The sequence below is a fragment of the Camelus dromedarius genome, chromosome 21, assembly GCF_036321535.1.
Source record: "Camelus dromedarius isolate mCamDro1 chromosome 21, mCamDro1.pat, whole genome shotgun sequence".
Taxonomy (NCBI): Eukaryota; Metazoa; Chordata; class Mammalia; order Artiodactyla; family Camelidae; genus Camelus; species Camelus dromedarius.
The window spans coordinates 30,123,121-31,276,553 of record NC_087456.1 but is presented as its reverse complement, the minus strand read 5'-3'; the positions used below and the strand labels follow the sequence as shown (position 1 = coordinate 31,276,553).

Here is a 1,153,433-nt window from a genome sequence, read left to right as displayed (position 1 = left end):
TGCTCTATCAGCACAGTTGTATCATACACAAATGGAAATACTCTGCTTTCCTTTCCAGTGTGTATAGTTCGTGTTTCTTTTTCATGCCTTATTGCAATGACTAGAAACTCTATAGTGCTTTTTTTTTTTTTAAACTCGAACCTAAGTTTTTGAATCCCAGACTAATTGATTATTTATGCTAAAGAAAATGGTCAGGTGTGGGCTTCCTAGTAATGCCTCTTTATGGCCTGGAATAAACGATAGCCATTTGATATATAAAGAGGAAAGCCCTACTTGCCCTTTTCTTCTTCACACCCACTTGAATGGCCAGATCAAGTATTTTAAGAGATATATGGCTAGTCTTTTAGGTAAGAGGACAGGCTGTTGAGGCTGGTTACTTAACTTTGGTGAAATTGCCTAGTAGTCTGCTAAAATGTAAGATGGTATGAGGCAAGAACCTCATTTGCCCTGTGTACCATTGTATATCTGTTGCTTAGAATAATGCTTAACACGGATGGAATTTAGTAAATACTTGTTGACTAAAGCAAGGTATTTTTAGGTTCTCCAAGTTTAACATCACTCAGAAGGAACGGGTAGGCATGTCTGACTAAAATACACAATTGTGGGATGTTATTCTGTACACCAGAAATTGACACATTGTAACTGACTATACTTCAATTAAAAACTGAACAGTCATTATTTCAACATTATTTTGTAAACAAATACAAGGCACTAAACTAGGTAAGTTCATTCTTAAAACACTTCTGTGACCACACAGGTAGAGAGTACCATTTATATATTATTTCTGTGCATTGTATTTTAAAGCTGAGAAAATATTTTAAAACATGAGATGGCATGAGTGAAGAGAATTGATAGTCTCTAGACCAATTATTAAAGGGTTTCAGTGAAGCACAAGTTTAGTTGATAAGATAAACTAAAAAAGCTGGGAACTAAAGGTCAAACTGTTTAGGCAGAAACAGTCCCAAAGATGCAGGTTCCGGGAGGCCTTTGAACAGAATGCCACAGAGATACGAGAAATTGAAAAGGATGAAGATAAAAGTACTGCCCTGAAGGAAGCAGAATAAATAAATGTGTAAAATGAAGAACAGCAAGTCAGGAGAAATTTTGTGAACTGTGTTTAATCTGCTGTTTTATTTGTTGTTGACGTGAGGGTATGTAAGAAAGCTTTAATATACTTACATCTGGCTTTGTACTGACTCAGGTTATTTTGTTTATATAGATTTGTCATGTTAATGCAGTGTAGGCCTTTTTGCCACATGGCATTTTTTTTTCTTTGTCCTATAGACCATTTGCTCACGTTAAAAGCAGTTGATAAAATGAACTGTCATTAAAATAATAGATGTGCTGTATTTAATGACTGTCTTCAGAATGTTGGCAATTCTCCAAGCCTGGTCATGGGTGAATCAGGATTTGTTTTCCTTTAACATTTGTGTATTTATAGAAAGTTTTCAAGATATTTAAAAAGGGTTCCCTGCAAGCCTTTCAGTCACTTATTCTATAACTATTTAGGGAGCACCTGCTGTATGACCAACTGGCACTCATATATGGGGTGGAGATAGAGCCATGAATAAAACAGGCTTGTTTCACGATCCCTTCCTAGGGAAATAGATGACAGATACACAAATTAATGTGGAATGTAATATCACACATAGGAGTATTGAAGAAAAAAAGATGAAGCAGACGGGGTAGAAAGATACTAGATGCTCCTTCAAATCAAAGAAACTCCAATGAGATGATTTTGGTTCAGCCACTTGGGAGATAGTTTGGCTATTTCTTTAAAAAGTAAACATAGCTTTTATCATATGTTCTAGCAATTGCATCCCCTGATGTTTACTCAAATGAGTTGAAAACTTACATCCACACGAAAACCTGCACACCAAAATTATAGCAGCTTTATTCATAGTTGCCTCAGCTTGGAAGCAACTAGAATGTCCTGTAGTAAATGAATGAGTAAACAAACTGTACTATACCTGTACAATGGAATATTTTCAATGATAAAGAGAAATGAGCTATCCATCAACAAAAAGACATGAAGGAACCTTAAATGTGTAGTACGGAGTGAAAGAAGCCAATCTAAAAAGGTTACATACTGTATAATACTAACATATGCCGTTCTGGAAAAGGCAAAACTATGGAGATGATAAATGACCAGTTCACCAGGGCGTTTGGGTGAAGGATGAATCAGAGGAGCACAGGAGACTTTTAGGGCAGTGAAACTGTTTTGTATCATATTATTACGGTAGACATATACCTTTATACGTTTGTCAAAGCCTATAGAATATACAGGACAAAGACTGAATCCTAATGTAAACCATGGGCTTAAAAATAATGTCTCAGTATTGACTCATCAGTTATAACAAATGTACCACAACTAATGTGATACAGTAGTGGGGGGGTGTTGAGGGGGCATATAGGAACTCTATAATCCCGTCTATTATTCTGTAGAGTTAAGGTGCTCTGAAAGAGAAAGCCTATTAATTTACGTAAAAGGCTATTGAAATCACGTACTCACCTGCTTAAATATATCCAATATGTTGTCAGATTTTAGAGAACTATGAAGTCGTTGCCAGAATGCAGAAGGGTCTGCATGACCCACCTCCTGGCTGTCTTGGATACCATGTTCCACCTCTCGTCTTCTTCCTCTCCTTGCTTTAATGCCCCTTGAGCTACACCGGTCTTTTTGCCTTTTCTAAACATGTCAATTTGTGCTGCCTCAGGGCCTTTGCCTCTGCCACTCAGTCTACTTGGAGCTCTCTTGCCTTTTTATTTGCATGACTTTCTTAATAACTTCATTCATGCCTCCACCCCATATCATCTCATTACAGTGTCCTTGATTTAAAAGAGCATGTAGTATCATTTTATTCCCCATCTGCTGTATGTTTTTTTAATACTCCTCTGTATGATATTGTATTTTGTATTAACTTATGTATATACTGTCTATTTCCCAAGGAAGGGATTCATGAAAGAAAAGACTGTTTTGTTCACTGTTCCTTCCCCACTTCTTAGAATAGTGCCAGTCGGTGCTCCCTTAGCACAGTGTTTGAGACACTATAAGAGGTTTCAAAATTCTCTACTAAATTATGCATGTAAAAAAGAGGATAGAAAGAAAAAGGAGCTAAGGAAGAAGGGCCACAGAGAGAGAGAGAGTCAGAGTCTACACACCTACCCCATGTGCATTTCATCATGAAACACAGTGCTGCATTTTACATATAGGACTGTGCTGTATTTTCACTTAATTTTTATGAAAAATGTCAGGTCTGTCTAGATCCTTTTTTTTTTCCCCAGTAACTTTTAGGAGTTCTGTAGTTAACATGTGGAGAAAGTGTATAGAATGGGAAGAACAGAAGCAGAGAAACCATTCTGGAGACTTTTGAAGTCATCAGTGAGCAAGAAGACGAAGGCTTGAGTAGAGGACAGTGGTGGACTTTGTAACAGGATGTTGTATTTACGATATTTTCAATGTGGAGTCAGTGAGCTTTTATGCAGAATGTATATGGGATCTGGGTAATAAGAACAGTCAAGAACGTTAAGGCTCTAGGCCTGGGCTACTGTGGATACTGGGGTTATTTCTCAAAGGGGAACCCTGGAGAAATAGTATTTTATTGTGGGGAGGTGATGTCATAGAAATCAAGATCAGTTTTGATGTGTCATATTTCAGGTTTATATTTAAGTATCCAATTAAAAATATCCAGTATGACATTGGCCTATGGGAGAGGTCAGAGGAAAATATAAATTTGGGAAATGTCACTCTACAGGTGGTGTTTGAGGCCTCGAGACTAGGATGAATGTACCAACAGAGTGACTGCAGAAATAAAGAAAAAGAGGTCCTAGCAGACTGGGGTGCCCCAGGATTTAGAGTTTACCTGAAAGTGGTGGATCCGGAGCTAGACACTGAAAGGGAGTTGCTAAAGCATCAAGTAGAATTAGGAGGGAGAGTGGTTAAATGTGTTTTCAGGAAGTGAGTAACTGTGCCAAATCCTGTTAAAGAATTGAGAAAAACAGAAACTGAAAATTGACTGTCAGATTTGGCAGCTTGAATATTGCTGGTGAGTCTCACGGGAGATGCAGTAAAGAGGTAAGGATGATGTTCTGGTTGGGGTAGGTTCAAAGGGTGATGGGAAGGGGAGCAGTGCAAACAGCTGCTTTCCCAGGGCTCTTCCAGGGAGTTCTGGGGGCAGGCATGGACATATTAGAGTCATTCCTTGTTTTGGAAACAAGTAGATTAGTTTATAGTATAGGAAGTGCGCTAAGGGACAACGCACATACTGACATATCATAAGGTGATACGTGCACACACACCCACTCTCCATTGCCTTCCTGTTGGTTTCTCTGCCAGCCCCCACAATATCCCATAAGGTCATATTTCATTTAGCTCCAGGAACAAATGAATTACCAGTAGGTGAATCTTGTTAGGTATTGCTATCACATAGCGACATTCAGTGCTTCTGATGGGTTGTGTAGACTGTCACCTCTCCTGTGCTCCTCTTGACTTCATAGTCTACTAATATACTGTCTCTTATTCTGAATGGCACTTTTGATTTACACACACTTTCCTTTTGCTACAAAAGTTCATGGGAAGATTAACTGGGATATTTCTGGGACATAAGACCCTTGATATTTGAATCCTCTCCTGAAATAGTTGTCTGCCTGCAACTTGGGACTTTCTCCAAAGGGCTATCAGAGGACAAGGCTGTCCAAAGGCGTGTGTTATTACTAGTGACTGTTTGGCTCCACAGACCCCAAAGCGGTTTTCATTTGAGCTCAGGGTTAGAAAGTGGGCCTAAGGTCTGAGACTAAAATAGACCAAGCATTGTTCTTTATGCTTTTCCTCTAATTTCTCACCCATATCTTGGCCTCTATATCTTTCAATTCTGATTAGGAAAGAAGAGAGTCTGAGAAAATCACATCAAGGGGAAAACAAACAGAAGGCAGCCAAGAGCAAGAGTTTTGTCTTGTGTAGGCTTTTTTTAAAACTATGAGGTTCTTAAAATAAGGTCTAGCTAGAGTCCTTAAACTTACCAAGCCCAAAGCAAAACTCCTTTCCTTCTTGGAGATGGTGGGTGATGGCAGGGAAAGGAGCTGTGTGCTCTCTAGTGGGTACCACCAGAGAACCGTGAAGAACTCAACAACAGAGACCAGATCCTCATTGTTTCCCCAGTAGAACAGAACTTCCTATTCCACCACCTGTAATTTCAGCCAATTAATGACCATCTGAGGCATACTTCGTTTATTCACTCTTTACTTTATTGAGCTTTGCAGATACTGCATTTTTTTTTTTAAACAAATTGAGGATCTGTGGCCATCTTGTGTCCAGCAAGTCTGTCAGTGCCATTTTTACAACAGCATTTGCTCATTTTGCATCTCGGTGTCACATTTTGTTAACTCTCACAGTATGTCAAACTTTTGTTATTGTTATCTTTGTTATCGTGTGTGAGACAATGTCGCTGTTGTAACTGCTCTGGCGTCGTGCAGCAGTGAGTGCTCTCTGAGGTAGGTGCTTTTTCTTTCAGACTTCATGCTGTTGCACACTCAGTAGACTGTAGCAGAGTTGAACATGACTTCTATCTGCAGCAGGAAACCAGAACTTCATGTGACTCGCTTTATTGCAGTATTTGCTTTATTGTGGTCTGGAACTGAACCTGCAATATCTCTAAGATATGCCTGTGCGTACTTTTAACTGATAAAAATTTTAAAAATTATTAATTTGTCCATTAATTATGATTATTTCCTTTGAAGATGACATAATATTCTTTTTTTTGAAATACAGAGAAATATACACTATTATCAAGGTTTTCTGTCTGCGCTTTCAACTGGTTCCAATAGGAACTTTTTATTAGTATTGGAAAATTGGTATTCCGTTATCCTTTTTCTAAATTTTTTTTGGAGAAGGAGGTAATTAGGTTTATTTACTTACTTATTTTAATGGAGGTACTGGGGATTGAACCTAGGACCTCAGCTAAGCACACACTCTTACCACTGAGCTGTACCCTCCCCCTGGTATTCCATTATTCTTATCAAAAGCTGTTCTTAGTTTAAAAATGAGACAAAGTCTAGAGATGGGGCAAAATCAATCTTGGACTTCCTGTCTTTGATAGATTTCATTTTTAGTAGTATCTGTTTTCTGTAAGTAGTTAATAGATTATTATTTTGGCACTGTATTCAAAATTGTGGTCTAAATATACCTTTTAAATATCATGAAATGTAGTCACTTTGAGCATATTTAGATGTATTTAGAAACAATAAATTAAATTTATTTATACCACCAGTAATAACAGCACAATGTAAATCTCAGTGTTATACTTTTCTTTCTAGTGATTCCAGCCACTTCGCCAACTATCAGGAAACATGTGTTTATGACTTGACCACAGATGTTTAGTCTGCACGTTGGCAAATGTGGATATCTATAAATAAATATTTTCAATTTGTGTTTTGATGTAAAATACTGTTCCTCAGCCAGGATGTTGGGGATACATATATAAGCCAAATATTGGAAATATGTATGTATACAAACACATACCAAATACATACACACCTACAGATAGTATTTAGCTTATAGTTTGTGAGTTATTAAGATATTTGTAAATATATTGATAAATAAAATGGCCTTTAATTTCTTACTCTTACGGTGTCTTTGGTTAGCTCTGATTTTAAGATAAGCACAGCATGAGTTAAGGAATATTCCTTTTTTTTCCCTATTGATTGGAAGAGTTTATATAATATTGGAACAATCTGTTCTGTGAAAGTTTTGTAGACGTAGCCCGAAAGCCATCTGTGCCTGATGTTTTCTTTGTGGGAACCTTTTTAACCAGAGCTTTATTTGCATAGGAGCCTAATAATAGCTTTTACATCTTTGTGTATCTGTAGGAATGACTTTTCTTTCAATCTTCTTGTTAGTTATACATACCTTCTTTTTTTCTTCTCTCTCTCTCTTTGTAAATGGCAAGAAAGAAGAGGCATATTCAGTAAGTGATGATGAAATTCACATTGTATTAAAGATTTGTTGCCTCAAAAGAAGGGCAGACGGGGTCAGGCTGGGTGTATGCGTGATTTCCCTTGGAACCAGGCCCTGCTTCTGGTCATTTAAATCAGATTTTTTACAGAATTTCCAGATGTTATTAGTATGTATTTTCAGGCATAAATGAACAGAATAATTCTGTTACTTACACAAGCAAAATTTGGCATCCACGTCTGGTACATTGATACCCTGCAAGCCTTTAATGTTTTTAATGTGTTTCTAATTTTTATTGTTTTTTTCCCTCTGAGTTGAGGATTATTTAGAAGTGTGTTGTTTATTTTCCAAACTTATAGTGACTTTTAGCTCTCTCTGTTGACCATATTCTTTATGATTTCAAAATGTATTGAATCTTGTGTTATGTTCTATGTATTAGTTATACATTGCTTTCTAACAATTTACCCCACAACTTGGTAGTTAAAACATTTATTACTTCACAGCTTCTCTGGTCAGGATTCTCTGACTCTGTGGCTCTTCCAAGGCTGTAGTTATTTTAAAGCCCAACTGTGAGATATTGGGCAAATATTCTAAAAATCTGAAAATTAATTTCATCATCTTTAACTCTATTAATCAAACATTATCAAATACATTAATCAAATTGGATACTTATTACATAACTATCACTATATTGTACAGTTAAATAATTTACCAGTTACCCTTCATTGAGTGCGGATGACAGCATGGTTAACTAAATGTCTACTGGGAGTGAAAGTGAGTAACACAGTAGAGGTCAGTGCATGCTAGTTTTAAGCTTACGACTTATTTACACATGTATCATTAATGCTGAAATATTTTTAAAGTTTCCTGCATTCAGGAAATCTGAATGCTTTTATTCTCAAAATTGAGTTGGCTTCCTGTCTTCTGAATCTTTGTGCTTTCTGCTATCTACGGTTATCTGTAGAACTTGCTTATGATTATGTGGAAAAATATATTCCCTAAATAGCCAGTATGCTTATTTTATTTCACTAATGTTTTTTTCTGTTAAATTTTAGTAAATTGCTAAGATGCATGACATGATATAAAGCATGAAATTTGTTACACAAAAACTTGGGCTGGAGTTCATCTCTTCAACTTAAGAAATATATGAACTTGAAAAATGTGTTCTACTTTTCTGGGCAACTATTCAGTGGTAAAAAAGTGATGATGACGACGACGACGACGACGACGACGATGATGATGATGGTTGTGAAAAAAAAACCATACCTGCTTCAGAGAGTTACTGTAACAGTCACTTGAATTAATATACTTGAAAAGAGCTTTGCAATCTGTTGAGAACAATGTATACATTACTGTTAGTAAACAAAGGGTAATTTGTGGCAGTAGTGTCATTATAGCATTGTAATGTTTTAGACATACTTACGTAAACAGAAATACCATGCTTTAGATATCACATTTTCTTTAGTTCTTCCATTATAAGAGATGTATGCAATTTTGAAGCATCCGTATAGAGACATATCTCGGAGACCCCCAAACTTACTGAAGCAGCAAAGGTAACCAAACATTTAGGCCAAGACCCTTTTATCACATTTATTACTCTCTAGCCACCCATGTCATTTACATTACCAGTTGTCTTATTGTTAAAATTAACTGTGTCATATTTCATGTTTTATTATATTTTTCTACTTTTTTTCAGAATGATTTTAGCTTTGGTATCACTGGAAAGATGCAGCAGCATTTACATAATGAACATGTTATTTATCACCAGTCTACTTAACATCCTTTTGCTGAGGCTGTTCTTTTTGTTATGAATTATTTCTCCCCTTTTTTCTCTAATCAATTCCTGTATATCTTTTACAGATCAATATAGATCTTATCTTCCTTTAAAAATTTAATTTAATAATTATGACATTAGAATATAATTATTATAATTATATAATATATGATGTATATAATAATTATAGATATGATTATCATTAAAGTAATGTAATAATTCTAAGTCACCATAACGTCTCTGTCCTCTGAAATCTGTAACATTTATTTAGTTACTTCTTAGTGGTATTTTCTTGTATTACTATATTAACTTTGAATCAATTTTTCATGCTTTTTATCTCAAAGTAAGCTAAAACATTGAAAAGTATTCACAGGTCTTGCTGTGTGTACGTGTATGTGTCCAATTACATGTAAACTTATAGTACTACTTACTCAAATAGAAATTGTTTAAAGATAAAATACTGAAAATGTTTTTCTTCTTTGCTGAGTCACCTGGATGCAATCTAGAGCTCTAGATGTATCAAGTTTTCATTCCTTTGTGTGGAAAAATAGCTTCAGAAAAGTGGAGAAGACATGCATTCACATAGCTGTGGCCATTCAATTGAGATAATTCATTTATGTTTAGACAGTAAAAATAAGTAGAGAATACTGTCATTTTCCAGTAACACACACACAGCCGGATTTTACATGTGTCCAAAAGAGTGAGAAAGTTGTGAATGTTTGGCAGCAAATTTTGAAGGTTTTGAATTGTGTAGAGTAATTTATCTTGGTTTCATTTGATGCTTTAGTTCTATGAAGCTGTAAAATACTGTGTAAAACAGACCAGACTTGGAATGCACTTCTCATGATCAAATAGTGGATGTTTCATTGTTAACTAGGGGGAAAAAGAAAACAAGCTCTAGGTCTTTCAGGAGCAAAAATTCACTAGGAGGAGCCATTGGTTTTGGAACAGTCATTTAACATCATATGTTAATATGTAATATTTGGATATGAAAAGTTGTTAATTTATATCACTAGCAGATAATCATATTTTACTGCTTTTTCACCTGTAGTATTGCTTCCTCTACTTTTGTCTTACTTCTAGCTCTAAGGATCTTTCACATGCCCTCCTGAAATAGTCTTATAACTGGTTTCCCACCTCTAGTCAATCACTTTTATACTCCTTACCTCACATTGCTCCAGAATCATCTTAGAAATGGAAATATGATCATTTTACTCCCTCTGATGAGCACTTCAAGAGTGTCCTTAACCTAGAGAATACATTTGAAACTCATTTTAATGACTCTCAGGATATCCTTTATGATACAACCTCGCCTTCCTCTCCAGGCACCAGTCCTCATGTTTTCTCCCTGCACCCTGCCCTCCGCCCGTGCTAAACCACAGCCGTCCCCTACATGTGCGGTACTCTTCTGTATTCCTGTGCCTTTGCTGAAGCTGCTTTTCCCTCCACCACTAGATGAATATTTTAGTTTAATGTTTAGTTCAGAAACCACATCTGTCAAGATTTTTTTAATCCCGCAGAGTTTCCAGGTGAAAGTAACCACTTTCCACTTTGTGGCCCCATTGTACTAGGTTTACATTTTTATCCACATAGTAATGAAATATATTTATCTGTGGACTTGTCTGTTAACCCACTCTGCATGAGTGGCCTTTTCAGAGTAGAAACTGTATAGTATCTATACTGAGTGCTTAGTTTTTAACAACCATCACTCAGTTGATATACCTCATGTTGTAAGCCAGAAAGAAAAACAAATTCAACCTAAAATGACTTAAGTAGCAGACCTTTAGCTCTAGGTGGCAGGAATGAAATTCAGATCTAGGTGTATTTTGATCCAAAACTCATAGTCTTCGGAAACGCTGACAGTTCAAAGTTTAGAACCTCAGAATACTAACAGTATTGAAAAAGGAAAAAAATGTTGTATGTGGAGAAAATAAAGCAGGGACTTATTCTTGTTTTCCTCCATTTCCCTCCCTAATTATTATAATGCTTAGAAAATGTATCTCTTTACACTGTACCAGTCACAGAAAGCCTCTATGTTCCAAAGACTCAGCTCCTTTAAGGATATTAATGCAAAATGCCAGGAAAAATGAAGTTCCTTATAGTCAGGCCAACCTGGTAAGTGGAGAGATTCTGAGGAGAGCAATGGCTGAAGACAGGATATATACACTCCACAAAATGACTTTTATCTCTTCTTTTGCTGTCAAACTCCCAAAACTTGGACTGTGAAACAACATCCGCCTGCCTGCTGGCTGTGCACAGTTCGTGCTGGGGACCAAGGAAAACCCATCCCTCTCTCACCTCCTCCTTACACTTTGTGCTTTGATCGCTTGTTTCCAAGACAGCCTCATCAAATACTTGAATGCTCTTTTGCAATGTGGCTCTGTCCCTCTTCCAACAAGAAGTGGAGACTATTTCTCTCTCCTTAAACCTAGACTGCCCTTGTGACTGGGTTTGGTCAACACAAGGCAGCAGAAATGATGGCTGATTGGGGGACTAGGTTTTAAGAGCTCTCGTGGTCTCCAGTGTGGCTCCGCCATGTAAGGAAGCTGATCCAGGCCACTGGAGGAGGAGAGCCCCATGGAAGAGAATCAGGGGAGCCTGACGGCCGGTACCAGCTGCTGGACGTGCAGGTGAGGCCATGAGGAACTGCTAGCCCAGCAGAACCTTTGGCTGAATGCAGCACATAAGTGAGCCCAGGTGAAACAAACAGAAAAGAAAAAAATCCCAGCCAAATATAAAATCATGACAAACGATAGATTGGTATTTAAGCCACAGAGTTGGGAATGGCTTGTTATCCAGCAAGAAGATAGGTGAAATAGTTACTTTGGTTGCAATGCCTAAGATAAATTAATGATTCTACACATAATAGATCAATAGGGGAAGATTGTGAGAAATACTGTCTTAATGATGATTTTAAAACACTAACTTGTTTGCTCTCCTTTGCTTCACATTCAGGCTGCGGCACCCAAGCCCTTTCTCCTTCCTTTCTCTATCGCTAGAGCAGGAAAACCCACTTAACAGTTCAATGCAGAGACGTTTCCTAGCCTTGGGATGAAAAGTATATTTAAAAGGACTGCGGGTAGTGAATTGGGACGAGTGTGACTTCTCTGAGCCTGACAACAAGGATATAGGACAGAACTTGCCTTGCTTATCCATAGCCATTTCCCCATTGCCAATTCCCAATTAGTACAACAAACTGAACAAACAAAAATTGATTGTAATTTTAAATTGTAAACCTCTGTTTCTTGAAATATTACAGTGAAAAGTCTTTGAGACTTAGATCCAAAGAGGATTTTCTTTTATTATGTCAGGTGCCTAAGAGAACCTGTAACTTGAGATCGCTTTAAAATAAAGCATTGGCTTTGAGTTGCCATGGGCCGCTTGGACCCATTTCTGCTGATTTCTGTTTCCATTCAAAACTAGAGCGAGTGTGTAAAGAGTTCTCTGAGGAGACACGCTTTCCTTTTCTATTCCTCCTAGCGGCAGAGTTGGACACTGAATTTCTCTCATCATGTATCTTTGGGGGCAGAGAATGATGATAATTCCCCCACTGAATGATCGGGGGGTCTGATTGATGATTAGGGGGACCTGGCTTTGTGTGCTGGTCACCAACCCCAGCTCAGCCTCAGGCTTTGTCTCCTGTCACTCAGAGAGAACCAAAGATGCTTTTCTTAAAAATATATTCCACGTGCCTGTTCATTGTCTCTTTCCCCTCTGCTAGGTTATGAATCCCTTGAGAACAAGGGCCAAGTCTTACTCATTTTTTCTAGGGTTCAATATTGGCATGCATTCAGTGTATGTTTACCGAATTGGGGTAAATTATATTTTGATGCAGTTGACTCCTCAGGGGAGACCTTTTAACTGTCACCAGGGCAGATTTTGTTATTCTCTTTTTGGTTCCTGTAATGTTGTAGACATTCATCTACTATAGCATTTTAGGTTATGCCAATATAATTGTTTAAATATGTGCTTCATCTACTGGTTTGTGATATTTCTGAGGGAAGGAAATGTGTCATTTTTACAGTTTTATTTCCCTTAGCACAGTGTTTGACACACCATAAGAGGTTTCAAAATTATATATTAAATGTATGCATTTTAAAAAGAGGACAGAAAGAAAAAGCAGCTAAAGTAAAATTGATTCAAGAGGTTTGTAGAGTAATGTCTGTATCCCTACCCCACGCGCACTTCATCGTGAAATATTTGTGTTACTCAGACTTGTGTAAAGGCTAACCTTGAAGAGGTTTAGATCTCTGCACACTCCAATTCCATGCCTTAGCCTGGTCCACAAAATAAATACATGACTTAACTGTCACTTAGAAAATCTATTTAGAAGAGCCAGGGCCTTAATTGTAAGCCAGCCAAAGGGCCTCTACTCTAGTTGTTCAGTAGTTAAAATTTTCTGGGTACAACTCATGTTACATGTCTGAATGACCCACATCGTGAGATTGAAGAGGACTGGAGTTCCCGAAACACGACTTGGAGGAAAGAAACCTGCTTATCAGGAACACGCACATTACTACCAGAAAAGCCTACTCCCACTGGGTGGGGACAGTCTTATAGTTGGAATTTGTTACAGCAGCTTGTTTGTTACAGTACCTTACCTGATATAACTGGTGGTTTACTTTTAGTAACTAAAATGTGTGCCTCCCCTACAGAGTCTCCTGTTTTGGTAAATTGTTCATGCAAGCTCAAATGGCAATAATAAAAAGAAAATACATTTTAATGGATAAGAGAGAAATTATAAGAGTAACAATAAACACATATTCAAGTAGATTTTATATCACTTTCCAACATCTAAAATTTACCTTTGGAAATATTAATTTCATTGAGGTAATTATACCTAGAAGGGTGACTTGTATAAAAGTGTATAAAACATGACAAGATTAGTATTTAGTAAAAGAAAAAAAAAAAAATCCACGTCCTCTGGCTCCTAAATAGGACCCAAGAAAAACGTTAGCCTTGAAGCTAGCACTCTCATTTGTGATTGATGCTCTTTTTGAGAAAAATAAAATAAAATACCTTTACTAGGCTTCTATACTTTCTTACTCCTTTAAGATTACACACTGTATGTCACTTTGAAAGACTGATTCTTTGTAAAGGTAATTAACAGAGGAAACTATTAAACAAGAACTGTATTTTAATTGCTTTTGTGTTCTTGCTTATTTTTTAATCTGGAGATGAAAAATTCCAACATTAGATAATGAGTGTGTGTTAGTGGCATCTAATTCTCAGGTGAATTTAGCTAAAGAGATTGATGTTAATGACTTCCTCTGAAGATTAATTGTTTCAGGATAGATGAATGAGTATTTTCAAAATCTCTTCCTCACTTCCCTGTTGCCATTCATGGTTGTACTAAGTTCACATTCAGTTTTGTTACATGTTTAAAGATGCCATTTATTAATCAAAGCCTCAACAAAAACGGGGCTGAGTTTACTTGCTTAAAATGAATTTTTTTTTTCCCCATATGCTATCCACATCCATATTTGCATTTAAACTAGTATCCAGCATTTTGGCAAGTGTTCTATTACTAAGCTACAGGCCACGGTATGTCACTCTTGTTTTTGAAGTCAGCAATCTAGTTGAATGTCATCAAAAGGGACACCAGAAGCATAGTACCACCTTTAACCAGAGAAACACTGCATTTTAAAAATGTTTTCTCAAGCCACCGTTCACTTTTATTTGGTGTATAAAATTATTAATGAGATTTCTTTTAATATTTAATAACTATAAATAGTTATAGATAATAGTACTTTGTAAATATTAACAGATCCTGTCTGAGATAATTGTATTTTCCATTAAGCAGAAGTGCATGAGAAATTGACATCATCCCTGGCAACTGACCACATATTAAATCAGTATCAGGAGATGAAAAATTGATTACTAACCATTTCTTGTGCTCAAGCCATTCATTTTATTTATTAACATATAATGATCAATAAATGCATATTTACTGTATTGGGTTGGTACAAAAATATATATTTATATTTAGTGTATTATATTTTAGTATTATACATATGCATATATATTGGTAAGCAGTCAAAATGGTTTTAATGATTCAATTGTTATTAAAACTTTACCTATGAGTTGAATTTTAATCTCTATTTTATTTATTTCCCATGATTTGAATTTTAAAATAGACTGAAAAAAATTGCTATTTAACATGATGTGTAATAGAAAATGATAGACTAGAAGGTGGCTTGGTAGTTAGATTATTTTTAACATTGGTAGCACTAAACATTTCTTCTGGAAGTTCAATCTATAAACCCTTTTCTTAAAAATCAAATTTAAGTGAAATAATAATGAAAGTGAGCTTACATTTATCTAATACCTATTTATAATTACATGACATAAAACTTTCCAAAATTGTAACATTATTTTATGGAAGGTTCAGAGGTGACTGATAAAGACAAGTACCATCCCAAAGGATTCTTTTTACATCTCCACAGAAAGATAGAAAATTAATTTGACCATCAGCATTATTGATATTGGCTCTCCAAAAATATTAGTACACTCATCGATTAATTCATAATTTATTAGAAAACATATTCTTAGTGGCAACTATGTTCTAGTCATCTAACTACATATCCTGTAACCATATTATGCTTTAATAAATATTCTATATGATTACTTCATATAGTCCATAAAAATGACTGAATGCTTATGATGTTGAATTTAAACGTGGAACATAAGTCTTATCTTCCAGGGATATTCATTCACTTTTCATTAAACACCTACAATATGGCAAGACCTTGCTTATTTGCTCACATTACCAATGTAAAGATGATTATCATAATGATAATAATAGTGAAAAAATAATATTTACCAAGTGCAGATTCTAATTGTAAGTAACATTAATCTCATTCTAATAGTGGAATAATCCAATGAGGTATTTAATTCCATTATCCCCATTTTACATATGAGGAAATTGAGGTTTAGAGAATTTTAAGTACTTTTTCCTGATGTTACCTAGATACAAATTGGCTGATCTGGATTCAACTTAGGACAGTCTGATGAGGGTGTATCTTAACTGCTGAGCCAAAAAGGAGTCCAGGATGTCACAGTCTCATGGTAGGACCAGTGACATACACATAATTTATCATACTCATGATCACATTTCAGAAACAGTGGTAGAATCCAGAAAACTAGGACAGTGGGGGAAGTTTCATAATGAGGAGGGAATATTTCCACAAAGTCAAATATTAGCAGAACTTAAAAATCAAATGGTCCAGAGTGAAAAGTGTCTGAGAGAAATATTTCTAGTAGATTAGGCAGAAAAGCTCTCTTCAGCTATGGCAATGAGGACATTCTTAGTTATGATGCAGAAATCAATTTTAGTAGAGGAAGGGGGAAAAGCAGGTGTGTATGAAATTAATGAATGAGTAAAAGATGAGGAAGTAATGCTGCTAGGCATATAGAATTATTTCAAGAAGATTACATAGGAAAAAGTATGACATGCACTTAAGAGGGATGTGAGTCGAAGTTCTAGTATGAGATTATTTTAATATGATCCTAAGAAGCTTTTCAAGCCCCAAATCTGGGATTAGTCCTTGATTACTCCTTTTTCTTTACTCCATGGATTTTATAGTCTATCGTAAAAATGTATTTATTTCAAGCCTATCATCTTTCACTTAATACAGCAATGACCTTCTCATCCCCCACTTCCTCTTTGTTCACCTTTATTTCTACACTGGAGCTAAAGCAACTTCACAAAGAAAAAAAAAAAAGAGTCAGATCATATATCTACATTGCTGGAAGCCATCTTGAACCTTCTCGCTGTACAAAATCCATGCCAAACTCCTGACCCGGTCAGTCCTGCATGGCCAGGCCCTGATTACTCCTTTGGTTTAATTTTGTACCATACAGCCCTTGGCTCATTGACTTTCGGCTTTTTTAAGATACTGAAATATCCCAAACTGTTCCTGAACTTCAGGTCTTTGCATGTCACCTTTCCTTTGCCTGTACTTTGAGCCCCATGCTTCTCTCATGACTGGTTTCTCAGCCGTCAGGTCAGCACAAATGCCACTTTGTCCATGGCACTTCCCCCTTAGCACTCAGAGGAGGTCTCTCCTGTTAGTCTGCATCTTAGCAGTCCTGTTTGCATCTTTCATAGCCTTTCACGTTTTGTGACGTTTATTTGTGTACTGTCTTAATTTCCAGTTTTATGATAGCAGACATCCAGCTTCATTTGACTACATATTCAGCACCAAGCAGTCTTTCCAGCACATGGTTGGTGCTTAATTTATGCTTTTTAGCAAATGAATAAATGATTGAATGAATACATAAGCCAATGGCTTGAAGATATTAAATAAAAGAAATATTGCTGTGAGTTAACTGCAAGAGTCTCAGGACTTGTGTGTGTAAAGGACTCTAACTGATGTCTGAAAGGTGCATTGTTGGTACATGTTCATGGTGCCTGAGACAGGAACGGCATGAGACCTTTCTTTGTCACCAACAATTTAGAACTAAGACTGATAGCTAAGCTTTAGAGGGTAACAAGACATAGTGGTATTAGAAGACTTTCAAAGCCACTGGCAACCTGCTCGTTTTGCAAGCAATGAAAAAGTCCTTTGTAAAGGATTTTTCTTTTCATATTTCTAGCCATATAAATAGTGGAATTAGGAATATTAGAAATGTATGCTCACCACAGAATATAGTGATAGTATGGTCTCCTATAGCAAGGATAATTTTTATCAAAGTTTTCCCAAATCAGATTAAAATTTTGATTTCTTAATACCTGAAAATTTTCATAAGTTAGTAAGTCTTACTTATGACTCCTCTAAATAATCTCCTTTGCTCTAATTTAAATAGGTTTCCTATTACCAAAAAAAGGTGAGGAAAAAAATCTTGCTTACAAAATAAATGGGTAAGTTTTGGGAAAAATATATCTTAAAAAATTCACAAATCGTTAAGGATTAAAAAGGGGAAACCTCTAGTTTCCCAGTCTTTATTCCAAAAGGCAATCAAGTTATTTTTGCCCTTTCAGAGATAGAACCATTTTAGAGATGATTACTTTGTTGATAATGTTTTAATGACTAATGACTAGGTTTCAAGAGTATAGAAAGTGTATGGTCTGAACTGTTGTTATGTGGTCCATTTATTTGATATATTCATAAGGGATACTTGAAGTTTATTTCCTATTGATGTGAAAATAGAAACAAAAAATTCGTGTTGATAAGCACATTCACCAATATATATGCAGCATCCAACTTTTAGACAAATTACTTCTCTCACAGATGTTTTAGAGGAAAAGAAGGAAGCAAATAAAAAATGGCAGTTTTACTTGTGACAGTCTCTATATATCTATTATATAACATACATGTGGGTAATTTAATTTTTGTGGGACTATAATATTTTACTTTTCTCAAGGTATTGTATTACAATAATAGAGTTTCTTGTGTTTCCTAATAATGGCCAAGAGTTTTGGGAAATAAAAATTTTAAAGTTTTTTCAAAACCTTTAAATTTATTTTACAATCAGAAGAGTAAAACAATCATAGCATACATTAAAAAAAAAAAGCATACCCATGTAGGCAAGATTTGGAGCAAACAACAATATACTAGGAATAAACAAACCCGTCTCACACTCCTTTACGTTTATAGTTGTTCTAATGTTCAACCAACTTTGCTTTCCTAGAATAAATGCAATTTAGCTATGGTGGGGTTTTTTGGTTTGTTTTTATATATGCTACTAGATTGAGTTTCCTTAATTCCTGTTTAAACTTACTAAATCTTGTGTTCATGAGTGAGAGCACCTTTGATATTTATTTTCTCATACTTTTTGTTCAATTCCAGGGCTAAGATTTTTCTAGTCTTTTAAACTGAGTTAGGGAACAGATTCCCTTATGTCTTCTACAAGTGTTTGTATCAGATTAGAAGTCTGTTTTCAAGCGTTATTCTAATTTGCTGTTGAAACATCATGTGTTTTGGTTTTTTCTCCCATTGTCTTGTGGGGAATTAAAAACATACAAAAACTACCGATTTTCAGGTGAGAGCAGTTGACAAGCCGCGGTTTGGAGGCGTCGGCTGGGATGGGAATCACCTGAAGGGCTTGTTCAGCCGCAGCGTCGCGGGCCCCACGTGCAGAGCCCCGACGTCACGAGGGAAGCGTGGAGGCGGGGGCGTCCGCCCGTCTCGCGAGTTCGGGAAGGAAGACGGAAGGCGGAGCCCAAGGCGGGAGAACCGCGGAGCGGGCGAGGTTAGTGCTTAGGCAGAGCTGTGTTTTATCCACATTCGGTGCTGCCAACCCGTGACCAGTCCGGCTTTCTGTGTACCCCTGCCTCCTCCCCCCCACCAAATTATTAGGAAGTGAGTATCAGAAATTACGCTGTTTTGCTCTTCAGTATATCAGGACTTACCTCGGAAAGGTAAGAACTCGTTTTTCTTCATTGTTTTATGTTAATATATAGAAATGCCATTGATTTTTGTGCGTTTTTCTTGACTTCTGTGAGTTCACAGGCCTCACTTCCTCGTTCTAGGAGGTTTTTGTTTTTCTCTTGTGTTGATTGCTTGGTTCGGTCTCCACAGATAATCATGGACAGCTGCAAAGAGAGTTGTATTTTTTTATTTGCTGTCTCTGTGCCTTTCATGGCCTTTTCTTGCCTAATGCAGCAGTCGAAACTCCCAGGACAGCCGAGAACGAGCGCGGGGAGAGCGCGTCCTCGCCTGGCTTCCCGTTTTAGAGGGAGAGCTTGGCGTCTTTTGCTCTTCAGTAGGATTTTGGCCTCAGCATTTGTTTGTTTTTGCTTTTTTGTAGATGTTCGTTACAAGTTGAGATAATTCCTCTCAATGTCAAACTTTCTGAGAGTTTTTATCATGAGTGTTGGGTTTTCTCGAATGCTTTCAGCATGATTTGATATTCACATGTTAAATCAACCTTGCATAGTGGATTTAATTTTTTTTTTCTGGTACTGCCTTTGGTTTTGGTGTTAGGATAATACTGGCTTTGTAAAATGAGTTTGGAGAAAAAACTTTGAAAAGTAACCTTCAAACTTAGCAGTGGCGTGTTAATGACCGGAGAGTGATGTCTTAAGTGATGGGAACAAACTTTTCACTGAGCTTTGGAGTTAGTATGAGGTTGAATATTGTCAGTGTAAATATTATGAGAACTGTTTTTTTTTTTGTTGTTGTTGTTAAAATGAGCTTAGACTGGGCTTAAGTGAGAGATTTTACTGACGAGAAGTGAGTTGATGTTGAAGGGAGGGAGCCAGTGAAGACAGGAGTAACAGATTAAAGACATGCACCTGTGTGAGTGCAGAGCTGCAAAGAGCTGAATCTGCAGGTGGTTTGGTGTTTGGGCATGTGGGCTTGGCTTGTGCGGTTGGCTTGTGCTGACCTCTCATTAAAAAATTAAGGAAGTTTGTGAGAAAGCTGATTTCACGTTAGTAGCTTAAAATTAGCCAGAGCCGGAGTATTTACACCATGGAAGTTGGATAACAGTACAAATCAAGATTTGAGCTCCCCTCGCTGCCAGAGCCAATTTGAAACATTCCCCAATACACCGCTGATTAGAAGACTCAGCTCATAGAAACATTATTAAATTAGATAAACACATTTAACATGAAATTTACAATGGCAGCTCTGTATTTTATTGTAAACAAGCCTCTAAGATTTCACCCTTAAAAGCAACAAACTGATAATGTATGTTCCAAAAATATATCAACATAGATACTGGGGAGGTTGGAGAACTTAATGTTACTCAAATTGATACATGTGGTTTAGGATTTCATTTTTTAAATGAAAGCATCGTATAGAAACAGAGCTTTATGTATATTTTTAAATGTGGATGAAAGTGAAGTGGGTATCCTCTGAAAAACTGTTAGATGGTGCAAAAATTGACTCTATAGTAGTTGATGCCAATAATGTAAGTCAAGAGCCTAGGTAATACTGTTTTACACAAGGTAAGAAAAGAAAACAAATGGTGTGTTTCTAAATAAAAATGCTTTATATAATGTTATTTAAGATATATATATAATTATACTAATAAACTATTGGTAGATTTTTATTTCGTCTGTGTTCCTCAGTGCTGATATATTCCAACTGACTCGAAAAAGTTTAAAAATACTTCAAATTTGGAAAATAAAGTATCACATTAGTTTCAAGTTTCCTTTATAATTAGGAATGCATGCTACATTGTGCAAAAAGGATCATGAACAAATTGTATTTTCACACCTGATAATTTTTTTTACAAAATGGAAAAAAGTCTTTGCCAATTAAAACATAGTTAAGATTCTCTGACTTCCTGTAACTACTAACATGATGATAGATGGATAGTTAATATAGATGTCATTGAAACATTATTCATCTTGTTGGTAAATAACCAAAGCTCAAAATCGTTAATAGAATATTTGGGAGAAGTAAAAAGTGAACGTTGGAAAACTACATTTGTTTGTACCTTCTAAATCCCAGAAAAATAGAAATACATAAATGTATTATATCTACTAAGCATGTCACTACATACATACGGAGGTAGAAATTGGGTGTAACATTTGCTAGATACTGGCTTAACAAGGCACATATTTTCTGCAAATTGTTTCTTTCACCAAGCATTTAAAATAAAATTCCATTTCGGGTTAGCCTGATACAATCTATACTGATAACATAAAATCTGTGAAGCAATATAATGAGCTCATCTAGCCAGTAGTTAGCGTTTTCTAAATGGATGCCGTCAGTTTCTTCTTGTCAGTGCAGTGACCTGAGTTGAGTTTGACATCATTTTGTATGTTTTCTTCTAAATAATATAAAGTACCATTTAAAACAGACTGAGATATAATCAATCAGATCTAAAAAGCTGTTTCTTCAGCCTCCAGCTCTCTTAGTCTCAGGCAGTATGCAAATGTTCAGCTGGCAAAAGGTAGGCGTTTTATCACTAACAATACTTTTTAGTGTTTCAACCACTCCAGAGATGATTAAGAAATTACACTTCAGCTGGAATATCTTTTTTCAGCTAACACTTAAAAAAAAAAAACCCAATACGCCACAGGAGGACCATTTTTAGTAATGGAAAGTAGAAGGAAGTGTAGTTTATTAATGAATTTTCTTGTATATTTAACAATTTATGTGGATAAATAGAATTTATCATCTACATGAATTCTGTAATGCTCAGGCTTCCTAGTAGGATGGCTCAAAGGATGCTATGGCCAAAATTTTTTCCCCATATTTGTTAATTAACAGAATTGATCAAAATCAGAACTTCTAACTCTCTCTAATTCTATAAGTAAGTCCTAAATCTGTTGCTTTTTTTTTTTTCCCCATATCTCTGCCTCAGTCAAACTAGTTCTTACAGAGGCAGAGGTGCTTCTGCAGGATAGTGCATACTCAGTCCAAGTGGGGAGAAGTAGAGCTGAGAAAAATCTCTCTCAAAAAAAAATTTAAGAACCCATGATATTTAAGAAGCTAAACATTCAGGGTAAACTGGTGCTCATGGTGTTAAATCCCACGAATCAACCAAAAAATATTAGAAATGATCAAACACAAACAAAAAGTTCCCACAGCTCCCCCCCCCCCGCCCTCCACATCTGCTGCCCGTCCCTCCACTGTGCAGTCGCTTTGACCTCACTGCCCAGCTGCCCCCTTAAACGTTTTGCTGACTGAGGATGTGTGTTCCTGGAGAATTGAATTTGTAGCATTTCTTTCTGCCCACAATGTGAAACAGGGTTTCCATGTCTTTATGTCTTTTTCTAATTTCGTTTTCTACTTTCCTCATTGTTCAAACCAAACGTTTGAATTTCGGTGACATCTCAGCCCTCTTACCTCTTTAATCTTGATGGCTTTTGGAACATGTACTACAGGAGAGTGGATCTGATATCCATCGTGCTTTATCATATGCTCCTTTAATAAAAATCTACTTTTTGTTAATTACAAAATAAATGATTAAAACATAAAACATGAAAAATACAGAGGAAAAGAAATAAAAGTCAAAAAGTTCACTTAAAATCACATGTGAGTTTCTGAAATATATTTATTTTACTTCTTTGAAAGGGAATTACTGGACCAAAGAATGTGGGTAATTTAGTGTGTCCAAACTGTATTGGAAATCTGAACTCCAGACATTATGTACAATTTTAGACTACTATTCTTAGTGTATGAGAACATGTACTATTTTACTGATACCATAAATTACAAGTTGCAAGACCATGTTTGCTATTAGCTTACAGACGATCTATGGTAGGCTAAATATATCCCCCCCCCCCCAAGATGTCCACATTGGAATCCCTAGAACCTGTGAATAAGTTACATTATATGGTAAATGGACCTGGCAGTGATTACAGTAAGGATTTTATGATTTGAAAAAAATGTCCTGGATTTTCCCCTTGGGTTTAATATATTGACAAGGGCTCTTATAAAGAGGTGGACAGGAGGGTCATAGAAACAGGGAGCAGAGAGACAAAGAGGAGATTAAGGATGGAAGCAGAGGTCAGAGAAAAGAGGAGATGCTACTGCTCTGGCTTAAAAGATGGAGGAAGGGATTAGAAACCAAGGAATGTGGGCGGCCTTTTGAAGCTGAAAAGGTCGAGAAAACGAGCCTCTGGAAAGGAGAGGAGCCCTGCTGACCCCTTGATTTTAGCCCTGAAATTGATTTTGGACTTTGACCTCCAGAGCTTCCAGGTAAATTTGCCTTGTCCTCAGCTGCCAAGTTCGTGGTAGTTGGTTACAGCAGCAGTAAGAAAGGAGGAGCCCGACGTACACACGAGTGTGTACATGCACACAGTGTGAGGGAAAACGGCACCTCAGCGTGGTCCCTGAGGAGGAGCAGGGGGTGGGCTCAGCGTAGTTTACTCTGCGGCCTAAATAGACCTCCAGCTGCTCATCTCAGTGAAAGCCCTTAGATCTCCGTTTTGCTTTAGTTCATCAGTGACTTCCATGAATAAATCTGGTCATAGTAATTTAACTCTGGGGAATTAAATACCTTTGAAAATACATGAAAAGAGAGCTAGCTTGTCAATTTGGTATCCATATAGAAGCTTTACTTAGTTCTTTTCTACCTTAACTCATGCTTCGTTAGGACATAATAATAGACTCACTTACCATTTGGGCATCCACAACCCCTGGTTCCAAGAAAAAAGACGGGAAGCATAGTTAATTTTTTAGAAAGTATAGAATCACATACATCTAAATTCATTTAATTATTTTATGTAGTATGTTAAACTTAAAAATGATTGAGTGCCTACTATGTTTCATGTGTTTGATACTGTATCTAATCCTTATCAACAAAAAAACTAACAAGTAGGACATGTTAACTATGAAGAAACTGGTGCTCAGAAAATGGAAATAATTTGTCTTAAACAATACAATTAACAGTTGGTGGGCTCTTAGTATGTTTTACTTCAAGACATGCAATACTTCCTCAAAAGGACTTCTCAAATTTTTAAGGAAGTTTTTTTTAGATTAGAGTTACTGATTTTAAAGGACGTGAATAACTATTGATAACCATCTTCTAATGGAATATATTTGAATTTTCAAAAGAAAAAGCCTAGATTGTGTTCCTTATAATAGCAGAACTTTGTATATGTTTCAAAATAAAAGTTAGCAAAATAAAATATCTCTATGGAAAATACACTTACCCAGAAAAAATGAACTTGTATTTAATTTGTCTTCATATAAATTCCTCAACTAAAATCAGATTCACCTGTCATTGAGCATTATAAGCTTTTACCATTAAAAAATTAGAATCATTGAGGTTCTGGAAGTAGTATTATATACTTAGATTCTATTATTAAATTATTGTAAACAGATTTCTGGTTTATAATTATTGTAAACAGATTTCTAGTTTGTAATTACTTTATCACCAATGCAGCAGATATTTGAAGAGCTACATTGCCAAATTTACTTCATAATTTTAATTAACTTTTTTGTCTCTCTAATTAAATTTGCCCTTGTTATTTTTGATGGTTTATCACGGGTGGAGAACTAGCTTTGTTGGCAAGGCAATGTTTTCATTGAAAATAATCAGGTTCAACATGGAAAAGATAGTGAGTGCTTTAAACATTATGAAAAGACTAAAAATATTGGTGATATTTTAAAGTTATGCTCATGTTATAAAAATCTTAAAGGATCTATAAATATTTGCCACCTAAGGATGTCACTTCTATTGCATGTTTTTTAGAAGATGATATGCCATGAAATTTAAGGAGCTCAATGTGGTATTTGGTACAAAGTAGATTACATAAGTGCAGGTACCTGTTCATTGTCAAAAGATAAACTGATAATAGAACTCAGTTTTTAAAAAATTAAGGTTTTTCTAATGACTGAAAAGATACATTTATGTATTTTTTAATCTCCATTTCTTTAACCCAGTGTTCTTCTTTAGTTCATTCTTGTTTCCTTTTTTACATGAAAACTTTAAATATTTCTCAGGATTAAGTTCATTATTTACTTTGAACATTTTCTACTGGCTATGAGACTGATAACTGCTGTTCAACAGGGTGCAGGTCTTTTAGCACTCGTTTACTGGCTCAGTTACTCTGTCTCCTTGATCGTGAGTTGTTTGAACTTTTTTCTATATGTTGGTGAAGGCATTTAATTGGATAATTTTTCTACATTCAAATCTACTTTTTCAGCACAATTTAGTTTCCATAGGCATCCTAACAATTGGAGATCTAAAACCAAATTCCTAAATTATTTTCTCTTCTTGGAGATCATTATTTATATCAGGCCTGGTTTTTATTTAGTTGTATCAATGGACCTGTAGATACTTTGTTATACTAAGTAACTGTGGATGGAAAGATTGTTTGTTATAACATTCTTTTGCTGAAGTTACATTTCTTTACTCTTCATTCCCAATAGAAATGACCTTTCTCCTTATACCACATACTTGCAAAGATTGAGGTGGCAACTCGACATCATTTTTCAGGAAACTTGGAATTTCATTTACCTTGTGGACACAGTGACATCCCAGATGTTACACACTAAGTTGAGACATTGGCTTCTGTGCCATGATGTAGCACCACCCATCCGTGTCCCCCTTTGCTCCGTAGGATGGCGTTGTTTTTCTCTGGTCCAGTTCTAACCATTTGCACCTCAGGAAAGATACATTTTAATTTTTTTCTTTTTTCTTTTAAGCCTGTGCTACCAGAGTCATTAGAGGACGATATCAGAGGCCATACTGTCCAACAGCGTCCTGCCATTGTATAAGATGACCGTTGTGTTCCTACACACTCCTTTCATATGAATATCCAATAATCTCTTCTGGGTGACGGTACTAGCCTGCTTGTACTCCTGCTGGTGGGCATGCTTCTCCTTTAGTGGCATTAATTCATTCCTCTGTTACTTGAGCGTTGTGTTCTCCTTAGGCTGGTTTCCAGTTTCAGCTCATCTCCGAAAAATCACGCCCTCTAGTGTCCTTTTGTGTTAATACATATTTTGCTTTGTTATGACAGGACTCTTAGGAATATTTGTCCTGATAGCCCCAGACAAACTTTATATCTACAACACTTAACATGAGATCTGCCTCCTTAACAAACTTGTAAGTGCACAGTAGTCTCGACAGTAGGTACAGTGTTGGGCAGCAGGTCTCTGGACATTACTCATCTTGCTTCTCTGAAACATTATGCCTGTTGATGAACACTCCTGACCGTCCCCTCCCCTGAGCTCCTGGCAACCACCACCCCACTCTGATTTAATGAATTTGATTTTTAGATACCTCATAAGATGGAATCATGCAGTATTTGTTTTCTCAAGACCAGGGTTAAGACATCCAAGATGGATGACCACCCCCATCATGGTACCTACTTTTTCTGTCTATGACATTACATTCAGTGTTTTTTGTCGATATTCATAAAGCCAGATTAAAGTTACTTATATTCCAACCACGTTCTCACTGCAGAATACACTTTCCATTTATGGGTGAGGAAGGGGTGGGGTAGATTTCTCAGGATGGATTTGACAAACCCTTGACTTTTCCCATGATCGCAAATTCACTGCTACACTACCTGAAGCATTCTGCTCCCAGGAAGTTAAAGCCAGATGGAGGAGTAGTTGCCAAGGCAAACAGCCACTGCATTTTGTGGTACCTAAAAGTGCGTGTCTTAGCCCCTGATCATTAAGTCTAAGACTCTATTTCAATTATGATTTACCTCTCCTCTCCTGAAATTACTCTTTAAAATAACTGAATCCCTTTCCTTCACATAACGGTTGAATAGTTAGCAGTCGATTGGGTAACAGCTGTCTGTGTAGCCTTTGAGTCATCAGTAGCCTTAATTACAGTACTTTATGGGTGATTACTGTAGCTCTCAGGTAGAATGGATAAGGAGGGCTTCAAGTGACATGAAAGCTGTGCCTTTTCAGTTTTCCTCTTGCTACCTTGTTCTCTTTTAACGTGTCTTTCACCAGTGCTGGTAGTGACAGAGAAGGAAGGGAACTTGTCACTCTCTTCCCTCTGATGTTGCTGTATTAATACGTTTAGTCAGTGCTTTGAACTCCTGAATCTCTTTGCTTCATACTGCATTTGTAAGACTTACTTCGTAGTTAGTCTCAGTGTTGTGCCACTGGATATAAAGCGTGAATGGGCTGCCACCTAGGCATCACCTCCTCAATTCATTTTCCATCCCCTACTTTAATTTGCTAACAAGTGTTGTAGTCGTTAATATTTATGCCCATCAAAGGTAAGACTCTTTATTACAAAGTTTATCTGAAAGAGTAGCTGCCTCCTTCCCTCCAGCCCCGCTGCCTTGTTCTCTGGAGCACTTCCCACCATCCACCATTGTGTGGTTACTGGTTAATTTGTCTGTTGCCTGTTGGCCGCACCAAAATGCGAAGTCTGAGGCCAGAGGTTTTGTCTTGTCTCTAATACTCTACTGCAGATGCTAGGTGCTAAAATAAATATTTACAGACCAAATATTTGTTGAATAAATGCATGCCTGGATAAATGAATGAATAAATGATTTTGAGTAGATTCAGATAATAATATTCTCAAATATTTCCACACATAATTAGCTGAAAGGCAGATAATGGAAGCCTGACTATCTCACCTAAGTGTTGTTTTTTCAAACATAAACTCAGAAAATGAATAACTTCAAAGTTCTCTTAACACAACAGTGAATGTTATGTTAGTATTTATTTTAGAAGTTAAACCTGTCAATTTGGATGAATGAATACTAACACACATACACAAACCCTTTGGTGAGTTAACCTAGATGTTCTCTGTTTTTCAAGATAAGCTTTTTTCAAAAAACCCATTGTATTTTTGTTCTGAAGTACCTATTAAAAATATCTATAATGAGCATAAAAAATTTAAAAAAAAAAAGCCAACAGGAGAAACCATTAAAAATGAATCAACAAATGTGCCCGTGTCAAAATTGAAACCTCCTGTATGTCAAACATCAATTAATAAGGGAAGAATGCAAGCCACACCCTGGGAGAAGGTATTTTTAAACTTTATATAATGCTGCAGTAACATTTAAAATAGTGAGAAAAGTCAGAGCAACCTGTTTCTCGGTAGGGGAATGGATGAACTGGGGCTTATACAACACTACTGTTAAAAATAAAATTTAGCAAGATGTAAAAGTATATAAATTTTGAAATAAAAGCTAAAAATAAGCAAGTTAGAAAAGTATGTGCATGTATGATACCACTTACGTAGTTTAACATACAGAACAACAGCATGTGTTATATAAGCTTGTGTCGGAAAGATGCGTTATGGAGCAGTTAGCTCCAGAGCGAGAAGAACAAGGAGCGCAAAATGGAGGTTGAAAAGTGTCTGATTTTTTTTCTTTAAAGAAAGAGCAAACTAGCAGAAATTTAACAAACTTTATTTTTCTTGGTGAGTATGTGGGTGTTTCTGTATCTCTCTCCCTGCCGCCAATCAACGTTGGAACAATCTCAAAAGAAAAATACAGTTAAGATAAATTTCTCTGTTCCAAATTATTTTATTTATTGAATTTTTTTTATTGAAGTATAGTTAGTTTACAATGTTGTGTCAGTTTCTGGTGTACAGCACAGTGCTTCAGTCATACATATACATACATATGTTCATTTTTGTATTTTCATTTTAGGTCACTACAAGATACTGAATACAGTTCCCTGTGCTGTACAGTAGAACCTTGTTTATCTTAAATGATTTTAAAATAATGCTGCGTCTATTGAAAGTACTTTAGTATTTCATCCAAACACACTTCAGTATATTATAACCATCAGAATTAGGAAATAAGCATCAACATATGAATGCTGTCTAATTCTTAGATGCCACTGAAATTCTAACGATTCCTAATATTTCTGTTGAAGTGAATCCAGTCTAGACTCTGACACTGCACTTACAGGAGTTATCTTTTTCCTTCAATTTAGATCATTTTTTCACCTTTCCTTTACTTTCATGACCTTGACACCTTTGATTATAGGGCACTTACTTGTGGAGTGTGTTAGGGAAATATAATTAAAAACAATCTCCCAACCCAGAAAACCTGTGTGCAAGGCTAGAAGAGGAAGAAGGGTTTGCATTTGCTTATTCAGTAAGCATTATATAAGAACGAGGCGGGTAGCACAGGCAAAGCACTGAAAGATACCGAAGGCAGAAAGAAACCTCACCTTCTGATGCACTCAAGCTGACAGAACCCATCACATGACATGTTCTCAAGGTAAACAGTAACTAGTCCTCAAGAGGACCTGGCAGCCCCCTTTATGACAGAGTTCATCCCAAGTTCCCTGGTTTGGGGTGTCCATCTGCCTCTAATAGGTTTAATCCCAAGGAAAGTAAACTTTTAAGTGTCAGGCAGGTGTTGGTTTTGCAACTTGAAGCCAACCTGGCCCACAGGTCAGGTTGCTTCCCTTCCGTGGACGCTGGGAGATCGGGGGCTGTCTTCCTTGATGGTTACATTTCAGGGCTTGAGACAGTTATTCCTGGCTCTGTACAGCTGGCAAGAAGCTTATTTAGCTCTTTGAAAGATTTACATTTCAAAGAGACAGAGGAAGAACTCAGAATTACACTTCATTTTTTTCTCAAGTACATGTTCTAAGAAAAGGGAGGTGGGGGAAATGTCTTCACGAATTTTCAACAAGAATTTTTTCCCTTAGATTCGTATTTACATGTGCAGTCTCCCCTTTGTTACTGTAAGTTAGTAATGTTACAAATTTCCTATTAACTTGACTGCTGTTGTCACCTCTCTCTGGGCCACTTGCAACCCTCTAGATATCCAGCAAGTCCACAGCAAAATACAAAGCAAAGCAGTTACTGAATTTTTTAAAAAACTGTGTGTCATTTACTTGGAGGAATGACCTTCGAATGAATCATACCAATGGTGAAAGATGGAATCCGATTCTTGGTTAGCAGTGTGCAAAAATTTTGCTTGGTGATCTATTAATTTTACAAATTGGTATGATGTCTTTATTGCTCCCATTTTCAAATGATTCACTATCTAAGCATTATGGTTAGTTCTTCATGAAGTTTTAGCTGGTGCAAGCCTATGGGGTGGCTTAACTCTGGAGTCAGATACTCAAAATTTTTAATCAAGAGCTCTTCCTTGCAAGGCCCAATAAATTTCTCCTGGCTTTCATTGAATGACATAAATACCATCATATTTATATGACAATTTAGGCTCTTTCAGAATTGTTCTATCTTCACCAAAGTTTTTTCCCTGATGTGAAATGCAAAGGTACCTATGGCCGTCATCTGCTATCAAGGTCTTAATGTAAGACACATTGAAAGGTACAGATTGAAATTCCAGTGTGTAACATACAATGTAACGTAAACATTGTACTAATACACCTTAGATCTATTCAGTAGACCTATTTTTTTTTGTCTCAGGTCTGAATAAATAATTATAATAATCAACAAAGTCTCCATGGCTTTATCTGTCCATATTGGGACTGGTCAAGAACTTGCACCCCAGAGTTCATTGAGTGCCTTTAGACCTGTCTTCTGAAGTCTCTCTCTGTAGATGTCAGATTTGTGTGTATGTTACTTAAATGTTTTTCATATCTACATCATCCTTTTAATCAAACTAATAAATAAATCATTTCATCTTAAAATTAGGATTTAAGTACCCAGTGCATAGTAGTTACTTTTACTTTGTTATAAAATGTTATAGTCTGCTTTTTACTCCATCAATAATCAGATTGTTAGATTTCTAAGTCTAAAATCTGGTTATACTAGGAGTAGAATTTAGACCTGATCAGAAATATGATTATGGGAACCAGTACTTGGAGTATAGAAAGAGTAATGTTACAGCTAGCATGTTTGTTGTCTAGCAAAATGTGATTCTTAAAGTAGTGGAAATAACCATACTGTGAATAGAACAAAAGACAGGCTATGAGAATAGTAATACATTTGCTAGAATACCACCTTCCAGTTAAATTCAGCACTGATATCTCCAAAAAACTTAAATTTCAAGTCTTTGGTGGGAACTGCAGTCCAGTCCACATCAGGAAGGATGGATGCAGCTGTTAGACTGACTTGCACAGCCCTAGGGGTGATGAGCAGCACTTGGAAGGGGCTTAACTCAGCATAGTGATTGTCTTTCCTGCAGAACAGCTTTACAGATCAAATCTCCTGGCAACGGAGGTGGAAGACTTCTTCCATTGGCTCCTTCCAGGTCATTACGACTTTACTTCCATGTTTCTAGGGTTGAGAGAAACCTTTGTAAGTATTAAACATGGCCAGGAAGGATTCGACTGAATGAATCACAGGATGCTGTCTTAAACTCTAGTTCATAGGTCCACCAGACACAAGTTCAAAGGGAGGAATCTAACGCTTGTTTCTAGTGGTGCTTCTGTTTTTTCTCAACAAGACAGTGGTAAGGCTCTAAGCCATTTTAGCCTGGTAGATTGCTGAATCGTAGTCAATGAGTTTTTCTTTTTTTAAGAGGTTAATGAACTTGCTGTACCTGTCCAGGGGACAGACGGAGAATGGCAGGATGTATGGCAGCTTGTAGGAGTCTGCAGACATTTGCATACTCCCAGAACAACAGTAGAAATAAAAGGACTTAACTCTGTTCCCAATCAGTGTGCTCTCGTATCCCCAAAGTGGGAATTACATTCATTAAGAATCTTTACTGCTGCCTAAACATTGTTATTCTTGAAGGAAAGACTTCCAGCCATCCACGCATTATACATGCTGTAACTAGACAAAGTCGCTTCCCATTTACTGGCATTAGTTTTGTGATACCCACTGCCATCAGGTTCCTGGTAAAACTGGCTGGGGGGATGTCCTGTGCGTACCTTAGGAGTAGCTTATGTATAATCCTGATAAATAGCACATCTCTTTAATGTATTCAGAACGATCTTTTTGATAGTTGTAGTAAGGGTCTAGTGTCTCTAAAGCCCCTCTTTTACTAAATGACTTTGCTGATGGCATGACAACGCTAAGCAGGCAAATAGGGACCATCGTGTAGGGATTACCTTGTTAGGCTAAAAGAAATTTGATTAGAATGTGGAAATGACCTCTTTCATAATCCACTTATTTATATTTAGTATGTTCAGTGTATTTTTGACATTGAACACACACTTCTTACCATATTATAAGTGGAGCTTCTAAATTTGGGGTCTGCCAAGTTTTAGCTGAAGATTTTCAGCTCTTTGAGCAAATGAATTACATCTGATCAGGTACTTGGGAAGCATTGATAAGCCAGCTATGGTTTTTCTGTGAGGTATTTTGGTTACTATCAAAGTAAAAAAAAAAGCCCTGTTAGAAAATTACTCTGTTGCATGACAGATACCAAACTTACATATACACGCATACATATATTGATTTTGTTGTATGTATTCTGTGTATGTATGTGTATTTGTTTTAAGATTATAACCAAGAATTGATGCTCTGGTAACTTCTATTAACCTCTCCAGCTTTATGATGAGGCTTCCTGTGCTGCAGTGACTTAAGTTAGCTACTCTCTATACCAAGAACATGACCCCTTAGAAAACATTATTAAATAAGCAGTATGGATAGGAATGTTAGATAAATCAGGTTATGTTTTTTAAAATTTGGAATCCCCAAAGTTGGTTAAGAGGTTACAGCCTATTTCAGTTGTTCAAAACCTCTTTATATTCTAGAGAGCAACCAGATGATCTAGAGAAGGTGGGAGGAAGGGAGCGGGGAAAGACAGGAGGAGGGCAGATCATAGGGCAATGACAGACAAAAAACTGCAGACAAAGGTATTGAAGTAAAAGTGGTAGAGTTAGGAACTGTAGGGGTGAATGGAACAGCAGACATTGGTCTCACTGCTTCCTGGATACTGAGTAGACCCTTAGGGTGGGTGTGTGTGGAGCTGCATCTGTCTGGATAGCTGTGTATCTATATTGAAGATAATGAATTCACATTGTCACCTCCAATTCCAGTCCAGTAATACAGGGTACATCCAGGTTCTCCCTCTTTGTCTATTTGTAACATTTATTTTTACACTGCCCTTTAAAACCTTTAAAAATTGAGATATAATTGGCACATAATTTGTATTAGTTCTAGGTGTGAAATAGGATTTTATACATGTATATACTACAAAATAATTACAAGAATAAGTTAATATATATCACCATACATAGTTGCAGTTTTTTGGTGTGTGATGAGAACTTTTAACATCTACTCTCATAGCAAGTGTCAGTTATGTTTTGATAATGAGAAACCTGTAGCCCATTTCCCTTCCTGTACCTAGTTATGTGATGAGACCTCTGTATTGAACAACTCATTTATCACCATTGGCGTGAACATCAACCTCTACCCCCAACTCCTGCTTTTCTATAGTTTACTCTAGAGAATCCCTTCTCAGGTTGGGGGCCTCTGCCAACCCCTCATTTGGACATCTTCATATCACTCAAATTTAGAACCATTTTGTGCACCTTGCGTGGGCTCGCTCATGCTACTGGACCCCTTCCTGGAATACTCTCCTAAGAGGCATCCTCTCATCCAGTTAAGTTCTTACTTTCTAAGGGGGAGGAAGTGAAATTCAAACAGAAATAGACTCCAACCCCAACTACATTAAAAAAAAAAAACAAGTTTTTTGTCATCGTCCCTATGCAAGGAGTCTGCAACTACTTTCAGATGCAGTAATTTGCTAGAAGGACTCATAAGAGTCAACGGAGTTAAATTGATGGCTGTGACTTTTTATAGAGAAATATGGTCTGCCAGGGAAGCTTGTTACACACTCAGCACCCAGGGTGTCTACTGGGGACGGGTCACATAGGCAGCCTCTGTCTGGCACGTGCACAAGTCCCAGATGCTCAGAACAAAAGCAGGTGTTGAGCATAAACCATACTGCTCGTCAAAACAGTTGAAAGAGAGGAAGACACAGCACTTCTGGGAATGGTGAGAACACTCCAGGAAGCTAAGTTCTAAGGTGCCAGCCACGGGCCCCTGGAGCACACAGACCTTTAAGAGACAGCAGTTAGGCCTGCCTGATGGGTAGAGCTCTTTTCTGCACAATCATCGACCTTTGTATTTATTAGGTATAACTGACAGTTAAGTGCATAAATCTTAATTGACTTCAGAAACTTTGCGTCTGTCTCACTCATGCGACCCCCAGTAGATGAAGATAGAGAATGCTCCTAGAATTCCCAAATGTAGTCCCTCTTCAGACCTCCATCACTCTACATGAGTTACAGTGTTTTTGTCTCCAAGCAAATGAAATTATGCAGTAAGTCCTCCTTTCTGTCTGATTTTTCCCTCAGCATTGTCTGTGGGATTCACCCATGTTGTTGCACATGTCAGTGGTCTAGTCTTTCTTATTGATAGGTAGCGTTCCCTTAGATAAATACTGCTACAATATTTGTACAAATCACACTATATTTAAGCTTTTTTTAAGTTCAACACTTTTAAGAAAGCTGAATAGACTTGTACAAGTCTTTGGACATATGAGTTCTTTTGTTTGATTTTTTGGTTGTGTACCCAGGAGTGGAGTTGGAGGTTTATAAGGTAGATCTAAACAGAATAGTGTATGTCTGAACAGCATATATATATTTTTAATTCTGACAAGGCTTGTCTTTTAATTGAAGCATTTAATTGAGTCATCCTTAATGTTATTACTGAGAGTTGGGCTACCCTCTTGCTATCTGTCTTCTATTGGTCCCTTCTGCTTACTGTTTCTTTACTGCTCCTTTTTAATTTTCTTTTGGATTAACCAGTTACTTTTATTGCTGTTGGTCGCTCCTCCTGTTGTAGCTTTGCCGTTGTACCTTTTCTTAGTGTTCCTGGAGAGTGGTAAGTTTCGTCCTGATAGGCAGTTCCCTTAGCACACGTCACCTTGTCCCTGTCAGTATTTTCTACTGGGCTTTTAAGGTCAGTCTGTTTCACTCTGAGAGCAGGCCCTTCACTCCAAAGACATGTCTCCTGTCCCTAGGACTTGGCTTTTCCGGACTCTCCATTGAACTGTGTTGTCCACTGTGTGTCTTCACTCTGGCTGTGTTTGAATTTCAACTTCTCTGAAGTCTCTGCTCAGATATTTGGGTTCCTATGCTGCGGTTCCCTCCTTCTGTAACCTGCCACCAAATTCCATCTCTTTGGTGAGTTTCTGTTTCTTCGATCATTAGAGATGGAAGCTGGAAGCTCTGTTCTCTAACCCTGTGGGAAATGTGCTATAAAGTGACGGGAGTAAATCCTGAGTGCAGTGGGGCTCATGTCTCGTGCTTCCCTCCTCCAGGGTCACAGCCCTAGGTGGGTTTCTTTCCAGTGTTGTGAACAGTCGTTATATCAATTTTTGTCCTCGTTTTAGAGTTGTTACTGGTGGGGAGAACGGTCCTATGCTAACTTTATATCATTTCCTGAACTGGGAAAATAAAAGTAATTTCTGTTACTGTATCAGATTTGGATATTCATAGTCATATTCATATTCAAGACTTGAATATATGTCAACAGTTTTGTTGTCAAACGTCCAAAGTTAGGACATTTAAACAATAACATCTCACCCAGCAGTTTCTTACCGGTGACACGGGGTGAGAAATCAAATGGCAGAAATAGTGTCCAAGAAAGAGTAGATTCAAGTAACTTTTAATAACAATCAACAGACCAGTGTCCATCAGATACACTGAATTTGGTTATAAAAGTGGCCAGGGGACTAACATTTTTAAATAGCCTTTTTAGACTTTGCATTTCAAACATTTTTTAACTAGTGAAGGTAATGCCCCAAATGCCCAAAATGTTAAAATATTTCTGATATCCAAACATCTCAAATAACCCGTAAGTCATAGATTATTTCTCTAGAAAATATTTACTTAAACTTGGCAAGTATTAACACTACAGATATGCTTATGATTTCAGTTGCCATTCTCTAATATTCAGATAATGAACATAGTCAGGAAGACACTCTCAGGCTTATAAAGGGGACTGAGAGGTGGCCTGTCGGTAGCATTCCAGTCAGTAGGTGCTTCCTGGTGTTCAGCCTTTAGGTTTGTGCCCTACAGTCCCTGGAGGAAGCTTGTTCAATTATTTTTTTTTTCAAAATTCTGTGTATTCAAAATACTGACCTGACTAACTACTATATATAAAATAGATAAACAACTTTATGCTGCATACCACAGGGAACTATATTCAATATCTTGTAGTAACTTATGGTGAAAAAGAACATGAAAATGGATATATGCATGTTCATGCATGACTGAAGCATGATGCTGTACACCAGAAATTGACACAACATTGTAAACTGACTCTGCTTCCATAAACAATATATACAAAAATTAAAAAAAAAAAGCCAAAGATGAGGAAGCAACCCCCCCCCCAAAAAAAAACAAAAAGCAAACTACAAAAACCTGATCTAAATCTTAACTTCCCCGTATAATTCCCGATAGTGCTTATTTCAGCTTCTGGAGCCGCATGCAGTTAATGTGCCCTCTTGGACGTAACTGTTGTTTAGAGTTTAGAGGATACCTGTCATAGTCACTAACCCTGCATCCTGCTGGACAAGCAGGACCCATGTATTTCAATCCATCCTCATTTACTGCGTTGATCCTGTTACCCTCCTGGCCTGTCCCCTTTGCACGAGCCCCCAGTTTTTGTTTTCCTTGTTAATGTTTCACCCAGGCGTGGTCTGGGTAGCGCAGAGCACTTGGACACTTGCTTGGCTGTATCTGTGGACAGCTTCTGCTCACGGAACCGGGTGTAGCATCACAGAGTGGTTCTAGGGCATTGTGGACTCGTATCATGCTTCTATTTTACCAAACAATTCAGTAATTTTACTTTTACTGCTGCTACGTTATGAAGACCAAGTGCTTTTTACAAATTTGTTTTATCTAGTAATTTCTGGTTCATTATTTCAGCTTCTGATTGCATTTGAAATCCTGGTTCTGTTATTAACATATTCATCATTCCCCTTTAACGTCTGCCAACTTCCCATTGACTGCCGAGGCTTTTCTGGCAATGTTCTCCTAAAAATCATCTGCGAAGCATTGCCTAATAGTTAGAAAAAGAACTAATGGCAACCCACCAGACTTGTATTAATTAATATTAATGTTATTAATAACATGATAAAGACTACTGTTTATTCAGCTCCCAATCTGTCAGATATTGTTTGTCCACTTTCTGTTCATGTTCATCAAAAAATGTTACCAGGTGACTTCTGTACGTACTGTGGTAGCACCTCTACAAACCTGTTACTGAATTTGATACACGACTTACTTAAAAGGTGTGGCTTCTCAGGTAGTAACTGTAGGAGCCAGAATTGGAATGCAGTCTACATTCTCCAAGCTCACGTGCATATCATGAGCTCACACTGCCTCCCACTAATCAAGCACTTGTGATTTTAATTCCTGTTGTCTAGTCCAGTAGGTTTCCAACCTCCTAATGAAAACCAGAATTCCATGAACTATGCTGAAGTTCACTCGTCAGTGCAGTATTCCTCCACAGACAACTAAACCATGATTTCTTAACGTGTTTCTATGGAACACTCATCTCCAAGCTGATTCATTAAAAATTTAGATCTTAAAAAAATTCAAATGATAAGCGAGTGGGTAGTCAACTAATCATGTTTCCTCCCTGAAGGGTTCTGAAACAATTGTGAACTAGACATGGGTGTGAAACAGGGACCAAAACATCTGCCTTAAAATTGGTGAAAGTGATTGGAGAGCACGGCTTGGACCCCAGGCCAGAGTGATGCCTCTTATACTTTGAACCCTTAGCAGCTGCACAGTTGGCAGGTGCCTCCCTTATGAGAACAGGATGTGGCAAGCTTACTGCGCATATGAGGCTGGAGTGGATTTACTCCATTCCTCTGTGACAGTAAATGCCAGTAGAGAGCTTGGCTCTACTCAGCACTGTGTTTATCACCAGTGAGACAAGTCGCTCTGCGGCAATGGACAGGATCAAGTAAGAGAAGACGCCTGAAGTATTACTCTTCTTTCTTGGAAAACAGAAGTCTTACCCTTCCTGTAGAACGTGCAGGGGTTGGTATCCTCTCCTAAAAAGTCATTACATTTCCAGGGGCAGGGTGTGGCTCAGTGGCAGAGCGCGTGCTTAGCATGAACAAGGTCCTGGGTTTATTCCCCAGTACCGCCATTAAAAATACATTAAAAAAAAAAAAAAACCTAAATATCTCCCTCCTGCTCCTCCCCCCCCCCAAAGTCATTGTTTCTCTCCTAAAGAGTTCAAAAAAGAATTTAGTTTATCTGTCTTCAAATTACGAAGTCTTTTGTTTGAAAAGGTTGGAATAATAAGTGTGTAGACTATTTTTGGAAACCATAGATGGCTTACGTAATTCACCTCCATGCAAGTCCGTAAGAGTCACTAAAAATGGAACATCTTCCACGGTGGGTCTTGCATGTACATTATTTCTGATATCCAAACATCTCAAGTAACCCTTAAGTCATAGATTATTTCTCTGGGACACATTTACTTAAACATGCAAGTATTAACACTACAGATAGGCTTATGATTTTAAGCATTCAGTTCAAACATTCATTCCTCCCTACCCACTTGTACAGGGCTTTAATCTTAACTTTCCGACACTTTAAAAAAAAAAAAAAAAGCCCAGCCAGCTGTTGCTAATACTTAGAATAATTCCTTCATTTCCCTAGAATCATTTCTGACCAATTGTCCCCAAAACTAGATTAATATCATCTGAACTCTCACGAAAGCTCCATAAATCCCTTGCCCCTTTCTGTCTCAAGTCAAAATGCTCATGTCATGGTTGTAATCATGTCAGTATAAATGTGTCAAATCAACACATTATACACCTTAAACTTTCACAATGTTTTGTCAGTTATATTTCAATAAAAAATATAAAATAATGAATAAATGCCATTGTAGACTTAAATTATTTTTAAACTTCTAAAAATAGAAATACGATTTAGAATGATACCAACTTCAGAGAATGGTATTTCCAGCAAGGAAGAAAAAGGAAAGGAACATGAGTTTTTAATTGTATTGATGACACTTTGACACTTTATTAAAAAAAAAAGTGTTAGTATGGAAAAGCAATGCTACTTCTTTTAAAAACCACAAGGTGAGTAGATGAGAAAATGCTTCTTCATTCTTCAAATTCTTGAAGTATTTCAATAATCAAAACAATTTAGGCATTAAAAAAATCTAAAGTCACATTTTCCTAATTTTCAAAAATGGAAAATATTTCAGGGAATGGATGTGATAGACATTCTGTAAGGCATACTGGGAAGTGTTTAAAACACATGTGAAGAAGTTGGCTAGAGTGCTACATGCATGATGTGCTGAATAGTGTTACTTCAGTAAGTGCCCATAGTGGCCGCTCTGTAATACATACAGAGAAGGGTTTGAAAAATGTAGAAAGGTTTCATAAGAGGAGACCTTGTATCTAACATCACAGAAATACACTGGCATAAAAAGACACATAGACCAATGGGACAGAACTGATTGCCTAGAAATAAACCTTTACTTGTATGGTGAACTTACACTTGGCAAGGGAGCCAGGAATACTCGACAGGTAAGGGATAGTCTCTTCAGTAAACGGTGTTGGGAAAACTGGATATTCATATGTAAAAGAATGAAATGGAACTCGTATCTTACATTCACAAAAATTAACTCAAAATACGTTGAAGTCTTCATTGCAAGACTTGAAACAATAAAACTCCTAGAATGAAGCATAGGGGAAAAGCTCCTTAACGTTGGTCTTGGCAACAACTGTTTAGATATGATACCAAAATCACAAGCAATAAAAGTAAAAATCAACAAGTAAGACTACAATCAAACTAAAAAGATTCTGCACAGCAAGGGAAACAGCAAAATGCAGAGGCAATCTATGGAACTGGAGACAGTACTTGTAAACTATATATCTGATAAGGGGTAAATATTCAAAAACATAAGGAACTCAAATCATGACATGGTACACTTGAACCTTATGCAATGGTGTATGTCAGTTATAGCTCAATAAAGCTAGGAAAAGAGTTGAGAAAATACAAGTTAGGTTGCTCCTTCAGTGACTTTTAATTCATGGTGGTGCTCCTGTTGAATTTCTTCTACAGATGCAAGAATCCATCCTACGGTAATTCTGCACCGTATTGTGACTGTGACACTCGATAAATGTCAGTGAAAATGAATATGCACGTGTATTTGAGTCAAGTGTCGCCCAGGCTGTTCTGTCTGCACTGTATTGTCTGGCTAACTTACTCTGTTATCTTGGTGTAAATATCACTTTTTTAGAAGAAACTTTTGTACTACTGTCTAAGACCTTTTGTAGAGAAACAGTCTTCATTGCATGGAAATGTGAATTGTGTTTTCCTTTATATGAATTAACCAACAGTGAGATTGAACCTATGCCAGGTGTAGGATTAGGCTTTGGGGACATAGTGTTTCATACAGGTACTTATAGGTGTGGTTCTTTTGTGTGTGGGGGGGGCACATTCCACTTTTTTAGAAGCTGATATTTTGATTCACTTAACAAACGCTGTGTAGCGATTAGAGTACGCTGGGCACTGTTTTTTTATTATTTTAAAGTATTAGCTCTTAACAAGCCTGTGTGGGATTTAGATACTATTGGATATACCTATGGAAAGCTGTATGCCCACTTTTACAGGTGAGGAGCATACAGGTCAAGTATCTCCTCCCTGCCAGCCTGGAAGTGGGAGAGTCAGGACCTGGGCAGGGGTCTCTGGCCCTAAAGTCTGGCCAGAGTCAGACTGGCCCTAAAGTCAGACCAGGCTTGGCAGCTTGCTAAACTCTGGAAATAAATGGTCCTTTATTTTTACTTAGGTGGGATCTAGTGTTAAAAGAAAATTGCAAATAATAAGCCTCCTTCTACAAATTATATTTTAATAAATTTGGGATCTTAATTATGAGTAAAGAGAAATAACCTGGAAAATACTACAAACTAGTTGTAGTAGGTCTTAGGGCTAAGCCACTACTGTGAAATGCTGCTGTCAAGACTCTGTAAAGTTTGCATTTAAAACAGGGAAGTGGAAGGCTCTTCCTGTTGGTATTTAGTAGTGAACATTTAAAACTTCAATTTAAGCAGAAAATATTTATAGGATAATAAGTCAGCTTTAAATTCTAATGGGGAAAAAAATCTGGGGAGTTAAAAATGAACAAGCCAAATTAAAATAATAAAACTATATCTAAAGGAAGAATAAAAGCCAGTCTCCATGTAAAATTGTTCCAATATGCTAATTAAGCCTTGAAGTATGTACAGTGTGTAATGTATCCTCACAGACCACAAGTCCCAAGGTGAGAACCAAATAAAACCATGATTGACATTGCATGAGTCACTGCCTAGTCTGATTTTCTTCTGTAAATGCAATGCAGATTGCACGATGAATGTAATACAAACACATTTAAACACTTTATGATGTACAGTGCCAAGTACTCTGATGCCTTTTTCTGAATAGTAAAATACTTACCACTTAAAATTGGCAGTTACTGTTTTCAGACCAAACTAACAGGAGAACTCATCCTGCACTAATGGAAAACTGTGTTACTGAACTGCAAAAAATCATCTTCATAAAATGTTTATTTCTTGTTTTCTCTTTTTTTGGACATAGGTGAATGTATTTGTTCAGTGGTTTTGGCAAAGAGAGATGCTGTAAATTTGTCTGATTATTTGAGAGCTGATACGGATAAAACACAAATTACGTGAAACTTAAGGTCAATATAGTCTCTTCTCCCTTTTTATAGCGGCTTTCTCACAACCTAGGCAACCGTATACTCAGGAGACTGACTAGAAAATTAGATAAGTTCATGCAGGTTTCAGATGTAGTTACGGCTTCAGCCTATTTCTTCTGAAAGAGTACATGGACATTGAATGCTTTAATGCAAAATAAAAAGTTAGAGCTAATCAAATTGGAATGTATACAGAAATCATTGGGGAAATGTTCATAAAATGTAGAGTCCAGAATGCCTTCACCAGGTAACTTGACTCAGCAGGTCCAAGATGTGTTTGAAGGAGAGACGTGCCTCCAAGTTATCCTACTGCACTTGGCCATATAGCTACACTCTGGGAAAGATAGTAAGTGAGGTGGACGTTTTTGGAGGGATACGGATATTTTGGGCCTTTTTTTCTTCAAGCATCTTCATTATCAGGCTGATAAAAGAGAATATGTTTTAGTATTGCCACTAAGGGATATATTTAACCCCTGTATCATTTTTTACAGAGCTGTAGAAGAACGGCAGTTTACAATTGGTTAAGTCTCTGTCAGGGCATTGGATTTCCATTGTTGCCTACAGGGTAGGTGGTGGAACGTGGGACTCTGTTTTGCACTTGTGTGCTTTAAATTACAATTTCCAAAAAAAATCTGGCTAAAAGTTGACTTATAAATTGTTGAATGGAACCTTTGGAGTTTATTTTTCTGTGAAAATTCCTCACAGCAATTAAACGTGAAAGGACGTGTTGTAAAATCCGCACATTCAGATTTAAAAGTACTTGCAGAAGATTGTCTCCATTAGTTGATGTTCTCAGATGATAGTTTGTCTGCACAAGTTGAGGTGCACCTTGCTGAGGTGTTGACGTGAGGGGAGAGCTGCCCTTTTCAGTCTCTCCACCTTCGTGTTGTTGGATCACTTTGAAGGTGAGTTTTGTGTGCCCCTACTTTGCACATAAATGAGAACGCGAAGTTCAGAGCCCTGCTGAGGGGACAGTAAAACATAATAGCCTCCGTCCAGCCTCCATTTGACGTGTTTGAAAGCTTGCTGTCTCATCTGCTACTTGAAAAAGTAGACGTGTGTTCATTTTTGAAAAGCACAGAGTATTTTACGCATTTTATAACACATTATACTAATACAAAAATGAAATTTAAAAATAAAGAATAGAGATTTAACCTAGATTCATCACCCATCTATTTTCCATTTGAGGGTTTAGTTACCTTCAGTATAAATAGCACAGAGTGTAGTCTGTGGCTCTGCTTGGGTGCATGCTTTGCTTATTAAACGTTCCTCTTAAGTTACTTTTGTGAGATGACTCTTGGGCAGTATTCCAGAAGCAACTTCTGCATCATCTGTTACATGATTGGAACAAGTAGTTTCCCTATGAGTGATGTCATTTGAATGCGCTGTCTGAAGGCAGAGGCTCTATTTCACTAGAACCCAACACATATTTTAAGGCAAATTAGGCTTTTTTAAACCGTTGAGTTGAATTTGTGAAGTAAGCTTACTAAAATCCTGAAATTTGAGATCAGAGCTCTTCTCAGAATGACTCTCCTATTAGTGTGTGTCAATAAATTTTGCTAGTATTCTTCCATGGAAAAATATGAATGAGGCTTTTAATTATTTTAATAATTTTGAACTTAAGCAGATTATTAGCAGAATGGTTTTGGGAAAGGGGAAATAGCAGCATAATTTTCAGTAGCTGGTATGAGGTCATATTCCCATTTTTATATTTAAACCTACCCCCAGATTTCATACTCTTGGGACATAGTTTGAATGGAATCTACCAGTATTTTAAGGATCACAGATTATTCTAGACTGAAGAAAACTTTCATAATGGTTTTCAATTTTAAATTATTTTTAAAAGATTTAACACTTAGGAAATTGTATAATTACTTTTACTATATTCTACACTGTTATACCAAGAAAAAATGAATACCTCAGATTATTATAGCCCTCACATTTTATATTAAAAATAAAATAATTAGCTGGATTTAAGTGGAAGATGGCTGTGCTACTCGAAACTCAGTTGAGCTCTCCAGCCATACACTTCTCCATTTCCCACGCCCTCCTCTAACACCTTGAGTCCTAGAGTGCAAAGACCAGATTGTCCCAGGTGGAGGTGGATGATTCTTGGTTAAGTGTGTATTGCTTAGCATGTAATACCAGTATATGGCTTCCCAAATCATTACCGTTAAATATGAAAATGCTGATGTTAATTACTTCAATTTTGCAAGTAACACCTAACATGGACTTTTGAAATGCAATATAGAATTCACCAAAGACAAATCTTTGCATTTGGTGTTTCCTGAAATAAACTTTCATACAGATGAAAAGGAATAAAAAAATGAAACTTCAAATGCAATTTTCAGTATAAGTGATACAACGTAGTATATCCAGGGGCTGAACAAAATAGTGTTACATATATAGCAGATGTAATGTCTGCCTGGGGGGAGACTGGAAGTACTCATGGGAAGGTTAAAAACACACACACCTACGTGTACTCGATACATATTCATCCTGCCAGGTTGACCTGGAATATTATGTCAAGTTTCTTGTCAGTTTATTCATGAAATATGGGTATCCCTGCATTTTGGATGAAAATTCAATTTTAAAAGATATCAACAAAATAGGTGATTTTATTAAAGAGACAGAAAGGTTAGGACATGGAGAAATAAAGTGTTAGAACTACAATTGCTTAATATTACATGATTATAAAACAGTCTTATGTGTTTTAAATTTCTTTTGGCTATCCTAGATTTTAGTTTGAGAAGTAACTAGAAAAAATTCTAATAGTCCTCTTGGACCATGCTCCTAATTTAATTACCTGCTGGTCCAAACTCATGTTGAAGTCAGAGATGAAAATTAAAAATTTCCTTCCTTGAGGTTAAAGTTTTTACCATGAAAGGAGATGCCAAATGGGAAAATACATATAAAACCTACTGTAACTTCAAGTCTATTTAATAAGTTAGGTAAGTAACTGGTCAACATGTTAAGAAATGAAAACAAGTAACTCTCGAACTGAATTTTCAAGACAAATTAATCTTGTGGAAAATATTTAAGGAGTTTAAAGCATTGTGATAGAACCACTTTGTAAATACTGTAGTTACAAACAAATGATGTTAAATAGGGAAAAAGAGGCAGCCCAGCTACAGATGAATCAGCATGACTCAAACTTACATGGTGCTTAGGGTGTGCCAGGCACTGTTCGAAGTGTGTTACATTTAAAAGTGTAAACAATGCGGAGCCATAGTGACTGTCATTCCTGTTATGTAGATCACACAGGGAAGGCGCAGACAGGCGAGGCTCCTTGTCCCAGGTTGTATAGCTGCTAAGTGGCCATGACATAAATCCAGGGCTCTGGCTGCAGAGTCCATGCTTTTACTGCAGTGACTGACCACTTCTAATGACCAGAAGGAGACTGAGCGTGTCATCAGTGGTCCTAGCACTTAGAATTGTGAGCTGGATAAGAGAACTAGAGTCCAGGCGTCTCATTCTGTATGGCTGCCAAGAGGCTCCTAGACTCAGCTCCCGACTGTTATGCATGTTTCTCTTGAACTAGGTCAAACAACAGTGAGTTTCTGGACTAAGATACAGTTGTTTCTGTGGGTGTTGCATAAGTTTTATTTTTAGTTATCATTTGGATGTAGTCTGCTTCAGACACAACTCAAACAGAAACAGACGCTGTGAGAGCAAGAGAAGGAAGAAAAATGCTTTTCTAAATTCCCACTAGGTGCCAAACTGATTGTTGAAGATGCTGACTTTTAATATCATTGGGGTTAAAATTTGACTGCGATTGTGGAGCTTCTGCTGAAAAATTAACTGGATGGTTAGTCTTCTTTATCAATGAAGAACACAACAGTGAATAGAAATAGAAAGTGTGGGTAGCAGAGAGCAAGAAAAAATCAGTGGCCACCGTGATGTGAATTCTGTCAGTTGACATTTACTGACTCTGGCTTCATGGCATGCGTAGTACGTTGTAAGTTGCATTATTAAAAACTTGAATTTAAAAATAGAATCAGTGATACGTATGACTGGTTTATCTTGGAGTATAAAATAGGCTGATTATGCCTTGTTAGTGAAACCAGGGAAGGTATCCCTGAAAAAATGAGAATTTAGCAAATACCTGCAGAATTAGGCATTAAGTAGGAGACATGCAAAAGAAGTGTGTCTGTGGAGAGGTGAGAGTATGTTAAATGCCCTGGCGTTGGCAGAAGTGGTGAGGGTTTGGAAAACTGTCCCCCTGACCAGATCCCAGAAAGCGAAGCACATGATAGATGAGGTATGAGGTTGGTAAGGTCCAGACCCTGCAGAGCTGACAGACTTCCTTACACGTTTTGTGTATTTTCTGGTAGCAATAGGAAGTCACTGAAATCAGAGTATGGATGAGGGAACATATTTTGATTTTTGGATATTAAATTGGCTTCAGCTTTACTGTGATTAAAAAGAAGAGCGGGTGAAAGGATGCCTGCAGGTAGAAGCTGGGGACTAACTCAGTGGGAGATGGAGAGGAGAGACTGGCATGACATGAAGAGGTCGAAGTGGCCATCCGGAGCTGGTTCATGTGACAGGGTGGACTCTGCTGCTGTGTGCTGGGAGAGACAAGTCTTTAAAAAAAAAAATATATATATATATATATGTATATATATGAATGGGTTTATTTTAAACATGTTGAATCTTGAGTAAAATCTGTTGAATCATTTCCGAGGAGATGTGGAAGCAGTTGATACACACGTTTTTATCTCCAGACTTGTTTATCTTCTGCTTACGGCTAAAAAATTGAGGCCATGTGCACCGATGGAATGACTGGGAGGAGGTCATGAAGGCAGAGAGGAGTTCTGATCTCTGCCTTTAAGAAACCTTATATTTAATACTTGGTTAAGATAAACCAGCAAATGAAAAGTTGTGCTGTGATGTAGGGGGAAAATGTGAAGTGTTTCACAGAAGCTAAGAGTGTTTCAAACAGGAAGTAATACTAAACATATCATCCATTTAACAGTATATCATCATCAGGGTTAAGAAAGATGAGGACTGAGCATGGCTATTGAATATAATGTGGAGGAAAACTGATAAGCATCATAATTATTTGGGAGGATTAATGGTGGATTAGGTCTGGTTTCAGAATGTCAAAGAGTTGAGTTAAAAATGTTGAGATTCCTTTTATAAATTGGCTTATGATAAAGAAGCAAAGAATAGGGCAGTGGCTAAGAGGGGATACACATAAGGTTGCGAGAGCATTTCCTTAAATTGTGGAAAACTGTATTGCATTAAAAATCTAGTGGATCTACTTTTGATACTACAGCAGACCAGATAAACTACAAAACATCACATTTAAAAAATAAAAACACCCAAATGCCTATTTTCTATATAAATTGGATGTATAAAATGGCTATATGTCATCCGTTTTACATAGAAAATAGGTTATATGTATTTATAATATGTATGCATTGTTAGCATATATAAATATACATATGTTTATAATAAATAAATGTGCTGTTACCTTGTAAGAAAGAAGGAAACCCTCCTCAAAGAGAAGGGAATGCTTTCCCAGAGTAGCACCGACAGGAACAATGTTAAGGCATTATAATAAAATACAGGGGCAAGTATGATATCCTAATGATGGCAGTGCAAATGGTTAAAATTATGCAGCAAAAAAAGTTGCTTATTTAGTAAAGTCAATGCTGCCCAGAACGTATGATACAGAAATTCCACCCCCTGGAATTCTTTGCCAGGAGACATATACAAGAATGTTCTGGCAGGATTGTTTGCAATAGCAAACAAATCTTGGAATCAACTTGTAAAGGTAAATAATGGTCTGTACACACATATATTTTATATATGTGTGTATACTGTCTATATGTATGCAGTATTCATGGTATACAGCAACAAAAATGAACTATCGCTACTTAAATTAACAACGTTGAATCGTAAAAATGAAGTCAATCAAAAAGAAGCAAGTTAAAGAGGATATAGTATGGACTTTTAAATAAATGAAAAAAAACCCTGAATAATTTATGTAACATACTTGTATATATAAACATTTATATATACAAATAAGTATATTTAAAACTATAAAGAAGTGCAAATAATTTAGAAATAGGGTAGCTGTTACCTTTGGTGGGGGTCAGAGATTAATTTGATTAAGAAGAGACTCCAGGGCTTTAAAGATACTAATATATTTCTTAGAATACAGAACTTGTGTATATTGTGTTCAGGGAAAAATTGAAGCTTCCCTTTAAATCATGCATATTGATTAAATACCATAAAAATAGTATTGGAGAAATTACTACACTGAAAGAAGTTTTTTATGCACTTCAAGGTGACTGATTTCTATGGGATTATCTACATAAAGGAATAATCATAATTGAATTTTCCCTACTTTGCAGCTTCAGTGAACTGAGATTTTACTTTGAGGGAAGCCATTTTTGCTTTATATATTTCACTTGCAAAAAACAGAAAACATATATTTTGACATGAGGTTATACACGAACACACACAGACACACTGCACTCACATGCGCATAGACGCTCAACTACCAGAAGATGTGAGATTTAAATACATTTTACTTTAAAAATACTATCTCCTATTTCCTGCTGCTTGAAACATAGCAATGCCTGGACACTCAAAGATCCTTGGGTTCCTCTCTTTGGATAAGAGCCAAGCTTATGCTTTTGTTTATAAGCAGAGAACAGTAAATAATTTTTAAGATGAAATACTTTAAAAGAAATGAAGTCATTATCAACCTGCTGAATAAGGAAGCAATTCATATTATCCTGGACCACAAAGGTCTTTAGAAACAATGAATAACAAGTCTAATGGCCACTGAAGTCATTAGAAAACACATTAAAATGTTTACTCAGGCTTACTTAACAACAAAATACAATAACGGGTAGATTTATGTATAATGAGGGACTCCAGTTTATATTCAGTATGACTCTTAGTCCCAAATCCTTTATGCCCTCTATGTGCTGTAAAGGTGAACCTGCTGGTTGCTGTTTCTAAATTCAACATCTAGCCAGTTTTTCACCACCGTTGAACATTTGCAAAGAAAATAGGACACTGTAGACAAATACTTTCTCTCAGTCAGTAGCTAAGAAAACCCACAAATGTTTGCCTGCCCTGGTGAGTTGGGTAAAATAATAAAAGTATAATTTATATTAGTGTTTTTTATTATTGCTAATACACAGTGAATATTTTCCTTACGACGGAAAATGTGCTTAATTCCAAGGTTAAATGACTGGGAAAGGCCACGTGCTTACCACGGTGCCAGGCTGAGACACAATCCAGTGCTTTAATTTCACTTCCCGCACTCTTCCTCACCATGCTTCTTTTTACTCACGCATTTCCTCTGGTGGCTCCTTCACAGAGAGGCCTTCTGTGAAATGACCGCTCAATCTGAGTGCAGCTGCTCTGAGTCCCTCTCTACATAACCTTGTGTGTTCTTCATAGCACTAACCACTGCCTGTGTTGACTTTGCTCACTTATTTCATCGTTCATTATCCATCTCTACTTCTCGGTGTCAGTCACAACCCCATCTATCCATTCTGCACTGTGTCTGCATTGCCAGGACAATAGTTCCAGTCCATAATAAGTGCCCTATAATTGTTGAAAAAATGAATGACCGTTTGCTGCTAACTCACCCCAGAATCACTTTTATAACTTTCAGATCCCATATGACCAGCTGCTTGTGTATATTTCGGTCTGTTTCCCCCAAAAGGTAAGACCCCAGGTGTTGTCATACCTGAAAGATAAGTTTACAGTCAGGAGGTGGTGCCTTGTGTAGCACAAGATTTTAGAAGATTTTATTTGTGAAAGGAAAAATACACTTCCAAGAACAGGAGGAGGTCTGAAAAAGTGGTGCTTTGTCTCCCCTTTGCCTTAGACCCTCACTTAGATGTGGTCTCTTGATTGATTGATGGCTCTTGTCCCTGGAGTGCTTAGTCATGTTTGTCCCTTTGCTCATGTCCTTACCCATGGTGTCCACAGAAAAACCCATGGGGAGGAGAGCTAAACTGCAATGTTAGCTCAAATATAATGAACATCGGGTCGTGTCTGGTTAGGTCCTTGTCGCTGTCACGCAGTCTTGGCTGTCAAGTTCTAACCAGGTTTTGCTGATACTCATTTAGAAGGAAAGTCCCCTTAAGCTGGAGGTGGGCACAGCGCCGCCTTCTGGACCCTCCTCCCTCTCCACCCATCTGCTCAGCACCCCCACTGATCTAACTACCTAACACATCCAGTAATTTCACATATCTTTAATGTAACATGTCTAAAGGTGAACTCATTTCCATTATCTCAGTAAATAAAACTACTATCCTTTGATTCCTCAAGTTTTCATTTTGTCTGTTTTTTGTATCCTGGCATACCTCCAAAGTAATAATTTATGTAGATCCAGCCTTCTAAGTCTCTGTGGCTCCTTCCACATCTCTTCATGCGTTGCAGTATATGTAGCTAAGGCTGCCATTGTGTTTTCCTTAAATGTGATGAACAGCTTTTTATGACCTTGCCTTTTGGTGTAACTTTTCTGCAACCTCTTCTCCATACTGCAAATTGAAAGGTGTTAATTTGCCCCAATATGTATGGAAACTCTCGACAACAAGTTTATTGGTCTGCATTGTTCTCAGGATGAAATCCGAAGTGTTCTAACATGGTGCAGGATTTAGGTATTTTAAATTGCCTGTTTCTTCATTGCCTTTAGCCATCACTAAGATTCCTCATCTTGCAGTAAATAAGCTGTATAGAGTAGTGCCCGAGATTTCTGATTCCACTTTCCTAGATTCTAAATGGAGATCATCCACTTAGTTGTATGATATGGAAGATCTACTTAATCTTTGTGTCCCAGATTCTTCACAGTAAATGTGGGGGAGGTGATGATGATAATGATGTACACCTAACAAATAAGGAGATACATTAAATGAGTAAATAATGTGAAGCACAGAAACCAGGTAATTAGTTTGTAAATAGCTTTTCCTACACAGTCCTAGAGCCCTATTCTGTGAACTATCATGTTCTTATATCCACGTAGTTGTGCAGGGTTAACTTTGCAGCCTTAAAATTCTGCTACAAGCTCCACTTGGTCAGGTTATCTCCTATTTATCTTTCAGATTTTCTTGTAGACATTATCACTTCTGGTGAGCCTTTGCTTCTCAATAGAAAATCTGATGTTTCTTTCATGGGGTCTCTTCACTCCCCTGTGAACTACTTTTTGTAAGCAACTGTCACAATGTTTTATCATTGCCTGTTTCTTGTTCTTAATGTCTGCAGAACTTGGAGACTGTGGACTGCCCATGAATATATATAGTTGTAACACATTTCTTTATACAAGAATAGACTCAGTGATATGTCTGTAAAAACTAACCCAAAGGGTTCACACAACAGGCCAATTGCTAAAAGAGGAAGTTCCACAGAGGAGCAAGATCTGTTGATGTTACGATGTTACCTCTCATTGTCTTGGAATATACAAGGATTTACTAGGGTGGAAGTGGGGTGTCACAGATGATGTTCATTGTTACTTCCCCACCCTCACAACAGGATTCAGTTCCAACCAAATGAAGTCAGTTCTCTCCAGGCAGGTAAAAAATATGAGCAATGCATGGTTTGACTTTTTCCCTAGTAGAACATGCCATTCTGACAGTCCTTTTGGTTCAGGAGGTCCCAATGACTGTAATGCTGCCTTCAGTGGAAATATTGGTAATAAATTTCTTTGTGACTCTTGATAAGACAGAAGGAAGCTGTGATGAGATAAGGAAGCATCTACTTCTGCAATCCATGGCCAACTTACTTCATCTCATTTTTTTGTAGAAGTAATTAAGAAATTAATACAGTCTTACCATGTAATATTGTCTATTTCTGAATGAGAGTTCTTTCCACAATCTGTAGTATATCTGAGATAATGCAAAAAAGTTGCCATGCCAGGTGAAATGATTCCTCAACCAGAATGGCAACCCTTTGGTGAAAAATGTCATAGTGTTAGTTTTGTTGAATTAGAGTCCAGTGATGTCACTGTATTATATGATCAATGGATGTCTCACTATTTTCAAGGTAAAAATATTTATTTGCTTAATAAGTATGAAGCTCATACTGTGCACATTAGTGATTGACATTAGATTTCATTAAATCCCCTTGATAAAGATGTCATTAAATCCATTTTATAGCTTAATAGCCCAGTAAGATCCTGTCTCCTCCCTCCCTCTTTTCCTTAAGAAAAAAATACCAGTCATTGACAGCAGACTGGGTCCTCCATTCCAAACAATTTAATCCTAAATCTTGACACTTTTCCTGTCTACTTTTCACTACCATTTTCCATCAGTTGAAACATCACATCTATAGAGCCAACCAAAACATGTATAGACTAGACCTAAATATGGTACTAAAGACAATATTGGAACTATGGACAAACAAGATGTATTCCAGAACCTCGTATAGTATTTACCCTGGATGGGAAGATGAACATGAGATAAATTTTTAAACATAAGCACATAATGACAAATTGCATATAATATACAAAGAAAATGAAGCTAATTACTAGAGAGAATGTGGATAGGATTTAATACTGATTCAAGTCAGGAGAAACTATTCTAAGTTCCATTTAAGGTAACAACGCCTGCTTGAATCCTCACTTGGATCTCATACTTAGATTTTAATTTCACAGAATATTCTTATTTTTTCAAGCACTTTTAATTACTAAAGATGAGGAGGGACATTTTGGGCACTGCTTGTATCCAACCTCTCTTCATTTAACAGTGCATTCAACTGCCTTCAAAGATGTGATCTTTTACAGATAAGACATAACATTCACTGCAGTATTTTAAAATTATTCTCTCCATGCAGAGAGGATAAGGGCAGTTTATTGCAGTTACAGAATTCAAAGGCAAACTTGGGGACGTTTTATTACTCCTTGGCCTTTTATAATAATATAATCTCTTATTTTACTTTTAAAGAAAACAAAAACCACCGATAATGTTTAGATAGAATTACATTAACAGCCAGCAAACAAATACAAACTATGACTTGAACAGATTCCCTCTTGACTCACTGCCTCTGCTGATTCAATACTTCACTTCCCAGCGTGTTTTGAGTATGGTGTAAATCTAGTCTAGCTTTTAGCAACGGGATTAATTTAAATATGGAATGCCTCTTGAACCCATTAACCATTTTCATTAATGACTTCTAAATAACAGATTAACAGGCAAACACGTAATTACTGTCTCCTTTTTTAATCAGGCAAACAATTCTAATACAAGCTGACAAGGCATTCATTTAGGAAGCTACTTACTTTTTTAAATAGTCACTGACAGTTGCAAAGATACTCTTTTAAGCCTCCGAAATGTGCATTAGAGATGAAAAGCAAACAGTAAATTTGAGTAATAGTTGGGGTGAAACTGGTTCCCATTGCTTTCTGTTCTCATATTTTAGAAGTTCCACTGTAGACTGAAGAAGTCTGAGGACGTGAGACACCATGAGGTGGTGAGAAATGCCATGAGTTACGGCAGAAGCATCTGCCTAAGGGAAATGACATTCCCAACGGGTCTCAAAAAGTGACGTTTACTTTGGAGACTGATCACAGTTGAGACCCAGCTGTCGGCCTTGTCTTGAGAGAAAACTGGGTTGTTGGTGTGTTGGCAGGTGGCCTTGGTCTCTCCAGGCAGGCTCCATAAAACCCAACTCTACAGGAACTGTTGTAAAACTTAGAATGCCAGTGAGAGATTCTAATGTTATGAAGCTGTCACATGAGCGTGACAGTTGTATTCTTCGACCACTGATTTTTATCCTTATTTGTAAGCCTCATAGGATATGCAATTATAGCTGGAATAAAATATACCAGTTATATAATTTGAATTTTTATTAGCATTAGGCTCAGTATCCAGCAATAATCATTTTATTGACAGAGATAGAAGGACTTGACTGACTTTATACACTAAGTGTTTAAAGTGTCTACAAGTATAAAAGTTTTACAGAGCAAGGAAGATGTCCACATTTTAGACACTTAACGTACTCTAGCCTTGTGGTAAGAGGTTCCCAGATGTTACTTTATAAAACAGCATTACCAGGCTAAATCGTTGTACCTAAAAGGACATAACTAAACCATGTGGTCGACATTGGCCATATTTATGCTCACCTGTCATCTCTTGAACATTCTTCTGCATTATGAGTAAATCTTTACAAAATTTGCAGCATAGAAGTCAGAATTAACTTGTCCATCATCTTCTGCTGTCAAGGATGGACTGTATCCTATACTTCTCTAAGGAGGTACACCATCATGAGACTTCGTTTACAGAGCCGCCTTGTGGGGAAGATGAGAATGAAATCTGTCTTTGGGAATGTGCGTTTGGAGGCTCTTACAGAGCAACAGTGGAAGCCCTGGGTCTACTCCCAGGCCATATCCAAGCCATTGATGTTTTCTCTGGGTGAATCAGTCTCAAAATGCAGTTATGTACATAGCTTCTAGCTAGATTTTCTCTGAAGATTTTGAGAGTTGCCTAATGTTCTTGAGTTATTTTCTGCCTATACAGTTGACAGTGGATTCTGTTGTTTGCGATTAAGAATCCTGACTGACACAGATTTTGCAGCTATTACTCATTTTTTCCCCCAAATTTTCATCTAGGTTTATCTGAGACTAAAATATGTGTGTGGGTGTGGTGTGTATTGTACTAAATCATCCTGTAGGAGTAAACTAGCTGTCCTCTGTCTTCAGCAATTTGATATGTTTAACAGGCTTCTTTGGGAAATTACTGAGATATCCTAAGAAAAATTTCGTGGCTATTTAGTGCACCTTAATAGATTCCATGGATTTTCTTCACAAACTACTTCTGTTGCTCTTGGGATTCCCAGGCTGATCTCCCATATGCGATGCTTGCAGTAAATTTATATGTGTGTGTGTATATATATATATGTATATGTGAATACATACATACATATTTGGGAAGACTCTCTCTTTTATTTCCTGTGTGAAATAAATACGGCTTCTGTTGTGTAAGGGTGTTCCTACTCATGCAAGCATTTTATTTTTTTGTGTATATGTATTTTTATTAAAATACAGTTAGTTTACAATGCTACCAGTTTTTGGTGTACAGCACAATGCTTTAGCCGTACATGAACATACATATGTTCATTTTCATATTCTTCTTCACCATAAGTTACTGCAAAATATTGAGTATCATTCCCTGTGCTATACAGTACGAACTTGTTTTTAATCTGTTTTATATATGTTAGTATATGCAAATCTCAAATTCCCAGTTTATCCCTTCCTTGCCCCCCACCAGTAATCATGTTTATTTTCTATGTCTATGAGTCTGTTTCTGTTTTGTAAATAAGTTTGCTTGTCTTTCTTTCTTTTTATTCCACAAAACAGTGATATCATAAGAGTTTTTCTTTCTCTTTCTGGCTTACTTCACTTAGAATGACTATCTCTAGCTCCATCCATGTTGCTGCAGATTGCATTATTTTATTCATTTTTAATGGCTGAGTAGTATTGCATTATATACAAGTGTACCACAGCTTCTTTATCCAGTCATCTGTTGATGGACATTTAGTTTGTTTCCATGTCTTCACTGTTGTAAATAGTGCTGCTATAAACATTAGGGTGCATGTGTCTTTTTGAATTAAGGTTCCCTCTGGATGTATGCCCAGGTGTGGGATTGCTGGGTCATATGGTAAGTCTCTTAGTCTTTTGAGGAATCTCCATACTGTTTTCCATAATGGCTGCACCAAACTACATTCCCACCAGCAGTGTAGGAGGGTTCCCTTTTCTCCATACCCTCTCCAGCATTTATCATTCATGGACTTTTGAATCATGGTCATTCTGACTGACTCAGAGACATAGAAAACAAACTTAAGGTTACCAGAGGGGGAAACGGTGGGAAGGGATAAATTGGGAGTTTCAGATTTGCAGATACTAATATATATAAAAATAAACAGTAAGCTCATACTGTATAGCACAGAGAACTATATGCAATATCTTGTAATAACTTATGGTGAAAAAGAATACAAAAATGAATATATGTTCATGTATGACTGAAGCTTTATGCTGTATGCCAGAAATTGACACAGCATTGTAATTGACTGTACATATATATGGAAAAAATGAATCTGGAACAAAGATGATGTATGATACTCTTTAATTAAAAAAAGGCCTTTAACAGTTTTGAGATAGAATTCACTCAACATTCATTCATTTAAATTGTACCCGTCGCTGGCTTCAGTACATGTACAGAGTTGTGAAACCACCACTCAAGCAGTTGTAGAATATTTTAATTACCTTCACCAAAAACTCTGTACCCCTTGCAAGTGCATGCCCCATTCCCTCCACCCGCAATTTTAGGCAACCACTAATCTGCTTTCTTTCTCGATATGTTTGTCTATTCTGGCCATTTTATCTAAATGGAATCATATAATATGTGGTCCTTTGTGACCGGTTTCTTGCCCTCAGCACAATGTTTTCAAGCTTCATGACTTGAATTACTTTCCTCCTTTGGCTGCTACATCCACAGCTCCTATACATATCTTAGAAGTGGACTGCCTCCACCCACATCCACACACACACTTTCACATCTTATTTGTGGTGGGAGGTGTTTAAAAATGGCAAATGGGGTAAGATGTAGGTGACAGTGTTAAGTCAGAGACTGCCCTCCTGTTGTGTGCTGTGTTGCACCTTTTCAGCTCAGCCTAGATACACAGGGGGCACCGTCCTGTGCATCTGGAAGCCCAGGTGCTGGCTGTGTGCTGATGCTGCTGCCTCCTCAAGGGACAGTGACCTTCTCTCCCGTATCACTCACTAGTCCGCAGTCCACGGAGCTCATAATGGAGCCAGAGTCTATCCTACTTGTCATTGCCATGTCCAGACAGGACCTCTCTTTCTCCCTTAAAACGTACAGTGTGGAAGCTCATGCTGTGATGTTACATCACTCAGTTGTCCTCATCACAAGTGTGTCTGTGGACACATGAGTAACCACCCTTCTCTCTTGGGTTTCAAACCTGGTTGACTGTGACTTTCTGCAACAGTAATCCCCTTTCTGAATGATTTTACTCTTGAGGAGAATGCTTTTTTGGTCCTATTAAGAGGGGAGTGATGAGAGCATTTTACCTAACCTACAGGTAACAAGGGGTGAATTTATCTGTGGAGGATCTTGAAATAATAAAACCGAGTAAGTTGGGTCTGTTATTACCATGTGGGAGCATTTCTGAACAGTTTCTGTGGTAATCTGCTATGTCAGAAAAAAACATTTACTGGGCTACCTGCTAATCAGTTGTATGAGTTCTAAAATACAATGTATATTCAACTTCAGATTCACACAATTTCATTAATTTTCTTTAATAAACACTTTAATCCCGGTGGGAGCTAATGATGAGAACTCAAAGCTCTACACCATCAGCCCCCACACATGAGGACTTGCCTACATGTACACATGTTAAGAGAAAATCCATCATGGTTTGCAGTCTTTGGGAATCGTCTGTGGTCTCCTTGGGGCTGTGTACACCAGCGTTAGAAGTGTCAGTGATGGTGCATGAAGGTTCAGTGTAAGAAAAGTGTGAGCGACTGTTACTTGTTTTTTTTTGGCCTGGCCATTATTTCATGGTTGTTACTTAAAATAATTTCGTTATATAGAGAAAGAGGTGTTAAAAGTGCCACCGCTGGACTCACTTTCCTCCCCTCAGAATAGTTCCTCTCTTTTAACTCAGTGGTCTACACAAAGCATGGACTGGACATTTTTATTTCCAGTAATAGCTGTCCTTCGTAAATGCACTTTGAAGCATTTGCTTGCTGACAATAATACCTCCTGTCTTTCAGGACCATTCCTCTTAAGACGATGACTCTATAATTTTCTATCCATTTCAATACGTACACTCCATTAAGCATGACTTACCCCCTCTTTTAGAATGTTCTTTATACGTATTTGAGTCAGGTCCATCATACAGTCACCCCCTTTATACGCATTCAGCTCTTTGTCTTCTCTTTAATTCTCCTCCTTAAATTAAATGCTAAATTCAAAAAATTAAACTCTCAATCTACGCTATGCATAGCCTTGGGCACCTGAACTTGCAGGGGAGATACATTAAGATGCCCACAGTTGTCACTTTCATTGATGACAGCCAGTCTCAGCTCTGCTCACACTCCGAGGTCATGCACCCTCCTGCTCTGCTGGGTGACTGTTACCTTGCCCTCTCTACCAGTCTTCAAAATTCTCTCACCAGTTCTCCGAAATAACCCCCTTCCTTCTCAATTCACTAAGAAGATTGTTGTAGTGATATTCCATATATTGCATCCGTCACCACACACTCTCCCTCCCGAGTGGTACCCATTCAAGCTGTCTGTATTCCTAGCAAGGCCAGTCCCTCTGCTGGTGCACCAGATGCTACACCGTCCCCCTCTTCCTCAGGGAAATTGATGCTGCCATTCTCCCATCTCTGTCCTGTATCAGAAGCTGCCCTCTTTGCTGTGTCATTCCTGTCCCCATCACACTTGCCAATAGACTGTCTCAGCTTCTGTATGGGAAAAATTTTCTCCTTTGAACCTATATTTTTCTGTAACTACCATCTCATTACTCTGCCCATCTCACAACAGATGGCCTTTGAAGTTTCGTCTGTATTTGTATTTTTCAGTTTTTATAGTCTTGTGTTTTTTGAACTTGGTCAGGCTTTGACGTCTACCCCTTTACCCGTGAAATAACTTTTATGGTGGTCGTGCGTGATTTCCATGTTCATTGTCCAGTGGTCACATCTCAGTCTCATCTTACTCAGTTATATTCATTTCCTCTTTGAAATACTGTCAGTTGATCCTGGGGCACTCCTGTATCTGGCTTTCTGCCTTATTCTTTCTCAGTTCTATTTGCTGGATTCTAGTACTCTGACAGATATCCAAAGTTTAGACCCAGACTGAGTGTTCAAACCTAGTAATCTTCTCTGTTCTCTCTATGAAATTGTTCGTCTGTTCTCTCTTCAACATTGTTCAATCTCATGACTATATACAGTCAACTCACTAAGACTCCCAAATGTACATCCCAGCCTAGAACTTAGTCTTGCTCTCTAGTCCTGACCCCTATTTTAGCCTGTCAGCAGCCTATTTGATATCTCCACTTACGTATCCAGTAGGTGCAAGAACTAAACATAGCCAAAACCCAAGTCCTGGTATTTCTTACACTGAAATTAACTGTTCTCAAAATATTTACTGTATCAGTAAATGACAGTCTTACCCTTTGAGTTGTTCAGGCTAAAAATCCTTAGCAAAACTCTGATTTGTCCCTCACTGTCCACATCTAATCTTTAATCTTTACCCGTCCCCCACACTCCATGGTCACTAACCTAATCCAAGCAATGATAATTTCTCACCTGAACTTTCATAAATAATCTCTCTGCTTCTATTATCATTGTCACCCACATGCCAGTCTGTTCTCAGTACAGAAGCCAAAGTTACTCTTTGAAATTGAACTCAAAGATGTCACTTCCATGCCCAAAGCTCTCAGTGATTCCCTGTCGCACTCCAAGTCACAGCCACTTTTGTTCAGTGGCCGACATGACCATCCAGCCCCTCACCACCTCCGTGAACACCTCTCCTCTCACTCTCCTGACCGCATTGGCATGGGCATCCCTGCCCGTGTGTTGTTCTCTTGAACTCTGAAATGTTCCCGACTCAGTGTCTTCACACATGCTCTTCCCTCTGCCTTGATAGCTCTTTGTGACTCCTGTATAGAGTTTCATTGCAGAAATGTCGATATGCCTGATGACAGGGTGCCGGCGGAGACCAACTTGCGTTATCTCTTCATAACATATACGCACAGGTGAGCTTTCTAAAGTACAAACTCTTCAGAATTCTGAAACCCATCTTGCTCTACAAGGTTACAGATGGGATCGTGTTCCTTTATAAGTATTGTACACCCAACACTTTATATATTTTCCTCTGGGAAATTCACATGGTATTTCCCCCACCAAAGGTAGGTTTCATAAAGACTTTCAATAGAACGTAACCTTTCGCACAATGCGGTTCTCCTGTATTTTATCTAGATCCTCCCACCACCCTTAGATATATTACTCCCTTCATTTTTGGAAGACAAAACAGAGACCCAAAATTGTACAGCCAGTTCAAGATGACAGAGGTTAAAGACAAAAGCTAGAGTTAAAAGCAAGGTAAAACTTCCTCCAAAGTTGTTCTCATTGTTAAAAAGCTATTTTTAAAGCAGTTGTGGAAAATCTGCAGTAAGTATCAAATCCTTTTTTCCCAGTAGGTAAAATTTAGTCTAAAATCTGTTAACGAATTTTCAAAGAAATTAAGGCCATCATAATCAACAATACATATTTTAACAATCTATTGTGACTCTCGTGTGAGTGATAAGACTCCTTCGTTGGCAAATGCTGGTTTGTTTTTCAGTCTGTCTACCTAGCACCTAGGAGAGGTTTCCATAAAAAGTTTTGCTTGGATGAATGAAAGGCATTTTACAGTGCAAAAATATGTAAGATACTGGCCTTATGCTCAAGCAACATAAAAGTTTATTGATAAAAATAAAAGAAAAATCACTCTCTTGTTTCAGTGTAAGCAGTTAGCTTGCCTATCTTGTGACTTCTGGCCTTGACTGAATTTGCATGTCATCCTACGATCAGCCAGACAACTTCACAATTAATGTGAATTATCTTGCTTATTCTTTTGAAAGGCTTTATGATTGATTTATTTATGGGTGTATTCCAGATGTTAAATTCTACCCTGAAATTGCTAGTGATTATGTTAAACTCAGCTTTCAAAATAGTTACTTTATATGGGCATTCTCTATCACTTTAATTTCCTAGATGGGCTTGTAAAAAATTGCAGCATAATACCATTCATATCAATTTGTTTGTGATGAATTGAATGAAGATTAAATTCTGAATTACATTTTTCTACTTTTCAGATTGAAATAAATGTGAAATTAGTTGCCTCTGCTCAAGTTTTACCTTGGTATCTGTCTTAGAAATTTCATTGTCCCACTTTACTGGCCCATTTTCGTTTCTCCTTCTGCAACTCTCTGTGGCACTGAGAACACTTTGTTACAGATGTACAACAAGGCAGTATACACCCACCGTTCTTGAAATTTCTAGTTTTACCTTCAGAGAGAGGAATATTACAACAAGCAAATTAAAGAGCCATGAAAAAGTAAGTGAAGCAAGCTTATGTCAAAAGGGATAAATGGTAGCAATTGAAAATGAGCCACCTGTTTCTCATTAAGCAAACAGGCGATGTGGCATATAATTCAGTGGCTAAAAAATGTATCTTGCATCCCAGAACCTTTTTTAATACTGGGATTTTAGCCTGTTGAAAGTGACAGCAAGGGAACAATGTACCCTAACAGTCACAGGATGGTGCGGAGGGATCCTGAAATGCAAAAGTCATTTATCACATGACAGTGCTTCCTTTTAATCTTAGAGTTAGCCAAGAAGGAAACCAGTAGCAGCTGCAATTAAGAGGCCATGTCTCTTACACCTCTGCTAGAGCAGTTGCTCTCAAATTTGAGCATGCGTCAGAATCACAAGAACGCCTTGCTAATGCAGAGATTGTTGGCCCCATCCCCAGATTTCTGGTGCAGTAAATTTAGTATAGGGCCCCAGAATTTGCATTTGTAGTGGGTCCTCAGGGAGTGCTGAGGCTTTTGGTCCAGGGATCAGTCTGGGAACCCCTGTGCCAGAGAGTCACACACAGGGAACACATAAAGGCAGTTAGAGAGTTTTCAAAAACTATTATGAAAATTAAATAAACGTATGCACACATGTAACTGTGCCCCTTAAATAATTTCATGGAATTTGAAAAACTTGATTTGGATCTGATTTTAAGTGTAGGACCTAAGTAAATGGATGTTCAACCTGAATATCAAACAGTTCTGTTTTTAACTTGAGCTCTTTGTAATTTTCATGGTAAATACACTGATCATTTGTTGTTTATTTTATTCGGTAAAGCATTATTTTAAATAATGCCATTCGCAGCAACATGGATGGACCTGGAGATTGTCATATGAAGTAAGCTGGAAAGAGGAAAATATAAGATATCACTTGTATGTTGAACCTAAAAAGACACAAATGAACTTATTTACAAAACAGACATAAAAATTACCTTACTGACCACAGTTCCATGAATATTAATGTAAAGAGTCATTAATTGAAAGTAGCAGACTAATAAAGGCATCTGTGAACAGAGGCTTGAAGAACTATTTTCTCTTTTAAAAAAAAAAATCTCCTTTAGAAGACCTCACCAGATCTTCACACCCTAACAATAATGCCTTGTCCAATAAGATTTTCAGATTTTATTTCTTTAATTCTGCTACAAGTTTTGCCACATTGGATAATCTTTCTCTAGGTATTCATACTATGGTTGGATGTCTGAAGTGAGAGATGCCTGCCAAGATACTGAGGTCAGTACTCTGACTTAGTGGAAGGAATGTTGCCTTTCCTAGGGGCATCGTTTTATTTATTAGTTGTGTCAGTCAGTGTTTGTTACACAGTAATTTCTTGGAGGCTTAAAACATACCATTCACTATGCCAGGTGCTGTGGGTGTTCCACGTGAAAAAAAAAAAAGATAAAATGTCCCCAAGTTCAAGGTAGCCATAGTCTCGGGCAGGGGTTGCCAGACTACTCTAAACCAGAGTCCCAGTTCCCAGCCTGTTTGCACAGGGCCCACGACCTAGCAGTGACTTGCATTTTTAACTGAGTTGAAAAAATTAAGAAAGTAACGAATAGTATGTAGACTACAAAGTTTAAAACATTGACTGGCCCTTAGCCTAAAAAATTTGCTAACACTTGGCTTACAGAAGCAGTTTTTAAAAAATCGAGGTATAGTTGATGCACAATTTTATATGTCTCCAGTATACAACATAGTCACAGTTTGTAAAGGTTATACTCCATTTATAGTTATTGTAAAATATTGGCTATATTGGCTGTGTTTCTTGTGCTGTACAATATCTTTGTAGCTTATTTATTTTATACATAGTAGTTTGTACCGCTTAATCCCTTACCCCTATTTTGCCCCTCCCCCTTCCCTCTCCCCACTGGCAATGGCTGGGTTGTTCTCTATATCTGTGACTCTTCCTTTTTTTGTATAGTCACTATTTTGTTATATCTTTTAGGTTCCACATATAAGTGATTCATACAATATTTGTCTTTCTGTGACATATTTGACTTAGCATAATGCCCTCCAAGTCCATCCATGTTGTTGCAAACGGCAAAATTTCATTCTTTTTTGTGGCTGAGTAGTATTCCATTGCATATATGTACCACATCTTGTTTATCCAGTTGTCTTTTGATGGGCATTTAGGTTGTTTCCATACTTGTTATTATAAATACTGCTGGAGTGAACACTGGGGTGCATAATGTCTTTTCAAATGAGTGTTTCATCTCTACCTAGGAGTGGAATTGCTGGCTCACTGGGGGTTCGGTTTAGTGTTTTGAGAAACCTCCATTCTCTTTCCCACAGTGGCCATTCCAATTTACATTTCTACCAACAATGTGCAAGGGTTCCCTTTTCTCTGCATTCTTACCAACATTTGTTATTGGTGTTCTTTTTTATGGTGGCCATTCTGACAGATGTGAGGTGGTACCTCATTGTGGTTGTAATTTGCATTTCTTTGGTAAATAATGGTGTTGAGCATCTTGTCATGTGCCTTTTGGCCATCTGTATGTCTTCCTCGTAGAGAAGATTTTTTTAAATGATCCATTTTAAAGGTGATCCATTAGAGTATGAGGAGAAAACACTAGACCTTTATGCAGTTGATCCTTGAACAACACAGATTTGAACTTCATGGGTCCACTTATATGTGAATGTTTTTCAATAAATACATACTTAAGTACTACATGAGCTGAGGAAAGACTTACAGAATAGGGAAGGGTTTTTGATTACGTAGAAGTTGGCACTCCCAACCCCTGAATTTTTCAAGGATTAAAATGTATTACTTTCTCTATATTCTTTCTGGACATCATATCAAATGTATTGTTCACCAAATTCCATCTGCTTACTAAATGTACTTCGTAGTAATCATTAACAGCCTGTGTGCGATATCTACTGTGTCATTGGTGCTGCTCGTGCTACGTGCAAGCAGATCTAACTCTCCTCCCCGACACTGCTCTCCCTCCAGTGTGCCTTTGTTTCTTTTGGTCACTCTACCTGGGATGCCATCTCCTCATCACTGCTTTTCAAAATCATACTCACTGTTCATACCTAGCTTTTCCTAGTTGCCTCTACATGAAATAATCATTCTCCCTAAGTTACAAGTGTTATTTGCATTGCTAATTTTACTTATTTAATGTCTTACACTGTTATTACTGAACAGGCATTATTACACATACACTTTGGCATTCTAAAAGTGCTTGGCACAATACCTTTTGTACAAGTTTTTCAAGAAATACTTCATTGATGAATCATTGAATGATGAAGGCAGACTACTTCATTGAAATACCCAGGTAATCATTTCACTTCATTGTATCGCTTGTCACAGGTACATACTAGATGGGTAATTACAAAACTACTAATTAAAGACTCAGAAATTAGAATGCATTGTGTATTTATAGACCATCAAAAGTCTGTTAGAAAAACTAGTGATAACATTTACTTAACCTTATGGTGTCTTTGTATTTTACATATTTATTTGTGTTTATAGTGTTGTAATTTGCTAATGTAAGACTTCCTCTGGTGGAATTGCTTTGTTTAAAGGGATAAATGTACAATGCTTTAAAAAACTATTTAACTTGAGAAATGCAAAATTCTATCATAATAAAAAGTTATAATTGTAAAAGGGATAGGTACTTAAAAAATTAGAGTCAAATTTTAATAATGGCAAAATTACAGATTCAAATAATGATTAATTCCATAACTGAAAAGATGTTTTATACTCTTTGGAAAATCAAAACAATTAGTTGACTATCCTATGTATTGCAGTAATGATACTGTAGCTGAATAAAATTTAAGATAAAATTTATATCAGTGCTATTGAAACTTAATTTTCCTTGAACACCATTTGTGTTGTCTTTCCCACTACCTGTCCTTGCAACGGTACCCAGTCTAAACCTTTTCCTATTAATTCTAAGGTAGCTAAACTCATAGCATGCCTCTAAAGGAAGCAATTTGCATTTCACAAGCCAAGAAATCAGTTTTCAGGATGTTTCTATATCATGACAGCAAGATTAGTTCGAAAATGAAAAACTCAGACAATCAACCAGCTGTTTCATATACAAAATGCCAAACATCTGGTTCTCCTGACTGTTTTTTTCTCTTGCTGACTTGATTGAAACAGCAGGGTTGATTGTGTTGTGCAAATATAGCCTCGGAGCAGGAAAATTAAGGAGTAAAAAATCTTGATTTTATTGTAGACTTTTTAAAAAAATCCCAGATTCAGAGATTCTGAGGCTACAGTGTCAGCTCTTTGAACAGACTGCCTTGTATTGTTTTCCTAGTTGACTCAGTAAGATGTTTCTAAAAGAACTCTGGAAACAGCAAGATAATTTTAATTACCATAGTTATTAGCATTTCTGTTCCCCAGCGACCTTCAGAATGTGCTTTTCCCAAGTCTGGACAAATGAACTACGAACCGTTCAGATCGTCATTCAAATCCCAGCTCCACACGTAAACCAGTGTTACGCCCCAAGAGATGGCCATTTGCTGGATGAACACTTGTGTGTTAGAGTGGATGGCGTAAGACCCTATCTCATTCTCCCAGATGAATGTGGAATGTAAGCTGAGGCCATCAAGTCAGCTGAGTGGTGGTCACTCACGTCTGCAATAATGCTGTCGCTGTTTTGCCTACACAGCTCCCCACATCACTGGGAGAGAAGTCGGAAACCATTAACAGGGTAATTGGTATATTCATAACGAAAGTCAACAGACTGTCAGCAATCAACAGGAAGGCTGTCGTGGGATAGGAGAGTGGAAAAAGAACAGAAGAAAAGGAAAATATGGGGGGCAGATGAGAAACGATAGAATGGCTTCTTGGCCACATCAAGACCACTCTTCAGTGGAAATTGCAGAAAGTTGCCCTGGGAAAAATCAGTCCATTCAGGCATTTTGTCTACATAGCGAAGGTTTGAAATAACTACACTTTTTCATAAGTCGGGTGTGTGTGTGTATAATATTTATCTTAAGAACCTTTTACTCTGTTGACTGAAATAAATGCACAGCCTAAAAGTTGAGAGTTATGTTTTATTTGGCAGGAGGACTCGAGCCGGGATGACAGCCTCTCAGATGGCTCTGAGGGACGGCTCCAAAGAGGTAGGGGAGGAGCTAGGATATATAGGAGTTTTATAACAAAGGCCAGGTAGTTGGAACAATAAAAGATTACTTGTTAACTGAAGAAAATCAGACATCTCAAGTTAAAGAACTTAGCAATTTTCTAGGTATGGGAGGGAGCAAATGTTTGGGCTCATTGAATTCATTCCTTTGACAATCATCTTGCCATCTATGGCCAGTATCCTGTCCTTTCTTGTTCTGAGTCCCCTCAGAGTGCACCATTGAGAGTGGCTGCCAGGGCTGGGCTGCAGGCTTGTCTTCACTTGGGGGAGCGGGGGATGGGGCAGCAGCGGCTGATGACTTGATGGCTTCAGCAGTCTCTGTTTACTGATACGGTTCACAGTATTTTTTGTTCACAACTCTAGAAGAGTAAAGCAAAGTGGAAGTCCCATAGCACTTAAATATGTGAACTTCCGCAGGTATTTGTAATTAGCAAGTTGTATACTTAAGCTTTCCTAATCAGGATGAAGATGAGAAGTTAAAAAATAAAAAAAGTAAAGTATAAATACAAATGAAAGAAAAAAAAAGAAATTTAATTACAGGTGCCTTTTCAGTGCTTCCCATACTTGAGAATAAATTTCTTGGAGCTTCCCAGCTGTGAAGGCAGCCATTGTTCTCAGGGGAGCTAATTATCCTAAGAAGCTCGCCTTCCTAGTGGGCTGTAATAAGCACAGTTCATCGCCGAGCGTTACCAGTGTGTGTCAGAGACCCGCCACCGTGTGGGGCCGGTGCTGGGAGCACACACTCCGGAGCTGTGTGATGCAGCTGCGGTAAACACACACACCATTAGGAGGGAGCTGCTGGAATAGTACAGAGGCCCGAGGAATAGGAAGTTACAGTTTCATTAATGCTGAACCGTAGGGGTCAAAGAGCTAATGAAAGGGCTAAAGGGCTAATGATCCCACCTATGATAAACACTATTTACCATGTAGTCATGAGCAGACTTCTGTGTTAGCAGGAGCGCGTGGAGGGGATGGTGTCAGCCATCTGCTCACTGCGCGACTTGCCATTTTTTTCCTACTTGCTTAGTTCCTATCAACAGTGACCTAAAAGGCAGTGAAACAGCGAAGAGTGATGTGCTGGGAGGGATTTACGAAAAAAAGCAATCAAGTCGTTGCAACAAACAGAACTTTGCCTGTAGTTTTGCAGTTAGAGCTTTAGAAAGAACTGCTCATTTAATGCTAGTCATTAATTTCTTAAATGTTCCCCTATTGACTTTATTTCCTACAAATGTGGCCTTTTGATCATGGATTAGGACTTCACACTGTCCAGTTTTGAATATAGCTAAAACAGTAGTAAAGGCATTTAAATGGATGTTCTGTTAGAGACTTTCAAGTCTCTTCGATGAAACACAACATGAGTTGGCACACCCAAATTGGCAGCCTATAATTTTACTATAAATTACTAAACTCTGTTTATGTTGCAAACTTACATTTTGATGGCTTTAGCCTTGGGGACAAAATACATGTCATTGGGTATGGAGAAAGTGTTTTTTTTTTCTTTCCCCCTTTGGTGCCACAATAATGAAAGCTTTTCAGGAAGAATTTCTGAATATCTGCTTCTTTTTTTTGTAATGACTCTTGCTTCCTTCTTCCCTTGCTCCCTCACAGTGATGGTCAAAAAAAAAAAAAAAAAAAAAACCACACAAACAAAACCCTACTTGTAGACAAATTTGCCTCTGTTTAATGGACTGTTTTAAAAAAATGAAGTTCTCTCTATGTTCCTCTGACAGTTAACAATAGAATTAAAAGAATATTATCGAAAACTGATAACCAACATACCTTATGTCAAAATCCTGAGAATTTCTTTCCTATAACAAATTTTGCTTTACTTAGCTGTGGATGTGTAGATGGTTGCTATCTTAGTTGTACTAAAGCATCCATGTTCCACGGGAGGATTCTTCGAAATTTTCCACTGGCAATTCCATGAGTGAGCTTCATAATGACCTTATGGAAACAGCCTGGCTTTCAGCGCATCCCTGTTGCTTCAATTGAACAAAGTTGGCCAGCTGTAACAAATAGCACAGCAGTTTTCTTTTCCGGTGTCCAATTCAAATCCATTTCATCTCACTTGGGAGGAAACTGCGATTTAGTCTTAGGATTTATGGCTTGAAAGCAGATGTACTACTCAAAGTCCATGGAATTGATGACAACAGAAGCACCCCCACCATGTTTATAGAGTAAAACAAACTCTTTATAAAATGAAAGGAATTCTTCTATGGAATCTGGTAAAAAGAAAAACTGTGGTATAAAAGCAACAACAAAAAGAAAAAAGAACAAACACATAAAAGTTGCTCTTTTAGGGAGATAAAAAGAAATCCTTAATGGAATATGAAAAAAGAAACACACTTGTGTAAAACCAAGCAACCAATAAACAGATTTTGGTCCTCTGATACTGAAATTCTATCAAAATCGTGATTCTGTATGCCCACTTACATTGTAGAAAGCAAAATATAATATCATGAAAAATTATACTACAGAACTATGCATTTTCTCAGAAATGTCAGACTAAATACAGAGCTTTGACAGTGACATTTATTAAAATAGTAAATAGTCACAGAGTTGTCATAATCATCATCTTTTAAAGTTTTATAAAAATACAAGCATATCTAACTGTACATAATGATCAGCTATTTAGGTGGTTTTGACTTTTAACCAATGCAAAAGATTGAGTGGATGTTTGGGAAAGAGAACTGAATTGGGCATCAGATAAACTTCTAAACATTTTCTTGCACTATTACTATGGCTTTGATAGTTTCCCTTATTTACACAAATTGGATTAACAATTTTTGGTAGTATATATAGAACGTATAGAAATCAAAGTAATACTTTGAAATATGTATCTATATATATTTCAGACAGAATTGGGGAAAAACTAAAAATAATTGAAGACCAGAAGGTTGGATGTGAGAGGACAGGGCAGAAGCCTCCTGTTCTTATTGCAGGCTTTTGCAGACCTTGTTTACCTTTGCTGGAAAATCCCACCTGACTATAAATTTAAAGCTAACATTCAGAGAAACTCCCACTTTGATCTTTCCTAGGAGACAGCCACGAGCCTTTCTCTCCTGGCTGATGCCAGTGCATATTCTGCTTTGCTGAGATCTGTGGGCCAGAGTGGCTGAAGCTTTGTGGTTTTCATTCCTGAACTCTTTGCTCCCTATCCTCGGAGGAGTCTGTGCCCTGAAACCCTAAAAACCACTTCCCCGCCTAACAGTTTCTCCGGCTGTCTTCTCTGCTGCGTATCAGCTAATAAAGGGAAATTCTTTGTTTCTGCTAATCTTCTGATGTAGTTCAGCATGTTAGGAGGAGAAACAAAAGGAGGAGGTAGTGGTACAGGAGAAGAAAGGGAAGAAGTTGGTTATAACCAGATTTTTTTAAAAATGTGAAATCTCATTGGAATTCTTGAATATTGTGTTTATTGCATCTCAGGATATTGGTAGATCTAAATATGAATCCGTAGATGTTTATCATTTTTATAGGCATGTTTGCAGTGGCACCAGTATTTAGTTAGATGGTACCATTTTGCCAACTAAGATTCATTTTAACTGCCTTACATTATGTAAGGTATACAGCTGTTTATAAAGCATTACTTGACTTAATTTTCTCATCTGTAGGTGGAGATTAATGTTTACACTGTGGAGCAGCTAATATTTAAGATGAAAATAAAAATACCTAGCGCTGATGCTGGTCTGTGACAAGTTCCTTTCCCCCTCTTCTGTCTTTTTTAAATGAATATGTACATTTTTGAATTTTCTGCTTTTCATGCTGGAGCTGAGAGACTGTATTATTATTTACAGTAGTTCACTCCTGTGCAAAGGCTATGGAGACAACATAGAGCAGAGCTGCCTGGGTTTGACATGTAATGACTATTACATAATACTTTGCAGCAGCCACTGAGATTCCAGGATTGTTTATCAGTGCAGTCTAACCTCTTCCATTCTGACGGATACAATCATGGCACTGTAGTTTGTTCCCTAGCAACTTGTAGAACTTTGAAAAAGAAAATTTCTACTATTTCTATGATGCTCAATATGACCCTATAATGACTAAATACCATATATCATGTGCTGGCCACTGTTCTGAGCCCTTTTTATCTGCTGAAAAAGGGTTTCACTTTTGCTAGGCATCTAACTGGGAAACGTTTAGCTGTGAGTGAATCGAGTAAGAACCCTTTAAAGGAGCAAATATTTCTTGGGATTTTAAACCATTAATTCTGTTAGGGAATATAACAGTGGGAACGGGTTTGTGTTTAAATCTGGGTCATCCTTGTTTTAGTTTAAACTCACTACACATTTGGATGAGTGTTATTAGATAGTCTGGCAGAGAAGAGAAGGTACTTTCTTTTTTGGTCTAGGTTGCAGTGTGGCCTTAAGGTTTATTAATATCCTGTTCTCTTTCCGAGACTAATAAAAGCTAAAGCAGAATAGTGCTGCTCAGTGCTCCCAGAAAAGAAAATGAAGGAACCATGGTAGTTACTGTAAGTTCATCCTATAAAGTGGGCAGATAGTGACTGCTTGGATTACCTACCAGCCTGTTCCTCGGAAGGGATCTGTGTATTCATTGACCTGAAGTTTAACTATTAAGGCTGTTGGATTAAAAGAGAGTTAAAAACTGTATTTACTTATGAAGGGGGGTAGACACTTTGTCTTTTCACACTTATCAAAGGATAGTGACTTACTTTATAAGAAGGTCGTGAAGAACATCTTTGAGCCACGTATCACCAGAGGATGGCATTGCTTTGTTGAGAGGCAAGGACTGTCCCTGGTATATTCTCCATTTCTCCTGTAACTGACAGAGAGGTAGACTGGCTGCTCTTGGTTCCATCTCTGATGGCCATGCCTGGGAAGATGAACACAAATTTAAGGAAGTAAAAATCAAGAGGTTCATCTTACATCTCCTTCCAGGTGCCATGTTCCATCTCACTTTCTATCAGAACATTTAATGGCAGGGTTGCACACTTGCCCCATACTCAGTATCAAATATTACTTGACTAGAGGTAGTTCAGTGTCTGACCAGCGGTAGCCCTAGGTGGGATGCAGGCTGATTGGAAACAACTAACGTGGGCATTCTCCACGGTTTCCATCTGGGTGCCTTGGAGCATAATTTTGACATTAGAAAGAAGGATGGCAAGAGAGGAGGTTCATTGTGCAGTGAAGAAGGGAGCAAATGTAGATCAATTAATGTTTAGATAGACGTGTGTTTAAGGTCTCCTTGGTGCACTGATGGATGCATTCCACAGGTGTTGGGTGTTAGGAGTGCTAGATGTTGGGCTACTATGCAACGTCTCGCGTCAAGGTTCTGGTGGAAAGAGATGAAGTCTAGCGTAAGAGCATTAGGGAAGGCTTGTCACTTTCTGCTCCTTTCCTTTCATATATGAGTATTACTTTCACAAACATGGTTAACAAAACTAAGTCTATGACAACCCCCTCACCCCAAAGGGAATTCCTACTTACATGGAGCTTATACCCAAGTGAGAAGAGGAGATAATTAACAAAAAATAATTCGTGTTGGTGATTATCATCAAGAATATAGGGGTAGAGAGAGGTGAAGAATGGTATTTTATGTAGAGATTCAAAGAAGGCCATTGTGCTAAAGAAAATTTTGAGCAGTTTGGAAGGAAATGGGGGTTTTGTGCATATCTCGGGGAAAAAACATTCCATGAGGTAGTGATGGTAAGCACGCAGGCTTTGAGGTGAGGATTTATATGGATAAATATTCCTTAAAGGCAATTGAAAATATGCATTTTGAACTTGACACCCTAAAAATGTCTGTTGTTAATTCATGTTAATTGTTAGTTAACCGAACACTGCATCGGCTCTAAGAGAGTCATCGATTTGGATGTGAGAGTAGAAAAATAAATGGAGACGCATCCTGTGGTCTGATTATGGGAGACCTCAAATAGGCAAATGTTACTATCTAAAATGCAGAGTGTACATCATGGTGATAGGTATATGGACAGACGTATTAAGACAATTGAGGGACACTGACTGGGTCAGGCATGGTCAGAGGAGGCTTCCCTGGTCAAAGTCTGAAAAGGATGAGCAGGGATGGAGCTGATGGAATCTCGGAGATAAGAGGGAGATGTTCAGGGTGTGGCCGAGAGAGGGGCCTACTCAGGGTGCTCCCAAGGAACAGAGCTGATGTTATAGACAAATTATTTCTGCTCCTTATTTTACAGAGCCTCCGCCTTTTCTCAGTTCTGGAAGGCTCCCTATTTCTTTCCAGGACTTCTTAATTTTGCATAAAACAGCTGGAGTTTATCTCTGTTACTTACAATAAAAAAAACTCTGACTTTGTGAAGCAAATCTTACAGGAAGTTGGAAGGAAAGAAGAGAAATGGAGATACAGGGAATACAGAGTGGTGGGATTTTTATTTTTGTTGTTTTTAGTTACGAATGGAAATTGGATTTGCCTGAGAGAGGATACGGAAGAACTGTACTCCCTATGGTGATGCACTGGGGTCTGTGGAGAGCGTTGGCAGAAGAATCAAGTGGAGAAGGATGTGTAGCAGTGACATTTTAGAGGGAGAACTGTAGGCTGTGATGGCAGACGCTTAGGTTCTCCAGGCTGGGAAATGAAGAAGATCCCAGGGGATGTTCTCAGTTTCTGTGTGATGAGGTGAGAGAGAGGGTTTGGCTTAAGGAATAAGGGAAATAGTTTTGAGAAGACTCTGGAGAATCAACAAGGAAGATGATAAAGGCAAGCACCCAGATTACCCAAGAATTTTGAGAGCCTGGAGAAGTTACAAATAGAGACTTCCTTTTGGCCCCGGTGCACGTAATTACGTGTCTTTCTTTAACTCAGGCAGGTAACAGTACGCGGACAAAAATAAGCTTTAAGAACTGGGATCTGAGTTCCTTTCCTATAACTTTACTGATTTTTGATTCATATAAAGTATTTACTTGAAAAATGGATTTGTAAATTTTTTACACAGTTTGTGACAATTACAGGTGTGTTAATTACATCTTTCTCTAGAATCCTAAATATTTATCTACCACAAAATCCAAATAGTAATTCTTAAAATGGATTATGTTAACTACTGTATTAAAAATTCTTTTGGAGTTTCAGTCTGGGCATTGCTGTTTACTGGTGTTCTTGTCTTTAACTTTGAAGTAACATAGCTTTCCTCCCTCTTAAAAAATGAGAGAGAAATGCTAAAATTTCTCAAATTCTATAGCAGTTTATCTCTTGATAAACTATTTCAGTACAGTGATTTACTTATTCATTATTTAAACAGTGATTAGTGTTTATTCTGACAGTAAATACTTCCTTAAGCTGATAGATACCCAGCAGGATACATTACCTACATTTATTGCATGCGAGATGTGAGCAGATACTTTGTTGCATAAAGGAGCAAGCAGCACCTGAGGGCTTAGTGGTTTGTTCTACCACTGGGTCAATACTCAACCTGAGGCATTTTTTCCACTTTTGGTAAATTTCCTTATCCATAAAATGGAGTAATAAGTCTGACTTGCCTTGGGGTTTTTCTGAATAACTGCTAAAAAAAAAAAAAACTGTTCATAGAACAATTTTAAATTAAAATGTTGACTACCAAGTGGAAGGTGTTTAGAAGCTAAATTAACTGAAATCTTCAATAATCCATGAAGTAAACACTTGGTATTTAGGAGAAAAATATAACAGATACTTTTCTCTTTTTAGTGTTTCGTATCATCAATTTATGGAGCTATTTGGAATTAATGGCTTGAGATATTAGACCAAACATTTAATATTTTGAAGTAAGAAATATAAATTCCCCCTCTCCCATTGCAAAAATCATTTCAATTTAATCAATATGCTTAAGCTGGCTCAAGCTAAATTCAAAGATTCAGAAAAAAATCAATAATATTTGTGAAGCATTAAGACATAGAGCATTATAATTCAATGCCTTTTAGGGGAAAATGTGGTATGACATATTACTACTTGATTGAAAATACTTCAAAATAAGCTTAAAATAGGTTTAAAAATCAGTTTTTTTTAAACATTTTTTATTGATTTATAATCATTTTACACTGTTGTGTCAAATTCCAGTGTTCAGCACAATCCTCCAGTCACCCATGGACACATACACACCCACCGTCACATTTTCCTCTCTGTGAGCTATCATAACATTTTGTGTATATTTCCCTGTGCTATACAGTGTAGTCTATTCTACAATTTTGAAATCCCAGTCTATCCCTTCCCACCCTCCACCCCCCTGGTAACCACAAGTCTGTATTCTCTGTCTGTGAGTCTATTTCTGTCCTTTATTTATGCTTTGTTTTTGTTTGTTTTTGTTTTTGTTTTTGTTTTTTAGATTCCACATATGAGCGATCTCATATGGTATTTTTCTTTCTCTTTCTGGCTGACTTCACTTAGAATGACATTCTCCAGGAGCATCCATGTTGCTGCAAATGGCATTATGTTGTCGGTTTTTATGGCTGAGTAGTATTCCATTGTATAAATATACCACCTCTTCTTTATCCAGTCACCTGTTGATGGACATTTAGGCTGTTTCCATGTTTTGGCTATTGTAAATAGTGCTGCTATGAACATTGGGGTGCAGGTGTCATCCTGAAGTAGATTTCCTTCTGGATACAAGCCCAGGAGTGGGATTCCTGGGTCATAGGGTAAGTCTATTCCTAGTCTTTTGAGGAATCTCCACACTGTTTTCCATAGTGGCTGCACCAAACTGCATTCCCACCAGCAGTATAGGAGGGTTCCCCTTTCTCCACAGCCTCTCCAGCATTTGTCATTTGTGGATTTTTGAATGATGGCCATTCTGACTGGTGTGAGGTGATACCTCATTATAGTTTTGATTTGCATTTCTCTGATAATTAGTGATATTGAGCATTTTTTCATGTGCCTTTTGATCATTTGTATGTCTTCCTTGGAGAATTGCTTGTTTAGGTCTTCTGCCCATTTTTGGATTGGGTTGTTTATTTTTTTCTTATTGAGTCGTATGAGCTGCTTATATATTCTGGAGATCAAGCCTTTGTCGGTTTCACTTGCAAAAATTTTCTCCCATTCCGTAGGTTTTCTTCTTGTTTTATTTCTGGTTTCCTTTGCTGTGCAGAAGCTTGTAAGTTTCATTAGGTCCCATTTGTTTATTCTTGCTTTTATTTCTCCTAGGAGAAAGTTTTTTAAATGTATGTCAGATAATGTTTTGCCTATGTTTTCCTCTAGGAGGTTTATTGTATCTTGTCTTATGTTTAAGTCTTTGATCCATTTTGAGTTGACTTTTGTATATGGTGTAAGGGAGTGTTCTAGCTTCATTGTTTTACATGCTGCTGTCCAGTTTTCCCAACACCATTTGCTGAAGAGACTGTCTTTATTCCAGTGTATATTCTTGCCTCCTTTGTCAAAGATGAGTTGACCAAAAGTTTGTGGGTTCATTTCTGGGCTCTCTATTCTGTTCCATTGGTCTATATGTCTGTTTTGGTACCAATACCATGCTGTCTTGATGACTGTAGCTCTATAGTATTGTCTGAAGTCTGGGAGAGTTATTCCTCCAGCCTCTTTCTTTCTCTTCAGTAATGCTTTGGCAATTCTAGGTCTTTGATGGTTCCATATGAATTTTATTATGATTTTTTCTAGTTCTGTGAAATATGTCCTGGGTAATTGGATAGGGATTGCATTAAATCTGTAGATTGCCTTGGGCAGTGTGACCATTTTAACAATATTGATCTTCCAATCCAAGAGCATGGAATATCTTTCCATTTTTTAAAGTCTTCTTTAATTTCCTTCATCAGTGGTTTATAGTTTTCTGTGTATAATTCTTTCAACTCCTTGGTTAGATTTATTCCCAGATATTTTATTACTTTGGATGCTATTTTAAAGGGGATTGTTTCTTTACTTTCTTCTTCTGTTGATTTATCGTTAGTGTAAAGAAATGCAACTGATTTTTGAACGTTAATTTTGTAACCTGCTACCTTGCTGAATTCTTCAATCAGCTTTAGTAGCTTTTGTGTGGACCTTTTAGGGTTTTCTATATATAGTAACATGTCATCAGCATATAATGACACTTTTACATCTTCTTTTCCAATTTGGATCCCTTTTATTTCTTTCTCTTGCCTGACTGCTGTGGCTAGGACTTCCAGGACTATGTTGAATAGGAGTGGTGATAGTGGGCATCCTTGTCTTGTCCGAGATTTTAGTGGGAAGCTTTTGAGTTTTTCACCATTGAGTACTATGCTGGCTGTAGGTTTGTCATATATAGCTTTTATTATGTTGAGATATCCCTCTATACCCACTTTGGCGAGAGTTTTTATCATAAATGGGTGTTGAATTTTATCAAATGCTTTTTCTGCATCAATTGAGATGATCATGTGGTTTTTGTCCTTTCTCTTGTTGATGTGATGTATCACACTGATTGATTTGCTTATGTTGAACCAGCCTTGTGTCCCTGGGATGAACCCCACTTGGTCATGATGTATAATCTTTTTTATGTGTTGTTGGATTCTATTTGCTAAAATTTTGGTGAGGATTTTGGCGTCTATGTTCATCAGTGATATTGGCCTGTAATTCTCTTTTTTTGTAGTGTCTTTGCCTGGTTTTGGTATCAGGGTGATGGTGGCTTCATAGAATGAGTTTGGGAGTAATCCCTCCTTTTCAATCGTCTGGAAGAGTTTGAGAAGGACTGGTATGAGTTCTTCTTTGTATGTTTGGTAGAATTCCCCGGTGAAGCCGTCCGGTCCTGGACTTTTATTTGTAGGGAGGTTTTTAATTGCTATTTCTATTTCCTTTCTAGTGATCGGATTGTTCAAGTGTTCAGATTCTTCTTGATTCAGTTTTGGTGGACAGTATGTTTCCAGAAACTTGTCCATCTCCTCTAGGTTATCCAGTTTGGTTCCATATAGTTTTTCATAATATTCTCATATGATATTCTGTATTTCTATTTTGTTTGTTGTAATTTCTCCATTTTCCTTTCTTATTTTGCTAATTTGTGCTCTCTCTTTTTTCTTCTTTGTGAGTTTGGCCAGAGGTTCGTCGATTTTATTTACTTTTTCAAAAAACCAGCTTTTGGTTTGGTTGATTTTTTCTATGGTCTTGTTAATCTCTATTGTATTTAATTCCTCTCTGATCTTTATTATTTCCTTCCTTCTGCTGCTTTTTGGGGCTTTTTGTTCTTCTTTTTCTAATTCATTCAGGTGGTGGGTTAAATTGTTTATTTGAGATTGTTCTTCTTTTTTGAGGAAGGCCTGTATCGCTATAAACTTCCCTCTTAGCACTGCCTTTGCTGTGTCCCATAGGTTTTGAGTGGTTGTGCTTTCATTATCATTTGTCTCAAGGTATTTTTTAATTTCAGCTTTGATTTCCTCATTGATCCATTGTTTTTTCAATAACATATTGTTTAATCTCCATGCTTTCCTTTTTTTCTCCTTTGTTTCTCTGTTGTTGATTTCCAGTTTCATGGCATTGTGGTCAGTAAAGATGCTTGAGATAATTTCTATCTTCTTAAAATTGTTGAGGTTTCTTTTGTGCCCAAGTACATGATCGATCCTGGAAAACGTTCCATGTGCACTTGAGAAGAATGTATATCCTATTTTTGGGGGGTGTAATGCTCTGAAAATATCCACCAAATCTAGTTTTTCTATTGTATTTAATTTCTCTGTTGCCTTGTTTATTTTCTGTCTGGAAGATCTGTCTAGTGATGTTAATGCAGTGTTAAAATCTCCAACTATGATTGTATTCCCATCAATATCCCCTTTTATCTCTGTTAGTAATTCTTGTATGTACTTAGGTGCTCCTATATTGGGTGCATATATATTAACGAGTGTAATATCCTCATCATGTATCACTCCTTTAATCATTATAAAATGTCCTTCTTTATCTTTCTTTATGTCCTTTGTTTTAAAGTCTATTTTGTCTGAAATCAGTACTGCAACACCTGCTTTTTTGGCTTTTCCATTTGCATGGAATATCCTTTTCCATCCTTTCACTCTCAATCTGTATGTGTCCTTCTCCCTAAAGTGGGTCTCTTGTGTGCAGCATATTGAAGGTTCTTGCTTTATTATCCAGTCTGCCACTCTGTGTCTTTTGACTGGAGCATTTAGTCCATTAACATTTACAGTAATTAATGATAGATGTGTGTTTATTGCCATTTTGAACTTATCTTTGCAGTTGAATTGGTATATCCTCTTTGTTCCTTTCTTCTTCCTTTTGTGGTTTGGTAATTTTCCTTTGTATTATCATGGATTTTACTTAATTTTTGTGACTCCTTTGTAAATTTTTGGCTTGTGGTTACCCTTTTTTGTAAATCTATCAACCCATTACTATAACTGTTTTTATTAAACTGATAGTAACATGATCTCAAACCCATCCTACTGTTAAAAAAAATTTAAAAAAGAAAGAAAAAATTTTCTATATTTCCCTGCCTCCCTCTCCCACTCTCAGTGATTTGTATGTCTTCTTTTATAATTTCACGTTTACTTTATTTGTAATTCATGAGTTATCACCTTTCCAGTTGTGTGTTCCCCATTTCTGTAGCATCCTGCTGCTTTTCTATTTAGAATAGCCCTTTCAATATTTCTTTTAGCATGGGTTTAGTGTTGCTAAACTCCTGCAGCTTTTTTTTGTCTGTGAAAATCTTTATTTCTCCTTCTATCCTCAAGGATAGCCTTGCTGGATAAAGGATCCTAGGCTGCATCTTTTTTTCATTCAGGGCTTTGAATGTATCTTGCCACTCCCTTCTGGCCTGTAGTGTTTGTGTAGAGAAATCAGCTGAGAGCCTTATGGGGGTTCCCTTGTAACTTACTCTTTGCTTTTCTCTTGCTGCCTTTAGAATCATTTCTTTATCCTTGACTCTGGCCATCTTGATTATGATATGTCTTGGTGTGGGTCTATTTGGGTTCTTCCTGTTTGGGACCCTCTGAGCTTCCTGTACTTGGATATCTGATTCCTTCTTTAAGTTTGGGAAGTTTTCAGTCATGATTTCTTCAAAAACCTTTTCAATCCCCTTTGATCTTTCTTCTCCTTCTGGGACCCCTATTATGCGAAGATTGGGACGCTTTATATTATCCCATAGGTCCCTTATGCTATTTTCATTATTTTTTATTTGCTTCTCTTGTAGTTCTTCTGAATGGGTGCTTTCTATTGCCCTGTCTTCTAGATCACTAATTCGTTCCTCTGCATTATCTAGTCGGCTTTGCACAGCTATTAGATCATTCCTCATCTCTGTCAATGAGTTTACCCATTCTACTTGGCTCTTCTTTATAGCTTCAATTTCATTTTTGACATATTTTATATCTCTAAACACTATCTCTTTTAATTCCTTCAGCAATTCGATCACTCCTTTTTTGAAATCTTGATCTAGTAGGCTATCGATGTCTATTTCGTTGATCTTTCTTTCAGGGGATTTCTCTTGTTCTTTTAATTGGGAAAGGTTTTTCTGCTTCTTCATCTTGCTCATACCTCTCTGGCACTGTGGTTTATGGAGTATCAGTTGTTTATTTTGGTCCTTAAGGATTTTATCTATCTGGTGCCTATTTAGGAATAGAACTTAGGAAAAAAAAATAAGAGAGAGAGAGAAAGAATTTTAAAAGAAGGGAGAAAGAGGGTTTGAAAACAGTGTATAATGAATAATAGAAGAGTGAGTTGAAGCAGAGTATTAATCGGGTTGAGACGTCCTTTTAAAACCTTTACAAAAAAAAGGGGGGGGGGGAGATGAATACATGTATTTGAAACCTGTGTCTAATCAATAGCAGGACATCAAAACCCAAGAGAAATAGAAATGAATTAAGAAGTAAAGATTAAGAGAGTAATAGAAAATAGAACAGGTAAAAACAGATTTAAAAAAAAAAAAAGGGGGGAGGGTTGTCGGTGTTCTCCTGAAGTCTGTGTGCTTTTAATGTGAAGTCTTTCTGTCTTCGTCCTGTTTTGGAAGCTCAGCTTGCTGTTTTCAGAGGCCCTCCATTGGCGCCCTCTTCTGTGCTGCTCCCAGCACGTGTCGGTAAGCAGATCGCGCCTCCTCCTAACACTGGGTCAGGTGCAGCTCTCTGCTGTGGGCGGGCGGGTCGCTGCCCCTCCGGATGCCGCAGTCAGATGTTGCAGACTGGCCGGGTAGGAGGGCGGGTCGTGCCCCCTCCCAGCACATCCGTCAGGGGCTGTGTTCCTGCCGGAAAGGCGGGGGGCCGCTCTCGCTCTACCTGCGCCGCCGCCGGTAGCTCCGCTCTCTGTGCGGCTGCGCGCTCCGCCTTGGTCGGCGCTCCTCAGGTGGGCTCGGGGAAGACCGAGGGACAGCCCTGTCCCTGCTCCGAGCCATATCCCAGCTCCTTGTTTGTCTTCGTGGAGCAAGTTGTCTGAGGGACCAGGATGGAAGGATCCTGTCTGCCCCGGGCTGCAGGCCAGTCTCAGTCTGGCCTTTGAGGCTGGTAAGCCCTTTGGTGCGGATGCAGGTTTCTTCCCCGCCCCCGCCTCCGCCTGAGTGCTCCGCGCGGAGGATATGGCGGCTGTGCCTGAGCCCCGCCTCTCTTCCCCCAAAAACTTTCCGCGGGTTTTCAGAGATGGGGGTGTGCACCCTTCCCCCGAGAGCACATCAACCTTGCTGTTTTATGGAGGGCCCAGGTTGTTCTGCCCTGTGCACCCACAGCCACGGCGCGCAGCCCCTTGCGTTCCCCCGGGGCTGCCTCGGTGCAGCCACTTCCGTTCTCCGCCCGGCTTGTGCAGCCTGGCCCTGCCCGCGGCTGCCGGCCCGCGTCTCAGTCTGGGTGTCGGGGGGACGCTCTGTGCCCGTTTAACTTAGTTCTGTTAGTCAAGGGCTGCTCTGTACAGATCCGAGCCTCGGAGGCTCCCCCTCCGTCCCGCTGGCCTCTCAGTTGGAGAGGGGAGACCCAGCGAGCGAGCGCCAGTCCTCCTTTGCCGCTCCCTCCCCGCGGGACCCGTCCTGCGCTGCTTTGCCTTTTGTTCTTTCTTTTTTCCTTTTCTCCTACCAGATTTTTGGCATCTTTATCTTTTGAAGAGGGCGATGTTCTGTCGGAGTTCCACAGGTGCTCTGGTTGGCTGAGTGGGTCTGTAGATGTGGGTCTTGGTGTATTTGTGGGAGAGGGTGACCTGCGAGCGTCCTTCTACTCCGCCATTTTCTCCCGGAAGTCAAAAATCAGTTTTATAAGTAAGTTTACAACATGTTTAAAATCCATCTGATTCTTAAATGTTAAAGTATCTAGGTTTTTGAAAAAGAAATTTTTACTCCCTATGTTTGATTCTTGAGCAGTACAAGTGTTACCTATAAATTTTAACTATGAATATGGATATATATGGACACGTTTAAGACATGAATTTTACTTTGAAGTTACTTGTTCTTTTACCTAGTATTTAGATGATTAGTTATTTCAGAATATTAGAACACTTAAAGTTGACTATCAGAGTCAAAAACTCATGTTAAAATAAGGTTTCAGATAGTGTTTACAGAGATGCCATATTCAACGTTTTTAAACATTATACACATTCTGATAAAGGCATGCAGTTATGTAACCGTGACAACAGTCAACACCCAGGGCATTTCCATCTCCCACAAAGTTCCCTAAGGCCTCTTTGTAGTCAGTCCCCTTCTAACCTTGGTATTCAGCTATTGGAAACCACTGATTTGTTCTCTATTTCTAAAATACTGCCTTTTCCCAAATTACCTAGGAATAAGTTACCTGAGTTTCTGAATTGCATCAGTTTCCTTCTCTCCAAAGAACTTCTTTTAATGCTTCTCATAAGGCAGGGCTACTAGTGACAATTTTCCAGAGTTTTTGTTTGAAAAATTCTTTATTTCTTCTTCATTTTTGAAGGTTAATTTTACTGGATACAGAATTCTAGGTTGGTGAGATCGTTTTCATTCAACACATTATTTCATTCAACACATTATTTCACTCCACTTTGTTCCTGCTTGCTCGGTTTCTGATAAGAAGTCTGATGTAATTCTTACTTTGGTTCCCCTTTAAGTAAGGTGTTTTCCCCCTGACATGCTCTCCTCCCCCAACCCATCCCTCTGCCTTCTTTAAAATTTTTTTCTTGTCTTCAGTTTTGTGCAGTATAAATACAATATACCTATATGTAGTTCTTTTTTTTTTTTTTTTTTTCCTGCTAGGTGTTCTGTGAGCTTTCTTAGGTCTGTGGTTTAGTGTCATCATTATTATTTTTAGTTATTGACCATCATTCCTTCAAATTTTTTTTTCTTTCTTTTTTCTCCTTTTGATATTTGTACTATGAATCTTACACCTTTTATAGTTGTCCCATAGTTCTTTATCCTGTTCTCTTTTTTTTCATTCTTTTTTCCCTTTGCATTTCCCTTTGGAAATCTCTACTCAGTTATGTACAAGTTCTGAATCTTTTTTTGGCCGTGTCTAGTCTACTGATAAGCCCAGTCAAAGACAGTTTTCAATTATGTTACGGTGTTTTTGATTTCTGGTGTTCCCATTTGATTCTTTCTTAGAGTTTTCATCTTTACACTTAAATTAACTATTTCTTCTTCCATGTCTTTTTTTTTTTTATTGGAACCGTAAACATTTTAACCATAGTTACATAAAATTCTGTATCTCATAATTTTAAAATCTGTCATTTGAGAATCTAATCTGATGCTTGTTTGGCTCATAAGATAGTGTTTTTTTTTCTTCTTTCTACCCATGTTTTATAATTTTTCTTTTGAAAAAAGAACATGATGTATTGGGTAATAGAAACTGAGGAATTATAAATCGATCTTTGTGCTATCTCTTCATCCCTCTTGTTACAACTTTAGGCCATATCTTAATATTCTCAGTTAAATCCAGTGCCTCATTTATTTGCTTATACTTGGACCGATACTGACAGAAGTGAAAGTCTGTATGTATATGTATGACTGAACTGTTATGCTGTACACCAGAAATTGACACAATATTGTAAACTGACTATACTTCAATTAAAAAAAGTCTGATTCTTCTACTCCTCTGATTAAAAGCATTAAATGTGGACTTCTGCTTATTAAGATGTACAAAGCTGCAAAAGGTGGTTACTCCCACTCTATACAAGAGAAGAAGTGGGATAAACAAAAGAAAGAGAAAAAAATCATAGTTGAAAAAAAAATACATTGGATTTGGAAACTTAAAATGACAAAATTCTGGTAATGAACCTGTCTTCTCAGAATAAGAGAGATCTGTAACTGCTTCCATCCCGGCAGAGTGGGAGGATAGGGACAAACACCCTAAGAAGGAGTTAAGAAACCAACATTAATTTTAACGAGTTTTTTACAGTTGTGCGTGGCCGTGTGTGATGCATCAGAACACCAGCAACCTCCAGCCTCAGAGTCAGTGTGCAGGGCTTCCTTCCAGCTCTTCGCCACAGGCCTTCGCTGAGTGGAGAGGGACAGTAAAACCTGAAGGTGGAGTCAGTTCAGGAAAAACGAAAGGAATCCCTTCAGGGCACTCGGGCCGTTCAGCAAGTGCACCGAGGTGGCCCCTCCCTAACCTGCGAGGAGGACTGTGGGACAGGGAGACGAGGGATACATTTGGACATCATTTAAGGCATTATTTTTATTTGGAAGTTACCCAAATCCCTGAGGGCCTGCAAACACTCTATAAAGAAGAAAAAATAGGCCCTAGATTAGAAAGCTTATAGTTAGGCTGAAAAACAAGGAATTTCTTAAGTCTTACTGATACTAAAATTCCAGATTCCTTAAAGAAAAGTCCTGAATCCCACCTTCAAAATATTTGATGCCTTTACTATCCTCATAAGCTTAGAAAACTTGTAGCAAAGCCAAGATCCAGTTCAAATACTGGATATTCAGCTCTCACTTAAGCAGCCTGAGAGAAGAAAGGACATGCGTTCTGTCTGGGTAAATATTTTTATTAATCGACACCAGAAATCAACAAACTAAGTCTTGTGGGCAAAGTTTTGGTATCGCCTGTTGGCTAAGAAGGGTTTTTATGTAATTATATACTTAAACAAATAAAAGAAAAATGTTTCATGAGATAGAATTCTATAAAATTCAGATCTCAGTGTCTATAAATACTTATTTGGTTGTAGCCTCTGATTCATTTGCTTACTAGCTGTAGCTGCTTCTGTGCTAAAATAGCAGAATAGAGTAGTTCCAGGAACTAGATGGCTTGTGAAGCATGTATCATTTACTGTTTGATGCTTTGCGGAAAAAGTTTTCCAACCACTGGTCTATACTGTTTTCTTAAATACGGTTATGTCTTGTATAAAATTTTACAAAAATTACAGGATATGCTGGGTATCAAAAGTGACACTGAATAAAGGTGGGAAATGATGAATAGAAGTGCATCAGGAGACCAAGAGAAGGTCCAGATGCCATTTCTTTTTTTTTTGCTCTGAAACTGAGACCTGAAAATAACTGATCTAGTTGAAAAAGTGGACGGCCATTAGCACACAGGAAATTTCATTAGGGATGGAAATTACTAAATAAAAGAAACAAAAGGAAATGCTGAAAGCAAAAACTACAATATACTAAATGAAGAATTCACAAGAATACACCAAAAGTAGGCTGAAAAGAATCAATGAATCAGATAAACACTCAGTAGAAATGATCCATATTGAATCACAAATAGGAAAAAACAGAGAAATGAAAAAGAGCATTTGGCATCTGTAGAACAACATCAGCTAGTCTTAATAAGCCTGTAATTGGAGGGCAAAAATACCTGAAGTGATGCTGGCTGGGGATTTTTGAAAATTGGTGAAAACTTCAACTTACTCATCCAAGAAAACTTTAGTGAACCTGAAGCAGAAAAACACACAGAAAATTTACTCCTGGACACATCATATTTAAACAACTGAAATCAAAGATAAAGAACATACTAAAATAGCAAGAAAAAATAGGCACACTGCATACTGTGGAACAGGGTAAGAACAATGAATGACGTCTCGGTAGAAGTGAAGGGAAAGGCGCGTTAATGTGTTAAATGGAGAGAAAGCCCTGGCACTCTGCAAGTCTGCAAGGAGCAGCCAGCAGAAGGAGTGGAAGAGCCACTGCCCTCTGCCCTCTGCCCTCTGCCCTCTAGTCCACTAGTGCCTCCCGGGCACAACCCAGAGAGCTGGCAAGAGAGCTTCAGAAGGAGAGTCTGGGGATACCAGCCTCCCTGAAATAAAACAGATGACAGAGGAACAGAAATGAGTCCCGAGAGAACAGGGGCAAATAGCTGGAGTTGTCACCCATCTGGGCCCCCCGAATTACCAGTGGTCCATTTCCTTAAGGGGTTTTGCTCAATCTCCCATGGCTGGAGCCACATGACACTTTGTTTTACTGTGCTGTCACCGTACCAGTTTTGTGTTTAAAACTTTTCATTTTTGAAGGAGGTAGATTGCTGCAGTTCGTAGTCGTTGTGTGAGATACCTGTGAGAATGTCTTATCTCACCCCCAGCCGGGGCTGGGCAGGCTTGCAGGCAATCAGAGAGGTCATAGATGTCACACTCCACTTACTCCGGGATGATTGTTTGCCAGTTGGGTGAGATCATCATAGAAATATGTCGTGAGTGCAGGCAGAGTTAGTTTATTTTAGCTAATACTATGCTAAATACAAATTCATAAGCAGTGTAGGCAATGATCATGCTTTGATCACAGCTAGGATGTTAGGACATAAATTTTGTTGAGGCTAGTGAAATAAATTGCTCTGTTTTTGAAAAAGAGCAGACCAGCACCTTTTGATGTTAAACATACTTGTTAGAGGCTCTAAAATTCTCTCTTTTATTTTCCAAATTACAGTAAAACTATTTGCTATTTGAACAGATGATGGCAAAGATTAACGAATAGATATCAGTGGCCTTGTACTATTAACAGGAACTCTGGAAGGAGGATAAGGGAGAAGTTGACAACTGAAATCAGATCGGAGAAAGTTGGATGGAATAGCCCGAACTCATTTACAGGCTGCCTCACATTAAATGAACCTATAATTTTTTTCCTGAAGAAAAGTGGCCATCAAAGTTCAGGATTTAAAGGTTTCAAAACTGACCTGGCACTTTCAAATCCTGAATCTAAAGTGGTCTTGTAATAGCAATTTGAGTGGGTGTTATATCTGAGAAACATTACAGGTACCTGCCGAGTGTAAGAATATTTGAACTCTGTCATCACAAGATCATTAAAGTTACATATTTACTGTTTGGGAAGCCAGTCTTCCTGGAACCATCCCTTTTGCAGTTAAATAAACTAATTTGTACTACATCTTTATCGAAAAACTTGGTGTAGATTTAATAAGGTAGACTGACATAGTTTAATAACCATTTAGTGATATAGAAGGTAATAATAATCATTCTGATCTTATAAATCAATAAGGTGAGATTTACAGAGATTATTTAGCTTTCCTTGAAAGTATAATTTATATGTATCTGATTTGGTTTCAATTATAGATGATGTAAAATATGAAAGAAATGTCAGAATTAGATATTAAGAAATAAATTTCACTTAAAAATTGAGCTGACTTCCACTTTTCCTGTTTAGATTAGGCATATCTTAAATGGAGAATTTAACAGAACATGGGGGGAAAAAGGTAGACTATATTGGTTGAACTCTTTATCTGCCATTTTCCAGGTTTTACCTTAGGAAATGCTTTTGATTTCAAAACTGGTGATAATAAAACTGTCCTTACTTCAGAGGGTTGTTTTGAAGATCAAATTTTATATTAGATGAAAAAATAGAACTGTAATTATTTTAAAGAATTTATTGCTTTTTGATTAGGTGTTAGCACAAATATCTTTTTAAAAATTCTAACTGACTTTAACAAAATTTTGACTTTAAAAAAGATGAATTTTTGTTTCCCCTCAATAATGAGAAATAATTCAGTGGGAAGAAAACATTTCTGTGTGCTTGGGTCTGTTGAGACAAAGACTATATGTTCCTGGTTACAAAGGTGACACCTATAAGTATATTTAACAATCATTAATTTAATTGTTATACTGTATTCAAATCTATCAGTCACACAGAATACTAAGTCAGAGTTGTATATTACTAAGTCACATAGTCTTTGTAATAAATTAAATTACTGTGATTTACATTTCTGAATATTACTTAGCTGCTGAGCATTTAAAAAATTAAATCATTTGTTATGTTCCCAAGTTCAGTGGTTTGCTCATTAGGGATTATAATCTGATTTTCTTTTATAAAAGAAGTTAGTAATATTTACATATGAGAGCAATAAAAGGATGTTAATAACACTCTTCACTTTCATACTGGTAAGTTAACACTTTGAGTGGATTACTTAATATCCTTAAAAATCAACTAGACACGTCAGGTCATGGTCACTTACAAAATAGGATACATGAATCATGTATTCGATAAGAAAAGGATTCACTTCTGATGTTAAATAAAACACAGTACTTTAGTTTTATATCTTTGTGAAATTATTGAGAAGAAACAAATACGTTATTCCACTGGTCTGTTTCAGTGTATCTGGTACCTGCAGTGCTTGGTAAAATAAGGAAGTACTCTCATACTGACCCTGAGTGCTTCCCTCTTCCCCGTTTTGGACCAGCCTAGAAATGTACTTTTTCCTGTGTACTGCTCACGACCTCTCCGCCCATCAAACAGTAAGGACTGCTGACCTCTCCCTGCATTGGGTCTCCAGGACTCTTCCTCTAGGCTGGCCAGCGTCTGTTTTAACTGATGACTGCTTCTTAAAATTTGTGACAATTGGGATCTATCATCCTGTCTATAAGGACCATTAAGACAGCTGATTTTTTAAAAATTCATTACAGGCATGCCTTTGTCTTCCTCACATTCACATTGAATGAAAACAGCTTGAAATAGAGAACAAAACTTTAATTATTAAAGCAAGATAAAGGCTCAGATTTTCTAAGGAACTTTATATTTGTGGTCCCCTGACTTCTGGTTGTACTGTACATTTCTACTTTCTTTGTCAGAATAAGTCTTAGTTCATTTTAATATATGAATGCAAAAAATAAAACACTTAGACAAAATGTTCACAAGTAAACACTTTGATTATATGTAAATTTCAAAATGTAACAATATGTGATAGAACTTAGTTTTGATTAAATACAAATATTAAATTTGTATAATATAAAAATTAAAAATTTATAAGGCACACTAAAAACTAGCAAAATATTGCTTCATATATGAGAAAAAAAATTCCAAACACAAAAGAATATATAAAAATAAAGGAGAGAAGGTATAGCTCAGTGGTAGAACCCATGCTTAGCATACATGAGGTCCTGGTTCAATCCCCAGTACCTCCATTTAAAAAATAAATAAACCTAATTACCACCCCCCCAAAGGTAAAAGACACTAAAAGTGAGAAAAAGGTAAAAACATAGTAAACAGTTTATTTAAATAAATATGTATATGATAAATTTTTGGAAAGTTATTAAACTTCACTAGTAATCAAAAGCGTGCCTAACAGAATTAACACAATTTGTATGTTATAGCTAGGCAAGTGATACAAATACTTAAGAGGTAGTCAAATTTTGAAAAAAGAGTTGAGATACGTTCTATGTACTGTTACTGAGGGTACAAATTAATCCAAGTATTCTAGTAGTCATTGTAGGTGAATGTATACCATAAGTAGTTATTGTTAACTAGGCCAGAGAACTTCTAGGGACTGATCATAATGATGTGCACAATATATTACATACATGGAGTTGAATTACCACAAGTAAGTCTATTTGTATTATAGAAAATTTTAGAAAATCTAAATATTTTTACATAGATGGCTGGTTAAATCAATCATTATAAGTATTTATAAGGCATTATTAAGCAGCTGTTAAAATGGCAATGGCAGTCTATATTTAATGACTTAGAAAGATGACTGTTACATGTGTTGAATGAAAGTACTTCCTGTGTAGTATGTTCTCATCTTGTAAATACACATACAGTGAGAATCGTGTTACCACATTGTAGTGTGATTTAGGGTGATGTTTGCTTTCTTTGTTGCATTTCCCTGTATTGCTTGAATTTCTTTTTATATTATAATAGCCCACTTGTACAATCAAGAAGAAAGATTACTTTGAACAACAAAAAATATTGAGAAAGTGAATTCCTGGGTTTACGAGACAGATGAAATGATAGCTTCTATCGTATTTCAGCCAGGATTTCCAAATAAAGTGCTGTGAAGTAACAGGAATTATATGGTATTTCCTAGGAAAAAGTAATAAAAGACTAAGCTCGTTAGAAAGATTCAGTATTTGAAGTGGTAGAACTCAATTAGAAGTGTAAAGAGAAACTTTAATCAAAAGAAAATAAGTTGAAAGAATGTTGTCGATATCTGAGAATAACCCATATGTGATCTCAGGAGAGTAATAAAAGTTCATATAGGAACTTGAAAACTGGGCAGAGAGCTTGGTAAATTACTTAAAGTGAAGGAAATCATATATTTTATTAGTTTTTCCAGTGCAAACAATTACAGCTCAGGTTTGAATAGAAAGACAAGTCTCATGTGAAAAGAAAGAAAATCATGTATATGATATGTGTGTGTGTGTGTGTGTGTGTGTGTATATATATATATATATATATACATATATGTATATCTTGAGAAACATCTTTCTCTCTGACTTTATCCCGTTCGTATGGTAATAATGGTGACCCACAGGCTCTGGGCCATTGTCACTCTCCCCCGGTTTCATCTTGCTGTAGTCAGGCTGGCCAGATGATGTTGCCAGTAGATGGAACCAGTGTTCAGGTTCGTGTCCCATCCCAGAAAGAATTGAGAGACAAGATGCAGAGGTTAAGAAAGTCAAGTGAGGATTTATTAAGGGATGGATAGGACACACTCAGGGGGAGAGTGGGCAGGCTCAGGTGAGTAGCTGCCCTAAGTTTCTTTGGCAAGTTGGCTACATAGAGGGTAGAAATGAATGGGCAGAGTAGTTATTGCGGAGGGAAGGCTTTGGGTTCGTATTCCCTGATTTACATCCCAGTTCCATCTTCCTGAGGGGAGGAGGGGTTTTTGTCCTTATTTAGTCTGGATGGGAAGTGTCATAGCATCGGTACATGATGGGTACTTCCAATCTGCAAGGCTAATTTTACTGTGATAAGGGCATAATGAGCAAAAGGTTACATTCAGACACTGGAGACTCCTGCCTGTTTCCATCTTTCTTTGTCGGCCTCCAGGACACTTGTCACCCCAAAAGTTGTGATCACTTATCAGCCCAGAGGTTCCTGCTTTTCTTTGCCCAGGGACCCCTGGTGCTTACATAATGTATAGTTTCCTGCGTTTGGCCTGTTCGCCTCCTTTCTGCCCAATTCCTACCATTTGGCTTGTGTCCCCCTTTCTCTGCTCAGATCTAACTATCTGCCTGCTCTAACAAAGGCACATGAGTGTTTGGGTTTTTCTCCAGATCTGATACTTCAGCTGTGGCTGACCCCTTACCCAGGAACACTTTTGGCAACACCTGCATGTCTAGCTCCCTCTCATCTTTTGGGTATCAACTCAAATCTGAACTGCTCAGAAAAGTTTTTCTGATTCTTCTGTCAGCTACAGTTAGTAGCCACTTCTCTCATTCATGTTGTTTTGATGTTTTTCTTCTTCATAGTATTTATCACCTCCTTAAATTATCTTATTTAATTTTAATTTTCTCCTTGCAATAGGATTTAAACTTCAAAAGACATTGAAACTTACTGGTTTTTGTGTATTCTTGTATGTCTAGCACCTACATGAGGGCCTGGTTAAATGAAAGGCATTGCTCTGTGTTCTTTGAATGCATGGAAATGGGACATTATGAGATTTACCTGAAATTTAATGGGCCAAGAACTGAGCTGTTAAAGCAAAGGTCAAGGTCTGGGGAAGGAAGAGACTTACATATTCCCTTATCTTTGCAGTCAGGTGGTGGAGACATTAAATACTTTTCTGAAGCTTCTCTGGAGTTGTTTGAAATCTGGGTATCATAGATAGCCACAGGAAATTCTTTCTCTGTAAAGAAAATGTTGTTTCTGTTAGAAGTGTTAACGCTTAAAGAATCTAAGTCAAGGAAGTAAGATAAAGGGAAGGGCAGGGAGTTAGAATATACACAAAAAGGCAGTTGACCACAGGGAAATAAAAACAAGAGGAGAGTGAGGGACAGTTAAGTTGAACTGATTGAAGGTTATGTCAAAGAAGAAGGAGGGATGGAGATGGACTACTGGAGGGATTTGGCATGAAGAATGGGAGATGGTACTCAGCATGAGATGTTTGCAGTTGTGTTAAAGGAATGTTTACATTTACAGTAATGATAGAACTTAGGGAATGACCCAAAGCATGAGTAGTTGAGGCAGAAAGACAAGCTAATTAGAAGAATGGATTTCAAAAGCCTGAGAGGCCAGAGTATTGCAAGGATCATGTAGAGAATATTTCAATGACCAAAATTTACCATGTCGATATTAGAGTGGCAGTGACTTAGGAGGTAAAACTTTCAAGCTGTTTGGCAGGGGGAATTTGTGGGTCTGTAAATAACAGTTCTGTAGAGGGACAGTGCTCTCCCATCTCCAGATACACTACTATGAGAGAAAATAAACTAAAAGGATTCTAGGGAGATTGGAGTCCAAGACAGACTAGGAACGTGAGGGCAAAGTTCAGAGTGGAGTAGAGATTATAATGATATTTCGCTGCTGGATAACTATCAGTGATTTTTTTTGGGCTTGGAAGCTAATGAGACACAATTAGAGAAATATAGAGAATCCCATGCTGAAGAGGAAGGGTGGCCACAGAGTTAGTGGCCTTTTGCAGTGACCACATTAACAGGACGATAGGCAGTTATGAGATGGGTTTCGAGAATCTTGAGGCACAAAATGGCAAGATGGTATATTATTAGAGGGCAGGGAGGAAGGATCACTTTTTCTCTGTGGTCTGTTGGGAAGTGGAAATTTTGCTCTAAGCAATTTGAACTTAACAGGTTTCTTAGATGGATCAAAATTGTGAAACAAAGGATACAACCTAAGAAGTACTTCCCTATTGTAAAACCTATTTCTTCTTTCAATGATAAAGTACTCACTACACATTACAGTATAAATTCAAATCATGATAAAATCTGGACATAATCAATAGACAAGGCACACATGCATTTTATAAACAAGCACAAGTATAATTCAAAACAAAGTGCTATTTAAAATAGCAACAGAAATATAAAGTATATATGAATATATATATTTTAAATGATTTTATTGAGAGAATTTAAAGATTCATTTTTATAAAGGTTGCAACTCAGTGGCTTCTTTTATTTAGCAAACTGATTGCAAAGTTCATTTATATTCTAACATGTATCAATACTTCATTCCTTTTTTTTTTTTTACTGCTGTGTAATAATCCATTATATAGCTATGACACATAATTGAACCATTCTTAAACTGTTGGATATTTGGGTTGTTTCTATGATTTGGTTATTATGAATAATGTTGATGTGAACATTTGTATGTAAATTTTTGTGTGAATGTTTTTACCTCTCTTGGATATATACCTAGGTGTGAAATTGCTGGATCATATGGCTAACTCTCCATGTAACCATTTCAGAAATCTCCACACCCTTTAGCAACGTCACTGAAGTTTTCATGTGCTTCCCATTTGTATATTTTTGTATAATACCTATTTAGATCCTTTGAACAATTTTAATTTTTAAAGTATTGAGTGGTAATGGTTCTTTGTATTTCCTGGATGCAAGTCTCTATCATATACATGATATACAAAAATTTTCTCCTGCTCTATACATTATATTTTTAATATTCTCATGGTGTCTTTAACACACAGTAGTTTTGATTTTGATGTCCTGTTTATCTGTTTTTCTTTTGTTGCTTATACTTCTGGTACAGTGGCTAAGAAACTACTGTCAACTACAGTTGATTTTGTACCTATGTTTACAGTTTTACACCTTGAGCACTTATATTTAGATCATTAATCAATTTTGAGTTAAATTTTGTATATAAAGTGAAATAGAAGTTCAGCTTTATTCTTTTGCATGTGAATACAGTCCTGGTTATTGAAAGACTGTTCTTTCTACATTTGTTTTGGTGTAAGCAACAGCTAGAAAAATGTTTTAAAATAGATGTCTTAAAACATGTTTAAGGTACTTGTAGAGATATTATGAAGCTTTATTTAAAACATTAGAGACTTTATTATATGGCAGTAAACCACTTAAAAGGAAGAGTCATTGTCATGAACATATCATTTATACCTAAATTATTCTGTTTGTTCAATACCATTTTAATCAGAATCTAAAGAAAATTTTTTCCATAATATTGCCTAGCTGCCTTGAAAATCTTTTTCAGTAAATTTGTCTAACTTTAATGCGGAAGAGCAAGAAACAGAACCAAATTATTTGTAAGAAACTAGAAGTAAAAGGAATGGTTATATTACCAGATTAATTCTTATTATAGAATTAGAGAAATTGGCAAAATTAGTATATGACTAGGTAGATTGATAAATGGAACAAAGTAGAAATCCTACAAACAGATCTACATCTTCATAAACTCGATCACAAAGTGGCACTGTAGATCATTGGGGAACAAAATAACTCAAGAAATTGTCTCTTTAACTAGATATTCAAACAGTGGCACAAGCTATACAAAAAATACCATATTATATGCAAAAGTCAATTCTCTATTGATTAAATACTTAAAGAGACAATTCTTAGATGGTAATACAGGTGAATATCTAAGTGAATTAGAATTGGGTTGGATTTTTAAATAAGACAGAAAAAATTACCAACCACAAAAGAGGAGAAAATTAAATTCAGACATAAAATGTTGAATATGTTTTCATTAGAGGGCATTAAAATATAATGAAAATAGAAACTACAATTAAAACAATAATTTTATCACCTACATAGCTGATGAATGATTAGAATAGAAACTATACACAAAAATAATACACATCAATAAGGAGAAAAGAATCAAATCAAATGAAAGAGGTGAAAAAAATCCCTAATAATCATAAATATATCAAAAAAAGATACATGTGAAAATAAGGCCTAAATAAGACATATGAGAAAATATTTTGCAACCACAATTTCAGAAACATTAAGAATTCTTACATTACCAGTTTTTGGCAAGGATATGGATCAGTGGAAACTTAGGGATTTCTTGTTGGAGTGTATATTTGTGTAACCAATTTTGAAATTAATTCGGGACTATCTATGAAACTGTAGTCTACTGACAACAAATTGGATCTTCTTACGATGGAGGAAACCTATTGTCAGTGATGCAAGCATATTATCAACAACATTTTCTGTAGTAGTTAATGAACTGAAAATAGGAGATAGCCATCAACAGGAGACTGTTTTTGTAGAGTCACAAAAGGGACTATCTTAGAGCAGCAAAAATGAAAAAGAGTTGGATGTTGCATGAATGGCTCTCAGAATAATACTGAGTGTAAAAGGCAAGTTTCCCCAAATTAGATACATTGCAGACCTCTTATTAATAGTACACAATTACAAACAAAACTAAGAAGTATATAAATAATAAAACTATTTTCCAAAGGTGAGAGAATGATAGGCATGAAAGAGAAGACAGTGGCAAGCAGCTTCACAGGAAGGAAATGAGGTAACAGAGAAGTACCATACAGTGCGCTTTGGCAGATAAAACACTGTGAATATTCTACTTGATAAGTTACAAGTTGGGCTCATGGATTTTCTTGATATCATACTGTATTGTTGAAAAAAATATTCTTTACCAGAGTATAATTGGTATTTTTTCTTTTCCTTTTGGATTGTCTTTATTTCTTCAGACAAATTACTTATTGAATTGAAGAGCTTTGGGATAATAATGTTTGTAATATTAACAACTGTCAAAATGTATATCCTTGGATTAGAACCCAGTTACTGACATGTAATTTCCTTCTAATTTAGTATCAACATAAAAACATATATTAAATTCTCAGAGTGTATACAGTCAAAGGATTTTGGAAGCAAACACTTTTATAGTGTGTTTATATATATTTTTTTGATTTTTGGACCTTCTGACTGGGTGGGGGAAAGTCTGTTTGTATAGCTTACTTTCAGATCCCTTGTGAAATCTAGGTTCTGTTTTCCTGGAATCGACAGTTCTGCATCACAAAAGCTCTGTTAACACTGAATAAATATTTGCCACATCCTTGTAGCGCAAACATTGTTTAAAGCAATTCTGAAGCATTCATTTTGAACCAACTTATATTTATGAATTTCTTCTCAAGATTATAAGATGATATCTTTCACATCGTTCTTCTCATTAAAAACTTCCTAGTTTCTAATCTAGAGCAGAGCTAATCTCCTCTTATAGCTGGTCCTTTCTACTTGAGTCTGGACCAAATGGGGCCCAGTTGTTGATAATTTTGAGTTTTATTCAGAGACTCAGGAACATCAATACAAAAAAATAAATAAATAAAAGATACTCAACAACAGCAACAAAAATAAAACATAGCAGAACGCATGGAGAAAGAATCTTTCTAGCTTCCATAACACTTTATTTCTATTCTCCAAAAATCAGCTCAGCCATGTCATTGCATGAAAGAAAAGGCTCTCAAAAAAGTGAAATAAGCAATGAAATGATAACACATTTCCTCTCCTTTCCCTCTCTTATTTGTATGTCAAATTTGAAGGAAAATAATGCAAATTCAGGTTAGAAAATTAAATTTTCTGATTTACTTTTTACTTAATACACACACATTAAAAACACATATTTATTTCCATGTTACAAAACTCACATGCTTAAGTATATATGGGCACTATATACCATATATGTTTTGCAAGGTTTGGGCCCTTGAAGGCATGAACCTAGTCTTGAAATTGTGAAAATAACTATCTTGTGAGCTCTAAAGCCTATTGACCTATTCCCAGAATGGTCTAGAATCTGGCACTTGGAAGGAGACAAGTCTTCCTATAGATTCACAAAACATCTGTTGGGTATATATGATTTTTCAAACACTCTGTAGGCTTTGAATTTGCCACAATGACAAAAATAAACTGTTTTTGAGCTTTGAGTTTCTTAAGACAGAGCTAATTGAATAGAATAAATTCTCTATTTAGAATGCTTTTGAATTCATTACTTTTCCTCTTGCAGTTGTTGAGTAATTTCATCTTCCTAGTATAGTGAAACCTGGAATTAACTCCCATTTTCTTGTATGTAGTTACTTAATATAATGGTGGGCTTTTATGTGTGATGCAACTTGGTTAGATTCTTTTAATACATGCTTGCTTTGGTAAGATACAGCTTATCACCCCCATAGAGATCCAAGCAACCTTTCAATTATACTTTTTTTCTCTGCTACAAAATCTAGCTTTTTTTTGGTAAATCTGAATTTCCTTTTTCCTAAAAGAAAAAAAATAAAAGATTGGCTTTTCCATTAACTCCCATCAAAACCCATTACTCCCTTTTTGTAAATTTCTTAATCTGTTGTCTTTATCTATCAGAGTTTGAATTTTTTTTCTTGAAGTTAAAGCATTACTCATTTCCAAAAGTATTGTAGTAATTCTTTCACTGGATTTTCTGATTACCTTAACTTTGTTTTTCTTTTCTCTTCAAACACTGGATATTAATTTTATTGTGAATTTATTTCCTTTTTCGTCTACTTAATGTATTACGTTTGGTTTAAAAAAAAAATTGCCTTTGCTTTTTGTCACATCCCAAAAGGAGAGACTGTTTCTATCACTTCAAATCTTATCTTTTTAATGAGACTCGCTGACTTCTGTGCTGTTAGAGTGCAGAGTTCTCTGTTAAGTGAGGTATCTTTATACTGTGCAAATAACTTGACATTTGGGGCTAGATAGACCTGCATGGTGGGCAGAATGGCCACCATGATCTCCACCTCCTGCTTGTGTGATCTCTTTCCTTTGAATGTGGGTAGGACCTGTGATTTGTTTCTTGTCAATAGAATTCGGCAAAGATGATTACCTGTACATAATTATGTTACGTACCATCTGGCAAGAAAATTCTTTTGTTTGAAGACTCCTTTTGGCTTTGAAGAGCCAAGTTGCTGTGTGGAGTTGTTGCCACACATGAGAGGCAGCTACCAGGGAACTGAGGCTGTCAGTTAAGCAGCCCATGAGGAACTGAGTTCTGACTATAGCCAGGTGAGGCTGAAAGCAAATTTCTTCCCTGGGGAGCCTCAGGTGAGACCAAAACTCTAGTCAACACCTTGGTTACCGCTCTGTGCACCTACTCCTCACCCAGCAAAACTGGGAAGTAGTAAATATATGTTGTTTTAAGATGCTCAGTTTGTGGTGATATTGTTACACAGCACTAGCGAGCTAATATGTCCTGAATGTCAATTTCAGTTTGGCTACTATCTAGCTATATAGTTTCATGGTTGAAATTGTGTCCCTTTACAAAAAGTACCTATTAACTCTTGACTCTTGGTTTACCCAGCAGAATAAATGAGGTAAGGTGTATAGAATTATGTTGCATGTTGCATGTTCAATAAATGTTAGGAAAATTTTTGCTTTCCTTCCTTTTTGACTCGTTAGTATTATGTGTGCCTCCAGAATGCTGACTGAATGAGTCATATCTGATGAATTCACATGGCTAATGAGAACTATAATAAGCACAATAGACTTAATGTTGAAAATTACCTGTCTTGTCCTGTGTACTCACCATATTATCTTGTATAAAATGATGGCAAAGGAAACCACACAGGGCTCTTACTGAAATCTGGTGACCAAATATAAGATACACTTATTTCTAAAATTACTATGTGTTGTATTATTTAATTTATGCTAAATAATTTAAAAGGTGTTTTATTTTGACCAAAATTGGCTTAAGTTTTTTTTTTTTTTAATTTGAATCTTTTTAGTGTATTCTTACTTTCAGAAAGTTAGCAAATCTGGCTAGAGGTGCCTAAAGAACCTAATTTGTTGTTTGTCTTAGAAACCGAACGGTGAGTGAAGTTTTCTCTTAACATGCTGATGAGGAAGTTTGTTGGGAAATACAGGAGCAATGATAAGATGTATATTTAGAGCTTGTTCGTCTTCAGTTTCAGGAATAATTAAGTAACACACCAGTCTGGTCACTTGGCATTTTCCCAAATGCCCATAGGGCAAATTCTACTTCTGGTATTATGAGAATATTGTTGCCATTGGTAGGCTGAAAGTAATTACAGAGGTATGAATATTTAATATTAGTTATCAGATGATTGGAGCAATATTTCAGATATGACGTTAGATGGTTCACAAATGAAATTTTCTTTATGAGGTAAGATTTAAGTCATTTTTTCCCACAAAGTTTGGGTGTTGAACTGAAGTTGAACTCGTTTGTAATTTAATGTCATACAACAGTGAGTTTCAAATAAAAGTATCTGGTTATAAAATAACTTTTATCTTAATTTATAATGATAGAAAATCACTTCTTCCCACAATACTATTTTGGAACTGAATCAGAAAGTAGATGCAATATAAAATGTCATACAGGAAGGAGGATAGGAAATGACTAACTTCCCCATTTCAGTTTTGACCTCTGGTAATTAAACCTTATCATACATTTACGTACTATTTTGTTTACACATTTAAAAAGTTGATGTTGACTTGTCTCATAGCATAAGAAATTCTAAAGTAATTTTTTTCTCTAAATTGGAAAGATGGAAATAAATCATATTTTATAACTCTGCAAGGATAACTGTATTAGTATTAGCATAACATACATTGAAACTGTTTTGAATGACATGTGGCAAATAATCTGAGGTACTACTCCCTTTTAGTTTATTGAATGAACATAAGACTTGAGTTTATCCAGTTTTTCCAGCATTCAGTGTCTGATGCCATTTGGTCCAGTAGAGGTATTAGCAAACGTAATTGGTGTATATATTATTGATATTCTTTTACCATATAAAAACATAAACTATTGTGATAATATTTATTCCTATTTATAAAGGTTTTGTGAAATTTTATACACATTACATTATAGTTATGTATTTATTAACTATAAACCTAAAATTCCTAAATGCTAAAAGCTTACATGTAATAATAGAGTTGGCAATAAACTTAAAATATAATTTTACTTGAATAAGTATTTTTCATTTATTACATAATGTTTTTTAAATCCGAATTACTTGTATATAATAATACAAGGGGAAAAATCAATAAAATTAAACTGTGTTTCTGTATGTAGATATATATATATAAATATGTAGTTATTGTCATGGGAGAATTGACAACAAACTTAAAAAATAATTCTATTTTGAATAAATACTTTCTCTTTAATATATAAGAGCTTTTTAAACCCAAATTTTGTGTATATAATAATACAAGAGAAAATGTCAATAAAATTAAATATTGTGTGTATATGTATACACATATACAAATATGTATTTTCATAATGAAAAACATGGGTTCTTGAAGAACAAAAAGAAAAATAAGTGAATCAGGGTTTAATAATTAAACCAGTTCGTAGAAATTGCTCTTGAAAACAACGATGTGCATAGCTAGGTAAGAAAACTACATTACCTATTTTAATTGGTGGTGTTTGTTTTTCAACTCAGTTACTAAACAGTCTTGTTTAACTTTTTATTTTAATCAAATAACCAAATCTACCCAAGTTATATGGTAATGAGGCAAGGTGATTAAGTTAATAATTCCCTTATTGTGGAATTAAGTTCTATAGAAAAAAGCAGATGTTTTTAAAGAATGTATTTCTCAATTTGTGTAGGTCTTACATTTGAAATAGCATTATGCAATATTCTGAAAGTTGTCATACAACGTCATCTTCACATTTTGTTTTATACATACATGGTGCTAGGGCTTTGTGGGGGGATTGTTTGCTTTTGTTTTTATTTAGAGGCAAAAGTCTAGGAGACATAGAAATGTCTTAGCCTGTAAATGAGAGTGAAAATTAAATATTAACTAATAAAGATGAAATAAGTGAAGAGTAAATCAGCATCACATACAGGAAAGATGAGTTGTAAAGAAGTTGATAAATTATGGAAGAAAAATTCTTATCCAATCCCAAATCATCAGAAGTCATTTTTATAAGTAATTTCTAGTGTAAGTTGGAGATACTGTGCACATCACTTCACTGGGTTCTCTTTACCCATTATCTTACATTAATGCAATTTTACTTTTGGAAACCAAGACTTCCAGAAGTCTTAGAACCAAATAAACTAAGCAATTTTTTTAGTCAGTATTTACATTTAGAAGCCATGAACAATTCTAATACCTATTTAAATTATCTTATTATAAGTATATGTCATTAATTTTTTAAATCTTGAGAAATGTATCATCAAATAAAATCCTTAAGGCTAACCACTTGCAATAACAGATTGAAGATCATTATAACTATGTAAAAGTTTTCAAACAAATTAATATGCTAATTTAATAGCAAGGGATATTAGGAAGAAAAAAGTGCTAATTTTAATAATCTTTTAAAAAATTGTGAAAGCATTATTTTTGACATTTTGGTGTCCAATACCTCATTGATTTGATTAACTAGTTAAAGCAGTTATTCAATAGAAATAAGAGAAAGCAGAAAACCGTTTTAACAGAAAACAGTTAAGAGTTAAAATGTATAACTATTTAAAATACTAGCTTGATGTAGTTTTTTAACAATAAAGATGAGGTTGGTAAATTTATAAAAATATAAACTATCTAAGTTCTCCTAAGAGAAGCTAGAATGCCATTGTTTAGCTCGTGAGGTGTCCTGTGCTAAATCATGTAAAATCACTGGCGATCAGGACTGCCTATTTCACACATTTTTTTTGGTCAAATTTCTTTAAGTGACAGGTAGATAATTTCGTAAGTAAAATGCCATAAACATTTGTATTAGGCTGAGATACATCTATATCCAGGCAAGTCACTTATTTCTTTATAATTAACCTATTATAGTCACCAAGGATTAGTTGATTTTCTCTATAAATCACTCTGTTATTCACCATATGCTTCCTGAGAACAAGGTGGTTTGCTTGACTCTTGGAAAGATGGCCACTGACTTCAAGTGGCGTATGTTTCCACATAGAAACAAAGCTTGAAATTTCACAAACATTCCACACTCAGAGATCGCGTTGTAACTGCATGAGATGAGGAAATGGGATGGGTCATGAGAAGTGTCACGTGATTGAAGAAGGACAGGAGGACATTAATGTGCACATGGTATAATCAGACAGACGCTGGGTAGATTGGGAGGCAAATGCATTTCTCTTAGAAGTGGGCATGTACATAATTACTGTGATTAGATTCTCAGAACAGATCAGTATTTCCCTATCTTTTGGTGAAGGTGAGGGGACAGGAGGGAAAGGGAGAATTAATAGAGACTCTACATTTATTCCACATATAGAAAATGCTTTTTTCCTCCCCTTCAAACGAATACATCTCATTGTTGCGTGATACATGTAGACGGTATACAGTATTTTAAAATGTGTTAACACGGTTTTGTGAAGTTAACCTTAAATTGTACAGTTTGAAAAGGGCATGGAATTAAATGATGAGTTAATGCAGCTTCATGATGACAGATGGGGAGTGCAGTCAGTAGAGGCTTTAATGATGGCTAATAGCAGACCACCAAACTAGAGTTTAAGCTGTCAGATCTGCACAGGAAAAACAGATGTTTTGTTGGTTTCATAATCCCAGCCTATTTACTATACATTTGGAACAGCTATAGCTAATGGCCTTTTATTCCTGTTCTCTGTCTGACATCCAAATAGGACATTTTCTGCTTATGCAGCAAAGCACGTAGATGGAATGAAGAAAAATAGCAAGACTTGATGTGCTTGCTCTTGTAACCAGAGTGTTTTGTGCTTAGATTGATTATAGCTGTAAATTCGAAAGTAGTAAGTGTGGCAGTATGCCCAATTACGTATTGGTTGTGTAGGTAAAGTTGGAAGTAAAAGATTTACATATTTTATACTGTACATAATTTGTTCAAATAAATCATTATTTGAAGTAATTTTTGACAGTTTTCCATATTTTACTATAGAAAAATTTGGTAATTTCTGTGTATCTCAATCGTGCTACATGGTGGTGGGAATATTATATACAAGATATGTATTTTAATACTATAATTTAGTGGGAATATCAGTTTAATTTTTTTGTGTAGATACTAGAAATTTTCCTAAGTACTGTAAAATGTATTTTACCATTATTTTTTGCCTCTACTGGTTCATAAATATAAAATAGATAACAACAGAATGACACAATTGTTAGGAAAGACAGTAAATATGGGAGATCAGAAAGGGAGGAAATGATAATGAGCTGGAAGAGTATGCCTGAGAATGAAGCTTTCAAGAGAGAAGATTTGGATGGGCTGAGAGAAAAGGAAAAGGTACTTACTGGGATGGAGAACTTTCACTCACCAGTTAATAATTGGGGGAAAAATGCATAAAGAACACAAGAACAAGCTCTGGAATCGTATTACCTGAGTTCAAATACCAGATCAACAATCTACTGAGAGTATGATACTGAGAAAATTACTTATCCCTCTCAGTCGCCCTGTGTTCACCCGAAAAATAATTACTGGTGGTGTTACTAAGCCATTATGTTAACTAGCTCATAATCTGGATCTAGATCAATAAAACATTGTTCTTGCCTTCAGGGGCTAATAATTAGAACAGTATTTGAGCTGGGGAGGTGTTGGTGGCAAGGCCAAGACAAGCTTGGACATGAAGGTAACTGGAGATTCAAAAGCACTTTCCCTCTACAGGGAATACAGGTAATCTTCTAAAAGAATTGCAACACAAAGATGTCACTGTCAAGTTTCCCAGGGTCCTATATTTTAGCCTAAGAATAAGGGGATGAGTAATTCAATTCAGCAGTGGGAGGGAGTTGGGAGAGGGAGGGGTCGGTCAGTTTACAATGCTGTATCAATTTCTAGAGCATAGCATAATGTTTCAGTCATACATATATGTACATATATTCCTTTCATTATGGGTTACTACAAGATATTGAATAGCCCTGTGGTATACAATATGAACTTGTTTTTTAATCTATTTTATATAAAGTAGTATCTGTAAATCTCAAACTCCCAATTTATCTCATCCCACCTCCTTCTCTCTGGTAGTTGTAAATTTGTTTCTATGTTAGTCTATTTCTGTTTTGTAAGTAACTTCATTTGTGTCTTTTTTTTTTTTTTTGATTCCACAAATGAGTGATATCATAAGGTGTTTTTCATTCTCTTTCTGGCTTACTTCACTTAGAATGACGATCTCTAGGTCCATCCATGTTGCTGCAAATGGCATTGTTTTATTCATTTTTAATGGCTGAGTAGTATTCCATTATATGTAAGTATACCACAATTTCTTTATCCAGTCATCTGTTGATTAGTTGTTTCCATGTCTTGGCTATTGTAAATAATGCTGCTATGAACATTGGGGTGCATGTATCTTTTTGAATTAGAATTCCCTCTGGATATATGCCCAGGAGTGGGATTCCTGGATCATATGGTAAATCTAGTTTTAGTCTTTTGAGGAATCTCCATACTGTTTTCCATAATGGCTGCACCAAACTACATTCCCACCAACAGTGTAGGAGGGTTCCCTTTTCTCCACATCCTCTCCAGCATTTATCATTCGTGGACTTTAGAATGATGGCCATTTTCACTGGTGTGAGGTAATAACTCATTGTAGTTTTGATTTGCATTTCTCTGATAATTAGTGATAGTGAGCATTTTTTCATGTGCCTTTTAGGAGAGTTGCTTGTCTTCTGCCAATTTTTTAGTTGGGTTGTTTGGTTTTTTATTAAGTTGTATGAGCTGTTTATATATTCTGGGAATTAAGCTCTTGGCAGTTACATCATTTGCAAATATTTTCTCCCATTCCATAGGCTGTCATTTTGTTTTGCTTATGGTTTCCTTTGCTGTGCAAAAGCTTATGCATTTTAATTAGGTTCCATTTGTTTATTTTTGCTTTTATCTCTTTTGCCTGGGTAGACTGCCCTAGGAGATCATTGGTAAGATTTATGTCAGAAAATGTTTGCTTATGTTTTATTCTGGGAGGCTTACAGTGTCTTATGTTTAATTTTTTAAGCCATTTTAAGCTTTTTTTGTATATGGTGTGAAGGAGTATTCTAACTTCATTGGTTTACTTGCAGCTGTCCAGTTTTCCCAACATTGCTTGCTGAAGAGAATGTCTTTTCTCCACTGTATATTCTTGGCTTCTTTGAAGATTAAATGACTCTAAGTCTGTAGACTTACTTCTTGGCTCTGTATTGTGTTCTGTTGATCCATATGTCTGTTATTGTTCCAGTACCACACTATTTTGAATAATGTAGCTCTGTAGTACTCTCTGAAGTCTGGGAAGGTTATTCCTCCAGCTTCATTCTTTTTCTTTGGTATTGCTTTGGCAATTCTGGGTCTTTTGTGATTCTGTATAATTTCTAGGATTATTTTTTCTAGTTTTGTGAAAAATGTCCTGGGTAATTTGATAGGGATTGCATTAAATGGGTAAATTGCTTTGGATAATATGGCCATTTTAATAGTATTTATTCTTTCAAGCCAAGAGCATGGGATACCTTTTCCGTTTCTTTAAGGCCTCTTTAATTTCCTTAATAAGTGTTTTGTAGTTCTCTGCATGTAAGTCTTTCACCTCCTTGGTCAGGTTTATTCATGTTTGTTTTTTTTTTTTTTTTTTTGGTGGGGGGATGCAATTTAAAGAAGATTGTTTCTTTACTCTTTTTCTGATATTTCATTGTTAGTGTAAAGAAATACTACTGATTTATGTATATTAATCTGTATCCTTCTACCTTGCCAAATTCTTTTATCAGCTCTAGTAGTTTTTGTGTGGAACCTTGAGCGTTTTCTACATATAATATCATGTCATCCGCATATGATGATTTTACCTCTTCTCTTCCAATTTGGATCCCTTTTATTTCTTGTCTGATTGCTGTGGCTAGGATTTTCAATACTATATTGAATAGAAGTGGTGAGAGTGGGCATCTTTGTCTTGTTCCAGATTTTAGTGGGAAGGCTTTCAACTGAGTATTATGCTGGCTGTGGGTTTGTCATAAATAGATTTTGTTATGTTGAGATATGTTCCTTTATACCCACTTTGATAAGAGTTTTTATCAGAAATGGATGTTGAATTTTACAACGTTTTTTTCAGCATCTATTGAAATGATCATGTGATTTTTTTCCTTTTTTTTTTTTGTTTTTGTTGTTGATGTGTTTCACATTGATTTGCATATGTTGAATCTTCCTTGGGTCCCTGGGATTAGTCCACCTTGATCATAATGCATGATCTTTTTTATGTGTTATTGGATTCTGTTTGCTAATATTTTGTTGAGGATTTTTGCATCTATGTTCATCAGTAATATTGGCCTGTAATTTTCTTTTTTGGTAATGTCTTTGTCTAGTTTTGGTGTCAAGGGAACCCACACTCAAGTCTAAATGATGGTTACATTGTTTTTTTCTACATGAATTTGAACTTACTATACAGCCCTTTTACTAGTTTCCTCATAATTTCAATGATTTCAAGTATTGAATAAGTTTAAACATTGAAATTTTAGGGAAAACCACACTGCAAGGTAAACCATCATCTACTTCTAGACTCCATACCTTTTCCTTCTGCATTCATCCTCCTGACTTCTGGATTATACATGTTAATTTAGTAAAATTGATATTTTAATTAAAACACTCTTGGATTTCTGTGGTGCCACAGATGAGGAAATCATACATCCTAATTCGTTTTTGAAGGTTTTGAAGGAAGACTTCACGAACAGTGTTCAGGCGGAACAATGAGCATCACACAGAAAATTTAAAAAGGCACAGAGATTGTTTTACTTCTTAAGTGGAAAGTAATCATCAGTACTTTGCAGAAATTTAATGGAAAATTTAGTAAAATAAATTACTCAAATTTATAATAAAAAGTGAAAAATTGGATTTTCTGTATCTGTGTTAATAAAGCATACTGTTTACCAAGTTAAAAGATGACTTTCATATAAATACAGAATTAGCAAAAGTCTGAGAGTTTAGTAAACTTAATGAGGGTAAAAGTTCATTCAGGTATTTATTGGTAAAGCTTCTTAAAGATCATTTTGTGTAATAGGATATTTATAGTTTATCAGGAAAGAAATTTTAAAATAAGTTTGCTAAATTAGAGACAAAAACTGATTAATATCCTAAAGAACATTATAATCATAACCTTGGAGATAGACTTTTCTACTAGGGAAAAATCTGTATGTTAAGATGCACCTTTATGAATCCTGAACTCTTTATTAATAGTAAATAGGACAACCACAGGATATTCTATACAACTTAACAATTTTTGTGAGTTTGCTAAACAGTAAATCATGTGACAAAGAATATGCTACCAAACTTTGCCTTGTTTCTAATTAATTTTTAATGTCAGTGATAAATGCAAAGAAGAGAATAACTTAGAACTCTTATACTTTATGCAAAAAAAGTTCTCATTTACATTTACTAATATTACCTTTTTATTGCCCACTGTCATGATCTCTTGAAAACAAAAATACAACTTCAGCAGAAAAGAAAAGTTCATAATATTAAAGTCATAACTGCATGAGACCAAGTCATAGGATTTAATACAAACTAAAAAAATCCCATGAGTCAAATTTAAAAATTTTACACATTCACATATCTTGCAATACATAGGGGAGAATATATTTAGATTTGGAATTTCAGGTTATTCTAATTATATAAAATAGAGAGTACCAAAGTTCTGGGCATAGCAACCAGACAATTATTTTTCTTTTTTTGTTGTTGTTGATTGCTTAGTATTTCCAAACACTGTGTTGTTTAAAGGGTTTGCTTCTTTCACCCAAATCATCATTAGCATTAAGTTGTTCCTAGTACTCCTTCATTTTGCTTGGAATGTTTATAGAATTTGTAGAAATATCCGGTGGTGTTGTGTGTACTTGGTGTTCTTTCTCTCCCTCTTGCTCTCATTCTTCTGCTGTTTATCAATTTTAATCAACTCTTGACTTTGTTACATTTTCCCATGGATTAATTTTATTGTTTCATTGATTCTCCCTCTTTATTATCCCCTTGCTTTAGTTTTTGGTTTAACTTCCTTTTTTTCCTCCCTTAACTTCTTAAATAAGGTACTTTGATCATTCCTTTTAAATCTATCTTTTATCATGTAAGCATCGAAAGTAATTGATAAGTTTCATTATTATCCTGTTTAAAATACTTTCTAACTCCTTTTGCTATTTCTTTTTTGACCTATATGTTATTTAAATATGTGTTGTTTCGTCCCACATACCTGAGATTTTCCTAGAACTTAATTGCTTCTAATTTCTAATTAATTACATTTGGATCACAGAAAATACTCTGGAATATTTAATTCTTCTGAAGTTAATCAGGACTTAACTGTATTTTATGGCCCACCAGATGGCCCACCATCTGTTTTGGGATATAGTGTTTTATAAATGTTGATTAGCATACATTGGTTGATAGTGTTCTTTAGACTTCCTATATATCTACGGATTGTTTGGTAACATTTTTCTTTAGATAGAACTTTGTAGTCAGTTTTCATCTAATATGTTTGATTAACATATTTGAGTAGAATCTGCTGTGTTATCAATTTTTTTTTATCTAGCAGGCCTCTGTACTTTTTTTCCTCATACCTTACTCTACCTTTTGGTGTTTGAGTGTTTCTTACTCCGTTATTCCCTCTCCTTAATTAATGTTGTCATAGGTTCGTTTCTCTCAGAATCATTTCCTGAGAATAGGATGTGTTAACATTTTACATGAGCAGTGATACAGGAGAACCAGTGGTTAGGGAAGTGACACAGGAAGAGAAGAAAGTTCACGGAGGTGAATTACTACTGAGCATGGTATTTGTGAGAGCAGCTGGGACTCAGCTCTGGTGGAGACCACTTGGAAGTGCTGTAGAAAGTGCCCTTGAGTTTTGTCTCTCCAAAGTGAGAAAACTGGCTGATTTATTGACTGTTCCATTTGTCATTGATAAGGGAGCCAGATTCTTTAGTCAAAGAAACTTCAGGCAGAGATTTGAAGTAAGAAACTACTAGTATGAAGAGAAATGTTGATTTCTGGGGGGATGTAACACCAACTGTAAGTTACCTCTTCTATTTTCCTCCTTTCGAAGTGACCATAATATACTGCAGGTAGATATTTAATCATTATCCAGAGTTAGTCAGTACTTAACATCCTCTCAAGATTATGCAATGGGCTTTGAAAATGTAACCTCATATGCTATTTTCCAAATCACGTTATTGTTGTCATGTTCTATCTCATTTTAACATTAAACAGACATCATTACTCTATATAGTCAATGTTAGTGTATATTTGTTCCATATTTACTACTTCTAAATTCTGAATAATTCTGAATTAGGAATATGTAAGTACCTATGTCTAGGTTTGGAAAATATTTTATATATTTATACGCACATAATATTTTAATTACTACCAACAACTTATGCCTACAAAAAAAAAAAAAGAAGGAAAAGAAAGAAAAGTTTAACAAGAATCACTGTCTTTAAGACTGATAATTGGAACTGGCCTTAGCTGACTATTCAAAACCATTTACTATGCTCTGTTCCTCCTCCAAAATTTACTAGTTACGTTCCAGGCTAACATCCACTATACAACCCCACAATTTCAGATTGTTTCAGTCAAGTCATAGTGAATTTGAGGCAGAAATTTCAGATGCTTGTAATTTGTTGATTGATGGTACCTACTTTGTAGGACTAGGAATTTGATTTCAGTGATCTATTTGGATTATATCATTAACCCACTACTCAATTATTCTTAATAGCCACTAATTTGAGAAATAAATCTTTCAAAGGAAAGTTTCACCCGATTCCAAGTTTCTCAGTTCACAGGTCACTCCCAAGAATAAATACTCTGTATAGGCAGATTTACTTCCTCTCTAGTTTGTAAGTTATGATTTATGAACTAAAATATCACAGACTAGCATTGACTTGAAGGAGTTAATTCTTCCCTGAAGCTACTTGTTTACAGCTGAACATATTTATCCCTGAAAAACAAACAAAAAAATCCCCACTGTCTTGCACTTCACACTTTTCTAATATGGAAACAATGCTAAAAAAATTATATTTAGTAGCTATCTTAAGGAAATAACTGTAAAGAACATATTCTAGCGTGGTAAATTACATGTGTAAGTTTAATTTTTTTTCGGAAACAGAAGACATATATCTTTTGTAAGGTCAAAAAGTGAAAAATAACTACAATGCTCAGATCAAGTGCTAAAAAAGACTGAATTTGGTAGGGAACCAGGTCTCTAGTATTAATGGAGCATAAATGAAAGCAACATGGAGAAATAAAAGAGGATATTATAACCCTCAAGCCCTCACCATAAATCTTTTTCATCTTAGCAACAGTTTCTGAAAAGAGAGCTTGGTTTTTAAGTGTATAATTAAATTCACTTTTGGATAAAATGAATGAAAAAAAAACGTAAAAATGATTTTGCTCTCATGTTCATTTTTGCATCTCCCCATGAGTCTTTTTTAAAAGTTGCTTTCTTAATAAATCTCAGGAGTGCAGCTGTGAAATAATATTGGGTGTAATATGAATCTAGGAGATACTGTCCAGCCACAGATCCTTGGACATTTCAGTTGCATTTGGACACCTAGAGGCATCGGTATCTTGTATAGTAAATACCCCTTGCAACGTTTTTCATTAAAGTAGAGTAGAACCCTCACATTATCCCTTTTCCGTATCTGTGTCATTACAGTGATGAACCCTTAAGGCCATGGTGCGTGTTCTCCAGGGACAGGGTGCTGGGTGTATGTGAAATTCTTTCCTTCTGCTTCTTTTAGTCCTGTTATGCTGTCAATATCTCAATCCCCAAACAAATCTAGAGATTGACTCTAGTCCCCCAAAGAGGAGGAAGCCTATTCATTCATTCATTCATTCATTCAGTGAACATTTCTTAATGATGTTGTAGACCTTTTTAGATACAGTGATTATACTAGGAACCAAGAATTGATATCAATATAGTTTATCTGGATTTTGGCATGGTATTTGATAGTCTCTTCTGATCTCTTGACTGTAATCAGGATGGTTAATGGAGTTAAATGCTTGTGTAACTGAATTGTTATTCCCAAGTTATGTGATTTAGTCTCTGTGTCATTCTGGTGAAAGATCTCTACCAGTAAGTTGCCAACTTCCTTAATAATTAACTTCTTTTTTTTTTTTTTTTTAAACACTGACTTTGAAGAAGAACAAGATTGAATTGCTAATCAAATCATTAGGAGGGATGACGAACACTTCAGAAGACCCAGTTAAGATCTCAGTGGCCAGGAAATAGAGTATTGCTTGGTCTGTATTAAAAAGAAAGTTGTTACATGAAAGAACAGCACTTAGGCTTTAAAAAAAGAATAAAACCAAAAAATGCCAACTGAGGAATTATAAGATAGGGAATTAAGAACGTTAAGAATCGTGTGCAGTTTGTTACAATAGAGCACAAGAGGGAAGTTTTTGAAGCTGGAGGAAGATCAGATGTTGATGACTGTCTCATTGGTTTGTATGACCCCACAGTTTGTAGAAATTTTATGTTGTTCAGCTTTGTCCGAGATTCCCTATCAAGAGTTATTAACCTTGACCTTCATCAGAGGCCCACTTCTGTAAACTTTGCTCAAATGAGACCTGAGTTTCTGTTTGTTTAATTTGCTATATTTTTAACCTCTTAAGGCTCTGGTGATGTTTCTCTGTGGCTAGAATTTTGTGTTTTTATTGAAGGCTTTTATTGGAAATGTTTTATATTATTTCTTTTAGTGAATACAAAGGGGATGACTTTAGTTTTATTTATTTTTCTACATGTAAGCTTTTGTTTATAAATGAAGTTTAGGGCATGGTAGGTGGAAACGGGAAGTTATGAGAAAGTCCAAAGCTGAAACAGGCTGGATGTTTTCCTTTCATAGCTTATGTCTCTAAAGAACCTTCATTTAACTCCTAACATTAAAAATCAAATAAACAAAAAAAACCACTCTTTGATAAATTCCTTCATTCTAAGGTCATTCATTCTGTAAAAATAGGGTACTTCTGCTGTATATCAGGCACCATGTAAAGGAAAAATAGTAATTCTATGCTAAAACAACTCAAACTGAGAGAAGGACTAAATATCACAAAACATTAGGAAGATTAGGTTTTTAGCTGACTAAAAATTGAATACAATTTAATGACAGTGTGAAGAGTTTGCCAAAATGTCTAGTGTAATTGTTGGCCACGTAAGTAAAAGTATAGTGTTGGTCATAAAGCAAGTAATATATGTGTTCCCATATCTTCTGATAAGACATCACCAGAAGCATTGGGCAGAAGATTGGAAGCTTTGCTTTGAAACACAGGTAGACAAATACCTACGTATCCCATTTTACACAGGCACTATTGAAGTCAAATTAAATGGCATTCCTCCCATCTAGGAATTTGTAGACGACTGAAGAGTTAAGAGATAAGATTTAGGAAGCACCTTGGGCTGAGATGCCCCATGAATTATATGAACTGTAGTTCACGAGATGACTATTATCCATGTAAATGTTTATTAGTGATGCTATAGAAGAGTGAGTTCAGTGATGTTAGTCTCTTACTGCAGGGTTCTTTCGGAAAAGAGTATAGAACGAAGAAAATAATGTGCTGTAGGACTGAGGAAAGGAAAGGCATTATGGAGCCAAGAGGACTTGTGCCTGCCCTAAGAGTAGGAGGGCTTGAAATAGGAAGAAAAGAGGGGAAGGCATTCTTGAAGGTGCAGGGCCCCTGTGCAGTAGGAAGTGGGTGGAGGGGCAGGTTAGAGAGAGAAGCGGTAAACACTTAAGATGATACTGAAACTTACTTCAATATTTCCTGCAAACACAGGCTGAAAATTGCATTCAGATAAAACAACAGAATCACAATGATTGAATAATTTCTTGTGCAATCTGATAGATTTTTAAAATTGGCTTAGCTTTCTAATAAATGTAACCACATGATTTTTAAAAATTATATGGTTATGCTTTTTTTTTTTTTTAACATTCCAGGAACACATTCTTTTCCTTGTTTCTTGTTGTAAGTTAGAATGGGAGTTGGCACATATGATACAATAAACCGTATCAGATAGGCTTATTTCATCAAAATCAGGTAAAAGTGGATCATTCCAGTGTAACGAGGCTGCCTCTGTCACTTGACTATTAAAATTTTGAAAAAAGTGTCTAGAGTAGTCTTAAAATGGTTTTATTATTATCAAAACAATGGTTTACTTCCAACAATTATAGAGCACAGAAAACATACAACAGGTGTGTGCACATAATTCATCATACCAGTCCTATTTCTCCAGTTCCCTTTGATTTTTTTCCCACTTCTTTGATGTTCTAATCATGGGGTTATGTGATAATGCTTGCGGCAGTCAGACAAGCCCTTCTCAAAACGTACACATTTAAAAGCACACGGCCCCCTATAGCAAAAGCTAGAAAATAGTACCTTGAAAGGGAAATTGTTTATTTGACAAATTTTGAGTAAGTGTCTAATCTGAAGAGGGATCAGAAAGTTATTTTGTATACTTAAGAATATTTGATGAAGTCCATTAACGTTTAATAGTCTGTGAAGAAAAAGATGTGCATATTGACTTTATTTAAAATCTCTCTAGTATGCAGTACTCTGAATACTAAGATGGATGAGGTTGAAAGATACGTTATTCTTGTCTCTAGGGAAATTGCTTCACTTTACTTAGAAGATGTATTGGTGTTTCCTACTTTTTTCTTTTACTTTATTCCAACTCTCACAATAAAATATAATTGGATTTTAGACCCCAAAGCAAAATAGAGGTTTTGTGGTGTTGTCACTTACTCTGAGCTTTTATCATATTTAAAAGAGTAAAACCTCTAGCAAAAAAAAAAAAAAAAAAAAAAAGCCCTCTAAGAGAAAGACATAAATATTTGTCCAGAAAGAAAATTCTCAAAGGACGTATTTGATTTTCTAAAGATTTAGAATATGCGTTAATTAACATAGTTTTAGAGCTTGCAAATGGTCTGCTTTCAAAAAAGAGTAATTTAGGCATGCAATAGCATAATTTTATCATGTGTTTAGAAAAATACAGTTTTCAGTTATTTCAGGGAAAAAAAACAAGTTGATGAGAACTAATGTTTTAGATTTTAATCTTTTTATTACCAACAGTAAAGAAAAACATTAGAAAGCCTCGAAATCTCTAAATATTTTGAGTAGTAGATTCATAAAGTTAAGATTTTTCACATGCAAATTTGGAGGATTGAGGAACAGTCTTTGATTCAACACGTAGTTTTTGATCCTCAGTGATGTGCAAGGCACTGATCTACTCAATGGGGTTAAAGGAACAAGTAAGATTGCCCCCAGGCGCCGTTCCCACATTCATCTTAGTTCCAAATGCCTGTAATTGCTCACTTACGTCTCCAGTAGGATGTTTAATAGATACTTCAAACATAATGTACACCAAACACAATTATTGATTTTCAGCAAAGGAAATTCTAAAATTCACAGAGTTGCTCTAGCCTGAAAACTGAACGTTTATTATTTATTCCCCCCTTTCTTTATTCCCACACAGTCCAACAACAGGTACTGTGGACTCTACTCTCAAAATGTATCTCAAATTGATACGTTTTTCCTCGTTTCCACCACTACCACCTTAATCCTCAAAACTAGCATCAGTGGTCTTGAATAAGATGGTGGTCTCCTAGTCACCTTCCAGCCTTACTTTGGTTTGCTGTCATTCATAGATCGTGGAACACCCTGAATGAAGTTTTAAAAATATTAACTCCATTTTGTTTCTTTTCCACCTAGCTCCGCTTCTTGCTTTGCTTTGCTCCCTGAACTCCTTTGGTTTCTACACCTTCTGTGGGTCCTTGTCCTGCGGTGCTAGTTTGGTCTTGCTTTGCCCTCAGTGCAAGATGACATGCTCACATATCTTCACTTGGCTGTCTCGTTTACACCCTCAAAGTCTCAGTTGAAACATCAGTGCAAGATGACATGCTCACATAGACAAACTCTTCAAGTGCTCCTGCTACCATTTGACCCCTGTTTTCCTAAGACCCAGAGTGAAATTCTCTGTCAGGGCTGGATTCTCAAATAGACAGCTCAACGGACTGCTGTGTTATATATTAATTCTGTTCTTTGATTCTGCCTGCTCATTACCATTCTTTTGATAGGTATTCTTGTTGCAAATGGGTAATGCCGCTTTATTTTAACTCTTAGGGTTAAATTTAATTCTGTAGGGTTAGGGTGTAGTTGAGGCACTGTCTTCATGATTGAAGTGGAACATGATGTTTGGTGAAGAGTAAGGCACTTGACAATCAAATTTTCTGTGGAGGATTTTTTGTTTTTAATCTACCTCAAGAGTGTCAAGGGAGAATTTCTCCTCTCTTGGACTGTTTAGACTTGAAAAACCTCTTTTATCCATTTTTGCCTCTGAAAATATGATGTAGGAAAGGTCTTGTGGTTTGCAATCTATTCAGGCTGTCAAACAAAAACAAATGCTGAAAATGTTCATCTGAAAGCATGAGAAACAAAAATCAGAAGAGGCCATCAGTATGTTATTATTGAGTCTAACTCTAAAATGTTTTTTGCTTCAAAATTGTGACCAAAGTAAAACTAAATCCCTTCTTGGCTGTGAGGAGCTGGGTTTGGCTAATGAGGGCCATAGTCAGAAAAGATTCTGGGACCAACATGAGGACGTGAATTCTGTGAATGCTATTGCAGTGATTGAGATTTTCAGTGATACTTTTCTCAGCTTTACAACCCAAGGTTAATTGTACTTCAAATGCTTTTTGAGCAGTTCTAGGAAATTCCGTCTCATGTAATGCAATTTAGTAAAAAGATAAAAAAATTTTTTTGCCCTCATAACTTCTAAAGGATTTTGAATGGTAGTTTTAAAATAGTGGAATGTTTTATTATGTTTATAAACTTTTTTTGTACAATTCTGTGTGATTAAACTCTATAATTGTCAGAATTAGTCATGGTAAGTGCTGTACCGACAAGAAATTTGCAGGGCCTGACAAAATAAAGTTTGTTTCTCACCTGTATTGTGATCCAAAGCAGGTATCTACTGTGTGCAAATCAATCAGAGCTATTTACTTTTCAACTTGGTGGTTTTTCATTCTTCAACAAGCGATTCCTGAGGTCATCTTGGTTTGATGAGTTAACAGATAGGAGTTAAGTGAATTCACAGACAAATGAATGAGTTGTTTTTGAAATTAGACCTGAAATTTGCTTATATGACTTCTGCCAACATTCCATTGACCAGGACCCAGAGTTATGCCCTCACTTAGAGTAGACTAAGGAGTATATGTTAGCTCTGTGTCATGAAAAAGAAAGGAGTTAGGCAGAGGATGGTGAGTGTTATTCTTTGCTGCTGACTAACCTCCTTTGACCTGTTCATCTGTTCTCCTTAAATTCAGTACCTCCTTCCCTCATCAAAGGAGGCAACCAAAGAGTCGTCTACTTCTTGGATTCTGCTTGAAGGCCAAGAGCTCTGGCCAGTGTGTTTTCATCTACACTGAGGACAGATCTTGCATTTGTGAACTAACAGCGAGATATCTCTACCAGAACCTAAACTTCTAGACCCTTACAAACACACGGAGACACAGGAAACAAGAGTGTAACATTTCAAAAATGGAAAAATGGAAGACACAGGAGAGTTACTTATCCAAAACTATTGGAAAATATCACTGGGCAGAGAGAGTGTGAAGGGCCCTACTTGGATGGAGCAGAAATTCTTCGAATAGGCCCTGATTCTGCTCTCCAGGAGTTGCTTTCCTTTTCGTTTTGGTCCCTGATCATATTCTATGGGAGATTCTCTTCTTAGAAGTTTGCCTTGCTTCAGGGATAGTAAATAATTACAGCATGCTTCCAGCCTAAGTTTGAGACCTGATGAGGATGCTCTAATATCCAGAATGTGCAATGCTTTTTTAAAAAAGTAATGAATATGTTTTAAAAGATGTAATAAAATGTACTATTTTTAAGGTAGTTTGATGACTTTTATCAGATGTGGTATCTATATGGCCAACACTGTACTCAAGATACAGAGTGGTCTCTTCACAGCCTCCCCCTGCCCCGCTCCAAATTTCCTTGTGCTTTTTCTGCAGCCAGAACTGCCTCGACACCATGGATAATTATTAGTCCCTGGTAGATTTTTTGTTATTAAATATTAGAATTCTGGAATTCCCCATTAATGGAATCATATGTAATGTTCTCTTTCATATCTGGCATCATTCTGACAGCATAATGTGTTTGACTTTTCATCAATGTAGTTGCTTTTATCTGTAATTGGTTTGTTTTTATTGCTGAATAGTCTGGATGGACCAGACTTGGTTTATGGAAATACAGGTTGCTTCCAAACTAGAATGAACAAAACTCCTATGAATGTTGGTGTCCAAGCCTTCATATAAATATATATTTTCATAGTGAAGGATACTTAAGAGTTGAAGTGCTTGGTCAAATGTTAAGTATATATTTCATTTTATTAAAAAAAAATTATATAGTTGTTTTCTAAAGTGGCTATACCATTTCATATTTCCTCCAGGACTGAGTAAGCTCCAGGGTGCTTCTCATCTTTGGCGGCAGTTCATTGTGTCAGTCTTTTTAATTTGAGTGAGTCTAATGACATGAATCTTACTGTGGTCAAATTTGCACTAGAAACTAATTATGTTGAGCATCTCTAGTATACTTAGTATTTATGTGACTGTCATCTGTTTTGAAGTTTTTGTTCAAGTCTCCTGTGCATTAGAGGCTGGAATTCTGTGTCTTTTGCTGAATTGTGAGATTTTTATATTACGGCTATTATTTCTTCATCAGATCTATGAGTCACAAATGTTTTCTCCCAGCTGTGACTTGCCTTTTCATTTCTTAACAGTGGTTTTAAAGAGATGAAGTTTTGTTTTGTTTTTTTCAATGTTGGTTAGGTCTAGATTATCAGCACGTCACTGATTTTTCTGGAAATACTGGTAGGGTGTTAAACTTAATTTTGCCTGGTTGCAAGTGTTATATGAACAAATCCAAAGTTTGTTTTTTCTGACAAATTTCTGATTTATTTGATTCCTGGCTCCTGCCATATGCCTCCTTCCCCTCCCTTCTTCCTCTTCTCCCTCCCACCTTGTTCTCTTCTCTGATATTTATCTTAAGATACTTAAAATCATTACGTTAAAGAAAAAAACATACACATGTAATTTAAATTTTGTCAGGAATTTTTGTTTGATGAAAACTCTTCCTGGATTTTTGTCACTCAAAAGTTTTTCAGACCCTTCACATGCTCTTTAAAATCTAGAAGCAGCTTGTTTTTCCAACTGCCGGACACCCAAATGTCTAGAGTCTTTCTATTCGCTTCCATTTCTGGTTGCTAATCACCATTTTGTTCTTATGAACATCTTCTCAGTCTGGGTGATGACGAAGAACACGCACTGATCGTGGCCTGTTTCCCACCTCTTCATCTAAATGGAAATTCCCGGGAGGGGCTTGGCTTCCCCTCCAGGTTATCTCAGGGAACAGTTGAAACAAATGTGCCACTTCAGCCCTATGGCCTGTTAGGTCTTCTTTCTTGCTTTCTTCCTGCCCAAAGACGAAAAATACAGCTACCTTTAGTTTTGACTGAAGTCGAAATGCAGATTTCTCTGAGTCATAGCATTCTCCTCAATGAACCAAAAGTGCTTTTCCCTCTTGCTTTTAAGACAATAATATCACTTTTCCCTCATACACATATTTGCACAGTAACTTTTATGTAAAATACTTTATTCCATTTAAATGCTTGATAGATTGCAAAGGTTATTGAGCAAAATGATAAGAGCAGTGAGGCTTCCGAGGCAGCAATTCTGCAGAGAACTCTGTTCTTAGATACATAATTGTTTTGAGCTTTCATTGAACTTTGACTTACTGTCAGCAATCAGTTAGGAACGGAAATTGTATGAGCTCATATAAATCAGGCTTCTCCGTTAAGATGGTATTTCATTCAGAGTTGGTATTATTAGGACGGAGCTCTTAACACAGGATACAGTATCGAATGGCATAGAAGAAGAATGGATTCTGGGGCTTTTCTGTTGAATTTACTTTTTAATCATCTGATATCATCTGGCTTAGCTGAAATATACAAATAACGTGGTTTAGCTCTCCGCAGCTAAGAGGGGCCAGTACGCGAGTAACACGTAGCCATGGTGTTTTTGCCTAAGACACCATGAGGAGGATGGTGGTGGTGGTGGTGGTTTTGCCCTGCAAACCTTTAAGCACAGCTGTTGAGTTTGGGGACGATTTTACCGTATGACTATCCATGCATTCTAATATAGAATCTGAAAATGTCCTCCCAGCCTCAGTGCCCCTTAACCCAGACAGACAGCCTAGGTTCCACCAACCAAGTAAACTTCTCCAAATCGATACAGCTGGAGATACAGGATAAAGCAGGCAGTGTACAGAATCCCTCTTGCGGGGCGCCAAGGTTCAGGGATGTCTAGTTTTCAGAAGTAAAGGGTCACAGTGAGAGACTGTGCCTCGCTGGAGTGTCAGTGACATCTCATCAAGAACCATTGTAAAATGGACTTGATTCCCATAGAGTGGCCTGAATCTCCAGCCCCACCAGCGTCCTTAATGGATACTCCTCATTAAGAGAATGGGGTTGTTTGCAGTCAAATACCAGTTCATTGATAATCCTAAACATTGTCTGCCTTTTGGGGTATACCACTAGCATTTAACATTTTCTAACAGTTCAATTCATTTACTTACAAAAAATATTTTTTGGAAGCACTTTTTCCTTTGATGTTATTCTTTGCCTTTTGTTCTGGCATGAACTAAACGATTCCTCAGATCATGTGCTTCTAAAACATTCTGTAATTCTTACAGTTGGCCTTTCCTGTATCCTCTCTGCTAGGAGACAACTTCATAAATGCACATCTGCATTATTAAGCACATTCATCAGGGGAGAGGGGCACGAAGCACTTAAAGTTTACCTGTCATACAAATATATCCAGCAAGCGCAAGGAGAAGTTAAAATAAACTGGTGATAAACTACAGCCACTGATGGAAAATTCATCATTGTCTAGCCGGCTCCTTGCCTAAGCTGATAAATGGCATTGTTTTTGCATTGCAGGCCCTTTTCAACATGATAAACTTTTTGAAAGGAGCCCAATTCCATGATAAAGAGATTTGGGCAGGAATGAGGAGCAGTTGCCTAGTTAGAGTGCAGTGCTGCAGTGTTTGATGAATGAAAAGCAACTCCTTTGTGGCAGGGGGCCAGGAAGTAGGCGCGCACACGCTTTGGCTGAAGCAAAGTATAGCTGATCTGACATCCTGAGAACATGGGATGTTCTCATAAGGCACACAGACCTGTGAAATCTGAACAAAGCGTAGGTCTGTTTGTTTTATACTTGGATGGACATTTGCCCTATATGGGTGTAATGGGAATAGCTTCCTTAGGAAAGTCCTCATAGATTCTGAGGTAAAAAAACACGAGAGTAAAATTAACAGTTTCCCATTTTCCTCCCTTCATGATTTTTCCAGATCTCTGGAAAAAAGTTTAAAATATCTTAGGATTGTATAAAGGTAATTACATCTATCATCAACTCTCTGACTCTCATTCCCCATTTATTTTATGCTGTATCTGTAGTCTCACAATCACGACTGGCTTTTCTCGGCTCAGATGGCTCTGGGAGTTTGTTTATTTGATTTGTGATGTCACTCCAGCCACCCCTCAGGATGGCCACAAGTCCCATAACTCACTGGCCACGACCTTGCTTAAAGTTTGGAGTCAAGAGAAAGTGTTGATTCTGTAATGTATTTGCCATGATTTTTTGTCTGTTGGTCCCCCCTAAGTTGTTCATGAGATGGATCTGGGAAATGCAAGTGTTTGTTTCGCTTTTTTTTTATAAATAGAAAGCTAATGCTTAACCACGTGCTTTGCAGCACATTGTGCCGTTAGATTATTGTCAATGCATTTAAGGCAGAATCCCATCTAAAAGGTAATGATTTTTGAAAGCCACAATTTTGCAAATAGGAAACTCAGCCAATTTTGTGAGCATATAATTTGCCTGGAATATTGAAATTGTGTGCTGCAGCATAAAGTATATATGCTAATGAAAGCTATTACTTCTAGGCATGAAACGATGTTTTAAAAATAAACAATTTAACAACAAATCAATATTTTACACATAACTATGGTTTTCCCAAACTAGATGGATTGGAGTGTATTTCTTATTTACAAAACAAAACAAAACACTTTTCTATTTCATTTGAATATATAGATACTAAAGACCTAGAATAAATGAGATGATAAATCACCATTGGTAATAGAAAAAAACAATAATAAAAAGCAAGTACACAAGGAACAGGTGGAGTGTGGAAACAAATGGATATCTAGTAACAACTTGTATGATGAATATTCAAGCCCTTATTGCTTTAATACTGACATCCACCTCTAAATTTTACTTTTCAAAATCATCTTTTAAAGCACAGGCATGTTCCCTAAAGTTAAATTTCACAGTTACCAAAAGAATGCGAATTAAAACAATTCAAATTAAAACCCTTGGAGTATACCTTCTATATTATGGCTTTATCTGATTTACTGAGTAGATGAGTCAGATCATATCTAGATTATGTTTATCTATCTATCTATCTATTTGAATTTAATTGTGTGGCACATTTCATAGTGCAGTTAAATCACTTAAAAGTTGAAAAAAATAAAGCAAAATAATGGCCTACACTGCTGTTACTCCACTGTGCCAGCAGCATGTCTACCTCCGCCTGTGCTGTTTCCTTAGCTATCAGTCCTATTAATAAGTTGTTGTTATGTAATCCTTTGAAAACTCTCAAAGAATTCAGTTTGAGGCTACATTGATAGTTAGACTTACCATCACTCTTTTCCACGTGTAATCATTGAAAGTTTGAATCCCTTTTCTGGGGGGATTGAGTGGGATGTCAGGCAGTTAATGGAGAGTAATTCACACCAGACTAAGCTGCCTCAGTGCTTCTTAAACTTGTTGTTTGGTTTGTTTTGTTTTGAAGAGTCTAATCTGTAAAATCCAGGATAGTCCATTTGTTCAAGGAAGCATGTTGTACACTTACCTCACACTGCATAACCTTTGTTGTCCTGTTCTGATGTATAAAACAGCAAGTATAATTACACCAAAAACCCCTATTAATCAGTTATTATCCTCATAGTACTATTAATAAGTTATCCTCATTTTACAAAAGAAAATAAAAAGACAGGAAAGATGCTAACTTCATCCACCCCAGAAGTATAATATATGTGTAATATATATACACGAGTATATACATATATGATGCAGATATAGCTTTAGAAAAGAGCATTTAATCAATACAACTGCCTTTAAAACTCAGTTAAGTTTCTTATCTCTTGGGTGAGAAACTGCTCACCTTTATAATGAAAATGGAGTGGCCTATATCTACTTATGGTTTTTATTACTTAAAATACCATTTCAGTGTTACGAACACTCACACATACCCACCCACACCGTGCCTTGAATTTTTGAATTAATGAAACCCTACCTTGTGATCATCATTTATAGTCACCTGATGAAATCTAATATTTTTACAATTAAATTGTTGCCATTAAGGACTGTTACAGTGGAATTGGCTTAAATAGTTAAAGTATTACAAGAAGGGCAAAATACTCTAGAATAACCTAAATGATGCTACTTGTGACTCCTTAACTCAAACAGATGATTGATTTGAGGTTCTCCAGCTCTCCCTAGGAGTTAGACTCACTTAGTCCTCTATGTCTGTGAGAATATTGATTGGAAAGTAGTTTGTCAGAAGCAAGCCCTACATATATTAAAAGTCATTAGCGTTGATGTTAATTTATTGGGGTTTTCGAATGACTACGGAGTTACTTCTCTAGCAAATTCATAGTCTTTGAAACAAGATGACACTTTATGCTTTGCATCCTTCTGTTCCAAAATATTTAAATATTGATCTGCTCTACTCTACTTTTACCCTCATTTTTTACTCTATATCTGGAATTAAGAGATTTTCTTTTGTTTTTCCCCTTTAAACAACTGGTATTGCTAGACTAAGAACCTGTTGGGAAGGGTTTTGAGACCTTATCCAAAGCCCACTTGAAGGAGTTCCGTGATTAACTGTCAACATATGCTATGTATGAGGAACTGAGCTGACCCGGAGAGAGAGGCGCTGTCAGGGGCTGGAGTTGTCAACTGAGACAACAAGGCGAAATAAGAGACCGGAGCCTTTAGTCTCGTACTGTGATAAAATGAGCAGGAGGACAACGTGCTGGCGCCCGCAGTGATGTGTTGATGTCCCCCATAGAGGGCACCCGGGGAGGGTCAGCTGTGCCAGCACAAATACGGGGGTTGTTTCTGTGCCGAGGGAACACCAACCCAAAGGCTCCCGTTACAGATCTGGGGCCAGGCTCCAAGAGGGAAGGTAGTGAGTACTGCGTCAGAGTGGAGAAAGTGTCTTGGAGACCCCCCCCAACTTCCAGTAAGGATGTCCCAGCAGATGCGTCTGGGGAGGTCCTAGGTGAGACCCCTTGATAAAGAGGTTTCTGAATGGAATCAAGGTGGCCACACTGAGTAAGGAGAGGGGTGGCAGGTCATGAGTTGCCACACTCCCAGAGTTCCAAACACGGACACACCGCTGCTGTGACGTGGACCACGGAAGTGACTTGCTGGCTCTGAGAAGCAGAGTTCACTATGCTGTCATCATCATGCAGAAATTCACAGAAATCTATGTGCTTCCATTAAGGAGATGCTTGTAGACCCTTGGCTCTCCTGTTGGCTGAAACAACTTCAACCTGGGCAAAGACAGCTTCACTTTAAATTAGAAACTCAAATCCATGGCCAAGAATCTTTCAAAAATATCTTTGACCCTCAGCTTTCTAGTGTTCCAGACAGTCCATTTTCTTGGAAAATTTTTCCATAACCATGTTTTCATGTTATTTTCCCAAACTGCATAATTGTTCTTTTTAATGTTAGTTATGGAGTAAGAGTTGGATTGAATAGTGAAGAACTTACCACAGTTCAAGAACTGTGAGCTTTGACCATCATTTTATCATGCTAGCAATCAAAAAAAGAAAGAGGAACTTACAAAACTTAAGATAAACTATAGGAAATATATGTTCTGTACTTGCAAGGTGGCATCTCTGTAACATTGGATACTCATGTTTGGTCTTTTTCTTTAAATATCTCACAATCAAGCTTTAAAATTTTCCACATAGAAGAATTGCCCATTTCTTCTAAGATGTATTCCTAAGTCCTTGCCTTTTTATGCTATTGCCAATTGTATCTTCTTCTTAATTACATTTTGTAATGATTTGTTTTTTTATATTGAAATGCAGTTGATGTTTGCAGATTAATACTGCAAGTTTTTTTTTTTTCTGCTTTTCAATTAGAAATTATTGAATTTCTTATTCTTGCCCTACTAAACTGGCTCAAACAGTGGCAAATGCTTACAGCAGTAGCCCTGTCTTGTTTTGGATTTTAAGGAATGCTTTCTTCACAGCTAGGATGGTGTGAAGACTTCTCTAATAGATAAAATTTGCTGGGATAAGATCTTTTATTCCTAACTTACGTTTTGAAATTATAAATTCATAATGAGTTCTATAGATTTTTCTATTCATAATGAGTTCTATACATTTTTCTACATGTGTTGAGAGACTCTGATTTTGTATTTTATCATTTTGTCATGGGTTGGCATCAGGTGTTTTATTTTTTTCTAAATACGTAGTCTATCTCTTACTATCTTCTGAAAGTTGTGTTTTATTGGCTAATATTTTGTTGAGGATTTAAAAATACTTATTAAGAAATGGATTTATGAAGTTTTTCTATTGTACTGCTCTTATCAAAACAGTGCTTGACATCGTTGAAGGTGTAGTGGAACGTAGGATTTTTTTTTTTTTTTTTTTTTTGCCTATTATCTAGAAGACTTTAATAAGATTGAGATGATTTGCTTGAAGCTAGTAACACTGTCTTTGTTAAAACATTAAGAATTCTTCATAAGTATTAATTGTATTGTTGGTTTATAACTAAGTTACAGGATTACTGAGGCGTTTCTAGTTTCCCCCAGCTAGAAAAGACTGATTTTTCCATTGGTGCCATTTGGCATTTGCCAACCAAATGCATATAGCTCAGGCGAAAAGGCACAAAGAGAACAAAAACAAAAACCAACAGGAACTAGTTACCTGCTCCTCTGGGTATACATCCCTCAACAGCCTCCCTGCTTCTGTTCACTCTCCGTTGCTGCAACGGCTTACTTCTTGGGTATTACGTGCAGGTTTTGTACCTGTTTTCTGCAGGGATTAATCCATTAGGGTCTTTATTGCTTGACTCTGTCATTGCTTGAAACACTAGCTCCTAACTCTGTTCTCTGTTTCATTGATTTGAATCTTCTATTTATGACATCCCTCTTTCTCCCTTGGCTTGCTGCTGTTCTTTTTCTGACTCTCACTGATTCATTTTTACCCTTTCATATTTTCAGGTCTAAGTACACAGGTATAAAACTTAATGGGAAGCCTCATAGTAGCTTCACTGTACAAAGTTGCCATTTGTTCCTTAAAATGTTCAGGACTAAGTATTTAAAAACTTCATCTGTTTTTTCTTTGCCCAATATTACTTAGAAACATTTTAAAATTTACAATGATATACGTATTTTGATATTTCTGATTTTCTTATTAACTTCTAACTCAGCACACTTGTATGATATTTAATCTTTAAAATTCTTTTCTATAAAATGAAATCTGTTTTATTTCTTATTAACTTCTAACTCTGTATCCGCTATATGATATCTGTTCCATAATATTTGGACTGATTGGCTTTAAAGCCATTATGTGACAATTTTTCAAAATACTCCATTTAAAATCTCATCTTAAAAGCTTAAGGTACACAGCGTGTTGTACCTTTATGTATTGCAAAATGATTATCAGCGCAGTGCTGCATTTTTGATTGAAAAGAATTGATACTCTCCATGTGTAGGATACATACAGAATTCCGTTTCCATTCATTAGGTTAAACTTTGTAAACTTTTTTTAGTATTCAAATCTTCTCTACCTTTGTTGCGTTTTTGTCTGATACTGTTCTTGATGTTTGAAAGATCTGTGTTAAAATACCATACTGATAGTGATTTGTCATTTTCTTACAGTCATCCCGTTAGTTTCTCTTCATGTGCTCTTGATGCACACGTGTTCACAACTGCTGATCCCTTTTGGTGAAATAACTCTGTTTACACTTTGTTATTCTGTGCATTTGTAGAGACGTGGACTATAATAAAACCAGTGTATCTGCTGTCAACTTAGCCAGAGGAGCTTTCTTTTCCTTGGAATTGGTCAGATACTGTTCCTCTGTCATTTTACTTGTAGACATCTTATTTTTGTTTTATGTGTTTCTTAAAACAGAATATTGCTGGATTATTTTAAGTTAATCTGTGTTTTCTACATTGGAATATGCAGTTTATTCATGTTTGTTAGTTTACTGAGATATGTAGAGTTGCTTTAACAAGTTACTTTGTATTTTAATCTCTACTTCTTTTTCTATATTTCCTTTTATTTTTTGCTTTTAAGAAACATTTGCTTTTAGAACAGTTACACATTTTCAGGAAAACTACAAAAACAGTGTTGTCGCACACATCCTACATGCGGTGTCCTCTAATATTAATACCTTACATGAGTGTGCTACATTGGTCACAGTTAATGAACCAACATTAATGCATTACTATTCTCTGAAGTTTCCACATTATTCAGATCTCTCAGTTTTAACCTTATTTCCTTTTTTCTGTTCGAGATGACTGTATTATATTCAGTCTCTTTAGGCTCTTCTTGACTGACAGTTTCTTAGACCTTCTCTAAAGTTTTTTGGTTTTGTCGAATATTTGCCAGACATTTTGGAGACTGTCCTTCCACTAGGATTTACCTGGTGTTTTCTGTGTAATTAGACTAGGGTTATGGGTGTGGAGGAGGAAGACCACAGAGGTCAAGTGCCATTTTCATCGTCACCACACATACTGGGCTTGTACTATCAACGTGACTGAGAACCATGGATACTGACTGATCTCCTGGCTGAAACAGTGTTTGCCAAATTTCTCTACTGCAAAGTTACAGTCTTTTTACCCATTTCTTTACTGTACTCTTTGGAAGGAAGTCATGGGTAATGCACACTTAAGGAAGTGGGAAGTTGTGTTCCATCTATATTTCTTTCTAATATAATTTTACCTTAACTACAACAACACACATTTAAAAGTGCATTATTTATATTGTTAGACTAATGTAATTGAATACTTCTGAGGGTGTTCAAGTCTGAAGTAAAGACATAAACATTTTAAGTACAGTTGTATATTTTTCAATAGAAGTAAACCAAATTAGATTATTCTAAGGTTGTACAGATGGTGCAATTATTAAATGTTGTAAGCACCCAGTAATCATTCTCGCTAAATCCCACCTACCCCCTCAAACCCAGGCATCCAATCATCGTGCAGACTGCTACAGAGTGATTTTTTGACTTATTTTTAGATTTGGTTTAATTAGAAATTGACTGATGGCATTTCCCTACTGAAAAAACCACCACCATCAACAATAACACAATCATAACATGAACAAAATGTTAATTTCTTACTGTGTGAAAACTACATTTTTAATCAAATTTGCCTTATTTGAGTTTCTAGTTTCATATTCTACCATCAAAATCTTTTTCTGCAGCCAGTTCTCAGCAAATGTGCCTGTTTTCTGAAAACACACTTCAGTTCACTGTACACATATTTTAAGTTCATTTTCTAAAGTCGAAATGCAATTTCTTTCTCTCTACTTCTTAAAATTTTCTTCAGTATTTCAGAAGCTTCTCAAGTGCTATATCTGTGTCCAGGAAGGAGATTTTAAATCAAAAGTTTCCTGAATATTTGTTTTTATTAGTATGAAATATTCCCACTACAAAAAAAGTTATATAAACTGGAGAAAGAATATTTTAAAAGCTTTATGAACCAGTAAGAGAAGAAGCAGGAATAACCAGTTTCCTTAAGGGAAAGGGAGTTGGGAGAGGCAGCCGTAGAATCTTCCCTCATGGCAGCATCTGGAACCGCTGGCATCACTGCCACCAGCTTGGGCTTCATCCCAGAGCAGATAGAGACCTCAGGCCGGGACGAGGTGGGAGGCGAACAGTAACAAATTAGAACACTTTTAAAATGTTAACTCCAGGATAAGATGGACTGATAAATGCGGTCATTGGCGGATGACATGGGAGGAAGCTTCTCTAATTCCGGATGGAAAAAATGGAAAATACAAAATGTTACTCCTGTGATAGTGTGTAAAAAAGAAACCACCTTGTCTATAAATTATCATAAAATTGGTCGCAGGTGATAACTGCTCTGAATTGCCACAGGCTAAGAAATGTAAAACAGATCCTCGTGCTAATACATTAGAGTGGGAAACCACAAGTTCACCAGCATACACAAACTTTTCCTTGAGGCGATGTCAGAATAAAAACTACAGCAGAATACATTAGAAAATATATTCTATGAGTGAAATCTAGCAAATACTAAAAGCATTGGAAATAGACCCCTGTGTATTTAGATACTAGGTAAAAAATAAATATGCTTAAATGGATACAGTGTTCAAATACAAATTAAATCTCTAAAAAGAACACAGTGGTTAAAAATCATGGGCAGCTTTGAAAATAAAATACTGTATTTATTAGAAGAGAAAAAATACATAATCATGGAAGTTGAAATTTTCATGTTAAACACCAGATTGAATGGAGCAAAAGCTTGAATTATGAGTGTAAAGAACTATTGGAAGAAATACCCAAGAATGACAAATAGAGTGAAGGAGCGGTAAGAGTTTGAAAATGAAGGGCAAATCTTTTTCAAATGTGAAACGTTTTAAAAATTGTTTTTAAAACTCAGCACCTATTTAATAGTAGACCCAGAAATAAGGAAATTGATAAAAGCCATGAACCTTTTATATTTTAGAAATAGGAGATCTGATAAAGATAAAGGGGTTTATATGAAATAAAATCTGGTATAATTGAAAAGAGACATGGATAAATCTAAAATTATTGTTGCAGAAATATCCTTTCTTAATAAGGATAGAAGATTTGACCAACACTAACAAAAAAGCATCACGTAATAGTCAATTATACGACAGTCTTCTCAACAACACAATAATACTCATTCCTTTCAAGTGCTTGTGAAAGAGAGACCATATCGTATAGATCATATAAATTATCAGTAAATTGAAAAATAGCTAAATGTAAAACTATTTTCTCTCATCAAAACAGAATTAAACTGGAAGCAAATAACAGGAAAATACCTCCAAATATTAGAAAATCTAATGGTAGGTAAGAAAAGCCAGAAAATATTTTGAAATGAATGAAAATGAAAAAAAAAAAAAGAAAAAAAATGAATACATAATACCTCAACATATGATGGTGTAGCTAAATAAGTGTTTTGAGGGAAATATATAGCATTGAATTACATTGGACAAGAAGCAAATTAACAATATATACAGAATTTATTCAAACAGATTATAGAAAGGAGGAATTATCTAGGACCTTTGGCAAAGATTCCTAGGACATAAAAACATGAATCATAAAAAAAACCCTGTAGTTTAGAATGCATCAAAATTAAAGTCATTTGTTTCAAGAGTCATTGATAAGAATAAAGCAAAACACACAAATCTGAAACATGTATCTGACATGTATCTGACAAACTTGTGTCCAGAGTATATAATAACCTTCTATGAATCAGTAATAGACCAACATCAGAGTAAAAAAATCAACCACATGTTTGAACATAAACTTCACTCAGCGAGCTGTGTAGAACTCTAATAAACACATTGAAGGATGTTCATAATTTTGTTTAGTAGGCAAATTCAAATTTAATTCACAGTAAGACACCACTAACACTGACTAGAGTGACTAAAATTAAAAATGGACCGACAATCCTAAGTGTTGGCTTCTATGTGAAGCAAATTTGACAGTATTTTTCATTTAACTTTTTGCTAGTCAACTGCAAACAATAGGAATCATCTCTTAACATAGGAAGTAATCTCTGTAGATTTTGGACATATATTTTAGAGTCAAGTTTTGTATTGTGTGCTTGTGAAATGCAAATTCAAGTATAATTTTTTTATTGTTTAGAAATCTGTAGTTCCTTAATGTCATATATTAAGCAGAAATTACCCTACATTTTTAGTGAATGTGAAAAAGAAAAGAGAAACAGTTCTGTACACTTTTTGGACTATGGAAGAATACTTTAAGCAAAGGAAATTAACTATTGTTTCGTGTTAATGGACGATTGATTTCACTGGGTGATTTGTCCTTCGCTTTCCTCCTTTACATTCTACTTTGGAAAATGTTCAAGGGTTATTCTATATAGATCATGAGATTCAGGGATTTTTGGATAGTAAGTCTATTTGTAATGTGATTTGAAAATTACTCAAAATATTAAAAGTCAGACATGCTGTGTGGGGCGTTCTTTATGGTTATTGCAGCCTTGTCTTCTCTTTAGTAAACTTTGTTAATACCTCCTGAATACTTTCCTTTGTTTCTAGGTTAATTTTTACTTAAAAATATGTATATGTGTCTTAATATGTCATTTCAAATATAAGTGCTTTGTTTCTCGGTACAGGATAAATGGCTATAGTGATTTCACTTACATTATATTGAGCTTTTAGAAAATATGTGAAATCATCAACTATTTTACTTCAGCTGATTATTTCAGTCAAATAGATGAACTGATTTCTAAGAATGTTTTTACATTCAGTCAGGAATGTTTTACATTCAGTCAGGAGTTTAGTCGTATGTGTGGTACATAACATAGTTCTCCATATATCTTCTGGGTAATTCATATGATCTTAGAATTTTTAAGTGTAATTAAGTGTTACCAAGCTATTACAAGCAATTTTGAGTGTCATGAGAAATCAACAAAAGCAGTAAATAGTTTTGTCCTCATTTAATAAACAATTAAAACATCACTCTCAGAGGTTAACTCCCTGTCTGATGCCTATTTACCTGATATTTCAGGGACTGTGCAGTCTTACTAAGAAAGATCCAATTATCTGTGTGGAGGAGAAACAAACATCTCTTATCTCTTTGCCAAAAATGTTACTGATCAGAAGATTACCTGTGGCAAATAACATGCCCAAGGTCAGAGAGAGATTTACTGATACTCAGCAAGATAACCCAAGATTCTCTGTATCATAGACATCTAATTTCCTGTCTGGCTGATGCTACTTCCTTTAACTCTGATATTAAATTTAACTAGCTCTGTGCCTCAGTCATTCTTTTTCCTACTCTAGAGCCTATCATTGCTTTTCTATAAGCAAAAGATGATTAAGCAAGTAAAAGTTTCCTGTCTTGATAGAAATGATTACATTATAGATTTTCAATCGCAATGCTAAGTGATTTACTTTTTCCACTATTATGTGTTAAACAAAATACTTTCTCAAAAATATGTACTCTTTTTCTCCCATAGTAACAGTGGTATAAACCATTTTGGTGTGAATACATTCATTGAATGAAAAGATTGCCTATAATTAATCTCTGACGTTGTTTTATTCAGTGTCTTCTAAAGCACAGGCACACGGTATCAAACGAGTTGGACGCTTGAAAAGAGAAGTGTACCCTGCTTTAGCCTATCCTATGGAAAAACAACTACGTTTCAATTTAATGAATTTAAAACTTCATTCACTTAAAAATAATACTCATTGTGGATGCCTTAGTATCTGGCAGCTGTGCTAGGTTGAGGAACAATAATGAATTAGGCTTTGGCCTCATGAATCTCATGACTGGAGTAGACCCTTCACTATAGGCAAGGTAGTCAAGATGGACCATGTCGACATCTTGTCCGGGAAAAGTAAATCAGAGACTAAAGCCTCTTACTTGGAGTTAACAGCACTAAATCACCAAATAGATGACTTGACCATATGAGTTCATACTACCGCATTTAGGAGATTGGTGCAAATGCTTCAAAACTCCAAAGATAGAAATTACTCATTACTGTAAAAGAGTAAGAAATTAATGCATTTAAGTGACTGACTCATGCTAACATTTATTTTACTTTTATCTCATGTCTTTAAGCTTAGGGAGTGAATCTGTACCCTGATGACTGCTTTATTTCCTACAAAAGAAAAAAACCTAAGATATTATATGTTTTTCATAGAAATGTACAGAAATATGTAATATTTACAGCCTGTTAAATTTTAAATAAATAGAACATTTCAGATTAAGGTTTATAGAATACTTTAGTAGATACATTTTCAATAAATATACATATTTTGACTATAATTTATAAAGATGAGTATTTTTTCATTTATTTAACAAATAATTAGTGACAATATGTATCTAGCACATCTTTAGGCCACTAGTTCTCCAAGTTTTTCCAGAGATATTTGCAGATGCCCAAACCATTTAGGGGATTTGCAGTGTCAAATTATCTTCCGTCATCTTTATCACCTCTTTATATTCCAGTAAATAGTTTTGAAATTTCTAAGTTGTCCTTGTGCCTTCATAGAAAAACAAAAGTGAAATTTATTGACATATTTTGCAAAATTATTTATAAAAACTTTTTTACATTAAAAAATCTTATCTAAATGCTTTTAATTTTGGAATTTAATGTTTTATTTAAAAATTTTAATTTATATTTATTTTATGTACTTAAGAATTGATTGGCTAAAATAGATTAGAAGACTTGACTTCCTCAATTGACAGTACCACTAAAATTACTAAAGAAGCTGAGAAAAGATCTGATCTATGAGAATATTCTCTAATATAAAGACAATCTATTCTTTGGAATCAATTCTAAAGACATGAGGCAATTTTAAATAAGGAAATAAACTATGATGAAAGTTACCTCTTCCTCAGCTTTAGCGAGTTTAATAACCTAGTGTATTATGTATTATGCCAAGGAACGTTTTTGAATAATGTCATGTTGCCACTTTAATTTCTGGATCATTTTGAGATGAATCTGTTCAGTGCTTACAGAAAATATATATATATTAAATGTATATATGATGAGCTATTTAAAACAAAATAAAATAAAAAAGCCACTAGATTATCTTACAAGATAAGTTACCTTGCATTGGCTGGAGTTGCACACAGAAGAGCTGTGAGACGTCACCTTGCACACGTGACGTTGCTGAATGTCTGCTGGATGAAAGGTCCAGCAGCAGAGCCATGGCTCGTCTACTTTCTGATGCTGTAGTTCATAGAATTAAAATCTACTGCAGATACAAAGGCTGAGGCCAGAGGCAGTCTGCAGACTTGTACCTATGTTGTACAAATGAGTAAGTCTGCAGACGTGGAGGGACTTGCTGCTTGATTTCCACTCATTTAGTATTAACACCAATTAACAAATGAAATGATACATTTTATGGGAATGCTTAGAAACAAACACACATGAAAAAAATTTTTTGAACACATTTTCTACCTCTCATAGGTTATCCTGGAACAAGCGTGTTTACTTCTTGGCTTGTTAAAAACATTTAATTCCTGTCTTAATTTTTTTTTTTTTAACTATTCTGAGATTATCTGGATTTATTTTTGCTGAATTACTGTGTAAAACTCTTCTAACTGCAATCACCATTCTTAGTTATGATACTTAAAGTTGTTAGCTCATACATTTTGAGTATATCTTTACTTTCCTACTTTAAAAACACATTTAAAGGCAAATTTTGTTTTTCTTATTAAACTAAATTATGACTTTTTATTTCAAAACAGTATTTTTGCGTAAATGTTAGTGATGCTTGTTCATTTAGTGCAGAGATTTCTATTAACACACTATGATAGTATTGACAAATTTGTAAGCAGGTTTTTGGCAAGGAAATTGTAGTGAAAATTATTTCTAGTAAGCTTCATTATAAATATTTATAATTATTATTTATCTGAATTACTAGTAAATTTACTTGGCTTTTTCAAAGTTTATACTGTAAATAATCATCAGTTCTACACATCACCATGAAGTACAGAATATTAGAGTCTCACAGCCAAGCAAAATCAGAAAATTTTTGTACCAACTTGCGTGTTCATGTCATAAGTAGATCTGTTATTAACCTTGTACTCTTAGTGCATTTCTTATTTTTAAACTGTCTTCAATTTTTCTTGCATTCATGTATTTAAAGCCCGGTTAACTAGTGCATTATTCATCTACAAAGAGAATAGTTCTGACTTCATCATTTTTGCATTTCTTCTGAAAATAGACAGCGCCTTTATTTCTTAATGGAGAATCCTGTGTCCTTTTGTGCTTTTAAAATGCTCTACTCCGACTCATGCAGAGAAGATCGTTCTGAAAGTTGTAGAGCAATAAAAAGTGTGAGAATGCCTAAGTTATATCAGAAGCAAGATTTTTTTTAACAGGTGACGTTGAAGTGTCATTAATTTCTTTGAAAAGCAGAAGAAAGTAAGGATAGGTTTCTTTTCCTTGTGAAAAATGTTTTGAAACATTCAACTAAGATTTGATTAATTTTCTGAGTTAAATGTTTAGAGTCAAGGATGTTGATAATACTTGAAAAGATGTACTCTTTTTGAGAATTAGACTTGAAAATAGGCTAAGTGTCTCTGACATTATAATTTCATATATTTCTCTTTTGGAAATTAATTTAACTCCCCAATGGTCACCCACACCATTTTATAATCCTTTCCCAAGGAGTGTGGTTAGGACCTGTGTCTGTAGATACAGATAGAAAGGAGTCGTGAAGAGTCTTATAATGAAGGTTTAGAACTTGCTGTTTTGAATACAGGGCATCTGAGGTAGGCTTTTTAAAGAATAATTAAGATTTTACAGATGATCTAGGAGATAGGTGTGTTTTAATCATATAAAATTTCACACGCAAAAAGACACAAAAGTGGATAAACATGGAATGTTGGAGATTAGCAAGCAATCTTGGTGATATTTTTATTGCATAAGTAATAGATGTGAGAAATGAGACTAAAATTGAAATATCAGGGATGGGACCATGGTGGAGCCTTAAACATTCTCATAAAGGAATTAACTTATTTTCCTATAGACAGCATCAAGGAGAGAAACCAATAACACCATTAATTTTACTTGATGAATTTTTAGATAAGTGAATATCTAGTAATATTTGTGATTACACTTAAATACTTAAAATTTAGCATTTGTAGTACATGATTAAAATGCATCTTTTAAATAGTTTTAAAACAGCGGTCCTTTTTTCCATTATTAATGAAAAAATTCAACTACTTAATTTGTAAATTGAAGAGTCTTTTTATAGGAAAAGATTGTTTTGTATAAATACGAATTCCAAAGGGAAAACACATCATGTTAAAGCTTAAAACAGACTTCTGTGCGATTGGAAATATTGTTGAGACAAATACCATTTCAGTACAGATCTGTGTTTCTTTAGGACACTGATTTTTGCTCTGCAGGTAGAATTTTTCCTCTCCTTTGTGTTATAATCGTGGACCTGTTTTATGCTTTACGTGAGATTGTTAAGCCAGTATCTGTGAGACTGCGTACTTTCCTTCTTTGTGTTTCTTTACTGAAGCTTCTGGTACAAGGTCACCGATTTTGGAGATGCTCAGTAAGCAGAGGTGAGATAATAGGATGATATAGAAACAGAAAGACTGAGCCACCCAGTCAAGTCACTCCTCTCCTGCTGTCAGTCTGCCACCCCCTGATGTTTATACAACACCAGGTGGCTTCACTGATGAATACACTCTACCATTCTTAAATAGCCAGTGGAATAACATAATCCTTACTTGTGCTCAAGCCCCTTTCCACACACATCCACTCAGATAGTTCTTCCTAACCAAATCATAACCAAATGCTCATTTCTGAACAGAAAGTGATACCAACATCATCATCTTTTATTTCATGATATTCATGACTTGATTCCTCTGCAGGTTCCAGTAATGGAGATGATTTCATCTTTGAAGCAGCCATTGATCACTAATTGTTCAGTAGATACTTACTGAATACCAACTTTATTCCAGGCAGTGCTTTATCTAGGTGCTGAAGAATAGAAGGAAAACTAGAAAAAAAAAAAGATATTTCTTCATGGAGTTTGCATGCTTGTGGAGCAAGTAACATGCTTGTTTGGCTTCTTTCAATGAATCTTACTGAGATCAATCACTTAGCTTTGACATGGATTATTTCACTTTATTAACAAACACAGATTTTGGGTCATCATTTATAAAAGAAATACTATCCTTACTCATATGTGTACTCACATACATAGTTTATTGCTGATACTATTGTTAGTCAGTTGGGGTTAATTTAATTGGGGGAATAATTCCAAAACAGCAAGTAAACGTTAATTAAGTACTATCTAAGCCAAGAGTTACTTTATTAAAAAAATCTAAATCGGAAGTTTTTCTGTATTTCCTATGAAATAAAAGCATCTTCAGAATCACTTAGGTGCTTTACTTTTCAGATGTAAAATCCTAATGTATCCCATAAAGAACCAGGTAAATGTTCTGATGGGTAGGAAACTCAAAAGTTACCTGGAGTTTTGATGTTCAGAGGTAATTGCATGCTGTGTGTGTCGAACTCAAAATTGGGTTGGCCCATCTGTATAGATTCCCAGAAAAGAATTAAAGTCTTGAAGGTAAACTCATTGTCCTCTATCAATAACCAAGAAATATACCTTCTCTGAATCTGATATTCCCTGACGTTCTCTGGCACGAATGTGGTGAAGTCAGATAAATCTTTAGGTTATTTATTTTGAACTATTTGACTCTAGGGTACTGCTTCAAATTTAATTTTTAAACTTTAATTTTTTTTCATCAGAATGTTATTTTCCTAGGAAAATGTATGCATGCATTGCCGTACAGAATTTTTCTCAGAAGTTGAATGTTTAGTGCATATTTTTGAGCTAATAAAGCTGCTACTAAGAAAAGAAAAGCACGGGCCTTTTTCCATTTGAAAAGAGTGAAATTGATGTGAGGAAAAGTCAAGGTTTAAAGAAATCGATATTACTGGAATGGGTGGTTTTAATTGGAAAAAGTAAAAACAACAAAAAAGTACTTTATGCCAATAAATGTGGTAGAGTGGGGTGTGCTCAAAAGATTTGAGCAGGATGGATAAAGATTTTTTTTCTAGTGGAAAGGAATATTAGGGGTGTGACTCTTATTTTTCATGTGGGATTGCTGGGAGCTTTCAAGCCCCAATCCTCCATTCTTTCCTGCCCTCTCATCTGGGAGAGCTGAGAAGAAAACTCCAGTTCTCCCTCGTTTGGTGCTGTTAGGAAGACCAAGCCATGCAATTTAATTATCTTACTTTATCACATAACATTTACTTACTTCTCAGTTACAGTATTTTCTGGTGAATTTTAAACTTCTCAGATGGACTTTTTGATAGTTTTGTTCTACAAAAATAGAATGGATTAAAGACATTTTGAGAATTTTAAATTTTAAAGTGATGTGGACTATTCTGAAAACTTAAAAAAAAATAAAAGCAAAATGCTTTCTAAAATACGCTCTCTGTGGCGGATCACATATGAAAAAGACATGGCCACCTGGTGACCTAAAATATAGTGTATTTCAATTAAATTGCCTGCCATTGGTTAAACTCAACCAGAAACCAGAGGGAAAGGAAGCCCACATCTTACAGTCCAAAAAGTCAGCCTCCCCAGGGGACAGAAAGGGGAGGGGTGGGGAGAGAATTGTTATGAGGCTATAAATGGAAAAACAACCAAAAGGGTAAATAGATATTTTAAAACACAGAAACCAGCTGTTCCACATTCCTTAACTCTTGGACCCATAGCCTGTAATGGTTGCCGTTTATCCAGTATTGATATTTATCTAGTGTTATATCTAGTATTGATATTCATAGCTGCTCGGGGCTCTCCGTTCAGTTCCCTTGTTGGCTGTATCACACTGTGCTAAATTCTTCCATTTTGACTGTCTTTTTTTACATGAGAGGGACGTGCTCCCCTCTTGGTCTTCACCTATGGGTCAGGTCTGTTCTTGAACTTTTTGTATTTTTGTATATAGTTTGTGATAACCTTGTCAAGTTTCCAGACACAGAAACAAAAAAGGAGAATAGGTAGCTGGGGGAAATTTGAACGGAATCACAAAGGATTTTTGTTCACTTTGGGGAATTTACATTTCTAAACTTGAGTCTTCTAAAACGTGTTTTTCATTAATAGCCTTAAAATTTTTTTTTTCTGTTTTCAGGACTTTAGCATATTTGTTGGATTTAATGATAGGTGCTTTATATTTATGATGAACTATGTTATGTTTTTCAAATTCTAATTTTGAAATTTTTGTGGTTGCAATATAGAATGCATTTTATTTCTATATATTTTACTACTAGAAGCTTTGCAAAGCTCATATATTTTAATTATCTTTTTATGGATTTTATGCAGACCATAGAAAATTATCACAGGTTACCACCTATTTTTTCTCAATACTTACTTTTTAAAAACTTGTCTTATACTAAGAGTGCTAGTAATTTTATGCCTTTTCTGATATAGAATACTTTCCATTAAGAGTCCTGTTTATTATATTTTATCAGATGGTAAATATATTTTATTAAATAATAAAAGTCTTATTGCAGAGTTCATTTTAAAATAAACTTTCTAAATGTGCTTGAAAAGTATTTATACCTGCATACCTTTGATGCAGTCTCCTGAATATGACCTGTATATGAGGCTTATTGATTGTATTGCCTAAATATGTGTATTTACTTATTTTTAAATGTGTTATTTAGTGAAGGGTGTGTTAAAATTTCTTGCCATGATTGTGGCATTGTCTTTTTCATGTTATTTTCTGTCTGTTCTGTTACACATACTTTGAAGTCGTATTAGCAAGTGCACACACATTTCTAATGTTTCTACTGTTGCAGAGGGAAATTTTCCCCTCTACCCCTCTTGAGTTCTTGTGGCTGGACTAATAGGAACATGGACATAAGACAGATTAACAGGAGAAAAGAAAATTTTAATTCATGGGCATGGAGGTTCCATTTCTAGAAAGTGGCCAAAGCAGGCAGCTTTTATACTTTTTGGACAAACAATTTGGGGAGTTGACAGGACAGAGAAGCTTAGGTTTTGGTCGCTCAATTAATGAAGAATCTAAACAGAGTTTGGGCTGGTATAGTAAATTAAAGAGGTTACAAGATTTGCTTATAAAGGTTTCTTGGCCCTGAATTTCCTGTCTCTGGAGATGAGGGTGTCCTTCTCCCTTCGGATGCAGGGAGCGTGCCTTTCACAGTAGGGATGTGTGTCCTGCTTTCAGGGCGACCGGAGGGGCAGTCAGTATCCCTCTTGTGTTGGACGTTTCTTAGTAACTTTAATTCAGATAGTCAGTATGCCGTGGAGACACATTTGGGGATGGCCTGCCCTGGGCCCCAGCGCTGTCTTAATGATGATTTGATTCTTTATCCTTATGTAATGACCCTCTTTTTCTCTTTTATTAGCTTTTTCTTTGTTCTAATCTTGAGTCTTCATTCTTTGCTTGGAAATTCTGTTCCCTAGCTAAAGTAATTTTGCTTTCATTATTAATTTACAGTTGAGGGAGATTAACTCTGTGATTGCATAATATTTATTTCTGATAACCTATTTGTGGTTTTAGAGAACTCATCCACTGTTGAATTATTTAAACCAGTACAGAAATTTATGTCACTGAAAATGTCACAAATTTAGAATGTGAATGTGTATGCATGTATTTGTGTATTCCTAATTAGGGCTTCTCAAAGCTTTATATTGATTTATATGGTCATTGTAAAAATTTTGTAAAGTGTGTTTATGAATACAAAAAGACTACTTCATTTTCCTGAAGTATTTCTGGAACTCCAAATGTGCTTAATGATTAAAATGTTAAATAGATTAATTTAACTGCTAAACAGAAAAATCATACTCTATCAGGACTACAATCACCAGTTACATGTTCAGTCAGCACTTTTGCCTGTTACGATGAAACAGTCTTATACAGTATTTGTGCAATGTCCCGACTTTGTTCAAGATTTTCCATCTTATGTTATTTTCAATCACTGAGCCATTAAACAAAAGAGGATGAAGTGGCTTTCAAATCAGGTGAAATATGGAAGGAATGTGTTTGTTAGTATAAGGTAAGATTTTTACAAGAAAAGAACAAACACAGTGTAGAGAAAGAGTTGTTGGTTTTTCAATAGATGTTTACTCTAGTAAACATAGCAATGAAATTATAATCTCTAATCCCCATGATCTCTATTATTTCTGTATCACTGTCAACACAGGTGACTGGAGAAGCATCACAATATAGCATGAAATTGTAGGAAACTATCCCTCTGTCTTAAATTTGAGGTTATTCCAATATGAAGAAATGTATCTACCTTTACAAAAATACATTTCTTCAAAAGTAACTTTTAATGGGCTAGAAATGTTATTTCTCATTATTTTTTAACCAGCTTAATATCAGTATATATGGTTGGAAGCAATGGTCAAATTCTACTGTTTTCTCATAGAAAAATTATTTGTGGTACGCCCGTAACTCAGGAAAGAAGGTATTGCACTGCAGTGGATATTTCATTCCATTCAGAAGATCTCTATCCTTAGGAAAATATGTGGTGTTTCAGTAGCTTTTTCTCAATTTTTATATCTCATATAATAATAACTCAGGTTATTGTGAATCCCCCTAATTTGAGCAAAATAGCTAAATTAACGTAGCAAGTACAGGCAGTAGCTAACTTAGTATTTTATATTTTAAAATGAGCTCTCAATCATCACAAATTACTTCAAAAATAAGAAAAATTAAGGCAAATCTTTGTATATGTGTACATATAGTCTTTGACCATCTAAATAAATAAATTTGTAAATCCTAGTTGTACCCATTTCATCTTTTTGTATGTGGAATTTGAATAAATTTCACGACATATCCATTTATAAGCTTTTTTTTTTTTTTTAACAAAGCATGACAAAATATCTGCAATTACTTTACTTACTTTTTGACTTTACCAAGGAAAAATGTGAACAAACTGGTCTTTTACTAACCGATTAGCTGAGAGAGAAGTCAGTGAGAAACAATTTTAAAAAACACTGAATAAGCTGGATATAATCCAGTACATAAGATAGCAAATGTCTAATATATCTCTCTCTCCTGAACAAGATACTAGTTCTGGAAGTGGCATTTGTGTGTAACTTTAGTTTCTATGGTGAAGAAAGAAAGTCAAGCACATTAATGGAATAGGTTGTTTAATGGAACTTTTCTTCTCTAAACCTTTAGCTGAGACCAACCACAAAGCTGAAGCTAGTACTTAACGACCACTGGATCCTACAAAACAGAGATTCCAGGTGATTTATTCAAGACTTGTGAACTGGGTATCCCAAACTTTCTGCCCAAATCGGCCAATCACTCAAATCAGTCTATATATGAGATAAGCAAGGAAGCAAAAGAATAGATGTTTGAAGAATTCCTTTGAAGGAGTTATTAGACTAAAGTTACAGACAAATGCCATTTTCCAGAATTAGTATCTTGTTCAGGAGACAGACGTAGGTTTCCATACCTGAGTCAGGCCTGACACAAATCTTCAAGTTGGATAAAGTTTTGAGTTTTTAGAAGTGTTTATTCTTATTCTTCATAACCCCAACCTGGAAACAACGTAGATATCCTTTGGCAGGTGAATAACCAAGCAAACAATGGTGTGTCCAGACCGTGGAATACCACTCAGTGAGAAGCAGCAGCTGAGTGATACACACAGCCATGTGAATAGATCTCAAGGACTGAGAGAGAAAAAAAAATCTCAAAAGGCTGCATACTGATGATTCCATCTGAGTACCATTCTTGAAATGAAAAAATATATAGAAATAAAGAACAGATTAGTAGTTGCCAAGGGCTAAAGAGGTGATGGAAGTTGGGAGTAACTCTGGAAGATCAGCTGGGGTAAGTAAAAAGAATATGGGAGGGACTTCCATCAAACCTAATCCAAGAGCAAACTTCCTAGTGTTTATCAGTCTGTGAGGGATCATGGTGGTGATGGAAACATTCTGTGTATTTATTGTAGCAACATCAGTGTCCTGGTTTTGCATGATGTTACTTGAGGGAAACTGGGTAGAGGACACATGGGATCTTTCTGTATTACTTCTTATATATGCATGTGAATTTACAGGTATCTCAACAGTTAAATAGAAAATGGTTTTCATGTAACCAAGATTCAGTACTTCTAAATTCTTCTCTGGTGCATGTGTTCATATATTTAAAGAGGCTATTTTTAGAGCAGTTTTAGGTTCATCGCAAAATTGAGTGGAAAATAGAGTTCCTGTATACCCCTGTCCCCACACAGGCACGGCTTCCTGTGTTATCAGCATCTCCCACCACAGGTTACAATCAGTGAACCTCCACTGACACATCAGAGTCACCCAAAGTCCATAGTTTACATAGGGGTTCACTCTTGATGTTACTTATTCTATGGATATGGACATATGTATAATGAAACATACCCACCATTATATAAGTAGAAATTTTGCTGCCCTAATAATCCCCGGTGCTGTGTCAGTTCATCCCACCCTCCCTGCTAACCCCTGGTCTGATCCTTTTACTGTCTCCCTAGTTTGACCTTTCCCAGAATGTCAAATAGTTTGAATCATGTAGAACATAGAACTTTCAGACTGGTTTCTTAGTAATAGATTTTTAAGTTTCTTCCATGGTTTTGAATGACTTGATGACTCATTTCTCATTTTTTTTTTTTTTTGTGAGTTTTGTTTGTGATACTACCCTTCTTTCCTATTTTGTTCTCTCCTTTGACGATTTTTCCACCACAGACAAACAAAGGGTGGAATAGCCCTGAGCTGATTATTTGGCTGACATCTTCTCATTTCTGTTCATTCTCTTACTCTGCATCTGAGAAGGCCTTGTCTAGTCTCAAAGCTCTCAGTTCTGGCCACCTGTTGTAAGTCCCACACATCCATCTTTAATGCTGGCCACTCCGAGAGCTCTCTGTTTTATCCATTGACTTACTGAACATCTTCTGTGTTTAAAGAATAATATGTAACATGGTTAAAGCAAAATATTCTTTTCCCTCCAGACTTCTCCTGATTCGTTGTCTCCCCCAGGTGTTCTGTTCTTAGCACACAGTACTATTTATTGCTCAAGTCAAAATACAGATGTCAGTGCCTGAAAGACTTTTCCCAGTTAATCGAAAATTATATACATATCTGTATCTGCAATGTGTATTTTTCTATGAAAATCCAATAGTTACAATTACTGAAAGAGTATTTTTGTTTATAAATTGATAGAATTCACTGTTTAGCAAGTTATGCTCATTTATATATGAATTATAAAATGATTTTTAAGATAACTTAACCTTTATATGGACTGATTTTCCAGGGTTTGAGTCCAGAAAAATTTAAATAGAAGTGCTATGCATTACTATTTTGGCTGCTTTTAAAATTATTTTTTTATCTCCTTCATGCATTTAAAACTTGTTTTTATCTCATTCATGAATATCAGGTATATCACCCATGCTGACAAATAGATACATTTCTCACTTTTCTTACCGCGTTAACTAGCACGTGAAGTTTGAGTTATACTATTAGAAGCCAGGCATTTTTTTTTTAATTTGCACTAAAAGCATCTTGATCTGCCTTTTAAAGCGTTTTTCTGAAATTATTTAATTGCTTTTTTATTATTTTTGTCTTCTAATTGCCACATTTCTATGTGTTCTCATGGAATTCTGTTACGAAGACCTTTCCTATTACCTCCTTTATTCAATCAGAATCACATAGTAAAGCATTCCCCAGTCTCTTGAGAGTCAGGTTCATGACTCACTACTACTGAACACAGTTCTCATTAAGGCAAAGGCTGAACTTAATACCAGCTTCCTTCTTTCCTGGTTAGACAACTAATTCCTATAGCTTGATTATTGTTTTTCTCCTGCTCAGATGCAATTCTACAGATCTGAGAACTACTCTAATACATATTTTCTTTTATAAAAATAGAGGCTCATGAGAACCAGGAAATTCTGTTGCAAACCAAGTGATGAATTAGAGTGCATTTCCACTGTTGTATTGAACAGGTTTTAATTGGTATTCAGGCAGAAGACGACGATTGAAATTCTGTGAGTGCTTTCCTTTTAATAATGAACGGTTAAAGCCACAGGCAGTGCTTAAAAAACACGCATAAATGATAGGGAAATTTAACAGCTTGCTGTGCCGAATACAATCCCTTGGACTGATGTTCTGAGGTAGCTGCTGTGACCGGAATCATTCCTCATTAAAAGCTGCAGGTAGAGCACATGTATTTATAAAGTGTTAGGAGAATGTTGGCACATATGATAACTCAAAATCAATGGCTTCCAAATCGAAAGAAAGCAGTAAAATAGACATGCTTACTGTGTTGATGCTGGTACTATTAAAATATCATCTCAAAATGAATGATAGTTAATGAGAATTCTTCGGAATGAATTTGTATATACATACACACACTATATTCTAGGCCATTTTATTTCAGTACATTGAAAAAATTTGATTGCCCCAACATCCTAACATTTAATTATACACATAGTATGAAATGATACAGTATTGCATAAATTGTTGATCAGCATCAGAGCTAATGAACTGCATGAAAATCCAACATCAGACAAAACAACACACAAAGAAGATAAGGACAACAACAACAAAAAACTCAAAACAAAAAAACATGTTATTTGGAGAAGGCTCTACAAAAAAGAAAGAAAGGAAATAAAAAGTCACACTTAAAAACAGATAACAAATATTGGAGCGTTTCTGCTGTGTACAAAACCATACATGAGAAGCTGAACTTTGCACAGTTTCTAAGTGTAATGAGTAGAATCTAACCAAGTTTTTTGAAATTGTCTCATCTGTTACAGTGAAATTACTTAACCATTTTGAAGATTCTTATAACTTTCTAGAAAGTAGTAACCATCTTAGTGGTGTAATTATGTTAAAAGAGGTTTTCTTCAGACAAGAATATTCCAGGGATGCAAATCTGTGTTCCTCTTTTGACAGGTCACTCCCAGGCTCCTTCACCTCCTACTCAACATGGTCAAATGTGCCCTCCCTGCCTCTTGACTTCTGGTTTGTGCTTACTTCCAACCAGTCCCTAAAACTTGTCCAGGTTCTTCTAAAGTACTTGCTTACATTTCCAGAGGATGAATTTATGTAACTACTTCTGAATTTTTCTTTTATTGAAATATAGTTGATTTATCATGTTGTGTTAGTTTCAGGTGTATAGCAAAGTGATTCAATTATATACGTGTATTTTTCAGATTATTTTCCATTATAGGTTATTGCACCATATTGAATACAGTTCCCTGTGCTATACAGTAAATCTTCTTGTTTATCTACTTAATGTATAGTAGTTTCTGTCTGTTAATTCCATACTCCCAGTTTATCCCTCCCTTGCTCCTTTCCCGTTTGGTAACCATACGTTTGTTTTCGATGTCTGAGAGTCTATTTCTATTTTATAAGTAAGTTCCTTTGTATAATTTTTTTTTAAATTCTACCTATAAGTAATATCGCATGATATTTTTCTTTCTCTGTCTGACTTACTTCATTTAGTTTGCTATTCTCTAAGTCCATCCATGTTGCTGCAAATGGCAATATTTCATTCTCTTTTATGGCAGAGTAATATTCCACTTTTTACACACACACACACACACACACACACACATGCACATATATACATACCACATCTTCAGTCAGTTGTCTGTCTCTTGACAGACATTTGGGTTATTTGCATGTCTTGGCTATTGTAAATAGTGCTGCCATGAACACTGCAGTGCGTGTGTGTTTTTAAATTAGAGTTTTCATCTTTTCTGGGTATATTGCCAGAAGTGGAATTGCTAGATCATGTGGTAGCTTTGTTTTTAGTTTTTATGAAGCAAGACCTCCATACTGTTCTCCATTGTGGCTGCACCAATTTACATTCCCACCAACAGTGTAGGAGGGTTCCCTTTTCTCCACACCCTCTCCAGCATTTATTATTTGTAGGTTTTTTTGATGATGGCCGTCCTGACTGGTGTGAGGTGACACCTCTTTGTGGTTTTAATTTGCATTTATCTTACAATTAGCAGTGTTGAGCATTTTTTCATGTGCCTGTTAGCCATCTGTAGGTTATCTTTGCAGAAATGTCTGTTTAGGTATTCTTCCCATTTTTTGATGTACACATTTTACTGGAAATAATTTTTCCTTGGTTCTGATCTGGATTTATTAAATCATCGTTCGGTTCAATTTCAGGTGATTCACTTTCCATATAATTTGTGTGTATGAAAATATCCTTATTATTATTATTAGCTATTAACTGTCTACTCTTACTGAAAACTTGAAAAAGCAAAGTAGAAATAATGGTGACTGGATTTAAAACTCATGAAGTATATGTTTTGTCCTTTGAGGTGATTCTCAGTTTTTGAAATTTTGAGGTCTGTGCCTGAATTGAAAAAGTGTTCTCCAAAGTTGTTTTTATTTTTTTTTAACAGTGTAGAAAAGGTCTGATCCAGTGTAACTTTCTTTTTCTTTCTTTCTTTCTCATGGGAAAGAAGAAACTCAGAAGAAAAGTGTGTTTTATCTATTTTCTCACACATTCATTTATTTATTCAGCAATTATTTATTTGACTAGGAAACTAACGTGGTGCTAGAAGTTATATAGAAAGAAGGTCAGGAAAAAGAAACAAACATCACGTTTCTCTTTTCTCTTTGTCTTTAAAAAAAGTAACCCTATAGAAAAGTTGAAAGAATAATACAATGAACGTCCGTATAATGTTTGGCATTTAGTTAATTCCACTGTGGTGGTGGTATTTCTTCATTTTTCTTTTTCTTCTTTCTTCCTTGACCTCTTTTTCACCTTCTTGTTCTTACTCTTTCTTTTCCTCTTCTTTTTTCTGTCTCTCATCTTTCTATCAGCATCTAATTATCAAGTTTTGTTTATTGCCTTTGGTTGTTTAATCTGTTCATCTAGTTTGGCTCCCTGACCATATTTGTTTGTTCACGTGTGTATTTTTCATGACTTTTGGCATCTTGGAAGAGTCTAAATTTTCTGTGAGAATACTTCAGGTTCTAGGTTTTTCTGATAGTTTCTTCAGTATTAAAGTTGAGTTGGGAAGGGTACCACATAAATAATGGTGTTTCTGTGTGTGTGTATGTGTGTTTTCTTTTTCTGTTTGCATTTCAGTGTGTTCGCATTGCTGTGGACCAGTCTGCAAGTTCACTGATGATCTTCCTTGCAAGGCCTTTTATGTAAGGATTTGTGTTAATCTAGCCAGAGGCTTTTCTGGGTTAGCAGTGTGTTACAGCTCGGGCTGCTCTGAGAGTCTAAGAAGCTGCAGATTCCCCTAGTTACACCTTGGATTTACAGGATGGGCTAAGTTTTCAGGAGCTTGTCTCAGAATTTAATGCCGGTTGGCTTTGAGTCTCCCCACTGGGCTTTTGGTCTTCCCTTTGCTGCAGTGCTTCCTGGGGGAGTATGTCTTTTGCAGCCCTCCCAGTGATTCCACTGGTACCTTCCCTGATGCTTCTTAGTGTGGTGGTGGGAGAGGGTGGGATGTCTCTGATAGGATAAAACCTCAGTCTTCAGCCAGCACTGGGAGCCTGGATCTCTGGGACGTGGCCCTCCCAGTGTTTTGCCTCTCCTCCAGGTAGAATGCCAACCCTGGTTCTTTGCTCACACGTAGGGATTCTGCTCCTCTCGGAGAACAGTGATTGATTGATTGATTGATTGGTTGATTGATTGATGGGTTGACTGAAGTTCTTTACCACATACAGTGAGTTTCTACTGGAGCTCTCAAGGCACAGTCTTCATTGTCTTCCCCTATTTGGATTAAGGCTTTGGTTCCACGGAGGGAATCACAGACATGCGTCTGAGAGGATTTGGACAGTGCCTGCTGGTCCTCTCCTCCAGCCAGGACTGTGAGAAAGCATTTTTAGAAATCTCTGTCAATTTTTGTGTGAGCGCCTAGTGGAGTTCTTGTAGGAAAATCCTGCCAGAGAGTGTGAAGCTTCCTCCTGTAGCCTCTGATGCTCAACTCTCTTATGCCAGCCCATCATGGGCCTTTGGCAGTTCTTAGCGGCTCTTCTGATATTCCACGATAGGTTTATTTTCCAGGTAAGTAAATGCCCGTGTCCTGTTTCTGCTTGCAGGTGAATGCCTCACTACATGTTTGGGGTCAGTTGTTCGCCCTGCGACTTCAGCTCTCTGAGTTTAAGAAAATTTGTTTTTAGTTCTTCCAGATTTCTTCTTGTTACAGATATTGCAGCAGTACCCTTTTCTGCTTGCTATATATCTTCAAGCCAGAATTGAATTTTTTAAAGGATCATTCTCCTGTAGCATAAAATGTGCCTATCACAGCATCTGAAACACAGTAGGGCCTTAGTAATGATAAACTCTTTTTCTGTTGACTGCATTTGGAAGTACTCTGCACATAATTTAAAGCTATTATTTCTAGGAGTGATAATATTTTAGCCTTTCCCACAATCATATCCTGACCAGTACCATTCAGAAATATGTTAATTGGTAACTCATGGCAGGGAGGAGGGGGCAGAGATATACTATTTCATGATTAAATAATTTGAAAAAAATTGGCTAAGCAAATGGAATTAATTAAATGGGCTTCTTTAATGAAATCATTCTCAGAGGTATTAGGCATTATGTATCTTATAGATGGAGGTGTTAAATACACATGCATTGTGTTGTTTACCCTGAAACATCCACTAATACTTTACAAAAATACCTAAAACTAAAAAAAAAAAAAGCTACCTGTAATCTGTTATCAATTATTTATGTATATCAATGAGATTGAAGGAATATCTGAGACAAAATATTACTAAATGGCAGCAAAAGAATTATATGAAAGTACCAGGCATTAAATATATAGTGAAACGATTAAAAAATATGAATGATTTTGAGAAGCATCATCTACTGCGGGAACATTCATATAGAAGAGTTCTTTCTGAAATTTCTAAAACCCCAGCTTTTTAAAAAAATAATATCTACATTGTATATTAACTTCATAAGATTTATATACAGAAGAATCTAATGATTAGAATGAGTGAAGAAGACTTCATAATATATACACTTCAGTTTCTCTTTGAATATTTTTTGTTTAATCATTTAATATTTATTTGCATTACCTGTGGCCCAAAATATTTTCCACTGTAGATCGGTTTCATTCTGTTTCTCCATTAGGACAAGATTTACAAATTCTCCACCCATTTTTCCTTAGTCAGTACATTTGAGGATTAGATGATACATCATACTGCTGAACATACACCCTCATTTGAGTCTTTTAGCAAATCAGAGACTCATTATTAAGCTAAACAACCACTGAGCTTGAAAGTTAGAGGTGCACAATGGATACCCTTTGTTAACTATGAATCAGGTTCATGACATGACTTATGTCTCTGGAGGATGTGTTGAACAGACTTATTCTGACAATTCAATCAGTCTGAACCCTTTCCTGAATCACAGTTGTCTTTTTTCTCCCTTGAGGTTTTCTGAGTCAAGTGCAAATAGAGGGAGAACATCAGTATCACTTCTTCCCTAATCAGAAGTGTCACCTCACATCTAATCTGGGTGATAGTCTCCTGCTGTGCTGTAGTTCTCTTTGCTTAAGACAGTGAGACCTGAAATTTCTAATGAAGAAGAGGAAAACAAAGGTATTTTTAATATGTATAGTTTTGAATAGTTACTAATTAATAGGCTAAGGGTTTTGTGAGTTGAAACTCTAGTCAACCAAAGAAATGGAGTTTCAAATTGAGTTAGAGATTAATGTTAATATCCATCTTACCCTTGAGCATTGAGCATGAATATCACTACTATTACGGACACATAAACTTCAGTATACTTTTCATTAGTTTCTACTGCTTGTTCAAAGTATGGAGAGGTACCGAAAAATGTTTTTTATAAAAGACAAAAATTGCTTGGAGAAGGAACATTGATTGGTGAACTTAGTTTTATAGCTCCTCAGTTTTAGTAAACCTTTTGGAAGGACAAGCATGCATTGATGCTGTTGTGACTCTTGGATGGAAATGGAGGTAGGATTCCAAACTTGCCAATGAATTTTGAGTAAAACAACTTTATGGGATGCAATACTAATTTTTTCTTGGTTGTGTAAACTTTGGAGAGATAAATGACATTACTGATCTCCAGTTTCCTCATCTAGTTAAGGGAATTATGTAAATACCTGATTTAGAGTATTTTCACAGGTATTTGTTACTTGATTGATGCTGGGAGCCATTTACTGTGTTCTGGACCATTATTTTTTCAGTTATTGTTAACTATAGAAATATTCCTGGTTGTCTTTTAATTCGTGTCCTTCCTGTAGGCTGTTCTCCTTTTTGAATCTATTCTTTGTTAATAAGACCTCTTTTCAGCTTGTCTTTGCAGATGACATTTTCTTTTTTTTCCTTCCAGTTTCATTGAGATTTAATTGACAGACAGGACTCTGTAAGTTTTATAGCAAAGAGCGTAATGATTTTCATGTATCATGAAGTGATTGTCACAGTAAGTTAGGTGACCATCCTTCATCTCCTATAGATATAAACGTAAAGAAATACAAAAAAAGCATTTCCTTGTGATGAGAACTCTCAGGATTTACCCTCAACATTCATATACAACACAACAGCATTAATTATATGTATCATGTTGTACATTGCGTCGCTAGTACTTACTTATCTCATAACTGAAAGTTGGTACATTTTGACTGCCTTCATTCAATTCCCCCTACCCCTGCCTCCCACTTCTGGTGACCACAGATCTGATCTCTCTTCTACGAGTTTGTCTATTTGTTTTAGAAGTATAATTGGCCTACAACATTATGTTAGTTCCTGTTACACAACATCATGATGGAATATTTCTATACATTTCAGACTGATCACTATGGTAATTCATTATGATATACCACCATACAAAGATACTATATAGTTACTGACTATATTCCCCACACTGTGCATTTCATATATATCTCACTTATTTTGCAGCTGCAAGTTTGTACCTTTAATCTCCCTCACTTACTTGTTTTTTTAAAATTGAAGTATAGTTGATTTGCAATGTTGTGTTAGTTTCTGCTGTATAGCATAGTGATTTGCTTGTGTGTGTGTGTGTGTGTGTGTGTCTATTTTTTTTTCCATATTCTTTTCCATTCTAGGTTCTTACAGTCTATTGAACATAGTTCTGTGTGTTGTATAGTTGAACCTTGTTGCTTATCTGTTTTGTATATAGTAGTTTGAATCTGCTAATCTTAAACTCCTGATTTATCCCTCCCTCCCTTTCATATCTTTGGTAACTATAAGTTAGTTTTCTGTGTCTATGAGTCTGTTTCTGTTTTGTGACTAAGTTCATTTGTGTCATTTTTTTTTACATCCCACATATAGGTGATACCAGACGATACTTGTCTTCTTCTTTCTGATTTACTTCACTTAGTATGATAATCTCTAGGTCCATCCATGTTGCTTCAAATGGATTAATCTATTCCATTCTTTTTTTATGGCTGAGAAGTATTCCATTGTGTGTGTGTGCGCACGCGCGTCCTTGTGTATATGTGTGTGTGTGTGTATACACACACACGTGTATGTGTACATATATCTATATACCACTTACATACACACACACACATATACATGTATGTATATATATCTATATACCACTTCTTCTTTATCTAGTCATCTGTTGATAGACATTTAGTTTGCTTCCATGTCTTGGCTATCGTGAGTAGTGCTGCTGTGAGCATTGTGATACACATGTCTTTTCGATTAGAGTTTTCTCCAGATATATGCTCAAGAATGGGATTATTGAATCATATGATAAGTATGTTCAAGATTTTTAAGGATTCTCCATACTGTTCTCCATAATGGCTGCACCAAATTACATTCCCAACAGTGTAGGAGGGTTCCCTTTTCTCCACACCCTGTCCAGCATTTATTATTTGTAAGGCCTTTTGATGATAGCCAATGCTGACTGGTGTGAGGTGATACCTCATTGTAGTTTTGATTGGCATTTCTCTCATAATTAATGATACTGAGCATCTTTTCAAGTGTCTGCTGGCCATCTTCCCTCACCTAGTTCTTCCTTTTCCCTTACCCACTCCCTTCTGGCAACCACCTGTTTCTTCTCTGGGCCTGTAACTCTGCTTCTGTTTTGTTAAGTTTGTTTTTTTTAGATTCCATGTATAAGCATATAAGTGAGATCATGCAGTATTCGACTTTCACTGTCTCAGACTAGTAAGTCTTTTCATCTTGCCTTTGCAGGTTACATTTTCATTATTCAGCGAAATAAAACCATATTTGTCATTTTCATCCCATTAATAGGGGCAGTTCTAGAGTCACAGCAAATGGCTTGGGGAACACTCAGTATTGTTGAGAAATTCTTCCCCGATCTCCAGTGATCGAAGTTTGTTCTCTAAAGAAATTTTTAGGGCCCCTGGTTCTGTCCCATATCCGTTTCCCCAACCTCCATTTCCTTTCCAAATGATTTCTCTCTGACTTCTGATTATACCACCACTATAAAACAATTATTAATATAAAAATGATAAAAATTTGAGATTTAAATGGTCAGTTTTCTTCATCATCTTGCTCAAGCTCAATGAAATGCATGATTGTATTATTTACCAAATTGTAAAGCAACATTTACTATGTTATTTGTGAAACATTTCCATGTCACCCAGGTGGCAGTCCTTGTGAACAGTCAACTCCAACATACATTCGCACATAATTGTTCCAGTCCAGGCTATCACAGTTATTTCCATTGTGAAAGCAGTAGAGAAGGAATGAAGGAAGCAAGGCCCCTTTTCGGCTGGAAGTAGAATTGCACAGTGATGTTTTCCTTTCCTTCTGTTAGTCAGAGTAAGCCACAGACCTAGCTCAGGTTCAGGGAGTTGGGGAAAAAACCCACCCTAGATTGGAAGAGCTGCAGAAGTTATATTGAAAAAAGCTGTAGATGCAGAAGGTGTTATCATCCTTTTCTATTTGGGCCCCAACAAGCGTCCTCCTGCCCAGTGTCCTTTAGTTTGAGCAAATAGAGCAAGACCTGGTTGGGTTCAGAAGCAAAGGACAGCTTTATTCTTTGATCAGAGAATGGAGAGGTGTGAGCTGGGACCCACCCTCCCCAAGCCGGGGGCAGGGCTAGTTTCTAGGGATCTCCTTAGCAGGCAGGGGGCGGAGTTCCCCTGGGCAGACGCAGCTGCACTGCTTGTGCTCCAGCACGGAGTGAAGTGTCTACACCCACCCCGAGCTGAGATGTCAGAGCAGCTGCTTTGCACCTGGAACCCTGGTCTGAGGATTTTGCACACAGCTTCCTGGGGGCCAGTAAAACTAGACTTAAGTGCAAAGGGAAAGAAAAAGCTTAGACTTTATTTTATTCCCCTGACTCTATTTTTATTTCCTGAGAGTTGTAAATTGCTTTTGCCGGTGACAAAAGGGCTATAATGTCAAACATATTTGCAAGCAGTCTACCACAATGACACAATTGTCTGTGCTTCTTTGGGGAATGCTCTTTCCTTGGATTCGGAGGCATCATTAATTCATTTCCTCTTTGAAACTTTTGGGCGTTTCTCCTTCAGTGGGCTCCTCTTAATTTGCTCAACTTTTTCAGTTGTTTTTTTTTTGGGTAGTTCCATGTTTGTCCTTTGTTCTAATGCTATGGTCTCCTTCTGGTATTGTCATCCACATCCATGCTTTTGAAAACTGCTTACAAGCAGGTTAACTGAAACTCTCCTGCGACTCCAGGACCTATATCACACTTCATGCTTAGCATTATCGCTTGGCTGTACGAGGACATGTAAAAATTGAAATTTACTAAACTCTTCTTTGATAGCATTAGCATCTCATTGTATGTTAATAATTAACCACAGCTTCTAAGATGAAAATCTTGACATTTTATTCTGTTTTCTCTCTTTCTTAATATCCACTTTATTTAAAGATTTCTATTTTTAAATCAAGAGAATACCTTACAATTGTAACTATAGAAAAAAAAAAAAGAAACAAGGCTATTTTGTCAGTTCCTGGTGAGTACGTTTATGATCAGGCTCATCTCTCATGTTTATGGATTTGGAAGAATCTGTAATACCTTTGCTGTGAATAAAAGTAAGCAGAAAATTAGATTTTATCACTTCATGATCTTCCCCAACTTTACTAATTATTAATTACCTCCAGTTACATTTGTTAGAAACCTGTGAATCAGCTTGAAAACCTCCATCACATTCTCTATATCCAGTCAATCCAAATCATTAATCCTACCAATTCTACTCCTGTGTTTTTGGTGCTCCACCTTTTCTCCATTCTTCCAAGATACCGTGATCAGTTCCCTGTATTACTATAAAGGAAGTGCATTCTAGCTGGTTTTTCATCATTCACTTTTATCTCAGTCCCACACCATAGTGAGCCAGAGGTTCTAGATAAATCTTGCCATCATGCTGTGCTAAAATGCTCTTCAGTGACTTGTCATTACCTTAAGAATAAAAACCAGACAGACAAAATACCCTTACCCAAGTTTAACAAAAAAACACTGCATGATCTTGATGGAGAAAAAACACATGTGGGGCAGGAGAAGGACCATGTCCCAGGCTTCCATTGAGCCCCTGGGATGTGCCCCGCCAAGTGTGGGTCCTTGGCTTCGGACAGGAAAGACTTCAAGAGTGAGCCACAGTTGAGTAAAGGTAGATTTATTTAGAGAGATACATCGAAAGACAAGGCAAAGGCCATGAGGTGTGGGGGTTGGGTGCTCAGATTAGAGTAAAAGTAAGTACACACTCCATAGACAGAGTGCAGGCCATCTTCGAAGAGGGGGAAAGAGAGAGGGCAGCAACCTCTAGGCACCTTGTTGACAGTTTTTATGGGCTCAGTGGCTCCATATGCTAAAAAGTGGAAGGGCCAGTCTAACTGGGATTCCCAGGAAGTTGGCCATTTCCCACTCTTTGACCTTTTGTGGTTAGCTTTGGGACTGCCATGGCCCCTGTGGGCATGTTATTTACCATGTTAATACATTACAATGAGCATATAATGAAGCTCAAGACCTGCTAGAAGTCAAATCTCCCACCATCTTGAGCCTCAAGGCCTACTGGGGGTTGGATCTTCCAACATTTTGGCGTTACTTGCTGTATCAGTCCTTGAATGGCTGTGCCCTGCCCTCTTCCTGTCTCAATCTGACTCCAATGTAATTCTGAAAACTTGTTTTTGTACTTTCTGTTCTCTAGGAAATTGAATCATACCATATTTCAGTGCCTGAAAAGAACCATTTTTTCCCCTCAAAAGGGTTTTTGTGTGTGTGTATACACACACACACATAAACACACATATATATTTTTCATTCTCCAAGAGATTTTCTGTATTGCATTTATAATTTGTCTCTTTCTGATTCTTTTTAAATTCTTTGAGTGTCATGTCCATCTCTGACTCCCCAGTGTTTGGCACAATCCCTGGCATATGTTAGATACTAAATTAACTTGATTGTTATCGAATAGAGGTATTAGGCAATGATCTTTTAAAAATAATTTTCTATATAATTAATGGTTTCCCTGGAAGGAAAGCAGGTCTTTTTGTTTTTTTTTTGTTTGTTTGTTTTTGGTCACTGTTTAGTTCCTTTTTTTCTTAGACATAATTTCTAGAGCCTTCTAACAGAGCCAGTTGTGTTTAAATTTTAGCCTTGAGGACCTAGAGAAATAGAATGCCCTACTTTCTGGTATCATGTTCAAAGGATTTGTCTTTTTAATACAGTCTTTATGTCCACTTTTATTTCAGAAGGCCTTTGAGCGTGGGATATTATGTTCCTTTATAGTTTTAGAATGATCTTAATACTGTAAAATTTAATTTTACCTTCCATAAAACTCCAAGTTGATGTTATAGAGTAGAAATCTCTTTTGAGTGGTTAGGAATATTTTACCTGTTGCTTGAGATATTACTGTAGAAAAAGTAAGGGGGAAGAGCTCTATATCCAGATTTCTTTCAAGAAATTGTAGGAAGCTTGTTACCTTCAACGCTCTACCAGCAAGTATTTTAAATTGGATTCTGTATATTTGAATTGGGGACATCTATAATCTGAAAGTGTTACAGATATTGCAGACTTTCTGCAGTTATTCTCCTCATCAATCTCTTTTTTTTTTTTTGAACAGTAAGAAAACAAACTTAAGGCCTCTCTGGGTTAAATTGAAATCATCTCTTGTTTACTATGTATACCTGAACAGAACAAACGTGGAATCAGAGCATGTGAATACCAAGGGACACAGTCAGCTGTGCCACAGAAGTGTAAGAATATCTTTTTAATGTCTGATTGGAGGCTAAATGTCCCACAGCCAGTTGAGCTCAGCGAGTCATGACTGAGGTAGAGGAACAAAGATGGAAAGCAGGTTACTTGACCTAAGGTAATGATGAAAAGGAGTTTCTAATGTTCAACTAGAGTGGGCCCTTATCTTTTCAATGTCTGAGGAAATCAAATGAATATTAAGAATGAGTAAACATGTGAGGTATGCTAAAATAAATTGGTTGATTTTATTTTATTTTGTAGCTTAAGAAGTCATATGTATATATGTACGCGCATGTGTGTATCCTCACCGAGTAATTACCGTGGGAAGCCTAGTCACACAGTGCTACATATGCTTATATTTTTTGCTACATTTGCTGATAATTCTTTTGATATTTATTTTAGTTAGAGACTGAAATCTGCTCAAAATCAGATTTAATTCTTTATCATCATGTTTTTTTATTATTGCTGGTAGTGGGTTAAGTGTGTATTTTTCTGTGTGTTAGTTGTGTGATTGAGACAGAATTGAGGAAGAGACTTTAAAATGACTATGTTATTCACTGTCATTTTAACTTTGTGATTTAAAAAAAATGGAATTATTTCCATGGCCAGATAATTGCCATTGTTTAAAAAAAAAAAAGTGTCAGAAGACCTAAAATATTCTAAAAGGTAATTTCTAAAGTCCATCTTATCAATGTCAATATATGTAAAATGTGTTTACTGCATCTCAGGTGCCTTTGGATGAGGTAGCTCTCACTTGTTACCTTTAAGGTTCAAGGAGCTCTTTTAAAACAACTCATATGGCCTTTTATCCCTTCTTTGTTAAAAAGAAAAATTTTATAATATGAATGAGGTAAGAAACAAACACGCAAACTGAAAAGAGAAAACCAACAAAGAGAACTGAAAATTAGTAGCAAATTATGATTTTTTTAAATTGAAGTATAGTTGATTTACAATGTTAACAATAGTTTCAAACATACAACATAGTCACTGGATATTTTCATAGATTACACTCAATTTAAATTTACTATAAAACATTGGTTATATTCCCTGTGCTACCATTACATCTTTGTATCTTATTTATTCCTAGTAGTTGGTGCCTCCTAGTCCCTTTCTCCAATCTTGCCCCTAGCCCCGTGCCTCTCCCTGCTTGTCTGTTCTCTGTATCTATGAAACTGTTTGTTTTGCTGTGTTCATTCATTTTCTTTTTAGATTCCACATAAAAGTGAAAACATAATATTTGTCTTTCTCTGACTAACTTCACTAAGCATAATACCCTCCAAGTCCATCCATGTTGTTGCAAATGGTAAAATTTTACTCTTTTTTATGGTTGAGTAGTATTCCATTGTATGTATATGTGTATATATACATATATATACCACATGTATGTATGTGTAGGTTATATATATGTACATTATATATTAATATGAAGTATATTTATACACACACCCACATTTCCTTTACCATTTGTTGGTTGATGGACACTTAGGTTACTTCCATATCTTGGCTATTATAAATAATGCTGCTTGAGCAGTGGGGTACATATATCTTTTAAAATTAGTGGTTTTGTTTTCTTTAGGTAAATTCCCAGGAGTAGAATTGCTGGATCATGTGGTAGTTCTATTTTTAGTTTTTTCAGGAACCACTATATTATTTTCTGTAATGACTGCACCAGTTTACATTCCCACCAACAGTGTACTAGAGTTCTCTCTTCTTCACATCCTTGCCAACATTTATTACATCTTGTCTTTTTGATTCTGACAGGTGTGAGGTAATATCTCATTGTGGTTTTGATTTGTTTTTTCCTGATTAGTGAAGTTGAGCATCTTTTCATGTGTCTTTGTACCTTGTGTAGTCCTTGGAAAAAATCTCTCTTCAGTTCTTCTGCTTGTTTTCTATTGGTTTTTTTTTTTTTTAATGTATTGAGTCGGATGAGCTTTGTATATATTTTGAATATTAACCCCTTCTGAGATAAAACATTTGCAAATAGCTACTCCCATTCAGCAGGTTGTTTTGTTGTTGTTGTTGATGGTTTTCTTGCTGTGCAAAAGCATTTAAGTTTAATTAGGTCCCAGTTGTTTATTTTTGCTTTTGCTTCCCTTGTCTGAGGAGACAGATCCAAAAAAAAATACTACTAAGACTGTCAAGGAGTGTACTGCTTATGTTTTCTTTTAGTATTTTTTGTGATTTTAGGTTTTACATTTTGGCCTTTAATCCATTTTGAGTTTACCTCTGCATATGGTGTGCAAAAATGTTCTATTCACCTTTTTTTTACGTGTAGCTGTGAAGTTTTCTCAACACCAGTTATTGAAGAGAATGTTTTTCCCCACTGTATATTTTTGCCTAGTTTGTCATAGATTAATTGACCATATGTGAATGGGTTTATTTCCAGACTCTTTGTGTTTCATTGATCTACATGTGTCTTTTTGTAATACTATACTGTTTTGATTACTGTAGCTTTGTACTATAGTCTGAAGTCAGGGAGCATGATACCTCCAGCTTTGCTCTTTTTTCTCAATATTGTTTTGTTTATTCAGTGTCTTTAGTGGTTAAAATTAAAATGAAGCTGATTAGCAATATGGAGAGGGGTGGATAGCCCCAGGAATCAGTATATTTCTACACTTTAATAGTTCTTCAGAGGGAGCTTTATCATAAAATTATATTAGGGCAATGGCCAGTGTACTGGACACAGAGGTAAAATTGTCTATATCAATTCTTCAGTCACTCAGGATCAGTTTTTCAACATTAGCTGTACTTTGGTATAATTTAAAATAATATTTACACAGAATATATACATGTGTTCTACCTATATATCTATAGGATACACACACATATGTGCACATATACACATCTATATATCTTCATTTGTTTTAAGTAGATTTGCAGTCCTCCTAGCATATTTTTTGAAAAAAACTGAGTCACTTTTTGTAAAACCCTCGACCTTTTGGAAGGAAATGACACATAAATTTTCATGGTCATAAGTGAGTATAGTGGTACCTCTTACTCTTTAATAGGTGAATTTTTCTTACTTTATAAAATGTGAGTAATCCCACGTCTCTGTGTGTGCAAAAGTTAATGAACCTTTTCAAAGTATGGTGATTATACTAAGTTAAAAAAATACTTTATAAGCCTTATAAAAACTCTTAGCTCTTAAATTAGCTAACAGCAGTAGACAGATCTCAATGTCACTCAGTATTGTACTTCTGTTGCTTCAGTCTCAGACTTTCTAGCCTATTCACTTTGGTCATTCATGCATTCATTCAGTGGGCATGAAATTAAGTGTTGTTGATACACCATAAGCATTACACTGAAGGCTCCAACGTTTCTAGGGCTTACAGCCTAGTGTCCAGGACGCAGTGATAGGACACCCAGCAGGAAGCAGGAAGTTAGCATGTAAAGCAATAACTGCTGTGTCGGGGAGTGCCTGGTGCTCTGTGAACCTCCTAGCTTTCTGGAATCAGTGGTGACCAACCTGAAACTTTAAGTCAAAACTGGCATATTTAGGGAGTTTTAGAATGTTGAGAGATGAGAAAAATGTGCCCAGTAGAGGAAATAACATGTTTAAAGAGCATGAGGTAGGAAAACATTTCTTCTTGGAGGAGCTGAAGGAAGTTTCATAAACCTGGACCTCCAAGAATGGCCTTATTCCATCATTACTGTTTTGATAAACTGTGTTTCTGCGTACAGTGGGAGGGGGTTGCAGCTTCCTTGAATTTTATGCAGATGGGAGTCCCTCAGGAATGAGGATCGTGATTTTTACTGTGTTATCAATTCTATATAACTTAACACTTAATAGATTAATTTACTTGGTTCTTCCTGAAAATTAAGCTGTTAAATTTCAATTCAACAGAAATGTGAAAATTGCATCATTTAGTGCACAGTGTATTTTCCAGTGGAACCAAATTTCTGAGTTATTTGTGATATTGAACATTTAGCCAGGAAGCCTTACTCCAATTCAGCTTACTTTGCAATATGCATAGGTTAAAGCATATTTAAAAGTAGACGCTCATTTGATGCTACAAAACAGATCCAGCCCAGCCAGGCTGAGAAAGGAGAGAAGAAGCCTGTGTTGAGTGCCCCTGGTTTGCTGTGGAGTAGAATTCTGAGAACCCCTTCAGAGGAATGCCAGATGGGTTTCACAAGTTTTGTGGCCAGCAGAAATCAGTAGCTATTTTCAGTATTTGTCTTGAAATGTGTCAGTTATTTTTTTAATTCAGAAATTTGGGATTTGTTTGAGTGATTTGATACTCTTTTTCCATAATGAGATGACACTTGATCTAGTCAAATCAGCCGTGTCAGTCACCTTTAGACTCAGTTTCTCTGTTCTTTGTACTATGTCACGTTGATGACAACACTCAAATTCTGATTTTTGAACAGTCATTAAGAACTTACAGGGCATTGAACTAATACTTAAACATGGCTAACATTATATATTAAAGTATAGTTTGGGTAATTCACTGGCATTTATTTACCATTGCCAAAATCTTATTAAAATTAAGTGAAATGCACCATTGGAAACTTTAATTTATTATCTTATTATTATTCCATATTTAAATTCAAAAAATGCTAGTATACAGTATCATTGCTTCTGTGTCCACCAGAGTGTTTAATATTTTGATTTGAATCACTCAGTCAAAAATTAATTTCAAAAGAAGTGTTCTTTTTGGGGGAAAAATCAGTAATGACTTTTAAAGAGTAAAAAAAAGTGTTTTGGTTAATTGGTTTCCTTCTAGTAAAATTTATTTTGTCAAATAGTAATACTTGAAAATATTTTTTTCCAGTATCCATCAAAATATTTTTGATGTCTGATTACATCAAAAGCCTACTATCCTGAAAACAAAAGTAATAGTTACAAAAATGTGAGAGTTTAAACTATGGAATCCTAATAATTCCCACTGCTAGTGGCTTTCTTTGAAAAACATACGAGTTATAAATTTATTTGGATAAAGAAAATACTTTATATGATAAGATATAAAAGCAATGCTTAAATATAAAGGAGCAAATAGGATTTTAATGTGTTTTAACTGTAGATAGCTCTTCTTCTAAATGTGCATAAGAGATACACAGAATCATTAAGGGTTTTTTTTATCATTAATTGTGTCACTAAGCTTTCACATTATAGACTCAAAATAAATCATGTTGAATGAATTAATTTTGTACAGCTAGATGAACAAAAAGATTTACCTAGGCTTTTATGTGAAAGAAAGAAAACCTCATAATTTGTACAACTGTAGTAATTTTATGGTCAGGAATTCACCCAGGATGTGTGAATTACATTCTGTCTATGCAGGAGGGTTGTTATGTGTTTTTTCCTGAATCCTAATTGACCGTGGAGTATGTCATTTGCCGACCATCTTACGATCATCATGTAGAACTCGCTTTGAGAAATATGGACAACTTATTAAGTGAAAGTAAAATACAAATGATTCTTAAATTAGTTATGAGATGATTAAGTATCCTTTTTGTTTGATTCAAGCTCATCACTTACTGCAATTACTACTTAGAGGAAAATATAAATTTTTTTAAAAGGGAAAATTTTAAAAGTATTTTGACCTTTATCCAAGTGGCCTTTATCCAAATCTTTTTTTTAAATTGATGTATAGTTGGTTTACAATGTTGTAATAGTTTCAGATGTACAGCAGACTGATTCATATAAATGCATTTTTTTGGGATTCTTTTCCATGATAGGTTATTATAAGGTATTTAATATAGTTCCCTGTGCTATACAATAAATCCTTGTTTATCTACTTTATGTATAGTAGTTTGTATCTCTCATAGTCCTAATTTACCCCTCCTCTGCCCCTTTCCCTTGTGGTAACCATAAGTTTGTTTTCTGTCTGTGAGTCTATTTCTGTTTTGTAACCAGTAAGTTCCTTTGTATCATTCTTTTAGATACCACGTGTAAGTCATACATGATATTTATCTTTCTCTCTGACTTATTTCACTTATTACAGTCATCTCTAGGCCTGTGGATGTTGCTGCAAGCCTTCATTCAGATCTTCCATCCAGGATTAGTACCTATTTACCTAGATAACTACTGCAGCCTTTTTTTCCCCCCAAAATATGGTTAGTTCAGTTTTGTTCATTAGAGTTTCAAAACAAGCATCTTTTCTGTTACATGGAGAATAAAGATCAAAAAAAAAAAAGTAGAAAGAAGAAAATTCTTTGTTAGTATTTTCTCCTATCACCTAAAGCAAGAACGCCATAAATGAACTACTCTCACCCTGACTCACCACCAGAGAACTAACCCTACCTGGTCTCCACCTGACTGCTTGAACTGTGAAGGCTATAAACATCTCCAGGAAGAATATTCCTTGAAACAGTTCTGTTATGTGATCATATGAGAAGAAAGTGTTTTCTCCTATGTCCCAAGATACACATTTAAGTTAAATTCTCCATTAGTCTGTTAATTTCTCCCAGCTTTAACTGAGGGATAATTGACAATCAAAATTGTATATATACAATGTTTGCAACCTGATGACATATCTGTATATATTGTGAAATAATTACCACAACCAAGCCAATCAACATACCCATTACTTCACACCTTTACCGTTTTTCTTTCCCCTGCTCCTCCTCCCCTCCCCTCCCCCTCCCCCTTTCTCCACTTCTCCCCTTTCTTCTCCTTTTTCGTTTTGATGGAAACACCCAAGATCTATCCTCTTAGCAAATTTCAGGTACACAAGAGTACTGTCAACTGTATTAATATTGCTGTACACCAGTTTTCCAGAACTTACTCATCCTGCATAACTGAGACTTTGTACCCCTTGACCAACTTCTCTCAAGTTGCACCTCCCCCCAGTCCCTGATAACCACCTCTGAACTTTCTGTTTCTGTGAATTTAACTGTTTGAAGGTTCACATGTAACTGAGGTCATATAGAACTTGCCTTTCTGCATGTGGCTTATTTCATTTAGTATTATTTCTCTAAGTTAATCCACGAGGTATCAAATAGCAAGATTCACTTTTCTTTTCTAAAGACTGAATAATATTCCATTATATGTATATATTGCATTTTCTTTATCCATTCATCTATTAATGGGCATTTACGTTGTTTCCATATCTTGGATATTGTCAATGATGAACATTGGTGTGCAGATATCTCTTTGTAGTACTTGATTAGGTTTCCTTTGGTTATATGCCCAGATGTAAGATTGCTGGATGACACGGTAGTTGTGTTTTTAATTTTTTAAGGGACTCTTATGCTGTTTTCCACAATGGCTCAGCCGATTTGAGTCCCTTTTGCTCCACACCCTCTCCAAACTTGGTTTTTCTTGTCTTTTTGATGATCATAATTCTGATAGGTGTGAGGTAATAACTCATTGTGGTTTTAATTTACATTTTCCTCATGATTAGTAAAATTGGATATTTTTCATATACCTATTGGCCATTTCTGTGTATTCTTTTAAGAACTGTATGTTCAAGTCCTTTTCTCATTTTATTTTTTTCCAAAACAACTTTTTATTGAAGTATAGTTGCTTTACAATATTGTATGAGTTTCAAGTGTACAGCAAAGTGATTCAGTTATAGATACATATCTATCCTTTTTTCACTCTTTTCTATTATAGGTTATTACAAGATATTGAATATAGTTCCCTATGCTATAAATTAATTCCTTGTTATTCATTTATTTTTATATAGTAGTGTGTATCCATTAATCCCAAACTTCTAATGTATCCTCCTCTGTCCCTTTCCCCTTTGATAACCATGTATTTGTTTTCTATGTCTATGAGTCTATTTCTGTTTTGCAGATAAGTTCCTTTGTATCTTTTTCTTAGATTCCACATATATGTGATATCATATGCTATTCGTCTTTCTCTGACTTACTTCACTTAGCATGATCTTTAGGTCTATCCATGTTGCTGCTAATTACAACCTATTTTTTTTTTATTGGGTTGTTTGTTTGATATTGAGCTGTATGAGCTGTTTATATATTTTGGAAATTAATTCCTTATTGGTCACATTGTTTGCAAATATTTTCTCTCATCCTGTGGATTGTCTTTTCATTTTGTTTATGGTTTTCCTTACTGTGCAAAAAGCCTTTTAGTTTAATTAGGTCCTGTTTATTTTTGCTTTTATTTCTATTACTGTCAGAGATAGATCCAAAAAAATACATATATTCCTGCGATTTATTCTACTTTTCCCCTTAGGAAATTTACAGTATCCTGTCTTACATTTAGATCTTTAATCCATTTTGAGTTTTCCCATTTTAAAATTAGGCTGTTTTTTTCCTGTTGAATTGTATGCCTCCCTTATATATTTTGGGTATTGACACCTTATCAGATATATTGTTGGCAAATATTCTCTCCTGTTTCCTAGGTTATCGTTTCACTCTGTAGATTTTTTTCTTTGCTGTACAGAAGCTTCTTGGCTTGATGCAATTGGGTTTGTTTATTTTTTCCTCTTGTTACTTGTGTTTTTGGTATCATATCTAAAAAGTCATTGTCCAGACAGGTTATCAGTAAGCTTTACCCCTCTGTTTTCTTATAGGAGCTTAATGGTTTCAGATCTTAAATTTAAGTCTTTAATTCCTGTTGACATGACTCTATTTGGTGTGAGAAAAGGGTTCAGTTTCGTTCTTCTGCATGTGGTTATCCAGTTTTTCCCAACACCATTTGTTGAGGAGACTGTCCTCTCCCCAGTTTGTGTTCTTGGCACTCTTGTCAAAAATCAGTTAACTGTAAATAGATTTCTTTTGGTCTCTCTGTTCTATTCCATTGATCCATATGCTTGTTTATACCCATATTATGCTGTTCTGATTATTATACGTTTGTAGTTAGTTTTTAAATAGAGAATGTGATGTCCGCAGCTTTGTTCTTCTTGGTCAGGATTGCTTTGGCTGTTTGGAGTCTTCTTTAGTTCCATATGAGTATCAGTGTTATTCTTCTGTTTCTGTAAAGAATACCGTTAAGATTTTAATTGGGATTGCATTGGTTCTGTAGATCGTTTTGAGTAGTATAGACATTTTAACAATTTTCTTCCAATCCATAAGCATGGAATGTCTTTCCATTTATCTATGTCGGCTTTAACTTCCTTCATCAATGCTTCCTTTCCCATGGACCCCATGATGTTACTATTCAGACATAATGCAAAAAAAGTTCTCATGACATGAGAACTAAGTGCCAGTTTTTGCCAAACCATTTTTGTTTGTGAGGATGTCATTTTGCCCCTAGCCTTATTAGTTTGCTTCCTGGGGGTAAATTGAAAGGCTGAGGCTTGAAATCTGATATTATTTTAGAGGGCAAGAAGTCAGAATATGGCCAGAATTTCAGCACTCTACTTAAGGCCAAATCATTAGTTGATGATTATATAATATTAGGGATCTTGTGTATAATTTTAGTTATTTATATTAAATATGTTTATTGACTCCTCTAAATCCATGAAATATGTCCTTGTCTTTGTTAGATGACCCTGAGAAGAATTTCATTTTAAATTTGTCACTTTGACATTATTATGACATGTATCTATATGCTATATAATACCTTTCATGTTTAAATATGCTTAAATAATAGCTTAAAAATATGTATTTCCATGCTATGTCACAATTTATGTTGATAATATCATTGCTTTGTTTTTTATTCTGTGTTCTAAAACCAGATGTGACATCTGGTGGTATTTTACATATATATGAAGTGCAGTTTTAAGAATGATTCATTCATTCACTCACTCATTTATTCACCTAATAGGTACTGCATTGTATATTCTTGTCAAGTGTTAAGATAATAAATATATTTATTATTATTATTATTATTATTATTATTATTATTATTATTATTATTATTATTATTACTACCATCTACAGTTTTTCTTAATATTCATTCACTGGTTACAAAAATGAGGTTAGGAAAAGAATATGATTTTCTGTGGGGTATAAGTATTCCTTAATATCAATCCACATATTTTAATGGAGACATACTTGTACAACTTTGACTTCTCCTATATCTCTTAACACTCTCTAAAATCTTGGCATTTCTTTACAGTGTTCAGTCTGCTTTTCTCACTGAGAAGCAAACACCTGTTTTTTATCATTATTCTAGTATGCTAATGGGCAGACACGTGACTTTGTTGCCACCAGTCAGATGTACCTGCTTGAGCGTGGTGCTGATATTTGGAAACTGACCAAGTGAGGAGATGGCCGTGTGCAGGGAAACCATTGCACTGGTGCAGGGAGCAGCTGGGGACACACACCTCTGGCATGGGGTGGTGGTGTGGCAGCCCTTGAATGAGGCAGAGGGAACCAAGTTTCAGTATTGCCAGTAGTGTCATTATCCCTGCTAGATTAGGTTTGAAATGTAGTTCTTAAAGTCATTTCTGGAAGCTCAGCCTATAGTTGGTCAAATTTTTGAAGCTTTTTAGTAATACCAAAAAGTCTTCCTGCTTAACCCAACAGTAATTCATTATATTAACCACAAGTAAGAATGCTCACAGATCTAAAGTGACCCAACTAGATGTTCCAAGAGAGGGTTTGGACCTGGGCTAAAACTAGTTGGTGTATTTCATGCCCTTGGCCACCGTGGCCACGGTAGGATTTGATTCCATTAGAGACAAGGAATTGCAGTCCTCAGAATTTTGTTTGAATTACTGAGACTTTAGATTTTTGTTGCCTCCAGATTAGCCTGCACAAGTTAGGATCAAACCAGGAGTATTGTCAGCCTGAAGGTCATATCTACTTGAGAAGGAAACAAGATGGTATGGGGGCTAAAAATAACATAATACCTTAATAAAATCATTTGACCCCTTGATCCAATTTTATCTCAAATCAGACATATCCGTGGCCTTTTCACTTAGGAAAATAAATCTGTTTCCCATATTGTTTAAATGATTTTGCTCCTGTTCTGCCATTTTCAAAACCATTTTTAAATATCACATATAAGAACTAGTGCTGTAGAGATGAATAGAAAGAGTTCTTGCTGTTGAGCAGTAGGAGAGACAGATTTTTAAACAAAGCAAAATGTAATGTCTGCTAGAATAAAGGTTTTTGTAAAAGTCAGTTGGGCAAAGTACAACTTTTGTGGGAAACTACAGCCACTGGAAAGATTAATTATCAAGGAGAATAATTAATTGCTCTGGAAGGAATTGCCAAAAATTAATAGAATAACTAAGCTGACAAGACCAGAAAAAATGTTCTGAAAAGCCTCAAAGTAGACTACCAAGTTGGTAGAAATAGGAGTTATGTAACAGGAAATAAGTTCAGTAATGTAACCCGGATCTTCTGAAGCCCTCCTCACTCCTCGTACTTCTGACTGTAATGTAGGAATGCACTGTGCAGTGCCTGCTCATAATTCCCCTGGAGTCCATTCAGCGTTCTCATTGGTTGTTCATGATTCATAAATGGGCTCAAGAGCTCAGAATCACAATGCACAGACGTAAATTCTTGGTAATTTTATGAACCGCACACTCGAGTAAATCTTGTACATCTTCCCTTGAAATCTAAACAGTCGTAGTTCTTTATCAAAGTGAAACAAAATATCAAATGTACTTTCAAGACCCAGCTTTCTTCTTAGAAGGTGCACTCATATGATTAATCACCTTGATCATCACAAAAGGTTTTACTGTAGTGTTACCACTTGCTCAAACATCTTGACTCTGCAGTGGAGTTCTCTCTGTAGTAAAAGATTGAAGTGGCCTCTTGAAAAAAATTGATCAGAATAGAAAATCCACTAAGAAGTATGTGGCTTCTCAAACTGTCTTGGTAATAAGCCATATTCAAGGCATTCTTTTAAGAAAGACTCCTCTCAGGATGAATAGAGAATTCTTTTTGTAAAAAAAGAAATATGGTGACCATGATAGTTGTTATCCAGGTACATTTCACTTAGGATTAAAAGATAATGAAAGGAGACAGTAGTGGATAGACCGATACCCGTCTGTGCTCTTAAAAGAGGATGTGTGAAATTTTTTATTAAAGAACAAAGTATGTAGTCAAAACTATTAAATTCCACTTTTATAATATGAAATGAAGTTGAATATAAGAGTTGAAATGAAAATGCTAAAATATGAATAAGGTATATTTCTGATAACATTGAGGCAACAGAGAACAAAAGGCAGAAAGCTAGAGGGAGAGTAAGTGGATGAATAAAAGGACTTATTTCCTAAGATCCTTACCCAAGACATAAATCAGCCGAAATACTGAAGTATCTAATATGAATAAATAGGACATCAACATTAAGGGTGATGGGGTGATTCAATGAGGTAACAGTTCACAATATTTTTCATTAGGGTATGAGTTTTACTGAAGAAATTTAAGTTCAGAGAGGAGCAGATTTCTTTTCAAAAAGCTTCAGATCAACCAATAATTGAATAAAAGAAGTTGGGAAAAAACAATAAAATCTTGGATTTTATAAGGGCTCTTTCTTATGAGGGATTCAAAATGCTTTATATATTGCTGCCCTTCTCTTTCCCAAAAAATAGGTTTTAAAGTGCTTACTTTTAGGGGTAAATTGGTACTTCCCAAGTATTTGAGATCCTGTCCTTAGTACCTCATAACCTGAGCAATGATGAAATTATCCAAAGTGAGTGATGTATATAATTGACAGAATATTCAAGGAGATAAATTAAGTTTCACCCATAACCATTAGGATTACTGACAGCATATCTGTATAGTAATTCTTGTTGCTCACTTACTGTTTTCTAAGATATTTACCTGTTTGAACTCGTTGAGTCCTCATAGTAATATTATGAGATGTCGGTTATTGTCACTGTTTTATGGATGAGGAAAGCAAGATACAGATAGGTTAAGTGACTTCCCCAAATCCTAGTACATGACAGAGCCAAGATCTGAACCAAATATTCAGATCTTATGTCTTTAACAGTGATGCCACGCTGCCTCTTCATATATTCTAGATTTGGCCCAATATGGGCATTCAAGGCAAGCACAGAGAAGTGTGGATTCTCCTGGCTCACAGCTCTCTTTAAATTGTCCTGGAAAATATTTTCTTTCCCATCTTAGAAGAGTCCAGCGCAAAAGACTTGCCCACTGCTTAATCAACCACCAGCAAATACACAGAGAACTGTTTAGAATGACTTTGACCAACCTTAATTTATCCATGAGTTGTTTACCGGGACTTGGGACAGTGTCATTCCTCCACTTCCACGGTATGACGAAGCCTGGGGTCTGCTTCCAGAGCAGCTGCTGAGAAGCCCAGGACAAAATACAACAACATAGAGGATATAGGTTTCCATTGGCTAAACTTGAATCAGTGAGAAATGAGAAAAGGGAGTTAGGAGCGACTCAGACAAATCCTGCCCCTTCTCCCTTCATTGACCTGCTCTGAGAAGAGCTCCCCTTCCAGAGGCCCCGAATGGAATCAGTGCACCCCCTGAACAGCCTGTTACCATCCTTCAGAGCTTCCTGTGAAGCAGCGATCACCCCTGGCACAACATGAAGTAGCTTTTTATCTTTTGATCTTTCCCGTGTCTGACTTTCTGTCTTGTCCTTGTGCTCACCTCCCTCATTAGCCCCTCTCCAATGATCCCAGTTTAATCTTTATCTCAGCCTCTGCCTCTGGAGGACTGGGGGTAACACGTTGCTGTATTATTTCAATAGAATTCAGGTTCCCTTCCCAGGGAACCTGAATTTGTTCAAGAGGCAAACAAAAGGTCCATTTCCATTGCTTAAAGTTAGAAGCTGTCAGAGCCACTTAAAGTTTGGTTTATCAGACTCCACATTCTGTGTTCCTAAAATCTCAGCAGAATTGTATTAACATAAGTACACATGTAATCATTGAAATTTCTGTTTCAGAAATTCCAGGTATAACAGCAGGACCGGATATTAGGTTTCCTCTTGCTGCTTTCTGTGCTCAGAGGGGGAAAAGAAAAGATAGATTCTAGGAACCTTTCCCCGTGAGACCTTACCTGCCAATCCTGGTAATAACTCCCAGTCTGAGGGTTTGATGGACACTTGTCTTTCCTTCCTTAGTAGCTCTAATTAATGTTCTGTGCTGCACACATCTCGTGGGATGAAAATCATCTCGATGGTGATGCTTCATTGCTCTAGTTCACCAGGTGTGCCCTCATGGAGAGTGGGGAATTAAATTATACAAAAAGCATGCACCTTAATTTATAGTCTGAAACAATATTATCAATCAGCCTACTCATCTGCAATAACAATTAGATTGAGATACCGACAGTGACAGAATTTTACCTCTAACTTTGGCTTGACTTTGGATCTGTGATTGTGTATCATTATCTGTTTCTATCAATTACCAGTTAATTCTCTCAGACCTATCATAAATTTCATTAATGCCTGCTGTCCCTGTGATGACCAAGTTGTAACAGGATGGGATAGTCCAGTGAGGATGGGTGGGGTTCTCAGCATCAGAGGTGATACTGGTATTTCTCAGATTGCTATTTTGTCAGAAACAGTAGCTTTCTGAACCTAAAGCTGACGCGAATAGATGGGCTGATTTGTAGCCTGTGGAAAAGAAGAGATGAGTGGGGTTCCATGGAGGCCAGTGGAGAGTGACAGGCTGGTCTGATTTGTAAAGACTTGCTTGTGTTACTGGAGAGGGTTTCATCACTGCCCAGTATTGCCCAGGGGCAGGGACTGCTGGGGACCTTTCCTCTCCATACACCCGCTTTGAGATTCATGAAACGCGTTTTCAAGGCTGTAGGGCCATCGAGAAGGGAATTTCCAATGGGAGCAGTTCACACAGTCTCAGCTAAATCTCTCCCCTTGAGCAGATTTCACTTCTGCAGGTCAGTCCCCTGGATACTCAGAAAGCAGTATAGAAAAACCCTGTCAAATAGTGAGAATGGTTAATGTCAACAGAGGCGATGTGTGGTAGTCACTTGAATGGTGACAGTGAGTCTGCCAGCATCGGCTTGCCCACATTTAGGTGCTTGGTCTTGGTGCCATGGTTCCAGGCCATACCCTGATGCTGATTTGGATACGTGGACACTGCTCACAATTGTGTGAGTTCCGCTGTCCACAGTTGTCCTTGTTAGTTTTCTCTGGCTCATCCACTATCTCCCTGTTCCCGTTCCTCATCTTAGTCTTAGGCTCCTCCTGGATTTTGCATGTTTCACGTCTTATTCATTCTATTCTCCTCTGGCTCCCGTGAAATTTGTTTGATGTCTAGAGGTTATGGAGTAGTTTGTTAAACACTGATACAGGATTTTGTTAAACATTTATATTCTCCCCTTCTTTAAAGGTACGTACTCTCAACCATATCTTGCTTTTGCAAAACAAAACAAAACAAAAATGGCTTTCACAAATTTTCTTTCTGAGTCGGATTCAAGAATGTCTTTTGGAAATCCAAAGTAGAATACTTCTGTTTCTTTCTCATTAAATTCCTACTGTAGCAAGGCTAACTGTCTTCACTATAAACAAATAGTGAAAAAAAAAAAAAAGTAAGATTAATATTTTAAGATGTTTTCTTCAAAATACATAAGAATGACTATTCTCCTATTATTTATATATATATATGGGGAGAAAATTTGCAAGTGATGCTCTCGTGAGAGCGGCCATAATTAGAGCATTAAGGAAATTTCTGTGTGTTTTATTCCTCCTTTTCTCTGTACTCTTCCCTTCATTCCCTTTAGTATGTACGAGTAATATTCCTGTAATTCTCCCAAGAATACTCCCTCCCTCTGTCCTGGTCATGCAGCTAACATTTGAGAATTCTTTAATAAAATGTGTTATTAAATTATATCTTCACTAACCATAGTGATTATTATAGGCAGTGTATCATGCTAATAGAGAAAACAAAATAATGATTCTGTGAGATGGTGAGTATTTTATTTAATATTGAGTACTTGCTGAAACATACATACCGTATCTATATTTTTCACTAAAATGTGTTCGAACAGTTACAAGCTGAGGAATTTGTGATAAATCAGGGGTTTCTTATTATGATGGTGGTTATCATTATCAGCATCTACAATACAGGATGGCCTAGTGAGCCAGTGAACTCAGCATTATTTCTCTTACTCAATGCTCAGAAATTCATCATGTGGCAAATACCGAGTGTTTTTGGAGTTATGATTTAAAAGGGATTTTCAAAACTTGTTACATTGTTAAAATATTATTGATCTCAATCTAATCGAGCCTTTAGATGTGAGTCAGAGTTAGGGGGAAATTTAAATAGAAGAACCTGTTCAACAAACCCACTGAGGATGAAATCAGCCAAGTCCAGAATGTGGGAGGTTGTGTAGAGCAGCTTCCTCCCACAAAATACAAATAAATAAATAAGGGAAAGCTCTTAGAGATTGAGTTGTTGATTAAATATCAACAGATGCCATAAGTGGACCTTATTTTTTTGAGACAAAAATCTGAAAAAGGCATTTAATTAAAAATTAAGGAAACTATATTATCAGATTATATTAAGGGATTATTAAATTTTGCTAGATATGAAAATTGTGTGGTGATTTATAAATTTTTTTAAGTTATCTGTTAGAAGTGCATACTGAAATGTTGACAGGTAAAATGAGATGATATATATATAGGATATGCATTTAAATACTCCAGAAACAGGATGCACGTTGATGCGACAGTTACATAGATACATACATTCACACATAGATGCATAGACAGAAAAGAATGAGTCATGTTGCCAAGTGTTTCCAAATGTCATATAAAAATTGTGTTTTCTAGTAGCAAGTGGTCCCAAGATGACATTCTTGTAGAAATGGAGGCTCATGTTGTTCCTTGAGACTGTTAGTATTTATAACTATTGTTTCTAATTTAGGGCCACATGGTAAGGACATTTAGCACAGATAATTTTCTTAGAAAGATAAATAGAACATAACTTACAGTTTTGAATACTGAAAGGCTGCAACTTATTTTGTCAGTACAAGAGATGAAAAATGCTTTTAAAAAATGACGCTGTGAGAACACTACTCTTATAAAGCTTTTATTTCTCCTTTACATTTTAAAGGACTTGTAATCTAAGTTATTATCAACTGTTTAGAGCCTCTAGCTATAAGATAACATCTGAAAATACCTGCTATATTTGTTCTTTTAATCAACCTTTGTTTAACATATAATTTAAAAAAAATATATTTTATATAGGAAACATTAATATAATGCAAATGGATATTTTGTTGGTACGAGATTAATTCATCCTGCTTTATAAGAAGTTCCTATTTGTAACTGGTAGTAATAAATTCAGATAGTCTGTAGTCTAGCAAAGACATTTGGAGAATTGTCAACAGAGCCTTATACATCAAGTGCAGCTTTACCACATGATCTTTCCAGCTTATCAGTGATACTCATTCTCTGGTAGGTTGAAACTAGGTCCTCTCTTGAAGTTAAGGTCTTAAAGCCACACCCACCAAAATGGAAAGGTCATGGACCTTTTATCGTGGTTTTTAAAACTTCTTAAAACTTAATAAGACTTCTGCTTTAAGCCATAAAGGCTTAACTGCTTTGGGAATTGAACTCCTGCTGTAAACAGCTAGAAAACTAGAGAAAAGAAATGAAAACAACCCTCCTTCAGACATTGGGTAGTGGACTCAATATGGTGCTGGTCTGTGAGAAAAGGGAAACAGGCCAGGTTAGCTCTGTGATTGCCCTCATGTACTGGCTGGAAGCAGTTTTCAGGTCACAAACAAGGAGGGAAGAATTCAAACAGAAGTCCAGGAGTCCTGATGAGTTACGGAGGCAGAGACTGAAGTTCAGAGAGGCCAGACAGCTGGTTTGGGGAAGAAGGAGCTGCAAAGTGAGAGATCTTTGGACATTGGCAGAGGGGTCCTTCAAATTTCTGGCTGAATGCTCATCAGCACGTTTGTGATGGGAAACTCCGCAGGCTCAGGAAGGAATCATCACGAACCAGCAGGGCACACAATTCTCAAAGCTCACATATGGCTTAGAAGAGATTCTGTTTTCATCAGCCAGAGGGAGGATATGTCTTAATACCTGGAGCATCAGGTACAATACTCAGAAGGTTGTTTTTTTATCTTTAATTTTTTATATGAATTTGGGTAGAAATGATACTATGTTTTCCTTAAGTGTTTGTTCCACTGGTGAATTTTTCCAATCTGTGATCTGTGCCTGGAGTTTTCTTTTAGAAAGGTTTTTGTTAATGTTTACTGGAATTTCAATTAGTTTTAATAGATACAGTGCTATTTAAGGAATCTGTTTCTTTTTGAACAAGCTTTGATACTTATTTTCTGAGAAATTGGCCCATTTCATCTAAATTGTTGAATTTACTGCACCAAATTTGTTGATAATATTCTCTAATTATTCATTTATTATCAGTATCTTCTACCATAGTGCTACCTCTAATTGCTAATAGTGGTAGTTTGTGTCTTGTAACTGTTTTTTTTCCCCTGATGTGTCTGGCTAGAATTTTATGAATTTTGTTGGTCTTCTAGAGAAGTTAGCTTTTTATTTCATTGATTTCCTCTGTGATTTTTCTGTTGCCCAGTTCATTGATTTTGATTTTGATTTTCTTGTAATTGTTACTCCTTTGTTTTGGTATTTAAAAAATTATTTAGAAAAAGGCTTCAGTTAAAAAAAGATTTTTGCTTGCATATCCTTAAGGTTTGGGATGATGTAGTTTTTGTTGCTGCCGTAAAATATAACCACAAATTTAATAGCTTTAAACAGAGGGGATTTGTTTGCGTATGGTCCTAGATGCTGGAAGTTACCACTCAGTCTTATGGGGCTGAAACTGAGCTGTCAGCAGAGTGTCACTCTTTCCTTCCAGAGGCTCTGGGGGAGAATTTGTTCTTTGCCCTTTTCCAGCTTTTGGTGGCTGCTAGCCTTCCTTGATACGTGGTCACATGACTCCAGTCTCTGCCTCTATGGTCACATGGCCTTCTCTTCTCCAGCCAAATCTCCCTCTGCCTCCCTGTGATAATACTTGTGATTAAATTTAGAGCCCATCCAGATAATCCAGGAAAATCTCTCATCTCAAGGTCCTTTCACTTAATCACATCTGCAAAATCCTTTTTTCCATGTAAATGAACCTCAGAACTTCCAGGGCTTAGGAATTTGATATTTTGGGGATTCATTATTCAGCTCAGCGTGGGTGAGTATAGCCCTAGGGTGAACTTCAGGAAGTGACATTGCTGAGTCAGATGTGGAAAATTGCTCTCAAAAACGCTGGCAACCACTCATAATATTGTTGGTGATTAGATCAAACATATCTTGTGGTCTTCTGGTCTTTGAGTCATGCTTAAAAAGTACATTCTCAGCAACAAAATGTTACATACTTTTTGTCTAATATTTTTAGAAAATCATCATAAATATATCTGCAGTTCACAATTTTTTCAAAAGTATAGTCAGTTTACAATGCTGTGTTAATTTCTGGTATACATAGTGTGATTCAGTTATACATACACATATATTACTTTTCATATTATTTTTCATTATAGGCCATTACAGGGTATTGAATATAGTTCCTTGTGCTATATAGTAGGACCTTATTGTCAATCTATTTTATATATGGTAGTTACTATCTGCAAATCCCAAACTCCCAATTTATTCCTCTACCCCGTCCCTCTTCCCCCTGGTAATGATAATACAAATGTTGGTGTAAAATAAATTTGTTTATTTTAACTCAAAGTCACCTTATTTATTGAGAATTTTTCTTCTTATCATTTTAAGATATCTTTATCATTTATTAACTCCATAATTTATTTGAATACTCATTATCTTTGATTTCATTTTCCCAATATTAAGCCTAATTTCGTTTTTATTTTGAATGAGTTTGGTGTGTTCTTGTGCCCATGTTTTTGCTTTCAAGCTTACTGTGTCACTTTGATTTACATGTTCCTGTTACATAACTTGAGCCAGGTGGTTATTGCTGCGTCTGTTGGTTTACAAATGAGATTTTCAAATGTATGTTTGACTTGATTCTGTCACTTTATTTCCTTTTTTCCTTTAATTGGCATGCTATATTCTTACTTTTTTTCTTCTTCTGTTACTTTAAAAGTATATAGTTTTAATTCTTCTGGTGGTTATGTTCTTTAATTATGTATTTAACACCTTTTGAAGCAGGTATTAATTTTATAACAGAAAAAGTGTCCTATGGCTTTCCTGATGTGACACATGAGAAAAATTGATGAGCTTAGAGATGAATCTGCCACCTTTATCCTGTTGTGCTCCTCCTGAAGCCACTTTACAAGCTTTCTTATTAATTCATTCCATTATAGCCCACTATCATTATATAGATTTGCATTATAAATACGGGTATTATTTAGATATATGTATATTTTTCTTTCTGTGATGTATATCCATATGGGATTATCAGACATTACCTGTTTGTGTCTATCTATTTCTCTGTCTGTCTGTCTGTCTACCTACCTACCTATCTAAAAGGGAGAAAGAATTACTGAAGGGGCAGATAAAAAAGGCTAAAAACCACAACCTTGGACTAAAGGAAGTAGGAAACTTTGTTTAAAAAAAAACAAAACAGAGCAAAACACAATAGAAGGGTGATTGTATATTGTTAAGAGCCAAATTAAATCTAATTCCACAAAATAAAAGATCCAGATCTTCGCTGTGATGCTGTAGGAACTTAAATTTGAATAGTTCTTTCCCTTGTTGTTTGTTGTAGATCTTTGTCTTTCTCCTTTATTTCCCTGAGCACAGGATACAGCTCCCCACCCCATGCACACCCACCCACCCATTCGCACGCTCCACAGCCTTCATACCACAATTTGATAGAATTGACCATTTCTGATTGCTCTTCTAGAATTTAATAATGTGGGATTGAAGCTGTGAGACATCCTTTTATTTTTCAGTTAATCAGTTTGGAAAAAGAAAACTGTAATAAATAGGATTAGAGCACTCAGAGGTCTAAGACAGACCGTTCTCTGACATTAATGGTGTCACCAGAAGAGGTTCATAAGGGCTCAGTCCTCAGAAAAAATCACCCCTTTTCAGAATCAACATTAGAAGTGTTCTTTATTCATGGAGTTCTTTGAGACCCTGACGGTGCCCCTAATTACACCTACTTCTGACACATGGTCTTTCCAGTATAGCTCTTGGTGACCGTGCCAATGTTTTGGATGAGATTAGGCCTTATTTAATAAGCCAGCATGTGACTGGTTTTAAGGAGAAAAGAGTTAAAGCCATGGAAAGGTACACGTGGAGAGAACTGAACTCTTCTGCTGACTGATGCAGAGGTGAGGCTGGAAGCACATCCTCCAGGCCCAGATAAGCCTCGGTGACCACAGTGCTGGTCAACAGCTCGATGGCAAACTCAGGAGAGACATTAAGACTAACCACCCAGCTAAGACCCTCAGAAACTGAGATAATAAGTATTCATTCTCTTAAGGTGACTACATTTTACAGTCATGTGTTACACAGAAATGGAAGTCATACAGTGGGACATCAGTCAGTGCTAAAATGAGGAACAGGTACTGGGAAAAGAAAATCTCCCTGGATTTCCTTTAACTCCCCAGGCTGTCTTGTCCTGTTCAAGTCAACAATCACTTCATTAGTGAGTATCAGTTCTTGGCAAAGTGCTAGTGAGTGAAAGACTGAAATACAAAAGCCACAATTATTGTCCTTGTAAGTTATAGTCTAGAAATGCATGTCTGTTAATTCCTCTCCTTCTCTACTCCCCTCCCTTCTTTCCATCTTTCTTCCTTCTGTTCTTTCCATCCACCTCCTTTCCCATGGCTTTTGACTACCGTGATCAAGTTGTAACTAGAATTCAGCCTCTCAGTAGCATCCCCTACTCCTAAATTCTGAAAGAAAGTCAACCTTTGATGGAACACTGACTGTGAGGCATGCTTACTCTCAAACAATGAGTTGTTAATTCAAAAACCACACCACTCTTCCAAACCTTGTTAAGACTTAGGCTAAGGAAAAAAGAGATGCTGTAAGAATTTTTGTTTTTTACAAATATTACTGACTTCACATTAATTTTTAATTAAAATTGAAGCAGTGAGATAAAAAATGTTTAAAAAGGCTTATGTGTTTCCTTTAATTGAGCAGGCATTTAGTCATATTTCATTTGGCTTAGTTACTTCAGATATGTTTGGGCATGTGACCTGCAGTCTGTTACTTGTTTATAAACACAGGCTGATGAGCTGATTAGGAACTGTGGGATGCTGGAGGGTGTGGCAATTGACTCTGCACAGTTGCTTAGAATCCATGAAGCAAAGAGCAAATGGATTGAGAATGTGATGTGGAATGACAATGTGGTACCTCAAGGAGATGCTGGAAGATTATCTTCTCAATAAATCAGAAATCTGATACTGCTTAGGAAAAATGGACTTCTTTAGAAGCAGAATTTAGAATAAATATTCACAAAAATCTTTTCATTGCCAAAGCTTCTTTCAAAATAAGTCATAAAGTGTTGGTTATTAAGAATAAATAACCTGACCCAAGCATATCTCTAAATACCTGCTGATTACACATACACATGCAATTGTGTGTGTGTGTGTGTGTACACATACATGCATACAACTATGTTATATGTACCTATCTGTACATAGAGGTATATATAAGTAATTAGATATTGTCAATATAAAATGCATTTAATTAAGGTGTATCCTTTTTCTGTTAAAATTATGTGTTTGAATTGTCTAGAGTGGTTAAAAAAGGTTTGTAATTTAGTTATGAAATCAAACTTACTTTTTCTTGAAAATTTTAAGCAACATTTGTTCTTAACTTTTTAAAAGATATTCAATAGTTCAAACGTGTCATTGTATACTACTTAACATGGCACTTAGATTCAGAAACTATTGCTGTATAAACAAAAGTGACAGAATTCTACTGTTTGGTGAGAAGATAGTCATATTTTTGAAGTACCATAAATATAGAAAAGTGTGGTAATATTACAGTATTACCAGTTAACTTAAAAAAAAAAGTGACTTTTTAATTTAGCCTTGGCCTCTTTTCCAGCCTTCATAATTCCCTACTTTTTCTATTTAGCTTTAGTATATATACTTGTAACAGATCTATAGAGATCAGGAAATAGAAAAAAAAATATATAGAAAATCTGTAACAATACAATATATAAAAGTACGTATTAAATAATTCACATGTCTAATATATGACATGGTATACATATTATATAAATATGATAATTCACGTAAATATATTATTTGAAAATCTGTTCCTTTAATTTATAGCTTAGTGGTGGGATAGCCATTAATTACATAATTCTATAAAATATATGTATTTATAGCTGTATATGTGCTTTTAAATAGATGATCACTGATCTGAATTTGTGTACAAGATCAGAGACAGCTTCTGTGAGGCAATCAAGGTACAGCTGAGGTCAGAGAACTGAGAGAGTTGGTTATGCAAAGAGGGAGATGAATTTTGCTTCTGATGAGAAGGACAGTATTAAAGCCTTGAGGGAACTTGGAATGTTTGCAGAATTAATGGAACTTCAGAGTGGCTGGAATGCTGAGATCACAAGAGGAAGGATGTGGTAATATGTCATTCATAAGAAGGGGATAGGACTATGTAGAGCACTAAAAGGAGATGTATACATTTTTGTCTTTATCATAATTGCAATGAAGAAAATTTTAAGAGATTTTATAGTGATCATATGAGGAGGGCTGGATGAAATTATTAGTTTATTGCTGTTCTGTTTGCAGTGGAAGAGATACTAGAGAAAAATCAGATGAATTGCTGTTGAAATAATCCAAGTAAGAATTGATGCTCCATTGGACTGACTGCCATGGGAAAAGGTAGAGAGAAGAGCATGAGTTGGAGTTTTATTTGAGAGACAGTGATGGTGGGTTAGGTATGAGACATGATCAACAAACGGATACCAGCAAAGTTTATTCACCAAAATTGATCAACTTATTTTCCCCCGCAAAGTTCTCCAGTTCAAAAGCCATCTTTGGTGGAATTCAGTGATTAATGTGTCAGTGCCTGCATAAAGGCAACTGAGGACTAGAGGAGAAAAATCGTAGAGCTATGATGACTCTTCTGTGTTTAAAGAGATTATTACACACTCAGATGAGCACTCAGTCCAGGTTGGTAGTGGTACTTAATTTCTCATTCAGTATCTGAAAATACTCTTCTCTTGTGTATAATTCTCCCTAGAATTAAACCCATCTTGAAAACCCACTGAAGACAATCATCTTCAAATAGACTGAGAAAAGAGGATGCATGTAAATGGGACACACTCATCTTCCAACCATCACATTCTGTTTTCTTCATCTGTAAGGTTTTCTGTCTTTCTTCCTGTTTTTATAGATGGAAGAAGTGAAGTGCTTTCATCTGCTAAAAAAATTAATCTAATTATCCAGCAATACCCTCTTCTCTTTCCTTATAGATGTCATTTTTGCATTTATTATTCACATCACACATTTTTTTACCTTTACTGGATTATGTGTATTTGCTTAAAAAGTGCATATAGTAACTTTCATTTTTAAAACAGGCTTTCATTTAACCCCAACTGCTATTTTTCTATCCCCTTTCCTAACAAAACATCTCGCAATAATTTTCTCATTTCCAGTTACTTCCAACCTAGTGCTGAAAGGGTAATGGTCGAAGTAACCAGTGACCCATCAGTTGTCAAGTCCAGCAATGACTTGTCTGTCTTTTTCGCTCAACATCTCTGCAGTATTTAACATTGTTGATCACAGTATCTCTTGAAGATAAACTTGAAGTTTTTTGCTACCATGATAGGCAGAGTGATGGCCCCACCCAAAGATATGCACATCCTAATTCCAGAATTTGTAATATGTTAAGTCATTGGTAAATAGGACTTTGCTAATGAGATTAGCATAAGGATTTTGAGATGGGGAAGTTATCTGAGACTATCTGAGTAGGACTAACATAATCATAGAAGTCCTTATAGGAGGTTTGTATAAGGGCCAGGGAAGATGTGACAATGGAAGCAGAGGTCAGAGTGATGTGAGGAGATAAGGCAGTGAATGTGGGAAGCCTCTGGAAGCTAGAAAAGGAAACAGATTCTTCCCTAGAATGAAGCCCTGCCAATCCATTTTAGACTTCTGATCTCCAGAAATGTACAGTAATTAATTTGTGTGACTTTAAGCCACTCAATGGGTAGTCATTTAGGAAACGAATGCAGATATGACGCCCAGTATTCTGATTTTTTTTCTTATCACACTAATCGACATTTTTTATTTTCTCTGCCAGTTCTGCCTCCTCCTCCTGGGTAAATCTGGGGACCCCCGGGGCTCCGTCTTGAGGTTTCAGCTGTTCAGCATCTGTGTGCTTTCCTTAGGTGATGACGTAGTGTTTTCAGTCACGTTAAGTAAATTCTCTGTGCTGGTGACTCTCCGTCTTCAGCGTCTCACTTGATCTTGAAACTGAACTCAAACTGCCTACTTACAAGTTCTGTTTTATGTCTAACAGGCACATCAAACGCCACATGGCCAATGTAGAAGTAGCTTAATCTTCCTTCTCTCTGCAAATGGCACTACCATCTTTCCAGATACTCATGACAGTTCTCTCATTATTACTTTACATGTGATCTAAAATTAAGTATTCTACCAAAATATATCCCAGGTCTGTCCACATTCTCCATTTCTTCCACTACCTTAGTCCAAACCAAAAACCTCTAAATGATTAACTTGTTTCTATTTTTCCTTTTTTCCTCATTTTTCTATAATCTAATTGTCACAAAGGAATTCTTAAATTGAGAATAATACTACTCCTAGAAATCAAAACTTTCAGTTGCTTCCCATTGATCTTATAATTACACTAAATCTTTTCACTGTGGTCTGTAAGGCCCTACAAAGTTTCACTCCGAACAGGCAGATTACAAAATTGTAGAAGAAACTGGAAATGTAGGCGTTGTCTGAGTGGCCCTGGGGGCCTTACTAAAGAGTTTGAGCTTTTCTCTGTGGTTGATAATTTGGTTGTAAAGGACCCTCAGAGAACTGACATTGTCAGATTTGACTTTTGGAATGACTGACGTTCATAAGGAGAATAATTGAAATGAGAAAATATTGATACGCAAATGACTGGGGAGCCTGATGGGGACCTGGGTCCAGAAGCTTGTTAGAAGTCCAGTGAACCTGGTCACTCTCTTGTCCAAATATTACTACTCAAAGTTATGTGATTGATCCTCTTACCTGTACACCTAGCAAGTTAGAGTTCAGAATAACCTTAGTGGTAACTAGATGATACATTTATTTTATGAAGAAGAAAACTGAATACTGAGAGGTTAGGAAGCATTCTTGCAGTCACGCACCTACAGGAAAGACAGGTGTAATTTTGTAATTTTATATGCATGTATATAATTGTGTGTGTGTAATTATATACCTTATGAGAGTATAGGAGACTTCTATGTCTTACAGATGATTTTTTAACATCCTGAGATAATGGCAAAGCGGTTATGATTTTTCTTATTAGAACAGGTAGGTACAGTCAGGTGTCTTGTCTAAGTGACGTTGAGCAAATAGCAGAAGTAAAACTAGAATTTAGGTTCCCAGACTATAACTCTTCCTCCTTTTCTACTGTATTGTAAGACAAGTTCAGGGGGTGTGCCACCAGACCCTGAATATTGAATGTGATTCCTTCTCAATCTCCTTATCAGCCTAAGAAGGAGCCCCAAACATCTCAAGATAGACTCCCTGCAAATAGGAAAGAAGCAGGCTCATTAACTTACATTTTACTGATGGGGAAGCTTATTTTGCATTTCAATTAAACCCAAATGTCACTACTTCATTTAACATTTTCTCTACAAGCAGGAAATTTAAATGTCTATTAATGATATAATAAAAAATGAACAATTGCTTTTATGTTTAATAAAGTCATGTCTATAATATTTTATTTATATAGTATTATGCTTTCCATTTTAAGCTATAAGATATAAAATAATTCTCATTTATATTAGTATTCCTTAGATAGTCTTTTGGAGAGGAATCCTAGGGAGATTGGAATCAGTCCTCAAATCGTGAATATCAAGTAGATTCAGTGCAGCAATGCTCACATCAGCTTCTTAAAACTGGGTTGGCAGTAAAATACCTGATCAGCATTGTGGGTTTTTAGGAAAGTTTGCTTCTACCTTCTAAGGAAAAAAATGCTCGTTGCTCATTTATTCAAGAATTCTTTATTTCATAGCAGTTAGTTAATCATAGTGGGTCAATAATAGCATAATACATGCAATTGACTTATAAATTATAAAATATTATGCAAGTGAAACATATTGGAGAATTTTAAGAATGTAATGAGAGTGTAATTTTATTAATTAATAATTGCTGTTGCTTTATTTCAAATGTATTCTTTCACTTCATTAATGGCGAATATCTGAATGCATTCAGTTTTACTGCTATATACCTAGAAACGAACATCTAAGAATTCCGAAATTGGCATAATTGTTTCTGTGGGAAGAAACCCACAACACTTTGATGTATAGCATTACAATGCTACCACTCTCCAATTGCATCTGTTAGAACATTTCAATTCCAATATTGCAGTACTGGGGGGTTTGAGAAAATACTTACAGTGTGCCTGGCTCATGTCTTAAGCCCTCGAATCAACCCTGTTGGGGTTGATATATCAAGTCTTGGTCATGTCCAGAGAAATTATTGACCAAAATTTCATAGCTAGTCAGTTCTGGGCAGTCAGAGATTTAAAGCTAGATTTGTTGGACTGTACTTTTTCCCCTTCCACTTTTCTTGCAGCAGGAAAGGTGCAAGTCTGTTACGTTTTTTCTTCCCGTGAAAATGAGGGTTTTCTGTGGGTTTTGTGTAAAATGTCAGATGAGTGATTTAATTATGTGAGGCTGCATTTTTCAACCTAAGAAATGCTTGGTGGGGTCATTTTGCTTAATTGTTGTGGCATCTTTGAAATATCGTATCATTTTAGCACTATCCTAATCTGTAAAATGATGGGGTACATTTTAATAACTGTGTTACATTTGGCCTTTGAAAAGCATCATGCTTAATGGTCCATCAGCTACACAGTGATCATAACCACAGACACTTTGTGTGTGCCGTAAACTGCTCTCACAGCCTTCCGTTTCACTTGGATAGACTCTCTGTAGAAAAAATAGATAAATACAATGTAATGAATGCTCAGTCCAGGAAAATATATTAGAGTGGTGCACTAGAAAGAAATGCAGTAGGATTATGTATCCTTTTTAATAAATTGATTTTTTTCTTCATTGTGGTTCAGTAGCCAACTTATTTTAGTAAGTCATTGTAACCACCTTATTCTAATTTCTGTGCAAGTATCCAGCTATTTTGAATATAAATATCTTCATTAAAAAATACATACGATTTTATACTAAAATCATGATAGCTTTATATTGTTACAATTGATGGCTTATCTATACCTAGAGAGATAATCAACATGATAGTCTTCAGCATATTGATTTTAATAAGCTAAACTAAAACAATGTTGATCATAATGCAGTCAGTTAAAAATCATTTGCAAGATGTAGTATCTAGAATGATACTGTGATAATAGTAAGATCAATAATAATACTGTAAAATGACTAAGAACATGAGTTGTGAACCTTTGTAAGAGAAAACTGATAGGGTGGTGGCTGAACATCAGTTCCACTGTATTATTCATTTATTATTGCCTTCATTATTTCAATATATTTAACCTGCTATACACAAATGGAAGAATAATCTAGTTTTATTATTTTCATTAATCTTTCATGTCACTTCAGCTGTCACAGGCAAATCATCTGTATAGTAATCCAAGTTATTTTCTTTTCTCCTCTCTTCCTTTCTCTTATTTACGATTTGTACTAAATAATTTATTCATGGTATCAGATATTTCTACATATATGATGCTTCTAAACCAAATGGTACTATCCATAGCCCCAAGTGATGAGAACAGAACTCATATATTTCAAAAGAATCAGTGGCATATTCTGGATCATGGGGCCAGCCAGTCCAGGCTGAATGGACCGAGGATACATAACTGACCTCAAATCAGTCAACCCATGGTTTTCCTGGCAACTTATGAAACAGCCTGTTTTGAAAATTTCTGATACAATTAATAAACATTTAATTAGATAATTGTAAGCTTTCTCAAGATATTTAGAAGAAAGTAGCGATTTTGGGAAGGATAAGTAAGGTGAACACACACAGAGAAGGAGCCAGTCGCTAAGACACTGAGCAGACGTTTGGGTTGTCTCTAGTTTTGAGGTGTTTCCAGTTTTAAGCTTTTACACATAAAGCTGCTTTAAGATTCTTTGTGAAAAACTTTGTATAGAAATAGGTTTTCATTTCTCTTGAGTAATAGCCAGAAGTGTGCTTGCTGGGTCACATGGTGTAGGTGTGGGTTTACTTTTATGACAACTATCGAGATGTTTTCAGTGTTGGTACTGTTTTACAGCCCCGCCTGCAGCGCCTGAGAGGGTCAGTGGCTCCTGTCATCTTCAAGGCTTGGAAGTTTCCATCTTTTTCATGTTTGCCATTCTGGTGTATTTGTAGTGATATCTTGTTTTTTCTTTTGCATTTTCCTAATAACTGATAGTATTGAGCATTTTTTCGTGTGTGTAGTGGTGGCCATTTATTCATCTTTCCCAAGCTCTGTTCAGATATTTTTCCTGTGTTTTACAATATTCTTGTCGGTTATCATTGAAGCACAGTCATTCTTTATATATTCTGTATGAAAATCCTTTATCAGAGACGTATAGACTAGACAGAGAAGGAAGGAAGGGTGGGAGGAAGAAAAAAGAATTAAAAAAGGAGGAAAGAAGTATTTTTCTTGCCTGCTGTAGCTTGCCTTTTCATTTTCTGAATGGTAAGTCTTGAGGAAGTTTTAATTTTGATAAAATCCACTTGAACAATGTTTTGGTTTTAAGTTTTCTGTTTATTGTGTGCTAAAAATCTTTTCCTACTCCCAATTTTGTAGAAATTTTCTCCTGTATTTTATTTTTGCTTCTATAATTTCACAGTGTAGAGCTATGGTCCTTCATCAGTCTCAAAGTACATTTTGTATGTCTGGTGCAAGGTAAAAGCTGAAGTTGCTTCCTTTGTGTGAAGACGTCCAGTCCTTCCAGCCACATCTGCTAAGTTACGTATGATTTACTTGGATTCTTTGAAGTCTAGTCCATCAGCTTTGTTTGTGTGGGTCTAGAGTAGTGTTTACCCTGGCAATTATTCAACCTTACAACCAAAGTCTTTCCTTCAGGCTTTTCTACTAAATGTTGTAAGTGATCAAGGAAGAGTAACACTCTGGCCGGTAGGACCTTAAATGCCTCCCAGGCCTGTGTGAGCCGCGCGAGCAATAAAGCTCCCTTTTTCCTCTGTGATGTTGCGGGATTTCCCCTTACACACTTAGGTTTTAGTATCCATCTGAGGTGCGAGCATTCCACTGTGTTGATTTCTGGCCCTCTTTTACTGTTTATATCCTGCCTTTTGTAGGCCTGGAAATCTCTAGCCGCTTGAGACTCCTGATCTTAGATTCTGTCTCATCTCAGCAAGATTGTGGTGAATGGCTTGGCATTCTTTACCTGCCATTTTGTCTGGAATGTTTCTGGAAGCAAAGTGTCAGTGTTTTCCCCTTCACAACAGACAGTTGCCTGTTGGCTAATACTTGAAGACAGTTATTACATGTGTGTTGTCCATACAGGTTTTATATATATGTATGTACATATATATATATAAAATATATATGGTGCTAATAAAATTTTATATATATATATATATATATAAAATTATGTGTTTTTAAGGAGAAGGGTTAAATCCTCTCCCTCTTGGTCCATCAAGGATTCAACCCTAGGCTCATATTTTGAACTTATTTTTTTAACCAGTACTAGCAAGACATTATTTATTGACATTTTATTGATTATAAAGTTGATAATCAGAAAGATTAAGAAAATTTCCGAAGTTCAAGCTGCTGAGAAGTCCTTAATCCAAGATTTCAAATTGCATGTGTTTTATTTTACATCCATATGAATTTCTATTACTGCACCTTGCTGATGTTTTGATGAAAAAAATAAGGGCAGCTTGGCATTGGCAAGAGTAGAAATAGAAGCATGTCTGACAGCTTCAGACGTGGGAAGTATCTCTACGACTGATTCGTAAGCAGGGATGGGAGACACATGGAGCACAGTACTGCCAAGCACGTTGCTGATGGACAGGCAAGTTGCAGCTGTCTTCGGGCAGCTTTGAAAGTGGTGCTAATACAGGGAAATATACACAAAATGTTATGATAACTCACAGAGAAAAAATGTGACAATGAGTGTGTATATGTCCATGAATAACTGAAAAATTGTGCTGAACACTGGAATTTGACACAACATTGTAAAATGATTATAAATCAATAAAAAATGTTAAAAAAAAAAAAAAAAAAAAAAGAAAGTGGTGCTAATAAAATGAAGTGACCAGCCAAGTGAGAACAAGGGAGGGGAGGGGTTGGATCTGCATGCAGGGATAACTCTTTCCAGCTGACTGTAGATACCATGTTGTAAGTAATGAGAACAGGGCAGTTCCTAGGGAAGAGATGGTTTTGATAGTTTGGATCTCCAAACGTAAATAACTAGAACTTGACGGCTAACTGCCAGTACTAGATAGGATGACTTAAAGCCGAGTAAAAGATGATTCTAAATACGGACCAATAAAAGAATGATTGCCTCTCAACTAGGCTCAGCTCATTGTGACATAAAAATTCAAAATAGAAATTGCTAGACAAAAGAAAGTTATTTTTAAAACTCACATGAGAGAAATTGGGAGGTAGGCAGTCCAAAGCTGGTATCACGGGTCTGTAGTCAGCAGTGACCAGACTTTTCATCTTTTTATTTCGCCATCCTCATGCAAAGCTCCGTGTTCACATTTCCATCACATCGTTTAAGGCTGTGGCTCAAGAACATGACTTAGGATATCCCCACTGCAGGAAGATGAAGTAACAGCAGGAGTGCAGACCGAGTTAGTTCCCCTGAAACAGTCAGACCTGAACAGCACTGCTGGTCACATCTGATTCACCCAAGTTGAGTCACACTGCCAAACTAGCTGGAAAAGAGGCTAGGAAAATGCAGACTTCTATTGACAGCAAGCATGAGCTCTGCTCACGTTTGGGTCTGATACTAAAGAAGGTAGGAGAATGGGTGTTGAACAGTATGATGAGGATTTTCTTTATCAATGTCAATTTTATTTACTCAGAGGAGCTTGGGAAGGAAGATCATGACCTTGATGGGGAGGGGTTGGCTGTTTCTGTGCTGTCAGGGCATGCACACAGGCATTTCGTCTGTGGGTCTCTAAAGGTGGATGTGGAGCAGGATGTATACTGGAAATTACGTATTACTTGGATTATATACTTGGATACCTAGTTATCGTGTAGAAAGATGTATAATAAGCCAGAGAGCCCAGGACACTGTCAGAGGCACAGGGGCGGATGTTGATGAGCCAGTTAGAAGCCGTCCTGAATGGACAAATCTGTTATTCTCTATGCTGTTGGCAACTGTGCGTCAAATCTACTTACCAGTTTCATCTGCTTGAGCTGTATCTGTGTATATTTCAAAAACTAGCACCCTCTGTCACCTTGTGAGCCTCCCTTGCTCCTTTAATTCACTTCATTCCAGTTATACTGTTCTCTTTTATTTCTTAAACTCTCCAAGCTCGTCCCTGCCTGAGAGCTTCTGATGTTGACTGGGCTTAAACCTTCCCCTCCCCCATGTCTTCATGGCTCATTTCCTTTCCTCCACTGGGCCCTAGCTCAGGTTCACCCTCACATGGAAGTCTTACATGATCATCAGATTTAAAATTACAGCTCTTTACCCCCGTATTCCCTGTTCTCCTTGACTATTTTTTTCTCCATAGCATTTATCACCATTTGTCATGCTATAGTTTAGTTTTTAATTTGTGTTTAATTTTAATTTTATTTGTGTTTAATGTTAACTATTTTTTTATTCATTGCTTTATTCACTGTAATCGCCTATGCCTAGAACACATGATAAACTCAGGTCAATTGTTTGATGTGTAGATTAATATGTTCAGTTTACTTCTGAAGTGCACCATGTAAAAATGCTGCAGAGTTCTATCCTGCTAAAACTCTATCCCTGAAGGAAGTTGTAGAGACTGTCCTGATTCCGACCTGCCCATCTAAGAGAGCTAATTTGTGTCAGATATGCCAGAACTGTTTCAGGAGCTGAAGCCCTAAAGCTTTATATGTGCCCCTGTCCTGAAGGTTTCTCTGTAATTCAGCAAATATCTAACAGCTCTTTTTTTTTTTTCTCTTTAGAAGCCTAATTTTGCTAAAAAGAGAAAACACTAATGAAACATATTACATATGTATAAACATAAAAGCTGATTATATTCATGAAGGAATATATTTCTTAGAGTATGTCATTATAAAGTCAGAACAAAGCGAGTCGTTTGCGTTCATTTTTATTTTCTCTAGAGAGCTATGAGGGTCACAGAACAGGGTATGTGTACTATGCTGTGATGGTATTCTATGACAAAAGTTGTCATCGTTAATGGTATTATATTTCAGAGAAATTTCTCTGTCACTTGGAGATAGAAGCAGTAATTAGAACGTCTAAATACAGTTGTTGACCTAAGATTTTTGTGTTTCAAATTTATATTCTCTCAGCGGCTGCCTAGAAAGGCTTCTGTATTTCAGTGCAGCACTGTAGTTGATGAAGACAGCTTTCATTTCTAGGCTTCACTTTAGGGAAAGTGCCCCCAAATGACAGTCAGATGTGTTGTCTGTTGTAGAAAGTGAAGGAATGGACACTTACAGGCACAGATATTTTTAAGCAGTTAACACCAGGAAATGAAGATGATTTTACACAATCACAAGTGTAGCACATTTGGGACAGTTTCATTGGAAACTGATATTAGACGATTTGAATATCCCCAAAGCAGGTAAGTTGAGATTACAAGCAAAGCCATGTGACAGGTTGGCATTTCCATTCTCCTGCTTTAAGCAGTAAAGATTTCAGCCAAGATTCCTGACCTTAACATAATCCTCAATATAGAATACAATTCAAATACTGTCATTTCTTGAAGATTTTCAATTATTTTCAGGTGAGGAGAGGTGAAAGGTTTTCGTCTTGGTTTTCTGTCCCCAAATAGCCCATACTCTTCCTCCCCTGAAAAAGAGAAAAGAAAAATGTAACTTTTAGAAAAAGTAGTTAAGAAGGGAATAAAAGGAATTCTGATGGGGTAAGAAGAGAATGAGAGGGGAGGCGAGGAGGCGCTTGTCTCCCAGAGACAGGCAGGGAGACACTGCAGATTGAAGGAAGACAGGCAGCTCAAGGTAAGTAAGAAGGAGGAAACGTGGAGAAAGCTGAAGGCAGAAGAAAAGAGAACAGCAGTGCAAAAGAGAGAAGTTTTAAAAACAGGTTGTTGGGATTTTGGATTGAAATACATTTTTCATATTTAAATGAGTTAAAATAAATGGATAGCATTTCTGTAATTGGGTTGGAAAGGCAGTGGTTAGTGCTAAATCAATTAAAATTATACGTGTTCTTAGTTATTGTTAAAAAACCTACAGGCAACAAGATATAATAAGATACACATTTATTAAGGGCATCCTCTGTTTTAAAATTAGTTTTCAAATTTTCGTTATCGGTGCTGTGTCTTCTCTCGCTTTGATCTCCTTACTCCCTAATGTTCTTGTTTAATTTGCTTGGAGACATTCAAAAGCAAATAGTATCCAGATTATAGGTGAGAGGAATGGTTAAGTAGTGAGGACAGCAAAAAGCAAAAATGACAACAAAACCAGCTGGTTTTGACCTCATACCCTGAAACGTTTCTCATCTGGTTCAGATAGAAAAGTAGGGTTAATACTGCATTCTTTTAATTTCCTTTGCTTGACTGTTTTAGTGTTTTCCAAGGGCTGTTTATACATTTGACTTACTGCAATTGTGTTTATTGCTTTCTTAATTTATAAAAACTATTAGTAAATCTTATATGAGGGAAAAAAAAGTGTGCCTTCACATCGAGTCGTGTGACAATAACTCCTCTGTATCATGTGTCACTGAAATACGTATGACAGGTAGGTAGGACTGAGTGCTCCTAAATCCATACAGACTGCCTATAATCACTGAAATTTCCCAATGAAAGGACCATGGCAAGAAATTAACATGCTTCATTTTCACCAGGGACCTTTGAGCTGTGTCCAGTCCTCTTCCCTGGTGGGCTAGTATGACTCGTAAATACACACCATGTTCCTGTTGGCTTACATCAGAAACAGGCCTAAAATAACTCTTTGAGATACCCCTCTTTAACTTTTGGGGGCCAGGTGATTGTAAATGGTCTTTAGAGGAAATGGGAGAGATGCCTTCTCACAGGAAGGAGTCCAGGGCCCTCGCTTACCTGTGGGGCTTTCTGAGAGATTCCAGGGAAAGAGAGAAGAACCCAGATTGAAAAAGGACCCAGGAGATGTCCTTACATCCAAAGGCCTGCAGAGGCCAGTGGAGAGAATTTCAGTACAAGAAGTGTCCATTGTTCCTCTAACACAGTTACATCGTTGCTGCTTTTCATCCTCATGAAACAGGAGGAGGGACAGATTCGAGCTTCCTCGAATTTAGGCATTTTGTAATTATTCCCCTTTAATTGCTTTTTTACTGCCATTATTGCTATTGACTTGAATTTAATAGGAAGGTAAGGTCTCTCTACATCAATTCATGCAAAAGAGATCTCTAACTCTGGATTTTATAGCCACAACAAAGATATTCACTGAGAATAAACAAACTAACATTCTTAGATGGTAACTACATGTATCTCACCACAAAGTAGGTTAAGGAAAAAAATGTATTTTTTCCATTTATTAAATCATTTATTTATTCAACACATTTTTATTTAATGCCTTCTCTGTAGAAAACATTGTCATATGTTCTAGAAATGCTATAATGGGAAAAAAAGACAGTCTCCATCCTCAAAAAACTTATAGAATGGTGGACTATGCATTTAATAAAAACATGCAAAACTGCTGCAGGGAGAAGTGTGAGAAAGGAGAGGTAAGTGATGCTGCGTCTTCAAATCAGGAGGTGAAACACTGTCAAGGAGAAAAAGGAAATGCAACTCTAGGCTCAGGTTTTGAAAAATTAGTTGACATTAATTTGACTTGAGAAGATAACAGCGTTATAAAAGGAGAAGGAACTGCAAGTGCAGAAACTGGAATGAAAGCAGGGAAGTAAGGAAATCGAGTCGGAGACGGAGTGGGAAGTCCGACAGGTGGGGCTGGGCCAGGAAAAGCAGTGCTTCAGTGAGCAAGCTGGACGCGAGCGGTAGAAACCAACCTCGCCAAGAAGCAGCAAATGAGCAGATAGCACGGGAAGTGGGTGGCTTTGGGCATCAAAAGGCAGAAGGAGAGAGCTTAGAATACTAGGAAGTTGAGCCTTCGGGTAAAATGTAGCCAAAGTGAGTGTGCTCGGGGACAGCTGGCCAGGCCGTGCTTTTGGCAGCCCCCTCCTGCCACCCTGACCTCACCGCCACTGAACTGTCAGTGACGCTGCCCTCAGGGGACTCTGAGTGCCACCCGCATGAGCAGTGTCTTATTGGTCCCTGTATCTTTGGGACATGGGTCGAACGTCTGGTTTGCTGAGCTTAGGCCGAGTGCCTTTTCCTGAGGAAGGAGAAGGCGGGATCTTGCCCTTTTGTATCGAGCAGGGAGACCGGGCCCTTCCTAACAGCCTCATACACGGTGGAGACATCATCGTGATTTAGAAGACTGGGTTTAAGGTTACGTTTCCATTTCCAAAATACCAGATCTCCCACTTGTGGATCATGTTAGGGTTGATCAGAGAGTTTGACGGGAAAGACAGTCTTGCCTTCTTGTTGATTAAGTGACTGGGTGTATTTAATTAATCCTGACTGTGTGTGTAGGGATCAGTTAGAATGGAGTCCCTTATTAGCCAGGGTGAGTTGAGCATTCTCATGGGTCTCCCCGCAGTGACTTCAAAGGGGGCTAACCTATGAGGAGGTGTAGGGGTCATATCTTAGGGTCATAACACTTGTGACTGTGGTGAGTTTAATTCTTCCAACAGTTCAGCCAGTTTTGCTCTTTGTGTGATGTCTGATGACTGAGGATGGTGAGGGCAGTGGCGTTTTGACTAATGCGTGTGGCCTCTTCAATTTCCTGCATAATCTTGCCGGTGAAAGGTGCCCCTCTATCAGAAGAGATGGTAGAGAGGATTCGTTCTAGGAAAACTTTGGCAGTGATATTGCTGAGGTGTTTGAGTCGGAAAGCCTCGAACCAGGTAGAAAGCCTGCAGGTTAGAGTGTGTACGTATTACAGACAGGCACACGCTGGGAGGAGCCGGGACTTGTAGCAGGAGTCCCAGTGCTGAGCATTCTGATCATTAGGGATGCCAGGGCCACAGTGAATCCCGATCCTCCCGTTCATGGGAAGATTCCTTCGTAACAGGTCTGCTGTGATAGTGTAACTGAGAAGAAAGTTGTGCTGAGCTTTCAACAGATTCCATAGAAATGTTAAGAGGCTGAGAAGGAGCTACATTATGAAGTAGCTTATCAAAATCCTTTGCTGATCAAGGTTTGTGACTGCAAGGAAGGGAGGTGTGGAATGAGATGGTATGAATGGTGGAATATAATGCCTTTGTATTGATGGAAAATGTGGTAGAGTGTCCTTCACTTTCTAGAGTCATTTCTCCTTTTGGGTTTAGTGGCAGTTGAGATTCTTAGGCATTTCCATCCTTGGAGGGGAATCAATAATCTTGTAAGGTACTGGGAGCTTCAGTTTTTTTTTTCCCCTCCTTTTGAGGGCCAGGCAACCCAGGATTCAGTACCTTTTCTCCTTACAATTTAAGCAAGTGTCGTGATCACAATTCTGGAACTTGCTGTCAAGTATGTTTTTCAGGTTTTTTCTAATGTTTGGTTTTGTTTAAGAGGAGGTTTTGGCTGAAGTTTGGAATTTATCTCCAGAAGATGGGGGCCCTGGTGAACCTTATGCTTGCAGGGAGTTGAGGGGCTCGAATTGCAGCTGGTAGAGGACACTCTGGGAGAGAGGGACACCGGGAAGAGCTCAAAGGGGAGGATGGGCTGCTGTGGGAGCAGCAGGGGACTTACTGCATTAGACGTTTTTTCTGAAGACATTAAGAGCCTTGACAGTTTGGGTGAGTTTTGAGTTACTTGCATTGTTTTGGCCTCTTCATACCAGGCGAGTAAGCAGATCACTGTACATCAAGATTTTTGCTCAAAAGTCTCTACTAAAATTTTTCCAGCAAGAAAGAAAGCGGATAGAACTAGGGCCGTAGTGATGAAGCACATAGTAGGCAGAATTTAAGAAGGGGGGATTTTAGTCAACTAAGAAGGCTCCAGGTTAACTAGTGATACTTTGCAAACAGGGAAGCCTGGACCTCTAAGCCAGCTTCAGAATATACACAGAAACTTAAGCATCAAAACAGACGTCACTCTGGGACATCAGAGCAGGAGTCGAATGTGCCACCACATACACAAATGAGCAAGCAGACAGAGGTCTCTGAGTGCTGGGAGGCGCATTGGTTTTGTCCCACAGTCCAGGGTGGTTCCTATCCCAATCTGAGTCAGAGCACGAAGACTCTGTCAGAGAGAAACAGAGCTGGGCATTTGTCAAAGGTGGCTGGATTTTGTTTGGACTACTGCAGTAGGAGAGTGAGACTGCAGTGTAAACTGAGCTCAACTCTGCTTAAATAAAAGGTGAGAGGCTTTTAAAATGCTGGAATGTGCTAAAGGAAAAGTACTGAAGAGGATTCTTTTTTTTTTTTTAAGTATAGTTGATTTACAATGTGTTTGTTTCTGGTGAACAGAATGGTGATGCAGTCATATATAAATGTATACACACACACACACACACACACACGCACATACATATTCTTTTTCATTGTAAGTTATTACAGGTATTCAGTATGCTCCCCTGTGCTATACCATAGGAGCTTGCTGTTTATCTTTTTTGTACATAGTAGTGTGCATCTGCTAATCCTAAACTCCTAATTGATCCCTCTCCGACCCTTTCCCTTTGGTAACTGTAAATTTGTTTGAAGGACATTCTTGATTGCATTTCAGAGGTATGGCTCCCAGTTCCTTGGAAAGACATTTCTAGGTTGTAAAAGATTTACATCTCAGAGGGGCCAAAAAGTGATTTACAATTGCAAGTTCTCTACAGTAAATGCTGTAAGAAAAGGGAGGTTGGGGCCTACAGGTTTTTGCTGCACAAATAGTACATACTTCTGGCAATGTTGAGCATTCTGATCATTAGGGATGCCTGGGTCATCTAAAGGTTACAACCTGGAGCTGAAAAGGCCATGCTAGAGTTTGTTCTCTCTCTCTCTCTCTCTCACTCTCTCTCTCTCTCTCTCTCTCTCTCTCTCTCTCTCTGTGTGTGTGTGTGTGTGTGTGTGTGTGTGTTACCAAGAGTTTGCAGTTCTCAGATGTAAGCTTCATGGTACAGGACTTACTGTCTCTTTTCCTTTGTAGTTACTAGGGATAATTCTTACTTTGAGTTGAATGAAGGATAAAACACATGAAGCCAGAAGACCCCAATACTTAACGTGTGCTAGAGTAAATTGCCAAGAGTAGGGACATTGTTTAATTTGAAATAAATTTACTTTCATCCAAAAATAATGGTGTTGAATATATAACATTACATGATACATCTCTATTTTAAATTTTATTTAAAATTAATTGTATCAGCTAAAATATTTTATTTTGTTAGGTAGTTAGATAAGTGTGGGCACTGGGCAGACGGGTGGAGGAGTGAGAGGAGGGTCTGGAAGATGGCACTGTGCCCACCTCTAGCACAGAGGTACTTCACTTCCTCTAAATTAGTGCCAGCAAGAAACCAGTTAGAGCCCAACAGCCACGACTGTGTGGTAGCAGAGAGGACATAACAGGACATGACCCAATGCTCATTCTATTATAATTAACAGTGCGGTTTAGGCCCCCCACCCCCACCATGGGTTTTTCTGTGGACACCATGGGTAAAGACATGTGCAAAAGGGCCAAACATGACTAAGCATTCCAGCCATGAGGCGTCAGTCAATCAAGAGACCACCTCTGAGTGAGGGTCTAAGAGGAAGGGGAGACAGAGACCACCCTGATTCCTCCTTGGAGATGTACTCTTTTTTTTTTTCCTGAATAGATCTTTTCAAATCTTTTTGCTACACAGCGCTTTCCGTCTCATGTCTGTAAATCTGATCTTTCAGGTAAGACAAGGACCAGGGTTCTTTTCTATGTCCCTTTTGAGTAACAGTTTCTGTTCATAAAGTTTACTATTTTTTTTTAACTCCCCTTGATACATTTTTATATGAGATGAACTTTAACATCGAGTCACTGAATTCAAGAATGACACAGTAGCTGTCTGTAATCAGTTGGAACACCTAATGACCAAATTTATAGCCGTTTGACATTATTTTTAGACTTCTAAAATATCTTAAGGTACATTTACTAGATTTATATTGATTTTTGTATTTTTCTCTATATAAACTTCAGTTGATTTAATGGATGTTATTTAAACATACTTAGCAATACCTCTTATATGTATATTGTAATATTACACACTTTGTAGACATTGCAGGGAATATTCAAAAAGCCAAGAAGGGACAGTTTTAGTTGTTCTTAAATATACTGCCATTTAAATGACTTCATGAGTAACAGTTCTACGCCATTCTGTTCTGTTCTATTTGACATATTTATTGAACAACTCTTAGGAGATAATAGTTTCTACATGAGTGTTTTTCTTTCTTTGGGAAGATCTAGGTTCAAAGTCAAAGTATTTAGTGTCCTTTTTACCTTGGGCCCCCAAATACAAGAGATTTATTTGTATTGTACCAGGAGCCCTCAGAGAACATACAAGGGCTCTTTTCTTGTAAATTCGCTGGTAAATTACAAATACTGACGAGAACGGATCAGCACAGTGTTAGATTGCCTACTGAGGTCTACTAGTTGAAAATCAGAACTCCTGTCCTCCATCAATCTTCTCCATGACTTCGGTTTTCCTAATACATCATAGTCTCGAGAGGTGGGAGATTGTAGAAGATACCTGAAGATGTCTTTAGTCCTTCTTCCGTCCTCAGAGACTTACAAATCTTTCAAGCCATTTAAATTTATCATGGGTTTTGAAGCACTCCAGAGGAAGCCGTTCTAACATCTCAGTTCAGTATTTAACATACTGACTGAGGGTAAATCACTGAGGCTGCAACTGAAACCTGGTTTGTTGGTGGTGGTGTTTGCTTAGCTTCTTTGGTCTATGGGAAGGGAAGGCATGATTATTTCCCTTCTATTCACATACTGAGAAACCTAATATGCTTCAGTTGGTAATATCAAATTGAAAATGATGATAAACAGTTTTTTTTATTACATTAATATTTCACTAGATTCACTTAAAACAAAACAAAACAAAAAACAAATGTAATATACATTTTTAATTTCTCTTTGGGACTTTAATATTTGATTCTAAGAAAATACCAGTAATCACTCACATTTTAGGCTAAATGTTTCTAGTCTCTCAGTCATTACACATTATTTTTATTTTTCCAATTCTCTTTTTTCTGTTGTCTTTTTTGCTGCAGAAGGCCAATGGATCAGTGAATGTGTTGGGTTTTTTATTTTATTTTTTACTTTTTTTATTAAGTATAGTCAGTTTACAGTGTTGTGTCAATTTCTGATATACAGCACAGTGCTTCAGTCATATGTGAATATACATATATTCGTTTTCATATCTTTGTATTTTCTAGTTGAGAATTGAATCTTTTTAGAATGGAGCAACAGATCCATTGACATATCCTTGAGATGTCAAATTCCATGCCACAAAGACTAATATATTAGTGGATTAAACAGAAAGGGAAGGAGAGGAGTTAGAAAAAGAAGAGAAAAAAATCAAATGAATGAACAGCTCCTCTCTTTTAGAAACACCTAATTAAAAATTATGGATTGATAATGATTAATTTAAAAAAGACTATAAAGTGATGGTTATGCACACTTCTCAAATCCAGTTTTTTCCCTCTCAAATAGATAGATTTATCTACCGAAAATCCTTAACTGATTCACCGAATGGCAGTTAAAAGAGTTAATTCCTGAAGTATTTCTTGTAGGTAAAGATTTTTTTAAATTGAAGTATAGTTGATTTACAATGTTAGTTTCAAGCGTACAGCAAAGTGATTCAGTTGTGTGTATGTGTGTGTATATATATAATATAAATATGTATTCTTTTTTCAGATTTTTTTTTCATTATAGTTTATGATAAGACACTGAATAGAGTTCCCTGTGCTATAGAGTAGGACCCTACTACTTTTATCTATTTTATATATAGTAGTTTGTATCTGCTAATCCCAAACTCCTGATTTATCCCTACCTCCCTTTTCCCCTTTGGTAACCATGTTTGTTTTCCATGTCTGTAAGTCTGTCTCTCGTTTATAAGTAAGTTCCTTTGTATCATTTTTTTGGATTGCACATGTAAGTGATAGCATATGCTATTTGTATTTCTCTGTCTGACTTACTTCACTTAGTATGATCATCTCTAGGTCCATCCATGTTGCTGCAAATGGCATTATTTCATTCCCTTTTGTGGCTGAATAATTGTGTGTGTGTATGCATGCGCGCATGTGTATACATATATATGTGCCACATCTGCCTTATCCAGTCATCTGTCAGTGGACGTTTAGGTTGCTTTCATGTCTTGGCTGTTGTAAATAGTGCTGCTGTGAATACTGGGGTGCATGCTGTATTTACCACTATGGTGACAAGCCCCTAGAACAGTGTGTCTAAGATGATGATCAACTGTTGAGAGATGTCAGAATTATATGAGGTTCTCTCTTTTTTTAAAGGATCTTTTTTGTTATATACTTTGTTTTATTTCTTACATTCTACATATAAGTGATAAAAGAGTGTATTTCTTTTTCTGATTTATGTCACTTTGTGGCTTTGGGTCATCCACTTTGTTGCATATGGTATTATTTCATTCTTTTTTATGGCTGAGTAGTATTCTGTTGTATGTATATACACCACATCTTCTTGATCCATTCATCTGTTGTCAGGCACTTAAGTTGCTTCTGTATTTTGGCTATTGTAAATAGTGCTGCTGTAAACATTGGGATGTACGTATATTTTCAAATTAGTGTTAAAGGGTCTTTTTCTTTATTATGAAAGGATCCATGCTAATTAAAATAGTGTAGAAAGTTAAGTGCTCCAGTAATCTGCCTCCCAGAGAGTTTATTTATTTATTTATTTTTGTGTGAGATGTTTTGTAGTAAATAACTTAACCGTCACCAGAAGAGATCTAGCCTTTGCCCTGTACTTCTGGGAAGTAGTCTCTGTATCCTTTGAATATCATGCTTGATGGGACATGGGGTGGGGGGGAGGTTTGGGCTAGCCGGATGTTAACAGTGTAACTTAGGATGGCACCTGGGTTGAGTGGGATCAGTTGGATCTCCTGAGGAGCTGAAAACTGATTTGCCAGTGTAACATTCAGTTATGCCTACATGATCGCGTCCTAATGAGAACTCTGGGTACCAAGACTCAGGTCAGCTTCCCTGGTTGGCTAGACTCCTGCATATTGTCACACACTGATGCTCTAAAGGTATTGCTGTCCATGACTTCATGGAAGATGACAGCAGAAGCTCCACATTTAGTAGTTTCCCTAGACTCTGCCTTATGCCCTTCTTCCCTTGGCTAATTTTAGTGTACCAGCTTTCAGTGAATTCTGTGAGTCCTGTTAGTGAAAGATCGAACCTGAAGGTAGGTTGGGGAACCCCTGAACTTGAAGTTAATGTCAGAAGTGTGGGTGATACTGTACATTCTTAACTGTACAGTTAGCAAAAACTTGCAGATACCTACAAAACAGTGGCAGAAAACTTAGTATAAAAATTCTAAGTCTGAAAAGGATACTATATAAAATATAATAAAAAGTGATGTACCATCAAATAATGTTGAAGCCTCCAACTACTATTTTCCAATCTTATTTCACTCTTTCTGTTCTGATTCTGTTTATAATTCCAGGTCAGTAGAATTGTTTGCATAGTTAAACAATATACAGTCTCTTGCATGAGTTTAAGCTTCATATAAAAGATACCATCCTACATGTATAATTTTAAAACTTGCCTTTTGTCTTCAAAAGTCTACTTTTGAGAATTAACTAATTTACTGTAAGCAATCTATTTCCCCAGAACTAAGATGGCATCTTCCTCTTCCCTGGTTCTCAACCAGGTCATAAAACAAGAAACAAGTATCAAATGTCTCACATTAATTCTTTGAATTTAACAATATAAAACATTAGAAAAAACCTAATATTTAAATAATCTTATATGTTATTAGGGACATGAGGAATAAAAAAGGCATACTAATGGTAAAAAGACAACAATCATTCTCATTCCTCACAAGGAAATCTATGGAAACCCTTATCTGCAAAGTAGGTCTTTGTATCAGTTGTGATGGATAGAATTCAGTAGATTAGGCTTCCAATATTGAAGAAACAAATTTTATTGTAGGTAGTTTGCACTGGAGTAAATTAGGCAGTATCCTCATGGGCTAAAAGTATGCACTAAAGAAAACTTCTTAGTTTCAGAATCATACCAACAAATTTCAAGTAACAAGTAAAATCCAATGCCATTAAGAAACTCTGACCATGTCTTGTAAAATTTAAGAACATTGATTATATGATTATTCCTTTTGTACTAGCTTGCTTTAATGATAACTAGAGCTTGAAGTTAAAAAAGAAAGCAATAAAGTTTGACTATTTTGTCAACTTATAAGAGAGTAGAATAATTGATTCTGATGGTTTAAGGTTTTCTCCTCCAGCACCCAAACCATTTTCCCACGGGTCATCCTGAAGTGACCAGTTCTTAAATTTTCAAGTAGCAAGTTAGTGATTTAATTCTCTACCTTTAAGACTTTTGCTTCATTATTTTGCCGCATCCCATCTCCTATATGAATTAAATCCCTAGTGAGGTGAATCCGTAGCTTCCATTCACTCTATCAGTGGTCAATTCCAGCATGGTCTTAAATGCAAGGTGATTTCATGTTCAGTAAAAGTAAGTTCCAGTCCCTCTGGAGAAAAATGGAACAGAATCTCTGCTTGTCCTTTCTCCTTTAAGCTTTGACTATTTCCTGTGACCGTAATGTTTTTAAAAATTAGCGTCTGTTTTCTAATGGCTCAAGTTTGGTCTTGAAGATAAAACACATTAAGAGATAAATAATATTGTCTATTAGTGAAGCTACTGCCAGAGAAGGAAGCAAATAACAGCGTTATCACTAGCAGAGCAGAATCTGAGTCGGCTCATTCGCTAAAGCCTCAAGCTAACCATTCTGTAGATAGACTCAGTAGTCATTATCTCAGTTAAAAAAAACATGGTTTGGGCTGAATATTCTTAAGAATGTGTCTGCTTAATGCTTTTTGCCAATCTGTTGAATAAGGTTAAATTGGATTCTATTAGAAATTAGAAGGAAAGGGAGAAGAGGTTTTTTTTTTTTTTAATTGCTTAGTCTCAAGAATAGTTTATTTCCAATATGAAGCACTATTAGTATTCCATATGTGATATATACTTTAGATTTTATGATAATAAAAGTATAATATTGGGGATTAAAGAAACAAATGTGGTTTGAAAAATAAGGCATAATTGCTGGCTCAGTTTATCTGGTTTAAATTAAGTTTTAATATACCCATTATTATAATTTTATACATCCGATAAAATGTTTAGGTGATAATCTTAAAGAACTTTGTCAAACTGCTGCCTGTGCATGAATTTGATGGTAATAGAAACTCTTTAATAATAACTTAAAAACTGGAATGTAAAGGGTTCAATGTTATACTCTGAAAATATTTGACTTTTTTTTTTTTTCCCATTTCGTCTAATTTCTGGGGGAAAACAACAAGCAAACAAACATGAGCTGATCTTGGTGACACACAAATTCATTGATACATAACTGTGCCACCCATGTTGTGTGAGTCAGTATGACTTTCAACTTTTGGGAAAATGAATTTATTTTTTTCTAAGACTTAAAGAAATGTCTTATAACTCCTTTTTTTTTTAAGACTTCATTTTTTTTGAGAAGTTTTAGATTCATAAGAAAATTGATAGGTAGGCACAGAGATTTCCCACATATCCCCAGTCCCCACACTTGCCTAGCCTCTCCCGTTACCAACATTGTGCACCAGAGTGGTACATTTTAAACCAAGGATGAGCCTACATTGATACATAATCACTCAAAGTTCATAGTTTACCTTAGGGTTCACTCTTGGTGTTGTACATTCTATGGGTTTGAATTTAGCCATCATTTTATCACTACTTTTTAAACCTAAGTTTAACGTCACTTAACTCTTTACTAGTGCAGAGACTTTGTAACGTGTCAACTTGACTTGGTTGAACTGTGTTTCAGTGAATTCCCTTCCCTGTATATTTCTCAGTTTGATGGTTACAAAAAAAGATTTTTGCATGAGATTCTGGGTAAAGAGCAGCCATTCTGTGGCTCACAACTTGTTACTTACCTGCTGGATCACTTCTTTTTGGCATTCCTTTGACTCTTGTACCCAGAGTGTCTTTTGATCTCTGCTGAAAGGTGCCATTTTTTTGTTTGTTTTCTTTTCCAAACACACATATATGAAGGTCAGGGACAACTAGAACTGACAGGGTTTCAGTTTGTCCTAATTTTAGGTTCTAACTCACATGAGTAGGTTCCACATTGTCCCTGTTCTCACCTACTTTACATCCGTATATTCTCTTGCCTGCTTGGTGGAATTCAGTCTCCAACATCAGACTCTGAGACAACAGCATCGCAGAGGCTGCTTTCCAGTTCCCACAACTGCGTCAAGACAGATCTCTGTAAGATGTGTGGATGTGCCTGTGTGTGTTTACTTCCACACTGGCGGTTCAGTTTCTGTGATTAAACTCTGATAAAACTTACTTGTGTTTTGTCACATGTTTTCTGTGAAGCTTTTTAGAAAATTTTACAGATGAATAAAAAAAATGTACTAAAACGGTTTAAGAAGACAGGCATAGATGGAATTTATGAGAACCACCACCACCAATAATAATAAAGCAAAAACTAATATTAATTATGCACAGTGTGCCAAACACTTTATTTGGACCGTCTTTTTGAAACATTGTAACTAGAGTTAATGGTAGGTACTATTATTATTTTCATTTTGCCAGTATGATAACACATTTATCCCACTTCAGAGCCAGAACAGAATTTTAGAGTCTGAAATTTCATCTTCTGCAATATCATGTCTTTCACTCCAGCATTAACCTTAGTGGATGGTGTCAGAGGAGTATTACAGATATTAACCATTTCTTACCTTGACGTAATGAAAAAATTGTGCACAATTTAGGGATTAGTTTTACAGTTCAATGACTAATAATTAAGCTTATGTTTTATATATATATATATGTATATATATATATATATAAAATCACATATAATATCAAGTTGATACCAAAATACAGTAACATATCATAATTATATATACTACATAAAATATTAACAGTTAATAATATAATCACAGCTATTTTGTCAATGCAACCAGTTGTAGGATATAAATTATTCAGGATAAGTAGCCAAAAATATTAAAGACACCACCACAAAGCTGTTTTTGTTTTGTTTTGTTTTGCTTTGTTTTTAACAGTTCATGTAGAGGAAGACAGCATATGACGTTCTAATTGTTGGAGGGTGGTAAGTGGAAACATGACTGGACCACCTTGCCAAAAACTTGGTAGCCTTTAAATTGTGAGACACTTCAGAGTAGGGGTTATATTTTATGCCTTAATCCCATTTCGCCAGTATTCTCATGCATGACTCATAAAAATCATTTATATAAGCTTTCAGTGTTTTCCAGTTTCAGTTTTTTTCTGCAGAATGCAAGTACTGACAGTCTATTACATAAGGTAATTTCAGTAATAATGAAATATATGTAGAAGTGTTTTGGTGATTTGATTATATCCCTTCTAATTGCAAAATGAATTTGGGGTGAAGTTCTTCAGAACTTGTTAGATGGAATATAAATATAAGTAATTATTCCTATTGTTCTTCTCAGACTGCCAGTTTTCTGAGACTCTCTCTCACTTGATTAAAAACAGTGAGAAGTCAGTCAAATATCAGATGCATGGGAATAAAATAAAAAGTTACTCTGTGATGATACTAACTGGACATGACTAATAAAAGGCGTTTGTTATACTTCTGTATGTCTAAGTATGTATACTTCTGGAAAGAAGTAACCTTTAAAAAAAAGCAGGAAAAAATAAATTTAATAAATAATGCCTGTAAGTGTTTTCTAGATTCATAGCATGTTTATAATATAGAATATTGATATTTAATATATAATTCTAGATGTTATAATATAGCATATTTATTTAACACCCAGTAAGATTCCGTAAACTCTGAAGAGGCCCCTCCTATTCATGTGCTTTAAATTTGGAGCTGAATTTTTTGGGAAAACTTCATGTTTGCATATGCACGTATGTATGAGTGTATGTGTGTGTACACCCCAATTCTTTGATGGTTGTCAGCTGGGTATCAGCTCTTAGTGTCCAGTCTCTGATTCTTGGATGTGGCCGCCTCCGAATTCAAGCCAACAGGGGCCTGTACAATCCTTCCAGGCGCTTCAGATTTCTATAACTTCTCCTTCTGCCAACAGGCAGAGAACTTTTCTCCTTTTTATGTGCTCATGTGATTAGATTGAGCCCACCCAGATTGTTTCCCCTTTGCTGTGTAATGTGACGTAATCATGTGAGAACTACTTCATCCTTCACAGATCCCACCCACCCTCCAGTGGGAGGGCAGCGGTCATTGGCAGTCGTCCTTAGCGTTCTGTCTACCACAGACGTAACTTTTTAGTATTACCCGACATTCCCATGAAAAGAAGTCCCTGTGAGAGCTTTCTGATGCCATGCCTTTAAGGGTGGTGAATAGCTTACTAAGTTTAACATTTATTCTAGAATTCATCAATTTCACTTATATTTGAAACACAAGCTTTTTAATTTTTCTTCAGACAAGATATGATCATATTTCCAGAAACTGCCACAGGACTTCATTTCTGCAGATCTTATCACTCTGCTTTAGGAAAACTATGGCCTGTAATTGTCATAAATGATCAGTATGCAGTTCTCTTTGAGCTCGTGAAATGCTTTCTGGCAGCCTATGGCTAGTGTAACAAGTGGTGGGAGTTAATGGGTTTTACGTTAGAAAAAATAATAGTCCTAGCAAAGCGTAACTTAAAAGATTCTCCTCAATTATTCAAATAGACTGGATTCCTATGCTTCATTTCTTCATCTCATCCGTCTCCTCTTTTCTTTGATTTAAGTAGGGTAAGAAGTTTCCTGTTTATCACAAAATGCTGCCTCTCTAGGTCTGTTTAAACTGACTGCTGGGCCTTGCTGTTTAGCTGTAACATTCCCTCTGCAGACACGGTAAAACACACAGTAATTTTAAGAATATATTAAGCTATCAGGTTTTTCTGACATGGAGTGAAGAAAATGCCAAAACCCTTCACTCCAGCAATATCAGTGTATGAAGTGATTGTAATGGGTCACAGAGATTTGCACAACTGTTCTGCTCACATCTTTTCCTTTGTTGTCTTCCAGTTGGCCTACAGTCTTTCATCTTATGTTTTCCTTCTCACACTGATTTCTTCTCTCTTTCACTCAGCTGTAGGAATCAAAATACCTACAAGTCAACAAGTACCCTTTGAAGCCCTGGAACTATCTGCAGGGGACAAGAAAGGTGTAGCAGATGTTTTCATGAAATTTAAATGTCTGTGGCCCAGGAAAGTTCTCCTTTTACACAAATTCCTAAGTATATCAAGATATGTGCAGAATCATAATATATTAGCAACATATATATATATATATATATGTATTTTTTTTTAAAAACGGATACTAACGATTACGATGGCCACAGTAGGGGGAGACTGAAAAACATATCTGATGTTCCTGGAACCCTTGCTGGTTGATGTTGGGCCGTTGGTGTGCAGGTGCACCACGGGGAGATGGTGTCAGAGATTCGAGGTGTTCCGTGATGGAGGTAGGAGACCAAAACTGTGTGCTTAAGTTGGAGCTCTGGGTCAACCCTTGGATAGTTTCTTTGGGGAAATAAGGAAATAGAGTTGAGCTTTATTTCCTTCCTTTGCTCTGTTCTTCTTTTTCACAGCATTTTGCAAACTTGAAATCGCTTAATTATAATTGTTTCTTTATTGTGCATCTTTCCAACTGGACCCTAAACTCTGTGAGGTGGGAGACCAAGTCTGTTTCATTTATCAGTGAATGTCCCAGACTTAGCACATCACCAGGCACAGAGTAAGTGTTCAGTAAATACATGTTGGCCGACAAACCGACTAAATTGTGAAAATGCTTGTTACTCCGGAACAATGTGGTGAGAATCATACAATACAAAGTATGTGAAAGTGTTTGGTAAAACATACGTGATTTAATTTTGTGTCTCATGTAGGGTAAGACGTTGTAAGTGATAAGTTATTTAGGATAATACTCAATCCTTTAAGAGATAAAATGTGTGAAGACAGGGACTTTCCACAAAATTATTTCTTTGTTTACTTAGTGAGTGACATTTCAAACCATGTTGTTAGTGTCTAAGAAGGTGAAAAATTGAGTCGACACTCTTCATGAAGAGTTACAACTGAAGGAGTTGGAGAGGCTTACGCTTCTCTCATTTTTGCTCTGCACATCCCCACCGAGTTAATCAATTCCACACTGTTAGAGTTTGTCGTCTTGATATTTACTGTGGAATGTTGATTCCCCAAGAACTTTGGTAAAATATGTTTAGAAGGCTGGCATTAGCTCAAAATGTAGCATCTTGCTAGTTTTACTTTGCCTAGACCCTTTTGAAATTGTTCAGATTTTGATGAGAGGTCAAAGTTGTTAACCTCAACTACCTACTTCAAACAAGGACACCTTATTCTTTTACTTGCTTTTATATAATTTTCTGCAAACTTGGATTCACATTTCTATTGTGTCATCTATAGGCCCTCCTGATGAAAATTACTGTTCAGCTGCAAATTAAAGGACAGTTTTGATCAAAGTAATTATAATTTGGAGCACAGCCCTAGGATAAAACAGTTCAAAGGATAATTTCCTGCTAAGTATGTGGCAGAGGTTTACAGAGTTGATTAAGAAACTGTCAGAACCTGCCTTCCAACAATGAAAAAAAAAAAAAAAACTACTGCAATTATAGCTATGGATATTCTGTGCCTTAGTAAAATTGACCGATATACTTCATAAATTATGTATCAAAACACTGAAGTACAAGATAAATAAAAACTTTTTATGTTAAAAGAATATAACAATTTTGCATATCTAGGTATTTTCAGAAGGCACGGCTACAAATTATGTACCATAATACTGTTGATATTAGAAGTTGTGCAGCTGTGAAAGATCCTGTTTTCCCTGAGATTCTATGTCACCTTGGATACGTATTCTTAATGTACTTTTGTCACATTGCAGTGCCTCTTAAGCACTTGTAAAGGTGAGCTATTCTGTTGGTGAAAGTACTTCCGTTGATCATAAATCAATCGCATTCCTGCTCTGTGACATGTTTGTTTCTTAATCTTGTACTCCCTCTTTCACCGACCAGAATCGTTTTGTATAATCAGCTTTATGTTCTGCTGAACAGGGAGATACTTACTTGTGTTTCAGGCAACTTTCTATTGGATTGATATTTAAATGCAGGGCAGTAAATGGAAAACTTGTCGGGTTGTGGGCATACCTTTGATTGTGGTTCACCACTGTGCCATAAATCCATAATTCCAATCCTGTTCTGTTCAGAGGAGTCAGTTAACAAATACATTTCAAAAGAATACTGACTAGTCAGGGAAAATGAATGGAGTATTATTTTAATGAAATGAAATGATGAAAGGTTAGATCTCCGTCTCCAAGCAAGTTGACCTTTCTTTGGCACATGTTGTTCACACATTTGTTTGCACTAACATTTTATTTCTTTTCTGAGGTTTTCAACTACGTTTCCGTAACCTTCATCTCTAAGAAAATTCAATGATGTTTTGAGTCGTGGTCTTTAATGTTCTCCTGCCGCTTGTATATTTACGAAGGAAAACATAGTATCAGCACAGAGTATTAGTGTAATATCAAGGCTGTAGTATTTAATTTAGAGTATTTCCTAATGATAATACTTTCACTGCTAATAATAGAAATTTATTACTTTTTGTCCTAAACATTATGAATTCGAACTTTGCACACTTTCCTTCTAGATAATGACCACGTATAGTGCAAGGAAATTATGTAGTGAATATGTACAATGACTGATCAACAGGGAAAAGCATCCTAATAGAGAAACCTATTAAACTGCAGGAAGTTATCTCTCTCGGGAAGGAGCACCAGGCTTACTGCCTAAGTCATGTAAAACCGGGTGAGAAACACAGAGCACTAGAAACTACACCAGGGGGAACAATCCTGCTTTAGCAAGAAAAGAAAGTAGGTGATGTAATGATTGTCCTTCTCTCTGCTGTAAACATCTTGAGCTTGCATCTCAGAGTCCAAGCCTGCACATCGGTGGGTTCAGTACAACCAACATACGGGTCTTTGATCTCTCCTTTGGAAATCTTGACAGCTTAGACATGAAAACGTATGTAGCGATAATTCCCAAACAGTAAAACTATAATATATTAAAGCCAATATTAATATTCATGATTCATTCTTTCCTATAGTATATAATCTTTCAGTGAAATAAAGAGGGATATAAATTTGTTATTAAAGATATAACACATAGGAATATAGGTGGCACATATCTTATTATTTGTTCATGCAACTTATCAGTGATAAAAAGAAAAGTAATTTAATATCTTGTTGACTACAAAAGGAGGCTTATACCCTAATAGGGGAAACATATTTAGACGCTGTAGCTAGAGTTTGGAGAGAGAATTGTTAGGGAAAACAAAAGCAAAAACAAAATGAAAAAGCTGTATGTTTTTGAGTAACTGGAAATTATACTCATGTCCTTCAGATCTTAATATATTGAGAATGTTAGAAAATAAATCAGTCATCTGTTTAGTGACTTGACCGGTTTAGAGCAAGTCCAAAACCCGGCAGTGAGTTGTGGACAGAATTTTAAAGGATAGAAAGAGCCAGCCAACTTCATCCTTATTTTCACACACTTGGATTATTTCCTCCAATAAATATTTTTGAACATCTGCTCTGTACCAGGCACTAACTTTGTCCTTAAACTCACAGGGCACTATGGAAACCCCAGCATTAACATAGTTCTTTTTTTCATGGCACTTGGACTCCAAAGGACATGAACTAAAAAAAAACACGATTGAATGTTTCAGTGGCGCCTCATATACTTGATCCAAGGGGGAGCAGCGCAGTCCCAAAACAGCATTAAGCAAAGTTGCCTGAAGTAAACGTGGAGGAAGCCAGCTGGACGGTCTGGGTGTGAACTAACAGATGAACGTGTCTTGAGGTGGAAAGAACACAGGCAGCAGGGAGGAGATGATGTTCTAAACGGAGGCAGCAGAACTTGCAGAGATCCTGTGGGAGGGGAGAGGATGTAACTGTAAAAACTGTATAAACTGTAAGAAGGCCTTAGGCTTAGAGAACAAGGATGGGGGCCTGGCAGGATGGGCTGGGCAAGTACCGTGCTGGGGCTGGGAGCTGGGTGGTCAAAAGATCAAATTTTCATCCCCTTGGGGGCAAAGACTGGGGTCAGGTCAGTTAGGCTATAGAAGCCAGTGCTCTAAGTCTAGAAAAAGACGTTTGCTGCTCTAGGACATTGATAATATCTTGAGGAGAGGAATTTTAGTAATATTTGTGAGACATAAAACAGATGGCAGTTTTTGGTGAGCTGGACCTTGGTGTTGAGATGGAGGTCATGGAAGACTGGTTATTTTCCAGTTCACACGGCTGGACGGGTAATGGGGCTGTTCATTAAGAAGTGAATCACTGGAAGGTAAGAGGTTTTGAGAAGGAAAAGTATGGGTTTGATCATGAGCGCAACTTGTAGATATGTTGAGGTATCCAAAGTAACAAATACACAGTGATTTATCATACAACAGTTACTATGTAATACTGCCGTTCTGTAGGTCAGACATGAAAATATCAGTGATTTCGTATGGTTCAATCGAACAGATACAAAGACCTAGAGCTACAAAAAAGATTTAGAGTGGGAATTAGAGGCTGAGAATTACTAAAAAGGGACAAAGTCAGAGCTGGAGTATGTGCCTCACTGGCTCTGAGGTAAGTTTACAGCAAGAAGGGAAGAGTCCAAGGCAGAGAAATGGAACATTTAATGGCTGAAGGGAAAAAAAAATACATATATATATATACATATATATACACACACATATACATATACATATATATAAAATGATTAGTGATTAAACAAAACTAAGAAAGACTGACTAGACACGGTCATCACAAGGTGGCCTCTCTTCACGTTGACCACTACAGCTGAGATCACTGACGGCTGCTTTGCTAAGAACTCGGAGTAACACCAGAGTCACTCCTTTGTTGGTGGTGGTAACACACAGACTGGAAAAGCAGCAGGGAAGGGGAAGGTGAAGATTGCTATTTGTCCCTGTCAGGGCACTTAGAACAGAACTACCAGAGACTAGGCAGCTCATAAAAATCAACATCCAGTTTTCTCTCACACTTTTGGAAGCTGGGAAGTCCCAGATCAAGGCGGCTGCAGATTTGGTGTCTGTTGAGGGCTCGCTTGCTTGCCTCAGAGATAGCTGCCTTCCTGCTGTGTCCTCAGGTGGCAGGAAAAGCTCTCTGCGGGTGTGTTTTGGTAATGGCAGGGATCATTAGTTTTTTAAATTTTTTTTAAATAAAGGTGCTGGGATTTGAACCCAGGACCTCATGCATTCTCAGCGCGTGTTCTACCACTGAGCTGTACCCTCCTCCTTTTCTGCGGTTTTCATAAGGAATTAATTCTGTTTATGAGGGCTTTTCCTGCAAGATGTAATCAGCTTCCCGGAGCCCCAGCTCCTGGTATGATTGCAGTGGGGGTTAGGATTTCCCGCATGAGTTGCGGGAGGACGCAGACGCTGTTCAGTGGGTGGGGCTTCAGGTGCATAAGAGGGGTAAGCTCTAGATTGGCTGTTCAGCGCTGCACCTGTAGTTACCAACACTGTGTTTCACACTTTAAGATTTGTGGAGAGTAGGTGTCATCCCAAGTATTCGTACCACTGTTTAAAAAGAAAAAAGTAAGGGAAAGGAAGAGAAAGGAAAGGAAGGGCGAAACCAGTCCCTGGGTGCCCAGGTACAGGTGTCTTGGCGTCTGCTTAGTCTCCTGGAGCAGAGCTGGACACGCTCTGTTCTCGCAGAGAGATGCCAGCTGTTCTCTTTCCGCCATGTCCCTGTATTCAGCGCAGTGTGGGAAGAGTTATGTCCACACAGGCTGTTGGGGCGTTGATGTGTCTGAGCTTGAGTAGCTACTGTTCACAGCCATTGTGGGCAAGTTCAGCTGTAGGATCTGGAGATCTAGGGGCCTTGAGGAAATTGCACTGACTTCTGGGTGAAGGAACCCACCTTCCCCTGGCATTTGTAGTCCTTCCCTTTGGGATGTAAAGAAGTTAGGCATGGCCTCTGAAGGTAGATTATCTGGATTTAAATTGACCAGTGCTGATAGCCTGTGTAATTTGGGGCATCTTACTTAATCTAACCATACCTTTATTTTCTCATCTATAGAATGGGAACTGATGGCAAACATATGTAGAGTTGGTGAAGGTTAAGTGAATTAATGTAAGAGAAACGTTAAACAGTGTATAAGACATAGAGTTATGATTTAAGTGGTAGCTGTTGTCCCATTTGCCATGTCACCTTTCTAGGTAAAGCCCTTTACAAATGGACAAAATAAGCTTGTCGGGTGATGGCAGTGCAAGTGATGAGATTCTTAACGCCCTTAAAGAATCATTCTTTCATCAGTGGCTGGATGTTATATGCTAGTGTTGTTGGCATTGTGTCTAATTTTAATACAATTATTACTTGGTCATTGTAACATCTTTTATTGGCCAAAGAATCTAAGATAATAAAAAATACATGCTTACCTTAGTTTTGAAAGTTGTATGTATTTACTTAATACTTCAATTGAAAAATGTCAAATGGTAGACCAAGTTTTAATACAAAAACATAATATGCCAGTATCAATGAGGCGTTTCAAATTTTAGCTTAAGGATTTAACTATGGACCTATAATGTATTAATTTCAGCTCATGATTTACAGTTTCCAAGAAAAAGTAATCAATTATATGATACAATATGACGTTTAGAATTGATAATACACAAAATGTGATTCTGTTTTGTAATCAGACTGAAATCATTAATACTAATTTCTATTCCATTTGTTACTATAACATCTATCATTATAAGAATATTTAAGGCTGCATATGGCATTTAATATTGCTTTGTGACTTACCATAATTTTGAAAAATACATTAGAAATGATAGTGTTCATATGGTAACAAATGATAAACAAAAGAATGCTTAGTTTTAGTAGGTGAATCCAGAATGCAGATTGGTTTGAATTACATTTAGAATCTCAAATGGAGCTCACTGTTGGAACTGACTTGAAGACCTGGCTAGAATTTTGGTTCAAGAGAGGCACTTAATTTGTACCATGTTTTGGGAGCAATTTAGAACATTAAAGTTATTTCAAGCTTAAAACATATTAAAAACATTTCAAATGCCTACGTAAAGCTTTGATTTAAGCATGGTAGTTTCTAAAATTCACTCTGAGGTAAGAAATTAAAGATAAATAACAGGAACTTAGAAAGTCACACTAGATCCAGAGCTAAAAAAAGATACTGATAATTTTTGGAACATCTAGATGACTCAAAATCCACTAAAGGCTGAAATACTATATTAGAAGAGGATCATTACCTACAGTTTCTCACCTAATACATAAGTTAAATTTCATGGTTTTAGGCTCAAATGCCAGAAATCAGAAAAAGCAGGACCATTATGCACCTTTAGTCTGTGTTAGGTGAAGAATATGGGAAGTCACTTCTCTCATTACTAAGTCTTGTGAATTACATTTTATTTTACTTTTATTGTATTCTTTCCTCTAACCCAATCAGAACCTAAGCTCAGGTCTTAAAGTGCTCAGTGTTCCTTAGGCTTTTTATAATGCTGAATTATAACCCGAAGGCAGTCTCTAAACTGCAGTATTATTACCTGTATTGTTTTGGGTCCTGACTTTCTGATCTTGCACCTCAGTTAGTGGCAAGTGAGTGGTACCATTCATAGATAGGGGGATGAACCCTGGAATAGCTGTAAAAGACAGGTTTAAGATTTACAGAGTGAAATAAACATTTATCTATGCAGCACCTATTCTGTCAACAATATTTATTAAACATCTGCATGGGAGATGATGCTCTGTGCTTTGAGGCACACAGAGATGAATCAGATGAACGTTCTGTCTTCTAGGACCTCACGTGGGATAATGGCAAGTGACGTATAATACACAATCAAGGACAAAATAAAGGCGTAAGATAAAAATTGATATTGATCATGTATGTAGAATAGACAGAAAGGCTAAGGCAGTTCTGAGGAAGGAGGCTTTACTTTCAGGACTGAAGTAGGAAATGGAGCACCTGTAATTTGTTGTGGGTTCTCTAATACAAATAGCATTTGAGTATGAAGAGAAAGAATCATAGAAATTCCAGGGAAAGATAGACAAAGTCCTGAGGACGGAGAAGAGTGGGATAAGGGTGGTGAACAGGGAGGAGTTGAGTTGGGCATCACTGGAAGCACTTTAGTGTTGTGCTGGGGAGCGGTCTGGGAAGGTAAAATGAAGGCTTTCAGCATCTAATGTGATGGCTAAGCACAAGATCTTGAAAGTAGACTTTCCTTGTTTAATTCCTGGTGCTTGTGCTTACTGCTGCCACAAAGTTACAGTCAAGCTGCTTCCAAGACTCAGTTTTTCTCATCTGTAAAATACAGGTAATAAAAAAATATTTGCTTCATGGTTTTGACATGAATGATGAAAACATTCATGACAATTGCCAAGCATATGGTAACCGTTATTTATGTGTTACAGAGAAGACTATTTATAATGAGATAGGAGTTGCTAAATAGGTAGTGGTAAGATCAAAGCTATACTTATGAACTAAGGAAGCAGCTTTTGAATAGGACATTTAGATAACTGGAAATAGAATCCTGAGAAAAGAAACTGGAAGAGGAGAGATAAGTAGTAAGGCTATTACTTGTTTTCCAGGCAAGGACCTGAGCTAGAATAGTGGTATAGACATAAATCGTAAGGGGCAGGTGCAAAATATTTGGCTACACCATGAATAGGATTTAGCAATCGATGCTGGTCTCATGATCGCAGGGGCCAGGGCTGGTAGTATTTCATGTGCAGTAATTCCTGAATCATTTTTTGTGAAAAAAAATACTAAAGGGGTAGCTTCTCTTTTTAGGAATATATTGAGTTATATTACTTTTAATACTGTTTAGATTTCTCCATGATATGTCCTTTTCCTTGGAACTCCTTAAAAGGCAAATTAAAAGAAAAAGAAGACATAAAGAAATATGACATTGAGTCAACAAAGTACAATGAGAATAGCGATTAGAAATTTTCCCCAAACATAGCCTACAGGGAAACTCTTGAGTCATTGTTCCTTCTAGGCTAACTGACTCAGATTCATTACTTAGTTCATCCAAATCACTGAGGGCTTTGTTTGTTTTTTGTGAAAGATAGTGCTTGGAAGGTAACAGGGTACAATCAGAAAGAGAATAACCACGAAACTAATGAAGCTTGAACGCTGAAGGGCCTCTCATACTGGCCTCCTCCAAGGTCTAGATACTAATTGGATGTTAGTAACTTTGAATTATTTTTCTTAAGATAGGCTCCTAATATTGCGTAATGTTTAGGAACCCGCAAGACCAGGATTCAGCCCTGGGAATAATCAGTGAAGTTCATTCTTGTATTCATTATATAGGTTTCAAATGGTTCAAGAGTCCTTTGAAGTTGTAGTCAACCCTTGCTGTCCATGAGTGTTTGTTCAGGACATCTGAAAACAACAACAAACTTAAGAACTTTAAAAAAAAAAAAATCGGACGTGAGGATCAGGAGAAGGTGGGCATGAGGAGGAACAGGGCAGGATAATTAGAGTAAGAGATACTTAAAAGGTTACTGGGTAATTCTCATTTGCATCCAGGTTGGAAAACCACTGATCCAGGTAGTATTTGTAATTCTTGAACTGCATTAGAATGGTTAGAAAGAAAGAGTCAAGGCTTTGCATTGGAAAAATCTCATTTTGCTTGGGCAAGAAATTTAACTCCTCTGAGCTTTAATTTCTACATTAGGAAAATCAATACATTAATGAATATGAGCTGTGTTATCTAGGATAGGTAAAAGTGATAAGTGAGGAAGATAAAATGGTAATGTCAGTAGGTGGGCAGTCACAGGGATGTGCACTATTGTTGGAGTCAGGATATTAGATCATGTAGATGAGGACATGAATTTGAGGGAGAGAAGTAAGTAATTAGCGGGGATAATGAGAGGAGGATGTCCGAAGCAATTACTATTGAGTGGGTGTGATCATCACCACTGGTGATGACGAGATTTAGGGCATGACCATAGAAGTAGACGACTGAGTACACACAGGAGATCCTCAGGGATGAGGAGGAATGAAATTAATTGGTCAAGGGGCTGGAAAGATTTCCAAGTGGTTACTGAAATTGGCAAGAAATTGTCAAAGACTGGAGAACAGCAATCCCAGATTCTCTACAGGAGAGGTAGTCGCATTTACTGTTTCCACGCCAAGAAGATTCCTTAGCATTCCCGTCTTTAAAAGTATAATAACAACTCATAAGTGAAGTGTTACCTTAAAGTGTAGAATAAGAAACATCAAAAATTCAGTGCACATCATCACACAAAGGAAAAAACAATGACGATGTTACTCATCTTACCATTAATTAATGACTCATTTTTTAGTAACATTATGGAATAAAGGGTAGATGATTTGGGGATTTATTATCAGTTCGTACAGTTGTCAGATTTTGTGTATCGCTTTCTCAAACACTGTTGAGACAAAAATTGAACATGATGCTGAAACTGCCGCTAATAGTTTAGCAGGCAGAAAAAAAAAAGCCTTCAGACAAGATTTTGCAGATCATGGGAAGAACATCCTTATTTGTTTGAGCATTTGCTTGAGAATAGTGATTAGACATTTTCACAAAACATAGCCTACAGGGAAACTCTTGAGTCCTTGTTCCCTGTAGGCTAACTGATTGAAAGTAGAAATAGTAATACTTGGTCTTTTTAGTATTTTTGAGATCAGGTAAGTCAAGGGAATGTGTGCAGTGTGCTTGAAAAATACTAGGCCTCCTAATAATATTTTTCTTTATGGAATTTCACCAAAGAAACTGAAACAATGAAAGTGGAATTCTCTTGGGTTGCCAAAGCTCCTTGCTGGCACAGCTGGGTCTTGACATCTTTCCTATCAGAGAGCCTATGCAGAAATGTTTGTGCGTCTGCTGACTGCCAGCAGCCTGTCCCTCCTCCAGCTAACTTGCCACGTGCAAAGCTGAGAGGGCACCCAGCTCCCAGCTTTTCCATTGCGTAAGCTCTCCTTCACTTCAAGGGAGAACTTGCCGATTCCTTCCTTCCTCCAGCAGCGCTCTTCATGCTCCCACTGCCATCCCCAGTCAAAGCCAAGTCATTATTTTTTAAAATAATAATACATGTTGGTTTTTATACTGTTGAAATTCTCCAGGAGCCACATACCACATTTTTGCTTCGGTGCTGTTTAGGGCATTTTCATTCTTGAACCGTCCATCGCTGCCTGATGCGCTTACTCACCTCAGCCAAGAAACTGCTCCGGTGGGAAAACAATTGTGTATTGAACTCTGTCCCATTTGACAAGTAATAAATGAGATCTTTAAAGGGGAATGACCAATGTTTTCTTGCTGAACGTCATGCAAACAAATAAAGCTTTAAATGCTCTACGTCAAGTTTCCAGTTTTTTAGGTGACTGTGAAAATGCACCATTTCTCTCCTATAAAAATTGCACACTTTCTGGAAACATAGTTAAGTAGTTGGATCATATTTGGTCAACGACTCATTGCCAATTATGTATTGACTTACACTTTTTTGATAAATGTGACATTTCATTTTTATAAAAGGATTTACTGAATTTTATATAAAATGGATTTTCATTTATACATAGTACTTTAGTATTTTTCAAGTACACTGCACACATTACCTTGACTTACTTGATCTTAAAAATACTAAATAGTCCAAGTATTATTATTTCTACTTCTATAGATGGGAAAATTGAGATTCAGGGAAATGACTTCTGTTTCGCACAGTGTCTGTAAGGTTGAAATCAAGCCATTCTTAATGTTCAGTCGTTTGCTTCAGGTTTATGTTGCATCATTCTGACAACTGTGTCGTCACCCCTACAAAGATTCTTCATATATGTAGTGCTTATATATTCCTGAAGTGTATATACATTAATTGGTTTGAGAAAATCAGATTTTAAATGTACAGGTATTACTTTTTCTTTAAATAAATACTGGCATGAAATTTGGCAAATTGAAAAATGGTTTGTAAGTGTGACTCACTTATTCTGAATAACTATGCTACAACTTAGAACATCCTACATAGCTTCTGAAAGTAATTTGACCCAGTGTGGTGAGTGTATTTTTCTTGATCCTTTTTTTTTTTTGTAAACAAAACTGAAATCATGCATTTAGATTACATTACAATTTGCATTTTCTTTGGTATGAAAAAGGATTACATTTTATATTTATCAACTCTTTTTTTCTAAGAGAAGGAATTTTTTCTAAATGACTCTTTTAATGTCTCTCCATTTCTTTACTCGCTCTGCCACGAGACATGTAAAGAACCTCCAAAGCTGTCTCTTGTAGAGTCTGTCTTGTTCCAAACATTTATTAATTCCTTTGAAGCTATTTCTTCTGAAATACCAGATATTATTACAGGAATTGAGGATGGAGGAGAGCGCTGCTTTATTACAATGTCAAGGAAGGCCTCTCTGCAGTTGATATTTAGTTGATATTTAAATGAAAAGGGAACATACCATGTAATGCTTTGGGGGAAGAGGGTTTTATGCAAAAGGAAGAAGAGTGAGTAGAAAGGTCCTGAGGTGGGAGAATATGTGGGGATTAAGGCATGTCTAGGAGGTGATCATGCTTTTGGCAGTTTGATCACGGGTAAATAAGGCTAGAAAAGGTAAATTCTGAAAGATATTCAGGAATCAGAATCTGTAACACATGTCCAGGCTTAATAAGGACTTTGAATTTTTTTTCTAAGGCTGTTAGGAGGAACAGGAGGGTAAAGTAGACTAATATAATACAGTTTTAAATTATGTGAATACTATGTGGAGAGCGCCCTATCTATGAGGGAACCAAGAGTGAAAACAAGGGTTCTGTCTTAGAGGTGTGGCAATGGGCTGCGACAGAGATAAGATAGATGTATTTGACTCAGGTGCTAGGATGGGTATTAGTGAGAAATGATGAATTTAGGTATATTTTAAGTACAAAAAGTAACAACAGAACAGGCTAATGGACTAGATACGGGATGTGAAAAATGAGAGGAATAAAACATGCCTTTTTAGACCAGAGTAATTAAATGAATAGTGTTACCCCCCATTGAGATGGGTAGACAGAGTGAGGTGATAGTTTACTTGGGACAAGGCAGTGGAAATCAAGAGGTGGGTTTGGGGCATGTTGTGTTTATAATGCATGTTAGACATCCAAGCGGACATGCCAAGGTGGCAGCTGGACTTATGAAACTAAAACTTCAGTGACAGATCTGAGCATTGGCTAATGAGTAGTGTTTGAAGTCTCTGGAAGGGGAGTAAGACAAGAGAGGACATCCAGAGACTGAGCTCTGTCTGGAGCACTACAACATTGAAAGGTCAAAGTGGGTAAAGAAAAAAACATAATGATAGAAAAGGAGCAGTCAGGCAGGAAGGAAAAACACGTGGTTTCCAGGAAGTCAACTGAAGAAATTGTTCAAGAAATAAAAAGAAGTCAGTTGTTTTGAATGCTTCTGAGATTTCAGGAAATGATAACTGAGAATTAACTTTGAGATCTGGCAGTATCAGGGGAACGGTGATTGAAAGAGTAGTTTATTCTGAGTAACGGTGAAAATAAAGATGGAATGGGATGGGTTTAGGAGAGATGGCATCAAGAGCTGCAGATAGTAAATATAAGCAACTTTGGGAAGAGTTTTGCCATACAGAGATTTTTTTTTTTTTTTTTTTTTGCTCTGAAGAGAAAAGTTCTGTTATACAGAGAAGTAAGGTGTCTTGGAGATGAAAATGGAATCTCGACTCTCTGTGCTTTAATGTTATTGTTACTATTGATGCTGTTACTGCTTCAGAAGGGAGAAATTTCAATATATTAGTGGCCTGATTGGAATTTTCAAAAAGAAAGTTGAAGAGGAAAAAAAAGAAAAAAATATGATGACGCAAGAGATAAAGTAACTGTAATAGCAAATTTCTTTAAGAAATCGGTAAAAAAAAAAAAATATATATATATATATATATATGTATGTATATTCTCCTCAGTGTTCCAGTTGCTTTAGACAGTAGCAGAGACTTTCCATTAGTTTTTAGATAAGGGAAGGTGGTACAGATGTAGACAGATTTTAGATTTAGAGCAGGATCATTAAGAAATCCTCTTCTGATTGCTTCTTGTTTCTCAGTCAAATGAGCAAGTTCATCAGCCGAGACAGAGGAGAGAGGATAATGTATCAGAGAAGAGAGAAGGTATAAAATGGTATGCACTTAAAATAGACTGTAAATTCTGTGCTAAATCCTTCCAAAATGATTTTAAATTCCTTAAATCAAGTGACTGATATAGTCTCAGCCTCTCTCTGTAACTTCATCTGCAACCACTCTCTACTCCTTTCTCCCAGTCTGACATCAAATCTCGCACCCTTAAGAGAGGTGCACAGCGCACACAGATGCCATCCATGGAAAGTTATTTCCAACCTCAGAAATACAATGTATTAATATAGTTCACTCATATTAGAAGGTCAAATATTAAAAGCATGATACTCTGTTTAGATATAAATATAATCTATGACCAAATGTAACTTCCATTTTAAGTTAAAATGTATTAAATATAAATAGTTGGACAGTGCTGTACCATTATATAGTATAACATAACACAACATGATTAACATAATATAATCAGCATAGTATAATTAATATGGTTAATAATTACAGCATGATGAAACAATAAAAATTGATCATTAAAGTTAAGAACAATAAGATATACTATTATTACTATTGTTATTATTATAATTGGTCCGAAAGATTATACTAAGAGCAACAAATGAGCAGCAGTATTAATGTATGTAGAAGAATCAACACAATCATTATGGGGTAGATGAATAAACTTGTAGAGTAACTAATCTCTCACTTAAGCCTAATAACCATATGAGGTAGATTCTGTTTTTTTTGTGAGACTAACAGATAAGCTAATTGAAATTTAAAACTGTGACCTTGCAAACCATGACACAAGTATTGATTAACCAAGTGTGATTTGAGTTGAACAGGATAGTTTGAATCTAACTTGAGCTACTCAAGATGTGAGCATGTGAGGGAGATGAAACTTAGTACAACTAAAATTGAGAGTCTATTATCTAGTCTGTGTAAAAGTATATATGCATGTAAGTCAAGTTTCCCAAACCACACCAGCTTAGGGGAAAACTCAAATCATACTTGAAGCAGTGATGAAAATTTTACTGTCCATTTGCCTCTCTGGGATATGCAGTCATAGTCCCGAGTGAGGGACCCCATTCCAAGTACTTTTGGAGTCTTGTTGGTAGCACCTGTAAGCCATCCTCTTAGACTTCACATCTAAATCATACATACAGCTTTTGTTCCACATAGGGGAAGAAAAAGGGGAGGAGGAGGAAAGACCAGAGTAAGTTTTTGAGACAGATGAAACGAGATGGTTACATTGAATTAGAAATTTTTTTAAAAATAAATGTAAAAGAAGACTAAGATGAAAATAGAAACTTACAATACCTAGGAAAAAACATCCACTCGGAGAGCAATGAATTTCACCGAAGCTAAATGTAAGTTAGAAGTAAAAATTAAACAGCAGAGCGAGCATTTTACATTTTTCTTTCTGAAATGATAGTCTTTGAATGTCAGAGAAATCATTGAGTTTTAAATGAATCATGAAATACCCCTTAACTTTAATTCTATCCTTATTTAATTCAGTTTGTTTAATTTATTCTTCTGATACAGCTTTACATATGCTGTTTCTTAGGATAAAATTTATAATGAGCTCTTGTCTCCCTAACTGATGAATACCTGTATAAGTAGGCCCTGCTTGGGAAGCTTTATGGAAGCGTAGGTCAGCACCTGGGTTTGGACCAAGTGTAGGGGTTTAATTTCTGGCACTGACATTTGATACCTGTATGATCAGCCTTGTGAAAGCTACTTGGCTGACCTGTGCCTCATTTTCCTCATCTGAAGTTGGGATAGTAAAATTTTCTACTTCATAGGATGACCTGAAGGTTAAACATGATCATACGTTATAAAACAATGAAATCAACCCCTAGTCTGTAGTGAGGTACAGATGCAGTAATGTGTGTGTGGGGGAGGGTGTGTTTAATGCCATCTCTCATGGCACAGATTTCTTTCATCAATATTCTTGGGGAAAACCAGACTTGTCGATTTTAATTATTACGACAGAAAGAGTGAGTTAATGCTTATTGAAGCGGAATGCATTCTGGACTGTGCTCATTTTCTCACATCCTCTGACCAGTCCATTAGCCTGTCTTGTTAGAGCCACTTATTCTTAAAATACACCTGAAACCAACTGCTTCTCGTTACTCCTGCTCCCTTCCCAGACGGGGTGCTCTCTGTGCGGTACTCACGTAAAATAAATGTATAGTGAACATCCTGCGTGTCTTTGTTCTTTTATCAAAGAAATTTACTGTGTTTTTGGTTTGTAAATATAATTTGTATCTTTTTTAGATTTCACATACAAGTAATACCGTATGTTATTTGTCTTTCTCTGACTTAATTCACTCAATATGATCATCTCCAGATCCAAACCAAAAACAAACTCATGGACATAGAAAAACTATGGTTACCAAAGGGAAAGGATGAGGAGGGATAAACTAGGGGTTGGGGATTAACAGACACACATTACTATATATAAAATAAACAGCAAGGACCTACTGCATAGCACAGGGAAAGATATTCAGTCTCTTGTAATAACATATAATGGTAAAGAATCTGAAAAGAAAAAATATGTATGTATGTAAATGCATAACTGAATCTCTTTGCTGTACACCTGAAAATAAGATTGGAAATCAATTCCACTTCAATTTAAAAAAAAATTTTTAAAAAATTTACTGCAGGAAAAAAACAAAACAGCTCAGGGTTACTTAAGAAAATAATATCACCCTGAAACCTCACTACTCTGTTAAAATCAACTAACAGGTTCCAAATTCATATTCCAGAGATTCAAAAATGAAGAATAACCGTTGTGTACAAAAGCATTAAATGCATTAGAAGTCTGACCGTCCTCCAGGACGTCACCTTAAGAGTTAAACCGCATGCTGGTGACTGCTGGAGTGGAGCAGTGCACTGTGACTGGTTCATGGACACAATGGTCAAGCTTTTCTTCAGAGAGTTTTTCTACAAGAGGTCCACAATTTGATGTCTGTGTTGATTCCTGGTTGAGAACAAAAACATTATTTTTGAATTTTGAAAAAGGAGTCAATAATGATTTGCTTTTTAAAGAGTTATTTAAATTTAAAAATTTAATCAGTACAAATAAGAATTTATCCCCAAAACAAATCAGATCCTTTTATATACAGTGATTTTATTATACTAGATTTAAATTTAAATGTTTGTATTCATTTTAGTTATCTTATTAAACAATAACTTTGGCACTATTTTGATTCGGTTTTTCTAAATACCCCCAAAATGAATAATTTATTTTACATTTTTAAGGATTATTGTATAAATGGATAGGACACTAGTTAAAAACCAAACCAAACCTAAGTATGGAAAACTAAAAAGCTTTATTTTTTCTACCACCACTCTGAGCTAACTGTATCTTAAATTACTGCAGTTTAAGTGAACTAAAATGCACAAGATAGCTAACAATAACCATTTCAAACCCTTCTCTCCCATGTTAAACCCATCATATTATACCTAGTTTAGACAACATTTTTCTTAATCAGAAAACTTGTACTGGTGAGATGGCCCTAATTATATTGCTGTGTATGAAAACCCAGTGGCTCTATGACTCTGTGGACATGGAGTCCAGAAAATTAAAAATATCTCTCTCCTTTCTTTGGGATTCTGTGGCATCCACTACAGATACAGCTGAACAATCAATGCTGTGTGGCTTTTAAAAAGTTATCCAGACATTTTAAAGTCATTTGAGTCATAATACCTTTAATAGCAATGTCACTTTCCAGTTTCTTCCGATAGGCTTATGGGCTGCACTAACCTAAAGACCCCAGTTATTGTGGCAGGAAGTCCACTTTTTCCAGTCCTATAGGTGCTCCCTTATCACGTGCAATAGAGTGGAAACAAGCGTGTAATAAATCCATGTAGTTGTAATCTCAGCTTATGTGATTTTGTTTTAGGGCAAGTTAACATCTCTGATTTTCAGTTTCCTCTTTTACAACATTGGGCTTATCAGATGTCTCAGGCACAGTATTTTGTGGACTCAGGATATTATCATGAAGGCGCTGTACATCTGTGAATTCTCAACAGCGGAAAAAAAAGGTTTTATTATTATAGGGCTTCTAATACGACACAATAGAAATTGCCACTTACATGCTTTTTAAAAATGAGATACAGAATGTTTCATTTCTTAAGCAAAATGTAATTCAGGTTTCCAGTTATATGGATGTAATGTCTAAAATACCACCTCCTTAGGGCAGAGATCCATATTTTATTACCTTTTTATTATTATCATCGATTACTGTTGAAATAAAGTCAAATGCTGTAGGTCATATGGCTCAGCAATTGTTAACCCTCCTAGAAGACCACCCCCCTAGAGAAAGCTTGGAGAGATTTGTTGATGGATCCCTTCAATGACACCAGAGAAGTGTGCAGTCTCACTCCCTAGCGAGCCATTTCTTGGGCTCCTAAAGTCATGTTCCTCTATAGGCTAAGTCTTTGGCTGTAGAGGATTTCAGTTCTCATGGGTCAAACTGGACTTGGAATTTGACAAATTCCCAGCTTCAGAAAATCAAGTATTGAGCAGAAAGCATAAACTAGTTTAGCACTAATCTCATTTTTTAAAATTATATAACAAACTGTTATTTAATTTTTCAATTTATCTAATGTTACAGGAACTACTACATTATTTTTCGTACTTCATTGAATTAAAGATGGATGCTATGAAATACATGATATTCCAGAAATAGTACTTGAGTAGTAGAATTTTAGAAAGTACTAGAGTTAAGTTTGCTTATCTGACTTTTGCAAATAGGGAGTTGAAATCAGCTCCTAAAAGCTTTTCAAAAACCCGATCTTTAATAATAGTGCTAAATGATTAAAATATTGTGCTTTTTATCCTTGTCATTTATCATGTTCTCTAAGGCAGAATAGTTCTGGTTTGTTAAACATTAATTAAAACCACCTATTTAGTTCTTGCTACTATTGATGATGCTTTGCTTGGTGAATTATGCATAATAACTAATAATAGTTTAGTTGCTTGGTTTGTCTCTATTTAATATGTATGTAGTACATCATTTAAAATTTGATCTTTCCCACATTAGAATCTACATTTACCTTTTAGCCATTTATATTTCTACATAATCCTTGTTTGAGAGGCCTCCTGGATGACTTTATATATAATCAGAGCCGTTCATTCAGTACTTGGTGCTAAAGTGTTCTGAGTTTAAGGTAATTTATACTGATACCAGTATCTCCTCTCTTGTTATGGACAATGATATAACGAACTTGATTGCAAGGGACCAGAGCTAGCAATTCAGCCAAGAATAAAGAGTTGAAATGGAGGTTTAAGAAAGGTGTTGAATTTCCAAAGCATCCATAGACAATGTATTTTTAAAAATGCAAAGATAAACAAATATGAACTCACTGCAGAATGAGTGTATCTTAGGAGTAACTCAAAAGGGGGGATGGATTCAGAAGAGACAAGAGTCTGAACTCAAGTCTTTCAAGGTGGACAGGTGATGGGGGTTGAGCAAAATTCATGATACAGTAGTTTAGGATTGGGGACACAATGAGAGGATGGTGCTGAAATAAGTAAATGGTTACTTGAGAAGTGATGTTTGCTCTGGTAAGAAGATTGTCTTCAATAAATTGATCTTCAGGAATTTCCCAAATTGCAAGCAGTGAAGTAATTTGTTGTTTTACAGTCTTTTCTTTCCCCGGGCAAAACCTGAAGTCACAGGGACACAACACAGATGGTCTCAGTTACCAAAGCCAACTAAAGCGAGAAATAAGAAGTATTTACTATCTGCTTGGAACTTAGGTTTTATTGAGTGTATGAAGAAGTTACTGCCATCATCATTGCTTGCTTCAAGAACTAGAGTAGAATCAGCCCCATTATCTGGTGGAATACAGAGTAATGTCAACTCTCTTAGCCTTAAAGATTGGGACCATTATTTATTCACTGTTTCATTCCTTCCTTTAGGCATTCAAACATTTTTCATAATGGTTTATGTTGTAGGCATTCTACTCATTTCTGGAAGCAAATTATACTAATAGAGACACGGTTCTCCTGCTCTCCTGGAACTACACCCTAGATGTTAGGTACATGCTCTTAGGTTGCAGAGGTCATCCCTTGCCCATGGCCAGGAGACTCTTTAATTTCAAACAAGCCTCATATTTGTGTATTAGAAACAAGTTTAACAGCTCTTTAAGGTGCTTGATTTGCAATACTCCCCAATCCCATTCTGTATTTCTCTTCTGGTTTTATCTTAGACACTCTAATCTCAGCCGGAGATCTAAGCCTTGACCTCTCTTGATAGCAGCCTTGTCCAGTTCTACTCACCAGGTATCCCGTAACTGGCTAAAGTTCTACCATAAATCAGAGCTCTACCATAAGCACACATTCTCCTGTTGCCCAGATTCTTATTTTTGGTACCAAGTCTAAGTTCTTCATTTTCTTACCACTCTTAACAAAGCCGGCCTCTGCAGCTGAATACATTGCCCCTGGATTATATCCTTGACTTAAGAACAAGCGTATACTTCTTAACTCGGCCTTTCCTACTTCCTCATGTTTCTCCCCTGCAGGCTTTGTCGTAGCCCAGACCCCACATGCCTCCTACCCAAGCCTACTGGAACTATGGCCAACTATATGCAGAACAAAACAGGGTTGAAAACAGGCAAGAAAGTGGCCAGATTACTCAGGAAGTTTAAAAAAAATTAAATAGTAGGAACAATGCATTTTTCTCTTAGTCAGATCAGCTGAAACAATTTACTTGTCTAGCAAAATATTAATTAGGTAATGTCTATGTCTTGATTAGCAAAGTGCTGTTAACAGTTCTGTCATATCTTTTCCCAAATCATTTGCCTCTGAATCTCCATAGCTATTTGTTGACATTTGTTGACAATTAAGGAAAACTGAATGGACAGTTGAGGAGAATAACATACTAGAAACTGTCAATTTAAAATCTTCATCTCCTAAAACTAATTCTCGTTTGCTATGTTATCTGCAAGTGGAATCCTATTCTTTTGAATTTATTTACCGCAGACCCTCCCTTCTGTTCTAAGCAAGATTATTATGGTATTTTCTCTGAATGGGCTGTGCTCATTCACATTTCTGTTCTTTGGTGATTGTTCTGTTTTGCTTAGATCACAAGATCACTTCCGTTCTCGCTGGCTATTGAAGTCACTCAAAAATCACACAGTTACATTCCAGCAAACACCTGTGGGCCAGAGCTCACACATTGTTACATCAAAAGGGGGTGTGCAAAAATGAAATATTCATCCTCTCTCTCCTAAAATGGATTTTCCATCCTCATGAAGAAGAAAATCTGAAAGCTCAGGTGCATACTTTGCTTACTATCTGTCTTCAGTATCCTGAATCACACTGATCTTTCCCTCTGCTAGAATCCCGTAGCCTGTAAGCGAGTGCCGGAGAATTTAGAACTTACGCATGCATTGCTTTGTTTGCTCCTTAGTTTTGTATGTCTCAGCCATGTTTTTGCAGTTAAGGTATCTTGAGACAGGAAATAAAAGAACACTTTCTTTCATAGCCCCTACAGCACATATCTCAATGTAAACAGCATATACTTGATAAAAAGTTCTTCATTGACTCGGGGATTGATCAAGGACTTGATTGATTAAGGTAGCTATTTAAACTGCTTACTTTCTTACACAAAAGCACCAGGCCTGGTGTTGAGTGTTACACTGAAGACAAAGGGTCCAGACCACCCTTAGGATCCTCTCGTGAGTGAGGCGGTAAGCTCTCATGCAGCGGACTGCAGCTCTGCCTGGGCGTTCATTTTATGTATCATATCCATAGAGAATTCAGTATTATTTCTTGAGTAGAAAAGTCAGTATTTCAGGAATAAAAATTAGCCATGTAATTGAAAAATATTTTCACAGTCTTTCGGGACATGGCCTGCATTTTTTACATGAATATAACACATTGAAATCATTTGGAAGTTTCACATCAGAGTGACTGATAATATCATTGGACCAAGTAACTTTGGGCTTAAAGCCAAATATGATTATAATACATTGTAAACATTGGGATATCATAAAGGAAACAGACGAATAGGACACATTTTCAGCAAAGAATACTGATATGTAATTAATGAAATAATAAAACATTGATTTATTTAATTAGAGTAATACATTCTTGTAAAATTAAAGTCCCATTTAACACTCTTAGTCTGCAGTGCATAACTGCAGCCTTGGATTATATTGAATTACTGATTCAAATTTGAAACAACAGTTACTGCTTTTTCTTGTCTCCGAAAAGACTGTGGGGCTAGGAAGGACCTACTGTATATATAGCACAGGGAACCATATTCAATTTCCTTTAATAAGCTATAATGGAAAATATATATGTATGTAAACTGAATGGCTTTGCTGTACACCTAAAACTAACATTGTAAAACAACTATATTTCAATGAAAAAAAAAAAAAGACTGTAGAGCTAGGGAAGGAGAAAACTGTGGAGTACAAACAATTAAAACACTCATGGATTGCTACAATCAGTCATATTTTACTATTTGGATACAAATATATCATTAAGTAGGAAATACTGATCAAAGGATCAGTGATCAGTCTTCATCCTTGACAGACTTAATCACACTCTCCTGGAAAGACTTTCTTCACTTGGTTGGCAGGACTTACACTCTGGATTTTCCTTCCACCTCTCTGGCTCTCCGTCTTATTTTCTTTATGTTGTATTTCTTCATGTGCTAATATCTTAATGTTAGAGTACTAAAGCTCAGTCTTTGAATCTATTCTATATACAGTTCTTTGTGATTGCATCCAATTTCAGTGACTTTAAATATTACCTGGTTTATTGATGACCCCAATTTTTATCTGTATCCCAGTTGTCTCCCTTGTACTCCACTTAGATTAATTAGCATTTTAAAATCAGTATGTCTTAAATTCAACTAATGTGTTCAAAATTTGACTCCCAAACCACTTCTCATCTCATTTAATAGCAAATAGTCTTCTGGTTGATGGGTCCAAAATTCTTATATATATATGTGTGTGTGTGTGTGTATGTAATTTTTTTTATTGAAGTATAGTCTGTTTACAGTGTGTCAGTTTCTGGTGTACAGCATAATTCTTCAGTCATACATGAACATACATGTATTTGTTTTCATATTCTTTTTCATTATAAGTTATTACAAGATACTGAATATAGTTCCCTATGCTATATAGTATGAACTTGTTTATTTTATACATTAGATAGTATCTGAAAATGTCCAACTCCTAATTTATCCCTTCCCACTCCCATGCCCCCAGTAACCATAGGTTTTGTTTTCTATGTCTGTGAGTATGTTTCTGTTTTGTAAATAAGCTTGTTTATCTTTTTTTTAGATTCAACATGTAAGTGATATATGGGACTTTTCTTTCTCCTTCTGGCTTACTTCACTTAGAATGACAATCTCCAGGTCCACCCATGTTGCTGCAAATGGCATTATTTTATTATTTCTTATGGTTGAGTAGTATCCTTTGTATAAATATACCACAACTATCCAGTCAGTGTCCAGAATTCTTACCATCTTTGACTCTATTGTCTCTCATATTTTTCATCCATTTGACTGAATGTGTATTATAACACATCCAAATGTATTATAATATATTCAAAATCTGTGCATTTCTTGCCAATACCACCATACCTGTCTTCATCCAAGCTACTACTTTTTTTGACTGGGTTATCATAATCTCCTGAACTTGTCTTCCTTTTTCTACATTTTCATTCTGTGTGTCAGGCACTTTTATAAGATTTTATATTTTTATCTTTTTTTTCATTCTTATAACATCCTTAGGAAATTAATACCATGATTATCCCCATTTTAAAGAAGAGAAAATTAAGGAAAGCTAAGTTATTTGTTTAGTACTTCATAAGCAGTCAATGGCATAGCTGAGATTTGACCTTGGGCTGTGTTAATGAAGGGTTTCATTTTGGTGTTAAAGATCAGTTGTTGAATGGATAAGACATACACCATATTTATAGTATAATTATATATAGATTTCCATAAAATAACTTAAATTTAATATACATGTTAATTTATGTTAATAATATCTTAGATTTCCAAACTCTGACAGTTAACATAGGTGTGTTTTATTTCATAAATTTTAGAAATAATTAAATTGTATTTATAATGTTGATAATTTGATAATGAATTTAAAAATTAAATCAGAATAAAATATTTGTGAAATACTGGAAACTCTTATACTTGAATTGTTATGATTAAAATTATTGTTATAATTCCTAATATATGTAGAGTATACCACAAAGATTGTGTGTTATTCCAGTTGATATATTTTGGTATGTTTTGAAAGAAAAACAAATTCAAATTGAGCATGCAGAAACTATGAATTTGGTGCTATGTAGAGGTGACTCCTTTTGCTACCTGAACTTGTATTTAATATTAATTGAAACAAATACACGTGATTACATTTGAAAGCTTAATTGGAAAATAAACACTAGGCTATTAAAATGCTTGAGGGAATATTATAGACTTTTAAAGTTCTACCTTTTTCTTCGTTCTTTCTGTAAGGAAAATAGGTTTTAGTTGGAGATCCTGTTTGGTTTTAGTTGGGGAGCCCAGAAAAGGGTGTGATGTAAACAGTTGGTTTCATAAAATTGAACTTGACTGAAGAGGTCAGAGCTGGAACTGGAAACTCACTTGAATATAGATGTTATTTAGAGCCATAGGCTGGGAGACAGTGATATACAGGAAAAGAGAAACCCTTGGGATTCTCAGCATTTGGCAACCAGTAGGAGGAAAGGTGTGGAGAAAAATGAAGGTGCATAGGAGAGAGTTTTTTCCTTAATTAATAGCCAGGAATTTTTTAAAATTAACTTAAAAAATTTTGTTTTTTATTGAAGTGTAGTTGATGGACAACGTTAGTTTCAGGTGTAGAGCAAAGCAACTCAGTTATACATATATATATTTCAGATTCTTTGCCATTATATATTACAAGAAATTAAATATATATAGTTCCCTGTGCTATACAGTAGGTCCTTTTATATATAGTAACGTGTGTCTGTTAATAAATAGATGGGAAATTTTAAAGTATTTTGAGTGACAAAGTGCAAAATACAAAGGTGATTACAAAATCAATATAAGATGCCTCTCTGTTCTGGCAGAGCTGAGGGAGAGAGAACACATGCCCACAATGATAAGCAGTAATTACCTAGTAAGAATAAAGACCTTGAAAAAATAAGCTGAAAAGTACAATTTTCTTACAATCGTAATTAATAATACATTTGATTATGTTTTTGCATTTAGTCTTGAGTTGATGCTTTATTCTTTGATGGCTGGAATGTTTTTAAAACCACCAATTTCAATGCTCAGATTGCTTTTTTTGCAGAAGGCATTGCTGTTCATTTTGTTACAAGAAGGTTTTTTTAACCTGTCATTTTCTAGTATTGGCAGTATGACAAGATTTTGATAAAGGTTTTGCCTTCCCAAGAGGGAAGAAGAGCTCACTGCCCTCACATAGTTCACAGCACACAAACAGTTACGATTCCTTCAGGCATGAAGCATTCTGGTCATGAGACGGTAGATACACCAGTATTCCACATGGAAAATATGCTAGTGGGCTGACGATGTGGGTAAAGAAGCCTAAACCTCTTTGGAAGCAGCCAAGCACAACAACCAGCAACTCTTCCTAAACCATGTATAAAAGTGTGATTTTTAAAGAGAAAATGCAACACTGTTGTCATATGGATGTGCGTATATGTATTTTTTTCTCCCATATATTGAAGCAGATTAAGATTTCTTTGCAGTAAATAAACAATTTTAATTTAGTAATAAGTACAGATATACTTTTAGAGGCTATGTCTTTGCTAGGAATCATGGACATTAGTAAGTTTAGCAGAGTAAAAATGTCTCAACATAGTAAAAAATGATCTTAAATACACTTTTAAGAATGACAGTTCTATAGTTGGTAATATGCACTAACGGGCATTCTTGAGATTAGGGAGACCAGACCATAACATTTTTTATTAAATAAACTCAAGCTGTTCACAGGGTTGTAGGAGTTCTTTTCATTGTGATTGTGTGTAAATTGGTCCAGTTGATGATGATTTGAACATTTTCTTCCATCTGCTTGTAGTCGAATTGTTCTCCAGCAAAATGGCTTATGGGCTGTATACTTGGCTCATTTGCACACAAATTACATATCCAAAGAGCTTTTTACTCTGATTTCATCCTCAGATGTCATGGTGTGATGTCATGGATGAGAGATGAGTGGTAGCAATTTTGACTTGCATTCCTTTTGTATTTGTTTCCTGTCTGATCCTGTGTTAGACAATAAACCCCGTTTGCTTTTCATAAGGTCAAATCCCTTTTTTAAATTTTCCTACTTCCTGTTTCCACGTTTTTGACTTGGCCATGATTCTGACACTGAATCTCAGGCTCTGTAGGCTCTTCTCAGTAAGTAAGCATTGGCAAGCTTCTGTGTCGAGCTATGAGAGAGACCTGAGTGCTGATGGCACATCTGGCTATGATGTCGTTGTGTTTCCTTTAAGAGATAGAGCATGACCAGAGCACATGATTCTGACACTAACTGGTGTATTCAAATACAATTCTGACACTAACCACTGGGATTAGCACAGCTCCACGTTAAAGACACAGTCCTCAATGAGACAGAGCTGCGCTTTGGAAATCTCTGGGCCACCTGCACTTCTGGTTGTCTACAAATTCTAGCATTTCCATAACTTCACTAGAAAGACTCAAAGGACTCAGGAGATCATTACATTTACGATGACAGTTTTATTATAAAGGACACAACTCAGGACCAGTCAAACACAGAGGTCTGAGAGGTTTCAAATGCAGAGCTTTCGTACCTCTAAGGAATGAGGGCACATCTCTCTGATGGTTCTTTGTTCTCATCAACCAGGAGGCTTCAGTGAGGTTTCATGTCCTGAGTTTTTAATTGGAGTTTTATCATGTGTCATGCTGGACTGAATTATTGGCCATGTGGGTAATCTCAGTCTCCAGCCCCCTTCCATCCCTAGAGGCTGGGCTGGTTTAAAGTCCCAGTTTTCCAGTGGCAAATTTGATCTTTCTGGCAGCCAGCCCCCATCCTGAGATATCTGATTAGTATACACATTGTGATCCAAGGGGCTAATGAATAGCAAAAAAATCCAGTTACCTGGAAAATTCCAAGGATTTAGAGTTTCCCATTTAAGAATCAGGGACAATGGCCAGTCTGATTCTTTATTATATAACACAAACCTAAATGTATGGTATAAGGAAGGTGAGAAGAGACTAGGAGGAAACGTGGAGCTGGAAAGGAAAAACAAAATTTCTCTGTAATCTAGGAGGACCCTGTGTAAAAGGCCAATGTGATTTCCTTAATTTCTGTGTGTGTATTTGACACCCCACTCAACCTAATTAAGATGCATATTTTTCAACTGCAATATAACCCAGGCATTCCTTTTAAGACAGTGGGCAAGGGACTGAGGTGAAATGCCTTACCAATACATGTAACAAGAATTTGTGAAAAAAAAAAAAGTCAGTCATAAGGAAATCAACTCATGTCTTAAACTACGAGATAGACTCATTTTTATTTATATTGTGAATCTGTAAAACCTTTTTCTGTTACTGTAATAGTCACTTTTGTATCTTAGCTACATTAAATAATCACAGTGAAAATGACTATATACTGTATCTTTGCATTTGCCTCTTTCTCTCTCCTTATGTACACACACATACGTATATATCTGTGTGTGACATGTGTATGTACATGTGTGAGTATATAGCTGTATATCTGTCTTTATCCATCATGTAAATGCAACATACATTGATTATAGGAAAATCAGGACACAATATATTGTATTTGGCTTATAATGTAGAATATGCATTTTTAAAATTATTGTGAATTATCTTAAAAAATACAAATCTGTAATATGTTTTTCTAATGCTGGATAAAAGGGAAGGGAGAATTTCAAATAGATTACTGAGAAATCAAACAAAATACAACAGCTATTATTGCTAGCTTTATTTTTGGATTTCTTTTTTTTTTTTGTATTAACAAAGTTATACTCAGTTATTTTCCATAACATATAAATGATAGTTATTAATAAATGATGATCAATAAACAGGAACTGCTTCCCTGTTTTCTATTAAAAAATTCCAGCCCTCTTAAGGAGATTTTAATCTCGGCAGAAAGAAATATTTTAGAAATTATTTGTAAAGTCGAGCTAGCACAGTAATTTTAAAGGGAGAAGCCAGAATAACCAATGACCTTTTTGGCTGTGTATAGTTAAACCTGCCTCCAAGGTGGAAAATATACAGTTTTGGGGAAGATACACATTTTGCGAAAAGTGAAAGGTAATGAGAAGAAAAACTAACTAGAATTTCAGTTTTGTAGAGTGTGTGTATGTAACACTGGAATGAGTTTTTAAAAACATTGAACCTATATGCTTAGAATTTACATTATAGTAAAATGTTTCCTTGTTGTGCCTAATGAAACTGTATGTTGTGGTGCCCAACCCCAGACACCCAGATTAAAGAGACATGTAAGTTAAATCTGCATTTTTTTTTTGCTAACATCCAGAATGATCATGATACAGTTAGTGTAAGATATGCTTTCATAAATTATAAGAATTTTCTAAATTTCCTAAGAACGGAATGTGGTACAAGTCTTACACTGATCTGAAAAGTAAAGACTCTATGGGAATTGATTTAAAAAAAATAAAAATAAACATTTGAAAAGAAAAGTAAATTAAAAGAAACTTCTTCATGTTCATAGGATTACTCCCAGTAGCTGTAGCTTCCTGTTGCCAAGAAACACGTACCCATCTTGGTATATTTGTAAGACCAGAGTATGCCTTTGCTGGAATAAAAAGATTTGCAAATGACATTATATGTATGCTTGCCTATCTAATTGTGCTAATGATGTTACATGTATGCTTGCCTAATCGTGCTAAGCATTAGATAGACGTAATTCTCAGTAATAAGGATGTGCTTTGATAGGTTAGTACAGTCTATCATTTGTAACACTTTCTACTTTCATAATAATGATTTATCTTGTTGTTTTGTTTCCAACATTGATACCCACAGAGAGAGCTTCACAGTGTATGTACTCTTAGTAAGACACATTTGATAGCTAGTCTCTTACATAAACAAGAAAGAATCAGAAATTCTCCTCTTGAAAAATAATGACAGCCCTTCTGAAAATCACCCGGTGGGAAATGGAAATAAAGAAATATGTAAAGTGAATATATTTAGGAGTCAAACCTAGGAGAAACATGCATTATGAAGTACTACCTTTGGGAAACAATGAGATATAATAACATATGAGTGTGTAGCAATAGATAAAATCATACCAACAGTGGAATTCTCTAGTGAGATTAAGATATAAAACCATTCCTGCTTATCAAATGATATTATATTCATAGAGACATGTTTAAGTGACAAAAGATGAACATACCAGTCTTCGAACCAGATACTATAATAAGTGAAAGCAAAATAATACAGAATAATTTTTGTGATACTTTGTAGTATTTTGTACTCTTTATGTCTTTTTTATCTTCTGGGTTACATCATTTAGCTATCACCATTTCATAATGAAATAGAGATGAATCGTGATACATACATAGATTTAGTGATAAATGAAATAACTCAAAACCAGTATCCTCAATAAAATAAGTAACTACTGCTATTTTTTAAGACTAAAAGATGCAGCAGAAAAGAAAAATTTGTTGCTATTTCTTGCTTAGAATTCTTCAAAGCAAGTAATCAGCAGTAAACTTGCCCTTTTCTACTTTACATGTGGACATGCCTTCACTTTTAAGTTTGATGAATATTGTTGTCTCTTGGGGTAAAAATGAAAATACATTTTAATATTGTTTTAGCATCAGTAATTTTTAAAAATTTAGGTCATCAAGTGAAGGCTTTATTTTTTTTCACAGAAAAATGAATGTTCCTCCCAAAGTAGAGAGATTACCCACACTGTTTCTAATGGTCAGTAATATCCTTCTGAATAATTCCAAGGATAAGGAGTTCACTCTTTTGTGAGGAAACTCATTTCACAGCGAAAAAATACATTGCATATCTTCAATAAATTTGCTCTGTTACTTTCGTGCATTCATTTTTGTTGTGATTTCTGAAGTAAAAAATATATGATCTTTTCTCCACTTTTTCTATCCTTTTAATGATATAAAAAGTGGCCTTTCTTAGTGTGGTTTTTAACCAGAACAGTCTTCCAGTCAGCAGCACAGTTTCTGGCCTCAGACCTTTTGGGTGTTAAGCCAGGAGCCTTTCTTTGACACCTAATTGACCTTCCACAGGTCACCTTCTGACTCCTAAACTCAGTTTAAGATGAAATGATACCACTATGCATCCTAGGGGTGTTGCTGGGATTAAATGGTATTAAAAGAGTGAAAATAACCCCTGGCACAGAATATGAGCTTAATAAATAGCAGCTTCTATGATTATAATTGTAATTGAGTTCACATTTCTCTCAATAATATTTGTAAGAAATATTTTTAATACCTTGCTAAATAAAAACACAGAATTTCCAACATCCAATTATTTTACCTTGTGTCTTTAACTATCAGATTCATCTGATTATTCTAGAAACATATCAAAAAATAAAGTTTTTTTTTATGTCTTTAGCTAATAGTTCTTACCGATATCTGTTGACTGTGAGTTTTCCTAAATGCCTCCAAGTAATCTAATAATGAACTTAGAAATGTTGGGATTTAGTATCAAGCATGTAGTTTCCAGGAATTGTCTCATTTACTGCTTTATAAAATTGGAACAAGTAGACATGATCTCAAGCTTCTGCCAGTGTTGCATCTCAGAAATACATAATGACTGTTATTCCTAAATTCAGATGAATTGGAGAATATTCTGTAATATCAAAGAACAAATAGATTAAAATACTTACTGTTACATTGATCTATTGTTATAATATAATGGGAGAAGCATTTTATAACTGAAAAAAATTCTATGAAATGAGTTCAGTTGAAATTCTACTTTTAAAAAGTGAAATTTTCAAAATCAAATGTTAGTTCAAAACCTGTAATTTTTTAATAATCTCAGAATTTATCAACATTCGTTTATTCTTCTGACTAATTACCTCAAAATTTGGTGCCTCTCTTCTTTTCCTGATTGTATTATTTTCTTTAGAATTGTCCAGAGATGACGATTACCCCCCTCCACTGCATTAACATTTTCTACTCAAAGGCTGATTGCAATATTATGCAAAATGGAACTAACCAAAAATAGTTGAAAGTCAGAGAGGGCACTAAATAATTTATCCCAAATCACTCCAGATGTGGGAAGCTTTCTTTGAAATGCCAAATGTGTGGTTTTGAATGCCCTATTAATATACATTTAGTGGGTTGATGAGCTATATTATAGTATAAATTGTGAATTGTTTGATGTGTTCTTCAGCTTCAGTTCTAATTATAAATGTAGTCAACTCTTGATTATCCATTGTAATGGGGACATGAATAGGAGAGATAAACAAAATCTACAGATTTTCTCCACGTTTTTGAAAACCAGTAGTTTTGTTTTCCACATGCAACCTTTATCTGCCCTCCACAATCTCTTACCTTCTGCCTATTTTTAACAAATAAATAATAAACTAAAATCTATGACAAGCATGAGTTAGCCTATCTCTTATATTTGATAAACAGTCTAGTATGTGCATTTTTACAGTCTTGTCAGAAATTTCTGTGTGCCACCAAGGTCATGGAGATTTGAAGTATTAAAGAATATATTCCAATTGTGATTCTACTGTACACTTGTGATATATAATACTATGGACTTATTAAGTATTTAGAGAAATGATCATGACTACTTAAGGTATATTCGTATAATGCTTGTATCAGTTTCTGAGAACTGAATCCTTTTATTTCAGGACTTTTGCCCACAGCATTGGTAGCTTAAAAATAGTGGTAGAAATACATAAAAATCTAAATTTGCAAAGGCTACATGAATCTATTTGTTGTTGTTGTTGTACGTTTGTTTGTTTTTTGGATAGTCCAATACTAGTTCATACCTGTTATCTCTCAGGGCTAGGCCAATTCCTTATTTTTATCTGGGGATGTGGGGACGGAAAATAATTCATATTATTCCCCATAACATGAAAAATTTCATCCTTTGTAAAAGAAGCAGCCTTGTGAATTCCAAATTATGCTTAAGTAATTTAGCAAAAGTTAAGCTTCCTGACACTGTGTCAAAGTTTAAATAACTAGATCTTTTCATTGTTTATCAGATCCTGTCTTTCTTTCTGGAAAGTAAAATCATTGTCTTACTCTCCTTTTCTCAAGACTCTTTCTCATAAATGTCATTCAGTCAAGATCTGTGTCTGTTATACACAAAAACTCATGATGTCCTCAACAACCAATCTAGTTCCTGGCATACGGTAGCCATTCAACAGAGTTTATTGAATAAGTGAATGAATGAATGAATGCTCTGCTCAACATTAGATGCTCTGGGTTCTAGTCTGTCTTGCAAGCCTCTTGGCAACCCACTCTGAATAAATGGTTTCCTAAATCAAACACTGAGAGGTCTAAGATCTGTTAATATATGTAATCTGATTTAAATCATCTATTTAACACTTGAAATTGGTCCTCTGTGATACTGTGTGAGTGTAATTCTGGCTGTTCTTTGTGTTCAGGATATCATTACATACTTGATCTGGTCTCCTCTCCCTCCTCATGGTCTCTTATATTTTTTCTAAGAGCCTGTTCTGTTACTAGTGTCAGACACATCTCAGACTGATTGATTGCTGACCATCTATCCCCAAAGAAGAAAACTTTAAAATGAAACTCAAAATAACACCCCCTCCAAAACCCTTTCCAGTTTGTTCCAGTATTAACACACAAAAAGATCACAATGTTAAAACTAACATTAAAGGGAGAATGCAGGCTTTCTCCCAATGGTTTGATAGGCCTTTTTTTTTTTTTTATTGAAAAGGTAATTCAGCAGCCATGAAACACTTTGTGCTACCCTGCTGAGCCTTCGCAAACTCTGTTTTGCTCCTCTGCAGAACAGCCGAGAAGGCATGGCAAGAGGCAGACAAAGCTAGCACCTTTGTTCCTGCCCAGACTTATTTAGCTTGTCCTCATCCCCAGCTGTTTCCAGTTATATGATCAAGTAATTCCGGATGCTACCTGTCTGACTGATGTGGGAGAACTGACAGATTTTTCATGGATTATGTCAAATTGAAGTCAACATGGGAGTAAGTGTGAAAGGATTTCAGTTTCCATAGAGAGAAATAGTAAAGAAGTAATTGTAAGCTTCTCAGTTTGATGCGACCCAACTTGTCTGTTTTCTATTGTTACTTTTGCTGTTGATGTCATATCTAAGAAATTGCTGAGGTTAACATCAAGGGAGCTTTTTTCGTGTTTTCTTCTAGGAGTTTTACAGTTGCAGGCCATATATTTAAGTCTTTGACCTATCTTGAATTAATTGTTGTGGATAGTATAAAATAGGAGTCCCAATTCCATTCTTTTACATGTGGGTATTGAGTTTCCCCACACTATTAGTTGAAGATACTAGTTCCCCATTGTGTATTCTTGGCACCCTTGGTGAAGATCAGGATGTGTGGATATAATTCTAAGGTCTCTAGTCTTTCAAGTGGTGTATGTCTTTATGCCAGTGTCATACTGTTTTAATTACTGTAACCTTGTAATATGTTTTGAGTGAAAAGGCATTTTACAGAATGGGAGAAAATATTTGCAAACTGTGTGTCTGATAAGGAGCTAATCCAACACATATAAGAATTCTTGATTCAATAGCAAAGATAAATAATAAATTAAATTAAAAGTGCACAAAAGAATTCCATAGACTTTTCTCTAAAAGAAGACATACAAATTGCCAACAGGTGTATATGAAAAGATGCTCAGCATTATTTATCATCAGGGAAATGCCGATTAAAACCACAATGAGATAACACCTTACACCAGTTAGGTGGTTATTACAAAAAACAAAACAGAACAAGTGTTGGTGAGGATGTGGATAAATTGGAACCCTTACACACTGCTGGTAGGAATGTGAAAAGGTGTAGCTGCTATGTAAAACAGTATGGAGGTTCCACAAAAAATTAAAAATATAACTGTCTGCAATGCCTCTTCTGTGTATACACCCAAAAGAATTTAAATCAGGATTCTGAAAGACACATCTGCACTCCCATGTTCATAGCAGCATGGGGTATATACTCACAGTGGAATATTATTCAGCCTTAAAAATGAAATCCTGCCATTTTCAAGAACCTGGATGAACCTTGAGGGCATTATGCCAAGTTAAAAAGTCAGTTGCAGAAGGACAAATGCTACCTGATTCCCTTTTTATGAGGAACTAAAGTTGTCAAACTCATGGAAGTGGAGACTAGAATGGTGGTCACCAGGGTCCAGGGGAAGGGACAATGGCAAGTTCTTGTTCAAGTGCTATGAAATTTCAGTTATGCAAGATGAATTACATCTAGAGATCGGCCGTACAGTGTATTACCTATAGCCAGCAATATGATAGTGTGCACTCAAAATTTGTTAAGAGATCTCTCGTTAAGTATTTTTACCCCCTACACACAGAAAAAAAGGACACTGGGAAACTTGTGGAGGGAGTAGGTATGTCTCTTAACTTGATTATGGTGGTGGTTTCACAGATGGATATATTTGTCCAAACACATCAAATTGTATACATTAGCTGTGTGCAGGTTTTTAATATAAAAAATAAGTAAATACAAATAAAAGCCTTAGTTGAAATGAAGCAGTGATTGTAAGTAGGCAAGAGGTGAGCAAGAAGAATGTCATATATGTCTCCAAGAAAGGAAACATTATACTACTAAAGTTGATCCCCAAATGTAAAAAAAAAAAAAAAAAAAAAAAAAAGTAAAAGGAGTATTTGCCATGCCTATTTTTAAAAGGTCCATTAAACCTGCCACTACTCTCATCGCAAAAGAAAAGGATAACTATTTGAAAGAACCTTGTCAGTAACTAAATATGTGCTGCCAGTCTTGCCAAGAAGTATTGGAGAGCATATGCTGACTTTACACTACATCCTGACATAACAGCCCAGAGGCACTCTGCTCCCATATTGAAAAATATCTCTGAGCAGAGGAAGAAAAATCTGTAGAGATTTGGACAAATCCACCACAGCTGTGTCAACATATGGTAAGCTGATTAATACATGTGTCACTAGTAATAATGAACTGTGCAAAAATATTGGTCATATAAACTGTTTATCTTAGAAATACAAGTATTTCTTTCCAATGTTATTTTTCAACTGATCCAAAATAAGTAAGCAATTTAAAAAATCTTGAATTTTCAAAGATTTCTGAGAAGCTTCTAATTTCAAAGATTCGGATATTTAGATAAGCGTGTTCTGAATCATGGTGTCAGCGGTTCCTCTTCCTTGGACGCGTCCTTGCATCCTTCAGGAATGACCTCTGATCGCTGCCTTGGGTATCTGGCATATGTAGAACTTGCTCCAGAAAGTTAAAGGATAGTATTGTTCCTTTTTGTGACAGCAGGGTGAAGTACGATATGATTCTCTTTTTTTTCTGCAGTAGAAATCTGAAATACTTGATATCGAGGCAGATCACCTGATAGAACAGAGTAGTCTTTAGAGGACTAATTCGTGCTTTCTTAATGGGGGAAGGATTGCCCCAGGGGAACCATAACTGGTTTAGGGGGACAAAAATATCTTAGATATTGCAGGTTTGTGGTCTTCTAAAGGGCCACAGTAGGTAAACAGCTATAGAGTACAACTGTAATGTGAGAAGTTCATGGAATTTGGGTGAGCGATTCAGGAATAAACATACATATATATGTATATTTACACAGTCTCTCTAATGGGTGACAATTTTTTTTTAAATGTTTATTAATTCTGGGCTAATGAATCCCTAGTTCCAGAGGAGGGTTGTCAATTCATGGGGCCAGAACCAGCTGTCAGCTAGAACGGGGAGCAAGATGGCAGTTGTGTGGTGAGGAGAGCAGGTACTTATGTGGAGTTAATGGTGTGGTAGGCACGTCCTTAGAAAGTGAAATGTGCAAATGAAGAATCTCATGAAACAAGAGTGTATGGTTACCAACTAAAATATAGGACACTCAGTTAAATTTGAATTTTGGATCAACAGTGAGTAATTGGGGGCATATATATATACACTAAACATTATTCATTATCTTAAATTCAAATTTAGCTTTCCACCCTGTATTTTTTTATTTAATACTTCTGGCGACTCTTTTCTGCCGAAGTGCCAGTTATCTTTTGGAAAAGATGAAAATAAATCTATGATCCTCAGACCTTCAGTTATCTGTGTGAAAATTCATGGTCCCTAAAAAAGCTCTTTTTGTTTTCAGAGGTTAATTTATGAGTTAAGGAATTTGTCTAAATTCAAAAAAAGGCTGAGGGAGAGAGTATAGCTCAAGAGACAGAGCACATGCTTAGCATGCACAAGGTCCTGGGTTCAATCCCCAGTACCTTCTCTAAAAGTAAACAAACACACAAACAAACCTACTTATCTCCCCTTCCAAAAAATAAATAAATAAAAATTTAAAAAGAAGGATATCAAAAAAGGTTGAGATACCAATCCATTTTCATTTTTTTTCCACAGTTAATCTTTGTACCATTACCATCACTGTCCCCCTAGATCGATCTATCTCTGCTGCTGTGGAAGCCACTTAAATATAAAATTAAATATGCATGCACAAATGTGTATTAATGCACACATATTTAAATATAATCACATCACAAGGAACTCCTAATCTTCTGTGATAAGCAGTAAGATGTAACATATTCCATTTACTTCTCATATACTTTTTTTCCTTTTAAAATTTTTTTTAATTGAAGTATAGTCATTTTTCAGTATTGTGTCAATTTCTGATGTACAGCATAATGTTTCAGTCATATGTATATATACATATATTCATTTTCATATTCTTTTATATTACTGATTACTACAAGCTATGGAATATAGTTACCTGTGCTATGCTATAAATTTGTTGTTTGTCTGGCTTCGTGAGGATTCTCCTTGTATTTTCCATGTAAGAGATATTCTGCCAAAGTTCAGTAGGTATTCTGTGTGAATTGTTCTCTATGTAGTTTTTGCTGTATTTGTGGGAGAGGGTGAGCACCACGTCCTTCTGCTCCACCATCTTGGCAATCCCTTCTCATATACTTCTTGAGCATTGGTACTGTGGGCATTTGACAGGCACGTATACAGAAAGATAATAGAAGAAAACAGCTGGATCTTGTCTCTGATTCATGGGTATATGCATAATATACATTCAGTCTCCTGAAAAATCTCCTTGGTTTCAATACCTCTATGACTTTCCTATCAAAGGAAGATTATTCCGTTTCATAGGCTTGGGTTGGCCTTAGACTTTTAGAACTACTGTTTAGCCATTTCCTTCTTTCATGCTATATTCCTACCTGTCATCAATTACTGATAATATTCAGTTATAATCAGCCTTTACCACCTACAGTGTAAGGACCTAGATTACTGTTAGGTATATCACACTTCTTTTGGAAAACACCAAGAGTATGTCTTAAAATAGATAGCCTGTTGGGCAGGATTCTTATTTCCATTAATCTTTTATGATTCTTTTACTCACTGTAAAGATTACCATAGTTCTTTTACTCACTGCAAAGATTACCATAAACTAAAATGTTTTCTAAAGACTTGCAATTTAATGTGAAAATGAGATCTCTGAGTGGGAGTCCAGCCTGGATCAGACCTATAGTTCTAAATAGACCTACTTATGAATCAGAAGAAAATTAGTGCTGTTAATATTATGAGCAGTGTAGAGTGTGTAGTCAGAAAATTTAATTAAGCAACTTTCTGTATTTTGCAAATTATATACAAAAATTCAGTGTAAATAGGGCCCATTAAGCCCCCACATGTATATTAAATAAGTGAGAGGGAACTGTCCTATGTTACAATGCGTTTTTAAAAGCTTGTATAAATAAAGCTTTATTGGCTAGGATCAGCAAATAGAGACAAAGCATTTATCACTTGACGTCTGAAGTTTCTCTCGTAGCTCTGGGAGATACGCCCTATTCATATTTGATTTCCAGTAAGAGTGCATTTCAGAGCTGTAGTATACCAAATTCCAAGGACATAGTGCATTTCACAGTTCTCAGAAACTTGAAAACAGATCAGTTAGAAAACTGAAAAAGAAAATAATATAATAATTCCATTGACTATCAAGAGCAGGTGGTGTGAGTTGCGATGACGTTCATGGTGCACTTTTAAATATTCCGATAAATATATAAATAAAATTAATCAGATTTATTTATCTATTTTATCAGAATGTTTCAGTTTTTACTGAAAATAAACACATCTGAAAAAATCTTAATTATAAATTTGAAGATAGTTGAATATAGATGAATTTCTATCTGATAGGGTCTCTAAATCAACCCACATAGTTTCTAGTAAATACATAGATTCTGTGAAATACAGTTTTCCACTCTAATCTAAGGAAACTACATAATGTATAAGAGTCATTTATTTTTTGATCATTGAAAGTAATCTGAAGCAAGTCTGGTATTGTTTCACAAGGCTATTAAAAAGTCAAACGTTACTTTTCTCATCTAAGGATTAGTTTGATTTCCTAATACCTTGTATTTCCTTGTCTCTGCCTCTGCTAATCCTCAATTAAGCACATATAATTAGTGTTAATAGTATATTTTCCTGGAATATGTATTAAATGCATCTTCCCCAAAACCTCATGAGCTCATTCACTTTAATAATACAAATATTTCCTTTAAGAAGATGACTCCAATATATTTCTTTTTTTTTTTTTTTTAAATAGAGGTACTGGGCATTGAACCCAGGACCTGATGCCTGCTAGCATGTACTCTGCCGCTGAGCTGTACCCTTCCCCGCTATGTTTATCTTCTGTACCAGACTTTTCTACACTTTTGGTAATATATATTAAACAGCAAAGGGACATTACCATTTCCATACATGCTCAGCACATGAAAAATGATATTTCCATATGTAGGAATTAAGCCAAACAGGAAGACAATTCCTAGTTTTTACAGTCATACATTCTAGTCATTTCAAGACTTCAGGTTTGGAGCATCGTAAAGCTAACTGAGAGACTGAAAAATAAAGGATTAGAAGCCCAGCCAAAGGACTTCTGTATTTCAGTGTCAAGATCAAGGTAAGAACTGTAAGAAGCAAGAATAGGAGAAGTTAATTAAGCTTGATGATGATTCAGGTAGAGAAATGAGGTCAACTACCTTTCTGACTGGTGCCTAAAACAGCCTGAATGTCTGAACTGCTCTGAATCTGTAGATGTAATTTTTAGAAATCTGAAAGTTAGAAGGTGAAAAGAAAGGCTGGCATTCTCCCTGTGATCTATGGAGCATAAAATATATCCAAGTTTTTCACCTGTTCTTCCAAAACACATTTCATATTTCAAGATCATGTTTATGCTCTTCTCTCTGGCTGGGTTATTTTTAACACTCCTCTTTCCCATGCTAACTCTGTTTATTCAGAACTAAGCTCAGTTATTAGCCCTTCCAGGAAACCTTCATGAACTACTCCGGACGATGACACATTCTTCCAAGTTCTGTTTTCTTCCACATAAAGAGTATTGTTTTGATGACTCTTTTCATTACGGTTGGACTAAACAAGTAAACTCTGCATCCTTGAAGGGTAGGACCGCACTTTTTCTTTTTTACATCAGCAATAACAAAAATCCCGATTCATAACAACGAACTAATATAATGTTGATGGGGAGGGGTGTGAGATAAGAGCTTAGGTGGTGGGCCCTTTTATAGAAGGTTGTCCTGAAAGTCTTTGTTCTAATGACATTGAGCAGGACTTGAGATGTCTTGGTTGTTGATGATACAGGTAGAGAAACCAAGTACTGAAGTACAAAACCCTTGATTTGAGAGCACTCTTGCAGTATTTGGGGCCAAAAAAAAAAAAACAAACCCAAAACAAACAAACAAAATGTAACTGAAGCAGAGTCATTAATGGTTGAAGAAAGACACAAGTCAAACAGTGCTTGTAGCTGGAATGAGAGCATTTGATTTAGTTACTGTGGTTTTCATGCTGAGTAAAATGAAAAACTGGATTTTAAGCAGAGTAGTGTCACTGTTGACTTTTGTTCTGACAGATAATCTAGGTGCTGTGTTGATGTGAAAGCGAAGGATTCTCAGAGGATCAGTTCCAGTCCTGTGTTAATCTCCATGGACAACTAAAGCCAAACCTGAATGAAAAGTATGAACTACTGATTGCCATAGTCTTTGCTGGGGTCTGAGACAGGCAAGGACAGCCTGCATTAATATGTCCTTGTTGTTGGTAGAATGATGTTTGTACCTGGTTTCTATTGTGTTTTTAATATTACGCTTTCCTTGTTTAAATTACAGTGTCATTTCTCTCTCCTGATTGCACTCAAACTAGCACAGAAGTCCTTGGGTTGCTCTACATTCTAGGTTGTCCATAAGGACTGCCTTGGGATCTCAGGTCTTAAAGAGATTTTGGTAAAACTACTCTATTTTTCACTCTTTTATTTTTCTTCTCTTCCCAGGAGGGCAGTGAGAGGAATCACATCATGTATTGCTTCCCTGATTATGAATAAGTTTTCCTCACCAATATTTTTGCAGTTTCCCTATCATGATCTCTTTCCTTGAAGGCTCATTTTTATTTCTGAATGATCCCAGATAGCCCGAACATGACTTACTGTAGGGTATACTCAGCTGAGTACCTGTAACTTAGATGCCGAAGCTATGCAATTTTGAAAAGTTGTTGAGAAATAGGCAAATGTCCATCCCAGATGTGGGTTGTTTGGTTTCTCTTGTTTTTTGACATAGAGGCAGAAAGCATCTTACAAATCATATTAAGGACAAAACTTGTTACCCCAGAGGATTAAATATGAATCAGCCTAGCTACTTGAAGAACATTTCACCAGCTCTACTAGAGGTTAAAAGCAGCAAACAGCCTTAATGCACTTTCTTAATAGCTCCTGAGGGGAGGGGGGAGGCTTTTGTCAAAATACTTCCCCTTAATTCTGATTTGTAGAAAGCTGTGGGGAACCTGAACGCTACCATCTTTTCTGTGATCTGTTCGCATAGACGGGCGGCCGTCTCAGTTATGGGTTAGAACTTCTTTTACAGAAATTACTTAATAGCTGGATAAGCATCAACATCAAGGCCTTTGCCGCAGAGCGCAATGCAGTTAGCATGATTTTTCAAATTTCTTCTGGTATTAATTGGTTATGTACAGAAACATGGAAAACATTTCCTTTCCTTTTGATTAACCTTGGTCTTTATAATGGAAACAACACAAGCAAGGTCTTTACTGGATAATTTTAGTAAATAAAGTTATAGAGGAATAAAAACTGTGTGTGTGTGTATATATATATATGTTCATACCATATATATATTTATACCATATACATATATATACACGTCTATGTGTGTGTGCATATGTGTGTATAGCTATAGAAAATGTAAGGCTTAATTTGAGATTTTTTTCATTTGCCCCTTTTGAGTTAAATTCACATGAAATATCTGCATTATCAAAAATGCTTCAATTTGTTAATCTTTTGAGTCCACATTTTGACTCTTAAATGACATATGTATAGATTTGGAAATTAAAATCTCAGGGAAATTCTGTGTTTACTTTTGTTTTTATTACTCTTAAAGGAACCTAGTTGAGAGTAGCTCCCTAAAATCACAGAGAATTTTACTATTACTAAATAGTGACAAACAAGCAATTCTCCAAGGAAGACATACAAATGATCAATAGGCACATGAAAAAATGCTCATTATCACTAATTATCAGAGAAATGCACATCAAAACTACAATGAGTTATCACCTCACATCAGTCAGAAAAGCCATCATTCAAAAATCCACAAATGACAAATGCTGGAGAGGCTGTGGAGAAAAGGGAACCCTCCTACACTGCTGATGGTAATGTAGTTTGGTGCAGCCACTGTGGAAAACAGTATGGAGATTCCTCAAAAGACTAGGAATAGACTTACCATATGACCCAGGAATCTCACCCCTGGGCATATATCCAGAAGGAACCCTACTTCAAAATGACATCTGCACCTCAGTGTTCATAGCAGCACTATTTACAATAGCCAAGACATGGAAACAGCCTAAATGTCCATCAACAGATGATTGGATAAAGAAGATGTAGTGTATTTATGCAATGGAATACTACTCAGCCATAAAAACCGACAACATAACACCATTTGCAGCAACGTGGATGCTCCTTGAGAACGTCATTCTAAGTGAAGTAAGCCAGAAAGAGAAAGAAAAATACCATATGAGATTGCTCATATGTGGAATCTAAAAAAACCCAAAAACAAACAAACAAACAAAACATAAATACAAAACAGAAACAGACTCGTAGACATAGAATACAAACTTGTAGTTGCCAAGGGAGCAGGGGGTGGGAAGGGAAAGACTGGGATTTCAAAATTGTAGAATAGATAAACAAGATTATACTGTATAGCACAGGGAAATGTATACAAGATCTTACGGTAGCTCACACAGAAAAAAATGTGACAATGAGTATATATATGTTCATGTATAATTGAAAAATTGGGCTCTACACTGGAATTTGACACAACATAAAAGTATTATAAATCGATAAAAATGGTAAAAAAAAATAAATAGTGACAGACACTTCTATATGTATAAATTTTTCAAAGTCCTTATCCATGGACATGACCTGATGCCCAGATCTGTAGAGAAGAGAATAGATGACAAGTTACCATTGAGGCTTAGTAATCTACTCTTAAATCCTATCCATTAATACAGCTTTGGAGTGATAAACAAACAAGAGTTGAGAGGCACCTCGTGTGACGATTCCAGAAGCCCCTGTGTGTTCCCTCAAAACCTCCAGATGCTCTGAAGCTTTGACTTTGACCAGCTCCTCGCATGCCCTTGACAAGACACACATAGGTTGTATATTCATTGTAGAGTCTTCACTCCACACTACACGATTCTTTTTTAAACGAGAAGAAATACAAACTTCATCTGATAAATGCTTTCAAAGACAGTGAAAAGGAAGAAACTTGTCAAATAAGTAGTAACTATGACTGCTTAAAGCGTTGTTCGTTTAAAGCCATTCTGGCAGATTCAAAAAAGCATTCTAAAAAAACCTCTCCAAGACATGAAGATGATTTCTGAGACATCAGAGTCAAGTCTCTTTTGTACTTCTCTTTTAGATAAGAAAAAGAGGGGAGAAAATACAGGAAGAAAGAAAGAAGGCTGAAGAAAGAAAACTTTTATTTTTTAACAGTTTCTTTTGTTACTCTTTTATTCACTCCTGCAGCGTCCGTATTATTTATTTTCTTTTTCATGAGTGGATGTGAACGTGTACGTCTATATAACATGTAAGAGGATGGACACCTTCATCCTTCATATGAATATGGTATCAGTGGCCCATGTAGTGTTGACTCAAAGAGAGTGCCTGTGGTACCAGTGACTATTCCTTGGAACCTCAGCTGCGAGGTTTGTTTAGGGATGGCTAGATCGTAAGTGGGACATTTGTATGCCTGGCTTCCTGGAAAACATACTCAAGCAGTTAATCGGAGTCCTGGCATATTGAAATTTGGGCAAGTTGAGAGATACTTATGAAGGCAGGAATGTGGACAAACTCTACTGAAACCCAAAGGATTGTGCAGTTTCCTGGGACTAGTAATAGTAACTCATTAGTACTCTTCTTTCAGAGGAGCAAGGGGTTGAAACAGTTACCAAAACTTGGAAGAAGAGGCTCTCTCAGAAGCACCGTGACTTTTTTTTTTTTTTTTTAAATTTTTGCCCATAGGAAGCTTGAAGGAGGAAAATGTTTCTATGGGTGTAAGGCAGTCTGCCTCGCTCTGTGCCTTGACTCCCAACTCCCTGCTCTGCTCTTCTTCCTGAAAGAGATCAGCGAGGGTTATTCACTCTGCTGTATTGACCAGCGTCCTGGGCTGTATTGACCACAGAGCAGGAGAAAGAAATATGGAAATTTGGATCTAGACTAAAGGGCAAGTGGAAGATATTTAGCACAGTTAGAAGTAGGGATAAGGAATAGAGAAGAGGAGATGCTTTTAAGAAAGAGAAGAAAAACATGTTGGAAACAGTATGTTTTGCTGGAGAATATATTCCAGAATGAATTCCAGAAAATGTTGCTTCCTTGGTTTTATTGTTGCTGATGAAATCCTTCGCTTAGTTTGAGTCCCCACCCCACCCCCCTTTTTTTAACTGGAAGGCACTTTCTGGTACATTTTGAATTGGCATAGCGAGGACCATCCCAAATGCTTGTTCTGTTCAGTGTGGTGGGAAAGTCCCCAGGTTGTGGAAGTACATGTACTCTCTCACTGAATTTCAAAAGCAGAGACAGAGCCAAGAAATAGAAGAAATTACATATTTATTACACAGGGTTTTAGAGTACTATCTCTTGTTTCTTGCTGTAGCAAAATAGCCCAACGGGTAGTGGCTTACAGCAGTAAGTTCGTATTTGTGGGGATTCTGTGAGCTGATTGGTCAGCGGGGCAGTTCTTCTGTTCCCAGTGGTGTTGCTGGAGTTACTCATGCGGTTTTGTCAGCTGTGAGCTCAGCCGGAGCTGGGGTGTCCCGGTGGCCTCTCATCCTCCGTGGTCCCTCACCCGTTCATACTCCAGCTTGAGTCTATTACGCAGTGTAGACTGGTTTCTAAAAAGGAACATTGCAGGATTAGACCTGATGTGCAGGTATCTATCAGGCCACTATTAACATCATTTCTGATAATGTCCTTGGTCGGTTGTATGACCAAGCTCGGAATCAATGCAGGGAGAACTGTACGGGGGGGGTGGAGGCATCATTCATGTGGTCCTTGATGTAGGAGTCTTAAAAAAAAAAAAAAAAAACAGCACGTGCATTTAAATGACATGGTTGCTTTATACTGCAACATTTTCTGAACACCATTAATGGCGATTCACACTGGATATGCAAATACAAAAAGAAAAAGATTAAATGCGTGTGTTCCAGTACTTTGCAGTGCTGCCAATGAGACTGGTATGTTTGGTGAAGTGTTATAATAGAATTACATATGAAATGCTTGGAGAAATCTGAAGATGAGGCCACAGTCCCAGACGGGGGATTGGGATGAGGGAGACAGTTCTCTTTTCTCTTTTCTCTTTCTTTCTCTCTTTCTCTTTCGTTCTTTCTCTCTCTCTCTCTCTTTCTTTTTTCTATTGAGGAAAAGGTAGATCTTTGTGAACATAGAAAGAATAAAATCAGATATTCCAGGAAAGGGATGAGAAGCAGCACGGTGACCCAATTGTTTGGCGTACGTGTGAGGAATTGTGAGAAGCTCTGTCTGAATAAGGAGATTATATGGAGTAAACGGGAGCTGAAAAGGAAGTTTCAGTCCAGTGTTCAGAATGTTGGAAATGCCCAGCTTCTGTGCCATGTAAGACAGACACATCGAAGGTCAGAGGACTGGAGACCTTGTGGGATACAGGGTATTTGCCATCAGAGAATATCCAGACTCATCATCTGAGGTACCCGGGGGCTACTTAGTGGGGAGCCAGATACGGTGATGTTGTGTTTATGAAGAAGACAGTGCAAATGTTGGTGAAGAGAAGCCAGAGTCATGACAGGAAGAGCTATATATATACACACACATATATACGTATATGTACCAGATTAAAGGCATGAGACAAAGGCATGAAACTAATCATGAAAACTGGTATCAGTAGTGAATACAGAATTTACTAAGGATTTGTCGCCTTCTTTTAAATATCTCTAAAACTTCGGTTCCTCATCATTATTTTGGGGCCAATGATACCTATTTCACAGTAGGGCTTTAATAAATATTATATGTAAATATTAACTGGACTGCTTGCAAATCACAGATGGTTAATAAATGGTAGTGGTTGTCATTTTAATCTATATGATTAATAAGTAATAGGTACCTCAGTATACTTTTTATAATCATTAATTCTAGTTCCCTACCAATTAAATATTGTTATTTTTATTGTATATGAACAGAATGAATCTCAGAGGCATTAATTCCTTGTCTGAATTCATAAGGCGAGGCAGTAGAAAATTCACATTCAAACTCAGGTCCTCTTAATTTAAAAAGCTGGTAATTGTTAGATTCTGTCATAATACTGGTAGTGTTAAAAAATGATACTTTATCAGGCATACATGATTGGGTAAATATGAATGATGTCGTCTTTAGGCCCACTGATTCTCTATAATTGTTGGGTCTGGTTTTTTTTTTTTTTACCAAACAAGACATCTTAATAAAGCTGGTATACAAAGTTTATAGGAATATGGAAGAGACAGATTATCCTGGGACAAAGAAACTATTGGTTTTGAATATATTTAGTTCAGGATATCTGATGATTCATTTGGTGATTAATAGTGTGATTTTGTGAATATGGATCTGAGTCATTGGGGAGCACTTCAGAGGAGAGCGTGTAGAGCAGTTACTAAAGACCTTCACCATGTTGGCAGGAAGACTCCGAAGGATAGAGGTCTTCTTACCTAATACTGGGTTGTAAGTGCAGGGGTGAAGGTTAGTATTGGCGTCTAGAGACTCAGTGGGAAGTGCAGAGATTGTGTGAGCACTTAGAGAAAGAAAGAACATTAAATATAATGCCCTTTGGAGAACCCATTCAAGCCTCTCTCTCCCCTTACTTCATCTCCACCCCCAAGGCTGTGTCCCTTGCCTTAGTCTAAAAGAGCCACACAAAGAGATACATAATTGTGTCATCATTTCCTGAAGCTTAGAAAGTGAGGTATCAGGACATGTGAAGTTTCCTCTTGATACTGTCATCATGTTACTTCATGTCCTATGTTATAATTTATTTTCATTTGATGCTTAGTACAACCTTGTGAGGAAATGCCTGTTACACTTTGCCTGTATCCCTTCAAATACCTCCACTACTTTACTCTGAAAAACACACACATGAAGGAAACCAAGCTCATTCCTACATGAGGGCCTTTGATATTGCTGCCCTCTCTGCCTGGAAGCCCTGTCCCCCATGTCAGCGTGGGTAACACTCTTTGATCAGGTTCCAGCTTAGACATCACCTCTTCTCCAAAATTTTCCTTGGTGACTCAATCTAACAGCACCCCTCTAGTCCTACCCACATTCTATCATTTGATCCTTTGGAAAATGTCTTCATCCGACAAATCACTGTCTGAAATGAATCTTGCCTAAATGATATCTCCTTGTCTATTATTGTTTGCTTCCCCAGGCTTGAAAGTACCATCCCTAGCATCAGAACCTTGCTTGTCTTGTTCTTCTCTTTGTCACTGGTGCTTAGAAGCCTGAGAATTTGGCTTCATGGCAGTGACCAATAAAAACTTGTTGCATAAATAGATGGGTTTCTGATTTAGCCACTAAAAAAGAAGTGGAACCATGATAAAGTTAGACATGTTCCCATAGTTTCTGAAGCATTTCCAGTGAAGAACCAGATAGTAAATATCTGGGGGTTTCAGAGCTTCGTGGATTCTGTTAAAACTTCTCAACTCTACCACTGTAGTGTGGCTGTATTCCAGTAAAGCTGGGCTTACAAAAACAGCATGGGCCATAGTTTGCCAAACCCTGTTGTAGAACATGGAAATAATGCCCTGCCATTTGTGTATAAGCCATGAATATTGAATCATCTTCAGTTTATGCCAGTAGCTAGGATAAATTTGTAGCTGATGAGTCAAATTTTGTCCTCCTTTTCTTTTGCCCGTACCAAGTCACCAAATACATGTAATCTTTTAACTTTAGGTGACTGGTTCTGGGAACTAGATTTGTGTGTCAAAAAGAAATATAACACTTGTTTTCATAAATACGACACTCTTAATAACTTCTTAAATCATCTACAAACAACATGTAGACCATCTACCTTTATCTTTCTTTCTGTTGCATGTGCATATTTAAATATATTTTGTTCCAGTTTGTACAGTTTAGAAGAATTGTTCATATAAAATTATACATAGATTATGGTTTTAAAATCACAGCTTCAATAAGAGAATTCCCAGAATATCAAGTTTGTCGTACCCTCAAGCTACATAATTTTTTCTTCACATAAATAATTACCATGTATTAATTTCTTTGCCTCCCTCTAGTGAGTTTCATGTTTAAAAAAGAAAGTTAAGCCTAATGTCATAGAACACTATGAAACAGTTGAAAAAATTATTTTCCCTCATTAAATAACAACGCCATACCAGTGACTCAAGGAGTGCAAGGCTGCCGTAACATAATTGCCGTCTTCTGCTTGACTATGTAAAAATAAGGCAGCAAATTTAGTAATTGAAAATCCCAGAAAACAGCAGTTTTGGATTTGTTTCCGATCAGCTATGAATTATAGTATATTGCAATGTTAACATCTGAAATCATAAATCAAGTATTATCTTATCATTGAGTGAGGTTATTGATTTAGTAAACTTTAACAAGTTAACCTAAGAACATTAAAAATCCATGCTTCAAAATTGTACTGCTATTTCCAAAATCAGGTATAATTTTACTTTCCTCTGGAAAGACATTCATCTTGGTGATCGATGACTGTGGATTTCAGTGCCACTCTGTCACCCTGCTAAATGTTATCTTTGACACCAGCATGTATATCTTTTATTTACACATTATAAATATGGCTTTTATTTTCTGAAGTTCAAAGAGTATGTCATTTGATCCTGTATATTATTCATCTTTGGATGAGGACATATTCCCTAGGTTTGGTCCTCAGGAAGATGGATTCTTTTTACTGAAAACCTGTTGTTTTGCCAAATAATTTTTTCATAGGTCCATTAAATAGTCCATTAAATGGCAATAATTCATCTGCATTTCAGTAGGACTTAAATCTGCCAGATGGTTTATAGCACAGTTGACTTCAGCCATTTAGAATGTTATTCATAAACATTTGTCATCTTAAATCTTGTCTTGAATGTCTCTCATGCAAGTATTTTTCTTTGTAGGGAATCAGTTACATGGTCCTAATTCTTTATGAGCTACTTCTTCCTTCTACAAACTTATTAGTTTTTCCCCAAATAGATTTGCAGAGTAAAGCCAAAGTTTTCTCTAAAAGCTCTACCATGTAACCCTGAAGCTAGTTTTTTCTCACTTGTACAACAGTAATTAACTACGGCCTCAAGAAGGCAGAGATATAAGTGATAGAAATTGCACTATTGAAAAAGAGTAAAATCCCATTTTTACTAAAAAGGCTCTGTATAACTAATGTTAAATCCTTTATAAAAGGTGTCACTTAGTGAAAGATACATCTTCACGTTTGGAGGAGCCAATGATTATATACCTGACATCAGTTAATTAAACTATTAGAATCTGAGGTTACTGTTAGGTAAACGAAATGTTCAGAATTTTATCACCTGCAAATTCAATTTCTGTGTTAGCATATGTAGTTAATATAAAAGTCAGCACTGTCAGTGAAATGAAATGAACTTTAGTGGAAAATGCAGATTTGCTGATTATATATAAATAGCAAGTAAATTTACTGTGTTAAAGTCTGGTTTTAGAGTCCTAAGAAACTTGAGTGTCAAACATGAATGTATATAATGCCATATCATGTTAAGTATGCCAGAACAGATAGACTGTGTCACTGGTTAGTTAATAGGCTAAATAGTGTTTCCTAAATCAGTGTATTTTAGGTCGGTTATTCCACATGTCTGTTAAGAATATTTTTGATGAATGAATAGAATGTGAGTCTGTAAAGGTTCAGAGACATATGCTTGAAGATATAAAGAATAGAAAATGTTGCCAGTCCTCTGTACACCAAGTAGGTTTTGTTGAAGAAAATTGCAGCACTGAACCTTCCTAGACATGTTATAGAATATACATATCAACTGATGAAACAATCACATATTTGAATATCTTATAGATGCAAACGATAAATACAACATAATGGAATAGTTTACTAAGCTTCTGCAAATGTTTTTATCTTCAGTATTTAGCAAAGACTTTCTAACTGGAAGTTTAAAAATGTTAAACATATATATATTTTTAAACCTCCAGAACTATTTAAAAGTTTTTCTCCAAACTCTGGACTATCAAACTTGCCTGTTTATTTACTGTTGAGTGTTCTCCAAGTTTGGTATCATCTGGTTGGAGCCCATTATTTGACTTGTAACTTTACAGATTAGTGTTCTCCTAACAAACGTTGCAATATTGGTCTTCCTTTATTAGCAGCCTGGACATTTTCATCAGTGTTCTACTGGAATAACAGGAAAGATCTTAGGCATCACTCCTCTGCTATGTTCCAAGATTGTACTCCTGTTCTAAATGTGGAAAAATGGATGAGGAAGAAATGGTAAATTAATCTAAGTTACAGTTTCTTTGAATGTTATCTTTATTAAAAGGGGTAGTTATGAACAAGGATGGAATTATACATGTTTAACCGTATTTACTTATAGCACAGGTACCACCCAGTCAAAAGATGCTCACTGTGAACATCTTGAATGGCTATGAGTTGAGCGCCTAAGTAACTGTCAAAACTACCTGATATAATGATTTAAGAATTAAAGTGAAATAAAAGTGAATTAAAAAAATGAAACACAATAAAAAACCACCTGACATAAATTCATTACTTCAATATAACTCCTCTAAATGTTGATGGCTATAAAAAAAAAAGTACCCTTAAAACAATGTCAACCATCTATGGTGGTTTTAAAAAGTGGTTTGGTTTCTATCTATTGCTTGATTTCTGTAGCTGGAATTTGTTGTGTCCCCAGTCCTCCACTTCCTCCCTTTTAACTTGTAGGTTAATAACTTGACAGCACTTTTGCCTGACCTATTTGCATGGCTCTCTTTCTCCCTATTAAAAAAATCATAGACCTATAAGCCTTTGACATATTGATCATTAATAAAGTGCAGCCTTCATATTAGATGCTAAAGTGACCTTCAGAGTAACTACTGTAAATCACAGCTATAATTTACAAAGTGATTTCCAATGCTGAAATTGATTTTCTTAGCTATTTTGCTACTAGTCTTTTTATGTTTTTAGAGAACACTAAGAATGTATAGTCTTCAGAGTTAAAATTATATTATTGATTAGTAAGTAAAATGTTAAACAAGAATTACTTTAGAATTTGCTTGTTTGGTTTTTAGTTTCATTGAGATATTATTGACAGGTAACGTGTAAGTTTAAGGTGTACCATGTGACAATTAGATATACATATATTGCAACATTATTACCACAGTAAGGTTAGTTAGCACATCAATTTTAAAATTATTCCAATATATAGGAAATTTAAAAACTGTGTAACCCATTATGTAACCCGTGTGAACACCATAAAAATGTAAGAGATGGTTTACATTTTGCCTTACATACATACATCTGATCTCTCTTTGAAAAATAAAGTGAAATTCAGTAAATACATGTAACTCTTACCCTTTTTTGTCCTTCTCTGTCAGAGTTAAGCACTCTCCTGAATGTGGGATAAATCATTCCCATGCGTAGTATTGTAATTTTGCTACCTGCCTACATGTTAATGTAATGTATTTTATAATTTCATATTTGAAAATGTAACATATACGGTATCATATATTATGAATGATTGAGCAAGTGTTGTTAACACTGAAGAAATGATTAAATCCAGTATAATTTTCTCATTCTTGATTTTTAAGGAAAATGTCTCTAATGTTTCACTATTAAGTATGTTGGCTTTCTTACCATAGTTTGGTAGTTACGCTTTGTCAGTTTCAGAACGTGCTTTTTCCGAGCCTGCGTTACCTTTGGCGCAGGCAGCTGGTTTTATTATTGGGCTCCACTACTCCTACCTGGACCTCACCCCTTGCCCTGGCTTTACTGTTGATGAAGTCGGCCTCCTGCCTGTTCGTGACAAGAACACACACACAGGAAGATTTACTTGGGGTTTGCTCTTTTCACCTGTCTGTCCTGGGAGTGATATTTATGTAAACATTTCTTTTTTTTTTCCTTTCTTTCTTTCTTTCTTCTTCTTCTTCTTTTTTTTTTTTTTTTAATTTCTACATCTTAAGAATAGAGCGAATTTGATCTTGAAAACCCTACTGCTTTCATACCTCAAACATATATTTCTTCCTGCAAAAGTCACCAAAGAAATTTTCTTTGGTCAAGGGGCTGGACTTAATTCCTCTTTGACTGGGGTTTCCTGGCCTTTGTTGTGGGGTCTCCTTTCCAATCTTCGTTTCACATGGGCTCAGGTGCTCCTTTGTCTCTTTGAATGAAGGGAAGACTCAGCCCGCGGTACTGGATCCACGATACAGGGGTACCCGCCACACTCTCACCCTGCAGTGTTAGCCGCATGCGTGGTTATCTCCGGGGGACTCTTTTTTTAATATTTTTATATATTTTTATATTTTATATTTCTTCATCTTCAAACATTCTTCAGTGTTTGAACTTGTATTTACATGAAAAAAAGAAATGAGTGATACCCAGCTAGAAAGTCTAGATGGCGGTATGTTAGCACCCCTTGGTCCATGTCTTGTCATAAGACGTTTTGGAGTTTCTCTGGCTGTGTTGGGCAGTTTGATAGACTTGCCTGTTGGTAATTCCCCCACGCAAACATTTTTGCAGGGATGTTGTCCAGTACAGTTGACCCTTGAACAACACCAGGGTTAGGGATACTGGCCCTCCTCCCATTTGAAAATTGGCCTATAAATTTTAGTCGGGTGCTCCCTATCTGAGGTTCCACATCTGGTGACCCCAGGTGTACCACTGTAGTACTTACTATTGAAAAAAACCCACATTTAAGCGGACCCGCACAGTTCAAACCCATGTTGCTCAAGAGTCAACTGTATTGAACCTCAGAATAGTGTATGCCAGTGTATTTGTATTTTAGTATATTACAAATCACTTTTGAGAAAAAGAATTTGGTCTCTATTCGTGAGTGGAAATCCTTATCTCAGGACATAGCATGGAATCCTGTTCAGGTATGTCAGTTCTAACAGGCTGCATAACTTGACTTGAATCTTATCCCAAGCCTCAATAAATAGAAATGACTAATTCAACATATGACTTTGAATTTAATTTTAAACTAGAGAAGCATTAACCGAGGCTTTTGATGGGACAGACTAGAACTTACTACCTTTCTTCAAAAGTTTGGTGGAAAAGAACAGTGTTTATAAAGGCTTGTTGAAGAATTAAGCTCTGGAGGGAAAAATAGGAATAAATAGAAAATGTTTGGAGAATTAGTTCAAATATTTGATATCAATCATTTGTTGGAGTTGTAGTTAACTTTTCCGTCGTAACGAAATTTGACTGAAAAATGCACTTAAAAAAAAAAGCTAGAAAATCCCTAATTTTTTTTTCACATTTTATAGTTTCCTTTTTGACCTGGGTGATGAATATTAAAACAGTAAATAATTAGGGAGAAACATATCTGAGGTGTTTCTGGATATTTCTTTTATTTAAATGGTTCCCATCATAAACTGATCAAAATGAAAATGAATCTCTTCCTCCTGAGTGCTTTACTAGATCACTAGAAATAAGTAGAGGCCAATATATCATAAAACTGCTAAGATTTTTTTTTAAACAAACATTTCTTATACATTTTTCTTGCTGGAAATTGTTCCTATTCTTGATTTTTCTCTCTTTATGGCAGTTTTCTTATAAATAAGTCAAAAAGTTTATTAGGGAATGACATGGAATTTTTAACAGATAATTAGCATTGTTTGGATCAGATTCTAAGTAAACATTTATTTTAAAGTTGAAGTAGATTGGCTTTACTAAAAACGTGTGAGAGTATTATATTTAGCGGTAAAATAAGATACATTGTAATTCTTTTTAAAAGGGTATTTGAAGTTCAGTAGCATTGCTATAAATTATTAAAATTTTATTGTGTATACGTGGCCTAGCACCAAAATTGAAATGGTTTTTAATTGAAATTTTTTTCTAGCTTTACTGAGATATTACAGACATATAACAAATGTGAGCTTAAGGACAGTGTGATGATTTGATTATCACAGTAAATTTAGTTAACACCTACATCTCCAATGGGATCACTTTTAAAATAATTGGATGAATAGTTCAATATATACCATTTAGTTCAGTGTTGAACTTTAAAGACCGAAATGAATCGTTGAGCAATGGCTTACTAAATTATAAAGCAAATCAAAATAATTTACATGTTTTCTACATAGTAATTTTCAAAATGTGTTCTCTGTGTCTCAAGTGTGTGTATGTGTACAAAGAAGTTTCAAAAACCAAAGCATAAACTGATCATATGATATATTTTTCACCCTTACGTCCAGACCACTTATCATGCTTCTAGTTCAAAATACATTTATCTAGATAGATTCTAGAATGAGGTGAGCAATTTCAAGTGTTTTGTGTTGTTTTCTGCAGTATTGGGTTCAGGCAGTTGAATAAACTTTAAAGATAGAGATGTGTTATATTCAATTCAGATTCTTTTGTGTGGTAAGCAAATTTTCAGAACTCATAAAACAGAGAATAAAGTAAAGGGCCATCATATATTGCAACTTATTCTCTAATCTTAAATCAGGCACAAGGAAATGATGTGTAAAGTCTATACAGTGATTAAATATTTATGTGAACATCTATCTGTTACTGAAAGTAGTATTATTAAGGTCTTTGAATAATTCACATGTTTAGATATAAGAGTGTGAAAATAATGTTGGGATATAAACAAATAGACAGATTTTACACAAGTTGCAAATAACAGATGCCTTTTTATTTACTTTTTAGCCCATCTCTGCAGAAGGATAAGATACTTCCTGCTTTTTCTATTTATCAAAGGAGTTTAATTTCACTGCTTTTCTCTTACTATTGTGGCATGTCGCTTGGAGTTATCCTGTACTAAAACAGAATCACTTCAATTTATAATATTCTATCCTCAAGAATTATTGTTTCCATAGAAGGAATTTTATGACATAGAGATGCCCACCTTCTCATTGCTCCTGATTTTACAGAAACAGGCAGAGATGCTTGGGTTTGCAATCTCTCCCTAGATTGTGCACGGCTTCATCACACTCCCGCCAATTGTACAAGGTGCAGTTCACTGAAAGGAGAATACGTTAGGGAAGTCATTCTCAATTCTCTGAATTTTCAGTTTGCTTGGTGGGCAAATTGTAGTATTCTGTATCTCTTTAGAGATTCATTTCCATGTTTAGGAGAAAAACACTTTCAGAAGGCTTTCCCAGAAGAGAAGGAAAAAGGAATGTGTTATTCACTGGAAAAAAGTATGGAAAAGGTTTTTCTTAGGAAGCTTGTCTTTCAAGGGGAAGGGAAAGATACTGTGAAAGCAACCTTTCCCTCAATACAGACCAACTTCATCTAATAGCTCTTTGGCCAGAACAGCGTTTCACGGACCCCCTAACTGCAAGTGGGCATGGAGAATAGCTAACGTGTTCACAGAGGTGCCCGCTGGATAACGGACAGAGGAAGTTTGTTGGGTTAACCAAGCAACACAGTACTGCACATCTTCATTGACTCCAGCCCGTACTTCAAGTCGGTGTCTCAACACCCTTTCCTCCCGGGTGTGTCTCCTGACCCTTAGGTGCGGTTAGGCCCTCTGTTCTGTGATTCCTTGTTTTACTGAACTTATCCTGTCATAACATTTCTAATAGCAAATTATAAGAATTCATTTGTCAACATTTCAGCAGACAGTAAACACCTTGAAAAGGGCTGTTTTCCAATCCTGAAGAACTGGAGAAAAGCAGCACACATTGGACATAAAGTAGTTGTTCAAGATACGCTTCACAGGAAAAGAATGAGGGAATTACAAATGAATGAGCAGCGATTTAAAATTCTTGGGACACATTAGGCACTTACTCATTGTAACTTTTTTCCTTTTCACTCTATTTCTTTTCTTTTTCGAACCATGAAAACTTTGAAACATAAAAAAGATTTTGCAGAACCTAAATTTTAAAAGTGGTGTCTAAAGCAGCATACTGGGTTCTGGTTTCAGATCTTACTTAAGAGGTGATAGAGGTACCTGATTTATGGGGGTATTATAGAGAATAATTGTAATCATCCAGGTATCCAATAAACACTGATCACTATCCCTATTATACGAGATAAGCAGTGAATACATGAGACCATCTTTTTTTTTTAGCCGTTAAAATAATTCTCTATCGGAGTTGACCCAGTAACATAAATAGACTTTTTACAATTTAATCCTAATTACATTGGCATTATTTATCAGAGAAACCTTACTTTTTCTTTTTCAACTTACGAAGGTAAAGAACTGAACTGAAGGTGAACGCAGAAGAGTTACTGATGTTTTAATCTTAAATTATCAAGTTACAGAAGAATGAATCCTGAGGGTTAATCTATTCTTGGAGTTCTCTACTTATTAAATAACCTGAACAGAGCAGTTGAAAATCTCCTCATCAGTTTTGCAGATGATACCAAATTAGAAGAGCTTGTTAATGACTCTGAAAGTGAGAAGCACAGTTTTAAATGAATTTGACAAATCATAAATGAGTATTTTTTTCCAAACCTTAAATAAATAATACATTCATGGCGACTTTTTTTTTTTTTTCCTTTTTTTGGTCCAGAAAGCAGAAGAAACATGGAGTACGGGAGTATTACCCTGACCAAAACGCAGAAGAGAGGACTTCAAGACAAATGTGAATGGAAGAGGAAAAATGTGAGTTAGCAATTTCTTCCTTTTTTTTTTGAAAAAACACATTTGAAAAATGAAGTCTGAATTTGTGTTGAAGACACATTTTTCCAGAAATGTTTACATTATTATTTTAAATATGCTTAAATTCATGACATTGGCTCACCTAGTAGATCTGAGAATATTAGAAACTTTCTTTTTTGTTACAACTAAGCAGTATGCGTGGGCTGTATGCCCTCCTACTGACCTGAGTTACTCAGCCTTTGGCAAAATGACTCCACCTGTTGCAGTTCTCCCTCTGTTCTGTTGAATGTGCTCTTGCTAAACAGTGTCCACGCCTTCAGTAAAGAAAACATTTATCATTTACTGTGTTTGGTTATCTCTTGAGTGAGTATTAGGCTCATTCAGCTATATGATGACACAGCTGTTATGCAGAGGCTATGAATTAAGGCCAAGTTTCTAGTGATAAGAGACCTTGTGTCTCTGACAGTTTGAAGCTCTAAGGCTTAGGGTTCTCGTGGTATCACACAACTCTCTAAAGAACAGTTTGGTAATTTAGAAGATATTATTGTCATTATAATGATTGGGGAGTTGGCTATTAGTGGAAAGGTGCCAAGGACATTGTAGAGCACGGGATATTCCTTCACAGAATTCAGTTGTTACAAATTAAGTTTAAATACCCTACTGGACATTTGTATGCAGTGGTGTGTGTCAAATCCCCTCTTCACATTATGAACCTAGAACCTAACTCTTTCTTACATCCAAGTACAAATGATGTTCATGTTTTCAATATACAGTGAATTATCAAATAATATAAGAAGTATGTACCCTGGGGGAGATTACATTTGATTTTGTTCAGAACTGCCAAGAACTCTTAACCGTTTAATAAAATTGTGTTACCGACAGCCACACAACTCGTGGTACAGTATGTGAGTTGCCTGTAGACACAGTGAACCAGTCTGAATTTGTGGTTGTCACATTCATGGTGATTCTCTGTTGAGCTGCAAATAACTGGCTACATCATTACATTTTCTAATGAATCCATTCTGAACATTTGTTAGTGAAATACATACTCTTTTATTATAAAATACTTTTTTCTTTCATATGCAATAGTTACATGATTAACTTTAAAGGTATGTGTGTGAGTCAGTCATACCGTCTTTAACTTGGTTGTGTAAGTGCACAGAGAGTTTTCCTGAGCACCCGTTACTGTAAGAGACTGCTGCGGCTGAGTGCTATGCCTGCAGGTCAGGACCCTGCTGTTCTGGGCCAGGTTCATTCCTGGAGCTGCTCTGAGGTAATAATTGTCCCTGTCGCTCATTAGGGGCTCCTCACATAGGAAACCTGGTTTTGGAAGAAGAGCCTTAGAGGTAGAAGCCCTCTGCAGCTGTCAGAATAAGAATGTGTTTGAGGTGGCTCTTCTTATTAGGGATGAGTGTTTTCTGCCAAACAGAAGCAGATAGAGATTTAGGCAGGAGAGTCTCCGTGGGCCGCAAACTGGAAGTCAGATCAAGTAATTGCTTACTGTTGGCTGCACCTGTTTACCTGTTCCTAATCCACAAACTTCACTAAAGCTTGGAAAACCTCAACTGAGCAGGACTCCATTAAGAAAACTGCCTTTTTTGCAGTCTTGGGCCAGATGGCTGAGGCGGGAGGAAATGTTCTCTTACTCCTGTTCATATAGTGGCAGAAAAGGTGAGGCACAGGGAAGCAGCACTAAAGTCCACTTCTTTTACTACTCGTTGGTATTTACTGCCTCCGTTTACAACTTTACGGAGCCTGGTTTGAAAATCTTAAGGGTGCTAGCCAATAACCGTACACTTTCCAAATTAAGACATTCAGTACAAACAGCCAGTTGTCTCTTCTTCTAAATCTGGCTGTTAGGACATCCCTGTTCTGTTTTGTTTCCTTTCTTCTCCGTCTCCATCAGTAGATTCTTTTTTTTTCTTGTCCTACTTTTACATAGTAGTGCTTTCATTTTCCTAGTCTCAGTCTTATTTTGTCCCCATGATATAATACATCCTCATCAAGAGAAATCTCACTCACATGAATTTATCTACAACCTAAACACCGATGACTAAAAGTAGATACTGAATTACTGAGTTCTGCATCTATTTCTTCCAATTTTCCATTAGATATTTTTCATCTAGATTTACCAAAGCTACTTCAAACCAAACACATCAGTTACTGACTCATTATCTAGCTTTCCGTTCCGCACAGTGGGAGCTCATCCTGCATGATACATCAAGACTGATGAGAGACACCGCCGTTATCCCACTCTACCCAGACTTTGATCTCTCAGTTACCACCCCCACTGTGCAATAAATCACCTGATTTTGTGGATGCACATGCTACATATCCATGCAACTAGCCAGTTTCCCTCCATCTCTATCATAATGCTTACTACTCCGCTTGGACTATAACAATAAATTCATAACTGCTTTCCTGCTTTCCAACCAAATCTCTCGTATATCCTGTTTATCTGTTTCTAAATAGGATATGGAAGATGAGCCAACCAAAAAAAAAAATCATCATTTCTGTGGCAGTTTTATGAGGGCGCATTCTTTGTCACCCCCGCCACTGAGAGGCGTGATCCATGCCTGTCCCCTGGAGCTGGGATCTGTGACTCCTTGTTGAGATACCACATACGTGGTAGTGATGCTCTGCCTGTTTCTAGGCCCAAGAGGACAGAGTGCTTTGCATTTAGAGCAGGCTGTCCCTCTGGAAAAACTCGTGACTTTACAATTTCTACAACCCTAGTCATTTACCTTAAAAAAGGGGGGGATTTTATTTTTTCAGGGCAGTTTTAGGTTTATAGCAAAATGAAGCAGAAGATACAGAGATTTCCCATATACCCTCTGCCCTCATGCACACACAGCCTCCCCTGTTATCAACACCCCCCTAACCCAGAATGGGATATTTGTTGCAATTGATGAGCCCAAACTAACACATCATAACCATCCAAAGTCCATAGTTTATATTAGGGTGCATTCGTGGTGTTGTGACATTCTTTGGGTTTGGGCAAATTTATAATGATGGATACATACCATTACACTATCATGAAAAATATTTTCATTGCCCCCCAAATCCTGTCATTTACTTTTGAGATGTTTTCCAGTCTCCATCTAGTCTTATATGCCTGTCTGAGTTTTCCACAGGCCTCACACTTTTTATTGACCTATGCTTTTCAACCTTGCATCTTGAGTATTCCCCACATTTAACCTTGGACTGCTCCAATCTTTGTATTATCCTTTGAGGTATACAGTTAGCCTCATTTTTCTCTATGGAGTCTAACATTCACTTGTATTTCTAACCTACTACCCTAAATTTAGCCTAGTCGAGTAGTCATTTGTATCCTGGACTTGAGATTGCAAAGCCAGGAAACAAGGTTCTAAATGATAGCGTGGTGCTTTGATTCCTACAGAGCTTCAATGAGAAGAGAGATTGTGATCTTTGAAGGATTTATATACATGACATAGTTTTTCTCAAGTGGAAACTGGAACCTAATCTGCTTGTGCCCTTTGAAGAGTTAGGGTTCTGTGAAATCTGCTTAACTCTTTTTACCACATTCTTTCTGACTTCATGTTCTTCAAATTAATTTTGTAACCTTAACTTGTATTTGTAAAGAGGTTTCTTCTAGTGGGAAAGGAGTACATTGATGGGGAACAAGAGGAAAGGTACCTAGGTAGTTGGTTTTCTAAGTAGTTGTAATTCCCATGGTAAATGAATATAGTGACCTTCCTTTAACAAACTTCTGTCCTGGGGATTTGGTTAGAAAATGACAGACTCTTAGGACCTCACAAACCTTTCAGTCATGTGGGGGAGAGGGGGGTGGGCAGGGAGACTTGAAACTGAGGTAATTGACTCGGAGAATTTTAAGGGCAAGGATACCAAATGCCACCAAAGGGAACCTGAGTATGCATATAGTCTAACATTTGCAAATACAAGCCATATTAGTCACTATTACCTCACATTGGTTATTGGAAACTGATGAGAGACATGTTGACCTTGGTATATTAGCAAAGCCCCGAATGTAACACCACTAACTTAGCAAAATGCAATTAGCTAAGTGGATTATTAATGTAATCATTGCTGTGGGCACTAATTAAGAGGAAAATTAATTTCATGACCTGGTATAAGAAAACATCTAATCACATAAATTATCACCGTTATAGAAAACTGTTTGCCTTAGGAAGCCACATCTTTAAAAGAGTGGAATTAAACACCTTATAAACATTGTTTTTCATAGTCATCTAGTTATTGTCTGTGAGTGCAAATGCTTATAGGACTTGCTTGGACAAATGTTAGGATTAACAGTGGTAAAGTTACCATTTAGATTTTCTTTCCAAAAGTGGTTATTTACATTCAGTGGAAACCTAGGGAAACTGTATTCTGTATCATCACACTAAACTTTTTACGCTTGCAGTTAAGTTTAAAAAAATTAAGTTTAGAAAAATATTTAGTGTCTGTATGAATGCTGCACTAATTCTTCAGAGTTGTCAGTTTCTGAGTGGATATAAAGCAGCCCAAGGTAGAAGAAAAGTCAGCCACGTGCACCTGTTCCACACTGATGGTGCAGAAGTAGATGCAGCCATGGCCTGCCTTCCAGGAGGTGGAAATCCAGTGACCGAGGGAGATTGTTTCATCACAAAGTCATAAGTGACAAAACAGAATCATGATCATAATGATGAATAACACAAAGCAAAGACTACATTAAGAGTTGTATTGATTATTTGCTCAATGTTAGGTGGATTATCAAATGAAATTTCCAAGCTTAATAAGGCCGATAATATTAGTCTTCCCATTTTAAAGATACGAAAACCAATACTTAAAGGAAGTTAAGTCATTCAAGCAGTTTATTGATATGAATTGCTGAAGTCAGAATTTGAACCCAGACAATCTGGTGCCAAGAATACCACCAATGCCTCAGCCATATCTGTAATAATAAAGGCATAGTTCATAGAAGGGCATAGATGGGATCATCTTAAAGTTATCTCACAGTGGCAACAAAAGTAGGGGAAATGAAAGAGGATATCAGGATTTAAAAAAAAAATTCTTTAGATGGTAAAAATTTTAAATATTGGAATTTAAGTGACTTCTCTCTTTACAAAATGCAATAATACTGATAACTCTCTATTATAGATGACACTGATGAGAAGTTTTAGATAAGAGGGGTAGCAAAGCTAATTTACCTCCTGTTACAACTCTGTAAAGAAGCTGCTTAGGTTATTAAATCATTTTAGGGAAGATGTGCTTAGGATGATATTGAGTGTTATTTAAATATTACTGGCAGATGAGAAGTAAAATTAAATAGAATTTATTTTATTTTAGAAGTTTTTGTAAATAAGCAAAGATGAGTTGAAAAAAAAAAGCACTCTGTCAAAAGCAAGAACTAAAAACAAAAGGACTGGGAATAATTTTTTTAAAAAAGGAGAGAGGAGAGATCAACTTAATAGCAATAGGCATTGTGATATAGAAGAGAACATGTAGCTCTTTTGAGCATATAAAACAAAGACAATAAATTCATTTTTTTTAGAAGAAAGACTCCACACTATTCAAACGAAGTTGTCCTGGACTCTGCCCACGTTACAGCAGCGTGCCGGTAGAAAGAACAGTAAATGAGAACAGCTCTCTTCTGGTCCAGAACAGCAACATCCCTGTAAGACCTTTGTCAGGAAGCTGATGAGAGGGTGTCCTGGGTGGATTAAATAGGGAGAACAGAGGCAGGATGTCTGCTTTTGTGTACTTGGTCACTCCCAGCCTGAAAGTGTGATGAATTCTTGATCCTGCAGTTACTTGCCTTTCCACTTCTACCTTTGTCACAAGTCAAAGTGACTAGTACAGACAGTGAGACGGACTGTCTCATTTCGGTATCTCCATGTGAATGACTTTCTGCACAGAGACAGCAGAGCTCATCCTACTGGTGGTAGTTTGGAAAGAGAACTGGGATTGAAGCGGTCATGACAACTTGCTGACTTGACTTCTTTCACTTAATTACTGCCAAGGAGGATGGTTTCCTCCTCAGTAGGGAGAAGGGAGGAATTTTTTCAGCATCTACATGCATTTTTTTCTTGAGGAAGAAGTAGATGACAACAATTACTCTTAGGGGCAGCAGACCCTCATCAGTTCTTTCTTGAAGTATGTTTGAAAAAATGAGAGGAAAAAAAGGGAAGAAACAGTGGGAAGACAGTTTCTTTCCTCAAGGTCATTAGAATGAATTTGGTCAAATGCCTTCCAAAATGCTCTTCAGAAGTCCTCAAGAGCTTTGCTAAGCCAGTCCTGCTCCTGTGTTTCTGTTTGTTGTTATAATCAGCGTCTACAGCGGCCTAAATTTTGCTGACACCAACCATCAACTTTGAGTTTTTTAGTCCCTGAAGTCTCTGCAGAATTTGGTGTACTTCTCCCATTCCCTTTCTTAGAACACTTTCCCTTCCCAGGATTTTGTGTAGCCACATTCCCAGATGAGAACATTTATAACTAGTTTTGTTTGGTTTGGTTTGGTTTGGTTTTGAGATGTGGTTAACAGATGCACCCCAGGGAGGTATGGCGGGTACAGCTCAGTGGTAGAGCATGTGCTTAGCATGCACCACGTCCTCCGTTAACTGAAAAAATTAAAGTAAAAAAAAAAAAAAAAAAAATAATTATCTTTGGCTCCCCCCATCCTAAGTGACTCTGACACTATGGTGGGGTAGAAGAAAAGTTAGTATTAAAGCTTAAAGCGTGTGGAAGGGATTGGCCTCAGTGTTCACACAGAATTGGGAAGTAGGGAGAAGCTGTGAAGGTAACTCTCCTGTACTTGGTTATTTGCACTTTCTTTTTTAAACTTTTTTTGTTTGTTTGTTTTGGGGGGATAATTAGGTTTTATTTACTTATTTATTTAATGGAGATACTGGGGATTGAACCCAGGATCTCACGCATGCTAAGCATGCTCTCTACCACTGAGCTATACCCTCCCCTCTACAAGTTTTGACGTATGGTTTTTATTGTTAATCATTTGGTTCTAAATATTATTCTTTTCCATTATGTTTTTTTATTTGTTTATTTGAATAATTAACTATTTAAAGGTGTATTTTTCTTACAGGTTCTCAAGAATTATTCCTATGTGTAGGAAATTCTAAAAGTATCAAGAATTCTAAAGGATCTTCAGTAGGTTACAAAATCAGAGAAATTAGAAAAGTGAATCGCTATTTGCAGTGAATTAGGTAATAGGATAGGATTTGGTATGTTGTCTTGGCATCAGACACTATGATATGGCAAATAGATTATTTACTGAAATTCTTGGGTTATTTCATAGAATGTTGTTGTTTTTGTTTGCTTTTAAGGAAAAGATTATGAAAAAATGTTTGCTTTTGCCAGTTGTCCATTGCTCAACTAATTTTAACATGCTAGCTTTTCTTAAATTTACTGACTTCTTAAGAGGGATGGAGAAGGCTGGAAACTTCAGGCTGTAATAACACTTCCATTTTGTTTTTATTGTTAAAGATGTCTTTGGATTGTAGTCTCAAAAATAGATAAAGCTATGACTATTAAATATAGCTAACTCTAGAAATTTGAAGTCAGCCTATTGTTTCTTCTTGTTAGAACTTTCTAACTCTTCTGGGAAAAAATGGCATAAAATATACTTACTAGAATTTTTAATAGAATATACTTAATAGAATTTTTTCTATGGCTGATGGAAATGTTGGAAAACAAATACCATTTGAAACTGATTTGGTTAACAAAGCACACAATTAAAACCCTAATTCAGTGAAGTGGATTACAGGGCAAGTAGTGTTCCAAGAATCAGGGTTTTGATTTAAGCTGTTTACCTCAGAAATAGCTCTTTTTATATTTTTTACAAATCATGTTAGTATCAAATCCTGATTGCTGATTTTCTGCAAAAGACATGAAAATAGAAAAATTCTCTGGCTGAGCACACATAGGTCTGACTAGGGTGGGCGTGAAGAGTTGAGTGTACCCAACAGGTTGCCAGCAGCGGGAATCTAATCAGGAGGAAGAACAGTCAGCTTTGAGGGAAAAAAACAAGTTCTCCCTGCAGCCCCTTACTAAATTGGTTGCTCTCTTTCTTTGTCATCATTAAACTCAGAAGATAGACCTTGCATCTTTCTTATCCTTTCCAGAAAAAGGTCAATTTTCTTCCTTAGTATACTACCAAAAAAAACCCCAAAACAAAACAAAAAGCCAAAAAAATGGAAAGGCAAGAAAAAGAAATTAGTTTCATTTTCACTTTAATTACACACTTTGAATAAGTTGATACTATTTTTCTAATACTATCTTGTTACTTACTCCTCTATTTCTCAATTCATAGGCCCCTCTTTTTACATATTTTCTTCCAACTCTTTATTTGTTGGTACTCTGCAAGGTTGTAATTTTAGTTTTTGCTCTTAACATGCTCCTGCTGGAGGAAATCATCATGACTTTATCTATTGCCAAAATTCTACTAGTTGTCTAATGTATAATTATAGACCTAATTCTCCTCTGAGTTTCAAACTCTGATTTCACACTGCATATTACAGTGACCAGAGATGGCACAGATGAACGTGGTCAAAGTCAAGATAACTAAGCCCTTTTTTGCTTTCATTCTGTCTTTGAGCCCAACTAAGCATGCCATAGACAGGGTCTTTCTAGGGAGAAATTTTTGTTATATTCAACTATTTCTCTTTGAGCATCCATGTTTTATCTGTCATCTGTTTGTCACTTATGAATCAGAATGTTTCCTACTTCCCTCTTCTTCTCTTGATTGAAGCCCTTGTTTTTTCCTGCTTAGATGATTTCAATAACCTACTTACTGATCTTCCTTCTCCTATTTTATCTCCACTCAGGTGCCTAAAAGTTACTCTTTTTGTCATTGTCTTTTGTAAAAAAATCTCCACTCTTCCATTGCCTTTTTGTATTGTAAATGGAATGTATGCATGCGGGTGGGAGTGTGTGTGTGTTCTGATATTATACTGAAGGAGAAAATTATATGTATAATACATAAAATTTAATATTCATGTGTAAAATCATATTTGTATTTTGGCTACAAATGCGGAGTAAGTGGGCAAGTCCCCACAAGAATGGATTCAGAAAGACCAGGTAGAAAGTTCTTAGGTTGTTCAGATGAGAGATGATAATGGCAGGGGCAGGGTAGTGGCAACAGCAGATGCAGAGAAGGAAACAGGCTGTGAAATATTCAGTAGGTGAAATCAACAAAACTTAGATTTTTGTTGATTGCACAGTGAAAAGGAGTTACTGTCCAGAAAACAAATGTGACATAGCTGTAAGACATGCAAGCAGAGAAATACATGAGCTTAGAACTTTGAAGGGAAGACTGGGAAATGGCTTTTAGAGTCAGCAATACCCAAAGGGGACTTAGATCATCATGGAGAATCCAGAGAGTGACATATAAAGAAGATCTGAAACTTAGCCATCAGTGCTGCCATCACTAAAGGGAGAATTAGGGAGAGCAAAAAAAGACTGAGAATGGATTGTCCCAGAAATCGAAGACACTCAGTTGAAGGTATGTTTTGGTTGGCAAGAGAAAGCAGCATGAGACTGGAAATCCTCTTGACTGTTTTTCAAGTATTGGCCTAGATGGAAATTTAATCTCTTTTTAGATGACAGCAAGCTTATTTTATCCTTTTCTTCCAGAAGGACTTACATTATTTGGCTAGAAAATTTCTTCTTACTGAAATTGGGTATATTTTTCATCTAGCTAATTTTTGAAAAGCCTCTTAGTCAAGCCAGTCTTCCAAGCCTCTGTCCTCACTGTTATGTATCTTATTGCATTCCAGTCTTGTTATCAGTAGAAGTAATTATACCATATTAAAAGTCATAATATTTTTACAAGTTACCAAGAAATTGGAAATGTCTGCACCAAAGCAATCATCAGCAGAAAAGAAACAATCCAATCACGTCCATCTTTGGTTTAATGGAAATCACAACTGAGAAGAAAATGAGAGAGATCATTACATAGCCTTGCAGAAGATCTTTCGCTTTTCATGAAATATTTCTCCTTGGTGGAAGAACCAAGATGCTGAAGGATACCAGTAACACACACACAAAAATAAACCTTTTGTAATTCTTGGAGTTGAATTCTCCCAGCAGAGGAAGCATATTTTATTATATGCTAGTAGTGACCATGCAGAGAAATCACTCCAAAAAAATGGCAGTGCACTAGGGGAGGATGATGGTTTCTTGCACGTGCTAAGTGAATCCGAAGTGCTCCGTCTGTTTCTTCCCACATCTGCTGCAACATTTCTGCATGAAATTCACATTCAGACTCCTTATACAAGAAATAATTACATTTAAAATGATACCATATTTTTTAATTTGCAAGTTGAGTTCAACATACATTATTTAAACCATATTTCATCTATTTTCCATCTAATGAATGCTCATAGTGAAAAATCTAAGAGTGCAGGCTTGTAATGAAAGGGAACAGCCTGCACTGTGACCCCAGACTCCTTTTTTAAAGGCAAACGTGTTTAAGCCCCAGCTTATTTTAACTTCTAAATCAATAATACTTACATTACTAGAATGGCTTGTTTAATTATTATACACAATATCTACTTATTTTCTTCAACTGTTTTCTTACTATTTCCATGTGTTTCCAGTGTAGTTTTGCTAATTTTAGTTCTTTTATCTGTTAATTTTGTACCTGTAATATTTTTAACCTGTCATTTTGTTCCATCAACCTTAAATTGAATATATTTTTTGTTTTGTTATGAGAGAATATTAATAGTCAAGGGTTAGAAGTCAAGATACTTAACAAAGTGTATTGGACAGATACTATTTAGAATGGACTCCGAGCTCTTGGCCAATCAGGAGAGACCCCGGCAGCGAGCAGCCCCGTGGAGGGTTCGCCCTTCCTCTGCACTGACACTTGACGCATCTCGCTTTTGAACCCTTAGCCTCTGTCATATTCATTTTTGCCTTTATCATTTTAAAAGTTGATTAATTTGACATTTTCTGAAATTCCAAGATCGATATGTACTTTTTGTCTGTACTGTATGTTGTATTTTGAGTGTTTCTTTGACTTAACTACATTGTAGACAACCCTGGCAGGTTCATGCCTGGGCCTAGATACCAGACATTCTAACTTAATTGCTTTGAAGACAGGTTAAGAACTACTGGTGTGTGGCTCAAATAGAAATGGAATTGAATAGTGTTTCTAACCCTCTCTGTAGATGGTGCTCACGGCCAAAGATGACTTTTCTTCACGTGGATACTGATGTGTGTATGTGTGTGTAACGTTACTCCATTTTATACATAGTTAATGTGTCGTCAAATTTTCCCTATCATCAGCTACTCTGCTGAAGCATTTTCCTTTACTTTGTTTTCACCTGGAGGTTTCTGTTAGCCATTCTTCCAGTTCTCAGTCCTCTCATATGAAAACATCTTTCATATCTTCATTGATTTGGTGTAGAATTCTTAGATAAAAGCCACTCTCCCTTAGAAATGTGAAGCATTGTTCAGTCCTCTGGTTTTGCTGATGAGAACTCTAATTCAGTCTTGGTCTTGTGTAGGTAACTTATTTAATTCTCTGAAATTTTAGGAGACCTCTGAAGTTTTTAAGATGCTTAGCATCACTGTTGTTAGGAAATTTCACAGTATTTGCCAATGTGTAGATATTCTTAAAAAAGTTTTACCCTGTGTACTTGGTGATCACTTTTTAAATCTAATGACTCTTACAGCATGAAAAGCATCGTGGATTATCCTCTTCCAACTCTTCCCTACAAGTTTCTCTTTTCTTTCTTTTTAATACCTTTGTTGGTAACATGTGGGTGACGTGGATGGTTTGAGGGAGTCTGACTTACAGATCTGTTTCTGTGCTCCCAGTGAAACCTTCTACAAACTTTACCTTCCTCTGTGACCCACTGCCTGGTTCTCGTGAGTCCTGAGTTTCAGGAGCTTTGCAGACAGTTCAAGGCCTTCCCATTGTGGTCTCGTCCTATGTACTGGAGAGTTTCATCTGTTCTTTTTTTTTTTTTTTTTTTATTGAAGTATAGTCAGTTACAATGTGTCAGTTTCTGGTATACAGCATGATGTTTCAGCCATATATATATATATAATCATTTTATATTCTTTTTCATTATAAGTTACTACAAGATACTGATTATAGTTCCCTGTGCTGTACAGAAGAAATCGGTCTTCTTTTTCATCAGTCGCCAATCTTCCAGAATCTTTCTGTGATAAACATTGAACATGTTAATATACTACTGACTTCTCTAACATGTGATTACTCTTTCCACTCTCCCTCTCCTGCTTTCATTTTCTTCTTTCCTCCTCTGCCGTCCTACCCTCTCCCTCCCCACTCCCTGATTCTCCCCCTCTTTTTTTTTTTTTTTTCTTGTTTTTCCTCCATGAATGACACATGGACAGATTCTTGGGAGTGAAAAGAAATAAATTCAGATAACTACCTTTTTATATTTTAACACAAGCCAATTTATTATAGAAAAAAAACACTTAGCAATAGAATTCATCATTTCTATACTTCTACTATTGTTATACAAAGATAGTGATTATGGACTTGCGTATTTAGAGAAATCATACCAAGTAGAGAGTGTTGGACTTCTTAGATATTGGGCAAAGTGAAAAACTACTATAATAAATGACTGTTAACTGCTAGATTCCCTTAGATTATTTTATTCTCTTTTTCCTTTTGTTATTTTCTGAAGTTCTCACGTTACTGTTTTTTCTGTTGTTTTACTCAGCCACACTTAAGAGACGTTGCTCTTCTACTTATTTGGTGAATTCTACACATACGGTTTTGAATTCCTTTTGAGGGGAGGCATAAGTACATCACTTTCATGTTCTAGTGCATTTTCCATGTTCACGATGACCAGCAAACACTGTATTTAATTTGACGGTGGTATAATGTGATAGAAGTATTTAATATGGTATAACAAAAGGATCATTGAACAGGGAATGAGAAACCCTGGATATCAGGGTTTAATATGGTTTGTAGATGGTCCTATGAATTTGGTAAAGTTAACTCTTGGAAGCTCACTGTAATGATTTGTAAGGTGGGGTTTAGAGTACCTCCTCATTGGCTTTTATATGAAGGAGCTCTAGAAACCTTCAAAGTGCATCAAATGTACAACATGAGTTAAACCTGAAATAATTTATGTGAACGTTGCTTTTACTAGAAAAAATGAGCTTTCTACCTTGTGCCACTGTTCATAAGAAACAGCCATTAAATGTTTAAAAAATGCATTCAACAAACCCTTCTTTTGATAGGAATCTATTATTTAAATTTGAAAGTGCTTCCTATAGGAGTGCTTGAGCAATTTAAATGATTTTCCTTTTATATAGTGTAGCATATCTGTAAATTGTTGTATTGATCTGCAGGAGTTCTATGTATTCTGTAAGCCATTAGATCAGACAATGCATGAATATAAATCTTGAGAGTATTTTAAAGAGAAACACAAAATAACCTCTTTTGTATGTTTACTACGAAAGCTAAGATTATTTAGTTGATTAATTAGGTCTTCAATATACGGACCTATTTTATTTATATGCTCCACTTTTGAAACAATATCTGTGGTGGACTTTTTTCTCTTACGTAGATCAAATCATGTGCATGAAACAGTGGTGCAGTGAGGAAGAGCAACAATATTTCAGCTCAATGGTTTTCAATTAATCAGCCCAGGAGGAGGTGATATGAATTGGAAATTCATAGGTTCAAAGAATATCTGATGAGTTTTGACAGAAGGCCTGTTACCTCCTAAATATTTTTAGCACCTAACTCAGATACCGTGAAAGCAATTACTTATCATCTGAATCAAATGTCATGGACTTTATTAACAACAAGTAGAGTAAATTTTTATAGTACTTTAACATTTCATAATCTTTTTGCTATGTCATTTATTTTACAGGTGACAGCACAGACTTCAAGATCGCTCAATATTATTGATTTAAACTCTAAAGCCCAATAGCATTGTTGGTCCAGCAATTATTTGCTCAACCCAAATTTTATTAAATGTGGTATCATCTCCTACCACCCATCGCTTATATTTTTAATTGCCCTCTTATAAGCTGATCAGGAGAGCTCAAACATCTTCCAGAACCTAGTGTACCAAACCAAACCACAAAAGAGCTATAAGTCACACATAGTAAGATGTCTCTGAAACATCTTGTAACAAATTTTCCAAAAGCTCTAAAGTCAAAATATGGGGTTGAATGTTTCTTACTTTGGGGGATTTCCCTCCCCAGACTTCAGAGCAGTTCAGAGACAAGACTGTATCCCTGTCCGCTTGCTGGTGGAGGTGTTTATGTGACTGAGGTCAGGCTCTGAAAGGCTGTGTGTGCTGAGGGGGGAAAACTTTCCTCTTCCAGGTTCTTCTGGCTGGTGTAAGGGTTAAAGTGACATGAGACAGACTAACAGAGAAAATCAAATTTAAATTTATTCTGGGTAGTTAAGGGAGGGGTAGTAGTTACTCTTGAGCCTGCAGAATCATGATTGCCACTAGCTCCAAATAATGCTCATGCCAAAGTGACACATTTTGGGGAGGCCTGTTGGGAACCCCTATAATATGCTGCTTCAGGACAAAATAGCGAATGTCTTGTCTCCTACAGATGATCATCCATGCCCTTTGGCCTGGTGGTTAGCTGGTAATAGAAGATATTGTCAGGAAATTTTGGAATGCATGTGTAGACAGCGGTGGAAATGCAGTCATCCTTGGGTTCCTCTCTTGTATTCGCCCATCCACTGCTGTCGGAGTGTGAAGAAGTAACAGTGGGGTTAAGCTACTAGTGTACTGTCGCTCAGCTGCTATAGCTTTACTCTGACTGTACAGTCCTCCCCCCAGAAAAAACAAACAAAAAAGGGCCAAACAGAACAAAATATATGAGCGTGTGACAAATTGGTGGTGTTGCTAGTGGCAAAACTCTAGACACAAGATCATATCCTCAAATTATATAACATCACTGTCATATAATAGGTTATTAAGCCTAGTAAGGTAAAAGATCTGCAAAATTGGACATGCTACATTTTTAATTTTTAAAAAGTATGTGTGTATAGTTGGTATACATTTATATGCTCATAGGAGCAAGGGGAATTATTAATGACTACCTCAGGGTATAGCAGAGGGAATAATTGACTTGATGCAGTGAACATTTTATTGTTACTTGTTTTATTATTATGACGTAACAGTATTAAAAATCTATAACAGAAAACAGCTTTATAATGGTTGATCAGTATTTGTATTTTTTCATTCTCCTACTAATTTTCATGGGACTTTAATTTTCTGCAACAGATTCTCTTATGTGTATATAGCCATTGAAGAGACAGGTTGAACAAAACAAGAAATGTGAACGTTTTGTTTCTGTTTGTGTTTATATTGGTTTTAAGCAATTTTGCTATCACCTCTTTTTGGCAGAATTGAATTTTCTGATTAAATATTGTTTAAACTCTAACAAAATCTTAATAGGAAATCATTGTAGGATAAGAGCCCAGAGTATATGGTGCTTGAGCCTGACCTCCTGCAAGAATCTTTGTAACATAAGAATATTATCCCTGTAAGATCCAGAGAGCAACCAGGGTAGCAGTTGGTTTTGGAACCGCATTGTGACCTGCTGCACAAAGCCAGAAGTATAGGAGAGAACGTTTTCTTTAGAACAGCAAGGAGTTACGCTCTGATGATCTGAAGGTAGGTAGGTTAGGTCCACGTGATTGATGAGAGATTTAGGGCATGTGACAGACATACAAATCTTGTATGCAAATTAAGAGCCTGATACTCTGTGATCCGGTGTGGTCTCCTGAGTGAGAATATTAGCAGCATGTTCGTGTGTGCAGGTGAGATCAGATGCTCTTGCAGAGACAGGAGAGCATGGTGGCCACGAGCAACACTGAGAATGCTAATTTGGGGAAAGAGAACTACAGCTTAAGGCAAAGGTAAGATAATTTGCTGTGAGACAGTGCTCACCAATTCTGCTCTATCCTCCAGGACTTTCTGAAGAAGAAGGTAGAGAGAAGCCTGAGAGTATGCATAGACCTAGGCTGACTGCATGATTTACTGTCTGTTCTGGCACAAGTTCCATAGTGAAAGATGGCCCTACTAATAACTCACCTGGAAACTGAATCTCTCCTGAGCAGACAGTGGTGTCTAGGTGATATTGATGGAGAGAAGGGAATCTGTGGGTACAGCAGACTTAGTTTCAATTTGTTAGAGTGACTGGTGAATTTGACATTCTTAACAGAATGAGGCTATGGGATATGTGAACACAAATATAACTAGGGAGATGAAGTTGTTGCTGATCAAAATGATGACAAGGGGCATTGTAAATGACCAGAAGAAATACTGTAAGATTTCTGAAAAGATAAAGCAAAAATATTCCAGAAAGTGTTTGTCTTATGAAGACTTGTACAACTTTCTAATTTGTGCTTTTATTATTCTTTAAGGTAGTAGGTCTTCCCTGGTGGGAGTTAGGAGGGTCCGTATCATGCCTAGGTTGTGGGAGGTGGGTATTAAGTAGCATTCAGTACACATTGCCTCAGATATTTTTATTTATTTCTTTAAAGTGGGCCATTATAGCCAAACTGCTTTTTTTCCCCCCCCCCCATTTCTGGAGTGTGTTGAGTTGTTATAATCACTCGCTGTGTCATTCAGGGAAAAAAATGGGAACTGCAGCTTTAAGATGGAATAAACTGAGACTCTAGAGTGTTTAAAAGTTGGAGTAATGCCAGGTAGTTTAATTGTTAAGTGTTTTTATTAATTAAAATCAATTATCTTTTATTAAGGTTAGGTGAAAATCTAAAAACAAAACAACAAATTAAATAATAGCAGTGAACATTTGTATCATTATTAAGAATCTTATCAGTTGATTATAATAGACAGTTTTATGACAAAGCGCTAGGTTTTCTCAGCCATGACACTAAAACATTGCCAGTGAAACCACAAAATTATCTGTAGTGAAAAATACAGATCATCAAAACCACTAGTTCTGATTATCGAGAAGATGTATCAGCTAATGAATGGCTGTTTTGAGTCAAGATGAATTATGGTTTCTCATGCATAATACTAGTTTCAGAAAGTATATACAATGTATTTCACATCTTTGAGAGAAACATCGCCAAGTGTCAAATTAAGCATTGTGAATGTATTTTCTTTCCAAAACTTCTGAATGCCTTTTGTTTCAAAATCAGATTTTCTCTTGTTGAACAGTAGTTTATGGCTTACCTTTACTTAATTAGCTTAGAACTCGATTGTCTCCATTGAAATAAAAGGAAACAAGCTATTAATTATAGACTTAGACCCAAACTGATGGGGACATCAATACATTTACTGCAGTTTTCTCAATAAATCCCCGATCATAAAGCCTAATGCATTCATTCTGCAAGGGGGACGAGTTTTATGTCCATTAGCATGGAGACAACACATTGATTGCCTGGTATGATATTATTAAAATGAACTGATGAGACAGCCCTGGGGAATAAATTCACAAATAAAGCCAGCATTTCACTGCATTAATTCATCTTTTCTTAAATTAGGATATGTAATTTTTGAGCCTTTTTTATTCATATCAAAGTAATGTATTTTGACTTTAAAACCTGAGTATTGTAGGTTTCAATATAGATATTGAAAACTTAGCAATAAATGTTAATTTCTCTTTGATCCACTTTATTAACTATTATTGCCAAAAATTGCAATCATTTATTTTAAAATGTATTTATTGTGAGACTAATCAGTACCAGTAGTTTTACTGTCCTAGGATGAAAGAGAAAAAGGCATAATTGCTGGAGCCTGTAATTGAGTGAGAGAAGATAGAATCTAAGGCACAAGTGGCAGTTTTCATACATCCGGTAAGAAGGCACTGTTCACACCTAGTCCTGGAAGGAAAGGCAGAGTCCGCACGGATGCATAAAAGTAAGCAGGTAGATTCAGTAGTGATAACATGGAAATAGTCTCACCTGAAGGCTTCTGTTTTTGTTTTTTGGTTTTTTTTTTTTTAAATTAATTAGGAGGACAGATAATTTGATAATATACTATTTAAGTAATGCTTGAAGATACTGGTTTTGAATTTAACATGGATCCAGTCAAATACAGTTACATGTTTTTGCCTCACTAAATACATCTGCATGGATGCAGGCAGAGAATTGGGAGTTCTAACTAGCAAGATGTGAAACGATCTAGAAAGGATCTAGAAAAAGATGAAATAGAGAGAGGGGCAAGGAGGTTGATTGTTCATGCGGGAATAGGATTGGAGCGTTGGACCGTGGCATCAAATTTGGATGTGGAGGGATATGAAGATATGAAAGTGGTAAGCAATAGTACACAGAGGGTAGAATCCGTGGGATATTGTTTTGAATACTGTTTTTTGGAGTGGTGGATGTAAAGGGAGTGAGCTGAAGAGGTAGAAGTGACTTGTCGAGTGGAACACTTGCAACTCGGATTACAGAAGAGCTGCCAGGAAGAGTTACAACACACTAGTGTGTTTTAAGATTCGTTTTGTGGGTCATAGCTAGCATCTTAGGCTAGGATAAGGTAGCAAAGGTAGTACATTGGAATTAGTAAGAGTGTTTTATTTTTAATTGAAGTATAGTCAGTTTATAATGTGTCAATTTCTGGTGTTTTTAATGAAATTTTTTTTCACAAACATGTGCCTGTGTGAATGTTTTATTTAATATACATGCCTATGCTGGTCATGACGTTCATGATACCATGTAAGAATTATAAATTTTTCTGGACGAATTCTATCATAATTTAGTAACGTTATTTCTAACATTATTTTTCTAGTTTGCAGCGCATACCTATAGCTGTTGAAGCTTTCTTTATTTGAACATTATTTGCCTTGTACATCTTTTTCACTCACCTATAATTATTATATGACTGAAAAGTATAATATTAAAAAAAGCGTGAAAATCTTTGTTTGATACCGGCCTTTGTTTTCAAGGAAACCCTGCTTTTTAGTCTTCGCTGATTTCACGTTGCCACTGGTTCCAGTTTCTCCTCAGCTTGTTAGGTTGTTGATGGCGAAAGTGGTCCACCAACTCGGTTTTGGGCTTTTACACGGCTGCTTACATCAGTTTTAATTAATTCTTTCTTGTTGTGTAGTTGTATAAAATGTTACTGTGGTATCATGCTTAAAAGATACTTGATCCAGAATCGGCTTTGTTTTTGAGTATGCGGGCACTCTGAATATTTACCCTAGTCGTACCACCGAATGTTGAAATATCTCCTACTTCTCCTGGTCTGACCCAAGAAATGGTACTCATGCCTGAGTTTTCTTGTCTCTACAGTGGATGAAATAAAAATAATACCTATCTCTTAGGGATGTTGTAATTATTAAACGAGTTGCTATATGCAAATTACTTTAAGAGCAATAACTGTGCCTCCTCCTGTGCCTGCTGAATCAGACCTCCAAGGGGAGGAGGAAGCGGTCTTAATTATGGTATTTAAAAGAGGTCTCTGTTGCTGTAGTTATTTCTGTGTCTCTTGCCACTGCACAGATTCACAGAATTGTCGCTATTTAAGAAGGTATAGCTCTTCTTCGAGCCATAACTTGTAAAATATCTGTTGCAGCTCTTCAGGTAAACAAGCCTTCCTTTCCTCCGCCTTCTCTCCTGCTCCCTGTGGTACTGTGCTGGCTGTGGGAATAGTTTTTGCAGATTACTTTGGCTTTGGCTGGTCGAGAACGATTTTCAGTTGAGTGACTGAAATCAGCTAGCCTGCTGTTCTAAAGAACTTTTCTATGTTGTTAAACTGGTTTTTACTGTTCAGTATTTCCTAATATCCCCAGTACCTGAGGGTTTTTCATTTAAGTTCTTCATGTTTATTTATGCACTGACTCTAGTAAAAGGAAGCTCTTTGTCTTTATCCTTGTAATAATTTACTTGATACGTATCCTAAGGGATGGAAGCTCTGTGATTTTATGGGAATGATACAATTAAATAGCCTCCCACGAAGTCCCCAGGGGTATAAGAGATAAAAGATATGCTTGGAGAATATATCTCAGGAGGATACATTGTTATGTCCTATGGAAAATAACAGATAGAACCAGACTAATTGGGATTAAAATGCCCACTCCCATTGTGATAGGTAAATTCCAAAATCACATTACAAAAAAAAAAAACAAATAAATACAGAGAAGATAAAAGAAGCATACTGAAATAATAAAAAGAAAGTGGATGGAATTCTAACTACATGGGCAAGATTAAATAAAATACCACTTTTTAATCATAAGCTTTTTTCTCTATATAGTTAAAATTTAAACACCCTGCTAAAGTTGAAAGTTTCTCTTTCACTTTTATTGTATGTTTTTATTAGGAATTTAGCTTTTATGATTAATCAAATGTTAGTTTCTGTCATATATTAAATGTATATACTTTAATAATGAGAGTATTCTTTCAACACTAACAATATATTGTATATTAATTGACCATTTATGATCATGTAGAAGAAATTTCTGGATTTTTAAGGTTATTAAATAAGCATTAAATATTTTATTATAGGTGTAAATATACATTATGTGGATGTCTTGAAAGTCTAGGAATATATTCAAATGCTAAATGAAAAACACCAAGTTAAAACATTATTCTATTAAATATAAACAGTCTTGAGCTTTCCACAAAATGTGCGTGGTCAGAGACCGCCTCTCGTCTTAAAGACACATCCATGTCACACCTGTGCTTCCACGGATTTGCATGATGTAAAGTGCTAATTTCAGTCGGATGTCGATCAAGACGAAACCCAGTGCATGGAAATAGCCTTGACAAAAACGTTTCCTTTAGTACGAAAAACGCTAGCACACGCATTGCGTATGCTGGCACACTTAAACAGCAATTACTGTGAGTTTCACTATGTTCTTATAAGCCGTTAAACGCTGGAAGAGTAGAACGTCTTTGTGAAATAAAACAGTCTTGATTAATGTAAGTTTTAAATGTCAACTCAATATATTCTTTTGGTATTGATAATAGTGGAAATGCAAAATACTATACTTTGTTTATGTGGATTTTCATTGTAACTATTTAATTTAGATGGTTCAAAATGCGTTCTTATACATCTCTAGACTTGTTTCTCAGAAACAATAGGGTTAAATCAAATTTTACTTTCTTCCTAGAATATGAAATGTTTGTACTTACTATGCATTGCACATGAATGCCCAAGAGATCTAGCTTCATAAATACAATTAAGCATTTCTAATGTTTGATAGTACGCTTTTTGGGAGGAGACAGTGATCTATGAATATTTTTACATTTCTGCATAATTAAGGTTTACCGCACAAAGTAAATGTCTAGAGGATGATTAAAAAGCAAACATGCCTTGGGAATAAGAGATGGTAAATTTCTCTGGAGAGATTTGAAGTATTACCTCTACTACCCTTACCTTCCTTAATGGTAATGAAAACCAGGGACTGTCCATCTTTTCTCCAGGTTTGTTTATGTTAGACCTAAGGATCTTCTCTCTCTGGAAAGATGGAGGAACAGATATGACAGCATCTCTTATTAAGCTTTGAACATCATAATTTTGGGATTCCTCTCCTGTAATTCATCCTCAGTGCACGTGCAGGGTAACCTTAGGCTTTTATCCCATACTCCATGAGTAATGGTCTGTTTTCCAGTCCAGAGACCTCATGTACTCTATCAGGATAATTAAGTAAATATAGATCTGAAATCCTAACAATATTGAATAAATGTACTTTATAATTTCTTGGCTTACAAATCATGAATTTAATATTCAATTCTATGGAAAATTCTTGAGCTGCTGTTTGTGGCAGGTACTGTGCTAAATTCTCTCCCATCCATTATCTTTATTAATTTGATACCATAATTGAAATGAACCTGTTCTAAGATTCAAGAATATAATTTAAATTATGTGGTAAAGGTATATTAATTTACACTATTTAAGAAGAAATTTTGGAAATTATAAGCATAGTTATCACACCAGAAAAAACTTAAGCTTAAATTACATTATTTAGATCAATCTGTACCCACTTTTAAATCCTCTGCCTTCAACTAAGTAACACACCAGTTTTCTTTTATCTCTTTTTCTCAATAACAAAACGAAAATTCCATAAGCATGCGAGAAACATTTTAACTAAGAAATACCATGAGCCCATAGGATGAACAGCTGGGATTGGGAAGAGTGAGCAGATATGAAAAAGACAAACTTTAATTTTCGAACTAACAGACTTCTCTGAAATTTAATTTGAATGTGTTACTAGGTTGGAACCCTGATTCACATAGTGAAACATAGCTTTTGATGAACTCAACCTTTCTCATGATACTTGAAAAATTCACTGGTGCTTATGTTCCATAAAGTTGGAACTCCTTAGTTGCTAGAAGTAAACACTTTTAGGGAAAATTAATTTGACTTATTCTCCCCAGTTCTCTATATTTGAGGAGTTTGGCTGAGCTAAGCTAATGATCAGCTTGATGTTTAGAGTACACATATTTTGCTAGTTTGATCTTCCCCATTTTAAGAGGAAATGTCTGAGTCACAGGCAGTGGAAACATCATTCACAGGTCCCGTGGTGGTCAGCAGGGTGGACACAATTTAGATATGAAATTCTTAGGTATTAGTTGTTGTTGTTGTTGTTGTTGTTGTTGTTGTTGTTGTTGTTGTTTGACAATTTATCATATTGATAATAAAAACTGAGGAACTTAAGAGCACACACAAATAAATCAGCGCACATTACATCAGCCATCAAAGCAACAATAAAATCACGTGTCATGAAGCTTTGAAAAAAGTCTGAAGTATATTCATTAGAAGATGAGAATGGTAGAATTATTCTTAGAATTATTAGGAAAACAGTTGTCTTGTTTTTTGTGGATGCCCTGAAAGAATCTCAAGGATTTCCAGACATTTCCAGCCCACAAATTGAGGTGTTGTTTTAGAGTATAGTTACTTGACCATTTTGATTTCTCTGTAATATTTTATTTAGGTGTATGAGTCACATATTTTTTGTTTATTTTACCATGGATGCACATTTGGCTTGTTTGTAATTTGTATTCATATGAATAAGAGAAATCTCTTACCCTGCTGGTGGGAGTGTACACTGACTTAACTCTGTCAGCAAGCACTTTTCTTTTACCTGGAAAATCTGAAAGCTAATTTTATTACTATAATTGTATGACCTGGCAATTTCATGCCTATCTGTATATTGGAAAAAATATGTTAAAATATGCATCTGGAATTACAGTACCATTAAAATAGTCTTATTCATATGAATGCAAACTACAAGCAAGCCAAATGCACATCTGTAAATCTGAAGACAGGCCAACAGAATTATCCAAACTGAAATGCAAAGAGATAAAAAGACTAAAAGTGAGACAAGAACAAGTCATCTAAGGGTTGTGAGACAATGTAGAATGGTACAACATACGTACAATTAGAGTCCCAGGAAGAAGGTAAAAAGAGAATGAAGCACTACTAATATTAAGGAAAAAATGACTAAAAATAGTCAAAGTTAGTGACAGACACCAAACCACAGATCCAGGAATATCAGAGAACACCAAGCAGAATAACTAGCACAAAACAACAACAAATCTTAGTCATATTGTATTGAACCTGCAGAAACTCAAAAATCATTCAAGGTAGCTGGGATAGGAGTGGGGACACCTTATCTATAAATGAACCACAATCAAAAATTAAGGCAGATGTCTTGTTAGAAACTTTCTGCGCTTGTCAGTGTAAATGCAGAAACTATGGATTGCTGAAGAAATAAACGTCTCAGTCAAGAATTTATATCTGAATATATTCTTCAGAAGTGAAGAAGTAAAGAATTTCTCAAAGAAAAATTGAGAGAATTCACTGCCAGCAGGCCTATCCTGTAAGATATGTTAACATTACGCAGGCAGAAGGATTTTCATAACATTAAAAACATGGATCTACACTGAGAAATGAGCATGTAGAATGAAGTAAGTGAAGTTTTGAAGATTGTGTGTGTGCACGCATACATACATGTATATATACACAAATCTGTGTGTGTGTGTATCTGGAATATAAATGTATATATTTAAAATGCTCTTAAAGTTTAAGGCAATAATGGTAAAGATACACTGGTGCACACATATACATGTATATATTATATAATTAATATAAAAACATTTTAGTCAGTAAACATTCATGCTAAATAGAGAAGAGGTAACCCCCTTCCCATGTATCATTTTTATAACTTTCAGATGATGAGTAGGTTGGTGGAAAAGAATAAATCAGAGGAGCCCAGTAATATTCAAGTGCTTGCCCACATAGTATTCCATTTTATTTAATGTGGATTATGAGGTCTTTTGAGTACTGTAAACCTGGAGACTGTTCAGACACCAAGACATCTTAACCTCCTTCTGGAACATGCTTAATTCTCTGCTTGATGATATAACTAATGCACCTAAGTAGATTCTCAAATGAACTATTAAGGAAAATTCAACTTTCTATGGTTGCCTTTGTTATCAATGACAGAAAGAAGAGAATTATATAAAAATGCTATAAAAGGTTATATTAAATAAAGGAAAAATATCTTTTAGGTAAGATGATTTCACAAATCTGCCTTTAATTGAAGTTACCTATAAAGGCTTTCCTGTGTTGTGTGTTACATATACCCAGGTATAACCTAGGTGCAGCCTGCTATCCACTTGCAAAAGCAACCATAAATCATAAACTGTATTTTCAGATAAAATTAGAAAATTTATAGTCAGTAATAAAACAGAATTCCATTTCTCTGGGTAATTATATTCACCACCTTTTTAAAATAAAACTTCAGAAAAATTATTCTTGTCAAAGTTTCTTTCCCCCCCACCCCCACTCTGGTGACTTGCTAACAACTAACATTGTTATTTTCCTTCATCTAATTTAATAAGGAACATTAATCATCCATTAGTTGGTTCTTTAGCTTAATGTTATTTGCTCTAGTCCACAAATAAGACAGCTGTGGCTTGAAGTTGTTAGCATTGGAATTGTATTAGGATATGGCATTTATCTTGTCCCTTCATATTAGTTCAGTTAATTGCATTTGATTTTTTATTATTCTATTTAATGAAAAATATACACTGCTATATGTAGGGCCAGCCCTAGGCAAAATAGTTAAGCAAATTAGTGTGTGTCTTTAGTTTCTCCCTGTTCATTGTTCTTCTCTCATATTTAGAAAAAGTCTCACATAAAAGTTATTAAATGATTGATTAGAAATGTTGGCTTTTCAAGCATCATTGCAAGTCAACAGCCTGAATGTTTGGGACAGCTGAACCTTCCATAAGACTGGTGTCTGATGTTTTGTACATTGACTGACTGCAAATACATAACCTAAATGAACTAAATATGCTAATAATCTGATGTAAGACAAAACCCGATGCCCATATCACTGTACGAGAAGGCAAAGATAATGAAAGAAATATATGGTTTTTTATCATACTTGAGATAGACAAGGGGATTATATGAGAGATCAGTGGCGATATGGTAGAAAATAAACCATGAACTACACTTCTATGAGAAAATTAAAATCAGTTTTCTGTTGTCACAGAAGAAGAATTGTCAAAGGCTAAGGGGAAAAAAAATGCAAAAGTGGGAACTCTTGAGAGGTAATCAAGCAATTAAGGCAGTTTTTACTAGAGATTTTCTACTGACTTAGTATCTTAAGAAGGTGGGGAGGCTAAGCCAAAACACCAGTGACTGGATGGCTCACATGACATTTATTTCTCACAGTTTTGGAGGATGGGAAGTGCAAGCTGAAGGTGCTGGCAGATCCGGTGTCTAGTGAAGGCTGCCTTCTGGCTTGTAGACAGCTGCCTTCTCGCTCTACCCTCATGTGGTTGAGAGATCATCTCTCTAGTGTCTCTTCTTCTATGGACACTAATTCCATTGGTGAGGCCTCCTACCTCATGATCTGATTACCTCCCGAGGCTCCATCTCCAAATATATAATTGCATTAGGCTTTAGGTTGTAATGTAGACATTTGCATGGGACACAAACATTCAGTCCATAGACCTCAGGAGGCAATGAAATTTTGTTCTGGTGACGGCATGAGTTGTAGAGGGTAAAGCCTGCACAAGGTGGGAAGTCTAGATCCCCATGGAAATATGGTTTCCCATGTACAGCATGCTCAGTGTAATTGTGAATGAGAAATGGATGTAACTTGCAGTAGGAAAGTGACTGTCTTCACTTAAATGAAGGGAGAAAAAGCAAAGACAAAAACAAAACAGACATATCTCCCTGGACAATGCAGAAGGGTATGTGTGCTTTGTGTCCAGCCCATGATTGTTAAAGTTTTCAAATTTCTCATTCCATTTCACTGATCTTTTCCAGAAGTTCTTTCAATCAGTTGGAATAAACCAACACAAATGCTCTTCACAGTAATGACATTTCAGTCCAGGCTTCAAGGCTTTCACAGATAAAATCCAAAGAACATGGGCTCACAGTTAAGAAAAGAACCACAAAATTTCACACCAAAAAAGGAGACAAGGAAACACAAATGGGTCATAGTACCATATGTGAGAACCAGCAGAGTAGAAAGCCCTGGATTCTAATGAATAACAAATGTATATAGGGTACTTTGAAAATCTCAGGGACAGAATATAAAATATCTAGATTATTAGACTAAAAGAAACAGAAGAGAGCATGTTATAGACAAACGAGGAGGAAACATACCAGTTAGACTTTCCTCCAGACAAACTAGTCTGAAATTTAGTAGCTTAAATGAATAATTATTTTTTTAACTTGTAGGTCAGCATTTTTGTCTGTTCTCAGTCGGGCACCCCTGCTGCTGCTCTAGGGTGGGCTGACGCATGTCACTGGAGAGTCCAGGTCATTGAGGACGAGTTTAATCTGCAGGGGTCCTGGCTTGGAGGATGTTTGCTGTCCAGTGTTTTCTCTCACCTCTAGCCTGATAGCTTGGAGTTCTGCACTCTACGGCAGAAGTTTCACAAGACCTGCAAGAGTAACTTCTGAAGTCTCTTCTTTTTTTTAAGTCTCTTCTTACATAGTGTTTGCTACTCTCTCATTTGCCAAAGCAGATCAGGCCAGATCAGTTTCAAAACTGGAAAAATAGGCAGACATAGATGGCAATGTTTAATGAGATGTTCTAAGTTCTGTCAAAAAGGATGTGAATACTGGCTGGGTGAACTAATCGTTTCTAGGCGATGCTTTCAGTTAGAAGACTAATTCAAACCAGGGAGGTTTTATTTGAATGATTTTTAAATTATTCTTTGCCTAACAAATAGCTTTTTAAAATATTTTCCAGAATCCCTGTTATTTAGAAATATATCTTATTTTTATTATAATCTCATTTCCTTTGTGGTTTTGTCTGTGTTTTGAGCAGTCTCTTTTATTTCATCTTTTAGAACACTAATCTTATTCTCGGTAGAAATGATGAGATTTTATGTTCCTTCATTGAAATTAACATTATTTATTTTTATTCAAGGAAAATCTTATTTGTGTTTTATTTTCTTGGGAGTCCTCATTCATTTCTTTTATCTTTTCCATTTGTTTTATTTCAACATGGACAACCTTTGATACTAATTCAGCTGTGTCTCCTACTTACATTATTCTGTTTGTTTAATGTGTTTGTTTCTTCTTAGGGCACTCATGTAATACACCCCCGTATTTGTTACTTCCCTCTGTCCTCAGATGGGTCATTCTATTAGGATGTCTCTGGAACCGTTAACTGAAAAGAGGTAGATAATAAAGTCAAATCCTGTATTTCCACGGCTGGATAGTGAACATAGAAATTCAGACCCTCTTTGATGAGACTTCCTTGCCAAGTACTTCTGTCATCCTTAATTTTTCGTAAGTGGTGGACAGGGATGCAGAAGGTCCTCTCCTACAAGTTGGAGTGTCCTTAGCACATTCTGTAGGGGATTTGTTGTGATCGTCACTTCATCGGGAGGTATTTGTGGCCACAGAAAGATACCATGCAATTTGGGAGCAGTGGAACCCTTCTCCTTAGGGTAAGAAAGAGAACAACTTATGCGTTCCAGGCAGCAGTGGAGTGAGTGGTTTTCTAACTTCCTTCAGAAAGAAAATCTTTGTCTCCAAGTTTGTCACATCATTAAAACACATGAATTTCTCTCAGAGTTCTCTCCTCTGTAAAACTCATGACCTCAAATGTCCTTAGATTCTTCCACGTTTCCACCAGTAGCTTGTCTTACTTTGTTGGTGGTACAACCATGCAAGTGTTCAGTAGAAAAGGAAAAAAATAATCTCAGGAAATTATGCCCAGGCCACCCTCATAACCTAGGTGTTCTCTTTTAAAGTAAATAAATCCGCTTGAATGGCAATCCCATACATGAAATCGTGTTTTATGAGTACTGCCTACACTGCAGCACTTTGTGTTTATTGACGACCACGTTGGTTTAAGAAGCGTTAACACTCAGTTATTGCAAAGACTTTCCCATGGCCTGGATGCTTAATCTGATTTTAAAAACATTCCAAAAGTTAGTCAAGGGCAGGAAATTATTTTGTTTCTGATAGGACAGCAAAGAAAAAGTTCTTCATATTACTCACTTTGTAATATTTATCACTTGCTTTTTTTTTTTTCTAATTCTTGTTACTTTTCATAATGTGTTTGATTTCTCACCTGTCACACGTTTCTTAGGCTAGGATACAGGTGCTGTAATATATTCTACAATTTTGAGTTGTGTGCCTCAGTTTCCTTTTTAAAATTTTGCTTTGTTATAACTGATATCACCAAATGATACCAGAGATTGGATTTTCTTATTTTACAGTGAGAGATGCCTAACTGGTCTGTCTGCAGGGCTCAGATAATCACTGGCCTCAGCTACTAGATGTATGTAATCATATTCACGGCGACAGTCTTCTAGAGAATGTTTTCGATATACCAGATGCTGTGTAACAATCCATCTAAATGGATTTTCTAGTCTCAGGGGGAAATCACAGAATTGTCAAGCCTACATTTGTCTCCTTTTTGACAGCATTACCTTCAAACACACAAGTAAATAGGCCACTTAACTTTTCCTTCCAGAAATGTAGTTCTGTGTGATGCGCTAAGGCAGTAGGTCCCTTTTCTCAGGTTAAAAGGCTTGATGGGGATTTTTTTCTCTCGCTGTGTTTGTTTCTTTATACTGACTATTGTTTTATCTGTTGCTTTACACTGAGTAAAGTTGATGATTTCGAAAGTGTTAGGGATGGAAGTAGGCTCCAGGACCATTTTGTCATAAGAACAATTTTACTTTTCATACTGCAGCGAAATGTAGTCGTTAGGTGTTAGGAAATTTTATGCAGCAGATTTCTCAAATTCATCTAGTTGATAATTGTTCCTCTAATTTTGCATGTGCACGTATACTTATCTGTGTAAATGATCAAATTTACCTATGTTGACATGTATTATACACTTATTAAATTTTAAATTATTTCTTTGATTTTTAAATTTTGCATAGGATTTTATTATTTTTAAAATTTATTTAATTTTAGGGCTGTAAATTGTGGTGCTCCAAGTAGAATAAGTAAAATTTTTAAGATAGTAAGAGGGTAAATTTTAATTTGATTTTTATTTAACTGTTTTCAGAGACACCTGCCATTATCTGACGCAGTTTTTCTCACCCCAGTTCTCACTGTCACTCCACCAAGCAGCTTTTTAAAGATACCTTTCCTAATCATCCCCACAACCCTGCTCGTGAACGCTGTTTATGTTGTTTGTGCACTGTGGCCCTTAGGAGCCACAAAACCACTGTAACGTCTAAAGTTTTTCCACTGCCCCCAAACCAGTTTTCACTTGCTTGTGATTGACATTAACCCTGTTGTAAAAACATGCTTGAGACAAAGAAGCCTCATTTCTACCCAAGAACAGTCCCCAAAGAGCCCTTTCAGGATTCCTACAGAAGATGACTTCTGCGTTCCAGACCTTTCCACTCATCCTCTTGCTTACAACTGTCAGGTTCTAACAGTTCTTTTAAGGTTTCCCAGTACAGTTAGCCACACATTTACAGTAAAAATGAATGACTCTATTTCACTATATTCCAAAGACATTAAATTTTTTTAAATAGTCAACTGAAAATTGTAATTCAATGTTGCCGTTGACATGTAGGCTTAATATAGACACCTGGGAGACAAGATGAACAGACAGAAACATGTACACAGGGGTGCAGCCTTTTCAGTTTTAGAAAAATTTGATCATTTTATTTATACAATTTTTCGTCCTCTTGGTGTATGTCCCTTACTAATTCTTCTGTTAATGGCAAGTGTTTCATGTATTAATTTGTGATAGTATTTCACAAGGGTAGTAATCCTTACTCTGTAATACATATTTCCCAAATTCATTTATAAAATTTGACAGTGTGGAGAAGTGTAGGGTTCCTTTCACTTAAATATAATTAAAGTAATCAATCTTTTTCTCTGGAACTACTTGTTATTCATTATTACAGATTTTTTTCCTCTCTGTGTTTTAAATCAGGTAATTATTTATATTCTGTGTGGTATAATTTTGCATCTTTAAATATTTAACTGAATTATTTTTGTTAATGATGTAATGGGAGGAGTGTCTGATTCTATCATCTGTGGTTTTCGGGGCAATGATAGTAGGAAAAACAGGATGAAATTTCTAGTGATATCATGCAGGGTCTCACTGTTTTCAGAACTGCATAGGGCCAGTTAACCTGACAAAAACCTTTCCATCCAGAATCATTCTATTGTGCATGCATTTGTGTTTATTCATTCATAAAGCCATACATTTATTTGGTATTTATTCACCAAATATTTATCAGTTACCCATTATGGGTATAAAAGCTATAGGTCATAGAGATACAGACTGAATTAAATGTAGGAATGACTGTCACAGTGTTCATAGCTTAGTCAGGGGTTAGATATGTGTATATATAAAGCAATAATCTAATATGCTGTTAATTATTCTATACAGCCAAAGGACTATTAAACTGCAAAATTTATGGCATAAATTTGATATAAAATTGTGACTGTGACATTTTATGATAATAAAACACTGTTTAAATATTTATGAGAGTAATATTTTTCATATATTCAGAAATATTAAAGAACCTATTAGTACTGATTATCAAAATATCATAATAGGTATATTCAAGATGATTTTACATTTTTCCTACCTATAGAAAAGCCCTCCAAGTATAATCTGATCTCAATATTATATGCAAATGTATTTAAATCTGCCTTTTTAAGGATTGGCATGAATTCAATTAATTTTTCAGGAACTTAGTCTATTTTAATTTTTGTTGTATTTCTTTCAATCTTGACATACCCTTAATTTTATTTTATTTTGCTTAAAATTCATAATATTAAATGTTTTTAGTTGTAAGAATTATTTTTTATTTTTTATTAAATAGAAACTTATATTGGCATACACATTTTTGAATGTAAAATAAAGGAAAAATATGGGGGAAAAAAAAACCTTGTAGCAGTAGGTTTATAATGTCAGTACATCAGACCAAGGCAAGTGTCGGGAATAATTTTGATTGGCGAGATTGACAGATGTATCTTCGAATAGCTTTTATATAGTAGATAGCTTTGATCTTAGTCCAAACGTAGTAGATGGATTGCTCTACTTTTGAATTTCTATATTTAGAAAGGCTTTACTTCTTAAGAATAAATAGATGTTAGGTTTAAATTAAAATGTGAAAGGTCACTAATGCCAATAATAAGTGAATACTCTTTTATAATTAAGTAGTTTTTACCAACTCAAAGGCTCGTATCCAGAAACAGCAAGGCTATTTTTTGTAATTTGTGTTACCAACTTATGTTTTGGGGGATGCAGTCTCACTGAATCTCAATTGCATTGTTATTGAATAGCATTTTCTATTTACTCCCTGTTGTGAGAATTAATGAGACTAAATTACCTCCTAAAATTTTATAAAGAGACGTTTCATAGCCCACTGCTACCCTACTAGAAAAAGGAAAGTATTGATAGATACACCATGAAAGAAAACAGAATATTGGCTTCAGACAGTGACATCATCTGAGCCGTAAATCACCCCAATCAGGAAACCAGCATCCAAATCAAGACACCAAACATAGTCAGCACTCCAGTACCCTCCCCACTCTCAGTGCTCTCCTTCAGGTGTCCATCACCTTCAAGACGATGCTGTCCTGCCATTCAACAGCATTATATCATCTGCTTTGGTACTTACATAAATAGAATCTTCCGTTATGCTCTCCTTTGGTCATGGAGCTGTTAATCATTCATTCTGATCACTGTATAATAGTCAGTGATGTGATGAACAGTGGGAGTTTATTCATTTGTTGTACTATTGATGGCCTTTGGTTATTTCCCTTTAAAGGTGCAGTACATGCAGTACTGCTGTGAGCGTTTTACTGTAGAACTTTTGGTAAATATTGGAATACATTTCTGTTCGGAATATACCTGGGCATGGAATTACTGAGTCATAGGGTTTGCACATGTGCAGGTTGAGCAGAGAATGCACAATAGTTTTGCCAGTTTGCACTCCCACGAGCTGTGGGTGAGGATTCTGGTTCCTCCTTGACCTCATCAACACTCGGTATCTCCCCAACATCAGCTTTTGTCACCTTATGGCTTCACTTCCCTTTTCAGAACATATGTTCACCTGAAATGCAGTATGTTTACTTCTTCAGTTCCGCCATCTAGAATGTAAGTTCCATGAGAACAGGTGCATTTTCTGTTGAGTTAAATCTTACGTTTGGCCCTTGAAAAGGGACTCTTATGGACAGCTGTTGAATATATGAATAAATTCACATTATTTTACTTGTTTTTATATATTCAGAAAGATTGAGGGGATCCAAACAATTTCCATCTTAATCTTCCCCTTTGACTTGCTTTTGAATATTCTCTAAAATATGATACAAATTGAATATATATGCGATCATCAGAACCATTAACTTTTTACTTATATTTAATGCCTCACACTCATTAGATTGTCTTGTAGCAAGTTCTTAGCAAAAGCTGGAAAGAAGACTCATATATCTAGATGGTTAGATTGACATAAAAAATTGGATTAAAATTTTTACTGTGATTTAAATCTAGGAAAATTTTCAAAATATGGAAAACTTTATCTTATTTAAATAGTATGCACATTCTTAGAAAGAAATTCATATATAAAATTTATTATCATGCCCATTAAAAAAAGAACTAGCCTTTTCTTTCCCTGTTTCATCTTGGCTAGAGTTATAGCATAAAGTTATAGAGCTATAGATACAGAATTATATGTCAGGTTCTTGAGTTTAACAGGGATGACCCTGTTTCTTACCTCTAGAAGATATAATTCTAAGATTTGACAGCTAGAGTGACCCAGAATACTGTTCAACTTTTTTAGTCTAACTCTCAGTGTCAGTTCTTACAATTATGCATACTAGGACATAAAAAAGTTAGTTCTATGTATGACTCAAGGGCTGGCATTAAGAAGGACTAAGACACTATAACTTTCATTATAGAATATATTGTTGGCATAATTTATCAACTGAAGTTCAGGAATTCAGAAATCTAAGAACGTGCATTCGAATATATTTCCCTGTGTGTCTGTGAAATTAGCTTGTTGAATCTCAGAGGAAAGACAAAAACTCTTAATGTTGTACAGTAGAGTAGCCCATGGGTAGATTTGCTACTTACGAAAAATTACATTTTGGTAATTCTACTATAAATAAATAGAAAGCCAAATTGAACCCTAGGTTAACTCAAGGATAAATAGGGCTCATTTAGTTTCCATTTCCAGTCCTGCTCTTCTCAGCATTATTTGAGTAGTGCTGAAATGTACTATGTAGACCCAAGCTTGAACCATGTACAACACATGGAGGCTAGGAAAGATTTTTATTAAATATGATAGTGGAAATTCCTTCAGATTTACTGAAGAATTATGTATTTCAAAATAGGAATTACTTTCATTTTTCTTACTATTTGAACTCTCATTTCCAGGAAGGAAAATTTCATTCATGTGTATGTGTATATGTGTGTGTGTGTGTGTGTGTGTGTGTGTGTGTGTGTGTGTGCGCGCGTGCGCGTACACACACACGCGCAGATCCTCAGCTGCACTCATGGCAGGGAGGACACTCAGGGTCACACACACACACCCTCAGCTGCAAGCACGGCAGGGAGGACACTCGGGGTACCTGAGAGAAGTGCTGGTGTTCTTGCTTTTGCTATGTAGCAGTCACCCGCATCTCCTGACTCACCTGCATTCAGTGCCTTTACACTTCTAATTATGAAAGTCCCCCATGAATTTATGCAGAGGATTGGTGGAGGAGGAATAAAAAGAACTATTTTATTTTATTCCATGGAAATAAATTATCACCCAGACCACCTCACTGGGGCGCATTAGGTCATATCCGTTACTGCATATACTTAGACAATCTCTGAAAAGTAGAAGCCGGTAACAGGAGGAACCCAGGAATTGAAAGCTTAAGAGGGAGAGGGACTCTTACCGTTTTATTCTGTGTACAAAAAGTGTTGCAAACTGTGTGGAGGTAATGAGAGAAAAGCAGGATAGCAGAGAGCAAAGAAGGTAGGGAGCACAGGGGAAATGGGAGAGGAAGAGAAGAGAAAAGAAGGCAAAGGAATGGAACGGAAAGGGATGGTAGAGAAGATTAAATGGGAATTTAGAATGCTTCTGGAAATACTTCTGAGCTTGTAACCTGCAGCAGTTACGTCTGTCACACAGCCAGATTCCACCCCCACCTGCCTCTCATACCAGCAAAGAAGGATGTTAAGCAAACAACCCAATGGTGGCTTTTAGAACAAGGCTCTGTTTGTATTTCTCTAGATACTTTAATAATATTAATAACTTTTATGAGACAGTAAAAGACAATACAGTCAGAATTGCATCATTAAAATGCTTAGCAGGTTGGAAGGCTGGCCCTGTTATTTCTATCCATTAACTCAACAGCAACAAATGAAGACCATATCCACCACGCCGACACATTTATTGTAATTAATGTCGCTAAAATAATAATTAAATAATATGTCAAGAACATCAAGGATTTTAATGTTGTCAAATCAAATAACTACTTTTGTGTTTTATCTTATTTGGCCTGTGAGGAGCATGCAGTGAACTGACCACTGTCTTGAAACACGGTCTTCTTGTGTCTTCTGTGACATCCCCCTCTCCTGCTTGTCCTCCCACTTCGCTGACTGCCCCTTCTGGGTTCCTCTTCACGCTTCCCAAGTATTTCAGTCCCAAGAGCACTCTCTCAGTTTGAGGCTCTTTCTCTGTCTAAATAGGGCGGGGACGAGATTTCATCTGTTCCCTGGGACTTAAATATAGTACATGCTGACAACACCCAAACCTTTATCTCTAAAAATAAAGAAAGCCAAAGTTTTGGCCACACTTGAGACTTGATCTGCCAATTCAGTAGTCTTATGCTGTATAACCTGGAAGGGGGATTTGTCAGTTGGCTAGTTTTGATAATTCGGAGTAATTAGCATGTGGTATGTTTAACTTTAGAAACAGAGGGTAATTTTCATATATTATCCTCATTGTTAAGGTTTAGCCAGAAAAGCTAAGAAAACAGTCAGAATCTTGCTCTTCATATTTTGTAGATTTTTTTTCCTTAATAGAAGGACATGAGAAAACGATAGTCTTTTTTAGAATAACTAGGCTCTTCTGATATGTTGACATACTGTTTCACTATGGAATTAACTTTATCATCTATTGCTTACAAAAAGCCACTTTTCATATTCATTAAACAAAAAGGAAAAATTAGTAGATTGCAGAATTAGTTTGTAAAATAATAGGAAGATATTTACAATAAACAAGAAAGTTAAATTAATACAAAAGAATTGCAGCCAGTCATTAATAATAGTATCTTTGAAGAGGATTTAATGGTATTAAACATTTCTTGGTGTAATGGTACATTACAAAAACATACAAAAGGTTGCTTTCCAATTGTTTTCTTTACCAACAATTTCTAAAACTGGACAAATAGAGAAGGAATTTTCAGGGCCCTTATGTAAATATGATGGAATGTTTTTGAATTATTTCACATAATTTATTTAATATGTGGGAAACATATGAAGTTTTACACTGTTTATTCCTTGACCCTTTTATGTGTATGTCGAACACTGACTACAGATTTTGGCACATAATAAATGCATGATATACATATTTTCATCCTCTGTAGGCAGATTCATCCCATCTTTACTCTGTCTCTTTCCAGACTATGCACCAGCTACCATAAATATCGGATGATGAAGAATGTTCTTATTTAATTTGTTTTAATTATCTTAAATTCTCATCTGTTTTAGTAGCAGAATCTCAGAAATATATACTTGTATTTCAGTAATTGTAATGACAATATAAAAGGAGAAAAGTAAGAGAATCGTATCAGAATAATTGAAAATTGGATTATTTTAAAACTGGAATTGAGTTTTTAAGTAATGGAGTACTTTACTTCTCCAGCCATTTGATGTCAGTGAAACAAACATTTGTCTGTTGTCACCTGGAATGTCATTCATAGAAGAATCAAAGCAATTATGACTTAGGCATTTTATTTACATACCATAAACCAAACAATAAAACAAAATACAATTTTTAAAAAGTAAAAGAAAAATATACACATAGTGACATTTTAGTTTTGTCACGTTGGGTACATCTTTTGCTTTTGTACTGCTTTTTAAGGAAGTTAGAATTAATAGTCAACAGGTGTTTACTTGGCCTTTGTGTTTCATTTACTAAATTGAATCAGTTTTGTTTCCCTCATTTGTTCATAACCTAAGGAAAACACATCATCAAAAACAATAACATTTATTTGTTAAATATCACAGAGGATGATACAGATTTCATACAAATTATGTAGGTTGGAAAATGATTGAGGAGTTTACTCACTGGCTTGGAGGAAGTCTCATGTATCAAGTTACTTTTAATGGAGGCCTGGAGGGAGAGGTGGAGTTTCAGATGGACGGGTCACGTGGGCCATTTCAGGACGTGCTGGCAGGAAGTTACGGCCCGTAACCCACACACAATGAACAGGAAGTGTAAGGTAATGCAAGCCCAGACTTCTCTTCTAATTTTATCTTATTTCTCCAGAGAGTATGTTTTAAGTGGTATTTAGGGGCAACATTGTTTTTAATTTAGGAAGTCAGAAATTACAGTTGATTAAAGGAGTTTTTATCTTTGGTTCCACCTTCTGTTTATTGGCTAAGAAAATCATGTGAAGATTCTAAGTTACACTTTACAAGCGTTAGGGGAAGGGTTCCAGTGCCAAATCAAATATGAGGGTACATCTTTCAGTTTAGATCCTAAAAATACCATGAAGGAAACTAGGGCAGCTCTGGAAAGACAGGGCACAGCAGGAGTTCAAGAAAGAAGCAGAAGTACCAGGGCATCAGACACCAGCAACAGAAGAAAACACGGTACAAAGGGAACTCAGTCAGAAACTCGAAGGAAATGACAAAATTGCAGGAGAAAGCACATTGGGGAGCAGAAAGAGGATTGTGTACCGACACATAAAAGAGAACAGCAACGCTACGAAAGAATGCAGGAAAATGACTGCGAGAGTCTGAGAGAGTTTTTAAAGGGGTTATTGAAGGTCAAAAGATACTGTAATTGCTGAACCCTGAGAAACTGCAAAATAATAACAGAAGAAATAGGACACAGAACAAAGTAGATGTGAGATCAAGAAAACTTGGCTGCGTTGAAATTGGTGCTGTCTCTGTCAATACAATATGTTCTAGGGGGACAAGACATACAAATTTCATGGAAATCAAATGTATACTATGTCTACCATACTAAATTCTTTCCATCTACTTTATATATATACAAAATGATGCAGCTATATTTAAATAAATCTTTTCTTGAAAATAAAATTTATTTAAAACCCAAATTCTATCAAACATACTGATGAGTTTTGTTTAGCTATTTTGGCCTCTGGAACACTTTTGAGAATATATTGAAAGGTACAGATGTTCTGTCCAGAAAAAATAAATATTTTTCACATGCACCAATATTTTGGTTTCATAGAGAAGGACCATAAAAATAAGAAATATATGGTGTCTTCCTTTTATTATATTTTTATGCAGAAATCAATGATTATATTTCTGAAAAAATGAAATAAATATAAATGTCACAAGTAAAATTTTTAAAAGATGCTTTCATTTTACTCAAAAGTAAAATTTCACCATGAAAACTGTTGTTGGTTTTAATAGTAACTTGAAATTAGAAGTGATTTCTGGTTTAGCACCTTGTATGTAATCTGGGCCTTTAATCAATTTCTATCGTTAATTTTTATGATAGAAAATGCTCAAGTCTCAAAGTCAGTATGTAGTAGTACCCATAATTAGATATTGCAGGGCATGCTTTAACAAGCAAAGGGAAATTTGTGTCCATCAGGACAGGAATCCATCAAGACCCTACAGTTTCCTATCCCAGTGAAACCACTTTGTATCAAGTTGAGCATGATGTAGCCTGTATTTCTCAGCATTTGAAATACTATGAATGAATATTGAAATTTTAGTTTTATCTGAGTATGTTATTTGCCTACATTTTATCTTTATTATGTAGTACTAACTTTTTCATTATTCTCCTCAAAATACTTGTAAAGTACATTGCATTATTTCCAGGGGTCCACAGATGTTTGCCTAATATGAAGATGGCCAAGCTCTCTAATGCTTTTCTGAAATCTCTGCAAGATCAAAACATTTCTTAATATTCTTCAGTTTTCAAAATTCCTCGCAATCTAATTTCTCTCCTTTCTGCATAGAACTAACATTTCCCAGTTTTTGGTGTAATTAAACATAGCCACAAGGCTAAGTTCTAGCCAATGGGGCATGAACACTGAAATAATGTGAATTCTTTCCAGTCCAGCTCATAATAACTCCCACACATACTCCATTATGTTATTTCTCCTTTTGGCTGATTAGAATGCAGATTTTTCTAGGAAAGACGGGAATCCACGTGTTGATGATGGTGGCAGAGACTTGGTCAGCCTGTATCACTGAATGGTTATGCACAGGAACGTGGCTCCACCAACCCCCTTACCTGCCCAGTGTGGCTGCAAGAGAAAGAAACTCTTATCACGTTGAGCCTGTAAACATCATGGTATCTTCTTGTTTAGTAATTAGACATTCTAAATGATGTAACAAATATATGTACCTTGAAATAGCTGTTGATTTAAGAGAGTTTAAAATATGCATCAGAGGCCCTGAGGATGAGTGGTGAGAAAATTGACAGTGGATGTTAGAAAGATAAAAATCATTGTTACCCATTGACAACCACTTGGCAATATTATCACATATGGCAAATGAGAAATGACCAGGTTTCTGTGGAACCTGTAGCTTCAGGGAATTGTTTGAGAAGATGCAGTATATTAATATGTAGCACAAGAAAGAGAGAAGCTAGAGGAGGGGCAGGGGAAGTCCAGTTTACAAGCAGAAATCGACAGGAATAAAAAAAAAACAGACAATGTTGCATTGCGGAATTAAAACTGGTTTCACGTGACAAAAAATAAGGAATCAGACTGTAAAGTGCTTTCTGCAGGGAAGCCATGAAGACTTCTCAGGGTCAGTTGGCTCCTGTTTGTCGTATGGGTGCAGGAAACAGAAATAAAGGATTTATGAGACTTCGTTTAGTAAAGGACTTTGAGTATAGTTAGTGGCACGTGAAACTACATGAGGGAAAATAGGTCAAACGCCTTATAATATTTTGAGGGATTTGTATTCGTGAAGGAAATTTGAGCTTTGATTAAGAAGGACTGCACGGCTGTGCAGCCCTGTGATGTGAGTTTGCGGCTGTGGAAAGTATACCGTGAAATACGTGTAATACTCTGGGAGTTAGACTCCCCAGCGCCATTTGATAAGTGGCTGCAGAGAAAGTGAATTGTGTTGTCAGAAAATGGATTGTGTTGCCACCAAAAACAGTAGGCAAGAAAGTGCATCCTATTAAACATAATCCCATTCAAATCAAAGAATCTCCCCTACTGAGACATTCTAGATGGACTTTTCTGTCTGTATCCTGCGGGAGTGTACCGTCACCAAGGCGTATTGACTTTGTGCTTCCCATTTTTCTGTCTTAACGGGAACTTGTATTGAGATTATCCTGCTCCAACTCCACAGTTGTGTATTTTGTGCATGTGTGTTTGTGAGGGAGGTAGAAGGGCAGGTGGTTTTCTGTTTATTTTTTAAGTTTTGGGACCACAGTGAGTCATATCCACACTGATGGCGAGGACTGTGTGTCCTTAGACTTTTATGGCTTCACAGCCCTACTGTAGCACAAGGAATATAACCCATTATACTAAAACAATGAAAATAAAATACAGATACACTTCCACAGTGAAAAGAAAATGTTATTTGCTCTGGCATATCTAGTGTTAAATAAGTTCCTAATGATGGTTAGTAGTTGAATATTCTTTAACTGCTATCTGTGTATCTGTGTTAATGGCCCTTGATATTACAACATAAGAATTTTGACAAATGTACATTCACTGTCATGCATGATATTAACCAATAATTTTCAGAGAAACAAATTTACAGGAAAAAGTTGAAAGACAACTATTAAAGTATAACTAAAGAAATAGAAGTACATATATGATATATTCATATTTGATTTGTAAAATTTACAATATTTCAAAATCCTGGAAAGCAAATAAAAATATTTATGCAGGTACACATGCAATATAAATATTAATAAAATATGTGTATACTTACACACGTTAATATAACATATATTCTAGCATATGAGAATATAATTAGAATATTAAATGTATCACATATTCTATAAATATATATTTTTTTAATTTATCTGTATCTGTATACCTGTATAACAATATCTGTTTGCCCGTACATTTATATCCTCTTCTAAAAAATTATTTAAAAACTTTTATAAACTCTGCTAGTGCATTATTTTACTTTAATTTTTGTTCTAATTTACAATTTTTAACATTATATAGGTCTTATTAATGCAGTTGTATGCAACTGAGATTTTAATTTAAATTAAGAATAATGTAGAAAACATAATCATTTATTAAAAATTAAAGAATAAGAATGCCCATGCTTCATTTCCTGCTAAACTGTAATAGAATTCTGTTTGCCCTGTGTAAATGCATTTAATTTGCCAGTTTTTGTAGTTGTTTCTAATCTAATAATATTAGAGGTGTAATTGATCTTATTGTGGTTTTCAACTTGTATTTCCCTAATGACTAATAATGTTGAAAAGCTTTTGATAGCTTTTTTTGCTATCCATATATATTTATGTTTTTGTGTGATTTGTATATTTTTAGTTAACTGTATGTCTTTGAAAAACAGTGAGCTTTCTTATCATTGTATTAAAGTACAAAAAGAAAAATATGTAGAGCTATTTCACTGAAGAGTGATGTAGACACACTCAAAATGAGTCAAGTATTTTTGTGAAGAAGCTACTTCATATTACTTCTAATTCTTAACTGAAAATCACATGTATTTTTCTTTAATTACTGCATAAAAGGTAGAGAAAACATGAGGTAGTTTATTGTCTATTAAATACATCTTTTTTATAAGTGATTTTAAAAAAACACTTTCAGTCAAAAGGAAAATGTTTGCTTATATTGTTTAAAGTGACCTTATTAACAAGTCCATATGTTCTTTTAAAAAACTGTATTTATTTAAAAATAGACTAATTCACAGTCAAATTTGGAATTACAAACTAAGCTTCTAACGTCCTGACTCATTTCATTCTTCTTCAAGTACATATTTGCATCTGGTAATTAAGAGCCACTAACAAAGATATTTATAAATATATCTACTTTATGCAATACTTCTACTGCACCAATTTCCTAGTGCTGTGTAACAACTTACTGCAAATTTAATAGCTTAAAATTCAAACTTATCATCTCATAGGTTCTGTAGTTGAGGAATCTGGGTATTGTTAGCTGAAACCCCTGCTCAGGGTCTCATGGCTGAAACCAAAATGTTAGGTGGGGCTGCACTGTCATCTGAAGCTCTGAGTCAGAAGAAAATTTTTTTACCCGTAACACAAAGTAAAACAACAACAAAAAAACCTACTTAGGTAGTGTTTTCATTTATTTCGTTGGACAAAAACTGTAGGTTCATTTGCCTAAGCAGAAAGGTAAAAATAATTCTGCGTATCAACAATATGAGTTAACTTCAATTCCTTGTGTGTCTTTTCCTAAATTTCCTAGTTATTCTATTTTATTCATCTGTACAATAATATTAAATTCAGCTGGCCATTTAATCTTATCAGCCTGTTTATTAAATAATATATATTAATATATTATTTTTGTTAGGCTATTTCATCACTCATTATTTATTATCCATACCACACACAGCACCTAAATATGACAGACATTTAACAAATATATACTGAAGAAGTCAGTGTAATGCCACCACGTATGTGTAACTAAATGCAGTGAAGAGAATTTCTAAAATCATACCCTGACAGCAGAGTTGTCTATAAATCAGGAAACCTACTTTGCTAATTGTTTTAAAGTATTTTTAATTGTTCATGAAACAGCTAAAATATTTTATTTGAAAGAAAATCTGTTGTGTAGCAGAGAATTCAAGCCAAGGTGATACTTGACCCTATGGATACTAAGCCTCTACCATACAGTTTCTTTTTCCCAAATTAAAGCTAGAATCATATTTAATTCCAGTAGTAATGAATATAAGTAGAAAGCAGGTAGGAGCAATGCAGTAAGTGAATCAATACCACAGAGGGTGAAGAGAGAGAGGAAGTATTTTTTTTTTTATCCCAAAAGGTACATACGGTCCCCTTTCCCATTAAAAGCACTGCATCAGGGTATGAATATCTTACAAGGAAGTGTTAAGCAGAAAGGAAATATATGTGTTGTCCCTTAATGACTCAAGCTAGAAGACTACCTACAGGAAGTAAAGGAGGATGGTCAAGTGATGAAGGTATTTAAATCTGAGCAGCTGGGAAGACCCAGGAGAAAGTTCTAATCTTTATGTCCAGCCTTTGGCTAAATTGCAGGGTGAAACAGATTTATCTGGAATGCCTTAAACTATAAAGTTGGGCAACCTTTGTTAAACTCCAGAGAGGACAATATTTTATTTTGAGCCCAACAAATTAAAGATCAACCTGTGCCATCTGGGTCTGTAATAAGAACAAATAGCAGAAGCATGGTTAGCAAATATCACGACCTGGTGTAAAGGATGTTGCAAACGTAGCTGTCCATAGATGCTGTAATTTACAGACATTTTCTTTTTCCTGTGATAATAAATCTGATTTATCCCTTTGGCCCTTTATTTTGGATAAATTTTCTTTCACTTTATCAGTGCATTTCCAGGGAAGACAGAATAGTTAAAGTTGCATATATAAAACTCAGGGATCAGATGCATTGCGAGTGACACAAATTCTTATAAATTTGCTCCATAGAATTTTCTCTTCTAGATTTATTGTTTAACAAATAAAATTTATTCAAGTAAATTATAAATTTGATATATCTTGTTTATTCATTGTCTGTTAGATTAGCTTGGAAGACTTTTAAAAAATGATCACAGACGTTTTCCATGAGATACACTAACCATATGAAATATTTCCTGAAAGACTACCAATTGTAAATTACACTCTAGAGTCACATTTTTTACTGTCTCTTTTTACACTAGCCATACTTTATTTTTCCTTTTTAGATAAAATATTTCATTCTTATTGGCAATTTAAAGTAATGTCTAAGTGTAAAGATGAAAATGAGATGCAAAGAAAATGCGTTTTGACAACAGCAAATTGATAATGGAGTAGCTTATGCTTGTGGGAAACTTTGTGCGTTCTTGGTTTTTGCATTTGGTCCCTACTCACTTCCGTCACTTCACATTGCCTTAGAAAATAAATTTATATTTTTCACTTCTATCTAAAAATCAATGCTACAAATTTACCATGTTGAGATAAAAATATTTTAGAGTGCTCGTAAACTGATTGTAAAATTGTCATCCTAATTATTGGTTGCCATAGAAGAACTCTGAAATGAAAAACTTGTAATTGAATCATTAGGGTAGGATTTTTTAAAAGTTGGACACATATATCTTGATGCAAAAATTTATTAAAGTTATTTACAAAAATCAAGTAACTTCTTAATCAAAGTACCCTGTATTTAATATCTTTTCATTTTAGAAATATCTCATTGGTCACATATGTCTCTCCAGCTACATTTTTTGTATACCTACTCCAATTAAAACTACCCTTCTTCTTTATCAGTAGCTAAGAGACATTTTTTTCATCTGAAAGTATTTCTGTACTAAACTTTCTGTCTTTCCTTCACAGCCCCATCCCTTCCCACTTGAACTTTGTTCTTAAAAAATCAGTTCAAGCCATCTTTTATAGAGATGATACCATAAGCTCTAATAAATAATTTCCTCTGTTCCTCTTAATCATCCTACCAATTTTTTTCCTACTCTGCTTCTGTATTCTCAAATGGAAATGATTCTCTACCTTCTAATAGCTTAACTATCTATATTACTGATCACAGTGTCTCCTACCCATTTGTGATGTAATTTCACATAGATCATAAACGAAAAACTTGCTTTCCCTCTGTACGGGTTGCCTAACAGTGTATCTGATAGGATTGTGCTGCTGTGTTTGAAAGAAAACTCTATTAAAATGACTTTGAACAGCAAAAACAGAAAGATTCATCAGTGAAGGGCTGTTTTTGATGTTTGACGTCATCATCAGGAAGCCAGGTTTCTCCTGCCTGTACTTCTCCATGTTGAGCCGGTTAGCTTCATGGTCACCCCATTTCATGGCTACCACTCCTTGGTCTTTGTATTATCACGGCAGGAAGCTGAAAGCATCCTTCTCCTTGTGAGGTGTTGTTTTTGAAGGGATGAAAGCCCCAGGGACATCTGCATATACCTTATCGGTAGAATTGTGTCGCATGGTCACCCTTCGCTGGAAGGTACATTCAATATATTTGGCTGCCTATTCTTCATTCCTAAGGAAGTAAAGGACACAGGGCACTAGCAGTGGGGCCGGATACATGTTCCACAGTCTCAGCCACAGCACTCAGCTACGTACCACCTCATAATCCACCTTCCAGCCCATTTTGTCATCTTCTGTCTCAGTGATTTTCAGCTAGGGCTGGTACCATCTCCTTTAATGGCATTTGGAAATGGGTGGGGGCACTTCTGATTGTTACATACTGAGTATTGCTACCAGCATGTAAAGTATGAATGCCAGATGTTAAAATCCTATATTGTGTGGGGCAGTGTCAAATGTCAAAATCAAATTCCTACAACATTCAGTTTGAGTAGAGCAACTTGTTTTTGAGTTTCACTGTTTGCTAGCATCCGGGCAGGGTTCAAGTTATAGACCCAGTGCTGGGCCATTGAGATATATAACTTAGCTTCATGGAACACTCCACCTAAAGGGAAGACCTATCCACAAACATGTTTAAGTACAGCGGACGTTAGGATAAAGGTACTTGATGTCATGGGACAACAGTGGTATTGCATATGGCAAACTGTACCATTGCCTTTTCCTCTTATAATCTCATAGTCTTAATAACCACATTTTTTTAAGGAGATTAACATCCAATGAACTTCATTTTCAAATCTGTGTGATTGAAATGGTATTAATTTTCTAACCTTCCTAAAGTGTTTCTGTGTGTGTTGAGGGGTAAATGGTGTAAATTGCGATGGTACAGTTGAGAAGTATACCTTCGGTGCCTGGCATTTAATAAACTATCATTAAATGTTGTATCTTCCTTGATAATTGAAAAGATTTCTTTGATATTATAGAATGCTTTGGCTAAAAGAGTAAGGCAGAATCTCAGGAATCATGTACCTGTTACTTCCATGACATGATACTTGAATATTCTCTTTGCTCCAGAGTTTGTTTTTAAAACAGTGACATCCTCATTTGTTTCTTGTAAGGAAAAATCCTGTAGTATATGCTGATCACTTAGTACAGTTCACAGCCTGTAGGGATCTGCGTTAATATCTAATATATGATCATTGCTTTAGGAGTTACTAACTGAGACAGACAGTAGAATGTTGCTGAATTTGATGCAATCATAAAATAGCAATGAGGACCAGTGAGCAGAAAGGTGATGCTCATACCACCGCCATTCTGAATGTCAGGCACTTCAAATCCCACAGCTACTGACTGAGGAGAGGGCGCAGGAGGGAAGACTTTGACATGCTACTGTGAAAATACACAGCAGAGACCATTCTTTATCTAGAGGCCTTGTGAGCATTTTATAGAGTTACAGTACACTGCAGAAAGAGGAACAGACTAACATTTTGAAAAAAATTTAGATGTAGTTACTAAGTTGACTCTAATAACAAAAACTCAAAAGGTCTTCCAATAACATTGGTGCTTAGGGAAGCCAGATTGTAATAGGAGCTTTGGTCCAAGCACAGTTTCTCGTAGGTCCTGTGGTTATTTTTCCATCTTCAGATGTATAATTAAGAGAAACACATAGTCAGCAGCTGGCACAAGCCTTGGTTCTCTGACCCGTGGAACAGGACCTCCAAGACTCCCTCGCCCTCATCCTCATCCTCTAGTTGTAACTCAGAACAACCATTTAGTTACATTTGCTAATTCTGTAACTCAGAAATTAAGGCGGAGCTTGGCTAAGAGATTCTTCTGCTCAGTGTGTCGTTACTGGGGTCCCTCGGTGACTTGCACCTGGCACCTGGGCCGGGCTGATATAGGTTGGAAAGGGGAGGAAAGCTTCATTCACATGCGTGATGCTGTTGTGGAAAGAGCTGTGAGGTTGCACTCACCTGGGCCGCTTTTCCTCTCCATGGAATCCGTGTCTTTTCATAGAGTCTCTCAAGTAGGGTAGTTGAATCTTTTACTAAGTGACTCAAACCTCCAGAAGACTAGGTTGGAATCTTCTAATTATTTTAAAGACTAGGCTGGAACAGGCAGAGTAGCACTTCTGTGCTTTATTGATTAAAGCTGTCACAGACCAGCTAAGATTCAAGGAGAGTGAACAGAGACCACATCTATCAATTGAAAAGTGTCAAAAATGTGCTGCCAAACATGTGATCTCTTGGATTTTCATTGCCACGGGAAAGCCTGCTACATTTAGTCCACTGGTCCAGAGAGGATGGAGGGCACATACATCCAATCTGCTGCTTGAACTCAAAGATTACCCCCACGTAGAACATCTGAAGTTCAATTATGCACAGATGCATGAGGAAAAAGAAGTGATTGTTCTTTCAGATCACTAAGTTTAGGGGTACTTTGTTTTTAGGCAATAAAAGTTTAATGCAGTTATGACAGAGGTAGATCCAGGATCAGAGTTAAGCAGGTCCAGAAGACCAAGTTAATTACATGACCTGATGACTCAGTCTCCCTCCCTCTGCATCCACTTCCTTGGCAGAGCAGTGCCTCTTCTTCAGATCATACCAGTGGTCTCAGAGAGGCTTTTCTGTGAACCACTAAAAGAAAGGGAAGTGATTGGGTTGTTTTCCCAGTGAGACTGGCGGAATATATGGAAATGGACTACTGATACATTATGTCTGACAAACTGTATCCCCACTTTCACACGGTCCTGCAAGGCAATTATGAAGGAAAGTATTCCTAGTAGTGGAGCTGAAAGCAATGTACTTAAGCAACCACCTTGTATATATGAGAACACAGTAAGAGGTAGGGCTCTGTGGTGACTCGAGCAGTGAAGAATGTCTTGGGTTGTTGTCAGAAACTTGGAATGAACCAGACTGGAAGAAATTGAATGAGGAAAGGGAGACATGAGTCAGTGGACCTATGGGACTGGAGTTCTACAGATCTTAATGCCCATGAATGAGTGAATGTCATCAGTGACTAATTAGGTAGACAGAATGACTGATTTTATGGTTTTAAGTCAGACTCTCCCTTTAGCCAGACAATGCTCTTTGCACAGAGGACTCATGAAAACAGTGGCCATCCTCTCTCTTATCTCCTCGTTTGTGTACATACAATGTTGTTTCCTCCTCTTTTTAATTTAATACTACCCCAAAGGAAACAGCTGAGAAAATGAGAACTATGTTTATTGAACTATGTACCAGGGCTTCTGCTAGTCATAGAAATGAGTTAATTTGCCCAAGTTCACAGAGCTGGTAATTAATATAATTAAATAGATTGATGAGTGTATGAACTAAGCTCTGTTTCACTGTTACAATTATGTTCCTTTTTATGACGTCATGTCATTAGCAACTTTATTAAGTACAAACTCCAGTATTGACCCTTTTGAAAATAAACAGCCTAATCCAAATTCACATTTTATAGCTAAGTAATTTTATGAGTGTTCTAGTCATAGTCTCAGAAACATTCAAATAATACTCAGTTGTCACTAACTCTTTAACCTGTTTTTCACAACTTGAACTGTTTCTTACCACTGTTCACCCAAATACCACCTTTTTTTCAAGTTCCAGTTCAGTATCAACTATTTGTATTAATTTTTTCCTAAATATCTTATCCACATTGATTTCATATCTATGAACTTCGATTGGCATTTAGAATTGCAGTTTAATTTTTACTATTTAGTATTGGCATTATTAGATTGATAGGTTTTATAAATTTTCTCTGACACTATCTTTTTCTAATATCTATCAGTTATCAGTAAGATTACACGCAAAGAACAAAGATAAGCTGGCAGTGTATAAATAGCAATAAAGGTAGCTGTGTTTAGGTGAAACATCATAGATTATATGTTAGTGAAGTTTTAATAATTTTAAAAATTAAAAATTATGGATATTTGTACAATAGTCTTTTAAAAAAAAAACTTACTAGTATATAACTGAGCTACTACCAAGAGAAGTTAAACTAGAAGGCCTCTCTTCTGGTTAGAAATACTGCATATGAAGTATGAGATATCATATGCATCTGTTGAATACTATGTGACTGGCATATAAGAATTAAATATCAATTAGACAAATTATACGCTTTATTTCACTAGAGTGAAATGATTCTCTTGTAAAGAATTCAAGTGCAATAGTAATTACAATAGTCATGACTGGTAAACTGTACAGAGAAGTTGGAATAAGAAAAATACGTGAGAGAGAAGTGAGTATACATTTGCAGTAAACTCCAGTCAACATTTCAGATGGAAAATAGAGCCTCATTTTAGAGGATGCAGACAGTGCACGGAACTTCTGCCAATAATGCGAGATAGATTGTCAGCCTTCTTCATAATTCATTTTTTGATGAACCCCTCATAAATATGTTATGCTTTGCAGGTGCAGATAAAATTTTAGTAAGGTCATTATTTGAGCTAACTATGAAGAGTAGATCTTTTTTTTATTTTAGAGCATAAAATATTTTGCAGAGGTTTCACTGAAATAAAGCAAGTTGGTAATTACAGAAAGATTTAAGTGTCTCATTTTATTATATACATGTGTATACATATATGTATATATATATATAGATAAACATTAATTAATTATAGGAAATTTTTGTTGTGTCCTTCAGATACTCAGGTTTAGAAGACCAGTGTTGTTTTATATTTTACGAATTCCTGTGGTCTTTCTAACGTGCAAGATCATCTGTATTCAAATACTCCCTTTACATGTTCTTTCTAAACAGAATTGTCACTATTAAAACTATTCTGTATATTGCTTTTTTGGAATATATTTGCTGTAATGTAATATGAGCCTAGAATAATGATAGTATTCAGTAAATTTAGAAAATGTGGAGAGCACTGAAGTGATTTCACTGGGGTAGGAGTTAGATGGGTTAGACCATCTATTCACTAAGAAGGTTATTGCATTGTATTTAAGTTATTTATTCAATTTTACCTTTAAATAACTTCTTCCATACTGAGAGCCTCAAATGGTCTTAAATTACCCAGAATCTAATACAGAATCTGGAACAGAGAAAACACTTAATTTTTTAATTGAATGAATTAATAATATACTTTTCCAATGTCAAATCATTACAAAGGACTCACCTGAACTTCTAGGCATAAGGCTGACTGTCAGTAGATTTGGGCCCTGGTGCAGAGGAAGGGGAGGTATTTGATCAACACTTGGCCTAGTGGATGACTTTAAACCCAGGTGACAGTGATTGACTCAGAGGTGGACAGTATAGAGACACATGGGATAAACTTGCAAAAAGTATATATTCTGTGCAATCATGACAATTTCATTTTAAAATTCAATTATAATTTAAAAGAAAAATCATCCTGTAATTGGCAGTTAGTCGTTGATAGTAATTATTATTATGAATGCGATTTTTTTTTCAAAATGAGTAAGTAATCTGAAGTTGAATGATAATAGAAAAAGACCAGGAGAGTTATATATTAAAGTTTCAGATAGAATGGCATTTAAATATGATAGTCTGATTCATCTGCATAAGTTGTAGAAATGAAGTAATCCAAAACATAAACTTAAACTTTATTCAATAACTTGGGAACATTCACAATTAAGTTTGGGATATTTTACTCTGAAAACATATGGTATACATGTTATGTATTGTATCAGTCAGAGCAGAGAAATTGAACCATTAAGATAACACTGAGGACTGTTTCCTTGGGAGTTGGTATACACAGTGGTGGAAACAGCTAAGCAAATCCAAATTCTGAAAAGTACACTATTAAGAGGAAAAGATCACAAGCCAGTTGGAGACTCACATGATGGCTGAAGCTGCTGTCCACAGGCAGTCAAGACAGAAGGATCTGGAGGAAGTTGGAATTCCACAAACAAGGACCAGAGCTGTTGTCCACAGGTGGAAGGTTTTAGCTCGGCTTTTAAAACCTTCCAACTGATTAAGTTAGGCACAGCCAGAATAATCTCTCCAAAAGACAACTAATTAGGGAATCTAACTGCATGTATAAAACTTCTTCACTGGAGCACCTAGGTTAGTGTTATTAAGCAGCTGGGGACAGGAATCTAGCCAAAGTTACACATCAAAAAGCCATCACATCTATATATTCCTTTCTTTATATATTTATATGTATGTATAAATATTTATATATTTTTGTATTATTGAAATCCTGAAATATAAAATCTTATTTTTATTTGGCTTGTTAATGCAAATATTTTTCAATGTAAAATTACTTATATCTCAATAATACCTATGGATAGACCATTTTTTACCAACCATTTTCTTAATTTTGAACATAAGTGGTTTTAGGTTTCTCACTAACATAATTAAAACCATTCTAAATATACTTGCATGTAAAATTTCATAACTTTCTCGTTCTTCAACAAAATAATGTGTCTAGAACAGTGTTACTGGGACAAAGATTATAAACATTCAGAGTTAATATTCAATATTGTTTTTACTGGGTTTAAATTGTATATCAAATGTTCTGTAAAAACTCAAGGCTTTCTCTTGCCCACATCTCCCTGTCTATACCAAATCAAGTCCTGCAGTCAGGGTCACATTCATGTGTTGTTTGGGGGGGCTGTGGTATCAATGAGTAGAACTTTCACTGGAAAGATCTAAACTGATGCAGTCTTCCTTGTGTATGGTGTACACAGTATTAGAAGATTTGTTCCTCTCCTGTGATCTCTGTATTTTATGTGCTCTTGTTGCTTTATTCTCTCCTTTTTTCTCTTGTAACTACACGCCACCAAGGCAACTACGATAGAAAGTTAGCTGCAGGCACCACTTGGAAGAATGTCTTAGCCCTTGGGAAGCTCTTGCAAGCTCCTTAGAAAGCCAAGAAGGGTCAGTTTAATTTGCAGGACATCATGCCAAAGGTTAAAATGATTCTACTCTTGCCCTTGGGAGAAACTGTTTTTCTCCTGATCCATCTTTACATTTTTTTCTCCTAAACATTAGAATTTAAAGAATTCAAGAGCCGAGATTTAACCAAGTTCTCTAAAGAGAACAAGAGAGCCCCCGAGGCCAGAGGACTAGTCCCCATGGCTCATACAAGGTCCCAACATCTTCTAAGGATATTAGCTTACACAACTATTGAAACTAAAGCATTTAGATAAAATAAAGAACATGTGTATAACTACAGTGTGCTGTGCATACATCTAGTAAGAGTCTGTGGGTTCATGGCAGTCAAATGCCTGAACACTCGGGAATTTAGCACATTGACTGCACTCATGAGAAATACCACTGAAGTTTGGGTTATTGACAGTTTTATGCACATGAGGCCTAACAGGATCACTTAGATCATCAAATTAAAGGAAATGTTTAAAATGTTTTAAATCAAAGTCTCATATAAAGGGTTATGTACATCAGAAGAGAACTCTAATTAAAGTATCCATTTTATTGGAAACCTCAAATGAATTTATCTTACTTGGATTTTGATTGGAATGTTTCTAATAATTAAGTAGGAAAATAATTAAAATGTTGGTAAATCCTACTATATGAAGATACTGTGTTGGTGTATATGTGTAGATGGATATTTTGACGGTTAATAGGTGAATTTATAGACATACAACATATAAAATATATATATATATATATCTATAGATAGATACTGTCCTGTAACTGTGTGTCTGCTTTATGTTATATAGTATTCTATGTTATAATCACACAAGAAACATCAAAATAATGCCAATGCCCTCATGGATTTAACATTTTTAAGGAAGAGAAGTAGCTTAAAAACAAATACAATTATTTGGAATATACTGTAGCATAATAGCATCCTGATTTCTGATTAATACAATATTTTTAAATAAAGAATATTATCAATAGCTGGGAATAAATAACAGATGAGACTGACCACATTAAAATTAGGAACTTTCTGTTGATGAGTAAGTAGTATTAGGAAAAATGAATAGTAAGCCCAAAATAGGAAGGCTATCCTAGCAAAATACGTAACCAACAATGAACTCATGCTGAGAATATGTAACAAACTACCATATGTTATCTATGTGTTAATCTATTGCTCTCATATCTGGTGATTTGAAGACACTCTTTCCCCAACCAAAGGGTCTGAAGAATCCTACACCTATTTACCTTATGCAATGTCTATTTCCTCTAAAATATAGGAGATCTATATATAAAAAATTATTATCTATTCATATGTTACATTTTTCTCAAGTGCAATCATTTACAAAGTCTCTGAATGTTATGTAAATTAGGACATTGTGGAGGACACGAGGAAATAAAGTTGCCTATAAAATATGTTTCAATGACTTAGTATTAATACCATTTTGACCTTCTTTCCTTTATCCTTGCAAAGCAGTGTGAATCTATGAGAATGAACGTTTTTGTTAGTTGTGCATGGTGTATATTTTCTGACAAGGGAGTTTTTTATTTTCTTTAAAAAATATATATATATTCTGAAAGGTGGCATTCTCTTTGAGCTGCAATACAGAGGACGAGGTGTTGATCACTAAGTTGTAGTATTATGATTCTGAAATAAAAATATTTTGTTCATATAAATCCATTGAAAAGGAACATTTGTTGAAACAAATTTAATAAGCTCTTGATAACCTTCCAATTTTCTATTTATAAGTGGACATCGGAATATCAGCTTGATTCTTAACTGAATTCACAGTATGTTTATTAAAATCGTCTTGCTGCTCATTTCTGATTAAAACTCATAAAAAGCAAACCAAACATCTAAGGATTTCTAAGTCAGATGGCTTGAGTACTCACTGTTTAATATTTCTTCCCAATAATTCTGGTGAAATATGCACTGGAATAGTGGGAGAAATTCTTAATAGAAGATGCGTGTACCTAAAACCTCAAGATATTTCCACTTAATATACTACACTTGAGGATTAAATGTGTCATCAGCCTATTTGTCATCACCTATCAACTCACCCTGAACAGAAGCGAACTATGGAGTCACGTGCTAACATCCACCTACTCTGTAGAGTGAGGTCTGGAGGAGACAAGCTGGAGCCGCATCCTTTGCACTGGCAGTGTCGGCAGTGTCCTGGGCTTTGGAAGCCTTCCTGCTCAGTGAGCATGTGGCCCAATCATACTCAGGCTGACTTGGGAGAAATCTCCTGGGAACATCTGAGAAGGGGGTGATTACCCCTAAGAAAGAAGCATAAGACATCCCAGGGCATAAGACATCTACTTCTAGATGCTTCTGTGTGTGTATCTGACACTTTGAACTGTCTGGATACCATAATAGGGAATTGTCTTTGAACGAAAACCTGTCACTTGACAAAAGAACATCGTATCACGTAGTTTAATCTTCATCAAGTTTGTCCACCTGTCTTCCTTTTTATATTATACATTCTGTATCATATGTAATACCTATGTTCTCTTTACTTTTAATGTGCTGGATTTTGTCATCAAAAATACTAATTTAAGTTCTGTTGGAAGAGAAACAGGTACATTCCTTTATTTTTTATATTTACTCTTTTTAAACGTACTTTTATTGAGAGTGTCAGCTATGTGCCAGAAACTCCTAGAAAGAATAAAAAAGGAACAGAAGAGAACAAAATATACATGAATGTCAGTTAGCGACTCAATCAAGGGGACAAAATATAATACATTTTGTATGCAAGGTTTGAAAATCATTAGATAATACGATTCTGTCATTTAAAATACTGTTTTTTTATATTAGAGCACCGTGGCAATAGGAGAATAATTTTACTTCCAATATATATTAATTTCCCTCTCTTTTGGATCAAGTCAGAATTATTGAACAAAACACATTATATGAAGAATCCAGCTGGAATTCAGTCAAGGAATTAGAATAAGGAATAAGCAGATTTTGAAATTTGTTAAAATAGTCAATAGGAGAGCAATCTGAAATATATTAATGAGAAAAACAGTGCAGTATTTTAAAGCTCACTGAACCGAAATTGGGAAACTGTGATTTTTGTCCCATTAGTGGGAAACTTACTAGATATAAGATTTTATTTGAGCAAGTCACTTAATATCAAAATGATTCAATTTTGTAACATAAAATATTTATCCCAGTGTGTTATGAAAAGCAAATAAGAATACAGAATAAGGATTTTTAAAATCTTTAGAATTGTGTTAACTATAATGTATCATCAGAAAAATGTATCAGGAGAACAAAAGGAATGATCTGATTGAGAGTTAGATATACGTGGATTAATAAGAGAAATTGTAAATAAATTCATCTGTGAAGGTGACAATTTTCAAGCCTCATTAAAATTACTTACATTCTGTGATGGAAAAAAATCCCACCTGTGCTGCTGTTTTTCTGTTGTCTAGGCTTTGTGTGCTCCAGTAATAGAGTCAAAAAGAAGCTTTTTCTGTGCGTCAGAGAACTAGCTGGCTGTGCTGCTGATGAAATGCATGTTAATTATTCCATCTATTGACATGTATTGTGTGAAAATATATTCACAATTACGTAACTCATTTCACTGTAAACAAGCTTATTTACACATTTCCCAGCTATATCTCATTTCATTTGTTTTTGGTGTTATTTTTCTGACATACAGTGGTGCAAAGTATAATAAAATAAGCAAACAAGAAACTTCCAAATGAGATCAGTAGTGGAATTGGAGAAGGAAATGTGATATATAGTAGCAGTGACACAGGGTAGAAAGGAAGAATACAGACTAGGTCAGCTATAAGAAGTACAAGTGAAATTACCAAGAGGTGAGTAAGAATCAAAGCTGAAAACTTAGGCAGAGGAAGCAACAGAAGAGGAGAGTAGTTGGGGGTGAGGCAGAGTAGAAAGTGTTTTTCTAAATGTATGAGTCCCATGCAGACACACATCTGTAAATATACACACTTACGACACCGACTGCATTTATACACACGCAGTCCCCTTATGTAGTGAGTAAAATTGCATTTTCCATAGTCATTCATTCAACTAAACTGTTTATACAAGAGACACAGTGCTAATCATTGAGAGCTATAACAGAACAAGATTTTGATACATATAAAATCAATTATTAGGTGGATCATAATCCAGTTTGGACACCGTTAAATCAATCAAATGTAATTTGAACACCCTTACTGTGTCAAAATGTACTTGGAACTCATACAAAATAAAACCTAAACACATGATACTTAGAGCTAAGGTAAAGGAAAAAAAATAGACCAGAGGATGTATTTTGAAGAAGGAATTGAGAGAAATGTATAAATAATTGATAACAGAAATGAAAGAGAGATACCAACCATCTATTTAAAATTAAGGCGATTTCACTGATGACTTTTGTCCTCAGTGCAGTCGCAACAGGTAAGGTGACACACGCTCTGACAGGAAGATACTGAGTATTGACTGAGGAATAGTGACTTTTGGATGAATGCATAAAATGCCTAGAAGTACTGAAACATATACGCTTCCAGCAAAATATATATTTGGAGATTATTTGGTCTGTAAACGTTAATTTTATTTTTTTTTCTCGATTTGCTTTTGTATATTAGTGTGAGAAGATAGGAGAACAGGAAACAGGTGTAATAAAATTGAAGGCATTAAACTCTAAAATGGTATGTCAGGATTTTCTGTGAATTTATTTTATAGTATTCTCCCTAGCTTTAATTTCCATGGATTAAAAATGTTGACTGGCCTCTCCATATACAGGTTTTCATTTCCTCTTGTTTACTCTAATGAGTCGCAAGGGCATCCTGGGTTATTAGTTTTCTCAGCTATTAGAGACTTGATTACTTCCTCTTCCATTTATTTTATTTTCTTCCTTAGTCCTACTGGAATACGTCTTTCTGAATAATCTTCCATTTACCTGGTGCCTCTTCCCTCTGGATTTGGTTCTTTTTCGGCTGGTCAGAAATACGTTTGGCAAATTCTTTTAATTCTTTTTTTTATTGTTTTGATTTTTCTGTTTTGCCATACATATTTGTCAGCTACAAAATCTTAAAGAGTTTGGCTCCAAAATAGTTTACTGAGTTACTTTATAGGTAAATAGTTAATGCCGCTATAGAGAGAGTTCTAAAACAAATACAATACCATCTTTATTTAATGTCTCTGTGACTTAACGCTATTGAAATCTACCTATTCCTGTCTCCGTGTCTATAAACTAACTTTAAAGAGTTCAGTAAGCTCTCAACTATCCTTTAGCTGATAAAGGTATCTGCGTATGCATGCTGATGTGGTATCCATGCCACTTCTGAATATTAACAGCAAAGGCATGAATTTTAATACCCAGTATAAAGAGTCCATTAAGACAGAGCTGAAAGTAAAAGATCCAGGAGCTCATCCTGATGGTTCTGAACTTACTTCTTTGGGTTGTTTTGAGGATAATTGAGTTGTAGTAAGTTAAAATCCTTTGCAGTCATGTGTTACATGTATGTCGCATACTATTTAATGGGAAATGTAATGCCTCAACCCCAACAAAATCTGTGTTTCCTTGCGCCGAAATGAATGCAGACTTGACTTCGAGCCTTCACTCAGTCTTGGTTATATGAAACCTTTACACAGTGCTTAGGAATCATATTCACAAGCTTCCTCATAGGCACAGACAAGCGAAATGAGAAATAACAGAGCTAAAAAATATGTATCTTTTCTTTTCCTCCTGAATTAAAGTGTCTACATAGAACTTAAACACAGAGAACAAGCTTAAATGAAAATCTAACCTTATTCTCTAGATGTTTTGAGATTTTTCTTTGGTTTGTCCTTCTCTTGGAAGATAAGGTATTTCTTTCAGTTTAAAACTATATATAAGCCAAAAATTTTTGGCTTTCTAGAATTATTTTTATCAAACCTAAATGGTGTAGTAATAATTAACAGACATCATGGCCTCTGGAAGCATTCTTTCAGTGTTACAGCACAGACAAACATACGTACAGGAACTCATCCACAGAATTCTCAGGCATTATTTGTTACTTACACTCATAGATTTCTTTGAGAAATAGCTTGCTCTTTGTTTGGTATAATTTCAGATATTGTATAAAATAATGTATATATACTGTCAAACAAATAATGGTAATATAACTCTAAGTGGTGTAGCCTAACTGAACAGTCTATAAATGAGTCTGTGAATAGGGTATTATGATACAGTGTTTGCAAAGAGATGATAGCCAAGATCATTCCTCCAAGCTCTAGAACACTGCTCATATTTCCTGAAATATAAGCAAGGTTTTATTTAAGACAGCATGTGTTGCAGTTGTTGTTATTTGTTGTCTATATAGATTCTACCTGTACTCCTGTTAGAGGATTCTTCAAAGACTTAGGTACATTTCAGGGACAGAATCATGGTCAATTTATCTTTGTAGTAGCAGCAAACTGAGTGTCTTGTACACCATAAATATTCATTTGGTATATGTCCACCAAATGGAAACTTCTTGTAATTTATTTTGTTAAAAGTTACAAGACAGAAGATGGCTATTTACATTTGTTGTTGTGGAACCTGCAAGAAGTTTTAGTGTAAGGGAGTAACCATCAACTATGTCTGTGGAGTTTACCTACAGCGGTAACCAAAGAATGCTTTTGTAGAAGGAAATGGAAAAAAGAGGACTAAGAGTGTCAGAGCAGCTTAGTGGGCCCTGGCATTCCAGAAGAAAACCCTCACTTTTCTACTTTGATCTCATCTGAATAACAAGTGACCTCTAAATGCTCACTCTAAAAAGAAGCATGAAGGTCTTCATATTCACAGTTTTTAAAAAATTATAGGTTACAAATAATCAGTATATAGTTTCTTAAAAAAATGCTGACACAGAAAAAGATATTTTTATTTATCAGCATAAATATTACAGAATAAAAGTAAAGAGTAAATCATTTTAGGATGAAATAAATATTCAAGGAGGCCATCCAAAAATATATTTTCAAAAAAGTTATTCAATGTTATCTTCAAAAAGTGGGAAAAGGTATGGCAAATACAAAGAGAAGCAAAAATAAAAGAAATGGCTCTTAAAAGCAATAAAAAAGTTTGCTGAAATAAAGTAATAATGACAACAATAAACTGAGTTTAAAAGATAAAGTCATGGAAATGCCATGAAAGGTAGAGCTGGAAATAATAAGAGCGATTATAAAAAGCGTAGAGGATGAAGTCACAGGTGGTCAGCTGTCTGCGACGCAGCTGAGAGATGTTTCAGCTCTGGAAACAGGGTAAACAGAAGGAAAACTATTACAAGAAATAATAGGATTCACTTGCGAAGCCATCTGGGCCTGGGCTTTTCCTTGTTAGTTTTTAACTACCGATTCAGTCTTCTTGTTTGTTATTGGTTTGTTCAGATTTTTTATGTCCTCTTGATTCAGTCTTGGTAGGTTGTATGTTTCTAGGAATTTATCCATATAAATAGGGTATAAAATTTCTTGCCATATAATTGTTTATAAAAGGCAGTAGTAGGAAATCATAGTAAGAGAAGAGTTAATAGCTGAGGCATACCAGAGGGAGATTGCATTAGCAGTTTGAATCCAAGCAAGTTTACTACTACTTCCACTTCTACCACTACTATTTCCACTACTACTACTGCTGTTACAGCTGCCTACATCAGCAAGAATATATCTTGAAAGGACTATAACAGAATGTAGAATGGCTGCAATCTAATCTCAGTAGTGCCTAATGTTCAACCAAAAATAAATAGACGTGTGAAAAAAATTTTTTTAGATTTTACATACAAATTAAATCGTAACAGTGTTTGTCTTTCTCTGTCTGACTTATTTCTCATAGAGAATAATACTCTCAAGGCCGATCCATGTTGTCACAAATGGCACGATTTCATTCTTAGGACTGAGTGGTATTCCATTAGATAAATCAGTCGATCGATAGATAGAATATCATCTTTATCCATTCATCTGTTGATGAGCAGATTAGGTCGCTTCCATATTTCCATATTATAAATAATGCTGCAATGAAAGTAGAGGTGCATATATCTTTTTTAACTAGTGTTATTATTTTCTTCTGAAGTGGTATTTTTGTTGAGGGTTTTTGCAGTCTGGGTTCATCGGTGACACTGGCCTGTGATTTTATTTTATGTTTTTATTAAGTTCTTAGTTGCTGGTGGTAGAGTTTTGATTTCTGTTGCTTTCCGTCAGCTGAGATACACAAATGGTGTATGTTTCAAGAAAATATCTCTCTGGAGGCTTTTTCATGGTCAATCGACTAGCCTTCCTAATAACTTTATCCCCTTATAACTTTTCAGTCATCAGTAGGTGGATAAGAGGTTAACTTCATATTCATTTGAGAAAAGTTACTTAGTAACTTCTTGGTTAAATTTGTGTATAATAGTTTGCTCTATTTTTCTTTCATACATCACATGATCAAAATTACTGTTGACAAAAATCCCCATTGAATGGTATAGATGACCCACTCTACATAGTCAGGAATGATGTTAACTCATTTTTTGGATGAGGAATTTACCTACTGCTATGGTCAAATAAATGGAGTCACTGTCACAAGAGAAGGTTTTCACACTCTGTGTTAAGATAATAATTGATATTATTATGTATGTATGTATATTTTTGGCTGCACTTAATATTATAGTCAAGTTTTGGTCCAAAATCAGGAGCAAATAAATTTTGACAGATATTTTAAAGACAGAGTATCAATTGCTACTGAGAAAGCTTAGGAATTGCAATTTTGGTCTTTGATTTATGTAGTTTAATCTTAAATAAGACTAAAAATTCTTTCATAACTCAGTTTTTAAATTTCTCTATGTATCTCCTGAGAAATAAAAAATGGCAGCACATTAACTGCCTTTTAATTATTCTTTGAAACCCTGATGAAGCAGGATACTTTCAGAATTCTTGCTTAACATCCGCTGGTAGACTAAGATCATTAAAAATTGTGTCACGGGATTTGAGTACTATTATTTTCTGCCCCTGGTCTATCACATTAAAGATTTCTTAATGAGCACCTCATAACCTTCAGGCTGCCCTGCCCTTCTTCTGGAACTAATGAGAGAAGAGCAAGTCGGAATATTAATAAGTTTATACCCAACATAGAATACAAACTTGACATGTTTATTTCTGCTTAACTCCTGAGATTGGGTAACGAGTGAAGTCACTCCTCAAAACAGATCAACAGTGTAGCCAGGTCACCTACAAGACTTACTGTTATTCATGACTTTTGATCCCTGACGAGTCCCTCCCACTCCCCATTAATGAGTATGAAATGTGGACAACTGCTCTGTACCTCACACTTTTGACAGTGTCTTCTTTGTCTGCTTATTTAAATAATTTGAACAAAATAAACATTTTGCTCCAGTAAAGAAGATTGAGTAGAAGGAAACCGCTGGTGGATAAAATAGCTTGTGATTGCCATTTGTTGGAAAGAATGAAAATTTCACACAGATGCAATGAGAAAGGAGCTAAACGTTATAGATTCTTAACTCATCTTGAGGTTTTTTATATCCATGAAATTAGTTTGGAGTATAACTAAAATGCATTATTTTGTTAATGACAGGTATTTAGAAAAGCAAATAGAGCATTAACTGATGTCAAAAACTAAGTAAGAGACTCTAGAAATCTCAAGGTTACCCTTTGCAAAGTGCCTAAGAGTAATCAAATGCAATAATCAAATTCCTAGAAATACAGTGGGTGAGAAAGAAACAGATTACCTGGATAGAAGATGCTTTGCTAAGATAATTCTTACATTATTACTATAATTAGGAGGAGGAATTAGAATTTCCTTATGAAGTTTTTCCAAAGGGACTTCAAATTTATTTCATTAAATAAAAATCTCATTAATTGAATTGAGCTGATCTCACATTTTTTTATTCTCAGATAAAATCTATAAGGAAAACCCTATGACATTTAGTTATATTGATTGCAAAATTAAAAATGATTAAAAAGATGAGGGTTTCCCAAACTCATCCTTTATTTTAAAAAAAGCAAATAATTAGCATGTATTATTGTGTAAAAAAGAAATAAATTATATGTAACATTTGGAGAAAAGAACTGTGCCACAAAGTGTTAAATGAACTCCCCAATATTATGCGAAGATGGTAACATGTGTCACAGTGATGTGGCAAAGAGTTTCTGATGAAAATAAACAAATAGACTTCTCACACTAGGGATAGCAGAGTATTGTGTATTTTCTATTTCCCTCTAGTCCTCATTCCAACAATCATTATCCTTATCCAGCCCAGTCCTGATCATAGTATCTAAATGTATATCTTTATTATGTTCTTATGCATTTGTTTTTAAAGGGCTACATCCTCTCAGACTTCTGTTCCAATGCAGAGATGGCTTATTGTAACACAGCAGAATTCTAAACTACAACAACAACAACAACAACAACAGCAACAGCAACAACAAAAAACCCCAAAACTAAGAAAACATATAGAGATACAATTAAATAATGGTCAAAACATTTCTTTTTTTGAATAATTTTTATTTGCTAATTCAGAGCTTTAAATGACTCTTAAATGCAAATTATAATCAAAGTTATTAGATGTAGAGCTGTATATACATATAAGAACAATGAAAGCATTATGTAAAATTAAAGCAGGAAAGAAGTAAAAGTGAGTAAAGCACAGGAAAAAAAAAACAGAAAAAGGCACAGGGGGTCTAAAGAGATAATGATCTGGCAGAGCCATCCATATAGTGCTGTCGTTTTATATTGAAATAAGATCGATACTAGGTTTTAGTAGATCTGCCAAATGAAAAATAATTGTTAATCTTCCCAGTAACCTAAAACTAGGGTTGTGCACAGGTTTAATTCGTTAAGAATATCTGTGCAGTGTAAATACTGCAGAAGCATTAGCATTTTCTGTGACAGGTGAGGTATATTAATAGGTCAAGTACATTAAGGATACATGTGTTGTAGCGTCATTATATGTTGATTAGAATAAATGATAAAGGTTTACAGTGTATTAAGCCCTTTCTCCATTGGATGTCTATTATTATTGCTATTGTTTACCTTTAATGTTCATAATGAAAGTTTAGATTTTCCCCCCTACTGGTTAAAGTGATAGTTGAGTCTCATTTATTTGTTTTTTTTCACAAACTATGCATGACATCTGACATAATCAAATGTTTAGAGCTGATAACTTTGTTGAGTTTTCCTTCAAGGTATAACACACATTGCAAATTTTTTTTCTCATTTGGCTATTATTTTTCAATTTATTCTCAATTTACAAAGTTTAATCATGTTTCTTGATTTATTCTACGGTCGGCTATTTTGGCGCATATGTGTGTGTTACAAAGCATAATTAATTGTGATGATTAAAAAGAAAGAAAAAACAAAGGTCATATCGCAACATTGTAAACTGACTATACCTCAATAAATAAAAACAATAAATAAAAAATAGGTCCTATCACTTTTTCTTTTTGGAACATGCCAGCAGTAGCCAAGAAAAGCTTAACCTTTTCTTGACCCTGCGTAATGTGACCATAAATTTCTTTGGTTTTCAGCCTTACAACAGAGCTGTCCATTATTCTTTTTTATTAGTCACCATCTCATGAATCCACACATGCAGCCGCTTTTCCATCTTCTCCGTAGCTTTAACAAATATTTTAGATGTTACGTTAGCACCTTCCAGAGCTACCTCAGGTACCCATCAGCAATTTTTCTCCTTGTTCCGGAAGCATAGTACTGTTGAGTCATTACAATTGAACTCACACACAGCCAGCAGCACTATACCTCATGCCTGAAGGAAACTTACCTAAAGGCCATCACAGCCATCGTGCTCTTTGGAACATGAGACGGCACTTCAGCACTACATTTGGGGGCTATTTTAAACATAGAAATCATTAAAAAAAAAAAAAAAAAAGGGATGGGGCACACAAAACTCTAGAAAATGTGGTACTAAATGGCCTGAAAATAGGACACTTTTTTACAGTATGAAGTTGAAACAATAATTTCATAGTGTTCCTTAGTTGGACTTCAGCTGTGAAGATGTGAATCCTGTGACTCACATATTTTGCTACTGTGTTATGTCCACAAATAACCACAAAAGCCTGCAAGTATTTGTTTTGAGCGTAACAAATTTTGTGGAGCAGGTGAATCCATGAATAAGAGAGATGTCCTGTAGTTTGATTAGACTGGATGGCTAGGCCAAAGGATACCGTTTAAACAGTGAATCAAGTTCTCCATAGTCACTGATATGAACTTGAGCTTTATTCTGTGTTGTTCTAATAAGACATCTTTTATTTTTAAAGTCTTGTTTTAAATGAATGAAAACATTATTTAAATGAATTAGGCCAGGATTTTAGCATCTTTTATACAGAATTATAACCGTATATGAACAGTCATGTTAACAAAGCAAGAAAAAAAATACTGGTATTTTCTTTTTGTTTTTATAAATTGAGATAATTTACATTTAGTAAAATTCTCCTTTTTTTTTAGTTTACGTTTCTGAGGGCTTTGACAAAGTTCTACAATCATATGAACACATCACACTCAAGATAGAGAAGAGCTCCAAAGCCATAAAAAATAATTTGCCCATCCCATATTTTAGTCAGCCATCTCCTCCTCAGATGCAATCATAGATCTGATTTCTGTCTCTGTGAATTTTCCTTTCCTAGAATGTCAAATAAATGGAATCGTAAGATACATAGCTTTTTTAGTCTGACTAGCTTCACTTGAGATTCATGTGTGTTCTGGCATTTATCAATAATTCATTCTTTCATACTCCCAGGTATTACTCTATTGTGTGGATAGATCTCCGTTTGTTTATTCATTACCTAGGTAAAGGACACTTGAATTGTTTCCAGTTTGGGGCTTTTAAAAGTAAAGTTTTTATAAACATTCATGGACAAGTTTTGGCATAAGCATGTGTTTTCATTTCACTTGTGTCAATACCTAGAAATGAGACTACTGGGTATTTTAGTAAATGTATGTCTACCGTACTTCTGGACAAATCCCTCTTGGTCATGGTGTATAATTCTTTTTATACCTTATTGGGTTGAATTACTCATATTGTGTGGGATTTTTGTATCTGTATTCATGACAGATACTGAACTATATTTTCCTTTTCTTGTAATTTTTTTTTGCTGGTTTTGGCATTAGTGTAATGTTGGCCTCATAGAATCAAGAGGTGTTCCCCCTCCTTCTGTCCTCTAAATGAGACAGTAGAGAACAGACATAATTTCTTCCTTAAATATTTGATAGAGTTCACCAGTGAACTTCCTTGGATTTGGTGCTTTCTGTTTGGGAAAGTAATTAATTATTGATTCAATGTCTGTAACAGACAAAGGCCTATGTATATGGGCTGTTTTTTCTTGTGTCAGTTTTGGCAGATTGTGCCTTTCAGGTGATTGGTTCATTTGATCTGGGTTATTTATCAAACTCCAGGCGCATAGTTATTCATAACATTCCTTTATTATCTTTTTAATGCCTGTGGGATCTGTATTTTCCTTCTCTGTAAAGAACTTCATTTAACATTTCCTGTAAGGGAGGTATACTGGCAACAAATTTACTTAATTTTTTGTTGGTCTGAAAAAGTCTTGATTTTTCCTTCACTTTTGAAGGGTAACTTTACAGACTACAGAATTATAAATTGGTGGGGAAATCTTCGCCTGAATACCTTAAATGCTTTAGTATACTCTTTTCTTGCTTGCATGATTTCTGAGAAATCAGTGTAATTATTATCTTCATTCCTTGTAGGTAACGTATTTTCGTTTCTGTTTCTTTTTTTATTTTTTATTTTTTTTTGCATTCATCCTGCTTGGCATTCTGTAAGCTTGCTAGAACTGTGATTTGCTGTCTGACATTAATTGGGAGAAATTCTCTGTTACTATTGTTTCAAATAACTCTTCTGTACTTTTCTCTCTTTCTTCTCCTGGTATTCCCTTTACATGTCTGTGAAAACTTCTGTAGTTGTCCCACACTCCTTGGTTATTCTGTTCTTTTTTTTTTTCCCCCCATCTTTTGTTCTCTGCTTTTCAGTTTTGGAGATTTCTTTTGATGTATCCTCAAGCTCATAGATGCTTTCTCTAGCTGTTTCCAGTCTACTAATGAGCTCATCAAAGACATTTATTTCTGTTACAGGGTTTTTTTGATCTCTCAAATTTCTTCTTGGGTTTTAGGATTTCTGTTTTTCTGCCATCTGTCCTTACACGCCTGCTTTATCCATTAGAGCCCTTACAGTAGTAATCAGGGTTGTTTAAATCTCCAGTCTGACACTGCTCTGTCCAGTTCCGATGCTTGCTCTGTCTCTTCAGGTTGTGTTTTATGCCTTTTGCTGTGCCTAGTAATGTTTTCCTGATAACCACACATGATGCAAAAAGTACTGCCATAAATAGGGTTGTAGTAATGTGATGGTGGCGGGGGAGGGCTCTCTGGTCTTACGGTTAGTCTTTTTGTGAATTTCACAAGTACTTCCCAGGTTCCTTGCACTCCCGCTCCCCTTGGCTGGGACAGGGTGGCTACAGTGGCTCAGAGTTAGGTGTTTCCCTTCTCCCACGCAGAGGGCTGGAGCTCCCCACTGCCTGCCTCGGACAGCTGGGCTGATGAAACCCCACGTTAGGTCTAGTTAACGTAGTTTTCCTTGCAGGCAGGTCTTGTTAAGAACAGGCAGCTCTGACATATTTCAAAATGCTTACTTTCCCCTTTACCCCCGAGTAAGGCGTGAAGGGATTTCTCTCCAGTATTTACTGTGAGAACCTGGTCAAGCTTCTGGAGGCAAAACTTAAGAAAGTGTGGGGACCACTGAGCACTGGGTCGCTGTGTAACTCAGACTCATCCCCACTAAGCCTCCAGCAGTTCATGCGTTACAGTTCAGTTCCCCTTGCTCTGGCGCTGGTGCCCACGGCAGTCTGTTCCACGTCTGCTCAGGTAAGCTGGCACTCCCTGTGTTCACCTATCAGTTTCTGCGGTTTGGGGGACTGTGGTTTACTTTGCGTCCTTAACTCTTATGCAGGTCCAAGAAGAGTTGTTGATTTATCAGACTGTTGAGATTTTTACTTAAGGAGAGAGTAGTGACTTCCAAGCACCCCTTCCTTGTGAAGTTGGTAACTGCGCTGAAAATATTTTTAAACTTTAAGGTGTGTGTGTCTCTAAGTGTAGTAAGCATAGATTTTGTTTCCTTTCTATGTCTGATTATTCCAGTTTATGAATATTCATGGTCTGTTTCTACACCCTGTGGATGATTGCAGTACTACCTTGTTACCTTGTTTGTTTGTTTGTTTGTTTTTAATTTTGAGCTGTGCACTCTCTTGGGAAATTATTTTGGAGAATCTTTGTTTTAGTTTTAAGATAATTTTCACCATAAAGCATTACCCTTTGCTGTGCCAGACACCAGGGTGTAATGCCTGTCAGGTATTTTCTAATTAATTCAGAATGTGTATTTTTACCACCCAGATTATGTAAATGTGGTCCCAAAATGCAGGTGAAGATGAGCTTTTTGCTTTAACTTCTCAGAGACTCATTTAACCTTCTAACTTTGTTTACTGCCACACTAACTTATATCAGTTCCCTTTGGGTTGGGGGCTAAAGGAAATATATTTCAGTTTCATCAAACACGGAAGGTGTTTCCTTTTGATGTTTTCTGCTCTATTTGGAAGGGTCATCCACCTTGCCGTGGTACTGGAATTTGTCTTTCTCCCATTTTACAACAAAGCCAGGAAAACTAAAGTTCAATTTTTATAAGACTTTGCAAATGTCATCAAAACAAAATCTTCTTCTCTGAGTTTCTGATTCACTAAAATTTTAACTTGATACTTTCCTCCTGTCTTTCAAGAATTTTGATATTTTTGAAGATATTGTTAGCAGTTCATTCTGTATTTTCAGTTTTTGGTCAGAGGGTCAGAGTGGATACCTGAACAACCCTGCTGCTAGAAATGGACTCCCTTCCAAAGATTTTAACTCTTCTTTAGCTTGTACACTGCGAAGCATGTGCTTTGACTGTATCACTAATATTTCCCAGAATCTTAAATGCTGCTTGTGAACATGGTTTGCTTTAAGACATTCTTCTCTGATTTCTCAGAATTCCTATGTTTTAATATCTAATATTTCTTAGGATGTTCTGTAGATCCTCAGTTCCTCAGACTCCGTTTTTCTGCTTTCCTTGTAGTCCTTTAGGTGAAGTTAAAGGACTTAACCAATATTCTTAGTGTTGTTTTCCTTAGAAAGTATGCAAGTAACATACAGGTTTCAAGTTCTTGACTTTCTCATATGACCTTAGCTGTTTTCAGATTTGAATGTAGAATACTACTGCGTATCAATTCTAGATTCAGAGTATTTTCTCGTTTTGGGGGATTGATGCATCATAATTTTATGAATATACTTTCCAGCACTGCTTATATTAATCTGATGCCAGTCAGTTGCTTATATCTTTGCCAGTAGCTTCTGTTTTCTTGGAGGAAGAGAATCCTGTTCTTTTTAGCATTAGGGCTTGTTTAATGCATGATGCAGCTGTAAATTAATCTTCAAAATTAGTTTGAGAATTCCTGTCTGACTTAGGTAATGAACATATTATACTCAGTGTCTGTGTCCCTTATCTTTCTCCTACCCCATGTTTATATATTTCATTTTGGTTTTTTGCTCTACTTGCTAGGATTTTCCTCACAACTTGGAGAGTTCAAATTTGTCATTACTTTCTAAGATCTAGATTTAGAAAATTCATGAATGATTTTTAACCTGTCTTCTTTCTAATATGTGCATTAAAAGATATAATTTTATTTTAAGCTTTGGTTTAGCTGAATCACAAAATTTGATATATTGCATTTTGATTTTCTTCAAAATATTTTCTATTTAATTTTTCACATGTATGGATTATCTAGAAGTATTTTTGCTTAATTATTTTATATTTCCTGGTGATTTTTCTGTATTTAATATATTATATATTCTAATTTTTGAAATATTAGGACTTGCTTTATGACAACTTATAACTATTTTGGAAAAATGTGCCCTTGAGAATAGTATATTCATTATCTGTTGGAAAATGTCATTTTAGGTAAGTCATATTGTTGAGATCACATTTACTTTTGGGAGATGCACAGAATAATTGAATCAGCTTAAGATTATGAAAGGTTGTGTTTTGATGTGGTTAGGTCTTACTTATTTCAATTTTGCCCTTACTCCTAGGACTTAGTTCTTCATCCTAGTGTGTGCCCTGATGCCTTGAGTATGTACCTTAATCTCATTTTTTCTGGACTCTGAAGTGAAAGGATTGATCAAAGCTCTTTTAACTTAGCTGGATTTTGAATTCAAAGCTTATTCTTTTCAGTCCTAAAGAGCTGTTAACATGTCTGCTGTAGCCACACAGCTATTCTTTCCTTTGGAGATCCAAGGAGTTCACACCATGTGCAATTTAGGATTAGGCCAAGGATACGAAGAAGATTTTCATGATGATTTTGGTGTTTACTTCTTTTTCTTTTTGTGGTTCTCTCATCTCTAGTGTTGAACTTTGAGTTTATTGTTACAGAGTCTTGCAACTTTCTGCTAATACTCTGGGTTTTGTTTTGTTAGTTTATTTTTTATTTTTTGGTATTAAAAATTAGCCTTTGGGGCAAAATAAAAACAGATTGAATGCAATCACCACCTCATGTTTTCCCCTGTTCTAGAGGATCGTGGAGTTTCAAGTGTTGACTGAATTGATAGCACTCCAAGCCTTTCTAGTGAGAGGCTTAATCTGCTAGAAGCTATTTTTCTCATGGGCAGCACCTCCTGGTCCATGGCAGTCTTTTAATATTTTTCTGTTATAATTGTATTTTGAGTATCTTTCACATACTGTATTATAAGAGTAGTTGATACTTAGGAAGTTCTTACTGTTTGTCAAGCCTTCTTATAAGCTTAATTCTTTTTACCTTTATAAAGACCTGTTTTCTTTAATAGTATTATTGTTACCAACCAAGGTTCTTGGACTCCTTAATCAATGGAAACTGATAAGCAGTCAGATGAGAAATTCAGTCAAAGCTTTATTGGGACTCATGCTGCAACACAAGGGAGTGAAAACAAGTAACAGGTTCCCTTGCTCACTCCCTGGTGGGGAGCAGCCTGGTGCCTTAAATGGGATGAGGGTGGGGGCTGATCCATGGGTCAGGCTGGAGGGGTGGCTGGTGGTGGTTGGCCCACCCCCTTAGTCGTGCTGTGTGCAGGGATCATGCACAGTTCCCTGGTTTTGTGCCCCACATCTCAGAAGTGGCAGTTAGGTTTTTGGTCTTTTTGTATCTTTTTCATAACTTGCCCCAACTGTGCATGTATGCAGTTATTTTTAGTCCCCCTTATAGTTTCTTTGTATTCTTTTGCTCAAGGAGATGTTTGTCCAAGTGCAATCACTGCAGTAAAGGGTCCCAGGTCCCAGCCTGTCTCATTATTATACTTACTGTAAGAGTAAAGAATTGAGCCACAATTGAGCAGTAAGAAATTCTGCCAACATTCAAGAGCTAGAACTCAAGGGAGCCTGGATCTGAACTTACAGGTCTACCTCTAGAGCACTCATTCTTGAACACTGCATTTATATGTGTACTATATGCCCTTATAAATATTAATAAATGACATCAGTATGCATAGATGGATGAAGTGACAAAAATGATCTCTCCTGGACTTAAACAAAAAAGAAACTATTTTATTATTGGTGGTTTTATATGGTTACTACTTGTAATGAGCTGAATTTTGTCTTGTAAAATAACGATATGTTGAGGTCCTACTCCCAGTACCTCAGAATGTTATGTATTAAAACTAATGCTTGAAATGTTAGAAATAAGAAATCCTAAATTCAGGGACTATGAAGGAAAACTATGTATTTATGATTAATACCATAACTACTACACTGAGGTGCTTCTGTACCAAAATTTCTATTTTAATGGATACTTTTATTTATTTTAAGAAATATTCACATATAGAAACATATACAATGTTTCCTGTAGAAAAAAACTTTATTTACAATAAATAACATTATTTTCCCTCAGAATTCATGATGCAGATAAATCATGTTTAGAAAACTAAAACAGGATATTGATTTTTTCCTCAAAAACAATGTATTTATCATAGTTTAATTTCTAAGAGAAGTGAATATAAAATGAGAGATTTATAGCTACCATATGGAGATTAGATACAGTACTTGAGTTATATTTATTTTAAACTAGTAATTCCCTAAATTTCTCTCCCTCTCTCCCTCTCTCTCTCTCTCTCACACACACACACACACACACACACACACACACACACACACACACACACACAGTTAACATCACCATTCTTTTCCATCAGAAAAATAAAGCAGGCATTGGTAGTGCATAATTTATTTAAACTTAAAACAACTTCAGGCCTGCTAAGACTGTTCTTACTGAAAAATACCTCGCCTTGACTTTCGTGTTACTCTTACGTTATCTTGTCTCCTTAGTTGTTTCTTCCTCTCTTCCGTCCTGATTTATTCTTCTCCATCCAGCCATTTCTTATTGGAATTACACATTCCATTCAGATGGATAAGCTATACCTTCTTAAACTATAGTGTTTCTCTAAATAAATGTATCCATTCAGAAAAATGCAATTATCACCTACACTCCGGTGTGTCATTATTTGGTAACTCTAACTTGTAATTCTCCGTTGAGTACTAACCATTTACCTAGTATCCTACCTCAAATTTTACATATGTGAAAGGAACTTCAGTCACTCCCCTTCCTTAAAACTCTTAACTGGTACATTTTTAAAAATTGTATTTATTTCAGTTAGTGGAAAGATTCAAGCCATCTTTGCAGACCGTAGAACTAGCAGCGAACCATGTGTCCAGCTCCCTCACACACAAAAGTTCATTTGTCACTAAGGCCTCTGTATTTTTTCATCCTCAGCGTTTCTAAGATGCAATCCACTTCTCTCTCTCTTTGTCACCAGTTCAGACGCACAACACCTGCCTTTGGGACTTTAACAGTGTCCTTCCAAGTGGTTCACCTGCATTCACCCTGCTGTCTGTTCCTGACATTGCAGACACAGTGATCTTTTTTGTTCCCTGTCATATATCTGGTTGTATAAGCTCTGCCCAAACTTCAACTATCTCAGAAGATTTTCATTGTTCAGATAAAAACAAACCTCCCTAATACACCTTACAAATTTCCCATCAAAATGTTAGCTGCCTGTTGCACTATACTATGAATCTTTCTATTCTAGCCATTCTGAGCTTTTTCAGTCCTCTGTCATGGAGGATTGCCTTTGATTTTTCCTTCATCTTGAGACATAATTACCTCTTTTCTTTGCTTGGATTGCTTGGATACATCTCAGCTCAAAACTCTTTTCCTCAGAAATGCCTTTCCTAACCTCTCTGATGAGATCAAATCACCTATTTTATCCTCTCTTATAATGCATTTTAAGTCTCCTGTGTGGCATTATTCTGCATTACAATTTCATGTATATATTTTGAAATTGTCTGGCCAAAATGTATCTTCCTCTCCAGAAGATAAGTTCCTATAAATCATGACCATGTTTGTTTCCTTGCCATGTGCACTGCATCTGCATAATGCCTGGTATTCAAGGAATATTTTCAATCATTTACGCACTTATTATACAATAATTTACTAAACCCTTTTGAGGTTACAGATGCATATGGGCAAAGGATATAATGTTGAAGGAAAACACACTTGATCATTTTTCTAGGTGTTTTTGATGAAACTGAACAAACAAATCCTTGTGCTCTTAAAGCTTTATTTTTGTGGAATGAGATTAAAATTGATCATATAAATATTAAATACAAATCCTAGAAAAAAATAAAGCCTGATGGATCATTGTGTGACTGGGATTCCATTTTAACTATGGTTTCCAAAAAAGGACCACTTGGAGAAATGTTTTTAAAAGAATTATTATAGCTGCTGAATAAAAAGGATATGATGATTAGTTACTTAAATGGTGAACTTAGGGAAGTTTATTTACAATAATATCCCTAAGACGTGGATAGTTGAAGATCTTTGAGAAAGAAGGTACATGCTAGTAATGTGCTAAAGATGAAGTGATAAGAAAGATAACTTTGTAGTAGGGATTATGGAGGGTTATTTATACCCAAATATTTATAGATAGAAGGTTTAAAAAAGGTGAAGAAAATAAGGATACAGCAGTGAATTATTTGGTAGAGGATGGGTTAGGTAAACTTTAGCAATGTGTGGAGATTTCAAGTCTATCTCTACAGAAGACTGTGCATTGATAATAATAACAAAATTTATTCTCTCAGTTCTGAATGCTAGAAGTCCAAGAATAAGGTGTCATTTTGAGGTTGGTTAGCAAGTTTTCTTCATTTTGAGGGCTCTGAAAAATCTCTTATGCCTCTGTCCTAGGTGCTGGAGGTTTGCTGGCATTCTTTGACACTTCCTGGCTCATAGACACCTCCCCCAGATCTCAGCCTCCACCTTAACATAGTGTTCTTCCTGCCTGTGTGCCTCTGTCCAAATTTCTCCTCTTTATAAGGACGTCAGTCATACCGGATTAGAGCCCTTCCCTGCTCCAAGATCATGAAATCTTAACTAACTGCAGCTACAACACCCCTATCCCCAAATAAGATCACATTCTGAAGTGGTACTGGGTGAAAGCACTTAACATGTGAATCCTGGGAGGACACAGTTCAACCCATAGGAGGTAGTGACACAAACTAACCAGCAAGACATTTTAGCCTTGGCTGTTTTTTTTTTTTTATCTGATAAGAAAACTATGTACTACTCATATTTCTATCATTTCATATCTTTACTAACACTATCCACAATTTTAATATTTTAAACATTTTAATATTAAATTCCATGTCATCTGTTTCTACCGGAAGTCCAGTCTTGTGCCATCTTGGTTCTAACCAGTTTGTCCTGTCCTCAGTGGCTGTGTCATTTCTTCAGTAGTTGCGCCCTGCCCCCTTCCCTCCTCTCTCACGGGGAGCAGATGTAGTTGTGGGGTTGTGCCATGTGACGCACACGCATGAAGCAGAACAAAGAAGAGCACATCAGGTCCAGGCAGGAAAAGATGTTTCCAAAGAGGCTGAAATGCGCAGCGCAGGCTGTGAGGGTGGGGCTCTTTATCCCCAGGCAGGGAAGTGCCCCTGACCCAGAGCGCACTCTCATGTAGCCATGCATGCAAAGGTGGCTCTCTTTCCCAATGTGCATCTAGTATTTATGCTAATAATGGTTGTTTTCCATGAATTTTGTTATACTTAAAAATTGTGTTTCACGTATGCTACAATTTTATTTCCCTAATTTTCCAATTAATTCTGAATATAAAATCAATATCCAAATACCGGTATCAGTGGTTTGGCCTCAGTGTTAGCATCTTGGTATACTGAGAAGTCTAGTTAATGTAGTCATGGGAAAACAAACTTAAATCAGTAATCCCTGCTTTAGCATATCCAGGCCTGTTATGTTTGCCTTGCTCATAGATTTATATAATCTGTTCTGTTTATGTGACTCTATCCCTTCATGATCTAAGATCAGAGGAAAATCTCTCTGGGGCTTAATGCAATTCAGTTTACTTCTGTTAAAGCAAGTATAATCAATTCTTGATCTACCTTACCAGAGCAGACCCAGATCAAGAGAGAAAAGTAATGAGTAACCAAAATCTAGTTAAAATAAAATTATTCAATATGTAATATGGAAAAATCTTTATCTTAACATTTAATCTACTTGCATATAACACATAAAAGCGTAGTTGTCAATTTACACACATCATGCAAAAATATAAAGGCAATATAAGTATAGTAGGGTAATTCATTTGAAATATAACAAGAAAATTTCCCGAGAAATTAGTTTGCAGTTAGTATTTCATAACTATGAAAAGGAAGGAATGAGTTATTTTCTCCTCTATCAAGGAAATATTCAGACCATTGTGTCTAAGGCTCATATTTCCTTTATAGTCATAAAAAGTAAATATCTCTCCACTCTTTGATCAGAGGACTGGCTTGCTGAGATATGAAGTGCTTGTCAGAAGTTCTAGTTTAAATGAATGGTTTTGAAAGTAAGAAGACTTAACCTGAGTGGGTTCCAAAAAACTCAGAAGGAAAAACTCAGGAAAATTAGGAGAAAGACGTGAACTTGTTACCGAGTCCAAACTCACTCTCCTCGCCACCCAACAGGCCAATAAATTAGGAAACAAGGTGTTGGGGCAAGGAATAACAACTTTATTCGGAAAGCAACAGACCGAGAAGATGGCAGACTAATGTCCTGGAGAACCATCTTCCCCAAGTCAGATTTCAGGCTCCTTTTATACTGAAAAGGGGACGTGATGTAATTTGTTGTTGGAAAATTCTTTGTGTCTGAATCATTTGTTCTTGCAGCTGTCTGGTCAATCATGGTGTCCCTGTAAACCTGCAACAAGACAAATGTTATTTTATATTCTGCAACTGTTTATCTTTATATGAATGGGAAAGTATCACCTTAAAGTATGACCTTAAAGGTCAGAGCCTTGAGAATAGGCTCTCCTTATATTTCAGGCTTCAGGCAGCATTCTTTTACGGAAAGTGCAGAACCAGCATGACTAAGCCCAGGAAACAGAGCCCAGGGTTAGAGCCAAAGGAACAGATCTAATGTGAAGTTAGATTTCTCCTTCCCTATTACAAACTCAGTAGACCCTTCAGACACTGGAATCACAGAGGGAAATGGCTGTGGGAATATTGGTCACAAATGGCCACACAACTTAAAGACCCTATTGACTGTCTCCATATCCAAGCTCCATCCAACCGCTGCCACACTTCCTCACAGCAGAGCAGGGCAAGATGGGCCATACCTGCACTGAAAAGCACAGACAGATCAGATGTGTTACCAGCCTCTGACAGGGGTGACAAGGGGGGTTCAGTGTGCCTGTGAGATGGGTCTCCAATAGGAGAACTAAGGTTTATAATGAGATCTCTGTGCAAAACTGGGCATGTGTTGAAGATACTGATGGAAACATGGGAGCTTATTTACTAGTCCTCAAAAGCAAGCTCATCCTACAGAAGGAGAGGAATGCCACTCACATAGTGAATGTTCAGATCTTGAGATATATAGATATATATATTGTCTGGCTTGCTTTTATTTTCCCCTCAATTGGACTGGCAGCCCTGTAGCATGGTTGCCAGGTTGTGGGTTTAAATTTGTGGCTGTGACACTCCTTCTGTTCTGCTGATTCCAAAACTTCGTTCACTAACTGTACCAGGGACAGGTTCGGTGGGGATGCCTCCCAGGCACTCAGATCTCTGGCGCCTCAAGTCCACTCCTAAGAGGCTCCCTAATCATGCCCACCTTCTCCTAGACACAGTTTGCTTTGGATGTGGACAGGTTTTGGGGGGGCCAGTTTAGAGAACAGACGTTTAATTATTCTCCACAAACATTTCACATGCTTTTGTGTGTTTAAAATACAGAAGTTAAAGTTACATGCCAGATAAAGTGGTATCTGGCATATCAACATGTGCATCATTTTTATCCTCCAATTGTGACTTTTCATTTAGATAGCAAACATTGCTAAACATTTTACAAAAGAACATGGACAGATTTGGAATCAGACTTTGCTAAGCTCATTTTGTTAACTAAGTGAAAGTTTGGTATAGGGTACTGTGATTCTTCATAAAACCTTTAAAGTAAATCTTTGTTCTCAATTCATGTCAGCAAAGGACCAATTAGGGTGTTTCAGATGCGTAAACAAAATACTTAGTTTGCTTAAATGAAGAGAGAAGCACTGGTTCACATAATAAGCTGCGCAGAAGTAAAATCTCTCAGCCACATATTTCGGCTCTGGTTCTACTTCTCTGTAAATTGGAGTTGCTCTTTAAATGTCTCTATTTTTAAGGAGGTAGCAAGATGCCCACAACATTTCCAGGGATTTTAAACAGACACTGTTAGTTCCACAAGTAGAACTACAAAATGTCTGTTCTTTGTTTTTTTCTCTTTTCTTTTTCTTATTGGAAGCATAGTTGATGTATAATGTGTGAGTTTCAGGTGTACAGAAAAGTGATTCAAATAGATACATAGATAGATAGACAGACAGACAGACAGAAAGATAAGATTTTTTTTTTGGATTCTTTTCCATCATAAATTATTACAAGATACTGAATATAGTTCCATGTGCTATACAGTAAGTCCTTGTGGTTATCTATTTTAAATGTAGTAGTGTGTATATGTTAATCCCAAACTCCTGATTTCTGCTATTTGTTTTTAAGGGCAAGGAGGACACATTTCACAAAGTTCTTCAGCTAGCCAGGCTTCACACTTTATTGAGATACAAATATGCTCCGTTTGTTTGGTGCCCAGACTCTCAATATCACATTTCCGGCACCTAGATATCTTGCTTTGCTTCAGTTTGCCTTGCCTCAAGGATTTTTGTAGTGAAGAAATGGAAGATGATTTTCAGCAAAGAGATTTTTACATCATTGTTAAATGCATGCACACGTTGGTAAGATTATGTTAGCCTTTGGAGAGGAAGAGAGGAAAGATTAGAAGAGAAAAGAGAGAGTCTGGGTGACTGGGAAAGGGACAGAGTTCATCTGGACAGAGGTTATAAGAGCCTGTTCTGTTTCACCTTTAATAAGTACAAATACCAGTGGGCGTAGCTATAAGATGGAAGTAAGGAAGCAGGCCCATAGGCACGGGATTCGATTCGCCTTTAGCCGGGCTCATCAGGGCAGAGAACTGCAGAATACCGGGAGATAATCTTGGCTTGGGCAGTGAGTATTTCAGTCTTTGCCTTGGAACGAGACACAGACCGGATCCATGATTATAAGGCATATGATGTCATCAAAAATATTTAATCTTATACGGTAGTAGGTCGTTTGTGAGGGAAGTCATATATTTGGTGCTGTGTAGGCAAGAATCCAAACTTTGATCCATTCCTAGCTTTCTCTGATATTTTTTTCACAAAGAAATCCACACTGTGTCTGGCTTATTCAAGATGGATAGTCAGGAATGAGGTTCTTGTTCATATATTCACCACATCGTTAATACTGTACACACCCTGTGCTGGTAATATGCCTTGTTCTTGGGGCTTTTAGTCTAGTGTGTGTTTGGGGTGAGGTTTGAGGTTACATAAATTGACAAAAATTAAATGTACAGCAGATAGTAAATAGGAGCTATGAAGAAAAATAAAGGTTCTAAGAAAACAGTGACAGTAGTGAGTGTTATTTAATTAAATGTGGTCTGGGAGGTCAGTTTAATAAAGAGACATTTTATTAGGAGTCTGATGAAAGTATAAGGCAGACATTGTGGGCAGGGAGTTTTGAACAGAAGAAATAGCCAGTTCAAAGGTCCTGAGGAGGAGAATTAATGGAATGTAGACATTCCCTACTCTGTTGGCAAATACTGCTTAATACAAATGCAATAAAGCGTTTTTTCATTTCGGAGGATAAAGGCAAAATTTTTTTAAATGTATAGGCATTTGGTACCAGTTTTGGTGACACTTTAACTTGTTAAATACAAAGTAAACATATGTGCATCTGTGGTATCAAGGTACTTTATGTGCAAAATGTTTATATGTATAAACTGACTGAAAACTCTTCTAGACGTTGAGATATTGTAGTAATTATATAAGAAACATTCTATGTACGTGTGTTATTAGTGGCTTTTGTAAGCAACCAGTAGAAATCTACTCTCTTCAAAGAGGCCAAACAGAGAAACAGCCGCCAACTCGTGTCCCCTTGCTCGGGGAGAAAGAACACTCAGGAAGCCCACAGTGAGAAAGAGAAAGGTTTGCAAAAAGACGCCCTGTTCAGAAGAAGGGAAAGTAGGCGCTAGGTGTCCCAATGCAAATGTCCATTATTAATCTCTTCATTTATGATTAGTATTATTTTACCATAATAACCATACATCTTAGTACATTTGGTATAATATTTGTGTTTCACATATAGCTATCCTTTCAATAAAGATCTGTTAATATAAAAATACTCTTTCATACTAACTTCAGGAACACTTGAAGGGCCCCAAGGACCTCCATATGGAATAAATGGATACGAGTAAAGGGCACCGTGACTAGGAGAGCAGGCAGTGTGACACGCGTTGTGGTGGGAACCGTACGGAACTATGATCTAGTCACAGACCCAGCAGTTCCTAGGTTTGTGACCTTGGACAGTTTAATTAATCTCCTTCTGTCTCATTTCTCTCGTGTAGAAAAGTAAGAGTGCTATAATGATATAATGAGGTAAATTAAAGTTTGGTATGTATCACATGCTCAAACAATTTATGTTATTTATATATTATAGTGATACCTAAATATTTTTATGTGGAAAGTTATATATATATAAGTATGAATAAATAATATAATTGGTCTTTTTAAATTAGGTAGAATTTCACATATATAACCTAAAACAATGGCAACTCTTTCATTAAATTGACCTGTTTTTACTCCAGGCAGTCAGGGGCAGGGAGATAATGTAGCTATCCCTGTTACCATTGTGAATAAAATCTACAAGCTTCAGTTTTCTTAACTATAAAGTAGAAAAATAATGCTATTTGAGGATCAAAATAATGAAACAAAGAATGAAAACAAACCAGGCCCTATTTACCTCATCTGTTTGAGGTGCTACCTAGCAAATCAGCTCTAGGCTCCTACTTCTTTATTTGTATCCTTGCACTTTTCCTTTCCTTCGGCGTGTTTTTCACTCATACATATCTTAGCTTTTCTCATTTTTCTTAATAATCTATTTTTATAATTAAATGATACATGTTCAGTGCTCTGTTACATCTCCTTTATTATATTTCCTGCCCTACCTTATTGAATGACATCTCAGTGTGTCGGTCATGAATTAGCAAATTGGCTTACAGATTTTTGTTTACAGTATCTCTAACCAAATAGATTTATGAGCCATAAAATCACATCTTGTGTTTTTCCTACTGTTCCACCCAGAATCATAAAATAATGTATCTGTAGTATAAACTGATAGAGATCATGTCTGAAGTCTATGGTGTCAGAGAGAGAATACTACTAACAGAAGGCACTTTGCAGTCTGAGGAACTATGGCTCTTGAAATTGTCATCTAGTTTCTAACAACATAATTTCCTTAACTATCATTTTTCCTTATTAAAAATATTTAAAAATTTTTTGACATTGTGCATATTTTGGTAGGTCTCTTTAAATCATATTTGAACGAAAATACATACATGCTAATACAAAATTTAGCAGTATGATTTTTTTTTCTGGCTTCTAACTTCATGTTATTAGTCACAGAAACACTGCATCAAAATAAGAACAGATTTTTCCATATAGAGAAAAGAAAATTAAATATAGCTGTAAATAAGAGTTTATACCATGGTGTATCATCAGGCATAACTAATTTTTAAGTGTCTATATGCTATAAGATATTTTCTGTGATACAGACTCATATTGATAGCCTGAAACTGGCTCATATTATTACTGTTCATATTATAACTATCCAACGTTCTTGATCCTTCTTTGAGGTTTACTAACCAGCGTTTGGGATGTATGATATCACAATCATGACATACTTACAAGAAGAATATTTTAGTTTCTCTCATTAAAGAATTTTACCAAGAACAGTAGTTTGTTTATACAGTTCATGAGGCATTTATACCCTGTAGGAATCCATTAGTCCTCTAATTTATTGTTAAAATTTATGTATAACAAACATTAATAGATTATTTCCCTAGAGAGTAGTTTAATTTCTGTAATGTATAAAAATACATTGTAGAAAATAAAAGTTTCTACTCAAGCATATTTTTTCTCTAGTGGAAAAATTCATTTCATCATTTTGTAACTTAAGGAAATATCTTTATGAAAACTAATAAAGCATAAACTTTGCTTTACAAAGTTCTGCAAGGGTAATGTGGAGCACTTGGTAGTGATTAAAAGTATATAAATGCATATATGTTTGTATCTATAGAAGAAGACTCCATGTTGGTCACATTGATTCACATACTGATGGTCAGCTAGTCCCTGCATTCGATGTAAGTATAAAACGCTGAGGCATCTTAAGAAGATATTCATAATAGTGACTGATGGTGTTCTAATTGTAGGACTGGAAAACATTTCCGATCGCTTGTATATTTTACTTATTTCACTTCTATTTAGAAAATAGAACCTAGAATCTTGCTACTTGAACTTGACGTTCATGAGTTCATGCAGCAGCTCTGCTATTACTAACTAGTTACATTTGAACAGAGAGTTTAGGGCTTTTAAAGAGCAATTAAAATGATGTGGTGGGTGATTATGCCTCAGTGCTCTAGTTGTTTATATAAATGCATCAATATGGTGCTTCCCAAACAGAAAAACAACAATTAGAAACATTTGCTTATGCCCAGTTTCACTGGTAAAATATGTGTAGAAAGTCAAGACTATTTCATTTAGTTTTATCCAGAAAATAGTTTGTAACTAACGTTGGAGTCTGAAAAATAATTTTTTAGTATATAGATCTGTCTTCAAGTTGGAACCATTAGGTTGTTTTTCCTTAGAGTTTCTGGACTACTGATACTTTGTAAATGGAGGGAAATTACACTGACAAAATTCTACAAATTTTGAGAAAGAATAATACACTAAGGATATAATATACCTGCCTTAGGTATAATTTCATAACCTAATGTGTGTACTGAGCATTTTGGTTTCATTTTACATATAAAATACATTCAGAAATAGACAAGATAATACCCTCTACAGCCTTCAATTTAGCAGAATGAAGGACTTTTTTTTTTTTTTTCTTCTAATGAAGCTATTTGAGTCCCATTTTCTATAAATTGTTCAATTGTACTCTTTTTGGCTGACTCCTCTAAGAAAGGGTATTTCTTTCCAGTTCATTGCATTATAATAATTTGGTTTTATGGTTTCAGTGTTTTGGCAATACATATTTTAAATGTTTTACTGTAATCAATATTAGAAAAAATATACCTTCATCAACATTGACAGCCAAATAAATACCAACCAGTCGAGTGGGCTTATTTTACTCATAGTTATTTGGTGATTCTGTGTTTTTGTTCTTCTTCCTCTCATTCTTGTGATAGAATTTTTGAATTACCTGCCAGCTAGAAAACCAGGTGCCAGTGGACCTTAATGCTGCCAGCTGTAATTGTCTTTGTTCTGTTTCCTCTCTTGGAAGATAGTGTCTTCCTCACATGTTATAGTGTACATTTCATTATTCTCCTTTTTTTAAGGAAGTAATGCATTTCTTTTTCTTAGAGCATCCTCAGATTATGTTATCAATGCAGAAGAACAGGAAAGGGATTTAATTTCCTGATCCTCCCCCTGTTGAGAAACAAGGAGAAATCATTGACTTGCTTTATTAGAGAAAGTTTCAAATGTGAATGCATCTGATTTTGGAGAGAGATGAGACTTGTTTTTTGTCTCCCCCCCCCCCCCTCAGTATTTTGTCAAAATATTCGCAGCCTCCTGTGCGTGCTATGATTACTCTTCCACTCTTGATTCATTTGTAGGTAAAGCATCCCACACAAGTAAGTCTAATCACAGCTCACTGTGGTCGAATTTGCATAGACAGAAGGATAAGAGAGTAAAACTAAGAGTACATTCCACACTTCTGACACGTAGCTCTGTGACGGGGGCATACTTTTTCTAAACGTCAGATGCGAAATGGGAATGGGAATTTACACATTCCATTCTAAGGTTATTTGTGACAGGGAAAGAAAAAACCAACCCTGACATAGGAAAGGTATTTCTGTCATTACTGTTAATGGTGACCGTCACTTAGTAAGTGTGTGTAACCTGATGTAGAGTGAACAAGTCAAATAATCCTATAAATGAGGAGGTGCGCTTCAGAAGTAATGTCGTTTTTAAACATTTCCAACTTGGTAAGCATCACTCTAATTCTCCCATTGGCTTGGATTGAATATCCCAAATAAAGGGGAAACAAATGACTTAGCTACATACAGATACTTAAAAATCACCTAGATAAAGGGTCCCATGGGAACCAAAATGGTCTCCAGAGAAATGTTACTTTCAAATCCTAAACATCTGTTCTACTGTCTGATCTATTTATGCATTCAGAAATATTTCTGTATCAGTCTCCATTTTTTGTAACATGATGCATTATGTTTGCCTTACTGTTGGCTTCTTGAGGACATAAAATGTTTTCTAGAATCTACCTGAGTGATGAGGTCATAACAGGCAATGTATGTATTTGGTTTGGTTTGTATATCATATATATATGATATGACAAATGGAAATAAATATATGAAAGTTCTATATTTTACCCTCTAATCAATTCATAAATAGAACTTATGTCCCATGACTTAGTATAGAATTAGTTCCCATGACTTTGCAGCGTTACTGTGAAGATAAAGCAGCAGTTTCAATTTCATTAAATTACTGAAATTTACAGTGTATCAGTTTGCTTTACAACACGTCACTTTTCAGTGATAATACATAAGCTTTAGCTTTTTTCTTTAAGTTTTGTTAAATCCCAGTTAATCATTTTAACAGCAGAATACTCAGTTACTAAAGGTACTTAATAAATGTCCATTGACATACCAGAACCACGGAGGGCTTTTTGAACAGCAGGTTTTGGCGAAACTATTTCTGTCTGCTTTTTCTTATTTTGTCTCTACCTGATTCCTCCCAGACTTCCTCTGTGAAACCTCTGATCTTCTGAATTAGAGCCAATCAATCACTTTCTGGAATTTGTATAGCAATTACTGATTATTTTGCTTATCTCATAAATTCCATGTAGTTCTTATTTTACTCATATCATATCATCATATATATGCAGGCATAAAATGATCTATTGGATTTTAAAGTTTAATTTAGATCATAAGAAAAAGATCAGGTCTTTTTTTATAGATCATCTGAATAAATTATGCAAATATGAAATTGCTGAAAATAATTGAAGAATAATCAAGGAGAAGCCCCTAATTTTATACGTGAAACTGAAGACTCAGGGAGTTGAGTTCACTTGCCCAGCTTTGTGCAGCCAGTTAAAGTCTTGAGTAAGTTGCCTGATATCCCAGCTGATATCCTGGCTACCAAGTAGTGTCATTTTCATTATACCACCAATCATATGAATAGTGGCAAACATGTTCCAATTGTAAATGTAGCAGTCCTTCTTAGATCGTCCTCTGGTAAGTGTTCTCTGTGTCTGTGATTGGAACTGTGATGCCATTGGTGGACATATTAAACTGAATAATAGGCACCCAATGATATGTCTACATCTTAATCCCAGAACCTGCAATTGCTAGACAGGTAAACAGTGAATATTACCTTACCTAGCCAAGATGTGATTAAGTTAAAGATTCTGAGAGGAGGCATTTATTCTGTATTATCCATGAGGACCCTAAATCCAATGAGAGTCCCTACAAGAGTGAGGCAAAGGGAGATTTGACAAAATAGGAGAAAACAATGTAGCCATTGAAGTAGAGGCAGGAGTGATGAGGTCACAAGTCAGAGAAAGCCTGCAGTCTCCCAGAGCTTAGAGGCAAAGAAGAAATTGCCCTCTCCTGCCCCAGAGGGAGTATAGTTCTGCCAACACTTCGGTTTTGAAATTTCTGTCTTCCAGAACTGTGACAGAATAAATTTCTACTGTTTTAAGCCACCTCATTGGTGGTTAATTATTACAGCAACCACCAGAAACTAAAAGACTGCAGAAACCCAAATTGCACATGTCACAGTGCAGACATGGATAATAGAGCACTTCATGGCAAAATTTTGTCTAATTGAAAAACTGAATAGATTTTTTTAAATGTGTTTTTATACAGTAGTAAATATATATCAAACAGTTAACACTGCAAGCACTGATCATATTTTATTTCATTAATTAACTGCAGAAGGACTTGAAGTACATAATCCTCACTGCAAATGAAGGAATCGAGGCAGGGAAGTTTCCCAGCATCATACAACTAGGGAGAGAATGAAGGCCCACGGTGATTCGTTAATTTGTCCCAGGTCAGTCAACAAATAAAGACTAAAACCTCAGCCCATTAGGATTAACCTTAACAGAAATAAATATGAAGCCACAAATCACATTAAAATACAAACAAGAAAAAAAGGTGAAATTAGGACATAAAATCAGCAATTCCTAATTATTACTTGTGGACTTGTAGGCTGTAATTCAGTGTGATGCTAAATAAGCATTTGAGGGGAAGGAAGATTATAAAATAACACTGAAGTTGCTACAGTAAGAAGTGTACCAGTGCAATCATGATGTTCAGAACACAATTGATGGTAAATTTTTACATCCATGATTAGAAGTTGTTTCCGTTTCTGGGGATGGAAAAGCTATAAAGAGAATTTTGACTAAGTCAGTAATACACAAGTAATGGGCAACATGCAACAATATTCTATGAAGAAAGGTAGGCAGTTTAACTTGGAAATGGAGAAACTTGTATCCTTCCTATCCGAGTATGCGATAGTATCTCAAATGGAAGAGGACATGAACTTAACATTGGCTACAGCACAGAATCTGGACTAAGGGTAGAAATGGTAAGAAGATGGATATTAATAATTGGAAAATTGCTAAGCCATGTGTGAAAAACACTGAGAAGCTGAATAAAACAGAATAATACATTAGAGGAAAGATCAAGTCAACTGAGGGCAAAGTGAAACTATCTACTGATGAACTTGGACAGACAGTAGTGAATGAGGAGAATAAGGACTGGGAAGAAGAGAGAAATGCCAGATGATTGATCAAATAAAAGCTCCAGATGTGGACAGTCAAAAAATACACATGGAAGAGCGTATTTTAGGAAATCTGCTAAGACTTACAGCCCTATTTGGGTAGAGCTTTTTTTCCCTGCTTATTACAATTCGTACAAATTCCATTTCATAAACATAAAATCGTATCTTATGTAAGAAGAGACATGTCAAGGACATGTAGTAGCAGAGAATGAGAAAGAAAAAATTAAATAGGGTAAATTTGCTCACCATTCATGGAGACGGTGAAAATGAGGCAGTGGTTGAGATTTTCCTGCTCCGTCAAGAAATCAGTTTTCATGGGCCCCTTATAATATGAACATCTCTTTTACGGATCTTTACTGTCATATTTAAACTTATGTATTTATAATAATATACGCTCTGAATATAAACTTAATCTGAAGCCTAATTAAAACAACACAAGTATAATATCTGGGGTTAAGTTTATTGAAATAAGTTCTGTTGATTTCCGGTAGCAGTGTTAGTAAGCATTTAAGGGTGATGGTGGTTGTCAATTTTGCACTGAGATCCTCTTTAAATAATCATTAATAAATCGCAGGCCAGGCTGTGAAAGTAATACGCTTATGTATTCTGAAACCTATATTGAGTTGTGAAGCGCTGAATGGTACTGTCTTAGTAAGTCAGCTTAGGTAGCTGGGCGCTGCATACTTACTCGGGGGACTGGATATCAGGCTTGGAAAGGAAGGGCTTGTGTAGATCTCCAGAGCTCTTCCTTAGCAGGAACTGGAGTCAGGGATCCACTTCAGCAAGAATGGTCTAGTCAGAACCCTTCCACTTCCACTATGGGTGCCCTGCCCTCCTTACTGCTGGAATGTCCAGTCCTCCCAGTGTCTCTGCTTCTTGTACTACGTGCTCAAGCAGAAATGTTCCAGCTGGATCATCAGCTTGAATAATTTGGGATCACCTGCCTGCCCTCTGGCTACCAGGGTTTGGGTGAAGATGGAGTTTCCCTTTCTGTAGCAGGAGAGAGTGAAGTGCAGCCCACCGGCACACACCATGGGAGGGTCTGCCAGCATTGGAAAGAATAATGCTACAGTCTTAAATAGTAAAACCAATTAATGAATCACTTAGTCAAGTAGTAAATGATACATTAATCTTTCATCATGAAGTAATAAATACAGGAAAAGACACATGGCATCCTGAGCCCGGATGCTGAGAACTCCTGAGAAACCGCGCTCCCTGGTGATAGAACGTGCGCTCAGGATGAATGAGCGCACCACATTAGTCAAGATTTTAAATTCATCAATTACTAGATTTCCTCCAGCATTTTCTAAATTCTAAGCTGTTTCTCCCATAATGCCAAAGACATTAGTATTTAAGTGGCAGGTGGCCAAAATCCATACAATGTCTTCTGGGTTCACAAATGTGTAAATGATGAATTCCATAGTCTTGGGTCCTTGGACCAGTCCTTGCAAGGAAGTACTCAGGAAAGGCCAAGTAATACAATGTTCCTGATTCTATTTACATGAAACAGCGGTAGTTAAGTGGGATAAAAGTTAAGCAAATTGTCAACCATCAGGCTAGATGACAGATTTATTCACAGTTTAAGCCCCTACCTCCTTTGATTTTCTTACTGTCTGGGGGCTTGTGCGCAGGACTAGTAACACCCCTACCAGGGGAACGTTTAGAATGTGTACCTCTGTCTCCTTTTCTTATGATGGCAGGAGCAATGGGGTGTCTTACTTCAGGGCTCTTTAAAAAATCTAGTTGTGTATTCCTAAAATAATTTTGTAGTCTGTGTACCTTTATCACAATTTTAATTTGTTACCTGCAGTTGTTACAGTTCTTTTTTAAATATTTGCAAGAATGAGTTCCCAATATCCTGTAAATCTTTGACATTTTAAAATGAATCTGCTGTGACTTGCTTTACAGTGTAGCCAGTGTAAGCTGTATACCATTTATTTTGACACCTATATTCATCAATTTAAAAATAAACAGTATCTTATGCATTATTAGGAAACTTGAACAGTTTCATTTTTGAATTTATATTTTTACATCTCTCCTTAGTTCCTAGTATTTTGTCCTCACATTTGAATGCTTCGAATTTTATTTTTTTATTTATTAATTACCCTATCATGCTTCTTAGAGGAAACAACATATATCTCTATTTATTATCTTAAAAATTTTTCTGTGGATTCTGTAAGTTTTTTTTTCTGGATTGAGATATCATTACAAGTTTTAGTTCTACACAACTGACCAATTCAGCTTATTGGAAATTTATTTCTCAGTACCATAGATGAGGCTTATATTTCCAAATAATTCAGGAATTCAAAGATGAACATTATATATTGCTAGAAGGAGAGTATTCGGCATTTATTCTTATCTTCTTTTATACTGAGAAATCGTCTAAACAGGTAGGAGTGAAACAAGTTTTATTCTAGCAGTGTCATTAGTATTTTGATCTTTTCTCATTATATGTCAAAATCAAACATTGTTATAAAATAAAAATTAAATTTAGTAGTCTATCTGCTGTCAACTTATACATTTCCTTTTAACTTCTTTGAGAACAATGAATCAGAAACCACCTCTTTATCAGAACATCAAATGATTTAGTTATGCCTGCAATACATTCATTTCACCTTGTTTGATGAGCTAAATTTAAATGACACTAGAACAAAAGTCTTACCATTTAATTGGAAATAGCATTTAAGATCCTGACAACGACACAGATTACACGTGAAAGAAAAGTCATGTAGCTGGATGCTTTGAACGTGTCTTAAATGGCATGACATAGACTTGCAGCTTCTGCTTAGGGTCTTGAAAGCTGGAAAGAGCATCTTTTCCACTCTTAAAATAGCAAGGAGTCAGGTAAGTTACATGGCCGAGGGTGCAGAACCCCTGGCGTTCAAGCACGGGGAGACCTCATGACCACTTAGCAGTCTCGTCTCCATTGACCTCACGGAATCCTTAGGGGAAAGACTGGGTTGGGGCAAGAGTCCTGAGAATGTCTCCCTCAAGGTGTGAGCCTGGAGGAGGGAGCAAGCAGCATCTGTCAGGAGAATAGAACACAGCCCCACCTCCACCCGCCTCCCCTCATCCCCTAGAAACAAGCGCCTTCCGGCGTTCGGTAAAGTGCAGCAAATCTGTTGCCTTGGGCATAGGAAATGTTACACTCCAGGTGGAGGTGGGGAGGGAAGTACAGAGAAATCTTTACATCTGCAGAAGAGGGATAAAAACATATCCTTGGCCCACTGGAGGAGGACATCATCCCTAAAGCCTCACTGACCACATATTCAGGGACAAGGTGCCTGAGAGGGCCAATGGGAAGGGCCGAGAACAAAACAGTTCCCTTCTGACCTTAAACCAGAAGACTAACAAGTGTCAGGTAACAAGTAAGAGCAGCTGTCTACACTGCAAGAGGGTCAAACCTGGAGCAACAGACCTCTGTGGGTTGTGGGGAAAGGGGAGGATGTGAAGTTGAGGGTGGAGCAGTCGCCGAGAAAAGACCAACAAACCAGGAAATCCAAGCCTGCCCCACCCACCCATTAGGTCTGAGGGTCTGTGTCACAGCTCAGGGGCCCAGAACCTGTGAAATTCTCAGTCTTACAAGGGAGCCAGTGGTAAATCTCCCCAGATTTTGCCTCAGAGGGAGACATTTCTTTATTATTTTGTTCAGTAAACCAAACCTTCTGTCATGAAGGGAGACAGCATCGCTATCTTTCAAGACTATTTGCTCTACAGATATCCTTGACAGATAATTCAGAAAAAGAGGTATGCCTCTTCACAGTAAGTGCAGGAACCCAAGAAACCCACGGGGACTCATTCCCCAACACTCTGTTGTGCTGGGTTATTTCTGCCAGCAACTTGTGTGTTGGACTGATGCGTGTGCACGGATGAATCGTGGTGGTATTTGTATTGTTGAGTTGGAGTCCAGTGCACCGATTTGCCTTTGTGTCAGGGTGCCGCATTTTGTTGATTCTTTCACCTGTTGATCTATTCTTGTGTTTTTGCTTTTTGATAGGGTTTTTGTTTAATAGCTGCTATAAGCATTCATGTACAAATCTCCATGTAAACATGCATTTTCATTATACCTCAGTAAATATGCAGGAGTGGAATTGCTGGGTCATATGGCAAATGTATGTTCCATCATGCTTTCTAAAGAAGTGAAACCATTCTAACCAGAGGAGTACGAAATTTCTAGTTGGTCTATATTTTCATTAACATCTGTAATGCCGATAATTTAGATTTTAGGTGTAATAGTGATTGTGAAATGGTAAATGTTGATTCTTCTAATCAGTGATGTGTTCCAGCTCTTTTATAAAGTCTTTCCTCATTTCTTTCATTAGTTTTGGGAAACATCAGGGTAGACATCTTGTAAATATTTTATTCATTCTCTTTCTAAGTTGTCAATTTTTTCTTTACTTTTAAAAAATTTGGCAAAAAATGTATAACATAAAATTTACTATTTTAATCACCTTCAAGTGTACAATTTAGTAGCACTAAATATATTTACACTATTGTTTGTTGATCACTACTGTCCATTTTTAGAACATTTTCATCATCCCAAGCTATAACTCTGTACCCATTAACAGTAACTCCCCATTTCCTCCTGCATTTACCCCCGGTAACCACTATTCTTTGCATCTGTATGTCCCTTCTGTTCTAAGTAACTCATGTGAATGGAATCATTCGATATTTTAATATTTGTCCTTTTTCTCAGTTATTTCACGCCTTCAGGGTTCAGTTGTGTTGTAGCGTATATCAGCAGTTCATTTTACTTTAGGCTGAATAGTATTCCATTGCATGTGTGTACCACCTTTTCTTTATCCATTCATCTGTCAGTGGATATTTGTGTTGCTCCCACCCTTTGGCTACTGTGAATAAGGTTGTGAACATTGGCGTAAAAAATGTGTAATCTATTCCTCGCTTTCAGTTCTTTGTGTATGTACCTAGGAGTGGAATTCCTGTATGTTTTGTGATTCAATGCTTAGTATTTTGTGGAACTGCCATATTGTTTTCCATAGCAGCTGTACCATTTTACATTCCCACCTTCAGTGCACAAGGTTTCCAGTTTCTTTGCATCTTTGCCAACATGTTTGTTTGTTTGTTTCTTTGATAATAGCCATCCTAATGGGTGTAAAGTGAGATTTCATCATGGTTTTGGTTTGCATTTCCCAAGTTATTCATGATGTTGCTCATCTTCTGTTTGCTTATTGGCCATTTGTATATCTTATTTGGAGAAATGTCTATTCATATCCTTTGCTAATTTTCTTTTGGAGTTTCCTGCAAAACACAGGAAAGTTTTTTCCTCATTCTTTGAATTTTATTTCTGTATTTTTACATTTTTTAAATCTGTTTTTATACGTAGTGGCTAACATTTGCAAATCTCAAACTCCCAGATTTATCCCTTCCCACCCCCTTTCCCAAATAACCATAAGATTGTTTACCATGTCTGTGTGTCTGCTTCTGTTTTGTAGATGAGTTCATTAGTGTCCTCTTCTTTTCTTTTTTTGGATTTCACGTATAAGTAATATCATACGGTATTTTTCTTTCTCTCTTTGGCTTACTTCACTTAGAGTGACAATCTCCAGGTACATCCATGTTGCTGTAAATGGCATTACTTTATTCTTTTTTATCTGAGAAGTAATCCATTGTATAAACATACCACAACTTCTTTATCCAGTCATCTGTCAATGGACATTTAGATTGCTTCCCTGTCTTGGCTATTGTGAATAGTGCTGCCATGAACATTGGGGTGCATGTATTTTTTCAAGTTAGAGTTCCCTCTGGATATATACCCAGAAGTGGGATTGCTGGATCATGTGATAAGTCTATCTTTAGTTTTTTTGAGGAATCTCCATACTGTTTTCCATAGTGGCTGCACCAAACTACATCTTCACCAACAGTGTAAGAGGGCTCCCTTTTCTCCATACCCTCTCCAGCATTTATCATTCATGGACTTTTGAATGATGACCATTCTGACAGGTGTGAGGTGATACTGCATTGTAGTTTTGATTTGCATTTCTCTGATAATTAGTGATATTGAACATTTTTTTCATGTGCCTGTTGGCCATTTGTATGTCTTCATGAGAGAATTGCTTATTTAGGTCTTATACCCATTTTTGGATTGGCTTATTTGTGTTTTTTCTTATTAAGTTGATGAGCTGTTTATATATTCTGGAGATTAAGCCTTTGTCAGTCGCATCATTTGTATCCTTTGCTAATTTTTTAATCAAGTTGGTTGCCTTTTTGTTGTTGAGTTGTATGAATTCTATTAAAATATATTCTAGACAGTAATCCCTTATCAGATACATAATTTGCAAATACTGTTTCTTTGTGGATTGCCTTCTTCAGTCTTTGGATATTGTACTCAATGTTTTTAAAATTCTACTATAAGTAACAGTTTTAAAATTTAATTTTTAAAAGGTTTATGATCACAGTCCCATGCTGCCTTTAGTCCCCTGCCTAAAATCACTTGCCTTGTACATGTTGTTCAGATTTATAAATTTTTAAAGTGGAAGGACTCACCCTATATCTTTGTTTCTTTTGTTCAGAGGTAAAAGTTTAGTAATGTGACATGGTCTTTAAATTTAAATAGTTATCATCCTTTCTTACTCTACAATATATCTGAATTTAGAACATGGGCCAAAATATCTATTTCTATCTATACACTTCACTCTCAACACAAACATGTCTCAGGCAAAAACAAAAAAGCACCATGGCTCTCCCTTGGCCTTAAAGTGACTTAATTGGTTAAGGGAAGTTTCACTGCCATTCACATTTCAAATTTTTATTTGTTTGAAGGCCTAGAAGCAGGAGCAGATGGCCTTAAAGATAATGAACTTTGAGTTTCAGGACCCCTCCCTTGAATAGATTCCTATGAGTGCTTGGAGTTCCTGTTAGTTGTAGACTGTTAGGAGAGGAAATGAAGACAGATTGCAAGTAAGAAGCATTTCTATGTAAGCAGTTCTGGTAAACTGCCTACAGCAATTTCACAAGAAATGGACCTTGACCTCCAGTGTTCCAGTAATTATTTATGATCTCTTTTCTTATTCTGAGTAAATACTTACTTTCATACCTAATTTTATATTTACAGTTTTGTAGTCTTTTTCCTCAAGCAGGCTCCTTATCTTTTACAAGTTTTGGTGTCCTCCAAATCATGATCTAATTCTGCATAGAGCGTTTTAAAACCTGGAGCAATACGCAATTGTGAAAATAGGTGTGATGAGAAATACGTCATTCTTTTTTCAACGTAAGAGAAGGATAATTCAGATAAGGGAGGTAAGTAGAAGGCTTGACACGATGCCTCAATGAAAGGCTTCCTTCCAGGCAGGATACATTTACTATTTATAAAATTTCAGTAGATAAAAGATACTTCCTTTCTGACACTCTTACTTAACTTACCCTGCAAAATTTTTAGGTATCTACAATATCTGTGTAACTCAGTTTGAGAACTGTTATCCTGGGCAACTTTGATGGTGGTTAACAGTCCTTTGAATGTGATTATTTGAATGGTTTGATCATTTAATGCTACTGTGTGATATTGGTATACAATCTAGATCTTGTTTTCATTTTGTCATATAAAGCCCAATTTGTGTACATCAATTCTGAGTAATTTTTCACTGACTTAAATATTTTTTCAGGCAGATACCTGTCATTCTGTCTTTATACATATTTGTATCACCTTTATTTCTTAGTGAAAAATACTTAGCATAGTGTAAACAGCAAATCATTCAGCATATAATGAAGCTAACCAGGGTTTGTTACTGGTATCTATCCATTATTGTGTGACATTAGAACAGATAAATTTCCTGAGTGTCTATGTCTTCACTAGAAGTCATCAGTATTACTTTGAGATGGCTACCATTAACTTACACGCTATGCTGAAGACTCTGTGGGGGTGTAGAGATACTAATTGCAACTAAGAAAGAAGCTATCTTTTTAAAATTTGTTTTTACATTTTTATATATGCATATGACTTAATCTTTGAGGTATTTTATATCTTCATGTAGTAGCATGCCCCACCCCTTCTCAGTTTCTAATCTTATTCTAGAGACAGTCATTTAACCCTCCTGGGTTTGTGTAGGCTGCTAGCTCTGGAGTACTGAACTTTAGATATTTTCTAACTGAACAGATTGCTCCTTACAACTTTTCCCCCAGGGCATCCACGTTGGTTTTAGCCACTCTGCTAAGTCAGTTTCAATAAAATTGCTCACATTTCTTCTGAAAGTTTTTACTAACACTCATTTGTAGTTGTCCACTTTCCCTTCATTTTGATTCTGTATTTTGGTATCTATTTCCATTCTTCATACTACCGTTTTATTTGTGTTTCAGTAAAGAATTGATATCATATATAGGTTTACCACAGGAGTATCAAACAAGGACTTCTCAATTCCGCAGGGTCACTCAGTTCATTCTGTTGTACTCCTACATAAAAGCATTAAGTGCAGAAACTGACGTTAAAAGATGTTTGATACATGCAAGTCTCCTTTTCTCTTTCCTTCCTGGTCTTACGAGAGATGTGAGCACTCTATTAGGCTTGATGGAGTGTCTAGTAATGGGGACTGCATTTGCATATGGGCTCCTTTCCTGACATGAGCAGCCTAATGAGTTAATGTGAAATACAAACCATTTTCTCTAGAATTTGGATGATTACAGGAAAAACATATCCAGCTGATTTGTACTTTGCTGGTTTTAGATCACCTGTAATAAAGCCCTTATGTCAGTTCACATAAATACTTTCTAATATAGTATCTCATATTTGGACTGAAATCATAATAGCCTATAAATTTTCTAACCAGATTGTTCCTGTGCATGACATAAATGTAGAACATTTTTACAATAGGATGATAACATGTCAACAAGAGTCTAACATACTGACGTTTGAAATTTTCTGGAAAGCCTCATAAATACTATGGCTCAAAGGTGTACTTAAGAGCTCACAACGCTTTCACAAATCTAAATTCCAGTGCTGTATGCTTATTTTTTTTTCCTGAATAGCAAGGAATGCACTTTTATATACGTATAGGACATAAAGGAAAAACTAAGATTCCTTCCCCAAATTTCCACAGACACATGAATTGCTATACATTTTGTTTCTCTCGTTGGTCAAAAGAGCAACCCAATTAAACTTATTTATTACAATACTTCAGAAACGATACAACTAATGTGATCCATCACATAGCAAGCTTTGAAAAGTTGTTTAAATTCTCATAGTTGAAACTTTAGGTATGATTGAATCTTGCCTTATAATCCAGTTGCTATGAATGGAATATAAAAGCTAGAAAAAAAGAGTAAGATATGAAAATCATAGAAGAAGAAGAAAAGTTAAACAATGATGAACTCCAAGGAAGGATACGGTATAGGGCTATTACCAATTTTTAGTGGTTTGAAGTTATTTACTATATTATGCATTTTAGTTTTGATTCAGGCATAGTTTCTAGTCCACAGGTTTTAGCAGATATCCATGATTCAGAGGATTTCAGGAGTTGAGTAAACCCATTGACCTTGTGTGTAAAAAATATTATGCATAGTACGATTTCTATGTGTTTTAATATTCTCAACAAACTCTGTAAAGCAAAATCTATAAGAAATACTGAAAGCAATACATTTGATGCTCCTATAACATTGACCAGTATTATTAATAGTAGTAAATGATAGAAATTACCCTACTTCCTATTAAAAAAAGAACTATTTTGGAAAATCAAAATGTAAGTATTCTTGCCTTTTGCAAAATACTTACCTATTTGATTTTTGCATATAGGTTTATGTCTGTAACATTTAGATTTTAGATGGTAACAACAAATATATAAATAAAAACAATCAAGATAGCAGAGTTTGAGAGGGATTTTTCACATTGTCACAAAATGCAACTAAAGCCCTCAAAAAAGGAAATGAGATGAAAATTTTATATGAAAAGAAACACCAGTAGGTTATTGTGATTTTCCCATGCTTTACTTCGAAGTTAAAGAAGTTATTCAGTTACTATACATCCACTGCCCTATTATACTTTTAAGACTGTGACTTGACTCTGCTTATCTTTTCTTTTCATTTATTTATTTTTTTGTGAGTAGTTAGTAGTAATGGTTGAGGGTCTTTTATTTTCCATTTGGATGTACAGTTGTTCCATCACCATTTGTTGAGAAGATTATTCTTTCACTGTTGAGTTAAATTGATAAAGTTGTTGAAAAACAGTTGGACATGTACATATGGGTCAACTTCTCATTCTCTATTCTTTTCTAATGACCTGAATCTTTATGATTATGCCAATTCAAAAGGGCTTGTCTACTGTAACTTTAGAATAAGTTTGGAAATTAGGCAGTGTAAGTCTTCCCACTTTGGTTCTCCTCTTCCACGATGTTCTGGATATATTAGATCATTTGAGTTCCATGCAAAATTTAGAATAACTTTCTAGTAAGGGGGAAAACAGCAAGCAACTAGTGTAATTACTACTGGGATTACATCAGTTCTGTAGGTCAATTTGTAAAAAGTTGATACCTTAATATTCAGTGTTTCAATTCATGAAGTATATTTAAAATAATTTTTCTATTATTTGCTCTTTGTATATAAAAATACACTTGAACAGTGTATTAACCTTCTCTTCAGCGTCCTTAATGGATTCACTTACCAGTTCTCATAGTAAATTTGTAGACATCTCAGAATTTTCTGAGTAGTTATCTGCATTAAAGTAAATTTTTCCTATCATCCTCAAAACTTTATTTTTGTTGCCTTATTGAAATTCATGATACTTCTATGAGATTACAATCCTGAATAGGAATTTAGGGGGTAGAAATCATTACCTTGTTCCTCAATTTGGTCATTTTCTTATTAGGTAAGATTTGAAATCATATTAGGGAAATCCAGTTTCAAAGGAAAGTCATGTCTTCCTACAAATTTTATTTGAAACTCTCAGACAAAAATTTTCCCCTTTTTTCCTCCAGCATCCCTATTTAGATTCAGGTTGAAAATCAACTTTGTGGTCAGTGTTTATACTTGATTTATGTCTGCTTTTGTGCCAAGTAGAGCTACATATGTCTAATTTAGTGCTTATAATTATTTGAAATAACTCATTTTCCCAGCTTATAAATGGGGAAACCAAGGATAAGGGAACTTACATTTTTGCTTATTGTTGTAGTTATTAAGTGACACAGACGTCATTAAAACCTAGGCATTATTTCCATGTCTAATGGTTTTCCGATTATACTTTTTTGCCATTCCAACTCATTTCGCTTTACCCCGACAGAGATAAACACACTACATCACACTGTCATCTTTTGCTTATCCATTTGCCTCTCCAATCAGCATCAGTTATTCAAGACCAGAATGTTATTTTTATTTGATGGCTCAGTAGCTAGGTGGGGGCTCTTCACTTATTGTTGTAAATTAAGCATTTGTGGAATGAAAGATGACATAAAATGGATTTGTGATCAAAGAAATCTCAACTATTCACTTTATTCATGCAAACAGGTGTTTGCAGGAAGAGTATCAAACTAGATATACTTTCTGGATATGCACTTAAGTCACGCTGAGCAATATTTTGGGCTCTTTACATCAGGAACAAGAGCGAAGTCCAACAGCAGTAACAGTGCACAGAACAGATAGAACCCCCACAACCACATGTTTGAATCCTTGTTGTCATATTACTACCTGTTTTAGTGACAATTCCCGATATCCTTTGTGATGGAATGTTAACTGGATGAATAGATTTCTTTTGCTTGTCGCTAACTGATTTATCCTTAAGGATGCAGTTTATTGATCTATTGTCTAGTCTTACAGAGATTGAATTCTCAGAGCTGGAAATATACTGAGTCTGTGTTACGCACTGTTAATTAAGACCTTATTTAGAAGATATTTAAAACAACATCCCTGAAATTAGCAGCAGTTTGACATCTTGGAAAAGCACCATTGCCAGTATTTAACACAAAGATATATTTAATAGTCCTAAAGATATTTAAAGGCTTGTTTACTCACAGACTCTTAGAATATATATATTATGTATGATATATTACATGTGTACATAATAATAATATATATTAAGCTTTATGTTTTTTGAAGATTACTTTGTTTTCTTTTCCATAATTTTAACAGCTATAATAACATAGATAAACTGCATAAATCATAATTTGCACATTGTTAAAGCATACATCTTGATAAGCTTATGTATACACACACACATACACTCTGAAACAATCACCACAAACAAAATAATTAATATATTCTTCACTACAAAATTTCTGTTCACCCTTTTGTAATCCACTTATCACCACACCCCACTGAGAGATCTCCAGAGCTTTTTTCCCATTACAGATTAGTGTGCATTTTCTACAGCTGTATCCAAATGGAATCATATGGGATGTATGGTGTTTGGTAATTTCACATAACATAATCAGTTTGACATTTTTTCATTCTTTGTGTGTTTCACTACTGTATGAATTATTACATGGACTGCTGTTGTCTGTATCACAGTTTGGTTTACCATTCATCTGTTGAAAGACATTTGCATAGTTTTCCATTTTGGCAATTATAAATAAAACTGCTGTGGACACCAACGTCCAGTCTTTTGCCTGCTGTCATTTATTTTTGGATAAATTCATAGAATGGGATGACTGGATCGTATGGAAGGTGTACATTTATGTCTGTACAGAACTTCCAAGCTGTTTTTCACCATGACAGTGTGAGACTTCAAGTTCCTCTAAATCCTTGCCAGTATATGGTAATGTCAAAATTTAAAGTTTCAGCCATTCTAATGGACATGTTACTATATGTTGTCATTGTCTATGAATTCACTTTCCCCTAATAAGCATATTTGCATTCAGTATATGTTCTTTGGTGACATGATTATACAAATATTTTTGATATTTTTGTTTTGTTTTCTTATTGCTGAGTTGCAAGAATTCTTTACATATTCTGAAAAAAAAAATCCTTTATCAGACATAATGATTTTCAAATATTTTCTCCGAGTTTGTGTTTTTTTTTAACTATTAAACATTATTTTTAGAGCAGTTTTAACTTAGCAAAATTGAGCAAGGTTTCCTTTTTCTCCGCATCCTCGCCACCAACACTTATTTTCTCTTGTCTTCTTGATGATACCCATTCTAATGAGGTGATACCTCACTCTGCTTTTGATTTCATTTCTCTGCTGACTAGTGATGTTGAGCATCTTTGCATGCACCCATTGGCCATTTGGATATCTTCTTTGGAAAAATGTCTATTAAGTTCCTCTGACCATTTTTTAATGGGATTGTTTGGGGTTTTTTTAATGTGGTAAATAGAACCTTTTGTTTTTTAACTCTTTCACCAATGTTTCATCTCTATAGATGGAGAAGCTAAATGCAACAGGAGTTTAACAAGTAGAACTTAGAGAAAAGCCTCAGCAGGCATTTTGTGACATTCTGATTAGCCGTGAGCACCCCTAGATAATCAGCAGTTAGAAAGCACGGAACAGTAAGTACTGCTCTTTGCAGTGAGACTGTTCAGAAGGAATTGTTCAAAAATGTGTTACACCATTGAGAGAATGAGAGGCTTCTTGTTTCATCAGGTATTTCAAAGCTTAATAAAACTCTAAATAATGTGATTTAAAAAATAAGAACTTAAAAATTAAAAGTGAGAACTTGACAATTAAAATCTTATGTTCGTTAATTTTCTCTATCAGTTTATTTAACTCTATACTATTTATTTTTAATGAGCTATGCAATGGTTCACTTCATATATGAATTCATCATTAGCCTCTGCTAATGGCATTTTCATCAAAAGATTAGTTTTTAGAAAATCAAATCATGACTTAATTAATAGACATTAAGAACAACAGCGACAACAAACTCAAAGTGAATGTAATTAAATAGGATTTTCGAGCCATTGTTTACAAAACAATACTGGTGATACTTCATGTTAGAAAGACTTTTTTCCTAGAATATTTTACCTAACATTTAAAAAATAGATTAAGTGCCAATTAGAAACAGGTTTTCTTTTTCTTAGCTGTTTAAAGTTATTTAAACAGCTTATTGAAAGACTTACACTTATTAAAAGACACTATGAAGAGAAACTGAGAGACTCTTTCTGGTTGGTTCCTAATGAATATCTGATCTTGTCAGTACCACGTTCAGCCAGTCTTTATGTAATAAACAATATTTCTTGTGAGTAATAGTATACATTTTCCTGCTCACGATTGTATTTATCAGGTTCCAAAAGAGATCCATTTTTAACATCATCTTTCAGGATTCCTACAGATGCACTATAGCCCTGACATACAGTATCACATAGTGAGTGTGATGCGTGGATTGTACCATGGTATTTGGAGTTTATGCTTCTGTCCATAGTCTCTTGGCCTGCTTTGCTGCCTCCCACCTTCTCAGTGAGGAAAAGTCATACTTGTCTTTCAAGAATACTCAAACATCTTTTTCTTAGAAGTACGCTGAAAATATTTATTCTGCTTTTTCTAACCCAGGTCTGTTTTCTGTAATCGTTGTGTTTAGCAATCTTTTATAATACTTTATGGTTGTTGAGTTACCTTTTTACAACTCATTTCTTTCTCCCATCTCATTCTAACATAGGTATATGTGCCTAAGACCAGACCATAACTGGGTTTTTATATGCCAGTAGAAATATGCACCTCAAATAAGGTAGATGTTGGATAAAATTTTGTTAGTACACTTGGGCGTTTAAAATCTTTACATAGTAGTGCACCACTGATTCTTTTTCTGCTGTATTTGATGTTTTAAAATTACAAAGTAAGACATGTTCCCCATTACAAATAAGAACAGCGTAAGATGCATAAAGAACAATTGATCGTTAGCCTTCCACTTCTACAGAATAAAGGGATTTTGTTGATTTTCTGCTTTATGAACCTAAAATTTGTCTATTGACATGATAGATAATGTTTTCCTAGAAAAAAGTTATAAACGTTACATAGGCAAGCAGTTTTATGCTTTATTTTTTAACCTTTATGCATCCAGTCTTTGTCAAGGAGATTGCTCCATATTGATACATTGTACATTTCACATCCTAAAAATGCTTCTTAGGCATTTGGCTTTATCTTGGCACTTTAAAAGCATATTGATTTTTATATTTGTACATAGTATGAAGTAGTGGTATACTTTCATTATCTTTCAGATAGATACCCTGATTTAATAAATCACATTACACGTTAAGGCTGTTTGTCCCAGCTCCAAATTAAAGTTGCTGCCTGTTTAAAAAAAACGAACAAAAAAACTACTTATTCACACAGCAATTTTGTTTTCTTTAAGTGGCTTTATTTTTTTTATATTCCACTGACTTTTTTGTGCATTGCTTTGCCAGTTGTAGGAACACAGAAAAAAGTTCTCTTGTACTTAGAAGATTCTAACTATTGGAGAGCCATCATAACAGATAGTGACCGGAACCAGGTTGAGTCTGTCAGCAGCAACTCGCCCCAGTGAACACTTTTTCCCTCCAACAGTCAGTGTCCTTCTCATACCTCCTCCGCGTGTTTCCCCTTCATTGATAAAAATTAACAAGTCAAGGATGGATGCACTCCAACAGGCACGCTTTGGGGTAAAAATTCTTCAGTAACAGAGCCATTTAAATAAACTTACTTCTTCAGATAATGTCATTCCATTTATATGACATATAATCTTCCCAAAATTCAGTATAACAAGGCTGTCCAGTAGAACTGGCTGCAATAGTGGAAAATATTCATATCTGAATGGTCAGTGTGACAGCTATGTATGGCTATTGGGCATTTGAAATGTGGCTATTGTGGTAGAGAGTTGAATTTTAAATCGTATTTCATTTTCATTGGCTATTGTGCATGGTGCTTCTGTGGACATTGGGGTGCATGTATCTTTTTGAATTAGTTTTTGGTTTTTCCCTGCATATGCCCAAGAATGGAATTGCTGGATCATATGGTGACTTGATTTTTCATTTTTTAAGGAACCTCCATACTGTTCTCCTTACACCAATTTACATTCCCACCCATAGTGCAGGAGGGTTCCTTTTTCTCCACACCCTCTCCAGCATTTATTATACATACCTGCAATAAAATACTATTCAGCCTTGAAAAAGAGAGGGATCCTGCCACAGGCAACATCATGGATGAACAGGAGTACATTATGCTATGTGAGATGAGTCCTGTCACAGAGCAAACTGTGATTCTACTGATGCGAAGTGTCTTAGAGTAGAATGTTAGATGCCAGGGGCTGGGAGACAGAGAAATGGGGACTTGCTATTCAGTCAGTCTAATGTTTCAGGGCTTTTTTTTTTCACTGAGGCTCAAAGAATCCCTTTTATTTGTTTCTTTGTTTATTTTTATCATCTTTATTGTCGTATGGTTCCTGTACAGTAAACTACACGTATTTCAGATGTACACTTTGATGAATTTTGATAAATGTATACACCAATGAAACCACTACCACAATCAAGATAGCTAACGTTTCCATCGCTCCCTAAGAGGTACAGTGTTTGAATTCCCAATTTATCCTTTCCACCCCCTTAATCCCTGGTAACTGTAAGTTTTGTTTTCTGTGTCTGAGTCTATTTCTGTTTTGTAGATAACTTTGTGTCCTTTTTTTTAGATTCCACATGTAAGTGATGTCATATGGTATTTTTCTTTCTCTTTCTGGCTTACTTCACTTAGAATGACTATCTCCAGGTCCATCCATATTGCTGCAAATGGCATTATTTTATTATATTTAATGGCTGAGTGGTATTCCATTGTATATATATACCACATCTTCTTTATCAGTCATCTGTTGATTGATATTTGGGTTATTTCCATGTCTTGGTAATGTTTCAGTTTTGCAAGATGAGAAAGTTCTAAGGATCTCCTGTACAACATTGTGTGCCTAAATTGACAATATTCTCTTTTGCATTTCAAACTTTGTTGAGAGGGTGGATCTCATGTTAGGTGTTTTTACCAAAATAACTAACTAAATAAATTTGGTCTATTTTCATATTGCTGGCCCATGAACACATTTACAGAAAGCAAGAATGTTTAGTTCACAAAATTTTTCTAAAATTTTAGAAATTTACAAATTGTATTTTTTACTCTTTTTTTTTTAATGAAACTGATTGCCTTCCCATTTGCTACAGTCAATTGTTCAGCTCCAATTCTTTTGAAAAAGATCTGCAGTGATACAGAGAAGGAATAACAGGCCTATTGTTTAAGTAATCACAGTGCATTTAAAGTGAATGTATCTTTTTAATTAAGGAATGTGTTTCATTATGATTTGCACTGGTTGAAATTTAAAAAAAAAGTCTGTGTGATAGTATTTTTGTTTTAAATTGTCTTTGCTAATATATTTTTTTCTAACAAGTAAGAATGTTATTTATCTTATATGTTTTTAGTTTCTGATAATTCCACATGTTCTTTTTTTCCCAGAAAGCTACATATTTCAAGTCTGTCATCCGGTTTAGAATACATAGTACAGTTCGTGAAGCCCTTGAAGGTCACATGGGTATATTAGAAATTGGGTTGAGCCTCAGTTCGTATATAGGGGAGGGAGACTGATAGAAAAGGAGAAAGGAAATGGTTTTTAGAAGGAAGGGAATTTAAAATTTTAAAAGTAGAGGTGAAATAATCAGAAAACAAAAACTAGATCAAGGAAATCTTTTCATTTTATCCTAGGCAATAAGGGAATTGTGATCAATTAATTTTCTTTAGAGGTCGAAGAAGGAATTTCTGATTCTTTCATTCTTTTATATATACTCCCCCTTCCGCATCTCTCAACTTTTATCTATGTCATATTGCTGTTTAATGAAAGGTTCATCAGTGCTTCTTGGTATGTCTGCAGAGCAACAGTTCATTCTATTTCATTTTATATTGAGAAAATTAAGTAGAACCTTTATTTCAGGGTCTTAATTAAACACCAGTGAGATCCCAGCCATGTTGATGTGCATGTATGAAATCCCCATGTACCTATTTCATATAAACTATAAACCTTTGTTTAATGTTTCTGCAAGCTCGGAGTTACTTACTCCAATAATGTTTCTACGGATGATGCCCAGTGGATGATCTTATTAAAAGGCAACAAACAGGTTTTGGTTTGACAAGGGATGCTGTTTTGTCCCTCCTAAGAGACGTGTCTGGTTTCGAGACTGTGAATGGGATACACCCCTGGCCTCTTATAGGTTGTGCACATTTGCTCTCCAGTCCTGCAAAGCTTTGCACAGCCCTAAGAGCCCAGAATGCAGTCATTTGAGAAAATTCTAATTTAACTCAGATTCTGTAGATCACCGAAATTAAGAGTTTTCTGGAGGTTTGGGTTCACAACTGCCTTTTTTTTTTTTTTTTCCTTGTTAGAAATGTCTCTTATTTGGATCCTGGAAATGTATCTTCCTAATTTTCAAGTGTGGGCGATCATTGGTTCTATCTCAAGTAAACAGAAGGGGAGAGATAGAATATATGCTCCATCCATCATCTTAAAATTGAAGCCATTGTAAATCTGTCACCTCTGTGTATAAATCTAATTAAAATTTGGCTGTATTTATAGAATAAATCCGAGTATAATTAATCATGTTTTTGGTAGTAATCACATTGAGTTGATAGAGTTATATTACACCTCAAGGAATAAATCAGTGTTTTATCTTAATACATTTTCTCCAAATATGTTTGAGCCCAGTAAAAACGTTATTATTTTTGTCTTACAGGCATAAATTATTGTTATTAAAATAGTACTGTCTAGCTTCCCAGTCACTTTATTAGCCTTCCCTATTCAATTTATTCCATCAGTGTGTGTTGAACATAAGCTCTCAGTGTCTTTAGAGTGTGTCAAGACATTACTGTTCTCACAAAACACAGATTTCCAGCCCCTTAATGTAATCATATACTATAATAAGGACAGTGAAAACATGTTCAAAATTTATTTCAAGTAAGGTTGCATCATGGGGAAAGATAATGTAGCATCTTACATGAACTACTTAAAGGGGACTACTATATACTAGATATTTTCTTTTACATGTGAGGTTTTTTAAGTCTTCTTTATAATCAACATTCTTAAAAAAAAAAATTGAAAAGAGCATTGATGTTTTGTTCAATCTTCTGCCACAGGTGTAAGAGGAGATGTTACTTGGTTAAGATTGTTGTTTTCTCGGAAGATACAAAGTGGTTACAGTCATTTAAGTCCAATTATGTGTGTTTTACATCTAGTTCATCTTCAGAATAAAAGCAGTAAATCAGAGGTGTTATTGTAACTAGACAGAGATTTCTCAGCTAGCCAGGGAAGCGAGTCCTGTCACCTAGGGTGAGAAATAACAAGGACCACTTTCCAGTAATAGATCCGCTTTCCTTCAGATTGATTTTGCACCAGCTTGACCTTACATTTATACCCAAGCCATTTAAAATGAAAATCTCATTTCTTCTGGAAAGAGATGTGAGTTCAGTGTGTGCACAATGTTAAAATTGAATGTCATAAAGAGTAAAAAAAAAATGTTGTGTTTGAGAAATAGTATGGTAGTGCATAGTATCTGTCTTTGCTCATTTCTCACTGAAATAATGGGATACTTTTATTGACAGCTCATTTATGTGTATTATTTAAATTTAAAATGGTTACCTTATTAAAGTTTAACAGTAGAAATCATGGTCATCATGACTACAGAAAGTTACAAATGTTCCTGAGAATAACTCCTAAGACACCTTTTTTTTTTGGTAACATATTTGGAATTGTAGATAGTACAATTTTAAAAAATTGACCATCCTTTTTAAATTTTTATTCACAGACTAAAATCATTAATCTGGAAGTTAGTTATGCAGGAGTTTTCATTATCAACAATAAACTTCATTATCCACAAAAAGTTACAAAGAAAATTGGAGGGAAAAAAAGCTGTTAGTTATCTTGGTAGCGGATATGAAGCAGTTAAAGGAGTGTCTCCTTGCTATCGTAGGGACTGCTAAATGAGAGCATTTTTTCATTAATGGGTAATTTTTATCCCAGGAAGAAATGGACATATTTTAGAGTCAAACAGCCACAAAAGAAAGAGATAATATTCCAGGCAATAATCTGTCTGAAAGATTTATGTTTTGTATACTAAACCAATAAAACCTCACAAGTCCCTCTCTGTTAATTCAAGGAGAGTGACAGAGGATGTAAGTTGTTTATGAAAGTTAGATCACCTGAAGTCCATGTGTCACATCGATTCAATTGCAGTAAGGGATTATCCCTATTATGATTTTTCATTAAAAGTCACAAATCTCTGAAAGCTTGATTATGATCCCAGAACTGTGCCAAATGCATCATCTCACGCAATGCTGTCATATTAACCACACCACGATAACATCATCGCCTTCACTTTATAGGTGAGCAAAATGAGCCTCTGAAACATTCAATCATTTGTCCAAGTCACATGGCTCATAAATGGCAAAGACTTCACACCCAGTCTGGCTCTAGAGCCTGGCCTCTTTACAATGTTGAAAAGAGAATTTACCAGAGCAATTGAAACAGAGTAGCGGAACTTCTTAGACATACAGATCATCAACTTTGTTATTTATGTCAGTCAGGGAAACACAGTTCTAAATTAGGCCTTTATCAGTCTGATGTAGACCTAGATACAGCCCAGGAATGAAGGGAAGAGTCTGAATTTGACTGGTAAAAGCCAACATCATAAAATACATAGAAGCAGAGAGGAGAATAGTTGTTACCAGGGGGAAATGAGGGAAAATGGGGAGATATTGGTCAAATGATACAAAGATGCAGTTACTTAGAATGAATAAATCTAGACTAACCTACAACATGATGACTATAGTTAACCCTGTATTGAATACTGGAAATTTACTAGGAGAGAAGATTTCAGGTGCTCTCACCACATATACACACAAAAAGAGAAATTATACAAGATATGTTAATTAGTTTCACTATAATCAGTTTTACTATGTATATCAAATCATGTTGTATACCTTAAATATATACAATTTATATTTTAAATATAAACAAATTACATTTCATCAATTAAAAAAAAAAGCTGACATCAGAATGACTAGACAACAAAATTCTCATACTGCTCTCCCTTGTTTGACCACAGAGAACTTTATTCTTTTGAGCAGTAATACTTGTACCACAGGACATTTTCACATGCAATCCTCCCTGCCTAAAGGGCTCTTTCCCTTTCTTGTCTGGTGATTCTAATTACTCCTTCAAGTTTTAGCTCAGTAATCATCATTATTCCCAAGGAAACCATAATTAGGTCAAGCTTTCAATTAGCACCTTTCACATGTTATCCCCCTTCCTTCTTTATGTTTCTTCTTATCTCTTATCCCCACATGTTTTATGTATTTTGGTTATTTTTAGATATTGCAACTGGAATGTAAGTTTCGTGATCATTTTGTTTGTGTTCATGACTGAATGTGCCTGACAAATAGTGAATATCCAGTTAAGTGTTGATTGAAGGAGTCAGTGAATGGAATTAGTTGTGTAATATTTGACACACTTGTCTGTGTCTTCTATTAGACTACAGTTGCATGAAATGGAAAATACTACATCAATTTTTGCTCACTAACCATAATGCCAATCATATACTAGATCCTAAGTAGATATTTAGCAAAAGAATTGGTTTGCAAGCTCAGGACCCTCCTGTTTTGATTGAGAATGCCAAAATAATCTGAGCACATCTCTTTTAGATCTGTACCACCCAACAGTCTGTTTCTTTTGTTTGCTCTGAGATGGTCCTTTTGATGTTATCCTATCGTCTCTCAGAATTTCTCCGTGATCAACATGAAATTTCTATTTTCAAAAAGCTTTTATTGAAGTGTTGTTGATGTACAATGTTAGTTTCAGGTGTACAGCAAGGTGATTCAGTTACACAGATACACACGTGCCTATATATATATATTTTTCAGTTTCTTTTCCGTTATAGCTTATTACAAAAAATGGACTACACATCAGTAAAAAATAAGAATAAAAACTTTTTAACATTTTCAAGAAATATTCTAAAACATGGACTTATCTTAATGATTAACAGAAATTCTGGATATTGAAAATAATCTTAGCAATGACTTGAAGTCTGTGAGCTTTAACTGGATATGGGTTATACTCTCAAAAATGTATACAAAATGAAGAATATAAGTGTCATAAACAAATAACTGAGAGGGAAATAAAAACCACAATGGAGAACTCAGAGGGAAAGCTGCTGTATGAAAGGAAGGATGGATGTTATGCGTAAGTGCTAGAAATAAATACGGTTTTTTGATGGCGGTTGTAAATTCAAAGCAAACAGAAAACAACAAGCCAGTATGTTTGAAGAGGAAAACACATACTGTTGGAGAGAAAGAAAGGTGTGATTTTAGATTGGATTAGATTCTTTAAACATAACCATGAGAGAGGATTCAGGACACTGAACAAATAGATTTCAAGAATATTCTGTGGTCCTTCAAGAGTTAATTCAGCAATGGGAACCTCTCATTATGGCGTTTGTGTTAGAGTCAACACACTTGAGAAGGAGCAGAAGAACAGAGAAGGAGCAGACCTGCTGTACCAGAGCTAGAGAGGCATAGTTCTTGGATGTGCTTTGCACGGGGTTTGTGTGTGAGCGGACTGAGTTCCTGGAAGGGTGGACTAGAGTTATGTGTAAAACGGAGGGAGGGACCTTGGAGGAGAGGGGCAGCAAATACACGTGGGCAGACGAACGTGCACAAGAGTGTGTGAAGGTGTCGTTTCTGTTCCCAGAATCACACCCACTTGTTTTATATTAGGATTCTCAGAATTAATCACATTTTATGATAATGTTGATAAATTATTAGTGACATATAAGTTTTTGTATAAATGTTTAGACAAAATACTGATAGCTTTTTTAAATACAGTTTTTCGGTTGTTGTTATTGTTCACAACTAACCCTATTTGTAAAATCTTAAGTTATGAAACCACTTTTTACATTATATCTCTGACCTAAAATGAGTAATGGGCAGGGTACATTTTTTTTTTTAAAAAAAAAAGATAAAATATTGTGGGGAGGACATTGTTGTGATCAACTGAGCAAGGGGTTTGGTTTAATAATAATGAAATTTTAAAAGTGCTATTTTGCACCTGTGTGCCAGGTGTTGTACTGAGCATTTAATAGCTGTTTTCCCTAAACTTTACAACTTGGGGAGTTATGTATTGTCACCTCTATTTTTCACATATGGAAACTGAGTATCAGAGAGTTTAAGCAGCTGGCCATGGGGCACACATTTACCAGTGGTTAATTCAGCCTAGACATGCCTAATTCAAAACGTTGAGCTAAGCTGCCAAAAAAAGAATGAGAATGGGAGACACGCTGCTCAGCAGCAAATCTGAAATTGTGGGAGAAAGTGAAGGGAGGGGCTTCCTCTTTCCGCCTCGATCCTGCTGATGGACAGATACTCCCTTGTCCGTTGTCCTCTGTGGCCTCTGGCTACACTTTCTGGAGGATTTTTTCCCCATTATCTGTTATTGATGTGCCATCTGATAGCTTGTGTGAGGAAGAGCAGGTATCAGCTGCCACATGGCCCAACCAGTTCACTAGAGGGGGTGACTCGATGGAGATTTGGAGTCGAAGACACATCGGGCAATAAAAGTGCTGTGTACCTGATGTAGCCTCACTGCTTAGCAAGATCTGCTGTAGCCCTGTGAGGGCGATGAGGGATTTGGATTAAGAATCCTGACTGTATTCATCATCCTGAATAACATCCTATGACATAGCTCAACACAGAGCTCCATGTCATTACAAATAGTTTATTTCTTAGCACCTTCCAAATACAACTTCCAAAACACAGCTAATGATGTCATTGTGAGTACACTTCTGACAGTACAGTGTAGGCAACAACTGAAATAGTGAAACATACAGATCTTTAGATAATGAGTTAAAGAATACATCTTTGCTTTATGGGCTGTTGTAATAAATCCTAGTGTTTCAGATTTATAAATAAGATAGAAAATATGTTCGATTCCTGTCTGGTGCATTATGTCTTGAGGATTTACCACTGTTAGTGTGTCTAATGTTTGAAGTATTCCATGTCAAATATGTATATCCAGAGAGAAAAATTGAAAGTTAAATAACTATTAGCCCTTTTTTAAAAGTGTTCAAAGATTATTCATCTCAAACACATCTTTACATTTTCATGAACAGACACATTTTTATAATACAAAGTTTAACAATGTCTAGAAAGACAGAGATAACAGTAAAAAAAAAATATTGCACAAATAAAACATTTGACATTTATGTAATGCCAAATGATGTAATGTATCAGTCCCAGAATGGGAACAAGAAAGAATGAATGTAAATTAATTTTTGTCTAATAAGTATGCAGCTTAATTGCTATATAATCTTCATAGAAATTATATTGGTGATGTTTAAATGTTGGGTTTTAAATTTGATATGAATTTAAAGATAATATCCTCAATTTCCTGATGTGAAGTAATTAGTAAGTCTTGATATGAGTAAAATTGCTAGCTTTCATTAAAATGGTTAAATATTTCATCTGGATGACCAAACAGTTCTCATTTTTAAAAACTGGCATCTTTCAAGAGTCCATAGAAGCAGTGTTTTCCTTTTGTTTCTTTTGTCTTACTAAGTTCAAATTAATTTTTCACCAGTAGCTTTGCTGTGGAAAACTTTTGTGGAAACAAGTCCCATGTTATTCATGGAAGATGTTGATTTTGCAAATAAGACCTTCAAATGTTACTGAAATAATGTTCTTGCAAGGGAAATAAAGATGTAGCTGTTTTTCTTCTTAAGTTTTATATAGGATGATTTAGTCAGTGCACAAGGAGAGCTACATAGTAAGATGAAAGACATTGCTTAGTTTCAAAAGATGTCAGTTGTACTACGGTACCAAAAAATGATCTAGCAAAAAGGAAAAAAAAAAGAAACTTATATGAAGTTTTAATTTAGGGAGTTGTGGAAAATATACTTCTTTCCTCTGTTCTACATGCCAGCCTGTCCTCTACTACACAGTACTGCATCAACTTGAAACTGATGTTTTTGACAACTTATTGTGTGTAGTGATGGTATTATATAGCTTGCTGTTAAGACAAGTTTACTGGTTTGTTTTAGAATAAGCTGTGTTTTTAGTATGCTAGCTCTTTAGAAAATAGTGATATTAAGCATTCAAACAAATACTCATTTAATTAATTAGTGATTTGCTTTATTATGTTTTGTTTTTCGTGTGCCAAAGAGCTATCCAGTATCCAGAAATAGACAGATAAAAAAGACACAATTTTTCTTTTAAGAAATAGCTAGTCTTACTATATGATATCACTCACATGTGATATCTCTAACACTCTAAAACAAGAACAAAAGAAGAGGACATTAATGAACTCGTCTACAAAACAGAAACAGACTCACAGACAGTAAATAATCTTACGGTTACCGGGGGAAAGGGGGTGGGAAGGGATAAATTTGGGAGTTTGGATTTGCAGATGTTAGCCACTACATATAAAAACAGATTTTTAAAAAAACCAAATTTCTGTATAGCACAGGATCTATATTCAATATCTTGTAATAACCTTCAATGAAAAAGAATATGAAAATGAATATATGTTTGTATGTGCTTGACTGGGGGTAAAAAGGAAACGGCTGTTCTTGCATTTTTTTCTAAGTCATCTTTAAGAAACTTTTTTTTACTTTGTCCTTGAAATTTAATAAAGTTCTTCTTAAATTTTGTAGCTTATTGTTTTGAAATAGTTACTGTTTTACAGAAGAGTTAAAAAGATACTACAGAGAATTTCTGTCTACCTTTCACCCAGCATCCCCTAATAATACTGGCTTCCATAATCAGGGTACATTTATGAAAACTTAAGAAGTTCACGGTAGTACAATGCTACTAACTAAACTACGGACACTATTAAATTTCTACCTTTTTTTAAAAATTTCCAGTTATGCCCTTTTTCTGTTCCAGGATCCAATCAGGATTCCATATTGCGTTTATGGTCATGTCTCCTTAGTCACCTCCAGTTTGTGACAATTTATCAGTCTTGTTTTGTTTTTATGACCTTGTCCTTCTGAAGAATACTGGCCAGTTATTTTGTAGAATGCCCCCATATTTTAGTTTGTCTCAGGTTTTCTCATGATTAGGCTGGAATAGTATGTTTTTGGAAGGAATGCCATGAGATAATATGCCCTTACCATTCATTGCATCACGTCAGGGGATACATGATATCAACTTTAATTATAAGTATTATTAGAGGTGCTTACCTTGACCACTGGGTTCAGATGGTGTCTGCAGATCTTCACACTGTAGTTATTCCTCTTCCCTTTCTGTACTCCGTTCACTGGAAGTGAGACACCAAGTTTAGTTCATAGTTAATGGGAGAAGAATTAAGCTCCACTTGCTTGAAGTTGGAGTATCAAAGTATTTTTGGAGTTATGTTAAAACCACCAGAGAAATCAGTAAATCTTTTGAAGTAGAAACTTTTAATTTTGCCCACTTCTGTTAGCATTCGTTATTGATTCTTGCCTGCAGCAGTTATGATTGTGGTGTTATAATAGTGAATTTGTATTTATTTCTTCCATTTTACATATATATATACACGTATTTGGGAACATACTTGAGATTGTTATGCACGAAAGATTTGGGCTTTTTCCTCTATTTATTTCTCATTTAAATCACTGTTTTAAATTAGTTTGGACTGAGATTTTTATTTTATTTTTTGTATAATAATCTATTATTTATTTTGTTTATCAAGTTGTTCTAGCTTTGGCGCCTGAGAATTTTTTTTTCCTTAGCACTATGTTCTTTTGACAGGTCTCCATCTTTCCTCTCTGTCTCTGTTTCTTTCTCTTTGTGTGTATGTATATATATATGCTATTCAGTTTTATAAATTCTGTATATTTTGGGTATTAACATTTTAACAGATATGTGAGTTCCAATTATTTTCTCCAGTTCCACAGGTTGCCTTTTCATTTTGTTGATGGTTTCCTTTGCTGTGCAGTAGCTTTATTTTAATGTAATCACGCTTTATTATTATTATTATTGCTTTTATTGTTTGTACTTAGGGTGTCATATGCAAAAGTATTGATTTCTTCTAGGAATTTACTGTTTTCAGGTGTCATATCCAAGTCTTTTGAGTCGTTTTGAGTAGATTTTATTGTACACAGTAAGCTGGTGATCCACTTTCATTCATTTGAATGTAGATGTCAAGTTTTCCCAACACCATTTATTGATGAGACTATTTTCCCCCCACTGTTTATTTGTGCTGACTTTGTTGAAACTTTATTGACCATAAGTGCATGTGTTCATTTCTGACATTCCTTTCTGCTCCCCTGATCTATATGTCTGTTTTTATGCCAATACCATACTGTTTTGATTACTATAGCATTGTAATATACTGGAAATCAGAAATCATGATGTGACCAGCTTTGTTCTTATGTCCTCAGATTGCTTTGGCTATTTAGAATCTTTTGTGATTTCATGTGCTTTTAGGATTTTTTTCTATTTCTGTGAAAAATGCCATTGAAATTTTGATAGGGATTGCATTGACTCTATAGGATGTTTTTGATCAAATGGACATCTTAACTATTAATTCTTCTAATCATGAATACTGGGTATTTTTCCATTTATTTGTATCTTCCTCAATTTCTTTCATCAATATTTTATATTTTTCAATATAAAGATCTTTCACTGCTTAGTTAAATTTATTTGTGTTCTTTTTTGTGCTATTGTTGAATTGTTTTCTTAATTTCTCATTTTTTATAATTTGTAGGTAGTGTAAAGAAATGAAATTGATTTCTGTTTGTTGACTTTGTACCCTACAACTTTACAAAATTCATGTATTAGTTCTTTTTGTTGTTGTTGGAGTTTTTAGGGTTTTATATATAGAAGATCATGTCATCTGCAAACAAACAATTTTACTTCTTCCTTTCAGATTTAGATGCTTTTTATTTCTTTTTCTTGCCTAATTGCTCTGGTTAGGACTTTCAATACTACATTGGCTAAAAGTGGTGAGAGTGGGCATCCTAGTCCTGATTTTTGAGGAAAAACTTTCAGCTTTTCACCATTGAATAGGAACTTAGCTGTTGGTTTGTCATACATGGTTTTTATTATGTGACATTATGTTCCATCTACAACTAATTTGTTGAAAGTTTTTATCATGATTGGATGTTGAATTTTGTCAAATGCTTTTCCTGCATTTATTGAAATAACCATATGATTTTTGTCCTTCATTTTGTTAATGTGATATATCATGTTTATTGATTTGTATATGTTGAATCATCCTTGAATCCCAGAAAAAAATCTCACTTGATCATGGTGTATCACTCTCATATATACATATGTATATATATTCATATTCATATTCATACTATATATATATATAAAATAGGCATACAAGAGTAACATCTTTTTTATACTAATTTAATACTTATCAAGGTCTATGTCATTCAAACTTAAACTCATAAATCTAAAATGATAACCTAATAGCTTAAATTGGTACATGTGTTTAAGAATACATTTAGAACATCATGTCTACTTATATGTTTCTATGACTCTATAATATTTTGAGAGTTATAATATGTTGAGAGTCTAACATTTTAACTATAAGAGATCCAATTTCAGTTTCTGTGGGTAAATACAAAATTAGTAGCTAGCATTTAGGATCTGTTTTCTGTTGGTTGGTTTGGTAGACAGGATTTTAAAGATTTATCCCCAGGATTCCTGTCTCTTGGTTGTTCAATCAAATACTAATCTAGATACTTAACCTGAAGGAACTCTGCAAATATAACCAGGTGATCTTAGAATAGAGATGATCTTGGATATCCTGATGGGTCCAAAATAATCCCATGAGTGCTTAAAATCAGAAGAAGGTGGAATCTTTAGTCACAGAGGAGCAGTGGAAGAGGAAACCAGAGGAGCGATGAGGCAGGAGGGAGGTCACAGAGGTTAGGAGCCTTGACTTGGTTATGGCTTGGCTTTGAAGATAGAGCCTAGAAATTCAGTCAGCCTCTAGAAGCTGAGAAATATTGCCTTGCAAACAAGAATTTAAGTCATACAACAAACCTGGATGAGCCTGGAAGTGGGCTCATCCCCAGAGCCTCCAGAAAGGATCATAGATCTGCTAATAACTTGATTTTAGGCTTCTGCACCATTGTACCTCGACTTCTGATCTACGCAACTGTGAGAAAACAAATGGATGTTGTTTTAAGCTGCTGCTTTTGTGGTAATTTACTAAGGCAGCAACAGAAAGCTAACACAGTTGGGCACTGAGATTTTGACTCTTCACAGCTCTCTGAGCTACACATCGTTCTGCATTTGTTTTCCCAGCTGAACCAGGGATGTGAAGTCGTGTCTCAAGGTCATGAACCTAGCAAGTGGGACACACAAGATTCAAACTTTCCATCTACTTCCAGTAAATATTCTCTTACCCAGCACACTACACGGCCTCCAACTCATTTGTGAAAGACAAAAAAAAAAAAAATTACACTTCATTACATGTGTCATCATTTTATTTATCCCTTCTTTCACGCTGACAACCTTCATTATGGTATGGCTCCATGCTTCCTTGTCTCTTGTTAAATGGATGTTTTCAAGCAAGTCATTGTGCTCCAACTAACCTTTGATTTGTTTTTCCTTTGTTCTCAGTTTCTCACCACCCTCACCAAATTCTTTCCTTCTTTCAAGTTATAACTCTTTGAATGGACTCCTGTAGAAAACATTTTCTGGTTATGCCATTTTCATTTGTCTTCTAGCTTCTGACTGTCCATGGCTGTTTTTTAGCCATAAAGTATCATTTTTTTTTCACTAGTAAACTGCCTTGTATAGTGTACAGTTTTTAACGTATTTTTTTCTGAGATGCAAAATGAATGCTGAATACCTTGACAGAAGTTACTTTTTCATCAGTTGTAGTGACTACCATCTCATGGGGGCATGAAAGATACTCCATAAATTATTGGGTAATTTATTCACTGAAAAATTGGCTATCATTTCTTCTATTCACTAATTTCTTGGAGAATACAGAAATGTGCATTACGTGAGTGCATTTCATGATATATTTAACTGTAAGTAAAAATGCATTATTCATTTGTATTACCATAAAACAAATGTAAACTTGAGGCAAGTAGCTAGTAAGTTTTTAAATCTGCTGATCTACACTTACACATATTTAATATTCTTACAAAGTATAAGTGTATTCAAAATTGAATTTCTCTCCTTTTTCAGTAACATTTAAATCATATATTAAGGATCCAAACATTCTAAGGAAATGCCACAGTCCAATGTGAAGTACTATGAATTATTTGATAGGGAAACTCTTAATAAACTCTGTTCTGACCCAGTGGTCAGGAGTTAATTGGTATTCAAATCTCCCTTACTTGCTCATCTACCAAGAAAATAATCATCATTTTGCTCCTCCTCCTGAGTAGGGAACATGATGTTTAATGCTTTTTCCAATTAATTATTCTCCACATCTTTAGTCTTTGTTCATATCCAGAAAAAAATGTAATTGTTCTTTCTCTGCAAGTGAAATAGGACTAGAATTTGTCTCTGTGATTTTATGCCAATTAATTAAAATTTTGCTTCATCTTCAACTTTAACCTTTTTATTTATCTTCAGACTTAAGTTAACATTATTTTGCTTTGGTAACATAGACAAAACTAAAAGTATCCTAACAGTACACATGGAAATTATTTATTAAATTGGAAAATGGATGATATGAAGGTAACTTAACAGGGCTCAAAATAATTCTGCTTGCTGGCCCTAATGTTGACAAATGCCCTCAGGGAAAGAAACTTGAAGGCCCTTTTCCTTGTCTTTCTTTGGAGTATTTGTTTCTCTGGAATCTTTCAACTTCCTTTAAATAATTATGTAGTTTATCTGGTATTTCTAGTTGGTTTTGGCGAGAGTTGCTCTACCACTAGCTAATCCGTCCCACTGGAAGCAAAAAGTTGATTGGAAGTAGTCTGACTTTTACTAGTATTCCAGTGGAAGGATACCTGAAGTTCATGAGCAGAGAATAATATTAGTGTTTTTGTTTAATTGAAGTATACTTGACCTACAATATTATATTTCTGGTGTACAACACAGTGAATTGATACTTTATAGATAATGCACCATTCAAAGTTATTATAATATTATTGACTCTATTCCTTGTGACCTATTTACTTTATAATCGGTAGTTTGTACCTATTAATCTCCTTCACCTGTTTCATCCATCCCTCTTCCACCCAGTTTGACACCCACTAGTTTGTCCCCTGTATTTGTGAATCTGTTTCTGTTTTGTTATATTTCTTCATTTGTATTTTAGAGTCTACATATAAGCAAAGATAGACAGTATTTGTTTTTCTTGCCTGGCATATTTCACTTAGCATAATACTTTCTGTGTCTGTCCATGTTGTCACCAATGACAAGATTTTGTTCTTTAGTATGGCTGCATAATATTCCATTGTGTATATCATATTTTCTCTATCCATTCATTTGTCCAATGGAAGCTTTGTTTTATTAAAGGATTGATCGTCCTGATGTGTTGGTAGTAGAAAATCCCAGGCAAGAAATAATGGTTATTTGAACAATGATGGTAAAAGTGAAAAAGAAGGAATCGGATACTCTCAGGCTTTTAATTAGAGGTATACCAAGTTATCATTAGGAATTAAGCACTTGTATGTGCATAGATGTATTCACAAGTTTATTTACTACAAATTAAATCAAAAGCAAAGATGGAAAAGAAATCAATTAGATTTTCATATAATGAAATACTTTACAGCCACTAAGTTATGTCTTTGAAAATTATTTAAGAACATGAAGTTAATTGTGATGATAAGTTTAAAATCAATAATAAAACATGTTTATAGTATATATACTAGGAAAATCTTCTAAGTGTTTTGTGCCATCATAACTACCCTATGAAGCATATCTTACATTCATCCCCATTTTGTAGATAAAGTTTTGTAACCCCTCCAAGATTAATAGCATATATAAGATGAAGCTGACATCTGAAACCAGAACCCACACATATACTAACACACAGTATTACAGATATGTATATACATATATATATATATATAAGCCATATTTTATATTGAGTGTATATGAGAAGTTAGATAACTAGGTATTTATGTTTTGTGTATGATTTTTAAAGCTTTTTTGTTATTATTGCCATACAGTAAATTGCCCATATGTAAACTGTAAAATTTGAAGTTTTACCTGTATATACACCTTTTTCACTACCAACACAATTGAGATAATATACATATATGTGACTCCGGTCTTTGAAACCCTCCCTCCAGCATTTCTGTTCCCTTTCCATCACCAGGCAACCACTTACCTGCTTTCTGTCAATATAGGTTTATTTTCATTTCCTAGAATGTGATATACATGGAGTCCTGTAGTATATACTCTTTTTTTCTAGCATCTTTCACTGAGCTTGATTATTTTGAGGTTAATCTATGGATTTGTATGTATTGAGGGCATGTTCCTTCTTATCGATGTGTAGCATTTCATTGTGTGGATATATCACAAATTGTTTATCCATTCATCAGTTGAAGGACATTTAGAGTGTTCTTAGTTCTTGGCTATTATAAATAAAGCTTCTGTGAGCATTTGTGTACAAGTGTTCTTATGAACATATTTTTTAGTGTCTTTTGGGGAACCAGGGGTGAAGTGACAAGGGCATGTGGTTAGTTGTAGTAAAAAAAATATTCAACAAATTTTTTTAGTCACGCACCATATAACATTTCTACCAGCAGTTTATGGGAGTTACACATTCTTACTAACACTTGACATGCCAATCTTTTCAATTTTTATTGTGTTTTTTAATTTGTATTTTTCTAAAGGCTATGGCGTTCAGCAGCTTTTTATGTATTTATTTGCCAGGATAGTTTTTCTGAAGTAGCTATTCAAAAAAATTTTTATTTTTAAACCCATTGAGTTGTAAAAGGTCTTTATATATTCTAAATAAAAATATTTTGGAGGGGTATGAAACCTGCAAGTAGTTTCAACCAGTCCATGGTTTGTATTTTCCTTTCTATAATGGTATCTTCATAATATTTAAAAAAAAATTTTAGATTTTGAAAATATCCACTGTACTTACAATTTTATGGTTTTTCAAGTCAAATCTAAAAATATTTAAATGCAAATTCACTGATATTTTCTTCAATGTTTTCTTTTAGAAATATATATATAGTGTGTGTGTATATATATAATCGTAGCTATATCTTCCTGATAAAGATGTAGTAGATTGTGTCACCAATAAAATAAAGACACCCTATTTGCAAAGAAATCATTAATTTTCAAAATGAAAGTCTTAATGTGCATATGTTGGTTCTGTATATTCTTCCAGTTTCCACATAAACACATGAAAATGTTACAGAACAAAGTGTTTAAAACAACATCTGATGAAATTAATCTTTAACCTTAATGGGTAACACTCTTTGTGTCACTGAATGCTTTTTCAGTGCAATTTGGATGATTTATACCAAATTGACTAATTTGGAGTCTCTAAAATTTCCTTTTTGGGTTTTCTTAAATTTAGATTTGCTGCCTGCCAAATATAGGAAAATTCAGTCCAAGAAAATGCATCATATTTTAATTTTGTCTGGATTTTTAAGTATTATGAGTTTTGGAGAATTAATAAAAGATTTTCACTGTGCAGTCTTTTATGTTATGTTCCCGTTAAGGAATATTATTCTATTAATTACTTCTAAGTTTTGAATTTTCAGCATTTGTTACATATTCAGATAAATTATCCCTTTTGATGTCCTGTAGGACAATTGCTTTGGCAATAAGAAAGTTGCTTACTCTTCGTTTTCATAGGATCTTTTCTTTGGTCTTACAGAAAAAGAAACTGGCATGTATTAAAATTGTAAGTGTACAGAAATCATCACTGCATCTGTCTTAGGTTGTCTGTAGTGGAAAAACCTTAGATTTTCATCCATTCTCGCTAGTGATTGTCAGCATTTTAACTTGGTGTGTTACCTGTCTTGGTAACATGTTGCCTTGGTAAGAGGGCAGGCCCTGGAATTATATTGTTTGTATTCAAAATACTATTTTGGCTGTATAACCTCTAAACTTGGGTGAGTAATTTAGCTTCTCTGTCCCTCTCTTACCTCTTTAATGTAATAGGAGAAAATAATGGTATCTCATGTATGGACTGAAATGAAGATGACAAGTTGAAACCCCGAGCGAGGGCTTCTTTGATTGTGGTTTACAGTGAGTGCACGCCTACTTCTGGAGGCTGCCTGCATCCTTGGTTTGTGACTGTCTATCTCCAAGTTCAAAGCCAGCGACTTGGCATCTGAGGTTGCTTCTTCTGTCACATTTCTTTCTCTGACCACAGCTTAGAAAGGGCTGTTTTAGGAACTTATGTGATTAAATGGAGCCTGCCTAGATAATTTAGGATAATCTCTCTACTTCAAAATACTTAATTAGAGGTACAGAGTTCCTTTTGCCATGTCAGGTAACATATCCAAAGGTTCTAGGAATTAAGATGTCGACATTTTGGAGGAAGTAGAGCTATGAGAAAACACATTTGTGTTGTTGAAGCCACCCCATGTTTGGTATTTTGTTACGGCAGCCCCTGCAAACTAATACAGATGTGAAGTAAAATAAGCAGCTGTTTGGAATGAAATTTGTTACAATCAGTTTGAAAAGCAACTGGGAATTAAATGTTACAGTTTAAAATATTGCAATTTATGACTTGGCAATTCCATTCCTCGACATATGGCCCCCAAATTCCTTGCACATGTGAAAACAGGATACATTTCAGTGATGTGCATATGATACATTCTTCACATCGTTTGAATCTTAGCTCAAAAGTCGTAGACCCAGAGCAGACTTCTCCAATCAACCAATGTAAAATTGCTTTGCTCTCTTCTCCATACCCACGAACTCGAGCACAAAAATGATTATCTTCTAATACAGAGTAAGCCACTTTTTTCTTTTGTTGAATACATATAACACCTTAAATTAGTTTGTAAATTCCTTGTGGGGTGTGATTTTTTGTTTGTTTGTTTCACTGTTACATCTCAAAATCCAAGGATGCTGCTTGCAGGTATGAGTTAGTTTAATAATTAATTGAATGGATATCTAGAAAGGAAAGACTGTAACATTTGCTGATAACCTGGTGAGTGAAAGTTTTTTTAAAAAAAAGAATTTTGCTGAATCACACTGGCATATGTTGACAAATATTAAGGGTGTATCATAAACGAAGTTTTGATTGAAATAGGTGCCCTCCTAGGTTGCTAGTGGGAATGAAATTTCTTGCAACTACTTTGTAGAACAAATTGGCAATACTAATATAATTGAAAATACAATAACCCTAAGATTGAATAATTCTATGACAGATATATTCTTTAAAGAAATTCTCACTGTGGTTAAATGAGACAGGAAAATAAGTTTATCTATGAAAATTGCCTAAGAATCAGTCAATTAGAAAACTGATAACGAAAATGTATTTTTCCACAATGATATGTTAATGCTCAGTAATTAATAAGAATGTGCTAGACCTGTTTGAAGCAACATAAATAATTCCTGTGAACACACTTGTGTGTGGAGGAAAAAATAAGTTGTGGAATGGTATATAAGTATACCATTAATATTAACAAAATAGAAACTTGTAAAACAATAATGTTTGTAGATCTGTACCTACAGAATTTATTAAAGCAAGAGTATAGAAAGACACACTGAATTCATCATAGGGAATACAGAGCACTTCAAACATATCAGTAATGCTTTATTGCTTTTATTGAAATGCTCTGAAACCATTATGGTGTGCTGGGTATTCTCCATTGAACCGTCCACCCTTGTCTACACTACTCCCCACCCTTGTCTACACTACTCCAGAGTTTAGGAGGCTGAGATTTACTTATTGTATCAATGGATATGTTTACTATCCCTTGCCTTCTCTTTGAGCTTGGCCAACACGGAACATTGACAAGAGGTCTGGTTGCTTGTCCTGGCCTTAATGCTTCTGCCAGGAGCACCGTCTCAGAAATACTGAAGGGCGTGTTCATGGCCATGGCATTCCGTTCAGCAGTCTGACTATAGATCTCATTTTTTCAACAACTTAAAATACACTGTGTGCTGATGATGTTAGATTCGGTTGTGTTACTCTGTACCCCGTTGTACTGAAGCAGTTAGACTTTTGTAAACAGTGGGATTTTCTGTTGAATACTCAATTATGATATTCCTGAATACAACACCTTTTGGTGTTAAAATACCACATTATAGGATAGTTTATATAAGCTGAATCAATGACTAATAAGTGGTGCTTTTCCCTATTACCAAAAAGACTGTATTTGGAATAACGTTGCAGAGATGGAAACTAGCCCTCTATTTTTAACCTAATAATCAATTTGCAGTTTTTTACTGTATCTTTCAAATAATCCACTTGCAAAGTTGTACTTCATCTCCATATACCTGACTCTTGTCTCTGCTTATTTAGACTTTATATGAGCAGGGCATATAACAACTGCTTGCTTAAACTGGAAATTGAAGTTGCCCCATTTCCATAGGATAAAAGGGTAAGAAGGGCATTCCATGAATGGACTATGTCACTGATTATAAATTTCAAGAGGGAACAGAAAACAGATTATCTGATATATGAGATGGACATGGAAAAGTGTTCTGACCCCAAGCAGTCAGACCATCAGCTGCATTTCTCTCCCAGGTCTGAGCACAGGTAATGGGGTGACCTCCAAACCCCAATTGTAGAAAACCCTCTTCTCCAAGCATCTATGTCTACTGTGAATTCTTCCTTCTACATTCTCTCTCCCTTTGCCCGGGCATGGTGACTGTGTCTACAGTTATTCAGAACAGCATCATTTTTTTTGTCTTTCAGTCATCCAATAATTTTGTAATCATTTATCTATAGTATAATTATCTCCTTTTGAAATAACTAACATTATGGAGATGCCTTGAGCCAACTAGAACTGCAGATCCATGATTTTATGATACAGTCTCCGCTGGAATTAGAAGTATGTTAAATGAAAGTGTGTTAAATGAAAGTGAGTTAAAAGGTTCCTCTAATGTGTTTTTTCTCCCTGGATATAAACAGTTTTATTAAATTTCTATGTCAGAATCTAAAACAGCCTTGAAATATCATGATTTTCATATGTCAGCACCTTGATTTATATGTCTATCAAATACGTATTTCATGTGAAATTCTCACTGTTACTCCAGAAGTTACTCATTATAGTAATGCACTCATACCATATGTAGCACAATCAGAAATCATTTTGTATGGAATCATTGACTTGAATCACATCTGCTGGCTTAAAATTGAATATAATGTAAAAGATACATCTGTTTATGCCTAGCATGTGACCAAATGTTCCTAATTAAGAATCTGTATTGAATATGTGAAGTTCATGCAACACAGCCATCTAGAATATAGTAAATTACTCAAATTGGTAGAAAATATGCTTATTTTTATTAAAAATTAGCTATATTAGCTCTGGACTGAAACTACATACTGAACTATCTGGATAAGTTACCTGCCATCTGTGTTCCTTAATTTCTTGGGATCTGAAATAGAAGTAATAAAAGTACTTGATTTAATGTTAAAATTAAGTTATGTAAAGTGCTAAGGATGTCTTGTATTTAGTAAGTATTAAGTGTTAAACATTATTACTACTACTGTTATCTCATTTTCACTGCCAGTACTAATATTACCAGAGAAATTAATACTCATTTACTTGGGGATGTTTTAAAGAAGACTTTCTGTAGTTTCAGTTTCTCATTTGCTTAAAAGTGTTTAGAATTTTAAAATGTTATGAAATATTTCAGATGCTTTGAAAGAGACAATGGAAACAAAATGTTTCCTATTGCTTAGTCTCTCCAAATTTAACAATTCTATCTCCTACTGAATTAAATGAGGTTCTATGCTATTTTGAGACTGAAAAATATATATATATCCCTACTTACATAGATGAGACTTGCAAGTATGGAGAACATGTATTATAAGAAATAATTATTGGAAACTTGAATTTATGTAGATACACCTAGTTGACTGTACAATATATAAGATCTACTTCTGTGCACTATCGTCTTCTTCATTTATAACTTCAGGCGATGGAAGAGGTGGACAGCAATTTACTCAATTAAAAATGCCCAATCTTGCAAACACCTTTACAATACATATCATAAACCTAATGAAATGTAAGCAAGATTATAGAATGTAGTTTATTAAAAGGGGCCAATTTAGCCAGCATGCATATTTTCAGTATTCATTTTCTCATTAGTCTCAGCTAAGTTTTGGTCAGGATGCCTGAGATTATAGGAAATGAAGAAGAATTAAGGGAAGAAAAAATAACAACTACTAGTGTGTTTCTATAAGTATAATAATGAATATGGTAGGTGGACTTCCAAAGTGACATCCTCAAAATTTCCTGTCATAATTCCTGGAACTGTGAGTGTGATGAGCTGTTATATCCATGAGTATGTTACATCACGCAGAAAGAGAGAATTTGTAGGGTATAAATACATTTCCTAATCAAAGTGTAGTGAGATTAGTAGCAATACCTTTCATTTTGGATATGGATAATTTGTGTTCTCTCCCTCCCTGTCTCTCTCTTTGCCCCCTCTCCCCTTCTCCCTCCAGGGCATAGCTCATTCTGAGCAGCTGTCTTCTTCAGAACTATATTTGACTTAAATTAATGCCTGAAAATGAAATAAATTAAGGTACTATTCCATAATTTACCAGTATTACTACTATTAAACATAATTGCTCTAAGCAAAGCCACCAGTACCACAACTTACTGAACACTTTCAATGTAGCAGGTATCTTTTCAATCTTCTTTTTTTGTCCTCACAACAATCTTATGAGGTGTAAGTACTATTATTTTCCTTATTATAGAGATGAGCAAACCTGAAATCATGTACCCAGTAGAGACTGGAACACTGGTTTGACCCCAGATTTGACTGGTTCTGCACTGTTGTACAATAGAGCAAACGTTCACAGAGCTGGTACCATGTACCAACAAGGTCCTAAGTGCTTTGCAGGTATTGACTCAATTCCTGCGTCAGTCCCACCATGTCGGCACCGTTGCTGTCCCCGTGTGCAGATCCTAGGTGTAAGTGATGGACTTTGGAATGTAAGTGTCGTGAGAGCAGATGTTTGTCTGCCTTGTTCACAGCTGTGTCACCGGAGCCTGGGGGAGAGTGGGTGATCAGCAAGTCCTGCTGAAGGGGTCATTGAAAACAACCTCAAAAGTTAATGGATTCCTTGTCATTTTTCCAGCATTTTGGCCGTGACAGAGAGTAGGTAGCATTCAGAATGATTCCCTGTACACTAATAGTTATTTCTCCTTCCGTAGGTTCTCTGTTCGAAGAACATAAAGACGTTTCTCACAGCTTATGGCGAGGTATTTCAAATGAGAAAGGGTGAACTCTTCCGGGGACTTGACCTGTTTGATGTTCGTGACTTCAGAAAGGTAATTACATTTTTTAAAATGTATTTTAAAATTTGAGAACATTTAATCAAATACTGTTGTTTCTTATATTAAAGTAGGACATGTGACTTAAGTGCCTCAGAATCTGCATCATGTAGTTAAATTTCACATACAGGTGAGTTAGCCAGACAGGCACAAACATTAGCAAAAACTGTCCGAATGAGATTAGAATAATTTTTCATTTAAAGCAGCATAAGGGGAATCTTTTATCCAGAGGTAACTTCCCCTGTTGGTTCTCTCAGAAGGCAGGGCTCCAATTTCCTATCTTTTAGGTAGTTTGCTGTGCTCTCCTGTCTGAGGGTCAGTATTCTTTCCCTCCAGTCTTCTCCATACCTGAAAAGCACCTAATTTATGGAAGCTGAGACTGTTCTGTTGCCTATGTTGACACTTGGGTAGGTGACTTGCGGAAGACATGAATCACTGAAACATTTGAGATTGTTGAATAATGCCTATTTCTTGGATTTCAGCAGACACATGTTAGATTTCAGTGATATTTGTCACATGTAGATTGTCTTAATGTTTGCTCTCATTACTTGTATGTATACCACACACTTGTGTATAACTGTAAACACTCTTATACTTGTGTATAAGAGGTAACATCCTTTCAAAATGATTGAAAGGAAATGGATAACATTCATCCTTTCAGAAGTCATATTCATTTATTTTGAAATGATCGGGCATAATGTTCAGCTTCTTGCATCTAAGAAGCCAAAGAATCAGGCAGTTAAGTAGCTCCCACTGATATAACTGAATTATGAAAGTATGCACCTAAGAAGGGAAAAACCTAAAAAATAGTGAGAAGTTTACTCTTACTCTTGTAATTCTGGTGCTAGTATCTCATCAGAAGGCTGCTTGAGAATGACAATTCATTTGAAGATGTAATATTCTAAAATTAAGATGTATATTTTGATTGTAAAGTAAAAACCAAGCACTGGATTGATCTGCTTGGCAATGGGAATAAATAACACAAAACTGAAACAGAAGCATAAGAAATTTGATGCTGAAATGCAGCAAAAATGGGGAAGTCACCCTGCTCAAGGAGAGAGAAGGCTTGGGTTCTTAGAAGCAGAAATCTTAACACTGTAATTATGAGTACCCTTAAAAGCTGTATACGTTTAAAAAATTAATCCAAGCCCCAGTGAAGAGATAACAGAAAACTAACAGCATTCAAAGAAGCTGTAATAAGCATATTAACTATTTGGTTTTCAGAATGTAATGTTTTAATAATTTATTCCTAGTGTAATGGCTATTTTTCTATATATTTTTTAATTTTTAGAAATATTGGGCTAGGATGTTAGAGTAGCTATGTAATGTTTTTTAATTTTCCCATTTAAAACATAAAGAAGACTTGTTTCTCAGGTAGCATTTTCATACATAACCTGTCATTTACACCAGAAACCTCTGTATTTCCCTTCCTATTGAGTTTTAGTCTTCCATGTCAAATCACTTACTTAACATATTTACCCATTTGTCCTATAGATACACTCAAAATGCCGATAGAAACTCATCATATTTCTTTTCCAAATGTGTCCTTCACAGTCCAGGGTGAGTGATACCGCCTCATACAATTAGCTGAGCCAGAAAACTATCTTTGCTGCTGTTCTCTCATCAGTCACAGGACCGCATGTGGTACACATTCTTTGCATTCTTCATACCATTCATGACTTTCCTGTTGCAACTGATATAGATTCTTTCTAGAACTCTTATTGTATCGCTGGTTACTCACCATTTTTCCAGTGTTGCTAGAGTAATATTTCCAAATGCAAGTGTGTTCATGGGACTTTTTCCCAAAGAGGTTATAGGGTTAAAATTCGTACTTCTCAACAAATCAGGATTTGATACTTGATTTCTCTTCTTAGCACCTATTATAATGCTCCATAATAGCTATACATTCAATCAGTCACGATAAGCTTTTTTAAAAAATTCTCAAAATGTGTTATAATTTCTCAAGCCTCTGGGTTATTCCATGGGCAGTTCCTCCGGTGCAATAGCCTTTTGAATCTCCTTGATGTAATTAAACTCTGCTCCTGTGAATTAACGTCAATCCCAAAAGGCTTTTCCTATCCACCCCCTTTTTGAGATTTTATGTTTATTTTAAAGAGCTAAAATCACCTAGTGTTAGATCTATTGAGCTGATTATCAAAGTATATTTATTCCAATTTTCTGTTTAAATGTTTTGCCCCATTCGATCCTCTTTAAGAAGATCCAATTTTAATAGACTTTGAAATGCTGGCATTTAACAAAATACATTCCACATAGAGTGTCATATTTTAAAAATACTCTTGATGAATATCTAAAAGAGCTTACAGACATAATAGCAGAATACAACATATCAAATGTATAGAAATATTTTCATCCTATACACCAAAATAACTAGAGTTTGTTTAATGTGTCCTAATACATGCCCTCTACTATATTTAGTCACTATTAAACAGTTAGACTTTAAAATAATCCTCCATAGAAAAGATAAATAGGACACTGGAAGACTCCTGTAGGGCACCGAGGTGCCGTAAAATAGATTAAATGAGAGACAGACTTTCAAAGAACGTAGAAGGTGAAGGACAGTACCAAGTTTGGGAAAGAAAAAACATTTTACTTTATTCCTCACAGTATGTCCCCTGGAGACAACAAAAACCTGAAGTTTGATCTAGGTCTTCGGGCAAAAGAAAAAGAAACTACATGCTCAGGGGAATAGAGCTATAAACAAATAAATTGGTGATGTTTATTTTAAAACACTATCCCTTTGATGTGTTTTGGAACCCCCACTATGATATTAAAAGCAGTAGTTCACAGCTTTTCAGCAACTGACCTCAAATTCCATAGCTGATGAATGTAAGAAAAGAAAGAAAAAAAAGGGTTGTGTGCTATAGTTTGAAACTAAGTATAAATAAATACATAAATGAATACATAAATTTTAAAATCAGAAAAGCAAGTAATTTGTCACTATTTTGTCTGTCAACTCACTGACCTTTCTTACATGCTCCATATACTGGGCAATAGAAAAAGAGACTAATTTTAGTCGAACCTTTTTTTTTTTTGATTGAAGTATAGTCAATTACAATGTGTCAGTTTCTGGTGTACAGCGTAATGTCCCAGTCATGCATATATATACATATATTCATGTTCATCTTCTTTTCCATTAAAGGTTATTACAAGATACTGAATACAATTCCCTGCTCTATACAGAAGAAATTTGTTTTCTATTTTTATATATAGTGGCTAACATTTGCAGATCTCAAACTCCCTTCCCACCCCCTTTCCCCTAGTAACCATAAGTTTACTATGTCTGCAAGTCTGTTTCTGTTTTGTAGATGAGTTCATTAGTGTCTTCTTTTTTCTTTTCTTTTCTTTCTTTTTTTTCAGTTTCTACATGAGTGATATCATTTAGGCCAACCAATTTAAACTCAATAGAGACAAATATATTAATTTTAAATTATTTTTGTACTCATAAGGTTCTGTCTAGCTGTAAAGAGAAAAAAAAAATGTAGCTGAGACCTAGGCAAGTAGGAGTGTCTTACTGACTTACAGGAGGTCAGACGCAGCCCCTGCCATGCGGTGGTGCCGTGACACTCAGGGACCCGGGCTCCTGCCCCCGTGTTCCTCTCCACTTGACCAGACTTGGGCATGTGGCCTCACCAGGTAGCAGGGGTGGCTGGAAATTGGAGGATTTTGTTGTTGCTATTGTTTTGATTCTGTTGTTTCTTTTTTAAAAAATGTATTTAGGCTGTATGCAACATTAAAAATCAGAGATTGTCTTTTAGGGAACATGGAAAGAATGGGTATTAAGAGATGAATTTTATTTAATTCTCTTGAAGCAAACATGTTCCTTTCCTCTGAGTTCATAACTCTTTCCCCTTCTTTTCTGTAATGTGGTTATTTATTTGGGTGTAGGGGGAGAAATGTGGCTCATGTAACTTCTTAAGGGCGAGGAAATGCCTTTGACTATGATGCATCTTTACAGGATTTTGCTGCAAAGTGGTGGGTCTGGACTGGTGGTTACTGAGGATTTTGCTGCAAAGTTGTAGTCTCCCAGACTAGTGGTTACTGAGTTCCTAGAGGAATCTTTTCGTCTTGTGTTTAAGCCTTTAAAGCATCTTGAGTTAATTTTTGAGAGTGGTGTAAGGTATTGGTCCAATTTAATTTTTCTGAATGTGGGTATCCAGTTTTCCCAGCATCATTTATTGAAGAGACTGTTTTTCCCTACGGGGTTTTCCTGGCTTTCTTCTCAAATAGTTTTTGAACTTGTATGCATGGGTTATTTCTGGGCTCTCTGTTCTGCTCCACTGGCGTTTGTGTTTATTTGTATGCCAGTGCTATACTGTTTCAATTACTATAGCTTTGTAGTAAAGTTTAAATAGGAAGTGTAATGCCTCTGGCTTTGCTGTTCTTTCCCAGTATTACTTTGACTGTTCAGAATCTTTTGTGGTTTCATAGGAATTTTACTCATGTTTTTTTCTGTTTCTGTGAACCAGTATCATTGGGATGTTGATAGACACTGCGTTTAATATATGGATCACTTTGAATAGTATAACCATTTTCACAGTATTCTTCCAATCTGTGAACATGAGTTATTTTTCCATTTGTTTGGAAAGCATCTTTTTCAATAGCTTTTATCATAAGCTTATAGTTTTAATAGTAGAGACCTTTTACTTCCTTGGTTAAATTTATTCCTTAGTACTTTATTCTTTTTAATGCTATTGCAAATGGGATAGTTTTTTTCCCTTTATTTTACAGATATTTTGCTGTTAGTGTACAGAAATACAATGGATTTCTGTATGTTGATTTTATATCCTGCAGTTTTACTGATCAGTTCCAAAATATTTGGGTGTGGTCTTCAAAATTTTCTACACATTTTATCAAAAACCTAAAGTAGGTTCACAAAGGATAAAGAATGGGGACTCAGAGCATGTCACCATGAAAAATCACCAATGACAAAGGTGGGCAGAAACAGGAAATAAGAAGTAATGGAACACCGAAACAGCCACAGAGCAATTAATATGATGGCATTAATGAGCCTTTACATAGCAATAATTGCTCTTAATGTAAATGGGACTCTGTTTCAACATTCTCAGTGATAATAGAAATCTCCAATATAAATGGATAGTAAAGATTGTGTGGAGGAACATTGAGAGGAGAAAAGATGGTGTGAAAATATCATTTAGATAATGAAAGATACAGATGATAGAATGACTATATTGTAGAATGTTAATACCATATTTTTGAAGTTCTGTTCTCATTCAGCTAACAACTTTTTCTCAGATATTCTTCATTTGGTAAAAAAATTTGTCTCTCTTTTACGGCATCCATTTTTCTCAAATATTTGATGATTTTTTGATTAGGCACTCCTTTATGTATCTGAAATCGCTAGTAGATTGCCTGATTTTTATGGCAGATTTTTTTTTATGTGCTGTAGCAGCATTAGCAGATATCCTCTGGAGATAAGCTATGGATCTTTCTAAACTACTAAAAAAGATTTTAAGTCTTGCTTAGAGCAAAACTGCCTTTGAAATACAGTGCCACTCTGTCATAGTTGTTGACGTGGCACATGTTTATGAGGATGAAGAGACATTGCATGTTATTAGAGAACTGGTAATGCACATTTTTTAATGTCATTCCAGTAAGTGAAATAAACACCATTTAAAGTTTTCAGGTAAAGCATTACCTCTGTGCTTACAAATGTTCTAACAGCCATATTTTAAAGTCTTACCATTAGTTTTACATGCAGATAACATAGGTGAACCCCCCAAAATGGAAGACATTTTAAAGAAATCCAGTCAAACACTAATTTTTAACTCGTAGATGTTAATCTTACATCTGTGTCACCGCAGCACATGGTAAAGGCATTGTTCTATAGAGGTGCTTTTTTTACCCCCAAACATTGAGGAATTTTCAGTTTACATTGTTTTTCATTTCTTTATATTCTAAGCAACTACTGAAAGATGTTTTTCCATCCCTTTACATGGTAAACATTAAGTAGAAATAAGTGGAGATAGTGCTTGATGATGACAGAATCCTAACATTTAAAACTGGAAGGTGATTCAAAAACTCAAAGGTGATTTTAGAGATGATTCAATTCAATCTCATAAATTTGAGAAATAAGAAAAAAAGGATAAGTAAGTTCTTCTTCATGATCATTTGACCAGTTCACAATAGGAAAAAGGGGGAAGCCCCAAGAAATTCCAAACACCATGTCTCTTCTTTCATCAGTGGCCTTGACCTCAGCTCTTGTGGTAGGGTTGTGTTTTTGACCACAGGTCTCAAGATATCTTACAGCTTTTACTCTTACTGCTATCAGAAAGCTGCTACCATATAAACAAGATTGGGTTCTTGTGCAGATGGGTAAGAATCCTTGTGGTGAAATAGGATTCCTCAATAGATGGATAGCCAACTTCCACATATATGACTGAAGTAATGGAGGCAGAAAATCCCAGTAAACATAAATGACCATAGAGACATAAGCAAGGTTGCTAAGAACAGATGAGGCCTGCCTAGATCAAAAATACTCAAGAAAATCATGACTTAAATAAATGGTTGTTGTTTTAAGAGGCTGCATTTTGTGGGGGTTATTATAAAGCAGTGAAGTGTTGATAATCAATTTCTTACCTATGAATAAAAATGATTATCAGTATTTGTTGGGCACAGTTTAGCATATAACATAGTGGAGTTCATGAGGAAAAAAAGTAAAAATATCACTCATTTTGATAGTCACAAAGATCGGTATGAAATGTCAGCCTGAGATAGGATGAAATAATAAAATACACCACTCTAAAATGCTACAATCATAAAAATATATAGATCTATCTTTAAAATTTAGGAGAAATAAAATCACTTTCAGATACATTGAAATTAAGGGAGTTTATTGCCAGCAGAATTTCTGTATGATATATGTCAAAAAATATGTGAGCAGAAAAAAATATGGTATCAAACAGCAAATTTACAAAAATTAAAAATACTGAAAATAGAATAACCAAAAATAAAATTATGTCAATCTTTCCTTATTTAATGGCTCTAAAATATAACTAAATTAAAATTGTAGCAATATATTATGTTTAAAAATATGTAAAAATAAAATGTATAACAATAGAAGAAAGGATAGTGGACAGGAATTGAAAATACAATGTTATGAGATCCTTACAGTATCAGTAAAGTATTATTTAAAGATAGACCTCAATTAATTTATTGTAATACATTGTAAACCCAATAGCAACTACTAAAAGCATTTTTAAAAGAGACATAAAGTATTAGTAGGGTCAATAGAAAGCTAAAATAGAATGTTAAAAAAAGTTCCAATTGTACAAAGGAAAGCAGAAAATAAGAAATGGAAAATCAGATGGAAGAAAAAGAAAACAGATAGCAGATGGTATATTTTAACCCAACCACATAAAAACCATTACATTTAAATGGGTTAAAAAACACAGATTAAATGATGGAATAAAAAAAAAAGATCTCTATGGGAAACCCATTTTTATTGTGTTGTATATATAACATACCATTTACCATTTTAAGCATATTTAACTATACAATTCAGTGACATTATGTACATTCACATTGCTGTGTGGTCGTTACCACATCCATCTCCAGAACATTCCTTCATCTATCCCAAACTAAACTTCATATCCATTAAATATTAACTCCCTATTCTTCCCTGCCCTCATCCACAGCAATGACCATTTTACTTTTTGTCTCTGTGAATTTAACTACTGTAGGCATGACAAATCAGTGGAATTAAATAGAAGTTTTCTTTTGTGACTGGCTTATTTCAAATAACATAGTGTCCTTGAGGTTTATCCACATGATCTTATATGTCAGAATTTCTTACCTTTTCAAGACTGAGTGGTATTCCGTGTGTATATTCTACATTTTGTTTTATCCATTCACCAATTGATGGGCTCTTGTGTTTCCTCTACCTTTTGGCTGTAGTAAATACTACTGGTATGAATATGACTATTCATATGTCTGTTTGAGTCTCTGCTTTCAATTATTTTCAGTATATATACCCAGTAGTGAAATTGTTGAATCAAATAGTAGTTCACTGTTTACTTTTGGGAAAAACCATCATTCTGTTTTACATGGTGACCACACCATTTGACATTCCTAGCAGTAGTGCGCAGGGGCTCAATTTTCTTCGTATCCTGACCAACACACTTGTTACTTTCTTACTTTGTTTTGTTGTTGTTCTGCTTTTTTTTTTTTTGATCATAGCCTTTCTAATGGATATGTTGAAGTATCTCATTGTAATTTTGACTTACATTTCCTTTATGATTAGTGATGTTGAATATTTTAATATGTTTATTGCCCATTTTATGTCTTCTTTGGAGAAATGTCTATCCAAGTACTTTATCCATATTATAATTGCTTTTGTTTGTTTGTTTTGATGGTGAGTTAGAAGAGTTCTTTATATATTCTAGATATTAATCCCTTATCAGATAAATGATTTTCAATTTTCTCCCTTTCCGTGGGTTCTCACTTCATTCTGTCAATATTACCCTTAACACACAAAAGTATTTAATTTTGAAAGACAATTGTATTTTTTTCTTCTGTTGACTATGCTCTTGGTGTCAGATTTAAGAAATCATTGTCAAAATCTTTTGTTGCCAGTGCTTTTGATGTCATATTTAAGAAATCATTGCCAAATGCATGTCATAAAGCTAGTCCACTATATTTTCTTCTAAGAACTTTATTTTTTTGAACTTTGATACATTCTGAGTTAACATTTACATTTGGTGTAAATAAGGATCAAACTTTATTCTTTTGTAAATAGATACCATTTCCTTTACACTATTTGTTAAAAAAATTTCCTTTTTCCATTGAATGTCTTGGCACCCTTGTCAGAACTTTTTGACCATATATGTGAGGGTTTATTTCTAGGCTATTGTATTTTGTTGGTCTATACATCTGTCTTTATGCCAGTGCCACAGTCTTTTGATTACTGTAGAGTTATAGTAAGTTTTGAAATCAGAAAATGTGAGACCTCAAAATTTATCCTTCTTTTTTTGAATTGTTTTGATTAGAAATCAATTTTTAATATGTAGGCATAGTTTAAATGGAAAGAAACAGAGAAATGGATATATACATATGTTCTATGAAGTGTTCATGGAACATTCACCAAGATAGACTATATTCTGGGCTATAAATAAAACTATAACAATTGTAAATAATTGAAATTATGTGAAGTATATTCTCAGGCCAACAAAGAAATAAAATCAAATTAATCTATGTCCACAAATTGATGATTTAGACCAAATGGACACATTGCTAGAAAGAAACTTCCAAAGCTTACCCAGGGAGAAACTGACGATCTGCATAGTGCTGTGTCTCTTAGGGCAAGTGAGTCCACATTCAGAACCTTTCAACAGGGAAAACTACAGGCTCATATGGCTTCCCTTACAAAATCTACCAATTATTTAATAAAGAAACATCATCAGTTCTATACAGAATATTCTAACTCATTTATTAAGTTATCATTACCTTGATGTCAAATATGGAAAAAGATACTTTAAGAAAAATAAATGATTTTATTCTTTCACATGTAGCTGTCCAATTTTTCCAGCAGCACTTTTTAACAACTGTCTTTCCTCCATTGTATATTCTTGCCTCTTTAGTCATAGATTAATTGCCCGTAGTACCTGGGTTTATTTCTGGGCTCTCTATCCTGTTCCATTGATGTATCTGTATGTTTTTGTGCCATTCCATCTATTCCTGTCATCTTCTGTTTCTTTTATCGTGTCTTATGGTTTTTGGAATATAGGTTTTTGCCACCTTAGGTAGGTTTATACCTAGATATTTTATTATTTGTGATGCAATGATAAATAGGATTGTTTCTTTAATTACTAAAAAATTAATAGAACTCATTATGTGAATTTAGCCATTTATCAACTATAATGTCAATATTATAAAAATTGTTTATATTTGTATATAATATTAATGAACAATAGTAATTAAAATTTTGAGAAGTACCATTTACAGTGCCATCTAAAATAGGAAATAGGTTGAAACACAGTAAAATATATGAAATATTTATGTATTTAGAATTTCAAAATTCTGGTGAAATAAGTCAAAGAATTAAATAAATATAGAAATAGAAATATCTGGTGTTTGTAGATTAGCAGACTCAATTTCTGTAAGTTGGCAGCTTTCCTGAAAGTTACCTGTCAAATCAACAGTTCCAAAGACAAATACAGAAGGATTTTTTAAATTGACAAATTCATTTGAAAAATTATACAGAAAAGCAAAATAAATGGAAGACCCTACACAATTCTGAAATATAAGAAAGGGTTTGGGGGACTCTCCATGCCTATTTAAGCTTTACTTAAAGCTATGATAATCAAGAGAGTAGTTTTAGAATGAGAAAAAACATACAAAATGATGGAACAGAATGGAGTCTAATACAAACTCAATACACCTATGACCCAATGATTTGCAAAAGGGGTATGAAGTCAATTCAACAAAAATATAATAGAGTTTTCAGCAAACAATAGTAGAACAATTGGACATTCATATGCAAAAGCTAAACCTCCATTCTTCCATCCACTTTATACAATAATCAACTGAATATGGATTCTAGAACTTAATGTGAAACCAAAAAGTATAAAACTCAAAATGGAAATCATGAAAGAAAAGTCTTTATGGTTTCAGGCTAGGTGAAATTTTCTTATACGTACTCTTAAAACTGTGATCCATAAAAAATGGTGAATTTTGAATATCTTATTTATCAAAACTAGAAATATTTGCTCTTTGAAAGCCATTGTTAGTAGAATGAAAAAATGTGCCACACTCTTGGAAAATATATTTTCAAATTATATATATTTTTATATATATGTGTGTGTATATATATTATCTGAATATATTTTATTTCACTTTTGTTCTTGAAAGATATTTTAGCTAGATACATATTCTGTTTCCCACTTTATTTTTCATCTCTTTACTGATGTTTTATTGTCTTCTGGATTGCAATGTTTCTGTTGATAAATTGTGCTGCTGTATTTTTTTCAAATTATGTATTTCATGAAGGATTTGTGACCAGAATATAGAAAAACCTCTAAAAACTCAGTATTAAAAAAAAGAATAAATAGAAATGCCAAATTATTTGAAAATATTTTATCATTGCAGATATGTGGATGACAAATAATCATTAGAACATGTGTAATATTGTCAGTTATTAGAGAAATTAATAATTAAACCACAATGGGGTACAACTTGATAACTTGTAGAATGACTATTATCAAGAAAACTGACCACACCATGTGCTGACAATAGTCAGCGTAACAGAAACTTTTTTATATTGCTAATGGGAATGCAGAATGGTTCCAGCCCTTTTGGAAAACATTTAGCAATATCTTAGAAGGTTAAACATATCCATATGATACCATGCACTTACCATGTGACCCTGTCTTCCTATTCCTAAGTATTGATCTCAGGGAAAAGAAAACTTATGTTCACATAGAAATCTGAATTTTGAATGTTTATTGTGGTTTTATCTGCAGTAGCCACATTTTGGAAATAATCCAAATACTTACTAATTAGGAAGAATAAACAAACGGTTATACATCCATATACTAGAATAATGGTCAACAATAAAAATAAACTAAAAATACATCCAACGATGTTTTAAAAAATATTTTATTCATATATTATTGTATTACTTAATTATTTTCATTTTGTTCAGGGCGGGGGTGGGCAGTAATTAGGTTTATTTATTTTTAGAGGTGGCACTAGGAATTGAACCCAGGACCTCCTGCATGCTAAGCATGTGCTCTGCCACTTGAGCTATGCCCTCCTCCACCAACAATGTTGATTACTCCCAATTCATTATATGGAAATGATTAACTCAAAAGCAACATGATGTGATTTTATTTAGATGACTTTCTTGGAAAACAAACTGTAGGGACAGAAAGCTAGTAAATCTTCAGGAGCCCACAGTCCCATGCATTTAGTTTTTATAGCCAATGATGTCTCTGAGTTCAAGGTCTCCCAGCTTCTAGAGATGTAAATAGTAGGAAGATAACAATCCAGGTTCTCTGGCATCTTGGGCCTTAATGTAGGGATGTAAATTGGCTGTAACTATTTGCCATTTTATAGAAATAGTATAAGGTTTATTATTTTTCCACATCAGAGAAATTTAATTTAAAAATGGCTATATACCTAATTCCCATGGTATATGAAGTATCCCGGGGAAGTCAGTCCTTTTCACAGGAATGCTGATGAATCCAGGAAGGTTTTATTTCTCCAAACCCTTAATAAATTAGAAAAAGAAAAACAGAATGAATTTAGAAATCCACAAGATATCTAGAAAAGCTTCCATATTAGGACTCACTTCTTAACCCATGGAGCAAACAAGAATTCACCATTTTAAAGTGTACAGTTCAATGGTTTTAGTATATTTAGAGTTGCCCAGCCATCATCACATTTTAATTTTAATTTTAAAACGTTTAATCACTCAAAAAAGGAAACTGTACCCATTAACAGTTGTTCCCTGTTACCCTTCCCCCAGACTTTGGGAAACACTGAAGTGCTTTCTGTCTCTAGAGATTTGCCAGTTTGGGTATTTCATATAAATAGAATCATGGAATGTGTGGGTATTTTGTGATCGACTTCCTTCGTCTATCATAATGTTTTCTAGGTGTGTCCCTGTCATAACATGTTGCTGTTCTTCATTATTGTTGCTAAATAATATTTCACTGTATGAGTATTTGACATTTTACTTACTCATTCATGAGATGATGGACCTTTGCGTTTCTTATACTGCATATTATGTGTGATTCTGCCAAGGACATGCATATACACATTTTGGGGAGGATAAATGTTTTCATTTCACTTGGGCACGCACCTAGGAGTGGAATTGCTGAGTTGTATGGTACCTTAATGTTTTACCTTTTGGAGAGCTGCCAAACTGTTTCACAAAGCCCCTGCACCATTCTACCTTCCCACAGCACTGTTAGGGGAGTTCCCATTTCTCCGTTTTTACCAATATCTGTTGGTATCTTTTGGATTGTAGACATCCTAGAGATGTAAAGTGATAGGTGACTGTAGTTTTGATTTACATTTCCTTAATGCATATCCTCTTTGGAGAATTTCTATTTAAATCATTTGTCTAATTTTAATTAAGCTATTTGTGTTCATTATTGATTTGTGAGAGGTATTTACGTATTTTAGATACATGTCTTCTCAGATACATGATTTGCAAATCTTTTTTCCTATCTTTGACCTTTCTTTCCATTTTCTTAATGGCGTCCTTTAAAGTATGAAAGCTTTTAACTTTGATGCAAGTTAATTAGTTAATTTGTCATTTGGACTTCCGGCCTCACATGTAAGAAAGCGTTGCTTAACATAGGGTAGTGCAGATGGACTCTGTTTTCTCTGAGTTTTGTATTTGAAGATACTGTATTTCATTGTGTGCTTCATTCTTAGTTAATGTTTTATATGCTGTGAGGTAGTTCAGGTTATTCTTTTGCATTTGGATGTACAACTAACTCAGAAGCAGTTTGTCACAAAGGGCTACTCACTCCCCTTTAGATTACCTTGACACCCTTGCTGAAAATTTATTGATCATAAACAGATGTAGGGGTTTATTTCTGAACTGTCAGTTCTGTTCCGCTGATCTATATGTCAGTATTTGTGCCAGTACCACACTGTCTTCCTTGATGAAACTCTGTAGTAAGTTTTGAAATGGAATCCTTCATTTTTCCTCCTTTTGATGGAAGGTTGTTTTGACCATTTTGGGTAACTTGAATTTCCATAAATACTTTTGGATCAGCTTGTCAACTAAAGCAACTGAGATTTTGTTAGAGATAACATAAAATCTGTAACTATATTTGGAAATTCTTGACATCTTAACAGTAATATTGAGTCTTCTAATTCATAAATATGGTATGACTTTACATTTATTCAGGTCTTTAATTTCTGGCAAAGATACTTGCAGTTTGAAATGTATACACGTTGCATATCCTTTGTTGACTACATTCCTAAGTATTTTATTTTTCTGCAGATAATTTTTTCTACAAAGGGCAAAACTGTGGAGACAATGAAAAGATCAGTGGTTGCTAAGATGTCAGGTTAGAGTTGTCAGTGGTGGGGGAGGGACAGACAAGCAGAAAACATCACTTGTAGGGCAGTGAAACTATTCTCTAAGATTCTATAATGGTGGAAACGTTCATTTGTCAAAATCCACAGAATGCACAACACAAAAAAAGGGAACTTTAAATGTAAACGATGGACTTTTGTTAATAATGTATCAATATTGAATCATCAATTATGACAAATGGGCCATACTAGTACAAAATATTACTATAGGGGAGACTGGAAAGGACTGAGGGAACGTATGGAATCTCTCTGGACTTTTCCCCGTTTACAGTAAACCCTGAACTGTTCATAAGTGTAGTCTATTAATTTTTTAAAAATCACAAAACAAATTAATGCAAAATAATAAAATATTTCATAGTTTTCTAGTGCTGACATAGATATACTTCTTTTAAATTTTTATGTCATGCAGAAGTGAACTAAATACACAGTTTTATAGGTTGGAATGAAGCTGACTTTTATTTATTTTAGTTAATTCTGAAATAAATGATCTGTTTTCCACAAAAGAACCCCATTTAATAGATTTAGCTTGTTTAATTCAATGTGGTGGTTAATGTGTTCTCCACAAAAGCTTGGATCTGTGCTTTGGCGTAGGGTACCAGCGAGTCCTTGAATAGCTAATTAGTGATGAAACAAATGAAATCCATGAGTTCAGAAAAATCATGTTCCTTGTTTAAATAATAAGGAAAAAATATTTGAGCAGTACTTACTTGAAAATGAATGGTGTTTCTGGTGTGTTGATAACTCCCAAGTATTTTCATATTCAAGACAATCATTTGATATTTGAAATTACAGATTTAAATAGTATTGAAAACATTCCTGTATTTTTTTATTCTTGCTAATTGTACTTTTTCACATAATTAATTAGATCAACCTTTATGAAATTAATTGGGTAGCTAAATGACTAAAGTAGCAGACATTTGCTTTTTATTATTTTTGCTTCTTTTTCTGTCATATATACACAGCTTAACCATGTTAATTGGAATGGTTGGCATTTCTCGTATTTTCTTGAAATAGGAAACTATTGTTACTAATTTACATGTTTTCAATAACAGTAAATTCATGTTAGAAAATATAGATATTTTAGAGCTAAATAAGAAGCCAAGATGGTCAGTGAGTAATTATCTTTTATCTGTGGCAAAAAAGGTAGAATACCCCATCTATTATTTTAGAAAACAGAAATTTGAATAATAAAGTTGTTAGGAAACCTGAGAGAAAAAAATGCATTTCTAGTCCCATATTTTCACGAGGGAGTGACATTCAATATAGGTGACTACTTCTGCTTTATTTTTTTTTAAAGGGATTTGAGAAGTGTGTAATGTTTCATTCACACAAACATGGATAGGCATGGATTTTGGATTTTAAAGAATAACACACCCAAATTAAGAAATAGAATATAATCAGTACCCTGGACAATGAAGCACTTTTCCTGACTGAAGCGCTTTTCTGAGTTCTGAGCATATCACTTTTATTTTTTGTTTTATGACATGTGTATGTCTCACTATCAGATATTTCCTATTTTGTGTAATATAAATGCATGTCATTATACTCTATTTTGTACTTCTGTGACTTGCTTTCATTCAACATGACGTTTGTTTCATTCATGTTAACACACTTACCTATTTTGATTACTAGGTAGAATGTCTGTAAATATGCTGTTACACTGCATATGCATTCAGTATATCATTAGCATTTGGGTTCCTTTCAGTTGTTTCTTCTGCTTTTATAAGCATTATTTCTATGAATATTATTGAGCACATTTCCTAAAGTAAATGTGCCAGTGTTCTCCTAGAATATGCAGTGAGCAGTGTGATTTCTCAAGTTCTGTTCTCTGTTTCCCACTTCTGCTCCAAACAGTTTCAACCAGTTTGTGATGCATATCTTCACAAACTCCAGATACAGTCCACCTGTTTCTCTATTTGTTTCCTTGACAATGAATCCCACTGTGGTTTCTGTTTGAATTTCACCAATTATAAATGACATTGAAACTCTCTTCATATGTTAATTGACCACTTTTCTTATTCTTTGGCTTGCTTGCTCATGGATTGGACTCATTATTTTACATTGAGTTATTTATCTATTTCTCAGTAAAATCTTTATGTATTTGAATGCCAATTTTTTGTTGGTGATTATATTGATTTTCTATTGCTATGTAACAAGTCATCACAAATTTAGCAGCTTAAATCAACATAAATGTATCTCCCGGTTTCTGTGGGTCAGAAGTCCAGCATGATTTAGCTCGGAGCTCTGCACAGCATCTCATGAGGCTAAAATCAGGGGGTCAATGAGGTACACCTTCACCTGGACGTGCTTCCAAGCTCCCTTTAGTGTTGGCAGAATTCATTTCTCTGCAGCTGTATGACTGATATATTTGCTTTCTTGTTACCTACCTGTCAGCCAGGGGCTATTATTAGCTGCTGGACATTATTCTCAGGTCATTGGGATGGGGTCCACTTCCTAGGCCTTCTCTGGAATGTGATGGTTAGCTGGTTCAAGTCCAGCATGACGACATCTCCTGCAGCTTCAAATCTCTTTGACCTCTTCTGTCTCTGACTTCTAGGGCCTTTTTTCGAAGGCTTCATCTGATTATGTCAGGCCCACCCATACTTACAGGAAAAGGATTTTACAGGATAGGCACACCAGGAGTCTTAGAGGCCACCCTAAAATTCTGCTTATCCAGTTATATAAATTGTAAATACTTTCCCCAAGTTTACTGCTTGCCTTTTGCTTTAATGAATGCTGCTTTTTGATAAAAACAATATTCTTAATTTAAATATTGCCAACTTCAATTTCTTCTTCACTTATGGTTTGCAGTTTATATCTTTTTAAATAAATTCTTCTCCATATAGAAATTTTAAACATATCTTATTATCTTCCCTGTGATAGAGTTGTTTTGGCTTTTATATGTGAACAGTCTTAAGTTTATCCTTAGCAGCTTTTATGTTTATGGTGTGAGATAGTTCTCTAAGTTACCATATTTCTATGTTTGACAATTCTCCTACCATTTCCAAATTATCTTCTATGTCAGCTCTATAATCAAGTTTTCAAAATGGAAGAGCACTTTTTCTAAAACAACTGTTTCATTTAGTCTTTTTTCCTCTTTGATCTTTAGTTGTCCCTCTACTTCCAACATCTGTAATAATATTTTCTCTTCAGAATTTCTTATTAATAATTTGCGTATGTTTTCTACTTTCAGATGTTCTTTGAATTCCGTGGTTTTTAGTGGTATGCTTTTACATTTTGAAAAAATACATTTTTTTTACTGCAGTACTACTGTTGAGTTTTCATTTATTAGATTACAATAACAGCAAGTAACTACCATTTACTATGAGCAAAGAAATGTACACTAAAATCTTCTACTTATTAATGAAGTTGTCAATTCTTGAATACTGTATTTTTAAAAATACGCATTTAAATCTATGTAATTAGATTAATGAAAATTTAAAATTAATGTAGTTCCTTGGTAATATAATGACCATTGTAAGACCATTATAGTACCTTTCTGAGATTAATATAATCTTTTCTTTGGTCAGTATTTGTGTATTTGATGTTTTCGTCTTTTTTGTACTGCCTCACTTGTCATTAAGTTTAGATATATCTGTTTAATTGAGTACATAGCTTCTTTTTTATTTGTTTAGTAAGTTTTTAGTATAGTGAGACATTTTTAATGTGATACATTAGTAGAATTGCATGTTTAATTATGCATTTGTATGTATTTTTCATTTCTTTACCTCCCTGTGGTCCATTCTGAGTAATTTCATAGGATATAACCTCACCTCAATAATTTTCGGCAGTATCTAAATTGCTCTTTTTTATACATTGACTATTGATTGATTGATTGAGTTGATTGTGTGATGAGTTGGCCATTCAGAGGAAAGAAGTGGTATAAGTACTAAAAAAACATATTTTGACTTCACTGAATTTTCCTAGATAAAGTTCAGGTTAAGTAGAAGGTAAAATGTTAGCCACACATTAATACAGTTATACTTCAGAGGTTGACCTTTTTGATAATGTATGTTTAAGCAATATAATGTCATCTTATTCATGAATGAACTCATTTTTTTATATCTTCTGAAGCTTCAGTGTATGTATATAGTTGGAAGCTTTACATGTCAGGGAGAGAAGTAAAATCTTCGTGGATAGTCTCAGTTTAACAACAAAGTACATTTCTAGCATCAAACAACTATATATAATAATTATATTTAACTTAAATATCTTACTCTTTGAAGAAAAAAATCAGGAAAGTTTTTAAGTGAAAGGAAATGGGTTTTAAAAATCATACTTCCAAATAGATGATAGTCTGTGCAAAGTCTATGGAGTCTTAAGAAGAAAAAAAACATTTTAATTGTCACTGTTATTATCACTTACTTTACCAAATACTTTTCCTCTTAGAAGTTTCAAAGGTTTTCACTCAATTTCACTTTTACCTTTATATTTCTGAAACCTCTATATAAAAACCCATGCTTGATTGGTTTGAGAAAGCTACAAATGTGAAATTGTCCAAGTAACATGCATTGTTTGTCTTTGGTTATTGATTGAGTTAAACAATCTCTGTCACTATACACAATATTATGTAACCTGACATAAATTTTGGAGTTTGCACTTGAAATGAAGAGATGAAATATTTATTTTTAGTTTTGAATGATGTTTTACTTTTGGAATTAAGAGATCCCTACTTATGATTAGCCATCCTTGTTAGAGATAATTAACTTTATTTTCTTAGCATTGCATATAAATAGTTTCTCCATATCTCCATTCAGCCTACATGTGTATATACACACAAACTGCAACACTTAAATATAGAGGATACTTTACATTCTAATTTATAAAATATTCTTATGTTTAACTTATACACTGAGCTGTAGAAGTTAGTTAGATCTCAGTTTAAATTGCTTCATCAGTTTTACCCTCAGTAACTTTTGGAGGGTGTGAAAGAAGAGACTAGAAGATCATAACTGCCTGAGGCAAGTGGAAAAGCACAGTACTACCTGGACAGCAAGAGTTTTAAGAGGGAAAAAGCCCCCTATTTCATAATCTTTTATATACTTGACATTTGCTTAGTAAAAGAAATATAGATCAGTGTTATTAGAAGACTTTTGTGCATGTGGGAATCTCAGTTAAAGACAGTAAACTCCCATCTTTGCAAACACTACATAACACCTTTCACATGTTGATGGATCTCAATATATAAACTGAACATGAAAATGAATAGGTATATTCTCTTCTTGACAAAAGAGGCTAATGGAACTTACCCAGGTAAAACTTTTCACATTAAGTTGAAATTACACCTCTAAATCTTGGAGGTACTGAAAGCCAGGCATACCTCTTCCATGTTAAGACACTGCAAAAATATTGGCCAAAGCAAAGATTTATAAGATGTCACTGAAAGCATTCACTCTAACAATAAAGAAGACAGCAGGATGGTGAAATGATGGTTGCGATTCAAAATAAATCACATGGCGCCGTAATAATCCCGTAGCAGTTAGATCTCTTTCACCACACTGCATCCGGCATCCTATCCTGTTGTATTTTAAGGGCAGAATTGTTCCTCATAGGTACAGCAGTTCAGTGTTCAGAGTTTGAAGTTAAAAAGAAATACTTAGAAGAAAGGAAAGACTCAGTGAGGTGAATTACATTTTCGAGGAGACTGATACTTTGTCAGCATGCTCTTTAAAAAGAAAGAGTAAACAGATGGTGAGGAAAATGATTTTTTTTTTACCATGAAAGATTAAGAATTGTATGAAACAAGATTTCTTAGCTTGTCTAGTTAATATTACCATGAATTTTAAAAATAATAATAATAATAATAATTTTACTCTCAGAAGAGAAAATAAAACTAAGCACAGTAGTGAAAATTCCATTCTCCGCCCCTGGAAATGTTTCTGTTTAATCTCCTCACACTAGTACACTGTCTTTATTGCCTATCAATATCAGGCAATCTCAAAACTTCATGGAAAGAGAAGATAATTTAAAAGGAAAACATTAAAAAATGGTAATTAGTCTTTCCTGTAGACTCATGGACATTAATGTTTGACTTTTGATCAGTTCTTGCATCAGTTTGCTGGATTGAATCATTTGCTGCCAAAATTCACGTCTACCTTGAACCTCAAAAATATGACCTTATTTGAAATAAGAATCTGTGCAGCTATAGTCAGTTAAGGAAAACGAGACCAAATCATCCTGGATTTAGGGTGGGCCCTAAATATCCAGTGACTGTCGTCCCTTTAGGAAAAGAAGAAACAGAGATACAGAAAGAAGGCCACGTGAAGGCAGAGGCACAGGTTGGAGTGATATGTCTGCAGGCCATGGGACACGAAGGACTGCTCACAGGGATGGAGCGGTGTTTCCCTCAGAGCCTTGAGAAGAAGTCAACCTTGCAGTATCCTGATTTGCAAAGTTTGGTTTCCAGACTGAGACAGTACATTTTTGTCGCTTCACCCAGTTTGCAGGACTTTTATAAGGCAGCCCTAGGAAAGTAATACAGTGATCAACTCAAGGAATTTTTAGGAGTTTGTCCATGAGTGAAGCAAGATAAATAAAAATGTAGCCAGCACTATGAACTGAGCTATGTACCTAGAACTAATTTTCAAAGTTTTGATAAAGTGATTAGTAACTGTATAGTGAGAAGCAGCTGATCTAGAGAATCGGGTCTAGTCACATGCCTTTGAGTAAGCCACATGGCTAGCTAGGGACGAATCATGATGGAGCCCCAGACATTATGACTTTCCTGGGCTGAGGAGAATACACACACTAAAGTTTTTAATCATGCCTGGCCCGAGGATAGACTGACTGGGGCTGGGCTTAAGAGTCAGAGACATCTTTGTTGATTTGGGTATAGATGGTATGTGTTTGTTGTCTATATTCTTCCTTGAAGCTAAGTAAATTTGGTGTTGGTTTAAATCAATTATGTCTTATCATTTGCAAACAGTGACAGTTTTATTTCTTCCGTTCCAATTTGAATTCCTTTTATTTATTTTTTCTTCTCTAATTGCTGTGGCTAGGACTTCCAAAACTATGTTGATGAAGTTGGTAAGAGTGGGCATCCTTGTCTTTTTCCTGATCTTAGAGGAAATGCCTTCAGCTTTTCACCTCTGAGTATGTTGCTGGCTGTAGGTTTGTCATACATGGCCTTTATTATGTTGAGATATGTTCCCTTTATGTCAGCTTTCTGGAGAGTTTTTATCGTAAGTGGATCTTGAACTTTGTCAAAAGCTTTTTCTGCATCTATTGAGATGATTATATCCTTTTATTCTTCAGTTTGTTAATGTGGTGTATCACATTATTTGATTTGCAAATACTGAAAAATCTTTGCTTCTTGGGGATAGTTTACTTTTTATGATAAATCTTACTAGTTAAAATTTGTAGTGTATTTATTTCAATCAGTTACATATCACTAATCATTTTAATGGTCATTTGGTCCTGAGAGAAAAAAAACTTAGAGCTTCCCACTAACAGAATATGAAAAATAATTTTAATATCTATAGATTACTTTTTCAGAAAAGTATTTTGATAATCAAGAGATTTTTAAGCCCACATTTATTTTCAATAACATAAAAATTCTCTGGAGGGGCTATTAAACAGTAAAAGAAACAATGTAACATGTCTGACAGTCAGGAAGGATGGATTATGGGTACCATATTTGTTAGTATTTAGATTCTATTGTATATATTTAAGTGAGTAAATATGCTAGTTTTATTTAAAAATATAAGTTTGTCATGATTTCTCAATTATATTTTTTGAAGCTATTTCAAGTTTTGATGAAAAATGTCTTACAAGTTAAAAGGACACGTGACATGTACAGGAATATGAGCATAGAATCATCTGAAGGCAACAAAAATCACCTAGGCAGTTGTAGAAAAGCACAATAATTCCTTCTTAATTTAAGTAAAAACGTCATATTACACAGTAGTTTACTCATGTTCCAAACACATTAAGAATCTGCTGTGTGTCAGAAGTAATCCCATGCCCTAGACAAATAAAACAGTCTCTGTCTTTAAAGGATGTAGGGACTCTTGTGGAGAGATAGTCATATAAACAATACATAATGTTAGGTCATTTAGGTGTTGGACATATGTACACTTGTACAAGTCAAATGAGAATTACAGAAATCATATAGACTCCTTTAAGTACAAGACAGAGTAGCAGTCAAGTAACTTCTCTAAACTTACTTTATTGAAATAGTAGTGCTGCATCCCTGATCCTCTGTTTTCAGAAATAAAGAATATGGAATCAGCACAAGGCTCTGGGGATCAGACAATCACACTAATCAACAAAGAAAAACTCTTCCATGCAAGGATTCCATAGCCTCTTTGAAAGCTGTAGGTAGGTTTATACTTAGATTATGTGAATTCCTTGTTTAGTTCTGCTAATGAAAACAATTGAACAATTTATTGGTGCTTTTAGAATCGATTCTTGTTATTTTGGAAAAGGAGAGTAGCAGAACCCACCTTGCCTAATGGTAATCATGTTCCTTTCAGAAGCAGAGTTTATTGATAAGTAACAGAAATGCATACATAGGTCAAAACTCATGAACAAACAAACAAACAAAAATATGCTAACTTAAAATAGCAGAATGAATATTTATATGATTTTTTGGTATGATTTTAAGGATTTTTTTTGGCAAAAATCTAGAATCAGTTTGAAGAATAACACTGAGAAAATGTTTTAAAGTTGAATTTTATATGAGAATCAATTTTGTGTCAATGAAAAGAGAAGCAGTGACAATCAATGTGGGTTTTTTGAACGTAAAAATTCAGTTACCGATATCATTAGGGACCAAGCTTTGGTTAAATGGAGACATCCCCTGTTAATAGCCTATAGTGCAGTAGGGCTCATTGTGAACAGGTGATGATTACAGTATTTAGCATTTTGGGGGATGAAAGTATAGTGGCTGTAATCATTCCAAAAATTTCTTCATAAGTGTCATGCTGTTAATTACAGTTCAAAGAATTAGCATCTGGTTGAAGTTATAGGTGTAGCTTTGAGGAATTGGTATTACAGGAAATGCATTTAAAGAACCTTTAATCACAACATAAAATGTTTTCTGCCTGGCTTTGGGGACCCTTGTACAGTAGTCACACCTGGTGTTTACTCAAAAAAGTATAAACAGCAGTTGATACTGTGCTTTCTTCATTGAGTATCATTTCACATTTTAGACATTGCGGTTCCTAAAAGAAATTAGTTATGAGACCTTTGATGAATCTTTAAGTTCCAGTGACACTGAAGGTGTAACTCAGTTATAATTGTGTGGTCTGATTTACAGTCAATGTATATATGAGGTGTGAAATTACTAAGGAAAATTAAAAGACATTAATTAACATGTGTTTAATACAGACTGTGTAAAGAAAAAAAGTGTGAAGAGAATTCGTGAAAACTATCTCATTCATGCTAATCCATTGACAAGGAAGCATTTTAAAGATTATTCTGAAAGAACTGTGATTATCTTGCTTTTTGATTTAGAAGTTAGTGTTTGAAAACACTAATAGAGAGGTCATAAACAGACTCACATTTTATTTAATATATAAACAAATGCAGCATTTAAATCAGTAAGAAAGAGATGGGTTTTTTTCCCTGAAATAATGTTGGGAAGATAGGCTAACATTTGGGAAACAAACATACAGAGATTAAAATTTTAAAGCAAACATATAATCCAAAGAATAAGGAATAACACATGGATGATTTGTTAAAAGATGGATTTGTTTTTTATTAAATATGTTGCTAAATTTGGAATCATTTAAAAAATGAACATATCTGACTTCAAAACCTAAGACTTCTGCATAATACACTAACAAAACAGTAAACTGGATGTCTATTATCTTACCAAACTTAAAACCATTAAAATGTATATTAAATATATATGAAAATATATATTGAAAAGTGAATTTATATCAAGACCTCTGTTTTTTTCAAACAATATGGAAAAAAAGAAATAGTATCATCAAAGAACAAATGGAAACAGTGAGTTAAAAAAATGAGACTTAAACCAATATTAAATTACAGACACAGTAAACTACAATAGCAAGCAAAATTTGATAATATTAGAAGTTATGAAACAATTCAGTATTGAGAAAGGTGCAGCAGAGTAGGACTGCTGGTGGGAAAATATAGCAGGTGATTATTAATCTTCAGCTTTTCCCTTTTATTTCATTTTACAAATTTCTTCAAATAGGCATATGTAATTTATACATATTTTTAATTTTTTTCATATAATAATGCATTTCAACTCAAAAAAGTTTTAAAAGTTGGCAGAACTTATCACCTACGCCAACATAGGTGCCTCTCCAGAGGTATCCAGTGTTACAAGTTTTGTATTGTTTTTCCTGATTTCTGCCCAGTAATTGTACACAGTTTAATTCTGGTTTTGGCATGTACTTTGCAAATTATTTCAATAATTTATTCATTGAACCCCTATTAAATAATAGGCCTTATAGTTATGAAGAAAATATTGAAGGGAAAAAAATACAGGAAAAAAATCCTACCCCTTTCCTTTAAATTTTAGTGAACAGGAAACACATTAAAAGGGTTAGGGTATGCATTACTGGGTTGTCTGTATCTGAGTGTGTGTTGTGTGTGCGCATGCACTTGTATCAGCATTAGCTTTTAAATATAGGGTAAGCCAAGGCTTCGGCATCAAGCAATTTCTTAGCACATTTCTGAAGGACAGGGAAAGCAACTTGTGTATCCATTTTAAGGAGTGACTCCAAATGACTGGCTAGTAGAGACGTCTGAGGTTGAAGAATGCTTGATGGGTTTTAAGAGTATCAAGAAGTTCAACACGACAGACATGAAATAAGCCAGTAGCAAAGAAGAGAAGATGAGGTCAAAAGGAGGTGGGATAAAACATCGAGTAAGTCTTTACAGCAATTGAAAGGACTGTATTGAGTAAAGGGGTAATGTGAACCTTATACATTACCTGTATGACAGTCATTATTTTTTAAAAGTGTCTTTTGTAAAATACATAGTTTTAAAGAAATCTGTTTTTATGATAAAATAGGTTTATGAAGCATATTTCAATAAGTAATAGATTTTCATATTTTCCTTTAATTCTTATAGTTTATGAAATCTACAAAGAATTTTAATTTTTTTCTTAGAAAATATGATATTGAATATTTTATTACCAAATTATTACACTAACACTTTTTTCACCTTTATGTTTCTTTAATACTCACTTGTGCTGAGAATTGCTCTTAGAAACAAATGACAACTGGAAAGAATGCTTCATAATCAACTTGAGTAATTCTACTTAGTTATTTGCATCATTTAAATTGGTTACTTTCCATATTATAATATCTAACCATATTCCATGTAAAATACCAAATAACATCCTCAACATTAAACTGTAAGGAATCTTTTCAGATGAAATTTCTAATTTAACTTCACTTATGTGACTTATATATTTATATAAAGTTATGAAATATATTTTTGAAATCTGACAACAATCATATTCTATATCATTTATATCATGTAAAAGGAAATGCTTTCCATAATTTTAGAGGCTTTAGTATTTTAAAATTATAGCATTGGTGTAATTTATTTTTATTTATTAATTGTACCTTTAATACTTAATGTATTTATTAGTTATGCCATCAAATGGTAATATTTATTTTAATTTATAGTGCAGTAAATATTTGAGAATATATACATGCATCTTGCATTTCAACACACTGAAAGTTAACAGAATAAAATGGTGTCACATTTTTTCAAAAAATATATTGCTTAGATTATTGATGATATTCATGTTTCAAAGTAATTTTATCTAATGACATTCCTGAGAGTACTTTCACAATTGATTCTGGTAACAAAGCCAACAGCTAAGAGGACACAATGATAAAATTGGAGATAATGATCATAATAATGATAACTCCCACTGAAGTATTTAAGAATTATCTTGTGCTGTTCATTCTAAGGCATCACACTCCATTTCCACACAGTAATACAGTTTTACAAATCTGTTGTATAATAGCTTTGTTTCATCTCTCTTGTGAAAGTGCAGTAGAGATTAGCACATAAACACATAAACTACTTTGCTGGAAGCTCCAGTCATTTTTCCATGATGTAAGGGAGAGAAAAAAATAGTGGTCATAAAATAGAAATATTATCATGGTGAAAACAGAAACTGACCAAAAAGTGCCTCCAAGAAATATATTAGTAACTTGTTCCTTTGAAAATGGATATATTCGGGCAACACAATGTAATGTAAATAATGCAAATGAAACTTTCCATGCTAGAACTGTTTAGTGGATAAGAAACACGTGCAGAATGTATAAATAGAATATTGCCACTACATAGGTTGTTACTTGTTTAGAAAAAGGCATCACAAGGAAGAAATACTAGGATCACAGTATCTATCTTATGGAATTGGTCAAAAACAGTACACTAATTTATTTATTTGGGAGAAAGGTACTTAAATCTGCATGGATTTGGGAGATACAGTCTTGTTTCTAAATAGAAGGAAAGATATTTAGAACCTTTCTGATTATCTAGTACTGTTAGCAAGTCCAAACTCATTCTGCTTGCTGCACGACAGGCCAGTAAATCAGGAGATGAGGTGTTGGGGCAAGGAATAGTGACTTTGTTCAGAAAGCTGACACACTAAGCAGATGGCAGACTAACGTCCTGGAGAACCATCTTCCCCAAGTCAGATTTAAGGCTCCTTTTATACTAAAAAAGGGAGAGGGTATGGTTGTTTGTTGCAAACTTCTTCGTGTAGGAATTCTTTGTTCTTGGAATCCTTTGTTCTTGCAGCTGTCCACGTGGGTCATGTCATGGTGTGCCTGTATAAGCGCCAACAAAACAAATGTTATTTTCTGTTCTGCAAATTGGCTTTATGTGAGTGTGAAAGTGTTAATATCCTTAACGATCAGAGCCTTGAGAATGGGCACTCCTATATATTTCAGGCTATAGGCAACATTGTTTTACAAAAGTTCAGAGCTAGCAAGACTAAGCCTAGAAACAGGGCCCAGGGTTAAAGCCAAAGGAGCAGATCTAATATGGAGTCATTTGTTCTTTTCTATTACAATACTTGAGGTGAAGACAGGGACTAGAGGACATAGGACTGATAAATGTTCAAAATCAATAATCAGCAGGGAAATGCGAATTAAAATCACAATCAAATACTATTACACAATCATTCAAATGGCTGAAATTTAACAGACTGGCAACACCAAGTACTGGAGAGGATTCAAAGCAACTGGAACCTTTGTACATGGCTGGGGGGAATATAAAAGGATAAAAGTTTAGAAAACAGTTTGGCAATTTATTAAAAAGTCAAATACATACTTAGTATACAACCCAGAAACTGAACTCCTGGGGTTTTATCAGGAAAAAATGAACAAAGACAAAGACTTGGACAGGAATATTGATTATAGATTTATTCATAACAGAAAAACTGAAAGCAATCTAACTGTCCATCAACAGAAAGCTGTTAACAAATTGTGGCATATTTATACATTGGACTGCTTCTTGAGGGGAAAAACTGTTTCACAGCCATATGGATGAATCTCAAAAACATTATGCTGAGAGCAGCTTGGAGACCAATGAGAATACTCAGTGTAGGCGAGGGGGGTGAGCTGGTATGTCTTCGTCTCTTGGGGGGTGTTTTTATTGCATAGCATAGCAGCATTTGTATATTTTAAGTGAATTGCCCATGCAAATTATTCACCTGTACAGATTCTGTAGATTAACATTACAGTCAGTATTGTCTGTGTTTTAATGAGGACACTATGAGTAAAGGGTGTGAGACAACTCTCAATAAAAAGTCAGAAGCATTTATCCTGCAACTTGGATCTGCACCACTCAAGACATGTTAAGATGTTTCTCTGGAAGAAACCTGTTAGCATAATTGATGGAAATAAAAATTTGTGACTCAAATTCCTTCTAATAACATCTGAAATTTTTTAAAAATTTTGTATGTTAGGGAGATACTGAAAAATGTTTAATAAAACATTCTTTTATACCTTTAGCTGTTTCTTCACTTGATGGCTCACATCATCTAAATATTTGTTCAGGAACAGGGCCCTCACCAGACACTGAAATCTGCAGGCACCTTGATCTTGGACTTCCCAGCCTTCAGAGCTATGAGAAATAAATGTCTGTTAAGCTACCCAGTCTGTGGTATTTTGTTACTTCAGGCTGAGATGACTAAGACATAGACCAAACTGCCATTATTTCATATGATATAATTGCCAACTTGGTAAGCTTAAGAGAAGCCATGGGAAAATAATTAGAAATTAGAGTAACATTCCATTTTTTTATGTAAAATATACACAGAAAGTACTTTTTAAAGAAATACAGGGGGAAATCCACAGTCACAATATTACCAATTCTAAAGTATCTATTATTTACCTATTTAGTGAGATTAAAAAAATAAAATAAATTGAAACATATGCTGTAAGTTTTGTGGAAACCCTCACTACTATAAAAATGTCAATTCTTGTAACTACTCAGAAGGATCATAAATTTAGTAATACTAATGGTTAGAAAAAGGATCTCCTACACATTTATGGAGTTCGCTGTAGCTGAAACTGAATCTCTCCTCGTTTATTCTTTCTACAGCCTTACCTTCATGTTAAATCATGTCACAGGGCCATCTAGATAGAACGTCTTGAACATAGCAGAAGCAGTGTCAACATTCGAATTATTTCATAAAAAATAATACTTCTTGCACAGGCTGAACAAGCTTGTGGACAGTGCAGTCACCTGCTCCTGGAGCAGACTCACACACCTGACTACTTCTGGGTTTTTGTAGGTGATAGAGAAACTCACCTTTCTTATATATCCCAGTTATTTTGGAACTATGTCACTATAGCAGTATAGCTTGGACTTTCAGTTTTATTTATATTTTAAGGGAAAGAAGATAGTTGATCTAAATCAGAAAATAATCAGAACAATCAAGACACTTATCATAAAACGTCCATCACGTGACTGCTGCTCTTGCCTCCTACCGTGACCTACCCGTATGACGGTGTTTTCTTTTTATCTTCTCCTGAAAACTGGAGTTCCGGGTTCAGCTTTGCCAAAGTAGAAAAATGTGTTTCCACGTTTGCTATATCACTGCTGGAGTTTTCACGTTTAAGTCAGGCTTACTTCTGACTGGCTCAACTTACTCATCTCCCCAAATTTAGCAAACAAATCTAAAAATCTACAGCGATTTCTTGTGAACGATTTCCCACGTGTCTAAAGTTACCAGAGCAGTCTTGTCATCATACTCAGAGCACCAGTAACACAGGTTGAACACTTGCTATCTTTCACTAACCTCCAAAACTGAGAAAATCACCAACTTTAAGAAATTCCACTGTACAACAGATAAGAAAACAAAATGCCAAGTGAGATAAATGCGGAGGATTACCCAAGGAGAAGGGATTTTGGCTTATTTGCTATTCCACTGATAGTTACGGACTAATAAGACAGCCTCTTTGGCACCTGATCATCCAGAGGTGGAAGAAAATGTGGATGGATTGTGTTTTTCACCCTGGGATAGACTACAAAATTTCATTTGTTTTTCTGTTCTCTAAAGTAAAGGAATCCATTCAAAATGATCTAGTTCTACAGGAAGTCTTTAAGATAAAGGTGAAAAATATTCAAAATATAGCCCTATTTGTCCCTCAAAGTATTATAACAACTAGTAACAGATAACTTGTATTGAAAAATACTGGTTGTACACTCACATACTTACTCATGTTTCATTAATAACAACAAAAACCAAAATGACAAATAAAATTAACCGTCCTCTTTCTTTCGACTGACTTGGAAAACACTGTGTTAGCTTCATCTCATTGCTTAAAATTCCTAATGGAAAGTCTTCATTATCAGCCCGTAATTCTTGGTGTTGGCGTAAATGAAGATCTTTTTTTATCCTTTTGTATTAAAGGGAGTAGAAAAGATGTATCATGTTCTCTTTCTAGTAAAACAACACACAAAATACATTTAATAACTCTTAGATGAATGGAGCATTGTTCTGAAGAGCATGCTCGTTAAAAAAGCAAGCAGGAATCTTGAAATGAACGCAGGCAGAAGGAGGAGTTACCTTGGTTACAATAAAACCGAGTAAGTGTATGTGTCATAATTGCTCAGAGTCTGCAACATTCTTTTATACATTTAGCAATTGCTTCATTTAGTAGTTCACACTATTTAAATATTTGTTCTGCAGTTTACTTCACTCGGATAATCATTCTCTCAAATATAAATTAAAGTGTAGCATTTTGCTGTCTAATACCATTTTAAATTCTCCTCTTGGTTATGTAAGGAAAGTTGAAATGTGTGCAGTTCCTTAACATCCCTGGGGGTAAATTTACTATCTTTTGAAGAGAATGTTTTCCAGATAAAAAGAACTTTCCGTATTAATTTTTGGACTAATTCATGTTAGTTAAAATGAACATTCAGTGGCTACTTTCCTTATAATTTTGATGACAGTGAAAAATTGTTTCACTTTAGAAAAACACCAACATGTCATACAAAATTAATTTTAAATGAACATACAATCAAATTTTAAAATCAATCTGAGCAAATATTTTATTCATATACCTCTTGCATTTTTGCAAAATAATATTTTAAGTAATTTCCAATGTCTTAGTAATAATGAAACCTCTGCTCATACTAGTAAAATGTGAAGATAAAGATCCAACAATTTCTCAAAAATCTATAGTTTCTCAAAAAATACACATTCTTGCTTCAAATGTTGTCTTCACTGTTACTCTGATTTTAATGTACAAAGCTTTTCACACAGGAATTGATGCAATAGTGCATCAGAGAACAATTTTGATTTTTCACAATGTGTTTCTGCTGGTAAATTAAACTGTGCATAGCACATACCAAAGCAACAAACTATTCTTTAATGATCCAGTCTCTGAACTTTATATTTCACGCTAGCTCCTGGGTCATTTATCTTCTCCCCATTATACAAAGACTCAAAAGTGTTTCTATATGCAGTGCTTCCATTTCCTCTTTTCCATTCTTTCAGGGCTTACTCCTGCTGTACTGGATGATTTTTATGTATTAGTAATCAACAACTGTCTACATTCTATATATAAATTCATTGATTTTAAATCCTTGGAGTTAACTGACCATTTTTCCAAGTTGTGAGTTATTAAATTACTTTGTCAGTTTTGAAAATTTAGCTCACTTGGTTTCAGTACACCATTCTTCTAGTTATCTTCCTATCTTGCTGATCAGTTCTTTAAATTGTTTCTTTCTGGCTCTTCCTCCTTAGCTCAAAATTTAGGAGTGTCTAGAGTTTAGTTTGTGGCATTTCCTCTTAATGCAATCAATGTTCCTAGGTTACCTAGGGCTTAAAAACCACCCAGGTATAGATAATTCTCAAATTTATATCCCCAGTCAAAATGTCTTTTCTGAACTCCAGATTAAGATAACCAGAGTATTCTATTTGATATAAATATTGAATTTAATTAATACTAATTAATCAGTACTAAAATATATCTCCAACTTAATCTAAAACAGAAAAAATGTTTTTCTCCACTGTGATTTTTATCCTTGACTAGTCTTACGTTATTCCATAGCAAAGCTATCAATCATGCAGAGACTGAAGTTTAAAAAAAAAAAAAAGATTGAGAAAAGAACAGTAATAGATCTAGACATCAGTTAATTCCACTTTCTCACATTCCTCCTCCCTACTGCAAACTAGTCCTGGCAGCTTAAATTTCAACTTCTTCTCCACACTTGGCTACTCCCTACCACCTCTCCGCTACCACCTAGACCATCATGCCATCGAGTCTCCTTGTTTGCAGTTTTATTCCTGACTCTAAATCCCTTTCTCCACATCAGAGACGGATCAGATCAGATCAGGTCACTCCTTACTGCTTTGTCTATAGTCCACTGACTTTCTGTCACACCCAGTGTAAAACATGGATGTGCCCTATGACCTCCAATATCCCTCTGGTTTTATCCCAACCCCGTTATTTTGACCCCTCCGTTTTTCAATATCTGTACTGTGTACTCCACTCCAGGCACTTGGGCTTTCTTGTTAATTTCTCAAGCTAATTCCTGCCTCAGTAACTTTTGTATTTGTAGCAACTTTTGCTTGGGATATCTCACCCCAAATTTCTGAATAACCACTTCCTGATTTCATTTAAATTTCTTTTCATATTTCACCTTCTCAAAGACCCCAATCCTGTTGTCCTCTCTCTGTGCCTTTAGCTTCATACCACATATAACTACATGAAATAGTATTTATTTTTAGTATGTTTCTCCATTAATATATAATTTTAATGAAGAAATTTTATTAGTTTGTCTTACTCATATTTTTTACCACCAGTGTCTTGAACAGAACTTGAAATATTACAGGCTATAAATAAAAATTGATTGAATGGATGGTTTGACAAGTTAATGCAAGCAATTTGGTATTTTTAAATAAATATAAACAACCTCATTCACTTTTTTTCATTAACCTTTGAGTTGTCATAAACTCATACATGCATGCATTCCATTCAAATACATTTGACCCTGGAACAAGACATTTTTGAACTGTGCTGGTCCTCTTATAGGCAGGTTTATTTTCCCATAAATATAGTGCCTGTATTTCCATTTTGCAGATGTTTAAATTAACTAGTGTGGAGGAAAGTTTGTGTTCCATTAGAGATCACAATATGTGGAATGAAAGGAGCTAGGGTTTGAGTCTTGATTCTATCCAAACTGTTGTACCTTCCTACCCTCCAATGAGTCACTTCTCAAATCTTGTGTTTTTAAGCCAGAGATACTGGGGTTTGATTAGCAATTCACTCGGCCTATTGTTGTCACAGCAATCTTTCAGATATATTGGTATGTCCTTGTCATTCTCTAAAGTTTAAAATTGATGAGTGGCATAGTATGTCTTGAGGATACAGTTCAATCTCATTTTCATAATATTCAAGGGCTTTGGACATTCTGTACTTCCATATGCAACTTGTCTCCTCCACTAGATTTATCCTGAGTGATGTTCGCCATGTGGGTGCACCCTTGGGTTTCCTCGATGCCTCTCCTACCACCCCCACTGCTCTCACAGCTTCACTGACGTCTAAGAGCAATATTGCTACACATATTTATGATAAACTACAAACTGTATTTAGGAGTTACAAAGTGTGGTTCAAAAAAATTTTTTTTAATTGAGAATAATTGCACAGGCTAACTTGAACGCTTTGATAGGGAGCATACATTCTCTAGTTCACTGCAGTCCTCTGTAACTTGGAACCTTTTGAAACCATCTTGCCTAGAGGCACCTATCTCCACCCCTCTGTCCAAATGGCAGATTCCTGGGCAACACATTGGTTTCTTCTGCTTTTTTTTTTTCTCTTTTATAATATAATTTTTAAGGTTACATTCAGTTTACATTATCACGAAATACTGGCTATATCCCCTGTACTGAACAATACCTACTTGTAGCCTGTCCTATACCCACCCAATAGTTTGTACCACCCACACCCTTATATTGCTCCTCCACAGTTTCTGTCCAGTCTTCCCAGTACCACTTATTGAAGACAATAAAATACCTAAGAATAAACCTACCTGGCAAAAGACCTGTACTCCAGAAGCTATGACAGTGATGAAAGAAACTGAAGACAACATAAACAGAAAGATGTACCATGTTCTTGGATTGGAAGGATCAATATTGTTAAAATGACCATACTACCCAAGATAACCTACAAGTTCAATGCAATCCCTATCAAAATTACCGGTAATTCTAATAATAAATAGAAATTTAAAATTTGAAGTAACTGTATCCGTCCCCTTCAGATTTTTATTTATTTAGTTTTAAATGAGGAACATGCTAGGTCACAAAGTATCCAGAGAAGGAAGGTGGAGTGGGAAGGGGCTGTCTACGTTGGGACCAAGTACAGGTTAATTTAGTTGCACTGGTGCCATCTTTAAGAAATTTTGTCCTTATAAGATTATTTGATCTGTGTTAAATAAAATGATTTATTTATCATTATCAGTTGTTGAAGATTAGCTAAGGACATATCTAGACGAGAATCTTGCTCACTTAAATCCTCTTTTTGTCCTCTTCTCATGAGGCCTGATTCTGTCATCTGTGTGTGTGTGTGTGTGTGTGTTTAATTCTGTATTTTCACTGTGCATCAGTGATTTGGGGATAATAATTTTTCCTATGCTTTGTATACAGATATCTGCATAATTTATAACTGGCTATCTTTTTTCACCTCTGGGGTTAATGATTGTGCCTTTAAAATTAATTAATGTTTTGGTAATTTGGATTTGTTTTTCCAGAGATATAAATGATGTGAAATTTCTTAGATGTAGGGGCCAATAAAAACTCATTTAAATCTCAACAATGTAATTTTCATTTGTACAGATAAAGTTAGTAGTTGAAGAAATTTGATAAAAACACTTTTAATAAGCATATTTGTAAATTAAGAATTTAGATAGAAAATACAGAAGTAATTATCTCAAGGTTATTTAATAAAGCCTTTCATTAAGGACAATAATACTCTTCTCAATTAGTCTTTCAGTTAAAGCCTGAAAATATGTATTACAAGATACCTACAGTAGCCCCAAATATGCCGTATACATCCAGATTTTGCAGTCTTCAAGATAGATGCTGTCCTGAATATTTTAGGAGAGTTTATTTAGTCAGTGTTCAAATTGTTAATGCTATGTCCCAGAATATGTTATAGTATTGAATATTACCTTTTATTTAGAATTATTTTAGCTTAATTAAATTCTGGTTTAAAAATGTAAAGAATCATGAAATAACATAGTTTAAAACTGTGATCATAACCAAATATGCACCTAAGAAAGAGCATAGTCTGTGCATAGTCCTATACAGAAATCATACCTATAGTTCTCTTTCATTCATTTACACTTACTGGTACCTACACCTCATGTAAAGCTCCACGTTGCAATTCAAGCAAACGTCAAAAGAACACAGAGGACTTCCCAGGGGCCTGCTGACTGTCTAGGAGCCTTTCTGATGACCACATGATCTGCAAAAGAACTCCAAGGATTTGGTTTTCAACTGGGGATTTATTAAGGGACTTAGAGTTTATCAAGTAAATTAAGCAAAGCTCATCTTTATAAATCCGTGAATCTGGAGGTACTGAAAAAAAATCCAGTGAGACCATTTATTATTTTGTTCTTTGTTGTTTGTTTTGTTTTCCTAGAAGCATACAAGATAAATTGTCCTTCATTCTGTACATAAGCATTATTTTTGTAATATTCACCAGTTACTACATTGGGAATAATTAGTAGAAACTATTATCTTCCTAATTAATTAATGCAAAAAGCGCTACAATATGCTGTAGAGGCACTTATAAACCCTTGCATACATTCAAATTTTGCAAATGCACTCTAAAGGACAAATTTTTATATGATTTATATTCCTCTAAAACGTGTAAATTATTCTACAATAGTTTAACAACATTAAAATGCTAATTAACGATACTTAACAGAAATCAAGGGCTTTCACATGATGGGCTCAAAGTGGTAGGAAAATGGCTGATTTATTAGAGCATTACAACTCTAATTTAAAAGTGGTACCTCATATGCTTTAATAAATTATTTTTAAATATAACTTGGGAAGAGTTAAGCAATGATGAAAATGAAAAATTTCTAGACTTTATATTTCACTTAGAATGAAAGGTTTAGGAAAATCGAGGAAAGAAAAGTGTTATCCTATTACTCAAACGATCAAAATAAGGTTTTCTTGAGGCTTCTAATTCTTAATTTCTATTTTGTTTTGATAAAATATGTGTCTGAAGGAGAATATTTTGCAACATGACAAGAAAATAACAATTACAAATAGAATTCAAAATATCTGCCATCTGCCATTTTCATTTATTTTTCTAAAAATTAATCTTCAATAAAACCATGAAAAGTGAGCTGAATATGAATGTAAATACTCAGAATGATGCAGAGTTGTCAGCAGCGATGACTAACCATTAGTTGTATATATGTGGTATTGGTATTAAAGAGGCAAGTGTTATAATAGATAACTGACTTAGGATGAGAAAAAATGATTTAAATTGCTTACCAATTACATGACTTTGAGTATGGAGTTTAATGCCTCTGAGCTGTGAGTTCAGGACCTACACAATAAAACAGTAGCTGAGCCTGACTGTAGTTAGGTTGGCTAATGATATACTGTGGCTAAAATTAATTTGAGCACTGCAAATAGCTACACAAAGTAAAATATTTTACCTCTAATTTTTAAAAGACTATATGAATTTATAAAATAAATATTATTAGATTATGATGAATCAGCCTTGACTGATTTTTTAAAAATTGAGATTATTTTTTGAGAGGAATTTTAGGTTCACAGCATAATTGGGAAAAAGGTACAGAGATTTCCCATATAGCATTTGTCCCCACACATGCGTTGCTTCTCCCATTATCTCCATCCCCCACCAGTGTGGTACCTTTGTTACAACTGGTGGAACTACTTTGACACATCATAATTACTCAAAGTCCGTAGCTTACTTTAGAATTTATTTGTAGTGTTGTGCATTCTGTAGGTTTGGGTGTGTATCAATCATGGAGTCATATGGAGCATTTTTACTGCCCTAAAAATATTCTGTGTTCCACCTATTTAATCCTTTCTCCAATCCTCAAACTATGGCAACAACTGATCTTTTTACTCTCTCTCTGGTTTTGTCTTTTCCAAAATGTCATATAGTTAGAGTCATATGGTATGTAGCCTTTTCAGATTAGCCTCTTTCACTTAGTAATATCCATTTAAGATTCTACCATATCTTTTAATGGCTTGAGAGCCAGTTCTTTTTAGTGCTGGATAATACTCCATTATCTAGATGTACTACAGTTAATTTATTTATTCACATACTGAAGGACATCTTGATGACTTCCAGGTTCTGGCGGTTATGAATAAAGCTGCAGTAAACATCCATGTGCAGATTTTCTGTGATGTAAGTTGTCAAATACTTTGTACAAGTACCAAAGAATATAATTTCTGGATTGCATGGTAAGAATATGTTTAATTTTTCAGGAAACCTCTAAATTGCCTTCCAGAGTGGCTGTACCGTTTTTGCATTTCCTCCAGCGATGAATGAGAGTTCCCGTTGCTCTACATCCTTGCCAGCATTTGGTGCTGTCAGTGTTCTGGGTTTTGCTCATTGTAATAGGGCTATAGTGGCATTATCAGATATATCCTTGGAAAATACATTCTCCCACTCTGTGGCATGTTGTCTCATTCTCTTGACATGGTCTTAATAGAAATTTTAAATTTTAATGAAGTCCATTTTATCAGTTATTTCTTTTATCAGTCATGCCTTTGGTATTGTTTCTAAATAGTCATCACCATACCCAAGGTTGTCTAGGTCTTCTGCTTTGTTATCTTTGTTGTCTTCTAGGAATTTTATAGTTTTGCATTTTACATTTAGTTATGTGACCCATTATGAGATAATTTTTATGAAGAATATAAGGTCTGAGTCCAGATTCATTTTACATGTGGATGTTCAGTTGTTCCAGCACTACTTGTTGAAAAAACTATCTTTGCTCCATTGTGTTGCCTTTGCTGTTTTGTCAAAGATCCATTATTTATATTAGATTGATGTTGTGATTTATGATAAGAAATACCTGTTTGTTCTGGTTCACTGTCCTGATCCTTAGCTCCTGAAAACCTTGTCATTTCCTGTCAACCCTTGTCGTAAGTGCCTCTTCTGTTATATTTAGTTTTGTTCCCTGTTCTTAAATAGCTCTGGAGTCATAGCCCCTTCAACCACACCTGAGTTGCTGTTATGAGTTGACTTTTAAAAAGGATCTTAGGATGGTGGTTGATTGCCAGGGGACCTAACCATGTTATTAGAGGGTTGGAACTTTCAGTCCCATCTCAGACCCCTCAGGGGATAGACAGGAGCTGGGGTCGAATCAATCCTTAATGTCCAGTCATACCTACATAATGAAGCCTCCATAAAAACCCAAAAGGATAAGGTTCAGAGGTCTCCCAAGTCGGTGAGCACCTGGATATGCAGGCAGGGTAGTGCACTCACAGAAAGCATGGAAGCACTAGTCTCTTCTCACGTACTTCCCCTTATGCTGCATCTCTTCCCTCTACTGTTCCTGGGTCAAATCCTTTTATAATAAACTAGTAATCTAGTAAGCAAAATGTCTTCCTGCCTTCTGTGAGCCACTCTAGCAAGTTCATCTAACTCAGGGAAGGGGTCTTGGGATCTTCTGACTTACAGCCAATTGGTCAGAAGCACAGATAACAACCTAGACTTGTCATTTGCATTTGAAGTTGGAAGGGATGCAATCTTGTGGGCCTGAGCCCTTGTGAGATCTGATGCTAACTCTGGGTGGATAGTGTCAGAACTGAACTGGATTGTAGGACACCAGCCGAAGTTGCAGAATTTCTTGGTGTGGAAAACTGCCCACAAACACATGTGGTTTCCATTGTCAGAAGAATTTCAGACAGCAGTTGACAGTAGAGGAGACACAGGAGGACTTTTTTTCTCTTTAATAGATCTGCGTCTGTGTTCCCTATTCTATTCCATTGGCCTCTTTGACTGCTTTTCCCCCAGTGGCACACTGTCAGGATTACTGTGGCTTTATAGTAAGTCTGAACGTGAGACAGTGTCAGTCCTCCAAATTTTTTGTTCTACTTCAATATTGTGTTGACTATTCTGGGTCTTACGACTCTCCATATAAATCTTAGAATCAGTTTGTCGACATCCAAAACATAACTTGCTGGAATTTTGATTTGGATTATATTGAATCTATAGATCTAGTTGGGAAGAACTGACATTTTGACAATGTTGAATCTTTCTATCAGTGAACATGGAATAGCTCTCAGTTCATACTGTTTTTCTTTTTCAGTTAGACCCATGGTATTTGACAAGTTTGGTACCTATGGAAATATTTATACTTGGAATACGCTGTCTTTAATTAACTTAGTACAGTTCAGCCAATTCTTTTTTCATTTAAAATTTCTTTCAGCAGGCCCCAAACAGACTTCAAAAATAGGATAAGACTCTTTTTTAAATTAAATAATGTTTATGTTGACTGTTTACTGTAATTCAGAAGCATGCTAAAGTAGAATTTATGCTATTTGGCCTGTTTTGAAACTGTTTGAAATTATTTACAATTGAGTACAGCAGCAATATATAACCCAGTGCCTACCTTATTATTTCAGTGGTTGTGAAATCAATATGTTCTGTAGTAAATCTGATCTAGATTAAATTGTTGCATCTACTTGATTTGAGACATGTCAGTAACTCAAGAGATAAGTTATCTTTTATATATATGTTTACTTATTATATTTTGTTTTCAAAGCCTTTTGGGGATGCCCATGAATTCAAATTTTCTCTCTATGTGATATTTTCCAGATGACAGATTTCAGATGAAATGCTCACTTTTCCTAATTGATCTCCTTTGAGAGTGATGATAATATCTACTTACTTAATTGACCTTAGGATGAAGGCCGAATTGGTTCACTGTCAGAGTCTTAAAAATTTGATTTCAATGAAAATTCCCAACGGTTATCTAATGAAAATAATTTACTTATAACAGGCTAATTTCTACACTAAATTTCAAGCACATCCTGCTTATATAAAATTGATTAAATAATTTCTTAAGTATTTTTTAATCTTAAATAATAAATTCATGGACTATAAAAAGGATATATATAATAATCTCTTAACCATTTTAGCTTCCTGGAAAAATATTATACGTATATAGTTACATATTTCTGTATTAAATATTTTTTTCCTAAAATTTAAAGTTAAAAAATGAAGTAGCATGTAAAAATTTTAATGAAAGTATTATGTAGTATATTTGGGAGGAATGTTGTCAAGATTGCAAGCATCAACAGCTCCTAGAAATAGTTCTGTTTGCCTAGCCACTTCTTACTTTCTCCATGGAAACTCTGTCAAAACATGTCCTTAAAAACTCTTTTCACTTCCCTCTCTACTTTTTCCTCATTGGTGATGCTTCCTGCTGTTTCACAGAGAAAATAGATACCTTGTGTACCTATAACTTCCTTCTACTGACCTACTGCTGGAGATTGTCCTAAATTGAAAAATCATTATGTAATGACCCTGATTAAAATCCTTTAATTGTGACTCATCGTGGTTATAGGTTTGTTGCATATTCTGTGGATGGCACGATGCAAAACATCTTCCAGCTACCTTGCTTGTCTGTATTAAAGAAGCTGCATCACTAAACATTAAGATTCCTGGTCTCCTTTTCAGGTGAGTAGCAGTTTAACAGTCTTCTGGCCAAGGAGATACAGGAAAATCCCTGGGGAGGAACAATGCTTCCTCCCTTCTGGAATAATGAAGATCGGATTTTTAGGTAGAGGAGGATGTTTTCAGCACAACTTCCCCAAGGTTTTAAAATGACCCTGGCATTGTGCTAGTGTATTTGTAGGCTGTATCACACTATGTCACACAGATTGTAGAAAGTAGGGCTGCTATTATTTTAGTTTTACATATGAGAAAAGAAGTTAGTGACTGGCTCAAGGACACTCAGTTAAGAAGTAAGAAACATGGACATATACCTAGAACAGTGTGACTCCAAAACTCGTATACGTAGATACTCCTCAACGTCATGATGGTTTACTAGTCATTTCATGACTTAGCCCTTTCTCACCTCATTCTTCTTCTTACTGCTCTTTCTCTCTCTCCCTCTCCCTCTCCCTCTCCCTCTCCCTCTCCCTCTCCTCTCTCTCTCTCTCTCTCTCTCTCTCTCTCTCTCTCTCTCTCTCTCTCTCTCTCATTTTAAAACGGTATTGCATGGTTCTCCATTGCTTTAACAAGCCCTACCCTCTCTTTTCTTTGGGATTTGCAGATAATCATTGTTCTTCTTCACCTCTTCCCTTTCCACCTAGTAACTCTCCCCCTATGTCTCCGATTGCCTTCCCACTCAATTTGCTTACCTGTCTTCACTACGTACTCTCTTATACTTGGTTACTTCTCTTCTCATTGTATTTCTCATTAAAAAAATTATTTCATGCCAAAGAGTAAGAAGTTGTCTCTGAGACCAGAATGTAAGCTCTGCATCACCTTTGTTGTTGTATTCCAAATACCTGACTCACAGGAGAGAAGGAAAATAGACTGGCTCAGAGGGAAGAAAACTGCAATCTGGAAATTTAAGATTTAATCCCCAGCTGAGATAGTAAGAAGATATTTGCTCATTTTTCTCATATATAAATAGGTTAAATAGATTGTCCAAGACTTTTCCATTTACTTTCCAATGTGCTTTATTGATGACACTATTTAATTTAAACATAATAAAAATATTATAACATTTAATATTGTCATACTATATGAGACAAAATGTATTTTAATACACTGACATCCAGAACAAGTCAATGGGCTATATCTGGAGTGATTGTCTTTCTCAGAAACATTATACATCTAGATCTAAATCTGGACACGTTTCTATATATGTGTGTGTGTGTATATATATACTGTGAGGAAATGTATATGTATATAGGGTTATATGTCATATATAACAGGTTTGTAAAACTTGAACTACATAATTTATATGAAGAAGAAAATTATATGAACTGCATAAATTATATGACTCTTTAATATTTAAAAGTTAAAGACAAAAGTAAAAGCCAGAAAGGTTTAAAGTTGGAATACAAGTAAAACTTTTCTATAGCACCTAACAGAACCAAGCAGAAAGTGTAAATAAAATGGGTTGATCACAGATTTAAAAAACTAAGCTTAAAAAAACCCAAAATGAAAAGGTTTAATTCCAGATTTTTAATACTTTTTTATTTAAACATTAATCAACATTAAGAAAATTTGTTTTATATTCCCTAGGGATTCAATGTGAAATTGGATTTTACAATCCAAATAATAATTTTTTAATGAAATGAGTAAAAGTAAAAGTAATGAAGTATTTTTATGTGCAGAAACCATCCCTATATTAGACAGATTAAGAATTAAGTGGGTTATATAAAAATATTTTTATGCAAAGGGTCAGAGTATTTTGACAGATGTTAAAATTATGTTAATTGTAAAATTAGGATTTCATTTAGCTAAAAAGGTTTTACATTTTTACAAAGTTGAATAATTTTACTAGGATCACACATGTTACTTGACATATCACCTATAAAATGTTATTAAGAACTACTAAGAAACTCTCCTTCAGGAAATTCAGGAGATGGTGTGGGAGGTGGGTGTATCCTGTGCTTTCTGAAACAGGGCACACCTCACGAAGCCATTAGAAAGTAGTCTTAATGGACTTTTGTGTAATGGTCCCTGTAATACTTCCTCAAGGAAATTATGAACTCATCATATTGTAGCTGTAACATGAGATAATGTTAATTGACAGACAAAAGTAGCTTTATTCACAGCCTCTATGATAAAAATGATTTTGTTTGAAGTTTTTTTTACTTTATTTTTGTATGACTTAGGGAAAAATGCAGAAGTTAATTAGCTAATAGTATTTTGTTTAGATATACATATATACGTTAAATTACCAGGACTGCTGCTTATTAGTTGAGTGATCCTAGGCAAGTTCTTAAAACTTTCTGACCATCAGCCTTCTTTGTTTTATTTTAATTTGTGTGTTTAGGGGCTGTCAGTTGGAAGAATGTACAGAAAATGCCCACCACAGTAGAAAGATGAGTGAGCCTTTCATGACTAACATAGGGATACAAGATAATAAAACAAAATAGAAACATGAATTTGAGTAAACCATTTTTTCTGTTTGGTTTTTGTTTTTGATCCTTCAAAAGGTGTCTACCACAGTATTTGTTCATAGTAGACACTTAATAATGTAACTCTTTTTATTCTGATCATACTAAAGATCTTTGACCTTCCCCAATGGTTCATTTAATAGCTACTCTACTAATCAAGTTTATTATAATATCAAGAAGTTATATTTCAGTGTCAAATAGTTCCTAGTGACAGAAAGAATCTGAGGCTTTTATTAGCACATCAATTCCCATAACATAGAAAACGTGATGGAATCCTGATCTATGATTTCTTGGTTATCATTTATCATTTATCTGAGAAATTTGGAAACCTCGACTATATAGTTCAACCCTAGTAAACTCCTTCAGGTTGTGGACATAGTACTGAAACTATTCTGGAAAACTATGAGAAGTTAAGTAAGGGAGTATGATCATTGGCGTGGATTCCTACCTCCAGACAACACAAGGAGGGTGCAGGCTGTCGCTTACATGGAAGTACTGTAGTTGGGTTCCATCATGGATGGGGGACAACTGACGTGGGATTCACCTTGAATTCTGCAGTCCTAGACTACAGCCCTTTATGGAACTGGAATTTACATCTTGTTCTCCTGGTCCTTTGGGGCTACTCCTAACAAAGATTCTCAGCTGCCTCTTTTGGGAAAGCAGATTCTCTCAAGGAAGAAGCCACCCCGATGGCTGAGCGAAAGCCAGCTTGGTTTGCGTTTTTTCAATCGCAGGTTGTAAGGAGCCTCTCACTGATCATTTTATGAGGCATATTTGGACAGTCACAAGATTGACATTATCTTCTTTTCCCTTATGGTGTATAAGACCATGTCTTTATGAAGGCCCAATTTCATGTACATTTAGATAGATAGATAGATAGGAAGGAAGGAAGGAAGGAAGAAGATAAATGGCTTCTAATGTAGTTTGCCTTGTAGATATATTTGTCTACCAATATGTTTTGTTTGAGACACAATTTTAAAGTTTGGCTTTTAGAACCTGACTTTTAGATTTTCTTTAAAAAAAATTGAGAAAAATCTTACAACACTGAAACTGTATTCCAGCATAGTGAAAAATAGGACAGAACGACAGAGATAAGGGCTGCCTGGCCTTTCAGATGAAATATGTGCTCTTTATTTACCACTGCATCCAATTTTACCTACATCCTCGTCAGCCGTAAGGATAATTTCCAATTATCATTTTACATCACTCTTGTATCATTGCTTTTCTTTTGGTAAAGATGTAGTTCTCTGTATCCGTGTTCATTACAGAGATAATTACTTAGGCCCAGTAAAATTCAAAACAGTAAGAGAGAGATCTCATAATGTAAATCATGTTAAACTTTTCTCATTCAAATTACTGTTGGTTTCTCTTACCTTATTGAAATAACTGGTGTAGCAAGGAAACAGGAAGTGAATCAGCAAAATAGTAATGACTAGAAGAGTCAAAGACAGAAGAGAGAAAAACATTGAGATGTATAGTATCACAGACACAAAGGAAACAGTGAAGCATTAATAATTTCAAAAGCTTGCGTCTCTCTCTGTGTCTCTCTGTCTTTCTGTCTCTCTGTTTCTCTTTTCCTCCATACAAAAAGTTCCCCCAAGAGCTGGGTTGCCTGTTGGCTCTTTTTCAGTGCCTTATTTTGTTCTCCACTCACTCCTCTCTCTCATATAGCTGGAAAAATAAGGAATTAGACATAAACAAAGTTTTCAAGGATCTCTTCAGTCAGTTTGTTAACTATAACACTATAATGTAGTTCTGCTAAGATGCAAACATCCCAACAGCAATCACTCTTCCCTCTCAAATTGTAATTGATTTTTGTGATTACAGGTTTGCTCTTAATCTTTCTATCAAGGTGGTATAACATCATCTTACAGCTTTTTAAAATGACCCCTGCACACCATTATCAAGGTAGCCAATTACATCGCCTACACTTTTTTTTTTTTTTTGGATTGTGGGAAACATTTTACTAATTTGCTATATTTTATTTAATATCTTATGAATTATGATCCCCACACTTTACCAAAAGTGGTTTTTCTCAACTAAGATGTGAGTTAAGATCGTTCTAATTTTCTTGAGCTGTATTTCCTTTATTCCTCATTCTTTCTTTAGAGTTAACAATTAAGAAAAACACTTGTTATGTAATATAGATGTAGTAAAACCACAACTTTCTGTACAATTTTTTTCTTTTTTCGTTGTAGATAAAAAATTCTCAAAGTTCTGAAATTAAAAGTAAATTACTTTTGAAATTCAACGTCCTTATAAGTAAGTGATCTTAAATCTTGTATTTGCTTCTACCAATTTCTGATTTCCAGAAGTCTCTAAGGAGAACCTAGCATTTATTGGGTATTACAGAAAATACTCTTTTGAATATTGAAATAACATGTTACCTTTACTTTGCGTATATCAAACCTAAATTTAGAGAGTTAGGAAACTAGTATGCCATGAAATAGGAAATGTCAAAAAATGTTCCCTGAATCTAAAGTCAGTGCATTTTCCAGTATATTTCATTTCAATCAGTTGGTTTAGATTTGTTAGTTTTAGTCAAGATACAGATTTATAGTTATGCTAATTTAAGTCATGGTTCACTCACAAGCGCCTTATGTTAAGACGTAATTTATGGGTTTCCTGTCCCATTCCTTTCTTGTTGGAAAATGTTTAACAAGGACATAACCAAAAGTGAATAATAATTATATATTACATATTTTCTGAGTGGAATTAGCTAACTTGATGAGCAGAAATTAGCAGAGAAAATGTTTAAAGTTAACTATACAAAGTAGGATAATTTGTGTTGTTAAATGGTAAGGATTTCATTCAGCTGATGGTCTCCAAATAAAGAACAAGTCCTAGTAAAGTGATACTAGAAGAAGCATATTGGGAAATTATTGGGCGAAAGTACTAAAAGACAGACTTTGAAGTGAGTGGGGTTTAACTTTTCGGCTTAGGAATAAATTTCAAGAGGTCTTGCTTAAATAGATTGATATGCCAAAATTATGCTAAAATTATCTCTCATTAAAGGTGGAATAGGTTCCCAGAAATTTGAGGGGAAGCTGTGGTCTTAGTAGGAATCCTCAGAATCACAAATGTGATCCATCTCTTACTTTGAATTAGTTGTATATTTCAGTGATGGAGAAGTCCCTAAATTCAAGTCATTGTATTTTGGAGGCTGTTCTTTAAAGATGTGATCCAAGGGCATTAGTCAAAATCTTTTTTCCTGGTAGCTTCCACATTATGGTCTTAATTCTACCTGCTATAAGTAAATGAAGACTAATTTCAAACCCACATCCACATTATCAAAACTCATCAAAATTTAGGAATTCCAAGGATCCTGTAAAAGTCCTGATAATTATAAGGTATTTTTTCCACATTCCTTATGAATTATTTCTTCTCCAGGTTAAACATTCTCAATTTCTTCAACTACTGTTTTAAAATGTCTTAAAAGTCGCTTAACTTTTGAGCCTCTATAAAGTGAGGTTTAGAAAGATGCGTGATTCTCAGACATGTACTGGAGATTCCCTATGGGTAATGAAACACGATACTAAAAAAAAAAAAAGAAGATGTTGCATTCGTGCAGTGCTGGGAAACACTGGACTGAATAATCTCTAAACACTTAACCATCCTGGCCTTTATGTACAATTTCATTTTCCAGAGTCCTCAGATACAACCATTTCAACCTGTACTCTACTGAACACCAGTATCTGCTGATACCTTAGTAGGTGTTTTCCAAAAGGTTTTGTTAAGCTCTGCATTCTCTACTCACCACGTGGAATTTAGGTGATCTGCATAAAGAAACCTCTAAAATCTATCCAAGCTCATGATAGGATGTGCTGGTAAACTCTTTTAAGTTTCAAATCGTCAGGTATCTTTGAAATGACTGCTGTTTAAGAAAGCCTCTCCCTCCTGTCTTCTGGGACAATGCCATTTCTATGCCTGCCTTTTTAACTTCTAGCAGTTCCCTTTCAGTCTTCTGTGCTGCTTTTTTCTCCAGATTGTGGGCAGTTTTCAGAATTTTATCCAAGGACCTCTTCTTGGTCCACACAAAGTGATCTCATATATTTGAATTGTTTTAATTAATCTGTGTGCAGACATTTGATTTGTGTTTTCTCAGTTTTCTTGAGTTATTGAAATGTTTAGCTGTACCATAATCAATATTTTCACTTGAATATATGCCAACAAATCAAATTCAGAATATCTAAAATACATGCATCATACTACCTTCCAAGCTTCTTCTCCTTTAGTTCTGTGTATCTCATACAGCATCACAACCAACACCCATTTTTCCAAACCAAATATCTGAGAGTTGCTTTTCTTGCCTCCTACTCCTGATTAATCCTAAAAAAGGCATATTCACTTTACCTCTTTGTGTAAACCTCTCTCCATCCCAGCTGCCGCTGTCCCGGTCCATAACACAATCATCTATTTCCTGGATTATTGAAACACGTTTCTAACTGGGTAATCCCAAATTCACTCTTTTTTTTTTTTTAACAATCTATTCTTCAAACTGTACTTTGAGTTGTATTTTTTAAAATGAATATATATTTATGTCCTTTCTCTTATCAAGCTTTTTAGAAGCTTCCTGTCCTCTTTTGGCTAAAGTAGAAAAGTCCTTAGTGTAGCTTGCAGTGTCCTATGTGATTTGTTCTCTGCTCACCATTCCATTTTTATCTCCTGTCAGGTAGAAAACTGCCTCACACATTTATGATCGATTTTGAAATAAATGCATGTTCCCAGCTATTGAGAGTTCAGTAATTTTATTTGAAGGAATTTGGTTCATTCCTGGAATGAATACTTTTAAAGTTTTAGTCATTGAAAATAAGTTCAGCAGAGATAGCCAAGGAATGACTTCATTTTTAAAGCATCACTTCAGCATGGCATTTCTCTAAGATGGAATGTAATAATTTAGCCTACTTATGACAAATGTGTTTTTTTTTAAGGTATTCATCACTATAAAGGACACACTAAATGGGTCCTTGTTTTGAAGAATGCTCTCTATTTAGCTTCAGACTCTTTGCTTCAAGCACATTTAGAAGGAGCTCAAAATAGGATGTAAAATACAATTCAATCATGGAGAAAGAGAATTGGTCAGAACTGGTTAATTGCTTAATACATGCTTGGAAATGTGTTTCCATAGAATAGTGTCCCACATATTCAGTATTTATTTGGAAATGAATGTGTATTCCTGATGTGGGGGAGTTCAGACATTTTTCTTGAGAAAAAATTCTCTCTTGCTTTTTTTTTTTTTTTTTTTGTCTCACTCTCCTTTCTAATTTACTCCACGATGCTTGTTCAGTACGTCCTAAATTATAACATAAGCCCCCTCCCCATGGCTCATGGTTTAGGTACTACAGGCATTGCTGAACAGCTCCAGAAGTAAGTGAATGTTTCACTTACGATGACATGACTAACTACTCATTAATTACCAGGTAGCACTGACCAGTTTACAAGTTATTTGAAGGGAATATGTCACTACAAAGCTCCCTGCAAGTTCAAAAAAAATACAAATGGATTGGAACTCTGTGCAGTAATCTCTCTAATACTGTAGAAAACAGTTACACTTTTCCTTCAGTTTCATTTATTAACATTTTTGTTTGTTTTTTACTGAACAAGTGGTAAAAGAGATTACCTTTAGGAAGGCAATTAGGAGTATTACAGAGGACTTACAGATCAAAGAAAAAGACTGTACATCATCAAATCCAATCATAATTACATTCAGTTAGTTTTTAGTGCTGTGTATGTGTGGAGGGTTCAGAAAATCTGTTTCTCTCTCTCTTTTTTTGCTAGTCTTTTTTATGGAAGTATAATTGATTTACAATATTAGTTTCAAGTGTAGAACACAATCATCTACATAATATAGGGAGTATAAAAAATAATAGGGAGTGAAAAAAACAAAAGTTTTCAGTTTTCATTTACAATATAAAAATGTTGAAATAAGACATTTCACAGTTGTTAGATAAGTCAGAAGGTAAATCATGCATCTTTCTAGACTCTAACGCTGATGGAGAAATTGTGTATTTGAAATTGCATATTGTCTGTCTACGGGTGACTCTATCCTCAATGAATTCTCTCTAATTCAAGAATTGATGAGTGCAAAATGCATTTCTAATAACTAAAATTAAATCCTATATTCTTAGTCACTGGGAAGCACTTTATCATGCAGAGTTTTACAATAAGGAATTTTTAATGGAACTCATCTTTATGGTACCATGGTGATGGTAACATGGTTTTATGCTTTTGTCAAAACCCATAGAACTTTATGCTACAAAGAAAAACTCTTCTTTATAAAAATAACTTTTAAAATGAGCATGTTGAGGGCTCCAGTAATGAATTCAGACTATGAAAAATGAATCTAATTTTATTACAGATATTTAACAACCTCATGGAAGGCTGTGGAAAGAAAAGAGCTGATTTTAACTTTTTTTAAAAAAAGCAATGTTTTAACTGTACATTTTAAGTCAAACAACAAAAATAACTGTCTACAAACACCGTACTCTAATCGGTAGATTTGCTTCTTTTTTTTTTTTTTTGTAATTCTGAAACTACTTTGCATGAATATCACAACTGAACAGATAAATAAATCTATTGATCATAATGATAGTCAGGTTTCTCACTGTCAGAAGGAAATTACAAATAAGCAACAGGTGCACCAGAATGAAACTTGCAGCTCTAGATTAGAATTAAGAGTTCTGTATAGAGAGATATTTAATTCAATACATATATATAAATGGAAAGACAAATACAGAAATATATATGTGTATACATACACACTCACATACATACATGAATTTGTAAACATACATATATTTCCTTCTAGGACCTAGTAGTATGCTTTTGGTTTCTAAATGACATTCTCAAATAAAAAAAAAAGCTGAATTAAAACTTTAATAATTACAAAAATAGGTAAGAGTCCATGCATGATGGACATAAATGACTGAATAACAAATGCATGTGTCAGAAGGAAATGACTCTCCTTACAGACAAATTTACATCTGAAGAAGAAACTAGGGAAGTGGAAAATCACTGTTAGAAATGATAATGCTAATTGCTACAAGCAGGATCCACTACTGGTTGTTAAAATCAGTGAAATGTTGGAAGAAATAGAGTATTTGCATAACAACAGAGTTTAACCCCATATTATTTACTAAACTCTGTGTTGGTTTTAACATATTACCACACATTTTTAATATCTTCCCTCTAGGAGGTGAAGTTTTCGTGAATGTCGTCTAGATTAGGGATTTGTTTCTAACAGAGAAGATACAGAAAGGGAAATAGTAAATGCGCAGTAAAGAAACCTGGCAGGTACCATCCTAGCCAAGTGAGCACAGTTAGCAGCACTTGTAACAAGACGTACTGATCTAATGTGCCCCCGAGATGACACAAAAGGAAGGCCACTTCACGTCTGTGGTATTCTACAAAACCTGTAATCCCAGGAAATACCAGAGAAACTGAAACTGAAGGACATTCTACAGAATAACTGACTAGTAAGTTTCAGATGTTTCAGTCTTGTGAGAGACTGATAATTGTACTAGATTGGAGAAATCTAAGAAGACATGATGGCAGTGTGATATTCAGGATTAAATTGTTAAAAGACATTTAAAAATGTCTTTTCAAAAAGACATTAGTGGGTAACCCGATGAAATAGTGTAGAGTCCATAGTTTAGTTATTAAGTATTGTATCAATGTCGATTTCTTGATTTTGATAAATGTACCTTGCTTATGTAAGATGTTAATACTAGTGAAATTTGAGTAAAAGATTTACAGGAGCCCTCGTCTATACTGTCATTCTTCAGTAAGTCAAACACTATTTCAAACTACGTAATTCTGAACAAAAAGTAAGTGAAGAAAGAAAAGGTTAATTAAGGAAAACCGCAGTAAAAAAATGTGGTGGCAGATGATAATTACCTACAACTTTTAGTGAGTGACACTTTCAAGAATCATTAGGAAAAATACACTACCACCTGAGCTTAGTTATGTTTAACAGAGGAAAACACATTCATTATTATTTCTTGTATGTTTACTTTAAAATCTATAGCATGAATTCCATACAGATAACAATGCAAACTCTATTCAGATATTATGTTTTTTAAAATGTATACATAAAAAATATTTAAGAACACATTATTATTTCTCTAAGTACTAATTTTAGCCCAGTTACAAATTATAGGTTTCCACATTATCCAAAAGTAGAGCATTCCTATGAAACCGTTCATAACCTGCAAGGGGATAAAGCAAAGAAGCAATTACCTTAGGAAGCATCTTGCTAACTGATGGACAGAATAAATGGAGATAAAGCCCAGATGCTCATAGACGCAGTTCAGAGCTATGGTGGCTGGAGGCTGAGATGCTGGGTGCGGTTCCCAGGGAAGGAGCCTGGTGGGGTCGCTCTCACTGCTCCGGGTGCACTGTCTCTGTAAGGGCTCCTGAAAAGCAAATGCTGAAAGCTATTTTCGCTTTTTGCCTTTTTTCATGAAAATCAAAATCCTCTTCAGGTTAGCAAAAACAGGTACTAATGGAGGCCTTTCATAAAAGTTTAGTGGCATAAAGCAAACTTTCGAAAGGTGGGGGATGCTTGTACTTGAAACCTGTTCATAAAATGTAAACAAACACATTGAACATTCAAGTGTTCTCTTCACAACATGCTGAGTAAAAAGGTGTCTTCTCCCTTTTTACTTGAACATTATTTCTTTAATAAAAGTCATTTAATTCTATACTTCACCTGGTTTTCTCCTAAAATAACATGGTTCAGATTGTTTCTCAAATGAAATAACAATAAGTAAATATTCATGAGCAAAGAGTTTGATTATTTACACAAAAGGTATGTGTACAATTTTGACAATGTAATTCCATAGATAATCCCGCAAAAAGATTATTGTGGTGCATACATTAATTACCCGTCATGTTTGGGTGCAGTTGAGGGAAATCCAGAGAAGTATAAATAAAGTTTCTTTTCTGAATAGCTTAGCACGCTCTTGGATAGAAAAGCTACATATACATATCACAAACAGAATACATGTTCCAGATGATGAATTGCAGAATCATCTGTCTTGTAGGCTTGATAATGCAGGGTATTAATTTCACATAAGTTAACTCACAGTTTAAAAGGATATAATGTCTTTTCATAACCAAAGGCTTAAGGAAATTTTAGCGATTATTTCAAAGCCTGCCAGTTTTGAGGCAAATTAAATAGATAACATCTGAATAGCAAGCAATACATCCTCAAACTCTATTGTTTATAGTCCAGCTAGAGAACGGACTTTGTTCTCTTGGGCAGAACACTGTTTACCCCAGATCCGGAGACAAGGATAACTGTCCAGATAACCAACTTGCAGTCTTCAGATACTAATTTGCAAGAAACCATTTTTCTCTATCATATCTCGAAATTGGTGACCAATCTCGAAAAGTGTATGACGTACATAAGGACAATAGTAGAATCAAAATGAAATTTTGAGAATAAGTTAAGTTTACTTTGTATTATGTAACTGTTTACCAACACAATTCATTTATGCATACAGTGGCTTTTCAAGATAATCAAGAGTATCTGTAAAGGCTAAATTGTAGATAATATGAAAGATACAATGTTGAGATCAAGCATTATTCTATGTTTCTTCTATACCTGTCTCTCTAGATACAATTTTTTTATTGTGGGTTAGTTTTCACGAAATATTTGATAGGATTACTCATTTCTGTTAGAGTGGAATTTAGAAATTCAATATGAGTTATACCAGTGAAGAATTTTACCTTCTTTTTTTTTTTTTTTCCTACAAAAAGCTTTATTGTTTCCATTTGATCCAAGGCAGACTTTTACCATTTGAATGTCTCTCTCAACTCTATTTTAGGATTTTATAAAATATTAAATGAAAATGAGGTTCTAAAATGGCCTTAAAACCACAGCAGAATTGAGCAATAAGAAAAAGAAACTTACGAATTACATGGATTAGCATAGGATCAAATAGTGGTAGAGAAAGTAGGTGGCCATCTTTCATCTCTTGACTGGTCTGTTTCCTAGGAAACAAAGACTGAATGATTGCACACATGACCCTATGCCTGGGGAGTTAAATTGATGAAATTATATAGGACTGTAATCTATGCAGAACAAGAAAGGTAATTGTTAGGATGATGGTTTATTAGGTAAAATGGAAAAGTTTAAAATACTTATTTTACTTCTCATGCGTTTAAAAAAGTAAATTGTTAAAATCTTTTGTCTATGTTATTAAAGTCCTTATCCTGACACATCACAAGATTGTAAGACAATCAGTCAACAAGCATGCTGATTAAACATCTTTGTTTAAGCGTATCTGTACAGGAAGCTATTCACACACTCAACTCTGGCTTCTACCAGTAGAGCTAAACTCGATTCCAGCAGACATCCAGATGGTATCAGTAAGGTATCATTCTGACTAGCAGCAAAGAGTTTATTAAATGGTCTCTGTCTGCTGGACTTCCAGCAAAACTGATCCTGCGTGAGCAACCACAGAGTGCCTTCACAGAGTTTGACAGATACATCTCTCTCATAAATTTTGCAGCATCCAAGAGCCTGGTGATACATTACCTATGACCATTACAACCCTCTGTGAAAATACCAAGTAGTCACTAAAAGAATAAAAGCATTTGCCTCCTCTTGAGAAAATAACCTTGGACTCCGTGTAGAAATTCTTGTAACAATTTAAAGAGCATGTCTTTTCACAGAGTTGATTTCCTTTACAGGTTTGTTGCTACAAGAATAGTTAATGTTTGTAGTCTATTGTTTCCTCTTTGAGCTTTATGCATTTTATTATAAAATAATTGAATAAAACATTGTGAGTTAATTATGAGGATGAAAAAGAAAATTACATGATGAAAGACCTTAGAAAAGTTCTTCTAGAATTTCTAGAAATGTGAATAGATGTGTACTTGAAAGTATTGAGAGTAATATTATCTTATAATACTACTGTGAAATACAGGATGTGTTCATTCCTCTACAAATATTTACATGGAAGACACTGTTCTGGGTTCTGGAAGAATATACTGATGTATCTATATCTGCATCAACCTGTCTATATATAATTATCCATCACAGAATTTGAAATGAATATTGAAATGATATCGATGAATGGAATCATATAGAAATGGTTAGTTGTAATAGAGCAATGAAATATAGTGTAGGTATAGCAGTTAAGTACTTGACCCAGTTCTTAGGTGAATATACTTTATCATATTGTATGTAACTCGAAGTGGCCAATATACCTGGTGATGACCCCTCCCTCCTCCTTTCCACCTTGTGCATGAGAAATCACACTAAAATGTTTGGAGCTGAGAACGGCTGAAGATAAGAAAGACATTGACTTGTAAAAGTGAAAAATTGCAATTAAAAATAATTTTTAGAAGCTTGAGGTTTCTAAAAAAAATTGCAAAATAGTACAAAGAACTCTCTTACAGCTTGTACTCAGTTTTCCCTACTAGTAATCTCTTATATTAGCCTCATACATCTGTGACAGTCAAGCAGTAGCCAACCATTATTATCAGCTAACATCCGTATTTTGTATTTCCTTAGTTTTCTACCTAATGTACTTCTTCTGCACCAGGGTCCTGTCCAGTACACCGCATGACACTTAGCTGTCAGATCTCTTTAGGCTCCTCTTGGCTGTCACCACTTCGAAGAATTTTTCTTTTCTTTTGATAGCCTTGACAGTTTTGAGGCTTACTGGTCAGATATTTTATTTAATATCACTTAATTGGAATTTGTCTTGATTTTTTCCCTCTAATTACAATAAGGCTTTGAATTTTTTATAGGAAGATGAGAGGGGTGAAGTTTCATTCTCATCGCCTTATATCGAGGGTGCTTTGAAGTGCTATTCCTACTTACACCCACACTTCTGGCGCTAAATGTGTGGCGGTTTTCCACACTGAGCAATTCTCTAAGTCTTTAAGGACACCAACTGGGTGTCCACAATTCAGTCTGACTCTTAACTACTCCCCACAGGTTAAGGGACCATCCCCCAACTTCAGACATCAATTTTAAGTCCAGGTTGGCACGTTACCCACTCTTCTGTCTGACTTGGCTGCAGATTGTAGGTTCTCACATCTGCCTTCTCAAGTTTGATGATTTGCTAGAACATCTCACAGAACCCAGGGAAACACTTACGTTTCCTAGTTTATGACAAAGGATATTATAAAAGCTACAAATGCGCAGCCAGATGAAGGGGTAGACCGGGTGAGGTCTAGAGGGTCCTTAGTATAGGAGCTTCTGTTCCCTTAGAGTGGGCTATGTTATCCTCCTGGCCCAAGGGCTCACTGACCGCCTGGAAGTGCATCAAATCTCCTTGTTCCAGAGTTTTTATAGCGCTTAATCCCCAGACCCTCTTTCTGGAGAGTTCAGTGGGTGGGCTCAGAGTTCCAGCCCCCTACTCACTTGGTCTTTCTGGTGACCAGCCCCATCCTGAGGGTAACTAGGAGCCCCAGCCTAAGTCACCTCATTAGCACAAAGTCAGGATGATCCACAGTGGACCCTTATGAATAACAGAGGATACTCCTATCACTCAGAAGACTCTGAGGGTTTGGGGAGCTCTGTGGCAGGAGCTGGGAGGAAGACCAAGTGTACTTCTCATTGTAATGTAGGTGCTTCATACCAACAAGACATCACTGTTGCTGGTATTCTTCATCCCCTGGCTAACGTAATGTTTGTTGTGTTTCTCCATTGCAAATTTACTCTTTTTCCTTCTTTCGAATAGTGTACACTTTGGAAAGAAGTCCCTTTGCCCAGCCCACACCCAAGGTATAGGGAGTCTCCCCCCGTCCTTAAGAGAGGAATATCTACTCAGGACTATTTCAAGTTCTTCTGCATAGAATATTTGTCTATTTCTCACACTTAGTTATTTGTTCAACATTTTAAAAATATCAGTACTGGAGCTCTTCCAGTTGGCAGTTCTGTCTCACTGACGTACCTCCATCACTTTTTGTTTGCCACTCCCTTGCTTTCTGGCACTACCAGATGCTCCAGGCCCATCTTGTACAACTTTTGGTGCTACTATTAATAGTATTTTTTAATTTCAAATTGAAATTGTTCATTACTGGCATATAGAAAAGCAATTACCTTTGGCTTATTAATCTTGATCCCTGTGAATTTGCTATCCTCTCTGATTATTTTAAGGAGTTTGTGTGTTCAGTTTGGAGATTTTTACATGGACAGTCATGCCATCTGTTAAAAAATTCAACTGAGTAAATTTTAAAGATCTAATTGGCTTCATTAAACAAATTATGAATCAGGCAGCATCCCATTTAGCAACTAGAAAGGAGCTCTATTGTGCTGTAGAGAAAAAATCATTTTTAAAGGTGGAAAGAGGGTGGGAAAAGGCTAAGCATCAGGGAAGAATGAATTCCTTAGGCAAGTTTGCCCTTTTAAGGGGAGCAGAAGGTGACTGTCGGGTGGATTGTCTCACTAGTGCTGACCAGGTAATTCCAGGTTGATGTGTTGACGTTTACATTCCTGGCGGGTTGAGTCTGCAGTTAGGTTTGGTATTAAGTCTTGGTTTGCTGACCTGGGGCTTAGTACAAGTGACTCCTTTTTAGGCCTGCTGACTTCTTTTTTAACTATTCCCTCCTTTTGATCAGACTCTGAGCCTAACATGAGAGGTGACCAAGATTTCAGGCATTAGCACCACTCAGCTATCACCCTGAAGTTTTCAGTTTCTGTGGGTCCTTTTTTTGGTGTTCGTAAGTCATGATGTTTTTGCTTAATCCCTCTGATACTGTCATGGCTTCAAATTCACAGTCTTATTTTGATCATTCTTTTCATTCCTTTCTGACGTTCCAGTCTCAGGGAGATCATTTGCTAGGTGATTAGGGCCTGTGGACATGGATTTGAAATTGTTGAGAGAATACAGTGCACCAGGGAGATTATTATGACTATAAGAAAGATAATTCCCAATGTCTGAAATGCACTTTAGAACCACGGTACCCAAGATCCAACCCAATTAAAATTAAATAAGTCAAAGAAAGACCCTACTGAAGGAGTCACATTTTTCTTAAGGCAACTGACTTGCTCAGTAATCTTCGGTAACCGAGTTTCAACTGCTCCAGAAGTGCTAATCCAGGGGCAGCAGATGGTGTTGGCCACAGCACAGATACATCCTTGCTCAGCTAAAAGATAATCAAGACCTATTCTATTATTAAGAACTTTAAAAAAAATGTTTTTTATCGACGTGTAGTTGGTATACAATGTTAGTTTCAGGTGTACAGCTAAGTGATTCAGTTATACATATGCATACATATATATTTTTTCTTTTCAGATTCTTTTCCATTATATGTTATTACAAGAAATTGAATTTAACTCCCTGTGCTATACTGTAGGTCCTTGTTGTTTATCTGTTATGTATATAGTAATGTGTGTCTGTTGATCCCCAAGAACAGCTTTGACCAGAGTCTAAGGATTTTATTTTACAGCTATTGTCTTAGCTGTGAATTCTGCAGTGAATTTGAGAGTTAAGGAGAGGTTTCTAATCATATTCTCATTTACATTTATTCCTAACCAGGGAGACATGGCCCTGCCAAAGGAAGTGAATCATGAGTTATAATTGCTCCCTCGTAATTTCTTTCTAACTCAAGGATATAAATCCAGAGGAGTAAACTAATGAGGTGTTTTAGTTTGTTTGTGAACAGTTAGGGGCACAGTTAGGTAACCTAAGAGGTGTTGCCTGGTCATGCACCAGGTATCTAGGCGCTCATAGGTCCAAAGGGAGTGATAACCACAAAGAGAAATCTTGTCACAGCATAAACCATTCCACTAAGATGACACCGTTAGTAGATTCATTCCTAGGAATTGTTACATTTGTCCGTTCAAGCCAGGGGTCAGTTAGATTTTCAGCACACTTGAGAATCAAATCTCCTAGCATAAAACAGTTCTAAATTCCAGAGGTTAGCCCCTTAGCAATGGCCTGCTAGATACAGATGATGATGTTATCTTTCCAGGGCAGTGCCAGAGTAAAGGAAAGAAAGAGAAGAACAAACGGTTTCTTGTTTAAAGTATGAAGTTTTGGTCTGTGGTCTTGAGAGGAGGCGGTCTACCCCAGTGTCAGCTGCTCCTCTTCCTAATCAGTTTGACTTGGAGGTCTCCGGTGTTTGTACAGGACCAGATGTCAGGCGGTGCCTTCTTTGGCTATGATAAGTGTATCCAACGTTCAGGTACCTGAAGTTTAGGTGATACCTGGTTAGTGAAGAATTCCTGATACAATTCCTTTCAAGGCAGTTTAAGGGCAGTCTTTGCTCTTAGTGACTCCAAACGAGAAGGGTGGGGGTAAGTTGGATATATTAGTTTGGAGAGTTCTGGCCACATATTTGAGGAAACAAGAAGAATTCTAAATCCAGCCCAACTGATTGATACATAACAAAAAGATAATCACAGAGTTCAAGAATCTAATATAGATAAAGGTGCAAACATAATTTTTCTGTCTACAGTTTTCCCCATTTCCTTATCAAAGATAATCACAGTAAAATTAATTTGTTTGCAGTAAACTTGTGCTAATTATTGCATAACTGCAGTAAGGATAGTGACTGACCATAGAAGCTCTTGTTAAGACTGCTCTACTGGAGTTTTCCATAAGGAATCTTAGATTGAACACTTAAAAACCTCTGAGGCCAGGGCTTTATTGGCTCTGTAAAAGTCAACCTTAGTTCCTTAATGCTGTCTGGTGATATCTGGTCATATCTCAAATATGACATTCTAGGCCAGGCATTGGTAAGATAGTTGTGCCCTGTAGTAGAACACATTCTTACTGAACTTATGTAAATAACTAACTTTATTACCATGATAAAGATACTTAAGAGTTTCCGAATTCTGGAGGGATCAAGTAGGGGGAAAAAGTCATTGTTTTATCTTGTTATCATGTTAAGATGTATCTTACCAAATTGCTGATAGCTTTAAGAGAAAAGATTATAAAATCTTTCCTAAGTATGGGGGAAAAAAAAACAGCAGAGTCATAAAAAATTATATTACCAGTTTATTTTTGTCCCATGTTACTAATTCTTATTCTCTTTGAATCCAGTTTTTTGATTAATTCTAAAAAGCATGACCTAGTTCAGTTTTATGATCTTAAAATGATCAGGAATCTGTATTCCAGAGTCCTATCAGAGTTCTATCTGTGACTCTCTTTGAAGATGACGTACTTTTGCAGGAACACCTTTGCAAAGCATCAGAGTAAAACAGTAACTATTGGCTCATGACAAGAGACTTTAAAATGCCCATTATTAGAGTTCATTTGTAGTTATCTCTGTGAAGTATGACATTTTAAAACCATAAGTGAAATTATGATGCCATCATGATACCAGGATTTATCAGGACTTTCACACAATTCCCGGAACAATTTTAACATATACCTGTATAGACACAGCATAAAGAAGGCTTTGTGTTAATTTGTATTTGAAAATGTTTCCCGGGTTATTTAACATATGAAATAAACTTTATTACTTTAATAGCTCTCTTTTCATAAGGAGAGAGAGTAAATTGTTTGAGATGTTCCTGGAGCCCTCTGGAAAATTAAGTTTGTTCAAGGTAAAAAGACTTTATTTGAAATTTGATTTTTGCAAGTTTGTCAAAAAATATCAAGTTTTTTAAAAAAAAACTTGATCAAATAAGCTTGTAAGTTACTGTGAAACAATACTTACATATTTACCCAAAGTGACAGTAGATGTTAAAAGCAAATGCAGAAAGTTAAGTAGTTTTAAAAACTCAGTTTTTTTAAATAGAGTAGATTCAGCTTTCGGAACACAGAAAAATATTTTGCTAAAACACATAATTCTTGTATCCAGATTAGCAGATTATTTTAAAAGATAAAGAAAAGGCCTTTTGCAGTTCCTTACTGAGAACAGACCAAGAGTCAAATAAAATGTCTGTCCTTTTAACAGAGAGAAAACCAAATTCTTATTTTGCACTAGCTTACTTTTGATATTAGAAATCATTTACTAAATTAAATTTATTCCAAACTTAGCTAGTCTTGACCATGTATAAAATTTCTTTCTAAAGATTTCTTTACCACAAAAACTTCTGTAATTTCTCTTTTTATCTTCAGATTTTCTACTGTTTTCTCTCTTTCCCAGGCTCTCTACAGGACAAAGTTACTTTCTTTTCCCTCAACAAAAGGTGCTGTTCTATTTGTTGTATCTTCTTGCCAAAACATACACCCTACTTTCCATGCATATGGAGATCTTTCACTTATTATTTCTAGTAGCTTCAATAACAATATTAGAACTTTCTAACCCTTAGAAGCCTTTCATTTCTAGTGAAAGCTAAAAAGTAAGCATTGTGAACTCTTATATCAGTATTCTGGGGCTTGACAAATTTGTAAGTACTTTCTGTAATTTATACAACCATAAACTTTTTCATAGTCAATTTTTCAATGTAGCATAAAATATGTTTACTAACAGACAAAAATATCTTAATTTTTTGGTAACAAGAAGTCAAAAGTAGGTAAACTTACATTCAGTAAATACTGTTTCAGTATTTTATCTGCTTTGGAAACAATCTGGATATTCAATGAATTTAACTTAAATGTTTTATCTTGCTTACATCAGTTTAACTTACTTGTTCTTAACAACTATGTTTAGATTACCCATAAAAAATGCATGAGACATTAAACAAAATCAGCTGTTACCTCAAGCTGTAATTATTAATACTACTATTTATGCCAAATTTTGTAAGAGACAATAATTCATTTGACCTATTAAGCTTAAGTAGAATAAAAACATTATTTTAATGCTGATAGCTCTAAAGATATGCATGTTTTAACTAAATTGAACAATTAAGAATTAATTTGCTAAATATTAATTCTAGATCACATTAACTTGAAAAGCATTTGGGTTAGTTTTTGTTACATTTCTTCAGTTCATACAAACACTTTTTTGTTGTTAAGCCAATTAAATAGAGCACATCTCTGAATTATTTTTGGTAGTATCAGTTGGAGGTTAAAAAAAAAAAAACACATACCACATAACTACAACACCTATAGACATACAGACAGATGAAACCAGAGACCTTATAGTTTAAAATTTTAGCCATGAGACAGGTACAATAATGTAAAACACACTCGTCATAAAAGAAGTTTGATCTAAGTGGCTTTCCTGCTGGATAGAATAAGTGAAGGTTTCCTGCTGAAACGGCTGAAGCCCTTCACTGATAACTGTGAAGAATCTCTTACAAGGTTTTTCATTTGCCCAAGTTTCAAATTACCTTTTCCCCCTTTTCTTCTTCTGATAGGAAAGTTCTCCCCAAAGTTTGTACTTTAACTTTAATGTCTCAAAGGCACAGGGAAGGAGTGCAAGTTACACACTTTTTAAGATGAGTAGGGAAGGTTTGGGGATTGGTACAGGGATCAGGTGCACTTTGAGCTGCCTCTAGCGCTGCATTTCGTGTCTTATAAAAATGTTTTAGATGTGGGCAGTTGTTTTCAATTCCTCGAAGAATTGGGTTGTAGCCTTGAAGATAAAGGACAGACATAGCTATCCACCTATGTTGGTATGTTTTCCTTTTCCTCTGGGTATATTTAGCTTAGAAGAGAAAACCCTGACTTTTTTTCTTTTCTTTAATTTTTTTTTTTTTAAATTAGACTCTGAGTATCAGCCTCCAGTGTGGCCACATTAATGATTATAAAGTTATTAAATCCTTTCAAATATCAGATTTCAGCCAGGATGAACAGTAGATATTCTGGCAGTATTATACGACTCCATAGACCTAAGAGGTGTCTGTCTTCATAGAGGGGACGAAAGTTACTTAATGAGATCCAGAGTCATTCCCAAAGAGAGCCAAAAGAAATAACCAGAAGACAAGCTAAACTTTAAAGACACAAAAGAAAACAAGCAAGAAGGCAGTAGCTCTTTCTGGGAGAGATAATGAGTAACAAATGGGCCCTGATTTGGAAAGGAAGAAACAACGTAAAATTTTATTTTCCTCCCTCAACAGGGCACTACAGAGAGAGGTTCAGGAATGCCCACTCTGGTAAGAATTCTTACTCTTTGCTGACCTCTGCCAGTTTTTTCAGGATTCCTCCTGCAGGTTCTGAGTGGGTCTAAGGTGGAGACCAGAATTTGACAATTATTTTAATTAATTTTATTTTTTGTTCCTCCTTGGCTGTTAAAAGGAATAATGGAGTCTGTAGTCGTTGACCAGAAAAATCCCTCGGAGTCCCACGAGCTCTGGTTAGGGACCCATATCGGGACCCTCTTTGAAGGTAGAGATGGAGGCATTTGAGTTGTTCGAGCTGATGTTGGAAAACTTGCATAGGTCATTTGATGATGATCTCTTTTCCAGTGTCCTAGTTGATTGCAAATGAGATAGCAGTTTCTGGGCCAGCATTTTGATGATCGATCCCTAGGAGGGTATAATGGGGCAGACAGAGGTGGTGTTGTACGCGTCTGGCCTTGAAGCTGTTGTAGCTGTAAGGCTAATTGTTTGGAAAACTTTTGTTTATTATCTTGTATCTTTAAATTTTCATTAGCCTTTTACAAGAATCTTTTCAACTAAGCTATTTTGGAATTTTGAAGCCTTTTGGAAGTTTCTGTTGATCAATACAAATAGATAGCCCATTCTGCTTGTTTGATACAGTAACCCTTACTTCCAAATGCACTTCTTAAATGAATAATCTTGTCAAACTGGAATGTAGTGATCATTGGAATTCTAGGTTGTTTTTGGTAAGATTTTGTCATCTATGCAGATATCTACAGCTTTGGGGACTACAGTTCTTAGACATAAAATAATCAAATTTGCCAGAAGATGGCACTTAACTCTGGATTTTAAGGATTCCATTTTTAACTATTTATTTATTTCTGTTTAGCTAAGTTTTAAGTAAGCATTTGGAAATAACACCAGTGTACTCTAATTCTTCTTAACAAGACCTGCCTGGTAAGACCTTAACCAGAGCCTAAACTGCTGGGGTATTATCAGAACCTAACTGACCGGGGAAAGGGAAATTCCAGTTCCAGACCACTGTAGCCATCCTGTCCCACTGGAGGAGGGAGGAAAAAAAACCTGAGAAATTCTGATGAAGTTGGCAGTCCAGAGGCATAGGCGCAGTAAATGAGTGAGACCCAATTAAAGACTATTGAATGCTTCTCTCGTGCTTCTCTCCACCGACCCCCCCCCCCGCCTCACTGCCACATTACAAAGACCTATTTACAGCATTGCCTTTACTCACTACATCATATAGGCATATAAAGAAAACATTACAACACATACCAAAAAGCAGAGACGCAATTTGAAGAGAAAGAATAAACATCAGACCAGACACTGCAAGAATATAAAACAGCTATGATTTAAAAAAATAAAGCAGCTATGATTAATATCCTAAGGACTCTAATGAATTAAGTAGATAGCATTCAAGTACAGGCAACGTAAGCAGGCATATGAAAATCCTAAGAGCCAAATAAAATGCTTGATTTCAAAACCATTGCAACAGAAATGAAAGATGCCTTTAATGGCTTATTTGTGAACTAGATGTGGCTGAGGAAAGAACCTCTGAACTATAGGTATAAACTAGAGAAACTTTCCTATGTTTATAAACAACAGAAACTTACAAAAATGAAATGTAAAGAAACAGACTGAAAAAAAAAAAACCAGAATATGCAAGGACTGTGGAACAACTACAAAAGGTACAAGAGACTCATAATTGAAATAGCAGAAGAAGAGAGAGAGAAAGGAACAGAAGAAATATTCAAACCAATAATGACTGTGAATTTACCCAAATTAATGTCAGACACCAAACTACAGATCCAGGGAACTAAAAAAATACCAAACAGGATTAAAACCAAAAAATAAAAATAATAATAAAAAAAAGCTACACCTAGGTATATTATTTTCAAGTTACAAAAAAAATCAAAGAAAAATTCTGGAAGAAGCCAGAAGGGAAAAAAGCACCTTACCTATAGGGGAACAAAGATAAAAATTATACACAACTTCTCAGGAACCATGCAAACAAGAGGAGAGTAGAATGAAATAAACTGTTGGGAGAAGAAACTACCAACCTAGAACATTTGTAGCCGGTGAAATTATCCTTCAAAAAATGAAGGAGAAATAAAGACCTTCTCAGAAAGAGAAATTGGGAGAATTTGTTGTCAGTAGACCTGCCTTGGCAAAAATGTCAAAGTAAAGGCAGAATAAAGTGAGTAGAGCATGGAAGAAGGAACAATGCTTTATAAATTATACTTTTTTGCAACATTTTGTAAGTTTGAAATTGTTTTGAAAAGACAATATTTAAATTTCAAGTTTTAATCTTCGTTTCCCTTTCTTCTTAATCCAACCCTTCTCCCAGAGTCATCTCAACCCGTTTTATGGTAGAAAGTATAACTATTTAAAGTTTGTATCTTTGATGCTGCTTTTATCCTGCCTAGTGTATTTAAATACAAAATAAGTATCTCTACTTATATATCCAATGGACACAGTAAAACGTTATTTATTTTCAATCCCTGAAAATTGATTTAAAACTGCTTCTTCCAGGCATCTCCCTCTCAGTGAATGGCAATACTGTAGCTCAAACCAATGCCTCGGTTCCTCCTTCCCTCATCCCCTAGTTTACCCTGTTGGTACCCCCTTTACATCTATCTCAACTTTTCTCCATTTTGACTACTTTTTCCCCAGCTCTTGTCTTTATCATCTCTCTGTTCTATGCAATAGCCTCTTGTCTCCTACTTTCAGCCATCTTCACGTGAAGTTATTTCCCCACAGAGCAACTGCAAATCATGTTAGAGCCTCACCTTTTCCTGCCTACAGGCTTTATGGCTTTTTTTTTTTTAAATTGAAGTAGTCAGTTACAATGTGTCAATTTCTGGTATATACATAATGTCCCAGTCATGCATATATATACATATATTCGTTTTCATATTATTTTTCACTAAAGATTATTACAAAATATTGAATATAGTTCCATGTGATATACAGAAGACATTTTTTATCTACTTTTATGTATAGTAGTTATCATTTACAAATCTCAGACTCCTAAATTTATCCCTTCGCACCCCCTTTCTCCTGGGAACCATAAGATTATTTACTGTGTCTGTGACTCTGTTTTGTAGTGTTCATTAGTGTCTTTTTTATTTTTCTTTTTAGATTCCACATATGAATGATACCATATGGTATTTTTCTGTCTCTTTCTGATTTATTTCAGTTAGAATGACAGTCTCCAGGTCTGTCAACATTACTGCAAATGACATTATTTTATTTTTTTTATCACTGAGTAGTATTCCATTGTGTGTGTTTATATGTATATACACCACAACTTCTTTATCCAGTCATGTGTTGATGAACATTTAGGTTGCTTCCATGTATTGGCTATTGTATATAGTGCTGCTATGAACATTGGGATGCATGTATCTTTTTGAATTAGTTTCCTTCAGGTGTATGCCCAGGAGTGGGATTGCTGGATCATATTGTAAGTCCAAATTAGTTTTTAAAGGAATCTCCATACTGTTCTCCATAGTGACTGCACCAAACTACATTCTCACCAACAATGTAGGAGGGTTCCCTTTTCTCCACAGCCTCTCCAGCATTTATTGTTCGTGAACTTTTCAATGATGGCCATTCTGACTGGTGTGAGGTGATACCTCATTGCAGTTTTGATTTGCATTTTTCTGATAACTAGTGATAGTGAGCATTTTTTTCACGTGCCTATTGGCCATTTGTATATCTTCATTGGAGAAATGCTTGTTTACGTCAGGCTTTTACAGTTTTACATTCACTGGGCCCTCGGATGTAGGCTAGCTCAGCTTCCGCCCACCTTTTCGTCACCACATGCTGTGGTTCTCCCTTGCCCACGGTCTCCGTCGGTCTCTTCCAGACTCCCTTCTGCTCTTTCATTCAAGACTTCTGCTGACTTAATACCTTTATTTTAGGTGGCAACTCCCCATTCATTACTTAAACGTGATCACATCGCAATTTGTATTTCTTTAACAGATTGTAATCTTAATGGAAATTATCTTATTTTTTGACGACTTACTTATCATCCGTCTCTACCCACTCACATTAAGCTGCTGGATGGCAAAAAAAAAATGGACTGTTCTGTTTGCCACTTCTCTATTAAAAGTGATTAACTAAATCCAAAAATGATCTTAGGAAAGTGTAAAGTTGGATGAACGTATGAACCTGTATCATTCAGAAATTAATTCCATATTTCCCTTATACTATTACTATTTTTGTAGATCCGTTGGGTGATTCATTTTAAATGACAGACACATTGTTACATTTCCTTGTGAAGAATGTGAGTGTATTAAATTGAGAAGACAGAGAAAAGGGAAATTAGCTGGTTGTCTATTTGACTGACTCCAATTACTCGGCATAAGTCAGAACACAGCAAAGGGAGCCTGCCGAGAAGAGGCAGAAAAGGTGCAGTCTTATCATTTCTTTGCAGGTGGTCATCATTCATAGCTCACCATGACTTCTTATGCCTTCAGCGTGGATAGTTTCAGAGTGGTAGATTTTGATGCATTGTAGAAAAGTTCACCTTGTTTCTGTTAAAGAAGAAAAAAAAACTCAACATCAACTTTAAGCATTCAGTTACAATCACAGATAAATGTTATCATCCTTTAACATAAAGCGAAAGAAAAAACTCACCTGCCAAGAAAAAGGGAATTATTATTACTAGGACTGGTAATGACAGTGGCAGACACATTTTACAGATATTTAACTTACACCTCTCCCCTTCTGGAAGCTCCCTTTCTTTTGGAGGCCAAGGACAGACTGCTTGAAATAGCAGAGACAGAAGTAAATATTTCAGCACCTTCTGTCAGGGCAAATGTAGCAACACAAGACTGCCTTTGAGCTGCTATTTGGAGACTCATCTCTTTCTTCAACAAACCATGTTGCTTTGTAGCATATGTTTTTCTACACAAACACAGCACTGAATGCCCCGGAATGTTGCCTGTTGGGCTAGACGATATTCATTCCTTAATCTATGACAGAAGAAGCACGTCTACTGTTTTCTTCCTGTTGAAAATAATACAGAGTCCTCCCCCCTCCTCTGTCCCTTAGGCTTATGATTTTGTACAAGCCCAGATGCAGAGATGTGTGTCATAATGTGCTCGCAGCCCAGGGAGATCACATCTGTTTTTTTTCTGTTTGTTGGATAACTCTCTTGGCCCTTTGTAATGAGTTCACTTCATTCATTCATTTTGTGTCAGTCATTGAGTCACTCATCAGATATTTACTCATGTTCTCATACTCAGATTCTCTAGAAATGCTGAGAATAAAACTACTGTGCTACCCTCGTGATGCATCAAGTTTGGTGTGGAGACAGGTTATCGGTCAGATAATCAATGAAGTTGAAGTGCTAGAAAACGTTTAAGGGCACATTATTGGTATAATTGACCCAGACAGTGATAACGAATTGGAAGTAGACAGAAAAATGTATGCTGTCTTAAGATGCGTCAGTAGGAAATCTGGATGAAGACTGAGGTCTGCGGTTACATTCAGCTTTCTAAACGTACCCAAGCAAGGCTCTAGTAGTTTAACACAGTAAGAAGCAGGCACTGGGCTAGATAAGAGGTCATGAGAAGAGGAAAGACCTGTGGTTCTTGCCAGGTCATCACTGCGTGTCTTAATAATGCAAGATCGTAAGAATTAAAAATGCATTAAGTGTCTTGCTTTACTTTTCATGTTTGCTTAATTGAATTTAGCATTCTTTCATTCATTAATCCTACTGCAAGCCAGGAAATTTTTCATCTCTAGAGATGTTGTAAAGAAGTCAAAGTGTATCGCCTCTGTCCTCAGGGACCTAATGGGCTTTATAAGGACATATCAGTATATCTTAAAGAACGAAGTATTTTATTTATACCAATATCTTATTCTTTTCCTTTAAAGGAAAAAAAAAACCCAGATGCCCATGCAATAATTTAGAGCAAAATCTCATCTCTATAGTATTTTCTCATAAATTAGTTTTCTTATAAATAAAATAGAGCATAGTATCCTTTCTTTGTTCTCCTGTTCAATAACTTTAAATGTCAGAAAGGAAGAGAACCTTGTAAAAATAAATGCACTTAAAATTTGTATTTTGAGGCATCCAGCGTTGTAAACCGCTTTCTTTATTATTGGAGTTAGTGATGAGAACTCCACTGCTGGTAATACAGATACTTCTTTTATATAGTTTATTTGTGGTGGTTATTTACAGGTTTTGGCAAGGAATATTTACCTACTCTTGCCTGAAGAATGTTTTTTTCTTTAAGCTTGGCTTTCTTGACTGGGTAGAACTGGGAGGGATGGCTATGGAGTGGCCAGCCACGTTGCTTCAGTCAACCTAGAAATAAATCAGGTAATCGATGCTATCGCCTCATAGTTGTATTTCTATACATTCTTATGTCCTGCATTTGACTATTTACAAAGACATTTTCATCTCAAACAACAAACCTATTACAGCAGATATATGTGTCCACATTTTATAGATAAAAAAAGCAAGACTGAGATTTTCCTTTACTTTCCCAAGTTCCCAGGGCTTACAGATAGTGGAGGTAAGAAAAAAGCCAGGTTTTATGACTTGAGGTCTGGGACTGTATGGATTAAGTTACTCTGTGAGGTGTGAAATCCAGTGTGATCACTGCTAATTTAAATCCTTCAAAACTGTGACAATTATAGTAGAAAAGGAAAAAGCTCTTAAGCCAATAAAGCCTTGTGAAATGTATGCAGTACGAAGTGCTTATATTTATTACTTTGGGGAAGATATGATTATGTCAGATAAGGCCAAGGAACACAGAAAGCAAAGCAGAAGGTCCCTTCATAAAGGCTGGGATGTATGTACACTTAGATGAATTCAGATTTTCCACTTTCCTGTGGATTTACTTATAAAAGCATTATGACATCCTCTAAAAGATTACTTTTCAATTTCTCTTTTTGATATCTGTGGTCATATTGTACTTAAATCCCTGCTGCTACTCTGAAAACTCACATTTTCCGAGATAGTTAATAGATTATCCACTACGTGGAAATTATTTTGTTTGTGCCAACAGATAGATTGACACGTACCTAATCTCCTCTCAGCGCCGTGAAACGTCTCATTTTCTTCACCGTTCACTTTATACCAAGTGAGCTCGGCCATCTCCTGTAGACGTCACTGTGAGTAGGCACAGTGGTGGAACTTGCTCTAAAAGTGACAGCGGTGTGCTGACCTATGCACAAATCGTTCCTAGTCCGTGGATTCAGTCAGTGAACTGAAACAGTTTAAGAGTTTGAAGTCTTGTTTCTGTTGACAAGCTTTTCAGCATGCTGCCTCAGATACACAGTATTTACTGGTTTACCGTTTTAGAGATGACTGCCGAGAAGGAGCAAAAGTGATGATTCAACTCTTCAGATGAAAGTTGGAAACCCACTTGAAATAAGATAAATTACACACCTCTTGGTGATATGTTGTCTAAAGTGAACCAAGAAAATATGCCCAATTGTGAACAGCTACTTTACTTTATAATAGGAATATTGTAGAAATTCTTTGAGCTTGAAGCAAGAAGAATGAGACGGTATTACATTTAAAAAAAAAAAGTGTAAACGTTCTGTGTAAGCTCTTAGGAGAGCTTTCATCAAGCAAGTTTAAAATTAGGGGATTCAAACTTATTTTATTTTGTTTTTATTTCTTGATACATTTAAATGTGCCAGCTGTCTGTGTGCACATTTGTAAATCAGTATGCATTATTAAATAACTTGTAGCTCTCTGTGCCACACAATTTTGAACTTTATGGTACTCTTAATTACCGTAGTATTTAATACTGCTGTTGTTGTGGTCACAAATCAGCAACACTTTAGATCCACCATTTCATGAGCCACTTACATAATTTAGCTTAAATATTAACAAAAAAGAATTTTTAATAATAGCCTTTAGAATAAATAAACTGATCCAGTAATTACATATGTACCTAAGAGCATAATAAGCACATGCACATTCACCAGCATCTAGCTGAGTGACGTAAACTAGCAGGGAAACTTCTCAACCTGAGACACTGGTCGTAATTAACTGCATCTTGTATTCACTTTGCTAAAGAGAAAATACCTCAAGGGCAACATAAGAAGTAAAATAACCAAAGATACATCAATTTTTTTGGATATTAAACATTGGAGAAGTTGAAGTAATTCATTTTTATTGTGCTAGAATGCATACAGACATAAGTAGTAAATTACTATGTTGACAGGAAAAACATTAAAAGAACTGTCTTGATTTTTACATTAGTTATGCTATTATCACTTACCAATGGATCATAAAACATCAGAGAATGAGAAATGAGGTAGCTTTTATGTCATAAAACCAATGCAAATTAATTAATTATGTCTTTACTGCTCATAGAAAGTACTTCTAGAAAGGTAGAGCTATGAATGTGAATTCAGTTACAAATCTGTTTTTACTTGGAGTAATAATGGTCCTCTCACAAGTATATGTGTACAGAATAGTGCATACTGTAGAGGCAAAATAATATTCTTACAAAAGGTACAAAGTTTGAAACCATATTTTCTGTTAATCCATTGGCTCCATCACTTACTAAAAGTGTGACCCGTGTTAAATTACTCTAACCTCTCCTATTCCAGAGTCATTATCTACAAGAGGTAGATAATGAAGGAACCTACCTCATTTAGTTCATTAGCTCCCCTAAAGAAGTAACCAATGATAAGCCTTAATACACTTCTTAACACATAGTAAGTACTTAAATATTAGCTATTATTATTATTACTGTCTCTCCAGTAGTGTTTGCAATAAAATACTTAAAATCTTTAACTAATCAAATCTCATGCAATACAGTTGCTTTGATATTTTACTCAATGGTTATAAACAGGCAATAAAAGGGAAGAAAATATTTTGTTTTAAGGAATGGGCCCATGCTAAGTTTGAATCACTAAATGGAAACTTAAAGCTTTTAGAAGATAACATAGAAGGAAACCTAGATGACCTTGGATACGGCGATGACATTTTAGATACAGTACCAAAGGCAAGGTCCATGAAAGAGAGCTGATGAGCTGGCCATCGTGAAAATGAGAAATTTCTCCTCTGTGAAAGCCTATGTCAAGAAAATAGGAAAACAAGCCCCAGACCGGGATAAATACATGCAGTGGCATATCTGATAAAGGATTATTATCCAAAATACACAAGTAATTCTTGAAGCACAACAAGGATTCAAATAACCTGATTTTTAAAAATGGGCAAAAGACCTTACTAGACACCTTACCAGAGAAAATGTATGGATGGCAAATGAGCTTATGGAAAGATGCCCCACATCATATGTCATCAGGAAAATGTAAATTAAAACAACAAGATATCACTGCACATCTATAGCATGGACAAAATCTGGAACTCTGGCAGCACTAAATTCTTGAAGGAATTTTCAGTCATTGCTGGTAGAAACGCAAAATTGTACGCTTTGGAAGGTAGTTTGATGGTTTCTTACAAAACCAAACATTCTCTTAATACATCATCCAGCAATCATGCTTCTTGTAATTTATGTAAAGGAGTTGAAAACTTTTATGCATACAAAAACCAGCACTTGGGTATTTATAGCGGTTTTATTCATAACTGCTAGAACTTGGAAGCAACCAAGATATCCCTCAGTAAGTGAATGGATAAGGAAACTTTGGAACATCTGGACAATGGAATATTATTTAGCATTAAAAAGAAATGAGCTCTCAAGCATGAAAATACATAGAGAAAATTTTAATGTGTATTTCTTAGTGAAAAAAAGCCAATCTGAAAAGGCTACATACTGTATGGATTCCACCTATATGATGTTCTGGAAAGGGCAAAATACGGAGACAGTTAAAAGGGCAGTGGTTGTGGGGGTTGGAATGAATAGACAGAACACAGAGCACTTTTAGGGTGGTGACGATACTCTGTATAATGCCATAGTAACGATGGATACGTGTCGTTATATATTGATCCAAACATGAAATATTTAACACCAAGTGTGAACCATAATATAACCTATGGACTTGGGGTGATTATGATGTGTCAGTGTAGGTTCATCAGTGGTAACAAATGTCCCACTCTGGCGAGAGATGTTGATAACGGAGGAGACGGTGCATATGTGGGGACAGGAAGTGCAGAGCCTCCAGAAGGAAACTCAGCCCTGATGACAGCCTGCTTTTAGCCCAGTGAGAATTATATCACGTTTCTGACCTACAGAACATTAAGATAATAAATGTACGTGTTGTGAGCCATTGTGTGTGGTAATTTGCCTTAGAGGGCTTATTTCCAAAGTCCCTCTGAGGTACATATTGCCTAGAGTTACTTCTCTTCCTCCTCCTCCTCCTCCTCATGTAATAAGAAAATATTGTATGTTAGGTACTAGATGCTTTGTGGGCTTTATTTCATAAATTCTCATGACAATCCTACAAATTAAATGTTTTTAATCTCCATCTTGCAATTGAGGAAACTTGGTCCGAGACGTTAAATAAATTTCCCAGAGTTACAGCAGTAATTGACAGAACCAGGATTTGCAATTCGGCATTTGACTCCAGATCTCATGAACACATCTTTCTTGACTTTCACTCTTAGTGAAAAATATCATTTAACATATTAGAAGTCTTTTCCACCCATCTCCTGTAGAAACTAAATATGCAAATAAGCAGAGCAGATAGAAATCCTATCAACTTTGTTTACGTTCTTAGATATAATGCCCTCAAGATACTCTTCAGAAATCTAATTCCATTTTAGTGTTGTAGAGTGGTCCTTTAAAAGGTAGGAAATTATATTTATGTAACTATAGTAATTATAATAATGTATATAATTTATAATAATAAGCTCTAAAATTGACAATAATAATAAGTGAAACTCAGTCTTCTGATTTTTTCCTCTTCAGTGGTATGTGTTAATTAATCCTAAAATTCCATTCTTAAACATAACATTCATTTACTCATTCAAGTGTGTTCTGAAGTTAATTATATGGTTCTGTAGGTCTAAAGATTTTCATTTATTTTTATTTACCAGAAAAAAAAAGAGAAACTCATACATAAAAATATGCCCAAGGTATGGTTTTAACACTGCATAGGATCGCAATTTTTGTCACCAAATGTCAGATTAGACTAACAGAGTCTTATATACATATGTATTTATTTAAACATTTGTGGTTGTTATGATAGTTACTAATTTAAGTAATTAGAAATAACTGTAGAAAAATTATGTCAATAGCTTTGCAGACTTCAGTTATACCTAATTTTTTTTTACCCCTGTGGAAATAACCTTAGTGGCTGAATTTTAGTCAGAAAGAGTCATAAACTTCCAAGAAATCAGAAAGCAATGAAAATATTCAGTTTTGCAATTAAGGAGATCCAATGCCTAAATGTTAATGTTGGAGTCAGATGTCATGCACCAAACAATGTACTTTCTAAAATTAGAAACATTTATTGTTGAAGTTAATCTTTATAACATAAACAGCAACATCAAGTTAAGCAGGACATGAAAGTAGCTGTTTTTAAATTTCCTAGAAATAATGCGGTCATTTTACTAAATGTTAGCTAGCAAGAGCAATCAAAGTTAAAAAGTCAAGAGAACACATACCTAGTCTGAGCAGCAAGAGCGGGAGCAGGGGAGTCCGTGTTAAACAGTAGAATGCCAGCGGCGAAGACCGTCATAGAAAGTGAACTCTCCCCAGGTAGCCCGAAGGGATATTTATTTATAATATTTGATACTGAAATCACCTTTGAGAGGAAGAAATTATTTCCTCCTGACCCAAATCAAAAGACTTTAAAGACCTCCAGCTATTTCCTGATCTTACGTCTACTCGCCCCATGCTCAAATATGGCTGTAATGGTACAAACTCATTGGTCTCTAATGCGTACTACTGGTCACAGATGGCAGAGGAAGGGAAATACATGACTTACTTCAAAGTTTTCAGCAACCACAACTAAGCAGGCGGGTGCTGCTGTTTATTCTGAGAACCTCTTTGCATACATGGTCACTTTGTGGAGTAAGAAGCCTCCTACTTGACAGAATGACTGAACTTCATTAATAAGCCAGGAATTATGTGTGATACACGTATTTGGCATGGTAAATAGGAAGATCAAATATGCAGCTAAAAAGCGTTCTAGGAATAATTGGTCTGATTGTCTGAAATTTATGTCTAACTCATACCTTAACAAATATAAAAATCAGGAAAAATAGAAAAGAAAAAGAAAGCATTTCTTTCAAAGTGTGAAAGAGAAAAGATACTACTTGAACTGGTTTCTGTGATATGCCGCTAAATAGTTCCACAACATTCACAAGGAATCAATGTTTTTAAAAACCTTTTGTATCAAAAATATCAGGTTATTTTATGGAACTTTATCAGATAAGCTTTCAAGATAATAAATTGTGCATAGATGTATTTAATTGAAAGATCATGTATTCCTTTATGATGACAGATGACATTTAGCTTCTGTTACTTTCTCTATCTAATAGCTTGACTGGGACCTATTTCTTGACCTTCAGGAGAGAGAGCCTTAAGTATATTCCCATTTTATCTTATGCTATCTGGTTAATCAGACTTATGTTAAGCATTCTCAAACACTACGCAATATTCTTTAAAAATTTTATGGAGAAGTTTAAGTATTACAGAATCTAAATGAACTCATTTAAATAGGAGTCATAGAAAAGATCACAGTGAAGAATGATACGTGAAAAGAAAACCTCAATATCGGCATGGTTTATTGAGTTGTTTTTGGTCCCTGTTTCTCAGCGGCCTATAAAATAATATGTACCAGTAGCCTTGGAAAATGTCATTAATATTAGTATTAATCAGTTAGTAATATTGTAACATTCTTAGTGGTTTCTGTACTAAAGATGCTTTCTTTGACTACCATTGATCACAAAAAGGCCAGACATGAGATAAATATTACAAAATCTAATGACAAAATATAGGTTCCCTTCTAATTTTTCGAAGTTAATTAATCCCTAGTGCCACTGCAGTTTTTATTTTATCAAATGTTACCAACTTTTCTCTTTTCTGTAAATAGTCATTTTGTCAAATCCAGGGTCTGTGGAAAATGCTGTCAGCATGATTACTTTCTGCAAGTTTTAGTGAACATTGCATTATAGTGCTTGAGGTGGGATATAGAGCCTGTATCTGTTCAGCAAATCTTAACTGGAAATCTTACGAAGCCTTCTGTTGCATGTCTTCCTCTCAGTGTTTTCAGCACTGAGCGCATGAAGCAGCCCCAGAGTCATTTAGCCTGTGTGTAAAACTAAAGTTGAGAACCAGATAATGGCCAACTCAATAGGAATGAATGCTCTATGACTCTTAAAAAGAAGACTGACATTACATGAATCAGTGCTGATACAGCTGAAAGTCATATTTGATCTTGAAATTCTTCAAAGTCCTGAAAATGTAAACCAAGAAAACAAAACAAAAGTAAGCCAGTTTTGATGATGGTACATTATTAAACAAAGGAAAAATAGAACATGAATACAGCTTTCTTCAAAAGTATCTTGAAAAATATCTTAATTTTCATCCAAATTATTAAAGATCTGAGTTTCCCACACTTGCAAAATTAGAGTAACAAAAAGATCTAAAGACCTTATGAAATCAGAATATGATGACTGAATTATTTGATACATGATTCAGCAGAGGGTACGCATAAATTTAAGGAAATTCTTTTGCTGAGTAAGCACAAAGACAAAAAATAAGAAAACATAGGCGTTTAATCATGGATCTTAGGGTTAAACTGCCCGAATTCAAGCCTTAGATTCACCAACATTTCTAGCATTAAACTTTAGAGAAGTTAGTGAATTTTTATGTCCATCTGTTTCCTCGTTGATAGGCAGAGTGGTGACAATAATAACACTCATTCATGGGACTGTTACGAAAACTAAATAACAGCGTTGTTTCTGCTTCCTTGTAAGAGCTTGTTTAAGCTTAATTTGGTAGTAATAATAGTAGAGGATTTTCTGAAGATAAAAGCCGTATACGTTCTGTGATAGTTTTAGCTTACATCTGCCTTGTTTTTCTATGAGGGTAACAATTCAGTTTTTGTATTTCTAACCTATATTGCTGAACATAAAACAAATGATTTATTGGAGTCAGTTTTGTAACCTAAAATATTTGCTTATTAAAATTATATTAATACTTCCATAAATGATACAAAAAAGATGAGACAGACGTGAGTTTCTAGAACCACGTGCTGGTCATGGCAGGTCCCTGTGGAGGGAACTCCCAGCATGACCTCATTCTTCTGTGAGGACGCAGAGCAATCCTTGTTTAGACATGAAATATTCACCTACTTGTCCAGTGTGGTCAGCACTGCATTTCCTGATGGTTTCTTCCTGCTGTGAATGTGCACGTGCTTCTTAGAGCAGACTTTTACCTTCCTCATCCTCAGGCCTTTGGAGGAGGGCTAGGGTTGTGCAGATGTTTAAGTCGACCCATGCTTCTGGGAGTCATCAGATGAATCATTTATTGGAGAGCTACTTTAGATTCCAGGTGTCTTTCCTACAAATTTAATGATGGTAGATGGAATGTTTGTAGCTGTTTTGGCATTTATCAGAACAGGAGTTTGGCAAAGTCATCAAGACAGAGAGTCTTCATGTAGTTGGACTATATGGTATACAACCAGCACCTGGCCCAGAGCGAGGTGAGAAGTGTTCACTTGTTCATCTCATCAATAAGATGGTGCAGTGTGGTGGTACCAGTGTGGGCTTTGAGATCAGCTAGACTTGAGTCTATATCTTGACTTTATGACTCAGTAGCTGTGTGACCTTGGGCAACTGTCTTAACCTCTCTGAGCTTTAGTTGCCTAGTATGTAAATGGGAATAAATTGTGGGATGTGTGGGGACTGGGGTTTGGAATATATGCTTCTGGTGTGCCCAGCAGTTTTAGGTAAAATCCTGTGCTGAGTATGCTCCAGAATTTTTGACAAAACAAAACAAAAACACCACAAAACACCACAAAAATCAAAAAATGTAACCGAAGAATTCATTGTTTTGGGATATACTGAATTGTGCCTGTATCCAGTATTATAAAAGATTCCAACTCACACTCAAGGTAATTAGTTATGTGCTAAAGAGGTGTTAAATACTTTGTGATGATTAATTTTTATTTTATAAAATTATTTTATCTTAAGGATATAGCTTTCAGTTTGGTACTACCATGTCATAATATCTCTAACATTTTCTGATTCACTTTTTTAATGAAGATAGATGCAGCCTCAGGCTCAGAGCTTTTGTCTTGCAGTGGTACCTACCTAGATTTGAATAATACTTTTTAGTTTAATTATGACCATTTTTACAATTTTGTTTGTAACATGTGTTACTAGTTTTCCATTTAAGACACCTGTTAAAGTTTCCTTTAAAAATAAATGTATTTAACTTTTTTAAAAAGGTGAGCTTACTTAGAAAAAGTGTTAGGTTGTTAAGTAATTAAGTACTAGAAAAATTTAAATTGGCAAAAAATCATAAAAGTGAAGTGTGATTTAAATCGGGAAATAATCTTGTCTAAATATTCTTACTCTGAATCATTGACTAACTCAACCGCATACTGTATTTTCTTCTCCCCATCTGTCTTATGTTTTTCTGTATGGTCACAGGAAACTCAGGTTTTAGATCAGCTGAGGGCCACGCATACCGTGACCGTGTCTATTAGAATGCACACAGCTGGTCCTGCTCATTGACTTTTCCTTACATCAGAAGGCTTCATACTTTATCATTACAAAGAAGCCGTATCATACAGCCATCCTGAAAGAAAAGAAAGGAGTAAAGCTCACGGTGTACAACCTGACCTCTCTTAAAACGCCTTGACTCTTTGAAAAGATATGATAGAGGCCCGAATAGCAGATGATACCCCCAGGTCTCTCTGACTTTCGCGTGGTTTGTAAGCCATCAGCTGTGGTTGCGTGGGAGTCTCATTTCCTTACTCATCAGTCTACATGTTATAAAATCCCTGCAGGAGGGAACAAGCTTCACTTCTGTGATCAACATTATTCTTCCACCACCCCACTTGCATTTTATAAGACTTTTCTTTACCTGCCAAGTATACACCTTTGAATTCTCTTGGAACCTCTCTACCTGAAGCTACTAGATGGAACTTTTTTTGCTCTTCAAACATTCTTTCTACTTTCTTCTTCTTTGGCCTCCCTTTATGTATATGTGGATGCTCTGGATGATGTCCCACAGATGTCAGGTGCTCTGTTCACTTTTTTTTTTTCCTATTCCTCAGACTGGATAATCTCTGTTGGACTAGATGTGAATTAGCTCATTTTTTCTTCTGCCAAATTAAGTCTACTGGTTTTGTCTCTCTAGTGAATTTGTCTTTTCATGTATTATATTTTACAACTTCAGAACTTCTGTTTTTTAATATAGAGTTCTTACTTATTTATATTCTATATTTGATGAGATATCATTGTCATACTTTATTTTAAATCTTTAAATATAGCTTTCTTTAAATACACTTTAATATACATATAATGAGTGATTTTAAGTCTTTGTCAAGTACGTCCAATATCTGGGGCTCTTCAGGGATGGTTTCTGTTGACCAGGTTTGGTTTTGTTTTAATTTGTTGTTCAATTCTCTGGGCCATACTTTCCTGTTTCTTTGCATATCTCATGCTTTTATTCCTGTTGTTAGAAACCTGACATTTTATAATATAATATGGCAACTCCAGAAATTAGTGGCTGCTCCCTCTTCATTTTTTAGGGGTTTTTTTTAGAGCTGATTGTACTGGTTTTTTTTTTTTTTTTTCTGTTATTTCTTTGTGAAATTCCTGTTATTTGCTCAGGAAATATCTGTATTCCCTATTGTGTGTAACCACTGTACTGCTGAGTCTGCTTCATTAGCTTAGATGTTAGCTAATTATTGGCCAACAATTTCATAAAGGAAATTGAAACAGTAAGCTTTCCACCATTTGTTGAGAGATTATGTGTGTGTGGAGGCATATTTTCAGTACTCACATCATTTACTACTCTGCCTATAGGTTTTCTTCTTGCTTCCGTAGGGCTTCAAGGTCAGCGAAATGTGAGGTATTTGGACTCTCTTAGGTCTTTCCTCATGTGCACAGCCCTGCGCATGTGTTTAGTCTCAAGATTCCTAATAACATCTTAGCGCTTTCATATTCCCCTGTGGGCATCCTGGTCCTCAGACCTTCCTTTTCAGGTTTTCTCTGGACCCTTGGATGCCCCAGGTGTTGCTGCAGCCAGCAGTGATGTGCAGTAATTGCGACTTACTTTTTTCTAGATCACCATTCCTGGCAATAGGAATTCTCCCTTGGAGTGAGCTCCCTATAAGTTCAAATGATGAAAACTCTCTGCAAATGTTGCTTTTTTAGAGAATGCAAGCAAAGCCAAAGAGTAGCACTGTTCTGGGGATAGGGCTTTGGGTGGAAGTAAAAAACCAGCTTCAACACTGCTAGTTTTCACAGCTTCTGTGTTTGCAAAGTTGCTGGTATTTACGGATATCACAGATCTGAGGAGAGAGGAGGTGGGAGTGGGCTATGTTAAAATGCAATAAAATTCCACTGCTCAGCAGCTCAGCAGTTTCTCTTCAGTAAGCAGGCTTCAGATTGCAAGTCTGGTTAATTTCCATAATTCTGAAAAAGTTGACAGTTTCATCAGTATTTTTGTTGATTTTATGGAAGAACAGATTACAGAGATATTTACTCCACCATCCCAGAAGTTCTGTCCCCTGTGTTGTAGCTGTCAAAAAAAAAAAAATAATTAAAACCCATCCTTATATATTCTATTCCTATTCTATGTAAATTTAGGTATATATACCCTTGGTGGGTTATCAGATTTCTAGGAGATAAACAAAACTTGAGAAAAGTGTGATGTTGCCTTTATTTAACACTACATCATTTAAAACATTATACTTTGTGTGAGATAAATATATAAATATCGGCATATATTTTAAACAATAATTCTGACAAATATATTTCAGGCTTAGGAAAGGATACATCCATGTGCAAAGTAATACAACAAAATGCAGGGCAACAGTGAGTGTGTGTGTGTGTAGAGAGAGATAGAGAGTGAAGGTAGGGTAATAGTATTTAATATCCTCTGCTTTAGGGTTGTTTTTATAGAAGAAGTTACAGGAACGTATCTATTTGTACTCAACTATTCAGATATATAAAAATTTCAGTCTATGTCTTCCTATGGCCTTCAATTTTATAATTATTTGATATTTTCAACATATCTCTCATCTCCACTGTCTCTAATTTGTTTATTTCATTTGTAGCATTTTCTCAGTCTGATTATAAAACGTTTCTGCACTTGCTATGTAGATAATTAGATTATAAAGTTCTTGAGGGTAATTGGTTTAGCTCTCTACCCACTGTATACTTTTTTCTGGAAAGTGTTACATAATAATAATTCATGAAATTTTATGAACAAATTAAGAAATAAATGACTCAATCATACCATATTTTAATATTTAATACTTAGTAACATTTAACATTTATCAAACAGTGTTTTGAATTTATAGGGTGCAATTTGATAGGAATTTTGTGTTAATAGGAATTGAGCGCAATATATTTTTCCATAGTTTGTAATAGAAAATTGCTTTAACAATGCATGAAACACTTATTTCTCCAGTGTTATTAAGCAATATTATGACCCCCAAAATGGAATATAATGTTAGGTAAAAATAATAAAATAAAGAGGAACATTAGGATTAAAAGGTATATTTGAGCTTTGATGACTTTTCAGCTCTTTCTAACTGATGGATGGAAACCAAAGAACTGAAAGCATTTCATATTCACATAAGATAAGTCACTAATAAACTTATTAACTAAATATATGGATAAAACAAAACTAATGAACATTACGTTTCTTTTCTTGTGAGTATTAATCATCAAGGTTGATGATATGCCCATACATTAGGTGAATTGTAATAACTATTTCATCTCTGGTCTAAATGTGTTCTGTTGTTTCACAGCCAATGATTCTTAAGAACATTCTCTGCAAGACTCCAAATTTAATTCTCCTAAAAACTCTCATCACAATACATGCATGTTGTTTCAACCCATATTTAAGTCATGAGCTTTTTGCCTATAAGATAAATGAATATTCCTAATGTCTTTTCTAAAATTCTACTAAACAGTGTTCAGTTTTATATTACAGCACTTCACTCACAAGCAGTAATTGCCTTTTCTGACATTCTGTTTGCTTTGAGAGGTCATTGTTTAGAGAATTAACATCTGCAGCCAGCACTATAGTATGCAAAAATCCGTAGATGACCGCATACAAGAAGATAAAATGCTGTTAAGTATGGTCATTCTTGCAATCTGCATTATAATTCACCATGTTAAACAACCCAAAATGCTGAGGTGAAACAATCATCTTTGCACGTAGCTGTCTGTGCTTGACTCTTAATATTAGAGGTCATTTTAACCACTATGAATTTTCCATTCCCATTATCTATAATAACAACTTTATCTTGTTCTCTCTTCTTTTTTAATTATTTTAAACAAAGAACTTATACCACTGGATTCTCAGCAGTTTCAGATAATTTGTGCTCAGTAAAGTTTATTGTTGTATAAGAAAGAAGGGGAGAAGATGATCCCGGCCCATTCTTTTCAGGCTGTGATACTATTTCAAAATGAAAAATGAAGAATTTCAATGCTCACAGTGTGTTGTTCTTACTTGAATGACATAACTGAGTACCTTCTGGGAAACATTTTCTACCATTTGGTTTGAGAAGACAATTGTAAAGAGATCAGTGTATTTTTTAATGATAATATCAGCTAAAGTTCTTCGAATCATACTTGTCTAAAACATAACTTTCATTTTGTATATACCTCTAGAATCTAGTATGGAAAATGCATCATATAGATATCCATATGTTATCTCTTAATTATATTTTGACCATGAGGCAACACACATTTTAAAAATAAAATTTAAACTTTTAGCATAACACCGACTCATATACACCTGTATAACACTCTAAAATGTCTTCTTGTTGCTACTCCAAATTATATCTCAAATCTATTAACTTGTTTTAAATTCCACTGCCACTACATCAGTCTCTAATACCATTGCTTCCCGGATGGGAGAATTCCCTCCTCCTCATTTCTCATACATTCTGCACCCAGAAGTATGAATCATTTTTTTAAATTTTAAATTGATTATCTTATTTAAACATTATACTGCCTTCTGATTCCACTTAAAGTCACATCTCCCATCCCGGAAGTCATGACTCATTCTCCCTGACCTCATCCTGCACCCTGCTCCTCCTGGATCAGTATACTATGCTCCCTGCAGCACTGTGCCCCTCCCAGTTCCTCAGAGACCAAAGATCTCCTCAATTCTAAGTTTGTGCTCACAGAATTCATCACCTGGAGCTTCCTTCACCTTGACTCTTGTTCTCCTTCAGTGATGAATGCCCTCCAGTTTTGCCCGCCCCGTTACTCTGTCGTGGTGCTATCTACTTTATAGCACCTATTAAAATGTGTAATCATATTATCTACATATCCTTTTATGGTTTAACATCTTTTTCTACCAGTGCCTCATGAAAGTAACTTATGTGTGCTGTGTTCATTGTTTCACCCCAGGAACTAATGCAGTGGTTGACAGATGTACTTGTTGAATGACTGAAACTATGAAGAAGGAAATTAATGACCACTTATGGGATCCCTTTTTCTGTCGTATCTTTTTCACTTGGACTGTCAATTACTTAAGTGATTCATTCATTTTCTCTCTCTGTCTCTCTCACTGTCTCTCTTTTACTTTAAAGTTTCAAGATCTCCTTCTCTAGTGAAGTTTTCATTAACCTTCACCCTACTTTTTAATCAAAAGCAATAAAGAAAACTTTTCACTAAACCATTAACAAATACCATTTCTCTTATGATATCTAAACTTAACGAAAACTTCGAGCTCAGCTAAACCTTTCATTGAGTTCCACTGTCCAAACTAAGCTTCTAGATTTTAGTATTTCCTCTGAGTATTTTCTTTGTTGGAGATTATTTTCATCCATCTGTCTCAACAGACCTGACCTCTTCTCTCATGCCAATCCCAAATACAGCTGAATTTATAAAATTATTTCTCATTATTACCAATAAAGTTATTCTTCATTTATTTTTCCATAATATTTTAATCTATGGAAATACATTTACATCTTCTATTTCCCAATAAAATGTGTCTCCTTGTTCATGTAACAAAAGAAAATCAAATATAAATCTTGTACTAATTGAAAGCCTTGCAACACAGTAGAACCACAGCAAAACTCCCTAATTATCTCTTCAAATATCTCTCCCCAAAGCCCCAAATTCAAATAATTTAATGAAAATATTTCTCACCCTAGTCAGTCTGCTTATTTATTCTCTTTTCTGTTTATTAAATTGAATTCACCTAATGTACTATGTGTATACGAAAATAGATATACTCAAACCTCCACAAAAAGATGGCAGTCTTAGAAAGTACTCATAGTAGTTATTCTTGCTTGAATTGTTTTGGAAATTAATGTTTTTGTCATTCATGTGGTACATGATGAAATTTCATAACCTGACCTAAAAAATGCAGTGATGCCTAACTGACAGACTTAACAATGAAGTTTCTTACTGATAAGGTTAAAGATCAGACAGTATTACCTGTTTCCCGTTGAATTACAGTTTTCTAACAAAACTACTCCTATTAACGCACTAGCACACAGATGCTCCTGTAACTTAGCATTCACTGTGCTTATGCAAAAAGTTACCTAGTATTAATTCTTTGTGGATTCAATTTTCCTGCTCTCCCATCAGTACTGATTAGAACCAGATCTGTCTCCATAGAGGCAAGCTTGATTGTAGTTATGACATCGCTCAAAACCCTTCTTTGAATTTCAAATCCCTATAGAAAAAAGGTAACATGACGTGGAAAGCTTTCCTAATTCTGCCATCCTCACCCCCATATAAAACCAATCTAATATTCCTCTGCTACCTTTTATTTGCTGTATGTCCCAACTCTTTAAGTAGCTTTTTCTGCCTTCAGGTGTTTTTGTTAATTACTCTCCTTTCAAATGAATATCCTTCTGCATCATGTCTTTCTATACAAATTTCACCCAAATTTTAAAGAAAAATATGTCAGTCTCTTCATAATGTTCCCAATGATACTGTAAGAAAACAAGGCTTGTTCTTCTCCAGAACTCCTTGGAAATTTACTCAGTGTGTTTATTATGACACTAGCCACATTCTACCCAGTTTTTCCCCAAATAATATTTTTCATTAGACAAAGCAGATGTTTATTGTGAGCATTTTATTTCATGTTTTTACACCATTTAGTTCCCAGGACATTGTATGTAAAATTTCTTCATAAATGTTTGTTGAATGAAGGTCTAGAACTATAAACACATTTATATAATTAGTCAACTGCCATATAAGCCTTAATTTCCTCTCAATTACCTTTTAATTATGCTGATGTATCCCTGTTGAATTAAAGAAGCTTGAGCATGTCTAAGTTTAGCCAAACATTCCTTAGCTCGTTCAAGGCTCATCAGGTCCTCTTAGGGATGTTTTAGTTTCAAGTGACGTAGTGTCACATCAAAGTGCTTTAAAAAGTCCACTTAAGAAGAAATCTGGAGTTTGGCATTTTAGGGTTGAGTGAAACGGCTTGGCAACATCCTGGCCTCGGTTGGGCTACCGTGCGATTCCTTAGCATTCTCGTTGTCTGCACGGTCACTGGGCAACTGTGAGCAGGCAACAGGCCCCACACCCGCACAGTCCAGAGCCCAAAGCAAAAGAGTTCAGAAAAGTGAGGAAAAGAGACTCCTGTTTATTCTTACAAAAAGAGAGCAAAGTCTTTCCTTAAGACCCGTTAGCAGAATTCCCCACATGCATTATTGGCCAGAGCTGATTCAAATGCCCAACTTAGTATAACCACAGGCATAGGACAGCACAGGCTTTTAAAACTGATTTAAAGCAGCCGTTCCTCACCTCCCAGTGCATATGGCCTTGAAATCAAAATTGGGATTTCCTAAAGTAAGAAGAAGGAACATCTGGTAGATGCAAAACTAAGTGTGCTACCACTGTGTAGGACCTGTGATTAAAACTGAAACTCCTGTGTGATTACTTCCGCTGTGAGTGTATATTTACTTACATATTCAATAGTAAAACAAAACCTACACAGACAAATAAAACAGATGAACAACAACAAAAACAACCAGCATAATGCCCAGGCCAGCCAAACAAATGTAACACTGGGGCAGTTCTTTTCTCCTGCTTGCTTCCTTTTGTCATTGGAGTTGAAATAGACCAACATACACACGACGCTGCCTGACGGTGTTTACCTGTGCTGCGTGCGTTCTCCTCATTCCTTCTCACATAGTGGTACTACTATACTTGGGGTCCCGTTCTGTTACAGTTTTCCTCATATTGCTTTGTGATATATTCAGTGTCTTGCTTCTTCACATAAATACTGGTTTCTAAATGGCAGGCGTATCTTTGTATGTATCTTTGTATTCTTGCAGACTTGGATAATACCTAATTTATGAGAAATAAATATTTATCAGATGGATAGATGAGGAATAATGAAGTAGAGGATGGATGAATGAGTAAATGGTCTGGACAGATTCTATTTTTTCAGGCTTAATCATTGTTTCCTGTCTTTCCTCATCACTCTTTCCACTTTGTTCTTAAACACTAACTAGCTACACACTCAATTGATTTCCTCTTCACAGCTACAAGTTCTCTACAATCTTTTTTTCTATAGTAGTGTATCTGTGTTGATCCCATACTCCCTAGTTATCCTTCCCCACATCCTCTTGGGAACTATAAATTTGTTTTCTATGTCTGCAAGTCTATTTCTGGCTTGTAAATAAGTTCATTTGTTTTTTTTTTTTTATTCCACATATAAGTGGTATCATATGATATTTGTCTTTCTCTGTCTGATTTCACTTAGTATGATAATCTCTAGGTCCACCCATATTACTGCAAATGGCATTGTTTTATTCTTTTTGTGGCTGAATAATATTCCAGTATACGTGTTTGTGTACATCACATCTCCTTTATCCAGTCACCTGTTGATGAACATTTAGGTTGCCTCCATGTCTTGACTATCGTATATAGTGCTGCTGTGAGCACTGGGGTGCGTGTGTCTTCAAATTAGTACTCGCTGGATAGATACCAGGAGTGGAATTGCTAGATTATATGCTAAGTCTATTGTTAGTTTCTTAAGGAACCTCCATACCGTTCTCCGTAGTCCTTGAGCCCGTTTACGTTCCCACCAACAGTGTATGGGGGATTCTCTTTCTCCACACCCCCCCTGGTATTTATTACTTTAATATTTTAGTGATGGCCATTCTGATTAGTGTGAGGTGATGCCTCGCTGTAGTTTAGATTTGCATTTCTCTAATAAATAGTGATACTGAGCATCTTTTCATGTGCCTGTGTTCCATCTAGGATCATTTAAATTGGGTTACTGGACAGAGATTTCTTGATTCTGAGTGTTGGAATGGGATAAAACAGATTATCTACCCTATTCAAAAATGAGCTTTAGATTGTAAAGTATAAATCCCTGGATTGCAATGGCTCTGTATATTTCAAAATAATTGTGATATTTAAAAAAAAAATCACCTTAGCTAAATTGGGTCTATATTTTTCAAAATTTCCTGTTCCTTATGGTTCCAAGTTAGTATTGGTCAAAAGAAGCGTGCATGACATTTGTTAAATGGAAGTGAGTTAGCCGTCACGTTTCCATTGTGAAGGTATGTGGGCAATGCACGCTTCAAGTCTCATGTATATTGTTACTGAGCAACTGGTTCTCCTGGCTGCTGCCATCCAGCAACCAGTCCCTTCATTCTTCCCACTCTCACCTAATCTCACCTTTGCCAAATGTTGGACCAGATGCAAATACAGCTCCAGACTATAAGGCTGTATCCTGCAGGTTACCAGCATCATCAAAGGAGTTCATGAGTGATGGATGTGGGGTTCAGCTTTTTCTTATGAGTTTCTTTTTATCCTTTGGGTTCTACTTTGTCCTTGCTCTCCCCCATTTCCTGCCCACCTTTCCTTCCCAAGTGCTAGCCCTAATGACTTCATGCACAGTAACAGATACAGAAGCAACACTTACCACATAGCCAGGTTACACAACTGTGCCAGGTCTTAGCCCTCCAACAAATTCCTTAGTGCATATCACATATAGTAATTCTACTTTTATGATCAAACCCCAACCAGTGCAATTAAACATCATATTATAGATTCATGAATTCAAGTGATTAAACTGTTTTCTGGAGTCACTTTTTTGTGTGAAAATAAAAGAATGAAGAAATAAAATTCAGCAGAGTTGCTTAAAGAGACTCAGAGCTGTCATGCCAAGATCCAACACTGAACAGAATGACAGGCAGCTTTCTAAGCAAAATGCTTTAGCCCAGAAGTGTAGCAACTTTTCTTGGATAACAAGCAAATGCAACTTTCATTTTCTTCTGGTACTTACTTCATATGCTTAGTATTTCGTATAATAATTGACAGCACCACTTTCCTGTCTTCACCACTCTACTGCAAGCTTCTTTAAATCAGGGTCTGTGTATCTGTATCTGTATCCTGTATCCTGAGCACGTGGTACGTTCTCAAAATATAAAGTAAATGAATAAATACTTTAGAAGCATATATTGAAGGAAAATGCAACTTCACAGATGCCACCATCACATGGGTCTGATTAGCAGCTGAAATTTAGAAGCATGGTGGCTGAAGGCAAAACAAAACAAAACAAAAAACCAAAGATTCAAGGGGACAGCAAATCCAGTATAAAAAGTAAGAGGTAAGATATGATTAATTTAGGCAAACGAGAGAATTCCTATATGAGAATGAGAAAAGAGAGAAAGGGGAAGAGAGAGGTGGCTTCAAAAAATTCAAAAGAATGTACTGTTTCTTAATTTGACATGGATAAAGACTTAACTAAATCTTCAATAGGAATTAGTAATCATTTAAAGGACTTGTATAGTATATACAGACTGTTAGGAAAACTGACAATAGACTATAGAATTAACAGTAAATTTAGCAATCTTTATTTTGATTTAAAGATTCTTTTGGAAATTGTGAGATTTCCAACCAAGGTGGCTCGTAAATGACATTTGATGGCAAAATTTTGCTCCGTTATATTATACTCATTTTACACAGGCCTAGTCTATCTTTATGTGATGTAAATTATTTTCTCTCCTAATTAGAACATCTTTATTGTTTGAGATTTGACCTGAATGTCCATAAATCTGCACCATTTAGAAGTTCTGCTTTATAAATGTTTAAATTTTCTTCATGTCTCAGACCTTGTGCTTGGCTTTTAATGAAAATTAATTAATTTGTTAAAATGAAATAAACCCAAGGGAAACTTAAGTATGGCATTATGAAAATGAGTATGCACAATTATTCATTGTCTACTTGACTTATAAAGTTCTCCAAAAGTAACATTTGTCTTCTAGTCTTCACTATTCCAGGAGGCATGCTCTGTTTCACAGCCATCCTTCTGTGTTACTAGGATTTATAACTCAAATGTATGTGTTAATTCTGTGCAGGAATAAATCATAAATTTGTAAATATACTAATATTTGAACTCAAAACTAAATGCATATTATAAGATTCAAAATAAATAACCAAAGGGGACAGAGATTAAAGGTGGTTTCTGACGACTAACGGAAGTAAACAGCCTCGTATGAAAAGCGAAAGATGAGCGGTTAGTAACACACAAACAGATGAATAAATGACACACATAAGCTTATACATGATTGCTTAGTGTGTCACCTAGAGGTTCTTTCATCTGCAAAAAGCATTAACTTGCTTAACTATTTAATAGTCATTTAAATAAACAGAAGTATTGTTTGTTTTTGAGGAACAAACAGCTGAGGATATTCTGCTCTTGCCAATGGCTTAAAATTGTGAGAAACAGCTTTTCTGTGGTTCTCTCACCTTCTCTTTCTGATAGCAAATGGTTGCTAACGTTCCAAGTATTGTGAGCATGTTCAGTGCAGGAGGAGGTGCTAAGATACAGAGCCAGCTGAATGCAGTACCTTCTATGAGGTAAAAATTTTAAAATGGCCTTTTACAAACCCAATAATCAGAGTTCAATTTCTTACTGATGGGTCCGGGGAAAATACTTCTATGACTCAAATTCACATATAACAGAAGAAAATATTAACACGTCTGAGAATATTAAAAAAAGAAAAATAAACTTTTCCATGAGGAATAAAAAATAAGCAAAGTCAAACAACCAGAGACAAACTGGGAGAAAATATTCGCAATGTATGCTACAGAAAAGTTCTAAAGTCTGCAACAGAATTTTAAAAACATTAAGGAAAAAGACCAAAATGTAAGTAAATGGGGCAGAAGATACAGACATATCACAAAAGCCCTCAAAGGTAAGAAAAGATCGTAACCTCACTAATAATAACAAAAAATGCAATTTCAAATCACACCAAAATACTGTTTCTCATTGATCAGTTTGGCCAAAGTTCAGAAGCTTAATCACTCACTCTGTCGGTTAGTCTGGCGGGGAACACACAGTCTCCCATGTTGCTGGTAGAACTCAAAATGGTATAACCCCAATGGAAGGGAATTTAACAGTAACTGAAAATATATATATATATATGCATTTACTGATTGGTTCACTACTTATACTTTGATAAAGTAACTAAATATATATGTATAAAAATAGCCCCTACACACAAATATACATGACATCAATTTTTCTTGGCATTCTTCCTAATTGCAAGCTATAGGACACACCTAAATGGTCATACTTAGATGATTGCTTAAATAGATAATATTTTATTTACACATTAAACTACAATAAAATATAAAAAAGTGAGGAGATTAAATTCTGGTATGACATTTTTAGGAGCTCCATGGACCCAATCCCCAGTAAACTGGTAAACACCATTTAAAAACGAACCATTTAAAGTCTTTGGGAATAGACCTAAAAACACAGCAAATGAAGAAACACTTAGTCAATCATGTCTACTCAATTTCCAGAAGAACACAATCTGGAGTGTTTGCATAGTGACCTGTTCCTGCATTCTCCCAGCTCAGCATAATGGAAACTCCACTCCAGATAAGTGAAGCTAAGAACTCAGGCTTCCTTTTCTCTCAAGGTCCCAGTTTGGGGGTTTGGGGACTATGATAGCTGGTCAGGTGGGGCAGGGCATCAGTATTTCTTATCCTCTCCCCAGCTGCTTTTTGCACATGAGAAATGGAAGATGTCTTCTTCCTCTCGGCCACCATTTGTGGGATGGAGGCTCTATGTTAGGGCACAGGGGAAAATTTATAGTTGTAAGTACGAACAATAAAAAGGAAGCGATAACTCAAATTAGCTACCTAACATTCCACCTTTAGAAACTCAAAAAAGATCAAACTAAAGTGAGCAGAAAAAAGGAAATAACAATTAGAGTGAATATAAATGATACAGAAATAGAAAATCAAAATGACGAGGTACCACTTTAAAGGTGCTAGAACAGGTTATAATTAAAAAGTCAGATAATATATATTTTGATGTGGATCAGCAGAAATTGGGGTGAAGATGGGTAGAAATTGGAGTCCTCATGCATTGCTGATAGGAATGTAAAATTTTACAGATGCTTTGTAAATCATTCTGGTAGATTTTCTAAAAGTCAAACATAGAGCTGCCATTTAACCCAGCAGTTCTACACGTTCATCACCCCTGCCATCTAGATTTTCTTCAATCTTTTTTACTTTTATAGTTTATATTTTGTATTTGGGTCTATGATACATTTTGAGATGATTTTTGTAAAGAGCGTAAGAGTATGCCTAGATTGTTTGTGTGTTTGTTTTGACATGTGGATGTGCAGTTGTCCCAGCAGTGTTTGTTGAAAAGATTATCTTTACTCCATTTTTGGTCTTTACTCCTTTATCAAAGATCAGTTTACTATATTTGTGTGAATCTAATTCTGGACTTTCTATTCTGTTCAGTTGACCTATTGTTTCACCAACATCACGCTGTCACGCTGTCTTGGTTAATGTAGATTTAAGTCTTGAAGGCAGTATATCAGTCCTCCAACTTGTGTTAAATGGTTGCCTCTTGTCTTACTATTTATAAGATGATTACTTTCTTAACATTGTAATGAGATCTCAGGTCAACAAAAAAAATGGGACAACAAAATCTGTTTTCACTCTACTCTCTTAAATGAGGCTCTCAAATATTATAGTATAATTCCAGAAACTGAGTTTAATAGTTTTTAGATAGGAAATGGTCAAAAGCAAGAAAATGTTTTCTTGAAATTTTCCTTTTCAAATTACTAAAGTCATTTGATAATAATTCTATAAGTAAAATAAAAAGTATAATTTTTCTCTTTTATTTATAAATGTAGAGTATATCCAAGAGTGAAAATAAGTAAATATTCAAGTCAAATGTTTTATAGATGTTGTAATTTTTTTAAGTAGAAGCAATAGGTAAGATACTGCTTATCCTATTACCTTACTTAGAATAACTTTAATTTATGGTAAAATACATTACAAAAATTAATCAAAGAAACATGCCTAAAATTCACCTAAATTTTGGTCTTAAATATTTTGCAATCATAGAACATAACATATAAAACATGAAAATACTGTTTGCCTATGTTAAAAAATAAAGTATGTGACATTCCACCAAAAGTGAAAGAAAGGTGTGGGGTTTTTTATTTGTAGATATTATTAGATAAACTTAGTTCAGGGTTGCCAAGAAAATATATTTTAATATCTTTAAAAGTATTTTCCTTTATTTAGGAGGCAGGATGCTAAAGATGGCTCGCATGAGCCCCACCCTCTAAAGTCCACACCTTACATGACTCTAAACCGCTGAGTGGGAGTATGTAAGATATCAGTTCTGTGATCGAAACACATGATATGACAAAGGTGAAGGAATTTTTCACATGTAATTAAAGTTTCAAATCAATTGACTTTGAATTAATTAAAAGGAAGGTTACTTTGGATGAATCTGAACCAACCAGATGAGCCCTTCATAAGGAGAAAAATTCACAGCACAGACTCTCCTGCCAGCCTTGAAGAAGTAAACAGCCATGTTATAAACCGTCTTTGGGGGAAAACACATGGCAGAGACTTGAGAGTGGTTTCTAGGAACTGAAAACAGGTTCCAGCCAGCAACAGAAATCAAAACAACAACCAAAGGGAACCGCAGTCATACAGCTGCAAGGAAATCAATTCTGTCACTAACCCCAAGGAGCTTGGAAACAGATCTTTACCTTCATGAGTACTAACCTGTAGGGGAAGACACAGCTATAGGTGTAGATCTTACGAGAATCAGAGCAGAGGACCCAGGCAGGCCGTGCCCAACTCCTGACCCAGAGAAACTGCGAGATAATAAATTTGTGTTCTTTTAAGCCATTACATTTATGGTGATTTTGTTTTGTTTTGTTTTGCAGATAACGTCACATACCACTGTGTTTCTGATAGAAAATAAGATAATATAAAGAAATTATCTAATAATGCAATATTGAACATTACTCTCGACTTCCCTTTAGCTTGAAGAAATACATACATTTTGATATATTTAAGTGTCATGTAGAATGTTTGCAAATTTTTCTAAACTAGTAATTCTAACTTGCTCTTTGAGACAACTCTCTATTTTAAATAATCCCATAAAATATAAATAACACAAAAAGATTAATTCCGATCAAGTAATATATTTTTAAATATTCATAAATTTTAAGATATGAGGAGCTGCTTAAGTCCAAGTGGTATGTCTGTGTATAGAAATATGTTTAACTTTTTATGAAATCAAATTTTGTATTCTTATATTGATTTATAATCAACTACTAAATCACATGCAAAAAGTAAGACAGCCATAATACAATTTCTGATATTTGATAGCTGGAAATATTTCAAATTCCATTGTGTTGATGATTAAGGGACAAAGATAGTTGATAGTCAATGAACGTATAGCTGGAGAGTGAATGTAAAAGGAAAGGCAAATAATTTGATACTAAATGAAGTTATGTGATATGTAAATTATCTCACATCTTGTTAGGCCCACAGTAGATAGTCAATATAAGTGAGTTGTTTTTTCATCATATAAGCTAGTTTTCAAACAACTCTTTTTTGTGTTTTTATTGAGTATTACATATTTCCTCAAACTTCTAGAGATCAATAAACTTAAAAGTATTTTTGAAAGTATTTAAATAACGAGAGCTACCAAAACAGTGAGGAATTGTAGGGCTAAGATACAGAAGAGACAGAAAGTATAAATAGACAGGCTATTTTTGGTTCCTCCTCTTCCCTGTTGAGCATTTCTCTGAATCTTTCAGAGACTGCTGAGAGGCTGAGGAATGAGCAGAATTTTGATAGGCTTATAAGGCTATGAGTCTATCAACAGTTGGAGATCAGGGCGTGCAAAGGAGAAGAATCTCTGATAAACAAAGCAGATTTTAGACTGGGACCCCAGAGAGACACAGCTTAAAATCATCTCAGACCCTGAGTAGACACAGGTAGCGTGGGGTGCCTTGTGTCTCTTCCATGGTTGACCACTTGTACTTGTGTTGTGCAATAAGGTAGCCACTATCTGTGCTTGGCTATTGAATTTTAAATTAGCTAAAATAAAATGTGTGTTCATTTCTGAAACTTAAAAATCTGAAAACGTAGAATCTAAACTTGTTGCTCATGTTTGGTTTATTGTCATTGTAAATATCAGATAATTCTATACAGAGCTCAGTAGTTGATTTTCACAGCTGGGGCTTGCTTCCCTAAAATTAGGTCATGTCCTCAGAATGTCACAGAAAATCCAATTTTTTTTTTCCCTGAAAAAGGCTATTATATTACCCTGACCTTAACTGCAAGAATGAATGGGTTGCTTCACAAAACACTGTTTTTACCTGCTGCCCTCTTTCTGTTCCAGGATGTCATCCAAGACACCATAAGTACATCTAGATGTCATGTCTCCCTAGACTCCTCTTGGCTGTGAAACTTCCATCTGATTTTGCAGGAGTCGTGGAGGTAAGTTGAAAAGGGATTTGACAGAGAGTCCAGGTTTGCGTCCCTTAAATCTTTGATGGTGGCACTAAACTCTACAGATCCTCTCAGGGTGTGCTGCTGCTTTGGATTTATTATCTCGATCATGGATTTGGGGATATTTAAGAGATTTCCACTTGTGCCTTCCTGTCATATGGTGCCTGCTTGTTTTAAGTCAAATCCTTAGAGAATTTGTTCCTGCCCTTACTTTTTCTGATCAAAAGACATATTTTCACATTTTTTCTACTTAAGAAATGGATTAGAAAATTGTTGATGCTTTAATATTGTTGGAAGCAGAAATTGCAGTTGTATATTGAATCAGGGGAAATGATACTGTAAACTAGAAAGACATGACTCTTTTTCAAAACTTGTTTCTTACATTTTGTCCTATTCCTATAATAGATTACATTTGATGCATAAATCTTTCATCAAGAATAAGCTAACGATGCACTCCAAATAATGTGGTTAGACCAGCATTTAATGGACTATTAATGCATGCAATAATAATAATGCTAAAGTTTCCATAAAAAAGGATATTCAGTGTTCTAATTTGGGGCAAAAACAAGTTAAATCAACTTAAATTGGTTTGTTTCCTTCAGAAAATTATATAATATTTGATATAAGAATATCATATAATAATTAAATGTGTATCTGTGTGTATATGTGGGTGTGTGTCCAAGTTGGGGATATGTTAGGCAAAATATTTTTACATTTCTTGATGATAATACTTGTTTTAGTTTTAACTCATAAACATTCTTTTGTAATCATTGAATTAGAAAATACTTTGGAGTTTGGTACCCATTTTTAGGTGTACTCATTTATTTAGGTCTCAAAGTGACTATTAGCACTTTTGAATAGTGCTGAGAATTGCTTTAATTTCTTCCATTGTATTCTAAGTTTCTATATATGATGGAATCTAGTTTAGTTGTGTTATGTTTAATTTAGCCTACAAATAATGCCTTATGTTTGATAATTGTTTTTATCACTTTATTCACTAAAGTTATCTTTTAATCAGAAGTCATTGAAATTAGCAACGATGATAGATCTTTCTTACATGGTTAAGGATGATTCTGTCTGTATTTTGATCCAAAATTTTGTAGAGTAATTTATAAATAAGAACTTCTATTAAATTTAATAATAGACATATTTAGTAAATTTACTAAGAAACAAATTTACGTAGGGAGCCAAAGAAATATGAAGCCTAATTTTTAAGCACCATCATTATATTATTGGTTATTACTGATGTCATATTTATTATTATTAATGTTGGTAATTGTGTTAGGAAGACCTCTTTGACAATGTAATAGGTAGTTAAATTAGTTAGGTTAGAAAGTGAACCCCATTTAATATCCCCTCGCTCAAAGTGAATAATTATATAAATAAATGAATAATTATATAAATAAATGAATAAAATCGTATTTTATCCTACATAGAGAAGGTAGCATTTGATTTCAAAGTGTTTTGCACACTCTTCTAAAGGCCAATCTTAGACTTCAGTTTAACTTTGAAAATAAATTAGAAAGATGGCGTAGACATATGAAAGTAGTATTCTTTGGATATGAAATAGATGAATATTTGTATTCCATACAACATACATACTTCTTTTTACTTATTTCAAGTTTAGATTCTTAGAAACCTCAGTATTTTAAGACCTCTCGTTCACAAGCCCATTTAAAATCAGTTATTGAATAAACGTTCCAGAATATTTACAGGATGGAGACTCCTTAGTAAAGTAGAAAGACATGGTATTTGTGTCAGTAGAATTTATAATCTAATGTCTCATGCAGCCAGCTGAAGTATACCTTTTACCAATGATTTCATTTAAGTATTAAGCATTCCTCTTACAGTCTTAAACAATGATCACAAAGTAACATCCATGAATTTCCTATGACTTACTTAACCCATAACTGTTTTTAAAAGGGGCTCTTAGTTCATATCAACACAGACACATTTGTTATTTACTCTACCTTTTCTTCTCTCTTAGTTTTGTGTTCCAAGCTACCAAAGTATAAACTGAAGCGTGATATAATACTCAGATGAGCTTACAAAGTTCTGTACCACAGACGTTGCCAGGCAGAAAGTAGGCCTGGATTTATGACAGACGAAATATACACTTCACAACTTTAAATCAAAAAGATTCACTCGCAGTACTTAGAATGAAGCAAAAAGTCAAGATACTGTGTGAGACGGAATCGGTTTCTTCACGACTCAAATGGTAATAAAAGTGAGAGCCTTCTGGTGGAATTGAGGGTAGCTAACATAACAAATCTAAAACATTTAGCATAGCAACACTTTGACATAGCAAGGGTGAAACAAATGATTGCATTGGTATTGCTACTGAGAAATATCAAGGGCCGTTAGTATATTCTTGCTTACATCATGTAAGAAAATTACCTGCAACGCAAATTGAAAATGACCAAATTAAAAAGACTATGAACATGAAAACAAAACTCTACTTTTGATGAAATGGTGTCATTGTTGTAGCTTTTTAAAAGTCTTTTCACATTGGTTTTAATTAAGAATATTTACGTTTGGGTCAAGGACACAAAAATAGTTGTGATGACTCCAGTGACCACCTTAATATACATCACACTCTGGCAGGCCAAGCAAGGTTTGTCTTCATGCAGGATTCTATTACAAAAAAATTCCGTGCAGTTCATGTATTCTCCCTCGGTGTCAGGCGAAATCACTGTCAGCCTTGCCTGGAGGACAGAGATCATCTCTGTCTAGTTTGTAATTCTGTGTTGCTAAAATGAAACAGATTCTTCTCTTGTTCCTCATTTGCCTATCACAGCGAAGGACACAACTCTAATGGACTAGGGAATGTCGTGAACAGGAGTGCTTTTACAAGCCGACAGTATACATCTAGAATTTAAATAGCACATTTTTATGAATTGTTTTGGTGTCTGGCAGATTTAAGTAGAGAGGAATTTTGATATTCAGCAGTTCTTAAAGTACCTGAGGACAAGTCATAAAGTGCAGTTTAGTAAAAATTGAACATATCTTGAACACTAGTTGCAACGTGGGCAATTAATAATACTAAAATGATTGGTGTTAAAGTAAATGGTAAGAGGAGAGGCTTGGGGTTTAGTAATTGGTTAATGGCCACAGGACCTGACTCACCAGGTCTTAGGGAGAGTAATGTCCTGATGGACACTGTAGCAATCATCTGGTCTCAAGATACGAGACATTTAATCTCCTATATAATCAGTTTTAGATCCTAAAAGAATGCATTAAACTGAGAGCTCTCCCATAAAGTGAGGTAACGTGTAACTGATATCAAAAGCATGTATCCCTTATCACCAAGTGGTATTACTCTCTTTAAATGCAGATGCATTGTTTGAAAGTGGCGGTTCCTAACCTTTTAAGTTAGAGTTTAAGACCCAGAAATACGAAGTTTAAAGAACTTCTACTTCTTCAATAGAAAGAACCATGAATATTATTTACTTAAAATTTGGTAAGGACTGCTTTCTACATTGTCTTCGTACTCAGTACCAGAAATGGGACCTGTCCTTTCACAGTGACACTGTTCATTTTGGAAAAACAGACATAAATGTTTGGAAGAGTTTGCTTCCTAGAGTCTTGGGCTGTTAGCAAGGAGGGGACAGGCTGAATAGAGGACAGCAAACTTCGGGGTGCAGGTGATAAGAAGAAAGCCACCGCTGAGGTGCAGTGACACGGTGGCTTGCTCAGTCGGAGTTTCTGCTTCCATTTGGTTTCTTGGCTCTATTTCTGGAAAATATGTTGTATGCTTTCGACTCTGTTATGTGTGGGCTGCTTGTGTCCTCCCAATATTTATATGTTGAAGTCCTGACCCCCAGTACCTCAGAATGTGACTTTAGTTGGGGGTAGAGCGTGTAAGAGCTAATTAAGGTAAAACGAGATCATACGGGTGGACCTTAATCTAGTGTAATGGGTGACCTCATACAAAGGTGAGGACACAGACAGCAAGAGGCAAGACCGTATGAAGACACTGAGGAAGATCGCCATCTACAGGCCACGCAGGGAGTTGGTTAGAAGCAGCCAACTGCTGTCACCTTGTGCTCAGACTTTGAGCCTCCACAATTGTGAGAAAATAATTCTCTTTGTTCAAGCCACTCAGTCTGTGGTGCTTTGTTTTGGCAGCCTTGGTAAATGAATACAAACTCTGATTCTCTCATGCTGATCACCACAGTCAGAAATCCTATTCTGCAGCCTCTGATGTTCTTCAAACTCAAAACCTCAAACTCTTCTTTTTTTCTTCCCCTTATTTCTACTCCAGGAGATGGTACTAGTCCTTCCAGGAGAAGGTTGCCTTCTCTCCCCAGTATGCTCTTGATTTTTGTTTTTTAAGCCATAAGCTTCTATTCTGTTCTTTAAAATCTTCTGTTTTGATTCTCAGCATAATTTGAAAGGAAGCAAAACCCTGAATTTTATTACATCTAATCCTCATTCAGACTCTGTGAGGACCTCAAACAGACTGAAAAAAGAAGGGAAAATATTGGGGGAGGGGAGACAAAATTAGCATTTAAAGACTTTAAGACTTGTTACAAAATAGCTCTTTAGAATTGTTTCTTTAATTAATTTATTAACACTATTTATTTTGTGCTTTCGCACAGCACGGCACAGTTTTCACATGGAAGTCATACACAAGCTCTGATTTTGGTAGATTAAGTGGTAGGTAGTGACCGGAAGATGTTTAGAATAGGTGGAATTTCATGAAGTGAAAGAGAACGCCTTCCTTTGTTTTCTGCTCGAAATGCCGTTGCTTTAGAAATAATGCTGTACAAGCCCCAGGGTGCTGGCCAGTCGGCCCGGGTCTGTGGGCAGGACATGCTGCGTCTCACTGTAGGGTGTTTCTGATAGTAGTTATTTCCACTTGGCTCTAGAGATTGCTGGGAATGATGGTGTTTCTCCAAGACTTCAATTTATGGCTTGTCAGACCAGTACATCTGACACTTCTTTTTTCCTAGAAACATTTTGGGGTGGCATTGCACTTTTTCTGTATTTTCTGGAGTAAAATCATAAAATTTAAATGTTTCGTTAATGTAAACATTGTTAAGTTGTTTTTTTCCTTCATTAAGACAATACCCTAAATGGGAAAATTAGAACTAAGGCTGTGTGTAAAATAATGATTCTAAAAATGTTCATTTGAAATACTAGAGCAAGTAGCAATGAAAGGTTTACTCTGAATATAGATTCTTCTAATACTTATTCCAGTGTCAGCCATGAAGCTAAGAACCCTGGGTTACTTCTCAGGCATAAAGGAATTCCCATGGCTCAAGTCACAGTGCAAAAAAAGCCTGAGGAAAAGACATAATTGTTCTCAAATACAAACATTTTCTTCTAGACCTGGAGATAACACATTCCCTTAAAGTAAAGGAAAACCAAGAGCAGTAATACAGCAAGCAGTGAACTGAATGCTTTGTAATATTTAAAATGTTAAATAGTTCAGATCTCATTAACTCACTTACAGTAAATGGGGTAGCTTTGTTTTTTCTACAGCTCTATATACAGCATCCACTGTAGCTTGGAAAATTTATTTCATTGAACAAATTTGAAATGCAATCTGAATTGTATCAAATAGTTATTTTAACTTTTCTTTCTATTCATATTCACCTTATGGATTACCCCCTCCCTGTTGATTTAATTTTATTGTTTTAAGTACATACAACACTAATATATTTCTAAAAGTCTACCTCCTTAAGAAAAGAAATATGTTGAAAAGGGGAGTGAGTACAGCTGAGTGGTAGAGTGCATGCTTAGCATGCATGAGGTCCTGGGTTCAATCCCCAGTACAAAGTATAAAATGGAGATGTTTCAAGAATTAAAACCTACAAAAAAATCACTTGGAGTCTGCATGTACTTTCTGGGGGTAGGAGGGGTGTCTATGCAGAAAGGAAGGGCTGGGGCGGTTGCTGCTGAAGTTCCAGACCCCTTCCTACTGATTTGTCTGTGTCTGTGAAATTAGAAGCATTTGATATTAAGGATGATTTCTGATTTATTTGAATGTGATTTGACTATCCAGTCATTTGATCCTTTGTAGTGAGTCAGTTATCTAGACCACCAATTTCATTCCAAAACATTTAAACGAGGAATTAAAACGTGTTGTGACTGTCGAACTACAGGTGGTAACGCTCTGTGCGTGGGTTGCTGAGAATGGCTCCGGACCTGGTTCCGACAGCCCCCGCCCCTGCTCTTATGTTCTTTGTCCTGCTGGTGCCTCTGTACCTTTTGGTATTTCTTCCCCCGTTTGCCATATTTTGGGGCATATGTGTTTAAGTACTTTCTTTTAGTTTGTCTTTTTTGCAGTTGAAATTGCTCAAACTTTACTTTGTGTGATTTTATTGGAAAATTTCATTCTGTTCTACAAATTTTGTAAAATGTTTTGCTAACTTAGCATGATAACTGAAAAAAAAACCTTTCATCATCTTGTTAACTCTATTCTCTTCCTTTCCTATTTGTGTTCTTTGGCTCCTGGTCATCATTTACTGCTTATTGGATATATGGAAACAAAGTATAAATCCCCTCTTGGAGGGTGAATTAATCCCCTTGAAAAAGATCCCTTTGTATTGCCATGCTGTTTCAGTTATATTTTAATACTCTGTCATCCAGAGTCCTTGACACTGTTGTTTTCAAGTCAATCTATGATAAATATCGTGTAAGACATAAAATTACTTACAAAGTTTTAGTTGTGCATTTACACTGCTGTCTTTCCAATACGAAACTTGAAGGTCAAAGATGATGCTTCATTAATTTTTTCCCCAGAATCCCTAAATAATAGTACGTAGAGAGGGAATCTGTTCTTTTTTCCTTCCATCCAACTCTTTAGAATGATTGACAGTTTGTCTTTGAAAATCACTCCTCTCCAACTCTCAGCCGATGCTCTCCCAAGTCACTTGTTCCTAACTTCGTCCTGGCCAGTCAGAACGTTCCACATCCATAGACGCAGTCACCACCTCAGTATGGCTACCGGATCCAGTCCAGACCAATAAGATATATTATGTACAAATGCTCTTTCCTGAAAAGAACGCAAGCCATGATTTTTACTGTTTTGTGAACCTATCAATTCATTACTTTCTTTTGTTTAATTTTAGTTGTTTTTCTGCAGTGTAGAGTATGAGCTCTGTCTAATCTAAATGTATACATTATCAAAACTAACATACATTTTCCACTTTTTATTCTAACACTTTAATATAAAAACCATATTTATAGTGAAACAACACAAGCTTTTCTCTCAACATAATTGCCTTTGAAAAATCTACCTTTCTTCCAACTTGTTGATAGAAACTTTCTACTGAAAAGTAAGATGAATCTTAGTTGTTCTTTAGAATAATTCTGTAATTGACTTTGCTAAAAACAAAGACTTTGACCAAGTTGATTTCACATTCTTCATAATTTAAAAATTTAAATGAAAACATCTACGTGCGGACATCTATATTTATATTTCAGAATTTGAATATAAACAGAATGAAAGTGTTGTGCTAAATTTGAGTTATATTTCAGTAGAAATTGTTTTGGAGAAATAAAGAAAGTATATTAGAGCAAACTTTATACTTACAAATGTCACCATTAACCTACTACATGGTAAAATATTTGTTGTTTGCATGAAATGTATTTATGTTGCATTATATCTGATTTTCTCCCTTCTTCTGTAGTGGGAATTGTGTAAAGACTTTTATTGTATGTCATATAGATAATCATGCAGAGAGTAACAAATTTGTTTTAATAACACGTCATTACCAGAAATTGCAATAATGCTGAATGCATATTTCCCCAAGATGGTCTGTAGCTTTCTTTTTAACTGAACTGAGAAGCTTACATGACTTAGGTCTTATTAAAGATTTTGTTTATTGAAATAATTCATTGAAATTGAGTCAGCTGAATTTGTGTTTGCACATTTAAATCATGTTTGAATCTTTTGTTTCTTAGCTAAATATATATATATATATATATATATATATATATATATATATATATATATGATGAATTAAGGAGGTAAACAGTTATTTGGAGGACTGAGAGTCAAATAATTTTTCCTCTATAAGAAAATATAAAGTCTCCAACGTAGCAGAATATTGTTATGTGTATTTGTCTAAACTTTGAATAACAAAACATACTCAGAAATAGTAACTATGCCTTTGTGCACATATTCCATTTTTCCATTAACTGCAAAGTGCCTTAATTCTTGTGGAAAATTTGCACTGTATTTGATTAAACAAAGTATAATGTAAAGTGTGTACTCTTAGAAAAATGAGTCAAGTGAGAGAGAAGTCAGAGATTTATAATTTTTAACACAGTACATATAAGGCAAAGAGGCTTACAGATAAATCCTTTCAAAGATGTGATTATTATTTTTAGAACATCTAAATCAAAGGTATTAGCCAAGTCAATAATAGATGGCATATACGAAAGACTATGGCCTTATCAGACGGATGAACTAAGAGACTCTGATTTATTTCTCAATTTTACGGCTTTTATCTTGCAAGGAGTATAGTACTTTTTGTCAGTAAGTCATTAACCTTAAAGTATATGTAGTCCATTCAAGAGAGAGAAGGCTGACCTTTGCTACCTTAAAGCCCTGAGCACTGTTACAAACACAGGAAGAGTTCAGTTTTTTATGTAATTTCATTCCAAATGAACAATCTTAAAAACTTTTCTTACTAAAACACCAATTCAGATCTATTTGAGAGGGGGGAAAAAAAACCCTAGATCTAAGATAAGATGCTCTGTATAAATGTGATGACATTAAAAAAAAATGATGACCTGTGACAAACCAGAGAATATTTTTAAATTAGTATTGCACAAAAAGAATCTGTAAGAAAGGAATGCTGGGGCACCGATGGGGGTAGGGGTTTTAGGAAATCTTCAGTAGAAAATAATCATGGAATTACTATGTGATGGTTGGCAAGCTTTTCTTTTTCTCAAAGTTTTAGAGATTAAATCAATTAAGTGTCAGTATAAAGCAAGATGTCTAAAATAGTGGAAGGGATTCCTTTTTTTACATTTTAAAAAATAGAAGTATTTAACATACAGTATATATTAGTTTCGTGTGTTTAACAGTGATTCAACATTTGTTTACATTGCAAAATGGTAACTAAACTTACAGTAGTTATCATCCGTCACCATACAAAGTTAATACATTATTACAGTTTCCCCATGTTGTATATTACATCCCACAGCTTATTTAATCTACGACTGGCAGTTTGCACCTCTTGATCTCGTTCATCCATTTTCTTCCCCACAACCACGCCAAACACCAATTTGCTCTCTGATTCTGAGTATGGATTTTGTTTTGTTTGTATGTTTTATTTTTTATATTCTACATATAAGTGAAATCATGCAGTGTTTATCCTTCTTTCTAACTTACTTCACTTAGCATAATGTCCTCAGGGTCCATCCATGTTGCTGCAGATGGCGAGATTTGTTTCTTTTTTTTAAGTAAAGTAAAATTAATTTATAATGTGTTAGTTTCAGGTATACAGCACAGTGATTCAGATATCTATATAGATAGATACATATATATATTCTTCTTCAGACTCTTTTCCATTATAAATTATTACAAGATACTGAATATAGTTCTTTGTGCTCTACAGTAGGTCCTTGTTGTTTATGTATTTTATGTATAGTAGTGTGTATCTGTTAATGCCAAACTCCTAATTTATCCCTGCTCCCACTGCCTACTTTCCCCTTTGGTAATCATAAGTTTGTTTTCTATGTCTGTAAGTCTACTTCCAGTTTGTAAATAAGTTCATCTGTATCATTTTTTTAGGTTCCACATATAAGTGACATTGTATTTGTCCTTGATTTATTTCACTTGGTAGGATGATCTCTCAATCCATCCATGTTGCTGCAAATGGCATTATTTTATTCTTTTTTATGGCTGAGTAATGTTCTAGTATGTGTATGTATGTATATATATCTATATCTGTATACATATATATATCTAAATCTATATAGGTATATACACCGCATCTTTATCCAGTCATCTGTCGATGGACATTTAGGTTGTTTCCATGTCTTGGCTATTGTAAATCGTGCTGCTATGAATATTGGGGTGCATGTATCTTATTGAATTAGAGTTTTTTGGGTATATGCCCAGGAGTAGGATTGCTGGATCGTATGGTAGCTCTGCTTTTAGAGGACCCAGAAGCGTAATCCCCTCTGGCACCAGATCCGGGCACTGAAGGGGTGTCCCCTGTGTAGACAGTGCTTGCCCAGCTGATGCTCACCCACATCTGGCTGTGGCTTGGCTGTAGCATGGTGGGGCAGAGTGTGGAAGAGAGCCGAAATGGTGCCTGTCAGTGCCGACACAAATAAGGTAGAGTATGACAGCAAAAATAGCACCCACCAGTACCTCTGTCCCCAGAATAGAGTCCCAGCAGGTCCCTGCCACTCTGATAAACATTTAAGGTTAGTGAGTGAGTCTCCTTCACTTGTGGTCCAGGCACTTTGCAACTTGATGCTCTTATGTTGGATCCCAGGGTGAGGGGGTCTCTTCGTGAAGAGCAAGTTCTCTTGTCCCTACAGTTCTGTGATCCTCCTGGACAACACCCTGTTTGGTTTTTAAAGCTAGACGTTTTGGGAGCTTGCTTCTCCGTTGCTGGACCCAAGGGTTAGGATGCTTGGTGTGGGGTGTGAATCCCTCACTCCTCAGGGGAAAGTTCCATTTTTTGAGATCCCTCTCTGTTGTGGGTTTCCGCCCCTGGGGTGGGGTTTCAGCTAGAGTTTTTATCTCTGTCTCTCCTACTCATCTCTGTATGGTATGACCCTTTAATCCTTTGTTGTAGTGGTGCTGTTCATGTAGCTTTTAGATCTTTTTCAGAGGAAATTATTCCACATGTAGCTGTAAGTTTGTTGTGTCTGTAGGAAGAGGTGAGTTCAGGGTCTTCCTGTGATGCCACCTTGAACTGCCTTCCTGGACGGGAGTTTTATTATTTTTGGAATTAGACTTATTTAAAACTTTGATGAAAACTATGGACCCTCTTCCTCAGGAAAAAGAAAATCTGTACATTCCTAAATTTCTCAGGGGGACCTCTACTTAGTTATTTTCATCTCAGTGATTTTGGTCCAAGAAATGTGTAGTTTTAATGGTAATAAAGAATTGTCTATTTTTGAAATAAAGTCTAGGTTTTTAACATGAATCCTTCGTTAACATCTTGGGAATTTATTTGCTTTAACAGATAGAAAACTGAATAGCTTTACTTACTTTGATCTAAGTAGCTATTAAGATTAGAAGAATGGACACAAATAGTATAAACATGAATATACTATGCACCCTATGGGTGTGACCTCTGATACTTGGAGAAAGGAGTTTAGACTTGGAAGGCACTCAAATTTATTAACTAAAATAATCACTAAAGAACATCTTGTTTGTTTCTATAGTGAATCTTATCAAGTTTAATTATTTTGCCTTCTCTTTACAATATATATAATCTTGAATGGGATAAATATAATTGTATGGGATTGTAAAAAAAAACTTGAGTAATTTTTGACAATTTTTAAAAAATATTAATATTTAAACCTAGAATAGAGTCAACTGCCACTTGCCTCTTAAGTGAATCATGGTCATTTATTTATGTATTATAAATTTCTCCATCTTATTGACAGTGTATCAGAATGAAGTTTTCACAAGGAAAAGATGGCAAGTTATTTTGCAAAAAAATATGTATAGCTATGATCTTTGCTATGTACATAAAGATGGAAGAGAGGGCACATGGGATGGTGACAAACACAATTAGGTTCCCGCAGGAAGAAAGCATTACTGTTGTGGGGTTCTAAAGGAACTAAGCTGAGAAATTGGAAGGTGGTGGTCAGAGTTCTAGATTCATAACATAGAGGAGGTCTAAATACTACATATATTAGTATGGCAAGATACAGATTAAGACTTTGAGAGTAAGTGTTTGAGGTGAAATGGTTCAAAGGGTCATTGAAACTGACAAAGTCAGAGCACTGATAGGGGTTTTATTAGCTGTCTAGTCGAATGCTGAACTACCCAGAATAGGAGTCATGTAGAAAAGAGACATGACTGATGCAGTAAATATATTTTTTTTTCAAGGAATTGCTATCCTTAATATAAAAGAAGCAAAAATAAAATGGGTTTGAGAACGAAAGAAGTAATTATGAAAAATGGTCAAATAGCATATAAATTTCATGGATAAGAGATCAGTAAACCAGAGATGAGAAAGCTGGACTGATAAATACTGCAAAGGTTGTATTCATTTTGGACTTCATATCAATGAAAAGAAGTGTGACGTAGATGAGGTGTACTCCTTCTCAAGATGTCTGTAATCTGTGAGTGAAAGGATCAAGGGAAGGGAAAAAAGACTATACTTCTAAGACAGAAAAGTGGAAGAGACAGCAATGCCATTGTTTACTTACTTAGTTTAAGAATATTTCCATCAGTTTAAACACATCTATATTTGCTTCAAAAGCTGTATCTTTAGAATATCAATGTGATTAAAAGCATGTCATGGAAAATATACGTTAATTTGATTATAAAATTTTATTTGCATTATGAAAAAGTGCACATGCAAAGATAAGGGCATGATGATGAGGAAAGTGCACACACATAGCTTGATGTTGTTGAAAAAATAATCACATTAAACATGTAAAGCATATTTGCAGTTATCTCCACTACACTACAGAGGCATTACCTCAGGAGTAAAAAATATTTTGTTGTTAATTATTTTACTGTCTTAACCATTATTATTTTATTATTTCATTAATTATTATTTTCTCTGAATTTGAAATTACTCTCTTTCAATTCCACTGCTTAGCATTCTGTATCTACCTACTTTCACTTAGTTTTTTTTTCGCTGAATTTCTCTGATACAGGTACACTGTTTGTCCCAGTGTCTTGACAATTCCATTTTAAGGTTGATCTGGTTGTACATTTATGGATTTCACAGTGTAAGTTGGTTATACTCTTGTCATGATGTGAAGTTACCTTGATGCTGTGGTAGATCCTATCATACTATCACTGAACTATTTTAGAGGTCAGAGTATGAAAATTCTCATGGACCAAATTAAGATTCTCAGATTACATGGTTTATTGAATTAACCCAGACAGAAGCAAGGAGAAAGGATGGCATAGATTAACATGACTTGCATGGGATACAAATGGAGCAGAAGGACCACAGTACCTAAATGTGGTGCCACACAATATCGATCCTTCCTGCTCCTTTCCACTACGTCACTCTGTCTGCTAGTAGTGGGTTTATGATCATTGAAGTTGGAGATGGGAAAAGGGACTCAGCAGAAGGAAGGTGCCCAGAGTCAACTCGCTTCATCCAAGAGACATGACTTAATGTTGGACCAATAGCAATGGCTTTTATCTGTATGGAATAGAAATCTTTAGGGGCCAGTATAAGTGTCTGTAATGGGTGACTGATTTAAGGATGCCATTACTAAAGGTGGCATAGTTTGAACCTAGGAAATTTATGTATATTTTTACACATTTATGGAGATATAATATGCATGGATTAAATGCATCCATTTTAAGTTACACTTCAGTGACTTTTGAGGAAAGTATTACCTCATGTAACCACCAGCAAAATTAAGATAGAATTTCCATCAGTGCAAAAAATTCCCTCATGACCTTTTACAGTTAAAGGCAACCACTAGTCAGTTTTATGTCACTACAGATTAGTTTTATCTTTTCTAAATGAAATTATATATGATGTAGGCTTTTGTATTTATCTTTGCAAATCTCAAACTCCCAAATTTAGCCCTTCCCACTCCTTTTCCCCCAATAACCATAAGATTGTTTACTATATCTGTGAATCTATTTGTTTTGTAGATTAAGTTCATTAATGATCTCCTTTTTCCTTTTAGTTTTTACAGCTAAATTTGAAAATGATCTATATATACTATAGGTCATTGAGGAACTGGTTGAATTAACTGAAAATTCAAGAATATGAAATATTAAGAAGCTATTAAATGTTTATTAGGTTTACTATTAATCTTAAGAAATTCTCCTTTTATAAAACATGAAAAATAAATGATAAAACAGTAATTGTAATATAATCTAATTTGTGTACCAAAATAAAAGCAGGTAACCAATAATCCGTGGTGATTGGAGAAGCAGTTATTTGTATGAATACATTTGACTTTGGAGAAATATTAGAGGACAATGTAGTGAAGGATTCAAACCAGAATGTTAACTTGATTACAGTTGACTTAGGAAGAGAACATGAAATTATCCATCTTTATAGAATATGTATTTGCATTATTATCCTAGTTGGAATGAATATAAATTACTTTTGTAAGTAATTTAACAGAATTTTTCAAATCAAGGTAAAATTGATGGCAGTCCCTGTGAATGAAATTGTGTGAGGAAATGGGTGCTCTTGAGGGAGTGGGAAAAGGGGTTTAAGGGAGTAATAAATATGTCAGCTTCTCTACAGAAAAGAGCCAATGTAGACACAGAGTGATTGGTAAGGCTAGAAGGCTGGGACCATATTGAAGAAAGTATTCAATGTCATGCAAATAAATTTAAGCCTTTTCTTATAGGCTCTTGGGAATCCATGGAAGAATTTGACTAGGAAACGTTACATAACTCATGCATATTTAAGAATATCACCCTGCAGTTATTTAAGGAGATTGTTTTGACCAGAAATATGAAATAATAAATGCAGTTATTTAAGATCATTGTGAATATATATATAATTAATTGGGAAAATAGATACTAGTGGGACCAAATGCGAAATAAGAACAGTTGTTCCTACGTGTGAGGTGGAAGGACCATTCTTATCTGTAATATTTAAAGTGTCTAAAGCAACTGAAATTATTTACCTTGCCAGATTGTGAATAGCTTTATAATTCTTCCAGAATATACTTTTAGTAACAGAACAATGAATGGCATATTGACATATGTTTTATTCAAGTCTTCAGATTCAACTAGTCCCTCAGTTTTTAAGCTGTATTTGACAGGAACAATCATCATCATAAGTTTGTAGAATAAGGCTAAAAAAAAAAAATTCAAAACCCAGTTACATTTGTCTTTGTAGTTTGTCCATACTGGTCTGTGGTAATTCTGCAAAGGAAGATAACTCAGCTTATGAAAAAGAAAGAAAGGAACTGAGCCATTTAATCTTCTTAAATTGGTAATTGCCAGCTATGACAATTCTTTACACTGTGTGCACCTAGTGTTTCACAGGACTGGACTTAGACATCCTTGAGTATTTCAGTAAAAATGAGGCTTATATTGTAATAGGTGTATGTTTTGTGAACCAAATTACACTTTAATTTTATGTTTCAGTGCATATTACATATCTTCCATATTTAGATTATCAGACGGGTTATTTTAGCACAGTACATACTTGGAATATTCATGTATCCATTTTTTCATATCTTGTGCCTAGATTATGTTCAGAGTCCAATGCTTTAATAATGGCAGCTGAAAAAGATTTTCCATTCTTGGATTTTAATGAGTAAGGATGAAAAATCAAAGTTCTTTTAAGGATTAGGCAGAGGATTCAGTATATATTGTATTAGAAAATCACACAAATTTGCATATAAAGTATAGGGCTTAGTTTGGTATTAAAATATATATTTTATAAAGAATAATAGGAAAAATTTCATGCTTCTAAATGCAGAAATGGAGAGAAAACATGTGGTAGAGAGAGTAATTATATCTCTATTCATTCACATTTTAATATCTATATTAAAGTAAAATGTGTATCCTAAAAATGTATTTCATTCTCAAAAACATTTGTTAGTGGCAGGAATACTGCAGCAAGCAAACGAGTACATTTTAGAAAGTGAATTTTATCTGTAACTTTAAGGATTTGAAGGACACCTTTTGTGATTTACTGCAGACCTTGGGGAGGAACAGGAATCTTAAATTTGTGCCTCTCCAAGTCTCCTTTTTATCTGAGAGGACGACTGCCACCCTAGTATCCCAGTCTCAAAATCAAGGCTGTTTTCAGTGGAAACTTGCATAATTGTTATGCTATTTCTCTTTCGTATATGTGGAAACACACCGTGAAGCAGAGTCAACATCCCTGTCCTTTGTGACAAGATTATGTTGCCTTAAAAATACTGTTGCTGTCTTTTCTTCAAGAAGAGGCCAACTGAACACAGCTAGTGTCCAGTGCTCCTTATCAAGACTTGCGGTGGCTCAGTAATGAGCAGCCCAGAACACAGTTCCACATCTGCCCAGTTCGGGGCCACGTCATTATTGGAGCTTTCTGTAAATTATTTTTTAGTGATTCGCAGCTTCACATGAACATTTTCCCATATAATCCAGGACAGCTACATCCATAAGAATTACTTTACCAAAAGTTGGTGCTTTTCACTTATTTTATGTCCTCTGAGGAAAAATTGTGATATTTTATGAATGAGCTGTTTTGAGAAACTTTATACACTGAAGAGGGAGTTATTTGTAATGACTGAAAATAAGTCAAATTCAGAGTCATCTAAAAATAAATGGGAATTTACTCACTTAAATGCAAGATACTGAGAAATATCTGTAGTTCTATTTGAATTCTTAATTCTTATGCTACATTCTTACACTGTTTCTATTCACATTAAATGAACACTGTATGCTACATTCGTATAGAATTTCTTGCATGTCAGATAAAATACTTGAAAACTGCATTACCTTTTCTGCATTATTTCAGTAAGCAACTTGGAAAAGGTAGTACTTCCCACTGTAGAAACAGGTTCATACTGTACTTTGAACATCTTCTAAAATGAATGAAACTGGGAGGATCTTACGGGGATTTTGGTGTTTTTTTTTCTTTAATGAGTGTGTTTCATTTTGTGTGTGTATGGGGTTTTTAATTTTTTAAATTTTTATATCATTTTAAAGGTTATCCTTCATTTTATTTACAAAATATTGGCTACATTCCCTGCGTTGTGTAGTAGCCAGTCTTACACTCAGTTGTTTGTACCTTCCCCCCTCCTTTATCACCCAGTGTCTGACTTCATTGTGTTGATAGCTTTATCTGTTCTGAATTTTTCTCCAGAAAAAGCCTAAAGAGTCTTATAGAGAGACAAAACCACATTTACTTCGTCTGAGATATACTGAAGATAGCTTTACAGAGATACAAGAATAAATGAAAATAAAATGATTCATGCTTTTTAGGGAAAACATAATCTCTGTGCCACTTTAGTTATGATGAATACTAACCTAAGATTTGGTTATTGAAATACACTTTATTTTCTCTTGTCAAAATCCAGTGATGGGAATGCAACCAAATAATTTGTGATAGTTACAAGAACCCCAAAATGACCATTGCAGAGTAACTCTATCATATCATCTTTGGAATGAGGTTTTGTAAATCTTTCTTCTTCTGTCACCGTTGAAAGTGAAATTGGACAGCAGGGTTACACAGATACTGGGGGGGGGGGGGTAACACTAAGTTTCCCCCAATTCTAATATAACATAGTGGGATTTAAACAATAAATGATGGTAAATGAACAGATGAGAGACAAGATAGGTCAACAGATCAATTGACAGATTGGTAGATAATATAGACCAGATTTAGATAAAAGAGATAGATGATGGATGGATGGATGGATAGATGGAGGGATGGATAGATAGATTGATAGAGTGGTAAGTGGGAAAGTAAGTTTAATTTATAAAACATTTATAGTTGGCTGCATTACACATTCTGGTATGATGACAGTTTCACAGAGGGGCAATTCTCAGACTTTAATTATCATAACTGTTTGAGATGGATTTTTAAATACTTTTGCAACACAAGTAAATATTTTTAGATATAGCTGTATTCATTCAATAGGATATTAACTGGATACTATGTGTTTGTCAAGCCTCCTGGTAGGTTTTGAGAATACAGTAATGATGGTGCCTTCCATTAGAAATCTTTCATTCTAACTTCTCTGTGTGGAGCTTGAATTGGAAATCCCATATCCAGGAAATAGTGGTCATTTGTAGAGCACCAGCCAATAAAGATTCTGATTAAGTTTCAGAATAAAAACTATATAGAGTGATGATAGTGACAGAACACCTAAAAGCAACCTACGTCACTGAATGCCGTTGTTAAGAACAAAGGAAAAGAAAAATCTCAAGTGTGTGACCTTCCAGGAAAACATAGCATTCATAAATATCCATGTGGGAATTATCTGTGAATCAAATAACCAATAGAGTCTCATTATTTTAAAACCTCCAAGTTAAGCATGCTTATTTGTTCTGCTCAGTTCAGTGTATTTTCTGTTAGCTCCCTGTTGCAAAAATCTCATACTGATTATTTGCCTTCAGAGTAAAATATCGAACTGGAAACATTCTCACAATCTACTCTTGTCCTAAATTGCTGTTGACATTTATGTACTTGGCATGCATAATTGCCCTAATCTCTTTCTAGACCTCCTAAATGTCCTGCTGGACTCAACTGAATTTAAAATGTATTGACTTCAAATGCGGCTGTGCTTCCTAACAGGTTAATGTTGACACCATTAGCGGCTACCATAGTATTTTTGATAAGCTGTTTATGTGTGTGACACCACAGAACTATATTGAAAAAGATATTCACCTCCATCTAATTAGAAATAATAATACATATATTGATAAGTAGTTATAGTGTTTTTGTTATAGTATCATAGGAGTGTACATTCTTCTGTGATAATTTTTGATTAGATTGATAATGAAAGAAATCCACATTAAATTGCTACTTTCCATCTTTGTAAATTTAATAGCTGTTTACCAATAAGTAGCTTTGCTAGTTTTAAGAGTTAACTTTCATTTTCAAATACTCTTAATGGGAACAATTAGTGGCTTTATATTTTTATTATGATCATCATTTCTAATAACTTTCCTAAAATATAAGTAATACACTTTCAGGTTTTAGAAGGAAATATAATTTATGTCTTCAGTTACAGAATAAAATTCTGTTAACCAGAGTTCTTTAAATAAGTTAAAAACATAAATGATCTTGCCACAACCAGGAATATTTATAGTAGAGAAGGAATGGAGGAAGAATGTAGCAGAGAAGGTGACTGTCAGTGTGTACCTGAAAACAGGAAAGGATTCAGAAAGTGTTTTGCAGAAGGAAGTGATTGGGAAGCTTTTAAGCTTGTTTGGTATCAGTTTCAGAGTGATTCCCCTACTTTACTAGATCTCCTACTTGGCCTGCCACCAGTATTTTTATGGTCCCCGTATCAGTGTTTTGCTTTGTTTTTTTTTTTTTTTTTAACATTTTTAATGATTAGAAAAAATTGAAAAAAATGTATTTTATGACATAAAATTATATTAAATTCATATGTCAATATCCATGGATTAAATTTTCTTGGAACACAGCCATACTCACTCCTTTCAGTCATCTGTGGCTACGCTTGTACTCCAGTGGCAAAGCTGTGTGATTGTGACAGAGTCTCTGGTCTGCAAAGTCTAAATTGTTTACTACTTTTCCATTTACAGAAAAAAATGTGTTGACTCCTAGTTTAGAGTATAAAGAGAACTGTTCCCTCTGCATTATCTTTAGTTTGGAAAAAAAATAAAAAACAGAATCAAACTTGACCAAGCTAGTGTAAGAATTTACTTTAAAGATACAAGGATGATTCATAAAATAAAAAGGAAAAAATGGGGTCATACTTCAGAAAGACACTGGTATCTCAGTTTGAATAACCATTTTAATACTTTTTCTTTTTAACACTCTGTTTATCTGTTCCATTTCATTTTCTCCATATAGAAAAGATTCTGCTTTTTTAGTCAACACTGATGTTTCTTACATGTATAGACATTTACACACATTCCACACCTCACACAAACCCATATTTCTTATATTCAAGCTCCTAAAAGCTTGTGTATTACTGGTCAAGCCACACAAATATAGGTTTACTCTTTCTTTGTCCTAATTCTAAATCCTGAGAACATTACTGATTGGACCAAAGTTAGTCAAGGTTCCTCTTACAAGTCAAGTAACCACGCTTAAGGAAGGTAGTCATATCGTAGAAACATGGCTGGCCTTAACTTCCCCCATGGAGCATATGCAAAGGGACATCCCCCAGATTCTCGGTACTTAGTGGACAGTCCAGTATATTAGTGCAACAAGGAAGTAAAGTCAGAAACAATATATAGATGTAAAATTAATGGAGATGATAAAGATACCAAATTATTTTGAGATACCTTTTTCTTTTATGAAATCAGGCATACAAAATTATTTTTTTGACTTTTTTTATTGAGTAATAGTCATTTTACAATGTTGTGTCAAATCTCAGTGTAGAGCACAATTTTTCATTTATACATGAACATACATATATTCATGGTCACATTTTATTTTTTGCTGTGAGCTACCGCAAGATCTTGTGTATATTTCCCTTTGCGATACAGTATAATCTTGTTTATCTATTCTACAATTTTGAAATCCCAGTCTGTCCCTTCCCACCCCGGACCCCCTTGGCAACCACAAGTTTGTATTCTATGTCTATGAGTCTGTTTCTGTTTTGAATTTATGTTTTTTGGGGTTTTTTTTTTGTTTTTTGTTTTTTTAGATTCCACATATGAGTGATCTCATATGGTATTTTTCTTTCTCTTTCTGGCTTACCTCACTTAGAATGACATTCTCCAGGAACATTCATGTTGCTGCAAATGGCGTTATGTTGTTGGTTTTTGTGGCTGAATAGTATTCCATTGTATAAATATACCACCACTTCTTTATCCAGTCATCTGTTGATGGACATTTAGGCTGTTTCCATGTCTTGGCTATTGTAAATAGTGCTGCTATGAACACTGGGGTGCAGGTGTCATTTTGAAGTAGGGTTCCTTCTGGATATGTGCCCAGGAGCGGGATTCCTGGGTCATATGGTAAGTCTATTCCTAGTCTTTTGAGGAATCTCCATACTGTTTTCCGCAGTGGCTTTCCTTGCTTCCCTCTCCCACTATCTTAATGATTTAGATGTCTTCTTTTACAACTTTGTGTTTATTCTATTTGTAATTCATGGTAGTTAATCACCTTTCCAGTTATGAGTTTCTCATTTTTGTAGCATCTTGCTTCTCTTCTGTTTAGAGTAGGCCTGTCAATATTTCTTTCAGCATGGATTTAGTGTTGCTAAACTCTCTTAGTTTTTGCTTGTCTGTGAAGTCCTTTATCTCTCCTTCTATTCTAAAGGATAGCCTTGCTGGATAGCCTAGCCTCAGGCAGACAAAATTATGAATACACCAATTACACTTGATTGAAGCAGAAGCACATGTATTTAAAAAGAAAGCTATAAATAACTACAAAAAATAATCATGGCAGAAATAGTAATAGCATATAATGCTTATTAATCTCTTACATTGTGCCAGATATTTCTCCTGAATTATCTCATCTAATCCTCTAATGCTATGAGGTAAATATTATTGTGACAATCATTTTACCCAGAAGAATTCTCAGGCTTGGTTAAGATAACTTGACCAAGGTCACACAACCTTAGGTGGTAATGTATTATATCTAATAATAGACTGCTTTCCTCCCTACTAATCTATTTCATAGGATAAAAACTTGAAAGAATTAAAAGCCTTCAGTTTCTAAAATATTTATGTAATAATTGTTAATAATATCCTCTTTCCCAAAATAGAAAATTTCTTGTAAAATTTAGAGGCCTAACTTTAAATTCCACATAGAATGATATGAATTATTACTGGATCTGTGAAGGAAAGACTAGTGATTTTAGTTTGACTTTCTTGTTCTCTCAGTCTGGTTTAATTCAGATTGAACGGGCAACATTGCAAATTTCTGAATAATATTAAAATTGATATCTAATATTGCTAATAATAGCCAAACTTCTTCCTAAAATTCCACTTTTTTTTGAAAGTCTACAAACATAACATTACACCCTAATAAAAAGTTAAAGTTTTCAGGGGAGGGTGTAGCTCATTGGTAGAGTGCATGCCTAGCATACACAAGTCCTGGGTTCAGTCCCCAGTACCCCTTCCAGAAATAAAGAAATAAAACCTAATTACCTCCCCTGCAAAAAAAACCGAAACAACAAAAACGTTAAAGTTTTAATTAAATTAGGCATCTAGTTTGCAAACCACTCATCTTTAACCTTGATTTTCATGTGATTCCAAGTGGGTTTTTTTCCCCCCACATTTTGAATCAAACTCAGCTCTTCCTCATATTTACATTTTGTTGAATGACTTCTTTCAAAAATTGCATGTAGTTGTCACAATTTCATTCCTGTGGGCTTAAAACTTCCCTTAGCAAACTTCATCTCAGGGATAGTTCAATTTGACTTATTTTGACAAATGTGTGGGTTTTGTAAAGGAATCAGCTACCTTTCTAGATAGCATAATTAATTATCGAGAAGATATATACTGAAAGATGTTTATAACTTATCCAAAATGATGCTTGATCAATAAATTTGTGTGCATACATATACACACATAATAAAATTAATATTTTTAAAATTTTTTATGCTGTATAATTCAGTACTGTTATTTTAAATATCTGAATAATTTCTTATGCAGCAAGCCAGAGGAAAAATAGTTCCCTAGGCCATTTTGTATTTTCTAATTCAGATGGATAAATTTCCTTCCATGGAACACCATATGAATGAAAACTTTATCTGTGGTACTTCATGCTGTTCATGTAAGTGCTTTGAAACTATGGATATCATTTGTAAAACTATCTTTGCTTGTTTTACTATATTAAACAAAAGGAGTTCTCAGAAAAGACAAAATGGATGAGGAAATTCGGAGTTGTATATATTGTTTTAATATATCTTGTCTGATGCAGAATACCCTGATTTATTTTAGGCCTAACGGGCAAAACTATAGCACATGATATAAAGCGATGACTTTTAAATATTTTTGTCTTGTAAACTCGTGCAATTCATCGTAAGAAATATATTTTACATTGTGATGCAAAGTGTACACCATTATAAATATGTATGCATGTATAAACTAAGGAAAAGCTTTTTTTAAAAAAGATACTGTTCCATGAGAACACTCTAATTTCAGTTTTATTCTATCAGATACAGTTCTTTTCTATCATTTTTTATTTTTCATTCTCTAATGCTGGCTGAGGCTCACTCAATAGGTTTACAAGACCCAATTTGGAAAACACTCACCTAGACCCGTCGATCTGGAGGCCTAGGTATTGAAACACCACTGCCACCACTGCCTCCAGTGACAATTAGTTTTTTTGAAATTTATCTTCTAATTCGTGTAGTTCATATTTTAAGAAGAGAAAGAAGTATGAAAAACTGACTCCTTGTAGGAAAGACTGTCATGCAAACAATGGTCCGGACCTCTCAGACTGCAGCATTTGAAAGGCAGTTGATTTAACCAGTCGAAACTTGACCCACTCTCCCCAAAATGTTGAAAGCTCTGTGCCTCTCCAAGAGAAAGGCCAGTGACACTTTTCAGCTGTAGGATTCGGGGCCTCAATCATCTACAAAGCAGATAAACCTCAGAGAAAATCTGCTACTCCCATTCAACTTTGAAGAATACACATTTTAATGAGAAGTGAATTTCACAGCCAAAAATGAGGGGGAGTGTACTGAGAAGGATATTGCTAATTTATTAGACCTGTCACTTACATTTCTACTCCCACCATGACACCGTTTTAAGTGTCAGTGAAGCATGAGGATGAAAGACTTTTGAAGCAATATCAAAGAAAAGTAACTTCTCTGACATGGAGTCCAGGCCCTTGGATCTAGTATTTTCTTAGCTTTCACTTTCAGCACTCATTCATAATATACCACCAGTTATTAATTAAACTAGCACTTTGGGGAAAATAATTGTAATTACTAAACCATTTCTGATTCAGCTGTTGAATAACACAGAGGCAAAAATGGTCTCAAAACAAATTTTGTTAGATAAACATTGGTAAAAATCATTGAAATGTGCATATTAAATTGAAAGTAAAATTTTGATATACTCAGTTAAGACATGTACATTTACAAACTTGACTTATTTTAATAAAATTGTATGTTGTTTAGAAATCAATTATAATTTGATATATATTTTTCTTCCTTTTTTTTAACATATACTTCTTTGAATTTTAACTTTTTCAAAACAGAATGACAATACATGTCAAAGCTATTATTCTGCCAATGTCTACATAAAATAGTAAGCAATAATTTATTCAGTCATTCACCTATGGATGGACATTCATTTGTATCCATCCTTTTGCCACTATATGTATTGATTCAGTCATTATCTTTATACAATTAAATTTAAGTAGTTTCTTTTACTTTGTGGAATAGATTTTGAGGAATGAAATTGTTAGATACAATTGTAAATGTAGGTGTGTTTAATTAAATATTACTAGACTGCTTTCAAAGAGGCCTTAAAAATTCATGTTTACCAAAATTTTATGAGAATCTCCTTCTCTCCACAATATCTCTAGAAATACATATTTGTCTTTTTATATTTTTGTTAATTATATGATATACATTGATTTATGATTGATGCTTTAATTTGCCTTTCTGAATTTTGAGAATGTTGTTTTCTTTTTCATATTAATACTAGGTTTCCCCATGACTTTTTTTCTAAACAGTCTAAATTCTTTGTATTTTTCCTATAATCTATCTTATTAAATTTTCAGAAAGTTTAGTTTCTTTATGTATTAATTCTGATTTTCATAAATGAGACAACTGTGCCAATGCTGTGGCTTCCAGAACCGTGAGAAAATAAATCCCTGTTATTTGACCCATCCAGGTTTATTATTTTGCTATGACAGCCTTTTCAAACTAATACATATGCTTCACTTAAATGTTTAGAATTTTGCTTGTTTTATTTGCATATTTGTTTGTTTTTGCTGTTTATTATGCTTGTTCTCTGAGCTTCTTGTGTCTGTTGTTAATATTGGAAAATGTTTAGCTATTTTTACTTCAAATATTCTGACTTGTCCTCTCTTTTCTTTCTGCCGTTCCAATTGCACATGTGTGAATTACACGTTTTAGAACTGGCCCGCAGTTCTTGGATGGCCTGTTGTTGTGGGGGTGGCTGTTCTCTCTGCATTTTATTTTGAGAAGTTTCTGTCTTCAAGCACACTGACCTCTCCTCAGCTGTGCTGAGTCTGCTGATGGGCCTTCAATGTATTTTTATTTCTCTTAGTTTTTTGATTTCAAGTATTTCCTTTTGATTCCTCCTTAGCGTTTCCATCTCTCTGCTTACATTGCTCATCTGTTCTTGTATGCTGTCTACTTTCTTTCATTAGAGCTCTTATGTTAATAGTTACTTTAAATTTCCTATATGATATTTTCAAAATGTGTCTTATCTCTGAGCCTGTTTTCTGATGCTAGAATTCCGTGCACACTACTTTTTCTTGCCTTTAGGCATGCCTCGTACGTTCTTGTTAAAATTTGTACATGTATCTTTTAACAGGAATTGAAATAAATAGGCCTTTCGTGTGTTGGTCTGTGTTTAATGTTTCTTACAACTTGATGTGTCTGAGATTCAAATTCATCTACTACTGTCATTTCGTCTCCCCTCTTGAGTCCGAGTTTCCCTAAGGACTCCTCCTCAAAGCAAGCAGTGTATTGCAGGTCTCCCAGCTTTGATCCTCTGTTACTACGTTGGAGCCCTATTCACATGACGGTAAGAGGCGGAGCAATGAGTATATTCTGTAACCTTCCAATTAAAACTCTGTTAGTGGACCTGTGCCTTCGCCCTGTGATCTTCGAAAGTATTTCTCTGGTGGTGTGGATTTTTTTCTCCCCAACCCCTTCACCCTCTCATAGGTGCCACATTCTTGATGTATTTCCTTGAAGCCCTGATGCTTGCTGATGATTCTCTCCTTCTTAGATGATGCAGGAAGGCTGGAGGAGTTTAAGTGGGCAGGATGTGCTTCTTCCTCCTGGAATAAGGCTCATCAAAGTCCTTCTAGGAGAATGGGCTTTTGCTCTGAAGATGTCACTTAGTGTATTTCAGAGTGGTTACTACTCCCCTGCTGCTGTCAGAGATAAGAGGGACTCACCTTCAGATTTTCCCCTTGGGAACCTGGTCGGGGATCCTTGACATAATGTCTATAAATGTGTTCCCTTTCCCAAAGTCTGTGCCACTGAGGAGTTCCTTATCCTCTTCTAGCACACACTCAGCCTCCAGAAGTTTATTGACAGTACTGTTTGAGTCTTCCTACCAGTTGATGGCTTTTTTCAGTTAAGGATATTTTGATTGTGACTCTCTGTAGACACCTAACTCTGCAGATTTCAGATTGACAGTTTTCCCAGCCACTCATTTTTCTAGTTGGTCCAAGGAAACTTACTTGTAGTTTGTCCTTCTTTTTGTTGTAACAGGGTAAGTGATTGCTTTCAAAGTCTTCATATTTTGGAGCTGAAATTTTAATTCTCCGCCTCTGTAGAATAAATAGAGAAACAATAATCGCAGAGTTAGTCCTTTTTTAAAACTCTAGGATTATTTTGTCTTCACCTCTCCATTCTCCACTCACAACCCCACTCTGGACTGGCATCTGATGAGTGTTCAGAAATGTTGCTTGGAAATTTGTTTGAGTGAATGAATCAATGATTAAATGACACATTTCAAAATAAAAATTATTTTACAGTAAGAAAACTTAAGGCTGTCTCTCAGCCTACATCATAAATTCAGTACACTGCATTCTACCCATCCAACTTGTAACAGGAAATATGGTAGAAATGGCCAAATTAAAGAAAGACTGTTTAACAAAAGCCTTAATTCAGAAGTTATTGAAGCTATCCACACTGTGGTTGTTCCAGTTGGTTCCAGGGCTTTCAGGATTTCTCAAGTGAGACAAGTCCTGCCAAGCACTGTGGCAGCCCATCACCTAAAGTGTGTACCTAAGAGGAAGAAAAGAGAAATGATCAAAAGTGAGCTTGCATGTAGAAGAGTTTTACTTATATAGAAACTCAGTACTTCCAGAACTGTGGTTTTATTATATGTCGTTGGTTATCGCTTTAGACCCTTGACCCAATATGGGGAATTGTTTCTTTGTGTTGGAATCTGGAGAAAAGCTAGAACTTTCACTTAGTGTATCCAGCTAATGTCCTGTGTCTTTCAAACAAGACCACGTGCATTTGGAAGGCAGGTCAGTTCTTGAGTCCTAGTTAGTTTCTGGAATTTCTTTGCCATCCTTCACTGTTTTTCAAACATGAAAAAATTCTCCCAAGTCAAGTCCTTCGAATTTGCTGTTTCCTCTACCTAGTATGAGATGTTCTAGCTATAAATACGGTTCTTCACTCTTTTACTTTCTATTTTAGAGCTTATCTAAAATTGAAGTAATGACTTATTAAAAATGAATATTGAATTGATAGAAAACAATGCCATACTTATATAAAGTCATTAATATACCTTAATAGTCCTTGCCGCATGGCAGTTTTCAATGTGATGTTTGTCATCATCTGACAAACTGCATGTTTGTTTATTCTAGGATACGCAGAAAGAGTTTCCATTTTCTATTTTAAATGAAAAACAAACGTACCTCTGTGGCAGTATTGCTTGGGACATTTCACAGATCTAGCCCATACTCCACTTCCTCCACTTAGTGACCCTTTCTTTGGTTTACAGAGATGGCTACTTCTGGCCAGGTTTTCTTTCTCAGCTACGGAAGAAAACAGAAGGAATTTTATTCTGTCTCTCACTTGTGAATAATCTACTTAACCCACAATCTAGAGTATGTTTACAGATTCTAATTTAATAAGGTTCACAGAAAGATACGCATGTTGATTTTGCTTGTGACTTTTGAAAAGATGGATGTTTCTGCAGACAGTCTTTGATGGGCGCTCCTTTGGTAGAGCTCACCTGTGGATTCCATGTGAGAACCAGGATTATCTTGTCCTAGTTTCTCTTTCCTTTTTTTTTTCTTTTTTTAATTTCCTGATTTTTCCCTTTGATGTGACTCTATATTATTTCCAAAGTTGTTTTTAAATTCTGTGCATGTTGTTACCACTTCCGTTTTACTTTCCAGACTCCTCACAGTCTAGTTTTATGTGTGTGTGCTTGAATACAGTGTGCACTTCCCTGAAGTCTGATATAAATCCCAGGTCTTCTGATACTTGCACTTGAATTTAAATGAATTGAAGTCAACAAGAAACACAGCAGTGATATATATGACTGTTCAGTATAAATTTTCCTCTTTGACCAACAAGTGCCTATTTTAATATCCTATATTTATATCCTGTGTGGCGGTTGGGATTATATTTTTCTAATCCCCACAAATCAGTTGTTTGCATTGCCATAGTGACACTTATCCTCTGAACACTGTCCTCATGAGGGATGAGTGTAAACTACACTGACTGGCTTTGCTTTTTATATTACTTTTTTTTTTTTTTTCATTTGCATCTCTGCCCCTGAAGGACATACTGACCTATCAACCCTAAATGAAAAGAAAAAAAAAAAATTGAGGCAAAAGAGGGCAACACGGCAAAACAAATTAGTCTTTGGAGCTTGATTTCAATTTTACTATACGTTACGACAATTAGAAAGCAGGTAGCTAAAGGAACTTACTTCAGTAACAAGAAAAAAACCCAGGTCAGAGTGTCAGAGAGCAGAAGAAACTTAGGGCCAAAGAGTAAATAATTGACTAAATACTTTTTTACCAAGGATGCTAATTTTCAGCACTGTTGTCCTTGACCTAGAGAGCACGTAGCTAAAAATGGATGAAAAGCTTTGCTCAAAGGCAGGCCAGAGCAGAATAATGCCTCTAAAGTAATTTCAAAGTGAAAAGAAGAAAGCAATCAGCACAGTGGTTGGCAGATTGGAGACTGGGAATACGCGTTCGGAGGAGCGCCTTCTCGCGCAAATGTGGAGAAATGAGGGCCCGCGCGGCCGACGGCTTTGACCCCGCTTGTTCTCCGCGTCACCGCGAAGGGGCAGCGGTGCCATCCATCACGGTCACATCACTTTTCCTCTGTGAGACAGACAGCCTGGCAGGCAGGCAACGAAACGTGTGCTGCGCCGGACAGTGCCGCTCGGGAACAGAATGGGCGCTCTGCGCGCGCCTTTCCGGGGCGACGCCTCGTCGCGCCGACGGCTGCCGGTCCGGAGGCGCCGTCGGTGGAACTTGAGCGGAATGGAAAACGTTACTTGAACAAAAAAGCCAACCTGATTGAAATCGTTTCCTCAGTACCTTACCCATTCACGCGAAATCGTTAGCAGAGGCTGCTCTGAATGGTTTAGAAGATCGGAATTCAATCTATACTTTAAACCTAAACTTTAAACTGAGCTATTAAACACGCAAATTATATGTTCAGAGCAAACGGGTTTACAAATTAGTGTGGCGTGGGAACTGTTAACACTGGCAAGGCATTTCCAAGAAGAGGTTCCCATTAAGGTAGATTTTGTTGCCTGGAAATACTGGAGAAATGGCAATTCAGTTTTATCACCAACTTTGAGAGTAGAGTATCTTTTCCATTCCTGTTCTAAGTGAGGCAGCTGCGCATTTTCTCAAATAGCCTGACGTGGATTAATGGGTCGTGTCTCACAGCTCTTGAGTGTTCTCCGTAGTCTTTGGGAACTACATATTTCAAGAACTTCTTGATTTTGGAGGGAAGCATGACATTTTGGTATTAAATATAGTATCAAAATGTATTTGTTGTTGGGGAAGATGATATCCCAGGAGGTTAGAATCTTTAAAGGAAACTGTGTGATACATTCCGGGTGTTTATCAGCTTTAAGAAGAATGAGTTGAAAGCTGTACCGCGTCGGTTAATTAAATAATAATAATGACCTAAGGGGCCTACTAAGTAGCTGTTCCATCCACTGATACAGCAAATTGAATCTGACGTTATTATTCAGATTTGTTATCTGAGCATCTGAGCGGCAATTATGATTCTGACTGACAAGAGTGAACCTAACATAAGGGACGTATTTAGTTCTCTTGATCTCTAGATCACGGTCTCTCCCTCTCTGTCTGTCTGTCTCTCCAGAAGGAATGAAAGAACAGGAAGTTGGAGAAAATAATATAATTAACACACACTCCCTATATCTATTATAATATTTGATTATATATTCATCCTTTTGTCTACCAATCTGTTTATCATCTATTTGTTGAAAACCGTCTGTTTCCTTTCTTCTGTAGTTTAATTTGTAAGTGATTTTGCCAGCAAATATTTCTATTAAAAGTATCTACAGTACTGTTTTGGTTTATACCTATTGTGAGCCTCATACTTACTTCTTAGTGGTAATGATGCTTGTTTAGTGATGAAACAGTCGCGATTCCACTTTATGCAGAATTATTTTCTGTAATGTATGTTAATCAGATCATATGCTGAGGGCAGTTCTTTAAAAATCTTTGTGTAATTTTTGGTAAGGAGAAAAAGTTTTAATTTTTGTGACCAAACTTTTGTGAAATGAGAATGTTCGTATCTTTGTTTTTAATATAGTGAGTACTGAATTGACACTTATCAAGGACTAAGTATATATTCAGCTTCTACTGCTAAAAAAAATATTTTGCATACCTGAAAGAAGCAAAATAATCATAGAACTATAAGATGTAGATGCTGTCCTCAAGTTTATAATCTAGATGTGAAGATAAACACAACATACACAGATATTAGCAAGGTTTCGTATTACACTCATTTCTTTTATTCATATCTTTTTAATAATCATTTAAGATTCCACTTCTTTCTCCACAGATCCACCCTCATGTTTTCTTACTCCTAAAGGCACAGCTGGCCGTTGTCTAAGATAACCTGTAAACCAGCTAGCATGTAAACCAGGCCTTTCACACACTGGGGGTTTCTTAACGGTCCCCTGAGAGTGTTTGCAGTTCCTACTTCGACTTTTAAAAAGATGAGATAAAGCACTTTTAACTCCTGCAGAATTCTGTGGCTCTAATGTGTCCTTTTCTTTATATACACCCTTCTAGTCCTTTCCTGCGTGCGGCTCGCAGTTCAGCTTTACTCCAGAGAATGTAAGAAATGAATGGTTTAGCCTCTGGATCCTTAGAAGGCTTAATTTTGAAGGGGCAGTTCTGACAAACTCGAAAAGCGAGTGGGTAGAGTTTCAGAGTGAAGGATCAGTTCAGAGAGAGAATCAGTACAGGCGTAGGTTTTATTGTGCCTCACTTTGCTGAGTTTTGCATGTAGTGTGTTGTTTCCAAAGTGAAGCTTTGGGGTGTTGAGCGAGTCTGTTGGCGTCATTTTTTCCAACGTTGGCTCACTCCCTGTCTGTTACGTTTTGGTTGTTTTTGCAGTAGTTCAAACTTTGGTTTTATTATGATGATGATGATGTTTACTTTATGGACTGTGATCAGTGATCTTTAATGTTACTATTATAATTGTTTTCCTGTTTTGTATTTTTATTTAAGATACATACATTGCTTCTTTAGACATGCTGCATTACATACTTAATAGACTACGGTATATTGTAAATACAACTGTCCTATGCACTAGGGGACCAAAAAATCCATGTGGCATAATTTACTGTGAGATTTGCTTTATTGTGCTAGTCTGGCTATCAGCCTGCAGACTCGGCGAGGTAGGCCTGCGGAGGGGAGTGAGGGTACAGAGGAGGCACAGGCTGCACAGAAGGGAAGGGGGAAAATGGTGCTGGAGATGGAGTCTGACCACAGAGAGCCGAGGAGGAGAGACAGGAGGGCACTAGGGGCAAAGCCTGAGACAAAGAGGTCAAAGAAGAAGATCTTGAGGATCCAGGAGACGTTTTCTTCTATCAGTCATTTGCCCCAGTTAATCTTAAAGGCATCTCATCTTACAGAGAGGCAAATGTAGCCTCCTGACAACGCGTGGAAGCCTCAGAATACCAGCCCAAATAGGCATACCATTCAGCGCTGGGGATGTTTGACTCGCTCTAGTGCTACTTGGTATTAAGAAAATCAAGTCTGGGGATTTCAGCAGTCTCCTCTGATGGCAACTAATATTCTAAATTGCCTTTGGTCAAGCCAGCCCCTTTAGTTAGGAATTCATATGCGGAAGGACCATGGTTTTTAAACTGAAAATCAGCCAGAATCTCTGTCGGGGGCGGGGGGGACACCTTCAAAATATTTAGGTAACTGGGATCCTATTTCGCAAAGGTTTTTCTCTGAAAGGAAAAACAATTTCCAAACAGCTTAAACACTTTATAGCACAAACAGCTCAGTTCAAACAGCTTCCAAGCTAATGCCAGTCAGTTTTAAGGAAAAGCTTGGTCCTGGAGGATCCAAGCCAAAGGTTTTCTCAGTCTGTTGTCAAAAAACACATGCTACTCTGAAGGAGTGGGTGGATGGCTGAACGGACACAGTTTCAGAGAAGCAGCTCATTCCCCAGGGAATGGGCCGATGGTTCTCAGCCGCTTTCATTTGAAAGCCTGATCTCAAAATCAGACTGAAGTGCCAAGTAAGTGCTCACGTACAGAACAAGGCCTTAACCGGAAAGATACACCCTGAGTAAAACCCGGGGAGCTCTAAAACATTAGAGAGCGTTGACCTTGGTTCCAGGAGAAAGACATATTTTCAGACTGCAGGGTAGATGAGAAAGCAGTGAGTGACAAAAGTCACAATGTGGGTGTCGCACCTCTGTGCTCACCAGAACTGGAGCCTTCAGAGATCTTCTCTGGTCCCTGTACGAGCTACCAACATGTTGACCTCTTGGATATCTCTCCAGCAAAGATGGGTTTCTTTAGGTCAGCAGAAAATGTAAATTGAGATTCAACCATGATGAGCAACATGCAAAGTCCCTGATGGCAAAAAAAAAAAAAAAAAAAAATGGAGGATGCTTCCATAGAGAGGGAAAAAAGAAGTTGAGAGGGCTACAGGCAACAGCGTCCGTGGCTTTTCATTGGCTGAGTCCCTGCCACGAAAGAAGAGGAGTCTTTCTTCTTCCTGTTGGGCTCTGCTGTTGCCCCAGGGTGTGAAAGTTCTGTTTCCTCAACTCTATTTAACTGAGATTTCTGTTTATTTTCTTAACACAGAAATTTCTGTATGTGTAACACTACACTGAAGTGCTAAGTGCAGTGCAAGACCAGTTAGGAACGCAGAGAGCTGATCCTGTGAGAAGTTTAGCTGATCGTCTCTAAAGAGTTTTTGCAGGGAAATTACCTCAGTGATTCATTCATTATACCCTCTCTAATGCTCAGTATGATTTCGGACAAGAGAGAACCTGTTTCTCACAAGGGTTCTCACTTCATGCAAGCTCAGAATACTGATGTCTAAAATTCTCATACCAATTTATTTCTTTGTCTTGAGAAGTACAGTTGTTCGACAGACCAGAAAACTAGGCAGGGTGATTAACATACTCTCCTAAAGCCAGAAACACTAGGGAGTCAAATAATAACCAGTTGACTTGATGAGCATGGGACCATTACAACATTGGAATGTTGAATTGCATCAGGCTGAACTGTTCTATGCTGATCTTCATAGCAGGGCTAGGAATGCTGATGGCTTAGTGGGATGACACACCCAGAGGCTGGCCAAGACCCACTCTGACCTCGCCCGTGTTTGGATGCTCAATTTGTAATGTGTCCCTGTGTACCCATGTTCGACTGCCCTCCAGTTCTGAGTATCTACTCTTTCTTTAGTTAATGAAAATGAAATAGGTCCTAATTAAGCTTCATTCACCTGAAATTTAGATGGTTGCTAACATCAATACAGTGCAGTGCACTTTCCTGTTCTCTCAGAAGACATAGGCAAGCCTGGGAGATCCAAATCTGCCTTCACTCTACGTCTTTCCTGCTATAACCAACATTCTTAATTTCTTCAGGGGAAAAGAATCTATAATAAAGTAATACAGAGAGCAAGAAAAGTAGCAAATGATGTATATAGGTGTACTAAATGCACATGTTTAAAATACCATGTTACATGCAATGTGTATCCTTCTATGTAAGTACTGGTAATTTGATAGCAAGTTTGTGTGTATTTAATATTATATGTTGCATTTGGTTATTAGTATACAAATGCCACTATAGAAATTTTCTCCAACTTCATTTGTTATTGCATAACTTAGTTAATATCTAGGTATTATTTTGTAAATGACCTTACACTCTGGTATGTAAGGGATTTAGCAAACCAAGATGGAGAATAACTCAACGTGCTAAATGAATTGTGAGTAGGCACAGAGAAGGAAAGACAGGCATTCAGTTAGGGAGTGGAACACGTGGGCAGGAAGACTTTCTTTTCTTCAGAAGCACTGCAACACATCAGAACTGCAGTAATGGGGGAATGCTTTTTATTTCAATACTTTAGTTTTAAATGACAAAATGAAAACCTGTCCCTTATGGTAATGTAAACAGTACAGTAGTATGTAAAGTAAATATCAGTATCTTTCCCTTCCTCCAAGCCTAATATTACCTCATTAAGCAATATCGATAGTTTAGTTTATGTGTTTCTACTATTGTCTTATTATATGTACATATAAATGAATATATACATACATATGTAACCATGAGAGAAAAATACATATATGAGAGTATATAGTTTATAGCATACATCATGTGAAATATGATATGTAGCATAAAATGTATACTGTATAGTATCATATGTTATACTTTATGCATTATATAATACAGATAATGTTATTTTATATTCATTTCTTATATATGTATATGTGTATAAGTAAGAAAAGAATATATATACATACATGTGATATATATATTCCACATTTTAAATGTAAAAATATTTTAAAAGTATTTCTTTACATATAACATAGTCAGTAAACTTACAAAATCATGAGGTAGAATATAAATTGGTCTTTACTTAAAGGTGATTCCACCTGTGCTGAATCTGCAACAGCAGTGTACTATATATCCGAGTAATATTTTTAGCATGTTGTCATATACAAAAATAATCTTCCAACTCTAAGTTTGAACCTTTTTTTGAATAACTAAAATATAGGATGTTTTTGCTGATTGCATATTTTTCCTATCTTTTAAGATGGAAAATGATTTACAAAAACACTTTTAACATGTTATATAATAAACTCTACATTAGTTATCAAAATAAAAATTACACGTATATGATAATATGTCACTTAGTCCTGATTATCAAATTATTTTTCGCTGTCAGATAAGCTTGACCACTACTAAATCACACATGGATTTATTTAACGTTTATTCAATTTTGCTACTACTTAGTGGTTATTACAAAACTTCAAACTGCAGTCCTTCTTCCTCTGGTACTTCTTGTGTCATCTTCAACGAGGTAAAGACTAAACTATTAATCTCTCAATCCAGATATTAATCATTCAACATAAGGAAAGTGATGCTCTTAGAATAAAGACTGTACACTGTTTACTGATTACTAATAACTGCTATGACCTTAGATGCAACCATAGGATCTTAACATATACCTTTAAAACATGACTTAATTCTCATTATATAATTTGAAGTGGAACATCATATTGCAGAAACATGCAAAATATTCTAGAAGGTTTTTGACCTTAGATTCAGTGAGAATATTTTCTGATATTACTTGTAAAAATGACTGAAAAGGACATTTTTTGTATTGTATGTGTGTATTTGATTTTTTAATATAATAGCTCTTGCGGTTAACAGAATGTTATCTTTACTTAGTAAGATGCTAAAACATTCAGTACTCAAGCGTACCACTTGGGAACAAATAGATACTATCTTCTGAAAGACAGTGTGTGCCAAGGTGTGTGTGTGTGTGTGTGTGTGTGTGTGTGTGTGTGTGTGTGTGTGTGTAGTTCTTTGAAGGACAGAGCCGAAACTTACACTGACTGACTTAAGAGCGGATGTAGTGAAGTGTGTCAGGGACAAGCGTGGTTTAGCGTGCTGTCCATCACGTCCATCAATACCTCCTATCTGAAGGGCACCACAAAAAATGATACTATTATTTGGTGTAAAGAGATGCCTTTTCCCTTATCTTACTTACAGTGTGAATAAAAGCATTTTCAGTGCAATCTAATAATATCGATCTCCCACACACATAGAAGTACTATATTTGTGATCCAAACACAAGTAAGTTAAAGTGTTTGAATTCTTTTTTTTTTTTTTTAAATTTTACTCCTTACCACAGATATTTAACTTCATATTCTCTGTAAAACACTCTGGATGTTTCTTTAAATTTATACTCTTTTATTATTTGTGTATTTGCAAATATTCTAAGTACTTTTATTTTTGTTTTGTTTGACATCTATAGTTTATATCTTCCAGTTTTCTGTATGTAATTTCAAATGAATTTTGCCGACATATGTATAGGATTTCACAGTTTTAATTTTCTGTGTAAGCTTCCCTTGGTCAATAGCAGTAATTCAATAGTGTTAGCACAGAAACCCTGAGCAAGTTCTGTGGTGCAAAATATGATCTCAGGCAGCAACTTCAGTCAACTGAATTATCTTTATATTTCAGCAATATGATATATGTATAAGGCAGCCAAAGAAATTGCTAAAAATTCCCTAAAGATCCCACAAAGTTTACTTGCAGTATTCCATCCCAGTGATGGTCTCATAAATAACTTTGAGATAAAAATGTATCTTCTATGTTTGATAGAGTTGTCCTTGAAGATAGTAAAGATTTAGTGAGAAAATAATCATTTAGTTAATTATCATAGAATTTTAGTTTTATCATATTAATTATTTTAATATATCTCATTCCTTCATGTTTTATGCCACAGTGATTTGTTATATTTTCTCAATATAAGTAATTCTTTATATTAAAATTAATAACAAATCTTTAAATGATTCTTTTTTAAGTACATAAGAAATACAAGTACACAAAAATCTAAAAATGTTGCACTTTTCAAAACAATAATTGTTACTTTCTTGCATAAGGACAGATTTTTTTTTAATTTTAATTTGTTCAAATTAGATACATAATTTTATAATAATTTCTCTGAAAACTTAAAAGTAAATTTCATTTATCATTGACATTAAATTTCCTATATTAAAAATCTGTGACGTTTGCAGCATAGTCTACTATATCATGTATCAAAATATGTTATCTAAACAAATTGTTTACGCACTCTTAAGTAGAAATCACTTTTAAGCTGCTTTTTTTTCTCTTAGCAATTAGCTTCCCTGCAATTCGCCTCACAGGTTGTTCGGAGCCTATTTTCATGTCTCTGCCTTTCTATTGCTGCTCCTCAGTTTCCTACTTAAAAAGTTACAACTTATATTATGAAAAATTGGAAAATATCGAAGTGCTTCAGTGTAACAAATTGGCATCTATGGCAAATCTATTACAAAAGACGATGCCTAAAATCCACCTTTGCACTCAAAAAATTTCTGACCTGACCCAGGAGGCAAAATACTAGTGTCTTCCTTCAACGTGGCCACCATTAAGTTCTCCTGTTGATTCTCTCTGACCTATGATGTAAAAAATACGATAATGTTTAGAAGGATAATCTCTGTACTGTTTCAGTTATCATAGAAGTTTCAAGCTCATCATATGGTATAATTCAGTGTTTGAAAAAGGCAAGTTAAAATAAAATGTTACAAGTATGATTAACACTCAGTGCATACTTGGACCACTGTTTCAGTATTACAGATTTCTTTGTTCATTATATTTGAGTTTTTAAGAGGTCATCAACAGGTGGGTTCACTGTGCATTATTTTTTTTTCTTTTTGCTCTTAAAAAGATTTCAAAATATACTTACAGTCTCAATTTTAATCACAGTTACACAGTGAAAATATTTTAGCTTATAACTGAATGATCAGTCCCACCAATTCTAATGTACTCACCATATGAAGGCTTAAAATCAGCCTTTAGTACATGTAGACTATAAAAATAGAAGTATGTCTTTAAACAGTAAGACACCCCACTGAAGTAGAAATGAATGAGGTATGCTGAAATGATTACTAGCCCTAGCAAAACTAAACACATACACACACACACACACACACACACACACACATATCTAGCTTTAAAATTCAATGTCAGTAACAATCACTTGAAAGAAAAACTATCCCAGTAACATACCTGCATGAAAGCATCTTAAATACGCAGTCACAAGTGCAAGGCTGCGTTGCCAAGAGCAGACACCACTATGTGAAAGAAAGGAGAGCCCCTAACACGATTTTTAGTTTGTTTTCATAAATTTTAAATTACTCCTTCTTAAAGAATCATTAAGTTTTGGTTATCGCATGCTCATACTTACATTGGAAAAAGCAGCTATGCCCCCAGATCTTTCTCTCCAAATGCAGAATGTTGTACTTAACAGATGGCATAAAGCACTTTACAAATGGTTCCAAATTACACTGTGTTTGCATGGTACTTAAATGAGACATTTCACAAAAATAAAATGCTACATTTGATTAGAATCTAACCTATTCAAGTCATTTTAAGAATGGCTGAGTTAAGAGAACAATATATTCATTCCAGAGAAATATGTGTTAATATGGATTAATTTTTATTTTAATGCTAATGCAAAACTCTAATTTTTATATTAAGGCTGTGAGACACCAGTTACCATGGTGCATTTGATTATTTTAAGTGTTGTGCTGAAAGTTTATCTGTCATCCAAGTTTTTTGTTTGTTTCCATGAATAAATGAGGTAGTCTGGACTGAGATCCAAGCATGATGAGATTATTGCCAGCTTCCAACCGCAGCTTTGTTTCCTCAAGGACTTATGACCTTTGAGAAGTTGTTAAGCATTTATTGCTCATTACATTTTATTGAAGGTGATTGCCGATTTTTTAATGCTTCAGTCAGGATTTGAATGATTATTGTTGACCTGAAACAAACAGACTGCTAGATATTTCTCCAACAAAGATGAGTTTGTTTGGGATCAGCAGAGAACTGCAATTCAGGGACTGGAACCATGGCAAGCCACATGCAAATCCCCACACAGCAAGGGAAGGAGAATGCTTTCATAGAGGGGAGAAAAGGGTAGGCAGGGTTATAGTAAAAAGAAGTCCGTGGCTTTGCATTGTCTGAGTCCTTGCCAGGAAAGAATAATTACCTTTCTTCTTTCTGTTGGGCTCTGCTATTGTCGTGAGAAACCTCCCTGTTGGTCTTTCCACTATATTTAATTAAAGTTTCTGTATGTTAATTTTTTGTATTTCCTCCTTTTGATCACGATTAAGATGAAAACATCATTGATCAAGAGTTTGGTTTTCCAGTTTTAGCGGCTTTTTGTCTCTCAGTGCCAGGGGATCATTTCCTTTGTGTGGTGTTTCCTATCAGAGGGAAAGTGCACAGACTGGAAACCTACTGAGGTCACATTTGAGTAGTAAGGAATGGTAGGAGGGAGAACTGTCAGACTTTTTTTTAACTTAACTATCTGTTATTGAGATCATAGACTTTGGAGGTCATGTGAAGCGTTACGTCATCATCCAAGATTTGACAGGTAGACTTCCAACAAGCCTGGACTTGGATATTGTGGGAAAGCTGTCCCATCAGATGTGCTTCAGTTTCAGGAAATCTTCCCTTTCAGGTCACCAGATGAGGTACAGGTCCAATCAGGATTCAGAGATTTCTTTGGGAGGGTCACGTGAATCCAAGAGTCTCTTCCCTCCGGGCCTGATGGGAAGTGGGTTCTGCCTTCTGGATACACGAGGACAGAGGTTGGACCTACTGGGTTCCAGGCATCCCTATTCCCATGGCTTTGAGTGATCTTACCCTCTAAGGTGGACCTGTGCATGGGCCTTGCTCCAGTGGTGGTTCTCTGTGGTGACCTTTCCTGCACTATGCGTCTGTGCCTTGATCTGAAGCCTTCTGGGTCTGGAATAGCCTGCCAGTGGCTCACTGGTCCGGGATCATGAGGGCAGCACAGCTCCGTGGCTCCACTGAGCACTGCCATCACTGGGGTTTTCTGCAGGGACTCTGAGGCTTGCTGGGACTCGCACTCTGGGCCTGTATTTAGATGGGCAACCCCATGATCTCCTAAATGCCTTTGGGGGCATTCTTCCACCCGCTGAATAGCTCTTAGCTTTGGCTGGTCTGCAGCAATCTTCTTAGCACTTTTGCTGTACCCTTTGTGTTCTGTCTCAAATAGGCTACCTCGTATTCTCCAACGTGGTTAGACTGAGAATTTTCCAAATCTTCCCTTTTGATGAACAAGTCCATCTTGCAATCATGTCTGTCTTCTAGCATTTTACTATAAAAGGTCAAGAGAAGCCAAGCTGCACCTTCATCATTTTGCTTACCAGTTTCCTCAGCCCAGTGTCCAGTTTCACTGATCACAAGTCCTGTCTCATATAAAACCCTAGAACACGAACACAGGTTAGCCAAGTGTTTTGCCACTTTATAACAAAGATTATCTTTCCTCCAGTTTCCAATAATATGTTTCTCATTTTCATCTAAAATCTCATCTGAATGGCCTTTACTCTCCATATTTCTAGTGACATTTTCTGTTCACGACCCCTTGAGCGTTCTCTTGGAAGTCTGAGGCGCCCTCTGCAGTTCTTTTCATTTCTTCCCGAGCTCTCCCGGGAGCCCCCCTCAGCCCTCCCTGTACTGCAGTGTAGGCTTTGCTAACAGGCACATCCGAACTCTCTCAGCCTCCGTCCATTACCGGTTCCAAAGCTGCTTCCACATCTTTGGCATTTGTTACAGCAGCATCCCACGTCTCAGGGCCAGTGTTCCGTCGTAGTCCATTCAGGTTGCTGTAACAAAATGCCAGAAACTGGACAGCTTATAAATAACAAATTTATGTCTCACCATTCTGGGAAGTCCAGTATCAAAGACCAAGCAGATTCGGTATCTGGTGCGGACCTACTGCCTCATGGACCACACCTTCTCCTGATGTCCTCACACAGGGAAGCGGCAAGAAGCTCTTTTGAGCCTCTTTTATAGGATCACTGATCCCATTCATGAGATTTGAGCTGTAAAGACCTACTAACCTCCCCAAGACCCCACCTCCTAACATCGCCACCTTTGGGGTTAGGTTTCAAAATAAGAATTTTGGAGCAATGCAAACATTGAGACCATAACTGCTCCCCAGATGATAAAATGTAATGGGTGTATTAATTTGTCTGTCTGTGTACTGGAGAGAGTGAGGGATTAAGTATTAAAAATTAAATTAACAAAACTGATGAGAACCCACCCTTGTTCACAGTGGTGACGTAATGGTGTTAAATCCTAAAGTCACAAATTTCTGCTGTACTTGTGAAAAGAGGCAAGTACAAAATGAAAATAATTACAATATCACAGCTTCAAAGATTTATTTTGTATTTTTATTGATATAATTTACATAGAATAAAATGTAATGGTCTGAACTGTTTGGTTTGATGAATTTTGACAACAGAATACACCCATGTAAATAATACTCAGTTAAAAATATATAACTTTTCCAGAACCCAGAGAGTTTCCTTTTGTGCCCTTTCCAGGCATTTTTTTCCACAGTTTCAGAGGCAACCATTTTCTTACTTCCATCATCATAAAGTACTTGTTCTTACATGTCATAAACATGGTACCATACATTACATATTTCTGTATCTTGTTTCTCTTGTTCAGCATAATATTTTGAGACTGACTCACATTATTCCATTTATGAGTAGTTCATATATTTTTATTGCTGAATTGTTTCTCATTATGTAAATATTGCACAAATTATTTATCCATATATTCTTTGTGAACATTTGGGCTATTTCTAGAATTTATCTATTATGAATAAGGATGTCATATTTTGTCCAATTCTTTTTGTGGACACAGATTTTCGTTATACTTGGAGAATTACATGATTCTGTAGAGGTCTAAGAGCAACGGGTTAAAGGGAGAGATGGTTTTTATCCTAATGTAAGAAAGATTTTTTGAAATAGCCACGCTTATTTTTAAAAAGGTAATAAAGTATCTCATGATCTAGTTATTTATGCATCATTTAAAAGATTCAGGGGGAGGGAAATAGCTCAATGGTAGAGCCCATGCTTAGCATGCATGAGGGTCCTAGGTTCAATCCCCAAGACCTCCACTGAAAAAAAATTAGAAATCTATTAAAAAGTAAAAAGTAAACCTAAAAATGTAAAAAATAATAACCTATAATGGGAAAGAATATGAAAAGGAATATACATGTACAACTGAAATATCATACTGTCCACCAGAAATTAACACAGCATTGTAAACCTACTATACTTCAATTTAAAAAAAGGTTCAAATAGACGCTGGATAAAATATCTGAAGAGTTGGGAGGTGTTTTGCATTTGTGGGAGTTAGGCTAGTTACATTCTTGTATTCTTCCAATTCTAGTATTCTACAGTGGTAGGACTATGCTATGGTACATTTCATAGACTTATTTAGTACATTTACTTGGTGTTTTAAAACAGAGAATTTCTCAAATGCAAGTCATATGTTTTATTGGCAAGTAAACTGAGCCGTGAAAATAGTCAAAGAATACAACTTGAATGTTAAACATGCTAAGAGGAAATTTACACATCACTGAGTTTGAAGGGACATAATGATTGTTACATACAAATTAATATATATGATTTTGTACAGAGAATAATTTTTTGCAGTGTTCAAGTATCTTTTTCCCATAAGGAAATGGCATGGTTTTTGAATACTAAGTGATACTCTACTTCAGTAAATAATGCTGTCTAGTTTTTAGAGACTGACAAAAATTTAACCTTGAAGACTACATTTTACAGGCTTCAGAGTATTTGCATATATGTAGTTCCTCAGAGCATTTTAGCACACACCTGATAATGTGCCTGTATAGAGATTATTTATCAGTGTTCCATATTAAGGAAAGAAAAAAACATGGTTCCCAAATGGTCCTATAAACTACACCAATAAAATAATGAAATATACGAAGGTATTGAACTGTGCTTCACAAATTTCAGAGTTTTTATTTTTTCTCACAGCACCAGATTGTAAGGAGTGTTATTTAACAGAGTGGCTTAGGTCTGGTGAATGTCCTTTCAGAATGTTCTGAAAATGTGGCTTTAGCAGCAGGACTTTTACCACTGACTCAAACTAAAGCAGAGACCTCTAAATAAAAAGTGCAATTATTCTGAGAGAGTCTGCTGTAGGGAGCAGAAATGAACAATGTGTGGAAATATAAATTTCCTTCAGATTCTTATAAATCCTGCTCTACAGGGATTTCACTTTTCAAAGCAATCTTCTATATTTACTACTCCACTTGTTAAATTTTAACTCCCTGGGCCAAGATTTGTAAATGATCAAGAGAACTGTCACTACAAGGCTAATTCAACCATGTTCCCACCCTTGTTACATTGTACCTCTGTCAACCTCATGCCCAAAGACTGTTTGGAAAGCGGTATGTAAGAGACTGTAAAAATGCAGCTATTAAAATGTTTCTACTGATCTGCTATTGTAAAATGTTAAGAACTACGGCCATTCTTAAGTAGAAAGAAGCCAGGGATACATCTCATTGTATGCCATTGTCTTCAGCCTCTGCAGCCCAGTCCAATGCATTTGTAAAAATAAGTTAAAATAAACATGGGAAGCAGTTTTGAATTTGGAAGTATTTTAAAAAGCAAATTCTTAAGAATTCTAACTTGTCAGCTGTAATGATGATGGGGGCGAGGAAGGCACAGCTTGGTGGTATGATTTTTATGAACCTCAGAGTTATGTCTTGTGAGCATCAGATGCTACAGATAATTTTATTCTCTACCAGATGCATTCACCATATATTATATTTATTAACTGTACTTTAGTAGATTTCTAAAGTGTTTCTCAGAACCCAAAGGGCTCTGTAGAATTATATCCGAAGCTTTTGGTGGATGAGAGGAAGGAGGGTTTTCTTCCCTTCTAACACAGTTCCCTCTTATCAACCAGGATGAATCTGCTTTGATCTAGTTGACTTACAGCATTTCCCTATAAAAGGAAGATTGTATAGTGAATGCATACATATACACTACATAAACATACACACACACACACATTGGTGTGAGTTTGAGGTGTATATTCCAACTACTATATATATATACACATATATATACACACACATACATATATATATATATATGTGTGTGTATATATAGTATATATCACTCTGATATTTTATTATAAACCGAAGAAGGTCTCTAATTATAGGCAAACATTTGTATGTATATTAATGGCTACATCTGAGTGGCTATAAATGTAGCTTAGGCTTAGCTTATTGATTACAGAGCCATAATTCCTTTTCTGTTGTGATGAGTAGGCTCCTGTTATCCATGATTACTGTCTACTGCACTTGATGTGGGAAGCCATGGAGCATTTTGAGAGGCAGACATAATCTGATTTATGGTATGAAGGTATCATTTTTGCAACTTTTCTATGAATAGAATGTAGAGTGTCAATTGTAGAAGCATGTAAAACCACTGCCAAATGATTTCAGCAGTCCAGGCAGAAGATGACAGTCCCTTGAAGAGTGCAGCAGTATTGAGAGTGATGAACAGAAGTAAGATTATGCATATATTTTGAAGGAAAAAAAATGACTGGATTCCTAAGAGATTAAATGTGACATGTGGCAGCATTTGGGATCCTGAGAGGTAAAATTGTATGTCAAATTTACCAAATATGGAGCAAACAGGAGCTGTAGGTATGCTAGGTAAAGGATGGGAGGCCAAGTAACAGTAAATTCAAGGCTGTCTCAAGGGATGATGGCAGCATGAACTGAGATTATGAAAACTGTAAAAACAGTTTTAAAAGCAGAAGTTTGTTTGTAATTAAATCTTTACGAAAAATCTTATTTGATAAGTCTAAAAAGATTTCATCAATTAGCTATTGTTGCTCTTTTAAAAAATATTAAACTTAATGGCTTAAAAGGACATTTAAAAAAAATTACTGTAATAGGCTTGTAAGTCAGGTAATACCAGCTAAGCTTGGCTGATCTCAGCTGGGCTCAGCGTTGCATCTGTGGGCTGTCTGCTGGTACATTTTGGAATCAGCAGCTTTGCTTATAGTAATGGAATTGGTCCAAGGTAAAAAGAAAGAAAGAAAAAAAAAAGCAAGTTTGCCCAAGGAAAATAACAATAAGTAAAGGAAGAATAGAAGCCAGATTCAGAAGGCAAAGCAATATACATTTTCTTGCATAGCAGCATGTCTGTCAGACCGAGGTAACTGAAATGTGTGAGACTCTATTTTTAATAAAAACAGCATTACTTAAAGTTTACATATTTAATATTCGAGAGTAGCTCCCTTGTTCAAAATATAGCTTTCGAGAAATAAATACAAATTATGTTATTTGAAATCCCCAGAAGACTGAGAAGATTTTGTTTTACTTTTAATTTTATCTCATGGCTATATTTTAATTTCAAAAAATCTTGTATCTTTCTTTCTTTAATAATCTGTGCATTTTCAAGACACGCAGACACATACGCATACACTTTGAAGCAGCCTCATGATGTTTATGTCCTCTGATCTTACTTGAGTTAAAAAAGTACAAAATAGTATCAGAAAAAAAGTTTAAAATAAAGGTTGACTTTATGACCATTTCTTAAAAGAACAGAGTAGTTCTCATCATTTGTTAGTAGAAGAGTAAGTTTCCAGAGGTTTCCTCGTAAGGACTTCCTTCTCAGTAATACCCTTGCCAAAACAAAGTGACTTCAAACAACTGGTTACCAAGTTCGTGATCCACAGGGTTTTTTTTTTTTTTTTTTTTTTCCCAGTTTTACTCAGATATAATGATATTTAACATTATACTTATTTAAAGTACACAGCATAGTGATTTGCTGTATGTATATATTGGGAATGATAACCACAGCAAGTTTAGTTAATATCTGTCACCTCGCATAGTTAAAGTTATTGTTTCTTGTGATGAGAACTTTTAAGGTCTCCTCTCTTAGCAACTTTCAAATAGACAATCAGATATTGTTAACTATAGTTACCATTCTATATACTACATCCCCAGAACTTACTCATTTTATAGCTGGAAATCTGTTCACCTTCATCCATTTCCCCCATCCCCCATCCACTACTTGTGGCAATCACCAAGCTGTTCCCTTTCTTACGAATTTTTTTAAGATTCAAAATATAAATAAGATCATACAGTGCATTTCTCTGTCTGATTTATTTCACTGAGCGTAATGACCTCTCTTTGTCTGTGACTTTTGACAATTTAATTATAATGTGTCTTGGCATAGCCCTTTTTTGGTTCAATCTATTTGGGGTCTTGAGCCTCATGAATCTCAATATCCATTTCCCTCCCTAAGTTTGGAAAGTTTTTGGCCATTATTGCTTTGTGTTCCTTTCTCTTTCTCTCTTCCCCTGGAACTCCCATAATGTGTACATTGTTTCCTTTTTTTGTGTCCCGTAAGTCCAGTAATCTTTCTTCAGTTTTTCATTCTTTTTTTTCTCCTTTGACTGAGTAATTTCAAAAGACCTATTTTTAAGTTCACCTTTTTTTTTTTCTTCTTCTTCTTCCTCTTGATTGAGTAGCTGTCTATTGAATTCTTCAGTTCAATTATTGAATTCTTCAACTTTAGAGTTTCTTTTTTGTGGCTTCTATTGCTTTGTTGAACTTCTCATTTTGAGCATGGATTGTTTTCCTAATTTTGTTTATCTGTCTTTGTGTTCTTAATTCACAGCTTCTTGAAGAGAATTAGCCTGAGTTGATAAATCTCCATTTCTTTAGCATCAGTTATTGGAACTTAACTTTCGGAAGTTTCCTTTTGTGGTGTCATATTTAGCTGATCTTTTGTGATTCACTATTCCTTGCCTTGGTATGTATGCATTTTAGTAAGCAGCCTCCTCTTTCACACTTTACAGTTTCTCTTCAGCAGAGACAGTCCTTTACCAGTCAGCTTAGCTTGGGGTTTTGGGCGGTCTGCTGGTAGCATCCTTGGACAGATACAACCTTTTATTGGGGTCTCTCTCTGATGAGATCACCGCCTCAGCTCTGAGTTTGGGGAGGTGCTGCTTGCTAGGAGCATTTGAATAGGACCATTCTGTCCCAGATAAATATGATGCTTTTTATAGGAACAGTACAAATTAAACCTTTTACTAACAAAGCATATGATTTTCAGACGATACTCCTTCAAGTTACTAGAAGATCCAAATAGAATATTATTTGGTTATTTTAAAGCTATTTGTTGGACGTTTATGTAATACAGTATTCATATAATTATCATTATAATCATTATCAAAATTATTATCTATTGAGTTTTCATTCTACTATGCACTGGTACTTCTAATATACTTCCAAATATCTTCCTTACCTTTCTCAGGTAAATTTTTCGGTAAGAATTAAAAAAGAGAAAAAGAGGTACTAGAGCCATTTTTTTTTTTAAATCAGGGAAACAGTGCTTATCTTAGAATAATATAGAAAGGGACAAATTTTTTTTTAGTTGAAACACATATTATCCCTCCCACTCAAAGACGACCATTATGAACATCATGATACAAAAGATTATTTAATAAATAGTCACAAAATATATGTTTCCAAAACTCTTAAGTCAAAATTTGCTTTCAATCAATATATATCTACAGTTTAAGTTTTAATAGGACCCTAGCATATTTATAAGATTTTTCCTCCAATGGTGTATTGCCTAACAAAACTTCTAAAATTCAGTAGCTTACCCAGGTATAAATATTTCTTTTTTGCTCCCAGGTTTGTGGACCATTTGAACTTGAGCTCAGCTCAGCTCTCGCCCATAGGTTAAGTCTGGTTGTATCTGTTCTACATGTCTCCTCACTGGAGAGTCCAGTTGGAGAAACAGCTACTCTTTAAGTTTTTCTCGTAATGTTTTGAAGTTACTCAAGAAGGGAAAAGGAAACATGAATTGCCATTTAATCTCTGCTCAGAATGAGCACTTCTGAATTCTCTCCTTTAGTTGAGTTGATTCTATATCCAAGTCCAAAGTCAACTGGGTATGGACGATGGACATGTCTTCTGACCAGAGAGTAGGGATGGGGAGACTGTTCATTTAAAAATCTGAAACACATCAAATCCCATTATATGGTTTAACATAACTTATTTTTGTTAGTGGATATTTAGGATTATTTTGCTTTCTCATTGCTATAAACAAATAGATTAATAATTCTATACATCCTTCTTTCTTGAAGATAAATTGCTTAAATATGAGCACTCAAGTATCTGGATAGTAGCAGGGTAGGTACTCACAGCCATGGGCACACCACCTGTTTTTGTGAACAAACTCTTATTGGAACACAGATACATCCATCCATCTCTGTATTATCTTTGGCTGCTTTTGTGTCATAACAGTAGAATTAGGGAGTTGTGAGCGACAGAAACCAGATGCCTGCAAACTTAAAGTGTTTACCATCTAGTCCTTTAAGAAAAGAATTATTGACTCTGATCTATAGAAATGCTTGCTGCCTGCTCTTTCCATCTCTGTAGGTACATGCTGTCTCCCCTTTCAAGAAGGTAAGTCTAGTTCAGCTTTTCTAGAATTTCCTTGTGAGTTGCATTAACCAGTAAAATATGGTGGAAGTGACAAGTTGACAGTGGGCATCAAAAAAACCTGACAGTTTCCGTTTTCACTCGTTTAGATTTCTGACATATAAAGAATTCTTGGTTTTCTGTTGCAAACACCATTTGTAGTAGAAACAAGATGCTTCAGCTACCAGCCAGTTCTAGGTGATCTCCCAGATGAATACCAACATATGAGTGACCCCAGCCAGCACTATATGCAGCAGGAAAACTGCCCAGTTGCCCCCGGCCAACCCAAAGAAATATGGAAAATAGTAAATCATAATTGCTTTAAGCCACTAAGTGTTGTGGTAGTTTGTTATTCACCAATATGTAACTGACACATAAATTACTACATAGAATTGAGGTGTTGCCATAAAAAAATTCAGAAACATTGACTTTGGCTTTCTGGCTTGGCAACTAGCAGAGGCTAGAAGGCAGTGCAGACTTGGAGAAAACTGCAAAGCAGTGAGGTAAATGTTTCTAGAGGTTCATGAGAAAGTGACCATTTTTAGGTAATACTCCATGAGACTAAAACCCTCCTAAATTCTCGTTGAGATTTTCCAGTTGTAAGCTAAATGTTTTAAATCTTCTGTCCTTGCTTCTGTTGCATTTCTGGAATGTTTAATTAATTTGCTTTAGCACTGATGGTAATTTTTACTTTCCTAAGTGTTCTTGGTTCTGTTAGACTAGTCCTTTCATATTTAAAATGGAAGTCTGGCAGATGAACTATTTGTTTATAATCTTAAGTGCAGTTTTATTTACTTAACTTACAAGAGCTTATTATATCCATAACAATAGTATTCATAAAAGGAATACATGTTGAATTTAATGTCTAAAGTTGATGGAAAAATCAAGTCATTTCTTTCATTGTCTCTAATATTTGTATTACTGTTAACATGTTTAAATTTATTAATACCTCAAATGGTATTATCTTCTTTTTTATTGAATGAAAGATTTTTAAAATTCTAAGATGCTTTACAATTTTCAAAACTTTTACGCACATGATGTCATATAATTCCATAATAACCCTTTTTTTCTCCTATACCTGTATTACCCCTCCTTCCTTCCCTCTCCCCGCTGGTAACCACTAGTTTGTTCTCTGTATCTGCGACTCTTCTTCTTTTCTGTTGTATTTACTAGTTTGCTGTACTTTTTAAGTTCCGCATATAAGTGACAGAGAGCACACTGCTTTCTCTGACTTACTTCACTTAGCATAACGCCCTCCAGGTCCATCCACGTTGCGGCAAATGGCAAACCTTTTCAGTGACCAGTTCTGTGATCTTAGATCTCAGTGCTGTGGAACTTTTTCTTCACGGTATTAATAAAGCAGCTCAATGTAGGGTCATTTTTCTTAATGAAATTCTCTTTTTGATTAACCTGCAAATTCAGATATGACCGCCATATGACTATTTCTGGTCTTTTTCCAGGACCCTGGAAAAACAATGAAAGAACTATTTTAGATGGTGGGGAAGGGGAAGGAGTGTCACTCTGTCAGCTGGTTTACCATTTTCTTCCCAAGGGTGGGTTGCTCTTGCCTGAAGCTCCCAGGGTAGTGAAGTTCCAATTCTAATATGCTGCGTTGGTGAAGGGATTCCAGTGGAAATTCTATATTAGAATATGTACAATAGGTTTATGCACATTTCTTCAAAATAAGGCCTATCATTCGGTTTGCTCTGGAATCTGTCTTACTTATAGGTAGTACCATGATTTTGGACTGTTACAGCTTAGCTAAGATTGAATTATGTTTCTCAGAAGTTTCTTTTTTGCATAGTTCTAGGTTAGCATGGGCCACAAGAAATATGTGCACAAAATTTAAGAGAAGGTGAAGTAGTAACCATTGCATTTTCAAGGTCGATGTTAGATGCCAGGCACTGCTGTAATTTGCACACACTGTCACAGAACTGCAGGCTTGTCTTGTAGGCAAGATTTGCCTTGTCACAAAATCTACAATATGGACCGAGTAAATTATTATAAGGTAGCATCTGTACCATTTCTACTGATATTTTAAAAAAAAAACCATGAATATTCACATATTTACCAAGGTCTTTAATTATCCTTAGCAGGTATTTTCAACACACAGACACTTTTCCATCGACATATTAGAAACTTTATGGCTTCCTGCACACTATTACACATTTGGAGAAATTGATTACCACAAGGCATGCATGGCTGTAGTTCTTAGAGCTTTATTTGAGATCTAATTGTATTCTGAATTGTCACAAAAAAAAAATACTGATTAAATTTAGGCCTTTATTCCAGAGACATACTACTTCTTAATTAGAAAAAGAAAAATAATGCACTGTTAAGAAATTATGTTCTCTTTACACAATAGAATTTGTAACGTTTCCACGTAGAGAACGGTTTAGAATATTATGAGCATGGCATTTGATGTATCTATAGATATACATACAGTTATATCTTACTTGTAAGGAAAAGGTGACTTCTAGTGATTAATATGAAAAATTAATTAAAGAAATAGCATGTAGCTGCAGAAATCTGGGGAGAAATGAAAAAGGCCCACGAATGGGATTGTGTAAGTTGAGATCGAAACATGTGGGGGGACCCTGAGGACACTGAGCCTTCAAATTCTGATGAGTCTTCCTTGTCAGTGGAAGGGGCTCCACACCCCCAGGGAAGCAGCACCCACATCCACACTTGCCTCCCTGTCCACAGAAGCAGTGGGTCTCCCACCCCTGTGCTGCTGGCCTCTCCACCCACAGTAGGGTGTTTCTTTCCACTTCTCTCTGGGGGAACAGACTGTGTTGACATCCCCTAAGGCAGTTGCCATTCAGGACACCGCTGAGGACCCAGTGCCACCACCCCGTTTTGCTTCTAGACCCATAGCCAGACACAGGTCACCGCAGGTCCCTAAAGTTGAAGTACAGTGTGAAACCCACGAGTATGCGTGTTATACTTCAAAAGAAGTAACTGAGTTTTTTAATTACATATTCAAAAATCAGAGGAGCATGTGTGGGAATGGGATAAGGGTATGGGATAATGGTGTGAGACGGGACATCATACACAGTTCAGGCCAAATGTAATAATACAGGCTCGCTAACCAGAGATTCTGTATTGAGTGTTGCAACTCCGGGAGTCAGAAATGGCTCTAACAGTCTGTTTGGTTTTCTGCCTGAAACAAGGACCAAAAGGTGGCCCACAGTGATTGAGTGGGAAGTACCCAACCTGTCTTGGTTTCATGTAGAGGAAAGGATTCAAAGGCATAGAAAGACTGGAATTTCAGAGTGTATCTGTCACTGCAGACCTACTCACTCATACCGAGGCGGTCCAGAGGACGTCTGTTTTAGCAGTACTGTCAGGGGCGCCCTGCAGCCTTGAACAGCTCTGTGACGTTCTCAGTACGCCAGACCGTGCAGTGGGGACCGCAGTCACTGAACACGGAAACTTAAATGTAGTGGCAGTAACTGGGTCCCTGGGAGGCCAAGTGGGGGCACTCAGCTGCCAAACGTAAGGTGGGATAAGACAGCAGGGCACGCGGCAATTAGAATAATCTCATTCGTGCGGATCTGTGCCATTGGCTGGCTGTTCCAGGTGTCCCTGGAAGTTGTCGCGTCTGGCCTCTCCTACCACCAAAAGTGAGTCCCAGTGCCTAGTGGGCCTCTTTGGTCTTTGGGGGCAAGATAGTTCTCATCTGGGTGCGTTACTCTGGCCCTTTGCCAAGTGACCAGCCGTGCTGCTAGTTTTGAGTGGGGCCCAGAACAGAAGACCCCTCTCTAGGTCTAGGCCGCTGTGCAGGCCGCTCGGCCACCTCCACCCCAGGATGGGCAGGCTCGGCGGTGCCCGTGGAAAACCCAGATGCCGTGCGGATTACCTCGCGGGCCCCTGAGGTGAATTGAAATGCGAGTCATTTCAATGATGTCCCTGCGATTTCACAGCAAGTCCTTGCCATTCTCTGCAGATACATACTCTCCTTCTGAGAAAAAGCTCTTGGCCTGCTGCTAGGCCTGAGAGACTAAAAGCTTAAGGATGGGCCACTCCTGCCCTGCTCCTCAGGACCGGGGCATCATCTGAGCCACCGAGCCATGAAGCTGAATGAGCTTAGCGACCTTCTGTCATCACAGCGAAGCTGGATATGTGTGATGGGGCCAGAGCAGACCCCGAAGGCATCAGTGCATCACATGAAGTGCCCCAGATGCCCATGGTCCCCACTCCTGCCGCACTGTCTTCTCCCTCCCAGCCTGCACCCATGGCCCTGTAGGTGGTGCCCTAAGAGCAGGTGACAGAGGAAGAGAAGCCTCAGGCCTGGCTTATAGATGGCTCTCTAGGAAGAAAGCTGGCATCTCCAGCACTGTCCCCCCTTTTGGAACATTCCTGCAGGACAGTGGGGAAGGGAAATCTCAGTGAGCAGAGCTTTAAGCACGCACTCGATTGCTCTCTTACATACCACACGCACATGTCAGTTCTCAGTTGTAGGGAACAGAAGATGACTTGTGCTGATTAAACAAACTGATTAATTGAAAGGATATAGAGATCATGCAGACGCAGAAATTTTATGAGAAATAAAGAAAGAGGCTAAGCGTCAATGACAACGACACAGTCATGCTGTAGACTTGGTCTGGTAAGAAAAACACTGTTGTTGCTGAGAAACGTCTTCCCCCCACCCCAGCGATGGCCTTCCAGGAATTCTGCCTCTGAAAGCTGGATGCCGCTACCCCCTCGCTGTCAGTAAAAAGGATTCCAACTGAAGCTTCCTTCTTTTTCTTCTTTTACGTAAAGTCATCAGAGGAAACCTAAGAAGCTTTCTTCCTTCTCTTTTACTACTTGCAGAGGTAAATCCCATTGGTGGATTCAGATCCCCGGCAGGTGACTTTGCTGCCTGAGAGAATGAGGAACTAAGTTTTGTAGAATTTGTTTTGGAGAGAAAGGGCTGACAGGGTTAGAAATTATTACAAATAAAAGCAGGAGTAATAGGAAGGTGGAAACCTCTACCACCGGGGCTGTATCTGTAAGATGCCATTGCTGAGGGCAATTCCCCATGAGAGATGTGCTTGGGAGCCTTCAGCCACCAATAATCTGGACCAAATGCCCCAGGATCCACTGCTTTCATTGTCAGTGACAAATTTTGTTCATCAAAGTAGGTGATTAAAAAATTAAAAATCAAATATGTACAGAGGTTGAAATTAGGTTTAAAGAATCTCACCACTCTACCTTTTTTTTGTTTGAAAAATTTTAATGCTAAGAAATTGTGACCATAAAAATAGATTTAGAATCCAAGCAAAGGGTGTCACACAGAATGAAGAATTAATGCATGGGTGGTTAGCAGAGTCGCTGCACAGCTGGCTTAGACAACACCAGAAAAGGACATAAGCTGCAATGGACAGAGCATCAAGCATCTAAGCTCTAAGCTCCAGTGGCTCCCGGATGCACAGTGAGAAAGTCCTTCAGATGGACGCTGTGTTACAGCTCCCAGTGCTAAAGCATTTCCCTGGCCTGTCTCGGGGCAGCATAGCGCTAGCAGGCATTAGTGTGGCACCCACAGCTTCCAGCCAGACCCTGCCCGGCAGTGACTGTCCTGCCAGGAGCCCCGGCCAAGGCTGGTAATGCCACATCTGCTGGGATGGCCTTCACTGCAGTGTCAGTGATGTCGTGTACTGAACACAAGAATAAATCTTTGTGTTTGCTAACATTCCCTATTACATCCTCTCACCGGGCCTTAATTTCAAATTATAAAATGCCATGCTGTGCCTTTTAGCTTTACTCTTACAGAGAAAAATATCTGAAATCTAACCACTCTGCCTTCTCCTATTTAAAAGATTTATTGTATTTAATAAGAGTTGTGCAGAGCAAATCAATGACAAGAGTGAAAGGATGTGAGCTCTCAACATTGGTAGTCTCGCACCGCATGTGGATTGCAAGTTTGTTAAAAGTCATGTAGTGACCAGTTAGAAAAACATCAGTATTTTCAGTCAGTTTTATTATCACTTAGGTTTATTATTTTTTACTTTGGAATATTTGTTTAGTATCCCCTAATTGATGTCTGTGAAATAATGAACAAGTGTTTAGAGAAATATTAGAAGAGTGGAAGTTGGGGATGACCAGGATGTAAAGAATGCAGTTGAAGGGTTTTTAGCCCCACAACTCAGTAAAGCACTTTGGGAGCAGTTTTCTAAGGGATACAGAGATTCAGGCATTTGTTCAGCTCATCCCATTTTTGCCTCTGTCCAAAATCTTACCAGGAAAACTCTCTGGAATCTAGGATTTATTTGACTAAAAAGTAGCTTTATTTCTTGTTGTTCGGAAGACTTTCTGAATACCCTTGGAGATCAAGATTTAGATGACAGGATATATGACCAGAAGTGACTTCAGATAAAGCACACAATTCTCAAAGCTGAAGCCGTCAAGCGAAACATTTAAATGAAGAGAATAATATTGAAAGCTTTATAAATACAAATAGGTCCCTTTAGTATGTCCATATTTTCCTTTTATTTAAAGTCATAAGAGTGATGCTGTCGGGTAAGAATATGAAAAGTAAATCTGAATGATGAATATGTTAGAAACATATCCGGCAAGGGAAAACCTAGCCACAAAATGCAAATATTACTTTCAGTAGCATTTATTGCATTTGATACAGTTATTTATTGAATTTTGCCATTTTTTACTAAAATGATTATTTTAAATGATTTAACTTTTGAAAAATAATATGTTGGGACCCCTCATAATCTGTTTGTTTGCTCCTAATAGGATGCAACTGAAATAAAGCTACTAATCAAAGGAAAGAGGTTTTATCCATGACCTCATGTCTACTTATATTAGAAATCAGTTATATTTGCAATAATACAAAATTATCAATCAACTAGTGTTTCCTTTATTTATAAATGTGGCATTTTTGTCTAAGAAACTGTTGAATTTTACATGTGAAAACACTTGTGATTCTTGTTGTTGCATGTTGCAATATGAAATAATTTTATATTCAGTACCTAGCACTCAGGAATTAATAAAGTTTGAATCTAATAAACTTTTTTACTCACCCTGAGTAAATCAGTTTTCTCTTTATATTTTTATTCTGCTGTTATGTATGAGTAAAAGATTATTTTCTCTCTCTATATGTAGAAAATGCTTATGTTCACATATAAGCAGATTTAAATTATACGTATAAACATGGTATACATATGTGTACCGTCCATACAGAAAAAGTCTATCTAATTTATTTAATAATTTGTGTTTCATATTTTCTGTGCTTTAATGACACAGTCTCACATGTGGAAAAACCCACATGCAAATAATGCCGTTGTGCTGGCACTTGGAATGATGCAACAGCTTGAGTATGTTCAAAGATATATGTATCACACAGATCTAATTTAATCTTACCATAATAATCTTCTAAATAAAATTTAAACTTATTGTGTATGTTTAGAATTTTCCTTGGTGATTTTTGGGGAATTCTGAGATATAAAATTACTTTTACAAGCATAGATTTTTTTTATCATCTTTTCTTTGCAGTCATGAGTGTGTTACATCTAATGATGTAAAGATTCTCACAGGTGTCTCTTCAGATGGTATACAGTAAATCAGTTCTAATTTTCTAACTGGCTCTTTGGCATTTCTAGTTCTTACAGTGATTATAGTATTGTGCTTTATTTTAAAATAATAAAGCCTGGTTCCTCCTGGTTTCAGCTAGACATGCTTTATCACAGTAAAGCATAAACCTTTTTCCCTGGCTTATTAACACCTTTTATTAAGAGATGTTAGCAGACTACACTGCTGTGACAGAAGTACTGCCTATATAAGGTGGTTCAATTAACTGTATTTAAGTTAGTCCAGGAGGTCAATGGCTATTAAGTGCAACAGTCTTTCAAAAATATTACTAGAAGGGTTTAGAAGACATCATTTTTTAAAATATACTACTGGTCTATCGTGGATGTTTGTATATTTGGAAGTACTTAATGTAGTGAGTACTTAAGTTCTTTATTTTAAATGTCTAATTAGAGATAACCTCTAGAGTGTAGTCAGTGGCACACGAAAATGGAAGCAACTTCTGAGTAGTTTTACAACAGTGATGTTCGCCTAAGGCATTATTTTTTGGAGGGTTCTGATAGACAAGGAAAACATCTCAAACCCGGAGTGACTAGGTCCACTTCCTCTCCTAATTCAGTCCCGTTTGTTGTCCTGAATTCAAAACTTACCATCATCTGCCCAGTCACTCAAGTCATGAACTCAAGTCATAAAGGACCTAAAATTTTTCTTCCTTTCCCTCAGCATTAAGGCTGGCTGATTTCATCTTTTAAATATTTCTTCAATCCATCATTTGTTTTTAACCCCAAACATCACTCTCTCATGTCTTCTACTTTGGCTGTATTATTTTCACAAATTTCTAATTCGATTATTATGATCAACACACAGTGAGAATCCTGACCTTTAATTTTCCTTAGCTCTTGTCTGACTTCCACAGTTTGACCAAGTGATGTATGTATAAAGTAAATCTGCATTTGTCTTCATTTTTCTTAAAATTCGCTTAGGAAATGGCTCAAGCCCGTTTGCAGGCTACAGCAAGCCCGACCCTCTCTCCCCTCTATTCTCTCTCGCCTCTGTGTCACATTTTTGCTTTGACATTACCAAACTACTGAAGTTTTCAGTGCACACATCCTTTTCCTTGTCTCAGTTTGTTCCTTTCCCCTCCTTTTTTCTGAACTTTCATCTCTTCGCCGGTTTCCTCATCTTTACAACATTCAGCTGCGTTGTCTCCCATTGTCAGCAGGCTTCTTTGGCAGCTGTGACCTAGCTTAGACTTCGCAGTCTGAGCTAAGTGTCTCTTCTGCAATGTCCTGGTGGACTGGGCGTGTCTCCTTCATTATATACAACATATTGACATCTGGGTTCCGATGCTTTGCCTGTTCCATGTTCCATGATAAACTCACCTGCGGTATACAGAGAGTCAGCAGAAGCAAAGCCAGAGGTCAAGTTCCACCATTAAGTTGAAAAGAGCGTCCCCCTATTCCTGTTTTCTCCTCATCCTCTTCTTTCTCTTCCTTTTTACCACAAGTTTATAACATCCCTAGGTCTTTCTCAACCCAAAATGTCTGCCTTGAGACATGTTTATTTTAATTTTGAAAGTTCTACCAACTTTTCCAACTAAATTGTGGGTATAAAAGCAAAGAAGGCCATACATACAACTTTTTACTCCTTTAAAGGAGTGCTAACATTTTTACTTGAGATTGCGGATTAGGTATAAATTTTTGTCTAGGATAAAATAGATTATAAAATAAAATATTAAAGTTGTGTCAAAATGACAGTTAACTAATAGCCCTCAGATAGGGTTAAAGTCTATCAGTTGCTAGCTATATTGAGAAATTGTCCTTGAGCCATGTTTCTGGTGTTAAGTACAGTATTACTTAATCAAAAAGAGAAAATTCTCTCACTTAAATTCAGACAAATAATAACGTATATTCTCTTTTGGCGTAACCAAACAAATGTTATTCTGTTAGATCGTGAGTGACACGTTTTTGAAATATGTTAAATATAGGAAAAGGAAGGATAATACCAGTGATAAAAAAAAAAAGAAGTGGGTTTCTTTTTCTTCAGAATAATAATATAAAAGATTACCTAGTAGTATTTTAAAATATTTTCTTCTTATGAAATTAGCAGTTACACTCCTGAACGTTTATCCCAGAGAAGGAATTGTGATCACACAAAAACCTGTACGTAGATGTTTAAAGAAACTAAATTTGTTATAGCAAAAACTGAAAATATCGAGATGCCCTTTCAGTGGGTGAATGATTAAGCAGACCAGAGTGGTCCATCCCTAGGACGGAATGCTACTTAGCAATAAAAAGGAACAGGATATTGACACATGAAGCAACCTAGATGAATTTCCAGAGAACTGTGCTCAGTGAAAAAAAGCCAATCCCAAAAGATTACGTATTGGATGATTCCATCTATATAACCTTGAAATAACAAAATTACAGAAGTGAAGAGCAGATGAGTGGTTGTCAGAGGATATGGGTTAGTGGAATGGGAAGGTAGTAGCTGTGGCTAGAAAAGCACAATAGGAAGGATCCTTGTGATGACGGAGATGTTCTGTATCTTCAGTGTCAATACCCTGCTCGTAATATTGGTCTTGTACTGTAGTGCTGCAAGTTGTTAAAGGACGCATGCGTGATCTGTTACTCCTTACAACTGCAAGTGAATTTATAATGATAATCAGATTAGAAGTTTAATTAAAAATGGTAATTCTGTTGGTGATTAAAGACTAGTATGGAGAACTTCCATCCCACTCTAGTGACGTGGTCCATAAAGTGTGTAGCAAAGAATCTGGATGTGTGATATGTGCTTTTAATCCAAAAGCACACACATACATGAATTAGGAAGACTCGTTTTAATCTTACGCTGTTTAATTTAAAAATATATTGAGAATACAGATGATAAACTGTTCTAAATGTCAGTTACATAGTTTAAGAAATAAGGTGATAAAAACTTAACTATACATCAAACAACTTATTCCCTTAAGTATTACTGTAATAATTAAATCATTATATGATTCCAAATTATTGATAATCCTTTTTTCTCACCAGTAGCAGTGCTAGCATTTGTTAACTTTATAGTGTCCTAGAAACAAAAGCACAGAAGGGCATGCTACCAAGTAAGTGTTGTGAACTATAAAATTCTAACCAGATAGGGTATTAACACCTTACCAATATTTCAGAAAATGCAAACGAATATTTATTAAAAATTGACTGTGTGCAAGGTATTTTGCTAGTCAGCAGTAATATGACAATAAATAGTATGTTTTTTGCCAGTGCAGATTAATACCTGACTCACAGATGCCTAAACAACTGTGTGACTAGAGGAAGTGCAAAGTTAGTTGGTATGAACTTCTTGCCCTGGGAAATGGGGAGGGGTGTTCGTGTGTGCAAATAATTATTCTTAATTCTAAACCAAATACCTAAGGTGAGATTTTTTTATTTTAAATCCCTGATGTCATTTAACAGTTATATTAGTTGAGATATCACTACAATTCAATTACATCAGATATTCTATGACATTAATTGTACTTTAAAACTCATGTTTGAAATGAGATTTAAAATTAGGTGCTATCATCACTTTCAATCCATTAAATGAAATATACTTAAATATTTGGGAAGGAATTTTTATGATAAAACAATGTGATTGAATCAGAAACCTCAAATTTCCTCATTTATTTTATGTGCTATTTTTATTTGAAATATGTATTAGTTGAGCTTCTCATATTTTCATTCATTCCTTCCATATAAATTCACCCAGTACTGCCACATAAGCAGTAACAATCAATCAGTGACAGAATCCACTTACCAAATGGTTACCAAATGATAAACACTGAAATAGGTGGCTAAATTATGCATATTATGTCTACTTTTCACTTCACTTGGTAAAGCTTATTTTTATTTTGCAAATGAGAAACTGGTGATTTTTGTGTCAGGATAAAGACTCTATTGAGGCACAAAGCTCGAGTAATAGAACCCCAAATTGTTTTTCTTCCCACTCTGACATTATGTTCAGCTGAGAACATGTACTTTGTGATTTATGTGTATTAAATAAGCTTTCTTTGGAATTTTTCAGTCAGTAAGAGTTTGTAATATTTAATGGAGCAAATAAAAACATGAGTGATTATTAGGAAAATGCATTATGCGCAGAATTAATGTTACACTTACTAAAGTGTCTTATTTTATCGTTTCATCTATAGTGGTAGATAAAATCCACATTGACTAACTGAAGGGCGGTAATGAGGAAATCTACTAATATATTTGTAAGATTTTAAAACATTAAGACCCCCAGTTTATTTTTTAGGGCACTTCATTAATATTCCAATGGAATGTGTGTTACTCTTCTTTATACGCTTTGTGATTTTTAAGTAAAATGGAAGTTTTATAGTTGTGGTTATTGATGTTTCATTATTTTATTTCCAGAGATTATATATACGAAAAAATGCTGCACATTGACACAATACTTTAAAATATCACTTGCATGTCTTCATCGGAATGTCAGGACAGTCATTAGAGTTGTATAACCTGGTGGTTAAGAATATAGATGAAGAAGCCACATTACCTGGATTTACATCCTGCCTTCATTACACATATGTTAAAATCAGGTTCAGCTGCATAAGCCAGAAAGTAAAAGAAAATCATGAATTAAGCAAGAAAATATTTACGATTTATTTTATTTTAGAAGAAATCATAAATTCCAGAATGATATGTTCTCATCAGTGACCCAGTCAGTCCTAGATTTCCCTGTGACTATTTAGAATTTGACCTCATACTGTGCTTGCGAGATGCTGCCTCAGCTCCTTTGAGCACAGCCATATTCCAGGCAGCCAGAAAGGGAAACAGTGGACAAAGCAGGATGCCTTCTGAGTTTACCTCCCCCGAGTCTCATTCAGTGATTCTTTTTATATTGCATTGGCCAGATCTATGTCACATGGTCACCTGTATCTGTGGGACAGGCAAAATAAGTATAAAATTTTACAAGCACACATTGTTGCCCCAACAAAATAAGAGTTCTACTAAGGGAGAAAAAAGGGGCATGGATTTGAGTTGGCAACTCAAGTCTTTACCATGGTCTCTCTCTCTCGATTTATGACTTTGAATCATGAAAATATACAAAAACTGATCATGTATTACACATGTCAAGCCTGGTGTTCATTCCAGAAAACTCATAGTGAGAAAATCAGGAGCAGATATGTGAGCACATGGTTACTCATGTGTTCTAAGGAAACACAAAGAGATTTAGCATGACGAGGCATCCGACACAGGATGATTAAGGAGTGTGCAGTTAAGGTACAAGTACGATATAAGTGGCAAAGTATGACTCCAGGATTATCCTGCCCTCTCAGTATTTATTCTTTGGATTACCTTTCATCCCTACCTAGCATGATCAGAAGGCTGGTGACTAAGCCTTGAGCATCATACATAAGAAGCTAACTGGAGAAATCCCCACAACAGTGTTTATGGTTGGAAAATCACCAGCCACACCCTCACATAACAGAGACCTTAAAGGTGAGTGAGATTTTCTTAAGTATTGATCCACAGCAAGTTTTCACTGAGCATCACAGAAAACCAGCCCCTTTTCTGGAAGACCAGACTGCAAGGGATCAGTCTTAGACAAACTGATCATCACTTCTCAGTTCACAGGCCTGATCCCCAAGTGTGACCAGTAAACAGTGTATACCACACCTTCAGGAAACTGCACTGTTTCATAGCAGTACAGGCTATGAAACCAGTCACTGACGTGGTCAGCAACACACTGGAAGATGGCTGAAATAGACAAGACGTTGGATTCCCATCATACTCTGGGCAGAACAGCCTGATGTGGAAACCTGAAGAGTATTCCAGTGTCAGGTTGGGTGACTTTGTAACATCCTCTCTGAATCACCAGAGTACTCTGTAATTTCAGGGAAGTGTGCAAAGAGCAAGCCCGTGGGGGCCGAGTGTTGCACCGGTAACACTTACTTATTCCAGCCACTTGAAGTAACATGCTGGGCGGCTTCTTACTCTCCTCTCATGGTTGGTCTGTGTCCTCTCCTATTCGTTGTTCTACTTCTATAGTTCAGACATCAGAATGATGGGACAAATCCTTCAGTTGTGGTTCCCCAGGTTGCTGGCGGGTTTTGCTCAAAATAATATCAGGAAATAGATGATGTCTCTCGGGTGTTCTTTCCCAAACTGTTAATCTTACTTTCTGTTCTCCTGTCCTGGAACTCAAGCGTCGACTCTTGGATTGATGGTCATGTAAACTGCATGCCTAGGGAAGCACCAGCTCTTATCCCTGGGTACCAGCTTTTCCCATTATGGCAGCTGATTAAATAGGCCCTTCCCAAACATAACCGTAGGCTGTGGGGTACAAGCCTTGCAGTTACAACTTCGTCCACTCAGAAATGTTCAGGCAGGATCTCCACTCTGGAATTCTTAGATATACCAGATGGACCCCTTGGGACGAACAAAGGTTGGAGGAGTGTTGGAATCTAAGCCTTGAACTTGTCCAATCCAGGCAGTTGACCAAGAATAATCACATTGAGCACTGAGCTATAGCTTACTTCCACTGAGCTTCAGAGAGTGCTAGTTCCTTTCCTAGGATGATAGGCTTTCTTGATCTTGAGCAGATCAACATTTACCTTTCATTAGAAAAGTTATTTGTGATCTTGGAAGATGGATTCTCTCAGCAGCTTGTGATGAGTAAATGTAGTAATACACATATATTAATACACATAAAAAGTTTGATTTGCTCTAAAATATGTTACTTACTAGTATATATAAATGTAATTTATAGAGTATGTATAAGTGATATATACACAAATGATGTATATACACAAAGATTATCTTAAATAAACAAATGAAGAAACTGAGGCTCAAAAGGTCTAAGTGAATTATCTGAGATCATACAAAAGTTAATGATGACATAAGCACAGCTCTAAATCTAAAAAAAAAATGTTTTTTAACTACATGCATACATAGTTTGGACTATATGTATGAAAAGTAGAAATATTTAATACAAAATGAACATATAGACATTTTACTTAATTGATAGACATTACTTTTCTCCAAACATTACACGTGCCTTTATAAAACATTTTTTAAACGTTTTATAAAATATGTGAAGGTTTCTCACAATGGGATCATGCTAAAACTTAGAAATGGAGTCTTCAAAAAGAATCTTGAGCAATGATGCTGAAAATATCATGTTTAATGTTATTATCAGCATAAAGAAAAAGAACACCATCTGCCTAAAGCAATGCTTAGTGTGGTTCGGTCTTACTTGGTGAGCTAAATGTCATGGGAACCATAAATCATTGCTTCTGATTTTGTAGAAAAGGATATTGTAGTAGATGATACTTCTTAGTTGGGGGCTTTTAAAAAAAAAGCAGTAATTACTTTTCTTCTGATATAATTACAGTAAATTTGAAATAGTAGAAAATTTCAGGGAAAATAGGTAGCAACATATGGAAATTAAATGCACAGATTCTGAAATTACACTACTCAGGTAGAAATCCAGGCTCCAACAGGACCAAGAGTAGGACTTGGTAAAATATTGTTATTCTACAGGCTTCATGTTTTTTGTCTGTAAAAATGGAAGAAGAATATCTACTTCTAGGATTGATGATTTATTTGAATAAAGCAATCAACATAAAAGTTCTTATTGAATGTGTTGCCCCAGTTGGCTGGTATAAAAGCTTCGGAGTTTGTTTTTTTTTTTAAATAATAAAGAGAGAAAGACATCTAGATTATTTTTTAGTATTGTAAAATATAAAACTAAGTTTATTTTCATTTTACTGCCAAAAACCATTTGATAAAACATTGCATTATGTTCGATGGCTTCATTTTATATATTAGAGCTCACTTTTTCTCATTCTATTAATTACTATCGGTTAATTAAATGTGTTTATATTTAGTTTTATTTATTTTTAAATTGAATTTCAGATTCACAGACATTTAATGGCTATGATGATAAGGGCTGATGTTTGGTTTTTTAAAAATCTGCTTGTAATTTCCAGATATAGTGGATGATAGCAAATTACCTTAAGTTTAATCTTCACTTACACTATTGTGTAATTGATTATAAGAGCTTTAAAAAATAACTATTGTTCACTTACTTTTTGGATGAAAGTTATGAAAATTTCATGCTGACCTCTTTTTTATGCATTATACCTAATAATATCATCAAATAGCTACCAAAATACAATGAATATTAGAGTGAAATGTTGAAGAAAAAGAAAACAGTATAATTGCCAATATTTACAAAACTTTAAAACATTTTGATTATGTATCCAAATGTGCAGTTGCCAGTTAACAATTTTAAAATCTTTCTTGAATTTTATTTTTATCCAGTTATAAAATATGAGAAAATTATTTTAAAATGTGCAAATATTAAATGTATAGCTCAGAGTTGCCATGATGTAAATAAACACATTGTTATTGTAACACCTTAAATCAAATTATAGATTATTTTCAGCAACGTATGTGTCATGCCCTCCACCCACAATTACTGAACCCTTATCACCATAAATATGCTTTATCTATTATCAGCCTTTATATAAATGAAAATACACAGTGGGTATCCTTATTTCTGTCTTCTCCTACCCAGTAAAATATTTGGGAGAGCCATCAATACTGCTGCAAGTAGCAACAGTTCATTCATTTTTCTCTTGTACTTTCCCGTTACGTGAATATTTCGAAGTGTAATTAACGATCCTGTTGAGGGACATTTGGGTTGTTCCAGTTTGAGACTGTTATGAATAATGCTGTCAGGAAATTATTTCACATGTATGCATTTTGCACACATATTTACACATATAGAGAGAGTTCTTTTAGGTGTATGCCATGGACTAGAATTGTTTGGTCATTGGGTGTACCTGTGTTTTGCCTTGATAGATTCTCCTAATCAATTTTCCAAAAATGTTGCAACAATTCACATTCCAATTAACAGAGTGTAAAAAGATCTAGTTGTTTCACGTGTTCTCCAGCACCTGACACTTTCAGGACAGTACCGCTGTGCCTGACTGTAGAATTCATTTATACTTTCCTATGTCCATTTGCTTTCTGGCCACTTAAAAATTTATTCTGTTGCCTGCACCTTACAACTTCTCCTCCTCCTTTTCCTCCCCTTCTTGATCTTCTCCTGCTTCTCCTTACGGTTGTGATTATTAGAGCCTATTATTTTCTAAAGCCTGAAAGTTCAAAGACCACCAGGAAACAAGCCTGGAGGCTGATGAAGTCAGATTTACTGACCTGATAGCAAGGGGGAGAACTCCAAGATAAATGCAAAGTGCCGCTCCACAAGAGAGACAAGGGGAGCATCTTTTGTAAGGTTTGGCTTCTCACCAGACAATTCTTGGGCGAGTCAAAGGGAAGCAGGGGTCATGCCATAAAGCAACGGCAGTTCAGGGATTAGGTCTCACCAGTAGTTGATGGAGCTGGCGTAGTGGCTCTACAGAGAAGCCACAGTCATTAAACGAAGAAATTATTACGGTATTTCGCAGTTGCTGCATTACCTGGGGAAAAACACTTCCACTTCATTTTGCAGCTGCCTTTATCCATGTCTGTCTCCCCAGTGCGATTAATGACAGGGCTGCTTTTTCTTTTTTTCATTCCAACTCGGTTTTCACTCTTTTAGTTGCAAACAAGTGTTTACTCTTTGATTATATATTCTGGACATGTCTTTGTTGTTGTAAGCAGTGAAATTATCATCTCCCATCCTCTGGCTTTCCCTCTTCTCTTAACGTCTTCTGATGATGTTCATGAAGTGAAATTCAGAGTTTGTGTCTGTTTTATTTATTGAAGAAATCCTTGCCTGTGCAAAGTTCCCGAGGGTATTTCCTTACATTATCTTCTAGATTTGTTAACTTACCTTTCACAAGTCTACAGTTCATCTGGAGTTGATTTCTGTATACAGTATAAGGTAGGAATCTAGACAGTGGATTCATTTTTTCATCTTTGCATATAAATAGGCATATTGCCCAATACCTTTTATTGGAAATAACTTTTACTGTGTTGCATGGTTCTTTTTTTCACAAATTATATGTAGGTGAGTCTGTTTCTATACAAAACTATTTTCCCGTAGGCCTAGTTAGCTATCTTTCTACCAATATTGGACAGTACTGATTACTGTAACGATATAATAAGTCTTGGGAATGGCTATTGTATGTCTCTCACCTTGTTCTCATCATCACTTACATCTTCAGTTTTCTTTATTTGCCAGTTTGCAGCACCACACACACACCCACACCCATACACACCACAAAAGACCTGATGGGATGATGACTGAGATTGCATTGGGTCTATAAGGGTCTGTTATCAATTTAAGAATATTTGTCAATTTTAAAGTGTTCAGTCTTCTAAATACTGAACACGGAATGACTCTTTCTCTTTATTTTTAATTTCTCTTACCAGTATCTTATAACTATGTAGGCATCTTCCATACATTTTTTTATGTTCATTCCTAGGTTTTATCTTTCTTCCATAATTAAAAAGTAAATAATTTCATTCTTTGTCTAATTGTTTGTTGCTGGAATATAGTAGTACCATCATTTAATGCACAGTGATCTCTAAATAGGTATCTTGCTAAATTGATTTATTAATTCTAATAGATTTTCTTAGAGTCCTTTGACATTTCTTACCACATAGTTATGTGGACGGAAGTAACTAGCAATGTTTTCATCATGTTTCTGCTTTATACTGTGTTTGGACTTGAACAGAAGTGGAGGTAATAGACATTCTTGTCTTTTTGTCCAAATCTCAATGGAAGCACTCTCAATATTTGGTAAGTATAAATACTGTTTTCTCTGAATTTGTTGTACCAAATCTTTTCACTTATGATATTCCCTTCTATTTCTAGTTTACTAAAATGTCTGTCTAAAAATTATCTTAAATATTATCAAGTAACTTTTAAATATTTATTTTTTTCTAATTTAACATAAATTTGTTTTTCATTTATCAATGGAATATGTCGACTATTTTTTCCAGTTTTTTACTGTGATAAAATGCACATAACATAAAATTTACCATCTAAACCACTTTTAAGTGTACAGCTAAATGGTATTAAATACATTCTTAATGTTCTGTTATCACCACCATCCATTGCCAGAACTCGTTTGTAAAGCTGCAACTCTATTTCCTATTAGACGATAGCCCTCATTCTCCCAGTTCCCCCAGCCCTGGCAACCACCATTAATGCTGCTTTGAACATTAGCGTATAAATTCGTCGTGGGCACCCTGCTTTCATTTCTTTTGAGTATGTACTAGAAGTAGAATTATTGGATCACACGGTAATTATAATTTTTGACAAACCACCATACTATTTCCCACAGTGGCTGTACTATTCTGCATTTCTACCAGCAGTGCATGAGAGACCCAGTTCTTCCATATCCTCAGTAGCACATGATTTTCTGTTTTGGGTTCTTGTTTGTTTGTTTGTTTGTATTTTTCCTTTAGTAGCCAACCTAATCGATGTGAGATGTTAGTTTTGATTTGCATTTCCCTAAGGATTAGTGGCGTTGAGCATGTTTTCATGTGCTTATTGACCACGTATGTATTGTCTTTGGAGAGATATCTATGCAAGTCCTTTGACTATTTTTGAATTGGGTGGTGTATTTGCTGAGTTTTAAGTGTTGTCTATATATTTTGGATGTTAATCCTTTACCAGATATATGATTTACAAATATTTTCTCTCACTCTGTGGGCTACCTTTTTTACTCTGTTTATAGTGTAATTTTGAAAGTAGAGTTTATTTTTCAGAGCAGTTTTAGGTTCACTGCAAAATTGAGCAAAATGTACAGATTCCCCATATATTTCCTGACCCTATTCCTGTATAAACTCCCTTGTTATCCACATTTCTCACCAGAGCAGTACATCTGTTACAACTGGTGAACCTACGCTGACACATCATTATCAATGAAAGTCCATGGTTTACATCATAATTCACTCTTGGTGATGTACATTCTGTGGGTTTGGACAAATGTATAATGATGTATATCCATCATTACAGTATCCTACGGAGTGCTTTCACTGTCAAAAAAGCTCTGTTCTCTGCCTAGTCATACCTTCTACCGCCTAATCCCTGGGAACCACTGAGCTTTTTACTGTCACTATAGTTTTGTCTTTTCTGGAATGTCACATAGTTGGAATCAAACAGGATACAGACTTTTCAGATTGCTTTCTTTCACTTACTAAAATGCATTTAAGTTTCCTCCATCATTTTTCTGGCTCGAGAGCTCACTTCTTCCTTAGCACTGAATAACAGTCTATTGTCTGGATGTACCACAGTTTTACATTATCCATGCTCATACTGAAGGCATATTAGTTGCTTCCAAGTTTTGGCTATAATAAGTAAAGATGCTGTAAACACTATATACAGGGTTTTGTGTGGATGTAAGTTTTCAAGCTCTGTGGGTGAATACCAAGGTGTGTGATGATTGGCTGGTATGGGAAGAGGAAGTTTCACTTTTAAAGAAAGCTCCAAACTGTCTTCCAAAGTGGCTGTACCATTTTACATTCTCATCAGCAAGGAATAAGAGTTCCTGTTGATCTACATCATTGCCAGCATTTGGTGTTGCCAGTGTTCAGGGTTTTGGCCATTCTAATAGGAGTGTAGTGGTATCTCACTGTTATTTCAGTTTCTCTGATGACATACGATTGGAACATCTTTCTCTATGCTTATTTGCCATATGTGTATCTTCTTTGGTAAAGTATCTGTTCAGATCTTGTGCTCACACTTTAATTGGCTTGGTTTTTTTTTCTTGTTGCATTTTCAGAGTTCTTCGTATATACTGGATAACAGTCTTTAATTAGATGTCTTTTATAAACTTTTTCTCCCAATATGTGGCTTACCATCTCATTTTCTTATCAGTATGTTTCACAAAACAATTTTCAGCTTTTTAATGAAAGCCAGCTTACTAATTCATTCTTTCATGGATCATGTCTTCGGTGTTGTATCTAAAGCATTCTTATCAAAAACTAAGATTACCTAGGTTTTCTCCTATGTTCTGTTTATAAGTTTTAAAGTTCTGTATTTTACATTTAAGTTTGTGATTAATTTTGAGTTAATTTTTGTGAAAGCTGTTAGATTTGTGAACATAGAGTATCTTTCCATTTATTTAGATTTTTAAAGGTTCCTTTCAATAATGTTTTTTAGTGTTCAATATACAAGTCTTAAAATTATTTAAATTATTTCTAATTATATTTTATTATGATTTTATAAATGAAATTATTTTCTTATTTACGTTCTTTTAGATTGTTCATTCCTATCATGCAAAAATAGGTATTTTAAAATACTGAATTTGTCATTGCATCTTTGTTGCACTTGATTTTTTAGTTCTCATAGATTTGGGGGGATTCCCTAGACTTTTCTGCATACCATTATGTGTCATCAGCAAATAAATATAATTTTACTTCTTACCACACTGCAATTTTTTTTTTTTTTTTTTTTTTGCTTTTACTTGCCTATCCTGGCCTGACAGTGTAGAATGTATTGAATAGAAGGGGTGAAAGAACATCCCCACCAATACATTTAACTGCGATTCCTGAAATGATGATATGAATTCATAGTGTAATCATTAGTTCTGAGTCACTTTTACTTTTGCTGGGAATTCATTGATGGAAAAAATCAATTCTGTTTTTCTATTTTAATATGCAGTTACACGGTAGATGAAGCTAAACATTTTCCCATGTGCCTTTACCATTTTTCATCACAGCAACAACTGTTTATTGAACAACTACTATTGTTTGGAATTATCCTGGGTGCTGATAATATACAATCATATGTGCTTCCTCTGATAATTCATAGCTTTGTGAAAATAAATTTGTATCCAAATGGGGGATAAGTATGAAAAAAGTACTCCGTGTATTTGTGCTTTCATATTTATCAGACTTTAAAAATTTTAGCAAAAGATTACTAAAATTAAATTATAACCGTTAAAATTCAGGACTCAGACTGTCAATCAGGCGTAATTTGAAAGTAGTAAGAAGTCTTGTAAAGAACACTACTCATTCTTTATCTTCTAATGAACCATCCAGTGATAACAAAATTATTACTGGCACCAAAAAATGAGTTAACATTAGTGTTTTAAGACCACTGACTTGTTTAATTCAACATAACCAAATCAGTTAATTCCCTGACTTAACTGTTGTTTAAATAGAGTATGAATTATTAACAGTATTTGTAGGCCTTTACTCATGTATTATTTGATAATAAAGCCATGGAGAATATAAACATTATTATGCTAGTCAATTAATGTGATATGTCGATAAGATTTAAATGTGTGTACCTGACCTATAAAAGATAAAGTTCATTCTGTATGTTGCATGTACAATTTCTAAAATATTAGCTTACCAACTTATTATTTTAAACAAATTGATCATAAAAATGCTAATACCTTTTATTATGACATAGAAATAATAAAAGAACATATTGTTTAAAAGCGTTTAAAACTTGTTTTATAAAAGTACTTCTAAAGTTCTTTCCTATTTCTTTTAAAAGTGAAACATCAGTAGCATTTTCACATTCAAGGTCCACATAGGCTTTTTTTTTTTTTTCACTTTTCTGTGGAAACTCAAAGGTTCCAGAAGGGTGACCCTCACTTCCTTCTGCTGCTCTTGAACCCGTGGTAATTATTTTCGTTCTAGGTTAATATGGCACCAACATCTCAGTGTATATTTTGACGTCTAAAACTTTGCCATTTAAAGGTTAGAATCTTTTTTTTGAGAGGAAAACAGAGGATCACTTCCATCTTACAAGACATTTTCCAGCTTTCCAAAATATATGAGAATACCGTTAAATCATAAAACCCTTGAAGGTATCACAATTTTCTGTTCTATTTCATGATGAACTTAATAATTAATCTTTGTTTACTGTCAAAAGTTAACTGCCAGGAAAATGGTAAAAAAAAAAAAAAGGACTGAAAACCTAGAGGAGAAATTTAAAACACTAACCAGTGTATAGTGAGACACTCAAAATCATTCATATTCAGGGGAAAAAAGGAAATAAATTCAACAGTGAGATATTATTTTACGGTTGTTGGACTAGCAGAAATTCAAAAGCTGAATGGCACTAAGTACGTCTAAGGATGTGGCTATAGAGGTTGTTCATGCATGTCAAGTCAGAGGGAGCCCGTCAGAGATCAGTTACAATGGGTATGTTAATTAGCCTGATTGTGGCGCTCATGATCCAAGGTTACTTCTATCAAACCAGCACATTGTACACCTTAAATATACACAATTTTTGATTTGTCAGGCATACCTCATTAAAGCTGGGGGAAGAAAAAGAATAGTGTACCTTGAACTGAGTGGTTCAACTTAAGTAACTTAAGTTTTGCTGATTGAGATCCAGAAAAAAAGATGCAAAAGAAGGAAGAGTAGTTAATTAGGAAATCCAGAATTATGAGTGAAGTATTATCATACAAAAAAAAAAAAAACCATAGTACCTAGAAAAAGTTAAAGGAAAGAAATATTATTTGTTGATAGCAATTTATTTTCAATATGTAGTTTTAAGCATCTCTGTACATACTCATCTCTCTCTCTACCCATGCAGCTATGTCTCTAATGAGATTTTTGGCATGTATTATGCTGCCATGAGAAATCATTTTGACCGAGATAACAGGGGGGATAGACAAGATACCTACAAAGCCTGAAAAAAAGTGTAAATACCTCTCAACTCTATCCACGTGTGTTTGCAAAATCTATTCTAGAGGGCCAAGACAGAAGAGTAAATCACCAGACTGGCTTATCTTGAGCAACTTCATGTTCAAAATGAAGCCTTTCTTATTTACAAGAACCCTAAGCTTCAAGGACATGCTGAACCTCCCCAGCACTGGTGCTACATGTTGGTGATGATTTTGCTAAAAGAGAAAACTAAATAAGAAAAAAAAATTATTGAGAAGTATAAGTACCCTTGTAAAGAATATGTAAACAGTAACATGACGAGCTGGTGTTGGTCTAGGGTCTTTGACTTTGGGAAGCTGGAGGAGTGTTATCACCCAACCAGTTTCTCCCTCCTCTTCTTTGACCTAATGCTTTATGGAACTTCAGAAGTACAGTGTGTGATCTTTATGTTTTGCCACTGCCTTTCTGGTTTATTTAGGACTGTTTTATAAACCGTATCTGCACTGACTTACCGTTCCATTTTGGTCTTTCTGTTTATTTCAGTAAGCGTTACTGGTGCCTGCTCTGAACTAATCTGGTACTTTTGACTTGAGAAAGTCCCCAGCTTTCCTTAACTCCTTCACCAGTAAGATCTCACTGTAGTTCACCTTCGCCCTCCGACTTGCTCGGGCATGAATTGTCCCCCAGGGACAATTTGGCTCCAGCCAAATTCTGCCACTGAAGCATGAAAAACAAGATAACTAAGCGGCTCAGGAGAATGCACTTAACTCAGGTGGGAGCCTTGGGAGCTGACAGCTGAAGTACTAGCTCCAGGTCTGTTCCTTTATCTCTGTCAATAAGCCTGTGGCAAGGTGATTTTATTAATTCTGTCTTAGAACTAGAGAACCTGATCCATTGCCACCGCTCCCCAGATCTGATGCCAGCCATCTAACCTTAGGGCTTTGTTCACTCCGCACTTACTAACGAGCTGCGCTGGCGTGATCTGAATATCTTACCCGGTGGTTTTCAGATGGCCTTCAAGGAGTGGATCTGTGTATGGTGGAAAATAATAGCAGAAAAAAAAGAGTTTTTTTGCTCCTCTTCAAGCGTCAAAGAAAATTAATTATTACAAAGAAAGAAAAAAGCCTGACTTTGTAGAAATGAGGTGTTCTGTGTATGTGACTCAGCCTGGTAAGAATTCTTGCACTGAGTCTGAGCATTGCGTATGCACACAGGAGAATGAGCTCAGGGCTTCCAGTGACTCAGGACAGACACCTAGATTTCCCTTTCTTCTTTTGGAAGGTGGATATGAGGTTTGTTTGTAACAAACAAAAGATGTTTGTGTTTTACCAATTTGTTTGTAAAAAAATATATAGGGCAATATGTTATATTTTGAAATAAAAACGTAACGAATTACGTATCTCATTCTCATAAAAGTCAAACACATATTAAAAACAATGACACATGTGAAGCTTTTTCAGTCATATTTGTTTTGTTTGAGATAATCTACTTCTAAAAGAGATTTTTTTCTCTAGCCTTCTTTCACTGGGAATGGAAAAGTTCTTGGGTATGCAGTTAGAGGGAGTGAAGCATTAAATTGTGACTGAGTACGGGAGTTATACAAGCAGCACATCTTCTGGACACTGTCAGATTCTCATGGGTTCCTCTCAGTCTGAGTCACTTGGGCCAGACGCCTGCTTCATTTGTGTGCTGACAGCGTGACTCTAATCTATGTGTTAATCTGTCTAAATTGCACACCTTTACCAAAGATAATTTAAAATTACAGTCGTAACTTCAGGAAACTTTTGATATAAATAAGACTTCATTTGAATGGAAAAGAGGAAAAAATATCACAAATATCCAGTGATGCTAATGTGCTTCATCTTTTAAAATTGGTATGATAAATCTTGTTAAGGAAATCCCTTCCTTAAAAGACTTCTTAGCCAACTCCAATAAAAATGTAAAAACTTTACATCTTTCTCTCTATTAAATTACACAGATCACAACTTGACAGTAATGGCCTTTATCAAACCTCTGTGTACTCATCATGTGTCCTATGCTATTCTACTGAATTCTGCTCCATTTCACCCAAGACAATACATAGACACTCTTAAATATGACACAAATATTAAATGTAGAGAGGTTTTTTGAAAACAGGTATCTTAAAGCCAAAAGAGCAAAATACATTGGAAAAATACCTACTCGTCGTAAATGACAGGGTTTGGTCATACGTATGGGTACCATTTAAGGAGAGCTCCTCATTCAGTAAGGAAGAGGAAAATAGTTATCTATTGCTGTGTAGCAAAGTATCCAAAGCTTAATGGTCTGAAAACATTTAGTTTCTCAGGGTGCACATGGCCCAGAATTCAGGCATGCATTAGAAATACAGCTCTGGCTGAGAATCTCTGACTTGGTTGTGGGTGGGATGTTGGTAGGGGCTGAAGTGTCTGCATCCAAGATGGTGCACTCATGTGGTTCTGGCAGAAGGCCTGAGAGCCTCACTGGCTATTAGCAGGTGCCTCGGTTACTTGCTAACTGAGCTACCTGACTGTCTTCAGACATGCCCCATGGCCTCCCCAGAGGAAGCAGCCCCAGAGGGAGCCGCAGGGCTTTCTGTGGTCTAGCTTCTCAAGTCCTGCATCATCGCTTCCACATGACTGTATGTGTCTGAAGCCGGGCACTAAGGTCAGTCCTACTTAAAATGAGGGGAATTAAGAATCTACCTTTTGATGCTCGGAACATCAAGAGAAATCGTGGATGGATTTTAAAACTACCAAATAATTAATTCATAGTCCTGCCAGGGCAGGTACTGATATACGCAGGGTAATAGAGAAAAGAGAGAAGACCGTAACCCAGAAGCTCTCTTCCAACCCATTCCAGTTGGTTTTTGTCCTCTTCTTCCTCAGTCTTTTACTTTATCTCTTTTCCAGGCTTTTTCAGTCGAAGTCAGTTCATAGTGGGATATACTCAGTTTTACATACATCTAGTTCCTTCTCTCTTTGGTGGCATCTCGAAGTCTCAGTATAGGAATGGTTGCCAGAAATCCGTGTTTATTTACTATCTTGCATGGAATCACACTTATTTCTCTATTAGAAATATACAAAGATGGTGATACAAAACAAAATATTCTTCTTTGTATTATAAATATTTATTTGTGAAATTTGTCTTCCCTATTAGCTCTCTAAATTTTGGATCTGTGGGATTTCCTCTAATAGAGTAAATTTTCAGTGACTAATTTCTTGACTAATAATATTTTTAAAAACAAATGTAGTGGATGGTCCATTAATATTTCTTGAATAATAGTAATATTTATCCAATGACCAACTTATCATTTTCTAACTAAGGCTTAATAAATGGTTTCCAATGCATTGAATAATTTAGGGCACCTAGAATTTCCCATACCCAAAGGTCAGAACTTCTGCTGAAATCTTAGAGCAGTAAAAGCTACTGATGACAGATGGATGAGTCTAGAAATGTCAGGTGGTTGTGATGTGTTTGAAGAATATATTAATGGCTCTTCAACATTATGAGAGTTTTTTTCCTTTTGTATTCTGACTGTCTTAGCTGCAAGGAGTCAATGTTAGTTATAATGCTCGAAGCATCATGTGTTACCTTACTTCTCAGTGTTTAAAGATGTCTCTCAATAATGGGTGTTTCCAGATCACTTGTTTTACATCTTGGTATCTGCTGTGTCTAATTTCAGCATGTTCAACATACAGCACAGCATTTCTCCAACTTATACAGTTGGAAGAAAATTAAAATGGAATTTTATGGGTTCATTTTCTGTTTAAAACAGATTTGAATACTCAATAGGAAACATATTTAGTACTTTATTTCTCATGTCTCACATCTTCCAGGTTTTTGATATTACATCCAAATGGTGACACCACTACGTAACCCCACTGTCAATTTTTTGTAATAAAGTTCATGAACTGAGTACTAGTAAAAGCATTTCCTTTCTAGTACACACTCAAGAAGTCTCCAAGAAGTATTCCGAAAGTCTGCTTGGTAATAATATTTTATTGTCATTTTTAATGCCAAGTTCATGCACATTTTTACTACGTTGCTAAATTATATATTCCAGTTCCATCAGAGGTTTAAACATTATATATTCCAGATTGTGATTCACACTGTGCTGCAAACAGCATTATGCCTAGTGCAGCTGTCATAATGGAAGTATTATAAAGTGCTGTACAGATAGAAAATGCAAACTTAAACTCTGCAAAATTCTCAGAAATTAAGGACAAGCAAGGAGAAAGTTTTACTATAATTTAGCCTTTCTACACACACATATATATATCTCTCTGATATAATGTATGTTTACCTAGGTTCTACATATATATGTATGTATACATGTCAGCCTACTGCACACTTCATCCAGTCATATATTAAATGCCAACCACAGACTACATATTAAAATCTGGGCACACAGCAGTGAATAAAACAGTCCAGTTCCTCCCCACATGCTGCTTGTATGCTAGTCGAAGGAGACAGCCTTTAAATAAATAAACATAGGCGTATATCACATGTCAAACACTGATAAATTCTATGAAAGATAGTGAAACTGAGCAAGAATGATAGGGATTTCTGGAGATGGGATGGGGAAAGTATCTTATTTTGTATTTGATAGTAGGGGAAGTTACCTCTTGTGAGGACATTTTTGAGCAAAGACATGAAAAACTAAGGATATGAGCTAAGCAGTTATCTGTAGAAAGAATGTTCCAGGTAGAAGTTACAGCAGCTGCTCCCTGAGCTGGGAGCAGGGATATAGTGTCCTCAGGGACCAGCTGAGAAAAAGGCAGCCAGTAAAAGATGCACTTAGAGAGGTGGCATTGGGTCAGTATTACAGAGGACTTTGTGGGCCATTTTAAGGTCATTTCATTTTTTTGCAGATTTGTATTTTAGAAAAGTTTCATTCTGCCTGGTGTGAGGTGATACCTCACTGTAGTTCCGGCTTGCATTTCTCTGATAATTAGTGATATTGAGCATCTTTTCATGTGCCTATTGGCCTTTTATGTTTTCACTGCAGAATTGTTTGTTTAGGTCTTCTGCTCATTTTTGGATGAGGTTGTTTGGGGGCTTTTTTTGTCACTGAGTTATATGAGCTGTTGGTATATTATAAGCCCTTGTCAGTCACATCATTTGCAAATATTTTCTCTCATTCTGGTGGTTGTCGTTTTGTTTGCTTATCGTTTTCTTTGCTGTGCAAAAGCTTATATGTTTAATTAGGTCCCATATAATTGTGCTTTCATTTCTACTGTCTGGGTAGACTACCCTAGAACATTGCTGGTATTTATGTCAGAGAATATTTTGCCTATGTTTTTCTTCTAGGAGGTTTATGGTGTCTTGTCTTATGTTTAAGTCTTTAACCCATTTTGAGTTTATTTTTGTGTATGGTGTCAGGAAGTATTCTAACTTCATTTATTTACATGCAGCTGTCCAGTTTTCCCAACACCATTTGCTGAGGAGACTGTCTTTCCTCCATTATATGTTCTGGCCTCCTCTGTCAAAGATTAATTGACTAAATATCTGTAAGTATCACTTCACACCAGTCAGAATGGCCATCATTAAAATGTCCACAAATGATAAATCCTGGAGAGGGTGTGGAGAAAAGGGAACCCTCCTACACTGTTGGTGGGAATGTAGTTCCATGCAGCTGTCATGGAAAGCAGTATGGAAATTCCTTAATAAACTAAAAATAGACTTACCATATGATCCAGCAATTCCACTCTTAGGCATATATCCAGAGGGAATTTAATTTGAAAAGATGCATGCACTCCAGTGTTCATAGCAGCACTATATACAATAGCCAAGACATGGAAACAACCTAAATGTCCACTGACAGATGACTGGATAAAGAAGTTGTGGTATATTCATACAACAAGTGGTATGGAATACTACTCAGCCATAGAAAAGAATAAAATAATGCCATTTGCAGCAACATGGATGGACCTGGAGATTGTCATTCCAGGCAAGCCAGAAAGAGAAAGAAAAATACCATATGACATCACTTATATGTGAAATCTAAGAAAAAAAGACGGACTTATTTACAAAACAGAAACAGACTGGCAGACATAGAAAACAAACTTATGGTTATCAGGGCAGGAAGAGGGTGGGAAGGGTTAAATTGGGAGTTTGAGATTTGTGGATACTAACTACCATATATAAAATAAATAAACAAGTTTATACTGTATAGCAAAGGGAACTGTATTCAATATCTTATAGTAACCTATAATGAAAAAGAATATGAAACTGAATATATGCATGTATATATATATATGACTAAAACTATTACGTTGTACACCAGAAATTGACACAACATTGTAAACTATGCTTCAATAAAAAAAAGTCAGTGAATCTGGACAGTTATTTATAGAAGAGGAAAGATAAGTGAATCATAGCGCTCATACTCTATGGAAGAAACTGCCAATTGTGAACCCACTTCGCTCCTATAGATCAGTTCTCCCCTTTGTACTCTTTGTAATGGCAAGCACCGAGTCAAGTCAGAGCCTTAGAAGAATCGTGATCATTCATCTGAAAGCCCCAGCGATTCTTATGTCATGTGCTGTCGCGATTTTTATGTCATGTGCTGTCAGAAGACTGAGGCATCTTGACAAACAGATGTGAGTTGAAGTAACATGTTGTAATTATGGGTCAGCTCCTTGAAACAGAGGCTCCGTATCTTTTTTACTTTTTTCCTTTCCCTCAAACTGGAATTCAGCTTTCAACTAAGGCTTAGAGAAAGCCCTGGGGGATGATGAAGTCATGATGTGAAGAGCCAGGATCCGGAACGACCTCAGGGAGGCCTTCCTTCCCTGGGCTAGCCACCTGTAAGGTTCTGGCAGAAAGCATCAAGGCCTGGCTTGTTTGAGCCATTGGGTACTTTGGTTACAGAACTATACTTTAATTAATAATTGGAATTGGAAGTGAACTGAAGATTTCTGGCATGTATGATGCTGCCATGAGAAATCACTTTCACTGAGATAACAGGGAAGATGGACAAGATACCTACCAGCCTGAAAAAAAGTGTAAATACTGGTATTTCTTTTCAATTCCTGCCTGCTTTAGCAAGGTAGTTCAAGCCAGATTAACAAACCAGAGCAGAGAGGGAGGGAGTGCCATTCTACTGAAGAGTTCTTCTCTGGCTGCAGGTGTAATCTAAATTAACTGAGAATCCACTAACATGGAATCTTGCAGGGCTATAAAAGCCAACAGCTTCTGTGCACTGAGCAGCCGTTGATAAGATTATGAACCCTACACATCAATGTTCTTGGACATAAAATGGTAGCCAGCCCAGCTACAAAGATTAGATTAAGTATGTTGGCTGTTCACTCATCCTGTTGTTTCATGTGGCCTTGAGGTAGCTGCCATTAAAATGAGTACAGATGTCAGTAAATAAGAGAGTCATCCAGGCTTAAGAACTAGTCTGGGTAGATGTCTGATTGCACTGTAATTTCTTTCACACAGAACTGAATGGAAGCAAGTAAATCAGAAGCCTCCTGAGTTTCTGAGGGAATTTTTTGGCCCCCCAAAAACTTTAACTTCAAAACCTGTGATTGTTCGGGCAGACTTAAGTCTGAAAATTTGAACTAATAGGGGATTGGCTCTTAAAATTACGCCACAACAAGGACGGTGTGATCTCCCTGATGGAGTCAGTCTTTCACAGAGTGGAGGCAGGTTCCGTTAAAGAAGTTAACTCCACTGTGGACAAAAGGAGGATTCATGACATTTACTCGTTAGTTTGGTAAGTGACCAGTGACTACGTTCCCCTCCAGCCTTTTCACACTTGAGTTGTTACCGCAATTACCTTACGCTTGAAGGGAGGAAGGTGGTAGTTGAGGGTGAATATCGTTGTCTGATAATTTATTGGCCACCAAATCGTGAGGATTTATAGCTACACCTCCATCTAGAACTGTATATCCTACGAAGATCAGCATGATTGAAGTGGGGTAAATTAGGTAGAAAGTAAAAGGAAACAAGAGTATAATGAGGTAAAGGGTGAGGGCTGCCAATCACAGAAGGCCCCGCTCAGCTGACACTGGATGCATTCCTGCTTGCCACATGAGTTCTAAATAGCTGGGGAGAAATTAACCAGCACCGAAAGAGTTGAAAGCTCCAGCGTTCCGCTATAAATGTTCGGGTGTCTAGACTCAACACCCATCTCGCTGTGCCAGTTATGGCTACTTCAAGGTGAACAGAGGCAGTTCCCGCTTTCATACCTGTCTTACTACAGTAGGTAGTTTAAGTTTTAAGTCCATACCATACCATCGTTGAGTAATGAGATGTATATCAGACGTAGAGCTGGAAGGCCAGGGCGCAAGTCCCAGTTCTGTTACTTACTAATGCATGAAGGCACTAAGAGAGGTTAATCTTCTAGATTAAATTGCTTGACCAAAACAATTGGTTGATAATACTACTTGTCCCCTTAGATCTGCTGTAAGGATTAATCCTTCCTAGAGCTTTGCTATGAAAACATTAGGTGCTAGAGGTCCCCTTTGAAAAAATGGTAAAGAATTGCCTATTCTTGGTTCTACTTGGCCGTTCCTCATGCAGGTTTGCCTTTGAAAATTCCTACCCAATATGAATGTTTGAATTTATTGACAAACCTTTTATTGTTTTTATTAAACATCTTTTTAAAGTTTTTATACAATTTTAAAGGTTACCTTCTATTTACAGTTGTTACACAACATTTTATATTCCTATGTTGTACAGTACATCCTTGAGCCTGTCTTATACTCAGAAGTTTGCACCTCCCACTCCCCCACCCCTATACCGCCCCTCCCTCTCCTCCCCAGTGCTAATCACTAATTTGTTCTCTGTATCTGTGTCTGCTACTTTTTGTTCACTAGTTTGTTGGTTTTTTTAGATTCCACATATACATGATCTACAGTATTTGTCTTTCTCTGTCTTACTTATTTCACTTAGCATAATGCCTTCCAAGTCCATCCATGTTGCTGCAAATGGTAAACTTTTATTCTTTTTTATGGCTAAGTAGTATTTCATTGTGTGAAATGAATACTATAGTAGAATACATAGTATACACACAGAGGCACACACACACATACACCACATCTCCTTTATCCATTCGTCTGTTGATGGGCACGTAGGTTGCTTCTATATCTTGGTTATTGTAAATAATGCTGCTATGGACATTGGTGTGCATGTACTTTTTTGAATTAGTGCTTTAGTTTCTTTAGGATATGTACCCAGAAGTGGTATTGCTGGGTCATCTGATAGTTCTATTTTTAGATCTTTAAGAAACTTCCATCGTGTTTTTCACAGCAGCTGCACCAATTTACCACCACCAGTGCAGAAGGGTCTCTTTTTCTCCACATCCTCGCCAACACTGGTTATTTGTATTATTTTTGATGATGGCCATTCTGATGTGAAGTGATATCTCGTGGTTTTGATTTGCATTACCCTGATGATTAGCAGTGTTGTGCATCTTTCTATGTGCCTGTTGGCCATCTGCATTTCTTCTTTTGAAAAATATCTATTCACATCTTCTCCCCTTTTTTGACGTTGAGCTGTTTATAAATGTTGGATATTGATCCCTTGTTGGTCGTATCATTTGCAGATATTTTCTCCCATTCAGTAGGTTGTCTTTTTGTTTTGCATGGTTTCCTTCGCTGTACAAAAGCTTTTAAATTTAATTAGTCTCCATTTGTTTATTTTTGCTTTTATTTCCTTTACTTTAAGAGGCGAATCTGAAAGAATATTGCTGCAGTTTATGTCAGAGTATTCTACCCATGTTTTCATCTCATTTATAGTATCTGGTCTTATAATTAGGTCTTTGATCCATTTTAAATTCATTTGAAAACTTGAGTACATATGAGCCCTCAATGAATAATTTGTTGACTATGAATTAATAAATGCTTCATTTTCATGGCATTCATTAAGACCCCTGTTGTCTGCTGATTCATAAACACCATTCAAGTAATCTGTTGGTAAACTTGAGTTTATTGCTTGCCTCGAAGGTACACCAACACACTGACAGGGTCTTAGTAGCCTATGGAAAGGGGAAGCCAAATACCACACACACACACACACACACACACGTTAAGTGTCACTGAATCTTAGTATGGAAATCAAACTGTAATGTCTCCTCTTTCCATTGCTCTCATTCTGCATATAAATACTTTGTAGTGTGAAACTTGAAAAATTTAGCTGAGCTCTCTCTTGATTTTTCTATTATGCTGACTTCCGCAACTTTCCATTCTAGGGAATATATGCATAGAAAAAATTGTGATTCTAATTGTGTAATAATGACACACTTAGCCCATTATCCTTTTTTATTTTTCGATCTTTTATTATTGACTATTTTCTAAAATAACAAAAGAAAGCATTCATATAAAAATTGAAGATTATTTTATAGCAGTTGATTATAGAACTCGGAGAATAACTTCGGTATTTTACCTGTCAGTTTTCCCAGGGCCTGGTTATACTGCAGAAAAAAAGTGTCAGTGCAGTATCCCTGCTGTTGACTGAAGGAAATAATAATAAATGTGACTTCCGTAGCATCAGGGTTCTCCTCACACGTTGAGTCTTGTGTTCCTGGAGGCGGAGGGTCCGCTGCTCTAGTTGACTTGTTTCCCCCATGCCTCCTTTCCCAAGGATGAGGCTCAGAGCCACCTCAGCGGTCGCCCCCCAGCGTGTTTTCTTCACTTCCACGTGTCCAATTTACTTTACAAGTTTATTGTCAAAAAAGCCTTTTTATCACACTTGTTTCAGAAAAAGCTTCTAGAACAAGTGTCAAATTTTTGCTGCCTTTGTTACTTTGCATTAAGTCACTCTGTATTCACATAAATGATGTTGAAAAGGATAACTGCTGCTCTTACTGCTGAAAACTGAAATGCCAAGGCCAAGGGAGGCTCTGCTTAGGCCAAGGTGTACTTGCCCTTGTTGTCGCTCCCCAGCATGTTTCTCTCCAGGAGGTTGGCAGGGTGTTACTGCAGAATTCTCTTCATGTGGCTTCAGAGAAGCTGAGCTTTGTCATTAGCCAGGATACACTGAATCTGTAGAACAAAATCAATACCTAGGCCTAAGGTATCGCAATGATGGTGACTGCTACATGCCTTGGATTTTTGTGCACTTACATCAGGATTTAAGTGTTCCCTTTCCCTTTTTAGAGGATTTCCAATATTTCTCGCAAGCAAAATTGTAGTAAAGAATTCCAACCTCTTTCGCAAGCAGGGTGGATTTTTTCATGGTCAAAACAGTTATATCTAATAATTTTAAACTAAACAACAAGGTTTTAATACTGTATTTTCAATAAACTAAAGCACTTATTAACACAGTTTGTAGTTAAATGTAACTCTGGTCACTAGCCTATTGTGATTCATACAGGCTTCTTTGTTTATTTTATTAAGAATGTTCCTAAAACTTTCCTACCCGTTTAGACTCATACTTTCTTTAAGTATTGTCAGTTACTTTTTTTTCTCCACATAATGGCAGGTCTATTTGGCTTGTTATCAGAATGGTCACTCTTTTGGGTTCTTTCAACCACAGGTTTAGGAATTGGATTCTTCCTCTGAAAGTACCTTTATTTAATTTCCTTATGGAACACAGGGAGAAACCACGTAAGATGACTGTCCAAATCCAGATTGTGACCAGTGCCAGATGCCAGACTTCCTACCTATTCCAAATCATGTTCTTTCAAAGCACTCTTGGCTCCTTGCTTTGGATCCCAATGTTAAGGGAAATAGAATCCTATGAGGGTTGTAGTAACTGCAGTTCCATACAGGCACACGTCCCAGAGGAAAAGAGGAACCTGGAGAAAAATGTTCCTCTTCTTGTATTTCCTTTTTTTTTTTTTTAAATGAAAACATTTATTACCCGCTGAAGCACACAAGCATTCCTGACCTCACATCCCATGGCTAGCACGTGCTTAACTGGGTATCTGTAGTTGCAAGAGAGGCTTAGAAACTTACCAGTATGACAAACGGGATGAGAGTGTCGTGATTGGCTTAAAAAAATCATGATTCATGCCTGGAGTATATGCACTGAGAAAAATCAGAATTTGACAGCAAACAAGGAAGGAGAAATAGCTTGTAGAAACAGCAAAGAATATATCCTGTGCACTTAATTTTCTTAAAATCCCAGCATTAACTATTAAATCTACTTGTACAAGCTTTGTTCACCTAGTGAATGACTAAAGAATAAATGATTGATGTAACTGGGGACCTCTCTTTGTAAATCATATGTTCAAATTACATCCAATACAATATTTAAAATAACTGTTTTAAATACTAGCTAAATAATGTTTAAAGTGTTGTTAATACTATGTTTCTAAACAGCATTCACACTAAGTGATGGAAGCTATGCCTAGTGGTTGATTCAAGGCGGTTTCCACTTGTGAAGACAGATCCATGATTTCTGAGATTGGTATTTTCAAGCTGTTACCTTTTGCAGAATGATGCATATATTGCATTGCAGATTTGATCAATGAATCCTTTAGTTATATCCAATTAAATTGCATACACATACAGGGCTAATACAGATATGCCAGTTTTATTCAATGATAATTCGATTTATCTGTCTAAGTAAGACATACAGACATATACTTTTCTGCCTTCCTCTACGGGAAAAAAATAAGTTTCATGTCAGAATGCCAACACTTATTAAACTTAATGAAAAACCTGAAAATGGTTGTATGCTTTTAAAGAAATTACTCTTCCTCTAAGTGCTTCACGTTCTCATGATGCATATTAAAAAGAGATAATTATTAGCATCATAAATTTATATGATGTATTCCTAAGTATGCATTTTATTATATCAGTTCAAGGACAATTTTGGGTTCCATATAATCTGTGGATTATAGGGGCAATAAATAGAATGCCTCCATAGACGAGGTGACATTTTAGCCGATGAGGGATTGGATGGTGAACTGCATGATATTTCTGCCTTTTGTTAAGATCAAAGTGACAACTATGTCCTTTCAACTGGATTTACAGATTATAGGTAGATGGTGATCCTTAACATCCATACATTATTTACACTGCAAAGAAAAGAGCTCATACACGGGTCATGAGATGACTCTGCCTGTTGGTAAATCTTGCTTTTTTTGAATTTTCTTTGAATTTCCTTTAAGGAATTGTATACCTTATTCTCTCAAACTAATTTATAATCATAGAAAACACAGTATCATTCCAAGTAACAGCGCACCTTTTGCAATTTCATGGCATATTCATTCTTTACCACAGGGCCTATATAATTCTTAAATAAATTTGGTAAGAACCCAGTAATCAGAATCAGAGAAACTAGATGTGAATCCACACCTGAGCCTTTTATAGCTCTGTAAACTTGGGAAGTTTATCTAAATTCTTGTATACTCAGCTTAATAAAAATACAGTTAATGCACATAGCATAAAATTTACTATCATAATTCTTTTTAGGTATACAGTTCAAGTGGCATTAAGTACGTTCATGTTGTTGAACAACTATTACCTCCATCCTTTCTAGACTTTTTTTTTCTTACATAACTGAATTTTTATACCTACCTCTTGAATAGCAACTCCCCATTTCTTTATCTACACCACCCCTGGCAGCCACCATTTTACCCGATTTCTAATAGTCTGACTATGTTAAATACCTCACATAAGTGGGATCACCTGGTATTTGTCTTTCTGTGATTAGATTATATTACTTAGCATGATGTCCATGTTGTCACATATGACAGGATTTCCTTCTTTTTAAAGCTGAATAATAATTCATTCTGTGTATATGGCACATTTTCATTCTTTGATGGACATTTTGGTTGTTTCCATGTCTTTTCGATTGTGACTAATGCTGCAATAAACACTGGGAGTGCAGATATCTGTTCAAGGTCCCAATTTCCATTTTGGGGGGATATATTTACCCCAAGGTGGGATTGCTGGATCATATGGTGATATTTTTAATTTTCTGAGGAATCCTCCTAGCTCCCACGAGCTGTGAACAAGAGTTCCAGTTTCTCCACATCCTCAACACTTGTTTTTTTTTTTTCTGTCTTTTTGATAATAGCCTTTCTGATTGGTCATATGTCATTATAATTTTGATTTTCCCTGATGGTTAGTGATGTTGAGCATCTTTTCACATGCCTGTTGGCCATTTGTGTGTCATCTTTGAAGTAGCTATTCAGGTTACTGACCTATTTTTAAGTTGAGTTATTTGTATTTTTGCTGTTGAATTGTACTAGTTCCTTATATATTTGGGATATTAACCCCTTTATCTGATACATAGTTCGCAAATATTTTCTCTCATTCCTAGGCTGCCTTATCACCGTGTTGGTTGTTTCCTTTGCTGTGTAGAAGCTTCTTAGTTTGATGTAGCCCCACATCTCTCTTTTTGCTTTTGTTGCTTGTACTTTTGGTTTTATCTCCAAGGAATCGTTTCGAAGACCAACATGAATAAGCTTTTTCCTATCATTTCTTCTAGGAGTTTTACAGTTTCAAGTCTTAGACTTAAATCTTTAATCCATTTTGAATTGACTTTGAGTTGTAGATTTGAGTTCACTTTTATTCTTTTTCCTGTCATTATCTAATTTTCTCAACACAATTTGTTGGAGAGACCATTCTTTCCCTATTGTGTATTCTTGGCACCATTGTTGCAGATCAGTTTACTGTATAGTTAAAAATATCACTGGGATTTAATGAGGATTGCATTGAATCTGTACATCACTTTGAGGAATACGGACATTATATGAAAAGTCCACAACTAACGTCATACTCAACAGTGAAGAGCAGTTTTTAGATCTCTAAGATCAAGAATAAGGCAGGAATACCCACTGTCACCACTTCGATTCAACATAGTACTGGAGCCCTAACTAGCACAATTGGACAAGAAAGAAAAACAACCCAAACCAGAAGGGAAAAAGTAAAATCATCTCTTGTTTGCAGATGACATAATCTTGTACGTAGAAAACTAGAGTCCATGAAAGAAAATATTAGAACTAGTAAATTAACACAGTAAAGTTGCAGGAGACAAAATCAACACACACAAATCAGCTGCATTTCTTTACACTAACAATAAATCATCCAAAAAAAGAAATTTAAACAAGAAATCCCATTTTCAGTTTTTATTTTTCCTGTTGTTATATTATTGATGTTACCCTCTGTGTTAGATTGTTAGGGCTGCTGTAACAACGTACTGCAGACTAGGCAGCATAAACCACAGAAATTTATTTTCTCACAGTTAAAGCTAGAAGGCCAAGATCAAGGTTTCAGCAGGGCTCCATTCTGAGCCTGTCTCTCCTTGGCTTATAGATGGCTGTCTTCTCTGTGTCTCCACATGGTCCTTCCTTTGTGCGTGTGCGTACTTGTCTCCACATTTCCTCTTATGAGGACACCAGTCGTGGCCCTCCTTAACCTTAACTACTTCTTTAGAAGTTCTATCACTAATGTCATCATTCTGAGGCACTAGAGGCTAAGACTTTGATATATGGTTTGGGGAGGAACCAAGTTCAACCCATAACATAATTCCTATCAAGTTTTTAAGTAAATATAAAATAATTTTATGTTCTACACTTGCAAGTAATCCTAAATAATTATTTATAAAAAGAGGAGTGATATTAGGGCAATTTAGAGAACTATCCATAACTTTTCTTGAGGAAAAAAAAATTGTCTTGAAAGGAAAAAAATGATTTTAAATACTTACTCCATATTGTTCCTAAATCTGTTTTGGACTCTGACAAATACTAATACCTTTGTGCGCACTAATAAAGTGTAATTCCTATTGAATTTGAGACAATGACAGTGAGATTTCAGCAGTAAAAAAGACAGAAGAAACTTGGGGAAATAGTATTCTCTGATTCACTGACAACTGAATTAAATACTTCCCTCAGGATTAGGCTTCCCTGTTGCGTACCTTATGCATAAAAATAAAATTCTGGAAAGCAGCCTGGAGCACACTGGGACTTACTGAGTTTTAGGAGATCTTACATAATTAATGGAAAACAAACATAGGCAGAAGGAAGTATCATAAATACAGTCTTAAGCTAATATTCTGTGCCACTTAATTCATAAAGATTGGGGATATGCGTATTCCACAAGGCCTCAACTGTAGCTACTTCTCAATGTAAAATAAAAATCCCCTTTGCATTTTTAATTTTGTAAAACAATCTAAAACAAATATGATCTAAAACAATCTGAATAAAATAGCACTGAATTATTCTTTATTTGTATTAATGATAACTGAATTGGAATCCACAGGTAGTTCCAAAACTAGTGCTGCCCCATCCTCCCCAAGTCTAGGAACTTTAATTGTACTGATCCTTCCCTGACGTTCGGAATGTACAGCTGCACGTCTGCTGTGAATATGTTCACAGCAATTATTCCAGATTCTGCTTAATTTCACTCCGTGCTCACTTTCAGTGTGATGCCTGGATTTTGTCTTTCTTTCCATATCGCATGTTATCTTTGCATTTGATGATAGAATTTAGCTTTTTTGACATTAACCCTGCGTGCTTCACAAAAAAAGAATGAAGGCCTTTGTGGCAGGTCGCATTAGTGGTGTCAGGGACTTGCCTGCTCTGAGCTGCTGCTCTTCCTGTGGAGTCTACTCCTTCCCGTGTATTTGAGCTAAGTCACGGGACTTGCTTTGGCCAGTGATAAATGTGCGTAAGTGACATTGGGCCATTCTGATCCTAGGACTTAGGGAGTTTCATCTGGTTTTTTTTTCTCCCTATCTCTCTTCTATAACCGGAAGATCATTTCCCATCTAGAGTCCTTGCCCCAGGAAGATGAGAAAAATACGGATTCAAACTGATCCCAACTTCCGAAGCCTCAAGGAGAGTGGCCTGCAGACCTGCAGTGAGAAAATAACTGTCAGGCTAAGCTGATCCTTGAGCAGCCTGTTTAGACACTCGCCCAGGAATAAGTGGTTGTTGCTTTGTGCTGGCTTACTGTGCAGCGATAACTAACTGATACAGGTTGTGTTATGGCCTAAATTGTCTCAAAATTCATATGTTGAAGTCCTACACTTTACCTAAGAATGTGACTGTATTTGGATTTGGACCTTTAAAGAGGTAATTAATGTAAAATGAGATCATTGGGGTGGGCCCTAATCTGATATGACTGATGTCTTTATAAGAGCAAGAACTGATTAGGACACAGATCAAAACAGAGGAAGGGCCATGTAAAGACATAAGATGACAGCCATCCGCCAGCCAAAGAGAGAGCCCTGAGATTGAAACCCACCCTGCCAACACCCTGACTTGAACTTGGAGCCTCCAGAACGGTGAGAAAATTAATTCCTGTTGTGTAAGCCCCCCGTCTGTGGTGCTGTCCTATGGTAGCCTTAGGAATCCAGTGCAGCTTGTCTTCACTGTCTTTACCTCCTTTGATGTTTTGCATAGTGAACACCTAATTTCCATATGTGAACCTATTTGAAGTTAGGCTGTGGGGCTAATGCTCCCCCAAGACATTAATGAAATACATGTAAGGAAACTGCACTGTGACCTTACTGAATAACTTAGGTAACCACTAGCCACATCTGGTTATTTTAAATATAAATTTTAAATAATTAACATTAAACAAAATTAAAACTTCAGTTACTCAGTCACGCTAGCCCCATTTCAATTGCTTAATATTCAAGTAAGTCTAGTAGCTAGTATGTAGAACACAAATTTATAGACATTTCTATCTTCACAGAAACTTTCATTGGCAAGACTGGCCTAGAAAATTAGGCACTCAAGTAGATCTACAATTATTATTCTTAGATTCTTGATGGCCATGTGAGGAATTCCTTTTGGAAATGGATGGAGACACGGTCCCCATTGAGACATTGTACCTGTTCCTCAACCATGCAAAGAATCACAACTTTAATACCCATGTGAAACAGGAAGTCATCATTGAGCCCCAGCAGACAGTGCATGGAACAAAGCTAAGCTGCCCTGAGATATCCTGTGAAAGTTCCTGGTTCACAGAACAGGGAACAAACGGAACAGTTCTTGTAGTAACCTACTAAGGTTTTGATTACTGTGTTGTACAGGAATAGAAGACAAAAACATCAGACTAGATCCTGATAATAGTAACTCATATATTATTTTGATTAAAAAGACCAAATTAAGTAAGAAAACCAGTGGATAAAATTTCTCAGGGAAGTCAAGAACTTCCTAAGGCCACTCTCATCAAGAGGAATCAGTCATTTTCAATTACAGTTAATTCTCTAGTCCTATTTCCATCTGAAAGGATTCAGAAGCTAATATTTTCTGCTTGGAAAGAATGCTTCTACTGAAATAAACCTATAGATCCATTAGCTTTATTTCAGATAAGATACACATGCTAGTGGCCTTCCGGATGAACCGGGCTCTTCTAATAGGGCCAGCCTTAGACACAGCTGTTCTTCCATAGACCAGTGTCACACTCTTCATCACCTTGTGAAGAAATTGGCTAGAACAACTACAGTTGTTCTTTGCTTTTAATTATTATTTTCTTCGTCATTCTCCTCTTAAACTTAGATTAATAATTCAGATCATCTTTTGGAAGTATATGTCCTATGCTATGAAACTTAAAAAGTTACAGATAGTCTGTATTTTGAAGATGATTGCCTTGTCTCTGAAATCAATGTCTACATAATTAGAATACTATCAGCTAGTGTAAGCATATGGCAGAGTTCAGACTGAGAACCAGAATATGTATTAATGAAGCTTCACTGTGGATTCCAGGGTACATCGAGGAGTGAGAGAGTCCCTGCTCTGGATATCATAAAGCCTATCTTTATTCCAAGCCATGTTAGGACATATATATCTCTACAGTAATTCACATCTGTACCTCTCCACATTGGCTGATTATAAACATAAGTATATTAATAATATTACTAGCATCAAAAAAAAAAAACCCTGCTATTGTTAAACATATAATACATAGCAGTAATTCTAGAGAAGAAGATAGACATTTTCTTGCATTTAAGAAGCTTTCAGTCTAGTGGATAATAGGGAGGAAATCAATTTTCTAAAAAAATGTAATACAGTAGAAGCTACTATAAGTTTATATGGATAATTAAAGAGGAAAACTTATTTTCTAGGGATTTTAATAAAATAAGGAATGGGGAAGGAATGAGATAAGGGATCTTTGATATTTAAAATAATGCATGGAAAGTGAAAGGGAGAAATCAATCAAGCTATTAAACTTTAATTGTAAAGAAACTGGATTTTATATTGTGTAAGAATTAAGAATTTTATTGTCATAGAATCAATGCATGCATGAAAAGTTACAATGTCACGTTAGAAACAAACACCTGCTTTGGCCATTATATTATTTTTATCTCAAAATCAAATTAAATTACATATATGCCAATAATTAGATAAATATAGATACATACAGAGATTCACATAGAGACATCAGTGTTGCGGTAGATCCACTGCAGGAACGGTCCATTTGTTCATGCCCCCCAGCGTCCATTCCATTTGATATTTTCCTCCCACACTAAATCTAGTTTTGGCAAGTGAATTTTTCTGACCAGGCAGAAATTAGGAGAGCACTTTCGTGTTTCCACTTTCTCTTTTGCACTCTTCTCACCACCATGAGAACATGCTGGGAGTGGGTTGTTGGAAGAATGTGAACAACATATGGAGTTAGGTGACCAACTGACCAGGTCACCCAGCCAGCTGACCCTACAGCAGCCAGCCCATGCCAGACGGCCAGCTTCTTGCAAATGCTTGAGCGAGCCCAGCCCAAGTCATGACAGCCTCAAACTGCCCCACAGGCTTATGCACGAAGATAAATGTAAAGCACGAGATGCTTTGTAAGCCGTGGGTAGTTTGTAAGGTGGCATTATTGTAGCAATAGATGAATGAGCCCAGAAGTAAGAGAGAAGTTCACTAAAAAACAAGGTGACAGATCAGTGTGCTAAGGAAGAACAATGCTGTGTGAAGACTCTAGTAATTCTCTTAAGAGAAAAAGCTGGTGCTTGAGAAAAGACGCGTACAGTGAGACTTACTATGTCTCTTTCAGAGTTGGGAGGGAATCATGACTTTTATGTGCAGCTTGTTCCCAGAAATGTAATAGCCTGTTAATTGCCTGAATCCCAGCTTTTCAGTCTTCATCCCAATTCAATTTACTATAAAAATTTCAAATATAACAGAAACCAGAAATCTAAGTAAGAGAGTTATATTTCATTCTTAGAAGATGACTATGCTTGTGGACTATCATGTAGGACCAACAATTATTTATAAGGCCTTTCAGAGGCAACAACACTTCTCAATAAATATTTGAAATTCTAATTTGAATTTCCCAAACTTCATACAAACAGGCTCGGGAACCTACATAAAACATTGAATGGAAACTGAATTTCCAACTAGCATTGGAAATATTCTCCATCATTCTTTATGCTAAACATACTGAAGATCTAGAAAACAAATCAAGTATTCTTTTAATGACATAAATTACTTAATAATAACCATTTTTGTTATACCTTTATTAAAGTGTTATTCACTCATTCTTACATGCTTAGGGATTAAGATAGGTACTGGAAATACAGTTGATGAACATAATGAAATAATGATGAATAATTGTGAAAAGTTTATTTCCATGTATATTATCTCATTTGACAATCACAGCAGCCAAAATGTGGTTGTAAAGTCATTAAAATGCAAATATAATTTTTGAATTTGCGGAACAATGACAATATAACAATTGCCAGACACTCTTGACATAAATTGTAGCAATATTTTTTTTTGGATCTGTCTCCTAAGGCAAAAGAAATAAAAGCAAAAATAAACAAATGGGCCTAATTAACCTAAAAGCTTTTGCAGACCTAAGGAGACCATTAACAAAATTAAAATACAACATAAAGAATGAGAGAAAATACTTGCAAATGACATGACCTATAAGGGGTTAATATCCAAAATTTATAAACGCTTTATACTACTCAACATCAAAAAACCCAATCAAAAAAGAAGAAAAAGACCTGAATAGACATTTTTCCAAAGAAGACAAATGGGGCCAACAGGCACATGAAAAGATGTTCAACATCACTAATTATCAGAGAAATGCAAATCAAAACCACAGTGAGATACTGCCTCACACCTGTCAGAAAGGCCATCATCAGAAAGTCTATAAAGAACAATGTTGGTGAGGATGTGGACAAGAGGGAATCCTTGTACACTCTTGGTGGGAATGTAAATTGGTACTGCCATTCTGGAAAGCAGTATAGAGGTTCCTAAAAAAAAAACCTAAAAATAGAACCATTCTGTGATCCAGCAATTCCACACCTGGGTGTGTGTGCGCGTGCGTGCGCGCACCCACACACAAACACGCACGAACAATGGAATATTACTCAGCCATAAAAAGAATGAAATTCTGTGATTTGCAGCAATGTGGATGGACCTAGAGAATGTTATGCTTAGCGAAATAAGTCAGACGGAGAAAGACAAATACTGTATGATATCACTTATATGTGGAATTTAAAAAATAATTCAAATGAATGTATATGCAAAACAGAAACAGATTCACTGATACAGAAAAGAAACTAGTGTTTACTGAAGGAGAGGTAAAAGGGAAAAGGAGGGGGCTCTTGGGGCAGGGGATTAAGAAATACAGACTACTATGTATAAAATAGGTAAGCAACCAGGATATACAGTAAAACTCAGAGAATTATAGCTGCTATAACTTTCAATGGAGTATAATCTGTAAAAATACTGAATCACTATGCTGTACACCTGAAACTAATATAGTATTTATAACTCAACTACACTTCAGTAATACTTTCTAAACAAAATCAATTTAAAGTAAAAAATAAAATTCCTTTTATGTGAACTCTTGCCACTTTTTCTATTAAGCTATTAATCCTTGTTTTATAGAAGCGTTTTGTATTTTAGAAAGAAAAGGCCTTTATTTTAACGTGAGCTGCAAATAATTCATTCCCACTTTGTCGTTTGACTTTTTCACGGAGATATAATTGACATACAACATTGTATTAGTTTTAGGTGTATGACATGTTTTGATATAGGTAAATATTGTTTATTATAATTATCAATATAAGATTATTTAACATCCATCACCACACAGTTACTATTTTTTCTTGTAGTTAGAACCTTTAATATCTAGCAATAAAATGTACCTACTTACAATTCACCTAAAGAATAACCAAATGAGTTGGTTGTGATAGACATACATTTTATCTTACTATAATTTTAAGAACTTGTTATATCAAGCATGGCTTTGGTATTTTTTATTATGAAAATGATAGAAATTACATAGTTGGATGTTTTATGTAAGAAAAAGCAGAGAAAGTATTCAAAGGAAGACTCATCACAGCCAAAAATAGACTAATAACTAACCTCAAATTACTGAATAGTTCTGGCAACACACTAATAATACTAGTCAAAAAATAATTAATTCACTTGATTCTGTGTGTTGATATTTCACCTCATTGTGTATCAGAATAATTATTTTTAAAAAGTGTGCATAAATTATATTATAATGAGGGCCAAAGAACATTTTCTGTATTGCTCTAGCCTGTTTGGAACAAAGCAATTTAGAAGAGCATTTATCATTCGTTCTCCATTGTTCACTTATCCGTTAGTCCTTTTTCTTAGCCGTATTCTTGCAAGCACTAAATTAAATGAAAATGAGGAAAAATGTCCTTGCTTTGGTGTAATACTGCTTAAACAGAACTATGAAATATGGCATATGCTAGCAACAGATTCTTTTTCATTAGTTTTTTGATGATAATTCTTTTTAAAAAAAATAATGTATAGACTTTAGAACAATTTTCAATTTACAGCTACATTGTGAAGATAGTACAGAGAATTGTCACTCACACTACATCCAGTCTCCTCCATTATTAACATCTTACATTAGTATGGTACATTTAACACAATTAGTAAAATATTATTGATCCATTATTTTTAACTGAAGTCCATACATTATTCATTATTCAGATTCCTTGGTGTTTTTTTTTTTTTTTCTCTTAGTTTTACCATGATGTCCTTTTCCTGTTCCAGGATCCCTGCCAAGATGCCACATTAAATTTAGTCGTCATGCCTCCTTAGGCTCTTCCTCGCTGTGACACTCTCAGATTTCCCGTTTTTGTTGACTTTGACAGTTTTGCAGAGTATCAGACAGTTGTTTTGCAGACATATCAGTGATGTATTATTGTTGACGTTGACTTTGATTACCTTATGGAGGTACAGTTTGCCAGGTTTCTCTACTGCAGAGTTATTTTCCCCCCTTTGCATACTGTACTTTCTGGAAGGAAGACACTGCACCGTCTACATCTCAGGACTGGGAAGTTATACTCCAGGTCCTCAAGGGTGGAACTTCCACATAAATTATTTAGAACTCCTCTGCATAGGAGGTTTGTGTCTCCTTTTCCATTTATTTATTTACTAACTCATTTATATCAGTATCAGATTTTTATATTCTGGAATATAATCTAATATTACTTTAATTTTTTTCAAATTGCTTAAATTGTTCCAGCGTTGGCCATTGCTTCCTCTTTTCAGTCGGTTCCTGTCTTCTCTTGACATATTCTCATCAATGTGGGTATTTGTTTTTAAATCATGTTATTACATCCTGGCACTACCCACTGCTCCAGTCTCATCTGGTTTATTTCTATCTGCACTCCTAGAATCAGGCATTTGTCTAAGGAGCCAAGGTTCCTTTTACTGGAAAAAGGCATTAGAAACTAAAACCAGGAGCTATCGTGTTCACTGCTGCTGGTGTGTCCTTATAGCTAAGCCCTCTCAGCTGATCAGGAAGGAACAGTATTTGTGTATAATAAACCATGTGTATATGGATTTCTATAAATATTTCTATATGGAACCATCTGTATCTATATTAATCTAAACATGAGTTTATTCTGTTGTCTCCAACTCTAATCTATTATTATTAATCTATTATTAATAACAAATTATTTTAGTTCCTCCCCTGGCTTATCTGTCCACTTCCACTCAACAGTAAGAAATCTGGCTTCTACTCTTTGCCATTCACTTACTTCATTGTTCAGTTCCAGTGTAAATGTTTAACAGTATCAGAATTGTTAACTCACATTCTCATGGGAAACAGATCTTACCAACTAGAGCATAGTGCTTCAGAGCAGTTGTCTTTGCCTTAAGTTCTGCAGACTACCCTCATTTCCAAAGGCACTCAGGTCAGCACTTCCACATTATCTGTAATACACTTCGGTTGTCCTGTCACAGTCTACCTTCCTTCCTGGGATCTTCAGCTTTCTTAATGACTCTCAGGTTTGCATACATTAAGGTTTAGTCTTTGTGCTGTACTGTTCTGTTGTTTTTGACAAACGCATAGTGTCTTGTATCCACCATTAAAGTACCATAATTAATAGTTTCACAATGTTAAAAAAAAAATTCCCTATGCCTACTTATCTAACACACTATTTCTCCCAAGTTCCAGCCAACCACTGATCCTTACCATAGTTTTGCTATTTCTGAATGTCAAGTAATTGAAAGTATACAATCTGTAGGCTTTTTAGATGGGCTTCTTTCACTTAGCAATACGCACTTAAGATTCATCTGTGTCTTTTTTTTTTGGCTTGAGGCTCATTGCTTTTTATTGCAGAATAACATTTCATTTCATGGATGTACCACAGTTTGTTTATCCATTTACCTATTGCAGGCTATCTTGATTACTTCTAGTTTGGGGGTTATTATCATTAAACATGTGTACATATTTGTATGCAGTTTTGCACGGACATAATTCTTCAAATCAGTTAGGTAAATGGATCCTGTGGCAAGAATAAGTTTAGCTTTATAAGAAATTATCAGACTGTTGTCCAGAGTGGCTGCACCAATTTGCATTCCCATCATGAACGAGATTTTCTGTAGCTCTTCCTCTTTGTTGAAAATTGCCATTGCTGGTGTGTTATTTCATTTTAGCTATTCAAGTAGGTACGTACTGGAATCTCACTATTGTTTTCAGTTGCAATTCCCTAATGACAAATAATGCCAAGTTCCACTTTATATACTTATTTTCTCTGTATCTTTTCTGGTGATGTGTCTATTCAGATCTTTTGCCCATTTTTTAACTGAGTTGTGTTTGTTTTCTAGTTGTTGAGTTCAAAAACTTCTATGTATATTTAAGATGTAAAACCTTTATCAGATTGTTTTGAAAATGTTTTCTCTGTAATTTTTTATTCTTAGTAGTACATTTTGCAAACCAGACATTTTAGTAAATTTATGATTTTTATGGATCTTGCTTTTAGATATAAACTTAAAATTTCACTTTAAATATCATCTTCAGATCCAAACTCACCTAGATTTTCTCCTACATATCCTTATAAGATTTAAAAATTTTGTGTCTCCATGTAGACCAGCAATCCATTTTGACTTAATTTTAATGAAAGGTGCAAAGTCTGTGTCTAAGTTCTTTTTTTTTTATATGCAAGTCCAGTTTTCCAGCACCATTTGTTGAAATGACATTCGTTCTCCATTGATCTGACTTTGCTTCTTTGTTAAATGTCAGTTGGCTATATTTTGTGGATCTGTGTCTTGATACTGTATTCTGTTTCATTGTTGCCTATATCTGTTTCACCCATGCCATACTGTCTGGATTAATGCAGTTTTGTAGTAGGTCTTGAAATCAGGTAGGGTGCACCCTCCCAGTTTGGTCTTTTCGGTATTATGTTGACCAAGCTAGGTTTTTTGACTTCACATATAAACTTTAGAATCAGTGTATCTATCCATCGATAGATAGGTAGATTATATATATATATAAATAGTATATGATCTATATCTAGAGAGATATATATCTTGATGGGTTTTTGAATGGGATTTTGTTGAATCTATGTATAAAGTTGGGAAGAATGGACATTATAACAATATTGAGTATCCTGATACATGAATGAAAATCCCTTCTTTTGTTTAGATCTTCAATATTTTTCATCCTACTTTTGTAGTTTTATTTTTTTGCATATATGTGTTTTGTGGTTTTTTGCATATCTTGTGCATATATTGCTAGATTTATTCTTACCTATTTCCTTTTCCAGTCATTCATTACTGTTGTATGGGAAAACAACTGACTTTAGTATATAAACTTTGTTATCCTATGATCATACTATATTCACTTGTTAATTCCAGAATGTCTTTGTCATTCAGTTGGCTCTTCTATATAGATACTGTCATCTACAAAGTATTTTTTCTTGCTCCCTAATGTGTATACTTTCACTTTTCTTATCATATTATGCTAGTGGGATTTCCAGTACATTATTGAAAAAGAGTGGTGACAGAAAATGTCCTTGAGTCATTCCTAATCTTAGGGGCAAGTATCATATTTCCAATCACTAATGATGACATTTTGTAGGTAATCTTTATAAAGTTGAGGAATGTAACCTCTATTGCTATTTTGTTCATCTATCGCTAGCTTGTTCATAGTTGTTTTGTTTTTTATAAATAGGTATTGGGTTTTGTCAATTGTTTTATCAACTGATATTATATAATCTTTAGCATTGATGCAGTGGATACTGCTGAATTTCAATATTTGAACTAATCATGCATAACGGGAATACATCATACTTGGTTTTGTGTATGATTTTTATGTTGTTGGATTCAACTTGCTGATACATTGTTACGTACTTTTGCACTGATATTCTTAAGAGATACATGCCAGTAGTTTTCCTTCCTTACAATATTTGTATCTGATATTGGTACTAGCGTAATTTTGGTCTTATAAAATTTCTTAGTGTGTAGAATAATTTATATCACTTCTTTACTAAAATTGGATAGGATTTTACCAGTCAAACCATCTGAGTCACGTGCTCTCTTACTTGGAAGGAATTTATTGTTGAATCATCTTTTTATAAGAGTTACAAATCAATTCAGATCATCTATTTCTCCTTGTGTAACTTTGGGTGGTTTGTGTCTTTCAAGGAACATATACATATCATCTAAATAATCAAATCTGTGGGTGTAGAGTTGCTTATGATATTCCTGTGTTACCCTTTTAATGTCCCCAGGATTACTAGTGATGACCCCTTTTTCATTTATGATACTGAAATATGTGTTTTTTCTTGGTTACCCTTGCTAGAAATTAATTATTTTTATTAACCTTTAAAGGAAAAGAACCTTTCAATTTTGTTGATTTTATCACTTTTCCTGTTTTCAGTGTCATTAACTTTTACTCTAATAGTTATTTCTGTTCATATTCTTTTATTTCATGAAACCTAAATTGTTCTTTGTTTTCCTTAGCTTCCTAAAGTAGAAGATTAGTTGTTGATTTTAGATCATATTTTCCTAAGATATGCAGTCAATGTTTTGAATTTCCCCAAGGTACCCGCTTTTGCTGCATTGCTAAAAAATTTGATGTTACATTCATTTAAGTAAAAATATTTTTGAAGATTTCTTTTGTGACTTCTTTTCTGACCTACTTGTTATCTATAGGTTGTTTAATCTCCAAGTACTTGAGAGTATGTTTTCCTGCTGTGTTTCTGTTATTAAAAAAGTCTTAATTAATTCTGTTGTGATCTGGCATCTTACCTTGTATAGCTTCTATACTTTTAAGTTTGTTTAGGTGTGTTTTATCAGTCAGAATGTGACCTTTTCTTGGTGAATGTTCAATGGGAGCTTGAGAGGAATATTTTTCTCTGTTGTTGGATGAAGTCTTTTGTAAGTGTCAATTAGATTAATTTGATTGTGCTGTTCAGGTCAGCTATATCTTTACAAATGATATATGTGCTTGATATATCAATTATTAGAAGAGGATTTTTAGAGTTTTCAACTGTAAAAGAAGTTACATCTTTCTCCTCACAATTCTATCAGTTTTTGTCTCATATATTTTGAAGATCTGTTTCTAGGTTCATACACATTTAGAATTGTTATGTCTTCTAGGTTGGTAATTTTTTCCCCAACTTTTAGAGTATTTCACTCCACTCACTTATTATTTGCACAGTTTTGATCAAAAGTACTGCAGTTCTTATCCTTATTTCTCTATAGGTGAGGTATTTCTCCCCCTACCTGCACGCCCTCAACTTTTTCAAGCTTTCTCTTTGTCTTAGATTTTCTGTGGTTTGAATATCATATCCCTAGGTGTAGAATTTTGGGGTGTTTCTTACGTTTGGTATTCTCTAAGTTGCTGCATCTGTAGTTTGATGTGTCATTAATTTTGGAAAGTTCTCAGTCATTATTACTTCAGACATTTATTCTGTTCCACTCTCCTTTCTTCTCCTTCTGGCATTTCAATTAATAATCTTTGAAATTGTCCTACATTCATTGAATATTCCATTATAATTTTTAAATTTTTTCCTCTCTGCATTGGGAAGAATCTACTGAACTGCCTTCAAGTTCACTGATTCTTTTCTCAGCCATATCCAATCTACTGATGAGATTATTAAAGGCATTCTCTATATCTGTTACAATCTTTTGAGTTTAGGGTTTTCTTTAATTCTTTCTTAGACTTTCCCTCTCTGATTACATTACCCATCAGTCCTTTATATTGTTTTTTGTTTCCCCAGTCAGAGCTCTTTACATAATTATAATCATTTTAAATTCTGTCTGATCAGTTATACTCTCTGCCATATCTGAGGCTGGTTCTGATCATTATACTCTTTTGATTGTGTTTTCTTGCTTCTAGACTGCCTTGTAATATTTCGTTAAAAGCTGAATGTGATGTATTGGGCTTATAATAACAGAAAAAAAGACTTTTTTGTGTAAGGTTTTATGGTAATTTGGCTAGGAGGTGGGCTATGTTTAATATGTTCTAGGTATGGCTGCCAGAGGCTTGAAATCCTCCTAACGCCCTTGTATTATTACCCTCACTCATGCCAGACAAGTAATGTGGCTCTGAGGGAGTCTGTCTTGCAGCTCTTCCAGCTGCAGTCTGCTGTTACTCAACTCAACTTCTGTTGGTATGATGGCGAGTTGTGGATAAGTAAGCATTACATAATTTTATGATTCAAACTTGGGTTTTTTTTTTATTTTAGTTTTTAATGAAACCATTCCAATGGGCTCTAATCTTCAAAAAATTTTTTCCTTAGCTCTGGAAAGTCTTTTATTCTGGAGGGGAGGCCTTTGAATAAATAAAGCTTCAGGTGTGTTTCATAATTACTACATTTCTTCTTTTCTGGTGAAACACACAAGAGAATGTTTCTTTGCTGTTTGCCCTGAGAACCTGGTGAAGTTACTGGAGGTAAAACCCACCAAAGTATTGGGTATCCTTAAGACTGCATGTCCAGTAATTTCTTACCATCATTCTAATCAGCACTCAGTCTCCAGCCATTCAACACTACCCTGAACTCTACTTACATTTTACGGCGCCAGTGGCTTCCGTTCCAGTAAGCAGATCTCTTCTGTTCTCTGTATTTACGTGCCTATCCAGATTTTATGGTGGTAGTTGGTTCCACAACCTCAGTTCTCTGACGGATCCAAGATAAGTTACTGATTTTCAGTTTGGTCAGCTTTTTCTGGTTGGAAGGTAAGAATAATGACTTTTAAACCCTACATGCCACAGCTGAAATTAGAAGTCTCACATTTTCAAATGTCTGGGTAGATAACATTGTCTACTCTTACAGAACATAATAACTAAATAAATAAAACTTCTGACAGAACTGAAAGGGCAACTCCTGGTACAAGTGCCTATTAACTGTTTACCGTGAGTTTATAAAAAAGGCAAAATGTAGTAAACAGACTTGTTCCAAATTTTATTATTGAAAATATTACAATTAAAATTAATTAAATATTTATATCTTGAATGTATATTTAGCATAGAACTTGATAGGAGGAAACACCAATATGAACATTGCAAAAATCCTATTCTTCAGATATTTTATAGCTTGTGAGATAAGGTAGTTATGTAAGAACTAAGTTGGAAAGAAGACCATAAAAACAGGGCTGTGAAAAGTGCATTTCCTCTGGACAATGAGAACAAGAATTTACCTGTAGCTAGTGAATCACAGAAGACTTAAAGACAAACCCACAAAATCCCTGAAATGGTATTGAAAATGTGTATACTTTTCTGGAGTGATGAATTGTTCCTTTCATCCTCCATCATATTCCCAAAGATATCATTATTTAGGGAAAAAATATGTAGCAGTAACTTTCTGGATTTGAATAGATCATGTATTAGGTAATTTTTATTAGTCATAAGTACTAGTAGGTTTGAGTTCCTTCTCTTCCATCTTTACACTGATGCTGAGTTGAAGAGGTGTTAATTTTGACGTCTCTCTTCCATCATTCTCTGTCCCCCAATCACATCCTGCTTCCCAACTCTCCAGTGTGACCAAAAGCTCAGGGAATCTGTACAACCCCAGAGAGCACAAACCTTCTTGGCAAGTGTACACTATCAAGGCTGAAGGCATATTTTCTGAAATCCCAGTATTTAAGACACTGGACATAATTAAAAACCTCAGACCTGAAAGGGTTTCGAGCAGCTAAAGGGACATCTCAGCAATCACCTCTCTGAACTGAGTAACTGGGAATCAAACTTGTAATCACTGAATTTAAAAAAATGAATTGAGAGAGAGAAAGTTCAACTATGCCACCAGAATGGAAATTCTCAATGGAAATTGAGTGTTTTTTAGAAAAATAAAACATCATATATCTTACATAGCTATTTTGTGGATGAGGGTTGCCTGACCTTAAGCTTACAATGTGAATAATATCTTACATTTGTACAGGCCTTTTTTGTTGTTGTTTTTGCTTTTTGTTCTTACCATTTCAAAGTTCTTTTATATGCAGTCACTTTATGCTTTTTGAAGAAACATATAAAGCATACATTAGGGATCATCCTCATTTGTAAAGACGGACATGAGGGTTATGTAAATTTGTGTTAGGGAAGGAGCGGTAATACAGAAAACCTCTTGCTAATAGCAAAAACAGGGAAAGACTAATTGATCCTTACACAGAACTCATGCTGTCACCTTGTTTAGTAACAAGTCAGATTAACTTGCTATGCCTTATTCAAACATCACTCAAACTTTCAGATTATATAAGATTTTAAATCCCAATTAGCAGAAATTAAGAATAGATAATATTGCCAAACAAATGTATTACTATTTTCAGAGAAAATTTTAAAATTAATATCACACAGTCTGGTTCAAATAATGCTAGAATGTAAACTCTAGATCATGTTCGCTTAAGAGAGAACAGATTAACTGCCTGATCCTGGGATATGGCCTCTCTTAAATTGCTTGTGATTGTGGTACCTAAACACACTGATAAAGAATTAGAAAAGTATGGAATGATGATAACATTTATGATGTACTAAGCATCTTTATCATTGTAAGCAATATTATTAAATCTCAAATTATGTTACAATGAACTATTATATCCCTGGTTTTACAGTGAGGAAGCGGGGAGGGTGTAGCTCAGTGGTAGAGTGCGTGCTTAGCATGTATGAAATGGTCCTGAGTTCAGTCCTCAGTGCCTCCATTAAATAAATAACAAACAAACCAACCAACCTTACTACCTCCCCCCCAAATAAACAATCAAACACAGTGGAGACAACTGAATCTTATGTAAACAAAGTAATTTAACCAAAGTTGCCAACTAGTTTGGAACTGCAACTCTTGACTCTTGATTGCAGTGTCCAGCCATTTTTAACTATGCTTAAGATTTAGAATTTATGTTCTGGATATGAGTCATAGTATGAAAGATGAAAAAAAATTTCAACAGATATTTAAGTTAAATGATTGTATTATTTTAGTCATTTTTCATTACATCTCTAATCCACAGAGTTTGTGCTTTAAAAATGGTGAGTCATGTTAAATACATGATACAAAGAATTTATCAAAATTATCAACTTTGTTTACAATTTGCCTAAGCAATTTATGGGATATTGTAAAGAATATGAAGCCAATTATAAAATAGTAGTACACTTTAAGGCTAAGGTAGCAAACGAATGGGGAATAAGTAAAGAGATAGCATGAACCTCTTCCTAGGTTTAAGGTTGCTTTTGCTTTTGTTTTTTATTCAAGAAGCAAAGAAATAGTGCCAAGATTTTAATGACATCATGAGCACATGTGAGCACACAGAGCTACCTAATTTCTCCCTTGTTATTCAGAGATACACCTGGGTTTTTATGATGAATGAATCCTGCACAGAACTGTAATCCTTTAAGTCAAAAAAGCACAAATCTGGCAATAACTGCCTTTTAAAGCCACTGAGCTGAGAAAACTGGAGGATCATATCAATACATGAGACGCCATGTTACTATCTCACAGGGAATATCTTGCTGCATTGCAATCACATGTTTTATGTTCTATTTCTTCTTGATAGTTGTGCCTTCTTTGAGATTTTAGTGCAGCTGAACTGGACTTGTCCTACACAACCCAAACCTCATTTTCTTGATTAGCGTTAGAACTGTGAGTATATACTTATGTGAATTGTATATAATTGATTCATTTGTATATCGTGTTTTTTGAATTACTGATAAATTCTATAATGTTATGGATTAACAGTTTATACTTAACCATATATTTATCTTAAATTTAAACAAATATGACATGCTCCACGACCATACAGATTTCTAATCATAAGATAGTGTTTTTTTTTTTAATTTCAGTTAGGTTCTTATTTTACCCCTGAAGATGTCATGACTCTCCTGTATTTGAGGAAGGTAATCAAGATATTATAGTTTAGATTTAGATTGGACTCTAGTACAACAATTATCCTAAACCTTGTATAACTTTACAAATATTCTACTAACTGGTCTTGAAGGATTAAGAAAATACGTATCGAGGAGAAAATTTTGGGGAAGAAAAAAAAATGAATGAGTATAGCTCCAGAGGCTTTATTAAAGTGTCGATCATCAGTGAGTAGAGCAAGAATGAAAATATAGAAACCAGGTGGCAGAGGGACTCATGGAAGAGGTAAAGGAAATTTCAGGTATGACGTTTGTGCAGAAAGTCTGGAGACCAGCCCTGCCGGAGTGAGGCGGGGACATCGAGGGCTCCTGAACAAGTAGATGATCATCTGAGGGACGATGATTTGAAGACATTTGTTATGTGTGCGTTTCTAACAGGGAGTTTAAGAATGTGTAAGTGATAGATAGTTATGGCCATCAAAATTATTATTTTTTATTCTTTATAAGAATAGAAATTTTAGATAGATAAACGCTTGCTTAGTTCTAGTTTGACTGGAGACCCAACCTCCAGAGTCTCGGTGTGGACGTGTGGTTAATTCTAGTCTTTTCCCAGCTATCAAAGCCCTCTCCTACAAGCTGTAAGGACCGCACTGAAGTTTACTTTTTACAAGACTGGGGTTCTGTGATAATTAACTTTTTTTTTTCTGATTTTAAAAGTAAATACTAGAAAAAAAGAAATATAGTTAGGGTAAATTTGGACCATCTGTAGTTCTACCACTCAGCCACTGTATTTCCACTTAGCATCTCTTTCTTGCTCTAATGAAGATACATGTTTATAGGAGGGTTGGTAGAGTATACTGAATAACATTGTGAAAAATAATTTTCACTTAGTTGTTTAAGTTTATCACATACCATTAAATATTTTTAATATACTTTTTTTTTTTTACAGCAGTTTTAGGTTCACAGCAAAATTTAGAGGAAGATAGAGATTTCCCACATGCAGTATGGCCGTTTACATTTTATTGTATTTCTTTAAATCATGATTTTTGATGATACAATAGCATTGTGTGAACTTTTGTTTTCAAATACATGCACTTTTAAATACTTTTACAAGGAATTTAATTTGGATATAGCCTGCACTGCTTCCAGGTTTCTAGATTAAATAATGTGTGACATTTGCTTTAAGTTTCCTTTTTATTTTTGTTACTTTTAGAAGTATAGTTGATTTACAGTGTTTCAGGTATACAGCAAAGTTATGCATATTTATATGAAAAAGAATATATATATATGTTTTTTCAGATTTTTTTTCCTTTACAGGTTATTACAAGATACTGACTATAGTTCCCTGTGCTAGACAGTAGGTTTTTGTTTATTTTATATACAGTAGTATCTATTAAGCCATTAAAAAGAAGGAAACTTATCTCCACCAACCTCTTATATATTATTGCATTGTCTCATTTCACCACCTGGATACTGATGTATCCACAGGTGCAAGTATTAGGGACCCCACGATACGTAATTTGCTTTAATAACAGGAGGTAATCAAAAAGTTTGTCCATCAGAATGATGAGATATGGATGAGTCTTAAATTTTTAGCCTGTGTTGTGATCAAACCTCAGTGTTTAAAGCAGCTGAACGAAGTCAGCACAGGCCTGCCTGAGCAGCTGGGAAGTGCTAATTGGAGCTAATTGCTGATTGGAGACTGGTGATTACTAATTATTCTCACCTGTACAAACTGTCCTATGAAGAGATGTTAGGAAAGTAGAAGGATACAGTTTAATAGCTTCCTAGAGTGAGTCTTAGGACAAAGCAAGTGATCCGATGTGCTGAGAAAAGAGTGAAGACAGTAGTAAACAATAGCACCCTCACTCAGTGCTGTGTTAGCTGACTCCACAGTTATTGGCGCCTGGAGGGTACATCTCTGTTTTAGAGCACAAACTAGTTCCACTTATGTGCTTACTAAGAGAAAATAACTCTCCCAATTTAAGAAAGAACATTTCAGAAAAGATGAGAGCCTTTTAACTGTATTGGCGAAAATACAGTTGTAAAGGAAAAGTTAACAAAAACCTGATCTGAGGAAGATATTTTCTTGTGATGTCACTGACAACTTTCTTTTGGGGAGAAACGAATTCCTTCCTAGCATCATCAAGCGATTTTTCTTGTTCCTTTAGAAAACTAGTATTGTACCAATGATGCTATCATTCATGAGTCTAATGGTCTCTATCTGTATATATATTTTGTCTTATACACAATGTAACAAAGAATATTTACTGTGATTTTTTTTTTAGTTGAAGTATAGTTGATTTACAGTGTTGTTTCTGGTGTAAAGTAATTCAGCTATGCATATAAAAAATATATATATATTCTTTTTCATGTGAAACAAGACTCACAGACATAGAAAACAAACTTATGGTTACCAAAGGGGGAAGGGGGTGAGGGAGAGATAAATTAAGAGTTTGGGATTAGCAGATACAAACAACTATATACAAAATAGATAAAGAACAAGGTCTTACTGTACAGCACAGGGAACTATAGTCAATATCCTGTAATAAACCATAATGGAAAAGAATATGTAAATATTTTCTTCGTCTATGTAATGACCCCGTAATGTTAGATTTTTGAATAAGCTTAGTCAGAAGGCTCTTCCCTCATACAAGCTTGCAATAGAACTCTGGCTTGTGTTCATTACTAAATTTTCTACAAAGATCTTTTTTAATACTCAAATGTGCAGGGCGACTAATTCTATAGAGGCCGACAGATCGTAGTTGCTGATACAGAGAAACAAACAGTAAGTAGAATGATAGCCAAGAAAGGAGAATCTGTAAAACAGTAAAGTGATGTTAGTCTTTTATGTGGACACCGTCTTATAAAAAAGCATAATCCCATGCTCTGGAAAGAAACAAGGATTTCCAATCCGTAGTACATCTGGGGAAACATGGTTAGCCAGGGGAAATCTATGAGTGGTGAAAAATTAGAATTGTTATGGGAAACATAATTTTGGAAAACAGTAGAATAATATTTTGTGTAAGAAAGAAGTCAATTTCATTCTGACTAATTGGGATATTCATAGTTGGAGATAGACCTACATGTCCAATGAAAAAAGTATTCAGTCACGTGAGGGGGATAGGTGGGATTAACCAGATAATACTGCCAAATGCTTATTCTGGAAGATTCCACAGAAAAATACAGTAGCAACCACCCCCCCCCTTGTGTGAGGTGGCTACCTTCCAAGACCCCGAGTGGACGACTGACACTGCTGGTAATACAGAACCCTGTATGTGCCATGTTTTCTCCTATCCCTGTGACACAGTTTAATTTATAAATTAGGTACAGTAAGTACTGTTCTCTTTTTTCTCCTCAGTGAGCCTGGCCACAAGTTTGTCCATTTTGTTTACTGTTTCAAAAATCCAGTTGTTCATTTGATTGATTTTTTTCCTACTTTTGTAATCTCTTTTACTTATTTCCTCCCTGATGTTTATTATTTCCTTCCTTCTGCTGACTTCAGGCTTGTTTGCTCTTCTTTTTCTGATTCTTTTAGGTGATAGGATTGTTCTTCTCTTTTGAGGAAGGCCTGTATCACTATGAACTTCCCTATTAGTGCTTTTGCTGCATCCCATAGATTTTTGTGTGGTTGTGTTTTCACTGTCATTTGTCTCAAAGTATTTTTTTTAATTTCTTCTTTGATTTCATCATTGACCTATTAGTTTTTTTTAGCATATTGTTGAGCCTCCATGCTGTTATTTTTTTCTCATTTCTCTTCTGCGGTTGATTACTAGTTTTATGGTATTATGGTCAGAAAAGACACTTGAAATAATTCCTATCCTCTTAAATTTGTTGAGGCTTCTTTTGTGCCTGAATATATGATCTATCCTAGAGAATATTCCATGCACGCTTGAATTAATAATCTGTTTTGAGGGGAGGTAAAGTCCTAAAAAATATCAACCAGGTCCAACTGTTCTGTTGTGTCATTTCTTTTCTCTGTTGCCTTACTGATTTTCTGTCTGGTAGATCTGTCCAATGATGTTAATGGGGCGGGGGCAGGGGGATGGGTTAAAGTCTCCTACTATGATTGTGTTCCCATCAATGTCTCCCTTCGTGTCTGTTAGTATTTGCTGTATATATGTAGGTGGTCCTATACTGGGTGCATATATGTTAACTACTATAATATCCTCATCTTGTATTGCTCCTTTAATCATTACATAGGGTCCTTCTTTATCTTTCTTTATGGCCTTTGTGTGTATACACACACACACAATGGGGTATTATCAGCCATAGGAGAGAAGGAAACTACTATTTGCTACTACGTATATGAACCTTGAGGGCATGATGCTAAGCGAGATAAGTCAGACAAAGAAAGATACTGTGTAATATCACTTATATGTGGAATCTTAAAAAGTCAGTCTATTGACAGACAGTAAAATGGTGGTTACCTTGAGCTGGGAGCTGAGGGAACAGGAGAAATATTTAAGCATACAGATTTGCAACTAGTAGTCAGTCCTAGAGATCTAATAATACACAGTAGAGTGAACACAGACAACAATATTGTATTATTATCCTCAAACTTGCTAAGAGACTAGATCTTAATTATTCCAACCTCAAAAAAGATAATGTTGTGATGTGATAGAGGGGCTACTACACTAACTACAGTGACAGTCCTATCATAATTATTTATTCACGTGTTAAGTCAAAATTTGCACTTTATATATTTGTGAAGCTCCTTCATGCTGAGCCAGTTACACTAGATGCTTCCTTCCTCTATAAAACTTACGAAATTACAGTCACAGTTTAAAATATAATATTGAAACATATTTAAATGACAGATTATAAGAGAAGATAGAATACCTCTCAGGACTGTGTGTGGAAAAACATCGTCATCCTAAAATTCCTGGTCAGATGGGTTCATTTGCATCCTCACTGGGGAAAGATCCATCAGAGACTGGTAACTGGGTGAAGCCGCTGTGCAGTGCAAGGGCGAACATGCATGTGATAAATTTCCCTAAGTTGATGGGTCACTTCACTTATTTTAGTATGTCAGTTTATAGTGATTTTAAAAAAGAATAGGCATAATTTCTGAATTGGTTTGAATGTGTAATTCTTTGAAAAGCTCCTGCAGCTAGAAGAAGAAAATCTAGAATGAAGTCATTTGAGTGTGTGCTAGCCAGCTTCCTATATTAAAACTTCAAAATAAAATGATTGATGGTCTCTAGAAAAAAGCCATTTTTAGATCTGAAATGTCACTTATACTTTTCTGTCCATTCAATTTGTTTCCACATTTACACTTAAATTCATTCTTCTTACCTCAACCTCCCATAAATATCATGGTTTTATACTATCATCCCAAGCAATTTCACAATACTAAGGATATTCTTACAAAAAATATCTTAAGAAAACTACAGAATTTACTTAACATTTTTATTGAAAGGAAGGATGTAGCAATAGATCTACTGAAGTTTTTCTCAGCATACACAGGCTTGAGTATAGAAAGATCTTACTTAATCGCATATGTATTTTACAAAAAAGACAGCTAGAAAATTATTTTTCCATTACTTTAAATGTTACTCACCTTTTCTATTGGAGAGTCATGACTTTTATCAAGGTAAATATCAGGGAAGTCATTGGCTTTACCATATTTTATTTTCCTAAAATATATTTTCAGTTACTAATGGACTAGACATATACAAATCTATGCTACCAATGATACTGTACTTTTTATCCTTTTTTGATTTGATTATTTTAAGTAAGTGGATTCTGAGATTTCTATCATGTTAATTTTTGAAATTGTAAACATGTTCATGCATACCAATGTGTATACTTTCCCAGGGAAGAAAAATTAATAACGACAACACCTGAATTTTGTATCTCATTGTGATATTGGCCTCCATGATCATTTGGAATATAGCACTACAGGATCTAGAGAGAGCATTTTAAAATTTCATTTGAAATTTTTAAAATTCCAAAACTGTATTTGTTGTTAGTTATTTCTGAAGTGAATAACAGAAAATTATTAAAAACCTTCAAGTAGATTCATAATATTGGTCACTAAGGTCAGAAATGAGTAATTATTTAACTATGAATTCCAAAATTTTTAAGGTAACGCTTCACAAAACAACAGTTTAAAAAAGTTGTTTTGTGGGCTTGAGTCCTTTGGTTAAGTTTCCCCAAATTAACAAGTGCTTACACTTGACTGCTTGAGAGTTCTACTTGTGACATCTAACCAAAATAGCTAATATGTATGCTTAACCTTGTTATCAAAACTGAGAATCTGAAGCAGCCTTCCTTGTAAGGAGGTGGAATTTCCATGTAAATCTATTTTTTACTGAGTTTTTCAGATTTTGTTCATATTTTACAAAAGGCTTTGTCTCATTTGCTATTATTTCTGGAAACAAATGTATTCACTTGTCATAATTTGAATACACCATAATGTTTGTCAATTAGGATTTATTTTGAAAAGTTGGGTGCAAATGTAGGCCAGTGCCTTAAGTACTGCAATAGTCAGAAGTAGTTGATTCTAATCAGAGAACAACATTTGCATTATTCACTTACTAAGATTCCTTATTAATAACTGTCTTTAACTATAACCAGAAACTACAATGTTACTCTTTACTTTTTCAGTATACAGTGTTAATGAACTTAGTTGCGAACAAAATACTTAGATTGAAAACAACTCAATGACAGATGACGCAGCCTACCTTGCTTGTATCACTGCCGAGAGTCGGAATTTTCACAGGCCAGGCAGGATGCTGGAGGATAATGACTCATGCTTCTGAGGGAAAGTAATACGCAGTCAACCAGTTATACATGTTGTACAGACACATGAGATAGTGGAAACATTTTCAGATGTGCAAGGGTTCCAGAAGTTTTGTACTCATATCTCTTAGCAGAACAAGTTAATTGAAAGTGAATTATAGCAAAATAGGGGAGAAAATTGCAAAAAAAGGAAATATATAAAAGAAGCTGTAATCCAAGAGTTCAAGGCAGGGAAGTTACAGGAAGAAAAATCTTCAGCAGGCATGCAGAAAGCATTCACTGTGAATGGATAACGATGAGATGGTTTTGAGAAAAAGGGAGGTTCTGTTCACTGAATGAACAGACTATGGTAAAGGTGTATTATCTTTAGGTTTATGAGAAGAAAAAAAAATACTAAAACTCCAGAAAGGGAAAAATATGATAGACAAATATACCTCAAATATAAAGCAAGATGTAAGGTGATATTAGATCAAACATTTATAGAGGATAGATTCTATCAGTATTGATACTAACATTGTTTTCTTCTGAATGTATGGAGGTCCTCCATTCTGTAATTAAAACACACAGTTTGGCTGTTTATGAGGTCATTATAATGTTACTTGTTGTTGTAGTGAGAAATATTATTAGTTGATTTTTAATTTCTTATTAGGCTCTAAGGTCGTCTTTGACATGGCTTCTTTGTTTCCTTAAACCTTAACTACCTGCCCAAATCAGCAACTGCTTCTTCCCTACAAATACTGGCCGCCTTTCTGGCCAAGCTTGTTTCTCCCTAGATCCTTTGTTCCAGCTACTCCTTCAGCGTCCAGTGCTTTTTCCCAGCTCCTGCAGAGTTGCTTCGTCCTGTCAGTCAAGCTGCAGGTTAGGAGTATTTTGATAGATAGAGGCGCAGAGATCCCGCACTGCCTGGCGTAGAAGTTTTGTGTGGACGTACGTTTTTGTATCTCTTAGGTAAATATCTGGGAGTCACTGTTTGTTTATAAGTATATTTTTAACTTTATAAGAAACTGCCAAAATTTTCCTAATAGAGCATACCATTTATATTCCCACTCCCTGTTCCACATTCTCAGTAACACTTGGTATTAACAAATTTCTTCATTTTAATGGGTTCTAGTTTGCATTTCGCTCATGATGAATGTTGAGTATCTTTCCATGTGCTTCTGCATTTTATATATAAATGTACATATATGAAGTACTGTTAAAAAATCAGCTGGCTTATCTTACTTATCTTATAATTGAATTCAAAGAATTATATATACATTTTAGATATAAAATTATTTTTTCCAGTCTATTTCTTGCCTTTCCATTTTTGTATCATGGACTTTGAAGAGTAGCTACTGTTTGACTCTCAAGTTTATCAGTCTTTTTCGTTGCTTGTATTTCTGTGTTCTATTTAAGACATTTTGCCTATATCAGGGTTGCAAAGATTTTGTCTTACGTTTTCTTCAAGAAGTGTTTGAGTTTTATTTAGATATCTGCTCTATTTTGAGGTTTTTGTACGAGAGGAGGACTATGGTTTGCTTTTTAACTGCTTTTTTTTTTCCCTAGTACCATGTGTGTATATTTTGGGGTCTTTTAAAAATAACTATTTTCTGTTTAAAGCAGTTTGAATGGATTCTACTGTCTTCAACTAAGAAGAAAGCCCGATACATATGGTTTATGAAATAGAGAAAGGCAGGGAGGAAGACGAAGCAGCCAGGTCAGAGCCTTTATTTAGATGCTTTAACTTCATCCTGAAAGATACGGAGCCAATGAAGACAAAGGCCATGGTCATATATACGCTTTAAAACAATCTCGCTTCAGTGAGCAGAAGTATGTGGCTGGCTGCGATCTCATTTATAGGACTAAATATTTATTTGCTCCACAGTCTCAGTAAAGAAACATAAAAGCATTTAAAGAGCAGTTAAAAACCGATGGTTATAAATGCATCCTTTTATTCTGAGCATTAATCTTTGCCAGGTTACTATGTTAAATACTCAGTAACTAAATTCAAGGGCTCAAGTTCTACATTTCCTAGGAGGTAGAACTGAGAAGAATAAATGTAGACTGCTTTACTAGAGAAAGTAAAAGTTAACTCTTTATATATTTGTAATTGGTAAGATTTTACTTTGCTAAAGAATGAACTATTAAATATAGGTCAAACTGTATATTTATGTACATAAATATAGGCATAAGCGTTTGCTATATGTATGTGCATGCTATTTGGAACCAGAGCCAGATAGTAAACAACAATTTTGTTAAATGCAGATAGAGATCATTTCACCCTTCCATAGTGAGTAATAATAAACCTGCCTCAAGAAGTCAGTTACTGTGTTGTCAGAAAGGAAGGGGAAGGAGGAAGAGGTGACTGTTTGTAGGAAGTGGGTTACGTGATCCTGTCTCAACTCCAAAGGGATAACCACATTCAAAAATACTTACTGTACTGAATTTCCCATTTAACGTTCTGAGAATCATATGCACACCTGCGAAGGAGAACATGTTTCATTTTAGGCAAATTGATAAGTAGACAGACATATACAAGTATGAAATCACTAACAACTGTTGTAGAACATTTTGATGGTGTTTTACGCAAAGTTCATTATCATGAACTAAGATGTGTGCTCATCAGGCAAGGATAAGGACAAAGATATTTGATGCATCAGAAAATTCTGAGGAAAGCTTTGAAGCTGTATTACCTGAATCGTCATTTTCCATACTGCTAATCACAGTAAGTTTGACTATGCATCCTTTTACATCTGATTTTTAGTGGTATTTAATGATTTTTTGATAAGTTAACTTAGCAAAGATTTAACAGAAATACCAACTCTAGTTTGAAATGAAACTGAAGAGCACAGCAAAAAGAAAGCAGGTGTATGTGTTTTATAATATAATAAACCTTTTTAATTTTGTTCTGAATTATACATAATCCTAAAACATCACCTTAATCATCTGATTATCTTAGTTCTTGTTCATTTTCTCACTATAATATTACCTGTCAGGCTTTGGTTGTGAATGGAATTCAGTAGGACTTTGAGAGATTCAAGTCCAGTGACTTCATCGCTACTCTCTTCATGAGAGCTTAGACGCAGGTGGTCCTCAAAAGCTCCCCCAGCAGCTGCTACAGGTCTGTGTCTCTGGAGTAATGTGTGGGTCTTGACAGCTGGCTGGGGGGCTGATGTGTGCTCGAAACTACCTCTGAAAACCCATGACTCGTCCTCCTCTGCTCCCTGCCTAATCTGGCAGCAGTGGTTTTCACTGGCAGACTACACTCTGAACCTGTGCAAAATGGCATCTGAACAGTGTGACTCTCACCTTCTCTTTGGTGATAAACTATTTTTAAGAGGGTTGAGTTAAAAAAGGTGATACTGATTGTTCACTCCCAATCTCCAGTACTAACTTTTATTTCTCTTTCTAAATAGTAGAAAAATTAAAGTAAATTACAATACCTAGAAGAAATAATTAAATGAGATTATGAATAGTAAAATAGTTGAATGATTAATAATTAAATCATACAATAAATTATTAATGTTTTCTTACCCATTTGAATATAGAAGTGAATTATTTACAAACCAAGTTAAAACTTATCACTTTGTATTCAAATCACTCTAAAAAGAAGTGTATCCTACTTTCTTAACCTTTCTCTCCTATTATTTCCCGAGCTCTACTCTACTGGCAGGGCCGGCTTCCCTTGCTCAGGGGTGTCTGCTCAAGCTAGTCCTCTACTTAAATTAAGCCTTACGTAGTCATTGCCAGTGTTCAAAGTTCTACTTAGACAACAAATGTATTGTTCTTGACTGGCTTGACAGTGGGGAGAATCTTACTCAGTTGCTGATTGTGGAGCTCCTGAAGGCCACAGTAGGTCTGCAGTGCAAACTCAAGTGTGGCCTTTCCCAGCGTTCCTCTGCATGTCTTTATCCTTGTTCTGTCATTTCCAGCTGGTGTTTATTGAGTGTTACAGTACCTCTCGGGCATTCTTGTTGGAATTAGGGTTCCCTGCTGCCTGAATGTGACATCTGGAAGACAGGGATTCATTCAGTGGTTAAATCTTCAGTGATTCTGATGAACGCCCGGTCTCAGGTTGTACATGGTGACAACACGGAGTGCCGGTACCCTAGCTCTCTCACGATTCTCTGCTACTTGGCTGTAAAGCTCAAAAGGCTACTTCTAGGTGGGTTTTATTTCTTGATTTCCTCTGAACTGGATGAGATGGGAGACAGTTCTCTCACAAAATTTCAGTTTGGCAAGCCAAAAGATGTGGAAGTTTAGCCTTGGAGAGGGGTGGAGAGGGGTTAGGGAATGGTGGAAGCAGCAAGCTAATTTTGATTTTCATCCTTTAATTCATCTTTATCAGGAAAAAAAAATCTGCTATTTTATTTCTTACCTGACTCCAGAGTAAACTTCTTAGTTAGAGTTGAAAGTGATGTTATTAATTAACATTCACAAATTAGTAACATTTATAATTATAGGAATTATATGTTTCCTCCTGTAGTTAAAATACTTTATGCTGTCTTATTTATATTTATGTGTAATAGCACCTACCATACTGCCTTATAATTCATATATCTAGTATCTGTAATACAGACAGTATTATGTATTGTAGCATACATACTATGTACTACAACAATGTATTATAAAACATATATTCATACTCTGTATTTTTTCAGTATTATACCCTCTATTTCTATATACATACAATTTTTCTTTATATAGTTTATATAATTGGATAAGCAACTACATTGTGTTTTGCTTCTATAAAGATTAAAGTCTTCAAGAGGCCTATTCAGTTGGTTGAACTATTTGATGCATTGCCTTGGAAGCATAGTTAATTAGCAATAAGTGGTTGCTGGGCTGCTTTTAGCAGAACTTTAAGTTCAACTAATGGTGAGTTTTAATTTTGTCAAATAGAATATGGACAGTTTATAGAATAAACAGTTTATCTGCTTAGGAAATACAGTCATAAGGAGAATTTTTACCTTGAACAGGGAAAGGGAAGATAATGTGACTAGCAGCCTGAAACAACATAATTTCATTGAATTTTTCCAGCTGCTGTAGAATCTAAATCTCCAAAATGTGTAATGTAAATTTTTTTAATGGTTGATGAATTGTGGAATTTTTTCTGTTTTTCATTTTCCTTAGAGGTCAGGGGGCAAAATTATATAAATGCTAAGTGTTGCTTCAAGGTAAATGAGCTGATAACAGAAAGCGGCCATTCAGAGCCCATCGTTCCCAGTCTAGGCTGTGCGACAGATTTACTGAGTGCCCTGAACACACACATGGGTGAAAATAATTGTATTTTTCTCTAATAACTGCCACTAAAATATCTGCTTAATTTCCTTTTTAGTCTGTTAAAGATAGAAGATATAGAGTGTAAAATATCTTTTGTTCAGTCAATTCAATTTAAAACTTCCGTTTCATGCACAGCCCCCTCCCGGTAAGCACCTGCCAGGCGGGCAGGCCCACGTTTACCCCCTTCCTTCCCCACTCCCAGAGCTGGAGGACTTGTTCGCTTCCTATGGCGTCCACAACAAGGCACAGTAAGATGGCTTAAGGCAACAGAAATCCATACTCACAAGTGACGCTGGCGGCTGCAGGGCTGGCTCTTGCCCAGCAGTCCGTGTCATTGCTTGGCTTCCAGATGCATGACTCTAGTCTCCGCCTTTATCTTCACATGGTGTTTTCCCTGTGTCTCCTTATAACACACCAGTCAGATTGGATTAAGGACTCCAGCATGACCTCATCTTGGCTAATGACACTTACAGTGACCATATTTTTAAATAAGGTCACAGCCAAGTCCTGGAATTAGTACTTTAGTGTCTCTTTTCCTGGGGTCCCAGCTCAGTCCATACAGAAGAAACGCACACAGACATACAAGCAGTGGGTCTTTGGTTGGCGATGCTCTCGTGCTCTCGTGGCTCTGTTGAAAAGGCGAGCACGGTTCTGTGCAGCAGGACGCAGTGTCCTCACTGCGTGGTTCACGGACTAACCCCTCCTCAGCACCTACCTCTGGTCTACTCCACACCTTTCCTGTTGGGGTTTCCTTATCTGACAGCTCCCGTCCGGGTGGGGAGCCATTAGGTTTACATACCTGCTACCTCCCCACCTGCATGACATGAAGCACACCCCTTGTCTGACCGGATCCTGGAACTACCAGCTGATCTGTCCTATCCCTGAGATACTATTTTCCCACTCACTCAAATTCCCACAGAATTTGAGCAACAAACCCATTCATTCCTTGAACAATAATCAATGGAGAGGTGAGTGGCCTGGGTTTCAAATAATCATCTCCAAAAGAGTCTGTCCTGCACTTCTTTGACTAGGCTTTGACTAGGGGGTAGGAAATGTTTTGTTAAGTTTTAAAGATCCTTTGGACACAAACAGTGACACTCAACAGACGAAAGGCAGTTTTTGTTACAGCTCTAGAGAACGCTGCCCGTGCTCAAAACACAGGAACTATCAAGTTACAAAAAGACAGTGGAAACTGAAGTGCGTATTACTAAGTGAGAGAGCCCAACCTGAAAAGGCTACGTATGTTATGATTCCAGCTATATGACATCCTGGGGAAAAAAAGAGAGACAGTGAAAAGATGAGTGTTTTCCAGGGATGAGAGAGCAGGGAGAGATGACAGGCACAACAGAGATCTTTAGGGCAATGAGACTACATTGTGAGATACTGTGATGGGGGATAAATGACATTATAAATTTGTCCAAACCCATAGAATGTCCTCTTGTTCACCAAGAGTGAACCCTAATGTAAACTGTGGATGATTCTGATGTATCTCTGTAGGCTCATTAATGGTAACAAATGCCCTGCTCTGGTTTGGGAGGTTGATAATGAGGAGAGGCAATGCGTGCCTGGTGGGGACAGGCAGTCCCGACATCTCAGTACCTTCCTTTCAATTTTGCTGTGAATCTAACACTGCTCTAAAAAAAACCTGAAGTCTTATTTTTTTTAAGTCTATATTTGCAGAATACAGAATTCTTAAATTAATACAGTATTTTAGAGTATTCTGCTATTATCTAAGCCTGAAAATGTCTCTATATTTAGTACTAAGGCCTCTTTGAAAATAATATTCTAATCTCTCAGCTCATGGTTATAGAATACTTCCTTTGTTTAAATCTGTCTATTAAGCTATTAGATTTTCATAAGACATTAGACAGAAGAACTGATCTTAAGCTTTTTAAAAAAATAATACATTGGGTGATTAAGTACATAAAAGAATATAATTAAATTTCAAAATTGTATTTTCCTATAGGATCTGTTCCTCCTAGTCACAATGCACAAACATCCTGATTCTCTGAAGCGGTTACTTCAACTTCTGATCATGTAAATGCGATAAGCTTTTCGGAGTTTTTTATATCATATATTCTTAAAAGAAACTAAGATCACAAAAAATTAATTTTTTAAAGTTAAAAAGTATTTTAAACATTCAGCACAGTAAATTTTCCTCAGTGTTCTTCCCTTTCTGTTTTTCAGTGGGGAAAAAACAAAAAAGATCTTGGATCTTGCTATCAAACACGCTTACTGAGATATTTTCATTTATAGAATTAATACCATATAGCCTAACTTATTCTAAAATACGTCAGTTGGTCTGTGTCTGAACTGATATAAAGATGAATAGTATAGGAATTTGATGGAAGGACTGAAGAAATATAGTTTATCAAAAATACATGAAAATAGACAACCAATATGACTGATGTACAATAATAAAATACAACTGGAAAAAAACTGTTCCTGAGCAAGGTGGGACTCAGGAGAAAGCGAGGGCTCCCTGCCTGTGGTGCCACCTACCGCCACGCACATCAGAGCTGGGTAGAAAATAGAAAGTGTGCATGCAAATGGAAAAGCCAAAAAAAGCAGGTGTTGCAGTACTGATTTCAGACAAAATAGACTTTAAGACAAAGGCCATAAAGAAAGATAAAGAAGGACATTTTATAATGATTAAAGGAGTGATACAAGATGAGGATATTACACTCGTTAATATATATGCACCCAATATAGGAGCACCTAAGTACATACAAGAATTACTAACAGAGATAAAGGGGGATATTGATGGGAATACAATCATAGTTGGAGATTTTAACACTGCATTAACATCACTAGACAGATCTTTCAGACAGAAAATAAACAAGGCAACAGAGAAATTAAATACTACAATAGAAAAACTAGATTTGGTGGATATTTTCAGAGCATTACACCCCCAAAAAGTAGGATATACATTCTTTTCAAGTGCACATGGAACATTTTCCAGGATCGATCATGTACTTGGGCACAAAAGAAACCTCAACAATTTTAAGAAGATAGAAATTATCTCAAGCATCTTTACTGACCACAATGCCATGAAACTGGAAATCAACAACAGAGAAACAAAGGAGAAAAAAAGGAAAGCATGGAGATTAAACAATATGTTATTGAAAAAACAATGGATCAATGAGGAAATCAAAGCTGAAATTAAAAAATACCTTGAGACAAATGATAATGAAAGCACAACCACTCTAAACCTATGGGACACAGCAAAGGCAGTGCTAAGAGGGAAGTTTATAGCGATACAGGCCTTCCTCAAAAAAGAAGAACAATCTCAAATAAACAATTTAACCCACCACCTGAATGAATCAGAAAAAGAAGAACAAAAAGCCCCAAAAAGCAGCAGAAGGAAGGAAATAATAAAGATCAGAGAGGAATTAAATACAATAGAGATTAACAAGACCATAGAAAAAAATCAACCAAACCAAAAGCTGGTTTTTTGAAAAAGTAAATAAAATCGACAAACCTCTGGTCAAACTCACAAAGAAGAAAAAAGAGTGAGCACAAATTAGCAAAATAAGAAAGGAAAATGGAGAAATTACAACAAACAAAATAGAAATACAGAATATCATATGAGAATATTATGAAAAACTATATGGAACCAAACTGGATAACCTAGAGGAGATGGACAAGTTTCTGGAAACATAGTGTCCACCTGAACGCTTGAACAATCCGATCACTAGAAAGAAAATAGAAATTAAAAACCTCCCTACAAATAAAAGTCCAGGACCGGACGGCTTCACCGAGGAATTCTACCAAACATACAAAGAAGAACTCATACCAGTCCTTCTCAAACTCTTCCAGACGATTGAAAAGGAGGGATTACTCCCAAACTCATTCTATGAAGCCACCATCACCCTGATACCAAAACCAGGCAAAGACACTACAAAAAAAGAGAATTATAGGCCAGTATCACTGATGAACATAGACACCAAAATCTTAGCAAATAGAATCCAACAACACATAAAAAAGATTATACATCATGACCAAGTGGGGTTCATCCCAGGGACACAAGGCTGGTTCAACATACGCAAATCAATCAGTGTAATACATCACATCAACAAGAGAAAGGACAAAAACTACATGATCATCTCAATCGATGCAGAAAAAGCATTTGATAAAATTCAACACCCATTTATGATAAAAACTCTCGCCAAAGTGGGTATAGAGGGAACATATCTCAACATAATAAAAGCTATATATGACAAACCTACAGCCAGCATAGTACTCAACGGTGAAAAACTCAAAAGCTTCCCACTAAAATCTGGGACAAGACAAGGATGCCCACTATCACCACTCCTATTCAACATAGTCCTGGAAGTCCTAGCCACAGCAGTCAGGCAAGAGAAAGAAATAAAAGGGATCCAAATTGGAAAAGAAGAGGTAAAAGTGTCATTATATGCTGATGACATGTTACTATATATAGAAAATCCTAAAAGGTCCACACAAAAGCTACTAGAGCTGATTGAAGAATTCAGCAAGGTAGCAGGTTACAAAATTAACGTTCAAAAATCAGTTGCATTTCTTTACACTAACAATAAATCAACAGAAGAAGAAAGTAAAGAAACAATCCCCTTTAAAATAGCACCCAAAGTAATAAAATATCTGGGAATAAATCTAACCAAGGAGGTGAAAGAATTATACACAGAAAACTATAAACCATTGATGAAGGAAATTAAAGAAGACTTTAAAAAATGGAAAGATATTCCATGCTCTTGGATTGGAAGAATCAATATTGTTAAAATGGTCACACTGCCCAAGGCAATCTACAGATTTAATGCAATCCCTATCCAATTACCCAGGACATATTTCACAGAACTAGAAAAAATCATAATAAAATTCATATGGAACCATCAAAGACCTAGAATTGCCAAAGCATTACTGAAGAGAAAGAAAGAGTCTGGAGGAATAACTCTCCCAGACTTCAGACAATACTATAGAGCTACAGTCATCAAGACAGGATGGTATTGGTACCAAAACAGACATATAGACCAATGGAACAGAATAGAGAGCCCAGAAATGAACCCACAAACTTTTGGTCAGCTCATCTTTGACAAAGAAGGCAAGAATATACATTGGAATAAAGACAGTCTCTTCAGCAAATGGTGTTGGGAAAACTGGACAGCAGCATGTAAAACAATGAAGCTAGAACACTCCCTTACACCATATACAAAAATCAACTCAAAATGGATTAAAGACTTAAACATAAGACAAGATACAATAAACCTCCTAGAGGAAAACATAGGCAAAACATTATCTGACATACATTTCAAAAATTTTCTCCTAGAAGAAATAAAAGCAAGAATAAACAAATGGGACCTAATGAAACTTACAAGCTTCTGCACAGCAAAGGAAACCAGAAATAAAACAAGAAGAAAACCTACAGAATGGGAGAAAATTTTTGCAAGTGAAACCGACAAAGGCTTGATCTCCAGAATATATAAGCAGCTCATACGACTCAATAAGAAAAAAATAAACAACCCAATCCAAAAATGGGCAGAAGACCTAAACAAGCAATTCTCCAAGGAAGACATACAAATGATCAAAAAACACATGAAAAAATGCTCAATATCACTAATTATCAGAGAAATGCAAATCAAAACTACAATGAGGTATCACCTCACACCAGTCAGAATGGTCGTCATTCAAAAATCCACAAATGACAAATGCTGGAGAGGCTATGGAGAAAGGGGAACCCTCCTACGCTGCTGGTGGGAATGCAGTTTGGTGCAGCCACTATGGAAAACAGTGTGGAGATTCCTCAAAAGACTAGGAATAGACTTACCATATGACCCAGGAATCCCACTCCTGGGCTTGTATCCAGAAGGAAATCTACTTCAGGATGACACCTGCACCCCAATGTTCATAGCAGCACTATTTACAATAGCCAAAACATGGAAACAGCCTAAATGTCCATCAACAGGTGACTGGATAAAGAAGAGGTGGTATACTTATACAATGGAATACTACGCAGCCATAAAAACCGACAACATAATGCCATTTGCAGCAACATGGATGCTCCTGGAGAATGTCATTCTAAGTGAAGTAAGCCAGAAAGAGAAAGAAAAGTACCATATGAGATCGCTCATATGTGGAATCTAAAAAACAAAAACAAAAACAAACAAACGAACAAAAACAAAGCGTAAATAAAGGACAGAAATAGACTCACAGACAGAGAATACAGACTTGGGGTTACCAGGGGAGTGGAGGGTGGGAAGGGATAGACTGGGATTTCAAAATTGTAGAATAGACTACAGTGTATAGCACAGGGAAATATACACAAAATGTTATGATAACTCACAGAGAAAAAAATGTGACAATGAGTGTGTATATGTCCATGAATAACTGAAAAATTGTGCTGAACACTGGAATTTGACACAACATTGTAAAATGATTATAAATCAATAAAAAATGTAAAAAAAAAGAAAAGAAAATAGAAAGTGTGATCATCAATAATGATTTCATTGAGAAATTATAAACTCTTTAAAACAAAACGTATACCATTGTAATGTTAGATTATGATGGAGTATGTCAGACGTCAGGAACTGCTACCGCAGTAAATTAAGCCAGAACAGTAAGGTGACAGAGTGCTGTAGCGGGTAACAGGAACGCCTTCACTGAGAAGACCATCTGGTAAAGATTCGCACTGGTCCAGATGGAGGGAGTGGAAGAGCAAGTGTGAAGACCTGAGCAGGGATGCCGGACTACTTTTATAAAGTAAGGAGGCCAGGATGCCGAAGCAGAGGGAATGAGTGCGGAACAGTCAAGGTGAGGTCAGCGAGAGTAGAGACGTACCACAGAGGTGCCACTGGAAGAGCTCTGACTGTTACTATGGGGAAATTAGATGCCATCGGAAGATTCTGAGAGGAGGAGAGACAAGCTGTATCTTCATATAAATACAGGTGAAAGATGGGGTTTCAATCCGAGGCTTCCATCAGAGTGTTGTTAGGGGAGATGGTTAGAAAGTTAGAGTCAGACTTTGAAGAAGTAGCTAGCCAGGTTTGCAGATGTAACAGTAAGAGGAAGATAAAAGGACTCAGTTTCTAGCGAGGACCAGTCGGCGACGTCTATCTTTGATTAACTAAGGAAAAGAAGGCTGCGGGAGAAACAGGTTTGGAGAGTCAGGGGAGCTATAAATCTCAGAAGTATGGTTTTCAATATAGTGTATTTCATGCAGAATAATTTAAGAGAGCTTCATGGTAATGAATAAAATTTAAACTCAAGATTCTCTTTAAGGAATCTCATATTTTCCGGGATTTCATTTTAGCATTAGGGCTGCCTTAAATGTATACACTTCAGTTTATTAACCAAAGGTTACATTTTTCTAATTTATAGGTTTTCTCTACCACCTGACAATAAAAATATATCTTGCTGGATATGTTAGACAGTGAAATACCCATATTGTCTCCATTAGTTTTCTATTGCTGCATGGCAAATTAGATAAACATAACTCACTGATCAACCTGGATCACAAATCCAGATTTGAGTTACTGAAGTCCTCTGCTCAGGGTCTTGCAAGGCTGAGAGGAATGTGTTGGGCATGTTTCAGTTCTCATTTAGAAGATCTGCTAGGGAATGATCTACTTACAAGCTCATTCAGGGTTGTGGCAGGATCCAGTTCCTCATGGTTGTGTGACTTTTCTTTCAGGCCAGCAGGAGCACATCTGATGCCTCATCTTCTTTCAAAAGCTCCTTTAATTAAACCTGGACCAGGAGAGTTTCCATTTTGATTAATTCTTGCTACTCTTTAGTAACCTAATCAGAGGAGTGATACACCATCACATCCACAGGTAATGCCCACATTCAAGGGGAGGTGATCACACGGGACATTTATTCAAGGAAGCTGTAATCTTAGTGGCCATCTTAGAATCCTGCCTCCTACATCTGCCCTAAAGTCCTCATCTTGTTAATGATGATACCAGTACAATAACACTACTGGTAACATCAATGTATTACATGAGTCTATGGGTCATGATGGACTCCTTCATTTGAGTCAGTCCACCTACAGTATTTCTGGTGGTATTAACCAGTGCCTCAATAAATATACTTAGTCATGGAATTGAGTAAAATAGGCAGTTATTAGTAATCAGACAAAAACTTAACATTTGCATAATTTCCATTGCTGAATAACTAAGTAATATTTCAGACATAGTGCATCATTGGTTCAAACTTTTGTTTGTTAGAAGGTCAAAAAGAGGAAATAAAATTTCTTTATTGAAATTCAGTATGCACTTCTATTTTCCCTAGAACCGAAAATTAATGAGCATATGAGATTTTGATAAATGGTCTATAAAAACAAACAAAAATTACAGAGAACGAATAAAAGACAGCCATTACTGTGAACAAGCAGATGCTCTCCTTTCACATTATACTTCAGGCTTTCACCAGACATTCCTAATTACAGTCTGTACACTGCTATTCTTGCAATTCAAACCATTAACCTTCATCTGAAGCACTAGTGTCTGATAAGGTGCATTGTCGTTGCTCTTTTCCTGTGAAAGCCAGTGCTTGCTTGCAGAATGAAGAGACTATTGAATGGAGTTAGGGTTCATTTTCTGTTTCAACGCAAAAAATAAAAAATTAAAAAAAATCCTAATTCCTCCTCACCCAACAACTTGCAACGAGGCATAAGCTGTTAAGCCATTTTCAAGGAGAAATACAAATATTTTAATTACTAAATCAGTAATAATGTGTTGCTGAAAAATAGTTTGGCTAAAAATGAAGAGAAATACAAAAAGAAATAGAGGAATAATTAGGCAGTTCCAGAAGGAATGATGTGCAATTATAATGTACAATTAGATCTTCACACACAAAAAAGGGGGTGGGTGGAACGGCATAACCAAGCAACAGATGCTTTGTTTACAATGTAGTTTTGGTTTTCTTAATTACTACTTAGGATTCAGATTTTCCAGGGTTATAAGAGCAAATTATCACTAGTTCCTCTCATTTCTATACTGTAAGCTTAATCAGGTGGTGTAACATTACATGCGGTAGTTTATGTCTACTCGAGTCTATATAAAAGCTTAAGCAGAAAATTCACCTGCTTCATGCCGTCTCTAAGAATGATGATAATGAGATCAGAGCATATTTAACTTTCTAACTAAAAAAAGGTGTATATATCTATTCTTATATAGCACCCATACAGGAAAAATAATTTTAACATATGTAAATGACAAAATCTCTTCTATATGATGGATTTGATACAATCTATTTAGTATATTGTTTTCCTGTTATGGAAGTAGTTTCATTTTAAATAGGTTTCTTTCTAAGGTATTCAAGGTGATATGCTTTCAGACACATTGACCCTAAACAGCATAAACAAATTCCTCATACAAATTTTTAGAACTGAAAGGGACCTCAAAAATCATCTAGGACCATTCTTTTATTTAATTTATGAGCTTAGTTTATATTTAATGTATTAAAATTAACAATTATCTAATAAATAAATAAGATAAACGGATTTAAGGTCCCCACTTAGCTAGTGAACAAGTAGAAATTTAAAACAAAGTTTCTGGACAATAAGTCCAGTAAATAGTTAAATTTCACTAAGAACTGGCTCTGGGACTACTTTCTATAAAGCCTGACACGTATTAATTAGAAAATGCATTTTTATTCGAGTTTAGCTGATATCATACTGGTTTCAGGTGTGCATCATAGTGATTAGATATTTATATACATTTTGACATGGTCACTGTAAGTCTAGATACCATCTGTCAGTGAACAAAGTGATTGCAGTATTACTGATTTTATTCTTCATGCTGCACATTACATCCCCAGGATTTATTTTATAACTGGAAGTTGGTACCTCTTAATGACCTTCATTGCATTTTTAATATAAAAATTTCAGTGGTGTGGTTTTGGTCAAAAGTTTAAATTTCTCAGTGGAAAGAAATTTGGGGCCCTAATTTCATAGGAGTTATTCAGAAGCCACTCTTACCTTAACGTTGGAATACATAATCTCAATAGTTTTGCTACAAAATTGTTTTTATGGGACCTCTGATTCTCTTCGCCATATCCCAAAACATGAATTTCATAGAAGTGTTCACTAGCTGTCACAGACTTGGAGTAACACATACATTTAAATAAGCTTTGAGTGTTAGGACTATTTGGTTTCAACCATTAGTAAAATAAATAATGTTATTCTTTTTGACTTTCCAGCATCTAATATCTTACCCTAAACTTCAGATTCCTTTAAGTATTTAATAATTATATCTTTATCTCATTCTTGAACTTGTCACTTCCATTTCATAACAGATATCTGCTCATCATTTACTAGTTTTTAGCGCTATGTGGGGCAGGTGGAGATGACTGTGCAGTTCTAAGTCAAGATACTTACTCTCAGCTACTTGACATTTTAGCCAGCGTGTATATGGAAAAGGGATCTTATACAACAAAGTAATTAAATTTTAGATTTTTTTAACTAGGTCAATAGTCTTCTTCAAACACTGCTGTTGAATATTAAGTGAATTAATAGATGACAGTAACTTAGCTAAATAGATGATATGATTGATGTATTCAAGGAATTGAGCTATTAAGTTTGACAATATGGAAAGTGATACTGCATGGAATATGTAGTTCTCCAATTTTTTTTTTTTACTGCGTGAACATATTTATTTGTCCATCAGTCTTAAAAACTAAAAGTTAATAATAAAAAATAGACTAAAAGTTGTCACTAAATCCTGCCACTTTTACAGTAATGTATCAGTAAATAGAATGCCTCTGTTCTCAGATAAATGAGGCAAAAATTCAATTTCTTCAGAGTGATGGAATTTTTTTACCTGTGAGTCATGAACATGTCACAACTTCATACTTACTGTATTTTGTACCACAGAGCATGAGTCATAGCACACACTCTGAAGAACCCTTTCATACCACTCAGTTCAGTGAGTGGCACCGCCACTAGCACAGTACCTAATTACTCAGTAAATACGTGTAAAGGAATGATAACTGACTGTAAGTATGTCAATAAAAATAAAGCAGTGTATGTGCCAGCTCAATGAAATATGACAGAATAAGTCAAAAGAATAAAGCATTTAAAAATAATACAACAAATATTTTGGTGATTTCAACAAGTTGGAAAGTAAATTTCGCAGACAGTGAATGGACAGCCTACAGAGCTGTCCACTGCGTGGAAACTTCTCATGCTGTCCTGTCCCCCAGACCTGGGACAGTGGTGAACACTTACATAGGTGTTGCTAAGTGGTTTGCAAATATTAACCTAGTTGGTGCTGCTGTAACAACCTAGTAGGCAGGTACTGTTTGTAGTGCCCCATTTCACAGATAAGAAGTTACATAACTTACCTAAGTCACAGAGTTAGCAGAACCAGATTTAAACTCGAGCATCCGCTTCACAGGTGGAGCTCGTAGCAGTCACACGCCTCCTCCTCTGACACCTCTGCCTGCTCTGTCTCATTCCGGCCATTTTGCAAGATCTTGCACAGCAGGTCTTCTTGCTTCCAAGCTGTGAATTCAAGACACAATTCAGCACTGACTGTGTTTGGATTTTTATTTATTCTTTGACATTCTCTCACATACTTGTCTGTCTGTCTTTTTATCTATCACGTATCTATCATTTCCATCACCATCTGTTCACATATAGTTTACTTCTTCAACTAACCAGGAAGTTATAAGGAAAAACACTAAAATTTTTTCCTGACACTTGTTTTTGTCATTCATTATGCCATGTATTTTAGATAAATCATTTCAGCTTATAGCAACCAAATAAAAAGGCCATTTAAAAATCACTCTTTTAGCAAGAGACAATCCCACTTACTTAGGAACATTTGCATAGACTGATACAGATTACACTGTGGAAACATGTACATTGAGGTTTCAGACGTAGCTCAATTGAATGCTTTCCTCATTCAATTGTTACGAAATGTCAAAATAAATTTTTTTTTGTTTCATCTAGCTTTCAGCTTTCAATTCACTGTTACTAAATTTGACAAAAGCATTAAGCAACTACTAAGTGTAGGTTATGAATTCTGAAATCAGGTAATGTAATATCAAAATCAGATTAATACTCACTGATAACCTTCTGTGAAAACTTCTTACAGCAATAGTGCAAGATTAGAAATGAAGAGAAAGTAATGAAACCAAGTCTACTATGACAGTTTTTCAATATGTGTCCAGTCTTTTTACCAAACCAGATGGCAATTATTATATCCTCTTTAATATACTTATACTGGTTATTTTTACATTATTTTACTATTAAGTGAACCTTGAATTACTTCTCATATGGTTTCCATATATTCAATAACTATAAAGTATCACTGTAAAACTTTATTTCATTTCTGAGAAAATAAGTATTAACTAAATCGATTTTGGAATATTATTTTCTACCTAAGTTATAAAAATACATTCCATTCATAAGTATTTTTATCTCTTACTACTTACATATGCAAAGCATCAAAAGAATACACATAAATTTGACATACATCAAGAGAAGACAATTTTATGTCCTGTTTGTACTATATTAATTTAGAATTAGGGTATTTGCTGACCAAAATAGTGAACTCTTTGCAATTATATAATGCCCTGCTTTCTGCAGTCTTTTCTCCCCATTCTTACTGCTCCTTTATCCCATTTCAGAAACAAGAGTTGCCTTCCATTCCTCTTGGGATGTTATTCACAGTTAGTTGTCAATTTCCTTATAATTCTAGATTAAATTGACTTGAACTCTGGTTTTTTGTTTTTTTTTTCACTAGTATTTTCAGTTTCATAGTTCTCCTGAAACCTGTATGATATAGACCCAGTAGAAGGGAACTTTACTCTCAGATCTTTAAAATTTCTGATGTAGATGTGAAATATATGAGTAATAAGCAGATGCGTTAGACAGAGATTTCTGCCTTTCTGAAAGTATTCATCATAAGTGGTGAGTGAGCAGCTCCACCTACTCATATTATCAGTGTTATAGGCAAAATTAAAGCACCAATAACAAAACACATTTGAAATAACCAGGTTTTAAATAAGCAACCTGAAAAGATAAGAACATACAGCAAGCATTGCAGTGCACTAACTTAAAGGAAATTAGACAGATTAATAAGAAAAATAATCTAGGTAAGAGGAATTTGTATTAATGTTTGTTTTTTTCTTTTTTACTGTGATTCCAATTATCTTTTATTTTTCTGATGTTAAGTTTTTGGGTTTTTTTTTTTTTCCCTCCATGGATCTTTGTTTCAAAAATCAAAGCAAACCAAATCCAAACAAAAACGCCCCTAAAACACTATATTTTAAGTGCTGGATATGCCTTCTTAGAAGGAATAATAAAGAACCAGTATTTTTCTCCAAGTGACTCTCTTGCCTGGGGTTTCTTCTCCAACAGCAAAATGTTATTTTTAAATCTCCAAGTGCTTTAGCAAAGAGAAGCACTACAGGAGGGCTCGGGTTGGACTTAACGAGCAGAATGTTACCAGTTACACTCCAGACTTAACGTCTTAGCCTGGACGTGTATTAGAGGAGAAAATACAGGGAACAGGGCCAAGAGGGAAGCAGAGTTTCAAAGGAATAAAAGATACAGCTATTCCCAACAAGAAGTAGTGCTGTTTCTTAATCCACAAGTGGAAAAGCATAGAGTTTAAGGTGGAACATTATGGACAACATTAACAGAATTTTTGGAAAGACAAAAAAGATTTAGTGTTCAAATTATCCTAAAACCTTCAATCCACTTTTTCAAATGAGAAGCTTAAATTAATTCATATGTTGAGTAAGTGGTGAAAACATGCAAAATACTAGATATTTACAATGATACTTATTTTTTTAAAAAGGTTTATATGAACAAACTTCAGAACTTAATATGCTGCTTATAAACGTTCAACTCCTTATTTTGGTGTACGTGAAAACACATCAAGCAGAAAGCTAAGTGTTGTTTTGCTTTACTTCTGACAAAAAAATGCTGAGTTGGGTAAAAATAATGAGTAAAGTTTATATACCCAGAATTTAATGTTTTATATATTACAAAAATTTGCAGTATGCTTAGAATATGTTCTGGTGATACAACATTATCTGCAAGGCCAGGCATTACATTTTTTATTGTTGGTGTTTTTGTGTGTAGAATAGAATTACTCCCTAAATATTTTTTCTCAAATTAATTCAATTCACAAAATATCAAAACATGTAATATTTCTCTTCAAATACTGTAGAAAAACTAAACTTAAGAGTTAAGTATTAGGTGTATCTGTATATGTGATCTAACTTCCTAAGAAATAGTGCATAAAAATTAGAATTAACCCTATGTTTTCAAGAGAAATTTATGTTTCAACTATAGATATTTAAAATTGTTCTTTACTACCAATAAATAGGAATTGCAAATTTTCATCCAGAATATTATGAAAAAGTGGAAACCAAATACAATAAAAAAAAATACTAAACCTGTGTGCTCTCTAGAAATGAAAAAAAAAACCTTTGTGACAGAAATGCTGCTGCACAAAAGTGTGAAATAACCCACATCATCTATTTCTTCCTAATAAAACCTTTGATTGAGTCCATATTTCCTTCCAGTTACCACTCCATTTCTCTGTTCCTCTATGGGGCACGACTTCTTGAAATAACTATGCTATCCCCATTCCCTCTCAATTTATTCAGCAAGTGGTGTTGGGAATACCAGACAGCAGCATGTAAATCAGTGAACTTAGAACACTCCTTACACCATACACAAAAATAAACTCAAAATGGCTTAAAGACTTAAATATAAGACACTATAAATCTTATGGAAGAAAACATAGGCAAAAACATTCTCTGATACAAATCTTGGCAATATTCTCCTATGTCTATCCAGGCAATAGAAATAAAAGCAAAAATAAACAAATGGGGCTTAATTAAACTTACAAGCTTTTGCACAGCAAAGGAAGCCATAAATAAGACAAAAAGACAACCTACAGAATGGGAAAAAAAATTTGCAAAGGATGCAACTGAGAAGGGCTTAATCTCCAGAACATACAAACAGCTCATACAACTTAATAAATAAAAAACCCAATCCAAAAATGGTCAGAAGACCTAAATAACCAATTCTCCAGTGAAGACATACAAAAGGCCTATAGGCACATGAAAAAATATTCCATATTGCTAACTATCAGGGAAACACAAATCCAAACTACAATGAGGTATCACCTCACACCAGTTAGAACAGCCATCATTCAAAAGTCCACAAACAATAAATGCTGCAGAGAGTAGAGAAAAGGGAACCCTCCTACACTGCTGGTAGGAACGTAGTCTGGTGCAGCCACTATGGAAAACAATATGGAGATTCCTCAAAAGACTAAAAATAGACTTACTATATGATCCAGCAATCCCACTTCTGGGCATATATCCAGAGGGAACTCTAATTCGAAAAGATACATGCACCCCAATGTTCACAGCAGCACTATTAAGACAGTAACAATAGCTAAGACATGGGAACAACCTAAATGTCCATCGACAGATGACTGGGTAAGGAAGTCGTAGTATATATTTACAAAATGGAACACTACTCAGCCATAAAAAAGAATAAAATAATGCCATTTGCAGCAACATGAATGGACCTGGATATCATCATTATAAGTGAAGTAAGCCCAAGAGAAAGAAAAATACCATATGGTATTACTGATATGTGGAATCTAAAAAAAATAAAATAAATGAATTTATTTACAAAATAGAAACAGACTCACAGACATAGAAAACAAATGTATGGTCCCCTGGGGGAGAAGGGGTTGGAAAGGGATAAATTGGGAGATCAAGATTTGCAGATACTAACTGCTATATATAAAATAAATAAACAACAAGTTTCTTCTGTATATCACAGGGGACTATATTCAGTATCTTGTAGTAACCTATAGTGAAAAAAATATGAAAAGGAGTGTATGTATGTAATATGTGTGACTGAAACTTTATGCTGTACACCAGAAATGTTGACACAACATTATAAACTGACTATGCGTCAAAAAAAAAGTCAGTGCTATTTGTTGAGGTTAGTAAGTGAGAATAAAATATGAAGTTGTTCTAATCTACCTTTTCTATTCTTTATTCTTTCCAAAATTGTAAAACAGTTATCAAAAAACAAGAGCAAAAATTATGAAAACAAATTCCCCTTGTAGAAAGCTGTGGCTGCGAAGTTTTTATTAAAGTCAACTTTTCACTGTTATGCCTTCTAACCCACACTGTGTGATCTAACAAGAGCTTTCTTACTTAGTTCTGTGTTTTTCTTGCAACAATATTTTGTTCTCCTAAGGCATTAAAATGTGTATAATGATTTATCTTTCAGAAACCCCAGCAATGGAAAAGCAGCTGAAGTGCACTTTAGGGCCTCGGAACTTCCTCCAGGCAGAATAAGGTAAACGTCTTTGTATGTGTTCAATTTATTTTGCACTACGCAGCCATATTTCACTTTAGAGTATAAATGTGGTATCACTGCAAAATCACAATGGAAAAAGGTAAGTTCTCTATATATAATGATTGTAAATTACAAATGAAAACACAAAATACAAATAATAACTTATTTAAATAAGTAATAGTATTTCTGATATTTTTTCTTAAAATCTACATAAAATAATGCCTAAAAGTTTTTCCCTCCAAATTAAATAAATATGAACATAAGTTTTAGCAAATTCATGAAAATCAGTAATACTTCAGCCAGAAAAATTATATCAAGAATTTCTTAGCTAAATTACTTATAAGTAAGGTCTTCTGTAAAACTCAAGCTTGCAATAATGTACTGCTATATTAAAATTTAATATTTTATTCAAGCAATTCAAGCAAAGTTCTGTTAAGTGTAATACTGAAACATTAATTCTGTCTTGTTTCTCCTTCTTCTGTTTACTCAATAAGAATGTCCATGTTTTCCTCTACCGTACTTATTTGGTTTTTTATCCATCATTTTTATTTAATGTGTTTCAAGTAAACTCATTTTTTTAGCCTTTGGAATCCTCATCCATAACCAAAAGAAAGACATATAAAATTATCTGGGATCTAGAATTTGGATCTGGACTCAGTAAGTGGACATGATCTTTGGTGAAAAAGACAAGAGAATTTAGTCATGTATGCAGTATCATTGAATTATGAATATGTGGTATTTTTAACATGTTGCACAAGAAGAAACGTGAGTGGACTTGGGGATCCATGACCATTCAGCTTCTTGTAACACCAGTCTAGGCATATGCATTTCCTTATTCTTGCGCCAGGGGTCTAAGTGAGGACGTAAATCCGTGTTTCTGGGTGTTACAGGTGACACTGACCAAAACCAAGTACTGCGTTACATTTTCCTGAGCTAGAGTCATTTCTTTAGGGATGGACATAAGACTCAAGCAGAGGAAATGAGATTCCTTAAAGACTTTGCTTGGGACTACTAGTTCAGAGAGTTGCCTCTGACCTTGATACAGAGCATGTGGAAGATCATGGCCTGCCGCTCCACCTTAACCCAATGTGAGACCTTAAAATAAAGCAAACCAGAAGTCACGTAACCTAACTGATGGAGAGTGGGCCATGTGGACATTGCTTGAACCCTGATCAAGCTGTACTGAAGCCCGTACTATATACCCAGGACTTGGTGGTTTTATATAGGTCAATAGGTTTGTTTTCCTTCCCCCCAGCTATTTTTTTCTTAAGTACATTTCTGTTGAGTTTTCTATCATCCAGGATCTTTAAAAATCTCAACTGATCAAGAAAGATAAAGTAACTGCCCAGTGGTATTTCCTTCTTTGGGGGACTAAACCTCTTCTTCCGTCTGACCAGGTAGTTCACATTAGATGCTGCTACGTGCATCTAAACATTGTTGACTTGTCAAGACGTGGAGGTTTCCTGGCTCATTTGAGACCAACACCACCCTTTCCCCAGATATCTTAAATTATAACCAAGAAAGTGAAATATCTCTGTTGGGAAGAGTCATAACATTTCAAACCATGAAAGCTAGAAATAGTTGTTTTGAAAGCCTGTCTTTACTAGTAGAAAATGGAATTGTGAATGCTAAAAAGCCTAATAATGGCACATGGATGTAAGTTATGATATTCAGAAATGGAAGTCAAAAGACTATTTTTCAGTGTTCAAAGATCAGATAAGTTAATAGGAATTTAAAACCTAGGGAGACATCAGAAAATAAAAAGATGGAATTCTTAAAATTAGATTTTTAGAATAAGCCAATTCACATCAGGACTTGGGCTGTAATTTCAGATGCTGGACACTGGAATATTTACTTATGAGCAAAATAAATGTATAATTTCAAATAAAGCATGTGCAAAATTTCAGGTGAAGCATTAGCACATAATTGATGACATCTAGAGATAAAAGTAAAGAGACATAACAAGAAACAGAAATGTCTCGTTGAATTTTCTCAGTATCTTTTTCATTAGAACACAGACTATGGAAACAGTTGGCGATTTTGGTAAAAAAAAAAAAGGAAAGAAAAAGTTAAATTCCACTTTTAAGCCTCACTTTTCATTCTCTTTTCTGTAGTTTATTTAACAGGGACAGAATTACCTCTTGGCTTTCTTGTTTGAAAGAAGTTATGGGAGTTTAAAAGAAGAAATCAGGTTTGCAGAAGAACATGTATCTTTGGTTGCATTGCAATATTTACTCAGGCATTTAGCTCACATTTTGAAGCTGTAAAACATAACAGGCCTTGCTGACAGTGGAGGAGTCGGGAGTGCGCTCCTAGCGCAGAGACTGCACAAGAGCGAGCGCTGTGCAGTGTGTGCAAATGGACAACCTATCAGAAATAATATTTGAAGGATTTTAGGTTCTTCAGTCAAGTTTTCTCCTTCATGCACAATTTCCCAAACCTGTAAAGGTGTTATTAGAAACTTGTAATTAAAAAAATATTACTAGGATATTTATAATCATTAATAAAAGTCCTATGATATGTGGTTAATTTTGTGGCATTGATCTATGGAAAATAACATCAATCACCTTGCCAAGCTGTCCTCATCATTACAGGAATCATCAGCTGGAAAATATATTGCTATTGCTGTGTTTCTCTCCATGCTCTTTTAACTCTTCATTGGAAAATGTATTTTGTATGGGAAAAACATCCTTTTAACTTCTCATGTTTCTGCTAGTGGTTCAGAGCAGAGGTTTTAGAGTGAGCTTGTCTTTGCCACTTTTATTTTTTAACTGACTGACCTTGGGCAATTTACTTAACCCCTTTTAAGCCTTACTGTTTCTATTTATAAAAATCAATGACAAAACCAATTTTATAAACTCATTGAGAAGATTAAAGAAATAAAGCAGTGTTTTTGTTCTGATACCGGACATAGCAGTTGCTTTATATCCATAGACAAAATGGAACCCAATACCTCATAGAATCTAAAGAGACAAGCTTTGGTTTAATTTTAATAATTTTAAGTAGAAAACTACATACATTTAAGTTCTACATTGCCTTATCATGTGCCAATAGGATATGGTGTTAACTTAGTTTAATTCTGAAGATTTTTTTTTGTTAAGTCTTGAGTAAAAATATATATTGTTTTCAATTTTAAAAGATTCTAATTTTAAAAGGTGCTTTTCTTTTCTTTCTCCATGATTAGGATATGTGTAGCTGGTTGAAGGAAATGAAGACAAAAATTTAAAGTAATTTATTTAGTACAAGTCTAAGAGTACCATAATTAAAAAAAATTTTTTTTCTATATTCTTATTATTACATCAAACTGATTCTCTTTCTTGGCAAGAGATACCTGGAGGAGACTTTTAAGAATTATTTAGTCCTATTTTCTGTAATAAATACGGAAAACGTAGATGATTTAAAATGTCATAGTGAATAAAGAAAAGCTACTGGTACATAGTCTTTAGAATGGTAGGCTTAATGACTTTTTTAGAAAATACTGTGTACATATATACAGTAGATTTTATTGTTCAGAATTTTTTTAGTTTTTATTTACTGCTGATTATTTTTGATTCCATAATCACAATAAGATTCATAGTAATCCTATTTTATAAACAAAATGAGCTGTACAGATAAATCCACTGTAAGACATTTATATTTCTTCCCAGGTGATTTGAAGTACATGAGAAACTAGAATTCTGAAAAATCATTTATTTTTGTTAGCACAGCTTTTTTGTTTCTTATCTAGGAAATTCTGCAAAAATTTCAGTCTTAGATTTGAGAATTCAGATGCAATACAAGGGAAATGAGGAGAAAGCTTATGATTGGGCTTATTTTTTCCAAACAATGGAATTATTGCCTCTAGTCACGACACTATAGTCAGGTTTACCACACTGCCCTAGCAGTAAGAGTAAAGCAAATTTAGAGACTCTTTTTTTCCTAAAGAGATCTCAAAGCTAGCTTTCTGAACAGCACCCCCCAGGACACTCCAAACTCCTGTTCCTATTGGAGAATGCGACAGTTGAAGATGTGTCAATCACAAGGCCAACACTGTTGGGGAAAAAGGAATAGCAGTGCATAAAACATAAATTTAAATCAAGTTTCACTCTAAAGATGTTGTTGCCAGAATTTAAAATAGTTTTCCACTGGCTTATTAGTCCTTCAATTAAAATTGCTTTAGGATTTAGACTGAATTAACCTTAAATGGAACAAAATATTTGTATTAATTTCTTTTTTTCAGATGTAGAGTAAACACAAGTAAATATAATTTCTTTTTTCCACCTTCTCTTTTCATGTGTACTTTGGCATATAAGTAAAATAACATTGGTATAATCAACAGAATTAACTATATTGTTTGGTTTATACATTTTAAAGACAGTCTTCCTCCTTTGGGATTTACTTAACAGAAGTGTCTAATTGTGTAATCTTTCTTTACTTGTAATATTTTCACCTTAATATGACATCTCCAATACTCTCCCTCGTGTCTCTTGTAAAAAAAAATACGTAAATTTTGACAATTAAACTGTGATGTATTTACACATACGAAAAAGAGTTACCTGATTTTACTCCCGTATTGTTAGAAAAGTTTGAAAAGACTACACTGAAGTAGACAATTAAAATATATATATATATATATATATGTAACTCAATATTTGCTGGAAGAATGGTAAAACTCTGCCAAACTTCTGTAAAGTCAAATTTATAATTATCCCTCACAGAAGGTAAATTTATGGCACTTAAAGTCAGTAAGGCATTTTTAAACTTAAATACATCACTGTGGTACTTTGACATTGAGTATCCTAGTTGACTACTTAAAAGTACCCTGCACCATTTAAAGCAGGATATGTCACCTCAGCACTTTGTATTGATTGAGCAAAATTTCACTAACTGGAAGTTGAAGCATTTCATCAGGCACAGATTGTCCTGACCACGCACATTCAATAGACTCACCTGGGCCTCTAATGATAATAAAATGGCATTCCCCCACGTCCATTGTGATGAGAATAATAAACCGAGAGCACTACCCAGTTTCTAAAGCCTCTTTCTTAGAGTAAAAAGGATTCTATTAAGGAGGAAAATTGACCATGAACAATCCTAACGCCTGAAGTAAACAAGGATCATAGAAATAGCTGAGCAAAACATACTAAAGATAATGTTTTTAAATGATAAAAGGCGAATATTCCCTAGTTCTAGACTTTTAACCAAGAGTATAAAATATTCCATTTACACAGAATGATTCAACCCCCAGATAAGGCCATTATGTAGCAAGTAAGGAGACATTTACAAGCTAAGGAAGTTTAAAAAAAAAAAAAACTGTATTTTACAGTGCAGTTTCTAACCAGCGTTACTTCCACATCTCTGATACAGTGACTCTAGTATCATTTATAATACTGAAGGATGGTTGAAGAGTGTGAAAAGAAATAAAACACATAAAGAATACTGTGCTTCAGTTTTTGCACTCTTGTGTGTTGGCAAGAAATAAGAGTAAATGACTAACCCAGAAATATCTATAAATTGTTTTCTTTAATTTGAATTAACACAAGCACGTCAACAATCATTCCTATTAGAAAGCCTATTTTCTCCTGGAAATATTTCGATTTGATTACAGATAACACCATATTCAGGTCGTGTTTTGACAACACTTTGCCTGCTCTTCTCCATCCTTCAGGGCTACACAAATCAGGCCACTGTCTTCTCTTCACTTCCTCCTGACTGAACTCCCCACTTTTCCTCCTCCCACCTCGGCCCACTCCCTGTCGAATACCTTGAGTATTTTGTTTCTCATGTGAACTGGACCATTTCCTACCTTATAACCTTTTAGAGACTCCCATGACACTGATGATGACATCTGAATTCCTGTTTTTGACCTGCATTATCCCCTGAACATTTCTCTAATCTCATTCAGCTTTCCTTTCTGCAGCTCACAAAGCTCCACTCATCTTTACATTCGAGGTCCTCAAACACACCCGCCTCTTGCCTGCTGCCTCAGAGCTTTGTATCTTCTCAGGAGCCTGACATAGCTCACTCCTTCTCAGCCTTTGTGTACAGACCTCAGATGAATCACCCACCCACGAAAGCCTCCAAAGACGTTAAATCTAAAGTGTTTTTCTGCGTTAGTCTTCATACTACTACTTACTCTTCCTTTGATTTACATAAGTAGAAGTTTTATTTTTATCTCTTTCTCCATTTATACTTTTTGTTTCTGGCCTCCATCTGACTATAAACGCACTGAAGTCAAGAAAAATGCTTATCCCATTCACATACATAGGATGTATGGATTCCCAAAGTAGCCGGCGTTTGAGGGCCTAGAACGCAGGTGTTTTTTGGATATCACACCAAAAGCACAAGGGAAAAAAAAGCAAAAATCAACAAGTGGGAGTACAGCAAATTAACAAGCTTCTGCAAAGTCAAAGAGACAGTCAACAAAATGAAAAGGCAGCCTATCAAATGGGAGAAATATTTGCAAGCCATATATTGGATAAGGTGTTAGTATCCAAAATATTTTTAAAATCATACAACTCAATAACAAACAAACAATTCAATTAGAAAGTGGGCAGAGAAGCTGAAGAAACATTTCTTGCAAAGAAGACACTCAAATGGCCAACAGGTACCTAAAAAGATACTCAACATCACCAATCATCAGGGAAATGCAAATCACAACCACAGTGAAACAGCACCTCACACTTACTAGAATGGCTCCCACAAAGAAGGAACCCTTGTGCACTATTGGTGAGAATGTAAATGGGTTTGGCCACTACAGAAAACGGTATGAAGTTCTCTCAAAAAAGCAAAAATAGAACTTGTCTATGTTACAGCAACTCCACTTCTGGGTATGTATCCAAAGGAAAGGAGAACAATATCAAAAAGATATCTGTCCCCCCATGTTTATTGAAGCATTATTCATAATCACCAAAATATGCAAACAACCTCAAGTGTCTATCAACAGATGAATGGGAAGAAAATGTATACAGATATGTGTATAGTTCAGCCATGAGAAAGGAGGAGTCCTGCCTTTGGCAGGAACGTGGAGGTGCCTCTGTATCTTGAGGGTATTACGCTAGGTGAGAGAAGTCAGAGAAAGACAAATACCATATGGCATCATTTATGTGTGGAATCTAAAAAAGGCAAACTCATAGAAACAGAGTAGGACAGGGGTTTACCAGGGGTAAGGACGTAGGGGAATTGGGGAGGTGGTGGTCAAAGGATACAAACGTGTAGTTAGAAGGTAATTAAGTTCTGGAGCGCTAATGCACAGCACTGCGATTACAGTCAACACTTTGTGTTATATACTTCAAAGCTGCTAACAGACTAGATCTCAAATGTTTTCACCACAAAAAAAAAAAATGATAATTATGTGACATAAGAGAGTTTTTAGCTAATACTATGGTGGTAATCATATTATGGTATATATCAAATCTACACAATACGTACCTTAAATTTACACAATGTTATATGTCTACTATATCTCAATTAAACAACTGAAATTAACAGTGTGTGAATAGTGTGCGAATATGAAATTTCACGTGAATTATGTAAGTAAAATTACTACAATGGAGAGGTAACTAAGCAAGGAGTTAATAAGCATTGGTTCTGAAGATATACTTACTGAAGTTAAAATCTGGCTTCACCACTTACTAGCAAGATATCTTTATACCATTTTTCCCAATGGTTTATCTGACCATTTTTTCAACAGTTTGCTTGGGAAAAATAGCTTGTTCATTAATGCCACAACTATTTTACACATTGTACAATTATTTTTTTGATCCTTTTCTACAGCACTGTCCAAGAGAAATATAATTCAAGACACTAATATGAGTCATATATGTAATTTCACATTTTTTAGTAGTCACTTCAAAAATAAATTTTTTCAAAGTGAAATTAATATTGTCTTAACAAAATATTTCAACATGTATTCAGTACAAAATTTATTAATGACATATTTTAGATTATTCATTTTGCTACTAAATCTTTGAAATCTGATGTGCATTTTACCCTTAAAGCACATCTTAATCTGGACTAGGTATATTTCAAGTAGTTGATATGTGCCATAGGGGACAAGGCAGATTTACTCTGATTCAGTTTTGCTTTCAGGTGGTAAGGTTTCAGCAATGAACAGCAAAATTTGGGAGGAGGCAATATCCTAGAAACAGAAAATCATGGCCTGCATTACCAGTACAGTGCTTACACCAAGGAAGTGACAGCAGGTGCTCACTCTGCAATCATACTGCTGTGTTTAATCCAGCTTTACAACTTCTGAGTTATGAGACCTTGACCAATTTTCTTAACCTCTTTGTGCTTCAATTATTACAAGAATTCTTTACAGACATTACAGTAGTACTTATCTGTAAGAGGCAGTTATAAGGACGAAGTGAATTCATATATGTAAAGCAGTTAGGATAGTGTCTGTTATATAGTAAACACTGAATGAATGTTATGTATAGTTCTATTAGTATGATTGGTTTGGGAGACTAAAAATTTAAGCACAGAGTGGAAGTATGGAGGATGGGCGGCATGTTGCTGCAATTTTAATTAAGGTACACAGGGAAGGCATAGCTAAGTAGGTAACATTTGGATGAGGTCCTGAGTGGGTTAAAGGAGGGAACCATGTAGTCACCTCAAGTAACAACAGTCCAGGTAATGGAAACATCAACTGCAAAGCCTTTAGGGCAGAAGCACGTGTGACATGTTTATGAATTAGCAAGGAAGACTGTGAGGGAACACAGCAGAGTGAGCAAGGGCTAGAATGGTAACATGTGGGTTCAGGTGAGTCATGGAGCACAGACTCAAGGACACAGATTCCAGATACCAGCCTCCTGACTTTAATCAGTTGACTCCCAATAAAGAAATACACCTCACTTCTCCTCTTACAACATTTCTCAGCTTTCCTGGAAATGGGAGTAGTCCTGTGATTATCTTCTGGCTGACAGAGTACAATTAGAAATGGCATGCTCAGCTTCTGCACTGTGTCCCAGGCAGGCTGGCGGGGGTGGGGGTGTGTGTGTGTGACAGTTTGGCATTATTCTTTTCTTTTGTCTTGCTGGCTGAAATGTGGATTTATTTGCTGGAGCCTGAGAACCCATTTTAGATGGTAAGATGGAAGTTAGTCATCTGAGGTTGAATGAGGAGTCCCAGCCCTGATGATCCTGCCTCATCATATCTGCCTGTGAGAGGCAAATCCACTTAATGTCTTTTAAAAACACTATAATCGGGGGTATGGGTTATTTTTTAAATAACAGTGTTTCTTAATCTTCTCTAATGGCATTTACATTTAAAGATTAGTTTATATTTATTGACAGCTTGCTATGTTCCAGTGACAAGGCTGAGTACCTTGCACAAATTGTCTATTTATAACCCCCACCACACACCTATGAGTCTAATAATGTTAATATTTGCATACAATTATAGGAAACTGAAACTTATGTCAAGTAATATGTCAAAGGCTATACAACTGGAAACTAACAGGGGTGGTTTAATTCAAGGGTATCATGAGATCTGAAATAGTCTGTAATTATTACCCTCCAGTGTATATAGAAGGCTTCCAGAGAAGCAGTGCCGTAACTCAAGTAGGAGCTTTCTGGTGGTGCTATTAGGGCACCAAGGAGGTCTGGGAAAAGCTGAAATCGTGGGCCAGGATGAATTTAATGTTTCTGAGTGTTCAATTTGTATAGACTTTGCTTATTAATTAAGAACAATACCAAGTGATCTGAGAATGATTGCAGGTCCCTTCACTGATTAAAACTCTTAAAGGATAAAAAAAAAAAAATATATTTCTCAATTTTTCAAGTTTGAATACATGATACTATGCCTGAATATGTGTATATATGAACACTACTATATAGGTAAACGTGTTAACCACTAAGAGAAACTGGGTTAACTTCTTCAGGAATTTTACACACTGGAATGTATTTTGAAAGATCCTACACTTGCTTTAGTTGCAAGCAGGTAACAGTATCCAAGACTGCAGACACATGACCACATGGAGAGAGGGCTGCATCTGCGATGCACGTCCACGGAGACTGACGTGACCGCATCATTCAGTAGTACCTTCAGGTATTAATAGTCTCTTTTTTTTCTTTCTCCTGTTGACAGTTCTATTGATCACTTTAAACATTCTTGACAAAAATTATGAGTGAAATTCATTTGCAAGAAAGGAAAATTCCTTTTATTCTAGGTATAATTATTTATAGTTAAATTTTAATCTAATGCTCAAATATATTAATTTATACATATATCCAACCACTTATCCTACCAGGGCCAAAAAAAATGTAAAATATTAAAATGAATTTCCAGATGTAATTTTAATTGTCATTTACTTAGGTTGTATAAACTATTGATAAAAATTTATTCCATATGAAAAAATATTACTTATACATTCTTATAATTTAATTTTGAATATTTTATGACATTTTCTTTTCTTCCTTTTTTGCTCTATTGACCCAATTAGCTTTAGATATCCATATAAAGAAGCTCTATGCATGTATTAACTTCCAAATAATATGCACTATTTTTTAAATAATATTAATTCCTCATTATCAACAGAATTTCCACACAGGAATCAGTGTAGTAAGCTTAATGGTTGCTGATAGGTTAATTTAAAAAGAATAGTTTGGGATTAGCAGATACAAACTACTACATATAAAAAACATACATAAGGTCCTACAGTATAGCACAGGGACCTATATTCAGTATCATGTAATAACCTATACTGAAAAATGTGTGTGTGTTTACTATGTATATATGTATATATATGACTGAATCACTATGCTGTACACCAGAAACTAACACAACATTGTAAATCAACTATACATCAATAAAAAATAAAATTAAATAAAAATAAATAAATCGTAGCAATGTTTTCCTAAATACAAGGCAATAGAAATAAAAACAAAAATAAACAAATGGGACCTAATCAAGCTTATAAGCTTTTGCACAGCAAAGGAAACCATAAGCAAAACAAAAAACAACCTACAGACAGGGAGAAAATATCTGCAAATAATGCGACTGACAAGGGCTTAATTTCCAGAATATATAAATAGCTCATACAACTTTTAATAAGAGAAAAACAACCCAATGCAAAAATGGGTAGGAGACCTAAATAGACATTTCTCCAGTGAAGACATTCAAATGGCCAATAGGTACATGAAAAATTGCTCAGTATCAGTAATTATCAGTGAAATACAAATCAAAACTACAATGAGGTATCACCTTACACCAGTCAGAATGGCCATCATTCAAACGTCCACGAATAGGAAACGCCAGAGGGGCTGTGGAGAAAAGGGAACCCTCCTACGCTACTGGTGGGAATGTAGTTTGGTGCAGCCACTATGGAAAACAGTATAGAGATTCCTTAAAAAACTAAAACTAGAGTTACCATATGATCCAGCAATCCTACTTGCGGGCATATATCCAGAGAAAATTCTAATTTGAAAAGATATGTGCACACCAATGTTCATAGCAGCACTGTTTACAAAAGCTAAGACATGGAAGCAACCTAAATGTCTATGATTATTAATGTCCTAAATGACACATGACTGGATAAAGATGTAATACACACACACAGTGGAATACTACTCAGTCATAACACAGAATGAAATAATGCCATCTGCAGCAACATGGATGGACCTAGAGATTGTCATACTAAGTGAAGTAAGTCAGACAGAGAAAACACAAATATCATATGATAGCACTTATATGTGGAATCTAAAAATATGATACAAATGAACTTATTTACAAAAAAGAAAGACTCAGACACAGAAGAAAACTTATGGTTACCAAAGGTAATAATAGGAGGGGAGTGATAAATCAAGAATCAAGTAAAAAGAACTTAAATAGGACCATTTTATCATAATGGTTAAAAAAATTAATGCATGTTTTAGTACAATTATTTTGTATGTTGCAAATAGGATGCTGCTTTTCATTAATTAAAGAAAAGTTAATCTAGTATGTCCTGAGAATAATTCAAGATTCAGGGATAGAATGTTGACTAAGACAAAGTCTGTGGCCACATGCAGCTTCCATTATTCCGACAGGCGACAACCTAGTAGTAGATAACCACACACACACAAAACCATGCACGAGCTGTACTCTGGGGTACAAGGATTTAGAAAAGGATCTAAAATAATTTAGAAAAAAAGAGAGGCTTACAGAGGTGGTGAGAGAGTGGTATTCATGTAGGGTGCTCACAGAATGCTTCTTGAGTAGGTAACTTATTAGCTCAGAGGTGAATGAGGATAAAGGGAGGGCGGGAAGGAGCAGTGAGATGACCCGAAGGAAATTTATCTCAGGAGAAGGGAAGAGCTAATCCAAATCTAAGCAGCAAAACTGAGCTAGGCGTGTTCACGGCACAGCAGCGGCAGCCGTGGGTGGAGCAGAGTAAACAGAAGAGTGGTGGTGGAGGAGGTGAGCGCCGTAGCCAGGGACCGGATCAGGCAGAGTCCGGGGGATCATCATAAGGTGTTTGAAGTTTATTCCAAGAGTAACAAGTAAATATTGGCAGGTAAAGAGCAGAGGACTGCCCTCCTGACATGAGTGTTCTGTCATGTGTATGTCTGGCTAGACACAGAGGATTGTCAATACAAAGACAAAGAAATCAGTCAAAGTTTATCAATATAATGAAGATGAGAGATCGCTGTGGCTTCAAAATGATATGACATCTTAAGATTCCAGCTGTATTTGTAAATTAGAACTCCTAGTTTTAGTAAAATGCAGTCTCTTCTACCTTCACACATACAATGCAACTATTTCAAAGATAACATTGCTTATTTTGAGAAATGTTTCCTTTCAGTTAACTATCTGTTCTCCTTTTAACAGCTTACAAAAATCCATATAAAATATCAAATTATAGGATTTTATACACTAGCCCAATATAAATAGACATACACATAGATAAATGGTATGAAAATAAAATTTAGTAGCCAGGTATTATTTGTGGATATATGGCAAAAAGATGTTTAGAAAGTTAAAATGGACTCATTAATATTCTATAATGTTCTCCTAAACCTATACATATAGTGTACATACCAATATTAGACAATATTACTGCAATCTGCAACATCAATATACATTTAATGTATATCTTATTTTCAAATTAACCATACCAAACTGGGGAACATAAGCTAAATCTCTTTCCTTGTTTTCCTACACAAACATTACTCAAAAGCTTCTCTCTTCCTATAATTGATTCTGAACTCACTGGCTCACAAAACATGATTCTGACTCCCAGGTGTAACACATAATGAGTGTCATCACAGCAAACACCTAACAGAATTACAGCTGACCCTGGAATGGCATAGGGGTTAGGGGTGCCGGCCTTGCACAGTAGAAAATTGACACATAACTTAGCCCTCTGTGGATGTGGTTCCTCTGTATCCACAGTTCCACATCCAAGGATGCAACCGTCCACAGACCGGGCAGTACTATAGTATTTACTACTGAAAAAAATGCTTATAAGTGCACCTGTGCAGTTCACCTGCATGTCATTTGTAAGTCAAATGTATATGACGCATGCGATAAAGCATATAAAAGAAAAGGGCTTGGAACATAATATTTTTTTATCATAAAGTCATTAATCATCAAATTAATATACAACTGACTAGTATGAGTAGAGTAATATGGGAGAAAATAAAAAATAAATTTACTAATGAGTACTATAAAATAATAAATAACTGACTAGTGAATAATATAAAGAAAAGAATCTTAGAGTTAGCAGTTGACCATGAACATTTTGGTCTATAGGAACTGAAGACATAGTGCTACGATGGTTATTTTAATGTGTCAGCTTGACTGAGGCACAGAGCGCCCAGAGGGATTACAAATTATTTCTGGGTGTGTGTATGAGGGAGCTTCTGGGTTAAGGAGACCACCCTCCCCAGTGTAGTGGACATCATCTAGTCTGTTAAGGGCCTTAAAAAAAAGGGAGAGGAGAGGAGAATTCGGTCCCTCTGTCTGACTGTCTGAGCTAGGACACTGGTCTCTTGCTCTTCCATTGTGACTCACACCATCAGTGCTCCCTGTCCTCAGGCCTTCACATTCCAACGAGGATGACACCATTGGCTTTCCAAGTCTGATGCTTGCAGATGGCACATTGCTGCACTTAGCCTCCATAATGGCATGAACCTACTCCTTATAATAGTTTTTTGATAGGCAGGTAGATAGACAGACAGACAGATAGATGATATACACATATGTGTATATATATTTTTTCTGTAGAAAAAACTCCTGAATAAGAGTAGAACTATATTCAAGATGGATTACCTACATATATATTAACATATATAGACAATCCAACAAAATCCATAATTATATATGTGTATGTAGTTAATATTTGAACACGTATTCCTGTGTTCTCTTAAATGCACAAATATTCACAGATGTAAATCTCTGGAAGTTATTCTCCAGAAGAGTTATAAAATATCCCAATAGAAACTCTTCTTGATTCAATAAACTAACAAGCAATAGACTTTTCTGGGAATCATGCCAAAAAAGTATGAAAATGCTGATTTGAAACATGAAGCCCTCTTGTGGAAAGTCAGGTATGTGCTCATATATTTCCCAGAGCCGCACGGAGAGGGAAAAACACCCTAAACATATCTCTTACTGTACTCACTAAATACTGTGAAACCGCTAGGGCAAATCATCATTCACACTGCACCTCACTTTGTTTGCCTTTGTTTATAGAATCTATTTAGAAGCACTTGGAGAAAACATTTGCCAGATTTTTAATCACTTATCAAATTCCTAGTAAGTAGAGTGCTTTCAAACACTAACAATCCATAAACACAGTTATAAAATCAAACAAAATGATATAGAATCAAACTGACAACTAGATAAGCACTTCAGCTGCATTTGTTGGAGTTATTCCCACCCTCAAATGCTTTCAGCTAAAAAGAAAGAAAGAAAAACAGTGAAAAAAAAGGTGATTTCCCTATTTTTAGCTACTGAACTAGAAAGAGCAGTTGAATTAAACAAGATCTTAAAGACTGAAGAATGAGGGTAGATAACAATTTACAGAAAATGGTATTTCTTACAATGTATTTTATTCACTAATTGCTAGAGAAACAATAGCTTTAGAAAGAACACATGCAAATCTGAACTTTGATAACTGAAAAGAAGACACACAATGAAGCACTCACCATAAAGTAAATGCTTTCTCATAATAACCTCCCCTTGAATTTATACATTTGTTGCATAATTCTAACCACATAAGTGTTGTGTAAGTACCCTGCAATTAAAACAAAACAAGCAAAAAGTACAATCTTCTACACTAATGCACGAACTTACAAAGAGAGGAATACGTGTGTGATGGAATTTTGCATCCTTTTCTATTTTGCATGATTATGTGTTCATCACCTAGTTCTTTCATTTCCAGAAGATTCTGATGAAGAATCTCACCCTGTTAAATTACACTATATTTTGGATCATTTAATCAGGATAATTTTGAATGAACATAGAAATAAATGCTATAACTATGTTTTGTAAAGAAGAGTATTATTGAAAGAGTTCCATGGCAATTCTCTTTGTAAAATAAGAAAGTTCTAGATGTGAATGGTGGTCCTAAAAATGTATAGTCTCTTATCAAAATAGAAACATGTTTCAGAGAGCAGCTGCTCCCATTTTGAATGGTATTGCATAATAACTTAAGATTAAACGTAGTCAGATACAGTAAAAGTGGGTATAAAAATACATATGTAAGTCATATTTAATGTAGTTTCTGAGATCTCCAAGAACATATGCAACACTATAGAGAACTTTACATACATTTAATGAAATCATCAGAAACTGATGTATGTGTTATATTAAAAAATTCATGCATCAAACAAATTTTGATTGAACATCTCCTGTGGCCAACGTGTAGCTGTAACCTGGGGAATCACTAGTGCATTTAGGACTTGAAGCACCACTATCTGACTCTATTCAACATCTGTTTTCACCCTGTTGGAGTTACACCCTTTAATAGTCGAAGAACATTACAGGTTTGGGCTAAGTCCCAAAAGGCCAGTTCTTAGAGCTGTGTCAGAATGCACTTGATGCTCAAAAGGCAGTGCGGAATTATTTTCACTCTTTCATTCATACCAGAATTAGTTTAAGTCATGCCCAAGACCCCTCTGAATCAGCATCCAAAAGCCCCTCTCTTTTGTCACCTGCTCTCCCTTCTCACTACTCCAGATACCTGGAGCCTCCTGTGGCCCGTGTCTGGGTGTTTGAACAGGCAGGCTGTTTCATACTGCTGTCTCCTACACATGCACCAGTAGGTCCCCGAATAACTCTGAACAAAATGAATCATTAGCTCAATCAAATGCTATTACAAGTTATGTCTAAAGTAATTATACCCATTCTGTCATAGATGTGTAACATGCTATCTAATGAGGAACACATCTGAAGGTCAAACACAATATTCATATTATCCAAAACAAACAAGAGACTAAATATGTATATAAAGAAATCAGTATATTCCTAGAAACCTAAGTCTTTAAATTTATGTACATTTTGTCTATATATAATATAAAAAGAATATATATGTACTCTTTTTATAGATATAGCTTACAAGATTTTCAGTATAAAGCTTTTCTATTTCATTTTTTAAAACTTTTACTGAATGTTTTTATAGACATTGTGACTAGGAATTAAATACTATAAATATATTGACACATGGAATAGTATTTCTTGACACTGTACAAACATATATTACCTAAACAGATACATCTCCACCAAACTTAAAGTTCCTACCAGCTGCTTCAGTCTTCCTAGTTTGGACAACCTTAGGAGAGTCAAACAGATTAGAGGGAGAAGCCCGTTATTCCCTGAGATGTGCTCGCCGGCCCTGGGCAGCGGAAGAGTGTTGGTAACGGCGCAGGCAGTGTTCCACCCGCAGTCACAGAGCGCGACCTGTGGCGCGGTGGATATGGCTGAGACATTTCTCTTTCCCAGAATGAACAGATTGGGGGTCGGGGGAAGAGTAGCAGAGGGGTAAAACACCTGTTCCCAATTTGGGGCAAACACTGAAATGGCGATTATAAAGAGATGTGCACATTTTCCTGCTCTTTAGTCTCTTGATTAGGATTTCACAGCAAAACACTTGCCTTAGTTCAAAGAACATGCTGACTACAAAATGTTCTCTCAAATCTGGATTTTTCTATTAACACATTGATCACTACATCACCCAAATCTGGGTGACAGTTGTGTTTCATGAGGGGCCCCCAGTCTACAGCGGGCAATCGAAGTGTTAATATGAAATAATTCCTCTTATTAAATCCACAGATAATTCTCTCTATTGAACATCCTGCTCGCTCACAATATGGACCTTTTTGCCTCTGCTTGACTACTGCTTATAACGGTTGCTCCACTGAATTGTTAAGTCCTAGAACATTGGTTTAAGAAAGAACAATCAATTGGAGATAGACTTAAACACCAACCAGGAGATGATTTATCTGAAATACAGTCTAGGTACAAGTGTAATTTAAACAAAAAAATAGTGCCATATTGAAAACCTAGCCGGAGTTGTTAGGGGACATTAGAAATTAGATTGAGACGATGTTAAACTAAGAATTATTAGGCTTTCTGTAGGCTCTGGGGATTCTCAAGTAGTGGCTGCTTTCAAACTGGACGGTATAATTAGCTTCTGGTTGGATGATAATAATTACAGTTTGCAGCCAGCCCTGACACTTATTATCCTATGCCCAGAATTGACACACCATTAGCAGCTTTGGGAATTGCTGAAATCATTTTATCTATGGATTTATGTAAGCAGTTTTGGCAAATGGCCTTACATGAAAATTCAGCCAAAATGAAATTTGTGTACTGGATGTGATGTGAATGCTTGATAATATACCCTTCAGACTAAAAGAATTCATCTGGGTTTTTTTTTCCCCCAAAGGCAGGCTAATGACTTAGATGAACTTAGAGAGTTTCCTCTAAATTTCCTTACGAGGGTGATTTTCAGTGAACACTACATAAACATCAGGAACAGTTCATGTTAGTGCCAGCAAAGTCCACAAAGTTAAGCTGTAGTGAATCTTGGTGAATTCTAATCCAAGGTTTTATAATTATACGATCTAGACTACAAAGTGAGAATTTTCTTGTGAAAAAAATTACCTATTAGGAAAAAAAATACAACTAAGAGATGGTAAGTTATTTGGTAAAGCTGTAGAACAGCACAGTTTCATTTTACTGTTCTTTAATTTGTTCTAAAGCTAATAAAATATGTATCTCAGACTTTATTAAAATGCATTATTATCTCCAGTTTTCAAAATCCTTTCCTTTTCCAGACTTTTCTTTAGGACAGCCTCTATTTGATATGGTTGAATTTTAAGACAAAACTATAGTTTTAAAAAAAACTTGTAATGGATATTTGTAAAAATATATATATGACATGAATACTTTAGGCTTGAGGGTGAAAAAAGCAGCTTAGTAGAATGCCTTACAGATTATCAACACCTTGTATGGTAAATTATCTCTTGGAAAGATCATCAAAATCTCACTTTAGTATGTAAGTTACAGACACTTAAAAAAGGAGTGATGAATGATGGAATATAATTTTTTGGTTTTTTACTGAAATAAAATGTTAAGTATGTTTGAGGATTGAAAAATAGAGCTCAGGATAAATAAATCTCAGAAAGGATTTAAAATCATAAGACATATCGAAACTATAAGTTAGAAACATGTAAAAGAGATGTAGCAGAACTGTAAGTTAGAAACTGCAGAAGCTGAGACAAAATACTGACAGAATAAATATTAGTATAAAATAATCTAATAAAATAACTTTAATATAGATTTTTACCTTATATTAGGGAAAAGGATAAGAGATATAGGTCTTCAGAGTTCATTACAGAAAATTGGAAGAGGATTTATTAAAACTTATAAATCAAGAAATACAGAAATAAACTACTTGTGAATACGGAAATAAATGAAAGAATAAGCAACAAAATTGTTGAAAATGGTTAATCTAGGTTGAGAATGTGGGATGAGGACTGGGAGACCCAGAAAGGCTTTTTAAAAATACAACACTTAGTTACTAATTGATGCTTAACTGTCAAGTATGAATTACATTGAAAAATAATTTTTAAGAAGGAAATTTTTTTTTTTAGCTCCCTTTCCCACATAAAGGGCAAGATCTAGCATTCTAAGGATCATTTAAAATTGTGGTTTTAAAATAATATTTTAGACTTCTGCCATCTAGAAGCAGTCTATACTGTTTACAAAGTCAAAACATATTAGGTGAAAAAAAATCTTAAGATTAAATCTGAAAATACAAACAAAATACTACAAAATAATTAAGATGGGCCCTTGTATATACAGTGTAAATGGCATTACAGTTAAAGTTGTTATAATTTTGTCATATATTTGTGTCTATTTCTTACTATTTTTTGTTAAACATTATTATTACAAATGGATATAGAAGAGCTCTCATAAATATAAAGTGATTTGTCATTAAATCATTAATTAAATTTTAATTATTCAGTGTTTGGCTACAGTAGCCACATTTTTTAAAATAAAAAAATAGACTTTCATGCTCATGAAGAGTTTACCTTCTTGCTAAGGAGATAGAAAGATAAGCCACAAACTACAGTATAGTGTGAAAAATATTAAGATAATGGAATATACTAAGTTCTAGGATAGGACAGGGGGGAACATCTAAATTGGTCACAAAACCTCTACCTGGGTGACAAACTAAATAGCATTAAAGTACGTATATTAATCATATTGCTTATTTCCAAATTGTTTCACCATGTCCATCATTATTTTTTACATGTGTTTAATGCAAAAACTACAATTCAAATAAGAGTTTGACCACTAACAATTAAAAACCACTGAAAAAATTTTAAAAATGAAAACCACGTGGAGGCACATGTCTAATAAACAATGAGATCACAATTTTACAGAACGATTAAGGAAGTGATTTTAATGGTGTTTAAACAAGTAGCCATTACGATCAAGTTCTGAATATTTTAGATAATGCAGTTGTCCCGTTCAGGGTGAATGTTTATGCCGCAAATAAACCTAAAGATCACAAAGACTATGAACTAAATTGAATAAACTATGTCCTCAAGACTGGTAGGGTCTTCATAAAGAGTTAGAGTCCTTATAAAGAATAGCTATGGTATTTCGAAAGGAAGAATTGAAGAAGAATGCTGTGGCCCAAAATAAAAGTCCCCTGCATTCCAAGTCAAGGGTCACACACTTCCTTTGGAATGTCTTTGACTCCACTGAAGATGCTCCCGTAGGATAAAGTTGCAATCTCAACTGTGCTGAGGCTAGAGGCGTGATACGCTGTAAAGATACTACAACCCTATTCTAAGCAGAATTTCAGAGTAAGCCAGCTTTGGCACACCTGCATGGTCCTTTAGCAAACACACTATTTGGAGTGGTTTGTAATTCAGTCAATACTTTAAATCTGGTAGATTCCACACAAAAAGTCTAGCTTTCAAGTTCCTCAGGAAAAAAACTTAAGCTCTAACCATACCAGGCCCACATTCTAGCTTGTCCACTGTCTTAATCATTTTTTATTGGCTCTCTGATCCAGAGTCAAGTGTCAGTTTCGGTGCTGGGTATCGATTTATTGCCTCTCGGCTCCGAATTCACTGTTTTTGATTGCTCGGTAAAAATGCTCCAGAGGCCTCGGCCAGCTGGCACTGAGGCTTTGTCTGTAGAGGGCGCTGGAGGGACATGGAAGGAGGGGAAGGTTCTGCTGCCTGGGTCCAGTGTGTTCCCTGGGCTGGTTCCTGCGTGGGGTGGGGGGAAGCCTTCCCACAGTGCCTGGCGACTGCAGGCCGCTGCAGGTTGGCTCCGAGCACCCAGGGGCCCGGAAGTTCCCGGGTACCAGCTCCTCCTCACCACCACCGTGAGCTGGGGCTGTTTTGTGGCCGAGTGCCTCCAGGGAGACACAGCCCAGCGCATCAGAGGGCAGGCTTCCAGCAGGTTCTGCCTGCGAGGCACCACTGCTTCTCTGCCCCGCAAAGAGCCACAGCCTTGCCCTCTGCGACAAGGCCTGGCCGGCAGCCCTGAGCGGGACATCCGCCCTGGGTGCCCCAGTCCCCCCGCAGTGTCGCTATGTACATACGGAATTTCCATCTCCCTTAGACGTCTCCTCTTCCTAGGCAATCTTTCGTTACCAATCCCGTGCTATAGTGAATAATCCCTTTTATTAAACTTTCCCAGTTCAAATCACTGTGTGGCTTCTCTCCGGTGATTAGATGTGGACTGATACACTTCCCATTTACCGTGGGACTTGCTCTTGTTTTCCTTCATATTAGACCAGTGTTTCACTCTACTCCTTTATCAAAGGTGGAAACATGAAATCGAGATAGGCTTGATTTTTTTCAAGAAAAATGAGGGCGTATTTTCCAGTGGCAAGAAAGAACATTCCTGTTTCATAAAAAAAAAAAAAAAAAAAAAAAAAGCAACCGTTGCAAACAAAAAAAGTGTGTAGCTCTAACTTCAGTATGGCTCAAACCTTCCGCGAGGAACAGGGGTTACTTTTCGGACACTGGAAACCTGGAGGCGGGGCGCTGCGTGGGGCGCGCACACTCAGCTGCTGCTTCCGGCCCCACCTCGCCATGTTCATCCTGTACCCTCACTGATTGATTCGAAAAGTTTACATATTTCTGTAAATACGTTTTATTTTCCAAATGGAAGAAGTAAAAGGAAACTAAGTTCCTTCTTATGTATGTAAGCCTCAAGGGTTTCATCCCATCATAAAATACAATTTCTTGTATCTGACAAGATCTACCATGAATAGGGTTTGTCACCACTTCTCCAAGACGTGTCACCATTAGTGGCCTGTGGGGCTCAGAGAGTCTTAGATGAGCTATGAAGCATGTATTCCTTCTCTGTTTACATTTCTCATGCCATGATTTTTCTTTTTATTATTTATTAAATAGAAAACTTGATTCAACACTATATATACTGTTTTGTGTGTAGGTTTCTTCCCACCATCAGGTAGCTCATAGGCAATACTGCAATATCCTATAAGAACCATAAGTTTATAGAAACAAGACGTGGGAAGTATAATAAACTGGAAAAAACACATTTTAGTGTTTTTAATGTGAATTAATGGAAACATAACATTATGAAAAACAGTGATATATGAAGTATAAAAGTTGCCTGGAGACAAATCATTTTACTAATGGTGGACTTAAAAAGAAATCTGTGGATTAAAATATAAATTAAATGCTCTGAACCAACACAAACATTTTCAGAAGTCATCTAGCTGGGTATAATTGTGCTTAGTTGGGTGAAGATTTGGCTGAGCACTTACAGGATGATGGGTCTTAAAAAATCTAAATTATATGTATCATCTTCTAATATAAATGTCAGACAGACAGAAATGCATAAATATCACCCTATAAATATCTCTATATGAGACTACCCACTGGACTGAATGCATTCTTTCATGCTGTCTGTGAGAAGTGTGTGTGTGTGTGCGCGCGCGTGGGGGCGTGCTCTGAGAAAAGTTTGAAAGGTTTATTGCAAATTGGTCAAAGATTAGAAACTACAAAATAAGGCTATTGATGTGCTGTTTTATATTAATATTATATTTGTAAAATTTTGTTAAAATATAGCGGCACCACATTGGGCAGAAATTTTAGGAAAGGTGGCCTTCAGAAATCTGCCCAAGAGGTACAGTAGAAGTATCTGACCTATAGCATCTTGGTCGGAAAGCACACAGGCAGGAACCAGGGGAAGCTGTGGCCACTGGGGACTTTTGTCCACTGTGTGCTCAAGGGTCCAGACACTGGAGAAACTATGAGCCTGCCAGGGCCTTGGTGCTAGAGGAGGCTGAAAGAACTGAGCGTCAAGATGGCCAAGTGTCTGCCGGACTAAGATGCTGGAGAGCCAGCCAGGGCACTGCTACCAGAGCCTGCCCAGTGAGCAGACAAGAACCAGAAAGCCTCCGACCTTTCTCCTCCTGCAATGTCTCTAGCACACCCTCCACTGACCAGTTAGCATCATGCCAGCTGGCAAAGAAAAAAATTAAGGACCCATATCCATTTTCACAGTGCAGGAACAAAGGTGAATTTAAGACTGAGAGTAAATAAACTGACAATCTGCTGGGAGAGGGGAAGGAGGAAGGAAGAAAGGGAAAGAAGGAGGAAGAAAATTGGGGGAGGAGAAAAGCACGTAAAAGAGCCCCACCTTTTAGATCACATTCCAATTCCTGTCTTTGATTTCCCTTCCTTGACAAAGTATGAGCTATAAAAATGAAACACCCTCATTGTCTGTAAAATGATCTCATCTTAGATTGGATTAGTATTGGCTGAGAAGTTTTTGTCAGTTGCATGTGTTTGTGTGTGAATATTTTTCTTATTTTAGTCAAAATCAAAAAGTAAGTTTGAGAGCCACAGTTCAAAGTCACTGTCTTCAAGGAATCCAACAACAAATCAGCCCTCTTGGATGTGTACACTGTGGTCATTATTAACGCTGGGCTTTTTTGTCATATCAATTATATCTGAACTTATTAATCTTTTCTTTTTTTGGTTTATGTTGAATTGGGTTAACTCATGAAAAATTCACTGCTTATTGTTGAACAATTTTTTACACATATATTAAATAAGCTAATAGCAAACAAATAATCAAAGAATAAAAGTTTATATGTAAACCCCAAAATTAAAGAATATAAAAACTTTATATTGGGGCTACAAAATAAATACTTCTTTCAGACATAAGTATTCACATACAAACTCAAAACTGGTCACTGGATTATTCATACTAAGATTTTTTAATTACTTTTTTATTTCTTTCTATTTTTTTAACATTCTTTTCTTCTTTTGAAATTGTAATGTTTTCACCACAAAGTCAAGGCAGGTTTAGGACAGAAAATTCTTTGACTGTTTGATTTTACAAGATAATTTATAGTGGCCTACCCTTAATACTGCATTCCAAATCTTCTTATGAATCCTAGAAATGGAAATGTCTTTTACAGATTTACATGGGAATTTCTTATATCAAAGCTATTTATTAATATCAACTGAATGAAAAAAATCGTAAAAATCTGAATTATGGAATATTTAGAGCTGAATGCTGTCTGGTTATTTCTAAGCCAATGCAAAGATTTAGAGTAGAACAACTTAATGTTATTAAGCTGGGGACTTCAGCAGATCTCTTTGCATTAGTATAAGCAGGGTTCATGGTTAAATTACTAAATGCTGTATATTTTAATAGTTCCATCTAAAGATAGTTTTTTAAAAGTTCAGGTCAAATTTATAAATAAGTTCAATTTGAAAAAAAGTCATGTGTAAACAATAAAATGCATCTCAAAGGGAAATGTGTTGAGTTGTGACAAGGAACCTTAACTGGTTCCATGATCAAAAGTTGCCAAGAGCTCCCTGAGAGAGAGAGAAGTATTAACCAGAACTGTCAGATGAATGTGAGATAAAACGAATTAAGACTACAAAGTAACCGAGAGGGCCTACATCTTTTTTCTTCATAGAAGTACGATGCATTCCTCTAGAAAATTTAGTAAACAAATATATCTTGTAAAAATTACGTTTTTTTAAAATAGATATTTCAAAAAAAGTCATCCTTAATCCTGTCTAATTAAAGAAATTCTGAATTAGGAAGAAAGACCTTAATGTCAAGATAACTTATATAGAAAAGATACAAATTTATATTTACAGATGTATGTTAAAGAAATGTAATCTACATCAGAGTGTAGATAGAAGGTGTTAAAGTAAATATACACGGTCATTTATAATGTGTAATATAAGCAGGATAGTTTAGTGGTGTCGGTCGTCTAGCACCCACGGCTGAGTCTGGCCAGGAAGAGCAGTCGTGCTTTCTACTAATCGAGTAATTCTGTCCACTGAGGCTGATGCTGTTATGTCGTCAGATGATAAAACTACAACAATTCAGGAATAAGTTTGATGCCCTTTGTTTAAGGGAAAACAGTCCACGGATTGGGGGAATATCGTGCCTCACAAGCAGTGGGGCTCTCTTCCCGAGGAAATTTGGGCAACAGCGAGTTTTACAGAATGTTAAGAGATGGCAACACAGAAACAGGGCGTGACAGGCTGGGGGGTCCGGAATTTCCACAAGACTTAGTTTTTCTAAGATGAGGTGAGCCGGTGAAAGCTGAGTTGGAGGCTTGTGGTTGGTGCACGTTAGGTAAGTTTTCCTTGACAGTGAGGTGTTTCTCGTAAGCGCACCCTGACTTAGGTTTAGGTTTGTGATCTGGGCCACACCGCTGGGGCGGCCTCCATTTCATGGGTGCTCATATGTGAGTTAATTTTATCAATTCCCCCCTTTGGTCAAACTCTGAGCTGTTCAGGTATTAGCGCCTCCCTGACCTTCCACTTTTTGTCGATGTTGGAGTCAGGCTGGGTCTCTAACTGGCATTTTTAGATTAAAGTACTGAGATCCTTTAGTTGACCATCTTCTTCATCCCATTTCTGGTATTCTAGGTGAAGGGAGACCACTTATCTGGTTGCCAACTGCTCCAGGCTTGCATTTAAAGCTTGAGAGAGAACAGTGTCCCAGGGAGACTAAGAGAACGACGGTAAGCAGGATAATAGCAGACATCTGGAGGGTGCTCGGAAGTCGCAGTTCCCAAGACCCAAACCAACTTAGGTTAAACAGATCAAAGAAAGACCCCGCTGAAGGAGTCACTTTCTTAAACCAAGTGATCAGTGATGTTAGGTAGCTAAATCCTCTACTTCGCCAGAAAAAGTGCAGTGAGTAATGTTGCCACAGCACAGACACTTCCTTGCTCAGCTAAAAGATGATCAAGAGCTATCTTATTATCAAAGAACAACTTTGGCTAGAGAGATTAAGGATTTTTTGCAGGGGTGCTGGAGGTCAGCTTTTGCTTCAGCAGTAGATTCTGCAGTATCTTCCTGGGCACATATCCAGAGGGAACTGTAATTCAAAAAGATACATGCACCCCAACATTTATAGCAGCGCTGTATACAATACCCAGGACATGAAAACAACCTAGATGTCCATCAACAGATGACTCGATAAAGAAGTTCTGGTATATTTATACAATAGAATACTCAGCCATTAAATATAATAAAATAATGCCATTTGAAGCAACGTGGATGGACCTGGAGAAGGTCATTCTAAGTGAAGCCAAAAAGAGAAAGAAAAATACCATGTGATATCACGTACATGTGGAATCTTAAAAAAAAAAGTTATTTACAAAACAGAAACAGACTTTTCACAGACATAGAAACAAACTTACGGTTATCAAAGGGGAAAGTGGCAGAAGGATAAATTTGGAGTTCTAGATTTGCAGATACTTGCTAATATACATAAAATAGATAAACAAGTTCATACTGTATAGCACAGGGAGCTATATTCAATATCTTATAGTAACTTATGGTGAAAAAGAATATGAAAACATATATATGTATGTTCATGTATGACTGAAGCCTTATGCTCTACACCAGAAACTGACACAACATTGTAAACTGACTATACTTCAATTACAATAGAGAGAGAGAGATACACACACACAAGAAGAAAAGCGTTAAGGAGAGGTTCCTGATCATAGCCTCACTTATACTTACTCCTATAACCAAGGAATTAGGAATCAAAGGAAGCAGATTTTGAATCACAAATGCCTCCTGCTAACTCGCGTTTCAGTCTGCAATGTTGGCTGGGAAGTGTGGCCCCACGTGAGGCCTTGGTTTGGTTGACTCCCAGCTGAGTCCGGGAGGAGCCCAGGCAAAAGAGCTCTCTCCACGGTGAGGACGACCTGGATTGCGATCAGCCAAGACCACAGACTGGAAAGATTACCGCCCTGGAGGCCAGCAAGATTGCAGGGTGTGCAGTCCGCACAGAGTATTACTCTGATTTCTGTTTAACTGACAAAGTTAACTTGTATATGGGGACTCACAAAACAGAAGCTGCCCAGTGGCCTGGCCCATGTCACAAACCTAAACCTAAGTTAGCCTGCACTTACGGGAAACACCCCCGAAACCTAGCACCAGTTACAGCCGTCCAGCTCAGCTTTAGCCGGCTCACTTCATCTTAAGAAACAGGACCTCCTGGCTGTCTAGGCAATGCCCTACCTCCTAGCCAGCCGTCCTGTGTCTGCGTTGCCTCTTTGAATATTCTGTCCCACTTGCTCCTGCGCAGACTCCCTCGGGAAGAGAGCCCCGCTGCGGTGGGGCTCGGCACTCCGCAGTCCACGGGGTGTTCTCCCTTACACAAAGGACATCAAGCTAGCTGCTAGGTTGTTTTGCTTTTGTCATTTGACAGGTGAGGAAAGAATGTATAGAAAGTGTAAGTCTGTCTTTTTGAGATTACAGAGCTACTGAGGTGCACAGGAGGGATTATAGCCCATTCTGATCCATGGCGTATACACTGACCTCATTTCCGGTGGGCAAACAGCATTTGGGGATGAACCATAAAGCAGGCATTAATTGCACACCTATGTCTCTCGTCATAGTAGCTCCTAATACTTGCTGAGTTTTAAGTCACAATTAATTAACAAAAGGGTATGCCTGCTATTCTTTATCCATATAGTGGCTCTCGTCAGGTAAAATTATGACACCATAAACTGCCACAGAAATTATTTCAATAAAAGCATCTTCAAAATTCATGCCATCCTATTATATATCAAATAGGTTAAATTGTAATCTCTGAAAACTGTGGAAGATAATAAGGGAAGTCATGTCATGGTTGTTTTTCTCTTATGTATCTCAAGAAAAGTGTGGCCTTTAAAGGAGAATGCACCAAATATTTTTTATATTAACCGACAGTGCCTCTGTCTCACACATCGTTAATTTAGCTTAGTTTTCCATTTCCATGTAAACTAATCTTTGTTTTTAAAAACAGCACGTTAAAAAAAAATCAGTGTTGATGGCAAAAATTGAGCCTTTCTCTAATTTTTGTCATCTGAGACTTTTAGATCATACTGATACAATAATGGATGTAATAAAACAATTGTTTTTGTTTCTAGCCTCTTGCAGATCAAAGAAACACAAATAACCTATTTTAAATGGAAAATTCTCAGTTTCTAAACAAAATACATAGCTTTTTTTCTCATTTCAACTTAAATTGTGTTTTTTATGATTAATATTTTTTTTAAAAACACGAACCATTGCACAAGTGATGGGATGGTGAACGTTTGTTTAAAAAAGACCTGCATAGCAGCAAGATAGCTCACATATTTCATGTTATTACATTTAAAACCTGACTCTTACCTAATCACATTTAAGATGTCAGAAAAATACAGGCAAACAACTCTTGAAACGTTCCCTTAATCGTTTTCTTGCAGTGGTGTGCAAAATGCTGGAAATAATTGGAAAGAAATTGTATCTGTCTGAACAAAAGAAACAATCTCCATGCACTTAAATACAGCAATTGAAGACTAATTATTCCTATCAGAAACAAATACATGTATGTGGAAGTCTTAGGTAATGAATTTGGCCAGTTCATATGAAATAACTGGTATTTTACAGCCTACAAATAATGGGAAGAATTTACTTTTAAAACATTTACTCACATTTTCTGGAGAATACAATGTTGCATATAACCCTTAATGGAAAACAATATACAAAATCATTACTGATCTCATTAATAATCACAGATGCAATTTAAAATGTTACTTTTCCATTTATAATTGGTAACTTTTAAAAATGATAATACCCTATGCGGCAATGTAATGCTATATACTGCTGGTTGCAATTCTTGCATCTTTATTTCTTTTTTAGAAAGCAGTTTAACAATACGTATCAGGGGCATTTTTCGTTAACCTCTACTGTGCTACCAATTTTTATTAATGTAGCACATACAGAGAACCACACAAATTATGACTATCCAGTTTGGTGAATTTTCACAAAGTGAACACATCTAATGTGAATGGTGAAAAACAGTAAGTAAATTAACACAGTGGCCCAGTTATTACTCCCCCCAAATAACCAATATCTTTTCTTTTAGCACCATGGACAGTGCCAAACAATTTTCCAAAGCAGATGAAGTATTTCTGTTCCCACCAATCACGTAAAAGAGGTCCCGTTCTCCATATCCTTGCCAACACTTCATGTTATCCAGTTTTCTTTTTTAAATTTTAGCCATTCCATTAGGTAAATGGTTGAAGTTTTAATGTGTACTATCTCATTACACACTAGTAATGCTGGATACTTATTCATACATTTGTGACTTAATGGATTTCTTTCTATATTCGAGTTATATGAATCATACGTATAACCAAATTTATATATATAATCAGTTTTATATACTTGTGTGTACATATGCACACATATATATGAAACCAAGCAATGTGTATGATAAAGTTTTCTTTTCTCTGCTTCTTTGCAAGGTACATTTCTCATAAATCGATTATATTATACAAATGTGGATCTCTTTCCCTGGCTTTAAAATGATTCTTGACTAATTTTTTAATAATGCACTTTATGGCTATAGAATGTCAATGCAGTCAAATGCTCCCACTTCAGATGTGTGTTTTGATGACTAGTGGCAAGAATGTAGACATAAATCACTACTACAAACATTTCCATCACACCCAAAAGATTCGCATGTGCCCCTTCCCAGTCAATTCCCATTTGCGGACCCACTGATCAGCTTCTGAGCAAGATTTCATTTGAAAGAGGTGCCACAGCAAAGGCACTGAGGAGAGAGCCCAGGGACACAGGACAAAACCAACCAAATGAGGGAAGGGATGCAAAGAGGAAGAAGACAGCAACTGTCTGTCAACTGGGGATGATGATTTAAGTTAGAGGAGAACCGAGTGAGAACTGCTCTTTGGCTTTATCCACATAGCAGTCACTTCTGAACTCGACAGGAGCAGTTTCCGTGGGGTAGCTGAGGAGAAGACCGGACCAAAATAGTTAGAGGTGAAAATGAGAAGGAGAAGAACGGGGCTTGGTGAGCCCAGTGGCGCAGGTCTCTCATAGCTTTGGGACCGAGGCAGACAAACCAGAGGAAGGAGACGGCAGCTCACCTCTCAGCACTCACATCCTCCCAGCTCCCCCTCATTCTGTGTCTGTCACACTAGCCTTTCGCTGTTTCTCAGTCAAGTCACTCACTGTCTCCAGGGTCGGGTCTTTCTCTGCTTAGAATGCTTTTCCTCTTCCCTGCCATTCTTCAGTTTTACTGAAACACCATCTTCAAAATGCGGCTTTCCCTCTCCATTCTTTTTAAATGTTCTCTCTCTCTCTCCCTCCACCTTCATTCTCCTAACCCCATTTAACCGACTTCAATTTTTTATTTTTTCCTAAGCACACGATACTTTCTAATATACTACACAATTTATTTAATTATAATGTTTATTGTTTACTGTCTGTCTTCTCCACTAGAAGGTAACAGGAATCTGTTTTGTTCACAGATTTATTGGAAGCACTAGAGAACTGTCTGGCACAGAGCAGAAACTCAAAAGTATTTGTTGAATGAATAAGTGAAATGGAGGTGGAAAACAATGGCTTTGAAGAGACCAATAGCAATCTAGTGTTTAATAGAAAAGAATAAACAATGGCTTGCCTGGGGGCTGAAAGAATGGTGGGTGAGTGGAGCTGCGGCAAGGCTGTTGTATTTTGTTTCTGGAGGATTCGCAGGAGTGTTCCAAAAGAGTAATGCAGAGGTGAGATGTTAAATTCATTAAATCATGCTCATCTACTTAGAAGACTTTTCCCATTTAGTAGGTAAAATTTAATTCAAGGTGGGGAAACATGAATTTTAAGAAGGAAGACCAGGCAGATTCATTAACAGGATTTGGGCAGTGACTCAGATGTGCTGGTTCTGCACTAAAGCTCACAGCACAACGTACACTGATGGCATTAAACATGGGGATGAAATAATAGAAAATAATGTGAGTCAGCAAAACGCTAGAGAAGAACACCATATTCAAAAAGCAGAGTAGTCTGTTAAAGCACAAATGAAAACATGAAGAGCAACTTCAACAAAGCAACAAATAATTGCACATTAGCAGCATTAGGATTTCAAAAAACAGATATTTAAGCTGCACATATAAATATTTTCACATGTAACAGGTATTCAGATTTGCAATCATCCCTTTTTATGTATCTGTGTATGCAAATAAGTTATTTGCATGCATAATGTGGACACTCCTTCTTAATATCGGACTTGTTAGAAGATTTCTAATGGTAGCTGGAGTTTACCTTCTGAGAACTGCAAGCATCAAAAAATTCAATGTGTTTAGTATATTTTCATGAGAGAGAGAGTTTTTAAAATCAGGAATATGCCCCACTGGTGTAAATACATTATTTTAAAATTTGTTTTAAAATACACCCAACATAAAATTTACCATCATAACCATTTTGAAGGGTACCATTCAGTGGTATTAAATACACGCACTTTGTTGTGCAGCCATTAACCTCATCCATCCCCTTAACACTTCATCTTTTACATCTGAAACTCTATACCTATTAAACAGTAATTCCTCAGTGTTCCCTGCCTCCAGCTCCTGGCAACCACTGTTACACTTTCTGTCTTTATGACTTTGATTACTCTAAGTACCTCACGTAAGTAGAATCATACAGTGTTTGGCTTTTTGTGACTGGCTTATTTCACTTAGCATGTGCCCTCAAGGTTCATCCATGTTGCAGTATGCTGCAAAATTTCCTTTCTTTTTAAGGCGAATATACTGTTGTATGTATAAACCACATTCTCCTTGTCTGTTCATCAGTTGATGGGCACGTGGGCTGCTTCCATGTTTTAGCCACCTGATAACACTGCTACGGCTGTGGAGCACAAATACCTCCTCGGAACCCTACTTTCACTTCTTTTGGGTAGATGCCCAGACGGAGAATTGCTGGGTCATGTGGTAATTCAAGTTTCAATTTTTTGAGGAATCTCCATACTGTTTTAACAGTGGCTGTATCACATTATATTTCTACCAACAGTGCACAAGGGCTCCGATTTCTTCACATCATTGACAATATATGTTGTTTTCTGTTTTTTTGATGGTAACTATTCTGATGGGTCTGAGGTGGCATTTCACTTTAGTTTTGATTGCACTTCCCTAAGCTCTCACATATATGGTCAAATAATTTTTGACAAGGGTGCCAAGATTCAATGGGAAAAGGACTGTCTTTCAAACAGAAAGTACTGGGAAAACTAGATATTGACACACAAAAGAATGAAGTTGGACCTTTACCTAACACCATATACAAAAATCAGTTCAACATTAATTTAAAATCAAGGAACTAAATACAAGAAAGAAAACAATAAAATTCTTAGTTGAAAACATAGGACAAAAGCTTCACAACACTGGATTTGGCAATGACTTCTTAGACATGACCCCAAAGGCACAGACAACAAAATGAAGAAAAATAGACAAGTTGGGCTTCTCAATTTTTAAAAATATGCATCAAAAGATACTACCCACTAAAGAAGATTTGGTACATATATACAATGGAATATTAGTCATAAAAATGAAATAATGCCATTTGCAGCAATTTGGGTGGACCTAGAGATTATCATACTAAGTGAAGTAAGTCAGAGAAAGACAAGTATCATATAATATCACATATGTGGAATCTAAAAAATGATACAAGTGAACATATTTAAAAATAGAAACAGACTCACAGATACAAAGAACCAATTTATGGTTACCAAAAGGGAAAGGAGAGTATAAATTAGGAGTTTTGGATTAACAGATATAGACTACTATACATAAAACAGATCAGCAACAAGGTCCTACTGTACAGCACAGGGAACTATATTCAATACCTTGTAATAAACTATAATAGAAAAGAATCTGAAGAAGAATTATATGTATGTGTGTGTGTGTGTGTGTGTGTGTGTGTGTGTATCTGAATCACTTTGCTGTACACCAGAAACTAATGCATTGTAAATCAACTAAACTTCAGTTTAAAAAAAAGACTATCTAAAGCCATTGCCCACTATCCACGAAGTAAAATTTATTTTGAAGAAATTAACTGATCTATGATTAAGATAGCCCATCATAAGTTGTGCTAATTATAAATTAAAATAGATCAGATAAGTCAGAAAATACATATAGTTGGTCAGAAGTCATATTTCCCAGAAATTGTAAGACATTTTGTATATTATTTCCCCTCCATCAAATGTATCCAACACAATTTTGGTTTAGTTTTACTACCTGAGAAATTACTTCATAACACATTTGAAAGAAAGTCCTCATCATTTTACGTATACAAATTATCTACAGGCTATTTTGCACACATCATCCAATGAAAACTTGAGTGCCTAGTATGCACAAAAATTCTCATAAACATTAAGTTCAATTCTAAAACTAAGTTATTTCTGCCACCAAAAGGTTTACCATAAATGAAAAGATCAAGGAATTAAATTATGCTGTAAAGCACTTATGTACCTGACAGCCATTAAAATGGAAGCATAATAGAGACAGTCCAGATAAGGAAGAGATTTCTACATGATTAGGAAGATCGTTCAGAATTAGTACTTAAACTGAGTCTTGAACATGCAGATGTTCTTTAGAGGAAATTTCTTTTAATAGTTTTAAAAAATGATTTTCAGAAATAGACGTTTGCACACCATGAAAGGAAACATTTCATGAGAAAACCTATTCATATTGACAAAATGGTATCAAGCCAGTAGAAATCAAGTAAGTGGACTAATGAATATCCCCTTAACTGAGTATATAAAAAGCCCAAATGGAAGAGAAAGGAAGGAATTACCTAATTTTAAAATCATTATTTTTAAAATTCTGAATCTTTCAGTATTTTTTTAAATGACATTATTTCCACCATACTTTTTCTTGGGGATTTATTCATGCAAGAGAAACTAGTACTTTGCTTTTTAATACATTTAACTTCTGCTGTGTTTTGTAACTGAACTACTTTATATCAAATAATCTTCATTTATTTTTGAGGTACTCTAACAACTTTATTATCTGTAAATAATGATAGTTTTGTCTCTTCTCTTTCCCCATCCTAGTGTCTGAGAAATTGTTCCTGTTTTTGTAAGTGTTTTCTGCCTCCATATAAATGAGTAGAGGGTAGAAAAGGAAAAAATCTGTGAATGGAAACGGGAGGTGTAACCACCCCCAGTGAACACCCCTGTCCTCTCCCAGAGAACAGTATTCAAATAAGATCTTGAAAAAACCACTGGGTTTAAAAGCCAAGTCTCCTTACTCGGGTGTGTTTGTACAGCTTGTTGGAAGAAACCAGCAGGAGCCACACTCCCATTTTCAGTGAAGACACCAGAAGTCTACTACTATTTTGATTTATCTTCCTTCAAACAAGTAATTCAAGAGAGTAATTCCACACAATATGTTTTTAGGCCTCTGAAATGGGTCAGAGCAGGATGTATATTGAATTAGCTTAGAGTGTTATCAATACTAGGCTTATATTCACCCCCATTTGATTTCCTGCTCAAGTTTTTCCCAGCTCTGCTCCCAGCTGAGCCACCCTGTGTTAACACGGATAATGACCGCTCACACCCGAGTGCTTCTGCGGGACCCGCGCTTAATGCCTTTCTTTGTGTTGTTTTGTATCTATTCACTTGCTTAACTCCCACAACGCTTTTAAATAATACTATTATTCTTCCACTTTTAAAAAATAAAAAAATTGGAGGCCAAGGGTCTGATTTTCCGAAGTCATACAGCCAGTTAGTTTTCAGTCTGGTAGTTTCCAAAATCTCCATCAAGAGTCTCCTACCTGGCAGCAGACAACTATTTAACAATTCTAGGAATATGACCATTTCTCAGATTCGAAACTGTTATCCTATTATTGACTTTGTGCAAAAGTCAGATAGCCAATTTTGGAAAAATAAAAGGCCCCAAGATTTTTTCTCAAATGGTCGTTGTTTTATGCCACAAAGTTTGAAGTGACTTGTTAAACAGGAACGATAAGAGTGACGAAAGGTTTTTTTGAGGAATTGTATTTTTTGAAATTGTCTATGCTGATTGTGTTTTCAAACACGAAGTTGCTCTAACTATTCTGGAAACAGCATACGTTTTTAATCTCTCTTGCTGTTCGGCGTAGATGACTGGGATGTGTGAGGTACTCAGGCACATTTCCTCACACTGGTAGACAACAAGTGTAGTGATTATAATTCACCATACGCGTCATGACATATTTGTGAGCGCCTGCTTTGTGCCAGGAATTGTGCTAGCTGCATTATATGAATTATACATTTATTTTTTAATCTCCACCTCATTCTTCTAAGATAGAAACTATCATTGTATTTTACATATGAATATGATGAGGTTTAACTACCACAGAAGTAATCGGCCCGAGGACATTCGTTCTTTCCCTTCAGAGAGAGCAGGGAAGTGAATCTAGGTTAGGCTGACAACAAATAAACCACATTATTTTTTAGTCTCCAAATGAAAAGGCCTGGAAAGAAAGAAAACCCTAAAGCCATGAGCATTTCCAGCACCAAAATACTGGCATCTAAATATGTTTTCTATTAAAATACTCACTGGAGAAATAGCTGCTTTCAAGTCTGGACAGGAGTTCTGCAAGATGAGCCTGACCCTGGACCTAATCACACCAATTGAAAAGATTCTCCACCCGTTAGGGGTGACTCCCACTGGACAAATATAGCATAAGCTGAACTCCCATTTAGGATAAAAGGATAATAACAGCAATAGATTGAAAACTAAAAATGCATGTATACGTATATATACATATTTATATATGTTTAAAATTGCATATATACATATATACACCGTTAAGACCTGAATATGTGTATTCCTTGCAAAGTTCTTGTGAAATCATAACCCCTCAATATGATGGTATCGGGGTGGTACTTAGGTCATGAGGGGAGAGCACAGGTGAACGGGATTAGTGCTTGTATAAAAGATACCGCAGAACGTTACGCTGTATACCAGGAACTGACACGCTGTAACTGACAAGACTTCAATTTAAAAAAAGAGAGAGACCCCAGAGAATGCTCTTACCCCTTCTGTGACGTAGGACACAGTGAGAAGATAGATGGCCATCTAGTGGGAACAGTGTCCCCACCAGACAGTGATCTGCCAGTGCTTTCATCTTGGACTTCCCAGCCTCCAGAACTGAGAAATAACTGTTTCTTCTTTAAGCCACCCATTCTACGGTAAATTTTTTTTACAGTAGCTCAAACAGACTAAAACACACACCCACAGGTTTTTTCCCCTCTTGAAAAATCTAATGGATCAACTCATTATTTTAAAAACTGCAAAGTTAAGGGAAGGAATCAAGCGTTTATTATGGGTTTCCAACATAAACCAAGTATAAGTGTAATGAAATATTTGATGAGAAGCTGTGACTATTAAATGAATTTTAGCAACTAAATTGAAAATTAATAGTGGAATTAAATACCACAATTTTGCAATTCCTAAAATATTGTGAATCCAGGTACTGAACACCAATGGCTGCTAACAATCAGAAAAAGAGAGGTGTGTGCATGTCGCATGTCGCGTGTCACATATCACCTGAGGGAAGAACATTCTATCATCCCTGAACCTGAAGTTAATCAGTCCTTTAAACACAAGTAACCTGTTTCAGGAATGTTATGGAAGAACAGCTGGGAAACTGCACTTCACAGATGCAAACAAACAAAAAAATGAGCCTGGAAAATTCTATGGTAAAATCAACCCAGTTTCTTAAAAAAAATTACTAAAAAACAAAACAGGGAAGGATGGGAAGGGAATCTATTGATTAAAAGAGTCACAAGGTATGTCAGCCAATCATATGTGTCAATCTTTTTTGAATCTTGATTCAAAATTAAAACTATACAAATATATATTTTTTTAATTAGTATCTTCTACACTGGATGTATGAAGTTAAAGTTATTAAATGAATGTTTTCATAGTGTTAATGTGCATTCTATTTAATACTATAAAAAGATACATGGATATATAGATAGGAGAGAGATGGTAGATGAAATATATCTGATGAAATAACATCTGAAATTAGCTTTAAAATAATATGAGGACGGATAGAAATATAGATGAGGCAAAATTTGTCATGAGATGATTATTGCTAAATCTGGATTTAATTACATGGCTTTTTATTATACTATTTTGTATATTTTTGAATGGTTTTAATTTAAAATGTTAAATGAAAATGGTAAGGATCTGGCTCCTTCTTTTGTAAGAGATTTAGCTCAGAATTATCTCCAAGAAATGGTGAGGATAGAAAACAGCAGCAAGAGTTTGGCATTATAACATTTTCAATGAAGAAGTATCATCCTTCTGATTTTTAGAGATGGCATATGGGTGTGCTTAACAGTGTATGCTGGAGAGTCTGATTTGCATGGAAAAGTTACTCAACATCCCCAAGCTATAGTTTGCTCACTTAGAAAATGGGTACCACAGTGCCTGCATGAGATAACACCTCATAAACACTGAGAAAAATCTTCAATAGTAATTCATAATGTTAAAGTAACTGTTAAGCTATTGACATCTTGTCACTTCCAAAATGAACGTTATTATTAACAATATATAAAAAATGGTAATATTATAATTCTGGCATTCTTTTGCAGTTGATTTTAACCCTTCAAAATAATTGTCTTTTCTAAAAGGATAGCAACTAACTCCAGTGTTATTGAGGGCCATTCAAATAAATTTCATTATGAGACTTTAAAAGGAATAACATCAGTGTAAAACAACTCTGCCTATATAATCAAAAGACACTAAAATATACATCAGGACGTAGATAATCAACTATGTATAGATCAGTAGGAAAAGAGCTACCTCTGATGAATTAGTTATGTGATCTGTGGTTAGTGGAAAAGATGGAGCTATTTCATTCAAAATCTTATATCAACTTACATCCTTTAAAAACATTAGATTGAAAGGTTTGCCTGTTATGAAAAATTTTAACATACAATGAACTAGTAGTAAATTTCATGAAATAATTAAAAACAGAAAGAATAATGCTCACATGTGTTATTCTGCAGGTACTTCTAAAAGATAATCCAGAATTAATAGTGAATCTCTTTCATCTATAAATTAGACACTGTAGTTTGCAAAACTGTTTCCTTGATTTTAGTATCCATCATGGTTTTTTTTTTTTTTTTTTTTACTGTGTTCTTACAGTTTATGGAGTCAGTATAAACTACAGACTGAATTTATAACCTTCTATTTTCTCTGGCAATATTAAATACTCCACATATGAATACGTAAATCTGTGGATGTAAATTACAGTTATTAAGCTTGTTCATATGCGACTAAATGTAAATTTATGGAGAAAAAACTAAAATTACAAAAATTAAAATCTTTCATTTGAAAACATTGTGACAAGGTTTTAACATCAATGTAGTCTGAATCAAGAACAATAAAATATTATTATGGCCTGCTTACATCTGAAAAGCAACTATGTTGACATAATGTACAGTCAATTAGGTCCAATTCAGCTGTCAAGCCATTATAGAAAAAAAAAAACTTGTAACTATGGCATAGAAAAGAAGTTTGCAATTTCTCAAAGGATGATTAAATTTTACACCAGGCTAGCTTCATTTATCACTATCCTTGGAATATTACCATCTTCTTAGATGTAGATGATTGAATGTAATTTTTAAAATTAGTACTTTGTTCTGATAAAATTGATCTAATTTTGACCTTTATTGCCTTAAAGAATGAACTATAATGGAGGAAGTCTGTTAAACTATACAATCTTTTCCAATTTTACTTAAATAGAGCATAAGAAAAAAAGATCTTTTTTCAATTTTTAAAAACTTTTTATCTACATGATTCTAATTTAACCCTACATAAATAGGTTATCATCCATGTCTTTATTCAAAACATATATATAACTATTGTATTCTCAGTCTCACACAGTGCAGTTCAGGAAGCTGTATTACTAGTGTTTTTAAAGCTTAAGACAGATAAAAATTGAGTTATCATTATTTTACTCACAGTCATAGAAACTGATGAAGGTATAATACAAAGTGTTCATACTGATGAATTATATACCATTTTTTACAAGTTTAAGAAAATCCCATATTTGATTATTTAATGTTTGATTATGATTTTTAAATTAAGAAATTGATACATATTTGCATATTTGAAAAATTACATTCAAAAATAATATTTATATGGTCTATATATTTTTAATTCATACTAATATAAAATTATGAATTTCTTTATTTCCATTCTACAGTTTCAATATTTTAAATTAATTGACTATATATTCTGAAATAAACTGATTTATATAAATGAATAATTGTTCTTCAAAAATACTACTTTTATTTCTAAGTTTCTAAGTTCATTTTTTTTCCATGTCCTATGACAGAGATTTTATCTTGATAATGAGGCAGAACACAAAATTCTGCCTAATTTGTCAAGTGCTAGAAAACAGATCCATTACCTGCAGTCCCGCTGGTTAGCGATTAACCCACACAAAAAATAAACTGCATTTATAAATTGTTAAATTTCTTTCAATGATCTCCAACTTCATAATCATAAATTTTAAATTCTAAACATTGAGTTAATAAAATGAAAAATAAAAGTAGTAGAAAGTGAGCCATTAAGTACTTTGATTCTGCCTTCTATAAAACTGTAGTTACATCATAATCCACAAATTTCAATAGTGCTCAGTAAAGAACTTTTACTGAAACAGTCATTGATACATTTTAAAACATTTTAATCAGTAGACATTTTTTGAACTGGTGTTAGGATTACAACAACACTGAACAGGAGAAACAGAGTTCCCACACACCCTCTTGTCTCTCCCCCAACTTCCTCTGTTATCAGTCTCTTGCATTAGTGTGGTGCGTTTGTTGCATTTGATGAGCCAATATTTCTATATCATTATTAACTAAATTTAATAGTTGACATTAGTGTTTGCTTTTAGTGTTGTACGGGTCTTGACAAATGTATAATGACATAAATCCACACTGCAGTTACATATAGTTCTCTATTGTCTTAAAAATCCAGTATTCACCCTTCCCTCCTACACAGACATTGTTTAATACGCTAAACACTCATTTACCAAGTTTTCTTTTTTTTAAATAAAGAAATGAGATGACTTCAGATAGCTTGCTTATCTACTTCAGTAAATATGGGAGACCATGCAGTCATGGCAATATTTCAACTGCAAATAACTTTGATGTCTAGAAAATAAAACTTAAAGGAGCTAAAGAACTGGCAAGAAAGCGTAGTGTACACAGGACGGAAACTACCCAGGAAACTCAGTGGACCAGGAACAGCAGGAGTCGGCGGACAGAAAGGGGGGGGGGGGCTTCCGTTTTCACAGGTTCCAGGGACAGAGGGGATCAGATTCAAAGGAGAATCTTCACCAAAGCTAGAGAACAGAAAACAATGAAAGCTAACCGTCAGAAACTAGCCCTCACATGAATTTGCAGAATAAAGTCACACTATTCCAAGAGAGGAATTTAGTTAAAAACAGTTCAGTATAATTGTTGACTTTTTGTATCTATACTTATTTATCTTATCCTGATAAAAACAGGTTTTTGACTCAGCGACAGAGTTGATCACATGCAGAATGTCCTGGATGGCCCAGGCACATTTTGGTCACTCACTGGACAAGACAGCGAGAGCCCAAAGCAGCCCGTGCATTCAGGGGGTTCCGTGTCAGAGGAGAGGAACCTTGACATTTTGAATCTTGGAGCTTACACAGCTGCCTGTCCTCTCCTGCAGAGAAGGACTGGGGGTGGGGGTGGGGGGGTCCTTATCTCTCTAACAGAAATAGACCTTCTCTGGGGAGAGAATAGAAGGTCCCACAGTCAACTACCCCTTGTGATGTAAATAAATGACTCCAGGGAAACTTATACAAATAAAATAAATTGCTCCCGTAGTCACTACCCATAACTTCCAAAGCATATTTGACTTTGTGAAATAAAATTCCTATTTTATGGCAAGACGAGACAAATTTAAACATAAAAATATTTTCTCTGCCCTTTGGCCTCCCCTCTCCCCACACTGTACAATGTGTATCTGCATTATGAGTCCACCAGACCCCCCCGCATCGGAAGAAAAACCTGCTCGACCATGAAGAGCAACATTCTGCCAGCATCAGCAAGACAGCTCCTCAAAAGATAACATTCCTTCCTGACTTTGTAAGAGGCCAAGACGATGATTAGATCTGGACTGCGTAAACTGTCACTAATACGTCATTTAATGTACAGCCCTGTCTCAGAAAACGTATAGAACTGTGCCTTCCTTGACGTCTAAGGGATAGAACAGTCCTCGAGCTTTCTGAGAATATTTGTTTCTCACGAATAATCTCCTAAGATACAAGCATGAAAGAAAGTTTTTTTCAAAGTGAACCTACCTTCATTTCAGAACTCAAATAATTTCTATCCAATATGTTCCAAGAAACCTGATGTCACATTCAAAAATAACAAAGTACACAAGGAAACACTGCACCATGAATCACAGCCAACATAGTGGACAGCAGAATCATACCAAAAATTCCCAAAAGGAAATCAAAGATACAAAATATGAAATAATAAAATGTCACTTATTAAAATGCATAAATTAAGGAATAGACTTTCAGGTGAAACACACTGCTAGAAACTAAGAGCAGACATGAAAATTAATAGAATATAAGTTTCTGACACTCAACTTCACATCAGTGATTTAGCCCAATGAATGTTTACTTCTCCTTCATGCAATGTATCAGGGTGGGATTTTCTAGTTGGCTGCAATTTAAAAAGTCAGGACGTTTTACTCCACACAAGCATTCAAGAACCCTGACTTCCACAGTCTTTTCTGTCTTAAGAATTTGGCTATCAGTGTCATCCTGAGACTTCATGTCTAACTGTCCTATGGGGAAGGCAAATTGGTACGTTCATGGGCCAGGATGGATGTGATACCCATCACTCTGCTTACACTTAATTGCATGAAACTGTCACATGGCAACATCTAACTTTAGGAGAGGCTAATAAATGTAGTTTAGCTTTGTGCCTTGGAAGATGAGGACATGCGTTTGGCGATCAGTTAGCATTGTTTGACACTCTTAGTAATGATAATGTTGTACTCCTGAGGAAGATACACAATTTAAACTTTTTCTTCACTTACTACTACAACCTCAAGTAGACAATGCAAACATTGATAAATACAGAAGCAGAAGTAATACGTCTATAGTTATAATGGGAACAACACTGTAGAAGAAAAATCCTTATCGATAGAACATACTAACAACCCCTCCCCACCAAGAAATCTTAAATTTATGATTACAAGACTGCAGTCAATAACTGTGGAATACACTTTAAAAGTGCAGGTATAACATTCACAAAGACTGAACACATTTGAAAATATAATTGAATTTTTTTCAATTATTAAAGAAATTAAGTAGTATATGTACGTATGTATGCATGTTTGTATGTTTCCTGTTGCCGCTACAATAAATTAGAACAAACGTAACAGAAATGTATTCTCTTAACAGTCTAGAGCTCAGGAATTCAAAGTGAGTCTTACCGTGTTAAAATGAAGGTCTCAACAGGGCTGCTAACTTCTTGAGGCTCCATGGGAGAACCGTTCTTTGTCTCCTCCAGCACTGATGGCTGCCAGCTGTCCCTGGCCTGCGACCACATTATTCTAGTCTCTGTTCCATCATCACTGTTCCTTCTCTTCTGTGGTCAAAAAAAAAGAGGGAATTCACCCAAAAGAGTTAAAGAGTTAACGGGGGAAGGAGAATATTACATATCATTTGTTTCAATTACATTTTCTCACTTTTTGTCGTATTCCTCAAAAAGACTATTTACTAAAAATAGGCAAGGAATTTTACTTTAAAAGGTTGCAAGCCTTAAAATGAAACTGAACCTTGTAGTTATAATCTACATAGCAAAGCTCTTAGGCACATTTCTAGAATTTTCACTGGAAAAATAACCGAGTAACTATTCAGATCCCATCTAACACAGCAATGATATGATCTTTACAGCCTTTTAAATGAGACACACTTTTTTGAGAAATCTGCATATTTAAATTCTAATTGGTACAGATTATTAACAGAATTAAAGATATTAGGATTCAGAGCACTAAACCTTAAGGTAATTTTCTTCATGTAAAATGTAACTTGTGTAGAAAATTAAAACATTTTTATTCAGCTCTAAACCGTCTAACCAGAAAAAAATCAATGCATATTAATTATATTTGTGAGAAAAAAATGTATGTTTATATTTAAACTATGTTTTGAATTAAAATTGTATTTCCAGCATAATATTCTTTCTCCTCTTTATTAGTTGCTGATTGGGGAAAGTGGGAGGTACCTAAATTTGGTTGAAGCAGCCTTAATGTTCCTGCTAAGTTACATGCATAACAGAGAAACGAAGTAAGACACTCAAGCTGACATCACGGCAAGGGTAGATAGCCTTCAAAATGCTCGCTGACAGAGGTAGAGATCAAACAACTGAAAAAAACTACCATTTCTTAAGGTGTCTCTGGTAGAAAAAAAAGAAAAAGCTGAAAACTCTCTTATCCATAAAAGTAAAATATTTACTTAAATGTTTATAAGTACTAATTACAAATACATTTATCGACATGGTTTATTAATACAAGAAGAAGGAGGTGAGAACAAGAGGAAAGAATTATTCATATGTTGCAAAGAATAACGGTAAAACAGACTCAACAAAATTGATTTTAATCTGAATTACTTAATGTTATAAAATAAAATAAAACAGAGAAGTTTAATTGTTATGGGATTTGATTTTAAAAGGCCACCTAATTTTGTGTTCACCTGATGTAACAGTTACAATGAAAGACTAGGGGGGAAAGTATGACAGTTGAAATTATGACAAAGTCATATTTTAGCAAAAAAAAGTAAAATTATAATCATTTGTATATCTTTGAAAATCAGATGTTACCCATTTAAGGATATTTAAATGTAAACAGGGGTTTGCAAATAATTTATTCTTTAATTTAATGAAGTGAAGACTTTGATAATAAGACTCCTATGAAACTCAGAATGTTTCAAATTATGTGAACTTACAAAATTAATTCCCTTAATGTTCTGCAGTTTTGTTTTCATACTTTCTTAAATTATTAACATTTATTTCATAATGTTTTTATGTGCATTTGTGCATATTTTATATTTTGTAACACCTCTAAATGAATTTTGGATTTTACCTAATAAAATGTTGACATAAAAATATTCAAATATAGCCTGGGAAACTAAAAATTTTATACCCTATATTCTAGAAATAACTGATAATTTTACAACTTTGATTAGTTGTATCTGAATTATTGGTTCCTAGAAGATAAAAAATATTTATGTGTTTCTATGTTCCATTATTTCATTGAAATGTTGCATCTTTTCTCTGGTTGAAGAAGTAAAGTACACCTTTTTTGAATAACTGTTATTTGGCGAAACATTTCTTAGAACTATATGTTCTGAGCCAAATAAAAAACCTGGAGCAAGAGTCAAACCACATACTTTCAGTTTGCAAGCATCTTCACTCTCTGTAACTCCAGAAGTTAGTAAAGTATGTAATTAATTCTCATAGTTTCTTATTATATACATAATTGATTTTACACATTTTAAAACTGTAGGTTTAAAAGCCTTAAAATTCTGTAATGTAAGCACATTATTTTTTATGAATTAATCTATCTAGTTATATTAAGTTGGTAATAAGGTGGGTGTGAAAGAGATATAATATCTGGTGACTCAGCAAAGATAAAAGGATGTTAAAAACTTTATTTTGGGGGTGAGTAAAGTTCTACTTAAAAGCTCTATGAGCACAGTGATCCTGAATACCAAACTGACGGCTGTGTTCCACCATAACCAAGGGTTATATACGCTATTGTAGCTCACTATCTGTCAAATAGATTTATTAACTTGTACTTGTTAGATTTACAGATTATGATGATACTTGTTAAGGTCCAACCTTTTCAGTTAGGTTAGAATTTGCATTATGGATTAGAAATTAAATAGGTGTTCAAATTTAATATTGGCGAAAACCAAGAAAACATCATTATTTATTCTATCTTTCTAGCTCTATTCAGTATTATGGCTTAGAAGTATTGCCACCTCAGTTATACTAATTATCCCAAACACTTAGATTTTTATTTTCAACATTATTTTCCTCTAAAGAGAACCTGAGCTCCTCAGAAAATCTCCTATTCCTACCTGGAGTTGGGGGATACAGTGTGGGCAGGAAATAACTTAGTGCCAGAAAGCAAGAAAATATATTGTATTAATTGAAAGGAAAATTAGTTGAACCTGCCAAAAATAAAACAAAGCAAAACAAAAGCCATGTGTCTGTAATAATACTCCAAAGAAAAAAGCCCTCTACTTCCACGGTTCTCTGTTCAGATTGATTTTATAAAGATTATAAACGTTTGTTAATATTTATTAATAGTTATTTTTCCAGCTTGTAAAAAGAATCATTAGTGTTTAGCCTCAGAAAGAGACGTAATAGTATTTCAGACCCCAGATGTTCTTGTTCACCAGTTAAAACAAAGGCTTATGCCGCGCTCTCCAAACTGTATAAACGCTAGTGTTAGAAGGCGTGAATGAGCTATGTTAGGACCTTCCACTCACTGCTACAGGGATCACAGTAGTTCACAGATACTCAGTTTATTTTTCCTCTGGGCATAGGGTGGGTATCTGTTCCTGGCTTCCTTCCACATGACTTTCTTTAGCCAGTGATGTGTGACCTCGGGGAGAATCCTTTAACAGCTGGTGTATAGCTTGGTACCAGATTCCCCCGGCATTCAGAAACAGAAGTGCATTGTGAGTTGAACAGCAACAACGAAAACTCAAAAGTAATCATGCTTGTTGCTGTGAGATAGCCTGGCCTATTTTGTCTCTATACACTCACACAATCTAGAGGCTCCCCTGGTTTTAAGCTGGGGAGCAGACTGACAGTGTGTGCAAGCAACAAAGGAAGTTAATAGTGAAGTAAAATCTACTGAATCCAAGTAAAAGAGGATATACCAGGTCTTAGCATCATTAGTGCCACAGGAAGTTATTACAAAGACCTCCACTCCTGGGTCACTGCTTCCCAAGATAAGACAAGTCATCTTCAGGCTGGTCAGTGACTCTACAAGGCCACCTCACCGCCACTTCCTTGGGGATCTTTGCATGGGGCCGTATCACGCTTTCTGATATGCAGAATCACATTTGCTTTTTTTTTTGTTTGACTGAGAATGAGCCCCAGTCATCTCACGAGTAACGTTAAAATTTTGAAGCACAGATCAATGAAGATATCAAGCTCTTGTCCATTTGAGAAAAACAACAAAAACATTACCTAAATGATCACCATTCAAGTAATCCACGTGTGGCGATTACCCTGATGATTCCTTGTTGCCGTCATCAAATTACAAAGTAGTCAAAATATCAATTTCAGAAACAAAAATTTGCCAAAAATACACAGAGGAAAAATGTAAGTGCTAAGACTATCTTAGCTGTCATCAAGTTTGTGGGCCTTTACCTGACTTCTGTTATCAACCGTGTGCTTATTAAACGCTAAACACAAGGACCTAAATATTAGGCTATTATTGAAAAGATTGAAACAGAGTTAAATATAGAAAACTGTAAGTAAAAACTATTTTAATTATGCCAAATACAGAGCACATAAATCTTTCTCCATAAAAATGTCCATATTCTCAACAGATCAGTGATAACAAGGCCAGTTATTCTGACTAACTTGCAACAGTAAATAATGCAACAGAGTATTTAATGCAGGCCAGCAAAGCAGGCAAACAAACAAATAAAAATAGATAAGAACTTCTGCTAAAAAATGTAATGTACAAAATAAATATTCCATTTTTGCCTGAAAGTCCACAGGCAATTTTTATTCTTTTTCAAATTTTTTTATTTATTTTTGGCCCACAGGCTGGACAAAATATAAAATACAACTCCTTGCAAGCAGGGAGTAGAGTGACCAAAAGAGAGGAAGTGAGTGAGTTTCAACCCCTGAAAGAAGACACCATCACTAGGTTTATGTGGCTTGCCCACCAGCCCCAGCGCCTGCATTCCCCAGTCCAACATGCAGGGCAGCAGAGTTAAGACTGCAGAAGAAATGACTGTAATTCCTAGCAACTGAAAAAAGAAAAGAGGCTCAGAGTAAAGGGCTATGTTGTCAGTAAGTCATAACTGCCCTCAGAATATTTGCCCAACTACTTAACTATACATGGGTGTTCTAGATGAGGAATGGGAGAAAAGAACTGCGCCCACGTAGATCAGAGAGTTGCAATAAAATACTAAACCTATGGTCCCTTTCCCTAAGTAACCAAATATTAACATTAAAGGAATGTATTAAGTGGGGATCAAAATGTCAGCAATCAAGTACTAAGACAATATTGGAAGAGGTGGTTCACGTGGGAATCCACGATGAATTAGCTAAGGAAAAAGACTTCCTTGTCCAGTAATGGAATTCTTTCACACTGACTCTGCGGCTGTAATTAGACGAGTATATTCTCAGTGGACCGGCAGATACTCCATGACAAAAAAAGAGAAAATGGGATGAAGAATGGTTATAGGTGTGAAAGGAGGTTCCCTCGCATTGGTACAAACATTTCTAGGAGACAATTTTGCAGCTAGTAATAAAGCAGGTGATGGGCAATCTGACCCTCAAAAACGTAAATCAGAGAAAAATCCACTTACTTGGCAATAAATACACTTGACATATCAACACAGGGGAACACTATCCCTCTGTGGGAAAAGGAGAACAAACATCATGTATCCATTCAATAGGGATGGGTCTCATAAATGTTGTATAGTGACATAAACATGTTGCAGGATAACTGGCATTATTTCATCGACATCATATATAAAACATGAAAAAAACAGTATATATTGTTTAAAAATACATATGTATGTAATATGAGAAATACACGGAAACTTTAAAACCCCAATTCAGAACAGTGGCTACTTCTGATGCAAATGAAGGGCTGAACTCAAGGAGAGGTGCAGAGGCATTAGCCATATTGGGAGGTGAGCACATCTATACTTATTGCATAGAGGATACAGTTTAAATTATTTTTAAAAATTAGAAAAATTAAACAGTTTAGCAAAATATAAGGAAAGAATATAATGTTTACAGATGTTACCATAGAATGTAAATTAAAATCTATACTTAGTATTCCATACGATGGTGATGTCTTATTTATTTACTTACGGTAGAACATTTATGTGGGATAAGTGTTCCATAAGTCACATCTTGGGAAATATTAAACAAGTGATTTATTCCAGCAAAGTCTTAGAAAGCCCAGAAAACTCAGGCCGGGGATTAGTCTCATAGTACCGCAGAGGACAGAAGCCATTTAATACAGGGGCAGATGGTCTTAGAAGACACAATAGCCCCTGAGGGTGTCACTGCACAAAACCTTGGTACCAAATTTGCCATAAAACTGACTGCCAAAATATTATGCTGTAAGTTACCCTTGTGTATATTTCCAAGGGGACATTATGAGAGGTATTGGGAGTGAGTAGCCTCCAAATGTGGTTAAAATGGTTAAAATGTAGGTTCTTGAATCATAGTTCATGAGTGTGAATCATAGGTCAACCACTTGTTTGCTTTATGATTTTGAGCAATTTAAATATATCATTGAAACTTACATTCCTTATCTATAAAATGGAGTTAATGAAAGTCCCCAAGTTACAGGGTTATTACTGGGTTTCAATGAGATATGGCAAAGAAACTCAGTGTACCTGAAGGTACACAGTGAGTCACTTAAAACATACATGCTTACTTTATTACCAGATATTTGTAGACTTGATTTTTAACATAATCATCTGATGTAATTTCTTATATTTTTCTACTTTAAAATAAATGTAAATTTTAATTTAATATCTGTTTCACTAGAAATATGGTAATCACAAAAAATTATGTCATACCCTACCAATGAGCCATCCAGTAGCCTACACCAATTCATTCACACTTTGTAACATAGTAGTATTTTACTATTGAAAAGTCAAATTTCTGCCCTGCTAACTAAAGCAGAGAGGATTAAACCTATCAGCAAAAGAAAAACTGTCTGTGAATAAATAAAATTGATAATATATAACCAAGAACAATTGCCCTAACAGTCATGTGCTAAAGTTCCATGATATTTAATCAGGAAAGAATAATTCAGGCCCATATACAGATGAAGATGATGATGATGATTGATAGATAAATAAATAGATAATTTACATTTGTCTTTCTAGCAGCCAGTATAAATCATATGAAATACATTAAGTACAAGCAAGCACACTTACACATTATATAAGGTTGCAGAGCTTTAATTAACAACTTATTTTTAGAAATAATAAAATCTCTTTAATGTTATTACACTATTAAAGTAATAGGACAACTACCATGGGGGATAGATGATCATAACGTCTATAGTCTTTCAAGAGCTAACGGTTACCTTACAGGCAGTCATATCCATTTATTTCAAGGTAGAAGTGTGCAGTTCCAAACAAAATAAACGCCCATCTTGGAAATAAACATTAATAAAGGGCTTTACACTCAAATATTCTTCATTCTTTTATTCCTATATCTGCCTTCCAGTAATATACACCTTCCTTTGTAATTTTCTGAAAAAGTTAGGTTTTTACTTCAAAATCTTGAACATAATTTGCCTTCAATATTAATCGCAAATCCGCTTTCTAATACTGCACTGTGGGCAGACATTTCCAGGATGTTAATATCATCAGTGTTGCCACAAGCTTGACTTAGATAAAAAGAAAAATGAAGATACTTCTGCTTTCAACTCTGACATATAAAAACCTTGAACATCATCACATCCATCTTTTCAACAAGAAAATTCATGACAAATTAAAAATCAGTGACTTTTCCTGGACCCATTAGAGAACTGAGGTTGCAGGGCAAACACTGCTATGAACTAGAGAGATACAGCTGGGTCCAGACCATCACATCAAAACCTGATCACCAAAGAAGGAGCCTGTGGAACCACAAACTGGCAGAAATTACTAGATGGTAATACTGGTGCATCACTGGGGGCTGAGTGTAGACGAGCATGAGAATGCAGAACTTTCGGAGGCTCCAATCTTAGGGACGTGGATACCTAAGTAGGATTTCACTCAAGGAATTCCAGGAGGTTCTCACGATGAGGGTCCAAAAACCTTCCTTGCGGCTCTGACTGTTGTAAAACACACCTGGAGACTCTCCGTAATAAATACCAACGCTCCAGAGAAAACGGCTTTGAGTGCGACTCTAAAACCTTATTCCCGCTGCAGAAAGGGAAGTACTCCGCCATCCAGTCTCCTCAATATTTGCTCTCTAACTTAAGGGAGAAAACATTGTCAACATGGAACAGGACTTCAAGGTAACAGATTTTGAAGACCACAGCCAGAGGCAGGGATAAGAGTAACAGCTAAACTTGCCTGGAAAAGGGATGGAAACACAGCCCCAAGAAAAAGAATTTATAGAATTGTACAATTCTCTTCCTCCCAACACCTTAGCATCACACTGAAAGGGCTCCAGAATAGTATCAGAGAGTTAAAGCCAAAAGATCACTAAGAAACAGACTCTATTTGAGAACAAGGGAAGACCCAATAACAAATAAGAGGGAAGACATAAAAAAAAAAAAAAGTACTCTAACTGAATTTGAAGCCTCTGGTATCTGTAACTACAACAAATTTCAAACAGAACCTATCTATTAGCCAGATAAACATAAATATTCACATTAAAGACCTATTTATCTCAGCTCCTCTTTCTAAAACATGTCTACCTTTCCACAAAACATTACAAGGCACACCGAAAGGCAAGATAAAATGTACTCTAAAGAGTCAAAGCAATTGTAAGAATGAGACTCAGATGTGACAGATGTTAGAATGATCAGGTAGAGAATTTTAAATAACTTATTAATATATTAAAGGCATAGATGAAAAAATTAGATAACATGTCAGAACAATGGGGTAATGCAAGGAAAGTAATTAAAACTGTAAGAAAGGGGAAATGTTAGCCTTCTAAGCATAGACAAAAATGAAGTACATCTTTGGCAAGCTTGTTTATAAACCCAGTGTGCCAAGGGAAATCATCAGAGAACTCGCAGACAGGGTAATACAAAATCTCCCAACTAAAATGCAAAGAGTGATCTTTTTTTATTTTTAATTTCTTAAAGATATTCAAGTTTGTCTTTAGAGGTCTACAACTGTATTTCAGAAGTGCCTCCAACATCTTTGTGCCCATTTCAGCCAACCTCAGGGTTCACAGCATAGCTCAGCCCTCTTCTGTTCCAGGGAACTCTGACGGCTAGGAAGGACCCCTCAGCAGATAGGAAAACATGAGCACAGACAAAAATACTTTTGTCTTAGGATAAGAGGTCACAATTGTCCCACAATTGTCTCACAATTGTCACAATAGTGCTGCTTTGCTAAACCCCTGATTTCCAAAATTCTGGAGCCTTCCTGCTTATCTAGACCTGGAGGACTTGCAAGTACTTGGTAGATTATAAATGCCCTGAGGCAGAGGTAACATGTTCATTGATTTATATTCCCTGGATCGAGCTCAGTGTGTGGCTTAAGTAAGGTGTCCAATAAATATTAATAGAATATATGTTGAAGTCTTGCTCCTGCTTGTCACTGATGAACTGTCCAGTGAACGTTCCTGCCTAAAAGGTCACGTTATCTATGAGGGCCTGGCACTAGGACACATGACACCTGTTCCTCTTGATATGTTTCTTATATTGTGGTTCTGACTGTGGCAGTAATGACCTGAATTTAACTTGCATAGTTGAAAAAAAAATAGCATGGGGAAGAACCATGCTGAATATAAACACAAAATTACCATTAATCAAACTAGATGGGAAAAGAAAAATAAGCAATCTCTGTTTCTAATTTGTTCTAGTGGACAGAATCCCCAGTTTTTCCTTTTATGCTTTTCAATATTGCATGTGAACAGGGATTTCCTAGAGAGCAATGGGAAATATATAAAATTAGGAAGTTTCACATTCAATTTAAATTATAATATTTGTTATTTTTGTCTGAATTGCCCTGTGGCTATGAAAACCAGTTTCTCGTTTGAAGGCAGCTAGTAGTCAGAAACCGATTTTATGATTGAATGCATTAGGAAACTCAGCTTCATTAGTGTAATTATGGGAATGTGGTTCATAGCCTTGGGACATTTTCTTTTTTTTCAAAGAAAAACAGGAGACTAACATACAAGCATTCAATTTGATTTAAGTAGTAAATACTTGTGAAATACTGAAAGCTGAAAACTTTGGGATATTAGTGTAAGGATTGTTCATGGAAAATACTCTTATTTATCTTATTATTAATTTTTTCTCTACAATGTAAACATGAAATGTGGTACAAATAAAAAATTTAAACCATAATTGTAAGGGAAATGCAGTGATTAAAATGGCAAGGAAGGAAAAAGTTAAACATAATAAAATCCCATATAATATTATTTTTATCATTTTCCTTTTGATGTATTGAGTATATCATCTGTTAAGTTTCATATAATTATACACTATTTGGAACTTTAATCTAATACATAATATATATATATATTTTTTTAAAAAGCCAAAGCACTAGGGAGTGGTAGATTATAAATGCAACATGGCTCCAAATTCATTTTGCATTTTGATTCTCTAAAAGCACGTAGGTAATAGCTACTAATATGAAATCTAATTTTTCTCTCTTTTCTTTTGTATTAATCAAAAATATCTTCTTAAGAACTAAATTAAAATGTGAAATGTATGCTTACCAGGGATTCTTACTGATTATAATGACAAAAACAAAAGACCCAACAATTACAAATTTGGTTTAGAGAGGAGATATTTTTAGACTATGCCAGGCAAGGAAGGGAAGTGCAAGAACATAAACTTACAGCATACATTCATGATTCAGACACAAAGGAAAGCAAATAAATAAAAAAATAGGTATAAATAATCTTTTAAAAGTCAATGTTTGTGACCTAACTGGGGTATCAGAAATGATGAGAAATATTGAGTAAAACTCAGTAGCACTTGTGTGCTTCTGTATAAAATATATAGGAACAAACAGCTATTGCTTTTCTCTTAGTCAGGATAACAAAGATACAATCACTTTCATCGATGATCTAATTAAAACTGTACCTCATTTATAATCAGTTTCTACCAATGTCACTTCATAAATGAATTTTAAACTATTTCAGTCCTCTGTATCTTCATCATTGCCATATACCAAGCTATTATCATTTCTAGTCTTGAACAGTGACACAGTGCCTGAACCAGGACCTTTTCATAGAGAAAAAGGAAAGGGAAGAATATAAAAAATGAAAATGTGTTCATACAAGTATTCTTGGTATAGAGCATAAAGGCTCTGTCACTTAATTTGGTCAAAGTGAATATAGATAATGCTCTATTTAATCAATTCTAAATGCATGCTTTCCCAGTTTTAAAAATATCTCTAAAATAGATATCTTCTAATCAATGCTGTGATGTCTGATGGGATATGATAACTCAAATGTCTGCATATTGCACTGCCGCACCCGTTCTACCAGCTAACATTGCTACCTGGAAGGCAGGACATTGTATTGTTAAATGGCAGAGGACATTTTCATAGTAGCCATGTAAGCAGGCTCGGGAGCAGAAAAATCATAAATTTTTGCTGCCTTTTATTATCAAAAATTATTTGGATTTGTTATTAGACAGTTAGAAATGAGCATCAGGCAAGGGGAGAGGAAGGAGGAGGGAGCGATTCAGAAGATAACAGTGTGCTTGCACCCATAAGGGGCTTCAAAGAGTTTAACTTTCTTTAAATGGGTGATAACATAGAAGCTGATTAGAATTGAATGCTGTGGCTGCACAGCAGAGAGAAGGACTGGTTTCATATGACCCAGGGCTCATTATGATGTAATCAGCATTGTGGTTTGGGCCCCTTCCAGTAGGTGTTTTCTGTGTGCATCTTGGATAAGAGCATGCATAAAGGAGATGGGCGTGCCTGAGCCCTCGAGGGCTGTGAGCCATCAGTCAATCACGAGAATGCCCCTAAGCCAGGATATAGGACAGGAGAAACAAAGGAGCACCACAGTTTCCTCTCTTGGGTTGGCCCACCTGCAGTTCTTGAAGGTGTGCTATATACTTTACTAACTTCTGTTCTATTAATAGAATTTTCTGTTTATATCACGCTTGCAGTCTCCCATTTAAATTCTTTTTCTCAGTTAAGACAAAGAACCGAGGGCTTCTTACCCTCCTCGAGGTACCAGATATACCCAGAAGGTTTGGTAGGAACAGAAGGAATCAACGGTGAAGTGGCAGTAACACTGACTCTAAATCAGATCCACCAGACTCTAATAAAGTCCTCAACAAAGAACGCTCTGTCCCAACAAAACACAGATAAGAGCAACAATTTCACGTATTTTTGAAGCTGAACATAAACCACATTATAGTACCTACCAGATAACATGTCATCTACAAGTTATATCATTACTGTGTTTAAATGTTTATTAAATGAATACCCTTGAGGATTTAAGGCCTCATCAGAACTTTAGTTATTATCATTCACTCATGTTCTATTCAATCAAAATCTAGTTAATGTTATTTTCAAAGCACAGATGCTGAAGATACAGTGTATGCCTGGCTTTGGAGGAGTGTGTAGTATAATGAGGGAGCCAAACTAAAAAACAAGTAAATATTTGTGGAGACATAATATGGCTATTATAAGAATTACACCCATATTAAGGCAGAGTAATAAAATATAAAGATTTTAATTACTTTTTATTCCAATTTGTTTACATTCCAATTTCATACTGAGCTAAAAACATGTCTAAATTTTATTTAAAAATACACTTTATCTTATTTTTAAAGAAAATTCATGTAATTTTTGTATTCCAAGTTTTTTAAATGTTTATTTTTATTTCTAAAACCTTAAGCTTTCTACAGTTTAGGTGGCATAAAAGATGACACATAGTTATTTTTAGTCAATATTTATATGACAGAAGATCAGTTATTAGTCCTTTCCAAATATTAATTGTTTAAGCATAACATTTTACCAACTCTGTGGGTACAGTTTTACGCAGATTTCTATCAAGTAAGGAGGCTAAATTAATTGTTTATATACTCAAAACTCTGCAAAAGTAAACACTTTATAGGTAATTAAAGAAAAAAGAAAACAAGAAACAAACCAAAAAAGCTCATACGTATCAGTGTCTAAGAAAACCTATTTTGCTATGCTCAGAGACTAACAGTTTTGCAAGGCAAGTGTAGGTCTTTACTGAAACTCAATTTCTATTTTTGTTCATTTTATTATTTGGAATCTTTTATCTACATTTGAAAAGAGTTCCTTTAAATCAAATTATTAACTGTGATGTTACAAAAAGACTTGAAAAACAGTTTTGTGTGTAAATGAGTCTACACCAAATGTTTTACAGGAGTCAGGTCCCCATAGTGTTCTTTACATTCTTGTCATGCTACTACTTCAGAGATCATGAATTCAACTGTAAAATTATTGTTGAAACTTAAAAACTAGTCTTCATAATCAATTATTTAACCAGTGCCAGATTCTGTTAAAGAGAAGCCCCAAAATACTGTTATCAAAATAACAGGGCTAAATTGGTAATCTAACTAATACCTCTTAATAAAGCCCATTTGATAAAATTTAACACCCACTTGTGGTTAAAAAAAAAAAATACTAACCAAAGTGGGTATAGAGGGAACATATCTCAACATAATAAAGCTATTTATGACAAACTTACAGCCAGCATAATACTCAACAGTGAAAAGCTAAAAGCCTGCCCAGTCAAATCTGGAACAAGACAAGGATGCCCACTCTCACTACTTCTATTCAATATAGTATTGGAAGTCCTAGCCATAGCAATTAGACAAGAAAAAAAAAAAAAAAAGGGATCCAAGTTGAAAAAGGAGCAGTAAAATTGTCATTATATGTAGATGACATGATCCTATATAGAGAAAACCCTAAAGGCTACACACAAAAACTACTAGAGCTGATAAAAGAATTTGGTAAGGTAGCAGGATATAAGATTAACATACAGAAATCAGTGGCATTTCTTTACACTAACAATGAAATATCAGAAAAGGAAATTAAAGAAAAAATCTCTTTTGAAATTGCATCCCAAAAAATAAAATATTTAAGAATAAATCTGAACAAGGAAGTGAAAGACTTATATGCAGAGAACTGACTAAGGAAATTAAAGATGACTTAAAGAAATGGAAAGATATCCCATGTTCTTGGACTGGAAGAGTCAAATTAACATTAAGAATTAAAGTAAACATACTTTAGCACAGAAATCAGTTTAATTGCTTTAAGAATTAAATATATAAATTAGTATAAATGAAGGGATAGAGATTCTGTAGTTTTTTTTATCATGTCTTAATGATAATGACTTTGAAATCAAACATCTTTCCTAATTTAAAAAAAATAGTATATGTGGTGTGACAGACACACCATAAAGTGATCCGGAATAAATTACACCTTTGTTTAATCCTCTGACCTTGATTATCAGAGGAACTAGGCTTCTTAGCAATAAAATAAAGATGATGGAATGGTACCCCTTGATTAAGTTATGTTATAGGTGCTGGGGTGTCATGCCTATGTTACATAAGACGCAGCCTTAGGAGACAAGAGTGAAACTCTTGACTCTGAGGAAACAAACTTGTGAACAGCCTTGAATAATTTCCTTACATAATTTTTATTATTCTTTGTAAATGACTATTTAACATCAATTTTATTTTGTCCAGATCTTCAAGACTTTTTGATATATGTGGAAAAGTAATCTATTTTAGCAACTTCAGTGATTGTATAAGAGGCAGTTTTTGTAATTCTGTTAGTGAATTTAGTAGCAGTACTGTGCTGTAATTAACAGAATCTAAAATGTAAATGAACTCTGTAAAGAAAAAAGTAAGGTTAGGTTTGGGCAGGGGGTACCCAGCAACTATAGGCTGAAAAGGTGGAACTCTGTTTTATGCTGTGACCAAAATTTTGGTTACAGTGTTGCTGTTTTGTGGCTCCCAGACTCAGAGCAAATGGGAAACATTTTTGGAAAGTAGTATGCTGATTATTTCTTGTGAGTTTTCTTTTTTATTAAACTTCCATAAAAGATGGATTAACTGACAATAGAGGTGACCAGTCTGTAAGAAAACGATGGAAAAGAACACACAGCTATACAAAAAGAGCTATTTAAGCTGTGGCCTACAGTCTAAACTGGGTGGGGAAAATATTTTTCTTCTCCTCTCCTAAGTACCTGGCAGGATATACTTTTCATACTTAATGAGAAACCTGGAGACAGAGTTGGTAGAATGGATGCTCTGCAAATCCCATCAGGGATTCAGGCTTTTCCCATCTTTACACTTTGATCTTCTCAGTATATAGATATTCTCCTCATAGCTGCAAAATCACATACTTATTCTGAATTCCAGGCAGGAAAACAGTAACACATGAAAAAGTCCCAAAGACAAAAGCCAGCTGGGTTTCTATTCTTTAACAGATTTTCCATTCACCTATTTCTGCTGAGACCTTACAAGCTAGAAGTCCCTCACAGTGCCGTCCTCCTCAGTAGGAAGGTTGGAAATCTGAGTACTTTAGCCAAAGGGTATTATTCAGACAAATGTAAAGTTCAGTTACGGTGGGCAGTTGAGAAAATCTCTCTTGTAACTTATGAATTTCTGAATCTGGTATTTACACGTGATGAAGAAAAGAAAGAGCTACATTATTTTAAAACAGCACGAAATAAATAATATTTTGGATTATGAAAATAACCATCCCGGGTTCTGAGTGTAAGTCTGAAAAACTCCGATCACTGCCACTTTTCGCCCAAGACTAGAGACCATCTTTTGTATAGATCACTGCATTTCCACACCCATATAGAGATGTCACTTGTCAGAAGTAGAAAGATGATTTAACTGGTGGGACTATGTTAGTTTGTGGTGGGTTTAGGGCCTTCAAATGAGATGCAGTTTTGAACGGAGATTAAAAAATAGTCCTAGTAGTTATATATACTAGGAATTGAAAATTTTTCATAAATATGTTGTTCTACTTGTCAGAAAAATTGGGATCAGGGTAGGAAAATGCTGTATGAAACGAACAACCTATAAGAAAAAGAGATCTGGATGAGATTGAAGGATTAAAATGAAGCCAAAACCACAGAAGTAAAATAAACACGGGCGGCAGTAAAGGGTGAAATAAACCTATGGAAATTTTCACGCCTGGTGTTAAGAACGCACTTGAGAGACTCTTCGAGAGTGTACAGGACAAGCCAAAGAGCTGAAAACTATGAGAGAAGATGAAGGAACAGAGAGCCATCTGGAAATTACAGGTGTTTCAAAGGAGTAATTGGGATACAGACTAAAATCAACTCAAAACTGATGGAATTTCACTGAGCTGAAAATAGCACCAAATCTGCAAATTTAAGTGAAATTAAAAAAAAAAAAAAAACATCACTAGACACATTCTGGGCACTTCTGTTTCTTGAAACATAGCCAACTCAATGACCTGAAAACCTACATGCTACCAAAGTCCTAGAAATTCTTAATAAAATATCAGTAACATCTTTTTAGATACATAGGTGAACTTGGAAGTAAATTTATAGGAGAAAAATCTCATGAAAACTAAAAACAACAAAAAGTTGAAAACAGCTGGTGTTTCAACTGTACTGAAGGTGATGGGCAGAGGGAATAACTGCTGGCCGAAAGCCAGAAAGAATTTCAAAAGTAAACCTCTCTATTGAAGCATAAGATACATAAAGAAAGGTGCACTGATTGATGAATTTTCTCTCAGTGGAACAAATCCAAGTAACGAGCAGGCCTATCAAAAAGTCGAGCATTACAAGCACCATAAACCCCCTCAGACCAGCAACAAAGGAAACCTGAATGGCATAACAGGTCATTTTCTCTATTTTTGAACATTAAATAAATGGAGCCAAAGAGAATATATTTGTATTGGCTTCTTTTGACCACCCATATTTGGAGGATTTCCTCATAAATGCATCTTTGAATTTTTACTATATAAATATATCATAAATTGTCATTTGATTACTCATGATATTCAGGTTTATCTAGTTTGGGGCTGTTGACTACAATGCCACTATAAACATTCGTATGCACATCTCTTTGTAAACATACACAGGCATTTCCAATGGAATGCATCTGCAAGGGTTAAAAATAACAGATCATAAAGGATGGATAAGTTGAACTCTTGCAACTAGTGACAGGCTGTCCAAGGTGACTGTATGCACCCACGTCTCCATTAGCAGTGTAGGAAAGTTTCAGTTGCTCCCTACTGCTCCCAACACACAGTACTGAGTTTTCTTTCCCCACATTCCAACCCCCAGTCAGATTCCCCCCCCACCCCAGAAGCTGTGCAAGGCATAAGGCATACCTTTCTGGTTTTAATTTGCATTCCCTTGATAGCTAATGAGATAATTAGTAATTGAAATTAATATTTCTAAACTTTAAGGCCACTTGGATATTCAAAAGAGAAAATATATGAAAGAATAAAGTGCCTTTCAAGTCTTCTGCCCATTTTTTACTGAATTGCCTGAATTTTTTCTTATTGAATTGTCTGAATTTTTTTTTTTTTTAGTGGGGGAGGTAATTAGGTTTATTTTATTACTTATAATGGAGTTACAGGGGATTGAACCCAGGACCTCATGCATGCTAAGCACATGCTCTAACACTGAGCTGTACCCTCCCCCCTGAATTTTTAAAATAAATGCATTCTGAATATTCATCTTTTAGCTTTTTCACTCTCTTAAATTTATTGATTAAAAAATATTCTTTACAATAAAAACATTCCTTTATGGTCTGTGTTGGTTGTATCCTATTTACAAAGTGTTTGCTTAACATAAGGTCATGATGATACAGTCCGATGTTAGTTTACTTTTCTAGAGCTTTTATTATGTTACATTTTCTTATTCACTTAGAATTGTTTTACATAATATAGTGTGATAAAAGTCAGCCTTTATATTTTCCATATCAATGGTCAATTAACCTAGCACTATACTTTCTTGAATATAATTATTTTCTCACTGTATTATATTGTCAACTTGGTATAAAACAAGTGACCATGATATATGAATATATCTCGAACTCTTTATTTTATTCCCCTAGTTGAGTTGACTACTGCTCCACTAATATTATAATTTTACTTTAGCTTTATGATAATTATTTTAATTGTTACTTGGTAGACTATTTCTCCAAATTTCTTTTTCTTCTTTACATTTCTCTTGGCTCTTCTGGCCATTTGCATTTCCATACATATTTTAGAATCAGTCAAGGATATTCACATATACAACATATAAATACACCTACACATACCTAATGCATTACTGGGAATTTTATTAGGATTATATTGAATTTATAGACAATTTGGGGAATAATGACATTTACAATATACTCTAAACTGTAAATATAATGTAATTCCACTTAATATCAGTAATATTAAAAAGTTTTTAAGAGGTACTGGGGATTGAACTCAGGACCTTGTACATGCAAAGCACGCACTCTACCACTGAGCTATACCCTCCTCCCAGCTAAAATTTTTAATGTCGTGTTTATATATATATATATATATATATATATATATATATATATATATATATATATTTTAGATTGAGTTCCAAGTATCTGGTGATTTTTATGTTACTGTAAATGATATGTTTTAACAATTTAAGAAGTTTATTGCCACTATATATAGACAAAATTATTTTTTCATTAGCCTTATATATATGGAAATAAGTTCACTTTATTAGTTCTATCTAATAGTATCTTTAAACAACCATATTGCGATCTATTTCTTATTTTTGATTCTTTTCCACAAAATCTAGAATTTAAAGAGATGGTCTAAATAATCTACTAAAAGCCCATATAAAAAATAAATGTATAACAAAGTAGCATAATTTCTAGAAATGTGGTCCATATCCACATCATATGTACAGCAGTGGAAAGAAAGAAATAATTGTTATAATTTATTTAGAAAATTATTGCTTACTTAATCTAAATTAAAATTATCATTATATTCTCAAAGACTAGGATTAATCACTTAAATTCTTGGTTCCACAAAATACTCATGTTATGACTGATTTGGGTTGTTTGTCATTTGTTTTCTTTTTAACATTAATATATGTGTGTATTACTTATTTCATATATAAACAATCATAAAAATAAAAGTTTACCCTACAACTTAAACTTGTACAGTGCTGTATGCCAATTATGTCACAATAAAACTGGAAGGAAAAAAAAGTTCAAGCCATTGTGTAAAAGATACTATTCTAAAATGTTTCATATAAAATAATTAATTTAACCCTCACTATAAACAACTTTACATGTAAGCACATTGAAGTACAAAAATAATGCACCAAAGATCACATGGTTGGCAAGCAGCAGATCTGGGATTTGAACCCTGTCAGCCTAAGTCCAAAATCTTTTGCCATTAACCACTAAACTATATTGCCAAAAAATATAATGGACCTAATATTTATCCCAAGAATTCTGAAGTACTCTGAATAAATTTTATAGCCAATACTAAGTTTTTATATGAGCATTCATTAGTACCATAAAAACCTACAGAAATTAATACAGCACAAATTTGATGATACCTAATTCAAAAATATGAGTATATGTGTGTGGTAGAAGTTAAAACAACAATAGCAAAACAACGTTTCTATCCATATTGACTTCAAGTCACAATTGGAGGTCTACTCACTCATTTAATTTCCATTAAATTCTCTCAAAAAACTGGAAGTCATCTAAGAAGCTAAATCAGGAAGTAACTTAGATTCTCTTAAAAATGTAATTTGTCTTTTCTGATACAAGCTTTGTGTAATACATCACATATATATGTATATATATACACACACACATATATAAAATTTAGAAGAGCTGGCATAGGATGTACAACCGAACTGACAACACTACCACAACACAGAATAATGGCCAACATCGAAGAGGCGAGACTGACTGTCCTTTCACATTCTACATAGTTTTATCAAGGATGTATTTTTCCTCTTTTAGAATTAGTAAAAAATTCACATTGAGAAAGAAGGCAAATTCAAAGTGAATTAAATTAAAAACTTGACTTTGACCATTTCTTAAAAATTCCTTTTTATTTTCATAATCCTTTCATTTCCCCAGAATCTTGTACTTAATTCACAAAACAAAAGCGAAAACCCTATCAAGGGTGATTTGCAAACATTCCTATAGACCTTTCATTTTTAACTATCATGTGGAATCTGCCACTAATAATGTAGCACCATTTAGGAAAAAAACAATCCTTTACAAAGATTTGTTCTCTTACAGCATGATTAATATTATATATATAATAATTGTTTTGCTAGTATACATAAAAAGCTCAACAGAAAACAGTAAGATAATAGCCAGACAGCAGAAATCCAGAAAACAAAAGATTCAGAGTTTCTTCAAATATAGTGATCAAAGGCAGTGTTAATATTTTCAGTGATTTTTATTTCAGAGTATGAATGGGAGCCACGGCTTGTTTTGACAGTGAACTTTCAATAACTATCTGACCATTATATTGAGAAACAAATATATTCACTTTGGAAAGTGACAAAATAAGTTAGACTATTGGGTTTAATTTTTATATAAAATTCTGTTCAAAATATACAACACCATTTTTAAGAATAAGAACCTTTAACCTGGGCAATTTGTAATTGAAACATTCACAAGATAGTTATGACTGGATAAAGAAGTTATAGTATATTTATACAATGGATTACAACTCAGCCATAAAAAAGAATAAATAATGCCATTTGCAGCAACATGGATGGAGCTAGAGATCATCATTCTAAGTGAAGCCAGAAAGAGAAAGAAAAATACCATATGATATCACTCATGTATGGAATCTACAAACAAAAAAGAGGACACTAATGAACTCATCTACAAAACAGAAACAGACTCCCAGACACAGTAAACAATCTTATGGTTGCTGTGGGGGAAGGGGGTAGGAAGGGATAAATTCAGGAGTTTGAGATTTGCAAATGTTAGCCACTATATATAAAAATAGATTAAAAAAACAAATTTCTTCTGTATAGCACAGGGAACTATATTAATTATCTTGTAATAACCTTTGATGAAAAAGAATATGAAAACGAATATATGTATGTATATGCATGACTGGGACATTGTGCTGCACACCAGAAATTGACAAAAAATAAATAAATAAAAAGGTACTAATGAGAGATTTTACTACAATTGACAAATGATCCTGGTTAAATGAAATATGAAATAACCAACCAATCAAAAATAATAAAGAGGAACCTGTCAGTTTAATCAGCTACAATGAGTCATGGAGAAGCACTTCTCCTTTTCTAGTCTTAATATTTTTTGAAGATACATACAAGGAATCTGAAATAAGAGAGTCCATCCAAAAGGAAAAACTGCTGAAGATTTTTAAGAAAATCTGGGACAAGGGGAAGCTTGTCATAGGAAAAACATAAAGATCTGTCTTGGAAATCTAAGTAGAACTAAAGAAAACATTAGCTCTTAAAGCCAAAAGATGTAAGATAAAATGATTATATGTAGAATATAATGAAGGAGGAGCAGGAAGAAGCTGAGAGGCTTGCAGAAATGCAGGAATCCTTTGAGTAAGGGTAAAAGTGAGGACACATGAAACAACAATTTAAGCCCACATATGTAATTCTGACAATGCAGAAACTGTAATTAGAATTGTATAGCATAAAACGGAAATGTTTATATAATCACATTCACTAAACACAAACTTCATCGGAAGAAATTATAAAATTTTTAATCAAAGACACAATCCTACAAATAGACTGGTAAAATAATAAACAAAACAAACAAAATATGCTTGCTATAAATATAAAACAAATGCAAACTGGGCATAATGTCACCTGAAAGTAACAGGAAAAAACAATGAAAATGAAAATAGTCTTGAGAGATAAATTTTATGACTGGCAAATCTTACACTGTTGATTTCTTGTTCATATATCACAGCAACAGAAAGAAAATCTTGAATTGAGAATCTTATATATATAAGGACTTGGTAAGCAGGATAACCTGAATCCTTTCTGAAAGTAAGTCACTCCACGTTAGAATCTAGGGAAATATACTGAATCACTGCAAATAACTAAAAAGCTGGGAAAAAAACAGAAAAAAGTGATTGATGGTCAATACTGAAACAAAAATCCAAAGTATATGTAGAATTAAAATCAATCGGCATTTTCATTGATGAGTACTGAAATATTTTAAAGTAATTTTAAAGATAAATCATCTTATTTTAGACAAAATAATTTGATTTAAAATCAATAATATGCAAGTATAATTTGAAAATGACTGTAGCAGCAGTATAAAGAAATATTGGTGTACTCTTATTTCTGAAAAAGCAGTAATAAATATTTTAAATGTTGATGTTAATAAAATAATAAATTTCAATTATTTAACAGTATCAATAGAAATTAAAGCTAGTTATATACCAAGTTATATAGGAAAATACTTTATAAAAGAAAAAACCAAAAAATGAACAAAAATTGAAAGGAAAATAATATGAAGGCAACCATGTAAGTTATGACTATGAATTTGGGGAGATCTAGAGAAAATATTCTATGGTTCAATAAGAGCAAGTCCTTAAAATCATATAAATAAAGTATTCAGCATGCTGTCTCTACACAAAGCCAGACCTGTGAAACCGCAAGGTCAGCCATTCTTGAGAACTCAGGGTTTCGTTTTGTTGCTTCCTACTTGCAATGGATATATAACTAAGAGTCCAGGTTACTTGCTAAGAATATACTAATCTTTGTTAAACTTACACCTGCCATATCATTATTAGTTTATGGAATATTAAACCTGTTATTCAGTGTTTCATATAAAGTCCACTTCTGTTGGTAGAATGTTTAAATGAAAATCGTATTTCACTAACGTCTTATACTTTTTGTATTTTTTCAGAAAATATACGTATGTCAAAACATCTCACACAAAAGATGACCAAATAGTTCTTGCTTTATGATACATAACGATGTACTTTTTTGCCTTTGTCATTTTTAGTATTCTTCAAATTCAAAAGATTTGCAGTATTTTTTCTATTTTGCGTTAATACACTTAATTTTATTGAAATAGTTCAATTACCTTGCTATAACTAACTGTTTGTTGCAGTAATATATGGTCCCCAACATCTCAGTCAAGTCAGCTGGGACCACTTAGTTTGGATCTATTTGTAACAGATTTCTATCTAAGGTCCCTTACACAGTTATTCGTCTAGTAACTATTATATAAAATTGTCAAGAATGTATTAAAAATATTAGATTGCAGTTTTTATTTTCCATATTTTTTTTCATGTCATATATATAAATTAAAATATATACTGCTATTGGAGATTTAAGTAAAATTTCCTCTAAACCCTTCCAGGTTCCTGGTGTGCATCAATGATGTATGCCTCAGAGGAGAAAGTATGAGATTATTTTAATCGCCATGAGCAATCCCTGAATGATTGGCACCAGGCTGACAGAATGCGTATGACACATTTGCAAACTCATGCCTCCTCACCTGAGTCTTTCTGTCTGCACTTTGCCAAGTTTATTGTCCCCTCTCATGTCTTTTCTGCATTAAACATTCTTAAAACTGAGCTGCAGGAATCACATCTATTTGAGAGATGCTCAAAATCATGACTTCAATCACCCTCATCTTTCATCTGCTTTTCATCAGCTTATTATTTCTGTCTCACTGCACAGAAATGCAAAGAAATTCAAGAGCAGATCCTGAAATAGTATCTCTTTTCACATCAACTTCACCAGCTGTGACATTTTTCCCCAAGAGGACCCTCCTTCCTATCTTGCTGACGATGAGTCCTTGGGGCCTTTCTATGGAGACTATGACAATATTAGCTTTTGCTGGACGCCTAGCATGTATGAATAAAGGGCCAGCTGGTGTAAAATTCTTTAACTGGACACGCTGTCTCAAACCACATGGATGTCACAATCATGGACTTGATACACATTCTGGCACTCTGTGACTGAAGATGCTCTTCTTGACCAACACTGTTCTTCAAAATCCTGTTGTGACCCCTTGCCTATCTCTGTGTCTAATTTTCCAACATTAAATTTTGTAAGTTGGAATTATGTTTGCATTTTAGTTAACTTACAAAGAAAGTTGTATAATCTAGTAGACTAGTAAAGCATTATGTGAGGACCCAGAAATGCCCCCAACGAGTCCCGGCTCTGCCTGTGATGTATTTTATCACAAGAGGAGAAGTAAGCCCTGGGACACGGTCCTATGGGCCTATTATGTGCCAGGGAATTTTGGGGGTGATTTGCCAATGTTTAAAATATATGGAGGGTAGCTGTCATAGATTAATTTATTTAACTTCAGTAACAAAAGAAAATATGAAAGTCATCAGTTACTGATTCTGCCAATTCTCATTCTTAATATATTTATTATTTATTGAACAATTTTTTTACCATGTGGCTGTTTTATTCCAGACACTGTTCTGCATAAAAGGTTAGCCAATGATTTAAAAACAAGATGTTTAAATTCTATTCAAGAGAGCCATGCAATAAACAAACAACAAACAAACAAAATATATACAATATTAGCTGAAGATACATACTAGGAAAAAAGCAATGAACTCTAAAGGGATAGAGCAGTGTGTGTGTGTGTGTGTGTGCGCGCGCGCGCTTCAGCTCAAGTAGTGAAGAAAGACCTGTTATTTACAAGACACCCGAAAGAAGCAAGGGAGTAAGCCATGTGAGTTTCTTTACGTTTTCTCCCATTCCTGCACTTTTCCTCCTCATCTACACTACTATTAATTTAATTCATGATTCACCCCCACAGATCCACATCTCTGTGCACTTCATTTCTTTTCTCATTCTTTTTCATGTTATACTTAGAGATGAAAATTTTGTCATCCCCTGTGTAAACTCCTTCAGCAGAATGGAGTCTGAGTCCTTTAACAAGGCATACCTAGAGCATCCTCGTTATGGCGTATAATAAGGAAGCGTTCTGTGAAATACTCCTGACAGCTTCATGCTCTCTCTTTTCAACCTGCACGTAACTAGTACCCCCAGATCCCTCAGGACGCGGTCTAGCTGTTCCTGTCTCTGGGGAGATCTCCCAGACAAGGCTTGGTATCTCCTCTCACCGAAGTAACACCTTAGGTACTCCCAGAAAAGCCCACTTACTAAGCTACAGTTCACTGCGCATCAGTTTACCTTTCTTCTCCAATATTGAAGGAAGGATTTGCTTCCCTTGCATAAAAATGTTACATCTTACTTACATTCTTCATTTATTAAATAACTGTGGTGAATGAATAAATGAGGTAATAATGAAACATGTTTCTATGGTTACACTATTAGCAAATGTGAAGGTGAAATCAGAACTTAGCTTAAACAGATCTAAATTCTGTGGTCTTTCTACTGGATCATACAGATTCGAGAAAAAATTATTTTAAATTATTGGGATTTTTTTGTTCATATAGTTGTCTATTTCTTTTTTTTTTAACAGAAATCTAACTGTATGTGATATTTGCAAACCCTGCACACACATAGAAAGGAAACTTACCCTGTGAAATATTTATTAATTATGCATGTTTCAGCAAATATCATTAGATATACAGTGGGCTGTTGATTGTAATCACCTGAATCAAGAAACTAGGTAAGTATGAGGTAGAAATGTATATATTACCTATCAGTTCCAAATACACTATTTTTGAAAATTTAACTTACATTTTTATTCTATAGGCACACAGAGAAAGCCATTTATTATTCACCACCTCCTCCTCGCACAACTGCTGTGTAAATATTAAATGTGCTTAGTGCAAATTACTGTATCAATACATGCTGCTCACAGAATTTGTTCATATTGCAAAAGGCTACCCTTTGTGACCCTTGGAACGTAACTGTAAGAAAGGTCAGCTAATCCACAGGCACTTAAGACACCAGCACTAAAGAAAGAAAAAGATTACTCTGAGGCAGTTTCAAGACAATTTCTCATATAAATAATTTCTTAAAAAAATGAATGAAGTCACCATGGGTCAAGATAATATAAATAAAGACATCTTCATTCATTAGGAAGTGAATCCAAGTGAACTGAGCATTCATCTTCTACCTACAAACTGTGGACTCTATGACTGAATGAGCAGCTTTGGGAAAGTGAAGAAAAAGGGGTTTTCTTCCAGTGGCCTCTACCTGGATATCTGCCCTCTCACTCCATCAAAATTTTATCCATCATTTATTTCAGATGGTTAGTCTTACCATGAAGACATTCCTGATCACCCTAACTAGTTGGAAGGTCTCCCTTTCTTTTTTTCAACTTTCTACAACATTCTAATCTATTTGCTTAACTTTTTTGAGGTTATCTTGTTCATAATATGTCAAAGGCTCCACTTTCAACTTATGACAGTACCTTGTCTTAGCTGCCTTTAGATTTTGCTTTAATTGAAATGTGGTTGATATACAAGGTTGAGTTAGTTTCTGGTTTACAGCATAGTGACTCAGATACACATATATTCTTTTCCACATTCTTTCCCATTATAGGTTACTTCAAGATATTGAATGCAGTTCCCTGTGACATACACTAGGATCTTGTATATCTATTTTATATATAGTAGTTTGTATCTGCTAATCCCAAACTCCCAATTTATACCCTCCCCTTTCCCCTTTGGTAACCATACATTTGTTTTCTATCCGAGTCTCTTGCCTTTAAATTTTTTTAAAAAACTATTTAGAATAGTTTGATTTTAGATGATTTTAGAAATCACACACAGAAATATAATTATTGAAAAACATTAATTGAATGGTATAATAGACTCTAAGTTTCCATTACAATTGTAGCATCCAAAGGCTGTTATTCAATGTTCAATGCTAACCAGGGATAGCAGACCTAAGGCGCGCTGCGGGGAAAGGGCTGCGGTGGACTGGTACCAGGAGGGAATTCTCCATGCCTCTATGTTACTTCTGCGTGTCATACAAGCAGAGACACTGACTCTTTGTTCCAAACAAATTTTGCAAGGATGTTTGTATAGTAAACAGTCTTGGAAGATAGAAATATTTCCTCTGAGGCATAGGGAATGCAAATAAGGTAAAATTTCAGACTCCTCTTAGGTCTTCCCAGTTAGCAACAGGGATTTCCGGAAAGCAACAAGAAAATGATTGGAAATAGGCTCAGAAAGCATTGTGCTCAAACTTCTATTGGACCGTATTTATGCATCTTGAAGTTGGTTAAGTGCTTCTAAAATAATTTAAAGTGATGAGGAAATAGATGAATTTAAAATATTCAATTGATACTCATTTAAATTACAGAAAGATAGCCCATAAGAGAGAGATGTTATTATTTTACTATTCAATATAAAGCTCTCTCTCAGTTTTAGTAAATAAAATCATCATAGATGAAATCAACAGTATTTTAGTTTCTTATTTTACCAATGCAATATAGTAGGTAAAAATACTTCATTTCACTTGGGTAAATAATTAAGCAGAAATGTCTGTAGAAGTTTATGGGCTTTTGTGCATCAGATATTCTAACCTGTTCATCAACTTGGACTGTTATTTTTAACCTGAGGGTATTTTGTATAAAATTTTTCACAATCAATTCTGTCTTTAATTCAAGCATGAAGCCATTAATAATAGTGTATTAGTATTTCTAAGTAGTTTGCTATCTAAGGACCATGTTGTTTTTTTCTTAGCCTAAGGCACAGTCATGTACCATTAAAATGTTCTCAGACCTGATTAATCATTTATCAGTCATTAATTCACCAATTGTTCTAGCAAACCATTCTATTTTTTAATAAAAGAGATAAATTACACATTGCTTTGCTGTTTTCACTATTATTTAGAATTGTGATAAGCTTTCAATAATAAAAGTTTAAAAACTATATCCTTTTCCAAAGGGAATTTCTAAGAAGTTCCCTGCTACCAGGACCAGATGAGACAAAATAAAGACATAATAGCAAAGCAATATGCACATTACAAGTATCGTAAGTTTTCTCTGTGACCTAATAATAACGGATCACTTTTGTAAGTTTTCAGGAAGTACTTGAAAATAATTTTACTATGAAGTTACTATTCATAATTTAGGTATTTCACTGCCTTTTTTAATATTTTATCTGCTTGGACTAAGAAAGTTACATTAAAGTCACCTGTAAAGTGTTTCATGTAATTATCATTGCATTCTTGTTATGTGTATGAAATTTGATGCTAGTCTGCTGTGAGCAAATTCAATTTTTATTTATCTGAAAATGTTTATTCACTTTTTATTTTTGAAGAATCATTTTTCTGGGTATAGAATTATAGTTTGGCAATTAGTTTCAGCATATGGATGCTAGAGATAAGTCAGCTCTTTTTCTCACAGTTTTAAAGATGGTCTCTTGTTTAGCTTTCTGTAGTTTTTCATTTTGATATAACTAGGTGTGTATTTCTTTGATATTCCTGGGATTTATAGGACTTCAAGAATCAGTTAATTGATGTTTTTCATCAGTTCTGAAAAATTTGCAGGCATTATCCCTCCAAACATTCCCTCAAATATTGTTATTTAATCATCTATCTTCCCCACGAGGCAAGATACATGAGAAACTGTGCCTATTTTGCTCATCACTGTAACAGCTCATACCTAACGCAGTACCCGGCGCACACAGAATAAAATGTATAAAAAAATCAAATAGTTTAAGTATACGTGTGTATACACTCATGTATATGCACATAAACAAATATTCACAATGTATGTACTTTTAAACTCTGTATCTAGCTACAATTCTATTTTGTGTTTGAATGATATAATTTTTAATTCTAAATGAAAATTTTATTTTTCTTCGCATGGGGTCTCCTGAAAAACCTCTTTTAAACACTCTCTGAACTTCTTAAAACATGATATATCAAGAAAATAACACTATATACTGGGTTCATTCTGAGGTATACAAAACAAATTGCATCGCCCTTATTCTGACAAAAATAAACCTTTCCTTCAAGCAAATGACACATTAATTTTTCCAACAGCCTTTATCACATGATTGATTATATTTTGATATTGTAGTCAAATCATTAAATAATTAATGTGTTGCTTAGTTCTCTAAATTTCTGAGCATATTTTCTAGTTCTTAAAAAATCAAGAGTTATAAAGGAAGACTAATTATAGTTCTGACAATATAATAATAAATATTCTTGATGCTATGTTAAAGGGTAAGGTGGTTAAAAACTCTGAACATATCTTTTTCCTTTAAGCTAGAAAACTGAAAAAAGACCAAGTATATGAAATGAACAAGAACAGATGCTGACTGTTTATAAATGCTTAAGGAATGATAGTTGGCTCTAGTATGACATTAAATAGCCTCATCAAAAAGAAAGTGACCGGTGGGCTGAGAAAAGAAGAGAAACTATTATATGGGAACAAATGTTGGAACTGAAAGCATTGGTCTGAAACGTGTGGAAGCATGCTAAAGCCAGCCATCAGTTAATCACTCATTAAATGAAGGTACATAAAGGGAAGATTAGACGTCAAAGACACAGGGGTCCGAATGAGGAACAGTATTTGAAAACTACATAATCATTTCATCGAACTACAATGAAAATATTTTTCTATGGGGCTTTTTAAAAAGAGAACAGACTTTGGGTTTGGTTTTGTTTTTTTTTTTCCCTGAAGATGTTGAAGCAGCATAAATTTCCAATGTTGCAGAAGGATTCAAGTGCTGCATTGTGGAGTAGATTTTTATTGGGGTCACTAAACAGTGGCAGGCATTTGAATCACCAAGACAGCCCCAGAGACAAAACCTATTTCAGTAGAAACCAGAACTTTGTATTTTTTTAAATGTTTGCAGATTTCATAAACATAAGAGAGTCCATGGACTGAGTCCTGAGTACTGTTATTATTCAAAATAAACTGTATGTAAAATCTACTGCTGAAAATTTCCTGTTGCTCACAAAAAACAATAGTTTCCCAATTTGTTTTTCACTATTTCAGTTAAAATTTAAATAAAACTACAGTCTCAATTACATTATCTTATTTGAATTGCCTTTTGTAATTTTGTCAATAGTTTCCATAATATAAAAAAATCAGCAACTAGAGGGGAAAAAAAAGAACAAAATCCAAAGATAGCAGAAGGAAGAAATAAAGATAAGAACACAAATCAGTGAAATAGAGACTTAAAAAACAACAGAAAAAAGATCAATGAAACTAAGAGCTAATTCTTTGAAAAGATAAGCAAAATTGATAAACTTCTAGCCAGTCTCTTCTTTAAAAAAAAGGATGGGGGCCCAAATCAATAAAATCAGAAATGAAAAAGGAGAAGTTATAATGGACACAACAGAAATGCAAAGGATCATAAGAAACTACTATGAACAACTATACACCAAGAAAACAGACAACCTAGAAGAAATGGACACTTTTAGAAAGGTATAATCTCCCAAGACTGAACCAGGAAAAAACAGAAAATATGAACAGACTAATTACCAGTACTGAAACTGAATCAGTAATTTAAAAACTCCCAACAAACAGAAGTCAAGGACCAGATGGCTTCACAGGTGAAGTCTACCAAATACTTAGAGATGAGTTAATGCCTATCCTTCTGAAACTATTCCAAAAATTGCAGAGAAATGAACACCTTCAAACTCATTCTATGAGGCCACCCTCACCCTGATTCCAAAACCAGACAAAGATATCACAAAAAAATATTATAGGACAATATCACTGATAAACATAGATACAAAAATCCTCAACAAAATAATAGCAAGCTGAATTCAACAATATATTAACAGGATCAGACACCATGATCAAGTGGGATTTATTCCATAGAGGCAAGGATTATCAATATCTGCAAACCAGTCAATGTGATATAACACAGTAATAAGCTGAAGAATAAAAACTGTATGATCATCTCAATAGAGGCAGAAAAGACATTTCACAAAATTCAACACCCATTTATGATAAAAACAAAAACAAAAACAAAAAAACTCTCCAGAAAGTAGGCATAGAGGGAAGGTAACGCAACATAATAAAGGCCATATATTACAAACCCACAGCTAACATCATACTCAACAGTGAAAACTGAAAGCATTACTTTTAAAATCAGGAATAAGACTAGGATGCCCACTCCTGCCACTTTTATTCATCACAGTTTTGGAAGCCCTAGCTACAGCAATCAGAGAAGAGGAAGAAATAAAATAAATCTAAACTGGAAAGGAATTAGTATAACTGTCATTGTTTGCATATGACATGATACTATCTATACATAGAAAATTCTAAAGATGCCACCAGGAAACTACTAGAGCTCATCAATGAATTCATTGCAGGACAGCCGCAGGATAAAAACAATATACAGAAATCTGTTGCATTTCTATACACTAACAATGAAACATCAGGAAAAGAAATTAAAGAAACAATTCCATTTACCATCACATCAAAAAGAATACCAAGGAATAAACCTAGCTAAGGAGGCAAAAGACCTGTACTCTGAAAACTGTAAGACACTGATGAAAGAAAATGAACACAACACAGATGGAAACGTTCTTGGATTGTAAGAATCAATATTGTTAAGATGACCATACTGTCCAAGGCAATCTACAGATTCATTGCAGTCCCCATTAATTACCAATGTTATTAATCACAGAATTGTAACAAAAAAATTAAAAATTTGTATGGAAATATAAAAGGTTGCAAATAGCCAAAATATCTTAAGAAAAAAGAACGGTGCTCAAGGAATCATGCTCCCTGATTTCAGACTACACTACAAAGCCACAGTAATCAAAGCAGTATGGTACCATCACAAAAACAGACACACAGCTCAATGTAACAGGCTAGAAAGCCCATCCACTTATGGTCAATTAATCTATGAAAATGGAGGCAAGAACATACAATGGACAAAAGACAGTTCCTTTAATAAGTGATGCTGGGAAAACTTGACAACTGCATGCAAAAGAATGAAATTAGAACATTCTCTAACATCACATAAAAAAATAAATTCAATGAATTGAAGACCTAAATGTGAGACCAGATACTCTAGAACTCCTAGAGGAAAACACAGGCAGAACACTCTTTGACATAAATCACAATATTTTTTTCAGATCCATCCCCTAGGGTAATGAAAATTAAAAAAAAAAATAAACAATTGGGAGCTAATTAAGCTTAAAAGCTTTTGCACAGCAAAGAAAACCATCAACAAAATGAAAAGACAGCCTATGGAAAGGGAGAAAATATTTGCAAATAAATAATGTGACTGACAAGGGATTAATTTCCAAAAAAAACAAACAGCTCATATAGCTCAGCATCAAAAAACACACAACTCAAAAAATGAGCAGAAGACGTAAATAGACATTTCCCCAAAGAAGACATATAGATGGCCAAAAGACACATGAAAAGATGCTTAACATAACTGTTAGAGAAAAAAACTACAATGAGGTACCATCTCACACCAGTCTAAATGGCCATCATTTAAAAGTCTACAACAATAAATGCTGGAAAGGATGTGGAGAAAGGGAACCCTCCTACACTGCTGGTGAAAATGTAATTTGGTGCAGCCACAATGGAAAATGGTACAGAGATTCTTTAAAAAATTAAAAATACAAGTTACCATATGATCCAGTGATCCCACTCCTGGGCATTTATTCTGAGGAAACTCTAATTCAAAAAGATATATGCCCCCCAATGGTCATAGCAGCACTATTTAAAATAGCCAGGACATGTAGGCAATCTAAATGTCCATCGACAGATGAATGGATAAAGAAGATATGGTATATATGCACAATGGAATATTACTCAGCCATAAAAAAGAATGAAACAATGCCATTTACAGCAACATGAATGCACCTAGAGATTATGATACTAAGTGAAGTAAGTCAAAGACAACATATGATATCAATTATACGTGGACTCTAAAAATACGATATAAATGATCTTATTTACAAAACAGAAATATACTCACAGACATAGAAAACAAACTTATGGTTACCAAAGGGGAAGGGCGTCAGGGAGGCATAAATTAGGAATTTGGAATTAACAGATGCACATTGCTACATATAAAATAGATAAACAACAAGGATCTACTGTATAGCACAAGGAACTATATTCAACATCTTGTAATAACCAATAATGGAAAAGAATCTGAAAAAAATACAAATGTATGTGTATGTATGTTTATGTGTGAATAACTATCACTTTGCTGTATACCTGGAATATTAGAAATCAAGTATGCATCAATAAATAAAGTCAAGTTCCTTGCTTTTTTTTTTTTTTTTTACATTATTTACAATTGTTGTAAAATAAAACTTCAAGCCACATACTCCCACATTTTCCAACACTAGTTTAGGATATGAATTCTATTTTCAATATTTACCAGCTTTGTGTCCATGGGGGAAAATGTTATTTTAACTCAAGCCCCAGTTTTTTTCAGACTTAAAAGAGAGATATTGATAAATACGTCAGAGTGATGTCTTGTGGATTAAATGAGGTTATATATTAATAGCAAGTGTTGTAATTCAAAGTAAATCTCTTCATACACAATCAAGTGGTGAGATTTGCCATGCAGTCAGACTTAACCACTGTGAGTGAGATAACCAACCACTGGGAACAGTCATGAATATATACAATCAAAATGCCACGCTCCAAAAGCTAGACTTTTTTTTTTTTTGGAATACTCTTCCACAGTTTGACTCAAACAAATGATTGATAACGTATCTCACCTCTATTTTTAGTTATTTTCTAATTGTATTTATTGTAGGTTACTTATATAGTAAATAAAAAACTTATATTAAAAAGGATAAAAGATCAAATTTCAATTATGTGTTTTAGAAGTAATTAACACCATTTTTTATCACATCTGCTTTATCAATTTATTGCTAAAAAGATTTCCTGCCAAGTATATGGCCCCATTTTTGAAGGAAAATGTATCAAGTTCCTTTTATTTAATTATGCGCTGTCAAACCATGGAATCTCAGAATAGTATTATATAATATGACAAAGTATTTCAAACAAGATTTCATTGACATTGTAAGTGAAAAAGAAATTTTCTTTTTGAGAATTAAACTTTTTTCTTTTCTAGAAATTACCCACGGCATGTGTGACTTAAAAGAGTTATTATAATAGTGTTTTGTGTGGGTTGACTGATTAACTCTAAAATTATTCATTTATTCATCTACTTGGATATAGTATAATCAAAACAATTATTAATTTCTCAGGCATTTCTAGACTATATTAATAAGTAGGTCTTCAATTATAGCTTCTAATTCAAGTTAAAAACTCTTGCATCTGTTCAGGAGGAAAATTACATGGAATGCAAAATAAAAGTAGCTCATTACTTCAAAATATGTAGCTCATTTAGCAGACGTTTTACTTGAGAACTGGACGTTTAGCAATTAAGAATCTCAATGGGGGAAGCCAATCAAAGACAGGGAAGAATGCGTTTAGTAAGAGAGACTGATTTGGAAGTTTTAGGTTCTGGAAAAAAAGTGAACAAGACCTAGAAGGATACTATAAACTCTCAGTTCATTCCATAAATGACATGGGATATTTTAAATTAAGTGTTACTAAATTGTATAAAAATATTTTAACACTTACCAGTGATATATTTTTCTATATTACCTTTTGTACAAAGGATAAGTAAATCTGGTGAATATACTCAGTCTATATATAGTTTTGTTCATCCTGGCATAGACTTGAAGACAACTGTATAAGCATTAATTCGCTCATAAAACAGCTGCCTATCATTTCATTATGGATGCCCCTTCCATTTCACATTTTTCTCACGTATTTATAAGTCTGATACTCAGCCACTAGATTGAAAATGGCTACAGAACAAGCTGGTTTAATATTTAAATCTTTAAGTACTTCTGTTCTGTTTGCCAATGTTTACTAATATTTGCAATAAAATAAAAAATAATTTATGTTCTATCACAAGACATTAGTTGAGGACAACCTTTGATGAATGGCTTCTAACATACCATACGTTAGATTTAGCTGATAATAGTATCATTTATGTATTATGTTATAATAGGTAATCATGAATAAACACCTCAGAGAATTTTAAGGATTAGAAAATATTTTAATATATTGATATTAGTTCATTAAGTCTGAGGTTGGATTTATCCTCATAAAGAGAATAATTGCTATATACCAAGTACCTATCGAGGCTACAAGTCACCTGATAGCTTTTTTGTTTTAAGCTCAGAGGGAGGCGGTGGGATGAGAGCGGTACCCACACAGCTGTGGTAAACCTGGAGGGCGCTTGTAGACCAAGGCAGTGTAAGGGCAGTGGCGGGCTATATGTAGCATCTGTCCACCGCTCTGGGGTGGCCGGGAGGGGGAGGGAAAGGCTGTGAAGGCCACTTGGTGGCAGTGTTTATGGAACGTGTCACGTGGGAAGTACGGGTGGGCATTCAGGCACGTACCTGGCTATAGAGTGTAAGCACCACGCTTGGTTGTCCGCACCCCCCTGCCTTGTAGCAAAGCACCGGGGACTGAACAGCCGTCACAAGAAGAGGCTGTTTCTGTGTCAAGTGACACGAGGAAGGGGCATAACTCGTGCAATGACAGCAGAATCAGAGCTACATAAAATTATTCTAAAACTCAACTAATGATTTGGGAATTCTTAGGATGATGTAACAAATGATTTATAAATTATAGGTTGCTACACTTATGACTATAATTTATATTACAAAGTAAGCATTTTGTGCTAGTTTATTTTACAGAAGGAGAGGAAATAAATGTTTGACTTCTGGTTTTACAGTATTTCATATTTGAAAGGTTTTCTTTTATACCCATAAATAACTCCCATGTATAGGCTCCTAGTTTTTTCTTCTATTGCTTGTTTAAAGAGAAGTTAACTCTCAAACTATAATAAGCAGTATTTTATTTTCTTATTAGGTCCATTAATGGGACTAGTAGCAGGAAAGAGGGTCAAAATAGAAGATGTGGAATTTTTTTGTTGCTCTAATTAGATACTCTCAGGTTTAATGTCAAGTGGGAGCAAGTTTCATTTTTTTTCTCTACGTGTTAAGTTTAAAAAAACATAGACAATCACAACTAAGAAAGACCAACAGATCCTAATGTTAACTGTCCAAAAGAATGACAAATTAGGTTAAAGGAGAATAGATAAAGTTGGTGCACTCTTCCAGATACACGAAAGTTTTCAAAGATCCATTTAAGATAAAATAAAGTCCTTTCCTAATTGGCTACATTTGCTCCTGGAATCTCAAAGTATTTTTCTATTTATTAAAAGAAAGCTGGAAGAAATGTCAGTAAGAGTTACATTTTGATGACAATTAGTAAAAAATTATAGCTTATTTTTTTCAGTTAAGTAATCTCCCTGCTTTAGGCTACTATCTGTCACTCTGCAGATATGCAGTTTCATCATGTTTGGCATTCAGAGTTATAAATTTAGTGCTGGACAGATTCTAGTGATAAAATAATAGTTTATTAGGTAAAAGGAAAAGTGAGCTATAATAATAAAGTCCAGAGGAAGAATAATATGTGACTAAATGGGAAAAGTCAATTATGAATCTACCTTTGGATAAGCAACTTCCGTTTAGTATTATTATGAGGTAACACACTAAAAATGTAACTAGAGCAAACAAAATGTATTTTTCCCTTGGTATAACTGTTATAAGATAATGAAAGGCAATAAACATGAAAAATACTAAACAAACATAAAACTAAATATAACTCAGCCCACATATACTTTCTTTCTCCTTCGGTGTGTGGCTATTTCAAAGGAAAGCCTCTGTGATAAATACGGATGAAACTGCCTTGCACCAGTGCTGCAGGAAAGGGAAGCTTCAGAACAGCACTGAGTGCTGACAGCATCTTAGACACAAAGCAGCTGCTACTTGATTCAGTCTTTACAGTTAAGTCAGAAAGATTAAAATGGCCCCTGTTTTACTGATAACAGGTGAGATACCAGTGAGTAAGTAAACAGGAGTGAACTCAGCTAGGAGGACCCAGACTTGGAAACCCGTTCTATTCTAAAGCAGAGTTTAAAATAGCAGTTCTCTACGGAGAAAAGTTAGTGAGCTGCTGAGTGCTAGAGAGATGTGTTAATTCACTGGAGTTGAGTTTCAAATACACAGCGCTTGCTTCCAGTAATAATTTTTACCTTTTGCATAATTTAATACTTTTTGTTTCCTACCCACTACACATGCCGCTGTTGGAATGACAGAAATAGAACTGAGCACTGACCATTCCCTGCCCTTGAACTTAACTATTTAGTACTTCAGTTATTCCCAGTGTTTCAGAGTCAGCCTGGCATTTGACTAATCTGCAACCTGACCTCTACCTTTCCAAAATGTTGAGCCACTCAACTCTCCTACTACACACCTTAAAACCCTGATACATTAATCCACTCCCCGGTCCTCAACCTCCATTTTCCCCCTCCACCTGCCCCTCCCTTCATTCCCGCCCTTCCTTTTCCCTGGAATGTCCTCCCCACCATCCACATTTGTTAAAATTCTTCCAGAGCTCAAAGCTTAGTTACATCCCACAGCCTTGAAGAAGGCATCCTAGATTTCCATAAGGAACGTCTACTTTTGAGTAACTGAAGTATAGGAATGAACCTCATTTTATCTTGTGTTTGTTTATTACCTCTGAAAGTGGTGGTGAGGGTGGGGGACAAACAAACTTAACAGTTCTCTAGAATAAGTAATACTCAGCTGTTTGACATACTGAATTTAGTAAATTTATCTTGATTTTTAAGCTGAATTTACAGATATTCATATAAATTATTATTTTAAAAATTACATGCACTGCATTTGGTATATGGAATGATAACAATGAAAATGACAATGTCAGCTATTTCCTACGTTAAAGTTTACACAACCCAATAATTTAGCAAGACCTTAGCTTTGCAACGATTTATTTTGGTGTGGTCTGTTTTATAGGCAAAATACCATTGTCTCTAGCAGGGCATTCCAAACTCTGCCCCTGGTGGTCCTGGGAACTCTGTGAAGCCCTTTTAGCAGCCCGATTCCCTTTCAAAAATGAGTCAGGCTGCTCTTATGCAAGTTTTTTTTTTTTTTAAATATAAGATTTCCATTGGATACACTATTCCTTATAAAGCCTAAATACAGTAAGTTACATATTTATTGGTTACAGTTAACTATGACAGCATAAACAGTTCATCAGTTTATATGTATGCTACCTTTATAACAATATATTAAGAATGTTTAAAACAAGGAAGAAAAAATGACTAAAACTGTTCCTGGAAACAGTCTTTGTATGTGAGTACCCAGAGGTTCAGGCCAAAGCTTTTCTTGTACCTTTTGGGTACGGATGTGCAATGTATCATGCAGTTGTTAAGGCAGCATTTCCATGCTATAACTCTTTCTTTAGAACTTTTAGAAAGTATGAACATTTGATTCATATATATATATATAAAAGAAAAAAAGATTAATATGCTGAATTCCTGCATATACATAACAGTCCTTTTTTCAATCACAGCCCTTAAAAATCTATGCAAGTAACATAACAAGTGTCCGTTATGGGGGTCTCTTACTATGAAGTACTGAATATTGACAAACAAAATATATTATTAAATATAAATGTTAGAAAACGTTCAGTCTATTTCAATTTGTTAAGTTTAAACAAGAAAAATGTATATTAAGCAAAATTTCCAAACAGAAATGCTATCTTGTGACATACTTTATCAGCTAACAAATGTGAATCCTGATTAACAAAACCTACATGTTCATAAATGAACTGAAGTTTACATGTTGGTCATACGAATTCAAGTTATCTGAAACTGCCTTGCAGTGCATCCATTTTAAAGCAGATTGCTATTGAAATTTTTTCAAAAGAGGTTATTGATGTAAAAAAAAAAAAAAACCCACAGGGAAAGGGAGAAAAAACTGACAGGTTTAGCAGAAATCAAAATGACAGGAAAAAACCCACAAGACAGAAATATTTTTGGCAGAGATTTGAAAAATGTAAAGTGTAGAAATTGGTATATAGACTAAATTGAATTTTAGTAGAGCTGTTCTTCATTTGGAGGGAAAAACCACATCAGAGAGAAACCATTAAATCTGGTCTTAATAATGTACTGGCATCCAATTATTTCATCGGAAGAGAAACTCCCAAGATAGACCAGTTTCTATAAAAGTACAGAACATACAGATTATCTTCAGGATGATGTCATGTTCTCTTCCTGAATGGGGAATCACACATCTTCAGGAAAGAAAACTAAGAATTTTGAGAGAAATAAGATACTTAAAGGAGAAGATTTAAGTTGTTAAGCTTGTAAGATCTTTGCTATATACACAGCTGACTGGAAAATTTTTTAAAAAGCAGAATACAAAACCGGTTCTTCCCTTTATAATCATCTAATGTATAATTTAGATTGTCATTATAGGCAAAGAAAAATACTACTCTCTGAAATAAGTGAAGAAGACAAACACTGGGCAAAATAAATTGGTAAAGCCTCAGATGAAGTTTCTTTGTTATGAATTCCGGGAATATATTTTTTATATAGGATTGCTACAGATGAACACAAGTTAAATTTAAATGCAGATTTTAATATAGAAGAAAGTTACAGACTAGTTAAGAGACTCTCATTGGTGATTAAAAGCAGCCAACTACTCATCAGTTCTTTCTTCTCATTTTGACCAAGTTTATACCTCATGTAAACAAAATTAACTTTAACTATATAGCTAAATAGAAGAGTCATACTGGCAAATTTTAAGTGAAATTATCTGACTGAATGCTAATTGACTACAAATTAAAAGAAACAAATTTTGTCTTAATTAAAATAACACAACATAAACTTGAGTTCTAAACATACAGAACTTGTAGTATTATGGCTCACAAAAGACATTTAACATTTTCTATTCCTTTTCTTTGAGACAAATATTTCAAACATTAGTATTCAAAAAAAAAAAAACCTACAGAATTCATGATATGCCCATGTTAGAAATGTTTTAAATAGCTAAGTAATAATTTCATGTGTGTAATAAAAAGAGTTTTTACTCCATCATTTTCATGAGTGAGGCAAAATAAATTAGGTCCTTGTGTTAGGCTTAAAATAATGACTATTAATGATGTTTTAGCATTTCATAGTTACCTTACTTCTAAGCAAATACTATGGGAGGTGATTTTGTAACTGATAATATTATAGCAATCTAATACTAAAAAACACTATTGCCTATGGTAATTAGTATATATGATGACTGAATTGAGTTCAAAATGGTTATTGCCTGCAAATATATAGTTTATAAGAAATAGAAACAGTCAAAATTGTTAAAAGCAGATTCATATTTTATCATAAATTTTAAAGAAACATATTGAGAAAAACGTTAACTTTTTCTGATTATTTGATGTTAAGTAAAAAAGAGTTGCAGAAATGGATAATGGATTTCTTTCAAACATGAAGCACTTTTGAATATTTTCTTTAAGTTCCATAAATAAAAAGTATTCTAGATGTTTTGACATATTCCCTTGCTATGCTTCTATGCATAAGAAAGTTTTATGCTCTTGCTAAATACATGTAGAAATAGTATTTTTAAAGTAAAATAAATAGAAATCACTAGTTTCTATTTGATTTGTATTTGATCATGTATTCAAATACAAGTATTCTTAATTTTATCTCATATATGACATTACAGATGATGGACTAAAAGAAAAAGCAGATCATTTTATATGACACAAAAACAGAATGTATTTGCTAAATGTATCATACAATATTTTTATTTACTTATGCAACTGAAGGAATTGAATGGATTTCAAAATGTTATATAATTAGCAACTCTCAGCAAAGGCTATAAGTTCCCATTAAACATTAAAGAACATACTCACAAAAATACTGAGATAGGGACTCAGATCAATTATTTTCTATGTATATTTCCTGTTTTATCTCTTCCAAGACAGATACAAAGACAGAAAAACTTAAATCACTTTTGCAAATCTAGCATTACCTTGATGTGGAAATAAAAATAGCCAAGACATGAAAGTAATCTCAATGTCCATCAATAGATGACTGGATAAAGAAGTTGTGGTATGTGTATACAATGGAATACTACTCGGCCATAAAAAGTAATAAAACAATGCCATCTGCAGCAACATGGATGGACCTGGAGATTGTCATACTAAGTGAAGTAAGCCAGAAAGAGAAAGAAAAATACCAGATGATATCACTTAAATGTGGAATTCTAAAAAATGAAACAAATGAATTTATTTACAAAATGGAAACAGACTCACAGACACAGAAAACAAACTTGTGTGGTTACTGGGGGGAAATGGGAGAGTAGAGGGATAAGTTGAGAGTCTGAGATTTGCAGATACTAACTATATTTAAAATAGATTAACAGCAAGGTCTTACTGTATAGCACAGGGAAATATATTCAATACCTTGTAATAGACTATAATAAAAAATATGAAAAGGAATATATACATTTATAACTGAATCACTATTCTGTACACCAGAAATTAACACAACATCGTAAACTGACTATACTTCAATAAAAAGCATCAAAAATAAAATAAATTTAAAATTTAACAAATAAAATCAAGGCAGTAAGTGCAAGATTTCTTTTTCACCTGGAAAGGAGATAATGGTCATTTTTAGAATAGTAAAGCATGACATTTGCTTCCTACAATTCCAATGGCTTCATAAAACATTATAAGTAAATCAAGAAATATTAAAATTTTATTCTTTTCTTATTTTTGTTGCTCATGTTGTTTTAGAAATATCATACTAATTATTTGTAAAATTCATTTACTGTTTTCACTAAATTTGTCAATTATTTCAAACTACTAAAACAATTTGCTTACAATCTTATTCCATTCCTATCACTCCATGTTAATTTTAGGGTTAGGTTATTAATTCAGATTTTATGTGCATTGTAAACATTATGAAGATTTCTAAATCTATTAATATTACTCTAAGGAATTATTAGCAAGCAAATCCAAATGTCCTGGGAGAACACTGGACTTAGGAGGGGAATAAGAATTTAGATAAAATTTAATACCTAAAGTGAATAAAACCAAAAATATTAGTATTCTAATATGAATATTGTGTCAATGTCTTTCTTTGTGCACTATATGCAATGATTTCTCCTCCCCACAAATTTTTTTTGTCAGTCTTTAGGCCAATGTATAGCTTTTCTATCAGGAAGACAAAAAAGTTAAGCATAATCTCTCTTTTCTAAGTATTCCTGTAGGAATATAAACATAAGACAGTTTATTCAAAGAGTGGCAGAGTAAGGAGAAAAATAAGAAAAAGCTGAAAAGAAAAGAAATAGACAGATGCAACTCAAAGTGTAATTACAGCAGTTGTGATGGCAATTTGAGTTATGGGAAGACAGTAACACGGCAAGAGGGTGTCCTGAGTTTGTATTCATCTCTAATCTTTACTTATTTTTAGATCTTGGATGTGTTTTTTGAGTCTGTTTCCTCTAGAAACAATGCATAATATACACCCTATGGCAAATTTAATTAATGAATATGCATATCTGTGTGTAAGTTACTTTTATTTTTTTTCAAGAATGTATTATCAAAATTATTTTACCTATATATGAGAATGAAAACATACGTCTTATTCCTACCAAGATCAGGAACAAGGTAAAAATGCCCACTGTCTCCACTAATATTTGATAAATAGGCATTAGCACGTAGAATTCAGACGAGGTAAAACAATCAGAAGCATAAAATAGAAACAAAAGAAATAAAACTATCTTTATAGATGACTTGATAGTGTGCATGGAAATACCTAAAGAGTCAGTGATAAAATAAAGTAAAACGATAAGAAAAAAATTCATCAAGGTAGCAGAATGTAAAATTCTCATGCAAAATATAGGAGCATTCGTATATACAAATAAAAACCATTTAGAAGATGTAATGGAAGAAAAAAATTCTATTTACAATAACAAAAAAGAGGAAATAGAAGTAAGATAACTTAAAAGGAAATGTTAAAACTTCTAAGAAAAACATAATATGTTCTTAGAAGTCACAACAAGCCTTGAACAAAAGCAAAACCATGCCTTGATTTATTTAGGAAATCTTAACCCCATCATAATGTCAGTTCTCTCCCTATGTTAATGTGTAAGTTTAATGTGATCGCTATGAGCCATTTCAGGGAGTTAGACAAGTGAACACTGAAGTTCACAAGGAAAATAAACACATAAGAGTAGCGAGAAAAACACTAGAAAAAGCTCAGTAGAGGACCAGCCCTCCCAGCACACCAGGAAGCCTCTATAATTAAAACAGCATAGTACTGAGGGATACAAAAAGGCTGTAAAAGAAATTCCAGGACAATGTGTAGAAATACATGTACATTATAAAGGTAATGCCAAATTACTGAAGCAAAGATAGTCTTTTTAATAAACGGTACTGGAAAAAATGGATAAACATCTAGAAAAAGATGAAACCAGATTCACTCCATACATCACAGATAAATAAGAATGAACTAAATGTGTCTACAGTGATCTTACAGGGCTATTTATAAAGTATGTAGTAAAATAGGAAGTATTTAAAATACCCTAAAATAAATCATTAGCTAATTCGTCTATAACCTGGCTCTTAGGGAAAATGATAAATCCAGATGCAATAAAATGAATATTGATAAATTTCATTATATAAATTACATTTGGTTATATCAAAAACTTGTGGAAAGCAAAAACAGATTAAGTGAATTCAAAGACAGATGAACAACTAGAAAAAAGACATTTGTGGTTTAAGGTAAGGGCTAATAACCCTAACATAAGAAGAACTTTTTAAAATCAGGAGGGGGAAAAAACCAAATATCACGTGTAAATATTAGCAAAAGACACAATTCAAAGAAATGTAAATCTGACTCTAACATATGAAAAAATGTTCAGATCTACCCCTAATAAGAGACATGCAAATTAAAACTTCCAGGGACAATACTTCCTATCCATTAGATAGCAAAACTGAAAAACTTGACAATCCGCCCATTCAGTGATTTGGAGGAAAAGAGGCAATTTCACACACTGTTTGTGGGAATGCAAAATAACGCAACTTCTACGAGGGTAATTTTTTAAATATCTAACGACTACATAAGCAATGTACTAGCTTGTTAGGCCTAATGGAGCAAAACACCACAGACTGGTTGGCTTAAATAATAGAAATTTGTTTTCTGGCATTTCTGGAGACTGAAGTCCAAGATCAAGTTGCTGTCAGGTTTGGTGTCTCCTGAGGCCTCTTGTCCTCAGGCCACCGTCTCACTGTGTCCTCACATGGCCTTTCTTCTTTGTGCTTATGTCCTTGTGCACCTTGTTATGTCCAAACCTCCTCTTCTTTTAGGGACCAGTCATACTAGATTAGGACCTATCCTAATGGCCTCACTGAACTCAATCACTTCTTTAAAAGCTGTCTGCAGCTGGGGAGAACTATACTCTTTGAAAATATCAATGTCAAAAAAAAAAAAAAGGCTATGGAAATATTCCAATTTCAAGGGCACTAGAGATAGTTAACAACTTAATATGATATGTGATCTAAACTGATACTAGACTTGGGGGGTGGAGAAAAGTGTATTAATGTGTCAGCTAACAAAATCAGAGTACGATGGTAGATTAAAGTCATATATCAAAGCCAAATACACAGAAGTTAATTAACTACACTGTAATTATCTAAGAGAATGTTCTTATTTTTAGGAGACGCACACTAAGGCAGGTTAGAGATACAGGGATCCACAATATATGCAACTTATTCTCAAAGGTTCATTTTGGATAAAGAGAAAAAAGAGAGATTACAGGCTAGGACAGAAAGATAGAATGAATGAGCACAAGTTATACATTAGCAAATGGAGCCAAGTGTTACCAGTAGAAAAATCTGATTAAAGGGTATACAGGAGTCCTTTGTACTATTTTCTTCCTGCCATCTTCTGCACGTTTAAAATTATTTCCAAATAAAGGTTTTCAAAATATGCCTTGGATTAGTATATGAGACATAGGATGCTGAGGAAATAAGCTCTTCTTAGTGATCATAAGATAAAATGGATCCAGAGTACACATTTCAGTGTTATTTCTATCATGTAAGAATTTTAAGAGAAGTTGAGAGCATAAGGGGTTTTGGACCTCGTTTCCCCTTGTATCTGTCTGGTCCATTTCCGACTTAATTCTCTATGTCCTCAATTCGGGTACTTTATATGAATTTTCCCGTATTTGATTTTGAACTGCAGGGTGTTAACGCTGAGGAAAACCTAGAACAGCTGTCTCTTTTTACAGACCAGGAAATCAGGTCTAGAGAAGCAAAACTACTTTTTCTTACCTCACTGGAGATTTTTCCTCAAACGTTTAATTTGAAAGATTGGAATTCACCACTGATCATGAGGCATTTTTGTTATCTTAAATCCTCCGCTCTAAATAAAGGTGTTAGACTTGATTAAACCTCAAGATTCACTTTTTCTCTTTCTCTCATTCAATAATTCTGTATATGTAGCAATGTTGTGCCCCTAAGGATTTTATATTAAAAAAATGAATAGCTTAGCTTTCTGCTTAATTACATAAAATAAAAACTGAAATTCAATCTTTTGAAGATTATTTCCTGAGAATAATATTGGATCTCATTTGTTTAATATAGTTAAGATGTATCATGAACTCCATTATTTAAGTACATTTCCCATTGTAAAATTTTGTCATTAAAATGTCATGATCTTTAAAATTGCAATTTAGTTTCTTTCAGAATTTGCTAAAATATGGCATGACAGGAACAAATGGAATTTTAGTCTAACAGAATATTGTGAAAACTGATATCTTACTTATTCAAATAACAGACTTCTTATTGATAATATACAGAATTTTCCATTATGCACTTAATATATAAATTATGTTACTTTTTATTTTGAAAGATGATGATCTCTACTTCAACTTAACAGAAAAAAACTGAATTATATTTACCTGAATTTTTCATATGTTCCTGGGATAATTCTTGTGTAGAAAGGATCATGAAATTGGCCTTGGAAGAATTAATGGAGTTTAATTTTCCTCAGCAATTTATTCTGGTTATGAAAGTCTGATTAAGTGTTTAAGAATAAAATAAATCAACTAGATAGTCTAGTCTTTTATAATTCCTGTGAATTACCCACCTGTGGACTGTCAGCTGTATAATAAATAGTTCCTCCCAAATTTTAAAACATAAAATTATTACCATGCAGGAAATGCCAACGCAATAAAAATAAAATTTTAATTATTTTAATGTTTTAAATGTGCCTTCAATTAAAACCTGAGAATTAATAGCTGGCAAAATCATCAGCATTGGGAAAAAAGTTAACATATAATGATAGATATTGATGCAATAATTTACAGTATATGCTGATTACTGAGGTTTTACACAAAAAGCTTGCGAAGGCTTTGACGTTACACAAAACACTTGTGAAAATACTCTGATCTTTGTTATGAACTGAATGTCTCTGTCTCTCCACCAAATCTGTTAAGTTGCAGTCCTATACCCAGTGTGATGGTACTTAGAGATTTGGCCTTTGGGAGATAATCAGGGTTAGATGAATGCATGAGAGTGGAGCCCTCATGATGGGATAGTGGCCTTTAAAAGTGCTCACGTGCACTGAGAAAAGGCCACATGAGCATGTGAGGCCACGGGGACACGCTGTGATCTGTCTGCAAGCTAGGAAGAGCGTTGTCACCAGGAACCAGGTCAGCTGGCACCTTGATCTTGGACTTCCCAGCTTCCAGAACTGTGAGAAAAAAAATCTATTATCTAAGCCTCTCAGTCTAAGGTACTTTGTTACGGCAGCCTAGCCGACCAAGACAATCGTATACAAAAAGCTTGTGCAAATATTTCGTGTTAGTAAGTTAAAATAATTTCATGCAATACATCACTCTTCTTTATCAAATTTGAAGGACAAAGAGTTCTTAAAAAGCTATATTCATTGTGGGCTATATGCTTGTCTATATGATAGACACCGATGATTAAGCAAATAAGAAAGAATAGCTCCCTGCTCCCACAGGAGACAACGAACACTGATTCCATCAACTGCCTCGCACAGCGATAAATTCCAGGAGGAAAGTGAAAGAAGATGAACTAGAGAATGGCTTTGAGGACGGGGAGGCCATTTTGAAGGCTGGTCAGGAAAGGACTCGATAAAACAGTAACACTAAAACAGAAGCTTGACTAATAAAAAGTAGCAAACCTTATGTCAATCAGAGGAAACAAGTCTTGCAGAATCGGGGAACATCAAAGGCTAAGGTCTCCAGAAGTTTCTGGTACCTGAGATTCCAGATTCTTTCAGACACTTCTGATCTTGTATCAGTGTTTATTGTTTTGAGGAATGCAAATACCATTTTTAAGCGATGTTAAAACTATAAATGCAATCACCTCCCCTCATCCTCATGTCCATGTAAGGTAATTAAATTCCTACTCCCTTCAAAGATGACAACTCCTCCGTTACTGTGCCAGGAACACAGAGATGACAGGCCATGGGCCAGGAACAGGACCCCCGCTCTGCCCTGCCCCGGGCCCACTACACAGCGTCTCTTCTCTGGGGCACACTGCCCTCCACACATCACATACTGAACAACTGTATACACAACTTTCACTTTCTAAGAAATTTGTTAATTTCATTATGAAAATTTTAGTAGACATTTTGATACAGCTTGAGAAATTCTAGAGCACTGAGAAATTATAAATGCGTCACAAAATATCTTCCTAATAAGCACAGACTTAAAATACACACATTATGTGGTATGTGTTAAGGTAAAATAGTTCCACAAATTATTTCGATTAAGGTGGCCATAAACATAATGTTGTTTTTTTATATCTGAAATTATATGTGAGTGAAAATAACTGTGATGTTTTATAAAAAATACCGTAATTGTCCAATAGGAAAAATATTTTCCCTTCATTTAAATGCCTTTATGAAATAACAAGACAAAAACATTTCTGTGACACATTGAGTTTCTCCGATAAATGCTTGAAGTGCTTTGAAAAAATATTACTATCAAATATATATCATTCACTATTATACCATAATTGTTATTACTAGTGCCATAAATAATACTATCATTTACTAATATTTACTATTTGTAAAACGTAGTAATTTTGTAACTATTTCAAGATGCATTAAGTAAGTTACAGGGAATTCTGTAAGTCTACAAATTATAACTCACAGAGAACTTAAGTAAATTTGTATTCAAATTCATAGCATATGTATCAATAATCGTAACTAAGAAAACCTTAGCTGTTCTTGATTTCAGCAGTCATTAAAAATACTTTCATGAAAGAGACAATTTAAAAAACTGTAAAAACTAGATTCTGTTTTTCTAGGCAAAACCAAGACAGTTGTGTATGGTGATAATTTTTCTGAATATTTAATTTTCTTCAAGATACATAGTTTAACCCCCATAATGTATAACCACATAATGCAAACTCATGAACTAACTATACCACAGTTTCAGGTATGATTTTCTCAATGTTCTATAATTTACATCAAACTATACAGATTTCTCAGAAATTGTACATACATGATCTTTGATCCTCTCTGTAATCCTTTGAGATGAACAAGGTAAACATTCAAGCTCAAGTCTATGGACTCTCAATGGCCTTCCCAGGCTTCTCGTTCACAATTCAGGAAAGAAAGTAAATATAGACACAAAGAATGACTGTAAGACTTCCAAAACTCTTGTAAAATTCCACATTTAGCTTTTGTACCAACCGTTACTGTTTAAGCCATTAAGAAAACATCTTTATCTTTTCCAGGGTCGGAAGGGAAGTTGCCTACAGGGTAGATTTTGTCCAGTTCCTCAGATTAGAAAAGGAAAGTAAATTCAATGGCTCATTTAATTTCACTTCTTTCAACAATCACACACTTCCTTTCTCTTTATGAAGCAGCAGCAACTGTTGTATCTGAGCACTGAACTCAGACAGCACTCTCCCTGGTGAAGCTCACCCTTATTTACCTTACCCGAGTCCTGCACTTTCTGGTAGATACTCTTCTCACTTGAGCTTTGACCATATTTTAGAGCAGCTCATGGTCCACTAAACGTGCCATTAATGCCGTCTAGGCATTTAACAGGTGAAGATGATCTGAAAGTTCTTATCTGCTCAGTATTGGCTAGAGGGAAATATAATTCATTCATGACAAATAAATCCATTTTAAAATGCAAGTGATGTCCTTTACTTGCCTATGTTTGCAGAGATCATTAAGACATTATTTTTTGTGATTTATCTTGCCTTTTTAAATTTGCCAGAAATGTGAAGGTATGAAAACAAAAGGTATTCATATGTTATGAGAATATAACCTTAAGAAAATATTTGTTATCAAGGCCAAGTAAGAAACCACCTCAAAGCTCAGTAGATTTTAAACAGTTTCTGCTAACATGTCTGCGGGTCAGCTGGGGCTCGGCTAGGGCAGGCTGGACCTGAGTGTGACTCTGCCTCAGGCTGTGAAGGCTGGTGTGGCCGCCTCTTCATTCTAGGTTTGAGGGGCAGCTGGCTGCTGGGCTTCACACGTCTGTTTTCCTCCTTGGGTGAGCAGGCTACTCAGCCATTTTTTAATTTTACGTCAAGCTGAAATGTCTGAGACTTAAGGCCTGCTCACATTTTACCCACATGCCATCTCCAAAGTAAGCCACGTGTAACCAAGCCCAATGTTGAGACGATAGTGAAGATACAGCCATTATGAGACCACAGCAAAGATGAGGATGCAGACCACAGCTAAGACATGGAAACTACCTAAGTGTCCATCAATGAATAAATGGAATGGAATATTATTCAGCCATAAAAAATAATGTAATTCTGCCATTTGCAACTACATGGATGGACCTAAAAGGTATTATGCTTAGTGACATAAGTCAGACAAAGACAAATACTATATAATATCACTTATATATGGGATCTAAAAAAGCCAAATTCCCAGAAACAGAGAACAGAATGGTGGTTAACAGGGGCTGAAGGGTGGAGGGAGGGAATAGGGAGATATGGGTCATTGGGTATAAACGTCATTATAAGATGAATGAGTTCTGGAGACCTAATGGAGATAACAGTTTACTATATCATACACTTGAAAGTTGCTAAGAGAACATAACTTACATGTTTTCACCCCAAAAAAGAAGTGGTAATTATGTGATATGACGCAGGTGTTAGCTAATGTTATCATGGTAATCATTTTGCAATATATAAGTATTTCAAATCAACATGTTGTACAACTTAAACTACACAATGTTATATGCCAATTATCTCTCAATAAATCTGGAAAAAATTAACATAAAGGTAGAAAAATATTCACACATACACCAAGATATAGATGCAGAGACGGGCAAACATTTAATCATTAACAAAAATGTTATGCTTACATGCATATTCCTAATAAGAAGTTAAAACATGAGTAATAAAGTCGAAATTATCATGAAATACAAGGTTCAGGTATGTTTAGACTTATTTATCTTTCATTCTATGAAATATTTACAGTGTGAAACAGCTTGAAATTCAGTATAATTATATTTTGTTTATTCTTCTTCAACAACAAAAAAACAAATAAGAGCTACATGCCACAAACAGTATTAATATTTCTTTAAATCTTACTATTTAAGAACTGTGTGAAAATATCTCTTAGGAATTAGTTAAACCTTCACAAAAATGTCATGAGGTAGTTATGGTTATCCCAAATTTATGGAGGAAAAAAAGTAAGATAGAAAGGATAAGTAATGTCTTCAGGATCAAATATACGATTTAAACTCATATACTCTATACCCATGGAGCATACATGCTTGTAAACGTAATTTGTCTACAAGTAAGTACTGTCTGATTTTTCAAGTACTTCCAAACTAATGGCAAATATAAAAACAGGTTTAAAACAGCAATGTTCTCAGAAAATTCAAGAAAAATGTTTTCCAATATTCAATCTAAGGAAATTGCTATTATAAATTCTAGAACAGTTTCATTCCCTGATCAAAAATCAATGCGGTTTTCCCTTAAATTTCATCTCTTTTACTTGTGTTTAGACACCTATTAAAAGGAAACAGAACTAGCATAAACTGTGAAAGCACTTAGATAATATGTGTAAAATACCTTGACTTATCTTCATTTCACCAGTCCACAGCAATATTACGCATATCATTACCAAAAAATATTTATTTAATGTTGATTTTCAACATAAAGATGCATTTTATATTCTATGTGCAGATAAATTTGCTAATAAATTGGATAATATAGTTATATAATTTATCATAGAAAAAAACATACACATAACACATAAAGCATTCTAATGCATCTTGACACCCTCAGGGGACACAACATCAGCCCATAAACACACTCAGCATTTCTGCAGAAGTATAGGAAGAATAAGAAAATATTAAATTCAAATGTTTGGTGTATTCATTCACACAGGAGCACTCTGATCCAAATCATAACTGAACCACTGGCGTGAGTGGACTAATGGACGTATTTTAACTGTCATCAAATTAGTATGAACAATTTCCTGGGACAGGCATTTGTTAATATTCAGTGTGTGGAGTTAATTTCAGTGCGAATTCTATTTTGAATTCAGAATTTCTCATGTCCTCACATCTGTCAAAAAAATCCTGAGTCTCCTAGAATATGATCCAAACTGGCACTAAAAGTTCTCCAAATATGTCCCTGTCGTGGCAAGCCCTGTGCTGAGTCTGCCTACTCAGAGTGCCTTGGTGACGGCACTGAGCGCACCTGGCACCTTCTAGTCACATAATAGCCTGTCCTAGATTCTTTGCAACGACTCTGAGTTTGAGGTGCCAGTGGAACATGCTGATTTTGCCAGGACTCTGAAATCTGTGGGCTCTCCCAAGAACGGAAATGAGACTTAGAAAGGGGGAATCTCCAGACCGTAAGTTAATACACTGCATCCCTGAGGATCCATCCTGAGGCCTCCAAAGACTGAATCTTAAAAATTTCTCAAGAGAAATGAGCAAGTCCAAGCCACTGCTCCACCTTTTACATCATTAATTCTCAACCTATACACCTAAAAGGGCCCTTCTAGATCATGTTCCCTGAGCCACTCAATTGATAGGTGAGAAACAGAGGTTCATAATTTCCAGAAAGCAGCTGAAGTCCACATCTCTTAACTTCCCTTACTGTATCATTAGACTTCTATTTGGAATAGATGCTCAGTTAAATTATTTTTGTTATAATATAATTTTGTTTCATTATTGGAATAAACACATTTTTCCAAAATAGAAGGTATTCAAATGAGTTTAAAAAAAAATCAATGGCATAGAAACATAGTAAAGAACTAACCTCTTGATTCTTCTTGAATATCATTCAGTCCTAAAAGTCTATGGTTTGTCTTCAACATGTAAGCACTTTTTAATTTTTCAAAGTCTATTTCTATTACATCACTGTTATATCCCTTCTGATTGCAACATTCAAGGAAGCTGGGCTTTGGCAGGAAGAAAACAAGCACAACTATAACCAATTTATTTAGCCACGGATTACAAAGTAAATAAAGGTGATATGATGATGACACGGAGCAGAAAATATACTAATAATTGAAGCTGCTTCTCCCTGGCGGCCACGTCCTCTAACCATGTGCATAGCTGCTGCTGATCTTGCTCACCGAGAGAACTTGCCAGAGTTGATAAAACAACATAACTTTTGTTACACGCTGTCATCTGGGCTTAGAACATTCTATCAGAAGAGATGACACTCACAATGTATGTTACATTCACTTAAAGATTTACAAGCATCAGGCTTTCCTGCACCTGAAACCAGTGTAATATCAACACGACCACATTCTCATCCACAAAGAGGTAGCAAAATCAGCCCCTCAGTGTCACAAGACAGTATCTCTGTCCCCATCTTTCCAGTAACCCAGAAAGACATATTCTTTCAGCTCATGACCTGATGCTGGTTTAATTTTCTTTTATATGGGTGGAACTGACAGTGAGTTTTTGTCTAGAGACCTGGATCACAAATTCATTTTTACTGTCCATACCAATAACCTACATTTGAGGAAGATCAAGTAGATGTTATTATCATTTAAAAATAGAAAAGTGAATCCCAAAGAAATAAAGTGATATGCTTAGGGTCAAAGAGCTAGTTGGATACAGCCAAAAAAGTCCCTGATGCCAGCCCAGATGACTTTTCACAACCCAAACTATTGTTTTATTAAGAAACTATAGCTACATATATATTTCTGAGAACCATGGCATTGAAAAAGGCCTACTGAGAAACGAGGATAGAATTCACAAAAAATATATTAGAAAATAAACTATTTGCTAATAGTCATTACCATATTATCTAGTTTGTTTTTCTGTTAAGCAAAGAGAAAGTGATTTCAGATACTTAGATGTAATTGTAAAATCAAAGTTTAATTCTCTGATTCATATGTTTAGTAGTTGCAAGGAATATACGAGAAAAATCTACATTAAAGGGATGAGGATCTTGGTACTGACTGAAATAAAGTATTATATTTATGAAGTGTGATAGTCTATGCAGCGGTTGTCTAGAACTAGAATATTATTCTAAGATGCAAAATAGCAGATTTAAAATAGGAAGAGAGTAAGAACAAATTTAAAACTGACCGCCATCAGTACTGGGGAAAGCCATGTAGTAAAACGGAGACAAGTGGGACAACTGATAATTAAACACAGGACTCTCACATAATACACTGAATTCTACACGACTATGAAACTTTTTAAGAAGGAATTCAGCCTGAGAATAGCTCTGTGTTGCTGAAAGGCAAAGACAGCCACAACCCCTCCTGCTAACAGAGCTCAAGACGAGGCAGGCAAGGCTCAGAGCACAAGACAGCAGGACCCAAAAAAGAAACAGTGTTGTTTTCTCTTGTGACTTCACAGCTAAACATTTAGCTTCTAAATTCCTCAGAGACATTGCTCTATCAATTACCCCTTCTCTCCAGAGCATCTTGAACTCTTCTCTTTTCCCAAGAGCTCACGAACTCTTTTACCTCATAATAAATATTTCCAAATGTCCTTCCGATCTTATAGAGAAGGGAAGGTGAAAGAATGAGCAAAGTGGGAGACCCAAAAAACTCAGACTCAATTTCATGTCCCATTGAACTGTTAAATATCTTCTCTCTTTCCTATCGGGGCAGAGTCTCTTGAAATGATTATCTTTTCTCAAGGAACCCTCTAGCACCTCCAGCTCACTACTGAATCATGGATTTCCCACTCATCAATCCACTGAAATTCTCCTGGCTAATGTCACCAATGGCCTCGGTGCTAAGTCCGTAGCATACAAATGAATCCTCAAACTCTTTGACTTCCCTAAAATATGTTGACACTTTGCTGGTTGGGGCTTACTTGTAATATGAATTTATTCCATCCTACATTACCTGTCGGGTTTAGGGATGCTGTTTACGGTCTGCTAGTGAGATGTACTTACTTAAATTTAGAAAGCAGAAGCAAATTGAGCTTCTGCCTCTGGCAGTGGCCCATGGGAATCTGGAAAACATGGATATTTGCAGAGAGAGGCCAGACCCCATGGTTCTCTGCCATTTTAGGGTTGTGCCGGTTTAGGATTGTGCAGCAGCTCTGACTGCAGCTGAGGTTTTCTGCAGCTTTCTAAATTCTCAGTGTCAGCAGCAACTTCCTGGTACTTTGCATGCAGATTGCAGTGGCATGACTTAAAGAACTGTTGGCAGCCGCACCCAACTTCTGTTCCTTCTGTTCCTCCAGCCTGTCCAGCAAGTTAGTAAGCACGTCTTTCCTTCTACTATACTTATTGATGTAAATACATAGAGTGGTTTATCATTTCCAACCCTAAACTTTGATTATACAGTGTTTTCTTACCAAGAGTGGTTCTAGAAAATATGCCTTCAATGATGGGAATCTGAGACCAGTTGTCATCTATTTTATCTTTACAAACATGGTATAACAAAATACGAGATGCACATTTTGATCCTTCAAGTTACAACATTGTATGTATGTAGATTATACGCAGATTATAATATAAATTGAATTCTTATTATCAGATTGCTTATACAAAATGTAGGGGACAGACTGAGAAATGGATCTAACAATAGGAATGTTGTTTCTGGTGGATTCCAGGTACCCCGGGCCAGAAACTCCAGTGAGCCTTTTTTTTGCAAAACAGCAGCAGCCCTCTTCTTGAGTTTCAGGAGGGCACCTCTCCCTGGCTTGAGGACCTTCTAATGACTGCACACTCACACTCAGTGATCCACCTCACTACAACTCTAGTACATGCATCTATACCTGTATTTTTAATCTCCAGAGACTTGCACTGCATCATCACAATGAAGAATCTCTCAACCAGGCCCCAGCCTGAACCCCTTTTTATTCCCAGCTATCTCAATAACGAAGGCGGCCCAGCTCCCTAAGTAAGAGCTCTACGTCACTAAGAAAATATTAACCTGTGAGTCTTCCCAGCTTACCCTCAGAGACTCACAGTCATTCACCCAGATGCTGAGTACTGAGAAGGAAAAAGTGTACACTTTTTGAGAACTTTATTCTTTGTTCTCTGGCTTTGAACTGTTACTAATCAATCACAGGAGACCAAAGGAAGAAAAAAAGTTTGTACCATAGACAGCTAACCGGCAGAAAACGCTCATGTTCTCCTATGCATCGTGTATTTCAGGTTTCAGTTGGTACAACAGGATTAGTTCTATCCGCTAGAACCAATATGTCTCCTCTATCCTTCTCGTCCTCTGCCACAACATTCTCCAAGATCCTGGGTGCCAGGCCTCATGGCTTTGAGATTGTTGAGAACCACATGAATGAAACCTGCCTGTGATGTAAACATGTCTTATCATATTAAGCCATTGATAACTCTGGATTAAATGCTAACACAGCACAGCCTATTCTACAATAATACAGAAATTGTTTTATGCAAGGGTTATTACTATAACAACAATGGCCAACACCCCCTGCTAATATCTCTGATATTGGCTTAGTGACATAGTGGATAATAAGGAACCATATCTGAAGCTAGAAAGATGGAGATCTGGTGCATGTGATAGCAAGCCATTTGGTAAAGTGCTACCTGTAATAACTGTGAAGGCAAATTTCTGCCTGATAAACTTGTAGCTCCAGCAAAGAAAAGGATAAAAAATAATAATACTCATAGAGTATGGTGGTTGAGAAAGCCTGTGTTTACCACATTATTACAAGAAAGAGTTGATCCAAGAAAAGTTGGCAGGATTTCAAAGCAGAAATAAAATTACTTTTACAGAACCCTCCTATGCTGTTGGAGGGCTTGTAATTTGGTGCAGCCATTGTAAAAAAAAAAAAAACGCTATGGAGATTCTTTTAAAAAATAAAAATAGACTTACTCTATGATCCAGCAATCCCATTTTTTGACATATATTCAGAAGAAACTCTAATTTGAAAGACACCTGCACCCCAGTGTTCACAGCAGCACTAGTTACAATAGCCTAGACATGGAAGCAACCCAAATGTCCATCGACAGATAACTGGATAAAGAAGTTGTGGTATATTTATACAACAGAATACTACTCAGCCATAAAAACGAATAAAATAATGCCATTTGCAGCAACATGGATGGGCCTGGAGAGTGTCATACTTAGTGATGTAAACCAGAAAGAGAGAGAAAAATATCATATGATATCACTCATATGTGAAATCTAAAAAAAATGACACAAATGAACTTCTTTACAAAACAGACACATATTCACAGACATAGAAGACAGACTTGTGCTTACCATGTGGGGGGAAGGATGGGGTGAAGGGATAAATTGGGAGCTTGGGATTTGTAGATACCAACTACTATATATAAAATAGATAAACAACAAGGGCCTACTGGCTAGCACAGGGAACTATATTCAATACTTTGTAATAGACTATAATGAAAAAGAGTATGAAAAGGAATATATATATATATATATATATAACTGAATCACTGTGCTATATGCCAGAAATTAACATAACACTGTAAACCAACTGTACTTCAATTTTTGAAAAATTCACAAACTATGAAAAAGTTTTTAAAAACTGTCCTTACAAAGTTGTAAAAGCAGACTATTGCTAGATTCCAACAGTAAGAAATACAATTCAAAAATACTTTTATCAATAAAGGCACAGTAAAATTTCTCTTGTCAGTGTTAAGATTAATGTAGCTGTACTCCCTTACTTTTCCAGATAGTCACAAGGTAGTTGCTTTTAAGTTGACAAAAAAAAAAAAAGTTATAGAGTTAAGAAGGCAGAAAAATAAGGAGTGGAGAACTATGCCATCAAAATGGTCACTGGCGTGTGGGACTGACCCAAAATAAATGTATGAACGGCTTCAAAAATTTTTGCAGGGAATGTATTTCCAAAGAAATCATAGCCTTTACTTAAGATTTTTGACTGCTTGGGATTTAAAACAACTCTTTTAGAACTTCAAATTTCAAGAGCAGTAAATAACTGTCTTCCTAAAGCTCAAGGACAGATAGAGTTGAAAAAGTAAAATAGTCTTAATTGTAAGAGTGGATGAACTTTAGAGAAAGCTGTCATCCTAAATAAGTCTCTTTTGTCCAAGTCAGGACCACAGTAAACAGTGAGTAGAAGGAACCCTGACCCTTAGGATGGGAACGTACACTTGAGAATTCAGGAGGTCCACATCTCCTTAAACTCTCTGTGCCCAAAGAAGTGGTCCGGCCCCCAACCCCTGCTCGCTTGTTGGCTAAGTAGCTGTCTCTCTTGCTTCGAGCGTGAACAATACTTACATAAAACCAGTGCCTTACAAGGGACTGCCTTTGCCCTCCTCTATGTCTGCCTCTGCTTCCCCTCCAGGCCACCAGACCTGTCATTAGGGTCAAATTGTAACCTGACTCAACTTGGAAAATGCTCACCCAACTAAGCTGACTGAGCCCTGATAAGTACAACATCTGGGTTTTTTTCTCTGAGAATCAAACCAGTATATACAACTCTTTACTAGAATTCTTCACTTCCATATCCCAGAAATGCTCAAATTCAGCACATCTGAAAGCGAATTCATTTTCCCCTTATGCGATCTCCTTAGGAATACTGATCAGAACATGGTACTTTTTTCCCACTTAATTATACTTTAATTAGGGTTTCACCAGTCATTGATACTCAGCGTATCACTTTTAAAAGAGAACTCTGAGCCCAGACAATTTGAGTTCAAATCCCAGCTCCCATGTCTTTTAGTCTCAGCTTTATCTATATAATAACTACTATGAAAATTAAATATAAATATATCTAAGTGCTTTTAACTATGCCTGTAACATATAGGTGTTCAATAAATGTTAACTATGTTTGTTATCACTTAACACAGGTAACTTAAAATTTATATCAGAACCCTGGTTATATTGATTATAGTTTACTGGATATTTAATCATGCTTTAGTTAATTACATAATAAAGTAATCTGAAATTAACAGGAAGCACATTAACTAATGGTGAAATAATTAAGACATATCCCTTAAATCATGATGACTATTAAAATGCTTATTCACATTATTACTATTTAACATTTTCTTAATAAATGCTTGACCCTGAAATGAATAATGCAAAGAGGATGAGGTGGGGAAAAGGTACATATTGGAAATAAAAAAGGCAAAACTAACACTATTTGTAGATCATGTAATTATTTATATAAAGTAAACAAAAATAGCTAGAAAATGTAAAAAAAATGAGATTATATTAAAGTAATTAATTACAAGTTTTAAAACTAAAGTTTTATATATACAAGGAATATTCAAGTAGAAAAATAGGATGAGAACTCTAAAGCAGAATTATGCTACTACAAGAAGTTATTTTATTTGAGTAGAAAAAGTGGGTATTTTTATAAAAGATGTTGATACAAATGATTAATTTACTGTAAAGAGAAACATCAAAAACACTGAACTAATTTTAAAATCAAATGTTTTAGTAAAAATACAGGTTATACATAATATATATATACATATGGAAATAAGTCAATCTTGACTAGCAAATGACCTAAGAATAACATTGAAAGTGTGAACTAAGAAAACATAAAAATCAATAATTTCAAATACACATTAAAATTTGTTGTCACATGCAATACAGATGATGTTAAATAACACATCATCTATGGCACATGTTTCAGTGTCAACACTAATAATTCAGATCTCTTAAAGATTAATAAGAAACAGGAGGATACTCAAGTAAAAGTTACAAGTAATTAACAAATACACATAAAACTTAGACAAAAATATTACTGAAACACAGAACTGGAAAAGTGTGAGGAAATAGCTATTACTTAATTGCACTGAGAGGAGTATCAGTACAAGAGGGTTTCTAAGCAGAATTTTTGCTGATATGCTTTATAGCCTAAGTATACAAAAATCCTTAGGACTCAAAAGTATTAACTGCTTTTAAAGATTACCATTTTCTGGCCATACTGCCCAAAGCAATCTACAGATTTAATGCAATCTCTATCAAATCACCGAGGACATTTTTCACAGAACTAGAACAAATAATCCTAAAATTTATATGGAATCACAGAAGACCCAGAATTGCCAAAGCAACATTGAAGAAAAAGAATGAAGCTGAAGGAATAACCCTCCCAGACTTCAGACAATACTACAGAGCTACAGTAATCAAAACAGCATGGTACTGGCATAAAAAGACATATGGATCAATAGAATAGAGAGCCCACAAACAAACCCACACACCAACAGTCGAATTAATCAATAAAGGGGGCAGGAATATACAATGGAGAAAAGACAGTCTCTTCAGCAAGTGCTGTTGGGAAAACTGGACAGCAACACGTTAATCAGTGAAGTCAGAACACTCCCTCACTCTGTAGAAAACAAACTCAAAATGACTTAAAGATTTAAATGTAAGACAAGACATGATAAATTTCCTAGAAGAAAACATAGGCAAAAACGTTCTCTGACATAAATCTTAGCCATGTCCTCCTAGGGCAGTCTACTCAGGCAAAAGAAATAAGAGCAAAAATAAATAAATGGGACCTAATTAAACTTATAAGCTTTTGCACAGCAAAAGAAATCATAAGCAAAACAAAATAACAATCTATGGAATGGAAGAAAATATTTGCAAATGATGCGACTGACAAAGGCTTAATTTCCAGAATGTATAAACAGCTCATACAACTTAATAACAAAAAAAGAACTCAATCCAAAAATGGGCTGAAGACCTAAACAAGAAATTCTCCAACGAAGGCATACAAATGGCCAATAGGCATGTGAAAAACATGCTCAATATCACTAATTATCAGAGAAATGCAAATCAAAACTACAATGAAGTATCACCTCACAACCATCAGAATGACCATAATTCAAAAGTCCACAATGATAAATGCTGGAGAGGGTGTATAGAAAAGGGAACCTTCTTATAGTGCTGGTGCGAATGTAGTTCGGTGCAGTCATTATAAAAAAAACACTATGGAGATTCCTCATAAAGCTAAAAAAGACTTACCGTATGATCCAGCAATTCCACTTCTGGGTATATATCCAGAGGGAACTCTAATTTGAAAAGATACACGCAAACCAATGTTCAGAGCAGAGCTATATACAATAGCTAAGACGTGAAAACAACGTATATGTCCATCAACTGGATGAAGAAGTTGTGATGTACTTATACAAAGGAATACTACTCAACCATAAAAAAGAATACAATAATGCGATTTGCAGCAACATAGGTGGACCTAGAGATCATCATTCTAAGAGATGTAAGCCAGAGAGAGAAAGAAAAACACCATATGATATCACTCATATGTGGAATCTAAAAAGAAAAAAAAAAAGGACACTCATCGACAAAACAGAAACAGACTCGCAGACATAGTAAACAATCTTATGGTTACCGGGGAAAGGGGATGGGAAGGGATAAATTACAGAGTTTGAGATCTACAAATGTTAGCCACTATATATAAAAATAGATTTTAAAAAAAGTTTCTTCTGCATGGCACAGGGAACTATGTTCAATACCTTGTAATAACCTTTAATGAAAACAAATATATGTATGTATATGCATGACTGTAACACTGTGCTGTGTACACCAGAAATTGACACATTGTAACTGACTGAACTCCAATTTAAAAACGTTAGAATATGCAAAACAAAATAAATACACAAAGATTACCATTTTCTCCTGAAATGGAATAGACAGCAGCCATTGAAATAATTATGTCGAACTACCTTTAAAAATAAAAGAGTACTTTTCACATCACACTAGTTAATTAAAAATCACATTCTAGTGAACTATATATAGGCAGAGTATAAACACATTTTTGTGGGGAAAAAAATATATGCATATAGAGAGAAGTCTTAAAAAACCTTCCCCAGCAGTCTAAACTTATTTGTCTATGGTGACAAAATTATTATTTATGTTACGCATTTCTTTATATTTACATCGGTCTTTTCTAATTTGTTTTGCATAGTGGACCCATTTCACATGGATTAAATTAAACTAAATTCTACAGTAAATAATTTTTATAGTATTTCCTCAGTCATTCTTACTTACACAGTACATTCTTACATCTTTTCATTGTATTGTAAACTCCTTGGATAAACAATTCTATTATTATTATTATTATTATTATTATTATTATTAATAAATGTTTCACAGATTGGGCACATTGGAAACTGTGATAAAAGTTACAGTTCCCAGTGTAAGAAGTACCTCTTTTATGTTTTCATTAAAAATGACTTATTCCTGCCTGAATGTGACACAATTTGTCTTTAAAGAAACCTAGCATTAAAAAAGCAACTTGAATGTATTTTTTTAAAAACTTCAGAGGACATTTTTCTATGTAATTCAGCATTTGGCCATCTATAAAACCACTGCCTTCCCGACTGTTGATTACATACTTCAATACTGGGCTAAATTACCAAGTGGGGTAATGATCATCACAAGAACTGTGAATGCCATGACTGGCAGAATCTATTTCCTATTAGTCTCTGAGTTTCATGACCTCCTACACTGCCTAACACCTAGCTAACACTTATTAAATTATTTGTTGAATAAATAAGGACTTCATGATTTTTGCAAGAACAATACCGTCACGGTTCATCTGCTAGTTCGTAATGCGGATCGCGGACTGGTACTTCAAATGGTTTCAAAGCTGCATTTTCAGAAAAAGCCATAATTAGGATATTCAGTGTGAAGTTACTAAAAATGTTTGTTTTTCTTTAAAGGAAGGGTATTTTTATTAAAAAAAAAAACACCAATCCCTACAGTTCTGGTGACAGGAAGCGTATCAAAAAACAACAACTAAAGTTATCTTAGTCAGCTTAACCAGGGTGACTCAGAGAACACCCTCAGTGCTCTCGTTAGAGGTACCACACAGATCCTCTCTACACTGCGTCTCCAATGGCTTTCCAGTACCTGTTTAAATTAATCTGTGTGACACCATACCCAGGCATGTCATTGACATAATTTGGGCTTCAGGGCTGTAAATGATGTGCACCTCAGTCCTGAACCGTGGAGGACATTCTGACCTCACTTTATGTAGGTTAGGTATTTTCCCCTCCAATGCAATATTTTAAAATGCTCTTCCAATTCACATCTCCATCACTTCTATCACATATTAAACTGCACCGTATAATTAGCAGTGGGTTTATTATAGAAAACAAGTTATTATTTTAATAGAACATTTTTCCAGTGGACCCCGTTGGTTCTCTTCCCCCTACCCCCATCCCCTTGGATGGCTTTATTCCTTTGATAACTATAAGTTTCAAAAGCTAAAGCTCTAACCTGTTCTTAGAAACAATGAACAGTACATATATGAAAATTTTAAAAATATGTGCAGTATATTGTATTTATATTTTTACATGCAATATATTATACATGTGCAGTCAAACTGTACCAATTTAACCTAATAAAATTGAAAACAAAAAAAAAAGAAATGCTATATTTTAATATTTTAATGATATCTAAGAGATATCCAGGTTCAATGTTCTCAATGTACCTTAGAAATCATAGCAAAAGATATGAATTTGTCAATCATCAGCTTGTCAATGGTATGTAAAGATGTAAAGTGATAATCACTTCGGAAGAAAAATTTGGAAAATGGGGACATGTTTGAGCCCATATTCAGGCCAACATATAGAGAAGGAGTCAGCAAAGAATTTTGGAAATACTGGCCAGAGAGATGAAAAGAAATACATGGTTATGGGATGTCAGAGGAGACAAGGAAAGGAAATCTTTAAGAAAATAAAAGCAGAACATAGTGTAGGGTGAGGCTAGAAATGTCCTTGGTTTACTAACACAGAAACTGTTAATTACCATAAGATGATGAGTTCATGGCAAAAGACAAACTGCAGTGGTTGATGAATAGGAAGGCATGAAGGGAAGGAGAGCCATGCAGTGGCAGCTGAAAGGGTATGTGGTTTTAGGAGAGGTTTTTAGATGTTTTGACTTTGCCTTTGATTTTGTTTGGTTTAGTGAAAGTAATCAAGCATTAATCTACACTCTGGTGATTTTTCCAACACAGTCTTTTCCTCAACCTCAACTCCTGAAATTGATACCTTATCCCTCAGCCAGACCTGAAATGCCTTACCCTCTCCCCGATAAGGCTCTTCAATTCCTTATCTAAAAAGTTCCTAAGTTATAACAGGAAGCCATAGGCCATAAATAATTTTCACAGAATTCATTCATTCTTTAAAAATGTTTCAGTTCTGTGATACTACAGTGCAGCAAGGGGCACAGGGAGGGGTTGGGGCGTCAAGAGGTCTATCAAATTGCTCTTACGCTCAGGAGCTCAGAGAGAAAAATACATAAATCAAAAATTGTAATATAATATACATAAAATAGATAAACAAGTTTATGCTGTAGAGCACAGGGAACTATATTCAGTATCTTGTAGTAACCTATGGTGAAAAAGAATATGAAAATGAATGCATGTATGTTCCCATATGACTGAAGTATCGTGCTGGACACCAGAAATTGGCAACATTGTAAACTGGTTATATTTCTATAAAAATACATTTTTAAAAGTTGCAATAAAATCTAAGCACCAATAGTAGCATATTAAAGTTTTTAAGGACGTGCAATTTTTCTTGGAGTTTCAGCAAAGGTTCACCAATGCGGGCACATCCTTGACAGAACAGGACTGAGCCACAGAGAGAGCACAGGGGGAGATCCCTGCCAGAGGGAGTGGCAGCGGTACCGGGACGTCTACACGAAAGAGCAGAGCGTACTCATAAATTCTGGATTAAAAGGCCTGGAAACTAAGGTTGCAGTTTGGAGGTTGGAAAGTGAAACTGAGACCAAATATGAAAAACCTTAACAGCTAAAAATAACGAATCTGACTGGCAGGTGAGTTGCGTAGAAGTTTGTCTGAAGAGGGAGTAAAGGTACGAGGAGGATCAGTGTTGTGTTTCTGCCCCACATCTAAAGTTCTAAGCAGAGGAGTAGAACGGCCACGCATTCAGTTTAGAAAGGTAATTCTGACAGCAGAGCTGAGAATGTATTATGAGGTGAGAAGACTGAAGGCAAAAGACTAGGAGTTCATTTTATCAAGTAGATAATGAAGGCTCAAAGCATTGGCAGTGGGAATGAGGAGGAAGGTGACATTTGAGAGATATTTATGAACTAGATTGAACAGACCTGTGTGACAAATGAATAAGATGGTGAGAGTGAGAGAAGTTGAGAATTCAGTAAAATTTAAGAACCATCCATCTGTGAGACTGATGCTCGATGTTTTCACACACGTGATCTCACGCATGTCCTGGTGCCTCTGTGATGTACAGGTTATCATCCTCACTTTGCAGGTGAGCACACCGAGGTCTGGGAAGGGAAGCTCATTTGCTCAAGATTTTATGGTCCACAACTGCCAGAATCAGTACTTGAACCCCACTGTTTCATTCCCCTCTACCTAGCTTGGTTCTTCTTTCTACTTTGAACTTCCTGACTTTCTCAAGGGCTACAAACCCGGATGGCTAAATAACACTGAAAGAGTAGTTCAATATATTTTAAGGAATAAAAACATGTCTATAGACTCCAAAGATGACTGAGTGCTTTGTTAGTAACTCACATCTGTACAGTGGATGGCAGTACTCAAAACACTAACACGCAGATTACCTCATGTGAGCCTCTGCACAGCCCGGTGGTTAAGTGAGGCAGAGGCTGGCTGAGGACACCGCTCCCTGACCTACTTCTCAGCTCCTTCATCTCCATCACGCCTCCCCTGTTTTAGTCCATCACCCTTGGATGTTGACATTTGAATGACAAAGAGCTTCACAATTTTCACGGAATTATCAAATCTGAGAGCTGGACAGAGACTTAGAAGGTATCAAGTCCAAACCCCTCATTATAGTTGAAGAAAATTTGACCTGCTGAAAAAAATGATTCACCTAGATTCACAAACCGAACTCAAATTTTCAAATCTGAATCCCTTTTCATAAAAAGTATCCCTTTTTATAGTGAGCTGTCTCATTAAAATTATTCCTTCTTTTGCTTTTAATAGCATTGCTAATCAATTCTAGAATTTTTCCTGTTGAAGATATGTCTCTTAAAAAGGGGGCAAGCTTATTTTAGTAAAAGAAATTAAATGTTTTCATTTTGAGAGTAAAACTATTTTTTCCCCAAAACACAGCATTATCATTTTGTTCCATAAAAAATGTGGGTACTGCCTAGTAACCTGCTAAGGATTTGAAATACACTAATAACTAACAAGTGATTATCATCCAAGCCCAAGAAAATACCAATTAGTCTATAAACCCACATTGGTTGCTGGGGTAATTATACTTATTTGCATCTTTCCCTGTTTACACATTTGACTTAGCTTTTTGAAATTAGCTCAGTTTAAGTTTATTGTTTGAGATGGTCTGCACACACATCTAACTAAATTACAACTTTTGAAGCTTTCTCATTTTAAACTAGATAAAGCATTAACAAGGTAGATAAACTAATGAGGACCAACATACACAGCATCTAACAGAATGATTTCATTTCTCCTGAACAAAAGTTTAGTAGAAAATGTATATCGATTTAACCCAGTTGCTTATTTAAATGTACGAGTTTGTCAGCTCTAGTTATATTTACAGTAAAATAACTTTCTAGGCTGTAGTTTCGATGGGAATATTTCCATTTGTAATTAGATATTACTAAAGTTTGCATTTGTTTTTATTCAGCATTGTTGATCACTTCAGGGAAATATGCCCTTTTTATACCGGTAAATTAAGGAAATAAATGATTTTAGGAGCAATCTTTCTCCCATCCTCCACTCATTCAGCAAGAGTCTCATTAAAGCAGTTCTGCTGATTGGTGAGAGAACACCAACGCCACTGTACTAAGGATCTAAAATATTAATTTGAATTTTGAAAAAAGGATTTCATACACGAACTACCCAATTAAACTGTCTCATTACAGACTGGATATTTTTTATGCAAGGATCAAAGTGACAGTCACTAGCAGCTAGGTGAGTACAGAAATAGTATTCCGCAAAACCAGAGCAATAATGATGTAGAAAACCAGAGGGCAAGAGAGTGAAAAGGTCTAAAGCAGCTCAAGAAGGTTTGTTTTCAGTCTCATTTTAGATTTCAACAGGACTCAGTACGTGTATGAATTTCTTTCACAAACAGCCTTTTTCTGAGTGAAACTGACTTATGTGAATAGTTGTCAGATGTGACATTTTCTGCCATTTTGCAAAAGTGGAAATTGCTCACTAGGGATGGAAGAATCCTTGGTAAGTTAAAGCTCAGAAATCGGTGTGTTAGAATCAGGCCTTCGATGCATGTCTTGGGAGAATTAGTTTAAGGATGTCTGAGAACTTTTCCTTCTCATGAAATAGGAAGATTAAAAAAGTTTCTAAACATCTTTTCCCCTATCTTAGGTGACACACATATTTAAGCAGCTTTTCTCATTTATTTCTAGGAAGTAGGCCATCTAAACTACACAGCTGCTCTATCTTCCTGCAGCAGTAAACAGGTTCTTCTAATCACCTTTGATTGCCTAAGTTTGCTGAAAAGAGATTATTTCTTTTCATTTACAACACACCATTTCTGGTCTGTGTTTTTATTACTTTACAAACTCTTTAAAATATTGATCTATCTTCATAAACTAGGATTTCAGATTAGCAACACCATAAAACATGTAATCTACTCCACTATCAACTAGTAAGTGAAAATTGTGACTAAATTTATATAATAATGTCCTTCTGACAATATATAATTATGATTAAAACTTAATACTTAAGGATGATCATTGCTATACTATTCATAACACAGAGGGAACACAAAGGTTAATGAAAAACATTAGCTGAAGTTAAGTATTCATATACAATAGACTATCATACAGTCATTGAAGATGATTAAATACAATTTAAAGCAAAATTAGTTGCAAAATTTGTATATTCTGTGACTTCAAATAATTAGAGAAACAAAATATATAAGAAAAATTTAGAAGAAAGCATGCCAAAAATGTAGTAGTATTCACTGCTAAGGGGTGGGATTATGAGTGATTTTTATGTTTCTTTCTGTATTATGGAATGATTATAATCCCTTGAAAATCAATCAGAAGTCATAAGAAGTTTTTAAATAATGAAAAAGGAAAATTCAAATATAACCCCCCTCCCAAAATCAATGCCTGACTTTCCTTTTCATTTTCTGATTCAGACTCACAGCTTTAGATAACATCTATAGACCAATAAATGTCCAGTTAGAGCCATCTCTGAAATCCAGACAACCAATCTGGCACCTCAACTTGCATACAGAACAGACATCTGATATGCAACAAACACAGACCTGAGCTCCTGGTATCCCCTCCACAAAGCCTTTCTCAGTTAATGTCAACTCAGTTCTTCCAGCTGCTCCAGCCAAAATATTGGAGTCACTTGTTTCTACACGTTTTTCATATTATTAACCCAGCCTATCAGCAAACGTTCACTGCTCTATTGTTAACATATAATGAGGATATGAAACCTCCACACCATTCTCAAACCACCATGGATTATAATCTAATAAATTTCCATTGATTTTTGTCTTTGCTCCCTTTACTCTAATCTGAACACAGTAGCCAGAGTGATGACATAAAGTGTAACTCAGTTCATATCAATGAATGAAATGTCTAACCATGTCGCTGAGTAGAGCCCAACTTCTTACCGTAACCCATAGGACCCTACCTACATAAACGTGGCCTCTAGTTATCCTTATGACTTTGTATCCCACAACTCTGTCTCATTCACCCCTACACAAGACACAGTGGCCCCCCTGCTATTCCAATAACTGGTAGACATGCTCCTTAAAGAGCTTCACTGACTAGTCCTTGTACCTGGAACTTTATACCCACAAGGTGATGGTCAGTATTATGTATCAGCTTGGTGGGGCTACACTTCCCAGTTAGCCAAACACTAATCTACATGATGCTGTGAGTGTATTTTATAGAGGTAATTAAAGTCCATAACCAGCTAACTTTAAGGAAGATTATTCTAGGTCACCTGAGTGGTCCTGATTCAACCAGTGCAAAGACGTTAAAAGCAGAGCTAAGATCACCCAGAAGAAGAAAATCTGGCTGTGGAGAGCAGCTTCAGCTCATGCACAGAAGTTGCAGACTGACCTTTCTAATGATCTGCCATACTGATTCCAGCTTTTCCTAGTCAGGCTCCACAATGACATATACCAATTCCTTCCAATAAGTATTTTAATACCTATCTCCTTCTGGTCTTTTTCTCTGGTTGAACACTGATTCACCAATTATCCACATAGGTATCACTCCTTTCATGTTTTTACTTAAAATATACCTTTTACTAAGATCTTGGCCACTCTTTGTTATATTTAACCTTCCCTTCCTCTGCTTTATCGTGATTCTTATCACGTCACTATTCATAATAAATGGTTTATTTTTCTTATGTCTGATTGCTCCACTAGAATATATACTCTGTGAGATGGAGATTTGTCTATCTGATTTGTTTCCATGGCATTTCTGTTACTTACAATGGTACCAAACATATAATAGTTGCTTAATAAATATTCCCTTAATGAATAAATCATGACAATGAATTTATACTTGATTACTCATTTCCACAGGTAGATTTTTTAAGTTTGCTTTCAGTCAATACACACTGTCACATTTTTCTGCTTTGTATCATGTATGCTTAGTAATACAGTCTCTATCTGTATGTTTGGTCATCCTGTATGAGGTAGTATTAAGGGCCATTTAAGTAGGTGACAGAGGCCAGGATTATTCCCTAATTTTCCTGGATCTGAATTAACTTCCTAAAGACTGCTCCTCTATTGTGAACAAAGTTGCTGTGGTGAGTACATAACACTACATGGGGCATTTTATGTAGTACCAAATGTTATTTTAAAAGTACTAATAATTTAGGGATATTTATAAATATTTAATTCAATAATTAATCTCATAGTATAACTCATAGCAGGCTAGTTTAAAATTGGATAGATATGCCATCTATTATAAAATTTATAATATGTCCGCTATGAATAAAAATACACTAAGTACTCGAAGTTCACAGTTGAACATATTTTTAATATAAGCTTTGAGATTATTAATACAAACGCTTTCTATTTTAAAGCTTTCCATTAAATGTGGCTTGTGTGGACAAAATGTTTTGTATGAATCCTAGCAAAAGAGTTTTATTCACAAGATCTATACTGGAATAATGGAAACAATGCCAAGTCAGAGTGTCACCATCTGCTGAACCATCTTCTTCTCTATTGTTATCTGATGAGACTTTGACCATTGTCAAATCACCTTCATTTCACCATCTTATATTATTTCCATCATTTCCCTATGAATCAATTTCTGTCTTTCTCTCCCTTCCCCCCCACCCCTTTCACTCACACACACACACACATACAGAGGCACGTAATACCAAGTCACAATTTTGCATATATGATTATAACACTTGCTCTAGGCCAGAAAAAAACAATCATGAGCCTAATTCAGCTTAATGGCAGAATTTATAAATACATCTCACATCCCGATAATGGTTAAGTGTTATTTTGCAAGCACAAGTAGTTTCTGTGATTACTGTAACTCTAGCCTGGAAACAAAAATCAGAAGTGCTTTAGATGTTCTAATTCCAGACAGTAATACTGGGAAATATGTTTGTGAAACAAGATATTCTAAATTATGGAGGAATTTTTATATGTAACTCACAATCAAATTTTGAAGTAAACGTTAAGATTGCACTTCCTAAACATGCATAGGGAAAAAATGTGAAATTACTCAAACTAAGCTATAATTCAAAATCCTCCCCAGATTTAGGGTCAATAAAATAAACCCTAGACAACAGCAGGACAAAATATACAATGGCAAAATACAGACTTCTTGGCCCAGCCCTAACTTAATTGACTGCTTTTTGACAGCAGAGAAATGCTTGCTGGAGCACTTTTCTTGAAAGTCTCTAAAATAACCCAAGTTTTGTTGTGTAACATTCAGTTTATTATGCTTTGAATTAGTTTAAAAAGAATATTTTATATTAATATTAAGAGAACTTCTTTTCCTTCTTTTAAGACCTAGAACCACCTCCTAGTTACACGTCCTCTGCTCAACAAATCCACACCCTTGGAGGCGAGGTTAGAATCTGAATGGTCAGAGCTTAAGGCATCAATCAGTTTGCACTCACAACTGAATGGCATGACTGGTTTTAAAAGAAGAATAAAATGATGGTAATATGTGGAAGGGCCCTCTCAAGGCCCTGTCATCCTTCTCAGTGTGGGCATCCCACAAAATGCAGGGCAACACATAGGTTATCTGGCGCAGCACGGAGGAGAGAGTAAAAAGGCCATCCCTGCTCTTGAAACCTAAATCTGACAAGAATATTTAAGCAGACGAATACACCTGCAATTCATCTCCTATCTGATGCTGTTATCTAATGTTTTCTGTACCAGGGACAGGTGGGATGGTCAAGACACAATTCACATATTCCTCACTGCAAGGAACTAATAGTAACATTCAAATTTTAACCTTATCCATTTACAGTAATTTCAAACACTAAGGGTATTTCTCTAACCTTACTATATTGGTTAGCTATCTTGCCAATTTTGAAGACAGATCTGTTACATATATTTTTTTAACATGGATTTTTTAAAAATTTAAATTATAGTAGAGTTCATATCATAAATATCATTTTACATTTTAATATAATGCATTTAAAAAATTTTTAAGCCCATTTATCTCCTTAAACATATGTTATGGCAAAAGAGGCCAGAGTCCCTTAGAGTTATCAGTCCTTTCAAAGGCCAGGCTATAAAGATAATGGTGACATAAAAATCAGAGGTGTCATAGAAAGTTTAGTGGGCTCAAATTTACTACTGGGAATTCTAAAGTAGAACTGTAACTCCTCTTTCTGAGTTACGGACAGAGAACTAAAAATATACCTTCTAGATAAAGGACAAATGTTTAAAGCTGACTAGAAAGGCTTTGCATGATACTGTAGCCCACTGGTTAAAAACCGCCGAGCTCCTCTTCCAGAGAATATGAGATAGTGTTACGCAGTGTATAATCGGAAATACATTCTCATTTACACTCCAAGAAGGAAGTTTATTCTCACATTCAAAGGAATTTGAAAATGGCACCACCAGTGAGCTGGCTCTGGTGATAACACAGATCCGGGGTCCTCGGGTGAGATAAAGAGACAGCGCTGCAGCTTCCAGTGGCCCTGACACTGAATAAATCCAGCGAGCAGGAAGTGGTCTCTAAGAACCCGAGTGACTTAGAAGTACATTGAAGAGAAAAAGAAAATTCAGACAAATACAAATTAGACAGAGTGAAAAGGACCTCCGGTTAAAGCAAATGGTACTTCGCCCTCGTGCAGAGTCGGCTGTGAAAAGCGCAAGCCCGGGAGCCACGCGGCTCGGGTTCTGATTCGGGCGATGACATCTGATAATTGTATCAGCCCAGGTCCCAGCAGGAATCAGAAAGCAGGCGCTAAAGGGTCTCACTGAAGGGAGTTTAGAGGAAGGGTTACTTTCAGGCGTGCAGGCCAGGTTAACCAGCGAAGACGGCAAGGCGCCGCTGGGCGAGCAACAACGGAGAGCAGTTACCGCCTCAAACCCGAAGGGAAAGCTGGACAACCCAATGCAAGATGTTACCAAAGCCCAGCCAAGTCTGCAGACGTCACAAGCAGGCAGGGAGAGGCGCTCTGGAAGCACGTGGCCGCTGCCAGACCGACAGCCAAGCGGGACAGGCGGGGGGAGACGCAGCCACCCCGCTGTCTCCTCCCCCCCCCCCCCCCATTTTCCTACCAGTTGTCACCGACAAAGCCCATGAGCAATTCTCAGGAAAGAAAAATTGGATCTGGGTGATAAAATAAAATCTAACCTTCTCCTTTTCCTCGGTGCTCAGTCTGGCTTCTGGCTCTCAGGGTACCCCGGGCGGGAGGAGGACGCGCGCCCCGCCGCGGGCGGCACGACGCCCAGCCCAAGATGGCGCCGGGCCCTGCGCGGGGACGCGCCGCCCGACCCGGTGATCCGGAGCCCGAAGCAGCGCAGCTGTGCCTGCCCCGCGCGCCCCCCGCCCCCTCCCTGCCGCCGAGATGCCTTAAAGCAGCCCTGCCCCGGGCTGTTGGAGAGGGCAGGTCCTTCAGAGCCCCAGCTTGTACCTCCAGTTTTTGATCCAAGAACAAAGCCTTCCATTGCATCTGAACCAAACTCTTCTATTAGCTCAAATGACACTGGGCAGAAGGACACTTGCTGGGGACCGACGTGGGAGGGTCTGTAACAAAGAGACTTTCATCAGTCACAGCAAACTGAAAGCCAGAAGCCAAGAGATTCTGACTGATAACAGTCCATGGCGATTGGTGGCCTGGGCAGAAAAAAAAAAGTGAATCTGGAGGGCGGCTCCTTGTTGGATGCTGGGTAGGGAACAGGGAAGTTCAGTAAGTCTCTGTTTTAAGGAACAATGTAGTGCCTTCACCTGAAAGCAGAGACTTGAATTTAAACCTTCTCACCAGGGAGTCAATCACTTGTTTTCATTTCATCTTCTTCAGGACAAAAGCAGCTGCAGATTATTATTGTACAAATCCCGCAGGCCTGTGTTTCTCTCTCCAGATTTTTCTCATAGTTTATCAGTTGCAGACTAGTGAAATGGCTTTCTTGTAGCGTGTTTTTCGCCGATTGAATTGAGTTTAAATTTGTAAAACTAGATTTTCCTTAAGCGATCCTTTATTTCTAAAATCTTGCCTCTTAAATAGTTTACAGAAAAGCCTTGCATCTTTGCAGAAAAGATAATCTTCAGGCGAGTTGTCTTGAAGAGGGAGAAAACAGAACCCTAACTCTTGAGAACACAAAATTGAGTCTAGGATAAGAAGCCAGAAAAGTAAGAGAAGGTGGACAAATCTCATGAAATCCAGGCCAGTCTGAAGGCTTGTGCCAGTCTGGGTTTAGACACTCATGAAACCTGATGGGTCTTTCCCTGGCCTCTTGGCTTTACTGCTTGCATTTGCTTTCAGTGGTGCTCGCCCAATGCTCTGCTAGTGTTTAGTTCAGTATTAAGACCAATCCTAGTGTTAGGCAGTTAGATAGACATGAGCACCAGGAAAGGGGAGAGAAAGAGGGAGGGGGCAACCCAGAAAATAACAGTACGCCTGCACTCAGGATCAGGGGCTCCAAAAACTTCTACTTCCTCTAAATGCAGGCCAGCAAAGAAGCCAGCTAGAATTGAATGCTGTAGCTGTGCAGTAGAGAGAAGGACCTGGTTTAACTAGACCCAATGCTCATTATACTGTAGTTATCACAGTTTGAGCCCCCTCCTGTAGGTTTCTCTGTATGCATCATAGGTAAGAACATATGTAAAAGAGATGGGTGTGCCTGAGCACAAGGAATGTGAGCTGTCAATCAGCCTGAGCACTCAAAAACCATGAGCTGTCAATCAATCAGTCCATCATGAAAATGCCCCCTAAGCCAGGATATAAGAACAGGAAAAACAAAAGAGCAGCACCATTTTTCCTCTCTCCAATGGACCCGCCCCCAGATCTCAGGGGGCTGTACTGTATTTTACTACCTGTTTATTTCATTAATAAATTCTGTTTATATCACATTCTGTCTCTTGTTAGGAATTCATTTTTTGGTGTAACTAAGAACCAAGGTAACTTTTATTCCCCTCCTCCCAGTAACACTAGGAATGAAAAGAACGCCTTCTCTCACTCTTTTAGAGTTAATGAAATTAGACACTACCATCAGGATGTCAACAATCCTATTTATTAGTTGAAAGAAATCAAGGAAAACTCCATGGCTTACTCCCTCATTTTTTCTTGTCCTAAATGGGGCAGGTTATGTCTCTGGAATACATTTCTCTCCTCATTGTCATGTGTTGATAGCACTGATACCAGATTCCCCAGAAAGAGACCTGCCTATATTGTGAATTATCTGATCACTTACTTTGGGGAATTATGAAGATATAAAGTCAATGCACATCTTCCAAAATGAGTAGAATGTACCTTCTGTTAAGAAACAACATTTAACCAAGCAAATTTTAAGGATCTTACTGGCTTTATTCAATGGTTCATGAGGAGGGCATCATCTCAACCAGCAAACAGAAAGGAGCTGTGAAGAGCTATGCAAAATGAAAGGCTTGTCCAGACAGAAGGAGGCAGGACAAGGAAGTTACTAGCAAGGAGTGACAGTTTCAGGCAAGGTCGCCTGCCTTTGGCGGATGGCAGAAATCTATCAGGCAGATCACCTCACTAGAGCCAACCAGCTAATTTCAGATTGACTGGTTTAAGATCCCACTCCTGGGAGAGGTTGAAACTATAACTTATGCATTAATTTGGTTTGGTCATATAGGTTTAGCATAGGTGACTCCATTTGGGGCATCTTGTATCTTAAACACTTCTTTCTTGCCTAATACTTTTGTATATCTTTGCTCAGTGTTTATGCTTAGTCTCCAAGACTCATGTCATAAATAGAAACAAAAGACTTCTATAATATGATGAGAAATCTTTTTCTGCTCTCACTAGGGGAAGTGATTCATTTCTTTATATTGACTAAAATATCTGCATTTATTTAGTCAAATAATTATATTAATTTTAATAGTTTAAAAGGTTATTTTCTGTTCTTGCTTCTTCCCCAGAAATAAAGAGCTAGAAGGAGTATCAGTGTCACACTTACAGTGAAATAAGCCATGCTAACGGTGGGAAGAATTCTATGACGCGTCTGTTATGCAGTCAAATGCTCTACCCCTGAGCTATACCCTCAGGTCTGATGTGTCTGTTATGGGGCAGAACTTAGGGGGAGGAGCAGAAACCACTTGAGAGGGTCTAAAGTCTCTGTCTGAATCCTACTGGGCTAAAAACAAAAACCTTAATCTTGGCATTGGGAAGAACAATAAACACTCTAGTCCAGTGTAATTCACCATTTTAACAAAGTAAAGAAGAAAAGCAATATAATTATATCAATGGGTATAGAATAAGCAGTTGAAAAAATTAAAAAATATTCATGGAATGAAGAAGAATTTTCTTAACTTGATAAACAAAAGCTACCTAAAAACTACAGCTGACTTCGTAACAGGTGAAAAACAGTGATTTCCCCATAAAAACAAGAACAAGGCAAAGATACCCACGCTCACTACCCCTATTTAGCACAGAATTAGAAGTTCTAGCCAGTGCAACAAGGCAAAAAGAAGAGGTGCAGGTACTGGGAAAGAAAAAAATGAAAGTGTCTCTGTTCATAGATGGTGTAATTGTTTGTGCCGAACTCTTCCTTATCTTAAAGATGGTACTTTTTTCAGTTTCTGGAGAAATAACAGGCCCAACTTCCCTTTGACTATGGTTATATTAAACAGATCACGTCAATGATAAATGTCACTACTATGAAAACTACTTAATTTGTAAGGAAATTCTGTTTCATAGATTAAAAATAATTGTGGTTGGAGGAGAAAAAAATTTTCTAGAACAATAAATGAGCGTAGCAGGAATGCAGGATGCAGTCAACATAGAAAATCAATTGTATTTCTCTATGTTAGCAAAGAATAATTTGCATTCAAAATTTAATAAGTGATAGCATTTGTAATAACATCAAAACGGAAAAATGTAGTTATAGATCTATGAATGTATTTTCTCTTACCTTTTCTTTTTCCCCTTTTTCTCTGGAGAACATGAAGTCCCAAGTTTTATGAACTGTATTTCCATAGTTTCCTTGGTGTATCATCTTGTTTAGTATTACGTCTAAATGGCCCTATAAGTACATTTAGTTGTTAGTATTGAAAATACAAACATCCATGTCAGTTTGTTTTAAGAGAGCTGTAGTTGATTTTATAACATTTTATATGATGACAACTGCAAACCACTGAGAAGGCAATTTCATGAGAATTCAATAGGCTGCAAGTCAGTTTTTCTTGGTCTCTTTGCAAATATAAGTTCCTATTTATTTTGTCAGCCTTGTTCTTTCCCATGCACAAAATAAAAACAGCATGGAGATTTTTAGGTGACGTTTGTAAAGCACAAACATTTAAGATCTGCTGGGTGTAAAAAAAAGGCATCCAAGTAGGCAGAGTTCAGTTCTTGTGAGCAACTCTTCAGTTTGACCAATATCAGCTGTCAGCCTTTTATTGTCTTTCTCTCTCACATATTTCTTCTCAATGTTTTCCAGCTGAAAACAATGCTTTTCTCTGGCATTCAGGTTAGACCTCCATCGAGAACAATGAAAAGGCTGGTATCTTTTGCTAGAAGAAGAAATAAAAGAAAAATGTTAGCAACAGGCCAAAATTGTGAATTGCATTTTCTATATCTGTTAAAAAAAAAAAAAGGCAAGAAAGCAGAGAGAGATATAAATACTAGAGAATAATTATCCAGCAAGCCCTCTGCATCTAAATCAGCATCTTGTGACATTCAGCAATAAGGAATTTCAAGGTGAGAGGGTAAATGTGTAAATTTCCCAGATGGAAATAGGATAATACAAGAAGTGGGTTTAGCACAAAATGCTACTTTAAATACTTAAACCCTGAGAATTCTTGACTTCACAGGAAAACAGATCTGGATGATAAATATGGAAATCAAAAATGAAGCAAAGGGAACAGATAATACAGAAAGAAAAATAGAAGCAGAATCGTATAGAAAAAAATTATAATAAGCAAAAACGGTAATAGGGACTTAAGGAAATTTGAAAAGATGAAAAGTGAAAATTCAAAATAAAGGGACAGGAAGCATTTCAAAATGTAGACAGAAGTAATCAATCTACATAAATAATAATTTCACCAAATAATGTGTCAACAAAACCATGGCATATCTTTGGGGGAAAAAATTCCTTTTTACTGTCACAGCACTTTATTCAGGAAAGAATTATTATAGTTTATAATGGTCTTAAATCTAGAAGAAGAACACTGAAAAAGAAGAGCATATGTGAACAAAAAATCACTGCTACATCCTTAGTAATACTACCTCATTAGTATCAAAGTTAAAAATAAGTAAATAAATGGAAGTGAACTTAAAGGACCTTTTGATCATGCCTACTAAACAAATAATGGAAACAACAGCAGAAAGAATATTTTTTTCTTCGCTTCCATTTCTCTTTAAAATGGGGCACAAACTCATCTGCTTAATCTGGGGGAAATCAGGGAAAAAGCCGATACATGCCACCATCAAGATATCTAGTAAAGCAACAAAATAATTTTATTAATTAAATGCCTGACGTGCCTTTATCATTACCCCCAAACATACATCAAATTTAGATATAAATCCCTTAAATACATCCCATGATTATGATTTTATAATGAAAGAATAGAAACTTGCTCCGGTCTCTCCTGGCACCGTGGACTGTAATTTGTTTTTGTTTATAATAGTTCAGAAAATTTCTTGTAGTTTAACTACACTGTATTGATAACATAAATTTTAAGGCTATTGTCAAATTTGGGGAAAAAAAATCCTACATAATTCTATAAATTTTTTCCTTAAGGTCTTAGACATGATAATATTTTATAGTACTGCTCTATGTTGCTGCCCGCAAAGTAAAATTTTTGATACATTATATATCACATGGTTCCTGTATTAACCCAGGTGCTCTGAGAAGCAGATGCCAGGATAATAGTGCTAGAGATTTATTATGGAAATGCCTGTAGGGAAAAATGAGGAGGCAGTCTGTATCAGACAATGATGCCAGTCTGATCCCAAGTGAAGGAAAGGAAGAGAGCAGAGGAAGGTGGGATAGAAGTGACGCTGTAGTTCTAAGGAGAGTTCCACGAGGCTGCTAGCGAGTCATCCATCAGAGAGAGGAGCTCTGTGTCTCCCGGGGATGCACTTGGCCTTGACACCCCTGTCACACTCCGTCATTGGGAGGGAGCAGCCTGGGGAAAGTGAGACCTCAGTTCAAGTCCTGGGATGGATTTAAAGATGCAACCACGGAGCCATTCAGTCAGTCATGCCCCCTACAATTGGAGATCAGAGAGACACGTTCTCATGGCTACCAAAACTCCTATCAAAGAAAAAAAAAGGGAAACGGATGCATGGTTTGTTTTTAATTGTTCTTTGTGTTCTATCTATTCCTGAAATGAAAGGACTTCTATTTTTATTATGCATCAATCAGAACCAAATCATGGTAACAGAAATATTCCCAGAAGCAGATGCTACACTAGCACAAATAGCAAGTTAACCACACATGTGAAAGAGATTGCAAAATATAAACATGAATATATGCTACTAACCCAAATTAAAAGTAAACTAAAATGTCTATTGGCAGCTTCTCCCAAATTCTCAAGGCCAATCCAGTATCACCCAATAGGAAGGAAAGTTTGACAGAAGGGAAATCAAAGTGGAAAGAGATAATAGATCAAGATGAAAATATCTTACTTTTGTAAAGTTGATAAAAATATCTGACCATGTGAACACTTTCTTAGGGCCACTCACAAGGTCTTGGAAGGGAGCCTTGAAAATGAGAAGGCCTGAAGATTCATCTTCATTAAATTCATAGTTAATCTATCCCTTGAGCAGGTTAAATGTCTAACTAAATTCTCTTTTGAATTTAATTTTTAGAGGGAGTAAAATATGAGAAGTTAGAGTACTCAGAAAAGGGCAAAGGATCACTAGGTCATTGCTATGGGAAAGTGACTTGAGAGTCTCCGTTATCCAGTTCCTGATTTATGGAAAGCAGCAAAATATGATGCAATAGTGAGATAAGCCTTGGAAGAACAGAAGGACAATAAACCGGTTCATGTGACTGCCAGGGCGTGAGTAATCATACAGCGGGTTTTAATTGCGTGTGTGCGTGTGTGTGTGTGTGTGTGTGTGTGTGTGCAGTGGAATCTACAAGTTGTTCTGAAGCTCCTGCAGTAGGAACATCAGTTTTAACTGTGCACATTTAAATTTCTAATTGAAACATGAGTATTTCAATCCCTTGGTATTGTCCCCAAACTTTCCTTACTGAGTATTTTTATTACCCAGGATGTTATGACGTCTTCTGCTACTACATTCTACATGAAAGAAAAAAACTGAAGAAATAGAAAAGCTATGATAAGATGACAAAGACTGAAAGAATAGAAAGCAAATATTAAAGCAAAAACAGTGTTTTAATAAATAAAGTTATTTTATCATTATATAAATGTTTTCAAAATAATTATTGGAAAAGCAAAAGCTGTAAAATAATGGGTCAAGAGAAATTACACTGAAGAGAATCTCATAAATTAATAGGGTTGTGTTGGAACGGAATTTAGCAGTAATCAAAACCAAACTCTTCCTTTATACAGCAATATCCACTACTTCTCTTTGAAATTGACATAAACTCTTCATGAGCTCAAAATAACTTTCTGAATACAAGGGTTACCCATCCCTGCAGCAGTTTGCTTTAGGAGAATGTGGAATAAACTCTCAATATTAACCTTTAAGTTGATAGAAAACCATCTTCTTGTGAAAGTTTAAATAAAGTCTTTCTTAGAGACAGAGAAATAAGGTGGCTGACCCTGCGAGGCTTCTTCTAACCCCAGGAGTGTAAGCAATAAAAGAAGAAAAGATCAGAGAATTGTGAGTGCAAAATCAAGAGCTTCACTTCTATGCAGTGTTTCCATGGACAAAGTTCAGAAATAGAGTGTAGTTTTTAAAGGAAATATCTATCAAAATAAGGCATCTTTTAAAAAGATGTAAAACACGTATAAGACAGACATACGCCTCTCCAGTTTTATTCACTCTCACTAGAAAAGAATGCCTGACATACCTGTAGATCTTGGTAGCTTGTGACTGCCCATCCACATGTATGCTAGTCACTGTGTTGGTTATTATTTGTAAGTAATAACCACTTATGTTAAGGTAGCTTTTTTCCCTGAAATATCATAAAACATTTAATAGCTAAAGCAAATTAAATTTTATAACTTGTGTGGACATTTTTTTTATATAACCCAAGGCTTCTATTTCCATGAAGAAGTCTTATCCCAAAACCAAAAAAGCTGAATGAGAATGAAAAATTCGTGCTGTACCCAGGGCTCTTATTTCTTCGGTTATTTTATCACAAGGGGAGTAACTAAAACAGTCCTTAAGGTACTCAAAACCCTAGTGGAAGATAATTTGTCTATGGGACAGAGGATGAATAGAAGAAAGATACGTTACTTCATCAGGCTCAGTCAACACCATGTTGATGGATTAACAGGTCCACTGAAAACACTCAAGTATTAAAATACAAGATTTCCAATGTATGTAGGTATTTCATAATCACAGAACACAAACCAAGGATTTTGAGTTCCACTCTGGTTAAGTTATATTTATTTGAGTATGCAATTGTTTCATGTTCTTCCAGAGCAAATGCATGCCTTGGTCTAACTATAATAATGAAAAGTTAAGAGAATTTACACTAGATTTTCCAATAAAAAATTACGGTGATAGATAAATTGACAGATTGAGATAGATAATTGATTGATAGAAAGAGAGACACAGAGGGGTAGGTGTATATTTAGATGGATATGTAGATACGAATGTAGACACTTAACCTAGATACATACACACATACATGCATAGAAATTATAAGTAGTTTCTGGATTAATTTAAATAGTTAATACCAGCCAATTTCAATTCTACCTCTTCCATTCAATTATATAAAGCATTTATTCTTGCCAGAATCTTGTAAGTGGGAACAAAACCCATTCCCTCACTCCAGGATATGGCCTCATACTCTATGCAGCCTTCATCAGCATGAATGTAGCTGGTAAGAGGTGAACGACTCCTCCTGGACTGATAATTTATTCTTTCTATGCACTGCCCTCCCCCACCCCAATTATTATGTGAGATGAGCAGTGGGACTTGAAGTTGGGTCTCAAAACATCAACTAAACAAACAGAATTGCAGGGCAGCTCCCCATACATGGCCTGGTAACCAGCACTCTTTACAGAGTCTCTCCAAGCTCCTGTCCATCATACACATACACATGGTGAACCCTCCATCTCCTCTAGTATTATTTCCCCAAGCTATTTCATCAGATGCAGGGGATTGCTTATTTTTCATTAGCTAAACTATTTTATCTTCCATGGGGAGAAAAATTGGCAATATCAGAGGATACAGTATTTCTCTGAAAGATTACTCTGTCCAGGACAAACATTGCTTTTTCTTGGTAATTTTATGGCATTACAGATTTCCTTTCTGAACAGTGAACACTGCTATCACATATGCCTTTTTTTTTTTTCTTCAGTGTGGGTGGAGAAGAGTTGAAACAATACTCTGCAAAGAAAATGCTCAACACACAGACCAAAGTTAGCTTTATCTCTGATGAACCAAACCAAGTTTATATAATCATGACAACTTTAACACATGTCTTCTACAATAGAGAATTAACCCATTCTATCATTTTGGCAAAAAATGTTTTGGAGGAGTAATGTGTTGAGTAAAGACTACAATGTTCAGCTTAAACAGAAAGAAGTGTCCACAAAATAAAATAAACTGTTCCAAATGATTTCAGGTCAAACATCCAACAGATGCAAGACTAGAAAGTCTTGTGAATAGAGAACTCTGAAATGTGTATCTTGGTTTCACTTAAGTATTGACTCTACAAAAAAAAAATGGAAGGAAGAAAAGAAAGAAAGTAAATTAATCAGTCACTGGTATCTTGATATCTAAACCAAAACGTGTTCGATTCCCAAATCTATCAGCTTAAAGTAAAAGTTTATTTGGTAAGCACGTCTAAAAGATGGTAGCTGTTCTTTCTGTTTTAATATTGTCAAAATATCCACTAAAATAATTAAGGAACAGACACGACATAGAGATAGTGATATATCACTTGTAGAGTAAATTCTCCGAGAAAGCGAAAAGAGGCCTACACAAACCTAGATGTGTCTGTGAAGAATCTACAAGTTTTAATAATAATGTAAGTCTAAATTAAATTCGCATTTTACCTATAGATTCAAATGCAGAATTAAACCTGATGGAGCAGGGCCTTTACAAGAGTAACTGGGACATAGCACGCCTTTAATACATGTTAGCTATTTTTGATATTATTGTTATTTCAGGTTTGAAATCTTTATTTTTCTCATATTCAATCTATTTTGAAAGAAAAAACTATTTATTGTGGAATAAATTATTCCGTGTGCCTAAATCTATCACAATGTATTCATTTAAGCCAAAATACATCTTTCCTATGTCATTTATTTATTCATTCTTCCTTTTGTTATTTTCTTCTTTCTTTCAAACTTATACTGATCTGTTCGGGAAAGGCAATTTTTCTTAGCTTATAAGGATAAAAAAATAAATGTGACTTTTCAGCTTTATATCAAATAATTTACAGTTAGAAAAGGGAAATGTAGCAAGAGGAACACAAAGATATGGTTTTAGAATATGAGACAATTTATTAGCAATGCCTTATTTGATCAAGTCTTCCTCATGGTAATAAACGTGTCTCTTTTTATAATGGGAAATGTTTTATCTTCAAATTCCTCACTCTTTGTTTTGCAAGCGCACAGTCATATAACTGAAACAGATAGAAAAAAGAGATTTCTCATTAGGTAGCGTCATATGTTAGGAGCTCTACATGACCTAGTTCATTGTTTCTGTCTCGATAAATAATCACTAGCGTTCTCTTTCTTCCAATGTTTCATGAAATTAATTCTGAATAAAGCATCCTTTCGTATTAATTAGCAGAAAGTAGGACCAGCTTGTTAAGAGGCGGAAGCAAAACTAGACATAAGAATACAGTTGGAAACCATCATTCATTAATTATTAACTTTCTAGTCCTGGACAGTTTCAAATAGTAGTTTGCTCTCAATTACCTGGTTATTCTCATCTCTTAAATCCATATTATGTATTAGAGTGGTCTCTTCACTATAAAATACATGTATGACAGTGGCCTTTATTTAATAACTGATAATTGAACTTCATGTATTAATCATTCCACATACAATTACAGCACAGATCAATAGAATTTAATGAGCTCTATTCAGTCAGTGAAATAGCTATAAATTATTCATGTCTGAAAATGAACTGTATTAAGTTAATCAAGCCATTAGGATCATTTTCTAAAATAAATTATGAGACAAAGACAATATATCTTAAAAAATGAGCAATCTCTGCAATAAGATCTGGCACTCACGTGCAGTAAGGACATTAGATCAAGTAGAAAATGTCAAATATGTTTTTCAAGTGCTTTAGTTCAAATCTATCACACAAATACAAAATACATATTATTTTTGTTAAATATTTTATGAAATATGTTTAGTATTTCTATTCCAGTTTCACAATTTTTTAGAGTGAGTTTGTAGAAGACAAGACCTATTTTTCAAATTTATACCCTATGTGCTTTTTAAAAGGCATCTAGAAAATATTAAAGTTGGTAGAAAGAATTATTTTTACTTAAAAAATTAAATTAATTCAAATAATAATGTCGTATTGTATCCCTCTTGTTTTCTATTTTCCACTTCACTCTGTGGTAAATCTTCTAGATCTATCTTAAGATCTAGAGAGCTCAGGTTGTGACTGGGGTGGTCAGGGAGGGAAATTGAGTTAGTTTCTAATTACGTAGAAACGGGGAATCTAGTGAAGTTTTTTGAGCACGGGAGGGGTGTGTATAAAGTAGTTGTGTATTAGAAGACTTACCTGGCCAAGTTGTGTTGGGTAAATTAGAGGGAACAGAAATCGGACGAGCAGTTCAGAGACTGTTTAGATATGAATGAGGGTCTAGAAAGTAAATCTATTGCTACCTCCTAAGAAAAATCACCAAAAACAGCCATGTAAATAGATCAAACTAGATATTTAGACTGACGGAAAGAGGGAATATATTTCCACAAAGTAAAAAAATGTATGATCCTTGAATTAATTAAAAGTACTGAAAAACAATTAAAATGTTTTGAAGACAAAAGATAGTAGTTAAGCATTTTTTTTTCCTTTCTTTTCAGGGAGTCTCTTTCGAAATCCCTTCCCCAATGGAAATTACTTCCGTTTCTCAAAATTTCCATTGGACACATCTTAAGTTTTGCTCTTGACATTCATTTCACATTTTATATACTTAACTATTTTCTCTATATTTTATTTATTTTAATATTATTTTTCAACTTAAATATTTCTTTACATCATTTTTCCTTAAGATTTTCATATTAGTTTTTTATTTCTGATTACTTATACACACTCATTAAATAAGCTTTGTATGTTTTCAAATATGTTTGTAGAACTGTAAACTCTATACAATGTTCACAAAAGGAAAAATCTATATCCTCATCAATTTGAAATCAGGGTTTATTTTTTATTACTAATTTATTGGTTGGCAAAATGCATAAATGAATTAGTTATTAGAAATGTATGCATTTCTTCCTTAACTGATCATTTATTTTATCATTTGGTGTCTTCTGAACATTAGCAAAGAATCTCAGAACATGACATTTTGGTACATTTGATAGATCGTGAACTGCTTGCAGCATCACATAGGGTATGTTTCATCACCCACAGATAATAGAGCTCATGCTAAATCCAAAGACAAGATCAGTAAGTCTAATTACCTTCAAAAAGTGGCCTCTGATTGTTTTTTATCGTGCTCTGTACAATTTAAGAAGGAAACAGAGCTGGTGTGGATACTACAGTGCCACCAACTCTTGCAGATCTGCATTGATTGTTTGTGTGAATAGAACTAGTATTCTCAAGGCATCTTAAATGCAAAGTAACAGAAACCAACTCTATGTTGATCAAGAAAGAAAAGGATTTCCAGTCAAGATGGTGGAGTAGTAAGACCACAAGCTCACCTCTTCTCACAACTACAACAAAAGCACAACTGACTGCTAAACAACCATCAAGATGAAAAAAGACTGGAACCTAGCAAAAAGATCTTCAACTAGAAACATAAAGAGGAAACCATAGCAGGACGGTAGGAGGGATGTTCTTGTGGTATAATTGGGCTCCATACCGCCCAGGTGGGAGACCCACAAGCTGAAGAATAATTAAGTTGCAGAGGCCCTCCCACAGGAGTGAGAGTTCTGAGCCCCAAGTCAGGGTCCCCAGCCTGGGTTTCTGACATTGGGAGGAGGAGACCCCAGAACATCTTGTCTTGAAGGCCAGCAGGGCTGAACTCAAGGAGCCCCAAGGAATTGAGGGAAACAGTGACTTCACTCTCTTGGGAAGCACATACAGAATCTTATGTATGCCGGGTCCAAGGGCAAAGGCAGTGATTCCATAGGAACCTGGGCCCAAGCAGCCTGCTGGTTTGGGAAGTTCTCCCAGGGATGTAGGGTGCAGCTGTGGCTCACCCTCGGAACATGAAAGCTGGTGGCAGACTTTCAGGGAGTGCTCATCTACATGAGCTTTCTAGGAGGCTGATATCTTGCTTGGGTCATTAGCACCAAGGCCTAGCTCCACCCAAAAGCCAGTAGGCGTAAGTGCTGGGAAGCCTCAGGCCAAACAACATACTGGGTGAGAATGCAGCCCCACCCATCGGCAGACTTCCTAAGCCACAGCCACCTCTAGACATGCCCTTAGACATGGCCTTACCCACTAGAGGACCAGGACCAAGCTCCATCCAGCAGTGGGCAGGCACCGATTCCTCCTGCCAGGAAACCTGCATAAGCCTCTAGTCCAGCCTCATCCACCAGGGGGTAGATACCAGAAGTGAGTAAACAACAATCCCAAAGCCTGTGGAAAGAATCCACCAACGCACTCCAGACTCTACCACGGGACCATCTGGACACCGGCCTTTGTGTACTGCTGGGACGCATAGGACATATCCCACAGAGGGCCACTTCTCCACGGTCCAGAAACATAACTAACCTACTTAAAAATACAAATAGAAATCTAAACAATATGAGGCAGCAGAGGAATATCTTCCAGGCCAAGGCACAAGATAAAATCTCAGAAGAAGAAATAAGTGATGAGAAGATAGGCAACCTATTTGAGAAAGCATTAGAGTAATGATGGGGAAGATGTTCAGAGAATTTAGGACGAGTATAGATACACAGAGGGAAGTTTTTACCAAAGAATTAGAAAACATAAAGAATACCCGAACAGAGTTGAAGAATACAATTACTGAAATAAGTAATACACTTGAAGGAACCAAGAAGAGACCAAATGAGGTAGAATAGATAAGTGAGCTAAAAGACAGATTAGTGGAAATCACTACCACAGAACAGAAAAAAAAAGAAAAAAGAATGAAAAGAAATAAGGATAGTTTAAGAGAACTCTGGAACAACATGAAGAACATTAATATTCACATTTTAGGGTTCCCTGAAAGAGAAGAGAGATTGAAAAGATCTGAGAAAATATTTGAAAAGACAGTAACTAAAAAATTCCCTAACTTGGGAATGGAAACAGTCACCCAAGTCCAGGAGGTGCAGAGAGTTCCACACAGAATCAACTCAAAGAGGAACACAATGAGGCACACAATAATCAAAATGACAAAAATTAAGGATAAGGAGAAAATATTAAAATCAACAAGAGAAAAGCAACAAATAACATACAAGGGATTCCCATAAGGTTATCAGATGATTTTTCAGCAGAAACTCCATAGGCCATAAGGGAGTGGCACAATATATTTAAAATGATGAAAGGGAAAAGCTTACAACCAAGAATACTCTATCCAGCAAGGCTCTCATTCAGATTTGATGGAGAAATCAAAGGCTTCACAGATAAATAAAAGCTAAAAGATTTCAGTACCACTAAACCAGCTTTACAACGAATGTTAAAGGAACTTCTGTAGTCATCAAATCACAAGATAAGAGACACATGCACCCCAATGTTCATAGCAGCACTATTTACAATAGCCAAGACATGGAAATAACCTAAATGTCCATCAACAGATGACTGGGTAAATAAGTTGTGGTACATTTATACAATGGAATACTACTCAGCCATAAAAAAGAATAAGATAATGCCATTTGCAGCAACATGGATGGACCTGGAGATCATCATGATAAGTAAATTAAGCCAGACAGAGAAAGAAAAAGGAAAATACCATATGATATCACTTATATGTGGAATCTAAAAACAAAAACAAACAAACAAAAAAACTTATTTAAAAAACAGAGATAGACTCACAGACACAGAAAACAAACTTATGGTTATGGGTGTGGAGAGGGATAAATTGGGAGTTTGGAATTTTCAGATACTAACTACTATATATAAAATAGATAAACAACAAGGACCTACTGTACAGCATAGGGGACTATATTCAATATCTTGTAGTAACCTTTAATGAGAAAGAATGTGAAAAGGAATGTGTATATATGCATAAGCAAATCACTCTGCTGTACACTAGAAACTAGCACAACATTGTAAATCAACTGTACTTCAATTCAAGAAAGAAAGAAAGAAAGAAAGAAAAAAAGAACAGGATGTACTATAGTTACATAGAGGTTTAGACACAGTGCAAGTCAAGGATACAGTGGGGCCACAATGGACACTATAATAGTGATAAAAGAAATAAGTTGCTATTTCCCACCTATATTTCTTTCTGTATCTGTTTGTTTTTTTTTTCCCTTGCTCTAAATGGATCTCTCCAATTCCAAAACACATGTTGAGAAGTGATCATGAATATCTTATAAATTTATGTCACTTCCATTCAAGAAACTATCTAATCTGAGGCTAGACTCTCACATTCTAGAACACAAATTCCAAGCAAAGAACCCTAACTGGCACAGCCTCCAGAGACTAGTTCCTTAGGCTGGTAGGCCTAACTCAAGGCTAAGTTACATTGTGCTACCCAGGCTTCCAAGAGCTGTTACAATGATGTGTAAATCTGCAAATGCAGAGACAGCCACAGAAAAGGTGTACATCAAAAAGGCCTGGATAGACCATCCACTAGTTATGTACTACAAAACTAAGTAGCTTCAATAACTTTCTCATTTTGGGGTATTTTTCAAGGAACCATTCCCAGATTGAGGTTGGTAGATCTTTATTTTATCCTGTTGAGACAGGAGGGAAAGGGGGAGGTCACAACCATTAAAAGAATGACATACAATTAGCACCAAGATGGCAGAAAATTCAACTCCCAGTAGACCTTGAGCTTCAGTGTATGCTCATTGTAATACAACAGCATGCTAAATGGCACTCCCACAGGTGCCATGACAGTTTCAAGGTTGACCACAAATGGTCAAAAAGTGGGTAATGGCAAAATTCCTGGGAATTCCAGCTGCTTCACCAAAGTAGTTGGAATAATCCTCCCACTTGCTAGCATATGACGTTACCGTAAAACCTAACAACCCCACAGCTTGTGGTCACTCTCTCTGGCCTTCTAGGATGACCTGCACTCTGCTATGGAGTATAGAACATAAGTCATCTGAATAAATCTGTCTTCACCCTACTATGGCTCACTCTTGAATTCTTTCCTATGTGAAGCCAGGACCCTCACATGTCCCAGGGACTCGCCTGGGACCTGGGACATGGCCCTCCTCTCCTGCCCCATTTTTCCTGTATCGTTACATTATCAGCGTGAATTCTTGGTGCAGTGAGAAACCCAACAGCTAGGTGGATATTTCACCAGAAATCAGAAATTCTCAGAGAGCACTCAGATGTAAGTAAGCAACCTGGGTCCCTTTCCTTTCAAATTCAAACTAAATGTATAAAGGTAAATGTGAAAAATGTATAAAGCCTATGTTCTAAAACCCTTTGCAATCTAGGTATTTTTCTATCATATGATCATTCATTTTGAAAAATATTTTTAGAAAGAATTCAAATATTAAAATAATTATAAAGACAAATGCTTCCAGTAGTTTAGTACAGGAAAAATAAACTATGAAGAATAAAATTCTAAAATTCTAAAATCAACTTGTTCTTCTTGATAAAAAGAATTTATGTCTAGGTTTAGGTAAGATCATGGACTCTGGGGCTGGACTTTCTAAGTTCAAGTCCCAGTCCAACACATACTAGATGCATGAATTTGAGGAAACAGGACAATTTGTGTCTCAGTGGTTTCAACTGGAAAACTAAGATGGCAGTGATATCTGTTGCACAGGATTATAGCAAACATTAAATATTTCATAGAGGTAAAGAGATATGAGTGGTGTCTGGAATATGGAAAATGTTCAATAAATGTTAGTAATTTCATTATGTTACTCTGATTAATTACAAATACATATAATCACCACTGATTATTTATTTAAGGTTCATTTCCACATATGTGTCCTTATGACATTTAAAAATAATCCTCAAAACAATATAGTTTATTTTGTCTTCCTCTCCCAAGCAAGCTGTCTTCCTCAACGATGCCAACATCGTGTCTGTCAGTACATTTCAAACACCAGAGTCATATCGTCATGTTTGTCTCTTCCTTTTTCCTTGATCACCATGTCATATGAATTCTATGATGATCACAGCGATCTTACATAGTACATGATACATCTAAGGTGATCAGGAAATATTTACCTAATGAATTGAGAAAAAATAAAAATATTTTTTTCCTCATTGTATCTTAATGCCAGTTTCCTTATGTAGATCTTAAAATTGACCCCAAAGAAATTAATGACACGAAGAGCAAGGTGGCCCATTTCCAATCAGTCTGTAAAAAACAAAAGGCACTTTCCAGAAATTCAATTTTGGTAACAGCTAATCCAAGAACTAAAGGAGGGGATACAAGAGAGGGAGAACATCTCTGTCCGTCCCTCACTTTGGGCTTTGCCTGGGTTTCCACACAGATGACAAAAGACTGGTGACCATGCTGTGTTTCGTGGTGATTACAGAGCCTAATGAATGACAGACGGACGGGACAGTGAGAGCTCTGTAATGAGGGTATTCAGGTGACCGGCAGTCAAGCAGAGCCAGAAGCCCTCCCAGGAACTGAGTGCCACAAGGGAAGATTTGTCAGAAGGGACAGGGTTTTTTTTTTTTTTTTTCTTTACCATTTCATTAAGTAATTATAAACCACCATTGTTTCTTGAACATTTGAACATTTTTATAGACTAATTTTTAAAAAAGGGTTCATCACTTTTGTTAACCGAAATTTGGGAAACAGAGTCCTGATTAAAATAAAGAGGCATGTATTTATTTGAGGTTTGTCAGCAGCCCAGCAGACACAGATTCAAGGAGCACTTGTATGGTGTTCCGCCCAACTACAAAACAGAGGAGGCTTATCAAACAAGGCAGAAACCATGACGGTGACAGTTAGTTCCATGAACTGTTGTATCAGGGGATTATAATTGGAGCTGGCAAGAAGGATGCTTGGTTAAGTAAGGATTGGCTGGGGTTCGAAATAGTTGAGTAGTTACAAAGGTAATAACCTTGAGACACAAGGTTGCAGCTAGCAGATGTTTTAAAAACTGGCTGGTGTCCTTGGGTTAGGTATAGTTCACAGAAAGTTCAAGTTCTCAGTGGTGCAGGGACGTGCCTGAGACCAGGTCTTCAGTGACCGCCCAATTCCATCTTCTTGGTTTGAACTGTAATTACTCCATTGTAATTTTAATTTATTATCACTTTCTATTCAAAAGACATTTCATGGATAATTATGTATCTAGTAAATACATATGTAAACTTAAGGAAATATAATTAATTAGGCTGGAACTATGTATCAATTATTCCATAGAGACATTAGTTAATACTTATTTAATTATAATGAATTAACTACTACAAAAATTAAATCATTGACCTATACAATTTTATAAGTTGTTCTAAGGGAACCAAGAACCAAGCATCGTAGGGGTAAGAAAGAGAGACATTCTCAATCTTTCAGAAGGTCTTTCTATAAGCAGTGACTGCCTGGGAAAGAAGATTATAATTAGAAGACTCTAACTTTAATCACAGGAAATTAAAGCCTAAATATTCTGTGTTCCACGCATGTAAATGGCAAAAAAATTTTTTAAAGGTATGGTCCAGTTGTTTCACACATTTTAATAACCCACTGATCCAGCTAACAGGCCCATCCACACCCCTAGACTGAATGTATTTGTAATTCCTAGGCTACCAATATTTTCACTGAGGCTTATTGAAAAATATAAGGAAGAATTTGAAAGAAATTGCTTTTTAAATTTTAAATAAATTGCAACAAAAATGTTAAGGAGGAGCATTTACATGTGATGTATAACACCTTATACATGACCTTAGGGAAAGAACTTTATGGGTGTATAAACCTTAGCTCAAACATGGGAGCTGGTAGAATTTTATAATACCAACAAGGACACATAAACAATGTTAAACTATTAGCTGATTCTAAAACATATGGTGCGTAGTACAGGAAAATTATCTGAAATGTAACTGTCGCACTCTAAGGAAGAAAAATTATGTCAAATGGGCCCAAATAGACAAGAAATTAGACATAAGTTTCAAGTATAGTTTGGTGGCAAAAATCAAATACTGTTTCAAGAAGCTTATCAAGCATCACAGTAACTTTTTAAAGGGTTTGTTACTTTAAATGAAATAGTCACACAAGGAAATAGACTAGCACACTCCTGACTTCTTTTTATCTTTATTTCCAAAAGGGATTTCTTTCTTTAAAGGAAACAGAGAACCAAACAAATATAGTCTTTTTCAGATGCTTCAGATTTGAATCTCTTCATAATGTCAATAATACAAGTTTTGAAATGAGTCCACACATTTAAATTCCTTTCGAAAAACACTGTGCAGGAGCTAATATGCCCTAGTAAAGCAGTCATCAATTTTATTCCTCCTTCTGTTTATGTACTATAGGCAATGCAGAGGAAATGTGAAAATTGAGATGCATTCCTCATGCTCTAAAACTAAAATCAACATGTTAGATTCTTCGACAAAAGAGTTGCCAACATTTTTACAAAGTTGAAAAGTTCAAAGCATTCATATGAATGCTGGAAATAATTTAATTAAACGTATCCCATAGTGAACAGATACAACAGTAACTTCAATAAATGCTTTCATTTGGCTTAGATATAGATTACCCCATTATCCAGCTAAATAAAAGTACAGTATATTCTCATAGCATTTTTATTTTTGTGTACATGCAATTGTGACAAAGGTAAACTGTGGCAAGAAATGTGCTTGATTGTTGGAAGAACAGCAAGGAGGAGAGGGAAACTGGACCAGTGAGAGCTGTTAGCTTTCAGGACCTTGATGGCAGCCGTGGAAGGAGGGGATGACCAGTAGATTAAGAAGACCAGAGCCTTACGGAGAAAATTCAGCTTTAAAAACCACACAGAGTAACTCAATGCCAACTCTCCCACAAGAGTTTACAATTATGTCTTCATATAGAAACTGATTTGGACCAAATCATAAGAAACGCTTTCAAAATTACATCATTTGAAGTATTTAGAAGTTCTTAAAGGAAAATATGTGTAAAGCCAACCTCCACTTTCCTACATTTTTTTAAAGCTCACACATATGGCTCAGTCAGTTTATCCAACTCAGGCTTCTGTCCTTAAATCTGAAAGGGTATATTCACATGCTTACTAGGTGCCTTGTGCATTTGGCATTGATTTACTCCTCAAGTCTACTTCTTCCCTGGAATGTTCTATCTCTGAAACTGGTAGTGTCATTCATTTAGTTGATCCGGCCCCAAACTTGGAAACATTGTTGACTCATATCTTTCTCACATACTTAACAACTCACATAATCCAGCCTAAATGAATCGTAGCCTAAATCAAGTTCCACCTCCCCTGCAGCAAGAGGCTACTCACTGAGTTCCCTGCTTCTGCCTCATTCCCCCAACCCCACGCCCTGCCCAACTGCACACCAACCAACCCATTCCCCAGGTGAGATTATTTAATCTCCTGCTTGATATGCTTTTGGCTTCTCTTCTCACTGGGAATGTAATGGACATTGCCAGTCATGGACTTTAAGTCTCCACGTGACCCTGCCTAATCCTGCTCACCTCTCTGACCTCAAATTCTACTGCTCTCACCCTGTCTTAGCAACGCCAGTCTCCTTTCTGAAGCTTGAACACGGCCAGCACGCTCAGCACACTCAAGGATTGGTGAGGAGCCCCCCCTCCAGCAGATGTTACCACACTCGCAACCCCATCACATCAGGCCCCTGCTCAGGTGCTGTCTCCAGGAGAGGCCTTTCCTGATAATCCTTTCTACAACAGCACTCCTCTTACCTCCTTTCCCTTCATCCAAATGGATTTTCCCTCATGCGACCCTCATTGTCTGCTGTCATGTTGCTTTATTTATTTGTCTATTGTTGCACATTTTCCCTCCAGGAGGACAAGAACATTGTCTTGTCTCCTGATAATTACTGAGCTATGATGGCTTAAGAGGTAATATAGATTGAATTGTGTTCACAAAAAAATTCATATGTTGAAATTCTAACCCCTGTATCTCATCGAAATGTGATCTTGTTTGGAAATAGGGTATAATTAGTTAAGATGAGGTCATACTGAAGTACAATGGGCCCCAATCCAATGTGACTGGTGTCCTTACAAACAGGAGAAATTTGGACACAGACAGACATACAAGGGAGAATGCCATGTGAAGATAAAGGCATCAGAGTGATGCTTCTAAATGCCAAGAAATACCAGATATTGCCAGCAAACCATCAGAAGCTAGGAAAGAGGCATGAAATAGTTTCTTCCTTACAGCCCTCAGAAGAAACCTATCCTGTGGACATCTTGACTTCTCTCCACCAGAACTGTGAGACAATAAATTACTCCTGCTTAAGCCACTCCACCTGTGCTACTTTGTTATAGCAGCAAACTAATATTAATACTAACACCAATGAAAACTAATATATAATAATGATCTGAGGTTTCAGTTTAAATCCATCATGACCTCTTTTCCACTGGCATGGATATATCATAAGGGGAGCTACATGACAAGTGGAAGAAAATATTAAACACGCCTAATAAAATACAAGACATTCCAATCTGGAGTGAACAAATACCTAAAATTTTCCCAAGTAAAGTAATAAGTCATTTTGTTTGTGTCCTTTAGAGGAGGTTATGTTTACCCTCATAGTTTCAACAGGAAGAACTGGAAATACTTTTGCCTTCAGGCAAGAGGAAGGTTAGAAGCTGGTGTTTTTTCAGAGGAGTAGAATGTTCTAAAATATATGTTATATCCTCAGCGCCCCACAGTCAAAGTGAGAAATAAAGAAGACCAATACATTGTTTAAAGGCCGACAGTAATATAAGACAATTACTCTTTGGTTACAAATTTTGTGTAACACAAAAAAGAAATTAATTACCTTTTCAAGCATAAAAGAAACATAATCATTTTGGAAAATCTAGAAATGAAGAGTATACAAATATTGTATGGTATAATAATAAATCTCACTGCTCATAGACAGTGTGATAATAATTGAATAAAAATAATATTTAATTGTTTTAACTATTGTATGACATATCTTATAATGTATGTTTTAAATGTAAACAATTTCTTTAAACATATGCCTATGAGTTTACATTATAATTATTTGAATTTTCCATAATGTGGATAAAGTTTATTTTAATATCAGGGCACTAAAATAATTGAAAAAGTGTATCAATTATTTTACATATCTGACCTGAAATTGCATAATTATTAAATTTGCTTTATTAAAAAAATAGAGCAAAAGAAAAGAAAATGGAATAAATATCAGACCCTGAGGGTTAATATTTTTAAATCATTATTTTTATGTAAAACAGAAATATTTTCCTACTAAAGGCTGATTAACTTCTTTTGGAGCAATAAGAAACAAGGGATACTCACCCTTTAAAGGACAGTAAGTACCGTGTCACTGTGAACAACTGTCTCAGTGCATCACTACAATGTAAGTGAAAAAATTAACAGAATTTAGATAAAACAAGAACACTGACTTAGAAGCATGACACACTATGGTTTACTGAACAAGTATGACTGTTCCCTTATTTTGGAATATATCAGATTACTCATTTTGAATTGAGAATAACCTGTATATTAGCAGGTAATAGAGGTCATAGTTTAGAATCTTTCATTAACCCTCTGAAATATTACTTCCATCAGTTTTCATTTTTATTAGCTTGAGTTAAATGCTTATTGACTTTTTCAAAAATAAAAATGATTCCATTTTATGTTGTTTCTCCTGAACATAAGCATAGTCAAATATAGTAGATATTCCTCAAAATTTAATCTAAGTCAAATTTTTATTGAAGTCAAAATAAACATCCCAATTAAACACTAAAGCAAATTCACATGGTGATGATATCCTTATGAGTATATATTCAATATATATTTAAACAGCAGCAAGTTTTCTGAGAGACAAAACTCCTTCAGTAAATGCTCAGTTTTCTACTTTCTGTCTGATTTATTTGTTATAGAGTTAGAGAGAAGCTCTCAAAATGAAACTCACGCAAACCCATAGACACACACCTACATCCAGAACAGAGCACTTTGGATAATTTGTTTTTATTTAAGGTTTCTTTCAAGAATGAAAAAAAAAAAAACCTTGAAGCTCTATCTTTGAAAATTTAATGGCATAAGATTTTTTCCTCATTTATTTCAATGCGTGTATTTTTTATCTGGCATCTTGATTTGTGATATTTATTGATGAGGTATACATATTGAAAGAATCAAAACAGAAGATGTGATTATTTTTATACATATTTCAAATAATAAGCCCCAACTAAAATACAATGACATTATTTATATTATTTAAACTATATATTTTGAGTTTTTTCATATGTAGTTAAAAGTGTATTATGCAGTGAAAAATAGATGTTTTGAATAATAAAATTACCTGTTTATTAATTTGATAGTATTGGCTAACTTAATATTTTAGTAATATATTTTTATCTGTAAAATTAAGGTAAATTGAAGATTATAGCAAGAATTGTATATCAGTTATTGTTGGCAGTAGTTTTATTAACATTAGCTTATCTACTCCATAAAATTTTTGTGTAATTCAAATAAAATCCTACCTAAGAATGCATCTTCTAAACTGTACACATTTTAGAAGTATAAAGCACAGGATTCAGTATGGACTGATCTGTAAAATCAAAATGATCCATATGACTTGGTCATTAATCATCACACTTTAGCAGAGAGTAAATGTACTAATGTTCTTCTTGGGCATGAAAGCATATTTAGGATGTGGTCCTCCCAACATTTAAATGCTTCTGTTAGCCAGAAGTGAGACCCCTAAATGAGGAGGTCCTCTAAAGTGTGGGTCCTTGCCTGCTGGCTGGAAAGCATTCACAGCTGAGGCAGAGGGACAGAGCAAAAACTGCTTTTTTATTTTTCAAAAGAGGAAAAGGAAGGAAAGTGCTCTAGCAGGGAGGAAAAAGGAAAACGCACTCAAGCAAGACAAAGGCGCTCAAGCCAGAGCTGTCAGCCAAGGTCAGCGGCAGAGACAACTCCAGCCCGGGTCGGGCCACGTGGACTTTTGTGGGACGCTTCCACCATCATGTCCTCCTTCTGGGTGTGATGGAGCCAATCAGTCCTTGTAGGGACTTTTCAGTTCTTATATGGGCTGTCCGTCATTGTCATCATGGCAACTGTCAACTGTCATGGCGCTGGTGGGTGTGTCACTTACCATGCTAATATATTACAATAAGCTGATAATGAAGCTCAAGGTCCACTGAAAGTCAAATCTTCCACCATCTTGGACTGCCAGATGGTTTCCTTTCTGCAGCTGCCTCCTGAGACTTAGATAAGCCTAAACTGGTTTCTGGCTGAGGGAGTGGCAGCGGTATGATCCTGGGGGCAACAGTCTTAGTAACAAAAAGAAAAGTTGTTTTTAACCAGAATGGCTGCACCCTGGTGGACCCGGCATTTCCCCCAAAAAATATCTCCAAAGATTTTGTTCAGCTATTAAAGTCTTAAAGGGAAATCGGGGAATAATCTCAATTAATCATTGAGACAGGTGGTCCGAGTCCTTGCCATCCTCCAGTGCCTGCAGGCTTGTCTTAATCAACGACTTGAGTCTGTTATTCCAAGACTTAGGGAGGCCTGGGAGACCAGCTTTTCTATAAACAAGAGGCAGGGGTTGGGGGGGGTGGGCACAGGTCCTGCTCCCCTTCACTTCTGCAATTCATATGCAAAGACTATTGTTTTGTCGAGAAAATTCCCACTTTTGTAATGTTTGTCATAGGCCTTATATTTTCGAGGTAGATTTAAACTACTAAAACTTCTCACAAGTAATATGTTATTTCATGCTCCTAGAATATTCCCAAGGTAGGTAGGGAAAACATGGTGTGACAGTAAACGGTGGGTTATAGCAAATTGCTCCCATATATTTCCGAGGGCTGAGCTATTTGCAGAACTAATACGTGTGAAAGACTGTTGAAGAGCCTAAAGAACTTGGAACTCCTCCAGGTTGGCAAGAGTTCTTTCTTTCATATTGAATATGGGGGAAAACGTTGTGATATAGTCAGTCCAATGAATTCATACCTGTGAAACGAAGATGTTAACAGAAGCCAACTGCATGCTGGGAAAAGGGGAACCATATTCTGAGAATTTAAGAATGTTTTTCCATGATTGGGAAAAAAAAAAAAAAAGATACTGAAGAAGTTAATCTGGGAATGCTGGTTACTAAACTGTTGATTCCACATGATGGAGTCATCCAAAAGCATTTTCAGAGCATTGATGAACTACCTTTAATTCTATCTGTTTGTCTGTCTATCTATTTATCTACCATCTATCTCTCTATCCACTTGCTTCAAATATCTATTTATTCAACAAATTGCTGATTAACTATTTCACTTCACAGATACCTTTAAATTATACAATCCATCATTGTAAATTATGATTTCTTTAAGTTCTTCTGGATATTTTCTAAGTTTGGAATGGACTGACAAAATCAAATCTGGGGACTTTAAATCTCATGGACATTCTGTATTTAATTTTTATACATCCGGGTCTCGCCAAACTGCATATCCCACCTGAACTGACACCCCCAGGTCTGTGATGGATCCATTTTATTCAAAATTGCAGAGCTACCATCTAAACCACAGGTTCTATGCCTTTTCTTCTGCATCGTATTGACTTCCGTAAATTTTACCATTTTTATCTGCTGTTTCACCCACACTGAAGTTTCTTTTAGCCCGTACTTGTGGTGCATAACTACATATTGGAATGTTGCTGCTTGCTGCATCTGAAATATATATGAGTGATGCTAGAGGTGCAGTGCCTTCAAATAAATGCATGCTCTCTGTGGATGTCTTATTTTTATAAATGGTGTTTAGCTTTACCATAAACTCTCAGCATGCTCCCTACCTAACTCCTTTCCTAATTCTAGAGGAGTTCATGTTTTATAAGTGTTTTACCAGCCCTGTTTGTATCAAACAGAAAGATCTGAATGAGGCTGCCCACTTTCTTCTTTTAAAGTGTTTCCTTTTTAAAAAACATTAACCCAAAGACTTAATAGTACTACTCATAAATCTATAATTCATGGTACTTCCAAAGACTTAATATGTTAATGTACTTTGATTAATTTTGATATCTTACAGGTAAAATAATCCTTTTGCTTTCTAGCAGATATTTTGCATCCAGTTAGGATAAACTTTAAAATTTTAAAGTGGTGATTCCATTGTTAGGGAATTTTAACCCAATAATCCAGATTATAGCCATAAATATTAAGAGAAACAATCACCTTTACAGGAACAGGTTGACTGAACATCATTAAATGATATTCTATGTAAAGATAATTTACAAGTGAATGCAGTTTAAAGAAGCTTCCCCCAAAATGGTTGTTTCCCCAAGAAGAGACAATGATCAATTAATTTGCATAACTGCATAAGGGGGTTGTCCCATATCTTTTAAAAACTCATCCTGAAATGACTTTTAGAAATCAAATTCCTCCTTATAAAGGCTGTCAGATTTTTAATCTCAATTGAGTTTAGGAATAAAAACCCAGGGAGATTATTCTGCTATGATGTTATCTACAGAACTAGAAGGTGCCCGCTATACCATAACTTTTATCAACAAAAGTGTCTTTAGAGTCAATAATTCTGACTCTTTACTTTTCTTTTAAAGAAAATTTCGTATTTCTTTTACATAAAATGATTTTCTGTAGACATTTAACTGAATGTGCTTATCATAGTTAGACCTTTTAAAAAACTGCTTTGAAACAGACTTCTTTGAATAGAGTTTTAAATCAACATTTTATTAATATTTTTCAAAGTTAAAATTAAATGTAAATACTTTGTATCTTAAATAGTACATTAAGAAGAACACTGACAAGGGAAGGAAAAGGATGTTGCTAATTAAAATGAAAATAAAATGAAAAAAATTAAGGTATTGCAACTCCAAGGAGACTGAGCACAGAGTATTTATTCACGGCAGGACCCAACTGGCCATCATATTAGATTCTTCGCTACTTCCACTGCTGTAGTGAGACAGTCCTCAAATCACCATTTCGCTCTCTCTTTTTCCTCTTTGCTACACAACTAACTCTTGGTTGTTATTTCACTGAGAAATGATCCAAGCAGTACTTCAATGTGTGGAATGAAATCTGAAGTTGACATTCACTTCTCACTATGGGCCTACTTAGTGAGGTACTTGCTTCTCTAAGTATAATCGTTTAATAATTTGGAATGTGTCATTCTGTTTGTTTATCTTATAGACAGACACATACATGAAGAATACAAATGTACTTCTTTATGTATAAATATTGTCTACATTTCTCATACAAATTAATTTTGTTTGTGTGTGCTTATTTTTTTTTCTTTTTATAATCCACAGTGCTTAGAATTGAATTAATAGCACCAGTCCTATAGTAGGTAGTCCATAAAATTTATTGATGGAATTAATACTATCTAGTGAGTTCAATTGTTTTTAACTTGATAATACATCTTGGATATCTTCATATATAAGCATCTATAAATGCAAATAATGTTTTATGAATGGTTTGGGATTTCATGGTTATAAGTAATAGTTTATATTACCTTTCTGCCATTATTTATGAAGTGCCATACCATAGTCCTGACATTATATAAGGCACTGGAAACACAGATGCAGACACAGACATGTTTTATCATAACACTCATATTCTGGGGAGTGAAATAGATAATAAGCAAGTAAACAAATAGAAAAAAAAATTCAGAGTGGATAAGTGCTATAAACAGAAAATAAACTCATTTTTTAAAATTCAAACATATTGCGATTATTTGACCTCCTTTTTCATAATTTTAAATGTAATATCTGTCCTTGCTTATCTATTTTGTCATTAAGAAAAGAAAGGTAAAGAATTGAGTTAAATAATAAGTCATGAACACAGTCATAGAGCAGGACACTCAGGCAACAGAGTTTCTCTGAACCAAGTAATCTGATGACTCTTCCGATATATGTGAATTACAATCAAAAGAACAAAATTTGCCTTTAATCTTCTTTACCGTATAAACAGCAGTATGAAATTAGCACACTGGGAACTCAGACATCACTAATGTAACCTTCAAACAACTATAAACATTTGACATAGTGTTAGAGTTTTATTCTAATTACTTTTTCAATGAGCAACATTATTAGAAAACCATGTCCATTAATATTTCACTTTGAAGATCACAGTAGAAATTGTATTCGCATAACACTTTCCCATAAGTGTTTGTATTTACACAACATCCATTATTTTCTTTCCGAATAAGCAGATTTACTGCTACCAGCACGCTCTAACTGTAAATAAATTTCAGTAGGGTATACAGAAACAGGAAATAAGATTCCTGGAACTTGGCCATTGTTTGATTTGGTCTCTTGTTAGAAGTAACATTAATTTGAAAGAATAGATTGATTGCTGACTTGTGGAAAATATTTTAGAGAGAAAAGTGGGCCGTAATGCAGCATCAAACTCTGCTGAATATTCACTGAAAATGAAAATGTGTATGCAAATGTGTAAAATTAATTATAGCAATTTTGATCAATTCCTATACTGTTTTCAAATTATCTAAAGTTAATTACATATGCTGTAAAATGAACAATATTTTAGTTTAAGCCAGCGAATTGAACACATGCCTAAGTTAACTTCCACCTCAATTCTCTCATTGCAATATTTTGTAGGTAATGGAGTAGCTACTACATTGCACACATGCCAGTAAATAAAATATTCTCAGAAAGGAACCTGGGACTTTTAGGGGGGTTTCTCAAAATATAAATTTCATTGTATTGTAACTTTTAAATTGGAGCATTTGTAAAATAATTTAGCAACAATTCATTTCCTATAGATTTCAGTCCACTCCTTTGATTAAAATATATGGTGGTAGGCAAAATAACGGCCTCCCAATCTTGTCCACGCCCTGATCTCTGGAACATGTGAAATTGTTACATGTCAAGAGAAATTAACATAGTGGGCAGAATTAGGCTGCTAACTGGCTGACTTTAAAACAGCACCATTATCTTGGATTGTCTGTGTGGGTCCAGGGCAATCACAAGGACCCTTAAATGTGGAGGACTGAACAGAAGACTGGGTGTCAGAGTGATGTTGTGTGAGGTGAGGTAGATTCCGCCAGCCTCTGGAAAGACTTCACTTGCCATTGCTGTTTTTGAAAATGGAAGGTGGCTAGGAACAAAGAACACCAGCAGCTGGAAAAGGCGAGAAAGTGGATTGCAGAAAGGAACACAGCCTTTCCAACACCTTGATTTTAGCCCCGTGAGACTCATCTCAGACTTTTGACCTCCAGAACAAATAGCAAATTTGTATTATTTTAAGTCACCAAATTTGTGGTAAGTTGTTATAGCAGCAATCGGAAACTGATGTGCACGTGAAAATATTTAGTAAATAATTTTGAGAGGATAGATTTCATATTGATTTCATATTTATAAGATATGAAAACATAATCAGTATAGCATCAGATATCCTAAAAGTACAAATACTTGGTGGGGGGAATGAATAATCAAAAAATATTTTTATGCATGATATTACCTAAAGTAGTAGGGCACTTTGATTTTATAACATCTTATTTAAGTGTTTCTCAAAGTCCAGAGAATAACTTCTTAGACTGTATGCATATTAAAGAAAAAAATCATAACTTTGGAGTAAAAACACATCAGTCATTTTAAGATTAAACTCCACAAATACTAAATTTATGCAAGACCTCTCAAATAGGGAAAACACAGCCAATTTTTAGCATATTTGTGAAATAGGTTTTCCCGTAAACAAATATTGCCCCTTCTCTGAGAAGTTCTTTGAGTTTAAAACTTAATCCTGGTTCTTGAGTTGCATATCTGACTCATTGTACTGTATGTAGAAGGTGGCGTGAGAATATTTTACAGAAAGTCTAAATTCTTATTTTAGAATGACATAAGGACAATGTAAATGTAACTTTTTCTTATTTCTATTTAGCAGTTAGGAGATTTTGGACTATTTTTACAGTAAATATGTCTACACAAAATCTTTCCCTGCACAGAAGACTCTACTATGATGAACTCAAAAACATCTGCCTGAGTAAAAATTGGACTCCTTTATTCAACAGGTTTTTTAAACATACACAAGAAATATGAACAGATTGGACAAAGCACCTATATACTTGTGAAGCTAGTTCAAATATAGACAGGTAGTAAAGCATTCTAAGTTTAAGTAACAACAATGATTTAACGATGCAGGAGTTTGCCAAGTGCCTTTAAATCCAAGAACAGGCAGTTAGTTACTGGTGTGTAATACCCGCGAGGTCACTCCATGATCATCTGAGAGACAGAGCACGTTTATGTATGCGTTGGAGTGCGTTCAGATTTGGCGGAAGCCTCATCTGTGGCTGAGTAACAGACAAAATGCAATTAAATAAACAAGTCAAATATTGAGCCCATGGAATTACAAATCTTTAAAATTGTGGGAAATTGGAAGGACTCCAGATGAGATTGTATCTGAATTTACTCTATATACGCATGATCTTGGTAGCCGAGGAAAAACAGCTAATACCAGTAAATTAATTTCTTTCTCATGTTAAAGGTAGAAAAAAGGGAGTCTTTGGACCTAATTTTTCTTATGTGTAATATTAATTTCCGAAATCCTTTCAACATTTATAATTCAATGATGTATGGAGAAGGAAAGTGAAGACAAGATAGGAAAAATTATGTTTGACGTTCTTTTCAACAGCTCTTTCTTTTGGCGATTCTCTCATACGACAGTTGTTCTAGGCAGTGTGTAGCATTTACGAGGAAGAAATTATTAGGCATTTCCTATTGATAAGAAGGTAAAATTGTCTGATAGCAATTTAAAAAGAGACCATGTGTTTTAAGAAAGAAAAATTGTTTGGCCATCTTCCAATAAATAATAAAAACATAGACCCTCTGTGACCCGTGGAAAACTTCCTCTCTCAGGGACAGAGAAGTGAACACCAGCTCACAAAACCCTGGAGACTCCCCCTGACCAGCAGTAACTGCACTTGTGTTAGGGATGACGCAGTTCACCGCCACTTTATCCTGCCAACGTTATTTGAAATGAAAGAAAAAACGTAAGTCAAGAAGTCTTAGCTATACCAGAAACTGACACAATGTTGTAAACTGACTATGCTTCAATAATACACACACACACACACACACACACACACACACACACACACACACACAAAGTCATAGCTATAGGTTTTGGTAAAATAACAGAAATTAAGACCTTACTTCTAAGACGATTTTGAGACTAGGAAGGCAAATTCATTCCATCACTATTTCTCTGTTAACTACCATGAAGTAGGCTTCTTCTGTTTTGTTTTAGTTCTATTGGAAAGAGTACTTTACACTGTCAAGAACTTCCTTAAAATCTCTTGAATAGCAAAGGGAATGAACTTAAGTCAAAAATCTACATGCATGACCAGTTTTGCATGGGCTCAGAGGAGCCATGTCAGGCCTTGAACACACGAACGTGTGACTATCCATACCACATACTCTTTAATGTTCTCACTGTTTCTCATTTAGTCTACATGCAGCTACCCACGTTTTCTCCCCTGCCCTGTCTCCTCCCTTGCACATCCCTTTCAGTTATTCACTCAACAAATCCTTATTCAGTGGCCACAGAGAGCCGGACATACTTCCAGGCACTGGGCTACAACAGTAAAGTCACTATTAACAAACGTCACAGTAAATTATTGCAGGCAAGAATCATCCACAGTTGCTAAAATCAGTGGGTAAAACATGATGAGAAAGAGAATATTGGCATAGTTTCAAAGTACATCCTCAGAAGATACTAATTTGTTATAAAGGGGAAAATAGCAATTACAGTGAACAAACCTGGCAGCAACCACTGTAATCAAGTGATCAAAGCATCAACAGCAGTAACAAAAGGTGCTGGTATCAGGCACACTGTGATCTGATGCACTGGGGGGGTGGGGGGGTGGGGACATCATTTCAGCGACACCCTTGGCCAAACTGCACAACCTCAATCTATTGATGCAGAGACATCAGACAAACCCAAATTGAGAGACAGCTTGCCAAAAATGCCTGATTAGCGCTTTCAAACGTGTCAAGATCATCAAAGACATTCACACAAATACTACATGTCGCCACAGAATAAAAGTGACTTAAGGAGATATGACAACTTAGTGGGATCCTGGACGGAAGGAAGGTGTGAGTGGGACAACTGGTGAATTTCAAATATGTGTTGCAACATAGTTAATAGTATCTCATTCGTGTTACTCTCCTACTTTCTATAATTGTACTGTGATTGTGTAAGAAGATAACAGTTGGAGAAGTTGGGACAGGGCTGTGAGGATCCTCTGTGTAATTTATGCAACTTGGAGCAGGGGTTAAGCCTAAAATTATTTCAGAATAAAAAGTTAAAAAGAAAAAAAAGACAGCAACAGTGGATATCGAGCATTGACCAAGACAGCCTTAACATCTCCTTCAACTTGACTGCACTTTTTCAACAGACTTCCTCCTGACTCTGTGCCCTAACCTCCCTTTCCCCTTTTCTTAAATCATTTCCTTGAGAAAACTTTCCATTGTAAATGCTTGCTCTGCCCCTTTGAGATGTAAACTTTCTCTCAACCTCTTCCCAGTTTTATAACCTGCTGACCTGAAACAAATAGACTGCCAGTTATTTCTCCAGCAAAGATGGGTTTATTTGGGATCAGCAGAGAATTGCCACTCGGGGTCTACAACCGTGGCGTGCAAATTCCTACAAGGCAAGGGAAGGAGCCTGCTTTTACAGGGAAGGAAAGGAAGCTGGGAGGGCTATAGTAAATAAACAGTCTATGGCTTTCCTTTTTCTTTCTTTTTCTTTTCTTTCTTTCTTTTTTTTTTTTAATGGAGGTACTGGGGATTGCGCCTAGGACCTCGCGCATGCTAAACATGCAGTTCTCCCGTTGAGCTATACCCACCCCACTCTGTGACTTTTCATTGCTGAATTCTTTTCAGGAAGGAAGAGTTTTTCTTCTTCCTGCTGGGCTCTGCTCTTGTCTCAGGACCTGAGAGCACCCATGTCTGGTCTCTTGAATCTATTTAATTGAGGTTTCTGTGTATTAATTTTTTACAAACTCAAGGACGTGGGAGGCATTCCTTTGAAATGTAGCCATCACAGGCAGTAGCTCCCCTGTCTCCTAGTCCCTGTGCGAGGGTAGGAGCTTAATTTCCCTAAAGGACACTTCACAAACTCAGGATGCCTGATCCCACTGACCCACCTTCTGCTAGGCCTTCCTGTGCTTGTCCACCACCTCACCCTAGTGCTTTAAAACTCCCTTGCCTTTGTTTAATGGGATTTGAGTTCATTCTCTCTCCCCTCTTGTAATAGTTTTCGATAAAGCCTTTCTTGTTTATTCAATTTGTCAGGTACATTTATTCTTTGACATTATTCAAGATTACCATTGAGTCTCATTTTATAAAACCATGATTTTATATAATTTTAAGACTTTAAGGGATGATGTTATTTAATTAATCTGGCATATAAATAATGTTTTATTTTAAAATTAAAATCTGAGGGGATAGGACATATGAATTTAATTTATTCTGTTTTTGTTTTAGGATTATTCTAGTGGAAATGACAGAAAAACAGGCTTCTAAGTAGTTCAAGATGTTTCACAATTTACAACCAGCACCCACCTATGTTAGGATTTTGTCCTAACAAAAATATTCTAACAGTACCTCCCTTGTCCTTATTTATCTTATAAGTGTACGTTTGTAACTTTGGACCACCTTCATCCAATCCCCACTCCTGACGCCTGCCTCTAGCAACCACAAATCAGATCTCTTTCTATAAGTCTATTAGTTTTTGAAGGAAAATTTACCTATAATACTACGCTAGTTCCTGTTACACAACATAGTGATTTGATATTTCTCTGCATTTCAAAGTGGTCACCACAATGTCTAGTTCCCATCTGTTACCATATGAAGATGTTACATAATTGCAGACTATCTTCTCCACCACCTGCCCTTTGCCTCCAACATCATTATTAACTGAGGAATGGCATTTAATATTCCTAACCCCTGTTTTCTTCATTTGTGAAAGGGGATCACACTGCCTATGTTGCAATATCATTTGAGAACACATTATACAAGTAAAGTAAAAACAGCACGATACCGATTTATGTATTTAACACATTGCAGTGTGATGCTTCCCTTTCTTAAGCTCTTGGAGAAAATTCAAGGCACATAGTAATTGCCCTTTGAGAATTGCTATTCCCACTGAAGTAATTATTTTTTTCTGTGTTTAGAGAGGTGACATTAGACTGGAACTTAATTAAGTAGAAAATTTTGGGGAAAAAAACCAGTCACTACATTATAGCATTGCCATGGAAAGTAATCTGGTAAATACCATTTATTGGTCACCATTAAAGAAAAACAATAAATTTAATAATTAAAATTTTGAGAAAAATGACAGTAGTGAAACAAACAAAAGCTGCTTAAGATACAAATGTTTGTTTCCATAAGTACCTATTCTTAAATGAGTTTTTCTTTTCAAACTTTCACAGTTATTCAGCATTCCTATAGTCCTATTACACTCTTACCAAAGTGATCCTGGCATTAACAGCTTATGAGGTAAATTTATGATTGACTTTATTTTGAAGTAATGCAAACATTCAATAATATGACTTCAAGGAAGAAAGTGCATTGTTTAGAGCATATTGGGTTCCCTCAGATCCTCATGGTTGTTAGAAATAGAAACAAAGCTATCAAGTCAAATTAATATGAGCAAATTTATAGAAATACGCTTCTGTGAGGATTAAAAAATTGCTTTATATTTCTAAGATATCATCACAGATAGCCTGCTTCCATTTCTATTTATTTAATTATTTTCTTACAGAATTTTTGTCTAACCAGGTAACAGGTGCATACAATGAAAGTCACAAGGAAAATAAATCATTCTATTTCTAAAAATGAATTTTCTTTATAAAATAAGGCACATAAAACCTGCAAGTTTCAGGACTGGAAGGAACATTTCCCTGTGTGCACAGCAACACCCTCAGGCGTGGGGCAGGGTATTTTCCATCTTGGGCTTTGATAAACTTCAACTTTGGAAGTCTTAAATCTAAACAAAGTCCAGATTTTTATATGCTTGGTACAGCTGTGCCAGGCAGGAGTTTCAAAACTACTTCCAGAAAAACTTGAGTGAAAGTAGAATAAAAAGAACGTAAGTAGCCTGGCTTATAAAGAAAGTGGTTGTGATGAAGCCAGGGAAAAAGGGCTTCCAAGGCTTTCTGGCCCATTCTACATGAGATCGCAAGAAGAGAGCAGATTTGCGTGTCCATAGCTCTGTGGTGATCCTTCACTTCCCGGTTTTCACCCTAGCTCCTGGCGGGGAATACCAGCTTTATGCCAGAATATAATTTATCCTTTGATCTGTTCATTGTTTAAGTGACAAAAAAGTATCTTATCCCATCAGCTGATAGCTTTAGTTCCCTTCCTCTCAATTCTATTTTTTGCATGTAAGCCCTCATCTATTTCTGGATGAATGGCCCCAGAAATGATAAAGCCTCACCTTTATAAGATGAATGGCACAGAAATACACTAAAGCATCAATAAAAGCTTGCAATATTCTTATAAAAGTGTGCGTAGAGCAGTATTGGGGGAGGCAGGGATTCCTTCCCACTGTTTCTACCACTTAACTAGTAGAACATTCTTTCCTTTTATATTTATTATTGTTAATATTACATTTATGGTTCCATAAAATATCATATTTGAGGATTATTATCCATGACAATAAAATTTAAATAATTTCTAGCCCTTTATTGAAGGATTAATATTTTCTCAGTAAAATGATGGAACATTTTAATGCATTGTCAGCTTAGACATCTATCAGTGCTGTCAAATAAAACTATCTGCAATGATGGAAATGTTTTATAACTGCAGGGTCCAACATGGAGCTACTACCCACATGTGACTATGAGATACTTGAGATTTGGACAGTGCAACTGCAGACCTGAATTTTTTTAAATTAAATTTAAACAGCTACATATGGGTAGATGTTACAATGTTATACAGCATAGACAAGATCATTTTATGGGTTCTCTTATAATTTCTAATCTTTGAAACCCTGTCACAGTTTTACATTTATTTTTCTACTTAGGGCAAAATATTCTGTGTCCTAACTGTGAAATAAAATAACTTGTCTTTAAAAGTTTGACTTTGATACAAACAACTAAGCAAATAATTATAAGTGAACAGTCAGAGTAATTTTTCTTTTATCCATATGAGGATACAAACTAAATTTCACATCCTCAGTTATTTGATTTATTAAAAGAAAGACTTTGTGACCTACTTTTCAATTTGCATATTGGGGGGAAAATCTTCTAGATGATTCTACCATATACTAGGACTTTTAATATGGTAGATAAGAACATAAAGATTGATTCTTAATTTATTACTAATTTGAATTGCTCCAATTTTATTTGATTGAGAAGTAACTTGAAGTCTGTGGTTTAACAGTTATTTTATTATGATCAATAGTTCAAAGGACTTACAAACATCTAAGTTATAAATATGTGCTCTATTATTTTACTGGTTACTGAAAAAGAAAATGAATTTTTAAAATGCAGAGATAACAAAAATCATTGTGAATAAAATAACAAGCTCTATACATTTAACATGTGCTTATACTCAAATACTGATAGAAAAATGTAAAAAATATAGGAATTGCTTTTAAATTTATGTTATTTAAATGAAAGTTCTACTTAACAGCATTGGTCCTAAAGCCTTCACCTTCAGTCCTAAACAGAAAAGTTGAATCATATCAACTCTTATCAGCCAGAAACATGCTAAAAAATATAATTTCTGCCAGAAAATGAAGAATGATGCATCCCTTACAACTTTCTCTAAACCGTTTACATTTATACAGCAGAACGCAAAAGTGAAAGGAGGCGGCCCTCTCTCCTGGCCCAGCCCACTTGCTCCGTTAATAGTTTTGTGGTCCTTTTGGACTTTCTTCTTTGTTTAATTAATTATCTATTTATAAATGTCAATCTAAGGAACGTAACTTGTATTATTTCCACAACTAAATACTATCTATTGTAAACCCTAATTCTGCTGGGATAGCGGAACCTTAAGTTTTACTCAGTTCTCTGTTCTGGGCTGAGTCTAAGCTCTTGGGTTTACTCTGTGTCAAAGTTCTGGCAAGATACCTCTATTGCCCCATTCTGTTCTCATTCCCAGTAAGCCTGTTCTTTCCATTCCTTCAATTTGATGGCACCACTGGGTGCGCGAGCATCACTGTGTCACACCAGGCTGTGCTTTGCTGTGACATCTGTGCCGTCCAGGACAGGAGCCACTCATCATGTGTGGCCACTGAGCACTGGAGGTGTGTCCAGCTGGATCTGAGCTGTGCTGGAAGCATCAAATATGTAGCAGATTTTGAACATGGAAAAAAAAGTAAAATAGCTCATCAATGATTTTTAGATTGACTACTTAGTGCTCTGAGCAATGATTACATTTGGTTATGTTGGGTTCAATGAAATATATTATTAAAATTAATTTCACTTATTTCTTTTTACCTTTTTAAGTGTGGTCACCAAAAAGTTTAAAATTACAAATGTGGCTTATATGATATCTCCACTGAACAGTGCTGAATCAGGTGCTGTGAGTCTAAATACACCGCACAGCTGGCTCCAGGATCTTGATGCTTCTATAGAAAACAGATTTAGGTCTACTCTGTTCTCAGTTTTCAGCATCTTTCTAAGCATCCTACTGTGTGTTTCTGGGAGCATCAGCCTGGGTAAGGGTGGAGACATGTACATCCACAAACAACCGGCTTGTCTTTACAATCTGTTCATGATTTGGTGAGTTAGGGTGAGAGCCCTGAGAAGGTTCTGTGTTACTCTTTATGTGTTCTCTCAGATATTTCTACCAGATTTCTTTCCAAAAACTGCCTAGGCTTTTACAATTGAACGAATGATTGAATGCATGAATGAATACATAAATAAATAGCTTTGTTCTTCTATACTTTGCTTTATGTTCTTTCTCCTAGACTGAGAATGATCATACTGAATGGACGGGAGAAAGTGTAAGGAGAGAGAAATAATATGCCAGGAAAGTAAAATAGTTAACTTTTAAAAATCAGTAAGAACATTAACATAAAATGGGTATATAGCAAGGGAAGAAAACCAGGGTGTTTATAATAAAACATATAATAAAACCTGGGTAAAGCAAAAATAACAAAACGAAAATCTACAAAACACTGTAAATATTTATATATGTATTTTCCCCCAAATGCTATCATTTCATATACCTTGGTATACAATTAATTCCCTTTCATTTAATCATATGCTGTTGACATCTTTTTAAAGTCACTATTTATAGATCCAGTGTATTCTTCTCAACCACTATTTTTAGTCCATAATACGTGCACATGCACACCGTGTATCTTAGCATTTGGGAGGTACACATTGTTTCTACTAATTACAATCAATGTATATATTTACTGTACAAATAGTATTACACACATATTTGAACAGATTAAAAAAATTTTAACAGGCGACACTGAACAGTGTGAATTTGGATATAAAGGGTTTGGAAAACGAATTCCAACCCTTTCCATTCTTGAATTGAGCTACATTCCCAGTATTCCACTGGTCCAAATATTTTGTCTGGCATAGGTTGACAAAATGTGTGTTAACTACTTGGAAAATTCCTGCCATTACTGCCAATCTTTGAAAATCTTATCCAACCACAGAGTCCCAGAAATTTCTCCAACCATATATTGAGCCAGAATTGACAATTACTGTCAGCTGGCATGTGCCAGCTCACAGCCAGGACCCGGGTGGATTTGGACTGGGCAGCTGGGTCACTAGAACTTCAGGCCAACTAGCTGGGTATGTTTATCCTGGTCATTTCATTAGCCACAAAGTTAAGCTGCTCCCTGTCATTGACTTTTCTATACACCACTGATTGTATTAGGATGGGGTGTCACTGTATTTCTAGAAGACGTACTTGTGAAAATGAGATTGTAGGAAAATTGGTATCCACTATTGAATTTTGATAGATTAAAAAAACTGTTCTCAAAATATGTCTATAAATATTACTTTTGCTTACGAAACTTTTCCTTTCCTCCTCGTCTGCACATAATTGTATTTCTCAGTTTCCTTTACATGGGCCTGGCCACATCACTGAGTTCTGGCGAAGGAAATACGCACAAAAGGAACATGCATCGCTTCTGCAGATGAGCCTCCATTATATTTCCAAGTCGAGGAGATTAAGTCATGGTAGAGTGGGTAGCAAGGTGGAAGGATCTTGGGACTGGAACAGCCATGGGGAAGACCACATGCTGATTGGATTTTATATATATAAAAAATCAACTTTACTGAACTACGGAGATTTTGGAGTTGTTATAGAAGTTAGCCTTTTGATGCAATAGAATGAATTTTCCACAATATTTCACTGGCCTTCCCTACACCACGTGAAGATAATCAAGCTAGAAATGCAGCTCAGAAAAAGAAAGAATCTGGTCATTTTAGTCTCCTTAGGTGAGACAGTACTGCTCTGCTTCCAACAAAACCTGTAAAGAGGGATTTATCTACATATGTGGAAAGAGTGAGAAAGGGAGAGAGAAAAAACTTCACTTTCTAAATGTTCATAACATACCTATTTGTCGGCACATAATTGACAGGACTGTATGATACCTATTAAAAGCAGTGTAACATGTTGATCAGAAATTTTGAAAGAAGTTTCCATTGGAAGACCTCTTTACTCCTAAGTCTGAACATTCTTTCATGTATTATTATTAAATTTTTTCTAGTGGATGATTTTTATTAATATGTAGGGTTTATTAGGTTTCATTCATTTGTTCAACTAAGATGTATGGTGCACACAATCTGTTCCAAATACTCTGCTAGCTGCTGGCGACAGGGCTCAACAACTCCAGACTTGTTCCCTAGTCATGTAGAGTTTACTGTCAAAGGAAGGAATGGAAAGAAGGGCTCAACTATTGCACTTCCTTAGTAAATAGTCACTGAACATTATTCTTTGTGCTGGAGACATGGTAGTGACCAAAACAGGCAAGGTCCCTGCTCTTACAGGTCTTTCATTCTAGTTGTGGTAGAAAGAAGATGAGCAAGTAAGCAAGTAAGTGATAAGGTTATTTCCGAAAGTGATCATTGTTAGGAAGAAAACCAAAGCAAATAACGTACTAGAAAATGATGGCTGGGGTGCGCGTTATCAAAAGACTGATCAAGACAGACTGTTTCGAGGATTTGGCATTTAATCTGAGGCTTCAAGACCAGAGGCAAAGACTTTGTGAAGATCCAAAAATAGGGTCTTTTGGAAACAGCAGACAATGAGCACAAAAGTTGTTTAGTAAGTTGGAAGTTTAGGAAGTGGTAGACCAGCTGAATTAGAAACTCATAAATAAAAAGGAGAGACGAGCAGGAGTTGACAAATAATTAGGAAGAAGACAGATCATGCTGAGACATGTAATCCAAGAGAAGGATTTTGGACTTTATTCTATCTTTCTTTTCCTATTTTCTATATTTTATTTATTCATAAGTTAGTTCTATATACCATTTGTTCTACTTTAAGTCAGGTCAAAATTTTAGAATATTTGTTGAAGTTTACAAAATTAAATCTAATTCGGTAGTTTGCATTAGGTGCTCCTGAAATTTCTCTAAGAATGTAGCTTCTAAATGTTTTATATTCACTAATAGTGCACATAAATAAAAATTCATGTACACAACTTATATACAATATACAAAATCTTTATATAACAAATAAAAAAACACATGTAAATGGATCATACTTGAAAAGGGCCTGGAAATATTTGAGTTTCAAAAAGTTTGGCTTCCACCATACCTTTCACTCACATATAACACACACACACAAACACATGATAGATGTGTACATTTGTAATATATACATAAACTTACTGAAAACAAATGTAACATTCGAATAAATAATAGGAAAATCTATAGACGTTATTACCTAGCCATCTTCTACTGAATGCACATTATTAGTTCTATCTGGGATAAAGCCTGCTTGAATAGCTGGACCATTTTAGGGCAACAGACTTCGGATATCGGGCCTGTGGATGGGAATGATGAAGTGTGTTGTAAAAAAGATTTAGTAAGTCTCTGGGCAAAAGGATGAGTGGCCATACAATGCATCGGTATCTTCTACCAGCTGTCCAAACGTACGGGGAGGAACATATCACCCACGGTACTGACAGGTGCTGTAAAGCTAAGCTGCCCTTTACCAGTGAATGGAAAATAAGCCAGGCTGAAGAACAGACAGTGAATTTAAAGTATGTTTAGAGAAAGTCTATGAAATCTATATTTGTTTAACAAGCAAAATTACAAAGAATGTAATCTGTTATATTTATAGACTAGAAGAAGACTTTAATCGGACAAATATTTCAAACAATTTTATTGTTGTATTTATTAATGATATTCTTCTGTAATTCTTCTCTGAGAAACATCCAAAATACATTTATATACCACAAAATCTTTTCTGTGTATTGGATAAGTCTGAGCCCCTTAGCACTTAACTTTTCTATACTGAAGCCTGTGTCTACCAAGCATCTCTGTTTAAAATGGTCCATATTTAGTGTTTCAAATTAGCAGTCTGGCAATATATGTGTAAAATGCTTACTTTCTCAAATTTTATTTTTAGCTAACAATTTCACAATCATACAGGCATTATATTGGGGGAATATGCGCATGTTACATGTTGAATTTCCTGGAAATGTTTATGCAATAGGAGAGTGATGAAATAATGAGGAAGAGATCAGGGTTAACGATCTCAGGCTTTGTGTGTTTCACAGTGCTTGAAGAGGGGGTGAAATACCCTTCACCCCTAAAAGAGAAGCATAAAATTGTTCTAAGTAGTTTATTACAATGGAGCCAAATTTTCTTTCCTTCAAAGTCAGTATCTCCAGAAAAGCAGGGGATAATGATAGTATTCATGCAATAAGTGATGGTAAAAATAAACAAAATAAATGTAAGAAAAATATAAACCTAGGTGAAAAGAGTATTTAAAATAAATATGAGCCAGGGGAAGTACAATTTGTGAGAGTGTAAGGATTCATAGATAAGTGGGTAGAAAGAGTAAGAGATGTGTAAGTCTCAAGACTTGACATTTACACTGTCAGTCTGTCCAGAAGACATCATTCAGGAGGGAAGGACACCCAGATTGTTGTAGCGGGCACTCTTTTGCAACATTTGAACTCACAGAATGTCTAGAAAATTCTTAAACAGATCATTATTATCTCGCCTTAGGGAAGTATATAAATACATTGCTCAATTATTAAGTATGGAACATGACTCAATGAGTGAAATAAAAATTAGATGAATTTCAAGGTCATTTTGCTGGTAGATCATGGTTCTCAGAGGTTAGGGAGTTAAATCGACGACACTAGAAAACGCTAATGTGATCGTGAAAATAGTAATATTAAAAAGTGCTCTTTAATTTCAATTGTAATGTTAGAATTATGACTATTAACATGAAACTTTATCAAGAATATTGTTTTATATCCCCAAATCAGAGAAGTATAAATAGACTACTAAACTGAATTGTTAAGGAGAATTTCTTAATTGAAAACTCATTCCGTTGACATGAAACAAGACAAAGGTGCTTTTTCATTATATATTAGCTTATGCTCATTTTTTTAAAACTCAGTTGAGAATGTTCTAGTACTATGCACAACGTACGGAAAGTGAGCAGTAAAGCCTTTCAGTGGGAAGCACACAGTTTCAAAGTCTTTATCCTAGAATCAGTAGTTTTGATCTGTTTGAGTCCCAGAGTCTAGAGGCTTGCCAAGAGGCAGCTGGATCAAAGCCTGTCTCCCTGAACTATGTCAAAAAGAGAATGGTTAATCGTGTTTACTATACATGGGCAAGTAAGACACCAATAGCTTATCTCAAACTGATGAATATGAAATCTCTACAAGAACATGGTGAGAGAGGATATCTTTTCAAATATGATTTTTAATGAAACTGCCCTAGTATGGTATTTCAGTGCTCTCTGAAAACAAAGGGTATGATTTCAGTTTTATCTGTTTATTTGGATTCACCAAATATAAAATGGTTGTATGTGTGCAGATATTACAAATGTTGTCCAACTTAAGTTCCTTTTTCTCAAAACCCTAAGATAATGTGTTTTTTGAAAAAACATTTTCAATTAAATCATTGAAATGGACACCTGCAGTTATAAATAAAATGTTTAATTTAAAAGAGTATAACATTGTCTTCTTAATTGGCAATAAATATCACATAATGCGTAATGCTCAGATTAAGTAGTTCTTATTCACAACCCTAGTGGTTCTCTAAGAATGATATTTCATGGAAGCAAGTGAAGCAATTAATTGGTTTCTATTTATTAATCCACTTCAGATGTAATGAAAACATAACAGCAAACAAAATGTATTTCCACTTTAATCTCTGAGTGATGGTGATATTATTGTTGTATTCAAAGTCGTCTCGTATTTCTAAAAAATGTATGCAAATACAAAATAATGATTTAGATAAAAGTCCAAATTAAATCACCAGAGACTTAAACAGAAGGAATTATTTATTCAGTGGAAATATATTTATTGATCTCATACTGTGCTTCAGACTCTGGGATAAGTTTGGAAAAAAAAAAGGTTGAGATAACGAATGTCCTAGCACTCTGAAAATTTTATTGTGGCAATTTTGAAATAATTTCATATCTATATTTGCTCAAATCTGTATTTGCAAAAGCTATTACAGGCTTTGTTTTGTTTGTTTCAACATTTTCCGTGTTTGTTTCACATTTGGGAAATCTTCCGTATTGTCACTGCTCTTTTCTCCCAGTAATTTGTTACAGGGAATATTTTTATTTATATTCAAATGACTATTTTTGTTTTTAAAATAACTTCATTGTGACAAAATTTACATCCCACAGACGCTTCTCATTTTATTTGTTCATTTCAATGAGCTTTAATAAATTTCCACAAACTATTCAGCTAATCCCCACTGTACAGTTTCCTATCATTCTCTTCACTCCAAAATGATCTCTCATCCCCTCCAGCCCCAGGGTGCCACCAAGCTGATTTTTATAATTTTGCTTTCTCAAGAAATTTCATAGAGCTGAGCTCACCGAACGTGTACTCTTGGTTGTCTGCCTTCTAAATGAGGTTTGTTCACGTTATTGCATGTACAGCCTGTTTCTTTGTATTAACAAGCAGTATTCCATTTTATTTCAGTAATGTTTTATAGTTTTCAGTGTATAGGAGTTGCATTTGGTTCACTAAAGTTTTGTTAAATGTGTTAAATTATTCCTAAGTATTTTATTCATCTTGATGTTATTGTGAAAGAAAATTTCATTTCACTTTTGGAAAGTGTAAATAGTAGATAGAATTGCAATTGATTTGTGTATAGCAGTCACGTACCCCTGTTAAAGTTGCTTATTGGCTAATAGGAGGGTGATCAATCGATCCTTCCTAAATCCTTAGAAGTCTCCACATACAAGATCATGTTATCATTGAATAAAGGCAGCTTTACTTCAGCCCTCCCCATCTGTAGGTCTTTAATTTCTGTCCTGTGCCTTGCAGCACTGGCTAGCACTTCCAATGAAATATTGATTAGAAGTGGCAAGAGTGAATATCCTTATCCTTTGCTCCATCTGAGGGGAAAAGCACTCAGACATTTCCCTCTAAGTGTGCTGTTAGTCATGCATTTTTACTGGTATGTAGTTTCCTTCTCTTTACCTGGTTGTATATCAAGGTAACACCGGTCTCATGAAATGAGTGGGGAAGCATTTCTCTATGGACAGATTTTTCTGCACTAAATCAATTTGTTTCCTTGATGTAGATTCATAAGTCTTTCACCTACCAAATAAATTCATATTTGTGTGTTTCTAGGACTTTGTCTTTCTCGCTATATTTGCTGACATTAAGTTATTTGTCACAGTAGCATCTCATCCTTTTAAATGCCCTGGGATCCGCACTGATGAACCCTCTTTCATTCCTGATTTTGATCGTCTGTCCATCTTTGTCTCTGTCTCTCTCCTCTCTCCATAGCTTTTCCTGTTTTCTATTTTATCCCATTGATTTTGAAACTGATATTTCCCCCCTCCTGTTTAGTTGCGTCAAATTTGAGTTTTTCATTTTCTAGATTCATAAGGTAGAAGCTTAGATTAATAATTTTGAGTCTTCCTTTTTAATGTAGGTGTTTAAAGCTGAAATTTTTTCTCTGAACATTTCTTTCACTGTATTCCATTATATCCATATATTGTTATCTTTCATTTTCATGAGTTTTTTTGGCAACTTCCACTGGATTATTTAGTTTCAGTTATTTAATTTTTAGATATTTGGAGATTTCCCAGATTTCTTTCTGCTACTGAATTCTGATTTAAATCCATTGAGATCTGCATATTTTTCATAATTTTTAATGTAATAGATCTGTTTTATGGTTTACCATTTGACTTACCCTGGAGAATGCACCATATGCACTAGATAAGAACGTGGAATCCACAGCAACTGGTTTGAGTCATTGGTTGAGAAATTGGTTGGTTTCTTTTTAGCATTTTAAATATGTCATTCTACTGCCTTCCTTTTTTTTGAGAAGGCAGTTGTTTTTAATCACACTGCTATTCTTTATACATTAGAAGCTATAAGCTTTTCCTGATTTCTCTTTGGGTTTCAACTGTTTGACTATTATGTGTCATGCTTTTTGTGTTTCCTGAACTAGGTCAGTAGATTTATGTTTTTCATCAAATTCTAGAAGTTTGAAATCATTATTTTATCAAATAATTTTCCTGCTATTTTTAATGTCTCTTCTCCTGGGACTCCCATTAAACTTATGTTGGAATGCTTGATTGTGTGCCATAGGTTGGTGAACCTCTTTCAATTTTTATTTAAATTTTTTTCTCTCTTGTTGAATTGGATATTTTCCACTAATCTATTTCCAAGCTGATTGATCCATTCTTATACCATTTCAAATCTGCTATTAAGGATACCTAGAGAATTTTTCATTTAAATCACAATATTTTCAATCTGCAGAATTCCATTTTGTTCTTTTTTCACAATTTCTATTTTCTGTTGAATCTCTCTATATGTTGGATCATCTTTAACATAGTTTATTTATTTTATGAAAATATTTATAATAACTGCTTTGCAGTCTTTGATAAATCAAACACCTGGAACCCTTCATGGTCCGTTTCTTTCGACTTTTTTAAATCTAAGTATTGGTCACACTTCCCTATGTCTTTACATGTCCAGTAACTTCTGTTGAAAACTGAATATTTTAGATAAGATATTCAGCAACTCTGGGTTTTTTTAAAGGTTTTTTTTTTTTTTTTTGAAGGTTGCTTTTTTTTTTTTTTTTTAAAGTAACTTGTCTGCACTTAAATTTCAGAATCTGTCTCTCCCATCGTGTTCAGGCACTTACTTAACTACATAGATTTTTAAAAATCTACTGTGATTTTTTTCAGCCTATACAGGTTGCCACTGTATTTGCATAGCTAGCTGGTCAGCCAATGATTTTGACAGAGACTGTGCTCAAACATCTTCTGCACAGCAGCCTTCTACCCTCTCCTAACCAGGTGTGAGCAGGGCAACACATTCAAAGTTGCCACCAGTTCACAAGTTTTCCTTGACTTCCACTTGTCACCATCTTACCTGGGGTCTCGTCTGCTCATGGGGAGTTTTCCTGTCAGCCAGGAGCACACAGGGAGTTTTGCTGAGTTCTCCTACAGCTTTCTCTTTTCTAGGATCTCCTTTTAAATGTTCTGCCTAGTCCATGGATTTCCACAAACCAAGACTGCAGTTTATGTTGACTCGAACTATCTTCATATTGGTTAAATTATATTAGTTGTGCTTTTCAAAAGGAGGAGCCATAAGTCCCTTGAGGACAGAGACAACATCTCATCCATTTTTTTTGTAACAGTCTCTTATGACTACCCACCACCTTGGTACCTGACACTGAACTAGACTGTCTTGCTCAAATTTCAAAAAGGCTTCAGTGAATTCCTGTAACAGGAACACACTGATGCATGATAGATTCCTCATGTTTATCAAATTACGAATTCATGGACTTTTACTCTTTTTCCCCCCAATTTTGAACTTTGGAACCAGTCCCATGAATTTCAGAGACCAAGACTTATGGTCTCCAAACATTCATTCTCTATTTTAGTGTGATTGTGTTATACCAATTTTATATCAAGGAAACACTATCAATTAACTGGAACTTTCTAAAGGGCCAAGACTCTCGGTAAATTGTAGTTTCTCTGGATTGTGTGAAACCAAAGAATATCTACCTCTCACTGCCACCTAGTACCATGGAGGTCCCTGCTTATCCCTCACCAAGGAAAGATCCTGGTTTTCAAGATGCTCTCAGATAATAGCATTTGGAGAGTGATGCTTTACTGCTGCTGGTCGCCCGCGGGCTGTCTCCACACACAAAAGGTGAAACGAAGTGCACGCTATGGTTACACTCCTTAATCATAATTAGATACAAACACAACAGCAATAATAATTTTGCTTTCAATTCCTAATAGGCTTTAAAGTAAAGGTCATCCAAATTTTAGTAATCAATCTCAAAAATTTGCATATTACTTGGAATATATTCAGACAGATAGTACGCCTTTTATTAAGCCCAATCATTAAGGCCTCTCTGAAGATCATTATGAATACATAACCAACAATCTATATTTCACAATACTTTTGGATTCTTAGAACCCAAAACCCAGAACTCAGACGTACACGAAAATGACAACAGAACTTCCTGAAAACTACAATGTGGAAAAAAATTTTTTCCTCATTTTTACGGTCAGCAACGGAATTCAGCACAATGTGGAATACTATTAGGACCAGCTACATGAATAGTTATAAATGATCGCAACAGACATTGTCAGTTCTCCATCCAGACATATCCTCTCCAACCCTCTTTACATCCGAGGCAGCCCTTTCTCTGCTTTGATGTGCTTTCCCTTGTGGTGGCTACTACCTGAGCACCTTAGAGCCCTGCTCTTGGGCTCCTAAGTGCCTGGAAATTTCAGTTACCTTAGGGCAGTCTTTAATAAATGGCTTCCGCACATTTCAGAACTCCCTTGCAGGATGAGCGGATGTGGCTTGAAATGAGACACTTGCGTGGCTGTGGCTTCTTCCTCTCTATTGTCCAGCTGTCCCTATACTATTACCAATTTTTCCTGGGAGCACTTCTGTGTAAGTTACATGCACAATCATCTGCTTCTTTGAGTTTGCTTTCCGGGACCCTGGCAATGATGTGTAATCATTCACAATGCGTATGCACTGGATGTTGCATAAACTCCAATTCATCCTCACATAGGGTCTGTAGATCACCCACAACCTGGAGTTTCAAGAGCACAGTGCAGAATTTTTATCTAAACTTCACCATTTCCCATAAACCTGACTTTGCCTGTGTTCACATGCTGGGTGTCTGCTTCTCTGCTTCTCTGCTTGCTCCAAGTATTGCCTTTGAGCACAATCTCTGTTGGGTTTTTGCAAGGCTTTGTTCCTTCCACTATGTTACAGCAAGTTTTGTCTGTCTGCTTATGGGTTGCACATGATACTACATCTCATTTCTTCAAACTCTCCAACTAGAACATTCCAAGTCTACTATTTTTTTGTGTCAACATCTCCTTGCCACCCTTAGTTTGCCTTCTGCCTAACAGCGTAGAGGAGCTGTAAATCCCTTTTTGAGTATAATTATTTCTGCATTTAGGCAGAGCAGAAAAGGGATTCCCCCAATGTTTTTGAGCTGTAATCACTTTTCCATAAACATTTTCCTAGCAGGCTCCTCCCATGAACATTTATTGATGAAACCCATCATATCCAATATTTAAGGTAATAATGATTTTTATACTCTGAGACCATCACAGCATTATTGAAAACCTTTCCTCTAATTATCATCGGCAAAGTTAATTTTTATTAAGGTGCAACTTTAAGTTCTTTTGGGGACATAGTCTGTGTAAAAAGGTAATTGCAGTCATGTGTTTGCCTTGCAAATTTTCATGCCTTTCCACTCGTGTCTATTTCATATCCTTAAGATGACTGTGTGAACGTCTGCTTTCTCAAATTTGGTTTTTGACTCTGCAACCTCGTTGAAGTTTGAAATTACTAATGTTGCCACAAGACATTTTCTAACCTGGCTTCTCATTTACCCCACTTTGTCTTCTTATTCTGCCTCCCACTGGTCATTTCATTACTATGACCTTCCCTTCAACTCAACCTATAGCACATGGCAACGATTATAAAAGAGTGTTAGAAAGATAAAGATTTGGATTGGTATATATTACCAAATCTAAAATGATCACAATCAGAATATGTCTTCACTTTCACTATGTGTAGTTCAGTCAGAAACAGACGAGGCTGAGGTGTTTGAGACTTTACCACAGGTGTAGGTAGGACTGCCTCAAACACATAATTTAAGAGAACAGGGGCACTGGAGATAAGATGTTGAAAGAAAAAAACTCTAAAATAAAAAATTTATAACACAAAGTAAAAAAATTAGACATACATATTTAAAGATTTCTTTGGTTCTTTCTGCTAGAAGAGAAATATAAACCTCACTGAGTTTTCAGTGACTTATTTACATGTGTACTTGTGTTTATTACACTGAGTAATTCAAAATGTACTTGTGGTGGCTTACAAAATTTAAAAAATATATAACCATTAAAATAATTATAAAACAGTGACTATCTATTTATAATGATGATATAAACGTACCAGAAACATAAGATACATTAGCATATGTTTCCAACATTACAGTGATGTGATTTTTTTACTTAGAAATCTATTTAGAATTCAGTGATCTTTAATTTAAAAATTTTAGAATTATGACAATAATTTTTTCTGATAGTCCAGATAGAGTACATCTGAAGATTACTTGTGTATGACAAATAAAGGGATTTTTTTACATAGACTTCAACAAAGTTGATTAAAAGAGAGTTAAATATTGAGAGCTTTAAAAGCAGAGGACATTTTGGAAAATTCTAATTTAAAAATTAATAGTCTGCAAAACTTCTAAAAGATAATAGGAGAGAAAAGTCTGGCTTTCATCTTTAGCTAAGCTGCTAAACAGACTAGAAGAAAAAAATCAATTTGAAATAATTCTTGAACTATACAGACTACGGCATATTGTCATTTAAGTGTGGAAAGTCCATTTTTGGACTCTCCTATTTATTTCCATTCCTTGTAAACACACACATAATGTATTTTTTAAAGAAATGTCTCTAGTGTGAAGATGAAAACTGCATATCCTAGAGACTCTTACATTATTAGAATAAAATCATTTAAATATCATAAAAGAGATTAAAATTGAAACCCACAAAAAGATTTCAGTCCCACAGAGCAGGAGGTGGTAAGTTTTGATATTTATGGCGCTCCCATAATGACTTCGGTGCTGAAATATATTACTACACTGTGGAGAGCCTTTTCTTATTTTGGTTTCTTTTACTCATTTACTAGAAACCTTCATTACAACTTGTCTTGTATTTTCATAATATGAATAATTCCCTAAAATGGAATTAAAACGGCACTTTACCAATTATTTCCTGATTACTTACTCAGTTAAGGACACTAAGGTAGACAACATGATAAATAAAACCCCTGTCCTGAAGGACTTATAGGACAAAGAGGTAGATTCATGTATCAATGAGATTTATGAAAAAGAGCTAACTTCCTAATCATGCAAAAGTGTTCATGTTGTTTTTCAAGGAACACATTTTAAAAATGTCAGTGGTATTCTTTGCGGAAGAAGATGAGGAAAAAGAAAACTTTTGTCAGGTGGAGGCTGCAGCTGGGGGGAATGGGGTTGCTGGCAAAGAAAGATAATGTAGGCAAAGATCAAGTGGGGGAAAATTCACAGCCCACAAATACTGAGTCAGATTCAACCGGCATCTAGACTACAGAGACGTGGTATGAAATGTACACACTATCCAGAGAGCAATGCACACTGCTCCTTCTCAGGGCAGTGGCCCCACCAGCACTGCATTCTGCCGTGGTCTCCTCTCATCCGCACTGTCTACCTGCTGTTCACAAACTGGATAGTGGTAGAAAAGAAAAAGTCGATGGAACACGAAAGGCAAGCATGTATCCATTTAAAATTTTCTAGGGAGAAATAAGCACTGGATTGGAATAATAGCTGAAGTCATGGGAAAACATACAGCTGTTTAGGGACGTTGTGAAAATATAAGTAGGAATTTGTCATAGATTGGGCAAGGTGGGAAACTATGCAAATATGAATGAGCTCATGATGCAAACAGTGGGTAAAAATATTGGGAAAATTACATTGAGAACTGTATTTCAGAGAAAGTTAAGAAAGCAGAGATACTAAGGATTATTTTAATTTTAGGTATGATATATTTGAGATAGCACCTGGATATCAATCAGTCTATGTACAGTGAAAAGGTCGAAGTGTGGGAAAGAAGTTGGAAAGGGAGAGTAAGAGGAAAATGTATTTATAAATATTGGGAAAATAATGTATGTCAGGGACAATTCTAGGTAATTCCAAATACAGAATCTCATGTGTTCTCGAAGCAGCCATGTAAGTGAGATGAATATCACTGTTCCATTCTTAATGTTGAAGAGCTTTAAACTTAAAGTGGTAACTGATTTTTTCTAAAACATCAGGAACAGTAGCTGATGGAATCAACTCTTCAACCTATTTCCAGTTCCAACCTATTTCCAAGTCCATATTCCAACTGAAATATGTTTGAAATACATAGATTTTTGAATCATCTACTAAAGAGAGAAAATATTAAACTCCTGGTAGTAAATAAAGTCACCTTCAAGTTAATTAAAGGGTAATATAGAGAAGTAAGTGTTTGCAAAACTGTTATAATGACTGAATAAATGGGTTCCAGGGTGGACTTTTAGAAGCAACTTGCAGAAACACAGAACTCTCAAAAGGATGTGCATCTGAGGGTGACACTAGATCTATTATTCATCAAGATCACACCTGCATTCCAGGGATCAGAAGATGCTTCTGCCATCATGTCACCATCACAACTGCCTCTCAACAGCAAATAAGCTGTATAATAGACCCTGTAATGACACCACAGATAGCCACTATGTTTCTAAAATGTTGTTTGTTTATACATTTAAGAAGGGAAGAAAAAAGAGAAAAAAAAATTTAAAAGAGTGAAAAAGAAAGTAAACAACAGTGCTGCCACAGGTCACTGGGGGTGGCGGGTTTCAGATGGAAACAAACTTCATCTGTAGTTTACATGGTGTCATTTGTTACAGAGAGATTATATTATTTTTGCAAGTTTAAATCATCAAAAAAAGGTGAGTATGAAGAAAGTTTAAATATTATTATCCATAATTGTAGTTGAACAAGATATATAGTAAAGCACGGAAGTATTAACAGGAGAATGAATTCAGAATCTTGGCCGTAATTTTAAAGAATAATATAATGAAATGACTTTTACAAGTAAAAGATAAAAAATTATGTTCGTATTTAAATATTTATAGAATGTTAACTAGAAATTTAGAAATCATATAGTTAGGCTCTAAAAATCAACTCAAATCATGTAGGGAGCCTCCAATTTGCAGTTAGTTTAATAGTCGTGAGTTTCTGAGATTATTGGTACAAAAGCAACATTTTGTGCTCTGTGACGTGGCATTTTCACATAGGATTCTCTGTTCTACCATCAATAAAATGAGAATGATACTCATCTGTCTCATGGGGTTGATACAAGGATTAATTGGATAGTGTTTATAAAATGTTTTGAAGATTAAATGTGCTGAGCATTATTATGCTTATTACTTTACCACTGGCGCATCTGTTCCTCAAGGACTTGATCCATTACTTGGCGAGCAATCAACGCTTCCAATCATCCAGCCACGGAAAATACCTTAACTAGCAGACTGAGTCTAAAGTAGTCTCCTTTGAAATCGTCTTACTAAATAACAAGTCCTTTTACTGTATTTCACCCAATTTATACCATCTCCTTAGAATATTATTTATTCAGATTTCAAGTACCTTAAATTATTTCTCCAGCCATTATTTTGTCTAATTAATATTACTTTAGCATAATACTTGAGGAAGCATAATCAGAAATTTCAAAGGATTTTCAAGGAAATTTGTGAATATTAAAGCTGTCATTTAAAAAAATAATGCATTTATTCATTATTTTACTACAGAGATATTTCAAGTAAGTTCTTCAAACTTTTAGACAGAAATCCTGTCTTCATTCCCAAAGATAACCATGTCCACTTAAAACCTCCCTAAATTATTCTCATATTCATTCAAATATATATATAATATCTTAATTCTATCCTAGGCATTGTTAGGTAGTGGCTTTACACAATATTTTAGAGACTACATTAACGACAAGAAACTGCACAAAGTTTGGAAAGCATATTGCAAAAACTGTAAAAAGAATGATATAGACAATATTCAATAGTCTCTCATGTCATGTAAGAAAATGGGGTCAAACTGATAATACATTTATATCAGCTGCCAAAAATAAATCCAGGTTTAAGACTTTTTGAGATTTTTTTCCCTAAAATGAAAATGATTCAATATAAATCTGTATTAATTATGATCCATAAAATTTCTGCTAGCCTCTTAACATAGCATCCATTTTCAGAGCATCCATATTCATTTTAAATGAAAACATAATTTATTCCATTATTTCTGTTTGAGTTTCCATAACTTAAAAATATTATGGAAGAAGAAACATAAATACTGACAATCTCTTCAATATTTTTCTTTCTATTAACTCAAACAACTTTCTCATACATTTAATTTAAAATTGTACTGAAGTGGTGAGTACATGGTAACATGTATTTGTTAAAGGAATATTTGCTCATCAGCAAATACCGTTCTTCCCTCATGTTCTGTTGCACTATTAGATTTGCTTAGTAAAGTTTATAAAACTACTATTAATACATTTGGGGTACTATATACTTTACTTTCACAGCATGCAGTAAATAAATATACAGCCTCGTGTTTACAAAGACAGTATCTGTTAATAGAATCTAAGTCTACAATGGCATATAAAGTAGAAGACAGGAATTCACATCGACTTTTTATGTTAATCAAAAGTTTTATGGATATTGATTGTTAAACTTCTATAATGCAAAGCAAAAGTGACTAGTATATAAGATCAGAAAATATGTGGCTATCGCTCTTAGGATGTGCATTACAAAGACTTGCATACAAAACAGGATATGTTATTTAGGGTACTGTAATAGGCTTTTATAGATTTTAATAAGCTCTCCAGTTATATTTTATGTTTTTTCCTTTAAATGAGGTTACAGTGTTAGAAAGCCTTGGGAATATTGTTAGGAGGGTAGAATGTTCAGGGAATGGTAGGCTATAAAAATTCGATTAAAGATTCGCGCAGAATATGCGTAGACTAAAGGACAGACATCAGCCTTTAAGGGGAGAGAACAGAAGAGAAGCTAATTAAGGAGAATGAGAAATAATGGCGTTGTTGTTGAATTCGTTACCACGAAGATGCCAGAAAGGAAAGTAATTTGAGGGAGTGAGGAGTGGTTAACAGTGCCTAATGGTCCAGGAAAAAAAAAAAAAAAAAAAAAAAAAGCCAGTCACATTATCTATAAACAGATTTTTAAATGAAATGTAATTGGTGACTTTGCAGTAAACATTGCATTTTGAAGTGAGGAAGGAAAGGGAAAGAGGAGTATGGCCTAGGAAAGGGAAGAAAATATAATGGACAAGAGAGCGAGATACAGAAGTGCAGAAGTGGAGGCAGTGGGCAGAGACCACTTACTTTTCCAAACCATGTCAGCAAGCAGGAGAGGTGAGACAGTCTGGTCGTAGGCATGAAGCACTGCACGTAATGGTTCATTTTATGTGTCAACTGAACTGGGCCCCAGGATGGCCAGATGTCTTGTTAAACATTATTTCTGGGCATGCAGGTGAGGGGGTTTGTAGAAGAAATTAGCAACTGAATTGGAGAACTGAGTGAAACAGGCAGCCCCCTCCAAAGTGGAGAGGCCACATGGAATCCACCGAGGGCCGGAACAGGACAAAAATGAAGGGCAAGGCTGACTCGCTCTGCCTGGCTCCTTGAGCTGGAAAACTGACCTTCTCTTGACACCAGCACCCCTAGCCTCGGGCCCGCAAACCCTGGCTGAAATCTACACCCCCCTGGCTTTCAGGACTTCAAACTGCACCCCGGCCTTCCCGGTTCCCAGCCTGCAGAGGCAGACTGTGTGGTCTAGCCTCCATGCCTGTGTGAGCCAGTACCTTGGCAGATCGTGAAAGTGTGATCGGGTATTGTTCTGCTCTTAGGGGAACCCTGACTAATGTAGAGTTGGGTATTGAGAGTGGTTCTAGAGAAGGAGAGTTTTGAGGATGAGTTTTCCAAATTGGCTCTGGAGTTTCTGGAACTGGTTCTCAAATGTATCTCCTAAACTCTGTTTCTCTGTAGAACCCTGACTAATATACTGAAGGTAAGCGGTGAGATAAGTCACTGAATCTGGGGAGACCAGGAAACTGAGCCGAGGGTGTTGAGTGGGCCAGCCACACAACTGTGAAGCCACCCTAAAGACCTGGTAGCTGGTCTTTTATTAGCGAGAAAGACAGAGCCCAATAACAGTGTCTTTAAAGGGTGACCCCTGGGAGCGATCAGGGTAACGCAAAGGCAGACATGTTTCTGTTCTGGTTGTGAGACTCAAAAAGGCACACTTACTCCAAAAGGAGGGTTGTGAGCTACAAGCATGTGTACTAAATCTCCAAATGCTAGAGTTCATGGAGTTTGGGGAGAGAAGAGAATCAGCTATTATTTTAAAAGACCAGGAAAACATTCTCCTCAAAAGGCTGCCACACTTAGTTACAACAAGGAGATTAATGGAATATTTTGCATCTAAGTTGAAAAAGCCAAAGACTTTTTTGTTTGGTTGGCTGCTTGATTGTGTGGTGGTTACCTGATCTCCAGCCTGGTTTCCCATGAAATAAGGATCCCAGTATGTGAAACAGAAAGGCTGATAAGCATGTGTTATCATAAGACAGTCTGGTTGATCCAAAGTAATACTAGCAATTTGTGTGTGTGCATGTGTGTTGTACGAGAAAAATCAAGGAAAGTTATCTTCTTTGTCCAGAATAAGTTTAAAAGTGAGACAAAGGAGGTTCTAGCTGAGAATAACAGCTGATGTTGACAAACTTTGACAAAATATGCCCACAGAAGTGGGGGAGGGGCAGAGGAGCTTACAAAAGTAAGAAATGTTTTTCAAATTTTTAATTATGTTGATACAAGCTCAGGTTTTACCACATAAGTAATCAAGGCCGTCGGTTCTGTTTCTCCGATTGTCTCTCTAGGCTAGCTAGCACCATACTGTCAGTGCTGGTGGTGACATTGTAATCTCTAGACCCTCATAAATACATCCTGATTTTTTTGAACCTCCACAACTCAAGTAGAAGTTTGGGAAGGATGGAAATGGCAATAAAACCACACATGGGTTTGACTCGTTCCATGGAAACAGACTTGTGCTCATCAGTTCTCAGTTGTAAATCTGATAATCGGCAACTTTGCTGGTGTCTTTGTGCCACAGTGACATTAGGGCAACAAAAGTGAGAGCGGTAAAGGGCATTACCAGTTAACTATTCCTACATAACAGATCACTCCAAAACTCAGTGACTTGAGACCATCAGCATTTATTATTGCTCACAAGACTACAGGTTGGCTGGGTGTTTCTTCTGGTCTTGCCCAGGCTCACCTCTGCATCTAGGGGCAGCTGCAACGTGGGGGGATGGCCCCACTGATAGTGACTGGGCTCCCTCTTATATTTTGAAATCAGCAGCCGTCTGCCTGGTCTAGGGTGACCTTGGCTAGGGTGGATGGACTACGTGATGTCTTATCCTGCAGCAGACTCACCTGGGCTTGTGCATCTCGTGGTTACTGAGGTCTGGAAGAAATATAGTAAACACAGAAAACTGCCTAAATCCTAGGCTAGAACCAACACATCTTCACTTTGGCCTCATCCGATTTATTCCAGCAATCCCAGAGCCAGACTCAAGGGTTACAGAAATAGCTCCCCACTCCTGATGGGAAAGAGTGGCTTCAATAACAAACAGAAAGAGATAAAGCATTAGGGACTTAGTTGGAGTAAGTCTTCTGTAGGGATTTAAGGGTGTTAAAGGCATATTAAACATCCTAAAAAGTTCATTGGAGCAAAAACCAACTGCAGTCAGGCAGCAGCAAACTGGGAGTGGTTGGAAATGCTTTGGCCCAGAGAAGGCAGGGGAAGGGCTTACACAGAGAAGATGCAGAAGCAAAGAAAGGAAATTGATTGGTCAAAGCTTAAAGCCTAGTTGACTGTGATTGGCTGTCTTTAGTGTTTTGATTTTGTAAACGTGGGGCAATAACAGGCTTAGATTTTCTTTTTCTTATGTAGTCTCTCATGGCATGGAACCCAGTCAATCTGATGGCTTCCTTGTTTAATTAACACAAAAAGGGGCAGAGTAAATATCCACCAACAGCTCTGGGTCAAAGCAGAACACAAGAGAACAGTCCACTCCACAGTGTCCAACAGATAAAGGCACAAAGTTAGCAGAGAGGAAGCTGGTAGACCCGTGGCAGTGTTTGGATAGCAGACAACTGTCCACACAGCAGAAAATACGGTATGAATGACCCTGCTGCGTTTGAAGGAAGCAAGGCTGCATTCTAGAATATTGCCATAAAGGCAGGAAAATGCCCAAGGTTCAGATGAAGATGATTACACCTCAAATGCCGTTAATATAGCATCAAAAAAATCAATAATGAGTCTCCTCTATTCTCCTCCCCAAATGTGAGTGGTATTTTCATGAGACAATAGACACTTGGCATGAAATTCAGAAGGGCGAAAGTATAAAGTGGAAATACTGCTGAATACAACTGGAGTGATAATCTGGTATGACTGTGAAATAATTGAAAATAACACAACTTAACTGGAAATGACCAAGTTTTTGTGTCACTGTGCATCCGAGAGAATCAGGTGCATAAGATATAAAGCGAATTCAATTATGGAAAAAATAAGGTTACGCTTTTTAAGGCATCTGAGTTTCACACTGCAAAACCTTTATTTCACAATTCCACCAAAATTCTTATAGAAAGGAATCATTCATAAAATTGGTAAGGAATCTGGTGGAAGGATCTGCTGGAACTAGAAATGGCCAAACAGCCGTTTCTATTTCAGAACTTAAAAGAAGAAAATCACCCCGGAGTCTCAATCTTGGTCACAGACAATCTCAACTCGTGCACAGTTTTATTTATCTCTGTCATAGCTAATCCCAGTTAACAGAAAGAATCAGATTCAAAAATGACCTGGTGGAGAACGGAGAGTGGGATGTAGCCATGCCACCTAGCAGTTCAAACTAGTGTGACAACCCCAGGACTTGTATTAAGGTTTTTTTTTTTTTTTTTTTTTAATAATTATGTAAAACACGTTTAGAGGGAGGTGTAATAATCCGTTTGTGATTCACCTACAATAACAGAGAGAGAGAGAGTCCCTGAGGTCTCCATCCATCCCTATGGAAGCTCCGAGTGACACACAAGCAGCCTCTTGCAGCCTCTGCCATCCCCGCGTGTGTCCCGCGTCAGCGCAGAGCGCAAGGCTTCCCGGAAGTGCTGAGTGCATCTCCCCTGGTCCCTTACTTTTGCATGTTTTGTTCTTTTCTGTTACACAGTTCTCAGTCGTCGTCCTTTCCCATCTCTCTGTCGTTTAAAATACAATCTGATTGTTTGCATTTTACTCTAATAAAGACCTACTTATATTAATCTAAACTCACTTCTATGTTCAATTTCCTGTGATCTCCCTTGTTGTGTGCTATTATCAACCATATATTACTGTATAAATTTAAGCCCATACCAGGCACAGAAGTACTGCTATGACATTTGCAATAATCCATTTATTTACCCTCCAATTTCTTAAGCATCAAAATAACCCTACAATTTATGAGTAAAGGAAATCAAATTGGGTTATTTTCCCTTATTTTTTTCCCAGGGGAATGAAAAACTAACCACTTAGAAACAGCATGTGAGCTAGCTTATATGGCTCACAATTTGCACAATTTTATTAAACATCACTTCAAACCCTCATTATTTCCATGGATTTCAAACTATCAAGTGACCAACATCCTCACTGTTTCCATGGATTTCAAACTCTAAGTGACCAAAATTGCCAGGTCAGTGTTTTGGAATGGCCCTTAGGCAGAGAGCCATGCAGGTTATCAAAGGTAAAATGGGAACGCAGAAAAGTCACTAAATTTTGACTGATTAGCCCATACTTTTAGGATGCATGTTTGCAACTCTAGCCGGAATCAAATCCCTGTACCTGTTCATCTATTCAAACATTCATCTTACCTCAGACAGCGGAGGAAAAAGGGGCTGTTGTTTTCTTTCATGTCTTTCTTCTGTCTTTTTTTTTTTTTTTTTCCAAAACAACACCAAGAATCCCTACAGTTCTGTATTTAAATGACTTGAAGAAAGTATAGAGAAGCAAGAGGTTCTCCTGTGCTTGGAAGAGGGCAAATTTCCAGAAAACCTCCACTAACACATTCACATACTCTCACCACATTCAGCGCCCTGGGGCTGTTTGTTCCTCTAAACAGTGGCATGAATCTGTCACACCTCAGAGCATAGAAACCAAAGTCTAAAAGCCAATAACTCTGCCTTCCGACAGTGCAAACAAAGTCAGTGGCAAAAAAAGGGGTGGATGGGAAGGAATCTGCGAATTCAAATGCTTAAGAAATGCTTCAGAAAGCCAGCAATTGGGTGGTGAGAGACTAGTGATTGCTGCTGCAACTGGGCTGAAAACAGTCTATGGTCCGAGTTTAATAGCCACTAACACATGACAGTTACATTACAGATCTGAAAGATGCCACTTAAAATACATGTGTTGAAACTGAGCTACAAATACTGTGTTTTATTACAAAATGTGTACATGTGTTTTATTTATAAATATATGTAGGTGATACTTACACCCTGATTTTTTTTCTTCTTTCTCTTTCTTACTTTTTCCCTTCCTTCCTTCCTTTTTCTTCTTTGTAGGAGGGATTTAAACACCAAACACCAATGTAAAAACTTAAATCTATTCCTGAAGTGACAGGAAGCTATGTATTTACTAAAAATAATACAAACTTAATGTACGTTCCATCACAATGCTATGAGGGAGCCATCTCTGATAACTTAGATGGGAAAGGAGGCTAAAGAGTTTAGGAATCCACAACTCTATAATACATTCCACACAACTCTGTAACAAAAGGGTTCAGGAATCCACAAACTCTCCGATCAGTTCTGTTCAAAAACAAGCGCTCAGCAGTTGAGAATGGGTTGAATTTGGACTTGCAGTTTGATAATTTGCAATGGGAAACAATGAACGAAATTCACATCTGAATGACTTGCAAACTGTGGAGAGTTGTCCTAAGCTCTCAAAGACAAGTTTTGTCTCTGAGAATTTCTGTCTTTCAATCTTCTGTCCTCTCAAGCCAGGTGAATACACACTGCGTCCTCCTGGCGACCTACCATTTACACAATGGTTTACGCAGCCCTGACTACCTGCCAAGGTTTCACACTAAAGCTCCCCTCAAGACACCCCTTACCTAATTTCTAACCCACACGCCGTATCTCTGTTGGTTCTTGGTCTTGCTGTAGATTTTAATAAGACAGGACCAAACTGTTTCACAAAACTGTATTTTCCCCGAATCGTTCCATGTATCCATTCTTGTAGGAAAACTTATAGGATATAATTAAAATGAATATTTAATGTTTTTAAAAAAAATTTCCACTTATTTCCAGGTACCATAGAAAATTACAGAAAAATACCAAGATCCACATTTTTGGTAAAACTTTTAGAGCCTCTCATATCACACAGTACAGGGAAGGATGTTATTCGCAGTTACCATAGCACCATATGAGTGATGTATGTGTTTCTACTTGAGAGTTTATACAAAACACAGAGGGCGCAAACAAAATGAGGACTAGTGCTGACTGGATGTAAGGCAGTGTGCTGTGAAGGAAAAGCATAGATAAGAAGTATCACCAAGAGCATGTTTAAGGACTGCATGGAACACTCTGCAGGTAAAGTAGGATGATTAGAAGGATGCAAGCAGACAGGTGTCATGATAGTATTGCTACACAGTGGCTTAAAAAACCAGAAAAGTGTTTCCCTGAACCTGGCTTAGAAATGTGCAGAAAAACAGAGAATATGAAACCAGGATAATAATCAAAAGTATGTCACGGTGTTAGTAAATGCGGAAATCAGTGCTTGGCAAAAAGAATTTGACTTTGTTCACTGAGCTTTGTTAATGATAGAGAATATGTACTATCACACATATTTAAATATATACACATAAGAGAAAATGAAGCAAAACCAAAAAACCACACCCCAGATGTCACTGTGAATAATTGTCAGACTATATCCACTATATTCTATATTTTTCATACCTATGGGGATAGAAATGCCAATAAAGATATATAAAGTGAAATATAGATATGATTTCTTATTAAATTAAAAAATATATATACACATATTTTAATATAAGAATTATCTGATTATCTCATAAGTATATAGTATGGATACATCATTATGATCACATAATAATTTTTTAAAAAGCTGATAACATTGCTTCTCAGCAATTATCCAAAATATGCATAACTAATTGAACTGGATTACCCAGGTATTTATTTGTGTTATTCTACTTGTACCAAACTATTTCTACTATCAATTTGAAAACAATGAAATGAAGTATCTTCTTTACACTAATATCATGCTTCCAGTCAGATAATTTTTTGCTGGGTGTTACATTTCAGCTCAAGATAATATTATAGTAAACATGAGAAACCACCAGCTATTCATAGAAGGATCTCCAGTTTTGGTCCATGCCTATTAAGTAAGCTAACATTTCTAGTCATCACTAATAATGACTTCTCAAGTTGATATACATTATGATTCCATTTAAACTTATAAATAGATTTTAGAGGAATTATCTCAATTATTGTCTTACTCACTTTAGCCAATGGCCTTGGTACATCCCAGACACCATGGGAGAAGCATCTCTAATTCTACTTGAGGCCAGCCTTCCCAGTCTCCCCCATGGCAGGGGCTGTTCTTTGTGGCTTCAATGTCTTGTTATATACTGGGCTCTTCTCATCACTATGTGAAAATGTTTCCTTCACCAGCTGTGAAGGTGGATCTCACTGACTCTGGAACTGGGCTGCCTCTGCTTGAATCAGTTTCCCGACAACCACCTGTGTTGCTTTGTCTAAGCTAATTAAGAGTTCCTCCTCTTCCTCCTCCATAAACTGGGAAAACAGCCTACCTTTCAAGACCTGGTGTGGGTTAAATGAACAAATACATACAATGTATTTAGAAAATGCATGACGAATGGTAAACATTCAAAAAATTACTGAATGCTATTTATTACTATTTTTTAAATGGTTCTCTCTATTCATGTAATTATCATTTTGTTTGTCTTCTTTCCTTCAAAAGTAATTTTTAATTATTATGGCATACTTATCATGTCTACTTGTGTATCTTAGATTTGGTGTTTCTTTATTTTATGATCATTTCAAACGCAGAGAAGAGCAGCAAAAGTATTACAAAAAACATTCATGCATCCTTCACTTAGATTTACCAGTTGTTAACATTTGGCCAACATTTACTTTAGTGCTCATTCAGCCTCTTTCTCTAACATACACACACCCACCCCTGCACATTTTTGACTAACTTTCGCATGATCACACACTCTCTTTTTCTAATTGGGTTGAATAGGACAAAATTGCCTATTTTGTTCCTGGCTCTTCCCACTGAAAGAAACTTGAAACAATGATGCCCCAGTAGTAATGAGCATATCAAGTCCTTTACAAAATCATAAATTCAGAAATCTCCAATGCCCTACCTCACTCCGTATTTTTATCCTTTTCCCCCACAACACACAATACATTAACCACATGAGTGAACTATACATTGAGTGATGTATAAACACATATTGCTATAATGTTGATGTATGTTGAAATCTTGAATTTATACCGCTATATCTGATTATAAGCTAACACCACAGCATCTTTTCTTGCCTTTTCTTATTCCATCTTTTTTACTCTCTTTTATAGTGAGATCCCTGACTCCTAACATCAATATACTTACTTATTTGCTCAATCCTAGAGTACTGCCCAAATTCCCACACCCCAAGTACTATGAAAAGCAAGCTATCAAATAGAATTCAAGCTTGTTTACCATTATATTTTTTCTTTCCACTGAGAATAGTATTGGGTTCAAATTTTCTTGGGTTAGGCTTTTTTTTTTTCTACTTTGATATAATCATATATTCACAGCAAATGGCAAAAATACGACACAGATTCCTGTATCCTCTTCACACAGTTTCTCCCAAAAGTACTTCCTTACAGAACCAGAAAATTCACACTGGTGCAACACTTAACTAGACAACAGGCCTTATTCAGATTTCATCAGTTTTTACATGCGTTCACTTTACACATTTACTTTTAACACAATAGCCACTTGACATCTAAACTTACATGCAATTACTTCCTCCAGGGAAGGCCATTCCTACCGTTGCTTGCTGGGGACAGGTGAAATGGATAGAGACTTTTCAGCCCCTATTTAGTTGACATTTACGTGATACTGGATATTCTTGACAATCCTCCTTTCCATCCTGCCTTTCTTTGGTTTCTGAGACACTGCTTTCTCTTTTTCAGTATCTCTTTCTCAGCCCTTTTCTAAGCATCTCTTCCTTAACCCTTCAAATGTCAGGATTTCTTCAGTATGCGTCTTTATTCTTTTTTTTCCTCCTCACATCACTGGCACAGAATAGAAACTCAATACATGATTATTGAATACATTGAAGCATTCGCTCTTGAGGAACACTGTTTTGGCACATTTACAGTTACAGTTTAAGTTTTTTAATAGATGTTTTGAACACTAGCAACTAACAGTCCTAATATTAAAATTCAATTCTCAAAATTAGAGATGATGGGATAAATACATGCTGGAAGTGATTTTTTTCATATAATAGTTCCTTTAATTCTGAGCTTTGTTCATAGAAACTTGATTATACAGCTGTCTGAAATGGGTTTGAATTCTCTCAACATTACTGTATTATTAAGGGTCCTGTTATTCTGGTTAAATAAAGCCATTGGTTTCCAAGTATCATCTGTCTGAATTCTGTCTTATTCCATTTATAGTACAATGGAAAAGGGTCTGAATGAGGTAAAAAATAGCAAAGTGAAGAGCTAGGAATTCAAAAACCCATAGAGACAGGAAGCCATCTTTGTGATTAGTTCAGAGTCAGAATCATTTTATATTCTGAAAACTAACAACTCCCTCAAAATATGCAGTAAACTATGTGATTATGTACGTACTTAGAGCAGGTACTATGCGTGTTACTACTATTATCTACTTCATTTAAAAATAGCATTGCATCTTAAATATTAGAACATTATTAACATAATTTTTAAAATTATAAAAGATCTGCTACTGATTTAAAATAGACAAGGCATGCTGATTTACTAGAATGATGGAATTAGGCCCTATGGTGCTCACATAATATATTTTTAATAAAGTATATAGTTTGCTACACAAATATACAAGGAAACCATTTTGTATAGTCATTCAAGGGGAAATCAAATCTACATGTCAAAATTGATGTATTTCTTTCTTCTCCATGATGGCAAACAGTGGAATATGAGTTGGAATACCCACGTATGCAGCTCTACACAAGTGAAGCGAAGGCATTAATTAATTGTAAGTTTCTTATTCACCATTGGGTTTAAAAAGTGAATGATGAAAGTAGGCATATGAAACAATATAAGCAAACATAAATTCTGATGATTTTTAAAATGAAAATATGTTGGAAAGAGGCTTAAGTCACTTAATATAAAGGGTTTATTAGCTCAAAATGCCCAAATACAAGGAGCTTTGTAAAAGTATATAAAAAAGAAAACAAATTTTGATAAAGCTTTACTACAGGAAAGGAAAAGTTGATTGGCATTCTGTTCTATAACATTTTTTTATCATATGAATTGGCTTCCATACATTGTGTAAATAAGAGGGTGATATCAGTGAGCACATGCTCATTTATATGCAGTCTTTTCCCAGCTAATGTTTTGAAGCAATCCTTAAAAATATGGAAAATCCCACAGAAGCCCTTTCCTTTTGTGTAAGAAGTAGCTAGTTGATGGGTTTGAACTGCTAAACTCCCTGAAGTCTCCTGGGAATGTTCATGTGCAGAAGAGATGCTTAAGGGCATGTTGCCCTTTATTTTGAAATAATGATTCATAAAAATTGCTTCGGCTGGATTTTGTTTATTAACTTTGATTAAACTTTTTTTTCCCATACAGGGAAACACAAGTCTCATATGTAAAGCTACAAAAGATTGTCATTCCAGGTGCAAATTCCAGTAGAGATTTAATTTGACTAATATTTGTATCAGGATTGTTAACTGCCTTTATTAAGGCCCTAATCACAGGGTACTGGGTTTTAAGTTATTGGCACCAACTCTATTATTCTCACAGTCCTATTTCTTGTAATGAATGATTTTTACACTGGAGGGTGTTCAGGAACTCATACGTAGCAGAAAATCCTGAAACATCTTAGGTTTGTCACATGTCTTAAATTACTAATAGGTGAAGACAAGATGAAGGGTCAAAAAACAACCACAGTGTCAAAACATAAGTATTCCAAGAAACATGCTAAACAGAATTAAAACGTTTATTACTGGCAAGATTAAAAATTTTAATAAGAAGTAAATAGCAGAAATGGTCATGAACTTCTTGAACTTTGACAAAATTGAAAAGTTGTCCTTTCTTTAAGTTGTAGTGTTCTAGCTCGCTGAATCAATTTCAGATTCTTCAATGGCAGTACAGTAACCATGAGTTTTCTTTCTTTCCTATCTCTGGACATTTTTCTCCCATTCTGTGCATTAAATCATTAACAGGTGCTCATTGTTTGACCAAATTTCAGTTTACTTATGAAAGGAAAGTTATACAATAATAACTTGTTAGCAACTATATATTATTAACTATAACTTGTTAGTTACTATATGCCAAATTAATAAAATATTTGCTTGTTCAAATGATGATTATAATATACCAAAATATTAAATATTTTTAATATCATGGAGACAAAGCAGTATATCAGATGGTATCATGATATATAGTATAATGTATTTTGAGAAAATGCAAAGATAAAAATGCAAAAATTAAAATGTTTTTATGGTAGAATTATTTTAATAATTCATATTTTAACATTTTTTTCTATATTGTGTTTTAAATAATTTAAGAATAAAATGCTAAAATAATTTTAAGTTGCAAAGTCGACATTTTGTCAGCTTTGACTAGAGCTCATCTGCTCTTTAGAAGATTTTTTAAATCCAAAATAAAATGTTATACTGAACCATATTTGACATTATGCTAGCTACTAAAGAGATGACCAAATATAATAGATCTGGATAGATGAGAGATAATTCTCCATAGATAATGTTTTCTAAATTCTTTACGGATAATGTACTCATAGATTTTGAAAATGTACAGTTTATTACATATAATGATAATTATCAATATAAATAATGTTCTCAAGAGACATACCTTTTTCTGTATTTTCATGAATAGGCATTTTGTAAGGCACCATATGACTAAAGACTTGTTTTAATTATTATAACAATATACCATTTGAATCAATGCCTTAAATGATGCCCTTTTAAATTTATAAGCATTATAACTCTTTCTTCATATTTGATATTTTGGAAACCCCATTTTTTGATCTCTTGTCTGTTACCCATTCTTTTTGGTATAATTTTAACAACCCCTTGTCATTTCATTCATTGTGTAGAGCATACAAATTTATAATTCTTATATACTATTGGTAAATTAATTTACATCTATAAATTATCACTTAATTCCTTATTTTTTTTGTATTGATTTAAATTCTAATGTGGTAGATATTAACATAGTTATGTCACTTTCCTTTGGCTCATGTCCTGTGTGGTACATCTTTTTTTCATTATTTTATTTTCAAACCTTTTGAAACTTTCTGAAGGTGTATTTCAGCTATCTCCCTGTAAGCAGCTTATATTTGAGACTGCTTTCTTTAGATGATTTGTGTATTTTCTGCTCTGTAGAAATAGTTATGACGGCTGTCACTCATCACGCTCTCCTTGGTGGTTATCCTAGAAATTATAATGTACATACTTGACTTACAAAAAATTGACATTTTTACTTTTACTTCGTCAATACAGATTACCTTAGAATATGTTAACTGCTTGTTCCCTCATAGTTTATATGCTCTTGTTTTTATTATACACGTATGTTCAGAATAAGACATCACACACACTGTTTCATACACTGATTTATTTAGAATCACCTGCAAGTTTTTATTTTCCATTCCTTTTCATTTCTATCTGCGTCTCCAAGATTCCATCTGTTGTCATTTTCCTTCTGCTTAGAGAAGACACTCCAGGTGTCTCTGCAGGTCAAACATTCTTTCAAGTAGGCATTTATTTCTAAGTTGGCATATGTTCCTGTGTTGTGAGTGGCCATCTATTCTGGTTCAGGGATTTTACCCGTCTCTCTGTGTTTCTTTATGTCTGTCTCTCTCTCTTTCTGTCTTTCTCCCCTCGTCCCTCTCTCTCCCTCTTTTTTTAGCAGACTCTAGACTCCATGTTTTCCCCCTTAAGAATTTAAAGGATATAAAATCTCTGGATAGTTTCCCATTTTTCCACCTCCTAGTCCAGAACTGGCAGATGATCTTGTAGAAAAGGAAGCCTCAAGTGCTAGACATTTCTCTCTTGCTTTTCACTTTAGTGGATGTTGTCCCCGTACTTTTCACTGCTTGTTAGCTCTCAGTGTCCTCAGGCAGATCATTACAGCTTTTCTAGCTGTTCTAAGTGGGAGCATTGGTCTGAAACAGCTAGTCTGCCCTTGCGGAAAGAAGTCCTTTGCCACTTGTAGTATTAGGTTGGTAAGATTTAGCCATGTCTCTAAATGTGGATGGAACCCATTAATTTTTACTGCTGTATTATTTGCCACTGTTTCTTTTTCAATTATCCTGGCAAAAGGCTTTTTAAAAAAGGGTTTTCTGTTACAAAGAGTGTGATTCTAAGTATTTTTATAGATGTCTACTGGTGCGTGTGGGCAAGAATTCTTCTACATAGCAAGCTTACTCTGTGGGAACACATGTGACTCTAGCCTCCAGAAAGGGTTTGCTTCCGCTATGTCTAGCAGCCAGAATGGGCTCCCAACCGCAGGTCATTGGGAGTTTCAGGCTCAGATTATCCACACTGGTGTCCCCAAGCTTTAAAATCTCACAGCAGTGTTCCATGTCTTGAGGAAAATCAGCCCCTTTGGATTCCCGCAGTTCTAGAAGGCTTGCCTGCACGCTGGCCCTCTGCTGCTCTGACTCCCTGCCACCATCTTCCTTCCCCACTCCTCAAGCCTGGAGTTCCAAGTATCTTGGCATCCTCCTCCACCAGCTCCTGCCTTTGTTTCCAGCCACTAAAGCCTTATCCCTTGATCATGAAGGCCTCACTCTGACACCAACCCTCCCCACCCCCTGCAGGGCACAGATCATGTTTGTTTGTTTTTAGGAGAATCCTTAGAGATCTTTCCTACCTTCATTATGACCTGAAAAATATGTCCAGTCTACGTCTCGTTGTTGTGGAGAAATCCATAGGCATTTTTTCTATTATGATACTCCAAAGAACTGGCCCAATTAATCATCATCTTTACAAAGATTCCTTTTATACACACACACACACACACACTGTTCATCTCTCAACACAGCACACAGTTACATGTTTGTGAACAGGTCACGCAACTGAGCTATGGAAGAGCTATTTTTCAAACCTGATTCTTCTGATGTCTATACTGTCCTTTCTGCTTCATAAATTCTGTGCTCTCAACATAATTCTTACATATTAAGTTCTTCAAATATAAATTTTAAGAATAAGCTCTGCTAGAGAGGTCAATAAACTCAATGCCTTAAGATTGCTGATTGAATTGATAAGGGAGGTTAGCAAACAGACATGAGGGAATTTCAATATCATCCTATTTCATTCTTTAATGACTTTGCAACCTTGGTAAATCCAAATATCTCAAGGAGTTTAACTAGTTGCTTAAAATATTATATCCATTGTAACATTTGAATCACTGAATAGAGTTAAATTGTCTAGGCAAATCCCAAGAAATTGGATGAATAAACTAAACTACTCATATGCATAGCATATTTCAGTTGAAAGTCCAACTTGCAAATAGGATTTTATATATATATACATATATATATATAATATATACACACACACATACATATATATATAATTTATTTTAAAAAGGAAATATGTAACATTTAATAACTGACATTTTTCTAGGCTAGCATGCTTTGATTCTCTCTGAGTGCACCTTTTTTTGGTAACACTCATGCTAAGTATAGAATAATGCATTGTTTTATCCTATATGGGATCAAGGTACTAATTCTATCAAATTGGTTAATATCAGGCATGTATTAATTCTAAAAGCTTTGCCAACTGAAGGAAAGTATAGTGTTTTTTTCTTAGAATATAAACACTATCCTGAAGTAGAAACCACTGTCTGCTTCAGGAACAAAAATCCAGAGCCCTGAACATGGAGTATTTATGAAGAAACACATTATGGTCAGATGACGCATTCTTTCTCTGTGTAATGTTCCGTGGGCACTTGTGACTATTAAGCCCTGTATGGATTGTGAGTTCAGGAGACACAGCAGCAACTGAGAAGCCCCCATGGTGCTTCAACCGACCCTTGCCCTTAATCGTAAACTCTAAGTGGCATATTAGGAATCTTAGGAAGTGTCTTTGCTACACAGGGAGAAAGGATGATGGGAAAGATAAGATGCAAGATGAGAATTCACGGCTAGCCCATAAAGTCAAGGGATAAGAACATTGTGGTTGACTGTGTGCAAGGCCGCTGTTAAATTGAGCAGAATCAAGACTGACAGAAGACCCTGGGGTTGGCAATCAGTAAATCACATTGTGTTACGTGCATAAGCATCAGAATATATTTTATGAAACATGCAAAAAAATAATGAAAAAATTGAGAGACACTGTGGGGAAGAGAGAAAAATATTTTTAAAGTATTTTGGAGTTAAGCTTCCTATAGTTTAAAGAAGATAAATGGCAAATATATTAATGTCAATAACAGAAAAAAATTTGTGATCTATATTGTGTTATATAATGTTATATATATGTATATACCCTGACCAAAATACAAAGATCAATATCCTTAGGTAAAGGTCAATATCCTCAGATAACATTATATGAGGTATAGAAATAAATCTGAATCTTCAACTCAGTTTTTGAATAATGACACTACCAATAGATTTTAAAAATAGAATTATTATGATTTCAAAAGGAGTCAAAAAAGTAGAGTAAAAGCAATAATAAGTCATAAGTATATCTTTTAAAATGTTGTGCTTCTTAATAGGTTCACAGAAAAATTTACAGATGTGGAAACCTATAGTTTATAATAACAGAAAATTATTTTAATCTCTGAAATCTCTACAGAAACCTTTTTGTTCCAACAAGCATTTCATAAATGTATGGATCAAGTAACTTTAATGTATCATTTTACACTTATGTAAAGTACAGAAATATTTTATATTAGAATCATTTAATGGCCTAAAGCCATATTAATGTGATTTCCATATTTGTCTCCCAGACAAATTTTGGTATTCCTTATAATTAAAACTGTTCTTAGTAATTTTTCTGACTTACATGAACTTAAAGTGTCTTTCCTTCCCAAGAAATAGCCTCTCCCCTTATTTGCTCACTTATTCATTTATAACTAATACTATCTTCTTGTTCTGCTGCTTATACAATAGTGGGTAGGTCCTGCTTCATGCTCTTAAAGGTCTCAAATCCTAGTGAAGAGAGGGATATAAGCAGTCAACTGGATACCACAAGAAATAGATTAAAGGCAAGTAAAACACATGTCATTGGATAACTTAGCCTGGGAAGGATTTAGAAGTCTTAAAGAATGTAGAAGTGAGCCAAGAGAACATAGGTGAGACTTTCAGCAGAAAGAATACCATAAGATAGGAACAGAGTTAGAAACATTATCTGATGTTCAGGGGACCACAAGGGATTTCCTTGTTAGTGGAACACAGAGTACTAAATAGTAAGCAGTCAGACCAGATGGAATTACCCTAATACTGAGATAACTACAGACTAACATCATTTGTGAACATATATGCAAAAATATCAACGTATTTTCAGCAATCTAAATCCAACATAAAATTGATCATGAACCATCTATGAAAGCTTATTTGTGGAATGCAAGTTCAGTTTAATATCTGAAAATCAATCCATGCAAAACAGAATAAAGGAGACTCAAACTGACAACAAATCAAGGATGTCTGCATTTACCATTTTTATGTAACTTAGTACTGTAGGTCCTAACTAGTGCAATATGACAAGAAAAAATAAATAAAAGTACACAGATAGCAAGAGAAGAAGTAAAGCACTCTCTGTTCAGAAATGGCATGACTGTGCATAGAGAAAATCTTGAGAATTCTACAAAAAAAAATTTAAAAATAAAAGTTCAGTAATGATTACAAGATACAGGACCAAAGAACAAAAATCAATTGTAAATCTGTATGCAAACAGTGAACAATGGGACATTTATTTAAAATTTTAATGCCATTTAAAGTGGAATCAAAACCATGGACTATTTGGGGATAAAATTAATAACAGATTAATATATAGCTAGAGAAATCAAGATAATTTTGTATTAACATAAGGACAGACATACAGAGGAATGGAATAGAATAGAGTTCAGAAATAGAGCCGCACATACAGGGTCAACTGATTTTCAATAAATGTACCACTATCACTCAGTTAACAAAGAGTAATCCTTTCAAAAAATGGAAATTAGATAGTCATATGGAAAAAATTGAACTTTAACTTTTACCTTACACCATATAAAAAATTAAATGGAAATAGATCATAGACCAAAATATAAGAGCTGATTTATAAAACTAAGACAACATAAGGGAAATTTTTTTGTTATTTGATTATGTAACTTCTTAGATAGAATGTAGAAAGCATGAATTATAAAAGAAAAAACTGATAAATCTGACTTTATCAAAATTAATGTTCCTCTTTGAAAACTATCATGTATGTGTATACATGTGTGTATGTGTGTAGCTGTATGTATCTGACAAAAATTTTGCATTGAGAATTCTGAAAAAAATTACAATTGAATAATGAAAACAACAAAGATGAAAAAAAGAATTTTCAAATGGACAAATTATTTGAAAGGCCACTCAAGAAAACAAGATAGACAAATAACCAATTCACTCTTGATAAAGTGTTTGTTATTATTCATCTAGGAGATGAAAAATAATCCACAATGAAATAATTATTAGAAGAGCTAAAATTAAAAACACTAACAATACCATGTGTGGCTAAGGATATAGGTTTAGACACATTTATGCTGCTGGGACTATAAAATGGTACAAACGCTTTGGAAAACAATTTGACAGATTACAAAGTTCAACTAAGAAATGTAGATCAAAAGCCAGTAATATTTCAGACAAAACCAAAAAATTTACAACCATATTCATCAGCTCACTTAATCCTGTGTAATTAGACTTTTTTACTAACACTTCTATATAATCAGAGTTTTCATTAGACTTTTAAAGTATCGTACCCAGCTCAGCGGTATGATTTAAAAAGAAACCTGTACTCAGCAAAAAGTCCCTTTTATAAATCTTGAACGTGAAGCAGTTTCGCAAAGCATTGGCTTAACTCTCTGTGAATGACAAAAGACTCCAAAAGGCAGGGTAAAAGATCTGATTATAATACTTTTGACAAAGAAGCTTAATTAAGTTGCTGTGACATACAACATCTCAAGATAACCGGGACTATGACTGATAGCATTATACCGGGACATAATGCAAATCTCAGAAATTTCTAGACTGTCTATACAATTTCTAGAATGTCTACATTAACAACAATTTATCCATACCACAGAATCTGAGGAGGCTCATCACTTACTCGACAATGCTTCCCGTGCAATTCAACAAACCAACCAATCCTAGTCAGCTTAATATTTTTATCAGGGACCCTTCAAAGCATCTCAAAGTTGGCTAAAGGCAAGAGAATTTTAGTTAGAGCTTGATAGGAAATTGGCCAAAAATAATCAAAATTTTCACACAATCTGTTATTAGAAGCATGCTAAGTAAAGTTGTTCTTTTAACAGAGAGGAAACAAATCTCGTCCTTGCGCCAGCCTACTTTTAATAATAAAATCCATTTACCTAATTAAGTTTAATCTAATCTTAGTCGAACCATGCACAGAACACCTTTATTTAGGGGTCCCCTTTTACAAACCATCCACAATTTTCTGTATCCATATTAGTTTGTCCCTCTTTTTCCCCCATCTGGAAACAATCAGCTAGAGGACCAAATCACTTTCTTTTCGCTAAACAAAATGCAATTCCAAGCCTCATACTTTTTCACTCAAAACATATATCCTAATTTCCCACTGTATACTGAAGTGTTCCCCCATTATTTTTATTAGCTTCAATTACATATTTAAATTAGAATCCTCAACACTTAATTTCTAGTGAATGTTTCAGTGTCTTATTTCATTTGGGAATGACCTCACTATTCAACTACTCAATAAACTTCCATCATTCAACTTAATTTAGCACAACTCTAAAATTTTTCAAGTTCCCAAATATCTGGAAGGATCATTTTAAAGTACACATTCTTAAAACACAATTATTTCTAGAGTTTACCCCAAAGCTCTTATCTCATTTGCATTTAATTCACTTATAAGAATTTCATCATACCAAGTTAATTTTTTTTCTTTCTGCTGACAGATTCTGTAACAGAAAGAACATGAACTTACTGGCCTTCGGTAAACCTAGGTATTACAGACAATAAAAGACTTGTCCGTATTGATTATACCAACAAGCTTAAGCTAGCTTTAACATCAGATAGTAATTCAATATTGAATATTTTCTAGATCACATGCGCCTGAAATTTGTCCTATCTTCTTATTTATAATTAAAGTATATAATTTGTAAGCACTTACTTTTAAGTCAGTGAAATAGAGCTTATTTACAAGTTAATTTTTTCCCTAAAGACAGATAGGACCAGAGATCTCACAGTTGTTCCACTTGTTTTATGAAAAAAAATTTTTTTTTTTTGAGAGCCCAAGTAGATCATCAAAAGCACAGGAAGAGAAATGCAAATTCCTCTTCTAACTGCTTTTACAAAACCACCTTGACTATTTTCAGGGATTTTTTTTCAGTTCCCAATTATCCATTAGACAATAATGTATGTATCATTCCCTCACATTCCCATGCCTCACTTTCAGCAAAACCAGGAGATGATTTGGACTCAGGTACCAATGCGCGCGTGCGCACACACACACGCACACAAGATATAAACCAAATGGCAAAAGGCCCACCTTGATACAATAGCAGAGCCATCATGGGCCATTTCTCCAGATCTCAGAGAGTACTGAGCCTGCACAGTGTTACAATAAAAAAATATTTTCTTTCATTTATGGGAGCATAGCTGAAGTACCCCCAGTTTTACAAAATGTACCATAGGGGGTCTATCAGATGGAACAGAGCTCTGATCATCCACACTTAATTATTTATGGCTGATAATATCAAATACCAAGAAAACAATTCAAAATGGTCTCTCAAGGTCACAGCCCCAAAAGAGATTGCCAAGCAACACCCCATCAGTCAAAAAGGGAGAACCCCAATCAATACCCAATCAAAGATGAAGCTGAACGAGTGACCAAGGCCAGAAAGGCAAAATGCCAATGGAGTGGCTCCACCCAAGGTGGAGTCCACACAGTAGGGAAGGACACCTGGTGTCATCACACACAAGCTCCGCTACTCAAAGACATCTCAACCGGCCAATGCAATTTCTGACACACACATACCAACAACAAATATGGCCCCACAAACAAAAGATCAGAGGAGATGTAGCCCCCAAATTCCACTTCCGCTCCCAGGCAGAGGCTTCCAAACAGATGGGTCCAGCTCTTGAAAGAGAACAGACCCAGAGTGGCTCCCAACGAGCCCAGAATAGCTCACTTCCCAGAAGGGAATGAGTACAGGCCGAGTGGGTAGAACCTTCCCACCGGGCACAAGCTGGCGTGGCTCGCCCCGAAAGCATGCACACAAAAACACAAACAACAGATAAGCTACTATCGCACAGACAGAAAAATCAGAGAAGGTGTCATCTCAAAGTTCCACTTCCACCCCTAGACAGAGGCCTCCAAACAGATGGGTTCAGCTCTCAAAAGAGAACAAACACAGAGTGGCTCTCGATGAACCCAGAGTGACTCACTTCCCCGTGGGGATGAGCCCAGATGGAGTAGAGAGAATTCCCAGCCTATGCGAGCTGGAGTCACTCACCTCCAGGCGACGCCGAGTGTGGATGTGGCTCCTGATATTCTGGCTTCAAACAGCCTCAAGCTCTGGCGGCCACGCCAGTCCGGGAGAGTCAGTCCCACCCAGCTCCCCAGGGCCAAGTGAGTTCCGGCAGCTGCTGGGATCCAGGGAAGTGGCTGCCCCTGGCTAGCGTCTTCCTGCCACGGGCACAGACTCCTAGGCTGGCTTTCCCCAAATTTTCCCAAACGCAAGTTCATGTGTCTGACACACAGTGAGACCAAACAAACTGAAATGTCAGAGTTTGGAGCAGAGAAATGTTTATTCCAGGGTAAGCAAGGAGAACAGTCACTCCTGCCCCAAAATCCCTGAATGCCCCGGAAGTTTGAGCTGACTCTTTTTAAAGCTGAGCCTTTTTAAAGGCCACTGAGGGAGGAGCGTCCCAGGGTCTGGGATCAGCTGTGCACAATTCTTTGATTGGTTGATGGTGATTAGTTCTTAGGTGCCGGAAGGTCTGGGGGCTACGTGCTCATGATAATCAAGTAGTTAATTTCTGCCAGTTGGTGGCAGCTTTTAGCATCTGAAAAACTCACGGAATCTGGGTGAGATCCTATTATCTGGGTCCTTCAGAGAGGAGCTACAGCAGAGGATCTGGGAGTGGGGTCTGTCCCAGGAAGTCCCCATAGGGTCCTGCTCGCTTACAGAAAGATGTCACTGCCCTTGTTGTAATCCTATTATTGTGTATTATTTTTAACATTTCAAGTCCTGTAAATGTTTAATCATATATTCCCATTGTGCATTTCATTGTTAAGAAATGCGTTTTTGCACTAAAAGGTTGGACAGATGACTGTGAGTCTGAGATACTAAACATGATAAATAAATGAACATTCTGTTCTACCTGAGTATTGAGGGTAGGACAGAAAGTTGTGAAACTGGCTTAGTAAATATATGCCAGTTGTTTCCTAAGCCATTTTAAAATGAGTAATCTACATAGCAGTTAAATATATATATAACAGTTCTGTGACTCCGTAAAGATTTTCCTGCAATCAATCAATCAATCAACCAGCCAGTGAAATATGCTGCTGTAAGGAGTTAATTAATACAAAGACTACTTTAAAGCATGAGAGGACACTCTTGCTATAGCCCTACATAAAATAAGCAGAGTAAAATATTAGATCAAACTTTTTGAAATTTACATAGTATGAGAAAGAGGAAGAGAGAAAACAATGCAAAAAGAGCCAAACACATTAATTCAACAAGTTATTTATTCTGTGGCGTGTCATGCGTGAGGCAGTCTACGAGGCGCTGGGTACACAGAATGAAAAGGATATTTCCTCATATACTCTACGTTGACTACATTCAAGCTTAATTAACTTTCAGAAAAAAAGTACATCTTAAGTTTTCATTCTCATTCTGTATTTTATTCGTTATATATTTAAATTGAATATCTCAGAATTACAGGATTACCAAAAGAGAGGGCTATTCAATTGTGTTCGGTCCTGATGAAACCTGATACCTTGTGTGGCAGCAGTTTAAGTCTTGAGTGTCTTTTTGTCATGTAATGGTCACAAATTAAGAAGGCATAAAATCATATATTTTTAAAAACAATCCGCTGGAGAAAGCAGAAATAAAAGAGGAGGTCAGAAGATGAAGGCCAGACTGGGAAGCTGAGTAATAAGATTCTGTGCAAAGGTTAGAAAATAAATTTACGGTAACTGGGGGGAAAGGGGTGGGGAGGGATAAACTGGGAGTTTGGAATCTGTAGATTCTAACTACTATATATAAAATAAACAACAGGGTCCTATTGTATAGCACAAGGAACTGTATTCAATACCTCATAATGTCCTATAGTGAAAAGAATATGAAAAGGAATATATATATATATAAAAATGAAACACTATGCTGTCCACTAGAAATTAATACAACATTGTAAATCAACTATACTTCAATAAAAAAGTAAAAAAGAAAAGATGCTATGCAAAGATAAACCTTAAACTAAGTAAATGAAAACATGAATTTACGGTATTAATAAAAATTAGCGATGATTGTACCACAAAAAATATATTATTTAATTTACAGAAAGAATCATTTTAAATCCTAGCTGGCTCAGTGCTTTTATCTATTTATTGTTGGACCATAAAGAATGTCGTCTCCTTTATTTCTCATAACAGCCTTGAACTGGGTCATATTGTTTCATTTTACGTACGATGAAACAGAAGCTTTAGAAATCCAAGAAACTTGTGCAACATCCCATAGCTAGGGAGCGGTGGAAGAAATTCCACTCTGCAAAGCTCCGTCCTGGACTTGGAGTTAAAACAGTTGAGATGCAAAGTTCAAGGTAACTGACTCAACATGGAAGTGCCTGGAGGACGTGGAGCAGGGGCTGAATTCCACCAGCCTTCTTCTTATTCCTCACACCACCAATCCTCTCCTCCCCAACTCCCCCCACCCTACATGGCTGAAAAAAAAATCATGACAGGTGTTCTTTTTCTTTTCTGTATGCTAACATTTAGATACATATATAGCTGTTTATTAAACTTATTTAATTCAAATGCCATCAAATTAATTCTTCAAAAGTATATAATTTGATGTTATAAATGTACTCAGAGTTGTGCAAATACCACCACTATCTATTTTTAAAAGCTTTTTATCACTTCAAAAAGAAATCTCAAACCCGTTAGTGGTTATACCCATTCCCCTATATGTACAGCACTGTAAATAATATAGCATTATGCACCAAAAGGTTGAGATTTATTCATTTAAGTATTAGTTATAATACTTGAAAGATGTAAATACTACGTTATTGAAAAAATATATGATATATAAATATCTACCACTAGAGTAAGAATTTGCTTTTTTAAAGTTGAGAGCGTTAATAACGTTGAGATTTTTATAGATTTCAAACAATCTAAAATCCAGAGGGAAATATACATTTTTCTTTAGACAAATGGTAATAGGATCTTCATGCCCCCAGGGCAGATGTGAAGTCACATAATTTACATATTCAAATGTTTGAGTCTGAAGAAAACAAATAAGGTTAAAGTCTATTTGAAAAAGAGATTCGTGAAGAATTTAAACTTTATTCTACCTCAGATATTTTATATAAGATTGTATATTAATAGGATAGGAAAGATGGGAAATTTCTAGGATGGTGGAGAAGGAAATGCAAAGAGATAAAAAATATTATGACATCATTTCCATTAAGATTATAAATGGTATTGAAAATACAGATTACTACGGTAATTAGAATTACTTCGAACTTTATCATTTTAATTATTTCCGTGAAAAGTTAGTGTTTACTTGACCAAAACTGATCTCCAGGGAGCTGATCTCCTGGGAATGAAGTTGGCTCAGACACAGCCCTGAAGAAAGCCGACACAGTCTAGTGCCCAGACCGAGGCCTCTGATCCTGCCAGTGAAAGGCTTGTGCTTTTCCATCCAAAAATACTGGACTGGCAGGATAGGACTGGAGCCAAGATTCTGGCCCTGTTTTATTGCTATTGTGTCCTGAACCCAGTCCCACAGCAAGGGGGCACTTTAGCCGTCACCAGCTTAAAGGATCATGTGGCCCACGGATGAGCATCCCTCTCCTGGAGTGTGGCGTCAGGCCCCGCTAGACGAGGGTGCATGCCAGGTGATCAGGGACCCAGCCACCTGCTCAGTACACCTCCCATCTCTGTGAGTTTTCCCAGTGAGCACTCTTCCAACAGGACTGGCATTTGAGAACCTGACAATTTGCTTTTCTTTTTGGGAAAGCCAGCTTCACAGTCAAGTTAAGAATAAGCTATATCCACTTCTTTGAGAAAACAGAGTTTGTTTGTTTGTTTAGATCAATTTGGCTGTTAGAATTGCCAAAACATGAATGTTATAGTGTGTCTTGTTATTCCTTTTCTTCTCAACATATATATGCATTAGGAAATTTAATTCTTATTTTATAACAAGCTATTTTTTATTAAAAATAAGAAAAGCTGCAAAGATTACCTGTTAATATTATCCTTTACTATGGGCACGCTGGTATTTAATACTCTAGTATGAATGTTAAGGACTGCTAACTCAATGCCAGGTTTACACTGAATTGAAAACCTAATTCTGCCCTTTATACACAATGCCTTTTCTCAGTTTTTAATTGATTATATTGCTTTTCCCTCTATGTCATATAACTAAAGCATAACTAAATCTGGAAAAAATGAGTGTATGCATTATTATATTTAAGAAATCTTTAGGGTCTCTAGTGTTGTCTATATAAATAATATTTACTTAAAAATATTTTGTGTCTTGCCTCTAAGGAATATCAATTGATTCCTGAGAGAATAGCAAATAAACTAACGATTCTATAGCACATATGTACAAATTTTTTTAAACATAGTATTTTGAATATTGTTAATGTATATTTATATTTTTAATATTTAGGAAAATTATTTCACTTACTTTATAATTTTCAAGAATTATTTCCTTTTACAACCCAGACTGAAAGTTTTTTCTAATAATTAATAATATCAATAATTAATAATCTCAAATATTTCTTAAATGTTTAATTATATGTATTAATATATATTAAGCAATAATGTGGGTAAAAGCATGAATCTTTATATTATTTCAATTACAGCTTTTCCTAGAACTCAATTAGAAGTTATCAAAAAGGAATAATTGTACTGGACAATGTTCATAGATTTTTATGAACTGAATATTTGGTTTGGAAATTGAGGAAAAGCTGTTGAAAAGATAAAATTTACATGGGAAAAAATTAGACGATTACATTTCAAACCTCTTTCAAATATATTTGCATGATCATTTAAACCAACAAATAAGCTATGATTCTACAAGAAATTTACAATAATTTGTCAACTAAAATTTAATTTTAGATAGTCATTATTTTTCCTTAATCATCTCTTCATGACTATGAAGGTCATTACCTTCTAACTGTAGAAGCAATACACAAATTGGTAGATATTTTCAATGTATTGTAACTTCCTTTCATGTTCTCTACACTCTTTGAAGGAGAATTTCAACCTCAAACTTACTTTCCTCTTTTGCCTTTTTTTTTTTTTTTGTAGAATGGGCATGTGGCCTAAGTCTCACAATTCAGGCCTAATTTGAGATTTGAATTTAAAATAATTAAGAAAAGAAGCAGATACTTGGCAGAATCAATATTCCGATGAGAACAGGAATGGTGGCATCTGGCTTTTGAGGGTGGAAATTGTTCAGAGTCAGATGTTGAGCACCTACTAGGACATGGTAGATGGTGTCCTAGAGCATCACAGAGAGGACTACAAAGGGATATTTGCACTGAAATAAAAGCACATTCTTGCGTGGAGAAGGATTCAATCTCATCACATAAGTCTACTATTTTTGGTCTAATGCAATAGGGTAGTATTTGTATATTTTATATGTATAGTATACCTTAACTCAAAAAAACCCCTTCTTTTTTAAACTCAGGAATTATTTACTCTTTTCTCACTTAAGGGAAAAACAACGCCAATTTAAGTCCTGAATGTATTTCTTCAGTCTCAACTGGCTACATGGTGTGAAAGCAAAGTGCTTTTTGTTTGCAAGAGCTAAATATTAAAGAAAATGAATTTTAAAAACTTCCCGTTGAGAGCCAGATCTCAGTGGATTCACAGTAGAATCTTTCTACTTTAGCAGAGAATTTTTACTGTAATGTTTAGAATATTAGACATAAGGGCAGTTTTTTTTTTACTTATGGGAAGTTAACAAAAGCCCCCTTGGCCATGGCTGAAAAGGAGAGGAAGCAAAGAGCAGAGCAAGATGGAGGACGCGTGTGAATAGAGACAATTAGAAATCTCAGAGGGGACGAATTCCTGGTCCACTTTTCTCCTGGAGTCTTGGAAGAGAACAGCTTTTGTTGGGAGCTGTGCACAAGGCAGCAAAGATTGCACTGCAGCATTTTGGGGAAAAAAGGGGCCTGAAGTAGTATCACCTTTGTTTCTCATGAACAATGTGTGTCATAGAGAATATCCAGCTTTTCCAGAGGGAGTTCATACTGAGCAGCTGCTCTGGAACCCAAGGAGGCCTGAGATTAGGATCAGCCAAGATTAAAATGGGGATTCTTCTCAATATGATGGCCTAAGGAAGGAGCATGACTTTGCAATGTCTGCAAAGACGAAAAGGTGGCTGGAGAAGAGTGACCAAGGATATAGTAGTAATAGACTAGGAAATAAAGAAAGATTAAATATTCTAGGGTCTTCTAAGGTCTTAGGATCCATGGTAATGATTTTGGTGTTTATTCTAGATAAATGGAAGCCATTGCACATTTTTAGTAAAGGAATTACATGATCGATTTTCATTTTAACAGGATTACGATATTCTTGGTGTTAGGATAGAAAGACATGGTACCAGGGGAGGCAGAGCAAAGAAGATATTGTTGCAATAAGCCAAGTTAGAAATGATGGTAGCTTGGGTTGTAATGTTAGCAATAAAAGGGTTTGAGAAGTAGCCGAAGGCTGGATGTGTTTTGTACATGGGGTCAAGACGATTTGTTGATTATTTGGGTATGAGTCTGAGAGAAAGAAGTTAAAGCTATGTTCAATTGTTTTTCCCCCTATCTGTAAAGATGGATTTTCATTAACTGATTTGGGAAAGAATATAGGTGAAACAGGTTTGAGAAGGGGTTGGAGTACAGCAGCTGAATGTTGGACATGTCCACTTAGGATGATGATGATTACACTTCCAAGTGAAATTGTTAAATAGGAATTTGTACAGACTCTGGAAAGTCTAGGGGAAAAGATCAGCCTGAAAATACAAATTTGGGAATAAGTCAGTAGACAGATGATATTGGATGCCATGGAAATAAATGAGTTCTCCAAGAGATGGAGTGTAGATACAAATGTGAAAACGTTCAAAGACTCGATCTTAGGGAATTCAAATTTAAAATTTCGAGTTGATGAGAATAAAGGAGAAAAAAATGACTGAGAGGCAGCAACCAGAGATATAAAAGGAAAATCAATTATTTTTTTGTCCTGGAAGCATTGATCACTGGTTTGAGACAGACATCCCGTGTGTTCCATTTATTTATCTCGTCCTCCCCCCACAACCCCCACCCTCAAAACCAAGCATTGATCAGTCACTTACTGCTTTACCGTCTCTGTAGTTTTACTTTTTCCAAAATGTAACACAGTGCAAATCATACAGTACATAGCCTTTTCAGATTGACTTTTTTCACTAAGAAATTTGAATTTAAAAGTTTCCTCCAAGTCTTTTTGTGGCTTAGTAGAATACTTATTTTAATCACTGAATGATATTGTATTGTACGAATGTACCACAGGTAGGTTATCATTTTCCTTTTGAGGCACAATCTGGTTGCTTCTAGTTTAGGGCAATTAAGAATAAAGCTGCAGGTATTTCCATGGGGTTTTTAACTCATCTGGGTAAATATTAAGGAGTGCAGTCGATGAGTCATATGATAATACTGTGCTTAGCTTTGTAAGAACCTGCCAAACTTTCTTCCTAAATGGTTGTACCACTGTATTCCCAGCAGCAATGAATGGGACTTCCTGTTGCTCCACAGCCCCTGACAATTTGCTATTGTTAGCTTTCTGGAGCTTAGTCATTCTAACAGGTGTGCAGTGCCATTTCATTTTTCTAATTTGCAACACATGATGTTGAGCTACTTTTCCCAAGCTTATTTGCCGTCTGTAAATCTTTAGTGAGATCTCTGTTCAGAGCTTTTGTCCATTTTTAATTTTTTTTTTTATTGTTGAGTTTTAAGAGTTCTTTTGGATGCCAATCCTTTATGAGATGTGTGTTTTGCACAGATATTTTCTCCCAGTCTGTGGTGTGTTGTTTCACTCTCTTAACATTGTCGTTCGCAGGGCAAAAATTTTTTAATTTTAATGAAGTCCAACTTACCAATTTTTTTCTTTCATGAATTGTACTTTTGGTATTGTATCTAACACAACATTTCCAAAGTCAGGGTCACCTAGATTTCCCCTTTGTTATTTTTTAGGAGGATTATAGTTTTGCATTTTATATTTAGGTCTATGATCTATTTGGAGTTCATTTTTGTGAAAAGTATAGGTCCATGTTTAGATTTACTTTTTTGTGTATGGATATACAGTTGGATGCCAAATTTGGGCATAGGGATATTTGATAGGACCACCCAACGTCACAGGTGTTCATTCATTAACAACTATTTATTAAGTACCAGCCAGGTACAGAGGCCATTTTAGGTACTGGCAAGGACTGGAATTCCCCACTACCTTGCAATGCCCCACCCATTAAACTCCTTCATCTAATTTCTTCCCACAGGCAAAGCTGAAGTGTGCCCTGCACTGAACGTGCGGTCTGACGTTTAGTCCTGGATCAGAATGCTGTGGTTTGAGAATATCAGTGCAGCAGATTGCCCCCCATGGTCTCTTCCTCTTCCTCAACACAAAGATCGACTTCATTTTACAGCTTCCTTTGCAGTTAGATGTGCTCATAATAACTGTTCCGGTCAATGGAGTGTGAATGGAAGTGGTGTGAGCCACTTCGAGATCTGGCCCATAAAATCTCCTAAGTGATCCTCCACAATTTCTCTTTCCCACATTTGCCAAATGAATAGAGAACATCTGAGGACTTAGTGGAATACTGGGTCATGAGATGGAAGGCGTCTGGTTCCCTGAATCACAGTGTATCAGGTCTCTACAGCCACCCTGCTGACTCAACTGAATGGTGCATGAGCACAAAATTTAAATTTTAATTGAACAACAGGACACAGGACTTGTTAATGGCCACTTTAAAATTATACTGTAGAAAACATCTATCCTCCAGAAACTGTTGACTCTTAGCTCTAAGCAAACTCCTTCTCCCAGCAAGTGCAGGCAGTAACAAACTTCCGTGCTTCCAGAAGCTGTTAAATAATGGAAATAAGTGAAGCATATTGCTGAAAGGATCTCATGCCCAGGCTAGATCACCAGCCATTATCCAACTCTGGGTGTATTATTTTCTTGTGTTGTTGCTGTTGTGATACTGTCAATATTTGTAAGATGCTTGGGGTCCATGACTTTGGTCATCTTATGCTGCGCATCATCCTAAGGAGTCCTTGGCTTTTAGATGACAATTTGTTTTGTCTTTTATTAAAAGGATGATTGATTATGTGAGCAGAGTGTGGGATGGAGTCAAAAAGACCTTTATATTTATTACTAGACTCCCCTTATCCTCCTCCTAGGACATAAAAACTATAACTTACTTATTTTTATATCCTTATAACATTTAGAACCTTGCTGCTTATATATAATACCACCAATAAATGATTGTTGAATAAATGCTCAATAAATATTTGTTGAATTGACTTTTAGGCTTGGTCTTCTTCCATAAATACAAGATGAATTCATTTTATACGGTCTTTTAAAATTGCTTTTGTCTGTAAATTCGCATTTTCTCCTCAGAGGCAAAACTCCATGATCAATGAGAAGGACTGTTTTTCATCCTCCTACAAGGTATGTATTTTTTCAGAATAGGAAGTACAAGCATTAGAGAGATTTAGAGATACCAAGAGAATTGGCAATCAAGTAGCTTAGTTTCTTTTTATTTTCATTAAAGGGGTTAGAGGCCTTAGGAGTTCATGAGACACTAAAATTAATGATGCATCCTAATTAAGTAAATGTTCAGTTTCTTTTCTTGATCGCAATACTGTACAAAATAAAAGGAGAAAAAGATCAAATTGCTTCATATCAATCTTTTCATGAAAATAAAAATCCTCCCACTCGTTGTCAGTCATTCCCTTGTGGTCCCATTTTAGATCTCACATTTCTTTTCATACTTTTCTAATTTTCATCGGCTTCTGCAATTAATCTTGTGCTTAATGCTTTTTCTTCAGACCATATATTTTTCATATAATCTTCAAATTTAGTGATTTTTATTCACTCTCTTACTCCATATCTGTATTTTTAAAAACCAAATCAGTCTGTATTGAGTGCTATTATGTGTAAGATTAGGCTCAGTAGTACATTCTAGATGAATCAACTACGTAATGTTGTAAGTTTTTAAGTTATTGGTTTATTTCTGGAAAACAGCGCTATGTCTGGTCCCCCACACCTTGGTTCCTTCCCATTCCCTGTATAACCAAGTTGGAAGAATCAACTTTGTTCTTGATGAAATCAAGTTTCATCCTGATGAAAGAAGATGAGTTGTTCAATAACTGGATGAACGGACTGGCCATGAAGCAAGAGTTTACTGTTAAATCATAACATGACTAGAGAGGAAATAATATGCTACTTTTTTTTTGAATTCTTTGCTGACTGACTCAGTTTCTTATCGCTGCTGTTTTAAATGACCTCAAATGCAGGTAGAAAATTTAAAAACAGAACATAGAGGAGACAAGATGGAGTATGATCTTGTAGGTGATTGGAATTATCTACAGTTTAAGTCTGTATTGTGTGGTTGAAAATAGTTTAGGGAACAACCCGATACACATACAAAAAGAACACTGAGAATCCTTCCTGAGAAAGTAAAATTACCTCTTGAAATGTTCCCCGATCATGGAGGGCAGGGGTGGAGGGGGGAGGGGAGGATAAAACAAGGCCCGGAAAGAAAAACGTTCGACAATGAAGAGAGTTAATTATCAACAAAATAAACTCTGAGGAGACTGCAGTTTATTCATCTTTGTAATACTTTCTCTCTCCTTCATTTATTACCTGACTCAGTCTCAAAACCACTACTTGTTTTTTGGAAGGTACTAATAGAATTTAATTGATTTAGAATGAATACCAGCTAAGAATTTAGGAAAGACACATTTAAAGTCCCTTGGGTTACTAGTATGGTATGACTACACTGATCACTTAATCTCTCTCGTTCTCAATTTCTTTATCACGATGAAATTAGACTAAACCATCTTTAAAGTCCCTTCAAGTTCCAACATACTTTTTTGAGATTTGAATATGTTGATCAGTTTAGCCACATATTGATCTCATGGGGTAGGCTGTGAAGATGCTGGCACACTTAGGTACTTAAGAAGTTTTAAACACTTTTAAAGAGAAATCTCTAAAACCAAAATTAGCACATAGCCAAGAGACTAAGATGAATAAATTTAAATATTCTAATGAGGCCATTTATATATGCATAAATGTGTGTATCATATATAACCCTTTTTTTATGCAAGGACCAGTTTGAATTTACTTATCTTACTGTAACCCATTTTTGTTATAAATTTGATTTAAGATTAAAATAATCTGAACGTATTTTTCTTCACAAGCAAATTGCTTCACAATTTCTCTAATTCTTTCTCTGGTATCTTGAACATTGCTTTCAGATTCGAAGTCTTAGCAGATTAATAGGTAAGAAATCTATTAGGTGGTACCTGTATACTTAAAAAGAAGGAAGAGCCGGAGTAGCAAACAAAAACATTACCCATAATACAAAATATGCTAAAATACCAACTGCAGATGTGCACAGATGTTATCCAAGAAAATACAAGCTCAACATAAAATTAAAATGTATAACTTTTGAGGGACATCTCAATGCAAACTGATTTGTACGTAAGGTAAAAACCAGCTAAAAGATATAAAGCCTATGGCTCTATTTGGGGTTTGATCACATGTAATCATATGATTTAATGTAGTATTCAAATGCTTATGTTGTTTAATAAACTTTAAGTGCTGTAAACTATTTTAAACTTAAGGAACCATGAGTCACAAAATTAATACTTTTTTATCCTGTACTGTTTTTCTCCAAACATTTAAAAGAACAGCAGCCTCACATTTTTTTTTCACAAATATGACTAACATCACATTTTGTAATTTAAGTCAAGTTGGATCCTCAACAAATAATTCTATTTATTTGAATAACGAATTAGGTAAGTAGGTTTAGGGAGCATGTGGGAATTTTTGTATGACAAGCATACCATCTCTTTTTTTTAAAAAAAGGTTTTTCTTGTTTGTTTGTTTTTGAGTGAAGTAATTAGGTTTGTTTATTTACTCATGTATTTTAATGGAGGTACGAGGGACTGAACCCAGGACCTGGTGTATGCTAAGCACACGCTCTGCCACTGAGCTATGCTCTGCCACTGAGCTATGCTCTGCCACTGAGTTATACCCTCCCCCCAAGCACACTATCGCTGTATCACAACTATTAGGGCTTTTGTTTGTAATGAATGTAATTCAAGATAGTCATGCTCTTTATGTGGGTAGACCTCAGATCCTCCCAGCAACATCTGTCTCTCTAAAACACAGAGACATACACAGAAATCATCCTTTTGGTAAACTGAGATGTCTGGAGAAAAAGTTCTGCTCTGGAACATCATTAGGAATGGAATTCAGTCTGAGGAGAGAAAAAAAAAAAGTGAAACAAACATGTCCTTACTGAAATATTTTTCCTTTGTCAATTTGGATACTAATTTGCACACATGCACAGTTCGTCGTGCAATTGTAATATCCCACCTGGCTATCTCTCTTCTGGAATTTTATACTAGTGATTTCTAGAAAATTGATGGCCTGAAATGAAATACTTCCTTATCAGTGGGATTTTAAGAACAGATATTTCAGAGGTCAGGGCCATCCTGTTTGGCTCAGGAATACATTTTGTGACAATCGGTTTATCCGTTATCATTAAAATGTGGGGGTCAGGGGTTTACAGTGGAAGGAATGACAAGGAAGGAAAAAATTTAATATGAATATTTCACCAGTAAAATCTATTCCATAAATCAAAATTGCAATGATTTCTCTTACAGCAAGTCTCCTGTAGCTGTTCACATCCCAAGAGGTCAGCTTTTACACTTGAAAAACCAAGTTCACACAGTTTGAAAGATTTGTTATTCTGCTAGTGACACATGACGTCAGCACAGTCAAGAGCACTTCGGGTTTTCCCCACTCCTGCACCTACCCTTCCCAGAATGGGGGTGCTATAGACTCACAACCACCAGGGGGCTTTATAAATTTATGGGTATCACCACGACATGCAGATACCTACTTTGGACGCTATGAATTTGTATCTGGTGCGAAAGCTGGAACAAGGGTGTACATGTTAGTAAGAGATTTCTATGGCTTTAACTTTCCGGGCCAAAAAAAAAATGTGAAAAATACACATCCTCATTTCTGAAACTGAAAAAACTACTCTATTTTAGAACATAATCAATGCATATGAAAAGCATAGGCATGGAACTACGACCCCAAATTATCTTCTTTATTTTCAGAAAGGAAAGAGAATAAGAAATAAGGGAGATGCTTAAACACCCGTTTGGCCAGCAAGCAGGAATCAGCTTTTTCTGTGTTTGGATTTTGTACGTGGGAAATTTAGGACCTTAGAGCCTTCATATTGCCTCCTTAAAAGTCCCCTACTTCAAATTCACTCTTACGTGTTACTGCTCTCCTCGGAAGGAGGAAAAGAAAATTTCCACTGACCCAGCTCGTGATTTACATACAGAGAGCAAATAAATGAATGGAGTGGGGGATGGGGCAGTGAGAAGCAATGTGTTTCCTTTTCAACCGCAGAAAATAAGATTACTTACCAAGAACATTTTTATCCAGGGCAAATGTTTATTCCTTCTATCACTCGGCGCCTCATTCTCTGCAAGAAATCAATTTCCACTCTACCTTTCCCTCCTATTTCTAAAAAAAAAAAAAAAGAAAAAAAAGAAAAAGAAAAAGAGAGAGAGAGCGCTCAGATAATGCTCAAGCTTCAGGGTCCAGAGGAAGCTAGAGCAGAGGGCAAAAGACTCCCGCGGCGCTCTTTACCCAGATCCTAGCGCCGAGAGCGAACCCCTGGGGAGGAAGGGAGCCCCTCTAAGAAGGGTGCCGGGGCTGGCGGGGAGGGGTTCATTTCACAGCCGAAATGTGAATCATCTGCAGAGAGAATAAGCAACCCCTCAGGCACACAAGCAAGTCCCTAGGGGAAGTAGGGTTCAAAGAGAAAAGGGAAGTTCCTGAATTGAATGAGTGAGAGAAAGAGAGAGAGAGAGAGGGAGGCGAGACTGGGATTTGGGCTTGGAGAAAGGATGGGGTCGTAGAGGAAGGAGGAGAAGGAATCAAACGAATCTTACCGATCGAGCAGGCGATCGTTTGTGCGGTATCGGGCTATGAAAATGGGAAGATAGCATTTGGCAGCCAAGCCGTTTCTGGCCCACTTTCCCTCGGTAACTGTGCAGGACGGAGGGGAAGAGGGTGCCGCACAGCCTGCCACCTGCTCCCCCGGGGGCGGTCCTCAGAACCTCCAAAGCTCTAGCTTCTACAGCGAGGCATTTGGAGCTGAGGTTTCGGACGGAAGTCAGTTGCCTTGAGTCACGGGCAGCAGGATTCGCCGAGGAAGCAGGACCTGGAAGGACTCCTGCCGCCGCCGCCGCCGCCGCCGCCCACGGTCCCCCGGCTTCTGCCCCGTGCCTAAGCCTCCCGGCGCAGCGCCCCCGAAAGCGCCTGGCGACCCGCCGCCTCCGCATCTTCAGCCCCCAATGCAAATCGCGGATGATTTGGTCATCCTAAAGTGACCATAGTGGCTTATTTGGGGGGTGGTTGGTTGTTTTGGGCTTCCTTACTACGCCTCCCTCGGTGGCTGCGAGTGAGAGGGTTCAAGGGAAATCCTAGTGAAATGCACTGATGGAATACTATTAATCCTAGTAATAATGTTCCCAACGCAGGTAACTCTCAAAGAACTGAGAGTGGGAAGATCAGAGCAGGATTTCCGAAGCGGTGCCCTCTTGAATTCTCATTGGATCCTTCCCAGCAGCCTAAATCACTCTCGCTGCTCTATCTATCACGATGACTACAGCCTTGCTCACTAGTTCTCTCTTTATCTCGCTGTCTTCAACACATCCTTTTACTTCTCTTTGCAGATTTATCTGTACTCCACCTCCTGGTCTCTGGGGTTACCCAGCTTCTATTTTTCCCTACTGTATGGGGCTGTACCGTCCATAAATTTTCACTTTGTCTGCCTAAGGATCGCCACAAATAAGCCCCCCCCCCCACCTCGCCCCTCCCCAAATGAAAAGCACCTCTTTTAATTTTGCTTCCCTTCTTTGGGGGTTCGTGGTTCTCCATGTAACCGGTTTTCCTTGGTTACATGCCACCAGGAACTGCTGATTATTTCAAAGTTCCACCACCCTGCAGCTCATCACTGTACCTTGATTTGGAAGATCATGGAATATCTGTTTGAATCCTGGATGTATTTTTCTCACAGTCACCTCGCTTCCTGAAATTTCCTCTGGTGAGTTACTCTCTTTATATGTTTTAGAAACTTATTGCTAGTGTTATTTCTAATAAGCCTTGTTTGTTTAAAAATGTGTCATTTCTTACATTTTTTTGTCACTTTCAGAACTCATAGCTCTATGCAGCCGTGTTTATTAATCAATGTTATTTGCAATTGTGCTCCTAAGACACAGCCCATGTAATGAATTACCCCATCACCTTTTATATCCTTTATTTATTTCTGCCCTCATTTGTATTTCAGGGTATAGGAGATATTAAACCCCCCTTCCAATAATGCTTCTTGGCACACATTCTTGTGCCATTTGAAAGGTCAAATTTTATATGTTTATCTAAGAGTGAGCTTAAAAGAGAGCTTCTGACAATTGCAGGGTCTGAGAAAGTTCACTTGTCTCTGATCTTCAGAAGGTTGTTCAGGTCAGTATTTGTTTATTGCAAGCAATTACATGGCTGAGGGAGGACTTTTGTGAAGTGTATTTTTATGGGTTTAGCAGGATACTAGGCACTAAGCCACCGTATGGTAAGAGGAGGTGTGTGAGTTTTGAGTGCACCATTTTTTAATTTATTTTTTATTTTTTATTTTTACAATATCCCAAATCACACATGGACACATTATTTTGGGTGTTGTACTTAAATTCAGGCATCACATTTGGGAGTATGTTTTGGATTTTGTGAATTGAGCTGGTGAACAGTTAATTGGACATGGAGTGCCCATTTCAGAGGAAGAGAGCTATCAGAAGAAAGCGCTCATTATCTTGGTACTAATAATTGAAATTCAGGGACAGACTATATGAAAAATTTAATTGCCTCACTCTTCACACTTGTTCAACCCCCGCACTCAATTTTAATAAGTATGTTAATACGTCAGTGTTTTTGGCTTTTATGAATATTTTTCTGGGCTTAACTGACAGTTATGATTATCACTCCCCCTTTAAGTATAGGTATGTTGAGAAACATTTAAATCGTAGCTTTTACTTCACACATTGACAAGGACACAGTATTTAGTAAATGCCAACCCAAATGTATCCGTAATCTCTAAGTACTGAGGTTTGGAGTTTTTCTCTATGAACCTTCCCCCACCCCTCCCCATAAGAACAAGTTGCTGGTTTCTGTATTTCTGGTTATTGGGATGGATGGAAGTGAAAAACCTATACAGTTCAAGCTTTTCTTTCTTTCCTTTTTTTTTTTTTAAATTCGCGTAAAGAACTATTTCTGTCGTCATCGGTGGCTGACCTGACCACCTAAGTCATGCTTTTTTAAATTCAAAAGCCCTTTTCGCTTCCAGAAAGAAAAGTACTCCAGCTGCAACGTCACCCCATCCCCCAGTCTCGGGCTTCAAGGGCTTTTCCCCTGGGCTCCCAGCGAGAGAGCAGGGCTGCCCGCGGTCCGCGCCCCTCGGTGCCCCTCGCCCGTCACTAGTTTCCACCTGGTCTCCTTCCCAGTCTGGTCGTCCTGCCTGGCAAGTGCCATCAGCCTCCGAGACTTCAGCTGAAGAAACGAAGGCTTAGCATAATTCACCAATTCAAACATCCCCTTTGGAGGACTGCTGCCGTTGCGCAGGAGTGGAGGGAGGGAAGTGGGGGGTGGGAAAAAAACCCCAACTTTCGGGGCAGCCAGATCTTTCCTTCTTAACCTAGTCTACTCCGGGAAGGCACAGACGAACGGTACGTAGGTGAGTGCGTTTTTCTCTGTTATAACCTGAAACTCAAGTTTGTGGAGGGGAGATGTGCTCCTGGGAGGCGTTAAGCAGACGGCTATCAACAGGCGACCCTGCCTGGAGGTTTCTCCGCAGCTCGTGGCAACGCCTAAGCTACCTGGGTGCAGGGAGCGCGGAGGACAAGGTCCCCGGTTGACTTGATGGCCCTGGGCTTGGCGCCGGGAGTGGGAATGACCCGCCCCGGGAGGGACCGTGCCCCCTGCCCGCGCCCCGCAGCGCAGGCTCCGCACGCGGCCCCTGCAGCGAACGTGCGCCCGTGCGCCCGGGGTGGGCATTTGCAGCCCCGGAGCGTGGGGCGCGCCAGGGGGCTTCATCCTTGCTTTACGCTCTATGTCCAGCCTTCCCCCGCCGAACTTGAGCAAAACCCCTTTTCTGTGCGAGAGGCTAGATTTGGAATCCCTGATGAACACCCGTCTGCATTTGCATTTATTTACTATTTTTTAAATGAGCTGTACCTACGGCTCAGAAATGACGGCTCTCCGGCATGCCTGCTTTATAAAAATCTCATCGCGGTATTCATCCGTCTCAGCTGGGTTGCGAATAGCTAACTGACTTCTCAGGCTCCGTGTTAAAGTACTGCTGACCGTCACACCCTCTCTTCCTTCCCCAGCTGGCAGGCATCAGGAGGGTGGTGGGTGGGGGAAAGAAAGAGTTGGATATCAACTTGGAGCCAGAGGTTGGTCTGTAAGGTGGCTAGGAGCCGTTCAGCTTCTATACTACCCTCTTGCAAGTTAGGCTTTTATTTCTCCGTCGCCCTTTTCCGGAGGTGGGTGGGTGGGAGGTAGGAGGGTCTAGGACTGGGAGCGCTCTCCTCCCGCGTCCACCCGAGAGGGGGTGGTGCTTCTTGGCCGCCGGTTACCTCTGGTTCTGCAGCCAAGCAGTGGCAGAGAGTTTAAGTCTCTGATGGCTGTTCTCCTAGTCTCCAAGAGTTGAACCGGAGAACGTTCTACTTTGCACCAGGTCAGGAACGTGATCAGCCCTTTAGAGCAGGGACCTCCTTCTAATGGGCATCCGGCTAGGAAACGCTGGGGAGCTTCAGCCTCCGAAGAGAAGAAGCATGTTTCCAGCTGTGTGAGATGCTAACCCGGGGCTCGAAAAGAGAAAGAGGGGACAGGGGTTGCAAAATAACCCTACTGTTGCTTTCAAATAGTCTAGCCAGTCAAATATATGTAAGCAAAGAAGAAAGCACCGGGGCATAAAACTGTCACAGCAGCTTGGAAGACAGATGATTCCGATTTGGGGGACTGTTTCTTTTGCGTGCTGTTTAGATTTGGCATCATGCAGTTAAACAGGTAAGGACTGAATGTCTCTATTTTATTGATAATAGTATAACCTGTGTTTGACCTCTCCTATGATAACTTATCCCTGTTTCACGGGTTGGAATATATGTATTTTCAAATGGGTCTGCTATGATGCATAACTTCTTAATATTCATATTCATGAACTATTAAATCCAGTAACATGCATTTATTTAAATGTTCAAGGTACATTTATTTAACTGTTTAACGGTGTTAGAAAAACCATAAGCTGGGCCAAGGTGAGAGGCAGAAATGGGGAATGGTAGAAGTCAGAGGTAAGGATGGGTAACCCTGATGAAGTATGTAACATAGTTGTTGCAGAAATGCCTTAAAACATTGCTTATTGTTAAGGTCACAGACCTGTCTATATTAAGGACAATTGGAGAACTCGTTCAGAGCATCTTCACTTAGCAATTTAATTCTGACTTCTTGAGAGAAATGTTTTTTGGGAATTTTCATGTTATTTTCTCAATTTCCCCTCCCAAAAAAAGAAAAAAAAAGTGAAAAGAAAAAAAATCCATGGGGTGGAGGTGGCTTGGGTTGTCAGACAGGATGAGAAAAGACCTTGCCTTAAGGCAATGCTATGTATGACCCCAGCAGAGAAATCTTTGGGCTTAGGAAACTAGTTGGAAACTGAAAAATAAAATCTAAACAAATTCTTAAAATTATGGAAAAGCTCCCATAAGTAAAGCTTTTAAAAATTCCAAGTTTTGTAGATGTATACTGTTGCCAGCCAACAGATTTCTTCCACTATCAGATTTAACATTCAACCACCCCAGAAGCAATTAAAATAGCAAAACAATTTTATTATTTTAAATTGTTTTGTTATTCAAATTGTTTTGTTATTATTATTGATATTGTTAGGTTTTGCTTACAAGTTGAAGGAGTCTGGAGTCCCCACAGTGAAGCAAAAAATATTAATAAGATACAGTCTTAAAACAGTTCCATTTATTTCTAACAGTTTCTCTTCTCTAAGAAATTGTATTCTTTAATACAAGAAATATTTTTAGTACTTACGTTTATTGATGTGGATCCCTGATCAATAATTCTTCTGCTTGTAAGGCTCACTGGTAACATCTTGAAGAAATAGGAAAGATAACTGCAACTTTGGGTCATAAAATTGCAAAGTTACAGTGCTTTCCTTAGTTTGATGCAAGAGGTAGTTTTTACTCCACTGGAGAATAATTCGCCAATGAATCCAGTTCCTCAATTCTTTTGCATTTTGCCCTCTGGAGTTCTACTGCAGTGAACATGACATTATTATATATTATATTACATATGTATGTCCATTTTGGGGTGAGTGGAGAAGGTATTTATTTTAAATGACATTGCTTTGATAATGTTTTCAGATGAAATAGACATGATGCCATGTATGATTGATTTCATGTATCATTTAATCCGATAATATGTGATTCTAGCTTCTCATGAGGGATTTTCTTTTGGTAAACTCAACATTATCATGGAAATGTACATTTTTATAAAATACAGTCCATCTTGATTTTCTTCATGCAAAATGATTGGTATATTATGGTTAAGTAAATCTAATCTAAGTAAGAAGAAATCATTGAGACTCTAAGGGTGTGTGTGTGTATGGGTATTATATACACACAGACATATATGAAATTAGCCTTACTCCTAGATTTGTATGTTCTTTCAATAAAAATGGAATTTCTTTTCAGAATAGTGCCTTTGTGTATTTCTCTCTTCAAGTGCAAAGAACTCAACTGATAGGACTTCAAAACTTTGATGCTTTGTTATCAGCCTGTGCTTCAGTTTCCTCTATTACCTGTTATTTTGATTTTTTTCATATTATCTCCAAAATAAGCATAGTGACTAGAGTAAGCGCCTAAAATTTTAATAGTTTAGAAAACTGGATATTAGTATTCGAAGTTCAAAGTTCAGACACAAAGAGAAATGTAACACTAATCTTTGGCAAGTTTAGCACAAGGTTATCTTTTATTAAAATATCCCAAGGGTATTTGCATATTATGATTATTACTTATGATTAATGAGGCACTCTTCTAAGATTCTCAGTATTTTTCTCTTTACCTCTTAGTTGTGGATTATTGTGAAAAGTAGGGAGAGAGGGATCTGGAATTCCTTCCTCAGTTTCAGTTCCAGTTCTACCTCACTAATGTGGTCCTAGTCAGATTTCTTGTCTACCTTTTATTGTCCTCATCTCTCATGTGGTTGAAAACCACTTCTCTTCATGGTGTTGTCATAGAAAAAAAAGGACGTAAGAGATGAGGATGCTTTAAAAACACAAATGGTATGAAAACAAAATATATTTTGAGAAAGATACCGTTTATGTTTGATTTCTGTTGTTGTTGGTTTGTTTTCTGGATAAAATTTTCTTTCCATGAAAGAAGTAATGTTGACTCTACTGATTTTTTTTTTCTATTTTGGCATCAAATACTTTTGGTCTATGTTGTTATGGTGTCTAATAAGTTTATGTAATATTTCTTTTGTTTTGATATTTTGTAGTTAAAAACAACCTGAGAGTACACTGCTTAAAGCAAATTAGTTCTTATTTACCTTATGTTTACCTTGGCATTAATGAAGTTCTGGGAGATTAGTTACTTTTACAAAAATAGTTGTTCTTGATTGACTTCGCAGTGTCGTTTAGTGAAAGTCTGATTTCTTCACAGATTTATATTATTAACCGGCTGATCTCTGTCAGTTTAATTGAAAAGAAGATCAACACATTCTCATGTAATACCTTTCATAATGAGAAAATTTGAGAAAAGTTAAGACTTGCAATTTCTAACATTTATCAACTCATATTGAGCTTACCAGAATTAATTAGGTGACATCTAGCATTGTTAGTGTTTTAATTTAGCAACTACTTGGGTAATTTCATTTAGACATTTAATAGTGTAACTCTGACCACTTTCTCCAAGCACTGCTGTATGGTTTTATGACTCTAATATTTACAATCTATGAGTTCTAAAGGAGACCAAAAGGAAAAAAAATGTGTTTAATATCACTGATTGCTAATGGATGATCTTGGTTCTCAAAAGGAGGGGATAGTGTAAAGATGTTTATTCTATTCTATGAAAGAGTAAAAGATTCTCTGAAGGTGAAATTTAATCATAAACACTAATGGCCTTTCTACTGAAAATATATCTGCAAGTTCTGGCCCAGCTTTTTTTTTTTAATGATATCAAATGGCCACTCTAACCATTTTATATTGGTCATCAAATATCCTCATCAATAATGTTTTAAGGCTTTTATCACTATCATTTCAAGGCATATTTGATGGGTTATTAAGAATATTTATATCCAATTACTTATTTGCAGACCTATCTACTTACAAAGTCTCCATAGATAATTATTTCATAAGCTATGAATTAGCTCTTCTATACTTAATGTTGGAAATAAAGTATTCATGCAAACAGTTCTGGGATATTTCTCAATTTTGTGTTCAAAGCAACAAATCATGAATAACTAGTAGACACTCTAATTGATATAAACACAATTACAATTCTCTAACCAAGTTCTTTTCCCCTAAGATTGAAAGATATAACTAATACACTTATAATGAGCTGATTGGAGCAGTAGGTATTTTATCTTGACATAAATAGTTGTGTTAATTTTTTAAAATGTTTATTTTATTTTATAGAGTTATAGTCAGTTTACAATGTTGTGTCAATTTCCAGTGTAGCACACAATTTTTCAGTTAGACATGAACATCCATATATTCATCGTCACATTCTTTTTCATCGTGAGCTCCCACAAGATCTTGTATATATTTCCCTGTGCTATACAGTATAAACTTGTTTATCTATTCTATATATACCTGTCAGTATCTACAGGTTTTGAACTCCCAGTCTGTCCCTTCCCAGCCCCCTCCCCCCAGCAATCACAAATTTGTATTCTATGTCTATGAGTGTGTTTCTGTTTTATTTTAAATGTTTATTTTTAACCAAGAAAGCATCAATTCAGATTTGAAAAAATGACATGCAGTCTAATAAGTTGGGAAGTCTTATAGATTCTTTTTTTTTTAATATTCATTGTTATTTCTTACACATAATGATTTCTCAAAATTTTTATTTTTTAAGCTTAGTTAAGAATAGTATTTATCCTTAGTGTAACCTATTTTTACTTATAATTATTTTTTAGGAGGATTTATATTAATGTCTAAACCGTAATTTACTCAGGTGTGGATGCCTTTAAAAGCACCCAAGGCATGACAAATATCTTTTAATAGCTAATAAAGAAGCTACCATGTTATAGTTCCAGCAAATTAAATCTATAAAATACACATTTATTGATTAAATTAATAAATATGTTAACATTACATTCAAACGTATGGTAGCTCTCTGCTCTGTAAGAATTATAGTCTCATAATGGTGTGTTTCATTTAAATTCCATTATAGATTTATAGTGAAAGAATACTTATAGATAGACTTATTCTTCCTGATTTCTGTGAAGATCAGCCAACCTCATCAGGATTGAGCTGTTTTTTATTAACTTTTCTGGAGTCTTGCATTTTGTTAATTTTAAAAGCTATCTCTAGAATATTGCACTATTAAAAAATAATCTAGCCTTGGGAAGACCAGACTTAAGGAAGCATGCATTTTAGATTTTCAGTGTCAAACAGTGGCTGTACATACACACACTGCTACTTAATAGATTCATTAAACACTCACCCTCACAACTGAAAAACGTAATCTTTAAAACATTTCAGATGATCTCCACAAATAGAAGCCAGTTTGGGAAAAGTGATGAAATCAAATCAAGGCGTAAATGTTGCAGGAGTTCGCTAATGTATCCTAAAACAAATCACATATGTTTACACAGGTTGCCTATCATGTGTTTTTGTAATTTGTTATATCTTTGATATGCATGCATTTTAAAGATGCAAGTATTTGTAACTGCTTTCAGATAATGCAATTTAATACTATGTGGAGAAGCGCCTCCTGTTGTAGCTAAAGTAAATATAGAACAAAAGTTAATTCAATCAGGAAGTTCCTGGAGTAGACAATATATTTAAGTGGCCTTCCTGTCTTTCGTGTGGTAACATTTCTGATGGTTTGAAAAACCATCCCTGTAAACATATATACAGAGATGGTAGAACAGTCTTTTTCAGAAGTAAACATCTCTTAAACATAGTAATGAACAAAATCTAAATACTTAGAAGAAAATCATCAAAAGTTGAATAAAATATGAAAGTTGTAAAAAATGCTCCCTTAAGGTGATTCAACCATACTTGTCTCAACATTTTCTTATATAACACCAAACATATTTTATATATATATATATATATATATATATATATATATATATATATATATATATATACACACACACACACACATCAAGTCTACCTTACTCAAAACAGTTAAATTGAATGGCTTTAATTGAATTTACAGTAATAGCATTTCTGATTATTTATTCAGGCCTGTCACCAATATACACAATTTCAATACATTCTATAAACATGATAAGTAATATTTTCAAGATTATACTATGGAACAACGTGGAAGAAGATTAAAGTTTCCAAAATTGAATAATTTAGAATAAAAATGAGTAGCCAATCATGAATTGTCAACAGCAACAACTAGAAAGTACAGTTTCTATATTTTCTATTCCTTATTACTAATTTCACTCCAATGACTTTTTAAGCAACTTGTTAATTTTAATTCAAAACGTGTCTTGAGGGGGAAGGGTAGACCTCAGTGGTAGAGTGCGTGCTTAGCGTGCACACGGTCCTGGGTTCAATCTCCAGTGCCTTTATTAATAAATAAATAAATAAAACTAATTACTTCCCCTCCAAAAAAGTCAAAAAATAAAATAAAATACCCCCCCCCCAAAACCTGTCTTGAGTAAGCAATTATGATGGAATGTGAATTTTTTGAATTTGTAAGATAAACTCTTCCCTACTTACTGGAAGTTTCACGATCACGCAAAAACAGCACCTTCATTTTTTAAAATATGACCTCAGAGGAATGCACCCAGTCTTCTCTGTGAATTGAAACTTAAAATTCATAGCTAAGAAAAAAGCAGTTCTGAGCAATTTAAGAAACACTCTACATGTCTTTTAAAATTATTCTTGAAGTTTCTTTTTTGACTAAAAGTACCAGTTTTAAGCATCTTCTCACCTTTGAGTGGAGACATAGCTTATGGATTTCCATCCCTCCTTCTCCGCAACGCACACACACACATTTTTGCAATACTTCTCCCCTTACTTGAGAGCTTTTAGATCAAGGACAGATTATTGACATTTTAAATGTATAACTATCTTTATATTTTTGCTAAAAGGTAACAGTATGTTTGAACAGTGACAAAACTGGAAAAAAATGACTTCGAGCATTCATGTTTCTTCTTAGAGTGAATTCTAATAGATTTTACTTTATATCTTCCATCTACCCTTGAAATGTGAACTTTTTTTTTTAAACACATCTCTTGTATAGCCAATGAAAAAGACACAAGAAATTACAATCATACGATGATAGGGCAGAATGAATGTGAAAGATCACTCATGTCATGATAACTTTTTAAATCTATCCTTAACAGCTTCTATTTAAGGAAATGAATTCTGATTTATAGTACGAAACAGCAACTCTGATATAAACTGCTGTGATGAACTATTAAAAATATTTCTTTCTCATCAACAATATTAACTTAGCAAAGGTAAACACAAGTTTAACGTCACATGATTCTTTCATCACAAAAGGGAGAACAATTTGACCTGCTTACTGTCTTTTACAGATAGATTTGCAAAGATCTAAGCTGAAGATAATTTATTTGCTCAGGATTTGAAACTGGAGAATTATTAGCTGTTCATTAAAAATTTATCTACTACCAAATTTTGGTCTCTGATAAGTCCTGCAATATTGATTTCTATGATTATTACTTAGAAGGTATTTCCTGACCAGTTCAGATACATGATTTTAAAAATTACCATTAGTGTGTCCATGACGTGCTGGGTTATTAGCTCATATTCAACAGTCTTTATACAGATGTCCAATTTATGCATTCTTACAATATCCTTCAAAATCTGGCTGTTTCTTTTTCTTTGTTAATGGAGGTTCTGAGAATGGAACCCAGAGCCGCGTACATTCTAAGCACGCGCTCCGCTATTTTAGAAGTTAAAAGTACTGTATCGACAAGAGTGGTCCTTGACAATACCAAATGTTTTCAAAATTCTATGTTGGGAAATAATGGGGAAAGCAGGTGTTTATTGTTAGAAAAAAGCTTAGTTAGTCAAGCTTGACTATATTGCCAAGACCAGGCATTAGAAGGGTTAAGTACCATGGGAAAATATGTCAAGCCTTGCAAGAGTCCATTGCTAAGGATGCGTTCTTCAGTTAGAAACACCCCAAGTTCTAATGTGCTTTATTAGATGGTGGTTCAGAAGGCTTTGGAGAACAGCAGATAAAGAAATAACTACTTGCTGCTTGATTGGTTTGCTTGCTGTAGATCATGTCTTTTTGTAACGTTTGGTCTTTTTTTACAAAATATTTATTGGATGTCTGATCAGTGGTGTGTACTGGGTTTAAATCTTGGGAATATAACAATGAAAAGACATAACAATTGCACTTAAGAGGCTTATTTTTTTTGGCTATTTGAAGTACGCTTTGTTGTAATTAATCCATTCAGGCAAATTTAATGCTTGGCCACTCATTTTATTTTCACACAAGGCCAATTTTGATAGTGTAAAATAGGATTCTCTTTAAGAGACGAGGGTTGTCAAATTCCTCAGTATAGAGATGGATCAGTAAAGAATGTATTTTCTACGTAGAGTATTAAAGGATAACTATTAAAGAGAAAAGGAGGAATCAGTATAGTTCCACAAATAAAGTCATAATAATTCTCAGGGTGATGATTTCATTAACATCTGATTGTGTGGTTTCTGTTTGTTTATTTGTTTCAATGTTAGTTTTTTTTTTTTTTTTTTTTTTTTACATAGAAACATTTCCTATGGGCTATACCTTTTGATTTTTAGGAATTAAAATTAATGAATAAAAATCATACTAACATTATAAGAGTGCACTTTACAAATTTAGTTTTCGTATTTTATCATGTATTTATTGAGAGTCTTCCCTGTGCCAAGTTCTTTTGTTGGTGTTACTTGTGTCTTCTTGGTGTTACAGACGTCTTAGTGGATAAAACAGCACAAATCCTTGCCATGTGTTGCTTATACTGGAATTAATTATTGTATCGTTACAGGAATTTCAGGAATTATTGCTTTATTACAGAATTATTATCCTGTAAATTGTATGATCTCTGTAACCAGAATTAGCTGACAGTGTTTATAACCACACACTCCTACTTTGAAAAGTTTGAACAGTTTCATATCCTTACAAACAGATAAAAAGAAACTGAAGATTATTATTATGAAATTTTAGAAGTTTTTCCTGTGGCCTAAATAATCAGGATCTTTTAAAAACACTTTTAAATAATTTTACTAAACTTTCTTTTAAAGTTCTTTAAATGTATTATTTTCTTTGTATGGGACTTGAGAAGGTACACTCCTGTTTGTGTTTCTCCACCTACTAACTTCTAATTAAAAAGCTGATTTCACCTTCTAGGCCTGCTGAACTCCAAAGTAAGTTTTAGTCCCATTAGAGATCAAGAGATTTATTGTGCATTTGGTTTCTAAACTCCAAGATTTCTGAACTTTACCCCAGTATCATGTCTTATTCTTAGAATATGTCAGTGAGCCTTTATTTACAGTCATATAAATGCCTTGGCTGAGCAACAGGCTACTTGCTTTTCAGCTTTTACGCAGGATCATTCGAAATTAAAACAAACAAACAAACAAAAAAAAGCATTTCTAAAGCTTTGCCAAACTGTGAGGACATTGCCCATAGAAGTTGGGGTAAAAGGTTTATTATCTTTGTACTTACATGGATTTGTACATAGTATGTATTTTCAATTGACTGTTTCCTCAGATTCCCTTTAAATTTGTATTTATGGGACAAAATTCTTTTCCTGAGAAGAAGTATTTTATTCTCCTCACAAACTAGAATGCTTTTTTATTATTGGATCATGCTAGAAAAATTAGAATCATACTGCTGGTTATAGTAACTCTGTTAAATCTTGGTGTTAACATTATTTCCACTCCATCCCTGTACATAGATTATTTTAATCTTTATTTTAGGCTGTCTTCTGTTTCTCTGCTTTGGTGGTCAAAAATATTAATTATAATAGTTTTTTGAAGCATTCTTCTTATTTTACTTCAAAATTAGACTTTGTCATCTAAGTATACTAGTCTAAACCTCCTGCATTTGAACTTTGTTCTTTCATCTCTGACCACTCCCCTTATGAATTAAAATTAAGTATAACTTGAATCTTACCAAGATTTTTTTTTATATTATCACTTATGTTGAAACACTGAAATATTTTGTATTTAAAATGTAAAGAAAGCCTACGTGACTCTTGAACTTTGGGCTTTTGAGAATAATTTCTCCTGTGTTCCGGACAGAATTAAGAAATGGAACTCACTTTCTCTTCATTTTTTTCTAATCAGTTCCACCATTTAGGTAGTAGCACTTAACTTCCTCTTTATTGGTAGGACAAGATTGTATTGACAGCATCAAGCAGGAGATTAGTTCCCTCTGCAGTATATATTCCTCAGAGGAATACTAACCCTCATTAAGATGGAAAACACTTAAAACTGTAATTCAGAGGCGCTGTATTGCCTGTTCAGCTAAATAAAATAAATAATGAGGAGGGCCCTCTGGAATTCAGGTTTAGTAGAGTTAAATGACTAAAAAGATTCACTTCTAAGGCCAGTTTTAACCTATACAATATGATTTAAAATTGGAAGCGCAGTTGTTTTTTTTTTTTTAAAGAATAGGGAAAGTGAAACAGGATAATAATAATGCATTACTAACGTGTTAGTATAATGACAATCTCTTGCTAGTGTAAGCAGACATCATGAAGCTTTCCATAAAGTTAAAAAAAAAATAAAAAGGAGTTCAATTCATTGCATGTTCCGAAACCTTACTATGTGCATGGCAGGGTTAAGCACAGAGGCCGGCAAATCCTTCATAATCTGGTTATATGAACAAAGGAGTTTAAGAGGTTAGTAGTAGTATATTGTAAAATTTTAGAAGACTAATGGTTGGAAATCCATCCAGTCTGTAGTTATTTTAATAATTTTCAAACCACCATATTGAAAAGAATTTAAGATAGTTATTAACCCCCCCAAACATGTATCTTTAAAATTCAAAAAGAATTGCTGATTCAAATTAAAAGTGTGTTCTATTCTCTGTATGGTTTCTGCGTGGGTAACCTCAGGTTTCCGTGATGCCTGGAGTTGAGTGGTATTTTTTTGCTTCAGGAATTAGCTCTACTTTTCAGCTTTTTATAAATTTGTTTTACTTTTTTTTTTTTAAAGAAAAAGTACAAGAATTATCAATTCATAAGGAAAAGAGAAACTTAAATTTTGTTTCAATTCTTAGATAGACCCAGTGGTAAACAGCATAGCTAAAAGTCAGAATGACTTTCTTTCCGTTTCTACATGTAACTCTCTATTTCAACAAATGCACGAAGATAAAGCAATCACTTCTCTATACTCCTGGTGAAGTACAGGAATGAGAGTGGCAAAATCCTACCTATATATATGGAATATGTTACATATTGCATAACATATGCAAGATTTTATAACTTGATGGATCTCTTGACATCTTTATATAATAAAATGCCAAATTCTACTCCATTAGGCTATTTAAAAATTCAGTACCTTTAAATAAACAATGTCTAGATTAAGTAAGAGCAATTTTAGGTCATTTGAAGTCTAAAATTATAGATTGTAACTAGAATTTAACTAAAGCCATAAATTATCATTACTAAAGTGATGATGTAAATTGTTGAATACTGGAACTCTCACTCTTTTGTATAATTTGACTACGTACTATACATAGGTTATGATCATTCAAAGATGAAAATCCATGTGTAAATGCATATAGGAAGATGATGTATTATTACGTTAGCCATACGGGTTTGAATATGTTCATCAAATTTAATAACTTGAGTTTAACGGCTGCCCTTGGAAAGCTCCACCTTTAAAATTGTTATTACATCTGGGGATCTTCCTTGCCAAATATTACTGTAACATATAATATGTATGTATAATTTTAGCTCAAGTCTTAAGTTTTCACACTATACTGTTATCTAAAATAATACTTGTTAGAAATGATCCTCATCTTCTTGTCATTATTTGGCATGTTTGAGAATGTAAGAAAACTGCCCTTAAATGAAAATTCATCATTGTTTTTCAACAAAATATTAAAGTCATTTCATTCCCCTGAAATGATATTATGTCTCCCATTGTGAGATACCAACTCTATTTTATGTATGTTGGATAGCTTTTTTTATTTTAGTAATACTATAAAGCAAATTTTAATAAAATTGAGTAATCAAGCCTATTGGATTAATCTTGCCATGTCTCTGAAGAGGAGATAGGTAAATTAATCAGTCTGACCATAATTATACTTTTTAACCCAATAAATAACACATAATCTGAAAACATTAGTTTTCTGATTTTTTTAGTTTATAGTACATGTCTTAAAAAATATTACACTGAATCACATTTAGTTGATTAAAGTATTGTCTTTATTGAAAACATTAAATTATATGGAGCAGATATGCTTTGAAAACCCATAATATGAAAACCTATATTACGAAAACTCATAATATGTAGTTACTCAGGTCACTTGCTTATAATAGCCTGAGATAAAATTCTCCCATTTTAATTTTATTTTCTATTTTTATTATTTATATTATCCACTTTAAAATTTTATTTTGTTCAAAACCATTTTATCAAGTGGCAACAGAAATCCTAATAAATAACTTCCAATATACAATTAGGTCTAATTAGGTTGTAGTGTGTTTTAACAGGGAGAGCATGGTTTTCAGTCTGATTTCAAGAGAACTGCCATTAAACCCTTGCTCTCCTGCATGTTTATTTACCTTGAACCTCAGTCATCTAAATAAGCAAACGGTGATAATGATATATACCACACTGGCAGCTCGGAGGTAAAATAAGGAAATACTGGCAAAATGGTAGGTATATCAAAAGAGCCCAATAAATGTTAATTTTGTTGTGAAGACAATAACCGTAGCATGCCATTTTCATTATCACTGTCTTTTTCTGCTCTTTCCCTACAGTGTTTGGAGGGACTTTGCTTAAAGTTATCCCTTCTAGTATATGACCTTCCAAAGGGGGAGGGGAAAGCTAGTCAACTGCTTTTTCTGTATTACTATTCTTTAAATTCAACAGTTACAATACTATGTAACATAACACTTCGTGAGAAGAGGATTTATGTTTCTCATTCATTTGATCTACCTTTTGAAACCATGAATAATAGAATGTAAGTGAAAAGATTCCTTGTTTTTCACAATTATGTACGTGCTCATGATAATGCCTTGTATTTTTACATAAAGCTAATAATTAATGACACTTTTATATACTTCTGAACAATTTTTGAATATTAAGAATGTTTTGCTTTATATTACTGGAACATGCCATTTAATTATGGTGTGAACACAGAAACCATGATCTCAGAACTCCATTTCTCTCTTTTCTCAAGTATCAAAGCCGTTGTCATCTTGAAGCCTAGCTCAGATGACAACTCCTCCAGAGACCTTTCTTTTTTATTTTCCAAGTTGAAGTTGTTTTCTTAATCTTGCCATCTATGTCACATTAATTACACCTCAGTTTAGTACTTAATCACCATTTATTCATTCACTCAAACAATACTTATTAAGCAACTTTATTTCAGGCATTTTGCAAACTGTACTCAGTTGTCGTTAAAATAGAAACAATGATTGTCCTTCTAAAACCAAGTCTAATTAGGGTCAGGGGAGATATGCAGGTGCAGAGACAAAAATATTAAAATAAATACGCAGTGTAAATGTGCTATCAGAGATGAAGTAATGGCATCATAAATGATGGCCAGTCAGCCTGGAGGGGTCGCAGAAGCTTCGCTGAGAAAGTCACAATCTCGACTGAAGTTCACTGGTTAAGGTTGGGCAGGTGATGGGATCCAAGTAGAAACAGTGCTTCAAGTAGAGTAAACTGCATAAGCGAAGATCCTGAGGATGGGGAGAAAGTGGGGTAAATCTGTGTAACAACATTATGTCTGAAGCGTAGCTGATGTTTGGTTGATCGTAGTGGCGGCACACATGCAGGGGGAAGGTGCAGATGAAGAGTTAAGCAAGGGAAGACAATTTCATGAATTTTTTAAAGTTTGGATGTTATCCAGAGGCCAAAAGTACAGTTACATAAGTGGGGGTAAAAGTGTTGTATGTTCAGACTGAGCTCTTTAGTAAGATAACTCTAGTTAAACGGACAGATTGGAGAGAGCCACATGGGTGTTGGGATGACCAATGACGAAGCTATTGTAGTCGTTCAAAAAGGAGGCAACGGTGGGAGGTTTGGGGGATGCAGGATGACCCGGTCAGGTAAAGAGGGTATGGAAGAAAGTGATAGATTTGGTTCCAGGATGCACAGACCTTGGGAACTGGCAGGTAGAGGAAGGTAGGATTTGGGCTTAAAGATCTGAGTGAATGGAAGTATCATTTATAAGATAAAGGAACAAGAGAAAAACCTGAAGGATGTTGAGTTTTAGTTGACAGAGATATTTTTTTTCTAACAGAGGTTGCCACAGGCAGTGTGTCCTGCCATACATAGGCTTCCCTCAATTAATTCTAAGTTTGTAAGGACAGAAGTGGCATTTTTAGTGATACCTGTGGTTTACCTCTGTCTCAAAACATATCAGAGTATTTCACATGCTGTAAATGATCACTAAGATTTTTATGCTTGCTGTCCACACTAAATAGGAATATAAACAATGAACAATGGTGGAGAAACTACTGAAAATTTACAGTTAAAATATATTTTAACTTTTCCCTTGTTCATTTACTTATACAATGTTATATTTAACAGTTATTTACTTCAGAGCTAGCATTTATTTCAATATATAATAAAATAATTACCATATATGATGTAATACATATAATAATGTGCTATATATTTTACTAGAATTTGAGACTATTATGTACTAATATACTTTTTAATAGAATTAAATGTATAACAATAAAGTGATTCTAATATTTATACTTAAAAGAATTATATATATTACATTCAATTATTTGTTTTTTTTGAAGCGGGGAGGCAATTAGGTTTATTTATTTAAATGGAGGACCTCATGCATGCTAAGCGTGTACTCTACCATTAAGCTATACCTTCTCCCAACATTCAATTATTTAGAAGAATGTGGCTTTTAAATTAATACAATCACTTTGGGAATTGGAGACTTTATTTTGACAATTCAACTTTTTATTCTTACAAATGTCAATATTTGTGATTACGAATGTTAAGAAATTATTTTATAGAGCAATAGTAGTTGTTCAGGTTGAGAAATTTGGAGAATGGGTGTATGACCTTGGCAAATCAGTCAATTTTCCTTAGATCCTTGTTCCATACAAAAAAATTTATAAGGGGTTGAGAGAGAGACAGACAGAGACTGACTAGAATATGTGGTAAAATATAAACAATTGGTGAATCTAGCTGAAGGATACGTCTGTTCACTGTACTAGTCTCTTAGCTTTTCCGTGGGTTTTCTATTTCTAAAAATAAAGAAAAAATATCTTTGATGAAGTTATTTATGAAACTTCTTTGCATAGGCAAGATCCCAAGTGGATTTTACTCCCTAAGAAAATATCTTAGACATGTTAGCAGTAAAAGTCAGTCCAAATGCAGACATAAAAGAAATCTTAGAGCATGCAATGTTAATTGTTTAACAAATAGGAATCATTAACATTGAGATACCATCTCGTTGCATAATGAGATATGGTCTAAAAGATGAGCCTCTATAATATGACCGACAGTCTAAAGGATGGTAAGTCTGTGTCAGTGATTCATAGTCCTATTCTCATCTTTGTAGTTTCAGGTACACTAGAAATTCAGTTTTAATATGATAAGACATGTTTTATAAATTTCAATATTTGATGAATTTCAAATACACAAGATAGGTCGATATTTTAGATAGAAGTAATGCACTGCCACCCTGGAATAGAATTATAGAGAGCTAGTGAGGAAGAGTAAATATGTACTAGAAAATATATACATCATAATTTGTGTGTTTATTATATATTTATGTATTGTATTATATATATTAGTATATATGTAACATCCTTTTGGTGGGTTTTCTTCTGCACAGATTTTCAAGGCCACTGGGTATTTGTAAGTAATAATGTTGCATGAGTTGATACTGTTCTCACTGAGTTTTATTTTGTGAGGAAATAATCTGTTATAAGAGTAGGCCATGTACTAAATATATATTTTTAAATAGTGTGATATTTCAATATTTTTTCTTCCTTTTATTTTATGAGAATAAAATCTTGATCGATACCATGTTTTAATGAAACACCACTTTTCAACATGAACTCAAGTTTTTGTTTTGTTTTTATTGTTTTGTTGTTTTTTGATCTTTAATCTCTTTTATTTTTCATAACATACACCCTTATGTGTTCTGGAAAAAGTTGTTTTATTGACATTGTTATTTCCCTCATTGTTTTCTTAGGCACTTACTCAGGAATGGTGAATTCCTAATCATTCTGCACTATCCCTGCACTCCAGAGAGTAGAACTGATGAATTCCCTTGTCAGTTTAATACTTTTTGCTCTCTTTCATTGTACTGCATGATTTCTTTTCCTAGAAATACCTCTAAGATTAGCTGTTTACTTCAGTAGTGACCTCCAAATGTCCTCAAAGGAACTCTGTTCATTCCTTTGTCACTGGTAATCTGTATCATAAAGCTATCATGTGATGAAGGCTATGCAGTAATAACTTTAAAATTAGTACTCATATACATGGGTGATTCAAATGTTCGTTTACCTGCTTTTGTGACAAACTAGGTTAATAAAGATTCTTTTGTTCATGAATATCAAGCCTAATGGCCGCTTGTCTTTCGGATCTTTGGAAGCCTAGACACACTAATATGTTAATGTATTTTTAACACTACATTTCCTCCTGTTTTGTAACTCTTCAAAGTTATTTCTCAAAGAAGACTTTAGTAGAACTGTTGGGTATCATAGTAGAGTTACTCTACGTCTCTTGAAAAAGACCTTATAAATGTAATTATTTCAACAGACCCCCCCCCAAATTAATTCAAATTTGAGCAGGATTGTTATTGCCTTGTGCCAATAAACTGTTCTTTCAGAAAAACTCATTTCTGAAGAGAAGTAAGAACATGTACCCATAGCAGAATTTGAAGAAACAGAATTAAAACCTGCCACTAACATTTTTAGGTAGTTTCCCCTGTACATAATTCCAGAAAATCTTTGCATATGTTAAGATTAGGGAATATAAGGACCGTGAAACATCTTCAACACATTTGGCAAAGACAAGAATAAAAGTAGTGGCCCTGGGTAATTATATATTGAAACATTACAGACTTTTAGAATAGGACCTTCAGTGCCAGCTAAGTCAATTTGTATCCTACTTTTGTGATGTGCTGTGTCTTACAAAATCATGTGCTTGACCACGAAGAGTTGGGTTTAATTTTATGATATATAATTACATGATTTCCTACAAGTATGAACTATGCTTTGAAACACTCCTAATGTCCTTACCACATGCCAGGTACAATTCTAGCTGCTTTACATAAGAAAGTATAACCTTTTGGGAGCAATGATTAAGTGATGCTAGTTTGCATATATTTGATCAGCAGAATAAAAATGTGTGTTTCACAAATAAGAAATATTTATTAGTCATAGGGGGATTATTCTATACTATTACACATAATAATAATTCTTAGTTTATGAATGAAAATGAAATATATTGTTTTAAGGTAAATGGTATGGTTCTCACGTCGGAAAAACAGTACATACAAAAATCTATTTTCTTCATCAGAGTTGGAAGTTATGAGCTGAATCATTTGACAATGGTACATTCATATAAATAATCAATAGAGTTCCAGGATCTCCTAACTCCTAATCCAAAATCTTTCCATTATATGATATTGTCCTTTCTTATGATAAATCGTCTTTAAAATATCTTCACTTGTAAGATGTCGTATGTTGTTTACAGAGAGGACATTTTTTAACCATCATATTTTCAAATAACTACATAAACAACTCATATGATGGGAGCAAATCGTGTATTATGTGGGTATTGGTCCTTTTAATTGTTTAGTGGGTAAAACTATGAATCTGATGACCTACGTCAGTCATATTGTATCACTGTTTTGAAATACTTTTTACTTGCAAAATTATTGCTGTATACCTCTCATATTGATATAGATCAGGATTAAAGTATGAGTTATAAGGTTATAACTAAAATCAAATTAAAATGATCAGTTCCTTTAACCAAACACCAGAGAAATATGGCAACTACAGTTGTTAAAATATTTTACTTAAAATTGTGCATTTTGATTGGTTCCTAAAGAGATTTTGCTGACCCCAAACACTCCCAACCAACACTTTCTCATTAGTCAGAATTTATATACTCGTTAGTCCTCTGTGTTATAAATAATAATATTGAAAAAGATTGGTGGGATGGAAAGTAAAACTGAATTCAGATATTTGTAGAATATTTTGTGTAGCATATAGACAGTGCATCAGCTGCTATGTGTAAAGCCATTTATACTATACCGCACTCTGGGATGGCACGTTTTGTTACTTTACTTTTGAATGCTTATAACATTAATGTATGTGTTTTCATAGTTTATCTATAATCTACGTTGTATTTGTGTGTGTGTATGTGAATTTTGTAAGGTGTGCCCACTGATCTTGTGAATAAGACACAGATGCACATTTAGATCTTTTAAACATCCTAGAAATAATTTAATTATGATTCTATTACACAGATAGGGAAGTTTGTCTCTGATGAATAACGGAAAAAATACCTGAGCAAACATGCATGCCTCCACTCCCACCCACCCCCACACCCATCCATCCACTAAATATAGAGATAGATAAATGATGGATGGATAAATGGATGCAAACACACACACACACACACACACACACACACACACACACAACAATTATTTATTCATTTATATAGTCTTAGACCCACAGTTTTATTCCATCCAAGTTTATCTATATTATGGAAATAAACCACCTGTTATCTTTAACTCATTTTTAAAAACTTTTCCCCAAATAAGTAAATAATATACATGTAGTGTTAAAATTTATAATACACTTTATGAAATAATTAAACATACTCAGTATTTCTTTTGAAAGTGTCCCACGTTATAAAGCATTCAAGCTGGCACAGTAATTACGCGTGGGAAGTTCTGACTGATGCTCTCTAGGCTTTAAGGATCCACTGCATGATGCTGTCCTGACAAGACTTGTTAAGACTCACGTGACTTATTTTCCAAGTAAATCCAAAAAGGACCAAAGGATGAAAGATAGGCAGCTCTGAAAAAATTGATTGTGCTCTACTTAGTGTTCGCTTTTGCTATCATCTCATTTAAAACAATGGTAGTAGATTTTGTTAAAAAAAAAATAAAGAGTAGCCCCTTTAGCACCTTAATTGCTAGCGAAGCTAACTAAGGGCTAACTGATCGCCTGTGTATTTTGTCTAGGTGTTGAGGGACAGCTGAGAGAATGAAGGCTCTAAGTCCCCAGTGGAAGCATGGTATGGCGGCGCAGAGCTGGTGCTGAATTCTTCTCTCTGATGGCTCTATGGGAGTGGATGGCCCTGAGTCTTCATTGCTGGGTTTTAGCGGTTGCTGCTGTTTCGGATCAGCATGCCACAAGCCCCTTCGACTGGCTCCTGTCTGATAAGGGACCTTTCCATCGCTCACAGGAATACGCAGATTTTGTGGACAGAAGCCGGCAGGGATTTAGCACGAGATACAAGATATACAGGTATGAAGCAAAGGCAAAGCCATTGCAGAGGTATCTTCCTTGCAGGTTGTGGATAAATAAGTTTCTCGAAGGGAACGTTTCGGATGGGAAAGGGTTATTATCAGAAGGGTTATCATTTACCATTCACCATGGTCATGTCTTCTGGTTATTTAAAAGTATTTCTTGTAGATGCAGCTTATTATAGGAAAACTAGAAGATGGTGACCACTTGGCACATAACTCCCATTTTCTAGACTCCCACACTGCCTTAAAGTCAATTTCAATTAACCCATCATTTTAAATACCCTACATTTTAAAAGACCTTTTCTTGAAGACATTTCCTTTCCACCTTCTACCATGCTGCGTTACCTTTTTTAGCTTAAATGGAAATGGTTTTTTCTACTACTCACTGAGAAGTTGAGTCATCTCATCCTTTTTTATGTACTGGGTAATTGTACATGCAGAAGCCGGAGGAAATAGCAATGGGATAAAAAGAAAAATGCAGATAAATAGGAAATGGTGGCAAAGGCCAAGGAAAAGGAGGAGATTGAGCTACGTGGCCTATAACTTTGCCTGCTCTTCTATATTTGATTCTAAATAAGCCACACAAAAGGAGTCATACAGTAAATCCAACAGACTGCCCGCTCCCCCCAGGCCCAATGAATCCATTCAATAGATGGGTGTGCAAGTGATTGCCTGAATGAATGGACTAGACTGCATTGATCTAAGCCATAAAGAATGTTTTGTGAAGGTTATCAGTTTGGTTTGTTTTCCATGATAGGGGTTTACGATGCCCAGTGATTGGTTTAGCAATTATGTAGAAGCAGAAAATAGTTTTGTATTTTTGTGACCATATCTATGTAGATACTGTTACAGAAATATTTTATCTTATGTTATATGTGCACCAGAGGGCACTGTAATTCTGGTCTGTCTGTAGTCTTTTATACAGCATTGTAGGAAATGTATAAACCCACCAGCAAAAATGCATACTTACAAGAGACTGAGGGTGCCGAACAAGTTCCATAAAGCATCACACAACTACACAGTGATTGCTGTGTGTGTGTGTGTGTGTGTGTGTGTGTGTGTGTTTAAAGATGAAATCCCTTAGTCCAGGCAGCCAGAGCACTGTCATAAGTCTACAAAAAGACTTACTCAATTTTTTTCAAATGAAATGACGAATATAAAAGATTTCCTTTCTGAAATGCAGCAGGAAACAGTCAATATATTATGATTTCAGCTGTATTCATTTTTACATGGGTTTGTGGGTTTAGCCAGCTTCCCTTCACAAACTGAGTGAAGCTACTTGAATTTAAGCCTGTGAGAAGGTCTTCGTTTCAGCACTCTGCAAGAGGATTTTTAACAGTCCGTCAAGCAGACCGAGGCCATGGCACGTCTCCATGACCTATGGGCATCTCTGTCGAGAGGTCTGAGGTGTTGTCTTGTGTGAGATTGCTGTGGTTTGGCTTATTGGTTGATCGGCTGTGAGTTGCCAGCATGGCTTGACGTATTTTTAGAGGTTCTAGGCTGAATGAAATAGGCATTATTTGGATCACCGCAGTGAAAGGTAATGGAAAGCAATGCGTTGGGGTTTGTTTGCAAGACTCATGTATTCCCTGTAGTCTTCATTGGACTCTATTCCTGAAGACCTTCAGTAGCCTTGTACCTCAACCTTCCTGTGTCTTTACCACTGTGGCTTGAAATGGTTTGATAAATCAGGGAATAAGATGTCCCTGTCCCCCTGCCCCCTTGCCCCCCTGCCCCTCTGCCCAGGTCAGACTACAGTTTCTGATACAACCTTTGAAACATTGGCTCATGATGCTATGATCATTGCTGGTTGAATGGACAACCTAATGTACTCATGAGGATTCCTTTTGCCTTGGCCCCGTGAAATATTTCATCTGTCCAACTAGTATTTCCCCAAATTTCAGAGAATGCTATGCACCTTTCCATTTGATATTATGGATCTGAGTTTTTTCCCAATGAAATTGACCTTATTTTTGACATATTAGAGAATCTCAAATCCAAGAGTTAGAATAACTTTCTGATTTTTGGTTGTGCTTTTACTTTTGTTTTGAATATTTGTCTTAAAAATAATTCTTAGAGACTGTATGTTTCACAAATGTTTACTCTAATTACAGAATTGGTGAATATCTGAGACACATAGATGGAAAATTAGTATTTTTCCATATGAAGGCACTAGATTTATCCTTTTAAAAGACCACAGAATTTAAAAAAGTGGTCAGCCAAATTCTACTAGTGCCTGTTATTACTGCTGTAAGCTCCTTTATGCGAGGTATTGCATTGACATGATATCCGAAAGGCTTTAGTTATGAATGTAAGACATATTAAGCCTGTTAAAATAATTAGGTCAAATCTCTTTCAGTTGTCTGTCTTCATTTTATCTCCATCTCCAGCAACATATTTTCCTTTTCACCTCGATTATAACAATTGAACATCACCAGAATCATAGTCAGGGCTTGAAAAAAAAAAAGTACCTTTTTTTTTTTCTTGATAGGATACATTTTTGTCAACTATCAAGGCTTATATTTAAAATTTGAAATTAAAGTGTATTATGAAGTATTTTTAGGTTTTATTCTGAAGCTGCATTATGACTTAAGAAGTGATTAATTTATGAGTAGGTCATTGAATTGAAGGCCTAGAATGAGCTTGTTGGCACTTGAGTTGTTATTTGGTTAAATATTAAAAGCTGGGTTTTCAGCCATCTTTTAGCTAAAGATTGATGGTGGGGTTTAGCACAGGCATTTCTCACTTTTAAAAAATGCACTATGCCTTGAGAAATCCTGCCCGCTCTGAAGCATAGCAAGGAGCACACTTGGCCCCTTAAGAAGCTGAAGCCTTAAGATTGCAATTAATTATGTTCTAGGAACACCCTCAGGCAGTACACCCACGGCAAATGCATGATTTTTCCAGGCCATGGAAATCCTCATCCTTTTAATAAATTACAGATGCTCTGGACCAGGAACTCCCATCTAGTATTATCTTGAACCATGAATAGGAATTCTAAGATCAGATAGGGGGTGATATTTTATTCCCATATAGGAGACATTTCACATATGTAAATCTTCAGATACATTGCTAGAAAATAAAAATTGTGGGTTTTTTTTTTTGTTGTTTTTCTAACTTCTATCATTCTTTGCTAACCACATTCGCAAGTGAATCAGGGGGGAAATGATACTTTTTGCATAACTTTTAAAAATAATGTTAAGATGCGTTATATTGCTGCAACTTAGCTTGCGTCGTGAGAACAATATTTTTTCAAAGTAAAATTTGAGTGAGACTAGGAGACAATTGAGATAAACTCTGTTCGTTATTGGTCTTCTTGGTAATGTTCCCTGAGAAAAATCACATTTCAAAGATGACTTGGAAAGGGTAAGATAGCCTAGAAAAAATATATTTGTGGACATTTCTTGACGAATATAATCAAATAGTGTGTGGGGAAGAGTTAACTTTGAGTAAGTGCCTCTGAAATTTGGGTAGCCTTGTGAGAAACACAGAAATGTGATCTTTTCAATGAAATGTTTTCTAAACATTTCAATGGTTACAAGAATCAATGATTAGCAAACATATTTTAATAATTAAGTGAGAGCAAACCTGATGGTCTTGACAAAGGTGATGCTTACCTTGGATACTGTCGTGAGCCCCAGCACTGTCATCACCTTTCTACTCAGAAACCCCAGATCTGGTGCCTGATAGGAACCGTGTGGCTCTCTGCTACAGGATGTAGCCAGAGTATAAACGATTGCTTTCTTTCTTCCCCACTCCACTTGGAGATGGTAGTTCCCAAAAATAGTGTAGTAGGTAGAGATTTTGCCAGGCAAGTATGTCTCATGCAATATGTGGGACATACTTACACACAAAAAAATCATTTGTTATTTATTTAAATCCTAATTTAACTGGTTGCCATGTATTTTGTTTGCAAAATATGGCAACTCTAGGAGGAAAGGTGATTACTGACACTGATGATTTGTATTGGTGACACGGGCTCTCAGAAGTAAATTTGGAACAGGAGAAGGAAGAGCTCAGAATGCAGTAAATAGAGTTTCTCATGGACTTTTTTGTTTAGACTGTCAGAGAAATTAATGCCAGTGTAAATCCTGCCTCAGATGAAGACAGCCACACATTGACAATGAAGCCCAAACCTCTACACTCCACTGCGCTCTCCTGCAAACCAAAGAGTGAATGGGAAAAAGTGACTCATATGCTCTGTCTCTAAGCAACATCTTGGTATTGATAGACCTATTTCACATGACATAAATAAAATAAACAGTCATGGCACCTTTGGGCTTGCAGTGTATGACTGTGTGCCTGTCATGTTGTGGGGAGATCATCCTTATTAAAGGAAGAAGGGAACAAATAAAAAAATGGCAGAATGAAAGAAATAAGGCTTTATCATAAAGATTTGGTGGAAGAGATGACCCCTCCCCAAGCGTATATACACAGGCACATTTTGTCTTATCAGTGGGTTGTAAGAAACTATGACAATTGCAAAACAAAAGAGATGGTAAGGAAAGAACACTTTGAAAACAAAAAGGAATTGGGTGAAGGTCAGGTACTACTGCAGATAAATTCAGCAACAGGAATAAAATCCACATTAAAAACCATTGCACATAGAGTTAAGTGTAAAATACGGTTATGAAACTGCACGGAAATGTTAAAATACAATTCTTGGAGTTACAGTATTTAGCATTAAGTTTAAATCATCTGGGTTTAGAAGCTTGGATGCTATAAATAAATACCTAGAAGAAGGGCCATGTTAAAGATTGAGTAAAATCTTTGAAAAGTTTAAGTGGAGATTAAGAAATTATATTTATTTAAATTCTGAAAGTAGGAACTGGAAAAAATAAGTTTAAATGTTATTGCAAACTTTAAGGGTAACAACAGGTGGATATAAAAAGCAGCATTATGTCTTAAATTTCCCTACTACATGTAAGAACAAACATAAAAAAAACCTAAAGATTAAATGAAATGATAAATGTAATTTTAAATAGTGACTACAGAAAAATATAATTAATGTAATAAATGTAAGTATTTCAAACTCTAAAAATAATTATTGTAATTGGATTAAAATATTTTTTTGAATATGCTACTTATAGCAAAATTACCTAAAACAAAATTATATCTAACATAAAAGGTCATAAAAATGTAAAGAGCTATTCAATTCTCTTAAAATCCATATAATACTGTTTAATGAATAGTATATTATACTAGATCTTGTACAAGAAATTTAAAAAATATAACTATGAAATTTTAATTTACCATCCTTATTCTTCATGGATAAAATAGACCATAAAAAAAGCAGTGTAAGGTTGGGAAAAGGCAGGTAATTTAAGTATTGAATTCAGTAAAATTGTACCAATATATAGAATTTTGTGCTAACACGTAACATACTTCATAAAAACATACAGGGGATATTTATAAAGTTTTATTTATTAAAAAGAATTCAAACACGATACAGTCCTACATTTTAGGGTTGTTGAATTCTTACCACATAGCCCTAAAACTAATTATTTGGTGTCTAAGTTTAAAGCAATTCAAGTATTTGCTCATGAAACTGAAAATTCAAAGAGATTTAATGGCATTAAGTATTATTTTATTTGCAAAGGTATTTAATACTATGAAAAATTCTTTCCTACTCTTCCAGTTACAAAGTAAAACAAAACATGCAAAAAAGCCTCAAAACTCAAAAAACAGAAAATAGGGCTCATGATATTTCTATGATGTTACTTTTTTAATGTATAAACATGCAGAATAAAAAGACTACAAGTAAATGTTTCCAAATATAGCTCTGGTTGGAAAGTTTTATAGATTTTTTTCCCTTACGTTTTTCTATAATGAGCTAAATTCATATGATCAGTACAAATTGTAAATGTCATTCAAAATAGTAAGATGAGATCTATATCAGGTACTTGAAAAGCCACTTCCAAATAATTAACAATAAAGTTATAAGAATTTAGCAGGATTATTTAAATAAAAGTTAAAAGTAAAGTTGAAAAATGAATTGTATTCACTCTTTGAGCCTTAGCACCTATTTTAAAAATAATTATAATAAAACAACTTTATATCACAAAGAAGAACTGAAATAAGCCAGAAGTTTTTATGGAACCTATATATAGTGTAGACAAGGAAAGGGAAAAAGATGGCGCTAAATTCTGTATATCCATTATGTGATTATGCTTTCATATGTATGTCATTCAATCCTCCAAACTACCCTAATTTAATAATTCTCAACTTATAGATAAAGAAAACAAAAACAGAAGCCTGTTGCGCTTTTCTTTACCTCTCCTATCTCTGAACATCTGTCATTGAACTGACGAGATTGCTCTAAAACCACCTGTTGACTTTTCTGAACTATGAATGCCTTGAAGGCAGAGCCTTTCTACTTTCTATTTTATTTAAAAAATTTTATAGACCTTATTTTACTTCTGTATTTCTTTTGTCTTTATATTTATAGAGCAAGCTACTGGCTTTAAGTTTGGGTTGCTTGATTTCAAAGCCAACGCTCATCCTGTTGATATTGTCCTCTCTTGAATGTCAGCAAGGAGACATGAATTGTTTCTGTCTTTGTCACAAACCAGCTGTGTTATCTCCGATTTCTTAATTAAGTTCTTAGACCTCAGTATCCTCTTCTGTAAAGTGAAGGGTGTTCTAGAACTCTACAGATCCTTTGAGTTAAAACATCAATGCCTATAATCCCAAAAACAAAATGGAAAAATATCAGAACAGATAGATAAGCATTAAAACAAAAACCAAGTGTGGTTAATTCTTCTATCTGCATTCTTCTGTCGTTTTCAAAAGTCACTTTTAAATACTGCTTTTTAAATAGGATCTAAGAATCTCTCATTATTTTGTGTTTGTGCATACTGAAACATAAATTTTGTCATAATTTCCCTTCTTCCCATCTCTCCAGTTCTTTTCTATTTCTTATATGATATATTGAAGAGGCCATGGTGAGAAGAGTGCTGTTTTTCCTAGTTGGTTGATTTTCTATAAATCATTCCATTAGTCTGTTAACACACCTTACAGCACAGTAATAAATTAAGGAGAGTATTCTAGGTTGTGATTTTATACATAAATAGCCTAAATTAATTGAATACATCTACTCGACAACTCTGTTTATACTTCTCTAATTTTGAGATTAAATCACAATTAAAATTTTTGTTGTTCAGTTCTAATTCACAGTAAGATACGCATATGAATTCATACTTTAAATATCCTTTCGTTGACATTGGGAAAGTTTCAGTCAGGAATGAAACAAATATTTATTCAGGGCCTTAGGAATTAAAATCGACTTTCAGAAAAAAAACTAGTTCTTAATGGGGATTGTATATAATCTCATAATTATAAATAAAAGACACACTTTGTAACAATTAATAGAATTTGTACATAATATGTAGTCTAATACTGGATTCATGTTTGTTTCTATTAAAAGGAAAAAATGAATGGGACTCCTAGTTCACACAATTATTTACAGAAGAGGAAATAACAATTGTGGTTTCTCTGATACTCAAATAAATAATTTACTTGATTATTTCTCTCTCTCTAGTTTCATCTTTCCAAGCATTCTGATTCTTCACTGCTGTTGTCTCTGTGGTCCTCTTCCAGCTGTAATTGCCAAAATCATCAGTGTTGTTTCCCTCTGTTATCACTGTTCTGGGCCCCTTGAATTGCTAACATGCATTTTTTTATTGGGCACTATTCCAGAAATGCAAAGTTTAAAATTAGAGGCTACTTTTTCAGGGATTCCCTTGGCTTTTATTCTTGAGTGTGTGTGTATTGTGCATATTTAAAAGGCCTGTTATGAATAAAAAGTCATTCGCCTTATTTTTCTCAATGTAAGTAAGAAAAGGTCCTAAAATGGCATGTATTATGTCTTTTCTGTCTTAATATAAAGTAATTGCTATTTAGTTGCAGTATATAAAAATTTTTTCCAACTTTTAAAATATTAGTCATAAGATTAAGATTAGGATATTATTTTTTATTTTAACAAGCATATAAAATGAACAACAGTAAAAGATTACTCACCTTGAAATTGTACTTTCCAAAGTTAAGGCTGAAATTTATACTGTATATTTATGTTTTTTCATAGATTTTATTTATTCAACATCTATAATTAAATCATTCTTTTATCGAAATAGCAGGTTTTAACTTTTTTGAGATTACTTTTCCTGCAAATTGCTTATTTTCTCCATTATTTTCAGCTGGAATCATAATTCCATAATGCGCCCTAGGATGTAAAAATTATCCATTGAAATTTATTCAGCCTAGAGAAGAGCCTTACATTAATTAATTACTAATATTTGTCCATGAAATTTGCTTCTCAGATTGAAGTGATGTATGAAACACATAGATGTTCAACAAATGTTGGTTGAAAAAAATGACGCAAAGGATGTTCATATAGTCTTAATTTTCTTTGCACCTGTTTCTCTAAATAGTCCAGTAAACAAAGGCAATATAAAAGTATATTATTTATTGTATCAACAAACATAAGCAACTATTAATAAACCATTTTAGTTTAATTGAAAAAACTTATACCTTGATGGTAGGCAAAGGAGACATTTTCATGCTCTTTGATTGCTATTAAAGAATTATCAAAGCTTTTCTGAATGTTTTGTCGATAGTCAAGAAACAGAGGTTTCACAATCTTTGGAAGTAGTCCATTTGTGTACAAGTTTATTAAGGCACCAGTACTTCAAAAACTCAGTATGTGTGTTTCACTGACATATGATTACATTTTGTGTCTGACTTTACGTGTTTTTTTTTTTTTTTTTTATAATCTCCCTCTTTTGCACATACGCACAGGATACTTGTTCTCTTCCTTTTTGACACAGCTGAACGAGGCAGAAAGAATGGCTTGTCATGCGTTTGCGTGTCCTTTTTCTAGCAGACACTTCCTTGGCTGCTCACTTAAATAGATATTAGCAGCTCGCTAATTAAACTGCCTCCCTGTCAGCCTGAAATTAGCGAAGGCTCTGTTTGGCTGAGGCCTTGTGTGCTGACTGTCTTATCTTAAAGACACACACAACTATTAGCCCAAAATGTAATAAAAGTTAGATTTAAAGAAACACACCCATCTAAAGTTATAAAGTATTTCTTTACAAAATGTAATCCTTCAAAGATTATCCATTGTATAAAAAGTGATTTTTTAATAGTAATCACTAAATTCGCTGCACATAGGAATGTTTTTCTATTTTTATTATAAAAATAAAAGGGATAATAACTTTCTTGAATTTATCTTTTCAGAAGGTAGAATTTTTAAAACATAAAATCAGACTTTAATGATTAAAAATGCCTTTAAAATTCATCTATTCAGATCAATGATATTTAAATCATCCTGTATAATCTTCTTACTGTCAAGTGGTTATTAACCCATTCCTCCTTCCATTTTTTCTTTATTTTTTGAAATTGAAGTAGAGTCAGTTTACACTGTTGTATCAATATTTGGTACACAGCATGTTTCAGTCATACATGTGCATACATAGATTCCTTTTCATATTCTTTTGCATTATAGGTTGCTACAGGATATTGAATATAGTTCCCTGTGCTATACAGTAGGACCTTGTTGTTTATCTGTTTTATATATGCTAGTTAGTATCTGCAACTCTCCAACTCCAATGATTAAGAACTCACTCCATTCCAAGATAAGTGAATCAGCGGATGAACACATGTGACTCTTAGGCATGCCTTCCTGATGAAGAGCCAGAATTTGTGAGCTTGCATCTTCTAACCACTGTACCAAATCTACCTCTTTAGTGTTTATTCGTATCACAGTTCTCAGGCATCTCATTTATCTTCAGTTTTGTAGAAATCACACTGCATGCTCTTTGCGTGGTACAAATTGACTCTCCCACTGCCAAGAGCGCTGCGTTTGTGTCCATATCTCATTCAATGTTATATAAAAACATTTTTTCCAGTTTTATTATATAGAATTATTACAGTTTGACTGCACATACACATTATGTTGTATAAAAACATTTTTGACCCATTGGATGGGCATGTCAAGAATCTTCTGTTCCTGAACATTGTAATACAACATCCTGTTTTATTTCAAATGTGCACATTTGAAAGGAAAGTTTCCTATATCTTCCTTTGCATGACTAATAGAAAGTGTAGCCGAATAAGAGGAAAAATAGATTGCTCTCTCAACCACATCAGGAGAAACCCTCCAACTAGAAACATATCAAAGTTTTGTAAATGTTCAAAGCCGTTTATCAACAATACCAAAATCCCAAAGCTCTCAAAATGAGCCATTTTCTATAAATGTATGTGGCTTCAAAACCTGCCTGCCCTGGATAGACATGAGGCTATAGATTTAATTATACTTAATGCAAGTATTCAGATGTTGCATTTCAGAGACACTGATGTATTTGATTGTGGGTTGATGACAGACTTCACTGAAGATATTCCATGAGGTACACTATGTAACCTTATTTCCCTCTGAAATCTGAAAAAGTCTCAACTCAGATGCGTTTGACTTCAAGGGCTTCAAATAAAACCTGTGTCTCTGTATTAACTTCCAGGCTTTTCTCTAGCTCCCTCCATTAGGATATTAATTCTGACCGTGTTACATGCAAACAAGGAACAGTTGGATCGCACAAGGTGTGTGGCGGGGAGTAAGTCTAGGTGGGGGAGCTGGGAGAGGAAGGTCTGGGATGTGCTGAGTACCCGGGGCAGCTCTGAGGACAGAGGAATCAGGGCTAATGAGACGACTCTTCCCAGAGGGAGCCTGGTCTTGTGGGATCTCGAGAGTTCTACGGGGTGATGGAGGAGTCCTGGGATGGGAAACACTTGAGTGCCCTGGGTCCCAGAGGCCCCTGTTCCCAGATTACCCCCGAAAGAGTCTGGTTCATACCATCTATCAAGCAAACCCCAACCTCCTGCACACCTCCCCAGATAGCACTCAGATGTGTTACAGAATCCCAGCTTATTCGTTGACCTATTAGGTTAACAATCCCATCTATGGAGGAAATTAAATGGATTTTCCTATTAGCTTTCTTTTCTAACTTTCTAAGCATGTGTAAAATTAAATCTAGGCCGTTCCTTTTCTTTTTGAGACATTGAAATTATATTTACAAATCCTTATTTTTAGGTTGTGACCTTGTAATCCTTGTACTTACTGAAAAGTTTTGAAATCTTTTTTTTTTTAGTTGACCTTTAATTTAAAGAGTTAAACTACTTATTTTTGGCATTATGTTAACTTAATCCTGCTCACATAATAGAGGTAAAAGCAACTGAGTAGGGTAGAGAGAAGATGAATTGGCATTACAGCACTGAAGTTCAGCATCTATCGATTACTTTTTGTATAAACGTATAAAATTATATCATCCATCCATGTCTCTTGAGTCCTCATCTGGTAAAAAGTATGACAGGAAATTCTATAAGTTTATTTCTCACTATGAGACTTCACTGAAGCAAAGTCCTTGCTGGTCTTTTTTGACAGAAGCTATTTCATAATGTTAATAATTATGTAGAATATTATCATGGAATATAGAAACTAAATGTAAATATGTCATAGAACTGACTGCATATTTTTCTTTTGGATCAATATTTGGATTTGTTTTGAATATAGTTCTGTGATTTAAAGAATTTTACTTAGTGAACGTTATACCTGAATATAAAGATCTCAGATTTTTCCAGGAAATAATTCCTGAAATTCATGTGTAATTTTTCAAGATGAATCATCCTAGTTGCTCCTGGAAGGAGAATGATATTGAAATAATCTGAGATACATAAATAAAAAAATTAAATCTGTTGGAAGGTAAAGAAATGTTCATTGTTGATGCTGCCGTGATAGTTTAGTTATTATGTAGTTTTAACAAGTCATGTGAATAGATTTCTTTTTATTTTATAAAGAATCCAAATAATGGCTTTCTGTAATCAAACTCGAAACATTCAATGAATGCATTTTACGTTATATTTTAGCTTTCAAAAATGACTTTGACATCTGCCTGAGCAACTGTAGGCTAGTAAGATTCTTAAGTGTGATGTTATGTTAGCATATTTCAGATTAAAGCAGTTTGATTCAGCGTATTTTTCTGAAAAAACAAAAAAAAAAACAAAAAAAAAAAACTAAGGCATTCTGAATATCCTTTCATTTCCCCAATGGAAAAAAGTTCAAATGGGAATAAAAAATTTGCCCATGACACAGGAACTTAATATCTTGAGTCCTGTTTTTACCCATATTATGGACTCAGGTGCCTTATTAGAAGAAACAGGATTTATTGCTGGTATGATATGAGGTTTATATTATATTGCATGAGACTGAGATTCTCTCCCTCTCTTTCTGGCATCTTCACCACCAGAATCAGGCCCATACTTGAGTCCTTCCTTGGCAGTCTCCACATTTACTGTTTAGACCTTACATTCAAGTTACCTTCTTCCTGCTTCTGGCCTCATTTATACTCCTAAATTAGATCATCACGCAGTTCAACAACTTTCCACCATTAATTCATTCAGAGTACACACACACACACACACACACACACACACACACACACACACACACACACACAGATCTTACAATAGAAAATAATAATAAACTAGTATTTCTCCTGCTTTAAAACAGATTCTTTTTTATTGAGGTATAATTGATTTATTTTTAATTGATTGTATATATACTTTATTATATTAGTTTTAGGTGTACAGCATAATGATTTGATATTTGTATACACTGCAAAATGACCACTATAATAATTCTAATCCACGTTCATCACCGTACATAGTCACAATTTTTTTTCCTTGTGATTAGGACTCAGAATCCACCCTCTCAGAGCCCCCCTCCAAATGTGAAATACAATATTATTAATAGTTACCATGTTGTACGTTACTCTTGATCCGGTTTTTGACATATGGCTTATATTTGATTAAATATCAAGGAGTCTTATGCCTTGTTTTTGCTATTTTAAACTTCAAAATAAATTAGAATTGGAAACTCAAACCGCATAAAAACACTTTATATTAAGAGAGCCAATGTCAGCTGAAATACTCTTCATTTCTTTATTATAATATTCATGTGAACGTTATGCCTACTTATGAGCGACACATTATTCTCTCCTAGGAAGAGGGTGAGGTTGAGTGTGTGTAACTCACTTTTATCTTTATGTCTGTTTCCCTGAATTATTTCAGAGTCAAAGCAAAGAAACATACTCTCTTCCAAACCTCTCCTCGTCTGTGTTTACGCACATGTGCACACCCCTCTGAAAATGATACCGTTGAACAGAGTAGATAGAAGGTGTTATTTCAAATCAGAGAGGAAGAGAAGACCTGCTCAATTCCTAGGCAACTAGGGGGCAAAAATGAATACAGGTAGACCTCAAAATACTAGTGTTGATTTTAGTACAGTTTATATACAGAGAGGGGTGATAAGACAGAACAAGAGAAGAAGGGAAAGAGAGACAGGCTGTTATAGGGTCATCTAGTGTCTAAACAAATGAATATATGGTTTAAAATTATATTTAGGGTCCTAGTCTACATTGTTTTTTAATAAAATTACAGTATTTTGGTTATTTTTTATAATTTTTGTCAAAGAATCTAAAGGTTGTGTCTCATATTATACAATGATCAAAAAATGTTTCTAAAATAACTCTTGGACTTCCCAGAGATCTTAGGGGTCATTAATTTAGAATCTCCTCATCTTACATTTTGAGTTTAGTGTAGTATCTTGAGGAGTGAAGCAAATACTTTTGCAAAACTACCTCTATATAATTGCAGCTCCCTAATATTTGTTTTGGCGTTATTTCTATAGTTGCACTGTATATCTTATGAAGAAAACATTATAACAAAATTCCATGGAATGTTATTTACTCCACCTCTATGTATTATATTGTCCACAAGTCTGTTCCTGTAAAATTCAATGGATCAGTTATATTTTGATATATTTTTAAACAGTTAAATTGTATACCAAGAAGTCAGTAAACATTTTCAAATATGACCATAAAAATTACTTAAACAAATAATAAGGTTGTTGAGTATTACCTTTCCAAAGTATTAACAACATGACCTGCTGATAAGACAAAACTTACACCCACCCTCATAAATGAGCGTCTCTACAGGAGAGACTTAATAGGGTCTCAGAGAAGAGAAGATAAAGTGGGAATATTACTGAGATTTTATAGTTTTGTTTAAGTGGGTCTGTCAATGTGGGTAGTATGAGGCTTGATTAAGATTGGATAAGGACCCTGGATATGATAATTTAGGACTAATGGACAGAGCAATGGGAGATTTTTGAGGCCAGGGGCTCAGAGTGTGGGCAATAAACTACTGTTTGATGCTTTCTATTGAAGAGTCTATAAGTCTATCAGGAGGATCTTGCAATGGACAAGACAGTTATTTGTCACTTACCTTCCTGGGTAAGAATTTCCTGGAATAATACAATTACGTTGCTGAGGATAATGTTTGCATAGAGGTGCCTGTGTCTTAGAACTCTGTGGTTTATTGGAGATGTGCAAAATGTAGCATAGAAAAGTAAAATAAATTACATAGGCAGCAGGACCAGAGCCCAGATATTTTCACATATAGTGTGTCATCTTGGCATCTTGCTGAAGAAATCCAGTGATTCACCTATATTTTTAATAAAAAAAAATTAATATGAAAAACACTGTGAAAACAAGCAGCCACTTTAAACAGCACTGATTACACAGAATGCTTTGCACAGTTCTCAGGTGAAAATTTGTCATCATTGAAAGGGTAGAATTTGTAAGACATATATCTTGTAATTGTTTAATTATCTTACAGAATTATCTGTGACTATCAGCTTTCTGAAAGCAAGTATATCTTGTTTATCGTAGATCCAGCATGGTCTTGCACATAATATATGCTCAATAAATACAATAATAATAATAATAATAATAATAATAATAATAATAATAATAATAATAATAATAATAATAATAATACAATAAAAGCTTCCAGCAGATTGCACTGGGTGTCTGTAGTTCATACCAAGTCATTTGCTTATTTGCAGCCAGACAATTGAGCCCACTGTCTCATGATTCTGCTTGCTTAATAAGAGTTTCAATCAACTGTATTTATTATATTTATTATATTGCACAGGGTGAATTATTCAGATAATTTTTTTAGGTACACTTTTACTTAAGAACAAAAATTTTTTTTAAAGAATTATTAAGTACTGTTATTTGTCTCACATATTTGCCATTTATCATTCAAATGGCATTCAAATCATTCAAATCAAATATTAAGAGATGCAAATTTGGACCTCCTTTTTGCTCGTCTTTGGGGAATGATAATTTAGGCTGGGTAAATTTATCCTATAAGGTATCAGTACTGCTTATCCAAGAAGAGCGCAGGATTATTGGTCTTCTAGGAAAGACTGTTGGCTGTATAAATTTTGGGATCCTTAGCTCTGGAACTGTTTACTCAAGGATTGGTGTAAGTACACCAGAACAAAACCAAGACAAAAAAAAAGCATGCTGCTTCTGATTCAGTAATATTGTAATTCCCATTTATCTATATCGACCTAGGGAAATTATTTCTCAGTCCATGCCTGTGTTAAAATATTGTTTTATGAAAAGTGTATGACTTGCATAGAAATATAAACAGGTACAAAAATTTATTTAACTTGTCCATTAATGGAAACTAGTAAGAAATTATAACTGGTTCAAAGAAGAATTCAATCAAGAATACTGAAATGAATTTACAAATAGATGCATAACTAGTTTTATGCCTTGGTGGAGAGGATAATTAATTGTCTTCCTACCTTACAAAAGCTATTTGCATGTCTATGAACAAGAGTCCTTTGCATTGCTGACAGTTAACTAAAACTTGCGAGCTGTGAAAAGCTCAAAGGCTCTGTATGGGAAGTGCAGAGTTCTCATAGAATACAATAACCTTGAAAGGTGTGTTTGGACTATGCCTCGTTTTCCACTAAAGATGCCCAGTATAATATTTTTGGTGTATTTCAAAGTCATTTATCTTTTGTTCCTACACTCTCTCCTGTCTCCACTTGGTGATCATAAAAATCTCAATGAGAGATCCTTGGTTGCAAAAGAGGCTATACCCTGTTAGGTTTGGCTTGACTGTTGACAAAGGTGCAGCAAGGATGTTAATTTTCCAAACAGACCTTGAATTTGCTTGCAATACTGGAGGCACGCAATATTGAACAATCATTAAGGTCACACATTTACTTTCTGTCTGGATAGGACTTTTAATAGCCTTGGCTGTTTGCTATCCCTATACCAAGACACCAAGTCCAAGAGACTTTCTCTGGTGGATTTCACTTGTAGTTCTTAACCTGACAAGAAGAAACCCTCCTTACCACCTGTAGGACTTGGAGGTTTCAAGAATTAGGCTAATTTTCTTGGAAAGGCTTTGTGAGAACTGGTTCCACATGTACAACCACCATGTGTTTCTTAAACAAGAAACCTTGTTATACTACAAATATGACACTTCAGTAAGGTTTAGGTTATACAATTGATTTGCTGAATTAAATCCTGGTAAGAAAGAGGACAGGTTTTTACTGACCTTTGCAAATAAATATATTGCTGTGAAAAGAAAGGAGACAGCAAGAGAGAGTCTGAATTCTGAAGGGTCAGTGAGAACCAGATGTCATGGTAAAAAGCTTTATTTTAGCTTGCAAAAGCATAAATTATGATATTGTTGTGGGTTACATGGTTTAAGAAGACAGAGAGGTGACTTCCTTCTGTATCCAGAAGACTGAACATTGAAATAAAATCAATAATAAGCAAGTAACTCTAATAAAATTTTTCTCATCTCTTCATTTATTCCTATTAAATTATTTTTTTGGTCTGCTGGATCTTGGGTTAGCAGTTTCAGGAAGCTACATGCTTCTCTACTAAAAAAGTATTCTGAAAATTCTGATTGTCCACTGATAAGATCTGAGAGTTGTGTGAACAATGTCTATTTAGAACCTTTACCCAAATGTTTCCTTTTTTAAGTGTCAGAAGTTTCAAGTATCCTGTTTACACCTGTTCTCCAAGTCTCTGAGGCTGTTCCTTTTTGTTAAAGATACAGATTCTGGCTTGTAGTTTATAGCACTGTCTTCAGACAAGCATCAGAGTGAAACGGTATCTGTCTGTAGATGCTAGAGGTTTAAAATGGCTCCTGTTAGTTCATGACTAGTAATTTTCAAATGACAAGGAAATTGATTTTTGTGGCATGCAAATAGTAAAGCCATTCCAAACAAACAAACAAACATCATCCTATTTTCTTTATCTGAAATAGTCAAGGGTATAACAAAGTCATTATTCTGTAAACTAAGGAAGGAGGCCCATCGAATTGAAAAAAACTTTGCAACTGTTTAACACATTTCATAGCTTTCCAGGCTTGGGTGTTATAAACCAAGGCAATGGAATTCACTTTCTACTGTCCTTTATTATGCTTGTTCAATATTCTCGATCTGACACTTCCCTTTACGACGAATCTCAGGGCTTCCGGAGGTCAAAGCTAATTACATAATAATGCTGAGACATTATTCACAGTAATATCAGATGCACTCATCTTTCTATATTTAAATGAATCAATAAATATGTATTTTAAAATTTCCTCAGTTTTAATCTCTAGGATAGGAATTATTGATCATTATAACCCACATGGACGAAAGCTCTTTAGGACCCTCAATCAGTTCCAAGATGGGGAAGGAGTGTCATGCCAGAGCAACTAACAACACACACACACACACACACACACACACACACACACACACACACACCCACCCACACCCACCCAAGAGCCACTGCTTTAGGGCAAAATGAAATTTTCCTTGAAAAACAAAAGCACATATACAATTACATTGTTCCTGGCGTGGTCTCTAGCACTTACATGAATTATAACTTTTAACCAATGTAACCGACTTCTATTTCACAGAAATCTGGAATGTGGATAATTGAGAACTTCCTGTCCTACGCCAGCGTTTGGATAGACTAGCAAAGCACCTCACTCCACATAATTCTACTTCTTATAGTAAACACATCCCTTTTTCACTTTTCAAAAAAATGTGGCAAGACTTAACGTGTCCATTAACAGGACCAAAAGGTAAAGTTTTTATATGGTAAATATAAGTGAGTACAAATATAGAAAGGAATAATTACGAGAATAATGTGTAACTACTCACTGGAGAATTGGAGATCAGAAGACAGTGAATGGAATGAGATAGACTGACAGATGGGATACACTGTTCTGGATCCTGATCATTGCTGTAAGGGAAGGAACCTGGGAGACTGAAAGAGGAACGCTAGGAAGGAGGTGTTAGCAATATTAACAGTAAGGAGAGATATTTCTGAAATGTGATACTTGAACTGAGATCTCAAAAATGAGCATGAGCGATACAAAAGCTGTAAGGAAAAGGACCATCCCAGGCAGAGGAAACCACAGAGTTGTTTTTCAGAGGAAGGGCTTGGAAGACCTTGGAGGGTCAGATACTGGTAATAGATGAGTTCAGAGAGAGACCCAGAAGCTAGATCTTGGGTGTTTTGAGTGCCAGAGTTGAGTTCAGGTGTTACTCTAAATGCAAGGAGAGTTTGCTGATAGTTTACAACCAGAGGATAGTGGTTGATCCGATTTACTTTTTAAAAGATTGTTTGGCACCATGAAGATAATGAATTAGAGAGGCAATGTCAATGGAAACAAGGAAAGCAGCTGTGAGACTTACAGTGGTATAATGACTAGATGAAGACGTGGATCCAGGGTAGTGATAGGAGACATACAAATGTCTCCACTTTGTCTACATCTGATTTGGAACAATATCCCTAACTTCGCAATCCCTTAGGAGTGATCCTGTTAACAAAACAGCATTTTCTAAAGCTTGTTAATCTATATCTTTTCCTTTTAAACAGTTTGATTTGATTATTCATGTTTATTCAATGGGTCATATAAAGTATGTGTTTTTCAACAAAATTAAAAGTAGACATTATTAGCTGTGTTCCTAAATAAACATGAACAAGTTATCTGATGCTGCTGTCCCAAGTACCAGATGTGACCATTATCTGCAAGTTGATAAGTTTCAACATTTGGAAGTTTAATGCTCAGCTTTGGCAGGTCTGTTATTTTCCTAATTCTCATAGCAGATTTCCACAGATGGATTAAAATCGACTTTGGCTGAGGAGTATAAAAACAGACTCACGTCTCTGTTTAGTCCTGTAGAGACAGAAGCCTTAATATCCACTTTAGTCCCACCTCTTCACGACTGACAGTAGAGTTGCAAGCAAAAGCAGATAGTTCTTATCTCATTCAAAAAGTGTCTGCCCCGAATACACTTCTTCTTTGTAAAACTGTAGGCACTGTTGACCTTAACATCCACGGCCATTGTTATTAAGCAAAGGTGGGCTTATATTAGGGAGTATCAGGGGAGCTATGGTATACCTTATGCAAGTCCAAGGAGACAAAGGGGAGGCTAGCTTTTATTAGGTTCTTGGAGGAAGTTGTTTTGAACAAAAGCTCATTGGAGGAGAAGCAGAGTCCGTGTGTGGCAATTTTACATCAGTGGCCAGTGATGGGCAGTTCTGTCTTTCTCTGGACCGAGGAAATCTTTCTTCCTGCTGGCCTTGTAAGCCGAGACAGGGGTAGGTGGGTGAAAACTCTCCCTTCATGGCTTCCCAGCTCCACTTTAAATCAGGTTTCCCTCATCCATTTTCACAATACTAAAACACTCACGGAGCCCTGGAAGATGGAAGTTTCTGATGGATAGTTGGTCAAAATATAACAAATTAAAATCATGAATTTCACCATTTTTTTGCATGTGATACAGATTCTGAATACCACCCATTTTGAATAGCCCAGAAAGGTGAGAAGATTGTTTCAGATTCATGAATTGTCAGCTGCGTATTACGGTTCTTAAAGTATCTTATTTTGGAAATAGAAGAACTAAATCTCTAAATGGCAACTGGGTGTCCCATTGTTTCCATCACAGTAGAAGTCCATGACTTTAATGTTGTGTTTAAGACTTGTGATATGTGTAATTTAAATCTGAAAGCCATGTTTAGTGGAGCATAATCTGACTTCTGTGTGAATAAGAGCAGTAATAAGATCTGGATACACGGCTTCTGTTTACAGAGAACTGCTGGCACTTACATACTTGTGAGTTGCAGTTTTGATTATTTCCAGTGTATCCTTCCCATTTCTGTAGGGATGAGCTTGCTTTGTCACTGTATTCTCCCGTTACCTTCAGTACAGTCTCTTCAATGGCATCATTTGGTTCTTATTTTGTACTAAAAATGAATGCCATTAGGTCTCATGGGTTTATGTGCAAATTATTTTTGTTTTTGTTTTTTTTCCAATTCTTTCAGCAATGCAGATAAATGCTTGAATGACATTTCAGAAGAAAATGCATAATATTGTAGATGAATATTCATGTAATTTGCATTATCTGACAGAAAAAGAAATATAATTATGCAGCAGGAAATTCTTGAAAGAAATGGTGGTTTATTGTAGTTTGTGAGTACAAGTGCATTCATTTTCCCATGAGATTTTTTTGAAAATGAAATACTAATCTTTTTCATTTTAATGTTATATTAAAATACTTATTTTAAAGTAAGAAGTTATAACATTTACAAAATATAATTTCTGTAAGAGATATGATCTTTTAAACGTGAAATATTTGAGTATGTCCTACGTAAATAGAACATCAAGTTCATTTAAAGTCAATTAATTAAATAATAGCCATGCTTATTTTATTATTTAGATAAAATCTCCATTAAAATTCCAGAAATATTTTTATTTAAAAATAATAATGTTATGAGAATTCAGGAATGTACTGTACTTTTAGACGTGGCTGCTCAAACCAACATTCTAGCTGGAAGGATAATACATACTGGGTCATAAATTCTCTATTTCCTGAGAACTTTCAGTAATTAATGTATTACCCTGTAGTTCTATCAGTCATATTACTCAGAAATCAGTTTTCTGAGAAAAAAAACCTTGTAACGTTATCATTTGAACAGAGTAAACAGAGTTGAGTTTATAGCACTATTAATTGGACTTCTTATAAATTACACAGTGGAGTTGAACAGTTCCGTTTTATAGATTGGCTTCAACAGCAAGAGCCACAACAATTGAGTTCCTTGCTTCATAAAGCTAAATTATGGCTTTTTGTCAATACTTCAGCGTTCCGCACTAGGAAGAAAATGTGGTATGCCACCGCTGCTTTTGTATCTGGTGATCTTTAAATGCCATTGAGAATCGGAAATCATCTCTTTTAAAATGGATGCAGTCACAAAGTTTCAATAAGAGAAATTCACGTACACTACTGAAATATATTTCAGTTGTACCATTTAGCTGTGAGGTTCTAAACAGTTCCCTATGTCTGCTGGTCTTCCTCTCCCCCCAGTAGGGACATTCCAACTTCTGTCATCTGGCACAGACACACTCAGCCCCTTCTACACCTCGCAGCTTAGTGGAGGAAATGCAGATGGTGATAGCAGTGCGCTGTAGGACTGAGCCTTTTCCCCCCTGTGTTTTTCTAGTGCAACTTGAACTACTATATTCAGTTCTGATAACTGGGGTTCTATCTTGTTTCTAAGAGTAAGGAATAGGCTGTGCAGTCATGGTGGTGCTAAGATTTCTGCTGTGGTTTTCTGCCTTAATCCCAGCATTGGTATTTCTTTCTCTCACTTTTAAATCCTACTGCTGACAAAGTGGCAAATGAGGACCAGAACTGACTGACTTCAGATGTTTGAACGTCTTTTCTTTGTGTGATTCATCTAACCTCTGATAAAAGCCAAATTGGAAGCAAACATCTCTATTTGGTGATCAGTTGTTGCAAGGGAAAGCAGGAGAGATCAGACTAAAGTGAAGTCAGGTTTTGTTAAAAATGTCCCTAAACCTTCCAAACTATAGGAAAGTACCTGTAGACATAAAAGATCTAGAATCTTATGCTAACAGTTCTCTTGTAGTTGTTCTGTTCATTGTGTGTCCTTAAGACTATGAAAACATACACTGCTAACGTAACCCTTTCAAATATAGGTAGACAAAATTAAAATTAATTATAAGATTTTTCGCTAGTTACAATTAAATATATATACCAAAAAGAAATGAACATATTTCATATGAATTCAATCAGTGCTAATGGATATATGGTGAAAGTATGTCTCTTTCCTACTTTTGAATCTCAGTATACTGGCTCTCAGTTTTTTATAAGAGGCAACCACAGTTTCACTTTAAATAACCTATCATTTCTTTCTGGTAGTGGTTTTACAGTTTCCACTACATGTAAAAACACAACTTATTAAACCATTCTTCTAATGTTGACATTCAAATTCTTTGCAGTCCATGCTGAAGTGAAATACATCTTTGTGTATGTATCTTTGTCCACATGTAATGTAATGCATATCAAATGGACATTACTGTAAAATAAATGTTTACTAGTGGCATTCTTAGATGAAAAGTTATATGCATTGAAAATCTCGATATTGCTTCCAATGACCTTACAGGTTAAAGTGATGCCTTGGTGTTTACATTTTTGTATTTGTTATGAGTGAGCTTACAAATCTTATAGTTTGTTTTGCCAAAAACCAGCTTTTCATGACTTTTGACTCTTTTCCCTATCTTTGAGCAACTTTCGTGTTTAAAAAAGTGAAGGGTGATTTGTGAAACAGAAGATAATGTTTCGAAAAATGGATAAACACATAGATTAATATATAAGATAAGAATTTTGAAAAGACGTGTTTTAAGGACTGTGCCTAGGGAGGAAAATAGATTTGGTGTTTTATCCTCTCACTCTTGACACAGTCTGCAGTCTAATTCCAAAGCGATCGTCTGATTATCAAATCTGGTGACCTCTTCTCAATTTTGTGACAGTGTGGGAGTAGCTAAATAGCATAAATTGAAAAGCATGGCCCAGGTATGAATTATGGTCTGGCTACTTCAATATCTCATAACCTTGAACAAGTCACTTAAACTCTCTAATTGTCTGTATTATTATCTGTAAAATGAAGATAATGATAGTGTTCACCTTTCAGGGTTTATGTGATAATTCAACTAAATAATGTGTGTCAGGGAAGCGCTCAGTCTAGTGCTTGACGTGAAGTAAGCCATGTTGCTATCTGTATGGTATTGACATCTTGTCAATGTACCATATGCTGCTCTTGGCCACACCCTAAGGTCTAAACGCATTTTTGCTTTTCATCTATAGTTATGTGTGTACCTGGCTCTCCTCCTGCTCCTCTGATAACTCTTGCAGCTTCTTCCCTGATCCTCTTTCATCTGTCTAATGAATGTCTCTCTTTTTGGAGGCTTTCATAGTAGATGTGAGATGAATGCACCCTAGTCACGGTTCTGATCATGTTATCCCTCTGATTAAAATCTCCAGTAGTTCTTCATTACCAGTAACCTGACATTTGAAATCCTTCTATGAGCTACTACAAAATTAAAATCCAGGGATATATTGTGCAAAAAAAGCACCAAATTTAGAACTGAAAAACCTTGGTTTGAATTATGGCAATTAAACTATGTATGCACTTGTTACAGGCTAGTTTCTCTGTCTAGAAAGCAATTTTCTGAGGAAGCTGTAGCAGATCAAGGCACATCAGCAAGAACTCTGCAGACATGCTATGGGGGCATCTAAATCTCTAGGAGATTTACTTTCCTAGTCTCATTTTGATGGTAACTTGAAGAAATCCATATACACGTACTTACCTAAATTACTCCTTGTAACTGTGTGCTCATGTTGACACCTGTTTTGGTGACGTGTAAGACTGATGTAATCGATCTGAAAATGGAACAAAAAGATGAAAAGACATGAAATAGGGGATATGATATTTTTAAAAGTATGTGATGATTGATGAGTTCAGGATGCCTGTTATCAACAAATCCAGGCAGTTCTGCTATTTTTCACTCCCTCCATCTGTGTGGTGATTCAACACCTGCGTTGCCTCAGTGGCACCTTCCTTGTTTCTGTTTCTGCTCTTGTCCCTTTATGGTGTATTCTTTTTTAAAAATTGAAGTATAGTTGATTTATAGTGTTGTATTAGTTTCTAGTGTACAGCATAGTGATTCAGATATATATATATATATATATATATATATATATATATATATATATATATATTCTTTTTCAATACAGGTTACTACAAGCCATTGAATATAGTTCCCTGTGCTATATAGTAGGACCTTGTTGAACTATATAGTAGTTCCCTTGCTATATAGTAGGTCTATTCTGTGCATAGTAGTTTGTATCTGTCAGTCCCAAACTCCCAGTTTATCCCTCCCTCCTCCTTTCCCCTCTGGTGACCATAAGTTTGTTTTCTATGTCTGTGAGTCTCTGTTTTGTCAATAAGGTTGTGTCATTTTTTTAAGATTCCACATATGAGTGATACCACATGACATTTGTCTTTCTCTGACCAACTTACTTCACTTAATGTGATAATCTCTAGGTCCATCATGTTGCTGCAAATGACATTATTTCATTCTTTTTTATGGCTGAGTAGTGTTTCAGTGTGTGTGTGTGTGTGTGTGTGTGTCTATTTTCTTTATTCACTCATCTGTTGATGGATATTTGTGTTGTTTCCATGTCTTGGCTATTGTACATAGTGATGCTATGAACATTGGGGTGCGTGTGTCTTTTTGAATTAGAGTTTTCTCTGGATATATGCCCAGGAGTGGGATTGCTGGATCATATGGTGAGTCTGTTTTTAGCTTTTTAAGGAACCTCCATACTGTTCTCCATAGTGGCTGCACCAATTTATATTCCCACCAACAATTGTAGGAGGGTTCCTTTTTCTCCAGTATTTATTATTTGATAATTTTTGATAATGGCCATCTGACTGGTGTGAGGTGATACTTCAGTGTAGTTTTAATTTGCATTTCTTGAATAATTAGTGATGCTGAGCATCTTTTCATGTCCCTGTTGGCCATCTGTATGTCTTCAGTGTATTTTTGACTTAGCATCCAGAAAATTTGTTAACATAGAAGGGAAATTAAGTCATTCATTTGCTTCAGTGTCTCCAAAATTTTCCCATCTCAATCAAAATAGAAATTAAAACCAGCTGATTGATGTATGAGTATTAAATGAACTGGTAATCTTTGCCTTCTTGCTTTCCCTAGGACCATACCAAGCACACTACTTCAGGGCCTTTGCATGTTCCGTTCCTTCCCCGGGAATACTCTTGGACCAGATACTCATATAGTTCATTTTCTTACCTCTTCCTGTGAAGTCTTTTCACTGAAGTATTTTTGTCTTTTTTGTAAAGTCTTCCTGATCAGTTCACTTAAATATGGTACCATTACAAACCTCTGCCCCACCCTTCCCTGACTGACTGCTTATTACTTGTTTTGTGTCTGTCTTCCCCATTGTAATACTGGATCCTCCATTTGAATGAAATCTCCATGAATGGTAGGGATCCTTTCCTAGTGTTTCACCGCTATAGTATGTCAAAAACTTAGTATATTATGTACCACATGATAGGCTCTTAATATATACTGATGAATGAATATATGTACAGTAGCTAAAGAAGTATTTATCATCTAGCAAGTAGTCACTATGTTTTCTTATTTTTAGGATAAGTTTTAAAAAAGTTTTTAAACAGCTTTTGTCTGTGAGTTTTTATTTTAACAAGTGTCCATTGGGGAATCCGATGGAGCATTTTAAACTGTGCTTCCAAAAGTTTTATCTGGAAAAGATTGAGCTTTAGAAGGGAGTGCATGTATTTAGGGAGATCAAATTGTTATTAAAAAGTATGAGGAAATATTAAAATCTACAGCTTCAAGGTGGTGGCAAAAATAAAGGGAAGATATCAGTGGTGTTATGTTTCAGAGGCAGAATCTTGTATTTTATCTTATCTTGTATTTTTGGAGTAAGGAAAGGAACCAACTGACAACTTAACCAAAATGATTGTGGTGGTAATGATGTTATTAAAAGAAATAGAGAATGAAAATGGAAAACATGTTTAATACCTTGAATAATTTGATATTTCATATAATAAATGTAATAGACATCAGGGGGACTGCTGGCTAATATCAAAGAGGTAAGTAATGAGGAGGTAGTGGAGAAGGAACCCTTGTACATTGCTGGTGAGAATGTAAAAGGGTGCAGCAGTTACAAAAAACTGTATGGATGGTTCTCAAAAATTAAAAATAGAACTCCAGCCAACCTAGGAATCTCACTTCTGGGTATATATCCAAAAGAATTCAGATCTTGATCTCTAAGAGATATCTACATGCGTATGTTCATTGCAGCACTATTCACAATAGCCAAGATAGAGAAAAAAACCCATGTGCCTACTGACAAATGAATAAAGAAATACGCACAACGGAATATGATTCAGCCTTAGGAAAGAAGAATGTCCTACCACTTGTGACAGCATCGAGGACATTATGCTCAGTAAAATAAGTCAGTTACAGAAGGACGATACCACATGATTTCCCTTACATGAAGCATGTAAAAGGGTCAAACTCATAGAAGCAGAGAATACAGTAGTGGTTACCAAGCGCTGGCTGGTAGGGAGAATGAGGAGTTGTCATTCAGTGGGTGCAAAGTTCTGGTTATGCAAGAAGAACACGTTCTAGAGATTGGCTGCACAACATTGTTAATGTGGTAGTGGCATTTCAGAATTTATTAAGAAGGCTGATTTCACGTTAACTGTTCTTACCGCAAAAGAAAGAAACAAAAACAAAATCCAAAAGACACAGGGGAGTCTGGGAGGTGTTGGATATGTCTGTTACCTTGCTTGTGGCAATGGTATCAAAGGTATCTGTGTAATGTTCAAACCAATCAAATTATATGATGTGTTCTTTCTATATCAGTTATACCTCAATAGAGCTGTTTTAAAAAATGAGAGGGTAAAAGCATATTTCAGACAACATTTGCAAGAAGCACTGCAGTGTCAAGAAGAAAAACGAGAGTGAAACAAGGTTAACAGAGACATTTTTAGCAGGAGAAAGCATGGGTTGGTTTTTGAGTTGTGAGGTATAATGGAGAGGATGTGATGGAACTGGAAGGCATCCTTTTCCTGTGTTAAAACCACAAAAATTCCCATTCATAATATACTTTGGTATCAATAGGCTTATTGACTTTCTATTACAGCTGTAAAAATTGCTGCTAACTCGGTGGCTTAAAACAACACAATTTATTATCTTACAGTTCTGGAGTCAGATAATGTAAAACGGGTTAGTTAGAAGGCCGCATTCCTGCTTAAGGCTCTAAGGGAGAGCGTGTTTCTTTACCTTTTCTTTTTATAATGATATGCAAATATTTTCCACACTCGGTAATTTGAGAATAATTATTAGGGTTAACAAAGTAATTCAAAAGTGGATTTTTTAAAAAAAATCAAACTTTACTGTACATTTAAAAATAATTAAATTATTTTATAAATGCAATTTAAATTCAACTGTTCTATGTAGTATGTCATAGAGTGATTCTTGTTGAAAGGAGGACTCTAAATTAATTTTACTTGTATGATTTATTTCTTCACATGTTCCTGTAATCCTTCAATAGGTCTTATTTTTAGTATTCTGTGTTTTAATAGTAAATGTGTACACACAAACACAGAGTATTTTAAATAACTTGAAATTTAGGAGAACTCATTATTTTTATAATATAATAACTTTTTTTCCTAATAATGTTAAAAGACAGAAGCACACTGTCCAAACAGTAGAGAACACAATGTGACTTGGGGCAACACTACTTCAGAGTGTGTCTATTACTCCACACCCATACTTGAAAGATACCGAAGTGTTTTCTAAGCTCATCTGAAAATGTATTCTATGTAATCAACAAAGTCTTTGATTTTAAGAGTCTAACATTTTCAAGCTGTAAAAAAGAGTAAACAAATACATAGATCAAATGTAAAGACAAGAGAACCCAATGGCAGGAAATTGAACATTTAGAGAGTATTTTCTTAGGTTCCAGGCAATAAAGTGGATATTTTATATTCATTGTCTCTTTTGATTCTGACACTAATCCTGAAATACCTTTTTTTTAGACTTCCCTCCCCAAAACAGGTGTTAGAGAAAGTTAAGTAACCTGCTTACAACATAATGCTCTAAATGTTAATCCAAAATTCAATGTTATATGGCCCTCAGCACAATTTTTTTCTTTTTTGATTAATAAATTAATATTATGTGGGTAATTGTAAACTAATGCAAACTATAAAGAAAACAGAGTGATTTGATTATGGAACAAGGCTTGGTATAAATATTTAAATTATAATAATTCTATAAGCCTACCATCCAGAGACAACCAGATTTAACTTTTGCTGTATTCCCATCTAGTATTTTTTTCTGGGTATATTTTATATAATTGAGATAACGTATCTACGAAGTTTTTTCTGTTTAAATTTATAATACAAACACTTCTGTTATTACATTCTTACAGTCTTTATATTTAATAAATGCATTCAGTTTAATTAGATTGTATGCTGTCTTATAAGGTTATAAGAAGGTAGAATGATAGAAGCTACACTGTATGGAATAAAATTACACATAAATTGTATTATATATTAATGTTGCCATAGCAACACTTCTATTTTATTATTTTAATTTTATGAAGGAGATGGTATTAAGATGACTGAGAATACTTTACTTCTTCCCATGGAAATAATCCTGAAAATTATCCTTTGGATTTAGATAAATATATCAAACTAAAGGTTACGTATAAACGTTTACAGTCTTCAGATTATATTATAACATTGAAGAACTGTGTGCTTCTTTATTTTTGAAAGTTCACGTTATACATATCAGTATATAATTGCAGAACCTTTTTGCAGTACTGACGTTGCATGTGCCAATGCATTTAAATTTTTGCTGATTAAAAATAAAATTCTGGGCTCTTCGTATTTATTGGCTTTTCATAAAAGTCAGATTTATTGGCTTCCTGTTGAAATGAATACTGTTAGAGAGGAAGATTTTATTGCAATAATTTTGTTTGAGCCATTTACCTTTCAGAAAGGCACAAATCAACATTGTTTGGGTCTAATGGTTATTGATTTGGAAATAATTCTAGCAAGTATGGTTCTTTAAGGTCAAGCAAAGGTTTTGCCAACTTAGCTGTTACACCACAGTATGCATTGCCTGAGCCTCTTTTCACAGGATCTACTTTATTTGGTTTACAGTTCATATTTCCAGTGCAAGGGGTGAAATGTTAGTCTTTTTCATAATACGGACAATTGCCTTGTTAAGTATGTTGATGCTCAGACTCGTGACAGAAGAGATTGTCATTATTTGCAAGTTAAAGATCCAAACTTCTTAAAAAAAAAAAAAGAGTAATTTTGGCACTGACTTTCTTAGCTCAAGTACACGGTCAGATTTCTCCATTGTTTAAATAAACTGGTCACTGGAGCCTGATGGAAGATGGGAAGGCATTGTTCATTTATTTTTAGGAGCTATGCTATGCTAATTTTGAGATAATATCTGTGTATTTGCTAGCCATCTGTTAAGTTTTTAAGTCATTGATATTGCCTTGATGTTGTTAAATCATTGCAGTCCACAAGCATTGCTCTCTTTTCAACTCATTAAGACATTTTTCTAAGTTTTTAGTTATTTTCCAAATGTAGAAATTGTTCTACAGTGCATCTAATTCATAGGTTTCATATTCTTTTTCTGACCTTCAGGCTATCATCTTGCTGCTCCTCATTTTAAACTTTTTTCTTTCCCTTTCCATTCTAAGATACCTTTCTCAGGATTTTCCTCCACGTCTTGCTAGTTATTTGAACTGTCAGTTCTGTTTGTGTTTGCCTTCCATCTGATTTTTATTTTATTATTGCTATTCTAGTTCCCTTGAAGTCCTCCCTTATCTCATCCATCTTCCCTGTAATCTCATCTGTTTTCTCTCTCTGGCTTCTTCACCTCCCAGGTGTGCTCTTTTAAACAGGCCGTGTCATCTTGCATACTTCTCTGCATATTATTGGCAATACTGAATACTGAAATTTCCTTCTGATGCTAGAAAGAAACATCCTTTCTAAAGGTGACTTTCTAAAGCTAGCATCCTTGAAACTTTTGGATTTACTTTTCCTTGATCTGAGCCCCTCTATTGTCTTCACGTGCCCTAATCTTTAAGTTCTAAAAAGACTGATGCTTACAGATATTTCTCTTGTACCTGCTGTTGCCTTTCCATATATATATATATATATATATATATATATATATATATATATAAATAGGGGGTAGTCTGATAGACAGAATTTCTAGACCAAACTTTCTATGAGCCATTTCGTAGTGGTGCAGAGTTGGAATGTTTTAAGCCATTGCATGGCTCCTTGACAATCTAAATTAAAAACATGTACGACCCTCTAAAGTCCCTATAATCATATATTTTTAATTGAGGTATAATTAGCATATAGCATTATATTAACCTTAGGTGTACAGCGTAATGAGTCACCATCTGTGTACGTTGCAAAATAATCACCACAGTAAGTCCAGTTAGCACCCATCACCATATATAGTTACAGAAATTTGTCTCTTTTTTTTCTTGTGTTGAGGACTTTTAAGATGTACTCTCTTAGCAACTTTCAAATATGCAATACAGTATTCTTAACTATAGTCACCATGCTGTGTGTGACATCCTCATGACTTAACCCATTTTGAAACTGGAAGTGTATACCTTTCGACATCCTTCTCTCATTTTGCCCACACCATCCAGCCTCTGGAAACTACCAGTCTATTTTCTGAATCTGTGATCTTGGTATTTTTGTTTGTTTTGTTTTTTATATTCTACATATAAGTGAGATCATATGATATTTGTCTTTTTCTGACTTCAAGGTTCATCCGTGTTGTTGCAAATGGCAAAATTTTATTCTTTTTATGGCTGAATAGTATTCCATTGCATACATATGCCATATATTTCCATATATAAATCTTATTTATCCATTCATCCACCAATGGATACTTAGAATAATGAAGAAAGGGCAGTGTCTTCAAGAAATGGTGTTGGGAAAATTGGATCGCTACATACAAAAGAAAGCCACACTCTACACAATGATTAGCTCAAAACGGAGTAAAGGCTTGGATGTAACACCTATAATAATGTATTTCTAACAGTTTTAATCTCCTGCTCTTCCTAACTGTATTGTTTTTTGCAAAAGACCCTGCCTCCCATTTAAAAATGCTCCTTTGCCAAAATCAGGTTATTTTCTGAGACTCGATGTCTCTGAATGCATATGGAAGATGAGGAAGGAGCAGTGCTTGGGATTTTGAGTGACTAGACAGTAGTAACCATTAATATATTTTATTCTGGCCTCAATACTTTGGCTATGTAACAACACGTTTCAAAATAGAGTGATGAAATATCTACAGCAGAAATTAGGATAAAGGTTAAGACCCAAGAATTCTATACATTTGCAAGTTATCCTTTATGGAAAGAGGCAGGAGACATATATTTTTAAATCTGTCATAAGTTGGAACAAATCCAAAAAAGATCTCACGTACACCTAGTTAAAGAAAGAAATCCTGTGTATGGAACTCTCACCAACTAAGAAGTTAAATGTAACTTAATGTTCAGGATGCATAGTCTGTAAAAGAACAGGTCGTGAACAGCATTGAAACTCGGTTAACACAAGCTTCACATTGTTCAAAATTGGGTGAAAGTGTTATAAAAATGATAAAATTCCTTTGAAAGAGAAATAAAAGCTGCCATAATAATAATAATAAAAAGTGAAGCCCTTGTGTCCAGCACAAATGCCAGGAGGTGTGTGTGCGTATGCTTTGTTTCTGGGATGGAAGAGTAGAGGGTAATGTGTGAAGTCAAAAATTTGACAAATTCATTAGTAAAGAGGAAAAATCAAAAGAGAACATTTCATTCTTTTGTAATGATTTAATATTTAAAATGGTTTAAGTTACGCTGTATTGGATGCATAAATATGAAGTATAAGTAAAACTTCAGTTAAAAGGATTGGCAATATCTTTTCTTGTCAAATTGCCAACTATGTAAAGGGACAATAATTTTTCGCATGGTGAGAGTAATTGATCTATCTGCTGCCAGTTCATAGTATTTATGGAGAGACACTTTTACACTATTATATGAATATATTTCAGTTTTTATAATGTTGGGTCAATACCCTTTCTCTGACTTTAGGCTAAATAAATAGAGAACTCAAATCAATATAGTGGATTCGACCACCTTAGGCTCTGATCCATTCCTAAGATACAGAAATGTGGACTAATTTGTTATTGCTGTTGTCATCGATGAATTAAAACATAGAGCTGTGAAAAGGAAATGCTCAGCCTTCAGAAATGAAGAGGGAAGCCCCATACAAGGGTAGGAAGCAGAAAAGTTAACCAACCTTTCATGACTAGATTCAGTGCGCCAAGGGCACGCCGGCGACAGGAATACATGCTCCAGACCCTCAGAGCTGGAACTGACATAAAGAACTGCTCATCTGAAAAAACAGTGTGAGGGGTCTGGGCTCTGGAAAAATTCCTCCCCTCCCTTCAACTGGGAAAGGTCGGTGGGAGCTTGCTGCCTGCTTGGGCCACACATGAAAATCGGCCCCGCTTCCAAAAACCAGATTTAAACACTTTAATATTTCAACAGTTGTTTCAATACACAAAGTAGTAAGCTGAAACAGGGTGATGAGACGCTAGCATTTAAAATTCTTCTGTAAAAGTGACTAGTTTTTACAAATGATTTCTATGTCCAAAAAGATTCTTTAATACTGAAAGCTATTTTAATTCAGTCAAAAATTGCAAATGTGAAATACATGCTTAACTAAAAATATTCCACATACTCTTTAGTTTTTAAATGAGGTTCAAGATGATAAATTCATTCTTTGCCCATCCCACTCCTCCAAAACTGGGCTTCAGCTCTTATTTCTGGAAACTAGTCTTAGGATATGTGATATTTATGGGTGGCAGGGGGATGTCACCTACAAATTCTAGAAACCCTGCAGCCGCTCTGGTTTTCACTGTGTCTCTAGTTACCTGTCCCATCGGGGAGTGTATACAGTGAGTTTCCAGCATATGTTCTGAATGTGTCATTTCTCATGTTAACTCCTCTACAGCAGGTGTCATTTTTCAGTGACAGTTAGCTTTTGTGGTTTCTGACAGTTTAAATACTTTAATAATGTAGGATCTAATTTTCTGGTATCTTTTCTGAGCTTTGTAAAGAATCTGAGCAATATAATCTTTCCAGTTCTAGATTATTTAATATGTTCATAATATATCCGCCTCTATTCTGAAAATCACTTGTCAACCAGGAGAGCAACAGTGCACATTCATTGGTATCATATTGGTCACAGTTAAGGGCTGCAGGCATAGTTCTAAATGTTCCACATATGGTCTTATTTAATTCTCAAATTCACATTTTCAAATTCTCAAGTACCTCTACGATTTTCACTGCACAGATTAGAAGACCGAGATGTAAAAATGTTGAGTAATTCACCCCAGGCCACACAGCTGTTATGTGGCAGGGCTGAGACTTAAATCCAATAATCTGATGAGATGTCAAGGCTACCTTGGGAAATGTGGACAGGAAAGGGGCACTTTCTAGAAATCAGTGCTAGATGGATAATTTGTTGAGTAGCCAGGAAGAGAGAAAGGGTAAAATGGTTTTAAAAATAGCGAATAAGGAAATGATGTAGAAGACAATCCATGAAAGAAACACAAATGAGTAATAAAAGTGGAAACTGGGACTTTGACCTGGTGGACATTGTGTTAAGCACTACATACTCATGACCACTTTTGACTTTCACAAACTGTACCTAGTAAATATTTCTTGGGAGGAAACTGAAGCTCAGAGACGTTAATTTGTCTGAGGACACTGAACAAGTGCGTAGTACTGCCTGGATTAAACTTACGTACCGTATTAGCTACGGTAGGTCTACAAAAAGTTCTCAGACAATTATAAAAACTTTTTAAAGAGCATAACAACTGTTGTTTGCAAGAGTAACATACATTGTAATTAACACTTACTTTTGAAAAGACTTCACTACTTTGGACTCAAAGAGTTGGTGCTTTTAATTGTAGTGATTTTTCTCTTAAAATGAGTTTAATTCTGTGTGTGTTTGAAGATTCAATTTAATTATAATTGTGTGGAATTTTGGATTAATCTGAGACTTTATGCACATAAACGACATATAAATGTTAGCTAAAATTTAGAAACAACTTTTAAATATTATTCAATGTTTTGTCCTTTAAAGAGCTATTTTCTTCCCTGAATGACTCTGGCATTTGCCTTGTAATGAAATTCCATATTTTATTACATTTAAGCAAATCTGACACATCTATAATGTGGTAACATTATGTTCTTATTTTGATGTTTGGAAAACTGAATTTTTTTTATTGCAATTCTTGCAGTATTAAACACACTGAGGCAGCCATTACTAAAAAAAAGCAGTCGAGCATCTTTATATTAGCACCTTAAGAGATTTTATTCTCTTCAGTGCTTTAAGTGGATGAAATTAGAAAGTCAAGGTAACAATGAGGAAACTAAACATTTAGGTTGTTTCTTTCTCCAAATATGAAATTATCTGTATTACTTTGAACACAAAAGCCAAAACAAGAAGACAAATTAGGCATATATTCTGAAAATTTATGTTCAGCAAATTCACATACACACACCACACACACTCAAACTTGTGTTCAGGGTCTTCATATGTTATTAAATCAAATAAGCGAGGAAAAAAATTTGTGAAAACATCGCAGGCAGTTGTGATGGTCACAATGTATGGAGACATCAAATGGTGCAGATCAGGTCATGAGAATCATAAAGGGGATGCAGAAAGTTTTATGTGAGGATCAGTTGAGAATATTAGAACTTTTGAAGATAAAAAATTTTACAGACTACAGAATATGGACAGATATTTCAAGCCTTATGAAACCCTAATCATTATCTTTATGTTGTGTGGAGTCTAAACAGAACATGATGATATTTATTTGCATAATCACAGATGTAAATAATTTCAGGAAATGGATGTGAGGTTTATATCATGGGGAATCAGTTATTTTTCATGGCACATCCCTTGTTACCTCACTTTATTATGGTCTTAGAATCTCCTTTAGTCAGACACATATTTAGTGATATATTTCTACAAAAAAAGTTAATAAATAATGTATAGATCCATTTTCTGTGTCATGTTTTAAAAAGATTACATCTTCAACATTCATCAGTCATAGATGGACTAAGGAATCTGCCAAAAGCCAAGGTTTCCCTAAAATCCTAGTTGCCCTCTATACCCCTTCAAGTAACAATAAGGAAGAAAATCTTGTTCAAGTACCCTGTACTATTTTTCATAAATAGACGACTCATCATTATACCATTGCAGTTGCTTCTAGCCCACAAAATAAGACATTTGTGATTTAAAAATTAGCAATTGTTGGGAATACATGTGAAAAATCTTGTGATTAACAGTTTATTGAATATGGTATGAATAATTTTATTTCTAATTACAATTAGCATTAGGATAAAGGTTTGCTCAGTTGTCAGTGAAATGGCTGGTACTAACATGAGATTTATGTCAGTCTTTCCATACTGAGAATCCTGCAACTTTTACATCTGCTAACGTCATGAAGGCAGGACACTAACCCCTCTGCACTCGAGAGGTTTTACCGAACAAGCTTGTTCTGACCTCTTTTTGGTAACTAAAATAGAAACCTTTAGATGGGGGAAGGACTGAAATCCCCTGGAAGCACATCTTTTTCTAACGTCTTCCTTCCAGCTCTACAGTCTATAAAATCTCAACTATCTTTGCTGGACCTTTGAATGAGATTGCCGTCATTACCTGAATAAGCGACGGGATTTATGATGTTTCACTTTGAAAGGATAAGATTTTTGCTAAGGATGATTCTTTGATGACATTTTCTGCATTTGGGGGGTGGGGCAAAAGTTGCCATTTTTCTAAACAGAAGTTTGTCAAAACTTGACATGCTATTGAAATTATGTGCACAATTTGTATGTTAATTAGAAATAGTCCAGGGCTGAGATTGTGACCCTATCTACAAAATGTGAAAAAAATTTTGAGATAAAAAATTGGTCAGTTTGGTTAATCCAGGGTTACCAATGAATAACACTGCTTGATTTTCGCCTGCTTTGATCAGGAATCTGAGAACTCTGATCTAACTGCATTTACTACTGTAACTTTCCTTTTTCCCTGGGCAGTCAATCTTGCATCCTTTCAAGCTCTGACAATCTCCAGGCTTTTTTTTCCACACGTCTTCTACACCTGTTCAGGATGTACAATCAGGGACTGTAACACAAAGACCATTGAGTGAGTGTGACGTGTTGAGACAATTGAAAACATAGTGGTGGCCGAATGATTGACAGAGGAGGTCAACTCAATTGACTGGAGAATTCTTAGCACTTCTGTGTGTATCCATCATTCCTTCGAGACACTAACACACGCTTCTTCTCGAGGAGCTTAGCTGTTAAGACATTACCACCTGCAAAGCCATCTGTGTACTTATTGAAGCTTATTTAAGATTCATATATAGATTCATTATAAAAATCTACTTCGGCCCCCAAATTTGGTTTGCTTGCAAACAGATTATACCAACACAGCTGATATTTGTAAAACCTCTCAAGAGAAACTGCTTATTTCAAACGTCAGAATGCTTTCAAATGATATTTGCATATTGACCTAGAAATATTTTCTTTTCTAAGTAAAGAATTTTTTTTCTTGTAGATGGCATTGGCTTATATAGTGGTATTTTGCATTAACTTTTTGTTTTTTGTGACCGCTGTTCTCTTTCTTATTTCTTAGGAACCTAAAATGTGTGTGTGTGTGGGTGGCTGTGTGGGTGTATGTGTGTGTGTGTAAATGTACACATACTCCTTAAGATTTGGAACCATACAAAGAAAACACGCAAAAATGTGTGTGTGCACGTGTGCAGCGTTCACCATCTTTGTTCTCTTGGCATTAGATATCAAAATTTGGCACAAGATCTAATTACTTACTCCTCAAACAAACAAAAACCAAAATTTGGTACAAGATGCTTCTGTGTATAGTTTTATTTCAAATATCTACTCATAATACTAAAATATTTTTAAAGATAAGTTTAGATACACTGCTCATAGGATCGGTACTTATATTATTCATTTTTAAACTCAATTATAAATATTACTAAACAGATTTTTTGTAAGTTCGACCAATAAGTTAAACTTAAAATGCTTATAGGTTTTGTATTTTGTCCCCTTGGAACAAAAATAATCAAAAATAATCAAAAAATAATCAAAATGCTGGATTTAGTTTTCTTAACTCTGTTAATTCAGTAAGAAATTGGTGAGTATGCAGTGACTGAACTTTTACTTTTGAAAATTGGTTTCAGAGTTCTGAGTTTAATTTTAACTTCTCTAAATGTAATGCTGTCAAAACATTCAGTTTTTCTCGTTTTCCATTTTGATCATAAAGGAACTCAAGTAATTAGAATTTTCTAATATTTGACATTTAACTAGAGGATGAATATTGATTTTAAGATTTACTTTCTTTCTTAGGTAAGCTAAACAGCCTCTAGCTTACAAATGGTTACTTACATGGAAAATACAGAACACTCCTAATTGTCCATGAACATTCTTTAATATCAGATCTCAAATACGTTACAAAGAATGATTTATGTTTAAAAGAAAGTCATGTAATTTAATGTTTCATAGAAAAAATAAACCCTCAGAGGTACTTTAATATAGTTTTTTTTCTTTTTTATTGAAGTATAGTTGATCTACAATGTTGTGTTAGTTTCTGTTATACAGCATAGTGATTCAGTTATACATCATTTATATAATCTTTTTTATTATAAGTCATTTCAAAATATAGCACATAGTTCCCTGTGTGTGTAATACACATTAGGACCTTATTGTTTATATTATATAGGGTAGTTTGTATCTGCTAATCTCAAACTTATCCTTCCCCTTTGGTAAACATAAATTTGTTTTCTATGTCTGCGAGCCTATTTCTGTTTTGTAAATAGGTTTATTTGTATCATTTCTTTTAGATTCCGCATCTAAGTGAAATATGGTATTTGTCTTTCTCTCTCTGACTTAATATGATCATCTCTGGGTCCATCCATGTTGCTGTAAAAGGCGTTATTTCACTCTTTTTATGGCTGAGTAATGGTCTATTGTGTATATACCACATCTTTTTTAAACATTCATCTGTCAGTGGACATTTAGGTTGTTTTTATGTCTTGGCTATTGTAAACAGTGCTGCTATGAACATTGGAAGAAGGGAGAAACCATAACATTGAGACTTTCAGATATGGTGAAGTCAAGACTAATGAGAACTAATATGGAGAGTCACTGCACTGAAATAGTGGGGAATTGGGTCTACTTAACTGGGAATAAACACCCAGTGCAGGACTGACTGCAATTCTGGCTTCTTCCAAAGCTTGTGCACTTAATTCTCTGAATTCAGCGAAGAAACTTCTGTTTTTACACTATGTATTTTATCTGTCTTGGGTCAGAAACAAGCTGAATAATAGCTATCATCTTGTTAACTTGCTTTCTAAAAGGAAATAATTATTTTTGTGAGATATTATAAAGAATGGTCCATCCATAGTTCTCAATATTTCTCCCTCGATCTTCTTTGTATTATCAAATGTCATATTCTTTTTTATAGTCTAGGAATATAAGGTGCCTTATCTCATATTGAAATAACTTTTGCATTTTTAATGAGGACAAGTTGTCTTTTCTGAGTATTCAATATTTTTATATGGCTTGCTACTCAAATCATTCTGCTTTAACTTTAGAAAATGGCCAATTACTTAGCACTAAACAAAACAAAACAAAACAACCCCCCCCCCAAAAAAAAACTGGCTACCGGAAGGGCCAAATATGCTTTTACAAAAAATGATTGAGATGTATCAAAATTTTCAGCAGGTAACTTCCTGGCAAATACTGCAGTAACAACATGAGTATTGTATTAGTAATGAGCAGCATTAATTGTTAAATATCTATATGTTGCTGAGTAGCGTTTTTAAATAAATGTTAATAGACATTAGGCATATTGTGTTGATCAAGTATACTTAGGGCTCAAGAAGAATTCTGCCAAAGTCCTTAATATGTATACTTAGAGTTTAAAAAAAAAGCACAAAATTTGGAATTCTATACTCGATTTTTTAAAGGAAAATAAAATTCAATGATGTAGTTTTGCTTTACAGCCTTACCTCATAGCAAATTATCTTTTTAAAATTTCAACAAATAGGTATATATAACATTAAAACCACCTTTTAAGTAAGTTTTACTTAATTTGTGATTTCGTTTTCACAGGTTTTTCGCTGTATTTCAAATAATTGTTTCTGTTCCCTTGAATTTAGCGGCTTTTACACAATCCTGAAGTGTCAGTTTCCTAGCAACAGGAAAATGGGGATTATCACGAAACCAATTTTAGTTTCTGAAATAAGTATATCAATAGACCCTCTATTTAATCTCCCACATATAATTTCCTCTGGTTTAGGTACAATGATGAATCTAGAGAAAAAGATAATCCGAAATGGTTTTGCTCTGGAAGAAAACTCTACAGGTGTTTCATATTCAGAAATACAGGTTGTTAACCTGTGGCTAAAGACTTCAGTTCTGGAGTAAGACTATCAAAGTTTGTAAAATCTTAGACAAAACAAATTTATATTCTCTAAGCTTTAGTTTCCTTATTGATAAATGATAGATTATAATGATGTTTGGGTTACGTGGGATAATGACTGTAAGGTACTTCACAGTGACTGGAGTATATTTACTGCTGAGTTAACCTTTGCATCATTGCTACCTATCGCAAATTCATATCAGAGACACCTAACGGGACATGGGTAGTCATGAACGTCTGCGAACATTTGCTCCAAGTCTTTCAAATATTAAGCACGTGTCTACATTTTATTTCCATTTTTGAAACTTAGTGCAAATGACCCCAGCTATTTCTTTGCACACACAATGTGCTATCAGCAGTGATGCTTGGAACAGTCTTCTAGGGGCAGCAGTTACTCTTGGAATAAAGCGAAGTTCCTTCTCTCATGGTGCTTCTGAGCAAAGAGTGGCCAGGGACATGTAAGCAGTATTAACAGCAGGTGGATGTTTGTTAATTAGGTAACAACTGGAAATTGGGCAGCTTAAAAATAGGAAGAAAGCTATTTGTGCATATTCACAGCAGGGCTAAGAGCTATATCTTAGCTTTATATAATCGTATAAATATTTCCCTACTACAGATGTGGAGGAAATATAAGCAAATGTGTGTGTGTGTATATACACATAGAAGAAAGCATACATCTTTGATGAGGTTCATAGTTCTTGAGACCACCTGATAAGTTTGCGTGAGTTGATCATCATTTAATCAAGACTGTATTTTGTTTGCTATAAAAGTCAATTTAAAAGACATTAGAAGGGGACCAAAATTGGGTTTAACTTTAGGAACATACTGAACATGACTGAGACACAGTAGAATAAAATATGTAAAATAAACAGAAACACATGAAAGGGAACGATGTTTGAAGGTCTTTTGATATGATTCATATTTGGATTTTCACTTCTCTTATGCTCATATTCATTTGTTAAGTAATCTTTTAATTTAAAAAGTAACAATTATATTTATACCAAAAATATTTATTAGTACGCTTGCTTAATATTCATTTGTGGGGTTTTTTTTGTTTCATTTTGCCTTATTTTCTATTCATGATTCAATAGAATTGAAGTCATCAAATATTAACCATTAACTTATATAGTTTACAAGTTGAAGACTTATGGGTCTTCGATATGGAGGGTCCTATACTGAGTCTTGGCAAGCAAGTTTCCCTTTATCACAAAACTAAGATGAATTTGGAGTTAAAAAATGTAGATACAGATTTAATCCACCCTTGAAACAAATTGAATGCTTTTTGAACTAAGCACTTAAAATAAGAGCTTAGTCTGTTTATAGTCTATAGTTGGCAAGGAAGAGAAAGAGACATTGTCTTTAGTTCCAGGCAGAGTGATCTTACCATCTAATTGTTCTTCCTAGAGGGGTATGACTGGCAGCTAATACCGCAGCAGTGGTTCCTCTTCAATCTTGATCTGAATGCTTCTCAGTGACATCTTCAGTTGTTGGTTCTGTGGGTGTGGAAGACCCTTCCAGTTGTCAAACATTATCCATTCTCCCTTCTGCCTTAGGAACATGGTGCTCTCTATAAGACTACATTTTGCTGCCTCACTGCAAATTGGGATGGTCCGTCAGGCACAAGTGGATATAAGTAGGTGTAGCTCCTAAAAGTTCAGAGGTTCAGTGGGAAGTGTTTTCCCCTTTGCCCATTTCCATTCTCCCAGAGTGTTGATCTAGCATCTCTCTCTTATGAGGACCGCTTGCCCTTGGGAGGGAAGCTGTGCACTAAGAATGGCAGAGTTGAAAGGCAGAAGACACCTGTGTGGTGGCTTCTAGAACTGCTACACCAGCCCTCTGTCTCTTTTCTTCAGATAAATTTAACTTGAGAGAAGATAAACCGATAATAAACTGAAGTAAGTGAACTAGGGTCCCTGATTGTAGCAGCCAAATGCAATTCCTAACTGACGCACGGGAAAAACAGGTTCATTCAGCCTCAGATCGTTACTGATTACATAAATAAGAAAACTGCTTCAGGTAGCCATGCGACTTCCCTGGGCTCGATACCCTCAGGTACAGAAAACCTCAACTGTGGCACTTGATCCTACTTGGTTAGAAATGGGGAAATTCTGAGGTATACACAGATAAACAAATATTATTAATTTTTGTTTAAAAATGAAAATAACATTTTTATGAGAAAAGTAATACATGGTCATTGTAAAAATTCAAAAATACTTAAAATTATAAACCACCAAAAATCTTAATATTCATGTGTAAGTCCTGTCAATATATTTTCTAGTCACTTCTTCATGCAGTTTTGGATATATATTATTTATAAGCTGACAGTCTCCATTAAAATATATCATAGACATTTTCCTTGTTGATAAATATAGGTAGTGTATTGTGGCTTTGGAAACATACTACCCATCATCTTGATGGCTTAACACAATAGGAATTTAGTACTGGATGCCAGACCTCCAAAATTTAGTATCACTAAACTGAAATCAAAGTGTTGGCAGAGTTGTGCTACGTCTGGAGGCTCTAGGGGAGAATATGTTCCTTGCTGTTCCAGCATCTGGTGGCTGCCAGCATCCCTTCGTTTGTGGCCACACCACTCCAATCTCTGCCTTGGTGGGAACACTGCCTTCTCTTTCATCTGCCTCTCCCTTATAAGGACAGCCCACCTGGATAATCCAGGAAAACCTGTCCATGTCAAGATGCTTAATTTAATTACATGTGCAAAGACATTTCTTTTTCCTTATGGTGTAATGTTTACAGGTTCCAGGCATTAGGATCTGATATCTTTTTTTTTTTTAAACAACTCTGTTGTGGTATAATTTCTGTACAGTAAACTACACATATTTCAGATGTACAATTTGATGGATTTTGATAGATGTGTACACCTATGAAACCACCACCACAATCAAGTTATCTTAACATTTCCATCACCCCCCAGGAGGTGCAAATTTTAACCTCCCAATTTATCCCTTCCTACCTCTTTTACCCCCTGGTAACCATAAGTTTGTTCTCTTTGTCTGTGAGTCTGTTTCTGTTTTGTAAATAGGTTCATTTGTGTCTATTTTTTAGATTCCACATGTGAGCGATATCATATGGCATTTTTCTTTCTCTTTCTGGCTTACTTCACTTAGAATGACAATCTCCAGGTCCATCCATGTTGCTGCAAATGGCATTATTTTATTCTTTTTTTATGGCCGAGTAGTATTCCACTAAGGTCTGATATCTTTGAGCAGTCTCTTAACAGCGGCATCATTGTTTTAAGCATTTTTATGAAATTGCATGTGTGTGTGTGTATGTGTGTGTGTATATATATATATATATATATATATGATGTCTGAGTTTATCAATTCTCTAGGATAGACATTTAAGTCGCTTTGATTTTTGAGTTAATATAAACAAAAAAAAACACACACACGTATACACACAGACGTCTTTTTTTTTTTTTTTTTGGTTAAATCAAAGGATCTGAACATTGGCTTATCAAAGGATCTGAATGTTGAAATGCCAAAGCATATTATCAGAAAGCCCTTCAAAAGGGTTATTGGTGCACATTCAGCAGTGAGCAGAATTGAACTTCAAATGTACTCTGCTGAAGCGAAATATTCCATTTGATTTTTTTTAGTCTGTAAAGGTCAGTGTGGCTCTCACTTTATATAAATGATTTAAGTACATTCTTCACTATGGAGTTGTTTAACTTCCTTCAACTTAATTGCAAGACCACTTGTAACAGGAGGGTATAACCCTCTTTTGGTTTTATATATATATATGTGTGTGTGCCTATATATCATAGGCATCTTGTCCAAGTGCGGTGTTTAACAGTGTTAATTGTGTTTTTATTTACAGTAGATAATTTGCTTTCATCTTCTTTACCACAAGATTATATAATAATCATCTATATTGCACATGACAATTAACATCAGTTACATATTTAGGTGTTTAATTACCAAGTTATATGACAAACAGACCTCATCCCATCCTTCAGTTCTTTCCCAATCCTTATGAACTTTTTTTCTTCTTGGTTGGTGGCTTTTTCATTGAATTCTGCTGTTTTCAGGAATCATAAAATCAGGAACTTTGTGAGTGCTATTTCCAAGAATCGGTCCCGGATTTCCTGGACAGAGCAGGGGGATCAGGAGAGTACGCAGGGCAGGGGGTAGGGGGGTAGTGACCCGGGGCTGTGGGATCAGGTGTAAACAGACCATGTCCCTTCTTCCAGCTCCATCTCCCACGTGTCCTGTGATTTTGTGAGCAAACTCATTTGCTTTACATTTATCCCTTCACTTAGGTTTTAGCTTCCTCCCACTTCTAAACTGCTTTCTGAATTCCAAATACGTGTTTTAATATCTGGTCTGCTGTGACTTTATTCTCTGGTTTTCCATTTTGTAAATTTATACCGTTTAAAAAGTCTTACTGTCATTTTAGCACATTTCAGTAGGGAGAAAAATAGACACTTATTCAACAAACCCTGATTCCTAAAGTCTCCATTTTTGTAACCACTCCAGACTTCTGCCCCAGGCATTTCGCTGAAATAACTCTTGTTAAAGTCATTAGAAAATTGTGTCCAAAGGTCAGTTCCCTGTCCTCTCCTTACTTTACCCTCAGCAGCATTAGACTCTGTCATCAGACCCTCTTTCTTGACACGTAACGTCACTTGTCTTTCAGGACAGCATGTTCTATTGGTCTCCTTGCTGAAACTGGCTGGTCCTCTCATTCCCCTTTTCTGATGTTTTGTCCCCTTCCTGACCTCCGGGTCTTTGAATGTTTTAGCTTCTGTCCTATCTTTCTATTTCATACCTTTATATCCTCTATATGTGATTTCATTTAATTTAATACTGTCTTCATGCTCTTATGTGCTGATCGCATCAGATTTATCACCCAAACACTAACCTTCCCATGACTCCCAGCTATTTCTCTGTAGCTGTATTTATATGTGTGATGATGGACATCCTAAACTCAGCATGTTCAAAACAGAAAGCTTAATTTTTTCCTGCAACCGAAACAAGCAAGCAAAGAAAACTTAATCTGCTCAAACAAAACTTGCTCCTCAGTCTCTACTTCTTAGTGACAGCCGATGCCATTTATCCAGTTGTTCAAGCCAGAAACCCAGGAAGCCTTCTTTCCCTTGGCTCTCAAATCTGATCCCCAGTGGACCTTACAAGGTTAACCTTTATATTATAGCCGCTTACCCCACTTCCAACACTGCTGACGTAGTCCAGGTCATGATGACATTTCTCACTTCTTCAGTCTGTTCTCTTCTCAACAGCCAGTGGAATCTGAAAGGAAAAGGAAAAGAACTAAAGAAGGAAAGATAGTCTTGCTGGATAGAGAATCCTAGGTTGTAGCTTTTTCTCATAGACTTACCATATGATCCAGCAATCCCACTCCTGTGCATATATCCAGAGGGAACTTTAATTTGAAAAGACACATGCACCCCAATGTTTTTAGCAGCATTACATACAATACTCAAAACACGGAAACAACCTAAATGTCCATCGACAGATAACTGGGTATAGAAGCTGTGGGATATTTATACAATGGAATACTACTTACTCAACCAAAAAAAAAAAAAAAAAAAAAGGATAAAATAATCCGGTCTGCAGCATCATGGATGGACCTGGAGAGCATCATTCTAAGTGAGGTAAGACAGAAAGAGAAAGAGAAATACCATATGATATCACTTATATGTGGAATGTAAAAAAAAGACAAATGAAAGTATTTACAAAACAGAAACAGACTCACAGACATAGAAAACAGACTTACAGTTACCAGGGAGGGAAGAGGGTGGGAGGGAATAAATTGGGAGTTCAAGACTTGCAGATACTAATCCCTGTATATAAAGACAGATAAACAACAAGTTCATACTGTATTGCACATGGAACTATATTCAATATCTCATAGTAACTTATGGTGAAAAAAATATGAAAATGAATGTATGTATATTCATGTATGACTAAAGCACTGTGCTGTACACCAGAAATTGACACAACATTGTAAACTGACTAAACTTCAATTAAAAAAAAGGGAGGAAGAACGGAAGGAAGATACAAGAAAATAAAACAAAACAAAAGAAACCATTTCTTGATATTTTCCCATATAAAACATTCTACTGGTTTCCGTTACATGGCCCTCCATGCCTTGTGTGATTTTTGCTCCTGCCTGCATCCTTGGACTCATTTCCTATCATTCTCTCTTATTCCCTAAAAGGCTTGATTTTTTTTTTCTCCCCTGGATGTATCCATTTTATTCTTCCTTGGCCTTTCATAGAAACATGTCCCTTTTTGTTTCTCTAGTTCTTCGTACGGTCTGTTCCTCCCATCATTCTGGCATATGCAGCAGGTGCACAGTAAATATGTGTTGCGTCCATGATACTCAGTGTAATTCTCAGTTTCTATTTTCCAAAGTGAGATATTCACGTCAACTTTTTTTAAAGACAATGCTTAAAGAGAAATTACTTGAAACTTCTGCCAAAGAAAGATCAGTTCGTAAAACAGAATGGCAGTTTCACTTTTAAAAAAACACTCTAAAGTTTCTTTCTTTTAAATATATAAGATATACAAAATCTTTAAACACTAGATTGAGAAAAAAGAAGCTAAGATATTAAGACTGTAATTTTGAAGGCGGTGAAGATCTAGAAATGAAAAGATTGAGTTTTTTTCTCTTTTTCTGAAGTGTGGTATGCTACTTACAATGTTAATAAATCTATAGACATTTATATTTCTCCTATAAGAGAGTACACTAAAGACAGGAAGGCTTCTTCCATCCACTACAGAGTTTCTTGACCTCAGCACTGCAGTGTTGATATTTTGGGCTGGGTAGTTTTTTTCTTTTTTAATTGAACTATAGTCGATTTGCAATTGTGTGTTAATTTCTGACATATAACACTGATCCATTCAGTTGTACAAATGTATATATATTCCTTTTCATATTCTTTTTCATTATGGTCTATTACAAGGTTCAAATATAGTTCCCCGTGTTATACAGTAGGACCTTGTTGTTTACCTGATTTTATATATAGTCGTTAGTATCTGCAAATGTGGGCTGGGTAATTCTTTGTTTTGGGTGGCTGTCCTGTGTATTGTCAGATGCTAAGCTCCATCACTGGCCTCCACCCACTAGATGTCAGTAGCAACTCCCCTACTCCAAGCTGTCACAACCAAAAATTTGATGAGACACTGACAAATCTCCCCCGGGGGTGGAATCCCCCTGCTCCTGAGAGCCACTGGTTTTTTTTTTTTTAAATCATTTCGTCAGGCCTCGTCCAGCAGTGGTGTTGTGATCTACTAACTCATGTGGCTGCCCCTCGGAGGTTGCTCACTTACTCAACACTGTTTTGACAACCACAGATGTCTGCAGACACTGACAAATATCCTCTGGAGGGTAAAATCACCCTCATCTGAGAACCAGTGATCTAGTGTATGTGATAATAAAAGAGTTTAAGTATACTGCTTTTACAAATAAAATGAAAAGTTACTAGTAAATAAACTTCCACTGACACTTGTGCTGGGAATTCATCAGTAACATCAATCTTTTCTATTAATTCGTATTTTTGGCTCTTTAAATCAGAGCTTTTTAGAGCTAAAAGAGACTCTAAGAAGTATGTAGTTCAACACCTCCATTTTACAGTTTAAGAAATTTAAACAACAATAAAATACATGTATTTGATCCAAGATTACATGAAGAAATATTTAAAAAATAACATATCCAATATAATTGAAAGAAGACAAGTGTATCTATAAAAAAATAGCAAAAATTTTAAAAATACTTAAACACAGAACAAACATTCTAGTGAGGAAGAATGGAAGTAAATAAAGGGCTAACTTAATTATTTGATTAAGTTTTAATTTAGTTTAGAAATTCCTCTCAGTGAAAGTAGTAAATTCTCATCTAATAAAAGATTATTAGTTATTCAAATGATGCTGATTTTTGGTTTTATTAACCATTTCTAAGAGAAATTTGTTACATATATCAAATATTTTTCAATTTATTATGCACATTTGTTCCTAATAAAAACCAAAAGCATAACATTTAAAATACCTATTTTGTTAACAACTTAAGCTAATAGTGTTTATATATCCTTATTTCCTGGTATCAAACCTTATGTAAATTGGAGTTTACATGCTTTGAATGAATATGCTACATGGCACATAAATCTCTTTTCTTGAATATCACTTCTTTCTGCCAGGGTTTACCAAAGACCTGGATAATAGCAGTGCCTTCACATTTAAACTATCGGGAGAGAACTTGATGTGCTAATGTAATTTATTGATGAAGGGGATTCAAATATTTTAGATTCCAGGTATAGTGTAAGGGGGCTGGTAGTCTATTAGGTCAAGTGCTAAACCAGTACTCTGTTGATCTCCAATTGAAAAGACCCCTGTCTTCTGTGGACGTGGCCCTCACAGTTGCTGGCAAAACTCAAGCAATGTGTAATTTTTTCCTCAATAACTTGCTTCGCTGCTGCTATAAAACTTGTTCTATAAATGATCAAAGGGATTCTGATCAAGGGACATGACTCATATCTTACACTGAAATATGTTAAGATCGGTTGTAATCTGGCATCTGATTTGCCCAAAGAAGAGCTTCAATAATGTTCAAATGAAACCTTTGACTTTGTACTGATCTCTCCCCTCACTTTCAGAGCTTTCATTAAAGTGAATTAGCTATAAAAGGTAACTAAATTAATTCCTCCATAGGGCTGTTTTGTAATTTTCGTTTGAACTTTAGAAAACATCTGGCAGAGTCAATTATTTTAGTTTTGGTTGAGTTTTCATGGAACACTTTTCTTCCCCCCTCCTAACAGAAATTAGGGCGAGAGAATCTAAAGCTTTTTTGGAGGAAACTCTTGGTTCGTGATGATAAAACTGTCTTCAGCATCCAGGATGCTTGCCTATTTTAAATTAACTGGATATACATCACAGCAGGACAGCATGTATTGCAGTGCATCTCAAAGCTGTATCAAGTTCTTGAAAAATAAGTGAGGGAAAAGCCAAACGAAAATGCATTCAATTTTATATCACTTGAGATTGAAATCTGATCTGTCAGGAGACTCACCCAGATAGTCCTGACTCTTGCACTGGTCTGAAAATACAGGCTTAGCAGAAACAGTAGTAAAATGTGATTTGTGTGAAGCTTATGAAACACGGTCCATAGCATATTAAAGGGTGATGATGGATGGATGATTACTATGAAACCTTTTATGTTATTCTTGTTGATTGCTCAGGAAGATGAAATAAAGTAGCCAGTGGAGCAGTTGTGTCTTAGAACTGGTAGCACAAGAATTAGTGGTGGAGCTGAGTTCAGTACCAACATCCGGTAACCATTTCTATATTTTTTACTTCTGCAACTGTACATAGTATTAACAACTAATAATTTTACAGTCCTTAGGAGTTTATACCTTACAAAATCCTGGTAAAATCTAATCGGGTTAGCCTAAAAAAGTCATTGGCTCTTATTTATTTATTTGTGTATTTATTGAAGTATAGTCAGTTACAATGTGTCAATATCTGGTGTGCAGCACAATGTCCCAGTCAAGCATATACATACATATATTTGTTTTCATATTCTTTTTCATTAAAGGCTATTACAAGATATTGAGTATAATTCCCTGTGTTATATAGAATGGCTCTTTCTATAAAGCAGACAATAACTTGGGAGTCAAGTTTCAAGATGTAAAAATGAAGAAAAGGGCAAAAGCAAGCTGCCTCAACACCATGAATCATCAAGAGTCGTTCAATGTTTCTAGGCATCCTGTGTGCCTCCATAACACAGTGAAAAAGATACGTTATCCGGGTGACCAGGCTTCAGTCTTATCCCTTGAGTATATGTGGATTCATTTTGTTACTTGGCTGTCCTTATGTAGTTATTGCATCCTGTGCACGTGGTAAAGGATGATTGCAAATGCAATCCTCAAATCTACTGTCAGAATTCAGAAAGCTTACACAGAAGAGTAAGGCAATACTATTGCATGTTTTTGCTTTACTTCAGAATATTATCTCTGGCCATTCCCTTCCTTCAGTTTGAATTCATTTCTCTGATTGTGCCTTGCTTGCTAATGTGATTCTGCACTAATTTATATGGTAAGCCTCCAAGCTGCATGCTCTGTGTTCCCGCAGCATCATTAGAGCTCAAACCTGCTCATTATTCATGCTAAAAAATGATGTGACATGTCGCTGGTTCTTTGAAAATATTTCTTATGACTGCAGAATAAGAAAATGAGGTATTATAAATCCTAAAATTCAGGAACTGTTGATGCAGGACATGGGTGGCCTTTTTAACCACTTCGATAAATTTAAGAACAGTTGCTTCCTTTTTGGTTCATTTATTTACATATTTGGTTTTCTGCATTAGAAATACACTAGCTAATTTCTGTGCAGGATTTTTGAAAGCCTTTATGGGGCTTTATGGTGTTTATTTCATGGCAACCATTCAGCTTAAATCTTTAGATTCAAACTACTTTAAAAACTGGGGAAAATTTGTAAAACTTTATCCCCAGTAGTAAAATCACTGCTATTGTGAGAGAGGCACCAGAAAATCTAGAAACTTGACTTTAATAATATATAAATGGCCTCATAAAAACTATGTGTATTATTATGTAAGACACTTAATCTTTCTGAGCCTTAATTTGCACACCCATAAAATTGGGTTAATAATTTATCTTGCCTTGCAATCTCACAGGGCTTTTGAAGGGCTGCATGACATAATATGTATGACAGAGCCTTGAAAATGATACAGTGGTTTATTCCTTTAAGGTAACAATATTATTAATTGTTTTTTACAAAAGATTATGTTTTCGTCATTGGCTAACCATATTCGGTTTTTGCTGCTATGCAAATATGAAAACATTTTTAGTAACTGCTATTCTTCTCCAAGCAAAAGAAGTAAGTGTGTTTATAAATAACAGCATGCTTTATGAAGTTGTGCACATCTGCAACTTTGTTAAGAAAAAACAACCACATCTTGTTAGCATGGTTCCATTTGTCCATCAAACAACGTTGTTCTGAAAGTATAATACAGCTTTATGTTGACTATCAGGCCTGGGCCATAGTACTTCTTCAGTGGATTCATTTTCCTTCCTTTAGTTGTAACTTTCTCAATGGGTCAAATTGTTAATTTTGGCTTGCTATGGGTTGAAATTTTTTCCCATTTGGATTATTATTTGCAAATAACAAAACCACAGAGAAACTGCAGAATAGCTAGTAATCTGATCTAAAGAGCATGGATTACGGGATTGAAAGTCAGGAGTTCAATTAAAATTTGTACACTTTTATTTTTCTGATCAGATGTGGTCATTTGTGAAATTACATGGAGTGCTTATCACTTTCACTTAGGGCTTTTTGGAGGATTAAATGAGACAAGGTATGTACGCTGGCACACTGTAGATTCCAAAGGAATTCAGATCTGTTTCACTCATTCTTTTAAAAAGCTCTGCTTGAAATACATGTTGTTCTCTGAGCCAACAACTTCTTTACTCAATTTTCACTTTATCATGGAGACATTTATCAAATTACATATGGAGATGGAAATGCTGATTTAAAATTGGCATTTACAGTAATAGAAGGGTTACATTAAAGAGAATTAGTATCAAATAGCCAGATAATTTAAAGAAAGAGCTTCAAAATGTGGAAGGAGCTCAATACTTGTTAGTTTATTTACAGAATCACCCTTTAGTTCTCCGTCTCTTTTAGAAAATCTATTTCTTATTCATACTCCGATTCATTAATATTTCGATTCATTCCTCATGTAATCATTAAATCATTCATGTACTCAGGTGATATTCAGTGAAAGTCCCTACAAATCTTGTTCTGTACTAGGCTGTGAAGATAGAATGAAATCGTTTGGCTCCTCTGTATTTGATCTAATGTAACATGATGTTGGCGTCTCTTCTTTGCATGCACGTTTTTGTCAGACATTTTGATCACATTCATTCTGTTTTTACCCTGTCAGAGAAATTGGAAACAGACCTGGGATATGCAGCTGCTAAGGCTTTGCCTTTTGAATTCAAGTGATTCACTCAGCAAAACTTAATGGGTTAACTGAATATAAATTTACTAATCTTTCCTGTTTAGCCAGAGAGCCACAGTTTGACATATACCAAGTTAGATTATTGGCTGTTCATTTCTTCATGCTTGTGTTTCCCTGGGCCAATCCAATATTCAACAAGTTTCTAATAATTTAAAGGTATAATTGGTTGGTTCAGAAAATTGTGTTTTTAGAACATTATGAAAAATATTTTAATAATAGAAAAAATCTAATTTTTTAAAAGCATTAAATGTAAGCACATTTTTAAAGAAGTCATGGCAGGAAAGTTCAACATCACTTTGTGAGTATAGTGCCTTTTTCCTTTTGGGGAGAAGTTTCAAATTTTATCATTTGACTTGCTTTTTATAGAGAATGGTCAGACTTGAGCATTAAACTCTACATTTGTTCTGCTGAGTGCAGAGCTTGATTCTGTTTCTAATAAGTTCAGCATCAGTATGTAAACTTAGGACTTTTTCATCTCTTCTGTGAATAGACTGGGGGATTTTAATGGCAAGCATTCTTCTCTGGAGATGCCTTCAAAGATACTTTAACATAGAGTTTAAAAGGATTTTTTTTAAAGTAAATTGGATTTCTAAAATTGATAGTTGCTGTTAAGTATAAAGATGATGTAACTAATTTTAATTTAAAATAAGAAGGAGCTATTATAGACCATTAACATTTGAATGTTCATGTGTCTCAAAGTCTTCCAGTTGATGAATATATGAATATATTAATTGCATATATTGCTATAATTTTTAAATGGCCTGTAATTTCACAAATGAAATTATAATCAACTATGTAATTTTTAAAATATAGAAATGTATTACTTCAGTTTCTTTAAGTTAAATTCCCTTTTGAAGAAAAAAATATACTATAGAAATGATGCTTTATTGTCATACATACAGATATACATACCTGCATGACATCAGATTCTACTCAAGAATATTCCATGTGGATTTGTCCTCAAAACTGTTACTCTTCTAATGATGCTTGTGTACTAAGAAGTAAATTTAAATTGTGCAGATTAGACTAGTAAGAAACAAACATGACTAGTGAAAGCAAACAATTGGTTCTTTTTCCTCTACTCACACCTGCAACACATGTGACACTGAATAGGTAGGGTTTTTTTTCTTCATACCAAACAATTCTCTAATTTTCTGGACAACAACTGGGGTCCTACAGTTCAATTATGACACTAACTACCTGGAGTTAATGCAGACCCAAAAGGTTAAGAGCTCATTCCCACTGGACTGTCCCATTTTGGATGCCAGTCACAGGGATTGGATCCTCCGGTTCCCCATTCTTGTGTTGAGTTGGTTAAAAATGGGAGTTCCTACGGTTGCTTCCTCTGGTTTGATAATTTGCTACAGTGGCCCTCAGAACTCAGAGAAACAGTTACTTATATTTACTAGATTATTATAAAAGATACAAATAGAACAGGGCAAGGTCTAGAGAGGTTCCAAGCCCAGAAGCTTCTGTCCTTGTGGAGTCAGAGTGTACCATTCTGCCGTCTTATGCATCTGCTAACCAACCCAGGAGCTCTCTGAACCTCCTAGTTTACGGATTTTTATGGAGGCCTCATCATGTAGCCTTGATCAGTTACTGGCTCCCCTCCCCGGGGGATAGGGATGGGGCTGAAAGTTACAAGCTGCTCATCATGGCTTGATCTTTCAGGTGGCCAGCCCCCATCCAGGAACACACCTAGTCACTTCATTAGGACAAAAGAGGCTCCCATCACCCAGGACATTCCAAGGGATTTAGGAGCTCTGTGTCAGGAATTGGAGCCAAAGACCAAATATTAGACCAAAAATGCTCTTAGCACCCCTATCGCTCAAGAGATTACAAGTATTTTAGGAGCTCTGTGTGAGGTATCAGGAGTAGGTACATTTATTTTACTAGGTAAGATTATAGTAGGCAAGATAAGTACCCTCTATATTATAGTAGGTAAGATGTATATTATAATAGCTAAGAAATAAATATATTTCGTATATATGTATATAAATATATGTATATTTCTTTCGTTCAGTGAAGAAAATGACTTTTTATTAATTAAAAGTATGGATGAATAATATAACATCAAATTGTGATGTTAAAGAAGTTTGCATTAAACTTACTGATAATTGGTAACAGTAAAATTTTTATTGTTAAAAATAGCATTATTTTGGCAACTACATATGTGTGTATAGCTGGCACACTTGGTTTGATAGAAGTGACTGGTCTTTTTTATTACTTTGGGTACATTTAACTATAATTAATAGAAATCTTGACTCAACAGTAGTTCGCATTGCTGCCTCTCGGACTTTGGTGCACTTGAGAATGTCATGGAGACCTTGTTCAGCCCACACACATCCATAGGCAGCGCTCCAAGGGTCTGATTTATTGGGTCTGGGATGGAGCCTAGACTTTACATTTGTATCCATTTCCCAAGTGATGCTGGTCTTGCTAACTCATGCACCACACTCAGAAAAAACTCTGGCTTAAACAAAAAGACACATTAAGCAGCCTGCAGGTTGGACACCCTCCAAGACACAGTTGAGCCCCAGGTTGGTGGTTTTGATTTTGCCTTGTGTTTCTCTGCTCTGTGCTCCAGCAAAACAGGCTGGATTTGTCCTCAGGCAGCCTTCCCTCTGGGCCCCAGTATGACTGAGGGCCTCAGCAGAGGCAGAAATTTTCTGCGTTCAAATTCAGCAAAAGAGAATGAAAGCTTTCCCCGAATCATGAACTATCAGGTCTTTTGTAAGACCTGATGAGACCAACATAGGTCATGCATCTAACTATGAAAAAATAAATGCCAGAGAATGCTTGGTTAAAGCCCGTTTTCCTGCACCAATATTTCTGGCACGGAGATTAGAATTACCTTGACTGGTTTATACAAATCAGGGTTAATTTATGCAGCTGTGGGTAAGATCTGTGTTTCTGAGTCATATGGGCTGTGCCAAATGGGACGACAGTTAAACAAAAATCAGTGTTCTGACAGTGGAACGAAGTAGATGGCGCTGGCAAGCACTGCTGCCATTTTCAAATACTGACCAAAATGTGCTTACATACAACTTGATCCTTAAAAAGTAGAAGAAAAGAGATGTGACCAGTCACATCAAAATGATTGGTAAAATAGCTCTTTGACTAGATGGATTGGGTAGTTTTTTAAATATCTAGAGTTTTCATTGTTTAATGCACAGTACCCAGTAACAAATTTTTTTAAGTTAATTTACAACATTAACTAATCAGGAGAATTGATTTTGCCTAACTCTCAACCATTTTTGAAAACCTAAAATATGTTGAGGTTGTCTTACATTCTTTCAAAATTAAATTATATAACTTATATTCCTTATTTTTAAGTTGAGGTATACTCGACATATAACATTGGTTTTAGGTGTAGAATGTAATGAATCAATATTTATGTATATTGTGAAACGATCACCACAATGAGACTAGCTAACATCCATCATCACACATAGTTACAAATTATTGAACGATGAGAACTTTTAAGATCCACTGTCTTAGTAACTTTCAAAAATACAATACAGTGTTATTAACTATAGTCATGATACTGTACATTACAGTCTCAGGATTTATTAATTTTATAACTGAAAGTTTGTGCTTTTCGACTCGCTTCACCCCGTTTGCCTACTATCTCCATCCCTTACCCCTGCACCCCCCTCCCCACCTCCCCCACCCCGGGCAACCACCAGTCTGTTCTCTGTGTCTATCTTGTTTTTTAGTTGTTTGTTTGTTTTTTGTTTTTAGATTCCACATGTGAGTAAGATTATACAGTATTTGTGTGACTCATTTCAGTTAGCATCATACCCTCAAGGTCCATCCATATTGTTGAAGATGGCAAGAATTTTTCTCCATTCATCCACGGACACTTAGGTTGTGCACATGTCTTGGCTATTATAAATAGTTCTATGTGAATATAGGGTCCATCTTTTTTAGTGTTTTCATTTTCTCTAGATAAATACCCAAAAGTGGAATTGCTGGATCATATGGTATTTCTATTTTTAGTTATTTAAGATACCTCATACTGTTTTCTGTCGTGATTGCACCAACTTATAGTCCCACCAACAGTGCGCAAGGGTTCCCTTTTCTCCACATCCTCACTCACATTTGTTATTTGTCTTTTTGACTAGTCATTCTAACCAGATATATCTCATTGTAGTTTTGATTCCCATTTCTCTGATGATTAGTGATATTAAGTGTCTTTTCATATACCTGGTGGCCATCTGTGTGTCTTCTTTGGAAAAAAATGTCTATAGCGATCCTCTGACCAGTTTTTAATTGGGTTTTTTGTTTGTTATTGGGCTGTATGAGTTATTCATATATTTTGGATATTAACCTCTTATTAGACATATGATTTGCAAATATTTTCTCCCATTCCATAAGTTGCTTTTTCATTTTATTAATATTTTCCTTTACTGTGCAGAAGCTTTTTTGTTTGATGTAGTCCCACTTGCTTATTTTACTTACTTTTGTTGCCTTTACTTTTTGTGTCAAATTCAAAATATCATCTCCAAGACCCATGCCAAGAAGCTTACTGCCTATGTTTTCTTTTAGGGGTTTTATGATTTTGGGTCTTACATTCAAGTCTTTAATTTACTTTCAGTTAATTTTTGTGTATTGTGTAAGACAGTGGTCCAGTTTTATTGTGTTGCATGTGTTTCTCCAGTTTTTCCAACACCATTTGTTGATAGCGACTGTGTTGAATCTTCAGATTCTTTTGGGTAGCAAAACACTATTAATTCTTCCACTATATGAGCATGGAGTAGCTCTACATTTATTTGTATCTTCTTCAGTTTCCTTCATCAATACCTTATAGTTTTCAGTGTATAGATCTTTCACCTCCTTGGTTAAATTTATTCCTAGATATTTTATTCTTTGTGATGCAGTTGTAAATAGGATTGTTTTCTTAACTTCTCTTTCTGATAGTTTGTTATTAATGTATAGAAAATGCAATAGATTTTTGTGTATTGATTTTGAATCCTGCAGCTTTATCAAACTCATTTATTAGTTTTAACAGTTGTTGAAGATAGGTGGTGGTATTTTGAGGTTGCTTTGTGTTCTTTAAAACTTAGGTGAATATGGCTTCTTTATGTGCCTAATTAACCTACATGAGTTAGAATTATTCAGTCTCATGATAATCTTTAAGATCCTTTTTAGATATGAAATTCTGTGAATCTCCATTGCCTAATAAATTAGAGGTCTGTTATAAATTCAGAATGACAAAATATTCTTTTCGGCTCCCTTTTCTATGCCGTACCAGATGTTTTTAGTCAAATCCTCACATGGATTTGAGATGACTTCACTCAGTTGTATCTTACATCTCAACCTTTCAGGATTTAGATGTCAGCAGTGCTGGGTGGTCGATAAATGCTTGTTATCTGAGTCAATGGACAGATACTGAAGAAGGTGGAAGAGAGAAAGTGTGCGATGGTGTAAGGAACAACGCGCTGAAAGTAATCAGACTGCTCTCTGATCACGAGGCCGTTAGGATGTGTGTCAGTGCTTTCCACTTACAACTCTGAGATTCAGTATTTTCACTGGTAAGACAAGGAGCAGCTGAACATAGCTGACCTCAGATGTGCGTTACTGTGCTAAAAATGAATGACTTAATCATGGCTTTTGTTCTTGATCCCAGAGAATCTAATATAGTGAATTTCAGATTAGACCAGGAGAGGAGTTTTTGTTTTTTGTTGTTGTTTTTTTTTAATAGTCAGAGTCTTTAGTTATCTTATTCTGAGGTGGAAGACAGTCCCTCTGCCAGTTTTAGTACATGATACTCAACATGGGGAAACGCCATGTGATATGTGCTTCTTTTTTGTTCTTCTTGTTTGGATATTTACCAAGAGACTGGTTATGAACAGCAGAGCACTACACACCTATTTAAATGTTTCTGTCTGTAAAACCCCTGGGAAATTCTAAATGAAAACTACTTACTGTACTTTATAAAGATATACTTCAGTTTCATGCCCACGTAGTGTCACATTCATTTCTAGCTTAAAGCTATTGTAACTTGATAAAGAGTCACATAGGATCACAAATTAGCTCCCCTGGGAAGACTTTCTATTTTCAATCAGGGACTTTAGTAACAGTGACAACAGCAACAACAAAAAACCCAGTATTTTGGGAGAACTATTTTCTGTCTTTGCTTTCTAAGAGCACTACTGATGTTTTCTGTTTATCGTTTGTTTGTTTGGAGGGGTAGATACTTGTTCTTCATGTAAGTGTGTGTTTTTAATAAAAAATTTTAAGTGAATCATCTTGATTCACATATATCTAGTATGTCTTAAGAGTGTTTCAGAATTTAGCTTAGAGATGAGGTGTTCCCTCTGTTAGGCTCAAAAGGCGTCAACAAGATAAATTCAGACAAGTTCCCATCCACAAAGAATTCATAGTCGCAGGCGGGAACAGACATAAAAACAAACATTAACACTTCAGCCTGCCCACCGATGGTCCATGGCGACTCGTCACGTTATAAGAGAACAGCCAAGAAGAAGCGCTGGGCAGAGTTAGATCGTGAAGGCTTCTTAGAGGAGTTTAGCTTTGAAGTCAGTAAGTTTTTGGCTAAGTGAGAATGGGGGAAGATGGGGCTGCAGAGGTACACCAAGAAGAAGAAGACGACATTCTACTTATGTGATCATCTTAATTTCCTCAGCTATTACAATAGTAATAGTACCTACCTCATCAGTGTTGTGAAATTAAAATGAAATAGAAACATAAAACATGGTACTTAGTAAGGAGTGAGTTCTTGATGAATGTGAACTATTTTTCTGCTTGTACTTACTATATTTCAGGAAATTGATGGAAGAAATGTTCTTTTAAATAAAACGATGCTGCTTAGTTAGCCTCTTTGTTAATATAAGTTGGATCTCTCTCCTTCTACAAATATATATATATAGAAAGATGAGATTTTAAACCAAAGGAGTTATATCCTTAACTCAAGGTATTGATGAACCAGCCACTAAGTTAATCCTCTCAAATAAAAGATTTTATGAGAACAAAATTCTCAAGCTCCAGTTTGCATAAGCATGGCTTGCACTTATGGTGATACAGATTCCCAGACCCTGTGGAGTCTGATTTTGTGCGCGTCGCCCACGACCTGGAAACGTGGATTTTTAGTTAATATTTTAGGGGATTCCGGTGCAGATTCTCAGGGGTTCATACTTAGAGAAATACTTACACTGAGTGGGTTTTGTCTCATTTTTAGCCCAAGGTACTGCATCCATCTGAAAATGAAACATTCTATGTCTAACACTGTGTTTCATGGGTGACATTCAATACGGTAATAGGCTAGAAACCAACCTCTCTAGATTCACTTGATCCAGACCTACAGAATGTGTGTTTATCATTCTTTAAGCGGCATATTTAGTAGAGCAGATACAGTTATCGGTAAGGAGTAAACCTTCTGTAAAATTAGGTTATCCTGTCTGCCATCCATAACTGTGTCACCACTCCTATTAATTCAAATGTTCAAAGTAGACTATAAATTATCTACCCCCTGTTAATCAGATGTGGTTATCAATGAAGGTTTTAAAACTAATAGTTTATCCTCTTTATAAACATACGTAGAACCTTCACCCTCTTCATCTCAAAAGAAAATTGCCTGGCCTCTCAGTACTCAGGGATGTGAACTAATGTTAATGTTAGCTTAAGTGGAACATTAAATACAGGAAATTTGTCCTCTAACATTGTGTTGAGTATCACAAATACAACTTTAGAGTTGTATTTAGAGTTGAGTTGTTTTGAATTTATGTGATTTTTTAAAAACTGCAGCTTGACCGATAGGGATATTTCAAAATTAACTTAAATCCTATTTTTTGTAGCTTTAAAAATACTTCCTTTAACCTTGCAAACTTAACTTTAAAAAAATCAAATCATCACCAAACAGGATATTAATCCAGTAGTATGGTATCGTTTCAGCAAAATATGACAGATTCATACATTTATTTTCTTTTCTTGGATAAAGACTGCAGAAATCATCTCATACATAAAAATATAGTCAATTCAGAAAATATAGTCAATTTTATGTGTATTATTAACTCAAATATTACAATATTATTTACTGCTGCTTTTTGGAAAGATAATTTTCTTAGTAATTTGTGGAGAGAATTTTAATAATTAAATTCACTTAATTAAATTACTCACATGGATAATTAATTATAGTCTTAATTCCATTCCTATATTCAAACTCCAAAAAGATACTCAATTCTGTTCCAAACTTGCTGATTCAGGGAGTACAAAATTTAAATTATAATTAGATCCGAGAGTTTCACTGTATTCTCAGCGTAGAAGGAATTAGGATATAGCACAAGGGAGGGGAAAAGTCCAAAACATATTATTTCCAGCCTAGGAGGTGGTGAATAATCAAGGGTGAGATAGGTAAAATAAGTTCTAATATTCTTAAAATTGTAACCTAAGGAAAAAGAATGCAACTTACTTAGGAAAAAAAAAGTCACATTAAAATTAGTTGAAGGGTGACTCGTAAGGCCACTGTCATTCAGCAGATAAGTAGGTACCTAGTCATGGAAGGCTTAGTAAGAAGGAGGTATTCAAACCCAAACTGGCTGGTCCATGTCTGGTAAAGGGAACAGGATAAAGAACTATGCCAGGAACTATCTCCTTGGCCGCTGCGGTTGAGGGAGACAGTGTTTTGCTCTGTGTGGTATACATTTAGATTGCAAATTGTATACTTTTCTTATTAAAATATTACTAGTTTTTTCAGTTTAATTTAAAAATACTTAGAGCTGATAATGATTACTTGGGGGAGATGTAACTTTCTTCAGATGCAGGCTGATTGTAGGTTTAATCCCAGCATTGCCCATTTGCTAGTTTTGTGACGTTGAACAATTCATTTGAATTTATTATCTTCTGGGTTCTTCATCTATAAAATGACAATGATATTACTTGCCTTCTAAGTTAGTGAAGAGGATAACATAATGCATATTAAGAACTCTACATCTTACCTGGTACATTCGCACCGTAAACGCCGTCTTATTTTTAGCATTTCTCATGCATTGTAATGAAAAGGAATCTGTAAAGTGTTTACAAGGGGTATATAGTGTGACTTTGAATAAATATTAGGAAGGAAAACAAATGATGTTCCTTTCATTATTACCTACAACCTAAAGAAAGTCAATCAACTCTTCAGGGGTTCTAGAAAGGAATTCCCCACAAATGAATGAAGTTTATGTAAGAACCATTTTTGACAAACTGATTTGAAGAGTGCAGGCAATGTCTTCCTTTAGAGGCAAAGTTTGAATTTTAATGAAAGTAGGCTTTGTAACCAAAACTACAGTTATCAGTTGCAGTGGTGAGATATAATTAAATATAAGAATTTCTATTTCTTAATATAATTATGTATTGTATCACATATAACTTAATTGTATATTATAAAATAATACATATATTTTTTTAAATTTAGATGATTTAATGTTTATTTTTTATTGAAGTAGAGTCAGTTTACAATGTTGTATTAATTTGTGGTGTACAGCGTAGTGATTGAGTTATATGTATGTGTGTATGTGTGTGTGTGTGTATTCCTTTTCATAATAGGCTGTTGCAAGGTATTGGATATAGTTCCCTGTGCTATACAGTAGAGATTTGTTGTTTATCTATTTTGTGTAGAGTAGTTAGTATCTGCAAATCCTGAACTCCTAATTTATCCCTCCACTCTCCCTTTCCCCCTGGTAACCATAGCTTTGTTTTCTATGTCTGTGAGTCTGTTTCTGTTTTGTAAACAAGTTCATTTGTGTCATTTTTTAGATTCCACATGCAAGTGATATCATTTGGTATTTTTCTTTCTCTTTTCTGGCTTACTTCACTTAGATGATGATCACAATCCATGTTGCTGCAAATGGCATTATTTTATTCTTTTTTATGGCTGAGTACTAGTCCCTTGTATATATATAGACCACATCTTCTTTTTTCTATCATCTAATACATATTTCATAAGTGATAGTTTGATAATTGTTAAATGCTTTCTTGGTGCAAAGACTAAGCATGGAGCATGAAAGCAATAGTATATTTAATTGCAGTATATCAGAAAAGTTGGATGACTGTTTAATAATTTTAATAAAAATTCAATTGTGTGAAAAACATAGTTAAAAACATACTTTTTCCTCTGTTGAAATTGTGTTTACAGAAACTTTGCTATTATGCAAGTGGATTTAGAAAAAATTACACATAGATAAGGTCACATCTCTTAATCTGTTCTCAGTTATTGCCTAATAAAACCATGTATTTAGAAGAAGGAGTTCAAAGTATGATTTTGATCCATTTTTACTCATGGCAGCATATAACAATTTTTGGCAAAATGATAGGAAAAATAAATAAATGCCTGAATGTAAGCCCTTAATATACAAGATTACCACAAGCAGCATAATATGCTTTAATTTTACAAGATCTTGTACATTAAAAGAACTATGTACAAGAATTCCTTAGTGGGTTTACTAAATTGCTACAAAGCCATCTCTTTGAAATGGTGCAATTCTGGTATATTCAGGAGTCTTTTCCTTTCTAGAAAGCAAAAAGATTTTTCAAGGCTAGGCTGTGTATTACCCTGTCCACTTGATCCTGTAATTTAGTTGAATGCCCATAGAGTCTGCTTTAAAGTATGTAAACCTTTGTGTAAAAGAAATATTTAGGTAAACATAGCTTCTGTGGAAATGGTAAACATGAATAGTGAACACACAATATTGCTATTTGAAAAAAGAACTATGGAACACAAAATACAGCTTATTCTTGCCTTTAATTAAATTGTGTTTTCCAATCTTCTGTGCCATGTTTTAGTTTCAATATCCAAGACCTATGATATTTTAACTACCTAATTTAAGAGAAAAATAGAGCCCCTGAGATTACTATTTGAAATATGCTGATTAAAGAAACCAGTGTAGTTTGCAATGATATAAATTTAGAGATTTTGCCTTTTTTTTGTCATTCTCTGTAGAAAGGAGAATTCTCAATTAGAAGAAATGTACAAGGAACTCACTGACAGCTGAAATCAGTGTTATTGGAAATAATGACAATTTAATTGTACTACTCTGTTTAACAATTCCATTTTTATTAAAAAAGTAAATTATATTTTGTTTTGAGAGCTTATTAAACACTCCATAATAATAAGACTAAAAATCATAAGTAAAGAGTGAGGGAAATATTTTAAAGTATTATAAACTGTTACAGCAGTTAAAAACTTGACACTTTTTAAAATCATGTGCATGTTCTCTGGTTTAATTTGTTTCTTTGAATCGAGCTCAAAAACTAATTATAATGAGCAATTTACCTACCATATTTCACTTACCTAAGTGATAAGAAAATCAAAATACAACAGAATTAATGTTAAATATTTTGTATGGATTGAAATTCAGTTTAAAAAAATGGAAGACTTGCTGTTTAGTAATTTCTCAAGCCAAACAGTAGTTTCAATGCAGAGGGAAATTTTAAAATAAAATACTTAAACTATTTTCTTTCTACTTATTTCCTTTTTCCCTGGCTTAGCTTTAGGCTATGTGGATACATGAAAATGCTTCTTAAAAATGAAATTCTGCAGTGAGTGCACAAAAGTAGCCATAACATCCATTTGAGCATAATCAAATGCAAATCTTACCACCCATTTTCAGGGTAATACATGCACTCAAGGTTTTTCAACATGATTTTAGATTTAATAGTTCTGAGATGTGAGCTATAGATAAGAAAATTAATCTGAAGTATATTTTGAATTCCTCCTTTAGTTATATGATTTTACTGGATAATTAGAAGGGAACACAAAGGATGGGATTTTATATGACTAAAGTTTTCGAATATCAATTGCTATATTAAAAATAAATATATATTAAAACGCTGCTACTTCCCATGCATTGTCCTTGTATGTACTGCAGAAATGGATTCCATATATGCTTTATATCATAGGTTCTGTTCAGGTATGTGATGACAAGTACATTTGTGTAGAAATCTAAAAGAATACTAACTTTTGCTCATTAATATGGGCTACTGTGTTCCCTCTCCTCCCCATGGAAAGCATTCTTTACTATCAGAAATGGTCCCATCTTAGTGTCCCTCTTAGAACTACACCCAAATCAGAAGGCCATTATCAATCAATAAATTACATTGACATAAGTAATACCTGATTGCTACGCTGATCTTAAGAGAATTTTATAATCATTCTACTTAAACATACTGGTCCTTCAGCACATGCTACACATACACACACACACACATACACATGTATGAATATACATATAAATGCATGCACATATATGCATATGTATAAATATATTTAATATATTTAATGCATTTATAATGTTTTTCAGTCCCTCAGTTAATGTTCAAGTAAATATTACTAATAAAACAAAATTGGAATGATGTGCTAGATATAAAATTCTTCTAATATTGTAATTCAAGAGTTTTCAGGTATTCTTAGGTCCTTGACAAAACACCACTCATATGGATAGCTTTTAATTCAGACATAATTTGTTCCCATCCTTGTGACTTAAGTCTTAACATAACAACAAAGAAAATCTAGTAAATAAGAATATAGCAAAAAACTCAAAATAATTAAATCTAACACAAGCATTTCATTACATTAATAGCATTTCTAAGACTATACAAACAATTGAAAATTCACAAAAGTTATGTTAAAGAAAGTCTTAAATTACTTTTTTTTTTCGGATCCCCAAGTTACTTTTCATTTTTCTTCTCTTCTCTTCTCTTTTATTTGCATTGAGAGTTGAGATTTCTTTTCCTACAATGTACCCAGGTATTCATAGCATACATAGCATCAGAACTAGATATGGTTCTACTGGGATGAAGGTTTAAAATTTTTCACTCTTACCCTCACTGAAAAAAATATAGAAAATGTGAAAATGAAAAGGAAATGTGAACTATTACAGGTTGGATGTGTCTTACTTTTTCTTTCAAGAAACTTCTATATTGGGAAGGATCGCAAGTGACCTTTTCAGAAAAACCTTTTAAGCTTACCCTGCCCCCTCGACGTTGGCGTATAATGTATTATGGATAAGAAAAGCAGATTGCTGGGGGTTCCAGTTACACCACATTTGAGCTGGGTAACCTTAGTCAAGTTACGTCACTTTTCTAATTTTCAGTTTTTTTCCCCATCAGTAGACTGGGGATAGTAGTATCTACAGTGCAGATTTGTCAAGAGAATTAAATGTCACAAACTCTGTTTATACACTTAGTTACTGGCCCACAGTAAAGGAACTGACCATTTTAGATGATATTATTATATTTATACTAGTGCCATTATTAGGGGTGTAGTAGTATAATTTGGCAAGATTTATTAAGATTTTTTATTACTTTAATCTCATGTTTATATTATGATATAGAGTATGCAGATACAATATAATTTTAAAGCCCATTTTTAAGGGAAGTATTAATCATCTGGCAGCAAATCATTTTTGAAGTTAATCTCCAGAAGTGTCTTTTTAATTATGAAGTTTAAGGTGTTTGGCTAATCTAATCCCTTGTTCCACTTTTAGCTTCCTACCGTGTGCTGTGCTAACCAAGTAAAATTGCACTGTATCAAAGATTAGGGTTGTGCACACCTTACCATTTTCAGTAAAATATTGCAGAACTGAAGAATGGCTTCTGAAACCTAATGAGAGGTATCTGTCCTGTTTCCAGGTATTGAGTATAAAGTGATAAAATTGGCTGTCTTCAGTGCCTGAAGAAGGATGAAGACAGGAGTGTGTGGTCTCTATCATTGACCCTCATAATGTGGCAAAATAGATTCAATTTAACTTACAGTGTAGCCACAACTCAATCATTTCCTACCTGTAGATCACCACGGGCAGCCTTAATTCCTAAAGAAAAAGTGACTGAAAAGAACATTTCTGTATCCTCCGCTCTCTGAGAAACCTGTAAGGTTTTAAAAACATCAGCTTGATCTTTTCAAGTTTCTGTTTAAAAAGATCTATTTAAAAATCTATTGTCTTATATGAAATATAATTTTTGTTTTCTAATATTTAATCGAAGACTAGATATCTATCATGATAATACGTTGCGATCGTCGTATGGTTGACATAATATAAATGCTGCTTATAATTCAAGTTCAAATACTAATACTGAGTATAGACTGGCAATTATACGTCAACAAATGGAATCCAACATACATTTTGTTAGGTATCTATTCTGAAGCAGTCCTGTGAGGCACTCTGAAGTTTTAGAAATAGGTAATCCATATCCTCTTCCTTTCAAAAGCTGGTTAAGGATGTTTCCTTTCATCTCTGCAGGAACATTTTCATCAGCATATAAACATGCTGTTACTGGTCCTACCAATTAACAATCAGAACAGCAAAAGACTCTCTTGACCCACAACTGCCCATTTCTCTGCACTCAGGAGCAGTAAAACGCATCAGAAGAAATTTATATACATTTTATTTTTAATTCTTCTCCTTCCATTTTTCTCTTGTGTGAACCGCAGTTCATGCTTGGCTCCATGTGCTCACACCATTGAACCTGTTCATATCAAGATTGCCAAGAATTCTCATGTTCTTAAAATCAATGGTCAGTTGACTAATGTTACTTCTAATAATGTGTATTTTCATTTATTGAGGCCTTATAATGCTTCAAAGAAAAAGGTATGCTCAAATGTGCCAAACAATATGACTTAAGCTTATGATTTTATTTTCCCAGAAAACAGGAAAATATTTCTCTCAATTCATGAAATAGAGCCTCTCCTTCATGTCCTATGATTGGGCCAAATTAGGTCCTGTGTAATTTTCCTTAATGGTAGTCATTTGGACACTTTGTCCACCAGTTATTTAGCCTTGGTTCCTAAACCAGTTATTTGCAAAGAAATACAATGGTGTCAGTTTATCAAAATCTATTCTTGGAAGTAGGAAAAGAGTCTTTTTTTTTTTTTTTTTAGATTCATGAGCCATATGGTATTTAGATATTTGGGTTCAAAAGTAGAATTCTACGAAGAAGAAATGGGGGACTAGAGGGAATGGATAGAAGGATGTGGTCACCTTAAGTAGTTTTAGATTCATTTTCCTTTTTTTGGTGAGGATTTTATCACATGCAAGCATGTCATGTCTTGGCCACTCATCCAAATTTATAGCTGATTAAAATAGGAGAGATATTTATTAGAGCACTTGCATTTTTATTATATTAGTTCAATTTTTTCATCTTTATTTTCTGCTAAACAAAAATTTGTCTGCTACGCGGTGTTCCTTCTGTCTAGAATGTGATTCTGGCCCCACTGTGCCTTATTTCTAGTCCAGACGTTAAGCCAGTCATTCATTTTTCACTGAAGTGATCGCTAAGAATCTACTTCTGTACCCAGTTCCCTGGTTGGATCAGTAAGTAATGCCTCCCTTCAGGGCAGCTTTTCCTGCTGTCTCCTGCTACACAATCTCATAGCATCCTGTGCATAATCGTAGCACAGTTGCATGATGGTGATTATTAATTTTTGATGGATTTTCCCACTGGACTCCAAGCATAATGACTACGGCTTCTTACCACTCTATCACTAGTACCTACTTGTATTCGTTTTCTAGAACTGTCTTACAAATTATTACAAAATGGGTGGCATAGAACAAAATAAATTTGTAGACTCACAGTTTTGGAGGCTAGAAGTCCAAAATTAAGATGTCAGTTAGGGCCATCGTCTCTCTGAGGATCTAGGAAAGGGCACACACTTATCTCTTCACAGCTTTTGGTGGCTGCTGGGAATCCTTGGTGTTCCTTGTCTTCCAGACGCATTACTCCAATCTCTGCCTCTGTCATCACATGGTATTTTCCTTGTATGTCTCTGTGTCCAAATTTCTCTCTTCTTGTAGGGATACCAATCATTAGAATCTTACTAATCTAGTATGATCTCATTTGCAAAATCTCTTTTTCAAGGTTACATTCATGGCTACCTGGGTTTAAGACTTGGACACATATTTTTAGGGGACACGATTCAACCCAGCACCCTACAGTGTCTGGAATATAGGAAGTTCAGAAAATAGAACTGACTGACAGACTGACTTTTTCCCCCTGTGGATACTGAAATATATAGTAACTTTTCACATAACCTGAAAGAATTTAATAAATAAAGGTAATTTGCTATTCATTTTGAATGGCAACTCACTCAGATAATGAATTCCTTCAAGGTTTATGCTGTTATGTTTATTCTGCCTCTATTTGCACATTTATAATCAAGGAGCACTGATTACTTTGGGAATGGTTTATTTTACTAGTTAGTCAGCTCTTAATAATTATATACATAATTATATATGTGTGTATAATTAATGTACATACATATATGTGTAAGCAGACTTTTTTTTTAAGTACTGCTCTGACCACTGTGTTGAGAATTTACTTGAGTGAAGCAAAGGCCAAAGTGAGGAGTCCAGCCTGTGGCATTTCTCCAGGTGAGAGATGGTGATTTGGATTAGTCTTGGAGTGAGAAGTGGACAGTACGTGCACACAGTGGGAGATGTTGATGAACTGGAGGTAAAGTGAGAGAGAATTGTCAAGGATGACACTCAATGCTTTGAAGTCATTTCCTTAGAAGAGGAGAAAGTTACAATAATTATGTTTGGGAGAGATAATCAAGAATTTAATTTTGGATTTATCGAGTTTAAGATTTATTAGACTTCCATGCAAGAAATAGTGTGGATAAAAGAGAACCCTTCTACACTGTTGGTGGGAATGTAAACTGGTGCAGCCATTGTGGAAAATAGTATAAAGTTTCCTTAAAAAACTAAAAATAGTGCTGCCATATGGTCCAGTAGTCCCAGGCCTGGACTTACATCCAGAAAAGATGAAAACTCTAATTTGAAAAGATGCATGCACCCCAATGTTCACAGCAGCACTATTTACAATAGCCAAGACATGGAAACAAACTAAACAGTCATCAACAGATGACTGGATAAAGAAGATGTGATATATTTATACAAGGCAATACTACTCAGCCATAAAAAAGAATGAATTATTGCCTTTTGCAGCAGCATGGATGGACCTAGAGATTATCATACTAAATGAAGTAAGTCAGAGAAAGACAAATATGTGGTATCACTTACATGTGGAATCTAAAAAAGAACTTATTTACAAAGCAGAAACAGATTCATAGACATAGAAAATAATCTCAGGGTTACCAAAGGAGAGAGGAGGAGAACGGATAAATCAGGAGATTGGGATTAACAGATACATACTGCTATACATAAAATAGATAAACAACAAGGATCTTCCCTACAGCACAGAGAACTATATTCATTATTTTTTAATAACCTATAATAGGAAAAAATCTAAAAAGAATCTATATAAACATGTATGTATGTATACATATATAACTGAAATCACTTTGCTGTAAACCTGAAACTAACACATCATTTTGAATCAACTATAATTCGGTAAAAAAAAAAAAAAAAGATTTATTAGACTTCCAAGTAGAGATATCCAGGAGTGTGTATGCTGCTGTATTGCAGCATACAGTTCAGCAAAGAAACCCAGGCTGAAGATACAAACTTGTAAGTCATCATCGTTCATCGTAAAGATGACATTTTAAAGCCAGGAAGCTGGATGAGGTCATCAAAAAGGTCAATGTCGACAGAGAAGAACAGAGGTCAAGACTAAGCCTTGAAGCACCTCAGTGCTTAGCGACTGTGAGACAACAAGCAAACAAGTGCCACTGAGGAAAAGAAGCCAGTAAAGCAACACGGAGGGTACAGTGTCCTGCAGCTCGAGTTCTTTCCAACCATGCCTACTCTCTTCAAGGATTTGCATACAGTTTGCTAATATTTTTTTGAGGATTTTTTGCAACTATATGCAACAGAGATACTGGCCTGTAATTTTCATTTTTTCTATGTAGTGTTTTTGTCTGGTTTGGGTATCAGGTTAATGGTGGTTTCGTGGAATTAATTTGGGAGTGTCCCCTCCTCTTCAGTTTTTTTGGAACAGTTTGAGAGGGATAGGTTGTGAGCTCATCTTATATGTTTGGTAGAATTCCCGTGTGAAGCTGTCTGGTCTTGGACTTTTGTTAGCTGGGAGCATAATCTATAAAAATACTGAATCAATCTGTTGCACACCTGAAACTAACATAATATTGTAAATCAACTATAATTAAAGAAAGAAAAAAAAAGAATTCTCATTCATCTCAAATTGCAGACCTGTCCTCATCTTTAACAAAGAATGATGGTTTCTCGTTCTCATCGCCCTTCCTAAATTTTAGTATTCCAGAATTAAACACTGTTCCAAATTCATTTTGACAGTGCAGAGTATAGTGGGTTTATCAATTCCCGTGATAAGCACACTATAACTCTATTAATGCTGCCTAGGATTAAATTAGCTTCTGCTAGCTTGTCATATTATTTGCTTTGATTAACTGAAAATCCCCAGATCTTTGGCACATGAACTGTTTTCAAGCCAAGGTTCCTCTATTCTTTAACTTTTACTATTGATTTCTAGAAATTATGTCCAGAAATTTGCATTTATCCTTATGAAATGTCATCATTTGGTTTTATCCTTTCAAATTTCTGCTTCTTGATTCAGTAATCAAATAAAATAATTCTGGTTTTAACTAGGTGTCATATCCAAACTTGGTCAGCATACATTATATTTCTTCTCCAATTCATTGACAACAATGATCAGAAGAAATGAGGTCTGTGGCTATTAGAAGCCTCTGTGCAGATTAATACTGGTTCTTCCCACAACTGCTAAGAGGTGGTGTTTCTTGATGGTGGCGCTGGTATTTGCAAGGCCTTTATGAAATCAGAATGAAAAGTCCTGATTCTATTCTGGCTTTAAAAGAAAAAGAATTGTTTATTACGGCATGATTAGAGAATAGATGAAGCCATAATAAAATCACTTTCTCCCAATGGCATAGTTAAGAAACGGCTCACCATTGTTGACTGGTAGGAGTTGCATGTGCAGTACTTGGATAGTCATTTAATTCTTAGTAAAACTCTAAACTGGATGCTATTAACAGCTCTATTTTACCGGAAAGGAAGCTGAGGTTTCGAGAAGTTAGCACAGTGACTCTACAGCTAGTCTTCAATACGCAAAGGATGGATCTGAGATGTCAGTCCTGGCATCTAACTCCGGAGCCCCTGCGCTGATCCAGCGGGCGGTATGGCCTCCTTGCAAGTCAGTCTTTCTAGGGAGATCCGTGTGACACTAAAGCCACAAGGAATCTCTCTTCCAGATACAATTACTGTAAATATTTTCAACTGTACATTTTCACATTTTTGACTATATATCTTTATTTAGACATTAAAATATAAAACAATTCTTGCTCTAGGAATGACTTTAAAATCTGACTTTTTTTCTTTACTGGAAAACATCCCTTGAAGACATTTCCCTGTCACAGAGTGTTGAACTACAGCATTCACTGTAGCAGCCACTTAACTTATACTGAAAGCCACTAGCAGCCACATAACTTATACTGAAAGCATGGTTCATTATTTTATCCGTCTCTTCTTAGTGCCTAATTTTGTTTCTAAATATTTTTTAGGGAACTATATTCAATATCTTGTAGTAACTTATGGTGAAACAGAATATGGAAATGAATATATATATGTTCATGTATGACTGAAGCATTATGCTGTACATAAGAAATTGATACAACATTGTGAACTGACTATACTTCAATAACAATATATATAAAAATAAATGTTTAAAAATATTTTAAATAAAGCTGATAAAAATGTCCATTACAAAGTTGTAGCTATTACGATGTAGCAATTTGGAATCACATTTTTAAAATTTTATTCCAGGGTGCTCCAGGAAATAGTGCTATGATATAAATGAGTTACTTAGATTGTGTTAAGCTTTAGGTTGCTTATAATTAAAGGCTATGGTTAACAGAATCAAATTCATAGAGTTGAGGGATGGATAAAGTAAGAGAGTACCAGAAAAAGCTTAGATTAGTGCCTGGATAACTAAAAGCCCTATTATTTTTACACTTACTTTTGTGCAAAGTATCTCATTATTTCTGTAGACTAAATCCCTGAAGGTAAAAGTTGGGAAACATAAAATAGTGATGGTTTTCTCATTGTGGTAGATATGTGAAATTCCTCTCCAGAAATATTTCACTAGAGCCCACTAAAACTTTACAATAGCGAAACACATTTAATTACATTGATATAAATTGGAGTTTTCCATTTTCATTGTTTAAAATAAGAAATGACATTTAATGTTTGATTTTCCTGGAAGATAAATATAATTCATTTGTCCTAGAATTTCCTTTTGCAGAAATAAAGTTTTCTTCTTATTTCATAAAACTTAAAGCAGTAAGTTCTTTTTGGATCCAGTTTTGGTGGCTGCATTGACATGGTCCCACTTCTGATAAAATGTTCAAAAATAAAAGGTCAAGAAAAAAGAAAGTAATGGTAAAACAATGCAAAAGGACATTGAGGCCAAGAGTCTTCCCTCAGTAAAATAATGTGGAGCAATGTGATATTGTATCTTTTCACATACTAATTCGGTGAACATTTTAGAGCTGAAGTGGCTACATGTGTTTAAAGTGAGTCCCTGACCTCTGTATTCCCATAAACTGGTTAAGGATACCAATACTCTTGGGCTCTTCCACAAGGAAAGTTCTAGCATTGACAATATGAGAACCAAGAGTTTAAATTATCAGAAAGTTAGAGGCCATCAAACCAGTACCCCGATGCACTGTGTATCCATTTAAGGGTAGGAGCAGTTATAATGCTGCCTTTAAACCAATTATTCTTTTAATAACCTAAAGGAAACTTATTCCCTTGTAAACGCATGCTTAACTCAGTCATCTTTGCCCACATATGGAAAAGATTAGCTGTATACAAATGCTTTTCATCATCTGAGGTTTACTTATCCAAAATAACAGAAGAGAACTATTCGTATTGCTGTTTCCCAGTGATGTAGATGATTTCTGTTGTGCTTCCTTCTCTGTCCTCAGCCTCCCTCTGAACATTATTTAATTATCACGACACAAATATTTAAACATTTGCTATGTGAAATGTATACATTCTACTCCAAATATCACAGCCCTACTTTAAAAAAGAAATTTCTTGAACCTCATAGTAGCAACGATTGTGTGTCGAAACTCCAATTACAATTACAATACTTCCTGGAGCCTTGGAGTTACTCAGTAACAAAGGGCCTCAGTTTTAGGCTTTATTTTATTTTGATCATCCAAAATATAGGAGAAGCAATGCAAATGAAGTTTTTCATTTTAAGAAATGTAGTTTTGTTTTGCAAATTAATATTTAATGGCAAGGCATTAAAGTTGGTAATGATTAGGTTAAAACAAGACTCTGGATGTAGGTAGCCTGACATGTGAAACTTAGCCCCGTTATTTACTAGATATGTGATGTTACTTAACTACTCTGTGCCTTTATTTCCTCATTTGTAAAACTAGAATTATACTAGCTCTCTCCTGAGATTATTCTAATTATTGAATGAATTAATACACGTAAAATGCTTATAATGACAACTAATAATCACTTAATAATCCATAGATATGATGGTTTAAATGTAAAACTTGGGAGAATGTGAAAATACTTGCCTATAAGAATCAATAATAGTTAATATCTGTTTATTACTTAATACTTTAAGAAATGCTTTTCACAAATATTAGATGTCACATAAGCCTTTGAAGTCAGTGTTCATATTTTCAGTATATAGGTCAAGAAAAATAAAATTTGGAAATAGTAACTTTTCCAAGTTAAATAGATTGTAAAATGGCAGAGCTAGGACTTAGTGCCAGGGTTTATGATTTAAATTTACGTCACTCTTCATGCTTTATTTTCCTCACTAACGAAAAGATGATTTACTCTCTAATACTGTAAAATATGTGCTAAAAGTACCAGCAGATATGAATCTGACATAATTGAAACGTAGATAATTATTTTCTAGCAAATTTTTGGGAGTGGGGCAACCACCAGAACTTAGTCAATAGTTCTTGCTAAGAGGGATCAAATACACAGATTACCATGATTTTACAAGAAAAATATAATATTGGAATTTAATCATGGTGCTTCCATCAAGTGAGCCATGATGCTTTCATCCTTCTGTGTGTGCACTCATAATTACAAATGTCATATTATTGCAATTGTAAGGTGGCAAATCATGCCTTTGATTAATCAGGTCAGGTTTTATTGTTATTTTAATATTAGAACAAGATATCGAGGCTCTCCTGAATCCAGTATTCCACTAAAAAATTAAAAAAAAAAAAACAACACCAAAAAAAAAAAAAAAAACCAACCAAGGGAATTACTTTGTGAATACAAAGCACCCAGTTAGATATTTTCCTGGTCAAAATGAGATGAATAGAGGGGGGAAAAAAAACGTCCAGGAATGGATGCGTGCCAGTGTGCTAATTTCAAGAGCCTCCTTTCATACGCCTGCTCCACCTGCACCGCTGAGAAGACACAAATCAATACTGTATCTATGCTGGGCTGTCAACTTGCCAAACCGAAGTGGTGAAAGCACTTGAGGAAATTCAGAGCGAGGCTGTGTCTTCATGACTGCCGGGAGCTGGAAGGGCCGTGGCGTTTGCTCTGCCCGGATTGGGTTGTGTGCTTCGCTGACACAGCCTGAACCTCCTTAGCCACATTCATTTGGATCTCACAGCCTGGATGGACCTGGTGGAACTGTACTTTGGCCAGTTCAGTGGCCGCTCATTTGATCAAAGGAAATACATGACAATAGGGCATCTTTTAATATTTGAAAGCAGGTGAAATTCATTAGAAGGGCATTTGAATGATCAGATAAAGGACAACTTTGAAGGGCATGTTCTGAAAGGACAAAAAGTTTAATAAACATGTGCTTGGCTTCAGCATTTGCCAGAGGTGGGCTGTCCTTTTCTCAGGAAGATTAAAAAAAAAATAATGCCACGCTCCCCTCTAAGTAAATAAAACCTGGCTCAGTGTGATCTACTGTAGAAATTTATAGTTTGGGCTTTTTTTTTGAAAAAACATATCACAGTACGAAGCTGAAGTATGAGTTTGCTAGGACTTCTTAAGTGAGTCCACATTTCTCATTTTCTCAGGAGATGAATATGCAATGAGAACCCAAACAATGTTTTCACTGGTGATGGTGTATTAGGACAGAGCATGTAAATCCTAGTTTTGTAGACAAGGAAAGATGTGACGGGATTTCTAAGTATGAACTAATCAGGAAAATTCAGGAGGCTTGAAAATAGAAAAACAACAACAAAATGACTCAAGATTCTTTAGAAGTATGTATATAGATCTTTTTCTTTCTTTCTTTCTGCTTTTGTATTTATCTCAACGAAAAGGGCAAATGGAACTGGAAGTTTCATTGCAATGCAAATTTGAGACGTCCTGAAGTCAAGAAATATTCTGTTTTAAGACAAAACAGTTAACATTAACGGAAAATGAATTGTCACATCTTCTCTGCAAGGTATAAATGGTCTTACACAATACGTGTACCTATGTTTGGTCTGTGTACCTGTAATTTTCTGCCACTACTGCTTATTCATGCCTTTGTACTTTCAAATTTACACATCATAAGCTTTACCCAGAGGATTCAAGCTTAATATAAAACTTTCTAACATGGAAATTGCCATATAAAATCTGAAGAAGTTAATTCCCACGTATTATCTGTATGAAAAGGAAAAGAATATTGAAATAGTCTTGGAAATAAGTACTGATCCATACACCTAGGACCTCCAAGATATTAGTGTGTGTTGGATAAAATTGGGTTCAAAGATGAATGAGAATTAGATGATGGATTTAATGAAAAATGCGCTATTCACTGCCATTCATTTACATTATTATTATTTGATATTTAATGAATCTCTGGTAGAAAGTTATGAATATTTTCATATGATTGAGGCCAAAATGAAGGTGGCTAAAAAGAAAACTCAAGGTCGTTGGTATACATGCATGTAACCAATTAAAATTTTAAAGAGCCAGTAAAGTTAGAGATAGCAATGTATAAAAATAGAAATAAAACATAAATACATGCTTATATTTTTCACCTTTATTTCCCTTGAAGATAGTACATGAGAGTCATATCCTGTAATAAAAATAATATGATTACTGCTCCTGAAGCTCGGTAAATAGGAATGCCAGTGGTCTGGGGTCCCTGAAAGTCCGTGCTGACTCAGACGCTGAGAACTTCGTGCATGTCACTAATGCATTTTTGGTGGAGAAAAAGGCCAGGGAAACAAAGTATTGCCAAAATGAGAACCTAGGGCCAACATGCAAAACTTTTTAAACAATAAATTTAAGAAAACAGATAATTGAAAAAAATGTAAAGCTTCTTTTATAAATGGGAGCATAGCTAGACAGGGAACCTGCTATGAGGTGGGAGTTGAGATGTGAACTCCAGCCATGACTCTACCTCTTATCAGTGTGATTCTGAACAGATTATCAAATATTTCTGAGGTTCATATTTCTCATTGATTAAAAAAATAGGATAACTGGATTTACCATCCTAACTTCATAGGTGTATAATATCATAATTAGGAACATGAAGTACATACATTATTGTGAGAGGTAGACTGGTAGGATAGAAATGAGCCTTGACTTTAATTCTTTATTTCCTAATTATATAAACTTGAGCAAATGGTTTTTTTTCTTGATGGTGATAAATTTAGTTGTCTGTAAAGTAAGAAAATTGGGAATAACAGCTCCCTTTAGGAGTTGTCACTATCATGGAGGTGGTGAACCCACAAACTCTGAAGCCCATTCGACCTCTAGATTGACTTATATGTTACTTAATAAATCTTCTTAATTCGTGTTGGGTTGGAGATGTTTTTATTGATGATAACTGATCTAATGCTCCCCATTTAAATGTTTTCTTGCCTCAAGTCTCTGTCTTTGTACATTTTTTCCTCTGAAACTGAAATGTCTTTCTAAGGAATCTTATCCAATCCCACCCATAGTATTAAGTATAAGTATTTACTGATGTAGACATGCAAGGTGTTTCTTCAGTTCAGATCTCTCTTTAGAAGACCATCCTGATTCTAATATCCATCTACTTTTTGACATCTTCTTTTGGAAGTGAAATGACTGTCTCAAAATTAATATGTTGAAAATGGAGCTCTTGATATTCTTCCAGAAATTCTGCCTGCTCTCATTCCTTTACCATCATTCAGCTGCTTGCTCAATTTCAAAACCTGTGGATTATTTCCAATACCTTCTTTCCCCTCATTAACCATATTCAATCCATTAACAAACGGTTTGACATCTCTAATTCATCCATTTTACTCCATCCCATACCTCAGCTTCGGTCTAAGATATCACAGTATTTGCCCTGGACTATTGTTAGAGGCATCCAACCAGGCTCAGTAAATTCGCCTCAGAGGAGCCAGAGTGACTTCTCAGGAGTGTAAATCAGATTACATCAATTCTTTGAATAGTAAAAATATTCAGTGTTTTTTTTTTTTTTTCTGTTGCTTTTGGAACAAATTCTAAATCCCTTCCCATAACCCACAGATGTCTTCTTCCCATCTCTCTAAGCTTTATTAATGACCGTCTTCACCTCCTTATTGTCGGCTAACTACCTCGGCCTCCAAGCATCCTGTTCCAGTCTTTTCATTTGTGTATCTGATCCAGAATACACTTCCCTGGCTTTTCTCAGGGCTTTCTCATTCTCACCTTTCAAGTCAGCACTGAAATGCCACTTTCTCAGAAAAAATAAATCATTTCTTGGCTGCTCTGTCCAAATTGGATTTCTCAGTTACTTTTTATTTTCAAGTTATTTTACTGTGTTTTTTTTTTTCCTTCCTAGCATTTATCTCAAGATGCACTATAAATAAGAAATACAATAACAAAATAAATTTCACCTTGCCTGTCTGTCCAGAATGTAAGATCCACAAAGGAAGTGTCTCAGTCTGACTTTCGTGCAACTATATTCCCGTGGCCAAGATCAGTGGCTAGCACATAGTGGGTTCTCAATAGTTGTTTGTTAATGAAGAGATGAATGGGAGTACACACATGTGTAAGACACAGGTGAAGCTCTAAAACAAGACAAAATGTAATGGAGAAGAGACGCACATATGCAAGTTACAACGTGACAGAAAGAGGATGAAAACACTGTTACGTGTAGAATAGCATAAGCAAAGAGGAGACGGGCCAGGTAATTCTGACTGAGAGTGATTTGACAAAACAAAGACATTAAGTTTACCTGAGACAAAAGAGCAGCTAGAACTTCTCCAGGAAAGCAAGGAGGAATAGGACTATCAGAGTAATAGGAGACAGTTTCCATATCTATAAGGGGGGCAAATATCTGGTGTGCGTGGAACCACTGCAAAGTCCAGTGTGGCTAGCATCACAGGGCCTGGTGAGATGATAAAGAAATGTGACGCAAATACAGAAAGTGAACAGATGCTGTAGGAAAACGGCGCTGGTAGGCTTGCTCAACCCAGGGCTGCCACAAGCCTTCAGTTTGTAAAATGCACCATCTGCGAAGCACAACAGAACAAAGCTCAACAGAATGAGCTATGCCTGTGGTGAACTGTGGCACCCAGGGGCACTATATGCGTTTGGGTGTGTGTTTCGTGTGAGTGTAGACCTGTCTCACATCGGTTATCATCTTAAAACCTGAAACAACGCCTCCTGATAGATTATATTTGCTTTATGTTACAAAAGAGTAAACAAAGGTTAAGCCGCTTGCCTAAGACGGTCACACGAGTGGTTCTGGAGTTGGAATTCAAACCCTGTGCAATGAATGGGTGGTGGGACTGGGTTCTTGGTCCACGCTGCGCTGCCCGCTGCCCTCTGCTGTCTGCAGCCTGCGGTCCTCCCTGCAGTTGAGCTGAAACAAGAAGGCGGAGCAGCGCCTTGTTGGCCCCCAGGGGAATGCCCACCTTTGCACAACTCAAATTTTTCCCTGCTCTGCGCATGTGGATGTCCCGGAATGACTGCAAAAAGGCCCCGAGTGTTAATTTTAAGGTTACAAATTCCAAATACATTTTAGCCAGCAGGCAAATCACATACAAAATCCGCGAATAGTGAAGATTGTTGGTAAATGCATTTGTAAGTCACCTTAAAGAATTACCCATCAATTTTTATTTTATTCAGTATTTTTTTAACCAATAATCACTGTTGAGTTCGATAAATCCCTCTCCAGTGTCCAAGCAGGAGATCATTTGAATTTTCTTCTCAGATATAACTACTGTGGGTCATATTAGTGAACGTCCCAGTATTTTCTGCACTTCCCTGGCTTTTTAGAGTACTCCTCTTACTTACAGTGTTCTTTAGATGGGGTCCTGGGGTTTATTATCTAATATTTCATTTAGATTTTTAATTGCATTACAGCAGAGCTTGGTCTGTGAAATATTTGTGCAATATTTATTGTTTTTTCCTACTGATTTACATTTGGGCTTCACCAAAAAATTGTTTTGATGGAAATCTATGCTCTGGAGTAGTTTCAACGGCATGTAGAATTATCTGCTCTTTCCAACAGTCTGTTTCAGTGTAATTTCTGCTTTAGAAACTGACATTACCTGATAAACAATTGGTAAATGAGAGGGTTATTACAGGATAACGCAGCAGTCACACTGGTTCACACACATCTGTGGTGTGCAGCCCTAGATAACAGCAGCTGAAGGTCAAGTGAAGGTTGAAGGCTGGTTAATACAGGTGCCTTCATTCACCTCTGGTTCCAGGGGTGCTCTCTTGTTTGAAATGTCAAACGTTCGATTGACTTTACCTGGTGTTCTGCTGTTGCAGTGTTGATAACAGCTATTTCTACCATGATAATAATATATTATCATTCATTCTGTCACAGTTCTATAAAGATTACTCTATGACACTGAACTCTGACCTTGAGGTTACCACCGCTATAACATGACAACGAAATGTTTTTCAGTATCAGTGTAACTCAGTTGTATATCTCTTGTTTTATCAATAATGCGGATACTTCTGTAAATGAGAAAGCTGACTTGGCCTCAAATACCAACCAACAGTAAATTTCCAATCATTTTATCTGGTCGTTTCCCATCTTATGCACAGCGTCTCTGGACAAGGTCTTTTTGTGTGTACCTGTTGAAAGACACACTGGCTATGATCCTTCATGCCTCATTCATTGGAAAGCCTTTATTCCTTTTTTCCTAGTTATTTTCCTTCTGTTCTTCACAAGTCAACCCAAATCTCTTCAAAGATTTCCTTCACCTTTAAGATTTTGACAGTCTCTATATATCATCCCTTTCTCTTTCTGACTGTCCTATTTGTGTCATTTATGATATTTTCACTAGAAATATTAGTTTTATAATCTTTGTTGAATACTCCTCTTCACTGAAAAAAAATGTAAGCTTCCTGAGGGCAGGGATCCCTGCATCCTTAGCACCTAGCAAAGTAAAAACATAGAAGGCAATGAAATCAATGTGTTCATCAGTGGACATGTGGATGAATGGATGGATGGATGCACACATAGCCTTTTCCAGAGCATCACCAGCGCCTCCAACAGAGTAGTCACCTCCGATTTCATGGAGGGGAGGCAGCCTCAGTTTCTACCGTGAGGCTAATGTCCTTCTCAGCATCAGTGATTTAGCGTCTCACAGGGCAGCTTTGATTTGGGTGAAATAACCTACGCATTCTCCCACGTCAGTTTTGATTTTAACTGAGGCGAAGGGTGCTGCTGGCCAGCGGACTCCAGGCCAACTTTGACTCCCATCAGTCCATAGAGTCTTCAGCCAGATCTTTTAGGGCGATTCTGTCTGCAGGAAAATTAATACTCTACACGATCTCTTTGTTTCTCATTCCTTCCTTTCTCTCTCCTTTCAGTCTCTTTTTTTTAGATTCAGTGGGTTGGTAGCCAAATTTCAGTTTTTAAGCTTTACTATAACACATTAACAAAGGCAGTTTTGCAAGTATTATAATATATTATGTATTTAATATGTGTTAGAGTTTACCATTACAACTGTCACAAAACAAAATAGTTACATTTTGATCCATATTTTCACAGAGCATGACTGTTCTGTGTTCCTTTAGTTCTTAGCCTTTTGGTTGTCACATTTCTGTCTCCTTCCTGGGCCCCACCATCTGTATTTCTTGGTCTAATATGTTCCATGATATGTAGCCTGGTATAACTAACTTCTTACCAGATAGATTCATTTATATTTTCTAAAATAAAATGTTCGAAACATTTAGATAGAAGCAAACCTTCAAGTATTATTTCAAAGTCAAAGCAAGGGCAGACTTCTGAAACTGGCCAGTTCAGACTTATGCTTGCTAGAGGTACCTATAGGGAAAAAAGAGTCATAATACTCCTTAGAAATTTAAAACAGAAACAAAGCAAAACAAACAATGGCTTAGATCATTAGACTCTTGATTGACAGCTGAGTGGGACGGAGATTAGTTTCCCAGAATCAGTCTGAATACCATTGAAGGTTTATCTTGAAATTGATGGAACGTTTTATCAGAAATGCTAATTTCTTCCGAGAAGGAGGTTGTGAATTACATTTTCCACAAAACATACAACAGATTTGAGACATTGTTTTTCCGTCACGTTCTGTTCTGTAGACACCCAAACACTGTGCTTCCAAAATCTGATTCATTATTTCTTCCCATCTGCCAAGCCATATCTGTACCTTCTCTTGTGTTCCCATTAAAGATTGTAGCCCACCATTCACTTGGACATCCATGGTAGAAATCTGGGAGTCATTCCAGACAATTTTCTTCCCTTCATCCATGAAATTCAAAAGATCTCCGTGTCTTGTCTCTTTACTTCTTACTTTTGTTTAATGCGTTCACTTTCCTTCATTCTTGTTGTTACCCCTCTAGTTGAGGTCTCCTTGTCCATGTGCCAGGGATTCACAGGAGCCTCTCACATGGTCAGCAGTAACCCCCTCACATCTCCCCTCTGTACTGCAGCCGGAGAAGCCTTGCACAAAGGAAATCTGACCCATTGTGTCCTACTTACAGTCCCTCAGAGGATCTTCACAAGCCACATACTGAAGTCAAAGCTCCTTAAAAGGCCTCAGGAGATTCACAAAAATCCTGTCTGTCTCTCTTGTAGCTTGCCTTTGCTAGTGTCACATTTTATTGTCTCTAATAATGTATTAGGTTCATGTTGCTGCCTAACAAGTTACCACAAAGTTACCAACTGAAAACAACACACACTTGCTATTTCTTTGGGTCAGGAATCTGGACTTGGGTGAGCTGCATCCCTCCACTCAGTTTATCATGAGATGGAAATCAAGGTGTTGGTTGGGCTCTGCATTCCTTTCTGGAGCTCAAGGTCCTCTTTCAAGCTCACAGGATTGCTGACAGTAGTCAGTTCCTTGCAGTTGTAGGACTGAGGTCTCCATTCTTTTGCTGGCTGTTGGCCAAGGCTACTCTCAGCTCCTTCAGACTCGTCTCACATCCCCACCAAGTGGCCTCGTCCACACGCCCTCTCACTCCTCAATCTCTCTTTCTTTGTGAAGGCCCCCAGTTCTGTTAAGGGCTTCCCTGATTAGCTCAGGTAGAGACCCAGATAATCTCACTTTTGCTGAATTCAAAGTTGACAGATTAGTAACCTAATCCAAGCACTGATACCCCATCCTGTTAACAGTTCTTTCTGGAATCAAAAGAAGAAAGAGGAAATCTCAGAGGCTTTTTTGGAATTCTGCTTTTTACCAATACTAACCACTTTGGGTTTTCTGAGAAGATCCATGTTTCTGCTTAGGCTCTTTCTTCTGATGAGAGATCTCTTCCTTACTTTTGGCTTCTGGTTAATTCTTACTCATCATTTGAGATTTTGCTTACACATAGTATCCTACAGAAAATAGGATTTCTCTGAATTCCCAGAATCAGCTAAGGCTTCCTCTGATACGCTGTTATATTACACCATATATGCGTGTCCCCTAGCAAGAGTCCTGTTAGCTTAAGGTTGTGTTTACTAGTTTCCATTCCAAGGGGAGACTATGAGTCAGCTCATGCCACCGTAACAAAACACCACAGACGACTGGGTAATTTAAGTAACAGACGCTTGTCTCCTCACAGTTCTGGAAGCTGGAGGTCTCAGATCTGGGCTGCAGGGTGGACAGTTTTGCATGAGACCTCCCTTCCTGGCTGGTAGGCTGCTGCTAGTCTTGCTGTGTGCTCACAGGACCTCTTCTTTGTGCTGGAAAGGAGAGAGAGCATTGTCACCCTTTCTGCAATCTTTATGCTCTCATATTGCTTTATACCCTTTCAAATAATTTAATTCATCAACTTCTACCTTGATTCTATCACTTTATTACCTAATTATTGTATAAAAATGAAGTCTATATTCCCTAACCTGATCTAGCTCCAGAGGTCCAGAGAGATACAGAAATCCTGGGATGAGTATCTTAGTTTAATCAGAACATTGCAGGATAACACACAAAATAGAAAGAAATGGATGTTCTATTTTAGGGGACTGGTCATATTAATCGTACATTTACAATGGAAAATAATGCATCCTTTGAAATGCTATTGTAGAAGATGATAGCATTGGGCAACAATCATGCTGGAATAAGTTAAAAATCGATCTAAAGAAATGATATATGTTATTTATTTTCCTATCTAACTCTTCCACCCCCTGACATACACACTGTATGACCCTTGAGGAAAGGGCCTGTGTTTTATTCATCTGTGTGTCCTTGAAACCTAACTGACTGTTGACAGTCTGTAAGTCCTGAAAAATGTTTTAGCTGAAACTCAGTGGAAGAGACATAAAGCATAAAAATATTTTTAATAACTCAAAGGTATACACACATATTGCCTTATATTAGTGTGAAATCTTAAATGCCAAATAGCTCACATGAATTTCAAAGCAAGATTAAAACTATCAATGGAATTATAAAAAGAAATCCACTTTTGGGAATGGAAGGAATTCAGCTATCTCCTGTCCTCCTTCTAAGTACAAGCACTTTTCTCATTTTAAAATATTTCCCTACCTGTGTGGTTATAATGTGCTATGTTATCCCAGTTTTGTTGAAAGGGCCAAAATTGTTGCCTTCTTAAATTTCTTTGACCATTTTTCTTACTCTTGATTTATATAGATTTTATAGAACATAAATATTTATGTGTTCTGTTTAATGCACATCTGCAGGTGAAAAGCCCTCTAAAAGCCTGCAGCTCTGACAGCCAGAAGGACCTGGAGAAACAGTCCCATCAGTAAGAATAAACCGTTACAGTCCTGAGATTGTGTATTGTTTAGTTGTGGATTCCGTCACCCGTATGTTTTTCCTTTTTCCCGACTGAAGAGACTACTTGTTTCCTTGCTGTGGGCCCTATGGATTTATTTAAACCATTATCTTTTGACATGGAGAGTAATTTCTTAAATTAGGTTCTTGTTTTTGGAAATCAAAGCTTGAATGGGGATGATTCTTTCTGGCTAATATGTTGAATGGCTGTCACCTATTAAACAGATTTGCAAGAGTAAACACATAAGTAAATATAATATATAGCTTTATATTTTGATGAGACACACATAGACAGTAGATGGACCGACAGAGAAAAATGCTTATGACTAGGGACCTGACTTGGAAAGGCAGCCCTGCACGTCCTCATTGAAAAAATGACCTGTGACCTGACGAATGACTCAGATGAATCCCCTGCAGGTTGAAGGGAAGGGCATTCCAGGCAGAGGGAGTAGCACATGAAAAGTCCCCGAACTGTGGGAACAACTTTGTGACCATGAATTTCATGGCTTAGTGTTTCAAATTCCTTCCCCGTGTTTCTTGGGAAATTTAAATGTTTTTCTGAATTGCAGCCCTGAGAACCATCAGTGGGGAAATCAAAAAGTAAGAAAAATTCACAGAACTAAGCAAGAAATGCCAACATATCGAGTCGACAGTGAAGGTCCATATTTTGGGGAACCAGGACAGTAGCAGGTAGAAAAGAAGTAGTCACAATCCATTGTCAGTCATGGTTGTAACTATGACCATGTTATACTGTGTGTTTGTGGCTTTGTCCATGGCTAAAGGTGAGTTCTTCTTGCAAATAAAATACATGTTAAGAAGTTAATGTACAGGGTGGGTGAGTATAGCTCAGTGGTAGAGTGCATGCTTAGCATGCACGAGGTCCTGGGTTCAATCCCCAGTACTTCCATTTAAAAAATACAAATAAAATTAAAAAATTAAAAAAAAATCAAGGATTCCCCCCAAATAAAATAAATTAAGTTAAATTATTTTTTAAAAAGAAGTTAACACATATAGCATATACAAATTCTATGTGTTCCAGGAGATGTCGAGTTTTGGAAGCAAAATAAACCCCTAATTTGGCAATTTTGTAAGTGACTCTGTGTGTTGTTGTTCATCTACTAGACGATCTGAATGATAAGTTATTCAAATGCTACCCAGTACTGTTCATTGGAGTTTTCCATTGTTTGATATTTATTATAGATTATAGTTCTTTGTAAATACTGCTAAGCTTAACATTTCCTTTCTATTAAGTAAACATTTTACATTTTCATAATAATAAACTGGAGATGTGAAGAATACTAGATAATTATTTATGATTTTGGAGGATGCCTGAGTAATTCTGAGAAGTTCCAATTTCTTGTTCACAAAATCTAAAGAATTTGGAAAGGCTAATATTGATGCACCTGAAATAGACAAGCCAGAAATAAGGAGAAACAAGAATATGTGGAATCTTGAATGTCTAGTTATGGTTTTATTATTATTATTACTTTAAGTGAAATGGAAAAAAACGGCCACATGTTAAGCAGAGGAGCAGTATGGTTAATATTTTTTTTTAGGTGATCACTGACTTCTATATACATGTGGATGGAAGGGGTACTAAACAGAGAAACACACTTGGAAGACTTTTTAGAATGAGAAGTAGCTATGACTTGAAGGAGATGGTGGCAATAAAGGTAGAGAGGAGTGGGCATGTTTGAGATATATTTTAAACGTGCAAGAAAAACATCTGGTAGAATATTAGAAATGTACAAGGGCAGGCAGGATATCCAAGCCAAGGAAATAGTGTGTGCTTAAGACAGAGGAGGGAACAAGTTACGAACATTAATTTTTTCAAAATTGATCAAACAGTCCATGTTAGTATTTAATTTTTACAGGACAAAGACTATATATCTTTATGTACATTCATTTAGTATGAATTTATGAAACACCCTTAAGGCGTCAGACCCTCTGCGAGGTGCTGCGCATTTCAACATAAAGGATGCGATTTTTGCCCTGACGCAGGCTTTCTGAACCTCTTCACTGTGACGTTTCGGGCTGGATGATTCTTTGTCATGGGGCTGAATGCGCTCTGCAGGGTGTTTAGCAACACCGGTGGCCTCTATCCAGAGAAGCCAGAGGCACCCCCTCTTCCAGCTGAAACCGTCAGGTGTCGGATGTTGCTAAACGTCTTCTATAGAAACGAGACTGGATCAGTAGGTCAGGATCAAGCCTTTAAGTGACTTGCGTGTTAAGAAATTTGGATTTTGTTATGAGCTTTTGGAGGAAAGAATGATATGGTTAAATTTGCATTCTAGAAAACCCAACTAAGAGCAAGAAGGTAAACTCGTTAGCACACTGAAGAGACAAAATTATTTAAAGGATCTTAGAGTGGAGATCCACATATATATATATAAGTACATATGCATCAAACAAGGAGAATAAAACATTTTTGATAGCCAATTTCATTTGTATTATTTTTGTAATATTCATGTTTCAGTTATAACTGCTTAAAATCAGAGTTTAGTTTTGCATAAGGTATCATTGTCAAATTTTAATCAAACCAAATTGTATCATTTAACGTGAAGCGATGTTGCTTAAACACTTCTGGCGTTATCCTACTGTCAAAAACCATAGTTTTATTAGTCAGGGCGGCATGAGTGATGAATTTTTGGCTTACAGTATTATCATGGCCACGTTTTACATCATGCCAGAGAATACTGAAATACAGTAACCTTTTGCCTCTTCACTCTGTGAATTCTGTATTGCCAATTACAGGCAATTTATATTCTTACATTGCTGTCCTTCTTTCCGAGTTTGATAAGCAATGTATCTTATTATAAAAAGCCCACAATGTGTAAAACGTGGAATAGGTTTAAAACAAAACATGTTCTCTGGTGAAGAGCCTGCATATATCATTTTAGTTAAAATATTTAGTAAATGAAGGGTTTTAAAAAAATGTTTGGTTGTTCACAGACAGCAAAGATAATGCAACTTTTTAAAGTAAAAACCACCCATGTGTCTGCTCTGAGATCTGGATGACCCAGAAAATGTTCTATATGCAGACTTCTAACTTTCCTAGTTTCAAATTGCAATAGAAAGAGAAAGAAAGAGAGAAGGAAAAAGGAAAGAGGAAAAAGATTAGAATATTGTTTCAGTGTACTTACCCTTGAGAGAAAATCATGATGTTTATATCTTAGCACACATGTAATGAGGGAATGGGTTTTGTTGCTGCACGGTGGAGGAGGGGTGCAGAGAGATTACAGAATAAGACAGGATAAAAGAATGGTGTGTTACATTCAATATCTTGTAATAAACTAGAATGAAAAAGAATCTATATGTGTATAACTAAATCACTATGCTGTACGTATACAACATTGTAGATTAGGTATACGACAATTTAAAAAAATGATGTGTTAAATGGGACACAGGTTATAAATTAGTTTAAGAAGCTTTGAGACATTGCATAAAAACGTATTTTAACTTTTAAAAAATAACTGGATTACCTTTCCTTTTACTAGTAGAAGGGTAGATTTAGTAGACCTTTTTTGTGTGTGTAAAAGCTTCAGTCTATATATTGTTAAATCACTGAGTTTAACCATTTGATTATATGTAACACCTTGATCAGCCACTATTTTCTCAGGAGGGACGTTGTGGACATTTTTTTCACAAGACAGCAGTTTCTGTGAGAGACCATCCCTCTCTGAGCAGACTGTTTAGCATCTGTAGACCTCAAGTATTCACTCCTTCCCATTTGACACTCAAGACTTAATGCTCCCGTGAATTCCGAAGCTTCTCCCAATGGAAGAGAATCACTCAAGCAGATTAATGTTTACTGAATCCTAAGAATAGTGTTTAGCTACACTTTTGAAGGTCTATCTAAATCAAATTGTCTTTAGCCAAAATGATACATGAACCATATTATATAAAAGCTCTGATCATCTAAACTTTAATGTTTTCGACAGGGGATACATTTTTTTTTGACATAAATATTTTCACTTTTTCAGTTAGTCTGATAAATCATCCCTGAAATTTGGAGCAAGGTACAATGGTTTTTTATTATTGAGCGTACACTATTGATTGACTGCAAAAAAAAAAAAGTTAAGTTGTGTATTTAATATGTATAAAGATAGGAATTTTTCTTTGAAAAATGCGAAATGTTCAGGAACCTTTATATCTAACTCATTCAAAGTATATTCAAATCACTCTAGTCTAGAGAACCTTCAACTGTATTAATATATTAGAGATAAGTAAGTTTCACTTTTTATCAGTAATTCACTTATACTGATATGTTCATCTGAGAAATGGTGAAAATTAGATCAGTACAATAAATGCGTTTTTGAAAGAGTGTTTTTGTTAAGCTCTTATCCGTATCATAAGAGACTCCTGATCCATCTTAAAACTTGTCAGCCAAGCTGTGTGACTCTCTGCCAGTACACAATTAGCTAGAAATTAATGGAGAATTTATTCTTGTGATTTTTAATTTTTTTGTAAAATATGCTTAACAGGTTGAAAAACCTGAAATGATTATGCTATGTTCAATGAGGTGAAAGGCATATTCTTCTTCAAAATTGCATGTTTTTTATAGTCAGACAGTAATATATCTTACTAGTGTTCAATATGTGTTTATTTTGGAAGTGCCACAAAGTACCTTAAAGGTAGTTTTCTTCCAAATATTGCTTTGTCAGAATTTCATTCTTATGAATATGAATATCCATACATTATTGACAATATCTATTTGTAAAAGAAAGTATTGCAGAAGTGATAAGTATTTACAAATTGTAAGCGAAGTAACTGTCATAATGGCTTGTCATATATTGGCAATGTTTCCAGTGTCAGTTGGTCTGCAGGGTATATCCAGTCGCTTGGGCTAAAAATCTGAAATCTGATGAGAAAAAGAAATAAATGTGAAACACTTCTCCTCTCTCTCTTTTTCTCAAGTAAGAAAGATTTTTATTCTCTAAGTAGCTTTCTTCGTCTGCGTTGAGCTGTAGTACAGACTGAATGTCAAAAGAGGCAGGCCTTCAACTGGATAGGGTTTTTCTAGGGAGCCCTTTCAGTGGTGGTGGAGACCAGGATGAGTGCTAGCCGGTGATCACCAGGTGCCTGTACACCATGTCGTTTGTGGATAAGGGCCCAAAGGTTGCCTTTTTTCTAAAATGTCAAGAATGACCGGTAATTCATAGCTACATTAAAAGAAAACCTAACTTCACAGTGGTTTGAAAAACTGGAGATTCATTTTTCTCTCTCTTGAGAAAGCCAGCAGTCCAGGGCTGCAGGCCATTGCTAGCTTAGTTCCCTTTGTCCTTTGACTCTACCATTCTAGTAGGTGGTGTCCATTGCTCAAAGTCATTTGATCATCCTTTGTGTTGCTGGAGCCCTGGTTGCTATGATATTATTCCAGGCATCAGGAAGAGGGAAGTGAGGAGGACAAAGGGGGCATTGCCAGCGTGTTGTGCTTTTTAGGAGCCTTTCTGGGGATCCAGCCCACCAACATTTAGTCCACCAGTGACCTGTAGCTAAGAAATACGCTGTTGCTGGACATTTTGCCACTAGAACGTAGCAGTGGCGCCACATCAAAGGAGCTCTACAGAGTGTGAAACAAGACTCATGATGCCCTTGCACCTCCTCCTCTGCGTTAGCCCTGTGTTCCAGTGACCCAATAAACGCCACTGCTTGATGAACACGGCACTTCTGATTAGGGGTGTGGTTTCATTATTTTTCCCATTTCATCTGAAAACCTCATGGTTTCCAAGTCAACTTCTGATTTTAATTCTGGCCTCCATCTTTTCCTTATAGTCTCCTTTTCTTTTTCCCTGATGGCCCCCCTTAGCCCTGCTCTAAGTCACGGCGGAGCAAGAGCTGCACCGAAGAAGCTTTGCTGTTGGCCGCGCAGGGGAACAACTCTGGCTTCCGTGATGGTTACACGATTTAGGAGAAATTCAACCTCCAGTAAAGCATATCCAGGCCCAGGCCGTTTCTTTCCCTGTTCTCTGATTATGCAGATGGGCAGACACATATTCCTAAAACATGAAGTCCTTATGTTTCAAATTAAGAGGTGCCCTTCCTGATGTGTGTGGAAGATGCTTCCCGTGCCCCTGTGGATTATGTATGTGAAGAAGATAAAGCCCGACACCCAGTGTCAATGACCTTCAGAACCATGCTGTTTCACAGTCTGATGACAATGAACCAAGTAAGAAATGGACAGTAGTCTCTCTGGCCTCAAGCCTCTGTATCCCCTGAATGACCCCAGTAGAAATCACATTCTCAACCAGGGTAGACAGATTGATATCCTTAAACCTAACCCTTCCACTCTCTAGAACTCTCCCTCCATCCTGTGGATTTTGCGTAGTTCACCCAAGGACATTCCAGAAAATTATCTTTGTTAATCCTCCTGTTTGCCCTTCCTCGCTTCCCTGCTGACCCGCACCCTACTCTTATCCCATCTGTAACCTCTGCAAACTATTCAACAATTAAGAAATTAAAAGTAGGTGAAGTAAGTGGCTCATGAGCCTAAGAAGGGAAAATACTGTTTGGTTTGCTTTTTAAAAATGGAGAAATTGAAACCAGCTCAAAACCTAGACTAATGGTTACAGTCATTCTCTGGAATCAGTTGTCATTCAATAGCCATGCCTATTATCTCTTCGTAGACAGCTTAAGGTGTTGAATTTGTGATTATTTTTGCACTCGCCTTTCAGCATTTCACTTCATGGAAAAATTGTACCTACATAAACCCAGCTATTATATTTTATGGACTCAACCTATACATTCCTTATTATTTGTTTAATGTGCCTTACTATATAATGGGAATAAAGTTAATAATGGTGTAATGTACTTTTTGAAAAACAGTTCGTTATGTGGTTTAAATAAATGTCTTCTTCTGAAGCAGGTAGGGAGTGGATGATCACTGGATTGAAGCATGTGTCATTCTAAGTAGCTGTTAGATAAGGTGAAAATGATTCCAAAGAGGTGTGTCTCCTACTCTTGAATACTCATAAACAGACTAAACTTGGAGAATTTAAAGGCAGAAGCCAAGCATAGACCAACAATCGGATAGTACCCCTCTGCGTGCAGGTCAAAATGGTAGACCCTTTGGGAGACACACAACTGCTTAGTATATTGGCAGGGTGATTCAGGTCGTAAATTATGGAGCATTAATGGAGACACTATTAACAGAGCAATAATCTGTGGACGCATTAGGAAGGCAGCTCCCAGGATTTCTTAGACAACCATTTAGAATGTGTCAGGAGAATTTTGGACATACAGTCACTGACACAGATAGGGTGGAAAAAAAGACTTGTGAGGTTTTTATTTATTTCATGTCAGGGACCCTGGCCACAGAGCTGACTTATCTGGAGATGATCAGCTTCTTCTCCAGTTTTCTGAGGTCCTAGCAGAATGCTTTGAGATTGATCGGACAGTATTTACTGGGTAGAGTCACAGAGACAGAGCCCTCTACTCAATTTACAGAGCTGGAAGCGTATGACCCAAACATTTATGAGGTCTTGAGGTCAAAAAAGACTAAGGCAATAATGTCTCAATTCAAACAAAAAGCCTGAATTTTCTCCCACTTTCTAAATTGTGGGTCTGCGAGCAGCCATTTCCTCCCTCTCTGAGCTCAGTCTTCCTGAAGGGCTCCTTGTAGTTTACTTACCTGTTGTAAGCTTGTTTTCCCTGTTTGAATTTTATTGAAAGTTGTGTAAAAAGCAGAGTGGTGATGGTAGTGTTGTGTGTGTGCCCCTAGGTTAAATTTCCAGTTTGGTCCACTCTGTTTTCTTTGTTAAAAGATTTCTGTTTCAACTCCTCCTCTTTTTGACTGCATTTCTGTCTTTTGTAGAAAGCTTCCATTCATGACCTCATTTTTTGCTTTGTTTGTGATCTAGTTACTTGGCCATATAATGTAAAAGATAAAGGGAACATTTTTCCTCATAAACGTACCTCCCGCATCATAATCAGAAAGCTCTAAGCAAAAGAAAAAAGCATTAAGCAAGCTCTGCTTTGGGCGTCTGGTGGTCACCTTGCAGGTCATGAACACAAGCCTTCAGTGATCCTAAGGTTACGAGGGAAAAAATGTAAGAATAACCTTTCTGGCATTGTCAAGTAGAATGAGAAATTCACCCTTCTTTTTGCCGTTTTCTGAAAATGATTGATTTAGGGTGAAGTAAGTATGTGGGCAGTTACTTTTCAGCAATTTTGTGTTGAATGCCTGTTGTGTGCCAATATGGGGACTCGAAATGAAAGGTGTATAAGACGTGGTTCTTTCCTGAAATTCATAGACTAGTAGGAGGTACAGACATGAATAGGTTTTATTTTTATCATTAATGACAAATTATCAACCAGTCCTTTCTTGAGACGTTTCCATATTCTGCCTCTAGAAACTATTTTGTTGATTTTGATTGGTTTCCGCCCTGTTGGCAGGGGTTGAATTTGAGGTTAGACACACACACACATACACACACACACACACACACACATGACCTAAAATGGTATAAAGCAGAGGCTTAAATTGACTAAATGGAAAATGACCCTTTTTTTTGTCAATTAGATTTTAACTAAAAATCTTTGCAAATGCAATAAAGAGTGGGCTGCTTTAATAGAGTTCTATATGCAGATTCCCATGCCTTTCAAAATGCTGAATTTAAACCTTGGCTTTCATTAAAATTCTTTCAAGGAGCTGGAAGAATGTCTAACAAATACGTGAATTAAGAAAAAGCCAAACTGGGGGAGGATCTGACAAGTTGGAAAATTAATTTTTCTCTACTCTTGGGAAGCTATTGTGCTGCATGTAATTTCTTATTTTTTGAAAATACAGCATTCATTCCAGCCACCTCTAGATGATATAGAGGCTTTCAGTGTGGGTCTCCATTTCTGCTACGTGTCATCTCTGCACCCTTGTTTGTATATTTTCCCTTCCCATGCTTGCATGGCATAGGAAAACTTATAATTTCAATACGTGTGTATACCCATAATGGGTACTCCGTCTGTTCTTTTAAATAAACGAACAGGTGGAAGCACTGAGCACATTGGAAGCCAAAAAAAGTGTAACATAGTGACTAACGGTGGATTCAGGCCACCAGATTCAAGATCCTGGACAAATTACTTAGTCCTTTAAGAACTCTGTCTTCTTAGATATAAAATTCTGACCTTCGTGATGGTGTGAGGGTTAAAAATATAGTGTCTAAAAGCTTTGACACATAGAGATCCTAGCTATTATAATGATAATTCTTACTGCCTTTGCTTGGGGAGGGGTTAGTGGCTTACATATAGCTAAGTATTTTCTTCCCTTACATATACTATTCTTATTTCTGATTAATTGTCAAAAATCCTTCCTTGAATCATATTCATTTATTGAGAGCCCTCTGTGTGCTTGTTACTGATAATGCGACAATAAAAATGTAAGACAGTTTCTATCCCAGGCTATTTACATTCTTCTGCGGAAGACATCCAAGCCAATCCTAACACCGTGTGATAAACGCTCCGATAAGCGCGAAGGCAGTTTGCACAAAGTTTCAGGTTAACCAAGGAGAGAGAATGACCTAGTCTTTGGCATTTCAGAGATCGCTGCTCGGGAGAGGGAACTCTAACCTGAGTTCTCAGTAATGAAGAGGAGTTTGTCAGGCAGAAAAGGGGGCACATTTAAAAAGGGGACCTCGAGGGAGAGGAAGCAGCCTGTAAAAATGTCCAAATTAAGAGAAATGGGCTAGAATTTTCAAATTCAAACCGATCAGTTCTTTTAGATAGATACTGACAAGTGATGAGCGTTCTTTGGTTGTGATTAAGCACAGCAACACCTGCGCCCTCAGGCTGTCACACAGTGACGTTATTTGGGATTCATAGATGATAGTATTAAAGATATTAATGACGAAAAGAAATACATTATTATCAGGATTTGTTGCATGTAACCAACTGAATCCCTGACATCAGTCAGTTGAACATTCTATAGCCATTGCTTTGAGGTGCTCCCAGTGTTTTCTTATGGCCATGATATGACACATATGAATAATTATGCACATTTTTCTTACATATGTTGACAATATTCACCTACTTCAATTGAGATACTACCTTTGCCGTTTTTTTTTTTTTTTTCTCTCTAGGTTATTCCCTTGAGTGGCCTATACAAAAATTGTTTTATGTCTAATCATGTCAGTGCAGTTGATGGTTATTCTTGCCAGTGTATGAATATCTGTTCTTACCTTTGAAAGTATATTAAGATGATTGAGCTGCTAGAAAGGCCACATTTTCTTACCTGCTTATGGTTCTAATGCCTGATACTCTGAAATGTGATCGTTTTCCATTTTATCTAATATTTCTCTATGTAGACCATGTAACGTAATTGCAATGTATTAAAATATGGACATTTAAAAAAATAAACTGGATATTTCTGCCATTACTGATGCTGACCATTTCCAGGAAAGATACTATTTCTTAAATATTTCAATGTTTAGATTAATTTTAGAACTGGAAGATACTTGGAAATGATTTTCAGTGAATGTTTTAAAGAAAAAAAATGTTGTTTCACTTAAATTAATAGATTGTCCTTCCGTTTTTTTACTGTTTTAAGGGGACAGATGATAAACTGTTCCACATATTTTAAAGATTATTGGTTTTTCTCAGGGTAAGATATTCTGTGCTTGACTTAGTAACTTAATTCAATTCATGACAGATTTTTCAAATTAGGTTACCTTGTTTTATGAATAAGCTTCGGAACTTGCAAAATTTGCATAATTTTTTCATGTTTTCTAATTCTAAATTAACACTTTCTATTTTAATCGATATACAGTATAAATGAAAAAAGCTATATATAAGTTACTAACACAACTAATAATATTGTGTCTCCAAACAAAAATGGCTTTGAAGACTGAAAAGAAAGGAGGGGAGGCAGGAGGAGGAAATAATTTAAGATTCCCTAAATCCGTCTTCCTGACTCCAGTTCTTGGTTTCACTCCTATTCTGGGCTGTAAACGATTGTTTTGTTTCATGGATGAATTGGCATTTTTTGAGTTTGTAAAGTTTGAACGCTCTGGACTTGGAAATCTTGAATCCCTTCTCCAGAGAAGATCTAAGTGTCTTTTTCTGGAATGATTGAAGTACACAACTGGTCAGTGAGAGGTGGAGAGAGAAGCAGACTTACCGAGGGCCCTTCCAGATCTGTGAGTCCAAATGTTTACAATCTGCAAAGTGAATATGACATTGAATCTTCATCTAAAGGAACAAAGATCATGAGTAAAATACTTTGTGGGCTAATGGACTCAATAATATGATCTGAAATTCATACCATGATTTAGAGAATCATTAATCACTTGTGACAATTTTTATGACCATGTATGTAATGTATATTCAATACAATTATATTAAAGCCAATTATATAATTCACACAGTGCTCACTGCTTCTACTTCAAATTAGTGCTCTTTATCACCCTGTCATAATAGTCCCTTCTAAATTTCTACTCCCATAGGTCACTGATGGCATATAGGTTATAATAATGCTAAATTGTTCAAATATTTGAACTTTATCCTATGACTGGTAATAATTTAATACTATGCCTATTACTATCATTATTGAGCTGGGTTATTTATTATGCTAAACTTTTCAACTACTTCATAGCTAAGAGGTTCGTGTATGATTGATCATCAGTGAACATTTGATTTTACACATTCTTTCCTTTGTGGTCTCATTCTCATTACATTTTTCAAGATGAATAGGAGAGGAAATCGAGATTACCCCCCTCCCCCCCAAAAAAGCGTTCCCTAAGAATGTCATGATGATGAAATTCATCTTTTTAAGATTCTGTTTTTTTCAGAGAAGTTTTAGGTTTACAACAAAATTGAGAGGGAGATACAGATATTTCCCATAAACCCTCTGCTCCCACACATGCACAGCTTCCCCCATTATGAACATCACCATCAGAGTGGTACCTTTGTTTCCCAAGGATGAACCTACATTGATACATCATCATCTCCCAAAGTCCGTAGTTTACCTTAAGGTTCACTATTGGTGTTGTCCATTCTATGGGTTTGGATAAATATATAATAATTTATATCCATCATTATAATAATCATGCAGAGTATTTTTACAGTCCTAAAATTCTCTGTGCTCTGTCTGTTGGTCTCTTCCCACCCCTACTCCTGCAACTTCTGATCTTTTTACTGTCTCCGTTGGGTTTTTTTCCCTTCAGAATGTCATATAGTTGGAATCATACATTATGTAGTCTTTATACAAATTGGCTTCTTTCACTTAGCAACATGCATTTACGTTTTCTGCATGTCTTTTTATGGCTTGATAGCTCATTTCTTTTTAGCACTGAGTAACATCCCATTGTCTAGATATACCACAGTTTATTTATCCATTCATCTACTGAGGGATATCTTGGTTGCTTCCAAGTTTTGACAGTTCTGACTGAAGCTGCTATAAGCAATCTACACAGATTTTTGTGTGGACATATATTTTCAACTCCTTTGGGCAAATTGCAAGGAGTGTGATTGCTGAATTTCATTTTTGTTACAAATGATTGAAAAAAATACTGAGTAAAAAAACATGAACTGAAGATCACAGCCGTCTTCATCTGTTCAGACTGCTGTAATGAAATGCTACAGATTGAGTGGCTTACAAACAGCAGAAAATTTTTTCTAACGGTTCTGGAGGTTGGAAGTCTGAGATCAGGGTGCCAGAATGGTTGGGGGAGGGCCTCTTCCAGCTTGCAGACTTCTTGTCTGTCACATTGCAGAAGGGGCCTCTTTGATAAGGACACAGATCCCATTCATGAGAGCTTAGCTGTCATGACGTAATTGCCTCCCAGTATCATCACACTGGGCCCTAGGTTTCAACATACGAATTTTGGGGAGACATAAATATTCAGACCATAGCAGTTAGCAGACGATCACATCTTTACTGCTTGTATTTGTACTCAAAAGGTTTTGAGATGGTACTGTTGGGGATCAATTTAGCAATAGTAGCTGGGTCACCTTTTTTGTGTCAAGTTGCCTTGAGTTAATCATCAAGCTTAACACCTTTCAGCTATGTGACCTTAGAGTTTTTATGTATCTTCTCTGTCTCTCAGTTTCCTCAGCTCAAAATTGGTAATAATAAGGTGACAAACTCATAAGAGAAATAAGGTTAATGTACACAAAACAATTGGCACAATGTCAAACAGAAAATGCTCAAAGACAATAGTTACTCTCCAATTATATTTTCAGAGCATTCTCTTAATTCAGTAATGGCTGAAGGTTCTTCACAATTGAGATTGAAGGGCATCACGTTTGATCTTGGTGAACACAATGCCTTCACCACGTATCTGCTCTAACAATTCTCTGTTGATGCGTATTATCTGTGTATTTGCTCATGAACACAAGATCTACTCATAATATGGTATATCATTGCTACAGTATACTTTGTCCTTCTCTTATAATTCAATTATTACATTAAAATGCTTAGTGTAGAGCACAGGGAACTATGTTGACTATCTTGTAATAACCTTTAATGAAAAAGAATATGAAAATAAGTATATGTATGTATATGTATGACCAGGACATTGTGCTGTGCACCAGAAATTGACACATTGTAACTGACTGTACTTGGATTAAAAAACAGCTAGGAAGACAGTCTCATAGGCAATATGGATTTATGAGCAAGTCTGGGAGGAAAAGCTTATGCCTCTGGATATTAATAAGGAGAAATCTGCCCTCCAGTATGATATCGGAGTATTATTCTTCCCATTTCATTTTTGAGTGGAAATAATTTCATTATGTTATCCTTTGGCTGTATAAAGGGAATTAAAGGACTTATAAAGGCAGTTGTTGACTGACAGTGGAAACTCTCCCCCTTGGCAATTTCATCCATTTCCTTAACTTTATCACCTTTAATAAATTGAGTGACAAATATAACAAGAATAATGATAATGATAATAATAATAATAGTGCTTTTTTTCTTCTTTTTCTTCCATCTCCTCCCCCTCCTCTTCTCCTTCCTCCTTCTTCTCTTCTCATTGTAATGATGACAATGAAGTAAAAATATTATAGACCAGATATTTAAATAATCACTTTATTTTCATTATAAGTCGTACTCTACAGTACTTTTGCAAAATGCATGTTATCTTCCCATTTTGTATTTGAGTAAACCGAAGCTTGGAGAGGTTAAGTGACTTCCCCAAGATGCCACAGAAAGTAGCAGAATTCAGATTCAAACTCAGTTTAATCTGGTTTAGAGAAACATTTTGCAGCCTTTAGAAACTGCAGAGAGCACAGAAATGCACCCTCTGATCTGACTTCTGGGAAGCAGGCAGCCCTGCTAACAGTTTGACTTTACCAGGTGAGACCCATTTTCGACTTCTGACTGGTGAAACTTAAAGAAAATAAATATCTCTTGTTTTAAGCCACTAAGTTTGTGGTAATTTGTTACGGTAGAAATAGCAAACTAATACAATGCAGAAAATGGAAAGGGTTAATATTACTTGCTGACAATGGCCCACATGTATGTGTTTGTAACAGTATATTTATGTTGGTATTTCTGTGTATTTTTTTTTTTTCCAGCTCCGTACCTTTGCTGTGTCTGTCTCTTTTTCCTATCTCCATTGCCATCTTAAAATAATGTTATCTTGTAAGACCAGATCAAAAGACACTTCTTTGAAATCCAGAGTGATAAATTCTGTGAATGTGTATATGCAGTTTATTCATAGATTATTTTGTCATTGTTGCCACCAGATATTTTACATTATATGTGCTTATGGACTGGGTGGCATTAATTATACAATGAACATAACATTGATTTGGAGTGTTTTATACCAAGGAATATGCAGAAAAATATAGCTTAAAGACCTTGTGCAAAAGAAACACAATGGGTATATAAAGTGTGTTAAATGTCATCGACTATCATGTGTGATCGGGCTGTGAGAGATTTTGCACCAATCAAATATGACAAATATTATAACAAGGATCCATTATCTCTTCTACTAAGATTTAGTTTGTGTGTAAGTTGTCGCATTAGGTTATGCAAGTGTCCTCCATGAATTGACATGAAAAAGGATGTGGTGTTTGCTAAACTTATCAAAGTGAAGAGCAGAAATAACCAGTGGCTGATTGCCTCCATGTGGACCGTGATGGCAGTTGATCTTCTAAGTTCCAGATTCCTGGACCACAGACCGCACCTTACGCTGCTGGAGCCCATCACTCGGCTTTAGCAGATAAAAGTGCTGACATGTCCCTCTGCCCCTAACGTCTTAAATATAATTTTTACTCAATAGTGTGTAAACTGCATGAGAGCAGGGATTCTGATCTTTCCTGTTAACTGGTTTATCTCCTAGAGCTGGACATATCAAAAATAATTTTTGAACTAACAAGCGAGTATCAGAAGCCTACGTTGTCAGGATCTACTCACTTGGAGTCCTTAAGTCAGAACGCAGTCCACTCAGCCTTCTCTTAGAGAGTAACTGTAGGAGATGAACAGAGGGTCCAGTATTGGCGTTGAAAGGAGCACTGCCGTGGCACCCCACATTCACATTTTTGAGAGGGCACAAGAGATTTGGTTATCTCCTGCCCAAGGAGGGCCCTAGTCTAGGAGCCTTGTGTGAAGGAGCGAATAAGAGCTTAAATGGTGGTACCCAGTATGGACACTGAATCTCTGTCTTCTATTTTTGGAACATGCTTGTCAGGAATCCTTAGTCTTGATTGGCCAACTGATATGTTAGAAAGGTTGGTGTAAGTTGTTCATACTCAGAGCTCTTAGACTATTTCCCACTGAATTCTAGGGACATGTTAAAAGTCCAGGGAGAGAGAACCCAGTCCACATAAAGGCATAGCAAAAAGGCAGTGTTTTGAGCTAAAACAAAAAGTGGTGTCTTCAAGGACTTTATTTTGGGGCAGAATTCTCAAATACTTGATTATGGAATGGAGAATCTTGGCTCTTGGGTGGTCAGCACAGAGAAGGACTGTCTGAAACCTGAGGTGGTTTGACAGATGTCTCCTGGGGCGTGTCCTCCAATTTCCTCATTCTTGATTGATAAGCTTTTCAAGTCCACGAGTCCTCTCCCCGTCAGCATTCACAATACGTGCAGCTTAACTGAGAGGCCAGCCACGACTCCCATTATAGATTGAATTTAAAGTTTTTCTTATCCAAAGATTTTATTGATCTTTGATTTCCTCACGGGATACAGAACTGATATGTAAAATAACACAATGAGTCATTTTTTTAAAGGTGGTGACAGAAATGGCCATTTCTACTTCTCTTTAGTACTCAGGAATGGCGAATAAGTCTAGTCAGTCCAATTTCACTAGAATTTTTGTCATTAGACACCTAAGGCGCTGGAACAGTGGACATAGAAGTCTGGTTTAACTCAGTGTCCTTTGCTGTCTTAAATTCACACAGATACACAAAATATCAACAACAGTGTCTGTAAGTGTTGATCTAACACATACCTCAGCTAAGTAAAACATACTCACCGCTGAGGGCGAGAAATGGAGAACTGAAAGTGTACTTACGGGCTGACCGAGCAAAGGCCTAACTGAAGTGTATTATCAGAGAAAGGATTTGGTTAATATTCATATTTTTATAAAAGTGTGGGGGAGAGGTTGGCAGACAGGCCATAGACAGGGTCCAACACTGCGTGAACAGCTCGCGTGAAATCATCACACAGGAAACATTTCCATCGTTTCTGCTGTTGGGCTGGAAAAAGAGGAACTCCTGCTCACAGGTGTCCATTTACTCCTTAACACCATCCGTTTCTTTGCCTGACTGTCTTTTGCACTTCAGCTTAGATTCCCAAGCTACCTTCTGGTTTTCTCCTAGGCCACGAGCACAATGACTTGAGATGTGATTTTGGTACAAGTTGTACAAATATTGTTGAAAGTTAGGTGGGAGTCCTCAGTGGAATCAGAGTTTCTACCAGATAGAAAGAATTTGATTTTGTGGGTTTTTTTTTTTTTTCAATAGTCTAGGATTACAATCCTTTTCCTGAGATACTCTCCGTTTTAATGACACTGCAGGGCGATCCGCAGTGCAGCTGAGGCTTTACAAAGTGTCCCGTGAAGCTTTAAGAGCAGCAGGGACAAAGCAGATTAACCATTTTTAGGAAGCTTTTGAAAGGCCACTGTCCTAAGGAGGGGGAGGCAGATTGGTTTGTGGCGGAGCATTCTTTCAGGGTGACGGGCATGCTGCCTCATCTAAGCACTGAAGGCTGAAGAAAAATCTTCATTTTTCTTTTCATTCAAGATCAGCTATACCCAGCCTCATAGATGAAAACAGATGGGAAAAAATGGACAAATCTCCTTATGTGTTCTTGCTTGCACAATTTGCCTGCTTTAATCAGCTGTCACACCTTGGAACTATTAACGAGACCTGTTCCCTTTTATCGGCCAGAATACATCGCTGAGTGCCCTTTAGCCTTTGGGAAACGGAGGTTCCTCTACAAAGCCATTCTCCTTAGCTCCCTACCGACCATTTCTAAGTCTAAATTGCATTAAAATTGAGGAACTGTCATTATTTCCACAGAGCTCTTGGATAATGCCTACCAGAGAGAACAGGTAAGCAAGACAGAGCTCACCTGGAAAAGGTAACACCATGGCAGACGCACTGTAAACTGATACAGAAAAACAAGTACGTGTTTGCAATCTACTCAGCGTGTTCCAATTTAACATCCCTTATGTGTTGCTGTGTATCTTTTGTTTTCTTCACATATTCTGGTCCTGAAAATATGTTAACGCCATATATGTGCGTAATATCACAACTAGTGGCAGTGCTGGTATAAACGTTTATGTTAACATATGAGAAATACGTTATTTTCTCTTCTGGACATTGAGAGCTGGAAGGATAAGCAAGCCTTAACTTTCCGTAGACTTAAAATTTGCCTCCTCAGTCATACAGTCAACATACCGAAAATGTATACTTCTCTCAATATCCAAGTTATAGAGTCCTTAACTTCCTCTAGTAATCTTTAAAAATTGTTTTAATACTTTCATTGAAGTATAGTTGATTGACAGATGCTATGTGAGTTTCAAGTGTACAGCAGAGTGGCTCAGCTATTTTCTTCCGATGATACTCTGTTATAGGTTATTGCCAGCTATTGAATATAATTCCCATGCTATATAGTAAATCCTTGTTGCTTACCTGTTTTATGTAGGGCGCATCTCTTAATCCCATACTAATTTGTACCTCCCTCCTTCCTTCTCCCCTTTGGTAGCATAAGTTTGTTTTCTCTGCCTGTGAGTCTGTTTCTGTTTTGTATATGGATTCATTTGTATGATGTTTAGATTCTGCATATAAGTGATATTATATACCATTTGTCTTTCTCTGTCTGACTTACTTCACTAAGTATAATATTTTCTAGGTCCACCCGTGTTGCTGCATTTTCTCTAGTCGTCTTTAACTTTTCAAAACTAAACAAAGGAACACGTTACCTCAGGAGCTAGTCTTAGACATTCTGTTCTTTCTAGTTTTCGACTAGCCTCAGCTATCACAGCAAAAGGAAAGTTGTTCCTACTATATTCTGAAGTTTTCTGGCTCCTTGGAGGCTGCCTCAATTGCTTAAATCAGTAATATTGCTAACTTAAACTCACAATAGTTTCCCCTAGACATCAGGCCAAGTTTCTCGGTTTTGTTATATTTGAATTCTTGGATGAAGGGCTTATTATGTGAACAAAATGGAGTGATTCCACTTGGAACTGTCACTGCAGAACTGAAGAAATGGAGTCAAAACTAGGCAAGAAAAAATTTTTCGTGTGACAGGATCTATTTCATGTGGAATTATGACCAGAAGTAGATACTATCATAGTTAAAAAGAGATAATTGAAAAAAATCTGAGCATGACCTTCGATAGGTTCAAGGTCAACAGAAGACAACACACACTAGCAAGCTGACAGGCAAAGGAAACTGGAGGGCACTACTCAGGTTAGTTTCTTTTTTCTAGGATAAGAGTGAGTGTGGGCGGCAGAGGGAATCTTGGCTTCTTTTTGAGCATCTGGAAATCTAGCACATAGGCATACAGTCTTCAGCATTAAACATATGGTCCACGGAGACTGATCTCTCAGTTAGAACTTCCTCTCCTTCCAAAGTGCCTGCTGTTATTATTAGCATAACTTAATAATACATGTAACTCTTGCTTTTTGCTGGCATTCATGAAATTCTAAAGTCATTTCATCAAATATTCATTGTGCTCTTTGTGGGTGTTTTTCTAGGTAAAAACAGTTACAAAAAATGAAGGAAAGATTGAAGAGGTGGAGAGATGCAGAAAGAAAAAGGAAGGAAGGAAGGGAGGAAGAAAAAGAATCTTTTTCAATTTAGTGGAACTTTATTTATTACTCACTTTGTGAATGTGCTGTAGAAAAAGCACTTTTTGTTAGAACTTGTTACATGTGATTCTTGTCTATGCTAGCTTTAATTTACACTCATATTTGCAGGAACTTATCTTTCTACAAACTAAGTTCTCTTTGTAAATAATATACACGGTGATATTTATCTTATGCTAACATTCTCATTAAATACACATAGGCCTTGGTAAGATTTACATTTTCTGGAGTAGAGAATAGTATTTTCATGTCAGTGTAGTAGCTGGAGCTTTGGATTTTTCCTTGTGCTGTTTTAGTTCCCTTGATGTTAGTGTTGATCTGTGTGGCTTTCTTCCAGGATCCATTCAAGTGTTCAACACCTAACATAATTTATTATAAAAGAGTGAACAAAAAACTGGGTGACCATTCCAAGTTTATTGCTTAAAGAAAGTGGGGGTGTAAGTTTTGCTTGGAGCCCCTTCATAGCATCAGAAGCATCTCAGTATAACTTTTATGGACCTCCCAGTTAACCCATGGCTACGACAGCAGATGCAGCATTCAGTAGACCCGTTATGCATCTGTGTACTACTGAGGTTGCAGAAGTTTCATTTCAAACCACTAGGGAAAATAATTATGGAATCAGGGACTACTGTAGCTTGATGGAATCTTAACAGTCATCATTTGTTTATAATGTTGGGAAGCAGAAATTAAGCCATTTGCCTGAATATATATCATACAGCTGGATTCTAAAATGCCGGACTTCCTACAGTGATAGGATTACTTCATTATCACAGAGTCCTCGTACTCCTGGGATCACAGTGTAGTTCTGTTACTTACAAGGTATCACATCTGAGAGGAAAAGAAGGTTTCAGCTCCCACTGTTCCTAGAGTTTGCGACTGGAATATCAAAGGGAAAAACCTTTAATTGTCAAAGTACATGATACAGACGAACTAGACAAGTTTAGGGGCACTGGCTTTGTAAGGATTTTTAAATCTCATCCATAATGAAGATTCCCCATTGATAACATTATATATTTTTTAATCTGTTGAAATCATTTTCCTGAGAATATCTTGAGTTTACTTTGAAAATATTCGGGAATTTCGATTCAGATTTATAATAAACCTTGAATCAGCCACACATCCTTTGAAATTTCCTAACCTTTTTGGGGGGGAAAAAGATTTTATACAAGCTTTGGAACAAAGAAGCATGTTCTATCCTCTTGTGCTGAGTATCCATCCAGCCTAAAATGCCTTCTTCAACAGTCTGTGGTTCACACCATTCAATACATAAGCATTTATGTATTATTAAGAAACTATTATGTTAGGTAATTTTTAATGAATGAATTAATGAAGTTTTAGTGTATAATAAATGCCTTATAAGTATCTTTAATACTAGCCTATTATTTATAACTTTGGGAATTCCTAAAAATCCTCTTTTTCTGGAATTACTCATCCTTTGAAGGAAATAGTGAAACACTTTAACTGTGGCTTCCACCATTGATGAAATATCCTAAGATACGTGTTTAGTGGTGCTGGTTGTGGATCTTCAGTTCATTCCGTGGATTCCTGCTCCTGGTTTCTCTTCCAGGTATCTTATCATGACCTTCCAATTTTGATTCAGATCTTTCTGCTCCACTTTGCCCAAATCCTTCACCCAGTCTTCCCTTCTTTCCCTAATACTAAGTGATAATTATGGTTAACTAAATTTTCCTGGAAACTTACCGAAGTCAAAAGAAATATTAGGGAGAAATTAGAATATAAAGGAGGAGCTATCATCAAACTGGGTCTAAAATTTCAAAACTCATCAAGCCCATTGGTCACAGGAAGTCCCTTCCAAGAGGTCACTTCTCTTGTTTTTGATGCTTCCTTCTTTTGGTAGAAACTGCTATTTCTTCTTTCCGGATAGTCCTATCTCAAGAAATTTCCTGAGCCTGCCCATATGAGATTAGCTATCACCTTCATATTTAAGGGCTGCTGATATTTGTGTTTTAACATTCTTATGCAATAGTCATAGGAATTTAGAGACCTTTATTTCATACGTTCCATTTTCCAGAAAAATCACCACCTAAATGAAATAACGTTTACCTGAGAGATTAATTTGCTCAAACATAAAGTGCAGAAAGGGCCATGATCAATTTTCAGGGCATTTTCCTCTCTATGATATATGTGGTAGGTAGAATGTGACATTATTCAAGAGTAGAAGAGTCATGTATCTCCAATAAATAAGAGAAAATATACTCTGGTTCTATTCCCCCCAAATCATATATAAAATACAATAGAACCCACAGACTATGATGGAATTAGAAGCTTTCACAATGGCATCCTTTAGGAAAGGCTTGAAAAGATACAGATTTTCTCTAAATTGTGAAAGAGGAAATTAAAAAAAAAAAAAACTCGTGTATTTTTGACTATAGGTTTAAAGAGGGAAGAGTCCAACTCTTCAAAACTACTTGGCCAGGAGCCTTTGAAAACAAGAAATTCAAAGGGAAAGTGAAACCAGAGGACAGAATCAAGTTACTTATGCCACTCCGCCCTGTTAGTATGGTGCCCTTGTAGGGACCTAACCTGAAGCTTCTAGAATTTTAATTTTTTAAATTTTCATTTTTATTATTTGCTTAATTAATTAAAGACCTAGATGTTCTTATGTGTGCATGTGAGGGGAAGTGGGGGGAGAGGACAAGTGTTCCCTAATAATAATATTGTGCTTTTTATAATACAGTACTGCTAAACTAAGGAATTATTCTGGAAGTGAGAATCTCATTGCGTTCTTTATGGAGACTTACAAGTATCTGCAGGCTGCGCAGTGGAATCCATAAGTAAATGAATTATATGTTCTTCAAAGGACAGAACTGGGATTAGTGAGTTGAAGTTAGAAAGAAGAGGGATAGATTTCAGAAAGATCACACAATATAGATCAGGCTCTGTTATGAGGAATCAATCTCCTTTTCCAAGGAATTGTTTTAAATAGACATTGATGCTCAGTTGCTGTGGATATTGTTAAGGTAATTCCTACATTAGAAAATAATCTTGAAGCTGTAATTTATATACATTTTCAACCCTATAAGCATTTCATAAACATAGTAAAAATAGTGAAAAAAATGCCTTAAAATGTGATGCTATAGTTTGATCATTAGAAATGAGTATTTAGTTCAACTCTGTTAAAATGTGCATATGCTGCCTTTATGCTATTAACTATCTTTTTTATTGAGATATAGTCACTTGACAATGTTGTGTCAATTTCTGGTGTACAGCACAATGCTTCAGTCATACATGGAGATACATGTATTCATTTTCATATTCTTTTTCACTGTAAGCTACTACAAGATATTGAATATATTTCCCTGTGCTATACAGTATAAACTTGTTTATCTATTTCATATATACCAGTCAGTATCTGCAAATCTCGAATTCCCAGTTTATCCCTTCCTACTCCCCTCCCCCCAGCAACCACACTTATCTTTATTTTGGTTCTGTCACTCTTTTGATATTTTAAGAAATTAGGATTTGGCCACCCACCACACAACTGTCCGCTAAGCTGAGTCATTAACAAACTTGGTCACCCTACTTACTTTAAGAGAAAGGCTTCAGAATATTAAATGTTCTTGAGTCATAGGTTCACTCTGTAATAGCTGTGTATTTAGGGATAGTTAAAAATTTTTTTATCCTTTGGTTTTCTCATCAAAAAATTACAGGGGAAAAAAGTCTACCTTAGCTGTTATGAGTTAAATGAGAATGTTTATACAAATCAATTAGTGCTGTCAGGATTATAACAAGCATCCAGAAATGTTGAAAATAACATTTGGTAACAGCTAATATTTGCTAATAATTGATATTATGATTATCAATAAATATACTTAGAACAAGTTAAGGAAAAGAACAGTTTTTTTTCATCTTTGTATCAAGTTTTTTTATACAGTTTTATGTGCAAAGAAGGTGTGAAATAGATTTTGTGTAAGAAAATGAATGCATAGGTATACGGATGGATTAAAAAATAAAAATGGAACAAATCACTGGAGAACCCCTCACAATGAAACATACCCAGATTGATGAGAGTCTTAATTCAGTGTCTTGATAAATTGAGAAGCATATATTCTATTTTAAAGCATCCTCTGGTTCATTGTTATGAACTACCCTTGGAGAAATCATAGTAGACTGACTTATCACTGTGAAAGCGTGCCTTGTCTGTGATGCATGTAGAAACGTGACTATTTCCAATCAGTCAGGGATTGCCAGAAAGGAAATGTGAAATATGTAAGCAGGACAGGGCCAACAGAAGGGGTCTATTGCTTCCAGAAGGACTGTTTTCCTGGTGGCGTTCTACCAGAAGACATCACTGAATGCTGAAAGCTACAAGTTCAAGCTTGGTTACTCTTCCCAATGATGAGAGCACACTGTTGAAGGAGAGCTGGTTAGATTTAAATCCACACTTCGAGCATACTGTGGGAGGTGGTCAGAGTGGACAGATACAGTGATCAACATGTAATAAGAATAATGAGTAGGTGGTTACCATACAGCACAGCAGTTCAGCCAAATATGAGTTCTTTGGCAATGACCTTCAAGTTCTCTCAATGACAGCTCCCTTTAGTTGGGGCAGTTTGCCCTTTGACACTCATCTGCCATACTTCCTCCCACCTTCCAGTAGTAAAAGAACTAAGAGATAAAGGACAGATGGCACCGTGCAAATCCACACAGAGAGACACACTCACATATGTACATTCATGTATTTCTTTTTTGACATATATGTTCCTTTTGATAGCATTAGTTAACACCTTTATGATGTCATATAGTTATCATTTCTTTTTTGTTGAGAACAGTTAAGATTTAGTCTGTTAGCAGTTTTGAAGCTTATGATGCAACATTGTTGACTCTACTCACTTTCTTATGCTTTAGATCTCCAGAACTTATTTATCTACTAGTTGTAAGTTTATACTCTTAAACATCTCTCCAGCTCCTCTTCAAACCCCACCCCTGATAACTACCATTCTGTTCTCTGTTTTTACAGGTTTAGTTTTTTTTAGATTCCACATGTAAGTGATATCATGCAGTATTTGTCTTTCTCTGTCTGACTCATCTCATAATGCTTTCAGGATTCATTCACGATGTCACAAATGGCAGGATTTCCTTCTTTCTCATGGCTGAATAATACTGCCTTGTGTATACACACCAGTAGTTCTTTATCCACTCATCTGTTGACAGATCCCTAGGTTGTCTTCGTATCTTGGCTATTGTGAATAACTCTTCAATGAACATGGGATATCACTTTGAGATATTGGTTTCAATTCCTTCAGATACATAGCCAGGAGCAGGATTGCTGGATCATATGTATGGGAGTCCAATTTCCAATGTTTTGAGGAACCACTAAACTGTTGTCCATAGTGGCTGCACCAATTTGCATTCCCACCAATGGTGTATAAGGGGTCTTTTTTCTCTCCATCCTCACCAACATTTGTTATCTCTTGTCTTTTAGATAAAAGCCATCCTAACAGGTGTGAGGGGATATCTCATTGTGGTTTTTTGGGTTTGCTTTTTTAATTTCCCTGACAATTAGTAATGGAGAAGAGTTCATTATTTTCAATGAGTTTTTTTGACTCATACAGGGTTGAGTTTTACAAAATAGTTTAGTTTATATTGGCTTTTTAAATGTTTGAATAATAGGATCCATTTTAGTAGTATAAACAAGATATGATAAAAATACTTTTGGACCTGGGCAGGGGGAAGACAAGTAACAAACACAATTTCAAAGGGACTCGGCAAAAGGACTAATTTTTTTTGAGTCTGTGGTTACACAGGCATGTTATGTAACTGGCTTCTGAGTCGATTCGTATGCCAGATTATTTGAGGATTATCCGGTAATTCAGGATGACTTTCGTGGGTGGCCTAGTCTTTACATCAGCACCTAAGGAATGCTCCCTTCTTACACATCAACTATTAATTTATGATTCTGATTAAACATTTGCATGGACTTGGTATCAAAGTCTCCAGTATGAAATTTGAATATCTGCTTCCTAGCACCGCCCCAGTCTCTAGAGGTCAGTGTAAGTTTCTTCTTCACCCCTTTGGAACATTATTTCTCAGTGTTTGGTGATTGTAGTTTTATTCTGTTAGTCGATTTGTCAGCAGAGTAGCAATAATATTTGAGATCTGGAATTTAAAGTAGCTAAATCCTTGCTCACCATAATTTTACTTTTGTGTAGTTTATTCCCTTTAAAACCAACAAACAATTTAAATATCATTTTTTAAGGAAGTTGGAACCACATCCAAAGCAATATCTATCTCTTTATTACTCAAAGTGACTTTAACATTTATTTTTTATTTCTTTCAGTATTTAACATAAACTTCTCTATGGCTATCAGTCTTTCACACAAACATGCTAGAGGTTTGTGACTTTCTTATATTTGTCCTATCAATGTACTTTTTATTTAATTTTTAGTTATTTTATTTTAAAATTCAAGTACACTGAAAAAAAAAACCCATAAATTGATTAATGTGATAGCCTTTTCTTTCCATCCTCTAAAAACAGTTTGTTATTAGATTTTTGTTTATTAAACTCCCCATGTTTTTGAATCTTTTTCCCTCTGGCTACCCTATTGATTACAACATACTGCAATTTAAAAAAAGCCATCAATATTGCTATTTTTTAATGCTTCTTTGTGTCTCTTCTAGTTCCAGTTAGTTAGAGGTAATTTATTTCACTAAACTTATGACAAAATATCATCACGTTAATAACTGCTTTGTGGTTATAAAGTATTTTTATATGGCTAATTATATAAACATTGATATCTATTATTTAAAATATTACAAATGGTATTTTAGACATATTTGATAATTAGTAGCAATAAATATTATTGATGAGGTAATTTACACAAGTTTTTTTTTTCCCCCAAAAAACTAGATCAAGAGGAACACTTATCAAACTTTGGCAAATGTTTCAAGAGCAGTATTTGTCATCATATTCTGGAAACAGAATGAAGTACTGCACTTTTTGGTGATTTATCAAAGCTAAGTTTTTCCCCCCAGGATAGCTTCTTGGTTATTACTGATGACGTTCAGTACCTTCTCAGGGGAAAAGAATGTGTTAAGTGGCTTGGGGCGAAGTTGTTGGCTCCTGTGGTCTCAATCACCCCAAATTATACAGAGTATAATTTTGGAACCTGCCATGTTACTTTTCACCCTATTCATGTTTAACTCCTCCTTGTAAGTCTTTTTCTTTCTGCTTTTTAGTCTTGAGACATCACTCAAATTTTATAACTATAGATCACAGACTATAGTCTTTGTTTTTTTGTGGGGAAGTAATTAGATTTATTTATTTATATTTCAGTGGCAGTACTTGGGACTGAACTTAGGACCTCAGGCATGCTAAGTAGGCACTCTACCACTGAGCAATACCCTCAACTGAAAAATGATCTTTTTTCCTTGCTGCTTACCAAACCAAATTGGTGGCTTGCGTTATAATAAAAAACCACGTTTGATTAGATCAAGCAATTTCTTCCACATGTTTCGCCCACTGTTTGCATTGTGAAACCAGCTGAAAACCATTTCAACCATTCCTAATGTATGAATAGTCATGAAACAGTCATTTGTATTTATTTATTATTTATTGTTTGTCCAGAGTTCCTATCTATAATACCAGAAGCATGCTCTTCTAATAGTATATTTGCCTTCCTTTAAGCATGCTTTATTCATTTGTTTATTTAGAATTCAGGTTATTAAAACTGTCGACATATTTTTCGAAAAAGGCTAAGAATTTATCACTTCGTACTATTATACACTCAAGCTGGGAAACTGCAGAGGGATTTTCTCTTACAACTTCTTACATGTAACTGAAGGCTTTCATTTGCAGTAATTATGCAGCTGTCTCATGATTCTGTCATGCTGCCATGTTTGTCTTGCTTTTTTGTGTAATCTCAGTGACATGAGTTATAATACTCAACCACAAAGAACAGTTAAATAACCAGTCATCATACAGATGGAAAAAAATCCTTGTATAAACGTGCCATTTTCCTTTAAGCATTTCCCTGAAGTACATGAAGTTTTGCTATCTGTTAAATATTAAATCATGTATTATTATTTTATTCACTCAGTTGGGTAAATCTCATCAGACTAAAATAAGTTAAACTACTCCATCATACTCCATTCCTCACGAGAAGACTTGCAATAGACAGAAGTGGTTTTTTTTTTTCCCTCCTTTTGTAAATGTTATGGTTCTTAACATGCATCTCCATGGCTCCCGTCTGGCTGCTAAACATGTTAATTACATTTTAAGATCAAGTCATCATTTTAATCCCCAACCTTCTTTGAGACTGTGAACAAAGGACCTAATAGTCTTTCTGTTTTCTATCTAGTTTTTATGCTAACCAGAAAAATGATGATAATAATAATAAAATCCAATTTTAGATAAAAATTTGTGGTGGAAAAGTGGTTTTCCTCCTTACCTTTGCTCCTTATTCAGTTCTCACTGACCAGCACAGATATCTAAAAGAGTTGGCAGTATCATATGACAGCCCATCTGTGTATCTATGTACTTCTGTTGGTAGCTGATCTAAACTCCTAGAGCTAATTAATATGTTAAATAAGAAACTGTTAATGTTTTGAATTAATACAATCCTAGTAAAGATCTTGGATCCTCAAAGTATGACTTGGTCAAGTTTCTTAATCCTGATCTTTGCTTATATAAAAAGGTGTGAGTTACATCACCTGCATTTTAAAGGAGTTCATCAGATTAAGTGAGATGATTAATTTGAAGCAATTAATTACTGTTTGAAACAAAATGAGCACTCAGGACATGGTGGTGATGACAGTGATTACACAGCTAACAGCCACACAACTGCAGAAGAGGAATGTAACTTTATTTTTATCAGATTTACATTTCAACAGGAGTTTCCATTTGGCTAGATAGCAGAAATTTAAACTCAATTAATTCAGGATTCCTACTTTCCTCCTCTGAAATGGGTTGGGAAGGTTGACATAGCACCTAGAGGCAGAAGATGGGGAGGACTATTTCTGGTTATTGGGATCATCGTTGATTCACACTGGCACCTGCTGAAATGTCTTTACCACCATATTCAGTTGATAGAAGTCACTCTATGGTATTTCCCTTTCTCAGCCTTTAGGAAGTCACTCCTCTTTCTTCAGGTCTGTCTGCTTACTTAGTCACATCCATGCTGCTCTAACATGAATGAGAAACATTCTAATCTCTGTGGAGCACTCTTAGGTATATCTGCTTAAACACAGACTGCTATTTTGTTCCCAGGCAAAACCGAGAGCAAAGGGCTTCCCTAACCTTGCCATCTTTCCTGGATCATGTTTAAGGACAGAGAACTGATCCTCTTCACATTTGCCCAAACCTACTAGGACTTTCTCCCACTCCCTTCACCCCAGAACTGGGTAAGGTCCAGAGCAAATTTTCAGGGTCAACTACTGTATCTGCATGAAGTTTTCAAATTCCCCACTCTCTAGATGCATTATATGAAATGTCTTGGTATCTTTGATTTAAAGAGTAGTTGACTTTATATATTTGTAGTTAATAGCTTTTAAAAACACTGTTTTATTAATTTCAGAGAAAACCCACCTAATCCCTGTACATCTTACATGTTCCCTGTATGTAACATGAAAACAACATACGTTTTTAAAACAAAATCTACTAAACACGATGGCAAGTAACAACTTTTCCAAATGGTGTGAAGTTTTCATACCACCATAGAAAAAGCAACTGTGTTTAAATATTAATAGTTCTATCAACTTCAGGTGAAAATAGGCTGCATAATTATTTTCATATAAAAATGCATTTAGGGCATCTTTTGACATCATAATGTTTCCAAAGATAATGAAAGAACAATTCATGAAAAATGGTAATGAATAAATAATATCCTAATTAGTTTAGTCAGTTAAAATATCAAACCAGTGGAACTGGAAAATTTTTATTGTTTCTTAATCAAGAATAATCTTTGCCTAATTTTAATGTTTAAGATAGCATTCATTACACATACTTGATTCTACCATTTTGTAAGATCTTCAAAATATACGGAAATCTAATTCTCCCTTGGAATTTTATTTTATATATAATTTATAAATAGTTAATGGAAATGTGTTGAGAAGGTATTTTGAGAGGTTTTGTTTTGTTTGTTTGTTTGTTTTTTTAGCTTAACTCAGAACATGATTGTTTTGTTCAAGTTGAGGGGAATAATATAACGGTAATGATTTCCTTCCACCTGTGATACGTGTCGTTGGTTATTGAGTTTATGGTGGATATTACCTTTGATTTATTCTTCTGTGATTGCGGACCTACCCCTGTTCGTCAGTATTTTGAGTCACAGGATTGGGAGGTCATGTTGTCTAACTAAGAAGTCCAGCTTTGCTCCTGACACATCATGGAAAACACTAAGATCTTTCATTATTTTTCTAAACATTTAGCTTTTACCTTAAAGGTTGACTTGTTATAAGCTCAACTTTAATTTGGCAATAAAAACATACATACCCAGGAAGGTCACAAGGAGCAAGATTTAAACAGTGAACTGTGGAATTTCTATTATTTATTTTGTTTTCTAACCATCTTTATTTTTCATTTATCCATTTATTTTCAGGGCATCATCTAAGTGCTTGGGCCAGTGCTCAGTGTCAGATATACAAAGAGAAATACAATAGAGTGTCTGTTAAGGAGGTGCTTAATCCTCTGGTAAGGGAAGGAGATACGTTTAAAAAAAAAAAAGACAAAGCAGTCTTGGGATAGGAACGATGATAGTGGAATTTGAAGTTGTGTTAAAACCCAAGATGAGGGGAGTGGAGGGGAAAAGATGTGCTAGAGAAGGACAGAGCCATGAAGAGATGAAGAAAGATTTAGGAAATACATGGTGTTCCTAGCGTCAGGAAGACGGTCTGAAGCCAGGTGCACGAGTGTAGGTCCTAAAGGGTGGATTTAAATGGAGGTGTCATATTCGAGCCAGTCACAGGCAAGGAATGTCCTAAAGTTCTGATTGTGATTATCCAGCCAGAAAAAGTCAGAGGGACAAGCAAGAGCAGGGCCATAGAAAGGACGAGAATTAATCATCATCATCACCATCATAATTATTACTATATGCTCACCAAAAGAATGTTTTGTTCTTCCTGGTAATAAGCTTTCACTCATTCAATAAGGTAAAATAATGAAACCTGTTCACCTAATCAAATGAGTGAAAGATACAATGAAACATATGGCTCGCTGATCATTTTAGGAAAGAGGAACCAGTCGGAATTTCCAGTTTCATAATTCAAGGATCAGCTGGGTGAAGCATCTCTCCAAAAGGTTTAACCCTGACATACTCTTTATCTTTATTCTTTTATGCAAGAGAATAAAGAGAGGAGGGAGAAATTATAATAATTAAAAAATTTTTCTTTACTGCCGCATTTAGCACCAGACACAAGGAGAACCTTTATTCCATGGGTGCTTTACCCTGAGAAGCAGTTTGGAAGATTGAATTGCATGGACAGTTCATAACAATATACAATATTTAAAAAAAAAAACTTGATGGGATTATAAAATACTTGAGATAAATTGTTTCTCCAGCCTCATTCTTCTAAGCAAGTGAAGGGCAGATTGGAACAAGTCAAAAAATACTGAGTTTAATAAGATCTTCATAGAAACAAAACTATCAAACCGTGGAATTATATATCCCAAAGTACTGAAAATATTAAATATTTATATTAAAATATTAAATATTAGAATGGAGATGGGAGCTCAGCTAAAAATGAAGAAAGATTCTTAGGAAGAGATGCAAAGACAGGTATTACTGTATTGACTGTAAAATCCAAGAAGTCTAGCTTTAAGGTCCAGCTTAAGATAATCAATCTGAGCAGACGTTCTCTTGTTGAATTTTTTACCAATATAAAGAAAGTGGGAAGGTGTATCTTCTTTGCTTTCTTTATTTGAATAGTATTTTCATTCATTGTTTCAAAAATACATTGAGCATTTAAATTCCAGCCTTCGTGCTCAGAACTGATTTTTGCTTACACATGAACTCTGCCTGCATGGAGGAGGGAGACCAAATGTAACACATAAGTTATTTTATGACACAAGTAACAGAAATAGAGATATCAATCAATTGTAGCAAGAACAAAACAGGGCCAAAGATTTTGTCCATTGAGAACAATAGAGATTTTACTGAGGAGGAATTAAGGTCAAAATGTTACAAGGGAGGTATGATTTAAACCTGCAAAAGTAAGGAAGACGATGTCAGGGAGGGGAATGAAATGGGGAAAGGCATGGCTGTATGAAGGCGTGTGCTGTATTTGGAAAATGGCAATGGTTCAATGTGATTTTTTTTCAAAGTGACTTTCTAATGAACTAAGAAACTAATGAGTGGCAGAGAGAGTGCAAGTGAACATTCAGGAGCAGGTCGTTGATGGAACAAAGGACTTGAGGATGGGACAGGAGTTAGAGCTCATACAGGGTACAAAGTAAAAGGACATTGCCACTTTCTCTGAGGCAGGTGGGCAGAAGGGACTCAGTGGGAACGTTTGCAGACAGCTGGAAAAATGGAGGTAAGGAATATGAGAGGCTTTCTCCCTAATGTCCCCGATTTCTGCTATAAAATTGGAAGCGAGACCATTTGTGGACAATGCGGGAGCTCTGTGGAAGTTTGAGACAAGTGAGAAAAACTGAGGACAGCTGACCGACCCTGGAGATGTTTGAGATTGGGAAAGGTATAATGCTAGCCACATCCATTTTTCAGTCTAAAATTTAGCAAGAATTACTACGTGCCCTGCTTCAGCTAAAGATCCTTAGATGGGCTGCTGTGGAGAGCAGTTGCTTTTTGAAAGGCAAGATTTTAGCAAAATAAAAGACAATCGAACCATTAACAATGAACAATTTTTCTATATTGACCCCCTTTTTTTGCTTATATTGAGCACAAAAGAATGCTTAAATTGGTGAATTCAGAATGTATTTAGCATAAGCCCAGCAATTCTTTCAGAACTTACATTCAGGGTGAATATTATCATTAATATGTTTTTGCCTAAAAATACAATGGAATTCAGATTTTAGTGATCCCACACTGCAATTCTTAAGCTTTATAATGCTGAGTTTGTCAGGATTTACGAACATGATCGCTCTTCTATCTGAAACGACCTTGTTTAGGGACCTTGTCTCTTTTTTTTCTCACCCGTGTCCCCACTGCTCAGAACATTTCCTGAAACTTAAGTGCTCAAGAAATGATTAAAATGACTATAACTATAGCTGTGTGTCAATGATTTTGGAGAGTACAGATTCATCCCTGAGCTCCAGAACAAAATTTCAGATGATATGGTAGATCTCACCTCCTCTGAGATGTCCCTAGTGCCTCAGGCTTGTAAATGAAAAAATGAACACCCTGTGTTCCAAAACTCGCTCATTATCTTGTGTGTCTCTGTATCAGCACCATCCGCTTTCTAATTTCTTAGAATAGTAGCATCAGAATTTTTTTCCCCTTTCCCTTTTGTACCCTCAGGTTATAGTGGCCAAATCTTACAGATTCAAATACTTACTGATTCTCTTATTTCTTTCTTTATTCCTGCTGCAACATGATGTTACTTATTATCTTTTATTTGGCCTATTAAAATAGGCCCTAGAAAATTTTCCATCCTATGATTTCTAGATTCTGCATTCATCCTTCATGTGGTCACCAGAGCCATTGTGGCTTAGTGCTGCCAGAACACAAGCTGCTCACCACAGCCGTCTCCCGGTATCCACTGCGGCCTGGTTCCAGGACTCCTTGTGGACACCAAAATCTGGATGCTCAAGTCCCTTTATAAAACGGCACAATATTTCCATATAACCTGTGCACGTCTTCTTGTGTACTTTAAATCATCTCTGGATTACTTATAATACCTAATACAATGTACATGCTTTGTAAATAGTTGTAAATACAGTATAAATGCTATGTAAATAGCTGCTATGTAAATCTGCTGTTCAAGCAAATTCAAAGTTTGCTTTTTGAATCTTTCTGGATTTTTTCCCCCCAAGCATTTAAAATCTGTGGTTGGTTGAATCCAGGAATGCAGGACCCCTGGGTAGAGACGGCTGACTGTCTGTATCCTGTGCTGTTGTCTCAGGTGTTAGTGTGTTACTTCTTTCCTGAAGCAACTTCCCTTCGATCTGCTCCCTACCTGGCATTTTCCCCCTGCCTTCCAGAACATCTGACTTCATAGTAAATAAACATCCCACACAGTAGCTTCTTTACCCTCTAGGGATATAATGCACACCTAGCACACCGCTGGAGCGCTCTCCCCTGCCGCCAAATCAAGGAGGAGAAGCTGATTCTCATAAACCCTTCCTTAAATTCACTTCCCGGCACCACTCCCATATGATTACTCCCTCGCTGTCAGCATCTCCACTGCCCTTGAATAAAGTCATCTGCTGTTTTAAAGCTTAAACCATCAGACCATCTTACCCCTGCCCCCTCTTCATAAGATATTGGCCGAGAGGTCATTTCATGACATTTACTCAAGACTGTATCACCATTAGGTCTTGACTGTTATCTTGGGCTAATTTAAACATCCATTTGGGCCACATACATCGTATACTAGTCTTTAACTGCTTTTCATTTTCAAGTGTGGTGACATTCACCTCCAGTTTACTTGAACAACCATTTTCTTGGTCACATTCTTGACTTCGTCTTGACCTAGAGCTGTTCTCCACTGGAAATACTAACTCTAGCCATCTGCACATTGGTCAACACATCAATCTTGTATTAAGCCGCATGCCCGTGCTCTTTTCTATGAGACTATGTCTCCTCATTCACACTTCTCCTGAAGAAGCTTGACTCATCTTCAGCTCAAACATCACTTTTTCTCAAGACTGTCCTTATAGCCTTTCTGGAATCTTACCTTAAGTTCATTCATTCTTCTTCTGTTTTTTGCATGGCAATGTTCCTTTAGATTTTACTATAATTATATGTGATTGTTTTAGCGCTAGAATACCTATTGGGCTGGAGGCAGGGGCCCTGTGTTTCATTTCTTCACAGTCTTTAGACCTTCTTTCACGGTCAACTTCTCGCTAATGCTTGATTACCCTTCCCTTTCACTCTCGACTCCTAAATCTTTAACACTAGTGTTACCTTCCTAAATACAAACTTTTTGCTGCTTCTCTGCTTATAAGTTTTAAATTTTCATTTTACCCCTTGCAATTTTACATTCTATTCTTGCAACTACATTTTCTTTTCCTCTTTTCACTTCCAATAATATTAATAAAAACAAGAATAATAATCAACATACTCTCAGCTCTGATTCCTGCACATGAGTTTCCTTCTACTGGTAAAACATTTTCTCCATTTTGCATCTCTTCTAGCTTTGAAGGTTAGAAGAACTTTTTAAAGGGGCTGAAGTGATTGCGTGCTAATTGCAACAGCCAGCTTGTACAAGAAATAATCGAAAAATTCCCTTTTGATGTCCTCCAAGACTCTTTACTCCATTATAGCACCTTTGCTTTTTCTTCAGACCTTTAAGCTCAGCTTGGACTTGAGCAGATACATGGCTTACAGGTGTCTGCAAATCATTCTTGGGCTCCAGACCTACAAGCAGGTCTCTGGTAATAGTGGCCAAGGAAAGACAAAACTGTGGGTGATAAAAAAAGTTCTTTACACACGAGCTCTCCTCACTCTTCTCTAGTTTCTCAAGATATTCAGGTTCTTACTCTCTAAGTTACAGTGAGCTAGTTTGATTCATCATAGAAATGCCGTGATTCTTATTAGTACATTGAAGGTCTCACTACAGGGATTTGTAATAGTCTTCTATTGCTGCTATAACAAATTACTGTAAACTTGATAGCTTAACACCACACAAATGTATTATCTTGTAGATCGGGGGGCCAGAAGTCCAACATGGGTCTCCTACTAAGATGAAGGTGCCAGTAGTGCTACATTTATTTTAAAGGTTCTAGAAGGAAATGAATTTCCTTGTCTTGTTTCGAGAGGGCACCAGCATCCCTTGCTATGTGGCCATATTCCTCCATCTTAAGCCCACATGGCCAGGCCAAGTCTTTCTTATGCTGCCATCTCTCTGATTCTCTCCTCTATTTTTAATGATCCTTTTAATTACTTTGGGCCCCCTCCCAGTTAATTCAGGATAACCTCTCTATCTTAAAGTTAGCTGAGTAGCAATCTGATTTCCCCTTTGCCACATAACCTACTTACAGTTTTGGGAGAGTAGACTGTGGACGTTTGGAAGTAGGGGCAGTATTCTGACTGTCCCAGATTTTATTTCTCCCAGAAATCTTCCCTGACTCCCTACTCCAGATTATTATTCTTCATTTTTGTTCCCAAAGATGCATCTATTTCTAAAATTCAAATATCACTTATTATACTACAGATCAGAGCTTAAATATTTGTATCTCTACTGCTAGGCTATAAAGTGCTTGATGGCAGGGGCTGCATCTGCATTACCCGCTGTTGTAATGCCTATATGTATAGGAGTTCCTCCAGAAATAAGCTAAATGAATGAATGAATAAATTGTGCAGAAAGCTTAGACCTGAGGTTAGAGGACTGGGTTAAGTCTTGGCTCCACCAACTATGAGCTAATGAGATGGAAACCAGTTATTATCTCAAGTCTCCATTTCTTTATCTACAAATAACACAAAATATTATGTGCACTACCTTTCAAAGTTATCAAATTAGTAATATGAGCTAAAACATGTATGCCATGTTAATTGATAAGCATGCTAATGTGAAATGATGCGTTATTAAAACATAAATTGAATCTTTTTACTTCCTTTCTCAAAGGCCTAAGCATAAGGTTTAGTCTAGAAAAAATTTCAAATTTGATAGCATTTTATTAAGAGCCTTCATGATCTGGCCTGAATTGACCTTTCTGAAACTGTTTCAAATCATATCCCATAGTCATCTCTCTTTTTTTTTCCAGTCAATTTGTAGTAAACTCTATTCCTAAGTCATGTCATATTTGATCATTCTCTATAAAATGACATTTTATTACACTTCACTGTAAAATGTCTTTTCCAAGAATACTCGTGGCAACTGCCCACTGTAGTCTCCAACTATAACGGCAACATGAGTGGCACTGATAACATTTACATTATTTCAAGTATGACATGAGCTTGGTGTCCATTACCTTTCCTGATCTTCACTATGCTTTTCTGAGTCTTGTTCCCATTAATCAAGGGAGAAAACCGGTGAAAGGAAGTTCCCGATGTCTGTACTGTTCCCTCCTTCCCAGAATAATCTTTCCTCATTTACTGAAATATTAATAATCTTTTAATACCTTCAAATGTAACTTATTTTCTTGGTTACCATTAATTATACCTTTCCCTGCATGTCCACAGAGTATTATTTGTGTGTGTATTTCTTAGGTATTTTATTCTCCATTAAAAAAGTATATTTTTGATGCAGTTTGATCCCTGATGGAGATCAAGGTTTTAAAATATATATTTTTAAATGTCAAAATGTCTAGCCCAGTGTTCTATATGTACAAGTCTCCCATTATAGGTTATAGTCCCATAAGTGGACTAGGTGGCTCTTAACAGCTCTTCCAGCTTTATTTTATTTTATAAAATTACATTTGATGGAAGAAAGGTCAGCCTAGACATTCAAGGACTTAGCTGTAGTTTTTCTGAATTTGATAATATGACTTGAAAAGTGTTTTATAGATTTAGTTTACGAAGTATCTACATAACAGAGGCATAAAATTCAAGCAGTAAGAGTCCGTCAAGGTTGGATGAGTCTGGGCCAGAATCTCACCTTTCTTAGTGTGTATTTGTGTCATTTACTTACTTATTTCCTTCAAACTATTGTACGTCATTTGTAATCTGCGGTCCCCATCTTAACATGACAATATATGTGTTAAAAGCAATTTGTAGATTAAAAATCAGTATGCAGTGTGAAGTTTGTAATGGATAACAATATTAATTATTGCAGGGGTACATTGGTGACTCTGAAATGAATGTTTTAAACTCACATCGAATAGAATGACAGTTTCGCTCAAGCAATAAGCCATATATTCCCAGGATAGGTTAGTATATTCACAAGTTGGCAAAGATTTCCAATTAAATGTTAGAGGCTATGAGAGAAATAGCCCTTCACATATGATGTGACATTTCCCCCAAGTGTCACTCATATCCTTAGCTATCTCCTATTCTCTGATGATATAAAATGAGGTTTAATATAAGATTTGGGGGTCAATATTTTAGAACTTTAATTTAGGAAATTTTATCTTGCTCTTTTTTCCAAACCTTTGTACCTCTCACATCTCCTAGTAACTTTGGAAAGCATCTTTTCAGAAGGAAACCTGAGAAATACTGAAAACACTTCTTAAGGTCTATTTCATTTCCTAATTAGAGACACACAGACAACTTAAGTATAACTGGATCTACAACTAAGGTATTTTGAACTTAGGAAAAGCTACATTATTTATTTCAACACTCTAGGGTGGGGTAAATGGATACTTTTTTTTTTTTTCAAATGCTTCTGGGGAGCATATAAACGTATTGTTAGAAATTCGCTATTTAGACTTGTCTTCATGCTTTGATACCATTCCAGGGTTTACTTAGCGCTTTGAAATGCATGTAACTCCCTTTTACAATGTCTCTAGATTATAGCCCATTTTCAACTATGTAGGAATTTTGGGGATTGTTATTACATTCAGCTTTGCAATTACCCAATTCATAAATGATCATCATTTTCTATTAAGTCTTGGCACTGCTTCAAATGTGGTTAGTTACTTAAACATAAAAACGCTTTCATCATTAAATGTTTTCATTTACAAGGTGACCTTCGAAATCGTTATCATGACTGGATTTTTCTGGACGGCCTTGATTTTGAAATATTCTGCCCAATTAAGAGACCATATGCTTTGAATTTATATTCAGAAAAGGTGATCGACATGCCTCTAGGCATGTGAGCGTTCATTCTCCTGGCACCGTCCTTGTACGTTTTGATGTTTTCCATCTTTATAAATGCTTTATGACCCATGGGAATAGACTTTACATTTGTTTTATCCCTCTTCTCTCTTTAGTTCCAACTTCTCTCTCTCATCTGCTCAGTGTCACCAGTTTTTTGTATCTTTATTTTACCTAAAAGATCAAATAAACTTCTTTTTATATGAGGAAAGCTTTGTTTCTTTTTAAAAATAAAACTATGATGATTTAGGCTTTCTCACAGAATAAAAGCAATCTTTATTCTATACATATACTCAAGATAACAGTAAAATTAATAGTGACATTCGGTTAATACGATTTTCCAGATTCTGTGATTAACTCATTAACATTACTCTTTGAATCCTCAAAACAAGTATCATTATTTCTATTTTAGTCCTATGCTTTTTGGCTTCAAACTTCAAACTCTTAATCATTGGACTCTGCTGCCAAACACTGTTTTTGTGTTTTTCCTCCCAAATTTTATTATTTACCTCCTTACCGTCTACCCTTCAGTCACCTAGAATTAATCTCTGTTCCACTGACAGTCCGTGCACTTTCATTATCTATGTCTGTGAATAGAGTCTTTCCCTTAACCTTGAATGCTTTTCTCACATTTTTCATATATGAACATTCTTGTCAGTTTTCAAGGTAAAGTTTAAATCCTCTGTCTTCCATGAAGCCTTCCCTGATAATCAAGATTAAAATAAATGGCCTACCTTTTCAAGTCACAAAAATATATGATACTGAAAACTAACACGTGAGACCCTTGGACTTACTGTTTTAGCTCATCGGCACCCTTGCTACAATTCTGAGTCCTCGAATCAAGAAGAAAGCACAGAGAAATAGAAAATGCTTGGGTTTGGAAATGAAAGGTATGAGGGTTTTAGGTCAGGCTCCAGCGTGAAGAACTCGCTTACCAAGTGAGTGAGACGTGAGGGAGATGGAGCGTGGTTAGTTCGTTCCTTCCCTAAATTATGGAATCCTGCCCATGGTTAAGGAGATACATACCTGAGCAGGTATTCATTCCATGTCTATTGACCTGAATGATACCCTTCCTGTTGAAAATGAAACAGCCATTTTACAGCGCATCACGGGCTAGTCAATTCATCTACTCTCACCTTGTGTATTTTGAATGACCTGGAGAGGGAACGAGTAAGGATGAGTAACTGTGACTCATATGGTTGACTGTGGTTGAGGATGAGCAATTAGAAGCTTTGGGTTAGAAGGTGGAGGCTTCAGGTCTTGTCAAAGAGGATTGTTCTGTGATTATTGAGTGAGAGAAGCTGGAGGAGGGGAAGAAGGCTGAGGAAACAGTAACAAAGGAACAGGTTATGAGTATTCAAACATGGCAAGCTACTGATACTGATTTTAAATGGCCATAATGGACGGTGGTCTTGGCTTTTCGAGGACTGCCCTTAGTAAATATATGCCAGACACTGCTAGGTATTTTATACATCCTGTCATATTTCTTCCCCCAATATTTTTGGTTGATAAGACATGTCAGAATGGTATTGAAGTCATTTTTAAGCATGTATAAAAGTGTATCAGCATTGAAAACACCACCAAACATGTATTTTAGTTTCATCTTAGTGGACTAGCACTCAAATTACTATCATGATTACAGATTAATGGTCTCAGAAAGCCTGTATGCTTCTGTAAACATGGATATGAGCTGTTAGAGTTTTTCTTGCCTAAATCAAAAGCCAAGAGGCAATAAAAAAATTCTTGTGCAATCAACTGTAAATTCTTTGCATTCAATATATCATCTTCTTCCTTATTAACCCTTCCTATTGTGGGCTTTTGCGTTTTGTTATTTTAAATAGTACAGTCACTTAGAACAGCAATTTTCTTAAAAAAAAAAGTGAGTCTCAATATACTAAAAACTAAATGAAACAAATAAGAGAGAATATACAGACAACTGGAGGTTGGCTGCATTACCCACTCCATGGCTTCTGGCGGCTGCCCCTGGAGGGACTTCTGTAAAACTGGGCACAGTTTCAGAACTACTGTACTAGAAGATTAAAATAAAATGCAGGAGATTAATTTCAGGAGTATATTTCATTTTTATCCTGAAAATTAATTTTGAGATTTGAATTTTACTTTCACAATGAGGGTTAACAAACAATAATGTTTTCAGATTGGCAAATTATAATGAAAGTGACAGATCTTACAGGAGGTACAATTATTTTTTTTAAGGAACATGGGGTAACTCCACCTTTATAGAGGCAATCTAGAAAGTATTAAAGGACCATAAAATCAGAGTAATTCCCTTCAAATAATTCTTTGGCAACAAGATCCCATTTTAAAAATTTCTTTCCTTATATACTGAATTCTATGGTGCAATATAGAGCAAAACACAGAATAAAATTTATGAAATAAAAATCTTGGGTGATGGGTATACCTCGGTGGTAGAGCACATGCTTAGCATGCACGAGGTCCTGGATTCAATCCCCAGTACCACAATTAAAAAAAAAAAAAAGTCCAAAGACTCGGTAATGAATCGTAAAGACCCTGATTTGTATTGTATAATGAAACAAACTATTGTAATTTTAAAAATCTTAAACAATGAATTTAATACCACTCATACCAGTCATTTGAAACTTTCTCCACAAAAAGATTTTTTGTTTAACCGTAAAAAATATATCACATATGTGAATATGTTTATGTGGATCCTTCTTTTTTAAAGAGGAATTTATTTTTTTCTAAATAGTTGTAAAACACACATAACATAAAATTTACCATCTTGGCCGTTTTTAAATGTACTGTTCAGTGGTACTAAGTGCATTTATGTTATTGCGCAACCATCGCCACCGTCCATCTCCAGAAATTGTTCTACCTTGTAAAGCTGAAACTCTACGTCCATTAAACAGTAACTCTCCGTTGCTCCCTGCACCAGCCCCTGGCAAATACCTGTCTCCTTTCTCTCTATGAATTTGACTACGGCCAGTACCTCAGATAAGTGGAATCGTATCTTTTGTGACTGGAGTATTTCGCAGCAGAATGTCAAGGTTCAGCCATGTTGTAGAATGTGTTAGAATATTCTTCCATTTTAAGGCTGAATAATACTCCGTGGCGTGTTTATACCACGTTATCCCCTCATCTGTCCATGGGCACTTGGGTTACTTTCCCCTTTTAGCTGTTGCTGCTGTGAACATGAGTGTGCAAATATTTCTTTGAGCTTTAGCTTTCAAGTTTTAGGGGTGTATACCCAGAAATAAAATTGCTGAATCATATTGTATTTCTATTTTTAATTTTTAAAAGGAACTATTATTCTGTTTTCCACAATGGCTGCTGGCTGAATATCCCCACCAACAGTGCGCACAGGTCAAAGGGGCTGATTTTTTCACATCTTCCGCAGTACTTATTTTCTTCCTCCCTCCTTCCCTTCCTCCTTTCCTTCTTTCCTTTCTTTCCGGCCTCATTACCTCTCTCCCTCCTTCTTCCTTCCTTCCTTCTTTCTCTTTCTTTCTTTCTTTTCTTTTCTCTCTCTCTCCTCTCTCTCTCCCTTTCTCTCTCTCTCCCTTTCTTCCTTCCTTCCTTCCTTCCATCCTTCCATCCCTCCTTAGTAAGCATCTTAATAGTTAAGAGGTGATATCTCATTATGGGTTTGATTGCATGTTGCTAGTGATTAGTGATGTCAAGCATCTTTTCATACTTTTCTTGGCCATTTGTTTATCTTCTAAGGACAAATGTCTATTCAAGTCCCTTGCCCATTTTGTAGTTGAGTTGCTTATTCTTTTTGTTTTTGTTGAGTTATAGGAGTTCTTTATGTATTATGGATATTAACCTCTTACAAGATACGTGATTTTCAAATATTATCTCTCATTCTATAGGTTACCTTTCACTTTGTTGATTGTATTCTTTAATGAGCAATGTTTTAATTTTTGTGTAGCCCAGTTTATCCATTTTGCTTTGTTGCCGATGTCAAAGATACAACTTTTGTCTTTATTGATGCTCCATGTTGTATTTTTCTGTTATTACTTTGTTCTCTTTTTTTGTCTCCTTTTTTCTTTCCTACTTTGATTTGTTATACTGTTTTTTCTATCACAGTGTACATCTAACATCTTTTCAGTATTTTGGGGGTTTCTAATGTAAGCATTTGAAGTTAACAATTTCATGCTTAGAACTACTTCAGCTGTGTCCAGTAGTTGTTGACATATAGCATTGTTCAGGTTTAAATATTTTCTTATTTCTACTTTCTAACATTTATATGTTTTGGCTTTTCCAGATTTTTACTTCTGAAGAATTCTAATTTTCTTGTCAGTTCAACAATTTTAAGAGATTTATTTTAGTCTGGCATATTTAATTATTTTCATGGTAGAGACAATCTATCATTCTGCTGTCACTGGAAACTTTGTTCATTATTTTTAATTGTTTTTCTGTTACTACTTTAAAGCACAGCTGTAAAGCAAAGGAAAAAAGGAAGCTGTTTCTAGACACAGAATTTTTTTTGGTAGAGATGAGCCATGCTTAGCATTACTGATGACTAAATATTTTAATTACAAAAAAATAGACTTTGAATTGCAGGAGCAAATATTGTAATATTATGATAATAGCTAGTTTAAATTAATACATGATATTTCTTTTTATACATCAGCATTTTAAGTGCATCTATGTAGAAGGCTATTTGAGTATCCAGAGGGAGGTGAACACATAACATACTCACTTTGACACAGCTCAGACCTCTCTGAAATTTGACTAATAACATTCTCATTTTCAGAGACAATTTACAGATGCTTTAAATATGAGGTTCAGTTTACCACAATGCATTTAATTTAAAAAATCCTAAACATGTTTTAATACCCATGATGTATTTTAATTTGTAATTCATATTCTTAACTATTACTCCTTGACTGTAACCATGTCACTTACCCAAGCCTCATTAGGGCTTGGTTTCCAGATCCATAAAGCGACAAGTGCACTAGACAGGACACACGGTACTTTGCACTCTGTGTTTCTCAGGACCCTACAACGTTCATTGTTGGGGAAATCCGTACTGTCAACTATCATTTTTACTGTTAAGCAAGGCTATAAAATTTGAGCAGTAATAAAGATCAGGGTAATATATTATTATATAAGAGTGTCTTTTATTTAAACAGCCTAAAATTTGATGAATTTAATGCAGAGGCATTATCCCGTCTACCTCTGAGAGACGGCATTTATATAAGCCATTGTTCCTGACCTGGTCTCTCTATCTCAGTCTTGTGCCTAGCTGTACCATTGTACAGTGAATCTTGATTCTCTTGCTAAGACAAGTGAGCTCTGGCACAGAAACCCAGAGGGATTACACAGAAGTCTGTTATGCTACAAATTGATCCGCTAGATCCAGGTCATGGCCATTTGTTCTAAAACAGTCTAACTCCTCCATCACCAGCTTCGGCTTTAATCCAAAAAGAATTCTATCGTTTTTGAAGAGGTAATTTATATTTTTCACTAGGTCATACTGCAGATCAATAATGAAAAACACATCTTTCTGTTTCCTCTCTGTTTCTTTTCATTCCTGTCATTTTGATTCTTGGCCACACTTTTCTCACAACCAGAACGTTTCCGTGGCCTCCAAAGTGGCTTATTTAGAGTCAGGTATCCCCTGGACTCGGAAGGTGTTTGCGAAGTGAAATAAGTCAGACAGAGAAAGACAAATACTGTATGGTGTCACTTACATGTGGAATCTAAAAAAAATTACAACAATCTAGTGAATATAACAGAAAAGAAGCAGACTCACAGACAGAGAACGAACTAGCGGTTACCAGTGGGCGGGAGGGTGTCACTCGCTACTGGGTGTAAGACAGGCTCAAGGATGTTTTGTACAACGTGGTGAAGGTAGCCAATATTTTGTAATAATGTAAGTGGAAAGTCACCTTTAAAACTTTTATAAAAAGCAAAAAAATTTAAAAAGAAATAAGACAGTGATAATCTGAAAACAACAGCAATGACAACAATGACAAATTCAGGTATCCGTCTCGATTGTAGTTATTGTTTTCACAGAGGATCAGTCGAATATTGCCAAAAAAGTAAACAAGCAAACAAGCAACGTTTGATTGTTAAGTTAGGTACATATGATGTGATGGTACAGGAAATGTTTTAGTACGTAAGTCCTCGTAAAATAACATGACTGACGTACTGGCTATCTAGAGATGAACGTAATCTTGAGACATTTAAATGTGGAAATTTTTTTCCTCCAGAATTATATAAATTTAAAGCAGGAAATCAGAAATATAAAAAAAAAAAAAAGACACTCACATGTGCTGGGTTTTATAGCATAGAAAATTAAGAATCTGAGTGATAGCATGATTTACTCAAGGTCATTCAACAATGTAGTGCAAAAATGTATGAGTAGAGAATTCTTCCTCTGTGCAGGTTTCTTTTTTTTCAACTTTTTCTTTATCAGTTTATTCAATACAGAGTGTTACTTCTCTATTAGATGACTACTTGTTAACTTTTATGCGAATGGCTACTTGAATTCCTAACTTGTGGGAAAATTGCATTACCTATAATTTTCTTTTGATTGCTAGTTTTGTTTTTCTTTTTTTATTGTAGAGTCACTTGCTTTTTAAAATACCCAGGGGAAAAGAGAAGATACTTATTGTGTCTGAGTCTGTAGTTAGGAGAATGGAGTCATCTTCCACCGATGGGGCAAGTCACTGGCGATTTTCCACTTTGCCAGATTTTCACATGTGTCACATGAATAACTGAATAATGAGAATAAGCCAAATCCAGGAGCATGCATTTTAGTTGGGTGAATTCAGTGCCATCTGGGCTTCTGGCTTTACTGACTTTTAACTGACCTGATTCTTTCAGAAGAATCCTAATACCCAATTTATAAAATAGTTATTCAGTCTCCACCCAGAATGAGGAAGGCCACTTGTTCAAATACTTAATTTCAATTTTATTTTAAACTTTATAAATGAAATAAATGACTGCTTTTTGGCATTAAAGCTCATTTCTTTTCATTGTCAATTTAATAATCACATAACTATTCAACCTGATTTCTTAACAGTAATGTGTATTTTCTTACCCCTTTCCTCTCCAGCCTGTATTTCCTATTTATCTTCGTATCACCTAGTGGCTGCCTCCGATTAGAATATATCGGCTTTACCACCTTCAATACCACAGTCACCTTAACCGCACCTGAATTATTTCCTTCCTATGAAACGTTTTTGTTAAATTATCATCAGAAGAGTAATTATACAATTTCACTTACATTTCTATGGACATCAAAATATTAATGTTTCTCCAAAATTCAATTTTAATTATTTTCTGGGGATCTTCTTGGCACAATCTTCTTATTAAACTTAAAAACTTCAGTTCCATCTGCTGCTAATACTTAAACTGGGAAAATTAAAAGATGTTATCTAATGATTAGTGTTATCATTACGTCCTCCACCAGTACACAGTAATGCCTTGGGGTCCCCCCCCCACCCTATTTTGACGGTAATACGACATTTATTTTAGATGTTAAAATTTTAAATTTATATTTCTCTGAAGTTGGTTTATTGAAGCAAAGACTAGTAAAAGTCTACATGTTCAAAAATATTTTATATGCATCCTCAATTTTGCTTTCTAATAAACACTTAAAATAATATTCAGCAGAGAGGAGCTGAATATATTCTGCATTCTAAGAACATATTTACGTTGTCTTTGAATATGTTCAGCATTTAACTATTAAAAAGTGTTCTTATTTAGAGGAACTCTGTAGTCCTGAAATTCTTGCCTGTTTCTCACATTTATGGCCTGAGCAAACAACAAGAGGATTCCTATCTCTGAGAGGCATGAGGAATATTTAAAATGTGAGAAATAAATAACTAAACCATATATTATATATTATTACTAAGTCTCATACAATATTTTTTTTCTGTTCTGGCTGTTGTAACTAGTTTTGTATTTTTTTTTTATTGACTTTATTTCTTTTTCACAATGTGAGATTCATTTTCCTTATAAGGTGTTTGATAATCTTTATAACTTTACATTATAAAAAAACCCAAATTGCGTCTAACAAATTTATCACCAAAACCACTGTCAACATAGGAAATAGAGAAATATAGATATACAAACCATTCCTCTACAGATACAGAGGGAGAAATGTGGTTTTATATCAATATTTTACATAATTAAATTATAAATTTTGTTGGAAAATGCTTGGTTTTGTGTTCCCATTTTAACCTTAACAAATAGCATTTTCTGTATAGCCGTGTGACCATTCTATAGATCCTTACAAAACCCCTACCTTTACATGAACACGTAACTCTCCCTCAGATTACTCCAATTATACTTTTACTAAATGAAATTGTCCATGTAATTACAAAGGGATAGTTTTTCCACCTGACTTTGTTTCCTCATTTACCACTTTTATATTTTTATATATTTCAAAAATTCTAAAAGCCTTTTACATGTTGTATACACATTTCTCTTTGTTTTATATCCACAGATCTTGAGAAGGGTGTGTACACTTGAAAGGTCTTTTAACTCACCATTTTCACAGCCACCTGTATTAAAAGTTTAGTAATTCCTCCTTGCCTTTTAACAGGATTATTGGCCTCTTAGCAGGGTTTTGTATTTACAAATGCGATTATATTTTTACTATCCATTATACAATAAATAAAAAGTCATTTAAAAACATTAGCATTGTTATAGCTGTCTTGCTTCAAGGAAAATGTAGATGTAGTTTTCTTGATTTCTCTCACTGAGCACAACTTAAAAAACCCAGATATTAGACATAAAGCAAAACTAAGGAGACTTTATGAGTTGCAGGGAGGAAGGTGGACTGGCTGGAGACATTGAAACCCAAGCATTCGCAGGTGATAAGTTCCTAGGTTTGTTTTTTGCCTCCCATATTGCAGTTTTGGAATGAAAGAAGCCAGTAAACCAGAAACACCAATGGATGTAGACCGAAAAAAAAAGAAAAAATAGCTCAGTAAGAGCCTGCTCTCTAGCCAGACAAGCAGGAAAGGAGTTGACCAGCAAGATAGAAAAATCTTAGCTAGTAGTGGCTGCATATCCCAAACACTTAGAGGAAACCCCTCTGTCCTCATCGCTCCCGTGTCAGCCAAGACGAGTGAGTCCTAGACTTCGACCCTCTCCAGGCTGTAATCAGGGACCCAACTCCCGGAGCAAGGGGTGCCGGGGAAGTCCAGGGGAGTGGGAGCCTGAACTCTTCATCCCTGCTGGGGAGTGACAAGACCCCCCCCCCCCCGTCGGTGAAATCTACGTGTGGTGCCAGAGACGGCCAAATAGGTAAGAAGGCTGACCACAACCCAGCAGAAAGGAAGCAAGTTCTCGCCCCTCCAGCGTGGTGCCAGCAGAAACCAGGGGGGGAGCAGCAGCCTGACTAGCAGTACGAGGAGTATCGGCAGCTGGGACCGCTGCTCCTCACAGCAAGGGTGGGATTAGCAGATCCTAGTGCCGAGATGGACTCCCACCCCCAGCCCCGCCCCCCGCCCCTCTCACTGCCCCGCTCTGGGAGCCACTCCTTCCCTTGGGTGACAGTGGAGGTGGATGTCTGCTTGCACCCATGAACAGTGAAGCAGCGCTCCCACCATATAGGTGGTATCAGGAGAAGACAGCTGTACGAGATGATTTAAATAAGGCCCAGTGCCTTATAACACAATATATCAAATATCTAGCTTTTCATGAGAAATCAGTTGTCATACCAAGAACCAGGAAAACCTCAACTGGGAATTAAAAAATCTGAATAGATGAAAACTGAGATAAGAGACACATTAGAATTATTTGAGGAAGATTTAAAAACACATATCATGAAATAGTTTACAATTATGAACATTTAAACAACAGGAAAAAAATAATGGAAACCCTCAATAAAGCAGGAGAAATTCTCAACTTCTTGATTCAACTTTTTTTTTCTTTTATAAGCAGCACAGTGTTAATTCAAGACACAATAGTGAGAGAATTTGATATGTTCATTTCTCCCTAGAGGGGGTGCATCTTGAAGGGTGATCCAACGGAAGTCTTTTAAGCTCCAAGTGAAATTCACTGAAACCTCCCCCTTCTCCAGGCCAGGCCGGCACTCAGAGATGGGCTGATTCGCGCGCCCTCTGGTGGCAGTGTGGAAAACTACACTGCCTTTTTATTTTCTCCTTTTTTGGTCACGTAGAGTGACTCTTCCTGTTTTTAGGTTCATCAGTATTTTAGACCTGCTGATTCACTTCCTTTTCCTTGTCAATAAGGAAGTAATAATGGAAGCTTCCAAAGATGTTTCCAGCAGTTGTTACGTTTATCAAAGTACTGTCTTTCATTGTCATCACAGGTACATCTTTATGTCATTTCTTCTGTTTTTTTTTTTTTTTTTAAAGTCTTTTCTCTTTTAATAGTTTTCCCCCGAATCCTACCCAGTTGTTCGTCCTCTAGGTCTGTTAGCACGTTAATTGAATATCACTTGTTTGTTTACTTTGCATACTAGTTAAGCTGCACACCTAATTGGTTCTTTCTGTTGTGATTAATCTTTCTTTTGAGATAGTTCCAGTTTGGGGGTAGATTTTCTCAAAGGTAGCTGTTCTGTATTAAGTACTCCAGCAACCTGATTTTTTAAGGCAAACTTGGAGGAGAAGACATCATTTTAAAAAAGAAATCAGCAGGTTGTATTTATGAATTTATTTTTTTCTACATGCCTATTTTTCACTACAAGCAGTTGCATTAAATACCCTTTGTAGAATAACGTTCCTTTTCTCATGGTGGGATGTCTCCCTCTGTGCTCGGTGGTTTTCACCTTTTATCCTGGAGTCTAAGCTTCCCTGTGGATCTACAGGACTTCATTCCTCTCTGGAATCCTTCTTATGCCTTCAAGTCATCTTGGCAGCATTCAGCTTAGTGGTTGTTTGGGATAACAGATTTTCCCATCACCTTCCCAATTTCATCCTTGGATTCCCGCACCACTGTGGGGTGATCTCATGTAAAAATCCATTTCCTTTCTCACCATCTGTATTTGTCCCTCTGAGACTTTTATTCTTCGTACTACACTATGTCACTTAGGAAAGCAATGACCATAAATAACCTCTTTCATCATTCTGTTCTCACAATTCTACCACCCTCTTCCAAGAAATGTGAATTAATCCAAGAGTTCTTTAGCTCTTTCTACCTACAGTTATTTCTATTCTCTGTTTCTTGGATGACTGTTTAGTCAGGACAATAAAGGGTTCATCTGTAGCCAGCATTTTGCTTCTGTTACACTTACGTTAACCTCCATCAGTAATTCTTACATTCCTTCCCATTTGACTGATAGATTTTTTTGAGGAAAAAATCTATGAAGACAGGAGGACTAAGTGCCTGTTAGATAACAGGTTTCAGTTTGTAATCCATAGATTCTGAGGATAGCAGCCAGAAAAGGTAACATCACCAGTTTATGTTTCACAAGCTTTTTTTGTGTGTAAGGTGTTATTCTGACAACTCAAGCCTGATTCAAACTGAAAGGTTGTAATTTGGGGAATGAGTAATTTATACCTTGTAAAATTAAGATTATGTATTTTTCTGAAAATTTATTTTGTCATCTCCTTTCTATCCCACTAATCCCTCTTTCTCTATTTTCCCCTCTTTTTCCCTCTTTTTTACACACAGATAAAAAGGTATCATGCATTACTATGAAAAGCTACCTTTAAAACAAAACTGCTGGTAATCTATGAAGAAGTAAAAGCGATTAATTGTGGTGTCAAACTCCTTGAATTCAAACTATTCCTGGGTTTACATCCTTAGAGAAATATGTGCACCAAAATTCTCTCATTTACCAAAAGGCAATAAGAAGAGCACATACACCTCACAGTGCAATAGTTTAAGCCTCATAGATTAATTGCTTTAAACACAAGTCTGAAACTATCATTTCAGATTTCATGTTGAGGTAAAAGTTGTTTGATGATCAAAATTTTAAATGATTAATAAGAAAATTTTGCTTTTTGCTGGTCAAACTTTAAACATATTACCTGTTACAGGGTAAAAAAAAGTGACCTTTTAATGGTTTTAGGAGAGTACTAGTCAAAGTATATATTATATACTTATTTTTCCCCTAGCAGGATGGGAATTGCGTTTGTACAAGTCAGTGTCTTTCCTGTGTCTTCAGGCTGACACAGATGGAAAGATTGAAGATGCTCTTATAACTGAGAGCAGGACTCCTCGCCCGGAAGTGCATTAGCTAATGGAGGTCATGAGCACCACTGCAGGTTTCACTGCACTCACGGACGATGGGAGCTTTTTTCTCAATATTCAAGTATATGTTTTGGCTTTTAGTAGAAGTAGGTTTTCACGCAGTCCTTAGTGATTCTCAATTTGAAGCAAATAGTTAACTCCTAACCACCCCCAGTCACTTGAACACTCAAGGAGCCCAGCTGAGAAAGGCATTCTACGGTGAGCTTGGTTTTCTGTGAACTTTAGCCAGAGTGTGTGCTCCCAAGTCAGCAACTCGGTCACTTTTCTTACTTAGGTGGTTATTTCATTTTAGCTCAGATAACATCCACTCCTTTGTTGATGCAGTTGTGTTTATTGAGTGACAACTGTGGGTCATGTATCTGGGTCTTAAGAATATATGAAAAGAAGGCATAAGATATGCCTAAGGGGAACTTACTGTATAATGGAAGAGGCAGACGTTAATCAAATAACCACACAAATAAATATATTAAGTACTAGGAGGGAAAAGGATACTGTGTTAGGAAGACATACTACAAGAGGCCTTGAATTAGTGGGAGACAGAGTTGGTGGAGCAGATATGACAATTTTCCCACGTGTTAGTGATGTCTTTGAAGGGTGTATGTAGTGGGTGATAAATTTAACAAATTTATTTTATATGAATCCCAATCATAGAAGACAGGAGGACCACATGCCTGTTAGATAATAGATTTCAGTTTGTAATCCATAGATTCTGTGGATAACATCACCAGTTTATGTTTCACAAGCTTTTTGGGTGTGTAAGGTGTTATTCTGACAACTCAAGCCTGATTCACACTGAAAGGTTGTAATTTGGGGAATGAGTAATTTATACCTTATAAAATTAAGATTATACATTTTTTCTGAAAATTTATTTTGTCATAAAACACCAAATGCAGCCTCTCTACCGCATGTGGAAAGACATGAAGTTAATACAAGTGAAATAAATTATATGTATCTTAAACTATATAACCTACTACAACCCATTTGTATTTTCTTTAACTATACGGGAAAAATCATAACATTTAAGGGGAGTTTTCTTTAAGATATTTTAAAACTTATTTCAGAAAAAATATATAGTTCACTAAATTGAATTACTATTTAAAATAATTTTTATTCTGGAAGATTTTCATTGAAAGATGAACACCTTGTATTCTCTGTCTCTAAATACTTAATTACTCTAAAATATTCTTGATCTTGCCTTTCTCACCTGATGTTACTTGAAATGAAGAAGTATATAAAAAGTTTCAGTTTATTGCAAGTTCAGATCTTTAATTGGTCTGCCACCTTGTCATAATTTATGGTTTATGAATGTCTGAGTCAATGTTTAAGGGAGAGATCATATCATCATAAAGAAGTCTCAGTGAAATTATTGCTTAAATGTTTAAAGAGATTATCAAAACACAGATTAATTTTTCGTTAGCAGGTAACTGTTCTCTGGGCGTTTATTCCTTCTGATGAGTTATTATTTAGCATTGTTTTGTGTCTGGGCCAAGAAAGACAATTTGCAGATTGTTTGAGTGTGGTTTTATTTTAAAAATTCGTTTGGAGTTAGAGGGTGTAGCTCATTGGTAGAGTGTGTGCGTAACATGTATGAGGTCCTGGGTTCAATCCCCAGGAACTCCATTAAAAATTTTTTTAAAAAGCCCAAAAAACTAATTACACCTCCAAAAAATAAATAAATAATTCTTTTAAAAATTTTACTCATTAATTTCACCAAGGTTTATTACCTTGACCAATTGATCAATCAATCTATTTATCTATCTATACTGACATTCTGGAACAAAAATCAATGATTTCATAAGAGTACACGCACCAAAATTTACCATGAAGTAAACAATGCTCCCAGCACCATTTTAGTTAACTGTTACAAATTTTACTTCTTTTAAAAACTCTATAGTCAGTATTATTAAACATATGCTAATAAATGAAATGACTTTACATCAGTGAGATTAAGAACTTGCCAAGATTTATAGAGCTTTGAATTTTGTGAACTGATCTGGTCAAGATGAGATTTGAAACTTTTAGCTCTCTGACCCCTAAATCCATTCTCCTTTGAAAAAGTAACACTACCTCCCTAAAATATTTAAATTTATGTAAGAAATGTAAATGATTTTGCCTTATTAACAAGATAATTACTTTTATAATTATAAATTTAAGAAGATATTCATATTTGTTTATGGCTTTTTTCAGAGAGAATCAGAGTAGACATTTTCTTTTAGCTCCGTTGTGTCTGTCTCTTAGCTTGTCTGCCCTGATCAATAATTACCAAATCTGTATAATTTTATGAATGTGATTGAGGAGTAATTGTGATGAGTTGGAACAGATGTTATACTATACTTTAGAAATTTAGGGAAAAAAATAAAAAAGCTTTTGCTTGCTACAGAATTCTCTCTCTCTTCAACTTAGAAAGTCACTCCTTGACAGCATGCATGTGTATTTTTACATCGAACCTTTAGCTAACACCTCTTGAAAGGCACGGCTTCACTTAAAGCCTGGATCATGAATCTCTGTCTTATATAATATCTGCATGAGGATAAACATGTGGTACCGTTTGAGAGAAAGAATTTGAAAGAATTACCTTTGGGAATGATGGCCGTGACTGTGATAACGGAATTCCGTGCAAGTTCCCTTAAAATCTGAATAAAACTCTATTAAACTACAGAAAATGGTTTAAAACTATGTAAGATAAAGTTAAATCATTTTCAGTTAGTTCGCAGCGCTAAAAATGTAACATAGGTTAAGAATTAGAGTTATACATTAGTAGCCACAAGCCAAGTCATTCTTTAAAAAAGTTCTCAGTAACCTCACCCCCATCTTATTTGATGTAATATTAAAGTCAAATGGTTACAGCACCAGTGAATTCTTACTGCTTTACTGGGATGGGCAATGTTTTGTTGCAATCATGTTAATTTGGCTTTTCTGGTCTACTTTGAGTTTGGCAGCTCATTCAAAACACAATAGTCATGAACGGTGTTTCTCAAAAATCCTTCATGGAAACACTTCACCTAAGTCCTAATGGTGATTGTGCCTTTCTGCCAGTATTGTTTTGCGTAGCTTCATTCTGCTAAATTCCTAGCTTCATCCAAAAGTACCTCCCAAACTTTAAAAACCCTGCTACTGTTGAAATTTAAAAAATGTATTGATGTATGAAGGGGCAGGAGTGAAAGAGAGTGAATTCTCCACCCTGCCAACGGCTCAGCATTCAGCTGCTTTTTAAAAAACTGGCTTCAAAACTACAGCCATTCAGGCCATTAGGAACATTTCCCTCTTACTGGCCAAATGGAAAACAGCATCATTTATGAGACGTGGAAGCTCTAGAGAAAGAACGTGAAAAGAGCCCATTGTATATATATTGAATTATGGGAAACTAGCATTGATTATTAGTGGTATTTCTTAAGATCAGTATGACTTAACAGATTTAATTAGAAGGTTATTGCTACGAAAGATTGGCAAGTCAGTTTATAATTCTCATGCTGGATTTGCTCGCAGATTAGTGCTTGGGTAATACATTTTGTTTTAATATTCCGTTGTGTCTGCCAGTGCTAGTGAATATTGACAGAATTAAAATTGTAAGCCAACAAATGTAGTATTGTGAAAAGTAATGTAATAATAGCTTTTAGGGCTTTAGACAGACAACTTTATTTAGCCTAAATGAGCAGTTATCTAAAGATAAGTCTTTTCAGCAAGTGCATTATATGATTTTCTCCGTATTTTTTTGCTGCCTTTCCTTTTGGTATTGAGTCCAAAATAGCTAATAGCAATGACAACAGATTCTGTATTTTTTACGAACCAAATAATACATGTGTAATTTTAAAGAAATCACGGTGGTTAATATATTTTAAATACACTGAGTACCATTATGTATTCACAGAGAGCTTAAATGCTAAAAAGAAAGGTCAATGGCAGTGTGGCCATGATGTAACCATTATTTAAATGGAATTTGTTGATGTCATTGTGGTTTTCCAACCTTTTTTTAAATGAGCTGGGTAGGGAGAAAATTATAATAAATATTGTTGTAGAAAAGTAAACATGTGGGCACACACAGTAAATGATGCTTGCAAGTCAGAATTTTTAGCAGCAAACATATAGCTCTAATCAACTAATGGAGATGCCTTAGAGCCAACAAAAACATTTTCAAAGTAATGTTTCGGCTGAACTGGCTGCAGTCCATTTGCGTGTTCTACAAAATAGTGGGGCTTCTAAAGGGGCCGAGTTACATTAAACGCTAACAACGGTGCCGACTTCCTTTAAAGACCTCCAAAGGTTATGCTGAGAAGATGTTTATGTTCTGTGAAGGCTTCAGGTAGAATACAGCATTTAGTTAGATGCAGCAACGTTCTTAGTTAATATAAACAGAATGCATCGGGATGGAATCCTTAGATGCCTGTAGGTAAAACGCTCTCATTATGGTAATCATACCCGATAGCATGTTTTCAATTCAATTCTGCACTCCATTGCTCTGTTTTTCCCAAAATGTGATGACTGTGTGGTCCAGTTCCAACTGAAGTGAATCTATTCTTCAGGAAAAAAAAACAAAAAACAGAAAACAAAACCCTGTGCCCATAAGTTTCTAATTTATGTACACCCATTCGCTCCTTATTGTCTTCTCAAGTTGCCCCCAAATCAAAAAACTCCACGTCAGTCCTGATAGATGAGATTATATTGCTAGAAAGCAAGCAAACCAACTACTCACTCTGCCATCTTAGTAGCTCGACATGACATGACAGGACCTCTTTGTAGTCCAGGCCCTTTTTCATCCCTGCAGGGGCGGGGCTGGGGGATGGAGATTCCAATCATCTTTGTTGATCAAGGTGCCAGGCTAACCACACGTGCTCACACTTCAGTGGTCCAGGTAAGCCCCATGGTCACATTGACTTTAAAGAACACCAATAAATGTGGTCTTCTGGGTCCAGGTAGGAGAGACATCTAGTCTTTTATCTACACCTGCTGCTCGCAATGTGATGCTTAACTGTCCAGAGATGATTTCCTTCACTCAAAGGGCTCTTATCACCACTTTTTAGGATTATTTCGGTACTTTCTAGCTAGATTTTCACCAAACGTGTAGAGATTATAACACTGATCCTATGTCATTATAATACCAACCAAATGTGAGCGAAAATGAGAGATCTCAGGTCTCAAACCAACATTTACATTTTCTACATCAATTACACTTTTCGGAAGTACACAGTAGAAAGTGTAATATTATACTTCACCCTTTATATGAAAAAAAAAACTAGGAGAAGAATTTTAGATAAAGCTCTTAAAATGAAGAGAACAATTTGTGGTGGATGCTAACAATACTGTGTTTTTAAATCCATTTATTCATTCATTGGGATTTTTGATTGGTTCATTAGTTTAGTTTTAGTCTTAGTTTGGTGATACTCTCAAAGAGTTTGTCCTTCCCTTTTGTGTTGCATGACAGAGGGAATCAATTAATAAGATGGGATGGCAGAGTGTTTTGTCCCACTGAAATGTAGAAGGTGAATCGAGCCCATAAACTTAATCGAGGTTAACTGGCAGGTAATAAAAAGCAGCTGCCAGCTGAGGCCAGCTCCCTGGAAGGCTGTCCATAGTCTTAAGTTCTTTGTAGCCTTGTGAGGTGTGTGAATCTAAGGGAAGAGGAAACATGTTCCAAGTGAGTTAGATTAGGAACACTTATATCAAGGAACACTTATATCAGAGGGGTTATGCCAAATAAGCTACTGGAACCCTTGTATTTTTGCACATAAAAATGTTGTAACACCTTTAAATTGCAGTTTATTCTCGCGTGTATTTCGCGTAGTGTAATTTTTGAACCCTGAAGTTCAGAGGTTTTCTTCCACTCATCTATATGACTAGCAAGATTTCTGGTAGATGTGACAATAAATTGTAAACCATTAATAAATGTTCTCGTTACATTAATGTTATAAGCTGATTTCTGGAACATGATTTGTCATAGCTCTTTCTTATGGCATCTATTCTTTGTCAAATTTAAGAGGAGCAAACAAAAGAAAGTTGCAAATATTTCAAGTCAGAATAGATCACAGGTTGGTATTATGTATTTATTAATTGTTAAAAAAAGAGAGGCTAGAATCGCACTATTTCAATATGTATTTTACACACAGTCTTCTAGCAAGGAATACTTTGCAATTAAGAAGGAGTTTATATGGGTTGTAAAATATCACCATTGAAACAGTCTTCCTGGTTATTTGAAATCCAGTTAATTCACTTAGCAATTCACATCTTAATTTATGAATATATATGTGTGAGTTTATAAATTTTGGTAATTTAAACCATTGAAAAATTTACACCACAATTTTAGGTTCAAGCTATCTTACTCTCCCTTAATGAAATTATAAAGTTTTTTCAGCAAATAAAAAAGTAAATGTTGCAGGGTAAAGTTTTAAAATTAATGAGCAACTATTATGTAGACTACGGTTTAATAGATAACTTCTTGGAAGCATTATAGTACTTTATACTTTACATCACAAAATGCTAAAACTTAAATATTTACTTTAAATGCTCTCCTTCACAATTCTGAATATATATTTACATATGTATTCTACATATGTGTCACACACACACACATAAATTCAGGTAAATTTCTATAGGATGGAAAGACATAACCAAAGTCACTGATGTTAATCAGGTTTGGAAAGATAACAGAGTCATTTTTACTCTCTTCTGAGGAAACAGGAAGTAATAAATCCAGTAATCTGTAATCCAGTGTAGCCCTACACTTACTGAAAAGGGAGCGCTTTGAGTAAAGTTTAAAATCTAAATACCGAATTATCTAATCCATGTTCTTCAAAGTGAGTCCCCTGACTAGCAGGATTAGCACTGCTGGTTAAAACATGCGAATTCTTGACCTCCTCCTCCATTGTTCTAATGAGTCAGGAACTCGGTGGGGGGGGGGGGGGTAGTTTCCAGGTGACTCTAATGGGTGCTGAGGTTTGAGAACAGTGCTCTTGAAAACTGGATCAGCAGGTTTACAGAGGCCAGAGCAAGAGCTTCTCAATGAAGGAAACACCAAGCGGACTTATTTTCAGGCCAAAGCCTTACCCCAACTCTTCGGTGAATCTTACCTTACAATTAGCTTCCAAAAGACTGGATGGATTGTTTGGCCGCCAACTGTGCGCCGCGGGCCCGAATTATTCATGCTCAGAGACTCTGTCAGGAACATGCCTTTTGGTCCTGGACGTCTTTACTGTTCCTCATCATTCTGTGTAAATCTTTTCCGTGCCTCCCCACCACTAGGCTCTTTTATTTTTCTGTTAGCAATGGCCTATGTATCAAACACCAGCTCGCCCGACTTCCCCTTTCTGGTCACTTAAAATAAAATAAGGTCCTACTGTCCCCCGCCCTACCGCCTACCCCAGCAGGCTGTCTCAGCACCGATCGCAATCTGAATTTTAAAAAAATTTTATTTCGCATGTTTAAATAAGTTAATTTTGTTTATTTTTAAAACGTTCTCTAGAATGTGAATTCCATTTGGGATCTGCTTCACAGGTGTGTATCAGGCACGTTTTGGTACTGTCTTGCAGGCATTTTTTGGAGGCAACAATATAAATATGGCACACATTTGTACAATATTTAATCAACATTTTATTTGCTAAGTACTTACAAAGTTAAATAACACACCTAGGAGAAGTCTAGGAGAGGGAAATTCTTCCCTGTGGAGGGTATTTGAGATTTTTATCAGACCACTGCTCAGAAAAAAAATCTGTAGAGTTGATATCAGGCAATCCAGTTCACCATAGTTATTTTCTAAAGTGTGGTTAGGTTGACTTTAACTCAATATAAATGTGCAATTATTTTACGGTATAAGTCTTTTATAACCATATTTGCCATTTCTCTAATTTGACGAAATCCACCCATAACGTCATTTTGCATTCTTGAAAAATTGCTCATGAAGTTAAATTTCGGTTTCAAAATATGTGGTAAACAATAGTTATTATAAAAAAACCATTTATCTTTTGATCATATTTTTAAAAATTCTGCCGCAGCTCCTTAATATCCTTGAGGTCTTACAAGTTCCCGCTGTACCCTGCATGAAGAAAGGAATCATTAGAGTGATGAAAATAAATCTGTTCTTTTTCCAATTTCCATTGGAAAATGATAAAAGATTACCTTAGTTTCCTTTTTAAAAAAATAATTCTATGTTAATATTCCGTACATAATGAAATCATTTTTTATGACTATATCTTTCTTTGGGAAACAAGATCAGTGGAGGCTGTTGAAGTGGTTTATTTTTCCTCTCCGTGACTTGGTTTCAGAATAGTTCCTCCAGTTACATAAATGATATACAAACATTGCTTCTCCTGCTCATCGCACAGGAAGTATTATTACAAGCCAGAATCATTGTCATGTAGTGACCCCAGCTAAGCTACCAAGTGAACTTTTCAAATGAAAACACTCAGATAGATTATGTATTTATGAATAAAAATAAATTTGCTTTTCAGGGAGTTTGGCCGCTGGAAAGTAAATAACCTTGCAGTTGAGAGAAGAAATTTCCTTGGCTCCCCTCTGCCTCTTGCCCCTGAATTCTTCCGCAACATAAGACTTTTGGGACGTCGGCCTACCCTTCAGCAAATCACAGAAAACCTTATCAAGAAATATGGGACACATTTCTTGCTATCTGCTACTCTGGGAGGTACGACTCTTTGAAAATATTTGTGCCTGTGTGTGCTTGTGCATAAACCTGTGTCACTCGAGGAAAGGTGTTGATTAATCCAAATAGCTGCAGTTTGAATAATCCTGAATTTCATTCATTAACTTATTCGACACATTTATTGAGTTATTACTAAATATCTTGGATGGTGTTCACAGTGGTGAGGTAGACGATTATCATTTAGTTTCTGCCTGAAAGCAGTTTACAATCTAATAGCATGAATTAAATATAGACAGTTATTACACTCTATAATGCAAGGTAATGGGGCAAATTTTGTTTAAAAATTGATTAATGAGCAATCAAATCACACGTGGGACTTCTGGTGATTGAGAGGAGGAAAGGTCCTGAAGTAAACGTTGAAATTCTAAAATTACATTTAGAGAGCTCTTTTAACATTTCTGCCTGTGGTTGATAAATGATATGAAAACAGAAACAAATAACAATTAAGATGTATAAGGTGAAAATAGAGACTAATAACGTCACGTCTCCTCAGTGTGGTTTAATAGTAAACGCGTGTTTGATCATGCGATGTACAGGTCAGCCTTTTGAAAACACTGAAATGATTTGGGGGGAGGTGATGTGTAATAGGAAGGATATGACATTTCCTAAAACTTAAAAATATCCCAGAATTCCATACATTTAATTTTGGGTAGGACTTTAAAGAATGTCCAGACACTCCATTTAAAAATGGATGGTACTCTTTCCTCTAAGAAAGAGCACTGGATGAAATCGGATGGGAAAGCCGTGAAAACAGTGACTCCCTGCTCCCTTGCCAGCTTCTCAGTAAGTTTACGGAAGGTAGGCTGGTTCACACCAGTGGTGAGGTGGCATAAAAGGCCACCTGCTCTTCATTTCCCAGTCTTACAGGATGTGTCCTTTTTCGCCTTTACCTGCCAGTCCTGTCTGTCACCAAGTCATGTCAGTTTATCCCTCCAGAACATGTCCCATATCAAACACATTCCTGTCTTCCACCCAACAGTCCCTACACCACGTCACCATCATGGTTCTCCCAGAATATGCACCCACCACCAAGTTGTAAGGTCTTTTAAAACTTGAATTGTGTCAAAGCATTCCCTGTTTCAATCAAAATTAGCCACTTAAAATCCAAATGTCTTGCTGTGGTTTATAAGGTGCCACGTGAATGACCTGCCGCTGGCTTTCATCTCAGACCTCATCTTTTCTCCCTCCTCATTCATCTTGCTCTATTTTTCAGCCAGAATAAAACTTCACCTTTTTTCTGCTCAAATGTTAGTTTCTCAGAGAGTCCTTTCCAGGCCACCTTGCCAGCAGTGGTGCCCAAAGATCACTAATATTCTCTACTATTTCAAAATCTGACTTTGCAGCCTTCTTAGTATTTGTTATGATGTGAAAATCTTTTATTTACTTGTTTCCTGGTTTATTATCTGCCAATCTTGCATATTTTCTTGAAAACAAGAACCTTTCCTGTATTTGTTACCACTTTACCCCATGGTTGTAATCGTACTTGGCACACAATAGGTTCTCGTGAAATATTTGTTAAATGGATAAATAAGTGGAGCCCCACTTTGCTAGGAGGCTGAGGCAACCCAGTCCACGAGATAGATGTCAAGATGATGATATATACAGAGGATAACTGAGATCTAATTCAGGAAGAAGACTGAATGGGAGAAGCAAATCCAGAGATGCAAAACGGGTCAGTTAAACAAATAGATTCAAAATTGGAGAGAATCAGGGCAAAAGTGAGAGCAGGTGGGTGGGTCTGGAGAGGGTGGAAATGGAGCAGCAGATCCCTGTACACACTAAAGAAACAAGTCTGCCATGTAACGTTAAGGAATTAAAGGTGGAAGATGTTGGGGGTCCAGGCAGACAGAAAAGACTAGCCATGAATACACACTCTCTGTTACCTTCCTCCGAAAATGAACAATGCTAAACTAATAAGATAAAGAAATCAAAGTTGATGTTGAATCTTGACTCCTTTAAAATAATTGCGAGACTTTAAAAACTGTTGTAACTTCACCAAGTTTTAGTTTCTTTTCATGGAAAGGCAGAGAGTAACACCTGTGTGACGGCATCACGGGAAGATCAGTGTAAGCGTGGGAACGTGTCCTTGGCATAAACACGCAGTGCATTTCTGCTATTGCTCTTGGCATTACAGCAGTGTGAATGGCAAAACAGTGACAAAATATCCCTGTAATTGTGACAACTGACGCTGGGAGAGCTCTGTCTGTTTGGCTTAGTAATGACAATGGTTATTAATGCAATAAAACCTGAAGCAAAAGTGAAAATTAAATTATTTTTATCACATCTCCTTTTAGAAAGGTCAGTGGTCTTGAAACACATACTAGGTTTCACTACCACTGTATCAGCAGTGCAGAGTACCCAGAAGAACTTCAGAACATAAAATATATTCTTCAAGTAATAAAGGAAGAAAGGGACGGTGGGGGCCAGGGGTGAGGCAGAAGAGGTCAGAAAGTACAGATGATTCTCCAGGACATTTTTGTTCCGTAGTAGGAAAATTATGTTGAATTATTGATTTGTTTCATTGTTTTGGCATTATGGACGCCACATGGTTGTCTTGAGATAGTTTTTGTTTTATACATTTTTGTTTAAAGCCTTTGTGGTAAATCACTTCTTCAGTTTAATTATTGAATGGTGACAATATGCTCTCTCAAAATTGATTCATTTATTTAAAAGTCTTGTGCATGTATCTTTTTGAATTAGATACACGCAAAAGACTTTTAAATAACTGGAGTAAATTTTCATAGCAGCACTATTTACAATGAAGATGTGGAAGCAATCTAAATGTCCATAGGCAAATGACTGGATAAAGAAGTTGTGGTATATTTATACAATGGAATACTATGCAGCCACAAAAAGAATGAAATAATCCTATTTGCAGCAACATGGATGGACCTGAAGATTGTCATACTAAGTGAAGTAAGCCAGAAAGAGAAAGAAAAATACTGTATGATATCGCTTATATATGGAATCTAAAAAAGACACAGATGAACTTATTTACAAAGCAGAAACAGACTCACAGACACAGAAAACAAACTTATGGTTCCTAGAGGAGAAGGAGGGGGGTGGAAGGAGAAATTGGGAGTTCAGGATTTGCAGATACCAACTACCATATATAAAACAGATAAACAACAAGGTTCTACTGTATAGCACAGGGAATTATATTCAATACCTTTTAGTAACATATAATGAAAAAGAATATGAAAAGGAATATATGTATGTGTGTGTGTATATATATATATATATATATATAACTGAAATGCTATGCTATACACCCAGAAATTAATACACTATAAGCTGACTATACATAAAAAATAAAAAAAATTAAAAAGCTTCTAAAATGTTAAAAAAAAGTCTTGTTCAGTCACTTTCTTAAATGGTGAGGAGGAGCGAATAGGATGGCCACCCTCACTTGCCTTCTGATCTCTGACTATTTCTTGGATTTTGTGTTCCTGGTGTTCTCTATTGGAATTCTTTTTTCTTTAAATGTTACTTAGTTTTCCTTCAGGAATCTCCCCTTTGGGTGATGTTAATAATTCTGCTAAAATGCATGAAATTATCTAAGTAGCTTAAGGATATAAACTATTTGCAATTAAAATATATTCTAGGTTGATTTCAGGGAGTTTAAAAATTATTACTATTAAAATTACACTAAACCTTTTTTGTTGCTGTAAGTATATTTTAGCCTGGTATGTTTTACCTGACTGAACATGTAATTGTATTACTCCATTTCTTTAAAACTTGAGCAAATATTCGGTCTGTCTGACCTTAATTGACCAAGACTGAGGACAACTCTAATATTAACACATTGAGGATGTCATGTATGGAGGCAAACATTTCTAATAAAAAGCTAGTTATTTTGTAAGTAGATGTTTTCTAAGTAACTAGATCTTCAACTAAATTGAAACATTTTTCAAAACAAGTTGAGTGTAAAATACTCTCTACCAGTATTAAAGTGATGAAGAGGAAAGAAATGAAAAATGTCTTTTTTTTCCCCCAAGAGTTATTTAGTACATCATATTATTGACTTAGACATAAAACATGGGATAGCATCTTTGAAGCCTTTAATAGGATATTTTATGATAGATAAAGCCAGTGATTGAATTATCTTCCTATAGGGAAAAATAAATTATAAAAAACCTTCTTCAGTATACATCATTTTCCCCATTTATTTCATCTTATAGTTTCCAGACTATTTATCAATATAGTAATTTAGCTTGCTTCTATTTGGGCTAATGCTATCTCAACTCCATCACTGTTTAAAAATCTAAAATAAGCTATTCAATTTGAGGAATCAATCTTGAAAAAGATTGCACTCCTGGGATATATTGATTCCTAGCTATGGAATATATTTCATGACTGTTTTTATAATATATTTCATTATAATACAATATATGACAAACACTGAAATAAAGTGTATCTGTGTACTGAATTTAGAAATATAAAAAAAAAGAATGGATGGAAATTAAAAAAAAAAAAACCAAAAAACCTCAAAATTGTTGGACTTACCGAAGAGAGGGAGGATGCCTGCTATAAAAAGTACCAGATCAGGGTTTGGGATCAATACAAAAAGACTAAGGGAGAGGAAAATTTAAAAAAAAAAATCATTTAAACATTTATAAGAAGTTTATAACAAAATATTTATAATAATTTAAAATATGACCTCATCCTCATATCCAGAATTGCACAGACTTGTCCAACCAGTCACAGTCAAAGGCCTGAGCCACCCACAGTCATGTGAGAATGTAGGACCTGCTGGGTGAGACCTGGCTCTCTTTAGACGGAAGGGGGCGCTCTGCTCTCCTGATAGCACATCCTAAAGAGGAGGAAGAGCAGAGCCTGGGTTACTCATGCTGGTCCCTGTCCTATATTTAGCCTCTCTGTTAACTCACTGCACCTCTGTGGGTGGAGTCAGGAATGTGGACCTAGAGAGAGGACTGCTTAAGCAGAACACCTTCCCTCCAAAGTATTCTTTTCCTAATAGAGAGGATTTTTTTTTTTTGAACAAAATTCATTCTAGGAGCAAATATATTTAGATTTGTTCATTTACAACTGTAAAGAATATGTTTCCTTCTGAGCCTCATAAAAACAGTTCCATTTTTGACCACTGGTTTTGAATGTGCAGCGTTTTAAAAGCCATCATTAAATTGTAAGCAGAATAGTTACAATATTTTTTTTCACTTGCATGTTCATTTTTGGCAATTTTCTCCTGCACATTCTTATGAGAATGTGTCTGTGGTTATCATATTGCTCAACTTAGGTATTTTGTCAGATATTTAATTTTGTTAAATACAGAAAATATATTCTTCATTGTTGGATTGAAAAAAATGCATGCTTGAGGTCCAGAGTAATACTACCTTACTAGGATAATTATTTAATATTAACGAATACTATCTTGGTGACTGCATAGTGTATAACTATGCCTGCAAGGTCATTTTGTTTAGCTCAAAAGTTTTATGATATATTTTCATGTGTATATCTCAATATGGTAGAATATTTAGATTTTTTTCCTATGTTCTTGGATCCTCATAAGTATAGGAAATCCAAATATCCTCACTTAATTTCAAAAACACTCAATTCTCAGTTTTCGCTATGCAATTTACATATATAGTGCACAGACAGTTTTAAAGTCTTTGTCATGCATCACCTTCCAAAATCGATTAACAGCTGTCGTTCTTATTTCACTTGGTCTCTTCTTAGGAAGTACAACTGCCTTTTGCTTTAGTTTAACTGCAACATAATAAGAAATTCACCTGCCAAAATATATGTAATTTATTTCCTAAGCAAATATGAATAATTACTTGCAAATACATGCAACTATTTCCTCTATTAGAATGCATATTCTATTTAAGAAAAAAGAACTGAAAGAAAGAAAAGAACTCTTTTCAGAAGCTTTTTTAATCCCAGGGAATTATTAAAATAATGTCCCAGATGGGGAAAAAAGACCACTATACTAGGATTTAAAACTAAATATTTACTCATACTCATACCACTTAAGATTAATTATGTCAATTCATCTCTTTGTCTCTGTCTCTCTCTTTCTGTCTCTCTATTCCTCTCCCTCATGTTTCTCTGCTAAATAAAATAAAAACTTTGAAATTAAAGTAATATGGCTGTTTAACTTTTAGTGGTTTACTAAGGCAGTTATCTATTAAAATGATTTGAACCCATGTATAAAAATAATAATTAAGATAACAACGAAGAAAATGAAATTGAAATTGCTGTGTCCATAGATCTTAATAATGGCATTCCCGAGAACTCAGTCCAAAGATAAATGCTACGTTTTAGAATTTCATAAATTTGCTTATGTTTTTTTCTTGTTCTTTATGGCCCTTTGATAAGATAGAGATAAGTCACCTGCCCATTTGTTTGAAAAATACGTGCTGAGTTACCTATAAAAGCGCAAAGATTCAGGACCTACTTTAAAGGAACCTGTAGGTCACTGACACAGACAGACATCTAGATTGGTAATACGTTTTGCTGTGGTTCAGAGCCTCATTACTGGAGTGTGACCATGGTCCAACAACGTCAGCATCCCTTTGGAGCTTGTTGGAAATGCAGAATCTCCAAATCCATCCCCGGTGAATGAATCAGAATCTACATGTTAGCAAGATCTCCAGGTGATTTATCTGCACATTAAGTTTGAACAGCACTATTTAGCGTATCTATGTAAATTTAGAGTGTATTTAACTGTTCTAGAAATCTCACTTCTGAGAATTAAGCTTACCAAAATACTAGCAGGAGTCTGTACCAATACAGAACAAAGTGTTCATTATAGCGTTGTTTGTAATTGCTCCAAAATGGAAGTAACTTAATTGCATTTCATTCACAGTATGTCCGGTTCCATCTAACCTTGGAACTACATGTTTCCAGTTCCCCTTTCTTCATGTCATTGTTCTATGCAGACTACCGTAACTGGGTAATTTTGTTCAGAGATTTTTCAGACTTACTTTTTGGGTGGAGGGGACTGTTAATAATCATAAGATCAGTTGCTTTCCTTTGGAGTGCTTTGCAAAGCGTATCATGTTTCTTTGTCAAAGCCGTATGGACTGGTTATTTCCTTCCCATAATATCTTGCAGATGCCAATTGGTGTTAAGCCAACATGTCTGTTTTTTACTACCTTTATATATTTGGCTCTGCTCCTGGTCAGAGGTCTGTTTTTCTAGGATTTTCTTTTCTTCTATGTGATTCTAAGACATTGCCTTTTTTCTACACCACTGTATAAGTGGAAAGATACATATTGTCAGGATACACACCTTTTTAGCACATTAAGCTAGGGAAGAATGATCATTAGTAGTGAAAGGAAAGTCAACGCTGTGAAAAGTGAAATAAAATTTCAAAAGGACAATGATACTTAAAATATGGTAAAAACTTAGCACAAGGAATAATGTCGTCTGTTATTACCAAAAATAGGGTAACATTTTTGAGCTAAAAGGATACATCAGAAGTAAAATCCATAATTATTCTTATGCTATGTTTGCACTGGTTATTTCTGTGCAAAGGATTTCTATACAAATAGCAGTTTTTGATAAGTAAAACTGACACAAGAGCAGAGCAGATATTCACAATAAGGTCTTCAGGCATAAGGAGGTACAGGGACCAGAAAGACATTTGCCATAAATGCATGTTCTTTTGCTGGATGGAAAGGTATAGTCTGTACTAGCCCAAGGGCAGCAGCAGTGATAAAATAAATAAAATACAGGCAACATCCAAGAGTTAGCTTCATTGCAGTTAAAAAAAGAAATAACCTCAAATCTCAGTGCATCATGACTATAATGGTTGTGCCTCCCTAATATTATATGTTTTGATGGTGGATCCCCTGTGATTCTGCTGTTCATTCAGGGAATCAAGATTAGGAAGGCCATCTGTGGAGCATAGTGTCCTCCTGCTGAAGAGCAAAAGCAAAAATAAAGAAACCAAAAAAAACAGTATAACTTTCTGATGCCTCTCAAAACTTGCACTGAATCATGGCATACATGGCTTGAATGTATTCCTAAACATTTTCATCTTCAATCCAGGTTAAAGGGGATCATTCACTGTTTTCCTGACAATGGACCATTCATCCGTGTTATGTTGCATCCATGATTTAAAAAAAAATTACAGAGAACAATCTGCCACATCATCTTACTGATTTATCCGTAGGATTCTTTTACTCATTCTGTTATCCATTGTTTTTTGTTCTAACATTTCTAAAGCATTACCTCCATCCTCTATGACTGTCTACATGAGAATGCAAATTGAGAAAATCCAAGTAGAAACATAATAATATGAAAGTTCTTTGATTTTGTTTGTCCTGGACCTACTCTAGAGGACTTGAAAACCAGGACAGAAAAATACCTAATTGTGAGGTCCACAACATATCAAGGGTACCTAATCCTACCCTATGAATTAATCATAGGGTAACATTAAAGTCCTGATTTTTTTGTTGTTGTTTTATTGTCCTCTGTCTCTCATTCTCTATGAAAGCATCCTTCTCTGTGTGCTTTTAATGTCCATAAACTACCACAGCATTTTAGTTGTAAAAGGCACAGCTGCATGATTTCTTTGTGAAATAATCACATCTTTTTATATCTACAATCATTAATCCTTTTCACTTTCTGATGGGCTCAGAATGTTGAATCATTTCAAAATCACATTTAGTTTTTACAAAATTTGTGGATGTCCTTTGGCACTCATGTCATGCTTATGAGCTTCATTTGGTTTAAAAAATATGAATAAAGATGACATTTGAACACCAATTTTTTTAGTTGATTGAATAATACCTCCATTTTCAAATCTGAATATTGTATTTTTTTTCTTTTCATAGGAGTCTGGTGAACTTGTGTAACTGAATACTTGAGAGAGATTTGCAATTAAAGTTGAGAATGCATTCTTCTTTCTTGAGACAGATTGTAAAATTCTCAAAGGAGATGAAGATATGAAAATCATGAAAGCATAGTAGTTGTGTGTAATTTTAAAAAATAGATCATTTGGAGGAAAGAAATAGGCTTATTTTCCACCTAGGTTGAGTGGCATTGTCAAAATATCTTAGCTATTTAACACTCTGTGATTTACAAAACTTGAAATTTAGCGCAGGCTAGCCAGCTTACATCACCTAGTTGTCTGGTCTCTTGGAAATAAGGGCTTAAAACAAAGCATTCATGAAAGAACAATTATGATCATTAAACTGCAGATTTAAGCTGCCTCACACACATCACTGCAGCAAAAGCTGTTGCCTACATGGAGTAATGTTCCACTGTGGAGAAGAACCACCAGCAATGTATGAATGGTGTCTCTTTATCTGGTTATTGAAAAGAATAACCAACTACTGTCTTTAATAATCCCATATATGTTGATTACATGTTCTACTAGAAAACAATTTTGACTAAGCCCAGGTTCCTGTGGTAAAATTTAATATCTATGAAATTCTAACTGATGAAAAGTTAAAAACCTGTCATTTACTGTGGGGCCCTAAAAAAAAAGGAAAGAAGAGGAAATCAGCATTTATTTTACACGTTATACGTGCTCTGCCTGGCTCTATAGAGGAATTGTATTGTTTAATCTTCTCAAACAGTTGAGAGTGGGATATCACGTCTGTTGTTAGAGATGGAAATGCTAGAGTACGTGTGACTTTACCCAAGTCCTAGAGCCAGCAGGCAGAGGGACCGCGGGCGAGAGCCGATAGGCCCTCACATGGACCTGACTCCAAAACTCATGCCTTCCTCTCTCCAATATCATACATCCTTCAAATTAAAAAATAAAAAACAATGAAATTAGTAAAAGTATATTAAGATTTACAGCATTATTTTTCCTCCCCCCCATCAAAAAACTGTGTTCTTAATGATGCAGGGAAAACAGACGTGGGGCGTGAGGAGGGCCAGGCTTCGGTTGAGCCCCGGGACGTGCCCCGCCAAGTGTGGGTCCTTGGCTTCGTGCAGGAAGGATTTCAAGAGCGAGCCCCAGTTGAGTAAAGGTAGATTTATTTAGAGAGATACATTGAAAGGCAAGAGAAAGGCCACAATGTGTAGGCGTTGGGTGCTCAAATTGAAAGTAGGTACACACTCCATTGAGAGAATGTGGGCTGTTTCCCCAATGGAGAGAGAGAGAGAGAGAGAGGCAGCTGCGAGGCACCATGTTGCCAGTTGTTCTGGGCTCAGTGGCTTCATATGCAAAAAGTGGAAGGACCAGTCTATCTAGCCTGGGGAAGGGGCTGGGATTCCCAGGAAGTTGGCCATTTCCCACTCTTTGACCTTTTGTGGCTAGCCTTGGGACGGCCATGGTGCCTGTAGGCATGTTATTCACCATGTTAATATATTACAATGGGCGTATAATGAGCTCAAGGTCTACTAGAAGTTAAATCTCCCACCATCTTGAGCCTCAAGGCCTCCTGGGGGTGGAATCTTTCACCATTTTGATGTTAATTGCTGTAGCATTCCTTGAATGGCTGTGCCCTGCCCTCTTCCTGTCTCATTAAGTCACTTAAAATAATTACTTTTCCAAACAATAAACAATTAGTAACATTGGCTTCCGTTTGTAATTATTAGGGATTGTTGTCTTTTTTCTATTTGATTTGATAGATTTTTATAATGAAACAAAATCTTAAAAAAAATCTTTCCAGTGTTTAAAAAGCTGTAAGAAGGTATATTCAGAGAAGTTTTCCTTCCAAAAGTGCTCCCTCCATTCTGATCTCTCCTTTTCCTTTCAGGTAAATAATGATCTAAGATATTGGTTAATTCTTCCAGTGTTTTTGTTTTTTCCAAATAAAAAGAAGTCCTTCAATATATTTGTATCATCCTCTTATAAAAAAAAAAATCCCACTTTGTGCAATCATTGCTTTGATCGTATTTGTGTGCAGAAATAATCCTCACTATTTTCTTTGGCTGCACAATATTTTACTGTATGTATGTAACGTAGTTTATTCTTATTGACTGGGCAGTTGTGTTATTGTACATATTAGAAAAATGCCACAATTAGAAACCTTTTACATATTTGAGCCACTGTTTCTTTGGGATAGATTCTTAAAAGTAGTATTGTGGAGTCAGTTATCACTAACTATGGCCAAATTTCTCTCCATAGTTGTAGCATTTGCAGTCGAGCAGCAATATATCAGAGGGCTGTTTCCTTCCAGTTTGCCAACAAGCTTGCCAACTTTGTCCAACTTTTGAATTTTGGCAAATTCCATAATAGCGATGTGATGTATTAACATATTTTAAATTTGCATTTCTCATACTATTGGCATCAATTGAATATCTTTTCAAATTTATATGGGCCATTTTACTCTCCTTATCTCAACATTCTTTTCCTATTTTTTTTTTCCTGCCTGAATCTTACATCATTTTTTTCCTTGATTTTTAGGAGCCTTTGGAATGTTAGCTGTATTAGCCATTTGTCCATTATGTACGTTGCAAACATCTCTCCCCAACACAAAATTTACTTAGGGTGTTTTGTGCTAGAAAAAACAAATATCTTTTTATATTGTCAAATGCATCTATCTTTTATTTAATTATTTTTGGACTTTTAGTCATAGTTAGGAATACTCTTCCCATTCCTGCATTTTCACTCATTTTTTTCTAGTCCATTGGTTTCATTTTATTAAATATTCACGTCTCCAATTTGTTTGGAATATCTCCTCAGATACAATTATATCCTTTATTTTGCAAATGGCTATTCCAGTGTCATGATGTCATTTATTAGAAAGTCCACTATTCCCCATTAAATTAATAGTCTATCCTTATCATGTACTAAATTTTAATATATACTTGTTTAAAAAATTTTTTTCTCTTCCAGTAGTCTATTTATGCTTCTATACTACACTGTTTCAATTATATACATTTTACAATATGTATTCATTTTAATTATATACATTTTCATGTATATTAAGGCATCTCACTCTTTCCTATTCTTTTGGAAAGTTTTCTTTCTGTTGACTTTCCTTTGATTATTTTTTCCCTAGAAAATTTATAACTATCATCACTAGGTCTATGAAACAAATGAAAATTGACATGTTGGTTCTTTAATAAGATTGCATTAAACTTATAAATTAACTTAAGGAAAGCTGATGACACTTTAACTTGTAATATTCCTGTTCAGAGGAAAGTACCATGCCATTTATCAGTCTTTTTGTTATTTTCAGGAGTGGTTTTGCAGTATGTTTTGCCTTTTTCTTGGTATTTTAAATGCTATGCCCTAATCCATCATAACTTCTAACAAATTATTTTTTGTATATGTCAGTCTACTGAGTTAATTTTTTTATTACTATCTTCAATGTTACTAAGTTCTGTTACTTGTGTAGTAGTTTGTCCATTGACTTTCTTGAGTTTTTCAGATAAATAATCATGCTATTTGCAAAGAGTTCCAAGTGTTTTTTTGTTTTTAACGCTGTTACTCTAATCGCAGGTACTCTTGTCTATATTTGCATTTAAATGTGTTTATTAGTGTGTCAAAAAGTAGTACCAATTTATTTGTCTGGCTCTGATTTTAATGGAAATGCCTTCTGGGTTTTCCATTAAATAAGATAGTGGCTTTTAGGTTGAAAATTAGATATATCTTGTCCTTTTAAGGAATTTTCCACTGACTCCTAACTTACTGAAAAGTAATCGGCAATAGGTACAAGTATTTATCAGCACATTTTTAGGCATTACTGGCGATCAAAGTTTTTCTTTTTAGATGTGTTAATATGCTGAATTATATTAATGGTTTCCTAGTATTGAACCACCCTTGCACTCCTAGAATTATCCTATTTGGTTATCAGATATATCTTTTTAAAACTTACTGTGGGATACTGTTTACTATTGCTTTATTTATGATTTTGCATCAATAATACTAAATTGCATTAATGTTTATTGTTATTGTTATGTGTGTATAATCTTTTCCAGATAATTGTTCGATGTTATAGTCAATTTATTACAATTAACTAAAGTTTTCTTTCATTTCATATCCTCTGGGAACATTTTAAGAGATATCAGACTTTTTGATCTTTAGAGTTTTGGCAAAACCCCCCTGTGAAGCCATTTAAGCCTATTGATTTTTTTCTTTCCTTTTCTTTTTCTTTTTCTTTTTTTTGGTGGAGGTGTTCTGTGACACTTAAGCTTATTTGCAAAAGTTTTACAAAATAATATTTATTTTAAAATATCCATTTAGTTTACTTTGTTATTTAATTGTATAATTTTCTATCTCTATTAAAAAAGTAGATTGACTAGTTGTTGGTGTGTTTTTCTGGTTTTTCTCCTCTTCAAAGGAGCTGTTTTTTTATTTATTTGTTTTTTTCTACTCTTATACCTTTTTTTTAACCATTAGCACTAGCTTTCATCTTCTTAGTTACTTCTTTTTAATTTCTAGAAGGTAAAGCTTTTTTTTGTCACTTTTTTTGGTTTTAGAGTTACATAGTTACTTCAAGTATTTTCATAACCTACATAAAGTACGTATTTAATGCTATGAATATTTATTTGATTTCTATGTCTGTCAGTCTGTTTCTATTTCATAAATAAGTCCAACTATACTTCAGTTTTAAAAATATGAAAAAAAAGGTATTTATTTGAGCATGGCTTTAGCTGTGTCCCTTACATTGTATTATGTAATATTTTCCTCAAGTGTTTTTAGGAAGTTTGTCATTTTGCTTTCATTTATCCTATTATTCAAGAGTTATATAATAGAAATATTTTCCATGTGAAATGTCTTTTTTTATTTTGTATCAATTTTTAATTTTTATTATATTGCAGTCAGAAAGTGTGCTAAAGAAATCATTATTCTGACATTTGTTAAAAAACAATAAGGCAGACTTTATTCAGGGGGACTACCACAATGAAATTTTACAGTAGGGGAGAGAGATTGAGTTCAGTTCTGAGCAGAACCAGGAAAAATGGGGATTTATAGACAATGAACAGGGTAGGGGGGGTCAGTGGAAGGAAAATTACGAAGAAGTTAGGGTAATTTATTTTACATAGATATATATTATTGAAGTATAGTCAGTTTACAATGCTGTGTCAATTTCTGGTGTACAGCATAATGCTTCATTCATACGTGAAAATACATATATTCTTTTTCATATTCTTTTTTGCCATAAGTTACTACAAGACATAGAATATAATTCCCTGTGGAATCTAAAAAAAAAAAGAGGACACTAAGGAACTTGTTAATGAGACCTAGCAGGATTCTTGCTGAAGGCAGACCAGGGTGATCAGACGTCATCAGGGAGACGGTGGGGGAAGAGGAATTTGGTCAGATATTAAGGATGACCAGAGGTCCAAGGTAGGGGATTCTTGCTAAAGTCACTTCACAGGATTATTCCTAAAACTGGGCTCTTGAGAACATGCCCATGGAAGGAGTCTGGTCAAAATAGGCTCACAGGAGCCTGTCTAGAGTTTGGTCAAAGAGATGCCTTTGTCAAGGGATATGCTTTTTTCCTTCAGATTTTTTTAATTTACTGAGGATTTTAAAGTAGAATATATGGCCAATTTTTCTGAATGTTCTGTGTACTCCAGAAAAGAAGTTTTCATTCCCTTTTTATTAATATAAAGTTGACTATTTACTTATAAGATCTACCTTTTTAACTAGGTGGTATAGATCTCATTGTGACCTCTGTTTACCTCACTGGATATGTCCAGGTCTAGGAAATGTGTGTCGGCATCTCCTAACATTAACAGTGTATGTATATTTTAAACTGTATCTTACGTATTTTCTGCTTTATAAAAAATGCTGCGATTAAAGCAAATTTGCACGTTTTAGTCTTTAGCACAATTGAGCTTATTTCATTTTCTCTTTTAATAAATTTAGCCTGAAGAAATCATTAACTTTGCTTCCTTTTTCTTTTCCTGTATCCAGATATCTTTGTTGTTTTGTTTTTAACCTTACCTAATAAGATACATCTTTTGCTGTCTTAGTCTGCTCAGGCTGTTAGAGCAAACGACTACAGACGAGGCAGCTTCTAAAGGGCAGAAATGTGTTGCTCATAATTCTGGAGACTGGAAGTCTGAGATCAGAATGCCAGCATGGCTGGGTGAGGGCTCTCTTCCAGGTCACAGATTTTTCCTTGTCTCTTCACATGGCAGAAGGGGTAAGGAGTCTCTTATCTTTACAGAGGTGCTAATTCTACCCCTGAGAGCTCTGCCCTCATCACCCAGGCACCTGCTGCAGGTCACATCTCCTAATACTCTCATCTCAGAAGGACAGAACTACGACATAGGAATTTTGGGGTGCACGAGCATTCAGACCATAGCCCTGACTGCTTTATGGGTTCTTAGACTCTCATTCTTTCTGACCCAGGTGCAGGATCTCTGGGGACTGTGTCACAACTTGGCACTCGGGTAAATCATTCTCACATTCAACGATCTTTCAGAGATACGTTCACTCAGATTTCCACACTACTCCATCCTCTTCTTGGGGGATAAATCATTGCTGCAGACTTTTTTCTTACTTTTCTATAGTATTTTACATATATGTTCCCTTTTTGCTTTCAGATGTTCCCACCCGAGAGCTGTTTATCATGCACATGACCTAATGCTGTTGATCATCTGACCCATTCATTCATAGTTCTGAGATCTTTTTTTCCCTTCAGCTCTTCCAGTTAGTCTGCTTGATTTCCAGAATGTATGTTGAGGTCCAAATACAAGCTGAGAATGTGCCTTTCCAAAATAACATTTTGACACCTTATTTCCAATATCAATTTACCTGATCTCTTTCAGAGAAGTGTGAACTGTCACTTAGGATGGGATGGTCACCTAAGCTATGTCATTTTAAAATTGGTATTCCTTTTACTTTGGAGAAGAAATGCAAACTCTTCTACTAGAAAATCTTATTTGATCTTTTATAAAACTGGCTTGCCAGTTTGTACGTGGGCATCATGCCACCTGAACAGATGGGTTTCCGAAAGAACGAGAGCAAGCTTCAAGTCTGACAATTATATGCTGGAAGAGTCCCCAAGAATGTGGAAGTCTGAGGACGGTGCGTTCTTAATGTTAAACTGAAATGGCATCGACACTTTTTTGTCAACATTTGAACATTGAAAACTGCAGCCTAATTGTGATATGCTTTAAATTTCACCTTACGGGTTCCATCGTCAAGTACCTAAAGCTTCCATGGGGGTTAGGGATTCCTATGGAGCATAATAATAACACACAATATTTTAATACAATGCCCATGTTTATCAAACCTCTGAATTTAACACATATATTTATATAACTATGCATATCTATGTTTTCTCTCCATTTTAAAGATACGATTGAAAACAGCTAATGTTTTGTAATATGTTTGGTCATGTTTCCGCTTGCCATGCTGATCTGTAGTAAATACTGAGTTTGTTTTACGTATTTTCTGATCTTAATTTGCTGTGGGGCCACCTGAGTGTTAGGTTTGTGAAACTATATGAGAAAATCAATAAAATCGACAGGAAATGTTCTGCAAAAGCTTGCTATTTGGTATTTACTAAATATGTATTAACAGCCATGAAAATCCCGGGTGCTTGTCTAAGGTACGTGGGAAATATTGGTGAATGACAAAAAAGTGAAATTCCCTGCCCGTTTGTTGTTTCTCCCTCTTTTGTTTCATTATGGCTGTAATCTAGGCTTCCTCACCTGCAGGTAGTTGAAGAATTGATTTTTTTAGAGGGAAGTGGAATAATGTACAATATTATCAATGCAGGAGAGGAGTCGCTCACCATTTTTGTGGACAAGCGGAAGCTGAGCAAACGGTCTGAAGGAAGTGATCCCAGCACCAACAGCTCTTCGGTTACCCTGGAGACGCTTCATCAGCTGGCGGCTTCCTATTTCATCGACAGGGACAGCACCCTTCGAAGACTTCACCACATTCAGATCGCATCCACTGCCATAAAGGTATGAGTACCTCTACCCTCAAATTAGGTCACACCACTGTGTTTCTGCCTCTGAAATGCTTTTCTATATATTTTCATGTCTCGCTGACTTTAGCCACTGTGTCCTAAGAAATAATTTCATATTTCCTTTTGCTTTGAGTTATGCATTCTGTTTAAGATGAAACTGTGTCTTTTTTCATGGAACTTGGTTAACTTGATAACTGGGTCAAAGTGTTTTCATGTCAGAAGGTTAATTGAAAGGCACTTGAGTTGTGTACGTTTATCCTGGGGTACGCAGACTTCCTCACAAAGTGTGTATGGATGAAACTTTGTTTTAATAGAACTGATTTCTTTTGTAAAGCTTCGTATTTTATTGTGTGCATTTAAAACATTATCCTAAGAAGGGGCTTTATTAAGCTCGAACTGGGTCAGTGCCACAAAGATCATTAAGAAGTCTGGTTGAAGGAGTATTTTCCCTCAATGTTTTTAAGACACAGTTAAGAAGTACAAATATTTGTTTATAAGTTTCAAGAAGTCAGGCTACACCATAATCTAAAATTAGTAGATAAACCCCATGTGTTCACCACAGTCCTTTGCCCCTGACTCAGCTAAGGTTGACTTTGACAAAACTGAGACAAAGGGAGAATAAGGTACCTTTAATTTTCAAAAGAAACGAAGGGAGAGAAAGAGAGTAGCAGTGCTTTCCAAAACAATAGATGTTTTGACATATTTCTTTGGCAATTTAGATCAACATGTTATTGTGTTTGGCCAATGGCCATTGCAAAACTAACAGACCAAAGAAATGGCCCAGTGTGATAGTGTGATTCTGGACTAAGTTAACAAGAGCAAAATAAAACATAAAGAACATTTCTCAGTTTTTCAAAGGTAACATTTCATAATTAATGTATAAAGCAGTCATTAAATGTATAATTTTATTGCCTTAAGAGGTAAAATTAGTGTGCATGTACCTTTTTTTTCAGTTAATTAAAAGTTAATATGTTGATATGTTGAGAATGTTAAGAAAAATTAGCCCAAGGTATATCTTTTGTCCAAGATTGTACTAGAGAGAATAAAAGGTGACATGGAAATATCTTTAGCTTAAGGGTTATACACACCATGACCGCCTATCTTCAATATTGCTGGTATTGAGGTTGAGAAAGACATCTGTAGATATACGTTATATGATTATAGTTAGTTGACTTCAGACTGTAAAACTTATATTGAATAATCAAGTGCATAAATAGTATTCATGCTGTAGAGATAAAAATGTAGCCAGATGTTGTAGTTAATTTAAAAATATTGTAAGGTAGGATTGTGTTGTAGGTACTTAGCTTGAGGTTGCTGAGAAGAAATAGGCTTTTTCAGAAATCAATTTCAGTGATATAAACAGTAAGTTCAAGTGTATTTTCTAATAGAAGACATCACTGTTGTACGTGTGTTTATTATACAGTTATTGATTTTTTTTGCTCAGCACCAAGTAGAATTACACAATAGAGTTTTTGTACTCACACTAAGTCAAAAATATTCATTCACAGTTCATGTCAAAACTTAAGGAATATTTATGCATGCTTTTTTCTTCCACAAGAGAAGTTATGTATCCTAAAAGGCACCTGTTTTAGTGGGCAGACTTGTACGCAGGCGTTGTTCGCAGACCCAGATGATACACCGTGTGAGGATAAGGCTTCCTGAAGCTTATAATCTAACTGGGTGGTATAAATAAGCCAGCCCCAAAGGAAAAGTGACTTTTGTAACTGAGTGATCCAAGAACAGCTCTGGGGAAGAGAAAGGAGTAACCTGGAATGTGAGAGAGTGAACAGCCTCACCAGACAATACTCATTATCCATTCATCTTGGAAGTTCTAGAACATGTAATGGAAACGTTTTAAAGGGTGTGTAGAGTGGCTGGGAACAGGAAGGAAAATGGGACTTACATCAGGAAGAGGAAACGGAGGACAGCATGGGAATGACACAGAGATGGGTGGTAAAGACAAAGACACATATTTTGTGCTGTAACCCAGGAGAGAAGGAAATAAGGTATATGTCGCTATCAGCGAGATGGCTAAGAATGTAATCACAGGTACACAGGGAACGTAGGGGTGGGTGGGGGTGGTGGGTAATGGGGACTGGGAAAGAGGGGTGGGTGATCGGAACTTTCTGGATTAAATTTGGACCTGGATAGAGTTCTCACCGAAGCAGTTACAATTTGAAGTGACTAGTAATTATCTGGCCCAGGGTCAGCCGCAGTCTGGGTTATTGTGTGAGCTCTAGGGAAAGACTTGAGCAGATCTACAGGGTCCTTGAATTTCATGGACACTTTTATGCGCCTGAGCATTTTCCTGGGATGAGTATCTTTTATTTTCACTAGTTACCAAATGTGTCCCTACACAGATAAAAGATGTCTCACCTCAATTATAAAACTATAATTGCTTGATGTAAGTTAACAGGATAAAAGGGATGAGGGTAGTGGATGTGTAAGCAGAATCCAAGGGCATTCAGCGACTGAAAGCCTTTATACTTGACTAAATTCAATGCAAAGTGCTTTTTAGTATATTTGAAACCAAGAGATTCACATCTTTACTAAACCTCTGAGGGTTCAATGCATTGCTTTTAAAGATTTGCACTAAGGATAGCAAGAGCCACAATTTCTTTGATGAGATAATACACGTTGTGTTTCAAGTGCCACATAGTGGACATTTCATTTCTTGAACAAAGGTATGAAGATGTCCATTGATTCACAGAATTTAGGAGACAGAGTATTATTAAAAAATAAAGTCAAATAAGATCATTATCAGATAACAGCAAAAATATAATTAAATCTGCAAAATCATAGCTGCTAATTATCATGCTAATTCTTGCAAAAACACAAGAGTTGGACAAATACGGTTAACTATGAGCCAGTTTCTAGAAAATGGAATAGAACAAATTGTTGTTTTTATCTCTTATAATTATGGATGTAAATGTAGATTGCAGTTCATTAACACATCTGTAAACAAAAAAAGAATGGCTCAAATGCCCACGTAGCTTAACTAACTGCTATATTCCAATTAATGGCATTTATGTCAAATATTATTTCTCAATATAATTATTAATACAATAACATGTCAATTATAATATCTAGAGTGGTCCATTATTTTCAGAAGATTCAATTCAATTGACTCAAGTTATCTAAAAGATCACACTCACATATTCAGGTTTATTTTGAAACAGTTTTAATATTAAACTTTAATACTGTGTGATTGACAATAATGAAAAATTAAAACATACATTTTGAGGAAATTTAATCTACTGTCTGATGTGGCATATGCATTTTTAAAAATTTCCTTAATACTCTGCATTTTAAAAGTCTGATCGCATGCAGAGAATAAAATTAAATTCTCTTTCAGAAACTATAAAAAACTTCAAAGAGCTAAGTTATTATTTTTCTAAAAAAAAAGTATTTACTATATTTCTGTCATTTTTCTAATGTAGAAAAAATTATTAGAAAGACTTTTAAAATTATGGTGTTTAGAATTTTTTTTCCAACAAATTTAGGAAAAACACAAAACCAATACAATAAAATTAACTTAGAGGTCAATATTCCAGCTAAAAAGTCCATCTTCAAATGATCTTTTAGTGATGTATAGTGTACTTACGTGTTGAAGGTGATGTTCAGAAGAGGCTCCACGAATTTAGAGCTACATTTCTATTTCTACAATTATAAAAATATCTTGAATTAAAATTTCAAAAGCTATTTCTGCAATTAGGCCTGACAGTAATTTTCCAAGAAACATTTTTGATATGCAAATTATTTGACTTGGGGGAATAAAAGTAGCAAAACTTTACAATTAATTTTTTATTTTACTTCTGTATGTTCAAAAGAACTTCCTTTAAGAAAACCCAACATAAGACAATTTACATGTAAAACATTCGTAATAATTAGAAGTTTGCTTTCATATATTAGTTTTATTTTCAGGAAGGACTCTTTAATTTTTAAAAATTAAAAAAAATATTTTTATTATTTTTAAAAATTGAAGTACAGTCAGTTACAATGTGTCAATTTCTGGTGTATAGCACAATGTCCCAGTCATACATATACATACATATATTCATTTCCATATTCTTTTTCATTATAGATTACTATAAGATATTGAATATAGTTCCCTGTGCTATACAGAAGAAATTTTTTGAATCTATTTTTATATATAGTGGCTAACATTTGCAAATCTCAATACTCCCACACTCTTTCCTGCATAACTGTAAGATTGTTTATAATGTCTGCAAGTCTATTACTGTTTTGTAGATGAGTTCACAGTGACCTCTTTTGATCTTTTTTTTTTGATTCTGCATATAAGTGATACCATACGGTATTTTTCTTTCTCTTTCTGGTTTACTTCACTTAGAATGATGATCCCTAGGGCCATCCATGTTGATGCAAATAGCATTATTTTATTCTTTTTTATGGCTGAGTAGTATTCCATTGTATAATATATATACCACAAGTCCTTTATTCACTCATCTGTCAGTGGACATTTAGGTGGCTGCCGTGTCTTGGCTATTCTGTTTAAAAGATAATTAATTCTTTAACCAAAACCACAATCAGTATATTATGAGATTTATAGCATATATAGAGATAAACATTGTGCCAACAATAGCATAAAGATCAGAAGTGTATTGGAAGAAAAGTTGACCCTTGAACAACATGGGTTTGAACTGCAGGTTCTACTTATAAACAACTTTTTTTTTTTTTTTTTTAACAGTAATGCTGCAGTACTACACGCCCCATGATTGGTTGAATTCATTGGTGTAGATCTAAGGAATCAGAGGAACCATGGAGACAGGGGGGTCAACAATGAGTTATCCTTGTATTTTCTACTGTATGAAGGGCTGATGTCCTAAACCCCCCTGCTATTCATGGGTTAACTGTATAAAGGCTTAAGGTTCTTGTATTATCAGTGAAATACTATAACTTAAAGGTAGACTGATCAGGGTCTATACTATGAACCTTGAAGCACCCACTAAAATAACAGTAAAGAGTTAGAGCGAATAGGACAAAAAAAGGTGATATAGTAGAATTATCTTAAAAATTAATTCAAAGGAAGTTAAAAATAAGAAAAAAGGAAGAAATAACAGGGAAATAGGAAGCAACTTCAAGTAGAGAAACTTAAATCTAATAACATGAATAGTCATATTAAATATGAATAGACTACAGAAATAGGCACATTATAAACTATACATCAATAAAAAAAGAAAAATAAAGAAAAATAGTCCAAACTTTCCTATTAAAAGGCACATTTTCACACAGAATTTTATTTTTAGAGCAAGATCCAACTGTATGTTGCCTATAAGAAAATCACTTGAAATTTAAAAGTCATTTCACAATGATAACACTGGTCAATTAATCCAGAGGAAATAAAAATCCTAAATGTGGATATACCTAAGTAGCAGAGCTTCAAAATATGTGAAACAAAAATGATAGGAGAGAAGAATGTAATAGAGAAATCCGTAATCATAGTCAGAGCCTTCTCTCAATCTTTAGCAGAACAAGTAGGCAGGAAACCAGCAAGGGGGTAGTAGATTCAAACAACACTATCATTCAAGCCAAGCAAAGTATTAATAATACAAAGATATCCAGAAAATCCTCAAATATTTAAAAACTAAATAACACATTTTTAAATAGCCCATGGCTCAGAGAAGAAAGCAAAAAGTTCATTAGAAATTATTTTGATCTAAATATAATCATGAAAAATACATCAAAATCTGTCAGATTTCTGGAGGGAGATTTTGCAGCAAACAATGTTTTTATTCTGAAAAAAAAAAGTGATAAAAAATGACCAAATATTTCCCCTTAATAAACTAGAGATAAAGAGGAGCAATTAAACCCAAGGTAATCAGGAAAAAGAAAAGTAAAATAAAATGGAAATCAACAGAAATAGAATACAAAACAGAAAACAAAAACAATAGAGAAAAAATAGAACCAACTGCTAATTTATCTTCATGGATTTTTTTAGTGTCTCAATAAAACTGGTAAACATTTAGCTAGAATTATTAGGAATCAAAATGATGAATAAACAAATTCAGGAGCATCAGAAATAGGGTATCAGGAATGAAAGAAGTTAACACCAATACAATTTCTGAGTCAGCTTCCCTTGACTATTGCCTGCCTTGCCCACTGAGTTCACACTTTCTTGCTTTTTTACATATTATTGTTACTGCCAAACATTGTCTGTAAAACAGAAGACACTGAAATAAATAATGTTTCCTCTGAAAATAAGCACGCCCCTTCCTTGTTAGACTTTCATTATGTGTGGCCAAATCAGCCTAATCTGGGATTGTGCTTTCTTGAAAATTTAATTCAATTTATTAACATCTGGCTTAAAACAGTATGAAGACAGCATCCGTAGTTTCCTCTTAGAAGGGCTTCAGATCTGGTCAAGAGTGAGATTCAGAGATTACCGCATTCTTTACAACCCAACTGCCAGCGTTCTGAATCACGGGGGATCTCTTGGGATCCGGCAGAACTGTCTCGGCTTCCCAGTCTTGCCTGGCCTTCTCCACACTGAGGGGCCACTGCCCTCCTTGCTGCCCTGTCCCTAGCATCTGGGAGCGCCTGGCGCTCGGTGAGAGCCTGAAATGCTCCAGGGGCGTCTTTCCAGCTCTTCTTCCCACGCTGTGTCCTGTACGTGCTGAGAGCCGCAGCGCCCTGCCGGTTTCTCCCACAGCCTTGTGCGTGGGGGGCGCCTCAGGGAGGATTTCTTTCAGCTCTGCTGTTCTGCACCTGGCCTCCCGTGCGCTGTACCCATGCGCTCCGTGAGGGCTGATGGCAGCAGTTTACTGGGCGGGCGTGTGCTCAGTTCGGTGCTTCCAAGTATTTTAATCCATCTTATCAGCACTGACACAGCCATTAAACATTCTTCCTAGTTTCCCTTTACCTTATCAAAGACAGACTTATCCTCCTCCCTCTCTGCCCGAGCTGAGGGTATCCTTCTGTTCCTTTCCTCCCAGAAAGAGCTAATCATTTTCTAAATTTTAGTTCAGTTACAGCATCCGCTGTACTCTTATAGTTAAACAAACAAACAAACAAAAAACCCTTTGAATTTGAGTTTACCTGACTTACTTTCGGTGTTAGGGTGAGAATGGTGGTCTCTAGTGATTTTCTATATCCTACCTAGAATTGGGAGTCTATTTTAGCCTCTGCTATTTCATTCCTATTTCTCTGTATCCCTTGCTAACTATGTAAATTTGTTCAAAACACTGTATTGGATTACATTAGCTTCTTTTCTCGTATAAGGTCATAGAGACTTCCTGGGGATATTAAGACACTTTAGGTTTTTATTTTGTTCCCTGTTACATTTCTAACATTATTCCTGTTGAAGTCCATGAGCTCCAACATTGTATACCTTTAGCCCCCTTTCCTTAAAGACTTTAGAGCCAGATCAGAAGCTCTCGTAGAAACCACCACGACTGAAGTTAAAGTATAAACTCCATTTCAAGGTATCATGTAAAAGTGCTAAATGTTCTAAACAGTTCACTCTCGATTAAATTAAATAACTAGCACTCTCCCTCAGGGCAGAGTCTGCTCTTATAAGCTGAACCCAAGAGAAAATGACAAGATGACACCTTCTCTGTGAGATCTAGCCAAGAGTATTTCAGAAGGAGCAGAGAATGTATAATCCCATCCTTCAATATCACTAATCACGTGGTTTTTTTTATCCTTGATGGAAGATACTGAATGTGGGAGGGAGCTGGGCAAAGAGAGGGCATCAGGGGTACCCTGGATAATTTCTGTCAGTGAGATATTAGGCAACGTAAACTGCAGTTTCTCCTCTTAGTAACATCCAGGGCATCTTTCTTAGATTGAATATAACCAGTGCCTCAAGATTTCCAAAGTAACTCTCTATACATTGTGATTACTGCTACTATATTGCTATATAGTAAGTCTGTTTTATTGCCTAGTAAGTTACCTCCTTTATAAAAAGCAATTAGATGGCATTTTCAACAATACAATACACGTCGATCACAGTCACCCTGCCTTCACCAGGAAAACAAGACTGTCTTGGTTTTATTTTGTTTCAATACAGCTGTTGATATTAGATTGCTGAATTTATGCAAATCTTTGTCATTTAACCTTTATTTAGAGATGGGAGGCAAGGCTCAATAGCATTGTGTCAGAGATCATGTCTTTCTTCCAGAACCCCGAGTTAGAGTGTGAGAAACAATGATCTGGAACAAAGACTCTCAAGAGCAATGCTTTAAATCAATAGACTCTTGAACTCCACTTCTTCCCACATATAAATTAAACTCGCAGTTTCCAGAGGAGTATAAAAGAGCAGGTGTCAAGTGATGTCCTCCGTAGAGGGTTCTTCTGTTTCACTAAACCCGTGATGCTTGCACACCAGTATTGAATAGACTGGTTACTCTGGCAAGTATTACCAGAAAAGCAAGATAGATATAAAAACCACCTAGAGGAGATATATATATATATATATATATGCCCTTCCCTCCTGTCTGTGTGTGTGTGTGTGTGTGTGTGTGTGTGTGTGTGTGTGTGTGTGCATGCACACGTGTGTATGTGTTTAACCGGCAGTATTTATTAAGGGAACCCTGAAACCTTAACTGATCCTCTCCAATATTCCAGTTTCCCTCCATCTAATCAAGCCAACCTGATCTACAAAACCCAAATTTCCCAAGAATATAGAAATAAAAAATCAATGTGTACATATGAATATTCCTGCAAAAGTTAAAAAACATTTAAAAGTACAGTAGAAAGGAAAAATAGAAATAATTTTCATAAGGCTAGGTCAAATATTTTGTTCATTTCACAAAAAGAACCTTTATTTCTTATGTATTTTTGTTTTCAAAGGAGTGTATGAATATTTCTAATATGGTCACATTTTGGAAATACAGGCAGTAACTGAACGTCCCAATTAAGTGTGTCCAATTGAAAAGCTACAACTATATTATAATTCCATGTGGTATGAGCTGATGTGAACTGACATTTAATGTTCATTTAAAAAATAGCTTTATTGAGATATAATTCATATAACATGGAATTTACACATTTAAAGTGTCCAATTCAGAGTTTTTTAGTATAGTCACAGATACGTACAAACATTGTCACGTAAAATTAAAACATTTCATCACCTTAAAAAAACCCAAAACACTTCTGCTATAATTCCCCTATCATCCACCCATCTGAATTCAGCTCTAAGTAACCACTAATCTATTTCTGTCTCTGTAGATGCCCCTATCCTGAATTTTCATATGAATAGTATTATATAATATGTAGTCTTTTGTAACTATCCTCTTTCACGTGGCATACTGTTTTCAAGATTCATCTAAGTTGTTGCACAATTTAGTACTTTGTTTCCTTTTTATGGCTGAATAATATTCCATTATATGAATATAAGATGTGGTTTACCCATTCAAATAACTGATGGACATTTGGGTTGTTTTCACTTTTTTACTGTTATTACTTATGTTGCTATAAACATTTGTGTATGAGTTTTTGTGTGGACATACGTTTGGATTTATCTTGTATATATACCTAGGAGCCAAATTGCTAATTCATGTTGTAGCACTAACTAAGGAACTTCTAGACTGTTTTCAAAGCTGCTGCACCATTTTACAATAATGTGTGAGAATTCTGATTTCTACACTACCTTGCCAGTACTTATTATCTGACTCTTTGATTCTAGCCATAATAGTGTGTGTGAAGTGACACCTCTTTGTGGATTTGATTTGCATTTTCCAGATGACAGCACTGAGCATCTTTCATGTGTCTACTGGTCATTTGGGTATCTTCCTTATAGAAATGTCTACTTGGATCCTTTGCCCATTTCTTAATTGGATGTTTTCTTTTTTACAATGAGTTGTAAGAGCTCTCGATGTATTCTAGATACAATTCCCATATTAGTTACCTAATTTGCAAATATTTCCCCTCACTCTCTAGGTGGTCTTTTCACTTTCTTGGTGATGTTCTTTGAAGCACAAAAATGTCTTAATTTTCAGTGAATCCAGTTTATCTATTCTTTTTTCTTTTGTTGCTTGTCCTTTTGACTTTATATCTAAAAATCCTTTGTAAAACCCAAGGTCTAAAAAATTTACTTGTATTTTTTCTGAGGTAAGAGTCCAACTTCATTCTTTTTATGTGGCTATCCAGTTGTTCCAGCACCATGATTTGAAAACTGCTTTTTCCCTATTGAATGGTCTTGGCATCCTAGTTAAAAATTAGTTGATCATAGATGTATGGGTTTATTTCAAGACTCTCAATTCTATTTCATGGATCTATATGTTTATCCTTTTGCCAGAACCACACAGTGTCTTAATTATGATGGCTGTGTGGTAATTTTTGATATAAAGAAGTATGAGGGTGCTTACTTGTCCTTTTTATTGCTGATTTGACAATTCTGAGTCCCAATTTCTTTCAACAAGATTTCAACAGGAGTACAAGTCTGAACTTATTTTGTAAAATTTATTTCTAAGATTTTTTTGATGCTAATATGAATGAAATTTTTTCAATTTTTTTTACATTCTTTATTGAAATATACTCAGTTTATAATGTGTCAGTTTCTGGTGCACAGCATAATGTTTTTAGTCATACATATACATACATGTATTCATTTTCATTATAGGTTACTACAAGATATTGAATATAGTTCCCTGTGCTTTACAGTAGAATCTTGTTGTTTATCTATTTTACGTATAGTAATTAGTATCTGCAAATTTTGAACTCCTAATTTATCCCTTCCCACCCCCTTTGCTCCTGGTAACTATATGTTTTCTCTCTATGTCTGTGAATCTGTTTCTGTTTTGTAAGTAAGTTCACTTTTTTTTTTTTTTTTTTTTTTTTTTAGATTCCAGATATAAGTGTTATCACATGGTATTTTTCTTTCTCTTTCTGGCTTGCTTCACGTAGAATGATGCTCTCCAGGTCCATCCATGTTGCTGCAAATGACATTATTTTATTTTTGTTTATGGCTGAGTAGTACTCTATTGTGTATATATACCACAACTTCTTTATTCAGTCATCTGTCAATGGACATTTAGTTTATTTTCATGTCTTGGTTACCATAAATAGTGCTGCTGTAAATATTAGGGTGCAAATATCTTTTCCAATTATAGTTTTCTCTGGATATATGCCCAGGAGTGGGATTGCTAGATCATATGATAGGTCTATTTTGGTTTTTTAGGGAACCTCTGTACTGTCTTCTATAGTGGCTGCAGCAGTTTACATTCCTATCAACAGTGTAGGAGAGTTCCTTTTTTTGCACACCCTCTCCAGCATTTATTATTTGTATACTTTTTATTGATGTTCATCCTGACTGGTGTGAGGCGATACCTCATTGTAGTTTCTCTTACAATTAGTGATGCTGAGCATCTCTTCATGTGCCTGTTGGCCATCTAGATGTCTTCTTTGGAGAGATGTCTATTTAGGTCTTCTGCCCATTTTTTTTTAATTGTGTTGCTTTTATATATATATAAAGCTGTATGCTCTTTGTATATTTTAGGAATGAGTTCCTTGTCAGTTGCATCATTTGCAAATATTTTCTCCCATTCTGTAGGTTGTCTTTTTGTTTTGTTGATGGTATCCTTAGCTGTGCAAAAGCTTTTAAGTTTAATTAGGTCCCATTTGTTTATTTTTGCTTTTGTTTTTATTACTGTAGGAGCTGGTTTGAAAAAAATATTGCTTTGATTTATGACAAAGAGTGTTCTGCTTATGTTTTCCTCTTGGAGCTTTACATATACAGTCTTATATCTAGGTCTTTAATCCATTTCAAGTCATTTTTGTAAATGCTGTTAGAGAATGTTCTAATTTCATTCTTTCGTAAGTAGCTCTCCAGTTTTCCCAGCACCATTTATTGAAGAGACTGTCTTTTCTCCATTGTATATTCTAGCCTCCTTTGTCGTAAATTAATTAACTCTAAGTGCATGGACTTCCCTAATCTTAAAACCTTTTCAGTTATAAAGACTTTCAACCAAATGCTAGGGAGAAAAACATACTTTTCTAGGTCTAGATAGTAAGTCAAAATCTAGACTCTTTTCTAACAATATCAGTAAAGCAATCTTTGGGAATGAAGGAGAAGAAGGAAAGGAAGGAAAGAAATAGCAAAAAAATATGTATATATATATATATTGATGCATTTACAAAATATGCCCACTGTGAATATAGAGGATGCCTTTTGCTGGGCAGTTAGGAATAATGGACAAATTACATTAATTGAAATTTCAATTCTACTTATAATATGGAGAATTCTATTCAATTCTATTTATAACCAGAAAACAGGTAGGGTGTTTTTCAAGTTATAACACAATTTTAATTGAACAGAATTGTATGCATTGCTTGTTGTATTTATAGAAAAGTAAATGGCAAGAATCAGGGTTAAAATAATGATAAAATCAAAATGGGAGCGTGGAATCAGCAAGGATCATAATGTGTGGAAGAATTTAACAAATTATCGGAAACTTTTTTGACTTTGGCAACCCCCGATTTAAGACTAAAATGCACATAGTTACAGATCTCTTCAGAAACGTACTGGCCTTGGAGAATATGCACAAAACCTGGTCAGAAATAATTTTGTTGGTTTTTCAGGTTTTTTTTTTTTTTTCATGACCCACCAAGATTTTCAATAGTGAATTCCTAGGTTTTAAAATTAATTTCACTGCTCATGTGTTTCTTTCATATTGGACTTTTTTCCTACACGATTTTAAACTGATTCAGTTTACTCATGTCTCAAATGTCGCCCTATTCAGTATCATTCATTTAGTCCTTTAAAAAAATGTATAAATTCATTCAATAAGCCACTCACTCACTCTTTTTTACAAACACTGAACAATATGAATTCTTGAACCCAAATGCCTGAGCGTAGATCCCAGCTCCACTGATCCTGAGCCATGACACCTAGATACAATGACGCACTCAACTTCTCCTTGACTTAAGTTCATTGTCCCTAGAGTGAGGATCATGTAGATTCGTTATGAAGGTCAAATGAGTTAATATTTGAAAGGCTCTTAGAACAATGCCCAGCATGTAAAAGTGCTATAAAGTGTTAGCTGTAATTATTTAATATATAGTTATTGAGCTCATGTTGTATTCCAAGAAGTAGCTTATTTATCTCCTGATCTCTCCAACCCAGAGCTCAGTACAAGATAGGAGCTCAGTAAGTGCTAACTGGAATTAAATGAACCTAATTCAGCGCGAGCAACATTGATGATGTTCTAGCAATCAGAAACTGCAGCAACCTCGGAGTTTCTGATTGCTAGAATTGGGTAAGTGGCTGCACCTATAGCACGGATGCTGAAAGAGATTTGAGAGTTTTCACGGGAACCCCCAGTAGGCTTTCATCTTTTAACATCCTCATGTATCTTCTGTCTTCGAGTAGCAGAATAACAGCTCTTCTAACAAGCAGAAAGAAAACTCAAAACCTCTTTTGGAAATATTTTTATTTTTAAATAAGAACACACAATTGTTCTTTTCCTTCGTAATGACCCTGTACGTTCCATTTCCTGAACTTCAGAGCATCAAGATCACAGCCCAGCGAAAGGAGGAAATCCCATCAGTGAAAACTAACACGTACAACTCTTTGGTAGAATCTCTTCATCTTTGAAATGCTTGCAGCACTAAGCATGGAACGCAGGCAGTACTGTACTTGGTGACTGACACTAAACGAATCCTTGTTGAATGTATTTTGTTGAATTTGTGAAAGACAGGTGCTAGTAATAAAGGTACTGAGAAGAAAAGAAAAATTGTCTTCCTAACTAGGTAGACTGTCTCTCTGTTGAATCCTTTATACCGTATAGCTGATTACTTTTGTATAGACTTGTGTTCTCTCATCCATTGAGTGAGTAGGAATTCAATTTTTTCAAAAGTATCTTTTTATTAATCATTAGTGTCTGAATTCAAAGAAAAACTACATTGATTTTCTTACGTTTCATAACAGCTCTGGGAAGTAAAGTAAGAATCTGTTTGGGATGCGAATGTGTATGCATGGTTTATGAACTATCCTGGGTTTTTTAATTTATTTATTTTTAATTAATGATATATTTTTAGAGAAGTTTTAGGTTTACAATGAAATTAAGAGGAACAGCTGTTTCTCATATACTCCCTGTCTCCACAAGTGCATCACCTCTTCTAATATCAACATCCCCCAGCAGGTGTTACATTTGTTACAACTGGTGAACCTTCGTTGAGACATCATGACCCAAAGTCCACAGCTTACATTACGGTTCACTTTTGGTGTTGGACATTCTATGGGTTTGGATGAATGTATAATGACCTGTATCTACTGTCATGGTATCATACACCAATATTTTCACTTCCCCAAAAATTAGCTGTGCTCAGCTAATTCATCCCTTTCCTCCTCCTGCACTGGCAACCACTGATCATGTTACTGTCTCCATATTTTTTTTAAAAAGATAACAAATATCATATTAAGGTAAATGACAGAGAAAGAAGTTTACATTTGACCTCTTCCATATTGTTTTAAATTTGGTTCGTCTACCTGTCAACAAATGATAACCCATCATTGTTAGACATTATATGTTTCTTTCAGTTTTCTCTATTGAATGCCTGGGGATAGAGTTAAATAATTGAAAGAGAAATAGCCTCTTATTTGCCTTTTATCTATATGTTTGTACATGCTCCCTGTTTCAGTATGTCCCATAATGTCAGAAAAAGTCAAAAGAATAGAGCAAGGAAGAGCTCAGATTCTGGAGTCACACACCCCTGGCTGGAGTCCCAGTTCCACTGTGTACTGACTGTGTGATCCTGCTCAAGTGAACTATCCTCTCTATCAGTTAATCATCTGTAAAAGGGAGATAATAATAGCACTTATGGGTTGTCTGGCTGTCAGGCATGTTTGAAGAGTTAATATTTTTAAGGCACTTAGAACAGAGCCAGCACATATTAAATGCTATATGAATGTTAGCTTTATTAACCATGGCCATGATGACAAATACAAGGTGAAGCAGATAAACAGAGGACCCAGAAACAAATTCTAATAGTGAAAAACAATTTGAAAAAGAGAAGAACTAAGTCAGCATCCCTTTACCCTTTTCAAAAGAAGTTGATTATTAAAGAGGGAAACCAATCAAGGAGTAGATGCAGGCAGATGACTGATTAGAACTAAGCGACAATGCGAGTCCATTAATTGGAATTTATGAAAACTCACTAAACGTGAGAGGGAATCTGGGACTTTCTGATGAATTTATGTATTTCCACTCCAAATCATTCAGGCTGTTGGGAAACAGTGCTTTGTAGACTATTCCAAAATTCTCCTTTCCAAATTTCAGGGAATAAGCAGAATTTTAGAGGTTGCAAATCTAGACAACCTTCTTTTCATATGAGGTCAAGTTCAAATTTTGCCTAGTTTGTTATCATTCATAATGGATAATGAGATTATTAGATCTAGTTGTTCTTGACTTGCCTTTTATCTTTATAACAAAGCAATTGTTTTTTATGACTAAAGGAGATAAGAGAAAATTTGACACCCTCCCTCTTAAATTATAGCAATTTTTAGCTGGTTGAGAAAATGAGAAACCCTAGGAAAGATCATCTTCAAAATAAACCTTTTCTTACGTGAACAAAAACTTAAATATTTGTAGTTTTATAGAAAAGTTAAAGGTATGAAGTATGGTATAAGAGAATAAATGACCTATATAGCAGTTTCTATCAGTTTAACTCAATGTAAGGAGGGCATTGCTAATGAATAATTGTGCATTTGAGATGCATTTTTATTAGAAGAAGTATTGGCATATAAGACCTCATGTCAAAGAAAGCCATCTGTTTTATGTATTTTGTGTTTTATCAACAATTGACACTATGTTGATGACTCCTAAATATGTACTGGAATTCCTATCTCCATTTTTCTTTTTTTTTTTTTTTTTAAACTATCAAATATTGTAGTCAGTGCCTACATACGTATAAAACTAGAAGTCTCTGAAATGACTTACACCCAGGGACTGGTGCGGATATCAACAATGGTTTGATTCTCACACTGGTTTTTCCCGTTTGCTTCGTGTAGTCTAACTAAAGTACATCCCAGGCTTCTTCCACCTGTTCTTGTGACTGACGTTTTCAGACAGTGCCACCGGGCAGCAAACTGACAACATCGCAGAACCCAGACCAGTTGCAGGGGCCCGATGGGAACACCGTGAAGACACGTCAGATGGAAGTGAGACCTGGGGGCTTCCCGCAGTTCTTCCAGGCCGTCCAGAGACCATCCTGGAGGATAAAACCAGCTCTGAAAGCAAAGTAGCAGCCATCGTGCCTGAGAACCCACCGTCCCCTCTAACTCTTGCCGTCACCTAAATGTTTTCCTCTGTTTATAGCAATTTTTAATCAAATTCTAAATGATTCCCAATGAATCCTTTGTGTGCTGGTCTCTCTCTTTGTTCTCTGTACTGAATCAGCCAGTGAATTCTGCAGATTTCTCTGGTTTCCGTTCTTTCCTTTCCAGTCATGATAGGAATCTGGCTGAGCCACTTCCTACTGTAAAGCTTTCCCTGTTATTCTCCCTGACTTCATCTTATTACCTTTCTCATGCAGCCTGCGCACACTCTCAAGATAAATTCTCCACAATATCTTCCTGAACCAAAACCATAAAGTTGTTCGGCACTTGGAGGATTTCTTATTTCCTGTTCCGTCTAATGCCCCATGGAGAGGAGTCTCTAGAATCGAGTGATGCGTTGCCTCTGACCCTTTCCTGTTGAACCATTTCATCATTGACTTGAGTAAGGATATAAAGGACAGGCTGATCCAATTGGCGGAAATTGGAAGGGAAATGAATAGGCATCTGAAACCATGTCAGTGAGCTGGAGGACAGCTGATGCAAAACTACAGCATGTCATTGATATAAATGTAACGTTAAGGAAACATATTGCATTTTTTCCTTTAACATTCTAAACACTTAATATGCTATTCTTCCACCTTCAAACTTTAACATTTTTGGCCCAGGGAATTAAAGAAGACTAAGCTAGGTTTAAAAAGGAATTTGCAATGTGATCTATAATACCAAATTTACTCTATGCCACTTGATAATGGATATTTTCCGCATTCACACTGCTTAAGAGGAGCTCAGAGTTTAAGTGATTGAAACTCACTAGAGAATGTTCTGGGCAAAGAATTTATATTTCAGATCACTGCATTTCCCTCCAGCTGGACTGTAAAAGGCTGAGGTTAAATTACTTTTACATTCTAAAGTGCACTTTAAAGTGCATTAACTTCCTAACATTTCTGCCCTGAAATGCTACACTAATTTGATATTTGTCGTGTATTCTTTTTCTATCTAAACTAGACAGAAATCCGAGTTGACCTTAATTGTATTTTCTTTACTTTTAAACTACAGTCTTCTATTAGCAATCTTTGGGCACATAAATGGAAATTTTTGTCATCTTCAGAATGATTAGATATTTTCTTTTAAATTTAGAGGTTTCTTGGAGAAATATAATAATCCTGTCAAGTTTAAGATATATAGCATTAGTCACTTGTGACTTATGTAAGTAGAAAAGGTTGGAGCCTATTTTAGTTACATGCATGAAGAATGTACTCTCACCTTCACATAACTCAAAAATGGCTAAAGGAATTTCATTCAAACTCTCAAACAAGTTCACCTTTGGTCCAAGATAAAGTTTGAAAAATCTCATCGAAAATGGAATCATGCCTGGAGAAAATTAATGATCTAAAAGGGAGCAAAATTTTTAAATTATTTCTTTTATTTTTTAATTAATACATACAGTTTTTACTTACTTTAAAACATTTCACTTTTCTTGATACTTATTTTGATAGAAGTCAGTTGCTAGTTTTTAAATTTGAAGCATCTAACAGTTAACTTTTTATTTTAATATGATTAGTTAAAACACTTAATTTCTATTAGTTGAATTAATAGATTTATAAATTAAAGCAAAACATGTACATAATATATGATCCTGTAATTGCTAGATATAATGTTCAGTGCCGTATATCAGTGTAAGGTTACAAATTATCCAATTAACTGGCTTATTTGGTGAAGGTTTATTTAGTTTCTGTGATGTACACAACACTACTAGGTATTAGGTCTAAATAAATAAAAATGATATGATTTTTAGCCTTGAAGTATTTAGTCTCATGAGGTAGATATCTGGACAGAGAAAGACAACATTGCAAAAATAAATTTACTCCAAGGACACTCATTGATTCTTGTCTGAAAGAGTTGATACGAATGCTCAAAAATATCTGATCCAGGTCTTGAAGGATAAATAGCATGGGAATATCGTGGAGAGGAAAGTTCAGGCAGAAGACAAAGGCTTTAAAATGTGAAGGACTGTGGCATGCTAAAGAATTGTGGAGAGTTTCAGTGTCTTTGAATAACTGTGACTGATTTGTGAAGAACAGTGTTTACCAAGGTTATAATAACGTAAGTTGAGTTGTTTCTTCCCCTAGTTCTTTACCCAGGACTTTAGCATACCCTTTGCCAAATGAGTTTGTAGTTTCTCTGATGATACGTGGGGAACATTTTTCTGCTCCTTGAATGTTGGCCTTGGTCACGTGATTTTGGCCCATGGAATGTTAGTGGACAGGACACACAGGCTTGACATGTATCCTTGTGGTTAAGTGTCTGTTCTTGTGCTTCCATCATTGTCCTGTGAGAGACTTTCTCCAGAAAATCACTGTCTCTTTAGCCTGGGGCCTGGAACGAACTCTTGTAGAGCAGACCTGAGTCCACCGCCCAGCCAGGAGCCTGCGCTCAGTGTGAGCCTAGCCTGGCAGTTGTAAAAGACACACAAACCACTAACAGAAATCAAAATAGAGCAGTGTTTGCACCAGCTAGTTGCTTGTGGAACTACTTCAAGGTAGTTAGAAAAATATGTGAAGAAAGCAAGAAGCCATCTGGGGTTCTGTAGCCATCTTTTGACATGTCAGTAATTTTGTTGTTTCTGTTGTTGTATGGGAAATTTATCAACATGTTAACTCAGAAACTATACTGGAGAGCTTATTAGATTAGAAAAGGCTAATGACCCATACCTAGTTCAGGATGTTATTGCAGTAAATAATGGAAGAGTAGGTAAAGGGCTTAACTCGTGTAGGAGCAGGAGAGACACATACGGGTCTGGGAAATTAGAGTTTACATTATTGCATACTAGCCAGTGTAAGGCATGGGGGAAGAAGCTGGAAAAGATGAAAGTATTATATATACATCTATCTATCTATCTATCTATCTATCTATCTATCTATCTATCTATCTATCTATTTTTGGATGTCTTATACCTTTCTTAGAAAGTCTTATATATGAGTATTCTTGTATATCCAATGCAATTCCTATGGGTAGTTATCTAGGTAGTTCAACTATCAGATCTGTCAGCAAGGGAAAATACAATTCTGACATTTAGGAACTTTGCCACATTGTTAACAGACACTTGAATAGTACATCAGAGGTACACTCTGGAGTATTTAGTTCCTGTTTTATATAACAAGAATCTGTATTTGTATAGACCTTAACTATTTCATCATATATTACATATAATATGTATAATATATAGTAATATGTAATATACTGGGTGTTATATATAATTTATTTTCCCCTAGGTAATGCAGGCATAGTGTTATCGTCATCTATGAGAAAGATGTTGCGAAGGTTCGACAACTTCATACTTGAAGTAACACAGGTCGCAAGTGACAAAGCTGGAAAGAGAAACCGATTCCCCATCTGCAGTCTTTTTTCCCCTTTTCTGGCAACCCGATAGCTTCATTCTCTATGCTTGAAAATTTTATCAGAACAACAGGGCTAAGCGTAATACGAATATTTTCTTTACGAACGTGGTGGGTTTTAGTGTTTCGTGAGGCGCAAGGTCACCAGGTTATACGTCTAAAGAGCACCCCCAGAGGTTCAGAGTTCCTGCGCCAGGAGCCTCGGAACCGGGGTGACTCCGTTGCCTGTGGTTTTGAGGCTGCGTTCAGGAATGCTTTCTGCCAGCGAAGCTCCGTGAAGTCCCAGAGGTACCACCGAGGTCCAGAGGTCCCTTTCCCTTTGACACCATGGTTTCTGAAGGAAATAAATAGTCAGGAAGAAATAATAGAATGGAGATAAGGATTTGGGACAAAGTAATAGAAGAGGAAGATAAAGATTGCAGTGAGAGTGTGCTTTGGATTTTTATTATTTTACTTCTAAATTTATTCTGGGTAATACACAAACACATACTTTAAAAATGACTGGCTTTTTGTCCTTTCCAATTAATACTTCCATTAATTTTTTATGATAAAGAAGTATCTTAACTATAATCCTCAGTCTATGCTTCAACTAAAAATGGGGGAGAGCAGCACTGAAGGATATGATTACAGTATTGCTGACATATTTGTCCAATTATTGCTTTTTTTCTGGTTCTTAGAACTTTAATAACACATATGTAATTTATGTGGATTATAGCATTCCACTTTCTCTTATACAATTCTTTTCTTATTCATTTGAAATCATCTTAGTGCTGACTTTTAGTGATAATCAGTTCATAAAGAATTTGGACTCATCCTTTTTTTTTCTTTGTGAGCAAAGCCAATTTATTTTTTGGAAAAAAGAGAAATGACAGCAGAATAGGTTTGTAATGGCCAGTTGAAACAAGAAATCCACTCTGTCTCTCTAATTACGCCCCAGTCTGCTGAGTTTTAGTCTGGTGTGCTTATCAGTTCTCTGGGCACCTGTTTAATTGGGTGACAAATGGGAGAGTATAACATTCTCTGTATGAAAGTTTAGCGAGTCTGCACACAGGCATTAGTTGTCCTATTATAATAAGATAACTGAAGTCAAAAGCTTTGGATATGCTTAAGGAATTCAGAAATATTCAGTACTGCTGAAACTTCAAAAGACCCTAATAGAAAGTTTTACATTTCTAATCAGAAGCAATAAGAAATGTTTTAATAAGTAATTCAGAACAGTAATAGTAAATATGGAATTTCAGAGGAGTAATTAAAAATTTTTGGTGACAGTATTTTTTGAAATGAAATAGTGGGAGCTATGGGAAATGCTATCATGCACCGACTGACTGCTACATTGAAGGAGAAAATTAAAAATAATACAATGAAAAATCATTTTATTAAATTTGGGACACAAAATAAGCCTATTCTATAGGCTATGCCCTGCTTCAGGATCCTAGTGTAGCAGAGGGTTTTGTGGCTGGCGTTCTGACAGTGACAGATTGTCCCGCGGTGAGCTTTGTGTGCACTTCCAGCCATGATGGACTGGCAGCACCCTTAATTCAGCTGCCACCGACCTCTAATATGGTGATGGGTGCTTTGCCTCCAGCACTTGACATTTGCATCTGCATATTTTTAGCTACTTTGTCCAAAGGAAGCAAAATAGATCATTCCGTGTGTAAGTGTCTGTCTCACCTGGAGCATCAGCTCGCAGTTAATGGCTTGGCTGAGACTCCAGGTGAGTACCAATTGGGCACATGGGGTAGGTTTAGAAAGATACCGATAAAATCAATGATACGACAGGGATTTGTAAGTGAATGTTACCCTTTGCTCCCTTGTCCTGGCAGCAGATTTCATTTGTGAACTTAGGGGCATTTTCCCAGCTGTAGGTTAGAGTCTATAAACATCTTTGGTATATTCAGTCCACCTGCTTCTTTGCTTAGTCCAGCAAAGAAGAGAGAAAACACATCAAGAGAGAGGAATCACTTGGAGTGGTTGGATCAAGATGTACGGAAATTATTTGGGAAAAGAATAAGAAAAACCACAGGAAACAGCCCGTGCATGTTCTTTGCAATTACAGATCAGTCTCCAAGGGAGAGGCAATATGGGCTGGAGACTCTTCTCAGTCCGTTTCTTCAATGATTTTGTTAAATTAAATGTAGCTTTTTGTGTAACTCCTAGTTTTGAATTTTCACTTACATAGGATAGCTGACAGCATCGTTGTTGAAAATGATTACAGAACACTATTAATTTTATATGAGGATTTACACAAACTCCAAAAAATTAGTATTTGTATTTTGAAATTGTCATTGCTTTTTAAAGTTCATGATAATTTTAAGTAGCTTTAATAGCTAAAAGGCAATGAGATCGCAATTCCTAGAATGAACAACAAAGAAAATAAAATCATTCTTAATGTTTTACCTCTTCTGTTGACTTTCATTTCTAAGATAAATGTAACAAACGCTGTCTCATGTTACATCTATTTTTTCTATGGAGCAACAGAAAAGAACCCCTGGCGCCTGAGTTCCCTAAAATGTAATTTTTCAGGTCTGGGGGAAGTGGCCTTCAGGCCCGCGGTGGCACTAACGAGTGCGGTGGTGGCGTGATAACTCTTGCCGGGGTGCAGACGGCGTGCCGCAGCCCTGAACCGGATTGCAATCTGTGTTTGTTGCTTGTAGCTGCCCTTTGGCAGGGAAGCTTTATTTTGTTCATATTAATATTAAATACATCAGAAAGCTCTTAGCCCACTGTGGTGTAATAACAATATCCCTTTAGACTTCATGTAATGAGGTACAAGGTTACCGCTTATGTACCATCACCAGTTAAAGCTATCACAAGTGTAGCTTCTAGAAAAATATCAGTTTTCTAAATGTGTATGCACGTAGTTAGAAATCTAATGAAAGCTTTGTTTTGTTTTTTTTTTTTTTTTGTTATAGAGTTTCTTGCAGTTGCTGTGATTTTAACCTTTGTGTTATTTAAAAAATAAATCAAAATCACATCTGTAGGAGTGAGCTTATAGGTTTGGCCTCTCCAAGACCAACCAAGTACCACACATTTAAATTCCATGGTAACCATGTTTTATGCATAAAGGCGTCCTGATGGTGTGTGGCAATCTTGTGCTGACTAAATTGTGTCCAGTTCACCTTATTCTGTGTCACATGCAACGGACACTCTGAGAGCCTGAGAACACGCTTTTCTGGCCTCCTGTGCAAACTTTTTATTTTCACGTGTGCTCAGAGGGCACACACAGCCTTTCTCAACAGGTTTACGTGTGGGTGTTCGTGAGTCGTGTACATGTGTATCGTTTTGATTGATGATAACTGATAGGGTGTGAAAAACAGGTCTGCCAGAGTAGCTGGGCCTGGGCTCACGGCAGCGGGTACAAGTGGGAACTGCACTGAGGCAGTTGCTCTCCGAGAAGACGTAATCTGGTTTGTCCCTCAATTAAATGTCTGTCCTGTCTTTTATATAAGTCTCCTCAAAACTTAATAGTTTATTTCACATCTTATATTTTATCTGCATTGTTTCTCATTCCTTACGATTTATGGCTATATTATTTATGTTCTACGTGTTTCACGGATATAATACGTAACAATACTGTTTATGCGTATACACTTCGTTCTCATGTTTCAAGTCTCTTCCCATCGAAGAAACTCTAGATTGCTTTTCAAAATACAGTCCTAAAAATGAATGATTCTGATAGCTAAAAGTATGTTATCTATTGAAATTATGGGGGATGTAACTAGGGGAAATCATTTTTAATATAAAGTCATTTGCATAGATAAATAACTCAGCAATGGTATCTGCGCCTTTACATTGAACTTAAGTTTGATTCCTGTCTGATTATGCTTTTCATGTGAAGGTATGAGTCCTCTGAGCATCGATTATATATCATGTACTATTTTAAACTTCCATTATATTGTTGGAGCAGGTTCAAGAAACAGTGACAATGTCAGATATATTTTAAATCATGATGTTAATCATGAATAATGCCCTGAGTATACTGTGTATTGTTGTGTAGGGATGCAAGAGAATTTAGCATTGATACCCTCTTGTATTTTTCTCTTGAGGACATGCAACATTTTATATGTAAATTTGCACTTATCTTACATTTACTGTAAGTGATAAAAATAATTTAAAAAAATTAAGTCTTTGCCACTCAAATATATGTATTCTAATATGAATATTTTCTGTTTGTATGCTTATTATAATTAACAAAGTTTGAAAATTAATTTCTAATTGAATATTAAGCCCCAGAAATATTGCAGCACATAAGGAACTGGAACTGTGTTGACTAGCCTTTTGACATTAGGTGCTTGGTAAAATTTTGAAATGAAAATTAATAACTGTCAGAGAAAAAAATGATAACAATACCTTTTAACTCAATATTTACATTTGAAAGAAACATCATCTATGTATTTAATTTCTAATTATGTACAATTTATTATGAATTATCATATATGATATCATATGTAATCAGTATCTTATGATACAATATCATGCATACTTAAGTATAACATATATTAGTGTATCTAAAATTTATATAGTTACTCAATAAAATTATGTCTAAGTATCATATATGCTATAATATCACATATTAATGATACTATATTATACTGTATATAAAATTTCACAGTTATATGTACAAATTACATATTCTTTATTATCAACATTTCTAAAGCTTTTTGCTAGTTTAATAGCTTTAACCACATGCAATGATGAAAGAGTCTATACGTGCAGGAACATAAACAAGCAAACTGTTTTATGACAGAGTAGAAACTAATAAACACTTGTATGTTACTTTTTACAAGTCTGGTTTGGAGTAATTATAGTTTATAGCGGTTATATTTCAGAGCATTAATAAATTAGTACTTAGAATAAAAGCTAACTGATTTGGCCTTCATTCAAAGTTATATTAACCAGCACATTCATAGCAATATTTATCATTCATGAGAATGACCCAAGAGACTACATCATTCTCATTGACTCGTACATCAGTCTGGATCAATTAAATTGTGGTTTATTGTAATTTTATTTCGAGAGAGAGAAACAGAGACAGAGACAGAGGGAGGACAGAGAGAGAGATTGAACCAGATTGATTAAGGCAAGCAAAGTTTCAAAAACCGAAGTATAGAGCTTGGAAAGCCAATCTGATGTTTGGAATGGGCATATGACCTGTAAGTCAGGCGGCTCAGGACCCAGTTCCAGCTCTTGTTTCACTTATTTGATGTGGAGCTAGCTCTGCTGCGCCCTCCCTAGGTTCCAGGTACCTCATTTGTGTAATGAGCTGGTGAGGCTGGATGATTTCTGACTCCTGAGAGCTCTGAAATTTATATATGCTGGCACTGCTCCATTTTCTTCAAGCGGTTCTCAAAAATATTAAATAAAGTACTTTTAAGTAAAAATTTCTAACTAAAATTAAAGTATGTATCCACCAATTTGGTTCAGTTATTGAATTTATACCATATGCCAGGTGCCATGTGTAATTGTGAATATGACGTTTCCAATTAAATAAGTAAAAAAGACAAGGTAAACAGATGATTTTAAAGAAATTTTACAAGTGCCATAATGAAACATAAAGAAAACTTTATGGTAAGAAAAAGAAATGATACTAAAATGTCTTGAGGGTTTTAATTTTCTAATTCTTAGGATATTTACTCCTTTAAATAATTTTCTCCTCTTGTTTAAAATGTCATTGCTGTCACAAAGCTTTCCAGGCAGACCTACGGGGTCTTTTTCTGACACCATTATCATCATTAGGGTTTCTGTTTGGAATATATCTGTATCTCTGTCTATCTGTCTGTCTGTCTGTCTGTCTATCTATCTATCTATCTATCTGTCTATCTATCTATCTATCTATCTATCTACCTATCTATCCTGTTGAAGTGCAGACAGTTACAATGTGTCAATTTCTGGTGTGCAGCACAACGTCCCATTCCTACATATACATAGATTATATTTGTTTTTATATTCTTTTTCATTAAAGGTTATTACAAGATATTGAATATAGTTCCCTGTGCTGTACAGAAGAAACTTTTTTCAAATATATTTTTATATTGTTTGGAATATTAATTATGGAAATTCAGTAAACTCTTATCTTTTTAATATCAAATACAATGATTGATTGGCAAAATATTTCAAAACCTTTTAGCCAAAGTGAACCTAAAATTAATTACCATTAGGAAAAATTGAATATTTAAATAGTTTGCTTATGTAAGCATACTTTTTTATTGTTACCTATAGATGAGTTTATTAGGAAAAGGCTGATTTCTTTTTCTCAGAGATAATTGTATTTGGGGGGATTATGAGTATCTACAAAGTAAAAATAAGATTGATGTATCATTTATATATCTGCAATTATAGAATAGGCATAATTGTAGCCTTGAAAGAAAACAAAATAAATATGATATTTTAAGATGATTAAAAGGGGATTTGATCTGATTAAGCAAGCTATTATATTAATAATCTAAAAATAAGTCGTTTGTTTTTCTTAATCATTCAGTGTCAGCTTTTAGCACTTTCTTTTTGCAAAATCGTGTTAGAATAATAAATTTGAAAGGATACATGTGCAAAACTTCAACCTAGTATTGTGGTGTAGGTAGATGACTGATGGATAGACAGCTGACAGATAGATGAATAGATAGATCTATATAGATGTAGACAGAGATGACGTGGTGCTGGCCCTGATATAATTCATGTGGAGAATAAATATTAGCCAATTTTTAATGGTAAACATTTTACTGATACGTAACATACACAGAAAAAGTTACACAGCCATAGTGTTGAGATTGGAACACATTTGGGCCCGCATTATCTATATAAAAAATAGAACCCTACCAGAACGCGGGAAGTCCCCCTTACACCCTCTCACCATTCCATGTATTCACAGAGAATGACCACCATCCTGGTTCCTCTCTAGTAAGTAGTAGTGTTATGATGGTGACCTGAGCATTATCATTTAAGTCTATTTTCTTCAAATTATATGACATTATTATTTTTTGCCTGGAAATATTTTAAATACATAATATCTTGATTTTTATTTTATTTTATTTTTTTAAATTGAAGTATAGTCAGTTTACAGTGTTGTGTCAGTTTCTGGTGTATAGCGTGATAAGTCAGTCGTACATATACATACATATATTCATTGTTATATTCTTTTTCATTATAGGTTACTACGAGATATTCAGTATATTTCATTGTGCTACACAGTAAACGTTGTTGTTTATCTTTTATATACAGTAGTTAGTATCTGCAAATGCCTTAATTTTAAGATGACAAATTCTCTGCCAGTACTGCTTTCATTTAGGAATGTGGTGTGTTTTTGTTTGTTTACTCTTTTTTGTCCCACTGTTTTTATTATTTTCTTTCTTCTTTTTTTTGCTTGAGATAGTTTTTCTTCAATTAATTCTTGCTGAATTACTTTTATAGCTTCAGTGCTTTGCTGTGGCATGATATCTCCTTAAGAATGTGTAAAACTCAGGAAATTTGATAGAAAATAACAGATTTTATTTCCAACTGACTTATCTATACTCATTTTATTTTAACCTAAATAAACTTAAATTTATACTATTTGTTTACATAATTACTTCCAAGTCAACTCTTTGAATTAGGGGGTTTATTTATTTTTCCTTTATTCTCTGTAAAATTCTCCAACTGTAAAAATAATGGACAGTAGTTTAATGAAACAATATAGCAAGCATATAGGAAAAGCTGAAATGAAAACACAGGCTTTTTTTTTTTTTTGCCATTTCGCTATACTTTTATACCCTCTCTGATTTTTAACAATATATTTAAACGCAATTCACATAAGTTATCAATTAGAGAAGAGTGTGTTCTACTTTGAAGACAAATTTGTGCTAAATACATTTTGAAAAGTTTCGATTTTACATTCCACATCTGGTCAAACCATAACTTCCATCCATGTTCACTCCACACCCTCCTTCAAATTCCCAGCCCCTCAAGCACATTAATTTTCCTCGTGACATTCAGATAAAACCATGAATCAATGTAACACTCCAGAAAGGACATCATTTTGTAACCTAAAAACTATGTTCCCTTATTTCAAGATCCTCTCACTACGAGAAAAATGAAAACATTAATAAAAACATTTTTCCCATTCTATATGTCATTTCTCAAAACACTAAGTGCTGTCAGCCCTAGATTGTTTTCAGTCTTAATCATTTTTATGTTCAGTTATTGAATAACTCTTCTTTTGTTATATTGTATGTGGAGACCCCTAAATCAGATGTTCATCTATCATAAGAGGAACAAAAGTTCAAGCCATTTGTGGTACAACTACGTAATTCATTTTTGGTAGAGTTAACATCTCTTTAGAAATGTTTATATGATAAATTAGCTTTTAGTACTTGTTTTCATTTTTATTCCTTTCATTAGTATTGAAAAAATAAGTATAAACACATTTATTAGTGCTGACATGTAGAGTTCCTAAAATATAATACAGTTGGAAAAATAGGTTTGCATCATTGAATTTTACGTTAAATCAGGCAATGAGTCAGTTGTGAATGATAAAGAACAAAATTAAATTATCAGTAGGATATACTATATTTTTCTTATTGTATACAGTGAAAGGTGAGGGAATAAAATGATCTACAGATACAGAGATAGAGACACTCAAACTCTCTCTGAATTTATAACACTATTACTTATATCTCTGATTGTAGTCTCAAGAACACAGTAACTGAATATAAGGGACTGTCTGTAACAAGATTAAAATAATATCGTAACATTTATCCTCTTTATACAGTTAAATGTTTAGGATATTGCATACCAGTTTCTAAGATCACATATGTCAATGAGTGTGTGCTTTAAGCCACTTTTATTTAAAAACTTTCTTAAAATGATAAATATTGGCATTAGTTTACATTAATTTGGTGTGTATGCACTGGTGTATGTCATGGGGCAATAGTTAAGCTCCTTGATCGGTCAAAATGAAGATGAAAATTATCTTACACTCTAAATATTTCCTTTGATGCCTTTAATCTTCCTTTTACTCGTTTGTCATTACTCATTTCTATTTAAATATTAAGTATACATATACATGCACGTACATTTGTGTGACACATATCAACATCAGAAATTGTTTTCCTAAACAAAATAAGGGATGTTCCGTGTCACCGTTGGAGGACAGTGGTAGAGGCGTGCACAAAGTCGCGGGGGTGTTACAGAAATAGTAAGCCATTGTCCCAATTGTTGCTATGTGCTCATAGTCAGTCTTGGTCACTCTAAGGGACTTGTTGTTTTGAAAATGTGTTGTCCTGATACAAATTATGCAGTCGCCCAGTGCATCTGAGCTGACCTGTCCATTGCCCTGTTTTTGATTGTCACCTGTAAGTTTTTGATGCCCAGGGTAATAATCCCATCTTTGATGTAACGTCTGAGAATTAGATCTGCATTGTCACTTCTTCTGCTGGCTATTTCCAACCAAGTGGGATTCAATGCCGAGTGCTCAAGACTAGGCGTCCTTACATGCCCTTCAGTGCAGCTTCTTTGGCCCGTGTTTTAATGCCACCACTTATGCTAGAAACTCCCGTTGCCTTTCCCTCCCTCCATCATGCACACTTCCAGGGTTTCATAATCTTGCCGGTTCTGTTTCGCAAAATCCATCTTCTTTGTGTAAATCATATTGCCACTGCTCCATTCAGGCCTTCATCACCTCAGTAATGGCCTAGTGGCTTTCTTGGTTTTGATTCCCCCTCACACCGTCCTCTTGTCTTTGTCTTGATACCCCTGGGCTTATACAAGAACATAATATGTGCTGTGACTACTTCAGTGAACAGATGGGCAGCGTTCCCTGCACTTGGTGGAGCTTGCATTCTAATGAGAAGTGTCAATAATAATCACGATAAATGAGTAAATTATATAGCGTGTTAGAAGCTGATAACCATCCTGGAAAAGGTAGAACAAAGCAAGGAGCCAAGGAAATAATGGTTGAAAGAGGGAAACGTGGGAAGGTATATTCATTTAAAATAGGTTAGTCCAAGTAGTCTGGAGAGAGTGACATTTGAACCAAAACTTGAAGAAAGTGAAGGAGTGAGCTTAGAAACGTTTTGAGGAAGAGCGTTCCAGATACAGGAACAGCAAGTCAAAACTCGTGAGACAGAATAACTAGTATGTTTGGGGAACAGCCAAGGAGCCAGTGCGCTTGGGGTGGAGTAAATGAAGAAATGGGGAGCGGTGAGTTCAGAGAGGGAACAGGGAGCCGGGAAAATACGGCATCTTTTTAGTCCTAGAAATGGCCCTGTCTTTTACTGGAGTGAGAGGGGAAGGCACTGTGGGGCTGTGAACAGTGAAATGAAATGGTCTGAACAATTTTACAAACCATTCTGGTTCTTGAGAATATCTTTTTAAAACATAAAAATGATTACAACACTCCTCTGCTTGAAGATATGTTTGATTTTATAAAAAAAAAATCCTCAGGATAAATTTCTGGTCTGACCTAATCGATTAAACGCCTCTTCAACTCCTGATGCTATCCATCTCAAGGCACCTGTGGCGGGAAAAAAAATCAGTCTGCAATATGTGATTCCATAATTAAGTGCTATAACTGGGCACTGCAAACTATAACTTTCTGGAAATGGCCAAGTAATATAAATGGAAATCATTAAGGACTATTTTGTTGGGCATTTGAACATGAGGTTAATGTTGAGGACAGGGAAAATCAATTAGGCAAAGGGGAGAACGGTGGGATGGGAAGAGCGTTGTATAAGCAAAGGTATAGAATGAACAAAGTCCACCTGGACCACAGGCAGCCTGCCTGCTGGGGAGAAGGGGACAGATGGAAGCCAAGCAGATGAGTTTAGACATTGGTAGCACCATGAAAGAAGGGGGAGTTATAGATTTTTAAGTAGAGGAATAAAATAATAAAATCAGTCTTTAGACAGTAGCTTGGCAGGTGGCTTTGATTTATTGAGGAAAAATGAACAAACACAAAACAATTCTCATATGAGTCAAAACTTGCTCTCTGCCTAAAGGAGCATGCTCTGTCATATCTTAGGTGAAATTAGTGACCTTATATGAATGATGTTGTTGACCAAAGAGGGCTTCCATTATTTTTTCTGAAGATTGATGCCTGGCCAAAGGGAAGGAAATCAAATTGAAGATAAAGGGAGTTATTTGTCTCCTCTGTGCTTGGGTGTGTGTGTTGGTGGTGTGTATCAGATCCTAGACCTTTTAGTAATGTTTGTGGTCACATGTATAATATCAGTGTGTGACAACTATATTGAATCGAAAGAACAAAGTAAAGCCTGGTGTATATAATAAAGTTGATGTTTTGGTCTTCAGGTAACAGAAACACGGACGGGTCCCCTTGGCTGCAGTAACTATGACAACCTGGATTCTGTCAGTTCTGTTCTGGTTCAGAGTCCTGAGAATAAGATTCAGTTGCAAGGTATGTTGGTAAAATTTCATTAATTCTCTATGAGCCTAGATGACAGTTATCCAGTTGTGATTTCTTTCTTCTTTTTCTTTCTTTTTTTTAAAATAAGCTGTATGTGCAGCACTAGGCTGTTAAAATTCTTATAAAAGGCTAATCCTTATTTTGAACTAATATAAACAGTCGAGACCAGATGAATGAAATGTTAAACTTCACTACACTTCTTAAATTGAGAAATCTGTAACAATTGAAAATTGATTGTAATAATATTTTTCTTTTATACAGTAATCATTGTGTCAGTAAGTAGCAATTTATCCTGAGGTCTGCCAGATCTTTGACTTTTTTCCTTATAGATTCTGATTAAAATTGTAACCATATTTATACATATTATAATGTGAACTGTTGACATTTTAAAATACAATCTAATATGATAGTTAAGGCTATGTTTTTCTTCTGACAAATGTGTACCTGAAAATATATTAATAAAATATTTATATTTGCATTATTTCCGTTATAAAGATAGATTATGTGATAATGGTGGTGATTTATTATCTTCATTCTATTCCTATATTTTGTGAGATAATTCAATAGAGGATTTTTTTAAGTAATAATTTTAACAGATGTATACTATATCCCAGATTGTTGTGGGTGTGTGTATTAGTCATTTATACCAGCAGGGAAAGCTTATGAATCCACACATTTTAAACAGGTACTAGTTGAACAAGTTCAGAAGTGCATTTGTGGTGAGACATTGTCTGTATTAAGTTGGCTGATCAAAGGGTGATTTTTCATTCTTCTTTAGTCCACCTTTTTAAATTACTTACTTCAACCTATATTTATATTATTCAGTTTTATATAAAAATGCTTAAAAGTTTTAGAAATTATTCCATTTTTTCCTCAAATTTTCAGTCTTGGAAAGTGTAACAGCATTGGGTTATTTAAATTTACCCTAAATAATAAATGAATTTCATTCATTTTGAATTGTATAAAAATTATAGAAAAAGTGCTTAAACATTTTAAACTTTAAATGCTATCCAATTGATCATTGTCAGTTTTAGATTTAAAGTCACTGAAATGTTGTTTTCTAATTTAGATAGAAATGCAGTCTATTAATATTCCTGGTAATAGAAGAAAATATGTAGGGACAGTGAAATGAAGCAGTGACTTCAAGAATAGAATACTCACACACACACACACACACACACACACACACACACAAACACACAGTTTGCTCATTTATTGTGTTTAAAAGATGATATTGGATGCCAAATTGCAAAGATTAGATTCCACTGGTACATTTAGATACATGATGTAATATCTTTAAAAATGTAAACATGTATAAGGCAACAGATGACTTACTTCTGGTCTACTTAATATATGATAACAGTTTTAGACGGGAACTTTATCATGTTCGGGGCAGCCCTTAGTTTTACGCACTGCGTTAGGTAGCACATGAGCAAAGCAGCACTGAGGAGCACTGGTCAGCTGGTCATTGTCACTTTGTTATTTGTTGTGCTAGAACCTATATTTGTGAGATGGAAATTACAATTGATCTCTCAACAATTTCTTAAATTTTTAAAATATTTATTCAACAAATATTGCTACTTTCCATTTCTCCTCTCATTCTGGAGTTCCAACTAAGTGTATTTTTATACCTTTCAGTCATATCCCATATATCTTTTCTGCTGTTTTCTGTATTTTATATCCTCTTGTGATTTTATTATTCTGTGTTCAATAATTCTTTTCTGATGTATTCCAGTTTGCTATTTATCTCTTTAGCTGTGTCTAGTCTGCTGTTAAATCCATCAGTTACTTCATAACTCTAATTTATCTAATTTTATTTGCAGAATTTCCACTTGGTTATAATTTATAATTTCCAGTTCTCTGTCAAAATTCTCTGTTTTGTCATATAATTTTTGATCAGGCGATTGAAATTAATTTATACTTCACATTTTGGGGACGCTATATAGTTCTTGCTTATTTACATACTCATTATTTTTTTTACTGAATTCTGATGCTGTGCATGAAAATTTGTACAAATAGTTTAAAGTTCTTGATTATGTTTTCTTTCTCCAGAGAAGATGTACTTTTGTTTCCGATAGTCCCTCAATCTATTTTTAATTGAGCCATTTGAAAGTATGCTTTAGACCTGGTAAAGCTAATTTTTGTTTGTTTGTTTAATTACTTTTTGGGTATATAGCCCTTCTTGATTCCAACAGATTCTGGAGAATTTTCTATCTTTATTATGGTTGGTTCAAAACTTCAATTTATGCTTTGCTAACTGGGCAAAACTCTGAGACAAAAGCTATGTTCCAATGTTTGGTTCACTCCCCACAGATTCTCTTCTTGCCAGGGTAGCTTCAAACGTCCTCACTTTCAGTGGCTTTTAGATCCCTTTAAATAGATTATTTTTAATATATTCTCTAGATTTTCTAGTTGTCGCTAGTGAAAAGATTAGTTTAAAAAAATAGTCCTCCAATACTGGACACATCCATATTTTACTCTGTGGCTTTCAGCTTGTAACCTTGACCTGTCTCACGTGCTCACTTTCATGGTGACCCCTAGGCGTCTTTGAACTCAGCTCGCCTAGCCTTGTCTCAGCACCGAGTACTTCTCTAATAACAGTCTTATCAGTACTTCAACTCTGTTGTTTCTCTACATTAAAAATACCTATAGGACAGCCCTCAGTCCCTCTGAGCTGTCTGGCAAGGCAATCGAAGCTTTCTCTCTTGGCATCAATTATTGCTCACGTTACTGGTCTAGCTATAACATTACGAAATTTGGAGTGGTCTGTCCCTAGGCTTCTTTCCCAGGAAACGTTGTTATTTTTTAGTGTGGTTTTACAAAGTGTCAGTTTCCATTTTTTTTTTTTTAAGAAATAAGTAGATAGATAGGTGGGTAGATAGAAGCAGAGTTAAGACAACAGAAATCCTTGCATGTCTAAAACTGAACTCATCATTTCTTGCCACCAGTTATTTCTCCCTAAATTACTTTTCCGGCCTTCACTATTTCTGCAAAGACACTCTGATTTTTACAAATTGAAAATTGTAATGCAGTTATTTGGTTTATGACATTTTAAATGTTACATAAATTCTTATTTTTTTTTTTTTTAGTAAAACTGAGGTTGAGATAATCAGTGAGTTCCATGTATCTGGTCCACACACACTGCATACTGTTAACGGAGATGTTTTAATAAGTAAACGCTGCTTCCTGAGTCTCATTAACAGAAACTCTGACTTAGTCTGGTTTCTTTTTGTTTGTTTGTTTGTTTGTTTGATAGGGGGAGGTAATTAGGCTTCTTTATTTTTTTAGTGGAAATACTGGAAATTGAACCCAGGACCTCATGCATGCTAGGCATGCTCTCTACCACTGAGCTATACATTCCCCCTCCCCCCAACTTAGCCTGTTTTTAACATTAAATAGGGGTATTTTCAGAAGAAGTCACTAGATATTTCTGAAGTATATGCAGTAATTTGGTGACCCACAAGACTAGACATTTAAGAATATTTATAGCTTTGTCACTGTACTTGTCTAAAGACTCATTTGTCATAGTTCACTTGCCTTCCATCAAATGAAGTCCTGTCTAGTAGAGTCCCACTCCTGTCACCTGTTGCTTTTTCACCATTTCCTTAGTTTAGATATTTTTAGTCTCTGTCTAAACTAATCTTTTCCCTTTATATTTTCTACTTCCAAATAAAGAACCACTCAGAATATCCTGCAAGGTTAAACATCATTTTAATACGAGTGAATTAATTACATACACTTAACCCTGATATAGGAACCCCAATAACATTTATTTTTCTAAGCAACTCACTCATTGCCTTCTTATCGTTCATGTACATTGAAACAATACTAATACTTGCTATTTTCAAAAGTGTATTCCATAGTTCACTTGTGCGTGATGTTAATATATTATCTTATGCCACAAAATACCTCTCCTAATATTGAAAACTAACCATGTGTCAAATAATGTTCTAGTCCACCTTTTTTTTGAAAAGTTTTATTAATCTCATGAGCCTAATGTAATTGCTTTGCCAATTAATTATACCTAGGGCAACACATGTTGCTCAACTCTAGTAGGTATTAAGTGTGATTGTAGAATATTATATACCTCTATTATATTAAATTACTTCTTTTATTTTCTTTAATAAATTGCAAGTACTTTTAGGGCAAGGAAATGTCTCAGCCATCTTCATAGTTGTACTTTACCTAAAAATTCTCTTCCAAATAGAAGGCATTCAATATTTATTTGAGGTGAAATAAAACATGAATAATAAAGTACACATATAAGTGCTAAGAGTACTTTTCTTGACCAATCTATGGGAGAATTAATCTGAAAGGATGAGATAAGTATAATTGTTAAGATATTTACAAAGTAGATTTTTTTCTTAAATGCTAATTCATGAATTTTATTAAATTAACCTGATAGATAATGGTCATGTCAAAAAATGATTGTTTTTGTTATAAAGGAAACATGTAAAAGTTGTAAAACTCAAATTTTATAGTAAACAGCAATTAGATATTTACCCAATTTTCCCTTACTTTTACATTTATTTTTACCTACTGATTAGTTTGAATATTTAGTCTTTTGACTAGATTTTTCTAAGTAGCAAGAAATACTAAAATGTAAAACTAGTAGAAATCCCAAATACTAATTTTATAGGCTTACTTTCATTTTTGATATTTTCTTGAGTTAGCAACTGGACTAAATTTGCAGGTAGAAAAGCAATATACTGTATCACTAAGGCTGTGAAATGACTAAGTCAGTCTATCTGATAGTTTCCTTGTAGTCAGTCGAAGTGATCGTATGGAAAATAGGCTGATACAAAGTTATGTTGTTAATGGCATGAGAAAAACATTACAGCAACACTGCAGAATTCTTTTGCCTATATCCCAACCCTTTGTATTATGATATTTATGTAGGTGTGAGCTCATAGTCTGAGGGTAAAATGAAAATATTGAAAACTATTTGAAATCAAGTGGTGGGAAATGAATGTCTACATCTCTTTTCTAACGTGTAGGGAATTAGGTTCTATCTACATTGTATAAAACAGCCAAAAATTCTGATCAATTATGTCAAATAATTTGAATATTGTACATAGGTATTATACTCTTTTCTTTATCAAAGTGAACTTATTGTTCTTTGTCTGTTCTTGAAGGGCTGCAAGTACTCCTTCCAGACTACCTTCAGGAGCGTTTTGTACAAGCAGCTTTGAGCTACATTGCTTGTAATTCAGAGGGAGAATTTATCTGCAAGGACAATGACTGCTGGTGTCATTGTGGTCCCAGATTTCCAGAATGCAACTGCCCCTCCATGGACATTCAAGCCATGGAAGAGAATCTTCTTCGAATAACTGAAACCTGGAAAGCCTACAACATTGACTTTGAGGAATCAGGTAAGACATGTATTTTAATGTAACCCTTTTAAACTTTTCCTCAAAAATCGCTATACTGAAAAGAGTATTTTACTCTTTTGGAAGAAATTCTTACGTACTTGGAATGAATTTATTCAATTTATTCTTATTATTGTTTCAAATGGACATGTGTATTGCTTTTATTACTGGCTATTCAGTATTTTTATTGAATTTGATTTGCATTTCTCTAATAATTAGTGATGCTGAGCATCTTTTCATGTTCCTTTTGAACAGCGTTATGTCTTCTTTAGAGAGATGTTTTGTTAGGTCTTCTGCCTGTTTTTTGATTGGGTTGCTTTTTTTGATATTGCATTGTATTAGCTGTTTATATACTTTAGATATTAAACCCTTATGGGTTGCATAACTTGAAAATATATTCTCCCATTCTGTAGGTTGTCTTTTCATTTTGTTGATATTTTCCTTTGCTGTGCAAAAGCTTTTAAGTTCGATTGTGTACCATTTATTTTTGCTTTTATTTATTATGTTTTCTTTTTACCTTGGGAGACTAATCTAAGAAACTATTGCTATGATTTATGTCCCAGAATGTTTTGCCTAAGTTCTCTTCTAGGAGTTTTATAATGTCATGTCTTATATTCAGGTTGTTCAACCATTTGGAGCTTATTTTTGCATATGGTGTGAAGGAGTGTTCTATTTTCATCGATTTCTATGTGGCTGTCCAGCTTTCCCAACATCACTTGTTGAATAGACTCTTTTTTCCATTATGTATTTCTGTCTCCTTTGTCATAGATTAATTAACCCTACATGTGTGGGTTTATTTCTGGGTTCTCTATTCTGTTCCATTGATCTATATGTCTGTTTTTGTGCCAGTACTATGCTGTTTGATTACTGTAGCTTTGTAGTGTAGTCTAAAGTCTGGAAAGGTTCATATTGTAATTCTTCTCTTGTTCATTTCTTCTTTTTCTTTTTCCTTTTGTGGTTTGATAGCTTTCTTTTGTATTATGCTTGAATTTCATTCTTTTTGGTTTTTGTGAATCTATTATTTGTTTTTGATTTGTGGTTACCGAGGAGTTTAAGTATGTTGACCCATAATTATATCTATTTGCTTTAAACTGATAGTCATACAAGTCCAAACACTTTCTGAAAGATCTACATGTTTACGCTCCCCTCCTCCATATTTTGTGATTTTGATGTCTTATTTTAGAATTTCATGCTTATCCTTTTGCTGTTAAATGTAGTTATGGTTGCTTTTACAGATTTTTTGATTGTTTTAAAATCTATGCACTGGCTTATTTAAGTGATCTTCAATCCTTTTATATATTTGGTTTTCCTACTGTGATTTTCTCTTTTCAGTAGATTCCTCCTTCTTTTTTATTTAGATAAGACCCTTCAATATTTCCTTTAGGGTAGGTTTAGTGTTCTTTAATGTAAATTCTTAATTTTTAAATTTTAAATTCTTTAATTTTTGCTTGTCTAAAATATTCTTTCCTCTATTCTAAATGATACTCTTGCTGGGTAGAGGATCCTAAGTTGCAAGTGTTTCCCTTTCAGGACTTTCAGTACATCATGCCACTCCATTCTGGCCTGCACAGTTTCCTTAGAGAAATTAGCTAATAGCCTTATGAAGGTTCCCGTGTCATTGGTTCTTTATTTTTCTTTTGCTGCCTTTCAGAATCTTCTCTTTAACTTTTGCTGTTTTAATTATGGTATGTCTTGGTGTGGGTCTGTTTGGGTTCATCTTGTTTGGGACCTTCTGTGCTTCCTGTACCTAAATATCTGTTTTCTTCTTTAGGTTTGAGAATTTTTTAGCCATAATTTTTTCAAAAACACTTTCAGTTCCCTTTTCTCTCTCTCCTGCTTCTGGGACCCCTATTATGATTAGGCTGGAATGCTTTATATTACCCCATATATCTCATATATCACTTTCATTTTTTTAAAAAATGTATTTTTCTGTCTGCTGTTCTGATTGGATGATTTCCATTATTCTACCTTCCAGACCACTTATTCATTTTTCTGTGTCATTTAGTCTGATACTCATTGCTTCTAGATTGACTTTTATGTTGACAATTGAATTGTGCAATTTTGATTGGTTCATCTTCATAGTTTCTAGTCCTTTGTTACAGTGATCTACATTTCTACTGATGATCTTTCTTAATTCCTTTAGTCTTTTTATTACTTCCTTTTTGAACTTGTGGTCTAGCAGACGGGTGAGGTCTGCTTCACTCTTTGTTCTTTCAGGGAATTTCTCTCGTTCTTTTAGTTAGGAGTAGTTCCTCTGCTTTATCGTTCTACTTAACCTTCTCTATCTCTGTAAATTTAAGGGAAACAGTGGTCTACTGTGGTCTTGGAGGAGTGTTTTAATGTAGGAGTGTCCCTGTGTAGATTGTGTCCAATATTTTTAGTTCAAGGGCTGGTTTTGGTATGGCATATCTTTCCTCAGAGTGTGATGGCTGTTATCACCTTGATAGGGGATGTGATGGGTGCTGTGGTGTTTAGAGTCTGCACTGGATGTGAGGCGGGGCCTCCTCTTTGCTCCGTGGCTGTCACTGCCCCATCAGGGGTGGGTCTACCTCCACGCTGGTGAGAAGCCCTGAGGGTTGGGTCCATTCAGGCTCCATTGCCCTTGAGTGCATTCCCTGCACCAAAGGGGGTGATTGCTGAAGCAAATGAAGCCTGTATGGTCACAGAGACTTATGAGCAACCAGTGTAAGCATCCATGGTTCTGCTCAGAAACAGCCTGAGGTCATGTCCTTTCCTCCATCGTGTTTGTCCCAGATCTAGTGCAGTGTTGTGGTGAGGACTAGGGACTAGGCTGAGGCTGGGGGGTTGGGGGTTTGGGGTGTTGGCTGCAGGAATTGACATGGCTGTGCTATCACCTGGGACTTGGGCTGCCTCTGTGGCCTACCTTTCCCAGGACCTGTTCACCCCAGATCTGGTGTTAAGCTGTGGAGCAGAGTTGGCAGAGCTGAGGCACCCTTACTCCTGCGTAGGGCTTGACCACCCAAGAGTCAGTGCTTAGCTACTGGGTATTCTTAGGACATCGCCCTGTGCGCAGACTGTCAGCATCTGCCCAGCTCGCCCCGCACCCCCACGTGTGTGCTGACACTGGTCTCTGCATTTCTGCCTGGATCACACCCCCAGAGCTGTGGTCTATCTCTGGGAAGCTAGACCAAATCTTTGCCCTGACCTCTCACCAAGCTGTGGTGTGGAGTGAGCAAGGGCATCCGCCCCTTCATATTGGGAAGCACAGTGAGGCAGCAGCTGCCAATGCAAGTCTCTCTCCGCTCTGATTATTAGCAAGCCAGCAAGTACGCACTCTGCGAGCAGAGTCTCGGTTTCTCCAGCCCTTCTAGCTGTCTCAGTGGACATCCCAGCAGGCAAGACCGCTCTAAAGGGCAAGAATCTGCCCATGTGGACCTTCTCTTCCTTACAGATCCCTCCTGGAGGGCCTGTCTTGACCTGATGCCTTTTTTTTTCCCTTTCTACCTGGCTATATGGGGGTCTTTCTCACATCTTTGATTGTATAGGAGATCTTCTGCCAGTTTCCAGTTAGTTTCTATGAGAATTGTTCCATACGTAGATACATTTAATGTGCTTGTCGGGGAGGTGAGTGCCACGTCCTCCTACTCTGCCGTCTTGGTCCCCCTCCTATCCAGTGTTTTACCAAAAGCACATATGGTACTTTGTGTATCTCTCTCTCTGGAACTTAGGCTGCTCTCAAGCTGACTTATTAGTCAGTTATAACAAGGAAGTCCTTATCTTTCTCAGTACAGACATTACCAGCTGATACCTCTGATGCCTTTCTGGACTATTCTCATGGCCCTTGAGTTCCACTGATGAGGCAAGATACAGAGAGAAATTATTGCGAATTTTCTTTACATTAAGCTGAATCTTATGAATGTGCACTTTCGTATAACTACTTCTTTTTGAATCAAATTTAGATCAGTTTGGATTCAATGATGCTGTGGGTTTTGTTGTTCTCATTTCTGAGTTTTTGTGAGTGCATATATGTGTTTTCAATACTGTTTCTTTTCGACTACATAACCTGTAATGCCCTTCATTTCAAGAAGCATTGAACTTTAACAAAAGATTAAGGATACCTCAACATGAAATTAAAATATTGATAACAGCATATACAATAATTCATGATAATGCAATAATAAAACCCCCAGAATGTGGTAAATATAATCATGTAGCATTTAGTCAGAAGTGTTGATCATGACTAACTTTCAAAGAAGTAAGAGGCCCTAATTGCCAAGAGGACAGATTTATATGCTTGAATGTTATAATTTTTCCAGTGATTCATTTAACCAAACACACTTAAAAAGTGACAATAAAATTCAACATACGTTCACAATAAAAACACTCAATTTAGGCAGAGAAGGAACATATCTCAACATAATAAAGGCCATATATGACAAGCCCACAGCTAACATCAGACAAGAAAAAAACATAATTGATGGTTTCAACCCTCACCCTTTTGCACAGTACACCATCAAATTATAAAATAAAAGGATAGGTAAATAAATTTAGGAAAAGTTCATAGATTTAGTTTTTTTAAAGATTATTTCGATCAGAATAATGCCTACTAAATAATGCTCCTCAATTTTAGTAATATTTCTATTTATATAAATAGGAAAAACTTTCTAGAATCAAAAATCCTTATCTCCTTGACACTGTTGGAATGAATTTCTAATCTCAAATTTTGTCTTCCTAATCTTCCCAATAGAATACCCAGAAGTAATGTATTAGGTAGCTAATATTTTATTTTTAAGTAGAAGCATCTGATAATTAAAAATAATTATGAAATACAGCACTCTTAAATTACAAAGTACAGTTGTCTTCTGAGGGTCAAACTTAAAGAAAAAAACATAGAAACTTCTGTCTACATATCACAGTGTAAACCAGGGAATCTTATGAGCCCCGGATTTGTGGAACTCACGCAGGAAAGCTACCCCTGTTATTTCGCTTGGAAGGGATATTTTAAAAATCACCAAATGAACACTGGAGCTTTTATTTCCAGGTGAAATGTAGTAGAATGAAGTAAGCTAATATTTCTGTTAATAGTAACTAGAAAGTTGAATGATTTTTAAAATTGTATTTTTAAAGACATAATAGTTCATAAAAGCAACACCAACTAAATGGACTAAAATTCCTGGCATGAGATGTAAACTAGGAATTCATAGCTTTTCCTTCCTTCCTTCCTTCCTTCCTCTCTCCCTCCCTCCCTCCCTCCCTCTCTCTCTCTCCTTCTTTCTCTCTCTCTCTCTCTTTCTTTCTTTCTTTCTTTCTTTCTTCCTTCCTTCCTTTCCTTTCTTTCTTTTTATTCATTAATGTATTTAATTCTGTAAACAGAGGCTGAGGGCTCTGCGCCTCCTCAGGCTGAGAGCAGCTAATAGGAGAAAGAAAAAGCCACAAAGCTTCTAGTGGTTGTGGGGACGAGCGTGACAAAACTCAGTGGGCCTAAAGACATCTAGTTTTACCACAGGATATTTGCTGAATTTCAGATGGTGCTTGATGCCAAAGAACTATTCCACAGTCTGTGCAAACAGAATGAAGTTTACCACAGATTTTCAGGTGCTTAGGAGATCAAAACTCTCTAGAGGGAGAAGCTTGAAAATAAAACAAGCAAGGATGGAAAACCCTCGAGAGAATAAAGCAGTGACGCCGTGTTTCTGCAGCTGCTCTTCCCTGAGGCACATTTGTCAATCAGGACAGAGCTCAAGGCTGGGAAGCTAGGATTAGCCCCCGGAAAAGGCTGCTGTTCCAGGACAGAGGGATCAGAAGACAATTTTGCAGTCATGGTAGATTGACATGAGAAATTGGAGGCTTAAGGAGTTTTTAATATACGACCAGTCTCCTCTTTATGACATTTGTCTTAACCTGTGGCAGATGACTAACGAGATAAACTATAAGCCTCTGAATGATAGAATGGAGTCTTCTGCAGGGTTACAGGCCTGAAGTAGCAAATGCTGGAGGTCCTTAACTGAAAGTTCTGAAGGGCTGCACCCTAAGAAAAGGGGAGAATCAGAGGTAGACTGAGTTCTGTGCAATTACAATCCAGCCCTGATACATACAGCTCAAATCCTCATCCTAAGGCGGTGATCCTAAAAAGACCAGTTCTCTTTGGTGTCTGTTAAATATGAAGAGGGTGACCTCTTGAGGAGGAAAACATTTTCTAAAACCTCTGCCATTCTTTTTATACATGATGGACATAAAATTCTAATTTACAACGTATGTGAGCAGACAAAACCTCACGGCCAATACCAAGGAGAAAAGAAACCAGGTAGCAGATGTAAGACGATCCAGATACTGAACTTAGTTAGAACGATTTTCAGATAATGATTATTCAAATGTCAAAAAAATCAGAGGAAAGGAAGGATAAAGTAGATGCTGATATTGAAAAGCTCACCAGAGACTGGAAACCTCTGAAACTGGACTAAAGGACATTGTAAAACATAGAGAACGCAGTATCTGAAATTAATAGCTCGAAGCTCTGTTTTACTAGGAGTCTTGGCACAGTGGATAAATGGTGAGGGAACAGGAAGACAAGTTAACAGAACAGACAGACAGAAGCAGTGAGGAAAACAAATGCTGGATAAAGGGATGACAAGCAAGTGAGACACACATAAAAGTCTAACATATTTTAAAATTTGAGACACGGGAAAAATGGAGGGAAAATCGTGTAAACCACATGGAAAGATGTAGTGGATACAAAGGTTTTAAAACTGAAAACATACAGTTTCAACCTACAGATTCAAAGAGCACAACAAACACAAAGAAAGAGAAGGACAAAGAAAACCGCTGAGAGGCATAGCGTTGTAAAACAGTTGGAAAAAAGACAGAAAAACGTATTCTAACTAGAGAAAAATAAGAAAGACAGTACTTTCATTGGACCAATGATAAGCCTGACTTATCAAAACAAAAACAAAACCAGATTTTGACATCCTTGAAGTGCTGAAAGAAAATAACAGTTAATCTAAAATTAGGTACCGCTCCACAGTATTTTAAAAAGTGGACGTGAAAATAAAGATGTGTTCAGACAAGAAATGCTACATTAAAACATGGAAATGTAAAGGGGAGGAGGAATACTAGAAATGACAAATATGTGTAGGTATAAGTGAATACCAACTGTATAAAATATTAGTTATGATGTGATGTGGAAACAAAATATATGTAGGATCCCAATATAACACAATAGTGTAATCATGGGTGGTGAAAGGAAGTAGTTAATATTCTAAGTATTTCAAGGTCCTGGCATTGTGTAGGATGTGCTAAGCGATGTAATTTGCATTAGAGATAAATATATATTATAGTCTCTGGGATATCTACTAAAATAAAAAATATTTAATTAAAATCAATACAGTACAATAAAATACAAATTACTTAATTACTCCATAATAGGACAATAAAATATAAAACAGAAGAAATATCACCTGGGTCAAGTAGATCAAGGCAGTGGGAAGAGAAAGATTTGGACTGTCTTTTCGGTAAATTGCGTTGGGTCAGATATGATCCCGCTGTAATGGTTATTATATTAAATATTCTTTTTTCTTATTGCATTTAATAGTCTAAATAAAAGACTAATACCATAAGATTGGTAATTAATAACAGAAATAAGTAGGAGACTATTTGCTGTTCACTGGAGACATGCTATGGGCATGGATACGCTGAGGTTAAGTGGTGGAAAAAGATGTGATTACTAGACAAAAAATCTACAGTAAATTTGAAAGCAAGATACATTGAAATTAGAAAACTATTTCCTAATAATAAAATAGTCAATCCAACAGGTTTGTACATCATAATTGTTAGTGTATATGAACAGCAAAATAAAACTTGCATCACACCAGCTAGACAGGCAAATAAGACTACTCAAGACTATTGAAATAAAGGAGAGAGGCTTACAATAAGGAAGGACGATTGAACTCAACCCCTCTGATACAAAGGGCACGAGGATTTTTAAACCACTGAGATTAGCTCATGGAAAAATACTAGAGGACATAAACGGGCAGGGTGGCAATGAGCTTAGCCCGTCTGTATTTGCTAATTGTCCCTTGTTGAAGTTGGTCTCCTAGTTTTCCACAGAGCCTGGGAGCTGAGTGTGCCCTCTCATTTTCCTTTGATGATTACAAGCCAAAAGGTTGACTCCCAGATCCTTGAGAAAGACATTTCTGGTTTTGTAGAAGATTTACGTCTTTAAGGGACAGAGAAATACTTTACAATTGCAAGTTTTCTGAAGGAAAGGGAAGTCAGGAAGAAGCCTGTTTAAAGTTTAGTGAAGCAGAGGGGAGTGTTGAGGCCCTCTTGCTCAGTCCCCAAAAGCAAGCCCCAGTGAAGAAAAACTGTCAGAACTAAAAGGAACAAAAGACACATAGGATCATAGTGTGAGGCTTTAACATACTTCTTCGACGGATGAAAGAACAAACAAACTGACTATCAGTGAAGGTTTATTGAATTTGAAAAGGAAGTGAACAGATTTGACTAAAATAAAATAAACAGAGCACTCAACAACAAAAATGCAGAGTTCATATTTTTCCAGTGCTCATGAAATATCTACCCAGTTTTGCCATATGCTGGGTCGTAGTGTAAGCCTGAACAAACTCCAAGAGTTTGAAATCGTTTAGAATATGTTTCCTGACCACATTGGAATCTAGCTGAAATCAGTCACTAGAGGATCAACAGGCAGACTTCATCTGTATGAAGCTTAAATGCTAGGCTTCTCAATAATCTGTGAAAAAGAATTTAAGTCAAAATTTAAGTCAATGAAGAAAATGATTTAAAAAAGAAAATATGTTGAGCTGAACAGTAAAGAAAACAGGGCAAATCAGAACTTATGTAATGCAGGTCAAAAACTGTTTGGGGGGAAAGTCGTGGCCTTAAGGCATAATTTAGAAAAGGAAGTCTGGAAATCAAGGATTTAAGCCTTTACTGTAAATATTTCAAAAACGAATAATATTCCCTTTAATTTGAGAGGAGGAACAAAGACAACAGCAGAAGTTAATGTGATTGAAAGCATTTGGCAGATAGAGAAAATCCAGAGTCAAATGCTGGTTCTCTGAAAAGATTAACATATCTAATAATTACCAAAAGTAATCAGGAAAAAAATAAAAAAATATACAAAGTTGTACTGTCAGGAATGTGAAAGGATGCATCAATAGAGATACTACAGAAATCGTAAAAATTATATGAGGACATTATGAAGAACTTTACAGCAATAATTTTACCAATTTGGATGAAATAGACACATTTCTCCGAAAGTAAATTTACCAAACTTGACAGAAAAGGAGATGGAAAATTATTTATTAAGACACCGTATGTAAAATTAGCACAAAAATATCAAATATGTTGAAATAAATCTAACAAAAATGCATGTTTTAGAGATATAAAATATTTCTACACTGAAAAAGATAAAATATAATTGAGGAAAAAATGGGAGACCTAAGTTAAGGGCCGTATCATGTTCATGGATTGAAGACTCAAAAGGTAAAGATGTCAGGTTTTCCCCAAATGATCTATTCAGCACATTTCTAATAAAACATCTTATAATTCTTCTCCCACACCAGAATTGGCAAGCTTATTCTAGAATTTATATAGAAATACAGTAGACCTAATATAGCCAAGACCATCTTAAGTAGGGTAAATCTGGGATAAGATACTTAAAGCTCACAAATGATGAGAAATTAAGAATAGACATACTCTCCAATGGAAGAGAAGAGTGTACAGAAAATGACCTCCTGATTTATGCTTAAAGTGGCTCTACGGTGCAGAGGGAAGGAAAACAGTATTTCCCGTAAATGGTGCTGGGACACTTGGATGTCTATATGTAAAGAAAATGAGTCTTTGCTTGTCACACCGAAAAATTCAAACCCAGATTGATTGCTGATCTAAATACAAAGAGATAAAAAGAAATGTGAAAGCTTTAGAGGAAAGTATAGGAGAAGATCTTCCTGAATAAGGAAAAATGTCTGAACAGAATTCCAAATACTAAATGTAAAAGACAAAAAATAAATCTGAATACAGCAAGACTTAAAACTTCTATAATCAAAAGACAGCAGGTAGAAGGCACTCTGCAGAAAGGGAGAGTGTACTTGCAATACGTTTGTCAAACAAAGAACTGCTGTGCAGACGATCTATAGAATTCCTTCTAATCAAATAAGAAAAATGCAGATAAAACAATAAAGAAATGGTCAGAATATTTCACCACATTGAAAAAGAGGAACTTCAAGTGAATAATGATCACATGATGAACTGTTCAGTAGCGTTAGTCATCAGAAAGAGGCAAAGTCATAAAGCAATCATGTGATACCACTACACACTTACCAGAAAGGCTAAAATTAAAAAGAAGAGAAAAAAGTAAGGAAGGAGGGGAGGAAGGGAAGGAGAGAAAGAAGGAAAGAGCAAGAAAATAAGTGAAGTGAGAATTTAAAACAACTAGAAGTTTCACATAATAATGCTAGGTGTGTAATTAATTTCTCTTTGGAAAAAATATTTGGCAACAGCTACCAACGGCAAATGTTATCATATCCTATGACCCACCAATTTCATCCCTAGATAGAAAGCCAAAGAAATATGTACATTTTTGCAAAAACAGATATTGAAAAATGTACAAGAATATTCAGAGTAACATTATTCTTAATACTATGAAAGTAGGAACTACCAAATGCACATCCACAAAGAAAGAGCAAAAAATTGTGGCATATTTACATGATGGAATTCTATAAAGCTAAGGGAATAAGTTATTTATCCAGAATGATATGAATAAATCTCTCTAATATCATATTGAACAAACGAAGCTAGATTGAAATACATATCTACACACACACACGCACACACACACAGTGATTTCACTTATATTAAGTAAAAAACAGGCAAAGTTGCGGTATGCTATTCCAAATCAGGGCTATGGTGCATTTACTGAGGCAAGGACTGATGTGATGGATGAGGGTCTGGGAATCTTCTTTGGTGTTATAAACTCCTGATTCTTTGATCTCAAGGCGAGCTACAACACTGTATTGGGTTTCTGAAAATCCTCTGGATTTACGCTTATAGCATGTGCATTTTACTGTATTTATATCATAATTTAATTAAAAAACTTTAAAATGAGAACAAGAATGTTGACATCTGAATAATCTGAAGAACATGATCTCAGAATAATTGAATGAATCAATGTTTTTAAAGTTTATTACAGTGTTGTCTGAAGTCTGGGAGGGTTATTCCTCCAACTTTGTTCTTTTTCTTCAATATTGTTTAGATAATTCTGGGTCTTTTGGGATTCCACATAAAATTTAGGATTGTTTGTTCTAGTTCTGTGAAAAACGTCATGGGGAGTTTGATAGGGGTTGCATTAAATCTGTAGATTGCCTTGGGCAGTATGGCCATTTTAACAACGTTGACTTTTCCAATTCAACAGCATGAGATATATTTCCACTTCTTTAAGTCATCTTTAATTTCCTTAATCAATGTTTTGTAGGAAAAAAAAAAGAGGGCAATAATGAACTCATCTACAAAACAGAAACAGACTTGCAGACATAGTAAACAATCTTATGGTTACCAGGGAAAGGGAGTGGGAAGGGATAAATTTGGGAGTTTGAGATTTGCAAATGTTAGCCACTATATATAACAATAGATTAAAAAAAAATTTATTTTGTAGAGCCCAGGGAACTATATTCAATATCTTATAATAACCTTTAATGAAAAGAATATGAAAAGGAATATATGTATATACATGCATGTCTGGGACATTGTGCTGTGCACCAGAAATGGACACATTGACTATACTTCAGTTCAAATAAGTAATTAAATAAGGCTTACTACATGTTATATGCCTAAAATTATAGTGAATTTGGCAACAAATAATCAGAAATATTCAGCTGCCAGAGATTTTGAACTACTGGTTAAGAGCCAGTACTACTAATAAAATCAGACTTTTTAATCTTAACTCATATTTTGGCTGCCCATCTTAGGTTAAGCCTAAAAGCTGTTAAAAACCAGACTCTTACCATACTGCTTCAGTTGTGTTAATAATGGGAAAACAGTGATTTACAGGATACATCTATTTTCTTTCATGGCATCTCTGAAACTGTTTCTAATATTGAAAACTTTTACGTTTAATTGTCTGTTCCCATTGGTATCTAGTGTGTTTAGCCGATTCATATTTAATTGGAGGACTGATCCTACTGTGCTATAAATTTTATGATCCGTCATAGATCATACTGAGTTTTTTTTTTTTCAATTTCAGTGGATAGTTAAAGAATGAACCCAAACTTTTTGTGAGTATATTAGATCTTTAGTAAAATCATATTTGCTTATCCACCCTTGGAACTAAACAACTGATGAAATATTCTGTTTTTACTGGACTCCTTTCAAAACGAGTGAAACATGTGGATGGGCACATTTAATAGTTTTGAAAACAGTGGTTTTTTTGAGGAAAAAACTTCTTTGCCTCATAGAGATAAACAAAATATAAGAAGTAATGAGGCAGATACTGCACTGGGAAAAGATTTCTAAATTGTTCTCACCACCCACAGGCACCTTTCAGTTGATAGACTTTATCCTAAGTATCTTGATTGCAAGGAAGTGCACCAGCTTATTACATTTTCCGAATGATTGGGAAAGCAGTGATACTGTGTGTAAGCAGTTCCCTTGAATTCAAGAAGTTTCCTTGAATTTTAAGTACAATCCGTAGTTAACTGTGTATATGTATCTACACACCTAAAATTCAAGTCCAGGTGTACTCTAAATAGACACTACAAATTGGGGTGGCGTTTTAGATTCCTTTCAAACATTTAATTCAAATTAACTTGAGAAATTTTTAATGCAAATAATTAACATACATAAAAGTGATTTTTATTGAAGCAGAAGAAAAATCAGTTTGGATCAGCTATTTATCCAAATGCAATATGCATCTACATTTAGGAAATTCTTCCTTGAACACAAATAACAACGTAAGTGTGGAAGTACGTGAATTACAGCACACGTAGTAATGATACAGAACATGAATACCAGTTGCTGCACAGAAAGAAACAATATAGTGTGAATTTTATTGGGGCAGGATAACTTGTTTGCAAATATCTTTCTGTTGTGTGTGTTTTCTTTTATCACTGAGAGTAAAATCAGTGGATCAGATTAGCGTAGAAAGCTAAGCCATATTTATATTTGATTCCATATGATTCATTTTGTTCTGTTAAAAAAAAAAAAAAGGCCTGGAAAATATACCTTTTACAGCCTGCAAATGAAAGTGTCAGAAATGTTCAAAATAGAATGTATTTCTATTTTCGTATCTTGCCCTCTGAAAGAAGTCCTAATTGAAAGAACTATATTTAAACAAATCTCTCCAATCTCGACTTTTACATTTTCAAAAACAAATGAATGTTGTTATTTAATGGGAAACAATGATGCCATATATGGTACTGATTATAGTGAAAGAAAAATATACGATAAAAATATACGATAAAGATATATAGAGAAAAAAGGAGGCAGACAAAAAATAAACTTGCATGTACTTCAGAGAAGCAGTGCCAAACAAAAGCTGGATTATGTGTTGTATTTGATTTGATAAAAACAATTTTGTTGCCAATTACTTAGAAACAGCTTCTACCCAGATCTCAGTCAAGAATTCGAACCTAATAAAAAAACTAGAAGTTCTTGTAGTTTTACAGATATGTCCAAACCATTAAAACCAAAATTTATTTTAATTTCGATTATGCAACCATTTACCATAATTGCCAGAAAAATTAAGAACAGCTAAATAGATAGAAATATGGTATCTTTCTCATGATATTCTGAATTATCTTCAGCTCTACTCTGGATGAATAAGAAGCTTAACTATTTAAGCTATAACTATGCAATATGATGATACAAGTCATAAATAATCTTAAGAAAAAATAAAGGGCATGATTTTTCATAAAGCACAAATCTTTTAGAAATTTTTTGACATGACTTCTTTATTCTTTGGAAAAAATGGTGTTATCACTGGGTGTCTAGGAAAGCTAAGGTGTATTGTGTGCTGTCAACATAGATCTTTATCAGGATCGTGTCCTGTTAAACATGAGGATACTCATTTGATGAACCAAGAATGGCAGGTGGAGGCCGCCTGGTAATGAAAACCATCTGGGTGTTATTTTTAGGGAACATTGTCCCTCTGACATTTAATCTGAAAATAGATGAACTTTCTAATGTTGTAATGGCAAAATGTACTATAAAAGTTGAGTTAACTTTATCTACAAACTTAAAAAAAAGTATTTCTTCTCATTATTTTTTTGTAAACTATTCTTAATTTTCTTTCTCAAAAACAGTTTCTCCCTCAGATGATATTTAACTGTCAGTTTACAGGAACAGGATATTTTCCAGGCAAAATATACATAGCTGAATAAAACATTTGAATTTTAGCAGCCCGCTTTACATTATTATAGCTTTAATAAAATCCTACTGTTCCCTCTCAGTTTTCTGTCTCTCTCCTTGACACTAAAGCATCCTGAATTTTCTTTGAGGAACCCCCAGTTCCATTCTCAGTATCACACAGTGTATGGGACTGAGCTTATTCTGAGATCCAGAAATGCTCTCTGATTAATGCACACAAATCACAAGACTCCATTCCCCTGGCTACAGAGATCCGTTCAAGACAATAAAAATTGTCAGTGAGACTCAGAAATACATTTGCTAGGAGTATCTAGGGGAGACAACAGATTCCCTGTTTTTCCACAATAGCTATAGGAAGTGCTATTCATTTTTCTTTTTAGATATGAGAGAATGCCATAGTTAGAAGCACTTCTGAGAGCCATCTGGCAACCACAGCAGTTGCTTGAACCATGCAAGGTAGAAAATACAGTCTTTTGGTTACGTCGTGAGCTGTTGCATCACTCCTGCTTCAAGCTTGCCTTGCCTTTAGAGTTTCAGTTCTAGGAGTCGATAAATTTCCTTCATTGCCAAGCCAATTTGAGATGATCTGTCACCTCAGGACAGGCTAGTAGTGCTGCAGAAATGAAGAACACGAAAACATCTTTGGATTATAACGTCAAAGTTTATTTCTTCCTCACTTGACCGTTGCAAGTTTGATCAGGATTGTGCTCTCTCTCCTAATCCCAGAACTCAGGCTAACCGAGCAGCCCCCATGTGGAATAGTGGTCACCATGGCAGAAAGGAAAAACAAAACAAAACAAAAACATGGCAGGATATGCATGCGCCAAGTCTTAAAGCTTAGCCACAAGGTGGCACATGATACACGTGCTAAAATTTCATTGGCTGAAACAAATTATTCTTGCCTATATCAAAGAGGGCTTTTTCCTTAAGAGAGATCCTGAATATTTGTGAAAAGTTGTGATGTGGCCATGCCTCACTGTTCTGATTGCAGATATTCCATTTCCTCCTCTTCTCAGATGCAGAACACTCTCACCCATCCCCGAGAGAGAGAGAACAAAATCCCATTTATTGCTAAATCCAGCTGAGTGGTGTGAGATTTGGCAATCTCTTACTCCCATCCAGAGGTGGTTTCTTTTATTACAGAGAGCTATAAATCAAAAAGTAAGTTATTTATCCCAGATATATCATGCACCAAGGTAAAATAAGTCAGGATGACTGCAGTAAGCACGTCCAGCCAGAAAGGGGAAAACAAGAGACACAGAGCAAACTTAAGTTTGTGGCGGTTATGAAATTCCATCGCAAAGACATTCGGAAGGCCCAGAACCTGGGGATGGAAAGCACTACTTGATTTGTCCTCAGTTTTCCTCTCTGGAAGGAGCTCTCTTGTCTCCTGTTTACAGACAACGACATAACGTGTGTTGGCTCTATTCCGTCATCCTCCACAGCCACCTTTGAGGTGAGAATTGGAGAATGTGCCTGAGGAATAGCTTTCTCAGTCTGCTTTCTAACCAAACATTTGGAATCAAAGGGCATTTTAAATCTTGAACTTTACATGCGTTTTAGCCAGAAGTCATGGTTTCTCTGGCATTACAGCTCACGTACAGATGTACTGGTCTTTTATCCATTGGAGGTCAGTCATTTCCATGGATAAGTAGTCACACACACACGTTTTTTCTAGATTTATTCTCCATGTTTGTTTTTTCATTTCTTTTCCACCTTATTTCCCGTCCTCTCTCCCTCACTTGAATCATGGGATTGTGTTAGAATCCTTTACTTGTGCCTTGTCCAGTTGAGACTAGTTACTGGGTCCCACACCTTTTGTTGGACAAACTCCCTGAGACAAATTAATTCATTCTGTGGTCTTGAAAAAAAAAAAAAAACCATGAAAACCAGACCCCAGATCTTATCCATGCCACGAAGCAGACTTTTACTTTGCCATTGTCTCTAAATCAATTACTTTAATATTGAGAGTTGGAAAGTGGTTGTCTCTTTCAATTCCACCTGATTCATTGTTTCTCTATTTATTCCCTTTTATTTCTGCTTTCAGATGCACTAATTCTCTTCTAAGTTCAAAGTGGTATATCAGACACAAAATCTAAGTAATGCTACAGAAATGCACAAACACTTTCTTTAGAGGATGACATTATATTTGTTACTTGTTTTCCTCACACCACTGTCCCTGGTGAGTTGGCTGGAGAGTCTTCCTTGTCTCCTCCCTGCAGGACTTGGGTGAACAGTGCAGCCTCCACCTGGAGCTGTGTGTCGCTGTGACAGAGGGTGATGCTTTGCTGTACTTTACCAGAAGCAGTCAGCATCAGAACTCGCGTTCTGTTTTCCGGCATCTTCCCTGGCACTTTGCATTTATTGGGTACATGGTCTTCATCCTCAGTTACCACAGGAAACAGTTTTCCCAGCATTTCCCCCACTGCTTCATGTGGTGGTCATCATTCCAGCCTCTGATAAAGTGTCCTGGGCACATCTACAGTCCACTAAGTCCGTGTCACAACTATAGGCTTTTGCTGTCTTCAGCACACTGGTCACCTCCATTTTGGCTCCCATTTCTGTGTAAGTCAAAATCAGCTCGGTAACAGGGCAACAATAAACACCCTTAAGACCTCAGATAAAAACAAAATTCATTTCTCGCTCACACTGCATGTCCACACAGGGTAGCTGGTGGCTTTGGACTGCATTGTCCCCACTCCTGATGGAAGTGTCACCATCTGGAGTGGTTTGGTCATGGAGGCAGTGGAAAGAGTGCAGTAAATCATCACTGGCTCTTATGTGAATTGCTGGGAATCAGTGTGAACGGCTGGAAAGCAGCTCACACTACCTGTGCTCACAGTTTATGGCCAAGTCTCATTTCACAGCAAACAGAGAAATGCCATTTTACCAGATTCCTAAAAGAGGATCCAGAATGCTTGTGAACAGCCATTATGTCAGCCACCATTTGCTTTTCAGACACAAGCAAGTAAAGACATCATATTCTAACCATATAATCTTGGATGGAAATGTATGTTTTGCTCTGGCTCTCTGAAGTTCCACAGTTTTAGCTGGGAAAGGAGATGCATAGGCTATTAAGTGAACTTTGGCACATTCAACCCACTGACCCATAATTATGCTCAAATGAAATAGCTGAATGTCACATAAACAGGCTTTACCAGTAACAAGCTTTGTGACCACTTAATCTCTTAAAACTTCAGCTACCTCATTTGTCATTCAGTTATATTATTTGAATTAAAGGGACTAGATGTAAAACTCTAGTAACTGAATTTATTGTGATAATCTGGTCATTGGCTGTACATCGTTTATAGAGATCCTCAGCACCAGAGACTCTCCCTGTTCAGCTTCAGGAGTGATCGAATAAAATCAATCTGGTTTTTCACTGCTGTTTGTTCTGATTGGTCAGTGTTTCTGCTCTGATTCATCAATGTCTAGCTCTGTCACACTTAATATATTATGAATATCACCTTTGCTATAACCAAGTTGTATTCTGTACTTCAATTAATTTTTTAAACGTCATCTGAAATAAGATGGCTGTAGAATGCCAGGCAGGTGTTTTATGTAGCAATTCCTGGTTTAGATCCCAGAAGGCTTCCTGCCAAATGCCTTCTACCTGTTCCAGTTTTGCCTGATGTATTCGCATACCTAGATCAGTGCCATCATCCCAACTATCTGAAAAGGGTTTTGATGTTTCTTGAGGGCAGAGAACATCATATTTCTTTTTATCATTACACAGGAACTAGTAGAGGGCGCCATGTTTAGTAGACACATTATATGTCACAAGATGCATTGATTGACTGATGAATGAGACAAGAAGATATATGTTTGGCAAAGACATGCCCCAGGTTTGGGTTCAGCCTACCTCATTAACTGCCTCTTGGAATGTCGCAGGATCTGCTGCACCATTCATCTTTTCAGTAGGCATATTCTAAAAACATTCTAAGAAACCAAAATACCTTACCTCTATGTTGTATTGTGTTCTCTTTTACTAAGGATTTATTTCTTCGGTCAATTCTAGCACTCAAATCTGAATAATAGCATAAACAACAGTCACATATTTCTCCTCGCAGTAATGTGATTGTCTATGTAAACACATCAGAACCCCTGAATCTAATGCTTTTTCCATCAGTTTAATCTATTTGTTGTGAAGAATTCTCTCTCAATATATGATGTGTTTGTTTGAAAACTATCATAGTCTGTATTTATTAGAACTCATAATTTGGTCAACTATCCAGTGTAGTCTGAAATAGATCATTCAAGGCTTTGATTCGGTATCATAAAAATAAAATAAACGGTGACTCCATTAAGTGTTTTATTGTTTGCTTTCTCATAAATATAGACTGCAGTAAACAGAGATTAATAATAATTCTAAGTATTGTGAAAAATTTTACTTGCTACTTACTGTGTGATTGATTTTATAGGAATATATGTGATGACTTTTCTAATGACTTTTGGGTCATTTTGATATTATTCATTTCAACAATAAATTCTGGGAAGCTATGACAAAGGCTCTCAGCACTCAGGGCATTCATACTTTCTATAATTATCTCATAATGGTCACGTAGGTTTTGTTAAAAATATTCTAACATAGCATGCTCAGTATTTTGTATGTTAACTATACCATTGTTGTATAAATTTAATTTTTAGACACTATCCCTTATGATAAACTTAATGAGTAGATTCATTCATTTTTCAGAGAATATCTTATTACTAACTTTCATCATTTTGCTAAGGAAAATGGGTGAACTCTTCATGTGAGTGCAGAGTTAATTTTGATGTCTTTTACACAAAATTTTCTGTCGGTTATTTCACTGATATATATTTAAGTATATTAAATATATATATATTTAACAATATATGAATTTTAAGCTGGGCTTTCGGATTCATGCAGATAACCTAATTATGGAGCGTTAGGAATTAACATAAAGTCAAAGCATATCATAGGAAATTTTTATTTAGTCATAAAGTCTTTCAAATTAGATATGTAAAGTGTAGAGCAAAATTTCCACATCGCTTAATGCAATTGATAGATAATATAAAGTTGTTGGTCACGCTCTTCAGCAAAGAGAGCTGGGTCTCATCCTTCAGGAAACTGACCTGGCAGCACCCTGAGATACGGCCACGTGACTTGTTTTGAGAAAGGAAATGCGAGAGGAAACGATGCTTGTCATTGTCCCCAGGAAGCCTTTGAGGACCGGGCACAGTTTGAGAGCAGGCGCCGATGGCTTGTGTCACTGAAATAGGACAGTGGGCAGTGGAGCCCCAGCCACCCGAGTGGGCGTGTGACGTGAGCAAGAAATGTCTTTGTTGTTGAAATCTACCAGTATTGTAGTGATGTTTGTTATGCTGGGAAAACTTAGCCTCTGCTGACTTGCTTATGAGAAGATTATGCCTTCTGTGTCATTGATGGCAAGAGAAACACGGAGACTGGTGTTATGATGTATTTATCTAATTAAAATGCAGCATTCTGAGACGTGTAGTTGGATCACTTTCTCCAAGAAATCATGATATTTGCTATATTTTCCGAGTCCATTATTCAGTGGGCCTAATAGGAAGTATATGGACCATTTAGATATATTTTAGACCTTATGCCCTTCATTTGTTAACAAAATCCTGCAGAGTACTAATATTACGATTGTATTTTGTTTTTATTTCGCAGATAAGAAAGCCAGATCTAACACATGTTAAGTCAGTTGTCTGACACATCTAATATGTGGCAGAGCAAGAACTCCAGCTCAGACAACAGTACATGGTTCTTGCATTATATACCAAGCTTTTTCATGAACACGTGCTATTACAACATGAAGGAATTCCTCACCTGTATGTCATAACTTGGATTAACTTAGAGAGTTGCTTGCTATGATCTAGAGGGCACAATAAGGCTCTTACGATCAAAACTGAATACACATGTAGGCATTGCATAAATTTAGATACATGAAGTGATGTCTTTTTTGTGTGTTATCTGTATTTATGTGAATTATGATATTGATAACTAATTCTTTATATTTTAAGAACTTCTAAATGCTGACAGTGAGTTTCCTATTTCGTCATTTGCTTATTTCATTATGGAATGATAGAAAGCTCTAGAGCCAAAAGAGATGGTGTTTTTATTTAGATTGAGCTGAACTCCTTATAGGACACCTTCCGTCACTGTTAATATTTGCCGTCTACGTTTCAGCAAGATTCTAACTTTAAATGCAGTAATTTAGGCTGTTAATACTAACAACAGTACTTCTGAACTGCTGACTTTTTCTAAAAAAATCAATTTTTTTGTTATTATTCAAGTAATGAAATCAGTAATTAAAGATTTTATGTACAATGACAACTGCACTTTGTGGAACATAGCCCAGGTGAGTCATAACAATTAGGAAATCTTTTTCGCAAAAAAAAAATACATTTCCTTTGGCCTCACCAGTGTCCTTTCGGCTTCCTCCGTCCTTTCACGGTGACACCCATCGCATGCGCGTAGCATCCGCCATGCGGCTAAATGGCCTGTCACTGAGAGTCTCATTTGATTTTTGTTATCTTCCTAGTATGATCTTAACAGCTAGCTGTGAAAAAGAAATAACCCTTCTAATGGCGAAAGTCAGTGCTTCGTTTAGGAGTTGACAAAGTGTTAGTGGAAAGATCTTGAAGTTAATTGGCAGCCAAATATGTGGTGTTATGTCAGATTGTCAGGTAGCTGTGTTGTGTGAACTCTGAGCAGGTAGCCGCCTAGGAAGGTTGACCAGATGTGTAGCACTGGCTGTGCGCTATAACACACATAGGATAACAGGATTAATTTCCCCAGACACCACTGAAGTAGAAAGACATGCGTCAGCTCTTGAAAACTGATGGGTACTTGGCTGGTCGGTTTATCAAATCTTCTACCTTGTGAAGAATCTTTGGCTTCATACTGTTAACTGTTAAATACATAACTTCCAGTTCCAGTGATGGGGAGTCCAGTGCATCACGAAGCTGAAGGGTATGTGTTTGAGTGGATCTAATTATAAGATTATTCTTATTTAGTTTGAAATTTTACTTACTTCTCACTTTTCTGCAAAAATAGCATGATGTCGCGGTGTGCTAAAGTGTGTACAACTTTGACTTCTGGCCGGTAGACTCAGTCTCCCTCTCTTTTCTGGCGCAGACGTCCGCTCTCTCTTCCATGGGGCAGCCTTCAGGTGTTTGCACACAGCTATCACATCCGTCTTGTGTATCCGTGCTAGCAAATTTAATATTCCAGCTCGCTTAGATTATCCTCTGTTTCTAAACCATTAACCATTTTTATAATCCTTTTGGGATGATCTCGGTTTGTCAGTGGAATTCAGCACTGAACAGAACACAGTGCTATAAATGTGGTTTTATTCATGTAAAATAAAATAAGACCATTACCTCCTTTATTCCACACTAAGCATCCATTAACTTTTTGGCAACTGTGCCTCCACGGTTCCTACATACTGAGTTGTGAGCAAAATTTTCCAAGTATGTTTTGCATAATCTGCTGGGAAGTCACATCCTCTCTGTCTTGATCTCTCGCTCACACACGCACACACAGACTTTTTTTTGAAGTAAATGCTGAACTTCACTTTGTCTGGATAATTCTGCCATGGTTGCACTCCTTGAACTCTTTTGGGTTCTGATTGCATCATGGACTAAAATTGTCTTTTATGGTTGCTTATTTTTTTGTGTGTGTGATAGATTTTATTTTTTTAGAGCAGTTTCAGGTTTACAGCAGAATGGAGCAGAAAATAACAGAGTCCCCACATAGCCCTCCCCACCCACACACATAAACTCCCCTACCCTCAACATCCCTCATCAGTGTGGCATCTTTGGTTCAATCGATGAGCCAACATGGGCACATTATTATCAACCAAAGTCCATAGTTTACATTAGGGTTTACTCTTGGTGTTGTACATTCTGTGGGTTTTGACAAATGCATAATGAAATCAGTCTGTATGATACTAGAGTGGTGGCTACATGTCATTATGCATTTTATGGTTTCTTTTTAATTCTTGACTGTTTGTTCATTTTAGCAGAACAGGGCAAATAGGAGAGCCCTGCTATAAACCACACTAGGGTTTCCCTGGGATTTGTGAGGAGTTCCGTGTTGATTTTAGTAATTCCGTGGCTCTTTTACACTTCATTTTTGGTATATCTAAAATAACATCCCATGATTTCTGTGTTTCTACATATAAACCCATTGAGTAAAGCAATAAGCCCTCATTCAAAAACTGCTCACTTGCATGATTATTTTAGGCCATGAATGGTCTTGCTGTAGGCAATGGGTGAATTATCCCCTAAGTACAGATATATTTGGTTATCTTTTGTTGTCTTGTTGTCTTATTCTGTGCTAGGTGTCTAATTACCATTTGTCTTAAAATAAAGCTTTCCTATGGGAAAATACTATCGTAGCATTCCATGCTTCCTTTAAATCCTTAAGACTTATGGAACTCATAATAAAATTACATGATGTCATAGTGTGTTAACCTTCTTTCTGGGTTCAGAAGCAAAGGGTCATGAAGTGACATGTATAAAAGTGGGAGAGAAGGGATGTATCCTTTTCTTGGCTGCAGGCCCTAAACACATCTGGAATTATAATAAGCTCACACTAGGCTTTTTGTAAATGACTTTCCTTGGGTTCCTACATAACCAATACCCCAACTTTGACCCCGTTGTTTATTCTCCCCACCCAGGGACATTGCCTGCTTCTGAAAATGCATAATGCCCAGAGTAACCTTTTAGCCAACTCCAGTTGCTCATATCAGCCGGAAGGAACAAGGTAGCAAATGACCTCAGAAGCTTAGCGCCCCGCTACGGAGCACATTTCTTTAGCCGGTGCCCTGCCTGTGCATGGCGAGTCGGGAGTCAGCTGCCCCCTGCTCCTTTCTCACCAGAGACCCAGGCTGGCAGAACAGTCCCTCCCTTGAACAGGGGAGCACCTCCCGCAGTCATAGCAGGCAAGAAGGGACTGAGGGGAATGCGCCTCGGCTTCTAGAGCTTCTGCTCAGAAGTGGCCTACCTCGTTTAGGTTCACATTTCATTGGCCAAAGGAAGTGATATGGCCAATCCTGATTTTAATGCTGTAGGAATGTATTATTCATCCACGGGGAAGGACATCCCCAAAAAGTTACTGGCTACCGGTGAGGAGCCATAAAGGCTGTCACACTCCCCCTGAGAAACCTGGGCTCACCAGCTGCAGCTGTGTGCGGGCGGAGGAAGGAAAGTGACCAACTTGAACCAATCCACGCTTGATGTCCAATAACCCGTAGTTCTTACACGTCAGAATTATTTTCATTGCTAAGAGGGGTTACTTGTTACTCTCAATGAATCTTCGACTGTGGGGATTTTAGATTAGAGAAATTAATGCAAGGGAAAACCCAGGCTGTGCGACAGACGATAGTTTGGGTTATTTGACAGACAGACTCTGAAGCCTCCTCGTGGTATCCGTCTTCCAATGTTAGATAAAAACATTAGAGATCAAATGGTGTGTCCTCCCCATTCAGTATTTGCAGTTCCCTTCTATAGCCCTCTGAACATGGCTGGAAAAGCTTCCTGAGGTGATCAGGTTCGTTATGCTCTCTGACTGCAGTCACTCAAATTTTTAGATAGAATTACATATTTGTTTTTATTCCTTAAGCCCCACCTATATACCTCCTGGACTTCTCTTCCTCGCATCAGTTCAACTTGTAGTATCTCTTCCGTTTAGTTTTGAAAGTATCTGAAGTGAAATAATTTATTGCCATAGAGGCTTCTTTTTACAGGCCAAATATCCCTCGTTACTCAACTTGTCCTTCTATTATGTGACTTCGGATTTCTGCATTATGACATTCATTATCTATTTTCAATTTTCCTTTTAAAGTTTGTTTTACAGACACTCCAGGTATAACCTACTCTGCCCAGAATAAGAAAAATCAGCTGGAATCTTACTTATCTGGAAAGTTTGTCCTGACTATTTTAAGTCTTGATGGGGTCTCGTTCATCAAGATAAAATTCAGTTAGCTTTTATTCAATACCAATTTGTTTTAATTAATTCACATTTGATTTCAAATTGATGCCAAATCTGAAATGATCTCTGTGTATCCAAGAATTTAGCATTTAAATTTTTTTTAAAAGAGTACAGTCATATAATGTAATTTGAAATTCTATTTAAATGCCCTCCAAATGTATATTATAAATGCCGATTTCCAATGTATTATGCTACTTCTGATTAGGTATTCTTATTTCTGTGAAAAATGTTCACCTCTGTTTCAGTTTGAAATATATTTCAAATTGTGCAGTAAGAGCAGCACCAGATAAGGTGCCAACATATCCTTACTTTCCATCCTCGATAATTTTTCTTTCTTTCCTGATGTCTTACTTTCTGCTAAAATGCATACTTATATTTTGAAGTCCTCAGATGAAATACAAGGTATTTACCATCAAGAAATTCTCTTAGGAACAACTGCATCTGTTCAACAATCTTTAAAACAATGCTTGAACTTCTCAACATTTTTAAATTCCAAGCTAGCTTTGATGATAACATTTTAGAACGTGAAGACCCTTCCCAGGAGGGTGGAGAGCTACAGAGGAATCTAGTTAGTTGAAACTGTTAGAAATAGATTTTTTTTATTGAAGTATAGTCAATTTGCAATGTTGTATCAGTTTCTGGTGTACAACATAATGTTTCGGTCATACGTATAGGTACATACATTCCTTTTCATTTTCTTTTTTATTATAGTTACTGCAAGATACTGTTCCCTGTGCTATACAATATAAACTTGTTGTTTATCTGTTTTATGTATAGTAGTTAGCATCTGCAAATCTTGCACTCCCAGTTTATCCCTTCCCACCCCTTCCCTTGTAACGATGTTTGTTTTCTATGTCTGTGAGTCTGTTTCTGTTTTGTAAATAAGTTCATTTGTGTCTTTTTTTTTTCTTAATTCCACATATATGTGCTATCTTATGGTATTTTTCTTTCTCTTTCTGGCTTACTTAACTTAGAATAATGATCTCCAGGTCCATCCATGTTGTAGCAAATGGCATTATTTTATTCAGAAATAGATTTTTTAAAAAGAGAAATACATTTGTAAGATGTGTCTTTTAAAAATGTTATTTGTTCTCTTTTCATCCTAACTCCACCCATATTCCATTAGAGAACAGACTGATATTCAAAAAAATCATTCTTGAATAAATATATATTTTCTTTAATGAATTATACTGCATTTAAAAGTATTATATCCTTGTATAACATGGGAGTTGTAACGTCATCTCACGTCAACAATAAAGTCTAGCCTGATAATACTCTTCAAGAGAGAGAATGATACATAAATTTGAGTAATGGAATTTTGCAGAGATCATCCCCACACAAAATCCCAGAAGACTGAACACAAGTCAATGCAGTGACACAGTTCAGGGATCATTAACCCCATAGGAAGATGACTGGTACAAATCGCGGCTGCCATATTTACCATTGCAATACCTAAGTAGATCTGTTAATGCATCGTATCAGTGGTTCTCTTTGCTGGGCAAATCACCCTCACCATTAATCACCCTTTTCTTCCATTGTTTGACAACAAATTGATCAAAATTTGTAGGTATTTAGCTTTGGGAACTATGTCAGTGCCTCAGTAGACATGTCTAATTTGCTAAGACCGATATATTAAAGTAAATGTTCCCCAAAAGTCTAAATGCCTAGGGAGGTGATTCAACACTTGTCCCCCATTTTTACACTGTGCTCTCTCTGGGTGGAGACGCACATACGAACCCTGTGATGCCTGAGTTCATGTTCTGCATACTCTCTTCCAGTCCAATTCGAAATTCATTCCAAGTCTAAAATTATCTCAAGATGCAAAAATAGTGTTTGGAGCCAGGCAGTGGGCGCAGGGAGACTGCGGCATGATCACAGACAGTGGCTGTTTATTGAGGAACAGGTGCTGAATGGGCAGAAGAGATATAAAATGATGAAGACTCTGTCCTTCCAGAACTCAAAAGCTGTCTGGGAAGAAACATGTTAACAAGGGGTGCCATGTAAATAGGACACAGGTAGACCCTGTGTGATGTTGGTAGACAGGATTAAAATAAAGCTTCTTGTGTGGATGAGAAGCGTGAGGAAGAGCTTCTGGGGGAAGTGAACACTCGGCTAAACCTAGAAGGATAAATAGGGCTTAGCCAGGGCAACTGTCATGATCAGAGATGGCAAGTTTATAAAATAGAAGATAAAATGTAGAAATGAAGCTGGCATTTTAGTTATTTGTCATGATGAAAGTTTTTTTATATTAAAAATATTGCATTGTATGCTTAAATGAAGCCGATTTTGTTAAAGGGAAGGAATGTTGCTAGATTTTCATTTTCGGCAAAAGGTACTCGGAGCAGACGAGTAGATTGCAATTATCAGGAACCTGTCACTTTAACTTTCCTCTTGGCCAATTTTCCTCCAATTTTTGACAGAGATGACTACCAGCATCAACTTAACTTTCTCCTACTGGCTTAGCCTAAGAGACAAAGAATATTTTTTCCAGTGTTACAGAAAAAGTGATGGATTGAGGTGTTATAGCTCTGATGTGCGCCATGTGAGTAACTCTGAACTAATGACTATTAATAACTCTGACCTAGTCAAAGGGGTGTGAGTGGGGGTGTAATGTTCTGGTTTACCAGACCTGGGGCATTTGTCTTCCTCTTCCTCATGCTCAGCCTTTGTGGTGGATAACATGGGATTTCAGGATTATTCTTAACTCCATTGCACCCCCAGAAATAACGGAATAAGAGAGAAGAAAATGGATATATAACAGGATGAGCAATGAACTGCCTGTTAGATAACATATAATTTATAGTTCTGTCGATTATGACAATGGCCCTATTCTAGGCCTAACCCTGCTTGTGTTCCTTTGAAAGAGAATCGCAGTTGAGCGTGCCCTGGTCACTTTCCCAGTGGTTAGACTCCATTCACGGATGGCTCCCTTTAAATGAGTTAAGCATGGCCCTAGGCAGACTGAGGGCTAAAATTTAATGATTAATTCTGAAATGTAAAGTGTAATTTTTTTTTCCCTGAAAATTCTCCTCAGGATTAGACATCACCAGAATGGAAATAAACAAATTAAAAAAATGAACTACCATGTACTGTTGCCAACCACTGTGGGAAGAGGAAGGAGTGATAGGTGACGTACCTGAGCTCCTGACTGTGTTTATCGATCACTTCCTTTACCAGCTCACTATCAATACCTGGATGGGCGCTCCTCTGTTGAATTTCTGACTCAGGAAACTTATTATAAGTATTGACTGTGGGATATAAATACATGTTTAAACATTTTGGGAGGAAAGATGTAGGCTGTCGTTCCAGTTCCCTTCAAAGCTCGTATAAACCATCCAGAAAGTTACTAAATCTCACAATAGCTGAATAGCTATCGGGTGTTGGGCAATTTGATTGATTTATAGCACATATAAGAAGGCTACATCTACCTGCCTCAGCTGGTGGCATCGCTGTGACTGATGAGGGCAGGCTGATCGCAGAGGTCAGGGTACTCTTGTGCTATTGATGGGCAAGTAGGATTGTAGTGTCTTGAAGGACGAGCATCTCCTGATCAAGGAAGTGTGTCTGAAACTTGGAAGCCAGGGTCAGAATAATATATTAGTGATGGATGGTGATGTCTGCTTTATAGGGTTAGAAACTGACATTTATACATCTTGATTAGAAAGTGGTCCAGAAGAGTTGCCAGGGGACATGTGAGAGCCTCCACAGAGTCTGGAGCAGAAGACTCACTCTTACATCTTCTTGGCAACTGTCAACAACAGTTACTTGATGTGAAATAAACATGGACTGAGAACATTTGCCAAATTCCTAGGTATTAGTGGTGTGTAGCTGAACTTAAAAATAATTGATTGGAAAGAAAGTTGAAACAACAAATGCCCTTTTTCCCCCCAAGAACTTTGACTATGAAAAGAGAAAGAACCTTGAAGTGGAGGATTGAGGAAAATACAGAGTCTGGTTAACAATGTTGGTTAGAAAAGTCGCAAGGCCCGTTTCTTCACACCAAAGGGAATGCAACAATGAAGAGGAAAACTATTAATTAGCCAAAAGGAAGGGAATTATAAATTATGTTATAAGGATTTGTGACCATGAATGAATGAACACGGGCCTAGGTATATGTAAATATCCTTCCGTGAGACAGGAGAAAAAAAGAGGTCTTCACACATATGATACATAGGAAAATCTGAAGGAAGAGGAAATAAATTTGTCAATTTTTAAATCTTTTATCAAGAAGAGGTAGAAAAAGTAGGGTAATTAACAAGAGATGTCTAAAACCCTTACCATAAAATTTAAGTATCGAGTGGGATTATAAAACTATAAGGCTGTTATTTTATTTTCTTAATTGATGGAGTGATTTCAGATTTTTATGTATAAAGTCAAAAAAAGTAGATGAACTATATAGAAAAAAAATTGTAAATTATAAAATGCTACGTAAAAGTTAGTTTCATTTATTTATCATTGATTGTTGTAAACGTTGATATTAGCTTTACATGTTCACTTCCCTGCGTGTGAGGTGAGCCTTATTTTAGCCTCAGCAAAATGTACGTTGGAGGTCTAGGTACATTTCATTGTGATTCTGCATATAACGCTCTTACACTATGCATGTCCTGCCACTGCCTATGTTGATTTTAGAGGACTAACACTTAGATGATTAAAACTTGTGTTTTGTTTTTAAACTGCGTGTTGAAAGCAAGCTGGGAATGGAAATAGAAAGTTTGCACGCCTCAAGTTCCAAGTAACCTTGTAAACATAGTTCCACATGTTGTTTTTACCGGAGAGCAATTTTGAATTATTTATGCTAACCATCTGTTCCTTGCATATCGTATCATCCAGAGCAGACAAATCTCATGGCCTTCAGACTTGAGCTACTACTTCTAGATGAGCAGCTGTTTTCTTATCAAAAATCCATACTGAAACTGTTTATCCTAAATTGGTGAATTTCATTAGTATCTACAGGGCTCCGACTGAATTAACCTATTTAAACATCATTCTCCTTAAAAGCAGGTGCTTAAGTGGCTTATCTCAATTCTATCATTTTAACAATAGAACTTAGGGAAAAAAAAACACTTTATGTTTTCTGCTAAAACAAAATAATATGATTGCTTTCATTTATTATTGCTTTTCTTTATGAAAACATTGCACAGTTGTCAACATATGGTACTCTTGTGGCATTGTTTTAATCAAAGAGTGATCTCTGTCCAAAATGTTTCAAATGGAATTAACATTTTTACAATAGTTTAATTATTACAATTTTTAAAAAGATACACTTAAATAAGAATATTTTCTGATCAAGTCTATTAATGTCCTGGGGCTGCTGTAACAAATTACCACACTTGGTGTCTTAAAACAACAGAAATTAGTTCTCTCACAGTTCCGGAGGCCAGAAGTACAAAGTCAAGGTGTTGAGGGGGACCACATTCCCTCTGGGGGCGAATACCTCCTTGCTTCTCCCAGGTTCCGGTTGCTGCCTGCCCTTCTTGACTATGTCTGAATCACTCCGATCTCTGCGTCTGTGGTCACATTCCTTCTTCTCCTCCTCCTCTTTGTTTGTAATCTCCTTCTGTCTCTCCACCAAAATAACACCTATGATGGTGTTTAGAATACACACCAATAATCGAGGTTAATCTGCTCAAGAAAAAATGGCAAGGAAGATTTTATTACAATAGGAGGGAGAGAGACAGTCCTCAATTCTGCTTTAACGAAAGGTGGGAGAATTTTTAAACACTGGGGTGAGCTAGTGGAAAAGTACTGGGGGATGCATCAGGTGAGAGGTCAGTCGATGCTGATAGGCCATCGGTGTTTGTTAATTGATTATAGTTAGGCTTCTGTCCCACGGAGAGTGAGAGAGAGGGGCTCCATCTTCCATAATGATTATAATCCAAAGGGATGGTTCCCAGGTCCTTGAGAAAGACATGCCTGAGTTGTAAAACTGTCTGGAGGTTGGGAGAAGATTTCCATCTCAAAGAGTCAGAGAAAGAATTTATAAGTGCAATTTTCCTCAAAATAAATGCTCTGAGCAACGAGCATTTAGTCCATTTGGGCTGCTGTAACAAAAGTATCATAAACTGGGTGGCTGAGGAACAAATGAATTTTATTTCTCATAGTTCCAGACGCTGAGAAGTCCAAGGTCGAAACTCCAGCAGATTCGGTGTTTGGGGAGAGGCTGCTTGCTCATTTTTCCATCCACCAAAATAAACACTACACAGTAATCACCAAATACAATCACCAAAATAGTAAATAAGATTGCTACTTCTCTTTGTAGTTGGGGTTCTTACAAACTCTTGGAAACTCATATACTTGAAAATGTAAAAGCATTGGGTAAGCTTGCATAACACCCTTTGAATCTGCTTCTTTCTGTCTTACGAGACTAAGTTGCAGAAATTTCAGCTCGGGTGTCACATGTGACCTCTTGTCTCTTTTCAAATATCCTTTTACTCTTTTTCGAAATACTATTGTATGTTCCCAAATTTATCTTATGTTATAATCTATCCCTTTCTCCCCCATGTTGATAATTTTCCTCCAAGAACGCCCATCAGGTCATCTTACGTCAGTCATAAATCAGCCCACTCAGGGTTTCCAGGAAGACTAAAGAGATTCACAGATTCGAAACAGTTTAAACTTAAAGCACATTAAGAATGAGAACTTTGGGTCTATCAGGGACTCATTCATCTTTACTCTCTGTACAAATATTGTAAAGCTGACTTCAGAATAAAGCAGGTATTTTTTGAGGGGGACAACGGTTGCTTTATCATTCATCAAATGAAAATAAAACTTTAAAAAAATTTAAGCAGAATATTGAACAAGAAACTCCAAAATTATAGCAGCACATTGAAAATCTTGGCTTTTGGCTGTTATAATCATCTTGCTTCAGTTCTTCTTCACATGAGCCAAACCTAGCTTCTTTTACTCAGACTGGCTTTTAGAAATGGACATTTATTTATTTTTCTTAGACTATTTCATTAATTTTTTTTTAATCTTGTAGAAAATTTACTACTGGTTCCGTTTCACCTTTTCCTTATCTTTAGGGCCATGTTTCTAGGGTCCTACAGAACCTCCAGCAAAGTTAATAGTTCTCATAATTAAAAGTCTTCCCTTCCTTTTGGAAGATGATGCTAATGCTGTCTGGGATCTTCTAGAGCAGGCTCGAACACCCCTTCCTGACAAAAGAAACCTTCCTGCAGACGGATAGCAAATGAAACACCGTGGTGGATACTCATGCAAAGAATACATACCAGATGGGATAACTGTTTACTTTTCAACTAAGTCTTGTTTAAGGAACATCATTTTAATGTTTCTCATTTAAGTAACAACATTTTCATGTTTCTTAGTGATTCAATATGCTAATCAGCACTATATAGATTTTTTTTTTGAAAAGAGGGAGATGGATTTGTTCTAAAGCTATTATTTGAAATCAAACATGAAGCTGAGCAGTTTAAGGATTATTTCCATTTACAATTTGCTTTTAATATGCTAAAGCCTTGTTTTCAAGCATAAATTTGAAAAAATGCTTCTTTGCTATCTAAAACCTTGCTTTACAAATATTTCCTGTGAACATTTGAATAGTAGGTCTGCTGATAAGAGCATTCAGAGACATTTCTGAAATTCAGCTTCAGAACAGGTTTATAACAACTGGGTAATAACTTGATTAGTGAAAAATTAAGTCATTTTGAGCTCAAATTTTTTTAATACTGAAGTTTGATAAACATTGACTGGAGCATTTGGCTTAACTAAAATGTTATATATACTTGTATCTTCAAATTTTTTTTTTTAATTTTCAAATAATATATTTAACATAAATGTAAAGAAACACTTGTTCCCAAACTTTGCTTCATTTGCAACTCCCGGGATCGCTTAATATGGATGCTTGCATTTCATCCCTAGGTATATGGCTTTATTGGTTATGAGATGCAATCTGGAATGGGCTTGTCAAATACCCAGATGATGCTCGTGTGTACCAAAGCTTGAAAAGAGAACCACTGCTGTAGAGAAATACGTTTCTTCATTGGAACTAAATGATTGATGACTGATAACTTCTCACTATCAAGTCAGGGAGGTTGCATACTAGAAATTAGCAAGCCTGTTTTTTACACGCAATTAAATATTCTTAGCTCTGATCTCCAATCCAGTAGAACTTAAAAGTATCTTCACTATCTCTTTGCTTATAGATCACTAGTTTATAATGCCTAACATTTTTTCTACTTGCATTTAAAAATTATTTTCCCCTAAAGATAACACTTGAAAAATTCCATCCTATTTCTTTTTAGTGAGAACAGCTTTGTGGAGAGCAAAATATATTTTAATGTAGTTAGATAATGACCAAGGTCATTTATAAATACAGAGATCATACCCTATTGAACACAAAGTTGATTGTGTAGAGTGATTTTTTTAAATCTCAGTAAGCTCAATATAATAATTATTTTGTTAGAAAAAAGCCACTCTGTTTTTTTCCCACATTATATGTCTCCTTATAATTTGCTTTCTTTCGTGATTAAAATGATATTCTGGATTTTGAAAGGCAAGAATTTGTATGCTCTCCAATAGAAGAAATACAGGATCATTTGGGATAGGGGAGGGGCAAAATTTTTTTTCCCCACTCAAGACTTCACCCAGGAGTTTGAAAGCCCTGTGTCTGAAGAACACTTGAATCTGAGTCTTAAAACTGTCTATGCTTTTTACCAACTGCATGAGTTGTTGAGAATACAACTTAATACTGATTGATTATCTGTAAAATGAAGAAACTTACCTATTTAGAGCCAAACCTGTGATCAGACCCTAGGCTCATCTGAGGACTCCTTCAAAAATACAGAATCTTAGTTTCCTAGGCACATTGAAACCTAAGTCAGGGGAATTTGATATTTAAAATATATATATATATATCTTTTTCTATTACCATCCCACTTTACCAAGCACTATTTCTGAATTTACAGAAATTATACTGCTAATATAATGTAAAATTCTGCCCAGACATTTTTTTTATTAAGTAAACTCGTTGTAATTATGTAATTTATTTATGGAGATGTGAGGCACTAGAGGTTAAAATATGAAACATAGTTTGTGTCTCTGAAAGGAACTCAGGATAGTGCTTGTGAAGATAACAGGGTGAATGAATGCTGTGGCAGCACCAGAAAGGGCCGTTTATGGTCGCTGCACGTTTGGCCACAGCCCCAAAATTTAATCATCTACTGTTGCAGAAAATGTGGCCTTCATTATAGTACTTTATACACACATTTTTTTGGCCTGAGTCTTCCAAAAGAGTAGGTGTTCCTCAAATGTATTTGAAATAATTTTACATTTACATATGTTTTTAAAGGGTATTTCTTTCATTGATAGACCAGATATTTCTCATTGGATAGCCTGAATTAACTCCATTATGTACGTATTTTTTACAGCTACATTTTTGGGTCCCAATCTTTGGATCTGAGTATTGTAATTGAATAGATGGCATAATATAATCTCAAGATAGTAAGAAAAGTACAGGAGAGAGTGATGTGTACAGTATTTCCATTCATTTGGTACTTTCATCTCTTTCATTAAAACACCCTGGAATCGAGTGGAGAGATTTTGCTGCACCAGCTCAGTCAGCTTTCTACCAATGTGAAATTTACAAATAAGGCAATATCTCAGAGATTCAGGTTTTTCTTTCTTTTTTTTTTTTTCTGTAAGTGTGGGTTTTAGATAATTAATGAAGAAAACTATTGAAAGATTTACAGTACTTTTTTCTCTTCCTCTTTCTAAAACACAGAGTTCAGCTAAACTCTGGGCACTATGTGTGAAACAATCATGAGACTCTAAAAGATGCATAAAAGATGGCAGACAGGCTAGAGATCACAGGGAGGAACAACACAGCCCTAAGTCCTATCTGTTTGTTGTTGCTGTTTCCTTTTCTCATTTTCTTTTTTCCTTTTTTTATGACCTTACTTGTCAAATAATTGGATGATGGAATCTCCAGAAACATGAAAACATCAATGGGTGGGGACAAAGGAAACCCCAAGAAAAGGCTGCTCTCTTTAGGCAAAAGGACCAGAAAAGGGACAACCTGGAAAGAGAGAAACTTTTAGACACCAAATGCCTTACTCCTGCCAAATGCCCCAGAAAAACGTGGAATCCTTATTCTACCCCTGCCAACAAAGGTCAAGTTGAGAGCCTAGATTTCTGCCTTCACCAGGCTGTGATGAAGTTATCCAAGCCCCTTTGTGAGCTGGTGTCATAAAAGCCCAAGAAGGGAGCCTGGACTTTCAGTGCTGCTGAGTGGTAGTGATTACCCTCACCTCCCTGGTGCCAGAAGATGCTTAGGGGAAAGTCAGGACTTTACCACTAAGGGAGCAACAAGACCAAAGCCCTGCAGGGTCAGAGGAGGGGATGCAGAGCAGCAGTGAAGCACCCATCCTCTCCTACCAGAACTTTATCAGCAGAGGTGTCATGGGAAAGCTGAGCTCCCTTCCCCTGCCAGCAGTAATGAAAAGTTCTTTTTTCCCAGGGGGTTCAATGTATGACAAGAGTGAATCTTGGACTTTGACCTTGACCTGGCATTAATAAAGTAATGCCCTTCTTCCCTCCTTGAGCAGTGTCAGAAGTGACCTTCTAAATCACATTTAAATAAGACCCAGTGGTTCCTCACCTGATACCCCAAAGGCTCATGTTTCAGTTGAAACTACTTATCATAGAAAGTACCAGGAAAATCTCAACTTGAATGAGGAAAGACAATTCATAGATACCAACAGCAAGACACTACAGATTAATCTGACAAGGATTTTAAAGGAGCCTTTGCAAAGATGTTTCAATGAGCAATTATGAGTATGCTTGAAATAAATGAATAAAAAATCAACATGATTTTAAGCCAACTGCTAAGGTTGAGGCAACACATTTCTCACAAGACTGCCTTAATTTTTGACACCAATTGCAAGTCTGAAAATTCCCCCCAAAACCACCTTCACTTTAGATAATTCACAGATTTACAAATGTCACTAAAAGCTACTATACTCATGGTTACACTTTATTACAAGAAAAAGATACATTTTGGTCAGCATGGAAATAAGTACACAGGACAGACTCCAAGGAATTGCCAAACTTGGGTCGTCTTTTGCCCTCTCCCTGCAGTCAGGATAGGTTACTTTCCTGGCATTGGTTTGTGACACTATGCATGATGTATTGCTAGCCAGGGACTCTCCTCAGAGGGAGTTCCCTCTGTTTTACTGGGGTTCCATCCCATTGGCACAGTTGAGTAACTGATTGCCTATGTAGTTAATCTCAGTCCCCAGGTCGACTGATGCTATGTGACCCAGAGCCCACAGTACATAACATTGTCGATCTTTCTGGTGCCCCAGCCCCTCCCTAAATAACACTGTAGACTATTTGACATACCTAAGGCCCCCAAGCGAAAAAGGCACTCCGAATAGGCGTGACAGGGATTACCTCCTGGAAACTGAGAGCAGAGACCAGGCGTCTTTTTTGGCAAGGGTAAATTTTTTGTTATACACTCAGCAAAGAAATAAGTTATAAAGAGAAGACCTCATGGGAATTTTAGAAGTAAAAAAATAGAATAACTAAAACAAAACAATTGATAAGTTCAACAACACTATATAGAAGACTGGGAGATAGAACAATATAAATGACCGAATCTGAACAACACAAAGTAGACTTAAAAAATAAAATAAAAGCTAAACAGAGCTCTGGGGAACTGTGGTACTCTTAACAAAAAATCTTACTTTCTTGTCGTTGGAGTTCTGCAAGGAAAGCAAGAAGGAGAGGGTAAAAATTATTCTAAGACATAATACCTTAAAATTTACCTGATTTGGCAAAGGCATAACTCTATAAGATCAAGAAGTTGATAAAAACCCCAAACAGAATGGACACAAAGAAATCCAAACTGAGCACATCATAGTCAAACTTCTGAAAACTAGAGGCAAATTGAATATCTTGAAAACAATGGGAGAGAAATAACACCTTACCTAAGGGGGAATAAACTGAATGACTTCTACTGAAAACTATGGAGGCCAGAGGAGTTGGCAGGACATTTTTCAAGAGTTGGTAGAAAAGAAATGTTAACCAGGATTCAATATCCAGGAAAAAAATAAATATCCTTCAGGAATTAAGGAATTGCAAGCCATTCTCAGATGAAAGAAAATTAAGATAATTTGTCACCAACACGGCTACACAAAATGATAGCTAAAGAAATTTCTCCAAACGGAAAGGAAATCATAAAAGAAATAATCAGAACATTAAGAAGGAAGAAAGAACAAGAAAAACATAAGAAATAAAAGTACACACAGTAGAATTTCCTTTACCTCTTGGGTTTTTAAAACTGTGTTTGATAGACAAAAATTTATAATATTGTCTGATGTGGTTCTCCATGTACAAGGAGAAAGTAAGAAGATTATGTTATAAAAAGAGTAAAAGTTCTTAAAGAGGAGGTGATACTTCTACACTCTGTTCAAACTGAAAAAAATCTCCACACTAGTCCACTGTTACCAGTTATGTCCATGTGATGCAATACAGGCCTATACAAAGAGATGCTTTCAAATATCGTAGCTAAATTAAAATAAAATCCTAAAAAATGTTCACACAATGCCCAGAAAGGAAGAAGAAGGAAAACAAAGTAAAAACAAGGAATGAAAAGCAAAAATAACAGGGCAAAGTCAACCCTTCACGTATCGTCAGTAATTCCATGAAATGTAAGTGGTTCACTTTACTTGTATTAGAAGAGAACTGTAAATGACGATACTGTCCCTCATTAGGCGACTGGTTACACAAACTGCAGTGCATTCACACCATGGAATTCTGCTGAGCAACAACAGAGAGTGAGCACTTGCATTGGTACAACGATAACCTGGGTAGATCTCAGGGGAGTTATGCTGAATGAAAAAAAAAAAAACACTTTCAATAGCTCACATATGATCTAATTCCATTAGTATACCATTTTCAAAATGAAAAAAAAAAATAGAGATTAAGAAATTGGTTAGTGTTTGCCAGGGCTTAAGGATGGTCAGAGGAAGAGAAATCCATTGACAATAGAGTGGAAGAAGCAGGAATTTCTCTGCAGTAAGCGAATCGTTCTGTATCTTGATTGTGGTGGTAACTAATATAATAACTTTTATAACAAACGAACACAGAACTATCCACATGCGTTGTATCAATGTCAGTGTCCTGCTTTTGATACTGTGCTCTATTGACACGAAATGTCATCATTAGGGAACATTGAATAAAAGGTACACAGGGTTTTCTCTGTACTATTTTTGTTGCTTTCTATGAATTTTTCTTATTTTAAAATTAATAGAGAAAGGAGTTTTGTACTAAATAACTGTGTTAAATAAAGATTTTCTCATATTTAAATAAGATAGCTAATACCTTGACTTCTAAACTCACTGAAAAATCAGTTGGAGTTAGACTTTTTTTTTTTTTTTTGGTCATTTTGAGTAGCTAATTATACTTGATTTGTTAAGTAATTTCATGTGCTAACTCATTTAAACCGCACAAATCCTCTCAGGTGACTTGTGAGACTGTCTAACTTCGCTGGATTTCTTACCTGTCCTGCAACAATTCTTAGTCTCCTAAAAATATGTTCACAGGCCAAAAGGATTAGATTTGCTTCCCTAATGCAGACGCTAATTGCTCTGATCTGAAAGGATAATAAAACCTCTTTTATCACCCCAAGAGGGCCAGCTAGTTACAGCCCACACTCATTTCCTTACTTACGCCCCAAAGTGCTAGAAAGGCACTAGCCACTGTCTCGCAAGGTCTGTACTTTTCAACTAGGGGTGAAGATTCAGAATCTGGAGACACCCTAGGTGGTGAGACAATAGAGTAAAATTTGCAGCACAGAAGACCATCTGGTTCCTGGAGAAACTGTATGCGCATTCCAAAGAGCTGAAGTTCAGATTCAGGCCTGTTAGTTTCCAAGGAGACCCTTTTAGGTAGGGAGGGGGCAGCTGTCTTCTTTCTCTTTCTACGCAGAAAAAGCAAAGTTTCCTGGCTCCTGATCTGCAAGGGTATCAGAGTACTTGTGGGGGAAATATTTGTATTATCTTTCATCCTGTCACCCCAGAAGTGAGGACCGGGGCGGAGGGAAGCAGCCACATTATTATCAGTTGCCAGGTATTTCGTAAGAAATCTGTTCCTGAACAAGAATACCTACAGTTCAGGATGAAATTAATAACAATACATATCACAAATCCCACATTACTCCCCTTTATAGGACAGATGTGTCACAGATAAGATAAACAACCTTCTTCAAGGTCACATGGCTTCTGGAGGGCAGTGCGGGAACTGAAGCCTAGATGGCCTGGCGTTAGAACCTCTTCACTGAACCACCATGCTGTAGTGGGGAAGGCAGCGATGCAATTTAACAAGATTACAAACTAATATTAGCTAAGGCATCCTGAGTCTTTCTCAAGCAGCTCTGTTTTTTTCTAGAAGGATGATTCGTTTTATATGCAAAGTAAATTTTCTCTTGTTTTCACTGAACCATTCCTTGGGGAGTTTTTAATTAGATGGATGAAAATTCAGGATTCTTTTAAATAATTTAAAAGAAAATAGAGTATTAATAATTACCACGTCTTGTCAGGGACAGGACCTGGGTTGCAGAAAGTAGATGAAAAGAAAAGCCGAAGCTGGGTTGCCATTGCTATTCAGAGGCTTGGGAATATGACATTTAAGATTACAAACAGTCTCTGGGAGTTCTCAATATAATTATGTTTTCCTTATTATTTCGCAAGGGTGTTAATTGCCGACTAGTCATTAACTTCCCATGTGACTGTCAAGAAATGTAATCAATAGTTAGAGCAGAGGGACCAAGCTGTCCTGGCTTCTGTGACCAATATCCTCTTCTCACCCCTGGCAAGGTGTTTCTGTTTTAATAAAATGAACAGGTGCAAAGGTACGAGGTTACTCCAGAAAGCCACCAGCTAAATCAGCGCATCTCATACTTCTGAAATTAAAATATAGCCAATCATAACTTGGAAATATAATTGCCTCATTTTCAAACTTAAATACATTATAAGCCTCCTGCTAGTGCTGCACCTGGCAAATCTACTTATCAAAGTGGGGAAGGGAAGAGTTTGCTGAGACATTTTAAATATTTTGCTGACATTGTAATAAAAGAAAGGAGAAAGGTGGGCCTGATCTAATTCCACCGATGTCTGCTCTGTATAGCATCTACTGTTACTCCTGTGAAGCCGGTAACCGAATTTCGTTCTGGGAAATATTTCACATAATTTTGTACAAAGTAAAACCTCCTGAATTTAAATATATTACCTTCCATACAGTTCTTTAATTTCCCGTGACTTTGTTATTACTCAGATATTGTTTCATCATTTAACTCACCCAATTTGTTGAATATTCCTTTTTTAGCAAGTCTGTTTTCTTTTATCTCCACAGCGGTTGCCAATACATGTATAGATACGGATATGAGTAATGGGACGGGGCTGGGAGGAAGATGAAATTCAATCTCTATCACAGTGCTGGCCAAACAGTCATAGATGTTCTCAGATGTGATTAATCTGCATCAGTAAGCAAGGAAGATACAGAACCAGTGTTCAGAGTTTTGACATCCATATTTTTACCTAATTCCTTAGGTGTTTCCTCTACTCTTTCCTAGATACTGTAAATTATAATAAGTATTGGAATTCTGATCGACAAAAATGAGTACTTGCAAAGTGGGATATTACAGTCAGGGTATACAAAAGACAACTACGCTGAATAAACAGCTTTATAATCCAGACGGTTATAACACTAACAGTCACAACCAAAACATACACATCAGAAAGAAACATAAACACATATTGAATGTTGGTCACAAAAAAGTCACAAATCTAAATATACTAAAAATGGAGAGACATAATGTGTGCCAAAAAGTACTATGTACTAGTAGTCATACATGCTAACCTGCTAACCTGCATGATATAGGAATTACAAGTCCATAGTACTATATGCAAAACTTTTGGAAATATGTGTTACAGAATTTATAATACTTCACCTTTTAGAATGATCATGTGACACAAATATTGCCTACTATGTAACATTTCAGCTTGTCTGGGACTTGCCTCATGTTGCTTCCGGAAAGATTTCTTTTCCGAGAGAATGTAGGTAAAATAAGGCTTGGTTGTCAGATTTACTATAAATTCTTGTTTGGTTTTTAGAGCTTCTTAGATTTTAGGATTACAAATACAGGCTTGTGGAATTTATTACCAATACTTACTGTTTTCCCTGTTTTGCAGTTATTTGGTAATTTGTAATATTTTCATTAGCATTATGCATTAAAGAGTTACGAATTATTTTTTCAAAATTATAGTTTCACACTGAGTCTTAAAATAATTACAAAGACACATATATTACATTGTGTCTGGATTTGTTGTCACTCTATAACCTTGTCTCCCCTGAATACTACGGGAGCTGCACTATAGTGGTGAGATACTTCCGTGAGAAACAAACAGAAAACAAAGGTGATATTGGCCCACTGGCTAATTGATAGGTAGCAAGAAAGATGTCGCCCCATGTTATCCTTTGATCGTGCTGTCATCTGCAGTGACTGGCAAGCAATGCCACTTGCCTCGTGCAACTCTAGTGAAAGAGGATAAAAAGCAGAGCCTTCGTGGTCTGTGCTGAAAGCTAACGGCTGTGTTTGGCCATGTGATACAGAAACAAATGAGCTCTCTTTGGGACATTGACAGGGACAAGCTCTCTTTGGGACATGAATGGGGGGAAAAAAAGTACAAACTTTTCAGGCCTCCAGACTTAAAAGAGCTAACTGCCTCTTGACTCCAAGCACTAAAAAGTTAAGAAACAGAAAGCCTGAGGGACACATGTTCGTGAAAGATCAGAATAAGGCTGTGGCCTTCCTTTAGAATCTTGACAGCTTCCAGGCAGTCAGTGCCTTTTACATCTAAGAGAGGCAGAAAGGCAAGAATGTGAAGAAATGTAGCAGATCTAAGAACTATCTCTGGAAAGATCTGTGGGTACAGTTATTGATAAAGAGGAATCATGAAAGGAAGACCCTCTCAGAAAGTAAAACCAGGCCAGTCAAGAAACTCTCTGCTCTTCTGGGGTGAGGAGCCCTTAGGGTCTGCCCTGACGGGTTCCGGGGTGGCTGCTGACAGGAACTTCTCGGTGCCTCATATTCATACTCTCCACGGGTAGTAATGTTTGCTGTAGTCATTTCCCCCACGTACACCATTTATCTTACGTCTGGGAGGCAGATAACTCATCTTTTTAGTTTGTTGTCATGCAGACAAATGGGAGCCCTGTCTGAACTTGATTCACGATCACTTGGTCTTTGCACCTGGCACGGTGGTGAGATATTTGGGTCATCGCCCCTGGCAGAGGGCAGGGCAGATTCTGCATGCGGGAAGAAGAGGGGAAAGGGGTATTTGCTGAGTGGGAGAGCAGCTGCAGAGAGAGAAATGCTCACCAGATAGTCCATTTGCTCCCTTATTTTTTCTAGTCCTCTTGCAGTTACATAGTATCATGTGGCAGATTCTGACAAATAAAGAATAAGTGCAAGTAAATGGTGTCATTTATGGGCTAAGGCAAAAAACAATGAAAATAAAAACAAAAATACCTGTCACTTTCTCTTCCCGTATTGTGAAGACCAGGAAGGCTCTGTGTTCCAGGGTGTGCACTTAGAAGATGGCAGAGGTTCGGTGAGTCTGGGATCCAGCAGAGCCCACCAGTGATCCATGGGGCATGAATGTGAGCAAGAAATACACTGTTGTTGGTTTAATCATCTAGGATTTGGGGGATGGTTTGTTACAGCAGCAAAATGTCACCTCTCCTGACAGTTACAAGACATGTCAGAGATAGATTATAGATAGATAGGTAGATGTTGATGATAAATAAATACAGAGATAAATTTCTGTTTATATGTTCAGCGTCGTGTAAAGGTAAAATTTCATAGCAGTCTTTTTTGATGTTTCCTTAATACGCATTAGGAAAAAGAAAACTGTAATTTTTAATATATAAAGGATCTTTTCTAAACTTTTCTTGAACAATTATATTGAGTGCATTTGTGCAACAACATTTCTGGCTGAGGTTTAATGTTTCCATGGTTTCCAATACAAAGAATCATCCTTTGAAATTGGGAGTCTAGTTTTTTTTAGGATGAGCTAAGTAATGTGTTGTGAACAACCAAAATCCAATGGAACAGAAAAAGAAGTGTACTTTCATTGTAGTTCTTTGTGTTTTGCCCCAGCCTGTGAAAGCCTGCAAGATATTTTTAAGCCATCTATCTTTGGTAAATCACTATCATAATGTTTGCATGATAGTGAAGCATCCCATTATTGAACATTTATTTGGGAGCTTGAAATATTGGTTCTATTCTAGATCAATCCCTCTGATAACAATTGCAGTAGGTTTGCAATTTGCTTTTTCAATTTAATATTGCCAGTGGTGTTAGACCTGCTATTATTTTTATTGCTTAGATTACTGTTGAAAATATTGTTGTGAGAAAGAAGTAATGTCGCCATGATTTTATTATGAGACCACTTTTCTTATACACAGTGCCAGGCGTCTGCAAAAGCATCAGGCTCTCAGGCCATATGGTATCATTTATATCTTTTATGACTGGCTCTCAGAGTCCTCCGCTAAGAATAGTAATGGTGATTTTCAGAGCTCTGATCATAGCAACTCACCACTGCAGCAGATCAGATAAATATGATGCTTCAATTTTGAAATTTGGCAGCACATTTCAGGGGGGAAAAAATCAAATGCTAACTGTTTCAATTTTGTCTCTCTGCTCCGTGAAATTCCAAGATGATCTATGATGAGAAAGGGCGAGATGATTGAAAGCGTACAGCAGCTGTTAAGTTCAAACTCACATAGGATTTTTACTGTTGATGTTTATGTGGAGATGATTTGAAAATGAAACATTGCATGTTCAATTCTTGGGGAATGAATATTCCGAATCCCCTTTCCTTCAAATAAGTAGCTCACCATCTTCTGCTGATAAGCACACAGAAGGTGATGTTGCCTCGTACTATGAAATTTATCCTGATTATTATTATTTTTTATTATAGTATTAATGTACATTATTACCTATAAAAAACATAGCTATCTTTATATTAACTACATATTATGGGCGTTTGCTACTTAATATTTAAACTTCGGATATTGCAGTTTATATTGTAGTCTTTAGAACGGGGTTTCTCAAAGTGTCATCAGGGGAAACCTGGTGGTCTCTGAGATACTTTTAGAAGGTCCGTGAGATCAAGGCCTTTGTTATAATATTTTGAGATGTCATTCCTTTTTTTTTTTTCAATTTCATTCTCTTATGATTGTACAGTGGAGGTGTCTGGAAACTACGTGGTCTGTGATATTGCAGTAAACTGAGTGCAGTAGCAGATACAAGAATCAGATGTTTTCTCTTAATACAGACATTAAAGAGGTTTGTACCAATGTGAAACAGTGCCAGTCTCTCCCAAAATAGTATCTTTTGCTTTAGAAAATACAGGTACTTTCATTGACATCTGTTGCTTATATGTAAAGGGTTAGTTACTGTTATTTTACATGAAATAATACATAGATATTAAATTTAATATGGTGAATGCCCATAAAACATCCCACAGAAACAAAAGCTCTTTGAGGTCTTCAGTAATTTCTAAGAATATGAGGGGCTCTTGAGATAAGACATTTAGGAACTATTGCTCTGAAGACCTGCATTCCCCACTCTTTCTTTTCCATCCTCAGTTACAGTGATCTGCATATTACAGGAGTGAGGCAGTAGTGCCAGGGCTGCCTCAGGCGGTGAAGGAGCTGAAGACCACAGTCTCTCTGTTGCTGGTGTTTTTCCTCATGGTGACATACAGCTGCCCCTGCTTCCGGTCTGCATTTCACTCAGGAGGAAAGGCTGAGAAGGGAGAGGGCAAGTGCCTAGATCTGAAAAGCAAACCTTTACCCACACAAAGTCCCCCACCACGCACACATACACACAAACACACATTGTTGCTTTTGTCACTTTGGCCAGCATGTTGTCACATATCCACCAGAGCCTCATAGAGTTTTATATTTGGACCCATTGCTGTGGACAGTGAAATCTACATTCTGTAAGAGGACAGTGGATGTGGGGGGAAGCCAGCCACAGCCGCTTCACCTGCCTTCTTCCTCTGAGCTTAGGAAAATGAAGCCCCAAAAAGTATTATGGGAATAAATAGGCTTGAAATGGGAAATAGTGTTTGCATGAGGCAGGAACTTGGGAAGTGAGGGGCTGAAGGGGATAGGCAGAGAATTAAGTAGCAAAGCCCTGGGATGGGTGGAAAAGCCAGAGCCTGTGACGGATCCAAGAGTCTGCATGTGTCTGGCCACTGTGAAGTGGGAGCCCGTGGAAAGGAATTTGGAAGTTACTGCTTCTGGGCAAGCTGCCTTTTCTGTGGAACCTGGTCCCGGTGTAGAAGCCACCATGTCAATGAATTTTGGAAAGAAATGTATGTGTCTGTCACATGTTCATTGTCATAAACTGAGAGTAACGGCTTCCATTTCATGGCCACCTTCTGCATCTCACACATTTCTCTCACTGACAAGCTCCAACCTGGAACCGTCCAAGTAAGAGGATTTGGAGAACGCGTTCTCAGCCTTGGACTGGTGATGCTGGTGCCAAGTTCATCACAAACAACTGAGCACAACTGCCAGCAGTGTGTAAAGTATAAATGTCACAGTCCCAGATGTTTCCATTTGGAATAGATAGACTAGGCATGAACAGTTGGAAGCATCACGCATTGTCTTAATTCAAAATAGTCAAGTTCCCGACAAACTTGAGTAATATTATGAAAAATGTATTGGAGGAACACACCACCAGTGAATCTGGTTAATTCAATGCAGAGGAAGAAAGCCTTCACCAAAAAAGAAATAAAAGGAACTAGTTTTAATCATGCCATGATAAAATAGAGACCATAACATTTCTTAATTCTACATATAAGCTAATATGTAAGTATCTGAGGACGGAGTTAATATATATTAGAATGTATTGATGTACACGCATATTTATAGGTTTATATAGGTTGTTACCATAGGCACTGACTCTGGTTTGTTGAACATTTAGACATGTTTTTCTTCTAGTAGCTTCTTCAATTATATGTGCAACTTCTGTGAAAAAGGAAAAAAAAAGGCAGATTTCAATTGATTATCACAGAGGCAAATAACCGCGTGGTTTCCCATCCTGCCGAGCTGTGTGTAGAGACGTTCTGTGTGGCTGGTGGAGACGGCTTCTTTCTCTTGATACATTTTCCCTGTTACTTCTGTGTAGGAACTGTGTTGGTTCTGTCAAATGACTGTGATGATTTTTTGATAGTGTATGGAGAGTCCTAACTACTGTTGGAACTCTACTTGGAATAAACTATACCAGAATAACTTAATGTCCTCTTTGCTTGTACTTAATTATAAATAAGCCAATTTTACCATAGGAAATGGTGATTTTACTTACATAGTTTTAAATATTGTCTTGTTTGGAAATAGTTTCTAACAATTAAATAATATGTCAATTAAAATTATTCTAATACTTATTGTATATTTTCATGTGTATTTCTGATATCTAAAATAGTAACATAGTGTAAAAGACAGATTATGGGTGAAAGCTCTTAGTTGAATTACTAATTCAACTTTTCTGTAGACCTTGTGTTCATAGGGAAATCACTAAACTTCTTTGGCTTCCATTTTCATTGCTGAAAAGAAATTAAAACTATTGTAAAAACTGACAGTTGGTGCACAAGGGGAGGGTGGTCCCAGGCGTGCCTTTTCTGTTTCAAGAGAAAAGGTACATCCGTTGAGTATCACTTGCTATTTGAAGAAAATGAAGTAAATTCTCTTCTCGCCAGCACCACCCTAGCCCTGGATTCTCTGACTGATGGTGGGTACGTGGTCTCACATGAATTTGATCTCACGGTAGATACTGCTTGTGTATTCAGCAGTTTTTCCCTAGGTGTTACTTACAAGGTTTCATGCCTGGTGAAATCTAGTCAACATCTCTAAGTCATAGGTGTCATTTTAATACCATGTCCTTACTATTTAGAATTAAGACAATTAAGTACCTAGGAGAGTGCTTGATGTTTAAAAGATACCAAATGTAAATTTTCCTTATGCGATCATGAATACATACTTTCAGCTTTGTTTATAACCAATGATCCATATAAATTTTATTATGATTTGTTCTAGTTCTGTGAAACATGTCCTGGGTAATTTGATAGGGATTGCATTAAATCTGTAGATCGCCTTGGGCAGTGTGACCATTTTAACAATATTGATTCCTCCAATCCAAGTGCATGGGATATCTTCCCATTTTTTAAAGTTTTCTTTAATTTCCTTCATCAGTGGTTTATAGTTTTCTGTGTATAATTCTTTCACCTCCTTGGTTAGATTTATTCCTAGGTATTTTGTTACTTTGGGTGCTATTTTAAAGGGGATTGTTTCTTTACTTTCTTTTTCTGTTAATTCATCGTTAGTGTAAAGAAATGCAACTGATTTTTGAACGTTAATCTTGTAACCTGCTACCTTGCTGAATTCTTCGATCAGCTCTAGTAGTTTTTGTGTGGACCTTTCAGGATTTTCTATATATAGTAACATGTCGTTGGCATATAGTGACACTTTTACCTCTTCTTTTCCAATTTGGATCCCTTTTATTTCTCTCTCTTGCCTGATTGCTGTGGCTAGGACTTCCAAGACTATGTTGAATAGGAGTGGTGATGGTGGGCATCCTTGTCTTGTCCCAGATTTTAATGGGAAGCTTTTGAGTTTTTCACCGTTGAGTGCTATGCTGGCTGTAGGTTTGTCATATATAGCTTTTATTATGTTGCGACCAATGACCATGGATCATTGCAGGATATTTTGATTATTTATCAATACTCTGAAATTTACATACACTGTAACTTCACCACTTGAACCCCATTTACCAGTTTCTCATTCATAAATTAAGACATTTATCTATTTTTTAAATGTCTTACTGCTGCTTTCAACCTGAAATCCATTTTTCCATAGTAACATTAAGGCTTAGAACTGTATACACACCTTATTTCAACTTTATTTTCCCACGTGGGTCACTTACAGCTTCATATTTTACATGACTAAACTCCGACTCTGCTTTTCCAAATGAATTATTCTATATATGTTTATATTTAGTTGCAACTGTTTCTTTCTGGATCTTGTCAATTTGTTAAGTCATTCAAGAAGTATACACTTAATTCACATCATGTATAATGTACTGTTTTCGGCTTTTGAAAAGGGAAAATACAAAGAAAAATAAAACATAGTCCTGCCCATTAGAGAAATATAAATGATCTCCCTTCTTTTAATACTTCTTTGAGACCACTATTTTTCTAATCTTTCTCTCATAGATGGCTCTGTGCAATGATCCCTTAATTCAAAATTGTTTCACATCACATCTCAATAAAATGAGCCCACCCTACTACAGGGTTATGAGATTGGATGTGATAATATTTTTGAAAAGTCTACCAAAAAAAAGCAGTCTTTAAATGTAGGAAATAATAATTTTATCTTTCTGTCAACTTTCAGAGGAGTTTATGCTTATTAAGGCAGGAGCCATGCTTTTTTCAGACTTCTTTTGTTCTGGGCTCTAATTAATAACCATCACTTTGAACAATTGGCTGAACCTTGCTAAGGTGCTCTCCCTCCTCAGTGAAACACAGAGTATAATAGTTACCCATCTCCTAGGACTGCTGTAAGGATTAAATGAGATAACCCACTTAAAGTGCTCAGCACAGCACACAAAGAAACACGGAGTAAATTATAAAAAGAAAAATAATAGCTAGCGTTTATTTATCACTAATTATGTAAAAAGCATTTTATGAGTTTCATGATAATTATCTAATTTAATCTACACAGGGAACCTATGAAGAAAGTACCATTATTATAGCTGCAAAAATTATTATTAATGTAGTTTTAGCAGTTAGCTAGCACAGTGATTGGCACACAGCAGACACTCAATAACTATCTGTTACACTCTTGTTGAACTCCAGACTCTAATTACATTTGAGGCCTCCACTGGCTGTATCAGTCAGCATTCTTGCAAGAATAGAATCTGACTGCAGCAGAAAAGGAATTTATGTACAGACATCAGATTGGATAGCTCACAGAATCAGCAGGAGGATTGGAGATTCTGGCTCAGAGGCTGTGCCGGGAACAATCCCTAAATCACACAGCAATAGCAATTGCTTAAGGATATAAAGGAGCAAAAGAATTGGCACTCGATGCATCTGACATCCCAATACAGATCACTGAAGTCATCATTATCAGTAATGCTGCCAGATAATTCATTTGATGCCACGTCCAAGATCTGTACATCTCTGTTATTAAGGGGAGTTGGAGAAGCAGTTTCTTGTTCTTTGTTTTGGAGGAGATATCCTAATGTGTTCAGAACCACTGGACTCTCAGAAATTTCACTCAGGCATCAGATGCTTGAATTTCCATAAAATTTACTTGCAGTCCTTGCACATAGCTAAGGTATGGGCCAGGAGCCAGGATACCTGCTACTTGTGTTTTCCGTGTCTTTTCAGTATGATGCCATTAACCAAATATGTCCCATGACGTGATGAGATGGTCTGCATTCCTGTGAAGTAAATCGTAGCACAGAGGCTGAGAAATGATTTGACCCTTGAGTAAAATAGAAATGTTTCACTATTGTGTGTGACATACGAAAGAAAATTGCTTCCAGTGTTCCCTGTTTGCAATGATGGAGAAAAGAGTTTGTACCAGAGAAGAAACTTTGTTCCTAGTGCTGGGAGTCACGTCACCACATCTGGAATAGCAGTTTTAATTAGAGTTACTCTATGATTAAACGATCGCCAACCTGTGAGTTAATTAGGGATGGAATATGATGACTACTCTCAAAATTTTCAATGTTGAACAGATTTCTAATTCCTGCAACTGTGTCAAGCATAAAAAACAAGCAATATCACTTTGAATCTAGTCTTTTAGTAGGAGAAGGAAGCTTTATTTTATCCCACTTACCTTTATAGATTTTACTAAATAGGTTAAGTTCTTAATAGGTTAGGGAGCCGATGCTCTTCTATTGTAATTCTTTGGTCAGGGACTGGGAAAATACACATGGCATGGGTTAGGGTCTCACTGGACCTGATTTGAGGATGCAAGGAAAACCCAATTTGCTATCTTATTTCTATAAGGCCACTCTCTGATTTATGGAATATGGTAGTATTCAGGAGCTCAAGGAATTAATTTACAAAGCAAAAGGGAGATTTGTTCTGCCTAAGCTGAGGTGCAGGAGCTCTGAGTCTTTGAAATCACTCAGGACGAGGGACAGCACTCTTCTCGCGTGAAGACTCAAGTCCAGCCTTTGTTGCAGACTTAATTTTATTTTTTTTTCAATTATACATATCAAATAGGACCTCACAGCACTGGCCCCATATTTAAGTCCTAATGGACTATGACCTTACTAGTAAACTCTAAAATTCCTGCAGGTTAGACCTTTTTTTGAGTAACACCCTGGACCTGTTGTCTACTACAATACCCATGTCAACTGTGCCTCTAATGGTTAATAGCTGCTAGTAAGTCAGTCGCAGGTGGACAATTGTATCCTAATTGAAATCAGAGAGCCCATCTGATTTCACACAGATTTTCACAGTAACTGGTGTCCCCATTCTATAGAATACAATGCTCATCAGAAGTGCTGGCAGGCATTCTTTTTAACCAATTCATTTAATGTTCTTTCTCCAATAAAAATCAGCAAGTTCTTGATAACCATTGGAAAATTAGAATAGTTTCAATAAACTTCCCTGAGATGTGATGGGTGATGAAAGCGGGGCAGGATGAACCCTGGTTTCCTAATAAAGGCCATTCCTTTGATTAAGATTGTCGCAATGACTGAAAACAGGACAGGACTAGGCTTGCAGAAGTTGCTGTTTCTTGGCGACAGGGAAAGCAAGCATTAGTGCTTTGGATTATTCTGAGTTAACCTCAATCCTCCCACATCCCTATCTGCCAGTTTCCAGGCTCTCACCCCTTTCCAGTGTCCTTTTCTAACTGTAACACAACAGATCTGGCAGGAAGTTAAATTCAATCTTGGGATCAAAGTTTGTTTTGAAGCCCCACAGCTGCAAGAGATAAAAGATCCCTTTAGCACAGTCTTTGAAAGTCTTCAGTACTCATTCTGTGCTTTAAGAAAAAAGAAGTGTAAGATTTTGAGCTCTTTAAGCAAGCCATCTTAATATAAAGTAACCAACTCACCCTCTGTCTTTGAAGTTTTGATGTTCCTCATCCGTTCTATGTAGACACAAACGCCATTTCATACAACAAGCTCTTCGTTCTAGCAGAACACAGGTAGCATTTCTGCTGTCAAACTTCCACCCTTCATGCTGTATGGATTTAAAAAGTTTTTTTCCCAACTAGTTCAGGAAACCAAGTACATAGTATCCTTATTGTCCATGGCAACTGTTCCAAACCACTTCTGATACCAGTACCTTTATCAGCCCAGGGTCTTGGCTGCAAGTGAGAAAACCAGGCTCTAGCTGACCTAACCTGATAAGGAACCTATTAAAGGATATTGGGTAGCATAAGGAAGCATCAGGAAAGCTGGGGAAGCATACTCTTGTGCTACATAGTAGGGATAAAGCAAAAAATCTTGCATAAGACTTATTTAGTGAGGTCATCATCACCATTAACTGCAGTGAACACTGGGGGACTGTGCTAAACGCTACTTCTACTGCGATAAGCATACTAGTACCCCTTGAGAGAATTGCTCTAGGCATCCTCTTATTGCATCAACAGCTTAAGATCCAAACTCTGGGTGGGTACACGTGATTCCTCTAGCTTAGATGATGCATCCACTCCATAGCTGCAAGGGCTTTGGGAAAGTGAAGACCTGGGTCTTGCCCATTCTCTAGTTAGAGTTAGTTATAGTTCTAGCAACAAACTATAACTTGGAGATAACCATAGTTAGTGATAGAGATAAATCTCTACTTAGGTAAGTTCTCACGCATTTGAAGGGGGTTTGTAAACAGAGCAATCAAATTAAGGACAGATGAATTGTCTTGCCTACTTTAATGTAGAAATACGATGTATCTTTCAGAGAAAGGAAAAAGGGTCAGAAAAAGCCCAACCTATCTCTAGGCAGCTTCTAAGGAGTTAGGTTCTGTTTCTGATTTATGCCCTCGTGTACCTCTCACTTTGTAGCCTCATAAAATTGGCCAGCTCCCAAGCTTTTGAACAGGCTTGCTGCTTACTTCATGCAGCATTATAGTCCTCTGTCAATTTCAGTATAAACTCAGTGCCCGTGGCTGATAGACTGGTTTGAATAGACTTGCATTGATGTGTGGCCAAAGTCGTATTTGTGATTTACTCTAGAAGTTGAAAAAAATTTAAATACAGATCATTCAAATAGTCCCTTAGAAATGTTTGAGGGGGAAAAAAATCTGTAAAAGTTAAAAATCAACCAATTCTAGTCAGAATTATGGAGTGGGTCGAAACTTGCCTACTAATTGTATTCCCTGAAAGGTCAGACTGTCATTTCAGCCCTTGGTAACCATTCAGGACACTGACTGACTAAATTTTCTCTGTCTCTACCTTTCCCGTCAGCCCTTCTCCTCACTCACATTCCGCTTGTTTCTCAGTTCTGTATCTTACCTACTTAAGGCCTGCATTTCTGTAATGTCAAGGTCTGCAATTAATTTATTTGCAAGGCAAATCTGTGCCATTGAAAATCAGAAGAAGATGAAGAACACATACTATCTTCTAGGAAATTGTGGTTCTCAAGAAATAAGAAATAGCTTTATTAGAAGCTGTTCTGGCTGGGCAATAACTTTGAAGTTCAGTGGTAGATATAGTATGATATTATTCATCAACTTGGAAGGTGGTATTTAGTATAGGTATAAACCTACTATAGACTAAACAGATAGACAAACTAATAAATGAAAATCCAGCCACAGAAACAGACGATGTTTGCCATGTGTTCACGTATAGATAACGCCCTGGTATTGCATTCAGTATGAGGAAGTAATATTTGTCTTATTAACTTATAGATTACAGAAAATACGTGTCACGAGAATGTGTTATTCACGTGTATTATTTCAGGAAATCCTAGATTTACAAACATAAGCAGGTGACGTGAGTCTGAAGGTACTAGATCGGTAGTATCACAGAATGAGAAATGATTATTCTTTCTGTTTAAAAGCAAATGTGTGCATGGATTCTTCATATATATCTGACACCGTTTTTTTGCCTATTGCGTACTTTCCTTTAAAGATGCTCTGTGTCTGTGTTCTTTACATATTTTGCTATATATTGTACAATATTTTGTTACTGCAGTAAAACTACCACTATGCTTTCATAACACTTAAAATTATTATCCATATTGCCTTGTCATTTCTACTGAAAGGATACTTTGATTGTGGCAATATGTTAACTGATACGTGAAGTGCAAACCAGTAGGCTTTTACTTTTATATTAACAAGTAATTAAACGATAGCATTTTACTTAAATGTCTGAAACGTTGAGATATATACATTGTGTACTCATAATTTAATAGTATTTTTGGACTATGTTTTATACTGATTCACAGTATTTTTCAAATTTTAGTAAAATAACACATTTATATGAGTTGAGAAAAACAATAAAAGCACAAGTTTTCTCCCTGAATCCTCCCTACCTATAATCCTACTTTGTAATGGAAGCAGCTTCTGTTTTCTGTATTTTGCTGGTTTTATAACCCAAGAAATCATTTCTCAATAAGACAAAAATATCTGATTGCTTTTCTACACTACTAAGGAAGTAAATTATATGCTCACAAAGCTCTATAAAATTTACAATGCTTTAGAACACCTTTGAAAATACATTCCAAAGCGGCTCTGAACAGAGACTCTGAATATATGAAAATGCATAATCAATACATCTGTCAGTGCTTTTCATGCTCATCAATAAAGGAAGAAACACAAATCAGGGTATGTGTATTATGGCTGGTTCTTTTATACCCTAAAAATGTTCAGTTCTCCACTCTTACGTATTTAATTCAACTTCGAAGCATGAGAACGAAGAGCATAAATATATAAATACATAAGATCAATATGTAAATGCGGTAGCATTAATAAAAGTTTTTTGCTGACATTAGAGTTATGAAACTAAAAATCATCTGCATTCTACACGCATAACTGCTCCAGTAAAATTTACATGAAGGATTATTGGGGGGATTGAGTTAATATTTAAAGCACTTAAAATTGAGTTCCTGCCAGAGTAAGAACTCTTGTTAACAGAGAGAGACCGAATTAATTTCAAAATTAGCCAATTAGAGATCAAGTGTTAACTAGAGTTTCTGTTAAAGGAGAGGAAAAAAACAACAAACTTTGTTCAGCTATTTTTAGAAAAGACTTCATTTTTCATGGAGGAGTAGTGGTAGTCTAGAGAGTTAACATGGTGCCAAGCTAGTCTTCCATCATTTATGGAAAGATGTCACCTACCCTAATTTTCTTTGCCTCCACAGAATTCATTAGCATCATGAATTTATTTCCCTTTGTATTATTCTTCCCCTCTTGTGAATTTGTTTTGTTAAGAAGACTGACTGACTAAATTCTTGCCAGCACACAGGATGTTTATTACCATTAGTATCATTGTTGTTGTTTTGTTTGTTTGCTTCTCTATAGTCGTCAAAACTATGCTGAGCAAAAGCACCTAGTTGATACATACTTCACAGACAGGAATTTCCAGATTAATCTCTCTCTAATAATACAGATACTAAATTTAGTTCTTCTGGGTTATTTTTAAAGATACTAATTTGTTTTCTTTTATAAATTTACACCCCCCCCCCCACCAAAGCATGATTAGTCATTGTTTACTTGCCTTTTGAAAAGCAATAGTACCTTATCTTCTACCCGGGTTTAGAAATTGCTATAGGGTAAAATGTTATCTGGTATCCCTTAATCATTGTATTTTCTCTTCATAGTTTTATAAATCTCTAGACTTACATAATAATTCTAAAGTATCATTCAAATTTCATTTTTATAGTCTATGAGTATGAATTTTACTAATTGCCAAAAAATGGAAGAAAAGATATGCACAGGAATATTTTAGGACATTCTATTGACTTCTGAGTAGAATGAATTTCAGATACTAAGATGTTCTTTTAACATTTCAAAATATTTAATGCCATTTTTCATTTTTTTAAAAAATAAGATGAAAGGTTTATCCATCCATTCATAGACTGAAAACATCTGTGTGTTCTGTGCACAACAAGTGTCCATTAAAGAGTTTGGATGACTGTCAGTGGTGACTCCTGATAACTTCATAATGAAGTAATCATTCAAGTGTCACGTTAAAACTGTTTCATAGAAATTACATAGTGACGGTTTTCAGCTGGCATACACTATCACATACACATTGGTGAAACTAAATAAATTAACATATTCTTTAACTTGAATAAAATTTACTGATTTAGAAACATTCAGAATACTACCATAACAAACAATGAAAATAATTAAAATATGCATACTCATGGAACAATAAAGGCTTATCAAAGTGTTCAAGTAAAATATGGCAGTGAAATGAATGATTAGTTTTCAAAGTAGTGGCATCTGCTCTGTGAATAATCCAAGGTATGCTTTCCAATTTCCATGTACCAAGTCTTTTATTCAAAGGAGAGAATTTCTCAAAAGAGACATATGGGACCAAACAGAATGTAAGGTACTGTGAAATTGGAATTTTAAAATGCACCTCTTATTTATACCCTGCTTACTTAAAAAATTATTTTAAGCATAACAAGTGGATATATCCTAAAAAACTTTTTCCCTTTTTTTTTTGTTATAAAAAGTCCTATTTTTCCCCCTTGTTCTCCTGGTAAAAGTCCGTATCTTCAACATCCAAAAGATGCTAGAGGTCTGTATTTTTTAGCGCTAGAAGAAATATCAACTTCAATATTCATGAATATAAAATTCTGTTAATTGTTTAAAGGTTGCATTTTCTATCAAATTGATGAAAGAGTTTGGATCTGATTATTGAAATAACTAATTTACAAAATAAATATGAATTAATTGCTCTCAATATGTATATGTTTTAATGTAGTTTATTTTTCCAATGTGAATGACATATTTTAAGAAATGTGAATGATAATTCAGAGTTTTTCAAACACTGCATTAGAGACAGTGTCTACCTATAAAGAATAGGTGTTAACACGCCTTGTCTAAGTTCAGTTAAATAATAACACCCGTAACTGGCCATTTGAAAACAGCTATTTTTGAAGTGGATGTTTTAGACTAGCTAAATGATAATTTAAAACAACTGTTCATAACATTATAGAATTTTAAAGTTAAATGAGGTAATTATCTAGAACTTTCTATCTCATTTATAAAGGTGAAAATTGTGATACAGAGAGACAGAAGTTTAACGCATGCCATATAGCATTTTAATGGAAAGAACGGTAACTAAAATGTGGTTTGTCTCTTTTGCCAAATAACAGTCTTTAGCCATTGAAAATGTCTTCCAAATCTTGTGCTGTGTTAAGGTGTGGTGTGGAAACAAAGCCACCTAGGACATTGGAATGGTGTGACACAGTATTCGAAACAAATCTCTAAAACAAAATAAAATAAATCTTTTGAAAAAATACAAAAAAATTAAAAGTTTGTTTTGAATCCATGTTCATAGTATTTACTTCAGAAGAAAAAGAGGGATGGAGAAAAAAGGCTGTACCATCTTTAAAAATTATTTTTTGTGGTAAAATATATATAGAATAAAATTTGCTATTTGAACTGTACAAGCCAATGACACTAGTTACACTCACAGTGTTGGTTGTGCAACCATCACCACTGTCTTTCTACCAAAAAGTTTTTATCACCCCAAACAGGAATTCGGTAGCTATTATGCAAAAGCTTCCATCTGCTCTTCCCCCATCCCCTGGTAAATTCTAATCTATTTCCTGTCTCAGTGAACTTGACTATTCTAGATATTTCATATTAGAGGAATTATACAATATTTTCCCTTTTCTGTCTGGTTTATTTCACTTACCAAATATTTCAGATACCAAACTATCTTTTATGTTTAGATAATTAATAGACTTTTCAGAAAATTATTTATCTTATTGCAGTGTCAACTTTTGTTCCTACTGTTGGCTAATCAGACGTTTGAAAAGAAGACAATTGTAGACATGATAATTATAATTTTTTTTACTGAAGTATACTCAATTGTAATGTGTCAACTTCTGGTGAACAGCATAATGTTTCAGTCATATATATACATACATATACTCGTTTTCATATTCTTTTTCATTATAGGCTACTATAAGATATTGAATATATTTCCCTGTGCTATACAGAAAAAATTTTGTTTTTTATATATTTTTGTATATAGTAGTTAATATTTGCAAATCTCAAACTCCCAATTTATCCCTCCTCACCCCCTTTCCCCCCAGTAACCATAAAATTATTTACTATGTCTGTGAGTCTGTTTCTGTTTTGTAAATGAGTTCATTAGTTAGACATTATAATTATTGACTTGAAAACAAAAGTGAATATTGAAGCTTTCAATAAAATTCAATTTTAATTTTTTTTCTCTTTAGTGCACATTTAGGTTTTAAACTATTATGTCTTGACATTGGAATATGTTTAGTTACTAAGGAAACAGCTAGAGTACATAGCTGAATATTATATTCCATTATAAAAGCTTTCTCTTTTTCTTTAAGCAATAGTATAATCATTTTGTAATGATTTTATATATATATATATATATATAATACTGATTTAATGATAATATCTGAAAATATTTATTTAATAAACAATACTTGGAACAGATTGTTAATACTAATGCTAGAAATAAAGGCTAGATTAGTGACCACTACCTATAGAAGAAACTTCAATACCATCAAATTTAAATACCATCAAAAGGAGAAGATGGAAAAATTAAGTTCAACTCAAACTTTTTGCCCAAACTATTTGCTTTAGCACACTTATTTTAAATTATCTTTTTCCATGAATGTCCTATTTTAAGGAGGACAAAAAAGAAAACAAACATAAGCATAAAAAAGAATCCCATCTTGCTATTCACTTGCTACACACAAAGTAATAGGTTGTATTCGTTTTTTAACATTAATGTACTAAATGTGTTTTGGGATAAAGGGAAACTAATTGTTTTATTATTAAAATGTTCAATGTTGACAATTTTTTTCAGATGAATTCAAGTTCTTTATGAAAAGGCTACCCATGAATTATTTCCTCAACACATCTACCATAATGCATTTGTGGACAATGGATTCTAATTTTCAGCGCCGCTATGAGCAACTGGAGAACAGCATGAAGCAACTTTTCCTAAAGGCACAGAAAATTGTGCACAAGCTCTTTAGCCTTAGCAAGAGGTGTCATAAACAGCCCGTCATCAGCCTGCCAAGACAAAGGTAAGACATTTGTAGCAATGTAGACAACTGAGGACAAAGTTTTGACAGCTCTGTTGCTTTTCTGAATATAGGTGTGGTAATATACATAGCACAGTGTTGTTTATGTTATTAGAAATAATTTGAAAACAACATGTTGGCTTTAGCCTCAGAATAATTAATTGCTATTTTCCAGAGTTAATCGTACAATGGGAACACATGTGTTAACACTCACCCATGTTGTAGCATGTATCAGTAATCACATTTTGCTTATCAATCAGTTATTTGATGGATACTCATGTTTCCACTTTTTGGCTGGTCTGAATATTGCTGCTGTGAAGATTCATGTGTGGTTTTTAAACGTGGGCATATGTTTTCAGCTTTGTTGGATATATACCTAAGAGTGGAATTGACTATCAGAAGATAATCCTATACCTAGTATTTTGAGGAACTGCCAAACTGTTTCCAAAATGGCTGTAGCGTTTTATATTTCCACCAGCCATGAGTGACAACTCCAGTTACTCCGCATCCTCACCAACACTTGTTATTATCTGACCTCTTGATTATAGTCATCCAAGTGGATGTGAATTATCTTCGTGTGTTTTTTTTGTTTACATTTCGCTAGTGACTAATGATGCTGAACATCTCTCCGTGTGCTTATTGTCCATTCAGTATCTTCTTTGGAGAAATATCTATTTGAATTTTCTTCACTCATTTTTAATTTGCTTTTTATTTGCATTATTGAGTTGTAAGAGTAATTTATATATTTGGATGCCATTTCCTTATCAGTTGTGTGATATATAAATATCTCTTTCCAGTCTCTGGAGTGTCTTTTCACTTTCTTGTCTATCTCTTCTCCCCATCTGTCTGTCTGTCTGCCTGTCTGTCTGGTCAGTCTAGCTAAAAGTTTGTCAATTTTTTTTTCCTTTCAAAACACTAACTTTTCGTTTTCTTGATATTCCTTTGTTATTTTCCTGTTTTATTTGATTCTTTCCACTGTAATCACTATTTCCTATTTGCTTTGTGTTTACTGTAATTTTCTTTTTCTAGTTTCGTAGAGAGAAAAGGTACGTTATTGATTTGATAGCTTTCATCTTTTTTAATACAGGCATTCACTGTTCTAGATTGCTCTCTAAGCGCTGCTGCTAAGCTTTGTTATTTTACGCATCCTGTAAGTTTTCTTATTCATTTCATGCATGAGATATTTTTTATGTTTCTATCTGCATACTTCCAGGGAATATTCCCTAACAGGGAATTACGGCTGGAGAAAGACATTGTTACCTAGTTATAGTGAACTTTATGCTCCATGTGCATGAGTTAAATACAGTTATAAACTACTGAAGTCAGTGTTTCTACCCTCAACGAAATAGGAAATTCAAGACAATGGGATGGAAGCAAATTGATACATTTGCTTATAAACATGTTGACTAGAGGGTTTCTTTTAAACAGGTACGACTAGAGTTGGATATATATGGCTGAAGCTCAGGGGAGATCTGAGCGAGTAAGACGGCAGTTATCAGTGCATGTGAAATCATGAGATCTGAGTATAATACCATGCAAATATGTAGACAGAATCTGAGAACATGTTTAAGGGGTGACAGGAGAAATGGAAACTATAAATGCCCAAAGAGTGGGGTAAAATATATCATGAGAGACACATAATTTCTAGTAAAAATAAATAAAACTTAAACATTCAAATGTGTCATTAGAGTGCGAGATTAAAAAAAAAAAGCAGGAAACAATCCAAGTTGGGTGTGTACAGAATAAATAAACAGGCAGCATAGCATAAAGATGTATTATTTGGAACAGAATTCAATAAATGATAGACATAAATGTTTTCCAAAACTTTCTAAATTAAATACATCAAAGATAGCGAAAGGCTTTTCTTTACTTTCTTTTTTTTTTTTTTTGATTTAGCTTAATTCCTATGTTGTCTATTACTTATCACACACAACAAAAAAGTACAGACTTCTTGCTGGATGAAAGATTTTACTGAATTTGGATTTTCTTCCCATCACACAGTTCTTTTACCAGGAATGTGAGATTTTGTTTCTATTTTGCTTTTATTTTTTCCCCTTTAATACGATAATATAAAATTACATTAGGGAAACAAAAAGATATGTACTAGAGGCTGTTAGTGGAATACAGTGGGAAGGAGGCTGGAAATGTGTGGTGTACCTTTTCAGAAATTTTTGAAAGAGGAACCTGGATAAGCAATGTCAGTGATTCACTTCTGTCAGAGATTCTGGTTTTTGCTCTGCCTTTGTGGATTGTTTTTCAGCTTTTCTCTTGAATTTATCCACCCCAAGAACTTACTTTCAATATCTAATATTCAAAGATCTGGAAAAATAAGGAAAAACAAACAAAATAAGACCTGCAAAGTACACCTCCACTAAGATTATTTCTTGACACTTCCTGTATGATGGTGGGTGGGCTGAAGTTTTTCTTGATAAAGTAAAATGTAATTCTTCTTTTTTACAAAGCATGGCCCTCAGATCAATCTCACCAAGTCTGCACTGCTGTTGTCCCTCTCATGAATTCACATGAGATCAAAATCCTTTTTCTTATTGAAGTAAATTCTAAAGCCTGTGATAATCTGGCTTCTTGGAGGCAGTCAACTTTTGTTGCTAGTCTAAAATTTTTGAGATTATTAACCATGACATATTCATTTTACAAGAGGACGATAATTATAGGAATTATTAAAAAGTATTCATGTATAATTCCTAGAAAGTATCTCAACTATGTAAATCATGTCTTATTCACAGAGCAGTCAAGGGTCCATAGCAATATTCCATTTAAAAGTCCATTGGTAACAACATTGTAAAATGACTTTAACTCAATAAAAAAATGTAAAAAAAAAAAAGTCTATTGGTAAAGGCTTAACAACCAACTTTCTAGAGGGGGAACACACCTTATCAACTTTTGTAGTGTAAGTATTTCCACCATGGTCAACTTCAAGCTACCAAGGTGTTGTCCCTGCACGTGGAGTTGAGCAGATCTGCACAGTTGGTTCTTCCGAGGCAGTACATGCAGGCTGTACCACTAAACACTGATTAAAATATTTTTATGAAGTTATTTCTTGTTTATTAATATTGGAAAGTGAGATAGGATGAAGTCACTTCTCTAAAGTCACAGAGAAGAATGAGTTTAGCGCTACGTTATTCTTTATCTGGGAACTATGTCATGCGCTTCCCATACATGCTCTGTAACAAGAGTTAGACACTGGCATATGGTCCAATCCAGCCCTTACCTGTTTTTGCATCAGCCCATGAGGAAAGGCTGTTCCTTATAGTGTTGAAAAAAATCAAATGTAGAATAATATTTTTGATTGATGAAGACTGTATGGAATTCATATTTCAATGTGCGTAAATAAAAAAGTTATGCTTTTTTTTTTATATATACCATTATGGCATTCAGTCGCCATGGAGAGACTGTGTGGTCCTGAAATCCTACAATATTTGCCGTCTGGCTCTTACAGAAAATTTTTGCCACCCCTGTGAGAACTTACGGGATCTTGCTTCCCTTCCTCACTGACCACTCACCCACACCAAAGGGTTGGTGGACCACTCCTTTGAGAATGCTCCTGTAAGTCAATTTCAACCCCTTCTAGCAGACCTGGAAGACAAACTGTGGGGCTTTATTAGAGGTTACATCCCTTCTTCCTTTACTTCTCTTTCCTTCCTAATGCAGCCCCTGCACATGCTGCATCACGCCTCCCCACCTCCCATGAACCTAGGATGAATATCAAATGAATGTAAGTGGAAGGAATGCCTGAAACTTCTCAATTGCACCCTTAAAGAAAAAAGAATGCACACCATCTACTTTCTCATCTTCTCCCTGGCTAAAATGCAAATGTGATGGCTAGAAATAAAAATTATGACATGAAAAACCATGTTAGATTAGTAAAGCCTCATCTCTTTGAAATTAGCATATCACTCCTCGATGGTTTATATCTGTATTCTTATTTGAGAGAAGATGAAATTGCAGTTTTTCTAAGCCAATATTATTTGGCTTATGTTGCTGCAGCCAAACTTGCATCCCAGCTAATAAAAAGACCTTACTCTGTGGCCTCCAAATCCTTTAATATTGCCGAATTTGTGATTTAATTAAAAATGGCATTTATATATTAATACAAGGGAATTTGCTGAGAGCAATTTTATATGAAACTTGCGGGGGGAAGGCAGGATATTAATTTTCCTTACATTTCTGTATTACAGAATTTTTAAATTATTTTTTGTGTTTCAACTGCTCTGTGATGACTCACAGGCTTATGCTAAGTAATAATGAGTCAGTAAATTTAAAGGGTTTAATATTTAGATATCTTCGATGGGTTATTGAGAAATGTGAGAGAGAAAAAAAAAAAAAAACCAAACAAGAGAGAGCAATTATAAAGTACCCAGCACAGGAAACGTGCTTAAATAGTTATTATTTAACATTTACAAAACAGAAAAAACACTATTTTGATGCACATGCTCATTCTAATTATGTTAGTGAATTTTCTGCAAAATGTGTTTTCATGTGTTTCATAGTCAAAATGAAATTTGCCGTAAAGATAATGGCATAAGTGCCATAAGGAACACATAATTGCTTGTAGAGAATAATTCTTATTTGATTGGATTCTGACTCAAGGGAGCCAGCAAGATGAATTTTCAAGGAGAGAAGAAAAAGAAAAAAAAAAAAAATTAGTGGGTGTGCCACACCCTTCTTGGTACTGGGCCACTTCCAGACAAATTTCCAAATAGGCAAACTTGTCCTTTCTTTCATGCTCCTTCCTTTCACCTGGGTCTTGGGGTGACCTGTGTTTCCGCTCCCATGGCTCTGAGATGACCTTATCTTCTAACTATAATGCTCTTACTTTGACTTTCAGCTCAGAACTCATTTTGTGATTTTTCAGTTTATTAGATCTTAATGGATATTAGCTGAAAATAATTCTTTTTTTTTTAAACAGAAGTTGCTATGGGTTTATTAAAACACTTCTCTTAACTTAAATATGCATAGCTGGCTCAACACATCATCATGCATATGTTATCACGCATTCAGGAGAGTATCTGAGATTTATGAGGACGGGCTTCTCTTGCGGCTCAAGTCGATTTCAAATAATCTCTTTAAAAGTCTGAGTAATGATGCAACTTATACATCAGGGATTTGCCCTTTTCATTCCCCAAGGCAAAATATCCACTTCTGGGAGAAAAATCCATGGTATAGAACAAGAGAAATATTCTTCTTTTTAACAACTGGGAAGCTTGAAAATACTGTACAGGAAGGAAGGTGGACCAATCTGACTGTTCTTTCATTTTTTCTGAAGCAATTGCCAAGATTTCTGTAGTAGGATTGAAGGTCAGAGAAGTAACACCTGTAACCAAGTTCATTGTAGCTTTTTTCGGCTTTGGGTTTGTTTCTTAGAGACAAGAATCTTCACTGTGTATGTTTACCACTCCACAATTGGAACCACAAGCCACATACTGTCCATTCCTAGATGTGGCAACGCTTAATCCATATAAACTGTCATCAACAAATCTGTTAAGGCACTTCGTAGAGTTCACATCCCAAACATAGACTTCCCCATCCCCTGAAGAGACATAGACTTTCTTACTGTCTGAAGAGAATGTGGATGCTGCAATCCTTCCATTAGTTTTCATGCTACCAAATAGTTCTTTAGTCTTCATTGACAACAAGTGAAAATACCCAGCAACACCATTAATAAGCAAGAAGACGCATCTGGGGAGACTTCGAAGCTCCGCACTATCTTCTCCTTCAAACCTCTTACTTGATGCACAGGAATTAGCTTCTCAGCCAGCATATCATAGACATAAAAAAACTTCGCTGTGAGTGCTCGTGGCTAAAACGTCTTCTCCATTAGCACTGAAACAAGCCTTAAAGATTGGAAACTTTTCCAAATAGGTGCTCTGAATTTTAGGATTTGTTTTTCCATCAACCTGGAAGAGCGATACAGCGTTATCCAGTCCAGTGACCATCACAACCTGTGCACGGGGATGGAACGGCACAGACGAGATCCGAACAGTGGTGGGACGTTCAGCATTAGCGTGTTGGCAGTTCTTCATCTTCAAGATTCCTTTAGGAAGAGTGACTGATGTGGACAGGAAATTCCCAGTCCTTTGCAACAAGTCATTTTCATCCTCTTCACTTTCATCATCTGGAGATGTTTTCCGTCTGTTGGTCTCTGCCCAGGCAGGTACTCCCCCCATGGCATGCTGGAATTCTTCTTTCAGTCTCTTTTGTAGCTCGTCTTCTGAAAGTTTACTTTCAGCAGCATTTTTCATCCCATCTTTCTGAAAACGATTGTTCATCATGTCAACCATCTCCTCCTCTTCATCTTCTCCATCCAGCCAAGCCGGCTTCTTTAGAGGTGGAAAATTATCTTTTGCTTCATTCTCCACTTGAGCCACCTAAGCCTTCTGTACTTGACCCCGTGGGCCCCGCAGACGCCGCAGCAGCGCGCCCTCGTCTTCCTCGGCGTCGCTGAAGGCCGGCTCCTCCCGGCACCGCCCCGCGGCCGGCTGGTCCTCCTGCAGCGTCAGGCGGCTCCGCTGCTGGGGAGGAGCCGGCTCTCCTCCGCCGCCGCGCCTGCCATCGCTGTCCGCTGGGAAGAAAGCGCAGACTTTCCCGGCGGCCCGCCCGGCCCCCCTCCGGCTCTCCGGGCCGGTCTCATTCGGCCCGTCCTTGCCGGTGGCATCGTTGTGTTTGAGAAGGGGCACAGGCGCTCACGTGGAACCTCATTTGAGAATAATTCTTTTAAAGCAAGTTCATACTTAGGTGTAACAAGCTGTTTGTGATTTTTAAGTAAATTACATGCCATAGAAGTCTTCATTTTAAGGCATTTTAAGCAGAGCAAAAATACTAAAATAAAATAAAAATATGTGGGATCATTGTGTTGCTCTTTGTCATGGATAGAAGCTCATATGGAGCAATCAAAGAGCTTGTCACCTTGAAATTTTGTCTAGAGTGTGCTGTCTGCAGCCCACAATGTATACAGGAAAGTGGTCCAAATTCAAACTGTAGAGGCTCTCCTTTCAATAATGTTAACAGAGTCAAAAGGCCCTGCTCCTTTTGGAAATTATGTGGACTTATGTATATGTGTTTATTTGCATGTGTCTGAAAATAGTACAGAATGAGAGGTTATCAGTTCATTACATGTTTTCAGTAAAAATCTTACAGTATTGCTTTATCCTTCCTGTAAGTTTGTTTATTCTCTGACTTGAGGAAAAGGAAGCCAAGAACTAAGGGGAACAGTCTTGAGTATAAAATATATCCTAACATAGATTCAAATTAGAGAGATTTATTACTTTCTTTTTTTTTTTTTTTTTTGGTATGTTAACTGCGCAAATATCATTTCCATACCTGCTACTACATCTTCATGGCATTAAAGCAGTCTTCCTAGAAAGATTGCATGTCACTCCCAGATACATTTCCTGTTGGAGTCACTGGCTTAAATAGTCAGATTTGGAAACAGTAACAATATAGACAGCTCCAGGGAACTACCTTAACACATAAGTTAACTTTCTTGAAAGAAAGCAAGTCTTCTTCATAGACTCTTGGAAATAGAGTTTATAACGTGCAAGATTAAGACCCCTTTTCCCAGCACTATTTGAAGTATTAGTTTGTTTAAACAATGAGAATCAGTTCCTTCTTTGACATTGTCCATAAGTTTGTGCCACAGAGGGCGCTGGGAGTCTCTGTTCTCAGTCCTCATTTTCTCTTCCTAAGAAGTGGATGATAATCCTACATTGTGTTCCACTAAATAACTTGCATCTTGTGAGATATTAATATTTGTTTTCTAAAATAAGTACACACATACTTTTTTTTTAAAGATCTATGTCAAGTAAATTTGAAGACTATAATTACTATAAACTTTGCTTGGACATCTACAGTGTAAATTTGCATGCCAAATATTCTATAATGTGCTACAAATAGAAAAAATATATTTGTTTAAAAAGAGATTTTCCAGAACAAACAAACATTTTTACTCCCTAAAATGCCTGTTAACTTCTCAAAGTATACACTCGGAAAACACCTTACCACCATTTTTAATCCAATATTTACAGTTTCTAGAATTGTCTGCAGTTATAATGCACTCACCCCAATCACCATGAAATATTTGACAGTCACCTTGAGCTGAAAATGATTTTAGAAGATCTTTGTTTTCTCAGTTTCTTAGATGGTTTCTGAGTGCTGGGGACCAGTTGTTGGCAAATAATTATTTTAATTATGTTCTCAGAAAGACTTCACTACCTCATCTCTACAAAGGAATAACCTGATATGGTACTACAAATTAAATGCTGATTTGTTTCCTAAAATACATTTTGTCACATTTGTTTTTTATCATCTTGAACCTCTGCGATTTTCATCCTAATATTTTGCATGAGATGGAGGGTTACATTAAAATCAACCCTTACTATGATGGTTAGTGTATGATATACATGAAGTTACATCTCAGAGAAAAAAATGTTACAAAGAAATAAACTGATTATTTGTTGACATCATATTAACCATCAATTATTAACCACATATGGGCCACAAAGTGAGAATCAGTACAGATTTCAAGACACTAGTGTTTCTCCCCAAATCTTATAATATTATTGAACATAAAATTCTTACAATAGATGCACTTTCAATTTTTACATATATTTAAATCAAGGTTGAGAATGAGTCACATTTGAATCACTACTAAACATTTTTATTTATGTAAGTGATATATATATGTTCACTCGCCAAAATAGGTAAGAATCTGAACATCACCCACTATTGGGATGCTGTGATGATTCTGTTATCTCAAATGAGAAGCCCATCTTATAAATCAGAATTATTATGTTATCCATGAAACTTTCCTCCTGAATCCTCCCCCATTAAAATGTTAAAGTCAGAAGTAAACATCATGATGTTGGTGTGCTCTGACTAACTGAAAGCAGAATAGAATTTCAAATGTCTTGTTCAGTAAAAAAGATGATAGTATATGCATAAAAAAGGAATGACACTCAAAGCATTTTCTCATATTATATGAAAGTCAGGTTTTATACATGTAGAGTATAAATATAGAAGCTTCAGTGTGTGTAGATAAGATAGGTTATATCAAAACTGTCACTCATAAATGTATAGATAAGAGTATTTGTCCTAAACTCCTTCCCATTAGTTTGGTAACACCTTGTAGAGGTGGTGAGTAATCTTTAAACTTAGTGTATTTTATAATCTTCAAACTGAGGACAAAAAAAATAGCTTTCCTTACTTCCTTTCATCATTATTTCATTACATGTATTTCTTAGATGTATATGTATGTATCTGTGTTTATGTAACACACAAAGGGATGCACATATTTAGCAAGTAATTAAAATGGTATGTGACCAAAACTCAGAGTTCTTCGAGCATTAAAATAATCTATTTTCTAAAAGCAAATGGCTTTATGAATCAAGAATGGAAAAATTAATATTAGGAAAGATATACCCCAACTTAAATCCCTTACACTGGGAAAGAAAACGAACTAACAAACAAAAAGCCTTTGAAGCTCTTCATTTGAGGCAGCCACTACAAGTTATAAAGTGTGTGAATTAATTTCAAAAATCAATGCCAGTTAAAATCAAAATCCCCTATCTCAGAATCCAGATGCACTTCAGACAGCAGCAAATAGAGCAACACAAAAGAACACTGATGTGTCAAAAGAACACAGGAGAAAATGAAGGTCAGTTTGTTGTGGTTGTTCTATTAAACCCAGCAGGAAGACTTCATGTAGGGTTCTAAAAGGAAACACAAAAGATCAAGTCTGCAGTAGTATCTTTTATTGAGCTGAAGTGAAATTAGTTCGTACAAGCAGAAAAGTTAGCTTTATATAAACAAATCCAAAAACAAAATAGTAAGGATATAATGAACGCCTACCAGTTTTAAGGGATATATATGTGTGTTCATATATGTGTTTTCATATTACCCTACATACACATACACACACAAACCACATCCTGTACTATATATTGAAGACATAAAGAGGAAACAACATGATTGTGATCTAAATACATGACTTTTTGTTTCATAATGTCATCAAAATTCCTGGTGAAGTGAACAAAATATCACTAACTAAAGTTATGGAATCATCCATTCAATAGGAAGGAATGTGGAGAGATTTTTGAAAGATACACTGTAGGAAAGAAACTGGAGTGAAGGTAAAGCTCACCAGTTTACAATTTACCACATCAAGTGAAATAGTGACATAGGTAGCAAGCAGAGGAGATGCTCAGTGGAACCTACCATTAGCCTTTAATGCAGAGCCACAGAAACAGCATGACAGAGGGTGATGATCTGGGGGTTGACTTGCTGAAGAGAACTGTCATAATTTGCTAACTTGCATTAAGCACAAATTATGAGTGGAACTCTTCTAAGTGCTTTACCTGTTTTTGCTCGTTTAATACAATGTTACACAGTATAGGTAGTGTTATTACCCTAAAATTACAATTGAGGAAACTGAAGTTTAGATAATCTAAACAGTTTGCCCCAGATGACTCAACTAGTGTAATTCACAAGATTACTCAACTAGTGATGGCAGAGCTACGTTCCAAACTCAGGCAGTATCTGTCTACAGTTTGGGTTCTTAATCCCTACACCCTGGTGCTTCCCAGGTTTACCATGTTTGTTAAAATGGGGTTTCCAGCTCCTGCTCATCCCTCGTTGCTAAGGAATTTGAGAGGATATTGAATCTATGCAAAAGCATGAAGTCATGAATTGGAATACTCGGAAAATAAGAAAGGTTTTGGAGGATTACAAAATGCAATTAAATTTCAAACTAAGAGAAAGGCAGTGGACTGTTAGAGAAAACCGAATTGGTTTATTAGAAGAAAACCTTAAGAAACTAATCCATAACTGTAAATAAATAAAGAAGGGGAGATGTAATTTATGGGGGGAGAAGAAGAAAGGTACGTGAAGAGCATGGAATTTCCATAAGGAGAAAATTGCCTGTGAAGGAGAAAGGGGTGGCGGGGAGAGGCACTATGTTTCTTATCAGACTTGGATCCCCATGAAAAAAGGACAGAGCGCTAAGCAAAACTGATAAAGAAGGACGGTGCCGTGTAGTAGTTTCAGAGTTAACATCAATCATTTTTAGCTAGTCCGTTTCAGTTTTTCCCAGTTCATCAAGATTTGGCACATTTTAAAAACCAACTGTTTGAGTGCATGGACGTAAAAGGAAGGACAAAAGCGTGCACGGTGGCATCTTCCTCTCACGGATGTCTGCAAGAAGGGCAAACACAGCATTTGTCCCTCGGAGATAAGCCGCCTTTGTCTCTGGATGGAGGTAACCGAAGGCAGCCACAGCTCGAGGCTCTTCCTGGATCACCGTTTGTCTTCTTGAATTCCCGTCGTTCTTCCGCTAGAGCGAACCAGGGGAGCAGAGCCCCTTGTCAGGACTCCATGAAGTTTATCCGTGGGAAGCCAAGGCAGCACGCCGGGCTGTCACCGCGAGAGGGAAGCCGGCTCCTAGCTCGTTTTTTGTTTTGTTTTTTTCCTAGCCTGTGACAGCAAAAGAGTTTTTATTTTTCTTCACTGGAAATGTAACCAAGTGAACATGAAAGAAAAATGGAACGTACAGCCCTGAAATACTGAAGCAAGGTAGATCAATACAACAGTGTTTTGAGAGGAAAAACGGTGTCTTAAGAACGCTAGGCCTAGTCGAGTGATTTCCTGTATAAGAGAAAAATAAAGCCATTACATTATGCAGCACTTCAGATATTATCATCTCCAATTGTTTCATCTGAACCTATTACTTATTAAATCAAGAGGTTAATAGAGTAATTAATTTAAGAAGGTATATAAGCTTTTTCCTAAAATTAAGAAAATTTTCCTTATTACTTTTAAGATCAAGAAAAGAATATTCACTATTGCTTTTAGTAAATAATGCTACTATTGTTTAGGAAGTTCTGCTAGTAAAATAAAACTTGAATATGGAATTAGTAAAAATAAAGATATTAACATTTTTTTAAAGGGCATGATTATTAGTTGTAGAAGGCGTTATTATGTATCTGGAAAGGCTCCAGGGAATCAACTGGAGTAGAAAACAAAACCAAACCTACACAATATCCCTAAGAAAATGAGTGAAGTTGCTAGTTGCAAAACGATTAAATAAAAATCAGTAGCCTTTTAATAAATGAGCAAAGCCAGTAAGAAAATGTAATAGAAAAGAAGACTACATTCACCAGAATGTCAAAATGTATAATACAACCAAGGAAATGAGCTAAAACAAAACTATATAGGATATTAAGGGACACTGTGAATAAATGAAGTGCTTAGTCATGTTTCTGAATGGAAAAAATAAACTATTTATAAAGGTAATATTTTCCCCTCAAATTAATATTATGCAATTTAATGCATCATGACTCAAAATTTATCTGGAAAAAACAAGTAAGCAAGAGTGATAAGTAATATTTTAAAGGGTGTTAATGCTAGTAGACAGGCATCACTGGGTATTAAAATCTATTCTGAAGGAATGGGGTGGTGTTTTGAAAGTGTCCTGACTACCATGAATAACCACTACAAATAACTTTCACTTTCTTTTTCCCAGTTTCTGAACTGTATGTGTGAGTAATAATAGTACCTACTTTAGAGAAGTATTATGAGAATTAAACTGGCTTTTATATGTAAATTCCCAGCATTTATTAAAATCACTCAAAAAATCTCTTTATGATAATGGTACTGATGGTGGTGATGGCGGTTGTGACTCTACAGTAGTCAATTAGTGTAGAAAATACTATAAAGTCTAGAAATACACTCAAGTATACGTAACAATTTGGCTTATAACTGTAGCAATCCAGGGCACGTGTTTAGGAAAGCGCATACAAACACATTTATTATAAGGTCACATTAATATCCTGATCTGAAAACATTTTGAAAGTAGAGATTTATTAGGCCATTTAAAAATAGTAATCTAGTAGGGTTAAATATTTTTAAGTGAAATTTTTGAAGTGCAGGTTTTTTTTTTTTAACGAAATTCTTACCTAACTGGAAATTAAGCAATCCACCCCTAGATAATTGTTGGATGAAAGAAAATCCAAAGGGGAATTCTAGATTCTAAATTCTAGAGAAAGCGTTAAGAAAATGAATACTTCATAACAATATCTATTGGAACATAAATTCTGGACTTAAAGTAAAATATATTATTTTTAAAAAGCTTAACTATGAAAGAAGAAAAAATTAAAAATTAATGTTACTTAGACCTTATAACCATTCATTTTTTTCATTCAACAAATAAGTATGTAATGTCATTTATAGGCACGGAAGGTGCATAGGCCTCCAAAATAAAATTGATTGATTGATTGATTGATTGATTCCCTGGAACCTTGGAGTTAATGTTTTAATGAGGCGAGAGAAGAAATAAACAGGCAAATTGATACCTTACAGTATTTCTCTTACTCTGTCCAGCTTATTTCACTGTAAATAACCCTCCAGGTTTACCCATATTGCAAATGACAGGATTTCCTTTTTTTAGGCTGAATAATATTCCATTACATATATATGTGAAATTTTGTTTACATGTTCAGTTGTCAACAGAGACTTAAGTTCTTTCCATAATTTGGCTATTGTGAATAATGCTGCAATAAATATTGAAGTACAGCAATCCCTTTGGGATAATTTTCTTTCTTTTGGAAAAATGCCAAGAAGTAGATTTGTTGGATCATATGTTAGTTCTGTTTTTAATTTCTTGAGGAATCTCCATACTGTTTTCCATAGTGGCTGTACCAGTTTACATTCCCACCAGCAGCGTGCAGGGGTTCCCTTTCTTCCACATCCTTGCCAATATTTATTGTCTCTGGTCTTTTCAGTAATAGATACCCTGACAAGTGATGATGGTTTTGATACGTATTTCTCAGATGATTAGTGATGTTGAGTACCTTTTCACGTACCTGTTAACCATTTGAATATTTTCTTTGGTTAAATGTCTTTTCAGGTTCTTTCCCCATTTTACAATTGAGTTATTTAATTTTTTTTTGCTATTGAAATGTAAGAGTTCCTTGTATATTTTGGTGATTTGGGAATCCATCCCTCAGACGGCAGCTGAAATATGACTTCTGAGTGGTCCATTGCTGAGCCAATTTCCCTTTTTTCGATGTTGGGGAGCATCACATTTTCTTCATCTGGCTTCCTCTGTTTTATTACCTGTTATCATCACTTAATTAAATTGAACTGAGTGGACATAGGGTCTAGAGCAACAGCAACCCAGGATGCTTGATGCAGTCTTGACGTGGAGTCTTGCCGAGCTTCAGAAGCCAACGACCTTTACAAAGACACAGTCGTTCATCCTCTCCCACTCCTTGCTGATGTATAATTCCGTGAGATTTTCAGGTTTGAAAATGTTTTCAGCTTTTTATTAAACAATTTTTTTGCAAATCATCTTTAATTTAAACAAAAGAATGGATATCTAGCCTTTCTCCCTCTATTCTTTGCTCAGAAACCTTAGATCTCTCAAGCCAAAATTCTAAAGCTCCAAAAGGTAAAATAAAATTACTTCCGGACTTTGAGGAAACCTTTGTTGGTAATAGTTATTCAGACATATGTCCAGTCTTTCCTTTTATCTCAGATCTCTTTAGTATAGCAAGGTCATTTTTTTAAAATTGAAGCACAGTCAGTTACAATGTGTCAATTTCTGGTGTACAGCACAATGTCCCAGTCATGCATATACATACGTATATTCGTTTTCATGTTCTTTTCCTAATAAAATATATTCCTGAAACAAAAAGTGAACATTTTTAATAGCTAAATTGTCTTCATACTTCAATTCCATGTTTAAAAATTTCCATTTGTAAGTTTCATTTTCCCAAGTCCAAAAGTATTTTTGAGAGGCTGTCCTCTCAGAAACTACTGACGGTTAAACAGTATTAAAACAAAAACCAAAACCCAACTCAAATTTGTGTACAATGTCATTGCAGTTTTTCAGGTGGCGTCTTCCATGAAAACAAAGGTCAATGTATACATGTTAAAAGAGATTTTCTAAAAAAACAGTAAGATGAATTCTGTCTTTTCTTTCCCAAAGCCAACTATGTAAAAATTAAAATATTTCTTAGCTCTGTTTACTCCAGCCAGGTTTAAATTCTCAGCTTTCTGGTTTCTCAACTAGAATGCTGCTAACAACATGTTTCTTTCCCCATAATAAATTATGTCAAGTATCATTTTAGATGCTTATTGACTATTCATACGTCATTTTCTGTGAAATGTATGTTTAAATATTTTGTTCATTTTTTAATCGAGCATTTTATTTTCTTATTATTGATTGTACTGGTTCTTTGCACATTCTGATACAAATATTTTCTCAGGTATAGCACTTGCGAACATAGTTACGCAGCCTGTGTTTTGCCATTTCATCTTCTTAATGGTGTCCTTTGAAGAGTAGATTTTTTTAAATGTTGTTGAAATCTAATTCATCAACTATTTTCTTCTATAACTAGTGCTTTCAAGTTGTAAGAAATCTTTGTCAACCAAAAGATTGAAAAGATTTTCTCCAAAATTTTCTCTGGGAGAAGAGTCTTTTTTATTGTTTCATATTTGATTTTCCACTTTTATACTCACTTTTTATATTTATTTCTTACATTTTTAAAACTTACATATGTACGTTTTTCATGACTGATATTATATTCAATCCTCCCATTAACTCCTTGAAATGTGCAAGGCAGGATGTATTGTTCTGTTTTACAGATAGGGAAAATGAAGATTAAAGTATTAAATAATATTCAAAAGATGATACTGTTAGAAAGTGGTGATGATAAGTCTAGAATAGCCTTTGTCTATCCAGTTGTCTCTCTACTTCAGACAATCACCTCCAAATTCCAGTCTCCATCAAAAAGATGTGCATTTAAATTCCAGGCATAAAATCATCTTTATTACTAGAAAATAGCCAAGAGGTATAGCAATTGAGTATAGATAAAGAAATGGGATGTTTTTTATGTAAGAAGCATCCAATCTATAAAATATATTAATATCTTAATAGCAAAATTTGCACAGGAGACACAAACCAATTGGCATTTGATATTTTCATTAGTGAAATAAATTAGGTACAGTATGGAAGAGTTGCTGAATTTAAATTAGGAGACTTGTGAAAAGCTGGCCTCATTTAAAGCAACACGGCATTAAAATGCTAGAGCAAAGGGATCCTTTCAAGAATATTTATAAGAGAGCCAGTGTATCACTCTGCACCTGTTGTTAAGAGGAGGTACAACTGCTCAAGTCCCAAATTGAATTGGCTTCAAAGATTTTAAAAAATAGCCTCTCTGTTTGTAAGTTTCCCCCTCTTGTGAATAGCGATTTGTCTTTTACAGGGGAGGAGTGGAAGACTACAGAGGCATTCTCTGCAGGAGGCACCTGTGAAACTTGGCAAACTTAAGGGTTTTAAGCTGCTGGTATGAATAGCTTTACAGTATGTGGGTAAAGAGGCAACCAGTACTTTCTGATGAATGAATCCATGGAATGCTAATTTTGTTATCCCTGAATTGTGTGACTAACTCAACGTTGAAGTGTTTTGAAATACAGTTCACTTCATCTCACCAAGTTTGAAAACATACCCTTCGGCTTTAATTTCAGCATTTCATTTTGTGAAATGTTTGTTGTGATGATGACAAAATAGCAAAACTAAATTATGTTTGGCCCTAAAATTTCTGGGTTTAGTAAAAAAATTAACCCCTTGTTTAATCTAAAATTAACTTTTGTGAGTGTGGTAAGACCAATAGTTAGTAGTAGGTTTATAAGCAGAAATATAGTCCCATGTCTGGCACATTTTTATACAGTATAGCTAAGTAACCAGACATCCCAGATAAATTACTTTTTCATAGCAGGTGGCCTCATTGCCAACAATAAACCTATAGTATTGATAGTAGTATCATATATAAGAGTAGATTTTATAACGTTTAATCTCTATAAGAGTCTTTAATTTACAATACAATATACAATATAAGGGTCCCTATTTTACCATACAAGTGCATTTTAAAGTGCAAATCAATATGGTTTTCAAAATTAGTGAAAATGCTTATATAGGGTTACATCAATACAAACAACATTCAAAAGAAATAAAACTGAAGTAGAGAAATGCTTTGGCCATGTAGAACAAAATATAAAATATTCGAGTTAGCCCAAGTTGGATACTCTTTTCCTAATATCTTAAACCCTATTTCTTCTCCTTATTTGCTTGGTAAATTTCTACATATCTTTTGAGACTCAGTTGAAATATTACCTCCGTTCCTGAAAATTTTCCTTAACCACCTTTCCAGCAAGTTAAGAATTGCCTTTTCATGCTCAGCATTCTTCAATTAAGACTTATAAATTTTTTTATTACATTTATTTGCTTATGTATCTGTCTTTCCAATAGTGAGCTCCTCAGAGACATGGATTGTGTTTTACTTTTTGTGTTACCCTTCTGTTGAACATAATAAACACTGAATACATAGTTACAATAGATAGAATCTTGGGTATAAAAAAGACATAGATAACATTATCTGTCCATTTCCTGGGAAAAACATTAACTGTGTGGACTTATTTAAAGCGTGGCATGGTGGCAGATCTGGCTTAGCAGAACTCTAGATATCACTTCGCAATCAATTAGCATTTTCTCTCATTTTTTTACAGTGACTTGAAAATGTTTACTGTTTTCTTCAAGTCAGCCTATCCACCTTTCCTTCTGATGATGCTTCCTATGAGAAGATTTGGTATGATTTGCTTCACATTTAAAATATAAATAAAATAGGACATCACATGACTTTGCTAGTTACATCCTCTGATGTGAAAAAAAAAAGAGTATCATTTTTTTCTGTAATGCAATCTTTTGACATTCATCCATCTCTTTTATTTAATGCAGAAATTTCATCTAGGCATGGTAGGTATATTCTTTCTAAATCTAATGTTCACCTCTGGTCTGTATTTTCATTGCACTCAGTTATAAGTTTATCTCTTTAGGATTTTTCCCCCTGTCTTCACTGATTCATTGACTCTAAACCTAACATTATAACTAATCAAGGTCCTTGGACTCTTTAATTAATAGAAATTGATAAGAGGCCAGAGAGAAATTAAGGCAAGGCTTTATTGGGACTCAAGGAAGTGACAACAAGTAACAGGTTCCCTTGTTCACTCCCCGAGGTGGGGCAGGCTGGTTCCTTCATGAGGTGAGAGTAGGGGCGAATCTGTGGGTTGGGCTGGATGGATGGCTTAGGTGGTCTGCCCACCCCCTTGGTGGTGTGTGTGCAGAGATCACATGTAGTCCCCTGCTTTTGTTCTAGGCACCTCAGAAGTGGCATTTGGCTTTTAGCTCTTTTGTATCTTGTGGTTCATAATTTGCCCCAACTGTGCGTGCTTGCAGTTATTTTCAGTCCCTCTTAGTTTCTTTGTGTTCTGCTGCTCCAGGAGATGTTTGTCCAGGTGCAAACCCTGCAGTCAAGGGTGCCAGGTCCCAGGTCCCAGGTCCCAGCCTGTCTCAGCACAGGGTTTCTAAATTCCACTCAGTTATGAATGGCCTTTTTGTGGAACTCCAGCTCTGTTGGCCTGTCCCTGCTGCTCCCTTGAAGGTGTATATGATTCAGACTGAGACTCTGGTCTGACAAATCTACACACAGTCCCCTCTGCATCTTCTTCATCCTGCGCTCAGGTTATTCATTTATTTTGTCCTTCCCCTGATCCTCTTGACCCAAGGAAGGAATTGGCTGTTCTGCCGTTCTGTCAGTCTTTCAGAGGCCCATCTTCCTCTCTGTTGCTGCTATCTTTGCAAGGCTACACACAGCCAGAGTTCTGCAAGTGTGCAGAGAGACTGCTGCCTCCCTGAGCACTGGTCCCTAAGCTTGACAGGGGTTCCATTACAGGCCCCCACCAGTGCCACCTATATTCTGGCTCAACACAGGGGACAAAGCATGAAAAGTGATCAGCATCTGAGTTCTCTGGGTTTCCTTTCCATTTTCTTCTCTGGGGTAGGCCACCAAAACAGTTTCTGACTCACAGGTGCATCCTGATATTTCTTGTTTAATGTTTGAACTGAAAATTCAATAATTTAATGTTTTGGTTCTTGACTTACACAGTAACTTCTTCTTTACCTCATTAGTCAAAGACAGTTTTGCTGTCTTCATGGGAGAAGAGATCTCAGAATACTGACTGGGGAAACATTAACACCTACTCATCTAGATATTGTGAGGATTTAGAACATCTAAATTTTATTGAGTATTTACTATATCCCAGCCACTAATAAGCATTTAATATGATTATATACTCAACTTAAATTTGGAGTTGATTTAATCAAGTGCTCTTTTAAAGTGCTTAATAAATGCTTGACATACAGTAGTGCTCAATAATTGATGGCCATCATTAACCCATATACATCTCTTTCACTGTTCTTCTGGACTTCAGTTTGCTTCCTACTAGTATTTTGGACAGGTCTGTTTAAATTGATTCATGAGTAAAAATTGAGGTAGGAATAAGTATTCTCCTCAAATTACAGGATTCATGTAGATTATTTGAAAAATGTGTGTAAAAATGAATTAGATGATAGAGCAGAATTAGTAAGTATCCTGAAATTGTAAGCACATGTTAATTCAAATTTCAATGATGACAAGTATGATTGAAGCATTATTTTATGGAGTTAAGTATTTTGATGAATAAGATTGTTCAAAGAGGGAAGATGGGAAGAAATGTTAGGAGTATATCCCAGTAATGTGTTAGATAAAGCCTGCGACTAGTGCATTGCCAATGGGAAGAGAAGAGAAGGAATCTATCTGACACGAGCTGAGTTGACAAGTCATGGTGGCTGAATATATGTCCAGAAGATGGTGATTTTTGTTAAACAGTTCTTGTTGGACTTTTGGGTACATTGCTAATTAAATCAACTTTCAAAACTTCCTTTAAATCAACTACATTGAGTTGCATTTTTAAAAATTTAAGCAAAATTAAAGGAAATGAAAAAAATGGTAGTAATATAATATTCTGGAGATTTCAGATAATAATATTTTTTAATAAGATTGTACTCTACTAGAATCTCTGTCTTAGAATATTTTCTTTATCATTAAAAAGACAGGAACCTAAGGCTGTGCCTCTTATTGTAATTAAATGAATCAAAGATGTACACACACACATGCATACATGTGTGTGCATGTCTATCTTAACTGTCATTATTTCTAGACTTAATTTTTAGTTCATTTCATGTTAATTTTGTTCTGCAGGAAGTTAGCTATTATAGTAATGTAGGGTTTTATTTATACATTTATATATTTGTATAGAGATAACCAAATTAGAGAAATACACAGACATTTTAACAAAGTAAACTGTGAAGGTGTATACTGCATTTTATCTTACCTTTTCCGCTTAATATATTGTAAACATTCTAAAATATTCAAATGAAGTGAAGAATGTAAACTACAGCAGAAGCATTTATTTATTTATTTATTTATTTATAATTTATAATCTATTCCTTTCCAAAAATCACAATTTGAGATGAATTCTTTGATGTTCTTGTTTATCCTGAGGCTGTAATCTAAAATCAAAGTGTTAGATGCAAATATCATTGGTCATGACATTAAATGCAAACATATTTGTAATTGGCGTGGCAATTGCTCTCTCCATGGAATATGAAGCATACAATCATGATTTCTGGTTACTCCTACAATATTCCCTTAATTTCCAAAAGTGGTTTCTGTTGCCCAATCATAAGCACATTCATAAGCACACCTCAATTAAGTGCAACCACCACATTATAAATAACACATTTCCAAAACCTCTGGAAACTAAGTGTCATCTTCATAGCACTAAAACTAAAGAAGCCCAAATTTGACCAACAAATGAAAAAAATACCAGAGCTTGACTGGAACAGGGAACATTCCCAGAAGCATTTCCATAAAAGCGCTCTATGGAGAGACTTAAGCAAAACATTTATCATTTAAAGACATTTTATTTAAATATTCCATAATGGCAGCATTACTGATGCTCAATTTAAATTGAGAACTTTTCATAGCACCTCTTATGGATTAATTCCCAGATGCATGTCTAGTGACAAATCCTAGAATGCCTTGTGGAGATTAATTGAAGAAAGTCCACGTCAGTTTCTTACAAAGATTTAAATTTCAACAAGGCCAGAATCTGATCAGACTAGGCCTTAGCAACTACTTTTGACGTTACTTGAAGTATATCCATTTACTACTCTAGATGTCAGATCTTCCCTGAATTCCATGAGGATTAAAGTAGATGACCCACATCACTAAACTTGCAGTAAAGAGGACCTGGGACACATCCCGTGCCTGGCTTTTTCCTAGCTTCCTCCAGAGGGTTGATGTCCTGCCTAAAGGCTCATGCTCCAGCCCTCCAGGACCAGTGATCCTGGATGTTGTCACTTCGCCATTACTCCTTGATTTAATTTGTGAGCATTACAACAAGCATGGGCTAAAATATATGTTCTCATTTTATAAAGCAGATCATGTAATTCCATTCCCACCCATTTGCTCTGGGATAAAATCAGAGTACCTGCTCTTGCCTGCTTGGTTTGTATCACTCCTACCTGTGTCTGGAGCCTCTTCTGGACCACACTGTTTTTAATCGCCACCAGCCACCCTTCCTCAGACACACATGCCCAGCACAGAGTCTTTGCACATACTGTTCCTTAGGCACGTTCCCTCTCAGTCCCTTTCCCTGCCCCTGTAGTACAATCTACCTGTACTTTTTCACCTTTCACAAATATCATGTTATATTGATTTTTGTGATTGTTTGATGAACCTCTTTCTTTCTTGTTAGATAGTAGCGCCCAAATGGCAAGGACCATTTCTTAATTGGCTCAATATTTGTCCTCAAACTTTAACTTGCTTTCTGGAACAAAGAAGGTGACCATTATACCAATTTCACCCAGAAAAATAAATCTTTTGGGAGAGGGAACATGATCTGATTTAGGTTTGATGTGTTGTTTCTGAGAGACACATTATTGAGGGATTTCTGTGGACCAAACACTGTGCAAAGTCCTCTTCATGTCTTAGCTTGTGTAATCATCGTGGGGAAGGTACTGTTATTATTCCCATGGCCATGGGAGGAGGTGGATTCAGAGAGAGGTAATTGTCATATCTGATGTCCAAGAGCTAGTAAGAGGCAGAGCCGATGGGACCCGGCACTGGTAATCTTAATCCTATGTATTATAACTCTGGGGAAGGGGATGTCTGTCTATTATAAATTTTCTGAGAACTCTATTCAGGTTATCAGAGGCAGCTTTAAGTGATACTCATTTTTTCTTTTTACAGTTAATTCTCAATAATGTTCATGCTTCAAGTGTCTCATTTAAGGTAACTGACCGAACACTCACAAGACTATTTTAAACATATGCTTACATATTTCCCATCTGTACTACAGTGTCCCCATCCACTTAATGGCTCAAATAAAAAACATAAGAGTCATCCATGTTTTCGCTGTCTCCTTCATATTACATAGGCCATCCAGCAACAAGTCTTGTTAGCTTTCTTCTAAGTATCTAGAATCCATTTGTCCAGGTGTTTCTAGCCCAACTGCTCCCACCACTGCCTTAGTGACCATCACATCATCCTGAAGCTACAGCAATAGCTGTGGTATCACAACGCCTGTACCTCCTTCCACTTCTGCCTTCATCTTTCTTTAAACTCACTCTCCACACAGCAGTCAGGATGCTTTTCTTTGTAAAAACACACACATTTTTTTCTTGCTTGCTTTCTATTTCACTTTAAGGCTGTAATCCAAATCTGCCTCCTAGGACTAACATAATCCTACTTGATCTGGCCCCGGGTTCATCACTCTCCACTAACTCATTACATTGCAGCCCCACTGATCTTCGTTATCCCCTTCATGCAGAGCCAAAGTATCTGCACTCTACCTGGAATACATATTCTTTGCTCAGCTTTGCAAAGACAGTGAATTCTAATCATTCGGCTCTCAGTTCAAATATCACCTCCACAGAGAGGCTTTGCAAGGCTCCCTTCCAATGGTAGCCTGTGTGCCTTACAGTCTAACACGTCACACTCCTAATCTTTTCATAGCGCATGAGCTCATTCAATATTTTCTGTTTGTTTATTGTTTCACTTATTTATTGAGAATTAAATCCACAATTAGACTGTGACTCTTTTTCGCTGTTGTATTCTTAATTCCAAACTACAAGAAACAGTGTAACTGGTTTTTGTTTGTTTTGTTTGATCTGTTCAGTCTAATTTTGATGGAACGTAGGTACAGAGATTTGAGTTAAGCATTCACACAGCCCATAGTTGTAATTTTCCTTCTATGCCAAGACCTTGTCTCACTTTATGTATATATGTATTATATTTTTCTTTAATCCTTTGCCCTCACTTCCGTTCTGAGGGATGCCCACTCTGTTGGACTTGATATATGTCTTTAAATGTGGATATATCATTGTAAAATAGGATGATGTTCAAGTATGCATGTTTAATTTGCATTAATTGTATTATACATTTTGTTTCTTACCTTTTTTTTTTATCAAACATGTTGTTAAGGTCGTGAATTTTCCTGTGCTTGTAGTTTTTGGCTTCTGATTGTTGCATAGTATTTTATACTTTGCACCCACCATACTTTGCACACGTTCCTGAATTATTTTCACCCAGTCTCTCCCCCACACCACCACACACTATGCCGTAGTGAACATGCAGCTTCCTGTTTTGCCTCTGAGAGTTCCTCTGTCATGTATCCTCAGTAGTGGGGCTTCTGAGCCATACACATTTTTTTTCAATAAGACGTAGTAGTTTTTTTGGTAAATATTTGTCAAATTTATTACTTTAGCTCTGTGTAATAAGCTGTCTTACATTATATTTTTAAGTGAATAAATATAAACCCTCACCTAAGCAAAATCTCATGCTTTCTTAGAGAATATGTTTCTAGTCTTACTATAAACTATAAAATGTTAATTATCTGTGGCAGCATAACAAATTAAAATTTAGCAGCTTAAACATTAAATATTTATAATTTCTGTGAGTCATAATTTGGGGAGTATCTTAGTTGGGTGTTTTTTTCTTAGTCTCTTGTAAAATTAAAGGATGGCCTGCAGTCATCCGAAGGCTTGACTGGGGCTGGAGGCTGCCCTTTCCAGATGGCTCACTGACAAGTCCATTCAAAGGAATTCTTAATTCCTTGGCAGGTGGGCCTGTCAAAGTGCTTATTGAATATCCTCCTAATATGTTAGCTCACTTCCCCCAGAGTTAGTGATCTGAGAGAGCAAGAAGGAAACACAAAGCTTTTTTTATGACTTTTTCTCAGATGTTAAAGTCACTTCATTTTTCTATCTGTTATATGCAGATCTAACCCACACTCAAGGAGGAGAGAATTAAGCTTCACTTCTTGAAGAAAGGAGTGTCAGAGAATAAACTCTGAGTAAATATATGTTTATTATGTTCTGTTTTTAATTCAGTAAATCACATTAAATACCTACTTTGTGCTAAACATTTTGCTAAGAAATGGGAGAAGTAAGATGAATAGTCAGGGTTTGGGCTACAACTGGATAAAAGAAAATGTGATACAAACAACTTAAAATGCAATCCAATGCAGATGTATTCAAACACATTCCTCTACAACCCAACTTAATATAATTCAAATGGCTGAGGTCACACAGTCCTTCATGACACAACTTGATACAGTACATTGCATAACAGAAGGGTGCTGTTAACCTAGGTAAAATTAAGCTAATGCAATTTTCACGATGGAGTTATATATATCTGTCAAATGTAAAGAGTGATTAATTAGGCACTTGCCAGATAAATCACCCATCTTTAGGTGGTTCTAGTCAGAAGGAGCATCCTATACAACGTCCAGAAGCATGGACACTGCTAGTGTGTTCAGGAATCTATGAGTATTAGCTTTTGGCAGATTTCACATGTAGGTCCTGAGTACTTCATGGATTTCACACTAGACACTGTCAACAATTGATGCAGGCAGTTAACAGACTTTCTTTTTGTCTTAACACATTGGCTGTGATGAGCAGTTCAAACATTTGTTGTGCACTTCGCATACCTTTTTTTAGTCATCCTCACAATTCTGTGTTGTAGGTACTATTATATCTACTGCAAATGACTAACCTCTGCAAAGGCAGTTGTAAATAACCAATGCAGAGCACTCAATCCAGCAGTGCCCAGGTATACTGTAGTTTAAAGTTTCCAACTCATAAAATTCAAGAAGAAAGAAGGTAAATAAAAGTGAACCTGGAGGTGGGGCAAGGTCATGGAGGGCTTTATAAGCCCACAGTGTGGAGCCATCTGAGCAGGACGGTGGTACCACCATATATACTTATTAGATAGTGCACTTTGGTGATAGTGTAAAAGATAGATAAAAGAGATTGAAATTAGGGTCAGGGGATACCCAAGCAAAAAACAGTAAAGATTTTCATCGAATAAGGGGATACATAAGAGACACATTTAAGGTATAGAATAGACAGACTTTGGTGATCAATGGTTGTGTGGGGATGTGCGAATCAGAAGCATGAGAAAGGCGTGGGCTTCTAGCTTGGCGTCTGAGTTGAAGATAATTTACTGACTTAAAAATAGTCTCAGTGGTTGAATGCGATGAAGTAGATGATGTCTTCTGTTTTATTATTACTATTTAAGGGGGTTTTCAATGAGAAGATTTTTACATTTCTAGCTAATCTCAGAATCATCTCATAAATCTTCAGTGCAGGTTAACTAATTATTTTTACAAGAGAGAGTCACAAATGTTTTGAAGAAAGAGAGCAAAGAGTTTAGACTCTTGATGGCTCAAAGGGTAGCCTGAAGGCCAGGCAACAAGCCTGGGAAAGTTTGCAGAAATATGTTTTTTCATGGTTTTTAAGGAAAAAGTCACACACACACACACACACACACACACACACAAACAGCTCAAAGATCTGAGTCAGCTCTTTTATTTGCTCAGACAAACCTGTAAATTAGATAAAGTAACATGTCTAAAATCAGACAGAAATCTTGATGGCAGAGCAGAATTGATATCTGGACGTGCTTCTAGAATCCTTTGCTGAAGACACACTTGCTCCGGCACCATTTTCCCTTGCTTGACAGCTCCTACGCTTGAGCACAATTGCTTTGAGATTCCTATTCAGAAATGCAGAAGATAAATCCATGCTTCCAAAAGGGATGTCTTTCACAAAGGACTTTTCTCTAAAGAACGGAATTTTGTGCACCATGTTTTAAAATTAGGACTGGCTGCCTGATTCACATACTAACCATCACTGTTTACCTCTTATACTACCTTGATTTTATATGTATAATGTGCAAATAGCATTCCCTGTGTTATTCATTACGGTGTATGGAGTTAAATGTGACCACTTTGCTATAGATCCTCTGTGACTTTTGGGAGAAAATGCTAGAGGAATGAGAAAGACTGCTAAACAGGCAGCTACAAACCACCTTTTGTTTCGTAACATCATCTACAGTTTAAATGTCTTCATCATGTCAGTAGTATTCTCCTGCTTCATATCAGGCTTGCTGCTCTAAACACAGCTTGGCTTACTGTCCTTAGTGTTCGGAGACTGCCCCTGTTCTTTTTTAATGGTACTTAAAAGAATGTAATGCTCTGATTATCTACTGCATGAATTACAAGTATCCCCAGAACTGGTAAATAATACAGCACTACAAACTCAAATTATAGTTCAATGCTTATTTGCATGTAGATGACAAAAAAATATGTCTCTCTGTGCACTCTTGATCTAAGAGACAATAAAATTACTATCATTTCACTTCAAAAAGATACTTCTGTTGTTAATTACTGGCTGAGCTGGATAAATTTTAGAATTGGTTTATAAAGAGAGGAAACCATCAGTCAGAATAAAAAGAATGAAGGAGAAGGGTTTATTATTAACCTTCTCACACTTCTGTGCCTTACCTTGAACTTACCTAACAGACAATGATGGAGTGGCTTTGTGTAAATGAGATTATCAAACAAAGTTGAATTTGATTTGTTTTTGTTTTGACAGAAATTAAACTATGTATAAATGGAAGCCTAGTAGAAATTCTGTTTGACTCCCCTGCATAAACATGGTAGACTTACCCAGTCAAATCAGAATTTTTAAGTGTTCCTGTGAGATACTAATCAGACACATTTAGAGAGTTTTTACAATATTTTGTATCTTGCACTTTTTTTTGTAGAATTGGTATCGACAGAAAGAGCTTCTTTGATCTGGTATAAGTCAAGCCTTGATAAATGAGTAGATTCAGCAAGGGTTTGCCGAACGCTGGCTGTATGTAAATGCTTTATGCGCTGTCACTCTGCCCCACGTATATCAGAAAATTGGTTTGCATAGTTTAATCTTTGTCCTGATTATCTGCTCCTTCAGGTATAGGTAAAGCCATTCCAATATTCATTTGTTGAATTGGTAAGCCATGGCAAGTATCAAATGAGAGTTAATATTGGGAACCTATTTTATTAGCAAATAACATGTGTTGAACATGGCTTTGTATCCTGTTTTGGCAGATGTGGGGCAGAATTCTCTTCTAAGAAATTTCATTCTGGACACAAGTTGGTATTTAAATTCTGTGAAATCAGTAGATAATGATAACCTGTATCCATTAACCAGCTCTTGTCCATTTGATACAGACAAGCTGATTTATCAATTAGGAGCTTCAAAAAATAATCTGTGGCAGATAGAATTGAATTGTCAGTTATGTAACATATACTAGCCCCTTGACAACTGTTTGAAGAATAAACAAATTAAGTTATTAAATTATGAAATAACATAGTTAAAAGCCATTTTAAAGTCTAGGAAAAGAGCTAACTACTTCTTGGGGACTTACCACGTGTTTATCTTTTACATGTATCATCTAATCTATACACTGTGATGGTTAGTCTTATTGGACAGCTTGGCTATGCTATAGTACCTTGTTATTTAGTCAAACAATTTTGGGAGAAACAAAACCAGATTGTATAGCTTGAGACAATCTATATGTTCAGCATTATAAAAAGGAAAGAAGACAGGATGAAAACCCAATGCATCTTGGCAGAACTAACATTTAATTGTATCACTTAGAAGAAGATTGATCTTGTATTTTACAAAATGTTTTAAATAACCCAATCTTTTGCACTCCATATGAATGAATAACTAAATATGTTTTTTAATACTTTAATACTTCAAATTAAATTATTGACTACATGTATTTTCACTAGGTATTCTTTACCTAGGCAGGTAAACATAAAATGAATTAATGTTATCCAGTTTCAAAAACAAAAGGTGGAATAGCTATTCAAATGTATTATGACCCCTTTAGTTGAGGAAAGAAAAACAAATGCATATAAAAAGATTTTTTCAAGTATCAATTTAGATCACAGTTTATTTGAAAAGACTCATCATACTGCAAGTTACTCATTTATGCACATTTGCAGTTTAATCTCATATTGTGTACAATAATGAAATTCTGTGAGCTTATGTTTCATACTTTTAAGAGATAAATGAGTTCTGTTTCTGATTAAATTCAATACTTTGTTTTCATAAGAGCCACATCAACTCTCTTAATGATTATCCTTGTAATTATGTGTTAAATGTTTGTTTTCTTCCCTGTCCTGTAAATCCAGTGACGGTAGAAAATGTGTCTGTGTTCCAGGTTGTTGAATCCCAGCAGGCTTTCTCTTATGGCAATGTACATTCCATAAGGCTGCAAGGGGGAAGACAGGTAATAAACAGTCTACAAATAGATGCAGAAGATAATTTCAGATAAGATTGAAATCTGTAGAGAAAATAAACAGGTAAATTGATATGATTGATTGTGGAGATGAGTGCTATTTTTCACAGAAGAGTCTCTGAAAAGGTAAGATTTGAGCAAAGACATGAAAGATGAGAAAGAGTTTGGCCATGTAGGTCTGGGGAAAGGACACAGCCAATGCAGACACTGAACATTGTCTGTAGGCTGGGAGTTAAAAAGAGCTAATAATGAAGTGTCCTGCCTTCAGTGGAAAGTAAAGATAAGTAAATGAACAATTATAACACCGGATGGTAAGTCCTATGGTACAGGTATGTTAACAGAATATATTTCTTGGTTACCCAGAAAAGCACAGAGGAGAGGCAGTCAGCGCAGACTGGTGGGAGGAAGAATGTGGACTTGACCTCCCTGTGCTACAGTAGCTGTTCCTCTAAATTCAAGGTGACCTCATGGAAAGTGCAGAAATATAATTGAATAAAATCATTATTTTTTTAATTTTAAATCAATATTTCTGTGCAATGAATCATTAAATGGATGATTATATTTTCAAATTCTTCTTACGATGGAAGAATTACTGTCAGCTTGAAGTCAAGCAAAGGCTCGGTATTCAATCTAATTTTGTCTAATAGTCTGCAGGTAAAATTGTCTGTTCATGTAAACTTTTCAATTCCCCAGTCGAATCAAAGTTGTTTGTATTGGGTAGGATATATGATAAAATGCTGTGAAGAGAAAGACTCAAAGATGACACAGGCCAGAAGTATCTTTCCCACTTATGTAAGTAACCGCGCAGGACTCTGAAGTCTGGTATGATGGTGTCATGATGTTAGAGACTAGAGAGCCAGGGTCCTCTGGCTGCTGCTCTGCCGTCTTCCACACTCAGCTCTCATCTCAGCGGACAGCATGTCTGTTTCAGCTATCACCGTAGTGACTCCATTCCAGCAGCAGTGAGGGAGAGATAGGAAAGAGCCCATACGTTCCTTCCAAAGCATGACCCAGAAGTTGAACGTCTCACCCCTGTTACAACCCAGAGACCAGAGCTTATTCTTAGGTCACTTTAGCTGCAAGAACGGTTAGGGAAGATGGCCTCTGGCTGAGGGATTACGTACTCAGATAAAAAGTGTATTTCTACGCGAAGAAAGGAAGAATGAATATTAAGAAAACAAGTCATTTCTGCCATACCATTCCCACTGTGATTTTAATTTTCGTGTGTTAGATTCAGTTCTAGAAATGCAGCACATTTTTAAAGATACAATCAAATGAACTGTGCAGAAAATCAATTACATATTCTGAATAGCTATCTCATTCTCACTGCTTTTACCTTCATCATTATCAACAAAGGCCTCATGTTAATAATTGTTACAAGGAAATGTACAGCACATTCTTTAAGAAGAACAAATATATATTTTAAAAAGTTTAAAAGCAAACAGATTTATGTGCTGATCTACATATGTTTCTATGACATTTTATATTACATATATATTGATAGCTCTTTACTTTTACTTCTTCAGAATGTGCTTGATGGTGGAGATCTTTATTTTATTTGTTAATGCTTTGGGACAGCATGACCTTTATTCAGTTCAAAGGGCCCTAGTTTAGAGTCTGAATACTTATGTTCGCGGTCTTGTTCTGCTACTAATTATCTGTGCGACCTTGGGAAATTATCCTTCCCAATCTAGTTTCAATTTTCTCATCTGCCAAATGAAGGGGTTGGACAAGGTGATCTCCAAGGTCCTATCCTGCACTAATTTCCATGATTCTCTGACTCATGGTACACTGTGAATGCTGATCTAATTAATTTTCTTAGTCACCTTCACGACACTCAATAGAATATATTTTCTCATGATGTTCAAGAGTTTGAGTCGTATATCTGTAAAGATTCCAGTTAAATATAAACACTAATTTTGGCTTTCCTGAAAGGCCCAGAGTTGAATTGATGGTAATGTACACTAATTGCCTGAGACGACAATTTTCTTCTTTCTTTGTTCTTCTTCTTACATCAGTTTTGCACATCTCTGCCTCCTCTGATAAGCTATGAAATAGTGTCAAATTAGTTTTTATACCTATAGTGTTACATGCAAAGCTTCGTGTTCAAAACTATTTTTTAGACACCCAGCATAAACCAATGAGCTTTCTAAAACAGCTTTTAAACTGTTGAAATTGGAATGGCATCATTAAATACCACTGTGTTTCATTTTCATGTTTCATGTTATTTTCAATGTAAATCATTATTTCCTGAGAAGCTTCTATATGTTATACATTCTGCTGGGCTCCGAAAATAAAACCGTACGATATTGTCATTAGCCCTCAAAAGCTTAGCACCATTTGGCAGCTCAGTTAGGGCATAGACTATATAAAAGTAAAGAGATACTTTAAATGACTTCAGAATCACCAAGGGTTAGGCTAGCTGAAGGCAGCTTAGAGAATCTCTACTGGGTTTGTCCATTAATGTAAAACCAGGACTTAAGCAAAATTTGATGCAGTTACCTAAACAAAGGGGTGGAAGTAAGCCTATTTAGCTAATAGCTGATAATTTGAAGGGAGTGTTTAGGGATGGATAGTAAGGTACAAATTTCAAGCACTGCATTTGAACAGACACAGGGCCTGGGATGCGGCACTGGGAGCTTGGCAATGAGGACTCACTTGTTTTTTTTCTCTCCTGCTGAGTGATATGGATGTTCAATTAGAAAACAATTTTTAACAATATTTTTAATAATATAATTAATAGATTTGGTGGCATCATGAGTAGAGCTAAGAGACACTGAAAGTGATGAAACAATAAAATTTAGTAAATAACTGTATAAGAAGGAAGTGTCAGGAAGTGTGCAGGATTCTGAGATTCTTTACCTCCTTGCCCGCTAACCTGTGAGCCTGTTACCTTTCACGGGTGTCGATAGAAGACAAGCCTCTCCTGAGTCAGAGACAAAGGACCTTATGACTCACTGCGCAGAGCACATTAGCATAGTTTACATCAGCTCCGCTCGCCTCCAGTGCACACGGGATGAAGGGGTGGGCAAGACGGATGCGTTATCTGTGATGGACTTTCATCCCAGCTGAGAAGCCCGGCACCAAGGGCCCAGCACCTTCTGAGAAAAAACCAAGTACCGTAATAATCAGTAAACAAGCCAGTCCCCCTGCCCTGGGAGGTGCCTGGTTATGCCACAGTCACCACCGTTGGGCTGTGGTCGCCTTGCCCGCCTTGGCTGCCTGTGTGACCAGCTTTAGAAACTGCTCGGTCTCAGGAGACAGTTAAGCTTGCCGCCTGGCGCATTCAGCAAGAATGTTCTGAGGAGCTCAGGGTTCATGGTGAGTCTGTTCCCACAGCGGGAGAATTCAAAGTGCATGGCCAGATTTTCTGCATGGGACTCTTAGCTTCTGAAGAGCATGGCCTCAGATTCACTCATCTTCACAACCTCAGTGCCGGGCACCGACTAAGCCCTACCTACCTCTGTCTTTACCTGTAACTGTGTTAGTTTCCTAAATTACCGCAAATGGAGGGGCTTAAACACAAGCAGGCACTTCTTCCTACAACATTCTGGAGGCTAGAAATCCGAAATGAAGGTATTGACAGAGCCAAACTCCCTCTGAAGCTCTGGGGAAAAGCCCCTCCTTGCCCCTGCGGGCTTCTGGTGCTTTCAACAGTTCTCGGTGTCCCTTGGCTCGTAGCCGGCCCACTCCAGTCGCTGCTCTGTGGTCACGTGCCTTCTTCCTCTGTGAGTCTGTGTCCTTGTACCACCTCCTCTTCTGTAAGGATACCAGTGCTTGGATCCAGAGTCTACCCTAATCCAGCTTGAACTCCTCTAAGATGAACTCATTACATTTACAAAGACCTTATTTCCAGATAACACCACATTCTGAGGTTTTGGGTGGACATGAAATTGGGGGGGGGGGGGGCATTATCCATCTCAGTATAACATCTATACCTCTAACCAGGGAGTGTATGAATGAATCAATATGTAAATGAACAAATAAACGAATGAATTCAAGACCATGTCATGTCTTGAGTATATGAATGAACATTGGATCCACTGTCAGAAAATAATATTTAAAAAAATAGGAGAACTCAGTATTAGACATGCTGAGTTCAAGTTGATAATGAGACTCTAAAAACCCACAGGCAGTTGGAGGAAAGTTGGTAATGACTCTCCACTGTGTCCTATGCCATGTAACATATTATTCTCCACAACAGTATCATCCTAGTGTTTCCCTCCATTTGTCCATAGTATATTCATTCTGCAATCCTTGGTCCACATAACAGGTCTCTTTTGTTTTTTTCCATCCACATGGTTTGTATTTTTATAACTCCCATCACACTTATTAGCATAACTTGTAATTTGCTTTTTGTTTCCATCGTATATTTATTACATATGTTTATGCATTTCTAGCGTAATAGGCACTTGGAATTCACAAAGAAAAAATCTCCTATTTATTTTTTTAATACTCCCTTTCTCAGTTTCCTTACTTAATATTATCCAAAATGATGCCAGACACATAATTAGAACTTAATAAGTACTTACTGGCTAAACATTCACATTTATGCTTATGCAAGTTTTCCATAAGTAAACTAATTCAGGTTTTGTCTGCATTTTAACACATTCCAAAGCAGGGGAACAAGGTAATAAAAAGTTTAGCATTTATTTACAGAAATATTATTGCCTTTTATAAATAAATGTATACAAAGAGCCGTTTCAGTAGCATTATCTGTGCACATTGATTTTAAGCATCATTGGATATTCATCCAGCTTTGCTGTTTAACACTCTGTATACTGTCTGTCTTTAGGTTCCCTGAATGTGTGCTTTATCCTTTTATTTGTACAACTTACCTTGTTCCGTGCTTTTGGTTCTACAAGGCTGCAGTTCATTTTTGTTTTGTTTTATTTTGGTTTTATCTTTAATGTTAATATACCATTTTCATCCTCTTTGTAACCCCAAATAGTGAAACACATTTTATTATATTCTTGGAGATAATGCTGGTCACAGTCTGCCTTTAGCAAAGCAGACTACAGTTCCAGCCCAGAACATTGTGTGTCAGATTCAGAAGGAGGTTGTATTTCAAGACCTTTTCTTCTGATTTGCAAATTTGCCTGACCTATTCATCATTCCATAATTTTATTTCATGCCATTCTCATCTTGGTTGACAACATATTAACATATTGTGTTATAGTACTTCTTGTTTGCATTTTCCCTAATTTATTTTCAATTCTGTATGATATGTCATAGTTTAATTTAATCGGTTTTTTTTTTTTTTAGTCTATGGACTGAGAAATGCATTATCAGTGGGCACTGTATGTATATAATTCAAATGTTATCTCTAACAGGTATTTTTTGTGTATAACTAGTTTTAGGCAAATTCTGCACTTAATAAAAACTAGGTTTGTAAAATTTTATGTATATGCTTGCCATTATAAGGAAACATTAATCATAATGACACATTTATGTGTTCTAGTTGATAAACCAAGTGTGTTCTTTTTTCATATGTTGTATTTTCTAATACACATGTCCCAGGTAACAAAATATTGTCTAGACCCTTTTCATGGAATGGTAAAATTTTACTTTCAAATACTTCATCTTGCATTGACTGCAGTACAATAAGATTGCAACAAAGGAACAATAATACTAGAGAGAGAGAAAGAACGGGGCTCTTCAGAATTCTGTATTGTTAGAATTCAGAATCTCTAGCTTCTTATCGCTAGCCTTTGTTTTTTTTTTTAAATATACCTTTGTAATGACCAGAGAAAGGAGTTAACCTCCTTTCCCTAAAAGATAAAATAAATTAAAAAATAAAAATATCTCTGATCTAGCAATTTGAAGGAAAGAGATAAGGAAAGGCAGCAATGAGATATTTACTTGTGAGATTTGATGGTGCTGAAAAGGAAGAAACTTTCCTCTACCCTTCTAGGTTCTACTGGCTGGTCTAAGAATTAAATTGACATAAAACGGATTAACAGGAGAAAATCAAACAAGAGGTTAATAAAATGTATACGTTGGAAAGACCCAGGAAAAATGAGTAATGTGCCAGAATGACTGAGACCCTCACCTTAAATACCATCTTCAGCTCAAGACAGAAGAGGATGTGAGGGTTTGGGACTTCAAATGGGAGGGAGACAATTGACAGGAAGATGGAAAAGCAAATGTTTGGTAGATAAATGCTGAGCCTTGACAACGTGACACACAGTGGACTCTGATCTCTAGGCCCTGCTGGAGTTTCCTTCACAAGGCCTAGTCCATATTTCTTGCAAATGTGGCTCTATTAATAGCTTTATCCTGGGAATGGGCCCAGTATGTAAATAAATTCTTTTAGGCAGTTGGGGGAAGGTCAAAGTTTCTTTCTGAGTCTTTTGGGCCTCTGTTGTTTTCAGCTCAAAATAATCTGCATGCCAGAGAAACATTTTGGGGTGGCAAATTTTGTCCCACTACAGTGGAGTCACAAACTGACTCCTTAGTTTATTGTGAAATGACAAGGCTAGCAAACAAGGCTAACAACCAATGACAAGGCTGCTCTCTGAGGATCAGTGGACACCGATGGCGCTGGCCCTGACCACTCCAGTGCTGAGGAGCCAGCTGCAGGGGGTCCACAGTTGAGGGGTTCATAGGCAGCACAATGTCTCAAATGGTACTAATTCCAGATGCTGAGACTTCCATCTAGAAAGTTCTATTACACAAAAAGATGTATGTAAGTCATTAATTGATCAAAATAAACTACAGTTAAATCTTGTCATTGGTGCTTTCTCTGTCTCTCTCATAATTCCCCCCAGTAACATGCCTTAACAAAGCACAAGCCAGTTACCTGAACTACAGACATCAGCGTTCAGTGTAAGTAAACTTTTTGGATCATAAATGGTTAAAAAACAAAAGAGAGGGAAGACAAAAAATGGTTAGCCTAAAGTAACACCTTAAAATTTAGAAACTACGGACATGTAAAAAATGTAAATTTTTATAGTAATTCTCATAATGGTAGAACAGAAATGAATCTGAGTTTTATGTTCTTTGTTTAGCAACAAACCAGAAAAGTATAAACAGCAGTTCTCTTTTGTTTCTCTTCTTATGTCAAACACAAGTTCAACAGATTCTGAAAGTTCAGATTTTAGCTGTTTTTATTAATGTAGAAACATAGCTATGTGTAGAAACACAGGTAAGCAAATCAGAAAGACATGAGACAGCCTTTTGGAAGCAGCTTTGAACTGATGAATATGTCAGAAATTAAAAAAAAAAAAATCTCAGCTCAATAAGTGTTTCTTGAATGAACAAATGAGTGAATTTGGTTATAATTTAGGTTTTCTCTAGCTGCTAGAAAGTTTGTCCCTGTCTCTTCTTCCTCAGTACTAACTACACTTTCCACTTTCATGTACAGACAGGTCTTTTAGAATTGACTGATCTTTTAATTACCTGAAGAAAATGCCATTACCTTTTACTGCGCCTTTAAAAAGAAGCTTTTTAGTTTTACGGAAAAGTGGGATTAAGCAGTGCAGAAGAGTGTCATATCGCCTGTTTAAATCCCAGCCCAGCCGTTTCAGTGTTCATGTTCAAAATGACTTCACTCCTTATTGTAATTCACTTTCCTCATCTGCAAAATGGGGAAGATAGTAGTACCTATCTCAGGTTCGTGTTGAGTCTTAAATGAGTTAATAAAGCTAAAGTGTTTAGAAAAGTACGTGAAACATAGAAGGCAGCTGGTATTAGCCACGAAGGCAAAGCTAAGCCCTCACAAAAATACTCATCTATTACAAAGTTAAAATAAAACACTAGCTAATAACAATAATCAATGACCATGTTATGCACAAAGTAATTCTTTTGAAGCTAAAATTAAAGGAAAACTTAGTATTAGTTTGTAGTTAAGCTGAGACTACAACCAAGTACTTTCTATTATAATAGGCAGCCTTGGTATTATATTTTCCTAATTACCTCATTTGAATTACAGGCTTTTTTTTTTTTTTTCCTGGATGCAAGGGAATGCATTTTATAATAAAAGAATTACAAGCAGTACAATAGTGCCTTTTGGACAGGGGTTTCTCCCATCATTTTAGTCATCAGTCTACTCCTAGGGTTGCGCTTAGGGAGTAGAAAGGCCTTTGCTCTGTCCCTACTTTGCACTTAACTCGTTACCTGTCTGACCTTAGGAAGGTTATTCAGCCCCTGAGTCTCAGTAATCTGCTCTGGAAAAAAGCAGTGTTAATAGCATTTACCTTGGAGTAGTGAGCGTTCTATGAATGTGTTTGGTGAAGGGCCTGAAACAGCCGCTTATTCAATCAATGCGACATCCCTTGCTCTTCCTGCTTAGAGGCCACGTGAAGACCCGCCCCTACCCCGCCGCCAGCCAGGAAGGGTTGTGTCTATTGTAAACCCATTTCTTAACCTAGTTCCCGCTGTAATTTTTACTGTATCACATTTTATTTTTATTTGCACAGGCGGAACCAGAAATCTAGGGTTAGACAGAATGATCTGGGTTTTTTGGCTTAATTTCACTGTTCAGGCCATTTCTTAATGAAATTTTTTTTGAGACAATCACAGAGCATGGTGTGGAATCTGAACTGAGCTGTTTATACTATGTGAGTGTGAGTGTGTGTGTGTGTGTGTATCATCTGAGGGCACAATATTAAAACATAAAAGTAGTAAATATTCAGATTCACTTATAAAATGTCTTTATACCCTCTGGCCCAAAACACAGTGCACTTGGATCTGATCACATTTTTGATGCCAACTTTTGTCTACAGGTAATTAATTAGGGACAAGGGAGCAAGTTAAAGAGCGCCCTGAGGAATTCATCACTCAAATCCATCGAGTGGGATATTTTACAAAACTTGGTCTTATTTCCAAAAAAGCCAGTGCCATCGGGAGAAACAAAGAAGAAAAGACAGAAAAAGATTTAAGCAGCCTAACTACCTAAGAATATAGCCTTTTTGGATCCTTTTTTTTTTTTTAAGAATTAAAAAGAATTAATTTTAGACTCTCAGGGAAATTTGAAATGTGGCTTGGGTACTAGTCCGTGTTGATGAATCATGGTTAATTTCGTTATGTGAAAATGGCAATGGTGATTATGTAAGTTACTATCCTTCTAACATTTTAAATTTTGAGATGCATATAGAATCACATATAGAATATTTGAGTAGAATGACATGAGATCTGAGATTTGCTTTAAAGTCTTCCAAACCACCCCTCCCCACAAAAATGGAAGGGGAGTAGATAAAACATGCAAGATGAAATGTTAGTAGTTGTTGAGGCTGGCTAATGTATACCTGGGAAATTCTCTACTGTTTGTGTGCATTTGAAAATTTTACATTAAAAAAGTTATGAAAAATTAATAGAAATTGAATGTAGGCTCCTTAGGTCTTTTCAGACTTTAAACAATTATTTGCAGAGTGGGAACGTTATACATTAAACTGTATGTATTGTTATGTGCACATTTTGGTTTGTACTATTGCAAGATGTTTGTAGAAATTTGTTAAGCAAAAATGTTTAAAGATTGACACTACAACTATAAAGCCTTTAACAAGATGTTTCTTCTTAGATTAATTTATCCTGAATAACAATGAGACAGTTAGCTGTAATGCTGAACAACTGGATTACAAAAGGATTTAGTTCTTTTAGTTCCCTATTCTGCAAAGACATTATGTTGAGAAGGTCAAGTATATTTTGCATAGAGTAGTAGTTTAAATACTGAATAGTGGCAGTTGCCCCTTTTCACCAACTATAACTTGATTTTAAGAAGTAATAATCTTTTTAAGTTGAAGAGTAACCCTGAGGATGATGATGTTCCTATACCCAAAGCACTATTTTTTTACAGTCCTATTGAAAAACAGGCGTCGGTGTGCAGAAATGTTCAGAACACAAGACATTCAAATTCATTGAACAAAAAGAGAACATGACAGAAACAAAAAATATTTCAGGTGCAAATAACCAAGTACTTTGATAGCTTCAACTCATCCCTTCAGTGTCTCTTCAGGTAAACTACTCTGTAAATAAAAACACACATTTCTCTCACTCTGTTTTTGAATCAGAAAATCTATTAAGAAAGGTAATGGAAAATGGGTTCCTCTGAAATTGTTTAATCCCTTTAGAATATTAACACGAGCCACTGACATTGCAAGAATACATGAGGACACTTACCCCAGGGTGGGTATCCGGTTATATGGTAGTCATGCTCCTCTGACTTCAATTTGTCAAACAAATAACAGAAAGGACAGCAGGTGTTTTTGTCTAACCCCATTGGTTATGATTAGAGATATTACAAAACTATGAAAATTAATGTTGACATACCACTTTGAGAGCTAATTTTCTTGTGTGTGTGACAGGCCATAGCACGTCTGAAATGCGTGTATTCCCACTTGCCAGAATAACACATTACTCGTTGGAGTCTTTGCTTCCAAAAGCAACTGTTGTCTACTTCAATCAATTTTCAGCTATTAATGGTAGCTTTTAACTATATTTGTGAAAGGCAGATACATTCAATTAGTATTTGTCAGGAACAACGTGGCATTTACTCTGAGGAGAGATTTAAGGCTGCCAGAATCTATTGTAACATAGCAGCGTGTAGATAAAAATGACCAGTAAAAGCAGCACTGTACGCTGCTTTAGGGGACAACTTCATTTTTCCTCTGATCTGACGCTATAGAGGAGACAGTGAATGATGATTACCTTTCGTGGTAGGGAATGAAAAGACTAAGGATCGAGTGAATGGATTAGCAAAGTTCAGACGCACCACAAAACCCTCTAATGACCTCTCTTTCTCGTAACTTTGCTTTCTTTCTCAGAGGATTCCTCAGAGAAACATGCATTTACTTGACATCTCATTCTCCTATTAATGTGTAAGGAAACCAAATAGAAATCTACATAGAATGTGTTTCGAAAACCAATTTCGTCCACCATATTTTATGTGTAATTAGAGCCATTAAAATAATCTGAAGTGGTAAAGCTTTAATAAGAAATCACATCACATTGTTTTCCCACAGTGATCACTGACTATGACCATTCGGGGCTTCTCTCTTAGTCTCAGAGACTGTCCACATCTCTCTGTCCAAAAAGCACTGAGCACGAGGGACGGGGATTCCTAAGTTATTAATGTTTTATTTGTTTAACTTTGATTTCTAGGGCTAAGATCATGCAAACACATAGATGTTTCTTTCCCACATTATTCTTCTTTTTAAGAAGCTGTGGAAAACAATGAACTCCAACGTGGATGACAGAGCAAGAGATTTTTCACTATTGGATGAGAGTGATATCCATTTACTTTTTAGGGGAAAAGCAGCTGGATACTATCCAGACATGTTATGAGAAGCTGGGATCTAGAAATATTTGTCAATGTTTGGGGAGAAATATCTTCAAGGGTCGATCTTTCCCTTTGTGCTTCACATTTGCTTTATTCTAAAAAATTTCCCCCACTAGAAATTTTATTTCAAATATCCCAGTGTTTGATAAAAGAAAATGAAATGGAGGGAAGTGTCCGTGGTTGAAATATTCTAGGGTCAAGAACAAAAGGGAGAAGGAATGGGTAATAATTTTCACGTCAATATGTTTCTGCTTTGCTGAGAAGCGTACTATGTCTAAGAGAACCTTCTGTAAATTGAACAGACTCTACTTACTTGTGTCTACTAAATATGCTTCTCACTTTACAAATTTTCTAAATGAATCCATTCACTCTTCAGCATAATTTATTGAGGGCGTACCATGAGCCAGATAGTGTTTCTGGGAATACAACCATAAACAAGTGAGATAAAGATTCCCACCTTCACTGAACTCAACAGTCTGGTGAAGAAAGACATTTAAAGCAGAATGAAATATTAGAGCTAGAAGGAAAATGAAGCAGAGAAGGGGTGATGGGGAGGGCTGGGGTAGCCAGCAATATTAAACAGGAGATCTATGAAAACACTCAACTAAGAAAATGATGAGTTTAGGGATTTGAAGGAGACTCAGGAGGAAGCCATCCAGACAGATGATCCAGGGAGTTCCAGGAATAGGAACTCACAAACGTAAATGCCCAGAGACAGGAGCCATCTTGCGGTTTTCAAGAGAAAGTGAGGGAGCCGGTGAAGGTGGTGTGGAGTGAGAGAGTTGGAGAGAGGTCCTGGGGAGCTGTGAGAGTGGTGGAGGGGCATGATTCTGCAGGATCCTAGAGGTCCCACTAAGGACTCCACCTACGCTAAATGAGATGTTTGGACGATTTTGATCTGAGAAGCAGTAAGATTCTTCTTGAGTGTTAGTGGAATCACAGTGAGTTCAGGAGAGACCAATATGAGTATAAATACATGCACACACAGTGTGGCAAACTTATTTCTAAAATAGTTATGAAGAACAGAAGATGATTGTTTCCCTTTGGAACATACTACTCGGCTCTGATGAACAGACTTTTTATAGTTACTACAGACTAATGTATAGTGACTGACATTTTGAGGGGTATTGTGTTAAGTATTGTTAGTGTAAAAACATAGAATTATTGAGACTTCAGGTAGAAAACAGAATACTCAAGCTGAAGAGAAACTTAAAAATAGTCTAGTGCAACCTAGTCTGTGCTCTAAATGCAAAAAAGCTGATTCCCAGAGAGATTAACAGTGTCTTCAAATAACTTGGATTTTTAAGTCCCCAAACCAGGGTCTGCACAGGTCCCATTCCAGATTTCCGCCATTGCTGTTCCATTGTATTAGCAATATAATTTTAAAAATGTGCCCTATAATACGTATACCCTGTTTGTAAGTTAGAAAGTGGTTCTACTTGATTCTGACTGGGTCTTAAGCAACTCTACTCTTCTGGAATTCCAGGTCAGAAAGTGAATTAACGTATAAAAACATACCAAATGTGTACCCTTAAAAGTAAAATATTTTGTTAACTTCATTAATTATCACAATTCTTTGAGAGATATTTGGTTTGTTGTTGTGGTTGTTGTTGTGGCTGCTTTCCACATATATTTTAGATGGGCTGACTTTTTAGCAAAGGAACTGATCGGCTGATTTGGGACTCTATGTACGTAGGCACAGCCTGTGCCACCTCAACCTGTATCCTCTCTAGATTAAAAACAGGATAATCTAAGGCATCTTCCCAAGGTGTTTAAAGTCATTTTAAGAAGAAGAAAAAGGCGGGGGGAATGAAAGGATGGGTAGGAATATGAGAAGCAGCATAAGAATTTGACACAGTCGTTTTTAATGTTTTTCTGAAGAAAACACACTCTGTTATTTTCTTTTAACATGAAAAACTATGCTTTGAATACTGAAGTGAACATTGTAGGTTTGATTTAATCTGAGGTTCTTCCCTGGGAAATATAATGCTCCAGCACAATTCTCACCAAAACAACTTAAGGCATTGATACATGATGACAAGTTTCTTTCAATTTAGACAAATAGCAAGAGGTTGTACTTCAGACCGTTTACAGGAGTGATACATGTGGGAATGAACCAAAGGGAGAAAAAAATATTTCTTGTAAGATTCCAAACACTTGTTAGGAAGACTCTAAAAGGAAACTTTTGGTTCCCTGGAAGAGGAAAAGCATACATTGGATTAAAAACTCCATTATGTATTTATTGGCTTATAGATTTCGCTTCACAGTCTAAAACTGTAAATGGATCCTCTGAAACTTTTCAGTGCAAAACCAAAAAGCATTGTGAAGTATATAGATACAGTATTCTGCTTGGCTTCTGTGGTGCTGGAGTCAAGGAATTCATACATAACATGCTCATACATAGAAATGCTCAATGATTTCAACAGCAGTTCAGTCAATGACCTTTTATTATTTGAAATTTAAATCCTCAGTAAAGTAAAAAGAGAATGGGAAGAAATCTTGAATAAACTACTGCATTTAGATAAGGATGTGATTATCATAAAGTCCGTATTAATTACCTTTCCTGTGTTAAATGCTGAATGAAAACAGTTTGCTCGGATTCATTTTCCAACAGGTTTATCCTACAAAAATGCAAAATCTGGTGGGAGGTCTTCAGGGTGTGGGGCCTTCCCCTAACAGGTTGGTGGTGAGGCAAGGGGGTGGAGTTCTAGGAGACTCAAACATCAGCCTTCTGGTTCCGACCAGTTTGGGGTCATGTTGTGATCAGCCTGAAGTTACCATCTTCCACCTGCGTGGGGCCTTAATTCCTGCAGAAGAACTCAGACCTGTGTATCTGATTGTTATGCAAGTGCCCCAGGAGGAACCAGGATCCTGCCCTCTGGCTGCACTATTGTTTCTTGACTACTTTTCCTTTGTTTCTGCATTCCCTCTCTTCCCTAAACTAGGACACGTTTGAATGTGCCCTTTGGAACTCAGGGAAGGTCTAGGAAGCTGAAAACCTTTTTCCTATAAATAAGAAACCAGGCCACATGGAAAGGCTTTTGTGGAGAGCCTCACAGTGTCCTGCTTGGTTTCATGTTTACGTAATAATTTAACTTCCAGAATCAGAAGCGAGTTTGTTTTAGCCCTGAATCCACTTTGTTGCTATTGTTCTTTTTTCTTTCATGGAAGATCTTTGTAACCTGAATATCTCTTCGTTATAGTTCCAGACAGAAACTGAGGTGTTTGTTCTTATAGGAAACATATATGAGAAACCAAATTACTATCATAAAATTTAGTTATCATGGAATGAGAGCAAGAGACTTTTAATTAGCTTTCATTAGTTGGGGAGGAAGAAAATTTTCTCTACCCTTCTAGGTTCTTGTGACTGGTCTAGGGATTAAATTGACATGAGACAGATTCACAGAAAATCAAATAGAAGTTTAGTAACATGTATAGAAGAGAGAGACGCAGGAAAACAGTAATAGACTAAAATGGCCCAAACCCTCATCTTCAATACCATCCTCAGCTAAAAAGCAGATGTTGGGGATAGTGATTTGGGACTTCAAAGAGGAGGAAGACAATCCTCAGGGAGATTGGAAACTAAATGTTTAGTAAGTAAGTGTTTACTGGGCCATGCAGACACAATGGACCACAGAGTGTACTCTGAGCATTGTTTTTGGGTGAGTTTGAGGTTAGCAGGCTGGTGCAGGGTCTTTTTTAAGTGACTACAAATCTAAGAATCGGTTCCCTTCAGTTTTGCTGTGCATGAGCTATTTAAGAGTACCTGATAAGAGTTCTTCCACTAGGTTTGGAGAGCATCCTTTAAATGATGTCTTTTCTGGTGTGCATAATCTCCTGGTTGCAGGTCGTGGGACATCTGATCTTTAGTCAAAGATAGATTGCTATGATAAGCTTCAGAAATAAGCTTAGACTCTCGTTTTCATAATTAAACTTTATAATAATGGAACAGAGTAACAAGGATCCATCTTGGAAGTGAGTCTTAGGCAGGAAATACTGAAGCTCAAATACGATTAACAATACTGGAACTTAATATCCATTGAAACATAATTTTCCTCTCTAAAATTATCCTTATTTCTACCAAATAAAGCCAAATTTTCTACCAAAATGCAGCCTAATTTGTTTGCAAAGTGAGTGGTTTCAGTAAAGTCAGCCTGATTATTTACATAAGTGTAATTGATCACATAGGCTCTTTTAAATTGCCTTTACTGGAAATTTTCATAAGGAATATCAGATTGAGTTTTTAAAAGCCTTTTCAAGGTTTACAAACTATCTTGAGGTTCCTGCACCTGCCAGGAAATGGCCTATTATTCACCTGATAAGACTTCTGGGAACCCTGTGAACAAACAAACAAAAAAAAAACAGTTATTTTTCCAAAGGGCTTTATGGCTCTGTAAAGTCCACCTTAGTTTATAAGGTGATATATCTGATTCTATGCTTATTCTTAAATATGACATTATAGTCAAAGCCACAGTAATATAACCAATGTTTTCAATTCTGGAGGGATCAGGTAGAGAGAAAAGATAGATGTTTCAATTCTGTTTACAAAGATGTAATTTATCATACTGCTGTAAGTCATAATTAGCTTAAGGGGAAATGTTTTCTTATCTTTGGAAAACAAAGATTAAAAGCTAGTAATATTTCAAACAAAAAGTCATAAACTATATCATCCAACCTTATGTAACTAATCCTTGTTGATCTCGATTTTCTGTTAATAGTTTAATGAAACCATCAGATTTTCCATTAGAATTTTTAAATTTATTACCCAGTTCAGTGGCAAGATCAGAAAGTTATCAGAAACCTATACTTTTCAAACAGTAGTTTCCGTGAATCTTATAGAAGATGAAGATTTTTGCAAAAGCATCAGGGTAAAGCAATAACTGTCTTGTAAATGACAAGACTTAAAATGGCACACTTAAATGTCTGTTTACAATGCAACTGTCAAAGAAAGTTGGTTATTTCTGTGACATAACTTTTTAAAATAATAACTAGAATTATGACTGAGAACATTATACCAAGACATATCCAAATTTTAGAAATTTCTAATAGTTTCTAAAATGTTTCTATTAATAACATTTATCCATGCAATACAACCTAAGAAGGTTTATCACCACTCATTTGATGATGCTTCCCACATATTAACATACCAAATAAGCCTGATTAGTTTAAAATCTCTCTTTGAGATGTTTCAGATGGTCACATGCTGGACATACCTGGCCACCCCCAGGACCTTCAGGGCCATGAACAGGGAGAGCCCTCCTCCCCAGTGGCCCCAATAAAAATGAGAAAAAATTTTTTAAAAGTCCACTTTTAATTCATTATATACTGTTCTGTTAAAAATATTTTCTAGGATTTTTTCCTTACGTATTTGTAAGTGTAAAGTATAAAAGTAAGGAAATAAAGATTAATTAAATACGTTATTTTAAAAAGTCCCTAAGTTAGCTAGAGGTCAGAAGAACTTTATTTAGAATTTGACTTGATGAAGTTCATCAAAGATATCAAAAAGGTTTTAAAACACTTGGTCAAATAGGTTTATAGACCACTGGAAAAAATACTCTTCACTTAACCAAAATGACAATAAAAGATTTCAAAGGCAAATACAGAAAGTTTCAATAAATTATAGAGAAACTTTACAATCTGTTATCAAAAGCAGATAAATATCCCAAGAAATCTTGCTCTTTTAACAGAGAAAACCAAATTCTAATTTTATACCACCTTAGCTTTAATATTAAAATGTATTTACTCAATTAAATTTATTTTAAATTATCCAATCCTGACCACATATTAAACTCTTTCCCAGTGTTCCTTTTTCACAAACCTTCTATAACTTCCTTTTTTAGGTTCAAACTTTGTCCTTTCTCTTTTTCTTGCTCTTTTTAGCCTCTCTTTAGGACAAAATTAACCTTTCTTTTCCTTTAACAAAATGCATTTCCATTTGTCCTTATACCTTCTTTTTTCCCCTGCATATAAAGATGTTTTTCTTATTAATTTTAGTGGTTTAATTAACTATTTTAATTAGAATTCTTAACCTTTAAAACCTTAATTTCTAGTGAAAACAAAAAAATAAGCAATTATAAACTGTCTTTTGCATTAGCATTCTACAGAATGGCAAACTTATAAGTACTATACAAAATTTTGAAAACGTGTACTTTCTTACAGAATATGTCTCGGTGTGGCATCAAATGTATTTATTACTAATCCTAAATATCTTTAATTTTTCTGTAAATGGAAGCCTATGCTCAGTAATGAATGTTTCAGTGTCTTACTTTATTTGGGAATGACCTAGATATTTAATAAACTTCCATTATTTAACTTAATTTAGCAAAACTCAAAAGTTTCAAGTTACCAAGAATCTGGAGAAACTATTTTTAAATAGACATACCATAAACGTAATTATGCTTAAAGAATTCACCTAAAAGCTCTTACTCCATTTATTTCTATTTAATTCACTTGTTTCCAACAATTATGTTTAGATAACCCATGGAAACTTTATGAGACATTGAGCCAAGTCAGCCATCATCCCCCATTTTTCTCGCTGACAAATTTTGTAGCAGAGATAATGTGAACTCACTTGAGTTCTGGTAAGCCTAGGTACAATAAAAGTATTATACTTAATCTTGATGACTCTAAAGACATGTCTATGTTGATTAAACCAACACATTTAAACTGACTTTAATATCAAATATTAACTTAACACTAAATATTTCCTAGATCACATGAATCTGAAATTCATTTCGGTTAGTTTTTACTGTACTTCTGAGAATTTACAAGAGCACTTATTTTCCTTTAAGCCAATTAAATAGAGCTAATTTACAGCTAATTTTGGCAATACCATCCAAAGGTAGAGCAGAGCCATCTTCATGGAATATTGGAGAGGGGAGGTTTTAGAGTTGAATTAAGAAAGATAAAGTGGAGAGAGTGGGAACTGACAAAACTTTTGATGAATTTTGCTAAAAAGACAGCAGAAAAATTGGATGATATCCTAAATAAGAGGTTAAATTTAGGAACTTTTTAAATAAATAGTCCCAAGTTATGTATTGTAATTTAGACAGAGGTACTGCAGTGATTAAGAAAAAAAGATTTTTACAGGAGCAAAATTCTTAATAGGCACTGGAAAATGGGATTCAGCACCCAGTAGATGGTTGACCTTTTGGGGAAAAATCAGTAGAAATTTAGAATATACATATGGATTTAAATGCAGGTAAGCTAGTAGTTTTACTGATAAAATAATAAAGAAATTAGCTTCTGATCATTGTATTTTCTCAGTTAGATCAGAAGTAAAGCCAGCGTATGGGAGTGAGAAATTATGTCCATTTAAAAAGAAATAATCATGTGCAAAATATTCACCCTTTAGATAAAGAGTCCAAAATGACTGGGGTAGTATACTTGGATTAACAGGCAGCCCTGAAGCACCTTTTGAGGTTGGGATTACGAATTTAAAGTGAGGCCAGTTAGGATGCTTGTGTGTTCAGCTGTTGATATGTAGCCATGGAGTAAGACGAGATTTGGATTTAATCAGGGTCAGCGTCTTGACAAGCAAAAGCAGGGAACTGAAAATAGTTGCAAAATTTTTGTTAAGAACAGAGGTGACAGAATCCAACATGGAGAAAGGTGAGAATAAAAACATAAGTGGGAGGCAGATGTTGAAGATACTCGAAGTTGTTGACTATGAGAATGGCAGGGAGCAGAGAGACCAAGGTGTTAGATGGAATTTCTGACTGGATATTGGAGTCACCAAGAAATGAGAGCAGAAGTGTTGATGGACGAGAAGATAAGGAGAGAGTGATCCTTAGTGTCCGTCATCACTTTTGATAGTAGATGGGTGACCGTATTTCTAAGTGTAGGAGTGAGATTATATCCTGCGAATTTTGAGTCCTAGTACAGAGCTTCTTCCACTCACCTATGGAGCTATACACTTAATATTCTATGTAATTCTCCCTATAGTCTATGTAAGGCTTGGTTTATAATCCATCTCACTGCTATTCAGTAGTTCACACAGCATGCAGAAAATGTGCGTATGTGAGCAGCCTGATTCCTGTCTGTGTGCTCACTGGGCAAAATAAGAGGGGCACATGCTCACCCCGTCGCTCTCATTCCTTCTCCCACTTGGTGTCACTGGGAGTCACAGGCAGTGCCTAACATTTACAGTTACTAAGAACTCACAAATGAAGAGATTAGAGTTTTAGACTTTGACAAGAGAGATAGGCAAAGAAATAGAGGACTCATTTTTATTTTAATAGGAGAAATTGCAGCTTGATTACAGAGGTTATGCCTAACCCTTTCTAGGTAATTCAGAAAATGCTTCAGAGTGGCAGCATGTAAAATGAGTTTAAAAAAATAAGCGGCTATGGTCAGAGAAGGGTTACCCCAAAAGTAAAATATCATAAACTAGATAGTAATATGGAGATGCAAAAAAATTCTAAAGATTCTAATTTACTTGTGGTCTCAATTATATAGCTGTTATATTTTGTATAGTTATGTGAAAGAGAAACTTAAATTTTAATGTAATTGTGTTTAAAACTTAGTCGAAATTAGTCATCTAAGTTTATTTACAAGTGATGATACATTTCCAAATATTTGAAGCCTTCACAGATATCTTTTAGAGATTGACATCGAATTTAATTTCATTTGATCAGATGATATAATGTGTAAGAGCCAACTTTGAAAGTTTCTTGACAGTCATTTTACAGCACAGGTTTAGTCTGTATTGGCAAAGATTTTGTCTGCAGTTGCAAAGCAGTATGCATAATATATTTTGTACTTTTTGTTAGTAATTCTCTGTGCTGGATGATGAATGATAATGCTGTTCAAAACTCCTGTATCCTAACCCTTTTTCTAATTTATCTATTTTATCTTTTTTTTCTAATTTGTCTTTTTTCTAATTTATCTATCAGCTATGGAGAGGTTGTGCTAAATCTCCACTTATTGTTTATAATATTTTTTTTTCTTTTCATTCTTTTAGGTGTTTTGCTTTGTTACCTCCCTCCCCTGTGCGCCTGAAACTCTGCTATTGCATCATGCAGTTAGGATTCTTTTATTCTCCTAATGAATATATTCTTCAACACTGAAGAAAAAGGCGTCTCTTTATCTACGGCGGTATTCCTTGCCTTGTAGTCTGCTTTGTCTGATATCAGTGTAGTCGCACAGGTTTCTCATCATTAGGATGTGCATTCTGTGTTTTCCTTCACAGTTTTTCTTTCAGTTTATCTGTGTGTTTTCAAAGTGCTGCTCTTATAAAAAGTATATGATTGGATCTTGTATCATAATCCAGTCTGATAATCTCTACTTTTTGATAAGGATGTTTAGTTCATATATATACAAGCGGTAAGTGAAATAATAGGGCTTTTATCTATTATATTGTCATCTGTTTTTTATAGTTTATATTTTTGTCATTTCTTTGTTTCTCTTTCTCTTGTTTTCCCTTAATTAAACATTTTAATATCCCATTGTAATTCCTGGATATTTAGATATACATTTATTTGTATTTTTTTAATGACTACTCTAGGATTAGTTAACTTGCTGAGAATCAATTTTTTACCACTTCATGTAAAATGTAAGAACTTTCCATCATTATAGTACCATGTCCTTTTGCTATGGTTATCACATATTCTAGGTATGTTAAACCTCACAGTGCAATTTTATAAATTTTGCCTTAAGCATCAAGTTATCTTTTACAGAAATTAAGAGAAGAAAATATGCATGTACTTCTTTTTTATTCTTAATGAGATTTATTGTTTTCTTTTTTATTACTTTCTAATTTTACAAGCAATTACATGTTCATTGCAGACAACTAGAAATCCATAAAAATATAAAGTAAAAATTAACGAGCACCCATAATTCTCCCTTCCTCAACGTTACGATCATTCTTTATGTTTATTTACATATTTTTCATCGTCTGTGCTCTTTCTTCCTTTCTCTTGATCCAATTTCTGTTTTTCTTCAGTGTGCAGAATTTTTAAGTCATTTTTATAGGTCAGGTCTTCTTTGGACAAATCCTTCTTTCTTTTTTTTTTTTTTTTAAACCTGAAAATCACTAATAGGTTAAAAAAAAAAAAACAATAATAGAAACCTCAGTTAAATAGAGTTGGGAGGATCTGTCAGGCCCTGGACAGTAAGAGTTCAAAAGGAAGAAGAGGCTCCTCTTCTTCCCTGGCAGGGACTTGGCCAATGGAAAGTCATGGACTCTTTGTTTCCTATAGTGCTCCCAGCTCCCTCTTCCCCTCTATGAAATTGTTCTCCTTCCCCTGTTGTGTGGGAGACCTGCGCTGGCTTGCCATGGTTGCAGACCACAAATTGCAACTCTCTGATGATCTTGAACAAACTCAGCTTGACTGGAGAAATACATGGCAGTCTATTTGTTTCAGGTCAATATTTGTCAGTGAATACTAATAATGTAGGCCATCTCGGGATCTGTCTCTATCAATAGCTTTGTCTCTTTGCTGTGAATTACATTTACTTGCCTGTTCACAATTCTCGTAATTATGTATTATTAGATTATGTAGATGATATTTTTTATTGACTCTGAAGTGTGCTACTTTATTGGACTAATGTTGATTTTTAATTTGGCAGGCAGTTTTATTATTTGTTGATTACATGGTCTCTGTAGATATTTGGTTTAACATTTTATTACAGTGAGTCTGGTTTAGTTCAACACTTAGTTTCGGGCTAATCTGTGGTCTTGTGACAATCTTTACTACAAAGACGTGGCTTTTCTGATATTTGAGTGTAAAGCCAGAGATATTTACCAAGCCACTCTACCTTGGAGATATCTAAATTGCAAACACTGTCTTCTCTGTGATAGGCGAGAAATACAGTCTCTACTAAGCATTTCCAGTCTTTCAGCTTTTGCTTTCTGATTGACTCCTCAATGTCTGCCTCACAAATGCAGAGGTGGGGAGTAAGTCATGGATTGGAAGGGCATTTATTCAGGATTCTCTCTCTTCTTTGTTTTCTTCTTCCAGAATTATTTCCCTCAGTTTACGTCTTCTCTGGTAGCTCCTCATTTCTATTCTTTACACACGAAGCCTTATGAGTGTGCAGTGTGGTTTCTTTCTTTTTTTTTTTTTTTAATTGAAGTATTGTCAGTTGCAATGTGTCAGTTTCTGGTGTGCAGCATAATGTTTCAGTCATACATATAAATGCATATATTTGTTTTCATGTTCTTTTTCATTATAGGTTACTACAAGATATTAAACATAGTTCCCTGCGCTATACAGAAGATGTTTGATGGGCATTTATCCAGAGGGAACTCTTATTCAGAAAGATCCATGCACCCCAGTGTTCATAGCAACAATGTATACAATAGCCAAGACGTGCAAACACCCTAAATGCCCATTGGCAGTGTGGTTACTGATTGAGTTTCATCCTCTCCACGCTGCCCAGACTGGGGAGTGCCCTTAGAGCAAACCCACACGACTGCAACGCTCAGCCTCTCACTTGGCAGTGGTCCCTTCCTTAAGGTTAAAAACTCACTTAGCTTTTGACTGTTTTGGACATTCTCTAACTTCTGTAACTAGTTGTTTTCCATTTTGTTCAAATTTTATAAATTATTATTATTGGGAGGGTTAATTGAAGACAAGCTACTCTGGTATTACAGATTTTCAATTTAAAAAAAGAAAAGCTGTAGGAATTTTCATTAGAATGGTATTAAATGTAGAAATACATTTGTGGAGAACTGATATCTTTCCTAATGAATCTTCCTACGTGTGATACTATGAATGATTTACTTACACTTTAATGTCTTTTAAATTTATTTTTTACATTTCGTCACCTATCATTTTTGTTATTTATAATAAACCTTTGTTGTATATAACAAGAACCATGGGTTAAGGATTATGTGAATAGGTGTGTATTTTTATTTACTTACTCTTTTCGGAATTTGTTGTGCTTCGTGAATCTCAAGATTTATGTACTGTATCAATTTTGGAAAATTCTCACTTCTTATCATTTTATATGGAATTTCATCTACTTTCTCTATTCTGTGCCCCTGGAACTCTGATTAGATATTTGTCAGTTTTTCTAATATTATCCTCTTGATATATTTTCTATTTACAATCTCTTTTCCTGTCTGTGGTGTATAATTCGGTATCATTTTCTCGTTTTTCTTTAATTCACCAGTTTTCTTCTCAGCTTTGCTAATCTGCTGTTTTACCTTTAATGAGGTTTAAATTGAAATCATCACCATCACCTGCATCAAGTTATGGTTATTATTTCTTTCTTTTTTTTTAAGATTTCTTTGATAACCCCTGGTGCCTTTCTCATATTTTACTTTATGTTGAAATTATTTAAATATGCTCCTAATAATTGACCTTGATAACAAATAATTCCAATTTCTTTCCTTTTTTTTTAACATTTTTTATTGAGTTATAATCATTTTACAATGTTGTGTCAAATTCCAGTGTAGAGCAAATAATTCCCATTTCTTTAGTTGATGCTGTTAAGATTCTGCTTCTTGCATGTTTTTCAGTCTTGGTACCCTGGTTCCTCTTTTCTCTGTTTTCAATTGTGAAATTCATGGTCAAAATAATTTCATCTATATTGATCCTTCAAGTCCTTTACAAAATGTAAAAATGTGCATTAGAAAATATAGATGTTTCATTTTGCCACAATAAAACAATTTTGGAGCACTTTAAAATAAATCATTTTCATTGGTGCTTTCAAATTTGTAGAATATGTATTTTCTGCTAACAGTGAGGCCAGGTCAGACACTCATTTTGCTCCCTCCCTTTTCCAGACTTTTTGTTTGCTCACTTGTCAGATTGTTTTGTCTTTAAGCTGACTGAGTGCGTAGTGTCTGTCTTTCCAGCTTCATGTAGCGGGTCTCCAGTTCAGCTTCTTGCCTTCCACGTGTACTGGACTCTTGTTTCCTCCACCCTAGATGGCCACCGAAACACCCACATCTTCCTGCATATTTGTTCTTTTGCTTCAATTTCAGCCTCTGAAACTTACTCCGTCTTTTTTTCCCAGATCATAAGTACATTCAAAAATATTGTGCCAGAATTATTCAGCATTTTGTGCTGAGGAGTTTTTAAAAGTATTCCCTCTGACATTTTCCCACAAACATAAACCCATAATTCAATTCTGGTTAAGTGGCTTTGTCTAGAGGGGTTGCGTGAGGGGTTGCGTGAGGGGTTGCATGGGCAGAGGCTCTGCTGGCCTCTAGGGGTTCCAGTGAAATGACACTCGTTCTCTTCTTCCTGAAGAGCTTATACTCCAACTAAGAGAACAAACATGCAAAAATTGCAGACATTATACTGAATGGTATATTTTAGTTGAAATAATGAGATAAGAATCTATAAAATGATAACAAGTGGTTGTACATGGCTTAATTACAAATACAGTAAGGTCGATAAATCATATACCCATTCAAAGAATTAAGCTGTTGTAAGTTAGATTGTTAAGAAAAAAACTGTAGAGAGTACAAATGACTCAGTTTGCGTCTTGAACTGGCTAAGCAGAGGAGAAAGGACGTTCAATTCTGTAACAAGAAAATTCACTGCGTTGAAATTGAGCATGCCATATTTAGGGAGGAGAACAGGAGAGCCCATGGAGAATAGATTATAATAGAGTGCTGAACGCTATGTACTGTCTGTAACAGGCTTACAAAGTTAGGCAAAAAATATATTTTATATGAGAGATATTGCGTATCATGCAGTAAGAAATAGATCAATTTTAAGATTAGCTTGCAAGTACATAAATGTGATAAAATGACAAAAAGAGCAGGTGCAGGACCTTCAGAAACTAGGTCTTATTTTAGCTGAGACAGGAAGGGATGAGTTGATACCCATCATTGTAGATAAAAATGATGATTGTATTAAGAAAGAATAAAAAAGTTTAGAGACATTCAATGTAGAGAGATGTTTATCACACAAATGCATATCATACACAGTTTATGCCCTAATTGTGTTCCTGGTTATGTGATTAGATGGGCATCAGACTTGGACAAATCATATTTTCTTTATTTAATTGAAAAATATGCTTCAGATATAAATAGCATTAAAATTTGATTCAATTATTTAATTTGTTTCCAGTGTCCAACAAGAACATTTTATTGTTTTTTATGACACGATGCAGTTAATTAATTGATGGGAAATTGGTCATGAAACATACTTTAAAGAAAAACAGAAATGAAAACAGGGTAATATTGGAAAATGTTTCTCACTCACTAGATATCAAGAAAACCAAAATGAGATATCATAAATAAATAAATATAACCAAGGATGTTAACAATTTAGCATCGAATTTCCTTTTTTAGCTTTTTCTCTTTTTTGTCCATTAACTTACTCATCCATGTCAAATTTCTATTTAGTTTAAAACTTGAAAGTCAGAGATGAACAGATCTGTGAAAGATAAAGTAAAATATTCTCTTTATAAATATTTTATTTTTAAAAATTCTGTATTGTTTAGATTTTCAAATTTGGATCCATCATGCACATATTTTAAGACTAATAAAGTTTTGGGAGTTTGTAATGGGAAAACTTAAGCATAAACACTGTAAACTGATTTAGGGAGCTTATGATAATAAAATGGTAAAGTAAACAAATATATCTTTTTCCTCACAGCATGTGTAATGTAATGAGGGATACAGATAATTGGATAATAATGACTTGGTGTAATGAATATTATGGTGGGTGAAAACTAGGGTGTTATAAAAGTGCATAGGAAAGACTTGATTTTCCCGTATTTGCAAAATAACTGCATTTGTGTCAATATTCCTCAATTACACTGACTACTTCATAGACTGAACATGCACATAATAAACACTTTTCAAGTCCTTTTCACTTAATATCTAACATGATTTAGTGAGCAAACTATTTCAGGTTTTGGTAGTTTTTGTTGGAAAATTAAATGTGGATTCTTTTTGTTTTTGTAATATATCCCCTTTATGTACAATAAGGTAATTGTGTTCTTCATGTGCCTCACACTGCACACCCGGAATGTCGACTTGTTTCTTTTCAAATGTTATAAGTAGAAGAAAGACGTATCTATCGATTTTTCTTAAATTATAGTACCAAATGCAGCACAGAGGTGGACAGAATGTTTCAGTCACTGCTGTATAAGAGGTCAGCAGATTTTTCTGCTACACCCTTCAGCCTAATGAACTGCAGATTTGTTGGACTTTTTGGATTGATGTTGTCCACGTGATACTTTTTAGTCTTACTGTCTGTGATTTTGGTGTCATACCCCCAAAACTGCTGGGAGCAATGCAGACCAGGTCCCTTCAGTTCTCACTTACTAGCTCACTAGCTTTGACCTTCTACAAGTTCTAATCATTTAAGCTTTTTACAAATCATGTCCTTAAATATAGATGGCAATAACAAAGGTCCTTACTTCGAGGAGTAGTGAGAATTGTGAGGGTTAAATGAAATAATTCCCATAATGATACTGTGCACTTGATAAAATCTCAGCTCATATGATCTTTAAAATATCACCTACATCTCCTACTGCTTCTCTCACTTTTTTCATCATCTTCCTGCAAACCAAAATTTCCAGTAGATACTTAAATTCAAGTTCATAAATTAAAACGTGCCTCTGTATGTAAGTGTCTGTAGGTTTATAGGTGTGTATCTATACACAATGTTTCTTTGGGAGACTCATAGCCAAGGGACCTTTGACAACGATATTCTTTTTCTCGAGGTGTGATACTATTTCCAAGAGTAAGACTGTCGTGTGTCTGAACTGTCAACGTGAGCCCCAGGTCACACTGCCGAAGCAGAGGTGGACAGAGCCCCAGAGCAGGAAGAGAGCAAGTGACAGACTATTGTTTGGTGTTATCTGTCTGTGACTGAGCTAATAATCAGTTTATGATCGTTTAAATGGCTGTGGGCACTTAATCCCAAATTCTTATTTGGTTTAAAGTATTAGGGTCTGAGAAGAACGGAGCTATGAAGGCTGAATTGAATAATGAATGAAATGAGTAATGTTTAACTTAAAAAATAGATGGAAGTGGTATTGTTTAGATTTTAAAATTCAGATCCACATTGCACAGATTTGGAGAGCAAAAAAAAAGGAGGTTGAAATAAGGGACCTTTGAAATAAGATGATTGGTGCTCAGAGAAGATTTAACTGTGAGAGGAGGTAATTGTTTTCGTATCAACATATGTTCTTATACCTCAGTGTAAACTGTCCTGCATCAGAATATATGCCCCAAATTTGAAAAATATTGTTTTTTGCAGCTTTTTGAGAGTTTCCAAACTATCACAAAAGCCATACGTATAGGGTTTTTTAAAAAATTATTTGGTGGGTGGGCAATTAGGTTCTTTTTTAAAGGGAGCTTCTGGGGATCGAACTCAGGACCTCGTGCATGCTAAGCACGCACTCTACCACTGAGCTGTACTCTCCCCCCACTATATGGAGTTTTAAATATAGTCTTGATCATGGTACCGATAACTAAGTCTATTTGATAAAGGTGAAATGCAGAGGTTCATTGTGATATTATGCATCTAATGCATGAATTGTTGAAGATAAAATGACATTTTCCATTTTCTGGAGGTAAAAAAATTTGTAAAAAGACTGCATGCAATGCTGTTTCTTTAAAAGGTAACAATTCGTCATACCAGTGATAATAAGAATTTACATTTATTTACCATTTATTCTGTGCATGGGCACTGGTTTAAGGTTTTTGGGTTTTTTTTTTTTCTGCAGTTGTGCCTTAATTCTTACAACCACCTATGTTTTATGCCCATTTTACATATGAGTTAAGGGAAACAAGATTCAAAGTTGATAGTTGAGCTCCCAAAAGGTGATTGAAGCCAGTACAGTGGACTGTCACTCAAGAACCTCAACTTTATATCACAATTAAGAGTTGTTTTGGTTTGATGTGGTCCAGCATGGCAATAAATAGATATTTTTCCTAAAGTCATTTGTTAAGCAATTTTCCTCACTCTACAACACATGTTAAAAAAAAAAATTAGATTTGCTTCTCTGAGTCTGTCTTCGTTGTCATATGTAGTAGATATGTAACAAAAAATCATTGCAACTGTGAGTCTCGGTGTTTTTCAAATTTTAAAATGGGATTCAACTTTAAAAATCTACTGTGAAGAATTAAAAATAAAGAGTATGAAGTGGCTGACCCATGATCTGAGAGAAGTCACTGAATAGTTACTACTACTGTGACAGTAGAATTCATTTATTAAGGTTGGCTTTAGTGTTTGGTTTACCCTTCTGTGCATGTGCATGCTGAAATGTTCTATTGTAGGGTTTGCACGTTCAGCCTCCAGGGTGACCACAAGGCCCCAGGTGCATGTTAATTCCAAGTTGTCTGGTCCTGTCCTCTCCCTACAGAAGTGTGAACTTTTCCCTGTCTTCTCTGGACATATTTTTATATGTTGATGGCGAGCTGGTATGTCAAGAGCCCGTAATAGCTGTTTGGGTTGTTAATTTCCATACATAGGAAACTTGCAGCCTCTGTGTACACAACAGTTGTCTGGAACTGCGTGTTTTATATTTCGCACTGAAAAAACATATTAAAAGCACAACAGCTGGACCTGATTTTTGAAATACTGTTGGTATAATACAAAGAGAAAGACAGTTGCTAAATACATACATCGACTTCTGCCTAAATCTCTTTACCATTCTTTACTGCACATAAAATAAATTTAAAAGCTAAACAAGACCCTGTGTGATCTGGCCACTACTTACTGCACCGTCTAATATTACACTGATACTGTCTTCAATCCAGCAGCACTGCCTTTTGTGTATCTCCTTAAAAGAAGACCTTTCCAACCTCAAGTCCTCTGCACATGCAGTCCTTTGACAAGACTGGCTCTTTTTTTTTGTGAGACTGAATATTTTAAAATGAGCTTCCTGGGCGCTGCTCCTCGGGCTTCTTACAGTATGTCTGGGAGGGGACCCAGGAAGCTGTTTCACCAGTGCCACTTAACATCACTCAAGACTACGAGGACAAGACCGTGTCTTAGTGGGTAGTCTTAATAACAGGAACACTGTAGAGATAAGCATTTCATTCATATTGTTTCATTATGAGCAGCTACCATGTTTGAGACTCTGTGATGGTGAGGTTTGTATGTTAACATCATTTCGTCTCAACAACGGATCAGCAAGGTGAACCCTTAAGGTTCACAAAGCGAGGCATATTCCCCAGGGTCACGCAGGATCAAAATCTGAACCAATTTCCTTGATTCCTAAAACTTTCCCTCCAAGTTAAAAGGCTAAGTGACTTACCCCAGGTCACAGGGTAATAAAGCCTGACCCAGAAATCCCATATTCATAGTCCCAGTCTCTTTTGACACATAGTGTGTGTCCTGTGGAGAACAGCAGGCTTTAAATACATAGAGAATGCTACGGTTGAACAGAGACAACTGAACTAAATGTACATCTAATCTTCTCAAATTTGTACACCACCTGATTTCTGAACTATAAACATGCTATAGGTTTTTTGGCTAAGGATATTTTTTTCTAAAAGTTTAACTTAACTCCAGAAGGTATTTTCCTTTTTGTAACGCTGTCCCCTAAAAGCTTTTTTTTTAGAAATTGTCTTCAAAATGCAAACTGACTTCCTGATAGGTGGGGGGGTTCCTGAACCCCCTGAGGTGTCCCATATCATTGCCACGACCACGTCAATGGCTTTTTCAGCACTGTCCTCCCTTAATTTCTTTCTTCTGTTCTTCTATTATCCATATAGTTCTTTCACTTTAATTTTTTCTCTCCCTCCCTCCCTCCTTACTCCTTCTCTCCCTCCTTTCTCCCTTCCTTTACTACCTCCTTTGTTTAGTAAATATTTATTGAAGTGCTACTAAGTAGGCGTCAGGAACAAGGCCACCGATTTGATAAAAAGCAACAAAAGGCCTGCCTGCCAGGAGTTCATCTTTCAACATAGCCTCCTCTCTCATAGCCCTGCAGGCCTCAAATAGTTTATGTGAATAGAAGTCATATATGAGAATAAAAAATGTCGCATTATTTTGTTTTAATGTTTGGGTATAAAAGGAAACAGAGTTAAAAAAAATACTTGCTACCACCTAATTTTAATATTGAAGACATTTCAAAAATTGTTTTAAAAAATTTTTAGAAGCATTTACATTTTACTTTATCAGGAAAAAAAAAAAAGCCCTACATGATCTTTGGGGTAAGTGAAAAATCCACAATCCTGAAATTTGTTCCATTTTTCTACTTTTGACTATTGCCTTAGCCAAGGTTTTTCAAGGAGTAAAGAAAAGGCTGATGATTGAATTTTGTTCCTTTAAAAGTCTATTCCCTACTCATGAAATGCAGTAAAATAGTCAAAAGGTAGTAAGAGGGGAGAACAGACAAGAAGCAGCAAGGAGGAGAGTCCACACGCCAACTCTTCCGTCCCAGGGACCGGGGGCTTTGACAGTGAGCAGAGTTACCAATATTCATGCATGACAAGCTGAAACCCATGAAGCCAGAACGTGTTCCTTCAGTAATGCATCTGCGGGGACGTGAAAAGGACTGGAAGAGACTGAAAGCTGGAAAAGGCATTGCTTTTCTAAAGTGTCCACATGAGTCTTTCTACAGTGCCCTAGTTTGTGAGCTCTGCCTTTAGCCTTAGGTCTATTTATCTCCCTTTTTGTTTGTCCTTATGATTTAGAAACATGATGAGAGCTTACAGTGAGAGACGAATTGGCTCAGGGAATTTATGCTTTTGTTCCAGGGAAGAAAATATAATCCATATAGGATATATATTTTCTATGCTTTATAATAGATAGATATAAATAGAACTACAGAAATAAAGAGAGAAAGAGGGGAGAAAGGGAGAGAGGCGCATAAGGAAGGAAGGAAGGAAAAGGAAGGGGGAGAGAGAGAAAGAAAGAAGGCATGATGGAGTGAGATTAATTGATGGAGAGAAAACTGATAAAATAAATATATCAGTAACTGCAGATAGCAAATCAATAATAATTTTTATATTCTGAGCCTGAATACAGAAATAATGAATCAAGCTATTTCCTAAACTAGAAAAGGGAGCTTTTTGCACATTTATTCTGTGTCAAGGAAACAAGGAAGCAGAGGAGAGGAGGAGGGCTACCCAGAGAGAGATGTGTGCTTCCCCGAGTGCCAGACCGCCTCACATCATTGCTCCTTCACGACCCTTGGGCAACCTTCTGGGAGAGGTTTTCTGAGAACTTATTTTAAAAGTATCTTGAGAACATTAGAAATGAATTTAATAGGTGTGCTTTCCCAGTCAGTGTTTTTCAGTGTGGGCCATAATTAAGAGGAAAATGTTTCCTGTTTCAGGGTTGGGTTGGGTTTTCCTTTCCTTCTGGGTCTAGAGAAAACAGTTACATTTAGGGAATCTGAAAAAGAAAGGTTTTTCTTTTTTTTTAATATACAGATTTATACAGATTTTTATATAGATTTAATTGTGAAAATGTCAAAATGTATGTGGTGTAACTCCACTTCCTGCAGCTCGGGAGCTAGGTCTTCACAACTGTGTTAAACCTGCAGTTTAAGGCTTTAAATTTCACTTCAGAATATGCTTATTGCAAAAATGTTCCTTTAATTCATCTGTGCATTTGATCTAATATTCATTAAATATTAGAGGACTGTAATCTCCTGGAATTCTGCTAGGTGGTGGATACAAAGCAATAAACCAAGCATGAGGATTCTAGAAAGCTGGGTATTATGTTTAACAGGATAGATGGCGTATAGTACACAACATAACACTTTAAGTGGAGAAGGACATTACGACGACAAATAAGTAAATGTTCTAAGAGGGGAAAAAAGGAGTTACTTAATTTATTTGGGATAACAGGGAAGAAGAGCTTACTTTAAAAGTGTTACATTGTAAGGGGAGGATGGACAGGGACCAAAAATGAATATATAATGTATGTAGCTCAAATATTGTTCTGAATGTCTCAATCCATTGCTTTTACTGATTATTTACACAGATTAATACCTGCATTTTACCGGGATTCATCACATACAAATTCTTTAAAATGGCAGCAGTATAGTAAGTCTAAAGGATTGGAGTACAATATATACAATATATACAATTTGCAAAAAATCTGAGGTATACTGAATAATGAACATTGGAAAGGCATCAGAATACCCAGAACAGACACAATTTTTGAGTGTCTGCTCTGACACATGCACTGTACAATAGTCTACACACATCCTACACTGTGAGCCTATTTCTCACAAGAACTCAGTGTGGAAGATGTTACTGTCTTAGGCCACTCAACTTGTCCACTGCCATGCAGCTACTATGAGAAAGCTGCAAGATAAACACAAAGAATTATCTGATCACCCAGTCACACACTTTTCCTTCTTTATTTTACTGAGATTTTAAACACACTAACAGAGTCTGAATAATGTGGGAAAACACGAAAAGTAAGATCTTAAATTCACATCGTAATTAGCCTGATTCCTGGATATAAATAAGAAAAAAATGTTAATGATGCAAATCAAACACATTCAACTAACACACTTAACTCTTATTAAAAGAACTTGCCGTTGGTTTTAATGAGATATTTTCAACAATTTTCTTGAGCAGCCTGTAAAGATAAAAATCAAACATGTTTTAATAATATTTTCCCTCTCAGTGGGTACTTGTGCTTTCAATGTTGATGAAACCCTAGGATATAAATCCATTGACTGACAACTTAGAGTTGCTTCTTTTTCTTTCATTTTTATATTACTTTCTATTTAGGCTTCTTGCAATATCAGTGCTCTAGGAAGCTAAGAGTGAATGAATGAACAATCGTCATTTATACACTAATTTTGCTCTCGGTATTTGATGATAAATCACTTTTATTTCCTGTTGTTGGCTATCATTTCCAAACAATAACCAACCCGATTATATTCACAATCAGCTTCCAAGTACACTAGTGAGATGGCACACCATCTCTTGAGAAGGGATTTCCAGTTCAAATCAACTGTATCTATATCTAAACTTGAGCAGTGATGGATGAAAAAAATATATATAAGTATATATACATAAATATTATAAAGGTACATATTTATGATTTTTCCTTTATTTATTTTTAACTTTTCTTAAACCTTTTTTTTTTTTTTTTAAATAGAGGTACTGGGGATTGAACCCAGGACTCTGTGCATACTAAGTATAAGCTCTACCATTGAACTACTTCCTTCCCCCTATAATTTTTTTCAGCCATGAACTATATGGATTTTCTGTCTCGAATAGCTGGAAAGGAGCTAAAAAACTCATAGGGAAGCTTCAGACCTAAGATGACTTGCGTGCAGGACACACACACACACATAATGTCTTTGTATTTATAGGGGTTCCTTCTGTTTTGTATTTCTAGAACCTCAACCTACTGGCTCACTCGCATCCAGTCTTGTCTTTACTGCAACGAGAACGGCCTCCTGGGCAGCTTTTCAGAGGAGACGCACTCGTGCACGTGTCCCAACGACCAGGTGGTCTGCACCTCCTTCCTGCCCTGCACGGTGGGCGACGCGGCCGCCTGCCTCAGCTGCGCCCCCGACAACCGCACCCGCTGCGGCGCCTGCAACACGGGCTACATGCTGAGCCAGGGGCTCTGCAAGCCCGAGGTGGCCGAGTCCACGGATCACTACATCGGCTTCGAGACCGACCTGCAGGACCTGGAGATGAAGTACCTGTTGCAGAAGACGGACCGTCGCATAGAGGTCCACGCCATTTTCATCAGCAACGACATGCGCCTCAACAGCTGGTTCGACCCCTCCTGGCGGAAGCGGATGCTGCTGACCTTGAAGAGCAACAAGTACAAGTCCAGCCTGGTCCACATGATCCTGGGGCTCTCCTTGCAGATCTGCTTAACGAAGAACAGCACCTTGGAGCCGGTGTTGGCTGTGTACGTCAATCCCTTTGGAGGCAGCCACTCTGAGAGCTGGTTCATGCCTGTGAGTGAAAACAGCTTTCCCGACTGGGAGCGGACTAAGCTGGACCTCCCCCTGCAGTGTTACAACTGGTCTCTGACTCTGGGGAACAAATGGAAGACGTTTTTTGAGACCGTGCACATCTACCTGAGGAGTCGCATCAAGTCCAGCGGCCCCAATGGCAACGAGAGCATTTACTACGAACCTCTGGAGTTCATTGACCCTTCCCGGAACCTGGGCTACATGAAAATCAACAACATTCAAGTGTTTGGCTACAGCATGCACTTTGATCCGGAGGCAATCCGGGACCTGATCCTGCAGCTGGACTACCCCTACACTCAGGGATCCCAGGACTCAGCACTTTTGCAACTTCTGGAGATAAGAGACCGTGTAAATAAACTCTCCCCACCCGGCCAGCGTCGTCTAGATCTTTTCTCTTGCTTGCTTCGTCACAGACTCAAGCTGTCTACTAGTGAGGTGGTGAGGATCCAGTCCGCTCTGCAGGCGTTTAATGCCAAATTGCCAAACACCGTGGATTATGACACGACCAAATTATGTAGTTAACCATAAATGTCAAGCACAACCCAAAATCTTGAAGGAGTTTTTACAGTGCTTTTGTGGAACAGTTTATGTTTGGAAGAGTAAATTTAAATTGTCTTTTCAATATCTGTCTTATATCAGTCAATAACATTGGATGGCAATTTACACACATGAACTTGCTGACAATGAATATATTATACTGCAGTTTTGGTTTATGAATGAAATAAATACTGACACCCGTCTAGAAGACATTCTACTTTTTACAATAAATTTCATTTGTAATTTTATATGTTCCGTGGCAATGCTTTTGTGCATTACATCCTCTAGAGGGAACATAAAAAGATACCAATAAAATTTTGTAGCTGAACAGTTATTAAAAAGAAGTGCTGTGGGATTCCTTTTTTCCATGAAATGAGCTCCATTTTGATATAGCTTGTTAGAACCTGGGGGAGAATTCACCAAGTTGTTTTAATGGAAACATTTGAAGGTCCCTTTCAAGAACCTTTGGGGAAAACCGAACTAGGTAGAAAGTTTAGCCTTCAGTTGTATTTTTATGGTTTACAGTGTACTGGCAGTGCCTTATTGGTTATCTTTACTTATAAACCATTTCTAGAGACACCATCATTATTAAAATAAACACATAAACTTACTTCCCAACTAAATATCAGAACATTTTGTCAAACAAACTGAAAAGTCAGTGTGATTATAAGTGTGTCATAAAGTAAACCCTTCATTTCCTTAGTAAAGTGCTTTGTCATTCTCTTACTACATTCTGATGACCAATGAGCAGCGTACTCTGCGCAGTCATTCTCATTCCAGGTACTCAAAGCCTAGTTATTCCAACACCTTACCAATGTCAATAAGATAACGTTTCAGGAATTCACAAAGTATGTGTTGGCATAAAATAAATGATCAAATA

General features: G+C 35.6%; 2 protein-coding genes, 1 long non-coding RNA gene and 1 pseudogene across 5 annotated transcripts; 2 read left to right on the top strand and 2 right to left on the bottom strand.

The window, feature by feature from the left end:
• The first annotated feature begins 260,356 nt into the window (after positions 1-260,356).
• LOC135318760 (guanine nucleotide exchange factor VAV3-like) lies at positions 260,357-609,904 on the top strand. The gene is made up of 4 exons (XM_064477009.1): positions 260,357-260,444; positions 384,456-384,572; positions 477,943-478,040; positions 609,880-609,904. Exons 1-3 carry the CDS (start codon positions 260,367-260,369, stop codon positions 478,006-478,008), a joined length of 261 nt encoding a protein of 86 aa, XP_064333079.1. The 5' UTR covers positions 260,357-260,366; the 3' UTR covers positions 478,009-478,040; positions 609,880-609,904.
• Positions 601,023-723,705, bottom strand: LOC135318761 (uncharacterized). Its single transcript, XR_010377081.1, has 4 exons — positions 723,651-723,705; positions 652,220-652,374; positions 604,944-605,103; positions 601,023-601,346 (listed from the first exon to the last, which is right to left on the bottom strand). It is a non-coding gene; the product is annotated as an uncharacterized LOC135318761 (long non-coding RNA).
• Positions 723,706-814,053: 90,348 nt separating this feature from the next.
• On the top strand, positions 814,054-1,152,897 carry BRINP3 (BMP/retinoic acid inducible neural specific 3). Of its 3 annotated transcripts, none has more exons than XM_031438370.2 (8): positions 814,054-814,286; positions 835,855-836,140; positions 978,278-978,468; positions 995,099-995,289; positions 1,026,204-1,026,309; positions 1,031,454-1,031,690; positions 1,089,097-1,089,319; positions 1,151,422-1,152,897. In XM_031438370.2, the coding sequence occupies exons 2-8, from the start codon at positions 835,905-835,907 to the stop codon at positions 1,152,536-1,152,538; spliced, it is 2,301 nt and encodes a 766-aa protein (XP_031294230.2). In that variant the 5' UTR covers positions 814,054-814,286; positions 835,855-835,904; the 3' UTR covers positions 1,152,539-1,152,897. The 3 variants fall into 3 exon arrangements, with proteins under 3 accessions (XP_031294230.2, XP_031294231.2, XP_031294229.2); XM_031438371.2 differs by lacking the exon at positions 814,054-814,286 and adding an exon at positions 815,645-815,957; XM_031438369.2 differs by lacking the exon at positions 814,054-814,286 and adding an exon at positions 816,864-817,294.
• On the bottom strand, positions 1,094,353-1,095,965 carry LOC105097298 (U3 small nucleolar RNA-associated protein 18 homolog; annotated as a pseudogene).
• Positions 1,152,898-1,153,433: the final 536 nt, after the last annotated feature.

Coding starts and splice junctions, on each gene's coding strand:
- BRINP3 (XM_031438370.2), top strand. CDS start 835,905: ATGGTATGGCGGCGCAGAGCTGGTGCTGAATTCTTCTCTCTGATGGCT. Junction 1,026,310..1,031,453: donor GAATAAGATTCAGTTGCAAG/GTATGTTGGTAA, acceptor CTGTTCTTGAAG/GGCTGCAAGTACTCCTTCCA. Junction 1,031,691..1,089,096: donor CATTGACTTTGAGGAATCAG/GTAAGACATGTA, acceptor AATTTTTTTCAG/ATGAATTCAAGTTCTTTATG.
- LOC135318760 (XM_064477009.1), top strand. CDS start 260,367: ATGGAGTACGGGAGTATTACCCTGACCAAAACGCAGAAGAGAGGACTT. Junction 260,445..384,455: donor GTGAATGGAAGAGGAAAAAT/GTGAGTTAGCAA, acceptor CTCCTTCCGTAG/GTTCTCTGTTCGAAGAACAT. Junction 384,573..477,942: donor ATGTTCGTGACTTCAGAAAG/GTAATTACATTT, acceptor TTTCTGTTCCAG/GATGTCATCCAAGACACCAT.